Source organism: Galleria mellonella, unplaced genomic scaffold (assembly GCF_026898425.1).
Source record: "Galleria mellonella isolate WM207_F2 unplaced genomic scaffold, CSIRO_AGI_GalMel_v1 utg165, whole genome shotgun sequence".
NCBI classification, from domain to species: domain Eukaryota; kingdom Metazoa; phylum Arthropoda; class Insecta; order Lepidoptera; family Pyralidae; genus Galleria; species Galleria mellonella.
In genome coordinates, this window is record NW_026442009.1 from 1,230,398 (window position 1) to 2,344,332 (window position 1,113,935).

The 1,113,935-nt window shown below is 31.0% G+C and overlaps 23 protein-coding genes and 6 long non-coding RNA genes across 75 annotated transcripts; 15 read left to right on the plus strand and 14 right to left on the minus strand.

Moving 5' to 3' along the window:
- Nucleotides 1–15,374: 15,374 nt before the first annotated feature.
- Nucleotides 15,375–23,205, plus strand: LOC128200181 (uncharacterized protein K02A2.6-like). Its single transcript, XM_052892699.1, has 4 exons — nt 15,375–15,943; nt 16,574–18,931; nt 19,422–19,624; nt 23,126–23,205. Exons 1-4 carry the CDS (start codon nt 15,375–15,377, stop codon nt 23,203–23,205), a joined length of 3,210 nt encoding a protein of 1,069 aa, XP_052748659.1.
- A 543-nt stretch (nt 23,206–23,748) lies between these two features.
- LOC113519024 (microtubule-associated protein tau) lies at nt 23,749–51,025 on the plus strand. 6 transcript variants are annotated; one of them, XM_052892761.1, is made up of 10 exons: nt 23,750–23,888; nt 38,275–38,397; nt 41,332–42,739; nt 42,855–42,898; nt 43,341–43,503; nt 44,229–44,437; nt 44,763–44,948; nt 45,296–45,325; nt 46,333–46,503; nt 46,625–46,820. In XM_052892761.1, exons 2-10 carry the CDS (start codon nt 38,374–38,376, stop codon nt 46,649–46,651), a joined length of 2,262 nt encoding a protein of 753 aa, XP_052748721.1. In that variant the 5' UTR covers nt 23,750–23,888; nt 38,275–38,373; the 3' UTR covers nt 46,652–46,820. The 6 variants fall into 6 exon arrangements, with proteins under 6 accessions (XP_031763078.2, XP_031763080.2, XP_052748721.1 ...); XM_031907228.2 differs by lacking the exon at nt 46,625–46,820 and adding an exon at nt 46,870–48,541 and having other exon boundaries at nt 23,751–23,888; XM_031907218.2 differs by lacking the exons at nt 46,333–46,503; nt 46,625–46,820 and adding an exon at nt 49,077–51,025 and having other exon boundaries at nt 23,749–23,888.
- LOC128200193 (uncharacterized) lies at nt 31,669–33,082 on the minus strand. The gene is made up of 2 exons (XM_052892764.1): nt 32,862–33,082; nt 31,669–32,476 (listed from the first exon to the last, which is right to left on the minus strand). Exons 1-2 carry the CDS (start codon nt 32,923–32,925, stop codon nt 32,256–32,258), a joined length of 285 nt encoding a protein of 94 aa, XP_052748724.1. The 5' UTR covers nt 32,926–33,082; the 3' UTR covers nt 31,669–32,255.
- Nucleotides 51,026–52,802: 1,777 nt separating the features above from the next.
- LOC113519023 (uncharacterized) lies at nt 52,803–149,553 on the minus strand. Of its 13 annotated transcripts, none has more exons than XM_052892751.1 (20): nt 149,428–149,553; nt 144,685–144,762; nt 83,815–83,977; nt 81,483–81,729; nt 75,568–75,663; nt 71,211–71,463; nt 70,637–70,823; nt 70,387–70,543; nt 68,035–70,068; nt 67,381–67,504; nt 67,043–67,291; nt 66,627–66,732; nt 65,999–66,251; nt 65,179–65,601; nt 64,199–64,358; nt 58,810–58,918; nt 58,296–58,418; nt 57,588–57,683; nt 56,529–56,681; nt 52,803–55,959 (listed from the first exon to the last, which is right to left on the minus strand). In XM_052892751.1, exons 2-20 carry the CDS (start codon nt 144,716–144,718, stop codon nt 55,788–55,790), a joined length of 5,139 nt encoding a protein of 1,712 aa, XP_052748711.1. In that variant the 5' UTR covers nt 144,719–144,762; nt 149,428–149,553; the 3' UTR covers nt 52,803–55,787. The 13 variants fall into 13 exon arrangements, with proteins under 13 accessions (XP_052748711.1, XP_052748712.1, XP_052748714.1 ...); XM_052892752.1 differs by lacking the exon at nt 149,428–149,553 and adding an exon at nt 145,053–145,270; XM_052892754.1 differs by lacking the exons at nt 144,685–144,762; nt 149,428–149,553 and adding an exon at nt 138,640–138,926 and having other exon boundaries at nt 56,529–56,588; nt 56,660–56,681.
- Nucleotides 74,689–100,221, plus strand: LOC128200192 (uncharacterized). The gene is made up of 3 exons (XR_008252591.1): nt 74,689–74,997; nt 75,447–75,673; nt 99,999–100,221. It is a non-coding gene; the product is annotated as an uncharacterized LOC128200192 (long non-coding RNA).
- LOC128200190 (uncharacterized) lies at nt 136,250–143,136 on the plus strand. Of its 2 annotated transcripts, none has more exons than XR_008252588.1 (3): nt 136,250–136,542; nt 139,103–139,288; nt 139,718–143,136. It is a non-coding gene; the product is annotated as an uncharacterized LOC128200190 (long non-coding RNA). The 2 variants fall into 2 exon arrangements; XR_008252589.1 differs by lacking the exon at nt 136,250–136,542 and having other exon boundaries at nt 139,119–139,288; nt 139,718–139,877; nt 141,200–143,136.
- Nucleotides 146,049–150,370, plus strand: LOC128200191 (uncharacterized). Its single transcript, XR_008252590.1, has 3 exons — nt 146,049–146,079; nt 146,195–146,325; nt 150,202–150,370. It is a non-coding gene; the product is annotated as an uncharacterized LOC128200191 (long non-coding RNA).
- Nucleotides 150,371–154,896: 4,526 nt separating this feature from the next.
- Nucleotides 154,897–169,747, plus strand: LOC113519022 (proton-coupled folate transporter-like). 2 transcript variants are annotated; one of them, XM_052892736.1, is made up of 9 exons: nt 154,897–155,318; nt 156,550–156,805; nt 159,301–159,594; nt 160,213–160,365; nt 162,164–162,356; nt 163,722–163,823; nt 164,243–164,380; nt 165,836–165,919; nt 169,387–169,747. In XM_052892736.1, exons 1-9 carry the CDS (start codon nt 155,275–155,277, stop codon nt 169,719–169,721), a joined length of 1,599 nt encoding a protein of 532 aa, XP_052748696.1. In that variant the 5' UTR covers nt 154,897–155,274; the 3' UTR covers nt 169,722–169,747. The 2 variants fall into 2 exon arrangements, with proteins under 2 accessions (XP_052748696.1, XP_052748697.1); XM_052892737.1 differs by having other exon boundaries at nt 154,906–155,318; nt 156,565–156,805.
- A 13,567-nt stretch (nt 169,748–183,314) lies between these two features.
- Nucleotides 183,315–185,673, minus strand: LOC128200186 (uncharacterized). Of its 2 annotated transcripts, none has more exons than XR_008252585.1 (3): nt 185,415–185,673; nt 185,034–185,161; nt 183,315–183,975 (listed from the first exon to the last, which is right to left on the minus strand). It is a non-coding gene; the product is annotated as an uncharacterized LOC128200186 (long non-coding RNA). The 2 variants fall into 2 exon arrangements; XR_008252584.1 differs by lacking the exon at nt 183,315–183,975 and adding an exon at nt 184,147–184,552.
- Nucleotides 185,674–186,239: 566 nt separating this feature from the next.
- On the plus strand, nt 186,240–210,327 carry LOC113518889 (uncharacterized). The gene is made up of 10 exons (XM_052892700.1): nt 186,240–186,397; nt 188,120–188,353; nt 189,425–189,505; nt 190,612–190,820; nt 192,301–192,450; nt 203,407–203,482; nt 207,471–207,695; nt 208,150–208,361; nt 209,099–209,248; nt 210,136–210,327. Exons 1-10 carry the CDS (start codon nt 186,391–186,393, stop codon nt 210,226–210,228), a joined length of 1,437 nt encoding a protein of 478 aa, XP_052748660.1. The 5' UTR covers nt 186,240–186,390; the 3' UTR covers nt 210,229–210,327.
- Nucleotides 210,328–211,032: 705 nt separating this feature from the next.
- Nucleotides 211,033–214,891, minus strand: LOC128200187 (uncharacterized). The gene is made up of 2 exons (XR_008252587.1): nt 213,794–214,891; nt 211,033–211,408 (listed from the first exon to the last, which is right to left on the minus strand). It is a non-coding gene; the product is annotated as an uncharacterized LOC128200187 (long non-coding RNA).
- Nucleotides 214,892–223,906: 9,015 nt separating this feature from the next.
- Nucleotides 223,907–233,308, plus strand: LOC113518938 (lysozyme-like). Of its 3 annotated transcripts, XR_008252586.1 has the most exons (4): nt 223,907–223,921; nt 224,268–224,467; nt 227,629–228,454; nt 230,399–230,537. XR_008252586.1 is itself a non-coding variant. In XM_052892740.1 (3 exons), exons 1-3 carry the CDS (start codon nt 229,748–229,750, stop codon nt 231,309–231,311), a joined length of 432 nt encoding a protein of 143 aa, XP_052748700.1. In that variant the 5' UTR covers nt 229,642–229,747; the 3' UTR covers nt 231,312–233,308. The 3 variants fall into 3 exon arrangements, 2 of the variants coding, with proteins under 2 accessions (XP_052748699.1, XP_052748700.1); XM_052892740.1 differs by lacking the exons at nt 223,907–223,921; nt 224,268–224,467; nt 227,629–228,454 and adding exons at nt 229,642–229,880; nt 231,172–233,308 and having other exon boundaries at nt 230,399–230,557; XM_052892739.1 differs by lacking the exons at nt 223,907–223,921; nt 230,399–230,537 and having other exon boundaries at nt 224,305–224,467; nt 227,629–228,546.
- A 45-nt stretch (nt 233,309–233,353) lies between these two features.
- On the minus strand, nt 233,354–237,168 carry LOC113519078 (uncharacterized). The gene is made up of 5 exons (XM_026904134.3): nt 236,811–237,168; nt 235,797–236,056; nt 235,233–235,454; nt 234,683–234,894; nt 233,354–233,622 (listed from the first exon to the last, which is right to left on the minus strand). Exons 1-5 carry the CDS (start codon nt 236,878–236,880, stop codon nt 233,559–233,561), a joined length of 828 nt encoding a protein of 275 aa, XP_026759935.2. The 5' UTR covers nt 236,881–237,168; the 3' UTR covers nt 233,354–233,558.
- Nucleotides 237,169–238,584: 1,416 nt separating this feature from the next.
- On the plus strand, nt 238,585–334,479 carry LOC113519076 (protein lap4-like). Of its 12 annotated transcripts, XM_052892706.1 has the most exons (38): nt 238,585–238,931; nt 242,864–242,981; nt 264,495–264,663; nt 274,684–274,804; nt 274,887–275,179; nt 275,271–275,516; nt 276,477–276,646; nt 279,094–279,183; nt 280,206–280,315; nt 286,290–286,466; nt 286,880–287,002; nt 288,400–288,558; nt 291,259–291,346; nt 306,529–306,737; nt 307,013–307,146; nt 307,395–307,479; nt 307,991–308,213; nt 308,882–309,072; nt 309,394–309,505; nt 310,080–310,387; nt 311,041–311,136; nt 314,854–315,111; nt 316,634–316,744; nt 317,228–317,407; nt 318,482–318,514; nt 319,110–319,268; nt 319,980–320,123; nt 320,508–320,603; nt 320,767–320,850; nt 321,067–321,186; nt 325,582–326,982; nt 327,382–327,487; nt 328,023–328,194; nt 328,650–328,791; nt 329,101–329,187; nt 329,774–329,953; nt 330,787–330,832; nt 332,985–333,123. In XM_052892706.1, the coding sequence occupies exons 1-37, from the start codon at nt 238,773–238,775 to the stop codon at nt 330,802–330,804; spliced, it is 6,672 nt and encodes a 2,223-aa protein (XP_052748666.1). In that variant the 5' UTR covers nt 238,585–238,772; the 3' UTR covers nt 330,805–330,832; nt 332,985–333,123. The 12 variants fall into 12 exon arrangements, with proteins under 12 accessions (XP_052748666.1, XP_052748661.1, XP_052748668.1 ...); XM_052892701.1 differs by lacking the exon at nt 330,787–330,832 and having other exon boundaries at nt 332,985–334,479; XM_052892708.1 differs by lacking the exon at nt 329,774–329,953.
- LOC128200183 (uncharacterized) lies at nt 284,712–285,806 on the minus strand. Its single transcript, XR_008252580.1, has 2 exons — nt 285,451–285,806; nt 284,712–284,857 (listed from the first exon to the last, which is right to left on the minus strand). It is a non-coding gene; the product is annotated as an uncharacterized LOC128200183 (long non-coding RNA).
- Nucleotides 334,480–334,531: 52 nt separating the features above from the next.
- LOC113518965 (putative inner dynein arm light chain, axonemal) lies at nt 334,532–338,076 on the minus strand. The gene is made up of 6 exons (XM_026904007.3): nt 337,599–338,076; nt 336,684–336,815; nt 336,192–336,341; nt 335,724–335,852; nt 335,036–335,233; nt 334,532–334,688 (listed from the first exon to the last, which is right to left on the minus strand). The coding sequence occupies exons 1-6, from the start codon at nt 337,683–337,685 to the stop codon at nt 334,653–334,655; spliced, it is 732 nt and encodes a 243-aa protein (XP_026759808.2). The 5' UTR covers nt 337,686–338,076; the 3' UTR covers nt 334,532–334,652.
- A 352-nt stretch (nt 338,077–338,428) lies between these two features.
- Nucleotides 338,429–340,800, minus strand: LOC113518961 (mediator of RNA polymerase II transcription subunit 4). The gene is made up of 5 exons (XM_026904001.3): nt 340,563–340,800; nt 340,304–340,484; nt 339,999–340,150; nt 339,517–339,695; nt 338,429–338,782 (listed from the first exon to the last, which is right to left on the minus strand). Exons 1-5 carry the CDS (start codon nt 340,628–340,630, stop codon nt 338,607–338,609), a joined length of 756 nt encoding a protein of 251 aa, XP_026759802.1. The 5' UTR covers nt 340,631–340,800; the 3' UTR covers nt 338,429–338,606.
- LOC113518960 (peroxidase-like) lies at nt 339,579–365,875 on the plus strand. 3 transcript variants are annotated; one of them, XM_026903999.3, is made up of 13 exons: nt 339,579–339,720; nt 350,575–350,684; nt 350,764–351,064; nt 351,595–351,832; nt 352,526–352,688; nt 353,130–353,326; nt 357,343–357,538; nt 358,552–358,749; nt 359,695–359,981; nt 361,143–361,298; nt 361,814–361,934; nt 362,335–362,515; nt 363,386–365,875. In XM_026903999.3, the coding sequence occupies exons 1-13, from the start codon at nt 339,713–339,715 to the stop codon at nt 363,522–363,524; spliced, it is 2,295 nt and encodes a 764-aa protein (XP_026759800.2). In that variant the 5' UTR covers nt 339,579–339,712; the 3' UTR covers nt 363,525–365,875. The 3 variants fall into 3 exon arrangements, with proteins under 3 accessions (XP_026759800.2, XP_026759798.2, XP_026759799.2); XM_026903997.3 differs by lacking the exon at nt 339,579–339,720 and adding an exon at nt 344,941–345,273; XM_026903998.3 differs by lacking the exon at nt 339,579–339,720 and adding an exon at nt 350,390–350,493.
- A 15,143-nt stretch (nt 365,876–381,018) lies between these two features.
- LOC113519031 (peroxidase-like) lies at nt 381,019–477,209 on the plus strand. The gene is made up of 15 exons (XM_052892715.1): nt 381,019–381,161; nt 411,135–411,172; nt 441,850–442,045; nt 444,632–444,676; nt 446,126–446,316; nt 455,882–456,058; nt 458,610–458,806; nt 459,916–460,114; nt 462,509–462,706; nt 466,357–466,513; nt 466,882–467,058; nt 469,167–469,317; nt 472,417–472,618; nt 473,372–473,480; nt 474,738–477,209. Exons 3-15 carry the CDS (start codon nt 441,855–441,857, stop codon nt 474,814–474,816), a joined length of 2,073 nt encoding a protein of 690 aa, XP_052748675.1. The 5' UTR covers nt 381,019–381,161; nt 411,135–411,172; nt 441,850–441,854; the 3' UTR covers nt 474,817–477,209.
- Nucleotides 477,210–501,781: 24,572 nt separating this feature from the next.
- On the minus strand, nt 501,782–583,436 carry LOC113518951 (tachykinin-like peptides receptor 86C). Of its 4 annotated transcripts, XM_052892760.1 has the most exons (11): nt 583,035–583,436; nt 561,966–562,269; nt 544,997–545,139; nt 539,764–539,977; nt 530,866–531,000; nt 527,539–527,616; nt 524,348–524,495; nt 515,978–516,174; nt 511,569–511,669; nt 507,042–507,134; nt 501,782–502,130 (listed from the first exon to the last, which is right to left on the minus strand). In XM_052892760.1, the coding sequence occupies exons 2-10, from the start codon at nt 562,100–562,102 to the stop codon at nt 507,088–507,090; spliced, it is 1,200 nt and encodes a 399-aa protein (XP_052748720.1). In that variant the 5' UTR covers nt 562,103–562,269; nt 583,035–583,436; the 3' UTR covers nt 501,782–502,130; nt 507,042–507,087. The 4 variants fall into 4 exon arrangements, with proteins under 4 accessions (XP_052748720.1, XP_052748719.1, XP_031770407.1 ...); XM_052892759.1 differs by lacking the exon at nt 507,042–507,134 and having other exon boundaries at nt 561,966–562,220; XM_031914547.2 differs by lacking the exon at nt 507,042–507,134.
- Nucleotides 583,437–605,939: 22,503 nt separating this feature from the next.
- Nucleotides 605,940–612,875, minus strand: LOC113518807 (trans-Golgi network integral membrane protein TGN38-like). 2 transcript variants are annotated; one of them, XM_026903804.3, is made up of 4 exons: nt 611,698–612,875; nt 610,640–610,807; nt 609,937–610,058; nt 605,940–608,771 (listed from the first exon to the last, which is right to left on the minus strand). In XM_026903804.3, exons 1-4 carry the CDS (start codon nt 612,749–612,751, stop codon nt 608,634–608,636), a joined length of 1,482 nt encoding a protein of 493 aa, XP_026759605.2. In that variant the 5' UTR covers nt 612,752–612,875; the 3' UTR covers nt 605,940–608,633. The 2 variants fall into 2 exon arrangements, with proteins under 2 accessions (XP_026759605.2, XP_026759603.2); XM_026903802.3 differs by having other exon boundaries at nt 609,925–610,058.
- A 2,579-nt stretch (nt 612,876–615,454) lies between these two features.
- Nucleotides 615,455–634,279, minus strand: LOC113519032 (odorant receptor 94a). 3 transcript variants are annotated; one of them, XM_052892729.1, is made up of 10 exons: nt 634,149–634,279; nt 627,961–628,042; nt 623,839–623,968; nt 622,957–623,161; nt 622,352–622,474; nt 619,953–620,075; nt 619,780–619,879; nt 617,817–617,921; nt 617,133–617,288; nt 615,455–615,951 (listed from the first exon to the last, which is right to left on the minus strand). In XM_052892729.1, exons 3-10 carry the CDS (start codon nt 623,942–623,944, stop codon nt 615,889–615,891), a joined length of 981 nt encoding a protein of 326 aa, XP_052748689.1. In that variant the 5' UTR covers nt 623,945–623,968; nt 627,961–628,042; nt 634,149–634,279; the 3' UTR covers nt 615,455–615,888. The 3 variants fall into 3 exon arrangements, with proteins under 3 accessions (XP_052748689.1, XP_031770424.1, XP_026759878.1); XM_031914564.2 differs by lacking the exons at nt 627,961–628,042; nt 634,149–634,279 and adding an exon at nt 624,398–624,568; XM_026904077.3 differs by lacking the exons at nt 627,961–628,042; nt 634,149–634,279 and adding an exon at nt 624,341–624,568.
- A 2,285-nt stretch (nt 634,280–636,564) lies between these two features.
- LOC113519033 (lachesin-like) lies at nt 636,565–760,866 on the plus strand. 2 transcript variants are annotated; one of them, XM_052892730.1, is made up of 8 exons: nt 636,565–636,688; nt 745,498–745,595; nt 748,773–748,980; nt 753,243–753,407; nt 754,495–754,623; nt 759,088–759,222; nt 759,464–759,616; nt 760,673–760,866. In XM_052892730.1, the coding sequence occupies exons 1-8, from the start codon at nt 636,682–636,684 to the stop codon at nt 760,822–760,824; spliced, it is 1,047 nt and encodes a 348-aa protein (XP_052748690.1). In that variant the 5' UTR covers nt 636,565–636,681; the 3' UTR covers nt 760,825–760,866. The 2 variants fall into 2 exon arrangements, with proteins under 2 accessions (XP_052748690.1, XP_026759879.1); XM_026904078.3 differs by lacking the exon at nt 636,565–636,688 and adding an exon at nt 719,150–719,334.
- Nucleotides 760,867–885,866: 125,000 nt separating this feature from the next.
- LOC113518930 (WD repeat-containing protein 36) lies at nt 885,867–893,795 on the minus strand. The gene is made up of 8 exons (XM_026903966.3): nt 892,705–893,795; nt 891,742–891,911; nt 890,849–891,085; nt 890,013–890,195; nt 889,731–889,926; nt 887,703–887,781; nt 886,779–886,941; nt 885,867–886,586 (listed from the first exon to the last, which is right to left on the minus strand). The coding sequence occupies exons 1-8, from the start codon at nt 893,646–893,648 to the stop codon at nt 885,883–885,885; spliced, it is 2,676 nt and encodes an 891-aa protein (XP_026759767.2). The 5' UTR covers nt 893,649–893,795; the 3' UTR covers nt 885,867–885,882.
- An 853-nt stretch (nt 893,796–894,648) lies between these two features.
- LOC113518810 (splicing factor 3A subunit 3) lies at nt 894,649–900,626 on the minus strand. Its single transcript, XM_026903806.3, has 11 exons — nt 900,325–900,626; nt 900,149–900,196; nt 898,708–898,866; nt 898,161–898,233; nt 897,616–897,707; nt 897,200–897,421; nt 896,596–896,756; nt 895,843–895,971; nt 895,542–895,734; nt 895,040–895,241; nt 894,649–894,856 (listed from the first exon to the last, which is right to left on the minus strand). The coding sequence occupies exons 1-11, from the start codon at nt 900,418–900,420 to the stop codon at nt 894,723–894,725; spliced, it is 1,509 nt and encodes a 502-aa protein (XP_026759607.1). The 5' UTR covers nt 900,421–900,626; the 3' UTR covers nt 894,649–894,722.
- A 1,012-nt stretch (nt 900,627–901,638) lies between these two features.
- On the plus strand, nt 901,639–903,724 carry LOC113518829 (glucosidase 2 subunit beta). The gene has a single exon (XM_026903829.3). The coding sequence runs from the start codon at nt 901,743–901,745 to the stop codon at nt 903,309–903,311; it is 1,569 nt and encodes a 522-aa protein (XP_026759630.1). The 5' UTR covers nt 901,639–901,742; the 3' UTR covers nt 903,312–903,724.
- A 1,310-nt stretch (nt 903,725–905,034) lies between these two features.
- Nucleotides 905,035–910,519, plus strand: LOC113518792 (probable ATP-dependent RNA helicase pitchoune). 4 transcript variants are annotated; one of them, XM_026903785.2, is made up of 9 exons: nt 905,151–905,509; nt 906,151–906,300; nt 906,693–906,857; nt 907,320–907,455; nt 907,675–907,837; nt 908,541–908,693; nt 908,885–909,052; nt 909,143–909,320; nt 910,036–910,519. In XM_026903785.2, the coding sequence occupies exons 1-9, from the start codon at nt 905,260–905,262 to the stop codon at nt 910,038–910,040; spliced, it is 1,368 nt and encodes a 455-aa protein (XP_026759586.1). In that variant the 5' UTR covers nt 905,151–905,259; the 3' UTR covers nt 910,041–910,519. The 4 variants fall into 4 exon arrangements, with proteins under 4 accessions (XP_026759588.1, XP_026759585.1, XP_026759586.1 ...); XM_026903787.3 differs by lacking the exons at nt 905,151–905,509; nt 910,036–910,519 and adding an exon at nt 905,035–905,144 and having other exon boundaries at nt 909,143–909,331; XM_026903784.2 differs by lacking the exon at nt 910,036–910,519 and having other exon boundaries at nt 905,136–905,509; nt 909,143–909,331.
- On the minus strand, nt 910,036–918,480 carry LOC113518827 (probable ATP-dependent RNA helicase pitchoune). Its single transcript, XM_026903827.3, has 11 exons — nt 918,272–918,480; nt 918,068–918,139; nt 917,836–917,970; nt 916,729–916,989; nt 916,096–916,245; nt 915,366–915,530; nt 914,707–914,848; nt 913,784–913,943; nt 912,901–913,053; nt 912,450–912,620; nt 910,036–911,648 (listed from the first exon to the last, which is right to left on the minus strand). Exons 1-11 carry the CDS (start codon nt 918,375–918,377, stop codon nt 911,322–911,324), a joined length of 1,842 nt encoding a protein of 613 aa, XP_026759628.2. The 5' UTR covers nt 918,378–918,480; the 3' UTR covers nt 910,036–911,321.
- Nucleotides 917,681–1,082,749, plus strand: LOC113519010 (lachesin-like). 2 transcript variants are annotated; one of them, XM_052892669.1, is made up of 9 exons: nt 917,681–917,699; nt 1,036,532–1,036,614; nt 1,039,355–1,039,476; nt 1,043,955–1,044,140; nt 1,044,609–1,044,798; nt 1,078,806–1,078,937; nt 1,079,218–1,079,343; nt 1,080,045–1,080,224; nt 1,081,224–1,082,749. In XM_052892669.1, the coding sequence occupies exons 2-9, from the start codon at nt 1,036,551–1,036,553 to the stop codon at nt 1,081,421–1,081,423; spliced, it is 1,200 nt and encodes a 399-aa protein (XP_052748629.1). In that variant the 5' UTR covers nt 917,681–917,699; nt 1,036,532–1,036,550; the 3' UTR covers nt 1,081,424–1,082,749. The 2 variants fall into 2 exon arrangements, with proteins under 2 accessions (XP_052748629.1, XP_026759853.1); XM_026904052.3 differs by lacking the exon at nt 917,681–917,699 and adding an exon at nt 995,132–995,457 and having other exon boundaries at nt 1,081,224–1,082,744.
- Nucleotides 1,082,750–1,113,935: the final 31,186 nt, after the last annotated feature.

Consider the following 1,113,935-nt stretch of genomic DNA (forward strand, 5'->3'; position numbering starts at 1 on the left):
GAGTAATATTGTCGTATCTAACTAATCCACAAAATTAGTTAGCGAAGCTGCAATTCAAGGAATGTGAGTGGCTGCCTCACTATCACATTAAAGATTACATAAAAAATAATAAGATAAAGAAACATATTCCAATTTGTCTTAAATTACATCATAAAAAATAAACGAAAACCGGGGTTAAAATACGTAATTCAAGCTCTTTTTATTTTGGAATATCTTTTGCAATTGGAGAACAAATTTGTTTAATATTTGTTTCTCTTATAAAATAAAATATATTATTGACCCAAACTTAAATAAGTTTGACTTAAAATATATTTCCAAACTTCAAATCGATAGAATTAATAGTTATCATAATAGAAGGACAAAGTTGCACTATAAGGTAATGATGATAAATGATGCTCTAGATGCATATTCCTTTTTGCTTTTTGGATTTGCTTAAAACCTAAAAAAAATAATGTACAATTCTAAGGCTTATCTTTGTTAAAAAAAAAGTTACTAAAAATATCATGAAGTGGATATAATGTTTAGGATATGTAATATACGTTTCTTTTGTTATTCTTCCAACAAGTACAATGGGATTGTTAATTGGATTTGTTCGACCGAAAATTAAAACCGTGAATATCATGGTTCTGAAATGGTATTCAATCGTTAGACCAGAAAGGCATTACGAATGGCATGTCTAAATATTGTTTCACTACCTAATAAAAGAATCATGCTAATTACAGCTAACCACGGTATCAGCCGCGACAAAGACTCGCAGCGAGGGTGACGATAGTTTCTAGAAGATAGCTTTGGTACCTGACACAAACTGTACCGAACCTAGGTCTTAAATTCCATGCAACATTTATAATTAAACGAATAATTACGTGAAATATAAAGGCTTCAACTATTTCAAACTACCATAAGTTTAGTGTATATTATAAATGGGTATGGTTTGATATTTTTTTTATGTTTATTACGACGTTATTTTTGTTATATTACTAATACAATAAATTCAGTCTTTTAATCAATGTTATAATTTATAATAGATCTTAGTTATTTGATGTAATTCTGTAGTTTATCATAGAATATTTCCAAATTAACGATATAGGAATGTAAGTAATATAAATATAATATTATGGGGATATAAATGACTAGTCCTTATGGGAAGAAATTTGAGCCTAGTAATGGGGCGTTAGTAGTTTTTAAAGATATGCTAATAAGCCTCTAACGCTTTTTATTAAGGAATATAATTAGTATATATATGAATTTAGTTATGTATAGAGAAAAGACAAACTGTTATAGAGATTGAATATATAATAATATCATATGTATTGTAGCTTAATTATTGATGAGTTACAGTTTATTAACATTGTTATTTGTTAAATTGTTTTTACATCAATGAATTACCTGCTTTGAGGTCTTTGCAATTCACAATGTAGTCCGTAACATGCTTTTTCTGTAGCGAAGAAATCCCACACACTTTCTTCTCATTTGTACGTGAGGCACATGTTAAAATATAAACAATTTTTAACGATCTTTATAGGGATACAAGATACGAGTTCATTTGTAACAACTATGTTATGTTAATGACCTTTCTCAGCCATTTTCCCATAACTTTTAAAGACAATAGAAATGTTTTGAGCTCTAGTAGATTTTACTTGTTGTTGCTAGAGAAATGAAGCACGTGGTTCGCTAAGTGCTAATGAAAACTTATCAATTGCAATTATAAATTATGTAGTAGGTAGCATATTTCTGAAAAGTATTACGGATAAGTAATAATTAACTGAGATTCTTTGAAAATCGTTGTGAGAGCTCCATCGACAAGAGCACAGCTCTTAAATAGGAAGTAAAAATATTCTATTATCAGTTAATTATTATTTATCGATTTTATTCATATATTATAAGGGTCGGTATAGTATACTACCAGGCCACGACAATTAAATAATTCTTGTACAAAATTATACACACAACTACATTGTAGTGAGTTGAGATCCGACGGCGTCTATTGTGTTATGTCAATGCCATAAATACAATTAAAGTCACTTACTCTCATTAGTGATAATATTGGAGTCTTTGTCCCCGGGCCTCGACGTCGCCTCTCGCCAGAGTATTGTTTTAAGTGCTTAGCTCACCACCTATTGTCAATTTGTATCAGCTGAGTCGGGAGTTCAAATGGTGATTGCGTATAAGAGACAGAAATAATCTTTAAATGATGCTCTAGTTAAATATTGTGTATTAAAAATAAAAGTCTGGGCAAGAATATGAGAATGCGGGATATAGTTAGTTCTAGATAAGTAAAAAAATACTAGTGTATTTCCCGTACACAAACATATTTTCGTAAAATTATCTATGTGAAAAAACAAAAAATGTTTTTTTTTTTTTTTCAAAGTTAATATATTTCATAATTACTACGTATTATAATATTTATTGAGTAATTGAAAAAATTCGAAGCGGGCTGAGGTTACTTTTTTTCTTGAATGCATGAGTAAGCCATCTTTCGTGTATTGCCATATAATTTTCTAATGTTTATGTTTACCTCAACTACGGTTACCACTTTCTACTGACGTTGTTATAATTACCGTAGCACCGCCAACTTAACGTCATGCCTCTTCATAAAATTTGCATACATTTTGCTTTTCTATTATAATTAATGTCGTGACGATAAATCGTGCCGTATCGTGCAACGGTAAATTATGAAAGTGCCCTTTCTTGGACATACTAGTAATGAATATAAAAAAATAATCCCTAAATATTAAAAAACAAAGTTCTCGTTCGCGCTTTTTTCTTCCTCTGCTTACTTCTTCTAAACAATACAATGGATGTTGATATGGGTTTCTTTGTTATTTAAATATTTTTTTAAGAAATGATTTGCTTGTATCTACACTACATTCTAATTAAACATTTGTATAAGTAAACGATTGCACCCGTGCGAAGCGGGACGCTCGTTAGTTAAATTATAGATAGGTACATTTGAATTATAGTCGATGGTTTTGCATATAATGCTCTGTTGTAATACTGACTAGAGCTTTAAAGTCCGGAGTAATGATGTAAAGAAATAGGTCACATGAAACCGACGGTAGCTGCAAGGGCCCATAAATTACAAGGAGTGTGTATTACGACTATATCATTATTCATAGATAACTCGTTGCGTTCATAGATCATAGAATTAATAACGGCCAAGTACTGTTCTACTTATTGAGGTTGATTAGAAACTATCAAATGTCTTACAATCTGCATGAACTTATTGAAATGTAGCAATTATTCTATATGTTTTCTAGATGTAAATATAATTACAAAACAATTATTTTTTCGTGTAACGACGGAAGAATACTAAATGTCCCCACTCCATTTTATTTCTAAAATACCGTAAGATGCGATAGACTAGTGCGACTAAGAGAACAAAATGCAATAAAATTATATGCCAAGCCGCCTGGCTAGCAGGGTGTGAAGTAAATTTAATGACTTCTCTTATGGGAAAACACCTGTGAAAAAACAGTGGACGTTAATAGATTGCTATGATGTGGTATATTTATGATATTTTTAGTAAAAGACATAAGAAAGGCGATTTGCTAACTTCAGAGGCTGTCGTGTAAAAAAAGGTAGCTTAGAAGCTCTCGATGTCAAAGAGAGAGAGAGAGATCGAGACCTCTATACACGAGTAATAGTTGTAGAAGTATTAGCTATTAGAATTATAAGAAACTGATAACCTAATTAGTTTCTTATATGGTTTTTTAATCGTTTTAAAATTCTATTAAAAATAGCATTTAAACGTATTAAAATTTAATTACTTTAAATAAAGTGTGTTATGCAAAAAGTTTAAAGAAAGCAGTTTCTTTGCAATGTAGGCGTGGCTGTTATCCCATGGGTGCGGCGGGAGCTGATTCTCATCACAATGGAGATGATTAATGAACTGTGAACTAACAATGGTTCCAAGCTGGTACCGTAATCTTCTTGAACTATGAACATAAAGAAACTTTATAATGACCTTGAGAGATTTATCTGATGTTAGAGATTTATTAATTTTGATATATTTATATATCTAATAGAATAATTTTTGAAGGTGCCTGTGGTGCTAAAAGTTTTTGATTAAACAGTCTTATAAAATGATTTTACAATTTTAAATTAGCTGCAATATGTGGTTTGTCAGTGTGATAAAGACATATTGATTAATAGAAACATATTGATTAAAATATATAATATGTCATTGTTCAAGCTAAATATTCTAGCCACAATTTCCTGTGGATTGGATGAGATACTAATGCGCTGAGAGGAAGAAACAAGCTAGCTCACTCTTACCTTAACAAAATTAAGTACTTATTATATGTAAAAAATAGGAAAGAACATTTTATGTGTGTTTCTATCATACTTATTTTCGTGTCATATTAAATTCTATTTTATTCTAGTGTTGTAATAATTAAAAGATATAATTTAATCTATAATTATTGACTATACAAGCTGCAGTATTAATTAATATAATTAAATGAGATTCAGAATTAAGTAGATCAGCGTAGAACAAAAAGATATAATAGCTTCATGTCAGCCGTAGTCGCATTTGCATTTTTCATTTCATTATAATATTATAATGAAATAAAAAATGCAATTGCACCTTATCATAATTATCATATTAATACATAAATACCTATAAGTATATTAAAATTAACAATAAATAATAACACCTACTTCTAAAATTACAGAATGCCAACTAGAAGCAATCATCACATTTGTTACTAAGTGGTGTCGTCACCAGAGACACTGATTGCTTCATCAGTTCGCATACCGGTGACAAGTATTAGCTAATCTCTCTTATCCAGCATCAGAGGACAATTCATATTTAGCGGTATCTCTCGGTGATTGGTAAATTGCCGGACGAGTTCGGCGCACACGCACCACATCCCTCCTACGTAGGGTTACCAGATAGAATAATAAGATTTCCAGATTTTGACTCTGATTTTTTAAAATGGAATAATAAAAGGTACGAAACTAATTGGATATATAAGGATATATTAATAAATATATTTAAGTAATACCTAATTTACTGTTTTGGTTAAGGTTAAATGATTTTTATTTTTTAATATTTTTATTAATAGAAAAACACGTACGTTTTTCATTACATACATTCTCTTAATTACAAAAAATCTTAACTTACTGTAGGAATATACTTTTTTTTTCCTATAAACTGAATGTCAAATTTTAATACATTTTAGGAAAAGTACTGTTATTTGACAACCCTACAGCTATAATAGAACATGTCGCTAGGAAGTTGCTACATCGTTTCTTTATCACGTACAAGAGACAGGAAGGCTTTCATATATTAACTTAGTCATTAGAGAATTATGTCAATACTTTTTGGGTTTAGCGTGAGTCCCGATATGTGCGCGTCATAATGAGGCCACACGTGCTCTGTTATATATATTGGAGTATATCTAATACCAGGTAGGACTAGTATTCAGTACAGTAGTTTATCATTAATTTTATTTTTGTAAGTTAGTAAGTAACTTTATTTTAGTAAACTAGTTTATTTTATTTTATTTCGTTTTCAACTATTTACAGAATTATATGTTAAATATAATCGCAAGTTCGTTCATTAGGATACTATTTAATTTTCGAAGGTCTAGTAATTATCTATCTATAAGTTTTAGTGCAACATGATTTATTATTTTTATTTTAGAATGTCCGACTTGCACTTGACCTTAACTTATCAATTTGAACATAAGATATCTTGTGTTCGAATTATCGAATGTTAGTTTTAATATTGACTGTATTGATATTTGTAAAAAACCGGTCTAACTACGTTAATCTACATACAAACATATCAAACTTCCTCCGCTTTTTTATATAAAAAAAAAATTATAATAACATTGTCGCGCTTAGTTGCTACGAACATATAATATTTAAACTTACTTTTGCTGTATTTAATATAAACATGCCAATAACATTATCCTTCCCAGTATAGTCTGGTAAAAAAATATCTGAACAATAAGATTGTAATGTTTATTAGAGTAATTATTTAAATTGGTCTAATAGAATTGCAAGGAACAGCGGTCGAACGTATTACGAAGTACTTGATTCCTTACTGGGAATTAAGAATTATTTCTTTTGTTTTGTTTCGAATTGGAATTTAATTAGGGCAATAAACATCGCCCACGAGCGAACAGAACTGTAACCATTACGACGATATCATCGCAAACTCTGCCGATTGGCTCAGTATTGTCGCGATATTGCGTGCGCTTCATTTTCGGGCCAGACTGCCAATTAAAACAAGTCTATAAAATTAACTAGTGACCAAAAAGCCAATCTTTATTAACTGATCCAAATTATGATGAGCATCAATTCTAAGAATGACTCTGTTGTCATTTCTTTATCAATTGAAAATAGCATCTGCTGGTTTTAGGACTATGTAACACTAACAATTAATTGTATACAAGATATGCTTGGCTGTCTAGTTGAATCCTGGCATTGATTATTTTTATTTATAGGTTATCCACCTCTTTCTTTGATTTTCGTGGGTGTCGTAAAGAAAATAAATTTTTTCAACTATAATGGGGAGAGCGAGAGATTGGCAGCACAATTAGCGTCCCTCTTAAAACATCTCTAAAGCGTAACTGCGGTTGCCAATCCGACTACCAAGCATGCCAACTACTGCCAAACCTCTCTAAGGGGGAGGCTTGTGTTCAGCGGTGGACAGTTGAAGGCTGATATTATGAAGATATGGTTTCTCTACGCGGATTATATATGTATACTAATAATTGTTTAAATTTTAGGTTCATACAATAATTAATACATATTAATAACCAAAAAAGGAGAAAAAGTCACTTTTTTCCACTTTTTCCAATTCAATGTTAGAGGTGGAAAAAAACTATAATAGTCTAAATTAAATACGTAGTTTTGTCTTCTTGCTTAGCTTGATACTACGAAACAGTTGAATCAAAATTGATAAAATTCGAATACATTGATTACTTTTATTTATAGGTAAACACCTCGTTATCTAAGATATAAATTAAAATTTAGTTCCCAAATAAATTTGTTCCAAATGTGGCAAAATTCGTATGGAATTCTGTTCAAAATGAAAAATAAAATACTTTAATATATTCAATAAATAATTGAGAATCTCTTCCATTTTGAAGTTATTTAAAAATAGTACAAACGGATATCTAGCGAAGCATCGACGGTAGTCCCCTGAATGTCGCGCGGCAGCGTGAGGTCGCATACAAATTAGTGTGGCTGTGCGCACGCGCATTTCACACAGAGCATATATTATGTATGTACGACTCTACAAACAATATATCAATATCAACGTCAGCACAAGGACGATACGATAAACATTGTGAATTTCTACTCAATTGTTATTCAAAGTCTAAATAGACAAACAATTTAAACTGAATTCGTAGCGGCATAATCTCACCATTAGACTACGCATTTCAAGCGAACATAAAAGGATGTTTTGAATTTCGTTTTTTAAGCGAATTCAAAATGGGGGAGGTTCTCAAACCACACATATTAGCTTTCCATTCCAAAAAGGTACAAAGGGTCCCCCCCTTTTGATGTGATTATGTTTGTTTGCCTGTCTGTCTGTCATAGCCCTATATCTCAGCAGCTACTAATGCTATTGATTTGAAATTTTGAATATTTTACATATTGCTGGCCCACACACATATATATATTGAAATGATTAAAAATATTTTTTTTGATAAGGGTTCCAAAAAGACTAAACTAAATTTCAAAACTGACCTACCAATACAAGTGGGGTATCATATAATAGATTTTATAATATTTTAAAATAGATTTTTATTTGGGTTTCTTATGACATAGGGGGCATAAAATAATGCGGCTCACCTGATGATAAGTGATTACCACTGCCCATTGGCACTCGCAACATCAAAGATATTGTTGTATAATGTTGCATAGTTTTTTTATTTATGATAGAAACTATCAGAAAGTGCCATCCCCCTCTTATCTTCCATATGTAACATTTACAGGAAAAATTAAAGAAAGTTTCTAATTAATGATCTTTTTGAGAAATTATCAAAATTATTTAGTCTAAATATAAACTTAGTAATGCGGTCTAGTTTTTATTCACAATTATGATATAATAAGGAATTAGTAATTGTATTATCAACAATAATAACTATTAGGTGTTTATTTCGTATGATAATGTAAGAAAGATCATTTTATATTATATTTATTTATGTTAAGGAACCCTCGGAGTGTAAGTTCTACTCGGAATTCGATCTGCTACGTTATTATTTTACGTATGTTACGCAATATCTTCGATGATTTAAACAATTTTTTATGGATTTAATTAAAATGCTTCCATTTTATTTCCATAGTAGTCAGGCTAATATAATTTTTTTCTTGTGAAATAAAAATAAGCACAATAGCATCAAGTAAAATATATTAAGCAGTATATAAAAAAAGGATGTTTTGATATTTAGAAACTATTAACATTTAGGTACAAATATTGTACCCAATTTTTTTTTTATGTAGAGAATCGGTTTCATTACAGTTTTGTAATATGTATGTATAGATTATTGGGATATTAGAAATGTTTACTCGGCCATTTTACGAAACGATGGAAGATGTTGCCACAATTTTTATCCACGGATACCGTTATCAGTAGATTTGTTTAATAAGCTACACACTGGTTGAAGGTGTGGTAACTATGACCCACAACATACTTGTGGCATTAGGCAAATACAAAAGTGTAAATATGGTGATGATGTAATTAGCAACACGAGTCAAGTCATGACGACATTCGAAGGCCGGTGGTCTACGTCTATGCTGTAACTTGCTCCACTGATCTGGTACTTTTTGACATCAATTTGTATAATGGCTTGTTTAAACGAACAACATTTTGAGTGTAGAAAAAAATCTCGAAGATTACCATAATAAAAATCCTATAAGTGCATGCTACGATGCACATGTGTTGAGCAATTACACAGTTTTAGTCTTTAGGAATGGTGACGTATAAGAGACACCATTTTTTTTTTATTGGGTGAAAATGGAATGGTAACCCCGTCCACGCTATCGGTATACACCAACGAGGCACCAGTGGAAGATGATAGATGAGAATATATGCAGGTCAGTTGGCCCACCATGATGAATTCTACAAAAATTAAACATGATGGTTTTCAGGGGGAACCGCGTGGAGGTCGACCTGAAAGGGTATATTGCTAGTAATGGGGCTATTAGACCTCATTACTAACAATCCCTTTCCCCCCGAGAGACACCATTAGCATCATTCATTTCTTGATGCCGTGTCAAGTCGTATAAAAAATAAAATCTTTCATCATTTCCATAAGGAAAGGTCGAGCTACAGTTCGATCTGACAGGATTTAAACCTGCACCTCTTAGCATTCCGATCTTACTGTGGAGGTTGTAGGAGTCACGGGAAGATTAAATATTTTAAGAAATGTATTAGGGATATAAAATGTATGTCATACATAATTTTTAATAATAAACATTAGGTACGTGTATACTTTTATCGTAACTAGGTGAGCTGAATTTTTGGATAAGATAAGAGATATAATAGACTTATTTTCTTGCGAGACCAAAGGATCTTTGTGTGTTGTATATGTTATTTACCAAGGTTATTGGATAAATAATAAGATAGGGCTTTGTTGTATCCTGCAAAAATAATGAGGATTTTATTTTCATTATTTTATTTTCATTAAATGAGTATATAATTGATGTATGGATAGTCTCTCTTCTTGTTTCGAACAATAAATAATATGTGGTCTTGTCTGAAGGACAAATATACATAAAGGTTAAAAAATTTAAGAATGGCAAAAGCCAATATTGTTTTTTCTTCAGACTGTAGTTAAGCGTAGTTCCACTGAGATGTAAACGCTCAATATTTTACAATAATGAATTGTTTGTTTGTTACCTATTAGTGCTTTAACGGTTTAACCAATCTCTATGAAATCTGGTATACATGTACTATACGGAATGGAGAAGGTTATAGGTTATTATTTATCCCGGTTAGTGAACACGTCCTTGTTACGCGAACGAAGTCGTTGGTACAAGCTAGTAGAAAATATTATGATCTCACAATGTGGCTCAATAAGTATCTTCCAAATATAGAAAATCTTACCGCCATTGCCATACCAGTTGTAGACGAAATGGTAATCCTCTGCCATTCGACACCGGATCTATATTTTTTTAAAACTATTATGTCGTTATAATAGTGTCGTAAAACTAGTTAATATTGGAAGCGACTCTTTATTTATAGACAAATCGTTTGATGTGCAGTGAGTTGAAAACGCAACCTATTAACGGCACGAGGTAAATGCCACCTTTGGAATAAATTATATTAGTTATATCCCGTGGCTTTGCTACTATCTGTATACTTCATGTAATAGAGTTGTTTAATTTTGAATGAAGAATAATCAAAATCGGTATAGAATCGGTAAAGATATATTAATATTTAGTGACAAGGTCTAGCGCTCTTACTAGCCAGTCAGGTTGATATCTATTTTTCATGATCTCAAAGGTAAAAAGACCTTTGAGATTAACTGCTGGTTAATACCGGAGAATTTACCAGAGGGAGACTTTGTACAAACGTCGATTGCTTGGGCACCTCTGTCCCATTCGTGTTTCTACAGTGAAACAGTTGTGTTTGCATGGCTGTGTTTCGGTTTGAAGGGTGGGATATGGCGTGAATTTACTAGGTACAGAGGAATAACACCTGAGTCCTCAGGAATGGCAACGCATGGGGGGTATCATGGGCGAAACAGTATACTCTGTTATGTTCATGGTACTGCTCATGTCTCATGTACCACTTTCCAGTCTTGTTTGCCATAGTATAAAATATATATATATATATATATATATATATATATATATATATATATATATATATATATATATATATATATATATATATATATATATATATATATATATATATTATATATGAGTTAACTGATCTGATTTTATTTTCATTTGTCAATATATCAGATCAGCGTATATCGGTATACGCTGGCAGAGTGTCATAGGATAACTATATAGGTTACCATTTTATATCATAAATGTCATGTCCTTCAATAATAAGTATAGGCAAATATAGCGAATGCCAGGTAAGAAACTCTACGTTATAGGTGTTCTTTAGACTGTGATAATATTGTTAGTGCTTGGCTGCTTTCTTAGTTATTTTTAACAAAGTTTAAGTATATCTACGTTATAATTTAGATTAGATTACTTCAAAACTATGTGATATAGATAAAACTGTAGGTATATTAGGATTATTAATGATATAGTTAGTAATGATTACAAGCGTTATGATCATATATCTAATTATTTATAAAAGTACATGTCACACTTGCATATACTAGAAAAAATTGTCAATGAAAAAAAAATTAATAATAAATTATTTTCTTACAAAAAATTATTAAGGAATATGGCCAAATTACTGCGTGGCAATTACTGGAAAAACTTCCTAAAGGGGAGGTCTATGTTCAGCTATGGACAGTTAACGGGTGATATCATCATCATCATCATCACAATGGCAAAGCTAAAAAATACTAGTAGATATTAGTGCTTGCATGTACATGGACATCTATTCCCGAAAAGAAACTGGGTGGAATCCAATCCAGAATCATTCATTTTCAGACTGCCAGTAGGTGCTATTTAGTGATAAAGGTGCTAATTTAATGATAAAGGTCTGAACATCTTTATAAACATTAACATTTATAATATATATAAGTAGCTTATAAAAAAAAAAAAAATTAAAAAGTAAATTTCTCGGATGTCAAACTCAACAAAAGAACCGGTAAATGGTCTAATAGACAAAGTTTGAAAATTTTAAGTTAAGTGAATCTGAAAATCGTTAAGTACAGTGTGTTTTGTGTATCATCAGTGGGGAGTAAAATGTCCTACTTTTACTCCGCACCCCATCTCAATAGCTGGGGCCATTAACATTGGAAAGGGTTAGGGAATAGATTGGGGTTGCAAAATACTTATCCACGAACCCTATTGTTTGTAACCACTTACAACGTGAACTCTTTCCAGATACTTTTTTTTTACTATGATTCAGTTCGTAAGATTGGTGGTCATTTTACACACACACACACACACAATATATATATATATATATATATATATATATATATATATATATATATAATATGTGTATATATATATATATAATATGTGTATATAATATATATAAACACACTTTTTCATAATATCACATTCAAAACTTTAGGAAGTTAATTGTTATAACATAGTAACCAAGTTACTTGTTATGTAGCTTTTAATATAATATGTATTACAATTTGTATCTACTGCATAAATTTTTTTATGATAAACATTACAGCGCCATCTTTCGTCGTATGAACGTGATAATGAATAGTAAAGATATACCTACAATATAATGGTGCTTGCAGATAACAGTGTTACGGTGGAAAAGTCATATAATAGTTTGAGAAAATTTCCCGAGAGGGCGTTAGTTGTATGAAAAGTATAAATTAAGTTTCGAGATATAAAGCGTTAGTCGCGTGAGGGAGGTGAACATTATATGGACTTGTAGAGTACGTCTTAGTCGTACACTTTACATAAGGACTAGTTTTCCATCCACTGCTTCTCTTACTACGAAATTCGTATATTTTTTTTTCAATTGAATTTATTTGTTATTACGTGTAATGTGTATGTTCTTAAATTCTTGAATAGTTATGTTTGTTTATGTATATAATCAATAAACTCTAGAAATAGTGTACCTTTCTACTTTTTTTTTTATACAACTTAGAATGGCAAACAAGTTGTCGGCCCACCTGATGGATAGTGGTAACCGTCGCCTATAGACATGAGCAGTACCATGGATATAATAGAGTATACTGTTTCGCCCATGATGTCATTCCTGAGGACTTAGGTGTTATTCCTCTGTACCTAGTAAATTCACGCCATATCCCATCCTTCAAACCGAAACACAACCATGCAAACACAACTGCTTCACGGTTGAAACACGAATGGGACAGAGGTCCCCAAGCAATCGACTTTTGTACAAAGTCTCCCTCTGGTAAATACTGATTTGATAATATCAAAATTATATCTCATAAAAACTTTGAATTGGGAGAAATTCCTTTTATATGCTGATGTTTACAAAGTAACGCCCAAGAAAATCTTAAATTTCTATTGGTTTGGAGTGTGAGGTTATATGAGTCAGTGAATGAATCATCATTAATGCTTTTTATGGTATAAATTATGTAAATAATAACGTATTACGCATGGAAGCATAATAAAAGGAAGTCCCTTTTACGATCTCTATGCCCCAAATGAGGAATAATAGAAAGACATCATCATATATTTTTATTATATAATCTTACTATTAATAACTAATAAAACATATTGGTTATCAATAACAACACATTATGTATAATACAATTAGATAGTAAAGAAAAATTCTGATCACGTGCACACGCACAACCATTCTTTGGAATCAACTTCCAGCAGCAGTATTTCCGAACCAATACGACAACATAACCTTCAAGAAAAGAGTATATTCCTTTTTAAAAGGCCGGCAGCACACCTGCAATGCCGCTGGTGTTGTGGGTGACCATGGGCGGCGGTAGTCACTTACCATCTGGTGAGCCGCATGCTTGTTTGCCCACTGTGTTGTAAAAAAAGTAATCTTCTAACGATGTTTTTAATTCTACTAGATTTTGTTGTTATGTTTTGATATATCGAGGAATATTATACGTTAATATATGTATTTTATTAGTTATTGAAGACAGTATAAGAAGAATTACAAAGTCGGACTTTGTTTAATAATACTATTAATACATGCAATGTTGTAAATTCTAGAACCTCACACGGTTGTATTTTGCAACTAAATTTTTCAAGCAACATATTTCATGAGTGTCAAGAGAAATTGTTTCTCCAATATTTTCAAGTTTCAAGGCCCCGCGATTTCGGTGTTCGTTGATAGTAAATCGATGATATGACAAGGCTTTCCCTTCATATGCATTTAGTTTTTTACTTTTTGTTTTAAACTCTACTTGGTTATATTTGGTGACCTACTTTGAATTGTTGTTTAAAAAGACCGATTTACATTTACAGAAAAGAGAGATAAAATCTCTTCTTTTATTATGCAGTTGAATGAAGATGTTTCAGTATCTCAAAAAAATAAAACAATAAAAATAAAATATGAGAATTAATGGAAAAAATAGAAGAAAATATATTTAATAACTGATTGATTGGCATAACATAAGAAATATACATGTCAAATATAAATATTTTAAATCATTAACATAATCATTGTATAATATATTAAATCTTTTTAATGTGTCCAATATACACAATAAATATTTTACAACACACTACTATATTTCTAAACATAAAAAGAAATATTTTGTGAAATGCATAATATTATTATATAGAAAAAAATTGTTACACGCGGGTAAAACCATAAATAATTGCTGGTAATACATATAATATCTAGACTCTTGTTGACTATGTAATAATGTAGTCGATAAAGAATTAATAAATCTATCAGTAGTAACACCATCGCATCTCGAACTTGGTTAACTAATATGATCATCATCATTTCAGCCTTTAACTGTCCATTACTGAACATAAATCTCCCCCTTATGGGATTTTGCGAGTAGTTGCCACGCTTGGCAGGCGGATTGGCAACTGCAGTTAGGTTTTGGAAATGTCTTAAGAGGGATGCTGCTGCCTATCCCTTGCCTTTACGATATCTACGTGAAAGAAAGGTGTGTTCTATTTTATACTGGGACCACACGGCAACTAACTAGTATACAAATAAATAATTTTAACATCAATATACGTTTTTGGTAATCTATGGAGTGTTTTGATGGGTGAAAATGGTATGGTAACCCCGCTTGCGCTAACGGGATACGCTGGCGGAGTACCAGTGAACGGTGATCGATGAGCATGAAAACAGGCCAGTTAGCCCATCATGATGAATTAATCAGGAATTAACCATGATAGTTTCCAGGGAGAACCGCGAGGAGGTCGACCTGGTTGGGTATATTGCTAGCAATAGGATTCTCAGTCTCCATTACTAACAATTCCTTTCCCCCCATCTGTTACGTACGCTCGGAACGCACCTCAACACAAAATGTCAAAATGTTCTGTCAGATTTGCGCTGTCTGCTATCGCTTGCTTTTACAAAATTAATACGTATAATAAATCTGTTGTTTATAATAATAGCATTTAAATACTACACCCAATATAGAAACCCACAAACACAACAGACTGGCGACGAGGATCGAAGATTAACTGGTACAGCAGCATTAATCGGTACACCTAAAGTGAAATGGCGGGACAGCCACGTGTTCAATAACCCAATTGTTCCTACATACATACCCTTCCTTCCAATCCAGGGGCTCCTTTCCCTGTGATGATAGCCCGCTTCACAATTTCCTGTATCCATTACAATGGAAGTACAATTTACGCAACTTATGGCGTCACTCGCCGAGACACTACGTACGGTGCAGAACCAACAAGCGCAGATGCAAACCATGTTTATGCAGCAACAGCAAACTACAAGTAATAACACAGTAAGTGGTATTGTTTTACAACCTTATGACGAACTCCACGAATCTTTTGGATCATACATACAAAGATTGAACAATTATATTAATCTTAAAGGGGTTACAAGCCCTGTTACAAAGTTGCAAATCTTCTTAAATTGTATTGGTGCTAAATATTACCAAGTCCTCAAAAATATTACTGCTCCAGATACACTGGAAAATAAAACATATGAACAACTTGTTGAGATATTAAAGAACCATATTGCGCCAGAACCAGGAGAAGTTGCTCAACAACACAAATTCTGTTTAAGGATTCAAAATGAAAATGAATCTATCGCTAACTACGTAGCGGGACTAAAGGAAATAGGAGGAAAATGCAATTTTATCTGCAATTCATGTAAATCTACAACATTTGATACACATTTACGTGTACAATTCATACGAGGTCTTCGCAGTTCAGAAATTAAAGAAAGGTTATTACAAGAATCATCACAAACATCATTTGATGAAATAATAAGGATTGCAATGGCAATCGAAACATCCAAAAGTGAAACCCAACAAATGGGGCCAGATGTTCATATGCCCAATATTAATAAAATTTCACAAAAACCTATACCAAAAATTTACAAAAATACAGGTAAGAAAGGCAGCTGTTATAGATGTGGAAAATCAAACCACAAGGCAAATAAATGTTATTTGAAGAATAAATTATATTGTAAAAAGTGCAACCGAAAAGGACACATCCAATCAGTTTGCTTTAAGTCACAAAAACAAATTACAACAATTGAAGATGAAGAATATTCAAGTCAAGATGAAATTTATGAAATACATAAAATAGAAAACAGTGAAAAGGATGAAAAGTTTAAAATTACATTACAATTACATAGCAAAGAGAGACATACATGGGAATTGGATACAGGAGCCGCAGTCACCACCTGTTCTACAGAATATTATAATAAATATTTCAGTGATTTAAAACTAGAAAATTCAAAAATAAAATTGAGAACTTATACTGGTGAAATTATAAACCCAATAGGAATTTGTAACATAAAAATACAATACAAAAATAAGAAAATTACAGGAAGATTATTTGTTCTTAATAGGAAAGTCGACCCAGTAGTGGGAAGAGAATGGTTAAGAAAATTAGGAGTACGTTTGGAAATAAATAAAATAGAGATAGGGGAAAATGATATAACTGAAGAACAATACAAGAAAAATTTAGAAAAATTAATAGATCAATATAGAGAGATATTTTCAGAAGAAATTGGAGAAATAAGGAACTACACAGTGAAATTCAGCTTAAAAGAAAATGTTACACCAATTTTCATCAAGGCAAGACCAGTACCGTTTGCACTAAAAGAAAAAGTTGAAAACGAAATTGATCGATTAGAGAAGGCTGGGATATTAGAGAAAGTTACATATTCACAATGGGGAACGCCTGTAGTACCAGTCGTGAAGCAGAATGGCAGTGTACGGTTGTGTGCTGATTACAGAGCCACATTAAATAAAAATTTACTTGATGATAAGTACCCAATCCCAAGAGTGGAAGAAGTTTTCTCCAAACTAAGTGGTGGTAGATATTTCTGTACCTTGGATATAAATCAGGCATATTTACACATGAAAACTGACCCAGCCACAGCTGAAATGCAAGCCATCAGTACATGCAAAGGTACATTTAAAGTCAATAGACTAATGTTTGGTGTCAAAGTCGCTCCAAATCAATGGCAAAGATACATGGATCAGACCCTCCAGGGACTACCAGGTACAGCCTGTTTCTTCGATGATATAGCTATTCAAGGACAGACATACATACAATTATTAAAAAGAATACAAACTATCTTTCAAAAGTTAAAAGAGTGTGGACTACATTTAAATAAAAATAAATGCCAATTCTTGAAGAAATCTATTACATACTTGGGACATAAAATAAATGAGAACGGCTTGCATCCTACTGAAGAAAAAGTAAATGATATTAAGAATAGTCCAAGTCCCACTGATGTATCTACATTAAGAACATTTCTGGGAATGGTTAATTATTACCAACAATTCATTCCTAATCTAGCTTCAAAACTAAATCCTCTATATACACTTCTACAGAAAAATATAAAATTTATATGGTCAAAAGAATGTGAAACTTCATTTCAAGAATTAAAGAAGGAAATATGTAGCGAAAAGGTACTTACACCCTTTCATACACACTTACCAATTACATTAGCTACTGATGCATCACCTGTTGGATTTGGTGCAGTGTTGTCACACATTATGCCAGATAATAAGGAGAGACCAATAGCATTTGCATCGAGATCACTTACCAGTGCAGAAAAAGGCTACAGCCAGCTGGATAAAGAGGCAGAAGCATTGATATGGGGTTTGAAAAAGTTCTTTCATTATTGCTATGGACGCAAGATTACATTAATAATTGACAATCAACCACTAGCAAGAATACTTCATCCGGAAAAGCCTATGCCTACAACTACCGCTGTAAGACTATTACACTATGCAAATTTTCTTGCTGGATTTGACTACAATATAAAAGTACGGAAGTCTACGGAACATGCAAATGCAGATTATTTCTCAAGGTTAGAACACCCTACAGTAAAATATAACCAACTAACAGATGATGATGTATTCTACTTGAATCAACTTACAGTACTACCAGTTACATTCCAGAAAATTAAAGAAGCTACAGCTAAAGATTTAGAATTACAGAAATTATATCAGGATATTCAATCAGGTACAAATTATACAAAAGGACTACATGAATTTTCTATACAAAGTAACTGCATTTTCTATGGAATAAGAATAGTCATTCCAAAACAATTACAACCTGCAATTCTACAAGAATTACATACAGCTCATACTGGTATTGTAAAAATGAAGGCACTAGCAAGAAGCTATGTCTGGTGGAAAAATATAGATGCAGATATAGAAAGAATGGTAAATGAATGTAAACCATGTTGTTTATTACAGAAAAATCCTACAAAAATACCTATACACAGTTGGGAATACCCAAAAGAACCATGGAGTAGAATTCACATTGATTATGCAGGACCATTTTTTGATCAATATTTTCTGATTGTTGTGGATGCATACACCAAATGGCTAGAAGTAATACCTACTACATCCATAACAACTACAGCTACTATTAAAATATTAAAAAACTTATTTACTACATTTGGACTACCTATAACTATAGTATCAGATAATGGAAGACAGTTCCGTTCAGAAGAAATGATGACATTTCTGAAAGAAAATGGAATTCAGTCCAAGTTTACAGCACCGTTTCATCCATCTACAAATGGACAGGCTGAAAGATATGTACAAACTTTTAAAAATAAAATTAAAAGCATGATCCATGAGAAAGGCACATTAATGGAAAAGTTATCAAGATTTTTAATGATGTACAGAAAAACTCCTAATAATACTACAGGATTAAGTCCAGCGGAAATGATGTTTAAAAGGTTATATAGAACAAAAATAGACTTAGTAAAAAGAGATCTAACTACAGAAATGAATATGAAACAAAATACAGAAGGATTTAATAAAATATATAGAGAAGGAGACAGAGTGCAGATTAGATTCTATGACAGTAATAAATGGAAAATTGGGAAAGTAATACAAAAGAAAGGAAAACTACACTACAATGTGGAAGTGGATGGAAAAATACATACAAGGCATATAGATCAGATAAGAAGAACTATGTGTACTCAAGGAAATGATGTTTCATACTTACCTTACTTACCTTGTAAGTTAGTAGTGTAGTAACTAAGTTGATAGCCGCGCCAGCTGCGACATCTGTATCATCACCTGAAAAAGAAAGAAGATTGAATTATACACCTGATGGGAGAGAATACTTACCTGACTCACCTGTACTGGAAACTTCACCCTGCCATGAAACAGGAACGGAGAATAATAAGCCTGTTTCGAAAAGAAAATCTTTATTTGTTCCAGGTTCTATTACAGAGAATGTGACACAGCCACAGCTCGCACCAGTAGCTACGCCGGCATCTCCGAGTGGTGTCGAGCAACCAGTTGTACTTCGCCGAAGTACGAGAATCAGAAAACCTACAAACAGATTGAACCTTTAAGTTACAACGTGGGGGAGTGTTACGTACGCTCGGAACGCACCTCAACACAAAATGTCAAAATGTTCTGTCAGATTTGCGCTGTCTGCTATCGCTTGCTTTTACAAAATTAATACGTATAATAAATCTGTTGTTTATAATAATAGCATTTAAATACTACACCCAATATAGAAACCCACAAACACAACACACAACATCTATGGAGTGTTAGGTACAACAAACAAAACGCCACAAATATAATTTTACGATTTAGTATAATATTTAGGTATACCTAGCGTTGTCAGTAGATAATTTATAGATACCTATTCAACTTGGATATCCCATGATATAACTCGTCGAGGTGCATATATTAGTGTGGTTTTCCCGTTTATTGAGCGAAACTATCGATTGACCGATAAAAAGACAATGCGATGTAGAGCATTTTCAGGCGAACGCCTAAGAACGCGACACGCACAACTTGGTAATGAAAGTCGGCACGCGATCGGGGTTTGCTTCCTGGTTTTAGGCGAATGCTCGTAGTATTCAAGGACTTTGTAACAATATCAGTTAAAATCAGTTCAATAGGGCAATATTTTGTAGATGTTTTTTAACGAAAGTACAGAAAAGTTGCGAAAAATGACAAACACTGTTTTTTAATGTATGGAATACAAATATTTGTAAAGAAGAGGCAAATTTAATAAAAATAACTTTATCAACGGTGCTTTTGAGTGACTCATCTATGTAGGTACTATTACATAGTGGTAACTGTGAGTTTACCTACTCCCTCACATGCCTAACATAAGAACGAAATATTATTCTTATGTCCCCTAGATACTTGTGGGTAAATTGATCTCTCATTATTTATGTTTTTGTTATAACATGCATGAGAAATAACAATTCGCTGAATGCTGTTTTCTTGTTCTATCTATACGTTATTTCCGCTATTTCTGCTGCCATAGCGGAGAAATAATAACGTATTAAAATAATTTATGCAACAGGTATCAAGTACGATGATTGCGTTGTTGTTTATCCGTATGAAGGGTATAATATCTAGTATGAATTTGGACAACGAACTGAAATTTCTTTTGGAGAATATCTGACAGCTGCCTCGAGAGATACATTATATTTAACCCGATGGTCACCTCTATCTATCAGGTGGTAACGTGTACTTGTTTGCTGCTTTCAGTAATTAAAATAATAGTTTCAAATAACAATTTAAAAACAGTTTATCTTTACTGAAGTTGTTTTCTTGGGTAAAGATAAAATGTTTAGCAATCAGTTGATTTGATCATTTGAACATAAGTTGTATGCCATATATAGAATTTTATTAATTGCATTTATATATATTTACCAAAGTAATATTATCATTGTTTCTATATTTTAAATACACACATTACACATCTCTATGTAATGCCAAAATAAGCAATGCTTGTACTGCGTGTATTAGACAATAGACAGTACTAAAACACATTTTTTGTAAAAACATAAATTTTTTTATGAAATTTGGAATGGCAAATAAAATGACGGCCCATCTGATGAAAAGATTTAACCGTTGTATACAGACATGAACAGTAAATATCATGACATGAACAGTAAATACCATGGATAAGACAATATATTTCATTGTGCCATTCCTGAGGATAATATATATATATATATATATATATATATATATATATATATATATATATATATATATATATATATATATATATATATATATATATATATATATATATAATTCCAAATCGATTTCTAAATTGGAATTAAAATTAACACAAAATTATTTTTTTTTAGGTTAAAACAGAGAGAGAATTAGTAACTAATATAAGATATAAAGGTAGATATGAAATATACAATATTTCATATCCTTATTGATGCGATATTATATTTTAGATTATTTTATTATTACCTATGAGTATATTTAAAAACTTCCAATTTGGATAGGTAAGAAAAAAAAAACAGGATTGGATGGACTGATTAAAACTATTGAACTAACACTCTTACGAGTATTATAGTTATAAAAGTTTGTAAAAATAAATTATAATCTATATTATTCTGAATCTCGGGGGAAAAACCATAATTTACTCTATAGTTAAAATAATTTTCTCGTTTACTTATATAATTTCTACATTTCCAATGAATATGTGAGGAAAACAGTAGTTGGAACATGACTGATTGTTTGTATACAACAGTTCGGCTTGCTGCAAAAGTTCTAAAATTGATTTGCGTGTGTTGTAGTAGCAGGCAGGTACTATTATTTAGTTTATTTCACAACGAATTATGCCAATGCAGACTTTGCAATATTATTTTTTATTATGGTTTTCTGTCTATAGTAACTATAACTAAATACTCATAATTAGGTATGGAAATATCTTTATACTGGGGGGAAAGGGATTGTTAGTAATGGAGGCTGAGAATCCCATTGCTAGCAATTTACCCAACCAGGTCGACCTCTTCGCAGTTCCCCCTGGAAACCATCTTGTTTAATTCTTGTAGAATTAATCATGGTGGGCCAACTGACCTGCATTCATTCTCACCTATAATCTTTCACTGGTGCCTCGTCGGTGTATACTGATAGCGCGGGCGGGGTTACCATTCCATTTTCACCCATTAAAAAAAATCTTTATACTATATATGTTCATATATCGTCATATCAGTTTACTGTCCACTGCTTAATATAGGCCTCCTCCATATGGAGGATTTCGTCAGTAGTTGCCATGCTTGGTAGGCAGGTTGGTAACCACTGTTAGGCTTTGGTAATGTTATAAGAGGGACGCTGCTGTCCACCCGTCGACCAATAAGCTTTCTTAGTCTCCTCTTACGACATCCACGGGAAAGGAGGGGTGGCTCATTCTATGTCAAGAGCACAAGGCAGTTATAGTATATGAGTATATGAGCATATGAGTATTTTATGAGGATGTTTCCATGACCAGTAGTGGAATTTTAGTGGGCAGTTAAGGTGTATAGTTGAAAGGGTGGGAGCAGAAAACAATGCTTTAGAACCAATAAAATAATTCTGTTATAAATATATTCAATCAGTGTGTATTATTTATCTAGACCTTTTGTGCTTATAATATGTTTAATAATACAATGAAAAAGTGACTAAGTTTTATTAAAATAATCACAGAAATACTCTAAATGAAATTAATGAATAATAAAAATGAATTAACTATAGTCGATTGTGTTATTATGGTATTTTTATTTATTTAGATTTTCATTAGAATCTATTTTATTGACATAAATTTTACAATATTTTTTTTTTATATTTATTTATCATACTAATATCACACTAATATAATAAAATTGTAACTAGTCGATGTCTGTACAGGGGAGATATAATGGTTTTAATAAGAGCAATAGAAATTAAAACAATATAATATTGAAATTTTGTTTTGCAGTCTGTATGTATGTATTTGTTCCTGAAAGTCTAATTTCAAATCTGATATGTTTTATCTTGATATGTCTACAAGTGATATTTTTTATAAATTTTTCTACTACTAAAATATATGCATACAAAGTAGCGGGCATAAAGCAAGTACGTAATATAATTAAAATAAAAATGTTAATTCTTTTTTGTTTTTGTTACAGGTACTTGGATGCTGTTAAGATACAAAGTTTATAATTTGGCTCATCTCAAAGGTTTAGAATTAGTTGGAACACGAAATTAGTGTCATAGTATATTAGTTTTGAACAAATATATCTATTTTGAACTTGCGATGATCAACACGTTTGATAGTTTAATAATAATCTGTGGCGTAGACTTTATGTAGTTGAAGCAAATGCGTAGATTCTTATAATCATCAATGGCGGTTGATAGAGTGGTAGTAGCATCCAGCCTGTAGGGATCGTCTAGTGATGGATGCGCGCGCATCTTTTTTAGAGCGCAGGACGCACTTTGCTCTAGTGTTATAAATATTTAGATGCGTCTTTAGATGAAAATAAATGACACAATACTTATATAGTTTCCCAAATTATCAGGTAAAGTTTTGTATTAAAATTATTTGGATTGTTTTATTTTCGAATTAAAGTATAATTAAAAAATTTGTTCTTATACAAATAACAACGATATTATTAACATAATTCATTAAGATTTTATTGTCTGAAAATAAATATTATGAATTTTTTATAAAATTAAAAATAAAGTATGAGAAGTAATATTTAAAAATTAAGTGCCATTTCTGGACATTTAGATAGTCTTCTCCGTACTTTAACCGATAGAGGCCGTACGTATCACGGCACACCAGACTCTGTCGGCGACAGTTGCGGAAGGTCTTTCTAACCCTACTTGAGTACTAAAAGTCAGTAATCAGAAGCTATTCTATATTGTTGACTATAGTGAGCTGTCTGTTGGGTAAGTACATATATAGATATATTATGAAAATTTAGCACTGCCCCGGCTTTTTGATTTGGCACCGAGAATATTCTAGTACCACGTTCGATATCACTTAACGTTGTTACTGTAAATATAGTAGTTATGGGTTATTATTACTAGTGTAAATATCGATCGTGCACTTCTTTAATTATTTACTAGAACGTACACGTTAATATGGTTTCGACTTAGTCACGGGGTCGATGGAAAATTTTGGATCATAAAAAATTTATACTGTAGTATCTATTTTAGTATCAGAGAAAGAGTATTATCGTGTCGACTATTTCTGTTTGATCATGAAATGCGTAAAATGGCGGTTTTTCTTATCTGAATATAATGCCAATTACTTAGGTATAGCACGTTATTCTGATAGCAACACGCTTCATAAATCTCTTCATACCGGATTTTCCCATGATTGTAGCTAGATCATAAAAGCATTTAAGATTCTATTATAATAACAGATACATGTCCAAATTGTAAATAAAAATATTTAACAATGCTATTAATTGACACTGGTGAACTGTTCTACTTCAATATTTTGGAAAGATCTATCCTTTCAAGAGTTTGGTTCTGTGTAACTACGATTTTTTTTAAAACAATTATATTGAATATAACATAATTTATATCTATTTATAGGGAGATATAAATTTTATTAGACTTCTATATTATAAAATAGCTTTAGTTTTGACGTTATTCACGAGGGGAATTATTGTGTTCTCATGATAATAAGATACCAGGGATAACGTCATTATTACACTAAAACCAAAATACCTTTAGTAGTTTATTAACGGTTTACTTACAGTTTTATAGTACTTTCTATATGCGACGGTTACCACTTTCCATCAGGTGGGCCGTCAGCTTGTTTGTTATTCTAAGTTGTATAAAAAAAAACTTATGTATAGACAGACATGAAAGTTTGTAAACATGTTGAGATGTGTGTTACTTAATCATGCTTAATTACATGGATGGAAATGAATGGAATTTTGTAGCAATCAAAGCCGTATGCAGATTATCATATAGTATAACAAAAAGTACAGGATTGTTATGTGGGAAAATACTGTGAGACCTAGCTAGTATACTTAATTCATTAATACGAGGTCTGTCCGAAAAGTTCGTATAAAAGTGTTCTGGAATGCGAGAAAGAGGAGTGGGGAGGCCAGGTAAGCGCAGGACCCCTTCCTTATGTCCCTAACAATGCTTCAGTTCTGGTCTGACCGCCGTGCGGTGCGAACTGGCTTGTCACGCCATCTGTGAAGTTACCTCTTAACGAAACCCCGTCGGCATGGAGCCCGCTTCCGTTGAAGAGCAGCGCGTCGTAATCAAGTTTCTCTCGAAACTCGGCAAGAATGGCCGTGAAATTTTTGCCGATCTAATTCGATAAGACATCCGGGGAACCACGAACAAAAAAATCAAGAAAATCCCGCTCAAATGTCAAGACAATGTTGATTGTTTTTTTCGATGTTCGGGGGATTGTCCATCAAGAATTCGTCCCTCCAGGCCAGACAGTTGATGGAAAATTCTACGTCGATGTGCTCAGACGCCTCAAAGCTCGTGTGGCACGAGTTCGTCCAGAATTGGCGCGAGAATTCTTCACCACGACAATTGCCCACACCTCTCTTGTTGTCCGTGAGTTTTTGAGTAAAAATTATCACCCCCCTAATTTGGCCCCGTGTGACTTCTTCTTGTTAAAACCAAATTGGTACAGGATTTGGGGGACATAAATGAGATAAAAAAAGCTACGACGGGGCAGCTGAGAAACCTACAACCAGAACTTTCAATAGCCTTCTCACAGTGGAAACGGCGTTGGCACAAGTGCATTATGTCACAGGGGGAGTACTTTGAAGGGGATAAAATTGATTTACCTGAATAATTGTAAAATAAAATTTTTAAAAAACTTTTATACGTACTTTCCGGACAAACCTCGTAGTTTGGTTTTTCTAAATTTCAATAGGTATTATTAGGAATATATATTGTGTACTTATTTCGGAACAAGAAACCATAAATGCTCTTTATTTAATTTATCAATTAATGTTGTTAATAATGTATTTACCTTTTTTGCTGGTCAAGGTCTAAGGAGGTAAATAGAGGTATTAAAGATATATGGAAAAACATTATTTTTTTACACTAATGAGTAAGATTATTCTTTGTACTTACATTGTTGTTTTATAGCCTACGCAAACGAGACCACTGGCGTAAAACTAGTTATAAATATACTGAGGGGAAATATACTGACTATCACAAAAATTTTAAGTATACCACAATTTTCTTTGTTGTGTGTGACTACCAAGAGGTATAAATTTATTTTTTGTGTAAATTTATTACTTAAGATTAGAAAATCAAGGATCAGTACAATGCTAGACTTGGTTCTATATGATATTATTAACAATATAGATAGAAAAATATAGGAAATATTAATTAATATTATATGCATAAAGAGAAACAACTTAATTTTTCAGAAACAACTTATTTAATTAAGTTGTTTGAGGAAAAAGAGTCGTCAATATCTTTTATTTTACAATAAATGCAATAAAACAAAGTACATTATTTTAATAATAATATCTGACTTAAATAATATCGCATAATTGATAAAACATTCTATTAAGAAGCCACAACATAAACAGTAAATTTTTTAAGTTTAAAAATAGCTTAAATAAGTTTTTTGGAAGATTATTATATACGGCGACAAATGAGTTTATTGAACTTTTGTTGTGGATTTATTTGTTATTATGGGCCTGGTAGTCAATGGTTATAAGAATTAAGGTTAGTTGCTTATGAGTTGAGAATTAACAAGGTTAATGATACTATAACTAGGTACAATATAATATGAATTTGCACTTTAGCAATTTAACAAAAATATTACAATTATAGTGTGAAAAAGTGTGAAAAAGCACTTTAGTTCAATTGTAATAATATTTATGTTTGTTATAATTTTTATAACATAAAAATTAATCCAGCTGATTAAATTATACACTTTTTTATTTTTTATTTTCGTCAGCGTTTTCTGACGGTCGGGTTACCAAACCACTTTCAGCCATTAAAAAACACGCACACACATACACAGTCACGCAAAAAAGTGGGATTCAATAGAATAGATGTATTTAATATAGAATTGTGTTTTTGTTTAAAGTATTTTGAAAACATGGGTATTATAATTTTACTATTATTATACAACTGTGACCGAAATAAACAATATATTCGTATTAATATAGTAAACAAGAGTTTTAAAAATAGATAAGAATTTTCCTATGAAATATTAGGTACATGACTTTTGTAATATGTCATTGTATCAGTTACCCAAAAAGAAGTTATATTTGGCAATGAGCAAGTCGTTGCAGCAATTGGATCATTTGACAGATCCGCCGGCTCGCCATTGACACCCACGGGAAATATCTTTCTAGATGGATATAGCGTCGTGCAAATTAAATGTAACACTAAATTCTTATTTGTCCAATTTACGTTATAGGACTTTTAAAATTTCAACTACCTACTACAAATTTATGTCAAGAGGCAATAAGTATTGTTATACGTTACGACGAGACCGAGTGAGTAACATGCAACGCTGATGAGTCACGTTGATTAATTTTATTAAGACAGATGTTATAAGATTTAATTGTAGGAGTTGATAAATTGCGCTGACGTTATTGCTTCTGATGGACTAATACAGGATTATTTTTTATTTAATTATATTATAAAATAATTTGAAAAAATATAAGTCTTTATTTTTGCAGTTTAATTACATTGTTAAGAAATTAATTTTAACTAAGTAAAACAATTTTGTTTATTTTACACGACTGTATAAACAATAAAAATGTATATTTGTATGTCTTTTTAAACATCGTAGATATATAAAATTGTAAATTTGCTTCGCTTTTCATTGTGGTTATATGTTATAGTCGATATTCGGCCAATATATAATTCGGCAGTACATAAGACAGTGAATCTACCGTTATCAATATTGAATAAATATATCATCGTGTGCACAGAGAATTTTAATGCTGCGAGATCGATAGTGTAGATTTGAGATTCAGGCAATTAATATAATTGTTTTATTTTATCTACGAAATGATGAGAATTTGTATAAAATTTAAATTACTCTACAAGACATATAGCATGAGTGGGATATATCCCGCTCATGCTATTGCCACAAAGCAGCTGTGCATACTGCACTAGATATTAGTTAATAAACACATAGAAACTATATTAATATATATTTCCCGTGATGTATTAATAAATAAGAATAATTGATCTACATACATATATATTTATATATATTTACTTATCACACATCTTATAGTCCCTCTATAAAATAGCGCCCAAATTGTACATGTTCGCAATAAACTATTCTTTCCATGCAAAATAAAAGGGGAAACCCGATGTAAATTATTAGCATTGAGACTTTCAAATACCTAAGATTAAAAATAATAATTAGATATTAGTTTTTTTATGTGGGATAAGACAGTGAAATTACTGTATATGTAGATATAACATCTTAGGCTTCAGGTAATACAGAAGGTATCCCATGAGCATTACAATGTATTCCATAAAACTTCTGGTACGGTCTTTGTCTACAGATGCCGACTATCACTATTCATTAGACTAAGCTGTCAGCTTCGTGGCTATTCCAAATTAATTAAAACTGTGAAAGTATCTTTCTTGGTCTCAATAGACCAAACAATTGTTATGAATTGTCATGAAACAATGTAAAAGCTACATTTTTATTCTGATCGACTAATAACAATACATAATAATTAAATAATTGTCGACCCGAAATCAAATCGGTTGCTAATAATTAGTTGTATTTAAAAGTTTCTAGAGATAATAATGATAAATACAGTCATTAAATATAATATTTTCGTAATCAATATGGTTTGTTTAGATTATCTGTAAGAGATTGCTTTTAGCGATAAGGCGCCTTTTGTATATGCGTACTCTGTATAAATTTTTCTTGTGTAATCTCTTTTGTGCGTAATAAAGAGTTTATTATAATTATTTATTCATGTATTGACTCAATATCAATCTAGTTACTAAAATTGTTTTTATTTTGTAGAATAATATCCTAAACTAGGTATAAAAACAGCAATTTTCAGCAGCCTTGTTCGTGCAAGACCTAGTATATCATTCCGGTGCAAATTTTAAGAAATTGTTGGTGCTTATTTACGTTTTTTTAAGAATGTAATGATGAATCAAGCTGTTTATAATTTTATATTCAAACAAAATTATTAAAATAACCCTTCAACGGCCTACTACTAGGTATGGTTGTCTCTCTATAAGAGAACAATATTAGTTTTCTTTTACCACGTCGCCGGCTAAGCTTTTATTTCAAGTTTTTCTACTTTTGCGGTGGTGTGTTACGATTAGCTCCCTTAGTTGTTTTTACGTTTTTGGGAATGAACAATAGTAGTCATATATTATATTTTTATACCATCACCATATGGAAAATTTATTTAAATATTTATTTTATTTTTTTATTTTACGGCAGGAGAATGACACAACTGTAGAGAATTTAACAATCCCTAGTGGGATGACCTATAATATAATATGAAAGCATTTCCTGACAATAATTAGCTACTTGTGTTTTAGGATAGAGGTGGATGACCATTATTTAGAGGAGGATGCTTAAAAGACCAGTGACCTAGTTTAATAACGCGGATGTTCTCACTACAATGAATGAATGTTGACACGTATGTTCACATTATTCTTTGACATGACTAATACAATTATAGGGGCCGTATAAATTCTGAATAACTAACTGTATCCCAAGATTTTAGCCGCAGGTATTAGTACAATATTAGTCCTGTATTAATTCAAGATGGATCATTCATTTCAGTGTTAAATTTAATTCAAATCCATAGTTAAGAAACAAATAGTCAAACATTTGTATGATATTTTATTGGCCGTGTGGTCCCGGCATAGAATATTCCATCTCTTCTTTACCCTTGGGTGTCGTAAGACACGACTAAAAAGGTCTAGGTACGGATAGCAGCGTCCCTCTTAAAACATCTTTTAAGTCTAACTGCGGTTGTCAATCCGTCTGCCAAGTGTGACTGGTAAAACCATCCTAGCGGAGGCTTATGTTCAGCAGTGGAGGCTTTACCAGAGGAAGACTTTGTACAAAAGTCGATTGCTTTGGTACCTCTGTCCCATTCGTGTTTCAACTGTGAAGCAGCTGTGTTTGCATGGCTGTGTTTCGGTTTGAAGGGTGGGATATGGCGTGAATTTACTGGGTACAGAGGAATAACACCTGAGTCCTCAGGAACGGCAACGCATGAGGGGTATCATGGGCGAAACAGTATACTCTGTTATGTTCATGGTACTGTTCATGTCTATAGGCGACGGTTACCACTTTCCATCAGGTGGGCCGTCAGCTTGTTTGCCATTCTAAGTTGTAAAAAAAAAAGGCTTATGTTCAGCTTATTCTTTTTGAAACTAGCAACCTGCCCTTGCTTCGCACAGTTTTGAAAATAAAAAACAGCCTAAGTTTCACGCGTTATGTAACTTTGTATATTATTTGCGAGTAACTGCTCTATATTTTTTGAGTTTATTAACTAAAAAAAATCAAACCATTCCTCATTCCAATATTAATACAGATATATTGTAATACTAGCTATTGCGGGCAAGTTTGTGTGTTTATATTGAACTAATGAACCAAGAAAATAGACCATTCCTAGATGACGTATCAAAATAAAACAAATTACGAAATATATAAAAATTGTATACGCTTATAATTTATACGCAATGTTTGAAGAAATATACAGACAGACAAATAGATATTAAAAAAAATATTGTTATATCTTCTATTGCTCTTATTAACACTCCACGTATAATTTTTTTATCTCTTAAGCACATACATCGTCTAGTTACGATTTTATTATATGTCTATAGAGCAGACATATAATGGAAAGTTTCTTTTCTTACGTCCAGACAAAATACGTACTGTAGGCAGAAATATAGATGTTATTTATTAGCTATTACATTGTGTTTACTGGTTTATATTTCAAGGCCAAAGTATTTCTATCTATAAGAATATCAGATGTAAGGAAATGGATAGACATGTATAAGTTTATTAAACCTATTCTTTTACTATCCATTCAATGTTTATTATACGTGTCTGAATAATTAAAATATAATAAATAATAAATATACTCATGACTGTAATTCCAGATAGTTTGATGTCTTTTATCGACTATTCTTTTTATAGTTTATGAATCGCTCGCCTATATTTCGCTGAGCTTATTTGAATGCAATTGAATTCATCATCATCACCTTAGCTATTATTTGTCCATTGCTGAACACGAGTCTCCTCCATAGACTGCCATAAGAAACGGTCCTGAGCTACCTGCATACACTAACTCCCTGCAATACATTTGAAGTCGTTGCTCTATCTAATTTTGGGTCATCCTACACTACGTTTCTCTACACGGGGTCACCAGTTTCAGAATCTTTCTTCCCCATAAATTCTCGGTTCTTTGAACTATATAGTTCTTAATATACATATAATCAAAATCATATCTTAAAAATATGTTCATGTTAATTTCCAACCTCAATGGTTTGTAATGAAAATTTAGAAGAAACGAATATAATTAAATTAAGACTTACAAATTAATATAATTCAATTAAATAATTGTGTATTGTTCGCTGCGATTCCATGGAAATTAAAGTGATTAATAGTGTTACATCGATGTACAACCATAATCTTGATAAAACAAGCGACATAATTAACAACTCGCTCATAACTAATGCTCTCAACAAAATAATCAACAACTCAATGTTTTAATATATTTATTTGGTATATTTTTATTATGAATGTTTAATAACTCATTTCATAATTGAATAACTTAATATGTACTAAATAGGTTATTAAATATTAGTAACCCAAATATAATACTTATAATTATAGTACTTAGTATGTACCTACTGAATGGAGATTTTAATATATCAAATCATCGCATTCGTGGGCTTTAACATCTACTTAGTTAGATTTTTATTGCTGGATTTAATATCACTAAGACTATATTGGCAATAACTTATAAAATATAATATTGAAATTACTATCAATTTTAGGAACATTACTGCGTTACATTATAATAAATTTTCTATTATAGAACAATACATTTTCACGTCAATCACAACAAAAGTTTGAGCAAAATAAACACGAGATGTCGGTCCACTGACGTAGTTTGGCTCACATTTGGCAAAAAGATCCACCGATACGTCTCCGGCATTTGCGTATTTCACTGTAATAGCGATACGAAGCGTATTTGACGACTTTGTTGTAAAGATCCATGTTTTGGCGAAATGGCGGGTTGCCATTTAAAAGCTATGTCGTTTCTAAAAATGAGCAAAGAGTAGCTACCCTATTCTTTGTGGAAAGAATTCAAAGGATTGTGGGTTGGTTTGTGGTGGTGGCGTGGGCGGCATGTCGTAGTGTGGCTTCAGAAGGCAAGGGTTTTCTGTCTCTTGTTGGCTATTAACATCGGTATTCTTTTCACCCCCAACTGGTGTTAGATGCAGAAGAGGTAGTTGACCCTTCGGGCATACAGGTGTCTTATTTGTTTTTGGCTGCATTTTATCTATAAAAAAAGAAAAACAATATATAAATACACTGTTATATATATTTAATTTTATTAGCTTATTAATATATTTTAGTTTATTATGGAATGAACCGAAGGATGTATGTTAAATTGTGTATTTAATTCACCTACTGTATAGGGGATTTAGTGTGATAATTTAGACATACACACTTTTGATCAATTTAATAAGTAACAACTTAATAGTAATGAAGATAAATAAGTATGTCTTACAAAATTTTTTAAAAGCTACTTTCTAAAACATGTTCGGGACAATTAATATTCTTTTTACAATCATAAATTAATAAGAAAGAAAATATTCATAGTAAAAACATTAATATCATGATAATTCGATAAAAAAAGATAAAGATAATATAAAATAACTTACTTTGAATGTCCAAACTAATATTTTCCAATGTAGAACTTAGAACGTCAACACCTTGCACAAACATTTGATTAATTTATTTATTTGTCTACACTCAGTAGCGTGCTGCGGTCTGATACGGAATGATGCGGGAATCTAAGACGATGTGATTTTATATCGCCTGTGACTCATATTTGGCAAGTACGACCGTATCTGAAACACGTCACCGCGGCCGCTGGCGGCCACTGACGCTACTCGTAGATAGAATGACGCCAGTCGCATTTTCCTCGCTACGTGCAATTATAGATACTTTCCTTACAATCTACATGTATAATGACATTTACGTAAAACTGTGCAATGCCATTTTCAATTATATTTAATTAGATGACAAGTTCTGTGGTCAGGTATAGACGTATTGCACTATTATAATTATGGGTCATGTTACGTTTACACGGATATTTTAATTTGTTTATCACACTTTAATACATCTAGATAGTGTTAACGGCGGACTTAACACCATATGCCGTTATCTACCAGTCGACCGCAGATAAGAATAACAAAAATTAATTGACGGTACAATGTGATAAGTAAAATAAGACGGTGTATATATATAATTCGTTTCGGGTATTCCAGCTCATGATAGGCTGAATAGTGAAAGAATTGGAGAAAAAGCCAGTGTAGTGGACAAGAACATGGAGTAGGATATTAGTTAGAATGAAAGAGTATTTCTAATTCGTATTTTGTGAAACTTAATAATGACATCAAATCAAATTAGATAAATTGCCTTTTAAGTATTATCATTATTAAGGATGAACTATTGTCTAAGCAATATAGATTCATTATATGTTTGTAAAACTTTATCTGTATATCTACTTATAACACGAAGATTACATATTATTGATACCTCCTCGACAGATATTTAATAAGTATTAAAATACGCATGTACTTATCGTGATTGATGAAGCATACCTATTGTTTGTAGGATTACGTAACATAAAATATTTCTAGAACCTCTAGTCTAAGTACATGTACAAATACGCTTTTTGTATTCCGTTAAAAGCTTTCATTTACATTCCATTACTGGTTTCTGCAATTCAAGTATATATTTACGAAGTATCTTATATTTGTTTGCAATTAAGTTTGCTTCCTACATAGTTAAAATTGCTTAGGTATTATTTCTTCATATGTAGATATCTATGTTTTGAACAATGCAATTGATATTATTATCATATTCTGATAAAGGATTTTTCAGTAGCAGTACTGAAAGCAGTTTCTGTAGTACATAAAACATGCGATTGTTCACTATATCTTTTAACGTGAAGTTCTACAATGAAAAGAAAAAAAAACAGAATTTTTGTTTAGAATTGGACCAGAACTGGCGAAGATATCATGTAACAATCACAAAAAATCTCATTGAATAGAAAATTTCTTGATTTTTGAAGTCGTTAAAAATAGGATTCCTTTCCGTCACGTTGTAAGCGAATAATGCCCGTATCTAAAATGTATTTGTTATCGAAGTGTGTTTCATCCTTTTTTATTTGAAAATGAATCACATTTTCCTTAAATTTCAAAATTTTAATAAAAAATTTAAGTTAATTATTATTCTACTGTTACTTAAAACCACAATAATATTTTAGTATCATTTTACATTGTTGTATCTTGGCTTCAGGAAGGAGATGATAAGTGAAGTAGTAGAGTCGGTAGCAAAAATAAATATAGCGCGGACGAAGTACATTTCATTTATTTTTACGTTTAAATCTGTCAGTTCATTTTATTATTATTAACGTTAGTGTATTCAGGATACTAGATAATTTTATATTTAAACTCTAGATGTCCTATAGTGTCGGCCCCGTAAAAATATTATTTCGCTTCCTTGTAATATCGCTCGTGTCTCTATATAATGATTAGATGTAAATAAACTACAAGCTAATCTAAAATATGGTACATCTATGTATCAAATTAAATTTAAATTGAGTAACAAATATTAAAACATCTAAATATACATACACAGATATAGAATTCCTTCACGGATTTTCACATTTGTATATACCTACGATAAGTATGTAATTTAGTGACATAATTGTCACGCTAGCATTTTATGGATAGTGCTAGTCTTCATGAGTCGATGGTCTATTAACACTTTCATTTTAAATTACATAATTTGTGTTAGTATATATCAAGGTCGTCAAGGTCGGGCCCTCCCAAAGTGGGCAACTCCCATAGGAGTGCCCGCCGGCCTAATCAGTTCACTTGCTATACTCAACGATAATTTATAATAAAAGAAAAAAGATTATTGATCGGCGACCGAAAACGAAATTTAGACACTATGATAAATTTGCACATTTATAACATTTGCATACACATCCGCGCAAATGATAATAACAAGCATGTTAGGAAAATTTATTCTTATTGTTTCAATTAGAGATGTCGGATAAGCAGTAATTTATTTGAGGGTAAAAACTCATTTAAAATTAATTTAAGTTAAATTGATATCAATCAATTCGTTCCTATGCTGTTTCTGTTTTCTGAACATTTTTTTTAACTAATTCTCTGTGCGTATATCTTTTAGTGTAAAATTTATTGGTTATACGGATTCTAGTATTTACTAATATCCCAAACTGCTTAAAAACCGTTGTATATATTTCAATAACTTTTTTGAAATTGAAATTTTATCTGATAATGTTGCAAAAGTTCCGCTCCATTATGTGATAAAGAAATGTTTGTTACATTATTACATACGTTTTACATAAAACTCAAGAAATGTACCTGCGTCATATAATGAAATCAGCTGTTCTCGAAATTGACGCCGTCAGGCACAGTATACGTGCACGTAAAAGTAACTTGAATAGGTTAAAAGTAATTTAGTTTTTAGTTACATAGGCAATTTATATATGTACACTTTTTAATGTTAAAAGTACGTTAAATTTACATATTTGTAGGTGGCAGGTTAATTTATTATATTATTGCTGATTGATATAGAATAATTAATCTAAATTAGTAATTTCTATTAATTATTATTACCATAATGGAAAATTTATAGAAATAAAAAAAGAACAATTGTCCAGCTCTCAAGCTAGACTAAGCTCCCTGTGCTATGAGAAACTTTTTTTATCTCGTATATCTCGGGGGCTAAGCGTAGATTATTTTGACCTTAAAAAAATAGTTTGTTTCATTGCCTCGACTAAAAATCAAACCCGAGATGTTATTTATTAAAATGCGTACATACTTAATAATAATAAACTACTGAAATTACTATATGGAGTTTTAATTGTGAAAGTTCTACTTGCACTTGGCTTGTAGATTTTGATGATAATAAATAAAAATGCCGTTATATTATTATATTGTTGAATACAACGTAAATAGTAGTAAATATTAAAGTACTTATATAAAACATGTTCTCCAGAAGTCGGTCGATCACGCTAAAAATAACCTATGAAATCCAGTTTTCCCAAATTTAATATATGCTTGTTTATTTACACTACACATAGCTAGTCGATTTCAATTTGCACTATGACGTAGAAGTAACTAATTTTATACCTAAATTGTAAACTTCTCATTAAATATTATTTATGGTTTCATGAATACAACGTTTTAGAAATATTTTTGTTCATTAATAGTCGCTGTTATTCAATTAGTTAAATATGCATTTTTCATTCATAAATTACTTTAATAATATTAATTAGTTATTTTAATAATTAGTTTCCATACCGAGTGTTTTTAGAAATCTTTATATTAACTATTGTTGTATGGTATGTATGCATAGTATGTCATATGACGTAAGTAAACAATTAATGTGAAACGAGCAAAATTGTATTAAATAGTTAATTTAAAAGCACGTTTTATCAGTGATTGTCATAACAGTTATTAAAATGTTTATTTTTTTTTATATAAATATAAAATACCCGTTAACCATTGATTTATTAATTTTAGGTCATTGTAACCGTTCATCAACATCATCAAAGATGATGATAACGTTTTAGCTTGTGATATGTTATTATCTTCACTAAAATTACCTGTAAATATGAATGTGAGTTTATTCGTTTGTTGATTGGTTGTAACAGTGGTCATAAAATTTATCACAATTCAATAAATATATTGCGTGTCCCGGGAACAGCTGATATTAAATACTTCGATATCTCGTGTTTATTTTGATGTTCATGCTATAAAACATAAAGTATCACAAATGTGTTAAAATTTTTATACATATTTTACTGCTGTCTTTGTAAAAGCGCCAAAATTTTAAATTAACTAATATTACTTTACATTGTCATTCTTTTTGTGATTTACGGTATTTATATAATTTTAGCATTACCAAAGTAAAATAAAGGAGACAAAAATTATGAATGCACCTATAAAACATAGAGATATAATTTAATTTATGACAGAAAATAATGAAAGTATAAGTTTAACGACTCAACAACTTGTTATGATGTCATTCATCGCTTGCCATTTATATTGTCTAGTATGATTATTTGTTTTTTTTTTATGAGTCACTAAGATGAAGTCCAAATATAATCGTATTCTGTGAAAACTAATTTAAAACTAGAAAAACCTCCTCAAATAGAAAAACCGAAATAAAAATGTTATATCTTTATTTGTCACAGCTTAAAAAATATTTTCAGTATAAAAGAAAAAATAAAATTAAATAAAGGTCTCATACAAATACTGTTATATTTTCTCAAATCAATTACATAATTTAATTGGTGTTTTTCGGATGTTTCCAGCAAATATTCATAATAACTTTATGGTTATCTAAAACCAAGCCTAGGATTTAAAATATCAATTGACGACAGTAAATTATCAGTGAGCCAATGACAATAACATTTACCTAGATAAAATAAAACAACATATTACAATATCTATTAAGTAGATAATACGTAGGTGGTAGTAGGTACATATGGGGGAAGGAATTGTTAGTAATGGATAAGGGGCACATTGCTAGCAATATACCTAACCAGGTTGACTTCCAAGCGGTCTACCCTGGAAATTATCGTGTTTAATTCCAGGCCTATACATTAGGATGGGCTAACTGACCTCCTTTTTTATCATCACCTATTATCCCTCACTGGTGCTCCGCCGGTGTATACCGTTACCGCTAGTGGGGTAACTATTTTATTTTCACCTATTAATAAAAGTAGGTACATATATGTTACTAGCGTGTTATATTTTGAAGTAGGGTATAATAGAAGTAGGGTACCTATTTACATTAAAACGTCACACTTGACATTTATTATAGTTTCATATTTTTTTCACATAGTGATGTGGTTATTTGTACACAAATTGTAGGTGTGTATAACACATTCACTTCAACACTTGTCACAAGAAAGTAGATATTATGTCATTTGTTACAGGCGTCAGCAAAGCACAGCACTAAGTAGCTAATGGTAGATTTTTCGTGCGACCGTGTAGCTAATAAAGTTTTATTGTTTTTTTATAGTTTCAAGGAGATATCGCAAATAAACGATCGCCTCGTCGAGTCGAAGAATTATGATATATTATTCAATATTAATAGTTTGAAGATTTTAAACCCTCAACTATGGACGCAAACAACGCAAATCGGGTAAGCCTCGTGGCGTCACGAGAGCACCGAGTACCCTTATTGCACATGTCGTAGTATATCACATAAATCGTAATTATAACGTCTACAATATTGTAAGCGTTCGATAAATATTTATCAAATATATTTTTATTTAAGTATTAATAAACAAGTAAAATAAATATCACGGGACATGATACTCGATGCCATCTAGTTTCAAATTAAGTAGAGTTTAAACAACTGATATATACCTAAATACTTTTTGAAGACAGACGTACTCAAAAGCATACATGTTTGTATTGTGTGGCGATCGAACCTGCGACCATCGGAAGGCCATAGGTACGTCAAACTGCTACACCGCCAAGGTCGTTAAATATCGTATTGTACTGTTTCGCAGTAAATTAACTTTACCAACTTTTATTCAAACTGTAATTTTTGTCTATTGTTGTTCACTTCGCAGCCTAAGCTGCTTTATAACGTAGGTACGTGATAAAGGCAGTTTAACACCCATTCCCCTCTAATAGAATTCTAAATTTGGATAAAATATAGAAAACCTGTCTTTCAGGCGCCCTTGCTCCGTTAAGTAATCGATTGGAACACTGCTTATCGCTATAACTTAAACGATGTAACTGCCACCATTAGAGGCGGCTAAAACTACTAGCTAAGTCTTCGAAAGTTCCGCAAAAATGTAAACAATAGTTTGACACAAGATTCGTTTGTTTAATATTTTGATACCTTTTGATAAAATTAGTTTTTAATGAGAATTTGTAAGAGTGTATTCGAGTATAATAAAAACTCGTCCATGAAAATTATGTGTACAAATGTTTTTTAAATAATATCTTATATACCATAATAATTCACACAAATATAAAAAACGACTTTGTATATAAAATTTAAGAAGAATCATTGTTGAGTTTCTTAGGGTTTCTTCGTAGCAAATAACGACTATCTAATACCAGCGGTAGTATTATAAAAAAGCGAGGACTTATAATATATAATAATATATATAATGTTATGTTGCAAACAATGAAAATATTTACATTGTGTTATGCAATTAGGTATTCAGTTATTGCGCTCTGAACCTATAGTTGGCGATAAAATATCGTCTTTCGTGTAGGCTGATTTATTAACAAATAAAAGGGAGGGTTTGCAATACCGTGCCGAAGTAAAACATGAAATTCGCGATCATAGTATTTGATATTTTGACGGAGTTCGTTGACGAGAGCTATAAGCTCAACAATAATCACGCGATCAAGATGTCTCCTACCTTTTGTTAAGCAGAGAAAAGTGTATTTTCAAATCTAGATAGCATTTTTATATTTTAACTATGATAATAATATTAAAAATTCTTGTAATCTCGATACTCTATAGTTTATTGACTTCGATATTGGTTTACTATAAATATACATGATGCTTACACAATACAAGAGATCCTTAGGAAAGTCTGCATTGAAGTAAATGCAGTTAAATGTTTTGAGGTATGATATCAAGGTTTTTGAAGATAATAATCTAGTTTAATTACATTGGTTCATCACGCTTATCTTGAATTACTAGATCATTGTAGAAGTTTTCCATTGTCATAATTATTATTGTTTTACCTAGTAATATAATATCAATTATTCCTCATCAAGCAAGAGTCTGAAACCTTCATTACAGCATAGGTAGCATGATTAGGTTGTATTAGTTAAATAGTTGCATTACTTGTTATTTGGTTACAAACACTATAACATATAATAATAATATATGTAATATTTTTAAAATATAAATGTCACATACATTTATAGACACATTATTCTATTAAGATAATCTCTATGAAGCCACCTAAGAAAAACTCACTATACATATTGAAAGAACTTATGTTTTTATTCAGTAATACTTCATTGACCTAGTGGCCGGGTTTATAACAAGGTGCATCTGGAGTGTCTATGGACTAAAGTCGTTCACTTATCTATTTTCTTTCTAATTATTTATTTTAGTTTTCGTTTAATAAAAAATCTGTTTTTATACTCGTATCATCTTCTCATAAAAATATGTTACGTACATAAATTATTTTTGTTTTTGACTCTGATGGAATTTCTCCGTCATTTCCATAAATCTAATTTATATAGTTAGGTATATATAACTATTTAAATGAGTTTAGGATATGTAAAATTAATTAAAGCGTAAACATATATAGACAATGAATTTTAAAAGTAACGTAAATATGAAAAGTTTATTATAAACAATTTCTAAAGTACTTACTATATTATTATAACTGATAATTTTCTATGGTGAACATTTGATAGAAAGAATATGATTATATTATAAATCTTTTCAAAATATTTCGGCTGGTTTTTATTTTCTCATATATTCTTATTTTCGTGGAGTATGGGGCGGAGATGGCGCGCTTGTCGCCGCCCCGCTCTTCTACTGCGCCGATGTCGTGTTCAATCATTCTTATTTCGTGCATTTTACCAAATCGCCAATATAAAATGATTGTGCGAGAATCTTAGGTCAATGACCTGAAACAATGCTTAACTATCATTTTTATCAACGTAAGTGTGGAAAGCAAGTTTAGTATAAATGCGTAATAAAGATTTTACCAATACGAGTAATTGTAGATGGTAATATTCGAGGTTACTAGTTACAATGATTTTAATTTTTTTCCTTATAATAAAAATATAGTTACTTAGGTACTTTGTAATATCATGAGGTATGGATGGCGCCAATCGAGCTTGAGTAAAATTTGTTTAGTACTTTACAGAACAAAGTTATTAGCAATGTAATGAGTTTACTGTGTTAATTCATAGACATTATGGTATTTAAATTGAAAATCTTGTTTGTTACAACAATTTGGTTTAACTTTTACGTATTACTTTTTAAGCACGATTCAATTAATGTTTGGGATTCCCTATAAGTCGGTTTTAATTGTAGGTATAATCTAAATTAAAAGCATTTTTTCCGTATTTTCTTGTATAGACAACGACGGAGACACGGCCTCCGAGTGCTACTCCATTTGGCACGGAGTCTTCAGGACCAACACAGCCGCTAACTCGTCCCACCTTAAATAGAGTCGATTCACGGACTGCATTTCCTCAACAATTGTTAAGGCCAGGAGTTCCACCGCAGGCGCAACCAAGACCGCAATTTCAACCAGGAGGGCCTGTTACTAGTCCACCACAACTTGGACCTCGTCCAGGTGCACCACCGCCAAGAGGCCCAGTTCCAACTGGACCGCAGCAACAAAGACCACAACAGCCTCCATTGCGACCATCTGGACCACATTCTATAGCACCACAGCAAGGATTGAGACCTCTTCAATCGCCTACAAGTCCCCAATCGCTTCAAAGAGGTCCGTTACCTAATAATCTTCAATTTGGTCCGAGACAACCTCCTGTATTTGGAACTGCAACCAATCCTGTTCACGCTGCAAGACCGCAGCTGCTGCAACAATTTAACGGAGCTCCACGAAACGGAGTACCTGGTTTTGGAGCACCATCTTTATTGAGACAACCGTCAGAAAGCTCTATAAAGGGCTTGGATTCTACAAACACGCAAAATAAACCAGTCAACCTGGATAACCAAAGTATTTCAAATGAAAGTCAAAATGTTAATAAATCAGAAAATGGCATTGAAATGCCTGGAGCTGCTAAAGGAAGAAGCTATAGTATTGCAGCCGCCCCTGGGTCACCGAGCCCATTTAAATTGGACGAAGATCGGCGCAAGTCTGTTAGCTCTATAGGTGGAAAGATCGAAGAATTCACTAGTCGTAGCCCAACACTGGGTTTGATTCAAGAGGGTAAAATTGACAGTAAAGATAATATACGCAGTTCTAAAGAAAGTATCAGATCGGAAATCTCCAATGACGGAGCCAAAGATATACCCGAACGTCCAGAATCTAGATTATCTGGGTCTAAAATGACAGAATCATTTGTAGGGTCATTATCAAATTCCAATACGAAGAAAAAAATTGATGATGATGAAGACGTGGTCTTACAAAATAACTTGACGTCAATCAAAAACGGAAATGAGTCAGTAAGCAACCAAAATAAAAATGATTTTTTGGATCGGTCACCTTCATTGACCCGAAGTGATGATTCGCCGGAACCGAAACAATTTGTTTCTAATAGTTCTGTGGCAATAAATAAATCTCAAAGAGTAACTCCAGAGCCTCAGCGTCCAAAAACACCTAAAATGGATATAAAACAGGATATGAAATTCGATTCAAACAGGGATGCTAAATCACCAATAACATCTAAGTCACCTGTTTTAGAATCCAAGCCTATAAATAAAAAACCAACTGAATTAAATACGTCCATTACACCATCAGATTCTAAGAAATCCACTCCTCGGAAAGTAGTTTCTGCACCAAAAACTAGACCGAAAGGTAATATTATACAGTATTTTTTGAGATGAGCCAAACAAATCTTTTTATATATAATATAGTTATTAATTTGATATCTTTATGTTTTTATATATGAATATATTTTTTCACGTTTCAGAAGGCGACAACGACAGTGGAGTAGATGAATCTACGCAAGGAAATGTACGTATATCTATATATTTTTATTAAAAGTAGTTAGTGCTTATACGACAAAATTTACATAACTTTGAAATGATACAGCGTATTTTTTCAAGTTGTAAACAAATTTTTTTCATAATTAAAGAGCATTTCAGAGTATTCTCATTAAAATAATTAAAAAAGTTTTATCTATTTATTTGTATTGAGGGATGCTTATTGGTATAATAATTAAATATATATGACAACAGTTAACGAAAATTGATATTAGGTAAAATGTAGATAACTAATGAGTGGGTTTGCCCACAACCACAAGCTAAACATTATTAAAAACGTAGAGTTTTATCGATATTATGCGAGTAGAAATTATTACTTAAAATAAATTGTAAAATAAAGAGGGTAAGCTTGGTATTGAATAGTTTGTAATCGGAAGCAAGATCGTGAATAATGTATCATTTCCTTTTCACAGGATCTCAATGGTTCTCCTGGATCGCCAAATAAGAATAAAGTGCCGACCAAATTGCCAACCAAAGAAAAATCTAGCAACAGTCTTAAGCCCAGTCTTTCTAGATCATCGAGCAAAAGCGCTACTGCTAAAACTCCAGAGAATCCTTTGCCTACAGAAAAGAAAAGTGAGTTGTAATTTTTATTTATTTTTAATTGAATTTAGTAAACTGTTGATAATAAGAAGAAGCAGTAGACCGACTCTCACTATTTTTCTGTACGTCGTTCTATTTTCATGCTATCTCTATCAATAGAAGAATTAAAAACTAGCTAATGTGCATCTTTTAAAATATTCACTACTTTCTTTACTCACAATAGAATAGAAGTAATGTTTATTCAAATAGAGTTGTTTAGAAGCTTTTTTAAATCATTACAAAAATTATAGGTAACATATTTTTCTTGTATTTTTATACGTATTTTCTTTTTATGTCTTTTTCTTTCTTATCTTACTAAAATCTTGTTAAATGGAGTAGATTATAAGACTATATGAAGGTTACGTTAAGTAGATGTAGTGATATAAATTGTTATTATATTCCACAGTCACTATTACAAAGTAATTATAATTATTGTTCAATGTAATATAGTAGTAAACTTGTGTCAATTTTGCCATGTATGTCCCGGCATAGAATGGGCCGCCCCTAACATTCTCGTGGGTGTCGTAAGAGGCGACTAAGGGAGGGTGACTATGAGGGCAGCAGCGTCCCTCTTAAAACATCTCTAAAAACCTAACTGTGGTTGCCAACCCGCCTGCAACCGTGACAACTACTTGCAAAACTCTCTTTATGGGGAAGGTCTATGTCCTGCAGTGGACAGTTAACGGCTGATATAATAATAATAATATGTCAATTTACAGAAGTACCCATGAACAAAATACAAGTGGGTAGTGCACCGTCGCCCAACATTAAAACAGTGAAATCAAAGATTGGTTCTTTAGACAATGCAACATATAAACCTGGAGGTGGCAAAGTTAAAATCGAAAATAGAAAACTGGAATTCAGTAATGTGACACCAAAAATTGCAGCTAAGAATGATGCCTATACACCCAGTGGTGGTAGCAAGAAGGTCAGTAGCAATAGTAAAAAATCTATTATGTATACTATTTTATTACTATAATAATATCTTTAACGTCTGACTATTATCAGAGTATTATGCATGGCGCCATGCTATTCAGGTATTTTTATTTCGAGTTTCGCCTCTCATGTACTACGTAAGGTGTGTTATATTTTGTACACATAATTGCCTATTACAGTATACTAAAGATTAACAGGTGTTGTGACATACTGTTTGTGATTACATTATTATTATTTTATTTTATTATTATTTTACATTTGAGTCGTATTGTTTTTTTAATAATTATTATAGTAACTGTTATTTTTTTCTTGTATAGATTATAACCACAAAATTGGAATGGAACGCTAAATCAAAAGTTGGTTCACTTCAAAATGCTGCATATAAACCAGGTGGTGGTGATAAGAAAATCGAAACAGTTAAATTGGATTTCAAAGATAAAGCTAAACCTAAGGTGGCATCGACAGTCAACATTACTCACAAGCCAGGCGGAGGAGCAGTTAAGGTAATTAATGCGTAATTGATATTATTATATATAAGTACTAACGAAAAAAAGACGCATATTCCCTATCAAGTTATCGTTTCAAGAGACTACAGGGCTTCAGTGAGTATGAGGATATTTATTTTAAACTATAGAATTCATATAGAAACATGTATATTTTTCATATTTGAGAGTTAAAACAAGTATCTATGTAAGACACCATTCTGAGTAATTACGAAATATGCAATTATAAAAGCAATAGAAAATACACCGCACTAAATGCAAAAGTAGGTAGATTACTGCTAAGTAGTCAGTAGATAGATCAGGTTCTTATGTCTTAAATTACTACATATAACTTTGTTATTCTTTAGTCAACAGTTGCAAAGAACGGAACCAGAGCTGTGAGTAAACGATTTTTTTGTTTCAAAATGTCTGCTTAAGTCTTAATGTGTGATCACACCACACGATGCACTATGTTTATGTGTAATAGAACTTTAACGAAATCGACGGCTAGTAACTAATTAACTTCACAGTTTGACGTCTTTGTTGAAAACAAAGTTAAAATGTCCTTATTGTTTTTAGTACGTAAAGTGGGCGTTGCCAAGGTGGAGGGCATCACATAAACACTTTGCCTTCCACTCTTTGTGGAGTAAGGTCAGTTTGGTACATTTTCGTGAACGAGGATGGTACATAGGTATTCGAGAACCTTCTATTTTAACAAGGTTCATGTTATAGGGATTTGTTGCGGCTGCTCTTCACACGCTGTATGTTTTGCTTTCAAAATAAATGTTAACAGTGCAATGTGTAACACATCGATAGAGAAGTTGCATTGTCCGAATTGTTTCAGAGTTAATATCTGCGGTTTTTTATTTATGATTTTTATTTAAATTATTATATTTACAAACTATTTTTATACATACATGCCTAAATGCAAATTAAAATCACAGAATGTCAGTATAATAGGTACTTTAATAAAAATCTATAAAATACACACTGATCATATAGAAGTGGTATCTATTCATACACATTTCACATGAATATGGATTATGAGCATGACATGACAATCGATAATGTCTTACATTTAGATACATGCATTGTTTTATAAGAAAACCAGCATGAGCCATGAATAAACATTTTTATACATTTAAAGCACTTACACATTACAAAATATAAATTTATATATGAATTAATATATACAATTAAATGATAGCATGGTTTAATGGATGCACAGGGTTTCGTGGGAATTCTAACTTTGTAATATCAAAAAGATAAATAAAAAAAAAAATTATTAAGTCGGTACTTCAAAATAAGCTAGCCTACGAAACCCTTTAGATAAAAATTATATATATATTATATATATATATTTACGTATTATGTATTTTATTAGTGCAATGACTCTTTCGAACAGATTGAAAACCAAAAATTGGAATTCAAAGCACAAAGTAAAGTGGGCTCGTTGGACAATGTAAAACACAAACCAGGAGGTGGTGACATCAAAATATTCGATGACAAGGAGTACATCAAGCAGATGGGCGGTCAGTCGCCGGTGCCGGAGGGGCACAGTCGCTCGCGGCAGGAGGTGAGGCCCTTGTACCCGGTTGTGTTGGGCCTGTCACTTTTCGTTTGACGTTTCTGCTTTTGTTCTTTTACCGGTGGAGGTCGCCATCATTATTTATTTCATTCATTATTTTTTGTTTCAGCCGAAATACTTATACACATTTTATTGAATAGGTAACATGAAATAAGTGGTTTAAGTTTTTTATTCACACTTCATTTATTATTATTTATGTTCGAACTAACTATTTAATGATCATCCATATTATGTTTGTGTTTGATTTTAGTTTGTTTTATAGCTTTAATTTTGTGTTAACTTTTTGGTGATTGTTATGATACATATTTTTTACTATTACAACTTATTCAATTAATTTCTTTTTTATATTTGTAGAGTCCCCTGCCACCGACTGCGCAGCAACCAAAATCTGATGAGAACTTGAATCAGCAGCAGTGTTAAAGTGACACTCTGGATGACTTCGTATTCTCTGGAAACGACACTAATTTTTATAATCAAGAGTCCAATTTTGTATATTTTTTTTATCTTTGTTAATTATAATACTTTAATGTTTCCAATTTGAATGATTGAAGAGTGCTTGTTACAGTCATGGATGTCCGAGATTTTGTCGTATTCAGTGTCAATGATATGAACATATCTTTTGACAATATGTTGTGAATTATATGAATAATCATTAAATGTTTTTATTAAATCAATATTAATTGTTACATACAATATTGTATTAGTACTATATAATGGAAATAAATATTGATTTAGATCAATTTACTTCTGTTATAAGTGAACAACAATTTTTTATAGCAACTTTTCTCATTTGTTCCCTACATATATACCTACTGATCTCTTAAGTGTATAATGTGCGTGCCAAGAATAATATTACCATAATTATTATCCCACTGTAAACAAATTTGATTTCTATTAACACAATAATTTTAAGCTTAACAATGAAACGCAAAACGGCACATTTTGCACCTTAATATAATTTCTATACATTACCAAAACTATTAAAAACGATTGGACTTCTGATATTTCAAGCTGAAATTTTATAACAACACGGGAGTAATTTATTACTGCTATTATTATTGGTATTTGAAAGTGATATTATGCATCTAACACATGGTTATATTGATGTAAATTATTTGTAGCTACGTAATAAGTACAGGCGCTTTTACAACACATAGGTAATTTGTTACTTTTGTAGATGCGTGCACTGATAGGGTATCCATAATTTGGAGTGTTAAGGTAGGGCAAAGTTCTTGACACAGCAAAAGGTAATTATGTAAAGTCATTAACCTTTCTTTGTGATGCAGCGGTTTGACCACACTGTCTCATTATCCAAAGGTTGCGGATTCCATTGTTTCGTGATATGATATGTATGTCTGTTTGTATTGATTTAGACTTTTTTTTACAAATTCTTCAAATTCTTGAAGTATGTTCAATAATTGTTTACTACCTCAAGCTCAATAAGTTCAGCTTAATTTGAGACCAAACAACGTTGTGCGAATAGCTTTTTTTTTTAACTTGCTGTGACAAGAACAGTATGGGCTCGAGATCGACTGACCAGATTTATTATGATTAGAATAATAAATGTTTTATAAATGTAATTACAATTACATCTAAGGTAGCTTTAGATAGTGTGTATCTGTTTAAAAAGTAACTTTTTTATTAAATTTTCATTTAAACCCACATTTTCCTTATTAAGGCTAAGACTTGTTAAGTTTAATGCAGTGTCTTTATACATACCCTTAGCGTCTATAATGTTAATTTACGTTTTATTTGCTTTTAGCTTGTTAAAACACTATGCGCCTTAATTTAGAATTCGTCATTTAATGTTATGCCTAGTAAAATTGATTTAATGTTTCACAATTTTTTTTCGTTTTCAGGCTTAACCTTAAAGGTACTGATAATAGCTATATTTGTATTAATTGTAATACCTACAAGTTGACTTGGAGTTAGAAATAATTAGTTTATTACTAAGTATAATACTTTGTGAAAGCAAGCGACGTCTACCTATATAATTAGTATTCATTGAATATAATTTAACACCAAATTTCTCGTTTTATTTATATTATGAATTGTATATAATTTTGCGAGAGTTACTACCTACAAGTTCTTACAGTTAAAGTACTTAGTAATTGTGTGTATTAGTATCTTCAACACTTTGCACAAGCACGCACCTAGTCCATGGATTAAGTAGCATCGGAATATTGGTAAGTTGACGTTTTTACATCACGTATTTTAATAAGTAGTCTCATTTTTAAAGTTGTCTCGAATTTGCATTTCAAAAATATTAAGTATACTACTTGTCATACCATAGAACTTATTTTGAACTGCATGTTTACAAGTACGTATTTTATATATTATTTAGTTAGTTCATATCACAAAATCATTTACATTAATTAAACAGTTTTATATGTACATCGATATACTTATCAGTTGTATGTTTGTTTAAAATTTATAATCGAATGAAAAATTTCTTTCCTGTTCAAGTATTGTACATCTTTAAACTTATTTGGTTATTACAAAAAAATTACAGTACGACAGAATATATTGTTTCATGACTGAAAACTATTTTCTTTAAACAGGATCAATATTATATGTCGATACACGAGTGGTCGGAGGAGGAGCGGCCAATGACGAGGTGTCGGTCTGCGCGCGCGCCACGCACACCGCGCGCTCTCTCTCCGCGCCGTAAAATTGTTTCTACTCATGAGAACAACGACGAAGATCGAGTGATGCGTAATAACGAGAGAAATAGGCGCCCCTCTATGGCCCGACCGGCTAGTGCCCGCGATCCACCTCGTTCTGCCTGCTCTAGACGCACCTCTCTAACACAACGCCCTGCGTTCACTGTGTACTAATCTAAAGATATTATACTTTTACCAGGGGGAGACTTTGTACAAAAGTCATCTGCATGGTACTTCTATACCATTTGTTTCTACCACCAAGCATCGTGCTTGTTTCGGTTTGAAAATGATATTGTAGTAAATTTATTGGATATGATAATACATTAATTCTTAGGAATGCCAATGCATGAGGCGCACCATGGCTATCATAGCGTATTCTGTGATGTCCATGGTAGCGTTCATGTAAGTATATAGGCGGCTGTATGCACTTTTTATCACATAGATCGTCAGTTGTTTATCACCTTAAGGTGCATAAAAATTATATTTTGTAGTGATTTCTATAAAACATAATTATCACGAGGAATAGCTAATACTATATTAAAATAAAAAATACTAAACTAAATATGTCAATTAAAAAGTCACAATCATAATTTTATATATCTTAAAACGATCATTGTAGGGATTTCACTTAAGGGTTAATGAGATAATAATGTACCTTAGGTACCCAAATAGTGAATATTAAATACATTAATGTAGTAAAATTTATAAGTGAAATGATTATTTAGAGATCAAATGTTTATATATTAAATGTAAACTTTTTATTTTACTAGATTATATATTCAATTAGACACTCATACGATGTCGCACTATTTTATTACTCATACAGACACTACTAAAAAGTACACGCAAAAGTGATTCATGCATCATTTAAATGGAAAAAGTAGTTATTCATTATACTTGCTTAGTTTATTAGAGAGATAAGGAGATACTAAATGTCTTATATCTAGTGAAATATGCATCGCGAATATATAAATTCATACAAAGTGTAGTTGCTGTAGGATTTGGTGTTTTTTTTTTAATGGGTGAAAATGGTATGGTAATCCCGCCTGCGCTAACGGGATACGCTGGCGGAGTACCAGTGAAGGGTGATAGATGAGAATGAAAACAGACCAGTTAGTCCATTATGATGAATTCATCAGGAATTACCCATGATAGTTTCCAGGGAGAACCGCGAGGAGGTCGACCTGGTTGGGTATATTGTTAGCAATAGGATTCTCAGTCTCCATTACTAATAATCCCTTTCCCCCCTAGGATTTGGTGTTAGGACATTGTAGGTGTAGGAATATATCAGATTTAGTGAAGTATTAATTTCAAATATTGAGTATAAAGAATGATTTAGATGCAATTGAACATTTTTAAAATAACGTAAATTATAAAAACAAAAACTGTGTAACAAGCGTTTCCTTGATTTGTTTTCAATAAAAACAACGAGTAGAACATATAAATCTCTAGTGGCTTGGTCGAATTGTGGGCCGTTTATTATTTTTATTTTTAAAAGTAGATACTGTAATTTTTATACTTTCGTATATTTACCAAAAAGAAATATATATATATAAAACATATATTGGTTTCTTGTAAATCAGGCCGCTGGTATGAATTTCGATTCATCCATAAACGAAACAATATTTTTAAATTGGCTCAGATTATTAGTTTGGTGCTCCAAGTTGTCATAATATCAATCAACGTTAATAACTTCACAAAGAATTTTATAGAATATTTCAAATTAGCATCAAATACTTTGTGTTTCTAGTACTTAGAGATATTAAATATCAAACGCAACAAGATCACCGTGTATTTAGACATTAATAATGTTTGTGTAGTTTTTAAAAATAAATCGATGAATCACAGACAGTAGTTTTAATTTACTATAGAGTTTTCTTACTAAGAACTAAAATATGTTTACATAGTTAGTTTCTATTAATAAAGAGGTTTACCGTGTGGTCCCGGAATAGAATGAACCACCTCTTCCTTTGTCGTGGGTGTCGTAAGAGGCGACTAAGGAAACTTAATGATTAAGGGATGGGTAACAGCGTTCCTCTTAATCCTAACTGCGGTTACCAACCCGCTTGCCAAGTTCGGCAACTAGGCGCAAAACCCCTCTCTATATGGGGGAGACATATATACAGTGGTGGACACTTAACGGCTGACATGATGATGATGATGATGATGAATGATGAGGCGCTTAATGCTTTATTAAACATTTTGTTTGTATTCTTGAGTTGAATTTGTTTTGGTTCGATTCCGGATTATAATTTTAGAACAATCTTCAAATTAATCAAGACATTATTGCATAGTATTGATAATTTGATTTCGATGAAAAAGCTGTTTATGACCAAACTAGTAAAAATTAGGAAGGACTATTGACCAGAATTATATCGAATTATATAGAATGAATATCAGTATATTCAGAATCATGACACCTGTAAGGTGTGGTAAGGTGATTTATAAGTCTCATAATTCTGAAATAGTAAATCCAGCTTTTATTTTTAGTAAATTAAGTACAATTTTATAGTAACTACACAAAGAAAGAAATACTCAATCAGGTTATTGTTGTTATTAATTTTAAAAAAGAAACAGATTTTTTAATAAGTAAATATCTATGCATTGCATTTTTTTCCAGTGTATCTCACATGTAACATAATCTTATCTTACTAATCATCACAAATGCATAACAATCACAAATGATATATAATTATATTACATACATACATAATATATGTATATTTGTCACGTCTGTTTCACATTAGAGTAGGTGGAAACAATAGAATGTCAAATGCTTCGATTCAAACTAGTAGATATTAAAAAAAAATTATATAAGGGGTCTTAATAAGAACTATAGGAGGAAGACTTTGTACAAAAGTTGTTTGCTTGGGCACCTCTGTCCCATTCGTGTTTCGACCATGAAGCAGTTATGTTTGCATGGCTGTGTTTCGGTTTGAAGGGTGGGATATGGCAGTGAATTTACTGGGTACAGAGGAATAACACCTGAGTCCTCAGGAATGGCAATGCATGGGAGTATCATGGGCTAAACAATATACTCTATTATGTCCATGGTACTGCTCATGTCTATAGGCGACGGTTACCACTTTCCATCAGGTGGACCGTCAGCTTGATTACCATTCTAAGTTGGATAAAAAATATAAAAGTTAAAAAATATTTTCCTTTTTTGAAATTTTATTTGTTAATCTGTATGTTTGTACCGACATCACTTAAAAACTACTGCATTAATAGTTTTCATATTTCTGAAGGTCTAACTAAAAAACTGGTTTATGGTTTTTCTTGACATGCCACCTAGAAGTTATTTATTTCATTAATTTTCCTACTGGTTTTCCTACTGAGGAATTTACGTATAGCTTCATATACAGAGCAATTGCGGTCTCTCTTTAGGTGAAGCAACATTAAAAGTCAATTCATATTTAGTTTTACAAAACACTTAAACGTTTTTATTTAACTCTAGAACGGTAAATTTTATATATAAAAGTTCATAATGAACTGAATACATATGTATACTACGCTGTATAAATTTTTGCGAATGTAAATGTGTTAATCGACTTTTGGTATTGACTCTACCTTAGTAAAATATTCAACTACATAATTAGCGGTGTAGATAATAAAACAATAATATCTTTTATATATTGGTTTAATTGGTGTACATGGTTATGCATTACAATAATATTTATCAATGTTAATTCATTAAATTATGGCACTTAATACAAATAAAATATCTTTAAACAATACATACATTGATTGACAAAATGTCTCATCGAAATATATAATTAGCATGATTCTCGAGGTTAACTTAAATTATTATATTCGGAATTAATTTCTCAGTCGTTCGTTGCGTTTCGTAACTTAACGAAAGCTTCTTTTTTTATTTATATTTTAAATATTATTTTTCTTAAGAAAATAAAGAATTTAACCCAAGTTCAACTTATTGATCCCGATCGTAAATTATAAATAAAATCTTACGTGTAATAATATTAAAAATAACTTAACGGTTTGTACCGATAGGGACAACTGACTCGCCATATTTAGCCAACAACATCTTAAAACGAACGCGCAGGAGATAAAGTCACCTTATAAAAAACCTGTTTTAACATCGTTCGACAATACAAACTGTTGATAAAAACTTACAACTAACAAACTCCTCTAAATATTACTGTGAAAGGATACACTAACGGCCAAGCGATTATGTGGAAGCTATCGCGGTCTCACTGCTCACCTCAACACTGTTTAAGGCATGTTTGTTCGACTAATACTTTAACGGCTATTTAGGAGTTCCCATTATAATAATAATTACATAAATAATTTGTGGAAGCATTCCCCGATGCTAATCGCAGTTAAGTAGACGTACAGTGAATACTCCGGCTGATGCAACAAGCGCACACTTTCACGACACAACAACATTATTATAACTTTAATATACATACAAAAGGCCACATCACATCATTCAGTCACAAAGCGCGAATTAATTCTAAAATGGTAATGACATGTCAATTTTACAAAAGGAAATCCACAATACGGTTACGTTCATCTAATAGAATATTTCAACTAATCAATTCAATCAATATTTAAAGTATACTAATTATTGTATTAATTACGTCTATTGTACAATTCTAATTTGTGTCAACATATGCTCACCTTACACATAATGAGATTTATCGACGAGCCTCTTGATCGTTTAATTTATTAACACTGGCAAGTTTCAATACATCACGTCCACCTCGAGAAGACACCGTACTCGTATATACGCGTACATTAATTTTGACACTACGAATATAGGTATACGAACTACAATTTCACCAACGTTGTGACTCGATAGCACGACCGACTACGAGAGGAACTGTATCGTGCATTCAAAAGGTTTGTTACAAATTTTGACCTCTAATTTCACTATTATAATGATAATTCTCATAGAATATTATGTACACAATATCTTATAGGTACACATGAACCAATACTGAAAGTCGATGAGTATAATTAAAGGTTACACTAAGAGTATTTATTCACTTGCGAATATTAATATCATATCATCGAATAATGTTGTTGTTCCAACTTGAGCAATACAAATTCGTACCAAAATATCATTTTCTCTGCAGGCCCGCATTTATGCAGTGATATGATTATTATATCACAATAACGTTACAAATAACTAGCGGAAAGCAAAATAACTTTTTTAAAATCTTTAAATGATCGGTAGTTGTTGCAAAATTACAGTTGTGTACGAGTTTTAAGTGTATTCAAATATGTGCTTTATAAATCTGAATTCTAGCGTGTATTTTCGCGATGTGCTGGACTGAGGAGGTGGCAAGTGGATAGGCGCATGCGTTTAGTTATGACTAATGTGTTAAGCTCCAACACCGCTACTGAATGGTATTTATGTAGGACAGCTGAAAGGATAGAACTGTGGTAGAGGGTATGTTAATATGTTAAATATTAAAGCTACCTACAGTTATTTTCCTAGGTATTACGAAACCCACAGACCGTGGAAGGAAGGTGCTACAGGAGAGGATGCATGCGGTTATACATAAAGGTAAGTTAAAGCACGAATCCGTGGTGATTCGATTTATTGTGTCTATTGTATAAATATGTAACCTGTAACGTATCACGCAACAACAATACCTATCTATTAATAAAGTTAGAGAAAAAAGCAACGCGGATAGCTCTATAAAATATAAATATGTACGTATAATACACTATATGCCAATAAGTATAACATTATGATACATAAACGCTAACATTATAGGGGTAATTTTAGACATCCATTGACATTGAAGTAATTTATCTAAATATCGAATTAGTATCGGGTGTCATTCTCTTAGCAACGTGATTTTGATTAATTTAGCATAAAAAGGAGTTTGCCCTTAAGATTATGAGATTTTGTCCTTACAGTATAATGTAAATAATTATCTATATCACATCGCATTGAAGAAAATATTTACTGCTAATGAAATGCGCTGCGATAATACCGCCCCATCACCAGTAAATTTTCCACAACTTGTGTTTCTCTTATTTGTAATAGTATGTACAGTCCAAGACTTCATCGTGCCCTATAACGTAAGACTAGATTTTACTACATAATGAGAAATGCGAGAATTCACATTAAGTGATGTTGAAGATTCTATACGAGAACTGAAATGATGATTAATTATGAAGAACGTAACGTAGAAATTAAATAATTTATTACACTAAAATACAGTCAAAGTCGACGAAGGAGGCGAGTAATAAGACTAAAAAGTTATATATAATATATACATCGATAGTGATCAGCAGAGTTCTCATCACTTTTTCTACTTTTCAGTAAATAGTCTCTAACAAAACTGAACGTCACTGTTTCCCTGATTCGGTACCAAAATGTTCCTTAATTTACAACACTCATAGTTTACTCTTTAAGATTAAAAATAATACTGTGATTTAATTGGATTTTTAAAGAACAAAAAGTGACATGTTTGAGACACTGTTTCAATTGTTTAAAAATCCAAAAATACTTGGTGATAACCCTAAAGAGTAAACTGTTTAATATCACAACACGTCTTTTCATTTTCCGAAATTTCCATTTAGACGTAGCGGCCTCCAGCACGGCTGCCAGTCGTGCTATGGTTGCCAATATCAGAAGTCCTCTAACAAGACAGCATCTCGTGGAACCAGGCCCTTCTGTTCACCTCGACAGCACAGGAGATATTGGTCGTCAACTTCTAATATCAACCGTAGACGTTCGCCCTCGTTAAACGCTAAGTGGCCGGAGTCTGACGGCAATCTGTGCCATAGAGTTCTCACGTACCTGTAAAAGATAAATTATATTTGTATAAATAAAATATTTACGTAATTACAGTACATGGTAAAACAAAATGTAGATCTTAGAGACAAACAAGACAGGTCGTGGATGGATTAGTATGGACTGGGAGTTATGGCTATAGTAATTCTGCGATTTTCATTCGAGTCTTTATTTCTTCCATGATAATTTACCCAGTAATTTCATATCTTAACCTTCGCATATGATTTGCAGTAGTATTTCTGCTGCGAAGTCTCTCTGGTTATATAACTATTTCCAGGTCTAACTACTGTACAAGTACATACAAGTTAACGGTTAACCACTAATACTTCCTAACTGACATTTATCATGGTTGTAGATATATTTTTTCATACTCATCTATCTTCTTTTTATGTAATAACATAGAGTTTTTAAATCAATATATCGAGAATTTATATTAACATTGACTTATTTACTTTTTCGTATGTATTTGTTTTCAGAATAAAGGTGTTTTATTTCGATTCCTGTAAAATTTAGTAAATGTAAGGTGTTATTGGCTAGGATCGTGGAAATGTAAGGAAGAAGTTGCATTATCTCACTTGTGCTTCTGGTTGTTGGCGGCGCGCTGCGTGCGCGCGGCGGAGGAGGAGGCGGCGCGGCGCGGCGCGGGCGGCGCGGCGGCGCGCCCGTACGGCAGCGACGCCGGCCGCGGCGCCGCGCCGCCCTGCCACGCCTGGTCCACGCGGGACGTTCTGCACAAACGTTCATGTCTTACTCATTCGTGTACAAAAACACTTTTTTTTTATATAGATATCAATGGGCTTACTAGGGCAGGAAACAAATTGTTAGTAAAGAGTTTTTTTAAAAGGTGAATATGTTATAGTAACCCCGACTACACTATTAGTATACGCCGATAGACCACCAGTGAGAAATAATAAGTCAGATTGGTAGCGGATCAGTTGGCCCATCATTACGAATCCAACCATTTACTACAATGGAAATCGACCTGATTATAACCTGACCTGATATTGCTAGCAATAGGTCTATTAGACTCCATTATTGACAATCTCTTTTCACCAGTAATGAGGTCTAGTAACCCTATTAGGACGATTCTTTTAATTCCGTCGTTTATTTCTTGTTCAATTGGTCACAATGGCCCAACTAACCTGCTTTCATCCTTACTTATCATCTTTCACTGGTACCTTGCCAGCATATATAGATAGCGTAGATGGGGTAGTCATTCCAAGTTCACCCATTAAAAATGGTCTAATATCATAGATACTGTGTTCCCTGCCAGTGACTGATCTGTTCGTAATGTGTCCAAACCACTATTTATCATTCATCATTGTGTTATACCAATTTTTTCTAGAAACATGTTGTAGGTATTGTTTTATTCCGCCATAACGTGCATAACGTTATCGTGAGTATATAGTAAGTAGGTAAATATATACTTACTTGATAACAATTCATTTGATACCATTTTCTTTGACTAATTGATATTCATGCAATTAATAGGTATATAAATATTGTAAATACAGTTTGTTCGTTAAATTTACATGCATGGTATTAATAAATTTAATGTTATTACTAAAGTTAAATGCGTCAGCGCTGTTAGTGATGTTATGGTAATTGCTTCACATAGTATATATTGTACATACGGCGATTTCTTTGTATTGTTGTTTTTAACAACTGCTTCGTTTGATACTCGTGGTTTGTTCGCGATGATTTTCTTCGGTGTTACTTCAGGTGTAACTCTGGAGATATTGTGCATAGATATAAAGCAACTATAATATTTATACAGAAGAAAAACTACCACCAATATCAGTGCCCAGCGTAACATACAAGGCGCAAAGTTCTAGAAAGACATATACCATAGGAGAAGAAACATATAAACTTAAAATACAGTGTAGAAAGTATAGCGTAATTGCGTGTTCATATAAACCGTCACCTTGATTTTTTAATATAAAAATATTTTGTGTTTTCAATAACAAACTAAAGTCATGTATTTATTAGACAACAACGATCGAGGAACATGTTACGAAATACGTAACGCAACATACGACTAACAACGTCGGGGAGTATTTTTAAAATTTTAAGCATTATACCAATGTTCCCCGTTTCTATGTATTTCGTATGATTTAAGTATAATTGTAAAATTACTTGTTATTCTAAATGAAATAAATAAAATAAAAATATTTTTAACCTCACGCGCTGTTGTGTAACGTTGCTAAACAAACAATATGGCTTTAGTTTTGTTTTTGTTGAAATACGTTTTAGGTACAAATGTAGATAATTTTTTCTAGGCATATATTTTAATACAAAAATATGGCCTTCGATATAAGTAGGTATATGTTTGTTGTAGTCACCTGTTGGCAGGTTGGGGCCGTTTGCCAGCGGTGGTGCTAGCTGCGGCGGCGGGTCGCGCGGACGGGGCACGTGGCTGTGCCGCAGTGGGGGACGTGCCTTTACGCACTGGCACTGGTATACCACTGTATAAAAAGTATATAAAGAAATATAAATTAACTATTTTTTATGCTAATTTTATGTTACAAAAGTATTTGAGACATAATTTTATTATAGGTTAGTAGTACTGTTAATTCGTTCTCCCATGCGTTGCCATTCCTGAGGACTCAGGTGTTATTCCTCTGTACCCAGTAAATTCACGCCATATCCCACCCTTCAAACCGAAACACAGCCATGCAAACACAGCTGCTTCACAGTTGAAACCTGAATGGGACAGAGGTTCCCAGGCAATCGACTTTTGTACAAAGTCTCCCTCTGGTATATCCTCAATTTCTACTGCTAACTTCTATAGATGATGGCTAAAATTATAGAAATAGTTATATCGCTAATTATAAGCAATTTATATTTTACACTAACCGGTGGGTGTTCTTTGCTGGCGACTGAAGCGTAGGTACTTGTGGTCGTACTGGTGAAGACACGGGCCGAGGAATTTTTGATCCCCTAGCGGCCGCTGGTGAAGTTTCACCTGAAAATTATTACATAATTTAAGTTTTTTTATACCTCTGTATATTATTATATTTATTTTTGTTATATGTGCTGGAGATACAAATACACAAGTTATAGGCATTTATCTAATTTTAACTGACTTCAAAATTGCCTATATTTGAGCAGTTAAGTTGTTGGCGTGTATCAACTCCATCATTGTAGTGTCATTACTTTTATAAACATCGTAACTGCGTTTCATATTTCAACAGCTCTATATTTATACAGCTGATGAAGATTGTAAATATTAATCACATGTGTGAATATGCTGTCAAAGGTTAGATTCGTGTTTATATTTCAAGTTTACAAATAACATACGTTTTAGTTTGCCTATTCTAGTCTTAACAGGCTATAATAAATTCAGAATAGGGAAAATACAATTAGTTGCGAGTAGTTTCCTGATTCGTAACTATTAGTTCACAAATGTCCGATGTCATATATGAATTAATCAAACTAAAACGATAATTAACGAAGGTTAAAAATACAGATGGGCAAAGCACCGGGTTTAAACCCGGTGCTTTGGTAAAAACCCAATAAACACCCATAAACTCCCATAATCACCCAAAAAAATAGGTTTTTACGTATTTTTTTGAAAATATGTAAGTAATACCAATAAATTATTTTTATAAATTGTATTGATCAATTCTACAATATTAAATAAAACGTTAACTAATAATATTTCAGGAAATTTTAAAAATCTATATATAATAAAATGAAAGTAATTAATTTTCAGTGTTTTCATGTTGCAGTTGATCAACATGTTGGCCTTTTGCTTCCCGTAGATACTTTAAAATTTCTTCATAACACCTCGTTCGCACACATGGCCGTATATATTTAAATTCTTGAGCCACTAACAGTCCGAAATACTCATTTCTTTTATCCTCTTCTCCATAAATTAAGCATTTAGAACAGTTTGTTTCTTCTTTCAGTAAATTTTCTTTTACTTTATCCTCGTTTTTTTCTTTGTTGCGACGACGCTGGGTAAATCATCTGGACACTGGGTCTCACTATCGCCAAATATATTTGGAGATCGGCTTCGGCTACGGCTTGGCAGACATTTTTTTCTTTCTACAATTTTAAATTAAATTTATTAGAATAAATGCTTCGAACACACGCGATCTAAGTACCTTTTGTGTTTATTATACCTTACCTACCTAGGTATAAAAAGAGTACTTACGTAGATTTTCTTTTATTAACTGTTTTATACGAAGATCTTGATCTCTCAAATTAGCATCCATTTTACTTCCAGTGATTATCAACTAAATTAATAATCCACAAAGTATTAAATAACGTTTTTATGAAATATTTAGCACAAAAACAATACCCTTTAAATATCGATCGTCAGTAACTGTGGCTGACTTACCTATATTCTAGCAAGCAGGACTGCCAGATGTGAAGGGGAAATCCCCAATAAATTGTTGCATGTGACTGATGATGTGAGCATGTTCGTTTCATAATAAAAATGTTGCCAGGTAACCAAAAAGTCGTATGTTTTTGTGCGAATTACGATCATAATCTTTACGATCGTACATTAAAAAATAGACAAATAATAGTATGAGTACGATTTAAATCGTATATCTGTCAACCCTGCTAGCAAGACAGCGACAAAATCACGTTGCATAACAATGTAGCCCAAGCTTATATCTTATGAAATATACGGAAGAGATACGGACTTAGAAAAAACAGAAATGTTGTTCTTTGTGGAAGTCATTGATGAAATTCTATGTATTTTAGCCCGCAAACTTTCTTCAAACAAAAACAGCGCCATCTAGTATCGAGTTCTGTAATTATCTCTTTGTTTATGGATTTGAAGTAAGACCGCCACGCATGCAATACATTATGACTGGGGATTCCCCTATTCGTCGACGCTGAATATGAGGCGACGACAATCACTGTCAAACGTGTTCACTATTACTCTGACTCTGGTAACGTGACTTCCTGGTAACGTGTTAGGTAGGAAAAGCAGTAAAAAAGTGCATATTAAGGGAGCAGATTTGAAATAATATTTATACTTAACAAGAAATAATTAAAGGTAAGTGGATTTTTGAATGATACAATTATATCATGATCACTTAACAATTTTAACTTAAAATTAGATGTATTATTACAAGCTTTTATTTAGCTTGCGTTATGTAAATAAAAGTATGTAGGTATGTTCGTATGTTGATGCAATTATCCTCAATCCTCAACCGACTGGGATAAAATTTTCCATACACGTTTATTTTGGATGATAGTGCATAGTTAGCTGAGAGTCGTCATTGGATAATAATGGTGGATAGCCTAAGATGTGTACTAGATATTTATTTTTAACATAATATGCGTAAGTACCTAATCGAATTAAAGAAGTTGCTGAGAAAAATACAGAACAATACGATAATAAACTAGCGTCTGCGTTTAATCCTCCGAGGAGATGTAATTTTACAAAGGTTTTTTGTATTTATTTTATTATTTTTTTAATAAATTTATTGTAAATAACAAGAAATAATCATTGTAAAAAAATAGGCACTCTATTGTTGAATTTTCGTCAGACCAACTAATCATCGTTCATTTTTTTAGGTTCAATGGGGAGACCTAAAGATTTACGCATATGGGAGCACTACCGTACTTTACCAAACAAGTCTGTTTCTTGCAAGCTTTGTAATAAGGTCTACAAATTCAGTAATGCTGCCAAAATGCTTCAACATCTTATCACTTGTCCAAAATCTCCAGAAACATTAAAAGACTCTATGAAACTTATAAAAGATAGCTCGTCCAAAACCAAAATGTCTGGACTGTCAGAGATAGAGACAAATGATTCTTTTATAAGCCCCTCGTCGTCTGCTAACACTACAATAAATGCTGAGTTTCAAGACACCGATGATCATATAAAAACAGAATTAGCGAGAGCTATATTTGTAACAGGGACGCCATTATCGATGGTGCAACATCCTTTATGGATACAATTTTTCGAAAAATTGCAACCAAAATTTAAAATACCTTCACGTAAAGCTTTAGCGACAAAATACTTAGATAAAATATATAGAGAAATGCGTTTTGAGTTAAATGAGGAACTAAATGCTTGTAGTTACTTACACCTTCAGTGCGATGGCTGGTCTAATTTAAGAAATGAAGGAATAATAAACTTTCTTATATCAAAACCTCAACCTGCATACGTTAAAAGTTTGAATACAGAAAGTAATCCTCACACTAGTGAATACCTTAGCCAAGAAGTTGAAAAAGTAATGAAAGTGTATGGAGCAAATAAGTTTCTTGTACTTATTGGCGATAACGCTAGAAATATACAAAAGGCATTCGAATTAACAAAACTCAAATATCCACATGTTGTTCCTCTCGGTTGCTGTGCACATATCCTTAACTTGTTGTGCCAAGATATTGTAAAGATACAAGAAGTAACTGTGTTTATTATGCAAGCCATAAATATAATAAAAACTGTTAAAAGGAGTCAACGATTAAGTTCCTTGTTGATAAAATCAAGGCAGGGTGAAGATTCTACACAAACACTAAAATTGCCTTGTGCTACAAGATGGGGAAGTCATGTTACTTCGTTAAAAAGTTTGAAAGCAAATAAGATAGCTTTGCAAATATTAACAGTTAGAGAAGATGTGGTAATTTCAAGAGATATTAAAGATTTAATTCTAAGTGATGATTTCTGGACGAAGACAGGGGAATGTATAAGTATTTTGGAACCAGTCACTGAAAGCATATTTTACTTAGAGAGCGACCAGAATCGTTTGCATCGCACATACATTACATTTAGAGATGTACAAGCTAAGATACGTTTTGCATTAAATGAGATTTCGACATTGAGCGAAGAAAGCAAACAGCAGATTCTAACATCAGTATCTTCAAGATGCAATATGGCAATGAGGCCAATACATTTTGCAGCATATATTCTAGACCCCAGGACTCTAGGAGTCGAACTTACTCAAGAGGAAGAACTTAAGGGTATGGAGTTTATCTACAATTTAAGCCAACACTTAAGTTTGTCAAATGTAATGGCAGATTTGGCGTGTTATAAAGCTAAAGAAAACTTTTGGGCCAGAGGATTTGTATGGAGCTCATTAGATAGCATTGAGCCCCTAATATGGTGGAAAGGTATTTGTGGTTCCACTGAGTTAAGCAAAGTAGCGATTCGTATTCTATCAGCTCCCTGTACTTCGGCAGCCACTGAGCGTTCCTTTAGTATCCAAGGCTACATACATAATAACAAAAGAAATCGACTTACAACTGAAAGAACTGAAAAAATTTCATTCATTTGTTATAACTGGAATCTTAAACATAAAGCTGAATGCGAGGACATTCAGTTTAATGAAGAAAATACCTTAGAAGCTTTCATTGAGCAAGTAAATGAACATAACAGTTTAGACGAAATAGAGCCTATCGAACCTATACAATTCATCGCTTGTAATAACTCTGAATCTGACAGTGATTGACTGTAGTTTTACATTTTACTTTCATCTCTTTCTTAATAAACTCAAAATCAAATTAAAAGTTTTTTATTCTGTAGGCTGCATAATAATATTGTCTATGTCCAGTATAGTGGACGTCTTGCGGCTGAGATGACGATGATGAAGTACAAAATCATAAACACCCAAAAATTTGGGTGTTTATGGGGTTTAAACCCAATAAACCCAAAACACCCGGTTTTTACCCACCAGACTTTAAACCCACCCAGGTGGATTGCCCATCTCTAGTTAAAAACTTTTCGTTGTTTGCCGGCGCAAGTCTCTATGGTGAAAATATTTTGTTTCACTTGTAAAAGTACCTTAAAAGGATGCTTAATAATTTTGATTTGACCCTGTATACCCCCTACTAAACTATAAAACTCACATTAGTAAAAATAAGTCAAGATGACTACTTATTTACCATTTTAAGGTGCACAAATATATAAATATATAAAAATATATAAAAATATATTGAAAGCATGGATGTTATAAATTAAAAGTCTACAATGTCAATATATATATATATATATATATATATATATATATATATATATATATATATATATATATATATATATATATATATATATATATATATATATATATATGTATTGCGTGAATAAATGGTAATATCTTACTAATATAATAGGAATATAGGATAAAAATGCCTATGCGACAATAAATAATTTTAACTGCGCAGTAATGTTCCAAACTCTATCGAACTGTTAACTGCGTAGTAGCGTTGTGCGCTAGTGTTGCAATGCCTGTAAAGTAACAATAGTAGTCGCTACAAAACTAATGTTAAGAATTATTCTTACCTGACGGAGTGGTGGGACTTTCAGCATTACTTAGTAGCTCCCATTTAAGTTGCAACCGTCTGAATTTGCCCCCAGAGTTTGCGCTACCGTTGCCAGTGTTACCGCTAGCACCGCTCCCAGCTGATCCCGGCCGCCATTGCTCTTCTCCGCTACATTCCAACTGAAACACATAAAATTTATTTTATAACAATACTAGTTATATTCTGGGGCATTGCCCGTTAGTTATAAAATTATACATGTGTTAATTAAGGACATGGTAATATAGAAAATTGTTTTCTACCAGTCGTCCAATGAACGTGACTAAATTGAGTAATATGTCCCTCAGAACTGCAGATTTTTCCAGTTCCTTATACTATGATATATCTATGTATAAAATTTCATTCATTGTCGTTTCGATTTTTATGGGATGACTAACAAAAATTTAATTAAATTTTGTATTTTCTAATAATATTGTAATTTTAATTATAGTATGAGTATAGGAACTAGTCGTAATCTACTAAATCGCTAGTGTGTATTAGAGTAAGAGTATTCTAGGATATCGTATATAATAGATGCACTTTTCATTTAAATTCGTCGAGAAGCGTGATTATGAGAAAAAATCTAAATATCTTTACAAACTTTCATACAAATTTGTAATAAAATTTTATAATAAATAAATATTGGTTTACATAGCTAAGTACCTACTATTATTGTATTAGTCGTTTTATTTCAAAATAAACATGCATGCAACATGACTAAGTAATATTTATTCAAACAATCTATATACGATACAATATAAAATGTAGAATGAAATAAACACACACGTACAATGACGAACTGAAAAACAAAAGCAAATATAATTCGCAAATAAAATGTTAAAAGCTGGAAAGCATCAACAACATCAAAATAGTCGCTGGAACTACTAGAAAAATCGTTGTAAAATCATAGGCTACGGAACTAAGCACACACGACAAGATCCACATAAAGCCCCGTGAAGTTACCTTCGCGTCATTGCCGGTTGTCTTAACGGTAGTTTTATTGTTTTCAAGACTATCAGTGTAATCATCGCTGTCATCGAAAACGAGCCGATCGAACGCCTGCATAAGTTTTGAGCCAAGTTGTACTCCAGACCATCTGCGGTTCGTCTCTAACTCGATCCTACTGTTATTCGGGCATATATCGTAACCGATTGATGTAGGGTTAACACATGATCGAGGTCTATTTTTTTCGACTGTAGTTTTGACATTCGCCGAATCGTTCAACAGATCGGGTGTGGACGGTTCCTTGTGCCTGGGCTCTTTTTGTCTCATTATGACGCTAGTTTGACAATCGTCGCTCGAGACCCCGCTCGACTGCATCGACCGGACCAGCTTCAGCAAGTTCCGCTGATTCAGTGTTAGTGGCGGAGTGTTAATCGAAGTGGGCTGTTAAATATATTAAAGTCTTTTAGGATCATGCATCATGCTATTCGTTGTTAGTTCGATGGGATTCAACCTTGACAAAATATCTTTACGATATCGAACTTCGTTTATTTGCATTTTATGGAAGCTGTGCACGAACACAAATGCTAAAATAACCCCGCATAGACTATCGAGAACGCTGTGAGTAGTGATCCGTAAGCACATGCAGTAAACAATAAAATGCAAATAAAGCGATGTCTGCACAGGTAGGCGGCAGTCGGGTATGTGATAGCAGTTTTAATACACGGACAAACGTCATCGTAACTTACCCGAAGGGAATTGATCAGATAGGAACATTGTGCTTTCAGTTTTGTCTTATACTACCCCTAACGTGAATAATATTTAAATAAATTTTACTTACCCGACTTGCAGCACGCATATCACTTTCGATCTTCTTGAAACTTCGGTGAAGTTCTCGCATTTCAAACATGAGATCCAGGGAGAATGGTAGAAGTTTTAAGGGTTCTAAACTGGCCAATAAGGTATCCAAGAGTGTTCGGCAGCGTGGTTCACCGACGCAACCAGCGAGCATGATGGAATCAGGGCCGTAATGCTTGGCTAGAACCGATTCTCTAGTTCGTACATATGATACCCAAGCATCCACTGATTGTGCACTGTTTACAGAAATTATAATTTATGTTAACATTTTAAACTATAATTTAAAATTTGACTGCAATAAAGAAGTTAGATATATTATAAATTAAATTGTGATCTCTAGAACAACAAAATAATAATAATAAAATAAATGAGTAATATGAACTATCATCGAGTAATATTCTTAGTTAAACAGTATTTGGTATTAAGACATTGAAACGTTGTACTTTGCGGCTTGGGTACCTCTGTCCCGCAAGAACAAAGCCCTTAGGAATGCAATGTTATCTATGCTGTGTATGGTGTTGTTCATGTCTATAGACGACGATTGCCACTTTACAGGTATATCGCCAGTTTTTTTACCACTCTAAGTATCGTAAAAAAGATCTTTTGCTTACTTTAGTAAACCCAGAATGAATGCATTAAATTTGACAAGTCCTTCTGTTACAGCATCCTCACTGTTAATCCTCAATACTAATTCGTTGAGAGATTTTGTAATAGGTCCTGAAAATAAATTTGAATATGAACATGATGATATATTAAGTATATTCTAGAAAATTTTAAAGCTCGATAAATAACAAAATTTCATGTAAGCATTAAATTATAATAACAAAAAATAAAAATAAAAGTTGTATTTTCAATTAGATTAAAAAGATTCGACCAGAACATTGTAAATACGAGTACGAGAACATTATTTTATTTATGATAGAGTTCGTTAGGCTTTATGGTGGTGTGGTTACTATTAATATCACATATATTAAATATTTAATGTATACGTACAAACTGAAAATACTTTATAGTAATCGCTAGTTACCTTGTCTCGCTGTAGCTTCGACCATTTGCCAAACGGAATTATTTACAGCTCCAAATGATGTCTCGATACTATCCTTGAGTCCGTCTCTGAATATAGCATATAAAGCTGGGCACAATGCATTAAGAGCTATTTTAGCACAGGCTGGAGATTGTTTGGAATCTCCTAAGAATGCTAATTCGGCCTGATCCGTCGCTGGAGAGAAGTGTTGAATCAACATTTCTACTGCGTCCGTCACATTTGAGACTAAGGCTTAAAAGTAATATCATATTTATTAGTTTTAATACTATTAATGGTAAAACTTAAGCTTAGGGGATTTAATAATTGTCTTCTGTACATACCTCTCTTTTGTGACACATCAATAAAATCATATTTTCCTCTTCCGTCATGGAGTAAGGGACTACCAAATTCATCAGGGCTTACTTCAGCTTCTTCGCATATCGGGATTTCAGCTAAATTTTTGCCCTGTATTGAAATTCGAGTAATGATTATATATGTATGAGATATGTCTCTGAGATCATAAAGACAGATATTAGCAATGTAAATGAGTGATGACAAACAATAAAGTAGACAAAAATAATATAAGTTTATTTTGCCAAAATATTAAAAGATAATAAAAAAAATGATAAAGCATAATGTGACATTTATGAATAGTTGCTTAAATAAAAGAGAATAGAAATTAAAGAACCAAAGGTACTCACAGAAATCAACGGGCATGATGTGAGCAAATTGAACGGTAAAATATTAAACGTTACCTGGTAATGTCTTTGAGCTATGACTGCAGATATATTAGGTGAATTGGGTGGAGTTGTACCCCCTTTAATTTCTTCTAATGCCTTTAATTGAGTTTGCGGAACCTCAACTTTTGCCTCCGATTTTTGGGCAAAGCTCACAGATTTCTTGCTATTACAACTACTACCGTTTGATTCTATGGACCTAAGATTCTCCTCTTGTGATCGTTTCATTTGAAGGAATTTGGCCACTTGACTTCTTACCTTTTGTACTTGATTTTGGTCCCATTCATCCATATTTTGACATTGAACTCCACTTTGTTTTAAGAACTCTTCTAATTGTTGTAAATCAGCACTACTGATAAGTGCACTAGGTGGCGGAAACTCGGTATATTCAAGTTTCTTTGTTCTTGGTTTCGGCAACGGAGGTGTATGAGGCCTATTGAATTTTAATTCATTAGATTTTCCACTTTCTAGACTACTTTCAGTACCGACGCCCTCATCTTGATAATATTCATTATAATCAGCATCTTTTTCGGCTGCATCTAAAAATTGTTGGGATAATCTTTTTGCTGCTAAATCGTTATTTTTTCTATAATCAATGTTATGGTTTTGTAAATAATAAGGTTCTTGAAGTGATCTTCGTTTAGATTTGTGTTCGGTTGTTGCAGTCATGCAAACTGTAGGATCTTGTGCAAAATCATCTATTTCAAACATGCTGTAACGTTTGGCGTGAGAACTTGATTTACGTGTTTTGTCCATTGATTTTCGTAATATACTTTTTGGAAGGGGAGGTCTTGCTGGTGGTACTTCGCCTTGTTTAGGAATTCTATTCTGATCTGCTACCGAAAGTGATCGTTTTGGTATAACAGGATGATTTCGTTGGCCGTCATTATTAACACAACTAGCCTCAGAGCTTGTTGCACTATCATATCGATATACGAATAACGGATTAAAGTTGCCTGCAGGTGCTGGGCTGTTTTGAGCAGAGGAATCAGTCAACATTGTTGATGAACCTCGATATCCTGAAGATGGTTGTGTCGCTGTACTTGAACTTGAAGATACAGCTGTGTTATTTCCAGTCAAGTTATTACAATCGCAACTCATAGGTCTGTTCTTCGATTTGGAGGATGGAGATACAGTACAATACTTATTACATTTAGACAAATTTTCTTTTTCTTTAATATGTTGCATTACCTCAGGCAGTTCTGATAACATTTGTTTACACTCTACAGGTAATAAAAAGTTAAGTGAATCCCAGTCTTTAATATGTCCAATACCTTTTTTCTTTAATAATTCAACATCATTGCATGAAAAAGGTCGCTTCCCTTTATTTTGTAATTTATTTCTTTTATTATCGCTACGTCTTGGCGATACATTTACGTGAACAGGATTCAGATATATATTTGGTCTTCCATTCAAAAAACTAATATCTGGTAATGTATAACTAGGATATAAAATAAATACAGGTTTTTCATAGTCTCCTTCTTTTAGTTTTTCTAAAAATGATGGCTCAACTACTTTAAGTATTTCACGGTCTTGAGATACTTTCGAAATTTGCAAGCTTGACGTTTGAATACTTTTATCAATTGTAGTAGTTTCAAAATGAGTAGATGTAGATTTATTATCACAAGGTTCTCTTTGCAATAGTTTAGTCATTCTTGTGATTTGTGTACCATCTGATTCAGAACAGCTTGAAATACTAACACTAGTTGCCGAAGATTGTGAAGAGTATGACTTGCGATTACTTCTTATTTTAGACGGACTATTTGTAATGTTAATATTTGCTCTCTTAATATGAGGTTTGTTTACAGTAGCGTATAAATTAGTGTCACTGTCACTTAATTTCGTCCCATCGACTGTTTCTTCTTCTTCGATCAAAACGTCATCGTATACTCTATTATTATAAGGATTAATTTCCTCGTAAACAACAGTTGTTACTTCTTCGATGTTACTCGGTAATTCTGCTTGAGGTCGCTCATTTGTTTTCAAATCTGTAATTTTTTGTTCACCCATTGAATCTCCACTTTCACTAGAAGGCCAGCACTCAGATCGATCTAGTTGCTCCATATTGACAATTCCGTCATTACTCATGCTCTTTTGCTTCATGAACAATTTTACTAAACTGAATTGTTGTTTTGGTTGACTTTTATCAGATGAAGTTTGGTTTTCTGTAGAAGATGTACTCATTGGTTCTGAATGCTGACTTCCGTGCGAGGAGCGATTCTGTGATACGTCGTAAACTTTCATACATATCGAATTACCAGTTAATCTTTGGTTGGCGGTAAAAGAATCGACCTGTAATAAAAGTATTAAATTATTTTAAGAAATTGAATCTGGGGGGGGGGGGAGCATTGTTAGTAACGAGATCTGGTAGAACCATTACTAGCAATATGTCTTAACAGTTCGACCTGAACGCGGTTCTTCTTGGAAACTGTCATGGTTAATTTTTGAAGAATTCACCACGGTGGGCGAACTAACCTGTTTCATCCTCAACTATTATTTCTCTCTGATGCTCTGCCAGTATATACTGATAGCGCAGGTGGGCTTACAATTCCATTTTCATTCATTAAAAAAAAAACTGAAATATGAATATATTATTTTTGTAATACTTACAGTTGAGTTACTTAAAGCAGCAGAATTGATAGAACTGTTCATTAATTTTCTTCTATAAAGATTTGGCAAACTTTGGCTTTTGATAACAGAATTATTCATATCGTTTGTTGCATCAGTCGTTTCATTTGAATCTTCATTGTTATTTCCTGATGGGTGCCTAAATTTAAAATTATACAAATTAGTTATAAAATTACCGTAAAATTATTGAATAAAAACACTTAGGATTATTATTATTATTATATAACCTTACCTCCTCAAAGGAGATTGATTGTTTTGTTTCTTAAGCTTACTCCAAGTAGTTAATCCTAAGTCGCTTCTAGCCATAGAAGTAGTTAGCTTATTAGTTAATTTCTTACATCTTTCTAATAATTCTAAATTCCTGCGCGTTCTTTCATCATTATCTAAAACTATATTCTCGTCTTCCTTGTCCATTTTGTCTGAAAATTATGAAAAAATATTTATAGCTTATCACAAGTGACTAATGACCTTCTCGTATTCGTTTAGTTAGTTTGGCATGTTAAGTAATCATAAGATGAGTAAACGCTACGTCACTATCGTTGATATCATTAAAGTTACTTTCCATTAGTCTTATGTAGATGTACGAAAACTTTAAAACAAAGTTAAAGTCCATATTATACTATACTATTCTATACTATATTATACCTATATTTTTGATCTATATGAGTATCTTCTTGCTTTTTTGGGGAAAATAAGTATTTATTTATTCTGATAATTGAGTAAATTACTTAATGTATTTTGAAGTAATTATTTATTTCTTTTTAGTGTATAACGAGTAATTGAATTAGAAGAAAAATAACATTTACCATGTTTTTGATTGACGGTCGAATCAATACATTCGCTGTCCTCGGAATAAGTGGTGAGGCTGCCCTCAAAGGCGATGGTGTAGTTGTCCTTATTGGCCTGACATGTTAGAATTAGGTCTTGTTCTGTAGGCAGTTCGCAGTCGAGACTGTCAACACTGAAATGTACGCCGTGTGCACCCTCCTTTACAGGCGAGAACAGCAACTCTGACTTGCATATTGACATAGTGTTGATGGAACCGACGGACTCCTCTCCCTAATTAAAGTTAAACAATATAATTAGGTAATTGCTTATTGTAAGTAAACTCATTAAAGAGTATTTCAAATGAGTTTACTCATTTATTAATGTGTTGCTCGTTAATATAATGTATGTACGTAATTATGTACAAAGCTCATTGTGACAATAGAACTTTATTTGATCTTTTCATTAGTTTATTATGATAGTAAAACTAATTAGGCTAGAAATTTCTAAGTATTTATATATTCTGTATACATTTTCTATATCTATCTATTTATTGATACAACGCTATATATTCTCTCGGCGTGGTTCTAAGAAGATTTCGAAACGCACGTTCGGACATAAACATTTACGTTTAGTTGTAATTCTGGACGCGGATGTAAGTCGTGTCTAAATTAAGGAACTGCAGTCCGCTTGCAACGAACCACATCACATACTTTGGATAGCTACATATACCTACTTTAATATTTGGTAATCTATACGAGTTTTTGACTATGTACAATTATCAAAGATATAGAATACTTGGAAATAGGTATATGACATGTATGTGTTATTATTATTTGTAATATCTTGATATTTTTAATTTTTAACCTGTGACCACTCGATAATAAAAGAGTTGATAAGAGTAAATATTATCCAAATACAAATTCATAATTTCAATTTGTGTAGTTAGTAAGTGTATAATTATTATGTTCAGTAATTTTCATATAACGAGTATAATATTTTGTATTCTGGCAAAAGGATGCTACAAAATGACAATATGGCGGCGTAACATGAATGTTATCATTAATTCCTTTTCCTGCTACAAATGAGGTCACTGATCAAACTGCGTACACTGTGAATAATGTAGGTATAATATTGTTCATACTAAATAGAGCACCACTTGAAAACTACTTACAAATAGTTAAAAGTATAACTTTAAATGTGGGTAGACTTTAAACTCATACGCTACGTTGAGTTTCAAATAGTACAAACATGCCCAAAATACAAATATAAAGAAAAATTGGACTGTTTTTGATAAGGATTTTTATAGGTACATTTTTTATTATTAGATAATAATTTTATTATTATTATTATATTATTCAATAAGTAAAAAAACAATTGTATACAATTGATTACAAATTTATACATATTGATAGCTAATAAATGGTAAATTGTAATTCATGTTTATTTTATCAACGAACTCTTATTTATAATTAAGTTCTATTAGAAATACAGATATATGAACTAGTGAATATAATCGATGATTGAATAAAATCCACTATACATTTATTATTTATATTGTATTGTACACAATTACTTACTGAGTAATATCCTTTATAGGAATCCCAGTCATAATCGGTCACACCCATTTTGAATTATATCAGTCAACTGTCTTTAATCACTTTACACACTATAATATTAAATTATCTAACAACTTTTAATTAAATGTCCACTTCGATATCCATAAAACTTATAATTTCACGGGGTCCAACTAAATGCCCTATCTTACACACACACAGTTATCAATAAGGTCCGAAGAGTCACTTGTATTAAAATTATATGTGATTGACTTCATCGCAAGTATGAATGTACTGTACAACACTCCCGAGAGCCCTGGACGCGACTGGTGTTGGCCGTATTAATTTTAATATTAGCCACTGCATGTGTTGCTCAAACTTTAGTTTGTAACTACACATCGATATAAATGAGTCACGTGTACACTGTGCTAAATTCAAAATAAAACTGTTACAGTTCATTTACATTGTGACTTGCAAAGGGCATCGAACATGCACTCAATTAGCGTGTAAAAGTAATTAGGGGCTGTCTAATTATTCATTGATTGCAGTAACAATTTCAAGGTTAGTGTTACTGGTACTATAAAAGCACTTAGAATACTGTATGTTAATTTTGCAGACCCTTGTGAATTGTGAAACTGTTCAAATTACTGAACTATATTATAGAGTTGGTGTAGAAATTAAGTTAAGAAGTACATTATAGTAATATTTGTAAAATTTTGTATAACATATATTTATATAGTACTGATTGATCATTGACCTTTAGAATATCAATGATATAAATATTAAAATAGTAGAATGACTGACATGACTGAATATTTTTGAGCGAGTGTACAGTTTGAGAACATGTGAATTACAGGATAGACTTCATTGGTAACGCACACATGGCGGCAGTATGTGCACGACCACACATACTGACAATTAAATATAGCGCACGCACACAGGCGTAACTAAGAGGGAATGACTGTATGACCGGGGGAATAACGAGCATGGTTAAACTGATTGACGCAATTCACTGTGAACGTTACACACACTTGCACAGTGCTCTTATTTTATATTTACTACTGGTACATCCCGTGGGACGAAAGTGCTAGGGGCGCTCTATAGGAAGTCTTGTTCTGAATGCGAATGGCACTCTGTAGTTTCAAAGTGCCGTATTGTGTCTATGCGAGGCCACTAAGTACACAAAAATAGTCAATTGAAATAGCGTGACGATAACTTTTAAGACATAATAATATTATATAATTATACTAGACACTATACACAACGAATGAAGGCAATGTTTATATTTAATTTGATCGGTGGATTAAACTATTTTGTTTTTCGATTGAATTAAGTATCTATGTCGGAGGAGAATGAGGATATTACAGATTTTGTGAAATACCCAGATAAAGCAATTATGACGTTATTCCAATCTATAATATCTTTATCTTGAAAGAGTCTAGTGATATGACAGAATACTATTATATATTCAGTGTTACCTGATTTCACTAAACTAAATCTCGTAAAATGAATAAGGAAAAACTTACAATTTTTATTCGATACAAATTAAAATTCCAAACGAAACACGGTTTTCCTAAGAGAACATGATAAATATAAAAATTTTATGAAATTAAACATAAATAATCTTATACGAAAGAAGCTTTAATTTGACATTCGGCTCATAAAAGGTATATATTAAAGAAATACATCTCTCTAACAACATAATTATTTTACTAAATATTAAATTCATTTTTAGATATCAATAGATTTTTCAGGATGAAGGCGTTATTGATAGAATAGATTATTCGACATATTCCGTGTTCTTTTGTTGTTCCTAGTATTTCATGAAATCTCTAATATTCTTATTTCTCTACGAAAGGTACAAGACGCTATATATATGTATATGTGACATTATTTTATTAGCTGCAATAATAAATAATAATAATAATGTAATAAAATTAAACATTAAATTAGGGGTAATAATTATATCTGAAATCAAATAACTGAAAAACAACTTATGTCCTATTTATAATTTACTGTTTCATATTTGCGGTTTTATTAGTGTATGTCGCTGATATGATAACCTATCACTCCAGTGACATTGAAAGTGAAATGTATACCTATTTATGAAAATACATCTTTCAATTGTAGTGATGACTTATAGAATCGAAACATTGTCATTTACAGTGCTGGGTATATGAACTTCCTAATAGCTCAGCGTGTTAGAGGACATGCTTGGTGTTTTGCTGCGTGATAAAATCTGAATGTCCGTAGAAGAAAAAAAAAGTAACTGGTATGGCCCGAAATATTACTAAATTTAAGTGTTAAAGGGCTAGCTCAAAGACGTATAGCTCAAAGAACCGATAGTAGAGGAAAGGTTTTGACTTTGAAAGGCGAACTGAGTGTATGACAATCCTCTGCTATATATAGTGATGATTTCAAATATGTTGCAGGAAGTCAAGGCAGATTGTTTAAGAGAGTCGTTTATGGCAGAGTTTGAAAGAGGTTTATGTTGAACAGTGCAAGCAACAGTTGAAATAATAATTATGACATGTCAAATAATTGCTGGTGTCAGTACTCTTCTACTGTCAGTTAATTACAATTCCACAGAACATCATGTGGAGTTCCCTAAAATTGAGAAAAGTTCTCAAAAAAAATGTGTAGAATGTAAATTAAAGCTGCTGTAAAAAAAAAAAATTAGATATTAAGTGATAGAATGACATTTGTGTACTATCTTTGCAGAATATAAAAATGAAACATATAAGAGATGGTGCTACTTGAATATGGGGTGAATAATAGCATTGAAAATGATGATGTAAAATGAAATGATCGAATTGAACACTGAACAGCAACGCGGGCGAACCTGGAGGCTACTGTCGAAACTGATACTGCTCTCGAACCGAAACTTTTCCATCAGAGAGCTCGAGATGCTCGCAAACATCTCGCCACGCGGGTTACTCTGCAATCATGTGAGTGTATGAATAAACCACGCACCAGGTTAGGTCCTATTATGAACTGAAAAATAAACATACGTAAATACATACATAATATATATCATGACCAAACTATCTTCGTTACGGTTCTCACTATTTAAGTGGTGTAATTTTTAGAGAAGAAATTTATTATTATTATTAACAAAAAATATAATATTTTCATTTCACTGTACGTGTTAGTTTAATTTAGTAACTTCTGTACCTGATTAATATACACGTATCTAAAATTTATTTTTAATATTTAATAATAAAATAGAATTAAGTATATGGAATTTATATAAATATACAAAAAATATTACAATAATAATATTAAATACAGGTATACTTATTTTAAATAATATCGTATACTCAGTTAATATTTCAGTTTTAGAAGAAAATAAAAACTTTATCTATCACAAATAACGTATCATCTAACTGACATTGTACGGTACATATACAATGCAGATGATTAAAACAGCAAAAAAACTTTTCGAACAATTTATGAACGAAGATACTTTAGTCATAAACAAAAATATGGTCGAAGGATTAGACAAAAGAATGACGAAATATGATTTGGTTATTGTTAAAATTAGATTCCAAACCCATGACATTATATTAATAAAGATGATGATAAAACATAAAACAATAATTTAATAAGACTTTAATTACCTAAATATAGAAAATACGTAATTAATTTGCAGTGCGGTAGAACTGAACGATATACTACTGAACTATATAGAAATAATATTTTTATATAATAAAGAACGGCAAAGGGTGTAGGGGGAGGAAGGGATTGTTAGTAATGCAATCTCCCAGTTTCATTGCTAACAATATATTCTGTCAGGTCGACTTCCATATGATCCCCCTCTGGAAACAATTATGCTGCATTCCAGGTGTATTCATTACGATGAGCTAATTGATCTGCTTTTTAATTCTTACTTATCATCCCTTACTGGTGCCTCGCCAGTGTATACTGTCAGCACAGGCAGGGTTAACATTCCATTATAATCTATTAAAAAAAAGAATAGCAGAAAAGCTAAAAATTTAAAACAAGCATAAAATTTCTATTTGTTTTGTTATTCGAAATATATTTTTATATTTTCATCAAGCCCAAGTATGTTACAGCAAATAAACTAATTATTATTAATTGGCAGATTTTCACTAGAAATTTGGGAATGTAAAGTAGATAATCCTTGACGATTTTCCGGTTTGAATGATACGAGATGTGGGTATTCGGTTTAACAAAAAGTCATAGGTACATTTATTAATAATACGTACATAATAATAATACAGTCATGGTTTTGCATATAAGGTAGGTATGTGGGTTTGGTAGGTAGTTTTCGATAGCTACATGTCAGACTGCTAACTAAAATTTATTCTAAACAACAAGTGCTGGTACACCGACACCATATAAGAATAATTATTATTTTATGAAATATATTACAAACAAAAAACAATTCGAGAGTTTTGGTACTATCAGCTATTATTGTCATATATTTTCTTTACCCGTTATAGCATATGTTACTATAGCCGTGCCAGCCATACTTTCAATTGGTCAATTGTCCAATCTCTGTATGCGTCATTCTACTAATATTTCAATTCATTCAATTCAATTTAAAAATATTTATTCGTATAGGATTTTATAAGACTTATGACATATCTTTATTTAACTGCCAAATCCGGAAAGCAATTTCGGCTGAGAAGAATAATGATAAAGGATTTAGTAATTTTGCGTGATTTCAAATAACTAATACATAAAGCAGATGAGCTTGAAGTTTTTTTTTGTATTTGATATCATTTCTTGAGGAAGGTTATAAGGCTATTCAACATTATGAATTCAGGATATGACCACGGGTCAAGCCATGGTATACAACTATTGTATTATAATAATGTAAAATAACTTAAAATAGGTCAGTTATAGTTAACTAGGCAGACTGGGGGGAAAGGGATTGTTAGTAATGGAGACTGAGAATCCCATTGCTAGCAATATACCCAACCAGGTCGACCTCATCGCGGTTCCCCCTGGAAACTATCATGGTTAATTCCTGATGAATTCATCATGATGGGCTAACTGGCCTGTTTTCATTCTCATCTATCACCCTTCACTGGTGCTCCGCCAGCGTATCCCATTAGCGCTGACGGGGCGACCATACCATTTTCACCCACCAAAAAAAAAACTAGGCAGACTAGTCTCTATAAGTAACACCCGTTGCCGAGTATGACTGTAACAGTATATAATTATTATAAGTTGATATTATAAAATACAGAACGTAATTTTATGTTAATAATATAATATTATTTAAGATTATGTTTCAAACATAATTGTTATTTGCAATAAATTGGATTAATATTTTATATTAATTTCAATAGTAGATCTGCAGCAACTTAATGTAAGCTTGTTTTATTAGAAATAAATAATTCCAAGAGCAAAGATCTGTATAATTAAGGCGTAAGAGAAGACTTATAAACATTGTTAATATGTAACGGTGTTGATGGATCACCAATTCCAATTGAAATGCAATTTAAACACTTTCTGTTTAAGACAAGTCAATGTTTCCACCTTTGAACTTACATTTAAATTATTATAATATAATCTAAATTGCATAAAAAAAGGTTTCTTTCTTTCTGTGGGTCAGTCAAAGAACTTTAATTAAAGCTGGGATCCATTGTCTTACTCGTATTCTTTTCCGTAATTGTGACTGATTTCTAATTTATTTGAAATTGTAAACAATTTATGACTACTATAGATCATGTAAAATTTTACTTTACGGCTCTTGGTCTATTTGGCTCATGATGATTTTTCCCTGGATATATATACTGCGACTACTGTTTCCTGTTTACTGTATAGATGCTGTTGTTCTATTTTCTGTATTATGTGTGTTTAATTTACAGGTTTTTCCTTGATACATAATAATACATTATAATATATTCTATTTACTTAGTAAGTTAACAGATAATTTGATTTTTAGATGTTCAATCGACACAAAATAATGGGCCTACACATAAATGAATAATAATAAACATATAAATATATTTGTTTAGAATTTCAAATGGAAATTATGTTTATTTTTTACATTAAGCTACTTATTTGACTTTGTGAATTATTATTAATTAGTTGTTATCCATTTACTGGTACAAGTATCATGCCATCTAGAGAGGAAATCTATAAATAGGTTTTTCTTTATAATAGAATTATGGACTTTTTAAAATTTTAAAATTAAGTTTTGTTAAAACTATAGATTTTTGGGTAATCTACTAACACAAAATAAGAAAATAACATTGCAAAGTATTAGACTATGACATTGTTAGCGATTTAGAATAACAAGTAAACATATCATCGCTTTCCGTCGGGTGAGACCGTAATCAGTCGCGGGACCCTTCATTAGTAAAAACATCCTGTATTTAGCGCATCTGTGTATCGTATTTCATTATAATTCCTTTATACGAATAAATTATTAAATTTTATTTATCATTTAATAGTTTAGTCGTTTAAATGAACTTAAGTAGTTATTGTCCAAAATCTTCTTCAGACAGTTTCACATCTACTAGGAAATAAAATTAAGTTATGGTTGCAAATTGCTACATGAATGTAGATTTTTCCATAACTGTTGAAAACGGCAAGTGGGTATCTAATCGAAATAAGTCAATTACTGTATATTAGATCGGTGAATAAAATATGTATATTATTTATACATAAAAAGAAAAATCTAAATAATCATGAATTTATCATTTTATATTAATTGTTGAATTACTTCTCCTAGAATTTATTATAAACTAATTTATAAAATACACTCAACTGTAAAAATTTTGAAATAATGATATCCAATCACGCATATTAATTGTTAGTAGATTTTCAGTAAAGTTTACTGAAAGGTATGAATTCTCTAAACGTTTTTACATAGAATATTTTAACGTCATCCAGATTGTTTGAAATCGCATTGATTAATTTCATAACTAAAATTAATTTATCAATAATTTAACGATTGATAAATCAGTAATTATTTATTATTCATTACAAATTATCGTATGACGTTTAGAAGTAATGTAGGTAGGTAATTTAATTATCTATAAAAGATAATTATCTCGAAGTTTCTTTATGATTGTTGTTTCAGCCATATAAAGATTGTTATAAGTTTAATCTTTTCCTCTTAGCGCCATTTCAATAAGATGAAATAACCAATTTCCCGTTTTACATCAATATAAATCTTAAGAAACTTATTGCTATCTCTATATCATGTATATTTTTATTTATTAATATTAGCAGTTATACAATATCTTTGTATTGGGGAAAGGGGTAGTCATTTATGAGGTTCTAGCAGTATACCTTATCACGTCAACCTTCACGCAGTTTTCCCTAGAAACCGTCTTATGGTTAATATTTGTGAAATTCGTCACGATGGGCCAACTGACCTGCTTTTACCCTCACTTATAAGCAATAAACTTATTCAGTGATAGCGCAGACGGGGCTACCATAACATTTTCATCCATTAAAAAATATCATTGTATTGTAAAAGTATGGTATTAAATAGTTTAAAAGTCTTTTCCCCAGTAGTGGGCAATATAGATTATAAATCGCAATACAATTATCATTTATTTCAAGAGATTACTATCACAGATGTAACATTATTATATATATTATTGCAGGTAAGTATATAGTTAAGAATATTACTAAATCAAGTACATCTGTAATTATGTACTTTTATATCACGACACTGGAGTAGTAGCGTAAAAATAAAAAATATATATATTTTATATTTACAGTGTCAAATTACAATAACTTTACGTAACTAGTGCATAAAATAACTCTATTTTAGACCATTCCATAGAGAAAAATAATTTATAATAAATTATTTCAAACTTAAAATGTATAATTTAAGATGATTGAGTCATTCGGTATTTTTAATATCGCCAACAACTGGTTGGTAATGACACTATATATGGTTAGTTACTTCAAAATTGTTGTCACATTTAATAACGAAAAAGGTATTATTATATTATATTGGGAAAAATATAAATCGTAAATACTTAACGTAAGTAAATTCCTCTAAGATATATTTTTTTTAAAAGTACATGCTTACAATAAAGCATTTAAGAATTTATAATTGACGAATCAATTAAAACTTACTTATTTGGAGATTTTTTTTTATAAAGTGTAAACACTTTATAAAATAAAGCCATTATAATTTCGTTAAATTAAATTCTTAACGAGAATAATCAATAAATAATTAAGAAGGAAGACATAATCAATACAAGACAACTGGCTATTTCTCAGGAAAAGAAATCGCTATTGCAAACTATAGAGGAAATTCATTCAGCATTCGTAGAAGCAATGACACTCGTAGGTACTAAACATGGCTTAGACGAAATTTATGACATTATTATTTTCTGTATTCCTATATTATTATTAACATTTACTTATTACAAATTAAATTGTATTTTATATATTAGTTGCTTTGATATTACAAAGTTTGATACAACAAAATTTTAAAAGAACATAAATGATAAAAATGTCTAATAAAATAAAAAAAATAATAGACTAAAAAAAAAAACAAAAAATGAGGTTTTCTTTGTTTTGATATATCTATCTAGTGCGATTATCACTATTATCAGTTATCTGTTTTGGTTAACATGGTCGAATTTTTTTTATCAAAAATAAAATACAGCTTATTTATGAATTATTAATGTAAAATGGCACATTAACCTATTACCTTGTTAGAAACAATAGTGCCACCTATTGTAAACACAGTTGCAACAATCACTAGTAAATCATTAGTTGTACCTTATGATCGTGAATATGACTACTCACATCGTGTGCCCTATCATCAATGATGGTGTCATGTGGCAAGTTGGCGGTCATCAGCAGCGCGTGTATGTCTTCTGTCTTGAAGCTTTCCATGTCGGCTTCGGCAAGGTTCGCGTCCAGATCCCGGGCAATGTCGTTGTACCGGGATGTGAATTCGAAGCGGGCGGCGAGATCGCTTATACCCTTGTAGGACGCGGACACCGAGGACAGAACTGAGGTGTGGTGACACGAACTGTCTCGAAATATCGGGCTGAAAAACGCAGAGAAGATATTCATTAGTAATAAGATATTATAACGATATTTAGAAAAGTTGACGGCCTACCTGATGGAAAGTGGTAAACCTCGCTTATGGATATCAAACATGAACATAACAAACATTGTGATGCCCACAGTAGTCCTTATTGTTCGCATTGCTTAGAACTTTAGTGTTATGCCATCGTACTTTATAATTTCACTGCTATACCACAACTTTCAATCCGACTTTTGGGAAGGGAGGGGGAAGGGATTGTCAGTAATGCGGGTTACCAGTCTCATTGTTAGCAATATAGCCTGTTAGGCCTATCTCCACGTGGTTCCCCTTGGAAACCATCGTGCTGAATTCCAGTTGATTATTCATCACGATGGGCTAACTTTCATCTCACCTATCATCCCTCACTGGTGCCTCGTCAGCGTATACCGTTAGCACAGGTGGGGTTACCATTCCATTATTATCCATTACAAAAAAAACCTTCAATCTGACCAAAGCCATGCATACATAATTGTTATACAACAGAATCATGGCAGAGTTATCTACGCAGATGACTATTGTCAAATCTGGTAATTTGAAAAACTTCTAAAAATCAGATGTACAGATATCTATACGTACAAAGTAAGAGATGCAAAATAGAATACAGTAAAGCCTTACTATTTACCGGTTCTTCCTGTCTATACCGCAAGAGTTCTAGTATGAAGATAGTATCAAAGTTAGATGTAAAATGACGGGCAGGCGCCTCATTCTGCGCAACTGCATTATGCTTTTCCGTTCTGTTATACCAGACGGAAGTCTAGACTAGACGATGGTTAGATCATTCGTACTGTACATATATGGCATTGGTAACAATATATTTAAAACTCGTAGATCTACTGCGATATTTATACATGTTATCTTAATTATTTTATTAAACATTGTACAGTTCTAAAAAAGTTTTATATAATATTTTTAATGGGATGAAAATGGTAACCTCGAAATCGTTATCGGTGTACAATGGCACGATAGGTACCAGTATACAATGGTACTCAGGGTTAATGGCCGAATATATTCAATAACATACATTAATAAATAGTAGATTGCTTTGTTTGTCTATGATCTGTATTTTGAGGCAAGTCCATTAGAAAGAAAAGCAAAGAGAATAGATTGCGAATGATCATATCCTTATATAGGAACATAGCTTGCTTTATCCACATGTTTATGACTGTATACTGGTTTCGGACGCTTCTATTGTATGTTTCCTTTGAATAGCATGCATACTCTATATTCAAATAGAATATGGAATATATGAATGAACAGGTCTTCACCAATACGTCACTTTTCTATTTTTAAATTGTACTACAAAATGATACCTAAATGTAAACATGATAAAAAAATATTTCCTATATTTAAAATAATTAAACTTTATCTATTCTAAAAATTATCATAATTTATGTAGACTGTCTTTGTGAACTTGCACTCTATGCATAAATTTAATTCGGTTTAGCTTGTTTGGCAGCGGACGGCCAAAGCAGCACTAGTCATTAAAGTTACGAGTATATTATTGATCTCACATAATATGTAGGTAATCTCTATATTCGTATTTGTCACAAAGCGCCATATCATTCTATAACAAATATTTAAAATTTGCTAGGTTGTGCTTAGTCACTTTGGCGGTACGCAAATTTTGGTAGTTTGGAAACAATTCACTGATGTCCAAGTTAAGTCCTTTGTTATTTATTTATATAACATTAACACTTTGAAATAGGAATATACGGGTGCTTTATGAGTGACACATATCATCATCAGTAATATTATTCTATAATTTGTGGTAATAAGTGTCAATACACTCCATCAGTAGTCCATATGTTAGTACTATAATCAGTCAGTTTGACCGTGTGCAAACTATCGTAATTAATTCGTTACGATATATCAAGTAATGTAACTTCATCCGTATTTAACATCCTTCACTTATATATTGCTAGAATGGATTATAGCGCAGGCATGATACAGGACAAATCAGGTGAACACACAATATATAAAATATGGTGGGGAAACACCAAAGGAATGCTCGGTTGTTATATTTTACCATCAAAGAAATGTACTCACTTATAATCGAGAAACCACAAGTAGCCGGAGTTGTCGCAGTGCGCGTCGAGGTCATCGTGAGCCGAGTGCTGGCTCCCTGCAAGGCTGGTGTTGCTGTTGCAGTCCTCGTCCGTGCCCGCGACGCCGGGGCTCGCCGCCTTAAGCCCCAGCCGTGGCGGTGGCCCTGGAATCGAGACATATGTCTACTTAGACTTACAATTGGTGTTAATTTTAAATACAAGAATTTCCTTATTCATGAGCACTTGCCTATATATCTTTTTATGTGAAATATTTTCACTTATGATTTCGCCAATTGCTTCTGTAGACTTTTTTTTTAAAATTTATCGTAAATTTACATTTTAACGTAATAAGAAAGGATAATGGCTTTTTTATATTTTTAAGTATTAGTAAGTTAACAGTGCATAACATTGATCTAAGACTGTACAATAATAATTATTTACTTATAATAAAGAGAGAGAAAAATCTTACAGAATAACAATTACAATCTACATTATATAATAATCAATATAAATAATAAAATAAAAATTATAAAATAAATAACAATTTATAGGCATTATTAAAAGTAAGTAATAATCCAATTACAATTTTTTCAGTGATATTGTGATTGGCAGGACAATGAGACAAAAATTAAAAAATTACAACTAGGTATGTTTTTGTCTACATATTTAATAAATACCATAATAAAAATGTCTATACATTATTATGTTTCTATTTTTATATTGCGATATTACAAATGCGCCTATTTCAAACGCGTCCAGCAATTATTAATTATATTTTCTTAATTTATAATGATTTCATTGTTTTCGAGCATAAAATAGAAGTGTAGTGTAAGTTTTATAGGATTTTTCTAAATGACTTGATAAAGTAGATAATAAAGTATGGTATTTTATGTACATACTCATGTTTATAGTACCCGTTATTTTCTGTGACTTGGCGGCAAACAGTAGCTTCCTATCTACCTTGATATAAAAAGGTGCTTCTTTAAAATTTCCATAACTTGTTTCTGCTTGTTAAGTTGTTCTTTCTATCCCATAACATTTTTATAAGCGTATTTATATTTAGAAATAATTTGAGGGCAACGTAATTTCCCGAGCAATTGGTCGGCTAGTTATGAAACGCTTCAATAGCCATTAAATACCAGTACTTGCTCAGACCTAAGGCGCCACATTAGGCTGTCGAGAGCGAGGTATTGAAAGGCTAAAATGTATATGTAAGTGCTGTTTATCCTGCTGCGCATGCGTAGGTGGGCGAGCTCAGTGGACGACATGCCTTTTAGGGAATGTTGACGTGCATCCAGAAAGTGCACAATGAATACTGTAATACATCGAGTTATAACTATAGGTTGTTTGAATTAGGGCGGACGTAAGAGTTAGAAAAAAAAAATACCGTTAACTTTCTAAAATAAAACCATATCAAGAAATATTTGACAGGTGATGGCCCAATATCATTTCCATACCATCGACATGTACCTACTTGAAAGGACTATCACAAAACGATACTTTATTATTATAAATACATTTTGACTTAAAAAAAGCGACTCCATTATTTTTTTTTAATATCTTTATGGTTATATTTACACTTAATAATTCAACTATCAATACATAGACGCCTACGATAAGATGTATTGTAATTTTGCTTTGCAATAAACAATTTTTGTTTCATAAATACAAATGGCAGTTTTAGTCGTCACAAAATAAAAATGGGTGTTTCTATATGGGAGTAAACTTTATTGATCACAAAAAAGAATTGGTAAAATCGGCTCAAAACAAACACAGTCAACAAGAAATAAGAAGAATTGCAAATTTTCTTCTTTTGGAAATCGTTTAAAATTCCTAAAAATTATTTTAAACAATTTGTAGCGTAAATGATAAATCATCTAAAAATTTGTTTCCCTTTTTATAACAGCTACATAAAAACTCTGCAATGCTACATCAATAAAATAAGAGTCTGAACATGCCGACGGACGGCGAAATATTTTTAATTAGGATGGTAGAAGGAATGTGACAAACTGACGAGGGCATAATTAGTCGTCCAATTGGGGTCAATAATCGTCACGGTATACTCGTATCTGATGACGTTGATAAGGCTGTAGAGAATCCTGAGTGGGGCCGGTTAGGAGTCTAATGTGACGTGACGCAAATACCGACTGACTCATCGTGCATCGCCACTAAACCGCTATGACTGGTCCAATAAACGTTTTTGTTACTGTTTCTATGTTACCAACAGAATAGATACCTATATAGTTTTATATAATAATTTTTAATTGCGAAAAACTAGCTTATATCCTCCATTCCAAATACTATGTACATAACAAATTTTATTTTATAATGTACTAGCTAGCTGTATCTTGCGACTTTGCCCGCGTGAATCAATATATATCTTTATGTTAAGGTACAACTAATTTCAAATCCGTTTAGTAGTTTTCGCGCGAAAGAGGAACAAACATATATTCATATGCGTACATCTTCATAAATTTTCGTGTTTGTTATAATATTAGTACAGTAATAATAATACTATAATGTGAAATTTCGTAAAGACGTTTAAATATTTAGTTAGATATGTTATATGAATAGAATTGTTAAACCTTATTAAATAAACTTGATCTGAAGTATTTTTAAATTATCATTTTTATGATAGGTTCGGAATGTTGTTTGTGATTGTTACTCAATCGCGTTTAATGGAGTTGCATATTTGCTACAGAGATGGATCACATTATTACTACCATATGATACTACCATAGATACTACTACAATTTTTTACTTTTATTTCTATTAATATTACATAATGTAAAAATTTGTACGTTTTAGATTTTTAGATGTTTAGATAATTGGAGTATACGTATTGTTTAAAACGAAGTGTAACATATTTGAATGAGATATACGGGTAGATCGTACCGTATTAATTACTTTTAATTTTAATTTATGTGGGAACACCTAGCTGATGTTCTAAGCTAGGTGTACAGTGGTTACAGCTAGTAGTTCGTTTATGATTTACAAATAACAAATACATCGTTTCCGAGTCAGTCCAAATCAAACAATATAAATAATGATAGAACCATGTTTAGAATTCCCAAGTGGGCGTAGATAAATATACTAGTGTAGACGGAATAATATATAATGTAAAAATTATACCTGTTTAAATATATATTAAGGTTTATTTAGTACTAGCTGTATTTCGTAATTTCAAAATTAAATGATGGTAACACTTCAGCGTCAGTTTTTTTTAACAAGCGACGAGCACGTTTTTCATGTGCATGAGTAATCTTTGCTTGAGCATGCTCTTGGAGTTCCACTATTATTATACGTAGTGATCCGTCCAGTTTTTGTTAGTCTGGTCAGTTATATGAAATAACAATGTTATTTGAGAAATTTTATACTTCGTTATAAAGGCATGTGGTGGCGAGACGCTGCAACTAGTGGGCGGATATACTGCATTGTTCAATTTATGAACACGGACGTAGAAATTTTAGCATTGCACTGGATTGGAATTTTAGATGAGACTACATCACTTGCTGACTTGTCCTAGCTATTTTGTCGCTCTGGGCAAAAATAAATATATGCCACCCCTTTACAGTAAATTGCTCTGCTCGATAGCAGTAAACTCATTTTGCCTCTCTAGATATTTGCCCGACTAGACAGCGTGATTTGCATTAGAAAAAAAAATGACAAATTTATTTTATGGAGTGTAATGCTAAACTATTTGTTGAGTACTTTGGCCATATTAACTGTAATAGAAAGTGTATTGAAGGTCTAATTGTCCAAGGTTCAACACAAGGTAAACTTTCTAGAGGTAGAACATTTGTCCAGAAGTAGTTAAATTCACAGATAATTCTGAAATAGGTTCATTATAATGAGTAAGGTTGAATATAAATATTAATAATTATTATCATTTCAGCCATTATTCGTCCACTGCTGAACGTAACCCTATCCTCCTAATAAAATATATAAAGATATTAGATTTATTTTTTATTAATAATAATTAAAATGAAATATGTGCTTAATTATGTGTTTGTAATTAAATCATGTAAAAAAACGAAATATCTACCTCGAGACTTTCTACTTTTTTATTTTGAAGAGAAAACGAATATCCCTGTTAAAAACTTTTTAAAAATCCAGTTATTTTTTTGCAGTAAACTTTCAAAAAGGCTAAGTACAGTACAGGTCTGAATAAACTGAAATAACCACAACATCAAAAATAATTGAAATACATTAAACATATTGAATTTTTAAGTAAATGTATATTAGTAAAAATGTATAATCAAAATAAATTGTCACTCATTATCAAGAACATAAAAGAAACGCTCACGCAAATAGCCTGCAAATCAGTCCAACATTAGTCTATTTAGTAAATGGAGTAAACTGAATCGTTACTACTAAATTTCTCGGAATATGTTTGCAGAGAAAGCTTTCAAACATTTAGTTGTTTTGATAACACCTTCCCCCTAATCAATGGCGCGGAGCCAACGCCGTTTCATGAAATAATGTCGCTTTCTTTTTCCGTATCTATTCGGAGATTTATTTTGTAACGAGTCTTATGGCCAAGAAAAATCGGTTAATGTCGGAGTTAACCGTATTTACATTGTTTTACTAATATTCTTAGCCAGTTTTAAAAAGGAGGAGTTGGATTGTTTCTGCGTATTTTATGCATTACAATAATTTTTTCGAATGAGTTTGTTCTTGTGTGGGTTCCATAAAAAAAAGTAGTCTAAATCTTTAATTTATATTAGCTGTTATTTATGTTGCGCTCCGTGTATGCATTCTATTTTGTCTTGCTCTCGCGGGAAGTGTCATTTTTCAAAAGGATTTAAATCACCAATGCTTATCGAGATAATCCTTTAACTAATAATAAAGCGGATGTTATTATAGAGATTGGTATAAATAATTATTTACCAGAGAAATAAAGAACTCACAATTTGGTCTTTTATTTATAATATTAGGTATAATAAAAAGTAATCTTCGAAACTACCGAACCGTTTTCAAAAGTTCTTGCGGTAATAGAAAGCTACAACATTTTTGTGTGACTTCGCTATCTACTGTAAATTAGGGCGTGCGTAAGTCTATGCGGTTTACCTAACAGATTAAAATAATTTATTTATTAGGCGTTTTTCAATTTACTAGTACAGTAATTGTAAGATTTCTTTTTAATTTTCTTACATGCCCACGATATCGTCGCGTTAAATTAAAATTCTCTCCATATAATTATAGGTGCATAGATTTTGATCTCCTACTATCTTTATAGTCATCACTTTTGATGGTAAAATGTGATTTACGATGGATTATAAAATTACCCTATTAATAGTGATCAAGAGTATATGAATATGACGGATAGTTTAGTGGTTGTATTGATTTGAAGACGAATAGATTTTCAAAGTAATAAACAAACAATCAATAACAAAAAAAGAACTAGGTATGTGTTAACTTTATACAAGCAATGTCGATAAATAGAATATTTATATAGTTACATAGGACATTATTTATCAATGTCTCAAAGAAGAATTACGAAATTGACCTATTAAAGCGCAATTACTTAATTACTTTAGTAGACAGTCATCTAATGAGTCTGATGCCGCAATGAACTTTATCACGATATCATAATGCAGATTCATTATGACCTGCATACCGCTTGTTTAAAGAAAATCACGAAAAACTTATATATTATGTAGAGATAGTGGGTTGGTTTGGCTTAATTTTTTTATGTTCTAAATGGCTATATTAAATAAAAATATTAACTTAATGAAATTAATAGAAATAAAATAGATATAAAAATACTTACTAATACCTAAATATATAATAAGTAGTTTTTTTATATTTTGCTAAGTAAGAATTGTTTTTCAGTAAACTCGGCAAATATAAGAACTTGAAAATTCATGTACCTAATTATAATATGTTTTTAAATGCCATTGTTTTTAGATTTAAATTGATACTCGTATAGTCAATTACATGAGTAATACAAAATTTTTCATTTTGTGTTCATTACATGAATTTCATTAATGGTATGTGGATTTTTTAACAATTTATACTTATGTATATATTATTAAATGTATTAGATGTATTAGATATACCGTTCTTGTCATAAATATTTATGTGCCATACAATGTCTTATACAGTTTTTGTCACACGAAAAGTGCATTTTGTCGTGGTGTTTATTTAAATCTATATATGCGGTGTTAATATTACAAACTTGATAGAATTTGCATACGTTTGGGTCACAGTTTTCTAGTTAATCAAAATAAAATATAATGTTATTAAAATGCAATGCAATGCTTTTAAATATTCTTAAAAATGCAACTAAACTCTTATAGGTAGTATATGCTATGTGGAAGGAGCATTTAGACATGGTTTATATACTCCTAAAAAGAATTAATTATAAGAGGTGAATATTAAATAGAAACGTGAGGACTCTAAAGAAGGTACACAAACGATTATAATACCTTAACAACCTTTCACCTCGCTGTAGGCCCAAGACATTCCAAACATGGCGCAGTGGCGCTTCGGACCACCCGACTCGGCTGGGAAACACTAATCGAACAGATACTACGTTCTAAGAACGTGTAGATACAGTGTTACATACCGGGAATAGACAGTAGCCACGATAATCATGTATATTTAGCATAACTGCTGATGCATTTCTATAGAATTGTTATCAAATACAACACAGTGTACCTACATATGACTATGACTTTACTTATATAAATGTTATTATAAAATTATACCTCTTGTTCTTCTTTAAAAATAAATTACTGAATAAAAATAAATAAGTGTCTTTTAAATTTATTATTCTTTACCCTAACAGTTGTATTTACTTAAGTTTTTTTGTATGTACTGATGATTGTACTAATAGATAATAATAGAAGGAACCTAATAGCTTTCCCTTGAAGGGATTGTTAGTAATGTGGGCTACCAGTTCCATTACTAGCAATATATCTTGTCAGGTCGACCTCCACGTGGTTCCCCCTGGAAATCATCGTGCTAAATTCCAGATGTATTCATCACGATGGGCTAACTGACCTGCTTTTTCATTTTTATCTATTATCCCTCACTGATGCCTTGTCAGTGTATGCCGTTAACGCAGGCGGAGTTTCCATTTCATTATCATCCATTAAAAAAATACCTTTCCATTGTATCTACTTAATCCTCGAGGAGTGATGTACTTATTGTAAAAAATAACATTCACATTCTCAAATCAGATTAGAGACCTCAAAGTTTCAAATACGGACAGGAGGTTGGTGCCCTGTAATCCAAACTGATATTGTTTGGAATGCGTTTATCCTATTGCATAAAAAAAAAACCTGTCACTCTAATCTCGTCTAGTGGAAATCAGACTATGGCCTCGTATTTTTTTAGTGACATCATAATCATTGTAAAAAATATAGCATCCGTGTGCATTTAATCGCATTATATTTATTTACGCTATTTCTTACGAAGAGGACGTAATAAAACAAGATTGAAGTTCTTAATATAGGTGATAATTTTAAACGTACAAAGTGATTCAGAGGAAAAACGAATAGCGTAATATAAGAGACGACAATAAAAGAAAACCCGCATGGCGCCGGCCAATTTCACCGTTCGTGTACAAGACACGAGTTTGGTGCGAATAAAAAAACCTTTTAAACGCAAATAGGCTCTCTCCTCGGACGAGTGCATGACCAATTCTCTAATTTTATAACCAGTTAGTGAGTAAACAGCGAGAATGTTATTTAAAATAGAGCGCACTATAAGTAATTCAAGCAGTTTACTTTAGTATAATAGGCACCATTATCTATTTTCGCGTCTATCCAAATAGTCCTCTATAATTGTTTATGATTTTTTAATTTCTATAAAATGTCTTATTAAATAACGTATATATATTATATAAGTGCTAAATCTTTACGTGACTAAAATTATACCAATAATATAGAATTTTGGCATAAAAGTGAAGTTAGACCACATACACAACAATAATAGTTTTTAGGAAATATAAAAGGCAGTATAAAAGACTGCTGTGCGGTCCCGGTATAGAATAGATCATTCATTCCATTCTCGTGGATGTTGTAAGTTAATGGAAGTCTTAGTTAATGGAAGAGAGATGGGCAGCAGCGTCCCTCTTAAAACGTCATTATAAGCCTAACTGCAGTTGCCAATCCACTAGTCAAGCGTGGCAACTACTGGCAATACTCCTTTTATGGGGAGGGCGTATGTTCTGCAGTGAACAGTTAACGGCTGATATGGTGATGATGATAAAAGGCAAGTAGTACTTGCCTATATTTTTGTTATATGATTGTAATGTATTATTATTATGTTCGCCAATTTTTCGATAGAGATTATTCCTTTTCATTGAATTTTGTTAGAGCTAAATAGCTTTTTAGTAAAAAAAATCATAATTTATTAGAGTAGATTATAGGCTATGAAACTCTGAAATTATTAGTAACATTTGTGAAATTGGTGAAATAACTGTTGCCTAAAAGCATGTGACTTACTCCTATATTGATTACACAATTATTAGAGAATAATTTAATATTATTTATTTTGCAATATCCACACAACTGCAATTAGTCGTACACAGCCTTCCTACGCAGTTTCAGAACAACGACCGTCTGAGGTCGTGCTAACCTTGAGTATAACTGTGAGTATTTGTACGAGCCAGTTAAATCCTACCTGTTTGATTCAATTAATGATTGAGATATACCATCTGACATTCTAAAATTGTATTTCAATTTTCAATTAAATGTTCAATTTTTTTCAATCAAATGTTCAGTTTTCAACCAAATTTCAATTTTCATAGCATCGTTATTTGGCACCACAATTTGCTTTGAAAAATACGTTACATCCATAATAAATATATTGTAATTTTAGTCAAATCAATTGTTTACTAACTTAATAACATGTCTTAACAGTATAAATTTTAAGGTTAATGTTTACTTATCTAAATATCAGGATATAATATGAAAGATTTTTTTTTATACATCTTAGAATGGCAAACAAGCTGACGGCCCACCAGATGGAAAGTGGTAACCGTCGCCTATAGACATGAGCAGTACCATGGACATAACAGAGTATACCCATCGCCCATAATACCCCCCATGCGTTGTCATTCCTAAGGACTCAGGTCTTATTCCTCTATACCCAGTAAATTCACGCCATATCCCACCCTTCAAACCGAAACACAGCCATGCAAACACAACTGCTTCACGGATGAAACATGAATGGGACAGAGGTACCCAAGCAATCGACTTTTGTACATAGTCTCCCACTGGTGACTTAATATTTATATGTTGTGTGATACAAAAGTACATAATCATGATCAAAAACATGAAGAGTACATAAAATAGAGCTTTATTTAATATTTGTATTAATTAACAATGCATATTTATATGAAGTATGTGGAACATTGTACAATTTTTTTTTATTAAATACTTCCGTAACATTATTATTGTAACATATCTACCTTGTCATACGGTGTGGGCGGGCAACGACATATTGACAATTCGACACCACGTGAATGATACACCAATAGACAAAACACGAATGACTAATCAAGTCCTATCTACAGTCATTCTCAGGGCCGCTCGCATCAATCTAACGAGTGAGGACCGGCAATTGAGCTCTAAAATAAATGGAGACTTCCTTTCAGAATCAATACATGCATGCAAAAACACATAACCAAGACATTCCCAATCTAGATGTCAATATAATTATTTCGTCTTTTGATGTCTTATGTACATTTGAATTTCATATATCTATAGCGTATTATACATCATCTGTAAATTGAATAAGACTTCAGACACATCTCTGACTAAATTTAACACAATTTAACAACACATAGCGTGCAATTTTATATGTAATTTGATCAAAAATCCCCAGCAGATTTCTTAAATTTAAAAAGGAGACTTTTTTGTAATAGAAATATACATATAGGTATACGTGTAATATTGTATTCTAAATAATATAAATATATTAATTAAAATAGCTGCTACTTTCAATAATTCTGACAACGAGTATATTTTTAGTGTACTCTTATATCAGTCAAAGCTATTGGCGAAGATAAGCATCATTGTAAAATAAGCTCTGTTTACTTCGTTCTTTGAATAAAAAATCATGTAAGAATTTTATATCATTTTTATTTTTCAACTTAAACACACTTTTCTTCTGCTTATTTAGTAATACATTACAATACTATACATTCTGGTATCCCTATTTATGTACACACAAAAAGTTTACTTGTTTTTGGGATACTATTTAGTACCAACGGACCAAATGTTACTAATCAATTTTGGTATCTGTTTAGTTGTTATGTCAATTGAGGCTATTGCAGAAAGTGTATTTTTTTAGCATTTTCTTTTAGTGTTATCATTGTGACCAGCAGATTCATATTTTTTAATAATTTCGAACACAACACTGAAGAAAAACACATTAGACATCGTTTCGGAATGCGGGGTAACAGACTTTTGGCAACCGATACAAGAATGGTTTCATTCAGATTTAGGTTATTATTTTATAAATATTCACACTGAAAGACTTTTCTGAATGATATTTAATTTTAAAACACCATATGGCGTTATCTACCAGTCAACCGTAGACAGAAATAATAGAAAATATAATTGACGGTGCAACGTACTGAGTAAATAAATAGACAAATTTGGGGTATTTACATATAATGTAAATACAAATGTATGTATTTTAAGATTTTAATAAGAAGAAGATTTAATTACATTTGTATTTTTGTGTATAGTAAGCGATATAGATTTGATGTAATACTTTTTGCAACACATACAGTTGTTTCCCGTGTTAAACTCATTTTGTCAAGATTATTGTTTTTTTTTTTTTTTGCGGATAATCTGAATTTAAATTCCTAGTATTATGTATATTTTTTTTTTAAATCTTATTTTACCTTTGTATCTTTATAAGAATATTACACGATATATTTATCAATTCTAAAATAAGTGGATGACTTTTTAATTGACAGAGTTCATCATATTGGTCTTATGTTAATTTATTAAAACTGAAGTCTCTTTTTGCGTTAAAGATTTCTAATTATTAAAAATTGGACAAGATAATTACTTTTATATAATTGTATTCATTTCAAATTACAGCATTGCATTAGGGAAATGATTCCATACTCAGGATTGATGCATCAATTACATGGGCTAATGCGTGCCCCACCTTCGTTAGAATACAAAGAACATTATTGGATTTGTTTCATTGTGCGTGCGTACGTCGTGCATCGCTTGAATAACATTATAGTGACACTGTACCCCTAATGACATAGCATATTCCATTGTTCCATGTACTTGGATGCATTAATTGCATTAAATGAAGTTAATATAATATAGCTATTACTATTATTGCTAATTATTAATTTCTTTTGAAATTAATAGTTTAATGGTTGAAAATGAATAATCAAAATTGCTTTAGAATTTAGAATTATGAACTCGTAAAAATCCATTGTTTTTTTATATAAAAAATAAATTACAATTAAATTAAATTATGGACAATAAACAGTTTAATTAGTATATTTGCTTGTAATGGGAATAAATCCTATTATTCCATTTTAATTTTTTACACGAAAATATATTATTACGATTATTTGTAATCTTCATACCCGTAGCTTCTCGCACATCTTTGTAAAGCTAGCTTCTGAGAAAAATTTACATAACTAAAAAGAAATTAACAATTTTTCAAATATAAATTAAATTCAGACATGGCTCTAATAACTGGGATGTATAAAACTACTTGTTGATAACTTTGGCTGGCCAAGTTAATAAAAATGTTTAATTTATTATGTCGTTGTTCTCTCACGGTCACCATACTTCCTTAATGTAAAACTACATCTACCTATTGTGTTGTATTTTTTAGGTATTGAAATATTCTCATTATTACTCTACGTGCGAGTGATTACTATCGCAAAATTCACAGAATTAATAAGTACCGAAAAGTCTGCAATAAGTACTAACAATGTACAAAGACGAAGGTGGGAATTTGCTTAAGTTGACAAGTAGACAAAATAGTAGATTATTGTAGAGGCATTGTTAGGAAAATAAGTATTTACTTAATTTCAAACATCGTTATTTTATATTAAAGAGAATATCATGATCTTTGCAACCGTTAATTGTCCACTGCTAAACATATGTAGGCCGCCTCCTATTTGAGGGGTTTTACTAATAGTTACTAAGTTTGAAAGGCGGGTTGGTAACCACAGTTAGTTCTTGGTGATGTTTTAATAGGGGCTGCCAATTCCTCCACCATTAATTCCTATTAGTTGCTTTTTACGACACCTACGAGAAAGGAAAGAGTGGCCTATATTATGGCGTGACCACACGGCGTAAGAGACTATTATTATGTTTAATTTGTAGGTTTATATCTAGTATTCATTTATATCTCACAATTTATTAAAAATCTGCTTTTTCGCTACAATAAAATATTTGCTTGTTCCTTACTACTTATTATATCTAAACATGAATAGGTATATTGAACCTCAGATATGAAAAATTATGATAGAATTGTAAATTAAAACAACATTACTCATAAATACCTACCTATTTAGTCATGTTGCTACACAATTAGCAAATGAACGAGATTTGGCAATTTTCCGTTGCATTGAAACCTATACTTAGTACAATAATTTATTGAAATTACAAAGTTGTTCCCATGGTGGCAATCAACAATTTTCTGTTAATTTTACGTTATTAATGAGCTCGTGGCGTGTGACCACCCCTTTCTTTCACGTAGATGTCGTAAGAGGCGACTAAGGAAATTTAGAAGACGAGGAATGGGCAGCAACGTCTCTATTAAAATATCACCTAAAACCTAATTGCGGTTGCCAACCCGCTCGCCAAGTGTGTCAACTACTGGCAAGACTTCTCTTATAGGAAAGGTCTATGTTCAGCAGTGGACAGTTAACGGCTGATATGGTGATGATGATGAATGAACTCGTTAAGTTAATAAATATATCACAGTCGCGCGGACGAATTTACAGTTGAAAACTAGTAATAAACAGATAAGCCGTGTCAGTAATGAATTGAGCGGAACATTCCTAGGTGTATTACTAAATACGGCCATAATTACTAGTTAGTTAATTATAGCTGCAACGCAAGTACTCGACAGCCATTTTCTCGCGCCTTAGTTAATCCCAGAGGTGGTTTTATAGCAAAATAACAATACAAGACAAACCCCGCGATATCGGTCGCCGTCCTTGACTCGCGAGTTGGCGCCATAGTGCGTCGCGTTGCGCCGTCGCGCGCCGCCTTCGCACCGGCTCTCCCTCTCTCCACGATTATATTTAGCATTGCCAACAAGCCAACACCAACCAGTAATTTATAGTTTGCAAATCACTGTGAAAAGAGTCCTCGATTGCCTGATTGATCGCTTGTTTACTCATATTCTAGGTAGATTACTTAGTTCATAACTTTGATCCGAAAGTTTAATTATAAATCTTATAGTTTTAAAACTCATAAAATATATTATATTATTATTATCGAATTATAATACATTATCATTGCCTTATATATTTAATTACTATGTGTTACACGCGCTGTTACGACCGCAAATACATTGCAGGTTGCCGTTGGTCATCGATGGTTAAGGACTGTTCTTTTTGTAGTAGTTTGTAAGTTGTACGCCACAATGGACAATGTAAATAATGTGTGTTGTTATATATCTTGAGACAGAGCTAACTAGAATTAGTATAAAAGATCAAAACAACTAAGCTATAACTACATATAAAATAGTTTGCAAATGCGGTCAAGCATACTCTCAGAATAATCTTAGCATGTTTTCAAGTAAATATAAATTGTAAAAGTAAGGGAAGCGAGAATTCGTTTATTTTATATAATTCAATTCCATTTCTTGAAAATTTGTTGGAGATGAAAATTTTATTTAGATAGTTAGCATTTTTGACGAAAAAAAACATCAAACCAAAGCGAGTGTAGATCGCTCAGATACCCTAAATTTTTTTCTTCTGGAGTACATCTTGTAATTGTAATTTAAAATAATTTTGTGTAAGTTAACGGCAAAGCCAAGTCAATGACCACAATTTAATATGAGGCGCAAATACCGTAATGACTGCTTTGATAGTTATGGTAGCATGACCAGTTTAGGACAGATTTATTACCAAACTGAAAACGTTAAATATTTGTCAAGAGTATAAGACAATGTCATGTCAGTTTATTAAACTGAATATAATGAATTACATTGGCAAAATTTTATTATAGAAATGCATTATCTATTTAAAAAAGTATTTCACATCTTGGCTATATTCTGCGGTATATGCATGTTTAAAATAGTAAACTTCTGAAATTTCATTAAATTTAATTATAATTTAAGAGCTGCAGTGCTATGTAGCATGTAACTTTGTTACAAATGAACTTAAAACCAACTATTAAGTTTGTTTATTTACTCGTTTTGGTATCCTATAACTGTGTAGTGTTAGTCATTTTACAAAACTGCAGCTGACTGACTTACGAAAAGCGTTATTGTCATTATATTAGCATGATATATTAAACACATTTCAGCATTGTATACATTACAACATTCAATTATAATTATATACATCAATTAACGACATTCGTTCGTTACCAAAGTTAATAACAGCTTTATGATAATTCTTAACCGAAATACCATTTCCTGAGAGTCAAGGAGACTTCCATATTATGTTTAATTTATGATCTTGCATTGATATTAAGATTGTATCACGACTGTTGCATGTATGACAATGCATTTGGTCGTAGCTTGAAAGGTTTCGAATTCAGTTTCGTGTCATAATTAAATTGGTGTTAATCGTGTCCTTGCTGGCAACAAGTAATCTATAACAATATGTAAAGTTATAACTTTTGTTATTAGTAGAAATTTTCTTACATAAGCTCATTAGTTTTTTAGTTTTGTTACTATTTGAAATCGTTGTTATTATTTTAATATTTTTTTATAATAATAAAAACAAATAGACAAGAATTCTAACTATCTAATTAGTACGTATAGGACTAATGGGGATCGGACTTCTCAAATTCAAACATTGTGCTGAAACTTCATCGTTTTTATGTGCGTTAAAAAGTTATTAATCAGGAAAATAATATTTCGCTGGTTTTGTTAGCAAGGTTACGAAGGCAAAGTCATGAGGTAACCGGAAATATGCAACAGACGCATATCACATTGTAAAATGGGGTACTTAAAAATAAAAGTCTATGGATTCATTATATAATCTGTGCTACACAAAAAAGTATAGGTACATGTAAATTTCTCGATGTGGTAGTTGATTGGAACGTATAAATAGCCGGGCATCCACACGGCGTGGACAATGGATTCCGTAGTCGAGACGCGTTCCATATGGATGAACAGCTAAAGGGCATACACGATAAAATTTCAAATGCTAACCGGTTGAATGTGAAAATTTGAGGCTAGTGTTATTTTTATACTAAAGAAAGATTAAATTGTATTGTATTAGCCGTTAACTGTCCACTCATAAGGGAGGGTTTGCCAGTAGTTATCATGCTTGGCGGAAGGGTTGGCAACCGCAGTTTGGCTTTTAATGATGTTTTAAGAGGGTTGCTGTTGTCCACCATAAGTTATGCCGAGACCTTCATGGAAAGTATTAAAATAAATAAACTATATATTTAAATAAATAATGTTTGACAGTTGCATACCTGATAAAATTGCAATTAGTAACGGGATTAGAAAAAGTTTTTTATATGAAAAAAGCAATGTACCATTTCTTTTATTTCATCGATATTATATCGATTTTAACGAAGCTTGAAGTCATTGGATTGATGATTTCTAAACTAGATATTAATTGTTTCTATTCTTGGAACCGTTATGGTCAGTAGTTTCGTTTAATAACTGATACATAAATTTAATTAAAAGTTGATAACTCAATTGCAGTTAACATAAAATGCATCCAAAGTGAATCATCTCAATCATGATTTATATTTCTTACTTTCATTGCTATACGAATATTTTTTATTTGTAAAATCTAAGAAAGTTTTGAAATTTTAAATTTTTGTTGAAAAATCTTTGTCCGTTGCGATAATTGCGATAGTTACAAGACATTTAGAAATTCAAACATTTTTAATTAAAGTAAAAAGGATTTGTAAACAAACTAGTGAATATAAATGACATTATTATCTATTACTTTAGAATTACAGAGCTTTGAATAGTATCCTGCAGATATGCTAATGTGACTAGTTGATATTTCAGCGACGCCATTTCTTATCTTTGCAGGATCCTGCAATGGCATCGTTAAGCGGAGCAACGCCCAAGACCCTGCGCTTGATAGCAGTTATGAGCGTGTACTATAAAATTTACTTTTAGTATATCTATATTTAAAACATGGATTTTCTAAACATTTATTTACTCATAATATAAATGTGATAATGTTCCCAATTACATTTTTTTTTATAAAGGTGATTTACATATTTCACTGATACATACTGGCACTATTACTCTGAGATGAATTGATTAGTTATATAAAAGTAAATTAAATATATTAAAAATTGCTTTAAAATTATATTTTATTGTTGTTAAATATCATTAAAATATTTTGTATAGAATTCTTGTGTTCCAATGAATTTTATTCTTGTAATTATATGTTGAATTGATTCTTAATTGATTATTGATTTTATACGTACTTTAGTTATATTAGCTATTACTATTGAACTATAATAGAAACATTGGGACCGATTCTGAGGTTTCATTTATTTAAACTTATTTCTTAACCTAATGTTTGAATTTGATAATTTCGTGAAACTACTGTTTTAATCTATTAGAAAATTAATTCATATTGGTCCTTACAATAAAGATTTTGTTGTGATATCCGACCGTATTATATACATAACAATTATTATTTTATTAGGTATTTTGAATAGAATTATAATTTATGTTATTATCAAGTGTAAATAAATTAAGAAATAGATGTCATATATACATAGATATAGATGTCTTGCAATATACGTGCCAAGGTATGGCAAGAAAACATACACTCCACTATTTTAAACGCGTCGTGGGAACTCATAAAGTCTAGTGAAATGAGAAAACTAATATGAGATCACTGAAATTCCTGGCATTACGACCTTGAAACCAATCGCCGAGTTCAGTTCAACTACAGTTATATAGATTGTACAATAATTTTGATTTCAAAATATTCACATTTAATTATAATAATAGTATAGTTGTCTCTAATGCTATTAGTGGATCAATACTATTACTGTTAAATATTTACGAGTAGGTGTACCTCCCTTTATATACATTCACATAAAATATTGTCATAAAAAGTTATTATATAAAAATATATACCGTAATATTTTCACAGACAAATTGTGAATCACCTCCTTGTAATAATCATTGTAGAGGCGATTAAAATTATGTTTATCTGTATATATGATAAAATAAAAAAAAAGTCTTAATAGTGTATTTAAATATGTAAATAACGCAAGAGTATAAAATTAACTAGACCTAGAAATACGATAAACAGAAAATAAAATGACTACAAAGTGTAATTTTATTTTCGATTCAATTAATTTAAGGAAATTATAATAAAAATATAATGTTTACTGTACATAAGCGATATAATATGCCAAATATCACAAAAAGAAGTTGTAATCTCGTATTGATAAATTAATATTCAGTGGCAGAAAGAAAGAAATTAATTCAGCACAATTTACGTGATAAGTTGAAACAAACAAGCAAGAATAATCAAGATATATAAGGGTTGCCACAATTATTGTGATAGAAGTAAAAATAAGGAATTAACTGTTTAAACAATTAACTGCGACAACAATAAGATAAATAAGTATAGGTATAAGGTATACTTATATTTCATTGCATTTATAACATAAGAAAATTCAATTAATAATTTATCTATATCTCTGTTTGTATAACAAATCTTAACTCTATTATGAGGGCATAGGGATTCAACATTGACACTTTAGACTGAACAGGGGTCTCTGCGGCTCAAGAAAAGTTCTAGGCTAAATCCAGTCCTGCATATCCTTACTAATGTAATAAATATGAACGTGACACTTTATTGTACTACAGTAAAATCTTACGAGTATATCATGGGTACACCGTGGAGTCCTTAAATGTTAGTACAATGGCGGATTGCGTAAAAGGGATTTCTCCAGTCAACCTTTGTTTATTGTTTATATATATATATATATATATATATATATATATATATATATATATATATATATATATATATATATATATATATATGATTTATACATGAACGGAAATCGATCGATCGATCGATACTCTTATGTATAAGAAAGAACTTGTGCCCATCAGTGGAACTACTATCTACTATATTATATCTACTATAATTACTATTAGTTTTATAAGCAGACAAACGTAGTGCATTTAAGCGCTGGCAATAAAACGTACACAATTTCATGACAAAAATTAATTTTAATATTGATTTCAGATATTATATTTACAATTACAGTAAAATTGCTTATTTTGAACCTTGAATATTTATTTATATTAATAACAACAATATCAGTAATAATGAGTTAACGATAACAGGAATGTCGTATTAAGATCAAGGTAATTTTTATTTGTATGTGGGAGTTTGTATCGTGTTTGTAGCAATAAGTACGTCGGCGAAGCTTTTAATCTCTCATCTCGATCAATTAACTACGAGGCTATGGTAACACCTACACTTAACAGCTAAGTTAGGTATTTCAATTTTTATTGATATCGTGTGCTTATTTTATTTTAAAGTACTTATATATTGGTTGTTTAACGCGACTTTGCCTGTGGAACACATTATTTGGCGTTCTTGTAGGAATTTTAGACTATCCTTTTGTAATGGATGCCTAAACTCCTTAGAACTCATATTAGAATTTTTAAAATGTTGGTAATATGCATAAATAAAAAAATATTTGTATAACGTTAATAAAATTAAATTACAAAATAAACCTTATCGTGAAAGTCTATATTTGACTTGTTTCAAGTAGCTATATAAGACAACTTTTGTAATGCAATTTACTTAAAATTAATTAAAAATTTCTGAATTAAGTGAAAAATAACTAGCGGTTTAGGTTAAAAACATATAGCTACGTAAATTCCTCAATTAATTTGAGATTCGTATAAACTGATCCCGTTGCTATAGATCGAATAAATAGAATATGATGGACGAGGTTTTTATTTATAGGGGATTACAAACCAAAATACTAAAAAAAATTCGTTAGTATTGCAAAAAATCCCGTAAAGTATAGAAATTAAAGTTTATTATAATACACCAATCCCAATTTAATGTTAAGGCCATCAACATACTTGCAATTTCTTAGATGTCACGGATGCCTATGGGTGACGGTAATCACTTACCATCAGGTGAACCGCGTGCTCGTTTGTTCCATATGTTATAAAAAAAATTGATGAGTTTACGTAGTACATTCATCAATTTTTTTATAACATATGGAGCCATACATTAATTATCAAATGTTTATGTTTGTTTAGGATTCACAGCAAAAATAAGGTTTGAATGAATTATTGTACATAGTAATGGCTGTTCATCAATCAGTTTCCTGCATGTTTCTATTCCTATTAATAATTTTAAAGACCGCTATTATTAGGAAGGGAAATGTGAATCAATTAAGGACGTTTTGTTTTAATTGAATCAGTTCTGAAATTACTTATTTTATTTTCAAAATATTAATTTGGCACTTTCCATTCTCATACGTACCTAGTTGTTTTGTTATGTTTTATTATTATAAGAAGGCCGAATTTTTGAGGCTATATTACGCAATTGTGTCGCCAATTCTGAACCAATTTAGATTATTTTTTAATCGATAGCGTTTACCGTATCTACCCCAGAACTTTGTAAATTGTAGTTGAGGAATAAAATATATTGTTCGTATTCTAAATTTTAATATTTTTATTAAATCCAATTGCTGTAGTTACGAAATATTTTGACGTTAATCAGGGCATTTTCTAATAATTAAAATTTTTGTTAAGCATAATATACAGTACTTAGATATAGTGGTATTTATTATGGTCTTTTATTAACCGACTTCAAAATAGGATGAGGTTTTATGTTACATTGTATATTTCTTTTAGTTATACTTCTTAGTAGGTAAATACTAGATAATTAAGTGTCATCTTTATTTCGGTACTTATAACTAACTTTATCCTACAATTTTGCCCGCGATAATTTGTATAAAAACTGATGATGTGTAAATGTAGGATATGATCTATCCGAGTATCAAGTTTTGTTCTAATCCGTTTAACTGTTTAAGCATGATTGAGTAACACACCCACACATCTTTGCAGACTTTCACCTTTATCATTTTAATATTAGGATAATTCATTATTTTATTTCCGTAGTGTTGTAAGTATATTATATAAAATTTATAATATCCACTCCCACAGAGAGAAATGTGAAATCGGTTAGTTTTTGCGATATTTTATTTTATCATGATTTTTAATACTAATGTGATGTCTATAATTATAAGATTTCGTATTATTTTCATTATAGGTAGACAAGTTATATTTATTCTTTACCTGTCTTTATCTGTTAACCCCATATAATAAATTAGTATGTGAAAATATTCCTTTTACTTTGAAATCACACACGTATGATATTTTTTATTGAATACAGACCTTCCCCATAAGGTGAGTTTTGCCAGAAGTTACCACGCTTAGCAGGCGGGTTGGCAACCGCAATAAGGATTTGATGACGTTTTAAGAGATGTCAGTCGTATGCTGCCTATCCCTTGAACATTAAGTTCCCTTAGTCGCCTCTTACAACATCCGCGGGAAAGAAAGAGATAGCCCGCTTTATGTAGGAACCACGCGACAAAAGTTTTACTTTGCAATGATTTACTGGCAAATAGCTAATAACATCTTCGAAACAAGTACTTTTAGTTGGTTATATTTTTTTCGCAATATATTGATACCGATATAGATAGAATTTTCAACTGAAGGACAAGAAAGTGCATTCACCTAGAAATAGGTGAACTTACTTCTAAGGAGTGACAACGAATGAGTGCAATGCATACAGTATAATCTGTGATTAAGCCTATGTTCTTTTTAATAACAATATTTTTATCCAAGTAAACATTTGATAAAGGAATTACTAACTAGACAATAATAAATTCCATTTGACAAATTCTCCAGTGCGATCTAGTCTCAATCTAAGTAAGGTACTATGGGCTCTAGACAACCGATAGAAAACACCAGATTTAATACAAGCAGACGTGCTAGTAAATAACAAATCTTATTATCGAGATCGAACTTACGACCATTGAAAAGTGAGGCGGTGTGTTAAGCCGCTACACCACCAAGGTTGTTGTCATGAAAAAGAACAAATCAGATGTGTCTATCCGTCTCCATATTATGCATGTGGTTGTGAACACGCAACTATTATATCAGTTGTCTACAGAGTTTCTGCTTTTTTTTTATTTTGCTCGCCTTTAGAAGCGTAAAACAAATATGTAATATGATATTATAGGTAACCATTTTACCAAATAACCGCTACTATGTTATTTAACTTGTTCTGCATAATGTCCAACCTATATGGTCTGTAGAGCGTTAACATGTTTGTTATGCTATCTTAGTTAAGAATGCTCTATTATTAACTAGATAAGATGCAAGCATTAAATATAAGTACCTCATATACCTACTGTGTTAATATAATCACCGTTATTTTCTTCTTACTGAGCAATTAAAGAACCATTGTAATTACTATTATAATATAATATTATATATATAACATTACACACATATAGTTTTATAATCCTTACTAATATAAATGTGAAAGAGAGTTTTTTGTTAATTACCTCTTAGCGCATTAATGACTTAACCAATTTATATTTTATATATTTTATTCTGGGCAATGAACATATTCCAATTACACGAATGAAGTCCTATTGTAATGGGTAAAATATTGTATGTTATAAAACTAGCTATGCCAGTATCTTTTTCCGCACGATCGGGTCGTATTAACAGTCCAAGATAAAGAGTAGCCTGTATTCTTCATCCTATATACTGACTGTATGTACAATTTCGATGACTTGCAGGGCCGTTAAAGCGCCAAATGTTAACAAAAACTCACTTTTACATTTGTAATATTAACTTGACTATGAATTAAAACAGAACAGTTGCAGTCTAGTATTATTACTATAATAGTGTTATAGTAACATCAATTAGGCAGTGTGAGCAACTGCTTAAGGGTTTCGCGTATGCTAAGAGCCCCGCGCTCCGTCAGAAAACTATTCGAGAACGTTTCTTTATGTGAAAATTACAATTAAACATTTACAAATCATCAGTAAAAATATTAGTTATAGTGTATTTCGTAACATTTTTCAAATAATTATATTTAGAATAATATTATAGATTTTTTTTGTGAATTAGACGTGCATTGCCTATGCCTAGGGGCCCGAACATAGTTAATCCGGCCCTAGATTGTAGGAACAAGAGAGATGTGTTGAAAACCGAAGTTGTTCCGCTGAGCTGTGAAATTGGCACTTCCGCCTTACAAAAAAAAAAGGTCAGTCAAATTATGGGTATAAAGTAGCGTTATTTGGCTGTGGTAAAATAGGCTCCATTACCTTTGTGGTAAAAAAAAAACAGTAAATATAGCAAACGCCCTGTTTGTTATATTTGATTACTGTAAATAAAAAATTATTTAGGTGACTGAGCTTGACATTTTTAAATTATATTTACCGTATCTTAAGTTTTTCCTGAGGTTTCACCTCCAAAAAAAATAAGCGATAAATGCTGCATAATAAGTGTTCTTTATGTAAATTATCGTAAACTTTTCGTAAAATGTCCAAAGATGGATTTGAAATACAGGTACGTAATACCTATTTCGATACAGTAGGTAAAATTAGATTTTATTTCATTTTTTATTTTATGACCTAGATTATATTATCATAATAATCTTTTACAATCCCACTACTGGACACGCGTGTCACCCTAACGATAGAGGCCTAATAATTCCTCCATCTCAAGAAGATATTAGCCTACTACGACCATTTTCAAAATCATTCTTTAGTTTTAGCACACCAGTCTATACCTAATATTACCTGTAATATGTCTGTCAGTAAATTTTGTAGAAGAATTTCACTAGTCGCTTTAACTGTTTACAATACAGTGTAGTTTTATTATAAACATTTAACATCGATACACCAACCGCGCTAGTTCATTGAATTACTGTTATTATGGTTTAAAATACAGACGTGAGAGTCGACGCTCGTATTCAATTGTTTGTTACGTTCATGCTATACCTTAAATTAAATTATAACTCGATTTAATTGAGGTTAAACTTTATAAAAAAATACTTTGTTAGTTGCTTAGGTATTGATTGACGTGGATTATTGTTGTATAAATAATTATAATTAAATACTCTTACATCATGATGAATATCGGCTCATATTTACATACAAATTGTTACATGTAAACACATTTAGTTTTTTATTTCGTCCTTAGATATTACGTCTGAAGTGTTACATCTGTTTGTAACATGGTTCACAATTATTTTTTAAGTTTTCATATATTCGATACTGAATATAACTAATATACGGTTATTTTTCCAACAAAATAGTAAACTATATTAAACGACTACCTAGTTATTGTTTAAAGAGCACAAAATTCGATATCTAAAAATAACAAAGCTTACTCTCGATTTCACATTTTATATAACTAAAGAAGTTATAAAAATGCATCATTAATTAGACTTACATCTATAGTTTTAATCTTGTCAACCATGCGGAAACTGACCACGATTTTAATCTAGGTACAGTTAACATGAAAAGTCGATGAATATCTACTAGTCTTTAAAGCTCATAAAGATCACTGCGTACATAAATAGCTTAATATATTTAACGTTAGAAGTAGATGTAGTTGAATATAAATAAATTGTTATATATAGGTATTTTTATATGTTATATATATCTACAATCTTTGTCATATCATATTGATTCGGAATATAGTTTTTTTTTTAATCTTAAAGGGACCATATAATTTTTATGCTAACTGTATTTACAACGGATACGAGTCCACTACAGTTATGTCGTAGACGTCGCGAATTCTGTTTATGTCATATTAATATTTAGTCAGCAAATTTTTCTTACCGTAATGTTTTTGACATACATTGGTTGTCTTTCGAATTGCCGCTACCTACGTAAGCATATTGATCACGTAACACAGATTACAGTTGTATAGATATTAGGCAGTTAGATGTTATAATATTCCTATGCATTATTATTTATCCAATTTTCAAAGAAATGAATATATTTCTCATGTATGCACATAATTATATAAGCACTATTGGAGAAATTTTCAAAATTAAATAAGTGAGGTCCCGTTATTCATCTTATTTCTTCATTCTAGCTGGACTTATTCTGTGTTATGAATTGTTGTATTGTAACATAATGTGCCACCATTTTTTTTTTTATTCCCTGAATATCATAAGAGGTATCTAAGGGATCAAAGCACAAAGTAACAATACCAGAAAAAAAAAACTTTAAATAAAACTATATACTAAGTCTAATGGTCATAGTAATAGTACCTTCTCTTATGAAGAAATCGATGTCAAATAGTGGGATAATAATAGTATATTGTGCCATGGTATGGTGGGAGTATCACTATTGTGATGTCCATAAATTGTGAAAATCTTGTGAAATTTAATAGTCGCTATTTTTTTCTGACTTTACACATTTACTTGTTTGTGATTTCTGCGTGATTTTAACGTAACAAAATATTAATATTTGTTTACGACTCGTTTTGTTTGAGAACGATGTTGATGTCTTTTTACAATTAAATACATACCAACTGACGACTTTCAAATTTCAACACCTAACTTACCTGTAAAAAAAATCAACATTAGAATGAATGTTGCATACAAAAGTATTTATAATTAAGTCTTAAATGGGTAAAAGATACTTTCGATTGTGTCATATGCAAATAAATAATCGTAATCAACGCAATATTCCATTGCATAGAAAGCGTAGATTACACAATCTATTGATAGAAATGTCAGGCATGATAATCCGAGTATATTTTGAATTGATGATGTCAAAACGATACATTTACAATCGGTATCCGTGCATGACTTTATCACTGTCTATCCGATTAATTGCGCAATTGATTAGGAGTCATTACATCTAACTCTACAGATTACACAATATCCGGTGAAATTAAAATTGAAATACATGTAATTAATAAAAGCTCTGATGAACAAAACAAGCTTGATGTCTTATATCAGGTTTTTATTACGTTGTATTACTAATACAGTTTCATTAATGACAAATCTAAACAAGAAATATATTTGAACTAAACCTATAAAATTGAATGATCAATTATACATGTTAACTAACTTACCAAGTATAAAATAATATCAAAATGTTAATTCCAAATATTTCTAATATTCACTTTAAACAATTGTAATGCTTCGTAATATCACAAAACGTGAGTAATTGAAATACGAGTGAAGTGTCGTGCTGAACGACGACTGAAATGAAAACCGCAGGATATGTCCTTCTCGTGGAAACTACTCGTGTTGAAGGACACTCTCCTTTATGTTTTAGTTGCTCACCTCGTTCGTACATCACAGGATAATACGGCCAGCAAGGTAATCCAACTTCTAACGACACAGGAATAAAGTTAATATTTGAAGAACGACCTCTGTGACGCAAGAGCAATCACTGAGTGCACTGCAGCGAAGCATGAAGTATGAAAAGAAGACACTAACTAGTACTGATCTCTTATGTATACATATATATAGTGAAAACATAAACTATAAATTCTGTGTAATTCTTAAGCAAATAATAATACCCGTATTCATGTAGGATGAATCGCGCGGTATGTGCTGTGAGTCATGGTTGTAAAGGATTGTTTAATAAAAACAAACTATGTATTGATATTATAACAAAATTGCAAAAAATACTGCAAAATATACAGAGCCTACATACTCATCTATATCACCCAGGATATTATTCTGCTGCAGTAAAATGTTTCATTATCAAGAAAAAATACAAATATTTCCTGCTTGATATCGCGAGATCAGTTAATACTCGTACAACATATACTGAACAATATTTGCAACTTCTATTTTTAAACGGAATCACGCACATGCGCAATATATTTACAGATTTCGGTAGGTTTTTAGGATTAGGTTTCTAATAATATATTACAGCAACAACTATTTATATTTTGTTAGAAAAACAATCTTAAAAACCCCCACGTACCTTTTTATATTATGTCATAAAGGAGAAATAGCACTCAGAACAATACAATAGGATTAGAAGACTTTAGATTTATTTGATGACCCAAAACGTCTGCGAGTTTCTGAGGAGGATTAGATAAAAAAATAGGTACTAACGCTGATGAATTTAATGAGTATTTTGTCTTACGAAAAATAAACATTATGTTATAATAGGAAGTGACAGTTGTTAAGGTACGGAGACATAACATAACATTTTAGTTCACGGGAATGGTAACGTGTTTAAGTATTACAGCGCATTTTGTGTTGACGGTGCTGTCTATTGATGACGGTTATCATTTCCATCAAATATGCCATCCGCTTGTTTATCATACCAAGTTATATAAAAAAAAAAAAAAATTGTGAATGAATTTTGATCAATCTTTGGTAATTAGAATAGATTTATATATATTGTAATATTGTTTGTATATAGTGTAATATATATTGTACCCGAGTTGTAATAATGTCAAAAAGGTGTACAAAACTTCCCAAGAAAGTACAAATTTCGGCGTTAATGCGACATACTGAAAAGTTTTTTGGACAAATTTTCACTCAGTGTCTATCAAAAAAATTTAAAGGTATGAAAATTAATTTTGTTTAATAAATCTCATTCGATTATTAATACAACTACTTAATTACAAATTACTTGAAATTTATATTTTTTTTTTTAAAATTCTCACTCACGTGGATCACAGAAGCTAAAATTGTCTATAAATTAAAAATCATATATATATATTACCTGCTACATATTTGGTTGCATGTCAGTGGAAACTAATTGAGATTGAATTTTTATGTTATTCCATTACCTTTATAGTTACATTTAAAGCAATATACTCATTTCATTTGAGTAAATTTATACTTTTGCTATTATATTTATGCTCTATAGTGATATTTAATCAATACAAGGTTTACAGGTAATGCACATTTAAATACCTTCAGCAATTAAAGGCTTTCAATACGTGTAGTGTATATGAATGAATTAAGAGTATTGATCCATATGCACCGACGCCTTTGCCCCTATGTCGGTGGCAGGACATTAATCCATTCAAAGTATACTGAGCATTTACAATTCAACTTAAAGATATAACTAACAATTAGTTAAATAGCTTTTAATTTAAAAAGAAACATTGTAAAGAATCGCTAAATATAAAATACTAATATGCAATAGTAAATACAGATTCTAAAATCTTCATCTAATTAAGTTTTCTTCAATAATTTTATCCAATTTTCAGAAGAGTTAGGTACATATTATTAAACGATAAGTTTTGATGAGAATAGCTTATCTTTTCTTTGACAACTCATAATGTACTATATATTCTCCTGTTTGAGCCTCTTTGCAATACGTTTCCTTTCATTGTATCAGAAGGCGGAGACTACAACAATGTCTAATGAAGCTTAGCTTAGTACACAATACTTGTCATTTCTTATGATCAACATCGAAAGGTATTGTTCTACCTACACCTGAAGAGTTTTTACTATGCAAATATAATAATCTATGTATGGTTGTGTAATCCTGAGTATTTAATACAAAACATTAATGTCGTAATTATTTTTATTTATTTATATTTTATTGTACACAAATTTTACATTGTTATAATTTATATAAAATAAAGATGTACAACACAGGCAAGCTTAACTCTGTAAGAGTTCTCAATTAGCAAACTTTCAGTGGAAAGGAGCATTAATTACCAGCGGGCAGAGTACGTACAATAAGAAGTGGAAGCAGTTTAGTACTAGTATTTACTATTACTAAATATTTATTATTTCTTAGTACTACTTAGTAGTACCTACTATGAAACTATGATCTTATTTAATATAACATTTAAAAATATCGGTATTTATAAAGAAAACTGAAAATGTAAGTTTCGTGTTCAAGTATAAACACGGTTATCCTAATTTAATATTAGCAAAGGAATTAGTTGACAAAATATATCCGTACAAAAATGTACTTTCGCCAATGTCACAGCTAGCATAATGTAATAGTCGTCAAGCACTTTCCACAGTGGCTGTCAGTGTCCGCCCATTGTATTCGGCGAAAGCCGAATAAAAACAAAAGGAATTATATACGGAACTAACTGGTTAACAGATTATGTATGTTCGTCAGGCGAGCGTTCAGTGATTCAAATTACGCTAATGACTAAGGCATACCCAGTCGATATGGCTTATCGATGTATCGAGTTCATAGAGTGAATTGGAGTGTTTGTTAGACAACCGTTAAATAAATAATGTTTACGAGTTAAGTGATTTTTTTTTATTTAACGCAACTTTGTCTGTGATGCTATAGATGAATAATTTGGATAAATCAATTTCCTTTTACTAAATTATGGATATTGTGCACTTTATTATAGGCTAAATTAAGATTTCTTGAAACTAGAGTGCATATCTAGCATGAGCAAACAGGAAGCAAAGACTATGTGACGGAATTGATACAAATGCTGGGATCTTGTTACATACAAGAAGATGATGTGTACAGTAATTTCTTGGCTATTATAATAAAATTATTTCATAGAGGGTGGTTAACTTTATAGTTTTACAATCGGACATATTTTAGGAATAGTATAATGAAGTGAATTTTTTGTATCCCTGACTAGAATGTACATAATTATTAGGTGCGTATAAATATGTTTCGTAATGTAAGAATAGCCATTTATAATGTTGATAATCGTAAAAAGTAGTAAATATAATAATAGAAACAGCTTTCCCTGACAATGATTGGGGACATCGTTGAAGGTACAGTTACTTACGTCTGTATGCTGGATACGGTTTTTTACGTAGACAAACTTGTTTTTTGTGACCCACAAATTATACCATCTACATACGTGTTAAACTTAAGGCTCTTCAACAATAATTGTAAATGTAAATGTTTGGTACACACATTTTTGTCTAACAAAATATAATTTAATTTTCAATAAAATTTCATCTTCTTATGAGTGAAATGACATACAAGTATACGAGTTGGTACATAAAGTGTCTAATTAAATAAATGGATACTGTCATTTCGTTACATCAATATTACTAGAAAGTCGTATAGATAACTTTTTATTGAGGCATCTAGTCGGCAGCTCGACGGAGAAGGTAAGAACCAGACTTGAGTTATCACCTGTCTCTCCTTTACTGTACTCAAACGTGTCGCCAAGCTCTCTCTATTTAATGACTTTCCCAGAAATACAAGTAGCACTGATACTGCTCTTAATGTGTCCACAAAATGACAAATTGACACACAATTTTATTTATATAGATCCATATGTCTCAGATATAATGTATAAAATATTGTGTATATGAAATTTGACTTGTGGTGTTATGACAGTGTTAGTAATTTTACAGTTCTTTTGACCGTGACTTCATACGCATGAATTTTGAAAGTGGGTAAATCAATTACATTGACTACTAATAGTACACGTATCAAGATAAAACATACACCATCACTTTCAGTTAAGTATTTCGTTAACACAACTATGAATACCGAATCCAATTTGATGCAACATTTACCCCGCAATGCCGGTACAAATATACAGATAGACACAACATTTATAAAAATAATGGTTTGGTTTCTATTGCTCTTATCAAGAGTCTATACTTTGTCTAATTACAATTTTATATCCATATATACATACCATTATGTACCTATATAGGTTCCAAAACAAAGTATGAATCATGTATAAAGGTAGTTTATCTTATACATAATAGAAATTGAATAGGCATCTTTATGATGGAGTGAAGGTAACCCCATCATAATACAATAGACTATCATGACCAAGATTCTAGTATCGTCTCATAATGGAATATTGGAAGCATGACCTTACACGACACAACGGACACTTTGTCTAACGGTTATTAATACCAAAGTCTCTCAACCTTGGCACTCGTTGATGCTCTAATAATACTTGCAACATGAAAGGCACCACGCCAACTGGCAATATGAAGGATAGTTTTACAATTAACACATTTAAAATCGTACCTGGTTGGATATTTCTTGATAAATTAAAAGTAGTTTCCTTAAAAATATGTTTTATTTCATACTTACTTGACCTACGTTTTATTATATATTTATATATAAATATTGCTTTAATTTTATTATAATAAACATTTATTTATTAAGAAAACTTAAACTAAAATGAATATGAATTCATCATCCGTAACTAATCTAAAAGGTTATGCATAAAGAATAGACAATGAATGACTGAAATGATGTATGATGATGAACCGATGTGATGAAACTAAAACGTAACCTTACTCGTTTTATTTTTGTTTTTTATCTGTAGTCAGACAAATGCTTAACAGTGTACAACTTGAGCAAGGCAGGCGTCCAAATCGATTGCGACCCTCTGCGCTGACCTGCGGTTGGGCCAATTTGGCGTATTGCATAAAAACACTCGGAAACGAGCAGTCTCATGGACGTTTAGTTTTTGTTTCTGACTAAAGGTAGTTTTAAGTTAGGTTTATAGGCATTGTAACATTATTGACAACTAGCTTTTATTCTCGACTACGTTCGCGTAACCAGAATATCGTCATAGTCGTAGAATACTAACGAATCTTTATTTGTAATTTTTGTCAGATCCGTCAGTATTTTACGACTATGACGATATGTCAAGTGATCAGGATAAATAGTAGTAGTCTATGCTCTTCTTCGTCTCTTATAATATGTATATATCAATTTTCATTACGGTTGGTTGAACCGTTAAGTCATCAAGATTCGCAATTACACTTATTATTTATGTTTTTAATATTAGTAAGGACATCCAAGAATATTAGAGAACGGTTTAATTTGTTATAACAATTCTAACCTAGCATAGTGTGCTGAGAGAGTCTGGACAATATTAAACCCGGAGCTTCTAGGAAATGATTTCTGTACAGTAGTCATTCTTCACGTACTCAATTTGATAAAACATTTAAATAAATGTAAACTATATTAATTGACACTTTTAGTGCTAGATGTATGGAGTAAATCAAACTGCTATAGATGCAATTAAATCATCTACAACTTGTTAGTTAGTATAAAAAAACTAAAATAGAAAAATGTAGAAAATAATGAAAGAATTTTAATAGTTATCAAACGTAGTTTTAAAAATCTTAAGAATTCTCAATTTGACATTTATCTAGACATTTGATGTCTAGTTTAAGGAGGTGTTTTATAAAGTTACTACTTAAAATTTAATATATCTACGTATGAGCATATGTAAATTATTTTCTTTAATCCATATGATATTTATTTTCTTATGCCCCATTATGCTATTGTTAGCATGCTAAATCTTAGAGTTTGTGACGTTAAAATCTTATCGGGCAGCGATATTGCCTTATCTATCACTAAATTAAGTACAGACAAATTGATAAACGATATCATGATTATAAGGGAATGTAAAACTGTACGAGTACACACGATATCAACAGAAGCTGACATAGTTTCAACGTTCATCAAACAAAACCGACAATCAATGTTGAAATTCGTAATTATGCCAAACTATTTGTTCCGTTTTGTTTTGTTTATTTTATACATATGTAGATATATTTGTGACATTTAATTTATACCGTTGTAAACTGACAATAACCGAGTAGGTCCTGCCATAGGATAGATTACCCCTTTTTTTCCGTGGGTGTCGTAAAAGGCGATTAAGGGAGCTTACAGTGGAGGGATGGGCAGTAGCGTCCCTCCTAAAACATCACCAAAAGCCAAATTGCGATTAACAATCTGTCTGCTAAGCGTGGCAACTACTGGTAATAATCCCTAGTTTGGGGAGGCTGTTTAGCAGTGGACAGTTAACGACTAATACAACAAAGTGACACAAGTTGTATAGTGCGGTTTTGCCTGTATCAATTAAGATAAAAAATGTGATTATAATGTGACTTGTTGTATATGTAGGTAATGGTCTGTGTACGAAATATCATTGAAATCTATTTAGCTGTTTAAGAGTGACTTGAGTTGATAAACGTTTAAACAACTTTACGCTTTCACATTTATTAGTAAGATTACAATAAAATTCTGTACTCTTAAATTGTAAGTTCTTCTATAATTTGACATAATAAACATATTTCTATTTTGCCAATTTTATTTAAAATTATTTAATAAATCAAAGAAATCCTTCGTCAAATTATTTTGCTGTTAAAATTATATCTTTACAAATAACGAATGTAAATACTAAAGTTTAAAACTATAATAATATGTAGCATAAAACATTCTCAAAATATATATTTTTTTAATTTTATACTGATAACATAGGAGCATAAAATCCTATATTGTTAATTAACACAAGACTTATTCATATACTAATAAGCATTTTGTGGAATATTCAAAAATAATAAAATGTAGGTCAGCCATTAAATGTCTAAATATGGTAATGGCAACAACATATTTCACCTGATGCTGATCTCATTTGAAATGATTCAGTGTGCCATTTAAGGAGGTTGCCTCGTAATATGACGTTCTCATTATAGAGTTGAAGTGTCCAAACTATATTAAGATGAGATGTATGGCACCATTTGTTTAGTGCAAGGTTTAGGTTAGAGAAGTTTACGTACTGAACAAATAAAATATTATGTATACAATAAAAAAAAAATAAGCATCTATTATCTTTCCAATGAAAGTATCTACACAAATCGAAGAGGATATGAAATGAAAGTAAATTCAGTTACGTAACTCGTTACTTATGTAATTTGATTCGATATGCATGAAGTTAATAATTAATAATTAGGCGACTCCACACATTCATTTAATATTATTATTTAAGGTTAGACTATTATTATTGGTTGCTGAAACAGGTAAAGTCCTTGGAAATATACTATCAATTAACTTCTAATTGTTAGACAATAATTATTAATCATGTCGCGGTTTGTAGTTAGCGACAGAGCGAGCGAAATACTGTTCTTTAAATAACTATTTTTCATTTTAAATTCATAATGTTTGTTACTTAGTTTAGTATATACTAAGTGTATATATTTTAAGAATGAACATAAATATTATAAAATAGGAAATTTCAAGCGCAAAATATGAAATAGATATAAATCTTTCATAGTAAACCTATAACTGTCTTTTAATCTTCAAAATGAAATTATAATAACTATATAGAATATTTTACAATTCTGAATAGCAACAATGTACTCACTTTTTGCCATGTGTGACGATGTTAAACACAGCATTCGAGTCACTTTCGTTGTATTTTAGTAACATTTCGCAGCATCGTTATTCGTCTAGTTAAGAAGCTTCCGATCTTCTAAATATTTATGTGACATTGTACTTTACTCATACCAGATTTAAGCTTAGCTATATCTACTGATAGGTTATTTTCTTATCAGCCTTTATCATGCGTGCGTTGTATAATAATAGTATTATCTTTAGTTATCATGCAGATTTTTGCTGAGGTTATTTGAGACGACGAGTCTGAATCAATGTTAAAAGTTGTAGAAGATGAGGTTCTATTATGATATATTAATTTTAGCCTAACATAATTATTGTTGAGAAAAACAAAGGCAAGACAAAGACGAAAATTGTAATAAATCATGAAGGGAAAGAGCAGATCGTACAAACAAATGATAATTTAATTAATACTTTTTTACTTGAAATTAAATATTTCTTTGGCATTGTCGCTGTAAGAGCGACTTTGGTATAATCAAATAGTAACAAGGTCACCAACAATTGAACAACACAATGAACATTTAGTTAATTTTAAACTTTCAACGCGAAAGTTGACGCATATGTTAAATACATTATCGTAAAATGTACATGGGACAGATAAAAGAAACACTAGGTGTCATGTCGTATAGGGAGGTCAAGGATATAGCCTGGGATAGAACTGGCTGGAAGAAGATGCATGAATTAGTTGCACCGACAAGAGGAAACTCTTAAATGAAATGAGAGATCGTAAAATGTACGTCTTACTCTATTGCATTATCGTAAATTTTAAAAATCTATGTATGTTTTTTATGATTTGGTTTAAAATATGTATGTATAGACCATTGCGATTGAAAAATGAAGCAAAAATTTTAAATGAGTAGTCAGATATTATCATTCACTGTTTCATTCACATATTATATTAAATCCTTACTAACATTACAAATGTAAAGGTGAGTTTGTTAATTGGTTTCGTTATAGCGTCTAAACGACTTAATCAATAATTATGAAATTTGGTATACCTACATCTACTACAGTGTGGAAAAAGCTAGTTTTTATCCCGGTCAGTAAACAAATCACGATTACGCGGATAAAGTCGCGGATAAAAGCTGATATAATTGTTTTATGAATTAATATTATAAAAAAAGTAGCTTATTCTGTATATATTCATAGATTGACTGTATGCAGTTCGCTTAAAGTTAAAACATTTATTAATAAAAGCAGGTAATGTAAGAGTATATGTAAGTAAATTAAATCGGATAGCTACTAAGCAGAATTGGGTAAAAAAGGTTAAAATAAATAACCATTCAGTTACATGATCTAAGAATACCCAGGATCTCAGTTTCGAACTATTACGACAGAACTAATACTATAAATTATATATACATGACTTGAATTCATAATTACAGATAAAAAAAGTTTTTATGACATAAATAAATGCTATATTTGAAATTTCTAACATTTTTATAGTAGGTATATGAGGAAGTAAGGAGTCTTACACGAATTATAAGCAAATAAGGTTTTGTGGTGTGAATATTACATATACTAATTTGGTGGTAATTCTGTGGTGATATCTGGCCATCACAAAAAATAATATGTCCTATACCTATTTGACTATGTGTGGATATGCATATTATGAAATAAGTAGATTTTGTTTCATAAAAAAAAGACATCGACTTCAATTGTGGCAAAACCATTTATTTTGATTTTAAAATTAAACTACCAAACCGATATATGATATAAGGTTTAGTATAGTTATAAAAAGTAATTTAGTTACAATGTGATATTTAAATAACTGGAAATTTGTTTTCTCCGACATGCCAAATTCATAATTCACTTGATATTTCACACGTTATGTGTGACATTTCACATTATGCATACAATTATGTCCTGTCGAACAAACTAACATTTTATTTAACCGTCTAGCCTACTTTCTACAAGTTTCTCTTATATTTGAGATCCCTTATTCAAAGTCCAGCGACAGAAAATAAAGGATGAAAAAATAAAAAGACAGACTTAAGTATGCCATAGATAGGAATGGTTGAACTACTGGAGCAATTTATAAAGTAAGGTTGCTATATAACGTTGAACGTCTGTAGTATCTAGTAGTGTAGTAATCTAATAAAATAAAAAAATAATGAGTGGAAATGTCGTGAAATTTACGAGCATAACGGTAACTATGAGAATGAAGATTAAAAAAAGATGTCGAAATGATAAAGTAGATATAACAGTACTTAGAATATTTTTCAGGCTGGTTGGACTGGTTAGACACGTTCGTCCATCTTACGACACTACAAATATTTTACTCTTCATTCATTTATTACTTAAGAGCAACGTTCTTGCTGTTGAAGTCTTACTATTCACCACTGTCTTCGGTTAATCCTAAGACACATAAAATATTAATGAAAAGTGAGTTGCAATATTTATGTGAAGGTTAGATATTTATGTATAATAGTAGACGTATAATATTTTAAATTCCTCGTTTTTTATACATTATGATTGATTTATTAATTACTATTTAAATTCAAAAAAAAGAAAAAAAAAACAGTGTAATCATGTATCAATCTTGCTACACATGAAATTGATTCACATGATTTTTTGACATGTGGTGTAAGATAAATGCCATAGATGTCGAACAGTCTCCAGAGCAATTTGTTGAAACTCTCAGACGGATCATTAATTGTCCAAAAATAAACATTACTCATGCATGTTAGCGCCCTGTACTGTGTGGCGTCACTCTTTGGCAGCCCTTTTATTTGGCATTCATGATATGAGGACACGGAGAGACGCAAGGTGCAAATTAAGAGTGACAAATAGTCATAATGTCGTAACGGTCTACTGCAACGGTTAAAATAAATTCATATTCAATACAGCTTTAAAACCCCTGTTAAGGATCACTTGTTCCAATATAAACACCGTGTTGTTAGTCTACCCACCTATTTATGGAACGATGAATAATAAGACACAGGAAAAATGGTAACGCTATGATAATACTGTTGATCGAATTATTGATATGATTCACCTGTATCGAAATCATAGACTAAAATAGTAGTACATGGGTTAACTTCTGCTATTGAACTGTTTTAAAAAAGAAGGTTCTTAATTCGATCGTATCGGTTATGGAAAACTCTTTTTTTTTTTATCTGAAAGGATACACTTACAGATTGGTTGTATAAAATTTTTATCAAAATCCGTTCAATAGATAGTTATCAAATTAAAATAACTGGTTTATCCCCAATTTTAAATCGGTTTCTGTTATTTTGTTGAAAACAATTTAATTATTTTTAATATTTTATAATTAGGACATGAAATAATAAAGACGATGATGTTTTATGATATAATTGTTATTTTAGAATGTTATAAACATAAGAATGATTAAATCATAATATACCTATAAAAACACAATTACAAAAATAAACTTTTTTTAATATCACTACAGACCTATGTTAGGTATCTATTAATATCAAATTTATAATATTTTTTTATTTATAAAGCAAAATCATAATATTTTTGTTAAAACAGTGCAGAACTTATTGTGTAAAATGTACCCAAGATATGGTTAGACTCTTAAAAGAATACGCAGTGCGCATATCTGACCCTGACACAACTAACGAATCGCGTGAACTCACCTATTATTACTAATAAAATGAACTACAGAGGTACCAGTATAGAATAAATAGATAATGGTACTCTGGTATTTATTCTGTGGTGATTGTAGTATCCGTAGTATAAACAAAATTCTGTAATATTGTATGAATGTTTACCAGTTTGCATCTAATATTAGCAAAGCATTCACGTTTTTGTCATTGAAACGCCATTGAGACGATATACATAGCCACCAGCTGAGTACCTTTCAGTCCTGTTTATTTTCCAGCAAAGTTTTAATATAACATACTAAAAATGTATTACAATATATCAATAAAATTGTTAATTTATTTTGACAGTTTTGTAACAGAGAAAGAAGAGAGACTGTGGCAAGTCAGAAAAAGGAAAGAGAGAAAGTGAGAGTGCAAGCTGTGATAAAAAATAAAAGGACAATAAATAATATTATTAAAAATGTATCGCACAAAATCGTTATCCTCAGTAAGTATCTGACGAATTATCTAGTCTAATAAATGTTGTTTTTAATGACAATGAATGTCTTTACCAGCCTTCGTAATATGGTTATCAGTATAGCTGTTATTTATTACTGTTTCGGTATCTGAATGGTTTATTGAGAGAGCTTCACACCTAATAAGACTTGTCAGATATTCAACACCGCGTCTGCTTTTCATCGCCAGCAAGGCTCGAAATCGGATTCTTTGCAGTTATTTATAGATGCGTTCAATGTGCGATAGACATTCATAGAGAAATCGGTAAATCAAGCGGTCTTTGTTAGGAATACACTATAAAGAACGTTATTACCTGCCGTTAAGACAGCTTCATGATTATTACTTACTTCATTGAACTTTTAATGACATACATAAGTAATGAGTATTAGCTTCAAACACCATTGTGGTTTTGTAGCCGATTTGAACGTACTTGATATTACGTGATTTTCGAATTTCAATGCATATTCATCAAGCGCGGTTATTACTATAATGGACGTTCTCGAAATATTTGTCATCCCATGCCATAATGTATTGCCACACGCGGTCATTGCTCAACATTCATAGCTATATGCCTTTTATTCGTTATTAGGTACAATCAGTGTGGTGACTAAGATTTGGTCAGATACAACAATGTTTTATAACTCAAATTCAATGTCATCATACACATATTTCACATCATCTTAGGTCTCAACAGTTAGAACACATGAAATGAGTTGATAAGTGAAATGTGTATTCTGCGATGGCCGTGGTGCTATTTATGTCTACCGGTGATGGGTACCATTTTGTTTTTTTTTCTATACAAATTAGAATGGGAAGTAAGCTGATGGCCCGCCTGATGGAAAGTGGTAACCGTCGCCTATAGACATGAACAGTATCATGGACATAACAGAGTATACTGTTTCGCTCATGATACCCCCATGCGTTGCCATTCCTGAGGACTAACCTAATCTTATTATATCTCTGTACCCTGTAAATTCATTTCCAAATAGCACCCTTTAAAACGAAACACAGTCATGCAAACATAACTACTTTACGGTGGGGGGAAGGGATTGTTAGTAATGGGGATTAGCAACTCCATTGCTAGTAATAAATCCTATCAGGTTGACCTCCTCGCGGTTCCCCTGGAAACCATCGTGATTGGTTTATTGTTGAATTTGTTACGATGGGCTAACTGACCTGCTTCACCCTCATCTATCATCCCTCACTGGTGTCCCGCCAGCGTATACCAATAGCGCAGACGGGGCTACCATTTCATTATCATCCAATAAAAAAAATAAAAAACTACTTTACGGTAGAAACACGAATCAGACAAAGGTACCTAAGCAAACGACTTTTGTACAATCTCCATCTGGTAAATATTACATTGGTGGTCATTTTTTTTATACAACTTGCATTAACAAAATCAAGGCAAGTTGTATAAAAAAAAATCCATTATCTACTAATAATTATTATAATTATAAATATAGTAACAAAATGCTTTTGATTTTTATTTTACTAGTTGAATACTTTAGAATTTTACCTGCAAATATAAAACCTACCTACCTACTTGAATAAAACTTTTAATTAAGATACCTCAGATTGATTAAAACATTACACCAATTAATTCTTTCCATATATGAAGTTAACTAGATTTCACGTTTGTATCATTATTTTTAACCTGTCTCATATAATATGCAGATTAATTAGGCCTTGTTCTACATTACACCATACTTTATGGCTTTCTCGTCATTAAGTAGGTCGTGCATTTCGTACGTGATATAAAATTTCTTCTCATAGCTATGTCATATAATTCTTTCTTTGAATTTTAGTTGTTGTTCGGTAACGGTTGATTTAGAAAGTTTCTATCAATCGCAAAAAAGATAGGCACGTTTTGTTAGATGCTTTATTTGAGAAATATCATCATCTAAGGAGGAAGAAGTAACCGATTTATATAAGAGACGACTAAATCTTACTTACTACCAAAAGTAATAAAACTGATAGGTTATTGCCATCATAGTCTAGGATGTCTACTGCAAAATGTCCAAGTATTGAACCGGACGGGCAGTAAAATTGCAAGGAAAAGTTGGCATCGCGCCAGCCGCGTGCGTACAGCCATCGTATAGCACAATTTATTGTATGCAGAAAGGAAACTCTTATTTCTTATTCATGTCGATACAACACTTCGTATATTGAAAGCGAGAATGCTTTGCCATTAGTCTCAGTTGGAAGCAAAACTAAACAGAACGGTCATAATTACAACAATATCTGTTTCTTTTTTTTGCTTAATTTCAAATTGTAAATGTATAAATATTGTATACAGAATTGCAATAACACTAAAATAATGACGCCTGTACTAAATATCAAATCTAACGTATCTCTTTGTTTTTTAATAACATTATACTTCTTAACGTTTAAGATGTACTTATACAAATATCTAATTATAATCGATTTACTTGTTTAATCTTAAAAAATTAGCATATATAGACAAAGTTACTTTCATATTTAAGTAACAAAACGCTAAATACTATACCAAAACCAACCAGGAGGTGTGACTAACTAAGTTAGAATAATAAAATTTGATTAAGAAATCCTAGTAATATGTTTCCGACGCCTTCTGGGCAGTTTTATTTTAATATTTAATGCAGAGAGCGTCGTCTTTTCTACCATTCCAGAATATGTACCTACATCGTATAGATGGGACAGAAAATATTTTGCGCAAGCTGCAATACGTCCTATTTTGTTTTTATGGACATTATTACGTCTCGCATTGTCTCTATGTATTACGTATACCATGGTATTATCGTAACACGCGATGTAGTTATTTAAGAAATGTTGATATTGCATAGTAACATGACAGTTTGTGTCATGTTTTAAAGTCTACGTATATATTTGGATTTTTGCTGAAACCTTGAATCCAAATTATTAGATGATTTTAGTATAGTTAAATTATGATAGTATACCTACTTATACGCTACGTACCAGTAATATACTATATGGAGACTAGAGTTAAAAGTCGGGATTTTTATGATTTTGTCACGTATTTACTCCATACTATATCTACTCCATATATTTCTAACCGAGACGTCGAGTTTTTTAAATGTGTAATAACATAAATTAAAGTACGCGTCACTGCTCGAATGTTTTAATGACTGTAGGGGAGGAAGGATATTAATTTCGATGTGACGCGCACGCAAAGCGAGACTCGCCGCCCCCGCGTTTAACTCCATAACAGGAATATGGCTGCTTTATCAAATTAAAAGGGCCAAGTTGTTATTAACTAAATATATGTAATTAATAAACTATTTAATTCAATATAGAATAAGAATGTTTAGAAACTAGAAATAAATATGTCTAAAAATAAAAAAGAAAAAAAAATTAGCACGATTGTTATACGAGTAACAATAAAATATAATAATATAAAAGATATTTATTAAAATGATAAAAGTTACTGCTATTGAATTTTAGTGCTTAAATTGGGAAGCATAATACACTATCTTTATTCGTCTATATTATATATCTAACGTAGAAAAGTAATAAATAGACCTACTGCTCTTAACTAGATTAATTTTTACATAAAAACTGGTGTGTTTATTACATTTTTATGTAAAAGTTAATCTGTCAGTTGTGTTTTACAGTCAATATATTGGACTGATTTGTATAACATTCATCAGAACGATAGTGAGGCAGCAGGGAGCACATATTTGCGTGATATAATAAATTTTTTGGTGGCTAAATATTGCGTATATAAATTCCTCATTCTAATATAAACTTAGAGGACAATAGCAATAGAATAATATAATGGACAGTATATCCCAGAAAAGTAATATATTTTTTTAGAATTACCAACAATATATCACGTACCGTACACATAAAAATATACAGTACGAATGTATAACCTTTTTTTTCAAAGTCGGTTGCTGAACGTCTATATTATAAAAAAAATTGCAAATAAGATTTAATTATGTTTGTTATAAGGACATTCAAAACGAAATAACTGTAATAAAGCAAAAGTAATTTCCTTGGATTGTAAACAAGCAATCTAGCAATAGCTATTGTCAATAGTAGCAATACTCAATAAAGTTTTCCGTAACTACTTTTATTGGGGTGTTATATGCTTAAGCGAAAAGGTTCTTATAGCTAAAGCGCTAGGTCTATTTCTGTATTAGCTTGTATCTATAGTAATCTATCTATATAGTCATACAAGGGTGAAAAAGTCGGTATAATATCGCCCAGAATAATCTCATACCAGATTTCTGGTAAGCAGCCAAATATTTTTCTAAGCTGTATACTTAAAATGTATAAAAATACATGGTTTCTTCACAATGGTAAGAAAAAACAAAAGAGAAGGCTTATGTTCAGCAGTGGGCAGTTAATGACTGAAATAATAATAATAATAATTCAAGGTTATGTTTAGAATCTAATTTTAGTTAAGCTAAAACTTTGGCCTTGATTGTAATGCTTCATAATACCCTAAAAGGTCAACTAATATACGCACGCAACTGCTAGGGCGGTTCGAATCAAGGGATATCATAGGATTACTGAATCTCGCGATATATAACATTAGATTTAAATTGTAATGTCTAATATGGATAGTTATCGGTCTGGTAAAATATTATACGTAAGAAACAATGATAGTGCGAGATCGAAACCGCGATGGATTGGAAAATAATACAGTTTGTTGAAACACTAGACTATCAAAGGAATAATTACATTGTCTAAGAAACTACATAGGGTATAACATATACTCATAGATGTTTGTATGTATATGTATATAATGAGATAGTTCGATCTCGATGTATTAAGTTTTAACGGTCTTTCTTTAAAATTATTGGTGAAAAAGTTTATGAACATTTTTAGGAAATCAATCGAATCATATATTCGAATCTCCTGTTATATACATTTAATACTTATTCACACGTAAACAGGTAGTTGTAGCAAGCGACGGAGAATGGGTGGAAGGGGGTGTAGGCAGGCAGTAACCCCTAAACTTTAATCTTGTGTAGACACACTTTCATTGGATTTTTTTAGGGAAGCACGCACAGGATGATTCATCCTGACATTTTATATAAGGTTGCATTTATTAGAAGAAACGTAAAATGTTTTAAAGTTTTTAGCATTTTTTACAGACATGTGGTGCGGTGTCTCGTTTCGGTAGTCTATTATAAATTATTAAAATTGGTATTTTTATTTATTATTATTATTATTATATATAGGTTAGTTGAAACTATTCCAATAATACTCGTACTTAAAAGTTGTTTGTGTTACTCCATCAAAATTAGAAAACAGTGTATCCACCCATCTTATGTCTATTAGTAATTATGGAAAATAATGTTTTACATTTGCCTGGCAAATAAAGCAACAACGATTGTAATTCCAAATGAAAACATTCCGAATGGATTGTAAGTTTCAATTTATGTTTTACCAAATTTGTATTTGTTGAAGTCTATATTTTACAACATAGTTATTTTTTTTTAAAAACAATAAAGTTCCATCTTTAATTTTTTAGCGATCAAAAAAAGAAGCGGTTTGCATCTTTTACGAAACTGGTACCGGTGTCCCCACTTTTTTAGATGTCCATTTCGAATTTGTTAATTAAAGTATTTTGGTTATTGAGCTCATTAAAAGCATTGCAAATATCTTATATATATTTTTATTTTTTAATTAAGATGATAATGAATATTAATGTCTTAAACATAGATGGTACTTTCGACCACCTGCTGATAAGAACACCTTGCATGTGGTATTTTTGCATCATACCATTTTTGGAGCGCCATATTTTCTGGTTGGTTCTTGGATTATGACATACAATTACATATATATATATATATATATATATGCGTATTTCTATTAATATGGAATAATTACAACTGCCAAATATCATCTAACTTCATTTGTTTGTTTGAGCGTCATTAAGTAATAAATATTCAAGCTTCTAAACGCCTACACACTTTCACTTTTATAAGATCTGCTTATTAAAAGGAAGCATAAAGGGCTATTTTATATTGGCCAGACATATAAGGTTTGAAAGCTAATTAATAAAGATTATTGGAAAATAATATACTGTTGTGTCTACCAATAATATATAATTTTATACTCATTTGAAACGATTAAAAGATTAAAGAAAGGAAAGTAGACTCTCTAAATAAGTGGTAATAATACATTATTGCAATTACAAATATGAGGTAGAATGAGATAGTTATATTTTTGGTGTCTTGTTTTCATGCAACTAACGAAAACGTGACTATCAATAGATTTATTTGCCTCTTTTCTATTGAGATTATTATTAATAGTGTGCACATCCTAAATTTTATCTTACTTATTGTACAAGGTTGCCATACGAATAAATAAGAATACATACAAACATATACAACACGGCACCAATTAAAAAAGGTTTGTTGAAGTATTTCGTTTTTATGAGTATCTCTAGAGCGAAAATAGATTTTATAAGACTTCCAAAAATAAAAATAAAACTACCTCATAGATTAAATTGAAGCTTCCGTAGTTGGACAGGATATTAATTCCTCTTCATATCACAGAAGATAATCACCACAATGACGACCAATGGTCATTGGTGGAAAGTTAATTTCTCCGTATATTCATAAAACAGTTACCGATTTCAAGTGTATCTTGTTGGATAGGATCTACCTATATCTGAAATAGCCTCGAGCTATTATAAATTAAACAAGAAAACAAAGAAAATGCATCACGTCTAGTCGACGTCTGCACATGCGATAAAGATAGATCTAATGTAAAGCAGAAAGTCTGTAGGTGCTGTAAATGGAACAGGAAACTGGTAATCCTCATACTTTGTTAATAGTAACATACTATAAGCCACAATTTTGCCTGCGTGAATAAGGCGAAAATGTATTTATTATTAAATTTTATATTTTAATCTGGCATATAGTATAATTGAGAACTAAATTTCTTTGAAAATTCTTATTACAAATATCCAAATATATAGAAAATCAAGTTATAGGGACTGAAAAATTACACTACATTCTACATTTTTTTTTTTAAGGAAAATTAATTGAGAAAATAAACAACGGAAATCAAATCGGTTGTTATAGAACTAATTTCTGTTTGTCTATTTATTGCGTCATTATCAGAAAATAGCTGATCGGATTTCAACAAAATTTTACAATTGAGTAGATATTAGTCAAACAAAAAAACTAATGTTTTACAGAATCGTTCGAGCGAATAATAAGATACAGTACCACTCCTGCGTTGTACGAAGTCGCATAAAACATACGGAGTCATGTTTAGAAAAAATATCCTAGATGGTTTTAATATAGAATACTTACATTACAATTTTGCAAAAGTGAGTTAATTTTGTAAACGAAGTTGTGGGTATTGATAGGTTATAATATCAGCATGATTTGACTGCAAGCGATGTTATAATAAAATGGTAGCCATTCTAAAATAAAGTAGAACACATTTCGTGTACCAGTGTTATAAAATCATACACCTAAAACAAGCAAACAGTAGCATTATATAATAATATTGAGGTAAAGAAAAGGCACAATATGAAGCGCTGGGCAAACATCGTTACACAACGAACACGGGAGCGAAAACTTTCGCTGGTTGCAATCTTGAAAATCAGCACGCACATCTCTATAGTTCGATGATTTTTCCTTGCTATCACATACAGAATCACTGACATTATCTGCCTCTGTCAGTTTTTCTTAGTTCATAGTAGATCTTCGTATATACTACTATGAGCTGGGTATGAATTAAAAAAAATAATGATGTACATTCTTTTGCAAAAAACTAGCACTTATGCATATTGTTATCGCTGTGTGATTGGTTCTTGTATTGTTTATTTTAAAACACATTATTTGCCTGGCCCTAACTGGTGATATACTGCGTTATGAGTAAAATTTATAAAAAAACTATTATTAGTAATTAGAAACATTTATTAATATACGAATCTAGGAAATGAACTTTTCTAAAGTTAATTATCAAGATTTGATTCAGTAAAGTTATTTACTCAAAGCATTACGCTACTGCGGTCATCGATAACAATTACAAATATATACATAAACTCTAAAGAGAACATATAGTCCATTAGTTACAAGCTATAACTCAATAGATATGATCTATTTTACTTTGTGCAGAATGTTTTAGGTTTGCTAGTTAACCTTGACGTTATACGGTTAGGGAAGTTAAAGATTTGTTAAGGTTTTATGGAATTTAGTTCCTTATGGGGCTTGAGTCAACAATTACACTACGTCACAGCCGGTCGGGGCGAGGGTGGTAGGATATCGATTGAGTTTCCCTCAGACGGGGTGCAATCCATCAAGGGAAGCAATGCAGGTATATGTTTGACATTTCTTATCACCTTTTCAAACTAACTTTTGTTTTAACAATGTAATAAATAAAAAAATAAATACTTCATTCTTATGAATTTTAACCATGATTAATTACGTTAAGGTACGTGAATAACCATGGTAATTTACAACTTTTCAACTAATTTCATCTAAATTCGACTGATAAATTCTTCTCACTTTGTCTTTACTGTTGACAAACTCGACAAATTACACTTAGTTTAAACCACATAATACTTAATTTACTTACTACATATATAGAGTATTTCAATTAGAATTTTGAATATATTTGTTTTAATTTAACTTCATTTTTAATTAAATCGTTTATAATATCAGACTAGTTATAACATCAAACATCATTAGATGAGATTGATAATATAACACAATGTGTGAGTGTCTAAAGAGCAACTAGTCATCCATCGAACAGGTCTAGACAGATTAATATGTCCTGAACTATCATTAATCATTTGTAACAAGCCAAATGTGTAGAGCCATTGATTGTTCTTTACATGTATATAAATATTAAAGGGAATAAAAACAGTGAGGGAATTCTTTACATTATGATACTAACACATTTAAGGTTTAATTCTAAAATTGGAAATGAAACATATTACTTTTACTAATTAAATCTACAATTAAGCAGCGATAGCTGCTAACTCACCGGTGTATTTTGCAATTAATTTAGTCCATGTACCTAACAACTAACAATAATTACAACTGCTGCCAATTAATTGCCAGTGTCTGAACAGTTCTGTTAGACTTGTATCAACGATATTCATAGCTATTTCTACATTTATTCTACGATTGTATAAATATATTTTCCTATCCATTATAAAGGTATCTATATATATTATAAACTATCTTAATAGTAAATGTATATTTGCCGTAATGTGAACGTTGTAATTTGGGATATTACGTATGCGTTCCCAACCTAGAACACAAGGTCCTCTATACAGCTGGAGCTGCTTAGACTATTTGTAGTTTCTGTTGTTGAATGAATAATTAAAAAAATTACACTCATTACTATATAAATAAACCATAGATATACAGACATGAATAATTCACTGAAAGTTAAAACAGAGCGCATTTAATAGATTTTGCACTCATTTCTAATTATCTAATAACATTAGTGGTCAAACGTGCTAAAATATAATAGTTTTATAAAAATATAATATTCAGACACGGAGTTTCATATGTTTAGTAGGTAAGTAGATATTCGTAGGTATAAGTAAAGTACTTATGTCTTGTCCAATGATAACTTTTTTTATTTTAACTAGAGACAATTTCAAATATACTTTTTGTATTCGGAATTTTAAGCATCTCTTCATATACTTCAATGTTTATGGTTTAAAAATATTTACCTATAAAGTTATAGATGTATCACACTATAATACAATATAGTTATGTTACATTTCTATTATTGTAAAGTGAAAGAATTCAATGGAAATGTTCAGTTATATTTCATTTCATTTTCTCATAATGCTAAACAAAGCACTTTAATGTTATCTCATTGTTCATAACAAAATGCCCTTTACCACATATGAAACTTCGCCGCTTTTCTCATTTTTATGCTTTTGGCGAAAGTATAAAGATATTTGTCATTAAGGGTTGTGAATATATGGTTAATATCCGTGGAAAATAGGAATTATGATTACAGTATAATATGCGATGTTTACTGTTATATTTTTTATATATGTAAACGTATAGTATTTTTTTTTAATTGGATGAAAATGGAATGGTAATCCCGCCTGCGCCAACGGGATACGCTGGCGGGGCACCAGTGAATGGTGATCGATGAGGATGAAAACAGGCCAGTTAGCCCATCATGATGTATTCATCTGGAATTAATCATGATAGTTTCCAGGGGGAACCGCGAGGAGGTCGACCTGGTTGGGTATATTGCTAGCAATGGGATTACGTATAGTATTTATACATATATTTAAGAGTTTCAATATAATTTATAAATAGATACGTACTAGATATAGCAATGATAATGTAATTTTTGTAATCCTAATTAAAATAAAAACATTTTAGTTATCTTACTTAACATAATATTACTAATAGAATTGTAAAATATTGTATATATTAGTAACTCGAAATAGACAGGGGGGAAAGGAATTGTTAGTGATGGAGACTAAGATTCCCATTGCTAGTAATATACCCAGCCAGGTCGACTTCCTCGCGGTTCCCCCTGGAAACTATCATGGTTAATTCCTTGTGAATTCGTCATGATGGGCCAACTGGCCTGTTTTCACTCTCATCGATCACCCTTCACTGGTGCCCCATCAGCGTATCCCGTTAGCGCAGGCGGGGTTACCATACCATTTACACCCATCAAAAAAAAAAACTCGAAATAGACACTTCAAGATAGAGGTAATTTTTATATTCATAGTTTTAGCGTGTTTATTATTAACACGAGTATATTTATGTTGCTAGTTGAATAACGTATAATCAGTTCTACTAGCAAGTACATATATTGTGACATACTTACAAATGTAAATGAGGTGAATAGGTTCTTTATTGTAAACAGTCACACAAAATATTCCGCATTATATAGAGACGTTAAGTATATATTTAATTGACTATAATAGGGGTATATTCGTGGATATATGTACTACGTTATTTATTTATATTCATAATTATTATATCCCTAAGAATAATAAGTTTAACTATTTGCACCGTTATTTGAATCACATATTCATCATTATATTTATTAGTATATGTAAAATATCAATAAATATAAATGAAATAGAAAGATCTATTGTAAGACAATAATACAAAATTAAATTATATATTTTATGTACAGTGACAGTAAACAGAGATATTATAAATTTCAATAAGTTGATTTACATAATGTTTTACAATGAGACTGAATAATATAATTGTTTGAACAAGTTAAACTCTCGTTTTATTATATGAACAATGGATGATTGTTGAATAAACCTTCGTCAGTGATGATGTTCTCTGGTTCACTTCCGATCCCGGTCATGGTGAGCAAATAAGAGATTAAATCTTCATTTAAAATAATGCTAACTACTAAGTATTCTCCCGAAGATTAAACATATTTTTTTACACTTTTTGATTAAACTTTCTATTATAAAATTATCTATATATTTTTTAACAACAACAATTTGTTTGTTTAAAAATAATCACTATAAATATTATATACTGTTTTAACTTGGACATAGAGAATAAAAGTTAAAGAAACTGCAAAAGAAGTATACAATTAAAAATAAAAAAAAAACAACTATTCGTACAACAGAAAAATACAATAGAATAGAATTTAATTATTAGTTTGCTGTATAATTTAGATGCAGAAAACTAAATAAATATAAACCCATGAATGTGATGTTAAATGGATTATTATATAAATATTATATAATTTTGTTTTATTATTTTAGCTGTTAAGTGTCCACTGCTGAACATAAGCCTTCCCGATAAGGGGAGTTTTGCCAGTAGTTTCCATGCTTAGCAGGCGGGTTGGCAAGCGCAGTTAGGCTTTTAGAGTTGTTTTAAGAGGGACACTGGTGCCCATCTTCGTCCTCTCTTAGTCGTCTCTTACGACACCCATGGGAAAGAAAGTGGTAGCTCATTGTACGCCTGGGCACACATGGCGGATTATAGAAATATGGGCTAATATTCTATTCGCTCATATTTCGCCGAACATATGAGTATTCGAATCCATCCAAAGTCGTTAGACATAAACTAAAAATTTTATAGCAGAGAAAGTTAAGCAGGTGAATATACCACTTACTTGTAAGCAAGTAATAACTTGAAAGACATAAAATGATGTGATTGACGGTATTTTATCGTATATCTTGATTCTTTATTGGTAATCAACGATGCGTTATGAATTCGTGAAACTTCATTAGAGTTTCATCGCAGCCATTCTAACTATATTTTCATTTTACTCTAGTATCTCATTAATTTATACATGTAATATGATACTGTTTGAACCATTTAACATGCATTTTTTATATGGTTGCAAAATATATTTTTTTTTAATATTTACATTGTATCACTAAATATGGTATTAATTTCCTTTCAATTATTGTCGGATTAGTATACCAGCGTGTACAGGAAATATTAAAAAACATAATTTGTATAGCTAAACTGTATCAAAATGTTATTTACTGTAAGAATTAAAAATAATAACTTAAATTAATTGTTTCGCATTATAATATGATGAAAATATCAATGAAATCAATTCTCTTAGGAGAAATTTGGAAATAGAAAATACTTTGTGTATCTTCCCAGTTGAAAATGTTAATAATAAATGTGACAATAGGTTTACTGTAAAAAAATATTTGCTTCAATATTATTTTTGAACAGATTCATCTGTTGATGTTAGTCTGTTTGACAGGATTCTAATTTACTCTCTGTTTACAACATCGCTAACTTGGTCATTGTACGATAAAAAACACCTTGCTACGTGGAATTGTCAGTTGTACATAATCAATTTATTTCCTAACTTTTAAAATAGATAATATTATGAAATTACTTTTTCAAATTTGGTAATGGAAAAGAAATCCCTAAATAAGGCATTCAGTTATCAGTTCATCTACGTAAAATTTTCTTTGTCATTGTCGAAGGGTTTAGTAATGTAAAGGAACTAGGAATGTAAATAAATGCTTAACTGTTAATGTACCGGCAAATATTCCATATGGATCGCCATATGGAAAATAGCTTGAGTTTTATTGTATTTATGATCGTGATGAAACCGCGCCCGACCTCGGCAGCTACAATTGCACCAATGAGAGGACGTCGGGACCAGTCATCGCAATTTAAATCATTAGAGCGCCTCTAAGCCATTATAAATGAGCGTTGACTGTGAGCCCACTCCGAATATTGTTAACAAAGTTTCAGAACAACTATATAAAAACTCGAATTAGGAAAAAATATTTTTAATCAATTGTAAATATGAAAGGGAACAACTGTACTTATTTGTTATCAGAATTAAATGAAAACCTGATTTTTATGACTTTATAAAGTTTTTCAAATGATGTATGGACTGGGTTTCGTGTAGTAAAGAATGTTATTTTTGTCAAAAATTTTATCTTTCAAATAAATTTAAAGATTTAGACTAAGTAAACACTTTTGGAATGGTCCAATTACATATTGCAAGATTAATATTTTTTTCATTGCCAATAAACAATAGGCACGTAGGTATGAGGAAGCGAAAAGGAAGACCCAGTAATCGTTGTTTCCTTACTTATACGACTATGAACATATACATGTTATAAAATATATATAGGTACTTTGTATTTTGGAAACTACTGAATATACGAAATATATTTTGACGTTTATTTAATACTAGTCCGGTTACGCACGGTATAGATAGAAATTTAACAACAAACGGTTTGATTTATTGATCTAGATTTATGAGACAACCCATTTTGATCATACAATTATGAGTTAAGTTTGTTTGATAAAAAAATTATATATACGTATATGTATTTGTGTTGAATACATATACGTAAATTGAATTTTTATATTTTGTATAAGGTGATTCAATTTTCTTTTTCAATTGATTACATAGTTTATTTCCTAAAAACATTAGATCGCTCTAGTATTTATTCAATGGTTGTTATCCAAATAAGAAGTACTGCGATGATCATACTTAGATAATTATCTATTAATCGCTGCTATTTTGTTATGATACAAATTCCAATTAATTAAATAGGTAGGTACGATAGACAGACTCTAACGAATGAATGGGAGACTAATAAGTATTGGATTCTTTCAAAGTTTAGTAAAGCATTGTTACATGAGGTTAGGTGATATTTAAGGTACTTTATAAAAAAAAATGAAAAGAAAGTGGGTATTTTATAAATTTGTTTTATGACGTATTTACCATTCGGGCGTAAATCAGTGTAAGTCTTGATCCGCATTTTCTTTTCTCAATGTATCCTTTTTGATTGTCCGATAGAATGTTGACACTATATTATACCAGGTATCTTCATCACTTTACACTTCAACACTTCTGAGGGTAAACATCTCACATTCTGCGTCTTCGATAGATTAAATCAAATCATACCAGTCAGAAAGGATACAAGTTACTAAGAAAATATTATTAACAACCACTTTTCACATTGTTTTTGCACGTGACAAAACACAAGTAAAGACACTGCAAAGCAAATAAAACATATTTATAATATTTAGAATTAAAATCGACGTGCTATAGCCGCGAATCGCTTGATTTGACAGCTGCAAGCGTGCTATCCCAAATTCCCGATCCAAATATTGTACGGTGAATGAGCGCGCTTGTGCAAGAGGGATGCCAATAACAGTGAAGTGAGTTGTAGTTGTGGGGATTGGGGAACGTATCGGGAACGAGATGGGACACAAATAGAACTGGATTAATTGGATTATACTACGACCGCAATATATAAAAATTTTGATCCGTAGCTAAAATAAATGGGCAAGTAGAATCTACGAATTGTACTCGGCAATGTATTGCAAAATTTATTATGCTTTCCGTATTCGCAATGACTAATGGCTAACTAAATTGCAGCTATTAAAAAAGAAATCAAAGTATACATTTATATAGAACAGAGAGATTTGGTTATTGCTTATTGTCAAATCAAGCTATTCGATGTATTTTCTATGCTTATAGTGTATGATTGAAATATAGTATAAAATTAAACAAAAATAAAACTGACGTTGTTAATCGGATCACGACTACAGCACCGCCGTATAAACGTCAAACGCGCAGGCGCAACGCGTGTAACTGACGTACGCGTGCGCGCAAACTTCACTCCAATAGAGACTTTCGCGATTTCATGTATCGGTAACATTATTCCATGGAAGGGTGCATAATAAATTTAAAAAAAACTTGCCTTAGAATAATTGAGATTTTGTTTGATTTATAAAAAAGTAATCCTAATAATATTATAAGTGTAAAACTTCATTAATAATTTTGTTTATGTTTGTTATCAATGACCTTTAAAGAGCTAAACAGAATTATATGAATATTGATAAATAAATTACCCATATTTACAATTGTACCCATAATCAAGTGCGGACAAAGTCTTGGAATGCAGATAGTATTAGGGTAATATTAAGTGTAAGTTTTTTAATATTACAAATGTGAAAGTTTGTTATGGTGGATGGAAGGATAGATGTTTGTTACTATTTCATGCAAAAACTACTTAACGGATTTTAATGAAATTTGGTACAAGGGATATTTAGTATACTAACTCACGCCGATGAAGACGCGGGGTACAACTACTTATAAATAAAATTGGGAACGATTACACTTATATGCCTATTTTTAAGCACTTCACTGAGAACTTTATATACATACTAAAATTATTTGCAGAATAATATTAATAAAAATAATTACAATCTATATTTTTATGATATATCAAAATAAGTAATACGGTTTAGTTCCAGTTTTAAAAATTACTCTTTTTCGTTCACCAACAATTTAGCTCCTCAGGGAATGGTATTCCAAATATACTGAAATATGTGGTTCTTAAGTTGAATTTTATGTTCGTTTATCCGATCGTATTTTCAGTATCCAAGTAAAGCATCTTTGAAATAAAAGAGTGAATGTTAAAAATTTTAAAAGCGATAAAATTTCAAAAATCCTTTCTTTTGTCTCTCGTATACAAAGAATTTTGTTATTTTGTAGATTCTCTACACAATAAATAAATTCTTTTTCATTTCGACATTGTAATGTCTAAGAATCTTTTATGATTAAGATATTCAGAAATATAATAATTAAAAATTTACAAGGTCATTAAAATAGATATAATTAAAGACCATACCTATTAACCAAATGAACGTAACTATTATATCATAAACAAATTCTTATATTAATATTATTTTACAATTATTATTTCATAATATAAGTTCAACATGTTGAATTTAACATACATTGTTATAACAACATCTATAAATCTTTTTTATGCATTTTGTAAGTTTTTTGATTTCAAACTATATGTTACCTATGATTTCATTAAATTTTGATTACATCTTTTACAAAACTTTCGAAATTATTATACTTCAGAAATTCTATTCATAGAGATATGTTATTACAATGTCTTTCTTAGAGAGGTTTATAAAGACTGCATGCAGAGTAAAAAGAGTTGTAACGGTATGTTTGCCAAATCAGTCATATGATGTTAACGCTAAGTGAATGACCCCAACATTCACGATGCGAATTTGGAACAAGATGTTTTAAATCCTTTGCAAAAGTATTCTTTCTTCTTGAGTGTGTTTATGTAATGTTAACTTTTTCTTACATGTGTCTTTTATTTTTATTATGTTCTTATACTTATTATAGATACCTAATATTAAACGACGTTGTACTAATCATTAAGTATAAAATAAGTTTCACCAAATCTGTCTATTTAGATCTCCTATACTTACTTTTAATAAATTCACATGTTTGCTGCTGTGTTATTTGTTTAATCCAACTTACATATTTTATTTATTAATTATTAAATGTTTACTTTTATGTATCAGTATATTGTATAAAATGAAAAAAATCTAAGATACCAGCGCCACCTAGTGTACTGTATTAGTAATGATTCAATAAATCTATAAATATATCCACTGATTGTGTTCGTGCTTCACTTATTTAGGTATCGTTGGTAGGTTAGTATATAGATGTCGCTTTAGGCATTTTATTAATATAGTGAATAGATTAATGCCTATTACAAAATACATATATCACGATAGGATGATCATGTTTATCGACCTTGATAAGCTTCAGAAGTAAAGGTCGGAAGAAATCAGATAATGTTCTAGATTATAATAGACGATTTAATTATCTTTTAAGAAATACGTAATAATAATACGTTATTAACTTATTTATTAGATAAATAGTCTACAAAATCTTTGCATACACTATCATAATAATTATGTCAATTGATTAAATAACACAAGTATTTATTATCACAAACGATTACCTGTTGTAATAATAAATATCTGTGGTGGTTTATTCATTTTACGAAAAAATAATATCTAGGAACGACAATCTCCAACATCAAAACAATAGGTATTCAGGAAACAACTACGTACAAAATCAATTAAATCGGTAACGTAAGCAGTAGTAAATATAATACATCACTGATTTTCATTTATTTTTATATCGTCTGTTTTATAATAATCTACGTCATTCTTCTATAAAGTTTTTATCATTACTTTTATTTACCTTTATGCCGCTGAAGTTGCTTTTTATGTCTTCTACGTCTTTTCTTGCGTTTTATTTTATTATCAGTTATAACTTCAGTTATTTGTAATCGTTCTTCTGAATACGCACTTCTTGCAAGGTCTAAAATTTTCCCAAAAATACACAACACAAGAGCAATCATTTTTGTGAATGATATATTTCAAAATCCTTTATCAATGTCAATATAATAGTTTTATCTTAAAACACTTAAACACGACCTTTTCTTTCTCCTTCTTATGTTGAGATTTAGAACCAGTTTTTTGACTTTGCGTTTTCTATTTTTATTAGTAAGTGCGATTTTGTTTATCTTTGCGTTCACTGTTAAGGTCCACATAACCTCGACCGTCAATATTTTAATAGATACTGCACTTCTATAAATAATTATTCCGAAAATACTCTGTAAATTTATCTTTCGCACGAGAATTAATAAAGACTTTATCAATAGGTTATCACTGACGCGAGCTGTGGAGAGGCGAACATGACTGCGCGTACATCATGAACTAACGCTACGGGAGCCTTCGTGTGTTTTCTAAATATGGTTAAAAATAAACATCATATGCAGCAAATAAATTTTAAACAGATGTTGCTTAATAATATTTTCATTGATTCTAGCAATCGTCGAACCTATTATGTAAGTTGTAACTTATACATTCTACGTCAAAGTTGTTTACCTAAATGCAGCATATAATAAATATAGCTAAATACAGTCTGTTAACTAGTAACAATTTATTTTACTTTTATTTTTTTATGATAAATATTTAAAAAATAAATTTATTTATGCAGTAATTATTTAATATGACGTGCTAAAGAAGGGTCAAATAAAAAATATCCCTAACCGGCAAGCATGTATGAAAAGATTGATTAATGTAGAGGGACCAAAAGCGGCCTGTTTGAGTCGAAGCATTTGGCATTCTATTGTTCCTGCCTACCCTAATGGAAGATAAGCGAGACAGACATGTACAGATATATATGTAAGAATATATATTATTTGACATCTTCAGTAATTTCTACAGAACGTAAGATTATTAAGTAATAACCACTAATAATACATTTATTTCAGTTAATTTATAAAGAATTATCAAAGTCAACGAACTTACAAACATTATAATAGAAGATAAGGCGGAAGAAAGGGGGAGACCAATACATAGTTACATCAGGAAGATCAAGGAAAAAGTCGATGCTATGTCGTATCAAGAGGTGAAGAGTCGCTGAAAATCGTAGTGAGTGGCAAGAGCGCCACCAACAAAAGCACAGCTCTTAAATAGATTATTTCTTTTTAATGAATGATAATGGAATGGTAACCCCGCCTGTGCTATCTGTATACATTGGCGGGGTACCAGTGAGAGATGATAGGTGAGAATGAAAAAGCAGGTCAATTAGCCCATCGTGATGAATTAACTTGGAATTCAGCACGATGGTTTCCAGGGAGGACTACGTGGAGGTAGACTTTTTTGGGCATATTACTAACAATGAAACTGGTAGTCCGCATTATTAACAAACCCCTCTTAAATAGGACAGATAGATAGATATCAATGTCGATCTAATAATGAAATTAATGCAAAATATGCAAAGATCACTTCATACCTAGATATCAAAAAGGTCAAAAAGAATCACTGCGAAAGATCTCGAATAATTTTACTTTAAAGTTGTGTCTGAAGATTAAGTAATTTAATTACAGTAATTTTAATTATAATAATTACTAAGTTAATAAATAGAACATTTATATTTTTTAAAGAAATGAAGAAATCGTTTGTAACTTGCAATCGAAGAAACACTCTTCAATTCTTCGTTTAATACCTAGAAACTTGCACTTTCCATTTACGTATAAAGGGTATCTTGGGCGACACAGTATACTCTATTATGTCTTTGGTACTCTTTATATTTACCTATAAGCGATGGTAACCACTCCATCAGGTGGGTTATCAACTTGTTTGCCATTTTAAGTTGCATAAAAAAATATCTTTATATAATAGTTTAGCTACCTCGTCCAGCTATTAAATAACGAATAATTAGTGTAAGTACAGGTGTGCGCGTTGTTATTCACAATATAGGTAAATAGATACGATACTCGTGTGTCAATGTCAAAGCAAAAGGCATACGTATATAGATTATATGTGTGAATACATAGATCAATAAGTCTTTGTTAACAAGCAAGTATAATAATTGTTTTATAAGAGACGGGAATAAACGCGATCTTTTAATTAAACTATGATGATTTACCTAAATTATAACAACGTTTCGATCTGGTTACAGATTCCAAAAGTTATTATAAGTTTAATAATTATCTATTTATTAAACAATTTGCATTTTAATGATTGTTATTTTGTGATATTAAAAATTTAATAACATACAAACTGAAATCTCACTGAAAGACTGACTAAAATTGAAAGAGGACAGATCGTGCATCCAACATCATACTTCGCCCCCAAACTGACTTTCAAGACGTAGGTCATAAGTCGGCCAAACTTAGGTGGGATTGGGTGGGTTACATTAACCGTATAGTTAGATAGATAGATAGATAATTTATTTTCATTACTTACAGCATATTCGTTCTCGATAAGTAGACAAAGATCTCCACCCGGTGGGTACCTACTGATGAACGGCATTGCTGAAGCCGGCCAAGGAAGCGATTTTATTTTAATTTACATTAAAACTGGACTAGCTGAGATGACGCTGAACTGGAAGTTTTGGTAGGAAATGGGAGAGATATTTGCTTAGCAATAGAACATCACGGGATCTGTGTCATGGGTTAATAATAGAATAGAATAAATGGAATTCAATATCATTAACATCCTTCTAAGGATAAGGATATATTTATGTTATTTTTCGACCCATGTTTCTTAGAGAAATTTGATCAGTTACTCTGATAGAATACTTTCTTAAAAGATCCTAATAGTTTTTAATTTCACCGTATATATATATATATAAGAAATGCTGATTTTTTGTTAAATCGAATACCACACCTTTAATAATTATACTAATAATACCTCAGAGTATATTATTGCTTTATTACGCTCTATTTACTTTCTATAAGATGCGTTTTGACTTCATAAGTGTAGCAGTCCACTTTTACCTACACATATAAGGAGCGAAAGTTGATATTCGTATATGTACCTGTCATTATTATCTATTCTTTAATCTTTACACAATGCAATAGAAAGGACACTATTTGTAATAAAACTGAACAAATTTATCCTAAACATAAGAATATTTTTTTATATACAAAATTTATTAGATATGTGATATCACACGAATAGAGTGAAGGATATTTTTTTGTAATTAGTATTTGAACCTGCTTCGTGAAAGTAGATCAGTTTTTAAATATAATAATTGATTTACAAATTGTTATAATATTTCTATTAAAACCTGTGTAATAGTTTTGTAATCGGTATTGTAAGCTTGTTTGCCATTCTAAGTTGCATAAAAAGAAATTAGTGTTCGTGATTGTTTAGAGGAGGCGGTTCTCATTTTTTATAAGGCAACTAACTCACTTGCATGCCGCTCTGATTATCAGCTGTAGTAGTTTAAAAAAAAACATATTTCCTTGTAGAGCATTGGTTACAATATAACAGTGATTCAAATCTCTATTATAAAGTACATACTAGTAAATCGAATCGTACATTTAGTAACAAATTTTAAAAGTGTATTAAGGACAAATCATTTAAATAGACTGTGAATATAATCTTATAATTTCTGCTGTGCGGTCCCAGCATAGACTGCGCCACCTCCTCCTTTGCTATGAGTATTTTAAGCGGCGACTAAGAGAACTTAATGGTCGAGGGATGGGCAGCAACGTTCTTCTTAAAACATTATCAGAAGCATAACTGCGGTTACCAACCTGCCTGCCAAACGTGGTACCTACTGGCAAAATCTCTCAATTGAGGGAGGTCTATGTTCAGCAGCGAGCAGTTAATGGCTGATATGATGATGGTAATTTTAACTAAGAAAATCTTATATAGTTTTTAATTGAATTATTTATATGATTTAAACTATTGAATGGTAAGAATTATTAAGTGCATAGTTACATACTCGAATTTATTACTACTGTTAATAACATTACAACAATTCCAATAGAGATGTTTGGCGCATGTTCATATGCGAGGTGACAAGAGGCACTTAACCTATTTTTAGATCTTAGAACGGTTATAAATATCATACATACGAAATACGTATTGTAATATTACGTGTTTGTTTATGTTCTGGTTCCTAACATATGTTTAGTTGACGTCAAATTAAAAGTCAGAAATATATAAACGTTTAATAGACACTTTAGATTGAAAATATTTTTTATTTAGTTCGCGGAATTGTATGTTATACAATTATTATAGGATCATTATTACAGCGTGAATTTACTGGGTACAGAGAAATAACACCTGAGTCCTCAGGAATGGCAACGCATGGGGGGTATCATGGGCGAAACAGTATACTCTGTTATGTCCATGGTACTGCTCATGTCTATAGGCGACGGTTACCACTTTCCATGAGGTGGGCCGCGTCAGCTTGTTTGCATTCTAAGTTGTATAAAAAAAATCATCATGGGAGCCAACCTAATGGTTTGCAAAAAAAAAAATCTAAATCAATTCAGAACTTCATTGGTGTCTATTACTACTTTTTCTTTCGAGCCAGGCAGTCTAAATATATTTGCACCAGAATTTAAGGGCTTCCATACCAATCTTGTAATGTGACAAAAATATTGATGAATTTATTAGTAAACTCCTTTTGAAAGTCACAAATCACATTTTCTCACTGAAGGAAGAGTGACGCTTGGTTAACTCTCTGCAAGAGCGCAGTCGGCCGTAGTTCAGGGCCCTAGGGAGAAAAACTGATGGACTATGGGGCAGTGCCTATCTAAGAACGCAATCTTTTGACTTCGTCTATCTTTTATTCGTCCACGCTGGTTGGGATATGCTCATTCTTATTATGTCATCATACTTTTGTCACTATATGAATCCTAAGATCAATGTTATCTTACTAATTCTTTTTCTTACTAATATAATAAAATTGTAACTAGATGGTGTTTGGGCATGGGAGATATTTAGGAAGAATTTATATGAGGAGTTTTAATACGAGCATTAGAAGACAAAATATATTTTTTTAGAAATTTTGTCTATCTATCTGTCTGTATGTTTATTTAGGCGTCATATAAAAATTGCTGCACCAAATTAGAGATTATTTTTATTCTATTTTTGAAGGCTTCACTTAAACTCTGGTATGTTTTATCTAGATACGCCATCAAAAGTGGTCTAATTTATTGGTTTTTCTACTTCTGAAATCCTCGCATACGAAGTAAAGCTAGTATATATGCATATAGTATATGCTTAGGTTATGGAATTTTTTTTTTTTTTTTACAACACAGGGGGCAAACGAGCATGCGGCTCACCTGATGGTAAGTGACTACCGCCGCCCATGATCACCCACAACACCTACGGCATTGCAGGTGTGCTGCCGGCCTTTTAAAAAGGAATATGCTCTTTAAAGGAATAAGCACACTGTCGAGGTTTCCTAAATGATTACAGCATGGGGTTCTTTAACAAATGCGTAAAGAGGTTTATTTAGGGCAGGCAACGTTCGCGTAATGTAAGGGACATTAGTATTACAAGCGTTCATAGGCTATGGTAAACGCTTACTGTCAGGTGGGCCGTATTCTTGTTTGCAACCTCAGGGCAGTAAAAAAATAGTATCACGTACAAAAAGCCCAAAATATACAATCAAAGATTACTAATTACGATTACTAGTTAGTAAGGTTTGTTGTAAAACTGTTGGCAAAATACTATTATAAATTTTGTAGAAATGTAACAAAAATATGATTTTCCTTGTTTAGAACAAGAAACATTACATTTTTTTTAAATATAAGCGATTCTGCTTATGCCTTATCTTAAGATTTTTTTAGTCAGTTTAATTATTTTTTTTATTGAAAAGTTTTAATTAGAAAGTTCATATATCTTTTTAATATTTGACGAACAATTGAAAGTTTAAATAACATTAAAGTAATATTACTTGTCAAATTAAAATAAAATTATCTCTTACCCAACATTCTGTTAATTTCTCCTTTTTCAGTCATTCTCTTCGTCCGAGCTATTCATTTCATCACGTAACACAGTACACCTGCAAAAAAAATATAAAATAGTATATTACAACACAATGTTACTTTATTCTTAAAAAAAATGTCAATAACCAGTATTCTGTTCCTATACTCCGCATTTGGGATACAACGATATTTCAGGCAAAAATTGATTTTTCAATTTCCCAGACCATTGCCTAGCTACTACGTACTTAATAATTTTATCAAAAACATGATATTTTATTGAAGAAATACCAGTTTGAATGACGTATTTCACGTATCGTACAAGTAAGGAGTAGTAATTAAATTATAATATCTGCGAATAAAGTTATACCTTAACAAAATGCGATAAATCCTTTTAAAGCACTATAAGCACAACAAATTAACTAACACAGACACAAAATTGAAACAATTGAAAGAACTATTTTGAAATATGTTAAAAATATATATTTTTTAAACAATCACATTATTTGCACTTATTAGTAGTATGTTTATGAAAGAAATTTTGGGATATATTGTAAAGATTTTCCCGATCATGGCAGAGGCATCGCGTTGAGGGTTGGAAGTCGAGCCTGCGGAAATGCACGACTACTACCGACAGGAGCCGAATGCAAATGTCATACAGAGGCGGAATTAGAACTGTGACCTCTTTAAAAGGAAAAGGCCTTAGTACCTTTCTACTTGTTAATATTATTGTTAATGTTATTAACATTTTTTTAAATAAAAATACTAACTTATGTGTATCAACCTGTAAGTAAGAACACACAATATTAATATAGGTTGATGATAGAAATATAAAAATATTTAACTGCCGTTAGTAAACTACTAATACAGTTGTGTGAAATATTACAATAATGCAACACGAATAATGATGATTATGGTATGATTATGATATTAATTGATGATTATGATTAATGTTATGAAAAGTTTCTGTATTTGGCTTCATATACCAAAAACAAACTCTTGAGCTCATTAACTATTTACCTAGTTACTTATGTAATTTTGTAAATGTTTTGTACTTACTATTCAAAACTATAAATTTCATTAATGTTATTTATATTTCCAAATTAAAAGTACCCGTAATCGGCGAGCATGTATGAAAAGATTGATGAATGTGGAAGAAGCGAAAGAGGTTTGTTTGAATCGAAGCATTTGGCGTTCCATTGTTTCTGCCTACCCTAATGGGAGACAGATATGTATGTATGTATATATATTTCCAAATATGTTATATATTCGATTCTTAGTTCGACCCTGTGAAATTAGCCACCCTGCGGAGAGGTCGTCGCCATATTTTTCACGCATGCGCCTTAATTTTCTCATATACGGAACAATCACTACCTATCAGTACCTACATGTTGACGGTGTGTTACCAGTCTAATTATTTACACTATGTTTTAAATTTGGAAATCTGAAACATTATTTCTATTTAATAACTAGCTGTTATTTTGAAGATTTATTTAATTTATTAATTTACAGGTTTTACTCTGTACTATTATGTGCGTAATAAGAGCTACTGACATCCGAACTGACAGAAGGAACGATCAATATTATGACGTCATGTCATTGAAAGTGTATTAAGAGAATGTTCAATCCGGATACGGAACTAGGTATGCATCTATTACAGCTATAAATATCTCTACGTCGCTTCTATTCCTATTTATAGACTTTGTCTTGTGTCAAATAATTAAAAGCTATATTTCGCATTTCTGTCCGCGTGAATTACGAGAGTATTGTATATATATATGTGTATTTACAAAAATTTCATTCAATTCAATCTAACAATTTATGAATGCAATTTATTCGACTAAACAGATGGTATTTACTCAATACTAACAAATATCCATATATGTCTACTAACTTTCATATTGAAAGAAATGCTCAGTTGTACATCCTTTTATATCAACACTCTGAGTCTCATACGGAATTTGCAGAGTACCAGAGTGAATCGAGTGAAAACAGGTTTCATCTTCACGTAATTGTTATCTTACTTTACTTATTTTCCTTTGTTATTAATAGAACTAATTTTAAATTATTGTCATTATTTTATTGAAATAGTATTAATAATTACCAAAAAAAAATGAGTCCAGAAATGAAAATTCTGAGTTTCTTGTACTAATATAATAAGTAAATGTGTCGTGACTATTGAGTGTATGTAATTCTGATAAAACTTTAATATTTTTTTCGAATATATAAAATATTTACTATCTAATTTTATCAAGTCTTTTGGAAAACAAGATGTTACTTAGTTTTTGAATATAATCTACCTACTGTTTATGAGGGAAGGTATATATATATATATATATATATATATATATATATATATATATATATATATATATATATATATGTAGGGTATATTATTAGTAATGGGGAGTAACTTCCTCATAACTAGCAATATAATTTCTCAAGTCGACATGCATGTGGTCCACGGAAACGATCGTAGTGAATTCCTAATGAATTCACTACAATGGGCTAACTATCCTGACTTTATACTCAATGCTTCATCTGTCACTATTGTCTGGCCATTGTATACAGGTAGTATAGGTAGGTGTACCATTTAACTTTTATCTTACAAAAATAAATTATCGTTTACTATTATTTGAGATAAAAATTCCGAGTATGACTACATCCCGTCATGAATATTTTGCGATTAACTTCTTAAATTATATATAATATCCTAATCACAAAAGCTTAGTCAGCCTGTAATTAACAGATGCGCAATACGCGTGGTCGATAGCATAGAGAAGGCGTGTTTAAGCTACGGCCCGCATGCACTGATAAGTACATCCTCAGGCCACTCAATACGGGAAGTTCTATAGACTTCCCCTTTGCTTACTAATGTTTTAAAGAACGACCAGTCGCAGCATTTTTTATTACATTACTACTAGGTATCTATGCGTCTGACATATGCGTCATCTAATCTTAAGAGTTCCTAAACCGTCTTTGTATGAGATACCGTACCCATGTACAAATTCATTTATTATGTATGTAGATTTAGGTTAAAGACCTTCAAAAATTTTCAATATTAGCGTTACGTAATACTTGGATACCCCTTCATTGTTAGCATTTTTTTTTATTGAGTGATAATGAAATTGTCACCCCGCTTGCGCTATCGGTATACGCTGGCGAGGCACCAGTGAGGGATGATAGGTGACGGTGAAAGCAGGTCAGTTAGTCCATAGTGATAAATTGCACTAGAATTAACCACGATGGTTTCCAGGGGGAACCACGTGGAGGTCGACCTGATAGGGTGTATTGCTAGCAATGGGGCAGTTAGACCTCATTACTTACAATCCCTTTCGCCCTCATTGTTAGCATTATACCGTACTAAGTCGATTTCCACGCGGTATCCTCGGTCGGTAAACCTTGATCTTGAGATCATGGATTTAATCAAGATGGGTTAACTAACTTGATTTATCTTCACCTATCATCTCTCACTGGTGCACCGCCAACGTGTACCGATAGTGCAAGTGGGATTAACATTCCATTAAAAAAATACTAAAAACACTGTCAATTCAACTGTATAGCTAATTTAATATTTGGTTACACTTATAACATCCAATTGTAATATTAAAAATATAGGAATGAATTCTATTATAAAATCATCTAAATGGGTTCAGGATTATATGTATTGGTAATCATGCGCAATACAATACAGATAAGTTTCTTCCCGCGAGCACTTAGATTGTGAAATGTATTTCTCCCAAAAGTTTTCTCTATAGACTATTAGCATTCTTTAGGGACTGAGATTTTTAAAGAGTCGGCAATGTACACATAACACTCCGTTTGTTTGTTGGTATCCATAAGTTACGATAACCATTTACCATCAGACAGGCCGTATGCCTGTATGCCACTATATAAAACATAACCTACCATAATTGTACTGTACCAGTATCGGTACCTGCCCATAGAAATAGCTGGTCTACGCAATCGCATTTGCTTAATTTGCTTCTATTATAAAATACGCGAAATTTGATTGTCTAAAAACGAGAAGTTGAGTACATCTGATTAGTTCTACAAGGCCGGTTGCTGCCTCATAAGGACAGAGCCGACATTCAATGATAATGATCGTTAACGTCATTCAGGTATTTAAGGATTTGTTACATTAATGTTATTGGTTCACCTATTGTTCTTTGAGCAGATATTTTTGACAATGGTAATAAATAATTGATGATTTATATTATGAAAAAAAAAAATGTTCCACAGTGAAAATAATAGATATACAAATAATATAGACCAATTGGAATATCTAAAAGATTTGGTATCTACACAATAATTTAAATAATATTCCAAGATTGATCCAACATCCTGACAGCAATTTCGCATAACTTAACTTTCAAATTCATTACTTGAAATAAGATTACGCGTGAACATCAATTTCCACCCACTCCTTCATAAAATTGCAATAAGAATGTTTGGTATAATATTGATTAAGTAAGTACACTTCACAAATTTTTACCAAGTATTTTTTTGTAATTATAAGAAACTTACAGAAAATATAATTTCATATTGATATTGTATTATTCTTACATTTGGATTCGCGTATATACTTTACTGAAATGGTATTATTAATTTACATATCCCAATCAGAATAATAACATCTGAATAACTAAAAGTCATTGTATAAGTATTGACTTTAAATGCAGCTGTTTCAAATGAGCCGATCAACAGGATACTTTTGGAAAAAACTGGTAAAATCTATAATTTACCTGAAGGTTGTATATGTAATGTATTATTTTCCAATAACTTAGAACCAGGATAATGCACTAATCACCACACATGCACAAAACACTTCACTGCACTTTACGAAATATGTTCCGCCTGTATCGAAAATTTCAAACCAACTGAATATGTAAGGTCGTATTGTATGACTCTAAATTAATCGTGTTATTTAAGCAAAATGATTCTTAATTACGTTCTGTTTAAGGTTTGTTTTACCATGAAAGTACATTTCCGATTAAAACAGTTCTAAACTTCTTTTATAGAAACTGATAGCAATTTAATTAACATTATTATGGTGTCGTTAATTCCATGACTAGTTATATCAAAAGAATGCAAAAGTATAGCTACTTGTATTTCCATTAAAATGGCACAAGTTCAGGAACTTCAATGCTTTGTTTTTTACACGTTAACAAATGAGCTGTGTAAACAAAGTAGTTTTGTGTATAAAATTTAGTAAATCAGTAAAAAAATAGAAAAAGCACAAACATGAAAGAAAGAAGAAAAACAAAATATTATAACACCTTTTATAATTAATCGCAATAATAATTTCAATAGCAATTTAAACACATAATAATTGTGTCAATTTGATAAAAAGGTAAACAGTAGATAACGACCAATTATATACAAATGCTCAACAAAATTAGTTTAGCAATTTATTATCAGATAATTAAATATGTATTGGATTCGCACTTCGCGTAATTACAAATGTTGCGTGTGACCGACGCGCGAACAAGTTAGAACTCTCAACTGTTTTATTTTAGAGCTGGCACAACACACGGCCGTGGAAATGTTGCAAAGGTGTATGTGGCTATTCAAATCCTATGAGCGATGTCCAATGTCGTTCATTGACTGCGGTGTCTTGTATATTATTAATTGACTAATATATTAGTGCTATTTAACAGAAATAAAAGCGTGAAATTGTTTTTCATGGTTGTATTGTTTCGTTTTGTTAAAGAACGAGCGAAACTGACAGTTATGATGCTTCATTTCTTTCCTTTCTTTACGAATTCTAATTCATGTATATTTATTTCATTTTTATTTCAGTTATTAACTGTCTGTTGCTGAACATAAACTTTTCCTATAAGGAGAATTTTGCAACTAGTTGCTACGCTTGGCAAGTGGGTTGGTAATAGCAGTTAGGCTTTTAGAGATGTTTTAAGAGGAACATTGCTGCTCATCTCTGTTCCCTTAATCACCTTTTACGACACCTACGGGAAAAGAAGGAGTGGCCTATTCTATGCCGGGATACTCACGACGATGTATACCTATATGTTACATATAATTTCAATATAATCAGTACTGTATGACATTATAGTATTAAGTTAGGTTTTTACCTTCTCGACTTATGTCGACTTTAATGTATATGTCCTGTAATCTACAGGAAGAAAGGTACATATGTTCGTTGAGATTTTTTTATGTCCTTTTTCTCCTACCTTGCCCTCTCCTTTGTTGAGTGTTTATGTGTGAAATTTGAAATTTGTGAATGGTTGTTTATAATGATTGATAATTCTGGTGTATTTATTGAATGTTATGTGTTAGTTATTCGTTGTGTGGTTGATGACTGTTGCGTATCTTGAATGTGATGATTTTGTGTATTGTACACGAAAACGTTATCTCCCAATACTTTACTGAGTATGGTTGATGTGTCTACGGCTGCTTGTTTTTGTAAAATGGTAATGTCAACGTTGGTGTTTAGCTTATTTATGTATTTTTTAATATTTTTAGCTACTATTCCTGTTGCGTCTATCACTATCGGGATAATAATTGTTTGTATGTATTCCACAAACGACTTTCTTCAGGTTTACGAAGGTATTATTTGCTTTTCAATTTCCTTAGCGCCTATATTGTAATCAGAAGGTGCAGTTATAACTGTTAAATATGTTTTTTATCTATACATATTCAAACGTCTATTATGTGAACGTGCATGATTTTTGGGCAGACACTAGTAGATATACTGAACAACATAATTATGTCCTTTGACATAATAGGTCCCGACCTGTTTCTCGGATCCCGATATTTCTTATCTTTACAAGCATATATACGACACCTTTCGTCTGCTGGCTCTTTGAGTACGTCACGTTGATGTTGTCGTATCATTAAGATTTTGTCCTGAATGGCAAATATTGACGGCTTGGGCATATCTGCTGTTTTTTAATCAAGCTAAATGAAAATTTACTATCTGTCTATGTATAATACATAATATTATATTATATATTGTTTTCTCAATGTCATCGGTTTTCGTAAGTTTGTGTATCTATAGTAAGTAAACTGTATTATTTTGTAAGAAACAATGAAGAGTATATATCTGTATTACGTCTGTAGATGATGGTGACCACTTTTCATCAGACGGACAATCAGACGGGCAAGGCTTTATTCACAATAACAACAGAATGCAAATGCAATGGAATGAAACTTAGAATACTAAGTTGCATAAAAATGTATGGGTATCATTGGTACCTTTTATCTTAAATTAAAATATTTAATGTTTTATTTTTGAAAAAATAATACATGCTGTATTATTTGTAACTTCGTATTTATGAAATAGTTAATTTAAGATATGGTTCATCCAAACACACGTCCAAATATAAAATGTACTTTCAAATTTATTACAACTGTATCCTTACTCTTATCATGTACTCAGGATTCTTCCTGAGGATGTACTATAGTAAAATACAAAATAATCTGGGTTAATACGAGTGGGTTACGATAATTTTGTTGTGATAATTTTTTTCTTTGACTCACCTGGCTTATGTATTAGTTGCCAGTAAAGCAAACTTTAATATTTTTTTTTGTTTTTATAAAAAGAAATATCATACAAAAGTTGAATTGGGTTCTCATGGAGTTTCATGGTTTGTTTAAATTTATTATTGATATTCAACGCGATGTAGCTACAATTTTTTTTTGATGGGTGAAAATGGTATGGGAGCCCCGCCTGCGCTAATGGGATACGCTGGCGAAGCACCAGTGAAGGGTGATAGATGAGAATGAAAATAAGCCAGTTAGCCCATCATGATGAATTCATCAGTAATTAACCATGATAGTTTCCAGGGAGAACCGCGAGGTGGTCGACTTGGTTGGGTATATTGCTAACAATGGAATTCTCAATCTCCATTACTAACAATCCCTTTCCCCCCTGCAGCTACAATTGACTTTATATTCCGGTTGATTCTGTTAAGTTCAAAGTTAAAGCCGAACATTCAAAGGTCCAAAGCTAGGTTTAAAGATTGGGTTAGCCCTATCGCATTATATTTTTTTTATATCGGAGCATTTTATATCAGATTTTATATTTGATAATGCAGACAAATTATTGATAATTATAATAATAAAAAAATAAATTTGTTTCTACGTTACTTTTAGGTATCAATGAATTAGGTCAAAAAATACCTTGTAATCATAGTACCTGAGGAACTTGTAGTAATATGTTACAGCTATTTTTATAAACTGTCACATATTAAAATAAAACAAACAAGACGTATGAAAAATTTTCTTTATCTCTATGATAATGTCTAAAAATAAATATTTTGATATTTCAACTGATTAGCCGGTTTGTTTTTGAAGGGCTATGGTCAGTTATATATTAATAAAACTAAAGTTATCTGAAATGAACTTTCGAGATTTTATTTAATTAAAAAGTGTTTTTATACCGTTAAATTATTTATAATAGTAAAATTTACGCAACGTCTTATTTATTCCATAGATGTGAACTGTGCTATAGACATTACAGAATATTCTACGGTGTCTATCGAAATATCATTCATCATCATCATCATATCAGCCGTTAACTGTCTACTGATGAACATAGATCCTCCTAAGGGAGGTTTTGCCAGTAGTTGCCATGTTTGTCAAGCGAGTTCGTAACAGCAGTTAGGCTTTTGGTGATGTTTTAAAAGAGACGTTGCTGCTCATCCCTCGATCATTAGGTTTCCTTAGTCGCCTATTACGACACTCATGGGATGTGACATGTGTGGCCCATTTCATAGTGGGACTATACAGTAAATCGTTTATGTTATATTAATTTTTTGAACGCTACGGTGTTGTAGTGAAGATACTGATACCGAAATCCCTACCACTAATTTTGCTGCGAGAGTGAGATAGAAGAAGCTTCATAATTAGATGACCTTGTATTGTAGAGTGAATATCTTAAATTATGTCATTATATGATAATACTGCAACAAATATACTAGGGAATGATAAAAATTATACTCTGTATGTACCGTATGTCTACGTTTGCGGTCGGTCAATGAACTTATGTTAGGTAGCTGTTACATACCGAGACATGTGATATGGCTGATGTTTATATAACAAATACAATAAAAAATTGATAATTTCATACGTTTAGTACAAAAACAATTTCTTTTTCGTATATTTTAGTATAGTCTGTAATTAAATTCATCATAAATAATGCCACAAATAATTATCAAAACGTTCTTCAAACTAAATCTAATACAAATGAAAAAAGTTAGTTATATACTAAATAGTTAGATTAACGAACTAAATTATTAATTATAGAATAAATTGCATTTATTTATTACTAAAATTTTTATATAATATATACTTCATACTTGTGTTTTCCTTCAGTAGTTTTTTTTTTCTATCTATATATAAATTTTAAGTGAGAATGAAGAGACATTTATGATAAATATTAAAAATTGATTGATAATCCCGATATTAACATACTTCAGTAATCTTCGGTATAAACGCTTTTAAGTATAAGAAAAATGGCTTCATTTTTTCATTGTAACAAATATCTAATTGCTGAAATTAATAACTTCAGAACATTTCAAGTGAATGTGATTCGTATCACGTAGGTACTAAATATGACTGGCGTAAATTAAATATAGATTGTAATATCGGTTTATTTAGATATTTCCTATTATCTTCTTGATTATATTTAGTTTAAAACTCGAACATTAAAATATGTGTGTGACCGTATTAGATTGTTCTATTTAATATTATGCTATTGAATAAGTTATGAATTTATTCTATAAAAATTACTTGAGTAGTAGTGACTACCAACACAAGAATTAATAATATCAATTTCAAAATAATCATCAAAATCAGTTCAGAATTGGAGTAGATGTCGTATTTGTCGTACATTTATATTTATAATTCTTTCAAGTTGAGAATTTTTTCTTTAATAAAGTTGCCCAAAATTTGATAATTTGTTATCGACTTCTTCATATTTCTACGAGTATATTTGACGGGGTAACACTACCACTATCATTTGCTATTTGGATTTAATTATTAGGGAATTTAATTGGAAATTTAAATTGATACAAACAATTTTAAGAAAGATACGATAAGATACAATTCGGAGTAAAACTTGAACATATCTAGTATAGTATAGATACGGAGAGAGGATTCACTATATACTAATTTAATTACCTACAACTAATATTATTCCTAATAAGCAAAATAACACAAAACTTAGTTATCATAGCATGATATTGGGTATATCCTTTAGCTGATAACAGTGTTACTATCTCTTTGACCGAGTTCAATTGATACAATCGAGCTAAATTGTCCTGAAATGAACTTCAATATCGCAGTGCTGTACCCTACGTGCTTATCTGTCAAACGACAACGCGCTCTGCACTTCGAATGGGTCATTTGTCGTGTGATCAACGAAATTATCTTAATATTTGAGTTAGCATTTCATTAGCAATTAGCAAACATACATTATCTTATCGACTCGTATTAGTAAAAGTGATGTGTTCCAATACACACGCGTCGCACGCTTACAGTGTGATGTGATGTTCCATTTATTACGATTTGTTATTATATAATATTTATTTATTTATTAAATAGAAGAGAACCAAGTAAATAAATTTGCCATGTCTGAATTAACGCCTGATCTGCAGGAACTGGAAAAGCTCAGGTTCGTAATTTTACGTGTTTATCTTGAATATATATTTTTCTGTTGCCATGCTAGTGTGCTCGAATAGCTGTTTTGAAGTTTAAAGGGTGGGATATAACAGTGAAATTACAGGATATATCGGCCCTCGACCTTAGTCTGCACTAATAACGTATCAGGGATGCTATGGGTATCACAGTATATTCTGTCTGTTATAATCAGGTCCAATTCATCAGCTTGTTTGTCATTCTTGTTGTATAAAAAAGTATCAGTTACAGCACAATATAATATTACTTTTATTGTGTTTTATATTTGTAAAATAAATATTTAGGCTTTGCCTAATAGAAACTGTTATATTTCAAAAACTTTTAATAGACTAGTTTATTCCCATGGTTGACCCCACTTAAAAATGATAAATGCTATATAGGCTAGAATGACGTAAACGAAAAGTTGCACATACATACAAATTTATTTTTAAATCGGTTTCTGATGCTGTCATTATTTGTTTTTCTATGAATTCAAAGCTTATTGACTTAAAACAAATTTATCAAATTTTTAAAACGACTTAAAGATGAGGTGTCTAGTATTAACTAAGGATTAGATATTGAAGATTTTTATTACATCCATACCCTTATTTCAATAGTTATTTATTGAATTAGATTAAAAAACAACATTCAAACTTTAAATTTTGCCCTTTAATTATATAACTATCTAAGCTTTCTATTTTTTAACTAACACCTAGTAAAACATATCCCGTAAAGTTTAATTAATTTTAGCAAATTAAACGTATTGTAGGACAAAAATTCTGACAAATAAACACAGACAAATAGATACATTTGCCTATACTCAAAATCTATGGCGTAAAAAGTCTTTTGAATAATTTAAAATGGTGTTCCACAAAAAATAAACCGACTTCAATTGTGACAAAACCGGTTATTTTGATTTAAAAACTAATCTACTGAACCGATTTTAATAAAATGTCTATGGGACAATCTGTAAGTATATGCTTACAAATAAAAAAAAATAATCGGTTTATAAATTACGGAGTTCTAAGATATTAATATAACCAAATTGAATCTTTTTTCTGAAGTCAGTTTAAAAAATATTCAATATACAGACTCAGCCTTGTTACGATTTTGTTATATGCATAGAGATAACGTACATTACTAGTATATTACTAAGTAAACAGATGTCTAGAAGTTATTTATTTATAACTACGATATCAAATACAATGTCAATAACTCTAAACCGCAAGGTCATTTACTTCCAGTCCAAATCCCACCAGAAGAGCACAGTCACATACTCAAAACCAAGACACACAATGTCAGGATGATTCTAAGAAGAAATGGCGAATACTTTTGGAACCGGCTTTGGCGGGTTCCATGATAGCAATAAATCTTGGACAGACATCGCTACAGAATTTTTATTTACGCACAGCGTGTACAGTCGACTTGGGATATCCAGCAGAAATATGTGTTAAAGGTGTCGGAGAAGAATTCAGAACAGCCGAGGTAACTTGTTTCTATTTAATAAAATTTAGTCATCGTAACCTCGTTACATATGAGATTCTTCATACTCTAAGCTTTCTTTAATAAACTTTTAACGAATTAAATATAATATTTTATCTGTAAGTTAAAGTTTTTTTTAATGGTTAATAATGGTAATGATAATATGTAAATGATAATGGTAAAACTGTCTGCCTTAACTGTATGCGTTGACGGGGCACTAGTAACGATGATAGGTGAGAATAAAGAGGCAGGTCAATTAGCCCAATGTGATAAATATACCTGGAATTCAGTACTATGGTTTCCAGGAGGGATCGAGGAGAGATTGACATGGTAGGGTATATTGCTAATGTCTATAGGTAACGATTACTACTTTCCATCAGATTGGCCATCAGCTTGTTTGTTATTCTAAGTTGTATTAAAATAATGGGACTGGTAATCCACATTACTAGCATCCTCCATAGTCAAGATTAGTTTTTTTTTTTTAATTACATATAATTACTTTCGGCTGATTAAGAAAATTTGGCATATAAATGGTCACTGATGTGCAAATTATTATAGTAAATAGGGTATTATTTAAAAAACAGCAAATAATTTAAAAACATATACGCACACAATATTAGGTATAGGTATCTCGTAAGTAATAAATATATCTGTTAAGTAGATAAATAATTGTATATATTTAATTACCTAAATTAGAAACATTTTTAATTTCAAGATCGTAGCAAATAAATTAACAAAATATTACTGGTGTGATAAATGAAGTAATTTATAAACATATTTGGATGTTTGTTATTCAAACCTGCATAAACGGCTAAAATGATTTGAATAATATTTGTTATATAGATGGACCATATTCTGGATTAATACATAGATATTTAATTTAAATTTATATAGACAAAGCCTGAGATATAGCTAGTTGTTTATAAAGAACAATATAAAGAAGTAATATTATATGTACTCTTTTATATGACCACCTAAAAGAAAATTAAAAACGCCCCTGTACTTTACTGCTCTATTAATTTTTCACTGTGAACAATAAAGAATAACATTTTATTATCTCTAATTGCTCTAATCCATTTTATGATTATTATCAAATAAAACAATGTAACTACATTTGATATTGCATAAGTTATATATTCACAATATTGTTCTTAATTAGGGTTCTGTACTAAAAAAGTACTTCTTTACTTACTAAATTACTTATTAAAAAAGTTCTAGTAAATTTAATGAGAATGATTTGAAATTTTGAATTCTTTTGATATTACTGACTCAAATTTCATTCTATTTTTAATTCAGTTTTTTTTTCTAATTCTTCAAAAATGACGCTTATTATGCTATACTAATCGTTATAACAATAATACTTTAAATGTCTATTTAGACTAATTAAAGTATTATAAATAATACATTTGGATATAAATCTATTTGTTTTATAGTTAAATATTAAAATAAATTTTGATCTGAGCTTAGACCTAATAGATTATTTTAAGTACAAAACCCGTCAGCATGTGAATCCAAATCGCACTTGACTGGCTTTTTATTTTTAAGTACATACTGTTATTATCTATTTTCTTTTTAATTTATAAGCAGGTAAGTAGTAATAATGTCAAATAATATATACCTATCTAAAACGTATTTACAACCTTGCATATCAGGGCTTATATATTTTTCCTCGTCGCCTTCCGTATTTATAATGTCTTTTCTAGTTGTACGGCGCCGTACAATGCGCTCAAAAACTACTTGTTTGTCGATGTTCCTTCATGCATCGGTGGACGTCATGGTCTACCTATCTTTTCAATCTTAGTATTCTGTTAATAACTGCAATGAGTAGCTGAAGGTCTATTTCAGTGAAAACCGTGTAATCTAATTTACGAAATTATGTGAATTAATATTAATAGCGGATTCAAAATTCTTATTATATACATAATTTATTTGAATTACTTACAGCACACAAATAACAACAGATATAAATACATACGTAAAAAAATGAATAAAAGAATAAATATATGAAAAAAAAATACATAAAAGAAGTAACATAATTTTTCATTTCGTAATAAAAAGAAAAAAGAGAGACATTTTATGGACCCAAATATTGTACGATGCTTTCTGGATATGTATTAGACGTCAAAGGAGAATTAAAATTGTTTAGTTCATAACCTTATTTATAACTAGCTGTAATCGGCGGCTTTGCGCACATATTTAAGATAAGAAGCAACTACGTGTTAATCCAGAATATTATTCATGTGCACATTCCATTAAAATGCGTGATATAGTAATTAACGTTAAAACTTCTTTACAGATTTTTTAGTATTGAAAATCAGTCATTTAATTATATTATATAGGCAACCACGTGTCCCAAAATAGCAACGAAATTACTTTGTACAAGGTATAACATGATGACAGGAAAGGACATGGACGTATCTATTTTGTTTAAAATAATTGTATGAGTATAATTTCTGCTAAAATAATATATTTATTTATTATTATTTATGAAATTTTAGGCTGCAAGTCAAGTGGTTGTGGCGGGTGTGAACATTAGTAGGAGTTTCATTGGATCTCTCATCTCCGCTATAGTTCTCTTATTCGTGGGCCCATGGAGCGACTGCAGTGGGCGACGGAAACCCTTACTCATTATGCCATTAGTAGGAATGACCATCATGACAACTGGAGTTCTATTGATGATTATGTTTCCAGGGGCGTCTACTATACAAGTATTATATGTTGTTCAAATACCAATATCCTTGGGAGGAAATTTTGGTTTACTTTTGGCAGCTGCTTTTAGTCACATTGGAGATGTAGGTATAATCAATTTATTGTTTTTGTATATTTATATATGTGTGTAATTATAGGTAACAGTTTGTTCAAAACTATAAAAGAGTTCTTGACAACACGGGTTCAATGATCCGATTTATCAGAACTTTTTTTATTTTTTACTCGATCCGGAAACCCTTTTACGGGAGTGTGCTATCAGCGAAACTAAACATTACTCCGAAAAATTGAGTCGAAAATCGATAAAAATGTTGAGTATTCTATACAAACTTGACAGTTGATGCATTGTATTAATAGACCAGGGCTCAAATTTTGTGCTTTATATTGATTTATGCTTTTAAGTTTTATTAGTAAAATACTCCTTTAAAATGATACTTTTAGTTTCACACTGAATAATTGAATGTTTCTGATTAAAAATATAATAATAATAAAATATAAAAGTTGAATGATCACAAGCCTATCAATTGAATTCAATTGGCATAATATAAACAAGTTAAGGCACTAATAAAATGAAATATGGCGACTGATATCGCGCGACAATGTCACCTATTGAATACTAATAATAAGGTACTTTACTTTTAAAAATATTCCTATCTATATCTGTGATGCGATTTGAAAATATGTACTTGCTTATTATGTTTCAGGTATGCCATGCGACAGGTCGTGACGTCACGCGTACTATGGGTGAACATCGTGCCGCCATCCAGATATCTCAGGTCGTGGGTGCCGTTTGTGGCCCTCTTCTCTATCGTAACCTAGGTTTCTACGGTGTGTTTCCTCTTGTTTTATTACTACAGGTACTTGTTTTGATTACTCTTTACGATGTACTGAATCCTAATTTTAATACTATTTTTATACTAATTTTTATACTTATATTTATTGCTTTACATTTGTATAAACTACACCTATTTTATTTTAGCTTAAGATGATTAATTTGATTTAAGTCGTCACGGTCTAGCGAATACTTAACAGTTTTTAAAATTATAAGACATTACCTATTATTATATGTAACAAGATGAGTCATGTTTGTTATTGTTTTATCAGTTATGATATTTTTGAAGTAGTAGTTTTTCGTAGAAATAAATGAAAATAAAGAGTGACATTGAAAACAAGTTGATAAAGAAACTGAATATTTTACTAAAAAAAAACACAGTCTATAAATTGGAAATTTTGTATAAAGTCGCAAAAATTTTTGTTATTATTTGACCCCTGTCTTTGGGACGTATTTTCTGTTTTACCGGTATCTCTCCCTAGTAATTTCAGTTGTGCCTTGTATACAATAAATAGTTAAAGATTATGTCCCAAAACAAAAACCGACCTCAATTGTGACAGAATCAGTTGTTTTGGTCTTGAAACTAAACTACTTAATCGAATTGGATAAATTTTCTATGGTAATAATCTGTAAGAATATCGTTTCAGACAAAAAATGAATTTTCCAAAATCGGTTTAGAACTGACAGAGTTATGCGGTAACAAACATAACAAAAATATAAACGAATTGAAAAACTCCTTGTTTTTGAAGTCAATTGAAAAAAAATCACATTATAGAATATTTAGCGTAATTTTAGCGTCAGGAGTGTTCTTCTCTAGAAATCTGTCCGATTCTAGAATAAGGGCATACGGGTATGCGATCCCGGCCTCCCGAGCCGCTGCAGTGTCCCAGTCCTTTCCGCAACTGCAGTGTCCCACCCCCCTCCCTTTCCTTTCCCACATAAGTCCCTTATTCCCCTCATTCACCGAAATTGGTGAATGAGGGGAATAAGGGCTTTAGGCTTTACGCTTTTCCAACGTTCCCTTCCTTTTTTTCCACAATCTTTTCCTCCATACCGTAGGTGGCGGAAACCACCAACAAATGCATTCCTAAAGAGGGTTGACGTCAGGCAGGTGGCCGGTCGTAAAACTAAAAACCAAATCTTTTTGTATTATGGATAAAATCTTATTACGCCGACCCCAAATGATTGGCATAAGGGTAGGAAGATGATAGAATATTTATTTACGGTGTAGTGAGATAATAAGAATAAGAGTACAGCATCACCATTTCTGATTATCCCCAAGTTGTCATAATAAGAATTGAAAAAGGGTACTAAGCAAAACAGACTACCGTAAGAGAAGGAGAACTAGTAACCCTAAGCTACCTGACGGATATAGTACATAATAGTAAGGAGAGTTCTGAGTTTAATGGAGGCAGCAGTGACACAGTAACTGATTGTTATGATGATGGTAACTTCTGTATTTTTATTCTTATAAAAATCATTATGTTCTGTAATAAATTTTGTCTATAACAAAGAGAGACCCGTATTCAATGGGGAAAGCAGTGACACATTAGTTAATGTATCATCGTAACAATCAGTTTGTTGTTATGATAATGGTAACTTCTGTATTTTTATTCTTATAAAAATCATTATGTTCTGTAATAAATTTTGTCTATAACAAAGAGAGTCCCGTATTCAATGGGGAAAGCAGTGCCACATTAGTTAATGTATTATCGTAACAATCATTTGGTTGTTGTGATGATGGTATTATAACTTCTGTATTTCCCTTATTATAAACATGGTTGTATTCTGTAATAAATTTTGTTTTGTATTTGAATTTTTAGGTCTCATCATTGCTCTATGTGATATTTGCTGTAAAGGACGTCAATATCAACAATGATAACAAAGTCTCTGTATTAAATTGGAAATTACCTTTTAATGCTTTCCAATGCTTAGTGCGGAAAAGAGATGGTTACCGAAGAACAATTATATTCTTGTTATTGATCGTTACTCTTGGAGACAGAATATTTTTGTCTGGTAAGAACTTTTTTAAAATAAATAGGGATCATGTCTTTTAAAATTGTGGTATTATGAAGAGTGAAAATTATTTGTTACTCAGTTACTGATAGCCTACTGAATGGATTGAGAAATTACTTACTGCAACATTAAAAAATAATGCATAAATTAGTGAAGTACACTAGTGTGTGTGTTAGTGAATGACACAGTGTGAAATCTTTTCGACGTTACTTAAAAATAAATATTTTTGCTACTCTGAATGCAAACAAAAATTCTAATAGATAGCTTACCCTGCACAGTTATCTATTAAGATGTGAAAAATTAGAAATACGAATATTTATAATATTTAATTACTCGCACTTAGGCAAATACTGGGTATTTGCCGTAGGTAGGTAGTTTATTTTATTCTATGTCTCTGTTTGTATCTCAGATGTTTCAGTGAATTGCAGTGAATTTTTTACCTAATATTTTTATGTTAGTATGAAAATTCATCACTGATCAGATTCTGATACATTTTCACAGAGAATAACGCCAGGCGTGTTTAGAAATAAAAGTATGGAATACAAAATTAGAAATTTATTCATATACAGATTATATCGTTTGTAAGGGATCGAATTAGACAGATTACCCCCAGGTAGCTATATGTAGCCAAGCTATATATATCTTCGGTTAATGTAGCCAAGTTCACGTGGTCAAAGCTGCGGGAGACTACTGATGTTTGTAACAGCATAAAAACTACTTAAAGAGTTACTTAAAAATTAAACCTCTATCTTCGAGATTGTTAATGATTTATTATAATTAAATTTAAAAAATATTTCAAACATCATGGCATCGCGCTAAAATCTATGATGGGACCATATTATGAACAGGAACCACTGTCATAGATTATATTTTTTATGATATTAATAACCTAATGGAGTGTCTCACAGTAGGACGGAATTTTTTTTGTAACAAAAAAATTAAGAAATCTATTCTAACATAAACAAATAAACATTTTTTTTATACAACTTAGAATGGCAAACAAGCTGACGGCCCACCTGGTGGAAAGTGGTAACCGTCGCCTATAGACATAAGCAGTACCATAGACATAACAGAGTATACTGTTTCGCCCATGCGTTGCCATTCCTGAACACTCAGATGTTATTCCTCCATACCCAGTAAATTCACGCCATATCCCACCCTTCAAACCGAAACACAGCCATGCAAACACAACTGCTTCAAGATTGAAACACGAATGGGACAGAGGTACTCAAGCAATCGACTTTTGTACAAAGTCTCTGGTAAACATAAAATGAACCCCTCAACATTGATATCGATAGGAAAAAATCTATATGATCAACATATAAAAGCTTATTTTTTAATTTATTTTATATGTGTTGTTTACAGCGGAGATACTTTTATCCTATATGTACTACCGATACAAATTCCATTGGGATGATGTTCTATTCGGAGGTTTCCTGGCCTATCGAAATATAGTCAGTTTTTTCGGTAAGTATTGTATATACATTTGTTTTATTTATATTTGTTCAAGTTTCATATACAATACTGTCTAAACAACAGGAACATTTAAATACACATGACGTGTTAGAGAAGATCCCGGTTACTGTAAATGAAAATATAATTGTGTTTCTTTTAAAAAGTTCTTAATAGAACCAGACCTAATGTTAATGTAAAAGTTTCTTGAAGATGTTTGAATGTTTGTTATTCAATCATTCATAAATAACTGAATATATATTTGGCCATTTTGTATCGTGAATAATTCGGTCACGGTCATCCATCCTAGTGGAAACGGGTATTTCCGGATTTATACCGTGAACTTAGATAAATATATACAATATTTTTAATCCTAACTTTCGTGGGTAAAGCCATAGAAAGTAATTAGTAAGAAATGTTCATGTATTTTTCAGGAACTCTTATAATCTTGTCGGTTTTGAAGCGCCGTCTCCAGCTATCAGACGAAACGGTCGGAGCTCTTAGCTGCGCGACACATGCTGTTGCATCATCAGGCCTAATTGCTGCTACCACTACCATTGCTGTCTTTATAGGTATAGAGCTTAGATTATATAGATAGAGCATCGAGGCTCAAAAACGAGTCAACTTTTCGTCAGCTCATTGTCAAATTAGCTGACTCGTTTTTTTTTTATCAATGTTCTATATACTTACGCATATTATGTATTTTGACGTACTAATTTAAATAAAATGAGTATTTACGCATTAAAAAGATGCAGAAATTATAAGACAAAAAAAAAATAAAAGACATAAAAGAGTCATTCATAACTATTTATCACACAAAATTGTATGAAGTCACTCTATCTATATAATTCAAGGTATAAAGGTATTTTTTTACTAATGTAAATGCTTTGAATAAAAAGTTAATTTTGTAAGTCCAGTATAAGTGAATACGGTTTCCCATGTTGTCTACATAAAATTTATAATTTGTCTGCGTGTAAGTCAACCAGACAACATATTGCTACTGAAGAGACAGTCAGCCCCTCCCATGGTTCAGGGGAAAGGGATTGTTAGTTATAGGGTCTAATAATTTTATTGCTAGCAACATATCCTATCAGCTCGACCTCCACGTTCGCCCGGAAACCATAAAAATAATAATAATAAACTCTTTATTGAGCAAAATAGAAATGTATACAATGAGTATTTATACAGAATGTGCATACACAAAAGGCGCCCTTATAGCTAAAAGCAATCTCTTACAGACAAGATGGCAACTATCTTGATTAGTTCTTGTGAAATTCATCACAATGGCCTGGCCTGCTTTTTTATCTTCACCTATCTTTCCTCATTGGTGTTCTATTAGAGTATACCGATAGCGCTTCCAAGGTTTTTTTTAATGGGTGAAAATGGTATGGTATGGTATGATATGGTAACCCCACCTGCGCTAACGGGATACGCTGGCAGAGCACCAGTGAAGGGAGATAGATGAGAATGTAAACAGGCCAGTTAGCCCATTATGATGAATTCATCAGGAATTAACCATGATAGTTTCCAGGGAGAACCGCGAGGAGGTCGACCTGGTTGGGTATATTGCTAGCAATGGGATTCTCAGTCTCCACTACTAACAATCCCTTTCTCCCCAGCGCTTGCAAGGTTAACCTGCAAAGGTTTTTTCATCGCATTAAGTCCCAATTGTGTATTTAAAATAGTACTATTATTATATTATTATAACAGCTGTTAACTGTCCGCTGCTGGACTTAAGCCTCCCCCACAAGGATGATATTGCTGATAGTTGCTACACTTGGTAGGCAAGTTTTTCTTAGTTTTTGGTAATAAAAAAAATTCTAAAAAAAAAAACAATTAATTAATACTAATTTTAAGGGATGTACTTTCATTATCAATAAAATATTACAATTATTCGTATAGGTACTTCACGAATAAAATTACGAAAGATCATTTACCATCTCCTCCTTTTTAAAGTTGGTTGAATGTAGTAAGTATATTATAATTAGTGAATTAAAATTGAAATAATCTTTTTTTTTTCTTTACAGTTCCTGTTGTGGGGATAATTTCACAAGGATCTCAAGTGGTACAAAGACCTCTTATAAATAAACAAATTTTGCCAAATGAGCAAGGTAAATTTATTGTTAAAGTATTCACTTAATATTTTTCTTGCGTTACTTCTTTGGTATGTGAAACGAGTTCATTGTAACAACAAATATAAACAAGTAAGTTGGTTGGTCTCTAAACGAAAATAGACACGACCTACTAGATGGCGTTAGAATCGAGATTTGTAGTTGTTATTGATTATTTTGTAATTAAAGATAATTTGAAGCAAAATTTCTAAATTTGCGGACGGTTATATTAATTTTTTGCCCATATAGTAATAATTTATTATCTTTTTTTTTCCTTATTCTCCTGAGTTGTAAAATAAAAAAATACACTATTAAAATAAGACGACGTTATATCACCGCTATCGAAATTAGTCTTCAAATTAGGACGATTATCGTTATTAATAAAATTTGAAATCAAGTTAATTACTTGATTTGATATCAAATTTTATAATAGAAAAAATGGGTTCGTTGATTTTTAGCGCCTAGACGGCTTAACTAAACGTCATGATAGTTTATATACACGTATTACTTTGAACGGAGAAAGACATAGGCTGCTTTTTATTCCGGTCAATAAACATATCCCGATAACGCGGACGATGTCCTAGATAAGCTTGTACCTAATTCATCTTTCATCATCGTCGTCATCATCATGATAGCTTTAAATTGGCCATTGCTAAATATAAGCTTCCCCCTTGAGGGGGTTTTGCCAGTAGTTGCCACGCTTGGTAGGCGGATTATCAACCGCAGTAAGCTTTTAGAGATTTCCTAAGAAGGGCGCTGCTAGCCATCCCTCGCCCTTCCTTAGTCGCCTCGTCTGGGTGTCGTACTGTCGAAATGGATGGGGTGGCCTATTCTATGCCGGGACCACACGGCCAGTACCTAATTGATACCTGTTAACTTTTATCCGCAATAGTAGCCTAGAAGAATACATTCGACGCTATGAAAAAAAACTGCTATTTTATTTAAATATTGTCCCTTATATATAATATTTTGTGCTCTTTTATGGCAGATTATGCTTATTTACTAACTGTTATCACCGGACTCTGTACTCAACGGTATTTCTTACTAATCAATATTTTATTCATCATACCTAATCGTTAATCGCATTTAGTAAAAAATAAATTAATATTAGAACGGGACTCCTAATATAATACAAATTAATATTTCAATATAATTTTTTAAACTCATTAAAGCCTAAATTATAAAACTCGCTATGTTAGGAAGTAATTTTCGTTTGAAGAAAAACTTACCAGTATTTTACAAGAACAGCTTGCTATATACTGTTGCGCTTTTATTACAGTTTTGTTTTGTTCAGTTGGATAACACTTGATTGCAGCAGGGAGACTTCTAAATCTAATCCCACGCCATATCATAAAATTTTTAAATTCATGTGTAGAAAATTTTAACAATGGTTACCAGAGGGAGACTTTGTACAAAAGTCGATTGCTTGGGTATCTCTGTCCCATTCGAGTTTCAATCATGAAGCAGTTGTTTGCATGGCTGTGTTTCGGTTTGAAGGATGGGATATGGGGTGAATTTACTGGGTACAGGGGAATAACACCTGAGTCCTCAGGAACGGCAACGCATGGGGGATACCATGAGCGAGACAGTATACTCTGTTATTTCCATGGTACTGCTCATGTTTATAGGCGACAGTTACCACTTTCCATCAGGTGGGCCGTCAGCTTGTTTGCCATTCTAAATTGTATAAAAAAAACTTTGTGCTTTGGAGGCCATTTAAAGTTATTATCCAGGTTGGTATGTTAGAGGTCTTCGTTAATGACAAAGGCAGCCTAGAAACTCTTGAATTCAGAGGGCGACACTCTCATACGAGTACTATATGTTGAAATTATTTTTTCATCAGAGGGAATAACCGTGTGAATTGTTATTTCCTATTACAATTTATCGACAGGAAAATTACTCCAAGTGTGATAAATTTTAACATTTACAAGAGCATCAACATATGTGCAATCTTTGTTTCTCCTTTATTTTATCTTTGATATTGAAACAATGAGTGCTAATGGACAACCGATATAATTTTACGTTATATAAACAACGAATAAAAAGAACTGGCAAACTATGAGTAATTTTTACCTACTCATGGTAGTTATCACTTTATATTTTTCTATATTTCCTGTTGTATTTTTATTATGAATAATGATATGATTTCAACATACGAAGAGAAAGGAAACATCTAATATTTACCAGAGGGTGACTTTGTACAAAAATTGATTGCTTGGATACCTCTGTCCCATTCATGTTTCAACCGTAAAGCAGTTGTGTCGTTGTGTTTGCATGGCTGTGTTTCGGTTTGAAGGGTGAGATATGGCGTGAATTTACTGGGTACGGAAGAATAACACCTCAGTCCTCAGGAATAGTAACGCATGGGGGTATCATGGGCGAAACAGTATACTCTGTTATGTCCATGGTACTGCTCATGTCTATAGGCGACAGTTACCACTTTCCACCACTTTCCATCATCACATTTCATCCATATATTCGTTTATTTATTTATACACTCTTTATTGCACCGCTTAAAGAATAATACAATAAAATATATGTATATTACACATATGAAGTACAAAAGGCGGTCTTATCGCTAAAACAATTTCTTCCAGACGGCCTTTGGGTAGAGGAGAAAAGGAATAGACGGAAAATATAATTACTTTATATGAGTACAATTGTAAACAATAACTATTATTTGTATTATGGACCATATTTATTATAATTTAATATATATTTTTATCCTAATTTACACAAGAAAGCAGCGTATACAAAACGAAATAATGAACTTACAGAAATTATCTAATAGATTCGTATCTAGTTAATTTTAAACTTTCGCGTTGTTTACAGAGTTTACACATATTTAAATACACTATCGGGACTTAAGATGATAAAAGATTTTTCAGATATCTGTTTTTTTTATACCACCGAGATGGCAAACAAGCATACGGCCTACCTGATGGTCAGTGGTTACCGTAATCTATGAACACCTGCAATACCAGAGGTATTACGCGTGCGTTGCCGACCCTGAAGAAACCTCTTTACCCCCCTTTTGAAGAACCCCATGCTGTAGTCTCTTGGAAAAACCTCGGCAGGGAGCTCATTCCACAACCTGAGTGTTCGTGGGAGGAAACATCTCTGAAATCGCGCAGTACGCGATCATTGAGGCTGTAGGACATGAGGATGAACTCTCTGTCGATGGCGAGCCGTACGATGGTAGAAAGTGGCGACTTTTCGACGTGAATTGCACAACATCGTGGACATGACAGCAAAATTTTTCACAACGCTAAGTCCCGATAGTGTATTTAAATATGTATAAACAACGCGAAAGTAAATAGATTCATATCTAATATTTCTATTACTGGTATGTATTATTATCTGGTATGAAAAACACAACAAAAACAAACAAATAATATTTTTTTCTTTTTTACTTATAAACAAACATGTTTATAAAGTAACTCGTATCTTTTTTTCTGTTTTTCCAGGTAAAATATACAGTGTATTGGGAGCATTAGAATCAGCAACGCAAACTATATCATCACCCCTTTATTCTTTACTCTATAGCAGAACTGTATCAACAATGCCCGACGCCTGGTTACTACCGGGTATTGGCATTGCTATACTACAAGTACTTGCATATTTATCTTCCAAAAGATTAGCAGCTACAACAATAGAAAACAATGTAGCTGAAACAAAAAGTATACAGTTAAAAACACCGAACGATGCCAGTAAATTAAGAAAAGATGACGAACCTGATGAAAGTAGAAGTCTTAAAATTGAATCCCATGATAAAAATACAACGACTATTTCCGAAAAATAATTAATAAAGTACTTTAGATATTAAAATATTTTTTTTTTTTATTGATGCCCCTATCGTAATAATTACATATATCATAGAGTAACAGCTACTTTCAAAGAAGAAATTATTAAATAGTTCGTATTTTTTCATATATATATATATATATATATATATATATATATATGCATGTATATATACTTTATTATTCAGACTACAATTTGGTTAGTAGCAATTTTCTTACAAACTATGTTAGTAAAAAAGAAAAGCAGCCGACTAGATCAGCATCTGAATGAAATGCCCAATTATAGGCGAGTTATATTTCTCAGTGAGGCCGCACGCAGCACGGACTAACTGCACGCAGGCCTCACTTAGTGAGGTCATTAAGATGATCATTCGATCAGTGGAACAAAATGTACTTGTTCAAGTTATTCTACGCGTTGTTTTCTGCTATCCTAAAGTCCTAGTAACTGGAAATAAAATCAAATGTGCACATTATTACTCTTTAGCGGTTCATAGGTATATTTAGATGTTACTAAAAAACAATATAAATGAAGTAAACAGGTGGAAATAATCTTATCGGATTTCCGTATGATCCTCATATTTTATTAACTTATCATAATACTTTTAATAACGTCACTTTTAGTATATTTATTTTTAGAACAAATAAAGTAAAAGTATCTTATTCTAAAAATAGACTCATGTTATTATATGGTAATGGTAATATCAGTAGTTCTTACTTATGTAGGAACTATTTTATTCAAGTTGATTTATATTTTACCACTAAATGTGAATGTACGATATGTTTAAAAAATATCAGATATGAGTACGTACTTAATACTTCGTACTGGACATTACATTGATTATATTCTTATTATAGTTCATATCTATATCTTTGTATTTAATTATAATAATTTCAAGAAAAATGATACATCAAAAACACTGACTTGTCCTCAAATTAGATATCCTAGGCTCAATCATAGCATAAAAGTCCGGAAATATATAGTAATATAAGTATAATCTTATCAATATAATATTATTTTAGTTACACGATGTGCATGAGAGATATTTAAGGAAAATTAATATGGGGGATTTTAATAAGACCAATATATATATCAAAAAATTAAAAAAAAGTGGACTTAAAGCTGGTTATAAATAAATAAATAAATTTATAAAATAAGTAAGATGCAAACAATATACAAAAAAAGTAGTAAAAGGAGTAAAATGCAAAAAATATACAGAATGAAGTTATTAGCATCCTAAAGGGAGAATTCTGGGGGGAAGGGATTGTTATTAATGGGGTCAAATAGCCCCATTACTAGCAATATATCCTATTAGGTCGACCTCCACGTGGTTCCCCCTGGAAATCATCGTAAACAATTCTTGTTGAATTCGTCACGATGGGCTAACTGGCCTGCTTCATCCTCACCTATCATCCTTCACTGGTGCCCCGCCGGTGTATACCGATAGCGCGGGCGTGGTTACCATTCCATTATCACACATTAAAAAAAAAAGGGAGAATTCTGTCAACAAAGCTGAAAATTTTTACATTAGAAATATGGATCGAAAAACTACAAGAAAGTTTAATCATCCCATATTACAATTTGTTCACATGTTGTGTATGGATGGATGGTCATTTTGAATCTCTAATTCACGAAACTTTCATTCTATGTTTTACAGCAAAGGTAGATCTTAGTTTTCAGTACCGCTAATGATTTTGATTGAAATTGCAATGAATGCATATACAATATATGACAGAAAGAGAGAGAAAGAGAGAGAGCTGGAATATCTTGCACGGTATACTAAAGGTATACTTAAGTAGATTGTGTACTAAGCTATATAAATTACTATAGTTTTTAACTATCCCACAGGATCTTTTTTAATTTTCCGTGATTAAAAGCATCTGAAATGTCGACCGGGGATGTAAGGTACTATCATTTAAAATTTCATTTAAATCGTTTTAACAGTTTCGGAGATTAGCCCCTACAAGCAGACAGACAAAAAAACAAAAAAATTTAAACAAATCTGGATGTGTTCTATTTCACTTCAAACATCCCCCTGACTCGATATTTTGCGTTTTTTTTCTATGTACAGACATTCGACCTCTATAGTTTTATTATATGTATAGATGGACCCTGGTCCCTTAAATATTATTATAATAATTAATTATACTTTCAGACTAGTTTCTAAGTATATAGTTGAAAGCTAGGACATAGACTACCTGATTTACCTTTCAATATGCTTATGGAAATATCTAGAAACAGCAATTCACTAAAATTAAATTTATACTATATTATACGGTATATTTACTAGGCACATGTTTCATACATGTTTGCAACATCTTTTCCAATCTCGATAAAATTTTCAACATAATATTTAGGATTTCTGAAAGCTGATTTATGCATTTTAAAATATGTTTAAGTACTTATGAAAAAGAATGGCTGCAGATAATAATAAAATAACCATTAATATCTAGTCTATATACTTCCTTTATTTATTTATTAAAGTTTAATACACATGGATAACATAACCATACACGCCATATGGTGTTACATATCTTCCAATCGATGGTAGACAGGAATACCAGAAAATATAATTAACTGCAACGTAATAAGCAAATAAATAGAAAAACAAAAGCAATATAATAAAAAATAGTACTATATAAATAAAATACGTATAATAATTATATTATCTTCATTATATATATATATATAATATATAAAATAAATAATGTCAGACAAAAAACCACTCAGATACAAACAGCATTAGACAAAGCAAAAGTTTAAAACACTTTACGATTCTAGGGGTTCTAAATAAAAAGTACGTAGTTTATGCTTGAATGCCATTTGCTTGGGGCAAATCTAATGTCAAAGGATAAAGCATTTCAGTGCTCGATAGCCTGAATGGCAAAGAATTAGAGATAAAGCCAGTGTAGTGGACAGAAACACGGAGCAGGAGATTACTAGAAGATCGAAGATATCGGTAAAATTTTAGTATTAAATGACTTTGTCTTTTTAATATTCAGGTTATTGGGTTAAAAATGATTAGGCATATTATGACATATCTTTTGCGCAGTGACTGAAAATATGTGACTCACATGTTTATACGTTTAAACTAGTGTTTATTCGTTTCGCGAATAAAGTTCTGTTTTTTTTTTTACTAGGTATAAACATTTTATAACTAGGACATGTCCTTATCAGATTAACCGTAATAAGGTAAACATGATAGTCAGATTTATCAAACTCTAAGGATGATATTGATTCGTAATTCATGTCACAATAATTATTATTACTATAATGCGACCACCACATGATCTCCCCTGGAAAGCATCGTGTTGAATTCCAGGTGTATTCATCACAATGGACTAACTAATCTGTTTTTTCATTCTCACATATCCCTCACTGATGCCCCGCCAACGTATACCGTTAGCACAGGCAAAAATATGCTAGTTACTTAAACACGGACTCTTCTAATAATTTTATAATTTACTCTAATTAACAACAATTCTTCAACAATGATAAAGAACAATAGAAAAATAAAAGGTTAGGATAGGATACCTAAATACTGTCTCCATTCTAAGACGAAAAACATATTCATAAGCACAGTTGTCTTTTCTAAGTATCTATAAAAAGGAAAACAGAACTAAGTTTTACAATCAGTTGCAGTGATATTAAGCAAAATAATTCTAATAATAATAATAATATTAGTAGCTCGAGTCTGTTCACGAGCATGACGGAAGAGCGTCATTGATATGTTCAACAATATTTTAACATAATGACCCGCCCACAAATGTTAAAACGCTTTAAACGTAATGCGTAATGACGAAAGACACATGATTGTACATTGATATAACCTGTACAAGTCATAGATATAATCTATACATATACCTCCAACATTATCAGATATAATATTAATATAAATACGCATTGCAGTGGCAATTTAGTGCAGAGTATCGGTGTATACAATACAACAATACAGTGTTCTACGATTCAGCTCATAAAAAAACCTTAAATATTTTTTCCAAGTTAGTATAAAACCATATTGTTTATATTAAAGTAATTAAATATTTATAAAATTGTAATTTGTTATTTAACATCTTGTTTATTAATATTTATATATATATATATATATATATATATATATATATATATATATATATATATATATATATATATATATATATATATATATATAACTATGTAGGAAATAAGTTGTATTTTTAGTGAAGGACCAATTATTCAAAATTTTGAGAAGCTGAAAGGAATCAAAAAATAAAATGATAAGAATTTTAAATTTTATTTTAATTTTTATATAATTGTATAATTGTGTATTCAACGAATAGTATGTAATCGTATTATATCACAGTTTATAACATTTCTGTATTACAATTAAAATGTACGGAAACGTTATATTATTATTTGTTGTTATTGATGATAGAAATGTGATGCTTAAAACATAGATCACAACTATGAGTAAATCATTATTTTTTTTTAATTTTAAGTAATTTATATACAATTAAATTAATATTGTTATATTAATATAGTAAATCATAGTATAATTTAAAGAATCTTTAGTTAATATATGAAATTAACGAATTAATGTAATAATTTATTTATTTTTTTCTAGAATGCAACGTCCAATTTCATACAATGCCCAATTCGCCGTGCACACCAGTATTTCCACACAGGGTGGCTACAATCATCCCGGGAATCCTGCCTTTTGGAATGCAAGGGTGAATCAACCAACAACATGCTCCGGAGCCCCAGCAGGACCGATGTATCCTGCTCCTGTGCCTAATTATGGTTGTTTCATGTCAGCTGCTGCGATCAGGAAAATTTGCAACAACACCGCACCCCCATTTTATGACCATCGCAGTTTTTAAGAAGCTGAAGAAACAGTTTAAATACTGAATCTCTATCGAATACTTATTGTACCCTGTATATACATACTATGTTATATTACTAATATTGGTACATTATAGTTTGTAAGATAATCTATAATTACGTTATAATTGTTTAATAAATAAGAATAATACAAAATCTCATTGTTTTTTTTTTTTACAAGTTTGTGAATATGGTTATAGAAAGTAAGGAAAAAAGAAAGAAAACATTTATTGCCAACAATAAAAATAGTTACATTAATTATAAATAGAATACAAACTTCACATTTGTTATTGCCAACATGGCTGCTACTCGGCATTCGCTGTAGCAAATTAATTGCTATAGCACTGATATTCTGTGGTGGCCATGCGTGACATCACGAACAAAGACAGTAAAAAAATAAATAAAGATGGAATATTATACAGATGTGTTTACTTCTTCTGTTAATACCTATCTAGTTAAGATTGGCTGCTAGCTTACAGAATCTGTTATTGTACTTTGCGAGATGAAATAATTTGGCCACCAAATTATTTGCATTCTACTAATTACATATGTCTAATCTATTTACTTGTAAGTTGCATTATTACTTACAATTATTACGTTTAGAGAGAATATTTTGAGGTTGTAGTAAAAATTATTCTCCAGTGATTAAGATAAAAAGATAGATAGGTACATACTCTTTATTATCTCCTCTAAAAGATTACAGTAGCAAACTTATTATAAATACAAACAATTCCAAGAAAAGATAGTAGGTATGTTGTATGGATTTGATCATACATTGCTACTTATGATGACATTTCCTAATCATTACTGCAGGTCTTTTTAAGTAACACATAAAAATGAAAACATTAGTATGTCGAAAGGATTGCAGCAAGTAATAAGGGAGCTGAGAAAAAATAACTTAGTAATTTCTAAATTATTATTTTATCGATTGAGCATTAGCTCATTTTATTTAATTATCAAAATTTCCATTTTCACTTTACACATCTCAGAGACGAATTTAGAAAATTATTTCATGCTCCCAAATCGCCATCCGTTTTTATTACGTCAAATATTTACCTTTGTAATATATTGTAGATATCAATCCATTATTTTTATTTTATTTTATTTAATACTTTATTATACACACCATTTATTTATAAAAATATGACAGAAGAATCAAATGTACAAAGGCGAGCTTAACACAAAAAGAGTTCTCTTCCAGCAAACCTATATTTTTTTCATTTAAGATATTAATAATACATTTTTTAATATTGTAAAGAAAATAATGGCTACTGTTTTCTATTCTTAGTAAATGTACACAAATACAGTATATTTAAAGAAAATGGTTAACTATATACATACGTTTACGATAATAATAAGGTAGACTAACTTACTTATTACTTTCGGGAGGAGGGGTTTTTAGTAATGCGGACTACCAGACCCATTGCTAACAATATATCCTCTCTGTTCGACCTCCACGTGGTTCTCCTTGGAAACCATCAAGCTGATTTACAGAAGTATTCATCACAATGGGCTAACTGACATTCCTCTTCATTCATATCTATCATCCCTTACTGGTGCTCCGCCAGATTATACCTACCTTTAACGCAGGCGGGGTTACCATTCCATTGACATCCAAAAAAATTTACTTATTGTTAACTCATTTTTAATAGATGATACCTACTTATTGTATCTAATTAGTATCTAGTTATTTAGGTACATATATTTATGTGCCTAAAGATAGAATCGCATTCACTTAGCATGTTATTGAGTATTGTTTGTACGATAAATCGATTATTATTATAAGGTATAAATAATATGTCTAAAAATAGGTACATAATTTTAATGCGTCAGTAATAATTAGTTAAATTAATGCTCTGTCATATAAATAATCATATTAAAAATTGTAAGAAAATAATATCTGTATATATACCTACATAGTTACATAGATATTATTTAAAAAAAACACTTGTACTTTTCCACAAAAAAGGTTATATAATTAATGGTCATTATCAAAGATTAATTTTTACACTAAATATTACCTGTGCAATCAATTGAAGGATGTCTAAATCCGTATATATAAAATTTTCCAAAACTTATATCTGTTACGTAAGTACTTCAAGTAACCAATAGTTAGCCTGAGAACTGAGAACTGTAACGGCAAACAAGCTGACGGCCCACCTGATGGAAATTGGTAACCGTCGCCTACAGACATGAGCAGTACCATGGACATAACAGAGTATACTGTTTTGCCCATGATACCCTCCAAGCGTTGCCATTCCTGAGGACTCAGGTGTTATTCCTCTGTACCCTGTAAATTCACGCCATATCCCACCCTTCAAACCGAAACACAGCCATGCAAACACAACTGCTTCACGGTAGAAACACGAATGGGACAGAGGTGCCCAAGTTATCTACTTTTACATATAAATTTGATTAGTAACATTAATTTGACGGATTAAGCATTAGCTCATTTAGTTATCAAAATGCTCACGTTCACTTCAGCATCTAAGATGTGATGCAGATGCACATGCGTAGCCGGTAACAATTTTATTAGATAACAACATCCTTTCAAATTAGCCATATATAAGCGCAACGTATGTGCGTTGCAACGTACAATTTTTGAGGTTTTGGTGACCCTGACGATTTAGTGGTTTAATACAACACCTCCCCTTTAGATGACCGCATGCTCGATTTCTGCACAATAAAAATATTTATATATAATATGACTGTTTGTGTCTGGCGTGACTGGGCTAAAAATTTACGCTGTAAAATTCTAACTCTTATCTAACTTAACCCTTCTTTGCATAATGGTGGAAATTTCCATCATAACATTGAATGCCCAAAATTATATAAAAGACCAAGTTCACTTTAAGTTGATCGTGTCTGGATACCTTTTTAATGTCCATTGCAAAAAACAAAACATAGCTATCAAATTTATTGTTTTAACCATTTTTCCTTTAATTTTGAACATATTTCACTAATAAAAAAATCATGCAAAAAAAGATTAAGAACCTCGAAAAATGAAGCAAATAGTAAGGAGAAAGTATGTAATTTTGTACACAAAATATACCTCATCTATGTACATCATTAAGTATAGGTTGATCTTGTGGCAATTGTTTTACTAAATAAGGTTAGAATTGAAATAACGAGTACTTTCACTTCAATGGAGTAATTGAGAAGAGATTGCTCAATTGTTCAAGCTGCATTGGTGCACAATTGTCTCCGTTATTCTTGCGCTGTTCTTTTAATCTAAGCTCATCGTCATATTTATAGTAATGCCTTTACTTTCTTACTAATATTATAAATATAAAAATGAGTTTGTTATTTCGTTATCTCTCGATACCTTAACTGTTTAACCAATCGCTATGAAATTTGGTGTCCACCTGCTGTATGAGATGGAAAAGGACACGAGGTCGAAGTGATAGACAAAGGCTATTTTATCATATTTTACAGTACCTAAGCATTATGTAGGGAAGGGGGGATTGTTTGGAATCGGATATAGCAATGTTACCGCTAGCAATACACTTCATGAGGTCGACCTCCAAGTAGCCCCTCTTGGAATCCGTCTTAATTTATTCTTGAATACGTAATGAAAGGCCAACTGACCTACTTCCATCTTCACTTATCTCTCTCTAGTGCTCTGACAGCGTATACCGATACCTTAGACAGTGTTTTATTTATTTAAAAAAGTATTATGTAAGTACTTGTTGTTGTTGTTGTATCTGGGAAAAAGGATTGTTAAGTGGAGAAGCTAGCAGCCCTAATACTAGCCACTACTTCACTCTCAGCTCAACATTCATGGGGTTCGTTCTGGACACCATCGTGATTATTATTAATCGTTGAATTCGTCAGAATAAGCCAAATTACTTATTTTTAACCTAATTCACTAACGCCACGCCATTATATGCCAATAGCGCAGTTAGGGTTACTTTTTCATTAAAAACTACATAGGTAAAATATTAAACAACATAAAATATACTTATGTACAAAATAAATAAACCATCAAAAATTACATAACAATTTTCTTTGTTTCTGCATAAATTCGTCATTTATTTACTGAAAATTATCTGCAATGGCCTCCACATAAACAGTATAGGTTTTGATAACAATAACAATTACATTATTTACGACTAAATCCCGGTATTTAACCAAAAAAAGAAGAGATTATCTTGTGTTGTCAATTAGATACGTGTGTACGTTACGTGCTTTCTTCATCACTGCTATCATCACAACAATGAAACCATTTTGATGATTCTAACAGAAGAATTCGTTTTTATATACAGATCTATGGATTTTATTAAAAACTTACATTAGTTTCATGGTAATTATGACTGAAAATTCCATGAGTACTCTAAGTATTAAATAAATATTCCAAGTGGTTATAAATCTTCAAAAACCTTTGGAATTCAGGATACTTTTGCTTCGTTCGCTTTTTTGTATTGTATTTGAAATATATAAATTAGAGATTTGGCCAATATATGTCTATTTTTTTAAATAAAATATTAATCTGCTTTTTATAAGCAACGCACATATGCAATATAGAGGTATTTACCTCTCATAATTTGAAATTCGTAACAGATATAACTATTAATACTATATAATAAAAACATAATAAATCTGATAATAATAACATTTTCTGAAATTTACCAAGGTCTAGCCTAGACCTGATTTAGTCAATGTCACAAGCAATACAGGTTTCTTCCATTACTGATTTTTTAGATAAAACATATGTAGATAAATAAATTGAAATCAACATGAAACGAAGTCCATACTGTCAATAAAAATATCAATTGTATTAATGGAGTGATATCCATTGATAATTCGACGTCATGCAGTAGGAAGGAGTTGTAAACAGAATTGTTACTGGATGTTACGAATTCGCAATAATAGAGAGATAGATAGATCATCATTATCTTGATATCAGCCCACATCGACTTACCATCGTCATTTCACTATCGGGCTGGTGATTTGCCTGTTTTTCTATTTCTGGGTTACTATTTTCATGCCGTCTTTGTCCACCTTCTATTATCTAGCCAAATGTCAGTAGATATATACTCGTAGATAGAAACCTACTTTTTATAATTTCCTTCAAAACTTACGAGGAGAATATTTAGCAAAAACAAATTTACAAATAATTGACTACACAGGAAACAGTGATTGCTTTTCACTATTATATTACTATCTCTAAGAGATTAATTATAATTATTATTATTTGGAACTTTTTTGGTCCATTAAATATTTATTAGTAACAATATTCTTAAAATTAATGTTAGTAAATTTACATACACAATACACACACACACACACAGATAATATATTAAATAGTATACAGATAATCACCGCTGTACAATTCCATTGGAAATTGCGCAGCAGTGATTAACGTACACACAGTCCAGAGGAGAGGTATATATTTTTCTAAATCGGTTTAAAACTGAGGTAGCAAACATAAAAAAATACTACCAAATTGACAACCTCCTTCTTTTTAAAAGATATCTTTACCAGATTACAATACCTTTTGGTGAAAAGAAGTTCGTTAACAATTTAGTTAGAGGCATGATACGCGAAATTCTGTCAAATAATTTTATGTTATACACTTTATTATATTTACCCAACTGCCGAAGAAAGAAATAATAGTAAATTGGGCTCACTCATCCACATATCTGTAAGGGTGACAAAAGAATATTTTGAGGTTTATCATATGTAAATATGTACATTTGAAAATATTGGCCCTTAGTGCAAAGTAAATAAAGTTATCGGGTGTAATGACCCATAACGTCGCACTGGTCTCTACATAGAAAAAATAATTTAGCTTAGTAATTACTATACTGGCCTCAGAATGACATAGAATTTTATTTTAAGTTACCTTTCCCTTATTAGTTTTCTTCTCTTAATTGCCTCCCTAGGTTGCCTTTTACGATATCCCCTGATATGTAAATAAATGTAAGGTAGAATAAAGAGAAGGTCGTAAAATGAAACTTAGTTATATGAGGGCTTACATTACATGACATGACGACAATTAAAAAATAAATAAAGGCGATCATCAACTGTCAAAAAGCTGGAAAATTTAACAATCTTTGTCAGTTTGTTACGTTTGCTTGTTATTTCTTACATATCTTTATTAGTTCATGATAACTATGGTCATATGACAAACATTGGTACCGGATTATTGACGATAAGCATTCTTGTAACCAATGATAAATTTAGTAGGGTTATGTATACCATTAAATATAATAAAGAGGTAGCATTTTCTTACTTCGAAATTATTAAAATGATCCTTAAAAATCTTATTATAACAAAACTGTGTTATTTACAGAAATTCACACACATACGGAGTACTATCAATTCTATGTGGACAAAGCCATACAGTCAGCAAAATGTTGCTACTTATCCTATATAATTTACTATGCAATTGTATTATAGTCACTTTAAATAGAATTTAATGTTATTGTAAACAAACGAATAATTGAACCAACCACAAGACAATCTGTGGATGTTCTATAGTAATATTTTTATACAAATTTGATAAATTGATTGAATATTTATCAATTTTGAATTGTTATTAATTTATTTATTTTATTTAAGAGTGTTTCTGTGATAATTTCAACAAAACTTAATTATTGTTTTATCAAGGTCTATTAATTCAAATTATAATAGTGTTCAAATTATAATACCTATAAATTTTTATATATAATTTTATTTATTTCAATCAATACTTTACGTGCACAAAAATTATAATAAACTATGAACATTATAATTTTTTTCCAAGTTATTAAGGTGAAAATGTTGCCTTGGAGTACAGTATAGTAAACTACACTAGAATATAGTAGAGTACATAAGCAAGCCGCATCCGAAATGAATATGTTCGCAGTAGCCTTGGTATACGTAAGATATCCAACGATATATGAAAAACTCGTTTGCGCTGGTATAAAAACGTCATGCGAAAACCGATAGATTACGTTGGTTAAAGATGCCAATATCTGCATGATGGCACTAGATATCGTGGGTGGTTCAAGAAACACTGGCTACGTGACTGAAGACATGCGAGTTAGTGCATTATTTAAATTAATAACAATGGAACGTTAACCCAACCTGCATTTTTTTTTTGATGAGTGAAAATGGTATGGTAGCCCCGCTTGCGCTAACGGGATACGCTGGCGGAGCACCAACGAAGGGTGATAGATGAGAATGAAAACAGGCCAGTTAGCCCATCATGATGAATTCATCAGGATTAACCATGATAGTTTCCAGGGAGAACCGCGAGGAGGTCGACCTGGTTAGGTATATTGCTAGCAATGTGATTCTCAGTCTTCATTACTAACAATCCCTTGACCCCCAACCTGTATTATTGGTAGAATATAATAGATGAAGGTGATGTCAATTGGCTCATCATGACAAATTCACAAAATATTAACTATGACGGTTTCTAGGGAACTACGTGAAAGTTCATCTGATCAAATATATTGAGCTCCCTGCCGAGGCTTTCCCAAGAGACTACAGCATGAGGTTCTTCAAAAGGGGGTAAAAGAGGTTTCTTCAGGGTCGGCAAAGCGCGCGTAATGTCTCTAGTATTGCAGGCATTCATAGGCTACCATAACCGCTTACCATCAGGTGCCGTATGCTTGTTTGCCATATTTATTATAAAAAAAAAATGTAAGTAATACGGTCGCTAATCTCTATTAGTAACAATCCCTTTTTCCCCGAACTAATGCATTGATCGGGCAAAATGAAGAATAAACAGCAGGAAAGTCCGGGTCATGTCTATAATCATATAAAGTTAGAACGAAGTAGAAAAAAGAACATTGTATGTGTAGTGATAAATAATAAGACAAGTAGGTACGTATATCTTTGTGTATAATGTACAAGTTTGGTACCTGAAACTTCAAAATACTTTGATAAATATATATATATATATATATATATATATATATATATATATATATATATATATATATATATATATATATATATATATATATATATATATATATATATATATATATATATATCACATTTCATGAAAAATGTTTAGGTTGTTGAGTTACTAAAACGTAACAAATAAATTCATTTTCCTATTTTATAATAATGAGTTAAATGTCACAGCCTCATATCATCCACAGGATTTCGTTTTACCTGAAACCACTAAAAGATCAAACAACATTGCACGATGCAACAGAAGGCAAACTCGAAATAAAATCCTATTCCAAATCGACCGGTCATAATAATAGTGGGCATATATCCTTCTCTTACCAGGAAAGACATACCCAGTCGCGTTACAAAGAGAAACAAGGCCACTACAATAATTTATGGACAGGCAATTCCTGATGTACTGGTATGCAATTATGATTGCTCTCTTACAGCGCTGGTATTAAGGATCTCCAAGCACCGTAGGTAGTCTTTAATTACCGCTATGGACTAATTAAACAAACTCACAAACATGTCCTTCTTGCAAGTTATTAAAATTTAAATAACCATCACTCAAAATATAAAGAACGCGATGTTTTAATTAGTCTGAGGAGAAATTTCCGTGTGAATGCGGTTCTTTTTTTGCTTTTGGTGCAAATGGACGGTTGAATTTTTTCGCCCAACCAATCCAAACCAATGCTAACTAGGGAATTGTTAGTAATTCTTCTAGGTTCAGTTTAAATAAAATATCGTTGAGTGCAATGACGTAGCACATCCGTCGTACTCGAGAACAAGTACTGATTCTAGGGACTAGTCTACTCATTTTACTGCTTAAAACTGATTGTACTGCTTAAAACTAATAATATTTATTTATTTACTTTATTGCACCACATAAAGAATAACACAAGAATAAATATGTATAAATTACACTTTGTAGTATAAAAGCCGGTCTTATCGTTAAAGCAATCTCTTCCAGACAAAAGTTTCCAGAGGGGATCGTTAGAAGGTCGATTTGATAGGTTATATGCTAACAATGGGACTACTAATTTACTCCCTTCTTCCTCTGAATAACTTGTGGCGACTAGCGTTATTACGTTTCATTCTTCACCACTCGTCCAGATGGTTGGGATGAAATTTAAGTTTATGGCGGGTTGTAGGATTGTGAAAATCAGCAGCAGGTATCAATCCGAACAATTCCTTAGAGCACTCGCCATGATAAATTCGATAGAAGATGCACAGAGACGCAACATCTCTACGCAGTTTCAGTGGCTCGAGTTGGATAGTAAGGCGCCAATCGTCAAATTCGAGCTGCGGTTTAACGGAAGGAGTTGGTACTGTGGCGCTCCTGCCCATAGGTGAGAACAGTATTCCATATGTCTCACCCTATTGAGCACCCCCAACTTTTTGGAAGCTATCTTAACTTTTTCCTCCAGATGACCGCAAAACTGGACGTCGCTAGATATATAGACGCCAAGAATCCCCAGACTCGACTTATTATCGAGAGAAGTGCCCTGAAAGTGAGAAGATGCGACAAACGGCGTCTTTTTGTTTTCTTTTGTCACTTGATCGCAAATTACGCTATTTATCAGAGAAATGGTACATTTATGCCATCTAGTAATTAGAAAGCAATTGTGTAACGTATTATATTTTTTACAATTAGCAGTTGTTTGCCAAGTTTTTTTTATAACACAGAATGTCAATATGTCTAGCGCTCGTATAGATATATATTATGTTATAATACCCATATGAAAGGTACCAAAGGGTGGTAAATTATTGAGTAACATATTCACAGTTTTTATTCTCAAAAATGATTGAAATCTTTCATTTTCATCATCAGCCATTAACTGTCCATTGCTAAACATAAGGCTTCAACATACGGGAGTTTTACCAGTAGTTTCCACGCTTGGCAGACAGGCTGGCAATAACAGTTAGGCTTTTAGTGGTGTTTTACTAGGGACACTGTTGCCTATCCCTGTACTATTAAGTTCCCTTAGCCGCCGCTTACAACACCTACGTTAAAGGAAGGGGTGGCCTATTCTATGCTGGCATCAGATGTCATAGAATAGGCATTTTCGAAAATTATTGAAACTGCAATGAAAATGTTAAAGTCTATTTATAATAACAGCAATTTTTTCAGGTTTGTTTTTTTTAGAGTAGGAAATATTCAAAAACGCCTGCTTATTTTAAGACGCAAAAATATATTACTGAATGTATGCTTTGCTTTTTCTATAGTTCTGATTTTTTTTTTTTGTTTTTGTATAAGTATTTAGTAATTAATAATAAATATAATCATGTTTCTGAAATGTAGTTTTTTTTTCTCGTTATCATTATGTCAGTTGTTATTTGTCCACTGCATAGGCCTCCCCCATATACTGCCATAAGGAACGGTCCAGAGACACTTCTTTCATTGTATTATATTGTAAAATATTTATTGTAGCTATATAATTCATTTTCTTCCTACAATGCATTTGATGTCGTCGTCCATTAAGTGGAGGGTTGTCATACATTGATATACTTATGCATTATATATATTGATTATTTTAGATAATATATATATAGAAAAATGTACCTTCACAAACTTAATGGTCTAGTGGCTTATCACTCCGCTTTACGTTAGTCGCGAATTCGATCCTCGTACGATTACAAACATTTATGCCTATTTTTTAATTATAAGTGTGTATTGGTCTGGAATATTATCTATAATAATAATAATAAAGAACGATAATATTTAAAAATATAGATATAATATTATTTAAAAAAAAGTATACTTATCAATGGTTTAATATCAGTGTCACAGTACATAGAGACTAGATGGCGCTATATAATGTATATATACATTACAATAATATACTTAATAATAAAATAGGTTCTTCTGCAGTAGGATAAAACTATAGACGTGTAATAATGTGATAAAATCATAAAAAAATAGTTAATCTTGTAATAAACTTACATAATGTATAATAAAATAATACAATATAATACAGCTGTAGGTACACTAAGTAAGAAGTTTCATTCCACATAATTCTAATAAAACAACTCTCAACACAACAAGAATAAATTGTCCTGGACAATCTAGGGTACGCTTTACTCGATTCAATCACTTCATTCCTAAAAAAGTACACCGAAAACATTTAATTTTAATTACATATTAGTCATAAACTAGTATAATCTTAACCGAATGTTTCTGAGAAAAATGTTCAGAATTTTTTCTATTTTAATATTTTCTGTCAGCAAGAAATACAAACTAAATCCTGTAGCTTGTATTTCTTGCTGATAATGTAGCTATTTCGGGTTTAGGAGTTTTTGAGTTTAAATATTTATTTATACTTTAATCCGCAGTGTGATAATGATTATTTTGACTTAACACAAATGATGTTCTCACAAACAAATAGACACACAAAAAATCAAATCTTTCCTCTTTATAACCCTCAATAATATCATAAATGTGGGACAGAAGTTCTATTTTGAAATTTTGAATACCACATGAGTCTAAAACTCATTGAAAAGAAAATAAAAATATTTTATTTTTAATTTTTCATTATATCTATTGCAATATGTAAAACTATTTCAATAGCATTAGTAATTGCTGTGATATAGCGCTGCAACTGACAGACGAATGGATGGATACTCGTAAACATGCCTCTGAAGGGTTCCTTTATACTTTTTACGTATGGAATCCCAGTAGGTATTACTACTAGGTAATTATTGCACCATAGACAAAATTGAAATTCTTTAGTTCAATAACAATTTATCTTATCAATCTAAAGTAGAATGTTCCAGCGATATGAAACATGAAATGATAATAATATAGTCAATAAATTTTAGCAACGTTAGAGTCATATAAAGCAATTTCGCATTAATAAAACAATAACGATATATTTTCATTAATTCAATTTATAAAAAGTGCCCATTTCAATTATATAAACATGTCATGTAAGTACACGTAGTAATAATAAATTTTTACCTATTAAACAGTATTAGTTGTGAAAGATAATATAGGTACGTAAATTAAATTAAAATTTAAGCCAAACGTGGCAACTACTGGCAAAACTCCCCTTATGAGCAAGGCTTATGTCGAGCAGTGGACAGTTAATGGCTGAAATAATAATAAATTGCTAAATAAAGTACTTATTATACCCGGATACGAGTTTTTTTTTTTTGATGGGTGATAATAGAATGGTAACCCCGCCTGCGCTAACGGTATACGCTGGCGGAGCACCAGTGAAGAGTGATCGATGAGAATGAAAACAGACTAATTAGCCCATCATGATGAATTCATCAGGAATTAACCATGATAGTTTCCAGGAGGAAGCACGAGGAAGTCGACCTGGTTGGGTATATTGTTAGCAATGGGATTTTTAGTCTCCATTACTAACAATCCCTTTCCCCCCGGATACGAGTATTCACCTATGCAAACGTAGAATACCAAATATAGTCATTTGGTATTCTTATGTTTGTTTGTTACCTTTTAACACTATCGGTTGGGGGAAAGGGATTGTTAGTAATGGAATCTAATTTCCCCATAACTAACAATACGCCTTATCAGGTCGACTTTCACGCTGTTCCCCCTGGAAACTATTGTAGTTAATTCTAGTTGAACTCGTTAGGATGGGCTAACGGACCTGCTTTCATAGTCACCTATCTCACCTTACTGGTGCCCCGCCTGCGTTATCGGTATACGCTGGCGGGGCACCAGTAAGGTCGGTTCGATCAATTGTCATCAAATTTGGTATACATGTAGTCTTTGTGTTGTAGAAGAATAGTTATAGACTACTTTTTATTCAGGTCAATTAATACTTATATCGTGAATTTGCGGAAGAAGGCATGGGCAAAAGCTAGTTAGGTCTTATATATACTATGTATATACCATAGTTAAATAATTGAAGTAATTTATTTGCAAAATAACGTTGTATTACTATCTAATATATTTACAAAGTACCATTTTGTTATTGGAATTTTAATTAAATGAGCTGTGCTTGCGTGGTGGTAATGAAATTACAATATACGCTAGCATAAAATGTCTCTTCTATAAAGAGAAAACATTTATTTTTCATACAACAATATAACATAAAAAGTAAAAAATAGAGGACCGTTGCCACTTTCCATCAAGTGTGCCTCCAATTTATTTACTATTTTAAATAAAAAGTTTAATACAAAATTGTGATAATCATTAAGATCACAAATATAGTAAGAATTTTTTTTATACAACTTAGAATAGCAAACAAGCTGACGGCCTACCTAATGGAAAGCGGTAACCGTCGCCTATAAACATGAGCAGTACCATGGACATAACAGAGTATACTGTTTCGCCCATGATACCCCCCATGCGTTGCCATTCCTGAGGACTTGGGTGTTATTCCTTTGTACCCAGTAAATTCACGCCATATCCCACCCTTCAAACCGAAACACAGCCATGCAAACAACTGCTTCACGGTTGAAACACGAATGGAACAGAGGTACCCAAGCAATCGACTTTTGTACAAAGTCTCCCTCTGGTAGGCACTTTACGGCTGTAACTTAGTTACTGTATTAGTTTGTAGTCTATTACTGTACAGTACTCAGGGTAGTTAGAATCTAAACACATGTAACTTAACTATCTAAATATTATTGCTTTAGTACTATTACTTGTACTATGATATTATATAACATTTTCAGATCAACCACCGTCAGGGCCGCCACCACCATATAGTCCATATCCTGTTCAACATCCAATCCCTAATCCATATGTGCAACCTGGCACGATAACATATGTAACTACCCCGGTATATATGCCGGCATATCCTACTCAGCCCGTCCCCCAACCTCAGCCACCACCGAACGCAACCTATGTCACCAATATTTATCAACAATCGACGTCGGATCCAGTTAAAGTCGTCGAAAAAGTTAAAGGTGGGTACAATAACATGAATAGAATTTCGTAACTGTATTTATGCCTAAGTCACTACATAGTACAAGGTATGTATTATGTACATACCATTATGTAGTGTCATTAGTACAGTTACAGGTTGTTGTTTTATTCAAGAATTTTAATTTTCTTTTTTTGAAACCCTACTTATAAACAAAAAATGCTTGTAATTTCTTTTTATTTAAGCTTATAATTGTTTATGTTTTAGTTGTAACTAGGAAAATTTTTTTTTCTTTCTTCCAACTTATACAGTATGTGTTTTATTGTATACATGTATATTAAAACTATATTAAGATTTTTTCAGTGTCGGCAACGCGCACGTGATACCCCTAGCGTTGCAAGCGTCCATAACTACAGATTATTTACCACTACACAAGCTGCATGCTTGTTTGCCACCTTCGTGGTATAAAAAGCAAACAAACACCAGTACCAAAGGAATAGATTACCTTAATTAACGTATAGATTTCATTATTTGATTAGCGAAATTTTCTTAATCCCTAGTCTTTACGAATATGAGATACCTTAGGGGGAAAAACAACATAACATAAAATCAGTGTAAAGGACAAAATCTCTAAAAATATATTTCGAGTTATCTAGCGGGCGTGATAATAATTATAAATAGGTGATAATAGAATGTTTTTAATGGGTGAATATTAAATAGTAACGTTTTCAGTGTACCAGGGAGTGACGATAGGTGAAGATGAAAGCAGGCCTGTTAACCCATCGTGATGAATACACGTACGTGTGGGGGGAAAGGGATTGTTAGTAATGGAGACTGAGAATCCCATTGCTAGCAATATACCCAACCAGGTCGACCTCCTCGCGGTTCCCCCTGGAAACTATCATGGTTAATTCCTGATGAATTCATCATGATGGGCTAACTGGCCTGTTTTCATTCTCATCTATCACCCTTCACTGGTGCTCCGCCAGCGTATCCCGTTAGCGCAGGCGGGGTTACCATTCCATTTTCACCCATCAAAAAAAAAAGAAAAAAAATACACCTACGTTCAGTAGTGAACAGATAACGGCTGATGTAACGGATTCTTTCTTTTCAGAAAAAGTAAAAGATCGTGTAGTAGCTTCGACTGCTTCAGCTTCAAGCCGCATTGCCCGTGGAATTTTGTCGAATTTACCGGGTATGAAACGTTGCTTTTAAAAATTATCTTTTAATGTTTTATATTCTGACTAATATTATAATTGTGCAAATGCCTTTGTTTATTTATATAATATATATAATACTTTAACTATAACATTTGGTATACACTTACTATATGGGATGGAAAAGGTCGAAGCTCTATTTTATACATATAACAAACTTACAGCAGTAGGAGGAAAGAGGTTGTTAACAAAGTGGTCTAGCAGTCCCATTACTAGCAATAAACCTTGGCAGTATGATCTTTATTTATCTAATTCTTGTCTAAGGATGATAGGATGATAATTGAAGGATGATAGGTGAGGATGAAGCAGGTCAGTTAGCCCATCGTGACGAATTCAATAAGAATTGTTCACGATGGTTTCCAGGGCGAACCACGTGGAGGTCGACCTAATAGAGCAAATTGCTAATAATGGGGCAGTCAAACTCCATTGCTAACAATCCCTTTCCCCCCCATGGTATGGTAGGTAGGTGTAGGAAATAATAAACAATAATATGTCACAATGCGACTCACACGACCATCCGCCCGGACGTCACCCAGAGGAGTGGCTGGAGCGGGGGGCTTGCTGTCTAAACTTTAATGACTACATCACAATTTTGATTTAAATGAGATTTTTTTAATTAATAATTACAAAGTTAAGTATCGGTATAAGTACGTACAATCTTATAAAACGTACAATCTTTCTAATTTTTCGACACTATTGCGACAAATTTGCAAATACAATATTATCTTAAAAAAAAAAACATACATATCCATATAAATTTTTAATGTAGTACACGTGATATCCGCCGTCTAGTCCCGCTATAGAATAGGCCACCCCTTCCTTTCGCATGGATGTCATATGGGGCGACTAAGGGAACTTAATGGTTGAAAGATGGACAGCATCGTCCCTCTCGAAACATCACTGATAGCATAAATATGGTTGCCAATCGTGGTAGCAAAACTAGCAATAATAGCAAAAATCCCCTTATGGGGAAGGCTTATGTTCAGCCGTGGATAATTAAAGGCTGACATAATGATGATGACACCTGATGTTCCTGTAACAATACATTTCTAAAACATAAAATATATTTATTTATTAACTTCAGGTTATAACTGGGCATCAACTACGACGAATGTACCTCTATCTATAAAACTCAAAGCACTTGTAGCAGGGAAGGAAGGTTGGGATGGCAGTCAACTTTATATCATCAGAGCACGTCATGCTGGGGAGTTAATCCCAGGAAAACTATCAATCAAGCACCGGGCCGCGTATGTACCACATATGGGGAAAGAAGTTCCAGTACATAATTTTGAGGTAAATATCTAAGGGCTGGAGAAAAGGGATTGTTAGTAATAGCACAGCATAGATATTATACTCAGATGGAAAGCTCTTTTAATGTGCTGACAAATGTGTAAGGGTAACCACAAGAAAATAAATAAAAAAAATATTTTTTTGTTATAACCCAATTATATAGCCTACTGTTTGAATCATCGAGTGTCAAAAAGTTTAAAAAATCTCTATTTTCACTGTGAGTAACATTGATAAGGTTTTTTTATATAATCCACTAATAATTACAGTTGGATCACATACCTACTATGACATATGTTTATACTCAATCACACGGTATTCACAGCAGTATGTTTGTTATTCAAACATACTTAAATAGCTGAATGGATTTGGATGAAATTTGTTTATATCCCAGTTTAATACATAAGACACTTTATATACCAATACATACATATACACATATATACATATAAATACAGGCGAGCAAAGGTGCAGAAAATAGCTAGTTTCTTATAATAATAATTTTAAGTAAGATTGTTCCAAAGTTAAAGAGAGTAAACGAATACTTCAAAACATGCACTTTTAAAAATACGTTATAATTGATTTGATTTTCTACATTTTGTTAATTCTCTTAATCTAAGGTCTTTTGAGGGCCTTCAGCTGAAGACGCCAGTACCTACATTTTTCTAGTTTTTATGACAAATTATTCACGGTGTAAGCTGTACGGCTATGGAATAGTTTACCAATTTCTCTACGAAATATAAAATATATGACGAGTTTTAAAACAAACTTAAGGATTTTTATTTGAGCAAGCTGTCATTATCATAATTTACTTGTCTAGTTATCATGCTTATTTATTTGCACACCTAACAATTTTATAATTGTATGTTTTATGTATATTAGTAAGTTGGTGTATATTTATATATGTAATTTTGTATGTATATTTAATAGAAAATAAAAATAAACATTTATATTACTAATTATATTTCACATCATATATATTTAAAACAACAAAATTTTCATCGTGCCTCCGATAAAACTGTTTATAACTACTCCTCTCCATCCAAATGTAGCCTGCAAGAGATCGCTTGTAGCGATAAAGCCGCCCATTGTTTTCTCAGTGTGAACATTTCTTGTAATAATCTTTTAGAAGAAATAATAAAGAATAACTATCTATAAAACCTTGATAGTCTAGCGGCCTTATCTCCCAATGATCAGGCATTTGGTTACTGCACAATAAAAAAAATTATATTTACCTGTATGACTGTATCAGTCTACCTAATTTCTATGGATATCCGTCCACTGCCGAATATAAGCTCCCTCCATAGATTGCCATAAAGAAAGGTTCCGAGCCACTTGCATCTATTGACTCCTTGCAATACATTTCAGGTCGTGAGTCCATCTAGGAGGGGTCGTCCTACATTGCGTTTGCCCGTACGGGGTCGCCACTCAAAAACCTTTCTTCCTCATTATTATCTACCTAATCATAAATTCTATTTTATTTCAGATATTTTGTGCTAGGACCAATGATGTACATTGGGTCACAAGCAGTCACGGTCAGGTGCCACCAGGAGCTATTGCTGCTGGCAATACCGAAAATGGTGACACTCTCTACATCGCCAGGGTAAAGCATTTGAATTCCATCACCCCTGGCAAAGTGAGTTTTAGAAAATTCTTCTTTGTATTCTTCCGTCGATGTGGAAGAACGGTCGTTAAATATTATAAAACAACCATTAAAAATAAAATTCAGCCGTCTGATCAACTAAGTAATGGATCCTCTCTTGCAGAGTGAAACCAGTTCCCAGTAGTGAAACCATGATTATTTTGACGTATAAGATGTCAAAGCCGTAACTTAAAAAAAAAACAAAGAAGTTTTTTTTATACAACTTAGAATGGCAAACAAGCTGACGGTCCACCTGATGAAGAGTGATAACTGTCGCCTATAGACATGAGCAGCAACATGGACATAAAAGAATATACTGTTTCGCCCATGATACCCCCCATCCTATGTACCCAGTAAATTCACGCCATATCCCACCCTTTAAACCGAAACACAGCCACAAACACAACTGCTTCACGGTTGAAACACGAACAAGACAGAGGTACCCAAGCAATCGACTTTTGTACAAAGTCTCCCTCTGGTAAGTAAGATATTGTCAAAAGTAAAAAAGATTATCTTTCTTTCTCTCTAGTATAATATAAAATTTTAGTAATAAGAATATGATTTGATTGTAACTAAATAAGAAATAATAATAATAATGGAAATAGAAATTTATATATTTTGTTATAAAATTTGCCTTACTATATCTGTGCGGGCCGCTGTCCCCGATGGGTCGGTAGGCGCGTCGGCAGGCACCGGGCGCTGGTACGCCCGGACGTCGACCTATCCTACTCGAGAAAAGAGAGTACTTTGCACAGTGGACGCACAAAGCACTCTTTTCCCGAGGGGCCCTCAGTCTTCGCCGCAGGCGCGTTGCAGTGAAGGACCAGGTACGGCTGTACCACTATACGTCGCCCTCAGAAGGACGACGTCGATGTGCACGATGACGAGCGATGTGAAGACTCCGCCGCGATGATGACACGAAGCGAAGATGGACGATGATGAAGGACGATGATGAAGGACAGAGATGACGATGGGACACGAAGAAATAAAACGAAGAGTTCTTGAAATAATGACGATGGCCTGAGGAGACTATTTTCGCGATTGCTCTTGCTGTTATCTTGCTCTCTATTGGGAGGTCGATTCAGCTATGGCTATTGGCCCGTAATGGCCCTATTTTTATATCCACCTATGGCCGCTAGCCAGCGGACCAGCGATGCACTAGTCTCCTCACCCCCTATGTCAAATTTTATTGTCAAAACTATAATTTTACAAAGATCGACTTAGGACTACTATTATTAGGTGGGCATACTTACAGACTACATTTTTCATACTATTTGTGCGCTGCACGGCGTGCGGTTATCAAATAATCGCCGATTTCGCGGATCGCGACTTTTATATGACCCCGCACTCCTTCCCACGCGTATATATATTTTCAGGAGCGCGGGGTCGCGCGTCAGTCGAGCGATAACCGCCGCGCAACGTACATTACAAAGTTTTTTTCTATTTCTAGGTATTAGGTCTACCTATTTCTATCTATTTGTGCCTAAAGACACCTATTTCTATCTATTATAGACCCTATTATGGCCTATTAAAAACTATTAACTATTTTCCTGTTTTACCAGGAATCTAACGAAATAGGAATCTAAGTCCTATTAACGCAACCTAGGTCGTCTATAAGTTTCTAAGCCCTACCTATTCTATTTCTCGAGATATAGCTATTTTTGTGGGGGAATAAAAAACAATACAAAAAACTCTTTATTTCTCTTAAACTATGCAACTTATAAACTATTAACTATTACTATTAGATACTATTAATATTCTATTAACTATTTCCTATACATAAAACACTGTATCTATAAATCTTGTTCGCGACATTATTTGTATATAGAGATAATTTATAGTTGTTAAGTCCCTAGTTTTAATCGTTTTTGTATACTGTTATTTTATATAGATTTTACATAGATTTAAGATACCTATAGTGTAAGTTAAATAAAGCATTCTTTACGTGTTGTCATTATTACCTGCGAATAGAAATAGAAATTGTAAAAACAAATAAGCAAATTGTAATAAATAAATAGACGCTATATGGTACCTTCTAAAGAGATACGCGTCTCTTTCACTCTCGCCCCGTCCCGCTCGCACAGATTCGCTAACGCGAGTTAGAAATGTTATCGTGCGACCGGGCGGGTATAAAGATAGGCCGCCTCCCGTCGAGCGGCATTCGCTTCCGAGCAGCGACGCACTACACTCGAGAAGAAATAGGACAAGAAGAAAAAATACTCTCTTCAGACGGTACCGGAGGCTTCAGAATAGTAATCGCTGTGTTTCACTCCAGCCTGAACCAACGCCCCTACAGTCCACGCTCACCAAACGGCAGTCCATACCGTACATCGTGGTCCTTCGAGAAGCCGGATTGCTGGAGGAACACCGTTGGTACATCGAGAAGCCGGATCGCTGGAGGAAGACCATTCTGAAGCCGGATCGCTGAAATGCCGACTACGAGAAACATGAAGTCGTCGCAGCAAAAAATCGCCGTCACCGAAGCCACAACGTCCGCCGCCACCACGTCGACTACGGCCGCCGGAACGCTGTCCGTCGCTGCCACGCCGTCCGTTGCTGCCACCACGTCGTCTGCGGCTGTCAGAACGTCATCTGTCGCTGCCACGTCGTCTACCGCCGCCACCACATCGACTACGAACACGTCCGGCGATACGACGACCACAGGAGCCACGGAGACTACCGAAGCCACAGGAACGACAGAGGAGACAGCAAGGAAGAAGGAACCGAAGCACGGCACGGCACGCACGGTTCGCACCACGGCCTCACAGAAGAAGAAGGCTCTGGCCAAGGCACGGGAGGAGCTACTTCGAAAGGAGGTGGAATTGGCTGCTGCACGTGTCGCCGCCCTGGAAGCCGAATCGGAAGACGACGAGGAAATAGAAGACGACGACGCTACCGTCAGAAGAGAACGAACGTCGGATTGGGTTCATCGAAGCACGCTGGCACTCACGATGGAGCCGCATGTACCAGAGATAGAAGAAGTCACCGGCAAGCGTCAGGGGTTCGTCCCATCGAGACCCGTTGAAGAGGATTCGAGAGCGCCGCCGCCACAGCCGAGCAGCGACGCACTTCACCGGGACCACGCACGCCACGTTGACCCACATGCCGCCATTCCTACGATAGCAGCAGCGATGCAGTCGATGAAGAAAGAAGAACCGGTGCTGAAGGTGGGCATCGATTGCAATGAGTTTGCGATCGCCATGCAGATGGCCGCTCGCAACATACTGCCCTCCACAGCGTCAAGAGTCACCGAATTGCCAGTCTTCAATGGATCGTCGAGCGAGTGGTTACCATGGAAGATGGCCTATGAAGAAAGCGCAAGTCAACACACAGAACAGGAGAACCTAGCAAGACTGCGCAGAAGTTTGAAGGGGGCCGCAAAGGACGCGGCACGCTCCCTATTCGTCGGGTCTACGACCGCAGAAGAAGTGATGAAGATGTTAGCCGCGAGGTTCGGCCGCCCTGGAGCACTCGTCACAGCCGAACTGAACAAACTCCGCGCGCTACCACGACTCTCGGACAACGCAAGAGACGTCTGCCTCTTCGCAAGCAAGGTGCAGAACGTCACGATACGAGCGCTGAACAAGAGTCACTACCTCTACAATGAAGAAACAGTGAGAAACGTCACAGAGAAGATGCCGTCGGTACTACGCTTCAAGTACTACGATTTCGCCAACGACCAACCGGAGGGACAACCGGACCTCATAACACTCTCTCAGTTCCTGCAAAGGACCGCCGCACGATGTGGTAACTTCGCCCCCGCCGAGGAGATACCGTCCGAAGACCGGCGGGAGTCCGCTCCTAGGAAGACGGCGAAGACATACACGACGCAGGAGAAACCCGCTACACCACCGTGCCCGATGTGTCGACGAGAGGGACACGCTCCATCGGACTGCAAGACGATGAAGGAAGCGGACACATCGGCGAGATGGGAGCTAGCGAAGACTCATAGGCTGTGTTTCCGTTGCCTCAAAGTGAGAAGATTTCGCCACGCCTGCAAGAGCAAGAGATGTGGAGTAGATGAGTGCACGCAGACTCATCACCCTCTGCTGCACACCACGCGACAACAGCCGGAGAATGAAGTAACAACACACGTCGTCGAGGACAAGTCCGCCGCAGTCGCCGCATCGGCAAGGAAAACGACAAGATCGCGTTCCTGAAGATCCTGCCGATACGAGTCACCGGTCCCACGGGAACGTGCGACACCTACGCGCTACTGGACGACGGGTCGACTTGCACCATCATCGAGACGGCGGTGGCGGAGCGAATCGGTGCTACGGGTCCCCCCGCACCCTTCTACATGGAAGGTGTGGCCGGGGCACGGATCAACGCAGCTCAATCGACGCGTGTTCACTTCAAGATCCGCGGGCGGAATTCACAAGAATACACAGTGGGGGCACGGACGATGGACAGACTGCAGTTATCACCACAGTCGGTACCGCGCAGCGTCATCAAGGGCTGTCCACATCTACGAGACATAGAGAGGGAACTGGTCTATGAAGAGTGCAAACCGACGGTACTGTTGGGGCAAGACAACTGGCACCTACTGCTGGCCCACGAAGTCAGAAGAGGATCCGACACGCAGCCGGTCGCATCACTCACCGACCTGGGATGGGTACTGCACGGTACGAGTCGCGGCAGGACAAGACAGCAGGTGCACAGAATCAGCCACATAGTGACGACACATGAAGAGGAACAATCGATGGAAGAAATGATGAAGCAACATTTCGCGCTCGAATCGCTGGGGATCGCACCGAAGAGGTCCTACAATGAAGAGGAACATCGCGCCCTACGCATTTTAGAGGAGAAAACTCGTCCGTTACCGGCGGGAGGATACGAGACGGGGTTACTATGGAAGAAGGACGACCCTGTGCTGCCGGACAACTACGAATCGGCAATGCGACGTCTCCAACTGGTCGAAAGGAAACTCGACAAGAATGAAGAAATTAAGAAGAGGTATGAACAGCAAATGGACGGCTATGGATTCGCGCGATACAACAAGAGGCGTTCGGCGACGAAATCGCAGCATTAAAACGAGGGAAACAGCTGCCGTCATCCAGTCGACTCATACAGCTGTCGGTCGTCGTAGACAACGACGACATTCTGCGACTTCGATCGAGAATAGCAGCCGCCGCCGATCTGTCAGCCGAGCAACGAGAGCCCCCCATCGTCGACGGAAACCACACCTGGGTGCGCCTATACATCGCATGGGTGCATCGGAAACTTCACCACGGCGGCTTCGAGATCACCACGAACGAGGTGCGACAACACTTGTGGGTGTTGCGCCTACGACACGCCGTCCGCAGTGAACTGAAGAGGTGTCAGCTGTGCCGCCTACGAAGAGCAAGACCGGCGCAGCCGTCAACGGGCAACCATCCACAGAGCAGGCTGGCGCATCATCAGCGACCGTTCACGTTCACCGGCCTAGACTACTTCGGGCCTATGACCGTGACAGTGGGCCGCACTCACCAGAAGCGGTACGGAGTGCTCTTCACCTGCCTAACGACGCGCGCAGTCCATCTGGAGATCGCCGGCAGCCTCAGCACGGACTCCGCCATAATGGCCCTGCGGCGCTTCATAAGCCGCAGAGGGTGTCCCACGGAATTATGGTCCGACCAAGGCACCAATCTCAAAGGTGCCGACGTCGAACTGAAGAAAGCAGCCGAGGAAGCCATCCAAGAAGAGTCATCAGTCCATTTCATCCGGTGGCGTTACATTCCCCCGAGCGCACCCTTCATGGGAGGTGCGTGGGAACTGTTGGTGCGTAGCGTGAAGACCGCACTAGCCGCTACGTTGAACGAGCGGGCCCCCAAGGAAGAGGTCCTCCACACTCTGCTGATCGAGGTCGAGCACACCCTCAACAGCCGACCGCTAACCCACGTGTCAACATCGGCAGACGACGACAGCGCTCTAACCCCCAATCACTTCATATTGGGCGGTCCATCGCGCGTCCCACTGCCAGGCAGCTTCACGGAGAGCGACGCGGCGGGACACAGGGAGTGGCGTGCCAGCCAGAGGCTAGCTGACTGCTTCTGGAACCGGTGGGTGAAGGAGTACCTACCCGAGTTGCAACACCGGCGGGAGCCCCGAGCTACACACGGAGCCATCAAAATGGACGACCTGGTCCTAATAGCTGATGGGACCTTGCCTCGCAACACGTGGTGGTGGCGACCTACCCTGGACCAGACGGCGAGATTCGAGCAGTCGACGTGCGGACGAACAAGGGCATCCTACGGCGACCCACTAAGAAGTTAATCATACTGCCCACATCGACATCGAGCGACGCGAACACGAGTTGACTCCAGCTACGAGAGCTGCGGCGGGAGATTATGTTCGCGACATTATTTGTATATAGAGATAATTTATAGTTGTTAAGTCCCTAGTTTTAATCGTTTTTGTATACTGTTATTTTATATAGATTTTACATAGATTTAAGATACCTATAGTGTAAGTTAAATAAAGCATTCTTTACGTGTTGTCATTATTACCTGCGAATAGAAATAGAAATTGTCCGTCTTCTTCTCATGCTCTCCCCTAGGGGGAGCCGGGGAAACCTGTCCGGGGTTTTTTACCCCTCTCAGGTGGTTTCTATCCGCCGCTCATTAATATGAGCGGGTCGTTGGGGTGAACCTGGTTCTTAACGTGCCGCCCCGTTCACTCTGCGCGGTCTTCGCCTGCCGGGTGAGACCCCGTGGGGGGAGGCCCAGCAAACTGCCAGCGTTTGAATGATCGGGACGGCATTGTAACCCTCATCAGAGGGGGGAGGGGTCTTCATGTGTCCATGACGTCTTCCTCTGGGTTTTCTTGCACGCGAGCTATCAGTTCGCGTGCGTAGGGCTTGTGGTCCGGAGGTCGCGCGTGCAGGGGCGCTATTCCCTTTAGGTGGTCCCAGCCCGATGCGTCCGCACGCGCGAACATCTTCGCTGCGAGGCTGCCGATGAATTCGTTCAGCGGAGGGATCTTTAGGTCCCTCTCCAAGGTGGCGTTCCTTACGTATTTATGCGCGCCGGCGATGGTGCGCAGTGTAAGGTGTTGTTGCGCGCTGAGTTTCTTCTTATTCGACGCAGATGCGTAGACATACCATGCCGGCGCTGCGTACGTAAGTCGCGGTCGGATGTAGGTCTTGTATATGGCCGTCTTTATTTGGAGAGGGAGTCTTCCCGTCAACGCTGGGCGAAGGAGGTGCCTGGCCACCCTGGTCTTGTTGCAGACCCCCTTGATGTGGGTGTTAAAACTTAGACGCCGGTCGATGTTCACCCCCAGGTAGGTGACGGTGGTAGACCACTCGATCGGGGAGTCGCGCAGGTGCAATTTGGGAGGGCAGTGACGTTGTCCGAAGTAGATCGCCTGCGTTTTGCGCACATTCACCGACAATCTCCAGTCGTCCAGCCACTTTGGTAGGGTGTCGAGTTGCCGCTGCATTTTCAGCGCTGCGTGCTTCTTGCCGATGGATGTCACTATGAAGGCGGCGTCGTCGGCGTACAGCGCGAGGAGAGACTCGGGGGTAGTGGGAATGTCGTCGGTGAACAGCGCGTAGAGCGCAGGCGATAGGCAGCTTCCCTGTGGTACACCCGCGCGGATGGGTCGCTCTCCCGAACAGGTTTGTTCCACCGTCACCATGAAGCGTCTTGAGTGGAGGAATGAGGCCACTATTCGGACCAACCTTCTTGGTGTTTCGGTCTGAGTGGCCATTTTATACAGTAGACCGTTGTGCCACACGCGGTCGAAGGCTTTCTCCATGTCCAGTAACACTGCAATAACGTGCTCGTGCTTATTGTGGGCGCTCGTTATGACGTGCAGGACTCTGGTCAGTTGCAGTGTCGTGGAGTGTTCCGCTCTAAATCCAAACTGCTCCAGGCGTGGTTTTAAGTGTGGTTGTAAATGTTTGAGGAGGAGTTTCTCAAACACCTTTGACATGTGTTGCAGTAACGTCACTGGCCGGTACGATTCCGGTTTCAGTACGTTCTTACCGGGCTTAGGCAGCGTGATGACTTTGCCTATCTTCCAGTGGTCTGGGAAATGCCCTGTGCGTACAATTCCATTGTAAAGGCGCGTCAGTGCCGCTATAGTGCGCGGCGGCAGGTGACGCAGCGCCGTATTTGGGATGTTGTCGCTGCCGGGGGCTTTCCGAGGCTTCGTCTTTCTGATTTCACGCTGCACTTGTCCCGGTGTAAAGACAATCGGATCTTCGTGAGGTGATAGTGGCGATGATAGGTACTCCTTCACGAAGTTGTCTATCCGTGCAACATGATCACTATTTGAGGATGGATTGAGCTGGAACTGGCGCTCTAGGTGGTCCGCGTGAATCTCCGCTCGGTCTACTGCGCGGTACCTCGGTGTTCCGTCGTTCGCCAGTAGGGGTCGGACTGGGGGGTGGGAATTTGTTAGCCGGCGACACAGGCGATGAATGCTGTTCCAGTCGTCACCGGCTTCCTCTACGTATCTTTCCCAACTCTCCTTTGTATGGGACTCGATGTCACGCTTTATTTCTTCTGCAAGCTTGTTTAACCTCGTTTTGGTGGTGGGGCATCTGGTGGCCTGCCAGTCTCTGCGCAGTCGGCGCTTAACGGCGAGCTTTCTCTTTATTGCAGCCGGGATGGTATTAGTTGTTTTCGCTACCTTTCCCGGCTGGGATGCGTTTTGCATGGCGGCCTGTATGGAGACTGACAGGTCTCCCGCAAGCTGTTCGACGTCGGCGGAGGTTAAAATTGCCCTCGTTGGCGTGTTGTCCTGCATGAAGTCCGTGAATTTCCCCCAATCCGTCCGGCGGCGTGGGGCCTGCGGCGTCAGGAGCACCGGGGTCATCAGGATATCCATGCACACGGGAAGGTGGTCGGATTGGACGTCCTCTGAGAGGACTTCCTGCGTCAGTTGGCTGTCCAGTCCCTTGTAGAGGGCAATGTCGAGCACGTCGGGTATTCTTGTGGCGTCGTGGGGATAGTGTGTAGGTACCTCTGGACCATGCACAGCGATATTTAGTTTCTCTACTATCCCCAGGAGTTTTCTGCCTTCGGCGCTGATTATGTTGGAGTTCCAAGCCGTGTGTTTACAGTTCCAATCTCCTGCGGCGATGGTCGGCAGCGGCTCCTTGAAAAGGGCCTCGACGTCGGCCGTTGCAAGTTTCGTTGTCGGCGGTTTGTATACTGCAAACACACGGATGGGATTTCTATTGTTGCACAGCTCGATCCCAAGTGCGTACATCTATCCAAGTTGCACCTGTGGGAGCGGCTGGTGGACGATGTTCCTCCTTACTAGGACAGCCAACCCGCGATACACCCTTCGGTCGTCCGTAAGCTCGTCCTTGCGGTATGCATGGTATCCCGGTATGTGGAGTGCGTCGGCGGCCCCTAGCATCGTCTCCGAGATGAGACACACGTCGACTTTATACTCCACGAGCATCAGTTTCAGTAGGGGCAGCTTCTTGCGGATCCCGTCCGCGTTCCAGTGAACTATTCTTATCATGTTAGCTGCGATAGTTTCACCAGGCCCGCGGTTATTACCGGCAAGGGGTCTGCGCCGGTTTGTACCGCGACTAGCACCTCCATCAAGATGTTAATCATCGCCCTCATCAAGTGGTTGTTGTTGGAGGTGCTGGATTCCAGTGGCTGCTTCGCCATCTTCCCCTTGACATTTTCGTGTTGTGGCGCCGCGCTTGATGCGGCCTTTTGTGTGGCGGTTTCGTATTTAGTGGGGGCGGCGACCGCAAGCGGACGGGTTGTTTTTGCCGAAGCCTGTGTCTTGGTCGGCGCGGCCTCAGTGGGTGCGTCTTTGCGTTTCCCTTTCTTCTTCTTCTTGCCTCTCTTCTTTTTACGGGGTTTTTCAGGCAGCTGTTTCCCTCTTTCTGTAGCCGGGTTTGCCGCGGCCATCAGGTTGGATTCGTTGGTGCCGCCTGGGAGCGTCCTATCTCGCCCGGCGAGTTGGCCTGTTGTTCTGGGCGCCGTGCCCGCCTTTCTGTTTCTTATTTCTCTTTTGAAAACAGGGCAGGCGGGGTTGTTAGCGGTGTGGTTTTCTCCGCAGTTTGCACAGGTCGGAGGCTCCTCTCTGGGCCGCGGGCAGTCCCTGGCTACGTGTTCACCCCCGCAGCGGACACATGCCATCTTCCTGTGACACCCATGGGAGGAATGCCTGAAACTTTGGCAGCGGTGGCATTGCGCGGGGCCGTTCTTGCCCCGCCAGGCTTCGATTTTCACCCCCGGCATGCAGAGTAATTCATCAATAGCGTATATGCCGGGGGTGATGCCTGGGGTCCGCTTGATCTGTGCGTGAAATATGCACCCCGGGCGGCCCTGACGTGCTTTGATCTGACGGATGTACTCAGGAACGTATCCCAGCTCCGTCAGGGCGTCGGCAATGTCCTCCACTGGAGTGTCGGCTGGTATGCCCCGGATGGATTATTCTATGAACATTTCTTATTCTATAAACTATTTTATGTAATTACAAACAATTCTATTAATTACTATTATGTATACACATGTTTTCTGGGAGTTTTCGAAATATAAACTATTCCTATTAATTATCGGTTAGAAAAGACTATAAACTATATGAAATATTGTATCGAACATTATCAAATTATGAAAACTGTTAACAGTAAAACTATAAACTATTTCTATTTGTAAAGTAACAATAATTATAAATCTATTTACAGTTTTATGGGAGCGGTGGTCCGGAACAATATCCAACCATCTAACATAGATATATCTTTTTTTATGCCACTGAGGTGGCAAACAAGTATATGATTCACCTGATGGTAAGCGGTTACCATAGCCTATAAACGCCTGCAATACCAGGGGTAATAAGCGCGCGTTGCCGACCTCAAAGAAACCTCTTTTCAAAGGGGAGGGGTCCTTTGAAGAATTCCATGCTGTAGTTTCTTGGGAAAATCTCGGCAAGGAGCTTATGTATATTTATATAAATGCATTTTAAACAACGAAATCATCTTTATTTTTCCAGGTCCATCCCAATCACAACTGCTGCTACATTTCATTTGGGGGGAAAGAAATTTCATACGCAACATACGAAGTTCTATGCACATTTTAATTTCAAATCTACTAGATGCCACGTCCAATACTAAGCATTGCGTTCATTTTGGAAGCCATATTCTGCAACACGTGATTGAGCGCCGTCCGCAGTCCGTGTATTACCACAGTAGAAGAATTAGCACTAAAGGTTACTTGTTTATATCAAGTTTGTATACGTGACGCGTGCATTTTCAGTGTATAAAACTTACCCTAAATATAAGATTTTTAATATTTGTTATCTAAAACCTATTTTTTATCTACCACTTTTCAGTGCATGTACTTTGAATCTATTATAGTATAATTCAAGATTTTTAAATATTCACTATTGTAACAAATTAAACTATTTCTGGGCTATTTTTTTTTATTATTGAAGATTGAATGTGTGCATCAGTGAAAAATCAAATAATAAGAAGTTACTACGAATAAGTTGATCCATTGTGGTAACTTCGTTAGTAAATCTCTAAGCTTCGGGCTGGGGAGTCGCATGAAGGTCGGCATGACAAGATTTTAATCCTTTAACGAATTAAAATATATAATTGTGATGTATTCTAGAACTGTTATGAAAAATAATCACGTAATGTAGGTAATATTAGTATTTGAAACTTACTTAAATATACTCGTACTGACAATTTATTTAGTACCTATTTGATATTATTTTTTTAAATAGTATAAAAACAAATCGTTGTCTGCTTCTGCGCTTAGTTCTTCTAAACCGCGCAACCGAGTTCCATAGGTATTTTATTGGTATTTCTCATTAAAAGCTCAGTATGAGTAATACTACCAAATTACTAAAAGTTTATATGTAAAATAGGTACATCTTAATTAAAGTTTAGTGTACTTACTCATATCATAAATGTAAAATGTGAGCTTGTTTCTTTGTTACCTCTTGAAATTGAGAAAAACATTTGATTATTGTAAACAAATACATCTCGGTTACGCGGACGAAGTTGGGGATAAAAACTAGTAAGCAGATAAGTTCAATATTTTGTAATCAACAGCATCCATACGAAGCTTGGGGGAATCGCTAGTATTCCATAAATATTATCAACAAAATATTGAAAAATATTTATTTTTTTTACTTTTGTTCATAAGGCACTTCATAAAAAGTAATTTTTACACTTAAATAAGTATAAGTAAATAAATTTCGTCCAAATACTAGATCTTCACCCATTGTAGAGATATCAGAAGTACCTAAAAAAAAAACAGTTGACTATCCGCTGTTCATGCAGTTCTAACAAGTAGGTGTGCGAAGAATGGGCTAATTAATAATTTTATATAAATAAAAAGACGGTCGTTTGTAGTAGACAGTATATATTTATTTATACTTTATTGTACACACTAATAATACATGAAATTTATGATATAAGTAAATGTACAAAGATGAGGTAAACTCTACAAGAGTTCTCCTCTAGAAAATCCAAAATGGAAAGGAACATCATTAAGTATAAGACACTGTCAAAAATAGAAAAAGATATTAAAAAAATAGTAATAATAAATCTAAAAGGTGCAACACGCACAATTCGTTTTATGACACTAAATGTTACATTTAGATTTACAATTATGATCATTAATTTATATATAAAATTCAGGTACTGTATAAAAATTTGGAGGGTTACGTTTGTTGCGGGGACAATCACTAACAATGAAGTGAGTTGTATGCTTGTTTACCATTTGTGCAATTAAAATATATGTTACATAAAATAATAAGAACGAGACACAGTGGAAAGGTTTTTAATTTAAATTACAAGGCAATTTGGTGACTCTAGTGTTTTAGCGACTAAATGCACCGCTTTACCATTTAGTGATTGCATGTTCGATCCCGGACAATACAAACATTTGTATTCATGTGTATGTTTGTTTTCATTAAAACAGAAGATCATTAACTACTGCTGCTTTTTTAAAATATGTAATTACAAAAAAAAGTTAACCATAGGTATTTAAAATGTAAACTCATTACACAGATACAGAAGGTTCACTCCACAAAAAGACTAACAAAAATTTTGTTCTGTTCTCGTTTAAAACACATAGAGATATAGATGGCGCTGCGTAATAAACATATCCAATAACGTTATTTATTTATTAAGCCACGGAAAAAAAGGATTATGGGCAGTTCTTAATTGACGGCATGTCACGATTTTATTATCATGATAAAATATAAAAACACAATGTAATGATGATAAAAATATATACCGTGTAGGTAAGTCCGTAACGAAACGCTGCTAAAACGTTATCGTCTACAGAAAATTATAAGTGTGTTTCTTAATCTATCACGACGATAAAATCGTGCCGTGTCGTGCCGTGTTAAGATAAATTACAAAAAACGATAATCAGTTTTATCTAATCACACTTACCTATACCCAAGTAGAAAGTTCCATAGATATGAATCATGAAATATAATAAATTGTAAAGCTGACACAAATATATCAGTGAAGCCGTGTATATCAATTCTGTTATTGAGTATATATCTATATCAATATTTTGTTTAATTTAAAAAAGTACTTAGTTCAACAATTTAATCATGTCATGTGAGTATAATATGATTTATTTAATATACTGTTAGTTCCACATAAAAATTAAAATTGTAGTAAGAAATGTTTTTTTTTTTTTTATGAAACATGGCGTTGTCATATATTATATTTAATAAGTATATTAATGATTAGTTTTTACTGGCGACCTCAACTAAGACACGTCCTTGTTAATTCCAAGTGATATGTGTATACTAAATTCTTAACAATTGATTTAGCTGTTAAAGCAGCAAAAGGTAACAAAAAATAAATGTAATAACAAGTAATGAAATCCTATTAAAATTATAAATGTGAAAGTTTGCAACGATGGATGTATGGATATTTGTTACTCTTTCACGTAGAAACTAATGAACAGTTTTGAATGAAATTTTGTATACGCATAAATTATATCCTAATATAGCATATATAATACTTTATATACTAATACACGTCTGTAAAGTCGCGGAATGCAGCTAGTATTGAATAATAATATACGATCTTACAAATATAATTTTCATTTATCGGACCTTTTGAAAGTCTATGTATTAACAAAAAGAAAAAAAAAAACAATATCTACTCTGTGTTATCTATATATTATTATCTACATGTACTTTTATCTACACTGATTAGCTTACCTCGAATTATCTTAGGTATAGGTACTACTTATTAAAATGGAATTAAAATGAAATTACTGTTACACGTAACCACTAAGTGATTATATGTATGGAAGAATTCAGGTGAGATGTTCCTTCATAAGAGTTTAACCAGTATACATACACCATGGTTTCAAAGCACCATGGTTTGGAAGTCCTGCTTGAAAACTGACTCGATAAGGTATATTTATTGCAATGGTGGTCCTATTGCTAGCAATGTACCTTAGACTCTATTACTAACAATCCTATTCCCCATAAACTCTTACATGAAAACTACTTGAAAAAAATTGTAATATATTAGTTTCATTTATCTATCTTTTATTTGATAAATATAATTATTCTGTTCTTGTAGTGACTCCTGTTCCCGCAAATTTAACTGTAGTACTTGTATCGTCGTATCAATGCAAAGCGGTTTTATCTGAAGTCTCGAGTCTTAGTTTTTATTTATTCTCATGACATGTTACAGCTGCAGAAGATATTGTTTGAACTAGGCAATTTCTTATATTGAAAGTGCGACGCCGCACTAAGTCGAAAGAGAGATTCTTTAATAATAGTGCCCTTACAAAATAAATACTGTCAACATTAAAAGATAAGATAGAAACCAAGTACATACAGGCATATTGTACATACTCATAGGTGATATTTAAAAATATTCAGGAATTATTTATTGTTACTAACATAAGAAATTTATTTGATACGAATTATGAGGTCATTATAGTCTTAATTACTAACAGCCCCTCTCTTCCTTGAGTCCAACTTACATACTTAAGACGAGGCATCGATTTATAACAAAATATAAATGATCTAAAATGATATTTAATTAATATTTGAATTTTCAGACCCACCACCAGGGGCACCTTATGGCGTATATCCCGGTCAACAACCGCCCCCCGGTTCATATGCGCCACCTGGGACGGTTACTTACATACAAACTCCGGTATACGGTCCAGGATATCCGCCTCAAGCGACACCCGTACCTCAGCCGCCACCAAATGCGACCTACGTCACGAACATTTATCAACAACCACCAGCTGATCCAGTAAATGTCGTCTATCACGTTGAAAGTTAGTATTTTAAGTATTATATATCAAACTAACTCGTTAAGTGACTTTCTTTCACCAAAAAACGGGATATAACATGTCATTGATTAAAAGCGCTCATACCGAAGTGTGGGCATCTCGGAGTGATCTGACATTAAAAAAACTATTTTTAATATTTCTGATTGATTTTTAATAAAAAATGCTCTCAAAGCGATTTCAAGTTTTGATTTTAAGACGAAAAAGTATTTGAAGATTTTTGATGTAAAATATGACGTAAATGCAATTTTTTGTGATTGTTAAAGTGTAATCAGCATGAGCGTTGGTTACAATTAAGTTTATAAAAGTATGATGTAGTATTGATAAGAAAATCTGTAATTATTTTGAATTTGTCGGTTTTTATAAAAGACCATTCTAAGTTGCATATAAAAATATTCATGAAAATAGATACAATTTCATGCCACTGGGTTGTAATTTCTAGGTGATATTGACTGGGTACAAGCTACGACGGTCACAGCCAGAGACCTTCAACATAAGGCACTGGTAGCAGGGAAAGAGGGCTGGGACAGCAGTCCACTTTGTGTCATCAGAGCGCACCATGCTGGAGAATTTATACCAGGGAAATTAGCCATTAAGCACCGGGCTGCGTATGTGCCTCATATGGGGAAGGAAGTCCCAGTTCATAATTTTGAGGTAACCATTTAACGTTTAAATAATAATTAAAACCATCTCTTCTTTTTCTTCTCTTTTCGTCTCGTCATCTTAGTAAAAATCGGGCAACATATTATGGCTATAAATAGTTATATTGTAGGCATTGGTAGTAACGGTCCATCGACTTTAATAATTTTGATGTATTTATAATTACGAGTATTTATTTTCTTTGCTCGGGAATCATCAGCGATCATGTAGATAAATTATGATAATTTACCTGAATAATCGAGAATATTCAGGTAAATGTTATTAAATTTAATAAACTACGTTTCGACCACATTACATCGGCCGTGGTCACGAGTAGACTGATGAAGCGTAATCATATCTCCGTTCCCAAGGCAGAAGTATTTTCTTCTACTCGACTCATTCTTCCACATCGTACTTATTTAGACATTTACTTATTTAACAAAACATATATTGTAGAATAACTTAAGTGCAACTTTTTTATCATTAACGTTACTTATATTTTTAACGACAGAATTAAAAGAAACTGCTTGTTAGATAGAATCGTTATTGCTAGCGAGCCCATGAAATAGAATAAGAATGTGCGTTGTTTTGTTCTTCATGTAAGCGCTGACCGAAATGATTGTACCAATAGATATCATTTCCACATTGTGTAAAAGGCTTCAACATATTTTTGCCTTTAGTCCAATTATTTGGGGTCTAGATAATATAATTCAAAATATATTTTTTTAAATAAATACATTTTATTATTTCAGGTATTATGTGCTAAGCCTCATGCTGTGCGCTGGCTCACATCCGGTCACGGCCAGGTACCCCCTGGGGCCATCCCTGCAGGCAACACTCACAATGGTGAACCCCTGTACATCGCCAGAGTAAAGCATTTGAACTCCCTTACCCCTGGCAAAGTGAGTTTTAGAAAATACATTTCTTTGTCATTAGCCGATATTAAATAATTAAAGAAATTAAGCGAGAATCTGATTGTTCATAGTTTGTCTCACTTAACAAACGTTTATAAAGTTTTATCAATTAATGTGCACTGTAATTATATATGTAAATTAAATAGTAGGTATTAAATATTTAATCTACCTAATCTAATATTAGAAAAAAATGAATAATATTTTTTTTGTTTATAAAAGATAAATTCAAAAAAGTCTTACAGATTTAAATAAAAATCACTTATAGAATGTTACATTACCAGTGAGTAATATCGGCTGTATTTTATTAAAAAAAAACCGTGTGAAGCTAAATTTAGTCGCTAATTTCAATACAAAGCTCTTATTCTACTGACACTTGACTGACTACCAGACTTGTTTGACTAGCTGCCTGCCCAGCTTCGCACAGACGTCCTAACGATGAAACTAAGACTACGACAAACATTTTATTTCATAAAAATTTTATCTTGACAATTACAAACATAATAAAAAAAGATTTAGCCAAATACTTTCCACAATTAATTTTAATTTATATAGATTAAAACCATTATGGTTCTATACAACATGATCTCATGAAATTGTATATTTATATCCAATACATCCAGTACTTAATGATCGAGGAGTGGTTAGCAGCGTCCCTTTTAGGTAAAACATCACAAAATCTTAACTGCGGTTGCTTATCCGCCTGCCATGCATGGTAACTGCGGGCAAAATACCCTAATGACAAAGGCAGTTTATGGGAGAGGTCTATGTTCAGTAATAGACAGTCAAGGCTAGTATGATGATGATAATGATATCCAGTAACAATAATTCCTTGAATACGATTTAAATATATAATACTCTCCTTTGTCTTTCCACAGGTACATCCTAGTCACAACTGCGCCTACATTTCATTCGGAGGAAAAGAAATTTCATACAAAACGTATGAAGTTTTATGTAAAATTGTCGGCTAGGCTAATCATTGAATTTATAATTACTTTCAATTAAAAAGCAATACCTATATTATTTTGTATTTGAATTTAATTATTAAATAAAAGATATTGTTACCAACATCCTAAGTATTTTAAAGATTTGAAATATTTTTCTATTATTTTATAAATTTGATTTTCTTTTTGTTTTAAGCTAATTATAGCATGATAATATGATTCTTTATAATATAAGAAGTGATTATTAAAATATATATTTTTACTATGCCTACAAATTTATACTTTTACTAACCTAGTGAAAAGACGCGACTTAATTTTCGTGATTGAGACACGTCGAAAGACTAATACATAAATTCACTTTTACATTTAAAATATTAGAAATAAATAATAATATTAAAAATTTCTTGAGGTTTTCTTTAATAGTATAACAGAGAGGCTAAAATTATATCGAGATTATAATAGTCGAGAGTCTGGGGTCGATGCGAAATTTGAATACTTATTAGTGAAATTGTACGGTTATATACATTATATATGTAAATTTGTGATTCTAGTACTAAAATGTAACTCATTATACTTAGCTCTTAAGTTATAATTAAAAATAGTTTAGCCATATATAAATTGCTTAGGCATATACACTGTTTCATAGGTTATGATCAGAATGAAACATGGAATTATGTTAAGACTACCTTTTACCCGTGACTTCGTTAACGTGACCGGAATATGTTCCCTGTCCAAGATAAAAGTAACCTATAACTTTTTCTTAGGTTACAAATAAACAAACTAACACGCTTTCACATTCATAAGTAAGGATTACATAATTAAATATAGGTAGTTAGGTACTTCATTTAATTTTTAATTAATAAGTACACATTACAATAAAAATGTAACTTTAATGTTATATAAAATTATATAAAAATATGTACTTGTTTTAACGGACAAATAACAATTCTAAAAATAAAATTACAAATATGTCCGCAAATTTATTCCTAATTAATTTACGAAATGAAGTTTCAATTCTACCGAATTGAACACATTTCTATTTCTGATCGCATTGTTCATTATCTAGCCAATGGATTTCCACCAGGAGCATCTTCTACCACCATAACTGAGTCTGGTCCACCAAAGCCAGGTCCCTGGGGTTGTTCCACTACATTAACGCCTCCTCCATCATCACAGAAACAACTGCAGCATAGGCCCATGATTTAATCTAGAAATATAAAAGTTACAAGTTTTTTATATACCTAATATATGTACATAATGATCGTATGCGCAAATTTTTTAATTCAAATGTTCTCACATATACATATAAAAACATTATATAAAGATTAAAAGTAACTGGAGGCTTCTCCCACAAAAAATAATAAATAAAGTATATCCTATATTGTAAGTTGAGATATAACCTATCCGTGCACAAAATTTTGTTCAAATCTTTTCAGTAGTCATTGCATTAATAATAACCCCTTTTTATCCTAGTTCCCCTTAAAATTCATCCTCACACGCTTAAACCTAAATTGTTAAGTACAGTGCGTTTTGAAAGTCGTTTTCTTCCGTGAACGCCCGGGCTGTGACATGAGCTTCCTAATTTTCCCTAGAGACAATAGTATAGAATTTTTCAAAAAGGGCATGTTATGGTTTCTTCTTCAGTAACTGTTTACCATTAGATAGATTGTATGCTTGTTTGCCAACTTCATGGTATAATAAAATTGTATCCACTATACAGTGGAATGTATTCCAAATTTCAACACTCACCGGCATCATTAAACACAATTAACTGACTCATATCAAGGAAAACTTATATCTAATTTACGATACGATTTACCTTTGTCAATCTTTAGGTATCGAAGTATAATTGGTGGATGAGGAAAATTCACCGATTTAAATTTACTTTATTTCACGATTTCAGTTATCATTTCAATATCTTTGAATGTATTTTATCTAAATTCTACTGCGGATGTCACTGACAAACAATATATAGATCTGATAGGTCATAGGAAACTTTGGTAATAAGTTTATATATAATTTAGTTTTATTTTCTATACATTTCTTGTAAATTGCCTTGCTTATTTCCTATATTGTATAATGCAAATAAAGTATACTCATTCATTCATTCATTTCTATAACTAATTGATTAATAACCTTAAAACTTTATCGTTTCCGGCAAACAGCGAGGCGAGACGCTGTAACGTACCATAAACACCGCACTCACCGTGAAGACTTCCGGATAAAGTCGAAAAAATTATTGGAATGAACAAATATAGTAAATTAACTAAATTCCTGTTAATCAATTGTGAATTGTGAATATTAGTGAAGCTTTATTTAAAATGTTACGCGTAACAAACTTTTTCCACTTTTTAGTCGTATCCATCACATCTGATAATCGTGAATAACAGATTATTAAAGAAATCTTTTGAGAATTTGCCATTTTTATTTATTTTGTGATTAAGATAATCAAATATTTCTTTGCAATTATTATCCGTTCTTTTATATGGCTAATGTAACTTTAAATAGATCGCTTCTCCTTCACATCATCAATAGCGATAATGATCAGGAGTTCGCCTTCAAACTCGAATTTTTCTTTAATTTTTTATGTTATCATGAAATTATTTGTTTTGTTGTAAATATAAAATAAAGTTAAGTAACATTTTCTAAGACAATAATCAAGTCTCCGGAACAGCGTGCATGCATGAGACAAGTTACAAAAATGCATGAAAAAGTAATATGTATACGTAAGTATAGGGAGAGAGAGCTTTCGTATAGTTACCTCCACCGTGAGGGATAGACGTGAAGATAGATAAATATAATCCTCATACGTATTTATCAAATATTTAAAATTATAATGAAATTTAAAACTTTCATGATAATTGGTTTAGTACTACAGAGGGAGACTTTGTACATAAGTCGTTAGCTTGGGCACCTCAGTCCCATTCGTGTTTCTACCGTGAAGCATTTGCATGGCTGTGTTTCGGTTTGAAAGGTGAGATATGGCAGTGAATTTACAGAGTACCGAGGAATAACACCTGAGTCCTCAGGAATGGCAACGCATGGGGGGTATCATGAGCGAAACAATATACTCTGTTATGTCCATGGTACTGCTCATGTCTATAGACGACGGTTATCCCTTTCCATCAGGTGGGCCGTCAACTTGTTTGCCATTCTAAGTTGCATAGAAAAGCACTGAAAATTAACAAACTCTTTTTTACATTCATAATATTCATAAATATTCTTATTTAACTTTATTGGCAACGTTCATAATCCTAAACAGTATTTATTTACAGAATCAAGCAAGAATAATAGATAACGATATGAGTTATCACAATTTATTGCTTACCATGTGATCATGGCAATAAAACATAAGTGAATTTATTATAAAAATCAATAGTCAATTGAGGATGGACCTAATTATAAAATACTTATAACTTTCATGTTATCTTGTAGCTACTATTATTTATTTCACATTTATTAACAAGTAGAATATATTATAAATACGAATTTAACATTTTATCTAATTGGTATAATATCATAATTCTTCACAAAAGTCAGTTAATATTAAAGTTAATTTTTAATAACGAAAGAAATGAATTAGTAACCATACCTGCAATAACTGAGTCGTATATGTATACGACTCTGTTCCTCTAACAATTAATTTAACACTATGTATAATATTGAATTTAAGTATCTATTTATCCAATAACAGCCGAAAACCCACAAATTGCAATTTATGGGTATGTAGGTAAGATAAGATAAATTTATCAGATTGTTTCACACTTTGTCATATATCGTATCGCTGTTCGTTTCATTATTTGTCATATATAAAGTATGTACTGAAGGCATATCAAGAAAAGAACCGTTTTATAATAACAATTTTGATTATCTCGTTGATTTATTATTATTATTAAGTATCCCTCTTCAAGCGTCTTAATATTTTGCTTGGCGGGCGTTATGTATAACTTAATAACAAATATGTAGGTATATGTTATTGTTATCTACATACAATAGTATACAGTTATCTTTTCCTTATGACGTTAATATATATCACCTTACATTCATGTTACTCATACAAAATATAAAGCATGACTAGTTTGTGTTTCAATAGCTTGTTCATATACCTAAAACAATTTTCAACATTGCAATTATAAATATTCATGTATTATTATTATAATAAAAAATTACGAATATAGCACGTAACGTAAATATACACAAATGATGAATAATTGTATATGTGTGAGTGATAGATGAATTAAGAATCTTCCAATTTTTGTAGTTTTTAATCACGTAAAAACAACATCAATCCTGACTCAGCAGATTGAATATTTTTTATTGAGAATGTCTTTACTTATAACTTCATACGTAAGTACGTTATATTAGGTCCATCTAAGATTTTTTGTTTAATCCCATTCGGAATATTTTGTTGACATATTATTTTATCTACAACCTACCCTTACAATCAGGAAGGCCGTGATTGCTAATTAATGGTATTTAATCTGCTAAGTATGAGTATATCATCACAAAAATGGGACACCAAGCCAGCCAGCCACAGCTACCAAAACCAGGTAGTTTGATGTTGAATTTTCTTTCAAGAGTCTTATGTTTGCCCTTTACGACATCCACGGATGATAAAAAATATTAGACATTAGATAACCATGGTTATATCTTCCAATTATTTAAAGTAAAATTATTAACGTATGTTCTAGGACTTACCCTAATTTTAAGAACTATTTGTATGCGTTTGGTTCTTCGCTTCTTTTTCAGTGTATGGTGGTAGATACGATGTCATTGCCGATGCCGTTGGTGCGGAATAAGGAGGTGGAGGGTCACTTATCGGTCGGTTGAATACGACCGCTTCCTCTCGTGGTGTATTGACATTATCATCACTCTCATAAACACAATTGCAACATATGCATGGAATGCAGCAACAACAGAATGGCCTGACAGTTACTTTAAGACCCATAATTCTGTAAACATCAATAAAAATAGAAATATTTTAAATACAACCTAGTACAATAAGAGCTGATGATCAAAGTATAAAATCAATTACTATTATCCTAATCATTATTAGAATTTAATAACTGAGATTCGAAAGTCAAATAACAGATATTAAGGTATTATCTATAAAATTTTTAGGCACTGGATTGGACTAACAATATCAATACACAAATTACATGATTTCAAATAAAACGTAATATAATTCATTATTTCAAACACGTTAGTCAGTTTTGTTTTTCAATTTTAGTCATATGTATCGACACCGTTAATGGAAAAGTTAACCATATAAAAGTGGGCAATATAGACAGACTTACCGACTCCTTTGGTTTATAAGATTATCCTTCTTATTTGTTTGATAAATGTAAGACAAAAAATTATCTACATAATAGATAAGTATAGTGAATTATTTTAACATAAGTATAGCTTTATATTTTAATGTCCGAGCTCTTATAAGACTTTATCACAATTCAATAAATATTTTCGCATTATCTAAATGTAAACGTCTATTCCGGCGAGAAGTTTCTTATGTATTAAGCGGTATATAAATTTATTACAACAAGGCTACGAAGCTTATTGTCCGTTAAACCAATAGAGCATAAAAAAAAACATTGAAAATGTTTTAATAAAAGATGACAAAGGTTTTTGTTTTTTTTTCTTTAAAATACGTAGTTCTTGTTAAAAAAAATCAATTTCAATTTCATATTTCATCAATAATAAAAATTGTTCTACATTATTAACTCTTCGCTTCGCCATAAGAGCTTGTTTCTCTTTAAAATCTATGACATCTTGACAAGTAGATAATACAAGGCCAAACCATAAGAACAATATTTGTCTTTATGACGCGAATATTCTAATTTTGTGTTTGATGAGCCTATGGAAACAAAACATTTCATACGTACTTGCTTTTATAAATAAAACAATTTGATTTATTAGCAAACAGCTCCTACACTAAAATCATTTGAAAATAATTATCTGTAACGTAAAATATATTTGACTGTCCACTGCTGAACATAAGCCTCCCCCGTAGAGGGTTTTGCCAGTAGTTGCCGCGCATGGCAGGCGGGTTGGCAACCGCAGTTAGACTTTAGAGATGTTTTAAGAGGAACGCTGCTGCCCATCCCTCGCCCTCTCTTAGTCGATTCTTACGACACCCACAGAAAGGAAGGGGTGGTCTATTCTATGCAAGGACCAAAAGGGAATTTATTTAGATTTTTAAATTTTCAAAATTTTATCAAAATAAATTTTTATGTCGGACGGTCGAATTTTACTCCTACTCTATGTTACCACAGACTCCTTCACTTAGAAGTAGTAAAATTGACATACAAAATTTATACAGTTGTAGTGGCATTTGTTTAAATCCATATTTTTGCCACCTATGTTTTTTGGTTTATATGCATATAAACCAAAAAACATTTCTTATCGTACATCAAATTTAATTCATATTACAAGATATATTATATCCAATAGCGATAATTAATACCGTATTCCACAAACCGAATTTAATTTTGGCAAAACCAGTTATTGTAATTTAAAAACTAAACTACTAAACCGATTTTGATATAATTTCTATGCACTTAATTTGTAAGTATATTTTTTCAGATAAAAAAGCATATTTTGAATGGGTTTACAACTGACGGAGTTGTGAGGTAACAAACATAAAAAATGGAACCGAATTTAGAACCTCCTGCTTTTTGAATTCGGTTTAAAGTTTAGGTTTTTTTATTCTTGTTTGGATGAAACTCTAAAATATAACATTTAGGTATTATAGGTATTACAGGTATTTTAATATGCTTTATAATAAGGAGTAATAAAACACAAATAAAAGGAATAAAATTTATGAAATATACAAAGAAACAGAATAATTATAGTTACATATATAACGATCATTATTTGAATTAATAATGATCGCATTATCTTACTAAGTAATTCTAGTGATAAATTAACCAGTAAAAATATTTGTAACAATAAGAAATTATAAATTCAAGAAAATTTCAAATATTTGCATTTTAATCCGATATCAAAGAGATAAATAGATACAGAGGTATGCACGGATTTCTGTTGAATTACCATGAAAATATTGAATCTTACCTACCTATGTGAAGATAACAAATTATTGAACCTGTTCATTTTCAAGTTTTATGAATAGACCTTGAAAGGTTCTAAGTATTTGTATTTCTAACATGGATATGTTGCGCATATTATACGTATAGTAGTACGTATAGTAGTATATATATATATATATATATATATATATATATATATATATATATATATATATATATATATATATTGTATATCATAAGTACATTATTTTTTATATAATTACCTCTTTGGATTTTATTATTTATATCTAGTAGGTATATCTCCACGTAATACATTATGAAGAGATGTAAATGCAGCATACTTTTCGTTCATAATGTAAGATTATGAAGATTATATTTATCTATACACAAAAATATATATGCTGGCTAATATAGTCAACTACTCGAGACTTGATGACCATAATAATAAACTCCCCCTTAAGGTGGAAACCTATGTTCAGTAGAGGTCAGTTAACGGCTAATATGATGATGATGACTCGAGATTTGACTATTACAATTAGAAAAATTTAAATTTTTATTTTCGTATTTTATATTCGAAATACTGTTTCTTATATCTAACGGTACAGATAATTACTATCTAAATATGACAAGTATATCAATAAGTACCAGAATATAGATTTTTTTATATATCATTTAATTAAAATTCGATACTTGGTCCTGACAGTTTAAGCTTTATCGTATGTATGTGACGAATCAATGGGTTTGCGCTAAAATACTTTTTTTTTTATTTGTGACATTCATCATGGAGTAATTTTGCCGATGTGGGATAACTATTTCACTCTAATACCTCATTGTGAGTAAAAGGCATTTAAATTGAGACAGAATTTTGAGCTCCCGTATTAACACTTTTTTTGTTCAGTCATCAAATTAGTATGGAAGGCTCAAAAATATTCAGGAAAACGTCCAGTTTAATAGTAAAAAACCATACAGTGGTAATTTTTACGAATATACCAGTATAAATTCATTAGACGAAAGTTTTATAATAATTGATATGTATTTCGGTGCTTGAAAGATCATTAACTTCTTTAAAATTTCCAGTTAGTAGATCAGATCTTTGTTTATGAAATAATTATTTTTATTTATTGTAAAAAACCTTGTGAACTGTATACAAATTGCGTTTATAAATATAAACAACCACTATTTATTTTTTTAAATGTATTTAACTTTTAAAAGGTTAAGTATAGTGGTTGTATATATAACAATATATTTATTGATTTGAAGGTGATATCGACACTTATAATATTTTTTTATAATGAAATATCTATTAGCTACAACAAACGGTCCTTGTTTACTACACTCTAATTCCTAATTTTAATTACTAAAACTCATACTATAACTAAGCATAACATACAACAATGTGGTGGTGAAGCACTTACGGAGAATGATTTGTGGTTTTAATGAAGTAAACCAGCCTTGAATCAAGTGGTTATTTTAGGCTATAAATTCCAAATTAGTAAGCTATAAGAAAATAAATTTATATCAGTTCATTCATTTTACGAGTAATGAAAAAGTTTAAAGACTCTATATACCCTGGTATTTTAAGTAATTACAAAATAGAATAATTATATATATCATTGCATTATTTATTTATTTATCTGAAATTTTATTATAAATTATATTATAATATTTTTACAAATTGGTTTATAAAGTACGCCTGCGCAGACGTGTGACATTTTGCTAGTAATAAATATTTATTTTTTGTGTAAGTAAGCCAAGCACTTTAATGGACTTAGTGCATTGTTGCACATAATTATTACATTTATAATGGAATGAACAAAATTAAATTACGTGCAACAACGCTTAAAGGGGAAAGAACTGGAACCCACTGGAATCTTATTTTGAATTAGTTTGTTTTATTTTGACACAATATTGTACTTTATCATTATATATCAAAATCTAGCAACGTTTGAATTATTTATTAGTATTCAAATACTATTTCCAATATTCATCAAAGTTTTTTTTTTAAGTGCTATAATATTGAACATTAATAATCCACTAATATGCTTATTGAACTATCAGAAGTTTTTTTTTTTTATTGTAATGACAAAAGGTGTTTAAAACCGTCAAAAGTAAAACATGAAGTAAATAGTTGCAAAAATTTTAGTGGTATAATTATGTGCAAGATTTAATTAATAATTATTACTTGTTTTTACAGTGTATTTTTTAAAGTACTATTCAGAACCATTGAAAATAATTGAAAAATTGCAAATAATGAAAAGGTCGTCTTTACTATGAATGGCATTAAAGTTTAAATTATGTCGATCATTAAAGTTTTAGATTAAATTTAAATAGTATATAATTAAACAATGGCCAATAACTATATTTTCGTTAGGAATTATCAAGTAATATTTAGAATACTTATACGGGCAAAAATGTACATCGAGGGCTGTCCATCATCTGCGCAAACGTTTATGATACTTAAACTACCTATAAGGAGGTGGTTGTTGATTTATAATGATTTGCGGCTGTCCCACTGGTACCGTGGTTACATGGTGATGATGCACCACCCTGGGACGTTCAGGTTCACAACAGTCACAGCACAAACAAGGAATGCAACAACAGCAGCAGGGACGACACGAGATGTTACAACCCATCCTGTAACATGAGAATTAAATATATTTAATTTAATAAAGAATTTAAGCAACTATCATGTATTAGTTTTGTAGATCAGATTATTAGTGCCTATAATAAATACTATTTCTACCACAAAATGTGTTATGGTGTCATTATACAATATTAATACTATAAAAGAGGGGATTTTTCTTCCCATATTACAGCTATTAATTACTTTATTACTAATATGAAATCATTGTTGATAGTTAATAGAAATCGATCAGAATACGATTATAAATAACCACATGGGACAGATAAAGAAAACACTAAGTGTCACGTCGTATAGGGAGGTCAAAGATATGGTCTGGAATAGAGCTGGCTGGAAGAGAATGTATGAATTAGTTGCACCGATAAGAAGAAACTTTGAAATGAAAAAGAAGAATGATTATAAAAGAATCCATCACAATATCCACGTATAAAAGCTTATTTTTTAATAAAATATATTTTAATTTATTACATTTTCTAACTTTTTAGTATTGCTATATTAACTTGTTATGTATATGTATATATATATATATATATATATATATATATATTTACTTGTTGTATAAAATAATAACGATGGTATTGTCATCGGTATCAACAGCATTTCATTACTTATTGTTCAGTAATGTAACTTAATACATAACTGTTAATGGTCGACTATCTAATATGGATACGAAGGTGACAATGCGACGTGCCTTTAGCTGCGTAGGTTACAAGGTTACATATAACTTGTGTTTAGCTTAAATTAAATTCTTATTCGTAGATGAAATCTTTACTTTTAGGGCTAAAAAGGAAATCTAACATTTTGCCACTTCAACTCTTACAAAATTAAATAATGGAGTTGAACATCGTGTATTACGGTCAAAAACGGATAGGTGACTAATATACGTATGTGGGGGAAAGGGATTGTTAATAATGGGGATTTACCAACTCCATTACTAAGAATATACTCTATCAGGTTGACTTCCACGTAGTTTCCCCTGGAAACCATCGCAGTTAATTCTTGTGGAATTTATCACAATGGGCTAACTGAGCTGCTTTCATTCTCATATATCATCCTTCACTAGTGACCTGCCAGTGTATACCGATAGTGCAGGTGGGGTGGGGTACCATTTCATTAACATCCCACAAAAAAAACATGCATGTGTAGTTTATTGAAGTTCAGATATGTATCTAATACGTTTAGTGTTAATCATTCATATCATTAACTAATGACTGTAGTGAACCACTAATTGATATTTGAAAAGTGATTCTTAGTTTCGTGATTATCCTTGAGTTTTAATTAGGATGTATGGAGATTGTCACACTGTATTTCACTGAGGAAGTCGACGCAAAGTGACTAAATATTTAAGTATACAATGACTCACTAGTCACTTAAGATGCTTCGTGTGACGTCAAATATAGATAAAATAAAAACACAGGTACAACTAGATATTTTATTTTACCTAATGACTACATAACTGGCAACAAATTGAATAAAGTTCCCATTTATCAAGTACTTTTCTTTAATTAATATACTACATACATTTTTTCGAATGATCTTTTATCAATTCTAAGCTAATAATATATATGTCTAAATGGGATGGTTAAACTAGGGCAAAATTAACTAAAGAACAATTTATTATATGAATATTGGTTCTCCTATTTCAGAACGCTTATTTACTATCGTAAAAAATTTCATCTCTACCATTTAAAATTGCTAATATAAATAGACTGTGATAAATATAACGATTTAGTTCAGTAGCAGAGTGTTTTTTAATAAATAATATTTCAAAATTTTTGGAATATCTTTTATTTTATTCTTGAAAATTGATATATAATTAAGACATTGCCAGATTTATAGTGCATTCTAAAAAGAGTAATAAGGAAAGCTTTTTCGTAAATTTTTAATATTTGTACTTAAAATTTCTTTTTATTTCAACAAGTGTCTAAAATTTGAAAAAAAAAACGTGCAGATTTTTAAAAATTAAACATCCTAGAAAAATAAGTATAGTGGTAAATTGTTGCATTAGATACATATTAATAAATAAAGGTGTTATAAGAAAGTATCGAACTATATAGTAGCTAATATTGTGTTATGTATAATTTATTTGGTATTAAAATGGTCGTCCACTACCAACTACAAGACTATAGAAAAAAAATATTACACTTACCTAAATTAGACTTTACTTTTCATCTGTACAGAGGGTGGGGTTGTTGATATCCTGGATGAGGCGGATATCCCGGTTGTGGCTGATACTCTGGATGCGGGTAACCCGGGTAGGCACCAGGTGGAGGGCCGTAAGGATATCCGTGTGGCGGTGGGGGTGGTTGCTCAACTACCACCGGTGGATGGTGTACAACGACAGTCTGTGGAGGTTGCTGCTGTTGTCCGCAGGCGTTCGGGCACAGGCAAGGTATGAGACAGCAGGCACTCAGTGCCATGCAACAAGGATTGCAACACACGTCGCAGTCGCCGCAGTCAAATGAGAAGCACAAGCCCATACTCGCGTTATATCTTTTCTAAAACGAATAAATATTTGATGTGAGCAACCCCTCTTTAAACCTTAGATCTTAAATGTAATTAAATAGTTACTACAATCGTTATTTTCACAAAATCAAAATGGTGGAATGATGTCGCTGTAACAAATTTATCATACACCGACGAGAATTATCTATTGATAAAATGATAAAGTTATTTATTAGTCACGTAAGTGTTACACTCATTATAAGTATTTTTAAATATGAGGTATTTTAAGGAAACATCGTACATGGAGTCATAGTATTAAGTACTATAATGACTTATTTATCAAGTATGACAAACAATTCTCCAAAAATAATTTCATATAAAACAAACAAACTATAATATCACCTAGTCCCCAAACTAAAATGTGCTAGAAGAACAGAAACCAAAGAGATTACAGCATGTGGTACTTCAAAAAAGATGTAAAGAGGTTTCATAGGCTACGGTAAACGCTTACCATCAGGTGGGCCGTATGTTTGTATATCACCTTAATTGTATAAAAAAAACGCCTAGACCCGAGCAAAATTTATAAAATTTCCCTTAATAAATTAGACAACTAAAGATCGAAAAAATGTTATTCAATGCAGAAATAATTATCAAAATCGATTCAGTATTAGCAAAGATGTCGCGTAACATACACATAAAAAACACAAAATAATTTAGATAGAACCTACTTCTCTTGATAGTTTTAATAATTCTTTCTCTATGACATCTTTAAATTAAATTTATTTTTATTGTTTATAGTCCTAAATTATTTGTTATTTACGTTAACGACTACAGAATAATGTTTAAAGTAAAATAATAAATAAATACCGATTCGACCCAACATTATACAAAAACAGTGGATTATAAGGCACTCACCTAATTACCCAGGTATCTATTTAACACTAACAGCTACAGTCTTCCTATTTATTCTTAGCGATGCGACACAACGTCACTATTATTTGCATGCACGGTAAATGTAAGGCGCATCTCTAAAGCAATATTACATGACTGTCACCTTATTTGTTATTTTTGTTATATTGCAATATTATATAGAATTATTTTAAATATTATCTAGGGTTAGTGGACGACCAGTTATTATGTTAGAAAACACCTGTTTAATATTCAATTAAAAAACTGACCTTGATGGAACGTAGTCAAGTAGAAAACATTAAGTTGATTAAATAGAGTACAATATATACATAGAGAAAACTCAATATACGAGTTGTAAACACACAAATTACACTATGAATGAGTCAAGAACGATCGCTACGGCTTGTCATACTGGTTGGGAAAACTTCTATGACGCGGCGTCGAGACGCCTGCGCATTACGCGATAGTTTTAATGTTTTTCTTTCATACAGTCTTACAGGAATGAAAGAGACAGGTAGTTAGTGGCGGTCTGTCTACGTCACTGTGAAAAACAAGAGCGCATTCAACTAGCCTTGTTGAGTCAGGCATACCGCGACAATTGCAAAGAAAAAATAAGGTCGTTTGATTAAACACGAACTAGTGGTTTTGATCATGCAATGGTCGAGTTTAATACTATAAGGTCACTTTCATGTTATTAAAACAAATTCATACTCTTGAACCACAAAAAAAAAAACGTAAAAAGTTTGCGATCAACAGGTGTTCAATGCATATTTAGGCACATTTAATGATGTTAATAATTTTTTTCTGTTTAAACAAAAGAAAGTCTATTTTATTGTAAATAAAAGATGTTGAAAGTCATATAATAAATTTTATTATAATAATCAATAGATTTATAAAATTATAAATGAACATTATTATACAGACTTCCTCTTTTTCTTCATGCTTGCTTTAATACCAGCTATGACCAGAATCAGCTTTCCTGCTGTTTCTATACTACTCTACTCGACTTTGTGCATTTTCCTCAGACAAAGCAGGTCTTCGTTTACGATGTCAGCCAGCATTTCGTGGGACGGCCAAGAATGCTAGTGCCATCTGTTTGTACATTGAACATTTGTGATTAACGTAATCTGCTGGTTTCCACGTAACTTAGCCATGGCAAACGGTTTTCTTGCTTTGCATATCAAGACTGCCATGAATGTGTTCATTACGTACGCCATCAAATCGTGTAAGTTCAGACGTCTAGCTTAGTATTTGCATCTCAGCAATGTGGACACCTGTATATGCCGTGAAATATAAGCCATGTCTCGTCATGATAACTTATACAAGAGCACTCGCTGTCACCTACAGATATCAAAACCACCTAAATATCACGGAATATACCGTAACGCCCTAAATACACTTAATGAATTGCTAATCCCGTAATTTAGGTTATGTTATTATGTCTTCTTACCATGTAATTTTACTAACATATCTCAACCCTTCAAACCGAAACACCGTTATTCAAGTACAGCTGCTTCTTGGTAAGAGCATGAGTGGTACAGAGGACAGAGATACCCAAATAGTCGTCCCCAATAATGGTGATAATTAAGTAAATAGAACGATCGACTAATGATCCAGGCACTCTGAAATTTAATGTCTCCTAAACTTTAAATGCAGCCCTCGTGTGAGGTCTCACATTTAAAAAATCGTGAGTAGTATAGTAACAGGACCGATTTTGGCCCTGATTACTTACTACCTGATTACTACTACGTATCTAGAAAATTTTTTATAGCGCCTCTCCAAAGTGAATAAAAAATTACCAACGCCGAATTTGATTGACTCTTTACTATTATATATTCCCGATGATGTCGCTCCTGGAGCCACCCGACCAATCTTCCTTTACCGGTGCATATTCCTGATGATGCCGTTCCTGGTGCTACCCGACGAATCTGTATAACTAAGACCTTATGCTTATATTCTAACTTTCAAACCGAAACACGGCCTATAATCGTACACTATATAGAGTTGCTTGATAATAAGTGTAACACGAGAAGCAAAGGTATAGAAGCAATCGATATTTCGAAAAAAAATTCACTTTTGTATGTATATGTTTACACAGCAGAAAGGTACTAACGTTGTGGTGAATATACATATATGACATAACGAGGCTTTCCATAGAAACCACTGAGTAAAGCTACCGTCATAGCATTTAACGTAACGTAATATAACTCAGGCTGTTTATATTTTATACTTTTTTATTAATAGATGATAATGGAATGGTAACTCCTCCTGCGCTAACGGTATACGCTGGTGGGGCACGATAGGTGAAAATAAAGAAATAGTGAGGGATGATAGGTGAGAATGAATGACAGATCAGTTAGCCCATCGTGATGAATACCTATCTGGAATTCACCAAGATGGTTTCCAGGAGGGACCACGTGGAGGTCGACCTGACAGGGTATATTGCTAGCAATGGGACTGGTAGTCCACATTACTAGCAATATCTCCCCCCCCCCTATATTTTATACTAGCTGACCCGCAAACTTCGTACCGCCTAACAGTCGATTCTTTAATTTTTTTAATATTTAATCGACTATTCCGGATGCCGCGTCAGCTAGTTAAATAAAAAAAAATAAAAAAAGAACTTGATAAGTCAATAATTACATTATGTTAAAAAATATAAATTCTAAAACCCGTGCCACGTCACTCAATGGTTTTGCTTTTCCAGAACCTTTCCGCTAACACTTGAACTTTATGGTATGGTATTAAAATTCAAATTGACTTTTAAATATTATTACGAATCGTTTGTATGGGAGTATAGAAAATTGTTATTTTTAGACTTTTTCAGACAATTTTATAAAATTTTCTCTCCATAAGAACCAGCCTCGTATTTAAAGGAATATTCTAAAAAAGGAATTACCGAAATCGGTTCAGCTGTTCTCGAAATTTGCACTTAGCAACACATTCAGCGATTCATTTTTATATTATAGAAGTTGGAATGCGTTTTTTACATGGTATTAATCTTTGAGGGGTTTTTCGCCTATCAGTCTCTTTAGGTATTAAAATATTATAACTGAGAACACTTTAAGAGTGACCAGTTGCGGAAGTTTGGCTAAAAACTCACGGCGACTGCAGTCAAGGTCAAATTGTAAGTAGCGGTATATTTTTCAGGGTTCCGTAGTAAAAAGTTAAACCGTAATATCTACTCTTTTGTTATTATGTCACAGTGATTTCCTTTAGATATTATTATTATTATTTAAGTTTTTCATTCTTTAGACTTAAAACATTTGTTGAGGTTTGCAAACTTAGACTTTTTTTATGCAACTTAGAATGGCAAATAAACTGACAACCCACCTGATGGAAAGTGATAATCGTCGCCTATAGACATGAGCAGTATTATGGATATAACAAAGTATACTGTTTCGCCCCCCCATGCGTTGCCATTCCTGAGGACTCGGGTGTTATTCTTCTATACTCCGTAAATTCAGTGCCATATCCCACCCTTCAAACCGAAACATAGCCATGCAAATACAACTGCTTCACGTTAGAAACACTAATAAGATAGAGGTTAGACTTACGGGCTTATTACACCAAGTAATTTTAAGAGTTTCTGATTTCTTTTAGAGATTATTATTATTTACTTTCAAACTTCTCAGCTTTTAGAGCTAAATAAGCTTTTCAACGTATACCGTCTTTAAAAAAAAAACGTTCATGCTCACTTTTTTACTTTTTCCGAGTAATAAGTACCTACTTTATATTAATTTCTTGTATAATATAGTATTTGTTATAGTATATGTGTAAGTATATTTGTTATTTATATATATTTATTCGTCTATATATGTAATTTTAGTATGTATGCATATCAATAACTACTAGTACCGCATTCGAGTATTCTGACAATTCCCTATGATTGACTGGGAGAAAATGCTTTTAGCATTAAGTCCGCCATGTACACATTTATGTACTAATGAATAAATAAATAAATACCACACTTACGGGTTCATGACCAAGAAAGTATAGTGTGTATGTTTTGTATAGAAGGTAATGTATGTGTATGGCGTATTATTATTTATTATTATTATTAGCCTTATACTCGTAGTCTCGTAGCGCTAACATTTTGCATACCTATAGATAAGGTAGTTATACCCACTATATTATAAAGATATCTAATTAATTGTAAAATTAAACATAAAAGAGTGGATGAAAAGAACATGCGTAGTGAAGTGTTTGCAAACACGGGAGATGCAGCTGAAAAAGATGCATTTGTACACAGTTCGCTTATTATTAATAACTAATTTATACATATATATATATATATATATATATATATATATATATATATATATATAAATCAATGCGTTACGATGATGTTTATACCTAATCTCTGTTATCTAAATCTTATCTTAGAGATACGTCACACTCAATCAATGCCAAGAGCTCATTCTGCGACAGTCAACTAACGAAACCATGTAACATGGTATAAAGCGGAGCTATTACGTGATGAGTTTTGAGGAATATCCGTTGGTTGCTTTAGCCGAAACAACGAAAGATTACGTGAAACAAGTAAGAATCGAAGACGCGCAGCCGTCAAGCAGTGACTGCAAACCCCAAGAGAAAACAATAAAAAATTATGAAGAGAAAAGCCAAAATCCGTTGCTGCGAAGACTACCGAGCTTTCAAACAAAGCTGAGACCAAACATTGGAAAAATTCGGCACAGTTTACAGAAAATAAATTGTTTTAAAGGCGCTGATGAAGATGAAGAAGAACAGGCACCCATGATGGATATACCAAGACGCAAAAGCATCGATATTGGTGTTGGCTTAGCGCGGCGGATGTCATTATTCATTTTTACAAGGAAAACAGTTTGTGTGCACCCGTATCATCCTTATACGCCCGCACAAACCACCAGGAAAATATACTGGTCTACGGAGGAAAAGAATTAGAAATATCTACTTAGGTTACTTGACCCTGACATGTTTTATGGCCGGAGTGTAATTACTACACCATATATGTTACTATCAGAAATGACTATTTTCGTATTCTTTACGCAAGAACCAAAGTGAAATTAATATAAAAATAATAATCTAGATTGGTTAAAAAGATGATCCATGCATAATATCAATAGATAACAAATTTGGTTTTTTGTATGAAATGCTAAAGGAGACTGAGAAAAAGTGTTACGAAAATTGAGAGATAGAGTCACAAACTAATTGGTGATATTTTAGAAGACAGGTAATTATGCCTGACACTTTAAATAAAAGGTTATTGGTACCTAATGTTATTGTGATGTAATAGGCTTCAAAATAAATAATGAACTAAATTTATGCAGATTTTTTATTTTTTTATTTTACATATCTTATTTTTAAACTAAGTATAACATACTCAAGTATTCTATTTAAATAGACCATAGCAGCAAAAAGACTATATAGGAGAGATTATTTTAAACTGTGGTTTGGTAACAGATAAATTAATAATGCCTTATTTTATTTCTTATATGGTGCGCTTATGTTATAATATAGATAATTTAGGATAAATCCATCCACTCATACCAAAATAAACACCGTGTCAGTGGTAGGTGAGTCTTACTTGGCATCCTTTCTTTATTGGAGAGTGAGACGTAAGAACGGATTTCATCTCTATATGATTAATATTACACTTCTTTAAAAAAAACTATTTGCTTTTTCCTTTCTTATTCGAGCAACCAAGGAATAAAATCCTGAGGGTTTTCAAGGCTAGAGTATCTATTTGATTCTGTGTGCAAAATTAAACGGTCATTTTCACTTGTTCCTACCAACTTCCCCTTAGGAAGTTAAGTGGAATTATTTCTCCACCTGATAGGAATAAATAGATTAGATGTGTAGAAATTTATTAAGAGTACAAAAAGGATACCTAATTATATTAATAGATATATGTATATCTATGCAGATATCCATTCAAAACCACAGTGCAAGGAGTATATCGCCGTAAATGAATTTTCATTTATTTCTACTAATAGAGATAAGTGAAAAAAATCCTCTCTTACTCTTATTTCACTTGTAAGTGTATTTTGTGTGTATGTCACTCAATTTGTTCACTAATTCTAAACCAATTTTGTAATCACTAGTGTTTACTTTGTTCGTAACATATTGCTTGACATACAGATAAAAATACAGTCGAATTAAGGGTCCCTGCATTTGAAAATTACCTAAAAATATTGTTTACCCACGAACAAGCAATGACCCACATCTTGAAAGATAGGTTAGTTTTAACTTGTTCAACTTTACTACCCACTTCATGGAAAGTGCGCCGTCAGCTTGTTTGCTAATATAAGTTGGATAAAAAAATTAACAACATAATAACATTATAACAAAAAAAGAAACTGGTAATTATTAAACGAATCGTCAATTTATTGACGAAAATCAACAGGTTTCAACAATCGCCATTTAAATATAAGTACGTTACGGATTGTAATCCTTGACATAAATTACCTACTAGGAACGTACGACCAGTCAGTTAGTTTTATAAGCTCAAGAAAAACAATACAAAATGTATAAAAATATTGTTACCGCGATAATTAGTATGATTTCAATATGTCAAGCTCTAAACAAAACCTTCACGCAATGTGAACTGGCTATAGAACTTAAAACACAAGGATTTCCTGAGAATCAGCTAAAAGACTGTAAGTTTTAATAATATTTCACTTTTAAAATTATGCAAAGCGGTCCATGAAATTCGAAGCCATCAGAGTAAAAATTCGCTTTATGTACTTCAAATAATTTTAAATTATACAAAAAAAAATTAACTTCATTTGTGGCAAAACCAGTTATTTTGATTTCAAAATTAAACTATAAACCGATTTTGATAAAATTCTATGGGATCAATGTACAAATATTTAGATAAAACAATAATTTTCCAAAATAGTTAATAAATAATGAAATTAAAGAGGTAACAAACATAATAGCAATGATAAAATACTGAAGCATATAATAGAACTAAGATGGCAATGCATCATCGTTAGCACTACCACCATGGGCATTCATGTACGTATATATAGGTGTTGAGGTGTAAAATTTTTCGTCAAGCAAGTCATCTCATCTGTTTATTTGAAATATATCAAGTTGCAGGATTGTTAGTTAGTCTGGTTACTTGTTTATATGAAATAGAATCAGGAGGTTTTTGATTTTGTGGTATTTTTAGGGGTGTGTATAGTAGAAGCGGAAAGCTCCCGTCACACATTTGCGATTGGTGGACCAGACGAAGACGGATCCTTCGACTATGGACTCTTTCAAATCAACGATCGTTACTGGTGTAACAACGGTAGCAACCCTGGGAAAGGATGCAACGTTAGATGTAGAGGTATACCCATTATATTTACATGGCTTAAATACTTACTCGCCATACTTATAAAACTAGATTGTTTAGTTACTAATAAAATTATATAGTCTTTCTCTATGGATTTGATACAAACTATGATTGATATATTCAGATACCTATAGATTGTCTAATGTTAACATGGCACGTCCCTTAAACTATTACTTCAGTGTGTGTGTGACCATAAATAGACGTGATACTCCATTTGTTTTTGTGAGGGAAAGTTTTCAGTAGTGGTCTGGATAGCTTCTTGGTCGAAACTTTGTAAACATTTTTAGTCACATATTTTATATTCTTTGAATTTTTATTGCAATGCGTGAGTAAAGCTTTGCAAATGACAAAATATATGATGTAAATGGCCGTGTCTTTTGATTGCGTTAACTTGCAAGTTTGATGTTTTCGTAGCTTCAAGAAATTGTAGCTTGAGTATTTAATATTAATTTCAGTTTGATAGCCCCATATGTTCTTGAAAAAAAAGTTCTTGACAGACTGACAAACAAATGAAAAACAAAGTGATCCTATAAGGATTCCGTTTTTCCTTTTGATACGGAAGTCCAAAATGAACAAAATTTTAAATATGTATTTGTTATTTTTGACAGATCTTCTAAGCGACGATATCACCACAGCATCGATATGTGCCAAAACGATTTACAAACAACAAAATTTTAGCGCTTGGCTCGGATGGGTGAACGAATGCCATCACCATATGCTACCAAATCTCAATTGTAAAGGATTGTGAAATCAAAATCGATAATAGTAATAATATTTATTATTCTCCACAACATACATATTTCATATTCTAACAGAACTTTATTACTTTACAATAAAAAACCAAAATTAGTTTTATAACAAAAAGCAAACTACAACTTTTAGGTATTATATTTATTTATGAGCATAATAAACTATTTTACGAAAAAAAGTAAAGTGAATATCACACTAATAACATATATATTATGTATACATAACAAATACAAAATTTAGAACAATCTATTAGCTTATTTCTAATTGTTGTGCCGTTCATTATTTTATTTAACAATATTTTATTAATAAAAAATATATTTAAGTGTGTATATCAATTGTCTAGTATCTATAAAATAAGCTCGGCTTAGTTTAGGACTAGATGACGCTATGAAATGTAGGTATATTGCATTTTTTATATATGGACGTCTGCTGCTAAAGAAAGAGGTGTTTAAAGCTTTAAATTTGATAATTAAATTAATAATTCCAAGTGAAAGAACAATTTTAACTTCTAACTATTAAGTTGCATGGCTGAAAACTACTCGCTAAACTGGGCTATGGAGTCAATGACATTTTGCTTCATTATATCACTGGGTAGAGTAAAAAATTACAATATATAAAATAGTTGCGTACACTATTCGACTAAACTACATGTCTAAGTATGATTTCATTTCTTTTGAATCTGCTCGAGTGACTGTTATATCCCAATCCCAAAGTATTCCTGTGAGAAATATAGCACAGATAGCGCTATATTTACTAAATAGTAGAAAGATACTATTATTTAGTGATAGATTTTTTAGAATGGGTTTAGTAATTCCAGAGATTATTCCTCACAAATAAATCAAATCTATAAAATAGCAATATTACACTAGACACGGTCATGTATTTGTACAGTACATATATTGAGAAAATTAACAATATCACTAAATAAAAATATGAAAAAATATAATTATTGCATATTATATTGTTTAACAAAAAAAAATGCTATTACTTATGAAATTAAATTGCAAAGTTAATATGTTATAGGTAAACATTATTTTTTCTTTAACACAAATGTTATGGACATAAAGCTAATGATTTTAATACAGTAATATGTAAGTATTATAATAAAATAAAGAATAATCGTAGTTTCACATTTTATTTGCAAGTTTCTTATTTATTTTTTAATGGATTGATATAATACAGATACATATAATTATTGGAAATAATGACATAAATAATTGTAGAAAATTACACCGAGTTAAACACGAAACTGTTATTTATAAATACCAACATACAAAATTGATTGATACGTTATATATTTTACCTGTAGAATAATACAATCAATATTATATGCAATAGTTATAATATTATATTATATATACTTAAATAAAATGATAACAAAATATCTATAAAAGATAATAAAATACAATCACAACATGTTTCATTAATGTAATACAATTTCTGAAGAGAAATTCATAAAAATATACGAGATTCATAATAATTATCACAATATTATTTAGACTTAGACTATGTCATAGTAAAATTAAATTTGATTAAAATTATATGACGACAATAGTTTAGCAGTTCAACACACCAAACACCTTCTGATAGTTGCAGATTTTTTCTTATATGTCTCTTATATCAGTTTTTTTGTACTTGTAGTACAAACTACATAATTGGGGGCTAGATGGTGTGACATAAGTTTAAGGATAATTAACTATCATATAATTATAAATAATAGTCATTGTGCTTAAATTAATAATTGAAGTGTACAAAAAAATACTCTTTAAGGTAAGCAATACTGCTGTTTTAGTAATACTTTCTTGATACCTGTTAAATTATATCAGTAATTTATATTTTTCTTTTATAATAGTTTAGGATTTTAATAAATACATATTATAAAACAATGAAGTAGATCTACTTCATTGTTTTATAATATGTATTTATTATTTCATTTGTATTTTATATCGTCATAGTCATAGAATACTGACGGATCTTTATATGGTAATCTTTGTCAGATCCGTCAGTATTCTACGACTATGACAATGTTTAATTTTATTGTTTTATTAAATCTGACTGCTGTAAAATATGACATCAATAATTTTAATTATAATTTTTACATTCAATTTATAGTTCAACTATATTAAAATCATGTTTACATGAATAAATAAAATTATTACAGCCTGTTAAACACAAATATATCTATAATAAAATTACTAATAGCTAGGAAACATAGATGCAGTAAATGTGTTGTTGTTAATACTTCTTAATTCTTTCCAATCTCCTTGGTTCTAAGTGTTGCAGCTTCAATAGCATTGATTAATGTTGCCCTAAAAATGACATAAATTTTGATCTTATATACATAATTTAGTATTAAATCTGTTACTAAACTTTTAGTTTAACCCTTCTTTGCATAATGGTGAAAATTTCCATCATAACATTGAATGCCCAAAAATTATATAAAAGGACAAATTCACTTAAAGTTGATCGTGTCTGGATTTGATTGACCTTTTCAATGTCCACTACAGAAAAATAAATATAGCTGTCAAATTTATTTTTTTAACCATTTTTCCTTTAATTTTGAACATGAATTAATATCACCTTGATTTATTTCACCAATAAAAAAATTATGCAAAGAAGGGTTAAATGTAATAAAGATATCAAGACAGAACAGTGATACTTAATTACCGTAAATACAATTAAAAGAAAATCTACTCCTTTTTTAAGGTTTAAAAATATTAAGATGTTCAATATGCAATTCTTACTAAAATAATAAATGTAAAAGTGAGTTTGTTTGTTTATTACCTTATAGCATCTTAACGGCTTAACTAATCAGTCTGAAATTTGGTGTACACATACAATATGGAATGGAGAAGGTATAAATTATTTTTTATCACGCCCAGAAAACATATCACAGTTACGCGGACGAACTAACAGGTAAAAGCTAGTGTGAAATAAAATAAACAATACTGATGAAATTAGTTATAGACATTTGATACCTAACGTAGAAAAAACTCTATCTTTATTATTACTATTAAAAACAAGCCATTAACTAACAATGGCAAGTAAACATGATTGTTTACTTAGGTTGCTCTCCAATGTTTATTTTTATTATAAAGGGTATTGCAAACAATCAATAAAGTGGATTGCCCTTATGGAAAGTGGCAAGTATTATCTACAGCACCATTAGACATCACAGTATATAGTGTTACGCCCATGATATTTTATCATATCATCATTTATTTTAGCATCAGTGCCTAACATACACTACTATTGCCGATATTCCTTAGCCCTGTGATGTTATACTTTTAATTATACTGTAATTTCATTGTCATCCAAAATATTCAAACTGAAACATTAGCACGCCAGAATAGATACTTTGCACATTACCTTAACTTGCCATCCTCTAGAGCGGTAACTCCACATATAGTAGAACCACCAGGGGAGCATACTTCATCTTTGAGCAGGCCAGGGTGCTTCCCAGACTGTACCACCATTTTACCGCTGCCAGCCACCATTTGGGCAGCTAAACGTATTGCTATTGCTCTTGGTACACCTTGTTTTACCGCTCCATCTGCCAGTGCTTCTATTGCTATGTACATCTGAAATAAAAAAGCATAACACATTACTGAAAGGTAATAAAAATAGTCACAAAAAAAATTAAAATACATAAACATGTGTAAAATAAGTAATTGCAAAAAAATCATAAAAAAAAACCTATAAAAAACTAAGTAGTAATCTAGTAACATACAGATAGTTCATTATAACAAAATATAATAATATATAATTAAATTGTAACTATAAGTACTTGTATACCTTATTTATTATTAAACTTTAATAATTATTAGGTTTACCTAACAATTAATATAGCTTAAATTTAAAATTTGTGTTGAAATAAATGCTATTAATAAATTATTTTTTTAAAGTAATATATACTTACAAAAGCAGGACCACAAGCAGTCAAGGCACCAAGAGGATCTATTAAGGATTCTGGCACTTTTTCACTAATACCACAGTTATTTATTAGTTTTTCTAATATTTCACATTGTGCTAAAGTAACCCCTTGACCAGGTGTGTACAAACATGCGCCTGCACCGACACTCATTGGAGTATTAGGCATTATGCGTATGACACCCACATTTTGTGATAACACTGCTAATTCCTGAAATATAATATAGTTTTAGAAGATTAAATATTTATAAATATTGCTCGACTGCCATCTCAATCACCATCTCCATCAATCACTATTGGTAGAGTATAATAAACACAGTTACTAGTAATATTGGTAACTGTATTTCAAATTAAAAAATGAATTTAAAATGAATTTACTTTTAGATTTTACTAGAAATCGAAAAGGTTTTATTGCAAATTTTAATTTTTCTGTTAGAAAGAAATAATATGTGAGTTTATAAATAAATTGTTAATAGTTCAAATGCCCATACTTCGCAAATCATATTTTATTTGTGAGATAATATGTACTTTTTAAATATGATTCTCAACAAACCTTCTGTAATCGATCAATAGTAATTCCAGCTAGCATAGAAATAAACAACACATTCTTAAGGGATAAATTTTTTGTTAAATCAGACTGGCATTCTTTAACAGCAGTTGATAACATTCCAGGCTTTACACCTAAAAATATGATGTCACAATTGCAGAATACTTCACTGTTTTGAGTAGTAACATTAGTACCCCATTCACTCCAGTGTTTCAAATTCTTCAAATTGGGTCCTGACACCCAGATTTTCGAAACGGGGTGTGCATCTGTAAAAAAATAATTGTTTATGAAAATAAGAGTAAATATCATTTCGTAATGGGTTATAAAAGGGAAAATACCTCTTTTATGCACCCATCAGGTAGGGTAGTATCATGTAGGATTACTGTTGTATATATTGAAGTGGGTAATATAGGAAATTGGTAGTAGCACTGACCAGTATTAAGCAATGCCAGGATCAGGATAAGTATTAAGGAAAACCAGGACTAGGATTTTAGTTACTTACACTAGTTAATATTAGTCAGTTAGCAAGTTCAGTTAATGTTCATAGTATCTAAGACAACAAGGGTAATCAGTCATTTTTTATTCTATTATTTTTTTTATTTTACATTGACAAGCGCTACTGGGATGCATATCACCTGCCATTGAACCAAGGAGGTTCTTAACAGTGGGTACTTTTATACCTTGTTAAATATTAATGTGTCTATGGTGGAATTCATTATAAAAAAGAAGAAAATATTAAAGTTTACTAATATAGAGAGACTCAATATCGACATTACATAAACTAATTCAAAATGCACTGCAGATTTTATTTTGTAATATCATATATTTAGGGACATATTAGTTCTTCGAGACAATCAGCTTTCATCATAATAATATGACATTTTTTCGATTGACTGTTATGAGTGATATTAATTGGATTATATGGAGTTAAAAGCTGTTTCATGTAATACGTCTAATGTTAATGGTATCCACTGACGGTTAAAACTATTAATCATGATATAAACAGTAATCTGCACTAACCGTTTTCAACGATTCCTCTGGCAATAGCAGTGGACATATTGCCGCCACCAATAAATCCTAAATTGTACATTTTTATTAAAGTTCACTGCCAGTTAAGAAACTATTTAAATTTCTATATTTAGTGCGAGTTTTGCTCTAATATTATATAATTTAAAAATATGAATGCCTTTTTAAGTCAATGATTGAAGAAAATCTTATTATTGGAAATTATACAAGATCAAGATAGTAATTAATGTAATTATGAGAAAATCGTAAAAATATGGAATTGATTTGGTTATAAATTTGAAAAATTTGCTTAATTTTATAATCAATTATCAAACCACAGATTAGTGAAATCATCAAACCCAAAGAATATATAACTAAGGGACTAACTAATAGAGAAGGCACTTCAGACAAGCCACGTAATACGGTTTGATCAGGAATTCAATCTACACAAAAATTTTCCTTTTCTTGTTATGTTGGTCAGCCTGATTTTCTAAATTCAAACGAATAGAGTTATATTATACTAGTTTGATAATAGAAACACGAATCATATGCTAAAAGAAATGTATAAATTTTATATCAAATTGTTTAATCCGATGATTATTTTTTTAGCAAAAATAAAACAAAAGATAACATTCTTAAATATATTTATTATTTTATACAATATTACCTTGATATCTCCATTTCGTAATATTATTTATAGTAAACACAAGTTTTCAACAATTCCCATAATATCTAGTTCTAGAGAAGACCTCGTAATAGAGTTAATATTAATTATATGTAGCCGTAATTCCCATGTTAAAATAAAAAGATATATATAATGTTTAAAACTGTTAACAAATAGTTTAAATGGCAGCTATTTGTATGACATTTGTTAATATTTTTGTTAGTTAATTTAACACTATAATTGTGATTTCATCATTGAACTAAACGTTGGCATGATGTTTTCTGACCAAATCAATACATCATAAAACTAGTACGGAAATTATGTATGGTTGATCAAGCCAACATTAGCATTGTCATCACAGATTACAGATAATATTTGTCAATCGCTTATGTCACTATTAGCGTCAGTGCACACTGCAACGGGTCCAATAACTCTATACATGGTCATCACCCTCTAACAGAATTCATATCAAATTCAAGCTAATTATAATAGAGGTCGTCATTGGTCGAAAGGAAGTAAAAGAAAATCGTCTAATAGCACTAAACTGCTATAATATATATCTAGTTAGTGATGATTAATTATTAATTGCAATACATGAATTCCGTGTGATAAATATGTATGTACGAAATTCTTCTTTCCCATATTATTAAGAGTACTATAAATTAATAATTTTATTGAATGTTTAAAAATTTAAAATAGGTGAGATTCGAGTGGAGAATTAATTGACAGGACATATTCCTGCAGAATTATATTAGGTATATTGGTATAACAATTTTATTGTTGAAAGTTTCACTCGTGTCACAGTTGATCATAATTAAGAATCACGAATTGATCTTGAAACTAATTTAACTTTCTCAACCTAATTATACGTAAGTTAAACCGGTAGTTTTTACATTAAAATTAAAACAGTATAACAGTTGCTAAAAGATCAAATACAGTTGTAATAAAATGTTATTTTTACAAGTAGTTTGATTTTATTAAAACATCACGGCTAATTTGTTTTATAGACTTAGTACAATGTACTTCTTTGTTCTATACATTTATTTTCTACCAATTTGGTATAGTAGATTTTGATAGGAATCTACTGTACTTTTTTTTTATAAAGAATAGTACGAAAATAATTCTATTTTGGTAACACTGACAGTTTGTGGCTTCTATTTCTAGGGTGAGGTGCAAGTTACAATTTTTGGATTATTTTCATTATCAATAACATTTTACAATGACGAAATAGTGTTAGATACTTGAAAGTGCTCAAATATGTGTCGTTATAGTGGTTTATTTAATTATAGTTTGTTTGAAGTGTAGTGTCCAACATGTTTCGATGTATACCTTTGTTCAAATGTAATCGCCAAGTGGAATGTGTAGACAAGCGGCATTGCTCGTTGCCAACAGTGCCTGAAGACATATTGCGATATTCCAGGAGTTTGGAAGAACTTTTTTTGGATGCCAATCATATACGGGACCTGCCGAAGGTAAGTTTTGCAGTAACCTACAAGAGACTCAAATTCGCTCGTGGGCGTTCACCTTATCACTTCGTTGTAAATATCATCAATTCATTTTGCTCTGATTGGGTATGCTTATTTATTTTAAATTCCGTTATTTAAAAACACAGTACTATGTTCATCAAACGATAAAAATGTAATTTACAAATTGTCATTTCTAATGATTTGTTTATCATTATATTTTTATCTGTTTCATTTATTTACAAATTCGTTATTCGCTTCAAAATTGTTGATGAAAACAATTTTAGACAAGTCCGAGATTATTTTTTCACAAAATTTGCCTTATAATTTGATAACAAAATGTAATCTGTAATTCTAGTGAATATTTAAAGCTTTAATACTTCCATTACTATCCAATATGCCAATATCCTAATTAAACAATAATGATTAGTTATTGCAATATCTTAATTATTAATCTAGTATAATTGCAACTGAATATAAGTCTTGGCAAGCTTTAGACAAACCAAAATAAAACAATTGTTAGAATTTGGGTCTCCTGGAATCTTGCAAGTTAGGTTTAATGCTATGGGCAAACGACACAGAACTTGTTTAATGTTAATATGTACTTGATGAGTCATAAATGGTTAGTTTAACTGTCGTGTGTGGCATTTTTTTTAATTTACATGTCACACCACATTCTCAATGGTCATAAACACCACAACAAATCATTTAATTAACTAACAAAATGTGTTATTTATTTAAAATTGAACCACATTTTATTACAACAAGGTTAATTTTGAACAGTCATTAAAGATAGTATTTTAGTAATTGATACCTCCTGGACCTCACTTATTTTCTGGAATAGATTAGACATCAGCTATTGGCATGATATGATAATATTTAAGATCATTTTCACTGGAAGCCTGACCTCTTGAAAAGATATCATATTCTTAGATATGTTTTCACTTAAAGCTGAGAGCCCCACTGCTGATTATGGTTGGACACCAGGTGATTCTGTGGTGGACCAGGCCATCCAGTCCCCCTTAAATATACCTATTTAGGCCAACTGACTTGCATTCACTCTCGCCTATTATTTTCCATTGGTACCCCACCAGTGTATACTGATAGTGCAGGCAGAGTCACCATTCCATTTTCATTAAAAATATATATATGTGGGTGTTTCTAAATTAAAAACTAAAAAACTGAGCAACTCATTGTCTCTGACCAATATTATATAAAAAATGAGGAATGAAAAATTTTTCAGCACCTCAAGTCCTGTTAGTGTTAAAAAATTATATCTGTTTTTTTTTTTCAGTTTTTTTTTGTGAGCAAGCAGATGAAAACGTGTCATGTAGAAATAATTCTCTCCTTTGAGAATCCATTTCCATATTTGATAAAACTGATATATGGTTCTAAATAGTTGAATAGTCATCATTATTTTGTTACAATAAAGTAAATAATCATCCACCCTGATGTGGAAGTACTTTGTGTTTCAAGAAGTATATTTATTTAAGTATATTTTTTCAGGCTTAAAGAATCATATTTATTATAAATGATCTAATAGCCATTTTGGTATTCTTTGGAATTTATGGAAATGATTCTGAATTAAAGGAAAAAGGTCAAGAAATACAAAGTGCTGACATATAAAAATTTTTATTTTACTCATGGCTTTGTATAAGTGGATTATGAAAGTAGGAAAATGAATTAAACATACAACTTCTAATTCATACATTTATCACATTTTAATTCTGGAATATATCTGTAATGACTGGATCCTATATTCTACAATAGTTTTTGTGAGGTGGGGAAACAAAGATACAGATAAACAAATAGTCCCCATTGCTAACAGTGTATAACGATAGCGCCGGCAGGATAACCATGCCATTAATTACCCATTAAAAAAAACTTATTTTTTTGGACAAGCAAAATATAGACTGTTAGAATAAACTTTGAAACCTATTAGATGATAGATTTTACTGTTAGTTTTCTGCTGACAAAGTTTGTATTATGCTGTAATATCCCATTAAGGTGGATTTCTACCCATTAGAGAAGGATGTTGGCCATTAAATAGATAAATTATTAGTATTATGGCTAGGCTCTATTTTAAAAGTTATAACACTCATGATAGAATTTCTGCCATGAATATTATTCATCTTAGTTAAGTCTGAGCACTGTTCTCAATAGAAATAATCTTTATTTCCTATTACCTACCAAATATTGTTATTACTACTATTATAAATGTGAAATTTTGCTAACATGTTTTAATGTTTGCATGTTTGTTACTTAATCAAAATTTTATACATGGGCACTTTTTTATAAAAACAAGGAATTTTCCGAAGTTACTAGGTACATGGAATAACGATTTCTGCATAGGCAAAGTTGCGGGAAACTGATAGTCTAATATAACTTATTTAATTGGTCCTTTTGCTATTAGAACAACTTTGGATTAGCATAATAAATGATCCCAGATGATTTGGGTTATGGGTATTTTGTATGTTCTAAGAATAATGAAGACGATATAGATATTGATAGACGGGTAATGAAATTAAAATGAAAATAAATTAGTTTATTTGCATTAAATAGCCTTTAAATTATTACAAAAGCCACTTGGCACCTTTTTTTTTGGCACCTGTTTAATTGCCTTAAGGGATGTAGTCATGCATATATTTAAATTTTATAAAAAAAGATAAATAATCTGGTCTCGTATAGGATAATAAGAATAAAACAATGTCTTGTTTTTGACTTCTACTGGTTCGTATATACTCTTCGAACGCTAGAGTTGGTGCACGGAATACAATACTTTTGATAAAAACGAACGACCTTTTTACTGGGGTGACCTATTTATCCTTAATGACAAGCGGGCGGGGATTATTAGTAATGGGAACTAGCTGTTCCATTGCTAGCGATGTATCCTGTTAGGACTACCTTAATACTATTAGAAACTTTCGTGGTTATTTCTTATGGTTTCGTTATATCAAGTGACTTGAGCGTAGGCGGAGTCATCATTTGGTTTTTACCTATTTTAAAAATCTTTTTATTATCACGCTTATAACCACTTTTGTTTTATTTTTAAAAAGTTATCTACCAACTAATCACTGACATCAACAAATAAATAAACGATATGGTAATATAAACAACAACATAACATCAATTAATTCAGCGTAATACAACTTATTTTCTATTATTCAATAATCTTACGCTGGCTGTACAAAATACAAAAAATCGATAAATCCACAAATACAATAGTTTGTTTTCTTGTATAGCTACTAACTGCTACTAGTAAATGGTTATCAGCAGTTTACATTTTTATGGTTAAATTTTAGTAGAAGGAGTCAAGTAAAGTCAAACACTATTTAATGATGTATTTATGCTTTATCAATTTAGATAAGTGATAAAGTAATTACTTTTTCTTAGTTTATTTTGTTATTTAGGAATAGACTTTTCCGAATATTGTCTTAAGATAATGAGAATAATATTACCTAAAATATACTAGTTATGCCCGCGACTTTGTTTAAGTAACCAGGGGGTCTACCATGAAATGTAATTCTGAATTTTCGGACTTAATATCGTGTTTTGTTCATACCGAAGTCGTCCCAGTAAATCGAGCTTGCCACTTCGTTTGTTATAAATCCTACTTTAAAAGTCCAAAAGGAACGATATTTTAACTTTTTTAATATTTATAAATGGTATGTATCATGTACTTTTAACATCAAATTTGTGTTTCGTTCGGCCTCGAAATTTCAAAAAACATTTCTTGGTAGACTCTCAGAATTAAGAGTAACGTATGTTTACGTAAAATATATATTAGTTGAGGTGTTAAAATGACAAGGCAAGATATAATAAATACAATTTTAATGAAATATCATAAATTTATTGATCCAAATTTGAACAGTGCTCATGAATAAAGGTGTTCTTAACACATGTTTAAAACATTTTAATAATTTTTTTCTCTGTTGTTTCAGAATTTCTTCAGACTACATCGGTTAAGAAGATTAGGTCTTAGTGATAATGAAATACACAAACTTCCACCAGATATACAAAATTTTGAAAATTTAGTCGAGCTAGATGTCTCTCGAAATGGTGAGTAGATTCCTGTTTAATTAATGTGTACTATGCATTCTAGTTATTTCAAATTTTCAAGAAATTTTATCATATAAGTACGTAACAACTGTTAATTGTTATCATAAGTTCACTGATGGGCATTATTAAATTGAATTATAATTTGATAAATCACTAATGCATGCCCGCCCACGGGCACTTTCAAATCACGTAAGCAATTTATAATTAGATCATTATCTAATTTAAGAGACCATATTTAATAAAGTTACAAGTAAAATTAAAACGATATTATAATAATCAGTTTCTTTGTGATAAAATCTATAAGGATAATAAGGATCTTATCGATAAAGTATAAATTTATTTTTATGTACTTATAACTAGAGGGAGACATTGTACGAGCCGTTTGCTTGGGCACCTCTGTCTCATTCGTGTTTCTTCCGTGAAGCAGTTGTGTTAGCATAGCTGTATTTCGGTTTGGAAGGTGGGATATGGCAGTAAATTTACAGGGTACAGAGGAATAACACTGAGTCCTCAGGAATGGCAACGCATGGACCGAAACAGTATATTCTGTTATGTTCATGGAACTGCTCATATCTATAGGCGACAGTTACCGCTTTCCATTAGGTAGGCCGTCAGCATGTTTGCCATTCTAAGTTGAATAAAAAAAAATTGTAAAATGGACAGTAAATAGTAAATACAACGCCGAAATGGACTAATGTAGAGTGAATTGTCATAACTTTAAGGTCAACTAGTGGCTCTTATGCTTTTTTTTATAGAATCTCGTTTTTTATAAGCCTGTAATATCTTTCTAAGTAGGTTAAATACCTATTTTAATATATCATTTATAAATAATGCAATGCACATATCATGTTTGAAGGTCTGTTAGAGGTATTTTAGATTATTGATAAATGGCTTATAGAGCAATGACAACGAAGTTTCTATGTGTCAAGTAGAATGAAGATTATAATTTGGAAATATAGTTACGAATAATAAGTACTTTTTAACTAACTTAAATTTTGTGTATGTTAAGATACATATATACATACATGAATATTCCGATGCAATGAGTTGAAAATTATTTTTAAATATGTTTGTTATACTCCTAATAATATATTCATATATTAAGATGACTTTGATTTTTACTATGTACTAACTGAATCTATGAAGTCTCGTTCTATGCTGTCTCGTATAAAATGTAGTTGATCGTATATGGTATTGGCATTTTTCAATGGCAGATTCCAGTGTATTATGCGGAGTTGACTGTGGCAGTCTTTATTGTCTACATGATATTTTTCAAAATTGATATTTCAAAATCCTCAAAAATATTGTTCTCGGCTCGTCTAATTTTATTAAGTGGCTTCAAAAAGAAGGAGGATCTTAATTCGTTTGTATTTTTTAGCATGTACTTGTGTTACGCAATATTTTCCCTATTATGAACCTATTCTGATAATAAATTTTGCAATCAATAGTGACTTACGAGGTCTGTCCGGAAAGTTCTAAAAGTGTTCTGGAATGCGAGAAAGAGGAGTGGGGAGGCCAGGTAAGCGCAGGACCCCTTCCTTATGTCCCTAACAATGCTTCAGTTCTGGTCTGATCGTACTGGCTTGTCACGCCATCTGTGGCATCTTAACGAAACCCCGTCGGCATGGAGCCCGCTTCCGTTGAAGAGCAGCGCGTCGTAATCAAGTTTCTCTCGAAACTCGGCAAGAATGGCCGTGAAATTTTTGCCGATCTCAGAACAGTTTATGGGGATGATGCTGTGAAGGAACCAACCGTCCACAAGTGGCTAAAAAGATTCAGAGAGGGCCGAGACAATGTTGATTTTTTTCGATGTTCGGGGGATTGTCCATATTCGTTAGGCCAGACAGTTGATGGAAAATTCTACGTCGATGTTCTCAGACGCCTCAAAGCTCGTGTGGCACGAGTTCGTCCAGAATTGGCGCGAGAGGGGCGTTGGATTCTTCACCACGACAATGCCCCTGCCCACACCTCTCTTGTTGTCCGTGAGTTTTTGAGTAAAAATTCCATTACGGTGACCGAACACCCCCCCTATTCGCCGGATTTGGCCCCGTGTGACTTCTTCTTGTTCCCAAAAACCAAATTGGTACTTCGGGGGGGGCATTTGGGGGACATAAATGAGATAAAAAAAGCTACGACGGAGCTGAGAAACCTACAACCAGAGGACTTTCAAGGAGCCTTCTCACAGTGGAAACGGCGTTGGCACATTGCATTATGACTTTGAAGGGGATAAAATTGATTTACCTGAATAATTGTAAAATAAAATTTTTAAAAAACTTTTATTACTTTCTCGTATACTTGTGTTTGGTTTCCAGTTATTATTAAAAATACACTGTATAATATCGTTTATTCATTGCAATTTTAAAGTTTCGTGTTGTCAACGCAAATAATTTGTATATATTTTTTCAATTGGCTTTGTCCCAGCCTATATTCTTGACTTCTGTATACGATATGACACTTATTTTTTATTTGACCTATCTAATTATTTCTTCGTTTTTCTGATAGGGTGGCTAGTAATGGGGTTGTTAGACCCATTATTAACATTCTCTTCCTCCCCTGATGCTCCGAGTTGTACACACGAACATTGAAGAAAACATTGGTCTAGATTATTAGGAAAATATGTATGTATTCGTACCTATATAAAAAAATTTAGGATCAAGGATAGTTCGATCGGTATGTCAAAAGTAAAAACCGGATATTCGTGACACATTCCTATAGTTTGCCGAAAAGGCGTTGAACCATACAAGGGTTTGGAATTGATATAATTATTTATTTTTTATTCTGTACGCGTGGTACAAGCTGAATCGCTGATCCGACAATCCTATTACCGCGCGCACGTACATCATGCCAGGCGCGTATTGTGATTGATACACCGTAAGTGTTCAGTACAAATACAGATATACAATACATATGTGTGTTTAATATATTTTCCACGTATTTATTTGTTGCCACTAACTGCCTGGTTTTCAATCGAATCAAACATTCGACTGGGAAGAACGTTGGTATTTTAGGGATATTTAATTCGACCTGTAATCAAGATACATACTTTTTTAAAAGATTTAACGTTACGTGTTTTCGTATATCTAAACTAATATTAAAAGAGGCTTGACTTCTTTTAACTAATTTTCAATTCTTTTATGTATAGAAAGTTTTATGTAATATAATAATTATTAGGAAATATGTTTGTATGTGTATTTTATGAAAAACGAAAACAGTGAAATCGGCATGGTTTGCTATTTTACTAAGCAATTAAAAGTCACTAAATTTGGACATAGATACAAAGTTAAATAAAATCCAATCATCATTTTAATATTCCTCGATCAGTCATGTGGTTCGACTAGACATAGAAATAAGTTACCTCTTATTTTTCCGTGGGTGTCGTAAGTGGACTTAATGTTAGAGGGATGGGCAGCTGCGTCCCTCTTTAAATATTACCAAAGCCTAATTGTAGTTGCCAATTCGTCTGTCAAGCGAGGTAACTACTTTCAAAACCCTCCAATAGGGAAAGGCCTATGCTCAGCAGTGGACAGATAAGGGCTGATATGATGATGATTCTTTGAGAAATCATATTTTTTTTGATGGGTGAAAATGGTATGGCCTGGGCTAACGTGATACGCTGGCGGAGCACCAGTGAAGGGTGATAGATGAGAATGAAAGCCAGCCAGTTAGCCCATCATGATGAATTCATCAGGAATTAACCATGATAGTTTCCAGGTGGAACCGCGAGGAGGTCGACCTGGTTGGGTATATTGCTAACAATAGGATTCTCAATCTTTATTACTAACAATCCCTTTCCCCCTTGTGGAATCATATTAGTAATTTTTTTAAACCACGAAAATTGCGAACAAGCATATAGCCCGTCCGATGGTCATTGTAGCCTATGGACGCTTGTAACACTAGGAGTGTCATGTGATTGTTGTCAACCCTAAAAACCTTAATACACCTTTTTTGAAAAAACTTATACTGTAGACTAAAAATCTCGGTATGGAGTCCATTCGACAACTTGAGCGTTCGTAAGAGAAAATTGAAACGAAAAACTGAAAAATAAAGATAAAAATAATTATAAATAAACCTTCGTCAGAAATAATTTAACAAAAAATAAAAATGTAATAATGTTAACAAAGGCCAGAGGCAATTTTCATCAGTTTTTATTATAATGACGTCATTTCTTTCACATAATCATAGAGCAACTACCTGTTTTGTTAGAATAATTTCTGAGTTTATTTATGACGTTGTATAAGAGATATATTTAAATCTTTATATCAAAATAAAGGAAGATTTTTATCTGTATTTTGTGTATAAATGTATGTATTATTATATTTAATATATATTATCTAATTCATGGATATAAGTGTATTGCTATTTTTTATTTGTTTAATGTACAACTGGTAGAGAACACCTTCCAGTATTAAACCGTCATTAGGGACAGATATATACAACACAGGTATATATTGAGTATATTATGTTTAAACAAAATATATTTACTTGGATTTTTATATGTCATATTAGATTCAATATTTTAGAATGTGAACAACAAATAAAGCAAAACAGTTCGTTCTATTCCACTTGGTGTATACGGGATGAGGACGGTAATTTGCATTGCGACGCTCACATGAGGTTTCCGTCGACCTCGCTTCAACTGCGAATGTCGCACGCGGCCACAAATCTCCGCTTAGCCTTAGCTACTTCTAGTAATGCATGCGAGGCTTTACATGCAATATTCTCAAGTCATATCTCGTACTTAGTTAATTGTTTAAATTGCTTCTTCCATTAGAAATATTAAGTATTTAATTTATTTATTAATATTGTTATTGCTGGCACAATATGATAAGATATATTTACAGACTAATCAGTCATTTGCGGGATTGATACAGCATAAGCCATTGCTTGTTTGACAGAAAAAATTTTGGCACTGAATCATTTATAAGGAGGATAATTATGATGTGAGGTAACAAATAAATATTGTCGTATAAAAAAAGAAAACTAGAAGATATGAACTTCTTTTGTAGTAATTCAAAAACCGCTATTATATCGCCAATTCGAAACCAATTTTAAAAAATATTTTTTACAAGGAATAGGGTTTATTCAATGTTCGTCCAAATTAATTGTATAATGATTGAAGCGATCTCAATTCAAATATTTTCGTAATATCTTATCATCTTATTATTTATAGCTGTGTTTTGTTTCTATTGAATTCTCTATTTTTATTATCGTAATTTTAATGTGTTGTGAATGTGATATTACATAAGCCATTTATTAATAGCAAACCTTTCGTACCAATGGATCTCTCTCGAAAATAAGAATGATTTTTGTCAATCCTCTAAATGTTTCTCCGAATAAAAAAATTTGCCGCAGCATATAAGTAGTAAAATACAAACGTTTGCACGCAAGATAGAAGCAGTTCTTTGTAATATCTACTTGAATCAAAAATAATTTGTGACTTTAATCAATGTATGTGCTATCTGAGGTGGATCAATGCATAAAAGCCACGACGTCAGCACAACGAACGTGCATAATATGTAACTACGAGTACCATTTCTTACTATTATTGGAGAATGTTTATACTGCATTCAACACGTTCATATCAAAATCTATGGTCTTATTAGAATTTATTATTATATTATCCATTTTAATACATCACGTATTTCTTTATTATTAATATTATTATATTTAGTTAGTGTTATAGCTTAATGGTTTACTAAACCGACGTAAGAAAATAAAGGTTGTAACTTTATGTTAGATATGGCAACAGTTGATGACAAAAACGTAGTTACTTTAATTATATGGCCAGAGGGATACTTTGTACAAAAGTTGTCTGCTTGGGTATTTCTGTCCCATTCGTGTTTCTGCCGTGAAGTAGTTCTGTTTGCGTAGCTGTGTTTCGTTTTTAAGGGTGGGACAAGGCAACAAAATTATAGGATACAGAGCAACGTATGATGAGTCTCATGGGCGATACAGTATACTCTGTAATATCCATGGTACTGTTCATACGAGGTTTGTCCGGAAAGTACGTATAAAAGTTTTTTAAAAATTTTATTTTACAATTATTCAGGTAAATCAATTTTATCCCCTTCAAAGTACTCCCCCTGTGACATAATGCACTTGTGCCAACGCCGTTTCCACTGTGAGAAGGCTCCTTGAAAGTCCTCTGGTTGTAGGTTTCTCAGCTGCCCCGTCGTAGCTTTTTTTATCTCATTTATGTCCCCCAAATGCCGCCCCCGAAGTACCAATTTGGTTTTTGGGAACAAGAAGAAGTCACACGGGGCCAAATCCGGCGAATAGGGGGGGTGTTCGGTCACCGTAATGGAATTTTTACTCAAAAACTCACGGACAACAAGAGAGGTGTGGGCAGGGGCATTGTCGTGGTGAAGAATCCAACGCCCCTCTCGCGCCAATTCTGGACGAACTCGTGCCACACGAGCTTTGAGGCGTCTGAGCACATCGACGTAGAATTTTCCATCAACTGTCTGGCCTGGAGGGACGAATTCTTGATGGACAATCCCCCGAACATCGAAAAAAACAATCAACATTGTCTCGGCCCTCTCTGAATCTTTTTAGCCACTTGTGGACGGTTGGTTCCTTCACAGCATCATCCCCATAAACTGTTCTGAGATCGGCAAAAATTTCACGGCCATTCTTGCCGAGTTTCGAGAGAAACTTGATTACGACGCGCTGCTCTTCAACGGAAGCGGGCTCCATGCCGACGGGGTTTCGTTAAGAGGTAACTTCACAGATGGCGTGACAAGCCAGTTCGCACCGCACGGCGGTCAGACCAGAACTGAAGCATTGTTAGGGACATAAGGAAGGGGTCCTGCGCTTACCTGGCCTCCCCACTCCTCTTTCTCGCATTCCAGAACACTTTTATACGAACTTTCCGGACAGACCTCGTATCTATAGGCGACTTACCGCTTAACATCAGGTGGTCCGTCAGCTTGTTTACCATCTATTTACATTTTAGTTGGCGCCTATCAGTACATCGCCTATTTGGTCAATCTACCTACATCTGCCTAGTACGGCACTCACCGACATTTTCATTCGTTCTCGCTTGATATTATTTATCTTTTTCGCAATTCTTTTGTAATCTGGATGTATTTCAACTGACCAATTTAATAGTAGGTAGATCTTCAGTTAGTCTTTGTCACTATATCATCTTTCAATCCAATTTCTCTAATGTAGCTATATAGTATAAAGAGAGGCACTTTAAACATTAGAACACATTAAGTAATTCCAATTTTTATGGCTTTATTTCTACTTATTTTTCTTGCCTTATTCACGTTTTACGTCCATACATAAGTGTTGATGTAAAAGCTTACTATTTGTTGGTTTTGTCGGAAAAATAAAACTATGATGTGTTTGCAAAGGTAATTTATGAGGCCAGCGCAGTCAGTATACGTGTACATAATAAAGTGTAGTTTTGCAGCGGTTCGGTACGGGTACCGTTTTAATGCCAACAACGAGGTCTCCTAATAGCGTTAGGTCCAATTATAGTAACATTGTTATTAAAAATAAAAAATAAATTTTAAGATATTTATTTAGGTTTGTTATTTTTTTAAAGTAAATTAACAGAATAAAATTGATTATGTAATTGTTTTATTTATTTAAATTATGTATACACAAATAATCGATGAAGAGACGACGAACTCTGGAAATTGATAATAATATAATTTAAAATAAATAATGCTTTATTACAAATCATCATCACATCAACCGTTATCTGTCCACTGCTGAACATAAGCCTCATCCATAAGGGGGGTTTTGCAAGTAGTTGCGCTTTACAGGTGGGTTGGCAACCATAGTTTGACTTTGGTGATGTTTTAAGAGGGACGCTGCTACCCATCCCTCGACCATTTAGTTCCCTTATCCGTCCCTTACGATACCGACGAGAAAGGAAGGGGTGGCCCACTCTACGAGTATACTGGGACTACACAACATACTGCTTACGACTGTATAATTATATTGTCAGGGATTACCGTCGTGAGAATACTTAGTGAGGTGGTCAGAGACATTAGCGACTGTTGCCGTTGTGGTGAACGTAATGTTCTATAAGCTCACAATACTCAAGCATAATATGTTCGAGTAGTGTAGCCATCGTTGCAAAGAGCAATCCTACCATCATCACTCAGATTCGTTTGGGTTGTTGACCCTGATTTCTTACACTGTAAAGTTAACAGAAATTTAAATTGACACACAAATGTTTTTGTTATTGGCCAGAATCGAACTTACGACCTCTTGCGATTTCTAAGTTAGTCATTTTCAAATTAATTTAACTTAATTAAATATTATATATTAATGAATTTAGTTGGAAGATTTTAACGTATATTAAATTACTTACTTTTTTATACCACTGCCCAAAAAAAGGAGTAAAATTTTTTTTCATATGTGTATGCATGTAAGTTTCTATATACGACCATAACCTCAAATGGCGTGAATAGATTTGAATGCGTGGAGCATCGTTAGAATCCATACATCATTTTGTTACTGACTTTGATATTGATTGTGAGGGCAATCGTATTTTTTATTTTTTAAAGCAAATTGTACTTGTTTAATAGAACCTGTTTTAATATAATTTATATTGTTAAAACGCAGGATGTAATTAAAGTTAAAATATTTTCCTTTAGAACTTGAACGACGTACGTTAATTGTAAATATACTTAATTATTTAAACAAATTCAATAACTAATCACTTGACACATAATTATTATGAAGATATAAGATGTTTACCATTTTCCACCAGATGGGCCGTTAATTTATTTGCAATTCTAAGTTACATAAAAAAGTACTAACTTTGAATGACTAATATGTATTATATAAGTATTTGACTTGAACATATTTTGTTTATAATTTTTTTTGTAACGCTGAACGATTTTTACTTGTACCATAAATGATACCGCTAGAAATCACGTCATCGTATGCATATTGAGACCTCATTGTGCAAGAATGTTTTCTCACATTAGCTTCTAACTTGTGTATTATTTGTATAATTAATAAACAATTCTCCTTCAAGTATCTCCACAATTATATCATTGTTCAATTTAAGTTTCGACTCTGTAGTGCATCATAACTTGTTATGAAACTGAGTTATGATCATTATTAGGTATATTGAGATTATTTGAACAGAATCATACTTCCGTTCTTGAAAGAGACACCTTAAGTACATAAACACAATATTACGTTAACCACACGTTATATTTACACTATAATTATAGTAATGTGTGGTTAACGCACAGGGGAGGGGGCATACTTAATAAGACCTATATTGATAAGTAAAATATACTGTTAAGTAACTTCAAAAAGAAGTTTTCAATTCGCCCGTATTTATTGTGGGTGTATTACGCGATATCTTCGCCAATTTGAAACCGATTTTGATAATTATTTTTGCAATCGATAGGTAATCGGTTAAAATATCTATTTTTTTTTTCTTTGAAAATGCTACCCTATTATAATCTTGCTTCTTGCAGACCAAACATTTTTGTTAACATACAACTCCGCGTTCTAAATTAATGTAGGTGTTATAAAATATTTTGATGTGTGACTGTATGAGACATATCGAAGTATACTCGTATGAAAAGAAGTATAACACTATTGTTATACACATACAGTCATTGAATGAACAAATCGAAATATTTAATGAGTTAATATTTTTTATTAGTGCTAACCATCGCTACATTGAGACTGGTCAAGTTAATGACTAGTCTGTTAGCTATTCTTGATTATATTTAAACGGATTATAATTGAAAGGGCTTAGCAGTTGCTCGCGTCTTCGTTCAGGCGAACCCATTATCTTCCTCTTCCCGTGGGAATCCCTTTCGTAGTGTTCATTTATGTGGTCTCTGTCGGCGAGTCCATATTTTTTCAACAGACTTTAAAAAGGTTCTCCATTCGGTTATATTTTTTTATGTTTGTTACCTCATAATTCTGTCAGTTAAATCGATTTGTAATTTTTTTATCTGAAAGAATATACTTACAGATTCATAGAATATAGTTTAGTTTTGAAATTAAAATAACAGCGTTTCCCACAATTGGAAGTCGATTTTTTTAAACACAATCTTTATTATATTAAGCATACTTTTACGCATACCTGTTTTAGGTATTTCAATTATGTTGGAATTGCAAAAACTTAATTAAACATTCGTTGAACTGTATTATTCTTTCACAGTATTATTATGACAGCGTTTAAATTTACTTAGGTAAGTTATTCACCGCTTTGTTGAACGATGAAAGTGGAGATAACAAAATTCAAACACCTAAGTTACCCATTTTTCTGGTTATAATGTATTTATGTTGATTTTTTTTTCTCTCAGTGAATTTTATTCAATATAAAGACTATTAAAGTATTTTTTAGAAAGTGTGTCAAATTTCGCCTTAAATTAGGTTAAATTTCAATTCGGAGCTTTAATCGAAAAATTTATGTCGAGAAAAGTTTAACGAAAAATAGAAACAGGGGATTTTTGTGCAGCTGTAAAAGTCTTTGGGGATGGGAGCCATTCTTCTTTTTATTTCATTTTAGTAGGTACTTGATAAGGGTGCGCATGTAATAAAATTATAATATAATATTATCTCGTCGCGAGCTTTCCTTTTATCAAATATTATGCGTAATACGTCCTTTTATATATCATGTAAATGTATGGCAATGATATTACAGGATACAAAGGCGACACCTTACTCCTCAGAAATGGCAACGCATGAAGGGTATATTGGACGATATAGTATACTTTGTTATGTCCATGGTACTTATTGTTCAGGTCAATAGGTGACGGTTACTACGTTCCATCAGGTGAGCCGTCAGTTTGTTTGCCATTCTAAGTTGCATATAAAATGTAAAGTAATAAACACTAACTTTATTCATGACTTTTTGTTCATACAATTATTCAATAGTAACAGTAATTCGAATGTCAAATCTCGTCTCTCCTGCAAGTAGGTATATTTAATATATTTTTCCTTACAAAACTTACCTTTTTCGCCCTCTAAGGTTTTATTAAAATACAGTCTGCTAAAGTTTTATTAAAATACAGTCTGATGTTATCTAAGTTGTTGCCCTTCCTCAAGGCTCAAGTTATACCTGTACCAGCATATTTGTTACAAAAAAAAAATAGAAATACCGCTACCTTTTATATTATTGTTCGTTCCACCATGATTTGTTTTAGGGTACTGTCAGTTCACGGTGTATGATTCTCGACAATTCTAACGACCTATGTAGATGAAATAGATTTCCTAACACTAAATGGGCATCTGTTGCTATGTTTTTATAATAATATGTAGATTTCTAATTTCTGTATTCTACCAAATATTTAATGCTTTAAATGTCAGCGCAATTACAGAAAATTTAAAACTAATATTTATTTATTTATCACGGCACAGCAACAGCACATGAAGTTAGAGCTGATATTAGTATTGTGATTTTTATACAATTGGTTCATATTTTACTTTATATTTACATACATTTATACGCGTTCAATACTCATACATATTTAGTTTTATACATAAAAATCTTGTGCCACGGTGTTTGTGGTTGAACTCCATCGAAACGGCTCTACCGATTTTTATGAATTTTGTTATGTATATATTTTATATGTAACTTACAAGTGCAATAAAGAATATATATATATATATATATATATATATATATATATATATATATATATATATATATATATATATATATATATATATAACTTAGAATAAGCTGACGGCCCACCTGATGGAAAGTGGTAACTGTCGCCTATAGACATGAGCAGTACCACGGACATAGTAGAGTATACTGTTTCACCTATGATACCCCCCATGTGTTGCCTTCCTGAGAACTCAGATGTTATTCCTCTGTACCCTGTAAATTCACGCCATATCGAATCGAATCGCCCTTCAAATCGAAACACAGATATGCAAACACAACTGCTTCACGGTAGAAACACGAATGGGACAGAGGTGCCCAAGTAAACGACTTGTACAAAGTCTCCCTCTAGTTATTATTATTAGTTCCCAAGCAATTGACTTTTGTAGAAAGTTTCCTTTTGGTGGTATATTTGGTAGGCTTGGGAATAAGTCGTAAAGTATATATGTATATATTTTTTTAATGGACGATAATGGAATGGTGACTCCGCCTGCGCTAACGGTATATGCTGGCGGGGCACCAGTGAGGGATGATAGCTGAGAATGAAAAGGCAGGTCACTTAGCCCATCGTGACGAAATTAGTTATGATGGTTTCCAGGGGAAACTATGTGGAGGTCGACCGCTAGGTGATTAGGGTGTCCTTATCTAGAAAATTTATTTATATGGCAAAACAATGTTTATTACCTGTTTGCCGGGGTAGCTAGTATACTCATGATATTGACATAGTTAAATTTAAAATTATTATAATAGTATTGTTACATGCAGTTATGTAATATTTTTAATTTCCGGGATTTGAAAGAAAATTTCCGAAGTTATAAACTGCTACCAATTTAATTTTGTAAAACTTTTAATTTTGGTTCGTTCATTATGCATGCAATATAATATACTTGTGTTGTTTTTTCTGAGTAAAATTATTTGATTTATGAAATATATTTTTGAGTAAAGTAAAGAAATTTTAAAATTTCAATAATAGGACCTTACCTTTGTAGAGGAACGGGAATCTCAATATTCTTCCATAAGTACATCTTTTAATATTAAATAAGGCCCGGACAAACTTCTCTTTAGGTTTAACGTACGTACTTAGGTAGAGCTTAATAATAAATTTTGTTTAGCAAGAAAGTACATAAAAAGGAAGTTTTAATCATATTTGATACTAGCAACCCAATTCAAATTCAATTGATATAGTAATAGAACTACAATTCATATTGTTTTTATATAGTGTGGCACATAAGCCAACCACTGGACAATGGAACATTGTTTTTTGAAAAGAAGTATAGAAAATATATTTTCTATGTTAATACAAGAATCATAAAAAATCTATATTATATTTTAAACATTTATATATAATACATAGATTTTTACAAGCTTAATCAACTAACTTTTTACCCGTGACTTTGTCCACTTGATTGGTACGTGTTGAGTGACCTGACAAAAAAAGCCTATATTCTTCTCCATTCCAAAAAGGACGTGCGTACCAAATTTCATGACGATTGGTTGAACTAGGTCACAATAAAGCAAGCGGGTTTTTTTTTTGGTAGTTCTGTGTCGCGTAAATGACCCAGCGATCCGTCCTCGTTATTGGATACAGGTGACGGGTTAGCTCAAAATATGGGAAATGGACTGAAGAATGAATGATATGGTATCGACTGCAAACCTTGGCATATGCGAGCGTACACCAAAAGCGGAACCGCAAGTGCTTGGGAATCCAAACCCAGTACATTGAACAAAAAAAAAATATAAGATATGGTTAATATCGATAGATGTAAGTAGTGAACTTATTATTAATTGGTTTTCAAGCAGATAACAAACAAATAAGCAAGCAAAGCAAGGTAATTATTAAATTAAATATTCACTTAAAATGGGAATGTTACTACCTAACTCTTAAATACGTACTGTCCTACTGTATATGTATATAACACGTGGTGTCGCGTCGTTCTATCTTTCTTAGAATTTGAACTGTATTTCTAACTACACAACACTTCCTGGTTACGAAACGTGTTATCGCACGGGTACTGATAAAACATGCACCTGTGCATTTGTTATTCACCTGACGTAATGTATTTAGATATCTTGACTACTTAGATCAGTTTATGATTCGGTATGTGGCAGAGTGTATTATAAATGTAATATCAAACACCTTATATCAATTATGGTTATTAAAATTATTTTGGGATCTGCAAGACTGAATTCCTTAGTATAAAAAAAATTCGTTACCGTTTTAAGTATATGAATAATCGGCAAAATAAATATTATAAGTTAATAAAAATTCAATATCACAGTATTTGCATAATTTAATCTATAAATAACTTACCATATTTTAGATGGATCATATAAATATCGATATTACGGCAAGTTATGAACTTATAACCTTTCACTCGAGAATTTTTTCATATACAGCGCTGCTAGACGTGGGTACATTTTTAAGATTTGACGGTCGTCTAGGTCGGATTATGCTTCGGTGGCTGTTAGGCTGTTGAACCGTCCGCACCGCCTCATTGTCCTCGGTGCTCCCACGCCGCCGCTGCCGCCGACCTGCTTACTATCTATGCCAGAGCACATCGCTCTCATGCATTCCTATCATTTAGTAGTTACCAGCTACGATATCGTTTAACCTCTATCAAACCTATTATTTCACCATCACATTATTCATTAAATACGAGGCAACCAAACAGGACTACACATTCGAATCATCAGACAGTGAGGTCACTTTTCGAACCGGTTCCGTTACATCGCATTATGCGTTGAGAATTTGAAATTTTGTTGTTGTTTAGGAGTAGCGAACACTATCGTGTTAAGTAAAACCGTGATTGTACGAAGAGGTAACGAAATAGATTTCAACCGAGTTATAAAAGCAGGATGTTAATTTAACCGTAATTTTTGTGTTACGCGATATCTTTTCCAATCTCTTACCGATTTCGTCTTCGTCTTTTTATAAATAGTTTAAAACCATCATTATTATTATGTTACACATGAACTTGCGAATGTACAGTCCCCTGATTTTTTTTTTGTTTTATTTACTTTTTCTGTGTTCGTTTTCAGCCTATCTAGACTGGAAACAATGACCTGAATATAATTTCCGACACGTCTGTGAGTAGATGCTAGTGGTTTTGATAAAATAAACATGTTCGACCTCGGGATTCAGAATAAAATATATAATAGCGGCGAGAGACGAACATGAAATATTTGCAATGACCCTAAAATTGTTGAATAAACTCGGTATTATGAACGAGATCAGATATAATTAACGTCTGAACAATGGCATCAGTTGCATAAACACCGGCACCGGTATCAATTTACACCACGTAGTAACAATTGAAGGTATATTTCGTATGTTAATATTGCATATTGTACCGAGATGTAATTTCAAGTATTTCTGTAAATATTGGCATAATATGAATTATTTTGTATCAATATATACATATTGATCGGTGCGTATATAAATTTTAATATTGAATCGAGTAATTATTAAAATAGTGTTCTATTAAAAAAAAAACTGACTTTATTCGTGATAAAACCTCCGTAATTTGATTTAAAAACTGAATTATCGAACCTATTCTGATAAAATTTCTGTGGAAACAATCTGAAAGCATATCCTTTCAGATAAAAAAGGAATTTTCTAATCAATTTTAAAAGAAGCAGTTATGAATAACAAACGTAAATAAATCAACTGAATTAAGAGCCTCCATCTTTTTTTGTAATTGATTAAAAATTATTATTAAAATTAAAATTACATCTTATCCAAAAACAAAATGACAAAAATTTTATTTATTACTTACTAGCATTTTGTTCGCTACTTATTTATTTATAAGCTTTTATAACTTTACTTGTAATATAGATATTAGGTTATAATAAAAATGTACGCAGGTGGAATTATCCCTTAAAGAGATTTCTTCTAGTCAACCTTGAGAACGTACGCGTGTAATTCAAACGTAGGTAATCTAATGAAATAGACTACTTCTATTTGTAAATGGTATATCAAGATAAAACATACGCTAGTTGTTAAGTTAGAATACAACTGAAAACCGCATTCAATTTAATGCAGTAGTTCTTGCGTAATGTCTGAAGAAACATATCGTCATAGTCGTAGAGTACTGACGGATCTGACAAATATTACATATAAAGATCCGTCATTATTCTACGACTATGACGATACAGACAGACATAATTTATAAAAATTATTGTTTTGGCATCTATTGACCTTATTCAGACCCTTCATATTATTTTTTCATAAATATCTCTTATGTACAGACAGTCTAGTTACAATTTTATTATATTAGTAAGAATTCAATAAGTTGATATATAAGAGGTATTGTTTGTTACTTGTAAGCCAATTAAACTGATCTTAGTTTTTTTATGAAATTGAATTATGCCCACTTTATATAAGCACTTTAGTAGATTTTATAAAATGGATGAATAAATAAGCATATTATTGCAATGTATATATATACAATATAGGAAATAACACGACATAAGTAATAGATACAATAGAGACATTTGTATTAGTACAATAATGCAGTCTTATTCAAATATATTAAATTTAATTATTCAAACCGTAATTGAACAACTAAATGTTTGCACCTGCTCTTATTCCTATCCAGAATTTGAACGTTGTGTCATTCACAAATGGACAATAAGTAAATCTCGCAACTTGTTCTTGTTGATTTGTAATCCTAAATACGACCAAATATTAATTAGGAACAGTTATGTATGTCACGGAGTAGTAGGATTTTACATAAGGGCATACATAGAACAACTGTACACACAACATACTTTTTATCCTAGTTTATAAATGTAAAGCTGTGATATGTTAATAGTCATGAAAGCCGTAAATTACAGTAGCTAGTAATCAATAAATGCTCATGCACACGTTATGATTTACAATAACTGACGTATTATAATCGGTGTATTTATAAGCCAGTTTTATTATTGATTGCTTAGTTATCGGTGTTGTCCACTCTCAGCTTTAGTCCACTAGACGCTTTGTACTATGAGCAATTCAATAACTCTATAATGGGAGCCCACTCGGCAACAAACCACGCGAGACTGATGGCTGCCGCCGGTTATAACTTTTATTACAGTACGCCTTAATAGCTCCTCTTATCGAACATGCATTGTTTGTAGAAGCTGCGACCTATAAACAATAAGTTACACTATGACTTGAAACATTTTTCTCCCATTAAAAATCTACATTACGCAACGAAATATCACTCCAGCAATTCTAGTGTACCGATAATGGAAATTGCTGTTTTTTAATTCTCAATACTGCAATAGTAGAAATTGTTTGATAGTTTTATTATCTACTTTATTTATGGAAGTGCTAGCGAAATTTTTTAAAGGACACATTAAACGATGCTTATTACGAGTATTTTGTGTGCCCCATAATAAATTGTCATTAGTGGACCCTTAATGAATGTAATTAATGGTACACTCTTATATTTACTATAAGAACTAAAACTCTGCTTTTCTATTCAGTAAATTACTAAAATGTGAGTAAGATTGGCAGATATTGTGATTTTCCTAGAACTGAAAATTGTTTCACAAGTGGGAATATAAGTTTCAGCCATTTCTTATACCTAAACTTAATATTTCTATGATTAAACACAACAGTTTAAAATTGAAATATGTATTCAAATTACATTTTTATTATATATAAATCGTCTATATTGGATAAAATATTTTTTGCATTTGTTTTCTATTGATATCGCTTATCATTGTACAAAAATATAAATTGTTTATTTGACCTGTGCTTGTGTCATAGTGATTAATGTAACAAATACCAACATGATAGCCTTTTGTGACCTTTAATGCCAAAACATCATCCTGGTAATGAAAATGTAGAAAGGTTCAACTTGCAAGATTGAGAAGAATTTCCTGGACCCTCTCGGGCTTAAACGTTCACTGCGTCATGGTTGAATGGGTTTTATAACGGATATTACGTATCCTGCATGTCATACTCCCAATATGATATAATTGATGGATATTGGCAAGTGGTTTTGTTTGGATAATCGAAATCGAAATATTAAAGTTATTGTTACGTTAGATGGTCAGGAATCTTTTTATACTTACATTGATAAAGATATCAATGATAATTTACTTTTATTTTATCCCCTTTTTATGTTAATACGATACTTTGTTCTTAGGGCTTAGGAGTTCCGTTGTCCGTGTTTATTGGCGAAGACTGGAAGCTTAGGTAGACAAAGATTTCTAACTAAATAAAAAGAAATCAGTGTAAGTACGAGTGTATCGTCAATAATGAGATGTATTAAATGCCAACACAATGCCATCTGTAGTTACTGACGACGTATATATACATACATATGAACAACAAATTGTAGTTGTAAATTAAAGTTGCATTGATGTTGTGTTATCCATGAATAACATTCCAAACCCATTTCAAAGTAGTGTTATTTTGAAATTCGTTGTAGCTGCGTATCATCGTGTGTTCAGGGCCTATTATGTCATATAAATAAACATCGAAACCTCTTCAAAAGCGTAGCGGAAACAGCTTTGCCGCAGGTTTAACACATTGAATAGGAGTTCGTGTACCCCTCCCATAAACAAAGCGATGCACTCAGAGACATATTCCCCGTAGCTGCATATCTTTCCTAAAATAGCACCTCTCACAGCACAGAACGCAAACATTTTATCTATGCTCCCTTTGAAAAAAATAATCAAACAAAAACAAACAAACCTGTTGCTATCTCCTGCCATTGATATACATGCATTTTTAATGTTGTAAAAATTTGTAAATTAAAATAAAACAATTTGTTACATCTAACCAAAATGTTTACGCGCGTTGAAGTTTAAGCTATAAATGTCCCAGTTGCACTGTTTTTACCAGATCGGGGTTAATTCTACTTAACTATTGTTGTATTTATTTGGCCCACGTCCAAGCCCTCGGACCTACAGCTTGACAAATAATTGATGACGACCTATCCAGTGGAATGCCCGCTCGCACACCGGAAACCAGGGCGCACTACCGTTAACGTCATGAAATTAGAAAACCAGTTTGGTTCCGACTAGTTACGATAGCCGTATAAATTCACTATTATTCAGAGACAATGTCTTTATGATCGCGTTATTAATTAGAGTGTTTTTTAAAGCCGGCTATTTCCTGTCGTTGACAACTTGAACTGTAGTCGGCTTTAATATTAATTGTATGTATAGCTGTTTATAAAATTTTAAATAATATTCGATATTAAATGAACAACAGGAAACTTTAAGGTAAATAAAGTACTATCTCACTCTGTCTTAGATATTAGAGATATATTTTCGAATTATATGGAAATATGTATGTCTGGTAGTTTGGGTTTGAAATGAGGTGATGTTTCACATTATTTGAAAGGATGTACTTTATAATATTTTCCTTCAAGGTTATTTTAATTTACCATGCATGCTGATCTCTTAAAAATTTTTTATACAGCGAAGGTAGCAAACAAGCATATATCTTGTCTGATATAGTAAACGGTCACTGTAGCCTATGGACGCCGGTAACACTAAGAGTGCGCTTTGCCGACCCGAAATTTAAATCACTGCAATCAAAATCAAGCTGGCTAGAGAAACATAAAGGTGTTTTTTTTTTCATTGATGAATATTTATAATCTGTTTCAATAAAACTTTATGAAAATGTAACAAACAATAACTGTTCCAATCTCAAAATGATCTGCTTTTGTGCAATAGGTTCAAGTCGAAAATTTATCAGTTGATTGAATGTATCGATTTGTTACTAATCTCGTTTTTGTTACTAATTCAGTTTTTGTTTCTGTGATTGTTTCAACAAAAGTTGTTTGCTTACCTTTTCATTAAGTGAAACGGTCTATAATATGCTTTATGCGATAACTGTATACTTTATGCAGGACATCAAACACATAACTGAGTGACGCACGTATTGTCTAATACATTTATTATTTTTATCTTTCACATAACGGTTTCAATTGAAGCCAATAAATGTAATCTTTTCGCTTTGTTTTCAATGCGCACAATAGGTTCCTAGGTACACTGCCTGTGCTATTTTACAAGCGTAATGGTTTAATTATATAGGGTTAAACGGAATATCCCCTGGGTTAGTTAACTGTTTATTATTTTAATTAAATGCCTCATCTCAACACTAGACAGTAATTTTCATCTTGAATTGACGGGCAAGGTTTCTTTACTTATTCACAAGTCTTGAGGTAATATTAGTATATTACTAGGTAGTATTATTAATAGCAGACTGCAGTTTTACCACATAACTACAGTACAACATACTGAAAACAGCTAGTTCATGTTGTGTTCATTACTGTAAATTAAATCTGGTTAGTTCGGCCTTGCTCTCGTACATGGCTTACAATGTTTTGTTTAACGTCTAGAAATATAGAACAATTGTAAATTATTTTAAGGACTGCAATGTTTACATGTTCATGTGCCAATTATTCACGGATTGACCTTTGTCAGCTTTTGCATATTGGGTTTGGTAATATTCGACTACTTAATTGCAGCTTGTCTGAAATTTACTTTACCTTACCTGGCTTGTGTGTCATTACCAACAACATTTCGTGAAACCAAATATGGATTTTCATTATTTCACATAACAAAACAAAAGAAGGTTATTATAACAATAAATTATTAATTCGATTTTCAAAAACTTTTAATTTCAATTGTAACGATTATCTACTTACTCTTTGAAAATTTTAAGTACTAAATAAAGATCTAAGTTACTAAACCTTCAGAGGTAGACATTAAGATTTAATAGTATGCCATATAGGAAAATCTCATTATCATTTCTATATAGAAATCTAGGTTAGCCTGATAATAGGATTCATGTTAAATCCTTTACCGTCATTAATGTTTGGATGCAAATATATCACGTGCAGTTCTATTATCGTCAGTACAGTCATTAAATTCAAGGTCTAATAAATGAGATCCATAGACACCAAGGTTGTGGATTTATTAATTTTTATCTATCAGGAACTTCAGAGATCCAATTTCTGTATTTACTTTTAGGATATATACCTTTGGGATTCAGAATAACATCAAAGTTTTTGTTTGGTTTTTCTATTTATTTATTAGTATGTCTTGCTATAGTAACGAAGCTTCCAAATAAGAAATTATATTTTCTATACAACAAGCATGAAAAAAATAAATATTTTCGATACTTCAACTATAGAAAATTGTGTAAGTATTATACATCACCTATTTGTAAAGGTTTAGTTAGTATATTACTTTTAAAAGCATATTCCTTTGTACCAACACAATGCCATCTGTAGTTACTGACGACGTATATATATATATATATATATATATATATATATATATATATATATATATATATATATATATATATATATATATATATATATATATATATACATATGAACAACAAATTGTAGTTGTAAATTAAAGGTACCGATATGTAGAGCCTAGCGGCAATTATATTTCTTGTTTTAATAGTAAAAAGAAAATATTGCTATTTGCACGTAAGAGTACAATTATTGCGTTTTTCAAACCTGTCGGTCGTACGTTTTCCTGTTTTGTATGTATTTACCGTTTGTATCAAAATATACGCGTCGTACCTACCTGTAAAAAATGTAAACGTCAATAAAGTGAACTAAATGTGTTTATGGTGCTTAAAGTTGATTCAACCGAAAAGTAACATTTTCCATTTTACGTGACAAACCGGAGTTGTTACAAAAAATATATATAAGTTTGTAAATAATAATGCACGTATCTTCCATTGGCGTTATAAACACAATAGATGTGTTTTTTTTTCAGTTTTGTTTAAAGAAAAAAAATTGTTTTCTTTGAATGAAATTGCTGTTACGTCAATTAAATGGATAATCCCAAGTCATTAATTATTTTGTTCAACTTTTTACTTTTTACTTTTTTTAGGTAATTAGTAGAGTATAAAACATTCTTGTTTTTGTTCGCAGACATTCCAGACATCCCGGAGGACATCAAGAAGCTCCGCGCGTTGCAGATCGCGGACTTTAGCAGCAACCCCATACCGCGGCTGCCTGCCGGCTTCAGCCAGCTACGAGCGCTCACAGTACTCGGCCTCAATGACATGTCGCTTACAAGTCTGCCCAACGATTTTGGAAGGTAAATGTAGTTATATGTTTATAGAAAACTATCGATTCGCCCTGGCTTCGCGCGAGTGTAAGACATAGACGGCAGTCTTAACGGGATAAAAAATTATCCTATCTCCCGAGTTTGAGCAAATAAATTAAATTCATTTACAAAATTTCATTAAAATTTATTGTGATTTTTTGAAAATTATTCTGTAACATATTTTATCAACTTAGTCCTCAGAAATTGTAACGCATGAGTAAATTTGCTCAGCAACTTGGAATGACGATCCTTTGGACGGAATGTGATAACATTGCTTACAGACATGAACAAAGCCAAGTATATGACACATTGCACTGTGACTGTGACGCCTATAGTACCGCTCATGCGTTGCCATTTTTATGAACTAAGTTGTTATATCTCCGCTCTGTACCCCTGTAATTACATTGTCATACCAAGAGTAGGATACAATAGATGTGCCAAACTTGTTACTACAGTCCGATTAGTGTTATTATTCTAAAGGACTCTTTATTACTATTTGCAGAATTTCAGTATATAAATCATATTTAAGCATGATTTATTGACGAATGAAAAATGATTTATTTTATTAAAAATTAACACTGCTGGGCTTCCGTAGATAACTATTATACCTGCTATTTGTGGAGTTTAAGTTATTCAGAATACTTGAGCTATCTCTTTTCCCAGGCGTCCCTTCAAATACCATATTTGAACAAACATTTTCATTGCTATAATATAATCAAATACTTCAAAAGCCAATAAATAAATCAAAGGATGCTTTTGATTTATTTATTGCCTTTGATTTATTTTATCGATGGTCAATTAACTCTGTGTAAAGTTGCCGATAATAATTTTTTAATTCGAATGATTGATCATAAAGCTCAATTCGACTGATGTGTTAACTTGTACAATGTCAGTTAGCATTATATTTTTATTTTGGGTATCTCTAAAGTGAGAGTACAAAATACGTAGTACATAGTACTGTACTGCTCATAATCACAATAGTGTTAGGATCGCTGAAATTCAAGTACATATAAGTATACCGACAAAAAGTAATTTTGGTGGTGAATTTGTTTCATGGGAATAGAACTATTTTTGTTATCTACGTACGTGTAATAAATGAATTTAATGTTAAATAATAAAAAAACCAAAAATAATTTTCAATGGGTATGTCACCACAATTATTACAAAAATACATTATTTAATGCCCCCGTATAAGTAGCATCATCTATAGTAAAAACTAGCGATCCGCTCCAGTAGTATATTTCAGGTTTTATCTTTTGTAAAAATATTGTGTAAGTCCGTGTTTCTACACGGGCGAAAGCGAAAGTTCAACTGGAAAGTTCGGTCAGTTCAGTAAGAACGGTCCTTCTATAGAAAACGTATACCTACCTACTCCTTCCATAAGTCTTGTAATCGGCGTTCTTATTGTTGCGAATGAATAAGCTATTCCCTTCTCTCTTCATTCACTCTTTCAATCGAGTTTCACTTTTGAATTCCATGTAAGCGTCTAGCTGATTTCTAATTTCAATAGTATTAATGTTAATATATTATATACAAACGCTGTTGTTATGACTATTGACGTGAAATCCAATCCTTTAAGTTCAAGTTGTCTACCATCGTCATAGTTCAGTGATTTGATCACGTATTATTATTATATGACACATTGTTTAACATTACAAACAATATGTGATTTATTTTTAAGCATTCATGTAGGTATTCTCTTTGATATATTGATTAGTTGATTTTCTGTAACGAATGATAATGATATGGTAACTCCGCCTGTGCTCTTAGGATGCGCTGGTGCCCCACCAGTGGGTGATGATAAATGAGGATGAAAACATGTCAATTAGTCCATCGTGATGAGTTCAACAAGAATTAAACGCGATGGTTTTCAGGGGAAACCGTGTGGAGGTCGACTCGATAACGAATAACAATGGGGGCCATTGAGTCCATTATTACCAATCTCCACCTCTTAGTTAATTCAAATTATTTTGTTTAATTCCGTTACCATTACTATGCGTAATACGTAATAATTACTATGCGTATACCATTACAACTGCTATTTGCACTGACATTTTTTATTCTATTTGTTATATTGCAAATCAATACTATGTGCATGTGTTTTAAAATCTTTGATACGATAGCTATTACTGTATTGTAAATAGTTTACTGAACTAGGTGTTATCTTGCGGAGGTACACATGACTAGTTATTTAATTACAATTATTTTGTTTAATTTCGCTAATATTAATGTGTGTGACTGCCAACACTCGAAGATTGACCCCCACCATTAATTACTATCAGAAGTTCCACTACTAGCCAAACAATCATCGACTGCCATTTTGTTCATGCACGTTTTGCGACACGTGTTTCGCCTCTAAACGAGGCATCTTCGGGCAAATTATTAGATCGCTGCTCGGAGTCTAGTATTAACCGTTCGACACCCAAATTAGACTTCTAATCCAATAATCAGTATCGTATCTTAATCAGATATTTTTAGTGAATTTTGTGTTTTGTTTGACATTTAAAATTATAGTTGATAACATCTAGATTTCTAATCATTTATTAAAGAGCTTGCTGTCACATAAATAAGTTTGTTTTTAATTAACATTCAAATGGAATCTATTGTAGCGGGCAGTTATTTTTTTACGTTCGTTTGTGTTGGTAAGAGTAACCGAGACAACTTAACAATACAATTATATCATTAAAGTTTGCAGTAAAATTTTGTAATTGTTAAATTTTGATCAAAGCTCGAGATGACTGACGTTTGTATGATCCATCAAGAACAATATCTGAATAATATTGTAAACTTGGTAATTACCTGACTTCGGTTTAAATAATGTATAATACTTTTTTAGTTAGTTAAAATTGAAGTGAAATATCATGAAAGTCAATGAATAGTTTATTTTATGGTCTTTAAAAATAAATATATTAAATATGTTTTTTTTGTGTTATGTACGAGCATATCACAATATTTTTGTTAATTTTAAACTGATTTTGGTGATTATTTTTACAGTTTAAATATTTAGTCGCCGTTTTTTTTACAGAACAAAAACTAAAATTATATACAAAAACTTTTTATAACTTAATTTCCTTGATAGCAATTTGAGTATTTGCACGTGGATCAACAACACAATCGTGTTTCATTTTCACCTGTACTTTATACCATTTTGATATTTAAATTCCGATTTTTTCTTCTGGTCTCTGATCTCTGTTTGTCTAACAATAGAAATAAACTACAAGAATTGTTATTACTATTGAAATAAACCTTAAGCAATATTATTTCTTTTTTTTTTATACATTTAGCTTATTATATTATAGCTTATATAAAGGTACTAAGATAATATTGTTTATTTCGTAGCGTATGCTGATAGAAATAAAAGGAGAAAAACGTCAGTATTCCTTATTTATATTAGTATTCATTATTTATAATTTATTATGTTGTCGGTTTTTAACTAAATTAAAGACAAATTCAATTATGATCAAACCGACTGGAAGGAACAATAATAATGCATTAAATAGTCATAAATATATAAATCTAGTGATGACCTAAATTGACACATTTTAATAGGCAATAAGCTCATGCTGATATATAAAATATTGGATGTGGACAAATTAGGTCAATGGTGTTGTAAAACTAATATAGAGTCACTAACAGTTTTCCTCTGGGACTGAACTGGATAGGTGCTATCGCCGTTGTCTGCCGTGGTATTGTGGTATGTGTTATAAATCTCGTCTAAACAGGAAACAGCGGTAGGAATGCGTTTCACAATGCGATTTAACAGAGGATAAATGCATAATATTATTTACAGGTCTGTTATTTAATAAAAAAAAGGACATTAAAAAATTATATTGACTAGTATTCTAACTATTCTTATTTTAGAACAAATAAAACCAACCGATGAATATCGAGATGTTTCTAAGAAGTTTTAGAATTAAATATTTGAAATTAGAACTTGTAAGTAAATTGTTTCACATCAAGTAGGATTTTGCTTTGTAAAGAATAAATATATAACATATTTGATAATCACAAAATTAATATAGAGGACCAACATGGAAATAAACCCTATCGATTATCAAAAGAATTATCAGTTTAGAATTGGTGGCGTAATTAATCAATTAAAAAGTTATTATTTCTTAAATATTCTTAAATGTATATCTACTTACTCCCTTAATCATAAGAATTCAAACTTCCCGTAAACCTATTTTAGTTATTGAATTGTTTTGTCCCTTTCTTTTGTACTAAATTCCCAATTGCAAAGAGACAAAACATTGTAACGGTTTATACGTTTTTTTTTTATAAATAATACCTTCAGCATCGGTGTCTATGTAGTTATACTATTAGTAAACATTTACTATATGCATATATAAACTTAGTGGGAATATTTAAAATATGTGTGTATACGTATTCATGGAATAAATAAAATTTCCTTTGTGAACAAATTAAGAGTAAATTCCGGGAAGTTTTGAGTAAAGAAACAGCAAAACGTCATTGCGGTCGTATGATTTAAATAAAACACATTGGCACTGTATGCAAATTACCAAGTCACGCCCATTGCCTCTTAAACCTGTTTAGTTTTTGTTTTTATTCAAGATAAGTATTTTTACTTGTTCTATAATTGACTGTTTATATTAAATCGCTACGTTTATATAGGTTATAATGCATGCAACACTTCTTATTGCTGTGATTGTTTTGGTTGGGAATAGTGATGTAATTTATAACAGTAAGCTTGATAAATTTGTTTTTTTTTTATTATTATTGCGTCTACAAACATTAAATAGACCGAATTTAAGCAGTTTACGCGCTAAGCAATCATCTTGAGTGATTCATCATGATGGCTTGTAGGTATACAAAACCCAACGCTAAGTACTTTGACATCTGTTCAGGAATGCGGCCTCGAGGCTCTGTACGTAAGGCGTACTAACTCGGTGTTATCAGTAAACAATATTGTTATGTTCGGTACCTACTACGACGTTACCTTTATGAGTTGCTCAAGTGATGTTCTTAATTATTAATTACTTACTTGGTTATAATTTTGTTGCGAATATTTAGCTTCCTTCCAGCTTCCGTGTACGAGTAGATAGTGAAAGATACGAATATGTTAGTATTTTAAATCAGGTTTAATAGGCAAATTTTTTAAGTAAATTTTTTAAGGTTACAGTATTGTAATATTCGCAGGTAATTCCTGCTAAGTCTATTTTTTTTTAAATTGCTTATATTACTTGCTGATAATGTAGCTTTTTATAGGTGTAAAAATCTTCGAAATCGGTTGAATAGTTTTTGAATAAATCACAAACAGATAAACGTAAGGAAAATCAATCTTTTCTTTCTTTAAAATTAAGTATAGATATAGGCGATAAAAATATACGTTGAATACAGTCATTACATTATTTCAAAATTATTTTATATACCATAAATTTTCGAAAATCCTTCCTTATCTCTCATCATTTGTATTCAAAATATCTATTACGTAAATTTGGTTTAAATACGAGTAGCTTTAGTAGTTAAGACCCGGACAGGACTTAGTTATCTCTTTATAATATTAGCATATATTAATGAAATAGCTGGTGTTGTTCAAGTGGGCATTGGGTTAGGAGTTTAGAAAATCTTGTAATTTTTCAGAGTAGAAAGTATTCTAGATTTTTATCCGTTGATATTTTAGTCATTGAATGACATGAATACTGATACATGATAGTCATTTATTTTTAAGTAACTTTAGAAAGAAGGTTTTTAATCTGTCCCATTTATATGATTAATATTTTTACAATCAATAGGGATTATATCCGTGTTGGTTTCATATTTTATGATGATTAGGGAGAATATTTTTCTAGTAAAAATGTTTCTTGTTGTTATTTCCAATTTCAATTATGGCAAAACCAGTTATTTTTGTTTAAAAATTAAACAACTATACTGAGTAAGATAAAATTTCTGTTATGGAACCAATCTGAAAGTAAAAGATTTTTTTACTTTCAGATTGAGTTATGAGGTAACAAACATGAAAAAATACAACCGAATTGAGAACCTTTTTTGAAGTCGGATAAAAATTTGTAACAGTAGCGAGCTTAACGCCATATTGCATTAAGCTTATTGCGAATCCAAATCTACCTATAGACACACAATTTCGCGTTCTAATTTTAAATATTTTTAATATCTCGTCGTTTGTTGGTGCATGTGTGTGTGTATTCAATATTAAAGAAGTTTTTTTGGATTTATTTATTTAACTCTTTATTGCATTAACTACATAAAAATATAAAATTACAATTACACAGTATGAGAGAGAGAGAGAGAGAGTACAGATTAAATTATAATTGTAAAGTACAAATGTCCTTGTTGCTACATATTATTCTTATCGAGAATACCCATATTTTAATAAGGGTATCCTATCGTCTCTCGAACTAGACGGGCAACCCCAAAGATAAAAACGTGAGTGAACCCGATATGAATAATTGTAATCGAGCATGACTCACGATAGTTATTATTCAACAGTATTATTTTTGTTATAAATTAATTATAGTTTACTTATCTATTTTACTAGATCGCTATTTGAACGTGCGGTTATGTTCGTTTGATAATAATATTTCAATGTAGTATGTTTAGGTATGTAATATTAATGTAGTGTATTATAAATTTTGAATAAAGGAAATACGATTCGTTAGAGGGTTCTAAACCAATTATAATATTTTTTTTCACTTGTTTTGATAAAACTTCTATGGGACAACCATATTAATTTTGTCACGATACAAAATTGGAGCAAAATTTTAAAATTTCACGCATTAGAATAAAGAATCCGGAATATTTTTGTTTTTAGCGCTCAGTTCGTCGTTGGATATTGTATGATTAAAATACCATCAGTATTTTATATAAGTGGACATATAAGATTACGGCAAATGGAATAAACTTGAAAAGTATATTATTATATAAGTAAATATTATTTCAGAGATCTAAGAACTTTTGCCGCAAATACATTATGAAAAATGTTTTTGGTATTTAACATAACACATAACGCTTTTGTCTGATACATACGCCGGTAACTAAATTTCTGTTATGCATTTCATAGCATCATAAATTTTATCAACGCTATCACTGATATTGTCACACAATTGAAATGCTTCATGTTTTTTAACAAAGAATGTTTTAGATATTTTTTATTGTTGTTAAAAGCGTGATATATCTTTGTGTGCGACGAAATAGTTGAAAATAATAATATTGTTGGTATATATCTTGGTTATCTGGTAGATTTTGCTTATTATTAAGACCGTTTTTTAAATACGTGAATATATAATTTATAAATCAATACATATATTAAAATCGTAATCTGTACATGGAAGATGTATAAGAAAAACTATTACAGGGGAACTAATGAATGCAAGAGAATCCAAAATAATGATATTTAGATTTTTTTTCTGTTTGTTTACGTTACATTTCATCATATCAGCCTTTAACTGTCCACTGCTGAACATAAGCCTCCACCTTGGGGGGTTTTGCCAGAAGTTGCCGTGCTTGGCACGCGGATTGGCAACCACAGTTAGGCTTTAGAGATGTTTTCAGAGGGGCGCCCATCCCTCGGTCTCTCTTAGTCGGCTCTTACAACGCCCACGGCATAGGAAGGGGTAGCCTATTCTATGCCGGGACCACACGGCCACGTTTGTGGCCTAATCCTTGTGGCCACTAATCTCAAAAACGGCTTAATCGATTTGAACGGGGTTTTACTAATGCGTTGCGATTTACTCCACTTAAAATGTTGTGTTTGTTTTATTTTAATCGGTCCATAAATAAAAAAGAAGAAATCTCATATAAAATGCTATGTTATAGTTGAATTGGCTGAAATTTTATGAAGATATTAGGTACATAATTATCATTTAAATCTATAATACAATATAAGACCGGATTCATGAAGAGTTCAATGGGAATGATATACGGAAACTACATAGAAGCGAGCAACGCCGCGGGAAACAACTAGTTATTTATTATAGTCCTTATTCACTATTCCACTTTATTACACCAAATACAAAGTCTGGTGCAATAAACTCTAAATAAATAAATAAACATCTTAATTAAATATTGGAATATAACATGATAGTGTGGATTTATTAACATAACTCATTAGTACAATTTCTTTATACTGCCGTTTGATAAGAATTTGTTTACAAGTGGATTCTTAGTTGCAAACGTTATTTTATTATTCTATTTATATAATGATGTTTTCTCATGTTTCTACTTTGCATTATTATGAAAATAACAGTGTGCAGAGTGCTAATTCGTACCGCATTCCTAACAGGATAATTTTGTGTTGGTTGAACTTGTGACTCGAAACGTTTAAAATAAATTAGGACCGGTTTTTAAGTACTACTTGCAGCTTGAATTCCTAGGTTGTGGTTAGCTCATAGCTTCGGCTATATGAGTGGGCGCGAAACCGATATATTTTTTATAATAATGCTGTTATGCATCATTTTATTTATGAACTTAATGATTTTACAAATACACTGTGATCTGCAAAAAAGTGCTGTTTCAATCTTGACAAAATACACTGATAAACGTATTATGTATTTTGTAGACGTATTAGATTGTACTTATTTTTATTTAATATAGGTATTTTGGGCTATATGGCCCCGGCATAAAATGAGCCACCCCTTCCTTTCCCGTGGGTGTCTTAAGAGGCGAATTTAATGGTCATGAGATGGGCAACAGCGTCCCTTTTAAAACATCACCAAAACCTAATTGCAGTTGTCAACACGTCTGCCAAGCGTGGCAAATACTAGCGAAACTCCCCTTATGGGGAAGGCCTATGTTCAACAGTGATCAGTTAACGACTGATATAATAATGAAAAATAGGGATTTTGGAGGGAACGCTATTCGTCAAGAGTCAAGGACCTTCGTATGCATTAGCTAACTTAAAAAAATTACATCCGAGAGCGTCATCCTCTATTGATTCTTTATATGAAAAGGACATCCATGATGGATTTTTGGAAATTTCTACGCCAAAGATAACAAAATTCGCATGATCGAAGTAGATGGAAACGGTTTAAAATAAAACATTTTATATTTTGTTTGCAGTAAGATAATTTTAACAGTCTAGTAAAATACTTACTGAAACTAATTAGATTTTGTTGTAGAATAAACGTGAATTGTCGTGATTTGATCTGGTTATTTTTCTAAAAGTATAATTGATTCCCAAATTTATTTGATTATTAATATAACGTTTAATTATCCTATTAAAATTTAGTTTTATAGATAAAAGTATTATTTCTTGCTCTATCCATTAGTTCTCGTGTTTATCTTGATGAAAGTTTATTTTGGACGCTATACCTTTGTAAATACGCATAGGAGTTAATTTTCAACTATTATGCAAATTAATTAGAGAATTGTAAATATTGGGCTTCGTTTTTATTATTTCATTATCATTTTAACCAGTCATTGACCACTCTGAATATATCCTTACACTTATTACTACAAAGATCGGTTACCGTTTACCAACATCTATTGACTCGAATCCCTATAACACAATTGAGGTTATTCTAGTGTGAGGTCCCCTTGTAGATATCAACGCAATATTTACCTATATGAATAACTAGAGAACATACAATATTTTAATTTCTACATAATCTGGCTTATCTAACGGAAAGATATTGAAATAAAAACTATTAAAAAAACTCAACAGAATACAGTTTATAGAATTTCTCGAAAAGAAGAATAATTACGATAATTAAGACCTTATGCCTATTTATTCAATTTGATGTGATAATACTACAAACTGTGCATCTAAGTACCAAAGATTACTTAGAGACGACTTTGTGACAATAATTTCATTGTGTTTCCACATCGTTGGGTTGTTTCATCAAATTATTATGTCATACTTGTTGAAGGTTACGGTAGTTTTTTATTGTCTCTGAGAAATTTTTGTAACTCACTTTGAGTTTCCTTACTTTTTTAAAATCTATCCTTATTTATAAATCATGTTAAGCGAGTTATCGATATCCAGTAACATAAAATTAGAATAAATTGATTGTAATGTTTGTTTTATTTACTTTTCAGTTTGATATCACTCGAGTCGTTGGAGCTTAGAGAAAATTTGTTGAAATCACTTCCAGAATCATTAAAGAATCTAACTAAGTTGGAGAGGTTAGATTTGGGGGACAATGAAATTGAAGAACTGGTTAGTTTATTTTCAATATTTTTCTATTTTGTGTTATTTACATATCGTTTATGTCGCTTACGATGTCTTTTTATTTTTGCAGCCTGGGTTCGTTGGAGAATTACCTGCACTACAGGAATTATGGTTGGATCACAACAAATTGCAGTACTTACCACCAGAAATTGGTAACTTAAAAGCACTTACGTGTTTGGACGTCAGCGAAAACAAACTAGAAAAACTTCCTGAAGAAATCGGGGGGCTTTGCTCCTTGACTGACTTGCACCTCTCGCAAAACATGTTAGAAACGATACCAGACGGTACCGGCGATTTATCCAAGTTAGCTATACTAAAGTTGGACCAAAATAGATTACATACGTTAAACGAAAATGTAGGAAGGTTAGTACACCATACTGTTTAATATATATTTCAGTTTGTTAGTTTATCGTGCGTTATTTATAGATGTAATGATTCTGTATTGCTTTTCCAGGTGTACAAATCTTCAAGAGCTTATACTAACGGAGAATTTTCTAATGGAGCTGCCTAAATCGATAGGGAATCTCAATGAGTTGACAGTACTGAATGTAGATAGGAATTCCTTGGGTGAAATACCAATAGAGATTGGGAATATGATGTTGTTGGGCGTACTAAGTTTAAGAGACAACAAATTGACAAGACTGCCGAATGAATTGGGAAATTGTAAATCACTGCATGTTTTGGATGTCAGCGGTAATAGGTAAGTACTCAAATGTAATTAAGTAAATTACTCGTATTAGTCACTGCAACATTATCGAAACTGGTTTAGGAATTTTAAAATGTCTTATTATTATCTACAGTACTTCAATATAATGACATGTATAACAGAGATGTCACAATAATGTATGAGTCAGACTTCCTAGGAAAGAAAATCATAAATTTATAGATGTCATAGAATGATTATACAATAAGATTAATTATTAACAATTATACGATTTAAATGTGTATGCTAGTTTGTAATTATAACTATTCGCTTACTATTATTTGCCTAATCTCATGGCGGCAGTGCGTACTTCGGGAAATTGATTTTGGCATTAGTAGTAGCAAAATAAACTACCGGTTGTCATTCGTGAAAACTAAATAAGATTCAGTGCCTTTATTTTATTACTTCAGCTCTTTAAATTCTATACAATTTACAAATATCTACAACTCAGTATAACGAAAAGCAGCTTTTAAAGTATTTGTATAAATGTGTCTATCGTAATTGTCGTGTTCCTTTGTGTTGTATCATATAATGGAAATAAAGTATAGACATTTATTCATTAACTTGAAATAGTTATGCATATAGTGTATTAGTAATAAATTTTAGTATATTAGTATGTCGCAAATTAAATTAAGAGGGCCCTGTATTAAATAACTAAAATATTAAAATTCAAATTGTGTCCCTTAGATAGCGAAAGTTATAAAAAAATGTTGTAGTCATTATTTTTTTTAAAGAAATATTTTTATTCAACTAAACTTAGATTTAAGCATTTTTTTATAATATTTTTTTTCATTATTGCCTATTCGGAACGCAATTTTAGCCAAGAAGAAAGGGCTCAGCTGTTGCTTTAAAAAAAATTTACTATACAAATAATGAATTTGTGTGAATAGAAACTACTAAGCAGTATCAGACCATAAAATAGTAAATATATAACAATTTATATTGTTAAAATTCCAGGTTACAATATTTACCATACACTCTAGTAAACTTGGAATTAAAGGCTGTTTGGTTATCGGAGAACCAGGCACAACCTCTCCTGACCTTCCAAACAGACAGAGACGAAACGACGGGCGAGAATGTTCTCACCTGCTTTTTGTTACCTCAACTTAGTTACACGCAACAACCAGGTATGTGTGTATATCAATTAATTAATTACGCTTTTGGTGTTTTGTTAGCCCTAATATACACTGATGAGCGTTTTACAAACAACTGATTGGACTTTGAACAGGGCAATTTTTTTTTTATATTGTTCCATTTCTATTGTGTTACTTAATCTTATTTAGAAAATGTATCTACAAAAATATACTTCATACATGGAATTGTATGAAAAGTTGTTACTAATTTAATAGTTGATGGATCTTTCGTGTAACAGTTTACACGAGATATTGAATTATATTGAATTCCTAATAGTATTTTGGATTTTAAAAATTGTAATGTGCAGATGGTCCTGCTTAAAAGCAGATTTGTATTGCCTTTAGGTTTACATAAATTTTTTGTTGCATCTACGTATATTGTTGCATTAGCAAAAAACAAGATTTCATGCACCATTGCCTTTTTCAAAGTAATTTTAGTTTATATTTTTATATTTACTTTTCATAAACTTTATTTATTTTTTACTTTTACATTTTTGGTGACTGGTTATTTATAAATACAGTTTTTTGTTAAAATTTCACGGGTTCTCAAAACTTCTTGAACAGCTGAAATGCATAAATTAAGTAAAGATTAGTTGTTTTATTACTATTTATTTTATATATTATATATATTCTATCGATAAATAACTATCAATCGTAAACCATAAAAAATCATAAAACTATCAAATGTATAAAATAAATATGTTATAGGAATATACCAATTCAATCAATTACCAGTAATATATTTTAGTTCAAGTTTTGAAGTTGCTCTCTCTTTTAGAAGCGACTTTGTAAAGGACGTTGGCAACTGACCTATTTTTTTGTGTAAGTTTCACAATAGTATCGTCGGTTCCGAACTAAGTTTGATAATTCTTTTTGCAATTAAAATTACTAATAAAAGTCAGATTTTTATCTCTTGATTTATTATTTTGCTAAAATGTACGTATAATTGCTAGTACGTTCAATTTTATATCAAACTAACTGTCCATGCCCATTCTAATTACTAGGTGTATGTCAAATTTCGGACTATTGATAAATCCGTTAGAGCGTCAACGGGTAAACAAACACATTTGTATTAACATTAATAATATTAATTAGAAAATAAGAGTATTATCTGAATAAAATTACTGTAGATACAAAAATCCAAAATGGTTTGACTACGTGATCCTGAAATATGATCTGTTTATTTAACGGTTTGTACTAATTGTACTTAGGAGTTCGTGAAAACTGAAGCAATATTCGAAATTCAATATTAAATTTTTGTTGATCTTTCGCGCAAAATTGCTTTGAAATCTCATATTTTGTGAAAATAATATACATACTTATAGGTGAATATTTAATATTACTCAGGTAAAGAAATTTTTGAAGGTTAAAGTGAGTACCTACTGTGGCACTGTTATATATTTTGTTTAAGATTGTAAAAAAATAAAATACTCGTATCAAAATTCATTAGCATTCTCCGTTTCGATGTAGAAAATTGAAAATTGGAACGGTATTTGATAGGTATTGAGATGATATTACATATAATTTTAGTTTGTAATCGTCATGTCGTACAACCAGATAAGATGTAGTACATACCAGAGTATTTAATTTGATTAGATATACAATGAATTTAATATTACAAGAAGAAACAAATGTCTTCGAAGTATATATATATATATATATATATCCCAGTTATTTTATATTATTACTTAATTTTATAGTTAGAAACATTTTGATTTTCACTAATCTCTTTGCTTTCTCTTGCATCATGTGCACTTCTTATCTTTGAATGCAGAATAAAAAATATAAGCTGTTCATATTACGAGATATCTAGATGATAAATTTTGGTAGTTCCAAATATCAATGTCGTCCTCACTAATCGAAGTAAATTGATTAAAAGTTTTTTAATGTATGGTAGAAAATAAAGAAAGAAAAAATAGAAAATAAAATCTCAATATATTGAAGTTTAGATTTTAAGTCATATTGAAATTATTTCATCTCATGAGCAGGTTTTAATATATTTTAAAGTGACGACATTGGTTTTGGAAAGAAGTATCCATTTTTATCACAATCTATCCTGTATGCTGGATGTTTATTGTGACGTCAGCATATGATGTGAAATTGTGAACATTGTCCTTGCATATGCTTTTTGTGCTTTTTTAATTCTGCATATATAGCAGTGACAATTTGATCATCATATTTTCTATAATGTAAATATGAAAACATAAATTAACAATAAAGCAGGTTCTCATCCGAAACGTCGCCATATTGATATGTGTAAATAATAAAGTGCCTACAAAAGCATTGTCTTTTCTTGTTCAAGTTGGAAATTGTCAATTGGCAGCTCAATTAATTTGCTCTGTTCTAAAATTGAGAATTGTTACTGATATATTGTTACCTTTTCTGTTTTTGCTGTGTATATATACTAAATGCCAATTTTGGCACTTGTCACATAATGATAGAGCTGGAACACACGTCAGAAGTCGGCAGTGGACACTGGTACAGGGATCACAGATTTAATTCACAATCGCAGGAGCTATATAGAGTCAAAGGTAAGGGTCACAATGTTATTCCATACAGGTGCAGTCAAAATTATTATTACCCTTTTAAGGTAGCGTTCTACCAGCGAAACTAATTTTTTTTGCCCAGCAACACATTTTTGATGTTTTTCCTTCTTTATTATGGTAGAATTCTCCCTTAAAAGGATGATAATACTTTTGATTTTATCCTGTATTATCATAGCTATATTGTAGATTATTCATTTGCAAATACCTTTTTTTTCAACTTTTGCACTTTTATATTTCTATTTGATACTCATATGTATTTTATTTGCAAATTTGTATATACTTGCCCAAGTATATTTTGGTGCAAATATAATAATAGTTAATATTATTTTTTTAACTTCCGAAGATGTTATCGGAATGCATTCGATGACATCGTCGGAGGTTGATTAATATGGTAAGGGGGTAACAAAAGGTAGGTTTTATTAAATTTTCATTTTCATCAGCAGCAAATATTGTGTTCCATTTTGTGAGTTTGATAATACATGTGCTTTGTTTTGAGTGTATGTCTGTCTATGTTATTCGTATTACTATTAGTGGAAGGAATTACATTGACATGATTTAGTAATATTAATAATTTTATTCCATAAAATTTAAGTTCCTATTGGTTTCATATATTTATGTTTCGTTATGCAAAAAAACATAGAACTCTGATTGAGGTGAAGAAAAATAATGGAAATTATTTTATTACCACATCCTGGGTATTTCATACAAATACGCCATGTTACATAGACGTTACTGTTACATAAATGACGATGGTTTTATTTGTATGTGAGAGAATTAGGGAATGTATGTATGCTATTATTGTTTTACCACTTTGAAAACATATTTTAATGTTTTTTTTTTTAAATTTATTACATAATGTTAATCTCAGACCTTATGGTCTACTAGTAGGTATATAATACTTGCTTTAAACGTCTTATATGTATATCTACATAATACATACAACCTAATGATGTATGCCGTCATTATTTATTAGTATTACAATTTTTAATGTTTACTATAATTTATAGATACGAGCGCATCACGTGAACGCGATCTTGATGACATGGATTGGCAAGAAAAAGAAGAGTCCCGTACACACTCGGTCAAGTTCACAGAAGAGTACACAGAAGCGAAAGAGGTGAGCCTATGCTGTTGTATATTTACAAGATTTAGAACACGGTATCCGCACAACACACAATCATCGAATTTTAGAGCTACAAGACAAGCTTTTAAAACACTGCGTTATGTACCGTATCGCTTCCGTAGTATGAGTCTCAGGTTTAGAGAAGAGTCCAGGAAACTTGGCAATTGGTTCAGGAGACATTTATTTGAAAGATCATATCGTGTATTGACATCTGTTATTGTTGTCTTAGATTAATTGTAAAGTACGGTAGGTGTATAAGGAGAGTAATATATGATTTTGTGCATGTTTTTTTTTTATTGTTATAATTTGTATTTACTATGTATATTATAATCAGTATTACTTTTTATTTTCTAGTTTTTAATAATAAATATAATATAAATAATAAATATGTGGTAATTGTGTAAATTCATACTTTTGTACTGGCATATACACTAGTATATAGTATTTTTATAACGAGTATATTAATGTTAATGTATACAACATGTAAAATATTTGCTTTCGTTTTATTTTGATGGTTTGAACAAAATAATTTTTAATATCTGGTGGCTTGACTTTCGACTTTACAAGGAAGTTTATGTTAAAAAATTCTTATCAAGACGCTATTAAAAAAGTCTAGTTTTACACATTTAACAAAACCTGTTCAATGTGTATACAAAATTGTATATTTATAATATTATGGTTCTGTTATGCTAATTAAGAATAGAGTTTATTCCTCCTACTCTGCATCATGTTTATGCAAAATGTATTAAAATGGTTTTGTCTTAGTAAAACGTCATCACCTATAAACACTGTTTTCTTTTTAACATGTATTATTAGGTACTATTTCTCCCAAGACCTTTTTAACATACCTACATTAAAGTATTAATGACTTTTAAAATACTTAACAGTTCATTATTCCTGATAAAAAAATCGAACAAATCGATTTAGATGTATTAAATTTTTAGAGAATTGTATGAAATAACATTTTACGGAGTAAGAACATTATTTGCATTTATTTTGGCAATAATTGGTAAAATGACTAGAACTATCCCAGGAATAATAATAAAAAAAAACAATATATTTTATTTTTGCAAAAATTATATAATTTTTAGATTATTAGTATATAATTTTTCGGAACAATATTCATACAGTAACTACACATTTCTTGCGGTCTTTGTATGTGCACTTTAATTTCAACACTCAAATATTACTATTTTAATAAAAATCTGTTTGAAATATCGTTAAAATAACAAAAACTGTTTATATATACTCTGGCCAGTAAAATAGAAACACAGATAGCTCTATATAGTTGTTCATATAATAATTAATTTATTAAAACGGCCTGTTGTAGTAACTTACAACATAACATTTTAAGTCATCCTGTTGATCGTTTAATAATTTTATTAGGGCTTAGTTGGCGCGTTATAGATGTGCAATATATAAATGGTTAAGTGTTGAACCTTTATCGTTGTTTTTTAGAATACCGTCTTTTGACTGTGACTTGGTTTGTTTGAAATTGTCACATGGTATAAAAATATAACTAATTGGGGTCATTCTTTATTTGTGTACTAAAGTGTTCTCTAAGCCGTTTAAGTACCATTAAGTATACTAATTTAAATAATAATTAATTAAATTATAATTACTGTAATGTTAATACATATCCTACATTGTCATACCCTTGACATTGTAAGGTTTTTATTATTTTATCAAAAAGAAATTGAGGGTAAATTTATCAAAATTATCATACATACGTTAGTTTGCGGCTAACTGAAAGCAGGCAGTTCGGATGGATTGTATTTTGTTTTGCTTATTTTTCATTCAAACCAAGTTTCATTAAAATGTCTTATATTTGCAGAAGCTATAAATGGATCTCATTCTATAGGAACTTCTATAAAAATCTTACTTACCATATCTTACTTCTGGGAATAAATTCCTTATCTAACGATTATTAAATGTTGTACGTACCTATTTATATTTATTGTACATTAGCTTAACATTCAGTTATGATTATGCACTATTTTGTGTAATAATTATGACGAGACAGTATGTGTAAAAAACAGTCAGCTTTCTATCACACTGATAAATGTGAAATTAAGTAATTTATAATTAAGTAAATAAATACTAAGGTTTATATTTATTTATGAATGTTAATTACTGTACCAGGTTTGGATGATCAAACGAATTTAAACGAAATTTGGTTCATTAATGGATTACCATTTATCCTAATCTATGTGGTAAAACTGTTGTAATAGTTTAATATATAAATGTAATAATTAAGATTTAGTACAGAGATATATTCTTGTATGGAAACAAGAATGTATACGAGGTCTGTCCGGAAAGAGATATATTCTGGAATGTATAAGCGCAGGACCCCTTCCTTATGTCCCTAACAATGCTTCAGTTCTGGTCTGACCGCCGTGCGGTGCGAACTGGCTTGTATATGAAGTTACCTCTTAACGAAATGTCGGCATGGAGCCCGCTTCCGTTGAAGAAGCGCGTCAGTTTCTCTCGAAACTCGGCAAGAATCTGAAATTTTTGCCGATCTCAGAACTATGGGGATGATGCTGTGAAGGAACCAACCGTCCACAAAAAAAGATTCAGAGAGGGCCGAGAGTTCAAGATGACCCACGTTCAGGACGATTCACATTCCGACGAAAACGTGGAAAGTCGAACTTGTGTTATGGGGACCGTCGTTTAACGGTCAGACAGTCGTGTGGCACGAGTTCGTCCAGAATTGGCGCGAATTCTTCACCACGACAATGCCCCTGCCCACACCTCTCTTGTTGTCCGTGAGTTTTTATAAAAATTCCATTACGGTGACCGAACACCCCCCTATTCGCCGGATTTGGCCCCGTGTGACTTCTTCTTGTTCCCAAAAACCAAATTGGTACTTCGGGGGCGGCATTTGGGGGACATAAATGAGATAAAAAAAGCTACGACGGGGCAGCTGAGAAACCTACAACCAGAGGACTTTCAAGGAGCCTTCTCACAGTGGAAACGGCGTTGGCACAAGTGCATTATGTCACAGGGGGATACTTTGAAGGGGATAAAATTGATTTACCTGAATAATTGTAAAGTAAAATTTTTAAAAAACTTTTATACGTACTTTCCGGACAAACCTCGTATAAGTACATGCTAAGTCTAAATCATAATCTAAGTAACTAAATCTAAAAAAAGAAAGGAGTTATATGATTTTATGTCAGTGTATATTTTTGTGTAGGAAATAAAAACCATATTCGATTATACATGCATATCTGTCACGCCTGTCTCCCATTAGGGTAGGCAGAAACAATGGAACGCCAAATGCTTCGATGCAAATTAAATTATACTCCAATTTTATTTATTATTTGTCATATATACATTAATATAGCATTTTTATATGTTTATCGTATACATTTTTTTTATGTTACATAGACGAGATCTTCATTGAATGAAAATTATATTCATTAAAAAATTACTGTCTTGTACAGTGTAGCTATATTTGTTTCATTTTACTTAGGTTAGGCTAAAAGTGTAGACTTTCAATATTAGGGGCATGAGGATAAGAATTTTATTTTTATTAGATTAGGGATCCGTAAAAATTTGTAACAAACATTATGTATTGGTGATCTCGGTTTCGATTCTCGGCAATATAAACTTAAAAATCTTAAAATAAATATTTAATAACTTAATTTTTTTTAAATATTTCTAAATTTAATAATATATATACGAGTGGTATGAGTAATGAACGTGTAAATGTTTATTTGAAATCCATGTAATTTGAGTACCCTGTATGGTAAATAGGCTCTGCTCTGTAGATAACTGTTTGCCAACAATACTGTCAAGTTTTAGATTGGTTTCCCAGATTCGTTGTTTTTAAGAATTGTATTATTAATCTGAATTCACAAATTTCATCATAGGTATCCAAATAGAAGTCGATTCAGACATACGATTCAAAGCAATAAGGGTAGAGCCATGAAAATGTCACTACTGAGTGTCAAGCAATGATACAGCTGTTTCGAATGAAATTCCTTGGTAAAAGTTACCTGAATACTTTTATTTGACCTTAATAAAATAAGAAGAGCACAAAAAATACATTAAATAAAATCAATTGAAAATAATGTTCATTATATACAAAATAAGAATAAATTATTTTATTACCATAATTAAAATTAGCGTTTTAAAATGTTTAAGCACTAAATTATATATTACTGTTATCACAGTTACCACCCGAGGTATACATAGATAGATGCGTCATTGGATTGTACTCGTAAACGACACAATGACCTACTTTATAGTATATATTTTAAAATATTGGACAAAATGCGGTCAAAGCGGCTATTACTTTTCCTTACATTGCATATATATTCATCTCAATGGAATTTTATATTTTTACTTAAATTAAGAAAGTGGTCCAAAAGAAAGTAGCAACACAAATGACTAAATTTATTTATGATGTCTTTAAACAATTTAATATATACTTAAATATCAATAATTGTTTATTAATATTCATGACCGTTGCGAAGATACACTCGGAAGCAAAAATGTGACTTGCAAAAGCTGGCGAGGTGCATGTTCCTGGAAAAAAAATGTTTGGTTTTAAGGTACCATCGATTCAGGAAGAGAGTGAAGAGACTACACCTTCTGAGTCTGCCTTCACACCACAATCGTTGCTAGGGTTGCGGCGGCCAATAAACGTGGTCCGCAAGCTAGTCACCGCGCAAAGGAGGAGTTCGCTGCAACGACTATCCTCCTCTATAACTAACCTCGCGGAGGTACGCGGCAAAGCGTCTCAACGTGTGCAATCACAAGCGTGGAACTATCCACTAATTTGCTACAATGAAGTGTTAATTAATTTTAACCTTGTACTTAAAAAAAACTATTTTACAACACAGTAGTACTGTTACAAACATACTAACAAGTTGGGCGATTGCATAACCAAAGTTTACTAGAGTTTCGATCATAAATTTTTGAATTATATTTATTTAAATATTCCAAAAAACTTTTAGAAACAAAAATAAACAATATTTCAAACAGTTGTGAATGCACACGAAGAGAGCCGTAATGCGCTGTCCGCCACTAAACCTCTTGCTCTCATCTATAGAATAATAGTAACTAGATATTAATTTTTGTTTTCGCTAAACGTAGATCTAATGCAGTTATTGTTTTACTTTCGTGAAGCGTCGCATATTTGTTTCCTTTTTGACGATATTATTTAGTACACACATTTTTGTAATTATGACACTAGGGAATTCTAACACTTATACCATGATCCAAGTATTCCTTTGCATTATATAACTTTAGTAAAATTTTCACTTAATGTGGAATGAACGAAAATATTAACATTATCAAGTTCACAACACCAGTTTCGTTGGAGTATTTTTGTACCGCACTGTTTGAACTGCACTTAAAGTAGATTAGTGTATCAGTACAGACGTCGTAGTATCAAGGAGGTGACGCTGCGTGTAACATCATATCCTGTGATTCATTTGCCTTGCTTCATAGAGTTATGTATGCGGTTAATAGGTTAAATGATAATTACGATTTAGGACGATTGACACCGTAAGCATCGTATGGTCTTTCGTGTCTAGTTAGTAAACGTCATTGGCTTACCATACATACGGGTACACAATGTTTACAGATATTTCTGAACTTATAGGCCACTTTTTTCATTGAATTGTCTATGGTAATTTAAAAATTTCTGAACAGATTATACACTGAAAATTTTTTTATTGAGTCGCTTACATAATTACATGCTATTTTATTAGAACATTAAAATATATGGTTTATTAAAGCGCTTTTACGCATATTTTAATATTGTTTTATGCACTAAGCATGCGCATGTTTACTTTTATTATTTTTGATAATTTAAAAGACAATCTTTAAGCGTCCATAGTTTTAGTTAAACCGCCATTAAAGGAATTTCTCATAATAATTTTATATTAATAAAAAAAAATATTTTATAACGAATCAAATTAGCACTTGAATTTACATTTATCGAATATTTCAGACTCCATTTGTGCGTCAGAATACGCCGCATCCAAAGGAATTGAAGGCGAAAGCACACAAGATACTTGGCCGTTCGCCAGAGTCCCACGTGCAAACTACCCACGATCACCCCACTGCGAATGGTTTACCTACGTCACCTCCAGAGCCCACGCCCGTGGCCACGGCACAAGCTTACGAGGTATATTTTTTATACTATTAGAAATCATAAAGAACTACCTACCTACTAAATGGAAGATAGAAAGTTACTTATAGACATGAACTGTGCATTCGATACATTGCGTTCTTTATTTAAGAGGTATCAAAGAGTATATTTGCATACATCTCTTAGAAATAATGGAAACAATGAAAAAGGAAATTGTTTTATTGAATAAATATTCTGTTTTTAAGTAAAGTTACATATGAAACTTATGAGTTTTGTTAATATTTCTGTCGGTGACACAAGCCAAATAGTTACTTTTTTTATTAGCTTTAAAGAAAATAAAAAATTATGGCTTGAATGTCTTCTCTTATCTTCCCTTTCCCTTCTAACCGAAGCATAATTCTGTTAGACTGTCCAAAGTTTATTAATGTATATTTTTTCTTTGTAAACAGGCAGTTCACAATAAGCAAGTTGATTCCGATGTAAGAAATGAAGATAACGAGTACCCAGGAACTCTTGAAAGGGATTCATCCGAAGGCGAAAATGATGATAACGACGATTCAGACGAACTAGAGGTATTTTTTTTCCATATTACAAGAACTAGCATTTTTCTTAACAATTTAACCATTTCCAATATTATTGGGAGTCTTTCGATTAACTCTACTAAATATGGTAGTTTTCTTAGTAGTGTTAATAACAATAATGGTCAAAGAATTATATAGTTTAATATTAATTTAAATGCGGGATAATATTTGTAATACTTGCTTTTATTAATGATATTTTTTGTTCTATATTATTTATTCGCTTAATAATTTATAACTAAATAAGTGCATTGTTTTGGGGATCTTATAATACTCATAAATAAAAAAAATAATTGAATTACCAAAAAAGTATAAATAATTACCAAAAAAGTATACTGTTATATTGACTATGTAAATCGCTGTTTTCTTTTTTAACTTGTAAGAGAAAAAGCGATTTTGCAGTTAAATAGAAAATTACTGGTATTATTTGTAAGTTTGCACCTCGGGTAATGGAAATCATATTGATATTTTGTGTCATTGTTGGTCCTCTAGAATCTAATCTATATATTTGTGCATACATTTACGTTGCCGCAAGCAGGAGAATAAATGGAATATTTGATATCCTTTCGATTGTTATCGTGTTGCAAGTACATTCATTTACTCCTTCTCTGCAGTGTTAGTTATAATAAAACAAATACTAAGGTATTATTATTAAACAAATACTGAGGCAGTATGGTGCAAACTTACTGAATTGTATATATGTACGAGTAACAAAATTACATAAGGCCCGCTGTGTTCTGCCACGTCTCTGGCTCAAACCGCTCTGGCTTTTGTAGTTAACTTGCTTACTCTAACCCTAAATTATGTTGGCTAGTCACTATTCGAATCCGTATGGTATCTATTCGAATCAAAATTTTCAAATTATGCTCGTACAATCCAACTCCAATCGAGTGTTGAAGAGAAAAAGTTTTCCGTATTCATCCAAACCATTTGGATTATTGCAATAATCCCGTTATTACAAAAATCTAATTTTGTTCAAGATGACCGGAAGCTTGCAACACAAATTGTACTGATCGATTGTTGATTGTAACATCTTTATTAGTGATATCATATCGTATTTTTTGGCTATTCAACAATATTCTCAGCTGCTTCTAAATCTACTAATCAAATTTGGTTTTCTCAAAGTCGAATTATGTTGATCAGTAACATATGTATTAATTCGAGTAACAAGTATTGATTAATGAGTTACATGGAATTTAGAATTGTAAAATGTGGGCAATCTACTTGAATATCCTGTAGGGTTCGGCTCGTAGCTTGGCCGAAATGTTTTAGGGATTAAAATACAGATATAAACTACAAATACTAGAGCGATTTAACAAAGTATCTGGCCGAAGATAGCTGGCAACTGTAATCTTGCGTACGTGTAACATAATTTGGTCGGTGGCGGGTAGCACGGTACGAGGCGTGTGGCGTGGCGTGTGTCGGTGCAAGAGCGGGTGGCGCCAACCGGTGCGGGCGGTCGCTTGCACCGCCGCGATACACCGCATCACCTCAAGAACAAACGCGTCAACCAGATCGACGCGGGCCGCGCACGTGACCTGATTGCGCAGGTGCTGCCAGTCTCAGTGATAAACATGTCTTGTATGATTGGCCTCGCGGAAACCCAGCGATGACTAATATTTTATCGTCAGATAAGCGACTAAAATACTTCCGTTAAACCAGTTAACGAACGCCGAATGTCGTTTATTTTTCATAGCCTTTTTTATCTTTATTTAAATGCGAGATCAAAACGGATGTAATAATTAATTGTCGCGAGATACGTTATAAGTATTATACAATAAATTCATATAATTAAAGCACTTCAATGGCAGGGGAGTATTAGCATATTATGGTTCGCGATACAATCAGCTCTTTATTGTGCTCAATTGCTACCTATCATAAAATGTTAAAAATTCGTCTTACTCCTCAATGTTGCTCTCAAATTAATCTTGAGAATTTTAAAATTAGCGGGGATTTAGGAGAAATGTAACACGCCTGTTTAAGACGGACTTATTTTGCTCCTTTACAAGTAAATGAAAGAATATATTAACATTTAAATTTTATTTAAATTAAGTATTATATTTAAAATCTAATATATCAAAATTATAATAGATAAATAGTAAGGGCACATACCGTGAGGTTCCGGCATAGAATAGGTCACAAATTTCTTTCCCGTGGGTGTCGTAAGAGGCGATTATGGAGGGTGAGGGAAGGGCAGCAGTGTTCCTCTTAAAACATCTTTAAGGCCTGACTGCGGTTACCAATCCGCCTGTCAAGGGTGGCATTTAACTATTAGCAAAACCCTCCTTATTATATGTTCAGCAATGGACAGTTAAAGGCTGATATGATGATGATGAAGGGCGTAATGATTGATGCTCATGTTATGCAGTGTTTCGAATATTCGTGATAATATATGACAAGACTATTATTTATAAGTGTCATTACTAAAATTAACATGTACCTTGTATATAGTTTATGCAAATATTGACACTAGTAAATATTAGCGTTACTGGGTTTCTTGCGCATGACCGCGGTAGATAACATTGTTGTTGTTGTTCTCTAGCACGTTTCTGTATGTAACCTATTTGGATTTGGCTGAAATTTTTTTTAATAACGTGTACGAGTAATCTCGCTGTACGAATTTTCACAGTGTGATTTATTTATGTATTTTGCATGAAATTTAATGCGTTTGCAGAAAAATAGTTCCTAACCTGTAAACATTCGGTGAAAATTCTTAATACGGTTTGCTCTAATGGTCGCTTTGTGTTGTGTTTCGTTCTTGTTTAGTAATAAGAAATTTTCTGTTTTATGGTTATTTTAAATTGATGTACCATATTCACATATTATATATAGCAGTTTCAGTCGTTCATTATCATTTACTTATTTAATTATGATTTTCGTATTATTACAGCCGATATAATTCGCTAGAATAGATTTATTAAGATATAGAGAAAAAGAAAAATTAAATGCCAAACATTCGCAATTCTCGTATTTATTGCGTTCTAGTTTTATTTTAATTTTTTTTATATTAGTGTATTTGGTATAGTAAATTATTTGTGAATTAATTCAATAATTGAACAGTTAGGTACAAACATTTAGCTATTAAGAAATAATTTGTGATGTTGTAGATTATTTATTTATTGGATGATTACAGTGTTTCAATAATTACAATATGGTCTAATTATGTTGTTTAAGTTTCAATAAAAAGTTAGTAAAAATGTTTGTGTAAGATTTTCAAAATATTTAAGATGTTCCTGATCTGATATGTAAAATTATTGATGATTGTTGAGTGTAAATTTGACATAAGTGTTAAAAATCAATGTGCTCATCACTCTAATTTCAAATAGGGCGGTAACAGGCATTAATATATTATTACCGTTATGGTGAACGTAATATAATCTAATATACTTTATAAAGTTGCGCCAAATAGTAAAAGTTGAAGAGATGGAAACTGGCAGAAACAATGGAATCGTGAGATTGTTTCACATCACATTTGCAGGTTGTGAGCACATTAACGTAGAATGTCTATAAAATCTGTAAAGCGGGTAATTCTATAAAGCACTTACGTCCTCTAAAATGCCATAAAATAATTTGCAACTTTCTTGCATACAATAAATTAATATGTATGCATGTTTAACTGCTCGAAATAAATCGGATAACATCAGATCTTAGCGTGTAAATAAGCAATAAATCTGTCAGTGAGTCGCTCCGTTTCTGTAATCACGACCCGACCGTGGGTAATTGTTGGAATACCGCGGGTGTTACGGGCTGGTGCGCGCGGGCCCTCGACCACAACGCTCGCCGTAGACCCTCTGCGAGGCTCGCAGAAATGAGTGCCTTGCACCGCGCAGCTTATAACAATGCTTCGTGTACCGCGATTAATCGATAAGTGAAGTGCCGCTTTCTCAATACAAGTGCTGTGTTAAATAAATCGCCAATAAACACCGGCTAATACAAGTACCAGTTCCTTATCCGTTACCTATTAAAATGAGGTGCTTGAAAGCGGCAGGAGGATGGCTCGCCCGGGTGAGATACCTATGCGAGATAAAGACAGATTTCAATTTAGATTCGACTGCATTTTGTTGTTTGGCTTGCCTCGCTTACGTTTTGTGATATCACTGAACTGTACTTTTATGGTTACATCCTAGTGGCTGCAGCAGATGTCGCTCGTTATACATACATTAAACCTTATTCACTTTTCGCCACTTTATTGCACGATACAATCTACGTGTAAGAATGAAACAGCGTGTAAAATAACAATTTATTTGCAGGCGATTAAAAAACGAGAACAGCAAGAGGAACAACAGAAGACTGATGATGACGAACACGTCGAAGAAGTCACCGGAGACATTGCTGATGGTAAGTAATTTTTGTTTTATATTTAGCGATAAAGGAGAACAATAAAGCAAAATGATATTCGCAATAATATCCTTTCTGATTGTAACATTGTTAATAGTTGTGGAGTTGCAACATTATTTTATATGCTCGTGACTACATTCGGTCGTCTTTCGATCACGAACGTGAATCGAGCGACCCAACTATCACTCTCTCGTCATCACACAGAGGCTCAAATTGCGTTTATTAATGTGAGAAACCCTCGTGTGTCTTTGATCTATTTATATTGTATATGCATATCAATAAGTTAGTGCATTTATTTTAAATTTGACTTACGTTACAAAAATTTGCAAAAAATATATTTTTATAACTTGGAATGATGAACAAGACAAAGGCCCAACTAAATATTAAATAAAAAAAATAATTGTAACCGTCGGTTATAGCTATGAATAACAGCATGGATATCACAATATGAGCATACTATGACGTCCATGCTACTCCGCATGCGTCGCCGTTCCAAATGTAAGAATATTATGCCTCTGTATCTTGTAATTTGTCTCGCATACCTTATGTAAATATAATATTCTGTATTAGAGGACGAACATTATTACTCAAATAAGTCACCGAAGCGTTTTCCATAAGTAACATACGCTTTGAAGCGGAAATTTGTAACCCATTAAAATTGTCGTGGAGCGGAAAAATGGGGCCTAGCAAAAATGTTTCTTATCTACCCTCTTGTTTTATTTTAAGCAATAAGCTGGTCATGTCCAATGATCGTTTTGTATAGAATTGATATCGTAACGTTATCAGCTTATCTCCCGCACTCGGCGTGCCATTTCGCTGCGTACAACGAAGCCCCGCAGTGTTTCACTCATTTGTGGCGGGTCTGCCCGCCATATCACACTTTTGTGAAATTTAATAATCGACTCGCGTGTTTGTCTTCATGCGACCGACGACGAGAATTCATGATCTGTGACCAAACAGAGATACCTAAGTGGGTTGTGACTCAGATTGGATATGAACACAATCGATTAGTTTGAAAACGGTTTGCGTAGACATACCTCGTTGTGTACTAACTTTTGAAACGGTAATACTTTATAGGTTTATCGCGTTAGTGTGTAAAAAAATATTGAAGTGGTTACTAAATCGAGTGCTGGAATGTGAATATACGGAGTCTTTAGCAACATACAAATATGCAACGTCAAATAAATTTATATGTAAATCTTTATTACTCATTCAGAACACAGTGCTTAGTCAAACACCAGTATATTGTGAAGGTCAAACTCGGTTATTGTATTCAAGTTTTAAGTACTGTTCTCGAAAATACTGAGTTTAAATACGTTAGTTATGGACTGATTTGCTCCGTTTTACCTTAAAATTATAGAGTTTAGACCCTGTACCTGTTGTTCGCTACCAACTTTCTCTGGTAACAGTACTATGCAGTTACTTAATTGTTTATAGCGAGCATTACTGTCACCATCGCACCGTTCTCAGCGCTGCTGAACTTATAACTTTCCCACACTTACTTAAAGCGATCTCTTAATTTTCGTGGTCCTATACAAACAAGGCCTGAGAATTCCGTCCGTGTGTGAATTATGTACGGTGTGGTACCGTCGTATTCCTATTAAATTGTTAATGGTTATATTTGATTTGCAAACAGTAACACGTTTGTTAACATTTAGACTTGCGCTGTGTCGAAACGTTTACATTTCATGCTCATCTGATACGCGATAAAATTCCTACAGAGATACGGTCATAGCGATTTCTTCTACAACGATATCTTAGTTTCTGCAATAAAATGTCCCACTTCGGTGCTTCTTTTGTCCTACTTGTTCCTACTTCTAAACCTTAGTAGAGCATGGCACTTTTACTATATAAAGGCACGTGTGACCAGTGTGACATAACTTTTAAAGTAAATCGCAGTTAACACCTAACTAATAAGCTAGTTTCACAGTATGTATATAAATTTTGTTAAGATTTTGTGACTATTGCTTGGCTCATTGTCGCAAATGAAAAGACTGACAAATATTCAAAGGGCAGAATTAAATTAATTTTACGCAATAACATGTTAATACTGATGATAATAAATAACATGTTCGCGGATCCAAACAGCCTCGATACCTTGAGTATTAATTCACGGCTATTAGCGTGTAATTAATTGAACCGCGCGAAACAGTTCTCACAATTATCATGAAATAACTAACGATTCCAGATCTCAATATCAATGAGGATGGTTTCTTGTATGTAGAGGTGTGTCCTGACTTGAGTATAACGAATCACCTTGACCTGACAATGTTCCCTTTTATATTCGTAACTGTTGTAATATCAATGTGCGATAGAAGGCAAAAGATAGATCTAATGCATATGTCATGACATCGCACTGAACACGCCTCACGAATACGAAATTAGAGGAGTGTTTCATAGAACAAGTCATATCTAACAATGTGCCTTTAGGGAAAAGATAGGTAGGTAGGTAGTTATTTGTTTGTTCATGGTACGTGTAATTGAACTGACAATATTATCTTATCAATTTCAATAATAATGATTTCAGTGTCAGTCGTACATTACATTCTTGATTGTTGTGTTGTGTGTATTGTATCATTCGTGACTGATTTCTTTGAGTTTGTTAACGTCGTTGTTAAAGTTACACTGAATACAATATGATACCGTAATTTGTATATTTATTAAGACTTGCATCTGAGATTTGAAATTTACATAGTTATCTGTTAATTTAAATATTCTATGCAAGTTATTATGTAGATTATCAAACATGATTTAAAAAAATGCATTTATATTTCGTCATACTAAATCAATATTTAATAATTTGACAATATTTCGACAATGACGTTACTATAATTAAATTTAACGGTAGCCGAATTATCTGTATCTAATATGATTATAATTGTGTACATTTTTTAAATTTATAAATATTATTGAGTCATTACAGGTATTCAAGTACATGTCGTACTCTATCGATAGTTGCCTGCGGTGATATATCTTACTAACTTGCACTAATTTCTCTACCTTTTTTCTTAAGGTCATCAGATTTAATTCGCGTTCGAAATTTGATTGATACGGCGTGATCTTATCATGTCATAATATATAAATACCATTGTGTGGATTAACTGTTAACTGCCTTACCTTTTACTATCGACAGTTTCTCTCTCAAATTTTTATTTTTACCTGTCCATACACTACTTTTCTCCCACGGGAATTAACAGTACCTTTGTCTATGAGTCGCGTCGATGTTTCAGCTTTGGTGTTTTAACCTCAATTAACTCTGACAACGCCGATCTTGTTCTCGGTCTTGTGGTCATTTACTAATACATCATCGTTCATTATTCATCGCTTATGAACAGCGTTGTAAACGTCATTTACTTTCTTCATGATAAGTTACTTTGTTGTATAATAAGCTCTATGAGTTATAATTAATTTGTTATTATGTTAGAAAGTTTCTAATTCCAGCACTCGAAATGTCAGTGTGATATTTAATAAAAAAAAAAAATGTATGTGGGATAAACGGTATTGCAGTATCTACTTATGTTAGTATGTGAAATTTATTAATATGAAAGACAAAAGACTGCAATTGAAATTAAGTGTCCGTTCAGACGGTTCACTCACGCGTAACAATCTAAGAAGTAGTAACAGAAGTATAGGAAGCACAGGAAGTAATAGCAGCGCTGGTTTACCCGTGAGTGAAATTTTTGCTATTGATCGTTTCGATCCACCGCAAAACAGACCTTTCGTTATTCTCGACAAGTACAAACGAAAACCCAATCAATACCCAGGACAAAGCCTACCAGCTCTGAATCAAGATGAACCAAAACATAATAGCCTTCCGAATAGAAGAAATACGACGTACATTGATTATCCAGAATCAGAATTTTCGCCGTATATATATGCGCACCAATATCCCATCCAATATATGCCAATTTTTCAACCACTACGATATGAAACACTTTATGAGAATGCAGAGGGGCCAATGTTTGGGTCTTTGCCTCGTTCAATGACTTCGATGCACTATAATCAAAATGAAACCGTACCAAATACTGGCAACTATACTTTGCCAGTGAGATCGGGGCCAAGACGAGTGCGTATCAGCGAGGGCCAACCCATTGTGCACGGATATGGTATGTCGTGATGTAATTTAACACGATGTTTATTTTTATTTCTTTAATATAAATTTAAATTACTTTATTATAAGGTATTCGATACCGCTTATGGAAAGATACTTTCGACATGATAACAATGTAATTAAGTGTATCTATCGTACTTGAGTCTTGTCAAACGCAAATTACTATATCCACATTTAGTAAAGTTATTAAACTGCAAACTGTTTTATCGGAGAGAAACTGGCCTTGTAGAAAGCTTTGAATAGAGACCAATGTTGTCTTTAACCAGCAATATATCACAATGTAGCTGTCACTGCTATAAATTTTCGCTTTCGACAGTCCTACTGTATTTATAGGAAAATTATTTACATTTACAAACAATTCTATTGTTAGAGTCCAGTAACTTGATTGCTATTTTATTTTATGGATAGAGTTAACCGTGATAATAATTGTCTATATATATCTATATCTAGAGTTTAGGATATAGTTTGGTCTCTATTCTTATTTACATCCCATTCATTTAACAATATTAATCAATTAATTTGTTCGATATTTATTTATATATATGTATGTACGTATAGCGATCGTCAGAAAAAAAGGCTGTTTATTTTGTGCAAAAAAATATATATTTATATATGTTGACTCGTGTATTGTGTCATAAACATTCAGGTTTATAACATACTTACGCTCAAACTTGGTGTATTTGATTAAAATTATTGTCATATTCTTTATATGTTTTTATACGTGTGTGCGTAAGTGGGCCGAGAGCTAGTCAGCCCTCTCGAGGGACGGACAACAATAGCTGCAGCAGGGCACTCTCCCCGCACTTATTGGTGCGCTCTAATGAACCACACCGATATCAGGTGCACGACGCAGACGCCCCTGTCGTCAGTACCTCATACACCTCCACATTATATACTTTTATATTTTGGAGACTTACAAAACATTTATACGTAAAACACTGGCGGTAAAAATGGCGGTGACTAAATCAGCAGTCCGTGGCGTTATGTGTTCTATTATGGAATTCACTTTCAAAGCAAGTAAGGCTAATGTCTTTCTACACGGGACCTATCCAGTTTCCTATTCGTAAGAGAAAGCATTTTTATTGTTATAGTAATCGGCGTAATCTATTATTTTTTTTTGTCTAATTTCCTTCAGTCTTCGTGAGTGTGCAGAGGTCAGTACCGTTATGATTTGTTCCGCTTGATATGTCTGAAGTCACTTCTTTGGTATGTGCATAAAACAACTTGCTTAATAGAAGGCCGATGACAAATAAATATATTATATTTAGTCTAGTGTGTCTAATTTGATTAGTCTGTTCTTTTTTCACCTTAGAATATTTTACTAGTTTATATCTATACTCTAAACCAATAAAGAAGAAAGATTTGATTGTTTGTTTATAATCGATAAACTCAAAAACTAGTCAACCGATATTTTCTATAGGTGAAATTCTTTTACCTATAGAACGGTACCGTTATCAATAATATAGGCTATTTATTATTTATTTACGAAAAATTCTGGATTGCTAGTTTTTTAATATAGTAAAACCAAGATTCAGGGTTTATTCCTTGCTTAACCTGAAAATGTCTGTTCCCGCGCGCATATTCTAGAATTTCTAATTGTTGTTGTGGTTTAATAGATCCATCAAGACATTTATTTTTTATGGATAAAAACATCTTATTTAAAAGAGTTTAGAATGATACATGAAATGATGATATTGAGTTTTTATAATAAACTAATGGATGTATACATATTAATAGATCTCCAATCACAATCGATCTCATTATAATTGTATAATAATTTTCGATATCAGATAGAAAGTATAACGAGATCAATGTTTCTGAGGAGGTTATTTAACTCGACTGGCAACAAGTAACGGATGCGCTTTCGTGTGGCAGTCGCGGGAGGCGCTTGGCACCACAGGACTGTGCCCGCACAAAGTTCGTGCACCGATGCCCGATAGAATAGGAGACGAGCACGATTGACATTAGTGAACTCGAAACTTAGCTGAAAATAAAGCCTCTTTGTGCATATTATAAACCACTCTGGTACTTAGTTCCATTGAGAATAGCACAATATTTATATACTAGCTGGTCATGCAAAAGTTATTTTGTCACATAAATTAGGAATAGGGACACCCTAATCACCTAGCGGCGTGAAAAATGATGTAAAATAATTACTCTAGAATACAAGTTTTCATGTTTTTATATTACTTAAAATATTTTAATTGTTTATTGGATGCTGTTTTTTAATCCAGTACTTGTTTCTGGAGTTGTACATGACGTGTTGTTTGTATACGAAAAATAAAATAGTTTACGGTAGATGAACAAAAAGAAGTATAGTGCGTAATCCGGATGATTATTTATTAATATTTCTGCATTTGACTTCTTTCCGAATATCGTGTTCATATTATTAAGTGTGCGGACGCGTTATTAGCATTATGGTAAAGGAACGTTCCTTTACAAGGGTAAATTTAATACTCGACAAACAACAACTCTCATATGACCATTGCTGTCACTTGTCTTTTTTTTTAAATCAAACTTGTAATGTCCGGTCAGTGTGTACCCTTGTTATCTTTTCTGCATGTGGAGATACACAAATTTAACTGTAATATTAAAATATCCGCATAAAAATATCATCACATAAAAATATCCGCATCGTAGAAATCGGAATTGCCTTTTTAATACTTTAAATTTTAACTGCTCAATGTTTTAAACACATTAAAACCAGGTTTGAAATTAGAAAAAACTCTAAAGTAATATTTTGTTTTTATAAATTATCTACTGCGGAACATTTCTCTTTCTTTATTCATTTCAGATTGAGTAATAAACAAATCTTTATTACATAGATACTCCTGTCAGTCATGAGATCACGAACATAAATTACTAGGTTTTACTTTCGAAACACGATAAACTAATGTCAAAGACTGTTATTTGGGATATGTTATTATAATGTTATATACAAAAAACACCTTTCGCCGTACCGTAATTAACGTTGGTAGTGTACTCACGTTTTTCTTTTGCATTATCAATCTTCACGCATCCGCGTCTCAACATTGTGAAAGTCCTTGTTATTGTGTATTGGCCTTTTGAACTTTGATTAGAAATATTGTTATTATTATGGTTATGCTACATAACATTTAATTGCCTCCATCTTCATACCTTTATCTCATCAGTTATCGATCAGTTTCATTACGATTCTTATCTCGGATTAGTAATCTAGACAGATTCTCCATTATATCTTTCTATTCCGTTGTAGCCATCTATCTACTTCATTCTAAATCAATTCCGCCGTAATGATCCTATATCCTATGAGTATATACCTTAAGTTTCTCCCGTTATTATGTGAGAGCTATCAAGCTGACCGCAGTACATATAATAAGTGGTACATAGAATTGCAACGGGTTCAGGAAGCCCTGCGGTTTACATCCGTGCTGTGGGCGTGGATCTCGAAAGTGAACCTGCGAAATGAGTTATTGAAGCGTGTCGACAATATGATACCATGCGAACACGATACTTCGTTCATAACAGTTTATTTTACACTTTTATCTTCTGTCAAGATTTGGTGATTTAAATCGTAATTTATTTTTTGTTTTCACCATAACTGTATGTTGTCACTTCATTTCAGAATTTATATCAAAGTTTGTTTCTGAAAGTAGAGTTTTCTTCTTATTCATAAAAACATAGACGTGCTTAATGTTATAGTTAGTTTTAATTATTTCTTTTTCATTTGAGTACAATTGTTAATGTATATATTCTCAGTGAAAGAGTATTAAAAAAAAATCGTTTTCTTTTTATGAATAAGTAAGGTACACGTTCAGAATTTAACGGGAATTACCGTAAATGTTAGTGTTTCTGTGTGGAAAGATTTTGTATGCGCTAAAAATTGCGGTTTGTAGCGTATCCACCTACGAGATCACCCTGGCACAGAATACATAATATAAATACACCGCTAATAACCGTTACTTGAATCGAAGACGAATAAGCAGATGCTTGCAAGGAAATTATCCTTTTGAGAACAAGTTCGTTAGTGTCAGTGGGTCTGTGAGCCGATTATGTTTGACACGTGCCGCATTTAATTGGCACCCTTGCATACATTAATCATCGCGTAGAGTGCAAACTGCACGAACTGTCTATGTAGATCACTCGTCTAACTGCAATTCGAAAGCTGAAATGCATACAGCTCCTGCTTAATAATTTACATTTAACTGAAAGCTGTATCCCGCTAGGAACGTAGTAGTTTCTAAGTTTCTCCAATTAATATAAACTGTTATATATAATGCTATGCTTTAACCTTTAAGGAAATATGTAGTTAGTTTTCTAAAGATAAATCAATATTTATCTGCATCCCGTGGCTTTGCTCGCGTGAATTAGCATGTAAAGTATTCTATGTACTTAGTAAGGTATAACCTACCTATGTACCAAATTTCGTTCAAATCCGTCCAGTAGTTTTGCGTGCTCATCCATCCATCCATACAAACTTTTCCATTTATAAGATTAATAGGATTATTTATTGGGCTTCACTAACACATTTGTATACATCAGTATTATATCAGTTATAAAGCAGTAATATCTTAACAAATTAGATCATTTGCTTACCAGAAATATCAATATTTATTTTAAAAATGTAGAGCATTAAAATCACTAACGGTAATTCTGGTATACCTAATATAGAAGTAATAAAGACAATGGCATTTTTATTTGCATTTTATATGAAAATAGATAAATAAATAAAATATATGCTTTCATATTGATAAAGTGAAGAAATTAAAATAAATAATCAATATCAAAAATATTTACTAGACAATTGTCTCTTACATGAGTTTATTTTTATTTTCACCGTAATGTATCTTTTAAATTTATTTTAAAATAGTATCGTAATATAATATATCATAATAACAACAAATATGCATTGTATACATTGACTTGAATAGACCGATCTAAAAAGAATCGAAAGTGCACTCATAACGATCAGTGGTAGTGTAAACGCGATCTATTGATGCAGATAATGGGTAGGTAATGCGAGGGTAAAAATAAAAGGAGTCGGTATGCATCAGGTTTAGACTTTCTATTTTTATTCGAGCGGAGAGGTCGCGAACGCGGGCGCCGGCGCCGCAGCCTCCGCATCTCTCGGTGGTAGCTATGAGCGCGCGCATTCCATCAGCGTTTGCGCCCCAGGCTGCGCGCACGCACGCGATTCGTTCCAAACTTTTATCTTCGTGCTGTTTGTTTTGATTTGACGTGCCCAAGTATAGACTGTTTTTTCAAGTATTCCCTTGGGTATTGGCTAGGAATTTATAAAGATTGAATGTGGTTCGATCTATTATTGAAATTGGACAATGACCGATTCGGAATGCGTTAGGCTGAACTGCTGGCCAGTGCTTCTAGTTGATTGATGTTCGATACGAGCCAGATACTATCATAGTAAAAGCCGGTAATTCTACTTCCACCTACGGATATTACCGCTCCTTGTTCAGGAAATAAAAGGGGACTAGTTTGAACCAAGGAAATGGGTGTGATAAGGAGGAAAAAGCGTAAGTTAATTTTTGTGTTTAAGTTATTTATAAAGTATTAGTGTAAGTATTTTTCTAATTTCGTTTAATTTGATTACATTTTAAATTACAATATTATCTTTTAATATTAATATTAGGTGCATGAATATTTATTACACAGATTTATTGTGATGCAACCTAAACAATATTGACTAAAAATAATAATTTAAATCCTAATATTTATATAATAAGATGCCCGTATTATTATAACTTTTCATTAATACTGAAAAGTTAACACTCGATCTTTTTTAAAATATCCATTACGTATCGGAGTCGTAATTTGCTTTATAATGACAGTGTCAACAATAACTTTGCAAGTCTAGGCTATGTAATTACCTCTCTAGGAAATTAATTCATTTATCTACGTTGTTATTAATGTAATATTTCATTTCCGATATTGATGTCCTGTGATTAGAATAAAAGTATTAACGATTGGATTTTTTTATATATTACTTACACTTAATTTTAACCTAGTTCAAAAACGGAGTACAAAAAGTGAACCTACTTTTATATTAATGTTTACCTAGCATGGCCCTAGCATCCTAATTAATTGAAAAAGATATTTAAATATTAATCGTACAGTTGCTATATTAAATTATATAAAAAAAAAAATTGTTAAAATTTAAGTGGGCTGTTAATAATATATGTATGAGAAATATTATAATCAGTGCCATGCAAGCAATGTGACAAATTGTCAATTACGAATTTATAATTATAACATTTGATGATTTTAGCGAATCGAGTCCGAAAATATAAAACATAAAAATGCGCACTGCTCTTTTTCAATGGGACCAAATTTTTCAATTTCACTTGGTTTTGCAATTGGACCAAAACATACAATTTTATAAGTTTATACCGTATTTTAACGACATATTTTCTTTTTGTAGCCGATAGTTGATATTTAACACTACGATCGATATTGATGTTACTCAATCTGAAAGTTTATTACTTTTTTGTATTTTTTTTTCTGCTGTTATTCGAAACTGTTATTAAAATATACATCGATATTTCTTTCAATTAATCTTCTCAATTTGAATAACTGTTTGATAAAAAAAAGTATTTATAAATAAAAATAACAACTTTCTAATACGTAGTTAATTTACTCTTGATCAATTTATATCGTAATTTAAGTTTTTATAATGAATACGGCTTTAATAATTCATTACAAATGTACTTATTTCGTTTATTTTTAAGATGTTTTTGTTTCAAATAAGGTATTCTCTGGCTATAATAGAATCATATATTTGCAAAACTGTAATTATCGTGCCAATTTTCTGTTGAAGCGTCTTTGTTATCAGTCAATCTTTTCTTCTCAAGACGCATGTTCAATAAGTGTCGTTTTAAATGAAAAAACTTTACCTACAATAATTATAGAACAGATTATGATTGCTGCTTGAATAGGTCGTACGTAATATTTATATTCCACTTCGAGAATCCACATTGTGAAGGTGAAACGGTAGTAGTTCATGTATGCGGTCATCGCTTACTTACGTATTTTATTTGGGAGCGTCGTAAGGCCAGGGACATAAACACTATATGTAAGTGGAATTTAAGCGTGACATGTGTTAACGGCAATGATAATGATATGATAGTTATTAACTTATATTCGTGTAGAGGGGTATGTAAGTAATAATGTCTTGTGGCTTCTATTTAACTGTGATCTGGATGATCGATTTCAAAGTTAAATCAAACAATATTTTTTATTATGTAAATGGTTTTACATACGTCATTTAGACAATACGAAATAAAAAAAATACAATGGATTACATAATACCTATTTACGCAATTAATACATAATACCATTTCTAAACCAGTAATTAGAGCCGTGACGAATAAGTCCGGATAATCTATATTCGGATAATCGAGATACTACTGTTGTCTAACTAATTACACAAGGATATGTAGCATGTAGTGCAAGGTAAAAGTACTGAATATTTTCACGTCGTATATACATTTAATTGAGTTAATAGCTTTCTGCATAGACTGAGGTTTCCGCGTAACCTTCACTTCAAGAATTTAATATTGTCTATTTGTTTGTACGCATATTTTGTAACTGCGTAATAGGTAGTTATATAAGTGTTCGATGTTATTGATGGACTCGCTACTAAGGTTCTATTCTAACTATACTACTTGTAGGCCTTTATGTTTGCTTTACCTTCGGAAATTATGTCATACTTTAATATATCTCATGATTTTTTATTTTGTTTTATGATTCCACTATGATTGATCTAAGATTCTGTTCTTGTTTCTTAAATATATCTTGGAATAGGTAAAAACATTGTAAACTTATCATAATCCTAACCTTCATAACGATAGTTTGTACACGATTTAAAAAAAAAAGGTAATTTAAATATTATATGAATTTGAATTCAGATTCATAGTGTTCTAGATAAACACGAATTACATGTATTAACGTAATGGTTGTAGGTCACATCTGATTGAAATGAAGTCATATGTTTTGTAGTTACGACTATGTCTCGAGGCCGCGCCGTACAGGCGCAGCCATAGTACGTACCTTCCGCACTAAACATTTATATCCATTAAGCATTACCGGCCACAATCATTAAATCAAATTGCTCCTCTTAATTTAACATTAACGGTTCAGCCTCCAAGCTTTTACCCGTCATATTAGCAATTTACATTGCAACAGCATTTTCCCTTATTAGATTGATTGCTCTGTGCACACGTAGTATTTTCACTACGCGTTAACAAGATTTTATTATCATAACCAGTGTCATCTTATGTATCTTAAACAAATACGACAATTTGTTCAATAATTTTGTAATATTTGTTTATGTTATTAATAATAATACTATTGATAATAATTTTAACTTTCACCTGTCGATTACAATTCATTTGGAATAAAGTTACAACTGGTCCTACAGATGAGAATTATCCAATAAAATAAGACTACTGTAGACGGCTAGTCACGAATCCTTCTACAAACTATCACGATTCTGTTTAAGGCACAATAGTTGCGTCGTTATTCTATTAAGGTTATCCCAGGGTGAAAGTATCTCTTCTGATTGGCTATTGTGGTTACCTACGCAGGATGAGCGTTCTGGATCATGACTTCACTCTGCCCATTCAATCGTCTTGACACATTGATTGTCATGCGATCGAAACGGACTCACGATCATTTGTGATACAATTCTCTATTTACTTTGTGATTTGTTAAAGATAGAAACGTAGTTGCATAATTACATAAACGTATCATTAATTAATGTCAGATTCTATAGTAAGCACTTTTGTTTAGTAAGCATTAGTCATTTATTAACCATTATGCTTCATATTGTTCACATAACCATTATCATAATGTAACGAAAGTGAAAATGATTGACAAAAAAATGTAACGTGATTACGAGATAGATGATGGCTTTTGTTTTAGGAATCGATTGTTGCTTTTACTCCCTGTGAAAGGCAAATGGTTTCTCTATCCTGTATAATGATACTCTATCACGTAATATCGTGACGGTGTCGTTTCATTTTGTTTATGATATTTAAATGTCACGATACTGCCTGACCTTGTACAATAAAGTGTAATATTTTACTGTATCCTTTCAGTAGATTAGGCTGTGCTCATGAGATTGAATGATTTCAGTGCAAATAGGTACTCTGTGATACCCGTAAGCCATTACAGCTCTTGCATGTAATATATTCAATTTTTTCTAGTGTATGTGTCTGTAAGACTGACTTCTGTTATTAATGTGTTATAAGGTTAATTGCTTTTTATTCTCCCGACATAGGTCGAGTTACATCAATAAGGTGTCGATTTACTCCTCTGGGTGTAGTATGACCTTACACTTGATTAGCAATTGTACCTACTCATTGCGCATTACGTGAGATTCATCGAACCGAAACTATGCACTTCTTTTTACAAGATAATATTTATGTATTGTTAATTTATTTATCTTATCGTAGACTGTTTATCTATAAATATAACCTAATAAATTCCGTGTTGTTAATTTTTATTTCCGTTTCAAATCTAAAAATAAAGTCCATCTTTAGTTAAAATAAAGTGATTATTAGTGTAATCGTTTCTATAATTTTTTAGTTCTTTTGGTATGTTATATTACCTTGTCATCGGTGTTAGTGGTCTAATACAAAAACAAATTAAATATTTTTGGGGTTAAAATGTCATCTCATTAGCTGGTATTGGATTGGATTAGTTAGATTTTAAGTGTTTATAAGAGAGATATGCAATGACATACGAATAACAAAGTTCAAAGTTATAATATTGAAATTAAAAACAAGTTTTTGTTTATTCTGTTGTCAGCTTGCCTGTGACATTTACATATGTGGATTTAAATTGACGCCATGACGGCATATACTTTGCATGTCAATATTAGCCCTAAATTAGTATCAACGAAATCTAATTGTCTGCTGCTAACTTTTTGAGAAAACTGCACTAGATATTGCATTTTCTAAAGGTATTTTAGTGTGGGAGGAGCTTGCTGCAATAATAAGTTTTTCTAATGTCAAAAGCAAATAGTTTTATTAGTTTTTATATAAAGATTATTTTGAGATACTTGCGGCATCTACACATATATTACATATGATTGTGCCATTATAACTTTAAATTGTAGACAGCTTATAAGTAGGTATATTGAAATAGTTGTTTATTGTTTAAATGCTAGTTAAATCGAGATGATTTTTCATCATTTCATGATAATCAGTTTAGCCTTATCAAGATAATTAAGTTATGGTTCGTTTTTCGATACTTGACACAAAATGCGAATTCACTGTTCGAATATTACAAAATTTAAATCATGGACAGTCAATCACTAAACCATTGATCAATTAATTTTAAATATGTTCCGATAAATTGCTTATTTAATTTAATAGCCATAATAAATATTATCTAAAGCTATTTATCTACGTATGTACCTACCACTATTTATAGTTCAGACACTTAAAAGTCCATCGTGAAAGTTTATTGTAAGTACTTACGTGCATTTTATGTTTATTGAAAGTTTAATTGTCTATAAATGTCGTATAAGACAAGAAAACTTTAATCGAATGAAATTGATCAATTAGGTACTAATCGGTATATGGGTATCATAAATACATAAATAAAAAAATAAATTTTTTACCACTTTAAATTTTGTTTTCAAAGTAATTATGGCTGATTTCCTCTATTATCATATTGTTCGTAGGTGAGGAATGCAAATGGTTATGTGTAGTTATGCTCACGTTATGTGTAGAAATCAAAATATGAAAATCACCATATTTGAATAGGGACATCAAATCGGATAACTTTGTATAGTGTGATGATTGTAGACTATATTAAAATTTTCAACAAAATTTAATTTCTTACATAATATACAAATAAAAATGTAACGGAATATTTTTGTTCGTACAAATCACAAAAAAAAAGGTGGAATAAAGCACAATGCACCAGTGTAAAAGAATGACATTTTAAAAAAAAATCCTATACTAAGTGTAGTACGTGTAGGCTAGTATAACGAGAGAGACCGGTGGCCAGTAGCGGGAAATTATATGTTATAAATAAGTAAAGGATACTTATAATCTTTTTTTCTCAGGTGAATCAGTCGTCTCCGATCGGGCGGAAAGCGAAGCGCGCATAGTGAACGACCAGCGGTGCATAGAGGTGCGAATCGCTCGAGCCGCCGGCGGTCTAGGGCTGAGCATCGCCGGCGGTCGGGGCTCCACACCCTACATCGGGAACGATGACGGCATATTCATATCGCGGGTCACCCCTAACGGGCCTGCGTATCTAGCCGGACTCAGGGTGAGCGCTTTATTGTCCACAGAAGATTTATAGCTCCGCAGCAAATTATTTGTTAAATTAACCTTCGTGACTATTAGCCATACTGCGGAAATGTTTCAAGTTTACCCAAATTAAGATGTTTTGAGTATTTACAATCGAGGTTAGTTGATTTTGTTGATTGTATTTTAATAAACCTTATCATGTTTCTGTTTAACAATGTTTACTATAAATAAATCGTCGGTGGTTTCATCATTTGATGGTAAATAACATTAAAATACAATTCTACTGTTATGCAGGTTGGCGATAAGGTGCTTTCAGTAAACGGTACGTCGGTCGTGGAGGTAGATCATTATTATGCAGTAGAAGTACTTAAGGCCAGTGGTCCAGTTTTAACTCTTGTCGTCACAAGAGACTCGCCAAATTCAACAAGGTAATATTTTGTATTATATTGCTTAACTTAATATGAAAAACTCATTACTTGTAATTTTAAAACCAGCAATAAACACTTATTATAAAGAGCAATGAATTCTGCTACCTTTTTGCTTGGTCATCGTTGTCGAGTGCATTGAGTCATGTTAATCATAAAGAAGTCACTGAACTAAGTAAATAACTCATTTTGTTTTTTTTTTCTTATAATCGTGAAATGCATGTTTTGTAATCCTTATGTACATACTTTAGGACACACAGCCGGGCGCCAAGTGGAGCGAGCCACCATTCTGTGTCGAGCACTACTGATACAGTATCAACCCTAGAAAATGGACAGGTTTGTGCTTAAATTACATTAAATTCTTAAAATATGATTTTGTTTATTCAACTTATCAAGAAATAAAATGTTCATACACTATTCATATTTTATTTAACGTAATATGTCACGGTAACCAAAAATGTAGGAAGCCTTTCATTCTGAAAAAAAAAAAACTGCTACTGCTACTTATAAGGAAATGACTCCTTGTTTTGAAAAGATCCACGCTACCTTTGTTGTATTTAAAGCCCTCTAATGTGGGAAGCTATATTTAGATAAAATATATATGCTTACTTACAATTATAATCCTTGGCACTGTTGTCAAAGGTTTTAGTCGACCATTACCGTTATGGTGAATGTAACACTCGACATGCTCACATTGCGCCGAGTATATTAAAATATAACTTGAAAAAAGGCAATCCTACCATTTGTAATATAGTTTTAATACATAAAAACAGAAATTTACTTTAATAATATAAATAAAAAAGAATTCTAGTTATTGCATAAACAATTGCTGTAAATACAATCGTAGATACCAACCGGTCGAGGCGTCATGTCCAAACCCCTCATCATCGGCAACCAATACGCCCAAGAATTAGAACCAGAGCAAAAGGAACAAAAGCTGAGTGTCCAAACTCCGGCGACCACGCCGAGCGCGAGCTTCAGTCCGTCCCCGACCGGTGCGGTCACCACAGATACGTATCAGAGGCTGCAGGCTTCACCACCGCCGCTCACTACCCCATACGTGCCACCAGGTAAACACAAGTGAAATTAACTTTGATAGTCCTATTTTTCTGTATGTTTAAAAGAAACGCATATCTTATAGCATTGACCCTAAGAAGGCCATACGCTTATATAATGTAAATGAACAATAACACCGCGTTTTTGTTAAATAGATATTACAATTAAATGTTTCCAATGAAGTAAGTTCATACCGCAGACAATATGTTTTACACGACAGGTTACTTTTGTTGTAAAAATTGGGTGTAAGAAGGGATATTAGATTGAAACATTTGGGATGTGGCAGACGAGGGACTTTTTTCTTAGAGAATAAACTTATCTTTCGTATTCGCCGACAATTTTCTGAATTTTTTATGGGCTTATAAGCATTATGCAGTGCATGTTGAAACTGCACAAACATACTTTTTCGAAAAATGGTTGCTAAATTCATACTTGTTTTTTTTTTCTTTTTTAATAAAGACATTGTCAAAAGTTTAAATAGATAAACAAAATTAAGTCTTTTTGCTGCAAATAGAAATGACAAATAAACTGATAGCCCACTTGATGGAAAGTGGTAACTGTCGTCTATACACATAAACAACATCATAGAATACACTACGAGTATGACGCCTATGGTACCTACTCTTAATGTGTTACTATTCTTGAGAATTAAGGTGTTTTGCATATGTATTACGTATTACAGTATACCAACAAAAGGTGCTAGTACACACTACGCTTATTCGCGATGGCGCCGGACTCGGCTTCAGCATAGCAGGCGGGAAGGGCTCGCCGCCCTATCGAGAAGACAGCGATGCGATCTACATCTCGCGTATATCGCCCCAGGGTGCCGCTGCCAAGGACGGCAAGATGATGGTTGGCGATAAAGTTGTATCTGTCAGTACATTTCTAAATATATTTATATCTATATTTTGAATAAGAAATTTAATTCAACTATTATTTTTAATAATGTAAAACTGTAACTGTCAACACAGTTGTGTACAACAACAATGTACAAATACAAAATATGAGAAGATTTAAAATTAATTCATTCATGTTGGTTGCTCAAATAATTCTATATTTACACTTTAAGTATTTCTATGTATAGTATATAATGATATTGCATTATGAATATCTACAGTACCAATCTCAAGCCAGTTGGAGAACTTGAAATATTCAATTTATCAATTGTAATGTAACTGAACTTTCTGTTTATAGATCAACGGTGTAGATATGGAGAATGCACCTCACGAAGCGGCGGTATCTCTGCTCACCGGCCACGAGAGATTCGTGAGACTCGTCCTACAGCGGACGATCACTTCCGACCAAGGTACGTACTAACGGGATTACGACTGGTTGTGAATGTCTGACAATTATGAATAGCTTCTATTTATCTTCTTAATCTTATACTGGCAGCGAAACCCTGCTGGTATAAGATAAGAAGCCCGCTGAATTAAAAATAAAAATATGCTTTAATTTAGGATGTCTGTCTGTGTACTAAATTACATTCGAATCCATACAGTTGTTCTAATTCCAATTAAGATATTTTTGTTACTCTTGTTAAAAAAATACTTTAGAACATTGTTATGCTATAAGAGACGTCACAACAAAGGCTCGAGCCTTTATGCGTATAAAGATGTGGCTAATATCAAATCAAAAGCTAATCTCTGCTAATAATCAAAGCTAAGCTCCGAAAACTCTTGTTACCTTCTTAGCCGTCACGGAGCTATCTTATTGATCTGAGGATTATTTGTATAACATGTGATCCCACTCTTAAGCGTTCTGGGACTAATTGGGCGGCTCTTTTTATTTTCTATTCTCTCTATATTTTTGTAGTATCCTATGCCCTTAAAATAGATGACGTTTATTTAATTTATAATATTATAATATTTTTGTCTTCATAGGCGAGTTACTCCCTCGGAAGTCAACGTCAGATGAAGTGAGAGACCACAAGACGAGTTTGCAGAATTTGAACATCACTCCTACACCTAAGCCCACCAATCACATTACCGCACCTCTTGTCGGCAACCACACCGCACATGTGGCGCCAGCATCGCACCCGACACACGCGACACACACAGCACCACGCGTGTCACCGCATATTGTGTCGTCCAACACACTGCCGCAAGCACAGAAGCAAGCTACGTACGCGCCCACAAACACTCTGCCGCCGCAGCCTGCACCGCGAAGATTAAGTCAGCCGAATGGGCAGGTGAGGCTCGGCGAACAATGCCCATTAAAAATATAACAGTTCATATCTACTGTGTATGTGTACATCAAGGACTGTTTACACTTTGTCAAGTGAAGTGCAAATGAGAAGTAATGTCATTTTTATTTTATCAAGTGCTAAGTGTTAAGAAAGCAGTTTGAAATAAATGTTGAGTATTTTTTTTTTTATTGAACTTGGAGTAATAAAAAAGCTGATGGGCCTACCTAATAAAGTGTTAATTATTGCTCTAGGCAACGGTTAACGCTTCATTAGGATAGAACATAAATAGTATCATAAGCATTACAGTATATACTGTAATGGCCATTGTACCCCTTTATGTATTGCACGTTTCTGCTACTTAACAGTGTTAATAGACCTCGCTTCTATTCAGTTTTACTTCACACTCGCACTTATCATTTAAGAATGTGATCACTGATTTTACTTGTCAATTATCATTTGCACTTCACACATGCACTTATCACTTAACAAAGTGCCAACAGACTATTGTTAAGTGTAATTGACGAAGATTCTTGTAGAATTATTAAAATCAGTGAAGTAGAAATAATAATTAGAGAAAAAAAACAGTAGCTTCTTACGCTTATTAGCAATGCACACGCTACGGATAGCCAATTAAAAATATTAATCATTCAACGCAGGCGCCCAAGTCAACGACTAACAGTACGAGCACGCCCCTAACACCTGGCGGCAATAACACGCACGGATCGAGCGACGATGTATTCGACGATATACAGGTAAGATCAACCCTAGCACGTAATTAATGCCCCCGGTCGTTTCACAGGTGATGGTATCGGTTTAACACGTTCACATCCGTGCTTCACGTTTCGCTTTACACCATGTCGTCGCCTATGTCTTCACTTGTCGCCTGGAAATGCCATTCGCTCACAAATAGTCGTGGGAGATATCGCACCTCTCGTATCTCGAAGTACAGAGCTCATACTTCGTGTTTACAAGGTGCTTTATCGATCTCTACTATCGAACAGCGGATATATTTTCTACATTTTTCTCTGCAATTAACTACATTTTACTTTTTCAGCAACCCTAAGTCGAGTCCAGCTACTTTCATTATTCTGAGAGTACACTACCTACTATCTTGCGAGTCCCAGATTATTATATTACTATAATACAATATACAAAAAACTTTTTTTTATATTTTTGAACAAAATGTGGTATCTATAAAAATATTTTGCATTTTAAAATGCATTTTTTACAATCTCCCTTATAATGTTGGTCTGTATTTGGTAGCTACTCTCAGGTAAATCTCAAGCCAGATTTATTTTTACTTATATTGTCATTCTGCTGATATATATCGCAAATTATATCATTTATTTTTGTAATATTTACAAGTATTATTATTTTTATTGCAATCTCAAAGTGTTAACAATACAACACTATTTACCGTCATCATTAAATCATTATTACTATTATTATATTTATTTCAAATGATTTTGTAAATTCTAAAATCATAATATAATCGCTTTAATCTATTCTTTATTATATTTTTTTATTTACTGATTTTTTTTTTATATAAAATATATTTATATTTTGTGTTAAATAAATTGGTAGTTGCAACTACATTACTTAGTTTTTATGGCATAGACGATTTAAACTATTATTTCCATCAATGAATTAATTGTATCAATCGGAAAAAATACTTTACCACGCCATTCTAAGCCAATTAAGGTATTTTATTAAGGTTTTAAAACCAAGAGTTTGTCTTACATACGTATTTTTTTTTAAATCGTCAATATCAAATTAGGTAGAAATAAATATTTACCATATTAGATTATTTAAAGTATAATACTTTATACCAGACTTAGTACTGCATAGTGCGTAGTTTTTAACCCGCCTGTTCTGTAACAGTAGAAGAGTTTTTAGGCTATGTTGAAAGTATAAAGTAGCAAATCCACGTAAAACTATGAGTGGCCACAATGAACAAACGCTTGTACGCTGCGTTTGCTATTGTTACATATCAGTAGTTAGCATGGGCTAGCTTTTGATATTTTATTACGTATATTATTTGATTACATCACAATCGCTTTTTAGAACTTATTTAAATAATTTTTTTTTTATTCCCTCAATCAAATCTCTGGAATTTATTTCCGACGATTTATATAAATGGATGAATCTTAATATGTATGTAACAATAAATACTTGTAGTATTTTGTTTTCTCTATCTCCTAAGGGATGTGACGTAAAAATAGATAAGGGGAGTTTTCAGTCGAGATCATATATCATTAAATTGTAATTATATACACAAAGATCATTCGCATGTAATTGGTAGTACAGTTACCTCTTATTCACACGACCGTTATTTTATCGTGAGTATACCTACGTGCGCGATTAGAGATAAGCCGATGTTATTATTACACTTTCTTGAATTATAGATCTTATGATTGCGTATCCTATGACTAGCTGTGTCTGCAAAAATTAGAGGAAGTTAAATTTAAATGTTTGTATAAAAGTGGTTTGGTGTAGTTCTTTACCGAAACCGTGATCAAACACGAAATGAACATATATTATTAATGGTATTTATTATATGATGAAACATTTAATGCACTGCAAAAATGCTCGTTTACAGATATCGTTTAATTTTCTTTAAAATTCTCCAGTATTTATGGGAAGCGCTTACTGAAGTTCTATCTTCCTCTCTAAAACATCTTGTAGACACGAGTTATAGCATTAATAATAAAGAAGCACAGCATTTTGCACACGTGTGATAAGAAGATAAACCAGAATATTTAGGAACAGTTAGAAATTATAAACACAGTAGGTCCAATATACCATTAATGAACTAACAGATAGAAGTAAACATTTCACCCCTTTTAATACTATGCTCTATACCCAGTCCTCACAAGAAGTCATCGTAAGATTTAGAAATAATTTCTATTTTTTACACGATGGTAACATAGCGACAATGACTTATACAAGATTGTCGTAATGACTTATTGCAAAGCAATCCCACTCACCCCGCTACAAGGGGCAAAATAGTGCCACTCATCCCGCTAAAAGGGTATACGCCAACGCGGTCGATAATTAGTCATTTGCAGTTTAGGTGCCGAACAATTAACACTAAGCTCGGAGTAGCAATTAAAAAATTTGAAGATGCGTCGTTTAGAGCTGAAATACGTGTTGCAAAACGTGCGTGGACGAAATGGAATATGGAGATTATAGGCTAATATGGAAGGTTATAGAAGTACTGATAGTAAAGTTGATGTTGTAATAGTAGTTAGTAGTCATACATATACTTACGGTAGCGGAATTAAACATAATAATTGTAATCAAATAGCCAGTGATATGGACTTTCGTAAGATAATATATAATTTAGTAAAATATCTCTTTTTAATCATAGGGTCCACACTTTAAAATAACGAATGTAAAATGAAATAATAAAAAAGGTATAGTCTAACCAGAAAGAACCTAAGTTGCTCACGACTGTATCGCTACTTCGGAGTAGAAATGACTTAATAATGTATTTTAGAATTTAACCCTCTAGTGATATGATATTTAAAATTTTAAAATAGTTAATACTTTTAAAGTTCTTTTGCTCATTTTTTGCATTAAAAAATGTCAATTATGACTATAATGTCAATCATGTGGGCTATAACACAATCATAATATATTTTTGTTCATAAAAGCAAGTAAAATTAAATATAGCGTAAAATTCTAATTATTTTGCATTTTTTTTTATAATTCCTAATATTCAGAAGCATTCGTCGACTATTGCCGTTGTAATGAACATAACGCTCGGCATGTTCACAATTTAAACATATTAAACTTGTACACCCATAGTAGCAAATATCAAAATAGACTTATGCAACAATCGTTTTGAAAGTCATTCGCGTTCAACAGAGACCTTCTAGTCACCATTTCCCAAATTTACCTAATAATAAAGTCAATCCTAATTTCTCATGGACTAACAGTTTATCATCACTTGACAGCTTCACATGTATCCTTTGTTATAATAATACTACTATCATCTAGATATAATCTAATAACTAGATAACATTGCGGAGTCTATGCGTGATTTTGGTACATATTTTACCACGTTTTCTTAATTTTTATTATGATTATGACCTAATTTTTAATATTAGATTCAAGATAGGGTTACTAATTTAATGGTGGAATCTTATTAATCAATTTACTTTTATAAAAAAAAGTAATACATAAAAACCCCTAATGGCGTGGTCAAAGGCATTTATTGACTGACAAATGACTGTCTCATTTTTTTTTCTTTATTACATACCAATATTATATGGATTACAATATTCAGAAGCGCAAAAAAAGAGCGAAGTAGGTACGAGTACTATCAGAATGATTATATTTTGTACTTTGCAACCTTATGTTGAGAATCACCTTTCTGATGAAATGTATCTGGACACGACTTACTCCTATTGCCTTCCTTTATGATAAGTTTCCATTGATACGATGTGAACGTGTTAAACGCGCAGCCATCGCGGCCGATCACGAACGAGGAGTTCCAAGCGATGATACCGGCGCATTTCCTGGGCGGGCCGCGCCCGGCCACCGAGCCGCCGGAAAGGGGCGTCCGCGTCACCGTGGAACGGCCGAGCGCCGCGGGCGTGGTACTACCACCGCCGCCGGCCACTCTAGGCCGTGTCACTGAAACGATCACCAAGTCCACCTTCACGGAGACCACTGTCACCAGGATCACGGATAACCAGCTCGTCGCGCCACTCATCATTGAAGTAAGAATTTGAGTTGATTTAAAGATTTACACTCGTCTTACGTAAAGCCATTAGATGGGTATTAATACTTTTGAATTCTGATATTGGAATGTTCGGTTATCTATTACATTACAGCATAGTTCGTGACAATTTCTACGGTCTTGGAAGTTATTTATTCTATTGTATCAAATTGTAATTTTTTTTCTATAACAAGATAATAAATTGACGAGTATAAATCTTTTTACCAATTATTTGGGTAGTTTTCGGGGAATTGTTAATGCAGCTTTGAGCTGTAATATCACAGAGCAAATAAATGGTAGTTGCTGCACTTTTACTGTTCATCAATATAAGTAGTGTATAAGAATATAAATGTAGATGTATACGTATATTGAGTGTAGCTAAAGGTTGGTCATATTTGAATATTTAACCAAATTTAAAAGAGTTTTTTTACATTATACTAACGAACTCTGAAACTAAATGCTTTATAATGTGAAGGCTTTACGTAAACAAGTAAAATTAAATGTTGAAGAATTAGACAGCACCGCATACTAAGAAGGAATTACTTGAGAATTGCTAATGACCAGCCTTTAGTGCAAATTGCACTATGAAGCCTTATTGTTTATTAACTGTAATATCACGCATCATATTTCTATATTGGGCGGTAAACCGTAATTTTGATCTTTGTAAGTGTGCGTTTTTATATCGCATATGTTATATAAGGAACATTTCCTTTGAGTGTAACTTCCCGGATAGCAAGAGCTACTGTCCGTCGAAGTTCGTTTCATTGGTAAATGTGTATTATATAATTATCTGAAAAACGCAGTGCTTATAGAGTAAAAATGGCGATGGTACAATATAGATACTGAATTTTAAGAGCTTCTTATAATTATTTGTGAAAATCTCTGTGAAATATTTGTATATAATTGTTAAATCTATTGTAAAAAATCAGTACATTTCTTCTGTTTTACTAATATTGCTCTAGTTAAAGTGTTGGGAGAAGAATACGTTCCATAAGTGGAATGCATTTTGAAATTATAAGAGAATAAAAATACTGTATTTGTAGTTATCGCTGTGTAGTCCCGGCATAGAATGGGCCACCCCTTTCTTTCCCGGGGGTGTCGTAAGAGGCAACTAAGGGAATTCAGTGGTCGAGGGATAGGCAACAGAGTCCCTCTTAAAACATCTCTAAAGCCTAACTGCGGATGCTTATAAGACATGTTGAAAAATAATATCCATATTTTAACCGATAACAGTGACAGTTTTAGTGTTATCGCTTTGGAACATTTGATTGTTCAGTAAAACAATAAATTTTACAAGACAAAATTGAACAAAAGACAGAATGGTAAAATACATGAAATGTACTGAAAATGAGACGTAATTAAGCGTAATACAGCGAGCTGTAGGTTAGTTTGCGAAGATTTTACTCTTTATTTCACCGTTGCTTTTCGCTTGAACGCTACTACTAGTATTATTATAGTTTTGTTTTTGGTTTATTACAATAAAATGATTGCTTTTATTATGTTGCTATTTCTCGTTGTTACAGGATGTGACGTTGGTGAAGGAGGGTGGTTCTCTCGGCTTTAGCATAATTGGCGGCACCGACCACTCGTGCGTGCCATTCGGTGGCAAAGAACCCGGCATATTCATATCACACGTAAGTTATATTTATTAATATACAAAGCAAAACTTTTGGATAATAATTTAATAATTAATTATTTTTTTGTTAATGTAAATGAACTGAAAAATGTGTTTACATTTAGAAAGGGAAAATGGTAGTTATCGGGATCCTATGAGTAAATCTTAAATTAGACATTCTAGATACTCTGTCTTGTTACAAACGCTTTGATAAAAACGATTTAATGAATAAGTGGCGCGCTTTTCGGAAAAAAGAAAAAGTTTATAATTTTTTCTACAGATAAATTGTACAAGAGATTGAAATCCGTTTACTATCATACGAGCTGTATGCTTGTGTGCTACCTTCGTGTTATAAAAAAAATTGATTATCTGAATTAAATAGTTAATCTGAAAGAAAAAAAAAACGCATCAGTCAAAACTCCAAAGTTAGTCAGCTGATAATTTTTTGACGTTTTTCGTACTCAATGCATTCTCTTTGGTTCATAATAAACATGTTACACAGGTCGTGCCAGGCGGGGTGGCCGCTCGTTCTGGTAAGCTTCGAATGGGCGATCGTCTTATCAAAGTGAACGGGACAGAGCTAACAGGAGCTACACACAGAGACGCTGTGCAATTATTGTTGCAGCCCGGAGCCACTCTCACACTCACCGTGCGACACGATCCATTGCCACAGGGATTCCAGGTTGGTGGAAAATCAAATACGCGACATGGGATTTGTTGATCTATTGACGTTGTCATAAAAATTGATTTAGAATAACGTATTTCCGATCATAAGCTAAGTTGAATATTTATGATCATAAATTCTAATAATTACTACGAAGTTTTTTTTTTAATTTATTAGTATTTTACTAACATTATTGGTTTTAAATTGATATATTTATAATTTTTCACCATCACATTTTTCTTTATAATGCATTATACAAAACAATTAGCGATTAACATTTAATTACCAATCTTGTGTCACTGACCGACATATTTTATCATTTTTATCGACTAATTATAAACTAAGTAATAATATGCATATTAGAATAATGTGCAGAAATGGATTGTTGTGATAAAATCAGTTTATATAATTATTATACGTACTTACACATACGAAAGCAGTGCAATGTTTTGCATGAATGCAAGTACGAGTTGTGGGTTATTATAATTGACACCAGTCGTGCGCCTAATGTGTCATGGAGTAGTGTGAGTTTATCGCTTGAAAGTAGACATTTGGCGGTACAAGATACCTGGATAATGCTTATGCACATAATATCCGGCTGCATTACTAAGGCAATTAGGCTGTGTGTGCTGCGAACTCTATCGCTTCCTGCAGTACGTACATCGTAACAACAAGAAACACTTCGATATAGACACTTTTATATTCAAAGAACTAGTATCACAGATATTGATTTTAATAGAAGTCGCAACTGTAATTGCGTGTAAATTTTTTGCCCTAAATAGGCTTTAACGAACTTACTTGAGTTCTAGCTAAATATCGATTCGGAGTTCTACATGAAAGGTATATTGGAAAATATTCAGAGAATCAACAAAAACATCATTACTGGCAGTGTTTTTAGCAACAACTTGTTTGAAATGTTCTCATACAAGAAAATGTAGAAATAATATGTCAGTAATAGTATACTTAATTTTCATATAAAATGAAACGCTTGCGTCGTCTACCTCTTTCTGTGTGTGTAGCTAGTACTGTTTATAAAACGCATAACGTTGTTTGTTTCACACGTGCGCTCGACGGCCACTGCGGCACATTCAGGGTCTCATTCAAGTTGAGATTGTTGACGCAACTGTAAGTGTGAACGACGCCCGCCGATCTCGAACTTCTGTGTGTTACTTTACCAATATATGTCAGAAACCCCATCCAGTCGATACGTGTGCTCAGCTATCGTCGAATCCTGAATGGTTATATCGTTGAAACGCTTTATTCTATCGTAGAGAGCGGCCCCTTTTAATATTTCAAACTACATCCGAAGTCCGAAATAGTTTATGCAGTAGCTTACACTTTATTACAGCTTTATTAGAACATTTTATACTGTAAACACTACAATACATCTACTGTCTTGTGCTAGGGTGGTTGTTTTAAATTAATGGAATGTGTATCTGTATATGTTCTATTATTGTTATATTTATATATGAAAGCTTATTACAGAATGCATGAGATGAGGCTTTGCATGTACTGTTGTCTAATGTGGAGTTAGTTGAGTATTGTAATAGTATATTTCGTTTCAAATAATAAGTTACTTATGTTTAGATTTTATATAGTAGTAAATTTTATCCAAGAATGAATGTCGTAATAAATAATTTTGGAGCAAATCACATTATAATTGTCTTATTTACATATGACGTGTTGTCTATTGTTTAACATACTATAATTATCTGACTAGGATCTAACCATCATAAAGCAAGAGGGCGAGAAATTGGGAATGCATATCAAAGGCGGTTTGAATGGTCAACGCGGAAACCCTAACGATCCAAACGACGAAGGAGTCTTCATATCGAAAATTAATAGCGGCGGTGCAGCTAGAAGGGATGGTAGACTTAAAGTAAGTTTTATTGTTTCAATTTACTGTTTTAATTATAAAAAACTAGCGGCCCGGTACGTGCTTTGCTACGTATAAAATGAAATAATAAAAAAATACATATTTTATACATTTGGACAATTCTGTCAACACTGAAAAAAGTTTCAATTTGACAGCACAATCCCCACCTTAAAAAAAGTTTGAATTTGACACAAAAATCCCCATTAACAAAATGATCTGCCATTTATTGAATTCATTTGTTACAAAAAATGTAATAAATGAAGAACCGCTCGACCGATTGTGTGCAAACTTCACATAAACCATCGACTAAATAGTCCGAATAAAGCCTAGTGATAGTGGTGAGTCCGTTCTTGAGTTATAAAATTACAACGAAAAGTGGCATTAAATATATATATATATATATATATATATATATATATATATATATATATATATATATATATATATATATATATATATATATATATATATATATATATATATAATTTGTCTAGAGGTTTGTTCAAGTTGTTAGCTGTGAACTGTATTAGTTTTAGGTTATTAATGCCACGTATTTGTACTTTTATAACAACACTTTCTATCTTCATATCAATTAATTTATTATTATCAATGTATTTGAAGAGAGATTTAGGAGGAGTTTAACCGAGTTTTAATGGCCACAGTCGCCAAATCTATTCCTTCTTAACATTCATTAAAACTAACGTTCTAATACAGGTCGGCATGCGTCTACTAGAAGTGAATGGCGTGTCCCTTTTAGGCGCGACGCACAATGAAGCCGTAAACGCGCTACGTTCCGCTACTAACGCGCCGCTGCATCTTGTCGTGTGTCATGGATACACGCGGCCGGAGAAATATACCGTAAGTTACACTTACATAATCTACGATTCACATCAAAAGGTTGTATACAAATAGTCATAAAAATTTGATGGTTTTTTTATGCGTTTAATTAAAAATAAATGTATTCAAATGTTGCCATTTGTATTCAAATTGTTGATGTTAACTGTATTTCTAATTACATAAATGCCATGTAAATGCGCTGACACTGACTTGTGGAGCTCTGCACTTGGGTGTAATTGCACCAAATAAAAAAAAAACCACGCAGTTATATCCATGAACAAATCTAGCTTTAATCTTAAGCACAAGTTTGTTTCCGAATTCCGGCACTGCTTAAATGTACTCACAAAAAACTTGTGCAAGTTCATTTTCGTAGTGTTAGATAGAGATAGACGTATGTTTGGACAGACCGGTAGCGAAAGCGGGACGGCAGACACTGGCGGCTCTCTGTCTCACTCAACGTCAAGCCTCGACCGAGATGAGCCCTTGCATCATCATCAGCAGGTATTTGTTGTCATTTTTTATGTTTTTAATTATTAATATTTTTCTTAAATTTTTACCATTACAGTCACATGCATATTTTTTATAAATTGTTTTTCTTTTCTAATCATGGCAATGTAAATTGAAAATAAATCATTAAATCATCACGTATATTTATAAATTACAGGAGCAACATTTCCAACAGGATCTAGTTGAGTTTGAACATGAGAAACAAGTCGCAGAAATGAGAGAAAAGTCTACGCCAGAAAAGGTAAAAATTTTTGTTTCTTAGTTTGTCAACAAGTGTTGTAACTGTATTAGACAGTTATAAGTTATTTAAATTTGTGTTATGAATGTGAACTCGACGAATTTATTTTGGTGCAAACAGAAGTAAGATTATTATGATAATTTTTGTTTGCATACTCACATATTACAACAAATTAGGTATAATGTTGATTTGGTGTTAAAACTACTCGATATGATGTAGGTGTTAGACATAGTCCATGCCGTTGAAAGCATGGCTATGGAACCCGTGCCGCCAACATCGCCCGAGCCCCAACACAAGACGACTACAGTCGTAATGTCAAAACACACACTCCAACCTCAGGTGAGTGATCGAAATATATCTTAATACAGCTAGAGATAACTACTGTATACTTGTATTAGAGGTTTCTTACACTATCATACACATAATAATTCATAAAATATCTTATACATTTTTAAACGATTCCCAATTTGTATTTTTTATATGCCACGCTATTATATTGCCAATTTTAAATATATTTTGATAATTATTTTTCGAAACGACGGAATTAGGATCAAAATGATCCCATCTCAATTTTATGAGCATTTATTTGCCGAGCAAAAAAGGCTTATTGCAAAGCAAAAACTACTTACAGATACACAATTCCACATTCTAAATTCAAATATTTCAATCTAATATGCCTACGAAGTATATTTTTTGCGGAGCTGAATATACTTACTTGTCATAAGTAAGTACAGGTGATAATGAAAAATAGTTTATGATTCTTAAACTACAAAGTATTTGATAATTTTTAAAATACGCCAATGATATGTTAATACAAATATAATTCAATATATATGATAGTGTAATAAGCCTCTTAGGCCTATAACTATGAAATTACTGTTTGTATTGAGATTGATTTTGGTTCGCGTTAACAATTCAATTTTAATATTCAAAGTAAAATAAACATTATCATGACTATAATCCCTAATAGAGTAGTGAAAACAGTGGTAGTTGATTTTACGAAATATGACTACGTTGGTAAAAAATGCGATTATTTTCTAAAAGACTGTAATTTCATAGAAAAAAAGGTCTTAATATAATACTTTCGAATTAACCTGTCTTTAAAACTATATAGACAAGCCAGAATATAGTATCAGTTTGGTAGTAAAGTCTAAAGTATTATAGTACTAAAGCAATAACTTGCCATGGTGTAGTGTACAGAACCTTGATACAAGTTTTATTTGAAGTTGCTAGTTATAAAGTTATTGTAGAAAAAGGGATTCATTCTCGTTACAAAATTTAGAATGTTGTGAATTTTTGATAACTTCACATCTGTGTACTACACTCATAAGTAAATCGTAGAATGAAACGTAAGAATGGTTAATATATTTCTGGAAATATGCATGTAAATTATAAATTATTACATTAAGTCTTCTTTTAACCAAAAATATTTTTCTCTTACTGAAGTTATTTATAATAAGCTTATACCTATTTAATTAATAAAAAGTAAAATTTTTCAGCATGGAAAGTAAAATATAGCTTTGTATTATAAATTATAACTACCTATTTAACATAATATTTGTAAAGACCATAAAAATGTTGCCATGTATTTTTTGCACGATTGGCAATCCCTTGAGTAATTGATGGCATGCACTTTGTATATTTTGTAGTATAAAATATTTGCTTGCATGAAAATATACTTACTTATGTATTGAACTCTCTATGTATATTATAAGTATATTTTATAACTTATCTTCCAAAATAAATGTTTAGTATATTTACAGTATAACCTTTATTATATGTAGATGGTATGAATCAGAAGGATGGCACATTATTAGGAACCTATTACGTACACTTAAATAAAATTTCTCTTTAGGTTTGTACTTGTAAACCTCGTGATTGATTACCCAATGGGGAATAGGATATATTCTGCATGTACCCTGACTTTAAGTTCTCTATGTTGAAATGAACGAAGTTTATTGTAATAGTGGTTTTAAATGTATTTTGTCAGAAACATAGCGACACATATTTGTTTTGATATACTGTAGCTTAGATCAATGTCGTCATGTGTTAGCTTATGTACCGACTTTCTCTGCATAGAAGACAACCAAATATTATCCCGACTTTAAAAGTTATATTTACAAAAAATATTACGTCCGTTGCAGAGTGCTAACCCAGAGGAAAAGGAGGGAAACACATAGCCCATCATGTATGACATCTGTCCAAAGTGTAATTGTAAAAAATAGTTAATGTTTATATTATGTTAGGTTAGTGTTTTATGTCCATATAATGTTAACACTCACAAATATGTGATAATTATATTGCTCCAATTTAAAATATTTGTACATACTTTAAACAAGGTGAAGCGTTGGAGTGTATTGTTTTTTTTTTTTATTAAATCGGTTATTTTTTACATTACAGTCTATTCGTGTAATCAATTTCAAAATATTTTATTCATGCGAAAAAAAAACATAATTGTATAACATTTTGTTAAGGAATTAAATTGCGTTGGTTCGACAACTAAATGTAATAATAATAAATAAAAATGTCAGGATTAAATTTTCTATACACCTTTTTAGGACTTCATTCAAAAATAATTTTTAAGACTACTAATTAGTTTTAAATGAATTTGTAATTGTAAAATTATTTTATTTTTATTAATTACAATAGATTAATTTTTTGTGCAAGCATGATATTTTTTGTTATAAATTATTTTAAACAACCATGAGTTCATTCATCACGGAAAAGTAATAAAGCTAATTATAAAATATACCAAACTTAATCTATTAAGATAATAGATTTTATCTCCCATACTCTTGCAGATTTATAATTGAATGATTTAACCATTCATGTAAACTGTCCGGTACATTTAGAGAGATGTTATTAAATAAGGAATTTGTAATGTGTGTTCTTGAATAAATGACTTCGTTCTTAAGTGATGTTTATACATTAGTTTGTGTGTAAGACAGTGACTGTTTTTAGAACATTGGAAGATATTTACAATGGTGAAAATAATCCGTGGAAACCTTTATGACTGCTAGAATGGCTCGTGGTTCAGTGGAAGTGATTTTGAGTGTATTTTAATATAAAATTTTATGTATATAAAAATGATCTTATACTTCATTTAGTAGAAAGAGGTGGGAATAATATTATAATATTTAAAATGATATTATCGATTTATGTTGTATCTAAGTGTTAGAATGCGCTCCAAAAGCAAAATTACACGTGGTTACAATAAATACATCTATGGCCATTTACGATCCTGTAACATCTATAAATGAATTAAATATTTATAGTTATTCTTAATTACTATACATACCTACATGTATTCAATATCACACCAATTTAAATAAACCTGCGATAATGCGCAAAAAGCTAGAAAAAATTGACTGAAACAATAATTCTCTATTGAATAGTCGTTATAAAATTATAAATGGTAGATATATCAAAATTATTTGGAGGGCACGTTTTAATATGTATATCTATTTCATACTATACGGAATATTCTATATATAAATATACTGGTAAGTCTGCTCTTTAAATTATTGCCTAAAACGTATATTTGTAATTTTTTATTTTTAAACTAATACGTTAAACATTTATATTAATGCAGGTTACTTATACTTTATTTTGATTGATATTATATTTGATATTATATTTATTATGATTGTCTAATGATAATTCTGTATACGTTTTAGGCATAGTTAATTGGCATAGACTATTAACCTAAGATGCTCCCATGAATATACTTTATTTTATTGTTCATATAAATTGACTGTTGTATAATTTAAAATGACCAATATGAATGTTTCTATTTAACGATGCCCCTAAGTAGAGTAATTAAAAATTCCATAAGCATTTAAAATTCTATTTTAAACTTTTGTCAATATCAGTATTTAGTCTTTGCTATACATGACCAATTTTTATACCGTTTAGCCAATTTTTTATCCTATCTTATATTAAAAATATTGCTTCGGTAATTACACACAGATTACCTATATATCTGGTTGACTTGGAGAGAATGCTTATTAGCATTAAATCCGCCTTTTGAACCATTAACTATAAATGGTCATTAAAGTTAAATAAATAAATTAAAACAAGATGCTACTCCTATTTAATATACCTGCAGACACATCGTGTTTTTATTTAGATTTCCTACATATCGATGGAATTCCTTTATCACTTTGAAACATATTTTAGGCAATGTATAAAAAAAAAATATTTTTTCTTATTAAAGCATAATTTTAAGCTCAATTTTTATCATTAAATTATACTTTAGATTTACGTAAGTTGTGATGTTTGGCCAAAACACTATTTTAACTGCCAATTATTTTACTATTTGATAATTATTGTGTGTAATCCATTATTACTTTTAAGATATATAATTATCTAATTACCGTTATGTTTTAGTGTTGCATTTAAATACATGATGTTTCAAAAAAAAAAGTTTATTTTCATTTTATGCTAGCATGTTTTTAATGACATTTATTTTGGAAGATTTGTGTTCCTTGCCAACTCCAGCTTTACAGTTATTTCTCGCCGGCCAATTTTCTATTAATTTGTTTAAGCTAAGCTATATTTTTGTGCAAGTGGCTTGCTTATTAAAGTGTGAGATAGACATAAATGATTTACTATTACATTCCTTAATACAGACAACTTATCTTACACTTATTTTCTTTTAGTTTGGCCAATAATATGTTAAAGTAATTAATTTTAAAGTACGAGTGGCCTAGTACAGTGTATTGGTTTGGTTAGTCGTCTAGTTCGCAAGTGGTGCCCCACTCGCCGCTCGCAGTGTTTACACAGCAGAAGACGAAGGCGCAGTCTCCCTCCACACCGACCACCCTTCACCGACCACCGTCCGCAACCGACGGTACATCTGTCGACCTGCCGCCAACGCCATCACCACCGCCACCACAAACGCAACGTCCTCTACAACCGCCGCCGCCTCCCCCCGTCAAACAGAAACCACAAGTGCCGCGAAAACCACAAATGAAGCGAGTTAGTTTCACTCGGGAACCAGAACACGAATCCGATCATTACGAACCGTTGTCGGCGAACGATACGATAGCGACCCCCCGACCCTTAATGCATGACGACGATGCGGACTCTAATAGTTACGAAACTAACGATGCATGTACGGGAATTAGCTCATTACTAATACGAAATCGACCACCGAAAGCCACGCTGGAGGTTTCGAGACCTGTCCATAAGGCAAGTTTAGTACTTCCCGAAGACTTTATCATACCTCCTCCGCCTTCGTTTGATACGAACGAAAATAATATTTCTGTTGAGAATGAGTTGTGTGTGCCGCCCATTGTTGTCGTTCCTGAGCGTATTGTGCTTCCCGAGCATGACGAAGCGGAAACATCCATGCAGTGTTCAAATTCAACCAATAACTCGCCCGACACTGAAGTACCACCTCCCATAAATTTTAACGCTTATCCGGCGTCTGTAACACAACCGCTCAATGTAGATGACCGGCCCCGGTCTGCCATAATATCAAATGTGCCTTCATGTCAAGTCTTTCGTAGTTCTGAATATCCATTTATTAGTAGTGATGAGTATTATAATGAATTATCAGTTAGTCCTATCGGAGAACCCGATCCGCCTGAATTGCTGCAAGTACAGTACAAAACTTTGCCTATAGTTTCACACATTCCTAACTCCCCTTGCAACGTTCATCCAGATCAAACGTATGATGGCTCTAAAAACAGTACACTTCATCAATCATTAAGAGATTTAAGAGTAAAAAATTTATCACCATATATGGTTCATTCCACCACATACCCTCCTCCGATCGACCCATATCCATCTTTGACAACGGTTGCGGGGACTTTCAATCCATATACCAATACTGTTCCAGTTTGTACGAATAAAAGTTATCCCATTCATAATAAACAAGAGCCCCCCTCTCCTCACAGCACGTTAGGGAAGGACATAAATGCAAATGTCACGCAAACAGCCCTGTTACATGCGGATGATAGGCCTAAAAGTGTTCACTCAGAGAGAAGAGTACATTTTGGCGAAGTGACGACTGCGCCTGATTCAGATAGATTGTCAGATTCGGAACTGGTGAGGCAAGAGAGTACCTCGCCCGCATCCACCCTGAAACCTGGATGGAGCAGCAAAATCAAAGCCTTCGCCATCGGCGAGGTAATCATTAATGTACGGCATCTTACCCTCACACACACACTCAGCTTCTTTTGATTGTGTTCGTCGACAACCCAACCAGAATATATGACTAAAATACACACATCAGTTTATCATCCTTCTATTTTCCTTTTCCATTTTTGTTACTTACCCAATTACGTTATTAACTTATAATTACATATATTTTGCATGATTAATTTACATTTGCATCATTTTTTTATTTTATATACATACTAATAATATCGCTGATAAATTAACAACTGTATATTGACTGCATGGTTGTTGACCCTGGAAAGAAGTTTCACTGCTTGTAAATATCATGAGCTTTTAACGTCATCGTGATTTAAACACTGTTTAATTAATAATTTAGAAAGATTTTAATATATTCCGATGTATTCTCAGGCTTCCCCACCTCATTCTGGTAATTTTGTGAAAGCATCTGTCAGCGACAAGAAGAAATTCTTCGAAAATGCAATGGAAGAAAGTCACAAACCGTCGCCAAAGCCAGGTATGTTAAAGAATTCCGTGATACTTTTACTCTACTAATTTTCACAGTTTTGCCATGACATTTCTCATACTCATAAGTCGCCACTCGAGAGAATTTGTTTTAAATTTCTACTGCTGGAGGATTTTTGTCTTACTCTTCAGACATAAACACAGTAGTGTATGCATTTGATGATGATGATGAAGACGGCGGTATTAATACAGTAATGGATCCAAGCTCGTCACAAATATTTCTTTTAGTGTAAAAAGGGTGATATCAAGTTTTACCGGATGAAGGGTAAGTGGTCGTGGCAAGCCAAGAACGCTTGCAATGCCAGAAGGATCACCCACGTGTTGTGGCTTGAAAATTTCCTGTTTATCCCATAATTTAATTGCCAAATCTTGTCCTGGCATGAATACCTTATTCGTATTATTTTTGTGTTATCCGCTGTTACGTGTTTATAAGCCAAATTTTATGATGATTAGGTTTTTAACCTAAGAGGTAACAAACAAACTCATATTCATATTTATGATAAAAGATTTCATTACAACATTTGCAGAGAGAGTTTTTACATTCCTATCGGCGGATGAGGTGGAGAAATTGAAGCAGGAAGAGGAACGGAAGATGGCATCTCTATCGCGTGCAGAAGTCGACTCGTGGTCCCCGGGGGAGGACCGCCAAAGCGAATACAGCTCGCATTCCGACGAAGAACCTTATGAGAATGGCCATAGGTATTAATTTGCAACATCATAGCTTTTAAATCCCACATTAGGGTTTGTAGTATAATAGATTGTCGTCAACTCTTACGAACGCTAGCGTGGAATTTGAAAGCTGCATTGACAGAACATTTTGCTCAATTGTATCATCAGGCGACGTTAAACAAAAAAGTTTATCTTCAAATGACAAGTAAAACAAGGGCCTATAGTGCTCTCCTATTTCGTCGAACATAATGGATTTACGGAAGGCCATACATTGCTTGGAAACTTTGGCAAGCAATTGTAATGTTAATGGATCTGAAGTTACGTTGATTCTTAGCCGTGTTAGAGGCCATCATGCTCTGACTAGGCTTACATGATGACGGCTTATCATGCATTCTGAATCAGTGCTTTTCAAGTGAGGGATAATAGGTCAAGATCGATGAAATTTCTGTTCTTATTTTAAATTGCATTATCATTTTGTATTGTAGTGTGTCATTGGGTGGCGTCAGTCCGTCAGCAAAGTCCCAGCGGCGGCGGGCTGGACGCGATGGTGCTGAAAGTGAAGACGCAGCTACGCGAGCCGCCCGTCGAGCAGCTTGGCGCGCCGCCCGACTTCGTTCGCTCGAACAGGTATACCAAGAGTTCAATTATTACTCTGTAGGCTAACTTTATTTCATGTAAAGAGTGATCGCTCGTCTTATTCAGTATCCCCCCTCATTAGATGAAGATATTTAACATCCCAGTTATAGAACGTAAATAGTATGTCATAGTTACACATACACATTTGGCGGGAAAATAGTAATGAAATACTGTAAATATTGTAGTAATTAAATTAGTGCCAATTATTAATTATAATTTAAGTGCTTAAGATTTATATATTTTTAACCGAGTTAAAAAAGGAATAAATTATATGTTTGAATGTATATTTTTTTATTCTAGGAAGCAATCGAGTCATCAAAGGCAATAAAAAACTTGGCGGGTCCTGTGAATGATGTCATTCCGCCGAGGGATAAATCTCCGTCCGAGGTAACTATTCTATAGAATTATATTAAATGTATTTGAATGTTATCCACTTAAAATTACTAAGCATCTTAGTTCGTAATTGGAAAAAGTGAACTAGATGGCTGTGATATTTTGTAATTTTTACAATATTTTATAAAATAAAATAATCACGCTAAGAAAAAAATACAATATATAATATTTTAATTAACATAATAACTAGTTCATTTTCGCTACCATAGATTGTGTTGTCATAATCCAATAATAAAATAAATACATGTTGTTTGTCTGTAACCGTTAACATCGAATGGTTATTAACATTAATGCATTTATAGTTGGTGTTTCATTACAATAAGGAAGCATCATAAAAAAAAAAAAACTGATTCCTTAATAATGTCTACACATAAAAGTTTTACTATACTATATTTCAAATACATTTTGTTTTAAAATTTGTAGGTGTAATATGCATACTTGTAATAATTGTTGTTATGACTAAAAGCTAACATGTGGTAACTGATGTGTTAAATGTGGGTGGGTATCAGTGTCGCTTGGTTGGCGCAATATGTTCGTTCATACTGGGTTGTGAATGTCAAATTGGCTTTACAAATTATAGAAATGGCCTCTACCACGTATCGCGTTACGTACAAAACCGGGGCCTATACTAGCGGTGAAGGAGAAAGAAAAGTTATTAGATGAGCGCATAACACTACGCACCGAGGAATATGTGTGCCCATCCACCGGCGAGACCAAAGTGCGGACGGTCGAATACATAGAGAAAGTGATTGAGAAAGAGGTACGCGTCGCTACGCACTGTAAATTGTGCTGCATAGTATATAAAAAGACGCTGTACACAAGCAATGCCGTATCGTGTGTGGTTGTTTATTATTTATATTTCTATATCTTACAATATGCTTAGCTTTTTACGTGCAATTTATACGGACTGTGGAGATTGTGACTTGACTGCTAAATACGACAGATAAAACATTGTCTTTACTGACAGCAGGAGGGTTATGTTTTTACGTGTATGTATGTATGTGCTAGTTCTTATTTCATATATAAACCGCTAGAGATGACTTTAAATATGTTAACATCTAAGTAAAATGCATTTTATCGACATTTTGGTCTTGATCCTACAATATGAATGCTTTGTTATAAAAAAGGCTCTAAAAGGGTTTGAATATATTATTTAAATATGTTTTACTAGACGAATACCTGAATGATTATAGTTCTTTACGTTATTTCACTCCGGAATCCTTTTTATCGTTTCGTGACTTTGTGACTTTTGTTTAATATAGGCGACTGTTATGTGACTATCGACTGACTAGTTTAACTATGTATAAAAACACTTGGTGTTAATATTATGGGCCTATCTAAATGCACATGAATTATTTAGCACATTCCAGTGAAACACCATCTGTTGAGGTAGATTAGAAGATTAGTTTAATCACGTAGAATACCTAATTTGATGTGGTGTTGCAATAATATAATTTTCCTCGATAAGAAATATCAAAGATGTAAATACATAGTATATATTATCACTATATTCTTGATATATTTGATGTTTTATCTGTTGCATGATACTGTGGCATGGCATGCTAATATAAATATTATATATTATTTTGTCAGACGATACCGGGATTCTAGAGATGAGAAACCACATCTACAGTTAACGGTTTGTTGTGTTATTATATTTATTATTTTATACTGTTGCTTTGATTGTGCACAGTTAACTCACTAATAGCTTGCTTGCTTTTTCTTACTACATAAAGGGATATTTGGTGTTACTTTGTACATTTTTTGTTTGAAATTTTTTGGTGGATCGAGTATAAAAATTGAAATGTATAGTATATTATTATTCTGTGTATACTTTAGAGCAAGTGTTTTAAGCTCTAAATGTAGAGTAAGATTAAGCGTATCTTCTTTCTTATACTATTTTGTTTAGCGTAAAGTGGTATGTTTTAAAGCCTTTCTAAAAACTTTCTTTCTTTTCTAAATTTTTTTTCGCTGTTAAATTCCAACTCTTGTTTTGTTCTCGGTATAATTTTAGTCTAACTCTGTCTTTAGGTATATGTCTCAAAGCATTTACCATTTGTGTATTAGGTGAACTAAAAGGTACAATAGCTATCTGGCAGCAAACACAAACCACCTAAATGAACCGGTCAAAATGAAGTATTTTGGAGTAACATTACAATAAGGCTAATCTATTTCATGGTGTTTAGCGATAAATGTTGTTTAATCCTACTAATATTATAAATGTGATAGTCTGTAAAGATGTTTGTATGTTTGTTACTCAATTATGCTTAAACGGCTGATTGAATTTGATTGAAATTTGGTACACGAGGATGTTACGTATGTGCTAGAACACATAGGATACTTAATCCACTGCTTCACGGGGGTGGTAAGGCCGCGGGATAAAAATAATAAATAAATACTTCAAAAGATTTAAATAAATGTTTGCATTATAATATAACAGTTAATTAGTTACTAATACTTTTTTTTACGTTCTTTGACAATAATATCATTGATATATATATAATAGCACTAATTATATTGAACAAATGAAGATTCTAATTAAGAGACTATTGTTATTGCATGTACGAGGTTTGTCCGGAAAGTACGTATAAAAGTTTTTTAAAAATTTTATTTTACAATTATTCAGGTAAATCAATTTTATCCCCTTCAAAGTACTCCCCCTGTGACATAATGCACTTGTGCCAACGCCGTTTCCACTGTGAGAAGGCTCCTTGAAAGTCCTCTGGTTGTAGGTTTCTCAGCTGCCCCGTCGTAGCTTTTTTTATCTCATTTATGTCCCCCAAATGCCGCCCCCGAAGTACCAATTTGGTTTTTGGGAACAAGAAGAAGTCACACGGGGCCAAATCCGGCGACTCCATTGTGACGAATTTCACGAGAATTAACCAAGATGGTTTCAGGGGAATAGGGGGGGTGTTCGGTCGCCGTAATGGAATTTTTACTCAAAAACTCACGGACAACAAGAGAGGTGTGGGCAGGGGCATTGTCGTGGTGAAGAATCCAACGCCCCTCTCGCGCCAATTCTGGACGAACTCGTGCCACACGAGCTTTGAGGCGTCTGAGCACATCGACGTAGAATTTTCCATCAACTGTCTGGCCTGGAGGGACGAATTCTTGATGGACAATCCCCCGAACATCGAAAAAAACAATCAACATTGTCTTGACATTTGAGCGGGATTTTCTTGATTTTTTTGTTCGTGGTTCCCCGGATGTCTTATCGAATTAGATCGGCAAAAATTTCACGGCCATTCTTGCCGAGTTTCGAGAGAAACTTGATTACGACGCGCTGCTCTTCAACGGAAGCGGGCTCCATGCCGACGGGGTTTCGTTAAGAGGTAACTTCACAGATGGCGTGACAAGCCAGTTCGCCGCACGGCGGTCAGACCAGAACTGAAGCATTGTTAGGGACATAAGGAAGGGGTCCTGCGCTTACCTGGCCTCCCCACTCCTCTTTCTCGCATTCCAGAACACTTTTATACGAACTTTCCGGACAGACCTCGTACAATGAGATAATAGAAATAAATTTGCATCCGCCATGTGCGAATTTGACTTTTTAAGTTTAATTACTTCGCTTCTTGTTAATTAAATTCAGAAATGCGTTTATGACGTTTGAATAATTTGTTCATAATTTTATTGTTTCGCACTTTTTAAATATTTATCATTATACCAACTTCAATTAAGTTGTCATATTTTAGATATTTTTTGCAACTCGTCTTTTTCAATGGTCTTCTGTTATATTAATTATATTGTAATTTAATGCCTTATATTAATATTTAGTGCTAATATTTATACAGGTGGAAACAACGCAAGAGAAAATAATATCGTTGGAGCTCACTACGAGCCCAAGCAGTGAGACCGCACCCACTGACCTCGCGGAAACCGGTATCAGCCTAGGGGAGGGCGAGATCGAAGGGGGAGAGAACTCTCTCCAACCAGATATCGTGCAAGTGGTGAACCCTCTCTTGGACAATAGCGCAGGCCTTGTCACGGCCATACCCGTGGGACCAGCGCAAAAAGTAACCGCCTACACTGATCAGCCTCAGTAGAATCGACTACTACGTTTGTTCTTCCCGATACAAATCAATACGCTCTTACCCAAAAACCCATGACATTACACCAGCCAACACATCCCACGACTCGGCACCAGCCGAGAATCGAACTCGATTGTAGATTTCTTCAACGAAACGAATAGCTATATGACACTGTTTGAGTTTTCCATCTTATTTTTGTATTATAAACTGTGATAATAAGTTTAAATAACCACCACCGACTTCTTGTGTTAATGGGGCAATTTGAAGAAATCAACCAGCGAGAGTCAAAGGCATTTTAATTATTTCTGATCACAATTTTATTTTTTTATTTCATTTTGAAATGGAGATTTTTAGTTTTATGGGTAGATAATTATATTATGTATTTTGATATATAATTTAAATACTTTACGTATTTAATTTTAGCGATTTCATTCCGTGAAGGTTTTAATGTTTGACTGTTATGATGATGCTTGACCTGCTAATTGGAGTCGTTGAGGATTATGAATGATGACTAGATTGTAATAGAGTACTATTACAGTTTTTGATGGACTAGAGTATAATATATATTATAAATAAACGTCTTGTACATAACATCTAAAGCAGTAGAAATTATTGTTTCTATTGTACACGAAGTAAGTTGGCATCACAGAAAAGTTCCAATCAAACTTGTTTTATTCATGAGACATTTAGTTCAATATAATTTGTGTATTGCTATTAATTCTTGCAGTATTTATATTTACTGGTGAATAAGTATTTTAATGTAACATTTTATTATTACTTTTAATTTTATTTTATGTGGTGCCTTAGTATCTCAGCGGATTTTATGCAATGTTACGTATTGTGATTTTGTTCTGTCAATTATGTTTGCTATTTTTAATAACTATTTAATTAATTATAATGTTTGTAGCAATAGTAATTTACAATAGTGATCAATTTATGCATTTGCATCCACGGGGCCGTGTATTTGTACATCTAAAAATGATTGTATATCCTGATTACTGTCCTTAAAGTTTATGAAAATGTACATTTCCGCAGGTATCGTATGAACTGTATGTACTGTAATAATAGTATTCGATTTATATTTAATGGGCGTAATGAAATGAATAGGTACATTGATGTTTCGAATGAAAGAATGTTTTATATGTGTGTCCTTTATATACCTTTTTAAGGCTCTGTCGCAGTATGTGAATTGTAAACTAATGAAGATATTGTATGTTTGTCCCAATTAAATGGTTTAATATATATTTTAATAAAATTACGTTGTTGTTTCATTTTCGATTAATAATTTCAACATAAATAAAAGAACATAATTAAAATATGTAAATTTATTTGCATTTTTAATTTTACGAAAACAAAAAATAATCTTTTACATAATGAAATAATAAAGACAACAAATTATCTTAAAAATATGCACCAGTACTTGTACAAAAATTACTTCTTCGGAGCGATGATACCTTCGAGTTGTGCCTAAAATCAAAAATAACATTTATTAGAATGTATGTAAATCTAAAAATCCGACCACCCATAAACATTAAGAATATTGCACAAAATATTATTCGTGCTAAAACTATCCTTTAGACGTAGAGATCTTGAGTCAGTCTGTGGTCACAATACCTACTTAGTGATTTCATTGCCATTTTAAGCTTCAAAACGTCGCACCACAGCATATAATCAAGCTCCTTAGCGACATAAATAAGTAAGTACCTATTCAATCAGAAGAATGTAAAAAATATCCCATTGGATTTGTTAAAAATTTGCCAGCAAACTTGGTAGACGTATTTCATGACAAGAATATGAAATACGAAATTTCTTACCTTTAGTTGAGCATTAGTTTTCTTCAACGCAAGCAATTCCTCTTGGTGGCGTTTCTCTTCTGCTGCACGCAGTTCCGCCGCTCTTCTCTCCAGTTGTTCGGTTTTCTGTTTTAGTTCCATACATTGTTTCTCTAGGGCCGAGCGATCTGCTTCTAATTTAGCTACTTGGTCCATGAGGTCCGATTTGCCTTGCTCCGACTATAATGTTTATATATTTTTATTGTATATTTTTTTCAAATTCTTTGTAGGGTAGACTAAAGAAAACCTAGAAATCTAATCCTAATATTATCTCTTGCATTGGCTCGTGCATATGCCAACATTGGAGTACTCTGAAATCTTCCAGACACGCACAAATACATACGTATTTTAGACGAATCAAAGGCCCTGATACAGTGAAATTATAAATACATAGCTATCTCTATTTATTTATCAATTGTAATAGCTCAGTTTGTAAAAGTTTTCCCGTTTACGGTCAAGTTCAGTGATTTCAGAATCCAAATCGATCCCAATTCATGATCGAATATATACCTCTTTGAATAATAAAAAAAAAACATTATGGTTCCTGTTATGGATGGTAAAAGAGTTTAGAGACAGTAGATGTCGCCATGCTATTGCCATATGATGTCGCAATTAACTATTGACTCGTTTCTCCAACTACCATCTTTACAGAAATTTTATATATAGATACCTGCAAAGCTTTTCTCATTCCGAAAGCAATAGAACTGCAGTAAAGTGTTTGATATGCTTCCATAGTGATTCTGGCTTCATCCCGTACTCTAAGTAGCAGTAAACCTCTTTCTCCACAATTTATTGTTACCTTAAACAAATGTACCACGTGGGTTTGTTTCTTGTAGACTACTGAAATGTTCAAACCTAAAATTTAATTAATTTCAATTTCTTTTTTAGATCTCGTCTTCACAAAATTGACTAAAATGTTTGTGTGATTACGCATAAAATTAGCAGATGCCTATAAATAAGTCATGGTTGTGAAAATTTTCATGATTATAAAAAAGTAATGGTTGTGAAAATATTCTTTAAAAAAATTGAATCAATGTTGTAATTTGTCCGACCTGGTTCATAGCTAAGAAACCTATGCGTATTCATATAGGCATTTAATCAGACAGATGTTAATTGAAGTGAAAAGCATGCTACCAACCTGGCGTATTAGTTCATCAAAGCATTGCGTATAAAGTTGCCTGCGTACAGGACAAATCCCCGTCTCTCGGGCCTGACGCTGCTGTAGACGTGTGTCGAGCATCTCTTGTAAGTTTATTACATCTAGACGTGTAGCTGGTGTTGATGATATCTGTAAGTATTACATACCTTAGATTTAACATACTTCGCTGTATAGCCATTGATTGTAAGAGTAAAACACAGTAAGTTGCTGTTTCATTTTATTTCAAGCACTTTTTATAGTAATAACGTGTATTAATAGATTAATTTGCTACTTGTTTAGGCCGACTGAGGTAAAGCAGCAATACATACAGTGTAGTATGGTTTAAAGGGCAACGTAAGCAACTGGATTCCTCATAAAAGATACCTGTATCCGATACAAATCTACTCATCCTATGACTATTATGAATGTAAGCACTTAGTAGTTATACACATAGACGTGTTTTATATTTTACAGAATACAATCACGACATGCCTTTTGTGTCCATATTTGACCATCTTCTTCCCATTCTTTGGGAGGCAGAATGGCATTCAATATTTCTTCAGTTTCACGTTTCGCTTCTGTTGGCACGCATGGCTGTGCTGCCGCTCCTGTACGGGGCGATGTCTGTAATTTTGAAATTACTATGTATATTTGCAGAACGAAGAATGAGTTATAAAGAAGTTAATTGTGTATTAATGAATGATAACTTAAATATGTAAAGATAAAAGTCTCTGTAAAGAAAGTTGAAAAGTGCTATGAGCTGTGCAATAACGGTGATATCATCTGCGCCACTGATGGGGCGCCAGTGAGTAATAATGGTTTAGAACGAAGCAGGTCAATTGGCCTCGTCGCGAATTCAACAATAATTGCCCACTATGGTTTCCAGGGAGAACCGCATGGAGGACGACCTGATAAGGTGCTGCTAGTCCTTATTACTTGGGGGGAAGGGATTGTTAGTAATACGGATTACCAGTTCCATTGCTAATAATATACCATAACAGGTCGACCTCCCCGTGGTCTCTCCTGGAAACCATCGTGCTGAATTCCAAGTGTATTACCATCACGATGGGCTAACTGACTTGCCTTATCATTCTCACGTATCATCCCTCACTAGTGCTCCACCAGTGTATACCGTTAGCGCAGGCGGGGTTACCATTATCATACATTAAAAGAAAAAGAGTCCTCATTACTAACAATCACTTTCCCCCAGCTGATAAGGATTAGATTAGAAATTAATATACTACGTCATACGAAGGAAAACAATAGTTACAGTTAAACATGTAGTAAGGGCTTATGTATATCTATGTAATACAACTAGCAGATCAAGTCCTTTGCGAGGTATGCAGAGCATAATTAGGCACATCTCTTGCTTGTATTATTCCATTGAATAGTGCTATAAATACTTACAACTTTTTCAGGTTGTGTAGTGACTAAAACGGGATTATCGTAGCGAACTAAAGTATCTTCGGCTGATATGGGAGCTCTCTCCGTCATTTTTAGGTAATAACTATTATTAATAGTAATATACTTTGTTTAATAAAATTCGCCTGTTATATCTACTGATACCGTAATGAGATTAATCCAAAATATTACATAACCATGGAAACTATTTACTGTCGCATAGTAACCGTAATATCTCATAGAGTGCACGTATTATTCTTAATCTATGCATTCTGTGCATCCAGATTATTCCCTAAGCTCACATATTAGCATAAATCATATGAGGGGATCGAATGCTGTCTGATTTTAACCACTTACTAGAAGTGTTTATGATCACCTTCAGTCCGTTTTTAGAGGGAACTTCAGTATCTAGGCGTCTAATGTATCCAGATCTGTGGAATATTTGTTTATGGAATTATGAAAACTCAACTAAGAACATCAACTTCGATATAAATTTATTCATAGAAAGTACAACGTACTTACAAACTAAGAATTTATCAATACCGTAGCATAATTATCCTACTAATATTAATAATGTGAAAGTTTGTAAAGATGTTTGTTAATTAATCATGTTTAGGCAGCTAAACAGATTTGAATGAAATTTAGCACATAGGTAGGTTATATTCTAATTTGATACAGGATATTTAATACACTAATCGACACGGTCAAAGCTATGGTAAACAACTAGTTATAGGTACATAAATAACCTGGACTTCACATTCACCTAGGCAAACAGTGCCATTATTTCACTATAAATATTAATACAGAACAATAAATGAAAATAGTTTTTATTAAGTTATAGGTTCTTTATTTGATAGGTATTTTTATATAAGTAAATCAAGTTATAATTTCACTAAAGGTACAAAATACACAAGTGACAGTCTTTCTTAGCTTGTACAATATGTACAATATTATAATAATATATAATAGTCCATTAGAATTGCTGTTACACTTTTACCACAGTACATATCATGTTCATTGTGAATCACTACTGGAACTAGAACTAGAATCGGTGGACATGACTTCAACATCTTCCTGGGTATGTGCATCCTTTGACCGACTGTCAATAGCTACTGAATTACCCCCTCCTACAGACATATGAAGTTCGCCAGTCGGGTGCCATGTGAATTGATTGGTTGCTGAAGTGGGTACTGTAAACAATAAAATATTATCTTATTATTATAGCATAGCCATTTCCCCGAGTCTAGTACATTCTCAGTATAATTAGCTGTCAGCTTTAACTTTTTCATGAGTTGTGATCTCAAGAGTGTTGCAGGGATTTATGTATGTAGGTGGTTTTGATCCATATTTTGTGTCAAAATAAATTGAAGAAACCTGTTTTCAGCAGTGAACAATGGGGTTAAAGTGATAATGATGTAGCCTATATTACTCTCATATTTAAAACAAATATAATAACTGGATGATAACCTAATATGAATCTCTATCCAGACATATACATCTGAAATATATATTGACTCATTTCAATACAATATGTAACTTATACATTTTATCTAGTTATTATAAAATTTCCTCAGCCTTTATAAATTTAGGTATGAATAAATTATGAAAATAAAATTTCTTTGTTATTTCTGTTTCAAATTATTCATAAATGTAATAAATAAACAAGTCCATCTTTTGTACCATTTGGTTTGGTTAATAAAAAAATTTTAATTAAAAAATAATATAAATTTTATGCTTAATATGATTTAATATTAAAAGTACATATGCAATTATTAAATGCTATAAAAGCTCACATTGGAAGTAATGAGGGAAAACCCACTGATGATTAATAATTCAAAGCATTATCATGCTTTGCGCTCATGATCAAGGAACAAAGGAAATTAAATGGATACCAAGAACATGACTAATAACAAATGTAGCTTACCTCCACCAGTAGTGATTCGATGGAGATCATTCAGAGTGGATGGTGTGTGACCATTGAGTGGCAGATCACAGAGGCGACCAAGCATACCCAATCTCATCTCAAGGTCTGTGGGGTATGGACGCCTAGGATCACCAGGTTGCCAGGACAGTGGTGCGCTGACTGCATTTGATGCACTAATTCTGTGATTGTTATTACAATGTTGAGGTATGTATTAGGATTATACTGTTAATAATATATATATTTAATTCATTATAGGTAACTGTATAAATCTATAAGAATAAAATTCATTAAATAAAATACCTAGGTGTTACATAATATAATTCTGATTTATAAATTAATTATTACTAGTATGATTACAGATTTTAAAACAATGAACAACTAATTTTATCTAAAAAATATAACATATTGTTTAAAAAAAATAGTATAATGGATAAGATAATAGTGAGGTTTAATAATTGATATTTAAAACCAAAACAACATACCTATGTGCAAATTTTATCAGTTCTTCAGACGGAACAGGTCTTTTTCTGGATTTGACAATTGAAGCAAGTTTTTGTCTTGCTTGGTATAAAGATGTAGCTAAAATTTGTTCAGCATCCTTTAGTTGCCTCTGAAGATGATGGATATCTTGATCCTGATAGATAATTAAAATATTGTTATGTAAATACAATCATGTCATAACAGTAGCAAACTTAGGAAAAGTAGTTTGGTTTTTTAAAACAGTTCAGCACAATGTCTTTTAACATGTAACATTTGTTAAAAAATATGCAATATTATTATTAAGTACCTTATTATCTACTTCTGCTTTAAGCTCATTCATTTTTTGCTGTATTTTAGCTTGTTCTTCAGCTAATTCTAGTGTCTTTTTTAATTCCATGTCCTTTGAAAGAAGCAAGTCAGTCAATTGAGCAAAATCTGCCGCTGACAATTTTTGTGATTTTGGTGCAATAGATACCTCTATAATTTCTCTGAAATGAATAATTAAAGTCAGTAAAGCAAAAATGAACATTTAAATGTAGCTTGTTACATAGTAGATGTAAACTTACTTCGCTATTAATTCTATGTCATCTACAAGTGAAAGCAATCTGTCCTTTGTACTTAAATGCGAGGCCATAATGCCAACAGTTATCACTTAACTTTAATGAATTATTTTATGAATCACTTATATAGATTTTAATAATTAAAATAAAGTAAAACTATAAACATTAATTATTAGAAGTTAAAAACAAATTTGTTACATTCATTCACAGAGTAATGTCTTTCGGCTCACATTGACTGATTGACGTTGAGACCAAGATTGCCAGATGTGATTTTTTATTTTTACCCAAATATCATATATATTTTTTCTCCAAGTCGCTGCGATTTCATTTTCTTTTACACAATTTTAAATTTTTATCATTTTTCACTACGTTTTGCTGTTTTAAACACCAAACTAACTGCGGTTAGCAACCTACCTGCCAAGCGTGGCAACTACTAGCGAAATTCTTCAATAATGCCTATATTCAGCAGTGAATAGTTAATGACTGGTATATTGATGATATACAGTTTATAACTTAACTGCCAAAAGAAATTTATCGAAATTCTTCCAAGCCTATTTACTATTATCCAAGAATTTAATTTCTTTAAAATTTCGTGAACAGTATCAATTTTACCTAAAATTGCGAAAAAATTACATCATTTGGCAATGATAGTTGAGACATTGACATTTGTTTTAATGGATAACTGACTGATTGACATGCTCGCAACAATTGACGTTAACTTTTGAATTCACAGTGTATTTGGTATTATGTTACTTAAGACTAGGCAGTATGGTCATCGACCTTAGTCTGCTCCATAACGGAACAAACTAAAAAAAAATGATATTTTTTTTATTTTTGATGGGTGAAAATGGTATGATAACTCCGCCTACGCTAACGGGATACCTGGCGGAGCACCAGTGAAGGGTGATAGATGAGAATAAAAACAGGCCAGTTAGCCTATCATGATAAATTCATCAGGAATTAATAGGACGACCTCCACCACCACCACCACTCCTCTGGAATCAATATACCCAACCAGGGCGACCTCCTCGTGGTTCCCCCTGGAAACTATCATGGTTAATTCCTGATGAATTCATCATGATGGGCTAACTGGCCTGTTTTCATTCTCGTCGATCACCCTTCACTGGTGCTCCGTCAGCGTATCGCGTTAGCGGAGGTGGGGTAACCATTCCATTTTCACCCATAAAAAAAAAACTTCTCTGGAATCGTGGTGATTAATTTTTGGTCACGTGTGGTAACTGATTTGACTTGTTGCCCACCTATCATTCGTATTATGCTACCTAGCCTGTGTAATTTACCGAAAGTATAGGCGGGACTATCATTATTTCATTTCATTAAAAAAACTTGATTTGCATCTCCACTTATAATACCTTACTACCGGGGGGAAAGAGAATGTTAGTAATAGAGACAAAAAATCCCATTGCTAGCAATATACCTAACCAGGTCGACCTCCACGCGGTTCCCCCTGGAAACTATCATGATTAATTCCTGATGAATTCATCATGATAGGCTAACTGACCTGTTTTCATTCTCATCTATCATCCTTCACTGGTGCTCCGCTAGCGTATCCCGTTAGCGCAGGCAGAGTTACCAATCCATTTTCATCCAACAAAAAAAAAATATCTTACTACCGGGGGAAAGGGATTGTTAGTATTGAGGTCTAATAGCCTCATTGCTAGTAATATACCCCCTCAGGCCGACTTCCACGCGGTTTCCTCTGGAAACCGTCATGCCCCGCAGGTTTATACCGATAGCGCGGGCGATACCATTCCATTTTCACCTATTAAAAAAAATACCTTACTACCAGCGTGATAAGATGGCACAGTCAGGCAAAGCATTATACAATTTTTAGCCTTATTGTACTAAAAGATACCAGGCAATTAATAAGTGGGGATACAAGGTAATAAAATAATTATAACTAAAATGGTATTTCTTTTTCTAATTATTATAATTATTCTTTGATTCCTGAACTTTTAGTATCAATCCTACAGCTTTGATTGTGTGAGACAAAGATCTTAATTTTTTAATGTTACCTACCTATTTTTCTTTTAATGCAGATTCATAATTGGTCTCCAATTATTTATCGAAGAAGTTTGTTAGACATATCGATACACCGATTTTGATGATACTTCTAATGCAATTAATATTTGCCTATATTGTACCTAATTACTTCCGTATTTATTAATTTTGTCACGTTTGAAGAGTGTTTATTTTTTGTGGATCAAAGTCGTAATTTATTATTTTTTAATACGTGCTATATAATTCTTTGTGGGATGATAATGGAACAGTATCCCTACCTGCGCTATTGGTATGCGCTGGTAGAGCACCAGTGAAGGAGGATAGGTAAGAATGAAAGCAGGTCAGTTAGCTCATCGTAATAAATTCCACAAGAATTAGCCACGATGATTTCCAGAAGGAACCGCGTGGAGGTCGACCTGATAGGGTATTTTGCTAGTAATGGAGCTGGTAAATCTCTATTACTAACAAGCTCTTTCCCTCCTATGTGTGTTGTACAATTATGTACGCCAATATTCTGGTCATCGAGATAGGATACCTACCTATCCTGTTTTATGTATATGAAATTAGATAATGATAATTTGGGCGCACCAATCAGAACATCACTACTGCAGACAATTTTGTATAGTTGAATCTTTTTTTCAATTGACTCGGTCGGCATTCGAATTCGGGACATTTGCAAAAAACATATACATTACTGCACCACGGAGGTTGTCATTTCATATTACAGGTATTATTATTATTATTTTTTAATACATCTAAGTTCTATCTAATGACATAAACACTAAAATATAATTATGTATATACGTAATGTATAAACACTAAAATATAATTTAAACTTTGTATTTTATTTTTATTTAATAATACAAATGTAAAAGGTTGATTCTTAATTATTATATTATCATAATGTATTTATAGAAGAATTAAAAATAATTAAGAAATACATTATACCCACAATAATTATTCGAAACTTCATAATAAGTCGGTGCGTCATAGTTTACATTAAATGAAATAAACATGGCGGTGGCTTGTCCTCAGCCTTACCCCTCACCACAAACTGCAAATCGAACCGGCATTGCGAGCACGCGGGCTGTGCGTGATCAGCTGGCTGGTTGGTGGTGGTGCAGGTGCTGGCGGGTAGAGGTATGGTGCAGTGGGGGCAGGGATAGCGACCATGCTGTGAGCATGCGCATTGCACGTGCTCTGGGTACTTTATTACTGAGCTACTATTCATTTCAACTGACTTCAAGAAGGTTCTTCATTCCGTGTATCTTACTGTTACGCGCGCAGTATATTTGCTAATAAGAACATATTTTCATTAATCTCTTCAAAACGGCTTACTCCATTTAATTGTTGTTTTCATACTATTTTTGTTTAAACGTAATTGTTTTTTTTAGTAAAGAAAGTAAATATGACGTGTTATTTAATCAGGCATATTAGTATTACAATTCCTACCTTTTATTCAAACTCTATTTACATTATTATATAACTGTTTCTGTTGTGAGTATAGCTATTAAGATTCTAACGGAAAAGATTTCAGTAACACACTATTGGTTCTTTAAATGTAAATTGAATTTAAATTAATGTTAAATAAATAAGAAACAGTGGATATAAAGCATGCTTATTTAGTGTCAAATAGGCTATTTGTGTATTTGCTTATCATTGAGGTGGTTTAAATGCCATAACCTATAACAAAACAAATACATGGACATAACTGAATATATCATGCACTGTCTCTCCTCAGTATTTAAGGTTTCAGGTGTTTTTATCTTTTGTGTAAAAGATTACCTAGTGTAGAGTCTTGTAATGTTAATTTGGTAAAGTTTTATGTAACCTACTTAGGTGGGATAGCACTACGCTCTTAACTATTTATTGTGTAATTTCCGACACAATAGGACTAGTCCTTAGTCCTCAGAAAAGGTAACGCGTGGTGTTTTATTTTGTGACTTCTATGTTACTGTTCATGATAGACAAGAAGAATATACATATGCTTGAATGTAAGATTATTTGTTATTTTCATTAGTGCAAAATAGTTTAAAATAACCATGGATATAGCCGCATGGGTTTGTGCACTCTAATAAAGGCCCTCGGTTGTAACATGTACCACAGAGTAAATGTTTGATAGTACCCATCATTCTTTTAATATTGTATTTCTGGAGTTTTTACCTGAATAACTTATTATGTCACCTTTAGAAGTTAATAAAATAGTGAAAAACATGTGAAGCCTTACTTTGTTAACAGTAGTAATAGATTTTTTGACAGTTGTAACTTTCTGATTTTGAACAACTGGTTTGTTTTTCAGTTAGTCTGTGGTACAGGTTTCATTTTCACGCCGATGTCGAGGGAACCGAGGCAGGGGAGGGCGGAGCGTTATTGTTGATTCGATCGTCTGTCTGTTGACTGCATAAAAGTTACCATACGTTCCAGTATACGTCTGGCAGTAGAAGTGATACTGGCTCTTCTTCGAGCCTAATGGAACATCGTTCCTTCCAGTCAGTGTCGTCTGCGATCGTATTACACAAATCAAACATTCGTCACAAACGTGACAATTGCCGAAAACAGCAAATACTGCTCCTATTATTATGTTGTTTAAACGGGTCTTTGAAGGAAAGTCCATGTTGAACGCCGACGCCAAAAATAAGTCTCCGGAGAAATGTTCTAGAAGGAAGTCCGAATGCGATGGCTGTAGCGAACATTCCACGTAAGTTTCTTTACCTATGAATTCATTGCATTGTGGTTATTTGCAAACTTGATTAGGCACATAAAAACAATTTGAAGCCAGAAGAACTCCAGCAATATTAAAGGTCAGCTCACATTGTCTATGTACTGGTTAGTAGTACCATTAAATAGGTAGGTATTTATTTATTTAACAAAATTATCTTATAATTTTTCATCAAAAGTATTTAATTAATTATTATATTAAATTATATACAACTTCTTAAAAATTTCAAATTTGTACCAAATATTTTGAGAAACTATAACACTTGGAATTCCGAGGTTACGACCATAATTCATAATACGTATAGGTAGTATATTCATAATAATAAAATCAGTAATAAAGAGCATTAACATAAGCTTTAAATTAGTCTAATAATGCCACCTGGTCCAAGAGATTGACCCATTTTCTCTAGAAATATTTATCCACATTTATATTATTATCGCACCGAGTACTGAAAGATCACTGACCTACTAAAACTGTAACCGTGAGTTGTTATTGCAACTGCATAATGCAGCGAATCTATAAGACATTAGTAGGTAGGTATATAGCTTTAGAAAGTATTGAATCAAAAATTTTCTATAGTTCTGTTAGTCTGCACCTTTCATAGAGAATGAGACCTAACATGTTACCTTTACTATTTACTTTTACTTTTCAGTATAAGATTAATTTAGGTTTTTTCTTCTTACCTAATCATTTAGTTATACTGTACCTAGTGTCTATTAGTTTAAATACCTATTTATCCCCATTAACAGATGTTTACGTTTAAATAAATGATCGTTTGGATATAACGACTTAATCACTATAAACATCGGAAATAAATTACTCATCTCAAATCTGTATTTGAAATTATTATTTCTAGTTGACAATAAATAATATCTGTAAATGATTATAACTGAAATAATAATAATAATAATAGTATTGTGTACAAGTTTTTAGTTACATAACTAAGAACTCTAGTTTATCATACGTACCTATGTATATTATAGAGCCGTACAAAGATATATCTATCAAATCAAATGAGTAGATATCTAAGTATATAAATATAGTATAAAAATAAAGCCATACAGGGCCTGTCTTAGTGTACTTTCTTACGTACCTGAGAAAGCTTTTGACAGTCGTTCAGACGAGGAACAAAAATATCCAATTCGATGTAGTCCACGCCAGGTTCGATATCAAATATGCCGGGACCAACGGGTCTATATTTATATGTTGGGTTTCTAGAAAAAGGCCCGTATCGATGCCCTCCCCTCACGCCGGGTTGCGTGTACCAGATATTTGATTATTTTTGTTCCTTTATTAATTGGATTTCTATTATCTATTAAAGAATATAAATAAACAATATAAATAGGTACCTGTGCCTATATAAAATATGAATGTTTGCGAAATGTTTGGACGTCTAATTCATATGAACGGCTGATAATCAGCTGAACGGATGTGAATAAGTAACATTTGACCTCACAATTGGCATAATTATATCCGGGGTTATCGCATATCTTATAGTTTCATTCCGGTAATCCTCATTAATATTAATTAATAAAATGTGAAAATGAGTTCATTAATTTGTTTGTTTTGTTAATTGTTTTGAGCCATAACGGCTAAACAAATTTTTTTATTTTTTTTTTATTTTATTATCAATAAAAATACAAGTTACAGAATTTATGTTACATTAGCATTCAGAAACCACGTAGGTTTATATTAATACTAAATACATTCAAATTATTTAAATTGTATTAAAACCATGCAAGAAGTATCGTATTGTAGTAGCATTTGGCATATATGTTGTATTTGAGGTGGAGATGACCATAGGCTACTTTTTATTCCGGTCTTGCAGATTAAGTTGCGGGTAAAAACTAATAATTTCAACATTTACGACAGTCCATACAATTGGAGTTCACTTTTTATATGTCGTATACATATTCATGTAGGTCCCTTGTGGGTAAACAGCCTATTCTCAATTTAAGATTATGGTCTGTTTGTGTATCAATTTCCATTCAAATTTATTTAGTCTCAGGCTTAGCTATTTGACCAACAAACATCTTTATAAACTTTTATAACAATAATACGTAACGGAGTTAAATTATGTTGGTTGATCAAGTTACAAATTATAGCCTTCATTCTTCTTTTTCTCTTCTCCTCCTTCATCCTCCATACTCAAAATTCCTATTTCATTGAGCCAATTGTGAATGTATGTATCTATGTATGTGTTGTTTATATATATATATATATATATATATATATATTATTTATGTATTATTATTTTTATATATGTAGGTGTATACAGTTACTTTGTATTGTGTTATATGTTTAATTTTAACTACGTATTATTGAGTTTTATCTTTATTTGTACGGTTTTTACCCTTGAACATTTTAAGAGACCCTTCTATGGGATAAATTAAGTACAATAAATATTTTACAAAACAATACAGTAGACTATGTCCTTCGCCATAACAAATACTATTCACCCTTATTCATAAAAACTAAAACCTGCTACAAACCTATTTTAACTATTACAGTGTTTTGTCATTTCATTTAAACTGGGAATTTAGCAAATATTTTTTAGGAATTTAAAACAAAAAAAGGACAAAACAGTTCATGGTTTATGAGATGTTTGACGTATTTATGAATAAGAGCGTTAATCTATACCTAATTTCATGACAATTGGTTGAGCTGTTAAGACGCCAGAAGTTTGGTGTCTTGTTGTAAGTAAAAAGTTAACAAACTCATTGTTACAGTTCTGTTATAATATTAGCAAGAATAAGTAAGCACGTAGTAACATGAATTATAATTCTAATTTAACTAGTAGTTCTAATAATTATTAGAACTACTAGTTGTTCTTACTGTACCATTTATTTGGTCCTTTATCGACTTCATTACTTTAACCACACATGTACAACATCTACTTATATTAAAATTGAATTAACTGTCGGCGTATGAGTATTAATTATCTAAATAAATGCACATAATTGAAATTTTATCAATCAAAGTTCAAACAAAAAAGTCGCACATGGCTTAAAAATAATTCACTTAATTGATGAGGATCATCTTGTAACTATAATCTTGTTTTCTTATAAATATATTTTTATAATACTAGTATTATATTAATAGAAGAGGATAATAAACACAATGTAATATAGTTGTAGTGTAGCTATTTATTCGTGAATGAACATCTTAAATGTATCATTGTGACGTATTCTTACGGTTAAAAGGTTAAAGATCTTTATAAAGGAAAAACAAACTATTTAGTATATCAATTAACAGGCAAATATATATTATAATTGTATGCGAATATAGGTAGATATGTGTAGGTATTGAAACCAGATATATAAAGCATAAAACAGAAAGGCACTACAAAAGCGTCACACATATTGCGACAGTAGGTGGTCGGTCAGTCTGTCTTGAAGTTTATTTATCATCATAAGTGTAAATAAGAACAAAGTACCTAACCTACGTCTTTATCTATTCCATATGGGTATCTATTAAGTTTATAACCGGTAAATATGTTCTCATAAATATTTATGACAGTCTTAACGTATACCTACAAGAATGTTTTGTTCATTGATCTTGAGTTTTTTTGTTAGAGTTTACTTTTGAGACGTGTGTTATTTCTTATATTGTAAGGCCAAAAGAATAAATAATCTGGGTATAAGAATAAAGAATCCTAGTCTTTATTCTTATGGTATGGTCCTGACGGGCTGAGGGTTTAGTTGAGAAAAAAAATATATTAGTTTTATTATATAAATTTAAATAACATCATGGGAGACGTTAGACGTTAATGTTCTCCATATTTTTTTATGAATAAAAATGTAAAGGAAATGTCGTTTAAGCTATTTGTTCATGCTGATGGTGTGCTAATTTCCTCCAAGAAGTTGTAGAACACTATTATAGAGTTCTAAAGCGTTAGAGAATAAAGATAGGTCAGTTAACCGATCGTGATGAATATACCAGGAATTAACTATGATTGTTCTTTGGGAGAATTTGATAAGGAGATTTTAGTTAACGTCATTAAAGAAAAAATACTTTTCAGTATGTACGTATCTCGAAGTTTAGATAACTCTTTATTTACAAGATCACCCTTAATTAGCGCCGGAACTTGACTCGCTTAAATTTTTAAATAAAAATTATCAGCTCATTTTTTAAAATGTTTACTGTTTTTATATATCTCTTATCAATAATGCGGTATATCTCATTAAAATTGCTATGTAATGTTTAACTTAATATTAATATAATACGTATTATTTTAATTGAATCATCGGAACTAAGTTATTAATAATGCTGGGGACTCTACTTTTACATAATTATTCTAAACACAATTTGATTTTAATTAGATTTTAAAAATATATATAAAATATATATAAAAATTATCTTGGAACTAAACTGAGGTGTGGATTTAGTTACAATATACTCTTTAGCCAAATAAAATTTTAATACAAAATAAATTTATAATACAATTTAATTTATTTCTCTACCGGTTCTTAATTCGAACTTCCCGACTATTTTATGCTCATTATAATTGTGAAGGTTTTCTAAAATAATAAAATGTACTAATATGAGGGAAGAATTGTTTTATTTATAATACTTAATACTTCTTAATCCTAGAGAATTAAGAGGTATTACAGTAGTACATATATTACAAATTCAACTGTAATATTCTGTAATTAAACATACGTTATTAGTTGTATAATGGGAAAATGTTTTAGTAGTAAAGCAGTTGTACTTCCATAACAAATCGTTATGAGCAGAATACTCTATATTTTTTAATGTAAACGAAAAGATTATAAAGTAAAATTTAAATATAAAGAAAGTTTAGAAAATTTTCAATTATCAGTTATTAAATACAAGAAATCAGTTTTTTATAACAGACCCTTTAGTTTTAATATCTTTAGTCTACAAAACGTCAAACAAGTTATTCAAGTAATACCTACGTAGATAACTATTGTTCAAGTTGGAATATGGACGTGATATTTAACGTTCGTACAGGGGGCTCGCCTGATTCCTTTCCAGCCAGAGTGACGAAACACAATTACCAGATACCATTAATAAGGTCAAGTTATCAGAGGTTAATATTGATAAGTAATGTAGTCGTAATATACGCCTTAATAAAACTGCCTGTTTCATTATTTGTTGATCAGTCTCAATTGGGAGTTCCCGGTAACCATTATTAAGTTCTTTTTACTCAATGGTAGATTTTTGTTGCGGTATACGGTTAGTTTTAGAAATGTTATTAAGAAATTGTTCAGATTAGCAAACAGGGTCATATAATTATTGTTTTGTTTGCTTTTGTAGCATTCTGGAAGAAATGATGAAGATGGTGATGCTTGGTGTGGTGCTTTGGGCAGGCGTGACATTTGGAAGCCATGTCGCTCCATATCCACTTAATTTGTTGATCACAACAGGTAAGTTCAAATTCGCTTAATAAAAGATAAAAGCTTGATCATTTAATTGACAATGAATATATTAATAATCAATTTACAGATACAATACATCCGCCGCCCATGTACGACTTTCCATTTCCAAGTCCGGAGAAGTTGAAAAGGTTACCACCAGTTACTACCACGCTTACCAACAGATCTATAGATATAAGCAAACTCAGTGTTGCCTTATTAGAGAGATTAGAAACAAACCTCCAAGCTGCTGGGATTACCCCGAAGGCCGGATCACCAGCTCAGGGGCTTGCTATTCTCGGATCTCCATCTGGTGACGCTATGCATTATCAAGAATCGTCAATGATTATTACTAAAGCATCGCAGAATTTAGTTCACAGCAGATGTGAAAGGTAAATCTAATAATTTATTAATATAATAAACATAATAATAATTTACTTACCTGTAAGTAATATATTATTTGTATTCCTATATGATTTGAATAATCAAGGAGGTCTAGACAAAGAAGTTCATTAAATTTTTTATACATCTATGCTGAACAATTTCAGCCTTCTGTTAGAAAATGACATCAATATGTCTTCCTACCAAATACTTTTCTTTTTAATAGAACGAAAATGAAGTGGCAACCCCGCTTGCACTATTGGTATATATGTTGGCAGAGAACCATTAAGTGGCAACAGGTAAGCATGAAGTCAAGTGGTTGACTTGACTTTACGTTCATCTCAGCCAGTTGCGACAAATTCATCTGGATGAATCGTAAGGGAAACCCTGTAACTCTGTAAATCGACACAGAAGTCGATTTACAGGGTTATGAGTTCCCATTACTGACAGTTCTTCCCAACCTCTACTAAATACTGATGATTTGTGTGAATTACATTTACCTTTTAAAAATATGTTTAATGATTGGTTTGTCTTCGACTAGGTATGGTCTGGCAAATGATGAATGCGCGAGTTATATAAGCACGCTTAACCTGCGCGAGAGCATGTACGGTGGAGAGTGTGCCGGACTGGAGCGGTTCACGTGTAGAACACAGATGATGTCCTCTCGGTACCGCTCCTTTGATGGCTCATGTAACAACCCTGTACGGTCATCGTGGGGACAAGCTTTAACTGGCTACAAACGGTTATTACACCCAAGATACGCCGACGGCATCGAACAGGTTAGACGTCATTGATATTTAAAATAAAACCTATTTTTTTTTGTAAATACTATATTTTTATTTACTGATACTTACACGTAGAGCTTGTTATACAATTGTAGTTTTTCTGACAATTTACTCGTATTTATTGATGATCAATTAATATCGATGTTTCAAAAATAACATGTTTACAGCGCGTTGTAAACTAATTAGTAAACTATTTTTAGTTTATTATATTTTCGTTTACTTACACTTATAGGTGTTGTTGTTCATAATACAAATATTTTGTTGTATGTCTTGTTGGTAACTAAGAAATAATACGTATTAAAAAAAAACAGTCTAAGGTTACCGACAACCTAACTACTTATTGATAGTCAGATGACATTGATGTGTCGAAAATAATGTTTACTATGCGTTTTTTTTGTAATTAAAATTACTTAAAATAGTTTACTACATTTCTGTTTACTAACATTTTGTCTTAAAATTTTTTTGTTTTACAATTTTGTATTACAATTTTTTTTTGTAATTAAGAAACTACATGCATTTAATAATAATAAAAAAAAAAACTCAAGTCACAAGATCTTACGTAATTCACTGATATAGTTAAAGTATTTTACATACATGTAGAAACCTCAATATTTAGGTACATATTCTATGTAAATGATACAAAATGATGAGTGAATGAATCCATTCAATATTATTTTATTCTTGCAGCCACGCCGAGCCATTAGTCACAAAGCATTACCTTCTGCCCGTGTTGTTAGCAATAAGATGGCTAATAATTTAGATAGGCCTGATGATAAGAACACCATAGCTTTGGCTGTTTGGAGTCAATTTGTATACCATGATTTGGTGCATATACCTGTTCGCAAAACAAGTAAGGTTTTAATTCTTACACATTTATTTTTTTATTCTCATTATAAATTTTAGTCAAAAGATTAGAGAAATAAATTACGACATATCATAGAAAGAAATTAATTGACATATGTAGTACAAAGAATAGGTTCCAATATTTATACATGTAAATTTTTTCACAATGTAATTAAGTAGAAACAATAAAACTTGGGAACTAACATAGGTGTGGTTAACATTGCAATAAAAATTATCAACAATTGAAAAAAAAAAAGGAATAATAGTGTAGGTAAATTATAAAGATTATGATTGCCTAATACTTTTCATAAGATGGTAATTGCATTGCCATTTACAATAGATTGCCACTGCTATTGAGCAAGGTAGTGAGTTAAAATAGTTTTTATTCGGAGCTAATTGTCTTGATTTTTCCATAATAACCAATTTAAATATAATTCTATTTTTGCAGTTCATACAAAGCAAGCTATCCGGTGCTGCGATAACACCGGCTTTAATCTGAGCCCTCGGTACATTCACCCTAGTTGCATGCCCATCTCGGTGCCTGACAATGATCCCTTCTTCAAAGATAAATATGTCTCTTGCATGGAATATACAAGATCGGCCACTACCTACCGCGGAGATTGCACATTTGGAGCGTCAGAACAGGTATTTATAATGTATTATTGCTATATGAGTACTCATATGTAGTTTTTTATTTTTAGAACGAAAATAATTGGAACAGAAAAAGGTAACCGTAAAAAACGGTAAAAGATAATTTAGCTATTACCTACATATCGGATATATATTTTTAAATGTGATTGTATATCCATATTTAAATACATATATTATAATTAAGTTTATACAGAGAACAAAAATGAATTTTTATTTAATTATATAAGTTTTATAATAACTAATTTCCAGATTAATCTATCAATGTATGGTAAAATACTTGGATCTGTCATCAACGCATTTATTAAAATAGGGTATTTTGTATTCCTAATGGAAATGCAAAAAAAAAAATTAACGAGCAAAATCGCACTCTTTTTTGTTATTTCAATGTAAATAAGTGACTAGGTTTGGAATTGACAACATACATTAAATACTATTTATAGCTGAATTTTGTTTTTGATTAGTTATTTATGCATATATACGTTATAAATACAAATGATATCTTTAAAACGTAATAAACCTTGTCATTCAATTCACATGTAAATAAACATACGTACGTATTTTTTGCCAATTTAACGAGTTTACGAGCAAATTTCTATTTTGGGGCTCTCGTAGATAAACAAGTAAACGATGTTCCATTCATTGGGCTCTACTGGAAAGTTCTACTGCAACGTCGTTGTGTTATCTTTTGTTTATTAGTTTTTTGATTTTTTTTTTAAATTACGCTGCACATATTTATTATACATTATCGTATATACTAAATAGAACAATGTAGTTAACCGTATTTTATTGTATTTGTTACGTAGTGTAAAAATATCTAAAGAAAAACATTACTTACATTGAAACGTCTGTATTAGAAACAATCAAGAAAGTCGTTAAATATTACCTACTTGAACTTTTAAACTGTAATCATTGACATTAATAAAAATAATATCCAATAGGAAAAATACCTAATTGTCTAAATCAAACCAATTGCCTTCCCCTCAAAGACTAGTTATTATGAACTATGTACCTACTAATGTAAAATTTTACTGGTAAGGCGTACTTACTTATATTGGTACAAATATTGTGATAGTTTTATTTTGTAGAAAATATTACAAGTAAGCTTACGGCCACTAACTTTATTTATCTATTCTAGATGTCTGCCAATCTTCTAAATATTCTAAAGAGAGTAAATAAATTTGAATAATTTGGATTGAAGCAAAACATGTCGCTTTGCCCAGTTGGGCAGTTGAGCTTTATGTATGTAGAAAGAGCAGTTGCTCTTTCTACATACAGTGAATGAGTAATATTTCGGTTTTATACGTCACTAGCCATGTGCCTGATAAGTAAATCATGATAATCTTACAAACATTCTAAAGATGACGTCCTTCTTACTGCTAATTGCTGTGCCCGACAGGGTCTACACTTAGAACTACAGTTCTAACTTAAGTACATTTCAGTAGTTAATATACTTTACTGATTATTAAGATCTTTTGTTAAAAGTAACTCAATATGCTTAGTGCTAGAATTGAATTTACATCGTATCTGTTATGTAAAAAATTGTTGAATATAATATACGTGACTAGATTTTACCCGTGATCCGCGTGATCGGGATATGTTGACTGACTGGGGTAAAACGTAGCCTTCTTCATCCCATATTATAGTAGGTGTTGTAAGAGGTTGTCTGTAAGAGATTGCTTTTAGCGATAAGGCCGCCTTTTGTATATGCACATTCTGTATAATTAATCCTTGTATACATCTCTACTGTGCGCAATAAAGAGTTTATTATTATTATTATTAGGTGTATATTACACTTCATAGTAATGGTTAAGCCATAAAGCGCTAAGGGGTAATAGATAAACTTACTTTCACATTTATAATATTAATAGAGATCAGCGGGTCTACCATGAAATGAAATTCCGAAATTTCGGACACAATTTCGTGTTTATGTTTATACCAAAATCGGACCAATAAATGGAGTTTAACATTTCGTTCGTCATACATCCTGTCATAAAAGTCCAAAGGAACCATATTTTAACATTTTTGATATTTCTAAACGGCATGTATTATGTAATTTTAACATCAAATTTATGTTTCGTTTGGCTCCGAAATTTCGGAAAACATTTCATGGTAGGCCCTCAGTATTATGGCATATATGTATATGCTACGCAGTATAAGGATACTGAAAAATTCAATATGTTTATTGATTATTGATGGTGACCGTTCCACTGGATAAAGATGATTTCAGTGTCAAACGATAGATTAATCAATGACTACATAATTGCGTAACATTAATCACAATAGGTGGTATTGATTTATTAACAACAGTAGCAAGGTCATTTCTAGTCGATTGATGCAACGCAATAGAAATATTAAAGGTTGTTCTAGTTTTTATTGCAACTAGATACCTACTAGGTACACCCATTGCGTTGATTTTTAGTTACTGCACATTTTACTTAGGTACTACTACATTTGTTAATAAATAATTATTGTTATAAATTACCATATTATACGTTAGTATTTAAAAAAATCTTTAACTGATTATCGACTTTGATTTAAGAATAATTTTTACTTCCGTTTACTTGTGGTTTGAATCCATACGAATTTTGTAAACAGTAATTTTTTTTACGAAAGAATAAAATTTTAATTTATTCTTTTAAGATTTTTGTGGAAGTTCATATCAGCCGGAGGCTTGTCCTGATAACGTTTTGTTAAAATAAACAATATTCATATCTTTCCCGACCTCTGAGATAAATAACCCAATACCTAATAAATATTAATTTAGTCAAAAATAGGTAAAGATTTCATATATCCGCATATTATTCGGATTTACATTCCTTCATGTTTGCTCGTAAGCCATCAAATATATGTACATATATTTGATGGCTTACGAGTGGCATTTTGCGGTGTTCCAATTAATAGATATAATATTATGGTGCCCCTATTTATGTATACATAGATGAATAATATAAGTTTATTTGTGACATTTAATGTTAAACAGGAATCCAAAATATTTGTAAAATAAAAAAAAAAATATATAGATACTATTACGTCTATTTTTATGGGCATAATAAATTTCTTAGTTATACTTATTGGTCCATTGATACACATGGATATTAGGAACCTGCTAGAGTATTGCCTAGAGTATTATTTGGGATATCAGAGTATTGTCTAAAGCGAGCTAAAACACTGGAAACTTCATTTCACAATATTTAATGTACGTGGTAAATCTACGTTATAGATAGAACACTATCCTATGGAAAGTTTTTTTGAATGGTTACAATTCGGTACGTGTGCATAATACTTACTAACTCAATTGATAATGTTTACGTCATGAAAACAAGGGCAGTTTGGACTACATTACGTTGTGTGTCACTGAACTCGTCATGTACGTACCTACCTACAGATACCGAATTGTCTTTTATTTCATTTCGCAATAATTTCAAAGAATATTTTTCCAAACAAATATATTCACTAACTGGCACATTCGCAGAGTATTTATTATACCTACATAGTGGATACTTGAATCAAATAAATGAAAGGCGTGCAAACAAATTGAATAATTAGCTTTCTCTCCACTTCGTTCGTGAATTTCGATTAAATTATCCCACAGAATCTGATTATGGAGTTAAATAATTCAACATATTTCTATCACCATGTCTTATTTAGATTTGTAGGTATTATTCTAAACAGTACTGCTTTCCAGTAATATCTGAATAATATCATATAATAGAGTCAGATGTAACGTTGACAGGTTAAAAAGTCGTTTACCATACAAAATGAATCATACTATGATTCCTGCAAATTAGGTTTAATTAAAGATAAAAATTAAATGGTAAATAAAGGGTTACAGATGAATATCAAGTTAAATCGGTTGACCGATTGTGAGAAATAAATCAGGAATTAACTACGATGGTTTGAAGTGACAGTGTATAATACTAACAATCGAGCTATTGGACTACATTTTTCATCCGAGTCCTTTCCGGAGGCAGGGAGTGCTTCTTATGAAAAACGTCTATTATTGTTCGTAGATGAATCAAGCTACACATTTCCTGGATGGATCTCACATTTATGGCACCAATGGCCGTGATGCAGCCCTCTTGCGAGAGAAGACTGGTGGTCTACTTAAGACGAGTGATATAGATGGAGAGGAACTATTGCCGTTAGCTCTAAATCCTACCGAGAAGTGTCTTGTTGAAAATACATCAGGTGTTTGCTTTAATGCGGGTAAGTTCTTTTCTTTATTTTATCATATTTATTTTGTTGTATTTTTAACTGAAAATGGTATTAAAGTGATAAATTATAAAATTATAATTACATTTTCTAAAATACTCACATCAACCAAAACCGTTGTGATATATTTTATTTCTTTTAACTTTTCTTTTTATTTTTCTTTTTTGGTTATTGTAGAGGGTACAATATCAAAAAATGAAAGAAATATCATATCTTATATCGTATGTATAGAAAAAGTAGAAAGAGCTTGGCTCTTATTAGAATAGATGTTAAAATCTAAATTTTGTCAAACACATTTTGATGGCAGTTCTTTACTTTAATACAATATTTCATTATATTAATAATTATATAATTTTATAGACTTTTATTTTTTAAATATACCTAACTTATAATGGAAAATGTTACTAACAACTTGACAAATCTAGAAATATCTTCAATACAATATACCTACTGTTTAGAAATAGACTGTGATAAAAAGTACACGCGTGGTACTAAACAATGTTTACGTATTGATAAATAAGTTCTGTAGGTATAGACAAATATAGTCGATAAAAGACGTCAGTCTACTGATATCTACAATATTGTCTACATTATAAAGATTAAACAGGATCCATTACTTTGTCACTTACTTAGTAAAGTTATAGATAAGCAATAATGTTAATAGGTTTATACTAATTATTATGCTAATTGTCATATTATTATTATAACGTCGATGCACTTTGTGACTAAATATTTCTGTTAATACTTTAAATTCCTCTCTTCTTCTCTTTTTATACAATTAAGAAATGCACTTATATATTTCTCAATGCATTATCCAAGTATAGGTATCTCTATTTCTAAATATGGATATTATAACAATTAACAAATGTCCCATTCCCGTATAGTAAATAAAATTATTGTTATTATACTAAAAGTAATTAAAGTATATAATATAAGTATTTAACGAGAAGATAAAAAGAATAATTTGAAAAGAAAAAATTAAATGTTTTATCAAATCTTTGCTCCAGGAGATGTACGCGCCAATATTTACCCATGGATGATCAGTCTTCAATCGCTATGGGTGAGAGAGCACAATCGGATTGCCCGTAATTTGGCAACTCTCAACCCTGGGTGGAATTCTGACAAATTGTACCACGAGGCTAGAAGAATCGTAGTTGCTGAATTACAACATATCACATACAAAAATTGGATTCCGGCCCTTACAGGTTAGTAATTATAAATTTTATATTCCCAATCAACTAATTATTTAAGAGTAGTTTTACTTGCGACTTCGTAAGATATCCATTCCAGTTTACTTGTTTGTTATTTCTTGGTGCTTTATGGTTCAACCAATTCTCATGAAACATATACACATACTGCTTGAGATGGAGAAGAACTTTTTCTGTTGTTAAGTATTCTGGTCAAAGAACATATATTTGGTCACGTGGACGAAATATTTTGTATAAATTTGTATTAAATTATTATTATACATTCAAAAATTTCATACAACATAATTAATTATTAGCCATACTTATTATAACTCGATGAAGCATTAAAGAACGAATGTGTGAATGAATGAATGTTATCCGCTCCTTCCATCTTGCCCTCCCCTCCCCTATATTTTATTTGCATTACACGATATAGGAAATAAGCAAAACAATTAATAAATATAACGATACAATTGTATAAGTACAGTAAGGCTTATGAAGTAAAGTAAATGTCAGATGCACAAATAATAAGTTGTAGGTTATGCATGAATGACATTTAGGTTAGTGCCCCGTTAGTTTGAGCGATAAAAATCCGCAATCAGTAAACAAGTATTTGGGTGATCTACTTCATACAATATATGTAAATATTGTTTTCTAGTAAGCTATCTGCTTATAATCACGTACACCAGTTTTTAATTATAATAAGTTAGTTATTGTTTCATCCTCATATCAGACATTAACTGTCCACTGCCGAACGAAAGTCTCCCCCTTGAGGGTTGTTGTCTGTAGTTGCCACGCTTGGCAAGCAGATTAGCAACCGCAGTTAGGCTTTGGCGATGTATAAAGAGAGACGTTTCTGTCTATCTCTTGACCATTAAGTTTTCTTCGATTATGCACCTACTTAGATAGGTTCTCAATATTTAATTTTTTTTTTAATTGGATGTTTTTTTTTGTATTTTTCAGGAAAAGTATTCGATGAACTATACGAAGGTTACGACACAGGATACAATCCCGACGTGAATCCAACCATCACCAACTCATTTGCAACTGCAGTCTTTCACTTCGTTAACAGCCTTTTAGACCAAGATTTAGAGTTATTAGATGAAAACAACAATGTCGTATCAACGTCCAGACTTATGAATAATTATTTCAAGCCCGAGATTCTTACACAAAAAGGATCTTTACAGAAAGTTTTAAGGGGAATGGTCAGCCAGAGAAGTCAAAAACTTGACTTCAACTACGATGATGATGTGAGTACGATTGATTTTTAATGATTCAATATAGTAACCTTCTACGAGAAATTTTATATCCTATATTAGTATTATAAATGTGAAAGTTTGTGATAATAGTTCTATTTCACGCAATAACTATGAGCAAAGATAGGTTAATTCAAACTTAGCTTAGGATATTTTATGTATTGATTTACGCATACGTAAATGCGATTACAGAATTTTTTTATGAACATGAGTTTATAAAGAAACTATAGGCTCAATCTCACCTATATAAAATATCATTTTAAAATGTATTAATAAATCTACTTTTATAAAACTACCTGTTTTGGGTTTGATTATTTCCGACAATATTTTCATAGTAAATTACGAAATTTTATATTGTTATTCAATATAGAAATAATGTAATTGTTAACTAATAACGATTACATTATTAATAAATAAATAGTTCTCTGAACAAATATGGTTAATTATTAACATAAAGGTATACATATTACTTTACGTCGTTCACAATACAGCTGGTCTAGGGCCATGTCGTGGTTACGTACACAGCGCGGCCGGCCTAACAATATTAAATACAGCTAGCATTATTTGATTAAATCCATATGAATGCTTTTAAACCAATTTCTATATTTATCAGTTTTTAAAAACTGGTAATATTGACGTATTTAAATAAATATTTATACAATAATGTAGACAGAGTAGATACGCAATATTATTCAAGTTGCCATTCAATACGGTTTACCGATATTTGTTCAGTTGTGCCTTAAACAATACGAAACAATTCAATGCCAATTCATAGATGTCATGTTTACATTCTATTCGAAGCCATTTCTAAATAATGAATTTGTTTTACGGAGTACGTAAATCTAAATTTAGTTTTGAATTTATTAAATGCCTGTAATTTTGAAAAGTAATTAGGTATTAAGCTTGTAAAGAATTAAGTGGTTGCATTTCAAAGTGTAAGACACTTTTAAAATTTATACATAGATGTCCAAAATACTTTTTATTTCATTCTATATAAACATATGTATCCAATGAAATACTTAAGTATATATTTTTTTTAAATCGATGATGTTTTGAGGTATCCAACATAGAAAAATACAAGTGAATTGAAAATTTTCTCCTTTTTTGATGTTGGTTAAAAATGGTTTTTATAAAACAACGAATATTTTTTTACAGTTACGTCATCACTGGCTCGGCGGTTTGGATGTGTTGGCTATCGACATTCAACGGGGTCGCGACCACGGACTTCCTGGGTATACACAATATCGAGCGCTGTGCGACCTAACCCCAGCGTCCACTTTTGAGCAATTGTCTGATGTCATGCCACAGGAGGTATGCATTAATGTCTTCTAGATTTTTATAATGCTAGAATGGTAGAAAATCTTGTGAAACACGATTACTATAGCCTGTAAACGCCTGCAGCACTAAAGTATGTGTGTAAAAATGAGGGTCTATCATAAAATTACATTCCGTATTATTTCGAACTGAATTCCGTATTTTTATTCATACTACGGTCTACTAAATAGAGTTTAACATTTCAATAATAACAACAAACAATAATTTGTATTTCGTCTAGTCTCGAAATTTCGGATAACATTTCATGGTAGGCCCTTTGGTTACCGATCTAGAAGAAACCTTAAAATAGTACATCCCCTTTGATGAATTTCTTATTGTAATATCTAGATAAGTCTTCACGTCGTTATTCATTGGAACTTCTGGACCGCAGTCAAATATTTTCCGACTCAGCAGTTACCATTCACTTATAAGGATATATTTTTTTATACAACACATGGTTATTACCTTCATAACTTTCACAATAATATTATGTGTACGTGTTTTATTTACAGACGGTGGAAAAACTCTCTCAACTGTATGAGAATCCTGCTGATATTGACTTATTGGTGGGCATTATGGCAGAGAATCCTTTGCCGTCATCATTATTGGGACCTACTGCCACCTGTTTCTTAAGTGAGTAAACGTCTTATTGTTTAAGATTCAAGAGACACTTTATTTCTCGGATAGAGTACGTTATAGAAATTCCAGATTTCTATAACGTACTTGTTGACAGTAAGCAAAGGATTTGTTGATTAAAATAATCAGCTCATGTAGATTTTAAAAAAAATTGCAATTACTTTTTTTTGTTTTAAAATTAAAAATCAATTATTTTATATAAATATACTTAATTCTATTAAGGCATTGCAATAGTTACTAAAGTTAACGTGTTGAGGTTTTGTACATTTATATGTATTAGACTTGCGTTAAGAGTTAGTTTCTATAAATTCCCAAAAATATATAGTTAATAAGCTTTGCATTTCCTTACTAGTTTTTTTATTTTGTTTTTAAATGGTATTATTATTTTTTTTTATAGAGGAGCAATTCTGGCGTACCCGTGCTGGAGACCGCTATTTCTATACGCACGTGGATGAAGCTGGCAGCTTCACCAAACGGCAGTTGTCTGAAATCAGGCGCGTCTCTCTTTCAAGACTGCTGTGTGACAACGCTGGTTTTACTAAGGTCCAGCGAGATGTATTCCAAGTTCCTTCTGAAAGGTATTGTATTATCTTTATTGTACATATTTACATTGGACACATTAAAAGTATTAATATATAATGGCGGACTTATCCCATACAGGATCTCTTAAAGTCAACCTTTATTATTAAATTTTATTTATTATATCTTTTTTATATGACAAAGAAAAACAAAAAGAAGGTTAACTTGGGATATGGTGTGAATTTACTGGGTATGGAGAAATAACACCTGAGTCCTCAGGAATAGCAACGCATGGGGGTATCATGGGCGAAACAGTATACTCTATTATGTCCATGGTACTGCTCATGTCTATATGCGACGGTTACCACTTTCCATCAGGTGGGCTGTCAGCTTGTTTGCCATTCTTAGTTGTATAAAAATATATATATATATATATATATATATATATATATAAAACTTGATTGAAAGTGGCGATCATTATTTATTGACATTGATATCAAACAGGATATACTACTGAAGTTTATATTTATGTTATTACCTTTTATGTCGCTACTTCTTATATGTTTAATGACAATATATATATATATATATATAAATGTGAACGTTTGGATGTTTGTGTTTGGATGAAATGTTTTACCCCCTATTATGCATAAACAACTGAATGGTTTTAAATAAAATTGAGTAACTTACTCAATATATACATGGTGTTATATAAATTTACAAGGTTATAAATTTATTTACACTGATTTATAGGATATGAAAGGGATTCCTCTGTATTGAAAACTAATTCCAATCTCTACTTGAAATTGGTATGGGACTACCTATACTAATTTCAAGTCGAGATTGGAATATTTTGTTTTTACCTAAAATAATATGAACAAAAATAAGATATATGGATTACTACAATATACTTTTTTTCTTTGTTTCAGCAATCCTTTAGTTTCTTGCGATGAAATAAAGAAGGTGAATTTAGAAGCGTGGCAGGACCCATCACAGCGGCCTGATATTTTAACACGTACCACAAAGTGGATTAAAAACAAAGTCGGTACAACAAACACCACAAAATAGGCTAAAACATCAAGCGTTAATTTACTCTTAAGTTATTTATAAGTTTTATATTCGTAAGGCTTTTGTCTGTGGTGCAAGTTTAACTGTTATCATGTTAATCAGTATTTCGTTTGTAAAATTTATTTTAAAACTTTATTACATTGGAATTATTAAGACTGATTTGTAATAAGTACGATTCCTATGAATAAAGATCTATTTACTTTTAATATACATTTATTAAGAACTTTGGCTTTCATTAACATCTTTTCATTAATATCCTTTGAAAATTCCTAATAGTCCAGTCACAAAACTGTATTCAAGATATTTCAATATTTATCTTATCGCGAGTTTGTTCAACTTGCACCATAGTTTATTCATAGTCGAGTAAATACACAGTATTGTGGTTGTCTATGGGAGTGTTTCTAATAGCTCCAGTATGAAAAGTTCTTTCCTATTTTATTCAAATATCGAACAAATACGACTTGACTCGTATGTATGATTTATATTTAAGCGTGTTTGAGACTCAGACATAATGGTTGAAAAATGGTCGATTTGAATGGTTGAAAGGCTTATGAAACAGTACATTCAATGGTAAATATGTATTACATTTTGTAGTTACATTTGGCTGTGATTCTGTCAACGTGGGCATAATGTTTGTTTGTCAAAAATGTCTCTCTAAATCTATAGTTTTCATTTTCGTTTACATTTCAGTCTTAATTAAAATTAATTTATTATCAGTTTTAAACAGACCTACTTACTTCCAGTGATTTATAAAAAAAGGATAATTTTTGAACTCCGACGTTAATATAGGTACCAAAAGTTTAAATGCTATAATAAGTACACATACAGACAAATCATTGACCTTTGTATATGTATGTACCTTTCATGGCATCGTGGCTTCAAATGGACTCACAAATAAGACTGCATTATAACGATATATCTATTTGAATAACTCGTTTTTAATGTAGTCCCAATTACTAATGACTTTTAATAGAGATGACTCTTAGCTATGTTTAAATTAGTTTATTTGATCAGAGATTTTTAAATTTAAATTTTAGTACCTTCTGTATGCTAAGACTGTAATGTATCACGCGTGTAATGATCCTTTATATGTATCACGATTCATATGTTAAAAGATCGTGGTGGTGTATACCTAGAACAATTAACACTTACGGAAGAGTAGTGTAAAGGGATATATTACACTATGAAAGACTTAGGTTTAATACATATTTTAAAATTACAATCATATATGGGAAACTGAAGTGATTTTTATTAGATGATACAAGAACTATACAAATTTGTAAAATATTTTAATGAAAATAGATAAATAATGTGGTAAATTAATTCAGATATAACCCTATATGTTCAATAGTGTAATATGCCTCTAGTTATTGAAACATTTAACAGTTTTACGATAAAATTGCGTGATTGTATGGTTGGTTTACTAGATTTTAATGTTAAATAACAAGAGAATGTGACCTTATTTAATTCAGGTAATAATTATATGATAACTATTTATTTAAAAGTGATATAAAACTATTTTATTATATAACGTTTGAGGCTGTGATAAATATTTTTATCTGCAGGCCCAAAATTTTGAATTGGTTTTTAATTATGTTGATTTATAATCATAATGATCGTGTACTTATATAATGAACTTAAATACATTATATTATGAAAATTGTATATTTTATTTCTCTATGAAATAAAATGTTATTTAACAGCTGAATTATTTCTCATATAGATAAAGTCGTATTTTGCATTTTTATATTATATGCACAATGCAATACACTGCCAAAGACTTGTAACAAAATAAGTAGTTATGTTGGTTTTCGAGTAATATATTAGGTAAAAAGGTACGTAAACATGAGACGAAATCTACATTACCTAAATTAAATGTCTTTAAATTTTTATTCGAATCTAAGTATTTTAGTAGACAGTCTGATATACATCGAAGCATGTCAAATATAAATAAACTTTTTAAGTAATTTAGATAGGTTTATCTGTTACACAGTATTTCATTACCAATATTGAAAAGTTTATTTCTTTTTTAATGTCATTTAACTTTGTTACAATTGACGACGTAACTATTTTTTTGTCGAGCTGTATATTAAATTGTGGCTAGGTAGTGAAATTAATTGACACTGAACTATTATAATTCTAACAATATTTAAAACATCTAGTGTTTGTGAAGAAATAAATTCATCTCTTTCTCTGGTTGTCTGTGTGTACCTGGATCAGAAATATCCTATTCATTATATCTATAAACGTCTATAAATTATTGATACTACATGATCTAATAATAATTTTATTTTTCACGAAATACTGTGTATTTTTTTTGTACGTTGTCAAATAAAACTGTTCAACTTTAATCTTGTTGTTTTCCTTTAATAGTAAACGGTAAGCAATAAAAAAGGGTAATATGTACAATATTATTTGTATTTTATAATAAATAAGGTCAGAATTTATCTATTGAATAAATTATTGCAAACAGTATTGATTGTCATTGGAACTTGACAATATTTATGTAAAGATTCAATACTCGGGGCTCTCTGCCTACTCCCAAAAAGATTTTGTGTGAACTTTAAAGAATTTTGCTATTTTAATATAATATTTTAAGGGATCCCTCCCTTAGCAAACAGCAAAGAGAATCTATCCAAAATAGTAATTATTATCATTTCCTCTCACAGATTAAGAATAAGCACCTCTATGGCTATAGCGTAAGTACTTACAAACTGTCGCGTCACTGCTCTAGAACACAAGTAATATACAGTAAGTGAAATATCATTAAATTAAAGTATACTTAGGAAGCGAGTTGAATTGCATCACGGATCTACATTGGGTTCAATGACAAGCTTCTGTACGTGTTATCACTTAACTTGAATCCCTACTTTCGCACATTTTGCGAAACAGTCCCTCTTCAAGTGGTTGACTTCTCGTTTGGTAATGAGAATGGAGTTTGATTAAATTTTGGTATCTACGAGTACTATAATGCCGTTTTGTCTTCATATTTTAGAGAATATATAGAGGATGAACATGTAAATAGCTTTGTGGGATATTGTCGACGCGTGTATCTAATTTGTAGGTACAAGTTAGATACTAAATCACTTGTAGTTAAATTAAGTAAAAACCATAATATTAATAATAATAACAATTGGGTTTTTATATAATTTGGAAAAGTAATCAAATCGATCTAGTTGATTTCCATTAACTAAGTAGGTACTACTAGTATTTTACAGTAGTAATTGTTTTTTGTAATCCCACTCGCGCTACCGGCATGAGCTGGCGGGGCCCCAGTGAGGGATGATAAATGAGTATGAAGCAGATCAGTTGGTCCAACGTGACAAATTTATCTAAAATTAACCACGATGTTTTCTAGGGGGAATCGCGTGGAGATCGACCTGTTAGGGAATACATTTCATTACTAACAATTCCTTTTAATAATTGTCCGAATTATACCGTAGACATGAGTACACTGTGCATAGTGCCCAGTTCGGGGTAAAAGAATCGTTAGTAACTGGAGCTAGCTGCCTGATTACTGACAATATATCCTTGAAATGCTCAGTCCGGGGGGAGGGGAAGGGATTGTTAGTAAGGGGTCTAACACCCCCATTGCCATTGCTACCCTAACAGATCGACCTCCATGCGATTCCGCCTGGAAACAATTGTGGTTAATTAGTGATGAATTCGTCACATTGGACTACTTGAGCTGCTTTCATCTTTATTTATTATCTTAGTCTCTCTAGTCTCTATTTCTATAGTTTATTCTGGAAAAAATGTTTCCATAATAATATTACATAATAATTACTTAATTTAAGTACTTGAAATCAAACTTGAATTTCATATTTAACAGATTGTTATCAAGTTTTCTTGATTCTAAGTTATTAAAAAAATCCCTACAGAGGCTGGATCTGTTAACTACGAAGTTCTTTGAGTTTGTTACGCGATTTATAATAAAATTTACACTTGATTGGATTTCTATTTCACTGGCTGCCTAAATATTGATCATGCAGATATTCCTGAATTATGAAACTCAGCAGGGTTCCGAGAATCAATCTTATTTGTTAATACGTGCTAATTAACTTATTAATATTCCCATGATAATACACTTCGCTGAAATTATACGAATTTGTATAAAGTTTATAGGGAGTTCATAGAAAGTTCAAAGTTCATAGAGAGGTGATCGAAAACCAGAAAGACAAAAAGTGTATTGGTATGGTATAGAAGTAACAGATTAGAAAATATAGACCATTATATAAGATTTTGGTGATGGACAAAGTATATTCAATTTTATTGGTGAGAAGCTGCAAAAAAGTAATGACATTATGAAATTGTTCCATAATACCTATTAGAAGTTTAGGAACTGCTGCCATACGCTGGAATACGTGAGCACGCAGATTAATCAAAACAAGGGATTGTTTAAAAAGTTCAAGGTGAAAGGTTTTAAATTTATACAATTTTAACAGTATTTTTTTCTGCATTTGTTTTTGTATCATTAGGTATCTATTTAAATTTCTAAAATTTTAATTGATAACTATGTACTCTATATTTTAATTGCGGGTATTTTTTTATGATAAGATATACATTTAAAATAAAGTTACAATGATTCCTTCATGTGTCAAACTTATAGATTAAGGATAGTACCTGCAAAGTCAAACTGGAATTTCTTCTATCTGAGAACATTAGATATGCCCAAATTCCGACTCTCTTGAAGTCAAAGCCTATTTACTAGCGCTTTGATCTTTCCTCATTCAATGTTAGGGTTAATTTGGAATATAAAATATGTGAGACATGGAAGGGCACATATAATATATAAAGCACACATTTTTTTAGTGACTTCAAAAGGACGAAAATTTTAATACGTATTTTTTTGGTGTATGTTATGCAATATTTTTGCCGGTACTGAACCGATTTTGATATTTTTTCCTGCAATCAGTAATGCTTTTTATTTCGTGTCATACATATTCCCTGATGATTAAACAACCTGCTTTTGTTACCATTTCTCTTTAAGGAATTAAATCTTGCTTATTTTCTATACTTATAATAAATGTGTCAGAGAGGTCAATTCTGCACATGAAATATATTTTGAAAATAACTATCAGGGGGTGATAAGTGATCGATACTGATGCCAAAAATGCAATCAGTAAAATTTTTGTCTGTCTGTCTGTCTGTATGTTCGTTATAGAAACAAAAACTACTCGACGGATTTTAACGAAACTTGGTACAATTATTCTTCATACTCCTAGGCAGGTTATAGTATACTTTTCATCACGCTACGATCAATAGGAGCAGAGCAATGAAGGGAAATGTTGAGAAAACGGGAGAAGTTACTCCATTTTTAAGCTTCCGTCGCGTGTGCAGCCTTAATGGCCACTTTTTGAAATGTAATAATGTCCACCCGTGCGACCGCCGGGACGGGCTGCTAGTTGTGAAATAAAATGTACTTGGAGAGACTTGTATCGACATGTTAAATTAAATATGAAAATTTTTAACGTTCACCGGTACCGTGTATTTTTTAAACTATAACTAGTCTAAGGACGCACAACGGCCCAAATGAGAGGCTAAGTGCGGAAAACAGAGTCTTTCTTACATTACAACTAGTCTAAGGGGATTGAATATCTCTTAATTTTTTTAAAAAGCGTAGATCCGCCAAAATGCAATCGAGCGAGGCGTTGTAAAGTCACATAACCATCGTGGAAAGTACACTATCCTGTATGTTACATATTTATTGCATTCTGTAGGTAGCATGTATAAATCCCTTCCATCTCGATTGTGTACTGGTATTTTACTTACACAATTCGCTTGGTGCCCGAAGGCGAATTCTTCACCATAATATAGTGATTCAAGGGTACCGGATTGTACGGCGCGGAACAATGTATTTTATGGTTATCGATAAAGACTGTTGCGACTGTATTAACAATCACTTCGCTCTTATACAACAATTAAAAATCATGGCAATCGTGATATGATGAAATTTGAACGCATCGGCCATGGTTTTAAGATTCTAGAAATATGAGCATAAATCGCTTTTTATAGTATTATACCTATATATTTTCCTGTTCAAGGGAAACAAGGAATATATCTTGTATAAAATATAACGAATAAAAATATTATTCACCATATCATGTTGATGACATTGCCAGTATATTATTTTTAATGTGTTATATGAAAAAAAGTAAAGCGAAATATGAGTTTATAACAAAATACACATTGCGTGGTGTCATCTTGAAAAGCTCGAAAGTAGATTGCAAAATACACATTATATAACAAATCTATATATTTAATATTATGGAAGTTGTGATTGTAATATTTGTTTTTGTTTATGTAAAATTAAATAAAAGCTAGTATTGAACAAGTAAGTTTTATTTATCTTTTGTTATTTAACAATATTAATGAAATTTGTTTAGATCAGACATTTAAGTTTGCAAGAGTTGTGAGTAAATTTAAATCGCTTGTTAGTATTTCGACATTGGAGTTCACTGAAATTTGATTTACTACCTAGGTATGAAAGAGATTATGATAATTAATGCAGTATTGCGGTACTTACCATGTTGATCTGGGGGGAAAATATGGGGCTCAGTGATAGTTTTTAATAGTTTTATTGTGGAGAAGGGGGGGGGGGCAAGGTATTGTTAGTAATACAGAATACCAATCGCATTGCTGGCAATATATCCAGTCAGGTCGACTTCGACGTGGCCCCCCTGGCAACTATCGTGGTTTCAGGTGTATTCATCATCCCGACTATTCATAACTGACGTGTCTTTTTATTCTCACCTATCATCTTTCACTGGTGCCCCGCTAGCGCAGGCGGGGTTACAATTACATTATCATCAATTAAAAAAAGGAATCGGCATCATTGCTAAAAATATGTCAGGTCGACCTCCATTCGGTTCCCCCTGGAGATCATGGTAATTTCCTGTCAATTTGTCACAATGGGCTTGAGGAGATTTTGCCAGTAGTTGCCATATTTGGCAACCGCAGTTTGGCTTTGGTAATGTTTTAAGAAGATCGCTATTGTCCTTCCCTCGACCATTAAGTTCCCTTAGTGACTTTTTACGACACCCACGGGCAATATATGTCAATATCGCACATACAATTTATTGCCATATAAATAAGAGATTAGATTGGAACATATCTAGAGTATTGTTTTGCATTAATGATTATTTTCCTTTGAAAAGAAGGATTTTTTATTTATTAATATTTTTTTTATCTTTATTGCACCATAAACAAAAATATACAATGACAAATGAATAATTCAAGTGAAATACAGTAACATAAATACAGATTGAAATATACACATAAAGGTAAAAAAAGCGGTCGCTAGGGCAATCTCTTACAGACAACCTTTGGTTAAAGGAAAACAAATAGAAGATGGGAGGTGGCTCAAGAGTGAATTAATAATTTTTCGTTTTTTTTTTATTACAACACAAGGGGCAAACGAGCATGCGGCTCACCTGATGGTAAGTAACTACCGCCGCCCATGGTCACCCACAACACCTACGGCATTGCAGGTGTGCTGCCGGCCTTTTAAAAGGGAATATGCTCTTTTCTTAAGGGTTATGTTGTCGTATCTATTCGGAAATACTGTTGCTGGAAGTTGATTCCAAATAGTGGTTGTGCGTGGGAGAAAGTGCCTTGAAAAACGCACGGTGGAGGACCGCCACTCGTCCAGATGGTTGGGATGAAATTTTAGTTTATGGTGGGTTGTACGATGGTGAAAATCAGTAGCAGGTATCAATCCAAACAATTCTTCAGAGCACTCCCCATGATAAATTCGGTAGAAGATGCACAGAGATGCAACATCTCTACGCAGTTTCAGTGGGTCGAGCCGGACAATAAGACGCTGATCGTCATCAATTCGAGCTGCCCGACTTTGGATGCGGTCCAACGGAAGGAGTTGGTACTGTGGCGCTCGTAGCGCGCTTTGTGCATAAAATACAAAAACCTGTAATGGATTTTTTATTTATTTGCCACCTGCAATAATTATTAATGTGTAACATATGCACATCAAATTTTTTGCCTGTTAAATTAACAAACCTAGTTAAAATCGGCTTAGTAATGCAAGACAGCGTACATTGTAATTCATAGGTAGTTAACATAATGATCCGACAAATTTAGGGTAATAAAAAATAAAATTATTCATGCGTAGACACAATTATAAGCTAAAATGAAAATTTTATCGAAAAAAAAACAAAGTATGCAAGTTCATTAAACAACTTGTAAATATCCGGTTTAACAACTGAAAAGAAGGTCACCCTTGTATGAAGTGACAGGGCAGCATTACTCAATGAAGCTTTAGTCACGTGAGTAAAACCAGAGTAACCTCAGTATCACGTGCTTTTATTTAGCTGTTGTTGCTTTAAATTTATTAAATAGGTATTTACTAAACTATAAAGCTTGCCACTACATACCAGAATACAATGTTGGTGCTGCAACTTTGTCTAGTTACTTAGGTAACTAATGTTTCATAGTAAGTAAACAGTACTAGTACTTAAGTAGTTGTAGAGAATGTGAGAAGTTTTGGAACCGAACGGAATCTTATTCATGGACGGTCAAGTTACGAATTTATGTACGATTATATTATTAATAAACTTTATTTCGTATATAAATGTACTTACATATTATTTTTATTATATCTAGAAACTAAGAGCAAAAATGAGAGGATCTAGAATCTAATCCATCAGTTTGTTTAAGTCAGTTCCTTTTTCTATTGAAACTGTTTTTGAAAAACATATTAGAATATCATTAGTATAAAATTATTTATTTATTCATTAAAATAGTTATAACATTATGTTAGTAAAAAACAAATCAATGTTATAACCCAAGTGCTTACATACAAAATAACTTTAAATATTGGTACAAATATATACTTATATGTAAAAAAAGATAAAAAGAAACCACTATTCTGCGTATAAAAAGGTACGTAACAGATCGTCTCATGAAGTTGCATAAGTTGAATGTACCTATGTGTGCACTTATATGTGAATCCTCCATTATCCTTTATTGACACAGATGTCAATAAAGGATGACGTTAATGACGGAAAAAAAGAATAAATTCGATATTTATTTAAACTAAAATAATTTATGATATTTGATTTGTAAGAATTTTAAACAATTTATACAAAAAAGAATGTGAATAGGTATCTATATTTTTTGTAATGGATGATAATCGAATGGTTACCCTTCCTGCGCTATCGGTATACACTGGCAGGGTATCAGTGAGGGATGATAGGTGAGGATAAAGCAGGTTAGTTAGTCCACCGTGACGAATTTAACAATAAATCAACCATGATGGTTTTTAGAACCACGAGGAGGTCGACCTGACAGGGTATATTGCTAGCAATGGTACTACTAGTCCCCATTACTAACGATCCCTTCTCTCCCCAGGTATCTATATTAAATAGGATTAAATCGAAATTCTATCAGTGAAAGTAAGCATTTTTCCAATGAAATTATCTCGTAAATGGGTCGAAAAACGGCGAAAAGTTTTGAGTCTCCTGCAGATTTATAATATTTCCTATTTCATTGAGCCAATTGGAAATATATATATATATATATATATATATATATATATATATATATATATATATATATATATATATATATATATATATATATATATATGTGTATATAAATTTGTTACATATTAGTCCTGTAGTCTCGGCATAGAAAGCGCAGTCCCATCCTTTACTGTGAGTGTCGTAAGAGGCGACTAAGGAAATTTGTTAAGAGATAACAAATGCCTAACTGCGGTTGCCAATCCGCCTGCCAAGCGTGGCAACTACTATTGGCAACAACTACTGGCAAAACCGTTCTGGCCATTATGGCGGAGACCTATATTCAGTAGTGAACATTTAACGACTGATATGATGATGATGATCAGTATGTTACATAACTCATTAAATAATTTGTTTTCCTTATTTTTATACTGGTTAGAGTAGGCTATATCGTTTTTATGTTGTCGCAGCAGTAAGCAATAAAACCAGTTGCGTTTATTACTACAGGTCGTGATAGCGCCTGATCATAATCATAAGAATGTGTTACGTCAAATCCGCTCTGATCGGTGCACTGATTGTTCTGGTTGTAATATTGTCATTTGTCTCACTTTTGAACTTGGTTATTACTAGGGTTGTCAACTGCATCCTATAGGCACAAATGATAAAGAACTTTAAAGAATACTTGATTTCTATTTTTCAATCGGGACATACAAAGTTTTTTGTTATATCACTGCATTTTTTGTTATATTTAGATTTAAAACTATTTTCTTATAGACTTTACATGTTTATAAAAAGAAACACAATCGAAATCGTAGTTAAGCAAGTCGATTTTAATTGAAGACGGTGTGCATCTATTGCGGCGGGACATGGAAATGCATGTAAAAAATACAAGAGGCCCCGTGAAACACAGGATGGTTGGCAACCCTAGTTATTACAGATTGTCTACCTTAACATGGTACGTCCCTCCAATTTGAATGTGTGTGACCATATATAGACGTGTTGCTCTGTTTGTGATTGTAAGGTAACATTTGCAGTAGCGGTCCGGCCAGAAGAATATTATATTCCTAGGTCGATACCTTGTAAATGTTTTTCACATATTCACATATTTTTAATATTTTGGATTTTTGAGAGACCTGCCATGTTGTTGACAATCAATAGCTACTTATATTGATAATAGAAAGTACGCAGATATAAACATAACACCATTTCCTAGAATATCCATAAGTAGGTTTTTTCTATATTTGTTCTAGGTGACATGGCAAACGTTGTTTTGCTCCCTATAGGTCACTTATCGGGGTAAAAACTATTTTATCAAAAACCCGTATCTCTCAATTTGGGGCAAAGAACAGGATACTTAAAAATTTTAATAAAAATCTGTTAAATAGTTTTGGAGATGTTTACTCCCATGAATTCTTCAAGGGGGGGGGGGGGGGTAAAGAGGTTTCTTTAGAGTCGACGAGCGCGTACTACCCCTGGTATTGCAGGCATTCATAGGCTGTGATAACCACATACTATCAGGTGGGCCACATGCTTGATTGCCACCTCAGTGGTATAAAATATATATATATATATATATATATATATATATATTAAATATAAAAATAGCATGAACGGTTGGTTAACGGCTTGTTATAAGATTCACAAATATAATTAAATTATGATAATGGTAGATAATGAAACTTTTAGATACTTGCATGGTTTTTTTTTATTTTAAACTAACTATTTTATATTATTTTATTTTAAACTAACATGAATATGCACGAATAGACACAAATGCTCCTAGTATAGTATAACTTCCAAGCCGAAACCTGGTGATGATGATGGTGATGAATTTATGTATAAAACTGAACAACTTTCATTAAGAAGTAAATTGAAAATTGGTAAAAATATAAAAATCATTGTTATATCTTCCACAGATAGATATAAAACTGACCACATAACAGCTCAGTTCAATTTCATACACAAAATATGTAGTCACACAGATAGATAGATAACACGAGTATAATTTAAAAAATGTCTTTGAATTTTATACTGTTATTACATCAGGCTAAATATAAAATGGAAGTTTAATAATCTTTTTCGTTGACAAAATAGAATTATCAACTTTTAGATCAACATTTATCGAGTTTGTAAAAGCTATATCATCCCTTCTGATTTATACTTTTAGCTTTTGTTGTATACGTATACCAAAAAATGCTAGAAAGTTTTAAACCGAGTTTTCTGTGTATGAATAGCGATATAAACGAGATAATTATATTAGTGTCAACTTTTTACATATATCACTATTCATCCCCGAATGAAAGACCAAGAAAAGCAAATAATCAATTTAGATGCTCTATATATATATATGAAAAGAATTGCTATCGATCTGTCAATACAAGTTGAACAAACACTAATGTGTCTAGAAACTTTGAAAATTTGCATATATTTTTACACACCCTAAATCATAAATCCCTTGTGAGAGGATGACTAGAATTCATCAAAAAAGTAATAAAAAAGAGAGGTTTTAGAAAACGCGTATTTCAGATCAGAGCTGGACACAAATTAAAAGTAAAAAAAAAAAAGATATTTGTCCATTGCTGAACATTGGTTTTCTCTTATTAGGCTTTTCTTATTCTCTATTAACTACCGTGATGATAGTGATTAAATAGCTTCGTTTGATAGAAAAGCTTTATTAGAACCATTTCTCTTTTTACTATACTTTTCTATATACCTAATGAAAGATAGCATGTGACATATAGTACATATAGTTTTTAATTAGGTCTTAATTATGGTCGCAGAATAATCTAGTTTCAAATAAACCTTTCCGGCCTGTCACAACGTAATAATGGTTGTATGGTTGCATATTCTAAAACAATGTAAGTAATATAGCTCAGCTACAGTGGAGATAAGGCGTTGAGCAAATGCGTTTAATGACATCCTCTCACCCTAAATACCAAAGCAAATTAAAAATGCATGTAATATTTAAGCAATATAATTATTAGGAGTACAAATAAGTTTCCGCCGTTTTATTGTGGATGGCGCGGCACGGAGTTTCGGTTAGCTTTCGCAGATGATAACCGGCTTAAAAAATAGTTTCGACATTCAAGACCAACATAACCTATTAATATTATTGATTTGATATTGGTAAAATATAATTTTTATAACTTGAAAATGTCAAAATTTGAGCCAAATAAGCGTCATTTGCGGGAAATATTAATTTACTTCTTTAATTTAAAGAAATCTGCTGCTAAGGCGCATCAATTGCTCGTAGAAGCATATGGTGAGGGTGCTTTGAGTGAGAGAACGTGTCGAGAGTGGTTTCAAAAGTTTAAAAACGGTGATTTCGACGTAGAAGACAAAGATCGCAGTGGAAGGCCAAAAATTTACGAGGATGCAGAATTGGAGGAATTATTGGAGGAGGATTCATCTCAAACACAAAAAGAACTTGCTCTAACATTAGAAGTCACTCAGCAAGCAGTCTCACATCGTTTAAAATCATTAGGAATGATTCATAAACAAGGAAATTGGGTTCCGTACGAATTAAAGCCGAGAGATATTGAACGCCGATTATGCTTAAGTGAAATGCTGCTAGCTAGACATAAAAAAAAGGGTTTTTTACATCGTATCGTAACTGGTGATTGGATACATTATGACAATCCAAAAAGAAAAAAATCATGGGGATTACCTGGCCACGCGTCAACATCAACAGCAAAACCGAATATTCACGGAAAAAAACTTATGCTGTGTATTTGGTGGGATCAGCTAGGTGTAGTGTATTATGAGTTGCTTAAAGCGAAACAATTACTGGAGCCCTCTATCGAACACAATTGATGAGATTGAGCCGAGCTCTGAAAGAAAAACGCCCTCAATACTATTCTAGACACGAAAAAATTATTCTTCTGCATGACAATGCTCGTCCACATGTTGCGGCTCCCGTAAAAAGTACTTGGAAACACTTGATTGGGAAGTGTTACCCCACCCGCCGTATTCACCAGACATTGCACCGTCCGATTATCACCTGTTTCGGTCCATGGCACATGCTCTGACGACGCAGCGGTTTACATCTTATGAGGATACCAAAAATTGGGTTGATTCGTGGATAGCCTCAAAAGACAAGGAGTTCTTCAGACGTGGAATTCGAATGCTGCCTGAGAGATGGGAAAAAGTGGTTGCAAGTGATGGGCAATATTTTATATAAATCTATATTACCGTTCTTCTATAATAAATATTTAATTTGTGTTAAAAAACGGCGGAAACTTATTTGTACTCCTAATATAATATACCTATAGGTCATTCATTATGGTGTCTCTCAAGCAATTTAATGATAGATTAACTGATTTACAAAAAGTACATTTTAATAACATTCTGAGTTAGTGATAAGGTCTAGTGATAAGATTATTTTGTACAAATTAAATATCGGGTTCAATTTGTAATTAAGTTAATCTGGGAGATAATATTTTGTAATTGATTTCAGGTTTGTTTATACAAATTAAGCGAATTAACTTAAAATAGCATCTCGTGAAATTTCGATTCTAGTTATACCTATAGTCTGTTTTATAGGATTCACTGAAAAAGTAAATAAGTGTTATTGATATTATTATATAAACGCTTTTTAAATGAAATTAGTAACAAATCTAGACATTCAATCAATTTTTGATTAGTATTATACAATAATTGAACATCAGCAAACTGTCTGGGCTAGGTATACCCAAAAATCCTACAACGACCTCAGTATTCAATATAATAATGCATACAGTTGTATTGTTGGGGATTGCCACATTTTTGTAGTGCATCGGGGATGTTTGCATAAGCGCACGTCGAATAGATTTATGCCACAATGCGTAAAAGATTTATTGTAAGATGTACTAATATTAGGCTAAGATTATGTTACTAACAAATTGGGCCATTGTAACTTGTAATAATAAAGATTATTATTATGATTTACATTTTCAACAAAATTCATACCTCTCTTAAGAAAAGGAGATGGCAACCTAACTCCCGACAGAAGCACAGTCGGCCGAGGTTCAGTGCCTAAGGAGAGAAATCAGCATACGAGTACTATGTGAGTAGTAAGAGCACCGCTTTCTGCATCTTTCCCGGGAGTGAGCCGCTTCGGAATGTTGAATTTCGGAATGAATGTTTATGTCTGTGCATGTACTCAGTGTTGGTAAGGGCTGACCAACCCGAAAGCATATATCTGAGTGACTATCCGGGATGACGACGGAGTAGCCTCAGTGCCATCTTTCAGAATATGCTTTCGTTAATTGTTCTTACGTTAATTATTATTAAGTTCTGTGGAACGAGCATTCATCATGGAATAACGTATAGAATATGTAAATAAAGATGACGCATATAGAATAATAAATATAGGGTGAAAACGAGAGCATTAGCATTCTTTTAAAAGAATATTATATAATATATGAAATAGAGGAATTTTCCTTTTTGGGTATATAAAGAATATTAAACCTTTTATATTAACATAACGTGTCCAGTTGTCAAGTCAGACAGAATACAGAACTAAATTGAATAGATTAAGGACAGTATCAAAAGATATATTTACGAGTGTTATATTGAAAAAAAATTCGATTTAGCTCTATTTATTTGGAATCTCTTTGGTTAACATATAATTACTCATCATAGAAATGTTTGTTTAAATGAACAGGTTTTGTTATTCGTTTGAAAATTAAAACAAAGAGGGTTCCCAATTTTTAAACTAATTTGCATATGCAAACTCTTGAATAGAAGATGTAATGTTACGCAAATGGTTAGCAAATGTATTTTTAAACATAGAACAAATATAATTTACGTGTGTAAGAATTATCATAACATGGCAAATAAACAGCCACGATAACTTTTATATTAGGTTATATAGACAGGCATCAATTGTTTAGAAAAATTGCCCGTAAATTTTTTTTGGAATATTATTGCCTTATACGTACTTAGATCACTATCACTATCACTATCACTACATAGTTTGAAACAAAGTCGCTTTTCATCTGTCTGTCCCTATGTATACTTAGATCTTTAAAATTATGCAATGGATTATGATGTGTTTTTTTTTAATAGATAGAATGATTCAAAAGGAAGGTTTATATGTATAATACATGCGTAATATAGTAGAGAAACACTGATAATTTTAGAGGTTTCTAATGTGATGTTATATAGTGTGCACCCGTGCGAAGCCAGGGCGGATCGCTAGTTAAAATATAAAAGTATACGTTTTTGTCTATATTTTTCAATTAACTTTATTGTTGCTGTTGCACAGTTGTGTTAACTATCAAGTTCGAATTATGATAAATGTGAATTTTCAAAATCAATAAATATTAACAAACGTTACATTTTAATAACAATACGATTGTAGCAGATGTCTTTTTATTATAATTTATTTCTTATCGCTGACGTTTTCTTTAATTAAATGATTTTGAGGCGAATTAGTTTTCTTTTATAAACACTCGTGGGAACAGATGCGGGCCATTGATGCAAATTGGGTTATATTCCGCGTCCGGAAAAAGCCTTTAAAACATCTATTACCCCATAAACCGTAGTTATAAACCTTATCTTGTTTTCTTGAGGCGAATAATAATAAATTCTAAAAAGTGTCAGCGTTAAAATGAGAAATGGCGTGCAAGATTTGCTGCGGTAAGTGATTTTTAATATTTGACTTCAAATGAATTTTTGGTGACTTATCCAAGTTTCAATAATAAAATAGAAAATGTAATATAAAATGTCAATTGCTCGGTCCTTACTCAGGATTACATGTTATGAGAAAGCAGAAAAAGATCTCCAGATAAACTACAAAATACATATATTAGAGAAAAATCTTCAAATGTTAGTTTCCTAAATTAGCTCGACCGTGAATAGAACTCGGGATTTTGTTTACACTAAGCAACGTACCTACTATTGTACCACGGACGTTGTGAAGATAGGAAAAGAATTAGGTATACTTAAAGCAAAGCTTTATTTAATGCTATGAATACTTATTTATCAACCTGTATAATAATTATGACCGTGTGGTTTGGCATAAAATAGGCCAACCCTTTCCGTTCCTGTGGGTGTCGTAAGAGGCGACTAAGGGAGGGCGAGGGATGCGCAGCAGCGTCCCTCTTTAAACATTTCTAAAGCCTGACTGCAAATGCTAATCCGCCTGCTAAACATGGCAAGTACTGGTAAAATCCTCAAGGCGGAAGCATATGTTTAGCAGTGGAGAGTTAAAGGCTGACATAATTTGATTAACATGATTGATGTTTTTTTTTTATGGGTGAAAATGGTATGGCAACCCCGCCCGCGCTAACGAGATATACTGGCGGAGCACCAGTGAAGGGTGATAGATGAGAATGAAAACAGGCCTGTTAGCCCATCATGATGAATTCATCAGGAATTAACTATGATAGTTTCCAGGAAGAACCATGAGGAGGTCGACATGGTTGGGTATATTGCTAGCAATGGGATTCTCAGTCTCCATTACTTACAATCCCTTTCCCCCCCATGATTCATGGTTATCAATCGTGTTGGTGCTAATCTGTTATTGTATTTGATGAAAAAATAAAACAGATAAAGCTTTTTGGTTTTATACTAAGAGGATAACATTTTTAGGATTCCAACATTTTTGGAAAATAATTCTGAAATTGAGATGCAAATTCCTATATGGTACACTTGTTATATTTTATTTTGGGGATTTGAGATATGATACTAGTATCCTTTTGCATCAATATAATTAATAAAAAGATAAATGTGAATTAAGTATTTCTTAATATAAAATGATTTCTGCTTTGGTTTGTGCGGACGAACCAGAGTAACAAATCATAATATGAATGAATAAAATATAAATAAATTAAAACGTGACTAATATTGTGGTTCACACGAAAAAATAAATAGATAAATGTGATCAACATTGAGCTGTGATTACATAATTGTAAATATAATTTGTTTACAGAATATTAGGGTATGTAAACACTGAATGCAATTTTGATACTTGTGTGTAGGTATATCCCCGCCTATAGATGGTATATATTTCAACTGTCACACTGCGCGCGCTTTAGTTCATTGAAGGTGCTGTGTTGTTGTTGCGGTGGTTGCCGCGTGCGCATGCTGATCGAATATTCAAACAAATGTTTGTCTAAGTACGTTGCGGATTTTACTAAATGTGTTTTTAAGTAATTGGACTTCACTTGGATTTTTGGTAAGTAATTTGAGTGGTTATATTTTTATGAATGTATGTCTTGTTGCTATTTTATATTTGTAAATTTATAAAAATAAATACTTTAGATATATATTGAAAATATTCACATAATAATAAAGATAATAAATATATAAAAGAAATATAAAAAATAATAAAATAAATACTTTTTCTCCTCTACTTAAAAGTTTTTTTGGAAGAGATTGATTTAGTCACATATAATATAACTAGCGTTTTACTCGGTATTTCGTACGCTTGGATTTCAGAATTAGAATAAAAAAGAAGTAAGTTATGTTAAAAAATACTTACACCAGATTTTAAGTTAGACCAAATGTGAAAGTCGCAATCAATTTAGTGTAATAGTTTTTACGTGATGCCTGAACAAACATACAGACAGGCAGACGAACAAAATTAAATCGGTCGTATTAAGATTCCTATATTAATTTCCCTCAAATATCTCCCATGCACAGACATCGTTTACTTATATTATATTATTATATTAGTGTAATGAGATACGATGAACTAAAAAGGCAGTCTATGTAGTTTAATAATAAAATATGTAAATAGTATTATTCCACAAAGTGGCAAACGAGCATACAGCCTGTCTGATGGTAAATAAATTAAAACCTGATGTAATAAAAAAATGCAATTAATTATTTGTATTTATGGTAACTTAGGCACAAAAATAATTTAAATTAAATTTTCCTGATGGTATTTTCCTAAATAATTTTGCGTAAAAATTTATGTTTAAATGTTTTTGATAACTATATTAGATTTTCTATTAATTAAAAACATGTATTATAGATATATAGAATATTTAAATTTTATTATAAATTCCCTTTATTTTGGTCCAAAATCTTCTCATAAAGTTTTTTTTAAGCAATTTAAAATTGCAAACAAGCTGACGTCCCGCCAGATTGTGGTAACCGTCACCAATAGTCATGAATCATGAACATAACAGAGTATACTGTGACGTCCATGATTCGATGAAGTTCGTATAAAACACATTATACATATATTTATGTACGCAATAATTACAGTAACTTAGAAAAAAATATTTCACAAATTTATTTTATTTATTGATTTATGTGTATCGTTCTTCTACTCGTTTTTAGGTTTTGTACCAAAATTATATAATATAAAAGAATGTTTTTGATGTTATGTCGTCATTCCGTCTCTGTTGTAAAGATCCTGTTCGACTGACCATCTGTTATCTAATTAAATTCGTATTCAGATAAGCCTAACGAGCTGTGAAAATCGATCAAAATATTTGTATTACGGGGATCGATTGAAAAGTTACCTAAATTTATGAAACAAATATTGCAAAACGTTTAACCCATAAACAACTGAAAACTTGTATAAATATAGTAATTAAAGATATTAATCGCCACTAGGTAAGTTACATTTATATGTTTTAAATTATGAACTTTATGTTATGTATTTATAAAGTACTTATTTAGATAGGGTCAGTGAGATGTAGGTTTAAATTATAGAAACAGTGTAATTGCGTTATTTTGAAATCAGTGTAAACTAAAAGGAAATTGAATAGCATCTAAAGCTATAAATGACTAAACCAGTGTTAATATTAAGAAATCATACCAACGCTTATGATACATATTTATTGTTTTGACCATTATCGTCGTATTTCGGTTTGTTGTAATAATTGAAATGCCTTTTCCATTCCATCTGACTTCAAAAAGTTAAAATATTTTTATAAGTATATATTTTTGCGTGTTATATATACACCTATCTTTATTGTTACGTAATGTCATTGGCAATTCTATACTAATTTTTATAAATCTTTTTGCAAGCGACAGAGTTGACTTCTGAGTTGGTTCCTTACCTACAAAATTATAATTGGTTTTTTATGGAACAAAATCTTATGCAAATCTTATGCAGTAATAAATAAATAGCTGCCCCAAAATATTAATTAAAAAGTGATAAATTGACAAATTCTCAATTTAAATTAGGCGTCTACTAATTTCTTTGACTTTAACGATATGACTATTGTATTATTAATTTAAATTTTATAATGAAATTAAGTAAATAAAATGTTCAGACAAAGAAAATAAATTTATACAAAAGAAGGTAAAAAGTTAAAAGTGTATACAAAAGAATACAAACAAGTATGAATTGCGAGAATTATGTATAAAGGAATTATTGAACTTGACTAATGCATTTTCCCATTGTTAAATATATACAAATAATATAAAGTACTATTAGATAACTAAATAAAAAGCCGGTCAAGAGCGAGTGGGACTCGCGCAACCAGGGTTTCGTATAGAATGACATTACTTTTTGCCGAATTTCATGATTCTTGGTCAACGGGAAGTACTTTATAGGTTTTGATGCTCTTTGCGAATGTCAAAATATGTGCTATAAATGAAACATAAACAGCCACATCTTTTGATTGCGTCGATTTAGAAGATTGATTTTTTCACTGCTTTAAGAGATTGCAAACCTGAGAATTTGAATTTAATTTCAACTTGATACCTCCACGTGTTCCTAAGAAAAAGGGTTAAGGGACAGATGGACGGACGGATAACGAAGTGATCCCATAAGGGTTCCGTCCTTTGGAGGTACGGAACCCTAAAAGAAGTTCAATTGATGATGATTTAAGTAAAATATTATAACGAATATTAAAATATTTCTGAAGTAAACTTCATTCATGAAATACTTTATCTATTATATATTTCTTGTGAATTTGCGTGCTTAGGTCTTCTAAGGTCACAGGAAAATCATAATATCGCTTTATATAGATTTATTGCTGATTTATACTGAATTATTGTTTAGGTTTTGTTATTCTTACAAAAGCCTTTCGCAATGGTCACTTAAATATTCTCAATGTACAGACATCACTTAATTACTGTTTTATTCAACGTATTGGCAGTAATAATTTATCTACTTATTATTTCGAATGATAAAATTATCATTCAGAGAATAGATTATGTCTTGAATAGTAATTATTTTTTAATTGTTATCAAATTATCTGAATCAAAATTATCAAATAAATATATTTCGTTGATGTCAGATTTTTTTGGAGAGTACTATTTTTTTCTGGTAAATATAAAAAATAAAAACACTTAAAAATATCATTATACGTAATAAGTATTTTTTTTAAACATGTAGGTATATAATAATATTTATTTTATATAATTCTATATATGTAGTTACATTTAAAAATTTATACAATACAAAATATTGTCTATTTATTTAAAAGAGATAAAAAAAATAAGGGAATTTTTTTCATTTAAAAATTGTACCTGTAATTGTACCTTTCATTTAAAAGTTGTAACTGTAGTCAAATATTGTAATATTACGTTTTGAATTTTAACAATTTTTATAAATAGTCCGTATGACTTACTATCTAAAAAAAATACGTGTTGAAATAATCTATGTGGCTATTTTATATGCCTATATCATCACGGTGTTATTCTCAGGGAATTGGTAGAGACAGTCGAATTTCACATCACGAGCTTCAATATTTAATATTTTATTCTACAAAAAAAAAACAGCTTTAATTGTCACAAAAATATATATAAAATCTATAGGCAATCAAACCCTATTGATTGTAAACTAGAATAATCAAAATTGGCACTGATCTGGTGAATATATTATTGCGTAATATATACATACATGTTACGAACGGTCTAATTCATTATAACGGTTTTGACAAGTATTATTTCTCATAATGATCCACCAGGAAATGTTTTTGGAAATAGAAAAAAAATATTCTAAATATATGTTTTATGCAATTTGGAATAAAATAAGATTACCCATGGGAACGTGAGATATCGGTTATAGAAAGGTAGAAATTGCGGAATTTACTTGTATGCTTTACCTATGCCAAAATACCAAGTCCATAATATATAGCGAAATTCAACTCAATGCTGTTGGAAAAAGGGTTCAATTTTAACTGTCAACAAAATTTTACAGACCCTGCTATAATGTGTATATATATGTGTTCACTATTTTATTGTCATAGTTTAGTCGGTTCTCCGTAAACGATGTCGAATATTTGCATTGGCATTCTAAGTTCGATGTTCTATAACATTTTAAGCTTCAATACCGGTACCAGAATGCACTTTAATGGAAGAAAACGTCAAGGATTTCAAGTAGTTATGGATGAGTTCTTAATATTGATTATCGGGTATTTTAAAGTACAAGATTATGTTAAAAGTAAATCTGATTAACTAATTCATATATTCAAGACTTCGAAAGAAAGAAATATTTTATTCAAACTTAAATTTAACCACTTTTGCTTAGTACACTTTTTTTATGTTTGGCCGTTCATTCGGAATGCATATTTCAGATTATGTGAGTTGGTCATATGAATCATATTTCCGTATGTGTTACATAGTGCATACCACACCTACGAAGTAATTACAATACTACTCGTTTACTTAGTGTTGTTATACAACATTAATGCTTATAATTATAAACGATTTATATACTTATATTTTGATTTGTTAGACAGGAGACTGTTCTTGAAGTTATAACTTCTTTAGGCATTGCATTGGGAATTTTTTGAGATGGGAACAAACCATTATACCCGCGATACCATTAGCATTATCGTAACTGACATCTCTGACGATTCAAAAATACACACGTAATTTTTCAATTTTTCACTTCTGTCGGCATTGGAGCGCCATTGTTTTCAATGAATGGTAATGAAATAGTAATTTTGCCTGCGCTAACGGTATATGGTGATGGGATACCAGTGAGAGATGGTAGGTGAGGATAAAAAGGTAGGTCAATTAGCCCAGTGAGACGAATACACTGAGACTTTACCACAATCGACTCCAAGAGGAACCACCCATCTTCCTCCCAAGGAGACTATTATTAGATGTACTAAACCTTAATTTTCTCTAATTTTCTACGAATGTCACCATCTTACTACTCTTAATCTATATCAGTTGGGGTCAGCTTAATATGTAAATGTAAACTGTTTAGCAATCATACATATAAACCTAAGTACTTATGATATTTTTTCTACTGATACTAATAATAAAAAAAAAAAAAAACTAATAATAAAAGTTTTCAAAGTAAAGGAATTAAAAATATCGATTTATAAGAATTGAAAAAGTATTGATTTGACAAGATTAGGCCTGCGAAATTTAGAAATTAAAAGGCTTGAAAATCAAAGTCGATTAGCATTACCTCCTCTCCCTGAAAAGAATGTTGATGTTTTTTTTTATACAACTTAGAACGGCAAATAAGCAAATGTTATTTTTCTCATAGAAATATGGGTTGAAAATCAAAAACAAAGTACAACTTCTAATACTAACTTGAGAGTTGGACTTGCCGTGTTATTTTTTATTTATTTCGTTATATTTTTTTGGGAAAAATGCAGTTTCACTACGTTGTTAAATTTTACCCTCTATATGTGCGATTGCGACGTCTATTGACAGTCATGTATGGTGATTGATGATATCATGTTACGTAATCTACATACAGCTGAAAAGAAAGCTGTATTAATTCAAACAATGTGAACACAGTGGTCGGTCACCAACACTGTTGCCCGCCATCAGTATGCGCGTATCGTTTCTTAAAAAGTCAATCACTTTTCCACACCGAATGCACTGTTGCAGGCCACAATGGTTCATTATTTATTACTTTCGCACGTTTTTCACCGGCACTGTTACGCCTCGGTAGGAACAAACGAACAAGTCGAATGTTGCGAAAGGTTTCGTACTTGCATTACTTTGAGAAGCTATTGTTCGATATTATACTTATATGATATTCAAATTGGTTAAGAAGAGAGTTGAACATATTAAATTCAAATAAATCGGATAGATTTCTATTATATAAAAAAAAAAAAAAAAATTGCTTGATATACTGTATAAAAATGGTTAGATTTTTTTAATGGATGATAATGGAATGAAAACCTCATCTGCGTTATCGGTGTACACTGACGGGAAACCAGTGAGGGATGATAGGTGAGGATGAAAAGGCAGTTCAGCATTATGGTTTCCAGGGATGATGGGTAGGTCAACCTGATAGGGTATATTGCTAGCAATGTGACTGGTAGTCCGCATTACTAACAATCCCTCCCCCAGGAGGAGGAGATATTAGGTTATTTTTTCAATGGATAACAATGAAATTGTAATCCCGACTAAGTTATCGGCATACGCTAATTACTGGATACCTGGGCAGTGAAGGATGATAGGTGAGTATGAAAGCAAGTGATCTATAGTGACGAATTCAACAAGAATTAACCACGAGAATTCTTCAGAGGGAAATGCATGGAGATCGACATGACAGGTTATATTGTTAGAAATGAGGCCACCTCCGTTACTAACCTCTTTTTCCCTATATTAGATTATAAAATTGATTTTTTGGTGAACTCAAAATTATATAAGACTATTTCTTAACATTAGCTTGTAACGTATTTAAAATTTCATATTCATATTTTTGTAGTATAATGATAATAAGTATAAGATAATGATTGAATAAGTATATAAAAAATAATGCCACTTGATGTTTTAGAAGTTAACTTCATTGTACTCCATCTAATGCAAATTTATTAATTTCCTAATTGGAAGTGTCACTGAAGAAATACTATTTCGGTTTAAGGTCATTAATTCTGATGTACCTTTCATGAAGCTTTTATACTTCAATGAATATAATAAATCACTGAAATCTAATTATAAATAATAAGTCATTCTTGAACAACGGTTATAGGTCATTAACAATGACCTTCACATAATTCTATTGATAATAAATGTCTTAACGTTATCTAATGACACTCAAATTTTTATTATTTCCTATGAATTAAAACTACATGAAAAGAACCAGTTTAAGTGACGATGTTACAATTTATAAATTAGGTACTAGATGCGCCCGCGATTTCGTTTGTTTGATCAAGATTGTTTTAAAACATTGATACCTATACGAAATTTCGTCAGAGGTTTTATAAACTTTAATAAAGAGGTTGACACAAATGCTTGTAACGTTATCTGTCTGAAATGAAACTTTTACCAATATCCTTAACGAAGGTATTTAAAAATTTTGAAAATATCAAGGTCGCGCTTACAAAACTCATGTTACATTTATATTAATGCGTAATATAATGATGAATGTGAAATTTAATTATATAGAAGGTTGTGAACTAATATATCGCATCTACACTCGTAAATCTATGAATATAAATATAAATGGGCTTCATTGAGCATCACTGTTTTTATCTAATGAAATATTTTCTAATTATTTAGTCAAAGAATCAGTAGGTATTTACCATTTGTATATTTATATTATTAGACTTAAAAAATATTCTATCTTATTTATGGATCGAGCAAAGTTTATCTGGTTGATATATTTAATCTGTCAAATTTGTTTATAAAATTAACGCACACAAAACCTTCTCTATGAATATAATTAATATTTAGATATTTTGGCTTCAGCTATAAATCACTTTAGAATTTTATATTTATTGGATTAAATAAATAATGGACAGTTATTCTTTATTGTTTCCTCTATAAGATTACCACAATAAATTTATTATAAATAGAAACAATTACAAGAAAATATGACACTAAGAAAACAATGAACGATCTCATCCAGGTAACCTTTGGATGGAGAAGAGTAATTTTATATAATTACTGTTGTATATCTTATATATAAAATTATCGTGTCACGGTGTTTGTTACCAAACTCCTCCGAAATGGCTTAACTGATTTTTATGAAATTTTGTGTACATATTGGGTAGATCTGAGAATTGGCCTACATCTATTTTTCATATCCCTCAATGATAAGGGTGACCCGCCCCCAAAATTTTATTTTTATTTTTTTGACATTTTTTTTATTATTATTTTATTTTGATTTAGCATTGAAAAAATACATACAAATTAAAATTTTCACACTTTTACGATCAACCCTTGTTTTTTATTCGCAATTTTTATATGCCGTAATAGGCTTGCAAGATGGCAATCGAATATAATAATTGTAGTAGGATATGGTATAACAACGTTTGCCGAGTCATCTAGTATATATATCCATAGATACCTGTGACATTAGAGAAATTGCAAACGTGTTGCCTTTTAGGAAGAAATATACGCTTTTTAAGAGTTTCAAAATAAGTTATCTTCATACAACGTTTCTTATAGAATTGGCAGCGTTTAAAACAACTATCTATTCTCATATATCATGTTTCATATACGTCATATATCGTTATATATCATTTCAACTTAATTCATGCATAGATACCAACAGATATAAACACGCTAATTTTCCAGACTTTTGACTTCCTTTTCAGATAATAAGAAACTATTTAATAATGGTAGATAACTTATTTTTATACGGTAGAGAGAAGTTGTTAGAATATTTTTATCCATATAGGGATTAACAACTAAGCTATAACATATTAAGAATTTGTTCCATGTAATTTAGAAATACTTGCACTCGCAAAAATTACATGTGTTGCATTTAGGTGTGCCAGTACTAGATCTGGGGACATACTGTCGTTATACAGATTTTAATTACAGAACTTTATTATAATAGCTATTTTCTGTGGTTTTGTCCATCTGATTCAGTATACAAAGTATTCTATGTGTAAAGTTACGATATAACCTACCCGTTGAATCGTTTAAGTGTGACTAATAACAAAAAATCCAAATTTTTTTCCAAATATTTACATTTCTCCATTGTTTTATCTAATAGTAATAATATTAAAAAAATATCGAATGCTAACAGCATTTATCTGTTGGAATAATTTATACCCTCCCCTGAACTTACGTGCGCTGTCCAAATTTCCCTTTAGTAATCTAAAGAGAAATTTGGACTCCAGCCTTTAAATTAGATGAAAAGCAATTTTTGGCGCATATTAGTACCTTAACTTGTATTGTTTCTTTATTTGTATAATTTTGTGTCATTGTGCCATATAAAAGCATGCTTATCCTTACAGGATTTACCTATTTAGGGAGCAGAGTTTTACCTATATTTAAAATGTAACATTTATTTTTGAAATAAATTATTATTATTATTATTATTATTTTATATAACTTAAAAATGCATGCTGCAACGATGCGTGTTGTGCTAGAAAGAACACGGTTTTCACAAAGATAAATGAAAAATGAAGGCTCATGGTACCATTCATGCATTACCATTCATGAGTTATGAATCTCTACCCTGTAAATTCGCTGCTATATTCCACCCTTCAAGTCAATACATAACCATGTAAACACAGCTGCTTCATGACAGATATATGTGTGAAAAAGAGGTGTCCATGCAGTAAACAAAGTGTATTGTATATAATCACTCTCTGGTAACAAATATCACCCATTTTTCTTGGCCAATATCAAACATACTTCGTTTTGTTAATCAGAAATTTTAGAGCATTTACGCTACAGCGGTTTCGAAATAATAGAACGTCAAGAAAATGTATTAAGCTTTTTGAAAGACACGCTAAGCTTTTGTATTCAGTTGATAATTGTCAAAATGATTTAGTCTTTACAAATCTGTCTTCAAGTCACAGTAACCTAAGACTTTAAGACAATTTGTGTTCAATATTAATGAGAAGTCTTATCGCTGTTGAAAAGGATGTGCGGGTAAATAAATATAAGTACATACATCTTTAATATAACGTTTAACATATAGTCCATCGTTATTATACATATTTTTTTATATAAAATAAGCTTGATTTAATTAATATAATATAATTAATATAATAACAAATCTGTATAAATCACTAATATTATCAATGTGACATTTTGGTACCTCAATGGCTCAAGAAATAGTCATGAAAAGTATAAAATGCAGTAGTTGGAATGTAGAAATGCATGAGCTATTTTTTTTTTATCCTGGATAATTAATATAATTTCCGGACACGCGGACGAAATCATGAGTAAAAATTAATACTTAGAAGTAAATTACAAAACACGTCAGAAAAACTAAACCTTGTGAAATTACAACATAATTTCTTGACATAATTGCAGAGTAATTTAATTAATGTTTGATCTTTTATTATACATAGAAGACTAAATAGGACAGTTAAAGCCATATTCTCACATAAAACACAAGAATAATCTATTTTTATCTTATCTTCATTATTAACATCGCTTACGTTGCAGTTATTCGCATCTCTATTTGATACTAGATCTAAAAATATCTTAATTACTCATAATTAAATAAGTACCTAAGTATAATATAATAATATGTAGTTATCTTTACAAATATTATAATTGGGATAATGTGTTTGTTTATTAGGTATTAGAAATTTGGTACATATATCTAGATAGAGAAGGCCATAGACCTAGATAATTTAATACATAGATTACCTTGTATCTCAGGCAAACAATATGTTCCGACTACATAGATAAAGTTACATGCACAATTAGCATTATATATAGAATATTTATAAAAATCATTTGCTTGGGTACCTTTGTACCATTCGTATTTCTATCGTGAAGCAGTTGTATTTGTGTGATTGTGTTTTGGTTTGAATGGTAGGAAATTTGTAGGGAAATTACAGGGCACAGAAGCGTAACACCATAATCCGCAGGAATGGCAAACGTATGCACGTAGGCGGCGATTACCATTTTTCCATCAATAGGGTTGTCAGTTTGTTTGACATTTTAATACGAAAAATATATATAAAACTGTATCTTAGAAAACTTTTCTTGTGTACTGTCTCGTAAAAATAATAAATGGATTGTTAATTTGTTGTTATGTAAGCACTAACATTATTATGAAATCTTTGAGAAATCAGTCTGTATCCAGCGGGCCAAGGTTTCTGTCAATAGATATAGCAAAAAAATATTTCTTATTGGTTTCATGATTGATTACTAAGAAAATGACTTTGATTATTGATTTGATTATTTTTATAATTGGGTTAAAGGACAACAAACATAATGCGTGTTGCTAATTTCTTACAGTACCTATCTAGTACAGTGCTACTGTCCAGTTTATGTACTATTTAAATAAATTAAGGAGACAATAAATATAAAGTATTTAATGACATGCATAAAAGAAACTAAATAAAATAAAAACTACGCATATGTTAACCTATAAATAGATTATTTGCAGCAACAAACTTTTATTAGTGACTTCATCCGCATGACTGGGTATTTTTTTTTTTGATCGGTGAAAATGGAATGGTAAGGGGATACACTGGCGGAGCACCAGTGAAGGGTGATAGATGAGAATGAAAACAGGTCAGTTAGCCTATCATGATGAATTCATCAGGAATTAACCATGATAGATTCCAGGAGTCCAGGTCTATATATTTCGTACGTGTCCATCCCATATAGTACATGTATACCAAATTTGATATTGATTGGTTAAGCTATTGAGGCACTAAGAGGTTATAAACAGACTTCTGCACTTATAATATTAGTAAAGATATTAAAAGTACATAGCTAAAACAAAAGTATACATGGTACTGCTCATGTCTATAGGCGACGGATACCACTTCCCATCAGGTGGGCCGTCAGCTTGTTTGCCATTCTAAGTTGTATAAAAAATAAAAATAAAATATATATAATACTTAGTTTCATTTATTAGTTATGAATGTACGGTAGAGTTGAGTAATAATTTTCTTTAGTCGGTATTTGTTGTCAGTCGATTGCCTTTCTTCGATCACAAAACCTTGAAACTGTTACACATACATCACGTGCTTATACGAAACCAGTGATTGCCCTTGACTGTTATTTTATTTAAATTAAAAAAAATTAAATTCCAAATTAAATTAATTTTGGTACTAATATTATATTTTTATATATTAGTGTATATATTACTATACGAAGGTGGTAAGTAAGCATACAGCCCGTCTGAAGGTAAACGGTTATTGCAACCTACGTAAATGTGAGTTTGTTTGTTACTTATTCCTTTGGTGTTTTAATGGCTCGACGAATTGTAATATGTACCAAAGATCATAATAATAATTATTATGATCTTTGGTACATATTTATTTTTTAGAAAAGAGGAGCATATAGGTTGCTATTTATCCCGGACGAAGTCGTGGGTAGCTAATGGAAAACTAGTTTAAAATAAACTAAATATGCTCAATAATATAATTTTAGATAAATAGTCAATATTATGGTGGCATACCTACATTTCGCTGGGAACCTACTTGTAAATCTAATTCAGTAGGGAGAGAGCATTAATAATGACGTTTTTCATCATCGATGAGCTGTCTGAATTTAAATTCATTAAACATCTGGTATCGGTTATATTCAAACTCACGACCAGTGATGACTATTTATTGCATAGTAAATTACTAAGTCACGACGGTCTCCACGATCTATGATTAATAGGGTCATATCACAATCCCATATAAGTTACGTGTGGTTATAGAATAAAAAAATATCCAGGACGTTTTAAAAAATTACTAAAAGAACAAGTAGGTATACTGTGCTATATATTAGTTAATAGTATATATTAGTTAGGTTCATTTTTATTATACCCGTATAATAAAAATGAAACTCGAGTTAAAATTACACTACACCGCTTGAGCAGCCTGGTATTAATAGAAAAATATTTCAAGGAAGAGAACCGTGTAACTCAGTATTGGGATGTGGATTACGTTAATACTAGCTATCACACTGTACATACTCGTAAAGTATCTTTATTACCAAATTTCATTTAAATTTTTTCAGTGATCTTTACGTGAAAGAAAAACAAACGTCCGTCCATCCATCCTTTAAATTTTTTGCATTTATTGTATTAATAGGATTTTTTTTAATTCCATATGACATACTGAGGTCTCTGTTGAATATAAATAATTGTAACTGGCCACTTTACTGTAGTTTTTGAATTAAGTACTACACCAGTTGCTAGGTAACGTTTTTGTTACATTAAAAATAAAAAATATATAAGTATAAGTATATATACATTTTTTGTCTCTTCGTTTTATTCCCTTACAGTCTCTGCTTTAATTAGTAGTACTTACTGTACTTAAAACGTTTACAGTTTAAAATAAATATACAAGTTGTGGAACAATAGTGTAATTGCTATCTCCCAAGTATCGTCCAAAAATTATAATTTTATAAAAATTAATTATATTGGTTCCTTATTGCAGCACTGTCTAAATAACTCTTTGCCGAATGTAGATCGAAAAAATATCACAATTGCGTTATTAAATTTAATAACAGTTATATAGTACGCAACATTGATTCCGCAAGTGCAAATTGAACTGCTAGGTTTTTTTTTTATTTTAACGTATCAGAAGTTGAACGACTTTATATTATTATTAAAATGAATTAAAGCAAATAGAAAATAACAATTTTGATATTTTAAATATCGATTTTATGTAAATGCTTACACTATACAATTCCAAGGTGAAGTAGTAATTAACAAAAATCTTTACGTTACGGCCAAATTATTATTTTAACTCGATATTGGATTAATATTTATTATTTTATTTCCGCTATCTTTACATAGTAACTACCACCAATCAAGCACCCAGTGAAATGGGCTTCGGCAAAATAACACATAATTCAATAAAACTATGTATTGCAACTTTGCACTATTATTACACATTCAATTATTTTTTAAATTGATTACGGAACGTGCGGCCAGTGATAGCTGATAGCGGCGATACAATATTGTATCAATACAAATGAAAGTGTAAGTAGAGGTGTATTTACTGTAAGTAAAGTAGTTATTGCAGGTATGGTTCGTGATATATTTTTCTCTTTAGACGTAAGGTTTTTGATTCATTCATCTTAAAGATACCATTTCACGGTTTTTTATATGTTGTGTAAGTAGGTTGTAAGTATTCAATTTTGATTTACAAAAAAACAATATGTAAGTTCTTTGAATGGAATTACTGAATTGGTATATTTAATGTGGTTAATGTATTTAAAATTTAGACACTATACTGGCTAGTTATTCACTTGTAGTAGTAAAATCATTGTTTAAATTTACCCGATATCATCCTGTGTATCGACGTTATTAGAGCGATTTTAATTGAAAATCAGCATAGCCTGAAGCTCAAGAAAATCCAAAAGGTTTAAATGTTATCAAATATTAGAGGTCAATGAAGTTAAGGGTCTAAATAAGGAAATCTCGAACTTAATTTGTATGTATTTCAGATCTGAAACGTAAAATCGTTTTATGAGGTTTCAAGTAAAACTTTTTGTCCTCTTTCCAGTAAATAGGACGATTAACATCTTAATCAGAAATAATGGATTTACAGCGGTGAGAGATTTCCTGTGCTCAATCCGCAAATTTAGAGATGTTAAAGCCTTTTCTTAAATGTACGAAATATTTTTATTTAGACCACGAAAGAAACAATTCGGCTAAATTCGAATTGTACTTGCGAAATCAGTATTTATGTTCATAGAAAAGCCTAACATTGTGTTGAGAACTGTGAGCGTTATTCTAGCAGTACCTTAAATCTTAATTTAGATAATGTTCATGATCTTTTTTCAGTGATACTTTTGGTGATTTATATTATAAAATAGTTAGAAATTAAATACTAGTATACTTATAAGTTTACATATAATTGATTAAGATGAATCTATTATAAAAAAATGTAAAGCTACAAAACACTATAATACTGTATTCAATAGACATTCGACTCTATTTTCAGAACATTTTCAATTATAATTCCTAATATTATGATCCTATGTATTTGAAAAACTAATCATTTATTCCCATAGAAGTGGAAAATGTATTTGTTTAGAGATATAGCTCTGTAATATATTATTTACTTATGATATTAGGTTGTTTGACGCTACATTAATAATTCAAATGGTCAACAGTAAATAATATAGTTACATATTTAATACACAGAAATACAATAAAGTATATTTAGTTAGTTGATTTGACTTTTTTTGTAATTGATAAACTCAAAAATATTTAACCGATTTAAAAATTCTTTTATCTATAGATAGTTACATTATCATAGTAATACAACCTGCATTTTATTAAAATTAATTAGAGATCTCCAGTCTATCTATCCGTGCGAAGTCGGGTTTTCAGTAATAATTAAAATAAAAACAAAAAATATATAAAAAAATTATCCACGTGGCAACGCGACGTTGGCGGCGTTACACGACATTACTGATACAAGGAAAATATGGTGATGATCATTAAAAGAAGTATGCCTTGTTATAAATACAACCATTAACCTAGGGCAAGTGACCTCATTATGTATAAATGCAATACAGCGGATGTCTGAGATGATTATGATCGAAGGGCATAGATATTTATTTATGTATTTTTTTTGTAAATAAAAAAAAAACAACAATTTTAATCTCTTTATATTAATACTTCGACTGTAAAAACAATTATTCAATTCATTTCACAATTGTCTAAGATATCGTAATATACTTTAAAAATGGCTTACTTGCGACCCTGACCTTAAATGCGCAACTAATATTCATGGTATAGCAAGGGTTCATAGACAATAACATATATAAACTCCTTATCATTAGATGGGCTGATTGCGTGCTTGCCGTCTTTATTATATAAAAAAAAAATATGAACAAACTGATGACTTCCGTCGTTTAGAAAGTACTTTAAAATATACTTAAGAGTTTCAGAAAGAACAAAGAAAGATGTTTAAACCCCTGTACAAGATTTTTATTTCAGCAAAATTTAGAAATTCAGTGTGTTGTCACACGTTATGTGATGGTCACCTATTTATTCCGAAAATATTATAACAGACATATTTACTACTTAACACACTTATAAAAATCTATATCGTGACCTTGACATTTTTGGAACACGATCGTTCGATTAATTTATTATTCAACTCAAATCCGAAATCCGCCTATATTATTGCCTCCTAACCTAATGTGTCAAATATTAACATATATCACTACGGTGCGAACAACTTTTTTAACGTTAAGTCTTAATAAATTTAGTTCTTCCCTAAACGGTAATGTGATCGATATATTTACGTATCTGTAGCAAAAATTGTATTGTAAAATAAAAGTGAAGAAGAATTAGTTTAATCGCATGTAAATAATATACAAATTCACTATAGGTATAATTAATTTAAATACCAAACCGGTTAAATATTCCTGCTCACCTGTTCAGTATGTTGATATAATTTGTTATAAACCACATTTGTGACAGATACCTTGGACTCAAACAGATACTGGTAAACAATTGGAAACATTATCCGGGTCCTTCGTTCATGGGTTACCATAGTCAAGAATGCAATTTAGTCGCATTATACAATTGTGCACCATATCTATTAATCCTTATTTAAAAAATATTGAATTGACATGTTTATTTGAATACTTCAGATTTATTTATTTACTCATTAGTCCATGTATGCGTACAAGGCGGACTTATTGTTAAAAATAATCTCTCCCAGCTAACCATAGGGAAGTGTCAGAATACTCAAATGCGGTACTAGTAATAATTGATATATATACATACTAAAATTTATATTTATAAACTATATATAAATAATAAATATACTTACACATATACAAGATAGACTATATTATACACGAAGATGAGAATAATAGGTAGTACTTACTACTCGGATAAATTATAAAAGTGAGCTTAACGTTTATTTTTTAAAGACTGTCGAGTCGAGTCTCTTGGTGGTAGATTTATTTGAAGATAATATAATGTTGCAGATATGTATAGATTCTTTTAAGTGGAGACCCTGTATGGACAAATACAGTGTAGGGCGATCCCTCACTAGATTGATTAACGACCTTAAACGCATAGCAGGAAGTCAGTGAATGCAGGTGGCTTAGGACCGTTCCTTATTGAATTATATATGAAGTCTAAGGGGGAGACGTATATTTAGCAGTGGACAGATAATAGCTGAGATGATGATGCAAAGATTACATTTAATTCTGTGTGAAGAAATTGGGCTTTGTAATTATAATGAAATACATATTTATGATACTGATAATAACAATATTTACTGAGTTCTTTAATGATATAATTGTACACAATGGTATATTATAGTATTAAATATTATAGACCTATCTACATATCTGCCATTATGTCAGTATTTGAACTATCTATTTAGTCTATTTTGTTTTAGTGTTTTTTTTTTTTTTTTAATTGAATATTGAAAATTGTGTTAAAAAATTTAGGTAAATAATGCAATATCTATTTAGATGAATAAACATCTAATTTTTATCATCATATATCCACATGCGGTTCTTCTACTTATTTTATACTTTTAAAATAATATGCATATTTAGATTTGAAAATAATGTATTATTACAGGTTTACATAAACATATACATAAAAAATTTATTTAAATATGTTAATATATACTTAAAAAATCACCAGAAATACTTCAAGCGTAACATAAACATTATTTTTCTAATCTATTTTTGTCATGTTGCTAATAAAAAATAAATTAATCAGACTTGAAATTTTAATTATCGTTTTATAAGGAACAATTGGCTTGTTACTTCGCAATATAGAAAAGACGTAATGTTTCTTTTTTAAATTATTAAATTTTCGAATAAAGGCGAATAAACAAATTTACCATTGCAAAATATATAATTTATTTTTCGAGTTACATTTTTTATTACAATAATGTAAACGTATAGAAAAACTAGGTCAATACGAGTATAGTGTCGTCATTTTTACTTATTTGTAGACGCTTGAGCGTGGAATGGAGCATATCTCTGGCAAGTGTAAGTGCTTTTCTTTTTTGCCACTGTAGTCGTTTGGTGTGATAGCTACTTTTATGTTTTACGTTTTATTTATAGACAACATATCTAGTAGTCCCTTTGTAATGAAGCAATAATTCCTTTTGTAATGAATACATTTAGCTACGTTGTATCTTCCGGAATGAAGATAGAAATAAAATATTTATTATATTTGAGTTAAAAGTTTCTTAAGCACACATTATATTTTAATGTAATAACCGCCGGTTTAACTTACGTGTAATTAGATTGAAAAAGCTCGATTAGTTTCGGAATCAATTCGTGATTCTCAGTAATGAACGACTGTGGCGCGAGCACGAGTGTGATTGCGTGCTTGTTTGAGTTTGTTTCATTAGGTCGAGCTAGATGTTTATTATCCGTAGTGCTTATCTACAATTAGACTCTTTAATTTTAATTATCTTCAATTTTAATGTATTTTAAGTATTCAAATAAATGCAGTATATAAATAAATGTATATCTACCTATGGGAACAGTGATATACAGATGGAACACTATATAATATACTACACGGAATACCTACACGAATAGACAGAATAGTAATTTATTTAAATAAATGGGTCTCCGAAGTAGATTTATTGACGCTTTTATGTATCATTGCTTTTCGCTTTAAGTTCTTTGGAGCGAAAATCTGAAAATATATATTCTTTGTTAATATATATTCTTTGTTTTAAAAGGTGATAGTAATTCTGTATAGATCAATTTACTTTATCGCTCATTTATTGACTGTTATTGTAGAACAGTGGTTTTAAAATTTTTAGGTGATGGCTCTCATTTAAAACATAAAATTTTTGATAATAAAAAAAGGAAAAAAAAAACATGGTTTTATATTTCATAATAAACATGCATTCTTTTGATAATATTGCATCAATGTGTAATCAAAATTATTTGTTGTTACATATTGAGTAATGTTTTTTATTTCAACTTTATTGACCAATAAAATGTGGTACAAAAGGTGGACTTAATGCCATATGCTTCATAATACTTATTATGGAGGACCTTTGCAAATATAAAGTAAAATGTTATAGCATTAGATTTAGTTGCAATGTTTATATGAAGTGACTGATCTTATATACAATAAGCAAAAATTACTACGTTATTGTCATTTCATAGGTTGCATAATTTTATATGGAAATCAACAAGTTCTTCATTAATACGCGTAAATATTATACACAGAAACATGAATACCGAAATAGCGCGGCTGAGATCGATATTTACATTTTCTAAGCATATATATATATATATATATATATATATATATATAACTGCAAATAGAAAGAAAAGTTATTTGTGATGTATGATGACAACAATAAAGAAGAATCGTTAAACAAACTTCCTACACGACGAAAGACAGACATTTGTTACACTCGTGAACTTATAGTAAGGGAAAATTAATGAAAATCTAATTACGTATTTGGAAGAGGAAGCATCAAATTACCAATTTCACTTGTGCGCCGTATAATACCGTTTATTCTTGTATTGGTACAATACAATTTTTATTATTTCATTTAAAATCATCTCATTTAAAACATGAAACTAATAAATAAGTATCCAGAGTGCTAATATTGTTGCATACAAGATTTAAAAAGAAAGGTAACTATAACAAACTGTATTTTCTTATTTCGATATATTGTATAATATACGATTTAAATAGTTAATAATTATTTTTAAGCATATTTAAAAAGAAAAAGTTATAAGTTTGTGTATAATATATAGATTATAAGTTTGTGTAGTTATATTAAATCAAACCTAAAGATTATTTCACCTTGTATTGATGGGTAAATAGATCAATCAATACAAAACAATTAAATAATACGATTTATATGTTAATTAAGTAAATAATCAATGACCTTGCCATAAAGGCCACAGGCCTTAAGATTATGGTGAGAAATATCGAAAATTCAGACATATATTATGAGTTCAATGCAATCTACTTAATTGCGCCTAAATAAAAATCATCGATATGCAAATGCGTACTTTATATCGGACATTTCAACACGGAAAGTGGCAGAGTAAGATTGATTGTACCTATACATAAAATAAGGTCTTTGATTGTGACATGACCTTAGAACAGTTGGACAATTGCTTATTGTGTTTATTATTAATTAAACGTTGGTACTTGAACCAATGACGAATTATGAATCTGACAAATACTTAAACGATGTAATATGATTATTATCATTTACTTTTACACGTATAGAACGTGTATCTGTTTAGTGAAATAGATGAATAAAAACTCATACACTAAAAGATAGATACAATTTATGAAAAATTTAAAAATACGCCCCGGTTTTGCACGACAAACATGACATTTTTTGTAGGGACAACTTGTAGGCTTAGGTTAGTTAGCATTATGCTCTAATATGAATAAAGGTTTTTAAAATGTTTAAAATGGTATCGCTCATGACACCTTTAATATGTGGAATTTGTATTAGTTAACCTTACAAAGTTTATTATTATTTATTTCTTGTTTCCTTTTCTATTTCGATTCTGTTAGTCTGTTGAAATCAAATGAATAAATCGACAACTTGGAAAGAAACAAGAAAAGTACAAGACAACCGAAGGTCTTTATGTAAAAGTTTTTAAAGCACTGCCGTTACTGGGTGCAAAAAGGCATATAAATAAAAGTACCTACTTTCAAAGAGCCCTTTTAGCGAAGTTGCTTTACGATATCGATTTTACATTAAGGAAAAAAAAATACGGAAATTTTAATCTAACAACCACAACGCATCTGAAAATTGGAAATTTATTTTATGAATTAAAGATAGATCTATAATTTATAAGATGACATATTTCTGATAATAACAGCAATTTTTTTTTGGATGGGTGAAAATGGAATGGTAACCTCGTCTGCGCTAAGGGGATACGCTGGCGGAGCACCAGTGAAGGATGATCGATCAGAATGAAAACAGGCCAGTTAGTCCATTCTGATGAATTCACCAGGAATTAACCATGATAGTTTTCAGGGGGAACCGCAAAGAGGTCGACCTGGTTGGGTATATTGCTAGCAATGGGATTCTCAGTCTCTATTCCTAACAATCCCTTTCCCCCCTAACAGCGATGTTAGTACACATACTATCTAATTCGTGCTAAAATTTCTCATCGAACGATTAATGTGTATAGTTGATTTCTAATTATGTTAACATTCTAAGATTCCGAACTAAATTGGTCCTTTGAGACGGATTTTCGTAAATATAATATTTTAAGAATATTACTATTAAAAAAGTAATAAATGAAATTATATATTATGGCATGAATTTGATGTTCTACAGCATTTACATAAGTGAAATATAACTGACTAATGGTGATAATTATCTTCGGAATCGTAATGCTTACATAATATTCTATATTTATAGGTAAGTATATGAAAAGTTAATGTCTTCATTTGAAATCATAAATTGACTTGATCGTTCACATGAATTAGCGATGACTACAAACAATAATAAGAACTCTGACATCATGACAGTAACTGATACACGTCAGTTTTATTAGACTCGTAACGTGAACAATGGTGAAATTGTCATATGCATGTGAATTATATTGTAAATGCAAATGCATTATAATCAACTTTGAAATGAAATATCATTAAATAAGTAATTGTGATGTATTTTTAACCAAATTCGAAAAAGAGGAGTTTTCAATTTCATTATTTTTTTTATGTGCTTGTGCGATACCTACGGAACTTATTTTTTAATGCAAACGGTTTATTGGTACATTGTTCATTCGGTATCATAGTAATTTCGTCAAGATATATGACAAATTATAATTACATTTAATTGCTATTGGAAATCATGTTGCCGAATTCCAGGAATATTTGTCAGATGGGCTAATTGATCCGCCTTTTAATTCTCACCTATCATCCCTCACTGGTGCCCTGCCAGCGTATACCTACTGTTAGCATAAGTGAGGTTACCATTCTATTACCATCCATAAAAAAAAAAAAAAAACTATGACATTACTCAAGAGTCTGGGTCAAGGTGCATCAAAATCACAGCATTGTCATAGCCTACCAATGTAATAAAATTGTAACTGGAAGGTGTTTTATACATGAGACATATTTAAGAAAAATTTACATGAAGGGTCTAAATAAGAGTAATGGAATCCAAAACAATAATTTTTTAATTTTTTAATTGTCTATTTGTTTATTCCTGAATCATCTAAAAAGTAATACACTAAATTTGATATGATTTTCACAGATGTATTTACCTTTAAGTGTGGTATTTAATACTTCATCCAAAAGCGATATATTTAATTACTTTTTCTACTTTTGAAATTGACATGTATGAAGTAGCAGCTGAAAATGTACAATAAATTAATAAATAAATAAAAATACTATAATAAAAATTTTATTATCAAAAGGAGTTGCAAAGAGTAAGTAAGTAAGTTGCAAAATTTATGAAAAATCTATATTACATATCGTGAGCTCAACATTAACCAAAGCATTGTCGACTCGTGATTTTAAAAGTCATAATATTCTTTAAATAAAAATTTATTTTTAAGAGAAAAGTCTAGGAATATCTTTGGAAAAAACTGTGAAAGCAGTTCATCTTCATCATCATCACTTTTGATCTCTATCGTTGTTTATTTGTGTTATCGTATATAATCTATAAGTAGGTATATTTATATATGTATATTTATATTTGTATATATGTATTTTTATTACATATTTGTATATTTACGTAATATTTGTTTAATATATTCATGTATGTATATTTATATATATCTTGTATGTGTTGTAATTTTTTTCACCGCATATTAAAATTTCTGTTTTGCCAAAGGTTGACTGAATGAGAGAATGCTATATAGTATTAAGTCCGCCTTTTGTACCAGACTTTTTTTTTGTAATGTGGTCAATAAAGCATAAATAAATAAATAAATACTCAGTTGTATATACTATATATACTTACTTTATATACTAAGTTACCGCAGTCTATGAACGTCTGTAATACCAGGGGTATTACGCGTGCGTAATAAATAAAAAAATATTTTTAATTCCCTGAAGAAATCTCTTTACCCTCCTTTTTAAAGACCCCATGCTGTAGTCTCCTGGGAAAACCTTGGCAGGGAGCTCATTCCATAACCTAAGTGTTCGTGGGAGAAACCATCTCTGAAACCGTGTTGTACGCGACCATTTAGGCTGTAGGATATGAGGATGTACTCCTTGTCGATGGCGAGTCATATGAAGGCTAACCAACTGGATACTAATAAATACAAGTATATAAACATTATCATTAACATAGGTATAAGTAAAAATACAAAAATATTCTACAAATGGTGAAAGTTGAGGCAAAATATCCATTTAGTATCTACTTAGATACTTTATTAAAAATAACAAATACCAACATGCGGATATTATGGGATATATTTTTGTGTTTACTATTGTTTATAGATATAATATATTATTATTGTATTGTTTAGTTATAAGTATTTATATGCGTGTTTCACACATCTAGGCGATCAACCTCCGTTATGACGATATTGCACAATTTTGTTCCTTGAGAGGGTTCGAAATGGCAATGTTCGTCTCAATGACAACATTTACTACAATTTATTAGTAAGGGGTTAATACTATTTTATGTCCTCTTATGGCATGTACTTGTGATAAGTAAGATTAATTTTTTTAAAGGGGTGAAAATGGAATGGAAACCCCGTGTGGTTACGTCGTTTCATTTTTTTTGTAGGTTAGGTTAGGTTAAGTCCATGGTGATGAAATTATGGTACCTACCTATTTATGCTTTAATTCCTTCTATCCAAAGGTAGTCTGGAAGAGATTGCTTAGCAATAAGACCGCCTTTTGTACTATACTATACGTATTGAAAATTGTTCAACAAATCTTGTTATGTTGGTGCAATAAAGTGTTAAATAAATAAATAAATATGTCAGGCCAGTCACTTGATACATTGTGGTAATAGGGTATATTGTCAGAAACGGAGCCATTAGACCTCATTACTGATGATCCCTCTCCCCCAATATGATGTAGATGATTTCTCTTAATAGGTAGTGGTGCTCAAGTTAATGATTTATTTTCTATGTCTAACTTTAAGAGTTCTAACATTAGTTAGAAGCAAAAACATTATAAGAAATTTCAAAATTATGAAATGGGTATTTTTTTTAATGGACAATAATGGAATGGTTACCCCGCCTGCGCTATCGGTATACACTGGCGGACAACAGTGAGAGATGATAGGTGAAGAAGAAGGAGCTCAGTTAGCTCATCGTGACAAATTCACTAATGAATCAATTACAATGGTTTCCAGGGGGAATTGCGAGAAAGTTCACTTGATAGGATATATTGCTAGTTGGCGGGTTGCTAATCCCCATTATTAACAATCCCTTTTCCCCCCAATTATGAAATGGGTAGTTAGTAATTTGAATCATGTGATATAACATTATCCATTTGTCTATAATAATATTTACAACGACGTACTTATTGGCCACGGGTTTATTTCAAAAAATTATATTAGAGTACTATTATGGCCAGGGTGGCCAGCCAGTTTTATATAGAGTTTTGTTTCGAACTTCCGTTCTGGCACGGATGTATTGTATTTTGTTTCCTTAGTTGCCTTTTACGTTCTGGGAAAGAAAAGTAGTGATGATACATTGTATTCTTAGTTTATTTAATTTATTTCAACATTAATTCTATTAAAATTACACTAATGTGAATTTAAATAGTGAACCATTACCGGTATCAGCGTATTTATCCAATCAATGAGCCCAATATACATGACATTGGGGTCATAACTAAGCGGCCGAGTTTCCCTCGCTCCGTGAAATCCAATGACAACACAAATCAATTTATCATCCTCAAAAACCCCGGTATAGCACCAAAGTCAATTAAGAGACCGATAGAGCCGTTTCCGAAAAGCGATTATGTATAACAAACAAATAGATAAGTACCTATTTATTAATAGCGTTAGATATTTGTTATTATGTTTTTTTTTTAAATCTATTGAAAAGTTAATTAACTATGAAATATTATTGCTAAATTGATACTATATCAAATATTTATACCAAAATTTCTTCAATAATGCTATCTATTTTACGAAGCCTATTTATATAATAATAAAGTTTCAATGTAAATTACAAAGAACTTATATAAACTCCGCTATAATATTGAATCTTGTCATATGCCACATGACGAACTTCCGGGAATCATTATTTGTAAGATTATGTCCTTTTTGTCACTTTGATTGGTTATTGGAATTTTTACATGCGTCAGATGTAATTTACCAGCCCTATAGTAAAACCCTATGTTATGCATGTTAAGATATTTTTAAATGTCCTAATATTATAATGTTAACACCTTATTCATTCATTGAAGAATGTCTTCACATTTTCTGGGAAAACATTCCAGTTGATTTTTCGTAATCCAATTTCAGTTCAATCGTATCATTCAACTGAAATTGACTAAACAAGATATTGAATTAAGAAAAAGTGCTTTTACCTGGGAATGCTCTGTGACAGGTGTCATATTGCAGATATTATATATTACTCAGCGTTTTATAGTGTTTGTTCAGCGAACTGTGGAAAGGACTATACTCGGAGTTCGGCTGTGTAGTAAAATTTGAGATAAAGAAAAACTAAAATGGCCAATATATCTGAAAAATAACAAATTATTTTATTATTTTAGTCATTTACTGCCCACTGCTAAACATATATATAAGCCTTCCCTATAATGGGAATTTTGCCAGTAGTTGCCATGCTTGGCAGGTGGGCTGGCAACCGCAGTTAGGCTTTTAGAGATGTTTTAAGAGAGTCGCTCCTGACCATCCCTCGCTCTCCCTTAGTCGACTCTTACGACACCCACGAGAAAGGAAGGTTGGCCTATTTTATGTCGGGACTATACGGTGAAGAAACACAAGTCTAAAGTAAAAATGGATCGTTCAAATAGCTCGAAGAACCGACAAATCATAAGGAAGAAAGATTCAGGTGGTGGTTCCATACAAAAAAGCACTATTTAGGAACATTTCCCACAACATAGAGCGACGACCTCAAATGTACTGCAAGGAGTCAATGGATGCAGGTGGCTCAGGACTGTTTTTAATGGCAGTTTACAAGGCAGGCCTATGGTGAGTAAATAACAATTAATGGCTGAAATGATGATAAGTATAGCTATGTGTATAGATATTTTTTTTTATCTGTATCTAAAAGAGGAAACAGTTTAACTGTTTTAATAACACGTAACAGACATTATATATCCATGCATTATGTTATATCGGAAAGATTTCTTGATTCATTTGAGCAGTCAACGGTTAAATTATTTCATTATTACCATATGCACGATATAATTATTTCCAATTAAAAGGCAATTTGATCAAGATAGTATATTTTTTTATTTAGGTTTTATTTAAAAAATATGGTTTTTAATTTTCTAATATTTTTTTTGCGACTATTGATCCAATTTATTTATTTATTTATACTTTTGCACACATTGAAAAATGACTACAGGGCGAACTTAATGCCTGATAGCATTATGTTATATTTTATGTTTTACAATTTAATTTTTTTTTATTAATTCATAGTAATACTATGCCAGTCTGTCAACTTCATGGAAAAATCAACAGTAATTTTTTATGACTTCTGGAAATAGCGATATGTCTCGAATAGTCATGTAATGCTTCGGAACATATCGAAGGTTTAAAAAAGTTATTCCTTACTATACATTGTATTAGATTAGCATTGTAATAGAAAATTATAAGGTAGGTTATCTTCATCTAAATTTGACGCAAACAAAGTTGCATGTACAGGAACTATAAATGTAGGCCTAGAAACAAAAAAGCTACTGTGACCGACTTATCGATATGTAGTCTTGAATTATCCATTTTTTTTTTTTATATTATTTTAAGGGCTTTTACCTTCTTGAAAATTAGGATTATAAAATCCTTACGCATAGAACAAAAATATATTTTAACACGTAACAATAATATTTTACTTATTAAAAGAAAAATAACAGTGTCAACGTTTCATTGAAAATGTAATACAATATCCTTACTAAGCTCTACTAATATCATAAATATAAAAGTGAATATTTGTTTGTTGTCTCTTAACGCCTTAACGGCTTAAGCAATCACTATGAAATTCGGTATACCGATATGTATTATATGGTTGGAGAAGGACAAAGGCTATTTTTTGTCCCAATTGGTTCCAATTTGTCCCAATTGGCCAATCCAAGCCACACAGACGATGTACAGGGATCAAAGCTAGTTAATTTATAAATAAGTTTTATTTATATATACCTAAAAACTTCTGTATTACGAGTAATAAGGAAATGAGTTCCCCTAGAGAGACACTAACTTCATTAGAAATTGTAATTCATAAGAATATTTATTTTTATACCTACGAATAATATTAATTAAATAAACTGTTAAAAACGCACAGATATTAGTCCGGTTGGGAATTATATAGCTGTAGGTAGACATATAGAGAATCAGTTTAAAATTATGACAATGTTCTTCAACCAACTGCTTTTAAACAACCAACAATACAAATACCGGGGATTCAAAATACGAAATTGCTTTCAAGCGAATATCCGAATAATCAATACGATGTATGACAGTATGGAATGAGCGCCACAGTGCCCGATAATTGTGTCAACAGGAATTACAATATATATTTTCTCGTTGTCGATATGAAAATCTATTGTTAACCTCATCATCATATCAGCCCTTTACTGTTTTCTGCTGAATACAAGTCTCCCTCTATTGGGGTGTTTGCTAATATTTGCCACGACTACCGGTTGGATTGGCAACCGCAATTTGGTTTTGGTATATGTTTTAAGAGAGACGCTGCTGCTCATCCCTTGACAATTAAATTCTCTTAGTCGTCTCTTACGATACTTACGGAAAGGAGATCTATGTCGGGACCACGCAGAATTATTAATTTATTTATTATTTTATTAATTTCTGAACATTTTCAGTAGGTCAGTAATAGTGAGACAAAATGGGGTTTAAACAAAAATTATTTGTCTAGTATAATAAATAGAATGAGTACCTAGGTATATCACCTAAATATTTATTCTCGTTCATGGCAATTTGACTGTATGCAATGTTTATCTTTTATTGTGGATTAGCTCTAGTTCGAAACGTTCAACAATTCAACTTTCGTTCACGCGGATAATGTTCCGGGACGGAACATTGTTAACCTATATATTTCTTCATTATAAATAGTGTATTATAAATTTCATGACGATTGACTAACAAGCAGACAATCAGGTCTATCAGGTCGACCGCCACGCAGTTTCCCGTGGAAACCATCCTGATTAATTCTTGTCAAATTCTTTACAATGAGCCAACTGACCTGCCTTCATCTTCACCTATCATCTATCACTAGTGCCTCGCCAGCATATACAAATATCGCATCGGAGTTACCATTCCACTTTTATCCATTAAAAAATAACAGAAAATTATATTCACTTTCATACTTAGTATATCAGGAAGGATTTTGAAAATAAATTACGATTTTTTTACGCGTTTAGATCTAAAAACTCATCGTCAAATTGAGAACTTTTTCTTTTAGCCATGTTTATATAGGAACAGTCGCTTAATGGCAGAAACACGAGTGAGATAAAAATACTCAAGCAGACTGCTTTTGTTCAATGTTTGTTTTTGGTGTGTGAAGTGATATGTCAATATAGATTTTTCCTTTATTTTCCCGTACATACAATCTCAACTCGTGTGAATTGATTGAAGTCCTGCACATTTGTTCGTAATTGGTCACTTTATTCGCTTGCTGAATAATGTACTCGGTATTTTACCAAAAAAATTCTCGTATTGTTATTTATAGAAGACGGTGGAATTAAACCGTTGTGGATGGGAAGGTACGTAGTTATTTGGAAATGAAATTGTTTGCTATTATTACCTACTGTTACTGAGTGTAGGATAGATATGTTATAGGTAAAAAACAAACCAATAATATCTTAGTACTTATTGAGGGTTGGGGTATGGCTGTGAATTTACAGGGTACAGAGGAATAACACCTGAGTCCTCAGGAACAGCAACGCATGGGGTATAAATATAAATATTTCACCAGAGGGAGACTTTGTACAAAAGTCGTTTGCTTGGGCACCTCTGTCCTATTCGTGTTTCTACCGCGAAGCAGTTGTGTTTGCATGGCTGTGTTTCGGTTTGAAGGGTGGGATATGTTTACAGGACGCAGAGGAATAACACCTGAATCCTTAGGAATGGCAACGCATAGGGAGTATCATGGGCGAAACGGTATACTCTGTTATGTCCATGGTACTGCTTATGTCTATAGGCGACGATTACCACTTTCCATCAGGTGGATCGCCAGCTTGTTTGCAATTCTAAGTTGTATAAAAATATTATATTATCATATTAAATTAATATAATTGAATATGATACGACTTCATGTCTATTTTTTATAAATATAGGTATATTTAAATTTAGTATGCAAAATTTGTGAATGTATTAGCAGACATTTCATAAAACCTTGTTTATGAAACTAGTCTAGCAAGATAATACCTAACATAATGTAATTATCATCACGTCTTAGTATTCCTATTGCAGTTTCATAACATCATTTATGCAGGTGACAATGATTTCATATAGTTTATTTTTTATTCATATGTGTGTTATTATCAATATAATTGTGTGCGTGTTTATATTTAACCAAAGTAAAAAAATACTATATGTGCATTAATATACTATATGTGTTGATCGAATGTTTTAGACATAATAAGAGAATATTAATAGTGTTTTTATTTTGTATTTGCTGAAATCTTTTTTTATAAATAAGTGCTTAAAATATATTTAACTTGCAAATAAATTGATACCAAGAATTGATATTACAGAAATATTTTAAAAAGGTATATTCTTCTATATTTAAAATTAAACGAATATTTTAGTAAGATTCTAAAAGTAATGATTTGTAATAAAATTATTATAATAGATTTCATTTTGTTCATTCAAGGAAATTCAATATTTACATATTTCTGCAGCGGTTTATTGTTTTCTTATGAAAATACCCTGAATTTAATAATTTTATGTTTAAAAATAATGAGTGTTTAAGTAATATTTTATTAAAATTATATCTACTCGTATTAGTTTATTTTGAATATGAACCAAAACTTATCTTTTTTTGAAAAACCTAGTCAAAGAAAATTTCTAATTATCCATTTGTTAATAACATCCATTTAGTTTTATTCTAATCCAATAATATATTTCTTATCTCTATTAACTAGAATAATTATTTCTCTAATATCAAATAATTATATCTCTATTAATTAAAATAAAAATTTCGCCTCTTTGGATAAACTTTATTTTAATATTCTATTATTTTACATATTCTATTGTCTTTTAAGAAATTTGATTTCAGAATTTTATGTCGATTATTGCAATAAGTTTCATATTTTTTTTCTTTTCAGATACTAGGACGAGTTTGCACCTGAGTGCCAATATTCAGGTATGAAGTTTTTTAATATCGCAAGTAACCTACACAAAATGAAAGATTATTTCTTTTTGAAACTAATACTTTAACCGTACATTAGCTCACTGTAGAATTTTCTATTCGCTCAATATTTCTTATATTAAATTTTCATTCGTATTAGCATCCTATTGTTATTTTCATATAGCTTTTTCATATAGTGGGTAAAGTACTCATAGTACGCGGAGTAGTTGATGATAAGTGTTTGCCACAGTATCTGAATGTTTCATACCGGAACATACTACATAATTGTTCAAATGGACTTTAAAATAAGAAACTCTTTGATTCTAGAATAAACGGCGACAGTTCAGTTGGACCTTATAAGAAATATACATATATATTTCCTCTGTGCTCGTACAACGTTTGACTGCATTTTGGGATTCTAGAGAACGAGTTCTATTTTAAAATTTACTTTTACAAATTTATGTCTTAATCTTGGAGGGCACATAAAGCTGTCATCCAGTAAGAGTGAAAGAGTGACCTAAAAACCTTTTTTTTCATTAGAGGACGTCACTCTCGACTTAGTAACAGTGGATAAAATATTTAATCGTAGTATTCTGTAAATACATTTCACGTAATACATTCGTATGTAGATAAAATCAAACTCTACTTTTTTATTGATACGAGTAGGTAATATTTTTTATGTAAGTTAATATTGTTTTACCAAATATAGTGCCGTAAGTTGTTAAGATAATAAAATAATCTAGAACTGGATTTCATCTAGTGTTAAAATGTATTAATAATGTTATTAGATTAAAATGTCATCACACTATGAATCATTAATGAGGTTTAAATGAAATAAAACGTTATTTGATAGCCCAATACGATTTACGAGTGGCGTGTAAGAAAGGTCTCTGATCGTATTAAATTTCTCGCAAAGAAACTTAGAGAATCTTTACAAAGAGTTTGCAATTTCCATTTAATGATATCAAATATCACTTTTTCGAAGTTTCTTACATTCATTAACTTTTTCTTTTATATTACTTTGAAATATTAAATAGAGTAATTGTATAAAAAAGCAATGCTTTCATTGTGTTTTTATACAATTACTACATTATTCACACATACTTAGATTGAAAAAAAAAAATTGTTATATTATATTCATAATTGGTGAAGGTATAGCATATATCTGCATGCGAATTCAGAACTTCTTGCAATCATTGTAACTAATGAAATGGATAAATAAATTAACATACAAAGTGTTTGTTTAATGTAATACAATTTTGAAACTATAATCTGCCTGTCTATCTGTCTGTATTTAAGCTGATTTGTTTTTATATATTTTAATAACGGTACAGATTATATAAGCCACTCTATCATTAATTCCTGTCCTCAGCTCGACAGAGTAATAAATAATATCAAGCGTGCGTGCGAGCATAATTGCTCAATGCGAACACTAACAGAACTGTGATGTGAACATATATAAATAAGGCCATGCTACACAATGACTATTCTATATCAAGACTAGTTGTGCCCGTGACTTCACGTCTATAATACCATTCTATCACGATTAATTCGGTAGAGCATTGTTTCGCACTATTTACATTTTTACGCCGTCAGTCTTAAACATCAATCGATTTAAAAAAAATATCCCTTTTTTTATATTACTTTGGCGACGGTTAACACTTTCCATCAGGTGGACTGTCAGCTTGTTTGCCATTCTAAGTTGCATAAAAAGAACTTTCATACTTGGTTCATATTTAATTAAAATATGTAAAAATGTTTTTTTAATTAATTTAATTAAACCATAGCTAATTGTAAGTTTCCTTGATGAATATAGATACATATGTATATTTCCAATTTTATTCCTGGTTTTCTTTGTCGTCCACAGTAATCAAAGAAAAAAAAATCTTAATAATAATAATGTTTATGGAATATCTGTTTCATATTATAAGAAACATTTGTACCTACATAGATCAATTTTAAAACGAATTTATTTATTATCAAAATAAGCACTGGCTTAGTCGACTTACGCGCTCATAAGCTAGGGTAAACGTTCTAATAAACGTTTATATTCTGTACACTCTGGTAATAGAGTGTAATAATCAGATAGAACATAAGCTTATCTCTCTCATAGCTTTATGTTACAAATTAGGTTACAGATAAGCTTAAAGTACATTTCATTAGAGTCTCTTCACTGATTTGTATAGTTTATATATGTGCTTTTACATATCTGTCACGCTTGTCTTCCATTAGGTTAGGCGGAAATAATGGAACACCAAATTCGATTTAAACAAGTTTTTCGTTTTCATACATGCTCGCCGGTTACAGCTACTTTTAATTCCCTTCTTTAGCATGTCCTTATTTGATCGATATATGCCCTTTAGAGTGGCCGCTTCTGACAGGGGGAAAGTGATTATTAGTAATGGGGTCTAATTTCCTCATAACTAGCAATATACTCTATTAGATCGGCCTCCATGCGGTTCTCCCTGAAAACTATTGTAACTAATTCTAGTGGAATTTGTCACGATTGACTGAGGTCCCTGTTTTCATCGTCACCTATCATCCCTTACTGGTGCTCCGCCAGCGTATACGGGCGTAGGCGGGGTTACCATTTCATTATTATCCATTACAAAAGTTAAAAAGAAAACCAACGTCTCCATTCATTATTGCTAGATGATGTCGATAGGGGTCGCCCTAGATACTTTTAAAAAATTAGATATGCGTATAAGTGTAAGAAAAAAACCGAGAATAATGATTTGAAAATAATAAATATTATAAATATATTGTATGTTGTTAACAACTGGAAGTTGGAAGGATAAATTAAAAAAGCCGAATATCTGAGATTACCCAAATATTACAAGCAATAAATATCTATTGTAAATATCTTGTATTTTTATTTACTGTTTGTTATCTAGATATTTTGTGAATTAGGTATCTACTTGTATTTTATATTTTTTTATATTTCGTGATGTTGGAAATTTTGTTGCTCAAATATTTTTTTAATACTAAAAATAGCAAACAAGCTAACGGCTAAAGTGGCAATTGTCGTCTATAGATTAGAATGATTCTTAAGTTACTTTTGTGAAAATGATAGTTGCTAGAAATATGTAACTTAGTACAGTCATTATTTACATGTATGCAATCTAAGTATACCTGTTATGTAATCGTGAGAAAATTACTAAACGAATTTCAACGGAATTTAATAATCGAGTAAGTAGGTATCAGCATATCTTAAAAACGTGTATGTTTTATCAAAAATCGGTAGAAGGAACTGTGAGATATATCTTGACCCCTTCATTGTTTGAAGTGAAATGAGCTAGATACGGTGTTAGTGTTAAAATACCACATCAGTTTTATGAATAAATTAGTTTTGAATTTCATAAAGACAAAGTTATGGACACAAAAATGTAGTCAATATTGTGAACACCGACTATAAGTGTAGATGCATGCTACACAAAAAATGGAACTTAATTTATCCTGTTATAATATTATATAATATACCTAACAAGTGCGAAAATTTGTAACGATGGATGGATGTTTGTTACGCTTTCATGTAAAAACTATCAAAATTTTATTAGATTTGTATGAAATTTGATACACGGATAGGTTATATCCTTAGTATAACTAACATAGCACATAAAATATTTCATATATTGATTCACGTAGGCGACACCGCAGAACACATTTAGTATATAATATGCATATTGTTGGTACCTATTTCATAAATATATAATAACTGGGTCGTAAACTAGCTATTTACCGCGGCTTTGCCAGCGTGAAATTAATTACTTTACGCTCCCATGACATTTTTGGGAATTTAATATATTGCATGAGGAACTATTTGCAAAATTTATTGTTGCTAGATTAACAGTTACTATTATTACTCATACATTACGTAACATTATATACATCAGTCAATTTCTCTCTTTCGTGAGTGCGACGATGATTAATTTGACGAGCTATTTTATACATTGAAAAGACTTAAATATTAAAATATATTTTTTTGCGTTTATATAAAAAAGTATATCGTGTACTCAATCTATTATCCAAGATACGATTTCATTTCAATATATTATTAAAATAGGCCAAATTAATGAGTGGCCTCGTAATATATTGCGTCTGGGTAATTAAACAATCACCGAGACGGTTGGAAAACAGTCTACTGTGTGCTGAATAAAAAAAAATACCATGAAATCGTGTATTATGTCGAAGAAACATGACTAGGTCGAAACGATTCAAAACGACCGTGGCCAATCTACTTGCTTCCGGAACAGGTGACAAATGACAGTTAGTGATTGTTTACAAAAACATTGGGCTATATATTGATATACTTGTTCCACTTGTATCTGTAGTAATTAAAATATATTATCGTCATTTACAAAGTTTAGGATTGTAAGATTTCGAAAGTATCGAGTTCAATCTCAGCATAGTACAACCATTTGTATTCTTAAGTAGATATGCCTGTTTTTGTTGGCTTGGGTATTTCCTATTTAAAATATACCTATATGTATTTAGTTATTTTAGACTTTAGATATTTAATTGATATAAATTTAGATTTAGAGTTATTGTAATACCTTATACATATATTTTTTGTGCAGTAAATTATACTATTAAATATATGTAGGTATATAGAAAAAAGCATATGAATATTTCTATCAGTCATATTTATAATTGGAACTAACCAGTTCTGCTAAGTATTATTTTATAATATGTCAAGTAGGATTTGTTTATTTTTCACGTAAAAGAAACATAACTGGGTTAAAATGATCAAAAAACGACCGTTGAAAATTAACTTGTTTCTCGAATGCCGCTAAGTGAAAAAATACAATTTGTTTACAAACTACATAAATATAATTAATACTTATTTGACTATTTTTCATAATAATTAAAAAGTATTGTCATCTTTGATTTTAATTGTAATAAAATTGTCACGAAATTGTTTTAATATAATAATAGAGTACATTTTACATGACTGCTGAAAAAAGGAGAGTAAGGTTTTTTAGGATGTTTTTATGGAGTAGTGTAGATCAAACGGTTTGGCGACTTTTTGAAATGGGTGTCCAATTAATTCGCGCTAATTACCTGGGAGTGCGAGTATCTAATATAAACTAAATAATGACAGTAAAAATAAAAATATATTTCAGAAAGTCCTAAATAAAAATTTTACATTTATTTACATTGATGTTGTTACATTGACTTCTTGAAAGCTTTTAAAGAGAGAGAAATATTTATTTTGTAAATATACATATATTAAAATTTTACTGACTCACTGACTGCAGTTTAGGGTTTAAGTCTATAGATATTTTGTGTTAAATGTTGTTGCTTTAAGTAAAATCTATAATGGATTTATAAATAAGTATAAGATATACAAAAAATAAGTAAGTAAACACCATACTGTATTTATTCTGTGAAACCCATGGTGCGATATTTTCTATAAATGACGGTTGCAATTTTTCGTCGCTTACTTGTTTACAATACCTTTTTGCATAAAAAAATGTAAATATGTAAATAAAAATTAAGTACTATTTGGAAGTAAGAACATCATTTGAGAAAAACTGGGTCCATTGGGTTAAATTAAATGATTTTGATAGTCCAATTAAGAATTTTAGAGAGGGACACATTTGAAATTTAAACAACATAATGTTTGTCAACCGGATATAAACATATTGGTTTTTCTAAATGAGTTTGTAATTTTGTGTCCACTGTTTACATTGGTAGAGTTACGTGTGTATGTGTAAATATTACATGCTAATACACGTTACATAATTAAGTATTATTAAACAACTTAATGAAAATACATCCCCACCGTTGTTTCCTATTAATGTATATACAGGCTGTGTGTTGGATTATGTTACATTAAGTATAAGATTGCAGTTTATTTTTTTTATTTTGTGCATTTATATTTTTTATTACTTTGTATGTTTACTTTAAGCCATCGTCGAATAGTTGTTAGTATTATAAATAATGTTTTAAAGTATTTTATAAAGAGTTATTAACGACAAAATGAAACAAGTGATTTACCGTTAAAAACGGCGCTGGTAGAAGAAAAGGGCAGGAACAATAATAAAATAATAATATAGAGGCTTACCAGTTTAATTCCTTGATACGTACACAATATACAATAGTATGTCAACTAGAAGAATCAAGAAGAAAAACAAAAGACATATTCAAAATATAAAAATATAAATCTAAAAAAGGTAAACTTATATAAAAGGAGGTTTGTCGCCAACAACTGTCATCATATTAATTTCATTTCAATTGTTAATTGTTCGTTGGTAGGCCTCTCTATAGATTGCAAAAAGGAATGTTGAGCTAAATACATTTGTTGAATTACTGCAATACATTTAGGTGGCAAAACTTTTGTGTTCCAATACAGTTATTAGTATAAAGAAATAATAAACTGAAATTGCTGTATCAATTATTAAATGGAATGCAATATTACTTGCGTAACTATTACTTTCAAAAACCGAAATACTTTTCTAAAAAGTATTTAACATATTTTTTTTGTAAATACTATTATTAAATTGATCTATTTATTTATTAATAGAGCGTTCTTAATATCTGTTCAAGATATTAGTTCGCGAGTTCAATTCTCTGAATAGACAAAAAGTATTTATGGTAACTTTTGACCATAATTATTATCAATATAATATATAAGTGTGAAGGTTTGTAAATATGTTCAGATATTTGTCACCCATTACGCATAAACTGCTGAATGGATTTGAATAAATATTGCATGCACAGAAATATCTATCCTAGATTAATAATAGATCGTTATTATTTCAGTCATTGTCTACTGCTCAATCATAGACTTTCATAAAAAACGATTAGTAGCCATTTGCATGCACTGTCACTCAATACATAATTAATTAATATATTAATTATTTATAGGTAAATAAATATTTATTATTATCATATTTTTTTTTAATCTATTTAGAATGACAAACAAGCTGACGGTCCATCTAATGGAAAGTGGTAACCGTCGCCTTTACACATGAGCAGTACCATGGACATAACAGAGTATACTGTTTCGCCTATGATACTCCCTATGCGTTGCCATTCCTGAGGATTCAGGTGTTATTCCTCTGTATCCTGTAAATTCACTGCCATATCCCAGCTTTTAAACCGAAACACAGCCATGCAAACACAACTGCTTCACGGTAGAATCACGAATGGGACAGAGATGCCCAAGCAAACGACTTTTGTACAAAGTCTCCCTCTGGTGAAATATTTATAATTTACTCATATTATAATCATAGCGTTTTCTATAGTAAAAACTTTTTTCCAAAAGATTTAAACTTAGCAGACTATATTCAGAAAGTTAATATAATATTTTTTGTAATAGTTCTAATTAACTAACAGTTGAATGTAGTCTGCTAAGTTCGGATCATAACGGAATGATTACAATGAGCGGTGACCTTTATCAGTATAAAATATACTCCTTAGCCTATGACTTGAGAGAACTGTCATTAGGGGCTATTAGTACCATGAGCTCTGTTTCACAAATAAATAACTACGCTTACATGTAATTTAGGCAGCCCAGTATATTATACCGTGATATTTGGTAAGCTACATATAAATCTAATTATGCTCTATTATTTAACTTATATTTTGAGTGTATGTGCATCCGTGTGCGTATTATTTAATTGACTTCAAAATGAAAAATTTCAACTGTATTTTTTTAAATATATCTTATGATTTTTGTTTTAAATGATAATGATAAAAATATCACGGATAAATTTTTAGAACAGAGGAAAGAAATTATTGATTAAATCGTGGTTTATTATTATAATATTTCTATGGTTTGACCTTAAATACCATAATAAGAAATTAATGAGCATCGATTGCAAATCTAAATGTCAATGTTGAATAAAATAGTTTACAATTAAAGGTTATATCCCATTTGATATCATGTGAAACCACTTTCGGATCATATCTTTACCGATTAAGGATAAAGAAAACTGGATAATCGAATCCAGTTTGAAACAATCGATCTAGATTGCAAGCGATGAAAATCAACATTTCCAATATCATAACCTTAGTAAATTTTATTAAATGTAGGAAATAATAAAACATGCAATGATAAACGTGACTTATTTATTGTAGAATAATAAATTTTAAGCGTAAATTTTTAACGATTTTTAAACGTGAGCAAAGCCAATATAATGAAAATGACTTATTTATATTTATTTTCATAAATTAATTTTTAGGGTTCCATACCTACAAAGATTAAAACGGAACCCTTATAGGATCACTTCGTTGTCCGTCCGTCTGTCAAGATCCGTTTTCTTAGGAATACGTAGAGGTATCAAGCAGTGAATTGATGATTTTGTACGGAGTCCTCGTTGCGGGAGTCTGATTCACACTTGACCGGGTTTTTTATTTAATATTTTATCATTGATGTAATATCTGCCTGTTTTTTTAATAATAGTAAATAGGCTATGATGTAATGAGAGTAAGTTATGTATGTTCAGTATTATGTGAGTACTTTCATATTAATTTAAATTAAGTTCTACCTGAAAGGCTTTTGTTGAAAATCAGCGCTGTAGCTTCTCGGCTTCAGCATAATGCTAAGCGGGACCATAACCATTTCGGCAAACATTGCGTAACACCTTCACCTCATACTTGTGTAGGTAGGTACATGTTATTTTACTCTGTGTGAACCTTTTTTGTAAATGTCACAATTTTTGCTGAATAAACTATTATTTATTTATTTATCATTATCATAATAATATAATGTTACACTGTTAATGTTATGGCATTAGGTTATAGTAATGGGTTTAATACAGCGTGGCATAAAGGGTATATTTTCTTAACTACGTTATGAAACAAATTTTTATGTTTTATGAGTACTAAAACAAGTTTTGGCGATATTTTGTGTGGTATTGACATTTTTGTAATAAGACGTTTGAGGAAAATTATCATAGGCTGATTCACCACTTTACTGGTTTCTTTTTATATCATGTAGATGGAAATCTACAATGTATAAAAAATAATTCGCCGTGTGGCCCCTGTATAGAATAGGCCACCCCTTCATTTCCCATGGGTGTCGTAAGAGTCGACTAAGGGAGAGCAAGCAACAGCGTCCTTCTTAAAATATCTCTAAAACTTAATTGCGGTTGCCAATCCGCCTGCCAAGCGTGGCAATTATTGGCAAAACTCCCCTTATGGGCTTATGTTCAGCAGTAGACAGTTCATAAAGAAGGAAATCAAGAGTATATAGCCCGTTGTAATTGGTTAATAATAAATTATGCACTAGTGAGGCGTTGTTGATTTAAAACTATGCTTGAATGCAAACTTATCGTCCTCTACTTGTATTTCAGTTAATAAAAGTAAGATACTATTTATACCTAATATTATGGATAAACACATAAAAAAGTTCAGATGTTATTTTAATGCGCAAAGTATCAATAACTTTTAAAGATGAAATGTCCCCTTTGAGTCCGTATAAACCGCACAAGTTTATTATCGAGAGGTTTTATCGCCCGAATCACACCTTCGAAGTTTTTTATCCCCACTTTCAGGTTGGATGTATCTTTTTGCACCCTTTCATAATAGTCAATCCTTGGATAATACGATCGAAATGCTTTTATAGCTATATCGAAGTGACTTTTATATAAAATTGTTATAGATATTTATTTTATAACCATTAATGTAAGCTTGCGATTATATCTGTGTAAGGTAGGCTTATTTATATTATTTGCATTCTAAAATTACTGTAGGCACCTACATATAAGGCTAACAACGCATCTGCAACTTCTCTGATGTTGTAGGTGATAATCACATACCATCGGGTGAATCACTATGCTATGCTTGTGTTTTTTTTTTCTATTGAACAATCCCGCAAATGATTACGATCTACCATGAAATGAAATTCCGAAATTTCGGACTCAATTTCGTGTTTTTGTTTATACTAAAATCGGACCAATAAATGGAGTCGAACTTTTCGTTCGTCATACATCCTATCATAAAAGTCCAAAGGAACAACATTTTAACATTTTTAATATTTCCAAATGGCATGTATTAACATCAAATTTCTGTTTCGTTTAGTTCCGAAATTTCGGAAAACATTTCATAATAGGTCCTCTGGTCTAAGAGGGAGCTCGCGGAGCGTAAATTATGTAATGATAATGATTTTTTTTTAATTTTTAATGGTATAAAATTACAGTTCAACATTGTCTCCCTTAAAATAAGTTCATTGAAAGATATACAACAATTGGAATACAGCCTGGAATTTGCATACTGCAATAGCATTTGGCTAGTTAGTCATTTGAAAGTGCTCCAAAATGATATCTTTCGGGGTAAATTTTCAATCTCGGGAAGAGGAAGAAGGCACAAAGGCTTAATTTCAGTGAATAAGGAGGCTGAGGAGTAAGAGTTTTTACTGTCCGAAATTTTATTTGTTGAAAATACTGCGTGACAAGATTTTTTTAGACCATTTTTAAGCAAATATTTCTTAACCATAAGTTGATAAACGGTAGTGTAACTCAAATTTAACTGCTACTCGATCATTCTGTCAGTTACCCAATAATTTAAATAAAAAGTTTTCACTACGCAGTTCATCTTTCATTGGCTATCTTTCTTCAAAAAAGATCTTTAATCATTGAAAAATTTCACGTAGTGAAATTTTGCAAAAGTAAATAATGCACTGTAAATAAATTTGTAACAACTTGATTGCATACTATTGCTTGAAAGATGATGTCACTCGTTTTTAGAGTGTAATTGCAAAATATATTTTACTAAAACAATTGTTATGGGCAAATAAGTGACTCTGGAACTTATACTGAAAGCGTATCACACGACAACCTAACTTCCTTCGAAGTCTTGTGTTTTCAGTGTTACCACACCGATCGCTGTTGCCGGTCTTACTACTTATAAATGAATAAATGAATGCATGCATGAATGAATGAATGAATGGTAACTTTATTTGCTTGAATAAAGGTTATTTATTATATCAAGTATTTAATGTTAAAAAAAATGTGGCGTGCAAATAATTCATTTTCGAGTAGAACTTGTTCTTAATTTTTTTTAAATCAATAAAAACGTTTCTCAATAAACCAATTGTAAGATTTCTTATAAAATATTTTATCTGTCAGATCTCTATATTCTTTCAGTAATTTATTATATATTTTACCTGCATGTAAACATGTAGTAACAATTCCTGTTGTACAATGCTAATCTATGTCGAGGATACTATAAGTGGTTTTTGTACAACCTTTCTCCTTAACAAATACGAAAAGTATTTTTCTTTCTCAAAATTTGTAGTGTTTTCGAACAAATTTATATATTTCGAATATGTACAGCGATGGTAATGTTAGTAATTTATGTTTAATGAAAATCGTTTAGTTAACTTAGTTTACACACCTCGTAAATATGTAATTAAGTTTTGTGTAGACTGTACTATTTAATTATATATTGTGTATACACCACCAAAATACTTTGATAATACATTATCATATTCATGTAGACTGCTTACAAACGTGATATACCTAACTTTGTAACTTAATTTCATTGTTATATCTGTCTCTTAAAGATAAAATACAATACACAACTGCTTGCCGACAGAATATGAGTAAGGTAGAGGTACATCTACGAACTTATACCAAAAACTTTATTTTGCAAACCTTATTTTGATATTAAATATATACATACAGATTGATTGTAGAGATATATAATTTTGAACGCAACAAATTCATAATAATTCAGAATAAATTAATATATATCATATATATAAATAGATATCAGAGACAACGAGGAGTCATTTATTGATTTAAGTGGATTTAAAACCTTCACAAAGAGAATTTCAAAGACTAAGTTTATTTGGAACACATAAGCGAGTAAGCGGTTTTAAATAAAAAAAAAATAATAATTAAACTGTATATTATATAATGTGTATATTGGTACTATATGAGAATTTACTTTCATAATGATATAGCAAAATTTCAATTTGGTGCCGAGACTAAATTGAAATAGATTTATAAAAATTCCAATTAGTTTACTACAAGCTGGTTAGGTAATTATTGGAATTGATTTCATTATTACTTGTGAAATAAAAAGAAAAAAGTTGTATACTTGTTAAGATATAAATATTATAAAAGTATATAGTCAAGTGAAAAAGTGAATGTAATATAACATTAGCACAGACAATAATATATTAAATTGGGTTTGTAGATTGATTGTAATAAACCTATGTTTGTATACGAGGTATAATAGTGTTGTCGTAAAATAAGTAAAAATCTTGTGATAGTACCTATTCATACATAAATTGATCATATGGCGTTGGTTTGTTATAACTCTCTTAATTAAAAATGTAAAAAGCATAATGAATGGTATGATTATATAATCATATCAGCAACTGTTTACTGCTTAACATATGCCTCTCCTAGTAAGTGGATTTTGTCAGTACACACTTGACAGGTGGGTTGGCAACTCCTGTTATGCTTTGGTGATGTTTTAAAAGGGACGCTGCTGCCGATCCTTGACCATAAAGAGTACCCTTGAATCAATCTAAATGAATAGTATACCTATAAATAAATATTTTTTAAAAATATCGTATAATGATATACCTATTCCTCTTCGTATAATAATAAAAATAAATTCTTCAATATTTCTATAAGAAATATGAAATGTAAACGAAAATAATAGTTTTTTTGTTCGAAACAGTTTTATTTTTCAACAAGTATTTGGCATCCATTTATAAATCTATACTAAAATAATTCATCACAACGAAGTCTATACAATATATTTTAATAGAATAGATCGATTTTTAAAAGATATTTATAGGTATATAGAATATGTATTAGATAAATGTGATAGTAATGTAAAAGTTTGTATGTGTTTAATTTAATATGGTGTAGACACGCGTCACACATGGTAGACACATGCCTATGAATATTTTATGTAAGATGTGATACGCGTAAGCAAACAATGAGTACTATTAGTTTTGTAGTCTGGAATATATAATAAAAATGTCATTTGTATTAGATAAAGTGTGTTCTATAAGTTTTAACAATTTGTCACGATTACGTAAGTTTTTATTATTTATTTCTTTAGCAGATTTCTAGTCAATTTGTCATCACATTTTAACGCCCTTTATTACGTAAATCTTGCCAATGAATGATTATTATGTGTGTTTTTAATACGAGCAATAAATTATTGTCGTGAAGACCTTCAAGACTCTGATGGTGTTTTTTTTTAATTACCTAAAAGTAACTATATTTGTTTATTTTTCCGCGTCACTGCATTTCATGTTTTTGCCAGAAAATTCATCATTTTTTAGTAAAATAACTGCATAGGTGTAACTGTGTATCATCGAATTAACTTATACTCGTATTAAGATGTATATTTTAAATGAGAGTATTAAAACTTTGTTCTGACGTGACTCTTGTTAGTAGGTAGTGTTTACAATACAATTGTATTGTACTATTCAATATAATAAACAATATAAATGTTGGTGAAATATAAGTTGCAGAATGATTACTGTCTATGTATGTATATTTACATATATATATCTACCAATTACCTATGGATAATTGGTACCTATTGATAAATGAAAATTCCTTCAAAAATAGTGACTAATACGGAAATTTACGAAATAACATAATTTATTAAAAGCAATTTGAAGTACAACAAAGATTGTAATATACATTGTATAGTTAAATTTGTTTTTAAACAATGATTAGGACTATAATGTAATTAAGTAATAATTAATCAACACGTACACAACGCGATAGGTGTCATATGTTTGTGACCAGACTGTTGCGTGAAAAATAGAACCCATTTACGTTTATTTCATTTTAATAATACACATTGAAAATCATTTAAAATGAAGTTTTATATTATTAACAACGTCAAATTTATGCTTCATAGTTAGCTGTTTTTAATGGTTTACTTAATTTATATAAAATACAGTTAGATATTTTGGTAAGTTTCTAACACACTGTCTACAAAGTTTAAAGTGTATCACAGAAATATTATTAAATGTCAACAAAGAATAATTACTATGAGTACAGTAGTTAACATAATATAGTAATTTGATTTGTGAGAAAATAGACCTCGATTTTAATTGTACTATTCTGAATTTGAAAACAAGGTCTCAATTCTGTTGTTTACAAACAGTTCAATAATATAATGAAAATGAAACGATAATTCTGTGTTGATAAAATAGTCATACAAATCAAATGTGTAAAGTTATCAATGTTTGCACATTTAATATAATTACAATGTATAATTACACTAATTATATAATATAATATACACTATCGCCCTCTCTTATTTTATTGGGCGCATTTATAATTTATCATAGATTGGAACAATTTAAGATATCATGAACGTGCTTGGAATGACATTGTAGTTTTAGATGTAAAATTAAGGCGTATTCATATAATTATATGGTGTTTTGCTCTTATACTTGTATAGAAACGATAATGTTGTCCCGTATTATGACGAATTTTAAAAATATATATATATGTGTCGCGATTATATCAGCAGTTTACTGTCTCATTACCATAGGCCTCCCCTATAAAGGGTGGTTTTACCAGTACGCAGTTACGATTTGGTGTTATTTTAGGAGGAACGCTGTTGCCCATTCATTGACCATTAAGTTCCCTTAGTTGCCTTTTACGACATCCACGGGAAAGAAGGGGTAGCCTATTCTATATATTTGGCCAAATTATATATAATACACTTGAATGTACTTCCGCTTGACATAAAATCTACTCTAAGTAGCATAAATTGCGCACCTATTTCTTAGAAAAATCGCTTTTATTTTAAACTTAAAGTTGCAGGATACTCTGTGTAAGTCATAGATTATTTGCTCTTGTATTACAGTAGTTTGATATATTCATATTTTATATATTTATTTATGTAAGTATTTATTATATGTATATAGTTATGTATTTCATATATTATGTGTATGTCTATATTATATGAATATATCAAGTATTGCTTTATTTTTCCTCTATTCAATAATGCACTGCCTACTTATTTCTCCATTTGCCCAATGGTTGACTGGTAGAGAACACCGTCCGGTGTTAAGTCCGCCAAATGTATATAAATGTACATTGAATTTAACTGTGCATTAAAGACTTTATATATATATATATATATATATATATATATATATATATATATATATATATATATATTTGGTGCTACTAGTACTATATTACCATTTATATCGTGCCCACCTTTAATGTCAAGGGTTTATAGATCACCTTCGTAATGCATGTTATTCACTAAATATCTACCATGGCTTAGTCCTGCCATGGTTCAATATGCCTTCTGAAGTACAAAACACTTTATTGTTCCTAAATGATTCAAACATGAATGTGATTTTTTTAGAATGTGAAAATATCTTTCCGGGCGTGAGTCGGTTTTGGAATCTTTGGATCGCAGTCGAGCGTCGTCCAATTGAGTAGTCACCGCTATTTAATACTAAAAGATATTAACAAGGAAATGATCGATATGATCGCCATCTTTCATCATGTTTCCGAAAAGCGATATCGGATGCGAAAATAAACTGAATGAAAACCAATTACGTTGTTTACCGATGTAGATACCAAGGACTTTTTAAAATTGATAAACGTCTTGACAAAATCTTATTATAATGTTTTTAATGTACGGTACGTTAGAAATATTACATAAAGATCTTTGGTGCAATAAACTTTGTTATATTTTAAAGTCAAGAGATTACAATTTGAATTAAAAAAAAAATATGGTTAGGTATATGTAGATGCATCTTTTTATTCTATTTTCTGAGCACAGTAATTGCTTAGTTGGTTATTTAGTGCAATACTTAATGTTAATTTCACAAATCGTATATAAATTGCAACACTACACAATCGAATTTAAGAAGCTGAATGCTGTCATAAAGAGGACCAAGAATTGACTCGGTCATCAATTGCCTTATAAAATGTGGAGCAGGATTTCAACTTTATGTGTAGGTATATGGCGACTGAAAAACCGCATCAAAGATAGAACACGTAAATAGTGTGATGAATTGGATGCTTACAAAAAAGAATGACCACCGCTTTTAAGGACAGCGTTCATTTTGTCCAACAATGGAGATATTGGTTTCTTTTATCTGCATATAAGCATAATTATTAATTTGATTGATAAAAAATTAAACTATCAAATTTTAATAAATCTTTGCTTTAGTATGGCACTAATTGCCAAAACAAATGGAAAAAATTACATATATTTGTTTGTGATAACTTTTTTTCTTATTCTTTATAACAAAGGAATCTCGTTGCATGGTAAGTCATTTTCTTTTGCCCATTCTATCACCAAATTGCCCATTCTAACCATTTTCAATGTCCTTATGTCCAATGTCCCAATAAAATGGATAATTATTTAAATCTTTTAAAGAATTTCAACGTCTGTTTTTCTTCTGATTCATAGTTTATGGTTAAATTTTATGCACAAAAATATTTATTTATTTATTGATTACTTAACAGAAACTAACAGAATTCAAGTAACTATTCTATTTAACAGAAATTCACTTTAATACTGGCAGCAAAAACATGTTCCAATAACAGATTTTTTTACAATTTGAGGTTATGTTGTTGTAAACAGCTGATTTTATTTCTGAATTGGCCTAAACTTTAATATTTAGGTTTTAAAAAATAAGTTGCTTGTGCTTTTACAATTAAACTGAAAAAAGGTTGCTTACAAAGAATGTTGCTTATACAGAGGTTGCTTATATAGAGCGTTCACTGTATTATCTTTTTAAGACTATTCACTGCGTAGTTGTTTAATATAATGAATGTACTTTTTATATTATACTAACGACCCTCCACTGTTTGGGGGGAAAGGAATTGTTAGCAATGGAGTTTGACATTGCTAGCAATATATAGCCCTATCAGGTCGACCTCCACGTGGTTACCCCTGGAAACCATCGTGAACAATTCTTGTTGAATTCGACACGATGGGCTAACTGACCTGCTTCATCCTCATCTATCATCCCTCACTGGTGCCCCGCCGGTGTATACCAATAGCGCGGGTGAGGTTACCATTATATTATTACCCATTAAAAAAAAAGACCCTCCACTGCTTCGCACGATTTTTTTAAATAAACCCATGTCACTTGTTGATGATGTAACTTTTTACAGATAAAAGAACAAAACAAAAAAATAATATTTTTCTTTTTATAATATTCGTTTTGATAACTTGTTTGATGATAAACAATTATTGTAACCGATAAATTCCTGAAACGTCAACGTATGTAACGTGTGAGTCACAGACCTTAAAAAAGTTTTAATACTCATTCCATGACCATAGGCGTTGGCAGACAATACTTTGAAATGGTACTGTACGCGATAATTTAAGCACTAATATGTGAGAAAAGTTTCCTTGTTGATGGTGAGTGAAGCAATAATAAAAGGTGGCTGTGGGCGTCATCTCTGACAATTATTCAGAAAATAATTAGTAAAACGTAAACGTGATTATGTTGTCGGTCACGTATTTACTATATCTTTTGTTAATATTAATATAAACTAGCTAAACTGAAGCTAGATAAATAAAAGTGTTTACCGTGAGAAAATTATGATTTAAAAAATAATTATTCAATATAAATTTGGAAGTAGGTAACTTTGTGAAAATTTTTTAATACATACTGAAGGTGAAAAATGAGCTCGATCAAATGTAAATGATTAACCGAAAGCGGAATAATGTGAAAGAAAGAAGAAACTCTGATAATCCATAAAGTTAATGGCTTAACTTTTAATATCTTTCATACGATAATAATAGGTATGTATATAGGTATTTGTATATAATGCATTAATATGTATGTGTATATTATTTTTTACGTAATGGAATTATTATTTCTTCATCGTTATATGTACTTGGAGTTAATTCAATAACTGTATAGTGGCATAGAGTCATACTCACGTAATTATTGAAATGGAAAGTCAGTATTACTGGTATTACGGGCATTGTGTCGCGCGTCGAGACATCGCCTATCAAGGTCGATAACATAGTTTTGCGGGTTTTACGCTTTACTGACTCAGAGCAACACAAACTAACTTGGTAAACGTAGCGTCTGAACCGCACGCAGTTCAAACGCTGTTACTGCTACTGCCGTGTTTATTGCAAAATCATTTATTAAAAAATATTTAGAGATAAATACCATAATTCCGATTTTTTTTTATCTCAAATGTGATTATAAGTGTAAAAAAAAAAACAATACTGAGTTACACATATTCTTGGATTTTAAGAAAGTTATCGGATATAATAAGATGCCGCTGGTGTTGTGGGTGATCATGGGGGGCGGTAGTCACTTACCATCAGGTGAGCCGCATGCTCATTAGTCAGTCAGTCAGTTAGGCAGTCTTTCTCTAGAAATTTGTCTGATTCTAGAATAAGCACATACTGGATATGCGACCCCGGACTCTCGACCCGCTTCATTATTCCAGTCCTTTCCGCAACTGCAGTGTTAGAAGGAAAGGGGGGGTCCTTTCCCACATAAATTCCTTATTTCTCTTATTTACCAATTTCCTTAACGCACTTCCAACATTCCCTTCCTTTTTTTTCCTCAATCCTTTCGTACATACTGTAGGTGGCAGAAACCACCAACAAATGCATTCCCAAAGAGGGTTAACGTCAGTCAGGCGGCCTGTCAAAAAACTAAGCCAAATCTTTTTGTAATATGGATAAAAATATATTATGTCGACCCCAAATAATAATTGGGATAAGGGTAGGAATATGATGATGATGTGCATATATACGTTTTAATTAATTTATAGTTTTTGGTAATATAAAAAATTCTTGTAGGAAACAATCTTTTTGAAACTAATGGGTTATGTTAATTAACATGCTGGAATTAACCAAAGGAAGACTTTGTACAAAAGTGGATTGCTTGGGTACCTCTGTCCCATTTGAGTTTCAACCGTGAAGCAGTTGAGTTTGCATGGCTGTGTTTCGGTTTGAAGGCTGGGATATGGCGTGAATTTACTGGGTACAGAGGAATAACACCTGAGTTCTCAGGAATGCCAACGCATGGGGGTATCATGGGCGAAAAAGTATACTCTTATGTCCATGGTACTGCTCATGTCTATAAGCGACGGTTACCACTTTCCATCAGGTGGGCCGTCAGCTTGTTTGCCATTCTAAGTTGTACAAAACAAAAATCTAATTATATATGAACAGAAGAAAATTTTACCTAAAGGATATAAAAATTTAATAGCAAATTTTCACTAAAGTGTGGTAACAACGTTTTCATTGGAAAATATCGATAAAAATTATGATTATTAAAAACTCGTGAACAAAAAGTTTTTTATATATGTGTTTTTATTATTTTAGTTTACGTATTGTTATTTATTAGTTCACGGTAACCGTGACAATGTAATCAAATTATAACTATTAGTACTTAATATATTTTTTTACTTTTTATAGGCAATATTTTTTTATGTACTTGTAAAAAGTTTTTGTACCTAGAACAGAAATTAGGCGGCGTATTTTGTTTAGTATTTAAAACTTCAGACAAGTTTGTGATACGATGTTAACGTAAATAGATCTTTTGTTCGAACACGAGTAATAACCCTAGTTTTAACATTGCATTACCCTTCATCTGTATTGTGTAGGACGAAATTGTTGATAATTGAAACTCATAATAGGCAATTCTTTAATGAAACAGCGTTTTGTACGTCAGTTTGTATCGGGTGACAAAATGAGGGGCAACGCACTCTTACCAGTTATTAATTATACTTTAATGTTAACGCCCATTTACCGAATGTAGTCGCGTATTATGTTTGTTAATATCCTGCAGTTGAAAAAAATTATGATACATTATTCGATAATTATTGGTTCTCGGTCTATTTATTAAAGAATCTAACGATTTCGATGATACTCGACAGATTTTTTTGCTCGTTATCCATTACATTAATGTTAATGCGCCACTATTTGTTCATTAGAGCAAAAAATCTCACGGTATAAACTTTGCCTAGTTGTAATAGTCATTTGGTAATATGCATAGAAATATTACACATATTATTTATCGTGACGTAATATAAAACGAATTATGTATGTAGATTTAGATTGTTGTCTTAACTTTGTTATAGCAGACAGTATAATTAATTGGGAGGCATATGAACAATGTTGTTTATGGGTACCTGAGCACTGTAATTCAATCAAGCATGTCATTGTTTTTAACGGCATGACGTGGTGACCCTTTTGTTTTGAATCTACCACTTGAAACTTATTTATAGAAATAATAGATATAGACTTATGATTGAATGTTACAACTTATAAAGACTTTATATAAAATTGATTATTATAAAGAGGACAGATTAGATTTCTTTTTATAGTTATACTAAAAAAATACCTAATCAATTTGAAAAAAAAAAATTACCAACAGAAAGTTACATTATCAGCCAGTGATATAAGCTTTATTTTATTTTCTTTACCCATGAAAAACCGGAGCGGATCATTAGTCCATACTAATATATTATAAAGCGGAAAGATTTAATTGTTATGTTTGTAATGGATAAGCTCTAAAAATTCACAACCGATTTTGAAAAAACTTTTACTTATAGAAAGCTATATTATTAACAAGTAATCATCATATCAGTCTTTAACTATCCACTGTTGAACATAAGCTTTCACCAGAAGGGGAGTTTTGCCAGTAGTTGCCACGCTTGGCAGGCGGATTGGCAACCGAAATTAGGTTTTAAGTGATGTTTTAAGAGGGACGTTGCTGCTCATCCTTCTACCATTAAGTTCTTTTAGTCGTCTCTTCGATACCTATGGGAAAGGAGGGGTTAACCTATTCTATGCCGAGACCTACATCACAACAACAAGTAATATAAATTATATATTATTTTCGATTTCTATCTACTCGTACGAAGTCTGGTCGGATCGCTAGTTATTGTAAGTACTCTTCAAGTGAGTTTATTTGTTTGTTTCCCCTTGACGCCATAACAGCTCGACTAATAATCATTAAAGATATATATTTACTTGTGATAAAGGAAGGAAATAGTAGTGTACTGTTTACTGTTCAATTTATCTATTTGGCAGCAGTATTTTCGAACCGATATGACATCATAACCTTCAAAAAAAGAGCATGTACCTTTTTAAAAGACCCGCAATACACCTGCAGTGCCTCTAGGATTTTTTATAGTTAGAGGCGCATTTGTTCAGGCATCCCGTCCTCGCTATTAGATTCGCGTGACGGGATGCTTGCTGTATTGGACACACTGAGTATATAAATTTGGGGATAGAGAGCAAATTAGGGGGCATAAAGTATATCTCTGGTGTTGCAATTGATCATGGGAGGCAGTGATCACTTACCATCAGTTAAGCCGCATGCTTGTTTGCCCCTGTGTTATAAAAAAATTGTCAAGAAAGTCGATGGCAAAAGTTAGTTTATTACAAAAGGAGAGAAGTGATTTTTTAATAATATTTTCAAATTATTCAAATTACATAGTTTATTCAGATGGGCATAAAAAAGTCATGTATTTCTAACAGATGACTGGCTCTAGGTCAATAAATATATAGGTCTGCATTGCTCGTTTCACACTTTTAAGCTTCTCACGAGCAACAACATAAATGTGTTATTTATATTTCGTGTCAACAGAACAATGTGAGGAAAATGTAACAAAACCGTGTTGGTTTACTATTAAATAGTATGAAACGTTGACAATGATATGGGTCGATCGGCATGACCGTGAGTACGCGGTCAGGAGACTAAGAGCGAAAGTTACAAATGCGTCCTGAAAGGAAAACCGTTCCGCGTAAGTACTACCATTTACATTTGTACGTGTTTGTCATTCAATTGAATATGAAATGGTGTGTTCCCTTCTATCAGGTTCACGATATTTCTATATTTGGGAATTCGTAAAATTGTAACTAAGCCAAATGTGCGATTTTTTTTTATTTAAGACACTGAAAATATACATTAACCTGCGCTAACGGGATACGCTAGCGAGGCACCAGTGAAGGGTGATCGATGAGGATGAAAACAGGCCAGTTAGCCCATCATGATGAATTCATCAGGAATTAATCATGATAGTTTCCAGGGGGAACCGCGAGGAGGTCGACCTGGTTGGGTATATTGCTAGCAATGGGATTCTCAATCCCCATTACTAACAATTCCTTTCCCCCCAACCAGCGGGTATTGCCATAATACGCATGATCTATTGTGTTGAGCCTTACGAATGTTCACATTTGGGATTAAATAAAATATCAAGCTGGGTAGGGTCTGTACTCAGAATTTCAGTAAGTGATAAAATTTGCAACAAGGACACTCGTATAAAGTACAATATATATGTGAAACTGAAACGAAAATTTAAGTGATTTATCAGGATAACTAAACATTTCGCTAAAGAAACAAGGGTGGAAAAAGACAGTAAGAATTTTAGAATTTCCCATATTAATTTAACAACTCGACACATTGTGTTGATTTGGGAGGTTATAATTATTTGTCATGTATGCATCTTATTACGTTTATTTAATTCTATTTATTAATAGAATATTATATCAAAAAATATTTTTATGTTATTTATACCTAAATTAATGTATCACCTTATAAATTAAACTTTCTTAGTCTGTAATTGTATATGTGGGACATGAAAAGGTCGTTAGTCACTCGGCCAGTTTTCCTTCGGGATTTGAGAGAAGCCCAATGGTCGCTGGGTTTACAGAATTGTCTTTGGTTGTTGTGCAAGAAACACATAAATCCAATGAGTGTCATCTACCGTTTGTACAAATCGTCTACAAAGATTGTAATATACCGTCGAGTAATCTTTTGCCAATATAAGTAGGTATATATTATTAATGCGAAAAATAACTACTATAATATAAAAATATTATAAAAATATCAACGCATATAATTGGGCCTAAATATTGACCGTAGATTAGTCAATTTGTTAGAACTTGACGTCAGTTAATCAATATTAGTGAAGTTTATTTTTTCTACATGATATTTCTGGTTATGTTTTACGAAGAGGTTTATAATGGATAGCTACTTATATCCTTATACGTGTTATCTTTTCCTTGTCGTAAGAAATACATCCATTTCTAAAATATATTATATTAGGTTTCCGTCTTGTTTAACCAACCCTGAGGCTCTCATTCTTTTGTTATGTGATATCTAGATTTAGTGGTATAGTTAATATCAATCGAATCTGTTATTGTTATAATCAAATTCATATACAGATATGGACTAAGCTTGTCTCTTTGAATATATTCGAAGTACGAAATTGCCAATAGATAAAACAATTTGGGTATTGGAAGTTTTAGTAGCAGTATCAATGAGGAATGAGATAGATGAGTATTATAATAATAATAATGTGTCATTGTTTTGTATTATAAAGCTTGAAATCGTCTTTTATCAGTCTTTGAAGGAAGTATTCTAACAGTGATATTGAACATTTCTCCAGAGAACCATGAACCTTGTTCTAATATTATACAAATCTACTATTTAGAATTGATATCCCAGTACAAAGCTGTCCAATAGGTTTTCTTGGTAGGCAAAATGTTTAAAGTCTGAGTCGGCACCGAGTCACTACTTTTAGACTTTAAAGAAAGGTAAAAAGGTATTTTGTTTCCCATTCTTTGTGAAACGTTGAAGTGTAACCCTTTATTTTTGATGTATTTAGCTTACTGAGGGCCATACTGAAATAATACATTTTATTTGTAAAACTAGTATTTTTGTATACGTAAGAAAAATAAAAAAAAAAAAAAATTTAGACCAGCTAGCATGTCTGTTACGGAAATAAATATACATATAAACTTAAAACTAACAACATACTGGGACCTAGTACATTCTTAATTTTTTATACCGTTATCGATTTGGTATTCACCTTCTAATTAAGACAACAAATAAATTATTTATAATATAACTATTAAACATTATTTTAAACATATAACTCATATGCGACTCTCATAATTTAAATAGTAGACGTATTAAAAGATTACTAAGTACAAGTTTACATTTATTTTAATTTTTAAAGCGATCTCATTCTAGAACTTCATAGGCTTGGTATTGCATCAAGAATGAGTCGCTCATTATCTGTGCTAATACGTTTAGAGAAATCTTTATAGAACTACAAATTATTATTGGCAAAACCAATTTTTGAGTTTTTATTTTAAAACACAAAATTGCAAAATTATATAGTTATAATTGCATGTGCATGTTGCGCCAGAATATACTTTTATGGAACTAGTACGATGTGAACAAGTTCATATAAAATGTACCTACATAAAACAATTATGCCTTTTGCCTTACGGGCCTGGAACTTAGACCTGTTTGAATCTTAAGGAAGGATTTATAGTGTGTATGCCCTATTGATAGTTTTATAAGGCGCTTGACTGCCATATGAGTATCCTAGAAACCAATCCGATATAGTATTTGTTGAATAAGTGTCAAATGAAACGTCTACCATTCGATTATTATTTATTCTAATATTCAATGATATAATATCCTTGATCTTATTCGATTTATTTACTAACTTCACATTATGTGGTCTTCTTGGATTTTCCCAATTAGCTGTCGTTATTAGTATATGATTATCCGTTATTGCATACCTATCAAATGTATGCCCATTTTGTATTTATATAATGTTATATAATATCTATAATTTATAAAAATATATTATTTATTACTCGCGGCTTTGTCGGTATAAATTTGGATAAAAAAGTATTTTATGTGTACAGGTATACAAAAATGGATAAATATTAATTCAATTCAGTCATTTTAGTGTGGTACAGTAAAACATGCAAATATCTTTCTTTTATACTTTTTTACTCTGTTTAGATAAAGAGCATTCAGTAGGCGTTATAAATATAATCGTTATTATAAATTCTGTGACCGAACATTTAAGGTCTAAGGATTTGTAATAAATATTCTCCAATTCTAATCAACACTCAGCACTGAACTGAGCTAATTAGGGGAATTAGGAAAATATACTGTGTAACATAGTAAGTACATTTACAAATTATCGTTGTCCAGTATCTATAACAACATTTTTAAGTAACAATATATTTTTTTATCATTTTGAAACAATACAAATAACATAGAATTTTACAAATAACCCCCATCTCAAGGTGTTGTATATCCAAGTCATAACATTCTTTTAAGCGTATCTTTTATCATTGAAACCAAACTTTCTAAAGTAATATGAGTCGAAAAATTATTTTTTCTCTGAAAAGAATATTGAATTTCATTGGTAGTACACTCTCTTAAGAATGCTAATAACGATTTCAATTTTATTCCGTATACTAGCTGTACCACGTGTCTTCGCTTGTGGTTATATCGTGATACATTATAAAAAGATAACTATCAAATGCAAAAAAAAAAATCAAATATAATTTCAGAGATTGGTACATTAAAACAAACAAACAAACTTTCCGCTTTACTATAATAATGTAGATTATATAAAATATTATTATAGTTGAATCTGAAGTTATCCTAAAACTATAGGTTCCATTTCCACTGTTGGTCATTTCAGAAAGTTCACAGTTATTTATTATATGAGTAATGTGCTATTAATAGAAAACTGATAATTTTCTAGAACATATCTACATTTCTTTATACTTTTTTCATCGCATTATGCAACATAACTTTTTTTTCAATATGCACAGAAGTGTATATAAAATTTACAATTGTTATTATATAAAAATTGCTAATTTAATAAGATAATGCGTCTAATATTTTTGTATTTATTTATCTACTTTTGGGTAGCAAGCAGTTATATTATTATAGTAGAAGGACTCTGTCGGAAGTTTAATTTCAATGGCATAACTTTTCTCATATTCTCTTCCTAACTTCGCGTTGATATTATTTGTATTTGTTTATGTTTTTATTGGGATTCCAAGTACATACTTGAGAAGTCTTTGTAAATGTCGTCGTTCCTGTTTAGGTATATTTATAGCATACTAGCCGTTTCGCACAGTTCTGTTTTGCCTATACGAAATTATAAGGCTTCGATCATGTATGTATGTATGTACACATTAAACTATATAAAAACTATTTTTATTATGTGGTTTATTTAAAAATAAAAACCTTTTCATAATTTATAAATTAATTTTGGAGGTTCTTTTTCATAATCAATCGATCTATCATAGCCCACTGCTGGGAAAAAGTCTCTCTTAATTGCTTCTATCTTGCATGATTTCTGACCAAGCTGTACTAGTCTTTGTAGAACCGATTGAGGTCATCTATTTATCACATACAAGGTTTATTGCGACTATTTTTATTTTTCAGAGAGCCAAAATGGGCAAATTTTGGTCTATTTGTCGCTTGGCATATGACTCGAATATATATTTTGTCTAAGATGTAAAAATAACCATGTTTTGTTGTAATGCATATAAATAACCCTTGATCTGACCACCTTCTGGGAAAATACAGCCAAATAGAGAGCTTTTGGTGTCAGAAACATGTGATTACATTAAATCCAATATTCTCGGCTGATTAGTTTATATACCAAGAAACTTACAGTAAATAATCGATTTAACACCAACAACACTCTAATTACGTGTTAACAATCAAAATCAAACAATAATAATATAGATTTATGGATTGTGGATACAAAAATTGTAGTAATTATAATCCTAGCCATTATTTAGTCAGTCTTTCGGTTGACGGTCATGTGTACATTCATAATTGCCGACCAAATCGTATAGTAGGGCGTTAGAAAACGCCACAAGCCTTTTCCTTTTTTAAAGTCGGTTAAATTGAATTGCTAGTTTAGTCGTATTATAATTCAGCTTAAAAATATATAGGCTTTCAATTTATCTTTTTTTTTATACAACTTAGAATGGCAAACAAGCTGACGGCCCACCTGATGTAAAGTGGTAACCGTCGCCTATAGACATGAGCAGTACCATGGACATAACAGAGTATACTGTTTCGCCCATGATACCCCCTATGTGTTGTCATTCCTGAGGACTCAGGTGTTATTCCTCTGTACCCAGTAAATTTATGTCATATTCCACCCTTCAAACCGAAACACAGCCATGCAAACACAACTGCTTCACGGTTGAAACACGAATAGGACAGAGGTACCCAAGCAATCGACTTTTGTACAGTCTTCCTCTGGTCTAGTCTGTATCTTTTAATGGGTGAAAATGAAATAGTGATTCCGCTTGTGCTTAAGGTAGGTAAGGTATACATTGGTGGGGCGCCGATCTGGGATGACAGGTGAGGATGAAGCAGGTTAGTTGGCGAACCATAACGAATTCAATAATATTTATCTATGATCTTATAGGGTTTATTGCTAGCAATAGGTTTGCTAGTACTCATTGTATTAACTGCTACTACTTTGTAATACCAACAATATTATATGATAGGGATTAGTGATTGTTAAGTAGTGAGATCCAACAGACCCATTACGCTGACAGTCCACCAGTAAGGGTTGATAGCTAAAGATGAAACTCGTAGCAGGTAAGTTGGCTCATCGTAACGAATTTTATAAGAATTAACCACGATAGTTTTTGGGAGGAACTGAATGGAGGTCGACCCGAATATATTGTTAATAATGTAATTGTAATACCCCATTGATAATAATCCCTTTTTCCCCACTTCTTCCCCGTCTTTATGTTGTAATAGACAGATAGCCTAAGCCCATCTTCTAGGAACATACATACGCAAAATATAGATTAGAGAGTCTATTTATATTTGGTTTAATTAAATTCCTGCCTTTTTTTGTATTACAAACATACATATCGTACATCGTCGTGTATTGTAATCCAGAAATTATAAGAATTTATATAGTTTTGTCTTAGATCGTAACTACTGTTACGACCTAAGACGAAACTATACGAGTACTGTGTTTATGTTGTAACGGACATGGATAGCTCTCGACCTCCTTCTGGACTATTTCGCAGCTGCAAATTTAATATCTATCATAACTCTTTTATCACGTTATATTCAGTAGACGGCGTCAAGTACTCTTTGAAAATCAACGTAAACAATATGAGTGTATCTCACATAATATCTATAATAAACTACTAGATTACTAAGGGAATGTAAAGGATTAAAAGATGGGCAGCAGCGTCCCTCTTAAATTATCACCAAAAGCTTATTACGGTTGCCATCGTGCTTGTCATGCGTGGTAATTACTAAAAAAAACCTTTTATAGGAAAGGTCTGTGGTCAGTAGTGCAAAGTTAATGGCTGGCATAATGATGATTACAGATTTTTTACTTTAAAAAAATTTGGTGAAAATGGAATGAAAAACTTGCCTGCACTATTGAAATACGCTAGCAGGGTATTAATGAGAATAATAATCAAAATAGAATGGCAAACAAGCTAACGGCTCATCTGATGGAAAGAGGTAACCGTCGTCTATATATATATAAGCAGTACCATGGACATAACAGAATATACGTTGCTATTCCTAATGACTAAAATGCTATGCCTCTGTACCCTGTAAATTCACTGCTTTCTCCCACCTTTTGAACCGAAACACAGCCATGCAAACACAAGTGCTTCACAGTTATAATACGAATGGGACAGAGATACCCAAGCAAACTACTTTTGCACATTCTCCCTCTGGTAAAAGTTAGAATTGTGATAACTTTAGATCAGTTAGTCCATTGTGATAAATTTAACAAGAATTTATCACGTAAATTCCCTGGAAACCTTCAGTGGAAATCACGTGGAGGTCAACCTGACAGGGTACAATGCTAGCAATGGGCTTGTTAGAGTCGTTAATAACAATACCTTTCCTCTTATTGTTATATATTACTGGTTAAAAAGAAGTTTTTATTAAATTACATGCAATATCATCATCATCGTCATATTATATCAGCCTTTAAACATCCACTGAACATAAGCCTCCCCCTTGGGGGGTATTGTCAGTTATTGCCACGCTTGGCAGGCGGATTGGCACCCGCAGTCAGGTTTAACAGATGTTTTAAGAGGGATACTGCTGCCCATCCCTCGCCCTTCTTTAGTCGGCTCTTACGACACCTATGGGAAAGGAAGGCGTGGCCCATTCTATATCGGAACTACACAGCCAACATGCGATATGGTGAAGAACATTCGTATTTTTATCTGCATGGACGATATCACGGGTAATGGAGTTGGCTAAAAACTAGCTATAAATAAGTGAAAACCTGTAAATGTAATTACGTCTTGTTGTTATCTATTATTAAGAATTACATTCAGTAAAAGTAGTTTTGTTCTATTAGGCTAATCAATAACAGTTTCTAGGAATGATTTGATTTAATTGCGCTAATTATGCTGCCATAACTATCGTGTTTGATGTAATATAACATCAGCACGTTGCTATCATTAAATAGCTAATTTGCATCTTGATAACAAGCATATGTAAGCGTAAGCGATTATAATATTAAACGGTTACGGTGTTATTACAAGAACCTATTATAATTGTTTTGTAATATAATATGAAGATGATATGTTAGTATTTTTAAACGACTTACAAAGAAACGGAGGTTCTTAATTCGTGTGTTTATATTGTGTATGTTAGGGTCACGAGAGTATGTGTATAATACACATACCACATAATATTGAGATAAGTGATGAATTTTTACCAGTTCTGAACCGTTTCTGATAATTCATTTTGCAAACTATATAGTTTATAATTCAATGTAGGTTTCATATTAGTATTGTTACGATTAAAGTAACATTTTTTGCGTAGTAAAAGCATAAATTATTTGAGTACCTCTTTTTTCTATCAATTTTACTAATAATAAAACTCATATTGCTATTAATACTGATTTTAAGATGTTTTTTTAATTGTAAAACCCAATAAATGAATGAATAAATAATAGCATATGTCTTCTCTATGCAAAATACTAGGTGTATATCAAATTTGTTGACGATCTGTTGAGCTGTGAATGCGCCACCTAATAATAAATAAGAACAAAATCACTTTCAAAATTAAAATATTATTGTTTTTTTCTTTCACTACAATAAAGTGCTTAGCATTTTATGCGTCACGTAATCTGTAATTAAGAGATCTCTAGAACAACTAAATTAGTAAATATAGCCCGAAAGGTTATTCTTATAAGCTCTTGCTTCAGGATGAAAGCTATTGGTCTTTTTTGATTCATGTTTCTTTGAGGAAACTGTTAATTTTATTTGATTAATAATAATGATTTATAATTTATGTAAATATTTATTTTAATTTTCTGTTTTGCACTACTACTGCCCACTCACTACTTCCTATGCCACTGTGTTAGGTTGATTGGAAGAAATCTCTTTTAAAGTTCGCCTTTGCTAACATTGTTATTAACTTATTGTTGTTACTGTATGTTTTAGTGCAATAAAGAATATATATATATATATATATATATACATATATAACTTCCTGCTTTCATACCTATCGCGACTCATTAAATAATTGACATGATAATGCTAAGATCACCGTCACTTCAAATTAAGTGTTATTGGAAATAGTTTACTGCTTGTGACAAACCACCTAATACGGGTAGGTATCTAATATATAGAGATATCAATGTATAATTGATAGAGATATCATTATATTTTAGTTACAATATAAAACACTGGTTCAATAACGAATATGGTAAATATCTATTATCCAAAAAAATAATGTTGGATAATCGACTTTTAACATATTCGAAAATAGAAATCTGACCGATATGGGTGATATCGAAATAGATGATGATCTTTTTTCCGCCATTAATGCCCTGAAGAACAAATATATAGATATCGGATTGGTATTCATATTACTAATATCTACCACGTAGTGATAATCTTCGCCATCTAATAACTATTCATTTTTGTTTCAGTTAAAATGGCTAATTGTTATCTTCTACTGGCTCTTTTCATTGGGAGTCAGGGATTATTCCTGAACCTGCACTCGAGTTTGGCGCAGAGTGCCCTCACTGGATCTCCGGTACTCCATATCACTGGTCCTGGGGCTGAGTTTGCGAAGGTAGTAACGCTTGGACCCACACCCCAGAGATTATCAGTAACTGGATTCGGGTGAGATTTTTATTGGTGTAATATTTTGTTGTATGTTGATATCAGTTAATAATATAAGATTTGCTTTTTATTATATAAAAACTGACTTGTATTTTCATAAAAACATTTATTTGGATTCGTGCTAAAAGAAATCACATGTAAATATGTACATTTCATCCGATTATTGACATATCGAAAATATTGAAAATGATAATAAAAGTTAGTTTTTATTTTTTGGATTATAAGCGAATTAAACTGTCTAAATATTTTTATAACTAATAAGTTGTAACTAATAAGTTATATATAAAATAACAATGACTTTTATTCTATACGATAGAACCTATAACTGAACGTTAATAAATCTTTATTTAGACAACTCACAGTTACCGTTACCATTTGTATCATATTTCATACAGTCCAACATTTGATCTACTCTTCTAAGGGTGTGTCATTCGATCGTAACTATCATTTACTTCAGCATTAAATTGGCTTATTCGGTTCCCATGGGAGTAATAAGGGATTCGAAAACTTCGAATCTAATGCAAACGTTTCACAAATTTAACACGTGGTGTGGACAAAAAAGATTCATGTTTTACTGAATTGGTATAAAACTGTATTTTTTTTAATTTATTTACTTTATTTACATTAAAATATATTATGTAATAATTATGACAGTTTTATTCGTGTTAAATCTTAGTAGCTAAGTTAACTGCACCAATCAACCCTAGGTAATTGCACTATTGATGACTTAAAGGTGAAGTAAGGTTTTAGTTGCGGTGTTCGGTTACTTTCATATATTCAATTATTCATTCGCTTAGTAAATGGATTTTGTGGTTTGGTAAAATTTATTATTTAATGAGTTTGCTTTTATGAACAGACATTTTCGTGTTTGCCCTCACTTGTCAGGAGGAGCAAATAGAAAAAATTCAGTTCATATTTTTGCCTACATATCCACTTAGATCCTGTTTTCAGATCCTAGTCATTCCTATAAACCTTTTCTATTTGTTACTTACCTTTTCTTCTATACTTTCTAATGCTTTGTATATGCGACTGAAGAGAGGGTCATATTCGATAAATGTTACATTAACTGTTATTATAGGCACTCAGCAAATATACAACAAATACATAAAAAAAATATATATCTTAGTAAGTAAATACATAGGTATATACATGACTTTTACTGTTATCTTGGTAGGATAAATTATGATTTGCATTACTTCGCCACTAGTGCTATTATTAAACAATGTCTCATTCATATCATTATAAATTAAACTCAAGAAGGAGGCACGGTAGGCTACATGTAACTGTTTAAAAAATCTTGATACAACAGAATACACCACAGAAGTATAAGTAAGCAGTTAAGTTGATCAGCAGTGATAGGAGACAGAGAGAGATAGAGAAAGAGAGAGCGAGAAAGAGATTGTTCTAGTATTTACTAGCTCAATGTAGTAATGGGTATATCGTAATTTGTGAATTTCATATTTTCAATTTCAAAACTGTTAGGTACCAACATAAAGAAAGGGCGCTAGCGGTAGTGATAATTTTGAAATACCAATTAAAGCAATTTAAATATTTCAATGATACAAAAGGACCAAATATAATTACCTACTTACAATATAATTAACTTGGAGCTTGATAGAAAAGCATTTACTGCATTCACGAAGTTTCTAATGGGTTGTCTTTACCGTCGTCAACGAAGAGACGTGACCAGTATAATTTGGAATATATTAGGATATGTATTAGAGGTAATTTTAAATTATTGTTAGGGCCAATTACGAGGTAATTTATGTCTGAATCTTAAGAAATATAAAAAATATACTTTTACTTTTAACATAATTTAGATATTGTATATATATATATATATATATATATATATATATATATATATATATGTGTTTTGATTATTTATTTAAGTATTTTTGTAAATATGATCAAAAAAGTGTATGTATATGATCAAGACTTTCGTGATTGTGTGACAATAAGTGCCAGTGAATAACATAAATAAATATAAAATTACAATTAATTGACTTAATCTATCAATTTAAAATAAATTTATTCATTTATAATATTTTTTTTTTAATTCAGAAGTTAGGTGTAATTGGAAGGAATTAAATCAATTTAGTATTTATTATTCTCTTTTTATAATTTAATTAACTATAACAATTTTATTATTATTATAATTATTTATGTAGATTATATTAAAACATTAGAAGTAATTAATTATTAAATTTAGAAATTAAATTATAATGAAAGAGTAAGTTTGATTGCAATCCATTATTTTTTTATTCTATTTTCTAATCTCTAATACCTAGATATCTAGCTTTCTGCCTCTTATTAATTGATTTTTAAATATCCTTTATATGTATTCCTTTACGATCTTCTCTTATTTCTTGTATTTCCAAAACAGTCCCAAATTCCCTCCCCGAAAGTAAGTAACTCACTGTAACCTTTGTAGAAGTTATACCGCAGTAAATCCTAACTACACCGAAAGCCGAAAAAATATCGGATTTTAAAATTGTGAATAATCCTTGCACTTGGTTGTATATTAAATTGGATTGTATTGCATGTACTTGTACTATTGTACTACTGTGTTCAATGTGTCCCCAGCAGACCAGAGGGAGACATCAGGGAAGCACAAGCCAGCACTGTAAGGTTAATATGTCACTGTGACTAATTAAATTTAAAATAATTCTCAAGTGAATTTTAAAGGTAAAGAAGATGATTGACATTTCTACAAATATATTCATATTAATTAATTTAAATTATATATTCATTATTATATGTATTTTTCGTAATAGTAGTTCTATGTTAATACACTAAAAGAAATTTTGAGAGATAATTACATTAAAGCATTGTTTCTTAGAATATAATTAACAACGCATATAAAAATGTTAAAAGTTTTGTATCATCTTTTTGGTCTTTAAATATAACTTTTAATTGATACTATTATTATTTAAATAATAATATAATTTTATATATTTCACTATTAAAATAAAATTGTATAATTTTTTTTATGTTCAACTATAAGAACATAAATTATTACCCATCCCAAATGAATAATTAAGCTGTTGTCTCCAAGACAAGGGAAACGGTTTCTGACAATGGTGCAAGCCCTTTGCTGTAAAAATGTAAATTTATTACCCTTCTGGTTTTAATGTACCGAAACCTAGATATGTATATACGTATATCTATTTATCTCAAATGCTAGATAAGTATGTGTGGATAATATATAGCAATATTTATGTATTGTATTCCCAAAATATATACATATATTGTCCCAATAACAGATATGTTGGTTATCCAACATATAATATCGAAAAAGAAGGACTCGCTCGTAATGAATATATGAGTAGATATCCGACTGGTATGGGCGATATCGCAATGGCTGTTTATCAATGTCCAGAAGATATCAATATATAGATATTTGATATTAACCATCTCTATAGTTTTTTTTATCTTTTTTATTTAGAGGCTTTTATCCTATAAGGATATGTCAGCCTCATCATACCCTAATTTTAAAAAATACCTTAGATACTTAAAACATTAATATATAAATAAATAATACATAATAGTAATAATACATAGTAGTCTATTTTGATAAAGGGAATTATTGATACAAAAATATAGTAATTAAAGATTTTGCCATTCTGGGATGTGGTTCTGTGAGTATATTTGAAAATAAACCAATCTCCTGTCGATTGAGACTATATTTCTGTATCAATACTTCCCTTTGTGTTTTGTATATCTCTATAGTTAAGGACATACTAATATATTACAGGGGTTCTATTGACCTTTCTTACAATTAGATAATATAGAAAGTGTTTTTATTTTTGTGTACATTATGTCTTATTATAGATACTGTAATTTTTACACCTCATAATCATTAGCTTGCACCACATATTTTAGTTGGTTTTGCACAGCTTACAACATAAGATGCACGCTTAATTGTATAAAATAATATGTAATTATAATTATTATTTATATTATTATATATTTTACAAAATACTACTGAAATAAGCAGTGAGTTTTTTTATTAATTTTTTATAATTATTCAGTTATAAATACTGATTGCTACTTTTTTAAATGAGTATAATTGTGTAGTTTCAGCAATCCACCACCACCGTTGGGATCAGGACAGGATCCCGCTACTCAAACCTGCGGTCTGGCTCCACCATTTTGTACAAAATCACGATATAGATCTATAGATGGATCTTGTAATAATTTCTTGAGACCATCGTGGGGTACACCACAGACACCGTATGGACGTCTATTGCCCTATAATTATGCCGATGGTAAGTTTAAATATTAATAACTAGTGATCCTGCCCGGCTTCGCACGGGTAGATAATATATTTTTTTGAAAATATATATCGCCAATGTTAATCGCTAATAATATAGCTTTCTATATGTGAAAGAATTTTTAAAATCGGTTAAGCAGTTTTTGAATTTATCCATTTTAAACAAATAATAAAATCTTATCACTTTTAAATATTCGTATAATATAATCTTGTATAAATAGTCATAAGTACCATACAAACTCATCAATCGTCTGATCTTTAAGCTAGAATACTTTGTGTTATAAGGAACTTGGCACGTGGAACGTACATGTTGGTGTACAATTTAGAACACCCAAACCCGAGCTAATTAAGAAACGATCGTTTTCTAAATAGAACCGACTAGAAATCGAATCCAGAACTTCATTAACGTAAACGTGCCCAATATTGCACCACGGAGGTCGTCAAATTATTTATTACAGTTACTAGTTTTATTTTTATTACATTTCATTTATGTTGTTGTTAGATAAAAAGGATTCTGTTATAAGTTGTGGTTCATCTATGGATAATTGTATTACATATGTAAAAATAGACGAATTATGAACTTACTCTTATAAAAAGTTTAAAAATTCGAACAGCTTTGCGAGCCACGTATTTATGAGTAATACTACGGACATTGAATTTAAGATTTCTAATACTAAGCCAAGGAAGTGTTATTTGTCGATATCAGTATAGTGCTCGATTTAATGATGTCATTCTACAAATAAATGTGTTTTAATATTTGAGGCAGTAAATAGATTACATAATTTAGTCAATAATTATTCGACTGCATGACGTTAACTTATTAACGGGGATTTTCGGTAACATCATAACCTTCTTTGAAATTTGAGCTGTTTGTTATTTTTAACCAAATCTATTTTGGGGTTTTGTTAAACGGATAAATTATAAATCTTTAGAATTAATAACTTTGTTAGTTAATTATTATCATAATATCGATTTTTATGACTTCTGATTTCAATAAATTTAAGAATTAGAGAAAGATACTAATTCAATCGTGACAAAATTAATATATCACCAACAAGAGAATAAACTTTATCATGTGCAAAAAATATTCATTAATATTGATTAAGAATAAGAAAAAATATCACGTATATATACCAAATTTTCCTTTAAAAAGTCCCTTCGTGACCTTTACTTAAATTTATTACAACAATGAAAAACCTCAATTTGAAGTATTATATAATCAGTTATGTTTTATCTATTTATTAATTTTAATATGTACTATGTATAGTTATTTATAATATGTATTGTATGTGAATTATGTATATATATTTTTTGTAAGTATATTATTCTATATATATTCTTTATTGCACTTAAACAATACATGCAACGATTAGTTTAACAACTTGTTAGCAAGGGAGGACTTATCTATAAAAGAGATCTCTTCCAGCCAACCCAGTGTAGTTAGAGAGAAAATAATTTAATTTGGGTAATCCAGTGCAGGAAAGGTACCGGTGAAAATAATGTAAATACAACAAACACAAATTGTGAATTAATATATAAATAAATAAATAAATACGTAAATAATTAAATAGATAAATATATATACATATGTATAAGTGCATAGAATTATCATGTACAATTGGTTAAAATGTGTGATTTCAGTCTTCTCTTGAAGAAAGTAATGAAAGGACTATCCCGTATGTCAGCAGGTAGCCTGTTCTATATGTTTGTATATTTATTTATCTTAAATGGTTGCTGTCTTTCAAATTATTTAATTTACATTTTTATTTTTTAAATCTATGCATCGCTATTTACTCTCTCTGTTTAGCGTAATGGTTGACTGGTAGAGAATGCCATCAGGCTTTAAGTCCGCCCTGTAGACATATTTTAATGAGTGCAATAATATAAATAAATATATACACAAAAATACACATGAATCGTATTTAGAACTATCTCCTTTTAAGCGATATAATTAAAAAAAAAAAAGAAATTAAATTAGGATTAATTAAACATATACATACATACATATCTGTCACGCCTGTCTCCCATTAGGGTAGGCAGAAACAATGGAACGCCAAATGCTTCGATTCAAACAAACCTCTTTCGCTTCTTCCACATTCATCAATCTTGTCATACACGCTCGTCGGTTACGGGTACTTTTAATTTGGCCCTTCTTCAGCACGTCGCCTATTTGGTCGACATACGTCCGTCTAGGGCGGCCCCTACCGACATCTCCATTCATTCTTGCTCGGTAAATCTCTTTCGTAATTCTTCTTTCATCCATCCTCTCCAAATGACCAAACCAACGCAACATTCCTTTTTCAATTTTTGTCACTACATCGTCTTTCAGTCCACACTTCTCTCTAATCACACTGTTTCTTACTCTATCTTTTAAAGTAATACCACACATACTTCTCAAAGCTCTCATCTGTACAGCATTTATCTTACTTTCATGCTTCTTCTGCCATACCCACGATTCGCTTCCATACATGAGTGTTGGTGTCAGTACTCCTTGAATTATAGCAAGGCGAGCTTTGCTCGATACATTTTTACTTGACATAATCGAGAGCAGTGCACCGTTAACACTGTTTCCCGCTTTTACTCTCCTCTCAATATCTCTGTCACACTTCCCATCCCTCGTAAACAAAGAACCTAAATATAGAAACTCACTCACTTGCTCTACTTTTTCATCTCCTATCATAATCTGGCATGCCGTTAAACTTTCATTCCTCTCAAAAACCATTACCTTCGTCTTCTTCGCATTTATTTTCATACCTTTTCTTGCATACGCTTCATTCATTATAGTCACCATTTGTTGTAATTCATACTCCGACGATGCAAAAAGTACTTGGTCGTCGGCGTATAAAAGAGTCTTAAACAGAGATTCATTCATCCTGAATCCACAATTAGATCCTTTCAAATCGGTCAAGCAACTGTCCATAAATAGGTTGAACAGCCAAGGAGACGCTACACAGCCCTGTCTAACACCGCGTTCAATGCCAAACCAGTCTGTATAGACTCCATTTATTCTGACACAGGCATTTGAATCCTTATATAAAGATTTGAATGCCCGTATCAAATGGCTGCCCACCCCATACATTGCCAGTGTTGACCACAGTTCATTCCTCTCCACTCTATCATAAGCCTTTTCAAGGTCAATGAAGGCGCAGAAAACCTTCTGATGTTGAGCTAAGGTTTTCTCTGTTATGCACCTTAAGGAAAAGACTTGATCCGTACATCCCATACCCTTTCGAAACCCTGCTTGCACATCCCAAATTTTACTTTCCGTCTCATTCATCACTCTTTTAATCAAAATCCTAGCATACAATTTGCCTACAACACTAAGAAGGCTTATTCCGCGGAAATTTTTGCACTCCTGCCGTGACCCGCTGCCTTTATATAGTGGCACAATAACAGCTTTGCTCCAGTCACCTGGAACACAACCGGACCGCCAACATTTATTGAACAGCAGACACAGCAGGTTTACAATGATTTCTCCACCTTCTTTAAGCATTTCGGCAGATATTCTATCGAATCCCGCTGCTTTACCAAATTTCATAATCTTCATTGCATTCATTACTTCATCCATACTTATATCACTTTCACTGTCAACTTCTTCGTCCATTATTTCATTTTCAACATTCTTTCTTTCACTTCCACGTTCAAATAAACTTTCAAAATATCTCTTCCAATGATCTAAGACTTCCTTTTGTTCCGTGATAACATTACCATCCATATCCCTTATCACGCCCATTTTCGGATCTCTCTTTTTACCTCTAGCTGTTCGAACTAAATGCCAGAAAAGCTTTTGATTAGCTCGAAAATTTCTAGAGAATTTCCTTTCATACTCATCCTTACATTCCTCTTTCTTTTTGCTTACTAATTCTTTAACTTTCTTTTTCATTACATCATACTTCTCTTTTGCAATTTTTTCAATGTCACTTACATTACCTTGCATTCTCTTATTAGCTCTGGTAGCTAACAAATCCATCCATGCCTTTTTCTTTAGAGCCACCATTTCTTTCACTTCGCCATCCCACCATACATTCATTCTCATCTTAACATCCTTCCTCTTACTTACACCACAAACTTGAGTAGCTATATCAAAGATTCCGCATTTAAATTCCTTCCAAAATTCTTCTATCTCATAGTTATCTTTCTTCAGTAGCTCTCTAAATCTTTCATTCAATCTTTCTTGATACTGATTTCGAACCTGTTCTTCTGTCAGTCTCTCTACTCTTACTCTTTCTATTTCTGACATACGAACACGTGGACGATGTCGCCATTTATTGAATAAGCCACCTATTCTCGATATCACCAAAAAGTGATCAGTTCCGACATTCGTACCACGATAGACTCTTGTATCCTTCACTTTCGCTCTCAATCGTTCATCCACAATTACAAAATCAATCATACTTCTCTCAGTTTGCCTTTGCCATGTATACATATGAATCAGTTTGTGACTAAACAAAGTATTAGTCACCACCAGATTTCTCTCCAGGCATACTTCTAATAAACTTTCACCATTTTCATTCACTCTTTTATCTCCAAACATTCCTAAATTCCTTTCATATCCATCGCGACGGATTCCCACCCAGCCATTAAAATCACCTATCAAAATAATTCTTTCATTCTCCTTACATTTAGTCATAATCTCTCTTACACTATCCCAGAAATCCTCTCTGACCTTTGGTGGCTTGGACATATCCGGGGCATAAGCGCAAAGGAGAAAAATACGGGTCAAACCAACTTTCAGTCGTATCCAGAGGAGTCTAGGACTTACAAATTCAAATTCTTTAACAGATGCATTCATTCTCTCTGACAAAATAACTCCCACTCCTTGGCTGCTTCTTTCAGAGTCATTAACTCCAGACCAGTACCCAGTATATCGGTCATAAGTAGTAATAGAGCAGCCTTTCTTTTTTGTTTCACTTACTCCTAATACATCAATTCTTCTTTCACTCATCATCTCACATACTTCGTCTATTTTACTATCCATACCTCCACAAACATTCATCGTTGCAATTTGGCATTCCTTTGCCCTCTTTTTGCCATTTGGGGAAACAGGGGAGACATGACGTGACCCGTGGCATAACGCATCGCCGTCGATGAGAAATTTGTCCCCCCCAGATACGATGGGACTGCCTGAGTTGCACTCAGGGACGGATTCTCCGGCAGTGCCGGTACCCTCCTGGGGTAGTTGCGTTTTAATTTCTCTTATCATTTTGAAAAAGAACTGCTCTTCTTAACATCGGATAGGGAAAGGAAATAGGTTACATTGGGAAAGGAATAGGTTATAAGGAAAGGAGGTTTTTTTTTTTTTTTTATGCAACTTAGAATGACAAACAAGCTGACGGCCCACCTGATGGAAAGTGGTAACCGTCGCCTATAGACATGAGCAGTACCATGGACATAGCAGACTATACTGTTTCACCCATGATACCCCCATGGGTTGCCATTCCTGAGGACTCAGGTGTTATTCCTCTGTACCCTGTAAATTCACGCCATATCCCACCCTTCAAACCGAAACACAGTCATGCAAACACAACTGCTTCACGGTTGAAACACGAATGGGACAGAGGTGCCCAAGCAATCGACTTTTGTACAAAGTCTCCCTCTGGTATAATGGTATATGGTGATAAGTGGAAAGGAACTATAGGAAAAATGGGGGATACTACAGCTACGGAGAGGACATAGGTTTTGTAACTGTAGTAGCTATGGAGGCCGGGGTTGCGTACCCGTATGCCCTTACTCCACAATCGGACAGATTAATAGAGAGGACATCCCATGACCAAAGAGGACATCCCATGACCAATTAATTAAAATAATTGATAATAAACTATGGTGTAAACGTTTCCGACTTTGATACTTATCTCCAATTGTACACAGAAAAAGAACTACTATAAAAAAATATTACGTAGTTATTTAGAATTAGTTATTTAGAATATTACGAAAGGAACTTCTCTAATGCATTCGGAAAATATATTAATATTAGGTTGATAATTTTACACTTCTGGCTAACTTAGCTCTGCTAATTTGACATAAGATGTAATAATAATATTTTTGTTTTTAGAGTATAATAGATTAATGCTGAATATCTAGTATTATAAATATCCATTATACGTTTACCAAGCTATATCTTTCTCCCTATATAAATCCATTTCCCGATAATGTACTCGTAAATCATGTCTCACATATGTATGTACATATATATTTATACATATGTTGTCTCAATAAAGTATTCAGTCTTTTCAGATAAATTCCTTTAAAGCTTTTTTTTTTTTATTACAATCAATCATTGTAGATTTACACCCGTGATTTCCATTCTTTTTATATTTCTTATTTACTAATGTTCCACAGTGTTGCGTCCTTTTATTTAAATTGTGCCTGTTGTAATCTAATTGTCTTAGGTTGTTGTACAATAACATTTTGTATCTTACAAAATATTTTTTTAAGGGATTTCAAGAAGAGGGAGTTTCTCAGATTGTCTGAATTTTTTCGGGACTATGTTACACGATTACCTTTCCAACCGATTCTGAATTGATTGTTACAACTTTTTTTGCAATCGGTGTTTACTCTCTTAAGATTAAAAATAAGAATATTATATATCTTGTATTGCAAAATGAGAAACGTAAATAAGAAAAGACCATTTAAATTTTATAGCATTTTTCTTTACGAATCAATAAACTGTTTACTGTTTACTAAAAGCTATTTGTAAACACAAAATATTTTATAATGTAAGAAAGACAAAAGAAGGTTTTTAAGATATTATTGTTTATCGGAGCATTCGTGATTGAAGACACTTTTTTTTTGCGACGCAATATATAAATACTTGCTTAACCTTTTTATTTATTAATATTATAAAAAATATTAGTTCAGGTTTATTTGTCTTCTAAGTTAGACATCTCAAACAACGACATCGGTTAGTAAAGACATCTAGAGACAGCAAATTATATTAAAATTTCTTATGGATATGGTCATAGGTTCTGCATACTGGTCAAAAATTAAATTAAATATATTTTTATTTATAATACTATAATAATATTTTTATATGGGTCGATAAAAATCATTATTTGCGAGAAAATAAAACTAACTTATACTAGATAACTAGTAATAGCTAGTACACAAGTACTTGATAAGGTGTTAGAGAATTAGAACTAAATCGAGTCTGAAACGTTCGTTGAATCAGAAAGCAGGTCAACGGACAGATTAGATGTACCGTTTGCAGTCGCAGTGTCATACTTACCTATATGTGAGTGCAAATTGTCTCGACATTGACATATAAAAAGTACTGAGATCTACAATTAAAAACTAAACAGCGGTAGTAAAAATAGAGCGCATTTAACCAAGTTGCATTCATAACGTGTCCATTAACTAGCGAATGGAGTCCGTATTAAAGCGTGTCGAAATGAACAAATAAATTTCGTAGAAAAATAATACGTCTAGACACGTAAGTTTTATATTTATGGCAAGTATCCGCTTCCAGCAACGTCTTGTCTTATAATAAGTAATTATTTTTTTAATTAAAAATGGGGACAGCTTGACTCTATATAGTAATGTTTTAGTAAATTTAAGAAAATAACAGACCTAAGAGACTTTCATTTTTTATAATATCAATAAATTTGGAATTATGAATGATTCTTGATAAACAGTATTAATATAGAGAAGTACAGGTAGTTAAAATAATTTAATTTTTTAAATTAGAGAAACTGAATTTTATTGTAATCCATATATTGTATATCTATCTATCCATTTAAGAGCTGCGCTCTTGTCGGTGGAGCTCTTGCCACTCATTACGATTTTCAGCAAGTCTTTTCACCTCTTGATACGACACGACACCAACTCCTTCCTTGATCTGCCTGATGTAACTATGTCTCGGTCTCCCTCTCCCCCTTCTTCCTTCTATCTTACCTTCTATATTGTATATATAATATAAATTATGAACAAAAAATCTATACGTGCATACACGATTGGAATGTAAGGTCAAATAGTTACACCCGCAATTCTTCCAGTAAACAATTAACTTCACACATTAACTTGTCGTGCCAATTTGTACTGTTACATACAATTACTTATAAGGATGTTGAAATTTTGTGATTTAACCTTGTAGTCGTATATCTACGGCAAATTTAAGCTGTTTCAATTCAATATTTGGATTAAACTTTAATATTAATAAATCAGAATAACAAATAAGAGCAAAAATCGTGCTTTTAGGTAACATGTAAATACTTGGAAACATAATTTGGAAATTTGCTATTGGGTAACGTTTAAGTAGCTGAGTGAATTTCAGTGAAAAATTTCAGTACAAAAATGAGCCATTTTTTGTCGTAATTCATAGGGTCGGATTATCTACAGGTCTGTCTTAAATGTCTGGCGGTAGGCATCTATTATTGATTAGGAATTAAAAGTTTAGTACAATAAATTAATGTAAAAGGTTCGGGAATATTCCTCAAGATTCTTTTAAAAGTACAATATTCAAATTACAAAGCGTTTTTATATTCTAATTTATAGACTACTCGTCTATGTGATTTCTATAAATGCATTTATTTGTATTTCTGCAATTTTTAAATAAGAATCCGTCATCAGAAGAACTGACACCTTATAAAAATAAATAAAAAAGTGTAAATTAGTTTTTTTTTCAGATTTCAGATTCAGTCAGTAACTACTTAAAACTATATTCATCAACTGTCTGCGATGACATACCGATATATTTAACTGCATATAAATTAATATTGTCGGTTAGATTACAATGTTGACTTAAAATAGATCTTATCAAATGCTTTATAATACTAATATTCGAATATTTCATGATTGATACTTACGAAGTTTTAGATGTTATCAATGTTGATTTTTACAGTCTTGTGAATTAGCTTATGACAGAATTCTGCATTAAAGCGACGAGAATAACAGTCTAAGCTAGTCCATTTAGTTAAGTGCTTTTTTGTAAGATTGAGAATGGCAAATAAGACGTAATTGATGAAAAGTGGTAAATGTCACCGATAGATATGAATACCTATTACCATGAACATGAACATAATATAATATGCTTTCCAAGGCATTTCTCATATATTTCATTTTATTCTTGTAACGTCTTCTGCCTCTTGTATCAGAGATATAAGGTTTTCGACATAGACGGCAAGCGAAACAGTAACTTAAAGGCACCTTATCTTACATCATATTGCCATGCAGCATTTTTACTAGATAGCAGTAAGACGCTACCAAAAAATACACAAATTAGATTTTCTAAAAAATATCTCATTGTCCTATCCTATATTATAACTTATCGATAAACCTATGCTCATCCATAAATTATTTATACGGCCTTAACGCGAGAAATATTTTTTTAAAGCACAAAGGTGATAAACAAACGTACAGCTAGTCTGATGGTAAATATTTACTGTAGCCTATGGACACCTGCAATAATAGGGGTGTCACATGCACGTTGCTGATCCTAAAGAAAACCTTTTTGAAAAACTCCATACTGTAGTCTCTACGGAAAACCATTTTATATTTAAATTTTACAAAATAAGTGGTATTCAACTTTAGAATTTTGTCATATTTTTTTATTCCTTTGATTTCAGGTATCAGTGCAATGCCATTGTCCTCATCAGGGCGTTCTTTGCCGAATCCTCGTGACATCAGCCTTCGGTTGTTCCCTGACAGACAGCTAGTCGATCCTATTTGGAATTTGAATGCTCAACAATGGGGCCAAATTATTACCCATGATATGTCCCTCACCGCAGGTGTCACGCAATCTCGTAAGTTTTTAATTTTTGTTTATTTAAGAAGTTTTATTTCTATTGCTTCTGCCTCCCCAATGGTAGACTGGTATGATAGTAGTATGCATGTATGTTTTATTTAAAGCTCAGTCAAACTATAATAATGTAAATAAAATAAATCTGTAAAAATACAAGGAAAGTAGAATGTGGTCTCTATGAAGCGTAGAATTATTCAGTATAACTTTGTAGCAATATATTTAATTTCATATATTTTAGAGTATTTCAGATACTGTAATTTTTTATCGATTAGTGAACCTAAAAGAAAATCTAATAAAAATATTTTTTTTTACATAATAGCTAATGGGAATGAAACAAGTAAGTAATAAATAGCTCCTGTAACATTTTGTTTTTAGCTTATGGTTTGATGTTTGTTTTATTTCTATTAATTATTCATATCAGACGTACAACAGTTAAGATAAAAAAATGGACCTATTAAAGCACATATTATTTTTCTCCTCAAATTCAAACATATTCATATATATTACAGCTATTTCTTCATAACAATAGATTTGTTGATGTATTTGAGTCTGTGTTTGCTATACATTTACGCATTTTGACATGGTAAATATTTTTAAAGTTATTCGCTCACGTATTAAACTATGATTAATTAATGACGCATTAGTATTATTATTATCTTATTTTAATACGGTACTGTTAACATACCTAAGTTACCTTAATTCAACCTTAACCCTAATGTAAAGCATAATTTTTAATAATGTGATATAGAAGTAATAAGTATTATTTTATACAAAGTTGAAGGGCAGAGTATAATAATCCAGCGAAATCTAATATGTTCGTTATAATGTTTCAAATAGTCGAGTTTGGTAATCTAAAGGCATATGAATGTTTTTATATAACATGCCTGTACCTGTTTCATGGAAAAATAGATAGATGCTGTCATAGTTAATCATACTATACTATTTCAAGTGGTATCGCTTGTAGTTCGTATTTTATATTTAGGATTATTAATAACTTTTCTCTATTCACTTCATATCTTTAAAACTAAATGTTCTACACACAGTTAAAAATTCGTAAATATTTTCTTCTAAAATTTATTTAGATATTATAAGTATATATAATAAAATATTTAAAAAAATAGGACACAATAACGTTATTGTGCTATGTCTAGTGTTATTTAAATATTTATAAAATTACTTGTAAATGTAAAATAATTATTGCACATTATTTACATTTTAGTACATAATATTACCTATAGTTCAAAGAACTCTACAAATATATATTCAAAATATTTACATTAAATGAAATATTTACTTTACTTAACACTAAATATTTATTTTACTTTAAATATTTACTTTGCCTATCTTTAATAACTTATTGCATAATGGCTTGGGGTGGTACGTTTAAGAGCTATGTTTTGCAAGTGGAAAGAGCTCAAAGAGCTATACTTAATGTTGTCTTAACCCTATAGGTATTCGACAACAAAAATATATTAGGATATTTATGTTCTCATTGTGTCGCAACTGTTCATTCATAAATTTGTTCTGTACTGTCATGTGCAAAATCCCTTTGATCTTGAACGTTTGCTAATCGTCGAAAAACAAATATAGTGTTTAAAAGAACTATAACATAATCTCTTTTTGTTAAATGGCATTTTATATTTTGGGCCTCTTCCTATATAATAAATTAAACCGACTTATAAACATATATATTGAGTCTCATAAATATTTAAAAACACAATGTTATGAAGAAACTGAATGTTTTCTAAAAACCATACAGTGAGTTCATTTTAGACATTATGCAGAATGTTTTATTTTTTATTTATATACATATTGCAATGAAAAACCTTTTGGAGTACGGTGGCGGGTGTGGTTATTGTGTATACTTGGAATTACGTACATGATTTTTGTGATTGTGCTTTTTTTTATTTCTATTATTACTTTTTATCTTATACTTGATCTATTTGTTCTTTGTATAACCAAAGAACGAATGTAGGGGCCAGAATACCGTAACACAAGGTATCCTAGTACGGATTCTGTCCATTCCCAATGGCAAACTTTGTATTTACTGTTTTGTAAAATGTAAAAGTGAAGAGCCCCTGTTACAGAATCAAAGATTTATTATTATTACTTTTTCTCTTAATATCACGTTTTTATATCATATTTTGAAATAATTATAAAATTCTTTAAGTATTTTTGGTAGGAAGTATGAATACAGTAGTATCGCTCTTTCACTTTAGATTCGAGTGTGCCATTATGTTCAAATAGACGAAATATGAATATAAATTTTTATAAAAATTAATGGAATGTGATGATCCCTATCAGAAAGGGGGAAAGATATTGTAATGTAATGTAATAATGGAATATACTAGCTCTATTACTAGTAATACACATTGGTTCCTCTATGAAAGAAATTATAATACTTTCCTCCATATGAGCATGTTAATATTACCATAAGGTTGACAGTTGACGTGATATATAAGGGCATACAATCATAATCCATGAGGAGAAAGCTTTAAATTTGGATTATAGTTAGTATATATTTATATTAAAACATATCATTTTTAATTTAGACAAGGAGAGCATAATTTGCTGCGATGATAATGGCCAATTAGCTGTGGATGCGAAAACAAACCCGACATGCGCGCCCATCCTCATACCACCGAATGATCCTGTCCATGCACCTCAAGGAACTCAGTGTATGAACTTTGTCAGAACGGGCACAACAAGGTCAAGAGGATGCACGCCTCCCAATGCACCTGCTGAGCCCGTAAGTGTGTGTTTTAATATTCCTATACTAATCTCTCTTTTTTCGCCGTATGAGCCCGGTATGGAATAAGCCACCCTTTCCTTTCCATTTAATAGGAAGAATTGTTAAAAACATATTTTTTAAAGAATCAGAAAGGGACTGAAATTTATATAAAAATCCAATAGTTTTAATATAATAACAAACAACTTTAACCTTTATGTATACAACTAATACAATATGTTTAAAATTTTTGTTTTTTTTTTAAGTCAGCGATAAACATAAGCGTAATTTCTGGTCGGTTATAAAATTCTTTTACTACAAGAAAGAAGCTGCTTTGCTCTAATAACCCATTAATGCCCTTATTTTTGATGCATAGAAGGAGAATATTATTCTATTATTATTACATTGCCCATGTGGTTCAGTACAGGTTTTTTTTTTAATTTTTCTTTTATTCACTGGTAAATAGCTTAGCCGTTTTCTAAGATAAAAAATTCCATTACATAAATGTTAATATTTTTCACACACTGCCCTCTAAAATAAATCTTATAAAAACCGCTATGAAACGTGACTAAAATAAATTAGGTCCTGGCTCCAGAGGACAATCACCAATCTCCTGTATAAATTAAACATTTAATAGCCTTTTGTGATAAAACACACATGAATTCACGTTGAAATTTTATAAAGAGCTAGTATCATTAGCTATAAAATTTGATGGGTATTCTGGTTATACTTTTGTCATTTTAGTATCTATTTTTAATGATTAGAATTAAAGAAAGTTATAAAATAATACAATAGTACCATGCCTAGAGAATTATTTTTTTGTTTAGTGATTGACTCAATATATGTTATATTAATTTAATAATTATCATTTCTATGTTTAATTCTGCAATAATTTTTCAATTTTACGATCGCCACAACATTTTTTTTATAGTGTATGTGATCCTTCTATCATTTCAAGTTTTTCTTTTACGAGTATATACTCTATTTGACTTAATTGAAGCTGAAGTATGAATTTCTGTGGAGTTCGTACTTTCTATAATGCCTATTATAATAGTTATCTAACTTCTCTGTTAACAGGAAAACCTTATGCTTTTCTTAAGCTGACTGTACCAAAAAATTTTATTTTCCAGATTTCAACAGTGACAGCGTACATGGACTTATCATTGGTATATGGTAGTAGTGCATCTCAAGCGGCTCCAATCAGAGCCTACTCGGGTGGTCGTCTGCTAACCGTAGTAAGGGGGGGACAAGAATGGCCCCCACAGGACCCCAACATCACGGTCACCTGCGAAACTGCTCTGTCGCCTAACGAACCGTGTTATTTGACTGGTAACTGTGCCTTTTATTAACTTAATATTGCGTAAGATTAACCAATTTTATTACACGTCCATTATTAAGCAATAAAATTAAAATTAACTGTAAAACAAGAACAAATTAAAGGGTGTATTGGATATTGTTAAATTGACTCTGTAATTAAGAGGGCGCGTAGGTATTATATTGTCTGACTGGAGACTAGTATTGTCATTATTACCTGTAAAGTCACAAACACACTATAGTCGCGTCCGTCAGTTGCGGCTGATGAACGCGTATCATTCATGGACGGTTCAAGGTTTCGTTCGCGACTGACAATCGCTAGTATGCACAGTTTAATGTAAATATACTCTCCGGATAGCGTTTATAAGCCGCGGCTGTTGAATGCGTCCGACAGTATATTTGCGGCTTAATATAAGAAAGAGAAAATAAAAATAACTTTATATACATATGTTCCTCGTGAATCACACTAGAGATAGTGGTAGTGGTTCTCCTCATTGCCGTGTTTGACTCAGATATAGTCTGTGAAATATGGTTTCATGAGTTGCGTTCATTATAACGAGCACATAAATGATAAATGTCTCTTCTTAAAATACTATCTTAAAATTATTTTGATTTCAAAGTTTTATTCGTATTTTTTCGCATTAAAATGTTGCGAATAATCACAAAACAAGATGAGAATAATAGGTTAAAATAGATTATGCTTGAATAAATAGCTCTGTCATTTATATAGGGGATAATATTTTGTATTGTATATCTATATTTTGTCATTGTCAATTTATTATATAAACAACATTTTTATATGCTACTATCTGACCGCCCTGAATTCGTATGGATGTGGAAATCTCCCTACTACCTTCCGTCTCACGTATTTTCTCACTTTTCAATAGACTTCAAAAACAAGAAGGAGATCCTCAATTCTATTAAATTTTTTTCTGTTTGTAACCTTATAACTCCGTCAGTTCTAAACCGATTTGGAAAATTCTTATCTGAAAGTGTGTTACGGAATTTTTTTACATCAAAGTTTTTACTTTACCTACGATTTTCAAATATTTTCTTACATAGAAACCTTGTCCTGATATAATTAATTTTTATTTATATAGATTTTATTAATTAAACTCTATCCGCTATACTTCGAATTCGATTGATACGCTAATGACTTTAATACCCAATTAGGTATATGTTTAATGTGCATATTAAATATATAATTAGATATTAAAAGTTAAAAAATGGTTGTAACCTCATTCCATATAAATAATTTATAATTGATCATTATTTAATCGTGGTTTAAAGTTCATTACGATACCTAAAACGTTTTTTTATGGTAAACTAGTATTTACTGGTGTATTTATATTTACTTACCAAACATATACTCGATAAGATATTTTACATATACCTAACACTACGTAATGGGGGGAAAGGGATTGTTAGTACTATATAATATAATATAAGATCATCAAAAAAAAAAAAACATATATATATATATATATATATATATATATATATATATATATATATATATATATATATATATATATATATATATAGATCTCTGATCTATATTAAATGCACAATGTATTTAAGGTACTGAATTGGATAAAGATTAATGCTGTATTGCTTAAAATCGCTTCGTAAGTAAGTCATTATTTCTCGTAAAAAGTAAAGGATAAAAAAATTTATTGTGGATTATCTCTAAAAGATTGACATATACCATCAGACTTTTTTATAGACCTATTTAAGGTGTATAACAATGTAGTATATTATTTTGATCTATCTAGTAGGGTTTAGCCAGCATTTGCAATGTAAGCACAAAAGTGTTTATTTACGTCATCACATTAGAAACCTCTAAAATTATCAGTGTTTCTCTACTATTTTTTCTACTACATTCCTCTTGAATCACTCTATCTATTAAAAAATCGCATTAAAATCCTTTGCGTAGTTTTAAAGATGTAAGCATACATAGGGATAGACAGATGGAAAGCGACGTTGTTTTATACTATTTAGTGATTATAATAATAATGTATGGTACAATGTTAAGGACTATTTTAATTATCGAATAAAGTACCCGTTCTAGTAATTTTGACATTTTAGGCAAAAATAATATTTGCTGCCTTTTTTAATATTAAGCCGCCCTCAATTTGGCCCTTTGGGTATTAGTCCAGATCGGGCCTAATTTGATATTCTGTGATAATTTCACCCTCTAGGGAACTTTTTCATAATTATAACCTTTCAATTAACAAATATTTCTGCGTTCTATTTATATATTTTTTGGTAAAACTATAATATATCAAGATATAAAATTAATCTTGTAATTCATTCAGCGATAAAATAAGCAAACAAACAGACATACATTCTGATCTAAACGAATTTATTCTAATATATTATTCTATTAATATAATTATTACTTTCTAGGTGATATAAGAACAAATCAAAACCTGCAGTTGGCGGTGCTCCAAATCGTGCTTTTGCGTGAACACAACCGCATCGCAGACGTGCTGGCAACACTTAACCGACATTGGGACGACGAAACCTTGTACCAGGAAGCTAGGAGAATACATATAGCTGAAATACAACATATTAATTATTATGAATATCTACCAATATTCCTCGGTAAGTGAAGACATCAAAAAAAGTTGTAAATTTAATTTAAAAGTATGCTTAATTACATTCTCAAACAGACAACTTTTTTGATATATATATTTAATGAGACTATTAAAATAAGTTAAGAAGCTCTTTCTTTTTGATATTTCTTTCTAGTATTTTTCCTAATAATAAAAATTTACTTTTTATAATTTTTCATTTGCAAAGTTTGTTAGGTTAAAATTCTCAGACTAAATTAAATAGTTCTAATCAGATATTTCTAAGTAAATTTGTGGAAATACATTTTGTCTGATAAGAATATAATATGCAACACTTTATATTGTAATATAATTCAAAATGACCGTCGCTATAAAATGGCAGATGGTGCATAATTTTGTCAATTTTCTTAATGTGAATATAAAATGGCAAAGCTTAAAGAGCAGGAAACGATAAAATAAATGACACCATTTTAAAATGGCTGCAGCCACAAGATGGCGGATTACATTAAAAAAGTTTCTTTTGAAAAGATACTATTGTAATACTTCAATTCATTAATCGATTACGTCTGTTTAGAATATACTTAAAGATTAATAATTTTTTTATAGAAAATATTATCATTGAACTTGAACTGTTATGAAGTGAATGAGAAGATATTTCATACAAGTAATGAATAACCTGGATATGATTACATAACAGTCGCAATACAGTATATAAGTGTTAGATATTTCCTGAGTTCATTAATATTAATTTGTGTTGGGGAAAGTTAATACTTTTCTCTAACCTATTATTATCTACTAGCCTTGCCTGCGATCTTGTCTTGCCCGAAGTATCTTATTTATATTTTTAAATCAATTGAATTTTATTCTTTGTTTATCCACAGTTTTTTTATTTGTATTTATTGATACCCATTGATAAAAATATCGAATCAAATTTTATGTATACTATCAGAAAATATAAAGTTATAGAATAAGGAACACTTTTTGTTAAAAAAAATGTCGTGATTATATAAGAATATAATATTTTTTATATTCCTTTTAACATTTTTTATACTACTTTTGACGATATAACTAATAGTGCACTTGTATGAATAGCCAAAAAAAAAAAACAAATGTTATGATAACCTCCTTGGAAGTTATAGTATGAAATAATTAGGTATTTAATTACCGCAATTTATTCTATTGCATTCAATATATAATCGTGTTTAAAATTCTAAACAGAAATATAATACCTGCTGATAAGTAATACTGCACAGGGTACGGTCCGTAAACTTACTCGTTTGTTTTCGTAATATGTACCGTAAGCAACCCTAGCTGTGAGTGCAAATAAATATTTGCTTGTTAAACAATATAAATCTGAAATACATTCGATATTGTTTATATTTGTTCAAGTTAAATTGTTTTTTGGATTACGTACGTTTGTGTCAAATTGTTTGATCGTAAGTATATTGTAATCCCTTCACTGATAGTAGGTAGTTTTTATACACAATTGTAGGTATTTTGAAATTATATTATAGCTCTGTCAATAAAGAATTTAATTATTGTACTTCTCATACTTATGAATTTTAGTAGAGACGAAAGTGGCCTAGTAATTATAAGATACTACCACTCTCAGATGTAGTATATACTCTTTTTTCTAATGAGTGGAAATGGAATGGTAACCCCGCCTGTATTATCAGTATACACCGGTAGAGCGCCAGTGAGGGATAATTGGTAAACCTGAAAGTAATTCAGCTAGTCCACCGTGCTCAATTCGTTTGGAATAAAGCAGTATAGTCTTCAAGGGGAACCGGGAAAGATTGACCTGACAGGGTATATTGCTAGCAAAAGGACTATAAATCCCTATTACTAACAATCCCTTCCCTACTGTAAAATATACTTGTATGCAATAACAAGCACACGTATTATTAGTAGTGGTATTTAGTATCCTCAAATTTCTAAATTAAAATACCTAATGCATATTTTGAATCATTTTAAGAAATAATTGTTAATTATTTTAAACTTAATTATCATCATCTTCATATTAGCTACCAATTTTAAGAACTATTGCAAAATTAAGATGTTGAACAAACTGGTCTTTTTCGACATTGCAATATTTTACCTGTACATCTACAATTTAAATACACATTTCTTGTTCAACAACGAAATTAATCATGCTGTATATATGAGGGCGGTCGCAGGTTTCCAGTGGTTTTTCGCTTGTAAACCGTGTCCTATTTTATACCGTGATTACACAGTACATCTTTAGTTTTTACATCACATTTTGTTTATACATCTGAATAATAAATAAATGTGTTAATAGTATAAGCAGTATCTAGTAGTAAGTAATAAGAGAAAAAGAAACTCAATTCTTCAAAATTCTTCAAAAATAAAAACTACTTTATGTGTTGGCGCGTCTTTGTTTATAATATCTTATTATATGGTAAAATCTTACATCACAAAGTATAGCATTTTTAAAAATTAAAGTACAACGGCAAATTTATCCATAAGCATATTTGAAACGTTTCAAAGTCTACAACAATACATTTGTGAAATGACTCGCTTGATCACAGCTCAACGCGTTAAAATTATTCTATGAAATAACAATTCTCTAAGCGGCACGTTGCTGGTTATTTTTGGAGAAAATTTATTCTCTAATGATGCACATTTGTCTGTATATGTACAGAATTCATTGATGAAAAAACAAAACCATAGGTGTGAGAAAAATAATTATTTTGCGAATGCTTTTTTAAATATATTATTTTAAGATTATACATTATATAATATTAAATTTTTTATAGACAAAATATTAAATTAAGAAAATATTACTTAACTATACATACTATATATGTAGTTAAATAATATTTTATTATGTACTTATTATATTACTATGTGATGATTGCTGCAAAATGTACGTAGGCGTTTGATATAAATTATTTTCCCCTCGAGTCTTCTCGTATGCTTCATTATAAAATGCCTTTAATCATACTAACGTATATTAAAATACTTGAATTAAGTAATTTCAATAGATTTATTTCATTACATTGAAAATGAATTAATAAATTTATTATTACTGTATCAAACTTTATTATGAAATTATATCTAAAAGTTTTTAATTAGAATGCTCTAAAATGTTTTCTGTTCTCGTAATAGATTTATTTATATCGTATATATACTTATGTATTTATTACTAATTTACCAGAGGGAGATATTGTAAAAAAGTCATTTGCTTGGGCACTTCTGTCCCATCCGCGTTTCTACCGTGCAGCAGTTGTATTTGCCTGGTTGTGTTTCAATTTGAAGAGTGGGATATGATAGTGAATTTACACCCTGTAAATATAACACCTGAGAAGAGGAATAATAGCTGAGTCCTCAGGAATGGCAAGGCATAGAAAGTATCATGGGCTAAACAGTATATTCTGTTATGTTCATGATATTGCTCATGTCTATAGGCGTTGGTTGCCACTTCCCATCAGGTGGCCCGTCAGCTTGTTTGCTTGCATTCTAAGTTGCAAAGAAAAAACTAAATTCAGTAACAAATAACAATATCAACGTATACAATCATCAACGTATATATACGTATACGTATATATATATATATATATATATATATATATATATATATATATATATATATATATATATATATATATATATATATATATATATATATATATATATATATATATATATATATATTACCAGGCTTTTTTTTTGAGAACATGGTGAAAAACAAGCTGATCTACCCAGGAGTTCACGGTTACGTTAATGATTATAACCCTAATGTGGACCCGTCGATACTTGATGAGCACGCCACAGCTGCTTTTAGACATTTCCATACTCTAATTCGAGGATTCTTAAAGTATGTACTTTTTTCTTTTGTATGATTTATTAATTTTTCTATAAATTTGCTGTGATAACTTCTATTTAAAAAAATATACTCATGGCAAATATATAATAATTTATAGACATTTATTTAGCAACAACCGTCCTTTAGGATAAAAACCATAATAGTTGAAAAAGAAGAAATAACACTGTTTAGCAGAATTTGTTATGTAATTAAAATATAATTCATCTATTTATGTTCATAAATGAAGTAGCAATTTACATTAAAGTAAATAACAACCATAAATTGTTACATTACGCGTGTTGATCATGCAAAATTTAATTCGTACTTAAAGGTTTATCCAAACATTGCTAAAGATTAATTATTTTGTTCTTCATTTGTAGACTGATTACGGAGAATCGTTCTCATACTGGTACAGTGCGTATTAGCGACTGGTTCAACCGACCTCTGTTGTTGGAACTTCACAATTCATTCGACAATTTGGCTAGAGGTCTTACAGCACAGCCGCAAGACTTCAGTGATCAGTTCTGGGATAGCGAAATAACACAATTTTTGTTCAAGTAAGTGCAGTCTTGTTTAGTTATTATTTTATAGATATTAAATTACCGTTAATTTATAAAGCATTTATAATTTAATTTAAGATCACAAATAGCCGTAATTGTTTACCTGGAAACGAAATGAAAGAAGTTATTCTAATTTATGATTTTGATACAAGAGGCTTCCATTTCATTACTTAGAGAAATTACTTTCATAATCGATTGCTGTATTTTTCATACAAATTAAAATACCTGAAAACGTGCTCAGGATATTAATTGGTATCAGCATTTTAAAATCAGGATCTCATAGAATTGCCTACGTAATGGACAACGTAGGATGCTATTTGTGTTGTCTACTTTTTTTTTGTTTAGGGTTCCATATTAAAATTTATGAACTGTAATAAAACAAAAATTTTGACCATTTGTCTGATTATCTATTTGTATGTCAACATCGCAGTTTTTGCACTTCTAGTTCATTATTCAAAAAAAAAAAAACTGTTACGTTATCAGTTCAGTTCATTATTAGTTCAGTCATCTGTAAGGTAGAGCTGCTTTACTTCTCTATACTTATCCGAAATGTTCCAATGAAAGAACATCCGATAAAAATCAAAGTCTGTCTTTGAAATGCGTTCAAAAGGAGCTTTTCAAATGGGATCGTAAGTAGCAAGTATTTGTTTATTGTGCCTTTTCACGAGATTTGAGTTTTTTGGTGTAGAAAAAGTAAAATCCTGCTATTTCAAATAATAGGGTAAAGACTGTGATTATTTCTCTCTCATTATGTTATCGAGCGCGTGATATATACTATTTATTCTATTTAAGAGCTGTGTTTTTGTAGGTGAAGCTCTTGCTACTCACTACGATTTTCAACGAGTCTCTTCGCTTCTTAAAACAACTCAAAACCAACTTTTTCCTTAATCTGCCTGTAACTATGCCTTGGTCTTCCTCTTCCCTACTTTCCTTCTATCTTACCTTCTATTATAATGTTCATAAATTCGTCGTGTCATATCAAGTGTCCTACCTAATATGTGATATATCAATATAATACGATATATACTACGAGTAATAAGTATGGGAATTTGAAGCTATTTATAGAGCTTCATTATAATTATTGTAATAAGACTTAATTATGTGTTCAGTAAAGATATACTTGTATTTTAATTTACTAATGGGTATAGATTTCTCATATTTTTTTTATTTACCATAAACTTTTTTTTTACTTTCTTTGTACACAATTGTCATTTTATTTAAAATATCTTTTTACATTAAATTTATTACAGTTTATTTTTAAATCTAATTTAATAATAATAAAGTATCTTAGATAAGCCTTAGGGTTTAGAGATTTTTCATGTTAGATTTTACTGCAGAATTTCAAATCTTGTAGGTTTTTTACAACATGATCAAATCCTTTTAAAACTTCGTCTATACTTTCAAAGACAACAAATTAGTTTTCAAAAGTTTAAATTTTTCGAAACCTTCAAGAGTTTGCCGTTTATTTAGTCAAAACAATGTTTTCGTCAACATTCGAGAAATCTCGTATAACTGTGTAATTGATTCTGGATTTGAATGTGGTAGATCAGTGAGAAATTTTTTTTGTGTGAAACATAAAAATAGTATTATGACAGGTCAGGTATCCGCGTACGACGGTGTAAATATACCTTCATGAATACAATTATCAGAATGATTTTAAAAGTATTAAATGTAATAAAACTCAATAGTATTATAATAAATGAAAAAAAAGTTAAATACGGACATGACGCTAATACTGTAACATTTTCAAAAGGACAAAAACTAGTAGTTTCATTTATTTTAATTGTCTTGCACTGTCACTGCATTCTTTTAAAATTATTTCACATTGTTGTGTAATAATAACAGAGGAATAACACCTGAGTCCTCAGGAATGGCAACGCATGGGGGCTATCATGGGCGAAACAGTATACTCTGTTATGTCCATGGTACTGCTCATGTCTATAGGCGACGGTTACCACTTTACATCAGGTGGGCCGTCAGCTTGTTTGCCATTCTAAGTTGTATAAAAAAAAAATGTCTGTGTATACTATCGCTATATTCGGAATAATTTTCAATGTTATGCAGCCATGAAATGTGTTTTCTTTTAAAAAAATATTGTTTGGCAGACGTAACAACACGTTTGGTGGCGACTTGCGTGCAACTGATATACAACGAGGTCGTGATCATGGCCTGGGAGGGTACGTGGCTACCCGTGCAGCCTGCGGTCTACCTGTTCCGCATAGCTTCCATGATATGCTTGACTACATCTCGCAGGAGGTAATTGAAATAATTTGCAACGTGTTATTCAAAATAAAAAAAAAATCTTAATGATACTGACCAATTACTTATAAAAGTGTCAATTAGTTACATATTGAATATTAGGGTAATATTCAAAACAGTATTGTTTTTATATACTAAATAATTATTATATGTTACGTAACTAAATAATGTTATCTGAGAAAAAAGAGTAATCATATTTTTTGTATTACGCAGTGCTAGCTAATTACAGCATAACTATAATTAGCTAGCATTTAGTAAATGTGTAATGTATTATTATTTAAAAAGCTGTTGCTATACCAAATAAATCAAATAAAAGAAAATATAATGTATTGATACCGATATTGAAAAAAAAAACTCTTCCAGAAATAATAAACCTTTTAGAAATTGTGTGAAAAACGTAATGTGCTTAACTTTTTTTATTTTATCTAACTAGGCTATCTATAGAAGGTCTGTTTACATTGTTAACTCAGTTGATTTATAAATGATAAAGCTTACGTGTTTATGAGTAATTTCCCCACACCCTATGATTTTAGTTCATAGTAAATTACTGTCTGTGTTTGTTCATTGTATTTGATTTCTCTTATTGAACATGATAATTTCTATGAAAATTACACTACTATAAGATAATAAGATATTAATATAACATAGCAAAATCAACTCTAATGGTACTATTAATAACTCTTGTAATAGATATGATGGTAAGTAAGGGATTTAGTCCGTTCATAATAATTAAAATACTTAGGTAATTCGTCTGATGCGTTTAAAGAGCCCCATTCTAAACGTTGATGGCAAAAAAGAAAAAGACAATATGTCCCTGTGTTATATTTTCCTTCTTATATTTACGAAAGGCCGCTAAAATAACACAACCAATTACAATAATCATATAATTTAATTATCTTTTATACCGAAAGACCGCTATTGTTTTCCAAGTCTATAAAAAAAATGTAAACGCCATTTAATATTCGAATTGTTTTTGTGCTGGCAACTGATTATTTCCTTTAGAAACAAAGAATTTTTCAAACGATGTCACGAAAGAATCTATTGTTAGCACCAACTTAGTTTTGTTGTAGCCTCATTCTTCGAAGACAAAAAAATAATGAAGTCGTAAAGATAGCATCGTTAGTTAAAGTAATTTGGGACACTGTTAATTAAAATGCTGTGAAAAACTATTCTTTTAGTGAAGAATGTTGTTTTGAATTGGAAGAGTAAAGAATTATATGATATATATTAAATACAAGACTTGCAAAGAAGTTAATCAAATCTACTGCAAAAAGAATCATCAAAATGGAAATCGTGTAAATTATAAACCAATTTACTTTATAATACTATTGAATTCAGAACCTCGTCCTTTTTGAAACCTTTTTGATACGTAGACTATTGAAATAATAGTAGCAATAGGTATTACTAGATAATTAAATGTAAGCTTAATAAACAAAGTAGATATATAAATGGAATAAGATATTATCTTGATATAACCTAACATTATTATTTCACGTATTTTATTGGGATCGGTGCAGATTTCTTACAAAATTTCTCTATTCAGCACAATTATTTTTAGCGCGTTATCTTTTTTTGTCTCTCACTAGTGATGCTTATCACTGCAAATCTTATTCGGGATTGAAACAGCGGAAGCAATCAGAGAGCTTAAGTGATACATATCTGACTCTTAAATCACTGCGCCTTCATTTACTTTATTAGTTCACGCCCATTCATTTTCACTATGCAATGTTGTGCTCACTTCACGGTTAAACCTTCATAAAGAACTAAACTTTGTACAAAGGTAAATGACTTTTGTAGAAATCTAATTATCAGGATACATATCTTTATCTCACTGTTACTTCTACCATCAAGCATGGTATATGTTTGCATGATTGTATTCTGCTTTGAAGGATGGAATATCTCTTCCCTTAACCCCGTAATTTTTAGTAACATTATGGGTATTTTTAGTAAAATTATTTATATTAATTATTATTATTTATATTAGTTTATATTAATTAACTTTGCATCACCATCAAATCATAGGGTCATCATCATTATCATCTCTGCCATTATCTGTCCACTAATAAACATAGGCTCCCCCATAGATTACCGTTCCTTATGGTAATCTATGGGGAAGCATAGATTACCATAAGGAACGGTTTTGAGTCTCTGACTGTCTACTGACTATCTGCAATGCATTTCATAGGAAATGATAGGGTATGAAGGAATAATACATTAGTTCTACGAAATGGCAACCTATAAATATCATAGTGTATTCAATAATGTCCATGTTGCATGTCTGTAAGCAACGGTTACCGCTTTCTATTAAGTGAACCGTTAGTTTATTTGCTGTCAAGTTATATAGCAAAAATATTAGCTACTATTTTGTTTTGTCGTTATGAAATTCTAGTAGTTTAAAGTTAAAACTCCATATTCAAGTAATATGATTTATACTTGCCTAAGTCGTAGTGTGGTAGTATTACTACCTGTCTAGAGTCTTAAGTTTTAAAGGAGTATTTTAAATCTGGTCGTAACCAAAAACTTTGTGTCTCATTTAAAATTTTTGTCTGGCTCTCTGAACTTAATCTCAGATGCGACGAAAACTTTTTTCCCTTAGTACCTATGTTGAATTCTAAATTTTATTTTACCCGATAGAATATAGTATCTCTATCATGTTATATATACGGTGTTCGATGATGTGAATGTCCCAAATCATGTTTTGGGACCTTCGTTCGCTATTCTTTTATACTGGGGTTATTTATCCCCATCTCATTTTTTATATTACTCCAAATAACCCTATCAAAAAAGCTCTCATTTAGTATACATTTATCATATGGTTATAAAATCAGATCTTTACATGAATTAACTACAGATACATGTATTTGAATATATAGTAGTTTATTAAATGCATGTATCAATATCAATTGGCTACTTGCTGATTTTTTAATAAACTTTACGAGATTTTTAAGTAGGACACTTATATGTATTGTATATTATATAAGTATATTTAACAAATTACTTAAAATCTTTCAAAAATACATTTCGTTCTCCAAAAATTATCGACAATTTTTATATTTAATTCTTAACAAATTATACATTACTTTTGTCTGTCAACAGAATGTAGAAGTTTTACAATCAATATACGAGGCGCCTCAAGACGTAGATCTTGTAGTTGGTGGTTCGTTGGAGAGGAATGTGCCAGGCGCCCAAGCTGGTCCCACCTTCCTCTGTATCCTTACGGAGCAATTCTATAGAACAAGAGTAGGTGACCGGTACTTCTATGAGAATGGAGTGGATCCTGTTACTGCTTTTACGCCAAGTAAGTTTTAGTACATTTGTTTTCTGCTAGTTTTATCGCTGACAGCTTGATAAATATTGTAGATAAAAATATTTTTTCTAATAAAACAAATTCTAGTCTTTACATTCTATTATCAAACCGTTTTGTTACTACATATATGTGTAGATAAATGCTATTAGTATAGAACACAATAGCTATGCTAAAGTAATTTTCCTTATTTTGACATTTTTTATGAAAAGAAAAATGTCTTATCATTTCCTTTTAGTGTTTAACATCAAAGTAGACAGATATGTAGGTATAATTTGTGTAGCCGTAACTAGCTATATCCCGCAGCTTTCGTTCAAATCTATTTAGTAGTTTTTATGTGAAAGAGTAACAAACATCCATCTATCCAGCCTTGCAAACTTATGAATTTATTATATCAATGGGATATAACAATCAATAGTATATGATTTTTTTGTAATTTATTAATAACTAGTAGTATTTTACGGCTTCGTTGGCGTAAATTGGGATAATAAGAATAATTATTACCTGGATAGAGGTCTGGTATTACCTGGATAGATATATATATATATATATATATATATACTATATTATTATTATGCCATCTCCACATTTCACCTCGTAAGGAAAATATTTATAAATTTCCTTTCATAGTGTTCACCTACGTTTTTCTATATTGAATTCCTGTTAAAATGTTTATTTTTTAGACCTTTATAGACTATTAGTTCTCTCAGTCATAATTTTATTAAATATATTTTTTCTATTAATTAGGTCAATTAGAGGCCATCCGCCGAGGGGCGTCCATGGCGCGGCTCTTGTGCGATAACGTGGATAGCGTACAGATAATGCAACCAAAAGCCTTCCAACAGATTAACCCAGAGTGAGTATAACATATATTCCCCTTTTACCCAACTTTTGATTTTGTAAATAGACTAGCAATCCGGTCAGGTTTTGCACTGGTACATAGAATTAATTAGCTTTAGCATTAGCATAGCTTATGTTACTCGTAGATAATGTAGCTTTTTATAAGTAAAAGAACTTTTAAAATCGGTTGAGCAGTTTTTGAGTTTATCCGTTACAAACAAAAAAAAAACAAACAATCAAATCTTTCCTCTTTATAATCTTTTATTTTTTTTATTACTTTTTAGTATATGTTGTTGAATTTTATGTATCTCTTTTACCCCCTAGATAAAGTAAAAACGAATCTATTGAGATAATCATCATCGCTAGCAAGTTCATTAGATAGAATAGGATACCGACATGTGCTGTCTTATTCTTTCTCATCTGAGCGCTGATTGAAGCGATTTTATCTGTAGATTCATAAATTTCATTCACAACAAGTTAAAATCAATTCAGAGTGTGTTATTTTGTAGATCACATAAATAATCCACCGTACGGCCTATGGTTTCGGCATAGAATAGATCAATATCTATTCTATGCCGAATGAATGAAATGGAAGGAGTAGCCTATTCCAATGAATAGGCTACTCCTTCCATTCCCGTGGCTGACGTAAGAGGCGACTAAGGAAACTTAATGATCGAGTAATGGGCAGCAGCGTCACTATTAAAACATCACCAAAGCCTGACTGTGGCTGCCAACCCGCCTGGTAAACGTGGCAGCTTCTGGCACAACCCCCTTTATGGGGAGGCCTATTCTCAGCAGTAGACAGTTAATGGCTGAGATGATGATGACTCGTAAACAAATATCGTCATTTGAGCCATTATTCGTATATTTCTGAACATAGACCTCCCCAATAAACTACCATAAACGCATCATTATGAATACCACAAATTAATGTTCAACAAAAATCGTGTTTAGAAACTAACGCAATAAATAATATAATCAAGTGCCTTTGATTTTAAACGAAAGGTACTTCACCTAAAAGTACGCCAATATTCTTACAGGAATTTCTTTTTTAATTAGTTCAGTTTTTAATTTCAGGTAATATTTTAATATTTGTAAAGTAATGTAAAAAACATTACAAATATTAAAATATTACCTGAAATTATGTGTTTAGTTGTAATATAAATATTTGTAGCATTTAAAACGGAACCTATTATTATTTTCAATATTTACAATTATATTTCGTTTTAATAACCTTTATCTTTTAGGCTATTTATATTTAATTTTGTTACAGAAACAAGCTAACACCATGTACAAATTTACCTTTTGTGGATCTAACATTATGGCAAGATGCAAGAAGAAATGGGAAATAGCGTAGTAGATCTAAATTAAAACATGTTCCAAATACATTAAGGTATTTATTTGTACGATGAAGTTACCACACCGTATCATTGCATAACTCCTTATTGCGATAAATTTTTTTATCTGTTCTTATTGAATAAAAATGGAAAAAATGGTCATCTTGCCTTATTTATTCGAATGTAAGTTTCTATTTGGATATTTAATACCAATTATAACTCGTGATTTCGTTCTTGTGACCGAGATATATTGATTGTCCGAGAAAAGTGCCTAGCAAATGTCATTCCGCATCCTAATTACTACCGCCATATTAAAGTTTTAAATGTTATAAAAAGGAAAACATACGTACTTTCAGATTTATAATATTATTAAGGATTATTGATCATGGTATGGTAATTTTCAGTTTTTATTTCAGAACTGTTGTCTCTACCATTATTTTTTTTAAAATGAGTGTTGAGCGATATTGTTATTTAGAATAAGCTCAAGAACATAATAAAAGATTATGTACATAACCTATAATTATAGGCATGGTAGTGAAAATAGTTGTGGTAATTGTACAAACTAAAAACACTAACTAACGTTTGACACGTAGTTTTGTTTTAATTTATAATGAGCTCAATTTTAATTTCGTCAAGTTAATTGTAGATCTACTTAGTGGGACCAAGTAGAAGTCTTATAATTACTTTGAAAATTTCCTATTTAAATCTTATTCTTATATAATATATAGAAACTATATAATGTTTTGCTCACGCGGTTCTTTAAACAATTTGCCTACAGAATTATAAGAGGCTGGTAATGTACTGGTAACCTCCGTTCGGTGCCAGTATTCATGGATGACGGTAGTCACTTCCCATTAGGCGGACCCACAGCTCGTTTGTCTCTATATAAAAAATATACTAAATACATTTGTAATTCTTACTTATATAAGTATACATTATAAAAAAACATTATAAATTATTATTCATATAATTGTCATACTTCCTCCTACCTATAAACCTACGACATTTAAGTGGGGCGTGAAGAGATACATTTGTAGACTATCAAAATAACAGTCGCTAACACAGTATAAATTGCTGTGATGGCGAACTTCACATTTGGACCACATTAGCTGCTTACTATCAGGTAGGGTATGGTCACTTTGACCAGCCCCTATAAAAAAATATCCTTCCGACATATTAATGTTAGGTTAGACTTTTTCTAACCTAACATTGTACATAACATAATGTCCACCTACTTGGAAAAAAGATATTGTTGTAGAAACTACACATATATACCTACTTAATAAAGTCGCAAAAATGTTCTTTTTCATAAGATTAACTTTCGTACTTACGTAAATGTACCGCAACGTACTCTGAAAGATTAATTTTCCGCAAGGTGCGGCCATCTAGTTTAATGAACCTTGGAAGCTGTGCACGTGGGTTGATACGTTTTGTCATATTACCTATACTAAGCCATTTGGCATGATATATATATTTTAACTTTACCATTTTGCAAAACATGAATTGTATCATGGGCTCTATTATATTCATGGTACTATTCATGTCTATAGGTGATAGTTAATGCTTTCCATCAGGTGAGCCATCAGCTTGTTTGCTATTCTAATTTGTATACAAAAAAAGTTACATTCTAAGAGATAATGAATGCTTGATATTGATATAGTGCTTACGTTGAAACCGGTATAGTAATTTTATATTTAAACAAATGCGACTAATTATATCCTGGAAATTATGGTGAAAATAATATATTTAAATTAACTCTGATTATGATTAACTAGAAATGTGGAATTTAAATTAATTAAGCTAAATGTATATTTTATTTAATTACAGTATCAATATTAATATAATTTAATAAACCAACAATAACAGTATAATTAAATCCTTTATTTATGTAAGTATCATATAGCTGATTTGTGCTAAAAATTTAATTGATAGCTGTGATAGAAAAATGGTACCTACTAAAATACTATTTTTTCAAAATAGCACGAAAATTATAAAAGAAAATTTTACAATGGAGAATACTTAATAAACAAAAGCAAATGTTTATTCTGAATTTTTATTTATTTATTCACATTTTGTTATTTAAATTGACAATGTTTTGCTTTTGCAAATCAGTTTGTGATTACATAAATTAAATAAATTATTACTTAAGTCATGAATTATATGTGGAAATATTGCAGTGTAAATTTATTAATTTTTTTTTTACATTATGATCCTTTGTAATATTAATAATCAATATACACATATATATAAATATATGTTACTGTATAATATGATTAAAATAAATATTTACTTAACATAGTTAAATTAGTAACTAACATGGAAAATGTAAGTTTAAATTAGCGAAATGTGCTTTTTGATAATTTACATGTATGTAAGAAATGTAAATAAAATTTTATATTTGTACTTAATTGGATTGTTTTATTACACAAAATATTTATTAATTCTTTATCAAATTTTTATGATTTCTTGATTGAATGATAGGGGCCAAGTCAGAAAAGGAGGTGTAGAACTTTTTTAAATTTACTTCGGTTTATAGATGTTTCGGATTATGTCATTTATTCTTATTCAAATTTAATATCTGATTTCTTTTATTATCGAGTGTCCTAGCTTAAGGACCACACAATTAATAGGATTATGAAAAATAAAAAAAATATCGATTTAAGTAAATAAAATATACAATTTTATAAAGTTCAACTCCACTTATTATACAAGTAAGTGATTAATAAAATAAATACAAAAATTGGACTAATATCCAATGAAGCAGTAGCATAGTTATCTTGGGACGTAGCTACAGTGTCTACCTAATCAACCTACTATATGTTAAATTGTAAAAGTTTCTATTAACAAAGTTGTCAATAAATTATAACATCACTGTAATCTAAAAATAGGGTGTCAGCGGCTTCTGACCTTATTCAGGATTACAGTCGAGATAGTACTCAAGACTATTATCACTTTCATCATCATTATGAAAAGCTATTATGATCCCACTGGAGGCACAATGGCCATAGGTTTTACTCTTCTCCCAAGGCGGCTTTGTGCCAATAAGATTTTATTTGTAATTAGTGATCCTGCCCGGCTTTGCACTGGTAGATAGAATTTTTTTGAAAATAATATTTTACTCGCTGATCGCGGTTGAGTAGTTTTTAAGTTTCTTCCTTACAAACAAACAATCAAATCTTTCCTCTTTATAATTTTAGTATAGAAGTACAGATATTAATAATAATTTATTTAGCATCATACATATAGTACTAGTAGTACAAATACAAGTAGATGACGAAGTAACACATAAAAATTAGAGATTATTATCAAACAAATTATGGATATTCTGTAAAGAGAAATGAATAGTGACTAACTACAAAAGTCATTGAATTAGAATACAGTAAGTATTCAGTGACTTTTTGTGCAAGCTAACAAACTTAAATGTAAGCATTAGAACGGTTTTATCTGAAAGGGTATACTTATAGAAGTTTTGCCTGATTAGTACCTACGCAGATACGTTATTAAGTTTGCTCTGTAAAAAAACAGTGACTGCAGCGACTTGACTTATTGTAAAATTAATATGGAATTAACACGGATGTGAATCCTATAAATTTTGGCGAGAATTGAAAGGTCGAAGCAGCGAAGTCGAGGCTAAATGTACTCAAAAATATAGGTAAAATGAGATTTTCTTTTTGTTTAAATTGCTTATAAGTAATAATAAAATTGTAAATTATGTTTTAAAAATTTAGTCTATTCGTGTAATTTTTACGTAGTAAGCACAAGTTAAAATCTTCCGTAATTAACTTACATTGCAATTTAGGTCAACATAGATAATACTTACTTTAAAAAATATTTCGCATTTGTAAAAGTTTCTTCCGGCCATAGAATTTTATTAATATTATACCTAAATATAAAAACATGTAAAGATATTTAGATGTAAAGTAACCATTGTTTTATTAACCAATTAAATCGTTTAATTTTAACTGTGTTTTGTCCGTGAGGTCAGGGTATATTGATCAGAGTAAAAAATAAAAGTTTAATAATGGTTTAATGATTGAGCTATTAAGGCACCACGAGGTATTTTAAGTGGTAACAAACAAATTGACTTTTACATTTATATTATTAGAGAAGATTGTGTTATTATTGTTCAACTAGCTCTTAGATCTTTAGTATTAATCTATGTCAGTATTTTGACAAGGAAATTAAAAATTCATTTGCATTGTTTTAAATTTCCACTGGGAAATTAAATTAAAATAGAATCAACTGTAAAGAAGCCGCAAAGGATCTAAACATATAAATGTAAGTAACAAAATTTCATTAAAATCATTATTTAATTAAGAAATATGTATTAAACTTTACATTGTTTATTTATTATAAAAAAGATCAGTAATAAATGAATAAATCCTACTTCTAATAATATGATAAATATGAAAGTATAATTTTGCATTGATAATGTAACTCTTTTTGTTGTTGGCAATAAATGTTTTCTTTCTTCTTTCTTTCTTCTTCTTATATAAAAATGTTTTCATATTTGTATATTTAGATGTTTACTACGTGATCACACTTTAACGACTGAACAGATTAGAATACATTTTCAGTATAAAGATAGATGTAATACTTTTTTATTACAATTCGTGTGGGTAAAATCACGAGAAGGAGCTAGTAACAAATTATAATTAAAAATAATTATTTTTAATTGGAAATCTAAATTTTTATTTATGATACAGTTATTGTTATTTAAATAATGCAAAATGTCAAAAAATAACAATGAAGCCCAATAAAATATATAATAATAATATTTCATCAGAAAACACCTACTACTAAAACAATCGACATGGGCCATTAAGTTTTTTTGGCCAGTTCCATTTTTCCCTACCAACGTTTCCCCACAGGGGTTGGTGACGTGGTAAATTTGTAATGCATCCTTTTTCATAGTCGGTTAGACTCTCGACAAAGTCACTTACAGTTGATGAATGAAGGCGACCCGGGATCGGACGGGGTCGTATACTTTCAGACTTTAACAACAATGGATTATCTGTTGTTGATTGAAATATACCTAGTAATCTAGATGGCATCGAGTCGAAATCATTTGCGTCTTTTCTAGGGCAGTTTGCATTAAGAATAATAAGCATTTTTACACAATAAATACGAACAATAAAACTATAATAACTTTGTATAAATAACAAATATAATATTTAAAATATTCAAATTTTTATTTTTATTTTTCCAACTGTTAAGTTAGTCTAGAGGTGAAAATTTCTGTTACTAAGATTATTACATCAAAAAAGAAGATTTCTCTTTTCCTATAATATTATTTTTACACATTAATAGAATACGCGTCGCGAATAAATAACCAGACGTGCCACTGAATATTGACAACACAATTGTAGGATTGATTCGTTTAAGTTAAATAGATTGAACAAAGACTGAAAAAGTGCTTGAAAAAGTAAAAGTATAAAAAAACTTCCAAATAATGAACGCTACGTACTTGAACTAAATTGAGTTTGGGTTTGATTAAAATTGAAGCATATAATGTAAAAATGAAAGGGACTACTCGATTTCAAACTTTAAACCAGTGCAATGGATAAAATTGAAAAGTTTTCTTCAGATGTTCGAATATTTACCACAGTATTTTCACAGCTATTGATAAATAGACCCTAAAGTTTGTTGACATGTTTTGTTATCTTGGACGACTTTCATTTAATCTTAACGAATATAAATCTCTTGAGAATATACTCGTATTACATAATTTGTTTAATGCCTCTTATCGTAAGTAAATTTAGACGGACAGCTATAATAAATAAATTGCCCTAGACATACCATATAGACTTAGAGAGCTTTTTAAATTTAATATAACGGGATTAAAAAACATCGCAGCATATTAAATTAAATAATGGTTAAATTAACTACTTATTATGATCTAAAAATTGAACTACTGAACTGATTTTAATATAATTTCTATAGTACCAATCTGTAAGTATATCCTTTCAGATAAAAAAACTAATTGGTATAGAACTGACGAAGTCATGAGATAACAAAGATAAAAAAAATATAACCGAATCGAGAATCTCCTTCTTTTGAAGTTGGTTGGTTGCAAATGTTAATTATCAAGTACATAATCAATATTGTTACAAGAAATACAATACTTTATTTATACAAAATAATAATACACTAAGTACGATATGATATCTTATTAACAAGCGAGAGAATATATATCATAATACCTACACTCGTCGAAGATATAGTAAATTTAATGAATATTATACATAATAATATATTATGTAATCATATTTTAATTGAGGTGGAATAGGTTGACTACCACCTTACATAATATTAGGTTTAATATTTAATAACTACAGTCTCTACAATTATTTATTTATTACATTAATAACAGACAATAGAGACAATAGCAGAGAAAAAAACAATATGGATAAAAATGGCGTTTGAATATAAATAATGCGTCTACTGGAATATAAATAATTAAAAATATAAAAGTGTAAAAAGTTAATATTATATAAATGAATAAAGAAGAATATAAGATAAAAGTGTATTTTAATCATTTGAGTGACAAGCTGATACAACATTTGCTTAGCATACCACCAATCAAACGATACATAATAAATAGTAAGTATATCTGAATTATAAAGTAAAATGACAAATGTTCCTAGTTATTTTTAAATCACATTTGCTTATGCATTTTATTAAGATATAGACGCTTCGTATCTTATTATAGAAGGCACATTTATAGGTAGAGTAAATATTTAACGACTTCTGTGACCCACAGCGTTACCGAGGTCATCAACTTTTCCATTTGAAAACTAAACCCATTTATTCCCTCCCCTAATGTAAATTGCAGTAGCTTTTGTAATTTATTAGAATACATTACTCAAATACATAGTAATGTAGGTATAACGTTTGAAGTCTACTGATTAAGCATTATTTTATTTAGTCCCGCCACTGTTATCAACTGATTAACTGAAAGACTGGTGTAAGATTTTATACACATGTCATCTGCATAGATATTTGTATTCCACTTCTCTTTTTGATATCAAATAACTTTGTACATAGATGTGTGAATGGAATATGGTAAAGTTATGGAAGAATAATTTTCACAATCAAGTTTTACTATCATGAGTAACACACAGTATTATTCTATGATGTTCATGCTTTTATATTTCATATGTAGAACAATCTTAAAATTAAATATAAAAGTTAAATAAGGTTGAAACAAGAAATTCTTAGAAACAATGTTGATACCTACTAGAGTAGAAGATCGCCGAAATATTCAAACCGAGAAATTTGTCAACAATTCTATATTTCCCTGACAATTAATTATTATCTCATTTAATTTTGTTTTAAATTAAATTATTGAATTGAACACTTGTAAAAACGATCATGTATATCATCAGTTTTACACGTGCTCATTTCACGTGTAAGTAATTATAACGAACCATAGGAACATGTTTACTATAGATGAACATTGTAAAGTTAAGCTTATGAGATATTTGTCTTAATGAGAGGTGTTTCGGTTACTGACTGAAGTATGTGATGAGACTTAATTAACATAGATTAATTTCAAAGAAATTTCAGTGAATTATAAGAAAGTATCATAGGTGTTATATAAACGGATCAAGTATTATAGTTATATGTTATATTATGTATATTAAAAAACATTTAGATGGGTATAAAATATAATGTTATACACGGATCATTAAAGTTGTATTATAGATTATTGAGCTTTTATGCAACATTCAAAAAAATAAATATTTGTAGAATGGTGAGTTGGCTTATAATTTTTTTTATGTAACTTTGCATGACAAATAAGCCGATGGTCTAACTAATGGAGAGTAGTAACCATGGTCCATATATATAAAAAGTACTATGGGTTTATTTGTTTCTTTTTTTGTTTTTGATTGTGTGAGTTTTGGATAGATAATTAACGAAACAACTAACTTTTTATATGTACATATGATACAAAAGTTATCTACAACAAAAAATATACAGGAAATAAAATAGAAAAATAAGAATTATGAAATAAGGAGTGTAAAAGACAAGCGATCGCGATAGAGTGTATGCAAGAAGAAACCTCCCTGTTATGTCTGTACGGCCCGTCTGTATGAAAAAGAGGAAATGTCTATGTACAATTTAATTAACCTACTTGATGGCTAGTCCTGAGGACTAAGATGCGTTATGTTTTCGTATTCTGAACTTTCATTGTTATATTCTCTCTAATCGATACACAGTCATGTAAACTAAACAGACTGATTTATTAAATATATTTAAAAATGAAACTTTAATAAATCCTTATTTCTAATATATAGAGGTTATAACAATAGATGTAAATTTTTTATGGAGAAGAATCTTAACCATCATACATATGTATATATAAAAAAATATTAGTTTGCAATAGATAGGCATTCAATACATTTTTGGTCGGCATATTAGTATAATAATAACAAATAATGAAAATAGAAAATCTCAGGAAACCTAATATATACATAGACCGGCCTTGTAACGGTAATACGGAAATGGGTGATTATCTTTTTTTCGTTAATAAAATCCCAACGAACCTAAACCATATATAGATATTAAAATATATACTAACGACATCTGTTTATTGAAATCCAATATATAGCTACGTAACGATAGCGTCCACAACCGATATTACCCATTTCACAGATAATATAATACTATAATAAGCTTGAGGTGTCTATTGTAATTTTATAGATTACATTTCAAATATCTAATATTATATATACGCTGTCTGTAGTTTCCAAATGTCGGATAAATGCTACCAAACTAGTTTATTTCAAAGAAATGATATTTTGCACAGAAAAATTCCTTATATATGTATATCATTATAGGTTTTGGAAAAGAGTTACTCAGAATTTGCATATAAAATCGCAGCAAACAGTTAATAGAATGATAATGTTTATGTATTGATACATTTTATAGATTGCTAAATTATAATTACACGGTGCAGACTTTTTAATTATTATTTATCACAACCATTTAATATCATAAATTTCATAAACTTGAGAAGATAAAACATTTTTTACATTTTATTAATAAGTAGTAACTAAGTACATTTTTTATACAACTTAGAATGGCAAACAAGCTGACCGTAACCGTCGCCTATAGACATGAGCAGTACCATGGACATAACAGAGTATACTGTTTCGCCCATGATACCCCCCATGCGTTGCCATTCCTGAGGACTCAGGTGTTATTCCTCTGTGCCCAGTAAATTCACGCCATATCCCACCCTTCAAACCGAAACAAAGCCAGCCATTACATTAAAAATTTAGGTTACTAGGTATACTAATGATGTACACAATCCTATAAAAATATTTTTTTAATACGAGTATATACCTCTCTATATAGTGAGGTATATATTTTGCAAGTAAGAAGTCCGATTTCAGTCAGCTTATTTAAAAATAGATTTTTCAGATCGGAGTAGACTGGACAGTATTTTGCCTTATCGATTCCAGTATGAGGATGTTTGGTTCTCACACTTACATATCTAGAGCTAATTAGTACGATTGTGTGATATTTGTTTATGATTATTATATAAGTAAATATCAGTAATATGAGTTATTAGCTTTTATTAAATAAATCTACCACTAATGGTAAATATAGACAAGAAATAACCATTTTTTCATTCCCGAAGCGTGAAATAAACGACACTGAAGTAAACGTTGAAGGTGACATGAAAAATTGTAAGACATTACAAAGACGATATATTTTAAAAGGTTCTAATGTGAAAAACTCAAACGCGGAGTGTAAACGTGGAATAAAATTAATACCAGATTTATGTTACATAATTATTTTTATTAATAACTAAAACAAATTCAATATAAGTAACTGCCAAAATATCGTACGTTCATAATTTTATGATGTCCTTGACCACATATAATTTGTCTGTAGTGATGATTTTAAATGATAGATAAAAGTCGTCATTATCAACATTTTGCCTTAATTGTCCATTGCTGAAAGTATACCGTGCTCATAGACTGCCATAAGGAACCATCCTGAGTCACTTGCAAGTGATTAAACATTATAGAATCATCGTTATCAATATCCTTCACTTTCTGTTATACTGTATCCTTGATGCAATGTAACATGTCGGTATTTGTTGATAATTGCAATCTATTTATAACAAACATAATTTGGCAAAAAATGATCAATGTTTTATTTTTGTTTATGGATGGATTTATAAATAAATATTTCCAATAAGTTAAGTTTATGTTAAAGCAGTGATGAAATTATACAGAGTTTATAAAAACATTAATAATAAAATACAGTGAATAGTTTTTTTTTTTTAAATGGGTGATAATGGTATGGTAACCCCGTCTGCGCTATCGGTATACACTTGCGGGGCACCAGTGATAGATGACTGATGAGGATGAAAACAGGTCAGTCAGCCATCGTGATATATTCAACTAGAATTAGCCACGATGGTTTCCAGGGGGAACTGCCTGGAGGTCGTCCTGACATTGGGTATATTGCTAGTAATGGGGCTATTTGACCCCACTGCTAACAATCCCTTTCCCCCCTACAGTTAATAGTTATACAGGTAATATAGGTAGTTTTACAAAAATACATAGCGCAACTGTTCTTTTTTTTAGGAACACAACTATAATACTTATAATTGTTAATACCTTTACAGATTCATCAATGCCTAAGTTGATAAATTAAAAAATTGTAACTGTTACTTAGTGATGTTATGGTTAGAAGTTTAAGAAAAACAAATCCACCGTAGTAAAGTAATCATGTTAATAGCGGAATGTGTATAAACACATATTTAAACACAGATGTGGTTTGATGAATGTTATAAGTACTTTTAGAACAACAAGGCATCCTCCCAACAACTTTTATGTGTAACAGACTAAGTGTAGGTTTTTTCAAACTAAAACGTCGCAGATGTTGCTCCTACCTTATAAAGTTTCATTTTCTGTCTTTGTTCTCTTTTGTGTTAGTAATAATCGTAAAAATAACAATATGTGCACAGTAACACGCAATTTTGCTCTTCGTTCGCTTTGAAACGTTTGGAACATTATTAAACTCATAAATAACAATAACCTAAACGATATAAAAAAAAATAACCTGAACGATTTAAAAAAAAGCTTATTGTAATACATGTCCAATGACCGTTCAGGTTATGGAATGAGTTCCCTGTCGAGGTTTTTCCAAAAGACTACAGCATAGGATTCTTTAAAAACAGGGTAAAGAATTTGTTAAGGGTCAGCAATGTGCATGTAATGCTCCTGGTATTGAAGGCATTCATAGGCTATAGTAACCGCTTACCATCTGGTGGACCGTATGCTTTGACAACTCGATGGTATCAACAAACATATTTTTTCATGACTTTAATATTATTTTACAATTTATATAACGTTATTTACGTATAAATTGTGCAATAACAGTTTAAATGTCGTTAAATTAATATCTCACAGAACTAAAATAAAAGAACAAAGTATTAATTAAGATTGAGGCGGCATTGGTTTCATAAAAATAATAAAACTCATATACGGCCATCTTGATATCACTGTTGAAAATTGGCATTCGTTTAATTTTAAAATTGATAGTAAAAATTTAAAATAAAGGAATGCCAATTTTCGGTACAACAAAATTTTCAATAAATATGTCTACTCTCATTTTTATTACCGTTCATCTTTGGATATAAATATTAAAATAAAAAAAAATACAGATAATTTCGTTGTACACTTATTAAAAACAACTAATCATGTAAAAGACTTACGTAGGTAATTATATTTAGATTCATTCTTGGCCAGTAATTTTATTTAATTTCGATTAATAAAACAGACGTATAAAGGGAGAAGGATCAACGAATAATGCCTCTTGAAATTACTCGCCGAGATCACCGAATACTTAATAGTACTTACTAAGATTTAAACGTGTTTTCTCCCTTATAATTAGGAACACCTGTTGTCAGGAATGTTAATTAAGTACGGTTGCTTAATTATCGCATTCTATTCATGTTTCAGCTACATTTTTTTAAGAAAATAAATAATTTTGTTGTTAACAGCTTTATTTATTGGGTGGTTTCACTTATTGTTTTTAAGCCAAGTTATAATTACAATGTAAATAAAATTTTTAAATATATTCATATTTGCTAAACATTATTATTTTATTATACATTGTTCATAAATAAAATATTTTCGTACATAAGTACCTATAACAAATAATTATATCTATACTTATAAACTATTTGTCCTGATTGACAATACACACATACATACGTACGTATGTATGCACGCACGTATTTGTGTACGCACCCACACGCACACATGCTAATATTTATAAAATAAGCATTTGCTTCTGAAAGGATTCAAAAATTTCAAGTTAAAGAAGAACACTACACGAAGCCTGTAAAGCCGCAGGCAACAGCTAGTTTATATAAAACTAAAAAAATAAAAATATATTCACTTGTACTATCTACTACTATCTCGGACACTCAAGTCCTAAAAAGAACTTGTCCATGAGTTTAATGTGTAACTAGCAATCATTGCCTTCAACAGTATGGCTAATCAACTATTTTTATACATACAATATTTGTCATGATTGAAATTTCCATATTATTTTACATAAAAATTTTATATATACATTGAATTTTATTATTGGTAACGATCAAACGATATTTCGTATCAATCTTCTGTTCACGATTCGCACTTTTATTAGAATACCATGTTTTACATAGTTCATCAAACTTTGTTTGATGTTTCACACTTCACAATAATTTGTTTTAATTCAAATCAAAGACACGTACGGAGATGTTATTTTAACATTGTTACATTAATAACAGTTGAGCTGCATGCTTGTTTGCCCCCTGTGTTATAAAAAAAATCAGATAACAGAAAGATTACACATACTATGTTATAATAAAATAAGAGACGATTAAGAGAAATTAATGGTCGAGGGATGAGCAGCAGCGTCTTTCTTAAAACATCATCAAAACTTAAATACGATTGTCCACACGTCTTCCAAGCGTGGCAACTAACGGCAAAACCTCTCAGCAGTAGACAGTTAAGGGCAGTATCATCATGCTATAAAAAAAACCAAACAATAAACAATTGGCACAAAGCGAGCTTTTATTTTCTTATTAATAGGAACTCCCAGATCCTAAATTAGATTTGTTTGAGAGTCGATCTCAAAGGTAAGACATTTGTTAGTGTTAAGCCACAATTAATACATAATTAGAAAATGTATATATTTATAGCTTAGTAGCACTAATGTGTAAATTGAGAATACATACCAATTGCACAAATAGAATTTTCAGGATTACAAAAGAAATAAAGAATATCGATCTATATTTAGAAAATTTGTTAGATTCTGTCTTCATAACAAATCCTTTGCAGTATAAACAGAGATTAATAAGTTATAAATAACCATAATACATGGTACATAGATAATTGTTTCAGTAATGATCTGTTTAATAAAAAAAAAAGTTGATATTACAAAGTTTCAAAAACCTGACTGTTAAATTGTTCAAATTTTAAACAATTTACTATTTGTTATTATAGAGCTTTCCGTTCACAAATAAATGACTTCGATGACACAGTATATACAAGGTTTTCCTACTAGTCCATCAACGGACATCTCATTTCTAGGTTAAGTAAAGCATTTTAAATTGTTATGTACGGGTGGGATATGCCAAATATGTTAGATCACTAGTTGTTTCTTATACTGTACCGATGAGACCTCAAGCTGTTTATGCTATATGTTGCGCCATAGATCCAGATATACATACAATCTAAAAACAAAGCCTCTATTTCTTTGGAAATCGAATAAATAATGGATTATGAATCACCATTTCTTTAATAATACTTACAGATCAGAGTAGTATTAAATTTTAAATGGAATTATTTTTCACTGAAAAAGAGAGCAAGTTACGAAATACTGCAAGTGAAAGAATATGGAAATTCGGTGTTATTAATCAACTGGAATTTTTGTTGTAATCGAATTCATTCATTTAAATGTTTCTTTTTAATAAAAGGGACAACAGGAGACTTAAAAGTTGATTTATTAATGTTGATTTCTTTGAAGGGGAAGTTATTTGTCAAACTATGTGTCTCTATTTCAAAATAAATTTGTGAAAATATAAACAAACGAATAATTTACCTGCCCACAAGACAGTTTATTAATGTTTAATAACAGTAATAAAAGTAATAGGTATACATAAAAATAGATTAATTGATTGAACCTTTTGATTTATTACTAATTTCACATAATAGAAACATGTTGCCACTGTAAAATATAGTGGCATTCGCTTTTTTGTTTAAATTCATAGCTTAGGCTCATAGTATAATTAAATGAATTTTGCTTGTCGGATTTTGATGAAATGTGTGAACAGTATTTAAATATATATATATATATATATATATATATATATATATATATATATATATATATATATATATATATATATATATATATATATATATATATATATATATATATATACATATATATACCATCCTTTTTATATAATACAGTTATTTGTAATTGTATATAGAGAGTGTTTCTGTGATAAGTTCAATATAATTTGGTTACCTTTTCATTAAATTCTATTAAACAGGCTATAGGTACTCATCATTCAATGTATTTGTATATGAAACACTTATTTATAATAATTCAAGCATAGCATAGATATCTAGGAATAGATGTAAATTTGTTGTGATAATATAGGTACGTAATTGAAACATCTACCCAAATACATCTACTGTTCTGTATCAAATCGTAGTAAAAGCTTATACATATCAGAGTGTTAGTAACGATTATTACGATCTCCTCTCCTTAAGAGGGGAGATGTGAATTTTCTAAAAATTTAAATAATAATAATAAATACTGTATAATAATAATAGAAATAATACCCGTAAATTTACATCGCAAAACTGTTTCTAAACATTTAGTAGATCTCAATAAGGTATTACAAATCATAGTGCTTACATACACTCAAAGAAAGTTAATTTTGTAGATGTAGATACATATTTAAAGGGTTTTACATATATGGAATTCCCTAGATATTGCAGATGTGGGGTGAATACTAAATGAAGGTTACCGGCAAGATTTGATTTTTATTACGATTGATGACATTTTGTGATTCCATTATTTAATTTACCGTGTCGGTTTCGACATTCAACAGGCCACTCTTTCCATTCCCGTGGGTGTCGTAGGAGGCTACTAAGGGAACATAATGGTCGAGAGATAGACAGCAACGTCTCTCTTAAACCTGTATCAAAGCCTAACTGTGATTGCTAACCTGCTTGCCAAGCGTGACAACTACTGGCAAAACCCCCCAATCCAAACCCCCCCAAAGCCTGTGTTCAACAGTGGACAATTAACGACTGATGTCATGATGATTATAAATGTAATCGCTTTCTTTCTGTGGTTTTTTTTCTTAAAAATACAAAATGTAATTTATAATTACACATATTTTTAAAGTAGGCTTTTATTTATTTATAGACCAAATATTGTATTTATTTTAAGTTAATCGAGTACTTATGCACATAATTAAAGAGAAATTAATTAAACAAAATCTCTACATTATCATAAAATTAGAGAGAAATACGAAAAGGTTTTTCATGTTTCGTGTTATGTTAATACTTTCTAAATATAGAAGCAATTAAAACAACATTATATATTATATTATCATTTCTTAGGAAATAAACAATGTTATAAATATTGCAATTAAACCTAGAATAATAAGAAGATTAATAACATATTCGGTTTGAAGGGATATGGCGTTAATTTACAGGGTACAGAGGAATAACATCTGAGTCCTCAGGAATGGCAACGCATGGGAGGTATCATGATACCTCCCATGCGTTGCCGTTCCTGAACATTCCATGGACGAAACAGTATACTCTGTTATGTCCATGGTACTGCTCATGTCTATAGGCGACATTTACCACTTTCCATCAGGTGGGCCGTCAGCTTGTTTGCCATTTTAAGTTGTATAAAAAAATATTATTTTTTAATTTATATTTAATATATTGAGATTTTTTTCTCAGTACCTATATTATGTTATATTCAAATGACTTCCAAAATCTTCAATGTATTTTACAGGCACAACAAATGAAGAAAAAGAAATATATACAGAAAAATCAACTGAGAGGTAGTCTGCATGTGCGTGACCTATAGCCAAATTTATTTTAATAAAATTCCGGTAGAAAATACTATTATAAATTTCATTAATAAAAATACTACCAAAATTAGCTAACAAAATGTCCAACAGAATCTCTAATTAACCTTACAAAAACGATTACAAAGATGAAGAATCATTTAGAGGTACTAATTAGAGAAGCTTTTCTTTTTGCGACACTATAATGAATAGTATTATAAGTGAGTTCAAAGCTTTCTGAACTTTTAATTACTTGCTACATACCAGGAATGTTGTGAAAGTTTAAAACCGACACTGTGACATGAAATATATAACAAGTTTCAAGTCTTACGACTGGGTTTGTAGTCGGCAAATAGAGTAATTTGCAAGTACTGCCTTGCTCGTGTTTCTGCAAAGTAACTCTTCTGTCCATATTTTGGTTTGAATGTGGGATCTGGCAGTGAAATAACAAAGCAATAGAGGAATTAAATCTTAGTTTTTAGGAATGGCAACTCATGAGAAGTACCGTGGGGACCATTTCTGTAAGGTCGGTAATTTCTATTACATTGTTTGCTTTTCGCAAACAAAAAAAAATCAATGAATAAAAAAAGTAATTTTTTAAACTATACATCAGTTGTTTACTCTGTTTATTGAATATCTAGTATGGATATAATAATAGATAATATCATAAAAAATACTCAAAAAGCTTGTAATTATGTTTAATTAAATAAAAAATGTTTTGTTTTTGAGACCTTGGAAAATTTTATTAAACAGAAAAAAACTTGTATTGTAATGTACAGAGAACTTTAATTTCGCGAATACTTACATGATATAACTTGGCATGCCGCCACCGCAAAGTATTTCAGAAATAGAATAATGCAATACAATGTGTTGTGTTAAATAATATTTCCCTCTCTTTGTTTTCTTGCTGCATTTTTGTGGTCTACTTCTTTAATCAAAGTTCGTGAAGATTATTAAATGTTTTTATATTTGTTATTCAATTATGTAAATTCAATTACTGCATGTACTTGGTTCATTTGTTGGATATTTATATTAAACTAGTTGTTTACCCGCTATTTCGTACACGTGGAATTCGGAAACAGGAAAACTAATCTACTAACAATGAAGTAACACACTTTTAGATAACGTATCAAAATAAACCACTGTATAATTCGCATCCAAAATCAAACAGACAGAAAGACAAAACTTTCCAAAAATACTGTTTCGACATGTATTGGTTCAAGCAAGTTTTCTAAACACCACGTTAATTTTTCTTAAATATTTCCTGTATATAGAAATAATATAGTTACTATATTATTATATTAGTAAGAAGTAAGATTTAGGTTATTAATAACATATATTTACAGGTAGATTGACATATCTACCTATATATATCCCATAGAGGTACCTCCTGAATTCCAACGGTAATTTTAACTGACCTGATTTCGCCTTCACCTGTCATGATTCACGGATACTCCATCAGTTTATACCTACCAATAGCACAGGCAATTGGTATATACTGAGTCAGTGAACCAGAACTGTCTGGAAACGAAAATAACTATTTAATGTTTTTAATTATCATAAATATAATCTAATTTGGACATAGAATACAAAAAAAAGTAATTGATGAATTGGCATTGGATAGGAAGTTACTTGTTTTATGTGGACGAAGCTACGAGAAACACTTAGGTATCTATAGTTTTACAATAAAAACTAAATAGAAATTCCGAGAGTTCACCCATATAAAACCCAATATCTGTCGTTCCTGTGGATATTTACAAGATACCTTGGTGAATGCCAAGGTCACATATGTACAGGTCACGTAGGTTTTCCTACGTGCAAAATTCCGTATTTCTATATCATGCCGACATGGATGCACATTGACAGATCATTTAATAAGTTTTTCTTTGTATATTCTGATTAACTCTCGTGTTTTTTATGCAATTTAGAATGGCAAATAAGCTAGTTGCTCAACTAATAGAAAGTCACACAGTATCATGGAAGTCACACGATATTACATGTGTTGTCATTCCTAAAAACTATGTTAAACCTCTGTAATAGAAAACCTACTTTATGGCTTCAAATTCACGTAAACAAATTTCGCTATTAGTATTTATAATAAGTAAGAATCTCGTCTCTTTTCAACTTGTAGATGGTCATGTATTTTAAATTTTACCAACCAAGCTCAAGGGATTGCGTAGTTCAAGTTTATGGCCTCTAGGCGACATTTGATTAAAGAGATTGTTTACTTAAAATTTTATGATATTAAAAAGAAAAACTAATAAACACACCACTTTAGATGGCGTATCAAGGCAAAAGATATAAAAAAATTTAAGTTAGATCTTCAGGTAAACAACTACATAAATCGCATACAATTTGGTATGATAAATGGCTCCCAATCCGAATTGATATGCACAATCTCTCCACTCTTTATAATATACTTAATAATCCCAACTCTCTATCTTATCTCCGCTCTCAGTTTCGAATCCTGTCCACACCCTCACGTCCCAGGCGTACTTGCCTGGCCCAGACCAATTATTTATTTTCTCTGTAACTGCACTGGGTTGGCTGAAAGAGATCTCTTTTAGAGATAAGCCCATCCTTGCTAACAAGTTGTTAAACTAATCGCTGTATCTTTTGTTCAAGTGCAATAAAGAATATATATAAGAAGGAAGAAAAAAATATTTACTATTATTTATGTAGGTATATAAATCATAACGAACTGCTAGGAATTTTCACGTAATTTATATCTTTTAAAGCATCAACCACCATAACTTTGAAACTGAATCTATCTATTGTATTATAAATCTATTACCATCGTCAAAATGACCAAAGTTTTAGCATAATTAAAAATTTTCTTAATGATTAAAATATAAATGTAATAAATTAGTTAAATTAGTGATCATGTATTTTTATATATATGTTAGTGCAATCATCAAAGGAATATAATTATAAATAATAATTGAATAAAAAAAGTATTATTATTTTAATGTGCCACATTACTTATATATGCAATATTTTGTCAAGCAAAATCAACAATGGTAACTGTTTCAGTACTTTTTTAATAAGATGCTCGAAGTTGCCGACGAGTATGTATACCTAGGACAACATGTCCGAATAGGTAAGTCCAATTTCGACCGAGAGGTCAACCGATGAATCCAACTCAGCTGGGCAGCGTTCGGAAAACTACGCCATATCTTTTCATCCAAATCACCTCAAAGTTTGAAGACGAAGTTAGTGATGACTTATGGAACCGAAACATGGTCCTACACGATTGCTCGTATGCAAAAGCTTCAAATAACTCAGCGGGCTATGGAGAGGGCTATGCTCGGAGTTTCTTAAAGTGGTTCCAAAATAGCAATGGCCTGGTCACATAGTTTGAAGAACCGACATCCTATGGGAAGAAAGGCTGTTGAGTGGTGACCCCGTATGGGCAAACGCAGTGAAGGGAGGGTCATCCTTCACTGCGTACTAGATGGAGTGATAACCTCAAAAGCATTGCAGGGAGTCAGTAGACGAAGGTGGCACAGGACCGTTCTTTAGGACAGTCTATGGGGGAGGTCTAGCAGTGGACGGATAATGGCTGAAATGATGATAATGATGAATAATGTTTATAAAACATAAAATACAGCATTTAAATTTAGTCTTAGTCTAAGGATCACATGAATATTAGATTTTTAAAAAAAAAAGTATTGCGAAATATAAAAAGAGATAAAAAGGATTTAAAGTTGTGTGTAAATGTACATTAGATTTTAAAAAAATAAAAAAAAAAATATTATGGTTTTGGCACCTAATACATTAGTAATAAACTAAATAGTAGGTATTTAGTAATTGAATTGCTGCATTATATATAATTGAGTTTACCTATGTCCATACTCGTGTTACATGCGACTAAAGTAATGACATGTAATATATATAATTATATATATTTTTTTAAAATGAAGGTTCATTTTAAATTCAGTAAACAAGACAGTTTTACAGTCACGCCTTCGCAATCTGATTCTAAGTTAAACGGTTCTTTGTTCGTTTTTCTGTCATAAAATACCCAAGTATTTTATGACAGAAAGTACTCGGGTACCTATATAACAAATATGGAGTAAAACAAAAGTTAGGATTACAGTCTCTTTATCTATGGTAACAATATTTTATTTTGTCTTTAAAGCTACATTATTATAAAGAAAGTCCGAGCCCTCATAAGTATACTGACTGTGGCAGTTGACTTTCTTGTTTGGTTGGTACTTTAATACTGTAATAATTTTGAGAGATTTACACACCTCAAACATAATTCTTGGTATAATCATTAATTGGATAAATGTATATATGATAATGTACATATGATATGTACATGATAATTTGACTTGCTATCGATATAACAGATTTATTAAAAAATCTATTGAATTTTATATAAATATGAGCATTGAGCAATATATATATATGTATGTATATAATATATATATATATATATATATATATATATATATATATATATGTATATATATATATATGTATATATATGTATATATATAATATATAATGAGCAATATATACATACATATATATATATATATATATATATATATATATATATATATATATATATATATATATATATATATATATATATATATATATATATATATATATATATATATATATATATCTGTAATATTTACAAGAATTTTTTTTTCGTTTTATTCCATGTCTGTAATGAAATGTTTATAACGCAAAATATTATATGTTTTATTCGAAATAAATCTAAATAGCACAGAAATTCAAATAAGTTCTGAGATACTCCAGTCACGATCCTCTTGGAAACAGCTAAGAGAGTTTCGTTATCCACAATTTAATCTATTTTAACTGGAGCATTGTAATTATTTCACCAATAATCACATTAGGTACACTCTGCAGATCAGTTCAATTTGTTCTCGATAGATTGTTATGCACATTTTGTAAGTTCTCTATAGTGAATATACAAAAGAATTTAATATTAGCAAAAAATCCCTTTAACGCCTGAAAATATGTATTTTATTATATAATATTTGCTTACATTTCCATCTTAATTTAATTTCCATCTCATAAAGTTATGCCATCATCATATCATCTTAAAGATTAGATTCTATTATAAACAACTTTTAACATTGGTAATATTAGATCATTGTTCTATTTTGTAATACAATGCCTCGTTCTAATTATTGTTTATTAGTTTATACTCCGCGGTTTTAATGACTGTATATAATGTGACTTTCACATTAATGTAGGGTAATGTCTACCTGACTGACGGTCATGCTCTATACGACTATTATTATGACGACTGAGGGAACTTGGTGCCAAGGGATGAACAGCAGCGTCCCTCTTAGAACAGCGGTTGCTAACCCACCTGCCAAGCGTGAAAACTACTTGCAAAATCCCCAATAGGGGGAGATCTATGTTCGGCAATCAACAGATAATGGCTGATATGCGATGGCCTATTGTGTCTACATTTTATTAAAATCTTTTATTCTTTTTTCACTAGTTTCATTGTGATTGTTTAAAAACCATCCAAACATAAGTATACCAAATGTTGCAACCTTGGTACATTCCTAGTATTATAGATGAAAAAGAATATAAGTTTTTATTCTGATCACAGAAACAAAGTCACAGGTAAAATTTTATAATATTAGTAGATAACAGACTGAATAGATGATAGGATTAGATTTAAACCAGTTTTCAGATTATGATCAACCTAGTAGTTATTAGATTATTCTTGTTAAATGGAGTTCAAGAATTTCAAGCTACTTTAAAAATCCGACCGTCTAATTGGCTATTAATATACAATCAACCATCCTACCCTGAGAGTAAGAGCTTCTCTTGGACTTTTCTAGCAGTGATTTAACATTGATAACTGGGGCTACATTAGTTTTCTTATGATTTTGTATTTAGTGGTACTTGGTGAACTTTTTTTTACTATAATAGTAGAAATTGTAGAAGAACAATTTTCACTACTTATTTTAAAAAAGATGGTGTAAATATGTAGGGTAAAGAAATACATACAATATATCATGGTAAAGTAAAGAAAAAGTAATATTTTGCAAGTACAACAATACAACGGACGAGACTGTTACAACTAGTGGTTTATATTTCTAGCAAATCATTTATTATAGTTTTGTTTTTATAAGTACCCGTTTATTATCTTTCTAATATAATAAATTGTGAATATGTGAAATGTTTGATCATGTTTGAATATTTATAACTCAATCATGTATGAACGGTTGACGTGGGATACAATCGAAGACCCCGAAAAACCCTTTCACGCCTTTTTAAGTGTAACGCCATATATCATCACGTTTTACTCGAAAAAGGAATAAATGAAGCATAAAATTTCCTAGTGATCAAATTGGAAATTTCGTTGAAGTTGTTACCATTATTTTTTGATTCACTAAGTTCGAGTCTGTATTTTAATATTCATAGAATTATTGAAGGAAATATTACACCATTGAGGCCTAATTGCGTGCAAAATAAAACCGAGAAACAACATTCAAGGATGCGTATTCTTAGTTTAATAACAACAAGGTCACGCAAGGTCAGGGAATTTTCCTCGAGCTAGCTTAGAAGAACGTCTAGAGCAATTATGGGGGACAATTGAAACGATCGTAAACCACATTAAAAGCGTATTGAACTGTACTGTACACACCGGCACCGATTTAAGTAGAAAAATTTAAAATTTTGTATCAATATTACTTTATTCTCTTCTTGGATTTAGTGTAATAAATTTTTTTCCTCTTTTAAAAATAATCCTTTAAGAGACAATGTTATTTATGGAACAAAATATTACAAAATTAAATTAAGCACAAATTTTAATTGTCTACTGAGTGACTTTGATTTCATAGGCTTAATAATTTAATTGATTGCGAAGCTCTTGAAATCTTTGATGTACAATAGTCGTATCGATTTGTCATTATAATTAAATCACTTTTAACTTAAAATTTCACTTAAATTTTAGTAAAATTTCACTTTTATTAATACGAGCATTTAATTTTTATTGCGCTTAAGTATAAATAAAGGTTTAAGTTATACTAAGTTTGTGGCTTAACTAAAGCTAAAATAATGACCCTGTCAAATTTACATTTTCAAAATTATCCAATCGAATAAGAAGTAAAATAAATATTAGTAGACAAATAACATAAAGAAGTAGTAATAACATAAAAAAATACATAGAAAAAGAAAGGTTAATCATGGGCAGAATAGAAAAATCGTGGAAGAAAATGGAGGATGCTTTAACAAAAGAGAACATATGTATTTTATACTTAGAATTCGAACCACGCAAGTAATAAAAAATATTAAGATTTTTTGTAAATTTTTATTCTATATTATAAATGTGAAAGTCAGTTTATTTGTTACTTCTTAGCACCTTAATGGCTTAAATAATTGCTACGAAATTTGTTAAACATGTACTATATGGGAAAGAACCTTTTCCAAGCATAGGCTATTTTTTAACCCGGTCAGTAGACATAACCCAATCACCCAGATGAAGTCATTGGTAAAAGCTATCATTGTATTTATAGAAATATCATTATAATTATGGAAATAAAATAGGCTTTAGTATTATTTTTTCCTTAAAATGTTTTAAATATAGTCGCTATACATGTTACTTAGTTTCTCTTACTTCTAAAGCATTTAACGGATTTTGTACAGATTTTACTGTAATTTAAATTAAGTTTTTATAAAAGTTTTGTATGAACAATTCATTCTATAGAAGTTTAAACGTAACACTAGTATATTACAGTTACATAAAATTAGATATAATTATCACCTAAATAAAAATAAGGCTAGTGTTCAATTCTTAGTTCAAGAACCTTTTTGCTTTCAAATTCATACTATAAATTGCCAGTAAAACAATAGATATAGGAATGTACCTTGTTTTTGATAGCACAGTAAAAGCGAAAGATCGTAGCAGAACTTCAGAATGTTGCTGGAGAATCTTATTCCATCCGACAAGATAAACGCTTCATGAATTGTGAAAATACCTACATACATTTACATAATTAAGTCGAGGCTACTTATTTACTAGCATCTTCTTATAACTAGAATAAGTTAGCATATTTTAAACATTTTCGTTTTCTGTTTCTGTTATTATAAACGGTTTATTGTACTTACTCTTAATTAAGGGGGTCTATTGAGTGAAAGTATTGCACCGTATAAAAACAGTTTATTTAAATTTATTATAAATTTTGAATTATTAATAAAAATGTAACAGGTGATATATGAAGAATATTTTTTTCTTTATTTAGAATATCATTATTCTATGAAATGGCCAGAGACATACGAGTCCGCTATTGTAGTTTACAACATTTTATTAATATAGACTCTTAATAGATATTAAAAATAACTAATGTATTATATAATCATCTCTTGTAAATAGCAGGATGCAGTAATAAAACATATTTGAGATATAAAATAATAAGTTTAGAGAAAAAATACGAGACATGTCTTATAAAAATCTAACAGAACAAACTTAAAAATAATACATTGTTCTAAAAAACCTCAGTGTTAACAGCCAGTATTAAAACTCCAACATCATCATCATCATCATCTCAGCCATTATTTGTCCACATACTGCCATAAAGAATGATCCTAAGTCACTTGTATATCTAATTTATAATATTTTACAATAATTATATTAATTTTATAAATAACCACAAATGTCAAGCAAGCAACTGTTAACAAAATCTTCTTTATGGGAGGGTGTGTGAACAGCACTAAGCAGTTCACAGCTGATATGATGAATAAAAATATATTTTTTTTTACGTTTTCATAATATTATATTTTATTGATTAAAATTGTATTTTTTCTCTTTTTGGTATATACTGTTAAGGTTAACCAAATATTTTTTTCTATGAATACAGTTAAAAAGCAGAAGGTTACGAAAAGGGTATTACTATTTATGAGTTCAAATACCTATCGCTATTTAATTCAAATACTTTATTTTGTACAACAAGAGACAGTTGATTAATGCCATTAATAAAATTAATGTGTACGCTGAGTTAAGACCCGATTAAAAACCACTTTGAAGACTATTAAAATTATTAAAAACAATATATTAATAGGTCTACTAATTTTATAGCTCTGCTCTATTCTTTATTATTTCTATAGAAATCATATCGAAAGATAAAGATGTAATGCATGTAGCTGCTTTTATTTTAATTATGAATAGTTCGATTTTATGAAAATTATATGTACTACCTTAATGTTTGTGTATACACAGTGCGCGTGCAATGTAGGTACTATAAGCTAGCACGAATGTGATTATGCAATGTAAATACAAATCTATAAAAGTTGAAACACGAAACGAATTGATTCCTGTTAAAAAATATTTGTTGAGAAACAAAAAAAAAAAAAACTTATTCTGTGAACAGTTAAATTTGAACGATTCTTTTATAAAAAATCATGAAATGTAAATTTAAATGGGATAGTTACATTGTCACTTATGTACGTTTTTTTAATTCTACTAGATTCGACAGACAGATATTAAAATGATGTTTATTTATTAGTGGTGATGGAATTTTGAGTTAATAATTAGTGGGAGAGGGACTAATCCATAGAAAAGATAATCAAACCAGAGGGAGATTTTATACAAAAGTTACCTCTGTCCTACTCGTGGTTCTGCGGTGAAGCAGCTGTGGTTTGATGGCTGTGTTTCGGACTAAGGCGTAAGATAATAGCAGAGAAATTACAGGGTACGGAGGTATAACATTTTAATTGTCCTTGTGCAATTAAGATATTAAGCCTTATAAATAGCAGCCAGGGGCGTCTCAGTGTATCCTGTGATAGTTCATATCTATTGACTGCATTTACTGTTTTCTATCAAGTAAGACGTCAGCTTGTTTACTATTCTGAGTAGCACAAAACTATTGTTTTTTACAATGATTGTAATTTTTTTGGTCTTATATATATATTTTTTTAATATAAACTTACCTGATTCTGTTCTCCAACCCCTGTTATGGATTCTTTTTTATCATTCCACCTTTATAGACTTGTTCATTCATGTGGATATACAGATTTAGACGAAACCAAAAGTAATTTCTGTTTGATCACAACGCTGTTAAAATTATATGTAACACCTAACTAAATATATTCACAAACTTTTCATCCTTTTCATCTCTAACTTCTAAATAACCTATTTATATGCAAGTTTGCTGTTATCAAAATTTAATACTCTATTACACTTCCATCGTATTGTTAACGAAAATCAGAACTTAAATAAATAACGTCATTGCTTTGTTTTTTAACTACCATGTTAATGGTAGTAACTTTTTTATATTGATTTGGTGGAAAAAGCATACGTCCCATGTAAGGTTACAGTTGTAAACATAATAAATACCACTGACCGTATTTCATAGCGCCTATCTAGTTTGGAACTAAGCAGAATTTATTGTACTATGGATACTAGATAACTGATAGAAATATTTAAATATTTTTTGTACAAACATACATATAGATATTTTTTTTGTACAACTTAGAATGGCAAACAAGCTAACGACCCACCTGATGGAAAGTAGTAACTGTCGCCTAGAGACAGGAGCAGTACCATGGACATAACAGAGTATACTGTTTCGCCCATGATACTCCTCATGTGTTGCCATTCCTGAGGACTCAGATGTTATTCCTCTGTAGCCTGTAAATTCACGCCATATCCCATCGTTCAAACCGAAACATAGCTATGCAAACATAACTGCTTCACGGTAGAAAACACTAGTATTGATACAAATTTATTCATGAATTCAAATGTTTGTGTTGTGCAGGAATCGAACCCGCTACCATCACAAGGTAACGCGGTATGTTAGTATTAGGTAAATAATAAATAATAAACACATAAATTACTTAATTATATATTTATCGTAAAATTAAGTTATACAGCTTTTAAATCTATTAAAATTACGATTTAGCACTTATTTTTGCATTATCTTACTTAATATTTGTATCAAATCCTCAGACGGCTTAAGTTATTATATTTTTACATAATATTCAATATTAACACACAGGCACAATCGCTTTCATCAACATTTATTTATACGTAACTTATAATTTTGTATTGTAACACAGTTTAATGATGAAAAGTTTTCAAACACTTAACTCACAAGTTATAATTTGTCGTCACACACGTGGAAAAGTGTTTCGTCGTCTCTCTCACCCTTGGGATTCATTCTTAGAGTATTTCCATTCGTAAGTAGCTCGGTGGCATTCGAATGATCTGTCAAAGAAACAAAGAATACGATACACTTGTAAAGTCAATTATGCTAATTTTATGAATAACCTTAATTATATGCTAAAGATACACTGTTATAAACGTCCTGAGGGTCTATGGGCGCTTAATTTATGATAATGTTATAATCTTACAAAAAGTATAAATTAATAGGTTAAAATCAAAATCTATCAATAAAGAGATATTGGACAGACACTGGAAATTTTTTGATTGGTATTTGGATTTGAAAATTGTTTTGCTGTTAACATTTTAAATTTCTTTTCCTTAAATATTCTTATGAATGCAAGCAGTTTACCGTAAAAATCTTAATAATACGAATGAAAGCATTTCATTTCTCTGCCAGCTTTTACCTAGTTGAATCTATCAGGTTTTCAGAAGTCTGTAATAAATCCCTGGCCGCAAGTCGACGGGTCATGGAAGTTACTTGTAACAAATTCGAAAACTTACAAGAGCTCTCGATATTTCGACTTTGTCTCCTGTTAGATAAATAACAGTAATAATAATATCTCCGTCATAAAATGTGTAAAGATGTAAACAAACGTGATGTAAATTTAAAACAATATCTAATTTTTCTAGAATATCGATTCTAACTCCTGTTTATTTCTAAAAGCAACAGTTATTAATTCTTACTAGGTGAGCTGAGTTTGTCAGTTAGTTCATATGCCATTTTGAGTTGTATGAAAATGTATTTAAATTACATTATCGTGTCATTATATAACTCATAAGCCTCCCCTATTGGGAGATTTTGCCAGTAGTTGTCACGTTTGGCAGGAGGATTGGCAATCGCGGTTACGCGTACAGTTGATGATGTTTTAAGAAAGACGCTGCTGTCTAACCCTAATTTATATACTGTTGGTTATGTTTAAATGTTTTAAAACGAAGTTCAGAAAGTAACACCATCAACCATTCAGCATACTGACAGTGAATTATAATCATCAACAGTACATGGAAACAAAGAAAATGTTTGGAAATTTGGATCTGAATTTGTTAATGCACAACACATACTGACTTAATATTGAATCAAATCCCTTAAGTAGATAATAAACTAGTCTGACATAGCGTAAAAAATGTTTCTATCGAAATTCCATGAATATTTGCGCCTGTAGTATACACAACATAATAGTTATATCTTTTTCAATTTAGGACGTGACGTCGAATAGGAGATACAGCATTACACAACCGTATATCATAATATGCTTATAATAAAGTAGGCCTGTATAAATATAGAATATTGTTTAAGCAGTACTTGTAAACCCTGATCTTCATAAATATTTGAAACAAAGTCATAATAAATATTTATACTGGTTGTACACCAAACATATGAGCTTCTTATTAGCTTATTGTTGTCATATACATATATTTGATAATTAAATTATTATATTTGTAAGCTGCCCTCAAAAATAATAAATAAATAAACATAAAAAATCCATTAGGACTTTTTTAATGCAATTATTATAAATTTCTATTTTACTCGCAAAAACTAAATGTGAATTTTGAAGTAATTCGGAACAAAAACAGACAAGTAGATTAATACAGACAATGCTTTTGTTTCCGGTTTAGTTAAATAATTCTCTTTGAACCCACATAAGCGAATTTGTGGACAGAATTAGTCGTATTGCATTCAGAATTATTAAAAGATATTCTCAAATTGTTACTGCATGAAACATCAAGTAATACTAAACTTAGTATTTTACATGGTTTCATAATGAATTTCCAAGCTTTTCTATTTTTGTTCCGTGACATCTTCTCACAGAGCACCTAATACTTATGTAGGTATTTCTTGTTTCTTTTTAGGACCGCGTCGCCTCAATACTTTACGATGGCATGAAACTTTCAGATCAAATTCAGCGTTTGCTTCTGTACTTTCCTTATTGAGGGATAAAAGGACTTTTATTTTATTTTGTTAGTATTTGGCGATGTTCAATTTTATGGATGGTTTTCAAGTATTTAGGTCTAATAGTAACTTACGTACTTAATAAATGTCCATATAATATATTAAGGATTTTTTTAAGGTACGTACTCAGTTATACATATATGCTGTTTTTAATCCACCGGAAATACCATACAAAGTCAACAGTACTGTAACAATAATAAAACCTTTTTATACAATGGATGGATTGCCACGCGGACAAAATTTTTAAGCGGATTTTAAAAGGAAAACTCCTAATTGGATGATATGTTTATTATGCACGTTATGTGATATTTTTATCAGAATCCACTGTAATAATTACTAAATTCTTTTAATCGGTCTGCGTTAGACACTTCACCATTGATCTCGTACAATTTTTGTTACAATCATTGTTGATTTCTTTGTAGTGTATGTTTTAATTATTTATTATATTAAAATAAATTCACATTAAGATTTACTGGTAGGCCAGTAGGTCAACCGATTTTTTTTAAAGACAACTATTTAAATGTAAAAGAATCAGTTGACATTAGTACTGACACATGGAATGTAATGAAATTCTACGCCATCGTGACCATTCCCATAATACTCATTAACTGGATATTTCTTTGTCTTTTTTGTTTTTTGTTTTCAGCTTTTGTTTAAACCCTTATTTCTATATTTATGTTATTTAAGATTAACATATCCCAAAAAACGAGATTAATTAAATCCTTGCTATTCGAATCAGCAAGGTTTAACAATAATTAGGTTTCAAAAAAAATAACACAAACGAAAAAAAGTTTTTCTCTAATGTTCCTCAATAATATATTCTTAGTTATATAGATAGAGCATCGAATGTTAAAAACATGTCAATATTTCATCAGTTAAAGTGACATTTGGCTAAATCAATTTAACACATATTTTTATATACCCGCCATTTTTTTCAGTGTCGCAAAAAACATATTAAAATTTTTCAGATCAGGACTCTTAAATTTGCATTGGCAACTATTTTTTTCCGATTTAATATAAATATACATATATTCGTATTGTTTACAATTTTATATATATATGTATTATTTAAAAAAGCGGCCATTTTAGTTGGTTATTTTCAATAATCGTAGGTTTAAATATATTTTATCTTAGTTTTATATTTGAAAGATTAAATTGTTTAATAATACAAGGAAATAGAAATTTTAAGGACATGGATAAAGACAAAAAACACAAATATAAGGAATTGGATTATCAACTAAATCAGAACTTTCTTTATGCGCCCAGTTTCCGCAATTTTTCAACAGTATCCCATCTTTCTACATTTGCCTGTATCTAAATAAATTACACATAGACTATCTTTTTCCGAGTTATGAAATCCATTACTCGACTACTACCAATTAAAAAACATAATTCAAATAAGACAGATTTGGGTATATAATTAGTAGTTAGTAAATATAAATGGCTGTGTGGTCTCGGCATAGAATAGGCCACCCCTTACTTTCCCGTGGGTGTCGTAAGAGCCGATTAAGGAATAGCGAGGGATGGGCAGCAGCGTCCTTCTTAAAATATCTCTAAAGCCTGACTGCGATTGCCAATCCGCCTGTCAAGCGTGGCAACTATTGGCAAAACTCCCCAAAGGAGAGGCTTATGTTCCGCAGCAAACAGTTAAAGGCTGATATGCTTTATGTTTAACTAAAGATTGATAATTCTTAATTTTAAGAACCATACATCGACGAACGAAAAATCAACAAATGTCCCTTGTTCCTCAACTCGAAGTACTTATGAATTGGGTATGTTAGCTGCATTTCCCACTGGTAGCCAAATACGTACTGTTAGTGTGGAGTATAGTTTTTTGCCACACACCAAAGTTTTTTATTTAATATTTTTACACAATGTTCTATTATTAACTTATTTACTTTACACTGTTTATTTGAAAGTTCACTTGACTCGCGACGCGAGACCCTAGGTTCAGAGTTTTATTGAGCCCGGATGATAAATCCAGCTAGTTAATTTTACTGGTCAGACCGGCGACCATACCATAGAAACCAGGTCCGTAGCTGGGCAGCAATTTGGCTAGCTAAACTACGACAGCCTGATTTAGGGTTTGTATTCGTTTAAACAGGCATATTACTGCTGATTTAAATAGAAATAAATGATATTGCTATACAGCAATAATTTGTCTACATGCTAGGGTTGTAACAGTACGTGTATCAAAGGACGTGCAATTCGCCATTCAGTCACCATCGTAATAATACCCCACTTAATACCCCACTCTCCCTTACAACACAACTACAAAGAATCAAAGCAGTAAGCCATAGATGTGATAAGAAGGCAGAAAAAAGGGGGAAAGCAGAAGCTTTGTTCAAAATTTTTTTCATCATTCTACAAAATTTTTTAAGTGTGCAATATATATTACAATATTCTCCCTTAATTTGTTAGTAAAATGTGGCCGTAAATTTTCCAGGGACGTTTATCAAGTCATTTTGAGCTTTCTCATTAACTACCACTAATTACCTTTTTGTAAGTAATTACTTGCAATTTTGTAATACTGTGAATACTATTTAGTAGATTTAATAGTCAAAAATTATATATATTAAGTATAATAAAAATAATTATACAAAGAATTATCAACTACACATAAAAAAATATTTAGTAAATAAATCTATTAAATTCAAATTTATTTAACATACTAGTTGCCCGCTCGGCTTCATACGGGTACTTTACGATTTTTTCAACGTTTTCTTTCATATAAAACTTGTATTCAAAACAAATTAAAAAAATAATCAGTTAAATAGGAGCAACCATTCTAATGTGATATGCTTACATAAGGGAATTCATTTTTATTTGTATATATTTTTAAACACATAACGTTTAGTCTAATCATCATTTATTAATAAAAGATATATTTTTATTACATATTTTATTATAGCTAATTATGATACTCTGTATTATAATGTTTTTAGAGACATATTCAGTGGCAATGTATAGACAACTAGGGTTGTTAGAATAAGAAAAAGGCATACCATTAGGTGTGAGGGAGCGGGACAAGTTACTTCGCCTCCGCGAATGTCATGCTCGGCTGAAGGAAGAAGGGTCGCGGTAATGCCTCTGGCTTACTGTAACAAAATTCAATTGAATGTGTTTTTATAAAAAAAAAAATATTTACAGTCAAAAGAAAATAAATAAAGAATACAAAAGGAGCAAAGATAAAATTTATTCTAGCATACAAAGGATTTAAGGTCCATAAAAAATGAATAGTCCTCTTTTCTACATTAAGAGTTAATAAGATAGAAGATAGATATTCATAATTTAAAACTATCATTACTTTGGTATATCCATAATAAAATTTTGATTTTAACAAGACCAATTCAAAAGTACCGGTCGAGACAAACCTGCCTTTCAATTGCAGAAAAAATCTACTGTATATATATTTTTTTTTATAGAGAATAACTTTCTTACGAGTAACCTATAATAAAGGGGAAAGGGATTGTTAGTACTCGTGTTTAGTAGTCTCATTGCTAAGCAGTATCAGGTTGACCTCCACAGGGTTCCCTCTAGAAATAATAGTAAATAAGTTCATGAATTCATTACGCCATCTTAATTACACCAGGATGTGAAAGCATATGTTAAATTAACCTGCTTTCACATTCTCACCTATTATCTCTTATTGGCATCCCACTATCGTATACCGATAATGCAGACAGGAGGTACTATTGTATTTACACCCATAAAAAATTTATTATACAATACCGGATGCTTGAGGCAAGCAAGGACAAATAAGTTATATAAGCCATCTGATTAAAGTAACAACTTCGTCTATAGATAGAAAAGAACAGCACTATTAGTTTTACAAAATACACAATGATGTATATGGTCTCAGATTGCTATTATGTCTCACTATATTTGTGAAAAATGTAACTCTTCACAATTCTTTGAACAAAAAATACTATATAAGTAAAAATGAATATAGGACTAATGAGAAATTAGTACGGAAAAAGCTGTCGACTAAACATTTATAAAAAGAATTCGTTTGCTAGGCACAGATGGAATGTTAACGAAAAACTTAAGATGAAATATTGTGCGTACGTTGTACGGATTCTGGCTAAAAGGAATTATTACGTAAATAGCTTTTTCTATTACCCGTTTACGGGGAAATTGATATTTGCACAAAAATTATAGCATGCCATGTAATGCACAGTTTTGATACCATTGCTATCTTTTGATATTATAATTTTATTTGAAAATGTATTATAAAAAAGTTCATATATTTATTTGTTTATAATAACACCCAAGATTCATATAGGTATCATAATTAGGCTTTACTTAAATTCTATTTGGTGGCCAAATAATAAACATAAAAAAATTAACTCGTTGAAATTAGACACATTATTTAATTACAAAATTCCTATGGTTATCTTCTACTTCTCTAATAATCAAATCAACTCTTTATTGCAGTTTTATTTGTCACATATACTTACTATATAAGATATTTTATTTTAATTGGATGACAGCAAGTGCTAGAAAAATGAATTACAAATTAATTGGAAAGATAGACAGAAATATATAAATTTTAAACCACTTTTATAAATAGGTATGATACCCTTTTAAATATAATGAATACTTAATAAAAATATCTTTCTTAAATTGTATTATAATAACAGTATCTAAGTATAGAAAAAAGGTATTTGGAAGATCGTTACATCTAAAAAGTAATATATTGTAAATTTAAATGCATTTTTACCCATTACCCAGTTTATTATTAGTTATTGTAAATATTTTCTTTTAAAACTTTAATATTTAAGCGATCATTTTCAATACATCATCATCGTTCATACGATGGATAATATATTGAAAGCGGTTGCTAACTTAATTAATAACAAAATTAAGCATCAAGTTAACACACTCCAAGCTTGTTATTATAATATATAAGCACTTAGTAAATTTTGTAGGTAGGTATTTCTAACATAATTGAATAAAACAATTTTTTTTTATCACAATTAGGTTTTTTAAGTGTCAAAGATAAATTTTAAAAAACGCCTCAAGCGTCACTTTACATGTTAATTTTTTACTGTAACTGAAAATCAATAATTTGCCATATTTTAATACAGATGTCTCACAGAAAAATGTTTATAGATGACTGACAAAATAGCATTATATAATGTATAATACATATGGGTGACTCCTCTTAAACAAACTTTTTAAAAGAAGTTGTGACACAAACTATGAATTATATATAATCTTTTGTTTTGAATTAATAGCTACGATACCCTACTATCTGATATCAGTAAAAGTTATATCTCCGTACTTTATGGTACATAACTTCCTCAGTTGAAGTACTATACATTCTATGCTTCTTAGTCTAAAATTCTTTCAAATTAAACCTAAATAGAAAGTATTTCTTTTGAGTATGGTCGTCTGAGACAGAGAATTTTATATAAATAAACAACGTTAATAATAAATAAAACATTAAATTATTAGAAATATTTAATTTTGTCTTTAAGAGTGCCAATATTGATCTTTTGTCAAGCATTCTTGAATAAAGCTTTATCCGGAGTGTCGAGATATCCAGTTCATGCCCAATCAAACAACAAAAGTTCTCAATTCCATTTCAATAATGAATTAGATTTTACTAATAAAAATTGATATTTTTTAACATTATTATTATTTTATTATATTTATTACTTTTATATAATTTAAACAAGTTTTGATAAAATTCCATCAAGAAAAAATGTAAGCAAAAATGTATTCATTTAAAAAAATTGTTGCTACGTAAAGTTAATTTTGTATATTTCTTATACTGTGCTTTTATATTATGTATTTTATGAAACTAAAATTATGTTATACAAAAAGTATGTAAAATGACATTTCACGACCAATCGGTACCAACAAGCGACGTCTGTTATTACGCTGAAGTTTGTCAACGTCTGGAACAGAATCCACCTTCCATTTTATTCAGCTTTTGAATTTTTTTTTTCAGTAAGATTTCTATGAATAAAGCAGCCAAAGGTATATCTGCTTCACACTTATATTTCTGTGACTATAATAAATAGAAATAGAAAATATTTACTCAATTTTATAACTAAACATTTATAATATAAAGAATAATGTCATATTATCAGTATTTGTAAAAAATAATTAACGAATATTCATATTATATTGAGAGACCTAAATATCTTTTGTTGGCATCATATAATATATAGCGTTCATAATGTAAAATAATAAATAGTTACTTTTTTTTTATTTACTAAATATTAAACGTTTTTTATACGTTTTTCTTTGATTCAAAATTTAAAAATAAAATAGTAATGTTATTATATAATTGTGTAATCTTCATTATTATGTTGTTTTGTCAGATGTAATATGTATTATTTTTAATTTATATTATTTTTCTTAAGAGCAATTGTATTTAACTAATGATATCATTTAAATGAAAGATTTGTTTAGTGTATGTGTATATAAATAAATAAATAATTATAAAAACAATAGGTATATCATTTTAATAAAATGTAGTGCACATAATAAATATTAGTTTCATTGAAGCAATTATGTTAATGTTATATACTTGTATAGTTAATCATATACAATATAAAGTAAAATAGTAGCAACACTCCAATATGCAAAACATTTTCTATACCTTGTTTGAGCTCTGATTTAATTTTTACTGTAGTTAAAAATTTAACTTAGCTTACATTTATAAATTACCTTTAAAGTGAACTGACGCGACATTTATCTGTGACTTTCAAATTTTAGCATTAAATTATTGGCGTCATAGCTCTTCTGTCGCAATGTTAAATTGTTTATAAATATAATGCCGGTAATCAACCAAATAATTCATTGAAATTTGGAAGATATATATAGCTTCCTTTGCCACTTCCTTCCTTTCTTATCAGCTTTTGTTTGTGATTACTCTCTTTTGTAATACATAAGTAAGAAAGTTTTGCGCTGGTTATCTTTTGCCAATTGTTTGTTTGTTTGTTAACTTTGTTGTGTACAAAACAGGAATAGTGCTATATTATGACAGCACAATAGCTTAATATAGATAACAAGATAGTGAACTTATCCCTGTAATTAATTTATTCCAGTCAATAATTCAGTAATAACAATAGGAAACGTTATTAATATGGTAATCTTAAACATCACCATCATTTCAGTAATTAGGTAATTATTATTATTACATTACTGAACATAGGATTCTGTCATAACGAACGGTTTCAAGTCACTTGATTTCATTTAATTCTTCCTAAATATTTGAGATTATCGCTCCATATAAGATCATTCTACAGTGCGTTTGCCAATAAAAGTTTTTTTGTTACAAGCCCATTGCTATTTCAGGATGGGGATCCTTGAATTATATATTTTTTTTATATCCTCATTTCGGGTTTTATCACAGAGAAACTACGAGAATAGTCCTCTACTAACTCGATAAGCAAGGTAATGTTTCCTTATGTAGCAAGTAGGTTATTATTTCGGTATAATATCTATTCTAAAAGTTTAATAACGCTGTAATTAAAAGCAATCTATTTTAGAATGGATATATTGTGAATACTTACCAGAAAATGATTTGTTTACTTCGAGTTTCTTCAAATCATTGGGGGTTGTACTTTTCGTTTTACCACAACAGCATAACACGACGCGGAAGTAGATTCGGAATCTAAGAAAGAATTGTATATTTTAGAAAAAGCAATCATAAAAATGTTAAGTATAACTTACATATAATTGTTTTATAAACAAAATTTTAAATTGTAACGATATCGTTACACGATAATACTATTATAAATACATGTCTATATATATATTATATACCCCGCCTACGCTATCGGTATACGCTGGAGGGGCACTAGTGAGGGATGATAGGTGACGATGAAGGCAGATCGTGGTTAATTGTAGTGGAATTCATCACGATGGGCTACATCCTGACGAATTCCACTAGAACTAACCACGATGGTTTCCAGGGGAAACCACGTAGAGGTCGACCTGATAGGGTGTATTGCTGGCAATGGGTCAGTTAGATCCCATTACTAATAATCCCTTTCCTCCTCAGTAGGTATTATTAGGTATGTGGCATGGTAAGGGCATATTATCCTAATGTTCTAAATTTGGATAGATAAAGGTGCTTTTTAGGTACACAGAGGAATTTTAGTTAAACAGAGGAATTTTAATAGCTGAAGGGATTGTTTATTTTATTAGTATTCACAAGAATGTACTACCTACTTATATTTCATATTTATATCGTAAAAAAGATATTATAAATATATAGATATTTATCCTCATTCCAATACCTTTGTGGGGTAGACAGAGACAATCTAGTACTAAAAGTCTCTATTTTTTCTTACATTCTTTGCCTAATTTACTTTCATATTTCATCCATTACTTCTCTGTACCTTTTGACTTATGAAATGTTTATATTTTTTATAAAAATATCAACTTAATAACACCCGACATCTCAGGAATGGCAACGCATGGGGTTATCATGGGCCAAACAGTATACTCTGTTATGTCCATAGTACTGCTCATATCTATAGGCAACGGTTACCACTTTCCATCAGGTGGACCGTCAGCTTGTTTGCCATTTCAAGTTGAATAAAAAAATAAATAAACAATGTATGAAAAACACCCAGAGTTAAAATTATACATTATTTCCCTTCACTCTATTTTAGAAGCAGGTACATAATATGTGCAGAACATGTGTTTGCACTAAGAAAACTGAGAATGTTGAATTAAATCGAATCTTGTTTGGAAACTTAATATTGCCCGCGTTTAAACTTAGATAATTTCAACACACCCGTGTAGGGCATATAACTTTTATTAAGTAGTTCCTTACTTACAGTTAAAAAATAAATATTCTTTTCTAATTACCTATTTTTAGTGGCCTTATGAGCACTTACTTATCTATTACTTTACATTCAGTTCTTTGCGTAGTAGGTAGAGAGAACGGAGGGCCAAAGGCCAAATCCTTACATACATCTCTATAAGGACTTAAGATATTATTATTTGAGCGCCAAAACTTAGTTTGGTGCTTAATTTGGTACGTAAAGACATATTTAATTTTATTCCTCATGGAGTATTTATAATGTGTAAGTCTCTAGTAATAATGTTGATGTTAAAATAGCGATAAATATATATTTACTACTAAGTAAATATAAAAAAAAAATACAACTGAATTGAAAATTTCCTCGAACAATCGACGAAACGACGAAGTAATCTGTCACCACTGATAGTGTTACTTAAGAAAGGTGTTACTTAACTTTATCTAATGAAAAATACATAATGGAACTAGTAGGACAAGGGCAGTAGCGTGCCTCTTAAAACATCTCTAAATTTTAACTGCGGTTGCCAATCTGCCTGCCGAGCGTGGCAACTATTGGCAAAACCCCCCAAGGGGGAGGTTTTTGTTCAGCAGTGGAAAGTTAAAGGCTGTTATGGTGATAATGGTGATGAATCAAACTAATAGGTTAATAAATTGGTCATTTTGTAATAAATTCCTCGATTTTATAGTAAACAATGAATATTGTTCATTGATTGAACTTTATTATTAACCCTATTATTAGGAGCTACTGTATTATTGGGTTTACAATGCAATATATATTATTGTTGTCATAGGTATCTTATGATTCATTAAGTTAGTATGTCTATTGATTCAAAAAAATCTTTGTTCAAAGAATAATAATAATTTCTTTATACCACCACAGATGATAAAATACTACTACACTAGTAAATATATTCTTATTTAGTATTTTATTTATTTAGGTAACAAACATCTTATTACAGTATAATTATGAGTTATTATAAGTTTTACATAAATTGTAAAGCCAATTATATTGTTTCGAACAACGTTATACTTGTAGTAATATAAATTATTAAAATACTTATTAAAAAACTGAGCTAAATTTTTCATAAAAAATAACTTTATATTTTTTGCACGAACATTATAAGTTCTTTATGTTGTAAGAAGTTTTAGTTTAGTTTTTACGTTTCAAATATATTACCTTATGAAAATGAATATAAATTATAAAAATAGTTACATCGAAAAATTTATATAGATCTAACGCCTATTTAATACCAAGAACAAAACAATGAAACATCTGGTTCTACAAAGGCGCTACGGATGTCGTCAAACAACTAAGTCCTGCTTTAAACTTTGGCGTAGAGTACAAGCGTGCGGTCGAGTTATTGTCGTTGCAGTAGCAATATCTTACTTTCTACTAATAAGAGAAATGCGAAGTTGTTCGGTTGATATTTAGGTGTAGCAGCGAAATAGTTTTGAATGAAATTTGATATATAACAGTTATATCATATAATAAGTTTACATATTATTATTAACGAGAAATAGGCAGCAGCGTTCCTCTTAAAACATCTTTAAAATCCTAACGCGGTCGCCAACCTGTCAAGAGTGGCAACTACATGCAAAACTACCCTTATGGGGAAGGCTTATGTCCAGCAGTGGACAATTAACGGCTGAAATAATAATAATAAATTAACGAGAAAAGCCACGATATACGACATGTATTAAAATGTCAAATTATATTTATTTATCAAAGATTGTAAAAATATTTGAATTTTTATTAAATATTCGTTACTTTATTATTTGATTATGATTTATTGGTACATAGAATTGATCAGAAGATTGCGTTTTAATCACGGTGAGGTTATGACTTCACAGACTGGCCTGTACCACTCAATGCTTATAGGAATATATAAAAAGAAACAAACCCCTTGAAATACATACGAGTAATATGCTGAATATTTTATCTGCCAATATGGTTAAACTTATTACTGGAATGAATTATCGAGTGATCGGATTATGTCTGCCTCGCGTAACGCAGAGGCCGCATACTCAGGATATCTGTACATATAGTATTAAAATATATTTGGAAATTGGCTACAAATTATAACTTATATAAACACAGAATATATTTTATTCTAATTCGTTTACTATATTTTGATGGACAAAAGTTTTTTTTAATACCACTGAGGTGGCAAACAAGCATACGGCCCACCTGATGGTAAGCGGTTACCGTAGCCTATGAACGCCTGCAATACCAGAGATATTACACGCGCGTTGCCGACCCTGAAGAAACGTCTTTACCCCCCTTTTGAGAACCCCATGCTCTAGTCTCTTGGAACAACCTCGGCAGGGAGCTCATTCCATAACCTGAATGTTCGTGGGAGAAAACATCTCTGAAACCGCGTTGTACGCGACTATTTAGGCTGTAAGGTATGAGGGTGAACTCCCTGTCGATGGCGAACCGTACAATGATAGAAAATGGCCGTAGACATCATATTGGACAAAAGTATATACCTGTTGCTTTGTAAAAATAATGAATTCTATTGTGTACGCACCAATAAACGGTAAGATGTCTCGTAATTACCCTACAGGGTAAATATTGTGTGTTTATTCTTTATATACATTCAAGCAGTATCTCGCGACTTTACCCGCGTGCAATCAGTACATGAAGTATTTTTTGTGTTAATTTAAAATATCCTACTAAACTTAATTCAAAGCCATTTAGTATTTAGTAGTTTTTGCGTGAAAGAGTAAGAAACATCTATTAATAGGATATTGTTTCACAACACGGAGTTTTTTGTTCCGTAAAGAAAATTGGTTGATATACTCAAAAAAAAAAATTAAAACCAACACAAGAGTAAACTCTATCGAGTTCAAAAAGTTTTTTTTATACAACTTAAAATGAAAAACACATTGACGGCCCACCAGATGAAAAGTGGTAACCGTCGCCTATAGACATGAACAGTCATAACAGAGTATACTGTTTCACCCATGACACCTCCCATGCTTTACCAAGAGGAAGTTGCGGTGTAAGAAAAGCTAAAGTCGGTTCAAAATTTGTGATGTAATGGAAAAAATTCAGACGAATAGAAAATTTCTTTGTTTTGAAATTCGCTTCAAATTGTCTATCATCTGGTCCGCGGTAAAGTATTTCTATAAAGATTTAAAACTTACTTGTTACTCATCCAGTAGTATATGAGTGGATTGAACATCGAATTCGCCATGGCTAGCCAGTAGAAGGCTAGGTACATGTGTTGAGCCAACGGTCCCGAAGTTAGCGAATGATGGTGGTATGCCAACACGAAGAACGCATGGTAAGGAAGCCAGCACAACGCAAACACCATCACGACTAGGACGAACATTCTAACAACCTGAGAAAGAAAATGATTATTACACACACAGATAAACAAAATTTATTCCTATTCAAACAAATTGTCTAGGTAATAAATATTTACGAATATCCTTATCCTTACTATCTATTTGTGCTATTAGTAAATATTATGACGGAAAAGTGAGTTTGTTTATTTGTCTTGGTACAGTCAATAGGCATATTATAATTTGATATACACGTAGTGTGTATTTGGTATAGAGAAACACATAGGCAATTCTTTGTCCCAATTAATTGATTTATGCCCGGGTCATGCGGATAAATCGCGGCCAGTAGGTGTAATTTACGTCTGTTTGTCTAAATAACCGTACTCCAAACGGATCAACCCGAGAGCAACGAAATTAATAAATACTGTTAAATTTCTTGCATTTAGCAGTCTATTAAAAATTGTAGATATGGAGAATACTAGCAGTTTCCTATACTTTACCAGTGTGAAGCAGTATTATTTATTTATTTATTATTTTTGAGAGAAGCTTACAGCTATAATACGAGTAACTTAATAATTTAATACATATACCAACCATAAGCTAATTTAAAGCTATCATATTAACGAAAAATGAATTAGTTACAGTCTAGATGACAAAATAAAGATCATTAAAATCACTGAATGAATAATTTGCAATGGTTAAATTTGCTACATATCTAGTTTAAATTAATACCGATAGCTATAGATAGACGAATAGAACTATCCAAAAGAGAACCCTTAAAATCTAATAATTGCAGGTAGGGACACATTTAGTCAAATATTGACATTGCAAACGCGTTTCTTAATTAAGAAACTTATTACTTTGTACTTTTTAGAGTTCCGTACTTCAATCCTTATAGAATTACTTTGTTTATCATGTTTCAATACCTTTTTTATAAGATACTTAAAGTTTATAATCTGAAATATTAGATGAGTTACTTAAGTTTCTAACTCAATTTTATAAAAAGTTATAGGTATCAAACATGTAAATTCCTAAAAACTGGCACCTTATCTACTTTCGTTTATACGTCTTAAAATTAAACATGTAAGAAGATCTCATGAAACAGAGTTTCTTAAAGTGGAGTCCACAGACCTCTTAGGGATCCATAGCATCTATATCAGGGATGCGCAGTATGTCAATGAAGTTTAAAAATATTTATTAGGAAATTGTGTAGTAAACTCGACGTCATGCATCGTTGTCGTTAGGCAGCGAATTCAATAGATTGCATATTATACTGTAATGAAACTATCAATATTTTTTATTAATATAAAAAAGCCTTTTTTTCTTTTCCTTTTTAGGGTCTGACTAAAATATTTTTTGACAGGGGTCGGAGGAATCATTTAAATTGTGAAAGTAGTCCGTGACTGCAAAAAGTTTAAGAAACTCTATTATAAAGTAACCAAATGAAATATGTTTATTTTTTATTTTATTAGCGATTTTTTATCAGTTTGTAACATATATGGAAACCTCAATCTAAATTATTAATTTTTTTCTTAATCTAAAGTTCTTTTTGAAATAAAAAGTGTCATTACACTTTTTTATCCCAAGAATATACGTACGGTGTGTAAGGTGGATTAATGAAATAAAACCCACTTTAATCCATGGCAATAATAAGCTATCCTATAGATAAAGACCCATTGCTGTTGTTGCAGGCAAGCAATGAGACATTATGGTAACCATGGTAATAGTTGGAAAATTAATAATATTTTTATGCCGTTTGACATTTTTCTGTCTTTATTTTTACTTCACACTTTGGAATTCATTCAAAACACTTCGGAAACTTATTAAAAGAGTTACTGCATATTCAAAATTTTAGTCATGTGAAAACATTAATGGAAAATATAAGATATATTTCAGTGTCAGATATTGTTGGAGAAATACGTCGCAAATACTTAAATCTATATGAAAATCTACATATTGTAATGTTAAAAAAAACTAGCAAACATCTATTTAAGTGCAATACTGTTTTGCCCATCGTCTAAATTCTCTTTGTAAATAGGTGTGCTTATACTCGTATATGAAGGAACTTTGAATCGAAATTTAGCCTAAGTTCAAACAGGCTCCTGTGAGTTTACTTAGGGTAAAAAGTTAGCACATAAAATACAAGCCATTGCGACATCTATTTAATCCATGTCTGTAATTTCGATAGTATTGTAATGAGATAACCAGATTGAAAAATATAAATTTGGTTTGCTCAAGAATAAAAATCAGAAAAAAAAAGTAAAATGTTGCTACCTGATATGTTACTGAGGCATTTATTTGCCATTGCGGCGAAAAGAGAACTAAAGACATAATAAATAATTTCATTTCTTGTCATATTTTTACCGCAATAGCAGGATATGGCCTAATTAGCAAGATAAGTAGGCCACTTCCTGTATTGGCGGTTTATCTACATAAATAGCTGTAAGCTTTAAATTTTAAGTCTAGATGAGACAATAGAGTTAAGTTTTATAACGATATGCTACAAAGTTAACGTAGTGCATAAAATATTTTAAGATTTACGTAGTTATGTCTACATATATTTTTAATAGGTAATATATAATTTAATACATAATTAATAGGTTTACAATTATACCAATATATTTATTTATAAGTCACATTTCATTAATTACATCGTGACCATATCTTTTGTAACAGAGACAAAATATTGGTACACTAATCGTAATAAAAACCTGTATGAGCGGTATTGGGGAGTATCATGAGCTAAACAGTATTCTCTGTTATTTCCATGGTACTTGCTCATATCTATAGGTGACGGTTACCATTTTCCATCAGGAGAGCCGTCAGCTTGTTTGCCATTCTAAGTTAAATAAAAAATGTATATTCTCTAACTTAGCTAATTATTAAATATTTCACCCTTTCTTTCCTTTGCCTTGAATATCATAAGAGGTGACTAAGGGAACATAATGGTCGAGCAATAGGCAGTAGAGGTAGTAGTGTCCCTAAACATCACCAAAATCTAACTGTGGCAACTAGTGACAAACCCGTTAATAACGGCAGGCCATATTCAGCAATGTACAGTTAACGGCTGATATGACAATAAAAAGTTGTACATTAAGACATGTACAGTCAACATGAATATTAAACCTATAGGCAGAAACTCGTAAAGCCTGTCATTGTAATAAAATTCCAATGAAAACAAAATGTGGGCAACACTATGATTTATACATGATTTAGTTTATGGATTGTAATAAAAATTTCTTGGTTAGTACGTTTGCGCGTAGCAGGTTGCTGGACAATAAAATTCTGATAAAAATAATATTATTTCCATTATGAAGTAACGTAATATAATATTAATTCAGCACTACATTCCTAATATTAAATGGAAATAAAAAACATCACTGGAAGAGTCTACATAAACAGCAAAGTTTATTGTTGTATTTAAATAAAATAAAATTGTTAGTTACGCGAATATACGATAGGTATACCTATTTGTTTTTAAAAATGTTTTTGGGATATTTGTTTTACAGACATGATAATAAATATTACTGGAAATATTACACAGTATCATCTAGTTCCAAAGTAGGCAGATTAGCAACCGCAGTTAAGCTTTGGAGTTGTTTTAAGAGGGACGCTGCTGCCCATCCCTCGCCCTCCCTTAGTCGTCTCTTATGACACCCACGGAAATGAAGGAAATGGTGGCCTATTCTATGCCGGAATCACACGTCAATATGTGAATAGACCCAGGCTAATACATGAATATAAATGTTTTTATTGTAAGGGGATCAAACCCTCGAGATGTGACAGTATATTAAGCCATTAGAGCACCAAGATTATTAAATGATAATTGTGATAAACGAGTAATATAACTTATATCTTCAAGACAAATTTTGAGAATGCAGAATACTCGGAACAATACTAATATCAGACAGATTGATATTAAATACCTTCAAAAGCATTTCTCTCAAAGGCGACTTTGTTTTGTCTTTGATATTGCCTTGTACGTGATTACAGCCAAATTGCAAATTGATTTTGTTTATAATTTAGCACAGATGTTATACAAATAATACCTTTTATATTCGTAATATAAACGATTTGTGTGGACTAGGTAATTAACGCTTTTATGCATTTTTGATTGAATGCTTCCACTCTGGAAATTACGATCTCAGCAATGAACTTAGTGGATGAAAGTAGAAGCGGGTAATGGCAAATTGTATTTACGAAGCGAAATTATCTCAAACTACGCTAAAGTTTAGCATCAGACTTAATGTACGTGGCAAAGCGATATTGGTTAAGTCATTTGGGGAAAAAATAAAGGGACCTTAGAAAGTGGCCCTTCTGGCTATTTCGCTGGTGTCTTAGCCAAATTGGCTTTTGTAGTCTATTATTAAAACTATGGCGCAAAACTTTATTACTAAAAATATTTGTAACTTTTAACATTTTTAATTATCTTCGATATACGTATATATTTTTTTTTTATTTAGAATATTTAGCCCCGCTTGATATGACTCATCACTGAAATAATTATAACACAAAAAGTTATAAATATTTTTGTATTAAATTAATGTATACCTACGCATATTATTGAGAATTTATCTTACTAGTAATTGACTAGTTTAAAAAAAATACTAATTTTTTTGCCAAGTTTTAGTGTTTTAAGACAATTGAATACTTAGATGTAACACTTGACACCAATTTTAACTTTAAAGCGCATGCCGAAAATTTAACTACGCGTAATAGAAAGTTAATATACATTTTTGAGCAACTATTATATTACGAGTATATTGCTAATTCCAAAATCATTAAAATGGCCCTATGACAGTCAATTTTAACTTACTGTATCACTCCTTGGGGTGGTACTACTAAGTTCAGTTTTATTAGTCTTAAAAGAGCCCAAAGAACCATACAAAGTATCTACCTTCGAGCCATTTTGATACTCTACGCACGATCTTTACAAGTCATGCCAAGTTCTTACAGTGCGCCAATTATTTATCCTAGCTACAATATTAAAGCAACATTCACTTTTGACTTACCATCCTGACCTAATTACCTGACCTAATACGACGTTTGCTTAAATAATCTACAATTTTATTTTTAGATTTACTTAAAAATATCAATCTTTGCCTTCAATAAATATATGTGTAAAAAAACTGTTACAGAATAGCTTCAGCAGCTTAACTATGATGAAATTGAAATATTAATGGATACTACCTCTCTTTTTGTCACAGTGTCCATATTTACCTTAACTTTGCTCAATAATGTATATCCAGTTGTGACTGATTGTTATTGAAACATTTAAATAGCATATATGTGTGAATACATGTTTTCATGTGTATGTATTTTATTTGTATCTACTACGCCTAACAACTTTTATGTTCTCCATGTATGTATTACTATAAATTGTTTCATACCACGGAGGGGTCCTGGTGACTTGTTATACGGGTTCTTCGGATACCCAGTTCAGCTATCAGTTCAGATACCAATTCTACCCAACTTTGATGTATCTTTGTACTCAAAAAAGTTGTGAGATAAATAAATAAACATTATTATTAATATTATTATATAATATGAAATCATTAGGGTCCTGGGTCCTTGAATATAATGTATGTCCTTGTTTAAAATTGACATATGTTATATATACTGTTTAAGGTAGTTCAAATTCGATCTATACAAACCGTTTTGGATTCTAAATGCTATACAGAACATTAATATTGAAATGTCTATCAATTAATCGTTAATGCAACTTCAAATTTATCGGTTACCACTTCTTTTAAAAGAAGGAAATCGTCCTGGAGTCGTCATTTACAGGGTAAAATCGAAATCATTAGTCTTTTGTAAAATTTACATTCTGCTCATGCTAAAGAATGCAGAAGGACAAAATGTGACTGTAAATATTCATATAATCTCTCTGTGTATATTATCCAAAGATTTTAGAATTATATCGATAACAAAAATTTGTGAAATCAATTACAACAAATTTTTGTCTCCTTTACCTTTTGTTTTACAATTTTTATTTCACGACATTTATGTGTTTCTAATACAAGTACATTCTAAGCACAGGTAGATTCTTAACTTTATGTACAGTAGTAGAATATTGGGTTGACAGGACTAGCAGAGTAAATTCACTGAACTGAATAATATTGCGACGATACAGAATAAATATTTTAATCTGGACTATCATAAAACATGTACTGGAGCGTAAATACCCATTGTAAATACAGAGGATTTGTAAAATAATTTATATTGAGAATATCATATTTAACAAAAAGATTACAATTTACGCTTCAATATCGGTTTATCACCATTCCATGGGGATGTTTGATGATGATATGACCCTTGTATGGTGGTTTGTTTATCTTGTGCCTAATGTGAAAGGTGTATTACATTTTTGATATATACATTCTGTAATGTTGTCTTTATAATTATCTAAAAGTAAAAAAGTTTTACACCATGAAAATTAACAACAACTAGATTAATTAAATCTCATAGTTTGAAAACAAAATATCAAAATTGATTCGCAGTGAGTAAAGATATAAATAAAACTAAAACAAATGAATAGAAAATACTTTTTAAAGTCGCGTAAATTAACTTTCGTATTAGGTTGCATGTTACAGCATTGCTCAAAATCTGGTATTAACAAACAGTAAAGGAAATGTTGTCTTACTTCACTCGTATATTACATGAAGATGAATTGGCGACTATAAATGACTAGCTTTTTATAAGAAAAAATGTTTGGTATAGATAGATAAATTCTCTTTATTGTTTCCTCCAAATGATTACAATAGTAAACTACATGTAATAAGTACAAACAATATCAAGAAAATATTAAATATTTATTAATAAGTATTTATAATGAAATTAAAGTTTAAAATTGTCGACTTTATGATAATTATATTTGCCTCAGTTAAAGTTATAAATCTATTTTAGTAATATTATTATAACCTTTGTACAAAAGTCGATTGCTTGGGTACCTCTGCCCCATTCGTGTTTCAACCGTGAAGCAGTTGTGTTTGCACGGCTGTGTTTCGGTTTGAAAGGTGGGATATGGCAGTGAATTTACAGGGTACAGAGGAATAACACCTGAGTCCTCAGGAATGGCAATGCATGGGAGGTATCATGGACGAAACAGTATACTCTGTTATGTCCGTGGTACTGCTCATGTCTATAGGCGACAGTCACCACTTTCCATCAGGTAGACCATCTGCTTGTTTGCCATTCTAAGTTGTATAAAAAAAATATATATACCATATATAATATTATAATTTAGTACCTTTCGTTATATAATCTCATAGAAGTAATTCAATTTTTAAGCAGAGTTCAAAAGAATGTATATTTTTTATGTATGCTACGCCATTTATTTATTAATAGCCAATTTTACTTTCAGTCTTGTAATAATCTTACTTTTTATGGCTTTTATTAAATATTAAAATTTCACTGAAGTATATAAAACTACAAAGTTGTAAATTTATTGCCATGGTAACCATAAACTAATTTAACTACCTGACCTGTACCAGTAACAATGAATAGATAGATAGATAGATAGATAGTTGTTTAATTAATGTTTTAACTAATAAACCATTTTAGGTTTGTTTAAATAGGAAGGGTCGTCGGATATATTGACTTCACAATTCTCAAATTGCGTTTTGTAGTTTACTGTTCTCCAAACATATCTAAACCCCATTGTCTTTACTCATTGAAATAGTGTAATATAATTTTCTTTAAAATTTATACAATATTATTTCTTGTAATAACACAATTTTAATTTTTCTTTATAAAAAAATTACAACTAGAAGAGCTCAAGTCAAAATTAATAGTCATTGCATTTTTATATTTTATCACAGCAGGTATGTAATATTTGGCATAAAAAATCAATGTATAACGAGGGTAATACCTTTACCCTGGCCAATTAATACGAGTAAATACAATAAATACCTGTCATGACAACAAAATTAGAGCTAGTAGTAACTAGTGGTAGTAATTTATCTTCGCCTATCTTTTGTGCTATTATAATTTAAAAAATAATAATATCTTTTAATTAGTACAATAAAAAATGCGATTATTTTCAGTGCTATGTATCTTTCATGAAATAAAATGAGTTTATTTGCATTAAATAGTTTTCAAATTATTAACATAGGTCACATAGTACTATGTTCGGCACCTGTTTAATTATCTAAGTGATGAAAGTATACAAATATTTCCATAACTTTTCTCATTTTATTTGTTATTACACAACGTTATATTTTTACACACCTTTCTCTTAGCTCTGACCACTTGCATCTGGTGGTGAGTGCATTCGCCGATCGCCCGCCCCCTCAGTGCCGCACTCATCCGAGCGTACGCCCACACCATCACCGACATGGGAACGACGTACGTCACAGCCAGGAATACGAGGTTGTAGCTGCAAAGAAGTAAATTCATTGAATAACTGTAACTGTGTACATTTTAACTAACTTTGTATTAATATATAAAGTATCTTATGTATTTAGTTAGGTATAACAACATATCCATTTACCAATTTTATTCAGATCCGTTCAACCATTATAGCATCATTTAGTAATGAAGATACAAACATACAATGAATTTACAAATTACTGTCAGCCAAGTTTGTGCCTGTGTCAAAGTCATTTATGATCGCGTGACCCAGGTGGTCTTTAAACTATTCGACTTCACTCCCGACAAAGATATACGTAATTCAATCTAGTTCCTCTTACAATTAAAATTATAATCCTAAATTTTTAATTATCTTATTTTGTAACACGAAAAGAAATTAAAAACCATAATAATTTATATATTTCTTTGACTAAAAGTTCTGTAACAAAAATATACTCATATATCAACAATTAGAATACATATACTCATGCCGTTACTAGAAAAATCGGAGTTTCATTAATAAAAAATAAACAAAAAAGTAAAACAGAAGTAATAAAATAGTTACTCAAAATTATACATACGAATACGGGATCAAATTAGTTTAGTATCTTAAACATAGTGGATGCAATTAGTCTATTACAAATGCTCTACAAAATGTTGTATAACGATTCTAAAAGAGCAACATAACTTGATAAATTGATCCAGCTATGACTTTATATAGAACCTACCCTTACACATTTTCCATAAGGCAGTAGTCGTGCCGACTGCCGTTACTTCCAATAAATAAAGTCTGAGTTTCAATTTTGGATCGTGTCAATTTAGGAAATGAACTTTTCTAAATAGAATCGAATCTGCGAAGTGATATTGATAGACTATTATTCTTATGGGTCGGGTTTTCCGGGATGTGCTTACATATGTGTATTATTTATTTAGTTTCTAATAGAATGAAGTACCCTAACTTGAGTAACGGGTAAGTATATAAACAATTGCCTACTTGTGTTTTAATTATTATTACTATTTATTTGGTCTCATTGACAGTCTTTCTATTTATTAAATATTAGTTAATTAAATTATTTATAAAATTATTTTGCTCAATATTTTGTACACCTGCATTTCAGAAGTAGGAAAGCTAATAAAATAGACAACTTTTAAGTGGCGTATCAAAATAAAATATATGTCAGTTAACACAAGCTTATGTTTTATCTGTCTGTCTATCTGTATTATTGTAAGTACATCAGGGAAAACTACATTCAGTTTAGTTCAGTAGTTTTGCATAATGTCGTAATAACTATATAGACAAACAGATAAATAGATAAACAAATTTCTAAAATTTATTATATCAGGCTTTTTGATAATATCTACTGATCTTATTAAGAACCCTCATAATTTTTTTTTCTTGAATATCTCTCATGTGCAAACATCGTCTACTTACAATTTTATTGTGTAAGTAAGATTCAAAATTACAAATAATTTTAGATGGAAATCACGATAGGTAATCATAAAATCACAATGTGTGTAAAGTTGCTAGGAATGTTTAGTTAAATATGAATTGGAAATTATCAAGAATTTTTATCAACCGTTAAAAACATATCTATACTCAGTATTACTAATGGAAATGCTAAATAAAACTTGAACGATATATATTTCCTTACTTGTTTATAGTTTTTAAACAAAGAATTTAATGTAAAGTTAGTATATTTATTATGTATCTAAGAATCTCTAATTGAATGGCTAAATCTAAACTTTATCAAAGATTCAACAGTAAAATATCGTCAGTACTATCATTTTATCTGTGTAAGGGACCTTCCTTACACAGTTTACGTCAATTAAAAAGATAAATGGATCCAGAATTGAGCCTTGAGGAATGCCCGTTTTTTACAATAGACTTTCTCAGACCTTCGGTAATTTATTTTCATCATTCACTTCAAATAAATGGTCAATAAAGAATATATTTTTGATAATACGTATTTTTATAAATAAATATGCATAATAATATGTTTAAATGATAACGATAAATTAATATATAGATAATTATATACAATAAGATTATTAAAATTAATATATACATAATTAAAAACTAGAATTTATATAATTTAACTTTTATAATAATGTTCTACAATTTCTTTACATCATAAATATGAAATATACCAGTGCATGAAAAATTATATTATGAATCAATAAGATATAGTTTTGCAGTCAAAATAATTTAAGTGATATAGAATATGACATACTTTCATATATGTATATTGAGAGTGACAATTATTTTTATCTACATATTTCCATGCAGGTATAGTCCAATATCGCTTTATGTTCGAGTAATGAATATTCATATTAAGATCAATGCAAATATAATAGTTGAATATTCCTAAACTACGCACATTGCCTAAAACTTTCCTTTGCACTGAGCTAAATGTATTTAAACTTCTGTACTAATTAATCGAGAATTTTGAACTAAACTACGTAGTAAAACATAAATAACAGGAATTAAGGTCAAACTTAACCACGAATATTTGATAGTAAGATACGATCTTGCAGCAAATCTATTATAAAGGTTTGTAATAACTATTCCATCAATATTGATATTGGTATTGACTGGTACTATGAATGATAGTCTTTATAATACATCCTCATATAGACTTTAGACAATAAGTACTATTGTCTAAAGTCTATATGAGTATAAGTACTAAATTTAAAAATAAAATAAAAAGTTATAACAAAAAATGGAGTTACAATGATATTATATGTAATCAGTTTCCTCTATAGAACTATCTATAATAAAAATATTTCGTAAAGGTGAAAAACAATCATAAATTGAGGTTGATGGATGCTTGCAACGTAAGATTGCATACCAGTGCATTAGCTAGACCAATTTCCTCTGAAACTTTACAGTGCACAATCATTTAGGAATACTTTATAAAAAGCATATAGGAAACATAAAAAAATATAGACTGATATAAACATAGGTGTACATTGCACATTAATTTTTCTATTAAGGGTTATAGCTCATAATTTCATAAATATAACAAACAGCGAGCTATCTGTAAGTTACATTACCTTCTATATTACCTTACCAATAGTCTGTTTTAGATGTTGGGTAGCTCCCATCAGGCCATCTTATGAAACATATTTCTCTTTCACCATTTATGTACCTATAACAAAGAAAAGAGCAAAATTTAGAATTTGTTTTAGGCTGCTGTTACACCGATTATGAATCTATACTTATAATAAATCTGTAGAGGTCAATTCTGTACATGACGATTCTACAGTAACTATCAGGGGGCATCAGTATCGATTAGTGATCGATACTGATGCCAAAAATGCAATCAGTAAAATTTTTGTCTGACTGTCTGTATGTTCGTTATAGAAACAAAAACTACTCGACGAATTTCAACGAAACTTGGTACAATTATTTTTCATACTCCTGGACAGATTATAGTATACTTTTTATCACGCTACGATCAATAGGAGCAGAGCAGTGAAGGGAAATGTTAAAAATGTCCACCCGTACGACGCCGGAACGGGCCGTAAGTATTTATATAAATGTGCAATTATCCAGTCACCATTTTTTTTTATCATCCTCATCTTTCAACCATGACATGACCTATTACTGAGTATAAGTTTCTCGTCATATAATTAGAAGACTTCGGAATTTTTAGAACATACAGAATTTTATTTGGAATTCTCCTTCTTCCTAAAATAAGTTCATTAGTCGCAATAGTAATCAATAGATGGTTAGTAAATATACTATCGATCGCTTTTAGAATTGACACATTTTCACGTTTAGAGTAGAAATTGTAGCAAAAATATCACAAAATAAAAGAATAATGTCAATATCATTCGTATATGGAACTGCGCACTATTGAATTTGACTTCAAAGTTGAAACGAAATTAGTAGAAACAATTTGTATTCGATTCGTTCACCCTGAAATAGAAACTGTAATCTATAAAGCTTTTGTTGTCTTTTGTATATTATGAATTCATTTTAGGATTAAAGGGTAGAAAGTGGAAGTTAAATTGTTAGTCTGATTATCACACTTCAATTAAATCTAGTGATTGAGTAAGAAACTTTTATACATTCAAATATTTTTACAAATTTTCACATTTAGAATAGAATATATAATTAAATAGTCTTTATTCAAATAAAATTTATTTCAAACTCTTTTAAATTGTATTTTTTTACTTTATAATCTATAAGTAGCATGTCTATCTAAAACTTATTTATTAAGCTAGCGATGCGTCAGTAAAAGTAAAGTAATATATACATAATTATGTTGGATTAATTTTTTTATTCCTCTGTATTTACAATAAGAGTGTATAGAAGACCATTATGGGTCTAGTATTCTAGTCTATAAATTAAAATTATAGTATTATTAAATAATCAATTTCAATTAGGCTTACATTTTCATTGCGTGTCTCAAGTTTACACAGTTTTGAAAAACTTTAACATTGTTGAATAATAACTATCGTAAGTCATACTGTATTGGAATTCGATCGCCGTGTGGTTCCGATATAGAATAGCCCACCCCTTACTTTTCCGAGGGTGTCGAAAGGTGACTAAGGGAACTCAATAGTCAAGGGATGGGCAGCAGCGTCCCTCACCAAAGCCTAACTGCGGCTGCCAACCCGGCTGCCAAGCGTAGTAATTATTGGCAAAACCCTCCTTATGGCAACGGCCTATATTTAGAAATGGAGAGTTAACAGTTAATACCGTAGTGACTAGTTTCAAATAGAATAAAACGTGAGTAAAGCCAACATAAATAATTACAACTTAGAATTTTTTATGTTTAAGTAGCAAAAACGTTTGAACTTTTAACAAGCTCATCCCAGGTGTTAATTAATATGAAAATCCTTTGCATTTAAACAAAGTTGTGAGGCGTCTCAGTTGTCAATTAAAGCAATTATACGTATTTACTTTTTTTTTTTATTTGATATTTATAAATAATCACTACAGTTTAATATAATATGATCATCATCATACCAGCAGTTAACTATCCACTTCTGAACATAAGCCTTCCCCATAAGGGGAGATTTGTTAGTAGTTGCCACGTTTGGCAGGCGGGTTGACAACCGCAATTAGAGTTTTAGAGATGTTTAGTCGCTTCTTACGACACCCATGGAAAAGAATATGATATTGTATATTAATTAAAAATCCATTTAAATAATACAATTAGTGAAACAAATAATCTCGAAAACGTGTAAGTTAAATATATCAACAGAACATTTTTACGTACAGCTACACATTTATGAGCTTCAACTTAATATAAAAGAAAATTTTAAATGAACCTTGAGTTCCAGAGGGCTGTCTTAATAATAGTAGATTTAATTATAGTTTAATTTTACAAGTTAAACGAAGGTCAACATCGAAAATTTAATTAGGTAGTAATAGAATATTAATTCAGAAGAAAGCCTTAAAAATACGCAAATATTTTCTCTATAAAGCTAATTTCAACTTGTGGTAAAATCAAGTGTCATATAATTTTCTAAAATCCCGTTGGAAGTATTTATAGAAATCATCTAGGGTGTTTTCATGTAATGAAATAATTTACGTAGGTAGCAGATGGAAAGTACCTACCGTATTCCACATATTCTAAATGAATTTAAAAGGAATTTATATCACGAATAGATGGATGGATCTCCTCGATTTAACCAAATAATAAAAAATTATGCATCATCACTTTGTATCTTTCTTTGAAGGGTACAATAAAGAGTTTTCATTCATTCACTTTTCACCTATCATATTATCATGGGTCGGTATAACATGTTTTCCTTTTAAATTGATATCTTTTAGTCATCATAACTCTATTCACTTTTTTTACCTCTACCATATTTTCTACAGTTCATCCTTTTATCCTGCTACACAAGTAACCATTTCTTTAGTCGTTCCTTCCCTTAAGATGTTCCGTTAACATATAAAATTTATCGCGGTGATAAATGTATGTTCCTCTACAGTTTATAACCAAGGATATATAGGATACCAATACTATAAATGTGAAAGTTTGTAAGGCTGTTTGGATGTTTATTACTCAATCACTCTGAAACACTTACTGAGCCAGGCCCAGGCCTTCCTTTTTTATTAATTCTTATGACATAGGTAAAAAGTAATTATTATAATACTTCATCATCATCGTGTCAGCCGTAACTATCTACTGCAAAGCATATTATAATACTTGCATTTAAGTATTATTTTGTTGTCTAATGCTGAATAAACTACTTGCAGTGATATTTCAGTTCAGAGATTTTTAAGAAAATAAATACATTTTTAAATGAGCGGCAACGCTTAGGCAATTACTCTGGTGTTCTTAATATCTATGGGCTGCGGTGATCACTGATCATCAAGTGATTCGTATGCTAATTTGCCACTTATTAAAAAAAAAAAAACATTATAAACGTATACTCACTGCTTTCTGTATGTATCGGAATACAGCAAATTGGGCAGAGCGAGTAATGCGCTTAAACACCAAACTGTGACTAGAGCCGCTCGAGCCACCTTCCGACTCAGCCTATGATGCAGCGGTTTCACTATCGCCACATACCTGTAAAATAAGATTTTTTTAAATACCTGTTATTCATAAACTAGCGATCCTTACTAATTATAAATATATAAGAGAGTTGGTTTATTTGTTTGTTACCACTTTGCGCCTTAATAACAAAATGTCACTAGATGTTGAGAGGATTAGCAATTTGAGATTTCTTTTGTCAGTCTAAAATTTTTATTGCGATAAAAACTATAAATTAAGCTATCTCTCTAAATTAGAGCAAGCAATAAATATATAATTTCATTAAAATCGGTTGACCAGTTTTGGAGATTAGAGTGAATGGACATCGTAATATGATTCTTGTTACAATTAATTCTCCTATTAGAGGACGTAGATGTAAGCATTATGTAAATATTATTGACTGCGGTACATCTTGCAGTCCTAAGCACACAATTGATACTTCATATATGTATCCATACCTATGTATTACCAAAATCAGTCGAGCGAATCGTTAATTATACCTTGATCCCTCCCTCATTGTATGAATTCTTGTAGAACGGTAAGTTCTTTGTTAACACTCGTATTATAAACAAGTACATTTTTACAAACAGCGACTTCAGTAATGAAATCAAACTGATGAAATACGAAATGTTTAGAACGGGAAATCGTGTATCTATAAGATGATTTACATGTTAATGAAATTCGTACACAAACCAATTTTTAATTCGCAAAGCCGCAAATGATAGTTTCAACTATCACAAAATAAATACTAGACTAACACAGGAGTAAACTGCCGATTGCAAAAAATAATTACAACAACTAACTATAACTATTTACCCATAACAATTTTTAATACTTTTTAACGCATGATTACATTTCTGTTTTTCCAAACATTAGCTGAGAGAGAATGCATTTAGCATTAGATCTATCTTTAGTAGTGAACTTCTTCGTAATGTCATCAATAAAGAATACATAAATAAGCAACATTTACCTCAAATTTAAAAAGGTTAAATTTGATAATGTAATCAAAATATCGCAGATAAAAAATTCAAACGAAACGAGAACGTCTCTTTTGGAAGTTGCGATTATTAAAAACTAAAAGATGACAAATATATTAAAATTTAATAACTAAATTAATTTTCTTACGTAATTTAATTAAGATAATTTTAACTGCTCGCAAGCAAATTCAAGGCCCCAGCTAGTTATAATAGTATAATTTGAAATAGATATAATTTGAAGTATATTTAATATTTTATAACATAATTGAGAAAAATTGCATTAAAATTTAATGACAGTTCATAGAAATTCAACTGTCTAGTAATATTACCTACCAGTCTTCAGGTTCATGTTAAAATATCATGCGAAATAATTCACACTAGAATTTGCCAGTGCCTACTGCGTAACCATGTTAACAAACACCACATTGAAGAATCGATAATATTTATTCTCCCGTCAAAATATTTACCCACAGGCCGGGTATGAAAACAGGAGCTCCATGTTTAGGAGTAAAATTCGTATTCAAACGTCGATTCCAAAACTGATATCACATTGTTGAATATATATACCATACATTTACTGTCTTTTATATAACCAGGATTATTAAATAACTACAAAAAATAGCTAAGAAAAATAATATTGATATAAAATTATGACAATGTAAGTCATGATTAGTATAACTACTAGTATAGTATTATATTATTTGTGCTAAGGGGCACGTACACGTAGTAGGTACATAATAAGCAGTTAATATAATAATGATAAATTTATATTATGCTCCAGAAAATAAGTGACCACAACGACCGCAATTTTATTATGAGTGACATAACATAACAAAATTATGGTTATGTTTTTTTTTTATTTTATCGCACGAGAGCATAACACTTTTTTAAATGGATGATAATTGAATGGTAACCCCGCCATCAGTATAAGCTGACAGGAAAAATGATAGATGAGGATGAAAAGAGGTCAGTTTACATAGGAAAACTGATCTCTTTTTATACCCTACTACTTTTTCATAATTTACCAGAGGGAGACTTTGTACAAAAGTAGTTTGCTTGGCCACCTCTATCCCATTCGTGTTTCTACCGTGAAGCAGTTGTGTTTGTAAGGCTGCGTTTCGGTTAGAAGGGTGGGATATAGCAGTGAATTTACAGGGTGCAGAGGAATAAATAACACCTGAGTCCTCACGAAGAGCAACGCGTGGGTGAAACAGTATACTCTGTTATGCTCATGTCAATCGGCGAAGGTTCACTACCACTTTCCATCAGGTGGGCCATCAGCTTGTTTGTCATTCTAATTTGCATAAAAAAAATAATAAAAAAGTAAACCTAATTTTATATGACATAACCAATGATAGTTCCCAAGAGAGACACGCATGACTGTTCACCTGATGGAACCTATTATCAATGGTCATCATTATTAACAATTTTTTCCCCGAAATACTTTTGATTACAAACATAATTAACATCACCCCTTTGTGGATGGCTAAAATATCGCGTATCTCTCGAATACACAAGAAATATACAGACGAATTGAAAATATCCTTTTTAAGTCACTTAACAGTAGATATTTTTAGTAAAGTGTACAGAATTTTAAATTTTACCGTCATATTATATTTTATATTAGCGATCTAATTTTGTTATGAGAAAAGTAGCGGTTTTTTTACCAGAAGGATTACATTATACTTTTGCTCGCCACTTTTCCATTTTTCCTTCGCATGTGGCATTCGATTTGTTATTCTATAAAATTTCACACGTCTAACATCAAAATTGCTCACTTTTTTTTTATTTGTTTTTATACAACTTGGAATGGCAAACAAGCTGACGGCCCACCTGATGTAAAGTGGTAACCGTTGCCTATAGATATGAGCAGTACCATTGACATAACAAATTATACTGTTTCGCCCATGATACACCCCATGCGTTGCCATTCCTGAGGACTCAGTTGTTATTCCTCTGTACCCTATAAATTCACGCCATATCCTACCCTTCAAACCGAAACACAGCCATGCAAACACAACTGCTTCACGGTAGAAACACTTCACTTCCGCTATATAATGAATCCATTTGCAAAATGTCAAGAGTCTACATTCGGTGTCTTCGGCTGTGCGTTGATATATAGGTTTGTCAGTCATAAGATTGGCTCTGTAATGGATTGAAAATGTCTTTATTAGTTACATGCTTGTAATTTGTTTACTAGAAATATTGTACTTGACATGTATATGAAAAATTGGTTAGATAACAATAGTATTTTTCCTGAGACCCTAAAGAATTACTTATTATTCATAATATTGTGTAATTACCTAGGTTAGTTTAGGTTTATAACGTCCAGACAAATACATAAAATATACAAGTTATCCATAACACTATTATAGGAATAGATTTATAGCATTCTTATGGTTCAGCTTTGAAATATTTTATGATGCGTGTCGCGTCTCTATGTAATAAAATATAATTTCTATATAGATTTCTTTTAATACAGACTACTTCAAAGGCACCTTTTTATTAAATCGCTACAGTCACGAAGTAGATCGAATAGTAATATGAAATAATCTTATGATCTGAAATCAATAAATCAAATCACTGTCCTTGATAGCAATTGTATATTTTAACTAAATACAAACCAGTAACGAGAACATAAATCTTAGAAAGTCCCGTTAAGGTATAAAGTTATTTGCATACCAATGCATAACTAAAGACCATGTAACATTTTGGTACATTTGAAAGGTAGATCCTACTTATTATTGTTATAATGTACAAGTTTATAAATTATTCGATATTTGTTACTTAATTACCTTTAAAAACGGATAATTTGAATAAAATGTAATATATAGATGGGCCTTCATCATAATTCATGAAGATAAAATATCAGTTACAGTTGGTACATGTAATACTGTAAAATGAATATATGGCATATTATATAACTGTTTTAGTTATTATATTTAAACATTCTGATATCCTATCTTATAAAATTATAAGCATCATTCCATCATTATTGCCTCTAAACTTGCAGGTAGAGCATAAACCTTCCCCATAAATAGCCTTATGAGACGGTATCGAGTCATATATATCCCTGTAACAGGTCCGTAAATCAACAAATATACAGGCACAGAATCCTGACTTTCTTTCTTGATGATTTATGTTAGGTTATTCTTTCAAACTGTCTTTTATGTCCATTATTTTTCTAGTTTATCAGTAGATATATGTACTTGAAGTATATCTACTGATTATAGCCTATTTATATAGAATACGAGTACGTATTTAATTTATTTTGTTATTAGCTCACAATATCTATTTCTTTATCTATTTTTTATCTATTATTCTCTTTATCTATTCGCCCATTGTTTTCTCACTGTGATTATTTCTTGGAATTGTTTGTATTTATAATAAGTTTACTATTGTAATCTTTTGGAGGAAACAATATATCTATCTATCTATCTAAACTCTTTCACAGATCGCTGAGAGTATGTAATTGTATATTATATAATTGCTTTACGTTAAAATCACTGAACTTTCAAATTGTTTTCGCTTGTGCTACCAAACATAAGTATATATTTAAAGCAGAATCGCTGAAAGCATACGCAACCATTAGCTGCATCTTGTACCAGCCTTTGAAGTGTGGAACCACACGAAGGCATCTATTTAACGAAGGTGAGTTAAAGCTTTAATATTTCTTATTTTTTTCACCCATAAATAGGTCGGTATAGGTATTTATGCCATTTATAATATAAGTAGGGAGAATAAAGCGTCAATGACCTTTTATCCTCACGTGAAGGTCTTGTTTTGTTCTCTTTTATTATAATTCATCTAATGTATGCACGTCGGCGCGGTGTTATTATTTTTATTCGTAAGAATATAAATATACGAGTTTGTTTGTTCATTGTTTCTCGATATCTTATTGGTTCGAGCAATAATCTTAATATTTAAAATACATATGGTATTTGGCCTTCATAATATTAGACAGTATACTGCTTTTTATTTGAAAGACGAAGTTATGGATATAACGAGTTGCTCACAATTTATAAAAATATGCATACGATATTTAAAAGTATAATATTGTAAAATATAATATTGCAGTTCCCTTGATTGCGATCTAATATATGTCGAAGTAAATTGTCAACAAATGTTCATAATTAATTATGTAATAGTTTAGAGATTCATTCATTCATTCATCAAACAATTTATTGAATTTTCTTACAAATAAATTAATGAAACTGTATACGAACAATTTAATATATACATAAATTGGTTCTATCAAAACAAATTATTTTCTTCAGATAATGTAAACGTTTACCTGGAAATACATATAAATATTACCATAAATTGGATAATGTACAGAGACAACATTGAAGCCATTGTTACTTATTAAATATTTTATATAAAATTTTTGATAATTGTACAAAACAAAATAAGAATTGGTTTCAGTTTATCACAATGGCAATTACAGTCTACTTATCTAATTCAAAAGTCTGACAGACTATAATAAATACAATATGTTTTTATCTAAAATATTATAATTAAAATTTGTAAAATTAAACTAGAATCACTGAAATGAACAAGTTAATTTAAATTCTTAATCCTCTCCCTTTTTGTTTAAGTGAATTTATATTGAAACTTTTCATCTAAGTTGTGTAGATAATGAAAGTTTTAGCAGGTTGTGGTAATTAAATTTATTTACACCTATTTATATTTGTACTTGAAATGCTAAAGATAATATTTTATTTCTTGATGCCTTAACGACTAAAACAGTTATTATAAAATATAATATAGATGTAATATTTCAGATGGAAAAAGACATAGACTACTTTTCATCCTGATCAATCAATATATTCCGGTATTGTGAACGATGCTTTAATCCATGCCTTTGTTGTTATGAAATTTAAAAGTATTAATCAAGATTTATATAACAATCTGTTTGTGTAACAAATATCATTCAAATCCATCCAATCATTTAAACGTGACTGAATTAAGCTGAAAACTTTGAATTTTTTTTTTAATTCTGCATTAAAGATATTTTTTCTTTATTATTCATTTATATCCAATTAAATTATATTAACTGTATAAATCTATTATATCGAAATCAACTTAATGTATTAAATAAAACACACTGGCGTTATATCTGATAATATATATCGAGGTAAGACTTGAATATGAAAAATAAAAATCAATATCTTTACCAATAATTTTTTTTTGTACATGTATCTTTTTTTATCTTTATTCACTTTGCATTTGTGTATGTTACTGTTTGTGTGCGGTAAGTGATGCAAATAAATTATTTATCTCTCTGTCTATCTACCTACACATAACGATATTTATTATATTGATAGCTCGATAAGAATACACTCGTATTAAAATACAATTTACCTAACATAATAGTAATAAAAGGTATGGTACTCGCTTTCGCAAAGATAATAAATCAATTTCTACGAGCTCTTCCTATAGCTATCTAATTATGAATTGACAACATTGACTAAACTAACTACATTTTCATAGTAGAAAGTAGAAGCACGGATATTAATAAAACCATGCCAATCTTGCAGTAGAAGCATTGCACATGGATATATTTATTTATTAAATAACTTGACAAATATATATTTATTAATTTTTCATTATATATATAGATATGCTTTTTAATCAATCGTTTCCAAGAAGGAGCAGATTCTCAATTGTTTGTAAATTTTCATTGATTTTGATATTATTTTTGCAATCGATAGGCTAGGCTGGTTAGTAAGTTTTAATATGAGACAAAAATGTTAAATTCTTGTCTTTAGTCATATTTATCTTTACAATTTGTGTCTTAAAATTACATTAAATTTAAATCATAATTTCTACTTCTAAAAATTTTGTTTATTCAGTATTTTCTTTTTATGTCAACAGTGACGACCCATGTTATCTGCTTAGATTATATAGATAGATTGTATCCATAGAAATGCATATAAATTCAAGAAAAGCGAGTCGGGTCAACTTTTTCATACAATTTTGCGTGATACATAGTTATGAGGTATCCCTTTATAACTTCTATATTTATTTTGTCTTATAATTTCTTCATCTTTTTAATGCGTAAAAACTTATTTTATTTATAAAATAATTAAATATAGATACTTACGACAAAATATGTGCGTAAGTATATACAACACTGATAAAAAAACGAGTCAACTGCATGTCAAATTAGCTGAAAAAAAGTTGACCTGTTTTTGAAAATCGATGCTCTATCTATAACTATATAATCTACGGTTATCCGTTATTTCATTACATAATGTTTGAAGTCAATTTAAGCGGAAACTTTTCCAATTCTACAGGCAACTCTCTCACAAACTTACATAATCTCTTGACAACAAGACAACAAATACAAACGGTACCCACTGACCTGTAATCTAATAAAGAGTATTTTAAAAAAAAAAACTGCACACACACCAGAATCAAACTGATGAAGGCGGCTGGCTGTAGGCTATACAATATAGAGACAGTCTCTTATGGAAGTTGTAAAAAAAGAATACATGACAGTTCTTATACACTTCAAATAATAATTTGAATATATATGGCGGTATCTTCACTAAATTTGCATAAAAGTATATTAAAAAAATAGGGTTTTCATAAAAATGGCGAGAGAATATATTGCAGAGCGGATAAAATGTAACAAATCATTAATGTTTTTTTTAAGAAAACAATGAGGTTTATTTTTATGAGTTTACAGTCATATTTTGAAGACTCCAGTGCGTATCTCGAACAGTGTACTTAGTTATAAGGTATCCGATATTAAAAAAAATATCAGACATAAGACATATTAGTTAAGAGAAAGAGCATGTTAGTAGCTTAACCAATGTTATAAACCAGAAATAACTTTTTAATATAACTTGGAAGAACAAACAAACTGCCTTCGTGACTGGCGAAAAATATAACCATCGCCTATAGACATAAATAGCAATTAGATGTTATACAATACGCCTAAGTTCCCATGGTATTCATTGAGTTTTATTTTTAACAAATATTTTTTTCTTTTAATAAACCTCTCTAACTCCTTTTGAGATTGAATATTGAATATCAACATGAAAAATTAAAAATTAAGGACAAATCCCTGCGACTTTGGTTTAGCAGTGCTGAATTATTCAATTTGGAATCTCAAATTTTAATATCTGTTTATATTTCGCAAATGTTTAAAGAACCAGATACAATACCTAATCAAATATAATTTACCTAAATGTAATTGGTTTTTATTGAAATAATTTATAAAAATGACAAGATTTATTAAAAGCATTAAGTTAAAATATAGATAAAATACTTGAATTAGAATTCAGTATTTTTTTTCTGATACAAATACAACAATTGTCTAGTCTTTAAGGTAAATTGAGTTCAAGTGAAGATCCAATAATTTATAAAAATTCACTTCACCGGATTGAAAGAGGAATCAAGAATATTTATTTTAGATAAAACATCATGTCTATTCATACACTACAAATTAGATTCAAATATCCAATTATTTTTCATAATTAATGATAATAAATACTACGGGACACATTTCATAGCAACATTTAGTCCCAAATTAAACAAAAGTTGTATTATTGGTAAATACTAGAAAAGTATAATCATACTTAAATACTTTTTTTTTGTAAATATATGCCTAAGATATTAAAAAGATACTTAGAACAATACAAACAGATATACCTATAAATAAAATGTTCGTATTGTGCGGAGAAAGAAGCCGCAACCATCAGAAGGTAAGCGGTGTGTTAAATCACTAGAGTACCAAGTTCAATTTAATATTCGTAAAGAAATTCTAAAACATTATTTATATGTAAAAATATATATATATAGAAAAATATACCTGTCTACAGTTATGGCGACTAGAGTGAATACTCCCGCAGAGACGGTGAGGTTGGCCGTAAAATTACTAGCCGTACATGTCGCTGATCCAAATGGCCAGTTCGCAGTAACCAGGAACACGAAATTTGGAGCCCCGTTCAGAGTTGCCATAAGCAAATCAGCTACTGCCAGGTTGACTAAGAAGCAGTTGGTAACAGTCCGCATACGGCGATGAGCTAGAGAAAAAAATTCATTTTATCAAAAATAATTCAGATTTTATTAAAAAAAAAGCTAAGATTTTGCTTATCAATTGTTTCAATAAGATTTTTTTTTAATAAAATAGTGATTTCTAGCATTGCAAAATTAATATGAGATGAACACATTAAATTTTGTATAATACGAGTATATAATAAAACCTAAGATTAAAACTTAGCACAATAAAGAGGCAAATACCTGCAAACTTTTTTTGTATATCTCGCTTGAAGAGTCTATAAGTAATATAAGTCAGTAGAATCTTCGGATCAAAGATATTGAATAAGTAAGTCTTCTGGGCTTTAGATAGAATTTCGATCGAACGACTTCTCAACTTCGATGATGTTTGAACCGTTTATTTTTATGAGAATCGTGACACTATGCTCTGCTTGCAGCTCAGGTTATATGACTATTTATGCACTACCTGTCACTTTAAAGACTATATTTTATATTATTTGGAATAGCAAATACCTTAATAATGTTTTTATGATAGATAAAATGCCAAAAAAATTGTCGGCCCACCTGATTGTAGGTGGTAACTATCGTTTACAGACGTGATCAGCACGTCAACTATGGACATTGCAGAATACACTATGATATCAAAGACAGCATTCCCGTGTTACTATTCTTTAAAACTATGATATTATATCTCTATATTCTGTAATTTCATTGCTATATCTCACTCTACAAACCAAAATATAGTCCCGCAAGCACAACGGTTTCACGGCAGAAACACAAGTGAAATAAAAGTACCCATGCTTTTTGTATAAAGTCTTACTTTGGTACAATAGTTCTTAAAAGCACATTATATAGAAATGTTTTAACTATTGTGGTCCCGGCATAGAATAGACCACCCCTTCCTTTCCCGTGGGTGTCGTAAGAAGCAACTAACGGAACTTAATAGTCGAGGGATTAGCAGAATTTCCCTGTTAAAACATCACTAAAAGCCTATCTGCAGTGGCCAACCGGCTTGTCAAGTCTGGCAACTTCCTAACTCTGTGGTGCCCGTCGGCGGGAAATCCCAGCCCTGGTATGGAGCCTCTTGTAGAACAGCATCTCGTCTGAAACAGGAGTGCTTCCTAACCTGGGCTAAAAGATCCTAACACCAGTGCTCTTAAAAAGAAGTATAACTCTGCCTCTAGGTCTTTCAAAAGAGTTATAGCCACAGCGAAGTCAGAGCATATTAGTAGAATTGGCAAGAGATTGGCTAGTTTGCCCTCTGGAACTCGAGCTTTCTGGTCTCTTGCCAAAGCTGCACAAGGGAATTTCTGTAAGTCATCTTTTCCACCATTGCGCAGGGAGGATGACTCGTTGGCCCAGAACGCTAAGGAAAAGGCCGATCTTCTTGGATCCATCTTTGCGTTAAACTCGACATTGGATGACGGGGAGAAATCACCACCGACCATCACGTGTTGTAGGAGCTCTATGCCTGACATTAAATTCACGCATAGCTCAGTGCGTAGAGCACTTTTCTCCCTCGTGATGGTATTCCTCCAATTGTGCTTAGGACGTGCGCTCCAGAGTTGGCTCCGGTTCTTACGCGTCTTTTTCGGCTTAGCTACTCATCGGGCATAGTCCTAAAGTTTTGGAAGACTGCTCTGGTGCATTAAAAAGGGAGCTCAGATCCAGCTAACTATAGGCCCATAGCTATCACTTCCTTATTCTCGAAGGTTATGGAATCCATCATTAACCGTCAAGTAGAAGAACACCAGCTGATCTGTGATCGCCAGTACGGCTTTCGACAGGGACGTTCGGCCGGTGATCTTTTAGCTTACTTAACACACCGATGGGCAGTGGCTATCGAGAGTAAGGGAGAGGCCTTAGCAGTTAGTCTGGATATCGCGAAGGCCTTTGATCGGGTGTGGCATAGAGCGCTGCTTTCAAAGCTACCTTCATTTGGGTTGCCTGCGAGACTGTGCATTTGGGTCGCCAGTTTTCTCAAGGAACGTAGCATTAAGGTCGTAGTCGACGGAGCATGCTCTGATTTAAAACCTTTGAATGCTGGTGTCCCGCAAGGCTGTGTACTATCTCCGACTCTGTTTCTTCTGCATATCAATGATATGTTACAGATAAGTAATAATGCTTACATTATATGTCATTCTGAGTGCCGGAATAGACTTGTGTCTGAAATCGAAACTTCACTCCATCAAGTTTCGATCTGGGGTGAACAAAATCTTGTCCAATTTAACCCCAAAAAGACACAAGTCTGCGCGTTTACCGCAAAAAAAACGCCGTTTGTCGTATCTCCTCACTTTCAGGGCACTTCCCTTGATAAAAAGTCGAGTCTAGGAATTCTGGGCGTTGATATATCTTGCGACGTCCAGTTTTGCGGTCATCTGGAGGAGAAGGTTAAGATAGCTTCCAAGAAGTTAGGAGTGCTCAATAGGGTGAGACGATATTTCATGCCAGAACACCGCCTGAAATTATATAAAGCCCAATCAGGCCGCATATGGAATAACCTGTGGGCAGGAGCGCCACAGTACCAACTCCTTCCGTTAGACCGCATTCAAAGTCGGGCGGCTCGAATTATCGATAGTACGCCTTCTGTCCGACTTGATCCACTGAGGCTGCGCAGAGATGTTGCATCTCTGTGCTTCTACCGAATTTATCATGGGGAGTGTTCTGAGGAATAGTTCGGATTGATACCTGCTGCTGATTAAAGTTTCATCCTAATCAACGAGTGGCGGTCTTCCACCGTGCGTTTTTCAAGGCACTTTCTTCCACGCACAACCATTCTTTGGAATCAACTTCCAGCAGCAGTATTTCCGAACCGATACGACAACATAACCTTCAAGAAGAGTATATTCCTTTTTAAAAGGCCGGCAGCACACCTGCAATGCCGCTGGTGTTGTGGGTGATCATGGGCGGCGGTAGTTAATCAAATGCTCGTTTGCCCCCTGTGTTGTAAAAAAAAAAAAAAAAACTGGCAAAACTTTCTTTATCTTATGTTCTGCAGTGAACAGTTCTGAAATGATTAAGCCTGTAACAATGTTAAGAATGCATAAATTTTTAGTGGCACCAATGGAACGTCCATGGTGCTGTTAATGTTCATGATTAAAGGCAACGGTTACCGCTTTCCGTCAGATAGTTTCGTCAACTTGTTGCTATTCTAAGTTTAATAAAAAAATAAAGTTATGTCACTTTCATTAAAATAACTCTCTAGATTTGCCTCATATATTAGACACAATGGCTATCTTTTCAGTCAGAAATACAACAACGTATATAATAAATAATATTTTCATTATATTCGATTTAAAGTCAAGGTCATAAAATAAATTTAATAAACGCATGCTTTTGTTTGCATATAATATTACCCAGAAGAGTTGTATACAGTGTACCATTGTAAAAGAACATTACTGAAAATAAATTTAACCATATATATAAAGGTCAACAAATAAACCTAGAATAAGGAAGGTTGTACATATTATACGATTCTAAATTGGTAATGATGCCAATTAGCAGAAACAATGTTGATATTTACTTGCAAACCAGATACTTATGAATGAGAGTCACGTTTCTAATCGTCAATAATGATTTGGAGTGTCTTATTCCAAACAAGAGCTAATAATTATTTATCTGTATATTTTTGTTTATTTACAAGACTAATTGAGTATTAATACTAATACTAAGTGTGGTCATATGGTATATTTTGGATATTACATTTTAAGCCTTGATTACTTGTTAGATTAGATAGAGATTGATATACTTATTAGAGAGATTAGAGGGGGATATGTACTCTTCGGTTAAATAAAAAATTGTAAGGACTATTGAGGTTAGAAGGAAAATAATATTAGGATACTAGATTCGATACTCGAGCTTATGAACATTATAATAGAAGGTAAGATAGAAGGAAGGAGGGTAAGGGGAAGACCAAGACATAGTTACATTAGGAAGATCAATGAAAAAGTTGATGTTGTGTTGTATCAAGAGGTGAAGAGATTCCCTGAAAATCGTAGTGAGTAGCAAGAGCTCAACCAACAAGAACGCAGGTCTTAAATAGGATAGATAGATAAATGTATTCTACATTCGTTACACTGAATCGAAAGATCGAAGGATATATGCACGATGATTTATTTTATAAATGATAGAAAAATTTGTCTTATAAATAAATCTACAACCAAGAAGAAAGGATACAGAAATTCTATTGTTACTTTACCTTTTTATAGGAGTCGATACAGATGGTAATTAGCAAAAGAGAATTAGGACACTTTTGTTCTGTTGAAAGCAACATCAATCTTATATCAGAGGAATAACATCTAAGTCCTCAGGAATGGCAACGCCTGGGTGGTATCATGGGCGAAACAGAATACTCTGTTATGTCCATGGTACTGCTCATATCTATAGGCGACGGTTACCACTTTCCATCAGGTGGGCCGTCAGCTTGTTTGCCATTCTAAGTTGTATAAAAAAAATATCGAAAATCTATCAGTATTAAATTACCAATTACATTATAATTTCTAGTAGTTATGTGATAAATTATTTGATATAATGAATAAATTTATCATAAATAAATGTTTAATACGTATACAAAATGTACTTTAAAATATATTTTTTATATGGTTAACGAACAGCCAAAGTTACATATTTGAAAACATCAAGTAATGAGACCTATATACTCGTATTTTTTATTGCGTAAAACTTCGAGTTCCTGACTTAATTGAATATATGATATTTTGCTAAAAAATACAATATCCAGTTATATATTTTAGCTTTTGTTTTCAAATAAGGGTTATCTGTCTTGAAAACCAATGTCACTGCTAGTTTTTACAATAAATGTCATTTAATTAATACTAATAGGTTATTGATTGTTGTAAAAATAAAAAAAATGGAATAAAGAAAAATATAAGAAGGTAAAGAGGAAACTTTAAATGTACTTCTTTTCTTTAACCATAAAATTTGCAATTATCAATATTCTCATATATCCTACAGCGAAACCCTTTATGCGCGAATCCAATTCAATTTGATGCATTTTTTTAATATTATTAAAATATACAATCACTTACCAATAACGATCCATATAACTAAAGTGTTCCCCAATATTGCGAGCAGAAGCATCACAGCAAAAATTATGTACCAGACGAGCTGGACCCACCATGGCAAACTGAACGGTCGCTCTCCCAGGCCCATGCAGTTGCCAAGTGTTATCCTAAAAAAAAAGCATTAGTAATTAATTATACAATATAACAAATTCAATAAATGCTATATTAATATGCTATTTATAAAAGTATTAAGGTGTTGAATCACAAAAAGATGATAATTTAAAATGTTGTGAATTTATTTAAATATTAATTATATCTTTGTTTTCTTTTTCTTTTTTTTTTCTTTGAAAAAATATATAATAACTACTATTATAATTATTTTTTTACTTTGTTTATTATTTGAAATAATGCCTATAGCTACTTTTTTTCATCGCACTGCACGCCATCGTCAGGGTTTCACCCTCACACGCTTGAACCTAAATGGTCACGTACAGTGCAGTTTCAATGGAGTTTTCTCCCGCGAACACTCAGGTTGTGGAATGAGCTCCCTGTCGAGGTATTCTCTAGAGACTACAGAATAGGGTTCTTAAAAAAGGTATATTAAGGTTTCTACAGTGTCGGCAACACGTACGTGATACCCAATGTTACAGACGTCTATAAGTTACAGTGACCGTTTACTATCAGACAGGTTATATATATACAGCTATATATTCTTATTTACCAACTGCGTGGTATAAAAAAATCTTCATTTTAATACTTTTAATATTTTCTTGCACTAATTTTTTGACGCATAATGAATGCAATTCGCCTGATAGATAGATAGAGAAGACTGTGTTTTTAAATTAGGAACCAAATTTAAAATTAACCAGTCAATATCGGAAATTACTATGGATAGTTCTTTTATAATATCAATTAATTTTATATCAAACAAAAGACTAGATCATTGTTCCGAAAAACAGGCTGTAGAGTAGATATCAACTTTTTATTCTAATGCTCACGAAATAACGTAAGTTAATTTTCTCTGATTAACGATAATTGATAATTCATATATTAACATATTTTTCGTCGTTAACATATTTTTAGTACCTACCGCACGTACTAATTATTTTATTTATAGTAAAAGGTGACATTTACAAAATAATATAAAATAAATAGTATTTATATTGTTTTAATATATATAGTAGTTTTAATGTACAGCGAACACAAGTTTAATTTAAGATTGAACAAATATGTTTTCATATTATAAACCTAAATAGCATTACCCTACTTTCTCAAACGGTCAAGTGAAGACTAATTGCGTTGCAAAATGAGGAAATTTCAACTAATAGATAATTAAACATGTTTAAGCTCAACTATGATAAATTAATAACAGCGACCGTCCATAGTACACTACCGGGTAATATTCCCTTGACGTCCTGAAATTTCATTGTTCATTCCTAGACTATGAATTAAGCATGTACATAAGTTAATTAGTTTGCTCTGATAGTATATAGACATTGTTGTGTATTGTGGACTTACTCTACAGAGATAACCAAATTGGATAATATTCGTAGTCGATAATATACCAGCCGAATTCTCAGAAATTTAAATACGAATGGAAACATGTAGTGATATCGTGAATAAGGTAAATTCAAATGAAATCATACCTACTCTACTTACCTTAGTTATATACCTACAAATGTGTTTTAAAAATTTATATGATATGAAAATATTATTACAATTATTTCATTATTATTATTACAATTATTACACTCAGGTTATGAAATGAGCTCCCTGCCGAGGTTTTCCCAAGAGACTACAGCATGGGGTTCTTGAAAAGGGGGGTAAAGAGGTTTCTTCAGAGCAATGCACGCGTAATACCTCTGGTATTGTAGGTGTTTATAGGCTACGGTAACCACTTGCCATCAGGTGGGCCGTATGCTTGTTTGCCACCTCAGTGGTATAAAAAAAAACAGTCCAGGCAGTCGTTAACGGTCCAGTGCTGAACATAGGCCTTCCCCTATTGGGGAGTTGCCAGTAGTTGCCACGCTTGACAGGCAGATTGGTAACCGCAGTTAGGTTTTGGTGATGTTTAAAAAGGGACACTGCTACCAATTCCTTGAGTATTATGTTCCCTTAGTCGCCTGTTACGATACCCATGAGAAAATATACATACTTATAAATTACATTTATAATAATATACTATATGCTTTTACTGTATTATGTAAATATTTTATTATGCTATGTGAAGATACTTTCATCTAGTTTTATTTAAAGGAAAATTAGTTTTTAGTAATTTTTATTCATACAAGGAGTCAGCATCGTTCAATATAGTAGTCTAAAAGAGAAGTCAAAATTCAAGAGTAGGTGATTCACTATTAAAACACTATTAAAACATGCCAAAAGGCGCATAGAAATATTATTATTTGCATTTTTAATACGTTTTACATTATATAATCAAGCTACAATAAATATTCATACAATAGGTAAACATCTATTGTGACATCTATGTTGTCATATATATGTCGTAGTAAAATTTATATTCAACTATCTGGCAACTATTACAGATATTTTATAAATAATCATTCAAATAAAATACCACATTTTCCTAAATACAAAAACATGCTGACTAAAGGTTGCAAAAAGGCTTTTGCCTTTGATGTCGACCGGTCGGTTCCTATTTCTATGGTTACCACGTAAATACTTATCGAAATGAAAATACTTCTGTAATATTTTAAATTTACATAGATTTACGGTCATGGTATACGTGATTTGATATTTTGTGACTGTATAATTATACAGCTAATCGAAAAAATGGTTATTGCGATACGATATCCTAATAATATATATATATATATATATATATATATATATATATATATATATATATATATATATATATATAGCTGACGGAGCACCAGTGAAGGGTAATAGATGAGAATAAAAACAGGCCAGTTAGCCCATCATAAGGAATTCATCAGGAGATAATAATATATATTAATAATGTATGTATTTAGATATAAAATTCATGTGGTAATACAGTAATACTTTTTATCATCAGGATAATGAAAAAAGTGAGTAAGGAAACAACAATAACCTGTGTATAAGAAGGTATATTTGAAATAAATGTTCACGGTAATAATTACAGGATGGATTCTACCTTTACATTATTATATATATATATATATATATATATATATATATATATATATATATATATATATATATATATATATATATATATATATATATATATATATATATATATATATATTATAGTAAAAAGGGCAAGAAAAATTTGGCCGACTACATGCATATACATATATTTAGAGCAAACCTCAAGAGACAGCTTATTCCAGAGGCCAAGTATTCGCAGAAAGAAGCTTATTTGAATCATGTATCTGTCTCTAGATACTGTCTATGTTTTATTTTATTTTTTATTTATTTCTTATTGCATTCCATAATGTAGTGGCAGATAAGTTTTAATATAAGTAGTTGCTAGATATTGCGATAATTCAGTTTTCTTGTACAATATATTTTTTACATAACTCATGTTAAATAAGCCACCCGATGGAACGTGATAACCATGGTGGTGGTGATGGGAGTAAGTAATTGAAGTCAAAGTGTTAAAAGCAACATAATATTTAGGGGTAATAATTATGTGTATATGTATGATTATTGAATTTAATTAGCTATTTTCCCTTTCAATACAAATCTACGTGCACATTGCTTTGTTCCCGAATAAGCAAAAAAAAAAACAGAAAAGTATAATAATAATATATTTTTCTATTTACAAATATTCAATTATTTTTCACAAATTTTATAATAGTCTGTATATGAAAATTACAAAGAAAAAATATATACGAAAACTTTTACATTGGAATTGGATATACTCTGAGTAAATTTAAAAACATTACTTTTTTTTGTAAATAATAATATTGTATTAGAAGAAAGTGTTAGAAAACACACTTCATATTTAAGTCTATAACTCTATGCAAGTAACATATATAATATATGTAATTATTCTATATATTATTATTCTATATATTCACAAGTTTACGCTTATTTGCTTTGAGAAACTTTATTTATGGATATACAATATTATTGAATATTGGATTGTGCTTATAAGTTTTAAAAGAGTCTTTCTAAAGTATTCGAATTAATAATAACACCTTTCATATAAGGTTTGATCGTATACCTACTAACAATTGTATATAATTATAGTACCAAAATATTATATCTAATGTTTATGTGACAAAATATTACATATTGTAACTTACGAAATTAAAGTTACTGCATTAGAAGAATCGCAATATGATTAATTTCGTATACCCTGCCGAGTTTGAGCCATTGCGCGCTGAGGGCGAACTACTATAGAATCATAAATCCTTTTAAAAAAATTTAACTAGTGAAATAGTTACATCCAACATATAAACTACGAAATGTAAACTAAATATAACTAATAATGCGATTATTAATTTCGTGTAAAGATTTTTTTACTCTTGAGTGTTTTATTCGGTACTAGTAGATACCTATATAGTTATGTTGGAGCGTATAAGTCGACATAACATAGGGATATATCAACGTATTCAGTTTGACAAGTGGCATGTTTCTTATATATACTATTACATGAAACGGAAATTGACTGTTATTAACATCTAGTGACGTGACGAGGTACACGACAGCAGAGACGAAAATTTTTATTATCGTCAATATCGCCTGTCAGTGGATTGTACATAATGAAATTACTGACTTCCTAACGGGGAGCAACATGTTTTGATTCAGTCAAAATACAGACTTTTATAACATTTGAAATAGCAACAATAAGCTGTTGGTAAATAATATATTGGTAACCGCCGAATGCGCGCTGAAAGAGCGCTATGAAAATTACAGAATACAGCATCACTATTTAATTAGTAAAATGCAATCAGCAAAATAGTAAGTCTATTTTACGTTTAGGCGGAAAGATTTATATTTACGGTAAGTACGTATTTGATTACACTTACTTTCATTTGCTTTAAATAGTAAAAATTATTAAATAAAAAAAAAAACATTTTAAATGGAATGTTTGTAAGGTAAATGTGAAATGAGGTTTTTTATGTAATATTTACGCTTGTTGAATTTTGTATGAATGAATAGGGTAAACTCAAATTCTATAGTAGGTAGTAAATCTGGCCGTAGATCAATTTCATTACGTAGTGATTCGATTTAATTTTATATATAGGTTTAGCCGTAATAAGTATACTAAGCCAGTGATAGTATTCAAGAAAATTAACAACTACTTACTACTTTTCAGTATTTTACTATTTCAGCCATTATCCGTCCACTGCTGGACATAAGCCTCCCCCATAGACTGCCATAAAGAACAGTCCTGTGCCACGCACATCCACTGACTCCCTGTATCGCATTTCAGGTCGTACCTCTATCTAGTGGATATACTACTTTACTAAATAAAAAAAAAATTTAAACTTTCATAGATACCGTGCGGTCAGGTGATCGAATTGGTACGAAAGATTCGAAAAAATATTTTCATATTACATCTATGTCTGTTGGAGTAAGTTGTTCAGTTTTGTGGATTAAACTCTTAAGCTTACGTGAGACAAGTAATGAATGAGTGAAAGCTCTTTATTATTCCTCTTAAAGAAAGAAAAAATTACTATATATTCAATTACATGACGTTACAAGAGTATTAGATATTATAACAAGTTGATATTAAATTGTACGTGGTTATTCAATGACATTGTGTAGCTATAATATTGGTATAACTCTATTTCCATGAAATGACTGCAAAAATCTTTTCATCCACTGTACGATCTCTTTTTACAAGTCATCGTTATTAATTTTATAAAGATTATTTATCCATTCACAAAAATATCTCTTTTTATTAAGAATGATGACAAGATCCTCCTTTAAATATATTAAATATTTTCAATGAATCATCTTTATATTGTATAAATGTTAAGTTTATAAAGATGTTTTGATGGCTGAATTTGAATGCAACTTGGACCATAAAATATTCTGTATTAATACATTGAATACGCTTTATTCTAATTAATAATAACAGCTTTATCTTGGTAAACGCATTGGACTGAAAATATTTAAATTTAAAACGCAGAATCGTATATTTACAAGTAAATATTGTTAAGCAATTTTTTGTTCCGCGAAAAAAAAACACCAGCTCCGTAATTCTTGAACGCAGGCACAAAAAATAAATTTAAATTGATTATACCTTCCTTTTGACAGTCACTTCGAAGAAAATAGCAGATTCTCTCCTAAAATATGTATGTTATTTATGTATTTATTATACTGCTTTCACTATCTCTACCAATTTTGGTACACTTTTAATATTTAAAAAAAAAATTACTAAGTTTGATCCTATTCCTAATATTAGCAGGTTTTTGTGAAAGTTTGTGAATTATTGATTAACACACAGTGTTAAAGATGAATTCTTTATTCTCTGATATAAACTGTGTGAAATTTGGATTACATTCATATCTTTCTTTTCCTTTTTAGCTTTTAATTCTAGTAAACCAAACATCTGCCAGTCAACTTTTATCTGAAATGAAAAAATCATTTCAACGATCCAGCCACGAATAAAATTAGACATCGCTTATAATCTTTCGCTGTCATTTTTCTCTCGCGTTATTTTAAAACTTGGTCTGTAGAAAATCAGTACTTGCTGAGACTGAAACAACAATTATCCTTTGGTCATTGTAATATTCACGTAGTCCTTATCAAATCTAATTTATGAAATGTAGTATGTGCGATTTTATATATTTATGAAAAGTATTTATCAATTATTATTGCCAGAAAAATAAGTAGCTTTGTTACCCTGTGAAGGTGGCAAACAAGCATACAGCCCGTCTGATGGTAAACAGTCACTGCAACACCACGGATGTTACATGCGCAATGCCGACCGTGAAGAAAATTTAATACATCCATTTTGAAGAATTTCATAATGTAATTTCTAGGGAAAACCTCGGCAAAGTTTATTCCATAGTCTGAACGTTCGCGAAAGGAAGTTCCTCTCTAGAAATGTCAGATTTGGTTTACCAACTCGAAAGAAAAAGTAATATGTTTTGAGTAAATAATCTTAATGTCATTACATAGAATACCTAAACCCTTTGAATAATAAAATATGTCACGTTGACAAGTTACTCAGAAGTAGGTAAGACATTCGAACAACGAATAAGAAGATTGAAACTTTTAAAAATATATAATTACGAAAACGTAATAACTTCCGAAAGCCATTAACAATTCCAAAGTTTCCAGCTTATGCCAGCATTAATTAAACAAGAGTTAAGTTAAAAAAGTGAATCTACCGACAATTTTGTAAAGTTCAAATCTGTTTCGTTTATTCAAAAAAAGTATAATTATTATTTGAGTAAAAAAATATTCAGCTTAGAAGTAATTATATTCGTGATAATCTTTATTGTACATACTTACAAGTAGAGCATTTTATAAAATTTATATAGAAAAGGGCGAAGCAATCTTAAAGCCGACAATCAAGTAGAGGCATGTGAGGAGAACAAAGCGTATAAATTCAGAGAATTTCCTGCCGTTATCGTCTAATCAATCTACACGTTTCAGCTCACATCTCGAAGAAGTAAATTTCGTATAAGTATATTGTTTGTTAGTGTGTTACTTTTTAAGTAACTTTTAAAAGAAAATTTTTAATTCTGTATTTTTATCGGTATATATACATATTACCGTATGATCCCGGCATAGTATAGGCCACCCCTTCCTTTCCTTTGGGTGTCAAAAGAAGCAACTAAGGGATAGCGAGGGATGGGCAGTGTCCCTTTTAAAACATCTCTAAAGCCTGTCAAGCGTGGCAGCTACTGGTAGAACCCCCCAAAGAGGAGCCTTATATTTAGCAGTGAACAGTTAAAGGTTGAAATGATGATGATGATATATATTAGACAATATGTTCTCTAATTCTGAACCAAAGTAAAGCGTAATACACAAGGTGATAAACAAGTAAAACTTAATCACTACATAGTATAAAACAAAGTCGCTGTCGCTGTCTGTCCGTCTCTATGTATGTTTAAATCTTAAAAACTACGCAACGGATTTTGAAGCGGGTTTTTTTTTAATAGATAGAGTGATTCAAGAGGAAGGTTTATGTGTATAATACATGCATAATATAGTAGAGAAACACTGATAATTTTAGAGATTTCTAATGCGATGTGATGTAATGTGCACTCGTGCGAAGCCGGGGCGGGTCGCTAGTAAATGATAAAATTAGAAATAAGTTTAAATATCTTCTCATAATACCCCTTATAATGATAATTTACTAAAAATTATTTACGTTATAAATTCTTTAACACAACGCCGTATTCAAGTTTTATTTCTGGACTATTTAATATTTATACTTGCAAATATAATATAAAACTGTTCAATTAGATAATATTTGTTTATCTATGAGTATATTCTTTGCAATATACGATTCCACCGTACCGTTTAGAAGATGTCAAAACTTTTGTACAAGAGATTTTAGGATTTGCGAAGCGGATGTGAAGAGCCGCAGGCGTTGGCGGGTATTATTATAACTTTGTGCGGTATAAAGATATGTCACACTGTCAAATCGTTTTATAGGATCATATATATTGAAACACAAATATAAATCGTAGAATGGATATCGATATTATCAGGACTTTATTAAGCTATACAAGATATTATAAAACTATAAGAATAGTGTACTTACTAATTCAATCTAATTATTTGTGTGATAAAACTTAAGGATTAAAATTATCTGGTATAGACTTTATATTTATATTATCTATATATACGCCGTGTGGTCCCGGCTTAGAAATAGGCCACCCGTTCCTATCCTGCGGGTGTCGTAAGAGGCGACTAAGGGAACTTAATGGTAGAAGGTATCTCTAAAAACCTAACTGCGGTTGCCAACCCGCCCGCCAAGCGTAGCAATTACTGGCCCCTAAAAAATTTGGGAAAGGCTTATTTGCTCAGCAGTAGACAGTTAACGGCTGAAATGATTTTAGAACTTTATATTTGACAATGAAATTTACTTTTATTACGTGCTAAAGACGAAAAAAAGTAAAATTTACAATATTTCATATATATAGCTTATAATTAATTCTGAGTTATTTGAAATGTTGTGAAACTTTACACTTTGTACCTGTAATGTTTTGAAATATGAATTACTAAAAAGTCTGTGTATGCATTTCATCTGTGTAACAATTTTCATTTAAATTCTTTTAGCCTTTATGAAGTGACTGAGTGACATATATCCAAATATTTTTTTTTAACTAAAAACAAGAATAATAAAATTTATATTCAAGTAAACTTAATTATAAACATTTTATGAATGCCTTGTAAAATTCGGAACGCAATTTCAGCTGCGAAGAACGGATAAGAAACTCATCTGTTGCTTCTTTTAAAAAGGTGATTTTATAATTATAAATTTGTGTCGACACAGACTACCACCGACACAAACACCAAAAAGTTTCTTTCTATAAATGTGTATTTATTACGCGATATTTTTGTCAATTCTGAACCGATATGAGAATTATTTTTATATTCAGTAGAGATTACTACCAAGTTAACTGTAGTGAAGGTATTTTTGTAATAAAAGTTCGGAAGGTAGTAATAAAACCTGGAGTATTAACTGAGGTTGTTTTAATTGATTGCTCTCGTATTTTCTGGACATTACATTAACTAAATCGAGCAGGGATGTATATTTATATTGTTGCATAACATCTCCATATTTAGAAATAACAGAATTTTTCATCGTGCCTCCCACCAAATTGTTTATAATTACTCCTTTCCATCCAAAGGTTGTCTGGAAGAGATCGCTTTAAGCGATAAGGTCGCCCTTTGTTTTCTCATTGTGATTATTTCTTGTGATTGTTTCTATTTATAATAAGTTTACTATTGTATTCTTTTGGAGGAAATAATAAAGAGTATCTATCTAAATCATAAATTCTGTCTAATATCGTTAATGATTCTATGTTATCTATAATCTAAAACATTTAGCGGTATATACCCCATAATATTTTACGGAATAAAATTAGTTTTAGATTTCAATTCATCTTAATAATTTTCGCATGTTAAAAACGTCTATTATATTCTCACTTACAGATAATAAGTAAAACTTTCTAAAAGCTGAAAAAAGAACCAATATCTGTACATGACCTTGTATTTGTAATATTGCACAGTAGTAGTATTCACGGAAATCGAACGATATTTTATTTTATTTCAGTGAATAAATTTTTCTTTCCTTATTTATTTAGTTATTATGTATATTATTTTATCTTTAATTTGAATAGCTATGTTACCTATCTCTAACACAAAAATCTTATTTCTTAAGGGTACACATGTATGATATGTTCTATATTAATTTTCCGTAACACGCACAACATGGTACAATTTAACCGTTATTATGCACCTAATAGGGAAGCAAAATATATGAAAATGTACGTTTGCGTGTAAGTAAACATTAGAAAGCCCCAATAATGTGTATACATGGTAAGTATTATAAATATATTTCAATTCGTATATAGATACGACTATTACTTTTCTTAGATGAGCCATTAATTATTTATATTTTCCAGTAGTAAATATAATATATATTAATAATATTATTATTTTTACTCAGCGTATTTGAAAGTATTCCTAATTATTGTTAGTAATAGGGACTATCTGTCTCATTCATAGCAAGATACCAGTTAGGTCTAACTCCATACGTATCTTTTGGAAACCATGGTGATTAATTTTTGATGAATTCATTACGTAAGGCCACAGACCTGATTTTATATGTGATAAGTACATACATTACTTATTATTTAATTATTTCTTAATTAGCACACTGCTGAAACAAAAGACCATTTCATTATCATCTAATAAAACAAAATATTTACCCCACGAACCTTCCTGTTATTATTGAACATTATTCAAATGAGTTATTTCGCACATCTGTGCATAGCACCCTTCGAATTATCTTTATGTTCTTATAAAGCTGCTTATATATTAGTTTTTAAGTCAATCGTCATATATGATCAGAGTTAACTGGATCATTATATGATGTAAAAAAATCATAGTAAGTATGACTGTGATATATTAAATTTATAATTTCAAGCGTTACTCAGCTTCACTTCGTCCTTACAAAAATACTCCACCATCAATTTCTTTAGATACATTCTAAATAGTAATATAAATACTATTTATTATTTAAGTAACTGATATTAAATAACTTTTACGTTGATTGATAGTTTGTATTATATGTGTTCTATTATTAAAAACTGTAATTATAATTCTTTCTTATGTCATTTTATGATACGAGTAAATCTATTTATCTCTTAAACGGTACAAAACTACGCTCACTAACCTACTGAATTAATTAAAATATTATTTTCATGAAATAATGTATGTCCTTAGGTTGGACAGAGGATAAGTGACGTCATCCAATAATGTATCTACGCCGACAAACAAAGCCGCGGTTATGTATCAGCAAATTGTTAGACTTCCGTTTGTGGCGTGAAGACTGTGTAATTTATAACTTATGAGGCTTAACATTTTCAAGGTTGTGGAAAGCGACTCGTAATTTATATTAGATGTGTATCGCTTATACGAGTATGTGTATGTATCATACGATTTTACATACCACTATCTTCCGGGTTTCTTTGTTTATCATTTTTCGTATATTTGTATCCAAAAAAAGTTTACAACAACACATATCCCGTAAAGGTAATTAATATTGTGGTGGTATTCTTGTTATTCTTCTTCCCGGCCTTATCCAATATCTATATGGGGATTTTTTTTATTAAAATTATTAGAAACCTTTCAGAGAAATGTTCCATCAGTAAAACTGTATATTTTCTCTAAATAAATATAGATCCCATAACGATATTTTTTATATATTCATTAATTTATTAATTTTAAGCTATAAACGAGTACTATATAAGATATAGCACACAACTCTCAAGATGGTAAAGGAACTTTAAAAGAATCAATCATTTTTTAAAATTTAAAATTTCCCAATTTAATATGGCACATGTAGCCTTGACATATTTTTTATAGTTTTTTTTAATGGTAAAAATTTTTACTCATTAAGAGGGGTCGTGCAGCTGGTAAGTAAATTTTATTTTTTATTTTTCCATTTAAACTATAAACAGTACATAATTTTAACAAGTATAACAACTCATTATTAATATTATTATGGAGAAAAGGTTACTAGTTTATATTTGTTGTTTTAGTTTATGTGCAATAATAAATGACTATTATTTGTAAAAGTAAACTTTCAACTTGTGTAACTGTGAGCACATCGCTTGTAACATGTAATTATACACAAATATTTCATTCAACGTGGCTGTAAATTTTGAGCATTTCACAAACACTGCGAATCGACTTTTATAAATGTGTTGTCTTAGATAGCCAAAGTTTGGTAAACATAAAAAAAAGTAGAAAACCAACTACGTTCATAAAGTTGAGCACCTTAATCTCATAATGTTTGATTAAGTTAAAAGCCTGATACACGAAGTTTCAGACGGGCATCATTAAGTTGAGCTTTGAAACAAGAACGTTAACATCCCTAATTTGCTGCTCTCTCTTTTATATTATTTTGAATTTTATTAACGCGATAATGAATATCAAATTAATAATATTAAATTCCCATTACATTTATGTATATTGGACTGTCAAAAGAGAGGTACGATGTATTCGATTTTATTTTTGTTATATATTATATTATTTTTGGTTTTCACCTTCTCGACTTATGTCGGCTTAAAAACATACCCCGTCCAGTAACCAACAGGAAAAAAGGTACATATGCCCCAGTATATTATTATTGTATTATTATTATATTTATATTATTGTATTATTACTTAAATATATATTGTATAATATATAACATCTCCCTTTTTATGGGGGTAAAATGTTCAACCATGCGAGCCTTAGCCAAGCATGGTTGACTTTAAATTATATATGAGGCCGATGACAATGATGAGAAAAGAAATTTTCTGACTATGCGGCAGGTATTGAGGATGACCGTTTTCTGTAGCAAATCTATTGTATAGGTAGGAATTTGTAAAATATCTAAATGCTTGCGAAGATTTTTGGCTACGATTCCTGTAGACGATAGTACTATGGTTATTATGTGGATGGTGTGCGCTTTCCATTGCTTCTAATATCAATTTCATGTGACTAGATGGCTGACACTGACTAGAGCTGACATGTCATAACATCGCCGCATGTTATTTGCCAAACTTCTAAGTATTTTTACTGAAGATGGCGTTCTCTCGACAGATTCCGCGAGATAAAATGAATTTCCATGGAATAGCGTAGATCAAAGTTAATTCTTCTACATATACAGTCAGCACCAAAAGTCAATTAACACGTTCAAATTTCCCTATCTAAATCTAAATGCCGATGCATACTTAGAAACTAATTTACATTACGAAATGAGTGGCTTTATGCTACTACCACCACAGAATTAATTTCGGTAGCTGTTTCGTACACAAATATACCATTACAATTTATGCGTTTGCTTCACAAAACCAAATGTAATTAACTCATTTCATGAAACCAGTATGGAGAAAATTTAATGCTTACAAAGTATGAACGATCTCAGTAATACTATATACTCTACGCCATTATTTTTAATCTTATCGGGCTATTGAAATTAGTGTAGTTAATTAATTTTATAATCCTTACTTATCCTTACCAAATATTATGAACGTGAAAATAAGTTTGTTTGTTTGTTACGTTATAGTGTCTTAACGGCTCAACTAATCCCTATGAAATTTGGTATACACGCACTATATAGGATCGAGAAAGATATAGGCTTTATATCCTACTTAGTAAATATATCTCAAGAGAATAGTAAAAACTAATGCTTGTCATGTCAAACTGTATATATTTGAAAGAATAGAAAAAAAGATTTCTTAAACCTTAACCTGCTTGCCTGCCACTAGTGCGTAAATTTGGATTTTTAAATATATGATCAGTTTAACGCCAGAATTGAATTAACATCTTAGAATGCAAAATATATGCAACGTTGTTAAACATTTCGTAAATTTAAATGTGAAAATATAATATTATTCCTAACTGTACTTAATATCTTAATGTAAAAATTGGTAAAGGTGTTTGGATTTGTATTATTCAGTCTCGTTTTGACAGGTATACGTATTTGAATTACGTTCGGTAAACTTTCTACATGTGGAATACTTTTATATAGCAAAGTTGTGGAAGTGAGAAGTCAATTTACAACTAGCCTGTAATAATTATTTGCAAAAAAATCACTTAATTCAAACAGTTATAATTATACTAAAAGTAAACTCTGCGATAGGTAGTAATGGAGAGACGAAATGACTAGCAGACTAAATACCCTCAAAATATATGAAAATTATATATAATGTTACTGTCTATATAATGAATTTCTATATATTTTTTGTTTTCAATTTATATTATTTTTTAAAATGTTTACTTTTTTAAATATAAATTAGTAGATTAAGAATTTTTTATACATACATATCCGCCAGGCATGTTTTCCATCCGAATAGGCAGAAACAATGCAATGCCAAAAGCCTCAATTTATTTATTGTTATAATAATAAAAATATTTCATAATAAATTGTTCTACAATTATTATTTTACTTCTACGAATATTGCTAAATAATCATATTTTCCTTAGAACGACCTGAATAGCAGGATTTAACAAAATCCTTTATAAATGACCTTCTACAGTGAGAAATAATACCACACGTCACACCTTATTTATTCTATAAAATATTCCCAATGTCCCTCTACCCATGTGTAAGGAACGTAATACGTGATCCTTATAAAGTATGGAATAGATTATAAACAGAATAAATATTTTATTTCTCGCTCTAGAAATATATTATTTCATTGATAGTTGTAAATATATACTAAAATAGGTACCTACAACTAACTATTATGAACATATGAAGAATTATAGTACATTACTGCAGCGGCCAGCAACTGAGGCATTGATGGACGAACGTGCAAATGTGGGCCGAGGCGTAGCCGAGTCACACATACGTGAGTCCATCAATGCCTAGTTGTGACCAAGGCTTGTATAGTACTTTTCTCAAACAATGCGCGGAAATCAAAAACACAATTTTACTTTTTAAGTTCAATGACGAATAACGAACAATAATAATTTTTCACGCGCCATAATGTTCGTTTGTTTTTTACCAATAAACAGCTTTCTATTTGCAAGCCAATTCAAAATTAAATTATATAAATTTCTATAAATTATAGTTACCTCCTTGGTAGCCATGTTTCGAAGGAAAAGGTCATTCCATTTTTAAATTACAGAACAGATATGGATTTTCATACAACTTTTGCCGGCATATTTTACAGTTATATATATATATATATATATATATATATATATATATATATATATATACATATATATATATATATATATATATATATATATATATATATATATATATATATATATATATATATATATATATATATATATATATATATATATATATATATATATATATATATATATATATATATATATATATATATATACACAGTTCGGTTAAAAAACTTCCATACGGTTGAAGTCTCCTAAAAGTAGAAGATTTTATTGACAATTATAAAAAAAATATAGATATTCTCATGATCCAGTTAAAATAGATAGAATATACCTGCTGAATTCTATATTTTCGTAAACTGTTCCCAAAGCAATACTTTATCATATCGTTACATGCTTTTTTACCGGTATCCAAACAAAATCAATAAATCAATCCAACCGAACTTTATTTTTGTTGTCAGTAGGAACAACTTGTTGATTTGCCTACATCAACAAGAGCTTCAATAAGGCAATTTTACTTGTTGCTACATCAATAGATCTTCTGAAAATATTTTACTATACTAGCTTTTTCACAAATAGCCTGTATGCTTATTTTTTTGTAACTTTATTATTACTTAGCCAATGATATATAACACTAGAGTTAACTCTATGGCGCGATTTCTCTTAACTTAATATTTAAATCTGATAGTTACGCTAAATTACTGTGTAATTACTGAAATTGTGTTAATCGACCAACATGAAATTTTTACTTAAAATTAAAAATTTAGTTCATACTGATTCTTAAAGTAGACTTTATAATTCAAATAATAAAATATATCTCTAAAATAATAAAATTCTTATTTTAGAGATATATTTCGAGACATTGAGTCTTAGAATCAAGCTTACTGTTAAATTTCTTATGTTAAAGGATTTTTATTATTTTTAATAAATTTACAGTCCTATAGGTCACGGTCGCCATTTTCCGTCAGGTGGACCGTCAGCTTGCCTTCCATTCTAAATTGCATTAAAAAAGTCTTAAAATTACGATACTTTACTAACTTTTAACGTTCAACAATTAATTCAATAGCAATATAAGAAAATAACGTTTTTCTAATCCTTTATTCTACGTATTTGATATTTGATGCAACAACAACAAGGTTTTTAATTAAGTAATTTTTCATAAACAGTTAAATATTTAAACGTTGATAAATTGAAAACTGTTTCTTCCATTTCTATGTTCAATTTACTACGAGTGAACAAAGTTTGTCACATTTTTAAACCCTACATATAAATTGTTTCATTGTCATTTTATTCTTTTAACATATTCGGCATAAAATACGGGGTTACAAAGCGATTATATTAATGATACTAAATAATTTTCGCCAAAGAACACAGTCAAAATCTTAAAATCATTTTAAAAACTTCCATATAGACTAAAATAGCCAAATCGATGCACGTCGACTAGTTGGGATCTTTTGTGCTTGCCCCTGCCTTATATTATCATATCATATGTTATATAATCCATATAGTCACATTGGTAATCGATAGTAACAATATGAAAGTTTCAAAATTATTTTCAGATACTTCTTTGGGAATATTCTTCAGTTTTATGATTCACTAGGTTTCAAATAACATTGTAGTGAGTATATGTCGTTCTTTTTATATTTTTAACTTAAGGAACTTATAAATACGAATTATATTATAAAAAAATGCTTACCTAAGATTGATGTCCTCGAGTATCTGACTCGGTAGTAAATCTAGCAGTTGCGTTACATTGAGATTAGCCCATTGTTCTTTTCCTATCAACTCACGCGTGCAGTTGAAGAAATTCTGGATATCCAGATCTGAGTCCATTGCACTCACTTCACTCACTTTTGTTTCACAAAATAACACATAACAACTACTCCTTCAATGTTCTTGGCATTGCTTCTCATAACACATTCTCTAGGTACACTGTTTCGTTATTACATTCCTATTCAGTTTCATATTTCAATACTAACATGCAAGTTATGACTATTATACTGTTAATATTAACTTTGTTAATACAATTGTTATTTTATTTTTTATATATTTTTTCTTATTCTTAAACATACTCATATTATAATATAATGCGAGTACCTATTGACTGCAAACTACACTTCAGAAAACAGGTATATTTAAGTAATATTAAAAAAAAAAAAAACAAATTAAGACATAATTAATATTCAACGATACTAAAAGTAAAAAAAAAAAACTATTAAAGTCCATTCAAAATCAATTACGAAATATATTAAAACTTCTTTCTTCTTGAAGATCAGTTAAAAAGAATTATAGATAGATAGACACTCTCTATTGTTTTCTCCAAAAGATTACATTAGTAAACTTATAAAAAAATTATATTACAATAAAAAGCAATCATGAGATTTATGAATATAGAGTGAAGATTAATTCCTGCCTATTGTGTAAGAGACTTGGCGTGACGATATAAATAGATAATTATGTTACCGTAGGTTACCATAAAGTCAATATCAAATTGGATAGAGATAGCTTTACATAATAACTAGCTAATGCCCGTAGTTTTACTAGCATGAATCAACGGCTTCTGCTTTTTAAAACGAATACTAACGAATAAATACGTACGTCTACTCTTTTTGTATCCAAAAAATGCTATATAATACACAGATAGAGATTTAAAGAACCACTATACGAAAAGGATATTAATTCATTAATATGTACGGTAACAATCAACGTAATATAAAGTAGAAAGTATTATAAAGATATTGGTAAACGCCGCAAGTATCTTAATTTATATGAAAATAAGGTTTTTCACTACTAAATTATTTCTATTAATCCTACAATTATAAAGTACAAGTTTCTGAGGATGTACTTACGTATAGTCCTGTTTTTGTTTTATATTTTTCATATCGGAGTCAATTAGATTTTAGGAAACAATTTAGACCTAAAAATTGACACGCGAAATAAAGTTCTAGTACGTATATTTACTTAAATCAATATCTGTATGTTTTGAAGATTGTTTTCATTTATTTTATATAATTATATATTAAAACACTTTTTTACATTACGATCAATTTATCATTCATTTTTTTAATTGCTTTTGCTTTCTATACCTATAATTAAATTATCATATAAACTTCCTACGACACCGTGTTTTCTTATCAGCTTAGAGCTCAGAAATAAGGCAATAATGGATTGCAAAGATAAGAATAATAATATATTTAACCTAAAAATGTACTAAAATAGAAACAAAATTGTTATACATAAGCATAACGTTATTTTATTATTTAAGGCATAGCATCTTGGCAACAAACTTGAAAGTGGAAAGACATTAATTAAAACAATACATCATGTATATGGCATATTAAAGGACAAAACAATAATTAATAGAAGCTGTTTTCAGTTACGTAAACGGCAGATGCCCAAAGTTTAAAATATATCAATATCGTCTATAGTAACTTACGTACGTACAGAATAAAGTCGACAACCCCATTCATCGGACTAAATATTTGCCTAAGAAACTTAGAAACTGCTTGATTAATTTTATTTAGCTTTTCTTCTTCACCCACGTAAATTTTTGTGTAGAGTTTAACTTTACTGACGAGGTCAGACATAATACATTTACAGTAATAATGTAAGAACGAGGCGAAGCGAGATACTCTCGAGTGATTTAAAAGTAAGAAATTTATTTTATTCTTAGAAAAATTTGAGAAATTATCAAGATTGATCGAGTGTGATAATAATCAGCGCAGACCAATAGAAAGTCATTAAAATTCAAATAATTTATGAAATTGAAAAATGTTATAGAATTAATTTTTATAAAACTCAGTTTTAAATATTCTGGAATATTTAATTTTTATTATATTCGCAAGAGTAATTTCTGGTAACAAAAGAAAAAACTATATACAATTTGAAACGACAAAGTCAATATCTGCAGTTTGTTGTAACAAGATTAAATATGCTACTATAATAGTACCTAGAATAAACTTGCCCTATGAGCATAAATCAATAGCATAATCGGTGTTATAATTTCATTTTTATGCATAAAAAGCGCGTTTCATTGAAACAAGTGCATACTTAATTTGATACGTAGATTACACGTATACGTACAGAATATAAAAACGATGAGATTTCGCAATTTCCTCCAAGTATATACGATACTCTATAGATTAAATTAACAATTCGTACCAAAAGCCCCATGATACAGCGATTTTCGTAGCGACCCTCGAAATTAGTCTGACCTAAATTCACTTGCATTTTTTTTTCATTTATAATCATCAGTTCGCATTTATATATTATTGATCGTTTTCAATACTAATTACATAAAAAAATTGTACATATTTTTTGGCTAACAAAAAATAATAAAAAAAAATTAAAAAGTTCTGACTGATTAAAAGTACCTATTACCCATCCTTACAAAAGATGCAATATAACAAACTATATAATATATAGCACATTATATAATAACTATATAGCATATTATGCTAGTTACAAAGAAATAGTTGTGGTCATATCTAATACAGCTAGCAACATGAATAAGTATAACTATATATAGCTCAATTTGATGTCTTGTATAGACTTAAAGGGATAAACCATTTATGTTATCGTTTCTCATGCCACTCACCGGAAATTCGACGGGACACAAGATAGCTACATTACATTATCTTTGTCACTAAACTAGAAGGTATTGTTATCGAATAGCCTCTAAATAGTATAGAGGTTTCTGCATATTATCAGGGCAATATTCAATGAGTATTAAATAAAGTTGTTATAGTTGATGTAATTGTTATACATATAATAACATATAACAAAAGAGATAGGGAGCGAAGGAAAACAAGCCACAATGCAATAATAGTCGCTATTCAAGGAGCTGAATTTTTTTTTTACATAAAATGAAAGTATAAACATGAAAATATACGAGTATACCACGTATAGGTGCTTTATCTATTATGCAAATTCGTATTCAATAAATATATTTAATAATAATATTATTAAATGTATTTCATCATCACCGTCATTATTACAGCCATTATCCGTCCACAGCTGGACATAGGTCTCCCCCAATAGAGTGCCATAAGGAACGGTTCTGAGCCATCTGCTTCTACTGACTCTCTGCAATGCATTTGAGGCCGTCACTTCGTCTAGTGGGGCTCCAGTATGTATTAAATATATTTACTATATATATGTATATATATATGTGTGTGTAGGTATGTGTATATATGTATTTATGTGTGTAAGTTTTTATTTATTTATGTATTAATGTTATATTATTATTTATGTACTTTTATTATTTACATATGAAGGTATATAAAGCTGTTTTTATTGTATTATATATAAAAAAAAATATTAGGTATTATTTAGTTTATCTTTAATTGTACGGTTATTACCCTTATATATTCTACAGTTTTCTTTCAACCTTTCAAAAGTTGACTGTAAGAGATCCCTTTATGGCATAAGTCCGCCATTGTATATTAAATTATTTGTCAGTATTCAATGTGAATTATGTACAATAAAGATTTTTCAATACAATACAATATAAATATATTTTAATATATATTCTTTATTGCACTTGTAAGTTACATATAAAATAATGTATTTATAAATGTTGTGAGTAAGGGTGGACTTATCTCTGACAGAGATCTCTTCTAGTCAACCCTTTTTGGTTTCCTTGTAGCCGTGTGTTTCAATTTAAATTTCCGTTAAGTCTCGACGGAATGCGATGCGAATCGATCACAAGATACACATACACACACACACACATCCACACACATACACACACACATCTGTCTGACACTGCCTGACACTTTATGTGATGGAATGCTATGAACATTTTTTTTGGATATACGTCAAAAAGTTCCAATTGTCATATCTTCCTACTTCTTGATGAGGAACATTATTATACGCCTTTTGTAGATTTTGATAAATATTAAACTTAAATGGCAGAGAAGAAAATTAGCATTAAAAATGTAGAAAATATAATACAAACAGATTTAATAAAATTATGTGTATCCTTATAGTTATCCCACTGTTTGTTCATTCATCCAATAAAGGGATTTTTTTTTTATACAACTTAGAATGGCAAACAAGCCGACGACCCACCTGATGGAAAGTGGTAACTGTTGCCTATAGAATATATATATTATCCTATATATTAGCATAATATCATGCTAGCCAAATGATTTGGTATAGAGTTTTACCTAAGGTTTTGGTATTTAATAATTGAATTTTAGATAAAGATAAACAGGTAAAAAAATATTAAATGTTAAGGTCTCATAACACCCTGTTTAGCATTTTATTTGTCCTTTGAACTGCTGTAACTGCTTATTAAAGGTAACTAATACAGAAAAATAACTTTTAATTACTTTAATTATTTACTGATATAGTTTTTTTTTCTTAATAAAGAGGGTAACGAGCATGCGTCTCAACTGATGGTCAGTAACTACCACCGCCTACAAGGACATGCGACATCAGAGTAATAATAGGTGCGCTGGCGGTCTTTTTAAAAGCAAAATGCTCTTTCCTCTTCAAGGAATCGTAATACCGACTTACGACTTCATGAAGTCGTATCGGTTTGGAAAAATCGCTGCTAGGAGTTGATTCCAAAGTACGATTGTGTAATAATCTTTGTCTGTTTAATTACTATTAGAGGCCTGATCGCAAGCCTGGTATTTTTGGCTAGTATTAGTGGAAGTCTATATACATATTGTAAAATAGCTAGACTCTCTATAAGTCAATTACTTTAAGATTACAAAAATATTACTCTATCAGGCCAAATGTTGAGTATATTATATGTAATACAATATACTTTTGAAAACAAATTAACATTTTTAAGACAGAAAGTATCACGACCAGTTTAAATATTATTATATTTTTCTACAGTTAAATCGTATGTTCATTAGTTCTATAGTTGTATTAATCCAAAACATTAGTTCCTGGATGGAGTAAAAACATACATCTTTTATAATGCACTAACTATTTTAGATTGCAGTATATACCTAAAATATGTAACTGCATGTTATTCTCTAAGGTTTACCAAAAAACGTTGCAAATCATTAAAAAGCTCGTATAGTTTATCTACTTGTTTGTTCGTGTAGCTTTACTCCAGCAGAAGCACAAATTTTTATTTTTATTTTAAACTTGCCGTGTCTGTGAATTCATTAGAGAGAACTTGGGTTTATTTTACTGTACTTGATGCACGTGATACGTATAACTAGGGAATTGCTTGATTTCAGATTATTTTTAAGCAGTGAATGCGATATAGTAAATAAAAATTACAGATACAGCAATATACACAGACGCATAAAATATTATATGTAATTAATAACACATATTGTTGACCTATAAACACGTAAGTATAGGTACATAGATGTATTGCAGAATATATAAGAATACACATACATAATTTTCTGAAAATAAAAAAAATACATTTTCTGCATATCCAGCGATGTATGAAATATGACTGCAATAGTGTTTCATCAAGTATTATATAGTTTTAATAACATTTTTGTTCACCTTTGATAAGATATTCAACCAGGACTCCTAAAACTTAATGCAATAAAAACATTCAAAAGGATCGATATAAATAAAAGTATCTATTTACATTCTTCCTATTTTAACTAAAACTTTAACTAGTCTGAAATTTCTTTTCTTTTTCTTAAACATTATGTCCTGGAAATATTCAACCATTTAATATTTACTTTTAACCCCCTTTATGGGCAGTGGGCAGTTAAAAGGCTGATGTGGTGGTGATGATGATGATGATGATGATATTTATAGCAAATTTATTCCGCTGTTAAAGTTCCGTTTCTTAAATCTACTTACTAATTCCATGAAGACAAACTCGAGAGCATATCAAGTATTAAATATAATGAAAATTGAATATGTAAAATTTGGAATATGCTTTAATTTCTCTGTTGTTCTTTGCTGTTCTCAATATTAAATTATTTGCATTTATTTACTTTTATAAATCAATAAATTATTTTATTTCTATAGCCCAACTTAGGAGTTAAGCTTTAAATGTTCAAATGCTATTTAATGTGACAATAAATTCAAGGTTTGTTCCATCACTACGTAATCGATTACAAACAACATTATAAACAAAGTCGATTCCCGTCTGTTTGTCCCTATGTATGCTTAGATCTTTAAAACTACTAAACGAATTTTCATGCGTTTTTTTTTTATTAATAGAGTAATTCAAGAGGAAGGTTTATATGTATAATATATGAATAATTATATTGGAGAAATACTGATAATTTTTTTAGGTTTCTAATGTAATGTCGTAATGTAATGGGGGGCCGGCGGCGCTATTTAGTATCAGCATTCCAGCATGCGAAGCCTGTGTAGGTCGCTAGTTAGCTATAAACGGTATAGCATTGTACAATGACATCATAAAATTTCGGATGTGGTATTCAAGTAAGCGATGTACTTAATCAAGAATGTTAGTGCAAATAAAATTCATTTTAATCCAATTTACTTTTTCTTTATAGGCTTGATTTAACCTTAGACATTATTAATTATTCTCAAATAGAATATATTCTCAAATAGCATAGAAAAAAAATAATAATACAGAGGCGTGTAAAAGATATATTCGCATTTAGTAAATGTAATAAGATCTTAGAAAAAATAAATGTTTCAAGTATTCGAGTGACACTTTATCCTAAAAATAATGTACTCTGGCAGATGCGTGAGTACTTTTATCGGCCGTAAAATTTCCACAGAGGTTTTATATTCTTAACGTCTTTCCTTGTCATGGCAACTATTTTTATATTTATATAGTTTTATTTTTATGGGTCACAAGATGGCTAAATCCACCCCATATTATTATGGCAAATTCTTAAATAATATTAATGTATCCATTTTTGCATACAATTTTTTTTATTAATTAGAAACTGAGAAAACTATCAGTAACAGGAAAATATAATGGTAAAGAACGCCGATAACATTAAACCCACCTTTTATACCGCTTATATACATTATGATATCAAACAACCCAATATTCCTACAAATAAACAACATACATTTTTGGTCTAATAAAAATATTATTGTACTAGTAACTGTTATAATATACTTCTATTGTGTACGACTGCTTATATAAATTATTAGAAGATTAGGGAAATATGGATGATGAAAACTAAAAAACATTATTCTAACATGGGAATAATATCCATATAATATACGAGTATATTTAGAACTAACAAAATTTTTCATCGTGCCTCCCACCAAATTGTTTATAATTACTCCTCTCCATCCAAAGGTTGCCTGGAAGAGATCGCTCTTAGCGATAAGGTCGCCCATTGTTTTCTCATTGTGATTATTTCTTGTAATTATTTATATTTATAATAAGTTTACTTTTTTAATCTTTTGGAGGAAACAATAAAGAGTATCTATCTATCTATATCCAAATAATTATTTTCTGATTATACAACAGAACAGGCGTTTAAATAGAATAAATATTTATTGATCTAATACATTCTTGCGACGCAATTCACTGTGTACAAGTTTCTTACACCAAATAGCTTTAACAAGACCTTATTGTTAGGAAATCTTATTTTCGTATAGTTCCAATAAAAATAATCCAAAGAAGTTTACTAACCAGTCGAAAGAAATGAATTGAAATTAATGGCGTATACATATCAGTTTTCATAGTTTTTAAACTAGTAATGACTGAATTCTGTACTTTCAAGAGATTAAAAAGTTTAGTAAAAATGTTAATAATTTTTTCATAAATTAAAATATTCGAAAAAAGAAAAAAAAAACAATAACTAATATTCGATATAGAAATGAAATCACCGATCCATACTCAAACATTCTACCACATGGGCTCATACAAGCTGGTATTAATTGTTGAAAATAATAATGAGGAAATTGAGTTATTCCACTCTTCAGCGCTACATAGTACGTGTATGAAATTCGTAAGTAAACTTTAAATTACATTTACTAATAAAATAAACAATACAGCGATGTAGTGAAAGTCTGCACAGTTCTGTCGTATGCTTTGATTTTTCTTTGTTTGTGTCTTTCTAGAGTATTTTTGCTACAGAGAATTGCTAATATTTTCTTATAATTATAAAAAATGAGTATTTACTGTAATGTAATTTTATTCTATCTTATTAATATTATAGATGTTAAAGCCTCAAGATTTTATATATAATTTAATTTTTATGATAAATAAAAAGCGGTGTTCTGATGGGGTGAATAATTTTAATACTTTTTTTTGTTATATATCGTTACCATGGCAACGTGTGCATTTCTTGGTTGCCAGTATTCAACTTATTTTTCTAATGATTGTACAATAAACGTAACAATTTGTAAAGACGTTTGAATATAGTTATAAGGAGATTTTATATAAATTATACTCGTATGGTTGACTAGATTTAATAAAATTCTATACACGTGCAAAGTCATCATTATTGTCTTACATTTTCCCATTTATTGTGGGTCGGCGCAGTATGTCTTCTTCATTCACAAATCCCAAACAACTGTCATTTCCGGGCTTACTCCTCTTTTATGTATATAATCTTTTACAGAGTCCATCCACCTTTTTTTTGGTCGCCTCCTTCCTTTACATCCATTCACTTTCATACATAATCATACCAAGACATTCTATTACTTTGCAACTTGTCCATACACATGTAAAGTATTTCTAATGATTTAGATTAACTCAAAAAATATCTACTTTTTGTCCTACTTCTATTGGATATAGATAGTAACTAATATTGTTTGTTATTTGCTCTAATACATGAATTTTTAATTACAGTTTTGATGAAAGTTTTCTTATATCTAAAATTTACTTATTGAAATAAGAAAATGGCATTATTAAAATTGGTCCAGTCGTACTCTGAAATCACATTTTGCTACGATTAGTAAACTTTAGACAGGTTTGAAGATATTTCAGAAATTGTTTCAGTGTAGGTAGCCATAGTCTGCAATTTTCATAGATTTCCAGTAAGTAATTAAATTTATAATTGAGAATTAATTGACAGTTAGACAGAACTAAAATTGAAATTGAGTTATTTTTATTATAGTTTATTTTGATAATTGTCTATTATAGATTCATATAAAATATTGTTTATTAAAATAAATAGCAATAAAAACATAAAAAGCAAAAGAAAACCATTAGATTATGTTAATTTAAACGTTGCCCTATAACTTCATATTGGAAACAGGAACAACTGAAATTAATTATTTTACATCCATTTAATGAAACATAATGAAGCAAAAATTCTTTCTATCAAATCTTGTGATTCCGTAAAATTATTTGCCTACTTACTTACTAAATTAAAAACAAAACAAAAGATGTTAAAGAATAAATACACATAAGTATTTTATAAAACGTATTCAATAAACATTATTATATTTAGTATACCTAATTACTATATTGTAGTAATATTATCTTGAAAAAAATGTCTACATAACTTATTATTCCATAGCTGATAGGAGAATATCACTATTACAGGTTAATGTTTTTAATCTCAAATCATTGGCAATACAAAAAAATTATGTATTCACACTTGATTATCTGGACTGCATGACATCCATTAAGCTCTACAATGAATAGGTGGTAACACAAGCACGATAGAATATAAATAAATCATGGTTTTTAACCCACTACAGATTCAAATATAAAATTATCTCATTTGGAATCACCACACAACTGATATATGCACCCTTGTTACACAGCTGGACTCCGAGATTCATTAAGTTACTTTCATGCGGTATATGCCTATTGATATACAGAACGGAGACTCTCAGATAGTGGAACAAAATTTCCTCGATCCACAGGTGACACATTGTTGTCGAGGATAAATGAAATGAGGTTGTGAGCCGTTTCCCAACAATCATAAATCAATCAATTTATCATCAATCTTATGCAACAAGTATCAATTATCGGGGACGAAACCTTCAGCTATCCAAGGGTCCTTAATTTATGTTTAATAATGACTATTTTTTTACTAGGTTATATATTATATATATATATATATATATATATATATATATATATATATATATATATATATATATATATATATATATATATAAGTAAGAGTTGGATGCAACAAAACTGTTATGTTGATATACTCACGCATGGTAATGTCAAGTCCACGTACATCATAAAGTGTCTCTGTTTATTATAACTAATTCAGCAAATGGTCCTGCTTTATTGAAACGGATTATTTTGATTATCATCACGAACAGGTTCAAATAAATCTTCAAATAGGTAGTAGCTTTATTCATGTCAGATTCTTACAAAGTAAGAGTAATACGTACACATAGGAAACAGTTATAAATCTTGTATTAGATAACATTTATCCAGCAACCTCCATCAAAATTGCAATATAAAAGAATCGCACCAGAATTTCGAGAAACGTTTCTATATATAAGAGGACTGTACGTGTGGTAAAAATAATAAATCCTGCAATTTATTTTCTGACATCTTAATTAAAAAAAAACAGTATCACGGTGTGCGTTTACGCTAATCTCCGAATCCGATTATCCGTATAACTACAATATATAATACATTATTATTTTCTCAAATAATAAATTTTATCCATTTAGGGAATTAATTTTTAAAGGCCTTATTGTTCATCTTCGTTATATAAACAACCTATTTGTAAGGTTTCAAGATTCACGTTCAGTTGCTCTAGTCATGCGAATGAAGTCGCGAGTAAAGGTTTCTATATAGGTAAAATAATTTACTTGAAAATGCCTCAATGTAAATTAAATAAAAAATATCACTAAAACTAGTTTTTAAAAGACCAAATTTCCCATATAATATTAATATTAATTAATATTAAAGCTGAATATAGATACAAGTATTTAAGCTTAATTGACATGACCTTACAATAATAAGGAACAATAAAGAGTATACTCGTATATCATTTTTTTTTTTTGTGGATAAATTAAGATATATTGTTAAGTGTATATAATAAGTGTTTTTACTTATTCTTTTAAAAGGATCTCTAAAAGTTCGATAAAAGTAAATTTCTTTCTGCAAAAATCTTTTATAAAGGGTTTGAATATAAAAAAAAAATTACTTTACTACACATCTGTAAATATCTAAATTCCTGAGTTATGTCTAAGAACGCATCTTATTTTTTCATAGAAGGGGGATAAAAAGTAGAGTGCTTTACTCGATAATAAAATTTTTACCTCGAGCTACGTAGATATATTGAATCTCCTGTTATGTTCAAGATTTAAAAAGAAATATTATTTTGCCTGCTTGTGATACAGTCTACCATTAAATACCTAATATCGTCAGAGTTGATTTAACACTAAATATGAGTAATCCCATTATTATAGTTTCAAGATTTTCTAAATTTTTTTAGGTTATTTGTCATAATCAATTATAACTAGAAAAACTTAATGGACTAGGGACTAAACTACTTATGGGCATTTCTCTTTTCTATAGTAGCATTTCTCTTAAAATATTACCAAAAGCCTAACTGAGGTTAAACGAAAATAAAATATCTCGAAACTAGGTATCGTGTAATTACGAAAATTTAATCATTTATTTATTATATACGCCGACAACATGCACCTACCCTGTTATCTAGTAAATCGTCTATTAAGCTACAGGTGAGGCCTGCTTGAATAACAGAGAGCGACCTAGAAAATCTTTTTTCTAAGGGTGATAATCTCACAGGCTTAGTAGGCGACTTAAAAAATCTTGATGCCATAGAATGATAATCTCACAAGTTTAGTAGCAATAATAAATTTATTCATATTATCTTTATTTAAATAGACTTGGTAACAAGCACTTCTAAATCGTTATTCACTTTTATATACATAAGTATCTAACAGTATCCAAATTGAGAACATTTAAACTTTCTGTGGATTTATTTTACCATATAACAAGAGAACAACCCCGTGGTTATTAAAACAAATACTGTTGTCTGACCAACAACGTAATTGGCTTACTTATATATAAAACTGACAGGTAACGTTTTCTGATAGTTTGATATTTCCATCAATATTCAAATCGAACCCAGATTCATTACAAAAATTATAAACAACTAAAGTCCCTATAATAGATAAACAAAATGCTATGTCTAACTTAAGTTTTTTTGTTCACATATTAATTTCGATTGTCACAGAGTTTTTACATTATAAAAATCCATAACGAGATAAAGTAACCTTTGGATTAATACATCAAGGTTCAGTCAGCGAAGATATCATATAATAAATGAAACATGAAAAATGTATACAAAATATATATATATGTAGTTGTCTGTTATCGACATTAATTAATATAATGGTCTCGCATCCAGTCATATTTATAATCTCATCTTCGGAATTAAATACTTGTACCATAAATCATCTTTAATAAGAGTACCCACTCGTTTTTATAAAGATGAGATTATTTTGATACTTAAGGTTCTCTCTCTCTCTGTGTGTGTGTGTGTGTGTGTGTGTGTGTGTGTGTGTGTGCGTGCGTATGTGTGTGCGTGCGTATGTGTGTGCATGCGCGCGTGCGTGCGTGCGTATGGGCGTGCGTGCGTGCGGGCGTGCGTACGTGCCTGCGTACGTGCGAGTGTGCGTGCGTGCGTGCGTGTACAAGAAGTTCTTTTCTTCATATGTTTAATAATCCAAATCTGCGATTATCCGAATGATTAATGATAACAATTAATAAAATAATGTATTCGCATAATTCCTCAATTATTCGTGTCTCTCTGATACTATAACTTAAAGGCTGTGCAACTTGTACTTCATAGTTCTGTCCTAAGAGTTGCACGTTGATTCGCATAATATAAGGATAATTTATGAAACGAAGTTTGTTAAGTTAATAATTTGGGTTTGAATATTCTGTAGTAGTTTCTAGATAAAGTTCGTTATCTGTGTTCTCATAATTTATATTTTATAAAAATTTGGCATCTGTTTTTACATCACGTTTTTTTTACACCGGTCATTTTAGAATAACAATACCATGGATATTACAGTATACTGTATGCTTTGTAATGTGTTAAACCGTCTTCTCTTACTCTATTTCTTAAAGAGTAGAGAAAGATATTTCAGTGATATAACCCCAGTTATATCTTTTGCTTCAATTTCATAACTTATCTTAAGCATGCTTTTGACTTTTCTTGTTTTATACTAACAAGAATATAAAATTATAATAATACTTTAATATCCTGTAAGAAAAAGATATTGGCTAACCATTACCATAATGGATGAGCGGCTTTTACATTTCTAGTTTTCTTATCTTTCCTCCAGAATATATATTATATGTATAAAGTAATGTAACTATATATGATCTATATATACAGATATATATACCTATAATAAAATTGTAAGTAAACAATGTGTATAATAGATATTTAAGAAAAAATTAGGATACTAATAAGAGCAATAGAATCAAATTTATTTTTTAATTTTAATTGATTTATTAATCTGTCTGTATATTTTATATAATTGCACCAATTTTACAATTGCATCTCTGATGGTCTAAATTAAATCTAAACTTAAAATCTGGAATAGATATATATGTGGGTGTGTGTGTGCGTGTGTGTGTATATATTATTAATACACAATCTAAAAGTATTGTAATTACACGTACTAACCTACTTCCAAAATCCTTTCAAAGGTTAATATTTACATAAAGTAGGTATAAATATATATATTTATAGAATGTACGCGACCTCAATAATTGTCCTAAAACTATCGAGAAGTTTATCGAATAAAATATTAATGGATATCTATTGCAATTTTCGCACTCTATCGCCCACCAATTTTGTTTTCCGTGAAAAACGCAACACTTTCCTGAAATTTATCACGGGTTTCAATATCTAGGGCAACATTGTAAGGAAAAAAACATTAACGTAACAGAAAATTGAGTCAAAATGTAGGTGTATATTTTTTATGACTTTTCACAAAATCTGCGACCGTATTTTTATTCTCAAAAAATTTATAGATACCTACTTTTAACACATTATTTTAATAGAATGTAAATAAACATAAAAATTTTAACAGTGCGATTTGGAACCTTAAATTTTTAAACATTCCTATGTATTTAGGTTTTAAATTTTAGTCTTTGTTTGTCATTTATTTATTTTCAAACTACGATAAAGATTATATAGGTTACCTTGATCGCTGCAGCTGTAGCAAATAAATTTTATAGCACCCTAACACTTGTTTGTACTTAGCGTAATGAAGTGTAAAAAATAAAACAGTTACAGTTTCTCTTCTTTATTTTATTTCGGATGAATGTTATTCGCATCATTGCAAATACAATATTAAAAACAGGTCTGTGTTGCAATGAATTGATTAATAAATAACAAATTGATTAAAATATATTATATTATTGTATTAAGTTTAAATTCTTTAATAAATTTATTTCAGTGGAATGTTTTATATTGTAGGAAATATTCATCTGTAATACATAATAAAATTTGATAATAATATTTGATAATCAATTAAAAGAGCATAATTAAATTAAACTTATACTGATTCAAATCAAGAGAATGAACATTTTCCTTACAATTTGTCATCTATGACAGCTGTCCTAAGCTATAGGAACTGATGGGCCCATTGAAAACTTTTTGTACAACAATTCCACCGGGATCAAGGAACGATTATTAAACCAAATGACAATTTCAACTTTAGTGAACTTGTTAACCTCTTCAATTGGTATTGAATGAAAATTTAAATATTATTACATACGTATAAATATATATTCAATCATAACTGAAATCGTACACCTCAATTGTGTCAAAAATAAGCCAAAATTGAGACAGCCAAACGGCATTTTGAATAACTGAATTAGACAATATTTTTTAAACAAAACAGCGCACTATTTTACAGTTACAAGTAATTATATTAAGAATTCCCCAAATGAAGAGAAAAGTTTTAAGTTTTATATGTTTATCTCGTGTATTATATGTTAATATACTTATCGTCATATGAACCCAGCATAGTATAGGCCACCCATTCCTTTCCCGTGGGTGTCGTAAGTGACGACTAAGGGAACTTAATAGTCAAGACATGAACAGCAGCGTCCCTTTTTAAACATCACCAAAGCCTAACTATGGTTGCAAACCCGCCTATCAAGCATGATAACTACTATACCAATAGTTATCATACTTGATTTGATTTAACCTTTTAATGTCACCCCTAAATAGGGGAAGGCCAATTTTTAACAGTGAACACTTAATGGCTAATACTTATTTATAATCAAAATAGCGATTACTTCCAATGGTTGTAACCAAAAATACGTAAGTATACTTATATAGATAGATAGATACTCTTTATTGTTTCCTCTAAAAGATACAATAGTAAACTAATTATAAATATAAATAATTACAAGAAACTTAGTTATGAATTAAAGGAATTAGTGACAACTAGCATCATTATTAATGGCATATTACGAGTATGTTATATTTATCCCGTTGTTTAAAATATAGACGGTATAAACTTATCTTTGTTATATACATTTCTCCCTCGTACTAAGTAGTAACTGTACAATCTGCTATCTATGTCACACACACATATGACCTATTTTTGGAAAAGCATTTATCTGGAGACAATCTAAAAGGAGATTTATAATCTAAGCCAGTAAATCATCGACATATAAAGGATAGATGGGAGACAATAAATTTTCGGCATGTCAAACATAATGACTTCAAACAGCTGACCTGAAGGGCTATGATTTATTACCCCTTGGATTGACATTAAACAACATTGTACCCCATAGTAAACGAACGTCAAATGCATGTTTATAGATATCCATATCCAACATGACATATAATGGGCCAAAATGGATTATACGCATTGAGTTGCGCAATATTTACGCTTTATATTTTATATATTATTAGTATTACTTGTTGTTATTTTTAGAACATTTTAAATGTTTTTTATTATACTAGTTTATAAATATATTAAGTTCATTATTGTCTATATATATATATATATATATATATATATATATATATATTTATGAGAAACTTAATAAAGATTTGATAAAAGATTGGGTTCAATTAATATCAATTTGCTTAGATATTTGGGTTGAAAACAATAGAAAAAGACAATAAATACTACGCTTTCATCGTGATACCATACCAACTTTATATTAGTTTATTAATGAACAAACTTCTACGTGTTAGCATTTTTTAATAAGCGGTATCTTTAAGATAAGAAATCTATCTATATAATTTAGCAATAACTGATTATATTTAATATTGTAACTGAACCTACCTATTTACAGTTACGTATTATTTATAGACTTCTATTCGTGTTTAACTACAGTAACGATCACATTAAAGATATGCATCTTTTAAGATAATTTTTTAATATTTTTATAATAATAATTACTCGTAGCTTTTTTTTACGATAACTAGTTTTTGTCTATTAAGTATTGGTAACACTCAGGTTATTCTGGTTTTCCCAAGAGACTACAGCACGAGGTTCTTCAGCGGTAGTATTGCAGGCGTCTATAGGCTACGGTAACCTCTTACCATCCAGTGGGCCGTATGCTTGTTTACCACCTCAGTGGTATTAAAAAAGTAACCAATAGGTATAATGGTCTATATCAAATTACATTCAAATCGGATCAACCATTTAATCGGATTAACGAACATCTTTACAAATTTTCCAAGTTACATTACAGACTCGCATTTAGATTGATTAAATCTTCAATTAAAATCGACTCATTATGAAATTCGAGAAATTACCTGTAAATACTAATACGTAATGTAACACCGCTTAAGATAATAAACAATCCTTAATTACATTAAATCAAATATTCCGTAAAACACCAGTTCGTGTTTCAGAATAAATTGTTAACAAAGTTAGTAGTTTGTACACGCTTCATTTAGCTCACTACTTTGAGTCTTGTATAATGAAAAACCATTCACATGGCCCATATTATGGTACATATCCATCTCACTATACATACTTTAAACAATAAAGCTAATGATCGCAGCAGTGTGTTGAAAATATTCAACTTTCTTTTAAAATATTTTCAATATAATCTAATTTATGATTTAATTGCAATGGCAATTATAATGTTAAATGAAATTTTAAATCAAAAGATAAAATTGTCGCCACTTCGTAATTTAATTTAAGCAATAAAAGTAGGAATTTTTAAATTAATTTTCTTTCGCACACTTGAAGGTATATTGAAGATTAGGTATTATGACGTGATACCATAATGGAGCTACGACTCCGAATGTCTTATAGTCTTATACATAGTCAATGGACGCAAGTAACAAAGGCCCGTTCTTTGTGAATGCCTCTAGGAGAGACTTAAGTGCAGCAATGGACAATGAACTACTGCAATAATGAAGAATTACCACTTTATATTAGTTACGTCATAAGCTAGTTTAAAATTTTTAATAAAATTTTATACCTCTCAGCAGTAGAGTTAACAAGAAATGGGTAATATTCAATATCTATATATTGAGTTCTTTGAACATTAATGGCCACCCATTGCTATATCACCAATACCAGTCACATATCTATAGTCATTATAAGCGAAATCTTTATTTCTACATTATACATTGGATATTCGATAGTTAATATATCTGCTATTGGGCCAATATATGTATAGATATTGTGACCACAATATATTGCTATATTATTACTCACCTTTAGGGTTAACTTCCTTTGTTTTACTTTATCATTTTTCTTTAGCCTTACCAACGACATCAAAGCCCTCATGTCTTTGGTTATTTAACCATGGATAGACAGTTATATCACCAGGCTTCCTGCTCTGTCAAGTATTCTTTTTTAGTCCTGAGTCAGTATTTCTTATTAATAGATATATGTTCTACCTGTTTTAATCGAACAATGTTACAGTATATAGGTTTTTTTGAAATTAAGACGAACACCTTCTAAATGAAATTTGTAGCAAATAGAAATATTCAATTAATTAAATGGCTTTTTATTTGTACAACTAACTATTGAACATCAGCATATTGTATTACAGTCAGGTCAATTATTAATTAGTGTACACTTTTATTAGGTTCTGTTAAACCACACTATAAGCATAGGTATAATAAGTATATGTACATGTATATGTATAATAAGTACCTATCTACCTATGGGATATGAACCTTACAGAGATATATTGATCTGTTTTTTTGTTTGCGACTATCACGCGATCTATTAGTCCGGTGAAGATATATTGTAATTTATTCCCGCAGTTAATGTAATTTTTATTTGATCCAGATGTTTCTCAACTTGTACTGAAATTATGTATATTTTTATCGTTTTATAAAGTTTTTATGGGTGTCATCAAATTTAAATCTATAGTGATATAATAATAATTATTAAAAAATATTGTGTATATTTATTATCAAAGTTTAAAGTAAAAAAAATATATAATATTAGCAGTTGAATGGAAAAGGATGCTTTTGTATTCAAAGTTCGATATCTCGGAGACAAATGGTCGTAATTGAGCCATCCAAAGCGATTTTTGAAGCTGAATAAACACGCTAAGAGACCTATACAATGGAGTAGCTCAAAAATTTTTTTCCATGCCCATAGAGTGAAAAACGAAACCTAGAAAATTTAGAAAAAAATTATTTTCAGCTTTGTTTAAGAATTGCATGGAAACCGGAGCTCAAAAAATTTTTTCACCAAAAAATCTGAAAACTAGAGTTTTCAAGCTTCAAAACACTTTTTTTAAATTTCCTGTACGATTATTTTTCACTGAAATACAGCCTGTTGAAAATCACCCAAAAATTTCAAAAATTTTTATGTTCCCTTAATTTTTGCGAGGAGTGTATTATCGCATCATCGTCATTATATCGTCTGTTATCTGTCCGCTGCCGAATATAGAGCTCCCCCATATACTGTCATAAGGAACGGCCCTGAGCTACCTACATCCACAGACTCTCTGCAATGCGTTTGAGGTCATCACTCCATTTAATGGGGGAAGAGTCATCTTTCACTGCGTTTGCTTACACGAGGTCGCCACTCAAGGACCTTTCTTCCCATCGGTTGTCAGTTGTTCGAACTATGTGACCAGCCACTACCACTTCAGCTTGCTTAATTAATCTTCGGGCTATGTCGGATAATAATAATAATACTTATCGCATAATGCGAATACAAATAAAACTTTTTCATAGCTGTTAATTTATAGTTAGGTATTTAAAATGTCCCTATAGTTTATAAGAGATTAGAACTGACGTGAACATGTAGGAGAATATCTGAAGTCATTTGCATAGATTTTCTCGGTGTTCTGTATAACAAACAGAATGTATGAAGATCTAAAATATAAATAGCGTCGAAAGCACTAAATGCCTTAACTTAAAGCTTAACACGTTAAGACATTCAATGTTTATATTAACTAAACTTACGCTTAAAATAATATCACAGTACTGTTCTTAGACTGTATATAGTAGTAGTAGAAGCCTCTTAGTTACAAGGAAGATGGGAGTTTTATTTTATGTATTTATTTTTCTAATTTTCTTACTTTTATTCTTGGCGTTCACTTGTCTTACTGCTGTTACAAACTTGTGTTATTTGCTGCTATAAACTTGAGCTGCAATTTCATACAGCAAAAGTTTGTCGTTGTATAGAATTTTAATAAAACTTACAATTGAAACTATTAGCATCTTTTTTAGGAATTTTCCCTATCAGCAAAATTGAACACTATTCTCAAAAAAGGATTGATTCTTCTGTATCAACTTCAGAGTCTGGATGCGCGTATTAATATAAGTAGTTATAATTTTATTTAAAGTTTTTCTACACTTGTTATTTGGCAAATAATGTACTCTTTCAAAAGATACTAAAAAAGATGAAATTAAAGGAAATTAATAGAATTCTAATGCATATATGTCATAGCGATTTCGGGGTAGTCTCAACCTATGGAATATGGAATAATAGAAGGCCAATTTCTCCGATAGGAACCATCCCCCTTCTCCTCCTCCATATTCATCGATCTACGAGTAGTGATATAAACTCATTGGTTGCAGACTTACGAGCACTTTTAAATTGTTCATTTTTAGTTCTTCACTTATTTGATAAACATACAGCTGTCTAGGGCGCCTCCTATTGGTATGCATTAAAAAACTTCTCATAACGGTTTTCTATTAAAATTGAAAAACAAATCTAGTTTTTTTTATTGTTAATACAGATTAAATAAATATATAAATTCATTGACCAGAATAAAAATAGCCTATGTTCTTCTTCGTCACAAATATTACGTAATACCAAATCATGACATTTAGTTGAACTGTTTAAGCATCAAGACGCAACAAAAGAAACAAATTCACTTTTATGTTTATAATATTACTAAGAATAAGTTTTGTATACTTTTGCACTAGAACTAGTTTAATAATGTGAAATTAAATTTATTTATTTATACATTATATATATTATTTGCACCTACAATTACGAATAAACCTATTTATATCGTCACACATATCAAAAGATTTTTTATAATAATACTTGCTTATTAAAAAGAATAAAATCTCTTATTAATTTTTATTTACGCTTCTATATATTGGATTAAAAAATATAGCACATTCTTAATTGCTAATGTTAAGATGATAAATTGTAAACTTTATGTCTAGTTGAAGTTATAGTCAGTTACTATTATTATTACTATTCACTATAAGTTATCTTAATATTTTTGTCATTATCTATTATTAAAGGAATTATCCTTAACTTTAATTTAATGGCCATTTTGATCATGTGCATTATAAAAAAACAAGAAAAATGTACATACATTTAGTCCTTTCAATAGATGTTTTATGTATTTTTTTTTAACAATCAAATTCCATATTACATTTTGCAAATATTTTTATATTCACAAAAAAATATGAAATTTGTTTATTTAGAGTACTTGACTTACTACCATTCCCTATTGAACTGCTTTTGTTTAAACTGGATTCACTCAAAGATGATGTCACCTTGGTAACCGTAGGAAACTAAGAAAAATAGTTTTTTTTTTATTATATTGTAACACTAACGAGTTAAACAAGTATCCTACTGAATTTATATTATACTATAAATATATATTATATACTTTAGGACACTACTTATTTAAACTTTCTGAATAAACTTTTTCGATACACTAAAAACAATTAAATATTTACACAGTAACTTTTTCGAACTTTTATAACTTTTCGTTATAACATACAAATATTACACAAGATAATAACACTATTTTATTATTTTTGATATTTGAATTAAATCATTCATTAATAAAGTTTTGGCACGTCGAAAGGCGATTACGATGGAACGTGCAATCGAGACAGTGAACGAAACCCAACTGAACTCCACCAAGCATTAGGGGTGCGTCCTTTACTCAAATTTTGTTTAACACAACCAACAATTTGTATATATTAATTTGATAAGTTACTCGCACAATGTCACCGTCACGTACGGACATTCGGAAAAACTCTTTGTTCAACCCTATGTCTCTATTTTCTTTTTAAAGGGTGCGATAAAAGAGACAGTGAGTAACATTTTCGCATTATTTGTCGAAACGAAAGCAGATATTTTCTTTATAGTGAGACATAAATCCTTAGTTTAATATCTTAAATGAAAATTAGATTTTGATATGTAACTAATGGTATTAAATATTTCAAAAGGTTGTTAAATAAATATTACGCTAACATTTCGAATCTAGTTTATCTGATGTCAGCCTAGATGTAATTAAATTAAGTTTTTGACGTTATTAAAAACATTATTGATGTACCTATATATTCTTTGCACCTAGATATATTTCATAAAGTAGTGTTATAATTTTTCCTTACTAACATTATGTGAAAATCAATTTGTTTATTTGTAACTTTTTAGCGCTTTAACTACTTAATGGGATAGAGATTACATTTATCTCATTCAATTAATGCGTTCTGTTAATATGTATGAATTCGCGGGCACAATTAGCTAATTATACTAGTTTATATCGAGATTTTTTTAATTTTTAACTGAATTCAGCTATTAAAGGGGCAAGAAGTAACAAACAAACTCATGATCATCTACATAACATTAGTTATCATCATCATCATCATCATCATATCAGCCTTTAACCGTTCACTGCTAAACATAAGCCTCCCACCTGGGGGGAGGGGGGTATTGCCAGTAGTTGCCAAGCAGATTGGCAACAGCAGTCAGGCTTTAGAGATGTTTTAATAGGAAGGCTGGTGCCTATCATTCGCCGTCCCTTAGTCGATTTTTACGACACCCACGGGAAAGGAAGGGGTGGCCTATTCTATGCCGAGACCACACGGCCCATAACATAAGGATTCAAAAACTATAATACTTGCTATATTCAGTACAATATGATACAGATATCCAAGTCGTAGAACTAAGTATTAGTATTTTAAATTCTATTTATAAATGTGAAAGTATGCAAAAATGTTTGTATATTTATTATTTAATAACATCTAAATGACTCTACGCTTTAAATGAAAAATACACTGGTGGGGTATATCCTATCTTAACAAGTAGGTACTTTATATATTTAGGAATGCGGGGAAAGCCTCGGGAAACAGCTAGTAGTATTATATAAATAAATTCCAATAAGAAGTCACAACATAAACTTATATTCAAATAGATATATTGCGAAGTTGTAAGATTATTTGTTATGTTTTACTTGCTATAATTTATCACACCTATCTACCTACAAGACAATGCACCGTCAAGAACGGATGCTCCAAATATGATCATGTAATTGAATAAAATAAGGGGACATAGACTCATAAATTCAAACAAAACAACTTCCATCGTTCTTGTCAACATCCGACTGTCATGGCGGCATGACGCTTTATTATATGAAGGAACATTTAAAGAAATAATCATCTTCCTCGCTTTACAAATAAGTATAATTATCATATTTCATAAATTCTTTAATTAATACGCTGACGACGGAGGTAAGTATAATTGATGGGGTAGTCAAAGACATGGAGCGTTTTTATAGTTTAACGTATTATTCGACGATAACATACGATTTCACCTTCGCAGTATGATAGGAGAGCCAAATATAGATATGCATTTGTATGGCGTATGGAGACGCTTTTAATTTTCCGCCACAATAATATCGCAGACTTTTACGATATTACCATGCACGTATACAATATCGTGTCTACTGTAATCTACCTATTTCTAGTTCTCATATTTTGGCCGATACTAGATTTTATTTTGTACTAACTTCTATTCTGTGCCCTTTGTTTTTTAGTCTAATTACACTTTTCAGAAGACGTTAATGTATCAAAATAATCAATATTACACGAGATTACACAAGATACTCGTACTACGGAGATTCTTTGAAAGTAGTAGCCTTAATCTGTTAGTTAATTTATACATTAAATATTAAAGTACTGTATTTTGTGTTCCTAAGTAAACATGACTATACATTGCTTGTAGGATAACTCGCATTATTGGCCATGTGAAGCTCATTTTCTCTCTTATTTATGGGAGCTCCTAAAACGTAAACTTATGTGCAAACTTTCAAAGTACATTTTATGGTTCCGGAGATTTTATATTAGTGAGTTAATAATATTTTTATATATTTAGTTACTATTTATAACCCGGACCTTTACTCGAGTGGCTTAGACTAAAAATATATAAATTAGTTTAGGACATAATTTTCTTTTTTGTCAAATGTCATTCAAATTCGTTCAGCCAATATTGATAAATATTAAAACATATCAGTACAAAATAAATTCTTAAGAAAACACCTACTTTAGACGCGATATCTGAGGTATTATAAAATAATGTTTGATTGACAATTTGACGATTGTTTAAGACATCTACAGGATACCTATCTAACTTTTTGAAGAAAACCCATTTTCAAATTAGTAATACATTAAATATTTCTTAGGATTGTTACTAAACTAAGATTAATACGCCAAAACCTATTTCTTGAAAAATAACGAATAATTAATAATGTACACAATCCTAAAAGCATTTTGAAAGCTTGTTTTGTCTGTATTTATCATTGTCCAAATTATTTTTATGGTTGTTTTTTCGTTTAACTGACAGTAATGCTAATTACGTACTAACGTGCAGAACAAGTTTCTTCATAATAAACAAATTTCGATGTAAGTAAGTCTTAAGGGTTTATCACCATTCAGGGATTTACTATTACTAGGGTTTATCACCATTCAGGGATTTACTATTACTATCTAAGGTACTATTTTTTCTTTTGCAGAATTAACCCAATCATGATAATACTATGTGTGATTTTGTAATTTGTTATATTGAAATCTGTCTGTGTGTTTGTTATATTGAATTGAAGTCGGGGGGGGGGGGGGGGGGTAGAAGAGATTGTTAGCGATTATACTGTGTGTATGTAATTGTTTCTATTTATAATAATTTTACTATTGTAATCGCTTGGAGGAAATAATAAAAAGTCTATTCTAATAAAGAATCTATCTGTCTAGCAATGTTACTAATCAGGTCGACCTCCACGTGGTTCTCCCTGGAAACCATCGTGGTTACTTCTCGTAGAATTCTTCACGATGGGCTAACTGAACTGCTTTCATCCTCATCTATCGTCTCTCACTGGTACCCTGCCAGTGTATACCGATAACGCAGACGGGGTTACTATTTCATTCTCACCAATTAAAAAAATTATAAAAGTCAGTGTATAAAACAATTTATTATATCTCCTCATTTTTATGTATTTCTACTTTATGTACGTATATGTTCATTAATTATTCTGACTGTAAATGTCAATTAAATTCTTGAACTATATAGCTATTGCATATAATCACATAGGTTTTTTGAATGGATGATAATGGAATGATAACCTGGCCTGCGCTATCGGTATACGCTGGCGGAGCACCAGTGAGTGATAAGTGAGGATGTAGCAAGAGAATAAATATGATTTGATTTGATGAAAGGGCAGGTCAGTTAGCCCATCATGATGAATTCACATGAAATTCAGGACGATAGTTTCCAGGGGGGACTACGTGGAGGTCGACCTGATAAAGTGTATTATTAGCATTAGGACTGATAAACCGCATTACTAACAAAAAAGTAACTGTTGAATTTCTTGCGGATTCTTCTCGGCAAATAACAACATTCCAAATACAGCAGTATAATCAAAAAAAAATTAACGGTTTAAAAGAGCTCATAAATAAGTCCATTTTAATAAAGATTATTTCTATTCTATTCTATTCTATAGATCTATTATTCATCTTAATATTTCTTTAGACGTAGGTTTTATTGTTATGCCTGGACCAGACATGAGCCTAATTACTTTTCATGCTAAGGTTATCTGAACGATATCGCTCTTTACAATAAGGTCGAATACTTTACCTCTTACATCAAACAAAATAAACTATGCTCTCCTTGGGATCCTTTACATTTCACTCTAGAATGTTACATCAGAATCGTCAAGTATCAAAAATTATAATGACTTTTCTCCTTCAGTTCGAAACATTATCAAACTACGCACGGCACTCACTCACTTGATATTATTGTATTTTTACCTATATATAAATATTAATATAATTATTACTGCTTAGTCTTTAAAAATCGTATGATTTTTAAAGACTCTAAGCAATAATAATAATATATATTATCCTTACAGACATTTGCTCTTTTAAGCTGACCTCGCCTTCTTTTCTGTGATGAAAAAAGGGGGGCACCTCATTTGCTAAATACCTACATGCATACAGATATGTGCGTGTACATACGTCATCTGTTTTATAATAGTGACAACCTGAAATTAATCATAATAATAATTATAAAGTGCCCAAGACGTTTTAAAAGGCGACATTTTGTAATATCCGTTATTCTCCACATTGTATCAGCCCATATCTTTCTGTTTAGTTAAATATTTTTGTTATTCCTTGTTCTTAGAGTTTAGTGTGCTAATGCGAGACTTTATGCCAATGTCATCCATCTATTACCGACCAGTTTGACAATATCACCTGACTATCTAGTTGGTATGTGTTTATGTTTCGTTGTATGTATATGTTTCGTATGTTTCTATTTTTTCGTATGTTTCTTATTTTATATGTTTCGTCCTCTAATTGTTCAAATAAATTTTGGATGCACTCTAGAAAGAGGGAAAAATATAAATGGCTGATCAAATTACTATGTATTTGGTATATTATTTATACACACACTCTTTAACAAAATTAGATATCAAACTGGAAACAACAGTAGTATAAATGAGATACAAATCAGTGATTATTCACTAAATCACGAAGCTTGCTTTTCAGCAGCAGCTTGCAATTATTATATGGACAAATAAAATGACATCATTCATTCTTTACATTTTACCAATACTTCCAGTTTGATGTAAAAACTATGAATCTTACATCCTAATTAATTACAGTTTTCTAAAAATAGAAAATGTAAATTCCAATGTTTACCATCTAGTAATAATCATTTAACTTTTTGAATTACTTGTATATAGGTCGGCGCAAATCCCTTTACTGTATCATAAAAGTATTGCGGTGTTTTTGTTTTTTACCGTCTTCAATTTAAAAAGTTTTATAAGTTTCCAACCAACTAGACATAGCTAAAAGCTATCTCGATTAAACCAACCTTGAAATAAAAAACAATGAATCGGTATATCTGTTTGGTAGCTTGATGCCATGACATTATATCCACAAATATACTAAAAGGCCATAAAATTCATAGCAACTTTCTTTGCTTCTCATATTTTGTTACGTTTGTCTACTTTACTAGCAATACTCAAAATCATCAACCCTCTATTATTCTATAAAATCTGGAAATATGAAACAAACACACATTTTTACGACTATATAATAAAATTAGCAAAAAAATTCAATTTGCAAGCGAACCTCGGTCAACCAGCTAATATACATTAGACTGCTTCGTTTTAATAGAATAAATAGATTGAAACTGAAAGCCAATTCGAATCGAAGGCGGTGAAATTGGCAAAAAGGTTCAGTAAAGCTCACCTTATACTGTTACTTAAATAGAACAGATGAGGTCTAATATATCAGAATATATTTTAAACAAAAAGCTAGATAGCGGGTTGTATCTTTAAGTAGTCTTTAACCTCTTAATTATTTAAAAACCTTATTTATTTAAAGGTATATAAAGTAAAACGTATCTTAGTAAAATAGTTACGCAACTGCAAAAACCTTCAAACGCGACTAATTTACACTTATATTATTTTCGTTAATTATTAGTATCCCTAATTCGAATACAATCATCTGATAAAGAAAGTAATTAGAATTGATGGGGTTTCTTTGCCTTATTTTAATTTTTTCATCTTTAAAATTATTATTTTCTGCCGTAAAGCAGCTATGTTTGTATGACTGTGTTCCGGCTTCGAGGATGGCATATGGCTGTGAATAGTATGTCGTTTTAGTCCCCAAAAATGGCAACGTATTATCAACAGGCATCATAATGTGTTTTACTATATCCGTAGTACTGTTCAAGTCTATAGGCGACGATTACCACTTTTACCAGGAGGGCCATCTCCTGCGCAAATGATCGATTTGTGGTAAATTTTATGAATGTGTAGATTTTTTTATAGATTCATACTCTTATTGTATATTACACATCAGTAATTAACCTTTCCTTGTATATAAAATATTGGATTGTTTTCACTTATTATTGTTATATGCAGGTATTATGTAAAAGTTGTAACATTTGCATGCCTACTTTAAAAAAACATACTACAGCGCTGCCACCTGAAACCACTACATGTTCATTCATAATTTATTCATTCATACTTTAATTATCTAAATTGATATTAAAATGTTCTTACATAAAGTATTAGTTCTCCGTTTCTTTAATATCAAAAACGTTCTGAAGTATGTTTGATCACATTATAGGCACGCTGAATATAATTTTCTTTGGAGTTTTCACATGAAAATACAATGCGTCCCAAGGTACACCGTGTGATTTACTCGTAGGTACACTTACCGATGGATTTGAATCCTAAATAAGACAGGTAAGAAAAGCTAACCGGAAAACAGTTCAGTCACGTCTTAAATAACAGCAGCCTTCGGAGAAAACATTCGAAATCCAATCTTAAATCAAGGCCTTTGAACCGTCTTTAACAATACCTTAAGATTGACGTGATTGGCATCAAAATACAGATCACATCAATCTTGACCGTATTGAATTGTAAACGAGATTTTTTTCTGTCTCTACCTAATAATAATTTTTCCCAATTAATTAAGCGGTTAGTCCATTTAACCAGTAGTAAAACAAGTCTGTATCAGAATAACAGATAAGAAAGAGGAAAAGAGAAGGACAAAAACAGTCAATAGCATGCCAATGGTCATTTGACATACTACAATTAGTGGGGTTTCCTTTTTAATGAGTACAGGATAACAACCTCCCACTAGATGGAGCGACGACCTCAAAGGCGTTGCAGGAAGTCAGTGGATGCAGGTTCAAGACCGTTTCTTACAGCAACCTATGGGCCTATGTCCAGCAGTGAGTGGATAATGGCTGAAATGATGACGATGATGAGATGATAAGTAAGAATAAAAACAGGCCTGTTAGCCCATCATGATGAATTCGACAAGAATTACCCACGACAGTTTCCAAGGGAACCGAATGAAAGTCGACCCGACAGGATGTATTACTAGTAATAAGGCTATTAGACTCCATTACTAACAATCTCAATCTTCCTAACAGTGGAGGTAGCAATAAATGAGGTTAACATAGGTCCGCTACAAGTGACACCACAAAAAGGAGGCCTATGTCCAGTAGTGAGTTGATGTAGGCTAATTTAATAGATAAAATTAGACGTCTGTAAAAGAAGGAAGTTTTCAATTATTCTACATTTTTCTACTGTATTCTGGGCATATATTCACAAACATTGGTAATAGTTTTTGAAATCGATATCTTTCTTAATTTTTTTTACAACACAGGGGGCAAACGAGCATGCGGCTCACCTGATGGTAAGTGACTACCGCTGCCCATGATCACCAACACCAGCGGCATTGCAGGTGTGCTGCCGGACTTTTAAAAAGGTATATACTCTTTTCTTGAAGGTTATGTTCTCGTATCAGTTCGAAAATACTGCTGCTAAAAGTTGATTCCAAAGAATGGTTGTGCGTGAAAAAAAGTGCCTTGAAAAACGCATGGTGGAAGACCACCGCTCGTCCAGATGAAATTTTATTTTTAATTTTTATCATATTAATTTCGTCATGCTAGAAGCACTAGAAGTATTTATTTTAGCAATTTTTTTAAATGGTTAAAAATAACGTGAATTAACCACGATATTACAAATTAATATAAATACTAAATATCTATCAAATTAATTTAAAATATCGGTTTAATATTAAAAAGAACGTAATGAAAAAAAAAACATATTCATTACTAGAATGTTCTAAAAGGCGACTACTGAAAAACAGCACAGTACGTCAATGAAAATTAAATAAAACTCGAAAAAGATAACCGTTAATAAATTCTCTACCTCAGAGAAACGGTAACGGGTTAAAGGAAAATTAGGAATCGTACTAGTGGAACTGATTAATGAAGAAATCATACGCAAGGAGAGTTGACGTCAGGCAGGCGGCCGGTTGTAGCACTCAAAGCCTTAAGTATTATGAATAAAAACATATTACGTCGACCACAAAATTTATATAATTGAAATAAGGATAGGAAGATGAGGATGATGATGACTAAAAAAAGCTGATGTGCCGTAATAGCATGGGAATCTCAAAATTTTGTGCCCTTTTTTAATCTATGTTTCTTTGGAAAAAATGTTTAGTTTTACTACGAATAATAGAACAATCCGTTTAAAAATTCTAATAACTCAAATGTCATCTTATATTTAGAAAAAATTGCGTTAATGTTTAATTCTTATCATCCTTTTTCCTGGAAAAGAAAGGCAGGAATTCTGTCACTTAAGAAAATTCCATGATAACCTTTCAAGTATACACGTTCAATGTTTTCAACATCAATTTGCGCCTTTTATAGGTACCTACATTATCTAATTGCCGTGCCCTCTACCTTACCGTCTACGCTTGCGTTGACTTTACCCTTTCATTACATACTTAAATTTGCCGTTTGTCGAAGAGCCGACTCATTATTAATGTATACAGTTAATTTTATGCACAAACAGTTGTAATAAAATTAAAAGCAAAGTATAGCAGATTTCTTGGTAAGGTTCGTTACTTTGGTGTCGTTATTATCTATTATATTATTTTAGATTAAATATAGAAGATTCTAAAATTATTATTAAAACGTTACGCATTTATAAAGTCCCATTTCTGAAGATGGATTTCTCTCCATATGAGAAGAATAGGACACACTATTACTACAATGACCAGTTTACTTCTGTCAACATAAAGCCAATAAATTGACATTAAAAATAATAAAAAAATAGCTCTAAGCATAAATTTGCATACCTATATAAAATAATTAAATTCGTGTATGAAATTTTATTCAAATAGATCAGTAATTTTTGCATGAAGAAGCAGCAAGATCTATGGATATAGCCCTATAAAGTTTCGCATTTATAATAAGTAGTAATATAATAGGATTACGATGACGAAGCGGATCCTACAATCACAACACTAGATATACTATATTCTATAATTGTCCCTGGCTATCAACACTAACTTTAACTAAGTACCTAACTACTATACAAGGACACCACGAATGTACGTCGAACCCGTCGAACTCAAGTCATTAGTCCATCTAAGATTAATGAACGGAAGTAGTGATTTTAATAGCTAGTTTATATACTAAATATATAAAATAAATATTTACTTAGTTACGGCAAGCCATGAGAAGATTAAATTTCATTAATTAGTTGCTGATAATTAATACTCTTATCATAACATATTTCAGAATTAAGTAATTAACAGCTAAACTGATTACGTGAATGAGAGAGAATTCTGTGAAAAGGATTTATACTCGTAAATTTGACTTTTCTACATTTTACTACATTTGTTGATATTATCTACCCATTGGAAACTTCAAAATTTGCCACTCATTTTTATTTGAAACTGGGTGGGTTAAATTAGAGATCAATTGGCAGTTGTTAGATATATTCTAAAAACTAGCAAAATATAACACGATATCATGATAAATAAAACTATCTTCTTTTTTAATTTAGTTAACTTGAGATATAAATGGGAGTTTAAGCATAAAAAAAAATATAAAACTTATTTATAGTTGCCTCGGTTGCCTTCTTCAGAACCGATTATTTTTAATATAACTATGTTTAACTATACTATGAGTACTATTCGTCTGTCCACTATAGGAGTAGAGATATGTATATCTCTTATACAACGATGCATAGTCTGATACCTATTTATTTAGATCATATGTGTATATGTACAAAAAAAATTGGTTCTTCATTGATTGAGTTTTAGGTCATAAATTATGATCATAGGTACGATCATAATTTATGATCTAAAACCCAATCAATGAAGAAGCTAAAATAAAACATTATATATAAGCATTAGCTTTATGTAATATATCTTCACCTGATAGATCAATATTATTGCCTATGATAACATACAAATACACTACTTAAAGTAGTGTATTTGTAACAGTATATTGGTTATATATATATATATAACACAATGGCATAGGAAGTAGTGAGTGGTCTTTTATATTAAGTTGAAGCCCATAAATGTGTACCTGTACGTTCGGTTGATATATTGGTTAACATCTCATAATACTTTTGAACTTTTACAATAGAGTACCATTGAAAACGATTAAGACGGAAATTTAAATTTACGATGAAAACATGATTAGATATTTCAATGTAAAACTTTTCAAGTGAAATATTCACAATATCATAATATATAATCCTACCACCTTTCCCTTTAGATATTTTTCCTATGTTCTCTTTTAAATTTCGTCTGTCATTCTCTTGTTGTGCGTGTGCTATTAAATATGTGTATGTTTATGTGTATAAACATACACAGATATACATAAACATATACAGATACACAGATATACTGTGTATCTGTGTCCTAATCTAGATGCTCAAAAATTTTCTACTAATAATTTAAAGTATCTTTCTTCATAAAGAATACCGAAGATATGACGTCACTCTATCTGACACCTTTCATAGATCAGATTATATGTACGCTTTATACAAATTTTTTCACTTAATATTTAGATACATTTCTTTATGTGGTCGTATGACTTGCTCATAAAATAAAACTGCTATTAACTTCAAAAGATGTTGAAGAAAACCGATATAAACAATTGTAATTCAGCATGACTTGTATGATTCTTTGAAAACTTAACAAATGAGCTTTATAGCTTTTTGAATTTCGAATCAGTGTCTAACTACCTACTGTGACTACATTAACCTACTTTACAATTCTAAGTTTTTCTTCACAATAATACCAAAGTATCTATTTGTTTTTAACCTACTTCAAAAAAGTTTGTATTTGACTGAATATTAAATACGTAAAACGATACTTTCGCTTATTATAAAGATATTTTGATAGTCACATTTAAATAAAGATATTTAAATTTAAATATGAGGCACGTGGAAAGTATTATGTACTGACTATTTAATATGCACTATATACTTGTATTTATAAACTTAAAAAAAAATGTGTATGTTATGTATTACTTCAAATTTTGTTTTTATAGCAATACATAAGCAGACATAAAAATATTGTTTCTATTGTATCTACATATAATAGTAGTATTACAGTAATAAAACGTTACTAAGAGAACTATCACAGAGTAGCAATAGTCATTTTTGTAGCTATCTTACCCACAACTACAACAAAGTAATATTCATCATCATTATCGTTTCAGCTATTATCTGTCCACTGCTGGACATAGGTCTCCCTCAAAGACTGCCACAAGAAACGGTTCTAAGCCTCCTGCATCCATTGACTCCCTGCAATGTATTTGAGATCGTCATTCCATCTAGTGGGGGAGTCGTCCTACACTGCATTTGCTCGTACGAGGTCGTCACTCAAGAACCTTTCTACCCTATCGGTTGTCGGTTCTTCAAGATATGTGAACAGCCCATTTTCACTTCAACTTGCTCATCCTTCGGGCTATGTCGATTACTTTAGTTCTTTTGCGGATATCCTTGTTTCTATCATTCTATCACGCAAAGAAACTCCAAGCATAACCCTCTCCATAGCCAGCTGAGTAATTTCAAGCTTTTGCATACGGGCAATCGTAATGTATATTAATTATACTTAAACCAGAACATACCCAGTAAAACAAAATAAGAAATAATCTATAAAGACATATCTGACTGTAATAGGTTATATTCAAGAAATCCAATAAAAATTATAAGCTCGAATAGTTGCAATAAATATCGATAGACTACAAAAAAATACTTTTGAGAATCACTGAGACGAACATTCTGGAGACATAACGGACTTAGATAAGACAGATGGATTTAAGATGGATTGCGGACAAATAGTACCAAATAGGTATTACGCAGAAAACAATGGAAGGAAATATCTAATTCTTCTAACAAAATTAAAAGCTCATTTTCAAGAAATTTCAACTGCTTTGCAAACTTAGTATCCATGTCATTTATTCGGGATTTTTCAACTGGCTTTTTCATCTTCTCCAATTTTGCGCCATTCTTAATTCTTTCTACACAATCAGAGACAGGGTTTACTCCCGTATTGGCAATATAATCTATCTGATGGACCTCCACACGGTTTTCTCTGGAAACCGTCCCACTTATTTCTTGTTTCGTCATGATAGGCCAACTGGGCTGAGGGTCTGCCATGAAATCAAAATTTTCAGACTCAATTTCTTGTTTTCGTTCATACAGAAATTGACACAGTAAATGATGCATATCATTTTGTGCGTCATAAATCCTACCATACAAGTCCAAAGGAATGATGTTTTATACCGTATAAAAATGTATTATATAATTTTTACATCAAATTTGTGTTTCGTTCAGCTTCGAAATTTCGGAAAACATTTCATGCTAGTACCTCAACTTTTATCCTTGGACATAATCTCTTACTGATAGACTATCAGAGTATATCGATGCCAAAGTAAACAAACGTATAGAGTTTAAACAATTCTTATAGACATTGTAAAATAATAATAATAAAAAGAAAACCAGAATAAGATTAAAGTTATACTAATATCTGTGAATCGATTTTCATTTTATTTCTTATCAATATCTATCGCATTCTACGAAATTGAAAAAGGTTAATTAAAATAATATTTTGGAAATTAGATTTCTTATGCTACACTGATTATAAACCTAAAATTAAATTCCTCGTATTGTAGGCCTTTGTCGCAATTTGGTACAAAATGATCTTTTATATTATCATTTTCTAGGGAGCTGAATCAGCGATTAATTCAAGCGGATGTTCAAAATTGACGTTTAATGAGGAGCAGCGCTCCTGAGGCCAGCGTTAACCAATCGTAACGACGAAATTAAATTAAATAGTCTGAAGAGACTGCCCAAGATACAAATGAATGACACCAATATATCTCCGGCCTCAAACCCCTTACCATGATTGGAAATGGACTCGTCTAAATTAGAACTGTGGACGGTAACACTAATTTAATGAAATAATTCCAGGTCACTAATTCACTTTTGTGGAAAATAAGTGACAATCCTCTTGTACTGTTCAGTAATATCCTAATACTATCTATATCTAAATATGATAGTCACTTGTGTGATTAAAGTAGGTATAATTTACTTCCCAATAGTTGACTGGAAGAGAATGCTTTTAGCATTAAGTCCGCCATGTACACACATATATGTACTAATGAATAAATAAATAAATAATTAGTATATTCAAACAAATATATATATATATATATATATATATATATATATATATATATATAATTACAACGACCTCCGTGGCACTGATGGTCACGTTGTTTTATGTAAATGAGACCCTGAGTTCGATTCCAATCGGGTCAATTAAAGAAACAAACTTTTCAGAACTAGCTCGGGTCTGAGTACATTGAGTTGAACCTCCATTTGTTGATTGCCTGGTTCTTCACAACACAAGATAACCTGAATAAATAATATAACAGCAATAAGCCAAACATAAGTAACCACAGACAATTAAAGTATTATTCTTAAATTATTTTATAGTCTGGAAGTTAATGTGTAGATAAAATACTCTTTTTATATGCAGTGCAACATTATGAGGTATGAATAATTTACAACAGTTTTTTTCTCATACAAGTGTAACTGTTGAAAATATTAGTATCATTTTTCTCAATAAAAAGACAACGAAAAAACTATAATATTATATAATAATGAAATTATATCTAATATTTTTCACACTTCAAAGACCACGTCGCATTACCTGGAATTGTACTATTATTTCAATTTGTGCCTATGAAATCTCGTTACAAAGTGCTGGCCACAAAAGAATTGAAAGGACGACATTATTTTGATTTTTAGCGACTTCTGAAGCGTATTGCGCTCTAAGATAGAATCAAAAATGAGGATAGCAGAAAAACTCAAGTAGCTATAAACCGGTCATATAACTAGAAGAACCGTAAACTAATAGGCAAGAATTGTCATGTGACTACATCGCACAAGCAAATGTAAATATATATATATATATATATATATATATATATATATATATATATATATATTCTACTTTTGAATTATTCTCGGAGCACTTTATTTTATTATTTACCTCTAAATATGATATAAGTTTTTTTTTTGTTTTTGTTAAGATTTAGAGGGGTCGCTACCAGCTATCAAAATTTTTACAAAAAGCAACCGTCATTTAAGCTGTCCTTGAAGGACAGCTTAAATGACGGTTTCATTAATTTTTAAGTTGGGTGTCTATATCACTTTTTACTTGCTAGTGAGACGGGCATAGACAATAGCTTTTTATCCCCTCCGCCTCTCAACCCCTTTTTGGTACCGACACGTCGAGATTTAACCCGCCTCGCACTTCAATTCTGTTAAGTCATTAACGAAAGCCCACGTGTTGTATTTGTAAAAGTTACAGTAACGTGTTTCAACTTGCAATGGCGTCTACAAGTAGCGGGCTCAGTAGAGCTACTAGAAATCAAAATAAGGTTTGGATTATCGGTCAATTGTTATCCGAATTAAGCCAATCAACGTTGCCATCGATCAGTGAAGTGTTACGTTTTTTTTTTAGTTTACTACAAAAAAGAAGAAAAGAAGAGTATTCGTGAATCTGCGACTTTGACGGCTTAAGGAGTTATTCATTTGTAGTAAAAAGCTGACATATCTGTTCAAATAAAATACATAAAAAGCTGTTTAAAGAATGGCAGAATCTAAAAATAATAAAGAAACCAAGAAAAAACTTTCAGAAGCGTTGAAGAAAAAAGAACAAAACTGGCTACAAAAATTAGAACATTTATTTGATACTGCTTATCGTGATACTTTAAATATTATGACTTTAGAACAAGACAAACAGTTTTTATTAGCAGTGTGACAAAATCGACATCAATTTTTAATTGGTTCATTGGACAGAAAAAGTTCAAACAAATGTAAGAAAATAAAATAGAAAAGAGAACGCCTTGAAAAATTGCGCGAGCGTGAAAATAAAGATATCTCGTCTATAACAGAAAAGTGCTCATTTTCTTCATTATCATTTCTTTCATCGTCGTCTGACCCCACAAATGGAGAAGTAACTTTATCTGACCTCAAATGTACATATATCAGAAATGACCAAGATGCAACCACCTCGGAAACGAGCTCGAAAATACATTATAAATAGCTAATTAGCTTCCAATTTTGATGTCTCTAAATTGTGTGATAGACAAGCAACTGTAGTCGTGATATCTACTTTGAAAAGAGCAAGCTGTGATCCATCGGAATTTAATGTCAATAGATCTTCTATTCGTCGGCAGCGAGTCAAAAATCGCAAAGCTGTTGCAGAGTCGCTTAAAAGCGAGTTTAAACCTAATTCGTCATTAACAATCCTATGGGACGGTAAACTTATAAAAGATATTACTAGACACAAAACTGAACATCGGCTGCCTAATTCTGGTATTAGGACATGGAGTTGATCAAGTACTCGCCGTTCCTAAATTGGAACGTGGAATAAGCGAAGTGTGTGCGACACCTATCTATGAAGCTATAAATTCATAGAATTTGAGCCATAAAGTAAAATGTTTGTGTTTTGACACTACTGTTGTAAATACCAGCTTAAGGACTGGAGTATGTATTCTTTTGGAGCGCAAAATGAATAAAAATATGATTTGGCTTGCTTGTCGTCATCACATAATAGAATTTATGTTGTCAGCTGTAGTGAATCAATCGCTTGCCCCATCTAGTGGTCCTGATATACAATTATTTAAAAGATTTAAGAACAGTTGGAACACTACTGACCAAAGCAACTTCAAAACAATAACAGATGACGCGAGGCAAATATTCTTGCAGAAGTGACCGAAGACAGGATTTCTTTTGCCAAAACGCAACTTCAAGTACATAAACTCGAGATAACTACAGAGAATTGTTGAATGTTATTACCATTTTCTTAGAAGCTGTTCCTGAAAAAGGCGTTTTTTTTTTCGAAGATCTGCTAGTCTATATCGATGAATTGCAAGAGCCTACTGTACTGTTTAAAAAATTATTTATTTAAGCATCGTATAAGCTAACGAAGAAAGACGAAAAGACTGTAAGAAAAATATGAATGTGTGAAAAGTGTAAAAATATCATGGTGATGATGTCAAACATTGGTTTCGACCCTCTACCAGTCAGTCAACACCAACAAATAACTTACAATTAATAAAAGACTTTAAAGTCTTTGAAAGCTTTAACAAAAACATAGCTACTATTGCGCTGAAAAAGATTTCAAATCATTTGTGATATTTGTCAGAAGAACTAGTTTCACTTGTGTTTTTCGATGACGAACTCTCAGTTCGAGAGAAGAAAAGAATGGTACAAGCACTGAAAATTGAAGGCACAGATGATTGCTTAAAACGAATAAACCTTTACATCGCACATACCCAAGAAAAAATTATAGAAAACTTCGTGAGTAATAATTCCTTATCCTAGGTCCCTCACAATTTTTTTTTAAATAAGACGTCGAATTCTGAAGCGAAGACACTGATTATATAGCTGCCAAACATATCGTTCATTCATTACGTATTTGTTGTGAACGACATAGCTGAGTGCGGTGTTGCTTTAATGGAAAAATATAATAAATTAATTGTCACAAATGAAGAACAAAAGCAATATTTGCTTTTGTTGGTAAAAGTACAAAGTCTCCCTCTGGTATGAAGAACAAATGAAGAAAAAATATCCTAATATTAACAAGTCAACTTTTGTACCTTAAAAGTAAACAATTCAGATATCTATATATCTTAATTCATAACAACAACAATAATTTTGTAATATTTTGTAAGGCTTGGGTATAAAAATAAAGGAATCTATTTATTCTAATATTATTATTTTAATATTCTAACAAATACAGATTTTAAGTTTTTATTTAAAACTCAAACCTTGGTAGCGACCTCTAAATGTCATTTAAAAAATTCCACAAAAATACTGAAATACTTTCTTATGGTATATAACCAAATTATGTGGCAGCCTGCGAAATTAAAGATTTTTTCTTGTTCCTAAGTACTACCATAATATATATAAACATATATGAAATGATGATCTCTCTAAAGTTCTATTAAAACAGACTACACAACAGACATACCTTACACAAACTTTAGACTGTCAATTGATTTACTAAATTACTCACCCGTGACTTAATTGGTAAACAATATTCCAATTATTTAATAATTCGATTTCCATGAAATCAAAATTGTCTATATATTAATATCTAATACCTACCATTCCGGGTATTTGAGCACAATTTTAAAGCCCTACCTGTCAATTATTTCCATGTAGCGTGTTTATTACGGTAATATTTATTGATATACATAATTACATACTATTAAATGTTTCCTACGGTTTCAGATACTTAAAATAAAAACAATTTACCTATATCTGCCTGCCAATCTCTACAACGACCTTATGGAATAAAAGATTTTGGAGACACGTATGGGCGATATTATGGACAGTATATTGATGTATATGATGTAATCAAACAATGGGTTTTAAGGAAAATAACTATAATAAAAAACAAAAACTACGGAAAACAGACTACGACAGCGAAAAAGAGCAAAGTGGCAATTGTAAAAACAAAAGTATTAAAATAAAATCTTTAAAAATAACTTAGGAGTTTGCAACAACATGTTTACGTAACTCTATTAAATCCTGATTTTAAGAAGTATATAACATAAATGTTTTATAATAAAATTGACAAATATAATCCACAGCTTTGTCAACTTAGTGATATAAAGTACTCTACCTATCAATTTAAGATATTCCATATTTATGTATGAAATTTCCTTCAAAACCTTTTAAGCGTGATTGAGTAATAATCATCTAAACATATAAATATTCATAACATTGAGTAGGATTATAACTCTACATAAAACAACTCTATTTTATGTTTTATATATTTTTATTGCTCGTCTCAATATTCATTATGAGTTATTTGGACTATGGTAAGTATGGCCAAATGGTATTTACTTATAAATAAACAACTAAGTAATTGTTTCCTACAAAAATTATCTACAATAAAATATATCTTTTTTTTTTTTATTTTCATTAATATGTAAGCACTATAACTCTAGATATACCTAAATTGATAATAAAATAGGTACTAACTTATTATTATACTTCTTCACAATATAGGAAGGATCGATAGGTAAAATAGGTATTAGGGGATTAAGAAATTTTATGTGTACCCAAGATAAATAGGAGCGATACGATAACCACCCTTTAACTGCTACTATCGGATATAAATTTCTATAAGCCTATGGTTATGGACCACTGGGGAGGTCACGAGTCGTCTTTCATTTTTAGTTGGACCACTTAAATTTAATTGACAGTTTATTTTCTAGATTTAAATGTGGTAATTTGTCGATAAGTTTTGATTCCAAAATATTTTTTTATTAACTAGATGTTATTTTGCAGGAGTACATATCACTGGTTTAATTACAAACTTGCCTCGTTGCTTATTTAACTCGTTCAGAAATGAAACACGTCTCGCAATATATGCGTGGACCGGATAACGGTCGTAGATTGAAAATAAAATAATCCTAAAAACATTTATAACATACCTTAATTATTTATTATAACATACATTATTATAACATAAAGCATATTTCGTGATCAAAATCATAATTTCGCAACCAGAAGCATACGGCCCGACTAATAGTAAATGGTTACCGTATCCTATGACATAGCGTTCATCCAATACTGGGGATGTGTTATTGAACCTTAAGAAGCCTTATTACTCCCTTTTTGAAAAACTCCATCAACCGATAAAGTAAACCAGAAACCGATCAGTTAATAAAAAAGTTGAATTAATAAAAGTAATAAATGAAACACGTTTTCAGATAGAATACAAATAAGCGACTTGTGGTAGTTATTAGACGCTCTCAGCCGAAGTTTTAGATTGGTTGTTAGGCTTAATAAATTGCTTTCGTAATTCGGTAACGAAGTACTTACTTACCTACCTATAATAAATTAAGTTAGTTCCCCGTGCTTTCTATCATTTATGAGGTTAACTTTCGTAGTAATTATTTAGTGTCTTGTAGAAATCGGAAGAATGAAAAGATTAACACAATAACACAACTCCTTATCTACCTGCCGAATCGCATTTTGCCTTTTTTTAACCCATCTGCCCTGGATTACCACCAAAAGAGATTTTTCTAGAATCCTCGATCCCCGTGTGCGTTGTCAAGAAAATCATACATTGGAATTACCTAACCATAACTTCCAGTCCTACACCAAATCCTTTACAATGCAAGCTGCTAGACTTTGGAATTCTCTCTGAAATTATACCTGAATGGCGCAAACCGTTCATGCCTTTAAAGCTCAAACATAAAGTAATATTTACAATTGACAGTAGAATTACTTATGTGTATAGTAATTATTCTATATATATATATATATATATATATATATATATATATATATATATATAATATAGTAGCCTATGTTCTTCCTCACGGTTCAGTGGTTTTGATGTAACATACACATTTCCCATCACCGCTCTGCTCCTATTGATCGTAGCGTGATGAATATGAATATGTATGAAATAATACACACATGCACATGAAATTTAAAATGAATATAGTAAACTTAAATGATAAAATAGACAACTTATAGGTACACACATGCACATAAAATCGTATTGACGTTGAAATAAAATTAATTAGTTAAAGTAAATATATAAAGAATAAATAGATGATTGAAAATAACATTATTAGTCATACAATTAATAATTATTCGGTCACACACAGCATTATGAAATTGTGGATTATCTACACACATCCATTTTTTTTTTTTTGAACATTATTCCTTTAATCACTTTGTTTTAATATCTTAAATGTTCTCCTACGCTAGCTGAAATCCCTAGCAAAACCATAGCTAGTCCTAAATCATATTTAGCAAAAATCTATTAATGTTTAAATACATTCTGAATTTATTATTTGCAAAACTATACCTAGCTATTCACTAAACCTATTGATAAAAGTTCTTCTCAATTCCAATTATTTTTGCTAGCTGAAAACCCTATTAAAACCCTCGCTATTCCTATATCTAATGTAAAATTTAATTTAAATTTTTAAAATTGAAACTTGATTATAATGAATTTAAACTACTCTAAGCTGATTGAATCCTATTCTATATATTCTGAAAACACGAGGAAATAATATGAAGTCAAGAAAACGGAACGGACTCACTGGATTACGCCAACCTCGAACCTGCTACACGCCAATCAGATACCAGCAATCAGGAACCCGCATCACGCCAACCAGGAACTCGCAATTCACTCCCGAATTTAATTAAATTAAACACTATAAAATTTAAAATAAATGAACCAAGCGAATCGGGCAGTCTCGACCAGCACGGAAGGGAGCTTTCCTTACGGACCCGATCAGTGTTCTTCCAATTTTTGCTGCAAGCGCGCCAAATGAGAAAAAAGAGTGAGACCCTCCATTCAGGCTCTTTTATAGGATCTCCCCTCGTCATTCCTTCGTCACTCTATCCTTCGTTCATTTTTCCCTCCAATTTCCCAAAACTTCATTCAATTCATTCCTATTCGTTATCCCCAATTTAGGTTACCTATGTGCTCTATTTCTATTAGTTCGTGCCAAAATACCACGCTTTACATTTTCCAACTAACTTCATAAATTATAAATGTATTATTCCTAAACAAAATCATTCAGAATCAAAACATATACTAATATCATAGTTTTATAAAATTAATTAAATATATAATATAAATTTTAATCTATGATAATATTCATTACTAATGAAACGGATAGACATACAATCGTATCCTTTCTTGCATTTTTTTCCTAGTCAGGAGATAAATTTAAATTCTCTTCTTCCCGCCTACGTACATAAAATATTATTCAATTCATAGTTTATCTATAGTAGTAAATTTAGTGTCCATTTAAATAAATTTTTCCTTCCAAAGTTAATTAAGTAATCATATTTTCACTATAATGCTTTCTTATTTTATTACTAACTTTTATCATAAAATAATATCATATAATCAATGAATTTCTATTAATTTATATACGCAAAGTGCCCTCTTCACGTAAAAATGTAGAATATGTTTCCAACTTCCGATTCTTCTGTAAAATTCGACAGTGATATAATTAATTTTAAGTCCTTATTGTATGTCCTATAAATTCACTAAATCCTACTCAAAATTTATTATATATTCTAATTTATAAATTTTGTAACATATATGATTTTCTTATGAAAATGGGAGTTTTATTTATTCAGATCCATTATGACGTACAATTTTTTTTATACCACTGAGGTGGCAACCAAGCATACAGCCCACCCGATGGTAAGTGTTTACCGTAGCCATTTTGAACATCGATTTAACAATGCATCAATATCAAACATCATAAATTAATATTAAATGGACCTTCATATAGTATTAATTTTGTTAGATCGTTTTCTAGCTTTATACATTTTTCTGTAAACATTAAAATATTAATTATTTAAATTTCTTGCAAGTTCAACACCTCTCCACAAGATGACGTTAAATGTATTTTTACATATATGACGAACCGTTACATAGTTAATAAGTATTGAGCCTCTACTGAGCAATTTTAGAACTAAAATTAATAATATGAAATCTGTGTTCCACTATTATTAGCTCATAAATGGCGCTGTTGGTAAAAGTGCATTTTAAAACAATCGAAATATTACAAATAACGTCATCTAGGCTTATATGCAGGTACGAGTACCGTAACTCGTAGAGAACTTATTAACAATTTCGATGCTTCTTCTAAATATAAACAGATGGCACACTGTGGTGTGAACTTGATAAATACAAATATAGCGTCAGATGGCGACATATAATTTGTTTTTTGACAGTTATTACATTCAAAATCAAAAGTATACATCTATTTTAATGAAATTTGGATAAAATACCTTTGTACGATATATAGATTATTGGGGTTACCATTCCATCTTATATAAAAACAGTGCGTTAAATAATTCAATTGGGTGCTTTTAGATATTTTGGAAGTCCGGGAATGAACTAAATAATCATCATCTCAGCCGCTAACTGACCACTGCTATTCAGCAATCGCCCAAGGGGGAGGCCAATATTTATTGGCCTCGCCCTTGAGCGATTTTGCCACTAGTTACCACTCTTGGCAGGCGAGTTGCCAATCGCAGTTAGTATTTGGTAATATATTCAGAGAGGCACTGCTGCCCATCTCTCAATCATTAAATTCCTTTAGTCGCCTTTTACGACACCCACGGAAAAGGAAGGGGTGGCCCATTCTATGCTGGGACCACAAGGCTAACTAGATGAAAGAAATGAAAAATAAAAAGAAATACATTTTACGATTTATTTTAAATACCAAGTGAAATAAACTAAATCTTATGTTAATGTATCCCTTACAGGGAATAATTATTTTAATGACAGGAAAGCATATTTATGACTAAAATAGGTTTTAAATACTACGCTAAAATAAAACTGGCATGATACTCAGTCGTGTATAACATTAACAATCATCTTATGTACTTAATATATTGCTATCTTTTCACAACCGGAACCAAAAAATAAATATGATGTTAACGATAATTTATGTCCTATGTCCCGGTATAATTGTCCATTGTTGAATACAGTTCACTTCTCCCCCATAGACTGCCATAAAGAACAATATTGAGCCGGTATTGTTATGTTCAAATAACAATGCATAAATTAATATATTTGCACATATGTAATTTCAATGACAAATAATTTACGTACAATATATTACGACGAAGTGTAACTTCAATGAGATCTAAATTTAAGACGACAAATTTTTTTCTTTATAAATTAATGAAATACTACATAAGACCAAGCTGGATCGTCCTTTAAATAATATTAATTAAACTTTACCCTAGAATCTGTTATAGCGTGTTAACACATAGATTTTACTCAGCAACAAGCAGTTTTTCAATCGGCGAAAAAAAATTTTAGCTTCGATCGTCAAAAAACTAGCAAATTCTAACGATTACAAAATAAAAATCGAAAATTGATTAAATATTGACGATGCCAATGCTTAACATTTGAGAATCTCTTTATCGTAGTCGCTCAAAAATTCGCTTCTAGTCGCTTCAAAATACCTGAGGATAATTTTATTTTTCATGAGAAGGGAAAGATGTTTCTAATCTGATACCAGCACAATCCGAAATGACATTTAAATTGTAAGACACGAAATCATTATTAAGTAAACCGCGCGCGAAACATCTTTGTTAAAGTAGGTATAAAAGTTTTATAGGATAATAACAATTGAAAGTATATTAATGTATACGTACATACAAACAGTTATGTTACAATTATCCTATTACAATCTAATATTGTACTTGTTCACTGCATTAAATAAATGTATGAAGATATATACTAAGTGATAATGAATGTCATTAACATTCTTCTACCAACCAGTCATTGTATCAAGTGCATTTTTTTTTTTTTACAAAATATCTTAAAACAGTATCAATAAATTATAATTTTATCCAGTCATATTTTAAATAATATTAAATTCGCAATTTACAATAAAAAAAATATAATAGGTCCAATTAAATTAGCCTTAACAATTCTGTCAAAAAAAAACTAAACAACAAAATAATTTAAAAATATAGAATTGTATAAAAGACATTATATTTTATTTCTAACATACAGATTGTGTTGAAATCAACCTGCACCAATGTTCTATATAAAGATGACAAAGACTTTTATAAATTTATATAATGTTATATATAAATATAAAAGACATAGATGTTGGACCATATATGTAGGTTTATGTGAAATAGAAATAATACACTAGATACTATATGTTAGTATTTAGAGTCACAACAATATTATCGGCATTTCAACATTAGTGACGAATAATTAAGAAAGTTTATACCGAAAGTCGCAACGTTTGTAACACCTGATAAAATTCAAACATAATTATTTATAATCTTTACTAATATTATAAATGTAAAAGTGTGTTACTTTAGCCTTAACGGTTACTTAGAAATTTGGACTACACGTACTATATGGGAGGGAGAAATTTATACTAATGTATAAATATGTCCCTATGGGGGGGGGGGGGGAGGGATTGTTAATAATGAAGACTAAGAATCCCATTGCTAACAATATACCTAACCAGGTCGACCTCCACGCGGTTCCCCTTGGAAACTATCATGGTTAATTCCTGATAAATTCATCATGATGGGCTAACTGGCCTGTTTTCATTTTCATCGATCACCCTTCATTGGTGCCCCGCCAACATATACCGTTAGCACAGGCGGGGTTACCATTCAAATTTCACCTATCAATAAAAAAAAAACATGTCCCTGTCACGCCAATAAAGTCAGGGGATTATTATACAATAACAGTCATATTGAACTATTACAAATATTTTGGAATTTGACGACTGAACGTATTTACAAATTTAAAAAGTAGAATATGACATAGCACATTTTTATTGTTAAATTTACATTATGCAATTTGTTCTGATTATTTTTGCAGAATTCAAATAACCATTTAATAACATAGAAAATCACAATTTGCTTTTAAAAATTGACAGGTAATACAAATGTTGCCATATTTTGATATGAACATTCTTAATTGTCACTATATCATGGAGTATTGATGATGATTGTCAACAATTTGTAAAGTTCTATAATCAATTTGTTATAATAAATTTATAACATGAATAAAATAAATTATTATAGTGTATTATAATTGAACAAGTATGACGACTAATTAAACAGTATGTGTATTTAATTTTAACGTTAATTAAAATTAAATACATTAGGTATGTTAAAAGATGAAAGACTGAATGAACATTTACTTGCATTGATTTAGATATAAATGAAATTTTATAATAAAATTTGTACCAAGCAAAGTGTTATATATACATATTAATATTCTTTAATTTAAAGAACTATATGTTACCATATGGCACCGGCATGTAAAATTTATCTTGTGTATAATAACACATCACCAATACTCCTTGAAAATTTTCATTGTATTGTGTCCTATTACAAAAATGTTCAGTATATAATTTTGCTAGGAGGTGCAGCTAAATTACCACTCATAGCTTGTTCTAATGTGTCCAAACGTCGATATGCATGCCCCCGGCTATTGCGACGGCGACCAGGTTGTCTACCTTCTACTATTAAACCAAGGACCTGCAAAACAAAATGTTTCTTGAGTTAGACCAATACAATACACTATCTAAATCGGACTCAAAAATCTACAGAGTCAAAGTGTATGTATAAGTTCATAAAAGTGGATAAAATTACCTAATCCATGTCATTTGGGATAAAGATAAATAGACAGTTTTTATTAATTTTAGAACCAATTAATAATTATAGTGCAAGAATTTTCGACAAGACAATTAATTTATATAAATATTTTGTGTTGTCCTGTATCCCACTTACACCACAGTTGAGTTAGCTAATGATAAAGAATAACAAATTAGGTACTTTCTATCTCGCTTACTAAGAGTTATGTATTTGTCAATTTCCATTTTGTGTCTAGTGTTCAATTTAATGTTTACCTATTTCAACATTTCATTTATGAGAACCCTATATTTTTTACTTTAGCCATTGAGAAATACTTACATAATGCCCAAATCATTAAAATTTAAGCAGTACAATGACAACACTCAGTTGTTATTGATATTATTATATCAGCCATTAACTGTCCACTGCTGAACATAGGTATCCACTTATTGGAGTGGTTTTGCCTATAGTTGTTGCACTTGGCAGGCAGGCATTGGGTGATAGGCAAAGTAAGCCCGCCTGCCTTATCAGTATACACTGGCAGGGTACCAGTGAGAGGTGATAGGTAAGGATGAAAAGACAAAGAGAAAATTCATCGTGATAGTTTCCAGGGGGAATTGCAGTGGAGATCAAACTGATAGGTTATATTGATAGCAATAAGGACTAACTTTCCCATTACTAACAATCCCTTCCCCCTCTGGTGGGCAGAATAGTAACTACAGTTAGTCCTTGGTGATATTTTCAGAGGGACATTGCTGCCCATCACTTGACCATTAAGTTCTTTTAGTCACCTCTTACAACACTACAGGAAAGAAAAGGGTGGTCCATTCTATGCTGGGACCACACAGAGAATTATTGTTATTGATATATTGAAAACTAAATAATCATCAGATCAACATCAGTTCAGTATTGCTGAAGATGTTATTATACCATAGACACAATAAATATAGTTAAATTAAAGAACATTACAAAAGTGAGTAAATATATATATATCCAATATTTTTGTTTATAAGAAAAAAAAGGAGTACAAAAGTAGCTTTCAATATGAAATGCTTACCACTTTGCTTACTTTATTCTTGTTGTGATATAGTACATACAGCAAAACTACTAGAATAATTGCAGTTAAGAAGAATGGAAAGAAATGATCATCATCCTCAGTGAAGTCTTCCGGAATTGAGTTTGGATAAAATTCTGAAAAACAAACAAGATATTTTAGAACAATATTTTAGAGCAGTAAGTAATTTAAACAAATAGCCAGCTTCTATTTAACATATTATTATGAGAACAAAGAAAAAAACTAATTAAACCACAAGTTTTGTAAAAGATATTAATATACACTTTTCTTGTAATCTGACTGATATACACAACTAATTGTCTTAACAGGAATATTTTTTCAATAATTTTCCTCGCAACTCTAAATTGTAAAGACTTTACGTTGTGTACTAAACAGCAATACATCTGAGTAAACAGTTATACTATGAAATTTCTGAAGCCTGAACATTTATATTGATAAATACATTACTACGTTTTTATATATCTATGTCAAAATGAGTATGATCAGAAAACTAATAACATAGGTTACCACATTGAGATTTTTGAGTAAATTTAGATTATTTAAAAAATAATGGACTTAAACATTTATAAAATAAATAATAAAAGTCTAAGGGGTAATTCCTGATATTAACTGAATATACCCCATAAGATGTCTAGTTACAATTATATATGTTAGTACATAAAAATAGGAGTTTGACATCATTTAAAAAAGAAATCACCTCTCTGAGAAATGTCTGCACTGAATGAATTAATTGCTGATTGAATTCTCTTGGGTGTATTTTTATTTTCATCCTGTACAGGTTTAAGGTCTAAATCAGATAAAACAGGATCATCACCATCATCATTGCCTTGGGTATCTGGTAGACCTTCTTTGCCTTCTTCGGAATCTGTAAAATAAATTATAATAAGACTTAAATATAGTTTTTCACATCATGTTTATTAACCTGATATGAGATATATATGACACTATATATCCTAGTGATGCAAGTGTTATAACATATTGTATTTTTATGCCATCTTCACACAGACTTGTTTACATATGTAACTAGTAACACGTTACAGATTTTTAATTTACTCCAAATGGAATCAAACCAGCTAAATTGAAAGTGTAATGAACACTAAATAACCTACATTACTAGCAAAATACCTTGCCAGGTCAACCTCCATACTGTGGGGGAGAAGGGATTGTTAGTAATTGGGATTAGTAACCCCATTGCTAGCAATATAATCTGTCAGATCAACCTCCTCGTGGTTCCCCCTGGAAACCATTGTGATTGATTTATTGTTAGATTAGTCACAATGGGCTAACTGACCAACTTCACTCTCACCTATCATCTCTCACTGGTGCCTTGCCAGTGTATACCACACGTGGGTAACCATTCTATTATCATCCATTAAAAAAAAATCTCCATACTATTCCCTCTAGAAAACATATTGATTGATCCCTGGACAATTTATCATGATCTAACTGACCTGACTTCACACTCACCTTTTATTATTTGTTGGTATCTCATTAGGATCATAATATTTTGTCCGTTTTTACAGTAGAAACTATGTTCTGAATGTCTTTGGAATCAAAGTCGGAATAGACATGACACATACTTTTTTATTGACTTTAGTGACCTACACCATGTCATAATGCATAATCATACTACTATTTAGAATTATAACCACTTGACTGATACAACTTTTCTCATGTCGCATTTAGTTACTGGAAACTTATCAGTATAACATAAAATTAATATAAGAATATAATGTTTTATCATTGGGTACTTACCTAAATCATTGCCCTGATAATCATCAGCATCATTTGGTTTTACATCCCCTTTAGGAATTTCAAGTTGATTGAGCAAGTCATTGGCACTTTCCCCTTTTTTCACATCGGGTTGAGGAATCACTGCATTATTAACCTGATCACCAGAAACACTTATTGGTACATCTTCAGGCTTGTCTTCTGCAACATTTTTTCCATTTTCAGCAATACTTTTAGTACTTTTTTCATCACTTTTTTTATTATCCGCTACAACTTGTATGTCTTCAATTTGATCTGCTTTCTCTGGTATATGAGATATATCATCAAGTACTTGAGTTTTCACAGTAGGTATATGACTAATATAATCTGTATTGGCATCTTTCACAGCTTCATCTGTTTTTATGGAATTTTGTTTGTCTGGGGTTAATTCAGTTTTTGTTTCACTTGTTTTCGTGCTCGATGTTATATCTTTAACTTGAGCATCAGTATTGTTGACATGTGTCTCATCTAGTTTAAGACCAGTAGCTGATGTATCACCCACAACAGGTTTAATCACATTGTTCACTTGTGCTGTAGGAGTAACCTGAGGATTTAATATTTCCCAGCCCCAATTATAATATTTACAATAGAAAATTGAGTCATCGCTGCTAAAATCTTCAACTTCGCATACAGCAGCACATTTCATGGGATTTTGGAAAACTAGTTTTACATCTGTTAAATATTTATCAGATAATTTTGAAAACGTCCATCTTTTAGCAGATTCGCAAAGATTTTTGACATTATATTTTTTGTTTACTTTCTCCGCATAATCCTCGGAAATGTTTATCTTGGACTGAGAAATTGCAGTGCACAATTGATTATTTATATCATAGAATATTAAACATTCGAATTTTCTTTTCATATTATGATTCGAATCATTACATTCTTGGATTTGATTTTCTATTTGTGCTACCACGAAATGATTTTCACAACGTTTTGAAAGTGCGTCGAGCAAAGCAGACAAAGAGTTATTATGTGGTGCACCCAAACTACCCGAGTACGAGTTGATTATTAATAATGCCAGTACGTAGCGTAACATTTTTTGCACACTATATTTTACAAGAATTTGAAATAATAAACATCAATTTTTTAGAAAATGTGATAATAAAAAATCAGCACACAACACACTAGATATCTAAATTGTTCATTTGACATAACAATGACAGCCGCCTATAGATATTTCCTTACTTTTTTTTTTTTTTAGTACGTTTGTTCCGTTTGGAACAGGCTAAGGTCGGAGACCATGCCTAGTCTTCAAAAAGATAATTTGTCTGGAATATAAATAGATATTTCCTTACTTGAGATTTACTTTGACATTGACAACATATATACAAAAGCAATATACCATAAACGGTCATGATTTAAGTTACATAATTAAAAACACCCGTTGTTAATAATTTAATGTGGTTAAGAAATAACCATCTAGTAGTCAATAAATTGCGGTAAATAACAGATGAAAAATTAATAGACTGTGACTTACAGAATTGATAGGTGTTTTAGGAAAGGAAAACTCAATATATATATAAAATAACTTTTATTTTTTTTCTTTTGAAATAAATCTTTATTGAAATTTAAAGTTTAAACATAAGTTGAGAATAGTACATAGCTTGTAAAGAAAACTAAAATTGGCATAAGAAATTAATAAAAATGAATTGCAATAAAATGTAAACTATAAATAAATGGGAAACGTGGAAATAAAAAAATATTTATTTTATTATTTATTCTATTATTAATTTTTATTTTTAAAAAATCTTATAATTATCTTCGTCACCGTGTACCATTCAATATTATCATATCAGCCATTATCTATCCATCTTGAACATAAGCTTTTATCATAAGGGGAGTTTTGCTAGTAATTATGCTTAGCAGGCAGATTGGCAACCGCAGTTAGGTTTTTAATAATATTTTAAGACGGTTACTTTTGCCCATCCCTCTAACGATATGTTCCCTTAGACCACGCGACAGCATTTTAATTTTCATTTTTAGAAATACTATTATTATCTTTTTACCATGTACCATTATATACTTATACATCATTCTGTTAATACATACTAAAATATAAACTCAGTATTAGACCTAACTTTGAGATTTAAATGCTCACAAATCAATATTATATTTTTATAAGTACTGTGGTACACCTTCTAGCCTGTGTACCTGCTACAAAGACATGTGCACCCGAGCTGGCATTAGTACTGATACGACTATATCACTTGTCTTGTTCAACTGGCATTATTCCGTCAGTTTGGAAGGTAGCTAATGTATAACCAATACCAAAGAAAGAAAATGATAAATCCAACCTCTCCAATTGGGTACCAATTGCCATCACTTCCTGTAAAGTAATTGAACGGATTGTCAATGATCAAATTATATCATACTTCGAAGACAACCCCATTCTACATTACCGCCAGTATGGCTTTAGAGCCATACTGGCGGTAATGAAACAGTCAACAGGTGATTTTTTACTGTTCGTTAAGCATTATTGGTGTAAAGCGCTTTTTTTTTATGAAGCATTAGCAGTTAGCCTGGACATTTCGAAGATTTGGCAAGACTCTTCTTTCCGAGTTGACATATAGTCTACCTGACTGCCTGTATTAATGAATAGCAAATTTCCATCAAAATCATATCAGCGCTCTGTCAGAGTTCTTGTAGATAGGAGTAAATCTGATCTTAAATCAATTAACGCTGGTGTACTGCAGGGCGTTGTATTATTTCCTACTCTTTTTCTTATTCATATCAATTACATGTTATCCCTTGGGAGCATCCATTGTTATGCAGATAATATTACTGTTCACAAGCAATACACAGTGCAGCGGATAGCTGGTTTGAATGAAATTCAAGAGTGCCGCAAGTTCTTGGTACAAGAAGATGACAAGACCCTTAATAAAATTGCAATCTGGGGTCGTAATAATCTCGATGTTTTTCGCTAACAAGACGCAAATGTACCTGTTTTCTACTAACCCCTTTTCATTCCTTCTCTTTCTTTTCAGGACATGCTAATAAATTTACAGGACAGATTGGTTATTCTGGGAAAGCAAATTCGAACTGATCTAAATTTAAGAAGGAAATTGAAAATGTCAAATAAATTGTTGGTAGAAAACTAGGGATTTTGAATAAAATGCATAATTTTTTACACCTGCATAACGCCATCATATTAAGTATCGTATCATATTAAGCCCAAATTAGATCTTGCGTAGAATATTTTTTCCATCTTTAGAATTATTCAGCCCAGTACATAACGAGCTTCCTCAATTTAATTCAAAGACGTGCTGTTCGAGTTATAGGAGATTGGGAGGTCTGTAACCATCTCGAATCTTTACAACTGCGTCATGATATCGCCTCCCTTAGCACTTTTGCCGATTGTTTCATGGAGCATGTTCTGGGAAATTATTTGAAATTATCCCGGGTACAGGATGCACCCTTACACTGTTGATGAGATTCATACTTGGACTAAAATCTTTAGCAGTTTAGTCTATTTTATTTATCAGTTTAAATCCTTCTAGGATCTATGTTTCCTGCCAATTATAACATGGATTCCTTCAAGAGAGGTTTGAAAAAGTGTTTATGTAAGCCGGCATAGCGTGGGCCGCAGGTTAGATGCAATCTTGTGTGGACCACACAAATAGATTTCATAATCACTTCCTTCAAGTGATTGATTCTATGTCAATGTACTGTACCATTATAAAAAAATAATCATAAGGTGGCCAAAATAAAACAAATTCGGGTAGGTTGTAATGTGTACAATTAAAAATTGTAATTTCATCATTATTAATTATTTTGTACAATCTAGGTAACTATACAAGCACGTACACATATTTTGTTCAAGTTTTAAGTTCTTTTGGATAATTAATCTCTGTACTTATACTTTAAAATTCTTTGTAAATGTAATTAAATAATATGACTATAAATTGTACTTAAAAGTAATAAGAGCACAGCAAATTTGCTGTGCAAAATTATATTCAGGCGTAATAACGCCTCAATATAATTTTCGAATACTTGTACCTAATTGAAACTTTGAGAAACCACAGTTTTACAGATTTTATTTATTTTAAATTACGTACTAATCTACTTATATCAATGTGTCTAATATTGTTTTATTTGAAATGAAAGTATCTAGTATCTTATGTATAAATAAATACAAATGCATTCATATTAATCGTATATAGTGATCTTAGAGTTTTAAGTACTGCTGTCGTTTGAGTTCTTCAAAAATGCGTAAAAAGTATATGAACTCCGTACAATCTGTAACAAAATGGCAAACTTTAATATTAAAAAAAACATTTATCAACTGACTTCGAAAGGAAGTTCTCAATTTGGTTGTATTTTTTTATGTTTATTACCTCATAACTCCATCAGTTCTAAATCGATTTGGAAAATTCTTTTTTATGTTAGAAGAGAGAATGTTTATTCTCAACTGTTGACCATATTATGCCTACTTACTAAATGTTTTATAGCTGTATTTGAAGTGTCCGTGGTTAAAGAACGAAATAAATATCATATCACGAAGAAGGCTATTCCACAATTTTACGGTAAGGTAAGGTATGTCTCGTTAGAGTTTGCATAAATAAATAGTTACGTTATGTGTAAATATAATATTCATGAATTTTTATCACACCCATAATACCTATATCAATAGACAGATACCTCTTATAAAAATTATGAAAAGCTGCCTCCATCTCATTTTGTCACTATATGACTTTTCCCGTGTGGTTTCGACATAGAATAGGCCACCCCTTTCTTTCCCATGAGTGTCGTAAGAGACGATAAGGGAGGGCGCGGCATTCTTAAAACATCTCCAAAGCCTAGTTACGATTGCCAATCCGCACGCCAAGCGTGCCAACTACTGGCAAAACCCCCTAGGGGGAGGCTTATGTTCATTAGTGAACAGTTAAAGGCTGTTATGATAATGATAATGATGACCCTTGCCTGTCCAAACGTTGCCGGTCGCTGAATTAGACTATTCTAACAGAATACCTTGAACTCTATTGACAATAATGCAAGATGACTGACTAGAGATTCAAAATTATATTTGTTCACTAAAAATTAAAGTCCAGACCAACGCTATATTTATTACTAATTATTATGTAATACCTTATTTAAGAGTGCTTCATGGGTTAAAATTTCAATAATATGCAACTTTATTTTTTCAGTAGGGGGCGGTTTGTCATCCTATACATTTGTAATTTATGTTTCTTGACTCAAAAAAATAATGTGTGAATAAGGAATATTCAAGTTTAAGAATGTACATAATTTACGACTACTTCAAATATTCAATGTCAGGTGTTAAGTCTCAGTGTCAGGTGTTCAAGGTTCAAATATAGTAATATAGTATATGTTATAAGACGAACACCTACCTATAATAAATATAATAAAAATTTTGCCGTGAAGATAAATATAGACTAGATACAATACTTAAAATTTACCGATACGAATGTGGCATTGGAGAATGGTACGATGTAACAAGCCATGGGTCTTATGGGACGTTTGATTCTCTCCATAAAAATAATAATGGTCCGTCGAAGTTTTACTGGTAATGCGAGCCAGTTCATGAAGTATACAGATTCTGTCAACATTTCACTCTGTAAATAAATTACCTACGTCAGTTTGTAAACTTGACTATATTTTGTAACTCTGTAAAGTAATAAAGTCAGTAATAATTTTAATGAATATAAAAAAAGACAATATCAAGAATAATAGTAATATCCCGAGTGACAACTGTAGGTAAATCCTAGTCATGTTGCATTTTAATATGTTTGACTAGAAGTGGATATCTGTAAAAAAAACTGAACTATTTGATTTAATTAGAAGATAACCAAACTTTAATAGTAGAAATTTAAATTTTGGTTAAATTTTTAAACTAATCCATACACCCAAAACAAGTTAATTTAAGTTTAGTAAACAATATATCAACTTTTGTTAACTCTTAACTTGAATATTATTTAATTATTGGACAAATTAGCTCAGATGCAGCACAAAAAACAATTCACGAATGTCAATGTAACTATACCTAATGTATAAGTTCAGCATAACAACATCAGTCGACTATTGCTTATAACTACCGTTACATAAATATATATTCAATAAGAGATAAATAATTAAATGTCTACCTCATAAGTAACTTCACTTCCAAAATAACAATATATGAATACTTGTAATAAGATGCAACTGATATACATCAGCATAGACAAGAATTCCACAGATAAAGGAGTCACCTGAAATTGAAATTTCATTAAGTAGGTAGTTATAGGAAGTCACATTAATTTTGTTTAAATTACAAGGGAAATCCCTTAAAGGAAATCGCTACATATTTAATCTCAATTAAAATCGGATCAACCAGTTGTTCGCTGATATATTTAAAGAAGTAAGATAAATACAAAAGTTCGTTATGCACATTTTATTTATATAGATTCCTGTAAATCTTAGCTTATTAAAGAAAGTCTGAAGTTGGTCCTTTGCCGAATAAACCTGTGGTTTTAAAAGTCTACCTACTTATTTCTTTTTCTTTTTCACTAAAGAAATTTTCCTTAAAGATTAGATTATATTATACCTGATTAAACTTTAACTAGTTGCTTAGTAATAAAATACTGACTCATTAAAGATGTTATAACGTAGTTACTGCGTCGTAGTAAATAGATCATCTTTAAATATTATTTTTACTATATATTTTCTACATATTTTAGTAAACTAGGTGTTATCTTGCGAAAGCCCATATCACTGGTTATTTGATCAGAATTATTTTCTTTAATTTCACTACTAACAGAACTATTACTGACTAATATCTCTCCTCCATAACATATAATTTTACTGCGATATATTATTCTCCAAATCGAAATACAACTTTTTTTTTTTGATGAGTGATTTCGTGAAAATAGTATGGTAACCCCGCCTGCGCTAACGGTATATCGTTATACCGGTATAGCGTATACGCTTGCGGAGCACCAGTGTAGGGTGATAGATGAGAAGGAAAACAGGCCAGTTAGCCCATCATGATGAATTCATAAGGAATTAACCATGACAGTTTCCAGGGAGAACCGCGAGGAGGTCGACCTGGTTATTATTGATCGAGATCGAGTTGGTATATTGCCAGCAATGGAATTCTCAGTCTCCATTACTAACAAGTAATATGTTGTGTATTTTATATGAAATACGTTCAATACTCTACTCGGTATATAAGTATGCATGCCATAATTTATGGCTAAAAAATTTATATTAAATTATAAAAACAAAACCAAAAAACTCAAAACCCCCCAAGGCGAAGGCCTATGTTCAGCAGTGGACAGTTAACGGATAATATAAAATGCATTTAGATAGCATGACAACAAGAGCTAAACTTATTATATTTAAATATTGGGTTATTTATTTACTTGAACTTTGTTAGGTAAGTACTTAATAAGTGTTAAAAAGTACGAATTGCCAGTATACTTTACCGATTAACAATTTATATTCATTTTTCATGTTATATTTATATATTTAACATAATATTTATTTTATTATTGAGTCTGCCTATCCCAACGAAAGACAGTTGTTATGTATATACATGTATATGCATATCTATATTTATAACCGAGAGATATTATATGCAAGTTAGTAATATAATATCTCGGGAGGAAAGGGATTGTTAGTAATGGGGTCTGACTGCCCCATTGCTAGCAATATATCCTATCAAGTCGACCTCCACGCGGTTCCCCCTAGAAACCATCATGGTTAATTATTGATGAATTCGTCATGATGGGCTAACTGACTTGCTTCATCCTTACTTATCATCACTCAATGGTGCCCTGCAAGTGTATACCGATAGCGCAGACGGGGTTACCATTTCATTGTCATCCACTGAAAAAAAAAATATCTCCTTGGTCACTTAAATGATGCACACAATTTATAATATATATTTCCTTTATAACGAGGACAGATAACAGGTAATGGGAAGAACGCATATAGATAAGTTACATTTGAACTATTTTTTGTTATAAATCTAAAAACGAGGCGCTGCCATCGAGAAGGATAGGACTACACGGTTCTATTAAATCTTGAGGATGTAACATCCAAGTATAATATAACTAATATACTCACACTAGCCATTCTATAGGCTGATGTACACAGTATCCAACCTGCTACCAATAACTGATAAAAGACAGCGTAGCCAAATATATCCTGTATTTTGTCAGCCGTTCTGAAATATATCCAGATTTCTTTTATAAATAATTGTTATACCATACCTGGGTAACTTTAAAAATAAATCTTACTTTACAATCTGCCTGTGGTGTACCAATATTTTCTTAATACGTTTCTCAGCAATGACTGTAAAATGGCAGGATAATGCATTCGCTTCTTCTTGACTTTTCATTACTAACCTCTGAAGTTCGACCCTAAAAATATAAAACTCGTGAAATTTACGAGTAGGTTACATCTGCGAATGAATCAAACGACTTGTATAGTTGCCAGAAGTGTGAAATTTTCCAGAAGTTTCTTTACTGTACCAGTAAGAAAATCGGATTGATTTACGTGTATTCTCGACAAAAATACAGTTACACGTATTACTGTATATATATTTACGCGTATTATTCTTATGTCAATCCAGTTTGCTTAAAGTTAAAGTATAATATCTACTTATGAAATGCATATGATTTGTCAAAATTGTAACGAAAATTTGAAAGATACCTTCTGCTCTCTTATTCTGAGTACACCTTCTGAAACTTAGGCCTATTCAAAGAGTTTTATAACTTAGCTTCCATACACTATAGTAACAATATGTAACACCTATCATATAAAATTATCTCAACAATTTTCATATTATCAATATAGGTAATAATAGTATTACTTTATACTACGATAGTGGCAAACAAATATGTGGCCCGTCTGACGGTAAACGAGGTTACCGTAACCTATCGACGCCTGTAGCAACAAGGATATCACTCGCGCGTTACCGACCCTAAAGTAGGTATAAGTAAATACTGTTTTACACCCGGTTTTGTTACCATAAACATACATGAGTGTGATTTGGTTTGTTTTAGTACATTAACTTTAATACTATAGTTTAATGACAGTAAGTACGCTGGTTAATTTCTAGTGAATATGCCATGATAAGTAAATTAATCCGAGTTCATTCTCACTTATCATTAATCACAAGTATCTCGTTAGTGTATACCAATAACGTAGGCAATTACTATTCTATTTCTATCCCATAAAACAATTTCTCGTGTTCGTTTGGAATTTCCAGCATTCGACTTAGATATTTCTGTCTTGCGTCATTCGGACTAAAGAACAGAGCCTGTTTTAAATACGAACTAGTTACTCAGTGGTATAAAAAAGAAACTTACGAATATAAAATTGTAACATTCTCAAGTATACGTTCTCCAGAGTAGACATAATGTCACATTAAGTGGCTAGTAATGTATAATTTGAATATTTAGGTATAGAGGCATACATATGAAGAGTTACAAATAAAACTACTGATATATTTATTACATTTTCCCTTAACTACTTAGTTCCATACTATTATAGAGCTAAACAGCATGAAGAAACTCCTGGGACATTACTTAAAAGTTTATTATTAAATTGTGTTTCTTGTATTTATTCTCAAATTTTTTATATGCCGTTTTCTTTTCTTATTTATTCATATGGGTATAGGCCGGTCTGAGTGGGTATCATCAGATCGACCACGCTGTACCTCCTGGAAATTATTAATTCCTAATAAATTCGTCACGACGGGCCAACTAACCTGTTTTCATTTTCACCTATCATCCCTCACTGGTGCCCCGCCAGTATATACTGATAGCACAGGCTGGGCTACCATTCCATTATCATACATTAAAAAAAATCATATAGAAGATTAAACATATAATTTTTCTGAGGTTTCCCTAGATAATACAGTATGGAATTGTTAAGGCATAAGATTTCATCAGAGTTGACGAGGTGCACGTTATTTTTTAAAATGAATGATAATGGAATGGTAGCCCCGTCTGCGCTATCGGTATACACTGGCGGGGCACCAGTGAGTAGTGATGGGTAAGGATGAAAAAGCAAGTGAGTTAGCCCATCATAATAAATTATTTATAAATTATAAATAAATTTACCAGAGGGAGACTTTGTACAAAAGTCGATTGCTTGGGTACCTCTGTTCCATTCGTGTTTCAACCGTGAAGCAGTTGTGTTTTCATGGCTGTGTTTCGGTTTGAAGGGTGGGATATGGCGTGAATTTATTGGGTACAGAGGAATAACACCTGAGTCCTCAGGAATGGCAACGCTTGGGAGGTATCATGGGCGAAACAGTATACTCTGTTATGTCCATGGTACTGCTCATGTCTATAGGCGACGGTTACCACTTTACATCAGGTGGGCCGCCAGCTTGTTTGCCATTCTAAGTTGTATAAAAAAAAAAAATTCACTTGATACTGGACACGGCGGTTTCTAGGGGGACCCGAGAGGAGGTCGACCTGACAGGGCGTATTGCTAGTAATGGGATTACTAATCCCTATTACTAACAATCCCTTCTCCCAACTGCACGTGATTCCTGGTGTTGTTGACCTCCATAGGGCCTAGGGGCCTATGAATCTATGGCGTAGGGCATCATAAACGTTTCTATCAAACGGACTGTATACAATTAAACTGTCTTTATGATTTAAAAAAATGTCTACTTTCTTACCTGATAATAGATATCTGTGCTTTACATTGCACTAATAAAAAGACTATAAGTACATCGATGGTACTGTTGGCATAGCCTTCCCACGTTGTCTGTGTAACAATATAAAGAGCCGCAAAATAGTAACTAAAAGCAAAATATATTTTATCATTATTAACTAACTATAGTTGAACACACTGCAGAGTTGATAATTAGCAACAAACTAGCAAATAATCAAAAATAATTCAAAGCAACTCTTTGCATACAGTGGATTCTAGATATTCGTAAGTCTGATTCTTAAGAATAAGGCCCTATATGGATCTTTATCATGTAAAATAATGTAATTATAGAAATAATATATGTATTTAAATATATAAGAGGCAAAATAATCTGTTGTATCAACGAGAGACTCCTTTGATTTATTCAGTAGAATGTATTTATTTGTAATAACTAGGTAAAAAATTGCTCCTCTGCAATAGTTCATAGGGGGTAAGTGTCTAAATAATAATATGGCCATATTTTTGCATCACAATACAATTATTATTTATACCATTTAGAGTTTGTTGACAAAATACAAAAATGAAAAATAAACAAGCATTTATATTCCAAATATCCAAGTAGGTACTTACCGTGGATTTGAGTTGTATTCAAATGGCAGCCATACTGGGAATTCAATTATTTTTCCTTGAATGTGCTTTATTGTTGGATGTACAACCCAAAGTATGCATGTAATAATACACATGTAGTTAAACGTTCGAAGAACTATCAGTCCTTGTCTCCCTGCTTCCAGTAAAATCGGGCGGTGTTCTGGATCACCTTGATTATATAATGGACCTGATACAGATGGAATATGTATTAATTATAATATAACGAAACTTTGTAATAGATTATTTACTATACGTTTGAAATATATTGTTATTTCCATAATAGTAAAATGTATTTTCAGAATATAAAAATGTGATCTATATAGGAAGAATACAATCACAAAAGTGGTACACTAATGCATAATTTATCTAAAATAATAAGTACCTAATCAATTGTTCAAAAATCACTAGTAGTATCGAACCCTTAAATTTTCAAAGAGACTCAGACTCTTTTGCGTGCTCTGTCGCCTGTATAATAGAAGTATAATGCTCTCAGGAAGTGTTTAATTGGATACCTACGTCTACTTTCTATCATCGCACTATTAGCCATCAGGATGTTCATCTCCATACCTTACAACTTAGATAGTTACGTATAGTACATTTTTAGAAATACTTCCTCCCGCGGACGCTCAGATTATAAATAGGTTCCATATTGAGATTTTCTCCAGAGACTATAGCATTATGTTTTTAAAAAATAGGTACAGTTTTTTTCGGGGTCAGCAATAATCCCTGTGCATTACCTTTCCTATTGCAAGCGTCAACAAGCTACGATAATTAATTATTAAGTCGTGTTGTTTGCCATCTCAGTGACATAAAAAAATCTACAACTCTTTTCTGGCTGCTAAATCACTTATTCATTTATAATACCTTTCATAATATCGAAAACCTCTTCGATTTCATCCGTTTTCATCATTACAACCACAGCTTTGAAAATACAGTCAGTGTAGGTCAAAAATAAAAACATCGTGCTCATTACTTTATCAGCGTCGTCACGCACCTGAAAATTAACAAGAATTTTATTTATAAAAAAAATAATTAAGTACCTTGTCTTTTTTAGCGGGCTTAAAAGAAAGTCAATTCGACTCAGGTATTTTATGTCCCTATATATATACATTATATTTGCTAACATCGCAATTTTTAAACCGACTTAACTTTTTTTATTGTTACGGTTTATTTTGAGGATGGACTATAGTCAACATTTTTCTTGTAAGAGTCAAATAGTCTTATTAAATTCTAAACAATAAAATCAATTTATTTAAAATAATATAAATTACACACAATTATTTAAAAGTATACATATATTCGTATAATGTTGTTAATAATAATAATCTAAGTGGATAATATTTTAAATATCAATGTGATACTTTACTTCGTAGAGTTTCAAAAATTGTTGGATCGCATATAATACGAATAATAAAAGAATTACACGCATATAGACATAATGGATATTTCGAAATATCTTTGGTGTCTTCGTACTGAGTTGATAAAAGCCTAGCATCCTCATGATTCCCACATGTGGTGCTATACTTTTATAGGATAAATGGGTATCCATTTCGGAGCTGCCACAATTATTGTTGGAGGCAATATCACCGTGGACAACACTCTATTGAAATGTCGATACAAAGACTTATATTGACACGTAATTTTGTTTTCCAATGTTAATTGTAGTGTTGTCACTTCCAAGAGATATAATTACCGTCCAACTATTTTCATATAGAAGGATATCAATTAAGCTCGTTTAATATGGGAACCACAATTATTTGAAGGTGGTATTTGGTAATTGTTTTGAAATATTGAAATTTGAATGATTGTTCTTCTACTAAAAAAAAACTTCAATATTATTTAGCAAACACTAAAAGGTAATTTAAGTGTCAAAGATATAATTTACATAGACATAGATATCATTTATATTTAGTTTTCACTGTACACACGACGAAGCGTTCAGATAACACTGTACTAAATTTGGAGTAGTTGACAGGGGATTTTTATTAGCGGATAGTAAATTAAAACTCCAACAGTATCAGAAAAAAATATGAAAAATATAAAGAGCTGTTTTTATACAGCCAACAAAGTGACGGCCAATCTGACGGAAGTTAAAATTTTTGCTTATTTATATGTAATGCACTATGGATTTTACAGAATAAACAATGATATTAATGGTTTTTAATGCAATGAAATGGTAGTATCAGAGTGCTAATCATACGTACAACGTTCCAAAAGAGAGGCTTAGTGCGGAAAAAAGAGTCCAATTTACATTTAAATCAAGGTACCAGTGAGTGATGATAGATGAAGGTGAAGTCACGCCAGTTAATGTATTGTAGCGAATTTGCCAAAAATTAACATCACATTTTAAAGGGGTTCACGCTTAGCTTGACCTGATATGGCTAAGATGGAGACATTAGACCCCATTCCTAATGATTTTTGCTCCTAAAGAGACACTTTGTATCAAGTCTTTCTGATAAAACAATGCCAAGCTTTACGGAACGAAACTATAACAGCATCGGGTTCTACAATATTTTCTTCAAAGTTTGGCACATGATATATCGGGTATTATAGTCGCTTACTAGCTACAAATGTATATGTATGTAATGTATCGAGCATATTGCATGCTTATTACCATTTTCGTTTATAAAAAAAATCTCTTCACTGCCATTTCAAGTTCCCACAAAACAACATGTTAATACATTTACTTGAAATTAATAAACTAAAAAAGTATAAATATTTGCCTACAAAAACTATTTACTCGTAAAAAAGTAAAGGTATTATTTTGCAAATGCTAAAATAACTTTCTAAGACTAAAAGTAAATAAAACGAAAATATATAGGAACAACGGCAAAGGAATATTCGCTAACATTTCATTATTAACTCCGGTATCGTAATTAAGTATTAAAGTGACACGCCCTGTGTTTATCACACATAACAACCCACACTCGAATTCTCAAGTCACTCATTAGTGTAATTAGATACTTATAGACAAGTAATCAAGTCATATATTAAATATCAGGCGCCATAAGCTGTCATTGTTATTTACTAACATGTAGTTTGTTTTACTTTAATAATATAGGGTTGTCATATCTATATATACGACTTGGTGTGGTTTTGGGTGGTTTCACATCACGTGCGGTTTGGACCATAGTGTGAAATTGTCCAAGTACTCTCAAAAAATTATTTTATTTTAAGACAATTTTCTATATGTCTATTATTTGAAAAATATATAAAAAATTTACAATTCGAAATGCATATTAGTTTTTATTTTTGTTTTATGCTAGTTAAATTACAGACTAAATTGAAAAGCATTCTTTCATATTTTTTTTATACAACTTAAAATGGCAAACAAGCTGATGGCCCACCTGATGGAAAGTGGTAACCGTCGCCTATAGACATGAGCAGTAAATTCACGCCATATCCCACCCTTCAAACCGAAACACAGCTATGCAAACACAACTGCTTCACGGTTGAAACACGAGTGGGACAGAGGTACCCAAGCAATCGACTTTTGTACAAAGTCTCCCTCTGGTAATAGGTATATATATATATATATATATGCCTATTACTGGCAAAGGGTTATTACCCCATAACTCTTAGTAGCTGATGGGAGACTCACAGCATCTTAATATCTGCACATACACCACTTTAATATCTGCACCATTTTTCACGTACAAATTAATGAAACTAACATGCTCCGTCAATATCCGTCATAATATGGTTTCTTAAATTATTATTTGCAATACACATACTAAACACACACATAATAAACACAATGAAATGGTAACCCTACTAAAATGATACAAGTAAAAGCGATAGAGGGGATGCGGAGTGTCTCAAGAGTCTTAAGTTGCCAGTGCCGCGCCCTCGTCACGTTTACTTCGTAGATTACAAAATGAGCAGTCGTTAGCGATATGTTATTGCTCACTTAAATCTCACAACGGGTTTGTTGTTAACGACTCAGCCAACTCATATTGTGTGGATAGCCTGTTAAAACCACTGAAGTTTCGAGGTATAACAACCGCGCTATTTGTCTTTGTTTTATATGATGTCAAACATTAATATACTAGAGTAAATAGAAATATAACTTCGCTTGTTAAAATTTGTAAACAGGAAATGCATATGTTATTATTTAACTGGTTTTGCAGGTATGGTTTTGACTAAAAATGTTTACTAGGGTAAGAGTCTACTTGATGAAAAGAAATAGTCTATGTGCTGTCCACAACATAGAACTCGCATAAAAATAAAATCAATTTATTGTTGTCGTAAGAAAAACAAACTTGAATTGTCCATTTATTTATTTTTTAAATATTTTTGTAATAAATAAATAAGCTAGCATATTATTTTAGTGGAATAAAATTCGAAAAAATTACATTGCAAAATAATGCTATTATAAAACACTCCCCATAAACACTTACCTTCTTATTTTTGGTCAGCTAAATTTAATATTGATAACATGTAATACAAAGGTTCCCTAAGAGAGCTTTATCTGGCTTTGGCATTATAATAGGATCTTAATCAGGGCGATTATACGTCTGATGTATCTATATGAGTCAATGACAATTATAATAGGATTACACCGATATTGATATATAATTATATTTAATGTATGAGAATAATAGCGTAACTAAGTAACGTTAGCTACTTAAATATATAAATTAACAGTGTGTAATGTGGTCGTGTATGTACGATCATGGTTGGTTGAACATCTACATAATCAAGATTCTAAGATATATACTTAAACATGCATGTATAACTCACCTACCTTAACATATTTATTATTTGTAATTTAAATACAATATTAATGTTTGTTTTATTGAGTATTGATGTTTCTTTTGTTTACTCTTAAAGGGTCTTTCTTTCATCTTTTGTTAAATAAATTAGCTAATAAATAGTTCGATTGAAGCAATTGTTTGTACGTGAATTGGAGCTGATAGTTCGTTCTACTTTGCGTACGATTCAGCTGTAATAATTTAACTGAATTGGGCCCTTGGTTGCACTTACTGAGAGTTTGTATGGCACGGACGATCCTGCAATACTTTCTTCACCCCGTGGGATAGCTATATCTACCCATATTCTTGCGAATCTGTAAAAAATACTTTTCGTTTTATTTATATAATAAATACCCTTTCACAGCCGAATTTCCAATTGTTTTGAAAAGGATATTATCTAGTTAGTGGTTACAATTATAAGTTTCAACTAAACATATGTTCCGTCTAATCATCAATATAGAATAAAATAAATAAACTATAAAATCAATAGAAACTAATCCTATTACTATTAATATTATAACTGTAAAGTTGTAAAATTACAAGGAGTTAGTGGATGCAGGTGGCTCAGGATAGTTCTTTATGGCAGTCTATGGGGGAGACTTATGTCCAGCAGTGGAGGGATATTGGCAGAAATGATGATGATGATGATGATGTAAAGTTATAAAGATAGATGGATAGATGTTCGTTACTCGTTCGTTTGATTGAAATTTGATACATGAGTAGGTTATGCGAGCGAAGCTGCTGGATTCAGCTAATGCTTACATATATTCATACAGGACAGGAATATTATGAATATCCTTAGAATTTATTTTAACCCATAGATTCAGAAGAGCGAATGTTCATTATATATGTTTAGTTTTTTATATTACTTATTATAAAATAAGTATCTTTTGTAACTATCAATATTTCATTTAAGATTTAAAAATTAAAATCTTTAATATTTCCGATAGTAATAAGGAAATTTACGAAAATAAAGATATCAGAGGGAGACTTTGTACAAAAGTCGATTGCTTGGGTACCTCTGTCCCATTCGTGTTTCAACCGTAAAGCAGTTGTGTTTGCATGGCTGTGTTTCGGTTTGAAGGGTGGGATATGGCGTGAATTTACTGGGTACGGAGGAAAAACACCTGAGTCATCAGGAATGGCAACGCATGGGCGGTATTATGGGCGAAACAGTATACTTTGTTATGTCCATGGTACTGCTTATGTCTATAGGCGACGGTTACCATTTTCCATCAAGTGGTCCGTCAGCTTGTTTGCCATTCTAAGTTGTATAAAAAAAAACATTTGAATGTTTGTAATGTATAAAAGACCAAACCAATTTTGCACAATATAAATGTTATGTATGCAGATAAAATGACATAGAATAACTTTAAAAATACATAGAAAAATTCGAGGACATAGTTGCCAATGTTTAAAATAATTTTTATTTTTTATAAATTAACATCAGTATACACAAATTAATTTAAGATATCTAACAGATTAATTACAATGATATAAAGCAAAAATTTCTGTCCTATCAATTAGACCAATTTCCTCATAATAAAGTTGTTTTAGGAAAGCAAAAGCGGGCCCCTTAGGTGAGAGCGAAGTGGAAACGGCTAAATTATGTTTCAAGTTTGCCCGCTTATACCATTTTACCGAGACCCGTGTCTCTGACTGTCATATTTTTGCCATATTATTGCTCTCGACTTCTGGATTAGCATAAGTAAAAATATAAAAGCTTTTAAAGAAACATTAAGAACAAAATCTGATAAACGTTGTTTCTATTTCTTGTCATCAATAAAAATTTTATACTTATAAACTTCTACAAAGCCGAATTGTAACTTTTGTTTTCCTCCATCGGCATTCATTAGGCGCTTGTAAAAAGTTTCATTCCGAAACATGATTTAAATATTCATGGTTATTGTATGTGAGTTTTGGATAAGAGATTTATTTCTATACTTAAGTGATGTTTAGCACAATAAGAATTCACGTCTGAAAATTGTTGAATTTAATGAAGACATTTTTTGTATGCAGGCTTGGTCAAAATTTTTTTTAAACTTAGTAGCTTAGAAAGCAACAGTAGTGATATGTTTGAATCATGTTTGTTATAGTATGTAAGGATGGCTCTATCTAATGTAAATATACTGGGAATTTTTCTTGATATGTAATAGGTAATCTTTCGCTAAATCCCAAAGTTTTTTTATCTTTGTCACATCTCACAAAATGGTCGAAGAATTACATCTTTTACTTGTACTAATTGTCAACATTTAATAGTATCTTAATGCTAGTAATGCTACATTTTTCGAATTATATAATGATATAGCTGCGTGGACTGGGCATAGAATGGGCCATCCCCTCCTTCCCCCAGGTGTCATAAGAGGCGACTAAGGGGATTTAATAGTTGAGAGATGGGCAACAGCGTCCCTCTTAAAACATCATCAAAGCGTAATTGTGGTTGCCAACCCGCCTGCCAAGCGTGGCAACTACTTACTAAATCCCTATTATAGAAGAGGTATATTCAGCAGTAGACGGCTGATATCCTGATTATCTGATCACATAACTATACAATTATTTCATTAAAACTGAAACCCTTCGTTTTTCTTATATATAAAATATCAACACCAAAACCACTTAATATAATTCTTTCAAATCTACAGCGAATCTTTGTTGGCTACAACGCGACAGGAGCGCCCCCTCCATTGTTATCATTGCGTGAATTACGCAGGTAATGGGCCGCGTTTACAGCGTACGTGCCCCGACATTCATTAAACTGGCTAATTAAACCAGCAGTTGGAATTCTAGCGACAAATCTACCTTTTGAGACGGTGCTTTCTCCACATTTCTTCAGAGCAATATTTAAATAGAATGCTTTTCGTCGTTTTCAGCAGTTTTTTACTTTTGTTTACAGATTTAGCATGGGGTTTTATTGAAATAGTTTAAAAGCATTGACATAAGTGCCTAATAGTAGAAGTACCATTAATTTACGTTTTGTACGAAAAAAGAACTACTTATTTCAATTCTGTCAAATTTGAGACAAATCAGAGTTCTACTCTTTTTATCTCTATTGTATAAGATTGAGAGATCTGCTTCATTTTATTATAATTTAATTGGATTTGAAGTTTATATTTAGAAGATCTTTGAAATAAAAAACAGTATTAATAAAGTAATAGTTTTTTTAGTGTATTTATTGAAAATAAAATAAATGTATTAAAAATCTCCACATTAATCTCTTAAGTTGGTTGAAAATATATCTAATAATATAATTGTTTAAAATAATCAGACGGAAAGACTTTGTACAAAAGTAGTTTTTTGGGCACCTCTGTTCCATTCGTGTTTCTACCGTGAAGCAGCTATGTTTACATAGTTGTGTTTCGGTTTGAAGGGTGGGATATGGCAGTGAATTTACAGGATACAGAGGAATAACACTTGAGTCCTCAGGAATGGCAACGCATGGGGGATATCATAGGCGAAACAGTATACTCTTTTATGTCCATGGTACTGTTCATGTCTATAGGCGACAGTTACCATTTTCCAGCAGGTCGGCCATTAGTTTGTTTATCATTCAAGCTTCTATAAAAGAAAAGAAAGTATCTGTAAAAAATAAGCAAAGAGGAATAATGACCAGTATCGATGAAATTATTACAAGGTACATTGCCCGTTGGGCGTTGAGAGGAAAACAAATAATTATTTACTTTATTTGATTAGTAAGTAGGTACTTATTTATTTTCCTTACAGAATACAACAACTGTAGCCAATAATCCCGCATGAATGGTCTGTTTAATTGTTTAATTATTGCTAAACAAACATGTAGCAAGTATTGATTACCAATTAATTATGCTCGAACTACTCTCTTATGCAACACTAATCTTGTACAGTGTCGACTTACATAATTAACAGATTACACATGCTGGTATTAAATGGTTTCTGACTCATTATTGTAAATATTTAAAAACATTATATATTTCTACAGAAAAAGTTGTTATTACAATATTTGTACTAATAATATAAAGTTAAATTTTGTAAAATGTTTGATGTTTATTACTCAATCAATTTTAAACTTTCCGTGATTATAATTATTTATAAAATACAATGTATATATATATATATATATATATATATATATATATATATAAATATAATAAACAACGGTGTTGTACTCGTAAGTATAAAATGGTATTTATTTAAATCTAAACAAGAAGCTCTGTAGAGTACAATAAGATTTACTTTCAAATCCGTCTTGATTATCTACTTATCTTTGCATGAGTGGGCACATGATAGTTACTGACAGTCTAAAAAATATTAATTGTTTTTGTCTGTTATAACTTAAATAGACATATAGCTATAGATATCCTTAAGAAATTATGACCAAATAATTCAGAAACTAATTAAAAATAATTACTCTAACTATATTACTTAATTGACAATTTTCTAGAATTAACTAAACATAAATATTTTTGAGCCGTTAAAAACTGTAAGAGGCCATTTAACTAATTATAGTATATTTAGTAATTATTTTCATGTTTTATTGGTTGTTTGCATCGATCCTTAATAACTATGATTATATAGTCTACCTATGCGAACATGAACTGTTAAATATTTGATTACATTGCATTTATCTATGTATAGCTCTCGACCTATTATCTCTTTTGTAACACAATTCGCAGCCGGGACTTATAATTAACGCAACTGTTTCATTAGGAATCAAATATACATCCGAAACGGAACAAATGCCTTTGACTAAGTTTTACAATTTTAAACTACCTGCAATCAGATATTTGATACGCGTTAAATCAGATTTTGCAACAGTAATGTATTTCAATGTGGGATCAAACTGAAAAGGTTCTTAAATATAAATAAAAAGTTGAGTTGTTGTAAATCATGAAGTACTCTGTCTTTTTTGATTTATTTTGATTTGAGGACAAGATTTACGAATAATTATTCTAGATATCATCGTCATCATAATCGTCATATCAGCCATCGTCGTGCACTGCTGAACAAAAGCCTCCCACATATTTTTTTTAAGTTTAAGTTTATAAGTTTATTTCAAAATAAATGTTACAAACATTTTTAAATATAGGTGAAACCCTGCTCCCTAAATAGGTAAATCCTGTACTTTAGGATACGCAGTGCTCTTCCCTATACGGCATAAATCGTCATAATATTGTCATATCCTAAATGTATTAGTATAAAATATTACATATTATTTTCGCTATGTGGTCCCGGCATAGAATAGGCCACTTCTTCCTTTCGGTTGGTGTCTAAGAGAGGGCGAGGGATGGGCAGCAGCTTCTCTCTTAAAACCCATCTGCCAAGCGTGGCATCTACTGCCAAAACCCCCGAAATAAGCCTCCCCGGCTTATGTTCAGTAGTGGACAATGAAAGGCTGATATGATGATAATGATTATATATTAAAAGATTATACTCAAGTGTTACGCTAATTAAGTTGCTAATTTAGATGTAATGTAGGCTCTTGATTTTAAATACTCTTTCCAATCTCGAAACGTCGAATTAGTTCAATTAAAATTACCCATAAAAACCTCCCGATTAAAATTACATCTACTGTTTCTATCCACATATACACTTGTGTAAAGACTATTATATATCAACAACAATCACATTGTTATGTTTACGAGCAGCAAGATGATCACTAAGTCAAATTTTATTACTCCTTTTTCTCTGCTGTATTTTATTACGCCCTTGAGAGCTGGAAGTTTACCTTCCACGGCTATCATATTTATAGACTGCTGAGCTTTGTTTAACTTTACGGCAATTGTTGGCAAAATTGATTAGTTGAAGGTAAAATGGTGCTAACATTGATCATGAATGATGAGTTTTAAATTCTCAAAGTCATAATACAATTAAATATTAATTTTAATCATTTTAGGTAGCGGTTTCGTCAAGTGATTTAGGCACAAGGACAACGATCTTAGAAAATTCATATTGTGAGATCAACCCTTAGCCTAGAAATATTAATTTTCATTACCAATTCTCTAGTGTTTAATTTTAAAACATTTTTAGAATGTTCATTGTATTAAATTAAATAAACAATTTTTTTAAATATTGAATTCATACATTAGCAGTCTCACTCTACATAGAGATATCTACTTTAAAAATATACGTCAATCACTGAATGTCGTAAGAGGCAGTTTTAATTGGTAAAAAACAATACACAGTGTAAAAGATAGAAAACAAAATAAAACTTTTTGCCAAATTTGGTAATAGTATTAATATCCTAAATATAAAAGTTTTCTTTTTATATACGTTATTAAAAAGCAATATTTAGAATATATGGGTTATTTTGGCCATGTCCCTCGACTCTTTTCCAATCCTAGTTAAAAATCTAACTATTTGTTTCACTGTTTCTGACTTAATTACGAGTAATACACATTTAAAAAAAATTTTATATATATATTTTGTATGGTAATATATGCTCACCCGTTATTAAAAAAATATAAATCCAGTCTTCAACAAAACAGTTTGTACCGAAGGAACATTTAATAATTACTATGAAACTGTGCCTCACGTCCTTCGTTTATGCACAAGAATAATAATATAAACAGAAACTAGCATACCCGTGTGACACTCTGTTCCGTTGTTCGCATTCGGAATTGTGAAAAATGAAACAGTCCATAAAGCAAACAAACGGAAGTGGAGATAAAACAGCGCAAGCTAGTTTTTAGAGTAAAATTCATTTTATTATGTTGAAGCCTTTACTGTCGAACTTTTAACTACGGGTAACGACCGCTCAATATGTAGTGGGTAATTGTAGTTAGCAGGTTTGTTTTTAATACTTTATTATACGATTTGGTCTCTATATAGGCTCACATTTAGTAGTTCTCTGAAATTATCCATTCTTAATTGTAAAACCTGGTAAGATCATATACGTATGATACATATCAGATACGTATGATGCATCTTTTTTTTAATTTAGTCTTTGGTTTTGATAAACATTATTACATAATATTGTTTTCCAATATAAAATTCTGTTATATTTCTTTTGTTGGTTATGTATTACAAATTACCTCTTTAACTCAAAAGCACCGTATTCCTGTCCCTTTATTCAACGGTACAATACTTTTTGGGGTTCTTCAAAAAGGGTAAATTTAAAGTTTCTTTAGGTTCGACAATGCGCACGTAACTTTCCTAGTATTGTAGGCATCTATAGGTAACAATAATGCTATAATAATAATAAGCTACTATTAGAATATTTTTTTATACCACAAAAGATACATCCTGTACGTTTATTTGCCATCTTTGTGGTATAAGAAAAAATAGTATATATAAATAAAGAAGGTTTTTTTATATATTGCTCGATATATAGATGCCTATAAAATGCTACTAAATATAGACTACTTCAATCGAATACAATAATCAAAAATCCTAAACTATCTAAGTAAAATGACTGGCTGCAATCTTAAGTTTATTCTATAGGTATTTGTTTTAGTCACTTTACGTTGGCTTCTATGGATCACCTTTCGAACAGTCCTTTTCCTCTTTTGTGGTTATTGGTTTTCCGAGCTATGTAAAAGCACCGACTGTATTACAACTTTCAAGTGTCATATATACAAAAAGTCCATCTGAACAATATTAATAACCATCGCCTATAAACAGTATCAAAAATATCATAATATAATATAAACCGAAATTTGTACTATAAAATAGCAAACTTGGAAACTATAAGACTGTAACAAACCAAGTTTCATCATTTATATTAAAAAACAACTACACAATTCTTCCAATTATTGTAATATCAAACAAAATTAGGTTTTATTTTTCAAACGAAAATAATACCAACTCTTGCTTCTAATTTTCTTCATTAAATAAATAGCATTCTCTCTGAAATTACATTGACATGCACGTCACATGTTTGTCAAGTAAATATAAGTACTGGGATAAATATTGTAAACCAGATATCTACCAGTGCTTTTAATGTAAAATTTTTAAATGTTTGTTACTGCATTATACTTATACTTCCTTTATTTTTGGTAAAATGTAGTAACTTTGTAATAGATTTTTCCTTCGTACTTCGAAGGATACGTAAAGCCATCATCCAGTAAAATCCATGTCAGAAGTCTAATTAGAACATGTCAATACATTCTATATAGAAACCTACATTATAATTAATCCTATATGGAAAAAATATATATGTTTATTATCTAAGAATAAATACAAATATATTAATATATGGCTAGTACTATAAATTTGAAATTTAAGTGAGATGATTGAATGATTATTTTTTAATCAAGTCTTAATAGTTAAGTGCATTTGATATAGATAAGTGAAAACACAATCACCTAGATGAAGTACTGTAACTTAACACATAGGGCTAAATTAAGGTTCAGTCAGTAGACATGAGAATAAAATACAACTAGTGCTTTCAGAAAATCAATAACAAGTTCTGCATTTAAATGACATAATATGTAATGGAGTATTCATGTCACTGGCACATAATACGACCAATAAATAATTTAAACTTCGTCAGTATTTGTACCGGTAAACAATTATAGCGGTTATAATATAATATATCATCTGTAATACCTAGTGACTAAGTTGTTTTTTGAAACTATCCCGTATGTTTGATATTATTTTCTATCTATACCTATGTACAATTTGCAGGTCAACTGCTTGAAAGTCAAAACTACATTCCGGTCCATGAGAGTCTTTTAGAATTGACTGTATTAGACACTATTGTTCAAAATAAAGCCTTAATCCCTTTGTAATAAAACACAGATTGTTTACAATATTGGAGTCCGTCATTATTATTTTTCTCCCACCTTAGTTTAACGAATAAAAAAAAGTACTGCTTGAATGGAGGCGTGTGCACGGACGCTTGCTCCTGTAAAATAAATGTAATTTTGTGTTTTAAACTGTACGTGCCCTGAAGAACCTGTAAGAATTTGTGTATGCGTGCATATAGGAGTTGAGGAAAAACTGCCGATCACCTACAGCAGAAAAACTCACAAAGCCGATGCCAGGTTAGTCCTCCTCGACAGACAGAATCTTTCCCTTATAAAACAATTAGTTAATACTAACTACTCTTTTAAGGACAACGCTCTCTGGTGTTAACAATTTCTAAGTCGCATGTATAGCACTCAAAGTTGTCTGACTTGGTTTTACGTGCTGATTAGTTGATTAGGATTATTTTGTTTAATTCCGCTACCATCAGTAAACAAAATAATTTTAATCAACTAATCAGTGATCCAAAGGTTAATTACGGTTGCCACCCCGCTTACCAAACATAGCAACTACTAGTAAAGCCCCCCTTTATGGACGCTTATTTTCAGCAGTAGACAGTAAACGGCTGATATTATGATGATGATGATGATGATAAACCAGTGATTGAACTTCCGTAAAATACCACCTAGTGCAGTAAATAGTTTTATGTTTCTGTTAAATATGAAATAACTTACATTTATTTTGAAATTATTTAAATGTCATTTAAAAAAAATTGTAATAAATATAAATAAATAGCCAAGATTTCAATTTTAGAACGCTGGACCGCAGTCCTTATCTTATCAACCCTTATCTTACCTTATTTTTTTTACTAAATTTCCGATAAAAGTAGTCCAGTCATAAGGTTTAAAATGCTTAAAATTACTTAAGAATGAAGTCCCTTTGAAATCACAGAAATCTCTTACTATCTGTGATAATTTCACGAATCAATAATATTTCTAATCATTGTGATAGAGCAATTCTAAAAGATATTTAGCTAAGTAATTTAAATGCTGAACTTACACTACAACCACGAACTATTTACCAATATTTAAAATAGTCCAAATTATTTATCACACGAACCCAACCAATTTCTTTATATCACTTTCTTTACTGACACTTTCCCAACGAGATGCCATAACAACCTCCTATTTGTAAAACACCGGGATTATTCGGGATTTTAGGTAAGGTCAACTTTTCGCTAAACACGCAACCCAATTGAAACAATAGTGACTTTCCGTAAACAAACCAAACAAAGAAAAAAGGTAGTGGGCTTTTAGCGATTAAATTAGTGAAAAAAATAGTGTTAAGAGTGAGGATTTAGCGGAAAGATTAAAGTGTGACATTCATTAGCAGCAATCAGTCAAGCGAACTAAGCAGGGTGGGTTTCCGACAGTCGCCTGCTACTTATCTAAATAAGATCGGCGTCGTGCGTGATGGATTTTAAGACCCTCGTCCGATGCTATAGGGTTTTATAATTTAACGTGCTTTCACTAGAAATCGATTTTATAGACGTACATTAAAAGTGTTCTACATTTGGAACGAATATTTAGAACTTTATTATTAGTTTTTTATATCGGCCAAATTAGTCACGCCACAAATAGACGCAACTGCAAGTCCCTAGCGTGTAAATTTCGACCCTGAATTTGGTTCATCGAAGTTTGACTCTGGTTACATTTATATTCAAACTTTCTCCATAAAATGTATGCCATAACTTTTATATGATAACTGGTGACCCCATACAATCAAACGCAGAGAAGGACGACCTCCAACTAGATGGAACGTTAATATAACTTATGACAAAATTTGAAAGGCTTATATTTACAATGAATAAAATTTATAACTGAATATTACATTATGATGATAGTAAAATTGATGATGATAAAGACAAAGAGACGTTATACCTAGGTATTCTAAGTATTTAACTGCTTAAATTAGTGTAAGTCCTACATTTTCCATGTAGAGGAAACATTGGCCTGTATTCTTGTACATGAGAATGTTACGAAATTTATTAGTGTAATTTAATTTTGCATACGTAAGCCGCTTGAACCGTTCCGTAAAATTTCATATATACAACTCGAAATTCAGATTAAACGTGACTGCTTGCGACCCTGCCGAGTCTTACGGGTAATTCGCAATAACACAGCGCTAATGACTCGGTATTCACAAGGGAGAATTCTCAACTAACTGCGATATTAAGACCTTCTTATTTGGCTATTTCACTTCGTTATGGTACCTTTGTGGGAGTTTGCGGAAAAATAACCAGTTTACATAAGTAATATAAGTTCGGGGCGACCTCTGGTGGCTAGTTGCGCTTTGTAATAGGATTAGAACAACGTAGTTAGTGCGAGCACGAACGATTCATATAAATAAGGATTTGTTCCTAGGCGTTAGGAATACGACTTTTTATATAATTTTGGTAACGCGTTAAAGAATATCCTGCGTAATTGATATTTATCCATTTATTTCTTTAATAATAATAACTGTGATTGTGTGTGAATAATAATGACTATAAAAGATCCCTCTTTGGGATAAGTCCGCCATTGTATAATAAATTTTTTAACGTGTCCATTGTACATTTGTACATACGATAAATATTTTACAACACAATACAATAATAACTATTCATAATAGAAAAATAAGTGCTTAATAAATAAGGTTAAAGCGGCATATACATATATTTTTATGCAACCTTAAACGGCAAACAAGCTGACGATCCACGATACAGAACACGGCAAAAATACAAAATAACACCACACAATACACTGTGACGTCCATGGTATCTGTAATGCGTTGCTATTCTAAGGCCCAAGTTTTTTTCAACAGTTAAAATGGAATGAACTCACTTATACTGATTATACTTATATATACTATGACGGGCTACCGGTGAAATAAGAAATGATGGGGATGAAATTAGGTCAGTATGCCCATCGTGGTGAATTCACTACAACGATGTTCTCCATACAGAGAGCGCATTTAACAAAGAATATTGCTAGCAATAGCCCTACTAGTTTTCATTAATAACAATCCAGTCCAAATACCATATATAAACTGAAACACGGCAATATAATCGCAGCTACTTAATATCAGAAACATGAAAAAAATTAGAGACGTAGTTACACTCTAGCTTTTAGATATGTATATTTTAATTAGTGTAAATAGTAGTAGATTATTCACGATAACAGCTGTTCGTCTGTTTCATCGTTTATTGACAAAATAGATGAAATATAAACTCCTTCGAAGTACCTATGATGTCTTATCGTGATATCTATATCTGTTAACATTAGTATAGTTGAGTGTAATTACCAAATATGTCTAATTATAATACCTATAATTATTAACTATAGCAAAGCCGAGTCTATAGAAAGCTGTTCACTTCGCTTTAATGACGTATCTAATGATAAAACCGAATTAGATCAACATACTCTTAATAATTTACAGTGATGTATTTAGACGTAATACATAATTTGGGTACAACGTGACTAATGAATTTAATACAGTAGACGAGTTAATCGATACCGATAATGTATTCAACGCAAATGTTTCAATACTTGCTGAAAGCCTTAGAAGGGAAATAAAGGCTGATTCTCAGTTATTGAGGGCGAGTTCATAAGACTTCGTATAAAAGATGTTTATTTTTTATAAAGGCATATTTTGTATACATTTACATTATAATTTGCCTATACGTATTCATATAAGTTACCTGAAGGACTTTCATAAAATATGGCAGAGAATATTCTTATCTCAGGTATACGACATGACATCACCAACATTTTCAAACAAACAAAGTCGTGGACTTCATAGTATGTTGACTAAATTCTTATTACCCTTAATAATATATTAACAAGCAAGTGGGTTATCTTTATCGAAATAAATTAAACTTCAATTTAATGAGATTTAAATATATATATTATATTTTGTAATTCAATAATTCAACAAAGAGAACGCTTTCTATATATTCTCTTACATAGTTATATATTGACACCAGAGTAATAAATTGAAAGTAAAATGGAAATTAATTATAAAATAAGTGAATAGAAACTAAAAAGGATAGGAATTACTTATTCGACTTTGTTTTTTTAATCTGTGGCTTTTTTAAAAATACTTTAGTGACTTATTTAATTTAATGACGAGTAAGTACAAGGAGACTATTAATTCTACAATATTTTCACCAATTCTGAAATGATATTAATTATTATTTTAATATAACTAGTTTAGCTCATGTACATATATTAATCTTGTCAAAATACTTTATCAAAATTGAAGTCTTTTTTATGAAACAAAATAATAAATTCTATAAAATTTGAATTGAATATATTACTCACTACTCGACTAAATTACTGAAAAAACCCGGACTAGGTTTCAGTACACAAATCATCTGTTTGAATTATTGCGACAATGACGTGTATGACACCAGCCTAAGAACCGCCCATTACGAAATGAACAAAATACACTTCTCCAGATTTGCGGTCGAGTACGTTTTGATCGCACAGTGACTTACATAAGTAAAGGTAAATAATTAGGCACATTCACACAAATCCGATTCCGTAATCCCGCTCGAATCTCTACGGCTTACAGGTGAAATGTGGGTACCTATTTAACCGAATTCCCACAAACACACACTGCCTGAATAGTTTCGTAAACAAATCGTAAAATGGTTAATAGGCAACTACTATGAGGCGTGACATTCAACATTAATGTCGTGTAATACATAATAGAAATTTTCACGTATTCCTTACAGGAAACATTTATTACGCATATAATATAGGTAACATAATTAACTCACTTTTAGGCACTGGTTTTTCATAAATGAGGATTAATAATAATTATCCTCTTGTTACGTCGCTATCTAGACTATTTATTACATAGTTAACTGTCGAGGAACGTTTTGTACACATATTAAAATTAACAAATGGAACTTACCGCTATAGGTATATAGGTAAATAGTTCTTACATAACTGATTTTTTATTTAGATGCCACATTATTGGTAATCAAAATTATGACAGTGAGTTAACTTCTGAACATGAATTTAAATAATTAATTAATAATTCAGTAGGTGCATAGTTTATTTAAACTTTTTTCTTACTTTCACGCTACTTACCTAGAAGAATATCCGAACACCTCTTGAAATATCCGAAGATAAAAAAGGATTGGTGCATATTTGAATCGATCCTAACACGCCATTATTGTTCTTTAAAAATAAAACTTAAAAATTTCCCGTACATGTATAAAGTAAATTTAGTAAAGTAGTTTTAGTAGTAGTTTAAAAATTATCACTATAATATTTTGCAAATTTTTTTTGATGGCAAATTAGAAGTGCACATTTAGGTTTCAGTTTAAGAAGATATTTTTAGAGAAGAATACTTTAATATTTATTCCATTGTGTTACTTTATTACAAATTAGAGAACTCATATCAAAAATACAAAAATAGTTAATTTCTAATACAAAAAATTAAATATTTCGGTATGCTTTACCACATTAATTTTAGTAAAGAGCTGTAAATCTGACAGATTACAAATTCAAAAGCTAGCTAAATTTAAGTAAGCATCTATTCTTGGAATTTATGACACACAGTTTAGCGTTCATGCTTCCGTAATTTGATTTTCTGGCCTCTAATATTTGTATAAGGGTATATTCATTGTGAAACAAATTTTAATATAGGGGACATTTTAATTTATATATCGATATGTAGTTTTATATCCCACTCGCTATTATTCGTTATTATTATAGTCGAATGTGGAAGTACAGTAATAATCTAATGACATCAATTAATGTAAATTTGGATGTAAAAAAAATATGACACTTAATAACTTAGAACTTATTTGTCGCTTTATTGATATCTGAAATTTTAATATTTATTGATTGAAAAATTCTTACTGAAATAGTTTTTTACATGTATACAATACATATCTTTACTTTTTTATATATCTACTATAATTGATTTTATAACAGCATTTTAGTCACATAATAAATCTATTGATTTATACTATAATTCTACTATAATTCTACATGCATGTAATGAGAGATTTATGTGCTGTGTACTATCTAAATCAGTACAGTTTACAAAAGCGTCTGATATATATAATTTATAAAAAAAAAAAAACTTTTTCCTACAACAAAATACACGAATAAACTGTGAGATATTTTGTAGATGATTATATTATCTCTTTTTAAAAGTCACTTAAAAAGGCGTGGATAAAAGGGGAGTTTATTTGTATTATGTTCTCTCTAACTATTGCTTAAGAGATTTATCATGAAGATAGGTATTAGATATTGTAGGTAACCAAAGTTCGTAGCAGCGTGAAGATTGCACGCTAAACACACATTGAGCTAGACATGGATTCAATTAGTGTGGAGGTGTGTGGGCATGTAACATGCCACGCGGCTTGCACACCATGTCGTGCCCATACCAAAGCGTCTGTGGCTTCCTGCACCCACAGCACTTAGGACTATAAAGTGTATTTAAATCACAAGCGGAAGCGAATAAAGCTTATCATACTTTTAATTTCGATCTCTTTTCGGGCATAACTATAATTTTTTTTATTTCGATACATATTAGTTTATGTATGCCTAATGTATCTACATTACATTCATACATTACAGTTAAAAATAAAAATATAGAACTTAACAAAAATGAGAAAGAACTTTATCCTTGTTTTGATTTACAAATAAATTTGTTGTTACATCATTAATTCGTGGATCATCAAAAAAACCAAAGTACTACATTATAAATAAATTACTACTATTATTATGGTAGCTATTGTGGCTTCATCATTTCAGCCATTATCTGTCTACTGCTGGACATAAGCCTCCCCCATAGACTGCCATAAAGAACGGTCTTCTACCACTTGCATCCACTGACTCCCTGTAATGTATTTCAAGTCATCACTCCATCTAGTGGGAGGTCGTCCTTCACTGGGTTTGCCCGTACACGGTCGCCACTCAAAAACCTTTCTATTTTTATCTATTCCTTTCTATCAACACTTCTAGCTTATCAACTGTTAAATAAAAATTTTACTTTTACTTATATAAACACATTTATATTTGCAAAATATGCAATCAAATTTATTTACACAATAAATATTGTAGCTACTAAAAGGCTCCCTCTTATGACTTAAACATATCTCAAAAGCGACTTCCAAATTACCTGACTGACACGCTACTAGCTTCCATTCCGTCGCTGGTTAGCGCACTTGAGACAAGCATTAGTATCATATTTTACTCCATTTAATAAGACTCTCAACGATATTGTCAAAAGGCTAGGTTTACATTGAAGATGAAAGTAATTAATGTAAAGCTTTTTGATATTTTATAACTACTAAGTCATAAAATATCAAAGAATCTTAAATTTAACTTTTTTTGTAGTGACGTTTATGATTTAAGTTATAAAACTTGTAATAAGAAGTCATTTATCAAGTAATAATTTGACCTTAAACAAAATTATAATAAAGTGCTAAAGTTTGTATTTTAAAATTCTAAATACAAAAAAATGTTTTCGAAATACTTTTCGCTACATATTTATGATATATAACTATAAATTATACATATTAATTCATATTTTATTTCTAATATTATCCATAAACATAATTTCAACATTCTAACGCGAATATAGTAGATTGTAGACGGATAGACTCAAGTGAATTTGCTTGATTTACTATTTACCATAGCTACTTAAATTGCAAATTGATTCCGAGCATCCAATTGTAATCTCCGTTTCCAGTCAAAGTAATGAATATGTATCGTCAAGAAGACAAAATGATCTTTGTCAAGTAAACGAGCCTTCCTATGAATCTAACAGGGATGATTGATGAGCCGTAGGAATTAATCGTGGCTGGCCAAGCTCGCATATCTCACGAACACCCTTCGGCTAGACACGCACTTGGTAATGCACCCGCATTTTGCGATAAGTATTATTATGAAATATCACTTGTATCTACTTTGTTTTAAGCAAAATATGCTGATGGGAAAGGGATTGTTAGCAATGGAGTTTGACAGCCCCATTGCTAGCAATATACCCTATTAGGTCGACCTCCACGTGGTTCCTCCTGGAAACCATCGTGAACAATTTTTGTTGAATTCGTCACGATGAGCTAACTGACCTGCTTCATCCTCACCTATCAACCTTCACTTGTGCCCCGCCGGTTTTACCATTCCATTATCACCTATTAAAAAAGAAGCAAAATATGCTCATAGTCACAAAAACTACACCTTACCTTTAAATTTTGAATAATAGTTGAGATGATGTGTGATGCGTTTCACCAACAATTTAACCTTGTGTTCTCTAAAGCTACTTCAATTGTGGCAAAACTAGTAGTTTTAATTTAGAAACTATTCAATATAGATGTTTTTTACTTTTTCACGCAAAAACTATTAAACGAATTTGAATGAAATTTGGCACACGGATAGGTCATATTCTAACTTAGCACATAAGATACTGTATTTACAGATTCGCGCGGGCGAAGCTGCAGGATACAAATAGTAAATAATAAAAAAAAAAAAAAAAACCTATTGTGATTTAATCTTAACAATCACATAAAGTCACGAGTGCAGTACAATAGACAACATACACAGAACAACATCTAGTTTAAAACTATGCACAGATTGTATTATTGACATTAGATCATCATCATGATACAATCATCAAAAAGTTAAGTATGCATTATTATTATTAATACAATAAAATCTGTAAATAAAAAAAATAATTAGATTCGATAAATGCAATTGTAAATTTGAAGATACTAATTTAATTTATAAAAATGTTGGTCTCATTTACCTTGTCATAATTACACGAGGAAACGAAGTTATTAATTTAGTGGATGAATGTTTAAGCAGCTTCCGAAAGGAAACGGCTTTTGATTCTTCTGTGTGCCTATATTTCTTTATGCCTATGATGCTACATTAAGTTGATGTTAATTTTGAATCGAATTCGTTATTTCTTTTTAGATTTAATCGCTTTTTTCTATTATGTAACAATTGAAGCTAGATTTTTCCTTGTCAAGTAAATATCTGTTAAAGAAAAATCTACTTTCAAACGGGCGATTAATTACACTAATAAGTGTTCGAGACATCTTGTCATTTATCGATGTGTTTTGTCTGGATAGAAATCGCTTTATTAGGGAGCAAAATGTTCTTATTAAGATTGATTCGGTAGTAACTTTCACATTTATACTGTCTAGAGCTAAGTACTAAGAAATACTCGTATGTGTATCTTCATGATCCGTACTGTTAACCTAAAAAAACATTATTTGGCATATGTACTAGGCTTGTTATATCAAGTTATACCAACGACCTCGTCGGTGTACGGCAAGTATCCCCTTTCTTGCAACAAATTAGGGACGCGCAGTGAACAACGCCTTTGAAATCGCGTGTTGAGTTACATTAAGATACCAGACTTTTCGGCGTCAAAGACGGCTTTGCTATGTGACGCCACTGATAAGGGAACGAACAAAATTATTATATGTACAAAGATTTATATAGCTACATATAAAGAAATTGTAACAAAACGATACCTGTACGAAATATTTAATAAAAATTGATATGAAGGGTCTTTATACACCATCTAGAAATAGTCTATTTCGTTAATATTCCTATTTCCTTACTTCATAGTAATAAAATTTCCTATTAAACTTTTAAGTACCAGTTGTATCCCGCGTTTAGCCTGCCTGATTTAAATAATATGTGTAATTCTTTATTATATAATTTAAATTTAATTTCTTTATTTATAATAGCAAATGAGCTTTTAGTACATCTGATAGAAAGTGGCAGCCTTTGCTTATACACACACAACAACACCACTGACACAGAACACACTCTAATGCTCATAGTACCTTTTACGTATTGCCATTCCTGAGAACTAAAGTATTTTATACTTTCGAACGCCGTTTGTGTGTTTGATACAAATTTGTTTTTACAAACAGATATCTTAATATTCATTTAAATAAAGATCTTTAATAATTTATAAATAGACATTTGGCAATGTTAATAATTGCAAATTATTATGAATGAATGAATGAATAACTTTATTTGCTTCAATACAGGTTATTACATTAAAAGTATTTAATGTTAAAAACAGAATCTCTGTATTTAATCGTACGGCGTGCAAATATTTAATTTAGTACTTGTCCTTAAAATTTTATATTAAAATAATCTTTAAGCAAGTAAAAACATTTTTCAGTAAGCTAATTGAAGTCTTTCATTAAATTGCATGTCAGGTCTTCTGTATTCTATCGGTAACTTATTATATATTTTACCTATCATATAATAACAGTTTCTGTTGTACAATGCCAATCTATGTCGAGGTACTACAAGTGATTTCTGTGCGACCTTTACTTATTTATATGATACCTCTAAGCGCCTTTACATCACAACCAAACTTCTCAAAATGTGCATGATACGAAAGGCTTTACGTATCATATGCAACTTGTGTTCTTGAACCCGTGACTTCGGTCACATCACAGTGAGTACGTGTAGTATAGAATATATATTAATAAACTAAATAAATAGCGGTCAAGATAAGTCACAGATATTAGTGTAACAAAATATACAGTGATACTATAAATTCACTACGATAAAATAATACATAATATATTTTCATAAACGTTTCTACGATTCATTAAGAGACGCTATTTTCAAATGCCCGTTTCCATGAACTTCTGACGGATGCCTTACACTGAAGGCTAATTAGTTGGCAACTAAACTTTGAAATGCATATGATTCCTCAGTCAAGTTTCAAGTAATAAATCTGCTTTGCAAGTATTCTCATGCAAGTAAGATGCATTCGGCTGAATGAAGTGGGAGTAAGTAATAATTTTACATACTTGTTTAGGTTTCCACCTGAAATATTCTCTGAACAATGCACAACTGTAGTATACAATAATTAAAATGTAATAATAGATATACATAAGTATATTCTATATATTACATGAATTGTGTTGAGATTTATTATCCATAATGCCTATAATTTGTTTTCAACTTTGGCGTAATTCTACACTAATTTTGTTTTTAGGCATATTGTACCATTTCAGAATTTAGTAATACTTACTTGCCTTACAAACTATTTTATGAACAAAATATCCTTCATTTTATGACTTTTAGATTAAATTTATGTGGATCGTAACTAGTAAACTAACTACGTAAAATATAATGTTACTCACAAACCTAGAACTCTAAAACAAACATTTAATTTCTAAGTTTTGACTTAATTCTACAAAATCATGTATAAGCAATGGACTGACGTCTCTGCGTGGCCTTATTCACTCACGTAGAAGGGTCTACAAAACGTGAACTAATTTTAAACTTGGTTTCGGGTAATTTCAAGAAGTGTTTGAAGAGAGTTATAAATATCTTAATGGTACTTACATAGTGCAATAGCACTTAGAAAATAAGATCAAGATTGTACAAGTATTTAGTTGAAGTTATCTACTTTGAATAACGATAAGACTAATTAATTTACTTAAAAGATATCGAAAATAACTTAATACAAGGTAAAGATTGATAAATAGTAGGTATATAATTTATTAAAAACCTATTTTTTTAAAATAATCTATGACAACTGTAAATTGCATTGATTAAAGCACTTTTTTATCTTAATTATACACTTAGTTTTTAAGGCAATTATTGATTAAAACACGTTATATATCCATAGTGCTTTAAAGGATTGTAATAATATTAAGTCCATTCATCGTTTAAAGGTGACAATTGCAAAACAAATCCAAACATATTCGTTTATAGTAGGTACAGCCACAACAAACTGTCATAGAACGTCTTGGGTAAGCTTTTAACCAGTTAAACGCTTTGTGTTTTACAACAATTGCGAAGATAAAGGCGAATCTAGTTTTAGTTTCAGCGGCCATTGTTTGTTAATGCAACGTCAAATCTACCACCTTTTAGTTAAAGTCGTTAAACATTCCAAGGGGAACCGCCCTTTCATTTTCAGCTATCCATTAAATTTGTTAGCCGCTGTTGTTCTAGAATGACATAACAGTCTGCCTGAATAGTGCTATGTTAGGTAGTTCGCCACGAATTTAGGTTTACTTCATAATGCGTTTAACATCCTAAAGTGCTTCCAAAAGCACGAAACATGAATGTTGTAAATTGGTTGTAAATAGATTCAAGTATTACCAAATATATTATGTGTATATATATTGTATAGATAATTTCATGTTAATACAGTAGTAGGTATATTTTGAAGTTACTATTGAACTTGTCACTTCGTTCACGGAAAAGGAATTCATTGACTATAATATAAAAAATAGCTTACAAACTTTTCCATCCCAAATATACCTATTGATATAGCCCTTAACTGTCCACAACACATAGATCTTCCTTTTAAGGAGCTATACCAGTAATTGCCACGTTTGACAAGCGGGTTGCAATCACATTAACGCTTTGGTGATGTTTTAAGAGGGACGCTGCTACCCATTCCTCAACCATTGAGTTTCCTTTATTATTCTATATAAATATACCTATTGTTTCTGTCAAATTTCATGAGAATTAGGGCGATATATATCTAAAAGAAATCCAACGAACTCACTTTACTTATTACTAGTAAGCAAGATATAAGCATTTATATCTATGACCTATTTATTATTTTCATTTGACGAACTTTCAATTTTAGCGGTAACAAATATCTCTGTCTGTTATAATATTTTAGTATATGAAAGATAAATACATATCGTGGATCATTCTAAATTTATTTACTATATACATAGATACTATAATATTATACACGAATACCATAAAGTCAATAATAATTTATTTTAATTTTAAATGTTTTATTGCAAGTACTTACACATACCAGTATATGTATTTACTAGCCGTTTCCCGCGGCGTTGCCCGCTTCTAATTATGTTATTCCCGTATATCATTCCCATTGGAACTTTTCATTAGTCCGGTCTTATATTGTACTATATACTTAAATGATAATTACGTATCTAATACCTTCATAAAGTTTCAACCAAATCAACTGATTGGCTCTTTTATAGCTTTTTATATGTGATTCTTTAGATCGATATATTTTTTTATATTTATGAACCGATTGAAATAAAATAAACACTAAATGTTAAGTGGAGTAAACCATAACGTATTAGTGAAAATCGCATTTAAATCGGTTAAGCCGTTTCTGAGCACAAACGTACAGACAAACTCAACGACAATAATTTTAGCGACCAGTTACAATTTTATTATATATATATATATATTGATTTATAGTTAGGTTATATCCACTATTATACCTTTAATCGTATGAATTTAAAACACTATCTATCTGGGCAGGCGAATAGTTTAAGTACGCCTATTTAGCTAATAAATAAAATGGAAATGAATAAACTCATTTCTCTTTTAATAATTGCCCAATCTAATCCTTTCATTATGATAGGTACAATATTAATTAAATAATCTTTGTTTACGCATACATGTACATAATGGAGTTTTTGGAGATAAAAATCGACATGTATATAACATGTATAGATGGAAAACGCTAACGCCATCTTGTATCCCGATTTAATAACATTTAAAGGCTTTTAGTTACTAAATTACTAAATAATAAACTTGGACAGTAACAAAATTATAAAGCTAACACGGAAATTGACATTAATAATTAAAAAAATAATTATCAAAATTGAATCACGAAGAAATGATATTTACACAATAATAAAAACAGATATTGTTATAAAAAATATTTCTCGTATATAAGTGAGTAATGATTTATCACAGCCAACAACACATTTTAGTGAATACTCTAATACAAACCCTTAGCGTTGGGGATTCAGTCCTCAAGGGATTGCTAAGGTAAATCGTCCATTTATTAACGTCACCACACACCCATACAGTTTCTACTATTAAAACGTAATAAATCAATGCCAACCAAATACTTATAAATATTATGACGTTATTTTAGAAATAAGTGTTCTTATAATATATAGAGATCACGTGAAAAAGTACTTACAATAGGATTTTTTTATTGATTGATTGAGAGAGACTGATTATTCTCTTTACAAACTTCATAGTTTACCAAATTCATGATTCAAACGGCACTAGCAGTTGTGTTTGCATGGCTGTGTTTCGGTTTGAAGGGTGAGATATGGCAGTGAATTTACTGGGAATAACACTTGAATACTCAGAAATTACAACATAAGGGGAGTATCATGGGCGAAACAGTATACATGTACTCTGTCATGTCCATGGTACTTCTCATGTCTATAGACGACGTTTACCACTTTCCATCAGGTGGTCCGTCAGCTTGTTTGCTACTCTACATTTCATAAAAAGAACCAAATATTGAGCGCATATAATTAAATTGACTATTTCTAACCAACCACTAAAATTTATAATTAAATAGGTCGAAATATTTTTAGTTTGTAAAAATATAACGTGAGATATTTCGTATTTTCGTACTTGACTACACCGATCAGAAAAACGATGATGGTGGCTTTCATATTTGCCTCTGATAATAAATTGTCAGTGTAACTTTTGTATTAGACAAGTATTTCTGTGGATATTTAATTACTATAATGTTATAACATTTAACGCAAAACATAGTTATTACTTATATAACTGAAACATCTGATTTACCATTTTTAACACAAATACGTAGCTGGTTCACAATTTAATATAATACACGTAATAGATATAGCGTACTTATAAATAGTATAATAAATAATGTAATAGGTTATTCGTGCTTTACAATATCGTAATAAAAGTGTTGATGTCAGAATACCATGTTAGCATGGTACTTACATGCCATAAGTGTTTTTAGGTTTATTGAGCACTAACCCTATTGATAACAGCTCTATGCTAGACAGAAAACTCTTTACTATTATGACTATACAACACGTAGTCTGTTACCTAAACGGATTTTCATTTAAAAAAAAGAATAGCAAACCTAACGGTCCACCTGATGGAAAGTGGTAACCGTCGCCTATAGACATGAGCAAAAGATGAGTATACCTGTTTATGTAACATATATTTTCTGAATTCTGTACCCAGTAAATTGATAATCAGAAACACAGCCATGCAAATACAGCTGCTTCACAGTTGAAACACAAATGGGACAGAGGTACCCAAGCAATCGACTTTTGTAATAAGTCTCCCTCTGGTAACATACCTGTCGATTTGTTATCGTATCGTAATATATTATATATGCAGTATAGAAACATAAGATTTTTAACTTAAATGATAAAAATTAATAACCAGGTTTTGCTGTAGGTAATTCTATCGTTTTCATTAAAATATAAATTTTAGAACAAAAATAGCATTACAAATCTATAATAAAAGTTAGATTTTGCTCCGCAAAATAATTAGTGAGTGTAACACCTTAGCAAAATCTTTCTATTTTATTTCTGTCATTAATTTGAATTTTTATAAATTGAACGATTTCCACCATTCAACTACAACAGCATATATATATATATATATATATATATAAATCCCAAGTTCAGACTTATATTCGGCAAAAGATTTTAACATATATTTTCTGAATTTGGGTTGATAATCAGACAAATTTTGTTTTACACATTCTGTAGAAAACTAGAGCACAATATATAGTTTATATGAATTACTTTAATATCTGGTGATAGTAGAGACCGACTCTAAAAGCTTGATTCTGCAAACTGAATATTTAATTTACCGATTGATATTATGCAATCTTCTATTAAAAAAATGAGCGAATATTCAAACATTTTAACTCTGCATATTAAATCTACTTTCAGATAAATGGAATGTTTAATAGCTATACGTATATTTGTTCGTAAATGGAAAAATTTTCTACAACTTTGAATAAATTCATTCATTCAGGTAATTTATATTTCAATATCTACGGAATCTATGCTACAACAAATAACGAGTAGTGCAATGAAATATTGAGATGCCCATGCCTCGAGCAATCGTCAAGAATAAAAATATTAAATTACATCACCATCTCGCCCGCTATTTGCATCATATTTGCTCCTTTTAGAATTAAGTCTATTTCCTTTTAGTATAATCGTTTTGAACACAAATCAAAACAATTCTACATAGAGGAAAACAAATGCTTCTTGTGGTATTCTCCACATGCTACTAAATACAACCGTTATCATTTACAGTACGTTATCTGGATGATAGTGTGTGGAATAGTTACGCAGTATCGATGCACACGGGTGCTGTTAATTGTTTTCTGTGTAGGGCTACAATTAACAAGGTCTGCTTGAATGTGGGCTACGTTAGAAACAGCGCCAAGTTCCCCCACCCCTGAACTGACGGCAATTTCCGTTGCACCGGTGCCTGTTATAGCCACCTGTGCGCACCTAAAATACCAAACAAACTTGCATAAAAAGTCAATTTTTATACAATACACATAATGTACTTTTGTAGAGTAGCCGCCAGGTGTAACTGGGGCGCACCGTAAATGTGGCTTTAAAGAATTAGAGCGGACCGTTAACGGCGAAATTATTGCTTTTCATGCTTAAATTCCAATTGAAATACAGTTGAAGGTGTAATTTTCTTACTATATCGCCGTTTGGTCAGTAATTGTAATTTTGGAATTAGTAATTGTTAGATGAAGCGATGACATCAAATGTGTTGGCATAGAATCAATTGATACGCCTATATTAAAAACTACACTGTGAATAACTAAAATTATGATGATAATCTTATTTTGGAACAGCACCAAATAATATTAACAATACCTGTTTTAGATACGTTTCCGAAATAACATTATATATGGGCCGGGCTTATTGCCAACGGACCGGATTCAGACGTCTCTAGCTTAAAGGACTTGTCCTAGATTAATATTGTAACTCAAACCCAACAATTATCCTTTTAGAAATGATCCTCACTAATATTATAAATTTGAACGTGAATTTACTTGATTGTTCGGTACTTCAAACAATCATCATGAAATTTAGTATTATACACCTTGCATTGGGGAAAGAAAAGGTATTTTTATCATAGTCAATAAAAGTATTATAGCAACGAAGTTGAATTACCAGACTTCATAAATACAGTCTGCTTCATAATCTACTATAGGTACTGATTTTAACATACGTCGACTACTTTAAAAGTGTTATTATGAGGACCTACATTTAATAAAGTTCACCAGTTACTATCAAGTAATAGACATACCGCTAAGTATTGTCTATCATCTGTCATTATAACCCTTCTCCCAGTTCTAAAACACAAAATTTCATTAGGATGCGGTAGTACTGAGTCGATCGCACAATTAATTCCAACATATATAATAATAACCTATTTCGACATTAAATTCTAGTCCTCGTTAGCTTGTAATTAAATGGGAACATGTAAATCGTATAATGAGTCAACATTTACGCTGCAGACAAATCCACAAATCTGTGCACAAGTTGCGCGCAATAACTAGGAAACAGCGACTCAAGTTGAGGATGGTTTAACAAAATTAAGTAAATGGACGTAGAACATAACTGTGTAATTTGTCACAGTTTAATATTACTAACGTAAACAGTGTGCATAGTATAGAATCATCTTTATTCAAATATTATATTTATTTAATTCGTCACTTTTATACTTTTTTATTTATTCTACTGCTGGGTTCAAAAAGTCATTTATTAAAAGGACTCGGTAGTGACTCTTTTCTATTTACTTGTCTCAAATGAAGCCACAAATTTATTTTTAGTGCCATAAACCTGTGTAGTGTATTTTTTATCTTAATATCCGGGAAAATCAGCTGGTTATAGCTAAATATAAATATCTTGATTATCATTTATTTTCAAATAGATGTTATCAGACTATTTATTTTACCTAGATAATATTCAATAGAAGAAAAATGTTTTATTTTATATAATACTGACATTCAAATATTTAATTTCTTCGTAAATACAAAATACATATGTCGTAAACGTATGAACCTAATTGAATTACAATGTCACAAACACTTTAAATCATCTTTATGCTATGAAAATCTTACCAAGCGTGGAGTATTACATTGTATAGTCCGTGTATCGTAGAATATGTGCCCCTAGTCATTCACGTCTGTAGTGTTGGCAGTTTCCACTACACTGCCGGTAGTTAGCGCCACCTGGGTTGTATTAGATACATGGCTCGCTTTATGTTATCATAACAATAACATCGTATCACTTTGCCGCCCCCTGGTCCGTGCTCTAATAAGCTTTTTAAGTATCAATAACAGAATAACTTTGCTATTACATGTTATAAAACATTTAGAGTCCCAACTCGCAATCACCCAACATACTGAAATCAAAAAGAAAGAACAAATACATTTGTTAAACATAATGACGGTCTGATTTTTTCCAATACATTGACTCAGTATAAAATGCCAAAAGTACGCCAGGAGGGAAAATTTATTCAATAATACAGAAGACAGGATTAACTTGGCTTGATAACGCTTCGCTTGATCCGAACTCATCTCTGGAGCTATTGCTTTTTTGAGCTTCCAAATTTCGTATACCAATAGACTTAGAGCGTCAATGGGCTTTGTTGTTTAAAAGCTGTCACAGCTGTTTATATTTACTATGTATTTTACAAGTTTTTCTAGAAGCATATCATTTTACAAAATATAAGAGAAAAATAAAAATTTGTAATTATCGTGAAGTACCTAATAAGAAGGAAATAAGGAAGAAATTTTCTCACAAGACTAGGTATAGATATATCAAGATCAATATTTGCAAATAACATTATCTAGATAGATAATGGTATTTGTAGATATTGATCTTGATTAATTAATTAGTAGTAATCTTGATTAATATTAAAAGTACGTCAATGAGAGTATCGCTGCTCTGTAGTATTTTACCCCGTCTTATAAATCATAAAGGTCGTGAATCTATCCGATACCAAAAACTGGGTCAATTTAATTTTTCGTTTAACTATCTAATAATGGAAGGTTTGTAAGTAATGAGATATAACGACCCAACTGTTAGCAATATACCCTGTCAGGTCAACCGTGCGGTGCTCTCTGAAAACCACCGTGATTAAATATTTTATTGAACTAGGTGTTACCTTGCGGAAGTTCATATCACTTGTTATTCAATTAGAATTATTTTGTTTAATGCCGCTACCATTACCATGTATGTGACTGTCAACACTCGAAGAACTGCTCATCACTATCACTACTGGAAGTTCCACTACCTTCCATATTAGCCATCAGTCTCTAATTATCATTTTAAATATTTGAATATATAATGGTGGTCGTCAATCTCTGAGTGTTGGCAGTAAACAATAAACAACAAATAACAATAAACTAATAATAGCAGAACTAAATAAAATAATTCTAATCAAATAACCATCGTGACTAACTCGTAGTAAATTTGCAGAACCGGCCACCCAACTAAATCCTCATGTACCAATACTCACTGATACGCAACTATATAGTGATAACAAAGGAGGTGTTAAAATTCAATTTTCACCTTCTTAAAAAATCTATCCAGTGATATAAAAACACCTATAATAAACCAAATTTATCCGAATGACGGCGGTAGGCTCAATCCCTGTTATGCGAGATTATATGCTCGGAGAAACGTGGGTACATTGTTACGTTCCCCATAACGGAAACAATTTTTTATTTATATATTTATTTTATTTTAACCATCGACACATGTTTTTGATCAGAGATTATGAATATTATAGTCGTAAGCTAATGTTTTTACGTCAAGAACTTTTTAAGTTTGTGGACTTATCATATATTTTAATAGTGTATTCGATATGCACCCTAACCGAAGAGTATTGTGGAAACTCGAATTGTTTAAGCGCCGTTTGTCAAAGGACAAATGAGTAAGTTAAATCGGGAAACGTACCTAGTTTGTTGCAGTTGAAGTAAACTGGGTTGCGAGTCTTGTTTGTTCTTTAAATTACGTAGGGCACCGCGCCGGTAGACCACTGTATGTGCCGTTGTTACTGTTAGATTGCTTACGTACAAGTTTCAATTCTATTTGGGTTTCGACATTGTGAGCCGCATAAGATTTCACACGCTGTGGCTTACTACTGTATCGGTATAAGAAAATATGCACGATGTAACAGATTTGTTAGTATACTAATTCTTACTAATATTGTAAACGTGAAAGTAAGTTTATTTGTTTATTACGTGTTGGCGTTTAACGGCTTAAAATGTTCACAAAATTGAAATAGATCCACATACTATTTGGAATAAAGAATATATTTAAATAAAATCAATAAAAAGGCGTTGAAGTACCACTAACCAGATCTTCCCAGTAGTTACACTCCCGACTGCCAAATACGACTTTCTAAATATAAATATACAGTGTATTTTTGCAATATCATAACAAATTAATTTGAATAAACTCTTAACCAGAAGGAGACTTTGTACAAAAGTCGATTGCTTGGGTACCTCTGTCCCATTCGTGTTTCAACCGTGAAGCAGTTGTGTTTGCATGGCTGTGTTTCGGTTTGAAGGGTGGGATATGGCGTGAATTTACTGGGTAGAGAGGAATAACACCTGAGTCCTCAGGAATGGCAACGCATGGGGGGTATCATGGGCGAAACGGTATACTCTGTTATGTCCATGGTACTGCTCATGTCTATAGGCGACGGTTACCACTTTCCATCAGGTGGGCCGTCAGCTTGTTTGCTATTCTAAGTTGTATAAAAAAAAAACAGTTCAATTCGTAATTTATAATTATAGTTTTAAATATAATAATTAGATATTTAAGTGTGATTAAGTAATTACAAACATTACTTTCAGATTTATTTGCATAAACTAAAAGCATTATATTAGATTAGTTAAACAGCATAAATCTCAAGTAATATAGGGAGATTCGATTGGAATAGCGTTTTCATTTCAGATTGAAGCGATAAAATTAATGATAGGATATTAATCTTTCCCGCAAAGAATATAACGCGGAAACGGAAGAAATGGAAGACTTTGCAGCTTTGAAACGCAGTAGTATCAATCATTATAAAAAGGTAGACATATTAAAGAAATAAAATAAGAGTGCCTTTTGCACTTGATTCTCTCTATCTACTCCATAAGAGAATTGCCGTGAAAATAAATAATTCTATTCACATTATAAATGTGAAAGTTTATATATTAGTTTGGATATTTGTTACTTAATCACGCTTTAAAGCCAAACGGGTTTGAATTTAATTTGGTACACGGGAGATCATTTAATACATTAGGTATTTTATAGTATGAAATAAGTTTTATAAGTACCTTATATTATTAAGTAAGCAGTTTTGAGGTTCTGGTGAACAAGTCAAATGCAAGTAGCAACTGAATAAAAAAATCGTTTTATCCTAAATATGTCATATGAGGCGACTAAAATACATATTTGTACAATGCACCAGGGCAAAACGAAAACTTGAAATAAAAACCAACTAGCTAGAAAAATAGCTATTGTCATGCTGACTATCTGTATAGATTGTATATTCTCTTCTTATAGGGAAAAACTTGTGTGTAACAGTAAAGCATTGAAGGGGAAGGAATGGGGACTAACGGCCATCGTCCTTACTCGTTCCTTACCAATGCTAGCAATCATGTTGCAATATACTCAAGTCGAGCACCTCTGTATAGTCATGTCGATTAACTCTTGATGAATTCGTAATGATATCTACCTATGATCACTCACCAGCATATACTAATAGTGAGACATTAAAGGGCTATTATGATATAATAACAGAATAAAAAATACAGACGTCATTTTCGTTACAGCGTCCATATGTAAACTTATTTCAATATTGCTACAGAGAAACCCGTAATTTTTGCTCTAAATTTTCATGACCAATCGCATATACGATTCAATACGGGTATCAAATATGTTAAATAAACAATGTGTAAGAGCGAGGCATATCTGCAGGTACTAGGTACATACAAAGTAAAGAAATAAAGTGCCAGGGCGTTGATGGCGCCAAGAGTATAAAATGCAGATAGCCGCTCCGTTGAACGATAGCTGTTGCACTGAACAGAATTTTATTGGCCTCTTTATTTCAGAACAGAAATGGTATAATCGGTTGCAAACTATGTTGTAATATGTACTATGTTTTATGAATATTATAAATTTGTAAGTTTAGATATTTGTCACTCAATTACCATTAAACAATTTAATGAATTTTTCTAAATTTCGGATTCATGGAAAAATGTGCTCGTAAAAAAAATTAAAACTTGTATTTATGTATTTCTCCTCTGTAAAATAAAATGTTTTCAATTCAACATTTTTTTAGGTGTTATAAGAAATCGGAATTGATGTTAACGATTTTTTTATACAAGGGATTTGCTCCTTTATTGGGGGAGATACTAATTTCCTCAAGATTAAATTAAATAATTTTATAAAACAAAATTTTAACTTTATAAATTAAAAACTTATCTTGTAAGTTTTTTATTTCCATGAAAAATTATGTTCACAAATATTATTATAAAATTCATTGGCTTGTTATAATTAATTAAAAAACAAGGAAATTCTTATTTTTACTGTATAATAAACTAACTTTTGCTCGTGACTTTGTGTGCGTAGATTTTCGAAATATGTAAATGTATGGCATACCATACTATATCATAATATACCATACGTTATATTTTAAGTATGTAGAAATAAAATATATCATAATATATTTTATTTCAACATACTTAAAATATACCGTATCTAATAAACTTATATTATAAAATATTATAAAATTAAGGTATATAAAATTACATATATATTAGGTAACAGAGAAAGCACAGTCTACGTTAAGTAGACTGTGCATTCTAAGTAGTAAAAAATGGTATTTCGTAACATGACTACTTCTTGACAGTTTTTGGACATTAAGAAGGAAAAGGAAAGAAAATGGGGAATGGGAAGGGCCCCTCCCTTTAAGATTAAGGAGCAGGGCAGGGAAGGGAGAGGGGTTGGAAAGAGGAAAATAAAAAAGAAAGGATGAGCATCCTTATGCGATAAACCATATGATAGCGCATTTGTATTTACTTCAGTGTCACCTTAAGTGAGCTATGTACACGAAATTATTTCAGCGAACTACATATTTAATGAATATATAGATTATTTTAAATCTTATTTTAAATTATACAGACTAATTCGGGGTTTAACTTAATAAACAAAAGGTTTATAAAATGGCCAATGGAAATAATTCTAATTCATTTACCAATGTAAAGATAGCTAATGCATGCATTTAATAAACCAGTTCAAACAGTCACGTTACAAAATTTATACTGATTATATATTTTTTGTGGAAATGTATTTTCTCATGGTAAAAATTTTTTCGGCTTTTAATACTCTTAAGACCCTTCATATTTTTTATTTATTTAATATTACCTTTGTATAGATGTCTTCTAGTTACAATTAGTAAGAAAAACTAATAAAGCATACACCAGTTCTTAAGTTAAACCTTCAGAAACATAATTGTAAAAGCCGCATCTAATGTGATAGTTTTACGTGATGCCGCAACAAACAAATAGACAAACAAAGAGACAAAATAAAAAAGCCTTGTTTTAGCTATTACTGCTTCTATTAAAACTCCTTAAAAAATTTTGTTAAATATTTTCTAGTACAGGTATCGTCTTACAATTTTATTTTATTTCGCTAAGTCTTATGGTGGGTGGATAAAGAGGACTGATGCTATTTTTATCTGCATTTTACAATATTTGTTCTTTCAGTTCAAACATGGTGTTGATTGTCAAACGCAGTGTAGGACGATCCCCACTAGATGGAGTGACAACCTGAAATACATTACAGGGAGTCAGTGGATGCAGGTGGCTCAGGACCGTTCTTTATGGCAGTCTGTGGGGAAAACTTATGTCCAGCAGTGGACGGATAATAGCTGAAATGATGATGACGGTGTTTGTACAGATCAAATAAAACAATTTAACCGAATGTTTGGCATTGGCATACTAAGCTATAGTATGACGAAAAACATTTTTAGTAGTATGCCATAATAAATTTAAATAAGCTGGATCTATTAAGCAGATAAAAATCGGGCTATAAAATAGGCTCCTATAATTGGCTAAAGCTCTCTTTTTAAAACATTTATTATCGTTTTACTGACTGTTAATAAATGTAGAGGAAAAAGGAATATAGCTCACAATTAGGAAGTTCTTGCATTGAGTTTGGTTTATGATCCCTACTCATGGTGGTCGTTAAATCGAAATATTATCAACTGAACAAAAAAAACTTTTTATGTATTAAGATCTGCTAATACTAAAATTTTTAAATAGAATATGTTTTATTTTATTACTTTTTTTTGTATATTTATAAATGATTATTTTTATAATCGATAGAATTCATTCCCATTTTTATTCATTCTAATTTTATCACAATTCAAATTATTATATTATATGGGACAAAATCTTAAATGTACCTTATGTTAAAGGTTTATGTATAGGTTTTAAATGTATAGATTTTATTTTCGATTATATTTCCAATAAGAGAAAACGTTGTTAAGAAACCTGATTAAGAGATGCCGGTAATATACTCACCCAAATATGGGTATGTCAGTTGATCACCATAACGGCAATAGTCTTACAACGTAACTATCTTACCCGGATCTACTGCTTTGCGTACACCTGCATTTACTTTATTTTAAAAGCTGTTATAGTTTTTAAAAGTAAAATAGAATTTGAATACAGGAATATTGAAACAAAGCACGACGACCGTTTCGGCTTGGAAACTATTATCGTAATAACTGGGTGCCGTATTACGTTGGCTACATGCTGTTATTGTATAAATGAAAATAATTTTCAATGTTGTGTTAAAATGTGGTACATAGAGATTTTTATCAGATTTGGTTTTATTTCTAAAAGCAAAATTTATGCGTTATTACATAGAAAATAGTCAATTCTATAATGTGTTGTACGAAATTTAATTACCTGTATGACAATGGAAAAGTTACTGCTTTTTAATAAAATTACGATTACTGAAATCACGTTTAGACTAGTATGTTATCGAATATCATTCTACAAAATTGAACAATAAATACAACGGATCACCGCTCCCTCTTATCCTCATTTCGTAAGAGGCAACTAAGGAAATAAAGCACAACACAGTAGGGCAAGAAAAGGAAATCTCTAAATAATACCCTGTACCAAGACACTTGACCACCAATGTAATAAGTGGGCTAATAATGATAATAATCCCTCTATTATGTGAATAAATTCGTTCTAAACAGTGAAAAGTTAATATATTCTAATAATATTAATTATTAAATATTAAAATGATAAGTATCTATTTTCATACTGTATCCTTTACATGGTAGACAGTAAGAGCTGCTAACGGTCTGCAGCAAAGCATTAGATTAGGTATGAAAATTTAATCAAAAGACTTATTTTTGAATAGGTTTGCCGCGTCCACTTTCATAAATCGAGACGATTCACGACGAAGCACGTGATTGTGTTTAATATAATAAATTTTAATACGACGAAGAGGAAATTCGTGTATACTTGCTTGTTTATTATGCTTCCACATCACTTTTACATGAAAATCACATATTGCAAGCTACGCGACGGTCCGTCCCGTTAGCTGTGATAAATATATCGAATGTCATCATTTTGGGACTGTTTCATACATTACCGACACGTCTACCCATCGAATGTCAATGTGCCGTACATTGACATATACATTCGGTTTTTATATTTTACTGTATATATTTATTTATGATACGTTTGTCAACTGTCACAATTAATATAATACAAGACAGTAGTAAACTTTGGTGAATATCCGACTAATGTATAATTTATATTTGTAAATCACCGTGTCTTGGTAATCTCTTATGGACTCCCGCGATACAAGTTCGCCTAGTGCGGGGTCCAATATACTCGCTGTTGTAAATTTCTTGTATTTAATAAATAAATAAATAAAAAATAAATAAAAATATCATAAATAACCATAATCTACACAGATGCTCTTCTTATGTCGATTTGGTTTGTTCTTTTTAACTCTTTTCTTGAATTAAAAAATTCAAATCTTATTCTATGTTTTTTTTTATTTAAATAATTGTTACTGATAAGCCACATAAATAAGTTTTTATGATACATTAAATAGAGTGTAGAAACCTGTCTCAGACGACTAGCAGTGATTTCAATATCAAATCTTAATTAAATTTGTACTTTAGCTATACCATCTTTTTATTCGTGTGAAATTTTGTATATAAAAAGGCTTTTTATTCTTACGAATACATTGTCATAGTATTTCTACCTTTACTGAACTCTCTCTCTTATTTCTATATATATCTCTCTCCTTCTCTTTATCTATATATCTACTTGTTTCATTGTTGTCTTAACTTGATTTTATTTTAAACTTTCCAGAAGTAAACATAATTAATTTCAGATATTATAGTAGTAGCAATGTTCTTAAGCAATGTTCAATAAATAACGTAGTGTTGTAAAATATGTATAAATATTACTATGTTTACAGCAATTTTTCGCAAAATTTATAATTTGATATTGAAGAGTCAGATAAATAGTTCTTTGTTTTTTAAGAAAAATAAATTTGTAAATATATAAAAAAAGTACAGACTCGAAATACAATAATACAACGTACAATACTTGAAGACAATATGTTACTTCAAACTTTAGTTGCAAAGTTATTGCTTCATACGAAAACCATAGAGAAAGCAATAATTCTATAAGTTTGCCGCCGTTTTCGTATGTCTGGTATTCAGGTAAGCATACCAAGTACTATTTAGCTTTATTAAATACTAACTTTTATCCGCGACTTCTTCCATGTGACTGGCACATATTCACTGACCGGGATAAAATGTAGCCTACATTTTTCTCCATCCTACATACTATGTAAGTGTATACAAAATTTCATAATAATTGGTTAAGTCGTGAAGATGTTAAAAGGTAACAAACAAACAAAATCAATTTATATTATTAGTAGAGACTAGTTGTAATCCTCGGTTTACCCACGTGAATTAAATTAAAAATATCGGTTCTATTAGTCTAGTATCTGATCTGACTACTTACCAAATTTCATTAATACTTTTATTCTCTCGGCTCTTCCAAAAATCTTTATAAAACTTTTACATTTATAATATTAATGGAATATAAAACAGTAAATATATCGAATTTCAAAGAAATCGCTAAAACATCTCAAAGAAAGGAAGGAGCTTTTTATTTACATCTTGAAAAAATATATATTCATAGTACTTATTTACCTAAATAGGTACTACAAATAATCTTATTTGTATCATTTTTTGTGAGCATATCCTGATTTTATATTCTCGTACTATTCGAATTAGTATTTATATCTGAGTTTACGATGAGAATGTTTATTTCCGTAAATTTCTCTTCCAGTAAGACGTGACTTAAAATAATACAGATGACACGTTCCTTCAATATAAAATCATTCTTTATCTCCACAGCATTCTTTATTCATTGTATAATAAAATCTTAAACATTTTCTAATCATAGACAGGAGTTACTTTGTATGATAGAACGCGAAATGAGGTTATTCACAGAACCAAAGTGATCGATAGCCCGAAGAATGAGCTAGCTGAAATAACAATGGGCTGTTCACATAGCTCGTAGAACTACAACTGATGAGAAAGAAAAGTTCTTGAGTAGAAACCCTGTATAAGCAAACACAATGTTGGCCGTACCCCACTAGATGGAAAGAGTCTCTAAAATGCATTGCAGAGAGTCAGTGAATACAGGTGGCTTTGAACCGTTCCTTACAATAGTAAAGGAATGGTTCTAACCCAAGGAATGGTTTTCCTTATAGTCTATGGGGGAAGAATATGTTCACCAGTGGACATTTAACAGCTGATATGAGAATGATGATAATGAATCATAAACACCGATGGAGATAACAAAGACGACGCATGTAACTCAAATTATTATTATGAAAATGCATAGTTCCATATTTTTTTCTACTCAATGTAAACCCCTTTTTATAACAAATTCTTTCGAAAAATATCACATGTAATATTTTCGAAATAACGTTCGGGTTCGAACCCCAATCGAAAATTCGTCTGATCAAAATACTCATAGGCTTTCTTAAGTTTAGTAACATATGAATATGTAGTAAAAATATGAATATTTCATTCATTTAACTCACTTGAAATTTCCATTTCCTATATCTACAAAAAACAAAAAATTAGAGTTGTAATTTTTAGATTTTTTTTTGTGATACGAGTAATTAGAACGGCAAACTAGCTGACAATATATCGGCATAGAATAGACCGTTTTCTTTCCCGTGAGTGTCGTAAGAAACGACTAAGGTAATTAAAAGGTCGAGAAGTAAGCAACAGCGTCCCTCTTAATACATCATTAAAACGTTACTGCTATTGTCAACTTGCTCGCTAAGCATGACTACCTCTGCAAAAACCTCCCTTGTAGGGGAGGCCTATGTTCAGCAGTGGACAGCTAACAGCTGATAAAATGATAATATTATATATAAATACACAGTTTCTATACAGTGATCATTTACAGTGTTAGGTCACAGTGCAGCACAAATTAGATTGAGCAAAGGGAATTACAGTTCCCAATTCATACATTGAAACTGGGAACTAAGTACATTTACTCGTCCTACATTTCTACACATGTAAGACGGTATGTTGACGTTTGCGAAGCCGTCTTTATTTGGTTAATGGATATAGGAATGTGGGAGATTGGTTATCTTGTATACCTCATGGAATATTTACAGTTCCTACGTTACTTGATTATGAAATGCTATATTTTTTAATTTAGTTGTGTCCGTAATTTTGTTCGCATGATCAAGGATTATAGATTCACTTCAATAAGAAGCATCCTATATTCTTCTATATCCCAAAACTACGTTTTTCGACCCACCTGACGGTAAGTGGAAACCGTCGCCTGTAAACATTATAGATTTTTTTTATACAACTTAGAATGGTAAACAAGCTAACGGCCCACCCGATGGAAAGAGGTAACCGTCGCCTATAGACATGAGCAGTACCATGGACATAACAGAGTATACTGTTTACGCCTATGATAACCCCCATGGGTTGCCATTCCTGAGGACTCAGATGTTATTCCTCTGTACCCTGTAAATTCACGCCATATCCCACCCTTCAAATCGAAACACAGCCATGCAAACACAACTGCTTCACGATAGAAACACGAATGGGACAGAGGTACCCAAGCAATTGACTTTTGTACAAAGTCTCCCTTTGGTAAAAGATCCTCTGGAAATAGATATCTCAGAGTACAAATATTTATGCTACGGCATGTTATTCAGGGCTGTGCCTTCATGTTCTACAAATTAAATACGTGTTTACCAAGTTTTATAATAATTTATGACGATTTAATAAAATTCCAAAATCTAACAAATAAAAACTCACTGTGACAATTTTTAAGGATTTAACTTAATTGTGATCTTTTGAACTAAAATACTCCTAATATTTATATAATATTACTTGTATATGAACTCATATATCTATAATATGGTCTAAAAACAAAATTGAACTGTGTATATTTAAAGATAAAAATAAAAGTTTTCACATACGTATGTATATTTTCTTCACAATACCAGTAGTACATCTATTATATCCAATGTAAGTTATTACAAGAGATTTATTTTTGTAGGTTACATAAGTGAATGTATTGTGAAAAACTAGTGTCTGAAGTAGGAAAAACCTGTGTTACAAATCACCACTAGCACTAGCACTATTATACAATTTATATATATAATTATAATTTTTATTTGAAGTTTATTATAAACTATTATTATTATTATTAAAAGTTCCATCAGGAACATCAGCTCCATCCCTGTAACAACAGGGACTCAACCTATTGTGGGATAACTATGTTCAGCATTGTACAGTAAACAGCTGACAATGATAATGAGGTATTCATACATCATTTTCTATTATATCACAATAAATAATGAGGAGAAAAAGAATGTTTCTAGAAATTCAAAATACATTATTATAAATATATAACGGCTATAAACTGAGCGTTTATTCCATAGCATCTTGTGAATAAATATTTGTACGATCAATCGAAAATTAAAAATTTATCTTGCGTTTGGTAAGGTAAATCAGTTTGCGCCTTTACTAGAATTTATTCTAATAAGGTCAATCTAGAAGTCAATGTCAGAATCCATTAGAATAGAGATTTAAAGATTTTTTCTTAATAATGCTAAATATAAAGTTTTAAAATTCGTATATTTAAAATACCGTTATGATAAATTACACTGCACACATTTGGGAGTTTAATGCAACATATTTCACATTATTGACTCAAATAATAATTAATATTTTAATTAGATAGATTGTTTAAATCGAGTATATATAATGTAGGTAAAGAATTATCTTCAAAGACGTAAAAAAACACAATTCCTTACCTAGAAGTAAAGTGTATATACCAATACTTTACCTTTACTTCGCAATAGAGAACAAAAAACTTGACTTAAGATTTATTACTGTGTTGCTGAGTTCCTAACGAGACATGACATTTAAGGTTAAACTCTTCTTCTGTAAGATATGTATTTCACTTTATTCTGCAAGAGTCTCCCATCTAATAATTAAATAATTTTTTACTCTACAGTGTTAATATGCAATTATATTAATTCTGAACAAATCATATAGAATTGTACCTAATACTTTGTATTATTACTGAAATTATATGAACGTTTTTGTATCAAAGAGGATTCTTTTACAGCATTGTCATTATACAGTTCCATAAAAGAATGAGATAATTACAGACTATTAGAAAAATTAAAGTTGATTCAATTAGTATTTTACTATATACGAGTACAAACTAGCATATGGCCCACCTGATGGTAAGCGGTTACTGTAGCCCATGAATTCCTGCTATACCATGAGTATGACATGCATATTACCGACCCTGAAGAAACCTCTTTACCCCAATTTGAAGATCCCCATGCTGTAGTCTTTTGAAAAAAAAATACATAGAACAAAAAAAATTCTTATATTTTTAACTTCGATATATGAATATTAAATAGTAATAATTCCTAACGATAGTTGGATGTACGAGTATAGATGTTTGTTACTCTTTCACGCAAAAGCTATTAAACGAATTTCAAAGAAATTTAATACACGAGTAAGTTATGTGTTAAATATGCCTTAATTTAGTACGTAGTATACTTTATATATTGATTCATGGGAGTGAAGCTGCGGGATACAATTAGTCATAAATAATATCAATATTGTTATATATATCATTATAACGTAACGCTTTGTTGAATTTGTAAATTTTGTGTTAAAAAATAAAGCTAAAAAATAAATATTCATTAATTAATTTATTTAATCGACTAAATGAGCTTTATAGTTTCCCAATATGATTACCTGGGAAAGTATCAGTACAAGAATAGATACCATAATAAAGATAAAATGCAAACAATGAATAATAAATAGAAATGAAGCATTATTTGAAAATATGTATTAATTAATAATCTTCACAACCCTTTATATGAGTATTAAGAGCAAAAAAGTGTTCAAAATTTTCGTAAACGTCTGTGAATACCGAATAATAAAGATTTTTACATAGGTAACTAGAAAACCCAATACCTTATTCTGTAGACAACTTTGAAATTTTCTCTAAGGAGAAACGAAGTCTTTAATTACATTACTCTGTACAGGTACGTCGCTATTCAGCAATGCAAACTAATTTACGTTCTAGAACAAATAAGAAGTTTATTATACGTACTAGCAAACAAACTCTGTCAACAACATTTGTCAATTATTAGCAAAGCAAATGTAAATAACATTGTCATTCATAATGATATTCCATATTCGAAATGTATATGTGAAAAATTATATAAAATAAGACGTCTTGAAGGAAATGGGATCGATCGTATAAACGTTTGTTAGTACGAAGCTAAAGTGGAAGGGGATGAACGTGACGAATTCAACTGAAAACGCACGTAGACAATTAACCCAGGGCTGACGTCTGCAATGATACATGAACCGGCCCCCGGAGAGTGGAAAATAAAGCGGACCCAAATAAACACGGCCTTTATATTTTTCTTAACTCCGATTTTCCCTGTTCGTGCTTATTCGTAAGGTTTCGATTCCATATGTTATTTGATTCCGGTCTGAATTTCTGATTTCTCCTATGTTGCTTTGTTTATATTTGAACTTGCTTAATTTTAAAGATTAGTAAGTATATTATTTTAGCGTGATCAATACTTACACATAATACATTTCTTATGCCTTCTTACATATTTATTAACAATTTGTTTTTGTTGTAATGATAAATTTAGAAATGAATTGTTGTGTTATATATAACTAATTGTATGCGTAATGCCCCTATTATTACAAGCATTCATAGGCTACGATAATTTCTTACCATCAAGTGGGCCGTATGCTTGTTTGCCACCTCAGTGGTATAAAAAAAACTTATTGTATTCCGCGCCTTCGATCTTAAACATGTCGTAATGTGGAACAGTCTTCCTCAAGAAATGAAATAATAAATGCAAAAATAATTTTTCAAATTCTACTGGTAATTAGTAGATTAGCGCGTTCAAACAAACAACCAAGCCTCTTTCCTTTTATTAAAATTTATATAGAAAGAAACTATCTAAGTGGACGTAGATACCAGAAGCACCTGGCCGAAAAAAAATTAGAGGAATTTGGAAATTTTCGTGACATAAATCTTAGCGATGTCTAATTACAAGGATCGAGCTTCCTCGGCTCCTTTCTCGGCAAACTTATGGCGGCTATGCGTCATGATGTTTTTATGAAAAAATAACAGCGTCCCGCAGGTCTGACGGAATTATGAAATCGGTAACTTACGGGCGCCTTTGTAGCCGAATCTCATTGAGGCGACGTTGTGAAACTTTTATTTTTCCTTTACCTCAACAATTATTATTAGATACTAACTGACCTCCCCGGCATCGCACGGGTATACAAATGAAGAAAATGGGCTGACTCTCTTTATCTGTTCTTCTCTACTCTCACTCACTTTTCCATACGTTTTTCCAAACATTTTCTATCATACAAAACTTATCCTAACAGCTAGAATCCCATTGCTAGCAATATACCCAGCCAGGTTGACCTCCTCGCGATTTTCCCTGGAAACTATCATGGTTAATTCCTTGTGAGGGGGGAAAAGGGATTATTAGTAATGGAGACTAAGAATCCCATTGCTAGCAATATATCCAACCAGGTCGACCTCCTCGCGGTTCCCCCTGGAAACTATCATGATTAATTCCTGATGAATTCATCAGGATGGGCTAACTGGCCTGTTTTCATTCTTATCGATCACCCTTCACTGGTGCTCCGCCAGCATATCCGGTTAGCGCAGGCGAGGTAACCCTTCCATTTTCACCCATCAAAAAAAATACCTGCATGTACATACATATTATCTTAGACTTAAAAAAGAATAGAAAATTTAAGACTGCATAGTATAAATATTCGTTAGTATATCCTTACAACATACATTTCTTCCTCTTTTTCTTTTATTATATAAATAAATTTATAATAAAGAGGTTTTTTTGCAAATAAGAACGCAAAATTTTACAAAAATACGACACAATAAATACATTCATGCTTGTCTACCGTTAATTACTCGTAGTATTCAAAATTAAATTCGTCATTTCACGTTCATATTTCATGCAATATTTTTAAATGAGTTGACAGTGCATGACATGTATCTACGAGTACATCTCGGAGTTATGGTTGAAAGAACAGCGAGCACGGTGCCTCACACAATTTTATATTAGCTTTGGTGTGTGAAGTCTGCGCAACGAAGCAGCTACACTGAACGAATACAGACTGTGTTCAAGTGTAGGGCACTCATACTCGGAAAAATAAACTGAGCAAATACGCCCCTGGAAAAATTATTTCCACTGCAAACTTTCAAATAGAACTCTACCAAGCGGATATTAATAAAAGACCTACTTTTAGTCTGGTTCGTTCTTGATATAATACCTAATACAGATTTGTATCCATACCTATTTAAAAATTACTCTAAACTAAGTTAATTGTGTCTCTATAGTACTGTTATATAGGAAATTTACGTCATCGTCAAATTAACAGTGATCAATATAGATTAAAAAATATTAAAAATATATATATATATATATATATATATATATATATATATATATATATATATATATATATATATATATATATATATATGGTCATAATAATATAATAAAGTTTGTTTATTTATATTATTGGAAATTATAAACTTATATAAAATATGTATATAATAAATAAATAAATCCTTGTTAATGTAAATGTGAAAGTGAGGTTATGTGTTTGTTACCTTATAAAGCTGTAATGGCTTAATTACAATGAAATTGTGTATACACGTACTATATGGGATGGAAAAGGATATACGGTGCTTTACCATATTTTTTACCATAATCTGTAAACACATCCCGGTCCCGGTTGATCTTATATTAAGTAAAATATTCATAACAGTAACGTACCATTTTAAAATTTTTAGTTTCCAAAAAGTCATTAGTAAGATTATATTGTAGCATGTTAATTGAACAGTACAATATAGCGAGATACGGTATGAAGAAAAATATAAAATTAAAGAGCATATTTTTTGTGTTTGCCTTTAGGGATTATCTGTGGTAGACAGCCGGCATCATCAAAGTAGAATGGTATTAATTAACATCGACTATTTAGTTATGATTACATTCGTACTAGTAATTAATTAAATTCAATATATTAAAATATAGAAAACGTACAAATACTATTTTCAAGCGAAAAACAGATATTAAAAATAAAATTATTTAGTAAATTCAATATACATTTTAAGAAAATACAGTATGCTTAATTTCATACATGTATAATATGTATTCTTGCAATAGTAATGTATTTTTACAATCTAATAAATTTCGAAAGTTAATTAAATACAATTAATTTAATTAAACAATTTAATTCATAAATAAAAGTACCTAGATATTTTCTTTTTTCATATTATTATGCATCTATATCGCTTCATCATAATATCAGCCATTATATGTCCACCGCTGAACATATGCTTCTCCCTATTGAAGGGTTTTGCCAATAGTTGCCACGCTTGGCAGGCGGATTGGCAACATCAGTTAGGCTTTGGAGATATTTAAAAAGAAACGCTGCTGCCTGCCCATTGACTGTTAAGTTTCCTTAGTCGCCTCTTACGACACCCACGGGAAAACAAGGGGTGGCCTAATCAATGCCGGGACCACACGACGACTTTATTGTTTAATAGATTGTTATTGATGTATGTATAATGTATGTATACAATGAAAACCTACACATTATGTACAAAATATATTAAATTCCTAACAAATATAACATGACAACAGCCTTGTACAACGGTGTTGAGCCATGTGAAGCGTTTAGACGCTGTATCACACTGGCAGTTTTCAACAGCTCCTTTGTACACTGCGTACGTACTACCTATTCTCCAATTCGAATATATTGTGCTATTTGTGTGAATTACCATTTTCAGATCCTATGAGGACAATCTATTTCCAAGAACGCTGTCATTCCCTTATCAAAATATGAGGTAGAAATAATTGTAAAACTATTTTAGTCTCGTAGAGGAATTAAATCAGTAGGTAAGAAAACTAGGAATGCAGTGACTAACATCAATTATAGAAGAGTTGTAACAAAAATCAATATGAATTATTAGAATTCTATTTCAGAATGCAATGAATGATCAGATTTATATTATAATAAATTGATTCGAAATTCCGATAATAAATACAATAGAAATTACATACGATTCATTATATATTGTTTCATAAGAATTATTATATACAGAGTTATTTATAATAGCTATTGTTGTTATAGTAGCCGTTACTGTCCGGTGCTGAACTCCGGTGCCTCTAGGTTTTGCCAGTAGTTGCCACGATTGGCAGATTGGCAATCCATATAATGGAATTGCAAACATGAAATTCAAGATCATAACCCAAGCAATATGTAGTCAAATCTAAACATAATTTTCGAATCTTTCATACTAAATTGAACACGTGATCTCACGGTTTGTATGCCTAGTTATTAACAATATAATAGACATCAGAATAATATTGTATTGTAAATGGCTTAAAGTATATATGGCTATAGGTTAAAAATGTTGATTCTCTTTTCTCAGAGACTGCTCTAGTTACCTTACCATTCAATCGGAAATACTGTAAACCATATATTCTTCATTTCAGTTGCTACATTCTTGGTAGAACGATTGTGCTTCTTATTGAGAAGGTAATGCCATTATAGAATAATTTATAGGTTTCACAGCATATCACCATAAATCCCTTATTGCTGCTTTCTATTTCCATTCGTGATAGGAAGGGTGTTCTGCAAAGAAATACAAAACAAAGGTCACTTTGCCTTCGATTTTCTCCGCACTGTGATTACTAAACATATTTTATTACACACCTATACATACTGAAGTAAAAGCAGTGGTTATGGTAAGAATTTTCTTATTGACAAATATACATATTTATTAACTTAACTAAAAATATACGTATATACACAGCATTAATAACATAAACAAATATAACATTTGTTGTTATTATATATACGCTAATTACAGGTTAACAGCATTCGTAGTACAAAAAATACATTAGACTAATCAAATAAATACATATAGGTAATGCCTGTATTTCTTTGAAGCAGAACGTTTTGGCCTCTTTTATCTACTTATTCGCATTCGATATGTCTCTTTCAATCAATATAATTCTTTTACTTCGATAATTTCTGAATAACAATATATATAGATATATAATTCATCTATACTATCAAGCTCAGATGCAACTGTAGGTAAAATAGTAATATCTATCTAAATAACGAAATATCCTACCACTAGGTAAAAGCACACTTTCAAAGGCCGGGGTGAATGTTGCGGCTTACAACGATCGCTTCGCCTTTTGAGCCTGCTTCGGACATCTCTTAAGTTTACGGTATATGAATTCTGTTAGCATCTAAACTTTAGTCATTTATAAAATTAGAGAGATTTCAACACGCTTACTATATTATGTGTAATCCTTACATTATAATAGATATGAATGTGAGTTTATTGTTACCTATTTGCAATGCGCAATGGATCAAACAATCGTCTTAAAATTTGGTAAGTATATATCTAATATTTGAATGGAGAAGAACATAAACAACTTTTTAACCTAGTCAATAATAATAATGAAAAAATTATTGTATTATTTATATTATCAGATCTGTAGACAAATGAATCCCTTTATTCATGAAAATTTTCCGTTCATTTATCCAACAATCAATTTGTACACGTAATTTCAATAATGGAATTACTTTATATATCAATAGATGACATATCATTTGTTTCATTACATTAATTTCAATATTCCTTCATAAAAATTACAATGCAAAAGTATAACGTAATTTAACTAAAATCAAAACTTCATTCGTATAAACGATATCAAAAAATAGCGAATAACGTTGGGACGGAAGCTTAAATAAAATTATAGCAAATTTTACTCAATGAATCTGACAATCTCACAAAAAGGATGATCGTAAAATAAGTTTCTTACAGTTCATGACCGCCATTATATTTATAGTACAAAAAGTTTTTTTACCGCGCACTATGCCCACTATTCGTACGCGTAAATTGAAAAAGTAGGAAAATTAATAAAATATACCAATTCTAGATGGCGTATCATGATAAAATGTATACCACTTTTTTAAATTAGATATAAAGGAATGCAAATATGAATCTGCTTTCAATTTAATGCAATAATCTCTGTGTGTTACCGCAACAAACATACAGACAACCAAAACTTTTAAAAAAATATTGGTTTTGGCATCTGTTGATCTTATTGATAGCACTCATATTATTTTTTCTTATATAACTTCCATGTACAGATATCGTCTAATTATAGTTTTATTATATCAGTAAGATATGACCTACAATGGGTCTAAAGGAAACTTATTTTCAAAAACCTATCAACCCATTTAGCCTACAGGCTGCGCAAACTATCTAAACATTATACAGATATGTGTAATCCGATGAACGTACCCTGACTGGTATTCGAACAAGTATTTTACTATAAGTCAAATCGCAATGCTTTACTAGGTTTCATTCTCCAATTTAAGTCTCATCATCATCTACCTGATAAGGACCAATCAGAATCAAACATAAACGCATGTTGAAATATAAATAAAAACATAATTTTGAGTATTAAATAAAAAAAAAAAACAAATAAATATTAAAAAAGAAAAAATAACTATGCAATTTTATTTATTATTTAATTTTTTTGAACATTTAAAAAATTTACATTTATATCAGTTACATAGATCTCTTAGTCTTACTAGATTTTGCTTTCAAGTTGTTTGAATTGAGATGATTACACGAATGCAGAGATTCAGTCTTAAAATAAATTTACTGCGTATCCCTTAACTCTCTTATAATAATCCTCTTAATTGACCCTGACGATTTGTGCCTTATGTTACTTTTCGCCTTCGTATCGCATTAGACCTCGGCTAAGTCAAACGAGTTTTTAAAAATATTTTAATGCAATTTTACTTCATTTTAACTGCATTAGCGTTTCATTAGTTATAATGAGAAAGAAAGTTTTTGAGTGGTGACCTCGTACAAGCAAGCGTAGTGTGAAGGACTTAGTACGAGATGGAGTGATGGTTCTAAAACTATTGCAAGTAATCCCTGGATACAAATGACGAAGAAATGCGTCTTTCGAAATTTGGAGAGGATAAGCTATGTTCAACAGTGGGGCGATAGGATGAGTTGTGTTATCTTTCTAGATGAATTAACAAGTAATATTCAACTTGTTTTAGTACTGAACTACGATAAACATCATGATAATAATGACGTAAAGCGATAACGTACGTCTTTTTTTACCGTAAGTGACAGTAAAAAACTGAGTTATAAAAAAAATGCAAAACATTAAAGTAGGGGGAAAATTGTTTTATCTTACAGCAATGGGAAATTGGCCAACCAGGTCGATCTTCGCGGTTCTCCCTGAAACTATCATGGTTAATTTGATGATGTAATTTGAATCTATCTATATTTGTATACATAATGTGATACATTTTCACCCATCAAAAAAATAAAAGTAAAATTTTATTTTACATTAAATTACCATGACTTATTATAACTTAGATGTAATTTGAATCCATGCTATTTGTATACATAATATGCTACGTACCAATAAAAGTAAGTAATGTAATCAGACCGTAATGTACATCTGTAATGTAAAATTCAATAAAAATGTAGTAAATATTAAGCAAAGCAACTTTGAAATATACTATAATACCTCTAATAAAAATATTGGATCCATGCCAAAATTTACCTGGTGATGCTCTTACTGGAAAGCGAACGTAGACTGACGAGGCAATCCAGTACCATTTACTGATTTGCGTAGGTTTCGCATTATAAAATAAACACATTTTGAATAGAAAAAAATATTTAATTTTATATTGTAATTTTCGCCGACATATAATTCTATTAATTTATCGTAAATACTCGTATACTACAAACATAAGAATCAAGCATTATAACCTGTCATAAGCGACTCAATTACTTATGGATAAAGTACTTACCCATTAATTTAAGGTGATCGAAGCGGTTGATTTTCTTTGAGGAGCAAAATACAGTTTATTACAAAGTAAAAAAGAGATATCTTTTTTTTAATTTCCATCTTTTAAAACAAAATTTATATCGTTTAATAATGTATTTTGCTTTAAATTTAAATAAATCAATTTAAAAAAATAACAATATATATATTCATATATATTTTTTATTTTATTTAAAAAGAAAAATATTGCGATTTAATTCACGGTTGACGTTTATTCCGTTTTTTAAGGTCTTGTGTATACCTACAGCTATCTATGACCCAGTTATTACGTCGATACTAATTCAAGACATAACTGAATTGAATTTCAAATGAATACAGGGCGAAGTAGCAATCTTAGCTTGCTAGCTACCACTTGACCTCAGTATATCCGGCATGTCATGATTGGCTCGTTATGTACTTACCTCGGCGTAGTGAGACGGTTTTTTTAATGTCTATACAGACGAGAAAAAATTTGTTCGCAGAGAGCAAAATTGCCCATTGTATCCGCGGAGTTAAATTTTTTTTTTTTAATGGGTGAAAATAAAATGGTAACCCACTACGCTATCGGTATAAGCTGACGCGGCACCAATATGAGATGATAAGTAAAAATAAAAACAAGTCAGTTAGCACATCGTGATGAAAAAAATCCAAACGAATTATTCATGATGATTTCCAGGGGGAACCGCGTAAAAGTCAACCTGATAGGGTGATAACCTGATATTTTTAGCAATAAGGCAATTAAACCCCATGACTAACAATCCCTTACCCCCACTTAAATTTGTATACGTTACGCAAATGCAACTATGTAATATTTATATTGTGAAACAATACTTATGCCCTAAATGTCATTTTTCAAATATGGATAACCTTCATGATGGGCTAACTGACCTGCCTTTTCATCCTCACCAATCATCCCTCACTGGTGCCCCGCCAGCGTATACCAATAGCGCAAGTGAGGTTACCATTTCATTATCATCCATTAAAAAAAACTCTGTACAGGTATATTATATAACACGTGACCAATTAAACTGTTTTTTTTTTATAGCACAGAGAGCAAGCGAGCATGTGGCTCACCTGACGGCAAGTGACTACAGCCGCCTAAATAAAAAATATTTTATGTTATAGTTCCAGATATCAGTTCTGACGGATCATTTCCATGGAAGTGAAATGCTGTAGTTTGTTATTTATATATTTACAGCTACAAATATTATTCACACAACTAGAGCAAAATGCCAGTCACTCATATTTTATTTACAAGTATTTATTTATTTTATTTATACTATATTGTACAAACTAATAGTACATAAAAATATGACAGAAGTAAGTAAATATACAAAAGTGAGCTTAACTCTAAAAGAGTTCTCTTCCAGCAAACCCAAAGGATCATATCATAATATTTATGTTGGGAACCACAATAAACTAACACAAATAATTACACAGAAGCTCCCCCTAATATTAAAAATAGAAGCGTATCTACGGATACTAAAAAAGCGCTAAAATTAAACGGAAGATAATTTAAAATTGTGTTTCACAAAAAGCCGACTTCAATTGTGGCAAAAGTCCAGTTATTTTTATTTAAAAACTACTGATTTTTATAACATTTCTATAGAAGCACTTTATAAATGTATCCTTTCAGATACAAAAGATTTTTTTTAATCGGTTTACAAATGATAGAGTTATGAGGTAACAAATATAAGATAAATACTTTGTACAAAAGTCGATTGCTTGGGTACCTCTGTCCCATTCGTGTTTCTACTGTGAAGCAGTTGTGTTTGCATGGCTATGTTTCGGTTTGAAGGGTGGGATATGGCATGAATTTACAGGGTAAAGAGGAATAACACCTTACTCCTCAAGAATGACAACGCATGAGGGGGTATCATGGGCGAAACAATACTCTGTTATGTCCATGGTAACTCATGTCTTAGGCGACGGTTACCATTTTTCATCGGGTATCTTGTCACCTCTTTTTTGAAGTCGTTTGAATTGATAATTAACTAACTATATACATAGCTTTGATGGAGCGTCAAAAGTAAAAAAAAACCCAAATAGGGGAAAAAACGATCAGCAAACTGTTAGTGATTTTTTTCACATTGTGACTATAGTAATATATAGTTGGTATAAATTTAATTTAAAATTTAATCTTGTCAGAGTGAATAGTACAATCATTAAGTTAGTGATGTTATTCAATATAAAAAAATGTTATTATACTAGGTATTTCTGTCAAAGCATTTACAAGGAGATGTTCTATCCAAATATTAATGACCTAAGAATCAAAACATATAATGATTTCTTGAAATAAGTTAATTCCAATAATTCTATAACAATTTAATTAAACCTAACCAACATCGAACGTAATCCTGTGTTAGTAAGTTCATCGCAAAAAAATGCCGTTTTTTGTATTACCTCTATTTTACACAAAACTCTCCCTCGCTGGTATTAAGTCAAGTCTAGTGATTCGTGGCATTCAAATGATATCCCGTTTTGCGCTTATTTAGAAGAAAACTCAATAGAGGAAGATAGTATTTTACGCTGGCACATCGCTTATAAAGCTCAAATCCTGAAATCACATATGGAATACTGGTCTTTCCCCTAAGTCGATACACCATAATACCAACTTCTTCTACTAGGCCGTATTCAAAGTGGACAGCTCGAATTATTGATGATCAACACCTTAATCTTTAACTTGATCCACTAAAACTGCGAAATTAATGCAACGTTTCTAACGTTTCATTTCTATACATCTTTTATCGAATTTATCATGTTCTCAAGATTTTTTCAAATTGATACCTGTTGCTGAATTTCACAATCGTACAAACTGCCAGAAAGATAGAAAGTTAGGATGAGACATTAGTTTATTATGTCTCATACATTATAAACTAATGTCTCATACATTATACTAACTTTTTGGACGAATGACTGTCTTCCACCGTGCGTTTTTCAAGACACTTTCTTTCACGCACACCCACGCTTTAGAATCAAATTCCAGTAGCAGTATTTCCGAACCGACTTCATAACCATCGAGAAAAGTACATATTCCTTTTTAAAAGGCCAGCAACATATCTGCCATTTCTCCGATGTTGTGAGTGCTCATGGGCGGTGGTAACCACCTACTATCAAGTGTGCTCCATTATACCCAGTGGCATAAAAAAAGTATTAAAAATATACTTTTATAAATATTTTCGTATCAAAATATATTATAAATTATATATAAAAAGCTTGTTTTTAAAAATAAATTATTATCTTCAGATAAATTATATTGATTACTTTTACAGTATCGTTTCGTTTATTGATATTCTTAAATCCACTGGGACGATCCATGAATAAAAAAATAATTTCTCCCTCGAGAAAACGGTCAGATAACAAAACGGAAAGCGGTCGAAGCCCCAGTTACAATAACTATTGTCACATTCAATCAAACCATTGAAACATCGTGTGCCCCGACAAAATAAAACTGAAGAAAGTTGGTAACAATTTCGCAGATCCATACAGTAAAACAGTAGGATCTCATCCAATTTTGCATTCAATCTACGACCACGAGAATTGCTTCCTCCAAGATGACCCGCCACTTCTACTCGTCGTAAAACGATGACCTAATCCGGTTTATTTGATTTGGGTTCCTGACTTCAGCCTTCTTTACCAATTTGTTAGAGTGATATTAGACGTTAGACGTGTTTTCAATTTCAAACACTTTACGTCTAGATATATAAAAAGTTGATAATTACTACATAAAATTACGTTTTTTATTTTAAAATCACTGACCGGTCAGACGTTGTCCAATACTTTTTTTTTTCTTTGTTTTTAAATCTTAATCTGACTATAATGAACATTTAAAAAAATATATCCTACACAGATCTGTTCACTCGTTTTCAAGTCATTCACCTATCAACGCATAGCATTTATATTATAATTTATGTAGTTATGAAAGTAAAAACATAGTTTACCTACAAATTTCAAACATAAATAATGTCTATGAAATTAGTGTATTTTATTTTAGTTTCTCATCGCCAAACCAAAACTTTAATATAAACACTGATTCTTAATAAATAAATAAAAAATTTAGAACAACAAAAGTTAACCTATTAGTAAATTTTAACGACAAACCAATGATTAAACAAGTAAATCAAATTGACAAATTTACTAAAGAAGCCACTTAGGATTGAACAATAAACGATTCTTAGCGAAATACAAAGAAAACTTTTAAATTGATGCCTTAAGGGCTTTTTGTAGCTCGATATCGTTACCCGGCTCTGCTTCATTGGCGACGCTTTCTACTTCTCTACACCGATTGATTTTGCATCGGTACGTCTGACCGATATTTCAATTCTGACTAAATACATTAAACATGTAGAAAAATGTCGAAATCTGAAATCATATTTCACAACATATTAAGAAGACATTACTCACATTTCTTCTAGTTTATGTATCCAATGGTTATGTTGAAACTCTGTGCACTTAAGAGAAGTAGTGTTTATTCAACTAATTTTAGGTTTTGTGAAATCAACTATAATATTATGCAACAAAGTAACTTGAGTGTAAATATCTTAATTGATATGTTTAAAGATGATTACTTTCTGAAATTTATAAACAGTAAGATTCCCGTCTTGAGCTTAAACGGAACGTTATTAATTCAGAAGTGAAATAAAGAAGTTATCAAAAGTCGCTGGAGCAGGAGTAAACAAGGCCTGTTGTGGGTCATGTGATTAATTTCAGCGAACACTTTCCGGCCACAAATGGCTTGTCAGAAAGTTTATTGCAGTAAAAAGCTCGAGTTTGTACCGGGAGAATGACGCGAGGCTTTACACTAATGGCCCTTGAAGTTTCTCCCATTAAAAGCAAGTTTTTTTGGCAAAATTCCTGTAATGATATTTTACATTACTATGAACGTGATTCTATTAGGCCGCTCATAGATATTATTAAACATTTATGTTATTCGAATTATTCGCAAATTAATTTAAACCAATGATAAATTTTGACCTTAGCCTATTGTGGGAAGTTCGTTTAGAAGATTTGTTGAGATAAAATAAACTTAATGAGGAAGTATTTTGAGGTCAGTTTATAGAAGGGTCTAATTTACATATTATCGGGGTGTGGACAGAAGCTAGCGTGACAGTGGAGTAGAATTACCATAAGAATGGGTCAACGAGGTGAACGTTTTGTTAAGATTTCAATGAATGACCCATTGTTATTCGAACTTTCTAACAATCACCGAGAAAAAAGGTTCACATCAAAGTTGAAATCTTTTGCTTTGTGCCGTAAGGACGCATTAGTCGTGAATATAATATTTCATTTTTGTTCAAACACTAAAAATAAAATTTTGCTTTATTAGATGCAAAAATTTACAAATTTATTTGCAGACAATTATTGAATAGATATTATGTTTAATGAATAAATACTATGATTTCACTACCAAAAGGTTCGAATTCATTTATTTTTATTCTTAACATTCATTTTTAACATTCACGTCACAAATTATTTAAATTTACACTTTTATTATATATTAAATTTCAATTTTAACCGAATAAATTCCTTACTTAGTGAATTAAAAGTAGCATCCTTAGTTATTTTTGTTTCGGTGCAAACATTAGATTGTCCTTCATTGTCGCCGTGTCACCATCCAGTCAGTTTATCGTCGCATGTCCAAGAGCACTTTTCCTTCAACTGAAATTTAGGGTCTATAAAATTGATGAACAGGTTCTTATTAGCGGTTTGATTTCTTTGAAACTTTACAGTCGTAACTATATTACTAAAAGAAAACATTTTGGTATTTATTGTGCTTGTGAGAATCAATTTAGTCAAAAACCATTTTTGCTTGGTCGGCCAAGTGTAGCAAGAACAATATTTGCAGTGAACGCTATATTCGAAACTACGAGTGCTGTCTACATTATTGGAATTTGCGGGGCGATCCCATACTGCGAGTATAAGAAACTTTTTCCAAAGTATACCTACTGGAGAATAACAATTTCAGTTCTTAAAAACGAACACCACTTTTAGGCTTACGTTATTCTTGTTATTTTTAGAACTTGAACGGGTTCATATTATTCCATAAACGAATCTATCAATATTATATCTTATACAATAAATAAAATTTTACATACAATTTAAGCATTAATAGTTGATAAAGTATTGTGGAATTATGAATATTGATAAGGACTTCGATAATAAGTTTCGAGTTTGCGTGACAATTTTTTGTCGCTTTATCAACGCCCATCGATCGTTCAACGCAAAAAACTTAGTGAAATATTATTACTTGTCTATGGAGAATAATATATTTATATATGACTATACGATATATAAATAATTTTGTCTTTTATGTTAAAATATATCTAAATATGTCATAATATATAATACAAGAGCAAATAAATTTATCTCTAAAAAGCTTAACAACAGAATTCAATGATTGGATTAGTGGATATATCATAACAACGTCGGGTTATAGTTTACTATAAGCATCTTCATCATCATCTCTTCTCTAAATTTTCTAAACGTAAACAATAACACAGTTAATATGAAGACAGTACTGAAAGATAAGATAGACAAATATGCTGGGCCAGCATAGACTTATAAAACTCTATGGACCAGATTTCAAATATTTAATTGATAGTGTTAAAATTGATAAACAGATGAATCGGCTGATTGAGCTTCTTGCGATTTCGTTATGAAGGAATAAACTTCTTACAAAAAACATTTTATTTTGAGTTGTCAAAAATTGTTCATTCCATTATATAAATCTCGTATCACAGTGATTGTGGTCGCACTCCTCCGTAACGTCATGACCGATTTTTATTAATTTTTTTACATATATTTGGTAGGCATGAGAATAGGTCGTAAATTATATTTCATACCGACAAGAGGAAATTCTTAAATGAAAAGAAGACCGGTAGGTGGTTTTGGTGTTCCCTTCCTTGATTTATATAGTAGAACAACGTTTGCCGGATCAGCTAGTATTGATGTAAAATTTGGATATCGTTATATATTGGATTCAATAACTCTTCTTATACTGAGTTTTTAGATATATTGTTTAGAAAAATATGAAAGAATTAATTAACTACTATATACATATTTTTAAATTAAACTGCCAGAATTCTTTAATAACTCATATCTATATTGAATTCGTTATAATTATTAACAATTTGATATTCAAAACTATACCTTATTTTGTTGCTAATAAAGTATGGACCCAAACTGCTATTTGAGTTCATCCTCTGTCAAAAATACCGCTGTTTTTTCGTCGGGCCTTAACAAATGTTAGGCACTGAGCTAACAAACGACTGTGTCTCACGACGATACCGTTGATATTTGTCGTTATTACACGATCACTTATTTACTGTATAAACCACAAATGTTACAAAACTTAAAGAATAAAAATCTAATAAAACAATGTTATTTTATTACATTTCAAAGTACTTATTTTGTATTTAGTCACGTACGAGTAATATTGAAAGAATACATTACATTTGATAAAATACATTTAGTAGATATGAATCTATTCAATCTATCTTACAGCCTATTCTGTCTATCAATATATCTATTACCAAAAAAGCTTTGAGGCTTTTAAAGTCGCTTTTTATCTCGGTTTGTTTAATGGACCTTAACTCCGAGAGCATCACAAACTACACTATAATACAATGCAAGTCACGCAATCCCTTAACTTTATGTACTTCATTGTCTCTTATCTAAGTTTGTCGTGAAAGCCGATATTAGCTTACAAATATCAAAGTCGATCCAGAGCAAAATCTCAGCCTATTTTGGGTAGGTAACAAGGAAAACATTTTAGTCTCGTACTGAATTCTGCATATTCTAATTCCGCTTATCGAAACTTTCTATAACAAATGCAGAAGTTAAGTAAAGGAAACAAACATTGCGCTACAAAATTAACTACTATTATATTTCTTTATATATTATTGTTATCATTTATAAATACTATGGTAACAGAAGGATATAATAAGGACTTTATATAATACCATCACCATGTCAGCCCTTAACCATCCACTACTCAACATGAGCCACCCCCTTGTGGAGTTTTCCCAGTATTTACTACGCTTGGCATTTGGATTGGCAACCGCAATTAGGCTTTAGAGATGATTTAAGAGGGACGCTGCTGCCCAACCTATCCCGTTCCTTAGTCGTCTTTTACGACACCCACGGGAAAGAAAGGGATGGTCTATTTTATGCCAGGACCACACGGCCAAAGATTTATCTTACATGGAATATATTAAGGATATATTATATTTTTTAATGCAATCATAATCATAACTATATAAAAATGTACTATTGCTATTAGTATTCCTTTAAATAAATATTGTTAAGCAAAATATATGATCACTATTTTGAAGAAGGCACAAACAATCAAAATACAAGCAATCTTATAAATGTGTATCAAACTTAAATATTAACAGTTTCTAAATCAATTTGATTATAATATTTAATTAATTCAAATTTCAAGCCATCCATCAACTCAACAGACTTAAACCTAGAACGTTAAAAATAAAAAGTACTCAAGACTCAATGGCGCGAAATATTCGCGCCCGCAGTAAGCGTTATTAAAATTTGCTTACAGACGCAAAACGAGTGCCAGCCGGCGAATAGGAAAGAATGGCGAAATTAGCCGATTTTATGAGATTGCGGAGTCGACGAGATGCGCCGCTCGCCACGGTATCTTGCTAAAAGCAGCTTTGTATTGTTCAATTTGGATAATCTTTGTTGAGTATCACTAGCTATTAATTTATCATAGGTAAAATATGTATTTAACATTTTACAAAATATTTTAAAAGACGAGGAAATTCTCAATTCGCCTATTCTTCTTTTCTTTTGTGGACGTCACACAATATCTTTACAAATTCTAAACCAACTTTGTTAATTATTTAAGACATCGATAGAATTAGTTCTCGTGTTAAACACATATTAATATTATCCTGACTATAATATCGTTAGCTTTTAGACTTCTGCGTTGCATGGTGTTCTACTTGTGTTCACGGCCAGAGTAACCTGGTCGAAAGGAGGGAAAGTAATTGTTAGTAATAGGAACTAACGGCCCTATTGCTAACAATATGCCCTATCAGAACGACGTCCACGCGGTTCCCCCTGGAAACTGTCGTGGTTAATTCCAATTAAATTCGTCACGATGGACCAATTAAACTGTCGTCTTCATTTATCATCCCTCGCTGGTACCCTACATGTGTATACCGATAGCGCAGGCGGGGCTACCATTTCATTTTCACCCATTAAAGAAACTTGGTTGAAACGTCGAAATAATTCAGGTAAACTATTATGGTTTACATAAATAGCCTTAATTCCTATCACTTATAAACCATACATTTTCGTTTTTGCAAAGCAAAATCTTACATAATTCTTTTCATTTTATTCTACACAGTAGATAACATCAAAGCTTCCTCAATTCTGTTGAAAGCAATTAGTAATAACGACCAATAATTATTGCCGATACAATCAAAAGGTATACAAAATTTTATCTTTTTTATCAGATAATGATTTTTTATCTTAAATAAAAATTGATATATGTACTTTTTACTGCATTCTTAATTTAGTATCACAACTCCCTTATTCTCATGGGACTAGGAAAGGGTTAATGCGTTCCGCTGGGCGGTATTGTTACCCTATATGACCGCTATTTTGTCCAAGGCTGCGGCCAAACCAAAATAAAAAGGTTATCGAAATAATTTTTGATGTCCTACAATTGTCATAACGCGGGTAAAGAGGTTCCGATAGTTTTGCGGAATTATATTCCGAGAGTACATACATACATACAATGTAGTCATTCTTAAATAACTCGTTTATCTTATTAATATTAATGTGAAAGTTTGGTAAGAAGATAAAGAAGAAAAGAAAGTTTAGATGTTATTCGATCACATTTAAATGGCTGAAAATCTTTGATTAGAATTTGGTATACGGATATGATATATCCTAATACATATGTAGGATAGTTTATATACTGATTCACGCGAGCAAAGCAGCGAGAAATAGCTATAGTTATAAATGTAAACATTTGAAAAGATGTTTGTTGAATATTTGTTATTCAATCGCGCTTCAATTACAGAACCATATATTTAAATTGACACATTTTATCACGCAGGAAAAATCGTGAAAAATTTTTATTTGTCACGATTTTACTTTACGACTTTGTATGTTTTTTTTTTTTATTTTCCAACAGAATTAAATATTAATTACTAAGTTTTTAATCAATAAAGTTTACCGTCATGTTACTTATTCTCGACTGTGTTCGTTTTTATGGCAGTTTCCATAGGGAACCACGTGGCAGTCGACTTGATAACACATATTGTTAGGAATCGGATTGTTTGTCGCCGTTACTAAACATCTTACATGTCTTGATAGATATTAATGAATAAATAAATAAAGATTGATTATTATAATTAGTCTGAGATCTATATACGAATATAAAAATACATTTATAAATAAGTACAATTTATTTGCCTTTAATTGGATATAATTTGTATTATATGTATTTATAGGACAAAAATAAAAGAAACTTTAAAATCTCTAGATACCTATTCCTTTTCCATGAAAACAACTATCAATAAAACAAATGGAAAATAAATTCATAGTTTACTTTCTTAATTTAGTACTGCCACTAATGGAAGACAAATTAGAAATAGTGAAAATGGACTTTATTGATTTGAAAGATCGCGTTCAGAATATTTGATACTGTTTGTATAATATTTATTCACTACGATGGGCATCTTTTAAAAGAATTCCTTCTGTTGAATAATTTCAATGGATTTAATAAAGTGTATTAAAATTATGTGTTAATATTTATGGGAATATATTTTTTTAAATATTCAGAGGTTAATTTCTATGATAGACATTATGTAGAATGGATTGAACTATCACAAGTGTAGCGTTTTATCGCATATGAAAGAGTAAAAATCCATCCTCTAAATATTATAACAAGCTATGTATAATAATTTTAAATGACTTTCAAAATTTCAAGGTTATTAATTTGTTTATATTTTTTGCACTCACGATAAGCGATTACGTCGTTAATTGTAAACCAATTTAGTAATTACTCTATAATCTATATACATATTTCACTCTTGTGTTTTCGCCATATTATTTTTGTAAACATTGACGTTTTTTCGTTATCTTCGCCAAACAGAAATATTTTCCATATCTGACAAATCATCGATATACTTTATCACGATTGAAATTACTATTTCTTACAAAGTAAAATGTTCTTTTAAACTAACTTCAAAAAAGGAGGTTCTCAGTTCGATTGTATTGTTTTTATCTCACTTCATAAGGCCATTATTTATAAATCAATTGTGATAATTCTTCTTATATCTAACAAGATATACTTTCAGATTGGTCTTTTAGAAATTTTATCAAAATCGATTCAATAGTTTATTTATTAAATTGAAATACCTGATTGTGCCACGATTAAAATCGGAATTTTTTATGGAACAAAGTCTTAATTTATGTTCCTGTGATGATAATGATAATAATAGTACGACATATTCACAATAATCGCTTGGAAACAAAGCAACAAACATTTGGAAACACTACCCAGAATCCCAGATCCAAGCCCATTTATGTACTAAATTGGCACAACTGAGGCTCGAAACCAGGACTTCATTTACACAAAGTAACGTGCCTATCAATTCATAAAAATATATGAACAACGAAATCCCAGAACACAATTCGGTGTTCGCCTAAAATTTTCAATTAACTATTATGAGTCATAAATAGGTACATACATACTCTGATAAATCGATCGACATTTATGACTTTCTTAGGCAATCACTTAAAAATAGACATATATTCATACATAATCCTAACAACAACGCAGACTTTCGTGTATCAAATCATAACCGACGATCTGCAAGGCGTAGGAGCCCCTTATGAAACAATCTCGACACAGCTATATCGCAAGTAGTCGGCGCCGTGATTTGTACACTGTTTCCTATTTATTCATGCTGCAGAGACGATTACCTACTCCCGCTACTCATGAATAAATCTAAATAATTTACCATTCAGGTGTAAACGTTGCAAATTTTTGCATTTTAAACAATTATTAATCACTAGATGTAGCTTTACGCGTGTGAATTAATGAATAAAATACGCATGTCTTAATTCTCAATACGTCTCCTTTGCCTCTGTATACCCAATTCATTGAAATTCGTTCAAATATTTAAGAGCGATTGAATATCAAATATCTAAATAATCACATCAAAAAATTCATATTAAAAATTTGAAAATGTATATGATGACCACTCTCCATCAGGTGGGACGGCAGAAAAAAAGAATTACATAGTTTAACAATGTATCGGCCGCACAAAGATGCGGGCAATTAAAGGACATTTCAATCTCAAATATAAGTAGTATATCAAATTCTACATCAAAAACTATTTAAACCATTAAAGTGTCAAAATATAAGAAATTAAAAATCCACCTTCACATTTACAATATTAATAAGAAGGTACATTACGGATAGTTAGGAAATAGTTTAGGATTGTATTTAATATTTTTATTTTCAAATTAAGTAATTTTGTACTGTGTTGGCTCTGAAATATCATTTATTCATCAACGTTTTTAGTCAGCAGCGATGTTGGTAGCAAATCAAGAGTAACAAATTTAGGATGTTTGTTCATGGATAACGTAATTACAGGAACTACGTATTCATATGCATTCTGCTTTGTGTCATATTTTAATAGACAAAGTGGTTTGCCGATGATTGTATTTAATGGATTATCATTTTTTTTATTTTTATACGCGTCATCATTCATCATTATGATGTCAGCCATTATCCGTCTACTGCTGGACTTAGACCGCATAGACTACCGTAAGGAACAATCGTGAGCCACCTGAATCCACTGACTCCCTGCAATGCATTTGAGGTCGGCACTCAATCTAGTGCGGGAGACGTCCTGCACTGCGTTTGCCCGTATGGGCTCGCCACACAAGAACCTTTCATCATCAAATGGAACCTATCATCGGTTAGCGATGTATTTGCCGTAGATGTTTATATTATATCCAAATACCATTTATATGCTCATAATTACTTATAATTACGTAGACAGTACTTACTTACTTACGCGCATAAGTAAATTTGTTTTACTAATATTTGAAACAGATGTACTAACAATTTTAAACACATAATTACAAATTTATAGTGAATAAATTAATATGAATAAAGAATTAATTAATTTATTATATACACAGAATACATTTCTCATAATAATCAATATCATACCATCGTTACATACAATACATACAATTTATAAGCTTTAGTCCGTGTAATATCTCCTGCATGTTATCATATTTCAGTTTCATAACTACAATATTATATAGTTATGAAACATTCGGGGTACATAGTATCTACATACCACATATTAGGGTCAGTAATATTGTTAGCATTTCGTGGCCAAATGACAAAAACAGAATAAAGTAGGGCTATTTATTCGCAGCGATTTCATTAGCGTAAAGATTATGATAACATCGTAAACCCGCTTCTTAGATTGCCAAGTATCTCTCTGGCTAATTTTATATGAAGGAGGTTCAGAAACTTTGTCAAAAAAAAATAACAAACAAAGCAATAGACCAACATAATATCCTACAAATATTGTCAGTGTAAAAGTATGTAAGACTATGTTTCAGCTTAAAGAGTGAGGTATGACAGTGAAATTATACGATACAGAGACTTAACAATACATAGTTCTTCAAAATAATAACACACGAAAGGTTCTAAATACATTCATAGATTCACAGATTCTTAGATTTTTACAAATATTCATAATGCTGTACATGTATGGACACGCCTTTAATAAAAAAAAAAAACGATTTCACTTATAGAAGCGAAATAGTTTCTAATTTCATAATTTCAGTAACATACGATTAAGAATCACTTTTAGAATGACTAAACAGTTATATGTATTAATTATTCCTTAAGTTTTATATTGTAATGTAGGCGTCGTCGATAACTAAATAAAGTCTGGAATAATATCAAACGCCTTCCCACATAAGTAATACAAAATCAATATATTTTTTTGATTCAAATTCATAATATATTTATCTTGGTTAATTTTAATTTGAATTTACAAAAAGGAGTGTACTCAGCGCTGGTCTATTGTTTACACCGTACCGTTTATGAATTTATAATTAATTTCGTACAACGCGACGGCCCATTTATGGAATCGTCTCAGTGAATATTAAATTTGAATTTACCTAATGAATAAGGTATAAATAGATTTTATTAATAATTTCTCTAAATTGTATAATTTTGGTCTTTTAATGAACGCGCATATTGAAATAAATAACAATTAAATTTTTTTATAGTTATACTAAATAAGTTGACATGTCCACTAATCAGTTTCTAAAAAGTATCAATATATTAGTGCACATATATTTTTCTTTTTTTTAACAGCTTTTTCTATAATTCTTTAAATTATTATTATGCACTGCTATGAAGTGTTTCGACTTGACAAATAGTAAAAATATACTATTCGATACTAAATTTGATCAACTATCAATCAATAAAATAAAATATTTTATAAAAAATAGCCAGAGTTCTTTTATTCTATAAAAGACATTAATAAAAATATATATATGAAAACATCAAAACATTAAACGACAAGCGTTATGTGTGCCCCTTTAATTTAATTTATATATAACTTATTTTTAGAATGCGACAAAAAGCATGAAAATGCATTCTGATATTTAATTGTAAGTATTATTGGGTTATTCGAACAACATCGTGTTTTGCGTTGTTACAATCGATTACCAAAAGCTATACAACTGTCAAAACATGGGGTGAAATAATTCAAAGCAGTTACGTTTATATTGCGCAAACTGTAATACATTCGCATATTGAATACGTTGAATGGTGATCTAATATGCGTTAATTTCTGTTTTATTACATTCATCTGGTGTTATAGTCATAGGTGTGTATTTATTACTATCTTTTACTCGCGACTTTGTCTGCGTAAATACATTACATACATACACATACATATGTATTAGTGCTTTAAATTTGTTATTATATAACGCGTAACTTTTCTTTTGACTAATATAATAAATATAGTTTTTAAAAAGTTAAATTATTAATACGATAAAGTATATTTTATTTAAATGGTTAAAAACAGAATGACAATTCCACCTCCTGAAATAGATAGATGATGACAAAATTAGTCAGTTGGCCCATAATAACAAATTCATGAAGAACCAAGAATTCACCGAGATCGTTTCCAGGGAAAACCACGTAGACGTCGACTAGATATAAAGGTGAAACCTCTCCCTCAATAATCTATGGGTACTTACAACAATAGGTACAACAAGTTATAGAATGTAAAAAAAAACGCGTAACCATAAATTAAAAACAAATTAGTAACGGAATGTTTGAATATAGTTCAACGACCTGCCGACAGATCGATTCCATACCGTCCACTTAAATTACCCCCGGTACACACTGTAGTTTTGCTAGGATGGATATAAAAAATATCCATATATTTATATTAAATGATAAAATATATTGCAGATGTATTAATATTATTTTGAAATAATTCCTGAACCTTCTTGGAAGACAAAAACTATAGAAAGAAGATAAAAAGCCCCGCGGGCTAAATGAACAAAAGAAATAATGTGAATAACATCTTTCTAAATAAAAAGAAAAAAACATTTTCTAGGAAATACTAATAAGTACTAATTCTATGATATTCATAAAATATTAACGTTACAAGAAAGAAAACCGAATCAATTTAAAGAAATTAAAAAAATTTCTAGGTAAGATTTATAATAATCTTTTAATAAATTCTTAAATAATGAGTCTTTTGCCGATGACATAGTAATCATGGCGGAATCCTTGGAGGATCTGAATACAATGCTCAATTATCTCAATGGTATTTCTCAACAGGTAGGTCTTAAGATGAATATGGACAAGACTAAAATCTTGTCTAATGTCCATGTCACACCTATACCGATTACAATTGAGAACGCTATGCTCAAAGTTGTCAATGAATACGAGTATGTATACCTGGGACAGGTTATCCGAATGGGTAAATCAAACTTCGACCGAGAAGTCAACTGACGAATCCAACTCGACTGGGCAGCGTTTGGGATACTACGCCACATCTTTTTATCCAAAATACCTTAGAGTGGCGACCTCGTACGGGAAAACGCAGTGTAGAATGACACTACCCACTCTCAATGGAGTGACAACCTGAAATGCATTGCAGCGAGTCAGTGGATACAGGTGGCTCAGGACCGTTCTTTATGGCAGTCTATGGGAGAGGCTTATGATATGATGAAATCTTTTACGGTAGTTATATAGTATACGAGTGTCTTTAAACCTAATTGATGGCACTTTACTCAATTATATCTGTGTGAAGTCGTGGTGACTTGCTAGTGATATAATACGAGTTTATAACTCAAGTGAAAGGAAACATATTTTATATAATTGCTTATATCTTCATTCAAAAGCTACACTGTTTTACTGCCTAAATTAATTTACTAAGGTATAACTATTTACAAATATTATCCATAATTAAACTAATTTACATTCAAATTATTAACTGTATTATCGTAATTAAAACATTTACATTATTGAACATTAGTTCAACGCTGTCCAATTTAGACCCTTTGTACTAAAGCAATCATTACTACTGGATTACGCAAATCAATAGTTTACATAAAGTATAACCACCGTCATTAAGGCTCACGATAATACAATTTTAACTGTATTTGCATGCGTGAAGCGTGCCATGTAGATATTCGATATTTTACTGATAGTAAACTGTGTGACGGTTCGCCTATAGTACAATAGGTTTAATACCATAAGTACATAGAAAAGAAACAGGGGTTCCTATGGGTGACCGCTGCGAAAGCTGAGCTATTTAATATAAACAAACTTTAAAGTCAAGGTTCACAATAGCGTACAGAGAAGACGTTACCATATATGAAATATTGACACAGAAGGGAAACTCCTTTTGATGTGTTTCCAAAGTGTAGTAGATGTCACAAGAAAATTAAATAAATTAAACAAAAATATATTATATTTTATATATAACCAAATTATAGTTTACCTTTTATCATCAAGTGTAAAAAGGATGCATACAACACAGTTTAATAAGGTTTATGAGAGCCTTTAAAGTTTTATAAATTCGATAATAAAATTAATAGAAAATACCAAAATACGTTAACATATAATTAAATTGAATTTGAAGAAAAGTACAGTTCGAATAATAGGCTAAATCTGATTATTGAAATATCTACCCTTCGGTGACATAATCTATGACGTTATTAGAGAAAGAATAGAAAGAAATAAAGAAAAAAAGAGAGACGGCAGATCGGCGGGCGCGCGGGAGTCGCTTTTTAGGAATTGCGCAATGAAAGAAAAAGAAAGAAAAAGAAAGAAAGGACGGCAAATGGCGCGGGAGTCGTGTTTTAGGGATTGCGCAATAAAATAAAAAAATAACTGGGATATACATCTAGGAGGGACTGGATCGATGAAGGGGTTTGAGATCTTAGTGTATCACTATCGATTAAGTGTGTGAAATTAATCAATAGAAGACTGGAGAATCCGGTGAGCTTGTTCCATTTATTACTACGTAGTTAGATTTTTGACTGTGATCGCAGGCAAAGTCTATACTTAATATTTCCCAACAACTATTAAAATACGTATTTAGTCGAGTCCATATACCTTTAGGTAATGCGTATATCGTTAAATGCAATTACATTTGAACAAAGTTTACATCAATATAATTTACGTACTTACGTTATTCTACTCATATAAAAAATCCAATTATATGGTCGCTTGATAGAACTTCATCAATTTGATTCAATGTTCTAATTGTCCAGTTTTGGAAAATACTTATTAAATCAGCTATTAACCTATTATAATATTAACTAGTTTCATATCTAGTTATTATAAAGTATTTATTTATTGAGGATAATAGACTAAAGTGACTATGGTCTTGTCTCATTGCTAGGGAAACAACCATTGATGAGAGAGAGGGGTTATTGAGTGACGACTCTGTAAATGCAAATGCGGTGTGGGCTACCTTCATTGTTTGGAGTGACTGTTTTATGTGTATTGTGGGGCCGTTCCTTATGTCAGTCGGTGGAGGTTGCCTGTGTTCAGTCGTGGGTTGGTGATGGTTGGGACGATGATGATGATGAAATATTTGTATTTATTACACTACTACAGTGTTGGTTTAGAATATCTACTCATGCTTAACGTCTCATGGTAAAGTGTTTTCATACCATTGCTCGGTCGACTGTACTAATGATTCTTTTGTATACTTTTAATTACCCATGATTACATGTGGGGATTTGTTTTACTCCAGATGTACAGAGAAACAGCTTAGCTGTTGCAGGTGATTTTATGTGAATGTATTACTTTTAATACATTATTGTGTTAGTAGATAAATTCATGTAACGGTGGGATGTTTATGGTAAACAAGCCTGTATTGTTTAAATAGATATTTTGTCTTGATTTATTATAAACTTTAATATTGATTTTGTTGTAGTAAGCAAGCTGATAATAACAATTCTGTGTGTATTACTGGTTTCTAATAATATTTAATTATGCTGATATTATGGGTGTGGATTTATTTCCTAATGGTAATAAATGTACTAAAGGATTCTCTGACTATAGTTACTCTTAACTAGGTATGAGATACAGTATAAAATTAGTACTAAATGACAAGTGTGAGCTATGTATTTTACTCATATTTAGGAAGAAAGTTGTCATGGCGATAAGGTTTGTATGTGTGTTGTTTGTTCATGCTATATTGACTAGACAAGTTCAGACAGGGTTAAAATTAGTGAATCTTTATTGGATTTATATTTAATATACATATTTTGAATATTTATGGGAATAGAATGGAGATATACAAGTAATAAAATATAATATTAGTATTTTATAAATTTCATTATCGAGTTAGTTGTATATGTTGGGCTGCATCCAAGGAGATATGAACCTATTAATATCAAGTTAGGACAATTACTTTAAATATTAATAAAGCAAACACTAACACTGATTATTCACTTCTTTAATAAATTTACATTAGAGTTTAGAAATCGAATAGATAGCATATTGTGAAAATCTTCACCACACATGTATTTGAGGAATGTTCTTGATAATTAGTACTGTATGTATATATTATTGCAAGTACAATTGCAATAAGAATGTTAAACTTCTAATCTTCTGTTTATTCTTGAATTTGAGAGTAAGCTTGGCTACTGATATGAATATAAAACTGCAGCATTACTGGATACTATTAATTATTTCTGGTGTAAACCATGATTATTTATGTCACTGATAATTTAGTTGTATATTACGGTTGATATATGATGATTTTATATTTAGTTATATTAAACAAATACAAATAAACAAACTTGCTAGTATTTGTTACGTTGACAGTTGTGATAGATAATCAAAATTCAATTCAATACATCAATACGTCATTCAATACGTCATTAATGTGACAGATGTCAAACAAAAGGAGATTATACACGTTATGATTCTATATCTAAGTCTATAGAAAATTTATATAATATTCTGTTATTTTATAATAACTGTAGGGGGAATATTGGAATTATTTATATGAGAAATTTCACTTAAATGATATGATAATTATTTAAAGACCTAATTTCTTAGGGATTTAATCATGATGATTTAAACACTAAAACACTTGTTTATCCTAGAAATCTTCTTAGTAAATAGGTTTACTAAGACACTAAAAGGAAGTAAATATAGTATAACTATAGTACAGCTACAATAATTGTATAAGACTTACTGTCCTTTCTATACAAATATATATTTAATCTATATCTTTCACATTATAATTATGCAATATATTGCCTCTACTACTACAACATACACAAATAGGACTTATTGTCCTTCCTATATACCTATATATAATAATTGACCTGGCACTTTAATGTGTAATTTATCAGTACTGATGACAACAACCAATTAGGACTTATAGTCCTCTTTATAAAGCTACATAATTATTTAATCTGATTATTTCACAATGTGATTAATCAAACCTCTACAAATATTACAAAAGATCTCTATTACTCTCAACACAATAATAGCTTGTTGGACTTAGTGTCCTCAAACTTATAGAAAACCCAACTGGTTATTTCACGAGACGTTGTTAACTTGTGATTAATCAGTGTCTTTTAAAGGACTTATAGTTCCTATAGATATATCTCTCTGAATAAATAATTGGTTAATTCACAATGTGGTTAATCAACAATAATATTATATATAATTGACTGGACTTATAGTTCATTCAATAGCACTCATTACTTTTAGTAGCTCTCGACCTATGGGTTGGACTACTCGTTCTTAGGCTCTGGCCTAATCAACAGATGTAACTTGAACCTTGAGTATTCTTGGTATTAAGTAAATAATATTAAATTGACAATGCTATGTTATGATATAGCAATTATCAACATTATATGGCTTGGCCAATTCCAGGGTGTGGAAGGTATCCCCTATCACACAAATCTTCATCTCTATCGGACTGTCATCACAGGTGATCTCTAATGTCACATTATAGGGCCGAAGGGTTATGTCCCATCAAAGTAGGTTCTGGTGTCTGGGTGATCTCACTTCTTGGTCTGATCTCTTGTGGAGCCGAAGGGAAACCCCCATTGAGTAAGCTCGTAACAGGGTGACGCTGGGAAACAGTTTCGTACTGTTAGTGGGTGATCTCTATGTCGCCATATAGGACTGAAAGGGTCATCGCCCATGAGTAAGCTCTCGTGTCGGAGTGATCCTGGGATTTCAGTTCCGATCCGTTTGCCTCTGGCAAACACTAATTTATACTGGAAGCATCGTGGGGCTGGTGGAGCCACTGTAATGTTGAAGTAAATGTACTTATGTTTGGTTTGGAACTGAGAATACTCATTCCCTTATTACCATCAGAGTGCATTAATAAATAGTAATACCCTTCCCTACCTTTTAGGAGGAAGAGTTATAGATAGTTGGAAAGTCTTCCACTGGTCCGGGCGTGTGAGGGGCCCGACCGCTCCCCCATTTTTTTTATTATTACAGTTATTCTGTAATTTACTATTAAATTAACATAACTTCCTAGTTACATGAATTATGAGTATAATTCATTAATTATTCTTAATCCTTAAAGACTTATCAATCATCTTCATTTTTTAACTCCTATCATATACCAATTAAAGAACCTTTTGGTTATTACACACACAACGGGTCCTACATTACTAGACGATCACACATTTATTTATTTGGCCAAATGATCAAGTGTTCTATTATAAGATCTGTTCAATATTATGTATTTATTGTAAGGGTTTATATGATTCATAGGTTGTTTGGGGTGTATAAGACAATATAGGTATGGGGTTATATTGAGAGTGTTAGGCCATTCTTTAGGGTAGGTTTTCATTAGATTTTCATAGATTTCATTAGGTTAAGCCTTCGTAGGCTTTTCTTAGGCTTTGTAGGTTTTCCATGTGTAGGTTAGTTTAGAAGGTAGTTATTTTATATAAGGGGTGACACATAGGCAAGGGGGGGACCATCACAATTGGTGCCGTGACCAGGATATAATTGGTTCATGGCTATTTACATATCAGATCAATATGAACACTTGGTCACAATTGGAGCTTGTGACTTCAGGGATTGGTTATTAAAATATGAAGGAGTATAAAGTTAAACAGTAATATCTGCTAATAGTAAAATTCAAAACCAACTTTGATGATTATGACTAAATAATTATACCGTCATAGATCTAGGATTTGGACCTAATTTCATGAGCTCTATGTCTATAGGTAAATAGCCTATTTTACTGTTATCTCATGTTCTTAGGATTTAATTTATCAAATTCATTCAGTGGTTACCTATTGGAGTCAATTATACAACAAATTTACATGATTTGGTTTATATTTTATTGTACTCTATATCAATTGAGTAAATAATATTAAGTATTACACTAATAGGTACATAACAATATTAGTGAGGATAGCTTACTAGGTTATATTCAGTTCACATTGATCTAATTTTATGCTATAGGACACATTTATTATTCTTTTGCTTCATTAATTCTCAATACTTACTGAACTATTAATTTAACATTATATAAATTTTATAAACAATAATTATGCTATAATGACTTATACATAAAATTTATTAAATTCTTTTTATTGTGAAAGAAATTATTTAAGATGAATTAATGACATTATTTATTTCTGAGGAAATTATTGACTTTTATTTCATAAACTTTTATGATGCAGTGACATTGATTATATATATAAAAAAAAAAAAAAATATATTAAATAATTATGATTTGATTTTGATCATCCTAAGATGTTTAAATAGCTTATATAATGTTTTATAGGGGGTTTCAAATTGAAAGTTTGACGTTTCATAAAATATCATTAAGGTTAGTTAGGGCCTTTAGTTACTTTATTTGATTACCTAAATTTGAAAATTTAATTAGGTGTTTTCATGTTGTTAAATTTAATTCCAACAATTTATTAGGATGTTATTATAATATTTTATTTATGGTTCTATACATAATTTCTTTATTCCACTTTACAATTATATTTCAGATTTTATTTGATTATTCGCTTATTTTGACTTAGACACTTATTATAAAAAAAAAAAAAAAAACTTTATACTTATATCAGAGGGAGATTTTGTAGGTTATTTATACATATACACTCTTTACATGCCTAAGCATTTTACATACTTAGATGTTGCGCACACTTAGTTTATTTTGCTCTTTGTAATTGCACATAACACAAGACATTTGTATCTTTTTAAATGATAATTTATTGTACAAAATAAATTAATTGATGTATCTAATATAGTTGGTTGTATTTATGTTGGATTTGCTGTTGTGATCTTTTGGAGGAGGCGATGGGGGGTGTCTATCTACCTATCTAATGGGGTTACATAATATTTTATTATAAAACTTATTGATCATGTTATTTCTGAGAGTATTAAGTAATAGTCATTGGTAATTTAAGTATATTAAAAGAATTTCTTATAATAAGAGTTTTAAACTATGTTTGTATTATTTTATGTAACATATTTATAGGAGTCTTAAAATTGGGGGGCCGTGCAAAATTTGTCAGACAGATAAGAGTTTTAAACTATGGGGGCCGTTTGTATTATTTTATGCAACATAATTATAGGAGTCTTAAAATTGGGGGGCCGTGCAAAATTTGTCAGACAGGGGGGCCGGTGGTGATAAATTATTATTTATATAAGCTTTACTTCTATGATTAAAATTAATAAATAAAAATTAAATTTATTTGAATTTTGTTAGGGACTATTATTTTTTTTATTCAATGAACACTAGGTTATTTCTTAGATGAAATATGTGTTGTGGTTACTTAGACGCTTCATAAAGTTTTATTCGTATTGTTTAAATTTATTTTAACAAATTTATTTGAACATCTTCATTTTAATATTTAATTAACTTGGGATTTTATCTAATCATTTATTTACACTTAGACAATTATTTTAGGATTCTTTCTTTTTGCATTTATTACATTTTAATGCTTAGATTTTTCACTTCATTTCGCTTTAGGTTTTCTATTTAGGCTCTTTCGCTTGTTGATACATTACACTCATACATTTAGGCTTTTATTCTGAACTTCCACTTAGATGTTTAACTTGTATCTTTAAATAGATACTTTATCTAAATTTACTGATACAAATAGAGTATCTGTTAGGTTCTTTACTTGAAGCTCTTCACATATTCAGGTTTTATACATTTAGACTCATCACATACTTAGGCTTTTCAAACATTTAGGTTTTATAGATTCCTTTACACACATTTAGGATTGTATTCATTTATGCTGTTTATGACATTGTAATTACATGCATTGAATTTATTACATATAAAACTTATCTTATTGTAATTATCACTCCGGTAAACTTCTTGATAATTAGGGGGCCGGATGTGACGGTTCGCCTATAGTACAATAGGTTTAATACCATAAGTACATAGAAAAGAAACAGGGGTTCCTATGGGTGACCGCTGCGAAAGCTGAGCTATTTAATATAAACAAACTTTAAAGTCAAGGTTCACAATAGCGTACAGAGAAGACGTTACCATATATGAAATATTGACACAGAAGGGAAACTCCTTTTGATGTGTTTCCAAAGTGTAGTAGATGTCACAAGAAAATTAAATAAATTAAACAAAAATATATTATATTTTATATATAACCAAATTATAGTTTACCTTTTATCATCAAGTGTAAAAAGGATGCATACAACACAGTTTAATAAGGTTTATGAGAGCCTTTAAAGTTTTATAAATTCGATAATAAAATTAATAGAAAATACCAAAATACGTTAACATATAATTAAATTGAATTTGAAGAAAAGTACAGTTCGAATAATAGGCTAAATCTGATTATTGAAATATCTACCCTTCGGTGACATAATCTATGACGTTATTAGAGAAAGAATAGAAAGAAATAAAGAAAAAAAGAGAGACGGCAGATCGGCGGGCGCGCGGGAGTCGCTTTTTAGGAATTGCGCAATGAAAGAAAAAGAAAGAAAAAGAAAGAAAGGACGGCAAATGGCGCGGGAGTCGTGTTTTAGGGATTGCGCAATAAAATAAAAAAATAACTGGGATATACATCTAGGAGGGACTGGATCGATGAAGGGGTTTGAGATCTTAGTGTATCACTATCGATTAAGTGTGTGAAATTAATCAATAGAAGACTGGAGAATCCGGTGAGCTTGTTCCATTTATTACTACGTAGTTAGATTTTTGACTGTGATCGCAGGCAAAGTCTATACTTAATATTTCCCAACAACTATTAAAATACGTATTTAGTCGAGTCCATATACCTTTAGGTAATGCGTATATCGTTAAATGCAATTACATTTGAACAAAGTTTACATCAATATAATTTACGTACTTACGTTATTCTACTCATATAAAAAATCCAATTATATGGTCGCTTGATAGAACTTCATCAATTTGATTCAATGTTCTAATTGTCCAGTTTTGGAAAATACTTATTAAATCAGCTATTAACCTATTATAATATTAACTAGTTTCATATCTAGTTATTATAAAGTATTTATTTATTGAGGATAATAGACTAAAGTGACTATGGTCTTGTCTCATTGCTAGGGAAACAACCATTGATGAGAGAGAGGGGTTATTGAGTGACGACTCTGTAAATGCAAATGCGGTGTGGGCTACCTTCATTGTTTGGAGTGACTGTTTTATGTGTATTGTGGGGCCGTTCCTTATGTCAGTCGGTGGAGGTTGCCTGTGTTCAGTCGTGGGTTGGTGATGGTTGGGACGATGATGATGATGAAATATTTGTATTTATTACACTACTACAGTGTTGGTTTAGAATATCTACTCATGCTTAACGTCTCATGGTAAAGTGTTTTCATACCATTGCTCGGTCGACTGTACTAATGATTCTTTTGTATACTTTTAATTACCCATGATTACATGTGGGGATTTGTTTTACTCCAGATGTACAGAGAAACAGCTTAGCTGTTGCAGGTGATTTTATGTGAATGTATTACTTTTAATACATTATTGTGTTAGTAGATAAATTCATGTAACGGTGGGATGTTTATGGTAAACAAGCCTGTATTGTTTAAATAGATATTTTGTCTTGATTTATTATAAACTTTAATATTGATTTTGTTGTAGTAAGCAAGCTGATAATAACAATTCTGTGTGTATTACTGGTTTCTAATAATATTTAATTATGCTGATATTATGGGTGTGGATTTATTTCCTAATGGTAATAAATGTACTAAAGGATTCTCTGACTATAGTTACTCTTAACTAGGTATGAGATACAGTATAAAATTAGTACTAAATGACAAGTGTGAGCTATGTATTTTACTCATATTTAGGAAGAAAGTTGTCATGGCGATAAGGTTTGTATGTGTGTTGTTTGTTCATGCTATATTGACTAGACAAGTTCAGACAGGGTTAAAATTAGTGAATCTTTATTGGATTTATATTTAATATACATATTTTGAATATTTATGGGAATAGAATGGAGATATACAAGTAATAAAATATAATATTAGTATTTTATAAATTTCATTATCGAGTTAGTTGTATATGTTGGGCTGCATCCAAGGAGATATGAACCTATTAATATCAAGTTAGGACAATTACTTTAAATATTAATAAAGCAAACACTAACACTGATTATTCACTTCTTTAATAAATTTACATTAGAGTTTAGAAATCGAATAGATAGCATATTGTGAAAATCTTCACCACACATGTATTTGAGGAATGTTCTTGATAATTAGTACTGTATGTATATATTATTGCAAGTACAATTGCAATAAGAATGTTAAACTTCTAATCTTCTGTTTATTCTTGAATTTGAGAGTAAGCTTGGCTACTGATATGAATATAAAACTGCAGCATTACTGGATACTATTAATTATTTCTGGTGTAAACCATGATTATTTATGTCACTGATAATTTAGTTGTATATTACGGTTGATATATGATGATTTTATATTTAGTTATATTAAACAAATACAAATAAACAAACTTGCTAGTATTTGTTACGTTGACAGTTGTGATAGATAATCAAAATTCAATTCAATACATCAATACGTCATTCAATACGTCATTAATGTGACAGATGTCAAACAAAAGGAGATTATACACGTTATGATTCTATATCTAAGTCTATAGAAAATTTATATAATATTCTGTTATTTTATAATAACTGTAGGGGGAATATTGGAATTATTTATATGAGAAATTTCACTTAAATGATATGATAATTATTTAAAGACCTAATTTCTTAGGGATTTAATCATGATGATTTAAACACTAAAACACTTGTTTATCCTAGAAATCTTCTTAGTAAATAGGTTTACTAAGACACTAAAAGGAAGTAAATATAGTATAACTATAGTACAGCTACAATAATTGTATAAGACTTACTGTCCTTTCTATACAAATATATATTTAATCTATATCTTTCACATTATAATTATGCAATATATTGCCTCTACTACTACAACATACACAAATAGGACTTATTGTCCTTCCTATATACCTATATATAATAATTGACCTGGCACTTTAATGTGTAATTTATCAGTACTGATGACAACAACCAATTAGGACTTATAGTCCTCTTTATAAAGCTACATAATTATTTAATCTGATTATTTCACAATGTGATTAATCAAACCTCTACAAATATTACAAAAGATCTCTATTACTCTCAACACAATAATAGCTTGTTGGACTTAGTGTCCTCAAACTTATAGAAAACCCAACTGGTTATTTCACGAGACGTTGTTAACTTGTGATTAATCAGTGTCTTTTAAAGGACTTATAGTTCCTATAGATATATCTCTCTGAATAAATAATTGGTTAATTCACAATGTGGTTAATCAACAATAATATTATATATAATTGACTGGACTTATAGTTCATTCAATAGCACTCATTACTTTTAGTAGCTCTCGACCTATGGGTTGGACTACTCGTTCTTAGGCTCTGGCCTAATCAACAGATGTAACTTGAACCTTGAGTATTCTTGGTATTAAGTAAATAATATTAAATTGACAATGCTATGTTATGATATAGCAATTATCAACATTATATGGCTTGGCCAATTCCAGGGTGTGGAAGGTATCCCCTATCACACAAATCTTCATCTCTATCGGACTGTCATCACAGGTGATCTCTAATGTCACATTATAGGGCCGAAGGGTTATGTCCCATCAAAGTAGGTTCTGGTGTCTGGGTGATCTCACTTCTTGGTCTGATCTCTTGTGGAGCCGAAGGGAAACCCCCATTGAGTAAGCTCGTAACAGGGTGACGCTGGGAAACAGTTTCGTACTGTTAGTGGGTGATCTCTATGTCGCCATATAGGACTGAAAGGGTCATCGCCCATGAGTAAGCTCTCGTGTCGGAGTGATCCTGGGATTTCAGTTCCGATCCGTTTGCCTCTGGCAAACACTAATTTATACTGGAAGCATCGTGGGGCTGGTGGAGCCACTGTAATGTTGAAGTAAATGTACTTATGTTTGGTTTGGAACTGAGAATACTCATTCCCTTATTACCATCAGAGTGCATTAATAAATAGTAATACCCTTCCCTACCTTTTAGGAGGAAGAGTTATAGATAGTTGGAAAGTCTTCCACTGGTCCGGGCGTGTGGGGGCCCGACCGCTCCCCCATTTTTTTTATTATTACAGTTATTCTGTAATTTACTATTAAATTAACATAACTTCCTAGTTACATGAATTATGAGTATAATTCATTAATTATTCTTAATCCTTAAAGACTTATCAATCATCTTCATTTTTTAACTCCTATCATATACCAATTAAAGAACCTTTTGGTTATTACACACACAACGGGTCCTACATTACTAGACGATCACACATTTATTTATTTGGCCAAATGATCAAGTGTTCTATTATAAGATCTGTTCAATATTATGTATTTATTGTAAGGGTTTATATGATTCATAGGTTGTTTGGGGTGTATAAGACAATATAGGTATGGGGTTATATTGAGAGTGTTAGGCCATTCTTTAGGGTAGGTTTTCATTAGATTTTCATAGATTTCATTAGGTTAAGCCTTCGTAGGCTTTTCTTAGGCTTTGTAGGTTTTCCATGTGTAGGTTAGTTTAGAAGGTAGTTATTTTATATAAGGGGTGACACATAGGCAAAGGGGGGACCATCACAACTGGTTGACAATAAGAGATGAATATATAGTGGTAATGTGCGATGGATGTCGTACTACAGGCGAAATTCGCCAGTGTTGAATTTAATATTCAACGGCTCTCGATATACGAGACTCAAATTATGGATATTAATGATGTAGTATCGAATTAAGGCTAATTAATGTTCAATGGAATAAATTGTTTCCGTTTCAAATAACATTTCAGTATTATAGTACCTTCATAAACGTTGAAATCTCAATAAATGTTTAACAAACGAAATCGAAATTTGTTAAATATATTCCTATCTTAATCATTAATAAATAGTTTTTGAATTTTTTTTATAGGAACAGGAAAAAATTAGTTATGAGAGAGAGAGATGAGCTATGAGAGAACGCGAAATCTCCAGTACTTGTATATATGTAGGATGTGAACAGAATTTAGTATAGAGTAATATTCTTATAAATTTATAATTCTACAATATTTAGACGTTTATTATTCAAACCCACGTAAACAGTTGAACAAATTACATGACATTTAATACACAGGCCCCATATTAGACAGGCATATTTGATACCTTTTATTCCCATTCACGCAGGTTTATAATAAAAACATTGTTACACAAATCTCGATAGTAATTAAGCGCTATAAACGATTAATAAAAAAATATTTCATACAACAAAGCGGAAGGTTTCAAAGTGACACAGCTCGCATACACGAACACGCGACAATTGAGCGGACAGCACGTGTCACGAAATGGATTTATGGACGTTACTTAGTTGCACGTCATGCAAAAGCCAGTAGCTGAATGAGCAATTTTCAATCGAGTTAGTAATTAGGCTTATCTTTTAGCGTTCTGTACTCTAATCATAATACGAGTAATGTAAAATAATATATCATTAAGATAATTATTTGTCACGGGAACGTCTATAACTAGCGTATACCCGCAATTTCTTTGCGTCACCGAGATATATTCATTGAGCGATATAAAAATAGCCTATCTCCTTCTCCGTCCCATATAGTACATGCCCACCAATTAACACAGAACAAACAAACTCACTTTCACGTTTGTAATATTAGTAAGGATTACTACTACTAATGTCGTATGTAATAACCGAGACTTCACATGAATTAGGATATTTATATATATATATATATATATATATATATATATATATATATATAATTCTAATTTAAGTATCTATTCTAATGTAAAATTATAATTATGCAATTAATTTCGATTGCAAAACTTAAAGAAATGACATTTATTCGCATTTAATTAAAATGAGCTCAATTATTAATAAACGAATTAATTGTAAGCATGACCTCTAAGCAGGTTATTGGTAGGAGGTATTTTCTATTGTTAGTAAAGTAATAAATATGATTAAAGGTAATCCTTTCTCATTCATCATGAAATGAACCTATTCATTATTGTAATTTTCAAATTTGATAAACATGTAAGTCATAATAAAAGTATATATAGTATTTAACTAATTTTACTATGATTACGTCTGCGTTACCAGGATTATGCTCACTGTTCGGGATAAAAAGTAACTTTTCATGTATAATATTTAATAGTGATAAGTTAAGGCGCTAAGAGGTAATAAATAAACTCACTTCTATATTTATAATCCTAGTATAAATTACCTACGATTTTGATGCACACTATACTAGTAGCACTTAAGTGTTTATGATAATAAATATTTATACAAACAAGTACTTCTGGTGTCTCTTTTTATATTGCCGCTGTCTTTAAATAACGTTTTCTTTAAACAGCATTATATGAGCAGAGAAAAGGTCTTTGTGCTTTAGGAAGCGTGAAGCAGTGAAACCATAAAGTTCGGTCGGTTTTATGACTGAAACTCGTTCAACTATGCTCTGCTCTAGTGCAAAAGAGAAAATAAAAAAAAAAACAGCTTCTCGTACCAACGACACCTAAAAATGTAGAAATTCGAATGCGACACGCATTCCTTTCTTTTTTTAATGAAAGCTGAAAGCTGAAAGCCGGCGCCTGTCCCGTGAGTTCGACTCATTTGGACACGGAGCAAATTTACTCGAGCCAATCTAATATAGGTGCCCACACACGAGATTGCCATACTCATTCTAATCTATTGCTTTAATTCTGACTCCAAAGTAAAGGTAATAACAAAAAGTAAGCAATTACATTCGTCTTCCAGTAAATTAATGAAATTCACTAAAGCCAAATAAATATTACAGTATAAATTGTTATCTGTCTGTACAGATTGTACCGAACTAAATTTAGTTACGTTAGTATCTATCTATATAGATACTAACGTAACTAAATTTAGTTCAATGGTTTATTATTAACTCTTTGACCCTTATCAGCAGTAACATTAACCTTTGTCCTCGAAAGAGGACCAAGCAACTGGTAGCCTACTAATAATACTGAAAAGGTATATTGAGCAACATCTGTTGGAATATACTTGCAAATGCTTTTGTATTCCTTGCTGTTAATTTTCCTTTCTAATGATACCTAACCGATATACATAATGAATTGAGTATAATATCAATTTAATACAGATAAAGGGGAAATCTCAATTGTTTAAAATCATTAAAATACCATAATTATTGTACTAATAACTAAATAATATTTTTCTTACACAACGCCTATTTTCCATTGAGGTAGGCAGAGATTAAAAAACGCTAATTTGTCTTACTCTTTATATCATATATTTATTTTTTATTATTATTTTTATTTTCTATTATATATTTTTATTATCTTTATGAATTTTTTTATATCCATAGATAATAACTTACATATGTTTAGACTTCAAGCTAAAGTCACAATAGTTGACCATTATTAATTAGTAGATACAGGTAAATCAGGATTGTTTCTCATGGTGGTCTATGGAGAAAGACTATATTTAGCTATATTTAATGGCTGAACAATTAACGGCTGAAATGACGATGATGATAAGACTCAATTTATCAGAATAGATATGAATAACGAATACTCACGTTGATCAATACCGTACACAGATTAATGAGTCTTCTTGTTACTTGATCTCCGCAGATCTCTCTAATAGATAGTCGATCACACTGATACACGGCTAACTAATGTACGGAGCGGTTAATGTTACGGTAGAGTAACTTAGATTAAATGAGTTAATCATTCTCTACTTATTTATGTTTAAAGTAAACGCGCTATAGACATTTTATGAGAATTTTAAAAGCATTTTGTCACTTCTGGACTACATTTGACTAAAATTTTCTACGTCGTTCTATGAATATAAACTTACCTAATCTTGTTTACTAATCTTCGTATCACGTATTTTTTATTCTTTTATACTAATTTACGACCATGTGGTCCCGGTATAAAATGGACCACCCTTCGTTTCCCGTGGGTGTCATAAGGGCAAAGGATGGCCCTAGTCAGCAGCGTCCCTTTTAGAACATCTCTAAAAGCCTAACTGCAGTTGCCAATTCGCCTGCCAAGCACAGGAAGTACTGGCAAAACCCCCAAGAGGGAAACTTATGTTCAACAGTGGACTGTTAAAGGCTGATATGATGATGATGACTAATTTACGTTTATACATGTTTAATTGGTTGTCTCTTGTAATGTATAGGTTTAAGTACTTTATAAAAGTCTAGATTACACAATGCAAAATTTCTATTGTACTTAAATTTCTCAGTGTAAAATATTCAAATATGAGCATTAATAATAACTTAATAAATATATTTATGACGAGCACAAATACAAAACAGTGTTACAGAATATAGCAGTTCTTGAAAAGATTTTTTCGACGAATATTCATTGTTCACGGTATGAATAAAAAATATTGCACTTTATAACGTACTAGCGAAAATAAAACGTTTCACCGAACTGCACATTCCATTCGCTTCGTATGTCGAAACGTTGATTTTAGAACTGGCTTCTCGAATACCGGTTCATTTAAGTTCACTGGTTCAATATCTCGGGTCAACCGCCTTCAGGGGCACATAATGTTTTGTTTTGTTCATATACTCGTTTAAGGAGATGTCGCTTCGTGATCTGGTGGCATGATAGTAAAATTGCTGTCTTCTTATCGTTTGCCGAAAATAACCCGATTACCTCATAGTATTGGTAAATTTAAAAATAAATAAAAAAAAACTTTTGTTATTCGCCAATTTTAAAAGTAACCTAGAAATATGTAATAAGTAATAAATCGAAATTTGTCGGTACACTATTTCTACCTACCCCAATGAGAGACAGGCGTGACAGATTTGTATGTATGTATGTATATAACATTTACGTTTATGCAGTGGTTAATATTCTAAACATATAAGGTAATATAATTTACTATTTCAGTGTGTATTTTATAAATGTACTTATTCTTAGTTTCTTTATAAGAAATATAGAACTCTAATAAAATACTTTTAAAAAGATAATTCTACTATTTCGATTATATAGATAGAATATCTACATACGAATGATTCGAGAAAAGTGAGTCAACTTTTTCATACAATTTACGTTTTATAATTTTTGCATCTTTTTAATGTGCAAACACTGGTTTCATTGTTATATTAAATATAGATACATCAAGATATATTAAGTGTGTAAGTATATAGAACACTAATAAAAAAACGAGTTAGCTAATTTGACAATTAGCTAACAAAAATTTACCCGTTTTTGAGACTAGATGCTCTATCTATATAATCTAAGTTCTACCAATACAATTAAAAAAATATTAGTAAGTTTCTAGAAAAATTATGTTTGTGTTCTTTTCTGATTTAAATATCGTTCATCATCACCGTACCAACTGTTAACGATCCACTGCAGAACACAGACCCCCCGCAATTAAAAAGTTTTGCCAGTAGTTACTATGCTTGGCAAGCAGATTGGCAACGGCAATTAGGCTATGGTGGTGTTTTAAGAAGGACGCTGTTGCTTATCCCTCGACTATTAAGTTCCCTTAGTCGCCTCTTACAACGCCCACAGAAAAGGAAGCGGTAGCCCATTCTATGTCAAGACCACACGGCATAGTATACACACATCATTAACACTAATTTATCGGCATATACTGGAAGCAGTATCTGCAGATAAATTTCAAAGTAAATTTTTCAATTTTTCAAGAATTAAAACATACTCGTGTTTTTAAATTAATTGTTTAAAAGTTTTTACAATACTATAAAATTTTAAATATAAAATGAAATTCTTATTCATATATTGAAACTTTGAAATTTAGATGTAAAAAAGTGTTGAAAAAATATAAACATAAATGACAATGTATTAAAATCCACTTTGTTATTCAATTACTATGAAAGGAGCTTTTTATGATTTAAAAAAAATACGTATGTGTAATAACTATTTTCTCAAACATGCTTGGAAATATGAGCATTATTTTGACAATCTTCTTCAAGATAAATCAAAATTGCCGGACTGGCCAGATACATGCGGGCAGCGGCCGGCAAAAGTTGTATGAAAATTCATATCTGTCGTGTTTTGCGGCCAGATAAATTACTATGTAAACTTATATCTGTTCTGTAATTTAAAAATGGAATGACCTTTTACTTTGAAACATGGCTACCAAGGAGATAACTTATACAAGGTTTTATTTAAATTTCGAACTGGCTTGCAAATAGAAAGCTGTTTATTGAAAAAAAAAGCAAAGGAACATTATGGTGCGTGAAAAATTATTATTGTTCGTTATTCGTCATTGAACTTAAAAAGTAAAATTGTGTTTTTGATTTCCGCGCATTGTTTGAGAAAAGTACTATACAAGCCTTGACCACAACTGGGCATTGATGGACTCACGTATGTGTGCCTTGGCTACGCCTCAGTCCACATTTGCACATTCGTCCATCAATGCCTCAGTTGCTGACCGCTTCAGTAATGTACTAATTCTTGAATTTTCACCTTTAATATTCAGTCTATAATAGGTATTATACCTAAATTTTTTACTTGTTTGTACATTATTATGTCTATCAATCTCAAACAGGTACGTATCCACAATATTTAAACCGGTGTTTATTTAAAACGTGCCGATTATCAACCAGAAATTCTTAACAGCTCAAACATTTCATTATCTACAGGGGTATAAAGCATATATACAAAGTGTGCGTTGTGTTGGAGTTTCCATCACGCAGAATAATTAAACGCAAACAAAACTGCCGTGTCCACTGGGCAGCGAGATAGTCAAGTTTATTTTCGATATCTACTCTAACATAAAATCTATTTCATTTATTAGATTTCGTCTGGAATATGTTTCCTTTCTATAAAAATAGTTTGAATCATTTATTTCACTGGTTACAATACCAGTGAAATAAATGATCATTTCACATGTTTGTGTATATTTTCATAGATTTGTTTTTATATTTCTAAATGTAGTGTTGTATAATAGTCATATTACAAACTCAGCTTAATTTGGGACTAGATAACGCTATGCCAATAATCAAAATCATGTCACCGTACTTTTTTACATTAGGTATTATGTGGAATTATAATATAAAACAGCAAACAACATTAGAACACTATTTTTTTTTTATTTTCTACTTAATCAAATTCTAGATTAAATCGTTTGAGCTTATTATTAACAATAAATAAAGCTTTTATTTATTTTAATATTAATAAAACACCAATGACAAAACTTCTATTTTGAATAGATTTACGGCTTTGGATACTTCCTTTCAACCCATCTTTAATAACAGCCGTAGGCTCGCCTCCTGCCACGATATTTTCTAGTTAATATGCTTGGAGAAATGTGAACATATCAAATAGTATAACTACAAGAGTACAAATATCTCTGACTACCCTTTTAGGGTTTATAATCGTTAGCATATTTTATTTTTAAATATGAAAAATACCTCGTTTGCAATAATTAACAATGCTCTCGTATTTTGAAGCGTATTTAGTTCTATTTTCAACTAACACATTACTGTAATTATAGCGGTCCGCCATCCCATAATTAAATGAATATTTGGCCTCCGCTATAATAGAGGCTAACAGCACATTGTGACCACTTGCAGTCACCGGCGGCTCTTATTAAATTTTACTGCACCAAAACTCGCTGACAATTTCATCAAAACGGAATGTAACGATATGAAATAAAACTTCAAAAACTAGGTTACGTATAAGTAGTATTGAAGTAGTACCTATTTTTATATATTATCACATTCTGTTTTAATTTGTTCCAATTGTCATTAAAATTTTATTGTTATTTGAAGTTAGTTCTGATTCAAATTATGAACTTTAAATCGAAAAAGGTTATCTGTTTTTGAACAATAACTTTTTGAAAACGCCAGAAGAAATGATTTCCGACCCTATAGGGATGCAGTCTACGTAACTCCATACAATAGAAAGATCAAGCTTTGTCTCATAATTCGCTATATTAACTATAATAAAATAGACACCAGTTTTTGAGTTACTATAAATTAGATTTTAATATTTGTTTAAATCAATTTAATCTTTTTTAGTGATAATTAGTGATAACATAACAAAAAGACTGATATGTTTTAGTTCTAAAAATCACTAAATTAATTCTCATTGTCTATGTTAAATCTTCCTAGCAAATTTTGGCCAAAAATTTTTACTTTTTGATTTTATTATTGTTCTTTTGGTATACTTAGTTACTATAATAAAAGTAATGAACAGTATGTGTATAAGACATATCTGTACAACTGCTTGACTAATAAACTTTGTCTCTACTACGTAAATCTTATATGAAAAATATTGTTTGGGCCGTAACTTGGTTGCGATTCCATATTGCAGTAGGTGTCGCTACAGGCTCATTCAAATCAGCATGGAATATCTAAGCGGCTTTTCTGCGCATGCCCGACGATAGCGAGGCGACAGCCAATAGGAACGCTCCGTTCGTTCGCCGCGGTTCTGTGAATCCGACGCGCGAGTTTCTGTTTCACAGTTCTCTCGTTGCCATGTTCTAATAAAAAAATTATAAAAACCTAAAAAGTCGGTACTTACATTCAAGTTGCACCCTGAACGTTTCTGTTTTATGTTGTGAACAAAACTGTATGGATACTTGTACTATTCACTGATGAAGTGTGTGGATTCTAGTGTCTTGAGGTACGAGACAGTTCACACATGCTACGCATTCTCCATCTTTGAACTATTGCTGTTCAGCCGGCCAGCCTGCGTGAAGGCATATCGGTACATATGGTGAGTGAGCCAGTTTATTCAATACTGCTATAATAAAGGAGATAGCAACCAAGTTCTGGAGTGTCAGAGCCCCATGCGTCTGACCCGGTAGAATTCTTGTATACCCAATTGTAGGTATTGGCTCGCACTGGCCACACTTAATATAGTGCACGAAATTTACCTAAAATTATAAAGATTTAACTTTTTGGATGTATGACGATGTATAATGGATAAACTTAAAAAAATACTAAACAGATATTTAAAAATCTTTCATCTATAAAAAATTACATTATCAGCAAATATCACCTATATAAGGCTATATTTTAATTTATTTATTTTTACGAATAATTTTAATAATAATTTAAAAAATTGCGAAGTCAGGGCGTGTCCTAGTGACAATATAATAATTTAAATCTCTAATATAATAATTTAAATTAGAGTTTTACTCTCCAAACATAATAAAAATTGTATTATTTTTAATGTACTTGAAATATAGGTACATTTATTATACTTATTTGTCTTGGTAACTCCAAGACTAAGGCCTCTCTCTATTCTGTTTAGTCAAGAAGTCACATTTATCTCGTTAACTTACTTTTTGGACAATAACATCTATTTGACATAACAGATGTTATTGTTGAAAAAGATGATATATATATATATATATATATATATATATATATATATATATATATATATATATATATATATATATATATATTGTAATTTTTAAATACAACAGTGTTAAAGTAATTTGATAAAAAGTTATTTTGTGCTTAAACATTTGACATAATAATATTAAATATATTTAATTTAGATAATTTTACAGAGTTTTGAAATTTTGATATACCTGTAATTTCAATTTTTTTATAGATGCAAAACAATATTCTAGAAAAAAATTTAAAACAATTGGAAAGTTATAGAAGTTTTATATCTTATTTAAAATATACTAAGAGAAAATAAATATTTAAATTTCTTTTCAACGTGTTAATAACTTCTAGATTAAATTACAAAACTTTTATATTAATTTTGATGAAATTTTCGGTTTACACGTTGGGCATCGTAGTTATCTAATATTGAAATAGATCATTTTAAATTGTAAAATTTAGAATTAAAATCGTGATATTTCTACATGAATTTGAAAACAAAAGAGTACATTTCTTTAAAATTCAATAAGTTACGGAATACTTCTCCGTCTAGGATCATATCTAAGACATATCTGTATATAATATTATAATGATATATAAAAAAATAATATGTATTATCTATTAATAAATATTGTCTGAGAATGTTAACGATTCGACACTGTTGATTGTTGAAATAACGTAACTAGTACTTTTCATTGTTGATTTTCAATAAAATAACATTTCAAAATGTTTGTTGTAAACATTCTAAATTTGAATATTTTAATGAAACAAATGCTAATTTTATAATAAACACATTGTTATTATTCCATTCACGAAGTCCTTTTATTAACATCTACTTTTCTATGAAATATAAGATGTAAAAATACGACTATTTTAGATCTAGAGCTTCAAGAATAGAAAAAATCCAAGAAACCTTTCCGAATTAATGTTTAGCTATATATCTAAGTATTCACCAACGAATTACTATACTAGAGATAATATAATACTGTTTATTATACCTATTGGTCTTTACTATGTAATATTATAAACATATGAGTTTGTCTATTTGTCTGTTACTTTTTGTGCCTTAACGGCTTTATCGGTCGTATGAATTTTTCTGTATACGTAGTATTTAGTACAGACAGTAGTAGTACAGTAGTAGACAGGTACGAGTAAAACTTATATATATATATATATATATATATATATATATATATATATATATATATATATATATATATATATATATATATATAATTATGTTATAAGTTATAATATATAGTTATAATCAATACGAAGTTAAATTATACAAAACTTAATATACATACAAATAATTCATGTCATAGGTTAAATCTAATTATTATCTTTCAAATTAATTCAGGAAATGTGTGTTCCTAAATTAAATATTTAATTATATACGTAATGTTATTTTAAATTTATAAAATAGTAGACTTTTTTGTTAAAATTAATATATAAACTGCTATAGAAACATCATGTTATTCTATAAAACACACAAAATCTATATGGCTAAATCTATTTTAGAGACAAGCTCTTATATCGATTACGAACGATAATCGACAGTTAAATGAAATCGTTATTATCTCTGACGCTTTGTTTTTAATTCTTCAAAAGATTTATAGTGCTCTTCAATAAATTTTATACTGAAAACTGTTCTGGATATGAGTAGAAAGGTGAACGTTGTGTAAATAGAACGCTATTTGCACGAGTTATATTTGAAAAAAGTGCCTTTCAGATGTTGCAACTCAGAATATAAAATAAAATATTCCTACATAACAGCGTTCATTTAATGTTAAAAAAATATTATCATTTTTACAATATTTACCCTTTATTCCCATAAGTAGATATACCGCTAAAGGGACGACCTGATAAGAAAACCGCCGTAGGCCGGTGCCACGCAGACAAAGGACTTAGTTTGTTTTCGGATACACAGAAGATATACACAGAGTAAACATGATCCCTCCATGTTGTAGCAACATAATATTAGGTTTTTTATATTTTTAAGTAGGTATATCATTGATAGATAGAATTATTTTCAAACATATTAGCATTTTTTATACATAACTAGTCTCTTCCCGCGAGTTTAGCCCCGTAAATGGACCTAGAATAATCGTTTAAGGTGAATTGTATAAATTAATTGCCTGTTAAGTTATGAAGCATAAAAACTTCGAAGATCTACATGTTGTCTTAAACTATAGGAGTTTTATGGAGAAAACTGAGAAAATGATTCTATTATATTCAAGACTAACTGTACCTTGCCGCTTTGTTCATGGTCGTATTGTACATTCCTTAAAAAATGAACTATCATATAAAATTTCTATCCTAATATATATAATACTAGCGACCAGCCCCGGATTCGAACAGTTTATTTTTTAAATAAAATACATCTGATGTTACTCGTTAATAACATAGCTTCCTATAGTTTTTTTTCATCTGTTAATTTTTTTTTTATTTACCTATTACAAACAAAAAATTAAATGTTTATAATATTGGTTTATTTCTTAATTTCACGTACGACTAATGGTTTTAATTTCACTCTATAGCTATAAATACATACCACATCTGGTGACTGCGTAAATTCGTTTAGGTTTTACATTACTTGTTCCATATATTAATATTATGTTATAACTAGAGTAAAAGGTAAACAAGTCACGACTGGCTACAGCGACAACACATTTGTTTACAGATCGAAAATTGAGGTGATCGAGTTTCGTTTACTTTACCCTGATATCTATCTACGTTTTTCATCCTCTAAAATCCCGTATACCAACTTTGAAAATCTACTCACATATTATACAACAGATATATCATTCTATTAAATATATACTTATATTCCACTCTTTTTTTCTTATTAATAAATGTCAAATAACTAAGATAATAGATATCCCGAGATCGATTCTACGTCGGATCAATTTAGAAATCAAAGTTTTCTACTCAAATTGTCCCCAGACTATCTGCCTTGTTGTTGTCTTCCTTAATACTTGAATGAATAAATGAATGAAAAACTTTTCGTTGACTCACTTATTGTTATAATAATTACTTTAAAACATTTATTATTATAACTTTATTACCATTAATGAATCATTACTTATTTAAAAATATTGACGTATACTAAATACGAGATTGTTACATAATACAAAATATCATGATTTTATGATATTTTGTATGTTGCAATGCAGAGTTTTAAACATCTCAACGTAGACTTTGCTTTAAATAAACTTTAAGAAGTTTAAAAATAATAAGTATTGCAAAAAATCTTAAATGGTTGCTTAACGCCCAAAACTTTTGCTACGAATGTTTATACCAATAACTTTTTTTAGCTTCCCTTTGCCCTCTATGGATCAATAATTACTTGTATATATTTTATTTTTCAAAATATTAAAATACATAATGAAAGTTTTATTATATTTAACATATTATACTATTATATTAATAATGATACATAATACGATTATAATCATCATCATCACATCAGCCATTATCTGTCCACTGCTAAATATAAGCCTCCCTAGGAGTTTTGCCAGTAATTGCCACGCTTGGCAAGCGGGTTGGCAACCGCAGTTAAACTTTGGTAATGTTGAAAGAGATTACGTTTATAATAATAGTGCATTATACATGCAGAATTATTAATTCATAATAGAAATACAGAGTTCTCTCTCTAAAATTACTACTTTTACACTAGCTTTTACCCGCACATTTTACTTATTTATAGATGTGTTCTTTGATCGGAATGAAAAGTAGCATATGTCCTTCTCCATTCCATATAACAAACATATATAACAAATTTCATAACGATTTGGCTAGCCGTTAAGATGCCGAAAGGTAACAATTGAACAAACAAACAAATACACTTTCACATTTGTAATATAAGTAAGGAAGATACGTTTAATCGGTAATTAATTATTTCTGAACAACAAACAATCCCGCTACACGCTTATCCTATATCATTTATCTTTAATCTAACTTATTAGTTTCTATTTACGTAATAGTTACTCGGAGTTTAGAAACGATTTTTATATTGATGGTTCAGGTAGATAAGGAAAAATACAATTTTTACTCTTTGTATATAATATTAAATCAAAATAGAAACTAACTCATACATAGAACTACTCTTCTTAATATTGATGTAAATTGTATTCGTGGTGTATACTATATCTTTATAACTAAGCAGGTTATATACAAATGAAATTATACTGATAACATTATTCTATATTATATTGCTGTATTTATAAATTATTTGCTATTTTTATACATATATATATATATATATATATATATATATATATATATATATATATATATATATATATATATATATATATATATATATATATATATGTAAATACCTTATATTTTTCTATTTATATACTCATTACGTTGTAGTTATAATTAAATTTTATGTTATATGGTGTTAAGTCCGTATTTTATACTAAGTGTATTCATCATTGTCATAATTTTAGCAATTGTCTAAATGTATTTAAGTTAAATACTTAAATAAATAAAGACTTTAACGCGCTTAGATGCGAAGGGGGATTATTTATATTAATGAGGACTAACAACCCCATTGCGACTAACAATCGGCCTCTACGCAGTCTCATTGGGATTTCCCATACCACCCGTATTAATATCGTAGTTAATAGCTAATGAATTTGTCACTGTAGGACAACTGATCTAATAAAAAGGGGGGGGGGGTTGAAATGGCAAAATCCCCAATCCAAAATCCCCATGCAATTATTTATATATATATTATCCCCATTAGCAATTATATATATATATATATATATATATGTGTGTAAAATAAAGTTTTAGTATCAAAGTATTCGGCCAACCTCCTCCCACCTCGTCCAACCTCCATTCGGTCGTCCAACCTATGCTAATTAACCTGTTTCAATTCTTATCTATCATCTCTCGCTGGTACAGCAAAAGCATATACCGATAGCACAGCCGGGATTACTATTCCATTATCATCAATAAAAAAAAACTGACCTGACTTGGTTTATCCTCACTTGTCATTCCTCACTGGCACTTCGCCACTGTAACTACAATTCTATTTTCATTATCATCTTTTATAACAAAATACTAGAAACCAGGAAGTGTAATGTTGTGTTGCAGTCAATCAAGCCAATTTCAGCTATATATAATTAACGAGTTCTTACCACGATTATTTGTTTTGGAACATGCCGATATTTTGATTCTGTTACAAGAGTTATGGACATGGCGTAGGAAATAATACTCATATTAACGTAATATCGGCGCGCTCAAACAATAAATACCTGTTAATTATTATATGTATGTTAAGTGGAAAAACAACCGCAAATATCTAAAAAGTTTTACTATATCCTTTAAGAGGCATCTGAAGGATCACTTTGACCAGTACAATATTGTATTGTATTGATCATAGTACCTCAGAACATCCAGTCCATAGTATTATTAGATGTATTAAATACATTAAAAACAGATTTCTTTTTCTAGTAAATAATCCATGAAATTGTTAACTTTGTTTATAAAAATGAAAATCATTCAGGATAAAGCTGTAATATCCCAAGTTTTATACGATAAACGTACAAAAGAATAAAATACGCCGCGAGCCTTCATAGACTATGGTAATCATTTACCGTCACTCGGGACGCATGTTTGACTGCCACGTCTGTGGTACTTGATTAAATAAATCCTTTGTTGTATAAAAATTAATCTTATATCTTTCAGTTTTAATTTTCTATTTAAATGCATTAAAAAGCAAATATTATTTTGTTCTTTATTTGTGATTTATATTACTTTTCCTACGAAATAAAATTGTTTTACCTAAAGCTACTTCCGTCTGAAAATATTAACATAAAACGAATCATTCCGCTATAATAGATAAAGCATAAATGTGAGCGCATGTGCAACGAAGCGGCGATTGTAGCGTAGCTGTGAAGTTGGCATGGCATAGCTCGTAGCGTGACAGTAACGTTGGAGCCGCGGCGGCTACGCGACGTAGCATCTGAGCCGCGCCCACGAACTTCTCGGCGAAATATGCCGCGTCTGTGAAGTTTCGGCCGACGTTGCGATGTGACTTGAATGATGTCGTTGGGAAAACTTTTGTTCTATGTACACTTCGGACTTGTCTTCCATGTTGTGATTTGTTTTAAGGACACTGTGGGTAAGATAATTGACAATTTTTAATTATACGATTCATTTTTTTAATAAGTAAGTTTAACGTTTACCATCAGAGGGCTTGTTTACCACCATTGTGGTATAAAAAAATTCAGTACTTGTAACGAAATGAAAAATAATAATCTTGAATAATATTCAATAAACCTCTTACGTTTGTCATTTTTTAGGTACTCTTGATATTCTTTCGTACTCATACTATATATTTAAGTAATAAATATAAACGTATAAGTTGTTAAAATGTTATTAAAATAATTGATAATATAATAGACACCGAAGTTCGATTCTATATCGGTTCAATTTAGGAATGGAACTTTTCTACCTAAATTGGCTCAAGGCTCTTTGCCTTATTGTTGTCTACATGTTCATTATTTGGCTGCTTACTTATACAACCTGCTCTTAGTAATCCCTGTTTAAGGATCAAATACAGTATTATTCTATTATATCTATAGAATAAAGTACCGTATACATTCTTTTTGAGTCTGAAATAAATTAAATTAATAACTATTATTGAAAAACTATTGCAACGCTATTTTACTTTTAATTCTGTGTACTTAAGAAACAAAACATTATTGCCAGTATGTTAATTTAGAGATACAGTAAAACCTTTTGTAATTTTTAGAGTTTAGATAGATAGATAGGTAGATACTCTTTATTCACCTCCATAAGATTACATTGGTAAACTTATTATAAATACAAACAATTACAAAAAAAGATTATACTAAGGACACAATGGGCTGCCTTATCATTAAGAGCGATCTCTTTTAGGCAACATTTGGATGGAAAAGAGTAATTATAAACAGTTTGACTGGAGGCACGAAATCATGTTCGATCTTTAAATATATATATATATATATATGTACAGTACAATAGAGTAAATATATAAACGTACTTTTTAAATTACTTATACATACTTAAATAAATTCATATATACATATATAAATGCATTTTTAGAGTTTAATCATTTTTGGTTTTATATTTTTTATAAAACAAAATTCACATAGTCTTTATAGTATCATTATCCCGTGTAATTAACAGAATTTCACAAAATCAACAACCAACCACTGCCGCACGTAGTTCTGTCTCCAAGCAGCTGTACTTGTATGTTTTTATGTTGTGTGTTTCGCATTAAAAACTGGGGAATGACAGTGAAATCATAAAGTACAAAAATATTAACATCTTAATCCTCAAGAATAGCAACAAATTAGGGATACAGTTTGTTACGTCCGTGGTCTTATCCATGTCTAGACACGACATCACATCACTTAAAATACAAATGATACCTAGTATTAATATAAAGTAGTATATGTTTCAATTAATAATTAAGGTAGCGAGAAACTAAAAGAAAAGATATTTAAACATTTGTCTTCTAAAGTTCACGAATGAAATTATTTAATGACAGCTTTATCTACAAAGTAAGCTGATATCTAGTCTCTATTAATTAATTTTTATTTTTCAAAATATCTTATTTCCATGATGTCTGCTATATCATAATTTACACTTTTATATTTAGGGTTCTATAACTAATTACCAAAAAGGAAAAGATACTGAATCCTTTTCATTTCATACTGTATTTTGTTTCGCTTCTTCTTTTTCATATGACCCTGCGTATATTAACATCAGAATAATGTTGATTTTCATATTAGTCTTTATAAGAAGATGTAAAACAGAGACCATCGCAAAGAGATACATACAATAATATTAAATTAATTTTTAATAGGCCTCCTCATACATAAAAAATTGTGTGAAACAAAAATTTCGTAAAATATATGCACACATCTATTTGTAATGCATAGGGAAATCCGTCGTAGAGACCCACTCATCTCAAGGGATAATAGGTACTGTCGGATTCCAACCGGCTAAACCCTATAGTCTTCCGCCGGTTTGCACTAGTTTTGGGACCAGAGAGAGACTTTGTACAAAAGTCGATTGCTTGGATACCTCTGTCCCATTCGTGTTTTTATCGTGAAGCAGTTGTGTTTGCATAGCTGTGTTTCGGTTGGAAGGGTGGGATATGGCGTGAATTTACAGGGTACAGAGGATAAAATCTGAGTCCTCAGAAATGGCAATGCATGGGGGGGTATCATGGGCGAAACAGTCTACTATCCTGTGTGTAGCGGGGTATCAGTAAGAGGTAATTGGTGAGGATGAAAGCAAGTCAGTTAGCCCATCGCGAAGAATTCCATGAGAAATAACCACGATGGTTTCCAGGGGACCGCGTGGAGGTCGACTTGCTACTACCCTACATTGCTAGCAATGAGGCTGTTAGATGTCATTACTAACAATCCCTTTTATCCCTACGTCCATTGGTTAGATGAATTATTTACCATCAAACAAGCTATATGTTTATTTATTGATGCTTTTATACATTCACTTTTAATATAGATATTAGGCTGTAACAAAAATGTACACATGCGGACTTATCCTTTAAAGGGATTTCTTCCAGTCAACCTTATGAACCCGAAAAGAGAAATTATATATATTTTATTTAGATACATTGTACACACTATGATATAAAATAGAACAGATAATAATAAATATAGAGTAAAAGTTTGTTCATGCTTCATTTACCTTTTTAATTATGCATGTGAAAAATCTGAATAAATCGAGACTGGCTTTTATATTAATAACTTACGGAGTAGAGAGGTTTATCTAAGTTGAAACCTTAAATTTCACCTTCCCACAACGTTTGTTCTATAAATCGGATCGAGAACTGGAGTTACCTAAATAATAAATATTGAATGACTAGTAGGTACATTCATCGATTCATACAAAATTGTTCGTATCAAATTCAAAAAAGAATATACTTCAATTTATTGTACCGAAAACGAATTGTTTATAATCTTACATACGAATGAGAAATAACAATGTTTATTGACGCAATAAAATACGAATTCAAGTAGTCTTTCCAATAAAAAAAAAAATAAAGAAAATTCGACCGTATTTCAATATGTATGTCACGCGATACCTTCGCTAATTCTGCGCCGATTTTGATGGTGCACGTTTTGATCTCATTAAATTTACCAGCATTATAGTCGGTTTATTTTTCATTCAAAACTTTTAAATTTTCTAAGTCAAATATGTTCATTATGATGTTTTTTTTATCTAATTTGACAACGTCACAGTTTTTTTTTTACCTAATAAATATACGAGACGGGGGCAAAATTTCACAATCTGAAAATGAAGTTATAAATGTTCTTTTAATGCAGTATTCTGTCAATAAAACTGAACATCTTTCTCAAAAAAAGCGCAACTCGTAACTGAGAATACACGGCGTATTCTGTTATCAAATTAGTAAGGACGACTCATTTGAAGAAAAAAATTGTTGCCATTTTTCAACCCATATTTTTTTAGAAATATTTGAGTTTCACTCGTATAATGCTCGCGTAAAGAGATGGTAATTATATTTATTTCACAACATCTAGATATTATGAATAATAAAATACTACGACTTCGTCTGCTAACATAAAACTTCTGTAACTTTCGGTACGTTGTAAAAATTACTTAAATTCATATGAATCTTAATCTATACTTATAAAATCATTTATCCTGACTGACTATAAACACACATCTAAAATTACTAAGGTATAGATTTACTTTATAACGTAGGAGTCTGCTAAGAAAGGATTTTTGAAAAAGGAAAAACACTACACTAAGCGAGCACAACCGCAGGCAACAATTAGTACACCTAAATTAAAAATACAAAAAGTTAGTCTACCTATAGTACTAATGGTTTACTTAGTTACTTTCATGGAGTAAAAGCAAATTGAGAATGGGGTTGCGTTGGTGTGTTATTCAAATCCTTGGAACGTACGCATTATGTTGTTTGAATAGCCTTTGTTGTACATTACCCATTATACAAAAATTGGTCTAATGCATACGTGGTTCAAATATGAAAATGTAACAAGATACCATTATACCTATTATTATTTTAATTAAACTGATAAGATTGGTGACTAGACAAATACTGTATTTCATTAAAGTTTGTTAATTTTAATGAAACACAGTATTTGTTTATTCACAGTATTTTTCTCGTTACAAATAAGTTTTGTAACAACTGTAGTAAATAATTTCAAAATGTTTACAATTTCTACTATTATATTATATATATTATTATATATATTGAACGTAATAACTTTTTATACTTAATAAAAATTTTAATAATCTGATAAATTAAAAGATAGAAAATGGTATTAGATATGGATAATACGTAATACCATAGATATCACAATTACAGGATTTGTTAAGGATACGAAAATAATAATATAGTAAAAACAATCCATTTTTTATGTCACAATGGTGGTAAACAAGTATACGGTTTGTTTGGTGATAAACGATTATCGTACCAATATTATCAAAAACTGTTCAGAATTAGGAATGTTATACATAAAAAGTTTCAGTTTAATTTAAACTGTTAATGAATATCTGTATATTTTAAAATTTTCTATATTTAAACACAAAACTTTTAAATAGCTTCCTTTCTTTAAAACTAATTGAAAAGTAGTTTCCTTTACCCTATAACTTTGATACACGCTCGGCCAATTTAAAACAAGGCTAAATAAAATGTAGGAACTGTTATTCGAATCTAATATACGTAGTTCATTATAACATTGTAGGAAGTTTTTTTGGTATTTGTCTGAGTTGGGTGTATTATTGTTTCAAAAATTGATAGGAAGCATTACATCGAAACTACTATTACATAATATTATATATAACTATATGTACATTTACATTCAGTACCTCAGAAGGTAGACAGAGAAAAATTAATGTCAGTTTGTCTCCATCGTTACTTAAATTTCTCTCTTTAACGATTTATAAATAGTAATTGTAAGTGTCATACAATCACAACGATTTGATCCACATATTAGAAACCCTGTGTATATAGAAACATCTTGGAACACAAACAATAACATCTAGACCCTAGACAATTTAAAAAAGTGTGTTTTCTAAATTGGCACGACCTAGAATCCAACCCGGGACTTCATCAGTGCAAAATGACGTGCCCACTTCGGAGGTGCGCCACAGAGGTCGTTAACTCAATCATAAAATTAATCATAATCTTTTGTATTATAAATAATATGAATATGTTTAATGTTATCATTGAATTAAATTTCAACAAAACAATATCTGTCAAAACTGAAAAATTCATGCTTTTCTAGCGATTTTACGCAACATGTACATATACCTATAGCCACAAGAACACTGCCCTGAACTACCTCATTAATCGCGTTACCAAGGTAGTTAATGGATATACATCGCGTAGCCATTTAAGATCAGTCTAGAGCATAATACATATTTCGTGTTGAATTAAATATTTTACGTAATTCTGTTACTTTAGTTTTTATATCATAATAAAGATATTATTAGAAATATATGTAAGTACATAGATAATATATAGCTCGATGATGGAGTTGTTGCTATAAGGTTGTCTACAGATGAACGCATGATGCATTATAATTCAAGACTGTGTTCCACAAAACAACAGCGGCTTTAATTGTGTCATAACCAAATGTGTTGATTTAAAAAGTAAACTACTGAACTGATTTTGATAAAATATTTAAGAGACTAATCTACAAGTACATCTTTTTAGATGAAAAAATAACTTTACAATTCGGTTTATAACTAACAGACTTATGAGGTAATAAACATAAAAAGATAAAACCGAATTAGAAACCACCTTATTTTTGAAGACAGTTGAAAATTTATAAACCTTCACATCATAGTCAGTTTTTAAAAATAATATTATAAGTGAAAAGTCAATATTTTAATATAGATCAAATTTATAAAAATATTTTAAAAGTATTGATATCATAATTTATACAAAAAACTACTTACTAGAAGTTTATACTCTTAGTTCATACTTATTTACAGTTTTGCTTCTCTTTACCTGCCTACCAATTTTCACCCAAATAGGTTTCGGTAGCAAGCTCGCTTTTGAATTAATTATACTACTTACTAAGGATTAATGAAAGTGTTATTTGATCTACAAAACATGTAAAATCCATATCGAATGTGTACTTAGTAGAAACGTCAAAGAGCAGTTAGCGCGAATTGTAAACCACCAACCGAACGGGTTGTTGTTGCAGGACCCCCATAAGCCGGATTAGCAACGTCCCATTTGATGCACAGCTCTCACCTTTTACGCTAACTACTTTACCATTAATCTTTAGTTAACAAATACTTTGGAAATACAAACAAAATTATAAATCTTAGAAATAGTACCGAGGCACCAAAACCTAAATCTAAGGAAAGATTTTACCTTCATCGATGTGTTCTTCGACCTGTCTGTACAATGAACCATATAATATAAATGCAACAATGATATCAGTCAGCTTCTACGTTGTAATTTTTTTTTCTCTTTTCTTATCTATATATTATATATCTATCTATCTAGCTAGCTAGTCATTATACCCATTTTTTTCAAACCAAATTTTATTTTACAATATATATTCGGATATACATGGGAGATATTAATAATAAAAGAATAAATAATAACAAAGTAATAATGAGGTCTTAATAAGAGCAATGGATACGTAAACAATCATTTTGTAAATCTACGTGTATAAAATAGCAAACATAAAGCTAGTGCATAATGTTATTGGAATTGTCATTGTCCGATACAACAGGGAAAACAATATATTGTATAATTCTGAGAAATTTAAATTAAGGCCCACGGTTACCTTTTACAAACCACGGTCGCCATCATCGAAGGGGAATATATTCTTTATTCTTCATTTTTTAAATTTAACTATCATATATTAAAATTATTAAACTAAATTTCTAATGTAGATAGTATACTAATTTTTTTAATATTTATTATATGAGTAGGTAGGTTATAATTTTTTATAATATTATAATATATATTAATGTTTCATATAGCTGTTTATTTATAGCTTATGTATTAGTATTAATATCGTTCGTACAGCACTCATGCTCTTTAACTGTCTACTATCTACATGGTTTCTCACTGTATTGGGCTGCCTGAAAGACATATACTTTCTGAGATAAGTCAATCCTTGCTCACCATAATTATAAATGTATTATCTATGTAATTTACAAGTGTAATACTTTTTTTAATGGATGATAATAGGATGGTTACCCCTACAGGTGAGGTACCAATTGGCCTATTGTGACGAATTCAACAATAAATCAATTACGACCTAATAGGGCATATTACTAGCAATAGAATTTCTAATCTCCATAAACAATCCTTTCTCCCCTCTATATATATATACGAGTACTTTATAACCTAAATGTCGTGTACTTCCTCCCGTACTGTAGAAATGCTTCCCCATGCACATGCACAGGTTGTGGAATAAATTCTGCTTTGTCTTGTGCCAACACAAAAAATTCCCAAAACTAAATCAGACATAAATAACCTTCAAGAAATTAATGTATTAAAAAGTATATATTTTAAAAGTTTGACCGCTGCCCTGATATTCTTATTTTCTTCTCACATCAATTACTATAGTAAATAAATAAATACTTCCAATAGTATTTAAAAAATTGAAGATAAAATTATTATGAAAGTGTAAAGATAAATACGTGATTTTTATGATACCAATTGTTGATTCCATTTCTGTATAAATGTACTTATACTCGTAGTATGATTTCATGTCATATCACACTTTTCATTCGTTGATTCAATATTCTCCAGCGCGATGACATACAGAAATACGATATTGTATATATTAAAGACATATTGAATGTCGATACCATAAAATATTTACATATTTTTTTATAAATGATAATGGAATGGTAACCCCGCTTATACTATCGGTTTACCAGTAAGAGAAGTTAGTTTATAGATAAGGCTGCTTATTTCCAATAGAAGATTATAAATGCAACAATTATTTGACTCGAATAAATATTTTAGTTTCTATTGTTCCTATTAAGGCTCCTCATATACATTTTTCTTGAATATATCTAGTCTAGTCATAATTTTATTATTTTGTAGGATACAATTATAGTGAAAGATACATTTTAATAATTATGTGTGATAAAAAAACATATTATTAAAGAGTTTTAAGAGTTTTAAAACTAAAAATAGAATTTGACAATACACTAAAACAAAATGTGACAGAAGAAAGTTGTTTATAACTTTTATATTGATTTTAATTAAAACCCATTAGCTGTTAATGGTAGGCACATTAATTTTCCTCATTAATATATTGAAAAGTATAAACAGAGATTAAATATCGACATAGAAAAACGTCGCAATACATGTATATAACATAACAATTTGTGTCCTATGTATTATAATTTTTAGCCAAAAAAACTTAGGCCTGTTTATATTTTGATTCTTGCACTACTATATTACGGCATGAAAACACATATTTAACTCCAAATGGTCGTTAGAACTAAACCTGATAAAATGTTAGAAAGGTACAAGTACGTTCCTTCTAACTCCTAGCATGAAAATAGAACTGAGACTGTAAAGCTCACCCAGTTTTTGAAATAAATGAATAATCTTAAACCGTTTCTTAAAAACAGAGATCTCAATAATCTTAACATTAGATACAAATTCAAACTTGCTGTTCCGAAATATCGTTTAGAAAAAGTTAATAGGTTTTTCATGAAAATATGCACCGAAGTATATTTTTGATGTACCTTTTAATACATTTAAAACTCTTATTAAAAACACTTATTGAACAAAGTTTATTATTATACACTAAACGATCACTTCATATCGATCATACACAAACTTTTCAATGACCATGTAATTTAGACAATATAATTTCGGCCGTTAACTGTCCGATGCAGAAGGAGGATTTTGCTAGTATTTGCCACGCTTAGCAGGCGGGTTAAATAACTGTTGAGTTTCTTGAGGTTTCTTTACGACAGACAACAAATTTCCGAACCCTACATACATAAAAAATTACGATTTAAAAGTACTTGTAAACAAGTTTATTTGAATAAAGATGTTTAAAATTGAATTTCTAAAAGAAAGAAGTACAATTCCAAAAATAGTCAATACGAGTATCTTGTATCTTACGTCAGTACAATAACAAGCTCTCTTAAGTTTCTTAAGAGTCCCATTAATTGATTAGCAATTAAGATAAGAAGCCTATTAATGTGTCAAATCGATAATTATTAAAATGGATGAATTTAGTTAATAACAACTTAGAGTTAAGAGGAGTAATTTTATTAATTTTGCTAGGTTACAATATTCTTAAATAATTTTTGTAGCATTATACACAATTTGTTTAATGTTCAACTTTTTGGTGATATCATTTTCCATTGGGATATAAATAAAGATTTTAAATAAATAAATAGACATCTAAACCTCCGTTCACACAGACCAACACAGAAAGAACAGATATTAACTGCGTTTAAAATAGAATTTTAGATCGTTAATTTAGGTTCAAATCACACTTTTGCCGATTTAAAATTAGGGAAATGTGAACATTAACCTTATTTCAATATACCAAAACTCATTTTTAAACGCGAATCTAAATCTGCTCTCATCTTTCAGTCGATCTGTACAAATGAACACTAATGCAGATTAAGAGATCTGCCCATGAAAACCACTGAGTAATTACTTATCTAAAATGAGATAAATAATTAACTTACCTACTTATATGTAAATACATATACCTACACAGAAAGGTAAAATCCGTTGTAATATATTAATTTAAAATAACCTAACAATTTTAAAATCTAGGTAAATCTAATATGATAATATAACATGATTATTATAAAAATAACTGGAATCCTAAAAGAAATGAAGAGAGAACGGGCGAATTTTCTTAGTAATAAATAAATGTCGTTTTTCCAAGTAGTAAAATAAAATATTATTTTTTATTATTAATTACCCGTTAACTGTCCACCACTGAATATAGGCTTTCCTCATAAGGAGAGATTTGCCAGTAGTTGCCATGCTAGGTAGGTTGGCAATCGCAATTAAACTTTAGTGATGTTTTAAAAGAGGCGCTGCTGCCCTTCCTTCGATCATTAAGGTCTCTTAGTCACCTCTTGCAACACAAGAAGAAGAAATGGAAAAAATTGCAATAAATGGGTGGCCCATTTTGCACTATGACCACACGGCATATAAAATATATTATCCAATAATTAAATAATTATCGATCCTAAATGATTTCAGAATGACGTACCATAATAGTCGCAATTGTCACCTTACTACCTGTGTTGGAGGATAAATAAAAATATTTGAAAGTCTCAATCCTTAAATACTTTTCTTGCATAATTGTTCACTTTCATAACCCGTATTATGCTCAAAAACGTTTACAAAACTCTACTCACAAAACTTTATAAAACTTATCTGATCACGATAAGTCTGTCTATTCCCTAGTGCCTATATCCTGTCAGTTTCGTATTGTATGTCTTTTTTGTTATCCTTCCATTCGATATTTTTTCCATATTGTAAATGTATGTGATACGGGTTTATAAAGATATATCAGGGTAAACTTATCAAAATACCTATGTTACTTCATACCTACATTCCTTTTTATACAAGAGTTTTATGACTATTACGTGATAGATGAGGGGTTTACTGTCTTTCTTTAGTTTAGGCACAGTAATAACATCACTATATACTTCAAATCCCAAACAACATGTGTGTATCTTTGTTTTATATTCCTATTATTGATATTACCCATATCTAATCAGACGGAGGAATCACATGTAAGATGTTGTTACTCATGAGTAAAATATATAAATTTGTGTTGGCAGAATTGTTGTCATACCTACTGTAAATAACATAATAAAATACAAAAACATAACAAAATGATAAGTACCGTGTATATTCAGTTCAGTTATATTCGGGTTGATTAAATATCTCGACTGTATAATACTGTACCTATTACCTATATATTTTTTACAAAAAGATTTAAAAAGTCTTTAGTTTTGTATAAAGATTACATAAACACCTTAACACAACACTTAGGAATAACACCTGGGTCCTCAGGAATGGCAACGCGTATTATGGGCGAAACAGTAAATTCTTTTATGTCCATAGTACTGTTTATGTCTATAAGCGACGGTTACCACTTTCCTTCAGGGGGGCCGTCAGCTTGTTAGCCGTTCTAAGTTGCATAAAAAAAAACAAATTATTACAATAGAATTCTTGATGTATACGACTTCGCAAAAACACACGGCAAACATGTTTTTAAAAACTCAATCATATTAAACCTTTTTTACTTGACTTATAGAATACAAGTTAGGTTACCACTTTCCATAAGGTGAGCCATCACCTTGTTTATTATTCTAAATATCATAAAAAAATAAAATAAAAACATGATTGCATAATGCTATGGAAGGAAAACGTGGATATTAGCTAAAGAGCACTCAACTCCTTTTCGGATATTGAATTATAACCTTATCTACACTACAGACACACATCAAACAATCTATTATAATAATATATAATATTTCCACGTTATTATTGTAATTTGTAATACTATATAACTTTTACAGTGTTGGCATATTAACTATGTAAGTACTTATTTATAAGTACTTCTATTAAATGATATACAAATATTTTCCCTATCGTTCTACTACAAAAATATCAGTGATATAGTTTTCTTCTTTTTTTTCGAAACAAGCTGTCAGCCTACTTTACGGTTAGCACTTTGCGTCGAAAGTTAAAACCTGTTGAAACCCTAACAAAAACACAACCGTGCAAGCATAGGTATTTTGCGGCAGAAACACGAATAGGACAGAGGAGAGACGTAGCACCTTTAAACAGACGACATTTGTATAGTCACCTTCTTGCGAAATCTTGTTTCTTTAACTACAATTAGGTGACAACAATTATTTTATTCACAATATAAAAGGTATATTAACGTCGAATAAACCCAATGGGTCGTGTTAAATTTTGTACGGGTTAATTATATTCATTTAATTTGTAAGTTTATTTATGCGATGTCCATATACCGTTAATTGTAAATAATAATATTTACTTGGGGCAAATTTAGAAATACTTCGAATTTCTTGCTACAATATTTAACAAACTCTATATAATTATTCGGAATATTGAAAAAAGAATGCTCAAGATAACAATTTACAAATAATAACAATAAAATATATATTACGCTTATTTATGATTAGTCACTTGATGATTTTTTAATTAAAAAACCTTATAAAAATTATTATATAATGAAAATCATATTCTAATAACATATCAGTAGCATAGCGTTCACAATGAAGTAAGTATTTATAAGTAATTATAAAATAACATTCTTATAAAGCTGTCACTAAATTTGAATATTGATAGCAAAAATATATTTGAAAAAAAAAATGCAACGTACGAATGTTCTACGATTAATGTGTTAGTTCACTACTCTGCTAGAGAGTACTTTTTAAAAAATATATCAAAAGCATTAAAAAATGTTCAATTTTTGAAAATTGCTCACACTTTGGTAACTGTGTGATGTGTTATTGTGTGACTGATCAAACACTATCATTAATACAATATAATTTTAGTATTTCAGTTTTTTTTTAATAAATATACCATATACTATCAAAAACTTTAATTTTGTATTAAAACTTTTTGCGTCTATATTATTCACTCGCGTACTCGTAGAAATGTTTGAATTGTTAAGTAGGAATACAAGGAAACTGGGAATATATGTAGTTACGATGGGGTATCTAGTATCCCAAATATTATTCAAATTCCAGTATCATACAGTATCAGTATTCACGCAACAAAATTCAATACACTAGCCACTAACTTGGCTAAAATAAAATAAGAAAATGCTAGCCAATTTACTTCTTATTAAAGGCTATAAGTAATCAAGCGGTAAGAGAAACGAAACTGAACAACTAAAGAAGGCTAAATGATAGTATAAAAAATAGCATTACTTCATTCAAATAGATTTAATATAAAATTAATTAAATATTTGAAATTTTTTCATATTTTAGTCCAAGACTAAGCAGACAAATTATTTCTATACATACAAAAACTATTAAAAGAAATCTAACTGTCAACCTATAGTTTTTATAAACTTTGCTAATATTATAGTTGTTTAAGTGAGTTTGTTTATTACCTCTAAGTACTAATCAATAATAATAAAATCTAATTAAAACTTAATCAGTTATCAATCAAATTTGCTATTCACGAGATTCCTATCTGGGGTAGAAAAGGAGGCTACTTTTTATTACAATCAGCTAATTTACACACAGAAGAAGATTCGGACATAACTATTAATATGGTAAATATAAACTGTATATAATAAAAATTACGTATCTAACGAGCCAATATTATTAATAATTGTACAATATTGTCCGGAACTAGGTGCCCCTCCGTCCGGTCACGTCGCCCAAACTTCCGGCCAGCCATTAAATTAAGAGCAACTAAACTTCATTTATCTCGGCTTGTTACTTCTCGGACGATAAGGTTCAGAAACACGGCTGGTAACTTCAGGGAACTTATCGCTAACTTGAGCGAAGTTGTCGAATCACAGCGATCGCGAGAATTTGTTACTCGCCCAATATTTTAAATAATCTTTGCGTCACTTCTTATCTGAGAAAGTTTTGTGCGGCTTTGGCTATTACACTGATAGCATTTTAATGGTAACTTGATGCGGTTTTTATTCTTGTTTCCTCAGCACGATTAATTCTAATTCTGTCATGTCTATAAAAGTGTTGACAACCTTCTTTTTGATTTTTTTAAATTTTCTATATAAATTCAATTAATTAATTCTAAATTCATATATATATCTAGTTTTTTTTTTAATGTAATAACATCCAAATCAGGGTACAAATAATATACTCTATTACAAAGCAATAAAACTGTCGTAAGAATCTTTTGTTTAAGTATTTGTCTTTCTATATCCCCACATAAAAAGTATTGGATAGATTTTGATTACGGTTGGCTTACTAATATTATCGGGTCAGGATCTACTTAATACCTTTTTATCCGGAAACTGAAATGGACCTTAAGTTACATATAGCCCACGTGTTGATACGAAGATGTAGGGAGTAGCGCAGTTGAGTAACTAGTAATAAATTCCATAGAATCAGACAATTTTTTAAGAGGAGTTAATTTTTTCGATGCATTTTTGTGTATATGCAGAACGATATTTTTGTATACCAACGATCACAATATCGACAACAATATTTTGGTCCTATATTTGTCCCAAACTAATGTCATGATGGAGTGTCGACCTAAAATGCATTGCAAAAGGTCATTAGATGCAGGTTATCAGGACCGTTTGTTATGGCAGTCTGTGAAAGAGGCTTATGTTTAGCAGTAGACGAAAAATATCGTCATGATTATAGACAATTTTTTTAAAACAAATTTTAAATTGATCTATTAAAAGAATTTAATTTGGTCATTTTTTCCATATAAAAATGCACTCGAAAATAGAAATTAGGTACTTGTGAAACAATAATAAGAATATTGCATACCAGTATTAACACGCAGATATTAAAAAAAAAATATTGAAGTATTTATACTCAGCGTTACGTGAAACCATTGCTTTGAAGTGGAAATTTCACTAAAACTGACGGTTTATTCCCCTTGGAATTCCCGTAGGTACACTCTTGTTAACAACAAATCGCTGGCATCATTTAATACTATTGATCCATGCTATTTGCAAGAGGTGCAATGCTTGTATGCAAGCTACGTTAATAACAATATAGATGACAGTGCACCCCGTGCTGGTCAATGTTTTAAATGTCTTCCAATATTTTGTAATCTATTTGTGTGAAAGAAGAAATTATTGCCTAATCACTAACACACACAGCTCAAACTGCTGGATCTAGAAACATACTTTGAACAGAGCTTCTATATACTTCCATAACAATTTTTGGTAGAAGGAAGGTTCAGAATGAATTATTGTTTTTTCCAAATGAATCATGGGTCGCTGAAAAGCAACATCCTTTTTAAATTTAAATATAATTTCTAAGAAAAAAATAACAAAAATTTGTGGAAAATTTCATCGGAATCTCACAAGGAATATTTATAGGTTACTCGTAAATCAAATTACTTAAAATATTACGTAGTCAAAATATACTCGTGTACTTAGACTATGTTATCGTTCATCTCTTTCAGATATACATATGTACTTGTACGAGTACATAAAACAGCAAGTGATTTGTAAGGAACCATTACTGACTCTGTTTCCAAGATCTTTAAAGATGTAAATAATAATGTATTTTTTTAGCTTCTTTTCTAGGTACTTGAGATATATTGAAAAAATCTGAGAATTTTTTTTTCTTTTTTTCATTGAATTCTCATAAAAAGAAATCGTAACAACAGATACGAAAATTAAATTCGCTTCTTTCGCCAACCTCTTCATATTACTAGAAAGTTAGTTTGTGTATTTACTTCATTTATCATGAAAAATGAGAACAAACTATCACGTTTTTATAAAGCTTCTTACGAAAGAAAAACTTCTCTACCTTTGAATGTTAATAAATTTGGAGAAAGATCTATTATGCATAAATCACGAAAAAATAATTGAACTTATAAAATAAATACAACATTTAATTAACAATAGCTTATTCAGAAATATTTAAAAACATAATAATATGTAACAGTAATTATGTTATAACTTAACTATATCTACGATTCTGTTAAAACCTTTCAGAACCCATAAATTAACGAAACTAAAAGAATAACAATTTCCCAATAGTTGTCATATTACTATTCTATATAATAAGAATAATATAATAAGGATGATATAAAATAAAGTCACCACTATTGAACCACTTTAATAAGGCGTATAATTTATTATATAACATTAGAAAAAAGTTACATTTATTGTGTAATCCTTATTATAAATTACTTTTAGCTATGTATTCCGATTTTTTTATTTGTACACATAAAACAGTCCGTATAAGGTATCAATAAAAAGTTTAGTTGTTAATCGATACGAGGTTTACATATAGAACTAAATTTTTAAAAATCTGTACTTTAATTTTGGCAATAACACCTCCGCTAAACTAATTTATGCAAATTTTAACACAACAGCGCGCTTTTCTCCAATGTATATCAATGTATGTGCAGATTCCATAACAACGTATTACAGCCTCCTTGTTTCCTTCCCCTGTTCTTATTTTGTCCTTTGGTCACCTTTTACGACATCATGGGAATAAAGGACAGTTGTGACATTGTATTCTTATTCAGTCACAATACGAATACCGGTAGGTGCTAATTATTAAATAAATAGCCTTTATTCAGATCAATTTAACCTAGTAACACTGCTTTAAAACAAACATTAAACTTTAAAAAAATAATAAAATAAAATAACTTATTCTAGTAATTGGTTCTTGTTTATTTTCTGTAGATCTGTTTGCCAATCGTCAAAGGCCTCCTCCAACCGTTTCCATTCTCCTCTTTCTTGAGCCACTCTGTCCCATGTTACTCCAGCCACTTCCCTAATGTTATCATCTCGTCTTATGCAAGGTCTGCCTCTTTTCCTTTTACTTTTCCTGGGATACCATCTTGTTACTTTTTTACTCCATTTGTCTTCTCCTCTTATCACATGCCCTGCCCTTCTCCATTTGAGTCTTTTAATTTTCAAATTTACATCAATGGCTTTTGTTTTATTCCTGATGACGCAGTTTTTCAGTCTGATCTTTTGATATTTAGCACGGAGAGGATCCATAGCGTGTTGGCAAGTTGCGACTTTACGTGTCATAAGTTATAATAATAATAAGTCCATGATTGGCTGCCATACAAAAGGACGGGTAGAATGCATGTGATTAACAGGTGCTCATTATGAAGCTGTAAATCTACGCCTTATAAAATGAATAATTAATAATAATAATTAATAATAATTAAATAATAATAAATGATTTTTAAAATAAATAGTTCTCGGTACAATGATCGTAAATTGTTCTACTCAATTTAAATTGGGCTAATTTACATATGCTACATAAATGAGCTTCAAAACATTCCTTTTGGCTTTCTATGGATTCCATCCAATTTGATCGTACAAAATTACATATTGTATCTGGGGCATTGTGTACCCTTAATTTGCAGAAAAAGCATCGATCGTACGAAGGGTATTTAAAGCGGAATAAACTTCTTACATCGAGCCCGGAGGTCGCGTGACGAGTTTCGGAGGAGCGAGGCGAGGCGGCGCACAAACTGGTGCGATACGCAAATATTTATACCTACTCGCCATGGCACAAGTCATCGCCTGAAAGCGTTGTCTTGTAGTCTTATAATGTAAAGAGAAAATATTGCCCGTCGAACTGATTTACAGAGCCACGGCAGAATAAATTGTTAGAGCTGCATTGCACGCTTCGATGGGGACAATATCCCAAATTGAGATTAAGTAAAGCTTTTATAAGTCGAAACGTATTTATGAATATTATTTTTAGAATTTTGTTAGATTTATTCAAAACTATTCAAAAGTTAATAAAGAGCTCTAATAATTATAATACTAGTTTTAATATAATATTTTATGTAATTATCCATTAAACTCTAAAATATTGTAATATTTTAATTTAGTAGTTCTATTTTATCTCTCATCATCATCGTCATCATATTAGCTTTTAACTGTTCAGTACTGAACATAGGGAAAGGCTTATCCCTAAGGGAGGTCTCCCTAGGGGAGTTTAGCCAGTGATTGCCATACTTGGCAGGCGGATTGACAACCACAGTTAGGCTTTGGAGATGTTTTAAGAGGGAAGCTGCTGTCCGTCCCTCGTCCTCCCTTAATCGCCTCTTACTACACCCACGGAAAAGGAAGGAGTGGGCCTCTATAAATAAAATATGTACATATACATAACTATCTATTACAAAATTATTTATATATTCCAAAATGGGCTCTTATTGAGAAAAACAATCTTGCCCAATATCTTATACCGCACAACAATCAAATGAGTTTACTTTAGCACATAATAAGAGTTTAAAACAAACATAAAAACTTATGTACATCAACGCGAATAAAATAAGAGAGTTTATTCCAGGTACATGCAAATTCACGATTAGTTTAAATGAATTCATATCTTGTGAAGAATTTGAACACTACTGAATAAGAAGTTCAACGAATCTAAAGTTAATTATTTTATGAATAAATCCCCTGGTCTAGTAAGAGAATCTGCATAAAACGGTTCTGCAGTAGTACCGAGTCAATTTTAAGAGCTTTTCTAAACTAAATAGGTATCACTTCATCTGCAAGTCGGTGTGGAACTTATTTCATCTCTGTTAATGGAATCTACTTAATATGTCTATTACTGCTGCTACTAACTCGTGTAAAGGTAGCGTATCTGATATCAAGTTTGTTGTAGTTTAGTTCATTATACACAAAGACAACCTTTTATATTATATTTATTATATTATATTAAAAGCGAATAAGTCTGTTAACTATATTGACGTTAATATTAATGTTTATTTTATAATCGATTAGTCATTACCATTCACGATTAATATTCATGTAGTTATAGTAGTATAGAATTATATGCGAATATTATTATTTTTGGCTGTAGTGTAATCTCATAAGAATAAACACTAGATTATTTATTCTCGTGGTAGTATTTTTAGAGTGATGACAACTTAGATAGAACTAGACTGATCCCAATGGATACCACCCAAAACCTTAGAATTATTAAATTAATATTTGATTCGTATAAAATCAGGTGGGCCGTCAGCTTGTTTGCCATTCTAAGTTGTATAAAAAAATTATTGTCAACGTATTTTGAAGGGTACATAAAGTCATCGTACGATGAGAAAATTGATTATTAGTAGTAAAAGTCCAATATCGCCATAGCTAGCAATGTACCCTATCAGGACGACCTCCATGTTTTCCACCATTAACCCTCAACTGCGAGTAGATAGTTACTACTCGTAATTTCCAGTAGTAACTTTTACCTGTATCCGAACTACACCATAGACATAAAGAACATACTGTACATGACACTCAGTCCGGAAAGAAAAAGATTTTTAGTAATGGATGTAATAGTTCCATTGTTAACAATGTACCCTAACTGGTAGAGCTCCATGCGTTCTCCCTGGAAGCTATCGTGGTTAATAGTTGAATTCGATACAGTGGACTCACTGACCAGCTTTCATCCTGACCCGCCAGCATATACCGATTGTACAGGAGGGCTTACCATTCCATTTTCACCAACTAAAAAAAGCCATCGGCTGGTAAGTCGCGTCTGAGGCCTATGGAGGCCTAGAGACTCTTGGTATTAAAAGTCGATACCGCCACACAAGGAGTGGTAGTAAAGCAGCTATTCCCGTGTATCCATATCCTAATCAAAATTAACTTATTCTTATATAAATACAAAATAGTTAAATAAATATCACTGATAATATTACTTAATGCTATCTAATCCCAAAGTAAGCAGAGCTTGTACTATGATTACCAGATAACTGATAGAAATATTTAAATATGTTTTTCTCAAACATGCTTGGAAATGTGAGCATTATCATGACAATCTTCTTAGAGATAAATCAAAATTGCCGTACTGTCCAGATACATGTGGGCAGCGGCCCGCAAAAGTTGTATGAAAATCCATATCTGTCGTGTTTTGCGGCCAGATAAATTACTATGTAAACTCATATCTGTCCTCTAATTTAAAAATGGAATGACCTTTTACTTCGTAACATGGCTACCAAGGAGGTAACTATAATTTATAAAAATTTATATAATTTAATTTCGAATTGGCTTGCAAATAGAAAGCTGTTTATTGGTAAAAAACAAACGAACATTATGGTGCGTGAAAAATTATTATTGTTCGTTATTCGTCATTGAACTTAAAAAATAAAATTGTGTTTTTGATTTCCGCGCATTGTTTGATAAAAGTACTATACAAGCCTTAGCCACAACTAGGCATTGATGTACTCACGTATGTGTGCCTCGGCTACGCCTCGGCCTACATTTGCATGTTCGTCCATCAGTGCCTCAGTTGCTGGCCGCTGCAGTAATATACTATTCTTATAAATACATACATACAATTAATAAATACAAACAATAATAATACGACTAAAAGTTATATCCCGGGCTTCCAAACAATATGATTAGTTTGTGTAGTAGCGAATCAATTAATACTAGTGTATGTTATATAAAGTAATACTAATACCACATTCAAGCATTCTAACACTTCCCTAAGGTTGACAGAGTATATTTTTAGTAGTAATAAATGAATAATTTCTGTGTTTGTAAAAAGTCAGGTATTTTAAAACAAGCTCTATATCTTATCGTAAATAAAACAAACCTTGACTTTTGATTTAACCTTCTCTGTTAAGGACACACCACTTAAACTTTCTAGTAAAAATATTACCGATTTATTCACGTCATAAATTGTAATCGGAACTGATGAATATTTTAAGAATATAATTCAATAATAACATAACTGACGATTGTTATGGCCCCTACTAATATTCGAAATGTTCACATTTCGGATATTAGTAGTAGTGAGTTTATTACCTCTTGACGTCTTAACGACTCATGTAATCAGCTAGTAGGTATTTTTGTAGCGATTCTAAGTAATTTATTACCAAATAGATTCTTCTGCATTCTATACAATCTTTTGGAGATTTTATAAAATATTAGCTGCTTTCAGCGATTTTGCTCGTAAATCGATATATAAAGTACCCTATGTGTTCAGGTAGCATATAACCTGCCTATGAACCAAATTTCATTCAAATTTATTCAACTATTTAAGCTTGATTAACTACAAACATACCAAGCAACAACAACAAACAGCTTAGATATTTATAATATTAGTAGGACGTAAAATTATTATTTAGATATCTTTATATAAATTTACTAGATTTTACCTGCGACTTCGTTCCGTGACCGCTTTATTGATTGGTGATTTCGTGACGACCGATTGTGTCAAGGGTAATAAACAAACAAAGAAACTTACTTTCACATTTGTAATATTGATAAGAATGATAATAGAGACTGAAGTAAATATTCTTTAAGAATTCTAAAGTGCTGAAATCATCAGTTATAAAGAGAATAATTATTCATGTTTTAGTAGGTGAGTCAAATCAACGGGTATTTTCCGTTTTGTCACGCGATCCATTGCTTGTTGCATCTAATCACGATGTGGTTAGCGAACTGAATCAAATTTCAAAATGCGATCTAATTTTACTACAGTAGGTATAATAGCTAGGTTGTATTGTAACAACCTATTTTTTATTAATTTGCTACTATAATACGACATTACAGTATAACAGTGTTTTCTGTAGGATAATATAGTACTTGACTGCTGAAGAGAGGAGGATGATGTTTTTGATGTAAATATATGCAACATCTACTTAACCAGTATGTATAATTTTTAAAAATTAATTATCTTTTTTCCTCTCTGCCTACCCCACCAGGGAGTTAACGTGAAGATAAATATTTCATGTACAATATAGATTGTGCACTACATGTTTTTATAAATAAATATATTGTTGATTATACTATATTAGATATATGTTCATTTTATTATTTTTCATTAACTTATATAAGTAAAACTTATACCAAGTTATTGAATAATTTAAAATGTCTTCTGTAACCAATTTCTCAGGGATCTATAATATTTTACACTATAAAAACCGCAACTATAAGTCACTGAGGTTATATATGAGTAGGTAAATCGTAAATGTCAATAATAATGATGTCGACCTACAAAGTTGCAAACTGTGCGCAATAAATATAATGGTATTTGAAGTTCATACGACCGATAACAAAATGATGGTATAACAAAAATATCACATTAAAGAAATTATGTCCGCGGCACATACAAGTGCCAGCGTAAAAGCATTTAAAACTTTTAGAGTCTCTCAGAAGAGGGTATACTCTGACATAAATTCCCCGGAGAAGCTTATTCGCTATTCAAGCTATAAAACGATAAGGATCATCTTTTGTTGCTTCTCCAGCAAACCTTTAGGTGTTCGTGTTTAACAATTTACTCATTATCATGCTGATTTTAAGGTTTGTTTTGAATTATGTTAAATGAAAAGTTGCCCGGGTGAACTTTGTAGGTACAACAGCTTTAAGTGTTCTCCCTGTCAGTTTCAGAGATAAACGTATAATCTTTAAGAATCCTCTATAATAAACATTATGTAGCTAATAAGGATAGCTTCTATGTGCATATTTAGGTACCTACCCACTCTATTATACTTACTAAAATATTGCGTATTAAGTAAAGTAAACTTAGGTAAACTCTACCATGAATATTTTTATAATTTTCCTCCAACTTTCAGAAAATTTAATTCATTATATAAATTATCTAATATAAAATATGTATTTTTTTGCTATATTACAATATGTTATTATTCTAAAGTAGATAACAAGAATTTCGTAACTACTTAAGGAGTAAATTCCATTATCTTTTTGAAACTCACGAACGTAACCTTCGTTCCAATAATACTCTCCAATTATCCTTCCCCTCTCACCGTACTGGTTACGCTTCAAACTCTTTTCTCCTACATTCTTCACGACTCTGGAACGCGCTTCCTGATGCCATTAAGAGACTACCGACTAAACCGTCTTTCAAAAAAAGCGTTAACGCACACTTTTTATTTTTATCCGAGCAGTAAGTACTTTATATTATTCTCAATTTCGTGTATAATATAGTATATGTCATATATGTGTAAATATATTTGTTATTTATATATATATTTATTCGTTTATATATGTAATTTTAGTATGTATGTATATCAATAATTAGTAGTACCGCATTCGAGTATTCTGACACTTCCCTATGGTTGACTGGGAGAGAATGCTTTTAGCATTAAGTCCGCCATGTACACATATTTGTACTAATGAATAAATAAATAAATAAATAAATTTCGAACACAATAAAGTTAGGAAACTTTTAAATCTCCACAAAACATCATGTGACAAAATTAATACAAAATCAGCACGAGATTACATCCACCGATTTTAAAAGTAATAATCAAAATCTGTTGAGAATTTTCTAAACTATAACTATAATATAAAGCAGACAGAAGAATTAAAAAACTAATTATTTTTAAAATCACTTTAATTATTAATGTAACTGTTAAGATAAACAAAATAAAATGAACTTGCTCAATGCACATGTAATAATTGGTCATATTTTTTACTATAAACTATAAGTATCTAGTGATTAAAATAAGTAAGTTAAAATAGTTATTAGTTTTAGATATTGAAATGTATAAATAAACTATATGTATATATGATACTTTACTACATTATAAATCGATAAATTATCATTCCCATCTTTATACGATGCCGTACCTACATATTATTTCTTATTCTAAGAAAATTTGTATGTATAAGCAAACTCACGGCTACCATAATAAAATTTCCTAACATTTTATTGGCAATCAATATCTTTATCTATTGTTTATTTTTCCTAATCCGTATTTATTAACAAAATCACAAATAAGAACCTTAAATCTGCGGGAGTAGATTCAGTTTACTGCAATCAATGACAGTGTACATGGACGATTTCATTACATTATGCGACAATAAAATTTCAGTGGGAAGTTGAGGCCAGAACGGGTCTACTAAGACGTTAGCCTTTATTACACTTCAGTATATTGTACGAATGGATACACAGAAAAAAAAAAAAACGTTCATTATCGACTCTGGCGCGCAAATAAAACACGATTGCTCCCCAGGGGCCGCTCTCTTGGATATTGCGACCCCACAAGCAAATTTGCTCTAGGCACAATAAATGCTTAGGAACGATACGTGCGAACATCCCGTTCCACCAACGATAACATTTATTGGTTAACATTAGAAATAAAACCTCACTAATAAAATATATACTGTTGCGTTGCCTAATAATCGATTATTAAATCAATCGATAGTGTTCACCTATAGTAATTTAAATATCGATTTATTATCGATATGAAGATATATTTAATTTAATGTATTATAATCTAATGATCCAACACATCCAATAATATCAAATATATTGACAGCTATTCAATATAATACTATCAATTAATTGATAAAAATAGATAATAATGTTTAAGTATTATCTAATGATAACAGTTGATGGATAGTAGTCGATATAATCGAATAGACATGATCAAACATATCGTATTATAGATTGTATAATCGATTATTAGATTATTTGTTGGCCCGATCGAACTATCAAAACCAATAATCAATTTAGAGCGATAGTAGTTTTTTAATGGATGATAATGGAATGGTAATTCCACCTGCGTTAACAGTATACGCTAGCGGGGCACCAGTAAAGGATAATGGGTGAGAAATAAAAGGCAGATCAGTTAGCCCATCATGATGAATACATCTGGAATGCAACATAATGGTTTCCAGGGAGGACCATGTGGAGGTCGACCTGATAATATATATTGCTAGCAAAGGGACTGGTAGTCCGCATTACTAATAATCCCTTCTCCTCAGCAGTAGTAGTTAGGCAACACTAGTATCTTGTTCCTGTTATTGAATGTGTAACGTGAGTAAATAAACTTTCAATATATGAAGTGTATTAAGTGAATCAAAACTTTCATAATAAAGTTTCGTGAGTTATGGCTACATGCCAAAGAATGAACTTTCTTTTTTATTTCATTCAACTTACGTACGAGGTGGCTTATAAGCAACATATAGTAATTTCGTACATGTCATTAAACTGAACGCTGCGACTTATTTATTTACTATTATATTAAACTCGTAGAACTGTAAATGATAATAAACTTGTGAGTCAAATCCGGTATTTATTTTTCTCGTTAAATAAAGACTAAATAAGGCAAACTTATACAATAATATTATATATAAAAATTATATAAATATAACTTTCACTTTTATAATTAAATATGAGACTAACGGGACTATTCTCTAATAAGGTAGTAAATTCAATAATTTGTAAAATAATCGCTTAAGTTTCTCAAATAATAAATACCAAAATAAGGAAATAGCATGCCATTAATATAAGGCGAAATTTATGTGAAACAGAAAATCGTGTGTATTGTGTTTTGTTCCCTTAGTCGCTTCGTACGACATCCTTGGGATTGGAAGGAGTGGTTATACATTATATTCTTAGTCCTTTTACATACAGAATATATATACATAAAAAAACCGCCTAATTTGATACGATTCAAATCTATAAATTGTGTTATGTGGAGATTGAACCCGCAACCATAGAAAGATGAGACAATATATTAAACTGCTTTATCATTAAGGTCCTTACTGAATTACTTTTACTACTTACTTATGTTAATTACAATGATTTCAATTAAAAATAATAATAATCATTTAATAAAAATTTCTTAATTCGTTAGGTTACATATGCAAACGATCTGAACAAACGACCATTTTTTAAGGTGAAAATAACCCCTCTTGCACTATTAATATATGGTATACCAACGAGTACCAGTTAGAGATAAGGATCAAGTTAGGTCAGTTCGCCAGACAGAATTCACCAGAATCCTCAACCCTTATAGACCTTTTAGAACATAACAGAGAAAGGAATAGGTACAACATTTTGTTTATATACACCTATACAAATAAACAACATAACCCTTCTTCTTTTTACAATCAGATAAAATATTATTTAATCCCACTGATTGACATCAAGTAAGGATTACCAGTAATCTAAGAGTCTGTGCCTATCTATTTCAATACAATATCTGTTTTCATTTAATCTTTAGGAACTAAAGGTAGATTGAAAATATAAACTAAATCAGGTTGTAATAGAAACCCGTTCCGTAAGATTTCATAGAAAATAAGGTTATAACAACTCGAAATCCTGCCATAGTAATTCTAATTCATAGTAACTGTTTCTAATTGTCTCAAGATCTTTAAAAAATATTACCTAACATACATACAAAAAATATATAGTCAAATTTAATATCTCCTTTTTAAAGTCCGATAACAAATATAATTAACTGACGAGAAATTTATAATTTTTTAAATAAAAATTATAAATTAATATTACAATAGATACTGTAAATAATAATTTACATATAACGCCTAGAATGATGATGTCTCTATGTCCCATAAGACAGTCAGAGAATTTGCCAGCTGTTGTAGTCTTAGTGAATGTAATATACATTTCGCCGAGTAAACTTAAATCCAACATGGCAGGGGGCGAGCCTACTGCTGTCTTTTAGATTAGTTTAGAATAAAAATGGTAAGCCCTTATCACGGCTGTGGTCAGCCTTATAAAATGCTGAGTATCCTGAAATGAAATATTCGAACTCAAGGCATAAGAATAAGGAATTTTAGAAGAAAAAAAATTATACTTACGGTATCGTTATAGAATATGATAATTGTTACAGAAGTTCCACGTTTTGAAGATAGCCTGAACAACTTAACTGTCTCATTGGGAAGGGAAGCAGTCTTCACTTGCGTCGTCAATGATCTCGGCTCGTACAGGGTTAGTATATTCTCAATGATTCCAATTATTGTTATTACACTTAAGATAGTATATACTATATGTAAGTATTTATATGTACAGAGGCCTATACCTTGATCTTCGAAAATAACAACGCATGAAGGGTATACTGCGTCACGCATGATACCCTCCATGCGCTTTCATGAGCGAAACAGTATACTCTGTTATGTCCATGGTATATTCATTTCAATAGGCGACAGTTACCACTATCCATCAAGTAGGCTATCAGGTTGTTTCTCCATCTAAGTTGCACAAAAAAAAAATTAATTCCAATTACGTACTTTAAAAAAGTGTTCCAGTACCGGAACTAAAAAAATTCTCAAAGAATCGTTCATCAATTCTTGAAACCTACTAAACTATCGGTCTTGCTTGAATATTCTCTTAAAAGGATACCAATAATTATAATTTCAATATGTGGATAAATTGTTTATAATAAATAAATTTACGTATTATATAATCCTTAATATCTTTACTAATATTATAAATGCAAAGGTTTATTTTTACCTCTTGACGCTTTACGGATTCGACTATTCAACGAAACTAGATGATATTTTATATACGCGTTATACTTGACATTGAAAAATACATACGCTTCTAAAAATTATGAAATAAAAGTCTCAATCACCCAAAGGCTTGTCGAGTCATATTGTGACTCTGTTGTTTTGAACTACAACAATCCATTCTTTTTTTTCAAATTTGTGCTGTGTTGTGCAAAACGAAGTTTTTAGTACCTAACTTGCTTTGTACTGAAACTAGCCGCGACGGTACAAGAATGATAATGGCAAAAATAGCCTAGAAGTTCTCGACACATAAGTTTGCATATAATTAGTATTTATTTGTACATTTGTATCAAAAGAAGCGTACAGCTATAATGATTAACTATATGTAACCATTATAATCCAATTAAAAGCTACCACATGAAGTTAATGAAAATTGATATTAGATATAGTCTGGACATTGAGTAGGTAAAATATTTTTACTTAATAATATAAGCAATACGCTATTAAATTTATTGAATGAATAATTTTATATACGTATAGAAGATTTCATATCAAGGTTAATTTTAAAGTCCTTTATGTATTACTATAAATTATACCTAATATATTATCTATATATTATCATCTAATATCAACTATCATTTGTATTGTTCAACCGTTTAAACATAATTTAGAAATAAACATTAAAATAACTTTACAAACTTCCACATTTATAATATAAGCAGGATCTATGATAATAACACTAAACCACAAATAGGTAAGTCTAGAATATATAACTGAACTCAGATTTTGGTACAGATAAGGTTATATTTTTACTAACAGAGACCAGCGATTTAATTTTCTATTTTATGGACATTTTCAGTTTTTCGCATCCATTGGTTTGATTGATTCCCTTACTTAATTCTACTCCATGACAAGCGATCAAAGATTAAATCATGATAAATCCATCTAAGTCCATTGTTTATTTTTCACTTGCTGTCCTAAGCCGGTTGAAACCTTGACCTAATACACAAAGACGTAGTTAAACTGACTACTTTCACTTACAAACTGTTTCAGTACTTCCAATACGGGTACATACTATATTGATATCGTAGACTAAGTATTTCATGTATTCATATTACTGATTCGGCTTGAAATGAAAGAGGTTCTCGATTTCGATAATATTTTTTATATGTTTACCACTTCGGAAACCTCTTTGATTCTTTTTTTTTATAGTATAGCATACTCGCGCATTGGTTTCATATTGATATTTTTAAGAAATGGCTTTATTTTGTGAAACATAATATTAAATTTGATCTATAGAAAGGATTTCGTCTCGTTTGAGTATGAAGTCAAAAGTGTTTTTGACAAGATCATTCTTAAAATTGTCAGTTTATATGTATACAAGATTCTATTGAATCAAATTTCAAAAATTTATTTATTTTTGTTATTTAAAAAAAATTAATTTTGTTACAATTGACACTCTATTCGTTTTGGAAACAAAATCCGAGATATTTTTATATCTATAGCTGGAGCTCCCAAAGTAGTCAAAATTTTATGGAACTTTTTTTTTGAGAGTACTTTTTAAATCAACATAAATTTATAAAGAAAGATATTCAAAATGACAAAATCCACAGTTACTGAAGCACTTTCCGGTCTGTTCGCAGTCGTAGCTCCAAAATTTGGTAAAATTTAATATCGTTTTTTATGGGGAGAATAATAATATTTTTTGAATCAACATAAAGTTTCGAAGTATTCTGAATCAGAGAAGCTATAACTTATTTTTACGACGTAATCTGTGGCCTATCAGCAAAAAAGTTAATAGATTTTCACTTTATATACTCAACAACATCATTATTTTATATAGACACCTGATGTTTGAAATGCTATACCTATATATATATATATATATATATCTAAAGCCATGCCATATCTTTACGAGGTAGGTAGAGAGTACAGAGTGCCAAAGGCCTTTATCGTTACATACATCTCTTGCTTCATCTACTTTCATAACTCATCTAAGCCGGCGTTTATAATAATAACAGGCTCTTTATTATTTGGTAGACCCTATTACTAATAATTCCTTTCCCCCTACAAGAAATATTTATACGAGAGTATATAAACCAGTTCAATAGGCTTGACTCCTCCATTATATAGCATATGGTCAAATAACTATAAATTATCTAAATCTCCTCTAGCATTTACAGCCTTTGACTTCCCTATTTAGTTAACTTTTATTTATTTATGGTAACAAACAGCCATTTATAAATATTAACATAATATAACATCATAGTTTTAGAACAAAAGACCTTTGCAGTGCCAATAACAATATTTTAAATATAGAGTTAGAGATTAATGAAGTCTCATGGAAATACGCAAGAAATATAATAACAAATTCAAAATAATAATATATACTTAAGTGCCTAAACTGAATAACTAACTATAATATAAATAAATAACTAACTGAATATATAATATATCTTTTTCGTTTACTACATCATCAGAAATTTTATCAAATATACATTATTAAAAATAGTTCTATTATTTACAAAAATAGATAGATATTTCGACGTTGATATTGGTTGATAAATCCGATACCATTTGACTGTAATTAGTCATTCACCTCAGGTCTATGCTAGTAATTAATCTTAGAACTACACTAACATTTATAATTTATCCGAAGGTGGCGTGGTTACGTGTGGACACGCAGACTATCCTGACAATTGCCACCCATGTGATAACGAAGAATCATCGCATCGCTGTCAACCACAGCGACCGACGTGTGTGGTTTCTACACATACACGACGTTAGACAGTCGGATCGCGGCTGGTACATGTGCCAGCTGAACACTGACCCAATGAAGAGTCAGACAGCTTATTTAGATGTCGTAGGTTTGTAAATTTTAATTTGTATGTACCCAACTCTATGTTGTAATAAATAAACATGACACAGACTTCATCCGTGTGGACTGCGTGATCCCATGATAGGAATACAAAGTAACCTAGTATATCCCTCTCTGTGCTAAATACTACGTGTGTATTTTGACATATATGATAATTTATTGAATCGATTGGTTACCTGAGGGATTGTTACCTCAAGAAGTGAGGACCAGACTCACAGTTAATTATACTAACAATGGGGTGAATTCTGAAGTATTAATCCCTAAACTTATCTCCTTAATTACTATTTGATTTTGATAGTTATTATGATATAAACCATCAAGAATTAAATGTAAAGTAGTTTTAAAACAATTCTACTAAAAATTTAGTTTATACTGGTCCTTAGAACAATCCACTATAAAGTTGTGACTTCTTGAATCTCACGGTAATATATATATATTTTTTTTTTATTGTATAATTACATAGATTAGTAATAGTGGGTACTTCAGAATTGGCTGCCACGGCTCATCAGTTTAATGACTCGAACCATCGTCATAAAATTTGACATACTTATAATGTATAATAAACAACATTTAACGCAATCAAGTTGAACATAATTATATATGCAATTTACATTATCGTACCCTATCATTTCTTAACGCTATAAACTATGCGTATATAAATAAACCAACAATAGTAATTGCGTATTTGACAGTTGTAATAATAAAACTTTAAATGTGTGAAAAATACCTATCAGTAACGTTGAATATTAAATATTCATCATTGCTGATAAGTAAACAATAAATGTATAATAATATTTTCATTCACATTTATTCTATTTTTTTTTTGCGATTTTTTTATCTGTCGGGTACAAGACATGAGAGAAAACGCGTTTGACCATGACTGAGCTACATGTAATGTCGCAATTTTGAATTTCGGAATACAAATATTTTTGTGTATATACGTAAATAGGTACCAAAATATATAGAGTAATAATAGATTATAACATAGTAATTTATTTATATAAGTGGATATGAATAATTCTTGTGTTATAAGCAGTTCTACACCGCACAAAATATAAGATTAAATTACATTTCAGGTAAATTTATTTCTATGTAAGTATCATTTAAAGGTTTTAACAAAAGAACATCGCAAAATTTATTCAATGTAAAAACTTCAAGTATCGGTGTGCTAACATCAACATTACTTTTATTTTATTAGATATTTAGGTACGTGTATAAAAAAATTGTGAGTTTATTTAATGGTCGTATTTCTACACATTAGTCTTATAGCTTATCATTGTTACAATTCAAGAAGTAAATATTTTTAAAATTTCTTCTCAAACACGGCTAGCTGTTAGAAAACAGAGTCATAATTTATAGAACGATAATATTATATCCCGAAATGTCACGTGACTGACTGTTTTCAAACGAAATTTCAATATTATTATGCAATTTATTAATGGTATGAACGGAAAATATTATTTTGGAAGATATAAAATAAATATTTACAAATTCTAAAATACTTATCAAAAACTGTCAGATAGGCGATTATTAATTTTACCAGAAGGAGACTTTGTACAAAAGTCGACTGCCGTGAAGCAGTTGTGTTTGCATGGCTATGTTTCGGTTTGAAGGGTGGGATATGACGTGAATTTACTGGGTACAGAGGAATAACATCTGAGTCCTTAGGAATGGCAATGCATGGGGGTATCATGGGCGAAACAGTAACTATGGTGGGCCGTCAGCTTGTTTGCTATTCTAAGTTGTATAAATATATATATATATATATATATATATTTATATATATATATATATATATATATATATATAAAGTACCCGTATAAATTATACATTTATTGAAGTTACAATAATTAAAAACAGTGGGTAAAATACATGTTTTACCTACTTGTACTAAAATACTTTATTGTACAAAGATTCAAAATAAATTAAATGCAACCAAACTTTATTACCTATTATAAGAGTGATGGGAAGGGAAGATTAAAAGATAACAATACCTCCATTTTAGACTAATTTTAAGTTAAAAACAAAAAAAAATTGCCAAAAAAGAAGTGTTGATTTTGAGTTGTATTATTTATCTGATTACTACCTAATAATAATAAAGATTCTTATAATTATATAATTTATAATTATTTATTTTTTACCTGTCTTAATATCCAAAGACGCTCAGTAAACTAGCTTTTAGATCTATTAAAGCTTTAAACAAGGTGTTTCGTGGAAATCAACACAGATGAAGACGCTGAAACCCTTCAGTTCAATTACATTCACTTTGTTAGTTTATTAACTACGTGAGTAGGTATGCTGTACCTACCAAGTCGAGCGTGTAGTTCAACTAATTTGTGCACCAAACCGTATACTTACCGTTTGTAATTTTCATAATCAATTCAATTACTTCAATAACTTTTCGTCGGCTAGCGTAGATTTTGAATTTGTTCTGGTTGTTCTAGCAGAACAAATTTACAATCTACTACTAATAAAACTTGCTAGGTACAATATATTTATTTTTTAACAAAACATACAAATATTTAATTATTTTGACGTTGTTTCATAGTTGTTTGTATAAAGTCTCAGTAAACAAATTATATTTGAGTAATGAAATTAAATTCTATTTTCAAGGGTACCGTAGTCATAAGTTAATTCCGATTTCAATATAATTATGAAAGGGTCTTGGCTTTGAGACAACGACGAATAATTTAAATCCAATCAGTAACATTCCGCCTGTTAGGCAATTATTATCAACAAAATGTTTACAACCACAAAATTACCTCTGCATTAGTGTTTTGGTTACAAGTGTGAGAAATAGTTATTAGTATTGAAGGGAAAATGTATTCTTAACGTAACACACCTGTTAATTTTTATGTACCTTAGCATATAAGAAGTATATACTCGATTTATTGCATTGATCCTGTATACAGAGTAAAATTAATTTCATTAGCATATCTTTAACTAAAAGCCACTATGCTAACAATACTAAATATTTTTTTCTTTAAGAAACATACTGAAATACGATAATACTATGGTCTTCATACTAACTTGGGTATATGATATGTACATGACTGTTTATAAGAGCGTATTAACCCGAAGATACAAGGGATATGCACCATCAGGGCACAAAATTCTAGGATGCACTACTCCATTTTCTTCCTTTACCCCTCAAAATTTCTTGTTTTTATGAGGGATATAATTTTCTGTCCCACAAGATTAGAAAGTTGCAACCCATTTAAAAAAGCCTGAAGAAGAAAACTAATAACAATAGTATTTTTGTGATTGTTGTATTTTTGCGTAGAATACAACCCGAGGAAGACTGTTCAAAAGTCATTTGCTTGGGCACCTCTGACCCATTCGTGTTTTTACCGTGAAGCAGTTGTTTGCATGGCTTTGTTTCGGTTTGAAGGATGGGATATTGCAGTGAATTTACAGGGTACAGAGGAATAATACCTCAGTCCTCAGGAAGGGCAACGCATGGGGGGGGGGGTATTATGGTCGAAACAGTATACTCTGTTATGTCCATGGTATTGCTCATGTCTATAGGCGACGATTACCACTTTTCATCAGGTAGGTCGTCAGCTTGTTTGCCATTCTGAGTAGTATTAAAAAAATACGCTGATAGTCATGCTATGTAACTTGAGAACAATTTTTTCACCCGACTCGTACAACATGGGGACTTTCAAGGCTAGAGTGATTAGGCATTATTTTAGTTTGCGTGTAACACCTCAGACCTCATCGTCACTTAATATCGAATGAGATTATGGTTGAACGCACTTAAAATAAATATAAAAAACTACAACCAGCGAACCGGCTGTTACCTCACTTAAAGTGTTGAAAAATGCAACCATCGTGTGTAGATAATAATTACACAATGGATTTTAGTTTTAACGAAAAATAATACTGACTTTCGAGTCCTTCTGTTATACGTTGTTTATTGATATATTTTTAATGGGCCGAAAATATAATGAATACATGCGCTATTGATATATTCTGGCTAAATACAAGTGAACAATGATAGACAAAGATGCTGTCAGGCTATTTGACTCATCGTAACCAAATCGTTAGAAATTAATGACGATAGTTTTCAGAGAGAATCATGTGGAAGTCAGTCTGATAAGGTATATTCCATGCAATAAGGATTAACCTTTCCATAGCTTACAATTCCTTCATTCCTGTTTATTAGTACTGGTTTTTAGTATACCTTCTATAACTTTTAGACTACACTCATGAAACATACTATTTTATACATGTAAACAACTTTTTTAGTGCCACCAGATATTCTGGACTACCCAACGAGTAGCGATCAGGTGGCGCGTGAAGGTGCCAATGTAACATTGCGGTGCGCCGCACACGGAGTGCCCACGCCGTCTGTGGTGTGGCGCAAGGAGTTTGGTGATATATTGCCCACCACCAACTTCAGCGATACACATAGTAAGAAAAATATTATTAAAATACAAAAGGAAAATGTTTAATTAATAATTAGATATTTTATTAATTTATGCGTGATTGAAAAAAATCGAAGTTGGCGAGGATTGAACCGATATCGTCTTCGTCGTTTAAGAACACATTAACTCTAATAATAATAATTACAACATTACTTACATATTGTGTGATTCTTTAATATCGGTCTAGTATGAATAAAAAAAAATATTAGTCAAACCAATATTTTTCTTATTCATACTATACCGATTAAGAATTATGGAAAAAAAGAATATGTACTTCCTGTTCACATCTATTGGGACAGTTAGAATTAAATATAACATAGTAAAAAGACTTCAGAAATTAAATATACATTATTTTTATTCAAAACCGACTTGAGGTAATAGCTTTCATTTCATGGGTTTACCGTTATGTTAACATCAATTTTATCCAAATGGAACTTAATTTACTGTGGAATAAAAATTTTAAAATAGAATAAAAAGTTGTTGTTTAACATTAATATTGATATGACTGTTTACAATTTGATTTGAGTTTTCTTATATCTTTTGTGCATTCGGGTATGTCAAAAATAAACCCAACTACTAAGTAAATCACAAACTCCACGCATTATATAAAACAGAAACTCTATTAATTAAATTTCCTGTATGAATGAAAACCAAATCTGATTTAATTTATACACAAACTTTATTTTTGGAAAACGTTACACTTTCGGACGGTGTAAGAAAAACATGAAAATTACAATATGCTAATTTGATTCAAAATACATAAATGAAGATTATTTAAACACAGTTGAGCCTCATGATCTAATGGTTTTCTTTTTTTTTTATTTTAAAAAGTATGCTGTTATCAGGGAAATTAATTCATATATTCACCATTACGCTTTGTCTCAGACCATCTTATCCTTCTTATACAGTATAGTACTTATAGTTATTCTTTTATTTGACTCGTGTAATTATTTCCTTTTTTCTCTCTGTTTTTTTCCAACATATTCTTCAAGAAATCGTTATATCATAGCTAAATACGTGTTCAATATTTGAATTATATTTGTATAAAATTTAATTCATAATTTTTTTTATAGATTCGTCAGTAAACGGTGCTGTATTGCACCTTGTGAAGGTGTCTCGATTACACATGGGGCCATACCTTTGCATTGCTAGCAATGGTGTACCACCTTCAGTTAGCAAACGAGTCATGCTTGTCGTACATTGTAAGTATATTTCCTATTAATATAATTTTAATATTACTTTAGTTCCCGTATATCTGTGTGTAATAAGAACAATCCACTAACGTATTATTGCTATTACTAAAGCTCTTTGAATAAGCTATTTTTATTATCGTTGTGATGAAAATATAAATTATGAAGAAAATTTCTTTATTTCTGAGTTAAAAATTGCTACATATTTGGATAATTTTAATAACGACCTTCCCATGAACTTATTATTTTATCTACCGAATTCTCTAAAGATTTGAATTTACCAAGAATATTTTCTTTTATAAATATAGTTAATTATAAAACATAGAATTAAATAATAGTCTTAGTTGTAGAGATAGGTACTAACTTTTTTCAATTTCTTTTATTTCATAAAAAAGCTCTTTTTTTATTAGATAGATAACGTAAGCGAGAATATCCGGTAGCTTTTACGATAATGATTAATTCTGGAAGGATACTGGTCGTAGCACAGCTAAAGCAGATTGGTTTAAGGGATTCAAAGTTTAGTAAACAGAGCTATAAAACACATCTATCCATCTGCACCTTGAATATAGGTAGTTTACGGAGTGAGTAGTGAGAAGCGATATACGCAAAGTAACTTCATTGATTTGAAGATAATTATTATTTTCCCCAATTTAGGGCCGCCACGAACTTTAGCGTGCAATATGTGCGTTGCACGCAAGGGCCCAGATTTTTATGGTGGTAAAAGTTTTATAATTTATTTGAAAAATAAAAACGCTCTTTAATGTAGGTAAGTACTTTCAGGAAATTAATGTGCTATTGCTGAAAGCGAAATATCATATTTTTATCTGTTATCCATGTACAGGAATCTAATTATATACTTGATCAAAATTGATTAATATGTATTTTACTTGTGTTTTATTGTTTAACCAATGTAAATGTAAACTAAAATTCTTATCGTAAAAATACGAAGAAACATTATTATAATACTAGCTTTTGCCTGCGAGTTTGTCCGTGTGACTGTAAAGTAAGTAAAAAAGTAGTCTATATTCTTCTCCTTTCCATATAGTACATGTATTTCATCATATATTTCATACAATTTCATAGTGATTAGTTAAAACGTTAAGACGCTATAAGATAACAAACAAACAAACTCACTTTTACATTTATAATATAAGTAAGGATTTGTAATTAAAGATATTATTATTTTTTTATACTCTTATAGGCCTCAATGCTGTGATATATAAAATGTCACATCTTTTTTTAATATTAAATTTACATATTTATGTACGTACCTAAAATGCTTGTGCCCGATATATTTATTTCCCATGCAAATATTACCTGTTCAATATCAACATCAAATATTTGTTTAGTTTGCATACAAATGAAATCCTCTCTGTTGTTTTTATTATATTTTCGTTATTGTCATTGATTGATATGACAGTTTTTGAACTAGTCAGTAGTGGTATATATTTGAAAAGCTACAGTAATAAAATCTTCATCATCATCCATTTAACCAACATGTTTGCATACGTACTCGTAATCTATTATTTTATTTAGACTCTTTTTGCACATTTTAATGATTTTTCTTTATTATTATTATGACATTAATGAAGTTTCTTTTATTTGATGTTAAATTAAATGTAGAAGTTATTGTTCTACTGCATTTATGTAGATTTCTCTAAGACTGAACATCCTTTTATTAGGCCATTACTCATAAAACAAGTTCTCTCGAAAATTGCTTTCCAAATGGGTAAACGAAAAACGTATGTATAATTATAAAAAATATATCTATTCAAAAATTCTTATAATTAAGTTTACTTGAATTAAAATTAATCATAATTTTATTCTATAATATTTTAAGAATTTTGCTAAGTCATAAAAAACATATCAAAATCGGTACAGAGTTGACAAAAATTTTGCTTATTTATACATTATCATATCAGCCTTTAACTATCCACTGAAGCCTTCCTCTTGGGGGGTTTTTACCAGTAGTTGCAATGCTTGGCAGGCGGATTGGCAATCGCAGTGAGACTTTAGAGATGTTTTAAGAGGGACGCAGCTGCCTATCCCTCATAGGATAGGAAGAAGTGACCTATTGTATTTATATGTAATTATTTATATTTATAATAAATTTACTATTGTAATCTTTTAGAGGAAACAATAAAGAGTATCTATCTATCTATTCTATGCTGGGACCACACGGCCAGTATATTTATTACTATATACTATAATACATATATACATATATAGAAAAAATTACTTGGGTTCCCCTTTTTTAATTAAACAATAGTAGACGAAGATAAATTTTATTTGAACGCCAAAATAATTTACTCACCTTATATAATTCATGTTCTATGGATTGATTTACTGCCTATAGCGTGCAGTTAATACACTATGTATTACTTACATAGGTAATTAGAGTTTATCTACAAAATCATCAAACAATTTAGACGTATCTACGTATCACATGTCAGCTAAACATACATACCCAATTACATTGAAATCGATTCCCTATGAATTCTATCTCCACGCGGTTCCATTATGGTTAATACTTGTAGAATTCCTTACGATGGGATGGATAACTGACCTGCTTTTATCCTCACGTATCGTCTCTCACTGGGGCCTCGCTGGCTTATACCGATAGCGCAGACAGGGTTACAATTCCATTCTTACCCATTAAAAACATACCCTAAATATACTTAAAAATAATAACCCTTAAATATACTTAAAAATAATAACCCTGATTTTTCGTAGAAAGATGTTGATTTAAAACAGTTAAAAGTATAACTCAAAGTTTTAAATTTAATTAGAATTTTGGTTCTCTCTTTACTCTGTCATAACTCATGGATATAGATATAGATATGTAATAGGAATTAACAAATTTTGTTTAACTTAAATTCTACACAATAATTTTCACTATGGTACCAGCTGTAACTCTAATATTATTACAAATTTATTCTAATTACTAAGTTTAATTTAAATCTTAAGTTTCCATTTCAATTATTACTGAAGCTCTATAAGAAACCAAAGCTATTATTAATATAAACTTGTTCTTTTTCCAAAGAAATTTTAACTGAATCAATAGTTAACTAATCCTGCTGACCATATCTTATTTATTATTACATTATTTACAAACTTTTACTGCTGATATGTAATTGAACATTCACTCTAACAAGATTCTCTCAAGTTCCTTGTAATTATCGATTTCTTGGATTAACTTATAATTTTATTCACTTGCATTCATTATAGTCTCAGTCTAAAAATTCTACAGTCTAAATAAATCATTTTGTACACGGCGACGCCTGAACTGATATTATGTGCAATATTAGATAACATTTAAAAATAATAAGAGTTACACCGTCATATCAACCGTTAACTGTCTATTCCTGAACATAGGCCGTCCCCATAAGGAGGATTTTGCCAGTAATTGCCATGTTTAGCAGGCGAATTGACAACCACAGTTAGCAGCGGCAGCAGCAGCGTTAAAACACCACTACAACCTGGACGCTGCTGCCGATTCTTCGACCTTCCCTTAATCGCCTTCTTCAGTCTTTCGACACCTACGGGAAAGAAAGGGATGGCCCATTCTATCACATCTCACACAATCACACCATTTATATTATAATTATATTAATATAGAATATAATAAATAAAAGCTGGTAAAATCTTTTTTTTTAATTTACGTCACGCAAATCTACTGAATTTCACATTATTCTAATTTAATAGTATAACTACCTTTGGCATCCATCCAGTTACAAACCCAAAAGCTACTTACAAGTACGAAAAGTTTTTTATCTGCAAAGTTGATCTTACAAATGTTTCAACTGGTCGGAAAATGTATAAATCTTACTTAAATGAATTACTTTGGTTTGGTACTGTTCTGCGTTTTAAATGGATCTTGTCATTGAAGTACTAATTCAATTTTCAATAAATAACAAACAAATTGAGGGCCACCTGATAATTAGTATATTGTATCATATTTGAGATCTCAATATTTAATAACGGCAAACCTCATATCTACCAGTTTCCAGACCAAACTTTCAAGTAAATTCAGTACATAAGACGTTTTATTTTTCACAGCTGCATCTAATTAACGTAATATTTATTATATTAATGACCTTTTTAACAGTCAACAGTTTATATATATATATATATATATATATATATATATATATATATATATATATATATATATATATATATATATATATATATATACATCAGCACCATTCCACATGGCGCAGAAAATAATTCCATAGTTATTTATAAAACCTCTTATTTAGCAGAAAGAGGAACATACACACATAAATTTTCTCACCTTAATCTCCTTCCTGCACTAATTAAATATCATTATTAAATACGAGTATACCTATAGTTAGGTATATTTTACGAATACAACCACTGCCCTCAATGTGTTAATCAAGGGAACTTTCTATTATTAAAGGCATTACTTTAAATCTCTCGCCTCTATTCAACCACGTTTTCCTTTTGTTACAGTTCCCCCAATAATGACTATACAGAACCAACTGGTTGGGGCAAAAGAGGGCGACACCGTGCATCTCGATTGCCATTCAGAAGCCTTTCCTAGATCTATCAATTATTGGACTATAAATGATCAAATCATATCACAGTGTAAGTTCTTCAATAGTATAATTTTAAGTTGTAATATTGTTCTCATTGTCATTTCGAAAAATTCTCCCTTAATAAATGTCCTTGTCCTAAAGACTTAAATTCAAATTAAATTAATTTCATATATGTTACTATAATAAATTTATACAATATTTTAATAGAAAAATTAAATTTATGTATAGATTTGTATTATGTAATTGTTCTTATTTTTTTTTATTAATTAATTTTTTATTATAATATACAGCGGACAAAAGGTTCGAGATATCAGCTATTGAAAGGGGTTACGAGGTAGATATGAAGCTAAAAATAAAGAAAGTTGGCCGAACCACTTTCGGCACCTACAGTTGTATATCGAAAAATTCACTCGGTGATACCGATGGTACCATCAAATTGTATTGTAAGTATTATAGTGTATAATACTAAAAAGTAATAGTAGATTCAGTATTGCGAGTTTACTTTGCTTTCTATATTTTTTAAAAGTAAATTCCTATGGTTCTTTTATACGAATTTTCAGTATTTTTAATCTGTGTAATATACTAGTAAAATATTCCTTATATTTCATTTTTATTTTTGAACATATTTAATAAATATTAAAATCAAAAAAATTGTGTAGACCTAATATAAATACTTCAATTTTAATCATTGCAGATTCTTGTTTTATGTTATATGTGTGTGCCAATATTCTTAAGGTAGATAATATATATAAAGTAGATAATATATTATATATAAATTAAATTTTATTCCACAACCGTAAAAATATCCATACTATGTGTAAATGGAAAAATATTTTTTTCCTGAAATAAAAGGAATATTAAAAGCACAATCCACATGTACTTAAAGTTAATTACTCTTGGCATGAATACGGAAAATAAATGCTAGCATTGTACTAAATAGCGTGCAATTATTGCCTATTTTCAATGTTTCATAATGTTACTTTTCAATGCTAATAATAAGCTCCACCTTTTTATAATTGACTAAAAACTATTGAAAACACCTACATAAAAATGTAAATTAAACAAAACTATAATTACAGATGATTAAATCTACGAATAAATCGCCAAATCCTTTCTATCTTAAACCTGTTTCTAGACCTACCTCTTTTATTTATGTCTATTCTACGTAAAAACCTAGCTCGTTAAACTCATTAAAAGAGTTATTTTAGTATTCCTCGTAATTTATAAATTCCTAGTACTTATATAGGTATATAGTGGCACAAGTATAGACAGCACAAAATCGATTCAGAAACCGTTTCCCAGTGTTGGATTTCGTAAATGGTTAGGCGAGTTTATAAAGCGAAACAGAAGGAATACCTATTTCTGACCTTTTACGCAGCAAGTTAATGGGTATACCGTGTAACTCGATATTTTCGATAATACCTACCCTGCTAGTGAATGGGCAAGAGGGCAACTTCTGGATATACTTATAGTATTTCACAGTGAGTGTCTTGTTTCAGCACTGTCCGGTAAGTTTGAGGAGATGCAATACAACGAAATTGACTCCGACGAGACCCCAGATGTGAGCGAACTTGAAGCGCTGAAACGCAGCGCTGCATTTCGTACGAGATTGTCTCTCGCACTCGTGGTAGTGCCTATTGCCACATTATAATGCTACTTTGTATATACAAAATATATTGTTACAATTATCTTTTTTATTTTGTTTTATTAATATCTACACCAGAAGCTGCAGGCGGCCATTAAAGAATGTTAAGTATATCCTTTAATAATTCCTATACACTATACTGTCAAGTAAAGTTCTCATAATTGAAATCTGGTTTACTATAAACATGGCTGATGATTCATGCATAATTAATTACAAACAAACTGGCGAATTATCTGATGGGATATGATCCTACATGTCTATATCACAGGTAATATCGCGACACACATATGTGGATAGACAATTATAATTTTTCATTTGTTGCAAAATAACTTCTTTAAATATAATGTAAAATATTTTACCGCGATTATGTAGCTGAAACTTTATTTAGTTTTTTATCTGCTACTTCGTGTTTTTAAGAAAACCGATTGAAATAGGCTTCTTCTAGATGTGATATCAAGATTAAGATACACTAGATTTTAAGCTAGATTTTCAAGACCACAACTATAAAGACATTTCGGTTTTTACTTGAACAAGCATACATACAGATAAAAAGACACACAAAATATCTAAAAAAAATGTTATTTTGGCATCTATTAGTCTCATTAAGATATTGTTTTTTCGTAAATATCTCCCATGTATTGACGTCATCTAGTTACAATTTTATTATATCGTAAAATTATATATTTACTGTTTTAAAAATTATAACAAGAATATAAAACCACTGAATATTGTGTACAATAAATCTCAAATATTACAAAAGTCAGCATTGGCTTAGTGTAGATCCTGTGATATAAGATGCATGTGTGGTGATCGTGTTCTGTGTATTCTATATTTCACATTTGCTAGTCCGAAGATGTTACGCACCTGCGCCCGAAGCGACGGTCGACTCACAAGAACATGGAGAATGATTACTTAAGAATGTTTTTGTTTGCACAACATTCACAGCTATAATTGACAGGGGTTAGAGTAGATCGACTTTTTATTAAGGTTAACTACGTCCTAACAATATATGTATGTAGTTGTTAGTTTATCCATTTGCTGTACAGACAACCCCATGAAGTTATTTTTAAACTTGTGTACTAGTAGTAGTAAACGAGTAGTTTCTATAAAATGACTATGTGATATATTAGGCTATGAAAGGTGATTTCAATATAAGATTTCCCCTAAACTTATTTTTAAAAATAAACTTTTATGATATTTGTGTTATTTACTAAAATTTTAATTTAAAAGGTTATCTATATTATTATGTTACATACTACCAAAAATTAAATCTATTTCTGACTAAAAACATATGAAAATTCTTAAAAAGCAAGAACAACCTTTGTCTGTACAAACAGCGCCACATATTACAAGGTATGTACGTACCTATTAGTATATAGTCCCGTTAAAACAGATTGATCTTTTTCGAAAATTTTAATTTATCTTTTTATTATTTAAATGCAATTTATTTTTCTAGAAAAAGAAAAATGGTTGAGCGTCCATTAATGAATACCGAAACTAATTTAAAGAAATTGTTTTGTTTATTAACATACTGTTTATACTTACTCCTTTTTCAACAGTCAGATAAAAATTATAATGAGGCTGATATTATGGATGAACATTTAGTCGTTTCTCTATAATGGGTATAATGTACCCACTCAACCAACTTAAAAATTTCTTTTACTTATAAAAAACTATATTATCATTGTGTAATTTAATGTACCTAGGCTTTAAGTTATTTTCGTAAATTCTATCTACAGATGTAAAGCAAGGCCGGAGCACTAGTATATAATGCACGTAATGGGCCTCAAAATATGTATTGAAATTAATCAGTATAACATTTTCAACCTATACCTAACATTTATGAACTTAGTCATCTATGCCTTACCCTTAACCATTATTTGGGGTCGATGTAGAATGTTTTCCTCTTCCATTTTTCCCTATCAACCTTGATTGCCCTGCTCATTTTTCAGTATATATATTATTTATAAGATAAAATATAAATACAATATTTTTTATAAGTTTTTTTTATTTTTCAATACTCTATTTGCCTAATGTATAATAAAACCGACGTAGTAAAGATAAATTTTCTACTGCCTTTTGAGATACTTGAAATTTTGAAAAAAATATCATTTAACAAATACGAAAATCGAACTCAGGCCGCAACCGTGCGTTGCGCAATTTAAATCTATTGAACTACGAACCATTTCTATTTTTCCTTATTTCCAAAACCAAACACAATAATTTATCATACTACCAAATTAAGCATATAATGTATGTATTACGAAACGAAACGTTAAAAAAATAAATATTTGTGTAAAAACAACATTTATATGGTAATCATGCACCAAAAATATTGTTAAATTGTATTTCGGATTTACGTAATAAACAGTGTTAAATATTCATTTACAGCATTTTAATATTATTAATTATTAAATTACAAGTAAATTCAGTTTTATGAGTGAATGTTTTTTATGAAAGAACTTATAAGTATACACATTCAAACAAGTGGAAATAAAAAAAATTTCATAGTGCATTAAAACATAACTATAATTGGATTGCAAACTTATAATGCTATTGTTGTATTCTATTGTTAAAAGTTTTGTTTGTAATCTGTTGTTATATCACAAAAATAAAAATAAATAAACTAAAAATAAAATAGCTCAAAACCCACCTAAAAAACAAATAGGTCAATAGTAATAAATTTAATATAACACCAATATTGGTAAAGGAAATCCTATAAATTTCAAGAAACATTATTAGATATTTTCAGAAATCCTATACGAGTGATAGGATTTCTGAAAATTTGTAAAAAGAAAAGGGCATAAAAGATTCTTCGCGGGCAAAGTTGTGGCAAACAGCAAGTAAGTGGCTATATTAATTTGACCATGAATATTTTCATAAAAATGTGATCATAATTCATTCAGCATATTAATTTAATCGTTTTATTTTTAATTATCAAATGGTATAACATATCATATAACAATCAATCAATGTTATTGATTATAGATAGACACGGAAACTCGCTGATAATATATCACAAATAGTAAAAAATATAACTCAAAGAATATAAGGATACAGAAAGTTAAAATACATTGGCATTTGGAGTTATTTTCTATGGATGATAATGGAATGGTAACCCCGCTTACGCTATCGGCATACGCTGGCAAAGCACCAGTGAGGGATGAATGGAGAGGAGAATGAAGAGGATTTAACCACGGTTATTTCCAGAAAGGACCTTTTGGAGGCCGACTTGATATTGCTAGCCCCTTTATCAGAGCTTATTACCAATTTGCCCTGCCCTGCCCCTTCACGTCATCCTATACATCATCTAGCTATATTTATAACAGGATAGGGGATTCGGGGGAAAGGGATTGTTAGCAATGGAATCTAACAGCCCCATTATTAGCAATATACGGTGTATCTCACCCAGCTACATACAGTATGAATATATCACAGTGTCTGTCTATCAGATATATATAATATCAGGTCGACCTCCACGCGGTTCGCCCTAAAAACCATCATAGTTTATTCTCGTGGAATTCATCACAATGGAGCTGACCTGCTGCTTTATCCTAATGTATCATTTCTCACTGGTGCCTCTTTATCGTATACCGATAACGCAGGAGGGAGGGAGTAATCATTCCATTCTCACCTATTATAACACGGACGATTCTATAATCGAAATCATTTTAAGGAACGGTTAGGGGTTAAATTATTGTTGGGAAAATTTGGTTTTACTCCCAACTGTAACCAATTAAATCTTGAATAATACAATTATAATTACATAACTCTCAAGTTTCATTCTCGGGTCTTATTGTTTATCATACGCGATACGATACTTTTTGCTGTAATATAAAATTAGAGTTATTTCGCAACTAAAAACTAATGAAACTTAGGTATGTATTTTAATGTATGAAGTAAAAACTTATCTATTTAGTTTCGATTTTTGTATAAAATTCTCCTTATGTTATTCTGATTAGAGAGACAATATTGATTTGATGTTGAAGTCCCTATCAAACAAAATATTTAAAAAAAATGTAAATGCCTACATAATATCAAAAAAATTTCATTTACAAAACCGCCTTAGGACTATGAAATGCCCACACATATTTATAATAAACACAAACATATCAACATTCCTGCGAATTGGGACCTTTTCAATAACGAATATAAACACATAGGGGCAATTTTCAATTACTCTCATGATTTAAATCCATACTTTAAGAGGGTGAACAAATCAAAAAGCAAATCACGTGTGTGACAAATTGGAACGCTTCGGAAAAATCACGGCAAATGCCGTGGTAACATTTTAACGAGTCCGTAGCCCGTATTACTTCTGTCATGATCCCACGAGGCCGGATTAAGGATGTACAATATTTATCGATACTGTCGATATATCTGCACGTATATAAAACCGAAATTTTGATATTTTGGTATAGCTATTGGTATACTTAAAATATCAACAACATGAAAACAGTATCGATATATTTAAAAAAATAATGACTTATCTCAGAACAAGGACATATTCATTGTAGCGTAACAATTAGTGACGTATTCTTTATGTTCATATAATGCAGATTAAAATGAAATGTTAGTTTTTTTTTTAAGGGGAGTTTTTCATTGAAATTTACGATAATATCTAAATTTTGATAAAAAGCTACCAATTTCAATTTTTTATATTCCAATATCGATATTTTGCTAATATAGCTAATCCCTAGACCGGATGCATTCAGTCGCTCACAAGCACGTCTATTCACTTTGAATCAGATAGAGGATTATCATGATCGTGATCAGAAATATAAACGTAATAGAGGGATACGTTTTAAAAATCAAATTACAGTCAATTTTACATTAAGTTTATTAGTCCATATTCAAAGAGTCCTCGGAACCGACGTTTATCTATGAGACCTAGATGAAGTAAAAGATGCATTTAAGTATCTACGCCGTATAACTTTGGCGCTAGGTTCTTTCTATCATCTCCACAAAGACTTGAAATTAGTCTATAGGTACTAATATTATAAAGAGGAAAGTTTTAATTGTTTGTTTTTAATAAATAAACTCAAACTTTGAGTTAAATTTTTGAGTCTCAAAAACTACACAACTAATTTTAATTCTTCTTTCACTTATAGAAAGCTGCAATGTTATCAAGTAACATAGCTAATATTATTGTCAAAAATTCTTTCTATCCGTGCAAAGCCGGGCCAGATCACTAGTAACAAATAACTGTAAGAAGTCGCACTTCTATTCTACATAATTAAGAATGGAACTAAGTATATTAATTTGCATTGTTCAATAACAAAGTAAATTACAACAATGCAAAATACTGACCCTATACTGTGACGCCTAGCGGCATGATAATAATGAGATAAAATTCATTTCAAGATTCCCAGGTGGAGCGTATTAAAATCAAATGTAAAAACTGACATTAAGCTTTTAAAGACAACATCTGTGTGATTTCTGTGCCCATTGATGGGCTATATGGGTTGGTCACCATTTTTTAACCTTGACCATAAATAAAGAAATACAGTCGAGCATAGAACTTCCTCCTTCTTTGAAATCAATTAAAATGGCTACCGTAGCCTAATTTCTTATGCTCACATTAGTGATAATTGTATTCCATTCATTGTTCTTTGTTTTTTTTTATACAACTTAGAATGGCAAACAAGCTGACGGCCCACCTGATGGAAAGTGGTAATCGTCGACTATAGACATGAGCAGTACCATGGACATAACAGAGTATACTGTTTCGCCTATGATACCCCCTATTGCGTTGCCATTCCTGAGGACTCAGATGTTATTTTTCCGTACCCAGTAAATTCACGCCATATTCCACCCTTTTATACCGAAATACAGCTATGCAAACACAACTGCTTTACGGTTCAAACATGAATGGAATAGAGGTACCCAAGCAATCGACTTTTGTACAAAGTCTCCTTCTGGTATAAAGAACCGTAAATACAACACCAATTTTAGCACACACAGAACAATATTATGCCGTATAGTCCCGGCATAAAACCTATTTTATGCCGGGATTTCAACTTCAACCCTTCCTTTCTCGTGGGTGTCGTAAGAGTCAACTAAGGGAGAACGAGGTTTTCCCTAGAGAGTACAGCAGTATGGGATTCTTCAAAAGAGGGGTAAAGAAGTTTCTTCAGGGTCGACAACGCGCGCGTAATACCTCTGGTATTGCAGGCGTTCATAGGCTACGGTAACCGCTTACCATCAGGTGGGCCGTATGCTTGTTTGCCACCTCAGTGGTATAAAAAAAAGGACGAGGGATAGGCAGCATCGTCCCTCTTAAAAAATCTCTGAAGCCTAACTGCGGTTTCCAATCCGCCTGCCAAGCGTGGCAACTACTGCTAGTAGTTGCCACGCTTGGCACCCCCTAAAGGGGAGGCTTATGTTCAGTCGACAGATAAGGCTGATATGATGATGATGACAACAATATTATACATCTAACCGACATTACCACTGTTTATTATTTATCTCAACAAATGCGTACTGTTTCATAAACCAAATTTCTTGGAATTAATCTTAACAAAATGGATAGTGAGAACGATCGAACTATTCTGGGTATGGCAGCCGAGAGGTTTCTTAAATGAGTAACGAGAATTATTTTTAATAGAATGTACCTATTATGAGGTAACTCTCCGTGAACAAATATGAAGATCTCGCGGCTTCGCTGTAGTGTATAATAATATTAAATAGCCTCAAGAAATATAAAACGATTTTTTGAAACCCGACTGATAGTTCTAGTAAGAAGGAAACAAACCTATTTCCACTTATATTATACAATTATACTGATATAAATATTCCTTAATCATGATTTATGACGTTAAGTACTATATATTTAACAAAAAAGACTCAAAAATACATATAATCACAAGAAAGAAGACTGGCGTACTGACGTACAATATTGGATAGATTATTGATCTATTATTATTATATATACACTACATAGTATAAAACAAAGTAGATTCCCATCTGTCTGTCCCTATGTATGATTAGATCTTTAAGACTATGCAACAGACTTTAATACGGTGTTTTTTAGTAGATAGATTGATTCAAGAGGAAGGTTTATATGTATAATACATGCATAATATAGAAGAGGAACACTGATAATTTCAGAGGTTTCTAATGTAATGGGGGGCCGGCGGCGCTATTTAGTATCAGCAATGCACCCGTGCGAAGCTGGGGCGGGTCGCTAGTTATATATATTACATCACTAAGTGTAGTCCTAATCTTACTAATATTATAAGAAAATTGTAACTAGACGATATTGTACATGAATAATATTTAAGAAAAATGTATATTAGAGGTTTTGAAACGAACAATAGAAGGCAAAATAATCATTTTTGGAATTGTTGTTAGTATCTGACTACTTGTTCCAACATCAAGTAAAACTACACTAAATTAAATACAGTTTTCATAATTGAGATTTCGCAGTTTATCTTAAAATCTGGAATAGATTTTATCTTGATACATGAACTAAAAGTACTATAACAGACTAGAAAACGTTACCTATTAAAATATACCTATACAAGAATCCATGGCCGGTTACATTGCCCCAGGAACCAATAAGCCAATAAGGCAAAAGTTTCTCAAAAATATTGCAAGAAATCAATCGATATCTATTCTAAAATAATATATTCGTAGTCTATCGACTTCCGAAACAGTTTTACTGTCAAAAGCATAAAATTTAAACTAACAGCGTATTTTCTATCTAGTCTTGCTATACAGAAGAGTATTAATGTTTACCGTCACAAAATGTAACTTAGTCAATACTCACTACAGAAGTATGTAATGTAAAGTGACACACACAAACCCGAGAGGTTAGAATACTAAAAGTCTTTTGTTTCTTCTATGTATTTGCATGATAATTAAATAAAAAAAAATGAGTCAAATCAATTATTGTTAAACTATGTAGAGCTTCTACTTTAGGTATTTACAAGAAAACACATAAATATACTTACATTCATTACGATACTTAGGCGATGTTGCATAATTATGTTCTTGAATTGACTGAAATGTAGTAAATCCTATTTTGATTATAATTATTTAGAAAATAATGTATTGTTCTTGTTTTAAACTTGATAGCAGTAATCATAAATTCATGCAAAGTAAAGAATAATAGCCAGCCCACAGAACAACATTTAGCTTCGTGTTTGTGGGAATTCCAAGTAGAAATCTTAAAAGAAACTTCATTTTAATGGCTTTAATTTTCTTTGTCTAACCTCTTATATAAGTTTGAAAATTACTTTGGAGATAAATTATTCAGTGTCTGATACGTAATTAAAATATCCATTTGAATTGTTCCACTAAAAGATAGAGAAAAATCAGTACCTAACTACATCGGAATTCAGATAGAACAAGATATTATTAAATAAATTGTGTTTCACAAAAACAAAACCAAAAACTGTGGCAAAACCAGTTATTATGATTTCGAAATTATACTATTGAATTGATTTTGATATAATGTCTATAGGACTAATCTGTAAGTACGTCTTTTCAGAAAAAAAAACCAAATCGATTTACAACTGACGGAGTTATTAAATAATAAACATTAAAAAACATATAACTGAATTGAGAACCTTCTTCTTTATAAAATCGGTTGAAAAAAAGGTTATCTTCAAAAAGAAGATCTCGCGACCATGAAACAACCTATTACTTTCTAAATTTTGCCCCATTAGAGTGGTCCTCTGTTTCATTACATTGCTAAAGGGTAGTAACAGCTCAGTTGGACAGCGTTTGACTGCGAACAAGGATCCCAAGATCGATTCCCAGCCTAAAGCTCTGAATTCACAAACTCATCATAAATAATGATGAGTTTGTGAATATTTATTTATTTATTAAACTCTAATATACAACACTAATAACCTATAAAGGACGAACTTACACACACAATATGGCGTTATTCTTTTCGTTTTTTGGAGAACATATAAACCTGTTGAACTGTCCACTGCTGAACATAGGCCGCCCCCGTACATGATTAAAATGATGATTATTCTATTAATATTATAAATGCGAAATTTTGTAATGAAAGATGGACAGGATAGTATATACGGAATAGATATTTATTATTCTTTAACGAAAAAACTACTTAAAGGATTTGAATAAAATTTGATACATGTGTAGGTTATATCCTAACTTAGCATATAAGATATTTTATGTAATGATTAACGTGGGCACAGCCGCTGAATATAGCTAGTAATACATATATCTAAGCAAGTCTAATTAAATTAAAAACTACTCAAAGAAACCGTTTCCGTAAGAATACTCAAAAAAATATATTTATGTCAATTCTTTCTTCTTCTTCAATCCTTGTTAATGGATCTTGATAAGATACTTAACTATAATTGACAATTACTAGAAGGAAACGATATTCTTGCATATGCCCCCGTGAGATATGTTTTCTACTGTTACACTAGGAATATCCGAAAAACTTTATATAGCTAACTTTAAGTATGACATGTATATAATATACATAATGCTGGCCACAAAATAGTGTTGCGAGTAAGTACAATGATAAACAAATTAATATTTTTTTTTTGTTTTCTCAATTTTTTTTATAATTACAAGTTTTTTATTTTTTTTTTAATAATTACAAGCTAACGACCCATTTGATGGAAAATAATAACCGTCACCTATAGATATGAACAGCATCATGATTATCAGAGATTACACGGTTACAGTTACTCTTATGACGCTATAATGTATTAATATTATTATTGAGGTTATGGTGGACTCTATACTTTCATTGCCATATCTCACCCTTTTAGTGGGAATACAACCTTATAAGTATAACCGTTTCAAGAACAAATACAACAGGTTCAAGCAAACTTTTGTATAAAATCTCTGATAAATCTCATATATAAACATTGCAATCGTTTACAAACTTTCACAACTATATACATACATATATAATAGTCGAATCAATTAGCGAAAAAACTGAAAAATTAAAAATAAGTAATTTTTGTTAGGGAATCGCTACTTCGGATTACGTGTAATAGATGGCGTTGTAGGTGATACAAAGTTCACCATCATATAGTTTATAATATTAATAGGATTTCAAGTTAATTTACTTAAATCCTCTTGACTCTGTTTAAAGACAGGCTATGAGAATTGTTGATGATCCCAAGCTCACAGGCGGTATCGAGCCTTTAAGTCTAAGGCGAGACTTTGCCTCCCTTTGTGCGTGTGTTCTACAGCTTGTATAGCGAATTGTGTTCTGAGGAATTATTTAAAATGATGCCTATAGCCATCTTTTATCATCGCATCGCTCGCCATCAACAGGGAATTCATCCTCATCCGCTTGAACATTGGTCACGTATAATGCGGTTTCAAAGAAATTTTCTCCCGAAAATGCTCAGGTTGTGGAATGAACTCCCTGCCGAGGTTTTCTCTAGAGACTACAGTATGAGGTTTTTCAAAAAGGTATATTAAGGTTTCTTCAAAATCGGCAATGCGCACGTGACACCTCTAGTATTGTAGGCGTCCATAGGCTACAGTGATCGTTTTCCATCAGAGGGGTTGTATGCATGTTGGCCACTTTCGTCGTAATAAAGTTATTAAATGAGAAAAAAAATATAATAAATTACTATTTATTTTTCGATTAAGTATAGAATGTTATGAATCCTGTTGGTAGCAAATAAATACAATGGATATTAGCCTAAATAAATTGAATGTTAATGCTTCTTTTAATTTTATAAATATTTAATTTTATATTTAATAATGTGGATTACTAGTCTCTTTAAATCACTTAACAACGGCTAAAAACTTTATCTTACTTAAGAAACTAGTTAGTACGTAACTAGCTAATTCTCTTTTGCAAGTCAATATGACCTCATCTATATGCAAGGTTGTCTAAGCTTTATATGAATTGTTAAAATTTTGTATATATTTTATAATAAAAACATTAGTTTATATCATTATGCAAACTATTTTATTACTCTCTATATTCTTAAACTGCTACAAATAATTAATTGATCAAAACTATTTAGATTGTTTAGCACTCAAGCCTAAATACACAATTATTTACTATAGTTACTTAACCCGTTTTACATAACATACCTATGTATGTAAATGTTATCTAATAATTTTACATATATATTAATACATAATAATTATAACTCATTTAGGTATTGCTTTCATGTTCTCCCAAGAGTTAATGTTTACGCATGTATAGATAGAGTATTATATCTTATTTTGCATTAAACTGCAAATTTCAAAGATAAAGGGGAATATGTTTTGAATTAGTATTTAAAAAAATACAAATTGATTTTTAAATCATTATTTTCCTACTATTTTTATTTTTGCATAGCTGTTAATTAATAAAACTCGTGTTGTTTTCGAATGTAAATTCCACTGTGACAGATGCCTGCTGTAAATGACCCCACGGTGTGCTTTTAGATTGAATGCTTCCGTTCTGGAAATTTTGGCTCCCGTGAACGAACAGAGACTCAATTTACATGATACTAACGATCTGTCCCAGTTTTGTACGGGTACCTATTAGAAATTATAAATACGGGCCTTACGTAAAAAATATATAAATTACAGGTAAACCTGTATCAATATCCGTTTGGTGTTTGGAAACAAGCGGAGAAACTTATAGATGCAGACTATAAATTTGTTTTACACTATTTTGGTATAAACTAATTAAAAGTTATAAATGACTAGGCTGACTAGTGATTAAATAATCACAAGTATTGTATTTTGTAAATACACTCATTTTAAAATACAAAGCAACTGTGTAATTGCAAAACTACATTCAAATAGAAAGATAGAAAATGAGCAATGCATGAACATTCTACTGCTCTCCATAAACGGAGATTGATATTAAATTTTATTTTTTATACCACGAAGGTGAAAAATAAGCATACAGCTCCTCTGATGGTAAACAGTTATTGTAGGTTATGGACGCCTGCAAGTGCGCGTTGCCGACCCTTATTTCATGTTTTTCTCTTTTGAATTGTATTATTCATTATTTTCTTAATCGCGTCTCATTTATATCTTATCATAAGATGAATAAAAGTAATAACATATATTCTTACTCCGTCACCACACAGAGATTTTAATTGCTTGTTCCATAAGAAATTGCAACAAGAATCTGTTTAAGTAGTATAGAATAATATCTGTAGCGCTGCTACCATCTGTGAATCCACGCGCACAAACCTACGAGAAAAGCTTAAGAAAAACTTATTGTTACTTTACACGGTTAGATAATAATAAAGATAAATAACAAGGGGAGTTTTGCAGGTAATTCTTCCGCTAGTGTACACTGTAGACATTTCTTTAGGCGAGTGACAGCAACGAACAAATTTTCCGCATGGTTCCACGTTCTTTATGTATTATCCCAGTTGCTTCTATTATGGCTTATTTTACGTCTTTTTCGCAACTATAATATAAATTATATTACAGCAGTAACAGCTGAAATAACAGGCAGCTGGTCATTATTAAGTTTTATGTTTTTTTTATGCAAAATGGCTATTATTTAATATTAGAAATTATAACCAATAGATAAAAATAAACATATATACTTTTATAGTTAAGTTTTAGGGTAAAATTTATTTTTAATGTATATTTAATATATATTTAAATTTATAATATATATTTTAATATGACCAATAAATGTTTATTTTTTTCTTTTTACTTCTATAATTGACATCGTGATAATTATTTCTCATCTTCTTCTAATTATTCTGTTTCTGGATAGAATTACATAGAATATTCTCAATTGTACAGTCAAATTAAGCAGTTACAAGGAATTTACTGACATTTGAACCTTCAACCGGGTACACAGGTATACAGGGCCTTACATGTTTTTCAAATTAACATAAAATCGCTGCGAGGCTGTGATATAGCTAATACTAATACTAAAGTACGTAATCACTACATACAAAGACTTCCGAATGAAGTCGAAACAATTCTCGGAAACAACAAAGACAGTAAGTTTATAAAATTCCCTTTATACATATACTATTTATAGACATCTGTAAAAAATGAACATAAATTTTAAGTAACAATGTGTTTCGCAAAAAGAACGGCTTTAATTGTAGTAAAATCAATTAGTTATAGTAGATTAGTCTTGAGATGAAAATCATAACTAATTTACTAAACCGATTGTTATAAAATTTCTATGAGATCAGTCTCAAAGAATATTTTTTTAAATAAAAAAAAATCTAAATCGGTTTATAACGAACTTGAAAAAATGCAGCAGAATTGGAAACCTCCTACTTTATGAAATCTGTTAAAAATTAAAAAACAAAAAAAAATCTGTTTCTGTATTTGATTATATCATTATAGAGAAAGATTTATAAATAATAAATTACAGCTATAATTAAGGTATAATACATATACGTACCGAATAAATAACTAATTCGTAAAAAATACGTAAGTTAATTTCAATTACCATGCAGACGAGTGCCTAACTAGCAAAATATACAGTTTTGTTTCCGATATCTGTTAATTACTAAACTATTTAATTTGTTAACCTGCAATTACTCTATTCATACGTAGTATCTAATTAATGTAATATTCTAGGAATATAATTTTATATGACAAGTATAATCAAATATTATTTGTCTACAAATATTACTAGCTATATCTCGCAGCTCCGCCCGCGTGAATCAATACATAAACTAGTGAACATAAAGTGCTAAAATATAACCTAACTCTGTAGTTTTTACGTCAAAGAGTAACAACATCCATCATACATTATTATTTACTTTCGCATTTAATATATTAGTAAGATTAATGTGTAAGTGAGTTTATTACTTCTTGACGCCTTAACAGCTCATCACTAGATATAAACATACTATTTGAAATGAAGAAGAATATAGGATACTTTTTATCCAGGTTGTAACGGTTCGTCATATGTGTAAAAATACATTTAACGCCATTTTGTGGAGATGTGTTGAACTTGCAAGAAATTTAAATAATAAATTAATATTTTAATGTTTACAGAAAAATGTATAACGCTAGAAAACGATTTAACAAAATTAATACTATATGAACGTCCATTTAATATTAATTTATGATATTTGATATTGATGCATTGTTAAATAGATGTTCAAAATGGTTACAGTAACTACTTATCATCATACACTTATTTTATGTACGTAGGCGGGAAGAATTTAAATTTATCTCCTGACTAGGAAAAGTAATAAAAGAAAGGATACGATTGCATGTCTATCCATTTCATTAGTAATGAATGTTATAGTAGATTAAAATTTATATTATATATTTAATGAATTTGATAAAACTATGATATTAGTATATGTTTTGATTCTAAATGATTTTGTTTAGGAATAATACAATTATAATTTATGAAGGTAATTGGATGATGTAAAGCGTGGTATTTTGGCACGAACCAATAGAAATAGAGCACATAGGTAACCTAAATTGGGGATAGTCAATAGGAATGAATTGAATGAGGTTTTTGAGAAATTGGAGGGAAAAATGAACGAAGGATAGAGTGACGAAGGAATGACGAGGGGAGACCCTATAAAAGAGCCTGAATGGAGGGAGCTCTTTTCTCATTCGGCGCGACTAACTAATCCAGTTCACACAAACAAAGTTACGGGTAAAAGCTAGTTTATATAAAAGTCAGTTATCTCTCACAAAAAAAACATAACACCTCGGCTATTGGATGCATCATTGGTGGATAATAATAAAATATAAGATACATGTATTGTAATAAACATAAAGAACAATATAGATAAAGTTATTATATGTGACTGTATTCAAATCGAGATAATATCTAAAAAATTATACACAGTGTCCGATTGTCTAAATTGAACTGACGCGAAAATCTCAATTTATTAACACGGGTCGGGTCACCAATTTCCCATATTTACTCATTTCAATATCAGATAGTATATAAAAACACAATGAGTATTAAAACATCTATATACAAATATTATATATACGAAAGGGATTTTTTTGTTACCCCTTGAACCCATACTGCCATTTTATTTACTAATCAATATAAAATTTCGTGTGCACTTACTCAGTATTTAAGAAGCAAAAAGACATAGGCTACATTTTGTTCCACGTGCTGTCACGCATACCCAATCAGCTATACATATTCATTTTTAATAACAACATTTTTTCCGGGTGTATTCTTAACTTTAATAACAACTTAAATAATAAATAATACTGTTATGAGAAATGAGACAAAAGTAAACAGGTTAAAGGCCCACATAATGGAAAATGGTAACCGTCGTCGCAAACTATGAATGTGATTTTTATAACAAACAACCGATTATGAGAGAGCAGAAGGAAATAATTAATTTTTATTGCATTCTATAAAACGTTTGGTAGATATTAAAATAACTCCAATTAAAGACCCTGTTGAGCACAGTAAGTAAGACAACCTTCTTTTTACTTTAAAAATACTTAATGAGTACTTAATTACAAATTATTCAATCATTAAAATCGTTTCACGATATTTTCTTTATTGATATTATGCATTATTTAAGTAATTAAATGCAACTTATTGTAATTATAAATTGCTATAAAAATAATTCTAAGAATCATTGGGTTCTTCAAATAAGTGGTAAAGAGGTTACTTCACGATCAGCAACCAACAATCATGGGCATTATTACCCCTAATACTGCAGACATTCATAACCGCCTACCATAGATCTAATGCTTATTTTTTACCTCAGTGATATAAAGAAATCACTTTTATATAGTTACTCCTTTAAATGAATTCCATAAACTTATAGCTTAACAAGTTTAAACTTTGATGACATTATCTCTCTAAAACGGATAAACTGCAATTAAAAAAGGAAACTAATACCATCATTGGATAAAAGCCCGCTCTAAACTCTTATCCCTTGCAGTTAAGTTATTGTTAGAAATACTATTTATAGTTAAGTCTAAAATCAATATACTAACGACAACTACAGGGGCCTAATCTTAAAATAAATATTTAAGTTACGAAGGTCGGCATTTAGAAGTAGGCACCTTTGTCAAGACCCTCGACCCAAACAAGTACATAATAGCTGAGCTTTCATTGCATAAAATATAAAAATATACCTAACAAGTTGTTTTTGAACATTTGTTTTTTTTTCAATTTGTTAAATTATTAAAGCACTAAGAGGTAATAATGAAAATGACTTTCAATCATTTCAATAATAGCTATTGTCCGCAGCTTTGCACATATGGTGTCATTATTCCCTTTAAAGATAAAATTTTCAAAAATCCTTTCTTAGCAAATAAAATCAATCTATCTTTTAAAATGCAGCTTTCTAGATATAATAGTTTTAGCTGTACTTTGATATTCAGTCAAAATAAACGATTTTGTATGTATATACTTTAAATATAAATACTCTGTAAAAGAAAAATATCAATATGCAGGTTAAGATAATATAAAACAAGGTATATTTATAAAGGTTTTGCAAATATCTCTGGTAGGGCAGTAAGGTATTATGTCCTTAGAAGTAGCAATGCATGGAGGTTTTCATGAGCGACACATGATCATGTCTATTTGCAATTACCTTTTTCTATCATATTTGCCACTCTTAAGTAATAAGAAATCAATTGTATTATACGTTTATCAACACTGTAGTGAATACCTAACATTATTACATTATACTAACTATATCCCGCGGCTTTGACCGCGTAAAATAATACATATAGTATCGGTATGTGTTTAGTCGGATATAAACTACTCATTTACCTAATTTAATTTAAATCTGTTTAGTAACTTTTGCGTGAAAGAATAACAAGCATACCATTCATCCAATCTTAAAAATTTTTGCGTTTAAAATATTAAAAGGGTAAATTTATAGCTTGATCAATAAGTTTTGTTACTCGCTTACAACACGATTTCAATTTTATATCAGCTTCGTGTGCATGAAAATAAGCGACGTCCACTCCATTATTTTACTAAATCGTTACTATTTAGCGACACCATTAACCCTCCAACACTTAATGAAATTATATTGGACACGCACAATGAGAATATACCGGCAGACTTATGATTGTTAGTGACCATGTAAAATTAGAAATATTTAAGAATAACACCATAACAATGCATAAGAAGTATAACAGTTTTACGCTAGTTTATTACCATTTCATAGAACGTAATTTTTTAGAATTTTAATTATTGTTATTCAGCATTATTAGTATTTTAACTAATATATGGTATTACTTTACATAATTAATTAATATATATATATATATATATATATATATATATATATATATATATATATATATATATATATATATATATATATATATATATATATATATATGGTATAATAAACCAATCACCTTTATGTATTTATTTACATAACTAAATTTACATAAATAAATAACAAAACAGCGTAAAGTAATATGCTAGATACATAAACTTTTTTTGGCAAAATTATGATCAAGTAATGCTAGCTGATTTGTCTAAATGTAGATATATCTTAGATTATAAAATATAAGTACATTATACTAAGTCTACGACACTGTTTTACTAACTGATACTAATAATTTATTTTGAAAAGATTTTTATAGCTTACAATTTGAACTTTTAGAAAAATTAAACATAAAACATTGCGAAATATTATTATCTTCACAACCCATTAATTTTCCAATTCTTGACGTGATGGGAAGATAAATAAGAGGACAATATTACCTACTATTATTACTTAATGTTTCAAATTAGTAAAGTTACCTGCCCATTCTTCTCCATCATTAACGAATAGGGAAAATCGATACGTCACACGTCCGAATTGGTCTGTAAATAAAATACGAGTCTTCCCGATTCTAATTTGGCAGTTTTTTGGTTGATTCTCAAACAATATGAGCACTTTCAGATATACACTCAATCATAAATCCTGTTAATATTATAAATAAGAGAGTTTATAAATGTTTGTGTTTAGAAATTTGGCCGTTTGTTACTCAATCATACTTGAAGAGCTGAACGGTTTTGAATGAAATTTGTTTTACAAATAATTCATAATCCTGGATTAATATATAAAGTATTTTTTATCCTTATTCAAGTAGCCAAAACCGCAAGATATATGGAGTAGTTATATTTGTATCTACGTTCAATTTTAACTTGCAAGTAAATATTATTATACCATGTGGTTATAGATTTTATCAATTGAACTCCTACATTGCGTGACCATTAGTAATTATGGGCATTGTACGTAAGTAGTGAATAACCGATGGACTCACTTATAAGATTAGGCTTATAATTCTTCACGGTTTGTCATAAATGTATTGAATGCACTGCATTATATAATTAAACTAATAACTACAGTCATGACAAAACACACCAACCATAGATTAAGGATAGTAGCTGTGTCCTTTTTCTACGTCAACAATAAACGGCGACATAGATAAATTATATTGAATATAATTTACTTCGTCGCGAGAAGCACACATATTGATGAAGAATTTGTAAAATAAAAGAATTAAATCTTTTATTTAACAGTTAAATCGTCAATAACATATTATTATATCTAAAATAAAAATAATAATATAAATAATAATAATCCTTAATTATACTCATAAAGATCTGTATACAATATTGTATATACTAAGGTTGTAGATATATAATTGCGTTTAAAGTTAAGGAAATGCCTTGTCTTGTAAGAGTATGTGAACTAGGTCGAAACCTGCACTACAGATCCAAAAGTTCCATGCAATTAGCTGAATCGAGGATGTGCTAGCTATTTGGCGAAGATAAGTCTATCATCTACTACTCAAGTTAAAGATACTTATGCAATAATAGTAAATAGTTTCGTACTCTATGTATCCTAAATTTATAAAATAAATATGCGACAAACAAGTTTAAAATATTGTGATTATTATAATGAGAAGTCCTGTATTTCTAAATAAAACTACATACTAATTATATATTTGTACATATATTGTTAATTTAAAGATAAAAATTATTTACGGTGTGTTCCTCTCACTTGACTCGCTCAAACCTCGTCATCGCTTTATAGATACGTAAACTGGCAATGAATGAGTGTGTTAAACTCATACCAACTTCGTTAAAAGCCTTGACATCATATTATGTGATAATTGAAAATTGAGATAAAATTTTTCAAAGGTGTGTAACTTGAACTCATGCTTAATTCGTTAGACTTCGTTGTCGCCTTATTTTATAAATGCAATGTTTGTGTGTTAAATAAAAATTGTTATAAGTGAACGAATTGAATTCGCATTTCGCACACGTTAAAAACCTCATCATTGCCTATCTAACCTGCGCAATTTTTGTGAGCAAAGTAAAAATGATCAAATTTCCTTTGTAATATGTGCTTTTCTTCTACTAATAACGTATTGGCATTCCTTAAACGATGCAAACGTAAACAATTGATTACGGTGCTTAGTTTTATCAGAGGGCGACTTTGTACAAAAGTCGATTGCTTGGGCACCTCTGTCCCATTCGTGTTTCAACCGTGAAGCATGTGTTGTGTTTGCATGGCTGTGTTTCGGTTTGAAGGGTGGGATATGGAGTGAATTTACTGGGTACAGAGGAATAACACCTGAGTCCTCAGGAATGGCAACGCATGGGGGGTATCATGGGCGAAACAGTATAGTCTGTTATGTCCATGGTACTGCTCATATCTATAGGCGACGGTTACCACTTTCCATTAGGTGGGCCGTCAGCTTGTTTGCTATTCTAAGTTGTATAAAAAAAAAAAAGTTACATTATGAATTGATGTGAATGTTTTTACTACAGAATAAACTCTATATCAAACTGATTTATATATAAAATTTCTGCCGAATACACGCTACACAGTGCTGCATACGGAATAGACATCATATAACATTTCCGAACGCATTTTATGAGACCTCTTCAACGGCACCCCATTTGTGGATCATACCGAATATTTTTCTTTGTCTAAAAATTCTTCAGTTTTTTCTTTTTAGTAGTATCTATAGCTCTTTTTGTTTACTTCTTGTTACTGTATACATGTTGATTTCATTTTAATCCTTAAGTACCTATCTATCTATCTATCCTATTTAAAAGATGCACTTTTGTCGGTGGAGCTCTAGCCACTCACTACAGTTTTCTGCATTTTCTCCTGATACAACACGACTTTTTCCTTGATCTGCCTGATGTAACAATGCCTTGATCTCCCTCTTCTCCCTTAAGTACCTAATATGCTATTTTTCAACTGTATTATTTATTATAAAATAAATTGTTCCTAAAAATAAAGACTTTATTTAGAGTAAAATGTAACGTAATAAATATAAAAGTTGTAAAAGTTTGTTACTTAGTCATGCAAAAATGGCAAAGTGGGATTGAATGAAATGAAAATAAGATGACATGGTAGGTACTTGAAACATATTTCAACATTCTATCTTATTTAGTTTAAATAACCAGGTAAACAGATATATTTGAGAAAAAAAACAGGGTTTTTTTCTTATACGGAACCATAAATATCTCAAGTTCTCGGGGCAGATTTCACAACTTCGTGTTTCAATGTCGTATTCATAACATCCAAGAATATAACCGCCTTGCAATATTTCTAACGTTATAATAGTACAATATAGGTAACAATATTTATTTTATAGTCACATTAAAAGTTTCAAATACACGAATACGATAAAATTACATCAGAACGCATGATATATGTAATAGCTATAACATTGTCCTGTATCTAGGCAGATACGTTTAAATAAATTTTCTTGTAAATACAATTGTAAATACTCGTAATATCTCGTATTACAAGAACACTGTGATTGATTGTAGGTTGATAGCTTTTTGTTTTCTTTTGCATTATAATTACTAAGTTTGTAATAGTCATTTTATCCATTAATAATTGTTTTTATTGCAAACTTAACTTATATTTGAAAAAAACATCAGCTATGTCTCTTGCCCGTTCTTCTCAGCTAAAATTGTATTACGAACTGGGCGATAGTTTTATAAAAAAAGGTGACTATTCAAAAATGCTTATTATTAAGTTTACTTGAACAAATTATTTATTACTATTACTATCAACTATATATTATTTAATATTGTTCATCATATTTCACAGTCAATTAAATTTTCTAATATTCCTACCTACGGTCGACTGGTAAATAATGCCATACGGTGTTTAGTCCGCCATTTACACTATCTAGATGTACTGAGTTTAATAAATAAATAAAAATTACTACGCCATTAGTTAAATTTTAGGCGTTGTATTTATATCTCTATTTTACATTTACATTAACAACCCTTTGCCGTCCCATTTATGGGCAAGATTCTCTTCCCACATAAAGTGGATATAACTTACTATTATTATGATAACTAGGCGACTTGACACAAAACTATATTTACGATTAGTTATTAATTTATTCTTTATTACACAATAAAACTTTATTCTTCTCATTACTAGCATCATATGCACCATTCCATCTTCATATTAAAAAACCCTACTTAAAATCTTTTACTAATATAAAATTTTAAAATGTAAATATCTTTCAATACAAACACATATCCACATCAATTTCTTAAAACCTGACGTAATAAAATTTCGCGCTGCATTTGTTATAAAGGATAACACGAAGTGAATGAAACGTAGCTAATAAACTCAATTACCAATTAGAGGAAATCCCTTTTTCACGATCTTCTTCTGATCAGTCTTTATGAAAGTTCCGTAAAAACGTTCAAGTAAAAGCTTGGATGGAACGTAGCTAAACGTACCTACTGCAATTCTTATTGGAAATAAATTAGTGCTAGAACAGTTGGTGGAAAAGAATTCGACGCTTTTCTTTCATTCAAATACTTATGTAAGCAGATCAATCGAAATAATTAAAAGAGAAATCTTTACCTTTTTCTTTTTTGTTTTACTAGATATTTAACTATTAAATGTGTAAAAAACCTATTGGAATGCCATAATAGTTAAAAGTACATTTGATTTATTTAAAATCATTTCGATTATCTTTTTTATTTAATTATATATATATATATATTTTTTTTTATACAACTTAGAATGGCAAATAAGCTGAGGGCCCACCTGATGGAAAGTGGTAACCGTCGCCTATAGACATGAGCCGTACCATGGACATAACAGAGTATACTGTTTCTCCCATGCGTTGCCATTCCTGAGGACTCGGGTGTTACTTCTCTGTACCCAGTCAATTCACGTATATGTATTTGTGGATTCCTTTAATTTTCAGGTCACTATTTTTGCCGAAACTACAATATAAAAGATTCAAATAGGTTAGAATTAAATTGTTGTTATCACGTATTTTACCAAATCTTTGTCGTGAAAAATATAGTATTTGATAATTATTTAAATTTAAAATTTGAAACAAAAATATAGAAACAAAAAATAGAACATAAACAAATGATCATGACAAAATCACAATAAACCTAAATTACTTCTTTATTTAATGTTTCTATTAAATTGTAGCGGTGTAACCTATAGCACTCCAACAATGAATATAATGTAACGACACCCCACTGATCATCAAAACATTTACACTTTACTACTACGTACTTTAGAACAAATTATACAACGGATTATGCTCAGAGGAATTATTCAATATGATGCCTTCGGCCACTTTCTATCATCGTACGGCTCGCCATCGACAGGGAGTTCATCCTTAAGCCATACCTTACAGCCTAAATGGTCGCGTACAACGCGGTTTCAGAGATGCTTTCTCCCACGAACACTCAGGTGACCCAAGAGACTACAGCGTGGGGTTCTTCAAAAGGGGGGTAAAGAGGTTTCTTCAGGGTCGGCAACGCGCGCGTAATACCTCTGGTATTGCAGGCGTTCATAGGCTACGGTAACCGCTTACCATCAGGTGGGCCGTATGCTTGTTTGCCACCTCAGTGGTATAAAAAAATCCAGACATAAATACATATAAATCTGAATAATATTCAGTCTTCAGCAATCAAGTAAAAAACAATGAAATAACTTATAATCAAGGATTATAGTACCTATTCATATAAATAAAAAAAAAATCTCAAACACCCACGTAGGGTTTGTACTTTTCTTGAAGAGGACCTACCCCATTATTGTAAGTAATGGTAATGGTGAGACATTCTCAAACTCCGCCATGTACTAATAATGGCGAAACTACTACAGCAAACAAACGATTTTTGTTTAAAACATATAACAGTTTCAATGTTTCATTATATAGATAAAACCGAACATGCTACAAACTATTAAATAATACATCAATATTTTCTGACGCAGGAACAACAATAAACAACTAATTAAAACTTATTCACCTACACGGTTAGTTCGCGTGCTGTATTCGAACGAAATGGGGCTCCATGTTAATGAACATAAATATAAATGTCCGTATCTACTGAATTTATAAACCCTTGATCTTTATAAATAGGCTGTTTTACGTCTACAATAGAAAGCTTCTATAAATTACTTTTAGCCCAAAGAACTTAATTAGCCGTGTAATTTTATGGAATTGTAACTATTAAATATATATTTGTATTCAAGTGTTACAAAATCACTAATTACCCGACAGAACTAAATAATGAACTTCTGAGAACGCAATCCAAAACGCTAAGTCCGATTTGTGCTCTCAGATGTTACTTATATATCGTTCATAAGACTTGAGTGCTTTATAGTATATATAATATATTATTATCATTAAGTTGACTCAAAGTTATATTTTGCTCTAATGGTTACACGACATTTTAGCAATTTTTATCATACATATATTGTATCAATTGAGATTTTTAGAATTGACATCAATCTAATAATTATAAATAATTCTACCACTTATTGTTAGATACTACTACTGTCAAATGTTTTGTTATATCCTCATAACTTAGGGGTTTAGTACTTTTTCTTATACTTTTTACCTCCAGAATACAACACGCAAAGTATAGTTTGTTATTTATTTATCTTCACGCTGTATATGGTCAAAGATTAATGGGGGATAGGCTAAAACTCTATATAGGTACAATTCATTCTTATCCACTTCATTTTACTCACAAAATAACTGTATCCCACGACTTTACCCACGTGAATATAAAATAGCCTATGTATTAAAGTTTTATTTAAATCCAATAAGTCGTTTAAGCATGATTAAGTAACAAGCATAAGAGTACAAATATACTTACAAACTTTCACATTTCTAATATTAATAGGATGTATATTAATTCTCATTTTGTTAATAAAACATTTCGAAATAACAGAAAGGAAATATCATCGCCGTCGAGCCATATTACGTAGGCTATATATACAAATTCATTGTCCACGTCTTTAATTACGTCGTTTCAGTATCGTTACTGTAAAAATCTAAAGGTAGATATTATATATTTATAAAGAGGATTTGCTTAATTAAAAATACGGAAAAGCCGATAAAGATATTTCTTTAGCGGTCGTATTTTATTTCTATTCAGTATAATAAATCAATCATACCTACTAATATTATAAACGTGAAAGTATTAAAAGATGACGATTGTGATTGAATTACACATAAATGGTTGAACATTTTTTTTTAATGAAATTCTGCATTTACGTGGTGGGCGTAATGTATCGACGAAAGGATTTTTTTTGTCCCTTTTCCAATTTAAATTTTCTTCATAATATTATTATAATAATATAACTGAAATTTAATATTATATAATATCAAAAATAAATGGAAAAAATAAAGGAAATTCAAAGGTGGCAGTGAACCAATCAGACAAACTGCAGTAACAGAGCTACGTAGAAACGTGATTCGTATACGAACATAGTAACTTCTATTATGAAATTGATAGAAAGGTAAGGTGTGAGGTCAGTTATACCGTAGACTAATGAGATTATCCCCTAAAAATACCACATTGCGTATTTATACGACATAATATAGGTACTAGTTATGTTTGTGACGTCGTTTACGTGATCTGAAAATATTAAACGTCAAAAACAAAAATAACCAATGTATTGTGCTAAATTCATTAAATTTAACAAACTCACATTCATATTTATAATATTAGTAATATCAAAACCTATATTTTTAATTTTCTTTTAATAATAATAGATTTATTTATTTTCTCCACAAATTTTACAGAAAAAGACAGCCACATAAAAAAATACAACTATATATGTATAAATCCATAAACGCAATACTCTGTAAAACTTGCGGGAGACTGGACCCTAAACTAGATCAGAGACTTGTATCTCAAAAATCCAGGCCGTCTACTTATCATATATCATCAAGGTAACGTGAATGGAGAAATAATTTATGAAAGTATATCACAAATTATTTCTTCATTCATGTCAACTTGATATACAAAGTTAAAATGGCTTCAACACGCGTATTTCAGAACACCCATTCAAATTAAATCATTTATAAATTAAATCTGTTTCTATATTCAAGTACATAAAGATTCATCCTTTGTACCTAATTTTAAGATTCTATCAAATAAATGTAAAAGTTCAAAAATTAAATTACAGTCATGAATTTATTTTTATGAATAATATATTTTCTATACTTTTACTTAATATAAAATTAAAGCATAATTACATAAATTCACTTCGCTTAATATAATTTTTTTCATAATACGTGGACCTATATCAAATCAATATGAATGAAGTAAATAAAACACCTACGTATTGAACGTTTACTACGTCTATTCGTGTGAATAAAACAGTCCTATTTCATATAGTACCTAATGACAGCGTACAGTATTGAAATTGTTATCATTGTTTATCACACGGTTTCATTCCGCCCACTGAAGTTGAAAGTTTAAATAAAACGAATGTCGACAATCCGACGAGAGTTTAAACGCCTGACATTCTTGAAATGGCATTTGCCAATTAAGAAAAGGAATTTGTAATGCAGTAGTGTGATGCATCGTGACATCACAGGACCCTGGCTAGCAATAAAGTAGGCATCAAGCGAGCTACGTGCCTTAAGATAAGACGTGGGACGTGCTACCTTATTTGTGCTTGAAGCTCAGCAAACTTAAGAAACTGAGAGGAAAAAATGGTAGTAAATTTACATTATCACATTCCACAAGGGAGGTATTTGACTGTACTTAAATACAGAGTTTTATAAAGTTTATTTAAACGTCAGCAATATTTTTATATAAAAACTGCGTATTGCCCTCAATCTCGTATACGTAAATTTTGGAAGAGTAGGTAACCACTTCTAAATATAATATCAAGATAAACCGCTACAAACTAGTTTTTAAGTTAGACATTTAGAAACGTAACTAAAAATTGCGTGACAGAATGATTGTTTTGACTTCCATCGCTCTTGTTAAGACCCTCAATTTTTCTTAAATATCTCCTATGTACAGATATCGCCTAATCATAATTTTATTGAAATAATAATTTTATTTTATTGGTATTGTAAAGATACCAGAGGGAGACTTTGTACAAAAGTCGATTGCTTGGGTACCTCTGTCCCATTCGTGTTTCAACCATGAAGTAGTTGTGTTTGCATGGCTGTGTTTCGGTTTGAAGGGTGGAATATAGCGTGAATTTACTGGGTACAGGGGAATAACACCTGAGTCCTCAGGAATGGCTACGCATGGGGGGTATCATGGGCGAAAGACTATACCCTGTTATGTCCATGGTACTAACTGCTCATGTCTATAGGCGACGGTTACCACTTTCCATCAGGTGGGCCGTCAGCTTGTTTGCCATTCTAAGTTGTATAAAAAAAAAGATAAATATTTTGCGTAATTAATATTATTATATATAATACATAGTAAAGAAAACTATTTGAATCGTGACAAAATTACCAATACAGGAATAGTTTCTATCAATTGCAAAATGATTAAAGCTTAGGATTAATTATATATATAATTATATAATTAGGTATTACATTAGGAATTACAGGGAAGATTTATTTATAATGAGGATTTTATAAAAAGGTTTTATTTATTGAAGTAAAATATATATATAATAATAAGTAAAAGCTAATAAAAATTCCATTGTATAATAGTTTTACGTAAACGTGTTTCCGGAATCAGTTCTCAATTAGTTCAATTTAGGAGACGAAATTTCCTAAATTAGTTTGAATCTTTTTGTATGTACATTGTGAAATTACATATGTTCGTTAGTTCGTTATCTTGTATTACGAGGGTACCTAATGAGCATAAATGTTTGAAAACTCATTCATGAGTAGGTTATTATACATTTTTTATTATATTTGTATTAAACACAACTAAACCAGCGATCGTTTTGTGATCAAACAATTTGAAAATCAATAAAATTTGACAGAACAATGTGACGTCATAGATTCTTAATCAAAGACAGTGAAGTCAAATATTTTTCTAATGCCCTATCAACAGTTATACATGTTATTTATACGCGTAGAACTCGAGTTTATCCAATCATTCGGAGGGAAGCAATAAACTGGCATCACGTACGCTTAGCTTCGTGACAAACTACTAGCACCCCCACTTCAACTGGGGCATTGAACGGTTGCACTTACCAATGGACGAATTTAGATTTATATTTACCTTGCAACCCGTTTATTTAACTCTCTCATTTTCATGGTAAATTTCATTAGTTTGGAATACATTGGTATTACTAGATTTAAGAAATATTGAATCTTTTAAAAGTATTTATATAGTAGACGTACCACAGATAATGAAGATTCAAAAATTAAATAAATTTATTACTAACTATAGTCACTAAACTTGATGCTCGATATGTTCACATTTCACCGAGCATATTAGAATCGATCTGGACAGGTGGCGAGTCTACGTCGTTCGTCGGATCAATTTGGTTTGTTAGGAATGTTCATAACTTTAGCTTACCGAAGTATGATAACGTCGTAATTATATGTAAATTTTCAAGAGCGATTGAATAATTTTTAATGTTTCTGATTGATAACTGAAAAAGTGTTCTGCTAGCTAACCAAAGTGTTAATTATTAGAATACGACATAAATTTGCTGCTAAAAACTTTGCATTTACTTCATATTTTGCTTCGGAATTTTTCAAATAGATTTTTGCGAACAAAGTCCAAATTTTTAGTTAATATTCTTAATTAAGCTTAATAGCTGTCTCCTTATTAAAAAATATTATTGCATGATTAGCCGTGTGATCCTGACATAGAATGGGCCACCACTTCCTTCCCCGTGAATGTCGTAAGAGGTGACTAAAGAAACTAAATATCTATAAGCGACGATTAGCACTTACCATAAAGTGGGCCGTCAGCTTTTAAAATTCTAAATTGCATAAAAAGATTGGTCTGGTCGATGGTCGCGATGAGGGATGAGCAGCTGCGTCCCTCTTAAAACATTACCAAAGCATACCTACGTTTGGCACCCTACGTACCTAACGTGGTAAATATTGGCAAAACCCCCTTATGGGTAAAGCTTATGTCCAGTAGTGGACAGTTAACGGCTGATATAATAATAATTGATTATTAGCGTTTTAGCTCGATAGCAGAGAACTTTTAAATAAACAATTAGAAAAGATGAAAATCATTAAAATTCAAAATTTACTATTAATTGCGACGTTACCACGCTTTAGTAAGCTAAAGTCATAAATGTTCTTAACAGTTTCTTCATTATCAGTTATGTACATAACATTTTGATTCGAAGTGTTGATGTTTAGAGTCTAAGACGTGGAATAGTATATCACTAGGCTATGCTGTCCTTACTCGGTAGTCGTACAAACGGGAACCCGGGTACCAACATAAGCGCCTCGAGGTACGTCGTGTGGTTTTTAGTGGGTACGAATCCCACACACCCCAGCTGCCCTCCCTCCGGCAAATGGGACGGTCTTTCCAAAGATTTTTCACACGGAAAAAAAATAAAAAAAGGTTATGCTGTCCTAGAATGAAGATACATAACATAAATAAGATAATGTAATAGTAGCCTATGGACGCCTGCAACACCAAAGGTGTCACATACGCGTTGACAACCCTGAAGAAACCTTAATATACCTTTTTTGAAGAACTCCATACTGTAGTTTCTAGGGAAGACCTCAGCAGGGAGGTAATTCCACAGCTTGAGAGTTCATGGGAGAAAATTTCTCTTAAACCGCACTATTCGTTACCATTTAGACTCAAATATGTGAGGATGGATTTCTTGTCTGTAGCGAACGGTGCGATGATAAAACATGGCTGTAGGTATTATTAATATTATAAATATGAATGTTTACAAGGATGTGTGGATGAATGGATATTTGTTACTGTTTCACGCAATAACTACTAAACGGATTTAAATGAAATTTGGTATATGAATAAGTTATATCCTAACTTAACATATAGGGTACTTTATCTACTGATTCGCGCGAACGAAGTCGCAGCTACAACTAATTCTATCCACTCATAAATTCACAAACTGTTCTACGTCTCCCAACTGCTCTATTTAGTATTTATCGACTATGAAAATGGATTTAACAAGCAACTGCTATATCTATAAAAACATTCTAAGAGATAGTGGGCAAGAATAAATAAAAAGTCGTTTATCCTTCCAATTCTAAAATACAAATTTTTAATTATCTTAAATTCGTGCAAACATTTTCCCGTAAAATAACCAATCTCGTAATTAAGCAGAATTCATAGTTAAAATATCATATTTACGCTCAAACAATTACCAATTATTCGACAAAAATTCTGAACAGGTAATCCCAGAGTAACCCAATACTTATCTATTTCATAAAATTTTAACTGTTCTCCTCGATAAAATACGTCAAATGGTCCATTAAATATGCCTTCATTCATAAGACTGATTTTATTAACAGGAAAAAATATTAAGTTTATTTTTAGTCAAATTTTTTCGTTGTATTGTACTTATAAATAAAAAATGTGCCCTCGTTAACGAGAGACTTACTACTCTACTACAGCGATTTATCAAGAAACGTGTAGGTGTAGATAATTTTAAAATAAGAAATTTTCAAATGATATCATTTGGCAACAAGTAAATCTAAGTGGAATTTTTTTAAATATATATGCAGCTATATATAATAGTATTTTTATAAGTGCATGTTTAAAATATTCAAAGGTGTTTGTTACCTTTAAATATTTATTAGCAACAAATTCATTTGTGTAAAAATTTCTAAGAAAACTATAATAATTTTTCTTTTTTTTATGTAATCGTGAAATTTTTAAACCTATTAATATATTTTCTGGGAAAGAAACACTCACGAGTCTTTCTTTCCCAGAAAATATATTAAATTTTATATCCATTAGATCAGAAGTTCTTTAGTATATTATATGAAAATACGAAATATTGTTATTTTTGAGCAATAATAATTAAACACTGAAAACATTTATATATACTTATATAAATGAAAATATATAAATCTGGATTGTTTCTGCCTACCCTAATGGGAGACAGGCGTGACAGATATGTATGTATGTATGTATAAATCTGGATTATTGAAAATAGTTTTTAGCCATAATTCATGATAACCACCATGTTACCTAATATAAATTTATGGTTATTTAGAAACATCTATATACATTTATTATCTATGTAGCACCGCCTTACCTTCCGATGATTGCAAATTTACTCACTGTACAATACAAATATTTGTGTTTATGATGATAATATGAATCTAGGTGTTTTGTATGTAGAATAGGTATTTACAAAACAAAAAGTATTTATCTAAGTTATCTAAGTCTAAGTAATTGTCTAATATCGATTGTACTGTAAGTATTCCCAAAATAAATCAGAGCTCTTAGTTTGGGAGTAGATGACGTTATGTAAAATGTCCAGTGGGATTTATTTATTAACAATTATAGGGTATCTTTAAACTTTTACTTCCATTTTGTTCTTGCATAAATGCTAATACTTATGCAACTTTTTATAATTAATATGGTTTACTTCTACGTTGTTTTATAATATTTTTTCAAGTTATATTTACTATTTTTATATAAAACAATATTAAACAATTATTGCAATAGTACAAAACACTGGTTTCTCATCTTAAAAATCTATTCGAAGTTATATTCTTTGACTGTACAAACATCATTATAAGACACCAACAGAAAACTGCGTTGATAAAGACTTTCGACTTCACAAAGAGGGCTTGTTTTATCTCAAACATTCATAGAAGACACGTCGCTACTACAACAGTCTATAATATATTCATTCGGAGGATATAATAAAATCTTTGTTTTATCAAGACATCTCTCTTTAGAGAGATTTGTTTTTACCCGATTGCAGAATAAAGAGGCCTTTTTATAATAGTACGACGTGGATAATTTTTCTTTTTTCATAATAGATGGACTATTTATTAGGCACAAAGTTAGTAAATATTTGCAAAGAGGGATATACAGAGCGAACTATTGACTTTATTTATTACTTTAAACTAAGACATCGTATTAAAATGTATTGCAATATTTTATGTATTCACTATATAAGTCCGTATCTTTGGTTCTATATATATATATATATATATATATATATATATATATATATATATATTAAACAAAATGATCGTCACCGCATGATATATAATAAAGTAAAATAATATTTTTATATCTGCGTGCATACAGTCATCAAAGACAATCTCATGTATGACATTACCTTTACCAGAAAATTAATAACATCTTCATGCATGAGGTATATTTCATTCATCTTGCTTTTTTTTTTATATTGTGACGATAATACTTTGTCGTAATGTACCATATCCACTATGATCAATTATAAAAATATCCTTAAACTGCAGAAAATATATTTTCCAAACAAATTGTTAGATTGCCATGCCGGGCGTATAATCGACATTAACACATCGATAGCAATCGACTAATGCTTCCTCATCAAGAAAAATAGTAGTGTGTATATTCATTTTGTATGTAGATGTGAGTGTATGTGTTTGTGTATTTATGTATAAAATTAGTATATATATATATATATACTAATTTTATTTATTAATTTTATTCCGATCAAACAACATATTCCGCAACTTGTAACCAACCGGGCTTAAAATAATAAAACGAGATGGTAAAATAATCTACCTACAATATATACAGGTATTTATTACCTATTTTAAATTTCATGACTGACCATCATATAAATATTATTGCTTAGAATAAAGCCGTAGAAATTCCGTGAAAACCGATACTTTTCCAAAGCTCTAAAAGATTATTGGTAACACATATAAGTGCAAACATTTACGAAAGGTTTATTGTACATGGAAAATGCGTTAAGGAACTTCATATTACAGCCATACACGTACATCCATAGGTTTATCATCATCATCATCTATTAATCTCTTCTTCTTCTTATCACTATTCGGAAATTGATAAGATTAAGAACATTTCTTAATTTTCCAAGTGTCAAAAATTTTCCTAAAAAACCAACAGCCAATAATCGAAACACTTCTGTCGAAACACGTTCAACAGTTTTTTCTTTTTAATAAAACCAATACCATATGTTTTGGTGTTGGAAGTAATAACTATAATATTTTAATATCTCTATTCAATCATACATTGACGAATCCCATAAATCTATATGTAGTTATCTATGATATAAAATATACTATTCGTGATTTTGTCCATGCGACCGAGACATATTAATTAATCGGGATAAAAAAACATGTCCCATATCCATGTCAAGTAGTGTCTACGTGTATGCAAAATTTTGTAATGATCTGTTAAACCATTAAAGCATCTAAAAATAAAAAACAAATAAAGGAGTTTATTTCCACTTTTTATATAATATTAATAAGGGGAAATTTTACATAAAATTTTCTTTTAAAAATATTTTTATATTGTTGTGTGTTTTTAAGAGAGTAGGTTTTTTCTACGTAAATATAGCTATATACAAATTAATATAAAAATAGGACGTTGATGCAATCATCCAATCGATTTGGCGTACCAAGGCTGAGAATACGGTTACGAGCTAGCCAGATATCATTCGCCGCATTCAGTGCCGCCTGCTCTACAACTGCCACCGCTAGGCCGCGCCGCGCCGTTGCGATACCATCGACCACTTCCTCAGAAATTGCAACGAATTATTCCTCAATTCAACTAACAGCAATTTGCTTTTAGGAAATTAGAATATCGGCATTGCATGGCGAATGGCGTAGAGTCGTTAGTGAGCTAGAACTCGTCTTAAGTCTTTGGGGTTTCGTGTTTAAAAGGTGCGAACTGAAACGTATCACTTACACTATACTATTTAAATACTAGTTAAATACTTTTATTATAATTTTATATGTTTATTTATTTTTTGGAAAACGTACAGCTGAATTACAGTCAATACATAATCAAATTTATATCTATGTTAAGCCATGAATCACATTTGCGCAATGACACAATGACACAATTAGCACACTAGGTTTATAACATTGATTTGGTTTATGCTGTCATAATGTTGTAATTATTTTAAATGAATAAATAAATGAAATAAATAAAAATTTATTAACTGTTTCTTTATTATTTGTACGTATACACTTTATTTAAAGACTTAGATATTTGAGTCTAATTTATATTTAATTAAAAAGACAGTATGTCCAAAAATTTTTTTCTTTCTTTTCGATTTGCAAATAAAATTATTTTTATTAATTCCAATTATTTCTTTAATCAGGATTCATTTTGGAATAGAAAATTAGTATTATATTTAACCGTGTAGATCCTGGCATAAAATAAGCCAACCCTTCCTTTTCCTATGGGTGCCATAAGAGGCGACTAAGGAAGCTTATGATCAAGGGTTGGGCAGGCGTACCTCTTCAAACGTTGCCAAAAGCCAATTACGATTGCCAACTCGCCTGCTAAGCGTGGCAACTACTCTCAGTTAACGTGGTTAACAGCTAATACAAAACAATACAAAAATTATTTACTATTTTATATTATATATATCACACACCCATCATAAATACTCGAGTATATACGTAAACGAATACAGCTTATATAAAACCGGACCAGCGTTCGGTATGAAAACAGTTATTTCTGACCTAAAGGGGAAACTGGACAGTGAATAATGTCCAGTCGTAAGGCAATGCCACGCGACACACTCGTCGTCTTAAACAACGCTGTAAGGCATTAGAGGACCGTATTTTATACCGATAAGATGAGCATCGTACCGAGTTTTATGGACAATAAATAATATAGCTTAAAAAAATTATATGTACCTACATCAAATTAAGTAGATACCTACCTTATTATTCCCGTTATATGTCTTATTCAAAGTATGTACTTTAATAGATATGTAACTGTGAAATAATGGCAAAACTAGAACGGAAGCGGAAAAACGAAACGGACTAGTATTTACGAGCAGTACATCCGCCCACTGGGCTTCATTAACCCACGCGCCCACAAACGCCGTTTGTTTATTTTCATTCTATAAATTTGACACCCTACTGTATCATAAAAATAAAAATGACAATTTTAAAAATGAAATATCAGCTACATCGCCGGAAATCAAAAATAAGGGGATTTAAATGATAAACACCAACAATAATGGCGGTCAATAGACGCGAACTAGAACACATATGTACATATTTTGTTTTCTTTTAAACAAAGGGACGGATTACTTAATTTTTACTGTCACATGTCCAAGAAAATGTGTCTTTACTTTTCCTTCGACATATTTTTCATTCAACTATAATTACTCTTCGCTTTGTGAGTATAAACGACACACAAATGCTAAGGAGGCGTGTACGTGAACATAATAAACTGCACTCTGACCAAATTATAATTTTAATGCAGTATTTGTGTCCGCGCGTTTCTGTAGTGGCCCATTGTGCGGCCACAGTCGGTGCCTAACACTAGCTAATTAGCTAGCCGCAAGATAAATGTCAGCAATCACGAACCGTGCTTCTCCGCTCCCGCTACCCGTTCCGCTGCCGCCTCCGCTTTCCGCCCCCCCTACATTCAACAGCAGATCACTTACAAACTAGCGTCTCGCCTTACCCGACCTCGATTTCCATTATTAACAGTTTTTATACCCTTTCCCCCAGATCCCTTGAAGGAAGTCTTGGTGCTGAGATATATTAATAGAAAATGATCAATCAACAATTTTATACCCGACTGTCAAAGAAAAGTGGGTAATGTTTTTTTGGATACATATGTAAGTATGTACGGATATTTAGCCTGAAAGTTTTATTGGTTTTTGATAAATGTAGTATCTGTACATTCACCTTAATTGTGTGGATAATAAATAAGCTGTGGGAATAGTTTAATATTAATATCAAATATGTAAGAATAACATATCTATTAACTATTAAAAAAAAAAAACAGATTTTTAAGCGACTTTGTAATGAAATTCTAAATTCATCAGATTTTTTCACAGTAAATTTTTTTATGACTTTATTACGTACCATATCTCAATTACAATTGATTTAATATATAGTTCATATACATATGTACAATTATATAACAATTGTAATTCTAATAGACGTGAAAGCAATAGCATTACAGAGATATTACCTTGGAAACATTAAGACGGGTATCAAATGCGAGGAATAGAATCTAGCAGCGAGTCCATTCAAAACTTATTTTAATATAATGTAAATGTCTAATTAGTTATTTCAAATTAATTAAAGCTAGCATACATTATAATTAAAATTTATATTACATTTTCTAATCTAATCTATATTGACTTTTTCTACTTGTATCTTTTTATATCGGAACTATTCCCCATTAACAGTTATATACTCATCATCATCATCATTTGAGTCATTAATTATTCACTTAATAAAGTGAATAATTAATACTTAATTAAAAAAAGTAAAGTATAGGTATAATGTATAATTAAGCCTGTACTTTATTGTAGATTGCCATAAGGAAAGTTACTAAGCTACCTGAATCCGCTAAATTGTCTGCAATGCATTTAAAATCGTCGTATTTTTTAATGGGGACAGTTCTATACTGTGTTACCCGATCGCTACTCGACAATTTTTCTTCTAAAACGATTGGCGATTCCTTAAGCTATATGGACGACCATGGTACATATGTATATTATCTAGTATTCATATTAGCCAATATGTTTATTCATTAACTTATTCACATCTATAAATTATAGAAGGTAAATAAATCATTACATAAATCATGAGATAATTTAATTGCAACTTTTGTCTATGTTCTAATAATATTACATTAATAGAAAAGGCATAAACCTTAAATAGATCACGTGATGACATCGAAATTTTTATGAGAACAAAAGTAAGATGCAGGTAAATTATCGAGGCAAATTTCAAAGCTGACATTAAATATAGAATCAAGAGCCTCATACCTTTTAAACTCTGGTAAAACTGATGTAACAGCGCGGCGGAATAAATAAGGTATTTATAATTATGTCATGATATTATTATCGATACAATTTCAGTTTATTTACATACTAACGGCTCACTTTGGCTTTGTTCTGATATTAAGGACTATATATAGATATATTTTAATACAAATACATGGAAATGTAATAAGATAAAATCCTTTAAATGATATCTATAAATCTAAATATTTTTTTCTATGACTTTTAAAAATTAAAATCTACTAGTTTCATTTTCATCCATTAAAAAAAAACAATATAGACAAAAAAGATTAAGCTGTAAAATGGTCATGCTTTTAATAGAAAAAAAAATATATTGAAAAAATTTAAATATTAATAATAAGGTAAAAATAAAAACAAAAATGTACATACATTATTATGTAAAAATATAGAAGAATTGAGAACCCTTTTCCTACTTACAGTTTCTAATCCCAAGAAGTGAATTTTCAATAATACATAATTTTATAAATTTAACTTAAAATTAATTATTTAAATAATAGAAGTAAATTACGAATTTTCTCATCTAAATTATATCAGTTAATCACGATTTTAATCAAATTACCCAAACCCATTGAACCAACTACCGACTACCAAATTTATAGGTACTAATAGATTTGTAAAGTTTATGAAGATGTTTGACCTCGTTATAATATTAATAACTATACCTATATCTATATACATATACGAGTATTACAGCGAGGTCGAATTTATTTGTTTGTCTGTATAATTATAGGACGTGATTGAAACTACTGAACTGAATCTAAAAATACTTTTACCATTAGAAACCTACATTACAAACATAGTTTCATATATAACTATATACATATAAGTATACAGTATATACCTACATTCTTCATATAACATACGCGATATATTATACGCATAAGTATATAACATACATAGCCTATGTTATATACTTATACCATGGAACTAGGTTTGATTTACTGTCATAATAGTGTCATCCTTGTAAATGTCATTTGTTGAACTTTTGTGGGTCTCCCAGTATTGGGGTTGTTCGCAATGAACCATGCCGCTGTAAATCAATTGTTTAGGCACATTAGAAGGTGAATTATTTTCTATAAAGTTCAACTCACGCAAATTTATCAACATTTTATCGAATTTTATATAAGTAATATACCAAATATGAAGGCTGTGTGATCGCGGCTTTGGGACCACCCTTCCTCTCCTATAGGTGTCGTAAGAAAAAGAAAAGTCTAAAGGGAGTTAATGATAGAGGAATGAACAGTTAAAGATGGACAGATGGTCAGTTGAAAAGAATCACTTTCGCTAGACTATGTAATGAAAATATATGTTTAAATTTCATATCAGCTGATCAGATGAAGAATCAGAAAAAGAATCTTTTCAAATCTACATCACCTATATCGAACCTTATCACTACATTACACTTTTTTTTTATACAATGTAGAATGGCAAACAAGCTGACGGCCCACCTGATGGAAAGTGGTAATCGTCGCCTATAGACATGAGCAGTACCATGGACATAACAGAGTATACTGTTTCGCCCATGATACCCCCCATGCGTTGCCATTCCTGAGGACTCAGGTGTTATTCCTCTGTACCCAGTAAATTCACGCCATATCCCACCCTTCAAACCGAAACACAGCCATGAAAACACAACTGCTTCACGATTAAAACACGAATGGGACAGAGGTACCCAAGCAATCGACTTTTGTACAAAGTCTTCAAAGTGGTAGACCACGTGGTAATAAAAAAGACGAATGGTTTTTTATTTAAACAATTTTATACTTCTTTCGCGATATATAACCCTCGAATATGTTTATAAAAAAATCTAAATTCAGTTAAAATCCCTATCGATTTTATATTTTAAAATCGGTCAAAGAATTTTTATTACTTAATATAGTTTATTTTACAAATCGACGAAGAGAATAAATAATATACCCATATTAATATAGTTTCATACGCATGAAATAATTTTTATGCAATTATTATAATGAATACCTATTGAAAGCTACTGCTTCGACTAAATTTCATAACATCAATGTAATTAATAGCTATTTTAAAAATAACTTTTTGATGTACTCAATACTAAGTAATTATATTTAATAGTATAAACACATTAAATCATTTGGAAGAAACCGATAGATTCTTTTTTAATAATACCAATAGATTCCCCCAAAGAAAAAATATAGCCTTTACAAATTTATGATGAGACGTATGTACGTATGAGTTACAATCCACAACTTGATATTAACAGATAAAAGTCAACATTAATACTGTGCCTCCGAATACCCCATTAGTAATTATATCCGTGAGCGTTTTTATTTATTTATAAAGGATCAAACCTTTTCGAATACAAATTAAATTTATCAAAATCGGTTCACAAAACATAACATGACACTATGTAACTACTTCTTCATAAGGCACCACCACCTCCTATCGGAGGTTAGCGACCATCATGATGATCTTTAGTTTATCCACCACCATCTTACAAAGGGACCTGGTGTCCATTCCAAACCACTGCCTTAGATTTTTAAAACAAGAGTTTGTGCTTCTTTCCAGACTTCGGCAACCGAGTCTTTCCCTGTATTATAAGTTGCAGAAGATTGTATTTTCTATTTACCATTATGTGTCCCAGGTACAGCAATTTACAGCATTTTATAGCGTTTAATATTTTTGTCTTTTTATGCATTCTTCTATGTAACAACATGTAATAACGTCAATGAAGAAATGTAGTCACAATTCCTCCTTTTTGGAGATAGTTTGAATTTTTTTTTATATTGTGTGATATACAACTTAACTCACCCAATGTATAGATAAAGCATAACTAAAAATATCGGCAATATACAATTTGGTATTGATAAAACTAATCCGTGGATAGTTTTGTACAAAATCAATATATCGAGACTCAAATTCTCTAAACAATGTTAGCATGTTGGCTTACAGTAACTTCCCTTTTAGGCGCAGCTTACAGTAACTTCCCTTTCAGATACAGCCGAACAATCAAACAATGTATATTAAACTGCTACTCAACTTTTCCCGGTTTATTGAAAACTGCTTTTAAATTATATCAAACCTATTGCATGATTTATTAACTTTTCAACACGTGGGACAAACTATTTCGAATTATGAACTCAAATATATCGCCATATTTCATATTTGAAATTTAATAAAAATTATTTGTAAGTAATAATGTACTACCATAATGGTTTTACATTATTAATTTTGTGGCCTAAAATAATAAAAATCGATTATTACTCCTCTTTATCTGTCACTCTTCAAGTACTGTACAAAATTATATATATTGTAATAGTATAAATGTGAAAGTGTCACTTCTTGAAGTGAGATTGATTACCTCTTAGCATGTTAATGACTCATCTTAACGTACTACAATTCGATATAGTTACGCGTAATATTGACCCTGATCAGAATAGCTCAAGGATGAAGTCGCATATAAAAACTAGTTATTTTATAATTAGCACTTTATACGTATATAAGTAAAACTAAAGAATCGCTTCGTTAACTTCTACACAATTAAATGGAGGACACGCTGAAGGAAATTTATAAGAGTAACAAAACCCATAGACAAAGTAATGTTCCCAGATATTCCAAAAAAATACAATATGCGTGGCCCAATTTAAAAAAGAATTGGATATCGAACTTTATGAGCCTATAATAAAGAATATCCGCACTATGCTTATACTGACCATCATCTCCCTATCGACCAATTTAAATGTTTTATTTCATTTATATCATTAATAATATATCGCCGTGTATGTCCCGGCATACAATAGGCCATCCCTTCCTTTCCCGTGGGTGTCATAAGAGGCGACTAAAGGAAGGCGAGGGATGGGCAGCAGCGTCCCTCTTAAAACATCTCTAAAAGCCTAACTGCCGTTGCCAACCCGCCTGCCAAGCATGGCAACTACTGGCAAAACTCCCCTTATGGTGAAGGCTTATATTTAACAGTGGACAGTTAACGGCTGAAATAATAATAAAGTAAAATTATTATATGTAAAAAGAACCAATGCTGTTAAAAAAAGATATCATTTTATTATTAAAGCACTACTAAATACTTATTTCTAGGTAGAATTTCATATAAATATTTTTGTCGAATTAAGTTTTTCAAGCACCTTCATAATATAGTTATTTTAATATGTAATTACTCTTAAAGTTTCTAGTAAAATATCTGCCAGAAAAAGCTAATTAATTAATTAACGACAGGTATAGTTTCCAAGAATATATTCACTACAAATTAATAAGTATTCAGTTACTTTCTAATAGCCTAAGTGACACTAACAACTTATAAGACGCCGTAGTAATATAGTAGTAGTTTCTATCTATGGAACAATATAAATAATGTATATATAGTATGTATATAATATAATGTACACATAATCAATGTTTAAATCCATGTAAAGCAGCAAATATTGAAGCCTATATTTGCAACTTCGCATGCTAGGTTAATAACTAATCTATATAATTCGTCATACTAAATTATCCATTTTTACTCGTGAATTCACAAATTCTATAATCATTGGTTCACCCGTTAATAATTTTTGTTATTTAAACTTTTATAAATGTAGTTTATCTTGTCATTAATTCTGGACAAAAAATCAGGTAAGTCCATCAAATATTGTTTTCATTTGCATTATCTATGCGAAATTAGAGTCAGTAAAATAAAGAGTATAAGCTAACTTTTTACCAGTTAATAATGTTTTATACGAGTATAGTCTTATAGTATAAGGAACACGTCAGGAAAGTTATTGGCGGGGAAGAAAACTTGTTAGGTAAAACCGGATGTACTTTAAAGCCTAACTTTTCCGAACTAACTTGAGAACTCTCGGTGTTTATTAATATAGAACTTATACACTTACGTATTATTTTATTTTATGGGTGTAGTTAATGATATCATTACTAACTCTGAAGTCTATAATAAAATTTTTAAATTAATGAACAATACTATGACACGGTATTGATATTAAAAAATTTGTGTCTTTGTTTACGTATGATATAAAATTTACTGTCAATGTACACATTTAACAATAATACATATTATAAATGTGAAAGTATTTGTTACCTTTACGACAAAACCAATCGTCATTAAAATTTGTTTATAAGTAATATTTGGTATGAAGAGAAAAGAACCTAGGCTTTATTTTATACAGATCATTAATTTTTTTTTTAATTGTGACATTGTATCAAAAATAATTATTTTCATAATCTGTTTGGACTGAAATTAGTAAAAATACTACGTTTTTTTTCTATTTATAAAAAATGTGATTAATTTAAAATTCTTCTTCTTAAGAATATAAATAAATAAATGTACCTACTCGTACTAAAATCCCTAATCGGTTAGAGATACTGTGCCGTCGTTATATTAAAAGTAACAATCGGCATACTCACATTTCGCAGAAATTATTAAAATTAAAAATATATTTAAGTCTAAAAAATAACAATTTGCCAACACATAATGCGTGCATTATCCTACAGTTCCTACACCATATATTAAAATTATAGTCATAGGCGTTTGAAACGTGTCGAACACTAAAGTTTATTTTAGCGACCTTTAACCATGAGGTTTTGTGCCTTCTACTCTTCATAGAGCGATTATTGGTAGTATCTATTTTTAATAAAGTGATATCAGTATCAGAATATACTCGTACTTAGTCTGCGAGCGGGTTTTTTCAAAGTACATAATCGTAGTTTCTTAATTGAAATATACAACATCAAATGTACCGAAATATTTAATTTCGATATCTAATTTTTTAGATATCGAAATAGATTCATTACTTTTCTAGATATATACCAGACACATTTCTTTAATGTTCATATTAACATATTACATTACATTATATTACATATAAAAATATATCTTTTTTATAAAATTTCAAATGGCAAACAAGCTGGTGATCCACCTAATGGAAAATGGTAACTATCAACCATGGTCAAAATATCCCTGATGCTGTACATAAATGTCATTGACATTTTTCGACATGCCTACTGTATAAATTGACACGTACGCATAATCTATTTATAATATAAAACTTAATATTGTCAATCGCATAATTGACTTTTTTTATATCACTAAGCTAGCAAACAAGCATACGACACACCTGATGGTAAACGGTTACCGTAGCCTATAAACGCTTACAATACGCGGTATTACGCGCACGTTCTCGACCCTGAAGAAACCTCTTTATCCTTTTTCTTTATCCCTTTAACCTCATACTGTAGTCTCTTGGAAACACCTCGACGGAAAGCTCATTTCATAACCTGAGCATTCGTGAGAGAAAACATATTTGAAACCGCGTTGTACTTGTCAATAATAATTAAAATAAAAAAATTTATTATTTCATTCATTTAATTAATTATTCATTTAATATATAGAAGATGTGTGTGATATTTTTTACAAAACTTAGTTGCCTTTCCATGAAGCTCTATTGAAACGTACTATAGATACGTAGATTGCTACACATTCCTACATTGAAATTGAAATGTCGAAACTCGAAAATGAAATTCTCAGTCTTCATTCATTGTCAGTTTCTGCTAAAAGTAATTAACAATACACGTCGTCAACATATACATGTTGAATATCAATAATCATGATACGTTTATATTTAGAAACGATTTGATTAGCAATTTCACTTCACTATTCAGTCTATTCCTCTTGTATTCTATCTATACAGTACTAATAAATAAAATTGCCAAATTCGGTTCTGCGCTTGGGACTTTTTTTTTAATTCTAATACTAATTTATTTCTTTATTTCTTTATAATACTTTATAAAAGGAATTTTTTCCAGTCGACCTTTAAAAAGTAACATCATCTTTAGTAACAGGAATTACTTATCAGAACACGCAAGCATCAAAGTAAAAGTACTATTTTGATGAAATTTTGAATTTATATATAAATAAAATTTATGATCAACATATAAGTTGCTATAGATACAGCGGGAAAACATCTCATTTCCACAGGAAAATGTACTGATGCGTACAAAAGTTAAGCACGTAATATACCTTTTATTTTAAGATCTGAATGAACTTTGACAGTCGCTTGGAGAATGAGCACTGTTATTACTGAATAATATTGTCAAGATATTTAACAGAGATGTTCATTTGCACCAAACATATATACACATAAGTATGAAGGTAAAAAATAAAAGGTAAAAAATATTATAATTATGCTCTCTCCCCCCTGTTCCCACAATGTAAAGTTTCTCAAGAAGGCAGCCCGTTGTCTACCAGCTGTTAGGTATTTAGTATGCTAAGTAATACCAATTTTACCTCCTGTCGTATAGAATTTTTACGATCCGACTTTGAAGATAGGCGTGTTTTCTGTTTAATAGACCTAAAATAATAATTTTTATCAGTATTTTACCTGGTTTCACGTAAAATTCATATGCAGTACGAGTATAGATTAGAAAAAGTATGTATTTAAATTTGTTTGTATTGTAAGTAGTATTAACTACCTACTATTATAACACTTGTATATTGTAACTAGCGATGAATTTTTTTTTTAAATTAAAAATAAAATGAGATCCGTAATATTATTCTCTCGTACAAATTTGTCCTGACAATTACAACACAACAAAAAAGTATTTGCCAAATATGTGCAGGCGGACTGAAGTAATGCGCTTATATACATTCAGTAATTGATTTTTATTCGTTTAGATTATTTATATAAAAATGTTTCTTTTTACCTTTTCCATAAAATATTAAACATCTTATCTATCTCGTCAATAAAAGTAAATAAATCTATTTAAATAAGTATTTATAACCGTAATAAGTATAAATAATGTAGGTACTCATACAATTTGATTAAAAATAATATAACACGACAATAGAAGCTTCACTTTTTTATTGTAATAATGACTTATTATTCAAATTGTGCACGAATAGAGTCTTTAATATACTAAAGCCAATTGTATGTGTAATATTATAGAGAAAACACCACGGCAACTTTCGACATTCCATATAGTTCAAAATGTTCATTCATTATTCTTCGTTTTGTCAAATAAATGTATTACACTTCAATGATTACATTCAATTACTAGATATTTCAAAGCGTTATAAAAAATGGATGGATTTAGACGCACGCCTCCTAGTCTGAAAAGTATGAAACACGCAATCATTAATCAGTGAGTGACGAATTGAAGTACCCATAAAAGCTTTTAGCCTCCCCACATAAAATGCAACAGCAATACATATTAAATTGTATACATACCTATTATAAGTTAAAATTAATTCTAGAATCGCTTAAGCTAGTGCATAATGACAAAAATAATGACTTCAAGTAGCGGAAGAAGCAATTACAACCTCCAGTTCTTTGAAATCACGTTGTGATATTTCTGAGAAAACAAAACGTCGAGACAATTTCGAGATTATATTCCTTCGGAGTATTGTTGTGGAAAGCATTCTACAACAGGAATGGAAAGGAAAGAGTATTATTATATTTTTTTCTGTTTCCAGACAGCTGGCTAGAACTAACTGCCAGCTATCTGAAATTAACTTTGTCATTTTCCAGTTTGAGAAGTCTCTTTATGCAAAACAAAACGAAACAAACCTCTTGAACAATTAAAGAAATCGTAACAAATAATGTGAAATAAAAATGCAGATACAATGTTCAAATAAAAAAGTTCTTTTAATTTTTCATCTGTATGTTAAATCATTCATACATGTACCTACTACAGCGTACTTTATACTATAATATTATAAATAAATGCAACCTAGAAAAACATTAATAAATACTTCTGTACTGTTTACTTTTCATTTACCACAATAGTTTTATTTATTCCAGTGACAAAGGATAATATTCTAAATAGATATTATATACTTATACTATAGTCCGTATCTATTCATACTTATATTCTAATTACATCCACTTTCATCAGGTTTCTAAAATTAACTCTCGATTTAATAATACTCTCAAATATCATCTCGTATACATTGGTATACTTAAGGAGGATACAGGTGTACTGTGTCCCTCCTAGAATTTGACGACGAACAGAACATTCTTTGCGTATAGGCAGAGAGACATGTCTGAAAATACATATGAGCCTTTTTTAAAAAGCCACGAACTCCCTTCCTCGTTAAAAAAATAATCATAAATACATAGAAGCTCATGCATAATTATTATATCACACAAACACCATTTAATTAATAATTCCTTATACATATTTCTATAGCGCCTAAACAATAAATTCATGCTCGTGTATTCATTCACGATCGAGTGACAGTGTGTCAAATAATCTGCTTAGAGTAATGTATTCGCGTAAAATAAAGTCGAGTTAAGTCCCAAAGTAATTTGTATTATTTCGCTCCATGTTCTGCTTAATTATTCGCTACACCTAGACAGGCAGGTGCGACGAATCTGTATTTATTTGCATTAAAAATAAATTTGGCGAGAGACTTGCGTAATTCAGGATTATGATCCAGCAGCTGTGCCAGACAAATTCGAATTTCCGGATTAAATCTTAATTTTGCCATCAGCTTGACTAATAGACCCATCATGTGTGCAAATGTATATTGTGAATTACCTGTAAATCAATAATAAATATGTAAGGGCCTAACCATTGGCGAAACGAGCATTTGTCGTTTCAATACAATCGTTTAAGTGTATGTTAAAATTGTGTCCAGGGCTGGCGGACGCGAATTTTTATTTTTACCTAAACGTCAAATATTTGTTCCCCAAATCGATATGATTTTCAAGACTTTTACCTAATCATGAAGGTGTAGTAACGTTTTTCACTACGTTTTGCCATGTATCACAAAGTAAACGGTTAAAAAGCAAGAAAAAAAGCTCATTCCTTCAGTTTCTACTTTAACTATGTTACCCTCTCCTTCTCATATCCCATTCTCTGCCTTGCTAACTTCATTCATATTTTATTACATTTATATGCCTTTATACAATTTACAAGTACCAAAACTATCAAAAAATCCCACATTTTTCCAAACCCATTTCACTTTTCTCAAAAACTTCTCCAAGAATAATTACATTTCTCCAAAATTTTGCGAACAGAAAATTTATTACCTAAAACGCAAAACAAAATCCAATCTAGCAATGCCGATTTTGTCCCTCATAAAACTGCCGCTATTATCTAAACAACTTAAACCGTAACATGATTATTTCTGATATGAGACCAATATAGGATGAATTATCAGAATCGTTAAAAAAATATAAAAAGAAATATAAAGAAAAATTTAAAACTTGCACTTTTTAAATTCAATTATTCAAGTTCAAAATGGGGTAGGTTTTCAATTTCTTTGATCATAATGTAATACTAATCAATAGTTACAATCAATAGTAACACACGACTACGCAGTAACATTTACATAAAAGCAATACTGCGTAGTACCACTAATATCGGCGGTTCCGTCTACCATACTTTTTTCTACAATTCAATTCCTTGTTTTTATGTATGTAGACCAAAATGTTGATACACAAACAAATATCTAAAAGAGTCAAAATCAGACTATAATAGGGAACGAAGTTATTAAGTCAGATTGTGGAGTCTTCTGATTATCCAACTTAATAGCTATTCTCAAAGCAGCTTACTAGTGAGCTACACTTGTAGTATTCCCTACAATTTATATTGTTTATTTATGATATTTTAATTAAAAAGTATTATAGGTAGTTCAAAAAATATTTTAGTAACTAAAGTAACTATAGCTCTAACAATTATTTTTTGTGATTATACAATATTATCATACCTACTTTTACAACAATTAGTCAACCTATATAGTATAGTATTATATTACCTTAAGGTTGTCTTGAAAAGATTGCTCTCAGCAATAAGACCACCTTACTGTACTTATACAATTGTATCATTATATTTATTGTCTTGTTTATTTCCTATATTGTATAATGCAAATAAAGTATACTCATTCATTCATATATGAGTTTTTGGACTATTTAGTATTCTATTGCTGGTACCTATTACGTGTTATCAATTTCTTCGTGCTCGTGTAACAATAATTTATCATGTGTACGCCAAGATCGTTTATATAAAAGTAAAATTAACACGTTTGTGTTTCTACAAAATACAAACTCGCAACATAAGATATTGCCTCATATAAATCATAGTCATTATAGCAGTTTATAAAAATTTATAAGCTGCAAAAATATACTTTTTCTAATTCAATGTGCGTTTAATAACTAACAATATGTACACGTACTCATATGTAGGCAATAAGGGTAATATTAGTATTGCTCTAATATCTATATTCATTCCTTAGATCTTTTGAGCATTGATGGCGGAAAAGTGGTCATCGCCCATTTCGATATCGCCCGTATCATTCATATATCTATATTAATTTCAATCAATCAATCGGGTTCTTCGACATTAAATATTGAATAACAAACGTTTAACATATTCGTTACTAGACCAATATATAGATAGATTGTAAATAAAATATATATTGCTATATATTATCCACCTTTATTCGTATGTATATTACAATATTACAAATATATCTAAATATAATAAACTGAATCAGTAAATATAATCGACAATAGTAACGATGATCGTGAATTCCTTTGCGTCAATATTGATTTATAAGTCAGGGTAGAATTTAAAATAAACACTGGTTCTAGACTGTTTATAAAAAAAACTAAAGTAATATTTATAATGGATAAACTCAAAAAATACTTAACCAATCATAAAAATTATTTAATACAGAAAGTTATCTTATCGGCGAGCAACATAGACTACACTTAATTTAAAAAAAAAAATAAAGACATCTATCTAACCATACAAAGACGGAGAAAGGCAGGTCGCTTGTCTAGTGTGAATATATAAATAAAATGATAAACTTATTTTTAGTTGTATAAAACTATGCTGTCTCTCTCGAGTAGAAGCGAACAGTGCATATTTATAAAATTATTGAGCGGCTCCGAAAGTTAACGTGAACAATCACTATAACACGGAATATTAAGATTTGAATATTATCTAATTACACATGAAGATTTGAGACCTTCATACTTACAGCTAGCATTTGCACTTACGGTTGCAAGTTGAAATATATCTCTTTGTTTTGTTGTTTGTTTTGTCACTTATGGGCCGGAGCACCTAAATACCAGCATAAACCTTTCGAGTCGTTGCAACGACGAGCTATGAGAATTGTCGAAGATCCCAGGCTCACAAGCGGTATCCAACCCTTAAGTCTTAGGAGAGATTTTGCCTCACTCTGCGTGTTCTACCACCTGTACAATGGATTGTGCTCAGAGGAATTGTTCAATATGATGCCCACAGCCACTTTCTACCATCACACGGCTCGCCATCGATAGGGAATTGATCCTCAATGGTCGCGTACTGCGCGGTTTCAGAGATGTTTCCTCCCACGAACACTCAGGTTGTGGAATGAGCTCCCCGCCGAGGTTTTCCCAAGAGACTACAGCATGGGGTTCGTCAAAAGGGGGGTAAAGAGGTTTCTTCAGGGTCGGCAACGCACGCGTAATACCTCTGGTATTGCAGGTGTTCATAGGCTACGGTAACCACTTACCATCAGGTAGGCCGTATGCTTGTTTGCCACCTTAGTGGTATAAAAAAAACAAACAACAAAAATCTGATTCTCATGAGCGTAGTTGCTGTATTTAGTTAGCCGTCTGTAAAAATAATATAATATATCGACCAAATCTGTAACGGGTCCTATCATTTAATTATGAGCACACTACAGGCGACCATTCATAATTCACATGGGATAAGCAAATGTGGTTTATGAGACGGCCGACACGACAGTTATGGAGCTCATGACTTATTGCGAATTACAAAGTTCATTCACGTTATATAAGTTCATTCATAAGAAGAGGAACGGATTACGAACTGTATCAAAAATACAGAATATGACAGAAAAAATCAATAGAGCAAAGAGGAATTACGTATATGCGATATAATTATAAGCTATTACTCCCCAGAAAATCAACTTCATGATTTAAGCTAACTTAATATGGGACGAACGCTCTTACTCTCTCTTTTCATTTAAGAATTTCCTTATGTCAGTGCACCTAATTCATGCATTTCCAGCAAGCTCGTATCTAGGTCATATCTTTGACCTCTCTGTACGATATGATACTTAGTGTTTCCTTTATCAGTCCCATGTAGTTACTTCTCAATTTTCCCCTTTCCTTTCTTACCCTGTATTTTTCCTTCTAGTATTTGTAAATATTTTGAAAGCTCAACAATTTTGCTTTTTCTATTCTTTGTTTTATTAATATTATTTTTTCATTCACTCTATCAATTGTAAAAAAAGTAACAAAATATGTTTATATCGCGTAACATACACACCAGAAAATACAAGTAAATGCAAGAATTATGCCCCTAATTTGCTTAAAGAAATTAATCTTAATACCGATACGATATGAATAATCTTATGTACAATCGATTAAATCATATCCATCACTTCTTGTATAATAATATTGTACGTTCTTCTATATTTCATACTCCTTTGTTGTATCGAAAATAGCTTATTAAAATCTGTAATCTTTAAACGGTAGCATCATAAACCGGGTCTGTATAAAACGTGAATACTTCCTCTGATATCAGAAGTAATCTCCAAATATCGCTAATATCCCCGAAGTCGATACAGCGCCGAAATTTGCACACCGACTTCCAACGCCTCGAGCTATGTATGTATTGTAAAATACAAATCTCATAATACGATTGTAATTATGATAATGAAATGTGCGTTCAAAGCGCGTACTCGATTCTGTGTATGTATGGTTCAGAACAGGTACGCTGCCCGGCCACTGCGTTCAAAACAAAGGGATGCCAACAACAAACAAAAACGTGATTTAGGACTCCCCGAAATGAGGTACCTTTACGGAACGTATTATTCTCTAAATTATTAGATATGACAACAATACATTGTTTGACAATGCCATTTCTACATCTACGTTAAACAAAATGTTTATCAGCGCGCATGTAACGTATCATAGTCGAGTTATAGTTACCCTCGAGGGTGCAAATGTTATATGGAATGTTAATCGTCATGGTGAACGCTTGGCATTCAAATTAGCTACCGAGCGCTGAGCGCTCTTTATGGTAAGGACGTGACAAGGTAACATGTCTGTCAAATATAAAAATAACGAGAGGTACAATTTAATTTAGGTTCATATATTATGTACCCTTTATTGTATTATATAGTAAACAATGTATTAAACAAATAATAAGGTTCCGTATGCTAAATTTATAAATTAAAATATACATACGGGTACCTACTAAATTAATTAAACATGAAAATTATACGAATAGAATAATTACAGCGTCGTAATAGAAATAAAGTAGTTAATTATGAGTAGTAATTATTTTTTTATGCTATAAGTACATAAAAATAATATTTACATTTAATTATTCTTATACTATATGATATTTGACTGTTCAGGTCTATTTGTGATATGTCTATTGGCGATGATTACCACTATTCATAAAAAAATTGTTAATATGTATATATGTACATATTAAAGTATGAATAAATAATAAGTATAAGTGGTATGTTATCCATAATATAAGCTCTGTTTGATTGACGCTGTGAAATAATTATATTCAGAGTTTATTTTTTTATTTATTTTATACAGTAAGCCGGAGCCACAAGAACAAATAATTACAATTCATAAGCCAGAACCTACAAACCAGAGTGCTACTTACTAAAGCTAATAAAGGTACGTGAAGCATGAGAACATTTCCTTACAGAAGGTGCATTTTATGACCGAGTGCAATGGGCTAATGAGACTTTGGCATTGTTCTAAAATGCGATGAATGTAATAATAAGGTAAGTACTGAAGTGCTTTTACTGCAAGTCTTACATAACAAAGTTTTATTTAAGTATTTATTTACATACAACTCATCAATGATCAAATATTTACTAATAGATTATCTCTATGACAACTACTACATAGATACTAGCATACGCAGACTGCGTATTTTTTTTTTTTTTACAACACAGGGGGCAAACGAGCATGCGGCTCACCTGATGGTAAGTGACTACCGCCGCCCATGGTCACCCACAACACCTACGGCATTGCAGGTGTGCTGCCGGCCTTTTAAAAAGGAATATGCTCTTTTCTTGAAGGTTATGTTGTCGTATCGGTTCGGAAATACTGCTGCTGGAAGTTGATTCCAAAGAGTGGTTGTGCGTGGGAGAAAGTGCCTTGCTAGTATTGTCTCTTGGCGTTTTCTAAGGATTGTTTTAAAGAATTGTTTTAGTTAATAATAAATACTCATCGTATAACCGTATACCCGAGCAATTTTCCAGACATTTCTTATAAAACCCATTTCCACTTGCAGTATTTCGAAACAAATAAAATACTGAAATCCAAAAAAAATTTCACGCATCTGCCTTACTAAATTAGCAGCAACACACTAGTAGTAGTACTCATAGGTAGTGATACTCACTACCCGGTATTAAAATGAAAATCCACATGGGTTCAAGTGAAACTTCTATTTTGACGCAATTTGTGTAAAAAAAAATTCTGAAAGTAAAAACTACAGTAAAAAGATTAAGTCAAAAAGCACACAAAACAACGTAAATCTTTTACCAATATTGAAAGAGTGACTAACTTCAAATGCCGTAAGTACCAAAATGTTGTATCTGTAAACAAAATATCACCTAAGTCCGTTCAGCCACTTTACATGTAACAACAAATACAATATTTAAAAGTACAATATCAAAATATTTACAAATATTCAGATTCATAATATTAGTAGGATGAACTGAACAACTGTTATTCTATAAATAAAATTTGTTTAAGCATTCTTTACGTGACATTTTTGTATATCATCAACTTCTAAACCAAAATATCGAACACATAAATTGTCAATAGGCCGTATACTTTATTCCACTTCATTTACTTGGAACAGCTGAGGATTATATGTCGATAACTTTTTTATTTACTGTACCAAATATACGTCAGTTTGTAAGTATAAAAATACTCCGTTTATTTATAAAAACAGGTACTCATACGTTATTGCAAGTTCTTTTATGTTACCTAGCACCTAACGTTATTTTTATTTAAGAAATAAATTTATTTTACCAGAGGGAGACTTTGTACAAAAGTCGATTGCTTGGGTACCTCTGTCCCTTCCGTGTTTCTATCGTGAAGCAGTTGTGTTTGCATGGCTGTGTTTCGGTTTGAAGGGTGGGATATGGCGTGAATTTACAGGGTACAGAAGAATAACACCTGAGTCCTCAGGAATGGCAACGCATGGGCGGTATCATGGGCGAAACAGTATACTCTATTATGTCCATGGTACTGCTCATGTCTATAGACGTCGGTTACCACTTCCCATCAGGTGGGCCGTCAGCTTGTTTGCCATTCTAAGTTGTATAAAAAAAAAGAACAAAAATAGAGGTAACATTTTCGAAAATATATTACTTGTATTTATGTAAATCTACCTACATTATTAGTTAAATATTTTACAATAATCATATTCTATTTAATGGTAATGATATTTTTAATGATTTATTGCAGTTTTTTTGAGACCTCACCCTATCTACTATATATTAACATGATATTGTTGTTCTCATATTTACCATATTCTTTTTTTATGTAAGAATACATATATATCTAAAATATGTTTAATTCTACTGTAATTATTATTTGTAGATCCCAAATATAAAGTAACGTATTAAAATACACTTAATTTTTTTCCCGTATTTAGCAACCGACAGGTTTTGAGTTTACAACACATATTAAAATATATTTTATTCTCAATTTTTCTTCCAATGTTTACACTCGTTTAAACCTAAGTCAATAATAATATGTATATAATATTAAATGATGTAAATATCAGTTCTAAATAAGGATCAGGATTTTAATAGCACATAATACATTTTATACGCAATTTATGATGAAAAATCGGCGTTATCGAAGTATAATGGCACCACAGATACCATAGCGCTAAGCAATAAGAACCCCATTTAAGACGGAAAAAAATCCTTTATAAACGTTATACAAATAAATACTTTTATTACTTTTATGTATATGGAATTATTTCATTTCAGTGATTTTCTTCTTATTTGAATACGATATATGAATGATTTTTAGTGCACCATATATATACTGCTTGGTAGAATTTACCATTATTTTTTGTGGTGTCCTTACGATAATAGATTTGGTAAAGATAAGATTTCAATATACTCGTATCATTACTGCTTTTCATCCCCAAGATAACGAAACAAAATACACCTGTATAAGAGAACAAAAACTCAAAACCCTGTACCCTGTGCCCGACCAGCATTATAATATATATATATATATATATATATATATATATATATCTCTTCTTTTCTGGTGAGAGACTTGTGCCCAGCAGTGGAACGTTGATAAGTTGTTAAAATTAAAAAAAAAAACAATTTTTTGTTCACTCGTTACGCAGCATCTATATTTTAATGTAGGAAAACATCTTCTTCGATAATCAACAGCTTTTGTTGTGTACTAACGGTTTTCTTTTTTCTACTAAAAGGTTTCTAGCTAAAGGATTTTTACGCTTCTTCAAACACGTTAAGTTGAGGTAAGTGCGTGAGAAAGAAGCAAGGTGCGGGCGTCCATGCTCCAATGGATAATACACATAATGACCCATTTGGTTTTACTTTCGTTTGTCCCTTAATATTCGGGTTTAACTACTGTTATCAACATTTATGCCACCAACAGGCCCTGAGGTCGGTAAATACGTATCCTACTCGCGAATTTAATATGTCAGTCGAAAGCAATATTATATCTTTATGCTAGCAGTACGGTTAGAAAAGAAACTTTAAACATAGAATACAATGAAACATGATTTATTTAAAAATTATTTTTAAGATAAATAAAAAGTATAAAAATATATTTGAATATTACAGGAATAATTTAACAGTTTATTTTAAAGTAAATGATACAAACCTCTTTAAACATCAGTAAAAGCATGCTCCCTAAATAGGTGAATCCTGTATTTTAGGATAAGCAATGCTCTTCCCTATACGGCATAATGACACAAAATATATAGAAAAGAAACAATAACACTTAGGATAACTAGTTAGTTGCAAATATACCGATTAAGAATTGGATCACTTTAAAAGTGTCTAACTTTTTATCTGTTTTAATTCTACGACAAAAAGCTAAATCGTTAAAATTAATTACGGGAATACTTTAACTATGAGCTAAAACTAATAAACGGTGTAATTATAAGGACTAATAAAGTCGCACTTTAAAAATAAACTGCATTGATAGGTTTAAGAATAAGTAAAAATGAGAAATCTAATCCGTATAAACACTTATCTAGCACAATAACACTCATTCCGTATGTATTTAATAATTTCGAACCCCTGAAAAACTTCTGTAGCTATTCATCTCACCTTTTGGGTACTTATTAGATACTATCACTAAATAAGAAGATTGATATATGACTTTCATATTTATAAATACACATAGATTTGTCTAATGGAAAAATTTGGCAGTAATTAAAATTATAGTAATGAATTGTTTGTAATAATCCCTACTTCTCTTTTAACAAACTCTTTTAAAATGTATCAAAATACCGCACATATTTATCGTCACGTATATATAGATTCGTCAAATTCCGGAGTGGAAAATCATCTTAATTTTTTCAATTGCTTTTGCATTATATCTGTGCAATACTGTACTGTGCTATGAGAAACTTTTAAAAGCATTCAATACCCCTGTTGCCCAAGCCCCTTTTTTGTTCGACTGTAGCCACTCGATCTGTCGACATTCTCCAAGGACCAACGTACAACATACCAGGTATCGTACCACCATCTCTCGATCTAATAAAGTTACCGATTTAAATATTAGAGAGCCGCCAGATTCAAACCGAATTAATAGTATCAAATAACTCAAAAACAGTACGAATAAGCCATAATGTTCTTTAAAGTACATAAACTACGAATACCATATAATTATATTTTTAATAATAAATACAATTCCCCGACAAGAAATTTTGTTATGAAAAATTTATTATTCAATTGTGATCGGCCCCCATCAAATATTAATAACACACTGGCTTCCGAATAAATTAACATCACTGAATTCACATTACTCATTCTGGAATTGTAATTTAGAATTACAGCCCAAGAAGTTAATAAAATTTTGGCATTTTTTAAAGAAAATATCTATTCTAATAATACATAATATCCAAAAAAAAATTACATATTGAGTCTTTACGAGTATATTGAATACTAGTGTTTCAACCCGGCTTCGCATTGATAACTAGAATTTTTAATATAAAGCCTATCTTACTCGCTAATAGTCATGCTTTCTATAGGTGAAAGAATTTATAAAATCGGTTATAATTTATTTTGAGTTTATCCATTACAAACAAACAAACAAATCTTTCCTCTTTATAAAATTAGTATGTAAAAAGTGTCACAATTATTTACTCAAATAAGTATTTAAAGCATTTTGCTGACTGTATCATGACATGTCACTTTGAGGCTAAAATTTATGAGATACTTTAAGAGCTGACTTGTTACTATTCTATGGTTCTTACAGTATTCTAAAACAAATTATTGTTATTATTCTATAAATTACGTGATGCTTCTTATTTTTTGTCCACACTTTATACCATATGAAAAAGTAAGTAATCGTTATTAATTTATTTATGTATTATTACATGAATCCTATTTCTAGAGCGTAATAGATAGATGATAATTTAAGAAATGATCATGATTATAATTATTATTAGGTGCTTATCATGCAAAAATATTTAGTAAGTTATAAAGTTGTTTATCTGATATATTATACTAACTAACATATAAGTATTTTTATATTAATAAAAATATTCTAAATAAACTATCTAAGTTGCAAATGCGATTAACTTGTAGTAATAATGAGTTTCCGCCATAAAAGCAAATGTTCCCCACAATGTTTGTATTTAACATTTCGCTTTATTCGTCATTACAAGATGCCTTACAAATTAGGTACATTAAGTTAACAACATAATGAGAACACACCTTCTACTTTCACCTTCATATGAAAGGCAGGAAAATGTGTAAGGTTGTTTCTTGTTGCAAATTGTCGAAAACACCTCGCATAAATGGGCTTTTAGTTTGAGAAGTAAGCAGATATTACGTCTCATTGACAATTTCTGGGCAGCAATAGCGCTCTTTATCTAACGAGAACCTTGGAAATTGTGGCAGCTCTTTCGCTTTTATTTTTCGCTCACCTTTGTGTACATTTTCGTCGACCCATCGCTTTGAATTAATTTCACGCCACGGCGGCTCGTTTGTATTTCTTTTGTTTCGAAGGTGGGGACGCTTTTGGTCCCAGTTAAAGATATATTTGGCCCGTTAGCACATTGCGACAACTTCGGAGCTGGCTATTTATTTACTTGTCTCAATAGATGCCGTAGCGGCTCGTATTTCAGATTTAATCAAGTCTGACAGCGTGATTAACATCCACCTTTCGAATACTTCCCCCTGTATCGATGGAACGACGCAAATTTCAACTACTAGTAACTAGATCCTACTGCCTTAACTACGTGATTAAAAAGATCTAAGATAAAATCTATCTGTGTACCTTTCATGTTGTTAAATTCAAACACTTTTAAATATATGTATAGATATAAACTTTTTGTAAAGAAAAATGTCATGATGTTCATTCACGCTAATATGCAAAACCGCTCAACTGATTTTAATAAATACTTGTATGTATACATTGTATTTATTATTTGATTTGTCTTTTATTTTTGTACGATATGACCCTATCTGTGAGTTTTAAATAAGAGATTTTTTTCATAAAACTTAGAATGGCAAAAACTGCTAATAGAAAGCGGTAACCATTGCTTATAGATATGAACAGCACCATAGACGACCAGATTTTTATAATATAACAAAATAACTGCAAATGTATTAAAGTAATAAATGTGCACATAAGTCAATAAAATTATATTCTAATAAAAATTATTGGTAATAAAAAAAACTTATTCCGACAACGCTCCGACAATAATACCAAGACATCCAAAATTTCATCAGAAACAAAATATTATACGGGTACCTACATATTTTAAATTAAATATTTATTATTAACGATAAATTAATAACATGCTTGGTTTGTTTGATCGTACTGTGCGCATATAGTGGGCAGACATTAATAACTGTCAAGTGGTCATTATCGATTATACGAATATGTTATTTGACGTACTTTTTATAGTAAGATATTTTTAAAAAGCGATCAGCCAGCATAATATAACAATAAAATGCATTAACAAAAAGTATACATAGGTAATTTAACGACATACATATTACAGTGATCACTGTTAAAATTTTTAGTATCAGCCAAAAATGTGAATTTATTTATTTGGTACCACATGGCGGTTTCTTAATTGCTCAATTTGATGAAATTTGTTATACACCAATTTATGTTATTCAATAAAACGCCAACAAATAAAATGCTATTTGAGATGAAGAAGGACAGCAAAGACCTTAGTGAAAAGTGTGGGAGGCGCCGAGGTCAAAAACAGGTGCTCGAGTCTAAAATAGGCACCATCAAAATAATAAAGAATCACATCAAATTCGACTTTGTAATGAACAGCGTGGATCTTCAATGATTTGATATCATCAACAATTTTGTTTACTGGGGCATTTTTATTTACAGGGCGGCTCTGTAAAATGCAATGGCGCTACATTTTCGCATTTTGGGGTGGCGTCCAAACGTCACAAAACAAGCCAGAGCCACCAGAGAGGCTAAAGCCGATCCTGAAGAAGGGCATATGTTACCTTTCAACCTGGTCAATCCATGTATCTCGGTCACACGAAATAAGAACCACATAATAAATTAGTATTATACGAGTAATAGATAGTCCTGAAAATCGTACTTCAATCGATCATCCTTTTGCGTATTCTCTTTTAGGTATTGTTGCAACAGTTCAAGTAAACTATGCTAATATTTTGTAAGCATGAGTGAGTTACGAGACATTAGATGACGTGTGTTGCGATGTGTTCATCTCGATCGAGCTTGAAATATGGCACAAAGTTGTGCCGCCAACTCAGCTTTGCCGCTGACACCTGGCAGTAATTAGGTACAAATTTATAGCATCCTCTTACACCTTCGCCGTCACTCGATCTTAATCATCCTTATTTCCTTTGCTGACATAGAAAACGTGTAATTTAAAACTCACGATTCATTAGGCTTAAACATTCATTGTTTTGTACTGCACATAAGACGGTAATCGGAGTCTTCTTGTAATAAGTGGTTTTGACGTCATGTTCTTTAACGTAAATAAATTAACATAAATGAGAATGCCTATCATAACAACCTCTGTAAGTAACACTCCTTGTAAGTGCAATATTTTATTACCAGGAGGATCGTATGTTTGTTTACCACCATAACAGTACAAAAAAATAACATCTTCCTACTCAGCACGGGTCTCTTATCAGAATTATTTTTCTACTTATTACTACACTAGCCAAGTGGCTTGGAATAGGATTTCATATCGAGTTTTCTTTCTCTTATACTGGTGTATCGTGCTTACTCAAACTAAAGCCTTTTTCCGCATCTTAAGTATATATGTAACGTTCTAAATATGTGACCTGATTACTTCTTTTGAATGATTAGGTCACATATGTCAGGATATTTGCAGCACTATAAAATCTAAATAACTTTATGTATGACCAACCTCATTTTAATTAGCGAGTTGTCTTTACAATCTCTACTCTCATTGTAAAAGTGCTATAGGCGATATGACGACTAACAATGAAAAAATGTGATGGTCATAACTCTCAAAAACCTAAAAAAATATTTCACAATAGTTTTACAGTCGGTCTTTTGTGGCGTTGTCACGTTCAATTGTTAGATAGATAATTCTGACTATTGCCTATTAAAATTACAGAATAAAAAAATCGTTTCAACGTGAAAATCCAAATAAATGTATATCGCTGTCGTACAAAAAAAGGCCACTGTAAATTTAGTCACTAAAACGAAACTGAAAAGTAACTCCATTACGGTAATGAAAAACAGCTCTCGCGTTGCTAGATTTTTTGCTTTACCATCGCCGGATGCCGCAGTGCAGTTACACGAATACATGTATCAAAGCTCTCATTCATTTGGATACCCAACTGGTGCATCCCAGGAATATCGGCTTTTTAACATTATATACAACCGCAAATTATGAATTGAACCATCGCAAGCTTTTACAGTAATCACATTAAGGGGCAGAAAAGCCAAATCTATTTTAAGGGCTATACCAGTACCGGATTATCCCGCCAGAAAAACACTGTATATGATTTAGGCATGCAAAGCGGATTAAAAACAATATTTTGTTAACAACGTTATGTTCGAGCTCAGTTATAATATTACATTATGTATAATACAAGATTATATCTACCTATGTTACTATAACGAACTAAAATGAAAGCAAATATTCACAAAACCATTTCTCAATATCAGTTGATATGTAATATAGTTCTGCTAGAATATAAAGTTCCTTATTTATCCAATAATTATATTTGTATGGTTGTTTAATGTTTGGTTATTTACTACTTAATACCGATTAACTTTAGAAAGAATTTGAATGAAATTTGTTACCGACATATCCTATTTATATCTTATATATTAAAATTATAACCAGACCATATCTATGCCATATGAGATATTTAAAAAAAATTACATGAGAGGTCTAAATAAGAGCAGAGTCAAAAGAACGATGTTTAGAAATATGTCTGTCTATATATTTGTTCCGGTATCACGCAATAACTACTGCCCCAAATTGGATGCAGTTTTAATAGTCGTATTACTGAAGGTCTAACTTAAAATCGGGTATGATATATGTTTTATCTTGAATTGATTGAATGAATTGAAAATGAAATGAATTCTATACGCTGTCTTGAAATTTCATTAGTATACTTACTTCTAAAACCCACGCATACGTAGTAAACGGCAAAAACTAGTATAGAATATTTCTTATCCTGTTCCACATTTAAGACACAGAAACGTTAAGATTTATCTAGGACCAACATAAAAAAAAACTATAGACTACCAAATAATTATATCAAAACCAGTTCACAGCTGGCAAATTTATCACGAAAGATACACACAAAAAATTCAGGTGAATTGAAAACCCCTCTTTTCTGAAGTCGCTAAAAAATGGTACGTTCTTTTCAAATTAAATTTTCAATACAAATAATCCCAGATAAACTCTTTAAAATTGTTATAGCCTTCAAAGAATCCCATTTATATGTTGGCATAGAATTGCGTAATCCGTATTTACAGAAAATAGCGCATCATGAAAGAAGTCTTACGAAAAATAGAAATAATGGATAGAATAATCTTATTACATAACATTACTGAACAAATGTAAGCAGTATTTCACAAAATTGCATACAGCCTTAAAAACATTGTCTGTCTAAGAGTTCTACATTATTTTTATTACTTATATAAACAGTTACTATAAACAAAAAACCTTTTTAATTTTATTCCAAAATTAATAAGCTACATCAAACTCAATACGTCCACGTCATAGCTTCTTATGATCTGAATAACCCCAAAACTAATCGAACATTCTCAATAAAAATACTAGTCAATTTTAATATTAATTTTGCAATAAAATATACTTTATTACGGTATTTTCAAAAATTAAATAGTCTTTTTACATTATTTGTATTGTTACACTATAGGTTTTAGCAATAAATAAAAAAATACCTAAAGTGCGAAAAGGGACCCTAGCTGTCACTCTGCCGTCTGTCCGTCCATTCGTATGTCACGCACGGGTGTCTTGTTCCTAAATAGTTCTGTCTAGAATCCATAGTTTCAACACTTGAGGATAAATAACGTAATGCTTCTTTTTATTTGTAATACTATTGCCAAAAATACTAATATTTTAAAACAAATATTATCATAGAAGCCGTGTAGTCCTTACATAGAATGAGCCACCCTTTTCTTTATGGAAAAAGGATTACTAGTAATGGGGTTTAACAGTCTCATTGTTAGCAATATCAGTATACCCTTTCAGGTCGACCTCCACGCAGTACCCCCTGGAAACCATCGTGGTTAATTCTTGTGGAATTCATCATGATGGTTAAACTGATCTGCTTTTGTCCTCATCAATACCGATAGCGCAAACGAAATATCGATTCATGAAATCATTTATAAAAATTACTCTACCCATTAAAAAAATCCCTTTCTTTCCCGAGCGTGTCGGAAGAGGCGACTAAAACTATTTAATGGTCGAAGGATGGGCAGCAACATACCTCTTAAAGCACTACAAAAGCCTAACTGCGACTGCCAACCCATCTGTCAAGCGTGGCAACTACTGGCAAAAACCCCCAAGCAAGGTTATTGTTCAGTATTATCGTAGTAGAAAGCATTAGTGGAGCCAAATACTTAACGAAAATATCAAAAGTGTCTGGTTTTGTTATATTTTTACAATATTTCTAAGAATCAATATTTTTTACAGAAAAATGAATGCATAAATTTTAGGCGATTGTGTTCTATTTTTAGTACCGTTTCTTCGTCTCTGACAGCACATCTTGAGTTTATTGTGTATCAGCACATCGACACGATATTAACTCACAAAAGATTGTACAATTTCATAGTAATCTAAAGATATATTGTAGGTTAGAACAATTAATTAAATAAGACACGTAAATAACTTAAAAACAAATCAGTAAGTATATTTATTTACACAATTAAACCAATTACATATTGAAAGAATTAATAATTGAAAAGCTCACACTTCACCTTGAAAACTATAATTGTGCTAGGTATTTTGAATTTTAATAAACTTTATTTATTTATATCTAATATTGTAGTCTCTGATATTGAAACCCAAGTTATCTCCCCAAATCAACATGAATCTATGTATTTACAGTTTTCCCTATGGTTTTACCGAGAATATGACATTAGATATCTATATATACCTATTTTCATCAAACAATCCGTGGTTTCATTAAAACTATTTACTTATTCATGCGTAACTACACATTATGCATAATGTTCATTATTTACAATGGTTATTTATTAATAACTAGTTTTTACTCACGACTTTGTTCACCTAAATGGGATATATTGAAAAGTAGCATATTGTCCTTCTCCGACCCAAATAGTAGGCGTATTGCGTATACCATTTCTGTTCATGACAATTAGTTAAGCCGTTTAAGCGCAAAGAAGTAACAAACAATATCACTTTCACGTGATTACTTTATAATATTGTAGTAAAGATAACAGGATACGAGTGATTTACAATTTAATAATTTTTTTTCTGTAAAATAAATAATTGGAAAAACCTTCATAAAATTTATCCATATTGTAAAAAATATCACCATAACGAAATCAAAAATGTCAAAGTATACCATAACGAGAGGGTATCTCGTTTTTACTGGACTCGTCTCGTGTTTTTACTGGAAAATTTTAAATCGTAAATAGAAGATATGCTTTGAGGATGTAAAAAAAATAAAATTATTTGTTTATATATATATATATATATATATATATATATATATATATATAATATATATAATATATATATAAGGGATATCATGGGCAAAACAGTATACTGTTATGTCCATGGTACTGCTCATGTCTATAGGTGACGGATACCACTTTCTATTAGGTGGGCCGTCAGCTTGTTTGCCATTAAATATTCGTAGGGTACCTGCTTTTCTATAGTATAACATAATGCACTTCCTCTATATACTATTTCCACCTTCGTGATAAAAGGCTTTCTTTTATTGCGTGTTCACAAACATATGCAGTCTTCCGTTACGAGCGCACGAAAATTAAGTTTTACCCTTAGCGTTTCTGCCGACAACCGTTTATTGTAGGTATCCTTGTTTGGCTGTATATTATTTCCTTACCCTATACACTAACTTTGAAAACAAAAATTGAATGCATATGATTTTCATTTAATTCTCTTTTGATTTAAGTTAAAATGAAAATTTACAACAATACCGTGTAATGACGGAGTAGTTATACAATGTGTTACCACTCTTTTTTAATATGACATAAAAAGCAGCTAAAGAAATAAAATGCAGTAGTAACAAGGAGTGCAAGAGAAGAAAAACTCAAAAACACAACTGTTTGACAATTGTAGGCTGTATCTTCCTATTATTCTATTGTGAGTAAGGGATAGGCAACCCTTATTCATCAGCGATAGGAAAAAGAAGGAAAAAAAAATCTGTTCCTTTTTGTATACTAAATACTATATGTATACCAAATTTCACGACGATTGATGGAACTGTTAAAGCGCCCAGAGGTAACAAACAAACAAACTCATTTTAAACTCATTTAAGATGGGGCATAAAGATATAATCGTCTTACAACGAGACTTCCAAGTTTCGAGTTTCCCCACGCGCCCCAATAACTGATTAAGACTAAAGACACAAGGTGGCTTTTGTTGTAAACTTAAAAATGTAAAGTATGTATTTTAAAAATGTATATATATTATATAACTACTCTATCGTAAAATTCCTTAATGTCGACGTTCAGATATATTCAAGTAATAATTTTTTATTTATTTTTAACTCTATAGGACAAGAAATTCATAAAAATTTCTTTGTGATTTTTTTCTTTAGACAACATAGATATATTCATAATTCAAATTCCGGCGAAAAGCTAAAATAGATCAAAGTTATAATAAAAGCCACATAAATACACCAAATTATTTAAGTACCATCACTTGCTATTGTAATTTCATACATTTTTTTTTCTGCTTTTTTACAACATTATTTACTTACCTACACGAATAAATTAAATTGGCAATTGCAAATTTAACTTCATAGCCACTATTAAATAACTTTTGTTTCATGTATTAACAGAAATTAGTTGAACACCAGTAATCTACCTTTCTTAATTAACTGTCGTCATGGTACATAAAGTGATATTAAATTATAGTTCGGGTCACAATCATATCCGGGAACGACTTAGTTGAAACCGTAATTGTGCAGGTTTCGGCTTCATTAACTCGTACCTGATCGAATCTTCAAGTTACGATAATTAACATTTCAACTCTAGATAATAACTAGTAATGATAATGATGACATTTGTTCGCGGCCTCATCCTCCAATAGTTGAGGGTTGAACCCTCGCAAACTGTATCATGTATAATAATATAATTATGTCTGTTTCTATTATTTTAAAGGTTTTTGTATATTATATATTCATTAACATTTTTTTTTATAAATAATAACCTCGAATAACTACCTAAAAACCTCTTCACTTATCTCCGTGTTCTACACACCAAATCGTTCTCCGTTCAGACTGTGTGCCTATGGAACTCGCTGCCACCCTCTAAACAGAGCTCCCAGTCCTTAGCTACGTTTAAAAGACAAGCCAAATCGCATTTTCTTTCACTGTAGTTACTCTTTTCCTGTCTTACTTTTTCTTACTCTTTTCTTTTTTTCATTTTATTTGATATTTCCTTGTGTGTGCTATGTATATATTTACATGTGTATGATTATATAGTATATATTACTTTTACAATAGTAGTTTAATAAATAATATGTATTTGATATTTTTGTGCATTATATTTTTGTATTTTATGTACGTAAAAATTATTAATTCACTCTTACGCCACCTACCCACTTTTATATGTTCTTCTTTAACCAAAGGTTGGCTCTTAGAGATTGTCCTAGCGATAAGACCGCCTTTTGTACCTTTATGCATATATTAACACTTTACACTTATAATCTGTACTTTATGCTATTGTACTTCACTTAAATTGTTTATATATAAATTTATATTTTTATGTTTCTGGTGCAATAAATAGTAAAATAAATAAAGAAATATAATATAATGATATTTTAATATATAATACATATATCTATATATGTATAGCTAATTACCAATACTAACGGTGAAGGGGTTGCCAGTAATAGGATCGACGGATGTTATTGCTAGCAATGTTGCTTGTAACTTTGAACTCCTAGCGGTTCCCCTGGAAACCATTGTAGCTAATTTCTAGCGAATTAGTCACGATGAGCCAGCTGAGCCAGCTAATTTGATTCCATCGTAATTTATAATAATCACTGATTCCCCCCACCAGCAAATATACAATTAGCGTAGATAGCGCAGACGAGGTTACCGAGGATTACGTAATATAATTATAGAAAAAATGTTTTTACATTTTAAAAATAATTCTACACACACACACACACACACACACACACACATATATATAAACATTTTCTTTATTTAGTCTTCCTGTACTATTGATCGATTCGTAACAACTTCATCCGGTTTGTATCGAGACTGAAATTGATAGAATCAAATTTAAAAGGGCACCTTCACAGATTAAGACCATTTTTCACGTTAGATATCATCCAAGAATTCGATATTTTGCTTTGACTAATATTCTCAATATCCGCAAAAATAGAACACGTAATGTAACAAATATATATAAAAAATACTATTGGTTTATACAGAACATATTGTCGTTATAATTTCAGCCGTTGAAAGTTTACTGCTAAACAAACCTCCCCAATAGACTGTCACAAGAAGCTTATAAATTGTATATTATAATCAATTAAATATATCTTGTATTTTGCAGTTATTAATTAATTTTACAGTTAGTAATTGCGTTGAAATGGAACAATAGTACTGATATATTCATTTTTACTTCATAATATTACACGTTTACTTATACCAATTAAATTCATTGAAATTTGACTCCACTGAATGCGACTACTGATAAAATAATATTTTCAATTTATCATACCGTAGGAAATGTCAATAAAATGTCTCCAACATCATTGTGCTGAAGTAAATGTTAGGTAAAAAGAAAATAAATGTAGTTGAAATTCGAACACTGCGAATAATTGGCTATCAAACCGCAACATTCTTTTAGCCGCAATAGTACGAGAGCTACTTAGAGTTTTTAAAGGTGCGGTGTAACAATGAGAAAGCGCAAACTTTATGTTATGACGACAGCAGTGCCCAGACAACCAGATCCTGTTCTAAACTGGTCTAAAGTAACTCTCAATCAAATAAGATTCATATCTAACTCACGACAAATCATGACAAGAATTCATCCATTTGATCATATAGAAATAAAAAGAATATTTGTTGAAAGTATTTCTATTAATTGCAACTTAGAATGGCAAACAAGTTGATGGCTCTCGTGATGGAAAAGGTTAAAAGTATCTATAGATATACATAACAGAGTACACTGTGTCGCCCATGATCCCCTTCATGCGTTGTCATTCCTGAGGACTAAGGTGTTAAGCTTCTGTACCCTGTAAATTCACTCTCATATTTCACTCATGAAACTAAAACACAGTCGTGCAAACACAACTACTTCACGGCTGAAACACGAATGGGACCGAATAACCCAAGCAAATGACTTTTATACAAAGTCTCCCCCTGCAAGGGTGACGAAATAAATGTGTAATGGAAAGTTGCAGGAAAATAAATAACTTGAAAAAGAAATACTTGTGTCCAAAACTTACATGTAAGTGTCATCAGACCAGCTCGGAGAAGAGAGCAGATTTTGATCACCTTTAAAATAGAGTTTAAGATCATTGAAATAAGCTTTATTTTTAAATTTCACTTTTTTGCTGGTTCTAATACAGCATGCTCTTCTCTCTAAGCCAGTCTTAAATCTGATGTACGAACGGATACTAATTTTATGAGATGAATTTTAAAACGTGATACATTTCTTACATACCTTATCCTGATATTTCGGAACGGCACAGCTGCATCTGTCATTCATACATACATATTCAATTTATTTCGTATTATTCATTTTTCAATAAATATTTAATTTATTATTTTCCCTATTAAAAGAAATTAAACAAGTTATACTTACAAGTACAAAATGAAATAACGAATTTAAGTTCAATAAAAATCTTATCATAATCTTTTTAATATTAAAAATTGGTACCGTGGCTCATCTTTTATCACTAAAAATAAATTGTGATGTATAACTAAGTCTAACATTTCTCTTCATCTCATGTTATATTAATAGTAACATAAATAAATATTATAAATAAGAGGCAAATCTTAATCTTGTAAATTATAATTTCTTACTTTACATACCTAATATCAGGAAAAATCTTAATGAATAATAGAGAAACAGTGATTTGATTTTACGATTTTCACGTACGAGTATATCTACCATTCAAAGGAGATATAATTTTAAAATCGCAATTGTATTTATTAAACTCAAAGTACAAAAAAATAACACTCTTAAACTTAATCAAGTTCATTAGATAAGTATCCATAGTAACAGATTTTAATGACAGATGTAATTTATAACAAAGATATTTAGTGAGTATATACAGAGCTGTTCTTGTTACTCAATTGCTTGACTTGCTTACTCGACTTCGAGGAGATACTGTCATGCCTCCAGATAAATTGGTTCGTGAATACAAAAATAAGTTATAACTGACAAAACAAATGAGACAGTGCTCTTAATGTTCATTGCTCGAATACAGCTAGATATCTACCAGCCTTGATAAAATAAAATATTATATTATAAACTGAAACATTTTTTTGTTACATTACTCACTGTTGGTACACAAATTGTATTTTATCTTCTTTTATTTACTTTGTATTCTCTAAGTAGTACTCCAAAATATCAAAAGTAATGAGTGTATACACAGTAAGAAAAAAGAAAAAATGAATACCTAAAAATTAAGAATAACAGTTATTGTTATAAATAAATTAAGAAAGTTCATTCATACTCGTTATACCTACATAGGAAACAATGTACTTATATAATTTTACTAAAACATAAATGCCTGTCTCTCTAATTTTATAAATAAAATCGTAACAGATACATTCGTACTGTAGCTGTATTATGTTATACTTATTATGCATAACTGCCTATTGGTATACACAACTTAACCATTAATCATGAATTCGAATCTTACTAATACAATAAACTTTATATTAATTTAAATTTTTAAATCTCCAATATGGGAAACACTGTTACAGAAACTAAATTAACAATAATGACGGTAGTAAACTAAATTTTTTAAGTCATGATACTTAAATAAATTCAGTAACATTTGTTTATTTTACATCACATATACATAGTTAATTATATGATTTGACTATTACAACTGAACTCTAGACACTATTTACTGAACATTAGTAATAAATCATCAATTTAACAAAATCATTTGGCTAACACGTTCTTTTTTAAAAAAAAAGTGGTTTTGACTGACGTCAAAATAATTGAAACCCTTCATAGTCAAAGCTTTTGAGAAATGATATAAGATGGTGAAGTCCAATAGTTATCTCGATCTCCCCGTAGACCACGAGCCCTAATCCCGAAACTCTGCAAAAGTTTTCTATACAGGATTTGAGACAACTTAATATTGTTACACAAACTTGACTTTACCGCGATTATGAAAGTAAAGTCCGTTTGATGTAATATTCGCTTTATAATATAATAATTGTTTTTACTCAGTATTTATTTTATATCTATTAATATAAGTTCCTTTATTATAATTTGTAACAGTTGTTTAGATTCAGTTGCTTGTAGTCTTATAGGGAATAATGTCTACTAAAAAAAAAATTTAATTATTATTATATGATAGTAACATTTCCCACACTTTATATTACTTTATATTTTGATGCATTGTTGGGTTTGGTAAGTTTATGAATACAATATTCTTTTTGTTTAGTTTTAAATGATTAATAATTCTATTATTACTCTTTATATTTAATAACAAAGATTATCTAAAATTCATATAATAGTAACAGAACTTTCAATTAATTAAAAAAAATATGTGATAAGTTTGTTTAATTGAACATTCACAAATAAACATTCGCTATTTCTTAACAAATTCAACTGTCAAAAGAGCAAAAAATACGAGTATACATATATGTATTTATTTGTGTTAATTAATTTCTCCACAAGAAATATTTTTCTGCGACAAACATTAGTTTTTGTTGTCTCTAAAAGATAAAAATGAAATATTAATTTTAATGGAACACTAATAAAGATAAATATAAAAAACCAGTTAACCCTAAAGTTACTACCCGTAAAGTTGAAAATAGAGACTATATTGTACCCAATATTTTTTATTGTTATGGTAAAAGAACAAGAAAATATTTATTTCTGAAATACGATAATGTATTTTCGAGAAATATAAAATTATTAAATATATTTTAAAAGAAAAGTTAATTTTTTTTTATGGATCAGTATTAGATGTAGTCTGGATGGTGAATGTTGGTCATAGTGTATAGTGTTGATTAAATATCTAAATACTATAAATTAACTATGTAAAATAAAAAAAACGAATAAGTAAGAATTTGATAAAAATAAATAGAAAAAAATAATACTGTCTCCTCTGCGAGTACAAACAATAGTAATTATAGGAAATCACGAGCTATTTGATTAAATAGAGACATTTCCTTTAAATGCTGTCATTGTGAAGTGCGATAATTTATTCAGAGTTTATTCTTCTCGGTTTTGGTTGTAATTTTTTGTGTATTTGTTGTAATGTTTTATGTATTTATTGTAATGTTTTATGTATGTGTTGTAATGTATTATGTATTTGTTGGTAAGCGTGTTGAGTCTCCCATCCGAGAAATAGGTATTAGCGATCCGCACGCATGCTAAAGGTAAAGAAGTTAAGGGGCCGCCTGAAAATCAGCGCTATATAGGTACATCTCGCTGGAGCTGTACATATATAGCAATAGCTGAGGCGGCTCCTATTACCAGCAACATTAATTGTTTTTTTTTTTCCTTTTTGTTGTTTTAATTTCTTAGTAATGGTAATAAATGTCATCTATCTATCTATCTATCTATCTATCTATCTAAATATGCCAGACGAATCACATTCATAAATAACATTATTATAGAGAAATATGTAGAAATAATAATGGAATGTTTACTTATATGCCTAAACAAATTTGAATAAAATTTGGTACACAGATAGGCTTTCGTGTTTGTACCTATTATATCTATTCCGCGCATACGCGCCTCGAAATCGGTCCGTGGCAGCATGTATTCATAGATAGAAGCCGGGTGCTGATTTCTCTAAATTGAGTAAAAAAAATATTTTAGGGAATAACATTTCAGAATCTCCTCCACTATAGACAAATGTGGGGCTTATTGTATCTATTACACGCATACTTATCCCGAAATCCGTGCGTATCTATAGTACATGCTAATTTCTCTAAAATTAATGAGGAAATAAATTTAGGGTATGACATTACAGAGTCGACTTTCGAGTTGGAACCTAATGTACCTGTTCCGCGCACACTTGTCCCGAAATCGGTGCGTGACTGCATGTACTCATATATAGAAGTCGGGTGCTAATAGCCCAGTTGTCTCCGCATCGTGGTTTCCAGAGATTTACGAGTACATTTAACGGGCCAATTTGCATAGTAATAAATAACAGTTCTGTCGGTGTTACGCTGCTTATTTAGACGTTATAAACTGATTACGCACACGATAACCTCACGTAGTATGTTAATGTCTGCCGAATATACCGGAATATAACAATAAAGATATTATAAATAACGCAGCAGTTCCACGCGATTGGGCCTCTTCGTGCTATTTGAAAAATTAAGTGTTTACATTTAATCAGTTTTTATTATCGCGTTCTATGCAAACTAAATCCAAATCACTATTGGTAGTAATAACCAGCAACTGAAAGCACTTCAACAATATTCAATTGATTCTTATCTATCTTTCTGAAGTTGTATTTAATATATCTCATCAAGCTCTCAGCTTGTACTGTAAAACAAGCTCTCGCATAGCTTACACAAATTGATGGAACCAATATTTGAAAACTGATACATATTCTAACTAGCCACTAAACAAAGATTTCTTTAAGTATAACTGACAGCTCAACATACATCTATGGAGATTGAAGAAATACTTGCTCATAAGCTGATAGAGTGCCAAATTGTAGTCGACCAAGTGGCGTGAATCCCGCAATCATCGGGGTACCTTCCAAAGGCTTACGACAACACAAACTAACTTCTCAATTTCTGAAGAAATATAGGTTGGCTATACATATATAAAATGATTCAAACAAAAGACTAAATAATTGAAATATTTATTTCATTTACAAATTGATTTTAATAATGCAATGCGCCGCTATTTAATCTCTCTCTTTTCTCTCTTTCCTTCTTTAACGTATCAGTTGCATGGTAAAGAATGCCATCAGGCTTTATTTATGTATACAAATAAATAAATATGAATAAACCCTGAAGATAAACTAATTAATTTCTCCTTTTAAAGGAAGAGACTAATATAAACGTAATCGTGTAAAAACATTCACATATCTCTACAGACATTAAAAATAATATTAATACAGTAACATATTAGACAGAATTATGAAATTCGAAACCTCATTACCGACCACATACGTCGTGAATATGTCTTTAAATATAGATACACATGGAAACAATATCTCAACAACTAATTGCTGTGTATTAACTAAGAATATGAAACTTTAATACACAGTCAAAATCGATAATAGGTAGATAGCTAGGTACATGTAAAGACAGTTGGATAACACACTATTATTAACCTATAAATACGAATAATTACTAACTACCAAAAACACACGAACACTGCTAGCAATCTTACTAATCATGTTTATTAATATTATATGTGTAAAAGTTTGTACAGGTGTTTGGATATATGTTACTTAATCAAACTTAAACGGCTCAACAGATTTGAATTAAAAATAGTAAACTGATAAACACTTTTTATGATACTTAATTTTCACATTTCAAATTCACAAAGTGGCAGGGTATAATTACATTCAAACATTTATCTTCACCCTGATTTTTGCAGGGTGGACAGAGGAAATCTAGTGCCAACTATATATGTTACTTTATCGACTTTTATAATTTGTGTCAATATATGGCGTTTTAAAATTAAAATAAATATAACATGCTCACAAATAAAATCACAGGTGAGATAATCAGAGGCATTGAGATTGAATATAAAACACACAAATTTGGAATCCTATTTTTCATAAATATTACATTAAAGAAAGTACAACAAAAATTCTTACATAGTATAAATTTTAAATATTATGTCAATAATAGCACCTCCATATTTATTTAAATAAAATTAAGTACTACCCGAAGGGTAGGGAAAATAGCACTGTGACTCCTCGGCTACAACATAACGCTGACCATTGTGGCAAACACTACCTAACACCTTCACCTCATGTGTTATACAACATACATGTTATATTACTCTGTATGACTCTTTTTCGTGACAATGTTTGCTAAATATCTATTATTATTATTAAATACTATCGCTTTCATCAACCATACGCATAGCTATTGGTAAATATAAATTACTAAGCCTGGAACATAGTCGTTTACTGCTTAAGACTATGATATTGTAAAACAGTTTTTAACTATATATTTGACTGTGCTGAATTAATCAGTAAACTATGCTATATAGTGCCTTCAATTGTACACCGCCGTGTCGTGCGTGTGCGCTGCGTGTTTTACACACTGACGTATCGGACGTCGCCGGATTTGGCCCCGTGTGACTTCTTCTTGTTCCCAAAAACCAAATTGGTACTTCGGGGGCGGCATTTGGGGGACATAAATGAGAATACAACCAGAGGACTTTCAAGGAGCCTTCTCACAGTGGAAACGGCGCGCGAGTACTTTGAAGGGGATAAAATTGATTTACCTGAATAATTGTAAAATAAAATTTTTAAAAAACTTTTATACGTACTTTCCGGACAAACCTCGTATAGTGCCTTCACTTTTTCATTTATTTTCATTTATTTTTTTTATTAAAGAAAAACTGACAGAAAATTTTATAATAAAAAGAAAACAGTACCTAAATAGAAAAAGTCGGGGGGAAAGGGATTGTTAGTAATGGAGACTGAGAATTCCATTGCTAGCAATATACCCAACCAGGTCAACCTATCGAAACTCGAAAATCGGTCAAAACTATCATGGTTAATTCCTGATGAATTCATCATGATGGGCAAACTGGCCTGTTTTCATTCTCATCAATCACCCTTCACTGGTGCTCCGCCAGCGTATCCCGTTAGCGCAGGCGGGGCTACCTTACCATTTTCACCCATCGAAAAAAAATAAATACAAAAAGCCAATTATAAATTTTCACAAATATAAACAAAATTTAACTAACCTTGGTGATATATTTAAACCACAATTCCCGAATCCTGGTATATTCACTCTCTAACAAAACAAGTTTAAAGAGACGCTAATAGATGTTTTGAGTAACTGCAAATAATTCATGTAGAGTATAATTAAAATAACATTAAATAAAGTATAACATAGTTATAGTAATTTGTAATAACGCTGTTGGTTTTATAATAGTTAAAATGTTTCTACATATTTATATATAATTCAAGTACAATAGTAATAATTGTTTGTTGTCCCAAATAAAATAAATTAACAAGAGACGGGAATTAATACGAGTAATTTAGGCAAATGACGATAACTTACCTACATTATCTTAATTTATCTAGATCATCCCGTCTCTTATAAATCATTCAATACGAAAGTCTAAAAGTTAAATTAATATTGCAATGTGTTTCTTGCTGCTGTAGAAACTTAATATATTGGAGCAAAACTACTCTAAATTTATTTCGATAATCCGATAATTATTAGATCGATCGATAATTTCGATAATAAATAAATAAAAACAATTTTTATTCAAGTAAACTTAATAATAAGTAATTTTGGATACTCTTTTTTTAGGAATCTACCGGCCAGTTCGGAATGCAATTTCAGCTGAGAAGACACACAGGTGTAGCTTTTTAAAAATAGAGTTAAGTATACAACAAAAAAATATGACTGGATAAAATGACTATCACAAACTTCGTATTGATAAAATAAAAAAGAAAAAGCTACAACGCTACAATCAATCATAGTATTCTTGAACAGACTAGTCCTTACTAGAAACACCTGTAGGCAGGCAGAAGGCAATAGTCTTATGGATTACCGAGACCAAGCTATTTATAAATCCCCCAAAACTATTGTTTTGTATAATTTATAAATAGCTTAATAACCAGATATGAAAATATACTGCTTTCATATAAAATTCATTTAAAGATATCGTTTATCAACTTTAACATGAAATCAAACCAAATTATTTTTAATAAGACCACTTGTGCGTAATTGAATACAAATTACTGAACTCAATAATATAATGAAGTGTGTAGACTGACACGTGATCTCCTGTTAATTAGATTACAAATAGGATTGTGGTTCATGATAATTTCGAATACGTTTCAGAACGTTATCACATTTACTTTTAATTATGTAGATACACAAAAGTTTTTGTGTACCATGTAACTGTTTACAATCCCCCTCGAACCAACTGTAACTACGTAATTGCAATTTTCACTGTTTGAGAACATAACCTCGTTAAGGCTATTGATAAATTGTTTTCAGTTCGATTACACGCCACTGACATTTTGCTAATTTTGTAAACAAGTGGATAGCCATTTTTATCTGACTACTGCACAAAAGGGAGAAAAGTTTGGATAAAGGGGATCATCAGTTATAAGGACTGACGGTCCCTTTGGTAGCATTATGACGTCAATTGGTTAGTATACCTATATTAAATAATATCTATATTAATTATCTGTAATCTCGTCACGTTAGGTTCCGTTCGTAAAGTTAAAATATAAAAATATTTCATAACTATTATTATTTTCTAAAATAATATGGTATTTCTACATGAAATAAAATATTGCTGCTATGTCCTGTCCACTTTCTTTCTTTCACTACCTAATCTGATGGTCCCAAATCTTTGCTCAAATCGTGTCAACGTGTCAGCGTTTATAGCCGTCTATTTTTCTAGTACTAACGACACTAAAGCAAGAAATCCGTTATCATCAATTTGTCGAGCGAGTCTCCCTTGACAAGTGACAGATAAAATGCAGTCTCACAGTTTGAGTGTTGCCACCGGTGTGATTTATTGATGAGTTCCCGCTGGTTCTCGTTGATTCCCGCTACCCGTCGCGGGTTCAGCCGCCTTTGTCTAACTTGTCCATAACGTTTATCTAGAATAGTTCTTTCTATAGACTGACGTTTCTCATTTGTTTATTCCATATGAAAATGATTATATATATATATATATATATATATATATATATATATATATATATATATATATATATATATATATATATATATATATATAGGGATATTGTTGTTGTTTGTAGTCATGACGAATTATAATTATATAATAATATTTATCTAATACTGGCTGGCAACTTTGTTCGTTGCATGTATGTTCAAATCTTTGTAACATCAACTATCATGATGTACTTATTTGAAATCTAACGACATTCCATTTATAAAAGAATCATCTAGTCAACACATCATTTACCAAAAATCTATACATACATTATATAAAACTAAGAAAATTGCCTTCTTTCTTCAGTAATTAGAATAAAATTAAGATAAGAACTTATTTCTGTTATAAGAAAAAAAGAGCAAACTTTCTGAAATTTGTTTAAATCTTTGTTATGAATTCTACCTATTGAATGCATGACGGAAAATAATATTGTCATAAGTAAAACAAAATCCTTATTTTTGGTGGTTGTTTTCTTATTTACATAAAATGGAACACAACCTACAGTTGTCCGACTTTCAGCCAAGGCATGTTCCTAAAAAATCCCCAGATTAACTTAAGCAGGGCTGCCTAACTTATAATACTTAGACATTAGAGACAGCCGTCGACTATAGTATAGACATAGATACTAAGGTTTGTTATTCTGGCGGCAACACTGCCCATCTGTAGAGGACTTTGAGTTATAATGAGTCGAAAAAAAATGGTCAAAACTACAATGAAGTAGTCAAGTTTTTATAATTAGTTAATTCTCTCAATTTAATTGTACTTTTTTTTATATTTGTTACCTCATAACTGTCAGTTCTAAACCAATTTGGAAAATTGCTTTTCATCTTAAAAGATATACTCGTACTTACAGATTGGTTCCATTGAAATTTTATCAAAATCGGTTCGGTCGTTTAGTTTTTAAATTATAATAACTGGTTTTGTCACAATGGATGTCCTTATTTTGTAGGAGCACTTATTTTGTCGTTTGCAGCTTGATACACAGATATATCCTTCCTTAATCTATAAATAAATATACCTACTAATATCGTATATCTAATAATAAGTATAATATGAGTAAAGTAATGTACTTCTATTTCAATAAGAAATCTCATAAAATTAGAGGAAACATGTATGAAATACACTCTATTTTTGGCACCAAAGTTATTTCTTGTCACACATTTCTCTCTATCTACCATAAAACGGACTAATTGATTGATAGGTAATTACATATTGGTTATTATTAAAATATATTTTTATGAATCTAGTTATTGTAAACACGAAAAATTCTAAATACACTAATCTCCTCTTGTTAATCAGGTCAATATCGAATTTTGATTTCAAATAGTAGTAAGCTAATTAGTAAATACTGAATGCACCGTACCAAACAGGGACTGGGGACTATAAATAATGAATCAATAAGAAAATTATTATTATATCAAATATAAAATTAATATGATACATTTATTAATTTAATATTGATTTAATCTGATAAAACCACTGAATAAAAAATGATTATGATTGACTACTCACTGTAATGAAAACTTAAATATATACTGCATTCTTAAAAAGTACAGTAAGTAATTATAAAATGTCTTTATCATTATGTTACTTGTTAACATTATTGTTTAAATATGTATAAATATATTTTATAAAAACAAACGAGACATACTCACGATATTCATCATTAACTCACAAGGACAAATTACGGAAAGAAAAATACAATAAGTTATAAAAGAGCTCAACTGTTCAGAATAATTATCAAAAGAAATATGACAAAGAAATGGGGAAATAATATCTACATTTCAATTTTAAAACACATTAAAATATAAAAGTGACATATTTTTCCCCAATTTAGGGTAATAAATTATAACAATTATAATTGCTTTTCAAATCAATCACTGTGCTTCCACTCAAATCTCCTTTCTCAAAGTTGTCGCGACTTTGTAATAAGTCCTATAAATGAAGTAATATTCATATACAATACATATACAAAAAAGGTCAACTAACCGAAAACCCAATGATGTAAAATTGACTTTTGTAACATAATATTATTTAATATTGTAATATATTAATGACATTTATCATCATACAACATGAAATGGAAAACAAGCTAATTATTATATCTACCTGATGGAAAGTAGTATCCGTCGACTATTGAAATTTATACGCGTATACCACCACGCTAATTATTAAGACGCTACATCCATTAAAAGGTCTTTTAGATTAAAATAAGATTATGTGGCAATTTTACTATTAATTAACGTATGCCTTTTACTGTATAATGTGTGAATACTGTTATGTAGTATGTAGTATGAAATTAATTTAATTTGACTAAGATGTGGTTAGGCCTCGGTAAGTCAAGCTAATTAGGATCTCGAAGTTTTACAAAAATTGTAAAAAATAACTAAAAAATTAATATGGTAAAAAGGTGAAAGGTTCACGGTATGAAAAGATTGATGAATGTGGAAGAAGCGAAAGAGGTTTGTTTGAATCGAAGCATTTGGCATTCCATTGTTTCTGCCTACCCTAATGAGAGACAGGCGTGACAGATATGTATGTATGTAATATGGCAAAAACATTACACTGTATTCTTGGTTTCCGTGTCATCCAAAAATAATATAAAATTAAATAAAATTTAATATACTGTTTTAGGCAGAAAATAAATTATTAAAAAATTGTACACGTAGGTTCTCAATTTAGACTCGTTTGTTGTATTGAAACATTTTTAATTTGGATCCGTACGTGGTAATGGAATAGCCTTAATTAAAGAAATTCCGAATAATACATACTAGTATATAATATTTTATATATTTATCAACTAACGAATGCCTGAGCTCATCCCTATGATATTTATATATAATCATATATACTTTAAACTAATAATATATAATCACATATACTTTTAATATAACAGCTAAATTCACACAGTAAGTAGATACTTATCAATATAGTACACTACCGCAGTACAATCATGACCCTTCATAATCATAATGGATTATTACTACTGGGCACGGGTTACTCCTCATAAGAAAATATTAGGCTATCATTATCACACTCGCCAGGCGATTTGGGTTTCATTTCGAGTATTTCTTCTCTTTCAGTATTGGATTTACGAAAAACCATACAAACATATTGGGTCATATTCAAATCAATCCATTTACTAGACTATTTTTTTTATACCACTGAGGTGGCAAACAGGCATACGGCCCACCTGATGGTAAGTGGTTAAATTGCAATGTAGTCACGCTATACAAGTAGATAATAATATTAATATTTTAGAATATTTATAATATTAAAAGAAAATTCGTACTTTTCCGCGATGTATTATAAACATTTAGTTAAAGCAGTTTCTTTTTTATTAACGATTGAAAAATTATTATACATTTAAAAAAAAAGAAGGGAGTCATATAAAAAATAAAAAGTTTTAAATACTAGTATATATTGAGAATTTATATTACAATGAGGTTTACTCCCATATTGGTCTCATTTGTTTCTTTCTTTGTGTTCAAAATCTAGATGTAAACAAACAATGTTTACAATATGAGGCTATCTACAAAACATCGTCGTTTACCGTACGTTCACTGTCGAAGTCGTTTTTTCCAAGAAATATAACAATATTATTTACTTATTTATAATATCAATATTTTCTACTGGTATAAATAGTTACAAACATATAAAAGTTTTAGAGATATATAATATATACTCCAATAAATAAATATTCTTTACAGAGAAATTAAAAATTAAAAACGACATTTTATTTAAATATTGTGTTATTTATTGTTTTTTTTTTTGTTGTTGTTTTGTAGATCTGTCTTAAGACACCCAAAAGGATATGTGAAATATCGACAAACCCTTTTCGCTCTATGGGAGGATACTCTCAACATTTCTCATACATTCACGTATCTAATAATTCAGTAACATACTGATGACATATACATTTTTACTGTTATAAGAAACATCTGTTTATACCTAATATAATATACCTATAATACTTGATACTTAAAGTAAAAAGGCCATATTAACCATACAACAACCTACATCTGAGTTGCAGTAACTATTAACAGTAACTAACAGTCTTACAGTGTAATCTCAAAAACCATAAATATAACTTACAGGTTACTATACATATTCATTTGTTTATAATTTTATATTGATGTATGTAACATCCCACAAAAGACATATAATTGAATAATTTCCATGACTTCAAAGTTCTACAACGTCACTCTTTATTAGACCCTATTTACAATTGGGGAATTTATTCTTCTTGAAAATAAAAATTTCGAGTCGTGAAAAGTCAACGCGCCACCACAAACTCTCCGGCCCGTTCTTATCTGCGTAGCCAATCCCTCTGAGAATGTCGATTTCTTTACTTTTCGTCACAAATGCTTCAACATTAAGTTGCTCGACAAACAGGAAATCTGTACCCGATCAATTGGTTCGCTTGTCCAATGACTACTTATTCATTCACGAGTTTGTGGTTACCCTTTTTATAAGAGCAATATGTATTCCATTGTGGAACTTTAGTATGAAAATTTTATGCCAACAAAAAAAACAATAGATGAAATCTACACAATGTATAAAAGTAATTTATCTCAGTTCCAAATAAAACCGATATATAGGCGATAAAATGTAGCTCCAAGTCATAGTATTTGTTATAGATATTCAGTTCTTAAGCTAAAGTAACAGAGGTCTAGATTTATCGGTTAGAAGATTAGGTAAATAAATAGCAAACACGGTTATCTGATCTTCACTTACTTTATTTGTGGTATACAAACAAAATACAATTTATATAGACTAACACAAGAGCGTACTTACTTGTTTCTATAAGATCTCTAGATTTCTTGTTGGAACTTAACGCACGCACTTAAGCAATTAAACCCATATTATAATTGTATTTAATTAAGTTCTTCAAATTTTCACTATTACTATCAACTATACGACAATAGCTTCATAAAATTAGCATAAACCTATAATAAAATTACCGAAATCATTTGAAAGTTTCATAGAATGGAAGAATTTAGAGTACAATTAACAAATTATTAAGTAAGAAACTCCGTCTGAGCAAACATCTTTCCTCGCATGTTTGGAGATAAAGTTTCTGAATTAATTTGCCAAATAACGTCGAAACACGAGATTTAAACTTGCCACCCAACTTTGCTTGTTAAATGTTAATTGTTATCAAAGTGAATATATATATATCTATCTACCTACCTATAAATTGATATCTACTTACGTAAAATGTTCCGAGGCGTAAATTTTCGACGCTATTAAATTAGATAGTTATAGCTGGAATTCAAAAGTTAGTTTATCAATTGTTATCGACAATAAATTAATTTACTTATATGTGTAATTACTATTATATATTTTATATTATTCACCCAACAAAATATACATAAAATAAAAGTTGCACAAAATGTTCCAGAGTATGCAAGGTTAAGATACGACCTAAGACAAAATGAATACGTATACGTAACAAAGGGTGGACGTGGCCAGATTAATAATATTATTTTATGTAAAGCAATCATATTAAATATAAATAACATATTAGGTACATATGTTTTACTTCGTCATTAAACTGTGTATTCTTAAGTAAGCAGTTTGTTCATACAGTATTGTGGAAAATTAATAAATATCTTGAATTTGAATTACAAAAGGTAAATATCATACAAATTTATATTAAGTATCATACAAATTCTACGAATATATCAATAATTTTTTTAAGTATAATAAAATATCCAGTGTAAATTTAGATCCTACTATATATAACTAGTCTGGCCATAAATACTGTTACTGAAAACTTTTCTTTTTTTTTCGACTTTTTAATTATTTTATATTTGGAACATGTTTATTATTTTAAAAACTTCTTTCGATGTAGCGCCATTTTACATATTTTTTTCGTGTTCATTATCAAATTACAATATGGAATAGGGTGTTAAAGAAAATAGGATTGCAGTGATCGCCTTGCACAAAGTGGGTATGCTGTCGGTCATATTCCAGAAACTTTAAGTTTGTTATCAGCCGTATGTTCGTATATCGTACTATCAACAGATATAACAACACTTCCTGTGTTTATCCTGTGTGTGTTGAAGACCAGCATAGATCGGGACGGCTGCGTGCTGTTAAAACTATAAAGGCTAACAGCCTTTGTAGTTATTAAAGTTGTATGCTGTTAAAGCCAGAATTCGTTAAAACCCCATTAGGAAACAAAAAATCTTATTACGAGAAATGAAGATTCCCGCTGGGACTCTGTCGCGTATTATAAAACAAGACCCTAAACTCGGTGCTTATCGTTGATATACAGGACATGCCCTAAATCAATCTTTACAATTAAAAAGAGTGGATCGATCAAAATGCCTTCTGTCGCGATACGCAGGTGAAAGGCACAGAAATATCCTCTTTACCGATGAAAAAATTTTCACGATTGAAGAACACTTTAATAAGCAAAATGATAAAGTGTACGCTCATAGTTCTAAAGAAGCTGCTCAAGTGGTCGGAAAGGTACAACATGGTCATCATCCTTCGTCAGTGAGGGTTTGATGGGGCGTGTCTTATCAAGGAGTCGCAAAACTACATTTTTGTGAAAAAGGAGTGTAAACTTCAGCCAAAGTATATCAAGATACAATCTTGGACCGTGTTATGAAACCTCTTATCAATACACTTTTTAAAAATATACCGTGGACTTTCCAACAGGACTCTGCACCTGGTCACAAGGCACGAACTATCCAAGCCTGGCTTGAAACCAACGTTCTGGACTTTATAAGAGCTGAAGACTGGCCCTCATCTAGCCCAGACCTTAACAGTTTTAGTTCAGTCAGTTTTAGAGAACATGGCATGCTCTAAACGACACAGCGACAAGGAGTCGCTTAAAAAATCCTTGGAGCAAGCAGTGGCGAAATTTCCCTTGGAAACAATGCGTAAATGCATAGATTCTTGGCCAGACAGATTAATAGCACGTATAAAAGCCGAAGGTGGCCATTTCGAATAGAATATTTTTTTATTTTTTGCTGAGACTGATATAAATATGCAGATATAAGTTTTAGTAATATTATATTACTTCACTAGCGGCCCATCCCGACGTCGCACGGGTGGACATTTTTAACATTTCCCTTCACTGCTCTGCTCCTATTGATCGTAGCGTGATGAAAAGTAAATACTATAACTTGCCCAGGAGTATGAAGAATAATTGTACCAAGTTTCGTTAAAATCCGTCGAGTAGTTTTTGTTTCTATAACGAACATACAGACAGACAGACAAAAATTTTACTGATTGCATATATATATATATATATATATATATATATATATATATATATATATGTAGGTTAAAGAATCATCTCTATAGAAGATGGAAAAAATGAAAGGAGGAATTTCAAAAGAGACAACGGTCGCATGTGTAATTCGTCAAACATCCCTTGCGTACCCATCACAGTCCTGATTCATATCTCTGGTTAAATATAGTCAAAAATATTATTGATTAAATACAGACTGCGATATTCTTCAATTTGAACGTCACTGAAATAATTTTAATATAGCAAAACTCTCGAATGGTTATGCATTATTAAATTGCAGTCAAGAGTTCTAAAATGGTTTTCAATAACTTTGCTAATGAAGACATTGATGAAATAGATAAAGCAAATTCAATTTTTAAAACGGATTCATGAGGGCGCATTTGTTACGGCAGGAAATGGAATGTCGTCGATTTATTTTAACCACCCGAGCTTGTTCCGAACCATTAGCTTTTTCAATTCAAAGATGAGTATAAAGTGGCGATGATGACAACTTTAGAGTGTTATTACCTTGAAATATTTATCTAGATATTGTTATCCAATATTAACTTCTTATATAAAATCATAAAAAAAACTGTATGAATTAGGGCAAAAACCAAAGGTACTAGTAAAATAGAATACATAGTTTCTATTGGTATGTAAATCTTAGTCCAACGTTGAAGAGAGTTTATAAAAACATCTAAGAAAATATCCCTCACATAAAAGTACATCTCTTCATACATTAAACATTGTTTTATTGTAGTTACCTTCACATCAGTTGTGAAATTAAACGAAATTCTCACTCGCTACGAAATGTTAAGTAAATGAGTTTACTCATTTACTCAGAGGTTATTAATAAATATTACCTTGTCAATTCTCTTGATCTTTCCAAAATTCTAAACACCTTTATAATGAGAATTACGCTAGATGTCAAATTAATAATTACAAAGGTTCTTCAAATATTCTTAACATCGGTTAAAGATTTTATCTTATAATTATTAATCATAGAGAAACTCATAAACGATAAGGAGAAGAGATAATTATTGTCAACGCTATTATATTAGGCAAAGTTTTCAATCAAAGACCCTGTCAGCCGAGGTTCGACACAATGGCTACCAGCAGCGTGACTGAAAATTAACGCTATTTAAAGCAGTAGAGGAAATACCTAAGATTTATTATTACAAACTTGTCCTATTTCCCTCTGGAATAAGCCAAGACCATAGAACATATTTGCCTCATTCTGATATATTTATTTGCTTCGAATACAATCATACACACTTCTAAAAATAATATATACCTGTGTGTTTTAGGTTGGACAAATTGACCATATACAATTCGAGTTACATAATAAAGCAGTTCTAATGTATTTGCTACATAATAAATGTCCTACCTATACACTCAAAAGGGCAAGACTCAGGCGAACAGTTTCAATGTATTGAAGAAGGATGTGAAAACAGTTTAAGTAGAAAGGATAAGTGTGTTTTCGTAGCATGTGTAGAGAAATTCGACACCCACTCGGCTATTTACGGGCGATGGTGCGATAAGCATTTTCTCTTTCAATACCATCAAAGAGACTGCCCGCCTATTCAGGGCTTCACCCGACAAAATGTAACCCATAAAGGGAATAAGAAGATTGCAACACAGTTTCTGACTTGCCTCACAAATACAGACTAAAATCCTATTTCAATGGCGTACCTATATCGAAGCTGAACGTGAGCATTTCAACTTTTTCATTTGTAAGGTCGCGAAACGAAACATTACCCGGGCCCTTCCCTGCCCCTGATGAAGCCCATCAAATCATTTGTCGGCATAGCGACGCGAAACTTCAGCTATTATTCCGGTCGGTTTACTAAAACAAAAGTGCTCTTAATTCTTGATCTGGGATTTCATGTGATCATTACTTTCCCCGGTTCGTTTGGCGGACGACCTTCGGGGTTCAGTACATTCATTTCTTGCCAGAAATTAAATTTGAGCAAGCTACAAGGGGCGTTGTTAACCATAATCCTTTAAGGGAATGCGGTGCTTTGTAGAGAGCAAATTGGGCGATTCCGCTTGTGTTGTTCGTTATAAAATTAAGCCGCTCGCAACGTCGAAATATCGTCAATCAAATTGTTGCAAGCGAATGGTCTCCAAACTAGTCGATTAGTTATCACATAAATAACAAAAGCATCGTCTAAATACGGATGCGACGAAACTAATTACCGATGCAAATAATTTATTTAATTGCTTTATGGTTATTTCTAGAGACAGTTTATTACGGCTTTCAGTTACAATACGCCATACATTCTAGTTACGAATATTTGATATTATAAGTTAACTTTAATTCTTATATATAAAATTAAAACTGTTATATTTATATAAAAAGGAGTATTTTTAAATAAATGTATTAATTTTAATTAATCGTTCACTGCTGAACATAGGCCTCCCCCTTGGGGGGTTTTGTCAGTAGTTACCGCGCTAGACAAGTTGCAATTGTGTTTAGGCTTTTGTGAAGTTTCAAGAGGGACGTTGCTACCTATCTCTCAATCATTAAATTATTTCGATTACAATAAAAAGTATGTATCACTTTAAGTTGTATAAAAAAATACTTAATAATATCTCTCCATATGAACATATAATAAAGAATACACGGGAAGCATTAACTGTTGGAAACTAAACCTTTTTTTTTTAATATTTTTACTTTTTCAATATTAATTTGCCGTAATTAAATAAAAGATATAATAAATAGCGTCCAATGATATATGTGTATTTTATAATATCTTTAAAAAATCTAAAAGAAGTTTTGGATCAACGATTAGTCAACGACACGTTTGACGTCATATGTAAATTTTATTACAATTAATAATTAACACGTCAGGTGAAAATTTATTTGTGACTGTTGTTTTTGGACATTAAATACAACCAATTTATACAAATATATGGTACTCTTCTTGAATTGATATACGATATAACAAGATAAAATTGAACAATTTAATATAATGCTTGTTTTCGCTACCACAAAGGGCTACGAAAAAGCACTGGCAAAAATATAAAAAACTACTGAACCGATTTGCCCCATCAAACTTCTTTGCAAGTTTATGAGTTAAACCGTGAATATAATCATAGCGCATTTTAAATTGCGTCAGCGCCATCTATGATCGTTTTTGGTACTAATGAACACCTTGAAGTCAACATAACAAAAAAGTATAACAACTCGAATATTAGCCAAAAATAAACTATTAAATGATATTTTATTCATTTATTTCATGCATTTTACATATTGCATCTAACAGTATTGACCCATACATAAATACCGTAGACACAAACGCAGACCTTTAATAATATTATAAAAGTAAAAATGAATATGTTTGTTCGTTACTTGTTAGCGCCTTGATGACTTAACTGATTACTATAAAATTTGGTATGTACGTACTATATGAGACGGTAAGGCTACTTTTCATCCCGGTCAAGTGAAGTGACGGGTAAATACTAGTATTGAATAATATGAACAACATAATAAAAACGTTTTTTAAAGAAGAACCTCGGTGGAATAAAACAAATATTCGTGTCATAAACGCGCTCGATTGATCGATAGTCTTTGTTTATTATACTAGCGATCTGGCCTGGCTTCACTCAGGTATATAGAATTTTCGAAAAAAAATAGATGAAAGCATTTTTAAATCGGTGAGTTTATATATTACGAAAAAAAACAAACAACCTAATCTTTCCTTTTCATAATATGAGTATAGATACCTAGGAGATAATATAGTTCAGTCTATACTTTGTCAAGTTATACTATAGACGTATCAGACGGATTCCTTTCCAGCGTACTACACGTATATAAAAAAAAAACAAAGAAAAATACGTAAAGTTATAATCTCCTACAAAGAAAGAATTATATTACAATGTTTTATTAATATAATAACAAAATGTCCAAACATTTCCAAATTTATTTTTTACTATATAATCAATTTTAACACTATATAGCATCTATGTAGCACAGCGTTGTTACAATACTAAATCAATTTTAATGTTATTTTTTTAATTAAAAGTGATTTAAATTACTGAAAAAGGATTCAAAATTAAAAATAAGTTCATACAACTTTCTTATTTATTATATTTTTCTCAAAAATAGGTATATACATATATACTATGTTTCAAATTTACAAATTAATAACTAAACAGAACTTAACCACTTGAACTATATATAAGTACAAAAATCCAAATTCTAGCCATAATCCAAAAAAAATTCCAACATGTTTAAACTTCTGAACTGCTGTATGTTTGTAACGAAACCCATGAGCCCTAAAAATATTTTTTTAACTATGCATGTTATTTAAGCTTTTATAAGGTATTATTATGACAAAATTTTATTCTACTAGCATTGTAAATAATGTCAGAAGAAATGGGCCGATTAAAACTTAAGTTAACTAGACAACTCTAATGAAGTCGTATCTGTATGAGAAATACATTTGTCTTTAAGTGCGGTTTACTAATATAATCTAAAGAAAACCAAGTTAATCTATGTTTTTCTACCATTTCGAACAAGTAGTTTAGATATAGAAATCTTTTTAATTTACTTCCTCTTTGCAGGTGCAAAGCTCCAATAAAGTAACATTTTACACGTATTTCTACTCGAAATTTTCTTGAATTTCATTTAAATTATGTGGTTTGTACAATGAAATTTTCATTTAGAATTATTCAGCAACTAAATTGTAATGTACTTACAAAAATCGGTGTAGTTCCGTGCGAACGTCGAAAGCGGCGGAAGCTTTTTCGCTCGTAAATCGAGACGAACGCGTCTTTTCCGCTTCTTCGCCGCTCCCTGATTAAATTCTTCAACATTAGCGCTTTCATGGTAGCTACATATCAGATAAATATTCAATCACGAGTCTCCATTCAGTTCGCTGATTTATTCATAGACGGTTTCTCTAATCGATACGCAAATGGAACCATTAATTTTATCCTGATAAGTAAAAAGACAATACCCATATCTGTTAAAGAATGCATGAATCCCGTTTTAATATATTTGTATCTAACTCGAAGTAGCTCTTTAGTGGCCATTTTTAACTAACTGGAATAAAAAGAAAATTTTCAAATAGATAAGTCATTTAAAGCAATGTTGGAATAAAAAAAAACTACTGTGAAACATCAAATAAATATTACTACCTATTCTATTCTATTATTCCATTCCATTTCATTGCGTTCCCTTCCGTTCTATTCTATTCCGTTCCATTTCATTCAATTCTTTTTTATTGTATCAATTCGTCTGTATTTTTAACTCATTTATTTCCGATAAATTTTCATCGTTGTTTATTATTATTCAAATTAACAAATTGTTTGCTTAAAAGTAAAACAAGGAATAACCGAACCTCTACAAATAGGGTCCTAGATAATACCGCTCAAGAGTCCTTCTCGTGAATAACAATGAACGTAAATGATGAAGATAGATTGTAACTATTACAAACTTATAGGATCAGGTAAAACTTTCCTAATAACTGATCGTAATAAATTCTTAGTTTATTTCGAATACTATGGCAAAAGTTTCAACTTCTGAAACAAACGGAAATCATATAAATACATATGTGTGACGATTGTAATATTTACAACTTTCAAAAAAATATTTAATACGCTTTACAAGTTTAGTAGCACATTCTGATATAATAAAAAACTATAAATAAATAAATAAAAAACCTTTAGTGCTGCACTTATTTAATGAATGATAACTTTATTTGCTCGAATACAAGTTAATACATTAGAAGTATTTAATATTAAAGAAAAGACTCTGCATTCAACCGTATGGCGTGCAAATATTTCATTTGAAACTTGTTCTTAAAGTAATACATTCTGACAGATTCTGTTCTAAATATCATAGATAGAAAACATTATTTCTTATTTCAATTACCATAAATAGAGATAGGTAACGTAAAAAAACTTTACAAAGTAAAAGTATTACAATTTATTAATATACAATATATACTAAGAACATGTACCTCGCATGATACGCGTAACAACTATTGACAAAACCCCTCTTTTAAGGAAGACCTAAGTTTAACAGTGGGCAGTTAACGGCTGCTATAATAATGATAATAATAGTAATAATAAATAAGTTTTATTTAAAAAAACTTAATAATAAGTATTTATGAATATGTTTTTATGAAACTACCGCGTAGTTCGGAATGTAATGTCAGCTGAGAAAAACAAACAAGATACATAGCAGTTGCTTTTCTTAAATAAAAGTAAACTTTCAACAAAAAAATTATGACTGGTGATGATGATATACGCATCACTACTTCACTTTTTACTACAATATCACTAAATATGCCTTACCCGCATTACATTGTAAATTGTAGAGACCTTACGCAGTTTTTATTTACATTTCTAATTTGAAAACAGAATAGAGAAAAAGGGTTTGTTACAAAAAAATATTAGATGTCAGCGGTGAAAAAATTGAATACTATATCATAAAAACTGTAAAATTATTAAGGAATTTGAACTATAAAATCTTAAAGGCAAAGGAAAGGTCACGTAGACATCACATTCATCTACCTATCTCACTCACAACACTCTTTCGAATATACCATCTATACTTAATGCCATTTATTGTTTTTAATTTAATTCCCTAAACTTTTTAAATATATTGCAGATATAGGAACTTCCAAATCAATTTTTATTTACAGTTAGTTTTTGGGCTTTTTAAGCGTATTTCAGAGCAACAATTGTTTGCTCTGAAATACGCTTAAAAATCCTTATATTCTTAGATGTCGCAGTTGCAAATACGCGCAGTACGTATCTAAGAATATTTAAAACGTATCTATGCATTTATTTATGATAATCTTACCCTTACTAATTTTATATATATAAATTGGAGTTTGTCTATTACCTCTTGGTGGCTTAGCGGCTCAACCAATTGCCATGAAATTTAGTATTATGTATTTACGTAGTAATGAAGGTAGTTCACATGAGTGAATTAGCGGGTAAAATCTAGTATATTTATAAAAACTCCTATACGAGTGTTATAGTCATATCTATTATCATTATAACAACTTGTTTATCAATAATTAACGGATAATTGAATAAGAGAAATACAAATAAACGGAAAGGTATATATTGTATATATATATATATATATATATATATATATATATATATATATATATAGAGTATATTGTTGTTTTGTATTGTTCTTTAAGTAATGCGATAATTAAATAAAAAATAAAAAATAAACCCTGTACATGCAACAAGTATTAACAAAATCGATTCAACATTCATCAACAACATCAACGAGACAACATAACCTCGTATTAAACCAAGGCAAAAATACAAATCAACAACGAACCATCTTGCCGTACGGTCCCAGCATAGAATAGGTCACCCCTTCTTTTCCCGTGGGTGTCGTAAGAGGCGATTAAGGGAGGGCGAAGGATAACCAGCTGCGTCCCTCTTAAAACATCTCCAAAGCCTAACTCCGATTGCCCATCCGCCTACTACTGGCAACTACTGGCTAAGCCCCTCAAGGGGGAGGCTTATATTCAAGAATGGACAGTTAAAGGCTGATATGATGAAGAACCATCTCCTTTTTTAAGTTAATTTATATTCTACACGATCGTAGTTGTAGGAAACGGCTAAGTATTTTATATTTATAAAGCAGCTGAAACAGTAGCAGTCGTAAAATATCGAGACTTCCAGTTCATCGCACTGAATTCATTTAATGCTTACCTGCTCTATTTAAAATTAAGTCACGTATATCGGCCAATACCTATACTAGTTATGGCTATGTGCGTATTCGTATAACGTTGTTTGCACTCACGATTCACACCTGACCGCAAATCAGTGGTAAATCAGATTTGCTCGCCCATTGGAGTTACATTTGTGATAGCAATCAAAATAACATTTTACTGGAGTCAAACTGAAATTATATAGATTAAAACTACAATGAAAATATAATTCATTTCGTGTATCGTAGATATATCTATTATCCTAATATGAATATTGCCTCCAACAATAAAGTTCTCTTTTTGTACTTATTATTTGAATTGTTTCATTATATTATTTAATTCTACTACCATCAGTACTCGTATATATGCTACTATCTCATTTAGTGCCAAAGATTGATTATCAAGGTTCTACCATCTATGATCATCCCTATCAAATAATTTTTATTTACGCTATAGTATTATTATATTGTATTTATTGTATACAATATTTATTCTTGCTTTTAATTTACAACAGGAACTCTATGAAAAAAACTGTGTCGCACACACTATACGCCCTCTGAAGAAAGCTTCCAGATGAAGTCATCACAATTGGCGGTGTGGACAAACAAAGTAAATTTTTAAAATTCCCGTTGTGCCTGTATATAGACATCTTTAAAACTTGAACAATGATATTTAAAAATAATATCATGAATATTAAAATTTAAATCACTCATCTCATTAGATATTAAAAGTACGTAGTAAAATATCATAACAGGATTTTTATAACCAATAATATACAGAACAAACTAATATACGAGTTTCTTCTTGTATATTGGACGAAACAGTAAACGAGACAAATAGAGGTGTACACGGTAGTAATAAAGTTACACGCCCACGTCTTCGAGTAACTTTTCGATTCCTAAACTTGTGAATAAGATTGGGCCACGCGCCGCCAGATAATAGCATTGTTGTGTACCACCACCACTTTGACGAGTTACTCGTATTCCTTCCCAGGATTCTCCTGTGGCATTTCACAAAGCATAACACGTGTCTTAGTTTTCACCAACTACGGTATATTGTGTATATATGCCTTTTTGTTTTCAAATTTGTAATAATTGATGACGACTGCGCCTATTTGTTTATTTTTTTTTAATGTTCATAAAATTACAATTTAATGTTTAGAATACGAGAGGAAATTGGTAAAGAATAATATTTGAGGATTAATAACTATTTTATCAATAGTAAACATTCTACGACCTTCTCCTCTGGGCTCCAAGCGATCTATTAATTGTCAGAAGATGCCTCGTTTAGGCTTAAAACACATATCGCATCATTTTCGTAAACTGAATAATGGTCAGAGATTGATGACCAATAGGGAAAATTGTAATATATAGGTAATAATTATAGTCAATCCTCAAATATCGACAGTCGCGCACCTGTTAATGGTAGCGGAATTAACCAATCAACTAATTAATGAGACTTCTGCAAAATAACACCTAATTCAATAAAATATAACTCATCAAAAACATATATGTGAAAAACGGAGCGAAGATCAGTATATCTTAATAAAGAATATGCGTGGTTATCGACTTCGCCGAGAAAAAAATTAAGATGTACTCGTAAATGGTTGACAAGTTCTATAGATAATCCTGAAATTTATTTATAAGAACATGGACACAATTTTTTTTCCGCTTTCTTGATCATCTGTAAAGTAGGTTAGGCTTTTGATCTATATCAGTCAGTCGGTGATAAAAATAGCGATTTTTAGACATTAATATCTCAATAGACGTTTGGTTTTAATATAATAAACCAAATTTCATATATTTAAGATGAATATATTTTGAGTTATTGAGAGGATAAGAGAAGAAAGACTCCAAATATTTATGTAATGTATGTGTAATATAACGTTGCCTTCTAGATAATTTTCTTATATTTCTATATAAATGTACATATACATATACCTATAATATTTTGAAATACAAAAAAGTTAGTAGCTCTGTGAAAACATCATAACAATGCCTATCGAAAAAAAAAAATGATTTGTAAACTTCCATTGTTACGACTTGAGGAAAGAAACTTGGTCAATAACCAATAATTGCGCCTTAATGTCTTCCACATAAATTATTTCCAAAGTTCGATCATTTCTTTTTATTGCTCACGTTGTTGTTCAGAAGAAATTTGCTCATAATTTACTCTTGAGTCATATTATTGATTATATTAATAACAATGCTGCTTGTTTTAAAATTATTATTATAATCTTTAAAGAGATTTAGACTCAGTAAAATTCTTATCATGGATTTCCTTATAATATATCCTAAACTTATAATTAACAGTACTTGCTATATACATTGAGATACATGCTGTAAACATTGACCATAAATTGTAAATTTTTTCATTCACACTTTATTGGTGACCCTTACAAATTTACCAATGCATTCATTAAAAACCTTAAAACATTAATAAAACAAATAATATGGTAATACAAAAATTACTGTATATATTAGATATTAAAAATGCAGTTTTGTGAAATTCTGCGGTAGCACAGTGATATAAGTCCAGTTGTGAACTTGCAACTACTTCATTCGGCAGGCATAGCGCCCTTGCGAATGACGCCTGATCAATATAATAATATATAATGTTCTGTTACATGGTAAGTATTTATTCATATCAAAAGTAACGAATTTCGTAGGTAACACTGTAAAAAGCAATGGCAAAGTTGTTATGTAAAATGCTAATGCTTTTGGATTCTATGAGCAAATTTTTCGTATAAAATATCTGAATTATTGACTCTTCCATCATTGAACAATAATACAAATCAAGAATTTGAATAAAACTTAATTCTATAATAGTTAGGTAAAAAATATTTTTATGTGATTTCATAAATATAACTTTATATTGTAAATATAAGTTTTTTTTTTAATTATAAATTTAATAATTATTAATAAATATATAACACTTTTGAATCAGTACTTTTGAATGAGTATTGATCCAAAATTATTAGAAACATTTAATATTTCCAATAACATTTAGTACTAGCGTTGTACCTCGGGTTTAACAGCTCTATCAGAATTCTAAATCCACTGTAACTTTGTCCTCGCCACTGTCAATAACACATGCGAAAAACACAACTACGAAAACTATTGTCCCTTTTTTCATTGTCCACTGGTTTTAGTTTCAATGCCTGTAAACCTACATGAGCTTGTTTCCATTCTCTGCGTCTAAATAAATACATATATAAATATAGTCCGCATCTCGTATATACTTAAATATTAAAAAACGCCATAAAAAATTAAGTAATGCACTTCTTTGTTTTTAGAATTTTCATCTCATTCGAAGATACGTCAACTTAACCATTTAATTTATTAAATTTAAGATTTTTTTAAACAGATGATAATGGAATGGTAGCCCCGCCTGCTCTAACGGGATACACTGGCAGTGCACCAGTAAGGGATGATTGCTAAGAATGAAAAGGCAGGTCAGTTAGCCCATCGTGATGAATAAATACACCTGGAATTCAACACGATGGTTTCCAAGAGGAGCCACGTGGAGGTCGACCAAAAGAATATATTGCTAGCAATGGGACTGGTAGTCTGCATTACTAACAATCGCTTTCCCCCAATCTTACATGATTAATTTATTAAAAATAACAAAAAAGTGTTGCTGGCAAAATCTCCTTCCCTTTTTAGAATACTGTGATCTTGCCTACCTGAACCTTTCAGAAGAGTTGGTTGACAAATTAGAGCGACTGCAAAATCAATGCATCAGATATGTTTTTGGTTTGCGTAAATATGATCATGTCTCCAGCTATCGCAAATAATTCATCTGGCTCCCAATAAGGTATCAAGCACATTCTCTCCTTGCTGTACAATATCATACTAGTTATTCTATATATATATATATATATATATATATATATATATATATATATATATATATATATATATATATATATATATATATATATATATTTATATATTTATATATATATATATATATATATATGGTATATATATATATATATAAGTATATACTTATAAATGTACAAAAGCATATAAATATATAAAGAAAAAATTAAATCAAATGTTTTATTAAGATTAACATTAATAGATAATAATTACTTTATATATAAATTTTTAAAGGTATTAAAACTGAATAAATTGGTCGGATAATCCATCAACAACCACTAACAGCTGCTTTAATTTTCCCTTATGTATTATCTGTATAATAATGATAAATCACCAGTTCTTCAAATTTTATATCCGGCATAAACCAACAACTGATGAAATTTCATACATTGTAAAGCTGAAACCGTTTAAAACATAATTTTTTGGACTACAAGTTCCTGTACATAATAGTATTAACGCTAAATCTTTAAGGAAATTAATATTCAGATACAATAGTATAAATGTAATGACGTAACAATTTACAACGTTACCGCCGGCACACAACACAAATTCGTTTCAGCAATCACGGACATGGTCGTTCGAAATCTGATTTACCGCTGATTTGTGGCCGGCCGCACTGCGTCTACAAATGTACCGCGTGTCTCTTCAAATATTACAAATGTTACCTGACATTTTATGTGACACGCGATAACATCTATTTTACCACGTATTATTTATTTAATCCTTGTCATTTTTGTAAGCATAATAACATGATATTTTCAATACGATTTTTTACTGTTCATTTAGCTACAACTAACTGGATATTAAATTCTGGTACGAATGATTGTTATGTTCCTAAGATACCTTATTGGTTATTTAGTAAGATGTTCTAAAAACATATATAATCCCTAGACAATATATTTAAGATTTCTAATTTTTAATTTCTATAATATTAGGATATCGACCAAAATCGATTTCCGTATCGTTGAGGTGTATAAAATACTGAATTACGGTACTCTCAGTTAGAACAATTATTACTCTCAGTTAATCAGTTACGAGCACATGGCCCAACTAGGCTTATGCCCACAGTGTTTGCAAACTTTGTCACAATGAGGAAGAAACACCGCAGCACTTAATTTGTGATTGTAGCCCACTCATACATAAACGATATATCTCCTTTGGAAAATACACTTTATATCTTGAGAAGATAAAAACTTTGCTACAAAAAACATCTTAAGTATCCCAATCGCTGATAGGAATTAGTAGCAATATTAAAAAAAAAGCCGAGCACAAAAGATCATGGAAAGGTCGCAGTGTTACAGATTTTTCTACCTGAAAAAAAACTTGTCTTTCAATAATAATAAAAAAATATTCTTAGTCTTTCAGAAAATTATGTGAACAACAATATGTATTTAGCATATGAAACCTTTTCAATCTACATGAACAAATAACTCTCGTATACCTAAAATTAACACAATAGGTTTTCGTTTCATTCGCAGCGTATTTCAAAAGAAACAGTCACAGATCTACCTATAAAGAGATGCGAGTAACTTGTAGCTGGCTTGCATCGTAGAATTTGCTCCGGGATTGTTTGCATTTCATTAACTCCGGTCAACAAGAGACCTAATTTATATGTTTGTACTTTTACGACTTTTGTATAATTCTGTATACAATTGTTTGGCTTTGTTTACCTCTCAAATAATGAGACTTTGAACTGTCTATTGTTATAGGTGTAAGATTACGGATTTGGTTAAATTTGAATTCAATTGTAGCCCCTTTGTAAGAGATTTGACGTAGATAAAATAGACGCCATTTTCTTTTTTGTATCACATTACCTCTGCCCGCGATTTCGTTCACGTAACGTCATTATTACCTAAACAGACAGGTTGAAGACAATATTTAAAAGATATTTTTGTCAGACACACACATACACAGTATGACGAATGTTGGCGTTTACCAAAGAACGACAGTTTTATTATATTTATACGCATAGTATACAGAGTATATACATACATAGATATAACGTAATATTGAAATATTTTATTACTATTTAAGAATTAGACGACATTTAAATATACGTTTGTATTAATTATCTACAAATAGTAGGTATAAAAAAATTATAACAAATTAAAAAGTCTTCTCTTATTATAATTACATACAAGTATATCACGTTATAGGTTTCTATAACAAAGCGCCGATATTTCTAAATTATAACTACCCACACGTATTATCTGGAACAGTAATTGCTAGTTAAGCGAGATAACTCACCAAAAGTTAGGCAATTAAGTGAAGCTAATATTTTCTAAATGAGCGACTATATGTCTCACTTGTGCTATTTAGTTCCACTGGTACTATATTATGCATATCGATGTACTTGGTACATGATAAAAGACATATTTTGAGAAAACAACCTTCTTAGAAAAATAAACACATGTGAAACAAACAAACGCAAAACATTGCTTTCTTGTTCTATCCTATGCAGACGGCAGTAATAAATTCGTTTGCCACTTGTCTAGAGGGGCTGATAACCCTAGCCAGAATAAGCTTAGCAAATAAAGGGTGCGTCGTACCGATATACCAGTAAAGATGCTTAAGTAACTTATTAACTTGACTTAAAGTAGATTCAATTTAAGTTTTAATTTCAAGAAAGAATTGTAAACGCAATATTAGCATATATATATATATATATATATATATATATATATATATATATATATATATATATATATATATATATATATATATATACATACATACACGAACCATTATGTAAGCTCATATATTGACGAATAAAAATACTTGTGTGTGTGTGTGTATATATATATATATATGTATATACATACAACAATGGTTCGTGTATTGCAAATTCCATACATTCCATGGCGCTGACCCGCACCCTGGACACCAAAGATGTGCACCTTTTAGGCGTGAATGCTTAAAAACATTCGACAAACACTTCAATGGGCATACCTGATGCAATGTCCCACACAAACATGGAATGACCCATACCTACATGTTATATCTTTTTTTGGCGAAATAGATAATTTTATTTCGCCAAAAAAAGATATATATAACTGGATCAAATCAACTACAAGTAATTCTGTAGTTGATTTGATACAATAACACACATAACAGTTTCCTTAACAGCTAACGAGCTGTTATGGATTATGTCATTACCGAATGATAACTGTAGTGATGTATGAGTATACCTACCGACTGCGTATCTTAAATATTTATTTGACTAAAATGAAGAAAAAATTATAGCGTCGATTGCTGACTCAAGACGGCCGTTTGTATTCCTATACGAAGAGGTAGAACGTAAATAAGACTAATTAAAAATGTTATAAATATGAAAGTGAGTTTATTTGTTTAACTATAACCTGTTGTCGTTATGAAATTTGACTACTTTTTATTGTAGTTAATTATTATTCACGCAGACAAAGTTCAAGCTCTTAAAATCTAATTTGAAATTAATTTAATTAATAATAAGAGTAAAAAAATGCTAAAAAGTTATTATAAATCTTTATTTGTATGTTTATTTCGTTTCATTACTCAAATCTCTAAAATGCATTATAGCAGAGTTTTTATGCCAGGAAACCTATTCATTCAATCATAAGCTTACATTATTTGCGGTTTGATTCACACGTCGGTTTGATATTTATGTCTTTTAAAATATTCATTCGGCTTTTAAGTACAAATGTATGTATGTATGTTTAATCCATTCTGTCGCTTAAAAAGAAATCGCTATGTGTAAATTGTCACACCGTATCCGTATCTCTCGGATTACAGATAAATACAAGATTAGCTTATGTTAGTAAAAATTTGGTAAATATTTTTACAATAGGTTTTGTATAATTCGACTTGAAATTAATATACATCCTATACACAAACAATGATATCCTTATAACTACAATTCACATTTGGAGTATAGATAAGTAGTGAGTACTGCGTAACCTACGCACATTCGATTTATTCTTATGTTATGACACACAACTTACAATTTTCCAAGTATATTATAATTTTATTCACGCTATCGGTATATACTCACATTTCAATTTAAAGACTAATTAAATACTTACCCACTTATTCATAAAAACTAAACCCTACTACATATTTTCAAATTGAAAATTTGGCATTAAAAAAAGAGATAAAACAGTACAATAGCTAAAATAGGTTTATGAGATGTTTGATGTTTTTATGAATAAGAACATTAGTCCTACAAATTACTTAGTTTTTAAATATTTATTAATGACTTTACATGCTTATTGGGTAAAAGAATTTATTTTATTTGACAAAAAACACAAAGTTACAAAAACAAGATACAATGGGCCCCACACTAGGCGAACCGAAATAATTAACCGAAAAGATTAACAAATCACAATGTGTTATAATAAAAAGTACATAGTGGACGGGTATTAATATAAAAAGGAATATAAAATTGAAATAGTGAAAAAAGTAATAAAATCAACAATATAAATACACAAGCAATTATAAAACACTAATTATATATGCCTTTAGGAGAAGCGAAGTTGAGTAAATGAATGTGGGAATGTTCGTGAGTATGTGTGAATGTGTATCGTGTAATCCATATGAAAGATGTGTGTGTACTGTATGTTATTACTTTCCAGACCACAGTTTTTCAGTTGCCTCGTAACATAGTGATAAAAGATAATTATTTAATTTGTGTTACATAATATGTGTACCATGACCTATCAGTGATTATATTAAAACCTTGATTTCCTTATTTAACAAAGAGTTAAGTTTTAATTGGGTATTTATATTATCTCACTTTCCTTCATTCTAAATTTAGTTAACAAAAATATTATTTTTGCTTATTTTATAACAAATTTGGATAACCTTCTTTTATATATACCTAATACCATTCTGGTAGTGTTTTTGTTAATAAAAATAATAGATATGATAACCTGCATTTATTCTTTGCCTGCATTCATTATGAACACGTGAACATACATTAACTGAGTCCTAAAAGTAAGGTTGAAGTACTTTAGTACCATTAATATTAATTATATTGTGGTTGAAGTCGGGTCAGTTGACCTAGCGTGACAACGATGTGACAATTCACGAGGAATTAACCACAATAATCCAGAGGGAACCACGTGGAGGTTAACCTGTCCGGGTTTATTGCTACTAATGAGGACCAGTGTACCTATTACTAACATTTATTATCTCCAGTAAATGTGTGTATTTTTAATAGATAATAATGGATTGATAACTCTGCCTGCCCTATTGGTACACACAGGCGAGTGGCGAGACACCAGTAATAGATGTAAGGTAAGGATGATAACAGGTCAGTTGGCTTAACATGACAATTTCCTCAAGATTAACCAAGATGATTTCCAGGGAGATCCGCCTGAAGGTCAATCTATCGGGATACAGTGTCATCAATGGAAAGTATGTATATGTGCGTTAGACGCTAGCGAGTCCAACGCACACTATAGGCACTCACTTTATAACTACGTCTGTAGAACTAGTTAATGTGTAAGTAGACAGAATATATGTGTATTTCTTATGTATTATTATGTATAATTATTTCAGTATGTTGCTATAATTATGTCACATATTATTCACCACATCTGCCATTCATACGCTTACTGTTTTTACCTGGTTAGTTGGTAGAGAATGTCATATGGCATTAAGCTCGCCACTTGTACGAAGTTTTATTGTGCAATAAAGAATAAATAAATAAATATATAATACTTCTAACGGAATGAAAAAACGTCATTAGTAAATGGGAAAGAGGAGGACATTTAATACTGGATCTAAACAAAACCAAATTAATATGATATTCTGGAACTGATAAGCCATATTAAGAACATATATATGTATGTAAGTATTATATGTCATCTGCATAATTGTGAATATATACTGTCAAACATTATCATATTCATTTTATAACAAGCACTTTTATTTTCAATATTAACATGCCATCTTAATCTCCCAATCTTAAACAATTTAAATACCAACTACACAAACCTGGTTTCCAAACAGCGTAATATATTCTAAGCAAATACTGACCACAGCTAATCTCGGTGCATGTTATACATCCTATGAAAAATGGACAAGACTCGGGTTGGTTATAGTAGGTCATACGACAGATCGATCCTGCATATCTATGTATTATTTATGTATTTTTATAGATTATAAAACGAAACGATCTATAAACAAGAGACTATTGATTATTGGTACTGCAGACGATGCAGACAGGCTATTTATTGAACTAGTTATGGGATAAAATGAACTTATGTGTAGGTACGGGATATAAAAGCTTTACAATCGTATTTAACATAATTTCTATTATTCCAAGTTGATCATAAACGTTCTCTGTACAAAACTTTACATTCATTTTATGACGTGTGATGAAACCATTATAACATCAAAAGGAAACTAACATACAAACTTACTTTCAAATGTAATTTATTAGTAATAATCATACGTAGTTTATTTACATAATGCATGTATAAGTAAGTACCTAGATAAATCCTACGTTTAGACATTCATGGTCTAGAAGCAAATTAACGAAAGTTTATTTGCATAATGAAAATAAAATTCAGAATATATTACGAGTATCTCCTTCTTTGGACTAAACTAGAATTTAGCCACTTTCAATATTGTAACAGAGTATAATTACCAACCGGTAGGCAACTATTATTTACTAAATATTGGAAATGAGGTTAGCCACAGAAACTTAAACTTGGCTAGATTAAGTTTCTGTGGCTAATATCGGTACATCGTAGCAGCCAACCATAAAAAGTGGATTATGTAACAACTTAACCACAGAAACCGACAAAACTGGAGCAAGGAGATTTACTAATTGTTTCCATGAAAAGTACAGTTGTAACCAAAAACAAGGTCTACATTGTTAAAAGATTACATTGGCATGTTTTGAGATCTATTTTTAAATTGAGGGATTAACTATACAGCTAGGTATAGGCTACATTATATACTTCATTGATTGTATTTGACGAAAAAGTAAAAGATTCTTAAGTCAATTTGGGTTTTTTTTTTTGTTATGAATAAAATAGAATAAAAATAAATAACCTTTAAAGCTCTACAGAATAGCACTCTTTCTATTATTATCTATTTGACCCTATTATTTGAGTTTACGAGCTGTGGTTCTATTCAAGTCTGAATACAGTTTTTACTTTAACCATTCAACCACAATCTAAACTGCAATCTCACTAAGAGACAATGGTATTTTAGATGGTGGCTAACTCAAGTTTAATTATTTCTCCATTTTCTGATCAAATTAGAACCGAATCCAATTTTTTTTTTATCGTTCTAATGAAGTATTACATGGGTAAAGTCTACTTCTCTAATTATGTTTTAATAGAAATAAATTTTAGGTTTGAAAAAAATATTCAAACAAGCATCAGGTCAAAATAAAGTTAAATATAAATATGTAGGTATATAAAATAAGATAAAAAAGGCTATTTTCATAATAGCTTCATTAATAAATATAATTGCCTAATGCACACACTGATGTGAGATTATTCGGATCAGTTGGACGGTACTAAAATACCCTCCGCGGACAACAAATTTCGTATATAATTCGCTAAATTATTCATTAGTATGCAACCTTAGGGGCATCAAAGCGGACGAACTCGAGCTTATAAGTCTAAACATCTAACGTCTAATTCTCCTATTATTATATATAATCGCATAAACAGTATTATTCGAGCATGTTTTGTTAAAAAAAAAACCTCGAAAACTTGTAAAAATGTTGGGATGTTTGTATGACCGTATCAGAGATAACTCATACTCAATCACGCTTTAACTGTTGAACAGATTTTAATGAAATTTGGTACATGGATAACTTATTATCTAATTTAACCCGTAGGATATTTAATAAACTAAGTCAAGTAAAACCGCGGGAAGCAGCTACTGTATAATATTTACACATTGTATCATACTATATTATTGGATATATATTATTATGCATATTGGATATCAAAACTATAACCTATTAATATTTTTATTACCATACAATTACTAGTTATAGATAGATAATTTATTTGCACTATTACACGATTACAAATAACAACTAACGCAAAAAAACATACACAAAGATAAAAAAAAAACTACAACAAAAGAAAAAGAAGAAAATACATAAAAAAGTAACATTAACTAAACATTAAAAAAAAAATATGTAAATATATTTTATCCTAATCAGCTTGTCATAATTCTGTATCTAGCATAATGTAGGTAGTGCTGTCACTATCTATTAGAGAACGTTATGTGAAATATAGAAATCTGTAGTAATGATATAGTACCTACCATATACGAAAAACTTAGTATAGTAAAGTAGAAAATAATCACATGGTAATTTTACAAATTAAGGTAAATTCGGCTACCATACAGATGAACATACGGGTACAGTTAGTAACTGTACATATATTATTTCTTTTATTTCTCATGCAGTGGACATCCAATCAGCCGAACACGCAAAGTCAGACACGTATTTGTACTATTATGTCACGTCGGTATCGATGCAGCTATTGATTGCACATCCGAATTAAAGTGTGAACTACAAGAACTTATTCCTATATGCGACTCATGCTCAGTTATTAGACATATTGAGTCAGAAATTATTTATTTATCTATTAAAACGATCTAGAAACTTAACGGCCACAGAAAAGCTGGATAGAAACAAAGAAAATATGATCAGAAAATGGGTCATGAGCATGTAAAAGAAATAGAGTATCTTCTACTACTAGGTGGGCCAGCACTACCAAACTTTTGTTACAAAACGACCTGTCCAGCCCGATAACTCCAGACAAAGAGTTGCCCCCACATAAAGTGAGAAAGAGCTAAAATAAAAATTTAATAATCAACAGGTAGATATTATTCATGAAACTATATTGCAAAACGTTCTTTTTTATTGAAGTGAACGAGTAGGCGTCTGTATACCTAAGTAGATATTCTCCTAATCAAACATGTATAAGCGAGTAGCTTTTCTATACAATATGTCTAATCCATCTCTATATATGTGTATAGTTCGTTGAAAATACATTTAGCAATTTTATTAGACGGTATTAGGGATCTCGTTATTTAGGACAAAATACCTTTCTGAAATAAACATAGTTAGGTATAGATAATTAGTTATTACGTACTGTATTTATGTTTAACGAAATTTGTGCCTACCAATAACAGATCAAATAAATTTAATACATAAGTATTTAAACAAGATTTTAGAAAACAGAAAGTGTCATTTTGTTTAAAACAAAATAGACAGCTAGAGGGGAAACAGTGTTGGCAACAATATTTGCTTTTATTCCTGAGGCGAGCATTCAAGCAGCGAAAGATAAAAATTACGAACTGTGAGGTGCTTCGAGAGGTTTTTATCAAAGCCCAAAACAAAGGGTTGTTTAATGACGGTATTAGTGGAAAGTTCACGATAAATTTGGGGTCGTTAGAGGTTCTTTGTCACTGTTGTACCTATTGTGTCGTGAGTCAAGTTCTTATGAATCGTTTCAATGGAAAACCTAATTCAATGTACATTTTAGATAAGGATTGCATTATAAAAGTTAATGAATATAGAGTTCTTCGAGGCTTTTAATTTGTGATATCGATATATAATTATGGTATCTTATGAGAAAAATTCATTTGAGATAAATAATTATATATGGTGTATACCATCATCATAATTTCCTACATTAATTTTTCTCCACTAAATATAGACTTCCCTCTTAATCAGTCCACACATAAACTCCCACACAAGGAACTGCGCATTAAATTTGTATAATTACTATTTCCTGACCATGGTATTATTGCTTAATTTAACTGGTAACTTGTATCAAAACTCCTTCTGTATTTTATTTACCTATTTTTTTAAATAATGTATACAAATAAAAAAGAAAATATTAATATTAAGGTAAGTCCTGCCTATAGATATTACAAACAACGGATGATAGTGAAAAGACTTGACGACAGGCTAAAATAAATTAATATATTAATACTTTGTATTGTGCGCTGAAATTATCTGACAAGAGACATGTTAAAAGAATATGCTTTATAAAAGGCAGCCTTATCGTTAAAAGCTATCTCCTACAGACAACCTGGTACATAGTAGGTAGTTACAAACAGAGAAAAGTTAAGTGGCAAACGAACAATTATAAAAACTTTTGTGTACTTATTCTACATACAAAATATATACAATATTTATTTAAACACTAAATTAACTACCTAGTTTATAGCTATAGCTGTTTAAGAGAATTTGCACGAGCATTTACACGATGTAATTTCAATAAAATACTAAACTGAACATCGTATTTAAACTACAGTTAACATTTTCATCTATTTACAACTAGAATAATAGTCCGATAAAAGCCCGTGTTGGTTACTAGTGTTTATGCTTGTGTTCACATCAATTAATTCTATTTAAGCTAACTTATTATTAACAAAGCGCTTGATTACAATTCATAAATGTTTATTTGGTTGTGTGTGTGTTGAATTTTACTTCCAATTAAATATACACATAAACAAACACTTTTACAAACACAAAAAAATATATTTTTACATGCAGAAAATTTTTTTGTAGTTCTGTATTAATATTATGAACTTTGCCTGCACTATTAAGCCTAATAACGTCACACGTGTTCGCTTTAATTGCCTCTTAGGCCACTTAGAATGAGAAACACGGAACTGCTTTTAACCATTCTCGTTTCAATCACAAAGTTGTCTAATAAATAGGCCATTCCGCCGAATAACTGATTAAACGTTATACAGGGAATGCTTTTTTCTTAAAAAAATATTAGTATTGTTATAAATGTGAAAGTATATTAAGAAGTTTTGATGTTTGTTACCTAACCAAACATAAACAGCAGAACGGACTTAAATAAAATCCACACGCAAATAGTAGTATTATAGCACTACTACTATCCGTCTGAGAGATTCGCCCTATATTGTCAAGAGTTTCCAGGCCACCTTCTTTGTACACGAAGGCCTCTTAACTCGAAATACTTAGCTTAATGTAGAACAGTCTTAAATAACCCCCAAAGTACGAAATAAATGAAAATCATAATTTGTCATATAATCATGTAGTTTAGGCTAGAATTTGATTCTGGAATTACCACGATTACGCTGTCGCTTAACATTAAGATATAGATTTAACTCATACAATAGCTAGTAAAAAAGAAAACTAAATGCTTTCACTAAGATTATTTAATAGTTGATGATGTAATTATCAGCAAAACACAATACTATGTTAGGTCGATACATAATGAAATATAATTTTATTTTGATATTATTATCTGTAATAGATACATATAAACTACAGCTACAAATAAATAAATGGCCAGAGAGTTGTTGTTTTGACAGCCTTTACAAGCCACGTCAAACAATGTTTTATAAGAGACAACATTGAATATTTCTATACCTACGTTGGCCGAACAGAAGACACAAAATAAAACCAAGTATTTCTTCGTATTCTCTAAGAATAAAAGACATTATACTTTCAGAGCTTTTACAAAACATGTAGGACACAGAAACGTATGAGTTATTTCAAAGAATATCTAGGTACTTGGTGGGTAGCTACTTATATTATTTTTATGTCGCAGAATTATTATTGATACTGATATATTGTTGTCTATACCAGTACCAATAATAGTATAAAAACTTAATAACTTGTCTATTTTCATACAAATTATTTTAATATGATTTTTTTACGATCACACTGACAGAGTAAATTCCGATACTCATCACTTATCCATTGAAAGGGAGCCCCTGTACATTGTTATGATAAGCGTTCATAAATAAACCGTTGTTAATCGCATTGGCACAATACTGGGCTCGGCTTTTATTCCGGGATTAGGTATACAGTAGGAAGCTCCTTTGGTTACCTAAGAGTATTGCAGTTTGCAGCATTTGAACAAAGCTCTAGTTCAAAATACACCCAACGGTCTTATATATACCATATTACTGTAAATACCCGAATATTAGTGAATCTTAAGTTTTACCGGTAAACCTTGAAATTTATCAACATGAGTTGGTAAATAAAAATATTTTATAATAAATAATAACTTTTAGAGCTTTCACCAAACCTAACCTACCTTACTGACTACGAGTACAAATAACACACACTACACATGTATAAATATTATGTCTGTTATGATCAAAACTCAAATTACGGTAAATCTGAAATTAACATTAAAAATTTACATAAAAAATGTAGTAAATATCAAAACAGCCATAAAATTAAGATATATTTAGTGGCTGGTGCTCGTACTTGTGATCGCTAGGGTAGGTTTTTTAATGGATGATAATAGAATGGTAACCCCGCCTGCGCTAACGGTATACGCTAGCGAGGCATCAGTGATTGATGATAGGTGAGAATGAAAAGGAAGGTCAGTTAGCCCATCGTTATGAATACACATGGAATTTAGCACAATGATTTCCAAGGGGGGATTTCCATGATCACGTGGAGGTCGACCTGACAGGTTATGAGTATATTTTGCTAGCAATGGAACTAGTAGTCTGCATTACCAACAATACCTTCACTCCCGAAAAATAGATTAGTTTAGGTATGGTTTCGTGAAAGTCTCTAAAAGATCATATTTTATAAAGTTCTTAAATTTATCAACTCATCTTATAATAAATTCTAAAACTTACTAGTAAAACATACGATTTATCAATATACGGGCTTTTACAGCAACAAATAGATTTATACATATACAAGAACGTTACGTACTGTAATATTAGAAACAATTATTTTCCATTGTTCCAATTTTCCATAGATCTCTTCTCTACATCTTTATTTTGGCGTTAAAAAATACATAATACGTTCGTTCGAGGTTTATTTCTCATCAAATTTAAAAGCCTGGGCAGGAAAACTTAAAGCAAATAATAATTTCTCACGTCTGCCGTGCCGTAAAAATATGAATATTTCTTATTAATTTCACATTATCCACACTTACTGGCGAAAATGTCATCTGGATATTGAGTACTACATCTGGATGTAGAGTCAGATATTTAATATATAAGATAAATGCTTAGATTATATAGATCGAGTGCCTCCTTAGAAATGCTTTGAGGAAAACGGGTCAACTTTTTCATATAATTTTGCGTGATAAATAATTACGAGTGATTCCTTTGTAGCTTCTATATTTATTTTGTCTTATAATTTCTGCATCGTTTTAATGTGTAAACACTCATTTTATTTCTTAAATAATACGTCAATACTTTTTATATGTAATTATATAGAACGCTTATAAAAAAACGAGTCACTTAATTTGACAATTAGCTGACAAAAAGTTCACCTGTTTTTGAGGCTCAATGCTCTATCTATATATAATGTAAGGATAAATGATAACAGTTACCTTATATATTAAATATCTGACTAGTAACAATAATAAATGTAACAAAATAATAATATTTTGTTACATTCACTTGTGTTTCTGGCATCAAGCAGGTATTTGCACAGCTTTGTTTCGTTGGTCGTTTCTTGGAACTATTTTTTTACACACATTACTCCAACTGATGAGATAACTATAATCTAAGAACCATGAACGCCTTTCAATATAAATTTGTCACTATTACATTGTATAATGCAGTTTGCATCAAATGATAAATTATAAGCTTTATAGTATAAGCCTGCTTTACAACGATTAAATACAGGCCTAGTACAAACAGGTCGTGGATGTACCCGCATGTCATTTTCACATAATCGTTATTGACAACCAGAAGCTTATCATGAAGTCATATATCCAGTTTACGTAGGAGCTACTGTAATCGCTTGCGAACTATTTTTGTATTACTTATTATATTTTATATTACTTTATATACTTAAAATACGTGATTAGTTATAATAGATACGGTTTACCATCAAATGTAAACCATAAGAATATAGAGGCCAAACCCACTTATATTGTACTAACCTTCACCTGTAGCATCATACATGTGATCGGAATATATTGATTAATTAATACGTGAAGCAAAAACTTTGTACCACTTTTTACGAAAATTGCGCGTTTCTATAAATCAGTTATATTAAGAATTAATAATTAGTTTATATATGGAAGGAGTGCAGAATGCTAATATTTTTTTTTAATTAGACATAAAAATATAATAAATCAGTAAAATAAAACACTACACACGCATATATTCTTTTATTTATTGTTAAAGTCTGTGGTCAAATCGAGATTAGATTAATATTGTTTGTCTTTAATATTATTTGTTCATAGTCTTATTAAATGTCAAATATAACGATAATAAATTCATTTATTACAATATTGTTATGTTCGAATATCTACTACTGGGCGATCACTAGTATTAATCAATCGTGATCAAAAAAGTAGCCTATATCCTTCTCCATTCTAAATAGTACGTGTACCTGGTACTATACCTGATAGTGCACGAGTATACCTACAAACGACTTGTACACTACAAACAAACGAAGCCACCTCCACATTTATAATTATATATCTCCACATTTATAGCGAGGATTTAATTATAATAAACCAGTAATTATAATAAACATAATAATACATAAATAACTTTTCCTAAGAAGTTAAAAAGATGGTTGTTCAGATTTATGAATCATTTAAATGAATATGAATTAGTATGATATTATAGGAATTTATTATATCAAATATGAACGAGTAATACACGCAATTCTAATATCCTGTATTGTTTATTAAAAAGTTGGCGTTATTTAGGAATTTGCATTGTATGAAAATAAATAGTTATACGCCTCTAGCTCTCCGAAAATACCTGCAGTCTATTAGGTAAATTAAAGACATACTATTTTTGGGTGAAAGGTTGTATTTAGCGCACAATTCGCCTGTGTGTTTTTGTAGCACAATCCATTAGCACCGCGCTAGTTATTACTTTGCGGTGTCCAACACAAAACTGACATTTGCACCCGCCGTAGCCACAATCCCACTGAAAAGCCTCGAATTCTTTTTCTACATGAACTATAGCAGTACCTAAGCTACATCTGTATATTAGTAAAGTAGAATATTATTTTAAACCATTAGTTATTATAAAAAAATATATGCAATTAATTTGAGAACATGATCATGAACATGTATTCCACTGAATGTATACTGAAAAGATTATTTATTTTTTATGTCCGAAAATGTCATTCATTAAAAGATATGTGAAAGTTGTGAAATTAGATAAATAAATAGGTTTAATTATATTTCATATAAATGATTTGGTCTTTTATATCATCCTCACTTTTCAAAACACAAGAACAGTCAGAACAAACTAAATGCCGTATCATATAAAATAGGTCATCAAATGAATGACAATTTCCAACACGCAAATCACTCATCTGTTCATGTACTAATTATAGCTCAATGACTATAATTTTGACAAAAGTTCCTTTTTTTTCGCAATAACTCATATTTATTTAAAAAATATGATAATTTATGGAATGTTTTATATTAATTCCTTTATTCAGGTCGAACTTTTCAATATTTTATGATTTTTAATTAATTAATTAAAATAGAAAAATATACTGAACTAGAATATTTCCTTTTCAGTGAGACATCCGACGTTGCTATCTCATTCTATCTCACGGACACACTAGCTATGTCAATTCTATCGATGAATTCGCATGCCAGAGTGCCAACACAACATATATAGGAAGTAGTTTCGGCATAGAATGAGCCACCCTTTCATTTTATATGAGTGTTGTAAAAGGGGACTAAGGGATCGTCGAGGAATGGGCAGCAGCGTCCCTTTAAAAACATCGACAAAGTCTAATTTTGGTTGCCAATACGAGTGTCATGCGGAGCAACTTCTGGCAAAACGTCTCAATAAGGGAAGTCTATGTTCAGCAGTGGTAATTAACAGCTGATATGATAATGATAAACATATATCAGAGCTGGTGGACTCAGCTTGAACGATATCAAATATGGACTAAGCAATATCGAATTGGGTCCTTTTTTTAGAAACCCAATGTATAAATATCGAACCCGATATGGATGATATCAAACTTAGTGTGAATAACATTGAAATAGATGATGACTCTGTTTTTCGCCATCCAATCTGTTTTTTTTTTTATCATGAAGGAGAGCGCCGTCAAAAACTTGCCCAGGGGCGTCAGGCAGGTACTCTCGTATACTAAGACGGGTCTAGTACATATTACAAAATGTCTTTACCAATTATGCATAGATTGTGACAATGACTTTTTTTTATGATTCAGTATTGTTTATTTTCATACCAATATTCTCGTAATAGTCTTTTATTGTTACAAAATCTCTAATGCATACTTTCTAATCCTACTATGTCCAGAGTACAAACTTTCGTTCCCCATGATTTTGCAAAGCATAAATCCATTAAACAAATGGGCTTAAGCTGGAACGTATCAGCTTCATAATTCCCCTCGTACTCAATTCTTCACGTCGAAATACCGTACTGTTCTTTTTATACTAACTACGCTTCGTATTTCAACATCCATCTTAACCAATTCGATTTAAGGAACGCAATTTCAACAAAATACCTATATTTTTGTATCGACAAAAGAAATTCGTAATCTCTTAACGTTGCGTTGAATAATTAATGTCTTGTGTATTGAATATCACTACATAACAAAAATAAGAACTCAACCCAATATTTTTTATAATCATAAATCCTAAGTACTTGTATATGCAGACCAGAAAATTTAACTTTAAGCTGTGTCCATTATTGAAATACTTACATAAAAAAAACTTACAAATTAATTATAGAAAACAGTAGCATTACCATAAGTTTCTGTGTCTTGCTTTTATATGTATTAATAGGTATTAACAAATTAGGTAGCAATTAATCTCTTCCTAACGTGATATACAAATGTAAAAGTGACTCTGCCTGTCCATTACATTACTACTCATAATAAACTAGGTAGATATCGAATCCATATATCATAAACCGAAATACCGATAGCAAAAAATAAAAATAGCAACGCATTTTAATGAATATGCAAACGAGTAAATGTAGCGTTATACCACGACGGATTTATTCGTTCCCGTATAGCGTACAAACAATAATTACCTGTGCCTTCCCAATTAACGATGCAACCGCACAGGCGTGAGATTGACACCCGTTTACATGTTTTTGAATGTATAAATAATTATTTCCATATCTAGGGACAATGACGTTAATTTAAAATTAAGGTTTTCTCATATTATTTGCCATTGTTCAATGTTGGTTACTATCCATCGAGTAGTATGTCTGGCTTATGTTTTTATCTATATGTAAATGCCGTGATGGTTAGTAATACAATTCATGTAAACATTTCGCTTAAAACTATTTTAAACCAACTGTTATATATTTTTTACGTATTATGATAATTCAATGGTTCATAAAAATCTAAATTCCTATTTAAACTAATTTTATTACTAATAACTATGACAAGCAGAGAATAAAGCAGAATATACTATTAGTTAGGTGCCAAACTGGATGAATGAGCAAGCAATGAACATAAATTCCGTTGTGTAACTGCATTTACAGACTTTCATTTTTTTCAAATAATAAACTCGATAGTTACAACGAAACCTCAAAATTATTTAAAAATTCAAATCATCACAATAAAAAAAATGTTCAACGGAGCTTTACTAAGTCGATGAGAGAGCACAATAAAAACGTTTCATTTATTCATAACCCGTGAAGTCCTAACTTGTTTATACGAACAGAAATAAAGCCGTTTCACAGTAAACGGTAACAATGGTCGCTAGTGGTCGCCGTTGCAAATCAAATTACAACTTTTACATTACGTCCGTTCTATATTCATTCAACAGATAAACTTGTGAGGCCTTTTGCACTTAAAACTTTCCCTGGGGAAAACTGCGGCCATGTTATAACGCTGAACGAATTGTTATTGTTTCTGAAGGGTACATTTACTGACACAAATTAAATTACGTAAGAAAATAAATCAGCTGCTTCCAGTGTGAATATGCAACTCGCTACTTCGTTGTCGTGAAATTTAGCGTTAAATTTCACTTGTATTTTATTGTGTATATATTATACTAACAGTTCTCACGACTTTGTTTGTGTACAAATACTATAGCATACATATGTGTCATACTGTACAAAATTATTAAAGCAAAATTATAAATAAATTTACCATCACGAATAATTTCATACAGCAATTTGTAACTGTTTTTGCATCGAGTACGTTGAAGTCAATACTCTACTCGACAATAGAAGGCTTTAAAAAAATAACAATTTAACTCCTTCAGACGGTAATTTTTTCATCAATAAAAATCAATGAATGCTAATTAAACTATTTATATAACAATATGTAAAAGTACATTTGATACAATACTTTTTAATTAAAAAGAATTATCAAGTCTTCATCTTACTCATTTTAATATATTTAATGTTAAATTAACACATAGAAGACTTCTCTTATGTGTTAATTTAACATTAAATATCTATGCACTAAATTTCATCCAAATCTGTCATTATAGTGATTAAATAACAAATAGGTAAATATTCGAATATCTTTATAAACTTTCACATTTATAATGTCCATAAGATACTTTTGCAAAACACTCTTACGACCTGTATTGATAAATAAGACATTATTTTAAAAAGATCTAACTAAATTATTCTACACATCTCTATATTCGAATAGGACTTATACCCTTGTAAAATATACAAATTGCGTTAAATAAAAAAGAAGATATCAGTTCTTTGAAAAAGAATTCATAAAAATTATTTTCATATGCACTTTTTAATATTAAAATTCAATCACACTCTTTCATTTATCTCTTTGTGGAACGAGCGTACTGCTGGATTAAAACCCTCTCATGGAATGATATTTTACCATTTCCACTTTCCAACTTTTTGTTTGTATTGAATTACATTGCAAACATTTCTTTACAGAGTAAACTAAAATTTCACTTCCCTAGCCATATTTTATAATCATTCTAATAAACATATAATTTATTTTACTATTATCATTTTACTAAAATTCACTAAATATTACTAATGTGAAAGTAATATTGTTTGTTCATTTGTAATGTTGTTATCTCCTAACGACTTATTAGCTTAACCAGTCGTTACAAAATTGATGTACACGTACTACTATTATATATGGGACAGAGAAGGAAATAGGCTACTATCCCAGTCACAAGAACGAAGCCGCAGGTAAAAGCTAGTAATTATTATAAACGTGACAATTTGTTAAGGTGTTTTGATGTTTATCACTCAAATGGGTTCTAATGAAATTTGGTATACATCACAACACAATATCGTTGATTAATACATAGTATACTTTCAATTCTAACTCAAAACTTCATTTGTGTCTAATTAACGAACGTAGGTATCAATTTATCTCCGATAGGTGCCAATTTTACAGATAATCTAAAAAATATTGCCTCACCCTTGTTACTATATTTCTTCTCACACGAGGGAATTCAGAACACCATTAATGTTACTCGGGATAATCATGAATATTCCATTGGAAAACCCTTTTAAGAGATAACGTTATACAAATGCTTTTTAAAAAAATATTTCTAAATAGGTAATTTGCGTACAAGTTGATTTTTTAAATTTCTTTTATACTTTAATATGTATCTACTTGTAAATTGAACTATAATTTGATTGTTTGTTGTGAATGAACTTGAATACATTTAAAAAATGTACAGAGAAAAAATTCCAATGTACACAGACAGGCTAATCCCTTGTAGTAATTTCTTCTATTCAACCTTGAAAATCAGAAGGAGGATTACTTATTTTTTAATGAGTGATAATGGAATGGTAACCCAGCCTTCACTATCAGGATGCGCTGGCGGGGCATCAGTGAGGGATGACAAGTGAGGATGAAAAGGCAGGTCAGTTAGCCCATCGTGACGAATTCTACTAGAATTAACCACGATGGTTTTATTTTATATGAATTTTATTTTATTATTGTTCAGATTGGTATATATATATATATATATATATATATATATATATATATATATATATATATATAGGATTACTTAGAATATATATATATATATATATATATATATTAAATTGTATTTAGAAATATAAATATATATATATATATAACTTTTAATTATAAAATTTTTATCCATTTTATAATTAAAAGTATAAATATACCTAAAACTAAATATATAAATATTTTAATCTGTTAGTCTAATGTCTTTTTATTGAACTCTAAAAAATTGCAAGCACGAACAGTCTGCGTAATTCTAATAGCATTTGTAAGACAATTGTAAAGTATAACAACATGAAATCGTATCGAAAAATATTAAATTTTATATTACTACTTAAATTAAATTTGAACTAAACTAAAAATGTACAAATTTAAAGGTTTATAAGTTTAGAAAAGATTAGTTACTTAAAGATATACATCGTCCATAAAATAAATCAGTAAATATTATTAATTTCAGTAACTTACTTATATTATTAAATATAATTGAATTTAATTCTTTCCAAATCATTTAAATAAAAGAAATTTAAAAGTAAAAAAAATAAAAAGTGAGGCTTTATTGAACTTGTGGAAACGGAAAGTTTTCCAATTGATAATAATTTCCATTGTGATGCAACACAAAGGGGAACAGGAAAGTATGAAGTTCTGAAATAAATTCTTAATTTAAGAGCTGACTGAACGCTATCTGAAAGGAAAGTCGGGATTAGAAGAACAAAGACCACCGCTCAGCTCACTGTGAAGCTTAATTTTTTGTTGACTTCTGTTTCGCTCTTTACTGTTTGCGCGAATCGGACTCCGGGAAGTTCGCTAATGAACGCCACGCCAAAACCAGTGTAGTAATTTGTAACAAAATTATTGATACAAACCCTGTAATAAGTAGGTCAAATTTCAATAAGATTTCTGTGTGTTTTAAATTACTTCTTCCTGCACAGAAGTGTAAACATCAAACCATTATTAAAATAATCAATCAAAGAAATGATCAAATCAAGCAATTGGGCGAATTTATCCGTACTTATTATTTTGGATTCCACCGAAAATTATCAACTTCTTAATACGTATAGCTAAATAAAATTTATAAATCAAACTTAACAAGCATACTGACGATTTTATGAATAATAATAAATGACGATAGCTTTATTAATTTTGCTCAGCCACCATTAAAAAATCAACAGTCTATTTTTTCCATGTGAAATCAAAGTAAATATATACGTATTGTTTGTTCCAATTTTACTGAATCTGCTTTTCTTTTTTACTTTGAAAAATTACGATGATAATCGCATACTTCTTCCAGAATCTATCTTGTCTTGATTACTTAAAACGATGTACAAAAAACATAAATAAACGAAAATGAGATGTGAGCGAATGTCTATATTTGTGCCAAATTTAAAATCGATAGCATTGCAATTGCTATTCGAGAATCGACTGCAGTACCCGAACACTAAAGACTCTTCAAATACATGTATTAGTATCTCACCTTTTAAACCTATATGGGTTTGAAAGGTGAGATATGGCAATGAAATTATAAGGTACGGAGGTATAACACCGTTGTCATCAGGAATAACAACGCATGTTCATGGTGTTATCCACGTCTATAGGCGACGGTTATCATTTTCCGTCAGGTGGGCTAAGTATCATAAAGAAAGATAAAGCATAGAACTGCAAGAGATAACAACGTTGCAATTATTTTTCCCTTTCGCATGTGAGCTGTTCAATTCGGACTGTATTTGGAGAGAAAAAAAGCCAATTAGAATATTTAGTTTCGGATTGCAGTGCGGAAACGCTACTGGCCATAAATCTAAGTACCTACGTGTCGGCCGCTAGTGGCCACCATCCGATTACTGATTCCGAATATACGTGGTACTACCATTATTACAAATGCATATGATTTACATGCAATTGTTGATCACAACTCAATTATAGTTATTTAACAAACTTGTATATGCTAAATAAGTACATATAAGTCATGAGTACCTGTCAAATATCAACTTTATTTTACGTATTTTAAGGTTCTATATATTAATTTAATATCATCCATTATTGTATCAGTAAAAACACTCGTCGAGTGGTTGTCTTTGTCTTTCTAACTTAAGAAAATATTACAATACTAATAGTATTAGGAACTATCTATGTATTAATTTGAAAAATGCTTAATAAACAAATACCCCCACCAATCTCGGATCTGATCGTCTCCATCTAAAATATTATCAACTGTCAAAAGATCGTAAACGAACGGCCAACTTTTAATTAGTGGTATCTACTAAATTTGTATTCTGATAACTTTATCGCCCTACGCCTTTTCGTCAGTTAAGATAGGCTTTGTAGTGGTTTTGTATTCTCCACTCTCAATCTATTGTCATTATTATTTGCATCGCAAAGGGATTCGGAATAAAGTATGTTATATAAGTACTAGAGATCTATTAAAAACATTAAATTTTTGGACAACGTTTCTTTCTCAAATATATTGTTCGTGTCTATTGTCCAGACTAGAGTATAAAACTATTTACTCTTTCCAGACTGACCGGACTTCTTAACTATATCCAATTATCTCTCTACCCATAATAGGGTTCACCAATGTAAAACCTCTATATAGTGAATAGGACTCTTTGTGATATTATTACTCACATAAAATTATGTTATTTTTAAGCGGATCACTTTAATGAAGATTATATAAAATTCACTGTGATTGATTGATATTTATTTTATTAATGTTTGCCTTGATAAAAGTCAAAACTTAATTAATTGCACTTCACATACTAAAACATCTTTAATAATACATATAGTATATTTTAGATATTAACATTACATACTCTTGTATATATATGTTACTATCAATCTATAATATCCTAGAGTATTCAATTCGATAGGTGGTATTAGTTGCATCTACCTGTCAAGATTGCTTTGTAAATTATGGTGAGGTTTACAAAAGCTTTCATGCAGCTTGTTCGGTAGATAGTAATAATAAGCTTTATCTATACTTCAACTAATTACAATTCATAGAACTATCACAAAATCTTTAGTTGTAATGAGTTGTAGTGGTTTACATTTAAGTATTGCAAAAGCTATACCGAAAAATGTTATATCACTTCCAGCGAGAAATGTTAAGTAACTAACCTATTCATATCATCATTTTAAATATGACGCAAAAATTTACTAAAATTCTTATCTAGGTTTTAACGTACATAAACTATACCTAACAGTTTTAAACTGGAAGCGAATGAATTATTAGTAATGGAAATTAGTAACCCCGTTGCTAGCAACATACACTGTTAGGTTGACCTCCATGTTATTTTTCCTGGAAACCACCGTGGTTTTGATTTTGATTTGTCATAATGGTCTTGAAAATGATACTAATGACTTGATTTCATCCTCACCTAAGATCCCTTATTTCGTGTCGAATTCATCATGATGGTCTAACTGACTTACATTCACCTCTTATTCTTCCCGCACTAGTATCACACCAATCTGTACCAATAGAGTAGATAGGATTACCTTTTTATTTTTATGCATTAAAAAAGAGGTCAGTGACTAATAATTTTCATTATCAAAATTCACTCTGATGAAATTTCTGGCATTAGCTGTTTAGTATTTACTACCCTTACTCTTTATTAATATTATAAATCTTTAAGTTCGATTGTTCTGTCATATATATGCGACTCATCTGCTGTGTCTATACAGCATGGAAAAGGAGATATCTAAAATATTTTCTATCCCGGCCAATCAATATGTTTCGGTGACGCCGACAAAGTAGCAAACTTTTAAAAATTATACAGACAATTAAGAAGTAAGAACATACCTATAAAGTGTTCACACATCAGAACTTAACATATAATCTATGAATACAACTAAGTGGATGATACGGAGCCTTCGGTCATCTTACTATATACCACCTAGAGCTAATATGCAAATTACAGTTCCGTCCGTCCGGCTTACGGTGTAAACACAAACTACATCATATAGTTCTAAATATATTCCTATATATATTTTGATGCTCATGTTATTATTATTTGTAGTATCATTATGTAGTAACAGTTTATAATTATAAATTATTTATAAGCACGAGTGCGCGTACGTCTGCTTGTGCGTTATATTTTCGTAACTGACATTCTGAATCAACGATTTTAATGGATTCAATGTTATATTTTTGTAATAGATAAATTTATAAGCCTTGAAGTATATACCCTAACTACGTAGATAATGAAAAATGTAAGATTGCAGTTTCCAATCTGAGGGAGGAGTCAAGTCTCCAGAAACGACATATACGTAGGTATACAACACGAGTCATGTAAATAGATAAGTCGAGAGACGACTGTGGATCTGTAAGGATAGAACCTATTCTACCTATATACCAATAGGTATATATAGTATTCGGTCAAAGAATATACCTATATATTCTGTGAATCGATACCGACGCTGTGAGGACCTAACGACGATAAATAGACAAAATATACTATAATTAAAAAATATACAAATATTATTTATTCCTATGTTATTCCTGTACTTTAAAATTATCTTTACATCAGGAAATAAAATAATGGCCGAAATGGACGTACGTTAAAAGGGTTTTTTGATTATGCTGGCTGGAAGTACCATATTGTATACATAAGTAATTTACAATTAACATGTCATTCGAAAGAGTATCTTTTTTTTTCGATTTATATAAATGATATAAAATCTGAATGTTAATATGAAAAAAATATTGTATAACTATATAATAGGTCTATATTATAACAGTTTATATAAAGCAGCAGCTCGTTGTGCATCTAATACTAAATGTATAATTAGTACCTAAAAGTAACCAGATAGGTACTCACGAATTTATATGTTTTTTATTATATAACAATTGTACTTTGCTTGGTTAGTTTATGAATGTTTTTTAAAAAGAGAACCTTGTAGTGAATTAAATCAATACACTGTGAAAATCCGAAATAAAACCGAAAAATGTTTAATTCAGTACCTTTTTTTATTTATTTTTTTATGCAACTTAAAATGGCAAACAACCTGATGACCCACCTGATGGAAAGTGGCAACCGTCGCCTATAGACATGAGCAGTACCATGGGCATAACAGAGTATATTGTTTCGCCTTCCTTCCTTCCATTCCTCTGTACCATGTAATTTCACTGCTACATCCCAGCCTTCAAAAGGAAACACACGCGTATTAAAATCCACGCAAAGAAAAACGCCCAGTGAATATCCGTTATACGTGTTTACATTCTACCTACTTCATAAAAGTTGCTGTCTGCCTGTATTGATTTCAAAAGTTACATTTCCTCATATCTATTCTCAAAGAAGATAAATAACCATTAAATAACCATTTAAAAATTGTTAAGTTAAATATATATATATATATATATATATAATACAAAACTGACTTTATAAACGAATATAAGGGCTCTACCTACATATTTTCGAATTATATAATATGTACTTACAAAGTTCTCACGATAGTAAAGGATTAGGACCATAGATAGAAGGAATTTTAGTATCAACTTCATCAAGCTACAAGCTGCTATCTATAAAAATAATAAATAAGGTTATATAAAATAAATTAGATATTATAACCATATTGAATAAACGAGACTAACCTGTAAAGGGTCACTTTCTTTATACTCAACAGAAATGAGTATAGAAAATCGCATTTGGAGCATGATCGTATTACCATATAATCACCATTGGACAGTGCACTTAGACGCGGGCCGAGACTTGCTCGCAGCTGTTACGTTTTCCCATTACCTATTGGAATCCACGTCGAAGATTATGATTTTATAGCTAATATTTTATACCGTATTACATTGCTTCTAAATTATAATCTTCTTCTATTGCAGCGTAATCCGCTTAACAAAATTACTTTTAAAGCTTAAGTCCTAGGCAGCGTTATATTACGGAGACTTGGCGTATTTCTTTTTATAAAACCTATTAAAACATAGATAATTAAGCAGATTTTTATAAGGAAGTAAGTAAAAGAATCTTTAATATTTAAGAAGTGAAATTACGAAGACAGCTCTTATCAAACGTTACTCTCAAAGGCTCGATCCGCTTTTTATATTTATAGTAACAAAGGGGGATGTTGATATGTACCTATCCCTGGCAGTTGCACGAAGCGGCTATCAGTGAGAGGTTTCCGATGGACAAGGTAAACGATCTACTGTTTGTTTTTAATTAACCCACAGTCAACAACCGGCACTGCCTCATACACTTTTCATTAAACAATTCTGTTGCACTAAATATCGATTCATGTTTGTTTAATGTAACATTGGGATCAAAGTAAAAAACCGGCTCTTTCGAAACGAATTAATCGATTCAATTTTATGGGGTCAGAGACGGGTTTAAGGGGCGATGGAACATTAGATACTTCCCGACCCCCATAACTGATTGAAGAGAACTCATGTTGTATAGACGTTCCTACGATTTGAAATATATTGTTACAATGAAGAGTTGATCGGATTTCAATTTGAAATTCCCCATTTCGCCTCTTGAACGTATAAATGGTGATACGGCAAAAACAGTTTTGATATCTGCTAATAATTGCGTCTTCAATCAATTCAATTGACTGGCACTGGATGATAAATCGGTTTTACAGAACGATTTGGCTATTATAGTAGATACTAATGTGATTACGTATTACAGTGATTACAAAGATTTCAATTTCAAGTAAAAACGACTTATTAAAAGCACTATCTCAGAATGTGTTATAAGTGTAATTAAAGAACGTGCAAGTCGTACATTACAAAAACAAACAAAAGTATGAAGTGGAGCGCAAAACTAATTATAACTGGGGTTAAGAGTAATGCAGACAAGGGAAGTCCCTTGTCGGTCCCAGCCAAATGGCTGTGAAGGAAAAAATCATATTTCTATTCGATGATTTTCATTATTATCACGTGAACCGTCAACTATCATTCCAAAATGAATATAAAAAATAGTCACAACGACGTTATAAAGCATGCCTGACGTACCCTCTGCACGTTGACGTTACTTTGTTAGCTAGGAAGATATCAAATACTTAAAACTAAGAAAACTAGGACACGTTGAAAAAATAAAAACAATTTACTCCAGGTTGTTCAAAATAGTAATCCCTGAATCCGAAAGCTCATTTTCGAGAAGCAATCAAGTTGTCTCCTTAACTGCTGCGCTGTATAAAGGATCCAAATATTGATTACATAGCGAAAGGTAATAATAGACGACGCAAAAATGTAATTTATTCAAAAACTGTGCATTATAGGCACTATTAAATTTTGTTAATATTTACTTATTCACATAAGACAAGTATCTAAATTTGCTTTTAAAATAATATTTACAATTCTCTTATAAAAAAAGAATGAAAGAAGTTCATCATCATCATCACCTTTGATCTCCATCATTACTTTATTGGTATTATAATATATTATCATGTATGTATGTATGTTTACATTCGTATGTGTTTTTGTGTTATATATTTGTAAGTAATATGGTCATGTGGTCCCGGCATAGAATAGACCACCCCTTCCTTTCTCATGGGTATCGTAAGAGCCGACTGAGGGAGGATGAGAGATAAGCAGCAGCATCCCTCTTAAAACATCTCTAAAGCCTAACTGGGGTTGCCAATCCGCCTGTCAAGCATGGCAAATACTGGCAAAATCTCCCAAGGGGGAGGCTTATGTTCATCAATGGACAGTTAATATGATGATGATGATGAAGTAATATTTGTTTAATGCAATAAAATAATATGCAGTAGTTCTCGACTGCATATATTATACAATTTGTGAGACAATAAACTTGTTTGTAACTGTTTATCTACAACAATTTTCAATTTTTCACTGCATAATTACATTTCTATTTTACCAAAAGTTGACTGGGAGAGAATGCTATATAGCATTAAGTTCGCCTTTTGTACCAACATTTTTTTTGTAATGTGGGCTATAAAGAATAAATAAACGAAATATTTATTTATTTATGAATTTAACACTTGTCTAATGCTGTTATTGTCAATTTTCAAATTTTTTTTTCCTTTGATTTCAAAATTAAAAAAAGAGTCCGAACCTTTTTAGAGCCTAAAATGAACATGCAAGCAAAATGACCAAATTGTGATATTTATTTGAATCCATAAATGTGAGTACAATGATAATAACAATAACGAATAGCAATAAGTAAGTATTGGCAACGTCCGTTTAATATCGAAGTTAAATTCCCTAGTGGACAGGCGACCGCGGAATGCCTCCCACTCCACCGCGCCACTTTGCGAAGATTCAGCTTTACACTGAAAAAGTTAAATGGCCTGGAATAAAGCATCGGTAATAGAAAATGGACGACACTCTTCATTTCCCTGTTCGATATTCACACCGAATAATTTATCGACACCGATGTAGACTTCGTTTTGTGTTATGCATAAGTATCTATTAGACAATTATTGTTTATTTGTTAGTTTATTAATAGTAAAATAGTTCGGTATAAATTAAAAGTAATCGCCATTAGTTGCAAAAGACAAATGGTAAAATTTCTAAAATCCATACACACTCTTTCAATCGACACACAAAAACGTGTCTTACTAGCCATTACTGTTTTAAATTATGAGTTGGGGGAAAGGAATTATTAATAATACGGACTACCAGTCCCATTGCTAGCAATATATCCTGTCAGGTCGACCTATACATGGTTACCCCTGAAAACCATCGTGCTAAATTTCAGATGTATTCATCACAACGGGCTAACTGACCTGCGTTTTCATTCTCATCTATCATCCCTCATTGATGCCCCGCCAGCGTATACTATTAGCGCAAGTGGGGTTACCATTATATTATGATCGATTAAAAAAAAAAGAGTAGATGAATACCTAATTTAGAACAAACAAAATAGGTTATCAGTACTTAAAATACCTTCCTGGCATTATAAAGAAAATCATTGATTTGTTACGGAGATGCTCCGCTTCGTTGGCTGTCTAAAACTTGATTAATTAGACAGTTTCACAATTATTCTAAAATTAAATACCTACTACCTACATTGGGAAATGTTCTCGTACAAAGGAATACATAAATCCTTCACACTACGCAACTTCTGTAAAATCTCCCTCGACATTTACAGATATCTAAGCGTAAATATATCGTGATTATATTTTGTATAAATTTACATTAATAAAAATCAAAGTAAATGCAAAAAGTTTATTTAAAATTGATAAAGTACCTAAGAAATTATTCATCATTTCTATCTGTTTATCATAACATTACTGAAATGGTTGGATATATTTCAATAAAATTTTATAATCGACTATATCCCATCGGTGTTGTTATCAAATAATTAGCATGTTTACGAATTAAGTTCATGTCGACAAGCAGGCCGACTGAATTGTTGGCAGATGTTTATGATTTAAAATTTTAAATCTATTTTGTATAAATTATGTATATAATAGTGATGTTTGTTCTTTTTACGTAAGTGCTTAATATTTAGTTTTTGAAATATTTACAGTTCAAACTGGAAATGTGTTAGACAATAAATACCTAGTTGCTCGTATAACACCACCTATACTTTTTATAACTCTATTTTTCATTTTTATAAAACATAAAATTTGTTTCCAATTCATAACAGATATTTCAAGTATCTGTTATGTATTGGATAGTATAACTAAATTAAATAAAAAAGTATACTTAACTGGGCTCAGCTGTAGCACTCTGTAGATTTTTTTTAAGATTGTTACTATAATATTATAGAAAAGGCCAATTCTGACGTGCCATTTCTCTAAGCTTTATCTCCTAATCTATTATTTTAATTTGAAAGTCTCACGAAATTATTGTTTTATAAACCATCATAGAATAGTAATAACTTTTATTCAATCTATAAAAACTATAGTTTATATTTGTCTTTAGAATAAAAATATTCCTGTGATATGAAATTGAAATTTCAATTTTAGTACCTACATAAGTTTAAAGATGTTCCGCCACAGAATCAATCTCAGTACCTCTGGCTTGTTTTACAGTTAATGGAAACTAACAAATATTAAACAAATTTTTATAGAAGTCATACAAAATACAATTGGCACACATAACAGGACATAAATTATATTATAACTACAACGCTGTGAACGCCCGGAAATTAACATTTTCTAAAGCGCTTGCAAATGAAAGCGCTAACATATCGAAATGACATTTCAAAGGCCTTTGTTACATCTTCTTTTTATTACACATGATTCATGGATACTTGGCGAGTTCATGGAAAAAAGATGATACATATTAATAAAACGCTTTCGCTTTCACGTTATTTGCTTAACACTCGATCTAAGCTCAATAAAGGATCGCTAAAGATAAGGTGAAATTCGATAGATATTCATAATGCAAAGGAAGCACAATCAGATTTTCATTGAAGCTACGGAGGTCGACTGCGAAAGAGGGAGAAATGAATACTTATTGCGAAAATGAAGCGAGCCATTAATGAACGAAGCTCTGGTGAACCGATCGGCCGCGATTTAATTCCCTTGGAAAAGTATTCAATAAACGCCGCAAAGACCCTCTCGCGGATCATCCGCAAACAGGCGGAAGCCAATGAATAAGAAAAATTGCACCGACTTGAATAAATATGAATTTTTTAAAAGGCATTCCACCTTGTGCTTTACCTAAATAATTTCTTGGATGAATAATTCCATTTAGGTATTTGCAGTTTTTAAGCCCAATTGAAAACAGAAGGGCGTAATAAGTAATAATAAAATTGTCTATTCGACAATAATGTTACGGAAAAAACCGCTGATTTTAATTTGTGAACAGCTTCTTTTATATTATTTTGTAGACAAAGTAATTTCAATAATTGGATATCCCATTGTGTTGTCAGTTATGATAGTATGTTACTTTACAGACCAGTTTATATAGGCATAATTTTTGAAATTTTTGTACAGTAGGTACTTATATTATGTAGTCTGTGGGTATTCCCACCGACTTTATCTAAAACTATAAATAAATACTCAAACATATCTACACTTCACCGAAAATATTATTATATAAAATACGACAGGCGAGATTATTCGTATCGACTTTTATAAAAATTCACTTCTTCAATGTTCACAATAAGGAGGAATCATCTATTACGCCCTATTGTGAAGAGAGCTGCTACAATACCGTTTGGGTTTCCTTTTTACAAGATACTAAGGTATAATTTAAGCTGAAAAATGTTCTTCGCCCCTGATTACATTAAGAAGTAGAACATGACAGGTGTTTCGTCTATAAAGAAACCTGCATAAATATGTGAGCCTACGTAAAAAGGTCCGCTTATAAATTGGAACCAGTTTGTGGAAACTGCGTTCAAAGTTATACACGCAACTGCAAAACTTTTTTTTTTAACTGATATTCAGTCGACGATTGGAAAAACAAAACAATAGATATTTATAAATTTTTATTACATATCTTTCAGAGTTTTAACAACACAAATATTATATAACAATTGATTTTCTAATTTCGTCCATGCTCGCGTCACGGTTTCCTCCACAGACACTAAAGTTTTGCGTAACTGTTCATTTTCAGAAATAATTTTAGTATGAGTCTTTAAGAATAAACTCAAATATGATTGAGCAAGTTCAAAATCTCTATTACTTGTCAACATGATGTTTAACATAATAAGGAATTTATCCATTACTTCTACGGAACCGCCTGCGTCGGGCGCCATACTCGTCACTTCTACTTCAATAGTAGCCGGAGCGAAAGTTTTTAATTTGTCTATGCATTCTCTGTAACTATCTTCACTATCGCAATCAACTAATTTCTTGCCAAATACTGTTAAAGTAGTCAATTCATCAGGCATTAATAGTTTTGTATCATTACTACTGTTTTTTTCCTTATCTAAATCAAATTCTAGCTCTAAACTCGGTATTGTAGGCAAAAAGAATGGAGCTGATTTGGGTACAGTGATTGGTGTTTTCGGTTTGTTTCGTTTTTTAACAACATCCAAATGTAAGAGGTTTAGCCATCTAGACGTTGATTGGTTGGACAATGTTATTAATTCTGCGCTAAGTTGTTCAGGTGATTTGTATTCCGGTTCATCGCCAAGATCTAATACTCCTATGTCTTCTATATCTGGTTTCTCTGGAGCTGTAGTTGGTAACCCTACAATAATAATTTATAGAATCGTTATTTTATACATAACAAAAAGAAAAACATACAGACCGCATGATCATAACAGACTACTCTGACTTCAGTGCATTTGAATACACAACTTCTAAAATGTTATAAGTATTAAACTATTAGCATTCTAAATGTTTAAAAGCAGAACAGTATCGATAGATATTAAATACTTACGCAACACTGGTATATCAACAACATTTCTATCAATTGGTTTTAGGAAGATTTTCTCGTACAAAAGCCTATTAGCCCACAGAAACACGCCTAATTCCCCAACATGAGTCGTGGCCAGGAAATCTCCGGTCGGTGATATACTTAACGACGTACATGGGCGCTGCACCTACAAATACAAATTAATTAAGTCAGTGAGAAAAATACAATGAAATATTGTATCATAAAGACGAGATAAATACGGAACTATAGGATTAATAAGGCTCCTTACACGTATCATAAAAGGATTTAGTTTGCATAACCCACCCAGTTTAATAGGCCTCTCGCGCTAAAGGCGTAATATTAACGATAAGTACATTTACATTGGCGGGTTATATAAAGAAAATTCTATTATGGTTCGCGTACCACGGCGTTTTTAACCCTCCTGCTCACTGAGATTTATGTGTTCAGTATTGACGGCACCGATTTATCTTTGAAATCAAAACCCATCCCTTCACAATTATCTATCTTTCTATCCCGCCAAGTTATTTATAGAGAGATAGAAATGAGTACCAAAGGCTATCTTTACAAACATCTCTTTTTTCATAACTCATTGATATTTAGTCTTAAACATACAAGATGATATAAGAGACTCGACTCCTCTCTCGGTTCGCATCTACCATATATAGTACTGCCTCCAACCTTTTGTATCATATGTCTGTTTCGAGATCCTTTTACCCTACAGAAAAAGTATGTACTCTTGGAAAAGTGTGAAAAAACTCTTTCCACATGCCCAAACCACCCCATCAGCGTAAACCGACAGCGTATACATGATTACCATATCCACCTTCTTCCATTCATCCAAGAAAAACATACCAATGTAATACATATATCACACACAATTTCATTATAAAACTAATAGAAAAATAATGACGAAATAATAAATCTTACCGAAAATATATCAACGAGCTGCGCACTCGGTATGTCCCAGGTGCAAATAGTACAATCCATGGCCGTACTGATCAACCACCTTTGATAATAGAAAAAAAAAAAAAACATGTAATCATTAATAAACGTGATCGAGAAATAAATCATCAATTTTACGGCTACTGTACTCCTGAATAGGAACAACATTCATTATAATCGATTGACAGCTAGACAGAAAACACCTCTTTTGAGACAGGTGTAGGCTTGAGGAAATACATCACAACATTCTTTTAACGTATTATGTAAATCAATGAATTTATCAAATGATTGGCAATCTTTACTAAGATAATAAATGTGAAAGTGAGTTTGTTTGTTACAAAATAGCGTCATAACGGCTTAAACAATCACTATGAAGTATGTATATTAAATACACGTACTATATAGAATGAAGAACGATATAACTACTTTTCATCCCGGTCAATAAACATATCACGGTCATGCGAACGAAACCGTGGGTAAAAACTAAACCGTGGCTAAAATACATATAAATCAAGTGATTGAAATCATTACAAGGGTGAAAATAACAATCAAGTGTTGGTCGAACTGAGGATAATGCAACCACGATCACCGCAGTCTATTATTGCTTACAACAAGAAAAAAAATTATACAACTTAGAATGCCAAACAAGCTAAGCCCTCTTGATGGAATGTAGTAATCGTCGCCTATATACATTAACACTATAACATATTGTGATGCCCATTATATCCTTCATGTCTCCATACCTTGTAATTTCACTATTTTATTCATCAAACTAAAACACAACTGTGCAAATATAGCTGCTTCACGACAGAAACACGATTACTCTCTTATTATCAATTCCTCAAACATGTAGACTTGAAGACCATGATTCGCAGTAATTTCACTGCCATTAATTATATATCAGTGTCTATCTATCACTACTAATCGGAACACAATATTTTGCGGCAGAAATAGCAGCGAAACGAATCCATTTGTGTCGTACCTACTAGTTTACAAACACTAAAAAGCAGAAAAGAGCAACCTACTTTCCTACCATTACAAAAATAATTTAAAAATTAATTTTAAATACCTACGTAAGAAATATTACTAACGTTAATTTTATATGAAAACTATTTTTAGTACCTATTAAAATAATGGAAAGCAAATAGCTAGTTGATAACTAATTGAATTAAAGTATACCTACCTTATTATATAGATTATCATAAACATTAACATTATAAAAGCATTCTTCTTACCTCTTGGTTCTTTAAAGGAAAATGGGTTATTTCGTTATAACATAGTTTATTAAATTACGAAAATTCAATATAGACATTAAACGTAATTGGATTCACAGAATTAATAATATCGTATACAATAATTGCTATAAAATAAAGGCCAATGTTAAATTCAGATATACGAAACGAAATCAAATTTTATTCACGCACGTGGGCACACATGGGCGGAGCACGCACGAACGCACATAGTACCCCACGTCATGAGTTGTAAAGGTGTTTTGTTACACCTTCCGTAATACAATTACGACAAAAAGGTATTATCTAGTATCTCGAATGTTGAAACTCTACAAGCGTTATATATTTTTTGATTAATTTGTTTGAATAAGAAGTGATGTATATTAAAGTAATAAAATGCACTCTGTACGAAGAGTCAAAGTTAAAACGTCAATTAATGTCATATAGTGTGATGGTGGTAAAATAGTATAAATGAGATACTCCCTATTTACCTACCTTTTTATAACACAGGGGGCAAACGAGCATGCGGTTTACCTAATGATAAATGATTACCGCCGCCCATGAGCACTCGCAACACTGAAAAAATTGTTGATGTGCAGCCGGTCTTTAAAAAATAATATGCTCTTTTCTTAAAGGTTACCAACCTCAAAATCAATTTAATATACTAGAGATACTAGAGGAAGGCTATGTATAAAAGTCGTTTGCATGGGTACCTTTGTCTTACTTGTATTTCTGCCGTGAAGTAGCTGTACTTGTCAAATAATAAAAATAAATAAACACTTACCGGCTCTGCGAATCGAAATCAATGTCGTTTATAACGCCAGTGTGTCCTTCAAACTTCCTCACAATAGAAATAGTGTCTATATCTACCAGTGTAATGGAAAAGTCTTCATTAGCGAGGGCTAATAGACTACTTTCTCTGTGACACTTAGTCATGCTGACCGTTTCCTCTAATCTAATCACACGATAAGGTGTTGTTGCTAAAACAATAAAAAATATGTTATTTGATAACCTGCAATTGTATAAAACTAGATATTTTTAGACAAAGGGATGCATAATTTTTTACCTGTCTTGAAATACCAAAACTTGAGTGTATCATCAGCACCCGCTGTTATGACTCGCTGATTACAAAGATCCGTCTCTACACCTCGGACAGCACCCTTATGCGCTGGCATTTCTTGGCTACCATAATTACCTCTATGTATTCCCGATTGCATATTAAATCTATGTACAGAGCCATTGCTATATCCTAAAAACAAAGTCAAATTTTTAAAGGGAAAAAATATAAGTTTGTATTTATATAGGATTTCACAACTTAAAATAAGGAAATGCGTAGCACACTTGTCAACAATCCTAATATATAAAAATCCTGTATTACGAAGTCCTCGCTCAACCCCTTTTAATGAAGTTTTGAAAATGTGTAATATTTGATCCAACTTAAGAGATAAGATATTTTTAATCACGAGAATAATATTGACGAGAAAAATAAATGGACCAAGATTTTATAAAATTCATTGAAGTAAGCAAAAACACTAAATATACAGTATATTTACATAGCTATACATACAGCCACAGACATACATAGTCTTTACATAGCCTGTAAAGTGTCCTTAATGTTGACAAAAATTGCAATATAAAACTAAATTTCAGTCTTATTACTCGACAATGACGATTTTATATAATAAAATTGATTTATTAAATCTCTATGGTACATATGGATCTCCGAAAAAAAAATTAAAGTAATTACCTTAAACTTTCACATTTCTTAGATGATATCATTATGCATAAATTAATTAAAATTAAACCAAAATGGAATTTAAACATCATTTAAACTACTTAATAAAAATCCATTTATACATGCTGGATCTAATATTTTAATTATATACATAATTATGGTCTTACCAATAATAACAAAATTTCCACAGTGTGTAACAATTAAACAAGTAGCTTTAGTGCCTTTTTCAAGGTCCTCAGGCTTAAGTTTGTGGTCACCCATACATATTTTGTGGAAGGACCATGTAGTAACTAATGCCTTGTTCTCATGTATTGAAGCAATGCTATCCCACTGTTTATCTCTTTGTATGCACGAACTTAACTTCTTTATAGGTGGTAAAGCAAAGCGGTCCACTTGCAGCCTTTCTGTAATGTAAATATAATTATAATATTGTAAGAGAGATTAAATTTTAGATGTCTATAATCTTTTGGTGATACTTTTGCTGCACATCTCATCATCATATCACATGTATAACATTATCATCATTTCAGCCGTTAACTGTCCATTGCTGAATACAAGCCCTCCCCATGAAAGGAGTTTTGCCAGTAATTGCTACACTTGGTAGGAAAGTTGGCAACACATATGGGGGATCTCAGGCTTAATATAATATTCTGTCTTATCCATAATGTTGTTCATGTAAATAGATGATGGCTACCACTTTCCATTAGATGAGCCATTAGCTTGTTTGCCATTCTAAATATTTCTCTATGTATCATAAAAAAATCTAGGTACATTACAAAAACTTGATTTAAAACTTAAATAGTGTGTCGCAGTGGGTCTTCATTCCTGCAAGCAGGGACGGTGTATGCGGTGTGCGGTCTACGGGGGCTCTTGGCAAAGATTCCGTGGAAGGGAAGGGAAGAGGGAGATCGTGTTATCACAGTTGGATCATTGGAGTCCAAGAGTGTGTGCCTCGGGCGACGACGTCGAAGAGTGGATAAACATACAAAACTATAAGAGAAACAAAAAAAAAACAAACAGTAAATATATATAGTACTCATATTGGTTTCCAAATACTTACTTTTCTTTTTAGATTTCTTTCTATCATATGATGCTTTACCCATACTTTTATTAAATGTTTCTGTGATAGTGTTCATGATGTGTAGACTTCTATCAGATCCAGCAGCTAGTAGATTTTCTCCTGTAGGTTCACAGTGTCGTACCAATGTTGGAGGTAAAGAATGTCCCTCTCTGCAACATAAGTACAAACTCTCAGAATATAATACATTTATGAATGTAGAGAGAGTGATTATTAATATTTGGTTATATCCCATTACTCATGATTTTTTTACCCATTTCAGTTCCATTGATAGTAATATATCCTATCAGGTTAATCTTCATGAAGAATGAAGATCAAAGAGATGATAGGTGAAGATGAAGGCAGGTGATGATTTCCAAGGGAAACCATCACCTGCCTTTATCTACACCTATCATCTCTTAGTGATCCCCACCATCATATACTGATAGATTAACATTATAAATGTGTAAATAGATTTTCTATAATCAGAGAAAAATTCAACTATAAGGGTTCCAAACTGGCTAAAAGTCACCAATATGGCTTGGTGATTTTAAATATTGGTTATTATCTGATAAAAATGCATTGTAAAATCTGATCATTACTTAAAGGGTGTAGAAATATTTGAAATATTTACATATCATTACTAATACTGCATAAATGATATTATTACATATTTTAATTTATATGTATTTATAAAGTATGAATTAATATTAATAAATAATAATTTATCAATCATCACAGCTGTTAAATATTGTCTATACTAGTATAGACTATATGTTAAAAAACTGCTATGGTTAATTTTATAACCAGTTTTATTCACTAGTTTTAAATATTCTACAGAACTATTAATCAATATTTATGTATATAAATTGTCACATAAAAATTAATAATAAATATTATAAATTACATAACAAACATCAACAAATGTAATAGGATTAGCAAATAAGTATGATTTTATAAAATTACCTGATCCTCAATAATCTTGCTCCACCATCAGGCATATCAAAAATCCACAACTTTAAGGAGTTATCTTGGGAGTTTGTGACCATAAGTGGTTCAGACATTAAGCACTGTAGACCAGCTATTCGTGATGAGTGTGCACTCTGAATCTGCGACAGTACTCTCCTCTCTTCCAAGTCCCACATCACAATGTGCCCTGCTGTGCTACCTGTCACCATCATTGGAACTCCGTCTAACCGGAACGATAGACAACTAATCTTTCCCCACTCATGGGTAAAATCAACAACAGTCTGATCATAACGCAAGTTGTGGAGATATATTTTCCCATTTGCCAGAGCTACAGCAACAACATCCACAGCTGGAGCAGGTTCTAGAACTGTCACTGCAGAGTTCCATTTACTAAATGTATGTATTAATTTAGATGTCCGGACATTCCACAACTGAAGCTTCCCCTGTTGACTCCCAAGCAATATCTTGTTTAGGTATGTTGGTGGATGACATAATGTGGTTATTTTAAATTGTTTCTTTTCAAAAATCAGCTCTAAAAATTCTGATTCATCCTTTATATCAAAAATTTTAAGAACATTATCTTCATCAATAGAAATTAAATGAACAGCAAATGGTAACAATAAATGTATAGGTGCATTATGGCCTTTATAGACATGTTTAAGTTCACAGCCACGTCTCCAGGCGTAAATGTTATTTTCACTAGCAGTGTAGACATGATAATTGTCGCCGCTCAAACAAGTTATCGGACCGGGATGTTCTCCGCTTACAGTTAGCAAACGAAACTTTTCACATCCATATGTATGAAACCATTTTCCGACACTGGTACAAAGGAGAGTTTCACCACGTCTTTTGATATATCTAGCAACAAATGGCACATGAGTGCTGACATAACCTAAAACTCTGGAGCCGGTAAATATTCGACTACTGGATTGTTCGGCCATATTAAACTTTTATTAAGGTTATTTAAGTCGTCACTAACTTCTCATTTCTATTTAAAAACAATTCAAAATTAATATATCAAAACTATAGAAGCACATGCAATTATAAACAAAACAGTCTCCTAATAGCACTTGTTATCGGACTCAAAGCTATCAATGTCGTTCTTGACAATGACGGTAATATCACAGAGTAAGAACAATCGTAAAGTGCAGATATTATTCTTAATCTATGCAAAGAATAGAGTAAGAAAAATTGTTTATTGATTCTGTGGTTAAAATGTAAAAATTTAAAATTTTTGTTTAATATATTTTAACTGAATGCGTTAGAAAAGGAATGTCATAATTTTTTTGTAATGTTATACCAGTTAACATCACATAAAATTCAATAACATTGTATATATAATACTACCACTACCATAATTGTCATTAACGTTGATTAAAAAGACTTTCGTTGATTCATCGTAAAATGTATAATATGGTGATTGAAAAAGGCGGGAAACGTTAAACTTAACGATATTCTAAAAGATTGAAACTAAAATTAAAATACTTGACGCTGACAGAAATAGTCGTAAGAATGAAGGCCGATTGCCATTGAAGAAAAGAACTAAATATATAATATTTTTGTTTCTTTTACGCAATAATTACTAAACAAATTTGGATTTTGGTACACGGATAGGTTACATACTAAATTGGCACATAGGATATTTAAAGTATTGATTCACGCAGGCAGAGCCACGAAATACAGCTAGTAAAATTGAGCAACTACCTGTATTTATAGGCTATTCTATTACCTATTTCCCCTTGTGTGGAGGCCTATGTGCGATCCATATGCAAGATGGATGAATATAGACAAAAGCTTAAAAAATAATAACAGTGTTTTAGTTAGGTTTGTATCTAATGTAGCAAATCTGAAAACTTGTGTTTTCGATTATCGTAGCATTATTAGTTTGTATTTTTTTAATAATAATTAAATAATAATGCTTATATATTTAAATAAAATGCATTTAAATTATCAAGATTTTATTTAAAATATTGGGAATACTAACAATTCATTCTTATTTATAAATAGATACTGATTTACAATAATCCTTGACGTTTTAAGTCTTCATAAGTTTTACGATTTACAACATTGCCTTGAGAATCTTCAAATTCCTCATCATTTTCTGCAACAAATCTCTCATTTTCCTTCTGATGTTTTATCTTTTCCCATACTGAAATAAAGTACACATATAAAAATACAAAAGTCCCTAACCTCAACTTCTTTTCAATACACTCAAGATGATTCAAACATTTTTATTTCGAATAAGTCTATATATATATAATATTTTCAAGAGCTTAAGTTTATATAGTAATTAGTTTTACAATATGAGTACAATCTATCATACAATACTCACAAGCAAGTGCATCTTCAATTTGCGTAACATTAGCAAAATGTGCAGTGTTGGGTATCCCGAGACAGCGCATGCCGTGTGCATGTCTCCACTCCGCGAAATGGCGCTGAAATGCCTTCGGACCCTTATATGTGTAGTTTCCACAGATTTCACATGTGTAGCTAATATTGAGACCATGTAGTTTGTATAACCAGTATGGTATTGGCTGTAAAAAATTGTGTGAAATTATAAAAAAAAAATCTAAAAATTAAAAAGAACAATAAGTTTGAAAAAAAAGTAGTATTAAGAAAATACATAGTCAATATTATAACCAACACTATAATCTTTTTTAACCCACCTTTTTTGGGTATTTCTACAATATAATAAATAAAGTATATGAAAATACCACTCATATAATAACAGAAATACATTTTTTTAATCAACTTAAAAAAGCAAACAACCTAACGCTGCACCTAATACAATAGCAGTAATATACACATGGCTATGAGCACAGACATAAATTTACCTTGCCATCCCAACCCAGAGGTAAGTTCTTTGGATTATACGGTACTTCATCATCATCAGAATCGACGTCTACAGCGGCGGAAGCATCGCTTTCATCACCGCTATCATCGCGGCGTTCACCAGCCGCCCGAGCTGCTCTACGGGTTACATTCTCGATAGTAGCTGCGCGAGTACTGCTTACTATATTTGCAAATCTATAAGAATAAATTATAGTAGTTTAAGACTGCAATTTAACAGACAAAATGAAGCACCCTCTTTCGTCAGTTTCTAGGCTGATGAACAAATATTTTTTTTAAATTTACCTGTAAACTTGAGCTTCAATAGCAGCAATATCTTTATGTCTCTGTTGAGTTGATGCCTTTGCTTTATTTCCACCTTTCTTGGCTACCAAAGATTTATCCAAAGCTGTTTGACCTTTTGTACTGAATAATCTAGAAAAATATTATACATTTAAATGTAATTTGTAAACAGAAGATAAGGTGCTCTTTATTATATACATTTATATATTATCATAGCAAAACATTTTTTTCTTCCTGCTATAATAAGAAAATAAAAATGCTGTCAGGTTCAGTCTAAGATGTTCAAAATTCCTTTTTTGACATTTTAATATTACAATTTTAAGTGTCATATCTTAAAACCGTTAAACTAAATTTCTAATGTATATTATATTCCTATTATGTTAGTATATTAATTTATTTTAACATTAACTGTATAAGTGGGTAAGGATTATATTTATGTAATATTATAATATATATTAATATTTCATTCAACTGTTTATTTGTAGCTTATATATTAACGTTGTTTATTCAGCACTCACGCACTTTAGCTGCTCACTAACAACATGCTTTCTCACTGTACGGGGTTGACTGGAAGAGATCTCTTTCAGAGATAAGTCCACTTTTATTCACAATATTTATAAATGTATTATCTTTATAATTTATATGTGCAATAAATAATATATTCTATATAAAAGCTATTACTACAAAAAAAGGTTAAAATGTATTAAAACTAAAATTATGAAAAGAACTGCATGCAACAACATTATTTTTTTATACCTCTGTGCTCTTTCCTCCAAAGTTCCACCACACTTAAGACCCAAAGCCATAAGAGCAGATTTTAATCTATCGAGCCCAAGTGAAGCCAATTCTTCCCATGATGAAAATGCTGACAAGTCTAAATGGGCACCCACATTAGTCAAGGCGCCACCAGTTTCTTTCTGTAAACATATTTAACTATTTTAATATTCACTATTATAATATATATGTATATATATATATATATATATATATATATATATATATATATATATATATATATATATATATATATATATATATATATATATTATAATATATATATATACACTAAAATTATGTATATATAAATATATATATTATAATAAATAAATCTAAGATTTGTGTATTTTGTTTTGTGATGAATAATCAATATTGATTGTCAAATGAATGTCGATTGATTGAAAATAAAGAAGAAAAATTAAATATTCAATTACAGGTAAGCAGAAAAGCATGATTTAGTACTCTCTGCTCATATATTTTTTTCTATAAAAACAATTTAAAACATTTTTGAACAGCTTAACCTTATCTGTAATTAGATAACAAAATTACAGATAATGTTAAAATTAAAAAATCAAAAACTTACTGGCCATCCAGGAAATGTACCAAGCTCCCATTGTTTGACAAAATCTTGATGGGCAGCAGCCATTTCTTGAGCCTGATCAAGAAGTGGCTTTACTCTGCTAACAAAGTCCTTCAAGTATGTCAGCAAAGCACGAATGTAATTTCTGTACTCACTATTCTTGCGCTCCCTTGGAATGTCAAATAAATGATCAAAAATACTTAGGTAAGTTATGTAGTCCACTTTCTGAAAAATGCAAGATTAAATTAAACAATATCTATATGCCAAACAACATAAATGAAAAGAAAATTTTAATGAAAGATGATCAAAAGTTCATAAAATTAAGACAAAAATACCCAGAATATATAACGTACTTTAATACTTCAGGAAACCACAAAGTAATAAGTATTATATTATAAAAATAAAAAACAGTCTCTTACCTCAATACCTTTTAAGTTAATATATTTTTCATAGCATTCATGGAGATCTAGATATTTTCCATAACCTTCTTCATCAGTAAACTCAACAGGTGCTGTAATAATATATAATACACATGTTTATAAACTACTGCTAAGAAATTGTTTTTTTTTTTTTTTTACCATGAATGTGGCAAACAGCCCATCTGATGGTAAGTGGTTACTGTAGCCTATAGATGCCTGCAACACTAAGGGTCTGGTCTTATATGTTTATTGCCGTCCCTGAAGAAACCTTAATATACCCTTTTTGAAAAACCCTATATGTCTCTAGAGAAAACCTCAGCAGGGAACTCATTCCACAGCCTGAGCATTCACAGGAGAAAATTCCTTTGAAAAGGCACTGTATTTATTTGTTTTATTGTAATGTCACTCTCCAGGGATTGAATTATTAGGCATTTTAACATGAACTGAAAATTTCTACAGATGAAATTCTAATACACTTACATGCTATTATGTTTAAATTCTAGATTTACAGGTAAATCAATGTTTGTAATAGACAAAATACTCACTTGTATAATCTTCTGCTGGATTTTCTCTTAATTTTGTCAACTCTTCAAATTCTACAGACATTGGCACACAAATCTGAAAAATATTTACAGTATTAGCAGTAATATCAGGTCTAAGCCACACTATGATGCTGGTTTTGTTCACTTTCTGTCTGGTAAAATATAATTATGTAAGAAATAAATGTGTATTCAAACTACAATACAATCCTATTCTAATTAATCTTGAACTATGTGTACTGATTGTACCAAGAGAAGAGAAAGAACACATAAAGACTGGCATTATAGTGGGGATACAGCCTTATATTAAAAGACTTTTGTTCTATGATGCTAATAACAAAACATGTTATATATAATATATATTCTTTACTGCACTTAAACAATGTATGTGACGATTAGTTTAACAATTTGTTAGCAAGGGAGTCTAATTCATGTCTATAAACAACAATTATCATTTTTCATGCAATGGAGCATCAGCCCATTTGCCATTCCATGTTGTATACAAAATAATAATAAAATCATATAAAACTTTCCTACCTTTTAAAAAACTTACCTCATTAGGATGTTTCCGATGAAATTCTTTTATTTGTTTTAGTCTAGAATAGAATTCTTGAAACTCATTAGGTCCTGACAATGCAGCTATTTCCTCTTTTCGAAGACTATCTTTATCCTCATACAAATCTTTGAGCCTTATTGTTGCTTCTACATATCTCTAAAATTAAAACAAACATTAAGTAGAAATTAAACATAATCCAATAGCACATGCATGCTTAATGTGATATAAACAGCTATTTCCTGTGGCTAAGTATAATATTGGGGAGAAAGGGATTGTTAGTAATAGGGTTTGACAGCCCCATTGCTAGCAATATACCCTATCAAGTTGACCTCCACATGGTTCATCCTAGTTCACCCATTAAAAAAAAAATATATATATGTAGTAGTGGATAACATCAATTCCACCACCACGCCACTTGCATCCACTGACTCTCTGCAATGCATTTCAGGTTGTCACTCCATTTAGTGGGGGATCATCCTACACTGTTTGCCTGTATAAGGTCACCACTCAAGAACTTTTCTTCCCCATCAGTTGAGGTATTTTCAAGCTATGTGACCAGCCTGAAGGATAAACAGTCTTGTGAAGAAGTGGCAATCACTTCAGATTGCTTATCCTTCAGGCTATGTCAGTGATTTTGGTTCTTTTGGGATATCCTCATTTCAGATTCTATCACACAAAGAGATTTAAGCATAGCCCTCTTCATAGCTCACTAAATAATTTGAAGTTTTTTCATATGAGCAATTATAGAGAACCATGTTTTGGTTCCATAAATCATCACTGGCAACATGCACTAATTTAAGACCTTCGTCTTCAAACTCTGAATTACTTTAGATGAAAAGATTTGTCATAATTTTCCAAACTCTGCCCAGCTGAGTTAGATTTGTTAATTGGTTTCTTGGCAGATCAAAATACTTTTAATAAAAAAATCTTTAAATTTCCATTTTACAACAACCAAAATTATATAGCTGGTCATGATTCATGTCCGAGTTTCTGTAAATGTAAATTGTTTTCACTTAGGTTAATTTAATGATTAATTCTAGGTTGGGAAGGTATTCAAATCAGGTATGGGAAGTCTAAATACTTTTTTTAATAGGTGATAATGGAATGGTAACCCCACCCGCTCTATTGGTATACAACGGAAGGGCACCAGTGAAGAATGATAGGTGAGGATGAAGCAGGTCAGTTAGCTAAGCAAGTTAATTGTTCATGATGGTTTCCCGGGGGAAACCATGTGGAGGTCGACCTAATAGGGCATATTGCTAACAATGGGGCTGTCAAACTCCATTTCTAACAATCCCTTTCCCCCCGAGAAGTCTATATTATAACTTATAAAATGTAAGATACCAGTAAATATCACTACAAAGTAACATTGTCAGAATGAATCTATTTTCAAACATTCTTGGTTAACATAGTTTATGTATTTAAAAAAAATACGTACGTCATGTAGATTTTTTAGACGATGATCGCCGTTTATTGTTTCACGATGCTAAAACAATACATTATTATTAGTATTTAAAAAGGTTTTTGATTAACTTCAAAATATAACCTATTAGTACTTTTAGAGAACAATATACAAGTGAAATTCTTAAAAAATTAAAATGTAGGTACGCTTACGCCAGTTTTCTTATGTAAAATTTCTTTAACCATGGCATCCATGGTACGTTCCCTCTCTTCATGATAGCTTCTTTGCTGTTCTAAGATGGTTTCCATATTTTAAAATTATAAGAACGTACACGAAAACCCAATGATCCTAGTCAAAAAAGTTAGGTTTTTGATTCAAATATATAGTATAGGGGACTTTATATGATTAATTCATTCAAGGAACTTGTTTCAAATATTTTCAATTATATATTTAATCGAAATACAAAACACAAAACAAAATAGATCAATACCACAAGTAAATGAGTGTAGGGGAAGGTCACATCTAACAAAAAACGTTTGTAACAAATCTATGTAAGTAGTTCATTGAATTTTAAAATTTTACAATATGAAAACTTTTAATTATGTATGATACAATCGATATTGAAAAGTATCAATATAGACAGAAACATTTATTAGGTTTATTATGAATAGTAGTACAAAAGCATGAATATCAATTCATTTTACATATTATGTTGATGTTTCTAAATGGTTGTATAGATTCATTTTCGAACTACATAAATAAATTAGGCAGTGCCGACTGCCGGTTTATACCCGTTATTACTGTTTCCCTAAAAACAATTACGTAGAAGGAATGATAAAATAAAAACTGTAAATCATATGGTTGCCTCCTTTCTTCTTATGCAAATATAATCAGTAAAAAAAGGACTAAAGATATATTATCAGTTGCTGTTTTTGTTAATCCATAGAAGGCTAGTGTATAGAATATGTGTATATAAAATTTTTTGTTCTTTTACATTACTAGATTATAGACAGTTTATGTAGAAAGTATGCAAACAAGTTGTATTTAAATATGGTAGGGTTATACAGCCGTATAACATTTTCTATACACTAACCTGCTATGAATTAACAAAAATAGTAACTGATGGTATATCTTTCGTCCTCTTATTACTAATTATATATATATAATAAGAAAAGCGGTAACTATATAATTTACAGGTTTTATTTTTTTTTAAATTGTAACCTATATAACTGTAAACTTTATTATGTTGTCATTTTGTGAGAGAAATAAATAAATAAATTGTGAAAAATAGACATTTGAAGTCCCTAACTATAAAATATATATTTCATTAACGTACATCTTATAATGCCTCTATTAAAAATATGGTCACATCTTGTACGTTTACATTAAATTAAAATTATCTTTATACAAAATAAAAAAAAAAACTATATGTAAAATATTTTCATTAGAATTTTCAAATATCCTATAGTAAAAAAAGCTACATTCTTCTATATCTTTGCTCACACTGAACTAGTAGACAGATTGTCATTCCTATTTGTCATTTTTGTCTACACGTTCGCTATCGCTACGTACGACTACGTGCGACTTGTATTAATTTTAGTGGCCGGTGTTTAAATAGACATCTAAAATCATGAAGTTTTATTCCAAATGGGACAATGGATTAAATTCAGTCCTATTGATTCTAAGTTCTTTTGTAATATACGTGCAATCTGATGTTCCAAGACCCCGCGGAGTGTCTTTATCTAAAGCATCGTTGTATTCGCCGAATAAAGATTTTACGTGTTTCGATGGGACTGTTACATTACCTTTTAGTTATGTGAATGACGATTACTGTGACTGCTTCGACGGAAGCGACGAGCCAGGTACATCGGCTTGTCTAAACGGTATATTTCATTGTACAAATGCTGGTCATCGGCCCCAAAATATTCCAAGTTCCCGGGTCAACGACGGAGTTTGCGATTGTTGCGATGGTACTGATGAGTATGCCGTACCTAATTCCTGTGCAAATACATGTGAGGAACTTGGAAAAGAAGCAAGAGCCGAGGCACAGAGGTTAGCAGAGCTACATAAAGCTGGTAGTCATTTAAGACAAGAACTCATAGAGAAAGGAAATAAAAAGCGAAATGAAATGGCTGAACAATTATCACAGTTAGAAAGAGATAAGGCAGATGCAGAGAAAATAAAATTAGAAAAAGAGTCTATAAAAAATGAAATTGAGAATAAGGAAAATGAGGCTCTAAAAGTTTATAGAGAAGCAGAGGAAAAAGAGAAGCAGAAAAAAGCCGAGGAGGAAAAAGAGAAATCAAGAAAGGAGTCCATAGAGCAATTTGAAAGGTTTGATTCCAATAATGATGGTTTGTTAACATCTGATGAAATTGCAACTGCAAATGTTTTTGATAAGAATAAAGATGGGCAGGTTGATGAAGAGGAAATAAAATATTTCTTTGGAGATAGTGAAAATGTAGATAAGGAATCATTTGTTACAAAAACTTGGCCATTGTTGAAACCTTTGTTAATGATGGAACAGGGTATGTTCCGTCCTATGCAAGACAATGAGGAATCTGACCATGATACTGACGAAGAAGCCAACCATGATTTAGATAATGAAGATCAAGGATCTGAAGATGATAATTTAGATGCCGATTTGTCCATTGATGATAATGAGGAACATGAAATAGAATCAGATACAACTAGCAAATATGATGAAGAGACTCAGAAGTTGATCAATGAAGCCACAGAGGCCCGAAAACAATTCAGCGATGCCGAAAGAACTGTTAGAGAAATAGATTCAAATATCAGAAATATTCAACAAAACCTGGAAAAAGATTATGGTTTACAGCAAGAGTTTGCTACATTAGATGGACAGTGCTTTGAATATGAAGATAAAGAATATGTTTACAAACTATGTATGTTCCAAAAGGTAACACAGAAATCAAAGAACAGTGGCTCTGAAATTGGACTTGGAAACTGGGGTGAATGGGCTGGTGATGATAACAAATATTCTGTGATGAAGTATACTAATGGTGTAGCCTGCTGGAATGGCCCCAACAGATTAACAGTTGTTAATGTACACTGTGGATTAGAAACTAAACTGTTGTCTGTCACTGAACCATACCGGTGTGAATATAAAATAGATCTCAGTACACCAGCTGCTTGTGATGGGTCAAACACAGCACAACAGCAACATGATGAACTATGAAGTGTACACTTTTCACACCTCTATGTGATTACAAATAAAATTAAGTTATTAACAAATCAGTCATATATAATATAGTTTTTCACTACAGAAAATAATGTCACAACACTAAATATAGTGAATCCTAAAATTTTATACCTATTGTTTTTCATAGTATTTTTTCTCATAATAAAGTAGTTTAAGTAGAAAATAATTTATGTAGCAATAGAAAAAAAAATAAAGAAAATGTGGCAGTTATTTTCTTATTACTTTATTTCATAATATCTGTAATAGCCATCAATGTTTTGAAGACTGATATGTAACAATGTAACATTTTGTTCCAACATTCCTGAATCGAAGGCTGTTTTAGTTGAATTACAAGATTTAAAATAATGTGAACAAAACATTGTGTGATTAATTAAATTGTTTTTGATTAATTTGTTTTCCTTCATTTAGTGCATATGTATGAGCAGCAATCCATATTATAAGAAAAACATTCGATTAAAAAAAAAGCCAAATAGAACTTAATAATAAAATGATACACAAATTGAGTTCTGTGTATATACTTTTTATTCTTGGTATATTTAGAAGACCATCTGAGCATTTGTTTTCACCAAAATTAGTGATTTTAAAATTTAGACAAAAACATTCAATTCTTATAAATGTGAAAATGAGTTTGTTTGTTAACCAATTTTTTAAAATAATTTAAAAAAAAAACATTGTTAAACGACAAATTACTATGAAATTTGCTATACACATACTTTATGGGTATGGAGAATAGGCAGTTTTTTATCCTGTTGGCAGATAATATAAGACTTGTACTAATTATGCAGACAAAATTCTGAATAAAAGCTAAACTAGTGCAAAAGTAATTAATGTTACACATTATTTAGTAAGTCTATAGAGCAATTTTATGAATATATTATTTTAAATTATTGCCGTACATATAAAAAATATGTATTTGCTTAAGTATTTTAAAAGAATGAACTTGGAACATGCTGATTATCAAATTGAGCTAGCAAAAATATAAGAATTTATGTGGTAGACAAGTGTACACTGATATACAAATTAGTATTTCCTTACACATATCAAAATTAAGCAATAATCAACAGTATACACGTGACCCCCAGTGTTGCAAGTGCCCTTAAATGCTTATCTTAGGCGAGTCGTATACTTCTTACTGAAATATATCTTATAAAATAACGATAATGAGAATTTATTTTACCTTATTTAATCTAAGTAATACTAGTGCCTATCTCTTATTATTATTTACCCACTTTTATTTCCAATAGTATGTAGTACAGTATAGGCCGAGGTCTTTGATTATATAGATAGTGTCTTCATAAAAATGCTTCAAGAAAAATGAGTTAACTTTTTCATACAATTTTGCGTGATAAATAGTTATGAGCGTTTCCTTTATATTTATTCTATATTTATTTTGTCTTAAAATTACTGCATCTTTTTAATGCGTAAACACATAGTTTAATTATTAAATAATACATGAAGATATATTTTATGCATAAGTATATAGAATACTGATAAAGAAAACAGGTCAGCTCATTTAATAATTAGCAGACAAAAAGTATATATATATCTCATTTTTATTAAAATGTAAAGACTTCTTTTTTTTGAAATCGGTAAAAATAAAAATTCATCTAACTACCACAGTATAAAGAACTTAAGCACCACAGAACACTACCAGTTTGGTTAGCTGGCTTTATTTCTATTGGTATAATAAAAAAAGAAATTGTCTTAGTAGCTAAATATAAGTAAACAAATTGAATAATATCAACATGGAACTAAACGCAGTTTGCCAAATGCACCCAAATGTCATTTTATTAATTTGGTTGTTTGTTGGTTAGTCAGCTGTCATATACTGTTTTCATTTTCATATGGATAAAATAATTCGTTTTGATTTTAATAGTATTAAGACTAGCCAATTTCTTTATTATTTAGTCGAAAATTAAAAGTAATGACTATGGAGGAAATAATATCGCAGTGCAATTTTGCCATGCTAGAAGGCAAAATAGATTCACGGTTGTTAGAGGTTATAAAAAGTTTAGGATTTGATAAACCCACAAGGATTCAGGTCCAATCTTTACCACATTTACTTGTTGGTAAAGATTTAATAGGTGCAGCGAAGACTGGCAGTGGGAAAACATTAGCATTTCTTATTCCTGTTATTGACCGACTAATAAAATTAGGATATAATGGAAAAAACGGTAACTTTTAATTCAATTTGAATTTATTAACAGTATGTAATGTGACAGTGTATTCTGTTATATTCATGGTATTGTTCATGTCTATAGGCAACGGTTACTTCTTTCAATCAGGTGGGCCGTCAGTTTGTTTAAAAACACCATAAATAGTTCTTTGTTTATTAATTTCTATTAAGTAGTTATATTGTGTCATATTATATCGTATTTCTTATTATTTCTTACTTTCTGTACTAATTAATTTATATAATAAAAAAGAATGTTATTTTATGATAATAGCACTAATTTACATGTTACTGAAAAGATTTTTGTTTTCTCTTATTATATAATTACTTACCATCAGGTAAGGTCAAGTGTAAACCCATCTTGTTTTAAAAATAAAACTAAGAGTATCCACTGACCCTATTCCTACTGATATTATAAATGTAAAAATTGTAAAAATAATTACTTGTTTTTTACACAATCATTATTAAATGGTTGGATGGATGTGGGATGTGTATTACATGGATGAAACATCATCAATAAATTATGGTGTTTATTGATAATGTTTCATTTATATGGTGTCTTAGATAGAAATTATATATATTCATAAAATGTATAATTTTATAAATGGATGATAAAACATGATAATATAAAGATATTTATAGGTACTGGCTGTATAATAATTTCACCAACAAGAGAATTAGCCCTGCAGACAAATGAAGTTCTCAAAAAACTACTAAAAAATATTGCCTTATCACATTGTTTAATAGTTGGAGGAGAAAAGAAGTCAAAAGACATACGAATGCTAAAGAAAGGTATGCTTATAAAAATCCTATATCCTTATCTTTTTTATAAAATTATTTATATGTATTGCATTGAGTAGCTGATAGTTAAACCAATAGAATGACCATAATTCATTTTGTATACATATTTCTAATCTGTCAATTAAAAATACTTCAATTAGTAAATAATTAAATGAGTAAAATTATTAAAATGAAAGATATAGTGTGTTTATATATCACCTTTTGGTACCTGATTTTCTTTATATGGATTGACAATATTTATTTATAAACTTTTCTATCCACTTGACTAAACCTTGTAAACCTAATTATAAAATTTACGGATGGAAAAGGACAAGATGTTGATCAACATATTCCAACTATATGGGTAAAAACTAGTAAATAAAATTGTTTATTATTTATTATAGGAGCTAATATTGTTGTGAGTACCCCAGGTCGTCTCTGGGATCATTTACAAAATAATGACAAGTTTAACTGTGATAACTTAAAATGTTTAGTACTTGATGAAGCTGATAAATTACTGGAAGCAGGATTTGAGAAACACATTAGTGGAATTATTAATTTGCTGCCAAGTAAGTATTTTAGATTATATTACAATAGACATTTCTTTTCATTATTAGTATATATAATTATTATTATTTTTTTTAGAAAATAAGATTTATAATCAAAATAAAAATATTTTATTCAACTATTTATGTCCATTACTTTTTGTAATTGAATTCTAAAGACGTTCTTTATGTTAATTCATAAGGTTTAAATAGTAAGAAGTATAGAAGTTGGTTGTGAATTTAATATTATCATCCAAAACTTTTACAAATAGCAAAAAACAGTCCTAGGGCACATTTTATTATGATCTAAAATTGCAACTTTAAATTTTTTGAATTTTTTTGTCTATCTAGCAGTTAACCAATAACTTGTACAGTGCATTGAAAATCTATCAAATTGTTATACATTATATTTACATGTTACATGAACATATTTACACATTGTTGTATTTATTTTTTTAATATTAAACATACTACTTTTTTTTCTAGAAAGCAGACAAACAATATTATTTAGTGCAACAATTGATAACAAGGTGGAGAATCTTGCACGGCTAGCACTCAGAAGTGACCCGGTACTGATATCAGTGAAAGATAAACAATCTACTGTTACAGGGTTGCAACAGGGGTAATACATATGCATAATATTTTTATTTTTAAAAGAGATTATAGATATATAGTGATTTTTATTTTATTAGCATAGTTTGAGCTGTTCAATATAATAATAATATATAATGTAATCAGTACAGTAATTTTTATCATCTCTTTATATTTATTGTGTTATGACTCCTCACTGGTTTTCTATAATCTGATTATACTATTAAAATTGTATAAATTTTTCTTTCAGATACTGTATATGTCCATTGGAATATAGGATACCTTGGCTATATAAAATGCTAAAGAAAACTAAAAAGTTGAAAGTTATGGTCTTCTTCTCCTCTTGTAAATCTGTGGATTTCCATTATGAATTTTTTAAAACACATTGCAAAGCATCTGTTTTAAAAATACATGTAAGAGATTGCTTTATTATTTTTAAATGTTGTTATACTTTATGTCAAAGCTGTCTAAAGTACTGCTTATATATGTGTAGTTTGCGTCGTGTTCTTGGTCTACAATATACACTAACGTTTTCCTTTTAAAATAATTCTGTATTATTAATCAATGGTATTTTTTTTCACAAAATTAAATTATTTGTTTTTGTGATCTTTCAATCTATTTTGTGGTTTGTATTGGCTTCACACGTAAGTCGTTTGGACTGCTTTGCTTCATAGCATAAGCTTCGATATATTTTATACTTTTAAAACCTAACGAAAAATTTAAATGTTCTTTTTCTGATTTAAGTATCTATTACAGGTATTGACATCGTAGAGCATATTTATGACTAAATATATGATGTCGGCCACAATTGCGTGTAACACTTTAGTATCATCTTACAGCATTACGTATCACGTGAAATTATTATCAAATATCCTCAAATTTAATGTTAAAAATTTGTCAGTCCTCAAAGTGATCTTATTTATGCACCATGGAATGGCAAACATGCTGGCTGCCTACCTGATGAAAAGTAGTCACCATTGTTTATGGATATGAAAATGACCTGTCATTAGTATGAATAATACCATAAATCAGATGCTTTTCTCTTCCTAACATTTCCAGTTGTTTGAGGATCCAGTTCATTTAAAATATAACCATATATTTTATTTATGATTTTAGGGAAAACAAACACAAGCAAAAAGGAAGGAATCATTTCAGATATTTGTTGAGGCCACACATTGTACACTGTTTTGTACAGATGTTGCTGCTAGAGGATTAGATATTCCTTGTGTAGATTGGATTGTTCAGTATGACCCACCAACGGATCCGAAAGTAAAAACAATTATGATTATTTATATTTATTTAATATAATTTTTAAATGAGTTTATATTATTTATTGTACATTGGCGTTTATATGCTCCTGGCTACAATATAATAATATAATTAGTTTATCTGTAATTTTATTTAGGTAAATATTTGTATTCTTTTGAGATATAAATATCTTAAGTTATTACATTTTTTAGGAATATATTCATAGAGTTGGCCGCACTGCTAGAGGATTAAATACAAAAGGGAATGCAGTTATAGTTCTTAGACCCGAGGAAGAAGAATTTATAAACTTCTTGCATAAAGAAAAGGTTTATTTAGATAAGTATAATTATTGTGACCCTGCCGTGGAAGTACAAGAAATGGTAAGAAGCAATAATTAAGTATTAAAAATTATTTAACAAGTATAATGTTTAATTCTTTTTTTTTTTAATATATCAAATATTATTTTGCAGTTAGAAGACATAATACTTAAGAATGGAGTCGTAAAAAAATTAGCAAGACAAGCATTTCTCTCTTACCTGAGATGTTACAAATGTCATCCATTAAAGAAGATTTTTAACATTAAAACATTGGATTTAAAGATGGCGGCAAAATCTTTTGGGTTTCAGGAGCAGCCCGACGTTGATTTTTGTATCCTTTGAAATACTTTAGTAGTGTTTGTTATTTATGCTATAACTGAACATCTCTTTTTGCAATTTAATTGTTGATATTAATTGACTCAAAAAATAATTTCATATCAAAATTTATAAAGTAATTGAAGAGATTTCATATATAGAAATAATATTTATTATGTATTGCATCATTACATTACATGCGACGCACATCGATTATTATAATACAGATAAGTCATAATAATTGCCAGACATTTTCCTGTTAACATTTTCTACGTGGGATTTCCAGAAATAACAATATGTAGTTTAATTTTCACCAATTTGTGTCCTTTAAATGATACCTTTTGATAATTATAATTTGCATAATTTTTGTAACGCAACTTTGATTAATTAGGTTTGTTAACGATGTTACTATCACCGGATAATTGGCAAAAGGCTAAATAAAAAAAAAAAACTTGAATCATGTTGATGAAAAACATGTTCTCTTGCTCATAAATTTCCGTTGAGTTTGTCGGGAACTAGTTATGAAATATATTATTCTTTTTTTTATATGGATATGTTTGGTTACCACACACCTGTAAAAGAAGGCGATCGGATATCGCATGTCGTTTTTTTTTAGGTAAATAGAGTTTATTCGCCATTTACAGAAGCCTCCCTGGAGACTGTTATTATTATTTCAATATCTAATCTACGAGCACATTTATGCTATTTAGTTTCCTTAATTGTATACACAGTATAATAAAAATGTAGGCAAGTGTAGTGTGGGGCGACCGTCTGTGAAATGGAATGACGATATCAAGAGTCGTTGGATGTAAGTTGCGCAGGATCGCACTTTGTGGCGTAATATGAGGGAGATCATCAGTAGTGGACATTGGATAGTTTATAATAATGATGATGACGATAGTAAAATTGGCCATCCAAAACATGGCATTTCTTCACAATAACAAGTATCTGTCACATGAAAACTGTCACTACTATACTAGACGCTTTGATATCACAAGTTATTTATTATATCGGAAAATACCTATTAATATCTCTAATGATCTGTCTTCATCAATTCTTATATTTATATAAATTTTATTTAGAAACTCCGAACCAAAATGTTACCAGCGCCAATAAGAATCTAATTCAATGTCATTTATACGCAGTGTTAATTTGTGATATCTATTTATATCTGTAATTATCACCCAAAAATAAATCAAGTAATGAAAATAACAATGTTGAATGCTTTTTATTGACACTAAAATGTCTACTCTTACTAAGATACCGTGTTCCAAGTAGTGCCTAAAAATTCACAAGTTTATCTAAAGTTATTAGTAATATCTATGACTTAAAAAAAGTAGAGTACCTGTTATGCAATGCTAATTTACTTATCAGTTCTTGAATTACTGTTATTATGTTTACATTTACGGAGGTTGGAGGGCGTATGTCACATATCCAATAATAAACTTACCAATCACATTGCTTAAAAATTATACTATTGTGTAAGGTGCAGACTTGGTGCATCTTATTCTGTAGAATTGAGACGGCAGGTACTAATTTTAATCTATGATTTTATTCTTATTTTTAACATTGTTAAAATCGACTTTTGCTATTCATACACCAGTTTTAGATAGAGTGACAAGAATATGATAGAGCATTTTTTATACTTTAGTGCTTTTATTGTGTATTAAGTATAAAACTTAATACACAATATTATTATTATTATGTAATTTAACTGAGCTTTAGTGTCTGTGTGTACAGTATCACGTGATATAAGTTCGTTCGTTAGTAAGCACAGAAAGTATTGATTTTTTATGTCTGTAAGGAAAATCGTGTTAACCTTTTTCTGCCTAGGTCATTCCTGTACCTCTTCTATACTATCTATTCATAGACAATGTGATATTCAACAATTGTATTGTTATATGAATTCATAGTATATTCTTTTATAATACGATAGAAAAATTACAAGATTTTTATATTATTAAAACAAACCATTTATATATATTATTTAAACAAGTGTTTTATTGAATAATATAATTTAACTTATAGAACGTTTGTTCCCACCCTTTTGCCTGTAGATTTTTGTTTTTTCCGTTTTTTTATGATTGTTGGGGGCGTTAAGAGTTTTGAAGTATCCGTAACCGCCTCCTCCTTTCCTCTTGGATGGTGGCCCCTTATTGGTTACTTTCAGTTCTACAGCTGGAGGTACTGTGAAACCGAATGATTTTGCAACTTTAGCCAAATCAATTGTATCGATATCAAATATTGTCTTAAGGTGGTGCGAGTCGTAAGCTCTTAAATAACTCTTGAATGCTTCCTTAGCAGACTGATTGAGGAAGTAGTTCCTTGATATTAATTTCTCCAGCTGCAAAAGATAATTTTTAATCAAATTAATTTGCTTACAAGTATTATTTTGTATTGTCATAATGTAATTTTACTAATTGCTGAAATCGAAATGTCGAGATTAGTAATAATTTTATTAAACAATATAATAATAAGTCGCCAAAGTAGTTTTGTTTATAAGCCCACTGAAAAGATGTGCAGATGACGTGAGCGTATTTCAAACACTTCAAAAGGGAGAGGAAGTTTCCACTTTAAATTATTTCGTGTGTATGTTATGATCCTTAAAACTGATATGATATCAAAAGAATAATAATAATATCCATCTATCGTGTCTATCTCAGAATTGTGTGGTGTATACCTTAGGATGGGATCGATGCTTTACGAAGACATGTCTGAGAGTACATATACGGCATTTTTAAGAAACCAGGCTCCCTCCGAAAAATAACCTTAAATACTCAATGATGGTACCATAGAATAGAGTTCATTGTTGCACTTATTAGAAATTTCTTCATTAAAGTATTAGTTTTCAAATAATAAACAAGTCATATTCAGATCAAACCTTAAGTTTAGTAAATTTTGGATAAGTATAGTCATACTTATCCTCATTATTATCATTAGGCAGTCGCCTCGACGCACTTTCACTGTTAAAGAAAAGGCGGAAACCATTTCAAAGTTGAAAAACGGTGAAAACAATGCTGATTTGTGCGAAGAAAAAAAAATATACATATATATAGGTTAGGTTTGATCTATGGTAGGTACAATAATGGGAATTTTATGAAGTTTTAAACAATAAAATAAAAGGATAGAAAAGTATAAATCAAACCTGCAATTGTATATCAGCCACTTTGTTCCAAGAGAATTCAAATTCATTAAGGGTAACTTTTGATTGTTTCAAAAATCGTAGAAAGCCTAGTTCTTCAGGACGTAAAAATAATAGAGCATGACCACTCGTTCCGAGCCCTCTCGCTGTTCTTCCTACTCTATGGATGTATTCCTATAAAAAAAGTAAAATTGTTGCGGTTATTGTATATAAAGGTAAATATTGATACAGTTTACTTCTATATTTATATTCAATATACAAGCGATTATTAAAAATAATGCATTCGAAAATTACGAAAATCGACATTAGCATTGCGACAAAATGGTATTTAACACACGAACTATTTTTCATATATCCACTATTGCATGCAAAAAATCTCACAGATTTCGATCACTTGAAGATACTGGTAAAAGGTAGAAATTAATAAATTGTTATTCTTCTACATAAATTTTACCTTTGGATCATCTGGTGGATCATATTGTACAATCCAGTCGACGGCAGGGATGTCTAGCCCTCGAGCGGCTACATCGGTGCATAGTAGAATGCCAGATTCTGCATTGCAGAATTGAAAGAATGTTGTGGTGCGCTTTGTCTGTTGTTGTTTACCCTTGAAATTAAAACATTTTTTTTATGTTCGATTGAATTAATGTGTACTTAGTTTGTTCTTTAGCATATTTACGTCCCCAAAAAATATGAAAATAGGTTTGAGATTTTTCATAGATGTACTTATATTTTCATGTATTCATTTTCATATATCCATTATGTTCAGTCCCATGCAAAAGATCACACAAACATTATTACAACTTGTAATATCATATCAATAGTATCCTATTGATGAACATGGGTCTCTCATTATAAGAGGGTATCAATTAATCAATCAATCACATCAGCCATTAAATGTCCACTATTGATATAAGCTTCCCCAATAACAGTGGTTTTGCCAGTAGTAGCCTAGTAGCCCTGCTTGGTAACTGAAGTTAGGTTTAGGTAGTGATTAAGAGAGATGCTGCTGCCTGTACCTCGGCCATTAAGTTCCCTTAGTCGCCTCTTACGACATACACGGGAAAGGATGATTTGGTTCATTCTATGCCAGGACCACACGGTAATAAGATGGTATTATCTAATATTATTGTCAGGTGTTTTATAAAGGGGATCAATGATTTTTTTGTGCATTGCTGTATAGCGCTTAGTTGCCATAGTCGCCTTTTACGACATCCTGGGGATGAAGTGGATAGTAATATTTATGTATACTCCATCTTCACATAAAGTACATGTTGTATGAATATGTTTTATGTGGCTAATGTGAGAGCGCAACAGTTGTGTGTGGATATACTTACATGTATAGACATGACAGGTAAATCAATATAGTTGAATAATTCATGGTGGTATTTAACCGACATGCAGGTCGAGAGAAACACCATGACCTTTTTCTTTCTATTCTTCTTTAGGAATGTGAAGAGAACCATCATACGTTTTTCAGATGGGCAGACAATGTACCTAAAATAATGTCATTATTAGTATTCAATCAAGTAAAAATATCTATAAGTTCTGTGTAAAATATTACACAGGCAAAAATATTCATAAATTTGTGAAAACAAAAATTTTATTTTTGAGTATAAACTAAGTCTGTATAATTAACATCCAATTTAATTAACATATAATATTTATTTGAGTTTTTGCATCTATAATTTTTTATAGTTTTAATTACAATACTGAAAATTTGTATTTTACAGGTTAGGAATGTGTGCTATTAACTAATATATTTATTAACTCTTTATATATATTAAACTTATGAAGTATGAAATGTCGTCTGTGTTATCGCTAAAGCAATTTCTTTCAGATCTTTGGGTAGAGGAGAAAAGAAAAAATACGGTAGCTATTTGGCGCAAGAAGTGTATCTAATAAAATAAATGGTTACGTTAATAAAATATAAGGAAATAATCAGATGCATATCTTACACTGATCTAAGTATTTATAATATATATATTACATAAATAAATATATAAAAAACAATTATAATTTAGATATACCAATGTTGTAATATTATTTATATATATATAACTATATATATTAATCATATATACGATTATTTCATACACAATAACGAGACCAGTATTTTATTTTATTTTTATTTAAAAGTAGGGAAGTCAATTCAGTACAAAACCTTATTCGAGTTTATTATTTACTCCATAACAAGATTTACTAGAATTCTTTCCTAAATATGGATTAAAAAAATATTATACTAATAATGTTAACTTACCCTTGTTCCAATGAATCAACAGTAGCTTGTTCCCTGTGGTCATCAACTCCTACATAAACAGGTTCATGTTTTACAGCAAGTGCAGTCAGCGCTTCTGTCTTCTTGGTTTGTGTTGCACTGAACAACATTGTTTGGCGCCGTTCTAAAATAAATACATATGTATAAATAAATAAATATATATTATGGAAGATTATTGTTATTATATAGGAGAGCCACTTGCAAATATAAAAAAAAATCTTATACAATAGTATATAAAGATATTGACAATGGATCAACACAATATGGGTCTTGGGCAATATGCTCTTTGCCCGAGCCGCAATTGTGAGGGCGAGACCCTTGCGTCAATGAGTTTTGACACAGAGGGCTAAGCCAGTGTTATTATAAATAGCAGCAGCCGAAAGAACAAAAAGTGGATGGGAATAACAAATATGTCGTCAAGTTGTGCGGGGCTGGATAACCGTCGCCCTGCGTGGGTTCTGCTGTACACAGGAGGTAGAGCGCGCGTCGCGTCCAGGGGGATGTGCGTAGAAAGAGGCCAGGCTCCTTAGGTATGGAGGTGATAGCCATTGTTTGCCCGGCTAAACATAATATGTGTCAGCCGACGGACACACTTCTACTCTGTCGGGACCCCAAGATCTAAGATTTTGTATATAACTTACTTGGCAATAACTTAATGATTTGTTTAACTTCTTCTTCAAAACCAATCTCCAGTATTCTGTCTGCTTCATCGATGACAAGGCATTGAAGGTTTTTGTATAGAAAATCTGGTGTGTTTTGCAAATGATCCAGAAGTCGACCCGGAGTTGCTACTAAAATGTTGATTCCTGTTGGCACAAGTGAAAAACTCTTTATCAATGATATAATTTAATATAATTATTATATGTGGTGATACAGAAAGAGTAAGGATATCAAAATAAATTTGTATATCCTCCATAGTTCATATTAATTTTGTGAAAATTGCTATACATTTTGTGAACATAGCTGTAAACCACAATCATGTATAAGGGATTTTATCAAGTCCGAAATTAGTTGGAAATTCTCTTAGTTATTATTGTGAGTAACTGTATAATAAATTAAACAAAAGTTTAATATATCATAATTCAAATAAATATTCATTATCATTTTCTTTGAATTTTGGTATAATATAACCAATGACTATTAAAGTTTTTCCTTTATTTATTATAAATGTTTTTTGTATTATATAGTGTTTGATATAGTATGTTATGTCATTTATTTAAATTTAATCATATTCAACTGGGAATTTATGTTCCTGGTGGTATTATATACTATATGCACTCTACATCATATTACAGCTATCCTAATATTTCACCTTTATTGATAGATGTTGAACTACATTAAATTTATAAAATAAATTATTAGTTTCCTTACCTTTAGATAACTTTTGAGCTTCTGTACTCCTATTAGCGCCACCCATTACTAATCCATAAGTATGATGGTGGTATTTCATTAATTCCATCAACACTCCAAATGTCTGCATGGATAATTCTCTTGTAGGAGACAATATAATCACGCCCGTACCTTAAAACATTGGTCAATTTCGTTTTATTGAGAATTAACTGAAATTACTTTTATTTTAGAGATAAGATTATCAGATATCCATTCTGTGTTCATATAACTACTCAAACATACTCCTTAAACTTCAGCATTCATGTGATATCAACAATGAATGTGCCTCAACAGAATTCACTGGAGACTCAATTTATTGTTGATTTCATATAAACACTTATTTGGAAATATGGAGTTGTTTCATATTCGCCTTTTTGTCATCATTTCTCATACATCTTTGAATGATTTAGTAGATATTCAATATGTTAAGGAAGGAATATTCTCAAAGTATGTGTGTTAAGTTTATAAGTCTTTAGATATATAGATATAGTATATACTTGGTACATATATCTATGTGAGAAAAGGTACAATGTTTGCAATTTCAAGTTGCATAAAATAATATAAAAGTTCTTAACATGATAGTATTTTTTATATACCTATTATAATGAAACATACCATTTCTAGGCTTAAACTTCAGTTTATAAATTAGATCAATAGCAGGTATGAGGAAGGCTAGTGTTTTTCCTGATCCTGTTCTTGCTGCTCCAACTAAATCTCTTCCCTCCAGTAATGGTGGGATTGCTTTTGCTTGAATTTCTGTCATGGTAGTAAATCCCATATCTTTTATACCCATGAGTGTAGCTTCACAAACTTTGCTCTCTAAAGATGAAAATTTCTGATCTGATAGTATACCAAGACATAAACTGGATCCAGGTACTGTAAAAGAAAAAAGTTCTCCATCAATTTTATATCCTCTAATTGTATGAACTCATTTCTAAAATAGGTGTTCTACTTTATAAATTAATAAAAGGTTATAAAAATATCAAATAAATACTCTTGTATTCATAATAATCACCATGTGGTCACAGCATCGAATGCTTCTGCTCTGCTGAGCATAGGTCTCCCCATATTGGGGTGTTTTGCCCATAGTTGCTGTAGTTGGCAGATGAGTTGGCAACAGTTAGGTTTAGGTGGAGGTTTTAATAGGGACGCTGTTACCCATTCCTTGACACTATTAAGTAACTCTGTCTCCTTTTATGACATCCATGGGGAAAGAAGAGATGCTCTATTCTATGTCGGGACCACATAGCAGTAATAAGTATAGTAGAATCCCGATTATCCAGACTTATTCTTAACGGCTCTAATTACAGATTTAGAAATGGTATAATGGGTAAATAGGCATTATATAATCCATTATTTTTATAGTTCATAACTTTTTTTATATCATGTTATTTAAATGACATAATATGTAAAACCCTTTATTAATTACAAAAATATTAATTATGTATTTTCAAAAGTCATTTACATTTTCTGACAGTAGCCATTAGTGTTTTGCAATGTAGTAAGGTTGGACAAAAAAATATGCTCTTAATTTAAATTTTTTTTTTACAACACAGGGGACAAACGAGCATGCGGCTCACCTGATGGTAAGTGACTACTGCCGCCCATGATCACCCACAACACCACCACATTTAAATTTTAAATGGTGGCAATGATTTTGAAAAAGAAGTTTAAGGTAATCTGCACAAAAACAAATCTAATTAATTTGCAATAATTACATACATTGACTGTCTTCAGTGTCAGGTTTGATTTCTATTTCACTATCAGAACCATCCTGTTCATTACTGCCATCTGAATTATCATTCTTCTGTTGCACTGGTTCTTCTTCGATTTGAATTTTCTCTTTTTTTCGTTTCTCTATGAAAAAAAAAAAAATAAGGTTAGCAAAGTTATTGTTACATATGAAACTAATTGCACTGACTGTTATTTTTACTGTATTATTAGTAAGACTTACTTTTAGGAACAGTTTTTTCATTATGTTCATTATTCTCATGTGGACGTTTTTTAACATCGGCTGGATCGGGTTCTAAAAAAATATTATAAACAACGATTAATAAAAACACCAAGACTTGATTCGTAATTGTATATAATTGGAGGAAGATATTTTATTATAATAAATATTGTTTAAAAACGTATTATAGGTTATGCTCGTAGGTACCTGCGATGTTGTCGGGTGCTGAATTCGATTTTAGACTCGTAAGTTTAGCTTTCTTTTTCTCCCTTTTTTTAATCTTCCTCATCAAAATTTTATCTGGTGTAGGCATTTTATATTGTTTCTTTTTGTAGAATTAAATAAAACGTGGATAGATATAACACAATAAAGAAATGTACCAAAATCTAACCACAGATTAGAGAACGCGAATTCTGACGTTCACTATCTACAATATTTAGGGATCACCAATACTTTATGTCGATAAAATTGGAAAATGATTCTGTGGTACCATTCGGATGTATCTACATAATAAAATAAATAAATTATAATAAAATTGTATGAATTTGAGTTTGTTAAAAATTTAAATTTAAGTAAGTATTTAAAAAAAATGCTGCTTTATATAGTAAAATTTTTAAATTCCATAAACTGGTTACATAGATTTCATACAAATGTTTTATTCTAAGTGATCTCATAAAACTGAGACTGACGGGCAAAAAATAAGGAAATGTCTATGCATATCTATCACAGAGAGAGAAATCACTTCGATATATATTAGATTATGCTAATTTAACTCATAATATTGCTTATTATTCAGTTGTTTGATCAGGCCATAAATAGTTTAATAGTTTATTGTATTATCGATACTTTAATTTTTTACTATTTATGATACGATATTATGTTAGTGAAAACAAGTCTAATATTTTTTTATAAGGGTTAGTTAAAGTGACCACACCCCATCTGATATGGTAAGCAGATTATATGGTTAGTGTCCGACCAAACTTTCGGTTTCGGTTTCGGCTAGTTTCGCCCAGAAATTCTACTTTTTAGGCGAAATATTGGTCAAAACTTTCGGCCGTTTTTTTTCTTCACTTCCAAGAGTAAGCATAATTTTAACATGTTTTTGCATATAAATATCTATGACATATGATGGATGTGGAGTTTTACAGGAGACCAATAATGTTATTTAATATTTTAAATATTTTATTACGTGCAATGTTACAACGATTATTTTAGTGACAAGACATAAGTCAGTTTATTTCTCTATTTAATTGAGCTGTAGGTCTATGGCCGTGTACAACCTCTTTCTTACACTCCTCCTCACGGCATAGTATCTACCTACTGTAGGAGTCCCAGCTCTTGGCGACAGTATTCATATTTAGGACGAGGCAAAGCTTTTGTAAAGATGTCCGCTATCATATTCCCTGTTCCTAGGTATGAAAGTTGCACCACATTTTGTTGCACCATATCTCTTATAAAATGTTGGCGGATATCGATATGTTTGGATTTGGCGCTAATACTCGTAATAGGGTTCATTGCTAACTGTTGTGCGGCTTGATTGTCGTTGTGAATAGTAATTCCTTTTTGTTTGAAGTAACCCAAATTAGTCAGAATATTTTTCAAATGAACAGCCTCTTTTGTACATTCGCTCAAAGACATGTACTCGGCTTCCGCCGTTGAGAGTGCTACAGTCCTTTGTTTTCTTGACTCCCAACTTATGACCGCACCGTTCTTTATAAAACAATGGCCGGTATATGACCGTCTATCTAATGGACACGATGCCCAGTCGGCATCTGCGTAACCCTTTATAATTTTATCTCCATTCTTGTGGAATGTTAATTTTAAATCTATTGTACCTTTTAAATATCTAATTACGCGCTTTGCAGCTGCCCAGTGTTCTTTTCCATAATACGCATTGAATTGACCAAGATAGCTAACAGCATGAGCTATGTCTGGTCGCGTGGCAACTGACAGGTACATGAGGGCTCCAATCAAGTTTCTATAGGGTAAGTTCGAATCTGGATGTTCTTCTTTCTTTAATTTTAATGCTGTCTCCATAGGAGTTGCCACAGGTTTTGCATCTTGCATGGAGAATTTCTTAAGGATATCTTTAATGTATTTCGTTTGACTCATAGTAATTTTTTCTTTATCCTGTTTAAATTCTATACCTAAACAGTATTTCAACTCTCCGATGTCTTTCATTTCGAACTTTCTCTCTAGTGCTTTCTTTACTTCTTTTAATATTTCTGAACTTGAATATGCTATAATTAAATCGTCAACATAGACTGTTATTATTATTTTATCTCCTCCTTTCTTCAATAGGTATATGCAAGGATCTGCATTACATGATTCAAAACCTATATCTTTTAATTCTGCATCTAATTTTTTATACCATTGGCGTCCGGATTGTTTTAATCCGTATAAAGCCTTTTGAAGCTTGCAAACTTTTTCTTCTTTAATATTTCTAATATCTTCTAGCATCCGTTTAGCCTTATTGAAGAATGTTAAATCATTTCGACTACTTTCGTCAACCATAATTTCCATTACATATTTTTCTAAGTAAGTAAGCATTTTCATTTGTATATTTTCTTCTAGCTCTCCATTAAGATACGCTGTAGTGACATCCATTTGATCTAATTTTAGATTATCCTCTATGGCTGAACTAATGACTGATCTAACAGAACTTAGTTTCACAACGGGGGCAAATGTTTCAGTATAATCTACACCAGGTTGCTGTGTGAATCCCCGCGCTACTAACCTAGCCTTCTTTATTTCAGTGTTATCTGCTTTCGTTTTTATTCTTAATATCATTTTGTAATCTACTTCATTGATACCTTTTTCTTTCTTTGCTATTGTCCACGTTCCGTTTTTAATGTGTGCTTTTATTTCAGCTTTGATAGCATCGTGCCAACCTGTATCATTTTCATCGTGTTCACCAAGGTAAGCCATTTCTGTCACGTGCATGCTCTCATCTGTATCATTTTCTACTTTGTAATCTTTCAACCATGCTGGTCTCTTTTTATCTCTTTGTGGTCTTTTATGTTGTGACGTTCTGGGTTCTATATTACTAAGATTATCTTCTTCCTCAGTTAGCGTTATGGGTTCTTCATTTGTGGTATTATCGTCATCATTTTGATCAGAAACTATAGGTTGAATTTGTTCATCTATTTGCTTCGTATCTATTTGTTCTGAATTTAATTGTATATACGACTTAATACCTTCTTCATTTTCATTTGTTTTTATTTCTTCGTAATGTAAATCTTTTAAGAATTTTACATCTCTACTTATAACGACTCTTTTCAATTCTGAGACCCATATTCTGTAGCCTTTCGTATTTTCGGAGTAGCCGACAAAAAATCCTTTCTTAGCTCTGGGTGAAAATTTTCTTAAATTTCTTTTATTTAATACAAAAGCTTTTACTCCGAAACATCTGAAATGTCTCACTGATGGAGTGTAACCAACCCATATCTCGAAAGGTGTTTTTCCATTTGTGGCCTTGGAAGGTACTCTATTCGTTATATAATTCGCCGTGTGTATTGCTTCGGCCCAAAAACTTTCTGGTATTTTTGATTCGATTAACATGCATCGAGCTTTTTCCAAGAGAGTTCTATTTCTCCGTTCAGCTAACCCATTATGTTGGGGCGTATAAGGAGCTGATAAGCGTCGAGCTATGCCGTTTTCCTTTAAATACGTGTTGAATTCGTTATTAACATATTCCTTTCCGTTATCTGTCTGCAATATTTTTATTTTATTTCCTGTATATCTTTCCATTTCCTTTTTATATTCTATAAACTTTCCTAAAACTTCACTTTTATTTTTCAGAAAATAGACTCTGCCATATCTGCTGTATTCATCCGTAAAGGTGACGAAGTATCTGTGATCTCCGTTACTATTTACGGGCATTGGACCACACACATCTGAGTGTATAGTATGTAGTTTTTGAGGAGCTTTTGTTTCTTCAGGCCTTTCCTTCGGAAAAGGTAAATTCGTCATTTTTCCTTTTACGCAACTTTCACATTCTTTTAATTTGTCATTCTCATTAAAATCAATGCCTTTTATTATATTATTTCTCATAGCTCGTTTTAAATCATATTCATTTAAATGTCCTAGTTTTTTGTGCCATATGTCTATATCTGATTCTTCTTTATAGGCTTGATTTGCTTTTTCTTTTGTGCTTAAATTTGCATTCACATAATAAGGTTTATCTTCCTTCCTTGCTGTAATTATTGGTTTTCCATTTGGATTTTTAATAATTGCATTATTCTTTGTAAATAATACGTTAAAACCATTTTCAGTAATTCGTGCTACGGATATCAAATTAGTTGATAACTCTGGAATATATAAGGTATTGTGTAAATTTACTGTTTCATTTTTAATTTTTATCTTTACTAACCCTTTGCCTTCTATCTTTTCTGTTTTATTCGAGGCTAACTTAAGTGTTCCATTTTCTTCTTTATTTATGAACACGAAAAGAGATTTATCATTGCACATGTGGGATGTGCACCCACTATCAATGCACCATTTATTATCATTTTTATTTTCTATAGTATAACAAGATTCAGTGCAATATAAATTTACATTTTTATTTCTTACATTTTTGTTAAACCAACAATCACTTGTTTTGTGTCCAAATTTGTGACAGTTGTCACATTGTATTCTATTTCCATTTGAATTCTTATTTTTGAATTTTTGAAATCGATAAGATTTTTGTTTATGTTTCCCTCCATAAAATGCTTCTTCTTCTTCCTCCTTTTCCAGATTTTTATTTAAACGAGCTTCACTTTCTTCTATAATTTTCGTTTTGAGTTCTTCGAGGTACGGAAGTTTATCACGAGACTCGATAGCCACTCTGAAGTTCTCGTAGGAATCTGGCAAACTGTATAGTAACATTATGCTCAGGAGGTCTTCATTGATGCTGATGTCCATGTCTTTTAATTTATCCACCAAGTCGATGAATTCATTTATATGATCTCTGGCGGATTCATCATGTTTCATTTTTTTGTGTAGTAACTTTTTTAATAATGTTGCTTTTCGTGCAGGTCCACGACTTTCGTAAGCGTTTTTAAGGGTCTCCCATACGTCTTTTGCTGTTTTGCATGATTTTACTAATTTAAGTTGGGACGGCGAAATTATTAATAGCAGTTCGGCTTTGGCCAATAAATCTTTTTCTGCATTAATATCGGTTGATGATAAACATGTAAAAAGTCCTGCTTTTATGAGTACAGCTTCTGCTTGTATTTTCCATGTATCATAATTTGTTTTATTAAGATGTTCAAATCCAACTTGATTTTTTGTATTCGCCATCTGTGCGTTGCTGGGCCCATAACCTGATGGATGTGGAGTTTTACAGGAGACCAATAATGTTATTTAATATTTAAATATTTTATTACGTACAATGTTACAACGATTATTTTAGTGACAAGACATAAGTCAGTTTATTTCTCTATTTAATTGAGCTGTAGGTCTATGGCCGTGTACAACCTCTTTTTTACAACATATTTGTTACATATTTTAATTAATGTTTATTATTATCCTTCAATTATCTTTGTATTTGTGTAAAGAAATTTTAATTATTTTGCAGTAAGTTTCGGTTACGGTTTCGGCCGAAACAGACCCCGGCCGAAAGTTTGGTTTCGGCTGTAAAACCTGTTTCGGTCGGACACTAAATATGGTTCAAATGCCATCGCAGTTACTGTGTTGGCGATAGTAATCTTGACAGCCTACAAACACATTTCATCACCCCTCGTTTAAATGCCGTAGGATTATAGGTAGGAGGAAACAGGTGTTCGGAAAGAGAATTTCAAAGTTTAATAGGTAACTCGACACATCCACCAATCCTTTGATGCACTCAGTCAGCGCTTGTTTTTTTTTTTATATTATCATCATATACCTTTAAATGTCCATTGCTGAACATAAACCCTTTTAGTGGATTTTGTCAGTAGTTTCCACGTTTGGCAGGTGGATTGGTAACCGTAGCTAGGCTATGGAAATGTTTTAAGAGGGACGCTGCTGGCCATCTCTCGACAATTAAATTCCTTTAGTCGCCTCTTACGCCACCCACGTGAAAGGAAGGGGTGGCGTATTCTATGCCGAGACCACACGGGATTTTTTTTATTTAGTCCATTTATTAAAGAAAATACAGAATTCTCTTTGGGCCCTAGAATTATGTGGTGCCCATCTCAAGAACCCCAGCAGGGCTTCGTAAAGACATGTTTGAGAGTACCTACATAATAATATGCACCTTTTTTGAGGGACCAGCCTATTCCCCACCAATGGAAAATGAAGAAATGAATGAAATCCCAATAATCAGAATAATCGTAGTAATTGAAAAACCGTATAACTTCTTCTGAATAATCCTTTTTATTAGAAAGTTGGATATCTACTTATATTTTTTAATGTTTTTTTTTTTGTGAGCGCTCCTTATATCATACGTATGAATTCAAATCCGATTCTGGAAGAAGTCCTCTAATAAGGATTGGAATGTTTTTGTAATGACAGGTGGAATGGTAACTACTTGTGTTATTTGGACTATTGGCTTACGTTGGTGAGGTACTTTATACAAACTATTGACATAAAACTAGATTTGTAACAGGTACCAGTGAGAGATTATAAGTGAAAATGAAATCAGATTAGTTGATCCGTCATGTCGTAATGAATTTGTTAAGAGTTGACCACGATGGTTATTAGTAGATATCACGTAACGGTCCACCTGACAGAATATATTGTTAGTAATAAGGTTTTTTTAATGGGATGAAAATTGAATCATAACTCTATTTGCGTTGTTGATATTCGCTGGCGGTAGACTAGAGAGCGTTGATAGATGAGGATGAAGTCGAGTTTGTTAATTTATAGGGACAAATTTATCAGGAATTAACCTTCGTGTGTCTTCACGTAAGAACACGCGGAGTTCTATTTAATGGGGTATATTGTTAGCAACTAGACTTTATTATTTTAGTAACTAGACAACTAGACTTAGCAACAGCTTAATTACTAGCAATGCAATGGCAATAATTGTCCCGTTACATTGGCGGGGTACTAAAAAGGATGAAGTCAGATAAAGACGGGAAAGTGATTATTAGAAAAAGTAGATTACCGACCCCATTGGTAATGATATAACCTATTAGATCTACCATCTGCATGCGGTTTCCTCTGAAACCTATCGTGGTTAATAATTTCTGAGTTCGTCACGATGGGCCAACTGACCTACTTCATCTTCACTTATCATCGTCCCTCACTGGTGCCCGCCCGTGTATACCGATAGCGCAAGCAGGATAATTATTTCATTCAGCCATTAAAAAAGTTATTTTAAATACCTAAATTAAAAAAAAAATAGTAGCAAGTATATATTTAATTTAAAAATATATACTTGCTACTATTTTTTATTTTTTTTTATATCACTGAGGTGGCAAACAAGGATACGGCCCATCTGATGGTAAGTGGTTACCGTAGTCTATTTTATTATTTAAAAAAGGAAACCTACTGTCATTTGGCAGTAAAGAAACTCACATACTCACATGAAAACATTATAGTTCTTTTTTGACAGTTCAATTGGAAGTAAAAAATGCCTCCAAATTATAAGTGTTTAAAGCATTAAACAATATCAATATCACTACATAGTATAAAGCTGTTGCTGTCTGTCCGTCTAAAACTACGCAACGGAATTTGAAGCGTTTTTTTAATAGAGTGATTCAAGACGAAGGTTTATATGTGTAATACATGTATAATATTGTAAAAAAACACTGATAAATTTAGAGATTTGTAATGTGATGTCGTAAATAAACACATTTTTTGTGCTTACATTGCATCGCTAGCTGAATCCCACGAGATAAATTAAAATAATGTATTGTACACCTTAAAAAGGTCAACAAAAAAGTCAGCGACGGTATATGTCTATCTCTTAAGGATAACACACAATAACTATTTTTCATCCTTTACATTTTGCAGGAAAAATGGCTTATTTACGAAGTGATTTTAAGCAATACAGCATTAATTTTTATCCAATTAAGTACCTTAAATACATTGTCCATTTAATATAGCTCAATATGGCCCTTTACAGCATGTAGTTTAAATGAATATTTCCGAAGATATTACAGATTTAAAATGCAGGGACATAGAGGTGCGGCAATACCGGCCCGGCCGGCGGCGCATGCCTATAAATAGAGCGTCTAATGACAAAAAAGCTGTACATTGTTTAAAAGACCATTCTGTAGTAGGTAGGTATATTTAGTAACAGTATTACACCGGTGCGAATCCGGGACGGGTCGCTAGTTTGTAATAAACAGAGTACAAAAGTAGAAGCGGACACCGAATAGTAAAAGTCACATTTTGTCTGATCATAAAGTTCTAGGAGTCTCGTCAGGTGTCATTACACCTGTCTTTCTCAAATATTTTTAACAACCTCAAGCTTTCATCTTGAATTACAAAATCGTTTTCAATATTTAAAAAATGCAAATCTCTACACGACATCTGTTCAATATATTTGGTGATTACATTCTTCACAAACTTTTTTTTTTAAGTTAGAAATTGGGACAATTTATTTTCCAATGTTCAAGTATGGTCTCCTGCGTAAGATGTTTTTTTTGCAGTTACTACAATTACGATATTCGATTTTAATAATCCTTCTCAAAAAACTATTTTGTATTATATTGAAACTAATATTAACAACAACATAAGTACGTGGCCACGATGTTACAGTCCTATTAAAGTCTTAATTGCTTCCTCGTTCCCTAATTACTGCGTCCTGTGTCTGTGTCCCGGTGTTCTCTTATCAATTATGAGAGAACGTCCCTTACGAGATTACGTACCAGTCGTACCCATTTCCGATGGCAAAGTTTGTATACAGTATCTACCAGTTATAATTACATCACTTATTATTGTACCTATAAATGATATGGTTTGCAATATTTGTCTTGTCATGTGGGACCATCGCGTGAGAATGCTTTAAATAATAGATAGTATCTATACCTATCCAATCGTTCAATAGTGAATGTAGTAGAATTCGTGAGTCGAATAGTAAAATGTATCTGGTATTTTATTTATGTGAGTAACAAAATGGAAACAGTATCTAGCTAGACAGATTTACTGACGTGCTTCTATGTTGTCTAATAAGATAGTTATTATATATATTTTTTAAATCATTTTAAGCAACTTGCAATGGTAAATAAACTAACGATCTATCTGACGAGAAGTGGTTTTTTTCCATCACTTATAGACATAAACAGCAATGTGGATATAACAGAAAATAACGCTCTGTATTTCTTTGTGAAGCAGCTGAATTTGCATTGTTATATTTCGGTTTTTGTTTTTTTTTAAAGGATGATAATGGAATAGTAACCCCGCCTGCGCTATCGGTATATACTGGCGGAGCACCAGTATAGGATGGTTGGTGAGAAAAAGGCATGCCAGTTAGCCCATCGTGACAAATTCAATGATAAATTAGTTGCGACGGTTTCTAGGGGAACCGCGTGGAGGTCGACCTGATAAGGTATATTGACAGCAATGGGGACTAACCTCCCCATTACTAACAATCCCTTCCCCTCGCTATATTTCAGTTTGAAAGATGGGATATGATAGTGAGATTACAGAGACTAAGATATTATGTCTTAGTTTTCAAGAATTATAATACAGAAGGTTACCATCTCTCATTCACTGCCATTCCTAAAGGTTACCTTATGTCTTTGTAGCCCGTAATTTTTCCTCCTTTTAAACTATCTAATTTACATAAACCTTTCTTATTAGACTGCTTTATCTTATAAATATAAAATATCATATCGAAATAGCTGCTTATTTGTAGAAACAGAAGTGGGAGTAAGTTGCATGCAAACGAAATCTTTGGAAAATTGCACTTAGATAAATGTAATTGTAATGTCTAGGTATATAAGCTTTCTTTTTTTGCACAACTTGAGTGAAGAATTTTTTTGTTTAGGTATATATATATATGTGTGTGTGTGTGTTATAAAATATCAATACAAATGATTCTGCATTTTTTTATTACCATTTACACTAAGTCTAGGTGAAGATGACTTTTTAAGGTAGCAAGTGCTCTGAAACTCTTCTCGTATAAATTTATACTTACCACTAAGTGGTAGTAGTTGCCTGGCTTTCGTTATTATCGTTAACCACTTCTAGCGTTAACTCCGTAGAATAAAGCCGAAAAGATAAACACAAACATAAATTCATTAGTTTTCAGTACCCATGCATGCTTTTATAGACGGCATAACTCGCTCCGTAAATTATCTAAGCTACGAGCGCTTTCAAAACTTTTAATGGAGTCAATTTGGCTTCGTATTCAAAACACCTAACGTACACCTACGTATGGAAAGGCAAGCCAGGTAAACACGATTTATACTAACATTAGCGCCTAGCCTTTTATGTGGGAGCCAACGCATCCTAAAATATTATGCCGTTTTTCCAATACGTGTGGCTGTCAAAGAACTTCATTTCCGTAAGCAGCCACAGATTCAGCAAGCATGTTGTAACATTCAGGAAAATTCCACTTTATTCAGTCACATTATTTATGAATAGGTAACTAAAAGGTGGTCGTAGTTTTTCTCGTGCGCTAGTATTTGCCTCTGTGCGATATTTACGATTTTTTCTCTTTTATTTTCAATACAAGCACGTTCATTCGCTATGGGTACTATTTGCCACACACCTTTCTGAAAATTCGTTCAAGTGCAAAGCATATACGAGTAGAACGGAAAGAGGGACTGCATGTTTTAATCGAATTGTAAAGAGAGAAAAAAATAGAAACAACCCGTGGCAGTCACGGAGGAGTTTCAAAGTGTGCCAAATAGTAGTTAAAGTTTACCAATCTAAACGTTGGATGGTTTTTTCTTAAGTGCTTTTGGAAATATGTAGCAGGTTAGCAATGAAGTCGATTAGCGATAGACTTTTTGTTTTCAATATCGATGAACAGGTGTTTACCGACTAAAAAATAAACAAACAAATTCATTTTATACTCGTATTTAATAATAATAAGGATTTTAGATGTAATATTTGTTGAAATAATTTCTGATTAATGTTAATTCAGAATAAAAAAATATCGTTATCATCAGCTGTTATCTGTTCACTGCCGAACATAGGTCTCTCCCATAGACTGCTACAAGGTACGGTCTTGAGCCACTTGCATCTATTGACTCCCTGCATGGTATTTGAGGTCGTCACTTCATCCAGTGAGGGATTGTCCTACACTCCATTTATCTGTACGAGATCGCCACATAAGAATTTTTCTTCCCCATCGGTTGTCGGTTCTTCGAACTACGTGACCGGTCCTTAGCCCCTTTAGGTTGCTCATCTTTCGGGCTTTGTTTTTTTCTACGCACTTTGGTTTTTCTTCAAATATCTTCGTTTCGGATTTTATCACACAAAGAAACTCCTAGTATAACCTTCTCCATAGCTCGTGGAGTAATTTGAAGCTTTTGCATACAGCAACTGTGTAGGCCCATGTTTTAGTGCCATAGGTCATCACTGGCAACACGTAGTGGTTAAAGACCTTTGTCTTGAAACTTTGAAGTATTTTGGATGAGAAGATATGGCGTAGCGTCTAAGCGCTGCCCAACCAAGTTGGATTCGACGGTTGACCGCTCGATCGAAGTTGGACTTACCGAGTCGAAAAACATTTTTTAATGGATTTAGATGGAATGGTAACTGTCTGCGCTATCGGTATATACTGGAGAGGCATCAGTGAGAGATGATAAGTGAGGATGAATTCAGGTCACTGGGCCCATAGGGATGAATTTAATAAGAATTCACCACAATGGTTTCCAACCATTGGGTGCATTCTATAGTCGGAGAAGTTATACCAGGTATACATATTCATCGACAACTTTGAGCATAGTGTTCACAATAATAACCAGTATAGGTGTGAAATGGATGTTAGACATGATTTTAGTCTTGTCCATGTTCATCTGAAGACCTAGCTATCGAGAAGCGCTATTGACATTGAGCATATTATTTAAATCCTTCAGGGATTCCGTCATGATTACTATATCATCGGCAAATCGAAGGTGAGTGATATATTAGTCATGATCTTTATACTATATCATATTCAGTTCAGGAGTTTGGAAACATCTTCCAATCCAGTTCTGAAGGGTTTCGAGGATATGACTAACGTAACCACCGTTTTACGCCTTTTGGTACTGGTAGGGTTTCGTATTCTGGTTTTGTACTCGGATAGACATCGTAGCCTTACTGTGTATATACTTCAGCTGTCTGTTTTTCCCATAGTTTTTTTTAATGGGTCATAATGGAATGGTAACCCCACCCGCGCTATCGGTATACACCGGCAGGGCACCAGTGAGAGATGACAGATCAGGATGATGAGGTCAGTTAGCCTATCGTGACGAATTCAACAAGAATTGTTCACGATGGTTTCCGGGGGGAACCACTTGGAGGACGACCTAATAAGGCATATTGCTTGTAATGGGGCTGTCAAACTCCATTGCTAACAATACTTTTCTCCCGTTTTTCCCATAGTTAACGTGGCTCCGCTGGAGAGACTGTAGTGCCTTCTATATCTCGACAGAATTAAAGGCTTTTTTATAGTCCACATATAACAGACATAATAACAGATTATAGTCTTCGGTCTTCTGTACGCGTATAATCTGTCGTGGCGTCTATGGCGTTAAAGTCCTTTTGGAAACCAGTTTGTTGGCTGGAAGTTGTCGAGTTTGCACTTAAGATGTTTGTACAGAGCAATCGAAAACACTATGTAGACGTGATTTAGAAGGGATATCGATCTATAGTCCTTCATTAGGGTATTTTCACCCTTTTTGGAGAATCGCACTTCTGCTCCACGTCTCAGGTATAACGCCTAATGGATGACAAAATTAAATAGTCTCTGAAGAATTACAAGTATCGATTTTGCACTCGCTTTTAGAAGCTCTGCTATAATTCCGTCCTCCCATAGTGCCTTGCCGTTTTTAAGTTGTTTGAGAGCCATTGCAGTGTAGTACAAACTGATGTCCGCAAAGTCACCGGTTTAGTGATGAAGTATTTTTTGTGCCTATGTTTTAAAATTAAAACTTATTTGTTACGTTAAAAAAATGTTGTTAACGATGACATACCGTAGGCACCAGTTGCTCTCGAGCGGAATATAAAGGGCCACTTTTCACAAATAATGCAGTACACAAATCGTGTAGCAGTTACAATAAATAGTGATAATGTAATAGAATCTATAGGTAGTTCAATATTCGGAAATCGAGTGCCGTTAACAATCGGGTTGAAGGCAGTTAAAAACTTTTAATGGAGCAATTTGGAGGTGTATTGAAAACAGCCGCCTTGCGGAAGCGACAGAATTGGACTTGCTGCAAGCAAGCTTTACTTCAACCTATTTAGAATTTTTAATCTACTATTCTTTTTTTAGAATGAATATTTTCTTCTATCATCTATATATATCTTCTATCATATATCTACCATCTTTCAAAAAAGCGTTAACGCACACTTTTTATTTTTATCCGAGCAGTAAGTACTTTATATTATTCTCAATTTCGTGTATAATATAGTATATGTCATATATGTGTAAGTATATTTGTTATTTATATATATTTATTCGTTTATATATGTAATTCTAGTATGTATGTATATCAATAATTAGTAGTACCGCATTCGAGTATTCTGACACTTCCCTATGGTTGACTGGGAGAGAATGCTTTTAGCATTAAGTCCGCCATGTACACATATTTGTACTAATGAATAAATAAATAAATAAAAAATATTTTATTTGGAATTCAAGTATAAAATAAATTAAATATCCGGCAAATAATATAGAAAGTTTTGTATATAAGTATAAAATTAAACTAAGTGCGATTTGGTGTTATAGTTTGAGGGTTTAGCATATAAAATAATCAGTATTTTTTAGCATATCAGTCGAAAAGAAATAGAAAATAGATAAAGGTTTTAGAATGTACTAATTAAGCCTTTTTATATCTTGGATTTCGTTAATTTAAATAATTAACGTTTAGGCTAATTATTATTTGGATAATTATAGTTGTGACTAATTTTTAATTATACCTAGGCAGTTTGATGGATACTTAAATATATAGAGAATTACGTAAAAACTGCTTATCCAGTTTTTAATTTATACTCTAATTAGCTTTTACCAGCGATTTCCATGTATCGCGTTCCGCCTAAACATGTCCCGGTAAGGTAGCCTATATCCTTCTCATTCCTATATAGTACGTGTACCTACTTATACCAAATTTTACAGTGATTGGTCAAGCCACTAAGGCGCTATACGATAACAAACAAACAAAATAATTTATTTTCACATTTATAATATTAGTAAGGATTTATAAAGTACTCTATTATTACTCTAAATGCTTAGATATACATTTAAAACTAATACAAGTAGTTGAAATTCTAAAGCAAAAAGCAATACAAGTGCCTCAATTAACATGTAAAGCATTCACGTTCTCTAACAATGTTAAAATAATCCAATATTCAAATACGAGTGATGAGTGCTGTGACAGTGCACAGGGAATTTTCACTAACAACTTAAACTAACTTCCCAGATTATGACGTTTCATGGGAATCCCTAGATAGACTCAAACGTTACCTATGTCAACATTTAATATCGTAGACCGTATGTATTCTGCTACGAGGCACAGGCAGTTTTGCATAAAGCTATAACTAAATGCGGCCCATTAAAAGTTCTGGTAACATTCAGACCAAAATCTGGTCTTAGCTAACAATTTGGAGATCTGAAATGTTACCTATATTCATAGTGTAAGGATATATGCACAGTCAATAAATGGTTCTAGGTTATGATCTTTATATTCACGCATAATAATAGGTATTAATACAACTACCAGTACTGTTATTGCAAATAGAAAATAGGCATAAAATTAAGTTATTTTGATCTTTGTTTGTACACAACTTGAAATGCAACCTATTATTATTCCTCTATGTGGGTGCCCTTTTACTTGTTTAGGTAATATGATTAAATTTTTGTGTTTTACACAAAAATTTAATTATTGCACTTAATTTGTGTGTAATTAAAGTTAAGTACAATAATGGAGGGAATTTAACTTTTTCAGACAAGGCATTTTGTGTTGCTATCTATTTATAGCGACAAAATAGTTTGTCTGAAACATTGTTTCCATAACGTTGTTGAATATCAATAATGTTAATCAACTATTGATCAACAAAACTTTGTCATAAATACGTGGCTTTAGTTAGCTTGCGCTATTACCGTCACAAGTGTCTAATACTTTAGATCTCAAGAGTAGCTGTTTATTACACATTACAAATAATTTGTGGTTATCTCATTTAAGAGAAGATTATTAATTTTTTTCATTAGGGCTGTTACATACAACGATATGTGTGCATTGTGCGTAGGAGACATATTTATAATTATGGTACCCATATATTTTATGTCAAAATCAGATGCAGAATCAGTCAGTACTTGTAGGTATCTACCACTATTATGGTGGGGGGGGGGGGAAGAGATTTTTAGTAATGCGGACTATCAGTCCCAATTTTAGCAATATACCCTATCATGTCGACCTCCACCTGGTTCCCCCTTGGAAACAGGCGCGCTGAATTCCAAGTGCATTTTTTCACGATGGGCTGACTGCTTTCATTCTCACCTATCATTCCTCACTGGTGCTTCGCCAGTTTATATCGTTAGCGCAAGCGGGGTTAGCATTTCATTATCATCGATTGAAAGAGAAATATTTTGACTACAGTTGATGTACAACCCGAAGCGGTTTTGTAACTATGCTAGTCATAATTGTAAGTGCGAATTTAATAATTTTCATAGGAGACGAAAGTCATTTTGTTTTATTGTACTTACATTATATTTGAGCACTGTAAGAAAGATATTACTTTTAAAAGCTGTAACATCTATAGCTCTCGGAACGCATTATTGTAGAGAACCAATGCAATATTGCATTACGGGCGTTGTTGGGGTTTCCTCTATGCTGCAGTGTAAAAAACATTCTCTACATATTTGAGCATACTAGAGATAAAATATATACCTATATTATACTATATTTCAGTATCAGTTCTCAATTGATTCCTTGAGTTTAGGCTGTTAAGTGCGAGCGTGTGAGCAATTTGTTTTTCAATGGAGTATAGAATGGCGAACAAGCTACCGTTGCTTATAGATAAAAAATATATCGAATTATTTTTATATAATGAAATGAAACGCAGTGTAGGACGGCCTCTACTAGATGGAGTGACAACCTGAAATGTATTTTTTTAATGGGTGATAATAGAACCCTACCCCCGCTATCGGTATATACCAGCGGGACACCAGTGAAGGATGATAGGATGAAACAGGTCAGTTAGCCCATCGTGACTAATCCAATAAGAATTGTTCACGATGGTTTCCAGGGGGAACCACGTGGAGGGCATATTGATAACAATGGGGCTGTCAAACTTCAATGCTAATAATTTCTTTCCCCCCACCTGAAATGTATTGCAGAAAGTCAGTGGATGCAGGGTGGCTTAGGACCATTATTTATGACAGTCTATGGGAAGGCTTATGTCCAGCAGTGGAGGTATATTGGCTGAAACGATGATGATGATGATGAATGAAATGATAATCTGAATACCTTTTCATTGTTTTATTTTACATAAAAATTTATATATTAGTAGATGAACTTTTCCATTTTCATCCATTAAAAATACTATTTGAAAATTAATGCATTATAATATAACTAACTATAAAATACCTAAATCCCTAACAGTTTATTATAAATATACAATTTTATTGAATGCGGTCTTTATGATATTAAACTAAATGAAGAGCAAAATGAACGTATGTACTAATGGGGAAGCTACAAACTATACGAAATGTGCGCTTGACTTTCGATTTTCGACGCTGGACCAAGCGCCATAAAGTATCAATTTCTGTATTTAAATTGACCAGATATATAAAGAACACGTCTGGCGGTTTTGTAGAGAACTTCGCATGAAGCGGTTTGGACGCGCACCCTAGGGATATGGTATGGTTCGTGCCTTAATGCTGACTAATGCATAAATAAAATTTATGTATTTTAAAAGAACGTCGACAAGAATCTTAATAGTAGGTATACTATTGAGATTAAATCTATAAAACAGGTCATAACGTTTCATAGGTTAGTGTCTGAATTTAAGTCTCACAATATTATTGTGCTATCAACATTGAACAAACACTTTCAATTAAATAAAAGTTGTTAAAATTGATTCTGAATTGGAAAGCCAATACGTAACGTACACATAAACGCACCTTTTTATGAAGTTGAGGCCTGTCTACCTTCTTAAAGAAATTTTTATAATAAAAATTTTACCTTAATATTTAAGAATGAGTTCAGAATTTATGGTAATAAAATGACATTACATTTCAAACTCCAGAGTCCTATTTGTGTCTATAATCCCAAAGTTACTGCGGACCTATTCAATTTGTCCCGTTTGGTTCGAATTCGACAGTCACAGGGTTGAAATCACTGATTCTGTTTCATACGAAATCTAGATGGCTAATTGGAAGAGAAAATAAATATTCATTTTTAGAAAACGGTATTTATCAGTTTTTGTGTTTTTTTATTTATTTACTTATTCTTTATTGTCCACATTTTCAATTAGTATTCTTTGTACATCATTCTTTGGGGTAACAGACGTTTAGGTAGTCATAATTATGCAGTGAAAAATATAAAAGTATAAATATCCAGTTAAATAATAATCTTTTTACATAGAGATCACATATAAGCAAAGGCATTATGAACAAATATATCTTCCTTATACGAGACCAAATATTTATATACTAACTCGTAACAGGTTTAGTACCTGTACGTAAGGCATTGCATATAAAACTATATCAAATTGTATCAAATAATTTATACATATGTTTATATTTGAAATTTAGTGATAGATAACATTTTAATTTAAATATAAATAATTTTGGTATGACAAAAAGGGATTTTTCTTAAATTAATAAATCTATAAAAATGAAAAAATAAGAATTTTGTACGATATATTTAATTATTAAATTAAAATTTAAAAAGGGGCAAAAGACTGTGGGTATATATAGGTACAACATGATTCGTATTTATTATCTAAAATCTTTGAATATATTGTGACAATGGCTTTGTTTCAAGGCACAAAAGTGATCTAACTTAGTATAAAAATGTTTCGGAAACTTGCCGCAAACTGCTCGAGCGAAAGTAATTCAAACAAAGTAGATAAAAGTTGCGGCGCTAAAGAAGCGATTAAAAGAAAAATTAGCATTCTTTCAAATTAATTACTTCCATAATAAAAGTTTTTACGGGAAGGTATAAGAGTATAATCCGAATATTTTGCGCTAACTTCAGATGATTTCATGTTATGAAATGTATTGTTTATTACTGCATCCTTTCCGAGGAATAAAGTAAAAGTATTTTGTTTCAAAAAGTTTTTCCTTGATAATGATAAGTACCTGGTACTGGTGGTACCTGGGTCTTTCAAAATAAAAAACTGTTTCAAATTGAATAATTTTATTATTTATAGAGATACTAGCTTTTGCCTGCGATTTCTTTCGCGTGACCGTGATATGTTTACCGTGATAAGAATAAAAGTAGCGTCTAAATAGTGGCCTACTCCATTTCACATAATATCAAATCCTTGTGAAGTTTAGTAAAGCCATCAAGATCCCAAGGGATAAAAAATAAACTGTTAAAATATGTAACACTGTTGCATATATAATATGTGACAATGAGTTTATTTAGTATATATTAATATATGTAATAATAATAATGATTAGAAATTAAGATTTTTAAAATTCTAAATATCTGTCAATCTGGGATAATTGTAAAAAAATATTTTCCACGCTACTTACTATTTACTACTTTTACTTTAAAATTGTATTTTTAACAGTTAGTATTTATTAGGTAATCTTACACTTATATTATTAAATGTGTACATTTACGAGCAAAATACGAAAGAAGTATGAATCTGACAAAATTGCGCAGTTTTGTAATGTATGTATCTATATATGTATATTTAAAACCGTTTTTGTAACTTAAATTAGGATATTGTAATTTAAATCTGACAAATTAGTGTTAATACGATACAAAAATAAATGCAAATGTTGGAACAGAAAAACAAAGCGAGTAGTTTTCAACCGATGCCTAACTGGACTATTAATTCGTAGTTAGTTTCTTTCTGCGCCCGATGTCGGATTTTGCTGTACCCATCGATAACTCGTTATACGGGGTTGCCGGTTTTTTCTCTTCCAAATTTTGTTTCGTCCGTCTTTGACGAAGGATTCGGTTTTCCATACCATAACGTGCCTAAGCGAAGTTTAGTGTCTTTTTATTAATGGAAAATCTACTTGAAAGTATATTACGATAGGGTTACTAATTAAATATAACCAATGATGTGATTTAGATAAATACGAATATACGTTGTTTGATTTTTATATATCGAATCGTGATACATACTAAAAATACAATTGAAAACAAGAAAAAACTGCTTAATAATAAGCGCAAATTCCTAAAAAAAAAAATATGTTTTACCACTCTTTTGTCCGTTACTGGCGTATTGGTCAAAAGTAATTAGATTTGTTTTAATTGAAATGTATTCATGTCTATTAACAACAGGTCCAGATGTATAGTAAGCATACAAATTGCTATGTTATTTCCTTTTTTAATACATTAAGTAAATATAAATTAGTGAAGTTTTGCGGCTACTACTGTTGGGTAGTAAATGTGGGTGCTTTGTTTATATTATTTGTGTTTTTCATCGCCGCTTAGTTGAGTACTTTTATTTGTTGTTTTATTTTCCTCTCTTGGAGCGCGTTTTTAAGACTTTTGTTTAATAGTTTATTATACAAAGCCAGTCAAAATTATGTAAGAAGTATAATTAAATAGATATAAATTTTATGTTTATTAAACAAATAGTTCCGTCAATAGAATTTACATCCATATGACAATATATTGTGATGGCCTATCTACAACTTATTTGTAGCCATTGATGACCATCAAATCGATTTAGAATTGTCGAAAGTATTTCATAACAAAAAAACAATGTTTCCTATATTTTGCATGTTTATATATATTTTTTTTAAATACAATATATTTTATTATTATTATTATTGAAAGAAGGTCTTTTTTAGGCAGAAAAGCTTGTGACACTACGACCTTTCCATGATTTTTTGTGCTCGCTTTTTTTTTAAGTCTGCTGCTAATTCCTGTCAGTGATAGGAATTTTAAGATATTTTTGTAGCGATGTTTTTTTATTTCCACAGATTATAAAGAGTACTTTCCAAAAGAGTATGTCGTTTATGTATGAGTGGGTTAGTCGCAAATTAACTGCTGCAGCGTTTCTTTCTCATTGTAATAAAATCTGCAAACACTTTTTGAGCATAAACTTTCTTGGGCCATATGCTTGTTTAGTTTGCATTGTCCAGTGAGAGCCCTAGTTAATTTTTACTCAAAAGAATTATTTTCTTAGAATAATTTTCTAAAAATCCCGTAATTAGAGCTTTTGAGTTATTTATTTTTGATAATAAGAACAAGCTATATTTTGCTGCTTCTAAGCTTTCAAGTTTGACATGTCTGAGCTTTAGATTTCGAGGTATGCCACAACAAGGTTTTGGTCCTTATTGGACATATTTTGTCCCTTCCTTTGAACTGATCAGTTATTTTATTTTCATGAATATTTGAGAGACCAGGTATCCATTTTAAGATAATTACAATGTTAAATACATTGTACTCTTCATATTTTTTAAAATAAATATATTCAATTGTCACTTGAAAAATAATATATATGTTCATATAAGCCTTTAACTGTCTACTGCTGAACATAAGCCTCGCTCTTGGGTAATTTTGAATTACTTGTCACGCTTGGCTGACGGATTGGCAACCGCAGTTAGGCTTTGGAGATGTTTTAAGAGGGATGCTGCTGCCCATCCCTCGCGCTCCCTTAGTCGCCTCTTACGACACCCATGGGAATTTAGTAAACTAAATTATTTGTGTTCCTTCATTGTTGATAGGTTTTGCACTTATTGTAAACCATGCATACATCATTTATCAACGGTGGCCAATCGATCGAACGCGTCTATTAGTTTCGTCGGTCGTGGCAAGGCAAAAAATTTAATATTTTGCTAATCTAGCGGAAGATGCTTAGATGCAATGCTACAAAACACTGATACAAATAAAAAGTAGTTTCTAAGAATACTTTTCAGTTTTATGTTTTTTATCTTAACAAAATAAAAAAATGCTACAATACATAATTGTGTACTGAACTACCACATGTTTTATTTGAAATTTCAAGAAGTAAGTAAATTTTCTTTTTATGCTATTATCGTTCTATTTGTTATATTCAGCGTGACTTCAATTATGAAGTAGTTATGTAGTAGAGTTTTCCTTATACTCGTTTTAATTAGTTGTTCAAAAGTTATTTAATCCCATGCTAAGTTATCGAAAACAAGGCGGCCATTTGTCAATCATACGCTTCGGGTGTGCCTTGACAGGTCATGTCACTAGGCGGTTGAGGCGTGAGGGGCCATACGTTATACTGCGCGCATCTTGTTCATATAGTGAGGCTCGATGCAAAAACGATCTCAAGATTAAAAGACAAAAAAAAATCTTTTAATAATTCATTAAGAAGAATAAAGGCCTTCAATATCATTATTATAATCCAATGACTACTGCTGTTTATAGATGTCTCATATATTTCGCCATTGCGAGAGGAATACCGAAGTTCTGCGTTCTGGGCCAATGTAGGTAGTACTGAGTTTTATTTTATGTGGCGGCAACTTCAGTGGTATGGACATATGTCATGTATAGCCAAGCAGCGTGCTGTAATCTTTTACTTTGAATTAGAGGAATGCAAGCGTAAGCGTGGTGGACAACTCTTCAGGTATAAGGATATTTTGTAGCAACACATGAAAGGGTGTAAAATAGAGCCAATAACAAGCTTAGTATCAGTTAGAATAGAAGGCAACAAAACAAAAAAAAAAAATAACATAACATTTCATGTTACGTCTTTCTGAACTGGACGCAAAAAGAGTCGAAATAAAAGCTCGACTACCAGCAGCAATATATTATCATTACAACAGCGCTGGTGTGCTTGCATTTCTTCAATGTGCAAGAACCTTTATAAATAAAAAAGTTTGATTGTAAGCTACATTCGAGTACATCAACGCCAATAAAAACACTCCTATGCAGATAATTAAATAACAATAGCGGAGTTAATGCAGTCGGTGTGACTGAAAACGCTCAGGACTCATCACCATAAAGAAACACAATTAATCGTAAAACTTTTAAAATTTTTATTAGAAATAAATTAACACAAAGTACATCTAGGTATCTACCTAGGCTTTAAAGAATCTTACCTATTTTGCAGTCGTATTATATTTATAATAGTTTACACGTATTAGGGTCTTAGACTAGGATATTAAGGGCAGGAAGGATCACAATAGAACTATCTAGAATAAAGTAATAGCTTTGTACTGGAGTATTTCATTCGAAGATGTCTTTCAAATATACCAGGGGAAAGATAGGCAATTTTTAGTTTTAGTACATTGTAGTATTTATTATGAAAATGGAAAATTTGGGTAATAAAAACGACTCTACAAAAAAATTGAGTAGTACCTGCTAACCGGTAATTTTCTTTTACGTTACTATTAGTTGATTCTTCTAACAATCCATTCTCTATTAGTGTATTACTGCAATATATACGACTGCATAACTTCGAGCTAGGCTGAGCTTATCCTCTATTTAGTGCTGTGCTAAAGATAGGCTGTCCCTATTTTTCGCAACAAAGAACAATGCTGAAGTACCTCCATCCATTGACTCTTTGCGGCGCTCGTGAGGTTGTTGCTGTGTTTAATTGCCCGAGAATGCATTTATTCGTATATTTATGGTGTTGTCACTAGGAAAATAATTTAATTCTATTAGTAATTTGTTCCACAAGCTTTTATAAATAAGTTTTGTTTAGTAATGCTATTTCGAATTGCTGATCCTTACACTAAACTATAAAGATCACTACGATGTATCGTATACACGTATCCTCTAGTTCGGATTGCATTACGCAATGAAAGTTGAATTGTACTTTACTGTTTCTCTTTTTCTGAAGGTTCCATTCTAATAAGTTAGTGCATGTTATTAAATAAGTATTATCTAAATGAAGATGTTTAGTACCTAACGTGTAAAACGTACTCAGTCAAACGACTGCAGTACACAATGTTTCCTTTGACGATAACAATCGTTTTAGTTCCAGGGCTGACGTCGATGTCGGCATAACCCCAATAGTCTGTTCCGTTAATTGAAACTGAGTAAACTCGCAGAAGCAATTTATGATGGCTAATAAATGGCTTTAGTGTAGAATGTGCTGTGTACGCTCAGCAACTGTTTGTTCTGCTGTAATGGATATTAGAAATTTTCTAAAATTAACAGAACTAATGTAGTGTTAAAAATAAGAGAGGATTTTTGGCATCGGAATTGAGATTATTATTTTTAATATAAGATTTTGTTCCATAAAAAACATGTTACAAACATAACGGAATTAGTATGAAGTCAATACGGCAGCAAATAGAAAATCTATCGTTCCTATCAATTATAAAAAGTATCATCAAAATCGAGCCAGAACTGATGATGGTAATAAGCACAGTAATATCATTCCTATGAAAGTCGTTCAAGAATATTTGACAAATATTAATTTTTTAGCGTTTAAAGTAATGTTATCAAACATTTATGTAAACCAAGTCTCGAAAGTGATTTAGTTTACTTATACCTACGGCCTAGTGCATAACATAACATCTGCTAGTGACTATCATATATTTAGAGTATAAAAACTTTGGCTTCTTGCCATTGTGCCAGTTAAACCTGTGGTGGACGGCCTTTTCATTATTTAATTCAACAACCGGCATATTTGTGCCAATGCCAAAATTTGGGAGTGATTTCAGTAAAATATGCATGCTATAACAAAATCGCAACCAAGTCAAAACAGGTTGTAATTGTTGCAAAAAAGGCAAATGTACTCTATTTGCCTTTTGAATAAAAATCCCAAAGAATTTATTTTACTAAAATTATTTTTAGAGTTTTTTGTAGTTATCGGTTGTATCACATTTATTGTATAGGTATGTCGAGTAAATGTGTCAACTAACTTAATGGAAATGACAGGGGATGCAATGTTCGACAGTGAAAAAGTTAAATAAAATAAAAAAAAAATGAAGGCTCTTGTATTACTGTTCTACGAATCGTTATTTCATATACAATAAATTGTTGCCTGTATGTTAATAAACGTGACCTATTTCTTAAAACTAGTGTCAGTATTTATGAATTATCAGAAACATTAATTAATTAGCCTACTCGTGACCACGGCTGGTGTAACCTATTCGAAACCACAAGATAATTCAGATAAATTACATAATTTCCCTAAATGATTGCGTTAATTCTCGTTTCTTCTAAACCATAAATTAAAATTATCAAAGACAAACAATCTATATCTGTATTAATAATACTAAATAATAATAGGTATATATATATATATATATATATATATATATATATATATATATATATATATATATATATATATATATATATATATATATATATATATATATATATATATATATATATTTGGTACTGCGTCACGTAACCCATTCTATCTGTTCAAAACGTCGAGATAGTTCAGGTAAATTACATAATTTATCTAAATGATTACATTAAATCCTGTTTCTTATAAACCATAAATAAAAATTCCCAAAAAACGAATAACCTATATGTATCCATGGCACCATACAATAATAGGTATTGCACCTAATGTATGTATACATATACTTTGCACTAAGTATCGCTGTTGGTACAAATGTAGTTTGATCTTTTTTCGAGAAATTATTTTTTTTAGTTTTTAGTCAATTAAAAATATTAAAGAAAACAAAAAATTGAGACCCTATTAATGTATACTACTAAACACTAGTTTTAGGGAATGGTTTATGTTAATTACGAGTAACTGACTATATATATCAAAATCACCAATATAACATGAAAATGTGAAATAACAAAAACAAAACAAAAAATGTAATCACAAATACAAACAGATTTTACTGTTAATATGTAGACTAGCAAAATGAACATTTACGTACAGAAAATCGAGTTTCAATGCTTTTTATTCACGTACGAGTATTATTTATTTTTATTCATTTTATTAATTCAATACTTCTATGTATGTGTGCAATATTTAATAATACATAGGTCTTTACTTGTGTTATTATTAACGGATGATTTAATACAATTATCAAACTGTGTAATTCATCAAGGATAAGTAAGAATCTTAATTTTTAACTTGGTTACAATACAGTGAAAGAAATTAAAATGATTTCATCTATAAAAATTTAGAACATGTAAGTCATTTTTGAAAAATTTCTTTTATTTAATAATTCATTTAAGAAACTAAAAAAGATTATTTTTAATGGGTAATGAAGAAAAATCTTTGTATATAAAGGACTAGATGACTCGACTATAATCTGGTTCAAAGGGTTTCAATGTTCATTAGTTATATTTATGTTTTGATGTAGGTTCGCATCGATAACGTATCAGATTCCTCTTATACTGGCTGTGTCAGTAATTAATGTCTCATAACGGTGGTATAAGGATATTCCACATAATCAGAATATCGATGCAAGGCCGACATTGTCATCTGAGAAGTTGTGGTTCCGTTGAGAGAATCCGCTCCGGGCTATGCAGCCAACTATTTGCAGACATCGAGCTGCTTTAGAGTGCTTAATATTAGTATGAGGGATTCTGACTTTATTATGCTATCATAAATATCAGTATTAACAAATATAAGGTAAGTTAACATTTTTTTGACATCTACTTACGTTTGATGTGATTTTGTCTTGATGATATTGGGTAAATCATCTACTTACGTAGAAGGACAATGCCCAAATGTTTTGTGGATAAGACTGCTTAGTAATAAGACCGCCTTATATACAAGTATTTTATTTATTTAATATTCATTAATAATTCATATAATATTGATGTAATATTACTACATAGTATAAAACAAAGTCGCTTTCGCTGTCTGTCCGTCCCTACGTATGCTTAAATCTTTAAAACTACGCAACGGATTTTGAAGCGGTTTTTTTAATAGGTAAAGTGATTCAAGAGGAAGGTTTATATATATAATACATGTATTATATTGTAGAGAAACACTGATAAATTTATAAGTTTCTAATGTGATTGTGTATTTGCGCGAAGCCGGGGCCCGGACAGGTCACTAGTAGGGTATAAATGAACTAAATGTATATCCACTTGAAATGTAAAATGTTCAAATTTACATGAGTACTTGTAAGTAATTGTCATCTTGTTATAAGTATGTCTTCTCCTAAATTTCTAATATACATTCGTGAGCTTGCATGTTATGTTTGCATTATTGAGTAGTCATAACAAAATTGCTACTACCATTTAGTTACTAAACGGAACGACAAGGGTACAAGAAATTATACATGTTAAATACATTACCATCCGGTGATCGGGTAATAAGATGTAACGATGATGGATACGAGAAGAAAAATCTAATGTGATTCCATCCTATTCAGAGCGTATTACGTTGAATTATTAAAGAGTTAGCGTGGAAATATTGCAGTAAATGCGGACCAATTCTACACAAAGACAAACAAACCAAATCTAAACAGACAAAATAGGCTTGTAACAAATTGTTCCTGTTAGCAACCCCATTGATTCTTAAAGAAAAAATATTGCACGGGAAAATCATCAGTAAGTCGGTAAAGGCAGGAAATATCTTACTGTCGGAATCTTTTGCGCCCTGCCACTGCTGGACGGATCATTTAACACTTGATTTGATTAACGATAGAGGAAATTTTAGGGGAATGATGTGAATAGAAGCAAGACAAACTAGTTAAGGAGGCTTGATGACTTAATATTTATCATTCATCATAGTCATATGATTGAACGAACCAAACTAAATATAAGTTAGAACTACTCGTAGATATTAGTTGTGCGCCTAATTTAAGAAAGTATATCGATTTTTTACTATTGTGTTCTGTGTAACCTATATATTATTCTCTTTATTTAATATATTTTTCAAATAAAGTCTTAGTTTAGTGAATGTGCAGTAGATATATAAAAATAAAACTAAAGGGAAAGGTGCTTAGTATTTTATTGTATTTTTTGTCAAGGAAAATAAGTCGTACTTTTTACGACCTTTGCCAGAATCATGTATAAGAAGCACGCACCAGAGATAGAAAAATATCTAAACTAGTATTATATAGGTACAGAACATCTGAACAAAATATCAAGTTTTCAGATTTTACGGTTCTGAACATTTCGTCATAGTCGTTGAGTGGTATTTCACTTTTGTTGTGTATAGATAATATAATATTCTTCGTTGGGTCTGGTAATCAGTTTATTGTATGATCCGGCGTGGTTCCATATTCATTCCAGTTCAAGGTTCCGGTTCGCTTCGCTTCCATTTCCGGTTCCATTCCGTTCCGAAGTTAAGTTTGGAGTGTATTTATAACGTATTTAAACAGTACCATATTTAAAAGAATTGGAGCTTTTATCATGTTCCCTTTACTTTCCATTATTGCATATCTGTCAAAATATTATGAAGTTAGTACTTTTTATTTGTTGTATAAACAAAGGCTATCTATCAATTTAAGATTATAATAGATGAGCAGATAGTAATTTTCTTAATAGGTAGATATATATACAATCCATAAATAAACTGTAATTACATAATACTATTATTAGAGTTCGACAACCAGTGAAAGAGATATCATCAGAAAATTATTTATTAGCTCGTTTTTTACTTATTTTGTAAAAAGTAATACAATATACAATAGGTTAATGATTACGATCAACTAAAGAATACATATTTCATTGGCTACATATTTCAAAATCGATTCAATTATGCAAAATCAATGAAAGCTACTAAAGTTCAATAGTAGAATTAAAACGGTATTTACTGTCTAAGCTTCAATTTAGGTAGTGTTAACTCTGCTCTAGTTTTGTACACTGTTTAAATACTGTGCTACATAATTTAGTGTGAACGAGGTATTTAGTAAATACTTATGTATAAAGAGTGATAAAATATATTACATTCAGTGAGCAAAGTTGGCTCAAGCTTTGGAATGTAATTTCTACACGGCTTACATATCCATTCACTGAAACTGCAACTCTTATTCGAATTTAACTTCGGTAAATACGCAAGTTTCTTCCTAGATAGAAAATGTAGAGTTGGTAGCGACACGATGTTGCAAAAAGTTTACATTACAAATGGGATTATTTTTATATAATATGTTATTTTAGACATTATTTTTCTAAAGAAAAAAAAAGTATTGTCGGATTTAGAACTCACTATTATACTATATTTTATCCCTAGTTTATTACATTTAAAGAGGATTGAAACCGAAGATTGAGACAGGTTTTATAACTTAGTTCAGACCTAGAGAGACACACTCATGTTTAAGCTAATCCAAATGTACAAATGAATTCGTACCTACTTTTACTGTAATTTCTAGTGCTGAGTTTGTTACAATCATGGTTACGCAATAAAGTTTTATTATTATTTATTGTTATAGTTTAAATTAATTTTAAATGTTGATAAATATGTATATAATAAAAGATTGCCAAAGGTTCCAATTTGCAAAGTTATTGATTAATATATACATATAAAATATGTCTAGTTAATTAACGTGTACGATCCATTGAGAAAAAGTGCGGATATGAGTGCTTTCTTTTTAAAAATAGGAGTAACACCTAAATCAATAATGTTTAAAAAGATCGCATATAAACAAATGTTTCAGATAGTTTACCCTGTAAGTGATTTGGCGTGAAGACAGACAGATACATACAGACATTTGAACTGCACGCCACCCGTACAAAAGTTTCGGATTCAGTTCGCTTACTGAATATGTCCGCCTCAATGCGGTTGAATGCAGTGTATTCAGGAAGTCGGCAATTGAAGTAAATACTTCCACTATCTGAACTGTATTCGAACTAGAAATGATAGCTAGCGGGCGATCTGATTCAATCTATATGTACCTACATTACCAATAAAAAAAATGCTTACGACTGCAACCCGTGACTGTCCCAGTGAGATGTATTTGTCTTATTTGTTACTATTACAGTTGTTATAAATATTACACTCAACATGGCCACTTTTGGCCGAGTGTATCAAAATCCTACATGGCAGGAGGCGATCTTCCCACTGTCATTCGTTCAGTTTCGTGCTAAGCTCAAGTGATTTTCTATTAGTTTTATAGGTACTATATATATTATATACATACATACGCACCTCTTTAGATACCTAATAATTTTATAACATTGTACTTTATGCATGTATGTAAATAGGTATTATTAAATAACATTACAAAAAATAATTGGTACTAAAGGCGGACTAGTATAGCATTATACAGCAGTCATGTGTTTATGTAGATATTTATATGTTTTTAATAGTACTATATTTCCATATGTGTTTAAAAATGGACAAAATATTTATTGTGCTGGAGATGAAACTATATATAATTACTTAACATCCAAACATTGCCTGGAAGAGATTGGTTTTAGCGATCAGGCCACCCATTGTTTTCTCAGTGTGAACATTTCTTGTAATTGTTTGTGTTTATAATAAGTTTATTACTTTTTTGGAGGAAAAAATAAAGAGTATCTATCTATGATTCGGATTAATTAATCTAATAAAAATAATATCCACAATTGTAGTTCTGGCTTAACTACCCTAGATGATTTTTTACTTTTGAGGTCAAATTACAACTGATGTACCTATAAGCATTTAAGTATTTAAAAGAAATATCATTTTTATTAATGAAAAAAAAATATATATATATAGGTGATCTTTATAGTGGGAATCTTAATATAATGAGTATCGGACAAGCAGTTTATCATGTTATACATTGCAATAACCGTGTAACTAAAGCTGGCTACATGTCCGCTTGTATTGGCGATCGGCCATTTATGCGGTTCAAAAATGGCTATAATTGGCGCTGCCATAATTTAATTCTGCTAACGTAGTGTTTGAGCTGATGCCAGCGCTGAAATTCAATAAAAATTCGACCATGCGCTCGACCGAATCATGGACCATCAATTTTGCTGCGATCTGTGCCTTTATTATGTCTACGAGTATATACCTAGTTACGAGTAGAAAATCGATTTATTGGAATGGGATTGCTGCGAGTTTACAAGTAGTTGTTTATTTGTTACATATTGCTCGGGTAAATACATCATTATCCAATTTGTACTGGTCTATTTAAAAGAATGAATGGGTATAAATTTATTAAACAGAAAAATATATGAACTTCCAATCTTCTCTATATGTTTTATAATAATACTTTAATTCCAAATATTATTCCTGAAAAGATAGAAAAAGCTAGCTTCAGAAAGGAATGATAACGTTCTACGAGGGCGACTGAATCGAAATCCGTAGAAGTATTTTTTTTATGAATGTAAATGGAATGGTAACCTCGCCTGCACTATTAATATACGCTAGCTTGTTACCAGTGAGGTGTGGGAGGTTTTTTTTAAAGGATGGTAATCTATATCGCCAGTGTTGTACGCTGTCGGGACAACAATGAGAAACGATAGGTGAGAATGAAAGCAGGTCAGTTAGGCCATTGTGAGGAATTCCATAAGAATTAACCACGATGATTTCCAGAGGGAACCGCGTGGAGGTCGACCTGGTAAGTACACTGCTAGCAATGGGGCTGTTACCATAGTGTGACCTCATTCTTAACAATCCCTTTCTCTCCGATATGGTAACCTCCCATAGGTTACCATATCGCAAATGAAGAAGATATCAAATCAGTTTGACTGTTGTGATTAATTTACCAGGAATTAACTAAGATGATTTCCAGGTTAAGATGGAGTGAAGAGCGACTCCACTGCGTAAACAATAATAAAATTATGGAATAATAATAGTTCACCAGAATTAGTTACAAATTAAAATATTTAGGTTTACTGTTTTTGCTAAGATGTACTGTAGATAGTATATATAATTCATGCTACCACAATTCATTTCTCATTAGTAATAAAATTTAAGGGATATATTGTAAACAAAGGAATAAGAAACTTCCACTAGAATTAATTAAAAAAAAGTTTACAAAAGTAAAAACTAAGTTCACTCTGTAAGCTGGGGTGTACATACGCGACAGATTTACAGGCAACGCGCGCACACCCCATCTCACCACAATTCATTTCTCATTTCCGTAGCGTTCGCTCGCCGCTGATCCCAGCTCGGTCACAAACTCTCATCTTGTAACAGGTAATTTATTTTACTTAAAACGCCTTCCATTTCAACAAAACCAGTTTGAACTGGAAAATAGTGGTTTGTGTTACTCTGATTATCCGCTTTCTTCCCGCCAGCGGAATGAAATAACGAACATGGTGAACTATACAGCTACGAGTAAAAAGGGGATTTCTATGAGAAATTTTATAAAATGTACCTAATCTTTAAATATACTTATATATTTCAAATGGACGTAAGGTCGACTTATATTTAGTTTAATACTGTGAAAAAACCAACTAATAATACACTCCTCGCAAAAATTAAGGGAACATAAAAATTTTTGAAATTTTTGGGTGATTTTCAACAGGCTGTATTTCAGTGAAAAATAATCGTACAGGAAATTTAAAAAAAGGGTTTTGAAGCTTGAAAACTCTAGTTTTCAGATTTTTTGGTGAAAAAATTTTTTTGACCTCCGGTTTCCATGCAATTCTTAAACAAAGCTGAAAATAATTTTTTTCTAAATTTTCTAGGTTTCGTTTTTCACTCTATGGGCATGGAAAAATTTTTTCGAGCTACTCCATTATATAGGTCTCTTAGCGTGTTTATTCAGCTTCAAAAATCGCTTTGGATGGCTCAATTACGACCATTTGTCTCCGAGATATCGAACTTTGAATGCAAAAGCATCCTTTTCCATTCAACTGCTAATATCTCTGGAACTACTGGTCGCACAGCAAGCGGGCGCCGAGTTTCTTTATCTGCATAAAATTTCCAATTAAGCACAGTCAAGAGTTAGTGAAGAAAAAATTTTTTTCCACCTCTAACATTGAATTGAAAAAAGTGGAAAAAAGTGACTTTTTTCTCCTTTTTTTGGTTACTTGGCTGTATCTTCGCTAATATGGGCGGGAAAGCTAAGGTTTGAGGAAAATTTTACAGTCTATTGTTCCTTAAAGAACCCCCTAAATCCCTGGAGCGATCGGTTCAACGGTTTTTCCCGGACCAATTGATTGAAATTTTGGAAAAAATAAGGGAACAAGGTTTTTGTCCCTTAAACTCACCCTAATCCATTCAAAAATCAATAATTTCATTTGTTTTTCACTTTTTACTCAATTTTTTGTTTTTTAAAAATTATCAAAAAAAAAATCGAAAAAAATCAAGAAAATGTTTAAGAAAAATTTTTTTTTGAAAAGTCGAAAAAACTTTACAAAAAAATTTTTTTTTTTTCGTTTTTAAGGAAATCAAAGTTTTTGACAAAAACTTTGATTGATGATCGATTTACCGCCGGCATTAGCGTTACCCAAAGCATACCACGTGGAGGTTGCACGGTCGGATTTACGTGCGTAAGCACAAAAGAAGCGTAAAAAACAAAAAAATGAGTAAAAAGTGAAAAACAAATGAAATTATTGATTTTTGAATGGATTAGGGTGAGTTTAAGGGACAAAAACCTTGTTCCCTTATTTTTTCCAAAATTTCAATCAATTGGTCCGGGAAAACCGTTGAACCGATCGCTCCAGGGATTTAGGGGTTCTTTAAGGAACAATAGACTGTAAAATTTTCCTCAAACCTTAGCTTTCCCGCCCATATTAGCGAAGATACAGCCAAGTAACCAAAAAAGGAGAAAAAGTCACTTTTTTCCACTTTTTTCAATTCAATGTTAGAGGTGGAAAAAAATTTTTTCTTCACTAACTCTTGACTGTGCTTAATTGGAAATTTTATGCCGATAAAGAAACTCGGCGCCCGCTTGCTGTGCGACCAGTAGTTCCAGAGATATTAGCAGTTGAATGGAAAAGGATGCTTTTGCATTCAAAGTTCGATATCTCGGAGACAAATGGTCGTAATTGAGCCATCCAAAGCGATTTTTGAAGCTGAATAAACACGCTAAGAGACCTATATAATGGAGTAGCTCGAAAAAATTTTTCCATGCCCATAGAGTGAAAAACGAAACCTAGAAAATTTAGAAAAAAAATATTTTCAGCTTTGTTTAAGAATTTCATGGAAACCGGAGCTCAAAAAATTTTTTCACCAAAAAATCTGAAAACTAGAGTTTTCAAGCTTCAAAACCCTTTTTTTAAATTTCCTGTACGATTATTTTTCACTGAAATACAGCCTGTTGAAAATCACCCAAAAATTTCAAAAATTTTTATGTTCCCTTAATTTTTGCGAGGAGTGTATTTTCAATTTTTTTTATGTAGCTTAGAATGGCAAACTAGTTGACGTCCCACCTGATAGAAAGTAGTCCGTCCGTGTAGACATGAACAATACAATGAACATAACAGAGTATATTGTGTCGTTCATGATACCCCTCATACGTTGCTCATGAATGCCCTGAAAAAGGACTAAGGCGTTATGCTTTTAGGACTGAGGGTATAAACCCTGTAATTTCGTTGCTATATCCCATCTTTCGGTTCGAAACATATAGCACACATTTCGAACACAGCCATGCAATCACACGCCGAGGGTTCTGTACATATATAAACATATATTATAAAATATATACCGTTTTGTATGAAATGGACAACTAGTAGTATATTTTAAATACACAATTCGGTCTTAACGCTATGTAAAACTTTTGCGGTTGCCAGTCCGCTTGCCAAGCATGGCAACTACTGGCAAAATCCTATTGGGAAGGTTATGTTCAGCAGTAGACAGTTAAAGGCTGATATGATAATGGTGATATGATACCCCACATGGATTTAGTAGGTCTACTTTAAAATTTGAATACCTCTTTAATTATATTATTTCTATTGAAAATTGCGTGGGTCCACAATATGTATACTATTCCAAATTTCATATCAATAGAATTAGTATTTACTGAGATACCTATAGCGCTGTGACAGATGGGCGGACAGACGGAAGAACGGACGAATGAAGAAAGTCGCACCATAAGGGTCCTTTGTATATTTGCGGTACAGAGCCCTAGAAATCAATTGCTGAATATATGTAAGCGCATCACTTCCGAATAGCAGCACTTATTTGGCTAATTATTTTTTGTTTTTTTTTTTTTTTTATAATTATAAGGATAAGGTTGTATGAAAGAAAACATTTAAAAAAATTATATAGAAAAAGTACACTTTTTGTAAAAGTGTACTTTTTCAAAACAAAGTCAGGATTGGCAGTTAGTTGGAAATAATTTCAAGACTTATATTTTTACATAAATCTGTGTGATAAAAATTACTTTGATTATGACAAGAAAAGAGCATACTTTTAGCATAGTATAAGGGTCTGTGATTTTGGTGTAAATATACAGTATCATTTATGGTCTAATTTACGTAATAATGTAGTGCAAGTTATATAATACATATATGTGAAGTATTACAAATAGGATTGCTAAAATCCTTGCGCTGCGCTTAGAGTGTATATCGTATTTAATTTGAATACGACTCTTACAGACTCTTAGAAAACAGAAAATACAGAAAAGGAATAGTACAGAGTTGTCAGATTTTGCTTGTTTTTACCCGTGACTTCGTCTTCATGTCCGGGATTAATGTAGTATGAGTATAGCAGTGTGAAAAGTAGGCTATGTCTTTTTTCATTCTACATGGCTCGTCTATATATACCAAACTGATATTATTTCAACATCAGTAACAGTTTCACAAATATTTTTGACATGGTTACGTTTAATTATTTAGTAAGATTTTATCAGAGGGAGACTTTGTACAAAAGTCGATTGCTTGGGTACCTCTGTCCCACTCGTGTTTTTACCGTGAAGTAGTTGTATTTGCATAGCTATGTTTCGGTTTGAAGGGTGGGATATGGCGTGAATTTACAGGGTACAGAGGAATAACATCTGAGTCCTCAGGAATGGCAACGCATGGAGGGTATCATGGGCGAAACAGTCTGTACTCTGTTATGTCCATGGTACTGCTCATGTTTATAGGCGACGGTTACCACTTTCCATCAGGTGAGCTGTCAGCTTGTTTGCCATTCTAAGTTGTATAAAAAAAAGTAATCTCATTATCTAAAAACACAGTCATACAAGCATATTTGTATGGCAGCAAAATAAATAGGCAAGACAGAGGCACTCATGCAGACTGTGATGGTCCCCCCCTTTGTGCACCCCTTATAATAACTACCCTCTTAACTAACCTACACGTGGAAAACCTACAAAGCCTATGAAAAGCCTACGAAGGCTTAACCTAATGAAATTCCATGAAAATCTAAAGAAAACTTACCCTAAAGGATAGCCTAACACCCTCAATATAACCCCATACCTATATTGCCTTATACACCCCAAATATCCTATGAATCATATAAACCCTTACAATAAAACATAATATTGAACAGATCTTTAGTAGAACACTTGATCATTTGGCCAGATAAATAAATGTGTGATCGTCTAGTAATGTAGGACCCGTTGTGTGTGTAATAACCAAAAGGTTCTTTAATTGGTATATGATAGGATTTAAATAATGAAGATGATTGATAAATCTTTAAGGATTAAGAATAATTAATGAATTATACTCATAATTCATGAAACTAGAAGGTTATGTTAATTTAATATTAAATTACAGAATAACTGTAATAAAAAAAAAAAAATGGGGGAGCGGTCGGGCCCCTCACACGCCCGGACCAGTGGAAGACTTTCCAACTATCTATAACTCTTCCTCCTAAAAGGTAGGGAAGGGTATTACTATTTATTAATGCACTCTGATGGTAATAAGGGAATGAGTATTCTCAGTTCCAAACCAAACATAAGTACATTTACTTCAACATTACATTGGCTCCACCAGCCCCACGATGCTTCCAGTATAAATTAGTGTTTGCCAGAGGCAAAAGGATCGGAACTGTAATCCCAGGATCACTCCGACACGAGAGCTTACTCATGGGCGATGACCCTTTCAGTCCTATATGGCGACATAGAGATCACCCACTAACAGTACGAAACTGTTTCCCAGCGTCACCCTGTTACGAGCTTACTCAATGGGGGTTTCCCTTCGGCTCCAAAAGAGATCAGACCAAGAAGCGAGATCACCCAGACACCAGAACTTACTTTGTTGGGACATAACCCTTCGGCCCTATAATGTGACATTAGAGATCACCTGTGAAGACAGTCCGATAGAGATGAAGATTTGTGTGATAGGGGGGGAATACCTTCCACACCCTGGAATTGGCCAAGCCATATAATGTTGATAATTGCTATATCATAACATAGCATTGTCAATTTAATATTATTTACTTAATACCAAGAATACTCAAGGTTCAAGTTAAATCTGTTGATTAGGCCGGAGCCTAAAAACGAGTAGTCCAACCCATAGGTCGAGAGCTACTAAAAGTAATGAGTGCTATTGAATGAACTATAAGTCCAGTCAATTATATATAATATTATTGTTGATTAACCACATTGTGAATTAACCAATTATTTATTCAGAGAGATATATCTAAAGGAACTATAAGTCCTTTAAAAGACACTGATTAATCACAAGTTAACAACGTCTCGTGAAATAACCAGTTGGGTTTTCTATAAGTTTGAGGACACTAAGTCCAACAAGCTATTATTGTGTTGAGAGTAATAGAGATCTTTTGTAATATTTGTAGAGGTTTGATTAATCACATAGTGAAATAATCAGATTAAATAATTATGTAGCTTTATAGAGAGGACTATAAGTCCTAATTGGTTGTTGTCATAAGTACTGATAAATTACACATTAAAGTGCCAGGTCAATTATTATATATAGGTATATAGGAAGGACAATAAGTCCTATTTGTGTATGTTGTAGTAGTAGAGGCAATATATTGCATAATTATAATGTGAAAGATATAGATTAAATATATATTTGTATAGAAAGGACAGTAAGTCCCATACAATTATTGTAGCTGTACTATAGTTATACTATATCTACTTCCTTTTAGTGTCTTAGTAAACCTATTTACTAAGAGGATTTCTCAGATAAACAAGTGTTTTAGTGTTTAAATCATCATGATTAAATCCCTAAGAAATTAGGTCTTTAAATAATTATCATATCATTTAACTGAAATTTCTCATATAAATAATTCCAATATTTCCCCTACAGTTATTATAAAATAATAGAAAATTATATAAATTTTCTATAGACTTAGATATAGAATCATAACGTGTATAATCTCCTTTTGTTTGACATCTGTCACATTAATGACATATTGAATGACGTATTGATGTATTGAATTGAATTTTGATTATCTATCACGACTGTCAACGTAACAAATACTAGCAAGTTTGTTTATTTGTATTTGTTTAATATAATTAAATATAAAATCATCATATATCAACCGTAACATACAACTAAATTATCAGTGACATAAATAATCATGGTTTACACCAGAAATAATTAATAGTATCCAGTAATGCTGCAGTTTTACATTCATATCAGTAGCCAAGCTTACTTTCAAATTCAAGAATGAACAGAAGATTAGAAGTTTAACATACTTATTGCAATTGTACTTGCAATAATATATACATACAGTACTAATTCTCAAGAACATTCCTCAAATACATGTGTGGTGAAGATTTTCCCAATATGCTATCTATTTGATTTCTAACCTCTAATGTAAATTTATTAAAGAAGTAAATAATCAGTGTTAGTGTTTGCTTTATTAATATTTAAAGTAATTGTCCTAACTTGATATTAATAGGATAATATCTCCTTGGATACAGTCTGACATAAACATATAACTCAATAATTAAATTTATAAAATACTAATATTATATTTTACTACTTGTATATCTCCATACTATTCCCATAAAATATTCAAAACATGTATATTAAATATAAATCCAGTAAATATTCACTAATATTAACCCTGTCTGAACTTGTCTAGTCAATATAACATGAACAAACAACACACATACAAACCTTATCGCCATGACAACTTTCCTCCTAAATATGAGTAAAATACATAACTTATACTTGTCATTTAATACTAATTTTATACTGTACCTCATACCTAGTTAAGAATAACTATAGTCAGAGAATCCTTTAGTACATTTATTACCATTAGGAAATAAATCCACACCCATAATATCAGCATAATTAAATATTATTAGAAACCAGTAATACATACAGAATTGTTATTATCAGCTTGCTTACTACAATAAAATCAATATTAAAGTTTATAATAAATCAAGACAAAATATCTATTTAAACAATACAGGCTTGTTTACCATAAACACCCCACAGTCACATGAATTTATCTAGTAACACAATTAATAATGTATTAAAAGTATTACATTCACATAATATCACTTGCAACAGTTAAGCTGTCTCTTTGTACATCTGGTGTAAAACAAATCCCCACATGTAGTCATGGATAATCAAATATAGACTAAGAATCATTAATCTGGTCGACCGAGTAATGGTATAAAAACACATCACCATGAAGCGTTAAGTATGAACAGATATTCCAAACCAACACTGTAATAGTGTAATAAATACAAATATTTCATCATCATCATCGTCTCAACCATCACCAACCCACGACTGAACACAGGCAATTTCCACCGACTGACACAAGGAACGGCCCCACAATACACATAAAACAGTCACTCCAAACAATGGAGGTAGCCCACACCGCACTTGCATTTACAGGGTCACCACTCAATAACCCCTCTCTCTCATCAATGGCTGTTTCCCCAGCAATGAGACCAGACCATAGTCACTTTAGTCTATTATCCTCAATAAATAAATACTTTATAATAACTAGATATGAAACTAGTTAGTATTGTAATAGTTCAATAGTTGATTCAATAAGTATTTTCCAAAACTGGACAATTAGAACATTGAATCAAATTGATGAAGTGCTATCAAACGACCATATAATTGGATTTTGTATATGAGTAGAATAACGTAAGTACGTAAATTATATTGATGTAAACTTTGTTCAAATGTGATTGCATTTAACGATATACGCATTACCTAAAGGTATATGGACTCGACTAAATACGTATTTTAATAGTTGTTGGGAAAAATATTAAGTATAGACTTTGCCTGTGATCACAGTCAAAAATCTAACTACGTAGTAATAAATGGAACAAGCTCACCGGATTCTCCAGTCTTCTATTGATTAATTTCACACACTTAATCCATAGTGATACACTAAGATCTCAAACCCCTTCATCGAACCAGTCCCTCCTAGATCTATATCCTAGTTATTTTTTTTATTTTATTGCACAGTTCCTTAAAACACGACTCCCGCGCCATTTTTTTCTTTTCTTTTCTTTTTTTTATTGCGCAATTCCTAAAAAGCGACTCCCGCGCGCCCGCCGATCTGCCGTCTCTCCTCTTTTTTTCTTTTTTTTTTCTATTCTTTCTCTAATAACGTCATAGATCATGTCACCGAAGGGTAGATATTTCAATAATCAGATTTAGCCTATTATTCGAACTGAACTTTTCTTTAAATTCAATTTAATTATATGTTAACGTATTTTGGTATTTTATATTAAATTGATTATCGAATTTATAAAACTTTAAAGGCTCTCATAAACCTTATTAAACTGTGTTGTATGCATCCTTTTTTACATCTGATGATAAAAGGTAAACTATAATTTAGTTATATATAAAATATAATATATTTTTGTTTAATTTATTAAATTTTCTTGTGACATCCACTACACTTTGGAAACACATCAAAGGAGTTTCCTTTCTGTGTCAATATTTCATATATGGTAACGTCTTCTCTGTACGCTATTGTGAACCTTGACTTTAAAGTTTGTTTATATTAAATAGCTCAGTTTTCGTAGCGGTCACCCATAGGAACCCCTGTTTCTTTTATGTACTTATGGTATTAAACCTATTGTACTATAGGCGAACCGTCACAAGACGACTTCGTACACAGTTTCCTTTCTACTAATTATACACTTGGAGTAATGTGTCTTACTAGTAGGACTATTATTATAATAGCAGTTCATGATATCTGTGTAATTTTAAAGTAGGAAGTAAAAGGTAAAAAGTTAGTTTATAATACACCAAGTCATTATGTAATCGCTGTTACTATTACTACATACAAATATATACGTAAACAAATACAATGAAAACCAGAAACACCACAATACATTACATACTTGTATATTGAATAATTGATATACTTATAATGAATTGTGCTTTACACACAAATTAAATGTTTGTTGTTGTAAGTAGTTACTTTTTCACAGTCAATTAAAGGGTGCCTACAGTTTTTAATTGAGGCAAGGATCCCCTTGCAAAGTAAATCAATTAGTAATACGGGTGCAGACGATAGCAACCACAAATTGATTTATTATGCTTCAGCTGTATGAAACTGATATTGTAGCGAAAAAAAACTCTACTACTATAACAATATTATATTATGATAAAATTTACTTATACAAGTGTTTAAAACGTTAAGTAGATACATAACATAATATTTAATAATATATAACGAGGAGAATCACTCATCAATAAATATTTTGCGGTTCTCATAATAAATTGATCAGTGAACAAATTAATATGCAAGTGAAATAAATTGCGCAATAATGTTTTGCGTTGCACAGCTGGCACAAATTCATTATTCACATAATGAATTCATAATATCGTTATATCAAACAAATGGAAATGAGCATTATCATTTGTGTTCCAGCTATAATTGTTAGACTACATTTTTAAAGAATATAAGAATATACGTATCTTAAAAAATACAATCTATTGTTGAATAATAAATATATAATTAAAATACAGACTAATTAATAATTGTCTCAACATATCAAACTATAAAGATTCCTTATTATAAAAAGAAACTGTGTATTTCTAGAAAAAATGCAACTATATATTTACATTAGTCGTATGGGTCCCGTGGGCAATGATCTCTATTCAGTGGATGATTACTGATGGACAGCGTCGACGAGGCCGGCTCAAGAAGCAATGGCGTGACGACCTAGACATATTTAAAAGGGACTGGCTTGAGGTGTCGCTGAACAGGAAGTTTTGGAAGGGGATTGCGGAGACCTTTGTTCAGCAGTGGGACATCATGGGTTAAAATCGAATAAAATAAATTCTTAATAATTAATTATTAGCTGTGTTGCGACTGCATTCACATAATTAGGATTTAATGATTCTATTTAAGTTTGTGTTCCACAAAAAAAAAACTGACATCAATTGTAACAAAACCAGTTATTCTGATTTCATTTTTTTTTTCTATTATTATTACATAATTAAATAGTAATAATTAATTTTTTTTTCTATTATTATTACATAATTTCTATGGGATCAATCTGCAAGTGCGAATATATCCTTTTAGATAAAAATAAAAAATTTCCAAATTTGATTTATAACTGACAGAGTAGGAGGTAACAAACATAAAAAAAATGTAACTGAATTGAGAACCTTGTTTTTGAAGTCGGTTGAAAATAGGGTATATACTTCTTCATGTCAAATAATATATTATGTGTTAATTTTATAACCGATTCAAGTCAAGACGTTAAAAGGCAAAAAACTATCTCGCATTTACATATTATAATGTAATAGGATATAAGACATATCATGATTTTAAATTCAAATAAGAATGTAAAAGATACTACCTTTAACATTCCTGTTACAATTTGTTAACGGATATCGACTAATGCCACCACCAGGATTATACCTAACCAACGAATTAACGTGCTTTCCGAAACACGGTAGAGGTTAAAATTATTTCCGTATATAGAGAAAATAAATCCTGTTATGTAACTCACATTTTAGGTCCGGATTATTACGGTGGATGGAGTTGAACTAAGCCATACATGAAACTGGTTTATTTTAGGCTAATTATTATAAAGCTTAATTATATTAATTGATGGTAGTGCCTTTTGTGTCTAGAATAGATAGGTGTATATCTATTCTATCTAGAATAAATAAATAGATACAGACAGACACTATCTTTCTTAATTTTTTTAACACTTAATCAACTTAAATTTTTTTTTTTTAGTTTCCATAAAGGGAATTTTGTCAATAATTGCAACGCTTGACAGACAGTTTGACATCTACAGTTAGGCTTTGCTGATGTTTTAAGAGGTACGCTATTGCCTATTCCTCGACCATTGAGTTCCCTTAGACGCCTCTTACGACACCCACGGGAAAGTAAGGGGTGGTCCATTTTATGCCAGGAAGTGAAAATCAACTTATAATGTAACTTATTAAGATCTCCAGAGAATTTATATGCTTTGTTTTTTAGGAATGGCGTTACAAATCATCAACATACAAAGGTTAGTGTAGTAAATACTACATTTTGTGAAGTGAATTTCCTGTGAGAAAATGGGAACTACATAGGATTAAAAAAAACCGTATGTTCTTTACTATAAGAACCATAGATCGCAATTTTAACAATTTGACCACGACAATGTAAAGTTTCTCATACCTTATGTCTTTATTATTAACCTATCTTAGAAACTATAAGTGCTATTATTAAATATATCCTTGACAGTCCCTTTAATGTGTCGATAATAGCATATTACGTTAAAACTGACGAAGGTAGGCCAAATAGACACCAAGTTTCCAAACTTAGGATATTGCTGTCATTGTTCCGCGGTTTCCCGGGATGCCTGTACCCTTGTAAAGCGAAACACGTATTTGTGGTTATCAAAATATTTGGGGTCAAGTACGATGACTATTCGAAGCGCTCCAACTAATACTAAGATCTTGTGTGTCGCACGAACAGTGAACTTCATTGTTTGGCGTTCTACTTATAACTTCCTTTGATGTTATAATATATGTAATGGGATCATTTATATAATATTACAAGATAGTTATTAAACTTTAGAGATATCAGAGAGTTTTTAGGGTTTCATTATGATGTCGTTATCTTTATCTATCTGGTCGTCAGTATACAATCTATTCTCGTAAAACTTTACAGGAATACATTTAGATGATGACCCTTAGATATAGGGAGGTACGTTCACATTGGGCTCGAATTTGGTATAGACCATAACTGTAAACATAGAATACTTTGGTTACTTTAATTAGTGCAAAATTATTTGTTGTTTATCGAATAGTTTTAATATGTTATTTAATATAACGGGCATATTCTTAAAAAAAGTGCCACCGACAAATTCAATTTTACCTGTCATGCGTCATACATACAATTAGACCTTTCCTTTACCTTTGTGTGCAATAATACGAGTAATATTAATTGTTCATAATATAAGCACTTTGAAACAGTTCAAGTATATACGCAGGCTACGGATAACTGTTTCGAGTGAGTACAAGTGGTACAGTTACTTCGATAATGGTTGTTTGATGTCGCTTGATAGGGTTGTTTTCATTTCGCTGGAGGTATTTAGAATATCTATTCATGTACTTACAGTGTGTAATAGTTACGAGTATATTGTAAAAGCTATGGCAATGTGGTGTTATAGTCATAATAGTATTAGATTTAGAAATGTAAAATTTAAACCTACACATAACTACTATAAGATGTTCTACATTTTATTGGATTGTAACAACTACGGATAGATCATAAGGTTTGTTTGATCATTTTCTTATAACGATGTTACAAAAAGGCAGATGAACATTAATTTTGAATGGGGAATTTGGATTTCAATTGATAATTGAAACCCAATTGATAACCAATATATTAATTGATTATTTTTAGTTTCATTTATTAATGACTAATTAGTTAGCTCGTGAGAAAAAAATCATATACAGTCTTTCAAGCATTACTTTTATATTATGACTAGCTCTTATCTGCGACTTGATTCGCGTGAACGGGATAGAAAGTAGCCTATCTTCTCCATTCCATAGATTAAGTACCTATATACCAAATTTCATAGTGATTAGCCATAAAGGCGTCAAGAGGTATCAATCAAGCAAACTCACTTTCACATTTATAATGTTGGGTAAATAGAAAGAATAGAAATTACAAGATTTAATATTCTTAATTAAATGTACGAAAATTAATTACAATTATGAAGGTTAGCATTCACAAGCGCAAGCCCCACATTGGGCTCACAATAATATCGCATTATCTTTTGTTGATGACCATTTTCCACCGCATAAACTACAAAAGAGCCCCAACACAATAATAACATGACGCAATGTAAAGAATGGCTGTCGAATTGAGTGTAATTATGTACTGACAATGTAATTTCATATGCATTGTTTTATATATTCAACGATTATTGTTTATTATTATATTTAATCCCCGTACGGTGGCAGATTAAAAATATACAATATCTGTCTACTTCTTTTCATTGATTCCCAGAATGTTGTATAAGACAGGAAAACAAAGCAGAAATAGGTACAATCGTGAACATAAAAGGAAAATTCGAAATGAAACCCTATACCAAGTTATCTAGTCAGAGTGGTAACATATTAATATCTTCCCTTCATGAGGACAGGCATGCCCAGCAGTGGGATTTTATCATTCATTTGATAAGAACGTGTATTTTTGCGAGGATATCAAAATTCGTTTCATCTGATGTATGTTATCATAATAGCAATACAAGCATAGCAGCATACGTTATTATATACTATATAATGTTACTATTATAAATTAATAATTTATTAATTTAAAATGTAAAATGTGTTATTAACTTACTAAGTCGTCGATGTATTATCGAGCTTAATTTTCTATATATTAATTAATACATTAAAAATTACATTGCCTCTGGTACTCTTAGCTAATATATGAATACTTTGAAGTTTATATTTGAACTTTATTTAGATCAAGATGATATCAAATTTCGATTATTTTTTTCGCTTAATAGTAAATAATTTTGACTATTTATATAAAAATTTACCACTATTACACGGTCAATTTGTATAAGAAGTTAAAGATTTTTCTGAGAAGTTTATACTTCGATTATGTTGGTTAACTAGACACGCTATTTACATGACCAGCTTAACTACTAAGTAAGAGGTCGTTGATATTCGTTCTCCTGTAACTTGAACTTAACAGATAGCAATTAATTCTTCGATTCAATAGCAATTAATATAACACGACACTTAGTAATAACTATAATCTCAGTATCTATCCATAATAACTGTTTATATGAAAACGTACTTTATAAATAATACGCGGAAAGAGTAAATAAGCGCGTGCGAGCTGCTGATAGCGATAGCTTGTCCAAACAACGGCATATTGCTTGCGGATAATCCGGGAGGTTTGTCCGTCGACGCGTACTAGGGAGACATCTACACAAAAGATAAAATCTTTCTTTGGACAAAAGTAATTCAAACTATTCGTTTCATATAGAACCTTTACTCATCTTTATTAAGGTTAAGTATTCAATATAAATAAATATTTTTCTCTCTCTAAGATTATTAAATTAAAGAATGGTTGAACATAGATATTATTTTACTCTTCTCAGTATAATAAAGATTCTCAGTACCCATGAATTGAGCTTTGTTATTAAATTGTATATAATAACATAACCCAATGAACTTAGTTTCACCAGAATCGTTTGTTATTGCAACCCATTATGTGTAGCTTTGCCCATGTGAATCCGGTATCTTTCGTAACCGCGAAGATTTCAGGGAACCTCTTTTTATTGCTCACTTATGTTATATGAGACATTTTTGTGTACAATTTGGTTTTAGAAATCTGGATACAATATTATGATAGGTAGATATATAGATCCTTATTTACATTTCAAGAGAGCTTACATTATTTATCCTGGAGGAAATCTCTGTAGTCACATACAGAAACGTTCTTTCTTTCATCCTTACATGTGAGTTTCTTGATCTATTTGTTCGGCCCGAGAAGCGGGCAATCGGAAAACACTGTTTCACGGTATTTCTTGACGTTTGACGGATACGACACGCATCGCTTCTCTTCTCTCTTTAATCTGTGTCATGAATGTAATACTGAATAAAAAAGTCTTTCTTTTACCCATTTTAGTTTACACAGGTACATTTAATTTGAAGCGTTAACTCATTAAAATGATAACTTAACGAAGCGTTTAATTTTGCTCCTTTTACCTAAAGGATATAAATTAAATTAACTGCTCTTTAGATATTCCAAAGTAATACTGATATTACTGAAGAATAATTCTTGTAATTTTAATGTAATAACTACCGGTTTAACTTACGAGTAATTTGGTCAAGAAAGCTCGACTAGTTTCGGGACCATCCGGGGATCTTTGTTTTGAGCAGCTGTGACGCGGGCCGAGTACCTTAGAGGGATTGGGCGCCGCTTTTCTGCGTTTCCTCCATAGTCAATGTTAAAGATGTCAAGTTGAAAGGCGACACTGTAAGCACTGTACATACAGTGTACATACACGACGGATTACCAACACAATCAGTGACAATAACACAGCAGGTGAAGAGAAAAACAACGGAGTCCATCTGTTCATACTCGAAGATCTTCAAATGCCATTTTTATTGTCTATGATGGAGCTGCAAACGCTTACAGCTTGCACTCAGCTGGTCGAGGCGCTTAGTCAGACTCTTGCTCGCCCCAAAGCCACTTAAGACAAGTCCTGGACAATCCCGAAATTAGCCGAGCTTTATCCACCAAATTACACATTAGTTAAAATGATAGTTTGTCATCATCATATCAGCCTTTAACTGTCCATTGCTGTACATAAGCCTCCCCCTTGGTGGGGGTTTTTTCAGTAGTTGCTACGCTTGGCAGGTTGATTGCCAACTGCAGTTAGGCTTTTGAGATTTTTTTAAGAGGGATGCTGCTGCTCATTTCTCGCTCTCCCTTAGTTGTTGACACCCATGGGAAAGGAAGGGGTGGCCTATTCTATACCGGGATCACACAGCTATAAACTGATAGTTATTACATTAAAATATAATTTGTTACTTAACTTTTAATAATAGAATTCTTGTAATGTTAATAAATTATTCTTGTCTCTTTATGATTCTGTCAATGATGTTATATTTTTTTCCATATATAAAATAATTTTAATAATGTAAACACAGAGATTAACGATAGACGTTGAAAGAAAGGTTGATGTGTATCTTAGTCATAAATTACAACTTCGTAGCTCTAGTTATCATGCTACGCTTATAGCATTTAACTGTTATATAGCATACTTAGCAAATGTATAATAAGAAATTTCAATTATTTTACCATTTGCAAATAAGTAATGGCCAATTCTACTAAACGTGAGACAACAGGCTTAAAGTTCGTCTCTAACTATTTCAACAGGTTTGCGGACTAAAACCAATTTAGCATTATAAAGACTGTCGTTTGTACCGGATCATTTTCTGCCCCATCATTCTGTAGCTTCAAAGGCGCTCTTAAATTAAGCCCGCCGATGGCATGAGTGGCTACTCCACGGAAGGAGTTTTAATATTTCTACGGAACCACCAAAGGGAACTAATAACGAGATTCCGGTTTCATCATTTATTTAAATATCTAACCAACTTTCCCGTTTTGATATAAATTATTAAAATATTTGAAATAGCTTATAAGTAGGTGCTGTTTTCAAGAAATATGCATAGTTTGTATGGTTTTCAGATTCCTTTAATTAAAAAAGCGTTAAGAAAATATATTAAAATAAAAGCAGATTACAGTAATCTTATCTTTTCTTTACAATTTTTAAATTTAATAAGGAATGAGAAAAGAAATGTACTGTTTGAATCATTAGAGTTTTAAATAGCATAACCAATAATTTTATTGTTGGATTTTTCTTGTATTCCATAATAGAGGCTAGCGAAGGAAAAGGAAAAACAAATTTTGCCGGGCCCAAGAGTGATGGACAAATTTCCTGGTAAACGGCTTCTTCCGCGCAGGGACTATTTGTCTGAATTTGAATCGCATTTGTTTCCAGGGAAATTTGTCTCCTAAGCCTCTGGGGTATATCCTGAGAACGCTCGCGGTACTTCGTCTCTTTTAATTGAATAAGGATTACATTATGCTGTTCTTGTTGTGTAATTATCTAAACATATATTTATCGCTAAAATGAACATGGATTCGTAAAGAAATCTTAATTTTGTTTCTTATTTTCCTGATGTTGCTCTCGTGCTATAAAATCGGGTGAGGAGCCGATGTTTGCTTTCTAATTTTCCGGTTGTCTCTCCGAGGTCTGAAGGCAGACGGAGCGATGTATGGCATGTGTTATGTGAACACACCTATTACGAACATAAGTTGATAGATGAAAGACTGTTTATATTCTTTTATGTACAATTTATTAAACAATAAATTATAAAAAAAGGCTATAAGCTTCATCTCATTAAAAAATACATCAGTGAAACCTTGTATCATGAGAGTATAATTAAGACTTTATCCTTTACGTTTATCTTAATGGCTTGCTGATTCTCTAATGGTTCATATAAATTGCTTATTATCGGCTGGAACGAACATTACGAGTAGTTACGAAATTAGTCACTTGATTATATTGAGTAAGGAAGAAATCTCTAAGGGACACTCTAACTCGACCAGTAAATATAAATCTAAACTAATATTATAAAGAGGAAATATTTTAATTAAACTCATAAAACTCTTAACAATTTTGAAATTTTTTTTTCATCTATAGAAAGCTACTTTAACAGCAAATACTCAGGGTTACACCTATTTTATTAAAAAAAAATATACCTCAGCGAAACTGGAATGGGTCACTAGTCCGTTATATTTTAAGCTGCTCAATTAAGACATTCTTATCATCAAATCTTCCTTTGTCCACCGTTTTGGTGCATTTGCATTTACATCAATTCACTATAAAATTAATAAAGTGAACAGGATTCTAGGTCATAGTTCACATATAAATACAAATTAAATAATTATCTTTTGTTATTTTGTTAGGATGCAACTGAAAAACTGTGGTCTGGAAAATAATAACAATACACTACACATTTTTCACATAGGGTATACAACACATATTCACAAACACTTACGAACATACCCACATTCATTTACACGTTTCCATTTTCATTAGAGATAAATATTAGTAATATTTTATAATTACTTGTATATTTAATTATTTATTAAGTTCACTAACGTTAATTTTTTTGGAATTGTCTGATCAGTAAATAATATTGTCAATTTTATAATCCCTTTCTTTTATATTAATACCCGCCTGTTATGTACTTTTTGTTGTAACAGATTGTAGATTGTTAATTTTTGTCGGGTGCCTACGATACAGGTTTGCTTATGTGGGGCTTATTGTATCTGTACATTGTGTTTTTGTCAAATAATAAATTCTATAAATCCTATTTCTATTCTAGTCTTTATTTCTTCTTTTTCTTTTTGTCCTTTTCTATTTCTATTTGGGGTCGGCGTAATATGTCTTCCATTCGTCTCTATTTGTAGTCATCTCACTAGTCACTAGTGAGCCCTTCTAACTGTCATCTGTTACACAATCCATCCATCTCTTTTTGGGTTTTCTTCTACATTTATAACTATCCACATTCATCATACCTTTCTTACCACTTTTTCTATGCTATATGTGAAAAGGAGTTTGAGTATTTATTTTTTCTTAATGCCTTAATGACCTAACCAATGACTAAGAAATTTAGCATATATGTAATATATGGGACGGAGATAGACATAAGCCTCTTTTTTTACTTTTTACACGAACACGGTCGCTGATTAAAGAATTAGCAGCAATTAAAAAGTATATTATAAAATATATTTTTTAATTAAATTATAAAATTGATATAAATACAGCTTCAATGTAGGTTAATCGTGACATAAAAAGCTTCGAATTTGAAGACACCTTACAATATAAAAGCTGCAGTAGTGGGATTCTCTTAATAAGAAAGTGATTTCAGGAATTATTATTCTCATTCCGCAATAGAGAACTTTTAACAAGAAAACTTTCCAATGTTCGTCGGCAACAATGTTCGTGAAAAGTTATTGTAGGTACCAGAGAATAAATTTTGATCTTTCTATTATATCGATCGCAAATGTAAAATCTCGCTTCTTTATTAATCTGAAAGCTATACAATTTATTGATGTATTTGTAGAAACTTTCACTAAATAAAAAATTGCATATAAAAATTGCAAATAAAACTATACGAATGCGTAATGTACAAATTAGCATTGTGGAAACTCCATTCTTTAAATAAAATATACAAAAAGTGAACCATACTAATGTACAATGTAAAGGTTTTCCCTACAGACTACAGCGTGGGATTCTTTAAAAGGGGTAAAGAGGTATATTCAGTTTAAGCAATGCACGTAATATTATATAACTTGTATTGCAAGAGTTTTGCCGATTATAGTCACTGCTTACTATCAGGGGGGACGAATGCGTATTTTTTTTTATAACACTATAGTGCTATAAAAAATAAAAACTGCACTATGAGTATCTAACATAGTAAGTTTTTACAATAGTTAATTCTATATATATATATATATAATTATGTACTGTGTTTTAAATTTCCAATTTCATCGCAAGTTAAATATTTTATTTAATTACTTGTTATCTTTACTGATAAACTGGTACAATATTATATCGGAAATTCTTATAATTAAGCTTAACTAATGAGTCAATCGTTGAAAATAGGGAGATGGGTTAATGTTTAACAGTACACAGTTAACGGCTGATATGATGATGAATAAGTCGTTACAAGAATTTATATTTTCTGTATTTTTTTAATTAATTTGTTAAAAAACTTTTAACACCAGAGGGTGGTATTCTTGGATGTGTAGTAATTAATAGTGACAAGAACATTTGGATTGCGCACGAAACGTTCATCGTCTGTTAAGTTTTTAAGCGTATTTAAATGACAAATATCCACACATAAACATCATCATCATCTTCAATGTCTTCCTACCCTTATCTCAATTATTATTTGGGGTCGGCGTAATATGTTTTTTTTATTCATATTACAAAAAGATTTGGCTTATAGTTTTACGACCGGCCGCCTGCCTGATGCCAACCCTCCTTGGCATTTGTTATTGGTTTCCGTCACCTACGGTATAGAGGAAAGGATTGAGGGAAAAGGAAGAGAACGTTGGAAATGTGTAAAGGAAATTGGTAAATAAGAATAAAGGACTTATGTGGGAAAGGAAAAGGGGGGGAACACTGCAGTTGTGGAAAGAACTGGGACACTGCAGCGGCTCGGGAGGCCGGGGTCGCATATCCTTATGCCCTATTCTAAAATCGGGTAGATTATTGGAGAAGAACACCCCTGACGCATATCCATACATAAACATAATGAATCATGTTAACTATACACAGATCTTTTTATGTATTTTACGATAGAGTTTATAAACGTAAGACTACAGTAACATTTCTTTTATAATATAAGAGGCAAACGAGCACACGGCTCACCTGATGGTACGTGACTACCGCCGCCATGAGCACCAGTAACCCCGAAAGAATTACAAGAAACGGCAGCACATGCCGTTTTTTAAAAAGGAATTAGCTCTTTTTTTAAGATTCTTCGTCTTCGTCGATTTAAATAAATAAAACATCATGTAAGTATATGATCGTCGAAAGATTTCCACGAAACTGGAAACTTCTATTAGAACCATTAAAATGTAACGTGACTGAATGTTACATTAAATTCCACATTCCTTGCAGTTTGCAGAACCAAACAAGGAAAGGTGCAAGTTCCTCAATATAACTTAGTTCTGGTTTCCTTGTTTGCTTGCTTCGGTTCCTTTGTTTTATGAACACAGTATTTCAGAAGCGAACTCATGAGTGTTGTGTGTACGTGATCCGCCAACTACTATTTTCTGCAAGATAACCGCAACTACCGTAAACTATGTTTGTGTGTAAAGGGGCAGTTACATTAAGCGAACGAATATTCATCCTTAGCGGCCAAGGGATTGTTAGTAATGCGGATTACTAGTCCCATTGCTAGCAATATACCCTGTCAGCTCGATATCCACGTGGCCCCCCTGGAAACTATTGTACTGAATTCCAGCTGTATTCATTAAGATGGGCTAATTGATCTGTCATTTTATTTTCACCTATCACCCCTTACTGGTGCCCCATCAGCGTATATCGATAGTGTAGGTGGTTTAGCTATTCCATTATCTGCCATTAAAAATAATTCGTCCTTTAATTTTTACAATTTTTGTTTAGTGCAAAAGCATTTTACAAGTATTTCGTTCATGACGAGAAGACTTTGTTTACGAGTTATTTTTACTCAACGCCAAAGAAAAAAGAGGGTAATGTTTTATATAGACGTATGCATGCACCTATATGTCTAGTTATAATATAATATAAGCATAAAGTTTTCTTAGTTCTGGGAGCATTATGTAATATATGTAAATAGCTAGCTTACCTGCGGCTTTGTTTGTGATTGTATCATGGTGTAGAATGACCTATAATTTTCTTTAAGAAATGTGCTATCAATCATGTTCCCCAATAGTGTTCCCCAAGGAACAAGGAATGAAATATGAAGACAATTGTTACACCATTGATATTGAATCATTCTCGTGACCACAAGGTTTGTATGAAAAATCTTATCATTTATTATAACCCCACCTTCTAGATTTTTTATGGGAATTCATTCAGTTTTATTCGTTATTTTATGGGGATAGATCCTATGCGTTGTAGTGAGATTTAAATGGCTTATTATTTATACGTTTATAGATGCACAAACTGCCACGTGACTACTTAATAAAAAATAGCGTATGCCCTTCGACTTCTCATATAGTACGTGTACTTGGTTAAACCGTTAAATCACTAAGGTAACAAACAACCTCACTTTCACATTAAGGCTTAAACACACTTTAGAGAGATTATGAATTAATAATGTAAGAAAAGAATAGAATGGAGATTTATTATTTGATAAAAACACAAAGTTACAAACACAAGATACAATGAGCCCCACACTTAGGCGAACCTGTATCGTGGTCACGCGACGAAGATTAAAAAATTACAATCTGTTATAATAAAAAGTACATAGTGGGTGGGTATTAATATAAAAGGAATATAAAATAATGATAAGTATTTACAATATATTAGTTTAAGATGAGAGACAAGAGTTTGACAAAATATTTCATGATAGCGTCAAAAAGCGACGTAGCCACAAGATGTCGGCTTGCTTGCAGCCACCAGGAAATGACTAGGAAATTGCCCCATTACGCTTGCAGACCGTGAGCTGCATTTGAATTATTTCTTTGCCTGTAATTTTGCATAGCTTATGGAGTTGGAGAATGTCTTAAAAGCTTCTATGCACTGAATTGTCTTCCATAAAAAGGCATCCTTGTATAACAAGACCGGTAACAACTTTGCGTTTTGAATGATTTGCTATCTATATAATTAAACGAATAAAACTGATACTATATATATAAATTTGCTATAATGACGTAACTAAGTAATACATACATGAGAATAAAATACATGAGTAAGTGATTTAAAGTTAGTTAAGTAATAGTATCTTAACTCAGTATTTATAAAATATAAATTTATAAATCGCTTTAAATTATATAGATTAATTTAACTGATCACCTACTACAAAAAATGGGGTAATCCAGTGCCTGCGTAGCACGTGTACGCGTAACGGTTTAATTGTTTTTCAATTAAAATGCAATGCAAATGAGTTCGGTACGTGAACACTAAAACACACAGGATGGGTATGTGTGCTTGGAAATATTGGTGTTATCTGTAGGAAGTTGTGTAAAACCACCCTCTACCCTGCGGCTGTCGCCCGCAAAACAAATAATTCGCATATCAGCGGGTACACAGTCGTTAGCGGGAAAACAAACGAGTTTTACATATAAGTAGACATGAAAACTTAATGTTTAATACTAATTGTAAGAAATATTATATAATGTATATACAGTATATAGTTACAATAATATCTGGGCTAGTATCGAAAATGCATTTGTATACTTGTAAAGTTTTCAGACGTAGATTTAAAGAGATACTGTAACTATATCTACTTTGCGTATCTACTTTTTCCCAAGTAAGCAGAAAGTGCTTAACTTTAGTGACTTCCTGAAAGGGTAACTATATAAGCATTGGAATGTTTATCGCGCGTATCTTTTCGAGCCGATTATTATTTTATTATTAATAAATAAGTAATTTTTTAAAGAAATTTTCTAAATGTGTATCGTTTGTTCCAACTTAATGGTTTGGACATATATATGTATATATATATATTTCCATCAATTACAGATTTATGTAGAAAAAAACCACGCTATGAAAATTCGCAATGTACAAAGTTTGGCTTTCTGATTAAAACTAATTTTGCAATCCGTAACGATATATCTAATATATTTTTTTAAATAATATGTTTGCTTGATTTGCTCTAGAAAATAGTCAATTTGTTCTAGTAAGCAAGTAGAAAATACAAAAAAAGGTACATACCTGGAAAGTAGATAATTTGCTCTATAGCAAAGCTGGTCTTAAGTGAAATTGATACATGTACATGTTCTATCTATATATATAGCTTGAAGAACCGATAACCGATGGGGAAGAAACGTTCTTGTGTGCCGACCGCGTACAGGTAAATGCAGTGTAGGACGGCTCCCCATTAGATGGAGTGACGACCTGAAATGCATTGCGGGGAGTTGGTGGATGCAGGTGGCTCAGGATCATTCTTTATGACAGTCTATGGGGTAAACTAATGTCCAGCAGAGGACGGATAATGGCTGAAATTATGATGATGATGACATGTTATATCGAAATTTTTTCGTTTTAAATTGAGAGTAATAATAATCAATTTGTACAAAATACAATAAAGAACACAAAAGTAGAATATAAATAAGGTAGAATATCATTTGACAGCTGCATATTACTGATTATTTTACATTAGAGTGAAATTTTCAAAATATTTGAATATAAAGTATGAAAAATTCACAAAAACTCTGACTAATTGAAGTAATTTTTCGTAAGTTTTAATAGTTTATTATATACTGTCGTCATAGAGTACACAACATAATAGTAAATTGAACTAACAACCGACACTCGCGACACCTTGTCTATTAATATCTATCATTTAGTTTAACATATAATTATTCGCTCTTTTATTTACATGCGCCTGATAAATATTATCTTCATTTTTTGATAGTCAGGTAAAAAAATAAAATCTTTCATTTATATTATTACATACATACAATTTAACATTAATAAAATACCATAAAACACATGGAGTGACATAATTAATGGATGCATTTCCACATAGACTTAGTAAACACCATTATCGAGTACTTGGAGCGTTGTAATAACTCGAACTATTAGCCAATAATACACTGAAACTGAAGAGCACGCACGCACAAAGAGGGCCGAGAGCCTAAACCGACAGCACCCGCACAAGGGAGGGTCAAGTGTTCTCCACCACTAATCGCCTATGAGTGCCTCTTTAGACGATTCAGAGGGTTCTTTCGACGGATCTCTATTGGAGGAACACGTTCTGATGGTAGATAATGAATTTCTCTTAATTGGATTAGCTTATTGAGCCAAGTGGATAGACAATAAACATTTGTCCTTTGCTGTGAGAGCTCGAGATGATTAAAAGCAAAATCTGTTGGTAAATAATCAAACGCTATTCAATTGTTTATATCGCCCTATATCCTATTAATATTATAAATGCGGAAGTTTGTAATGATGGATGCTTGCATGAATGGATGTATGTTTGTTATTCTTTAAAGTAAAAACTACTGAACGGATTTGAATTAAATTTGATACACAGATAGGTTATAACTTAACTTAGTACATAAGATACTTTATATACAAATTCACGCAGATAAAGGGATACAGCTAGTATAGTATAAAATAAAGCAAAAACATAATATATTATTTATTATTTTTATGACACATTATAAATAAAACATCGCGATACCTTAGAGAAACACCAGATTCAAATCTCCCATAATAAATTCAATGTAATGTTAAATTTAATATCGCTCTTGTAACCTTATCGATATTTACTAATTATTTATTATATATTACTGATGATTTTTATAAGGATAGCGTTTCTAGGCAATCTATGCAAAGTTATCTTATTTATAACAGATGACAATTTGAACAGGCATTCTACTGTCTAAGCAAACACAATGAAGTAAAAAATAGATACAGATATATAAGATACTAGTTTTTACCGCTTACTTTGTCTGCGTGATTGGGATATATTTGCACACTGGGATAAAAAATAGTCTATATTCTTCTCCATCCCATATAATACGTGTATACTAAATTTCATAGTGATTGGTTAAGACATTAAGGTGCTATAATGTCGAATTTATAATATTAGTAAGGATATAATAAGATACAATAAATTAAAAGATACAGTACAGTTTTTAGTATTTAATAAATGAAAATAGCAACCATAGTAACATGAAAAAGGAATAGCATACATTTTTTCTTTTGATTTTCTTTTGACATGGTTTAGTATGGTGCCTTCAAAGGTCAGTGAAACATGACAGAAAAATTAGTTACCTGCATGAATATTCAGCATAACCAACACAAAGGGACAAGCTTTCCTTTTTCGTTAGGCTGATAAAAATGCGATAAAATAAGCGGAATGTTTCAAAACATGTCAAAATTATTTTATTCATGTATTTACTGAAATAAAGCGGCCGAAAGACGCTTTTGTGAAATTACTTTTTAAAAAGACGTTAAGCGTATAAACTGGTATATCGATAAGCTTTTGAAGTCAAATAAGAATTATAATAATAATAAGTATAAAATTTTCACTCTTTTGAAGTTTATTTACACGCCTGGTTTCTACATAATAGGAAAACCATGAGTAATTTCATTGGTATGCCTTTAAGAAAATATATTAGCTACAAGATTAAAAGATATCAGATTCGTTGCAGATTATGATAATTAAAAGAAAAGGTATTATCGTTTTATAATTAAATCTATAATAAATATTGTAAATTGTAATAAAAAGAAAAAACATTGTTAAAGATTATGTTTCACAAAACAACTATTCTTAATATTTAACTTTAGTGTATGTGTATAGGCCAGATGCAGACTAAATTCTTTAAATTAAAAAAAAAAAGTTAATATCTGTTTACAATTTTGACAAATATATACTATATACGCTGTTAACACAAATTATTATACCTTCTCCATTTTTAAAGTGGTTACTTTTGGATTTTGTAGTTTTATTTATTTTTTCTATTTATATGCCTAATCTTGGCACGTAAACTCTCACAAATGCATGGATGTGTAACAACATGTAGTCTACGCTCATTTAACTTTTTACTCTTTAGTTGATTGGTTCAAACTTGACTTTTTTTTTATACAACTTCGAATGGCAAACAAGCTGATGACCCACCTGATGGAAAGTGATAACCGTCGCCTATAAACATGAGCAGTACCATGGACATAACAGAGTATACTGTTTCGCCCATGATACCTTGCCTGATGCATTGCCTTTCCTGAGGACTCAGATGTTATTTCTCTGTACCCTGTAAATTCACATCATATCCCACCCTTCAAACCAAAACATAGCCATGCAAACATAACTGATTCACGGTAGAAACACGAATGGGACAGAGGTACCCAAGCAATCGATTTTTGTACAAAGTCTCCCTCTGGTAATTGTTTCCAGGGTTGACACTGAAATAATGTCATATACTAATAATTATGACAAAAAATAGATGACTGATATTAACAATGGATAATTTGAAGGGAGCGTAGTATTAAACACGGAACGAGCGTGACATGAATATTTTAACCCCCACCCCAATGTATAATTTAATTGGGCCTGAATAAACAGCATCTCCACTAATTCATAAGCACGATGTTTATCTATATGTTCTTCTGGCGTATAAGTAGGGACCAGATTTTAAACAAATATTGTCACATATGATTTCCAAAATGATTACGGATTAGATAAGTTCAATAAAGTGTAACTGAATATTGTTAGGATTTTATTTTATATTGGTAAGAATAAGTGATGTATTCGATAAAAGATATATTTCCTTGATTTCTGACAGTGACTTTTGCAAAATAGAAAATATTTATCATGACAGTATGATTATTACCCACAAGTTATATTTTTTTTTTACTGTCAAACTTGGTTATTATCGTTTTTACCTTAACCAATTGAAATTTTAGCCTATTCTAGATAATTTTAATTGCACTACAAGTAAAATTAATATAGATATAGGCAGAGCTTTAATATAGTATAATATCTTTGATAACCACAAAGCAAATAGCTAATTTTATTGGTAGTTATTAGTGATAGTTGTTAAAAATATTTCTGAATCTGCCTATCAATTGGTTAGTTAATGGTTATTTTATCTTGTTTTCTTCATGTCCAGATTAAAAAAAAACATCAGTCACTATCAAAGACAAGTTTTTTTTGTTATTTTCAGTTTACAACTTCTTTCTGCATTAAGGTATTATCACTGCGTCGTTTTGCCTGCTCGGATGCTCTGCAGAAAAATGTAAGCATTAGATATTTACAGTGGGAATATACACTTTGATTTTAAGTATGGAACTATTTTAGTATTATTAAATAGTATTCTGTTAATAAAGCAACCATTGTAATATAAAATAATAATAACAGAAAGTAATATTTTTAGAATAAGGTTATTTACAATTTATCATTTTTCTTGAAAAAAAAAAGTATATCTACTTACGTAGTTCTATTTGCACAAAGCGAGCTACGGAAAAAAACGTGCCAAAAATTTGTAGAGATTTTGTTTCCAAGTACATATCATGAAACTAACAAATATTATTGTATAAATATTGAAATTGCTGTATTATAAAAAAAATTGAAACCTGTGAAAAGTTATATTTCTAGAATACTTTTCGTTACATCATCTTACAGCGTACAAAATCTGTACTATAAATTTTAGCTAAATGAAACCAAGAGATACGCTAAACAAGAGATTTGATTATTATGGCACGCTAAGCACGTAGTTGTTATGTACTTTCGATTAAATGAATATTTGCACTGAATAGTTTCACCCGGCAAAGCTTGGCATCTGACAATGTCAAAGGAACCAACATGTATGTTAAGAATGTTAATGTAGATACAAGTTTAGTTTGTTGTGATATGTGAGTAATGTAGTAGGTACGTATTAATTTATTTACGTCGTTGTCATTTTAAGTACATATTCTAATATATATATATATATATATATATATATATATATATATATATATATATATATATATATATATATATATATATATATATATAAGTATGAAACCCAGGGTAAACAAATAAAAAAAAATCGTTTACTACTTAATCATTTTCACTACTTGCACATATTTTAGCATAGTTATGATTAAATATTTAATTTCGTTTACATATATATATAGGTATGGAGAAGACTATGCTCAGAGTTTTTTTGCGTGACAGAATGTCACCGACATAGCCCGAAGGATAAGCAAGCTAAAGTGGTAATGGGCCGGTTACATATTTAGGTTTTTAAATGGTGATCTCGTACGAGCAAAGGCAGTGTAGCATGTTCCCCCATTAAATAGAGTGACGATCTCAAAAGCATTGCGTGGAGTCAGTGAATGCAGGTGGCTCAGGACCGTTTCTTGTGACAGTATATAGATAATTATAATGATATATATATATATATATATATATATATATATATATATATATAATATATATATATATATAATTATATAATTGAATGATCATATTTAATATATTACATATGCCTATATATGCATATATACAAACAAATGACAAAATCTGCAGTCTCCAGTGCGAAGGCGATGAAGAAGATTGTATTAGAATATTGTGTATCTTTCAAGTCATAATCATAACAAAAAATTATATTGCCTGTACATTTTTATTGTGTTATATTTTTTTCGCAACTTTGTATAATTTATACATAGTTAACATAAAAAGAAAATAAATATTCGAAAGTAAAATATGTTAGTGGAAGAGATAAAACATAAAAAAAACTTTAAATAAAACTCGAAATAAAATTCTAGCCTAGTGTGGGAATAGTAAGTTAATATCTTCTTTTTATAAAAATCGACCAATGCCCATTAGTGTTATTCAATAGATAGTTAAAAAATTTACCTGACTTGCCATTGTGCTGAACATAATAATAAATTTCATGAAAACCTTAGGGGTATAAAAAAAAATTATAGGATTATTATTGCTTGCAAAAGATTGTACTGTTACAATTCCCAACTATTATTAAATAAAATTGCTTTTCAAAGTGTAACTAGCACATAACATTTTTTATTTAAAAACCAGAGACAATTCCTTAGGGTTGTCATTCGTTGAATTACAAAAGTACATCTATTTACTGATATTACGGTACAAATAATACGATGGATATTATTTTTCTGCAAAAATTTCTTAGGTTGTTATTATTGTGTCCACTGCAAGACGTAAATGTCTCTCCCAAAGGGTGAATATTGTCATTAACTCCACGCCTAATAGGAGTGGGAGAACACAGCGTGGAATATAATAGAATAGAATTGTGTTTACCTGTTTTCTAATCTGTTACGGTTTATGGATATTCTACTATATAGGTTTGAGCAATTTACTTTTTCTCAATATTTTTATCATCTCTTTTATTTTATAATAATTAATATATTTTGTTGATACTGAAGATTGGTGACAGTTGGTACAGTAAAAATGATTTCTAACTTAACAAAGATAAAATATTTTTTCTTATATATTTGTTCCTTATATATTATTCACACAGCCACTATTTGATAAAAAAAAAACCATAGTACCTCTTTAAACCACTAATCTTTAAATATTAACAACTATTAACCTTTTAGGCGTGTGTTTTTATTCTTATGAGAAGGATATAACTTATAATTACAAAGACATTTAGTTACAATATTTTATACAATTCGTGGCTGTAAATAATATCAATCCTAAAGTATGGATTAGCATTTATACAACCCCTAGTGAAAACATGCTTACAAAAAATAAAAATACGCAACAGATGTACAAATGTTGGCAGCCCTATTTATCTGCCTTGAACGCTCGCGGCCACGATTCTCGCCGTTGTCGGTAATATGAAATATGGCGTCATCAAAAATGCAACGAAATAACCTTTGCGAGTTACAGCGGCGTTTTCTCGAGAAACATAATGTGCATTTTAACTAGGATCACTATAAATATCTCAGTACAATGCAGAGATGAACTTATTTGTTTTTGATGCGATAATATTTAATTTTATGTTCAAAGGTCGTAATGATCATTTAGTCGGCAAACAAAATTTCTCATTATGTTTGCTTCGTCTACCCACGCTTTTAATTTTCAATCGACCAATTTCGGCGTATATTTTAGTCCGGTTATATTAAATCATGAATGTTACAACACGCACGTAGGCAGGAGAGGATTCTTAGTAACAGAGTATAGCAATATATTACGTCGACCTCGCGTTCCCTTCGTGAAACCTGAAAAAGTTAATACTCGGTGAATTCGTCCCGATGAGTTTATTTATTTATTTATTTAATTATTTTTATTTATTTATTTATTTATTTATTTAGTTAACTAACTTCAGTTCATCCTGACTTATCATTCCTCACTGGTTCCCTGTTAGAGAGTACTGATAATGCAAGTGGAATTACCATTCCATTTTCATCTATAAAAAAAAAACGTGCACGTATTGTGCATGTATAAAAGTTATTCAAAAAGGAAACTTTGTCCGCAAATAACCAATAACGCCGAAAAAACAAAGACAACGAAAGATAGGGTGATAATTTTTTGGTTAAGTTGAATTCATAATCACTTACATAGAGTTGGAGTTTTAAAAATATCCTATTTTACTCCCATAATAGATTAGTTTCTCCCTAGGTAGGCAGTTAGAAAGTTTGTGGATAGTTCTTCAAGTTTGACGAGCAGTTTAAATTGCGCGTTGATTTAGTAATGTTAGTGACATAATTGTGAAAGTGAAGATGAAGGGTTTATATAGTATTTATGCTTAAGTAGAAGTCAAACACAATTATATTATATTATTAGTACAAAAATAAATTTATGTAATCTAATTACTTGTAGTTAAAATATGATTTCAATCGCAAATGATGAGATTAAGATTAGAGTGTTGTCCTACTCCCTATACAAGAACACCGCTACGAAATGAAAATAATTAACGAAATATTTTAATTTGTGCGTAATAAATTACTACATAGTAAATAAGAGAACTCACAAAGAGTTGCAGTAAATAATGGTTGTGTAAATGCATTAATGAGACGGTTATTGTCAGGAAAAATATGATGTGATGCGGGAAAATTGCAGTCGTTGCCGCTCCCGCCGTTTATCCGTGCTTCCAGCCAACGATTTAACGCCATAGCAAATTGTATTCGATATTATTTTTCACTGGTTGAGGCGATCACTTAAAATGTGCGCATTAAACTGATTATTTATTAAAGAGAGTTAAGTATATTTGTATTTTGTATTTTTTTGTCTACAAGTCGGATGTGAAAAGAATGTTTAATAAATGAATGAAGAAATAAAGAATGAATGATACAAACCAATAGAACAATTTACTGAAAAATTAATTGAAATACTATTTTCTACATTATCTTTTGTAAATCTAAGGGCAATATTAATGTATCTCCAGGCCAAGTCCCTTGCGGGATAGACATCAGGCCCATCTGTAAAGAATGAGGGTGTGCCACCGATGGGTGGCAGGCGGGGTTGCCAGATGCGATTTTTTATTTTTATCCAAACGGCAATTTTTTTATTCATATTGATAAAAAAATTCTGCCTATTGATACTATTTTTTTCATTTTTATCCAATCACAAATTTGTATGGATTTTCAATACATTTAGCCATGTACTATATAAGCGAACAACAAAAAATTTGTCCTTCTTTATGTATTTACGTTTACCTCTCTTATCCCATCCTCTGTTTTGCTACCTTTATTGATATCTTTTATTATATTTATATACCGTTATAAAATTTACATACCAAAACTGTAAAAAAAAAATATTCAAAAATCTCCAATCTTAAACAAAATTTGCGAAAAAGCATCCAGTCGGGCAACGTTGAGCGCGAATCTGTCTTGGTTACGCATCACATGCGGTAAATTATCAGTGTGTATTCAAATGTCAATTTAATTTTAAATTACTACTAGTTTTAATAAAAAAATCTATGAGTCATAAGTTCTTATTATATATACATAGTTAAAAAATAATATTCATTTTATTGAACGAGACCTCATTTTCTGTTTTCGATTATATAACAAAAGGGCAAAATTGAAATTAATTAATCCATATTTACTTTGATACTTACCTAGTAAATTTTGTATACGTCTATCCACGACAAAGCTTGTGTTATTTAGATAAATATTCCTTTACGATATAAGTGTTCACCTACCGCCTTGAAATTAATTAAAGACGTCCCGAACAGATGTTAACTTGCCGAGGAAAAGCGTCTCACACTACACTTACATTTGATTCTTATTATTTAGTTTAGAGCCCCAGATACACAAATTTATTATGATGTAACATATTGTGTAAGATGTACGTCTCTATAATAACAATTTAGTGTATTAATTTATATTCTCACTTTGTCTATATACTTAGTCGCTTATTTATATAAACCTTAAATGTGGTACAAGGTTTACTTATTGAAATGTTTCTTTTTCTATTGCGAAACTTCTTAATTTAAAAGAATGGTTTCAAAGATTTGTTAGTTTTACTATTCGATAGAAATTGATTGCTATTGAAATATCAGCTTTATATAAACTACTCGTTTATATAAGGTGGATATTTCCATAAAAAAGGAGTTTCGTATTGAAATCGATTGAAAATTACTGAAAACAAGAAGTGGTGAAGATATTATAAGATATTTTGAAATTTAATAGACATTTTAGCGGTTAGAAATACAAATACTTGGAATATAATGATCACGCTTATGTTTCTCTAGAATATTGCAAACAGGTTCGTGGTCTCGAGTACCTACATTATGCAGTTTATAAAATCTGCTTGCTGTTCAGGTCTCCGCTTATCCTACAGACATGAATTGGTTTTATTATTAATAAATTCATATGGATGATTATATAATTAAATGAATTGAATATATAATGCGATATTCGTTTTTTTAAATGTATTTTGTTCGTTTCTAAGCAATATTAAATCATCCATGTTTTCAATTCTACAGAATTGTGTGTTGTGTCTAATATTGTAATATTTTTGTCTCCAATCAAATTCGATAAGATTGGCCTCGTCTTATTTTTTTTTACGATCGAATCTACTATTATTATAAAAAAATATTATCCGAGTAATGACGAAGTCAAAATGCAATGTCACTATTCCTTTTTATCCCCAGGATGGTGTTGGAAGTAATAAATGAAATAAAACAGAATAAGCCAGTATGAAGAGTTTAATTTTAAGCTTTCCTTCTCTTACACTGGTATATTGTGTTTTGTTTCCTTAGTAATTTCTTACGAAATATTGAGGGTGATAAGAAGTAGTGACACATATTGTATCAATAATAAATTTTTCATTGATTTATAAATATTTGCTTAGGATTTTTTTATATATTTTAATTTGTACATTAATATCCGTTTAGAAACAGCTACAAGAATCATCATCATCATCATCATATCAGCCCTTAACTGACCACTGCTGAACATAGAGAACCCTCTTAGAGGGTTTTGCCATGCTTGGCAGGCGAAATGGAAACCGCAGTTAGGCTTTGGAGATATTTTAAGAGGAACTCTGCTGCTTATTGTTCGCCCTCCCTTGCCTCTTACGACACCTACGGGAAAGGAAGAGGTGACCTATTCTATGTCGGGATCACGCGGTATAATATATAATATTATATATAATGCATATATATAATATATAATTATTATATATTATATATAATACTATATATAAGAATAACATAAGTTTTTTAGTTATTCAATTACGAATATATTCATTGTATTGCGACATCATTCTAGCACCTGAGCCGTCCACTTTAATCCGTACTCGAATGCGACTAGATCCTTTTAAACTTTACTCATTGTTTCAGTTTGGTGCACTGAGAGATGCCACGCTCGGCGTCTGTTTATCCAGATTGAATTTGTCTTTTCAAGACCAATTCTTAGTTTCTTTTTTAAATAGAATTAATTTAGATAGAAACTTTTGAAATGCTTTATTTTATTAAAGAATTTTGTAAAAGAATAAAAATGAATATATTCGAGTTCTGTACACATTTTTTTTAATGTTTAAACTCAAACTTAAGACAACCTATTGTATAAATAAAACACGGTATATTATCTCGCAAATAAGGCGTTATTATTATTCCCGAGGATTATAGTATAAGAAGAGATACATATATCTTGTTTTTAACTGACATCAAATAGGAGGAACTGAATTCAATGAATTTCATCGTGTTCATTTCTGCACCGTTGTTTTCGATAATAATTGTCCAAAGTGTGTTTATTCATACTAATTTTGTCACAATTGAAGATTTTTCAGATCACCTGTCTGTGAACTAAAGAAATTGCTACTTTTCACTTGTGTTATATAAAAAAGAAATAAATAAAATAAAATGTTTATAAATATATGGAGATGTATTCATCAGCATTAGATAGATTAAAATATTATATTTGATACTTACCCAACATTGTTAGTCGAATATGTCAATAAAGTTTTTATATCTCAACACAATATTGTAGTATGAAATGTTTACAACATGTATATTTATTAAATATAACTTTTTAGAATACAAATAGTAACAATAATGTTTTGTTTATTCAATAATAAAATGTAATTTTTGTTACTGTCACATACACACGATTTCAATTATGTTCTTTTTTTATTTTTGTTGTTATGTGCGTGCTGGTAATACAAATAAACTGTTTATCTGTCTATATATCTCCATAATGTCTCACTGAATGGTTTTTACTTTGTGAAACGTCTAGTTTCTATAGGTACTTTTACATTTTGATGAGATATAAAAGCGATATTTTGGAAGTACTTTTTCGTCAACAATAGATGCTCGCGAGTGCTTCGCATACGAAATATGATCCACTTTTTACAGCGTATTTTATGGGTCCAAATTGATGGATGCCTAGCTTTTCGTCGTGATTTCTATACAGTGATACAATATAATTATCGTATTAAAATATATAATAAATATAAAGATGAATTCCAAATACCACCAAGTCCCAACAATCTTTAGAATTACATGGTAATTATTGTGTAATGTTTTTTGTTCATGAAGTTGCATTGGTTGCATAATTTCGAAAGCTTTTTCTACATTTTCTATTAAAGTTTTATAAACATACATTGCAGGTAATAATACTGTAGGAATGTAGGGGAAATATGAACACCTAAGAAAAACTTATATAAAGTGGCAGAGTAATATAACAAAGACATTATTTTAATTTTATTTCTTAAGAAAGTATAATAATTTAAGTAATTAATGCAGTAATCAATATTTTGATTTTTATAAAAAACAACATCCTAAACATAAAAGAATATCATCGTCAATTACTTACTTATGTGCATATTTGTGATTAATTGGACAAAAAAGCTATGATGTAGACTCCAATAGATGAACGGCAGCGACGTGTGAGAACACAATGATGCTAGAGTTATAACTTCGATGCCCTCGAAAAGGTATAGCATAGAGGGTGTGAGATTGGGATAGCTGGCGATACAAACAAGGCGACCTTAACTCATTGGTGGGATTTTTTCAATGATGAGGTAACTCTATCTGCGCAATTGGTAATTATTATATGCGGCATACCAATGAGTGATCGTAAGTGAAGATGAAGTCAAGTAAGTTAGCTGTCAGAGTATATATAAGTCGATCTAACAGAGTATTTTGTTAGCAATGAAGCTGTTAGACCCCGATTAAGAATGCCTTCTACACGTTAATACTAAGATACAGGCTACATAAAAAACTCTACAGGCAATTAATAAGTCTTTGCGAATAAACGATATATGTTATTGAAAATAGCCGCAAAACCAGTGACGTAAACTACTTATTTTGTTTAGTAAACGGAATTTAAGTTATGCCGTTGCATCCAGTTACATACAGTAAAGCATCGTGCAGCGATACATGTATGTTGTTAAAGTGAATAATGTATATTGCCTGTCATGCTATATATTTATAGTGCTAGTAAATCTGTTACAAACAAATTTACGATGCTCATCTCAAGATTTGTTATTTGAGAAATTCAATAATACGTGCACGTAAATAGACATGAAACTCTATGAATATATTGAACAGAAAATTATAAAGAATCTGAAAAATATAAATAAATTTTTATTTAACGATATACAATATAGAAGTATCAGGATGTATTGGATAAAATCTACGCTTATATATAATATATAATGATTATAAGGATTGCGTACTGTTCGAGGAAGCACTCAAAAGTCTTCGAAACTGATGTTTTCGTAAAATACGAATTAGAAAAGTAATGACAGAAGAAAATATGAAGACATACGACATATGTAACTTATATATGTTTCATATAGTCTTTAAGGACATAGGTAAGTAACAAAAAAATATGGGTTGCCTATATTCGTTGCATAGATTATAAGGCTATTTCTCTGCTCAATTTTCTCATTTCTCAGCAGTCGCATATTGTTATTTTTAATGACAAATTATATAGATTTTCTAAATGCTGTTAAAAAAATATAAAATTAATTTTTTAAATTTTATCATTAAACTCTCTACAAGTTTTGGGGAACTGTAAATGAAGTGAGCAATTTATTAGGGCGAGCGAGTGAGTGAATAAATAAATAAATCTTTAAATAAAATAGGCTATATGTTAACTTAACCAATAGAATATTTTATATACTGATTAACGTGGACGAAGTTACTTAATAAAAAATAAGGTACAAAGAAAATATAAAGATTTAGGTTAAATAATATATTCTTTTTTTATTATATCAGTCGTTAACTTTCCATTATTCTATATAGGCCTCTCTTAAGAGGCTTCATAAGAGCGGGTTTTGCTAGTGGTTGCCACGCTTGGCAAGCGAGTTGGCAATCGCAGTTAGGCCTTCGCCTTTTAAGAGCAATGCTGCTGCCCATCTCTCCATTAATAAGTTCATTTAGTCGCCTCTTATGATACCTAGAGGAAAGGAAGGGGTGGTTTATTTTATGCCGAGACCACATGGCCATAATTAATAAGTAAAATTAAATAATTTAGTAAAATTATTACAGCAATATATTTTAATGCAACATAAATACTATATTGATTTTTTGGTTATATAAACTTTATTCACAAAATCGTCAAACGTTCCATGAATCTATTTTATCTATTGAAGTGATTTGTTTTTTCTTTTCCGTTAAATTGTCAAGTTAAAATACAGTAACGAAATACACACTAATATTATAGTCAAAATAGGCCTGTAGGCGGTTTTAGTTTTTATGAATAAGAAAGTATGAAATTTGATAGTTATATATTAGTATTTATCAAGTATATAATTGTGGCAAACACTTTCACCTAAATATATTATAAAACAAAAATAGACAAGAAAATTACATAGTAGCATAGTGTAATAAACTTTATACTTGGGTATTGAATAAAGGCACAAGGCTATACGCCTGTACACTATTATGAAACGACTGCTATATAAAAAAATACTATTGGAAAGCAATTAATTTGGGAATTGGCCAGCTCGAACGGCTGCGGCGCGTAACCCCCGTGAAACCCCGACAAATGGTGCACGTCATTTAATTCTGCTGATCTCATGTTTGTGCTCCGCGCCATCATATTTAAATTGAATTTCGGAATACGTAGATACACAAACAAAAGCGGATTATTATGGTGCTCTTAATTTGACTGGACTGAGTTTAATGTTAATTTTTAGTTATTTTACAATAATAATAATAAATGTTACAAACTATATTATTTATTCAGTGGATGTCAGTCAGTGGATGCAGGGGGTTCAGAACCGTTATTTATGGCAGTCTATGGGGAACGTTTATGTCCAGTAGTGGACGAATAATGGCTTGAAATGATGATGATGATGATATTACTTTTATTTGATGTCTAATGTTTACATAAATACGGGAAACAATGAACTCACTGTGTTTTTTGTCGCTTCCGATAATTGTTTCGACTTCATCTAGAATCTTTTCCAATCCAGTCTTCTTTAGGGGCGTTTAGCGTTTTGCGTCACTTGTATTTGATATAGAAAATTGATTATTATGCAATTATCATATTATCATGCAAGACCGGGATTAGGACCAAGATTTAAATTTACCTAAACTAGTGCAGTTAGTATAGGTCAGTCAAAAACAGTCAAAATATTCATATCAAAAGGAAGGGGTAAATAGTAATATTTTTTTTCTAATATTTATTATTTACATTGGAGGCACTGCTGGGATGCATATGGCCCACTATTGAACCAAGGGAGTTCTTGCAATATCTATATACTCGTACATGTGTAATAGGAATTTTATGAACTTGTTCGTCGTTTTCGACAATTGTTTCAATTTCATCTGGAAGTCTTCTTCAGGGCGAGTACGGTGCTTTACGTCGCAACATTTCGCCTCGTACATCAGATTGTAGTTCGCATCGATATGGCAGGGGGACGGCGGAGGGGAGGAGGTAGCTGTAGTATTAGATGATGGTGTTGTCGAAGACCAGTGTTTGTGTTTAGTTTCGTTATAGTTGACTAACAAAGACTCTTGTCTTCGCTGCTGTTGTCTTCTGAGCCATCCAACACCATATGGCATGCAAAGATCACGTCACTGTTATTAGTTCGAGTAGCGATGTCTGTCACCAATATAGATACGTTCTCCAAGACATTATCATACATCTGGGTAAATAAGTTTATTGATTCTAATCTAATCATATCATATAAAAATAAAACAAACTGACATAAGTTGATAAAACATGATGACGACTAAAGAATGTATAGTAATAATCTTTCGTCATGAACCCGACATATCATTACGCGCCGGATGTCGTCACCGTAACGAGCTGTGAACAAATAACTTCTCATTAATTTAAAGCGAGGTACTACAGGCAGACCATACAATGGTATGCTCACGTTCATGAACTACACTATTAAAGCTAATTAAGCAAAAAATAAGCTTTATTTAAAGAAATTCAGCCAACAGTAAAACTGCAGACTGTTTTAGTGGTAGCATTTTCGGCGTGCATAATTTTGGAATACTGGATATATTGCGCGCATGTATTTTATAATATGAGACCGTAACGTTAATGGAAGGTATTTACATAACTTGTAGACATAAACTCCAGGACATGTCTATGTTTCATTCACAATTTCTATTCCTACGAGGGACCGATATACGTCGTTTCTTTATTTTGCTTTTGCCTGACTTATTATACAAAATGGGAAATTTTGTGAAAAAATGGAATTGACAATTTTTTATTCCGCATAAATAAATAAAAATAAACTAAAAAAGGGTTGTTTTAATTACCGATAAAAAAATATAAATATTGATCAATAATATTCAGATATGTATGCTGGTTCCTGGGACTAATGGGTTCGAGTATAATGTACTAACATACGTACATGTCGTAATAATAAATCCGTTTAGGTTTGTCTGAATTATAATAACGAACATAAAATATTTATTATAAAAAGTAAAGTATAGATTTTCATCAGACAGTATGTAATTTATGTAAATTAGTATTCTTCAATTTTAGTACATACATCAAATATTAAAATAAAGTAATACATTTAAGATTAAAGGCAAACATTTTATAACCGAATTACTTTTCTGATGAGATTTAACATAATCATCTTGCTTGCCAAATTCAGAGCCATGTTTCTATAAGTTTATTTTTAAAATATCCGACATATTCCTTTTGTTATTTTAATCGATAAATACCAACTGATCAATGTAAAGTTTCATTTATAGTATGTAAATATTCATATATTATTGTAAATTATCTTAAACTAATATAAAATTAACTGAAAAAACATACAATTTAACTAATTGGGTCAGCAATAATAAGTAATATTGGGGCAAAACTAACCTTTTAACAGTTTAACGAGCCTCTAAGGGTAAAATTGGTATTACAATTACGTTAGTTCATAGATTATAGCTTAACTATATGGCTCGCACCACGAATACTGGTAATAAATAGACTAATTTGTATTAATTATAGATATATATAATATTCGTATAATAATGGGTAGTAAATAAAATTAAATGTTAATTGTTATAGTGTATAAAACGTTAAATATTGCAACATTCTGTAATAATATAGGTAAAATACATGGTAATACTGTACAAGCTGACTTATTACATAATGAATTATACATCTGTAAGAGATTCCTCTATGATAGGATAGGATAAGTCCATCATTATATGTTCAATCTTTTGTTTGTCAAATGTGAAGTATATACAATAAAGATTTTACAATAATAACAACATTTTTTTAAAGGAATTTCGATCTTACAGTAATTTATAAATTAGTCAATATTTCAATGTTTAAACTTGTAGATTTTACAAAATTCAATAATAATGCAAATGTAATAAATCTAAACTTCTTGAATTGTTAGAATGTGTTCTTTTTAAAAAGTGTTATTAGAGCATATACCTATTTACCGGTGACCTATGAAAATTATTATGTGTAGTCGGTGACTCGGTATTATTAAGCTGTTTAGATTAAAACTAGTACTGTAGTATATACTATTTGCTTAAGTACCTAACTATGTACTTTATAAAATTTTAATAATTTGTAAATGGTTTTTTTTACTTTATGGTCTACTTTTAAATTATGTAAATACGTATTTTTACTCACTGTCAAATATTTCCTATTTTTTATATGATTGAAATATTGATATTATATCATATGAAAAGAAATACATTAGAATACTATCAAAATAGCTGTTAATATTCGTAAGTAAAGGTGGAAATCAAAGAAACTAACAATCAAAAAATTAGATTTCAATTCATTATTTCGTCTATTGTAGATTGCGGATTTATCAAGAAGAAAAATAATTTCTCTGTTAAATAATAGATATACATTGGTTCTTATCTTAAGTCAGATATCAATATTGTTAATATCCAATTTTTGTGTATAAAACTAACAATAATAATGTTATATGCGTAATGTTGACGACTGTACCATTTATGGAGCCTATTATGACCTCAATGTCTAACTGCAAGGAGATATTCGAGTGCTTTTAATTGAGTCTGAAGATAGACTAATTATTATGCATAACTTTACAAGTGGCGTCGAGTGTTAGAGTGATTAGTGCTATTAATTAAATTGAATATATTTGACTGTAATAACCACTGTCTTGGGATTGGAAGTAAGCATTTCTTAATCTATATATTATTACAACTTATGATTAAGTAGAACTGTGCTTGGTTCCTCTTAAGTTGTTGCAGCATTTAATGTAACAACTAAGGATCAATTATATATTTAAAGATACCTTTTAGTAGACGTGGCGTTTTTTTATTTACAAACATAAATTATGCTATATAAACTAGGGGAGTGATTTCTTATAACGGTAAATACTGACTGTTATTTGTCAAAAAATGATATTATGTAGCGTGATGGTTATATTCTCTTTATTGCGTTTAACAGTGTTATTTGAATTAATGACATAAGAGAGAATTAATTAAATAAAAAGAATAAAAAATAAAATAAAACGGAAAAAAGAAAAGAAAAATAAAGAAAAAATATATCACTAGTTTTTATGAGACTTCTTAACTAACTGGAACGGAAAATTAGTCTATGCTATTATTAATTTCAAATATTACGTGTATAATGTGTGAGCGTAGAAATATAATATATATTTAACGTTGACTATTTCAATAAGGAAAGTTTTAAAACACGACTACGAAAGAAAATATATAGTTTCTTCTTTGAGAAGGGTACGCTTAGATTTTAATATTTATAAAATCCAGTTCAAGACTGGAAGTTGAGGGAAGTGTCTACGTTTTTTTTTGCAAGGGTCCCAAAGTTGCCGTTTTCATAACTCTTTCTTTGCAGGAAAGACTTTAACAAGTTTTTCTGCTGACACAACAACCCCTGAAGTCATAGCTTCGTGAACGTTAAATTGAATGTTAGCAATTCGGTACTCCCATTTAAAAATATAATTACGTTCTTTAAAAGAAATGAGAGTTTTTAATTTAGATATTTCATAAGATATAACTAAAGCTTTTTTTTCTGCTAAACGTATTGATTAAATTACAGGTAACTGACATAAATAGAGAAATTTTTGCAAAAAAAAATATTTACGTGTTTAAGATTACGAAATCTTTTTTTAGATTTAAATTATTTTCACGTCATTGATCATTTGACTAAGTCTGGTATATAAAACTGAAATAACTAAATATTTGGGAGGTGTTATTTGTACATATCACTCGTATTTCAATACTAAATTAGGAATTTAAGTAAAGTCTACCTACTTAATATAAACTATAAGTCTATTAGATATACTATTTTTATTTTAAGGATTACATGTAATCTTAATATACATTTCTATAGGATACTAATAAAATAATTGAATAAATATAGCTGATATTTCAAATAATGTCATTTAGTCTCAAATTAAGCAGTTGGACTATGGGTACTACATATAGAAAAATCTTAAATTAATATAACGATTATATTAGTTAGTTATACTTCAAATTTCAGTACTGTCATTAAATATGCAAATATCTATAACATTAATTGACAATATATAATTATTTTATTTAATAGAGAGATTTAATCATTGCCTTGGGATGATTTTTATGCTCAGAATTAATCGACAATTTGATGAAATATTTTCAATAATTAAAATTTGTTTCTTTTGTGTATGTGTAAAATAAAAAAAAATAAGCTGTGCGAATTAAATGAGAAAATTAGAGCAAATAACATTTAAATCTGTGTATGAAGCCGTTGAACTTCCGACAAAGTGTGACAAAGTGACATCTATAAAGGCGGTTCAAGCGGCAGAAATACTTGACTGTTTATTTTGTAGAGCTATGAATAATATAATAACAAAAGTACTTTAAAATGTCGAGGATAGTGTTATACTATTGAATAACTTAAAACTTAAATGTTGATCTAAATACTATCTTTAGAAATTCACGGAATATGAATAATTACGAGGTCTGTCCGGAAAGTTCGTATAAAAGTGTTCTGGAATGCGAGAAAGAGGAGTGGGGAGGCCAGGTAAGCGCAGGACCCCTTCCTTATGTCCCTAACAATGCTTCAGTTCTGGTCTGACCGCCGTGCGGTGCGAACTGGCTTGTCACGCCATCTGTGAAGTTACCTCTTAACGAAACCCCGTCGGCATGGAGCTCGCTTCCGTTGAAGAGCAGCGCGTCGTAATCAAGTTTCTCTCGAAACTCGGCAAGAATGGCCGTGAAATTTTTGCCGATCTAATTCGATAAGACATCCGGGGAACCACGAACAAAAAAATCAAGAAAATCCCGCTCAAATGTCAAGACAATGTTGATTGTTTTTTTCGATGTTCGGGGGATTGTCCATCAAGAATTCGTCCCTCCAGGCCAGACAGTTGATGGAAAATTCTACGTCGATGTGCTCAGACGCCTCAAAGCTCGTGTGGCACGAGTTCGTCCAGAATTGGCGCGAGAGGGGCGTTGGATTCTTCACCACGACAATGCCCCTGCCCACACCTCTCTTGTTGTCCGTGAGTTTTTGAGTAAAAATTCCATTACGGTGACCGAACACCCCCTATTCGCCGGATTTGGCCCCGTGTGACTTCTTCTTGTTCCCAAAAACCAAATTGGTACTTCGGGGGCGGCATTTGGGGGACATAAATGAGATAAAAAAAGCTACGACGGGGCAGCTGAGAAACCTACAACCAGAGGACTTTCAAGGAGCCTTCTCACAGTGGAAACGGCGTTGGCACAAGTGCATTATGTCACAGGGGGAGTACTTTGAAGGGGATAAAATTGATTTACCTGAATAATTGTAAAATAAAATTTTTAAAAAACTTTTATACGTACTTTCCGGACAAACCTCGTATAGTAAAAGGCAAAGAGTATGTTAATAGTAAGTCAGTAGGTATCAGCTTTATATTTTATTCATTATGTAATAATAATAGTACGTCAGAAGAAATGATAATAAAAAATCAGAAAAGAGAGAAAGGGAAGAGATGAGAGAAAAGTTAATTACTTTTATAATACATATTTATTTTCATATTCTAATTTAATCAGATTAAATATTAATGGGACAATAGATAAGAAATAATAGATATTTAGATCTATGATTCAAAGCAGAAAGATCTGAGTTAATTAGGAAAAACAAAATTTGTAAATTGGTTTGAAAACGATATGAGTTCGCCTATATCTATCCTAACATCTCCCTTGATAGGCATATTATAACATTTTGTTTTCTCCCCAACAAAATATATGTTTATGTAATATCCACAACAGTTTTATCACGACCGCTACCCTACACAGTCCACTCCACAGTTCGTAGCTCGATGTGACTGTATTGTTCGCGAGTTTTGGGCACTTGGAAACAAACTTCCACGCTCAAGTGTTTGCGCTCCCAGCTCTTCGGTAAATTGTTATTCATAGCTTTGTATAAACGCCCCCTGCTCGAAAAGAGTACTTCACTCATCTTATCTCCCGGTTAATATCATGTTTAGTTGTAAGGAAATTATTTTCCCCGTCTGTTGGTTTTGTCTCTGTTTAGTTTGAGATGGCAACTTCGCGCGGTTGGCGACTTTAAATGTTGTTTGTTTGTGACGTAGTAGGTATATATACGATTGGTTTGTTTAGTAAATATACTTGTTATCGATTATCCGTATATTATAGCCAGTAATATTCAAGAATATCAATATAGAAACTACAAGATAAGTGAAGCTCTTATCAATAAATACTTATTGTTGTTATTGACTACAAACAGAATTTAGTACATAGTCTTACTGTTAGGAATAAGTTTATCTACACAGGAGGGTATACAGGACTTTTAGTGTAATGATATTGGCCAGGTGGCTTGTTATGAATATTATTTCTAGTTTTCATCCTCTTGCGATGGTATTTTATTTTTTTACTTTTTTCAAACCAAACCAATTTAAAAAAAGAGACAAAAGAGATTATAAAATAATATAAATTGAAATAATAATGTGTTAATTTTGTTATTTAAAAAGGATAGATAAAAGAATCATTACGAAGGAGACACATTGAGAAAATAAGTGGAGGGGCCGTCCTATGGACGTAAGTCGACAAAGTAGTTAATATGCTGAAAAAGGCCAAGTTAAAAGAATTCGTAACCGGCGAATTTGTGTGAATGAATATATTGATATTCATAAATATATTAATTCATACAAACGAAGTGGAAGAGGCAAAAGGTCTGTTTGAATTAGAGCATTTGGCGTTCCATTGTTTCTGACTATCCAAATGGAAAACAAGAGTGACTGTATGTATGGATACCGAAACACGGGAATATTTTTTAAGACGTATCTTACATTATTTACATTTATTTTATTGAGGGATACATTTAAGGTACAGCGATTAATAACGACGGAAAGTTGTGTATGACATAAAATTATTATCAAGTTATTTTGTTTACAATGAATGAAATGTAATAGATTCAATAATATATTTATATTAAATGATATAGTAGATATTCATCTAATCACAGATATAATTTAGGGAGAATTTGTAATAATACAAATTGGGTTTACCAAATTAGGGCACGATCCCACTTAGTGGATTTCACTGTAATTTCATTTAATTATTCGAATCAGATCAACATCCTAAAATCAGATTTAAGGAACTGTTTCTCTATATAACTAACTCATGTCGTGTTTCGTTATCAAAAGTAAAATAAGCACTGTTAACTAATTTTTAAGACTATAATGAATGATTAAGATAACGAAGTTATTAAGTAGTTTAATTAATTATATATGTTATTTATTGCATCCGAATACAGGATATAATTAAAGTATCATATAAAACTTGAAACATTTACATTAAAACTTAAAGAAAAATAAGGACAGCAATAGTTTTCGTAGTTCCATGATCGTAAGATTGATAACGGACATGCGCAATTCAGTCAAAACGTTGTCTCTGAATGAACATAAGTTTTTCTATGATAAACAAAATTCAGCTCTGTTCGCCAGTAAATAAGACTATATTTATGAAAATGAGCTATTATTGTGTGCAACAACGCATTGGCACTCCGTGAAGATGCGTCTTTACGGACAACGCGCACATATGCGCAGTCGGTGCACACAACAGCGCAAAAATATAGAATCAGGACCCGAACAAAGTTGTCGTCCATGTGTGTAAGTACACTTGTATGTGTATATAAATTTTCGTTAAAGCAAGATAGGGCAAAAGAGGAAAAGCGTTCGTAGTAAAAGCGAGCAAAACGCCGGCAGGGTACCCGGTGACAGTTGTCAGTATATTGTTGAACACGGGGTGGGATGGTGGTCTCGGGAGACGCCAGTTTTGGCGCTAACATTTCCGATTTCCCGCGCTCGCTCACCCACGTGTTACAACCTTATAATTAACTATATTGTTTAATGATTCATATTAATCTACAATAAAACAATATGTTACGAACTTAATGAACTTCTGTGATGGATTGACATCGTGTAGTTATAAGAGAACAACAATTTGAACTCATGATTGTGCTGTGTCACTTTGATCGTTGTCTTCGATTGTATAAGAAAGTAAGTATAACTTGTTATATTATATATTATTAGAACAATTTTAATATTTTTTGTAGAGTTTTTAAAACTTAGTAAAGTTTAATTTACTTTCAAAGTTTCAGTTAATGCAATAAGTTAAAAAAAAAAGTAATAATTTATTCATATAGGTAAAGTTTAGTAATTTTTTTTAAATAGGAAAATGTTATTACAAGTAGATAAAGCTTTTAATTTCGTTCATGACCGACTTCACTGCATGATGATTTTATTAATAGAATAGAATTTGCGTAGAGCCCGCTACGAAACTGTAATGTAGCGTAGCGTAAGTAATGAAGTTTTCCTATTTATGTTTTACTAAGTTAATATTTTTTGTCTCAAAATCATAATATACTCGCTGCGTCCGTAACTTTGTGTGGTAGTTTAAATTAATTTTATTCATCAGAATATAATTTGATTAGGTATTTAATAAAAAATCATATATAATATTTTTTTTTGTGAAATTTACCTTCTAAGTGTCTGCGATTTCTACATTCTGCACGATATTGACATAGGGTCAAGCTGTTTTTTATAAAATTAATTAATCAGATTTGACAAAACGTATTCCAGTTTTTACGTTAGGGAATACCTATTCAATATAAATAAATAAGACAGATGATGTTTTAGTCAATTATTTCAATTAAAAGCTTAACAGGATATATTTACCCTTTAATTAAAGTAATTAGCTAAGTGCAGTGTGTTTTGCTATGTATAAATCGGAATTTGATCTTATATACTAACAAGATACCACATCGTAATATGTACTTAAGAAAATATTATATAACATAATCCTTTATTATGAAGATCTTAATAGATTTGGAAACAACTTGAATAGTCAAATAAATATGGCTAATTGGCAAAACTTATCATTGTTTTTTACGCGTGCATTGTGCATGCATGCAATATTAATTTACATCTGTATTTATTTGCATATATATCTACAATATTTCTATCTGTATATATAATACCGTATTATTTTTATTGTAGATGTTGATAACCGTAGCGCCATCTAGTGGCGAGATACACCAAAAAACGAACAGGGCCGAAACATTTTTCGTGCTTAAATACCTCTGTATACCAATGTTGGTTAAATGGTATAGAAACTGGTTATCCAGCACTGTTTAATAACTAATATAATAACTTAACAACTTTGTATTGATAAAATTTCAATTACCATTACGATCAATTGAATCATATAGAATTTGATGTGCTACACCGCCCTCTAGTGACGAGTTACAACAAAATGTTTAGATAGTATAAAAAGCTGCTTCATTAAACAATAATAATTTGAAATAATTGTTGTTTGTCTATGTAACCATATACTATTAAAAAAAAATTTAAAGTAATTTATTTACCGTACTTGAAGTTTACATTAGATTACACTAATCATGATCACGAATAAAGTTCTGAAAAATATCTTTTCTATTTTTATTTATTAATTTTGGGAATTTTTCACATAGCCTAAGGACCAAGGAATATAATCATATATTGTTATGATTACATAATATTATTCAAAACATGCAATAGACAATTTCAAGTATAGTTTCTATTCCTCTTGAAGGACAGAGATAATGTAACGTATCTATTTCTGAAGGACAACTTCAAAACGTCGCTAAAGTATTTTAACAAACTCTTCAAAACATCTTATTAAATTCTATTTCTATGGCAAACATTTAATTTGTATTATACACAAATGTTGTATTATATGACGCTAAAATTACTCCTGTGTAATTGACGGGTAGCTTAATTGCTATCTGGAACACACGATAACTGTGAGCGTCAAGTGTTACCGCGTTGCGGGTAGCGACGGACCCGTTGTTCATTTACGTTGCCGCAATTTGACTTAACATAGTCCTACATACGCCGGAAGATATGGTAATATTTTATTTAAAAAAATAATACTCCATCTTATTATAATAACCGCGATATTCACCTCAAAGATTTTGGCTGAAAATTGATGTAAATTTGGAGATGATAAAAGATTTGTAATAATATATAAAAAATTACTACAAGGATGTCACATAAATAAAATTCTATACAAGTTACGTTAAGCTCTATAAAAGCGACAGTACAATTTCATATTTTAGATAGTTATAAGTTAACAATACATATATACTTGTACATGCGTGAAAAATAAGTTGAATCCAGTTTATCAGCGTGTTGTATATTACATTTTTTGTGAAGGTTGCCCTTGTAACATTTTCCTGTAAATTCTCATGAAGATTATACTTAATTTGCAAACGTTGTGATGCTGTGACATACAGAAAACGTGATGACAGTGGTAAATCCCGTTTTTATTACGAGCCACAAATACAGGACAGGAAGATTAAGGTTAACAGTGCATCTTATAAATTTGATTGGAAAGACATTGTAATTTAAAGTATTACTTTAAATTATTTAATAAAAAAAAATGAGTAAAAATGCTTAACAGGTGACATCGATGTCATTCACGGGACCTATTAATAGTAAAAAACATACAGATTAACCTCCTTCTTCATAAAAAGTAAAACCTTTTTATATTTAAACTATTATACTGTTTTATCGCTTTCTTTCAAATTGGTAATTTAATTTAATTAAAAGAGACATAATAGTTTAATAGCTAAAATAGCTTTATGAGAGGTTTATGTATTGTTTGCTACAATGTGAAGATAGTATTGTTTTTTACTCAATAAGGAATAGTGCACTTTATTGATTTAAAAAATAAAATAAGACAATCTGCATTAAATATGGCATATAGGAATATGCAAATTGACATTGAATAAATTGTGTTATATGTATGACATTAATAGAATATGTTAAGAGATCTTTGAGGAAAGGTGAAGGGTCGTTTTGGTAGATATATATATATATATATATATATATATATATATATATATATATATATATATATAATGTGTGTATAATAGTCTAGAATAGTCAAGCGTATGTATGTTTGTGGTATGTATGTCAATAGTAGTTAGCGTTCTGTTTGAATAATTCCTAGCCATGAGATTATGTAATATGAAGGCATGACACCTTTATCTTTAGAAATAATACCATATGAGGGAGTGTGTACCAGTGGGAGTAATGTTGACTGTGACATTCATATGATATCAATGTATGTGACACTGTGATATCACAAAATCACACTGTTATGTTCACAATGCTGTTTATATCATATGATGATGTTTAACACTTTCCATTAAGGGGGTATTCTAATGTAGAGGCATGAATATGAGGTATTTTTTCGGGTACTTTAAATAAAAAAAAACAAAAAAATATTTTTACTATCCATTTTTTTTAACAGGTGTTCATTAATGTTTTAAGAATAAAAAAATAGTTAAACAATACAAACTTGAAAATATTATCTGTTGTTGAAGTGGGGTATACAAAAATATATCTGAAACAAAAAAAAATAAAAAAGATTATTAATGTAGATAAATGCTGCTATCGTACTAAGTAAAAGTGGGAAATATTTTTTGTTAAATTACGGCTATCCGAAAAAATGATACACTTTTTCTATTTTTCTAACTTTTCTAAATTTTTTAAAAATAGTAAAAAAAAAAATTGTTATAATAATAGTTAGTGCGATAGAAACATGTATTGAGAAGACTTACATTAAATTTCAAGTAAATTGGTTCAGTAGAACTTGAGAAATCATGCCAAACACTTGGAAAAATTTTTCGGGTAAATGTAAAATTACGCCCGGTGTCAACCATAAAATGAACTTTTATACTTATATTTCTTCATTCCGCGATTCCTGCTCTATACATGGGGCCTTTCTCTATTAAAAAAAAGCATTTTCTGCATTTCTTCTAAACAGATGATCCCTAATGCCTTTCGTTCGATTCGTTTCGGCCGACCCAGTATCATAGTGAAGTCGTATCACTAAAATATCTCTAGAAATAATTAAAATTTTAACTAATCCTTTTGAGGACATATTCTTTAAAGGCTGAGCTTTGAAAATATTAAATAAAAAAAATCGATTTTTTCAAATTTCTACACTAGAATATCCCTTAAGTTAGCATTACCTTGTTTCGTATTTGTAATGAAAAAAAAATTTAAATTAAAATAAGTTAATTTTAATTTTAAAACTAGAATTATCTTCTTCTTCTATCTATCTACTTTTATATTTAAAGAAAGTGTTAACTATGAAAGTGGATGAATGTAAAGGAATGGGATGACTGAAAAAAAGATAGATGACTGTGTGAAAGATGATATGCATAAAAGAGGAGTGAGCCTGAAAAAGACAGTTGATAGAGATTAGTGGAAGAAGAAAACATACTGCGCCAACCCCAAATAAATGAGAAAAGGCAAGAAAATGATGATGATTCAAATAAGTGATCTTGTAAAATCACACAAAAATTGTCAAAAATATATTGCAATTGTAATGAGGTTGTAATATATTTTTTAAAAATCCATCATTCTTAACACTTAAAAATGATGATAGAGGCAATTCTTGTTGAATAACAAATGCGTAGGCGGCATATTTGATGAACTATTGACTAGGATATTAAACAGCGCTATTGATGTCACAGAAATTTATTCTATGATCCTCATTCATTCAAGAAGAACATGTAGTTAAAATGCGTTTCCATTCATAATAAAAAATTTACAATTTGAGTAACTACCTCTATCTTTTGAGTCTCTTTTGTATATATTTTAATTAATTTTGCTGGTTCTTTTATTAAATAACTGATAATCGTGATGTATCTATTTAGCTTCTATAGATGCTCGAATCAAGGAAGCAATTCATAAATACCTATAATGAAGTTAGAAATGCCACGGACAAATTCCGTATGCATCGAACTTGCCAATTTGCTTGATTTGAATAATTTCTGATCGCATTTTGCAGCGAATTATGTTGATAGTATTATTAACTCTAATTTTATTATAAAGAAGATTATATTGGGCGACCAACTGCTGTCATCAGACTTAATATGACAGAAATTCGAAACATATATTTTCCATCAATATCTATAATTTATATTAATGAAATCAATCCGTAAGCATTTATAAATGCACAGAAAACAATTTATAGGCGGCATATTGAAAGAGGAATAAATTATTTAAATGGATTTATTTCACCGTTGTTTCAACGTAGTTAAATTCAACCACAAACCTGTACCTACGTGGAATACTTTTAAATTCAGTTATCTGTAAAATATTCATGTACAATAAGTATTGATTCGAAGGGCAATTGATGTAATATCAAAGTTGTAACCGTGCACTGTTATAAAATGAATTAATTTGTTACTCAGTTACGAAATAAATGTTTTTCTTTAATACTTTGATAAATTTTAATAGCTGTCAGTTTTGTGAGAACATACTCAATAACACTAACATTCTAAAATCGGGATTAACATTAACAATTTAAAACGGTGTGTTGAATGACAAATGTTTGAATGGTTAATAATAATAATGTCATTTATTTGTATCAATATAACTAATATCATTATTTCAACTATTCACTGTCCTCATGTGTGTAAACAAAAAATCTGCACAAATGGACTAACGGATTGACGTACCTAAATATGTCAGAAAATAAATAATTCAATACTTTTTAAACAACATTAGATAATGTAGACTTACTGTATTTCGTGGTTTCACCGTAGTCGTATCATGATGTTAAATAGTTTATCTTCATCAAGAAATGAGTTAACAATTGCAAAAAGCATTTTTCAAATCCGACCGATTGTTCTATCCTTTTCTTGCGCTAGTAGGTATATTTTGTACTTTAGTTGCCTCTTACGACATCTAGTAGATGAAAATCGGTGGTGACACATTGTATTTTACGCGGTCACTGGATGAAGAATAAAACTTCAATTATATGTCATATACAAGTACAAGTATATACCGTATAGATATGTACTGGCACGTATATTTAGATATAATTATATGCACAGTAAATGTAAACCGCAAGATCTCATATTACGTTGTATACGACTTGATAGCGCTGCTAAAGCACATTGAATAAATATACTAACAATATTCAGTGCTGCTGTTACACAGTGTACCACAATATCCGGTGTACTCAAGTCCTTATTATATTTTACGTAAAGGTTATGGAAAAACTTTAGGTTAATAGTAATACTGGCTTAGATTAATTTGCTCTCCGCTGCGGGAGACTGATATTAATCTAAAATCTATCTTTTAATAAATATTTGTCGATATATTTGTGTTTTATTTTATTTTTTATTTTTATATTGTACTCTTTACGGTAAAATGAGTAAATGTAAGTATTTTTCAAAAAAGAATGACATGATATGGTTGAATGGATTTGGATAAAATCTAGTCCAGAGATTGATAAGTGAAAATGGAATGGTAACCCCGCCTGCGCTAACGGTATACGTTGGCGGGGCACCAGTGAGGGGTGATTGTTGAAAATGAAAACAGGCCAGTTAGCCTCTCATGACAAATCCATCAGGAATTAACCATGATAGTTTCCAGGGGAACCGCGTGGAGGTCGACCTGGTTAGGTATATTGCTAGCAATGGGATTCTCAGTCTCCGTTACTAACAATCTCTTTCCCCCTAGTCCACAGATTGACTCAAAGGATTTATTATAATATTATTAGAGATAATTATGGGGAAATCTCAGAATACAGATGGAATGAAATAAAAAAAAAACAAGATACCTATAATATAACATGACGCATTTGGTACTTAAAGGATTAATGTTCTTGTATTTGTAAAAAAAATAGGCAGTATATTATACAATTTTATAAAAGCAATATATCATTGTTACGGGAAAGTGACATTGTCTTGTGTATTCCCTAATGTAATTCGGGGAAAGGTAAAAATGGAGGTGCAGTCAAAAGTAGTCTCTTGATTTTATTATTTAATATTATTATTATAACAAAAATAACAAATAATAAAAAAATATATAATTATTATTATTATAACAATATAACAATAATATTCAATAATAAAATCGTAATAGGTAATAACAATAGTTATATAATCGATTATAATTATAAAAGTAAACTAAATAAACATAAAAATACATTTATATCATGCACGTACAATAAAAACTATTTACAAATTATATTTAGTAAACTTGGGAGTGAGTCAAACTTACACTTGACCGGTTTTATTATATTTTACTATTATTAAATAAAAATATTAAGGAATAAAAAAAAGAAAATTTTACTTAGCAAATCGAATAAAGACTTTATGCTCCATGTGCACTCAGTTATCTTAAGAACATCACAATATAGTTGGGAAGTGCACTTTCATAGATTGCAAATAAAGTTATTCTATAACTTTATATAGTCTAGCAAGTTTCAACTTCAGTAAAATGCGACCGATATTTTTATACACTTTTAATATAATACGAACAATGTATCGATGTACACGTCACTGTTTATTATACGAAAACCATTTCATAACTAAAATATCATCTGCAATTTCGTATATTTGAAATGCATAGTAATGTAAACAATAGAAAGCTTTGTTTGCCGTCGGTAAAAGGCACAAAGAATATCTAATAGATATTTATTTACTTGTATCGTATTTTCACCTTAGTATTTTTTGTTTATATACACCATAGGTGGTAAGTTTCGTGTATATGGATATTTGTCACGGAGACAGCTGTTTATTTTGAAAAATTAGTAATTACAAAAATGACTTATATCACGTTAATATTTCATGACAGAAAAGCATAGAAAATTTATATAAATCTCGTGTTACAGAAGTTATGTTGTTCAAGTTGATGTAAGTTTCCACAGTCATGAAGAAAATACTTTTCCAAGAAAAAGAGTCACAATCAGCTGTTAGATAAAGTTTACCCAACAGCGCGCGGTATCTGTGATTGGAAAGAGTTTTAAAACTGTTTCCACCTGCTTTATAAAGAGAAAGGAAATGAATGGTATTGAAGTAGTAATTACTCTATTAAAGACTAAATACACTTTTAAATATATTAATTTGTTTCTTGGAAAAATATAAATAAAATCAACTAATTGAAAGGGGTTATTTAAATGTAATAAATTACAAATTCAATGTAAGTGAGAAGGTATCGCACCACTTCAATACAAGTACACGATCGCAGGTTGACGGTGCGCGGACAGAGATTTGAATTTTAAATGATTCGAAGCCCCATTCGGCACGATTGATTATTGCAGTGCTCAGCTCAGTCAATTGCTAACTTTATATGAACATAAAAATGGTGAGAGATATTCAGTAAAATTTTCGCTTTCACATTTGGTTTAATAGTAGCTACAGAAACTGTCTTCATAAAATTATTATTGTACTAATACTCGATGATTATGATATCTCCTATTAAGAAGAGGCATATGTTCAGCAGTGGACAGTCAACGGATGATATGATGATGACGATGATCATGAAAGTTGATAATTTAGACAATCTTTAGTTATCGCTCTATCTATATTATATATTATTATGCTACTAATAAAATTAATAATATTTATTTAATATTCGAATAATTTTTGTATTATACATAAAATCTTATTACGCCGACCCCAAATGATTGGGATAAGGGTAGGAAGATGATGATTTAATATTTGAATAATTAGAATAGGTTTGTCTATTTTATGCTAATCTGAATAAAAAATATCATTATATCGGCTGTTAACTGTCCATTATTGAACGTAGATCTCTCCTAGAGTGGTCTTTGCCAATAGTTACTTTGGCAGCCAGGATGGCAACTACAGTTAAGTTTTTTTGATGTTTTAAGAGTGACGCTGCTGCCCAACCCTCGATCGTTTAGTTCCCATAGTTGCTTCTTATAATACCCATGGGAAAGGAAGGGGCACATAAAATATAGCAAAATAACTCAATGATCTTATAAGTAATGGTAAGTCATAGTGTAAAGTGTTAATTAATTAAAATAATTTATTAATATGTTGCTATTTAATTTCATTTCATTAAAATGACGGTAAAATGCGCAGCACTTAATAATCATAAAGATGTGAAGCTATTAAAACGTAAATTACTCTTAACATGAATATGGCATCTAACGTTCAAACGTATTCATACGATTATACATGACGGCAATTTAATTCCCATACAGAGCGGACATTATGTCCAATTTAATTCCAATGTGAATTTAGTGGCAGTCAGAGTGGTCGAGACCGACAGTGCTAACTCTGAAGTTTTGTAACTTTCCCCGGTTCACCCAGTCGCCTCTACGCTCGGGGACACCAAACGTCCAGTCGCAGTATGTGGCTGAATATCGGTAGATTCCAATTCGGCTTTATTTATGCAATACCTACTACCGAGATTGAAGTCCGTCTTTAATACAGTTGCTACAATATATGTAGTGTTTACATTCATATGATTGAGAGAATTTTATGTCAGTTGACAGAAAATATTCAGTTTTATAGTTGGTAACTTTCGACTATACCGCGACTATATATATACCTATATATATTATTAGACAGTCGATCATCTTACAGGTCAGATTCAATATTTAAAAAATGCATTTGGTAATATTATTTTTATAAATTAATTTCAGATCAATTTTATATCTGTCTTAATTCATAGATTATTAGACATTGATATTTCGTGACATTTAAAAAATGCATTTGGTAATATTATTTTTATAATTAATTTCAGTAATATCTGTTCTAATGTGGAGTTGAGAATCCTACATATATCATCTACGTATTACGTATATCTAGCAATATTTTTCTTTATTTTATTAGGATCATCTTATGAAGAATCGCTAGACGTATATCACGAAAGCCTGAATAACCGCAATTTTCCTCAATGCCACGTCCGAGGCTTGCAGTGGCTTTACTGTCAGAACTACAATTGTTTCTGTCTATAGTCTAATAAAGATTGTCAGACGGAGAGCGATCGTGCGGTACTAAGGTACATTGTTGGTATTCCGTGCACGTATTGTCATGTCATCGCATTGCATTGGCGAGCTTCTATTTCTCTAAAACTGGAACAGATTATGATGTCCGACTGTGTTGTAATGCAGATATTTATAATTGTTCGTAGTTAAAGTATTTTAACGGTATAATATATACAATTCTTTGATGTGCAGTTTACTCAAGCAAAATAAGCACCTGTTTTACTGCCAAAACTTCAATTGCTGTCAACGGCGCAATCGCGAGCAGCATTCAAGCTGGGAGCAATCGCCGCGGTACCTACATTGTTGCGTCTCTGTACAGCGTGCATTGTCCCGCTGTGCACCTGCTAGCTTCCATTTCTCTTGTTTCGAACTAGAACACACGACGGACCGCGCGTCTTTTCTCTGCAATTGTATTGTGCTCCATTGTCTCGTTTCATTTATTTTCCACTATACAACTGTAGCTTTCCCTTTCTGGCTTCTTACCAAATATTATATTATTTTTTGTATTTTTCATGCAATGCTCTCTACAATAGAAGACAGTACCTGTTTTCTTTTATTGCAGAAAACTAGATTTATTTTTTCATAAGAGGAAATTATCAATCGAATAGATATAAATCTACAAAGAATAAATTATCATATTTTGTTTTTTTTTTTAATGTCAAAATAGTTATTCTTATAGCTTTTTTAGTTAACGTACGTAACGTTTGCCTATTCATCATTTCGATTCTGGGCGGTATGTGAGAGATCGGATAATTTTATATTATAATATTTCAATATTGAAATATAAAATTATTATATTGCAATAATATAATAGTACAGTTTTAAGGATATATAATAGGTATATATTATTTATTAGTTATTATTAATAGGTATACAAGAGGTTATAATTATTATTTGTTTTAAATAAAAATATTCACCAATTACTTTCAATTATATCAAATTTGGTAACAGCGTAAGTACGAGTAGAATAAGTTTTACTGTTTCTATTGTAAACTATAATAGTTTTGTTAAAAATAGACTGTATTAGTTTTGAAAACTTGCCACTTCTAACTGAACATTTAAATACCAAATATATATATATATATATATGTTTTAAATTCTAGTATTCTATTTTTAAAAATTATTTCAAGAGCTAGCTGGATCTGACCTCTGTATTCGAATGGTAATCTGAACAATAATTTATGGAGTATGTCTGTATGTCACAAGCTCATTCTAAACACTCCGACCGTGAATGCTCTGGTTCCGTTGCTCTAGACAATTTATGTCCAGGTAGCGAGTTAAGATATCTACACAAATGTATAGAATGTTCAAGATAAGACGTTCTCTCTCATTACCTCGTATGAGATCTAGTATGAAGGTAAATTTATAAACAGACACTATTTGGTCTTGTATCATTTGTCAACTTATAAAGTTAATCGTCGTGTGGTCCCGACATTGAATGGGCCTTACCTACCGATCCGTGGGTGTTATAAGAGGCAACTAAGGGAACTTAATGGTCAAGGGATAGGCAGCAGCGCCGCTCTTAAAATATCATCAAAACTTAACTGCGATTGCTAACCGGCCTGACAAGTGTAGCAACTACTAGCAAAACACCCTACTGACAAAAAGTAATGAGCGGGTCTATGTTCAGCGATGGAGAGGTAATGGTTGATATAATAATGATAATGAAAGTTAATGACTTCCAATTTTTAGCCTGTTTCGTTGACCTAAATATAAAGCCACTTTGTTTTGTCAAATAAGTTTCTGACAGCATAATATTTTGTATAGTATTTTTAAAGTAATTAAACTAAAATACCTTTGCTATTTGTGTACATTGGTAGGGCAATAAATGATAATAAATGAGGATAAAGGTCAGGTGCTTCATTGCGACGAAACACTAGGAATCACACGTGGAAGTCGATCTGATAAGATATATTGCTAGCAATGGGTCGTTATACCCCATAACTAACAATGTCTTACCTCTTCCCCTCTCCTATTGTATTATATTGTATTAGGCAAATGAAGGGCCGAGTAATCTAGTCAATGAATTCTAGTGGCTCAGAACTGTTTTGTGATTTTCTGTAATGGTTGTGTATATAAATGGCTCAAATGAATGACTTAGGTTTGATACATACTTACTAATTTTCAGTCAATTATAAAGAACAGGTTAAAACGAAAGTGTGAAATTAAATAAATATTTATAAATAAACTAATATTTATTTAGAACATTTTTCTGTGAGACGTATTCACGGTGAAAACTATGTCAGTTCCACATAGGAGCAAAGATGTGGTCATCCGTACGGACACTCATCAATCATTCCGATATTACGTGACACCATGACGCGCCGACTTAACTAAACCGACCGAGTGACGCTTCTATAAAAATATATACTTATACATGTTATCAGGGACCGACGTTTTATATAGTCAACTAACCCGACGAAACGGGATTTAAAACTTGCTAATGGGGTAATTTGATGTCCATTAATTCTCTATGTTGACGTATGCTTAATAAATTACAGTTCTACTTTAATGAGTTTTAGTTTAAATTATTAAATGAGTCTTGGCGTGTTTTATCGCTAGTTAGCTGGTTTGCTTATTTAAATGTGCAATATAAAGGATGTGTTTCATTTTAGTGTTTATCAGTCATTAGAGTGTTCTAGAAAATGGAATAAACTAATTTAACGCTTCCAAAATATAACAACTTCGATTATTTTTTATTTTTGGTATGCTACATATTCAATATCATCATCATCATATCAGCCTTTAACTGTCCACTGCTGCATAAGCCTCCCCCTCAGGAGGCTTTGCCAATAGTAGCCATGCTTGGCAAGTGGGTTGGCAACAGCAGTTAGACTTTAGAGATATTTTAAGAGGGACGCTGCTGCCCACCCCTCGCTCACTATGAGTCGATTCTTGCAACACCCACGGGAAAGAAAGGGGTGGTCTATTCTATGCCGGGACCACATGTTCAATAATGAAACTATTTTTTTTCTAATTGGATTTTTTTTTGTATATTAGGTATACCTACATACAAATACTTAAAGTACATACTTATTTAAATATGATTGTGTAGAAAGCATCTAAATACCTTACACATATACCTACATCTATAATCATTGTATGATATGGGCTTAGAAGAATAGTAGCATGTACAGTTGCATAGTAAATAGTGTATTTATATATTTTCAGTTCATAATTAAGATTATGTAAAGCCTTTCTTTTCAACATGGTTTCTACCTACAATAAAACACTCCTTTTGTTTATAATATATTATTTACTTTGTACCATATACAGATCACCGCGTGGTCACGCCACAGAACCTCTTCTTTTTTCCGTGTTTGTTTATTCAGATACTATTTTGTCTTGTCTCATTTTGTCAACTTATAAATTTAATCGCCGTGCGGTCCTGGCATCCTTTCCCATGGGTGTCGTAAGAGGTGACTAAGAGAACTTTATGGTCGAGGGATGGGTAGTCGCGACCTTCTTTAAACATTACTAAAGCTTAACTACAGTTGCTGTACACCCTTGCCATACGTGGCAACTATTAGCAAAATCACCAAATAAAAGGAGGTCTATGTTCAACAGTGGACAGTTAACAGCTGATATGATGATATACACGCGTTGGCTTATGGGCAAATATTATTTGTCTTTGTATGGAGTTGTTTTTGTATGGAGTGCCCCTGACTCTTCATAGACCTGTGTGGAAGTTTCTTTTGGAGAGTCAACGACTTGACGACGACTACTTATTAAAATTAAAAGGAGAAAGTAAAAATGTTTATCAAAATGAATATGAAAATTATAAATATCCGACAAAAAGAGCAGGTGAACGATATCTGTGGTCGTATTTGCAAACAGTCAATATTTGAATGACACGGAATGGAATTTCATGAGAGTACACTTTAAATAGCAAACATTTACCAAAATGGATATAAAAATTTTAGACAACCATGTTTGGCTTATACTTAACCGGAGATATATATTAAGTATGTGAGGTTCTGATATATAATGAGCACTGTACTTATTCTGAAGAACACTTCCAGACGAAATTAATTAAATTCGTAAAACTTTTATGCCTAATAGGATTTTAACGGTAGAAATAGGTGAAAAAAAAAAATCCATAATAGAGTAATAGTATAACTACTACATATTACTAGGTAATGATTGTATAATAAAAATGGTAAGTATAATGCCTTAATTATAACATTTAGTACCAGATAACTATTGGGCGAAAACAAAAAGTGACAGAGGCGCTGTAGATAATATAAAACTTTAATAACTAAACATATGTAAATATAAAGATTGTTCAAAATAAAGCCTTAATACCTTTGTAATAAAACACAGATTGTTTACAATATTGGAGTCCGCCATTATTAATTTTCTCTCACCTTAGTTTAAAGAATAAAAAAGTACTGACTAAATGGAGGCATGTGCGTGGACGCTTGCTCCTGTAAAACAAATGTAATTTGTGTGTTTTAAACTGTTTGTGCCCATAACAACCTGTAAGAATTTGTGTGTGCGTGCATATAGGAGTTGAGGAAGAATTGCCGATCACCTACAGCAGAAAAACTCACGAAGCCGATGCCAGGTTAGTCCTTCTCGACAGACAGAATCTTTCCCTTATAAAACACTTCCACTGCGGTGTTTTACCTTAAACAAAGATAATGTATACAGAAATTCACTTATTTTGTGGACAATATATAAATACGCCTATTTTGTATTACGGCCGCTTTAATAAGCATCTACTATAAATATATCGAAGTAATAGAGGTTATTTGTCTATATTTATTTCTGCTTAACGGAATTTCGGGTGTACTTTATTTTCGTTTTTAGAAATACCTTTCCCCATTGGCCAGTCAATAAAGATGTTAATAAATTGAATAAGGAAGTAAAACACACCTAGGTAAAGATAAAAAAAAATTTTCGTTTGGAATTAAATATATATGCAACACGCATTTTATTACTATATTTAAGTCGGAATTCATATTATTAAAGTTGTTAAACATTTCTTATGTCATTTATACAATATTTTCCAAACCGATAATAACATGGTATTAAACACTGTGCAGCACTCGTTTACAAAAATGAAGTTTATTACAAAGCGTGCATACACATATACTGAAATGTGAGTATACCATTATACATACGTGATTTTATTTCTAGATTATCAGATATCGGAGGGTACAAAAGGGTGAAGTGAACAGGGTGAACAAATATTTGTTTCTCGTCAGCAAAAAGCTTTGCGGAACCCTTGACACCAAGTTAGTGAGATCCAAATAGATTTCACGTATTTTGCATGTGATTAAGTAAAGTCTGAAATTTGTATTACATGTAAAATTACATGTGTAAGTTGTTAATTTATCTATAAATATCTATGAAATGGTCTGACTGCGGTCCAGGATTCCAAGATCAAATCCTCCGAAGTGTATATGATATTTATGTGTAAAATATTTTAATTTCAAAGGTTTTAAAACAGGTCAATAAATTATGAAATGTATGTATTTCATTTTAGAATTAATTAAAAAAAAAAACCAATATTATTAAATAAATTATTAATACACTTAGGTGCAGACAATATTTTTAAGTAATTGCAAAACGCTCACAGCTCAGACCAATTTAAAGTTGTCAATTTTCTTACAAAACTTTTGATGTAATGGCGTTTCATCACGGTTCATTTTTCGTCACTCACGGTGGACGAACACGTATTGATGTGTCGCTGTAATAATACATGTTATAGTAATATTAAATATTCTGTTTATCATAGATCGGGTGATATAATAAATCGTATATGTGTAAAATACATATTACGTTAAAAAAATCTTCCACCTGAAATACATTGTATATATTAACATGTCGGTATTTGTATTACGTTAAATCTTTCACAGTGAGAAACACTACGTAAATCGTCAAAAATATATTTGAAATTGATGAATTTACAATAAATGCACCTTATTAAAAATATTCCTGAAGGAAATATTAAAATTATGGTTCTAAATAGGTTCTTACAAAATTTAAAAATATTAATGTACGAGACGAAAAGTTTGGAAAGCTTTGTTTTTTTTTCTGAAATAATTGCACCAGCATATATAAAGTGTAAAAGTTTTCATGTGTAAAATTACGTGTATATCTCATATTTCAATAAAAAACATTATGATTATATTATTTCAAATAACACTTTAATTAAAATACTGTTCGTGTATCAAAGAATATAAACAATCACTTTTATGCTATGCAAATAAATAATCAGGCACTCAGTTACATTTCTAACAAGTACGGTGACCTATACCTAAATTGTATATAATAATGTATTATTGGTTCCTTTGGCAAAAGGTTACCTTTGAATGGCCAATACACCAACTACCAAGCACAATAGGTCCTCATTATTCAATTGTGATGTTACAAGTGACTTGAAACAATCTATTATTCATGCGGCCTATATTATTACGAATGTTTCTATTAATCTATACGACGTATACGAGTGCTATGTATGTAATATAATACTATCTACATGATTCGTTATTAAGTCCGTAATATAGATTTTCATTAGAAAACTACAGGTCAGGGATAGCATTAATAATTTTCACTGTATATTATTGAGGTTTAGTCCAATTTGTTAATAGCAATGGAGTATGTTATTATAATATTTTTTTGTCTGCTATCAAGTATCTACTATAAAGTAATGCTCACAATATTAAATGAAAGTTATTACTTTAATAAATTATATTTATTTGATAAAATACAATAAAGATACTCAATATTAAATGCTGAATTCGTATTTGTAGATAATATGAATGTAATATATATATTAGGTGTTATTCCTGTGTACCCTGTAAATTCACTGCCATATCCCACCCTTCAAACCGAAACACAGCCATGCAAATACAACTGCTTCACGGTTGAAACACGAATGGGACAGAGGTGCCCAAGCATACGATTTTTGTATTCTCTCTCTGGTGTTATTTCAAAGTATTTTTTCTCGGTGACTTTTGTTGTTGATTGCATTATACTTTTTTATACTTTATGTTAGTAAATTACATTGTAATATTTTAATACACATTCATCATTACTGTTCAATATCTACTGACATTAGGAAATTACGGAAAATTGATATCTTCATTTATCAATTTTTAAATTATGTTATAAGATAGTAACCTTACAAAAAAGTATATATTCCTTCATACTCGTAAATGGCTGGCTGTATACACCTATAATTTCTCTAATGTTGCGGATGTCTGTGGGTGGCGGTAGTCACTTACCATCGAGCAAGCCGTATATTCGTTGGATTTATATTGTAAAAAAATATATATACTAATAAAATAAACATTAATCTCATTACCTTATTAATACTTATTCAATTCAAACACGAGTAGGTATTATTATTATAGATTTTTTCTAACATAGCAATTTTATGTACTCAGCTGCTTGTAATATTAAGATTTTTTTTATTAATTTGTTATCTCCTCGAGAAGACAGTCTAACGAATAGAGGACAAAAGCAATCAGGAACGGCAGACAGGCTGACAAGTTAGTTTACTCTATTTCGCAATTTCGTATCACTCTGAAGTCCCTAAGAGTAAATTAAAACAGTCAATATTAAAAAATAGTCTATCTTATTATTCATAATTTTTCAGTAATTTTAGATGTTATAATTATTTTATATCGTTTATATTATATAGTTTCAGAAAATTTAATCCTTAAATATATATATAAAAGTGATTTTGTATGTTACCTCTTAGCGCCTTGACCAATTACCATGAAATTTTGTATATACATACTATATGGGGTATTCCATAGGCTACTATTTCCCTTGGTCGACGTAGGCACGGGTAAAAGCTAATAATATTATATTTAGATTAATTTGAAAAGATCACAAACTACTTTATAAATAGAGGATTTGTTCTTTTTAACCGACATTAAAAAGTAGTTGGTTCACAATTCGTTTGTAGTTTTTTATGTGTGTTGCCTTATAACTTATATATAAACTTAAACGTTACTTGTAAAGTGTATAATTTTTTTTTTTATCTGAAAGGGTACATTTACATATAGGTCCTATTGAAATTTAATCAAAATCGGGTTAGAAGTTTAATTTTAAAATCAAAATAATTGGTTCTGCTATAATTTAAAACTTTTTTTGTGGAACACGATTTAATTATAAAAGAACTATTATGGTGAAACTTCGTTTTTTGTTGGTCTGATTAATTGATTGTAATCCATGCAGATAAAGTCATAGGTTATAATTAGTTAAAGAATCATTTATTTACTTTGTGTTGTGTCTTTTAAATAAATAAATACTTAAATCCATGTAAAATATAAGCGTTTTATTTATTTTTCTACGTAAATGTGATATAGACTCTTACTATTATTATAACACCAATTTTTTTATGTAGGTACTTTTTCTATACCTTTTATTTTTATTATCGCTTTGAAAATATAATTTTGGAATTAGTTCTAATGATATCAAAAGACGATCTCTTGCTTTGATGTCACGAATACATATTTTACCTAATAATTACAAAATCTTTACACTAACATACGAGTATATATCTAGTAATAAAATATATTTCTTTATATTAACTTATATTAGCAACGTAAGGCAGCAATATATTATACATATTATATGTTAACTTCGGATGGTAATCGCCTTAGAAGTGAATAAACTTGTACAAGCCAGCTACTTGTAATTTTAAAGAGAAATTTTAAATTATAATAATTATCTGGTTGGGCACCTTTTTCTTATTCATATTTTTATCCCCAAATAGCAGCAGTATGCATTCCTTTTTTATTGGTGGGATGTCGCAGTAATGTTATATCGTACCACGGCAACACTTTAAACCTTAGGACTGACAAAGCTGTAAGATTATTATGGACGTCTTACTATTCTATAAAGCCCACGATTACATACCGTCAATATAAACAAGAGTTTTTGTTTATAGGCGATGGTTGTTGCTTTCTATTAGGTGAGTAGTAAGTTGCAATTGTTTATGCGATTTCTAATTGCAAACAAGCTGACGGCCCAATTTATAGAAAATGTATGGCATCCCAGAGAAACCGCGGCAGTTTTTGGTATATTTATACGTTAGTTTAGTTTATATAGTGAAAATAAATAAATAAAAAATATAAAAAGTGCGGTTCCAAGTTATATAAAAGAAAATTAAATAAGAAGACGCGTTTTGTAATCTCGAGAATTTTATAAAACGTAGTCTATATTATGTATCTAGTTAGAGTCTACCAAAGACAATCGAGTCTCTTGAGATTCCGCTATTCACATTGTGACAGATGACGGGAAAGGAGATTACTATGTTCTTTGTTAGATTTGCACCAAAATCTTCTCTTTAATGGTTTCATTATTACATCTGTGGTAAATATTTTATGGCCTATACTTTCAAGTTGATAGTATATAAACATATATATTAAAGAAAAAATATAAATATTTCAGCTTCGTTTTAGAAATATCATTGAAATATGAAAATCATATTCTAATAATTATTGGATGATTAAAAAATGCCAAAGTGAACGATATTTGAGCTAATTTAAAGATTTGATTTTATAATATTTTTATATAAATTTGCAATAAATAATACTATTTATATACTAATCCACAATTTAGCTTTACGACTTGAGTGCTTTACCAATTACACGTTTATGATATTTAAAATTTTTACTCACCATAACTATTTATACCTAATTAATAAAAATTAAGTAAGTGAGCATTTGAAGAAACTTTTAAGTGAAGAATTGATGAATGACGGGGACAGTTACAGCTTATAAACCATCATGGTTAAATTCTAAACAAATATTCGTGATTGCTTTGAATTGCGAATGACCTTGCTTCGTCCGCATTTATCATACGTTACTGGTACCGCACTAGCATAAATATATAGTGCAAATTGGATGAGCACTTATTTATTCATAAATAAAATAAAAATATTTCATAATATACATGTATATCTTCAATATCACGTATGTATACTTTGTTACGGGTATATGTAAACAATTTTTGCATACCATAAACATGCGTAGATTTTTTTTTGATGGCTGAAAATGGTATGGTAACCCCACCTGCGCTAACGGGATACGCTGGCGGAGCATCGGTAAAGGGTGATTGATGAGAATGAAAACAGCCCAGTTAGTCCATCATGATGAATCCATCAGGAATTAACCATAATAGTTTCCAAGGGGAACCGCGAGGAAGTCGACCTGGTTGGGTATATTGCTAGCAATGGGATTTTCAGTTTTCATTACTAATAATCCCTTTTCCCCCTACATGCGTAAAATTGTAAAACAGTATCATAACCGAATTATAGACATAAGTACATATTCAAGCTGTTTTATATTCGTATACAACTTGTACTTAGGTTAGTCCTAGACTCCCCGGTACTTCTCTGTGTCTTCGCTGTTGCATATTTGTATCATCATCATATACATACATGTATACATCATAGACGTAATGCTACTTATTCTTAAATTTACATATATACACTCCTTTTCATCTATCTTTTCTCACATATATGTACATACACATATACATATCTTATTCATATGTCATATATACACATGCACACACCCACACTCACACATACACGAGCACGCGCACACGCGCGCACACACGCGCACGCGCACACACACACACACACACACACACACACACACACACACACACACACACACACACACACACACACACACACACACACACACACACACACACACACACACACACACACACACACACACACACACACACACACACGCACGCACGCACGCACGCACGTACGCACGTACGCACGTACGCACGCACGCACGCACGTACACACACATATGCATAAATTTTTATCACAATTTCACTGAACCCATTTCATAAATTATTGTTTCTCTAAAATTATGGGCTCTATTGTAATTTTTGTTTTTGTATTTGTTACATCTTTGTTTTATATTGTTTCACAAAAATGTAAAACAACAAAATATGGAAGAGGGCACTAACTCCTGAAACACAGGTTTTTTTATACCTATCTCGGGAGTTAGGGACTTCAAACTATATTGTAACAAAGAGTGAAATAAAGATTATTTATTTATCATCTTTTCATTTGACATTCCCTTCAAATTACTAATTTATAAAATCCATCTTAATATGTACTTATATCATAAAATATATATAATACTTAGTAATAGGGTACTTATGCTTCTACAAGTATCCAATATAATATTTATTCCATAATTGAATTTTAGTTCAATTTGTTTGTACCTACTAGAAACAATAAGTTATCTTTTCCTATCCTCGTTGACTTAGACTCAATGTTAAGTGAAAACTGTAATAGAGTCTTATTGGTCTGACTCTTATAATTTGTGGTCTTTCAAGGTTAGAGCGAATGAATGTCTCAGTCTGCGCATATTATATTAGACCACATCATTAAGGTGAGATAATGAATAACTCGAATTAAGAAAAAAATACTGAATCGAAGATGTTAAAAAGTATGTTTATGGTTCAAAATATGTTTTAAACGTCTATAATACAAATAGTTTGGCAACGTTTGCATTATCTGTCAATATTTAAAAGTATTTCTGAATTATTTATGTAACAACTACCTACTCATACATTTTACTCTGAGAAAATATACTGAATTTTAAAAATTTAATCGTGTATTTACAAATACATTTGGCTTCGCAATAGATATTTTTGGAAAAACTAAGAAGAATTGTAACTTAATCGTCACAATATTATTTTGAGATTAACAAGGGAATCAATCCTATCGATGCAAATTACGAATATTGTTATAATCAGCTTAGAATTGCTAATGTATGAGTAAAATAAAGACAAATTAAGAATTCTCCCATTTTTGGAAATCGCTCGAAAAATGGAAACAAATTGAAGACATCTTTATTTTTGAAGTTTTTTGTCTTTAAATATTGAGAGAGAGTTTAATAGTCATGTATAAGATAAATTAAAAGACAATATAGTAAGAGATGAGCTCTTTGACACTCACTTCAATAGGCGTATTTTGATTAACTATTGTGAAATGGAGTCAATGAAAACTGGTTCTTATTATCGTTAATAATTAGATATAAGTTACAATTTTTATATTTATCCTACAATTAAAGTCACTATTAGTGTATCTCTCACAGATTTAAGGTCACTCAAGAGACATGGCAGCATTTTCTGAATTTGCCACCACGCCAAGGCTAATGAAGCCGTAGCTGTTAAAGAGGCAAACATTACCGTCCCTTGTTGTAGTAGGTGGGTAATAAATGTTAATAGCACCGAAGTTGACCGGCTCAGGGCTGTTTTATCAGCTACACGACTGAAACACTCGGCACATAAGAAACTATAGTGGTCATTAGATAAATATATACTTAATTTATATTGATTTTTATAACGTGAAAAAAAATTATTGATGATATTAAAATTAATATTTAACATTTCTTCTAGAATATATGATCATGATTTAAATACACCAAACATTTTGGTGCTGTTTGTTTGTTTGCAATTGCTCGTAGTATAAGCACAATATAATTATCGGTTTGGAGTTAAGTCCATCGAACATCAAGTCCGTATGTCCGGCGTTAACCAGTAGGCACATTAGTGACTCGTGACAGTTCATTTATCTTATTTGCTGGTCGGTTAATTAAGTCCTCCCCTCAGAGGTGTCGTAATTTCGCTGTTGATTTGTTTTTGGCAATTGTCAAACTTCACTTTTACGATGAATTTATGTCTAAAGTTGTTTTTTACTTCATAGTAGGAAATTTATACATGTATATGTAAAAATCTCACAAAAATAATAATGTAATATCTGCTTCATCATCACCATCTCAGCCATTATCTGTCCACTACTTAACATAGACTTCCCATATAAGGAACGGTCCTGAGCCACCTGCATTCTCTGACTCCCTGTAATGCATTTGAGGTTGTCACTCTTCCTAGTATAACCCCCCTAGGTTATGCTATATTGTGTTTACTCGTACGGGGTCGTCACTGAAGAACTATTCTTTCCTATTGCTACTTCAGCATGCTTAACCTTCAGGATATGTCGGTGACTGCGGATATCCTCATTTCGGATTCTGTCACACAAAGAAATCTCGAACATAGCCCTCTCCATATAGCACTGAGTAATTTGAAGCTTTTACATACGGATAACTGTGTAGGATCATGTTTCAGTTCCATAAGGCAACATGCACTAGTTAAAGACCTTCGTCTTCAAACTTAGAGGTATTTTGGATGATAAGATGTGGCGTAGTTATCTGCTATATGTAATATATCTGCTTACACTTGTGCATATCTATATTTAACATAGTCTTGGGTGTGTTAGATCGAATTACATTGAGGCTAAACATCTTTTCGCGTAAAAACAACTTTCAGTAAGCTAAGTAAAATTTTTCGGAATATTCGTATTGTATTTGATTATATGCGAATCACTTGATTAAGAACTTTTTAATAAAAATAAATAATAAGTAAGCTTTGTTATGTAAAGGTTATAATTGATAAAACCATGCGTGCATGCATCACGAAAAAACTACTGGACGGGTTTTGTAGGAAATTAGTGTGGCGGTAAATTAGTATTTGGATAACATATATTAATATAGTATTATGTAGTATTATTATATAATATATTTATCTACGACTTCGTTCGCGATTGACTAGAATAAAAAATAGTTTATATCCTATTTCATCTCAAATACTAAATTTAACCCCAAGAATGCCGCGAACGCTCAGGCTGTGAAATAAGCTCTCTTTCGAGGTTTTCTCTAGAGACTACAGTATGGGATTTTTCAAAAAGGATATATTAAGGTTTCTTTAGGGCCGGCGACGCGTACGTGACACTTCTAGAGCTTCAGGTGTCCATAGACTATAGGGACTGTTTACCATGAGACGAGCTGTATGCTTATTTACCATCAAAAAAAAAGCAACTCATTTTCATATTCATATATAATATCAACGGTGTTGCAAGTACAGCTTGTTATCATTTATATATAAATTACTTTCCCTATCCTCAAAAATGTCAACATGGTTCAAAGACATTACGCGGAGTGTTGATAGAATTAAATTTTGTATTAATCTCGAGGTTTCCTTACGAAGTATTAAAAGTTTTTAAGTAATCGCGATCCATGCCAAAACTTGGTAATAATATAGCATTGCTTATGTTGTACATTCTTCAAGAGCTTTCAAATTTTTAATTATTATGTTTATGTATAAAGCCACTTGATTCATTCGCAGAATATTGTGTTTTTGTTCTAATTTCTTTTTTTATATTCTTTTTCTGTTGACATTACGACTATTATTTCTATATTGAATCTTTACTTGTATCAATAAATACATTTAAATTGCTCTTTTTGTCGTATAATTATATACATACATTTTGTATCCGAATATTAATACACCTGTATTAATATTTGGATACAAAATACCGCATCAAACATTTAGTGATTAATGGGCATCTACCGTGGTAGTCAGTAATTACGGCAATAGGCACTACAGTTTCTTAGTTTACGTGCTCCTGCAACTTTATAATACTTTTAGTGGTGGCTCTATGAAATAAATATAAATTTGCACGATATTGTTCAAAATGTAGGATAATGACGCTGTAGTACTTTCGTTATTAAGAAGTTTAGTATTGTATATCTTTATATCAGCTTTTAACTGTTCACTGCTGAACATAAGCCTCCCCCTTCAGGTTACTTTACTGTTAGTACTATATATATTAGAGCTAAAATTAAGTAGCATGTTATCTCCGCTTCTGTGAAATAAATTTTTCTTTAATAAGACGACTCTTTTAATAAGAACGTCTGCATAACCTATCAAATTTTAAATAAGTTATTTTAGGATTAAATAAAGAGTTGTTCTATTGTAACTATATGGTTTAATTTTGTTAGTTTTATCTGAATATATAGTCATCTGATAAACGGTTGTCAGATTAGATTAGATGCTTGATTAATACATAAAGTATCATTTTTCTTATGTTAGGATATAACCTACTTGTCTACTAAATTTCATTCAAATCCGTTTATTTATTATTATTAGTTTTTGCGTGAAAGAGTAACAAATATCTATCTATTTATTTCTTATAAACTTTATATGTATAATATTAATTTTTAGCATTAATATGTATAATATTAATAGGATAATATACAAAAAAATCATACAAAAGTAATATGTAAAAGGGAATTTTAATAGCACCAGCTATCACATCTAGAATTCACACTATTTCAATACGTATAATTTTAGGCAACACTTATTTCTAATTATTGATATACTAGATCTAATATTTGCTTCATAGTACAGTTGAAATAAAAATAAAATGAATTAATGAATACGTTACAATTTCACCACTTAATTCATTAGGTTCCTATTCATATAATAACATTTTCAATAATCTTTTTGTACTTTGTTGATTTACATTAGGAATAAAATTGGATATTTGTGGTTAATATACTTTCCATAATTACAATAATTATATGTTTCAGAATATTGTCACGTTATGTTTCTGTTATTTTTTTCAATATTTATATGAACTAATTTCTCTGTATACATGTACTGTAATAGCATATGTTACAGAGAAATTATTTCACACACAGCAATTACTATATTGTTGAAAATAGATACAATTTAGTTTTATATTCCGGTAATACTTTTGCTTAAATTGATGTATGTTCAATAAACATGTCGAAGATTATTGGTGTAAACCAATTAAAGTGCTTACTTGTCATATGTACGTGGATAACTATTATTAGCCTAGGACATTTAAGTTCATATATATTGTTATTCTTAATAAAGAAAAATAAAAAATAAAAGTACTACTTTTAAGTAATTAACATAATTAGAAAAAAAATCCAAAACCATGTGTAATATGAGCAAAAATATACAACACCAGTCCTAAATACGAGTAACCAGGATAAAGGCAGGTAGATTTTTTTTATACAGCTTAGAATGTCAAACAAGCTGACGGCCCACCTGATGGAAAGTGGTAACCGTCGCCTATAGACATGAACAGTAATGATAAATTTAAGGCAATTGTCTGATTTTTTTTAAAGAATATGATATAAATATGACTGTTATAGTCAATGTAAACTTTACTAATAAGTTATTAAACAAATATTTCGTGACAATATATTGTACTTGATCAGTAAGCTATTTATAAACAAACTTATATAAAGAAACAGCATAAAAATGAATATTTATTTATTTATTTATTTAAGGAATACCAACAGCATATTGCATTATAACATATAGGTATAACAACATTAAATACAATACAATATTAATGCACATGCCTATTATAGGTATTCACAGCATTCACTTTAACATAATTATACAGTGTAAGAAATTTAAGTAAATAACAAAAATAAACATGTAATCTAAGTTGTGAGCAATATCAGAAAATAAGATTATGAGTGAATTAAATTAAAAAAAATATTAAAAAAAACATATATATTGTGACAATTAGAGTTAATAATATTATTAAGAATACAACTTAAATATATTTTTAAATATGCAGATTAAGTTTTGAATAAAAAAAAGCTGTGTTGTGACAGTTTAAAATATTTTAATTAACAGAGATTCGATGACTATAGTTTCATAAAGGTCAGCATATTTTTGTTTAATTCTCAAATTAGATAGTAAAAAATATATACTGCTTATTACTTGTCTTATATTTAAAGTCTAATTTACATTACGAAATTAATATTACAAAACCAGTTTCGTAACATTAGGTTTATTAACAGTTTTACGTCCTTATTAATTTATAATTATGTAATACATGCGTTAGTTTAAAACCGGCTAAATGTGGTTGCGTGTTTCAGGCGATATTCAAATATATATACATACATACATATCTGTCACGCCTGTCTCCCATTAGGGTAGGCAGAAACAATGGAACGCCAAATGCTTCGATTCAAACAAACCTCTTTCGCTTCTTCCACATTCATCAATCTTGTCATACACGCTCGTCGGTTACGGGTACTTTTAATTTGGCCCTTCTTCAGCACGTCGCCTATTTGGTCGACATACGTCCGTCTAGGGCGGCCCCTACCGACATCTCCATTCATTCTTGATCGATAAATCTCTTTCGTAATTCTTCTTTCATCCATCCTCTCCAAATATAATATATATATATATATATATATATATATATATATATATATATATATATATATATATATATATATATATATATATATATATATATATATATATATATATATATATCATACAAGCAATGTCATTGTATAAACGTGACAGGAAATTAGTCAAAAATCTTGTTTTGATACGCTAATGATTGCGATGATACCTGTGACGATACATCTGTAGATTTCTTTGTTTCATACTACAATTAAATCCAATTGTCTTAATTTTAATTACGTATACAAACAAATAAACACACACACTTTATTCGTGATGCTCAACATGACAATAGAGTAAAAAAAATTCGTAAATGCCTGTTATTTGGATCTATTAAAAGGTCAGAAGAAACAAAAAGGTATTTATCATTTATGGTAGCCTGTTAGTGACATGTGGAAAATAGTCGTCATGAATAATGGTGGTGGGTGACAGTTGTACCGGACAGTCGATCCGGTGTCACCTGCTCAAGGGATTTCTCGTTAAACTTTCCTGTCACTTTATTTCCTATTATGGCTTGTAAATTTAAATAGTTTTTGGTTATTGCAAAGAGGGATTATGAATTTCATATTTAGAATTTGATGGGAATAGGTACCGTAACTATAATATAATGGTTGTAATATTTTGCTTTATTCGAATAATATGCATTTATAGTGGACATTATATGGTAATTAGACATTAATTCAATGTCTATACAAATTATTTTTTATAATATCTACAAGCAAAACTTCTTGCTTCGGTAGATACATGAGTGCGACTGAGGTATCAGCTGACTTTATATAAAGACTCCCTGTGGTAACATTTTTATAAGATAGGTGTACTATTAGGATTATAGAGGTTTAGTTCTTTGGGGATTGTATGAGGCATGTATATATTACATTGATAGTGATAAATGTCTCACATTTACTTATTTTATGATAATTTTTTTAGTTTCCTAATGCATCTCTTGTAAATTTTTGTACATGAATATATCGTATTCTGATATATACATGATGCTGTTTATGTCTATTGGTGATGATTACCACTTTCATTAAGTGGGCCGTCAGCTTGTTTGCGATTCTCAGTATCAGAAAAAAAATATATAAAAGTGTAAAACTTTTCCTTTGACAGGTTTACAACGGGCTAAAAAAATATATACAATAAAAAAGTTAAACATTTTAGCGCGTTTGATCGATCAATATTAATTTTAAATAATTATAAAGAGCAAAGTTAGCATGCTCTTTTGTTGCGTGCATACTCAGAAATTAATGAATCGATTTGGATGAAAATTGTTAGAGTAACTTCAAACCTAGGGATGGACGTGGGATGTGACATCATAAAAAATTCAATATGGCCGGTGTTCGATGGCTCATTATTGTTTAATATAAAGTCCCTTTATTTCGATATTAAGTGAACAGTGGTGGCTAGATATATAACTATTTTAAAAAATAAAATATGTACATGTGACTACTACTATAATAGATAATAGCGATTTCGATAGTAATAAAACTCATCTATGAATAATGTTTCGTAGACTGCTTATTAAAATTACAATGCTGTATCTAGATCTAATTGTAGACATATTTTCTACAAGTGTATTTTGTTACACAACAAACAGTTCCTTTTTATATCGTTGACAAAACAGTGTGGAATGATCATTTTGAATATTTGACTTTTATCTTTACAATTATATATGTACTTAATAAAACCTTTAGATTAAAAATAGTACTTTTTATAACTTTGTGCTCACATTCGTATTTCAAACACAGTAAACTCTATTAATTACATAAATATTCATCGTAATCAGTTAAGAATTTGCGTTAAATTAAGATATATATGTGTAAATATATATTTAAAAATATGATATATATTTTCTATTTTTGAAAGTCGCTTAAAATTGTATCATTTTCTATTATCAAAAGTATTATATCGATATTTGTTATATAATTATATAAAACGATACTATTTAGTGTTATGTCTAGAAGAAGCTTTGAATATAAGATGTTTAGGAAGTACCACTTTTATGGTTATTTAATTACTGAATTGCGTTCCATTCTCTCTTAAATACTAATAAATGCCAGTGTAAAATGATGGATTGGGTACTCACTGTAACGCCACAAATGCTTTTACCTACCACAGAAATAATTTAATACTTTCACCGAAATTGAAATATACCTATGAAGTATACCTATCGATTGTTTTCGTCATAACAATGTAATGTATTAAGGGATGATAAAAGGCGGTATGATATTATAAACGTATGTGTGATAAACTAAATTATAAATTATCATTAAATAAGTATTATGTATAGATTTTATATTATTGGCAGATTTTCTTATAAACTCAATTTTCGTTTACTCGTTGAGGTTTTCTTTTATCCGAAAATGTCTTCTTTATCTATGATGTCCTATGTATATGTAATGTAGACATTTATTGTGTTTGTTTTTCAGTTCAACTACAAATAATATACTACTAGTTTTGTTCGCAATTTCGTTACGCATCAATTTTGGAAGCCGGTAATCATATATAAATGGCAAATCTTGATAAAAGGTACATCAGATTTCAATTACACTTTCAGAAATACAACGGTGAACCTTACATTCAATTTGGTACAGTAATTTTTGCGATATACCGAAACAAACATACAGAAAGACAGACAGACAGATAGACAAAAATCTAGAAAATTGTTCTTTGACTTCTATTGCTTTTATTAAAAAGAAAGTAAAAACCTATTTTTAGATTATTTTATATACGAAATCCTTGGCGAGTGGGGTTAACTAGAACCTTTTTACATATTTCTTGTTCGAATAATAATTAGTTTGGCGAAATAAGTTTTTTAATACCGAGTTGTGTAAAATATACAGATAAGCCAGAAATTGAAGCAAGTGTTTAGCCTCCTACCAGTACTCGAACCACAAAACTGTCAATGTCTTTTGTGGTGACTTACTAGTTAAATTTGTGAATTTAATTAGTCTAATAACTTGATGCTAACGTTCACAATAGATCCAGAGCGTGTTGTACGAACGATTTATTCAACAATTTATGGCGGCTCGAGAATCTGACTCGAACTGGATTTATTAAGGTAAGCTTTACAAGAATTTATTAGACCGTTATACTCTAAACATCAAGTGAAAGAAAGCTTGCCGAACAATAAATTTACTCGTTATTATCCTTCAGTTCTAGAATTACAGTAATTTAAAGAGTTAGAGAAATGACAAGCTCGTGCGGAATTTTATGTTTATTTTAAGAACTGAAGAACTTACGGAGAGGTTTCCAAGCGTGCCCGTCTCGGTTCCGTTGCCGGTTTCAGATGAAACGTGTGAGTAGTTCTTCACAACGTAGATCCCGACAACGACGACTCTAATGTTTCCTTTCATGAGTTCTAATGTTGTTGAAACAAATAGCGGACAGAGCGGTAGAATAATGGCCTGCACAGATGAGGGATGAGTTTACCACAGGTTTTTTAAATCTGATTTAGAGGTAATCCTTGAAATTGGGTCGTAATAAAACATCTAAAACTTCATTCTAAATTTGTATATATGTTACATACGATTTATGTAAAGGTAAATTTTGTCCGGGCACATAATCTTCCTTGTCTACGCGAGGCTATAACTGTGCACGTCGCTGGCAAAAATTGCATTGTGAAATTTGCTAAATAAGAGATAAGAATATTGTAGCTCCGCAACCCCGACAGGTGAGGGTAAAAACGCGTCAAGACTTACTAAAAAATGTAAACAAAACTCATAATATTGTCATCTTAAACTTCTGTACAAATGATGGACATTTTATCTACGGAAAAAATTTCTTTATGTGAGCTGTGTACTACTTGTAAATATGCGTGTACATGTGCATTTTTGAGATTGAAAAATACACTTTCTATGATTTTTTTTAAACAATACGTCAATTTTTTTTTTATTTCTTGTAAGTAACAATAAAATTATATTATGAGAATTTATTTATTGACGTTTCAATAAGTGTAAATAATTATAGATATTTTATAATGAATGAAAATAATCTCTATAAAAGCGTTTGTTTTGATTGACTATTAACACTCAGCGAAAGCTATTAAATCTAGAAAGCTAAAATTTAAAACACAGTTTTATTTTATAACGTAAGTGTCCATTTTGAAGGAATTTTGTAAAAGGGAAGGTAGTTTGCACGACATCGTGCGTGCAAGACCGTGAGCAACAACTAGTATGCCTATTACAAGTATTATTGTGCGATTAAAAAAAAAACAAAGGCAACGGTATTTATATTAAGATAGTAAATTACTTGATTTAAATTTAAATACTGAAATGAACTTTAAAGTAAAATAGGTATATTATAAATATCATCTTAGCACAGGTGGAAAACGTATAAATAACGGTCATAGTAGGGCAGTGTAAATAATTATTACTTTCGGGACAATTTGTTTCAAGACTTACTAGTTTATTAGAATAACTTTTAATTATCATGCGATCGCCGACGAAGGTAAAGTTGTTTAATTATAGGATACATGTATTTGGCATTTTTGCTTGTTAAAGTTTATTTTGTATGTACTCATAAAATCTTTGGTTTTATTTTTATACAACTTAGAATTACAAACAAGCTGACGGCCCACCTGATGGAAAGCGGTAACCGTCGCCTATAGGCATGAGCAGTACCATGGACATAACAGAGTATATTGTTTCGCCTATGATACCTCCCATGCGTTGCCATTCCTGAGGACTCAGGTGTTATTCCTCTGTACCCTGTAAATTCACGCCATATCTCACTCTTCAAACCGAAACACAGCCATGCAAACACAACTGCTTCACGGTTGAAACACGAATGGGACAGAGGTACTCGAGCAAACGACTTTTGTACAAAGTCTCCCTCTGGTCTCCTGACTGCCTATCAACACATAGCCATACTTAGTTTCATCATCATCACATCAACCGTTTACTGTCCACTGCTGAACTCATCAGGCCTAGGGTGTTTTGCCAGTAGTTGCCGCGCTTGTCAGGTAGGTTTTTTTAGGGGTTAAAATGGAATGGTGACCCCGCTTCGCTATTGGTATACGCTGGCGGGGCACCAGTAAGAAATGATAGCTGAGGATGAAAGCAGGTCCGTTTGCCCATCGTGACGAATACCACGAGAATTAACCACGTTGGTTTCCAGGGGGAACCGCGTGGAGGTCGACCTGAAAGGGTACATTTCTAGCAATGGAGCTGTTAGACCTCATTACTTACAATTCGTTTTCCACCTGACAGGCAGTTTGGTAACCATAGCTTGTTGTTGTTACGCTGTTATTGTTGCGTTATGTTTTAATAGGAACGCTGGTGTCCATCCCTAGTTTATTAAATGAAATTTGAAACATACGTTTATTTTATAACGTAACCGTAAAAGTAAAAAGAGTAGAGTATTCCTCGGATGCAGGTGCTCATGGGCGGCAGTAATTGTTTACTATCAGGAGAGCCCTTGTTTGAGAGAGATGCTTGTTTGCCCTTTGTGTTATAAAAAAAGTGTACGCATCCATTAATAAAAGGATTTTCTTTAGAAAATTTCAATTTAAACGACACTACACGTGCAATAGCTGGTTTATAAAGAAATATACAAGTAGATAACTGTAAATTTACATGTAAACATACATTTATGTAAGTATTAATAGTTGTGATTGTTGGCACTTGGCGTAACTTTGTATATACTCGTATATGTCGCAGCTAACTACTATTTACTATTACTAGCTAATTAATCATTCAAACTAGTTCTTTTAATAATCAGCCATTCAATAAAATAGCAAAGCACATGACTCAGATTGGTAATGTTTTACTACTTGTCTAGTCTAGTTCGTTGCGTTAGGGGTGTTCTTCTCTAGTCAAGTCTCAAGTCTGTCTGATTCTAGAATTAGGGCATACGGGTATGCGATCCCGGCCTCCTGAGTCGCTGTAGTGTCCCAGTCCTTTCCGTAACTGCAGTGGTCCTGCTTTTCCTTTCCCATATAAGTCCCTTATTCCTCTTATTTACCAATTTCCTTTATACTATTCCAACGTTCCCTTCTTTTTTTCTTCAATACTTTTTTCTATATCTTAGGTGGCGGAAACCACCAACAAATACATTTTCAAAGAGGGTTGACGTCAGGCAGGCGACCGCTTGTAAAACTAAGCCAAATCTTTATGTAATATGGATATAATAATTGGGATAAGGGTAGGAAGAAGAAGAATGGAAGAATGTAGTGGCAGAAATTATATTAATTTAGCTGTGACTGACTGGAGCAGTTTAAAAAAAAATTTTTAAACACAATAAATAACATCAAACTAGCTTTGTTTTGTTCTCTTTTCGAAATTATTTTTTGTTGTATATAATTAATGTAATTTGTGTTTTATTTTTCTTTTTAGGATTTCATCGAAAATCTTGAACATCGGAAAGAAAAAATTTATAAACAGCATTAAAAAACTCAGGAAGCCATGAATTCTGGGCAGTGCAGAATGGTCATGAATTATTATTGGTTTTTTTATTTTAAGTTGATTTTAAACTGTCAAGACAATTCAATCAATTTTTTTAATTCGCGTCTGCCTAAATAAAAAAGAACAGTTGAAGTAGCTTCTGAGCTAATGAAGATTTTTTAATAGTCGGGACGTTCTACATTTTATAATCGGACAATGGCCATGAATACACTACAAATGTGATAAAAGAATTAGTTGCAATGTGGCAAAAGTGCAAAATTGTTTATGGAAATCCGTTTCGTTCTCAAACTCAAGGTATCCTCGAGAAAATTAATCAAGACATCGAAAATATGTGGCGGATAAATAAAAATAAATAAAAAAAAACTGGTCTTTGGGCTGCTTTTTTACTCAATATTTAAAAGAAAACGCTTCATTCCATAGAAAAATTTGAAGACCTCTATATGGTATAGAATATGCTAGGTCACGGTGATAGCAAGAAAACGAAGACTCTTACAATTGGATTTTATTTTTGATTTTATTTTCGTTAATTACAGATAATAAATAGACGTGTGGTGTCGATCGCATCTAGGTGCAGACTGGGGCGTGGCGTCCGTTGCGCCGATTATAAGTTTAAAAATGACCGCACGCAGAGACAATGACATAGACAAACTATTTTATTAATAATTGAGTTTTAAGGTACAGAACGCGTCGCTTACAACCTCCATATAAAGCTTTATTTGGAAATGAATCTAAAGCAGGTACAAGTGGATCTGAAATTCCAACATTTATACTTTTAACTATAAAAACACAGGAACAATTGAAAATTTTTACCACCAGAACTAGCTGATATCATGAAGAGTGACTATGATAATAATTGGAAAACCATAATAGAGAATATTGTAAATTTAGAATCAAACTTCACTTGTGTATCCATAACGACACTACTGCAGCGCATAAGTGTGAGTTCTGCAATTGTGTTGTACATCGAATATGCGGAATGACTGCAGATGAAGGGGATTACGTTTCCAAAGTTATATGCATCGTATGTCAGATTGTATACGATACAAATGCAGAAAGAGATGAATAAAACAAAAGACTTGCCGTAAAGATAGTTATCTTTTCGGCTGCATGCTTTTATGCTTACTACCTGCTACTACTACTACTAGTACTACCGTTAAAATAAATGCCTAAGTTAGTAAGTGTATTTAAAGTGGATCGCGAACCTCTAGACATAAAAAATATTCACGGGATAATTATTAGGTAAGGTACTGGGATACTATGGCAAAGGAATTTCAGAAAGTCTAATTTCTTTGAGAGAGGCTGTGGCAAGTCACTCACCTTTCGATAGCCAGAGATTTCAAAAATGAAGCTGTAAATCAGTGTGGAAATATTAGATGTGCTTGTTTTAAAAACAAAGTTCTTTGAGGATCCAATTGCCATGAAATTTTGACTTGTATTAACAAATAATATTTTTATTACTCACACACGTTTTTTCTTACCAAGATTACCTCATGATTACCAAATAACAATAAGTTATATTTTAAAATTTTAATGTTAGATATTTAGTCTTTTTTGTTACTTGGTTACCTAAGCATTAGCCAACCAGTTCATTAGATGTTGTGTTAGACGTCACGCCTGAATGCCATTCAGGCCGCTAGTTGAACGACCGTTTAGTAAAAAGGCTAAGCTGTTAATTCAATAGCTAATTAAGCTAATTAGCTGTGACATATAATCCTTCAATTGATTATATGGAAAAACAAAAACTAGCATATAATTAACTTCAAAAATTATTAATTAAATGGTAAAACCAGTCATATATAAAATAATAAGTAATTTTAAAAACGTAGGTTCGAAATAAGCTTCTTATCTCAGATAGAGTTAACTTACTGTTAGCATATTTTAAAACTTTTTAACAAATCAAAATTATCGTATCGCGCAATAACTCCATAACACTGTACTAGCTGAGCATATAATATTATTTCGCATATCTGTATTCAAAAAGTTCTAGTATGTTTGTATAATTATGTCTAATGTATTTAGATTATTACTTAGCTAGACTAACATCTCTTCTAACTTGAACTCAAGCGACCTATAATAGAACTCATAAAGGCATACCGCTTGTTTATTCAGTAGGCAACTAAAGCAGTTATGGGAATTATCTCACGATGATGAACAATAATATGGTATACAATATTCATAAGCACTACAGCAAATAAAACAAGAGTGATTTATGATAATCGTTTTCCGTGGATCAAGGATAATTTACATTGATCCCACTGTCGGTAGTGTGCCATCAATATAGACTGGGGTGCAATTAGTTCCTCTGAGGTTGTACCCACACGGGATATTTATTTCTTAGCCCATGTTTACTGATTGCTGTTCAGATCAAATGAAACTACCCTCGACTATTTGTGGGATGGGGATTAATCGATTCAGTGGTACGGCTTGTGGACTTTTTCAAATTAAATTGCCTAACTGAATTTGGGAAAATTCCTAATGATAATATAAACATGAAAGTGTGGTTGTTTATTATGACTTGGCCTCAAGGTTTAACGAATCGTTCGAATTTTATAGAAATTCCTCAATTTCTCATAGAATTGGAGTTGAGACGAAATGATCAGTATATGAGAAAGACATTATTGATTCTACACATATTTATTTACCGGGATAAAAAATAGCCTTTTCATTCCGGTCAATCAACATATCCCGGGCACGAGGATAAAGTCGCAGCTAAAAAAAGGCATTAAAAAAACAAAATAAGACATTTATTTCTAATACCTTTTCATACAAATTTATACATTTCGCGCATCGATGAAAATATGTTACATTTATTAATATCTTACAACCGAAAAATCTTCTTTCCGCATTAGGTATTATATTCAATAGCACCATTATACAGAATTTATATACATTTAAAGTAGAAAATTGATATGACAAAGAACTCGATAAATTTTCGGTTGCAATATTTTATTTAATATTAAATTTTTTCTTACGACTTCGTTTACGTGAATGAGATATCTTAATTCATCGTTGTAATACGTAAAATGGAATGGCAAATAAGACAACCGGTTTCTTGATGGAAAGAGGTAACTGTAACCAATGTCTGTAGACATAAACGGAACCATGAACTAATGTTGCCCTTCATGTTATGTGATCATAATATAGTGTGGTGCCCATAGTAACCTATTAAAACTGTGTTTTTTTTTAATGGGTGATAATGGAATGGTAACCCCGCCTGCGCTATCGGTATACACTGGCGGGGCACCAGTGAGGGGTGATAGGTGACGATGAAAGCAGGTCAGTTAGCCCATCGTGACGTAACCACGATAGTTTCCAGGGGGAACCGCGTGGAGGTCGACCTGATAGGGTGTATTAGTAATGGGGAAATTTAATATTCCATTACTGTGTTGCCATTTTGCTATTACCTCGACTGTAATTGAACAAATAAAAAACTAATTGAACAAACTTACTATCACATCTATACTAATATACTCGTAATAAACTGAAAGAGTTTGTTTTATTGATGGTGCTTATATCTAGTCAGATTTGAAAATTTTCTTTTGCATTTTATAGTTTATATCTTGAGATAGGTTATATGCTATTTAACATACGGTATTTACATACAATTATAGGCGAAGCCACGGGATATAGCTAGTTTGTAACATTAGAAAAGATAAGGATTATTAAATTACACATCGACCCTATAAATACGTGGACGATAAGAGTTTGCGGTACCTTTGTCCACTGAAAATATTTAAATGATATCAAAGCGAACCGCACTGGGTTGTACTATTATTAGAATAAATTAGTTTATCAACTAAGTATTACATTACACTGCCGCACAAAATTTATTATTAACGTCATTAATTTCACACCGAAATTAACAAGACTTAAATTAATTTTCTAAAGGAAAGCTCGCGTTTTCAGAGAATTCATCTTGTTCGTTAATATGATAACCATATTCAATTATACATGGACAAACAGGAGAATGCGTGTCTTTCAAAGATTTCTTCGGATTTAAGTACGTATATTATTATCTGGTTGTAAATAAAGTTGTATATGATGTGTCATTTGAACTTCTGATCAGAATGGTGGGGGAAACAGTATATTTTTGCTTACCAGAAGGAGACTTTGTATTTGGTGTATTGATATTTCAAGTATTTCTGTCCTACTTTTGTTTCTGCCTGTAAGCAGCTGTGCTTACATGACTATTGTCGGGTATCAAATTCGACAACAGACTAGGAATTGGCAATAAAATTTCAGAGTAAAGAGGCATTATATAGTCCTTAGTCCTTATAAAAGGTAACGTGTGAGGATTACTATAGGCCCACAAAGTATTTTGTAATGTACATGGTGCAGTTAATTAAATCTGGTAAATTATTATTATTATTTGAATATACAATATAATCTTCCATTATTATATGATTGTTATATTATAAACAATAAATATAACTAATAAGATTTATATATAATAATGAAATATTTTATTTATGTTTCCTAAGTTGTTTGTGAGGAGATATAAGTATAAATTTTTATTCAAAATATTACATATGTGCCTTTGTACATATGTAGTATTTTTTATAAAAATTTAAAATTAAAATAAGATTTATTTATTAGACGTGTCGGCAGCTAAACGGATATCATAGAATCTCATCAATATCTGTCGAGAACGAAACTCTAAGCCAAAATTATTTTGTATTAATAATAAGACTTATAGATTCCATATACTAACAATCATCCTCGACTTCGTACAAATGATTCTATTGAATTTATCCATTTATACAAAGTTTAAATTGCAATTTATTTATTTAGATTACTCACACAAATCTTTTATAAAAAAATCCAAATGGCTATGTAAGCCGTAATAAAATTCGTTGCATTGTTTAGAAAACGTAAGTGGAATAACTTTTAAATAAAACTGTTTAAATGTTTAGAAATTAAAGGTAATTACTTGATATTTTGCATAGAAGATAAAGATAAAAATTTTAAGTGCAGTTGCAATACTCAAAGGAATAAGTAATCAATTTTAAAAAAGGATGTATGGTATAGTGTTCATTCAAATGGAAAATCTGATTGAAAAATGTTTGTTTATTTACCAATGTAATTGGCGAACTTTATACAGGTATTTCATTGTTCAGCTAATATGTTACTAAGTAAGTATACAATTATTACATATTGTTTTGATTAAACTCACAAACTTTCTGTTATATTATTAATAAAACTTTAATATCTTACTAACGTAATAAAACTAGCTTTTACACGCGATTTTGTCCGCGTGACCGGGATATGTTTATTGACCGAGATAAAAAGTAGTCTATATCCTTTGCCATTTCTTACAATACATGTATACCAAAATTTATGATGATAGACTAAGCCATCAAGGCGCTATAAGGTAATAATGAAACAAACTCACTACCTATCAAATTTATAATATTAATAAAGATTGTAACTAGCGGATGAATGGTCATAGGAGACATTTATGAAAAAAATATAGCAGAGGAGCAATAGACGCTGAAACAATAATTTTGAAACATTTTTTTCTGTCTGTTTGTTTATTCTGGTATTACGCGAAAACAGATTGGATGCATTTTTCACTGTTGTTTTTCTGAAGGTCTAATTTAAAATCTGGTGTAGGTCTTATTTTGATACACCATCTGGAAGTGGTTTAATTAATTGGTTTTCTTAATTTCGAAAACAAACGTGTGCAAGCGTGCAAAGTGGTAGTGGGCATAAAGCTAGTACACTAGATAGATACCAAGTGCGTAACCGCCCTTATTTTGTGCAATCTTTGGCACGTTTGCTTATGCTATGTGAATATTTGATATAAATGAGGTTCATTAGACTCGTATAATGTTACGTGATATGACTAGCGATACGCAGCAAAAACAGCACGATTACGTGCCGTGCAGACCTTTTCTGGGACGTCAGAACGTATTATTTCTGTGGAAGCAAGCCGTTGCGGTGTTGGTTAAAGTTGTGACGCCGCGTCAGCGCGCCGTAATTGAATCTTGTGGGTCGCTCTCTGACCGCCCCCCACGATTGCTTATGAAAACTGCTTGCTCTGACTTGTGAAATTGTGGCAATGAATAAGATTATCGAAAATTTTCCTACCTGGCCATTACTGCGCCTTAAATATTTGATTCCACGTACTTCATTTTACAAAAATTATTGTGTTGATTATTCAATTGATTATAAATATGGAATGTGTAAAATGTTTTCGTAATTTGAAAGTTGTTTTCTAAAAATGTCATATTACTTAGACATATAAGACAAATAAAATATAAGTGCTAAAAATAGCATTTTTCTAATTCGGACTTTGTGTAACATTGCCCTTTATCACAAATAAAATTGTTATTGAAATGAAACGATGAACAAATGATTGAAATTCACTGTCCAGATTTAATTTTTATATATGCTTGTGTAAACTTAAACTAATTGAATTTTAGATAAAGTTCGTTTTGATTGGTTGATTGTTTCTAATCAAAACTAATCTAATATTTGTAATTCACAGTTTACTCCCTTCTTGGCACCATATTAATTATGGGAAGAATGTCTTTGATATCTGTGCAGGAAATTTCAATTTTTTGCAAAGCAAAATTTATTTGTAGACTACAATTCAGCGTTCTGAATCCTAAATGTGTTTGGAACGTTTTATTAATTTTAAAATAAGAATGAGATTTCTAGTCAATATTAATTTTACCAATCACGATTGAAGTGATTTTTTGCGTAGTAAAATCGAATGTAGTATAAGTATGGCGTTGACATGATCCAGTGTCAAGAAATGAGCCACCACTTCCGAGAATTGCAGTTATTTTCGTTTTGTTCTGAAATATCTTGAATATTTCATTCGAAGATTTGATAAGTGCTGTATATATTTAGAAATGCCTTAAGCGATTAACTTATACAAAGGTACTTCCAAAATGCTTTTTTTTGTTCAAATCATTTAGTCGATAACCGCTTAAAATTTAATGTCGCCGCGGGCGAACGGATTCTTTTTCCGATTGTCCTGTAGTTAGTTACCGAAGTTGAGATTATATCGGAATACTCATTGATCAAGCCATGAAAACCAGAGTTCGATTTTCTCAAGTCGACCTTTTCAATAAAATTTAAATTATCACAGTTGCGATCAGCCCTCATTTCCTTTGAGGAAACGTCTTTGTTGATGATCTGTTTCTCGTTATTCCAAAGGTTTGATTGTTGTTGAAGGCTTAAAGAACTTTTTATAAAATGGTTTGTTGCAGGAAGATACTGTCTTTCATTTTTCGTTGTGTAATAATTTTTATTTGAAGTAAGCTAGATAACGAGGAAGAAATAAAAATGTATTTATGTTTTTATTGACGATCAATGAACGTAAATTGGTTAAAAATTTATAAATATAAATACGTAAAATTTTTTTTATTAAATAAATATAGTTTTTAATGCTTGAAAATTTATCTAAGTACTAACAAATTATCGTTGTCTGTTATATTTAAGTTTAGTGTTAGTATGGAAAATATAAGGAAGGAATATATATACCATTTAAATGAATCTTTTTAGGTTTTAAATATAATAATTATATTTCAAATTCATTATTTTGAAGTAACAAAACAATAGTTTGTTAAAGGATTCTTTAACACTTCAGTAGTGTGATAAAGATAAGATATTTTGTCAAGTCTATATTCACTTCTTATTTTGATGGTTAAATGATCAGATATTATTAGCTCAGAATCTCATCATAATAGCGTGTCATTAGCTTCTAGATTCTTTACCGTGCTATTGTTAAGACTCATTAGTGTATTGACATTTGCATTTGTTTCAGGCGGATAATCGAGTGACACATGTTTCCGTCATCGACGAAAGCGGCCTGGTGGCTGGCTACGTTTTTCAGTGTATTTGTTACAGGTTAGTAATATTTGAACACACGACGGTGACTTTTTCTTGTTGTACCAAAACAATAAAGTATTTTAACTGAGACATAACTCTCGGTATTAGTTATAGTAGTAATAATTAAAAAGTTTTATAAATAGAACTCGATCTAATTTGACTGACCGACATTTTATAGGTTTGCCAACTTTTCTAAAAGTTGATCAAAATATTCTACTAATCATGCTTCACTTAAGAACATCGACAAGCTAATACCCTTCTGTGGGGGAAAATTGAATATTAATTTATTAGAAATTTGTTGGAAGAGACTTACTGCTTGTTTTGAAGATATTTAACGTTTATACATATTTTATTTTTCCTTTGGTCTTAATTGTTTTATTCATTAATAAACATTTCTTATTTCTACTTAAAGGGATATTTTCATCTTTAGTTATATAATTATTTAATTGATTGTGTAATTATTTTTTGTACATTTCAAATTTAGAATTCCAACATGGATACCCACTCGTTTCGGTGAAACGAAAGAGTTTTGCTCATAGATAAATAGAGGATTTTGTATGGAGACCACCTGTCGTAGTTTATCAGTTAACTTGACACAATGCTTCAATCTAGGGACTAAAAAACATTGACATTAATCTATAACTCAATATCGATATATATTGGCTACCAATGCCCCCTAATTGTAATGACTACGAAATGCTTAGAAGTATGATTCTGCATTATATTTCCTAAATATATATTTCTTTATAAATATTATAAAGTTTTGGTAGGCTCTGAACCTAAGTTTAGACAGATTTTAAAATGGAAATAATTTGATTCGAACTTAAATTTTGATAAATATATCAAACGCTATAACGTCACTGAAGCTCGATACTAGAACAGTTTTGACATTTAAATATGAAATTCTTTTAAAAGTCAATTAAAAATAAAACGTAGAGTAATATTTTGCATTTATTAGTATTATAGGATTAATTGTATTTTATAAGTTTTGTATGGAAACAAGTTTAAGTACACTTTCATAGGATTAACAGGCATTTTGGAATTTGGAAAGCGATGACCGTTAGAGAAAGTAGCTGGCATGTGTATGCAATAAGTTCGGTTAATGCGGTCCTATATGTCAAGTTTCACACGTTATTAGCTGATATCTAGGAATAATATATGAGGTATTTGATTTTATCATAGTTTGTTTCACAATGAAAATATGATTAAACAGAACAAGCGTGTTTGGCATCAGTTCCTATTATGTTTTGTCAGTCCCTAGAACAAGGATTATAACAAAACCTAAATTTCTCTTAAAATATGTTTTTTTTATGCAACTTAGAGTGGCAGACAAGCTGACGGCCCACCTGATGGAAAGTGGTAACTGTCGGCTATAGACATGAGCAGTACCATGAAAATAACAGAAAATAAAATGATTGGCTTTTTTGGATACATCAAAATAAATAGGTGTTATATCCACAGTATAGAATGTTAAATTTAAACGTTAACAAAAAAACATCTCCATCAAAATTAGACCAAAAGTTAACCAAATTTCAGAGAACCACCTATATATCTATGGCTTTGCCATATTCCTATCAGCAGTGTTCCGCCTCTTTGCTGTAGTGACGAGACCACGGGTTCACTTTTGCATTCTGCCGCTACCTCGGCGGAGACAGTTGAACGGGCCCTATGAAAATCACAGATTTATATTATGCGTAGATCATGTCGCCCATTAAGCATTGACTCTTTTGAGAATTGAACCTCTTATATTAGAGAATGTAGCTATATACATGAGGTATAAACAGATAAGACGATAGTTTTTTAATGAAAGATAATGGAATGGTAATCTCGTCTGTTTACCGTTAGGGCACCAGTGACGGATGATAGGTGAGAATGAAAAGGCAGGCCAGTTAGTCTATTGTGATGAATTCATCTGCAATTCAGCACGATGGTTTCTAGAGAGGACCATGTGGAGGTCGACCTGTTTAGGCATATTGCTAGCAATGGGTCTGGTAGTTCTCACTACTAATGATCCCTTCAACATCCCGATAAGACAATAGTAGATATATACCTATTGTTTAGTTCAATAAAACTTTAATTGTAAACATAGAATAATTAACCCGACCATAAGACAGTCTACTAATGTTCAACAGTAGTACAAATCAAAAGTCAATTGATTGTTTTGATTTGTTACTAATTGTATTTAGAGAGTATTTCTGTGATAATCTCAACAAACTTGGTTACCTGTCTTTTCCTTAACATCTATTTTAACAGACTATATCGGGGTGAGTTATAAAAGACATCACTGTTGGTACTTTCGAATCGATTCTTATTAATGATTTATAAGCATGGTTTGTATCCCAATGATGGATAAAGCCTTTTCTTTGTGTTCATAAATTATGTTAATTATTATTGTGCTATGAATAGTGTTCTGTGGTGAAGCCAGTTTTGCAAATCATGTAATAAAATTATATTAAAACGTAAGTCTGGAACTATCAAATTGATAGTTTCAGATAAAAGATAGTTGTTTCAGATAGTGAGAATAATGTCTGTATATGTATTACACTATACATTTATATGTGTATTAAATATGAGATTATAGTTCCTAGATGTATTATGTATTATGTATAATTCATTGAATTGATTTCAAGTTTTTGATACATAGTGTATATAAAATTACTTTTCCATTTTGAAAATCGATAATGATTTATTAATTGATTTGTTGAAAATATGTCACATATACTGTATATACTAATCTTACGAATAATAATGTACACAGGTGAGATGCCAATACAAGCGGAAATGGAGCCAGAGTTCTTGCAAGCTTTAGAAAATCACACGGTTACACAAGGCCGCGACGTACATTTCACTTGCGTAGTTAATCACCTTTCAAATTACAGGGTACGTATTAATTATTCAGACATAATAAGATTCGTGTATTTTGAACGTTCACATAGTTATTTCACTGCAGAAATAGGTAAGGGAGTAGTACCTGTTTGCATATTTATTTCTGCCAGCTTAATTTTATGTATAAAAAAATTAAAAAATCTGTTAAATTTTGAATATTGCCTCCTTGTAATAAACAATGATCCTATCTAAATCCCACTACCTGTCATTATAAGTATTAGTTACACTTTTTGCGCCAATTAGCTACTGTTTTTTTTTCCTTTCTCCTCTAGGCAAAGGTTGTCTGGAAGAGATTGCCTTAGCGATAAGACTGCCTTTTGTACTTTATAAGTGTAATATATGTATATCTTTGTATTATTCTTTAAGTTTTGCAATAAAGTAAATGAATAAATAAATTATATCTATAGAAATGAATCATGAAATAAAACACCTTTATTATATAATTTACGTAGAATTTAAGATCTTTATTAACAAGAAATTCAGTTAAAAGAAATCTCTAAATGTTTTCATCTTTAAAATTGTCACCATCTTCATATGTAAATAGAACCAAATCAACTATTAATAAGTTCAGTAGTTACCTTAATAACTTATCCGTTTTAATTATATCCTATGTGAACATACATTTTTGAGTCCATCTTCCACACTTCGGGTTGAGCCGTCGCTCGTATCTTATTAGATACAAGAACGGATCGCTCTGTCATTTGTGTGATCAAGAACTACAAAAAAATCTCCTAATGTTGTAGAATTAAGCAATTATTACGAATTAATTTAATTTCGAATACCAAGCACATGAATTTATATATCACAGCTTGTATACAGTTATCAATAAATGTCAATATTTTTAATTTGAAATAAATTACCACTTAAAATATATAAATAAAGCATTCTAAGAAAACAATGCCCGTAGATAATTTAGTTTACTGTTCATTACATCTCAACTCTCTGTTTGTTTCTTTCAATTATTGCCATTCCAATATTATTAAAATATATACTAAGTAATTTGCTAAATTCTAAATGAAAGACATTTCTCTTATAATAAATCTGCTTTAAATGTATCTTCTGTAATTCATATTTATAAACATTAATAATTCTACCAAGGAAGTAAAACTTTTTGATTCAATTACCTGTCGTTGTTAGCTACGTGAATTACTTTACAAAAAGTAAAGGAAATATCGAGAAGGGAATTGTGAGAATGTGAGAGGAAGTTGATATTTAATTCAATTTGATGGTATTATTTGTGTTTATGTTATGGTATATCGTCGTCAATTCAGTGTCATATTTTATTATGTTTCGTATAACCAATTTTATTTTGAATTTATTTTTATGTCAGTACAATGCAAATTTGGCAAATTTGAACTTGACTTAGTATTGTTTTTTTTTAACCGTACAAAAATTTAAAGCATTTAATTTATTTAATGATACTTTACGATTTTTGGTATGATTATAGAAACTACGCTTGCGACTTCACCTGTGTAGTCGAATTTAAGTTAATACTTATATTCACATTATAGCGATAATTTTATACTAACATCATTTGGGTGAAACGCAAACATGACTACCCAATTGTATTACTACGACTAGACAAATTACTTAGTTTCTAAGATCATACTAAATTGATTTAACTACTTTAAATATGTTGCAATACAATATCTTTTTAATAAGGCTAATAGTTATTGGATAACAAAATTTTGTTGAATTTCTATCAGTTATTTTTCCGCGATGATATTTCAAGCAGACATAGGTACATTAAATTTAAAAAGTATCCCTTGTTACTGCTTCCGAAGAATAAACCTGATGTATAGACATTTTGATCATTGATATTTTTGTAGCCTATTTTTATTTTGATGCATACTATGAACAAAATAAAAAAAATATATGGACAGTATTTAAACCCACACATCTTAGCTTACATCTTTTTAAAACCCTCTATTCAATGTCATTTTTTTTTATTTCTACTTACTTACAGGGCGCAGCTTCTTTTATTTATTTCTATATATTGAGCGTTTTTCCTCTACTGCCACTTACCGATTATATTTTTCATATTATGATAAAATTATCCTATCTAGACTCTCAAATTGGAGCAAACAATACACATTTACAATTTTTTTTGAAATCGGTTAAACAGTTTCCAAGATTAACGTGAAAGGACATCGTGATACGGGATTTTTATATTTATATATATTAAGATTGTAACTAGTCGTGATAGTAAACGAATTTGAGTTATGATAACATTTAGTGCAACAACAAAGCAGTGGTTTGTGGTAGCATTCCCATCACGTACTCAGTTAAGTGGCAACACTTAGTGTGCAACATTAGCTGTTAACTTCTCTAATCATTTGTACTGATGTTATATCCTCTAGTAGACATATTTACTGCAACCTACAATCAAAACATATGAGTTTTTGTTAAGTATCAATTTGAAAAAAAGTTTAACTTATTTAGGAAAATAAACTTATAAATATCGCCTACAGAAAAAAAGGGTTTTATAAGCTTATTTATAACTAGGTTGTGAAATCTGCTTCTTCTTAGATCGGTATTTCATAAATATTAATTTTGTTGATCTAGAGTTAGATAAATATTTTACTAAGGGTATAAATAACTTTCAATACACATTTTTTTTCATATATAATAAAAAAATAAAAAATAAGTGATATCTTTCTTTAATTCTGAACTGTTTTTGATGATTATTATTTTCGCCTTGGTAGGGATTACTTTCTCGTCAAGAAACTATTGATTATGTATTTTATTTTTATAACAGTATTTTATAACATTTTTGTACAATTGTCCTTAAAAATATTATGATTAATAAAATCAACTATTGAGTAATGGAGCAATTTAAAAATAGTAGGTTATTTTTCTGAACACATATATTATAATAAAAGCAGGCATTGAAGAATACAATACTCATAATCGTAATATGTTATTTTCTCAAAATAAAACAGTAAATAGACTGATACTATAGTTTACCGTAATTTATGGAAGTTTCAAGTCGCTAAACAAGCTTAAATAGCTGCTATGGTTGAAGTTACGTTGCGCAATAAAACACGAAACGAAGTAAGTCTGCAGTGGAATAAAGATAACATAATCACGTTCGGTGTCACAGGTCAAATTAACGTAATTAACTTCCATGTCATTGAAAATTATTTTTCAAGAAAAATATTATTAAAATTCAGTGAGGTCTGAAATTTGTTTTCTTATGTTTTTAGATTATTTTCTTACATTTCATTATGTAGAGTAATGCAGATTAGAGACCACTATAAGGGAATTACTCATGTAGACATTACATTAGATCTATACCCATAAGAATTTATCTTTCAAAATACGATACAATAATTAAAACTTGAACAGTTGCGATCAAATTAAATGTGGTAGATTAAAAAAGTTTAAAATAATATTTATTAAAGATTGACTACTAAACTGATAGCGATCAGCTAATTAACCAATAATTACGGTCAGTGAAATACATGTCTTTGACCACAATTATACGTCGTTCTACCACATTAAGTAATAAACCTTTCTAAATTCAAGCCTCTTTTAAACAAAAAAGAAAAATTAGCATCACGTAAATGACATTTTAAGTGCGCGCTGTAGATATAAAGTGTGTTAATAATCGTGTAACTTGTGACAAGTGTGTGCCTGTATTGTGTTCGCTAGGCAAACGTTAGCTGCAGAAGCGCGGAAATAATTCTCACAAACAATGAAATTGTTACTAATTTATTTTCCAACCGCAACAAAGCGGGATGTCACATGAAAAATGCTCGTGAGCGGCTCGGATGAGACTTCGTGCATTCCTCTAGCGGCGCTCAACAATTTTACGTGTCGTTCCCTCAGTTTTACATTCGCTACAACGTTTAAGTCACATTAAGTTTTGTCCCCACAATGTACAATATAAACGACTTTAAACTTGGAGGAGCGCGGGCGAATTACAGGCGATTTTTAGGATTAATAATGAACGTGAATGAAACTTAACTGTCAAATTAATTATATTAAAGTAACAGTTTATTATGCGGGTGGTTGAGGAATATACTGTCGTGAAATATTTTAGTAGTGACGACGGATAGGTTGAAGAGATGATGACGATGTTTATTTAAATTTCAATATTAAACTTTGTTATAAGTAAAGATAAAGAAGGTATTCATTTATAATTTTATAATATATATAAAAAAAAATATTGCCAACCGTTGCCGCTTAGTAGAACTTAAAACTCAGATTAATATTATAAACAAAATATTTTTACTCCTCGAAAATTGACCAGATTTTTCATTATAATTTTTTCTACCAATTAATACTAGTTATTATACTATTTTTTAACTGATCACGCGGATGGAAATTAATATGAATAAAATTTTAATACTATTTTGAAGTTTAAAGCAGTTTCTAAATTTTATTTATAAAATGTTATTATAATGTATAACATCAGTAAGTATAAAAAATCAAAATGTTTAAATGCTGTTTTCCAATTTAATTACCAGGTGGCGTGGATCAAGTCAGATTCTAAAGCGATCCTAGCAATTCATACAAATATGGTGGCGCTAAATCCTCGACTATCTGTCACATACAACAATCACAATACCTGGAAACTTCACGTCAGCAATGTTCAGGCTAATGATTCGGGCACGTACATGTGTCAAGTCAACACAGACCCAATGAAAAGTCAGGTAAATATAAAATAAAATTTAATTCGTGCACTAAAGTAATTTATATAGAAGTTGACTATAGAAATTATCAAATAAGAGACAATAAGCATTCCATTAAAAAGTTGAGTTCAATTAAGAATGTCTTCAGAAAAGTAAATTTTGTGTACAATAATTTACATTCGAATAATTTGAAATAAAGTTATAAAGTGTATACAAATTTGAGGTTTTGATATTTAAATATACTAGAAGACATTAAGAAAATTCTGTATTATTCCTTTAGTGCTTTGTATTTTCTTCATATATAGATTTGGAATATTATTGTTATTATAAATATTAAAGTTTATAAAGATGTTTGGATGTTTGTTCGTCACGTTTATATGGCTAAACAGATTTGAATAAAATTTGGTATGCAGGTAGCGTTGCGGGAAATAATTAGTATTATAAAAATCGTCTGTACAAATTAAACTTCTCAATTATTTCTTTCTTCAGATGGGTTATCTCTCAGTGGTGATACCGCCGGACATAGTAGATACAGTATCGGAAGAAAGTACAGCACAGGAAGGCGGTAGTATACGGCTGACATGCAGTGCTACCGGCGAGCCACCACCTACAGTTCTGTGGAGACGGGACCATAATAGACCTATCGTATTTCGACATGATGGAGGCAGGGAGAGAAAAGGTTAGTGATTTTCTTTTAGGTGGACTTAATTAAGACTCTTTTTCATTTCATTTAATCTTTGTTTAGTATAAAAATAATAATAGTGTTTTACTAACAAGAACTTTCGGCTCCTTTTTGTATATGTTGTATTGTCTTTTAGTATCGTTCATTGTTCGTTTAGTGTATTCGTAAACCTAGGTTAGGTTAGTTTTATGTTCTGGTTCCTCGTTCTTTTCATTAAACTCTATATTTAGTGTAAATTTACTTGATTTTTTATTATATTTGATTGACTTTATCCGTGTAGTCTAGATGTACTTTAGAATATTAGTAAGTAGCTTTTAGGTTACACAGACGTTATTCAGTTGTAATTTTGTTTGTGACTCTTTCATGAAATCGATTCGGAATTTATTTATTCTTTATTGCACAATAAAACCCTGTACAAGTGGCGAGCTTAATGCCATATAGCATTCTCAACCAGCTAACCACTAGGTAAAAACAGAAAGCGTACGAAGGGCAGATGTGGCGAAAAATATGTGACATAATTATAGCAGCATACTGGAAATAATTATACATAATAATACGTAAGAAATACACATGTAACACATAAATACTACTTATAATATATATAGTTATACTAATATGAAATATATTGGTATTGGTATTTCTATATCACTTTATATGTTCTTATTATATCATTTTAGTAATATTTGATAAATAAATGGAACTGCCAATTTATCTATTATCTAATTTATTTTATAATCTTTGATACTTTTAAATAGGCAGTAACTGTCTGTAGAGAACCTAAGACATAGCTGAGTGAAAAAAATGTTATTAGTGTTCAAGGTTCTAAAGTCTAAGATATTTTATATTAATAATACTTTGTAGGAAGAAAAAGATATTTACTTTCAGGCTGAATGTGTTTGACGCTTATTAAAATCTTAACTTCGCCTCCCATGGAGCCGGTTCAAAAATAAATTCATAATATTGTGCAGATAATTTCTCGTCATATTTAAAGCTTTAAAGTTAACTTTGAACAATATATTGACGAATAAAACATATACAGTACAAGAGTACTCTTGTGAAAAAAGTACTATGTCATATTTCTAATAAAATTGTCTTCTAATTATTATCAGATCGCCATTATTATCTAGCTTGGTAAGATAATGTAGAATTTTTAAATTTTATCGGTGTACATTTTTTCTTTCTATTGGTTGCGAGTTCGATTCACTTACAACATCCACATTTGGCTTTATGGGAATGTGAAAATGAGTTTGTCTGTTTGGTTCTTCTTTTGTCTAACTGATGTACTAATAAAATTCAGTATATAAATATTATTTGGGATAAAGGAGGCCATTTTTTATTTCAACGAAATAATATATTCCGGTTGCGTGGATAAGTAAGCGGATGCAAACTAGTATACCTACAATAGATTTGATTCTTATAACAAAATTTATATTATCTATTGGAGCTTTCTAAAATGGTTACAATTGGTACATTCAATTATTGTATTTGTTCGTTTATCGCCTGAGATATTAGTGGAGATAATATATATGTATATGCAAATGTTATAATTTACTAACGCTTTTATTAACTAACTCTCAAAGTTACAAGTGAAGCGAAGAGAATATTTCAATATTGGATCAAATTAAAACTTCATAAAACTTCAATCATTATAAATACGTGGGGGTATTGTAAATTGAATATTATAAAGAACACGACTCGAGCTGAGTGAAGTTTATCCTGTTAAAGAAGGCGATGGCTTGGAAAATCTCAGTACATGCAATGTGTTTTCTCGCTATGTAACATAAAATTTTGTACTATTCTTTCTTAGATTCTTCAGAATATGTATCTTATAAAACTTTTAATTGTACTTTAATTTTCATTTACACTTGAAATTAATTAAGAGTGAAATTTGCTTAGTTATACTGAACACTTTATAAAATATGAACAAGTCGAGTATTTAATTCTCTTTGACGGACTCTTGTTCGAAACTGTAGTCTGTAGTTTCGTGACCAGTTATGAGCGAAATGAAATTATATTGTACTAGTTGGTATGAAATAATGTTTATGTAATATGTTATTCATATTTATCTACATAACAGACATATCAGACGTATTCTTACTACTAAAAGAGACGTTTGTTTACAGGTAAATGTGTGTGTTTCGACCACCTCGTAGACACGTTATATTTTACCTTTTAATTAAATAATCTCTGTGGCGTAGCAGATAATTAATAGGTTTTTGGTTCAATAAGACTTCTAGGATCAAAAGTAGCCTTTATCCTCCATTAAGAATATTACGTGTATATAAAATTTTATGGCGGTAGCACATAAAAAACTCACTTTAATATTTATAATATTAGTAAGGACTTATTAGTACTTGAATGGATTATATGTTGCAATCTATTTTAATGTATTATTATTTTTAATTAATAATTTGTTCAGTATATATTTAACTATATATCTCATTATCTTTACACTTTATATAAAATAACAATAATACTATTTTAAAATTTAATATTTGTAAAATAATAAGTGTCGTGTTTTATTACTAACTCTTTACCATCAAGGAAAGAATATCTGTTCAGAAATGTTAAGACTTCTATAAGTAACAATAAAGTACTTAGTTTCTACATACTATAAACTATATACTGTATTAAACTTCTTTGAAAATTTATCATTAAACTTACTCCAGATCCAAGCTGAGTGTGCAATATTTTTATATAATTGCTATTCGTAATTTCTATATTAAACATTGTATTTGCTTTATATTACATGGTATATTATCAAAAAGACCTTTATGACGTCATATTAGCACAATGCCATTTTCTATTAGATACCAACATAGCTCAATATTCTAAATTATTACCTAAGTGTGTTTTATAACACGTTTTATACCAGTTAAACGAGGTGGTCGTTCCTGTACTTATAAAGAAATTGCCATAATAAAATTGCGGCGTGAAAAAAAACGCGATAAAAAGTACGTACCTCCATCAAAATGAAAGCCGAGTTTTACAGTGCGACACAGTGGTACCATCTATGGACAATGTTCTCATTGTTAACCCTTTGGAACAAGTTACCCTTTTCCCGGGGGTGCCGAAAGCCGCTATTCTGCTCAAGTCTTTTTTTCCAATTCAATCTACTTTGCATTGTCCCCGACATTCGCATGAGGCATTACACCTAGCCCCCGTCTCTCCCTCCTTGCACTTGCTTCCAAGCACTTCTCTTCCATTGGATTTTATTTACGCAAGAGAAAGCAAGCTTTAATACATATACCGCTGAAGACAATAAGGCGCCTCGGTGCGATATAAAAGCTTTGAGTTAGTCTCGCGTTCCTTTTAGTAGGATTCCTTTGAAATGAATCGAATAATTCGCCGAGTTTATGCTCATGGACGGGTTTTTATATGAGAATGCTTTGTTAAGGGTGTGTAAATAACGAACACCGTTCCCGGACAACATTCGGGTTCGATAACAAGGCCTCAAGTTTCACTCTTTTTTCTTATTGTAAAAAAACAACAGTTCTATATATATATATATATATATATATATATATATATATATATATATATATATACGCGTTTCCTGTTGTCATATTTCATAAAATAATATAATTCTGTAAAATTTGTAACTTTTAAGATATGTAAATGTATTACACAATATTATATTTACATTGTTTTCAAAAAAATATTTGAAATGTAATTTAGGTTCTTTCCTTTCCGTAACTTAAATCGACTTTGCGTAACAAGTTTCTATCAGACTCTTTTAGATCGAGCGTCTGGCAGAGAGACGACCAAAAAGGACAAGCGGCCCGCCCTCGACTGAATTTTTATGAACTTTTTTGTTTGTCTTTTTTTAGGTGAAATGTAAAGTTATATCACCGCAGGCATTGCTTTCTCAAAGAGCAATGCAGCGTGAAAATAGATAAGATAATTTTTAATCTGTGCCTACTTACATTTCTTGCAGTATATATTAATGACATTTTGTTTAAACTGGTTTTTATGCGTGATTTCATTTGTGTAACTAAGATTTATTCCCGGACAGGGATAAAAAAGAGCCCATGTCCTTTTCCATTCGATATGTTCCTGTATGCCTAATTTAATAGTGAATAGTTAAGTTGTTAAAGTGTTTAGAGTTAATAAACAAACAGACTAACTTTCACTTTTATAATATTAGTAAGGATATATTTTGTGGATTTATACAATTTACATAATGCAATTTACTATGGTGCTATGCATAATTTAGAATAATAGTTTGAATAATCGCATAATAATATTACCATATAAATAAGAGATAAATTTTTTTTTTTACAGTTTTTATGCAAAAATCTTGTGATGACTTCCAAGTCTTGTTCTCAGACCTTGCCTAATTGTCAAAACCTCAACACTGTATAGGTAAAAGTGCAAGGATGGACTAATCGAATATTTATTTCCATTCTTATTTATGCACACTTTCTAATTTCGTGTTTTGTAAATGATAATCTACATACGAAATGTGTCATCTTGTCAGTGCACACAATACGAACAATATTGTTTTGATAACGACGTGCTATGATGCAATACAAACAATCTAATAATTTCGCTACGCAAACTGTTGCAAATGGGAATTTCACGTAACTCCACTATTGGTCTCTAATGTGAATGTGTTGTTCGGATGATGGTATACGTATGCCATCAGTTGCCTGTGTTGTGTTCGTTTGGAAATCGATTAACGTTTAAGCATTGTGGGTTACTAATGTATCTGCCGTTGTGTTAGAATATTCCAGAGAGGAATATTAAAAAATGTAGTGTGACGTCAATAACATGAAAATAGTAACTTGGGATATTTCTCTGACAGACAGGATAAAAAACCAAACTTTTTTTTAATGGGTGAAGATGAAATGATATCCCCGTCTGCGCTATCGGTATACGCTGGCGGGCACCAGTAAGGGATGATTGGTGACACTGAAAGTAGTTAACTGACCTGCTTTCAGTGTTACTGAACTGGGCTAACTGAGCCCATCATGATAAATTTTACAAGAATTAACCACGATGGTTTCCAGAGCAAACTGTGTGGAGGTCGACCTAGTAATAGAGCTGGTAAATCCTCATTAGTAACAATCCCTTTCCGCCCAAATCAAACGGTTGTGAAATATCAGTTTGAAACTATAAAATGTTCCAATTATATTTATTAATTATTATACTAAGGGTGATAAAAAAAAAGAAAGGGGATTTAGATAATGAAAGCAAGCCATCGTTCTTTTCTTCATCATCATTATTTCAGCCATTAATTGCCTATTGCTTAACATAAGCGTTCTTCTCTTACTCTATTGTTATTCAACTTAGCTCTCGAACAATTTGGACGTCGCTCTATCGTTAATATTAGTCTACATATACTTAATTATAGTAGCTCATGTTTAGTTGTTTTTGTTTTTTTATACTCCAAATTTACCATATGCATCTAGTGTGGCATCTATTTCTACTCAAGTCAGTAATTAGTATATATTGAATACAATATTCATTTGTACATTAAAATACCAAATTAAATCACCAAAGTTTCTATTTGTAATATAGTTTACAATTATTATTGTTGAACAGGGAAAACTGTATTACGGTAGAACAATAAATAGGTCACTATTTATATTTTATCTTTAAAATATATATACACCAAAAGACTGCTAATGTAAGCTACTAATACAATAAATTATTAATATAGAAGATATATCATGTAATATTCGCAAACTTTTAATTCCTTATTATTCCAATTTTGGCATACACGGCATCTACGTTAGAGTTTACATAAATCTAAAATTTTCCCCAACTTTAATCTAGAAACTGGAACTTTGAGTTCCAGTTTCTAAATTAAAGTTTGTTGCATTTTAGGCTGTCATATTATTGTAGATCTATGATCATAATGACAGTCAGTAATGGAGTATCATTTATGTATACAATTGATTACTGATAAAGTTTTTTTCTTACTCTCTAAGTCTTTAGATATCAAATACATTGTTTAGTCTTGTTTAAAATTTATTACACAGTAGACATGGTTACCGTAACGTAACGGAGTGGAATTTTCTTTTGGCACGGAACCCTAAAACTGTAGAAAAAGTCAATATATCAAGCGTACTTATTGTTTTGTCAGCTGAGAAATAAAAAAAATACAGAAATTAGGTTAATCACCTAATGCTACTACTAGTGTTGTTTCTTATATTATGCCTACTGGAGTCGTTTATAAATATTTATTTATAATGAACAACTTAACAGAATATAATGAATTAATATTATTTCAGACGTTTATTGGACAGACTTTGTGGTTATAATAGCTATATATTAAACTTATGCTATCTTATAGGATATTATATAATATAGACATCAAATCAAATATTACAATGTCCATAAAGCTACATTCAAATATAAAATATCCTTTAATATTGCACAGCATCAAACTAAGTTGTGCTCCAGCGTAATTTATAACTAAAAAACTTCATAATTAAATTTGTTTTGGGCTGGAATTTCGTTACTAAATATTACTGTATATAATTTAAACAATATAATATATATTATATTAATTGTTCAAGTACCTATTTTAGCAATATATGAGTATTTATAATGAAATTGTGTGAAGGAAGTCCCTCAGTTTAAGTATGTGAAAACTAAGCTTATTATTATTAAATTTATTTGCAGTGACTTAAGCTGTTTGTTGATAGTAATCCCCTCTGCATTAAATCCTTTCCGAAATACCATCTGTAACACTGTCCTGTAAACTGTTTCCGACATAAATTTCAGGTGGAAACTTCGAGTCAAATTGACTTCAAGTGAACATCAATCCGGTATAAATAAGAGTAAGGAGAAGTGATGAAAATATTACATAACAACCATTCGCTCTAATTTAAAAATATAAAGATGAAGTGTTATACACCTTTTATCTAACGGTATACAATGGTGGAGCAATAATGAAGAATAAATTCATAAGGAATTAACTACTATGGTTTCTAAGGAGACCGTGGGAAGACCGATTTAATAATGTATATATAAATTGCCAGAAATGGACTAACGCCCCCATTACGAATAAGAATCTCATCTTGTCGGCTCTGGTCAGTTCTACATATTCAAATGACAAGAAGGATTTTGTACAGGAAAAAAAATAGTAATTTCTACGGCAATAAGATTAATATAAGATAATTAAAAAAAATCTAGAGAGATCACTTAAAATTCAGAAGAATACATTAAGAGATACAGTCGAATTAAGAATCTCTCCTCTTTAATCACTTAAAAATAAAACGACAGTTCCGCTACTGTATGTATGTGATAAAATATACATCTTATTTATTTTTCTTATAATCGTGATAGTTTGTAAATATGTTTGGATATATTTGTTATTGAATCATGTTTAAATAGTTGGATGGATTTGAAGTTTGGTTATTTCCTAATTTAACAGATAAAATATTTTATATATTAATGCACGCGACCAAAGTTGCAGGAAATAGCTAGTATGAAATATAACTATTTTAATCTATTAGGGTTGACAGCGTTTTCGCAGAATGGTCAGCCAGAGTATTGATTATATTTTGTACTAGTAGAGAAGCCAATTAAGGGCACCAAAACCATCGAGTATATAAGAAACAAAAGAAATATTAATTGGCATAATTTCTACGTTTCTATGAATTTATTTATTAAAGCTATATTTTTATTTAGTGGGTAGGTACAAAATTTAGATAAATAGAAAGTTTTTATGATGTAAGCTAATGAATTGTAATACTAATGAAGTGAAATAAATACAGCGTGTTGCTAGTCGCACCAGTTTATCTTTATATCTAATGCATCATATACCAGATAAAGAAAGAAGAGACACAATGAGACACTATATCAAGTCTAGTACTATCATAAATAGTTCGGCAATAGTACGCTCCTTTGGAGAGAAATCCAGCTAAGTAGTGTGATAATAATGAGGAACGTGGTGACGATGATAATCTATCAAAACACTATCTCTATCAAACGCAAATATTATTAATGTATACATCTCAAGAAAGCTAAGAAATTCAGGAGATTCGTCTACAGATGAAAACTATAAACTATAATGCACTCAGTGTGACTGAATAGTCAAAAACAAACTTACTTTCTCTAGATATACCTATTAGAGAGCATGAAAGGAAACTGTACGAGTAGTCGTTGTCGGTCCCAAGTCATAGAAGACATATTAGTCATGTGAAGATGGCACCATTTGGTAACAAGAGCTTCCTTCGTTGTACATGAAAGTCTTCCTTGAACTGGATTGTGGACAATAGTTTTACATGCTCTCGGACAGCTATTTTTAATGATTCAAATATATATTTGAAAAATCCAAAGCAGCTGGGAATCAATATTTAGATCTCTACATCGCAGGCGAGCTATATGCTCGACTGAAGATAGTTCAGTCGAACTATTCATAGTTCGACTAAACTATCATTGCGTTGTCGATATTGACATAAAATTACGACGTACCAGTTAGAAATTATTTAACTTCTAAATGAGTGAATGAAATACAAAGGTATTCTACTGATTTTTTATTCATAGCTTTCAACTACGATAAAAGTTTACGTTACTGAGGTGGATATTAAACTCAATTTTATGGATACTCGATATGTTTTTAACCTATTTCTTTTCTAGTTGCTTACAACTTTAATCATTATTACGGTTAGTAAAGTTGAGAAATCTTTTTAATTTTATATATTTTTATATACTCTATAAAATAATTATTAAGTATAGACGTCTGTAAGAATTTACCTAAAAATAACGCCAAAATATCGTAAATATTTTTTTTTATAAAACATTACAATAACAGAATATATCAGACAGGAACCAGAATTCCATTTTCATAAATGTTAAGTTATATTGGCCGGTGCGTTATTTGACATAAAGAGTTCTTCGAATGACATTAACTTTATTCCACTCAGTGTTACCATTAGTACATGTTACTTGTATCTATTTAGCCTTTTGTTATTACATCATAACTCAATGTTTGATATTTTGATATAAAAGTGCTATCGTAGAATCAACATAGGCCTTACATGATTCGGCCCAAAAAACAACGAAATAAAAATATAAGGGGAGAAAATCTGTAAACGAAAGGGAATAACGTTAAACAATATCGCCGAAAAACCGAAATAATCCTTAATTCGTTCGTAGGCAATACTTTATCGGATACTGGAGAAGGCCGTTCGTGTGGGATTACCAATTTTATAAGTTAGGCATCCGTGCGAATGTCACCGCAGTAACCATAACGTTTTAGTGGTCGTTTGCCCCTCGTTCCCCTAGTTGGAACACTCCGTATTTTTAATAAAAAACGCAATATAGTTTTTCACTGGCTGAGAACTGGTGCAGGAATTTCTAATTTCAAAAATTAAATGATACGTTCATTTAATTTTTGAAATTAGAAATTCCTGAAGAATTGTAATTTAGAATTGTAATATTAATTTAGATTTCCTGGGCTTATTTTTTCTCAAACATATTTTACTTTTATATAATTATATTTACTGATACTTTTACTTTGAATGTAAATTTACTAGATAATATGTATCTACAATTTTGTTCGCTAGAAATTGTTTTCTTTATTCTTCCAATATATCGTAGCTAGTTATTTGATACAGTAATATTTTATGTATTTATTTATATTTTATACATTATGTATTTTTTGTATGTTTATATTTGTCTAATTATATATTTATAATGTATGTATATGTTAAATATTACTTTAAGTTTCCTTAATTCTTAAAAGTACCGCCTACCTATTTCTCTGTTTACCAAATTGTTGACTAATAGAGAACAAACACCATCTAGTATTACGTTCAACAAATGTACAAACAATACACTGCCCATTATATAAATTATATAAATAAATAAATTATATAAATAAATAAATTATTGGTAATGTCATATAAATTTAATTATAAATTTATCTGTTTAATATTACTAGTGTCACTCTTCAGCTCAGTATGTAATCACTGTAGTAGATTTAATCTTTATATTTAATATTTATATTCCATCTTCAAATTTTCTTTAAGAATTTTATCATATAACATATACAGATCTCTTCGTTTTAATTAGTCCATTGATATCAAACAGAATTTTTCAGATAAAACAGAGCGTTTTATTTTTTATTTATTATTAATAAACGTATTGGTTAATTAAATGTTTAGAATTCTTTACAGATAAATTTGAAAGCATATTGTTTCAGTATTTAATAGTTTAGGAAATCAATCAATAACTCAAAACAAAACGATCAACTCCAAAATTCATCGACAAAGTACATGTCTGGAGTTCAATCATGCAAAAGCCAAGGTAAATCGTTCATTGGATAAAAGCGTACTCGCTATATAGGGCTTTCCTTAGCCTCCCGTGTCTACATAATTTATGGGATTCGTCTAAAGTAGACATGTACGTAACGTCGTTCTGCTTACTCCGTAACTTTTACATTAGCTGTTTTTTTTTTTTTATTCGTAACCACTGAATTCATCCAGGCATCGATTCATGTGTATTTTATTTTTGCAATCAACAGTATTTGGGTACATATTTTTTTATTTCTACAAGTACAAGTATTAATATACATGAAACAAAGTTATAGAGAATCTACGTATAGTAAATAGTACTACAATATATACTATATTTATACGACTATATATATACTATATTTGTTTGTTTGGTTAATTTATCTAATGATAGTTACCATTTTACATATTGACGGTTGCCCGAAAAATACCATGTATGAGTATATAGGTTTTTGGTGATATAACATTATAACAGGTTCATTTTAAATTCTGTTACTAGAAAGGTAAAAGGGAACCCTTATAGCATTGACTTCATTATTCGCCAATATCCTTTTCTCCGAAACAGCTAAAGGTATCAAGTTGAAATTTAAATCAAATACTAAGGTAGAAATCAAATAGAGAGTTCTAGACTGTATACTTATTTCTATTCGCGTATTTTTATGTTTTTATAATATGCTGTTATTTAAGATTGCATTATTAAATTCGATGCTTCTAGATGTTATAAAATATTCATCATCAACATCATATCAGGCGTTAATTGTTCGCTACTGAATATAGGCCTCTCCTAATTGGGGGGTTTTGCCAGTAGTTGCCACGCATGGCAGGCAGGTTGGCAACCGCAGTTGGGTTCAACCATTAACTTTCCTTAGTGGTCTCTTACGACATTCACGGGAAAGGAAAGGACTACCCATTCTATGCCAGGACCACACGGTGAGTTACGAAATCTTGAAATTAATTAATTCATATTTGGCATGCAATTTAGAATGGCAAACAAGCTGACGGCTCACCTGATGGAAAGTGGTACCCTTGCCTATAGACATAAGCAGTACCATAGATATAACAGAGTATACTGTTTCGCTCATGATACCCCCCCATGCGTTGCCATTCCTGAGGATTCGGGTGTTATTCCTCTGTACCCTGTATATTTACTGCCATATCCCACCTTAATAATAATGAATGTCTTATATAAGTATTAATGTCTTATATAAATAATATATATCTAAGTAATAGAAAAATCTTGATATAGTATTTTTTAAATTTTTCCTTGCATTAAAACGGACATTCCAGAGTACGTTTAATTTTTATTATATCATGTACGAGTACATATTGCGCGTTGTATGATGTAGTTTAATTTTTTATTATTAATTTCAAGTGAAATTCGTTAGTATTAATATTTGAGCTTATTTTCATTATCTTTTTCTGTTACACTTAGAATGCCAAATTAGATTGCCTGATGGACATATACTTAAGACTTAAATAGCACCATGGACATTACAGAATACATTATAATGCTTATAGTATATAGTATAATCTCTCTTACTATTTCACTAACTATTTTTTGTATTTTGTATAATATAAGTAACTATAAATACGTTTGGTGACAATATGTAAAAACACATAAACAAGGAATTCATTACGATACAAACCACGTTTACCGTCTTGATTGTAACTACTACTTGTACTAAGGATATAAAATGAGACATAAACTGGCTCATATAACAATAAAAATAAATTAGATAAAAGCTCGCAATGAAACTTCACCCATTATTCGCTCACATAAAACACACAATTTCATGCGTTAGCTGGATTTAATTATTGCAAATACTTGTACTAATTCTTTTGTAATGAAATCTGTTTGCGATTGTTTATTGTCAAGGAATATATATGTTTTTTGTATAACTTACGTTCTTGGAACAATTACGGATTCGGCTTTATTTGAAGCGACATCAGAAAGAGGGAGGGTTTCAATTCGTTAGTATATTTTGTGTATGTTATGCGATATCTTTGCCAATTATGAACTAATTTTGTGAACCTATATTATGGCAACTTTTGTGGTATTGCGGTTTAAAACTGCTTCATTGTTTGATGGTTGTGAGTGGGTATCCTTGCGTAATATGTCTTTGTATTTATGATATAACTGTTTGAATTTTTTTTAATAGGTGAAGAGGGAATAGTGTAACTACTAACGATATACAATGGTGGGACACCAGTAAAGTATGAAATGAAGATTCATTCAAGTTGGTAGGCCTATTGTAGCGAATTCATTTTAAATTAACTACAATGGTTTCCAGGGGGAACTGCATGAAGATCGACCTGACAAAGTATATTGCTAGAAGAGGAATTAACTTCCCCATTACAAACAACCCTTCCTAACACCCCCCTCCCCCCATTCCCGACTGTTTTTATTAGTCTGGGCCTTTTCTTTGTACTTAATATGTCTATCAGACGTCTAGTGTTTATAGTACGTATACATATTTAGGGAAATAAATTATTATATGTTACTTATGTAATTTTATCACGATTGATGTTATTGTTTTATTGTTTTTGCGGAGTAAAATCTTGATATATAAATATCCAAACATTGTACAAACTAACACAATGATAATATTAGTAGAATCTATATTTATTTATAGACTTTTGTTACGTAGTTGAATAATTAATTCTTTTATTTAGAAAGTATATAAAACAAAATCGACATAAAATCCTATCTATTGGAAACGGCGATGAATAAAGCATTGATTCAGTAACGTCTTCAAGTTTGGATCGTGGAGAATTCACAACAATCAGTTTTTGTTTTTTATTTATGAGGATTCTCCAAAATTGTCTATTGATTATAGGAATGAATAGGTATTCTTTATTTTTAACTTCCATTTCTGTTAATAGAATTTAGGAAAGGAAAACTGATTTTAAAATTTGTGAAACCCTAAAACTTGTGCAAATTCTTTCTAATAGTAGTATCGTCAAACGAGGTTTAGAATTTACAAAGAGATTTTGTGGCATTTACATTAAATATATATAAAAAATATATAATATAGAGTACACTCAATGTACTTTAATAAAAGTTTATAAAATTTGTTTTATACAGGTACCCTACCAGCTGGCAGTGATCTTAAGGAATTTTTTTATCTTTAACTATTTAAATTTATTCCATTAGAAACATTTATCTCATATTCTTTTATACATAAGAACATATACTGCTACGCTACGCTTGTCAACTATTTGGATAGGCAGAAACAAAATATTTATTTTTCCAATGTGACTGATATTAAAAACATGAAAGTGTAGATGATTGACACTTAATCACGCTTCAATGGCTAAATAGATTTAATAAGATTTGAATGTAATTTGGTAATACACACTTAATTCACAGGATATTTTTATTCAAATCCACGTGAGGAAAGCCGCGGGATACTTCTAGTATGATAATTTTATGTGTTTTTTTTTTTTGTATAAGCCACGATATACTCGCTAGTTCTGAATCAAATTTGATTTTTTTTTTATAATTGACAGGGTTTATTTTATATACGTTAGTTTAGTGATGAATTAAGTAGTTAGGTAATAGTAGTTGTATCTTTTTGTGGAAAAAATGTATTAAATTAAGATAAATATGCTGCTATAATCTTTAAAGTGTATGATTTCTCGCTGTACATTTCACCGAGTTCCAATGCGGTATTTTGCGAGCCTACCGTCATAATAAATAAATAATAATATTTGCAGTTAACTGTATTCCGTGACTTTACAAGCGTACATAAAATATCGTACGTGTGTTGAGTTAAAATATAATCTACACGTTTACCAAATTTCATAGAAATTTGCTTAGCGGTTTTTGCGTGAATAAGTTGTAAAATTTATACTTACAAACTTTGCATTTATTATAAATTAATTAATAGGATAAATTATATAGCTATCTAATAAACCCTGTAATGATAACCTGAGTCCCAAGCGCATTCACAAATTACATACTTTGTGAGACAATCTAAACTTCATATTTGTTTACCAATTCATGCCAGCATCTATAGAGTATGAATTATGATAATGAAGGTAAGGCGGTAGCATTTTCTTATTTATTGATCCTGAATAAATATAGCGTAGGAAAGTGTAGCGTCACAGACGATTGATGCTGTGAATTCAATATACCTATTTGTTTCCTAACTACAACAAATTCAAAAGAGAATAATGTGTTCAAAGATATTTCTAATTTCTTTTAGCAGTAAACGAGAGGAAACGAATATAGAACAGAATTCGATAAAATTGGGACATCTGTATCTTATTATTTTAGGCCTCCTTTCCCTGTTTTCGTTTTAATAAAAAAAAAAAACTTTTTATTTTTTTATTAAAAAATTTAAATATTGATAGACGATCTTTGTGAAGCACTTTGCTTCACGGAGGTGAAGTCCCGGGTTCGATTCTCGGTAAGTAGGATTAAAGAAACAAACCATTTAAAAAACGAACTAACATGCCTCGGCCGGGTATATTGGATTATGCTTTTTTATGAATTAGCTGATTTCAAGAAATAAAACTAAAAATAAAAATACCAACCAATCCGTATAACTAGTGTAGTAATAGTAGACTATCTTCCTCTTATTAAGAGAGATCAATGTCTAATAGCGGGATATTAGTGGGTTGTTAAGACCAACTTACGGAAACTTGAGATATCAGGTTGCATCTCTATTATACAGCGTATTGCATAAAAGTGTATATAATAGCAAACTTGCATTCACTGTAAATTTAAATTGTAAATAGCGAGCATTTCACGGCTCGGGAGCGTCGGAGCCTCCAAATTACAGCAATAACGGTAATAGCAATTTGCTACTGAAACTACCCACTGTCTTCATTCTCTTCCGTTCTAATGTTGATAAACTAGCGTTACTTTTCTCTTGTACGCTCTTATTTTTCTTTATATCTTTTTCATATACCAGGTTTATTTGAGAATTATGAAATATTACTCTTCGCGTTACACAATTTTTATGTATTTAGTGACTTGGAAATATTATGCCTAAAATATGTATACGTATGTTTTGAGCCTTAAAATCATTTTTATAGATATTTTCGTGGGTCTTTTTTATTATCTTATGTGATGTATTACAACATTTGATATCAATGTAGTTTTAGAAAAGAGAAAAGACAAACTATTTTGTATTCTAGACAATAAATTTAGTTTTCGGTTATATGAACGATCTTGTGGTTGTAGCTATATTTATTGGTATTATAAACGTGAAAATTTGTTTAGAGGTTCGTTGCTTATTTATGTTTCTATGAATAAACACAATTTGGTTCACAGATTACCATATTATTCCTTAGATTACTATGTAGAGTATTTTTATCTGTATTATACAGATAGCTAGCTAGTTATATAAGAAAAGAAAGTTTTATAGAGCCAGAATAAGAACTGATAATAAGCTCAAGAGTTTTTCTCTCACATATAATAGCGGTCCTATGAACCACATTATGCAAGAGGATTTTCTTTTACCTCTTTACTATCAATTTTAGATTATGGTATAAAAGTAATAAATAAGTATATTTTACCCTATAAACTTTTTAATACTTGGTAATAATAGTAGTAATCTACAGCGTTGCCCCAGTGAATTAATTTAAAATTAAAATATGTGTTTATTTATAATCTAGTCCCGTTAGTAATCAAGTATGTAAATCTCTCGGCATCTGCATGCTTTTCTACTTTCCATTGTATTTTTTCATTTGCGTATAGTAATAATACGTATTAAAATTATTTTACCTCTAAAATAATATATAAAATGAGATGGTTTGCTATCTGCGGGAGTAGTCAAGATTCTCTAGAATTGGAGTGTATGCACGTAAATATGTGAGACAAATTATGAAATTGCATTAAGCAAGGGATGTTATACTCGTGTAAATGTTTACTTGGGAAAATAATCTTCTTATTTCACATAGTTACATATTTAAAGAACATGAAATAAATCTGTAATGACACTATTAATAATACAAAAAGTAGATATGTTCTTACTAATAATGCAAATGTGAAAGCGAGATTGTTTGTTAGTTTGTTATCTTTTGGGTGCTTTAACGGCTTAACTAATTATCATAAAATTTGGTATACACGTAGGTATTTATAGAATGAAAAAGGACATCGACTCCTTTTTATTCCGTCTAATGAACACATTTTATTCATGCTGAAGACATAATTGCTGAATACGATAATAATGCAATGTCGAACGTCTTACATAGCTACAGTGTCCTTACAGTGTTTAAAAAAATACATGAAACCATCTCCAAAGCGATGCATTAGTGTCTTTTTTTGTATTGTTAATATTTATGAGTGACACGCTTGTTTGTCTCTCTACGTTATTAAAAAAACTTGTAGTATAATAGTACGAGGTCAAAAAAATAATAACTACACCAGAGGGAGACTTTGTACAAAAGTCGATTGATTGGGTACCTCTGTCCCATTCGTGTTTCTACCGTGAAGTAGTTGTGTTTGCATGGCTGTGTTTCGGTTTTAAGGGTGGGATATGGAGTGAATTTTCTGAGTCCTCAGAAATGACAACGCAAAGGGGTAGTATGGGCGAAACTGTATACTCTGTTATGTCCATGGTACTGCTCATGTCTATAGGCGACGGTTACCACTCTCCATCAGGTGGGCCGTCAGCTTGTTTGCCATTCTAAGTTGTATAAAAAAAAATATAAAATAATAGTACCATCAATAGAAAACTATGTGTTGTCGCTGTAAACATTGTTACTTGTAATAATGTGACTGATTACTTCTCTCATTTTAATCAGTGCATAACATTAATATATAACTTGACAGGGTGCAAAAGTATACATTTTATTGTGTGAGATTGTACAATGAGTATGCTGTTTTTATTTCTATTTTTTATTCCGCTACGTTTTATTAATAAAGCAATGATTACGGGAGTAAACTCACCGAGCACTGTTTTCAATTATGTCCTGTAGCACTAAATCACTATTTATTAAAGACAACCGAACCAAATAAATTATGGATAGTGCGGGTGCATTATTGTACAATACAGAAATGATTAAATATTATACTTATCGTACAAGACCTAGTTATATGTTCACACTTATTTTCATATAGATAATAACAAAAGTTCTTTAGTCAGCTAGATCCTGGAAATTATAAGGAATGGGTCAGTAACTACACATTCAGGTATACCTATACAATCCATCGTAATCAATTTCCTCTATATTGCTTCGTATAAATTTGGGGAAATGTAAAAAATTATAAAAGTGTGTTGATATTTTTACATTGATTAATTCATTCTATATCTTATATAAAAGCAGTTCTGAAAAATAAAGTTAATACTATTATTTTAAAATTGTTGAGGAGATTTTTTAGAACTCATTTCTTTTTTTCTCTAAATATTATTAAAATGTTATTATTAGAATAGGGGTAACATACGAATTTAGAACAATGGTTCTAAATTAATATAATCACTGACTAGCAAATGAATTTATCTATAGAAACATTGTTTCTACCTCATTCATGGAATACAATGGAACAAGAACAAGCAATGTCCTACATCTTGGTCTTTTTCATGCGTATGGTATTGAACAATTTTCTAATGATAGATATATTTGTTGCTTGCCTAAGAGTAAATATGTAGATAATAATTACCTCTACGTTGTATTAAGTTCTGAAAACCAATTGAATTTAAGTAATTTAAAATTATAATTTTTTCCACTACTTACAACAATTACAAATTTAAATACATAATGACAAAATATAACTTGAAATACATCTATTAAAAAAGATCAAATGATGCCCACGCAAAAGTACAAGTGTCGTATGATCCCAGCACAGAACGTGCTACCCTTTTCTTCCCAGTGGGTGTCGTAACAGGCGACTGAGAGAACTTAATGGTTGAGGAATAGACTTCAGCCTCTCTCTCAAAATGTCACTAAAGTCTAACTGCAGTTGCCAATCTACCTGCAAAGCTTGGCAATTACTGGCAAAACCCTGGAAAAAAAAACTAGCAATAGAGCGAGGCCTACTTCAGCAGTGGATAGTAACTCCTAATATCATCATCATCATCATCAAAATGATAATTTGTTCCTACTTACACATATAGTTACTTATACTATACTTACAATAATTACAAATTAAAATACATAATGACAAAACATAACTTGAAATAGATCTATTAATAAAGATTAAATGATGCCCACACAAAGGTATAACATAAAATGTGTAATTTGGAGAAAACAAAACATTTTGTCGATATAATACGAAGATAAGTTGGTGGCAACCCTTTTCTGACCGGCGCCGCCATAAGCTTCAGTGACTACAAATAGAGAATAGTGGTTACAGTGCTAATAACGGTTCGCCGTATAACTAACGTTGGTGTGCAGCACTAAATTTATATTAAAAACGACCGCATCCACGCCGGTTGCATAATACTGTTGTGTAATTTGCTATCTTTCTTTGTTATGTGTTACTTATAAATAACTATGTATTCAAATGTGCATTGGCTTTTTTACAATAATACGTAACTAATTTTCACTTGTGATTTATACTGGACTAGATCGGAATATGTTCATTATCTGGCATAAAAGTAGTCCATACCTTTTTCATCCCAAATATAATATATAATTACACTTGTTTATACCTAATTTCAAGATTGCTGGTTAAAACGTTGAGGTGCTAAGTGGTAGCAAAGTAAGAAACTTAGGTACATTCATATAATTCTAGCTATATTTTGCAGCTTTACCTACGAGAATCATTATCCTATATTCTAAGTTGGGATGTAGTCTATTGGTGTACTAAATTTTATTTCAATCTATTCTAATCTTATCTATCTACTTTAATAATGTTTTAATGTCACAAGATTCAAATTATCACCGTCATATTTGGGGGGTTTTGTTAGTAGTTTCCACGCTTAGCAGGCTGGTTGGTAATCGCAGTTATGCTTTGGTGATGTTTTAAAGAGGACGCTGTCGCCCATCACTCGACCATTAAATTTCCTTAGTCGCCTCTTACGACACCCACAAGATAAGAAGGGGTGGCTTATTCTATGCCTGTATTACACGGTACAAATACAAAACCTGTATAAACGATAATGAGTTGCTAAAGGTGTTGATAAGTACAAAATTCGAGAACTGCTGGACTAATTCCTTAATTTTTTTCCAGCTTTTGTCGAGGTCTGTGGAATGTTCTTATGAAGAGTAAAATTGGAGAAAAAGTTCGTAAAAACGCAATAATCTCATTTTTCATTTTCTCTTACAAAATATTCATGCATGGCAGCATGAATCAAATATTGTGAATGAATAATCATATCAATCAAATATTGACGTCAAAGATAGTATTTCACAGAACGAAGTCGGTTAGGTCAAAATATAAAAATAAAAAGGTAAGCTAATGTTAAGATTGTATAAGTTAATTTGCAGGTAATTTGCAAACTCTCGGAGATTAGTATATTTATTTACTGAATTATGGTGTTGCGATTGAATTTATTAAGTGGGCATTACAGCTTCCATGGCAAATAAGCAGATAATCTGCAATTAATTTGCGTTAAGCATAATGTAAATACGGCTTAAATATTATAGGTGAAAGATATTGTGTGTATTATACACGATTTACCGAAGAGCTAGTAATCTTAGCTTCGCGTCTTCGAATTACAATAAATAATCTAATTTTCAGCGATTACTGAAAGAACTGATTTCTCAAGTCGTCTATATTTTCAACCGAATTCAAAAAAGGAGCAGATTCTCAATTCGTTGGTATTTTATATCTTTGTTAATTTTTTTTTATCTAAAAAAATATATTTTTAGATTGGTTCTATTGAAATTTAATTAAAATCGTATAAGTGGTTTGTTTACTTTTTAAGTCACAGAATTTGGATTTTTTTAAATCAAGATTTAATGATGTTACGACTGAAGTATTTTTTTCTGTGGAATACATTCTTAAATTATTTTGGGTGAATTCATTGTCATTTGAACCATTTTAGATTTTTTGCAGTTCATAGTGTTTACCGTGTTCTTTCCAAACTAGTTTTGTCACGATTAAAATTTCTTTGTTATTTTGGGAATCAAAATCTTAAATCATTAAAATATTGGAAGTAATTTTATCAACTATTAACAATTACATATTTGGCATCGAAAATTTGTCATCACTAGTAGAGGTTTGTCATCTATCTCCGCTTTTTTAATGGATCACAGTGTATTGGCTGAAAATTAAGTGTTTTAACACATGATAAACATTACTGATTGTCAATTAAAATTAACAACATTAATTGAATTAACTTGTCAATAAGAAGTTTAGAGCAACAAAGTTCACAAGTCAATCTTTTCTTAAGTTACTTACACGTGATCACAGACGATTCAGCGCGACAGTTTAAGTCTATCAAAAGTATTTTTAATAAAGCTATATCGAAGTACACGAAAATTTCACAAGAGATGTCTATTTAACAAAATTATTCAATGCACGTCTGTAGGTATAAATAAATTATCGTGTTTTATGTCTTAAAATTATTAAAATCAGAAACAGCGTAGCACTCGAATCTCACCAATTCCAAGCATCTGGCTTTAATAAACCAGCGCAATTATATATTTATTGTGATAGGGTTGTTTTGATCTTTGATTGAGCTATTAACTTGATTGCTGTACTTTAGAAATTCAGTAGTAAAAGTTGAGCGAAGTGTTTTAATTAACGTCTTAACTCGGTGCCAGCCAGCGAAGTAGTATGAAGTTTACGAATTAACTAAAATATCCGCTTGGGAGCCCTAAGCTGTTGACTTTAAAATATTTTGTACGTTTTTTAATTCAATGAAGTTTTTGTATTGTACGATTGCGATTACTTATTCACAGTTCGCCGTCGGCGTAACTTTGTTTTTCTTACAGATACAAAGTTGTTAATGTGAAACTCGTCGTTACCTGCATTAATATTTACATTTATGTTTATATAAGACCAGGTGTATAATGGATAAGACGAATCGATATACATTATTAAAACAGTAGATAATTGAAATAAATTCTTGATTGTTTGCGTCTTTCCTGTGTTTGTTGTATATAGATACCGATAGATTGAGATATTTATTTGGTTTTATATAAATTATTTAATACCATTGGTTTAGTTTTACAAAACAAAAACAAAGATTTTACAACAACAAAACAATTGACATCAATAAACAAGATGTTGGCAGCTCTTTTTAAGCATAAAAACACTGTGCCAGAAATCGTTGTTTTTCCATATCTTGTTACAAGTGTTATTTATTAACTTCTTTTATTTTAATATATATAAAATAGGTTAAAATATAAAAAAAATAAAATTTATGGATTTGATGTATAGGAGTGGGTATAAAAGACATGTTTTATTGATGACGACGTGTAAGAGTGTATATGAAGTATGTGTATATTTATTTATTTAAACTCGAATACACAATTATATAAGTAAGTGTACGTATTGTGGACTTAACACCTAACAATGTTCTCTACCAGTTGAGGCAAACAGAAAATTAAGTAGGCGTTGCATTTACTATTAAAATAGGTATAAATATTGTTACTAATATCTATATATAATTATATACACTTACCTAGACAAATACATGTAGTATACAACAATAATTCTAATGATAATAAATCAGAATAGTAGATAAAAGAGTACCTCCGACTGAAACAAAAAATACAAATAAAAAACAAAAGAAAAGCAGAGAGGGGGAAAAGAAAGAGATTTAATAATGTGTAAGCGTGTGTTTTGTATATAATGCATTTGTTTAGTCTGAAACATGTACAACATCTTTATAATCTAAATTATTCTGCATAAAGAGAATATAGGTATAATGATGTCAAATCGTTTGGCTTATCATACATTCACTATGAATTAACCACGATGGATTCCAGGGAAGAGCATGCGAGGGTCGATTTGATGGGATATATTGCTAGTAATTGGGCTGCTAAACAGCATTATAAACAAACTGCTTATCCAAAAGTTTATTATATAACATAGGTAAGTACTTACATTGACTGAATATTAATTTTATCTCTTCCATTTTTTGTTTCCCTAATTACCTATTCAAATTGGAAAAACCGAAACACTTCAACAAAAAACAAGGAAATCAACTTGTTTTATACAAGCGTCTCAGAAACCACTTCATGTAGATTAACGAAATTTTTGGCGTTAACAGTTATCTACCCCATTATAAATCTAAACAACAAATAACGTCAGTTAAAAACGTCCATTTATTCCATTTTTTTTTTTTTTTACAAAATACCTATTAGTGTTCTATGTATTCAGAATACTGGTGTTAGCTATAGCACGATACAAAAAGAGGAACGTAGTACTTATGTCTATGCTCGCTACCTAAATGTCTAAGGGGCTCTTTCCGATGCATCAATGCTTCACTGCCTCCCCTCTTTGCCTAACCTTTAAATCCTATTATTGTTACTTTACGCATTCAATTTAATAAAGTTAATAATCAAAAATTAAACGCTGTTCGTTGTTAAGCATTTAGATAGCTTCAGTGGAAAAGGGCTGGATTGACTTGCCAATTTTTAAAAAATATTCATAATAATCCGATTAATGTTTTTAGGGAAAGAAAAAATATGAAATTTTGACAGAACGTTTGTCGTATTATGTAGTCGGTAACAAAAATTTTTGTTATTTTTTGTAATTTGCGTGATTGATCTAGTCTCTTGAAACAAATTTCTAACTAGAGTTTTAAAGAAATTAATATTTCATAAGTGTTTATATAGTTTGTTACAACAGAACTTAATGAAAATGTAAATAAACGAATGATTGACCGTAGACTGATTGGTCGTAGACTGGGAGGTGATGCACAATGGTATCACAAATCAAAGTTCTATTAATTAATTCAACGTTTCGATTTGTTACTAACTTCATTTAAAGAGTGTCTTTGTGATAATTTTAACAAGATTTAATTACATTTTCATAAAGTTTTATTAAACTAGACTACAGAGATTCTAATGACTATAGCAGATGAAGTAGTTATAGGCATTAGTCCACTATTGTCGTTGTGGTGAGCGTAACAATCGTCTCGATTGAATATCCTCTAGCGTACATAATTGTCCTAAAAATGTACATTTGTTAAGATTCTATGTTGTATCAACCGTTTACGGTCCATTGCTGAACATAACCTTCCCCATAAGGGGGTTTTGACAGTAGTTGCCACGTTTTACATGCTGGTTGGTAACCGTAGTTTGGCTTTTGGTGATGTTTTAAGAGGGACGTCGCAGCTCATCCATCTACCATAAACTTAGTAGCCTTTTACGACACGCAAAGGAAGGGGTGGCCTATTATTAAGATTTTATGATTTGACAGAAATATGTATAAAGATCGAATTAACTAATAATTCCTATGACATCTATGGATATATAGCGTACAATATTATATGATAAAAGCACCCTGGGACGTGACGGGAATGTAATAATGTGTACATGTTACAGCGTCAATCACGTCGCATGTTTAATATGTACAGCTACGACATACGACTGTCTGTCTGTCACACGAATCGCATTAACATACGTCATTATAACAACATCGACTTATGGCTTTAATGATTAGAACGGAAGAAACGAATAAACTTACGCTATTATACTACGTAAAAGCTTTACTGGAGCTAATGGATTTTGAACAATATGTAGGTAGGCACTTACCAAACGTTACGGACATAAAAAATAGTAACAATAAAAAGTTATTTACAGAGTTCATGTGAGGCTAATAATATTTATGCTATATAACATATTAATTTGCTAGTGAATATAGTTATCGTTTGTTTTAGATTTAACATTGATATGAAATTAGAAAATACAGCTATTTTCTAGTCAATAATTTTTTCCTACTGTTGAAATGAAATATTTATTTGCTTTAAACAGACATTTGACATTATAAGGGCCACGTGACAAAACTTTTTGGCATCTGTTTATTTGCCTTAAAATTGTAGGCATGCAAATCTAATTTACTGCTTAAATAAGGATACAAATTTAACTTAGAGATTATTAAAATTATAGAATAATAAAAAAAGAAAAAAACTATTTACAAATATAATGTTTTAATTATTAATATTAATTTCAAAATCCATTCTTTGCTATATTTTATGAATTTGTAACTTCTAAATGTAATAATATCACTAATTTATAATACTAGTACTATTTTAGATATTTTGGAAATTAACATTGTTAAATTTACAATTCACAATTGTTATAGAAATGTGTAACACTTTGTGTAAATGCAACTATGAAACAATACTAATCTTTTATACTGCAATAACGTTCTTTCTCCCCATGCACTCCAGTTAAATAAATACTTCCTTGTTTCAGCTAAATATATGTATCTAAGTACCTACTATTTTTATTTCATGAAGGGGTGCGTAAAGTAGGTGTAGATACTGTAAAAGCACAACCCTAATGGATTTAGCATGTTTTTTGCATTTCGGGGCCAGTTTAGACAAAATTATTACAGTGAAGTACCGACTATAAACAACTAGATTGTATATACCTATTTACCGTAACATACGTACCTATATAAGATTACGATATATGTATAATAATGTAATTTTTTTTATGCAATAATAATATTCACTTAATTAAGCACATATATATAAGATGTATGAATGTAAATAAAAATGTATATCTGCGGAACTAGATTAAATAAATGTAGTTATTTTTTTTTATAAATTACCACATTACGAGACAAATTCGTAATTACAAGATAATTTTCTCTATTATTGCTGAAAACGCTATTCCTGTTTTGTACAGTAAAATTTTAAACTACTTTTCAGTAAAGAACACCTACTTCGGAAAGAAAAAAGCAAGCATTCACTTGCTTATTTTCTTTGCTACCAAAATTACTCATAACTTTGAATTATTCATACAAGAACACAAATGGCCGAGTTTCATATTACACGGTTACTATTCTCGCCGCTTAATGCCGGTATAAATTTCAGTTGCATACAACCATAACCCTTATTATGTAAATGAAAGAAAAAGGCTTCGCCCAATCGGGCGAATCAACGGATGCGCTTCCAAAATGTTCATTAACATAATTTATTCGCGGCTGTCAGTAACGCTCTTAAATTTGTGGGGGCTGTTTTTCAACCGGGAAAAAATCGTGTAACGCGGTCACGTATTTTTTAGCGTCGGTGGATCCGTACTGCCTAGTTTAATAATGTCATAACCAGCGAACGTCGAGACCAGTGATAACATCTCGTATACATCGCACAGCTCCGATTTCCAACAATAATTTATTTTATGCGTAAGGTCTCGGTTACCGAGGGATGTTTTATGCAGCGCCATCGAATGAATACGGGAACGTCGTTTACATAATTTAATATAGTCGGGTTAAGTGTTAGAGATTGGTGTCAGACGGCCTTTTATTTTTAAATTATCTAATTCAATATTAAAACCATTTGCAATGCATATATATTACTTCAGTAATGTAATTTAATCTTAAGAATTAATTTAATTTTGTTTACCTAAATATTATTTAATATAGTTTAATTTTACCGAGAAACCTATCATGATCAAAATATGAAAAAAAAAAACGTTTTAAATGTAATTATTTCAATACTATTTAATTTATGTATTATATAAGGATAGATATATACATATATACAGTAGAATTTGTGTATTTTTAAGGACAAAATTTAACAATCCTAAATGCACGCCGTATTTGGGTTTATAAATATTAGATTGAAAACGTAACCTTCTAATACAATTCAAACCCGTATATCCGGGCTGAGTGCGTGTCCAATTTCGTCAAGCTTCGTTTAAAAAAGATATTTAAAAATCCTTTTGAAAATAGGTACCTATACCTGTATGAATTCTACGAACGCAAAGTAACTAATGAACTTGCAAACACCTCTAGTATAAAATAAGTAAACTTATTGTGTAAGTAAATAATTTCATTTATTTTAACTAACTATTTTAGCATATTAAATTCGTATATTATTAATTTATAATTCAAATAAATCACTATTACCCCTAAAAAGATTTATACTCTTTTTACGAGTAAAATCTCAAAGGTAGTTAAATGCATTTTATAGTTCAGTAATTTAATTCGCAATATGCTTTTCACTAACGAAATAGCTGATATTTCCATAAATTTGTTGCTTTCCCGATTGGAATCGTTATTTGTAATTATCGCATTTTAATTAGAAACACTGAGTTGAATGGCAACCCTTCCCATTTTAGTCGATTAAACGGTTCATTCGAATAGGCCAGACGGACAGACTGACTATAAGTAAACGATTTTCATTGTTCACTCATTTCGATTTATTTAATGTCGCTGCAGGAACCGACCTTAATTACTTTTTTGTTTGAACTCCAGTGGAAAAGTAAGAGTCTTATTAAAGTACAGTCAAGAAAGTAAATTGAAAGAGTGCCCTCGGTTTGTCAAATGGAAAAACTTTAAGGGTGGTTCACATAAAACTGTCTGTGATAATTAGATTCCCTTGTAGTCAACTCTTAGTGAGATTAAATAATCCTATTCGAATGATGTAAAAAAAATTATACCATAGAGGTTCAACAATAATTGATAAATGTGCGTGTAAGTTAGGAAGAAAAAAAAATAAAATATTTCTATTGAATACATTAAATCTAAGCTAATATTATAAAGAGAAAAGATTGGTCTGTAATGGATAAACTCAAAAAAAAATCTTCATTGATTCTATTTTTTTATTCACTTATAAAAAAGTATCTGCTGGTAACACTTTAATTATAAAAAAAAGAAAAAAGAATTGTATAATTTTGTAATTTGGGATAAATTGCATGATTTAGAACCTAAGATATGACAAAAGTCTTCCGATTCTGTCTAGAGATTATACAGAGTTGGGTTGGCAAAATGCATGCATTTGGATATAGTTATTCATAGGCTACGATAACTGCTTATAACCGTGTAGACCATATGCTTTTTAAATAGGTAAAAAGAAATTTACATATAAGTTTAGTCTTGTTTATTAACCTATATGGTGTATAAATTTAAAGTATTCTGCTGATAAAAAGCGGCAAAGCAATTCGGAAGTACTACTTTTTTATCTCCATAATATAGTAAGAGGCAATAAATTGTACAAAATTCAATTATCACGAAACTAGTGCAAGAGCAAGAGGTCTTCTAATTTCGTGGTAATAGATTACCTAATCTCGAAATAAACGTCCCTATATACTATAACAAATAAGATGACACTTAATAAGATTTTATTTGCATAAAAAATGTAGGTATGACAAAAAATATGCGACCGACACAAGAGTCAACCCAAACGATTGCAGATATATTCATCCAAGGTTATATCGTGTAATTTCTTTCTTTTTGAAAGCGCTTTTGTCTACGGTCTACTGAAAATCGGAAATTTTTGATCAGACCGAGTACAGTCTCTATATTTAATAAATATTGATAAGATGCATTTTTTATTAGATCTCTATAGTGTGGAGATATTACAAATAAATTGGCCATGTTTTTTGTTATAATAATAATTATATTTTCTTTAATAATTATTTATTATCATTCTATTAATATAAACAATATGAAATTATGTGGTGAATGTTTGTTACTCGATCACGCTTTAACGACTGAATAGAAATTTAAAAATAGTAACAGGTAGACCACAACTAATACACAAGACATTTTTTAATGTAATAAAGGAAGCAAAGCAGCACGATACAGTTTGAAATTAATTGAAATATTATTAACATGACTTCAAACAACTTACTCATCGTCCTCACAGTTGATTCCAGTAAAAAATTACTGAGATTAAGTTTTCTTTTTTATTTCAGTCACGTACGAATTTATAGTCGGTAGAGGCGCCCTCGGTTTTCGGATTAAAATGTCGGTTACAGATGAATTTCAACAAAGAAATTATAAGTTTTTAAGTAAATAATAATAATAATTATTATTATTATTATATCAGCCGTAACTGTTCACTGCTGAACATGGGCCTTTCCCATAAGGTGGGTTTGTTAGTAATTGCCATGCTTGGCAGGCGGGTTGACAATCGCAGTTAGGCTTCAATGATGTCATAAGAGGGACGCTGCTGCATATCCCTTGACCACTAAATTCCCTTAACTGCCTGTAACGACACCCACGGGAAAGAAAGCAGTTTTATGCCAGGACCACACGGCAATTATTAATATATTTATATATAATATACTTGTTAGGTATTTTAAGATATTTGATGAACATTTTGATTAATAACTTAAAATTTGCTAGAGCATAACAGTAATAAATATATCCAATGATATATATCTTTTATACAGGGACTTAAAAGATCACTGCCAATAGGTGGGTAAAAGGTTTCCACTTGCCTATAGATGAATAACTTCGCGTCTGGTTTCGTTAAGATCTGCTCAAGAAGCCATTGCTTGATAATCTAAAGAGCTGGTTCCAGTTAGTATATAACAGGAACAATTAGAAAGAAATAGGGATACATTTGCACACATGTGGATTAAGATGCATTAAGTTAAAAAGCAAACAGCTAATTGCCTCGAATACGTGTGTTTTGACTTTCAGACTTGTACAATTTTATTATAGTCCAAATATACCTACAAATGATGGGATTATTTAATAATTAAACTAAAGTTATTTTGTGGTACTACTGCTTAATAATAACCCATTGGGACGCAGTTAGCGAGCCATTTCGCTCTTTGATGTGTAATAAATGTTCAATTGTCATTAACGGCGGGCTCGCACTAACGTCGATTTTCATGGTTCGCTTGCCACTAATTTATGCTACCCGATTGTCGTGCGGTTGAACTTTGTATGCAGTTTGTTAATGTCATGCCGCTTTTCAAATTTCTCGATTAGAAAATGTAGTAGACTGGTAGTTATCGGCTGTTTCAAATATTACATTCGAGAATTTGTAATTGATAATGATAATTTTTCTATTGTAATCATCTAGAATAACTTTCTCAACTAATATTTTTTTATGTTAAATAATATTGAATAAATTATAGAGGAAAGAGTATTTTCATTGTAGAGCAATAGAAAAATATTGCTTTACAATGAAAATGTTGAAATAGATTTTGCTATCTATTAATGATTTTAGGTTTTAAAAACCGTCAAACCGCACTTTAAATAAATAGAGTTGTTATACTGATTACTACAATTTTGTTAATGAGCAATTTAACAATTAATCCCAATTATATAGGAATTTAATCAAAAATCCTCTACTATAATATAAAATTTAATTATAATGTTTCTATAATTATAGCACATCTTATCGTAGATTTAATTTGGAGTTAAGGCAATCTATTCTCTGCTACTATTGTATTAATGTTCGAGTATAAAATACTATAGACGATTTCTACTAAGGCGTATTCAAATACAATACTTTCAGCGACATCTCGCAATTTCCCCCCCAACCATATTCTACACCTCTTTACCCGTTCATTTTTAAAATACGTTGTTCGACAAATTCACTTAATGCTGCGTTAAATGAACCGTGTTCGCATAATAAAAGATTTTATACTCAAAAGCGATTTCAGAATGGACGATATTTCCGTAAAACGAGAGAACTCGGCACTCGACGTCGACGCTTCATCTCGTCCCTAACAGCTTCGGAATATTTTTTTTCACGCATGAACGAGCACGAATTCTGTTTAAATAAAGTTAGGAAGACACCATATACAAATAATGTCAGATTACTTAAACAGTATGCACCTAAAGTGACCACTTTTCTATCTAATTTATTCGTTTACTCCACTTAGATGTTTTGCATTTATCGAAATATTTAATCCCACATATTTGAGTCTTGTTAAAAGTTTTGCCATAAGTATACCTTATATTTTAATTGTAATAATAATTGAATTGACTTATATGTATTTTGTCGTTTGTCTAAAGAATGCTCGACTAGTTTTGAGACCATCTAACAAAAATACATACATATAATAATTCGGTTATTTTTAGAATATGAAAGTTCATATAAAAAAAATAACCGATTCTTTTTTTATACCATTGAGGTGGCAAACGAGCATACGGTCCACCTGATGGTGAGTGGTTACCGTAGCCTATAAACACCTGCAATACCAGAGGTATTACGCGTGCGTTGCCGACCCTGAAGAAACCTCTTTACCCCCCTTTTGAAGAACCCCATGCTGTAGGCTCTTGGGAAAACCTCGGCAGGGAGCTCATTCCACAACCTGAGTGTTCGTGGGAGGAAACATCTCTGAAACCGCGCAGTACGCGACCATTGAGGCTGTAGAACCTGAGGATGAATACCCTGTCAATGGCGAGCCGTACGATGGTAGAAAGTGGCTGTACATATCATATTGAAAACTTTCTCTGAGCACAAACCATTGTACAGGCGGTAGAATATGCAGAGTTTATTGTTATATGTACGAAAAAAAAAAAAGTATTTTTTTCGTATTTATTAATTAAGTAAATTATTTATTTTATATAATTAATAAATACGAAAAATTTATTTCATGTTCAAGAAATTAATAAAACTAAAATGAAAATCTGTATTACGCTAAAAGAACATATTTGATTCGTTCGCGTTTGAAGTTATTAAATAAAAGTATTTGCTTTGAATGAATAGGTACAATAATTTTATTGTGTGGCTTTATCAATGCTGAATTTATTCAGTCGTCTACGGAAAAAAAGAGTAAAGCTGGTATTTGGATATTTTTAACGTTTATTTGCCAAATTAACGGTGTAGACAATTCATACTGTTTCTTTATAAAGGTCGAGTACTAAAAATAAAAACATTTAAGTGGATTCGTATGTTACGCAGAAGTTATTTTTTAACCAAGCCATAAATATTAATAATGTGTACACGTATATGGTAACTCATTTATTTTTGGAATGGCATTGATTTTTTCGCAATTTGGAATAGTAAATACGTTGATGCGTTAATTATTTTTATTTTTATTAATATAAACCTACGTGGTTTCTGAATGCTAATGTAACATAAATTCTGTAACTTTGTATTTTTTATTGATAATAAAATAAAAAAAAAAATATAATATGTTGATCATTCTAACTATATATGATGATTATTTTTCATCGGGTAAGCTGCCAGATTGTTTGCTATTCTAAATTATTGTTGATAAGGTTAATCTTCATGTAGTGACTGTTTACATAATGAATATAAATTCAAGAACTAAACTTATTAGTTTTAGTTAATGAATTTAAATTTATCAGATATATTTTATGACTATTTGAAATCACTATTACAGTTGTTTCACTGTGCCCGAAAACAAACCGGTAATGTGTGAGTTAAACTCATATGTCGAGGGTTCTGTGCAAAAATATACATGATATAAAATGACCTTTATTGTATTTTTAATATGAAATAAATAATCCTAGCAGTTATCATTATTGATATTACAATTCGTAATTTCTTATTTTGGGATTTAATTGTGGTTAAAAATTGGACCAAATTGGTTTTCCGTAAATTTTTCAAAAACGGTGCTAATTAGAAATATTGTTTTATTTTTCCTGTAATGTTCATATTTTTTTTTATAAACTTTAAGTATTTTGCGTTTTTCACTTCAGTAACTTTGAAGGAAAGAAGGGACGGATATTTTTCTTAAATTTTCGGTCATAAAAAAAACGTATGTTACAATAAATAAAAATCAGTTTTAAAATATAAAAATTAAGTTCTTTTTTACGACACCTCACTAAGTTCAGTAAGTCAATTTTTAAATATCGAATACCACTTTTGAACCCCTTAGCAAAGGAAATAAAGATATTTATTTATTTTTTTAATTGTAATACATACAGATCAATGATATGTAAAACTATTCAAAATTTCAAATCGATAGCATTAGTGGTTGCTAAGATATAGTTTTGTTACAAACGGATCGACGAATGGACAGATGGACAAAGTCGCACCATATGGGTTCCTTTGTACCTTTTTGGTACGGAACCCTAAAAAGGTTTGGATCTGGCTTGAAAACAATTATACAAAAACTACCGGTATAATCGCAAAAAATATAGTTAAAATCTAGTATATTATACATTTTAAGTATATTGTTTTGCGATCAATCCCTGGTGATTTTTTAAATGAATAAAAATAGAATAGTATCCCCTTGTGCTACTGGGTTATGTTAGCGGGATATCAGTGAAGCATAATAAGTGAAGATGAAGTCACGTTAATTGGCTTATCGTGATGAATTCACAAGTCACAATGGTTTCCAAGGGGAACCGCGTGGAGATTAACAAAATAATGTAATGCCTTAATAAGAAATGGCGTCGTTAGTCGCTGCTATTAACAATTCTTTCTTCTTATATAAATATCGTTAACAATTTTTTTAATTCCAAATATGGAGATAGCACCACCCTTACCCTACTGAATTCTAATGGGCTCGTTTAAATGTGAGCAATAGGACTGTTGGGTTCACAATGATAACTAAATAAGTAAGACGAAAGGAAAACCATTTTTAGACTTTACGTACTAAATCGAACAGATATAATTTGCATGTAGGATTTTTTTTAACATCACTTTCGATCTTCTTTCAAAAAAAGATGTTAAGTAGATTGTTAGATTCTTGATTCTAAGACCTATCTAAAAAAGCATTACAGTTTACTAGCTTTTACCTACGACTTCGTCCGTGTGATCGGAATATATTTGCTGATTGGGATAAAAAGTATCCTATAATCTCCATTCCATGTAGTACTTGTAGACCAAATTTTATAGTAATTAGTTAAGCCACTACGGCGCTATAAGGTAACAAACAAACAAACGCACTTTTACATTTTTATAATATTAGTAAGGATTAGGAGTATATGATATTCACAACAATGTTTATGTCTATAGTTGCCACTGTATTTTTTAATGGGATGTAAATGGAATGGTAACACTGCCTGCGCTCTGTATTGGTATATGCTCCAGTGAATGATAATGATAGCATTTTATTTGCCCATTGTGATCAATTTGTCAACAATCCATTGAGTGTTATAATTTGATTACTTTAACATAAACATGTTTTATTGTATTTCACTGTGATGAAAAAAAAGAGAAAATAAATTGATTATTTTTATTGTTATTATTAATACATTAATTAAAGTACGGACTGCGTGCTAGCAGTAAACCTGACAGAGCTAGTAATGAGGCCGCTAGTTCCCGTTATTAACAATGTATTCTCTCTTAGGTGACCGCTGCCATATTCTATTGAGTGACTCAGCTTGCTTGCCATTTTAATTTGCAAAAAAGAAAACGATTAAGACTTTTAACGTCAGCCGGCCCAGCTAATATTTTATAATAGATATTTACACAAGATATGTACCCAATGTACGCTATTGGAAAAGCTATAAAACTGTAGCTACTCTTTAAAACTTTCTATTTAAATGAACTAAGCACGCCCCGAAGATAAAGTTTGTGCACTGATCGTATCGTAATTATTTAGAGTTACTCATTAAATGTTGAAATATATTTTATATTAGGAAGTTATCAATAAAAATATTATTTATATGTATTGGTATGTATGTATTATATGTATATATTTATATTGTGTTTTTGTATCTTATATTTGTATACTTTAAATTCAACATTTATGTGCCTCTCTATTTAAAATAATATTATGCATGGTTAGACACTTTTAGATATGTTGTATTATCCAGTATCAACACACAATAGGTAATCATTACAAGTAATAAATAAAAAAAACAATTTGCAAGAATCTGGCTTCGTATTATAAAAGCCAAACCTAATCAATTGTTCTTTCTAAATCCTTACTAGGTTACTCTGTGGTTTTGATAAAACAGAAATAGTAATGAATTATACATTATGAATAATGAGGAAAATGCTTTATCTAACAATGAAATAAAATTTCTGAATATAAAATTAATGTTATAATTATTTGTTGTAGTGGTAGATAGCTACAAAGGAGAAAGCTTGGAGTTGTCTCATGTCCAGCGGACCGACATGGGGGCGTACTACTGCATTGCTAGCAATGGAATACCGCCTACGGTTAGTCGTCGCTATCACGTGGAAGTACATTGTAAGTTTATTAACAATTTTGACATTTTTATTAATTTTATAATTAAACGAAATCGTCATGGTTTGTATTAATTATAGCTAATTGAAACTAATAATATAGCGTATTGGATGTAGGTGATTCAGGCCCGTTCCTTATGTATAATCTGTGGGGAAGGCTTACGTTTAACAATGGACAAATAACGACTGATATGATGATTATCGTCATCTGCATCATTTTAGCCATTATCCGTGATAATGATTATAAACATTAATTTTTAATGATACATTACGTATTGTTATAGTTATACCTCAAGTGAAGGTTACGAATCAGCTAGTGGGAGCACCTCTGGGCAGCGACGTGGAGCTACAATGTTACATCGAAGCTTCACCCAAAGCTATGAACTCCTGGTATCGGGAAGATGGGAAATGTAACTATATTCGGCAATATTTCTCTTATTATATAATAAAATATGTTGATAATGCAGTTCTTATAAGGAATAATTGTAAGGATATATAAGAAATAGTATTTTCCGTGTGGTGATAATGTAAGAATGGAATGCGTTATTATTTCTACTAGAACGTAGTAAGAGGTAAAGTAGGTAAGGGTAAATACACCAGTGCAAGAGAAAAGAAAAACTAAACAAAATTTTATACCAAGTTACCTGGTCCTCGTGGTAATAGTTTCTTTTTATTCAAATTAGAATAGCAAACAAGCTGACGGCCCACCTGATAGAAAGTGGTAACCATCGCCTATAGACATAAACAGTATCATAGACTTTGCAGAGTATACTGTTTCGTCCATAAAACCATCCATGTGTTGCCATTCTTGAGCAGTAATGTGTTATGCTATTCAGACTTAATATACCTAATAATCTAAAAAATAATTAGCTAATATTACTCATATACTTTTTAAGGAGAGAGTCAGGTGGTTGTTATTATGATATAGTAAAAATATTAAAAGAAACTATGTAATGTTAAATTTTTATACGAATTGTTATATTAATATAATATCTTATTGTATAACATTTGGCTTTTTTTTTATAATTTACTTCTTTAGTATATTTGTGCAACTCTATAAAAGTATTATAGAAATTTAACTGTTTATAACAAATATATTTTATTTTTGCAGCGCTGGTGAGTGACAAACTTTTGGAGAATCCAAAGTTGCGGATATTAGACAGTGTTGTGAACGAATATTCGCGATGGATGAATTTAACAATAAAATCACTAGCACCGGGTGATTATGGGACTTATGTTTGTGCATCTGTCAATGCATTGGGCAAGATGGAGAGTCAAGTTAGCTTGCACAGTGAGTTAAATTGTTTGATATTTATTATTAGTCAAAGATTTACAAAAAATCCAAGTTATATGATTATAAATATAATAAAATTGTAACCAAACGATATCTGTACATAGAAGATATTTAAAAAAAATATATGTGAAGGGACTTAATAAAAGCAACAGAAGCTAAAACAACGGTTATCAGAATTTTGTCTGTCTGTCTGTCTATCAGTCTGTATATATGATTGTTTCGGCATTACACAAAAATTACTGCAGCAAATTTGTGATGTTTATTATGATACACTATCTAAAAGTGCTATTTTTATGGTTTTTTCTAATATAATAAAATTTTTGTCTTAAAAAAATGTTTTTTAGAATACTTGTTGTCTTTTTTTGTATATTTCATCATCACATTTTACCATGACCCAAAAAGTACTGCACCAAATTGGTTAAGGTTTTCGTAGTTGGGCTCAAAGGCCTCTCTTAAAATGTGGTGTATGTTTTAGCTTGATACGCTATTTAGAAGTTGTCTATTCTTTTAATTTTTTTTCTTACACACAAAGTTAACTCTGAGGGGAGAAAGACACAATACATTTGTACAAGAAAAATATAATCAATAATATTTTTAACGTGATTGTCTGCATTAATTAATGGAATAGCCGGTGACAGGCATTAGCTATCTTTATCAATAAATAGTATTGTTTCTATGAGTAATTTTATAAACCCGTTTATTTTATTTAACCTCAAAATAGTTTGAATGAATTTAGTCTCTAAATAAATATGCGTCATTTAAATATTTTTATGAACGTTAATTTTAGATGGCCTAAAGTAAATAAAAATCTATATTACAAATTCATTGTTATAATTTCAAAAATATAAAAACACATTTATTTAATTAAATGTTGACATCTAATTTTATATTTCAGAAAATAAAAAAAATATGTGCTTAACAAAATTGACAATTAATTAATTATTTACAAATACGATAAAATAAAATTAATAACTCTATATTTTCTTTTAAATATAGAAATAGAACTGAACATGAACGGGTTTGGTGCTGAAGAGCCAATGGTCTCCGGGGCAGCCTGGCAGCGCGCGCGGAACCTTCCATCAGCTCGGGCCAGACCAGCCGCCTCACATGCTCACCAGTATTTTCTCACACAACATCTCCCCCCGCAGTTGTATGCTTTGTTACTTACAGTGTTACGATATGTTAATACTATATAATATTAGTCTTAACCCGCGACACCAGCCGCGCGACAAGAATATACTGATTGATCGGGATAAAAAATGTCCTTCTACATTTCAAATAATACGTGTATGTTTCGAGACGATCGGTAAAGCCGTTGAAGCGCTTTAAAAAATAAATAATGAGGGCTACTTTCACGTTTATAATATTAGTAATAATTAAATACATCTGTAATTTCTCTTTAGACAAATTATTTTAATATTTATTTTAAAAAAATTGGGAAACAAATGAACTATGTATAGTAAGGTATGTTTTATATCACGTTAATTCCCATCTTTAGTCCCATCCCATAAGTCTTATCTAGTAAATTTATTTGCTAAATAAATTAAAAATACGAAGTTACTGAAATAAAAATAATAGATAAATATAAATTCTATTTTACTATCTTTATCATTTGTTACTCAACTTTATGCTAATTTACTTAATGTTTCCACGTACAAAGTTCCTGTACTAAAATAATGTAATAAGAATGAATGAAATATGATAAAAACAACACTTAAAAGATACAAAAAATAATAATTTGTCTCTAAAGATTTTTTATTGTGTAGCTTTAATTCCAACTAGATCTCATAATTTTTGTTATTAATTTTATTTGCCACCCTATTTAAGTGGATAATGTGATATTTTATGTAAAAAAATATGTAAATTTCATCATATTAATAATTTGTGGTCAAATGTATAAAGCTTTGTGTACAATGCAGAATAGCCAAATAAAGTGTTACATTACAAATTAAGTGCATGGATTTTAATAAAGGAAAACTGAGTTACTAATGATAAAATATGATATTTAATAGTGTTTGAACATAGACTTGACCTAATAAAATAACTTTGAAATGTTTAACTGACTAGAAATAAGATAATTTTAAGTAGATCTTTACTTAGATAAAACTTTCAAATAGTAACTACCTTTTCAATATTGTTTTCAACACTGTTATCAGAAAATTTGAATTAGAGATGGTCTGTTATTTAATTTAATTAATAAATCTAATTCAATTTTCTGAAAACTGGAATTATTATCTCGAGATCTTGTGCTATTACGTTACGTTGACTTTGACAATAAATGTGTAATTTATGAATACTGAAATATAAAATTGAAATAAATGTCCTTAAGAAACCTAATATACAGTTATTTATTGTATTTTTATAAAGAGGAAACAATTTGAGGAAAAAATATAATCAATGACTATAAAATATTGGGTATTAGTGTCTAACACTTAAGTCACTAACAGTGACTTCATCTGGGATGAATGGGATTTAGACTGGAATAAAAAGTAGCTTGTGTCCTTCTCCATCTCAAATACGTGTAATCTGCAATAAAATTATTAATTATTGACCTTATATTTTATATACGAAAGATAACAAACAAACTTACATTCAAATTTACAATATTAGTAAAGATATTAGCGTGTTTAGATCGAATAACTAAAAAAAAATTGTAGTTCTAACTAAATTGGTTTGAAGTCAACTTTAGAATAAATTATTATAAACAAGTGAATGTAACAGGAGTGTGCTAAATTGCTTACAAAAAGAATTATGCAAATGAGTACATTGGCGAGGATATAGGGTAAGTACGTACACGTGTATATACAAAAAATACAGTTCGATTAAGAACTTTTATCACTTAATATGTTTTACTACTATCATAAACGTGAGGGTATTTAAAGATATTTGGATTTTTATTTGCTAAGAAGATCAAAAAGTTTCTAACTATAAAAATTAAATATAAATTATAATAAAAAAACAGTTCACCAATAGTATATCTCTGCATATAGTTCTAGTACAGAAAACAAACATGTGATATTAGTAAGTATACAACAGGCGTAGTATAATGTACTCACGTTCATAGGTATACAAAGTTCTGCCATTATAATTAAAAGTTATAAAACTGGGAGTACAAAAGTACAATGGTAAAATTATGACATATTGTCATTTTGGCTACGTGCATGCTTAAAAGCTTTCCGGATTGGAATAAAGGTTGGGATAAAAATAAATCGTACCTTAATATTTAGTAATAAAATAATAATAACTAACTACATACTTTGAAGCCACAGTCTAAATAATTTAATGATGAGTATGTCTCTTTATTAATAGATAAATCAATACAGTGACAGATTCGACTACAGATATAGAGTGAAATCTGTCTTTTTTACTTTATACTATCGATTGTCTGAATGGGACGTTGCAGGACAATGACGAATAGAGGAGAGGGCTCTCTAATGCATTTTTCGTGTTGCACTTGCATTAATGTGCTTCCGACCCATTCTGAGGGTGCCTAGTGTTTAATAATCCTGAACGTTTAAACGTCATAATTTTATTCCTTGAAATCTTAACTTCAGATATTCGTTATTTCAATGATCTGTAAAATAAAGGACGTTTATTTTTGAGTGATTTCAAAATAGCAAAACTTCTTAACTTGTTATTTTTACGGGACCTTAATTTTTTTTATATTTTTTATACCACTGAGGTGGACAACAAGCATACGGCCCACCTGATGGTAAGCGGTTACCGTAGCCTATAAACGCCAGCAACACCAGGGGTATTATGCGCGCGTTGCACACCCTGAAGAAACCTCTTTACCCTTCTTTTGAAGAACCCCATGCTGTAGTCTCTTAGGATAACCTTAAATATTCTATTATCATACTAATAGCCATGAAAGTACGAATATTTGTTAGATAAGTAGCTCCTGAACCTAATCTAAACGGCTGAACGTAATTGAATAAAATGAATACAGATAGACAATAGATAACCTACTGTTGTATTTTTTTGTGTGATTTTGATACGTTGTGCGATATATTTGCTATTTTTTTAAGGAATTTTTATAATTCTGCAATTAATACGGTTTCCTTCCGTGTCGATTCCATATTAGTTTTGTTACCAGTGTCTTTATGCTGCAGTGACGGAGTAAGAGGTAGAGTTCAATTTTCCTTTTCTTGTATTAGAGAACTCTCTTTTGTTTATTAATCGCCTATTATAAGATATGCTTGGGCTGAAATGGAAAATTATCGATATCACTCATCATCATCATCATTATTTTTTAATTTAAGCTAATTAATAAAATAAAAAACGTACGCAATTATTAAATTTTATTAAAACCCGTTTATTCATTACCTTACCTTGTTTTATTATTACATATTACATCCAATTCAAAAATATGACTCGTGTATGTATATATATATATATATATTTCTAGTTTTCTTGGCTCATTTTCAGAGGAAAAATCTATATGTATATAAGTATACACTTTTTGCCTTTGTAATTTTAATAAAGTATAAATATTTTATTATTCATACCTATTGAAAAATATTTGTTTACGGTTTGGTTATTGTAAGGTTTTAAATATACTCAGAAAGAAGTATATTAAAAGAAGTATATTAAGTATATTAAATATACTCAGAAAGAAACCTCATTTTCGTTTCCTTTAATAGTGGGTGGAAAGAATAATAGCATTTTCGACTACTATTTCCTATTTATAAATATTCTAATAGGAGTTTATTTGATTATTCTTTATTTCGTGCTTTGAATTTCTGATTCAAAATTTATAGAACTCAAGCAGCATTAGAAATAATAAGAATTTAAAAAAAATTAAAGGATGTCAGATGGAAAGTTGTCAGTATACAATAATATGGGAAGCGAAAGTAAAAAGTTGTAGGTTCTGTGAAAGGCGTAGACTGAACTATGATCAGATAGATGATATGTCATTTGAGGAAAAACTCAAGAATCTCCGAAATCCGAAAGGGTGATGAAACTAGATACATTCTTACATGCATGCATAACATTCCCTTCGAGAGAAGCCTTTTGTGTACGATTCTTTCGGCTTACCTTGCATGGACTTGGCATGGAGATAAATATATAATCTTGTTTATAAAGGGAAGTATATTATGTACTTAATACATAATGTACTTTTTCCTGCTTTGCTTGCTTGAAATGTGGCTAATACTTCTAATGATACATTTCAAAATTAAGCATAGAAAATATTAAATAATAACTTGAATTCTTAGGTTTAAACTATATTGAATTTGAATTCAAGTAATATTTTTAATTGCATATGTATTTGAAGCATTTCGTGCTCTTTTAGATTTAATAATATAATTTAATGAAAACCAAGTCGTACTCTATCTCGTAGCTGTAATTTAAAATAAGGCATAAAGTAGGATATTAATACAATAATAATACAAAAATATCTCAGGAGCTACTACTGTACTCCTAGTACATATTTATTATATAGAAAATTTGTCATGATAATTTTAGTCATTTACAGTTCATTCTCGAATATGAATATAGGTTTTTTTCTATAGATCGCTATTAGGTGTATTTCCCAGTTACACAATTTAGCTGGTGATTATCTGACAATGAATTTTAATAGAATTATATTTTATTTAGGATATTAGTGAAATCACCTCTAATGTAAATACAACGATCATTTATATATAGTAACCACTTTTTTCCAGAATTTTAGACACAGCGCCATAATCATCAAGAAATTGAATTATTGAATGTAATTATATGATTGGTGATGATAGAGTAAAAAGTTGGTGTTATGTAATCAGTATGTAGGTGTACTTACTATAGAAAGTAAAGTACCGACATAATACTCATACTATTTGAGAAATGTGGGTCGAAGTAATCTCCGTGGATACTCTTTCATGGGCATTGTAGTAGAGCGGTAGGGTTTTAAGGTGTTGTGTCAGAACCCTGCAATGTACCTATGTAATCTAGAGATATTTGAGAACAAAAATAAGTTGAAATATTCAATGCGGGAGAACACGTTTCTTCCGTACTGTAGTAAAGTGGCCTACATAGATAGATACTCTTTGTTGTTTCCTTCAAAAGATTACAGTAGTAAACTTATTATAAACACAAATAATTACAAAATTAGATTAAACAAAGAAAACAATAGATAGCCATAGCGTTAAAAGCAATCTCTTCCAGGTAACCTTTGGATTCATGGAACATTCCCTTCAATAAATATTATATATATTTTAAGAAACAAAATAGATCAATATTATTAGTAATACGAGTACTTATAATAGAAATAGGTTTGATTTATTTTTATCAATTTTATACAGTAAACATTATAAATGATATTGGTATCGTACGTACATCTACATATTTCTTTTCACTCACACGCTTTCCATTTCCTCTCTACTGCATTAGTCTATTTAAAACCTAATTATCTGTGGAAATTTAGAAAGATTGCCTTACAGTATTCTCAAATACATTTGAATCAGTATTGAGTGAGGCACCGTGTACGGCGCATAACACTTCAACTAAAAGTTTCATCACCATAATTTATTCGGGACACTCGGTAAAGTGGCCCGTGCGGACGGCGCCGTTATTTTTTCTTTATTCGTTCGGGATCCGCTCAGAATTTCGGCCCCAGCGATTTTTCAGCGAGGGAACTTCGATTGTGCAACGCGGTCACGTAATTTTTAGCTTCAGTCAAGCAGAGATGCGCCTGAGTTTTAATAATGTCATAGGCACCCGGTATCCTCATGCGAGTTAGTATTTGAAGACACGACGTGACCGGTTATTGGTGCCAGGAAGATTTTTCAGCAAGTACAATATAAGGTATGTTATACCCTATATCATATCCCTGGTTGTATAATATCTTTCTATGCAAAAATCAGCGCTTTTGAAGTGATTGAAAATATTTCTTAGCATATCGTGTGTGTGATTATATTTTATTGATTATTTTAGATATATTTGTCTTCATTATTGCTGACGACCGATATTTTTCTTTTTAAACAAGCATACATCCCGTCTGATAGTAGGGTTGATATTATGGAACAAGTGTTGCAAAATAAATCACAAAGAAGTAAGAAATATAAGTTGTTGCTTATAGGCTGTCAGAAGGAAACCTTTATATGTATGTATTCCCACAAAACTCCATAGACACCATTCTGCATGGTTAAAGTACAGTATAAAGTTAATAATCTTCTTCGAGTTTATTGACGATGGCTTCTATTTTCTGCTATTACTGTCTTTTTATATATTATAAGAATAAATATAGTTTTAATTAATTTTTGTATTTAGATTATTAGAATATTTTTTAAAATATTCAGTAAGTATAAATAGCAAAAGTTTTTGCTCCGCATATTTAATTGTATTCAAACACCCCGTGCGCGCATTGCAGTGTGTATAATATCTATGAATTCCCTCACAAAGAATGAATAAATATTGTCGAAACTGCACGTAGTCACGACTGTTTGCACACCAACCAATAAATCCTGCTCAACGCTGGTGAAAACAAACGCGACCGTTGTGATTTGCGGCATTTTGTTACATTCGTCTGTGCCGGCAATGCTGTCATGCGACGATAATTCTTTTTAAAAACGCTTCTGACAGTTGCCGCGAGCTATGCCGATGACTGCACTGCAATGGGATTTAGTGTGTCATATCAAACGCTACTAAACAAGAGTATTTGATAAAAAAAAAAAAAAAACTTAATGTCAAATTGGAAACGATAGGCGAAATCAATACAACCACTAACAAAGGCTCTAACAATATTTGATTTTTATTCTGAACATCTTTTACATGAAATGAAACGAAGCGACGTTTGTGTTACCTGTTATCTTCAACCAAATAATAAATATCAAAAATAATCTACAAATCCAAACGAATCGCGGAGACGCTGCTCGGATAAAACAAAAACAAACCGAGACGGTAAGTCGGCGCGTTATCCTGATCTTAAATAAAAACCGATGTTGTTTATTTTTGCTGACGATTACTTTTGAGGGAAGCATTATCCAAATCCTGACTCATTAGGATAATAGCTTAGGACAATTGCTTACAGAGGCACCATTTGTCAAAAGAAAGTATAAATAAACGTAATCAACAACAATACTAAAACTATAATAGGGTCACATCGATAAAACACAAACTAAAATACATTGTATAAGATATTTTACTCTGTTATGTGTGACATTTTATGCTTCTTGTTCTCAAGTACAATCGAATTGTCGAAATACTATTTGTAGAATTGTTATCATGCATCTTGCATCTCCGTATTTTTTGTTTATTCTGAAACAAGTATTTTCAGTTCTGTATAACATGAATTCTAATATAGTTAAATAAGAATAGAGCTTACTTAGATAGCGATGAATCTGTATTTGACTGAGGCTATCTGACATACTGACAATCTTCAAAAATTTTTGATAATATTGTACTATGAAAACCATAAACTGTCATATAATTTAACATTTTTCTTTATAAAAAGGAGATTTACTTTTAAATTATTATGGGGCTAACATAGGAGTAAACATTATGTATATATATATATATATATATATATATATATATATATATATATATATATATATATATATATATATATATATATATATATATATATATATATATATATATATATTGAAGTTATTTTAGGGTAAATTGCGCCGAAATGGATACTTCTTTTACCGAAACACATCAATCTATCACAACTGCCGAAGATGCATTGTTGAAACACAGAAATATCAGAGCATCATTTTCTACAGAAATATACATCCCACATATATATATATATATATATATATATATATATATATATATATATATATATATATATATATATATATATATATATATATATATATATATATATATATATATATATATATATATATTATACAACTTAGCCTTTTCCGTGGGCATCGTAAGATGGAAAGTGGTAACTTAATGGTCGAGGGATGGACATAACAGCGTATAATGTTAAAACATCATGCGTTGCCATTTCTGAACTGGTGTTGCCAACTCGCCTGCCAAGCATGGCAATGACTGACAAACCCCTCTCCTTTCCTTTTGGGGAGGTCTATGTTTAGCTATAAATAGTTAACGGTTAAATAATGGTTATGACTGCAGTCTAATGCTACCCCATTTGTTAGAGACAAATTAATACTTGTATCAATTTTGAATTTGTTTTTGAATTTTGACGTTTGAATTAATTTTAGAAACATAGAAAATTGCTTAGAATCAGATAATTATCATAAAACTGATTATATATATTTGATAAAATTTATATATTTACGCGATAGGATGTCGCTTATTCAAGAAAAATATACCTACATAGGTTAAATTTACAAATAGATTACTTGAATCCACAAATAAGGACATTCCAATTATACTCGTATTGGATCCAATAATACAATAAGGCCCTAATCCCCAAAATAGGTTAACTCTACGATCTAGAGGAAGCAAATGAAGTTAGAACAGATACAAGTTGCGTTTTGATATAGTTATCTGGGTATTTGGAATAAATACGCGTTAATTTAGATCAATAAAATTGAATAATAACGTTGATCGAGTATATTCAACTTAGAATAGAGAATTTTGTATATAATATTTAATGTAGGAAAGAACAAGCATGATTAAAACAGTATGTTTCTTCCTTATCGATTGTGTAATCTAGCATTAAGGATATAATGAGCGTCACAGTATATTCTGTGTTGTCTACGATGATTGATTGATAATGTTCCAATAATTATTAAGTAATATTATAATTAAAAATGTTCGAAGCGGGTTTCGAATTTTCCTGAATTCGTATTTTCTACGGTATTTTTGGGTCAGGGGCCTTACATATTAATTTCATATCTTAAAATATTCCATTTCATATAAGTATAGTAAGTATCTAATCATATATATCATCTAGTCAGCGTTCCATTTACCCTGATAATTAATCCAAAATAAAACTCTTGATGTATAAGCAAATTACATAATTAAATTATATAAAAATAATAACCTGAAGCTTATCTAGAATATAAGGGTTGAGTCGAACATATGCTTTCTTCAAAGAGTGCCAAAAGAAACAGCCTTGAATTTTCTGCATCTACTGAAATATCTCTACAACGTATTTGACAGAGTTAAATGTTTTATCTAGTCTTAGTAAAAGGATGTTCTCCACTGTATTTGCCTGTTAGAATCTTCAATCGAGTCTTTCTTCCTCATCCGCCGTCGGTTTAATTAATCTATTTAACATTACCTATTTTTGTCTGTGCTACAGAACATATTTAATTACAGTTAAAATGCATCCAACATTCCAGTTATATTTAGTTAAAAAGCTTCTGAAAGAATTCTAGTGATAAATGCTATGGACTTCTTTCAAAGTTGGTATTTAAATACATTGCATTTATTTCAACTCTCTTTACTCTGAGTCCGAATGCCGGAATAAAAAGTAGGTAGATATATAAAAAGTTTCGAGGCAGAGAACTTTAAAAAGTATAAAATCGGTCGCCAAATGTTCGGGGGCTAAACGCAAACGGCTCAATAAAAGGCGGCTTGTCCCGTTGGTAAACAGAAATGCCAGTCATTAAACGTATACTACACTGGGATGCCTGAATCATATTTCGCTAACTTTTATTAAAAAAAAATAGCTAACATCATTCCATTAAATTAAAACATATTTATTTATTTATTGGTACATCGATAGTGTCACATATAATTTGTTAAAATACAGATTTTAATATATGGTAGTATACGCACACTAGTTAAAGATGTACATAGCATAGGCTATATATATAATATGTGGAAAAATTATTCGTATTTATTACAAAAATATAAAGAAGAGAGAAGATATATAAGATCATATGATAAGAATGGCAGTATTTTTTGGTGGGGTGGAAATGACTTGAGTTGGATTTAAGTTTTAACTAAAATTTATACAAAATCATTTGTTTAAAAAATATTTACATTTAGCATAACACTTTTATCACATTTATTGATTTTAATCACTTGCCAACAGTCAGTAATTGAATTTTACTCTGTATTTTTTGGGTATAATTATGTTACCCGATTACGTTGCCTTTTTATATTATTTTTAATTTGAAAGGAATATTTCGCTGAATATTTAATTTGCTGCATAAAATCTGTTAATCAGATGGTATCTCTAAGCGACCGACTGCAGTATGTAGTCCCAAGTCTGAGCGGACGAAAACATTCGGTCCAATTATCCGGAGCGGCGAGGGAAAACGCTCGGTCAGAACGAGTCCTAATGACGATGTCAGCTCGACTCATCAATCTATTGCGCAGACTTGAAGACTTAATGCGTAACTTTTTTTAGTATCATGAAAATAGGATTGACTACACTCTAGGCTCAACAAAATAGTAATCTTCTCTATGGGCTAATATTATCCATAAATATAGGATCTATAGGTTATGGATAATAATCAATACAATGACCTCAATAGTCCGGACTACTATACTTCCGTTCGAAGTTTCCGAGTATCTGATGTTCGAGTGTTTACTGTCCACGTGTCCAGCGCCCAAGTGTCCAATGTCCGAGTGTCCAGTTTCTGAATGTTCAGCATTAATGAGTCCAGTGTCCGAGTGTTCAATATCAGGAACTAGCGATCCCTTTCAGTCTCTACGCAGTCACGATGGGCTTGTCTTCATCCTCACCTATCATCCCTTACTGGTGCTCCGCCAGAGCATAAATCAAATAAATAGTACCTAGGTATTATGTTTTAATTTATAGTTATAGAAAGTCTTTACAAGTTACAAGAGATAAGTAAATAAAAACTTCAAAGATAAATTATTCATATATAGCGTTAAATTTATTTTGGTATTCATAAAAAGTTGTAGGAAATTCTCCAGAGGTAAATTTTATTGCAAGTAGTTTTTTTCACTCCCCATTTATGTGACGAAGTTTATTCAAATTCTAATAAATGTTAAAAAATATTGTAATGTAGAGTTGTACATCTGTATGTCTTGTAAATGTTAAATGCGTAATAAATATATTGAAATATTTTATCTTTTTCAAGTTAAATTCTTAATTCAAAGTAAACAAATAAATAGGATTTATAGGAGGACGCAAAGAATGAGAGCCATATAATGGACAGACAGATTAAATACATTTATACATACAAAACGAATAATACACAGATAATAAATATATATACTATATAACTCTCAATATAAACAAATATACTCATTAATGTCGTACAAATGCTTGTATGGTACTGAGATAGAATTTGCAATGATTGCAAGGCAATATGTAAGAGGTGTTATAATAAATGTAATTATGTCTATTGAATTTATTTACAAATCTTAATTGATCAAAAATATACGAAATGTAGACCGTGTATTTTTATAAAATGTTAAGAAACAATGACGATTACTAAATTGTTTACGAGTACCTACTAATAGTTAAAGTTTTTCAAATAGTTCACAAGTGTTTTACGACCTTTTGTGCTGAGAATTTTTAATAGATAATATTTCTTCAACTGCAACTCTGTCCGACTATTCGCCGGCTCTTTAACTTCCAACTTTAGATGAGAAAATTATTTTTCATTAACGCTCGGCTGCGTTTCAACGTACTGCTAGCGGAATTAAAATCAATTACTTCCGTTGAAACAGAACAAACTCGTGGAAAATACTTCATATAAGTGAATTTGCTGCTTTTTACTTTTATTAACTTTACTAAGTAAATACATGTTTGTAATGTAAATAAATAAATATTTAGGTAAATCGTGACGTGAGTTCGCATCATATTAATACCACAAACTATGTGACAATTTAAATTTCCGACTAACTCTTTAGGTTTCAATGTTTTAACTATCGGTTTAACTTACGATATATGTTATAATATGATACGTTATATGATGTGTGCTTACGAAACTTTTAACGATAAAATAACTCATTAGGAACGGAAAATAGCGATGATAAACCAAATATTATATTATTATATATTAATATATGTTAAATTCTAGTGTCCTTAGCGAAATATGAATCGGTTTAGTGTTCTATTTACCATAACGGCGATTAATAGTAAAAAATGCTTCTGACTAATCGACTTTCTCTCCCTCTCGAAGAATTACAGTGGTTCGTGAGTATATTTGAAAAACGAATGACATTCCACTGGTACAGTTTTATTACGCAGCCTACTTTTATTTTCTTAAACTACTGTTTTGTTATACACAGGTGTCTTTGTGAACTAAATTTATATACAGGTAGGCAAATAGAGATCCTTGTTGTTTTGACAAAGATAATTAGATGTTGAATAAATTATATGTATGTCGTTTATACTTACTTGAATAGTTTTGGCAGATTTCCCTTAAGACATCTCGGCCATTCACGCTTAAGCCGTTTTGCCATAGGTATTTTGAGTTTTATTTAATAGGAATTTAGATATGTTTGTTTAAAAAGTCTCATAAGTAATAATATTATATTATTTTCATCAAAATTTGTTCATGCTCTTATATTTATTTATTCTTATTTGTTTTTATATTCTCATTTATTTTAAATTAATAATATTTATTTGTATTGAACATTTGAAATAAATTAACAGAAATATAAATTAACTATCGCCTTGATTGAAAATTATCTAAATAATTTAATAATAAAAAAATCTGCATATAAAAGACTAAGAAGTCCGAATTCGGTATCCAAACCCTTTTCATTGTGAAATTCAATAAGCAAACGCCGACCTAAGGAAGCTCTCAGCTAGCTGGTTATGATATTGTTAAAAAGCGAGCCCATGCGATGTCACTGACACTAAAAAATACGTGACTGTTTTATACGATCTTTATCGTGAGCTCGTGAAAAATCGGCGCGTTTTGATAGTCGCGATATGAGGTACCGAATAGGCTCGTTGGATCGTGCTGCTTTGCAGAATAATTCAAGCTTTTCATTAAATCAATTGATCATATTTTGTAACCGCTTTCAAAAAGAAACGCCAAGGTCTAGGGCTATATTACATTGAATTAATACGTAAGACTTTTAAGGATGCTATTAGAACGGTAATTTCGCCACTGCTGTCGGTATATACTAGCAATAACGGAAGATAGGTGAAAATTAAGTCAGGTCATTTGCCCTTGGTGATGAATTTATTAAAAATTAACCATAAAGGATCAAAGAGTCCATGCGGACTTGATGGAGAATATTGCTGGCAATGTAGCACGTCAATTTTCTACCCCCTACCAAAATTGTTATTAGGGTCGGTTTTAGTCAAAATGATGCCCCTAGGCAAATTTTTGATAGCATTCCACGACAACGAAAAATAAGTCATTGGGGTTGTCGAGAGTAGCCCGATAGAGCACAGTTACACCTAGCGGTACAGTTCTTCTGTTCAGTTTTTACCTGACATTCTGTAAACTATTGAGTGCTGCACAATCACGTCTTTCCTATGATCGGTCATTGTTGTGGTAATACTTATACTAGTGGTATGTTACCAAATGATACACATAAGTCAGGACAGTTTGTCGTAATAGGTATATAATCTATCTCATGACCTGTTGAGTAACTTAGGTTGTGAGTACGAATCTCGTTGTACCTCTAATTTACTCATATGAATTTCTAGTAATAAGTGACATGATTTTCTTATTTCTAGACCCAATAGTGTAAACTACGCCTAGATTAATAAAAAGTTTTACCTTTTTACATAGACAATTAAAGACTCTTAAAGTAGAATTTATACTTAATGTAAATGAAAAAATATGTATTAGTAGATAATAGGGATCCATTTATTAGCATCTAAACTTTTATGTTGTCACATTTCCAAAGTTGTGTTAAATGCTTAATGACACATCCATTAACAGCCATCAGAATTATGAAAACTTACTTATGAAATATAAATATAAAAGGTGCTTAAAATGTTTATGAAAATTATTTTCTATTTAAAAATTTGGTTATTATTGTGATTACATTTTTAAGAAGTTTTCTAGTCTACTCATTATGTTTATAATGTCAGTTATATGTTTTTAGATTTATTTTTTCCATTATTGACTTTTGCAAAATATTTACAAGACGTGTCTTCAAGTTTTTATTAAAGAAAATAATATATCTTACATTAATATATCTTGCTAATCTAAACATGGAAATTAAACTGCTAATAAGTCTAAACCTACGTACCTAAGTAGGTTCTCTTATACAAAATAGCTTCAAAACTTATTCGATATACAAAAATAATATAAAGTTCTTTAATACAAACAATAGGCGTTAAAGTGTATTTAAATAAGAGTTTTATTTTATTAATTTATATATTTATATATTTTTATTAAAATTTATAATTTTAATTCATATTAGCTAAGATGGACTGATATAAGGTGTAAATAAATTGCTTTTCTATAATAAATATAAAATAATGTAAAGAAAATATACATAAATATAAGACGTTTTTCTTTATGGAATTAAGAAACGAATGAACGACCTTTGAAGTGGATGTTAATTTGCAATTTCTTCATTGTAATGTTAGCGGCCGTCTGCTATATATATTACGAATAATTCCTAGTTATAGCATCAGGTGCCATCTTGTTATTATCAAATACACACGCCTGCGATCGCTGTTATCACCCGCGCCTCCATTTTCACAGATTTATTGCCATTCCATTCGACCCAATACGATACTGCTGCGCTAATAGCCTTTAGTGAACTTGCCCTTTACTTATTTTCTTTTAGCTTCAGCATATTACGACCTCTTAATGAAAAGATTAAGATAAGAAAATCATGTTCATAATTTTCAATAATATTATAATTATTAGAGATTTTAAAATTAATTTCGTTACATTTTTATTCAAAACAGACAAGTGCTTCAAAAAATTGTGCGAAAATGTTGACGAGTTTATTTTGTAATCGAAATCAAAATTATTCATAAGGAAAATGAATATATTTTGTTAATTCATAATTTTTATTGAAAGGAGACAAGTATCAATAAGGTACCAGTTCAATTAAATTTTTCCCAAAAAAAAAAAACGTTTCGTTGTCCTACAGATTTAACTGTCCTGTAAATCGAATTAGCTCCACCTCGCCGCTCGTAAATGTCTGTTAACATTTTTATTATTTTTAAACGAATTTGCTTGTTTTCTCGCGGCTACCTTTGTATACAATTTTATTTCGACGTCTCTATTTTTTGTTTGAACTCTCTTAATTTTTAAAAATAAAACGGTTCTGCTTGTTATACGCAAATTTGTAAATACACGTGAACGTATTTTATGATATCTTATTTTGTCGGACTGTTACTGATCTGAATATACGATACTAAAGCAGTAATATTATAAATTTATGGGGCACTTACGAGCGAAGGAAGCCATTGGCTGCTGAATAAAAGCTCCTAAGAAAAAGAAATTCAGTCATCACGTACAATACGTTTCCCAAAATACAAAAATATATATTTTACTTTTCTTTTGTCAATTATATTAAAAAGCAATAGTTGAAAATAAAATCCTTTTTCATAAACAACGTACGTATTTAACGTGTGTTAAAAATAGTTCCTTTTCCGACATTCACGATTCGCTTTTAGTTCACGGGTCGCGCAATGAATTCCCTCTGTCGACGCACTGAGCAGTAAGCGCTGAAATTATTGGAATTTTATTTAAATAAAAAACTATTGGGACTGTCGGAAAATATAGCTGTCGGAATGTTCCAGAGCTGGCGATATGTCATTTATTCGGGTTATGTTCGCGAATGCAATCATATTTTATGTTATTAAATTCCTTCATAGCTCTGGTTTCTGGCAATCATCTTATCTGAAAACACGATCACTGACAATGATTGTGAGGGGGCAAATGACGCTATAGAAAATTGGAAGGGTAGAATTTTTTATATTGCGGCGGAAGTGGATAAAGAAGGGTACCGGAGAAATTTTATCGTTATCTATTTAAATGAGATAAAAGTTTTAGAGCCTTATTTTAATTAATAAAAATTCGTTATACATTACATTAATTAACGTAACTCATTCCTTTTAACCGTATATAATGATAGGCGTGTATATACATACCTTGTACTCTGTATTAATAATTCATTATAAAAGTGGACGTTGAGGCCTTTATATTAGCAAAGAGGTTTTTGTTTTAGTGGGTGAAAATGGACTGGTAACCCCGCCCGGTATACACAGGTGGGCTACTAATAAGAGAAGATAGGTGAGGATAAGTCATTCCGGTTGACCAACCGTGATGAATTCCACAAAAATTAGAACACAATGGTTTCCAGGGAAAGCCGAAAGTGGAGGTCGACCTAATATGATATATTGCTGGCAATGGGGCTATTTGATCCCATTACTAATAAGCTCTTATACCCCGTTAGTAAAGAGGTAGGTGTGGGTTAATCCTCTCTGTCTACTATATTAAGAAACTGATGTTTATATAGAGAAATTGATAGATAATATTGCCAACAGTGTATGTTGCCAGTAATGTAAGGCATTGGAATGATTCAGATTACCAAATCAGTGAGTTGTCTCACTAGTTTTACTATAAATATAATATTAAATACTCTTAATAGTATTTGCTATTAGGCTTTTGTATCAGATATTATAATTAAGTGTCTAGTAATACAATAAAAGTTTTTTGTGTCAGTTTAAAGGTGACAATTTATGTTTACACTTTCCTTAAAAATCAATATCGTGAACGAGAAGTAAAGAAAAATTCCATTGAAAATGTTTGATATTTTGAACTCTGCATACATTTTTACGAGTCCTTTTATAATGAAGGCAAAAAAGGGAGATTTCTGTGCCCTACTACGGAATTGGCTGAAAATATTTCATGTTAGATTAACATAAATAACGATGCGCTCTATCATATTTCTGCTTTGCTCTTCATATTTCAAAGTTGAATATCAAAATGTGTATCTCCTTTGACTTTATAGATACACTCTTTGCTTAGTTGTATTATGAACAAAGAGGTAACTTTGTCTATTTCACTTATATTAAATTTTTTTATAAGACTTGGAATAGCAAACAAGTGAATAGCTGAAGTACACCTGATGTAAAGTGCTAACCGTCCCCAATAGAACATCATTTTGTATTGTCACACTCATGATACCCCTTATGCCTTGTCATATTTGAGAACTATGTTATAATTACAGATCTGATAAATTTTGTGTTTGTATGTAATATTAAGAAAGGGATGCATCCGCGAACTGAATATAAAAGGTGTCTCGCGGGATAATTGTATTAAATAATGTTTGCTAATAAATCTTGCTAATCACATATGTAGATACACCTAACTGAGTAATATTTGACTGTATTTTGTAGTTAGTAACGGTTATTGTGCGCCTGTCTAACTTCTTTTCGAAAGCAATCTGCGTTTGACAGATCTCGCAGTTTTGATCAGTCGAGCGAAGCTATACCACATAGCCTCTTGAACCGCTCCTTTCTGTATTTTCTTAAGAATATTTTTATATTTTCTCAGAACATTTCTTGCGTAAATATACTTTGGTGTACATCTGATACATTGATGCCATATCGAAAATAAAATAGTGTTTGTAACATCAGAAAGTCGACTTTCAAAGAATCTAAAGCTGCTCTTTGCATCAATATATAACACAGTTTTTTTTTTCAAATTAAAATATATTTAAATACTAACAATTCGCCCCGGCTTCTCATGGATAGATAGATAGAAAGATAAATTAGTATTTTATATTACCTTTAATAGTTAAGTTTTATATAAATTGCTTTACATTATTGTAATTATCGTAGAAATTTAAATTTTTTAGAAACTAATATTATATCCTGTGTTACTTACTGGTAATGTAGCTTTTTATAGGCAAAAGAATTTCTAAAATGGGTAAATTTTGAGTTTATTCATTACAAACATAAAAAAATCAAATCATCAACTGTAAACTGTCCACTGCTGAATATAGGCTATTCTCATAAGGCGGGTTTTGCTAATTGCTATGCTTGGCAGGCGGGCTGACAACCGCAGTTAGGTTTTGATGATGTTTTAAGAGGGACGCTGTTGCCCATCCCTCAAACATAAAGTTCCCTTAGTTGTTTCTTACGATACTATGGGAAAAGAAGGAGAGGCCTATTCTATGCTAACATCTCACGGTTAGATAATTATATTCTGAAATTTCTGAAGCAAAAGTACATTTATGTATATATACGTTTTAAAATAAAAATAAACTTTCTAAAGTAATAATCGGATAAAAAACATCATCTTAAATTATCTATTATAATATTCAGTGAGACTTATAAAATAAAATAACAATGATATAATAAAAATTCTTCAAAATACATTTTCAAAGGTAAATATTTGAGTAAATAAAAGGTATCAAACTGTTTTAATAAATACCTCTAAAAACTGCATAGAGTATTTTTCCACAATACAAAAATTGATAGGTACATAAAAATACTCGTAAGCTGCAAAACACGTCTTGCCCAAAAAATAAATTGAATTATACCTTTTAATAATACACCAAAAAGGTCTTTGAAATAATAAATAAACTCGGGGTGAATACTTTTACGCAGATATTGATATGAAATCCTTCAGATGCAATAAATTGAAATACGTTATGAGAATAAGTATAATGGATTTCAAATATTTTAGTACTTATGTATTTATTGAATGCTCGTCATATCACTCGTTTGTCTGTCGTCCTGAGTAAGTTAAAAATTATAATTAAAGATACTTTAATTAAAGTGTTATTTTATTGTTTCAATAATTGTACAATCTTAGTTATATGATATATGTCAAAGCAACTCGCTTTTGGCTTGTTTATTTATTATCCATTTAGCGCATCAATCAATATCATTATGAAATTTGGTATTTGGGATGTAGAGAAAAATTAAGCTACTTTAAAAAATATATATAATGTATACGAACAACGCTCACATTGATACTTCATAGCATAAATTAACTAAAGAATGGTGGGAATTTTAGCTATTTTTATTTTAAATTTAAAAGTACTTAAGTTTATATTTTTGTAATGCAATTTGTAATATATTACACATATTATCAGAGCAATGTATATGACACATAAATCGCTTTTTTCCATATAAGCATTTTAAACAAAATGTATTTTCGTAAAAACCGAAGTGTTAAAAATAAGAAACAGCTATTGTAGTACGCTTGCCAATAATGATATGATAATTCGATCGGCTATTGTGTATTGCTACGGCGGGTCTTTCCAAGGCTCAAGGGAAATATAAATTTTAAAAGGTAAAATAGGTAAAAGGCACTTGTGTGAATCTTTTCATGTCATTATTGTCTGGAGATATAGATATCTTTGAACCCGGCTGTTGAAGAAAGAAGGGTAATGTTTTTTATGAAAAAATACATTTTAATATATGTTGTTAAAATCGTCTTAATTGTAGGAATGCTAGGTTATAGGACAATAGCAAAAGATTAATGTGATGCGAAATTAATAATAAAATATTTATAAAATGAATTTTTTCTGACTTTGAGATATTAATTTGTTAATAAATTTTTAAAATTGAGATTTCGTGTTCATTTATTTTGTTAATGAGTATATAACTTAAAATCTATATTTTATACTTATCTCAAAAATATTATAAATATTAAGTATATATGATAAATTTTGTAAACAACCTTATGTCAAAAATATGAGACTAGATTAATGAAATCCATAAATACCCTATTTATCTAAACGAAATCCATAAGTTGTAAGATCTGTATTTTCCTAGTACATAATGGTGTTTACTGGATATTTGATAGATTAGCTTGTCTTTTTTTGAAATATTAGCCAATTGATGAAACGTGAAAATGGAGTTCCGAGTTATGGGCACCATCGATATATTGCCCTAATTTATCAGAATACCTTCCTCTCTTTCAGTTTCCACAACATACAATGTTTGCTATTATTCTTTCCGTTATAATGTGTACATTGTTGAACTTGTTTAAAATACTGGTACTGGTAATTATTAACTAAGAATAATCAATGACATTGTAGTATGGGAAAAACACAATGGTAAAATTAATTAGAGAGTAATAGATATTCTAGATGGATGTCTATCCATTTCTTAATTATAAAAATTATTAAGTAATGAAAGATTTATATAAAATTTTAATAAAAATGGTATCATCATAATAACCTACTTTTTTTAAATTATTACTACAAAAATCCATAATTACTGAAAATATGAAATACTGAAAATATTAGCATTCAGAAACCACGTAGGTTTATATTAATGCTAAATACATTGAAACTTCAACTTGCCATATTGTGATATAAATACAATAGGAAATTTATTTAAAAATTTGCTTATTATAATTACAAACTATAATATACGACGGTCATAATAGAATTATTTCTATCAATTTGGAATGAATCTTCCCTGTAAGGACAGATTTATAAAAGGTTTTTTTTTCTAAATAATTACTTTTGCCTCGAAGTTTAAATCCACAGCGTTGATATTTGCATTTTCAACAAAATAAACGTAAGACGACGATAAATATTTAGCTTTTAATTATATTCTTATTGTTTAAAGGGTTTAATATTAGTTCTATTAATACTCTCCTTTACTAGATTACTGGATATTATAATTCACATTTGTTAAGGTTGCTTTCGTCAAACCATATGAGATCGTATATGACGTTTTTTAAGTTTTATTAAGCAGTAAGTAATCCTAAGACCCTTTGGCTTAACTGACAACACGGCTGGGTAATGAAGATCCATCCCCAGTGAGCCGCCCATCACTTTTTGGAACGAAGCGTTTTTGCTAAAGAGGGATTAGTGTACCCAACCCAAGCTCGATTTTCCTGAGATGCTTTATCATTGGGGTTTCCGACTAACATGAGGTTAACTTGTAATCTTAGCTTTATTTGGTCGTTGTTACCTCTTAATACCTCCAAGCTCTGTAATGAAGAGTTTTTATGAAGGCCCTTATTTATTTAATTTCCGTCATTGTTCATTTGCTATAGAAATAAATGTGTGATATTTGAATTTTAGAACTGCATAACTAATAATGTATTGTATATAAAATTTCATTCAAAATGCTAGATGTTTCTATCAAGTAACTTGTTTACAGAATATGTTTACAAGCTTAAAAGTCCTGTAAAGGATACGCGAATGATGCATTTAATGCAATGCAAAAAAATTATATCAAATATAAGATAAAATATTTTCAATTCAATTTAGTTCAATCTAGAATCATTGGGCGTTATTATTGCTCTAAACTTGGGCAACTTGTAAAATTGCATTGTCTCGGCAAATAAGTCGAACCTTACCTAAAAATATGGAATACTGTGAAAAACGTCGAGTCAATTTGCAAGCATTTGTCTGGTCGCCTTTATTTGCCGGTCGAGTGGTTACGAGAGGCCCCTGGCCACGCGGTAAATCAGCTTACATTTTTTCGAAGGTTTTCTGTGTTTGGCGGACCTCACATCATTCAGTAGCATAAAAACCTTTCTATTTGTATCCCAACTTGTTCATTAATGCAAAGCATGAAATGATGTATCTTTACAGTACAGTTAGATAACTATGAGCAATCAGTTTTAGCTTCAATAAACCTATTCATGTATGTCTAACTTCCATGCCGTTTGTACAATTTGGTCCCGCGTGACCAACTTTGTTGACAATCCTACTTACGTAGATAACTTATTGAACAGAACCGATTATGATTCCGCCTGTGTTCATTTCGCTCGCTTCCGATTAGTTCACGATTGAGTAGTCGAGCTAATCGTGTTAATTCAAGTAGGCACTTGTTAATCAGATGGCATTGTAAGAACTAAAGACCTAAGATGAAGTGTGCTGAACGTGACTGAAATCTGACATAGACCAAAGTTACTTTACTTGAGTAAGATTTCTAATATACCCATAAAGTCTGCACCTATTTCTAAATGGGAAACTAATAAGAGATTCGAAGCACGTCGGGTCCGACTCTATCGCAGTTTTCAATCCCAATGCGAAACTAGAAGATTTGTCACGTACATTGCAACTTTTACAAAGGGACCGTATCATTTCTTCACCTTTTGTCCGCGTTTTAGCTTTAAAATTGCCTTTGAATATTCATCGCTTTGTAATAATTCAGTAACTTTTCTAGAAGTCTACAGTGATGGTATAAGGAAGTACCTGGAAGTAACGCTGAATTGAATATTAAGAATATATTGAGATATTGAAGCAATCTAGCATCTCGAAAGCATTTATTTTTAGTTTGTTCTGTTTATTATTATGCTATAAAATTAATTTTATATTTAATACGCCTAAAACTTTATTCAGTCAGAATTTTAAATAGTTTCTCTTACTTGTTAGAAATTCAGTTCTTTTCTGTCTTTAATTAAGTAAATATGTTGATATCTTCGACACAACCGTAACAGAAATTTTTATGTAGTTTCACATTTAATTATTTTTTAAATAAAAATGAGTATTGAGTATGAGTAGTGAGGTAAGAAACCAATTTGTTTTCAAAAGATAGCTAAAAAAATTTTATTTGTAATTAACCCCCGCCTCACAAATTTCTTCACGGGCTCTGCGAGGCGAGACACTGCGACATAAAACCATATATATATATATATATATGGTTATATATATATATATATATATATATATATATATATATATATATATATATATATATATATATATATATATATATATATAATGAAATTAATTTGAACTCATTTATTCGGCAAAAATATAAAAAATTTATCTAATAGGAATGAAAATTTTAACAATAGTAAAATTTATACATATATCTTGTGACTCCTACTACTTCATTATTTTTAATTAAAGAGATAAAAGAGTCGTACATAATGTGAGTTTTAAAAAGATTTACAAATGCATTCATATTTATGTCGATAAGTTTCTATTGTGATCTGAGTTTTGAAACTATCCGCTAAGTATATGCACAAATTGTGTGAAATTCAGTTAGTTAAATTTTATTTCCTGCTTTGATACAAAAAGTAATAACTAATAATTCCATTTATATTACATTTAGGCGCCTGAAAAGAGACTCCAATACGTATGTTTTTACTTCGTATAGATACTTAAAAGTAAATCGAATATTAGAATATCGTTCTATTTTAAAATAAATATAAAAAAATACTTTTCATATATAGATATTTAAAATGCCGACAACCAATTGAAAGATACTTCTTAAGATACTAAATGGAATATTATAATACCTACCTATATCTTGATGTATGAACGTATCAAAATAAATATGGTTTCCAATCTAGCCCGAAGCAATCTATCGTTACATTAAATGACCAAATGAAAGTACGTGTTATATGATCAATGAGGCTTTCGATCACAATCCATCACGTTGAGTCACCGCTCGGACCGCCTCGATCTAGATTCCCAATCCGGCGGAATGCTTGCTTTTTAAGTGGTTGGATTTTACATTACTCCGCTACAATGGGAGTAAACCTGACGGAAAAAATAGAAGGTCACAACACCCCACTCCAGACAAAGGTTCTTTCTCCGTAAGCCACCCAAGGTGACACTTTACCCGGATTAAAGTTATCGTAGTCTGCCAAACAGAATACAAATGCAAACGCTAGCTTGTTGTACGCTTATGTGCCCTGTCACAATGATTAACCGGATTTGATAGCACAATACTGGATAATGTACGCGTTCATATAGCATATTTATTGCGTTTTTACCTAAATATATTAAAATGTATTATAGCATATTTTTTATTCAAGAATAACTTAAATTTTTATTCTTTAACTAAACGATATATGAATTACATAGACCTAATACAAATTCCAAGAAAAAATATAATTATAGTTTTTGAAAATGTTGTTAATGAAGTAAAATGAAAACAGATGCAAAATATATGGCAATTAATTAAATGTGGTGTATTTTTTGTACGAAGTTACGTATGAAGTAAAAATATTAATGTTAAATTGTGTTTAAATTCTAATGTTTATTTCAAATATAAATTGTATTATTTGTAAATAAATGCAATACACAAATAATAGATTGATCAAGAAAAACAATTGGTTACTTTATATGAATTTTAGTGACACTAGGTCATACTACTGCATCTACATAAGTATTTATTGACTAAGTTGTAAACGGGAAACTTAAAGATCGTTCTTGAGAGATACAAATTTAATAAGAAGATGAACTTTCGGAGCTACGTGATTAATAGAAATGCTAGTCTGAATTTCCAGCTAAAATAATTCAAGCTAAAAGTTAATTATTAAGAGAGGAAGTCGTAAAATCCATTCTACGTTGGAAAATGAAACTCACAAAAACGAATGCGGATATCTTCCGTAGCAACCTCCCCCGAGTATTGCTGGGCTTTTTAGACGTTAAGCAAATTCACGTTCGGGCATGGTCACCCTATCATTTCCGTATTCCTTGCATTTTATACGAGGAAAAAATCTCCCAAAAACATCAACGTCTTTGTGTCACAAGTCTGTTAAAAAAGTACTTAACCATTCGCCCTAGGGCCAGATATAACGAACTCGCTCATTCGATATTTCTTCATCGTCTGTCAAATAAACGAGCACAATAAATGTTTATTGTCCTCGAATTACTCAAGTGAGAAAATGTATAAAGAGAAAAGAATGGAGCGCGCGGAAGGGACCACGACAAAAGCGATCCTTCTTCGGACCACCAGCCGTGTCGGCGCTTACATTAAGGTTATCGTCATCCGCCAAACTGAATACAAAGACTCGCCTGGGAAGAGCCCTGTGATTCATGTGACCGGCTCGCTCTATTATCATACCGAAATTTTTGTATTGGGAGAAATACTATTCGTGCATTGATGTGAGTCGTTTAAAGTGTTTAAATTCAAGAAAATGTCTCGTCGGAAAATTGAAATGGGTTTAGCGTTTAGAGTTGCAAGTAGAAAGATAAAGGTCGGGGAGTAATAATATTAATATAACATGCGAGAGACAAATCCGAGGTCGCGGGCAGCGTCTTATCTCGAGCCCTTTGGATTTCTCCCCGGAGTATACATTATCTAACGCCCTGTATTACTGCCAGCCGATCTGATTTTCTGTAACGTTCTGTGACTATATTCACAATACAATAACGTTCAGTTATATTTTGGTCTAAATGTTTTTAACAGTGTGTATACATATGGAATTATGGATATGTAATGAGTTAGATAATATTATGAAAAAATGTTAGAAATTATTGTGGGTGATCTAATGTAGAGGCATCTAAAAAGAGATGGATGGACTGTCTGAAAGATGACATAGCCAGAAGGGAGTAGGTGACTGAATAACTGAAATGACTGCATTTAGAAATGAATGGAAGAGAAAAACATATTACACCAAACTTAAATTGTTCGGATTATAATTATAGACACGTATTTAATTTTTTCTGTGAAATATAATTGTAGATTGTTAAAAAATATTTGTTATAGACATGACAAAAAAATGGAAAATAAAGAGAAAAAATCTATATAAAAAAACTTACTTCTACCTACTTACTTACAAAGAGGCTTGGTAATCGTGTTAAGAGAATAGGTTGAGATACATGCCCAGCAATGGGACTATAACAGGTTGATATAGAATGATTATAGCATTCAAGAAATTTTTAAATTCAGTACAACACGCACAAATAGTTTTATATGCCGCTAGCTTTTACTCGTCGATTCATCTGCCTAAACTTTGTTATAGTTCTCGAGGGAAATTGGTATCTGAAAACTTCCGATGTACTATAATAAAATTTTGTTATTTATATAAATATTAAACTTATTTACCTTCTGAAAATTTTTCAATTTAAACTACTGGCTATTTTAGTATTATATCCATTGTTTGATTTTCAATTAAAGTTACAGGAAGTAGCGTTCAATTAAGTAGTTAACTATTAATTTTTTTTAATAAGTACTTATTGTGAAGTACGTTTTTTGTTCCGTTTCTCTAGGGTAGTTTTCTCACAATTTTAATACTTGCGTATTAATAATAGTATATAAAAAACGTAGTGTATTTGCACTCAATTTGTACTCACACACAGTAATTGTAATTGGAAACATAACATATATTGGCAATTTTTTCATAAATTAATTTTTTTCAATAGTTTATTAATTAATTAAATTTTTTATGATTTTCGTTGTAACTTTTTTAAAAGATTAGTTGTAAAAATTAGTTGTATACAACATTATTTTGAGTATAAGACTCAATCATTTACCTGGGTTTCACCTTAGTGCAGATACTATATATATTTATATATTTGCTTCTTGTAAGAGCATATAAGGCTGGAACTTATTTGGAAGCTATACGCCGCATCAACTCAGTCTTTCAGAGTACTAAACCCCGCTTTTATAGCACTCCGTTGGAATAAAACGTATCATAGTAAGCTCCACACTAATTGACATTTGTTATGAGATACTTAATTAGCACCATAAAGCCCGAGTTTCACACTCAAGAGATTCAGAAGTGAATTACTTGGAAGAAAACTTTGTACAGGGAAATGAGTTTGTTTGAGACTCTTTCTTTGTTACTTTGGTATGCATATGTAAATATAGCCTAAATATATACGTAAATGTGACATGTAGAATGCGTCACTTTATGCTTATTTGTAAAGAAAATCGTCACATAAACAATGATCATGCGTCTTTGTTTATTATGTATTTTCTTTATATATTTAATTATTATTTTATGGTTATATATTGTAAAGTTTTATAATCCATATAAACATATAGACCATATTTCTAAATATTAATATTATTAGCAACAATAAATTCAAAAGTATCTTATACTCGTTCATTAAGGATTTTGTATCTTTCTTGAACATCTTATGAGTCTTTCATTAGTTTGAGCTACGAAAATGGATTTATGTGGATTGACAATTACATCTTGTGTTGAATCTCATCTTCATCATCATCAATCATCTTTGTTTGAATTCGGTAAAATTTTAATTTGGATTTCCTACATGAATGTTTCATGATATTTCATGTTTGTGAATGCAACTCCAAGGACCCCTTGGAGCAACCAGTTTAATGTCTAAATTAATTTCTAACAATATGAGAAAAATAGTTTTTATTAAATTATTTTGTATATTTATACTTATTGGTTTATACTGTTTGCTCTATGAAGAATTTATCTACCAAAATACTAAAATAAATTTGCATAGAAGACGGGTTGACATTAATAATAATATAAATATTATAATAATATTATAATATCTGCAATATAATATTTTGTATAAATAATATATTGCAGATATTACAAATTTTATATATAAGGTGGGCTCTAGTGTAGTGTATATTAAGTATTATGTACGAGCATAATAGTTCAGGCTTATTTTTTTAGTACATTATATAAACCATAACGTCTAACATCAACAATATCTAAAGACAGAAATCTATTTACAGAACACCGCTTTGCAAAGTCGTAAAGCTGAGTTATTGCAAATAAGATGGATAGGTGCAAGTAAAACTTTTGCACTGATGGTTCATTATAATTTAAATTAGGGTTAATGTTATTTAGTTTTTAGGAAAGTAAATTAAGTAAAAAGTTCTTATTCTATATGTTAATATTAATGTTTATTCTAAAGGTACATATTCAGAAATTAATAATAAAAGTAATGAAGATATCTATCTATTCTATTTATATATTGGATAAAGATTGAGATAACAAAGGAACTACTCAGTAAAACGAGGGGAAGGAATTGGTAAGACACTACAGAGTTTAATGAATTACTCTGCTTGTGACGTAAAATAATTATGAATATAATACAAGATTTCACAATAAAGCCTTATTACATGTAGTTATTTATCTAAATAGAACAAGTTCGCCAATATCAAGAGAACATCAGTCATAGCATAAAAATAGCATTGTTCAGTATTGTTATAGACATACTCCGTTTATTTATAAAAAACTAAAATCTTCTATAAATCTATTTTAACTATTACTATAATTAATGTTTTGTTATTTTCTTTCAAATTAGGAATTTAACTCAAAAGGCGGAGACAAAAGAGTTTAATAGATAAAAATAACATCAAAATAGGTTTGACGTTTTATAAATAAAGAGGTTAAAAATATTTTTGAGTTTAGAGAATAGTTTTTAAATATATTTTAGGACTCACATAGAGAAATAGATTTTTTATAATAATAAAAATAGATTCCATGTTTTTAAATTTACTTCATATGTAAAGAACTTTTGAAAAAATTCTGTACTCATAGAATAGTTGCTTAGTCCCTTTTTTAAGTTAAGAATAATTAAGTTTATGGTTAAAACGCTTATTTTTTTTTTTTCAATTATCCAAGAATATCTTATAATTAAAATATCTTTAATAATTTTAATATTTTATCTCCAATTAATTATTTCACCAATTTCACCAACCAAAAATAAAAACCTAATTATAAATATTGATAGTAAGTTTCATGACGACGTATGGGATTGTCGACGTATTTATTTATTTTTATTTTAGCAAAAACATTCCATAAAATTGACATGACTCGTCATAATTTTTCAATCTTTTTTTTTAATTCGGAACCAAATTGCTAGCTCCTACATGGATCGCTAGAAAGAAGTTTAAGTATCACCAGATAAGCTATTAGAGCGCTACACATCTTTCTGACTTATTCACTTATTCTACGTATACACATACATTGCAATAAATTTCCATATTGCAAGTGACCGCAATATTACGAGCTACGGTAAGTGCCTTATATTTCATGTCCGCGACCACGCGCTCTGCCTACTTGATAATATAGTTATTCCGCGTATCCCCTGAGATATTGTCTTTACGTATAGGAGACTCGATCATTCTTGTTTTTCTAATAACTATGACGTCATAGCAATTGGCGTCACGACGAAATAAATGAAGCGTGTTTATCATTGTTGTTACTTTGGCCAGTATTATTTTCTGTTTAAGTAGGTGTATATTATTAATGTAGATGCTGTTACTCATACACCATATATATGTTAAGATAGATACATAATATATTATGTATCTAACTTAACATACTCTGTTTCAGTAAAAGCTATTTTTTCTCATTTATATTTTGGCCTTGTAAAATTTCATCCCATCACACCATTCCGGATATATGTTCAATTCTTTTATCGTCACTGCTATCAGCTTTTGGAAAAATAATCTTGTAGAACTATACAGTGCACCCATTAAGCCTATTTTTAAAGGAAAGCTTTTCAAATAAAACAAGCTCTAGCTACAATTTATTCAATATTTGCTATATCTCATAATGTAATAAAAATAAAAGTATTGTTCACTTATTATATGTGTATTTTCTATGTATTATGTGTATGTATAATTATTTTAGTATGATAAAATAATTATTTTACATATTTTTCATCACCACTACCCTCCATGGAGTTTCTGGTGGTTTCTTTCCTAATGGTTAGCTGGTAGAGAATGCCATATGACATTAAGTACGCTACTTGTACAAAATTTAACTGTGCAATAAAGAATAAATAAATAATAATAATAATGGAATGGGCACAGAATTACGGTCGATGGAAAAAGTATAATAGGAGTACTTTACCTAAAAAGGGCTAAAAGTTCCGTCTAACTTCACATATTTCCATGCCATATTTATTGTAATATTGAGCATTATAGTACTACCTACCCATTATTGAGAATAATATGCTTCTGATAGACACAGGACAAAATTAACTAGCAATATTTGCTGAGCTTACAATTAATCGTTTAAGAAACTTCGCCGTAAAGTTACGGCCTTTAATTAATAGGGTGAGCCATAAATTCTCATGTGCATGGTGTGGTGCGTCTAAGAAACTATTAAGGCAATATTTTAAGGACGTAAACTGCGTTCGGATATTTGATAAGAGTTCATATATCCGACTTAATTTTTGACTCATTTTAAAGCCTTGAATAATGAACTTATTACTTGACTGCGAATAAAAAAATGGTAATGTTTTGGCATATATTTCTATATTATATTAGTTTTTCGAATTTCGAATGGCAAAAACGTGGCTGATACCTTGGGTATTACATTTGATATCTGTAGTGCTGTTCATGTTTATTTCCGAGAGTTATTATTTTCCGTGAAATGGGTCATCACCTTATTTGCCATTTTAAATAATATAAAAAATAACAAGTAACGGCTTTTTGAGACTAGTATATAATACATAACGATAGTCTAAAATGAATGTAAATATTATATTGTCGATGACATATTCTTCTAGACATATACAGACATATTCTCTTATGCATCTCAAATGTCTTTAACCGATCGGAAATTTATTTTAGCTATTGAAGTGCTTTGACTTTTTCTTATGCGCTAAATTTTCATTTTGAAAGAAAGCAACCAAACACTTATTGAAGGATTTTGTTGCTTTCTTTAGATAATATTTTTTATTTTTTTTTAATTTTTCAGTACAAGAAAATTATAAAGATGGATATATGTAATTGTATTTAGGCACGTTTTACAAAATAAACTATTGTAAAAACAAGTGTGTCAAATGTTAAAATATCTTATTTGATCTCTTTTTAGAACCTTCTATTTAACTTGCAATGTTTATTTAGATCAAATATGGCAAGTTGGATTAAAACAGCTTCTAAAATTTACTGATTTATCTCTAGATTAGTTTCTATATGTCTAACGACGACTTCTCCAATCAACCTGTCCAATTACTTTTCCTTTATAATTGTTACCACACGTATTAGACTATGAGAGTTCCCATAAACGTAACAGTATATTTATTCTATAAAGCCCATAGTACCATCAGGCAAGATAATTGTAAACGTCTGTTATCTAAAATAAGTCTTAAAAGAGAAGTAAATAATGATTATCATAAGAATGTCTATTAATTGAGATGAGTGAAAATTCTAAGAATGGAATTGGGGTAAAGTCACGATATTCCTTTTTATTTTGGAATATATAACAATATACTTGTATATGAAAAGCGAGTAAATCCGAATTTTTACTCATTCTCCAAAGCCATTCACTTTAAAGATATTTCATCTCATTTATCATCGATCGAGGGTAAAAACGAGGAGTGGGTAATTTTTCTAAAAGAAAGAACATTGACAACTCACTGATTGATATATTGGAGTATTCTTCCACGAATTTTAACGTACTTATTTACAGAGCAATATATTTTTTCTTAAATAACATGCAAGATCAAGTTTTTGACGAAATTTAGTAGTGTAAAGAGATCTTATCAAAGTGGACACTACTTCAAATGGATAATTAGTATCAAAAGGTGAAAATTTTGAAATTGAATATTATCTATTTTTAAACGAATATTTGATTAGTAATTGATTAGTAGTACGCAATTGTACCTACTTGAATGTTTGGATCATTGAATGATTATTTTATAATTGTCAGTTTAAATTCATGTTTAAACTTTTAAAATTACATAATATTTAAATCAATACAAACATTTAAAACAATTGATTATTAAACAGCTAAATATTTTATCGTTAAAAAGTTTATAAGAATCTATATTATTATAATTGTAAAAATAACAAATTGACTTACGTGTAAGTAATAGTGCCATTGTAATAGTGCTAGTGACGCTGGACAAAAATAGACGTAAGTCAATACGGTTATTTTTATAATGAATGATTTTACATTCATTATTTATACAACAATTATTTTAAAATGTATAATATATAAAGAATGTTATTACATCTTTGTAGATAAACTTAGCAAAATGTTAGTAAATTAGGTGTGTAAAAAATTTTATTAGGATATATATAAATATTTTTTTTATTGTGTAGCAAATATTAAGTTCGTTCGTTTTTAATTAAATTCATTTGGTGCAGAATTAAACCGGTATTAATATAAATAATTATTATTATAAATTATAAGTAACCATATTTCAATAAATAAAAAAATAATTGAAATCAATCCTAAAATAACGAACATAACATAAGACATATCTACACGTACAAACACAATCGAATTGGAAACCCTATTTGGAAGTCGACTGAATATTAGAAAGGTTATAAAATCTGAAATATATTACACACGAAACTCCCCGAAACATCCACATTTTATAACACAGTTCGCTTACAAATAACCTGCAGTCAGATTGAGTGAGAGACTGACATATTTCAGATTTCTCCGAGGCGACTTCAGAATATTGATCAGTGGAATATCTCATACCGCAGTGCCAGATGCTCACTGAAAATTACTTTCAAATAAATCTGCTGAACTTGTAAGAGAAACGACACACTCTATAAGGTTCTCGTTTCACGATAACGTGACGAATAATAATGGAAATTATAATTGAGTTACAAGTCATGTCTTCGTAATGAAGTTAAAATGTTCGTTGATGACAGCATTACGTGTACGAATGATGTTTTACGATTAGATTCGCACTGTGTAATGATTTGAAGCGAATTCTAAAGGAAGATATTCTGAATACGACAGATTTTATATTTTATACGACACCATTCCCTATTTCAAAACCGATTTTGATCATTATTTTTATAGTAAAAAATACGTATGGAACTATTTATTTTAGCAAGATTGAGATTGCGTTTTTTTTATTTTATTTCAAATCATGTAAGGCGCAATAATTCTAAATATATTAAACAATCAATTAAATAAGTTATTTTTTCGTAAGAAGACATAGTCACACATCTGAACCTATACTCTGTATGATAGAATAATTAAAGATTGTGTCCAACAAAAATCCCACTTCATATGTGTTTTTTCTTTTATTCTTAGTGGAATAATTGCCGTGTGGTCCCGGCATATAATAAGACACCCCTTGTATAGGTATCATCATTATTTAAAATGTACTTTATTTGAGACTTTATATAAATTTATCTGGATAGGTGATCTGTCTCACTCTTTTTCTGTCACCGAATAGCTACGTCGGTTTAATTGTGATGTATTTTAATTTTAACGCTACATATTTGACAGATAAATACATGCCATCTCATTGCACAAGAATGGTATAGCGTTAGTTTACGACCACATTCCTGTTTGT

Bases quoted from the DNA above. Each gene is read 5' to 3' on its own strand.
- LOC128200181 (XM_052892699.1), top strand. From the start codon at position 15,375: ATGGAAGTACAATTTACGCAACTTATGGCGTCACTCGCCGAGACACTA. The intron at 18,932-19,421 runs GTTATATAGAAC...TATTTGTTCCAG, and splicing joins GCGGAAATGATGTTTAAAAG to GTTCTATTACAGAGAATGTG. The intron at 19,625-23,125 runs GTCAGATTTGCG...TTTTTGTTACAG, and splicing joins ACAAAATGTCAAAATGTTCT to GTACTTGGATGCTGTTAAGA.
- LOC128200193 (XM_052892764.1), bottom strand. From the start codon at position 32,925: ATGTTTGTGCAAGGTGTTGACGTTCTAAGTTCTACATTGGAAAATATT. The intron at 32,477-32,861 runs GTAAGTTATTTT...CTTTTTTTATAG, and splicing joins TATTAGTTTGGACATTCAAA to ATAAAATGCAGCCAAAAACA.
- LOC113519024 (XM_031907218.2), top strand. From the start codon at position 38,374: ATGGACGCAAACAACGCAAATCGG. The intron at 38,398-41,331 runs GTAAGCCTCGTG...TTTCTTGTATAG, and splicing joins ACGCAAACAACGCAAATCGG to ACAACGACGGAGACACGGCC. The intron at 44,949-45,295 runs GTAATTAATGCG...GTTATTCTTTAG, and splicing joins CAGGCGGAGGAGCAGTTAAG to TCAACAGTTGCAAAGAACGG.
- LOC113519023 (XM_052892744.1), bottom strand. From the start codon at position 138,799: ATGATTGCTCTTGTGTTGTGTATTTTTGGGAAAATTTTAGACCTTGCA. The intron at 66,733-67,042 runs GTAACTAGCGAT...ATTTATTTTCAG, and splicing joins CGAAGCTACAGCGAGACAAG to GACCTATTACAAAATCTCTC. The intron at 64,359-65,178 runs GTAACTTCACGG...TATGTGTTTCAG, and splicing joins CAACCGGCAATGACGCGAAG to TTGGAATGTAGCGGAGAAGA.
- LOC113519022 (XM_052892736.1), top strand. From the start codon at position 155,275: ATGTCTGAATTAACGCCTGATCTGCAGGAACTGGAAAAGCTCAG. The intron at 156,806-159,300 runs GTAACTTGTTTC...ATGAAATTTTAG, and splicing joins AAGAATTCAGAACAGCCGAG to GCTGCAAGTCAAGTGGTTGT. The intron at 162,357-163,721 runs GTAAGAACTTTT...TGTTGTTTACAG, and splicing joins AGACAGAATATTTTTGTCTG to CGGAGATACTTTTATCCTAT.
- LOC113518889 (XM_052892700.1), top strand. The intron at 190,821-192,300 runs GTAAATATCTAA...ATTTTATTTCAG, and splicing joins TTCCAGTACATAATTTTGAG to ATATTTTGTGCTAGGACCAA. The intron at 203,483-207,470 runs GCACATTTTAAT...TTGAATTTTCAG, and splicing joins CGCAACATACGAAGTTCTAT to ACCCACCACCAGGGGCACCT.
- LOC113518938 (XM_052892739.1), top strand. From the start codon at position 227,722: ATGAGTTTTGAGGAATATCCGTTGGTTGCTTTAGCCGAAACAACGAAA.
- LOC113519078 (XM_026904134.3), bottom strand. From the start codon at position 236,880: ATGTACAATTTAGGATTTATTGGTGGCGGCAATATGTCCACTGCTATT. The intron at 236,057-236,810 runs GTTAGTGCAGAT...ATTTTTTTACAG, and splicing joins CAGAGGAATCGTTGAAAACG to ATGCACACCCCGTTTCGAAA. The intron at 235,455-235,796 runs GTTTGTTGAGAA...ATTATATTTCAG, and splicing joins CTATTGATCGATTACAGAAG to GAATTAGCAGTGTTATCACA.
- LOC113519076 (XM_052892701.1), top strand. From the start codon at position 238,773: ATGTTTCGATGTATACCTTTGTTCAAATGTAATCGCCAAGTGGAATGT. The intron at 276,647-279,093 runs GTATGTGTGTAT...ACATAATGATAG, and splicing joins TAGTTACACGCAACAACCAG to AGCTGGAACACACGTCAGAA. The intron at 309,073-309,393 runs GTCAGTACATTT...TTCTGTTTATAG, and splicing joins TTGGCGATAAAGTTGTATCT to ATCAACGGTGTAGATATGGA.
- LOC113518965 (XM_026904007.3), bottom strand. From the start codon at position 337,685: ATGACGGAGAGAGCTCCCATATCAGCCGAAGATACTTTAGTTCGCTAC. The intron at 335,234-335,723 runs GTATCTATATAT...TAAACATTATAG, and splicing joins GAATGAGAAAAGCTTTGCAG to TCGGAGCAAGGCAAATCGGA. The intron at 334,689-335,035 runs GTAAGAAATTTC...TTTTGATTTTAG, and splicing joins AAACTAATGCTCAACTAAAG to GCACAACTCGAAGGTATCAT.
- LOC113518961 (XM_026904001.3), bottom strand. From the start codon at position 340,630: ATGGCCTCGCATTTAAGTACAAAGGACAGATTGCTTTCACTTGTAGAT. The intron at 340,485-340,562 runs GTAAGTTTACAT...TATTCATTTCAG, and splicing joins GACATAGAATTAATAGCGAA to AGAAATTATAGAGGTATCTA. The intron at 340,151-340,303 runs GTACTTAATAAT...ATTATCTATCAG, and splicing joins AAGCAGAAGTAGATAATAAG to GATCAAGATATCCATCATCT.
- LOC113518960 (XM_026903997.3), top strand. From the start codon at position 345,155: ATGTTGTTTAAACGGGTCTTTGAAGGAAAGTCCATGTTGAACGCCGAC. The intron at 350,685-350,763 runs GTAAGTTCAAAT...ATCAATTTACAG, and splicing joins TAATTTGTTGATCACAACAG to ATACAATACATCCGCCGCCC. The intron at 352,689-353,129 runs GTAAGGTTTTAA...CTATTTTTGCAG, and splicing joins TATACCTGTTCGCAAAACAA to TTCATACAAAGCAAGCTATC.
- LOC113519031 (XM_052892715.1), top strand. From the start codon at position 441,855: ATGGCTAATTGTTATCTTCTACTGGCTCTTTTCATTGGGAGTCAGGGA. The intron at 456,059-458,609 runs GTAAGTTTTTAA...TTTTTAATTTAG, and splicing joins CGCAGGTGTCACGCAATCTC to ACAAGGAGAGCATAATTTGC. The intron at 473,481-474,737 runs GTGAGTATAACA...ATTTTGTTACAG, and splicing joins TTCCAACAGATTAACCCAGA to AAACAAGCTAACACCATGTA.
- LOC113518951 (XM_052892759.1), bottom strand. From the start codon at position 562,102: ATGGACTCAGATCTGGATATCCAGAATTTCTTCAACTGCACGCGTGAG. The intron at 527,617-530,865 runs GTGAGTATACGT...TCTTTGTTATAG, and splicing joins TCCGATACATACAGAAAGCA to GTACATAAATGGTGAAAGAG. The intron at 524,496-527,538 runs GTAAGGTAATAT...ACTTCTTTGCAG, and splicing joins ACATCTAAAACAGACTATTG to CTACAACCTCGTATTCCTGG.
- LOC113518807 (XM_026903802.3), bottom strand. From the start codon at position 612,751: ATGTTACGCTACGTACTGGCATTATTAATAATCAACTCGTACTCGGGT. The intron at 610,808-611,697 runs GTAAGTACCCAA...TTTATTTTACAG, and splicing joins TTATCAGGGCAATGATTTAG to ATTCCGAAGAAGGCAAAGAA. The intron at 608,772-609,924 runs GTAAGCATTTCA...TTTGTTTTGCAG, and splicing joins AGAATAAAGTAAGCAAAGTG to GTCCTTGGTTTAATAGTAGA.
- LOC113519032 (XM_026904077.3), bottom strand. From the start codon at position 624,523: ATGGATACCCATTTATCCTATAAAAGTATAGCACCACATGTGGGAATC. The intron at 619,880-619,952 runs GTAAGATTTATT...GATATATTTCAG, and splicing joins CACCACAGGCAGATTGTAAA to AACGGCTGACAAAATACAGG. The intron at 617,289-617,816 runs GTAGACATTTAA...ATTTATTTACAG, and splicing joins GAAGTGAAGTTACTTATGAG to AGTGAAATGTTGACAGAATC.
- LOC113519033 (XM_026904078.3), top strand. From the start codon at position 719,253: ATGATGTCGTTGGGAAAACTTTTGTTCTATGTACACTTCGGACTTGTC. The intron at 719,335-745,497 runs GTAAGATAATTG...TAATTGTTACAG, and splicing joins TTGTTTTAAGGACACTGTGG to AAGTTCCACGTTTTGAAGAT. The intron at 759,223-759,463 runs GTAAGTTCTTCA...TATAATATACAG, and splicing joins TGATCAAATCATATCACAGT to CGGACAAAAGGTTCGAGATA.
- LOC113518930 (XM_026903966.3), bottom strand. From the start codon at position 893,648: ATGGCCGAACAATCCAGTAGTCGAATATTTACCGGCTCCAGAGTTTTA. The intron at 891,912-892,704 runs GTAATTTTATAA...CTTATGTTGCAG, and splicing joins GCAAGATTATTGAGGATCAG to AGAGGGACATTCTTTACCTC. The intron at 891,086-891,741 runs GTAAGTATTTGG...TTTACATTACAG, and splicing joins AAAGAAATCTAAAAAGAAAA to AAAGGCTGCAAGTGGACCGC.
- LOC113518810 (XM_026903806.3), bottom strand. From the start codon at position 900,420: ATGGAAACCATCTTAGAACAGCAAAGAAGCTATCATGAAGAGAGGGAA. The intron at 896,757-897,199 runs GTAAGTTTTTGA...ATATGTTTACAG, and splicing joins GTACATTTCCTGGATGGCCA to AAAGAAACTGGTGGCGCCTT. The intron at 895,242-895,541 runs GTAAATTTATGT...AATTTTTTACAG, and splicing joins CTCTGGGTTGGGATGGCAAG to CCAATACCATACTGGTTATA.
- LOC113518829 (XM_026903829.3), top strand. From the start codon at position 901,743: ATGAAGTTTTATTCCAAATGGGACAATGGATTAAATTCAGTCCTATTG.
- LOC113518792 (XM_026903784.2), top strand. From the start codon at position 905,260: ATGACTATGGAGGAAATAATATCGCAGTGCAATTTTGCCATGCTAGAA. The intron at 906,301-906,692 runs GTATGCTTATAA...TATTTATTATAG, and splicing joins CATACGAATGCTAAAGAAAG to GAGCTAATATTGTTGTGAGT. The intron at 909,053-909,142 runs GTAAGAAGCAAT...ATTATTTTGCAG, and splicing joins CCGTGGAAGTACAAGAAATG to TTAGAAGACATAATACTTAA.
- LOC113518827 (XM_026903827.3), bottom strand. From the start codon at position 918,377: ATGCCTACACCAGATAAAATTTTGATGAGGAAGATTAAAAAAAGGGAG. The intron at 917,971-918,067 runs GTAAGTCTTACT...TTTTTTTCATAG, and splicing joins TGAAAAAACTGTTCCTAAAA to AGAAACGAAAAAAAGAGAAA. The intron at 914,849-915,365 runs GTAAGTTATATA...TATTTATTTTAG, and splicing joins AATCATTAAGTTATTGCCAA to AACGGCGCCAAACAATGTTG.
- LOC113519010 (XM_052892669.1), top strand. From the start codon at position 1,036,551: ATGTTTCCGTCATCGACGAAAGCGGCCTGGTGGCTGGCTACGTTTTTC. The intron at 1,044,799-1,078,805 runs GTTAGTGATTTT...TATTTGTTGTAG, and splicing joins TGGAGGCAGGGAGAGAAAAG to TGGTAGATAGCTACAAAGGA. The intron at 1,079,344-1,080,044 runs GTAACTATATTC...TTATTTTTGCAG, and splicing joins GTATCGGGAAGATGGGAAAT to CGCTGGTGAGTGACAAACTT.